This window comes from Gorilla gorilla, chromosome 14, assembly GCF_029281585.2.
Source record: "Gorilla gorilla gorilla isolate KB3781 chromosome 14, NHGRI_mGorGor1-v2.1_pri, whole genome shotgun sequence".
In the NCBI taxonomy this organism is placed as follows: domain Eukaryota; kingdom Metazoa; phylum Chordata; class Mammalia; order Primates; family Hominidae; genus Gorilla; species Gorilla gorilla.
This window is the reverse complement of record NC_073238.2, coordinates 123044198-124197630: the sequence shown is the minus strand read 5'-3', so window position 1 is coordinate 124197630 and position 1153433 is coordinate 123044198. Positions and strand designations below refer to the sequence as shown.

At 39.0% G+C, this 1153433-nt stretch overlaps 1 protein-coding gene and 4 long non-coding RNA genes across 5 annotated transcripts; 2 read left to right on the top strand and 3 right to left on the bottom strand.

Annotated features, from left to right (window-relative positions):
* Positions 1-65315: 65315 nt before the first annotated feature.
* On the bottom strand, positions 65316-66541 carry LOC109029360 (uncharacterized). Its single transcript, XR_002008420.3, has 2 exons — positions 66148-66541; positions 65316-65616 (listed from the first exon to the last, which is right to left on the bottom strand). It is a non-coding gene; the product is annotated as an uncharacterized lncRNA (long non-coding RNA).
* A 101759-nt stretch (positions 66542-168300) lies between these two features.
* On the bottom strand, positions 168301-184034 carry LOC129526098 (uncharacterized). Its single transcript, XR_008670709.2, has 5 exons — positions 183730-184034; positions 179592-179652; positions 178497-178671; positions 178214-178309; positions 168301-168810 (listed from the first exon to the last, which is right to left on the bottom strand). It is a non-coding gene; the product is annotated as an uncharacterized lncRNA (long non-coding RNA).
* A 68693-nt stretch (positions 184035-252727) lies between these two features.
* On the bottom strand, positions 252728-836637 carry MYO16 (myosin XVI). Its single transcript, XM_019039479.4, has 35 exons — positions 836371-836637; positions 800184-800447; positions 748527-748597; positions 733621-733764; positions 675683-675791; positions 667788-667912; positions 654861-654986; positions 641291-641366; positions 638429-638582; positions 617234-617384; positions 605846-605956; positions 595117-595182; positions 578629-578756; positions 573415-573520; positions 563743-563860; positions 551710-551857; positions 503782-503893; positions 499972-500089; positions 499130-499201; positions 496724-496865; positions 469365-469437; positions 452894-453046; positions 442088-442288; positions 413725-413800; positions 408255-408430; positions 405594-405674; positions 405134-405339; positions 359989-360091; positions 340481-340577; positions 335595-335841; positions 333404-333672; positions 319632-320732; positions 296001-296159; positions 281414-281505; positions 252728-254137 (listed from the first exon to the last, which is right to left on the bottom strand). The coding sequence occupies exons 1-35, from the start codon at positions 836396-836398 to the stop codon at positions 253910-253912; spliced, it is 5631 nt and encodes a 1876-aa protein (XP_018895024.4). The 5' UTR covers positions 836399-836637; the 3' UTR covers positions 252728-253909.
* Positions 293745-297155, top strand: LOC129526097 (uncharacterized). The gene is made up of 3 exons (XR_010130625.1): positions 293745-294042; positions 294351-294425; positions 296969-297155. It is a non-coding gene; the product is annotated as an uncharacterized lncRNA (long non-coding RNA).
* A 38406-nt stretch (positions 836638-875043) lies between the features above and the next one.
* LOC109029275 (uncharacterized) lies at positions 875044-879195 on the top strand. Its single transcript, XR_008670706.2, has 4 exons — positions 875044-875149; positions 876574-876705; positions 878311-878428; positions 878994-879195. It is a non-coding gene; the product is annotated as an uncharacterized lncRNA (long non-coding RNA).
* Positions 879196-1153433: the final 274238 nt, after the last annotated feature.

Here is a 1153433-nt window from a genome sequence, read left to right as displayed (position 1 = left end):
AAATCAGATAGGGGTGTATAAATGGATGCCCTAGTGGATCACCTGGGTGTCAAATACGTTTTTTTTACTAGTTCCCATTTGTGATAAGATCCCTGGTTTCTCTTCATGATCATGGTTAATTCACTTTGCTAGGATGGGTAGCTCTTCTCCTTGCTGCTGCTCTCTTGGCACAAGGAGCTTGAAGTGACTGAACGAGAGGCATAATTGAAAGTTAATGGGACTCTTGCTGTGTATCATTGTGGATATATTTTGCCTGTAGATCCACAGAGTCTCAAATTTTAGCTACAAGAAAAATACATTTTCCAGGTGAATCACTGGGGGATTGGCAGAGCCACTCCAGTTTCCACACCATTATTCATGGCCCCATGCATTCTACCTATTGAGGGCACAGCAAACAGCTCTGAGCCACCATTTTGGTGCAGCCAGCTCAGCGACGAATGAAGTTTGACCTTCCTGCCTAGTGGTGTTTGATTTGGGGTACATAACATATAGTGGAGGATGGCATCCATTGTCACATGGTATCACAAGCTTGCACCTGAGGTCTGCCTTCAAAGGGCCACCCTGTTGCTCTGTCAGGCCAGCAGCCTTGTGGGAGCTGTGGTATGTGAGAGAGCCCATGAATCCCACAGTCACACGGTCGCTGCCTCTGCAGCTGTGCTGTAATGTGGGTCATTTGGTTCAACACAATGTACGTGAAGAAATGCCAGGTGAGATAACTCAACTTCTGTAAGTCCTTTGAGAATGGTGTGGGCTAACATTTTACAAGATAGGAGAGGTAACCTGATGGCCAGAATATATGTCAATTCTAGGCAAGACGAATTACTGTTACTTCCAAGAAAACCGACTTCCCACCACGTAGCTAGCTGACCCCCTCAAAGGTTGGTGCCATTTTGGGGAGCTCACCCTTGGTCCTCATTGCTCGCAGGTCAAATATTCTGCAGTAGCAGTACTCAAACAGCCATGGAAAAGGGAAGACCTTGCTTTTGGGGCTCCAGACACTCTTGATTCTTGACACGATGATAACTCTTCTGAGGTGCTCATTGTACCAGAGCTAGGGTAGCCAGTGAAGAGGCTGGCTGGTGTCACCTGGCCAAGCCTTTCTGTCTACATGGTATCTCTGTATTTCCTCCATGGTAAATAATATCTGATGGACATTAATGTGCAATAAGAAGATTTGCTTACTAGTGACTGTCCCCATAGATATATCTTTGCATCTTCCCTGGACATTTTATATGTAATATACAGTAGCCAAGCCATTGGCCACTACCAATGAGTCACTTTAAATTCTTACCTTGCCACTTTTTTTCTACACAATGTGGATAAACAGGTGAAAACTCTGAAACTCTGCCCACTGGGAAAGTTTCTCCTCACTATTGACTTCCAGTGGCATCCTGATGGAGCTACAGTTCAGTAGCAGTTCATTTGCAGCTTAGACCCACATATAGAGTTGGCCCATTTTCCTCCCAAAGAAGTGATATAATACATGCTCTCAATATTTACTTATTAAAGGTACTTTGTTGGCCAATTCCTTGTTACTTTAATTATGGTGTGTTTATTGGACTATGATAAAATTTCATTTCTTGAAAATTCTATAACTCATATTTTGAACATAAGTTAGTTTTTATTATTCATCAGAGACCTTGCATTCTATTCAGATGTGATGTCTTTTGATGAACTTATGGGAAGCAAAGCGAGTTCCCACAGATCTGTCTATATGCAGATTCCAAGACAGGATTAGACGAGAGATTGATTGGGGTGGGTGCAGAACCCAGTGCAGAGTTCATTCAGGCCATGACACAGGCCTATGCCTATGAAAGGAGAGAAGAAAGGAAAATGGATTCAATAGTGAGAGTCTCACACTACAGCACAGTTTTAAGTGAGGCTTAGCCAGTCCAGTGAAGGGTCCTTGGATGAAAGTGACTCAGCAGAGTCTTACATCTTTATAGAAACTACCTGTCATGTTTAGTTGTTGGCTGGGAACAGCTTGTGGGGAGCATCACTGCTGAGTAATTGTGATAGTGGGTCCAGAGTGGCAGTGCCTACAGCATCAGCTATTTATGATCCCTGCAGCAGGATAGCTGAGTGATGCAATTCATGGCAACCACACCCACCTTCTTGCGCTTTTCTGCAGCATGCACATGGAGAAACAGCTGTACTGAAGTCAGGAATCAAAATCAGATAAGCCAAGGCTTCGTAACTGACAGTAATACTCTCTTCTTCTCACCAAAACATTGAACAAAGTGCTGTAAAATTTTACTTTAATCAATTTAAGACTCCAGGAACAATTTTTGCAAAATCATGTGATAAGAACATGGTACCATACATTCTGGGTAATTATAGGCAACATCAGCATAAACTTTTAATTTATGGCAGAATTCCAGCTTTCATGCATTATTTGTGTAAACCCACATCTGCTGTAAATAAATAAAGAATTTGCTGGCCTTTGCAATGTCCAGTCCCAGATTCTCTTTCTGACAGCTGATCAAAGCATCCTAGGATTGGAGGAAGTGGATGTTCTGCTTGTTGTTGACTGCGATAGGGTATGATTTTACTCTAATCACTGTGATGTCTGTTAAAGGTTCACTGTAAGAAAACATTCATAAATTTACCTGTGTGTATAAGTTGCCATTTTTAGCCTAAACTGAGTTTATATTATTTTCTCCTCTTTTTTGTTTTCTTTTCTTTATTCCTTCTTTCTTTCCTTCCCTCTTCCCTTCCTTTATTCTTTCTTTCTGTCTCTCTCTTTCTCTTTCTTTCCTTTTCTGGGAATATAAACTTTTCCACTCTGCTACACACATTTTAAACATAAAAATGATTTTGTAATCAATTATTTATTTAGAAAAGGGCAGGATTTCTCATGGACTTATGTGGGTCGTTTGAAGCTTCATATGTTTTGCTTTAAGGCATCTGTTTTGTGCTTATAAAGTCTGCTATTGCTTTGCTCACAGTCTTTTAGTTGATGTTAATGGGAAGTCTTCCTATATTTTAAGTGGAGACTAAGTGCTTCCTCTGAATAGATAATCACAGTGTAGACTGGAAGGAAGAATTTATACTCACAATAAAACAGTAATAAGCCACAGGAACTATTTGCCGTTGCTCTTTTCAAGCTATTTTTTTTTTTTGTATCAAATAGCTAGAGACAGGGGTACACATTTTAAGCTTGAATTACAAATAATAATAAAACTACAGTTTTATAAACATATTTAGGAAAATCAGCATAAATTCAAATATATTTAGAAAAGTCAGCAAAAATTCAAATCCAAGAATAAGCAGAACACAAAAATGGACAGATAAACTAGCCCCAAACTGAGGTTTCCTTATTCAAAGTTTTAACATCTAGCTGAAATAGTACATTTGGTAAATGCTAAAAAAAATTAGCTGTGGAATGAAAATCCTGGCACTTTTCTAATTTTTCTTAGGAATTGTAACCAACACTTAAAATAGTAATACATTCTCATAGAGAATCACAGGTAGACTAAATAGTGAAGGTCTTATTCTTGTCAGAGAATACATATAAAAGCCAGAAAAGATGGCTTTCTCTTGCAAATGTGCAAACATAAATGCAAGAAAATAACGATTACAAAGACTTGGGAAATTATGACATCTCCAGAAAAAAAAAAAACAAAAAAAAAAACTAACACAGCTCCAACAATGGGCCCTAAAAAGAAAGATCTATGAATGACAGAAAAACAAATTCAGAAAAATTATCTTATGAAAGTCCAGTAAACTTTAACCTACTTGTTTAAATAAATAATTCAATAAAATTTGGGAAACAATGCACAAACAAAATAAGAAATTTGACAAAGAAATAGAAACAGTAAAAAAATAAAAGTAAATCCTAGATATAAAGAGTACAATGACTGAACTAAAAAATGCAGCAGAAAACATCAATAGCAGGCTTTATTAACCTGAAGAAAGACTCAGTGAGCTTGAATACAGGACATTTAAAATTAACCAATTAGGGAAGCAACAAGAAAAAAATAATTAAAAAATAAAGACAGTCTGCAGTAATCATGAACACTATTAAGAGACCTAACCTACACATAATGGGAATTCAAGGAGAAGAAAGAGAAAAAAGGCCAGAAAATCCTTAGAAAACAATCGCTGGAAACTTTCTAATCTGAGCAAACAAGCCAGTATCTAGTTACAGGAAGCACAGAGGTCTCAAATTAAATTCAACCCAAAGAAGAGTTTGCCATGATACATAATAATAAAACTATCAAAATTCAAAGACAGAAAAAATTCTGAGAACAGTAAGAGATAAGAAATATATCACATAACAAAAAGTCCCAATATAAGTATCAGCATATTTCTCAGAAGAAACTCTGAAGGTCAGCAAAAGTGGGATGATATATTAAAAATGCTGAAGAGCAAAGAACCCTGATAATTAAGAATAATTTACTCAGCAAACCTGTATTTCAGAAATGGGAGAAAAGTAAAATCTTCCTCAGACAAACAAAAGCTAAGGAAGTACATTACCATTAGGCCTGCTTTACAGGAACTGGTAAAGAAGCAATTTAAACTAAAACTAAAGGCTGATAATCAATAACATAAAACTTAGAAACCACAAAATGTGTAAGTAATATGTAAGTAATACAGAGCAATGTATAGAATACTCTAGGAGTATAATGGTGGTGTGTAAAGTTATTTTATTCCTAGTATAAGGGTTAAAGCATAGAATTATTAATAGCAGCTATAGCTAAATAAGCTGTGAAGGGATACATATTACAAAATGAGGTAAGTTCAGACATCAGAAACACACACAATGTGGGGGAAATAAAGGTGTAGAGTTGTATGCAATCAAAGTTAAGTTTTTATCAGCTGTTATAAGAGTGAGATATTTAATGTGATCTTTATTAATCATAAGCAAAAATCTATAGGACACACACACACACACACACACACACAAAGGTTTGAAACATACCGCACTATGAAAAACTACGTTAGGCCACAAAAGTCATAACTAATTTTAAAAGACTGATATTACATCAAGTATCTTTTCCAACCACAAAGAGACTAGCAATCAATAATAAGAATTTTGAAACATTCACAAATATGTGGAAATTAAACATTTCTACATAAACAAAGGATATAGGAAGAAATTAAAAGACAGATTTTAAAATGTCTTGAAATAAATAAAAATGGTAATACAATATACCAAACTTATAAAATGCACCAAAAGCAGGTCTAAGAGGGAAGTTTATAGCAATAAATACCTACATCAAACAAGAAGAAAGATCCCAAATAAACAACCTATGTTACACCTCAAGGAACTAGCAAAAGGAGAACAAACTAAGTAAAAGAAAGAAAACAATAAAGATCAGAGCACAAATAAATGTAGCAGAGCCAAGCTAAGCAGTAGAAAAGATGAACAAAACTAAGAGTTTGTTTTTTGGAAAGATAAACAAAATTGACTATTATGTAGACTAAGAAAAAAATGAGGGAAGATTCAGATTAATAAAATCAGAACTGAAAGAGGAGATACTATAACTGATATTACAGAAATGTGAGTAATCATGAGACTACTATGTACAATTATTCATCAACAAGTTGAATAACCTAGATGAAATGGGTAAATTCCTAAATCCATACGATCTACCAAAATTAAATCATGAAGAAATAGAAAACCTGAACATATTAATAAGGCATAAAGAAATTAAATCCATAATAAAATATCTCTCATCAAAGAAAAGCTCAGGACCTGATGGCTTAGCTACTGAATTCTACCAAACACTGAAAGAAGAACTATTAATAATACCAGTTCTCAATTAACTTTTACAAAAAGTCAAAGATGAGGGAATACTTTCAAACTCCTTCAATAAGCCCAGCATTCCACTAATATGAAAGCCTTAGTAGGACATCAAAAAGAAAAGAAAACTATCGGCTATTATGCTTGATGACCATAGATGAAAAAATTCTCAAAAAAATTGTAGCAGAATAAATTTGACAACACATGAAAATGATTACTCACCATGATCAAGTGGGATTTATCACTGCGATGCAAGGATGGTTCAACATTTGAAAATCAGTAAATGTGATATACAGTTAATACATTAACAGAATGAAGGACAAAAATCATATCATCTCATTAGATACAGAAGAAATATTTGACAAAATGTAACATTATTTTGTCATGAAACATTCAACAGATCAGGTATACAAGTAATGAAGTTCTACACGATAAAGGTAATAAAGGCCATATATAATAAGCCCACTGTAAATATTACACTCAATAGTAAAAGAATTGGAACCCTTTTAAAAGGACCCTTTGTAAGAGCTGGAACAATACAAGGATGCCTACTCTCATCACTTTAATTCAATATAGTATTGGAAGTGCTTGCTAGACCAATAAGGCAAGAGAAAGAAATAAAGGCATCCAAGTGTGACAGAAAGAAGTGAAACTGTTACTGTGTGCGGATGATATGACATTATATATAGAAAACCATAAAGATTTGACCAAAAAACTGTAAAACTGATAAATGTAATAAAATTGCAGGATACAAAATTAAAACAAAAAATCAGTAATGTTTCATTACACTAACAACAGGCCATCTGATAAATAAATTAAAATAATCCCATTCATAATTGCTACAGAAAATATACTTAGGAAAAAAATAACCAAAAAGATGAGAGACCCTACACTGAAAACTGTAAAATATTAATGAAAGAAGACACAAATAAATAGGTATGCTGTTTTCATAGACTGGAATAAATAATATTATTAAAATGTATATACTACCCAAAGTGATCTACAGGTTCCATGCAATTTCTATCAAAATTTTAATGTCATATTTCATTAATATAGAAAAATTTCCTAAAATTTATATGGACCTATAAAAAATCCTGAATAACCAAGGCAATCATGATCAAAAAGAACAAAGCTAGAGACATTACACTACCTGATTTTAAGCTATACTACAAAGTGATAGTAATTAAAATGGCATAGTACTGACATAAAAATAGACACAGAAGGATAAGGACAGTGTCTTCAGTAAGTGGTATTGGAAAACCTGAATATTTATATGCAAAAGAATGAAATTAGACCCATATCTCACACCATATAAGAAAATCCATTCAAAATGGATTAAGACTTATATATAAGACATGAAATTGTAAAACTACTGGAAAAAGATATATGAAAAAAACTACATCACATCAGTCTATGCAATGATGTTTTCAGATTTGACCCCAAAAGCATAGGTGTCAAAAGCAAAAATAGACAAATGAGATTAAATCAAAATAAAACCCTCTGCGTAACAAAAGAAGCAATTAACACAGTGAAGAGACACTGTGAGTGGACTGGGAGAAAATATTTGCAAGCCTTTTATGTGATAAAGGATAAATATCCAAAATATATGAGGAACTGAAACAACTCTACAGAAAGAAAAATAATCTGATTAAGAAATTGGCAAGAGACTTGAATAGATATCTCAAAAAAATGACATGTGAATGGCTAACAGGTACATTTAAAAATGCTCAACATCACTAATCTCTGGGGAGATGCAAAGTAAAACTCCAAAGAGTTAACACCTCATACTTCTTAGAACAAGACTGTTATCAAAAAGACAAAATATAACAACTATTGGCAAAGATGTGGAGAAAAGATAATTCTTGTGCACTGTAAGAATGTAAATTAGCACAGCCATTGTGGAAAATAGTTTGGAGCTTCCTCAAAAAACTAAAAATAGAATTATTGTATGATCCAGCAATTCCATCCCTGGGTAATTACCTGGAGTGCTTGATATCAGTACATGGAAGAGATGTTTGCACTCCCACGTTTACTGCAGCACTATTCACAATAGCCAAGTGAAGGAATCAACCTAAATGTCCATCAGTGGATGAACTGATAAGGAAAATGTGGTGTATGTACACAATAGAATCCTATTCAGCCTTTAAAAAGGGAGATACTCTGTCGTTTTTAGCAAATGGATGAAATTCGTAATTATGCTAAGTGAAAAATCCAGGCACAGAAAGACAAAAACTGCTTGTTCTCAGTTATGTGTGGAATCTAAAACAATTGCTTTCATAGCATCAGAGAGTTGAATGGTGGTTACCAGAGGTTGCTGTGAGAAGGGGTAGAGGAAAGACAAAGGGCACAAAACCCCAATTAGATAAAAGGAATAACTGGTTTTTTTGTTTGTTTGTTTGTTTTCGAGATCTATTGCACAACATGGTGAAAATAGCTAATAATTGAATACTGTGCACTTTAAATTTGCTAAGAGAGTACATTTCAAATGTTCTTATCACAAAAATATTAAATATTTGAGGTGATGATATGTTAATTAGCTTAATTTAATTATTCCGTGTTGTATTTAAAAATTATGTCATCACTTGTATCCCATAAATACATATAACTGTAGTTTGACAATATATAATAAAAATGTTTAAAAGCCCTAAATTCTTTTTTTTTAACTTGAAGTTCTGGGATACATGTGCAGAACATGCAGGTTTGTTACTTAGGTATACATGTGGCATGGTGGTTTGCTGCACCTGTTGACCTGTCCTCTAATTTCTCTCCCCTCGCCCCTCATCCCCCAACAGGCCATGGTGTGTGTTATTCCCCTCCCTGTGTCCATGTGTTCTCATTGTTCAGCTCCCACTTATGAGTGAGAATGTGCTGTGTTTGGTTTGGTGATACTTTGCTGAGGATGATGGCTTCCACCTTCATCCATGTCCCTGTAAAGGATTTGATCTCATCAAAAAGTGGGCCAAGGGTATGAACAGACACTTCTCAACAGAAGACATTTACGTGGCCAACAAACATGAAAAAAAGCTCAACATCACTGATCATTAGAGAAATGCCAATCAAAATCACAATGAGATACCATCTCATGCCAGTCAGAATGGCGATTATTAAAAAGTCAAGAAACAATAGATGCTGGCAAGGCTGTGGAGAAATAGGAACACTTTTACACTGTTGGTGGGAATGTGAATTAGTTCAACCATTGTGGAAAACAGCATGGCAATTCCTCAAGGATCTAGAACCAGAAATACCATTTGACCCAGCAATCCCATTACTGGGTATATACCCAAAGGCATATAAATCATTCTACTATAAAGACACATGCACATGTATGTTTATTGCAGCACTGTTTACAATAGCAAAGTCATGGAACCAACCCAAATGCCCATCAGTAATAGATTGGATAAAGAAAATGTATATATACACTATGGAACAACACTATGCAGGCATAAAAAGGAATAACCCTAAATTCTGGTGGATGTTGTGCCATTCAAGTACAAAGGAGGCCACCTTTAATCATCTAGACAGAGAAGTTGGTGTGATGAAAGGATCAACTCATCTTTTTCTAAGGGGCTAAAGTATTCTTTCAGTTGTTTCTTATCTATATTATAACTTATGAAATCCTTTGTGCCAGAAACTGTGGGTTGCCTGCCTGTTAGCCACAGCCAGTTTTACAAAGAAAGTACAAGTTCTCTTTCATGTAGCCACAGCTTTAGGGCAACCAGGGTCCAGCTGCAGTTCTTGGGTGAGCCTGCCTTAGCTTAAGTCCATCCTGGAGGCTGATTCTCCTCTTTAGAATTGGGTTTAGGTAAAGGCACATGGTCCAATTGTTACTAGTTACCTGTTACAGAACAGGTTTGCTGGGAGATTTGGGAAATATTTCTTTGCTCTTACAAAAATCCCTAAAGGAAGTCAAAGATAATGATTGTCATGCCTGTGATGCTTGAAATCATGTCAGTTACCTGGTACTATGAGGAATAGTGAAAAGTGCAAGAAAGAAATGCAACAGTAGGGATAGGACCTGGGTTCTTCTTGACCTTGAAGAACTTATTAGACTGTTGAGCTATGGCTTTCATAGCAGGAATGAGAACCAGCAGTATAGACCAATGAGCTGGATTTGAATCATTCCCACTTCAGAAGACTCTACAAATAACTCCCCCTGTGGGGAGGCACCACTAAATCCTGATGGCAGAACATCCTGAGGGGAACCCCAAGATCCTGTTAGGGATTTTGAGAGTTCAAAACTACTTCCATAATAATATTGAGGCATCATTTGCCTTTTCGCTTTCTTTGTCTCATGAGAGCACAGATGGAGCTTCCCAAGACTGTATGACTTGTGATAGCAAAACACATGAAATATAGAATCAGGTCTAAGAATTCAGCTTTCTTCTATTCAGCCAGACATCTAAGTGATTTTGGAAGTTGCCCGATATCTGGCTGAATTTCCCTCGATATCAAACAATGCCATTCTGTTGTAAATGTTTTTGGTTTTGAGTTATTTCTTAATAAATATGTTATTTGTGTTACCATGTGATGGGTTTGTTATCAATTGTAAATAAGTTAATAACTATTTAAAATTTTTTTCTAAGCCCTAATTTCTAATACAATAAATGTCAGTAGATATAGCCTACATGAACAAAAGCTTTGTGGAGTCCTCAATAATTTTTTAAGAAGCTAAAGGGATCCTGAGACCAAATTACTTGAGAACTGCAGACAAAGACATATACTTTTTAAATGAAAAAAAAAAATCTTAGAGGTGATTGATAACAGCTCAAAACCTTCATTTAACAAAAAATTCAGCACCACAATGAAGGCATTGGTACAAGTTCCCATGGCCACTACTGCTGTGTGGGATCCCAGCTGTCTGCTGCAAATTTCCATTCTCTCTTCCTCCTTGTCCCCTTCCTGTTTGTTGCAAAGGCATTGGCTTTTGTAGTCTGCTGTAGTCTGGGGTGGCACTGGCAGAATTTTGTCGAATATTCTGAGCATTTCTGGAATCTGCTATGTCTTTGCCCTGACATGTAAGGATCATTGCTGTTTCTAATGACCTTCAAATCTACAGGGATGCTGATAATTGACTTGATTTCCCTTGCATTCTCAGAATTTGATGATGATGGTCTTTTCACTAAACTTTAGCTTCTAGATCTGACCCAATTCTATTTCAAACATTTGAGGACGCTTCAAAGATGACAGCTTTGAAAAGAAAGGAAGGCATGTAATTGCTAGTCATGGCTTCTTTCTGGAACTAAAATTGACCTGCAACTAGCATCATTACAAAATTTGTATTAATTTGTTTCTAGTACATTGAGCTGTAATTTGGATAATGAGTTGCCTGCTATTAACTAAACTAATTAATGTGATTATTATATTTAGTCAAAAATACCTTTTAATTTCATAACACTGTGATTTCCTATAGATTTGGAAGAAAAGAAAGAAGAAAATGAGTAACACATAGAAAAAGCATTAGAGGGGGAAATGCTAGGCCCCAAACACCAGTCCTTTGATTCCTTTACTAGACTTATGCATAGATACCCTGATAACCCTCCATTCTCCTTCTAATCATCCGTTCAGCACTGTATCAAGAATATAGTAGATATTCAAGAAATATTTTTGAGAGAATAAACAAATGCTTGTGGCAGGCAGAATAATGGTCCCCCTCTCCAAAGAGGTCCACATCCTGATCTCCAGAACTTGTGTATGTTCTACCTTAGTGGCAAATGGACTTTACTGATGTGATTAAGTTAAAAGCTAAAGATCTTGAGATGGAGAGAGTATCCTCGGTTATCCAGGTGGAACCAAGGTCACCACAAGGGTCTTCATCGGAGGGAGAAGAAGACAGGAGGTGAGAGTCTGGGGGAGACTTGGGGATGGAAGAGGTCACGGTGATGTGATCACAGAATGTGAATTAAGCAATGTGAGGAGGACTCCATTTGCTGTTGCTGGCTTTCAAGATGGAGAAAGGGACCATAGCCATGGAGCATGGTGGCCTCTAGAAGCTGAAAACCAAAAGGAATAGACTCTCCTCTGGGGCCTTCAGAAGGGACCTTGATTCTAGCCCAGTGAGGCCATGTTAGACTTCTGATCCACAGAACCATATGATAATGAATTTGTATTGTTTCAAGCCACTAAATTGATGGTAATTCTCTAGAGCAGCATAGAAAATGAATGCAGTTCACAATAAATATTTATTGAAATTGTACCAAAAGAACTCACAATAAATTAAATATACATGGAGAGAGAAAAATGTTAACACTAGAGGTTCCAGCCATTAAATTCTCAAATTTCATGTTTCAGAGAATGGACAAGAGATAGGATTTGATTCAAGATTCAGAAAGGAGAAATGTTTCAATTATGAGACCATTGCATGCAAGTCTAAGAAACATTATACATCAACTTCTTTGAAGTATCTCCTGGAACAGTGTTTGGAAAGGACAAAATACTAGACAGGACATAAAAATTATTGTATTTCCATTGCTCTAATTTTTTTTGAACTATCATTTCTGCAGCACACTAGAATGTGATTTAGACACCATTTAGTAGCTTTTCTTTTCTGTAATGTATTCCTTCAGAATCTTCACTCCCCTTTCTTGGATTGTAACTCTTTGACTAGGTAAACTTGTGCTTCCGAGAGTTCTTTATGAAGGGCCTGGGGCAGTGGCTCAGTCCTGTAATTCCAGCACTTTGGGAGGCCAAGATGGGATGATCGCTTGAGACCAGGAGTTCAAACTAACCTTGCCAACACAGCAAGACCCTGTCATGTCTATTTAAAAAAATAAGAAAGAGTTCTTTATGAAACATAATGATTTCCTTTAATAAGAAATACTTTGTAAAGTAGAAGGCATAAAAGTCTTCCCAATTTATGTGTTTAAAAAATTATTAAAGGACACTGTATCTTTTTATTTCCAAGATAATTTGTATAGATCAAATTCTATACATGATTTTGGAGACTCCATTTAATTGTGAAATCTGTATTATTGTAAATGCTCCCTTTAAATTGCCAAGGACAGTATATTACTAAAACCCCCCTTTTTTTCCTTATAGTCATATAGAGGTGCTGCTCTATAACTAGATTTGGAAAAATGTTACAATTCTTCCTCTTCTGGAAAAAAAGTATTTTCCTTTATTATCCTTTAGTGTCTAAAAATAGGCTGGAATTAAATGTCATGTACCTTTGGAATTCATTTTATAAATACACTTGGTAACTAGGAAACTCACATTGTCATTATTTATAATCTAGGAATTCTTTCCATGGTAACTGTTAGAAGGTCACAATTATTGAGTCACAACAGTGGCTAAGAGGCTATTTAAGAATTCACCAAAATAAGATGATTGACAGGAGGAGGTAATGTCTGCTTTTCTGATCACCCAAATTAACGAGGTGAGGTCTTACGTTGAAGCAGTGGCTGCATCTTCAGTTCAGTTACATCTTTCCTGCCATGGCCCTTCTTTCAGCCAAGCAATCATGCCAGCATTACCAACCTTTTCTCTCACAGCCCTTGGAGACTCTGTGCCATGAACTTGGATACCATTTATAGTGTTTTCTCTGTCTTGTGACTTCATGTGTAGGTTGATTATATTGGCACACAATAGGGTTTCCAAAGCCCAAGGTTCAGCTGAGAAGTGGGAGGCAGCCTCTGTCTGGGACTGAGTCTCACACAAGCTCACAGAAAGCTCTCACTGTGTCCCAGAGCCATGCTTGGGGGAGCCTGGGAACAGGCTTGCAGGAGCAGGTACTTGGTAGCCACCTCTTACTAAGTCTCACAGCAGTGGAGGTTGGCTCTTAAGCAGCCACATAAATCAAATATACTTGAAACGCCTTCATTTGTTCATTATAATAAACAAGACCTCCTGTCACTAAGCCGGACACCTTATTAATACGTACAGTGCCAGCATCTGCCCTAACACCTCCAAGACATTGAGAGAATGTTGAATGGACTATGTGGTAATAGAGACAGCAGCTTAATGGAGGCCAGATACCCAAACATGAGCTAAGAGTTTGGCTTTACTCATTATCAGATCTGTGAAACAGGATGTGACCCCAGATTTTAAAGAGTATTTTGCAGTAGTATGCAGAAACATTGGTGTAATCAAACATACACACATATGTAATGTGAATTAAGCATTTTGAGAGTAAAAGTCGTTAAACCTGTAATCAATGCCAAAAAACCCCGTACAACTTCAGAAACATTTCTTGGGGTGAATTACATGGCCCGTGAGCTTCTTGCTTAGATTAACTCACCATAATTCAATAGCATCAGCAGTAGCTACCAGGCCCAGCTTGACCCCACTACAGTTTATTATTTAAAGGATACGAATAAGCAGTTCAAATATATACCAATATGAAGAAAAAGAAAGAAGCATAATCTCATGCATAATTAAATCACAAATCGAAATGAGATGCTATTTTTTAAAACCTATCAGATTGGCAAAGATTGGAAAGTTGATCTTTCACACTGTGCACAGGATGTGGGCCAACAGATGGTCTCATTTGCTGTTGGTGTGAGTGTAAGTTGGTGGAATCTCTTTGGAGAGCATTTTTCCAATGTCTGTCAAAATGCAATGCATATTTACTTTGGTCTTCCAATTTTACTTTGGGAAATTTACCTTACAGGTATATTACTATGTCTACATGAAGGCCTGCACAGAATTTTCCTTGTAGCATTATTTAAAATACTGGAAGAAACTGAAAACAGCATAAATGTCCATCAATAGGTGTACTAATCTGTTTTCATGCTGCTGACAAAGACATGCCCAAGAGTGGGAAGAACAATAGGTGTAATGGACTTACAGTTCCACGTGGCTGGGGAGGTCTCACAATCATGGCAGAAGGTAAAAGGCACTTCTTACATGGTGGCGGCAAGAAAGAATGAGAGCTTGTGCAGGGAAACTCCCGTTTTTAAAACCATCAGATCTTGTGAGACTTATTCACCATCATGAGAACAGTTGGGAAAGACCTGACCCCATGATTCAATTACCTCGTGCTGGGTCCCTCCCACAACAAATGGGAATTCAATATGAGATTTCAGTGGGGACACAACCAAACCATATCAATAGGAAACTTATTAATTACATTATGGTGCATGTAGAAAGAATAATTTACAGGTTTTTTTAAAAAATGTGATAGCTATATTTGTGCTAATATAAAAATTTATTCAGTATATTTTGTTACTTTTTAAAAATTGCACAAGAATGCAAAAATATATTTCCATTTGTATGAAAAAACAAAGAAAGCAGAAAAACTGCACATTTGAATGTTTACAACTAGAAAATTTTGAAACATACAGAAGGAAACTATTAATATTTTTTTTTCTTTCTAAAGATGATGAGTATTGATCCAGAAGAAAAATTTCTGTTTCATTATAGTTCTGCTTTACTCCTTGGGAAAAAATTTACAGTTTACATGTATTTATTTTCATTATAATTAGAAAGTAATTATTAAAAATTGCCTATTTGCTGTTGAAGCAAGCCAGGGTATAACTGAAAGAATAGCACAAATAGGAGACAAATTTCAAAAACTGTACATCTTGACTCAGCATTATTACTTTCAGTAGATAAAGAAAATTATTTGAGGTGTCTGTAGAGATACAGCTATAGAGCTATATGTATGTCCACTGAAGATTTACTTTTTATGACAAATTCATTTTACAAAAAAACAAGAAGATAACTTTTGAATGTGATAAAGTAACTGGTACCAGACTAGCCCCCTTGATGTAAGTAACTACAAAACTACACAAAATATAGGAAGCAACTATTTTCAGGTGTCAGACAAGAAGCAGAGGATTGTGTTCCTGGAGAGAAGAGAAATGCACACAGTTCGCCCCATAATCCTCCCGGTGTTCTGCTATAGGCCCTTTGTGGACCAAGAGGCAGGAATGTGGAGCCCAAGTGAGGCAGGATTGGAGGCTTCTGGAGTGGCTGGAATTCTAGTGCAGCACACTGGAGAGGAGAGAGCTATACAGTGAAGAGACAAAAAAAAAAAAAAAAATGTGCAGGGTTTTCTCAAGTCTTTAGCCAAGTGCTAAGCTGTGCATGTGTAGGTAGGGTGGAATCCCTGGGGCCTGGAAAAGCACAGCTCTGGGAAGCTGTAAGCTGCAGGGGATGCTGGTGCCACAGGGTGCTGGAAGATGGAAATTCCAGCCAGCCAGAGAGAAGATACCTCCCAGAATATCCAGGGAATTTAATCACAACCCAAGAGAGACCACATTTTAGGAGATGGGCTACTCTAGTTCTACCCAAACAAATTTCAGAGCAAAGAGTAAAAGGATAAAGGCACTAGGAAATATCAAAAATTAGGGATTTGGCTGCACCAGTTATGGTTATTCATATAACGTATTACTAGAAAAACATTAAAAAATTATACTAAATAAAATGTGTGTGTGTGTGTGAGAGAGAAAGATCTAGAAAGATATAATCTGAAATGCTAATAATATTTATATACGTATTTTCTATACAATCACATATAAGAAATTTCAAAAAACACTCCTTTTTTGCTTTAGGGTCTTCAAAAATGTTATTATTTCTTCTTGGAATGTTGTGTCCTCATTAGTTATTAGGAAATGCACATTCAAACCATAATGAGATACAACTCCACAACCACTAAAGTAGCTGAAGTTGAAAAGACCATTAACAGTGAATGACTGTGAGACTGTTGATTCCCCAAAATGCTCGTGCACGCCTGGCAAGAGCATCAAATGGTATAGCCACTGTGGAAAGTGGTTTGGTAGCTGCTTAACAGGTCGAACACACACCTACTCTGTGATCCAACCATTGCACTCCCAAAAGCAATGAAATACGTGGTCACAACGAGATATATGAAAAGATGTTTGTAGAAGCTTGACTCAGTAGCACAAACGTAGAAACAATGCAAATATCCAATGATAAGAGAATGGATAACAAATGGCTGTATACTCAAATAATAAGACATCGCTTATCATTAAATAAAAGTATGTTAGTTAGATGACACAGATGAATCCCACAGGAAAACCCAACATTGTGCTGAACAAAGCCAGACCAAAAAAAAATTACATTCTCTATGTTTCCGTGTATTTGACATGCTAGAACAGGTAAAACTAATCTGTGGTGAAAGAAATCAGAATAGTGACCATTTTTGGGAAATGAGTAGGAACTTTCTGGGATGATGAAAATGGTCTGTGTCTTGACAAGAGTGTGGGTTCCATGTGTGTGAAATTTGTAAAACTCCATGAACAGGAACCCTCAGATCTGAGTATTTCATTGTATGTAAAATATATCTAAATAAAAATATTTAAAAGGCAAAAGAGGAACACCTTAAATATTCAATAATAAGAGATGGGTTAAATGAATGATGGTACAGCTATGGAAATGGAATACTCTGTCCCCATTAAAAACAAATTGATAAATATGTATGGGCTGATATAAAAAGGTCATTAGGTAAAAATATGAAGATATATATTGATTTCTAAAATATTATCTCATTTATGTAAAACAATGCACACACATGCACATGTTTGTGTACACATAAAACATTTATGGAGAAACATACCAGAAATTGCCTCCAGGAGGGAGACACTGAGCCTGGGAGTGCTGGGGGCAGAAGGCAAGAAGGAAACTTACCTTTTTTGAACTATTGGAATTATTTACTACATGCACACATTTAATTTGAAATTATTCAACTAAATAGAAATTTTGGTCGGGCATGGTGATTAACGCTTGTCATCCCAGCACTTTGGGAGGCTGAGGTGGGTGGATCACTCGAGGTTAGGAGTTCGAGACCAGCCTGGCCAACATGGTGAAACAGTCTGTACCAAAAGTACAAAATTTATCCAGTTGTGGTGGCGGGCACCTGTGGTCTCAGCTACTTGGGAGGCTAAGGCATGAGAATCACTCAAGCCTGGGGAGGTGGAGGTTCAATGAGCCAAGATCATGCCACTGCACTTCAGCGTGGGCAACGGAGCAAGACTCTGTCTCAAATATATATACATATTTATATATATATATATTTCTGTCTCAAATATATATATAAATATATATAATATATAAAAATATATATAAATATAATATATAATATATTATTATATTATATTATATACAATATATTATATATAAATATATATTATATACACACAATATATATTATATATATACTATATATAATATATACATATATATACATATATATACATATATATTATATAAATATGTATATACAAATATATATTTATATATATCCCACAATATCACAATATGATGAAACATGCCAGCGTTCAAGTAGGAGGAATTTTACAATTTTATATTAAATACTAGGTTTCAAAGCCAATGTTGGATTCTCCTTGCATCAGCCAATTCACGTTTAGAAATTTATTCGAAGGAAATGAGAATGTTCTGTAGGGAGCTATTTATAATAGCAAAAGAGTAGAGGTGATTTAAATATCCAAAAATAGGAGTTTGTATCAATCATAGCATATTCATACAAGTATTGCCATAGCCATTAACATAATGTGGAAGAAAATGTAACAACACAAAACAGTATCCACCGAATAATTTTAAACAAAATGTGTGTGTGTGGAGCGGGGGAGGGGGCCTGGAAGATTATATCATGAAGTGCTAATAATGTCTACGTTTTCATCTTCTGTAAGAAAATGTAAGAATTTTCCAAAAAGCCTCCCTCGTGTCTGCCTTAGTGTGTTCTCCTTGGAGAGCTGTATATTCATCACTCTTCCCAGAACGGGCTCCTCTGCATTCTCCCAGTCCCAGCCTCCTTCCTCCACAGCCAGATCTTTTCTGGAATGGTCCCACCCTGCACTGTCCCCAACATTATCCTCAGTCTCAGCACTGTGGCTTTTACGCACACTACTTCTCTCCATTTCTAATTCTGCAATTGGTGATTTAATGTTATATTTCCTCCACACTCTCTGTAGACTGACAGTAGTGATGGTGTCTATTTTGATCACCACTCATATATCCAAGTGGACACGTAATTAAAATATAGCATGTACTTGTCCACGGTGAATGAAGATACAAAAAGCTGTGTTGGCTCATTTCTGTAATCCCAGCAATTTGGGAGGCTGAGACAGGAGGATCACTTGAGCCCAAAAGTTTGAGACCAGCCTGGGCAACATAGAGAGATCCCATCTCTAGTATATATACATAATTTTTTTTTTAAGTGGAGTTAGGGGTGGGTGGTCACACAGTTACCCACACTGACACTCAAATATGTAAAAAAACAACAAAAAAGCAAAACCTCATTATTTTATTTGTAGGCAATCTGTCTTTCTTGTACGTTCTTACCATTTTGGATAGAAGGAGAGATAATTGCAATCAGATTTGTCATCCTCAGTGTGATCTTACCATTTGAACAGCGTCTTTAGGTTGCCCAGGGAAGGCACCTAAAATGGTGCCTAACACACTCAGTAAATGTTTGTTGAAGAACTGAAATTCATCTGCTTTGAGGTTTCCTCCTCTTGCCCCTGTTAAATTCCCAGACGATGATGTAGTGAGTGAGGTGGTGGCTATGAGGCTGGCAGTGTTTGGTGATGGGTGGGGGGCATAGGTCTTGGCACTATCTCCTGTCTGCAGTGGCGTCCCTTGTCCCCATGGGTGATGGGCATCCACTGAAACCTGTGACTGGCAGTTCCTGATTCAGCCTCTGGCAGTGCTGGAGCCAGGCCTTGCATGATGATTTATCCCATAGTGACCCTTGCTAGGTCCCCAGCCTCCTTGAGGACCTATAATGTCCTGCGTGGAGTTGCAGGCTGGGAAACCTTATGGCTTCAGGCTTATCTCCCTTCAGGGAAGCAGGGAAGGCCGTTGAGTCTGCCCATCATTTCCAACATCGCCTGGGAGTAACTCGGGAGTTCTGGTCCCTTCCTTTCTTGGGATTGCTTGTCTAGTCTCAGTCTCTGGCAACCACATTAGCACAGGGGTACCCAGCAGCCTCATCTTCTCATTGTGTGCCATGCCTCTGCCCAGTGGCCTTTCCCCAGTCCCCAGGTGTATAACTGGGACTGATGTGTTTACTAGTTTGCAGAATCCCACCTTGGGTCCTTGTCCTGCAGGATGAGGACTATCACAGTTGGGACAATCCCGTACAAGCCTGTGAAAGTGTCTCCCTGGCCAGTGATACCACCACCAGGCAGGCTATGGGAAAACTTAAGGATAAGGATCCACTGTATCCACATTCAATTTGCCAGACTGACTCCCCAAAAAATCCCACATGGATCCTGAAGGATGTCAGTGAACTCAATCATGTCTTAGCCACAGCTGCAGCTGCTATTTCAGACAAGGTAGCCTGGCCTCAGGTGCGTGGCCTGCAGGGTGTCAGGCAGCACACATAGTGCATGATCACCAGCTTAGCCCGATATGGTTTGGATTTGTGTCCCTACCCGAATCTCATGTTGAATTATCCCCAATGTTGAAGGACGGGCATGGTGGGAGGTGAGTGGATCATGGGGTGGACATCCCCTTTGCTGTTCTCTTTAGAGTGAGTGAGTTATCCTGAGATCTGTCTGTTTAAAAGTGTGTAGCATCTCCCCCGTCTTTCCTCCTGCTCTTGCCATGTAAGATATGCCTGCTTCCCATTTGCCTTATGTCATGATTGTAAGTTTCTTGAGGCCTCCACAGCCATGCTTCCTGTAAAGCCTGCAGACCTGTGAGTCAATTAAGCCTCTTTTCTTTATAAATTACCCAGTTTTAGGTAGTTCTTTATAACAATGTGAGAACAGACTAACACAGCCTCCACACCACATCTGTCAGATGAGGGGTACTGTACAGAGGCCCACTGTGGCAACCATGGGATTCACTGGTCGTGCCACGTAAGGCTCCACCTGGAATCCATCAGCTGAATGAAGGATTGGAACACCCTGTGTAAGGTACAGTCAGAGCTCCGGCTTGGGGGAGATGCTATCCGAGAATGCAGCACTATCGTCCAAGGCACTGTGCATATCCAACCAAGCACCTTTGGAGGGTACTGCATCTCCCACAGGAAGAATACCTGGGCCTGGGAAAGGAAGGTTGTGTGTGATCTCAATTGTCATGCTTCTGAACAAACAACTGAGAGGATTTATGGTGCTGGTCACCCTAATCCTGGGCTCAGCAAAGTTAAGGTCCCAAGTCCCCAGAGGAGGCTCCCTTCAATTAGGGGACCCAGCAAGGGTTCTATCGCATTACATGCGCTGGCTGCTGCTGGGACACTTTGGACTCCTTGTGTCCAAAGACAAACAGGTAAGAAGACAACTCCCCATCTTGGCAGAGGGAATTGCATCTGCTCCTTAGGAGGGGTAGGGCTGGTGTTAGACAGCATGGACAGGGAGGAACACAGACCCCCAATGGCATGCTCCTACACAATGTTTTCATCCAGTGGGAGAGTGCAGGCTTTCTGGAGAAGGGAATCATGACCAGCGGGTCAGAGCCTTCAAGGATGAGGATGCAGCTCATGCCACTGGGCAAACCACAATGCCCAGCAGGGGTGGAGGCTGAGGTAAGGGGAGTCTAGAACAGACAATGGAAATGGAGGGTGATTCATACCAGCTGTGGCCTTGAGGCCAGCTGTGGGGATGAGGCCTGTAGTTTTTCCTTCCAATCTTCTTCCTCTACCTTTCCCTAAAGAAAAAGGGCTCTCCCAACTCCAAAACACACAATTGTCAGATTCGCCAAAGATGAAATGAAGGGAAAAATGTTAAGGGCAGCCAGACAGAAAGCTCGGGTTACCCACAAAGGGAAGCCCATCATACTAACAGTGGATCTCTCAGCAGAAACTCTACAAGCCAGAAGACAGTGGGGACCAATATTCAACATTCTTAAAGAAAAAATTTTCAACCCAGAATTTCATATCCAGCCAAACTAAACTTCATAAGTGAAGGAGAAATAAAATCAGTTACAGGCAAACAAATGCTGAGAGGTTTTGTCACCACCAGGCCTGCCTTACAACAGCTCCTGAAGGAGGCACTAAACATGGAAAGGAACAACTGGTACCAGCCACTACAAAAACATGCCAAATTGTAAAGGCCATCAATGCTAGGAAGAAACTGCATCAACTAACAAGCAAAATAACCAGATAACATCATAATAACAGACCAGATTCACACATAACAATATTAACCTTTAATGTAAATGGGCTAAATGCTCCAATTAAAAGACACAGACTGGCAAATTGGATAAAGAGTCAAGACCCATTAGTGTGCTGTATTCAGGAGAGCGATCTCACGTGCAGAGACACATATAGGCTCAAAATAAAGGGATGGAGGAAGATCTGCCAAGAAAATAGAAAGCAAAAAAAGCAGGGGTTGTAATCCTAGTCTCTGATAAAACAGACTTTCAACCAAAAAAGATCAAAAGAGACAAAAAAGGCCATTACATAATGGTAAAGGGATCAATTCAACAAGAAGAGCTAACCTAAATATATATGCACCCAATACAAGGGTACCCAGTTTCATAAAGCAAGTCCTTAGAGACCTACAAAGAGACTTAGACTCCCACACAATAATAATGGGAGACTTTAACACCCCATTGTCAACATTAGAGAGATCAACGAGACAAAAAGTTAACAAGGATATCCAGGAATTGAACTCAGCTCTGCACCAAGTGGACCTAATAGACATCTACAGAACTCTCCACCCCAAATCAACAGAATATACATTCTTCTCAGCACCACATCACACTTATTCCAAAACTGACCACATAGTTAGAAGTAAAGCACTCCTCAGCAAATGTAAAATAACAGAAATTATAACAAACTGTCTCTTAGACCACAGTGCAATCAAATTAGAACTCAGAATTAAGAAACTCACTCAAAACCGCTCAATGACATGGAAACTAAACAACCTGCTCCTCAATGACTACTGGGTAAATAACAAAATGAAGGCAGAAATAAAGATGTTCTTTGAAACCTATGAGAACAAAGACACAACATACCAGAATCTCTGGAACACATTTAAAGCAGTGTGTAGAGGGAAATTTATAGCACTAAATAAAGCAGGAAAGATCTAAAATTGACACCCTAACATCACAATTAAAAGAACTAGAGAAGCAAGAGCAAATACATTCAAAAGCTATCAGAAGGCAAGAAATAACTAAGATCAGAGCAGAACTGAAGGAGATAGAGACATAAAAAACCCTTCAAAAAAATCAATGAATCTAGGAGCTGGTTTTTTGAAAAGATCAACAAAATTGATAGACCGCTACCAAGACTGATAAGAAGAGAGAAGAATCAAATGGACACAATAAAAAATGATAAAGGGGATATCACCACTGATCCCACAGAAATACAAACTACCATCAGAGAATACTATAAACACCTCTATGCAAATAAACTAGAAAATCTAGAAGAAATGGATAAATTCCTGGACATATGCACTCTCCCAAGACTAAACCAGGAAGAATTTGAATCCCTGAATAGACCAGTAACAGGTTCTGAAATTGAGGCAATAATTAATAGCCTACCAACCAAAAAAAGTCCAGGACCACATGGATTCACAGCCGAATTCTACCAGAGGTACAAAGAGGAGCTGGTACCATTCCTTCTGAACTATTCCAATCAATAGAAAAAGAGGAAATCCTCCCTAATTCATTTTATGAGGCCAACATCATCCTGATACCAAAGCCCTGCAGAGACACAATAAAAAAAGAGAATTTTAGACCAATATCCCTGATGAACATTGATGCAAAAATCCTCAATAAAATACTGGCAAACCGAATCCAGCAGCACATCAAAAAGCTTATCCACCATGATCGAGTTGGCTTCATCCCTGGGATGCAAGGCTGGTTCAACATACACAAATCAATAAATGTAATCCATCATATAAACAGAATCAAAGACAAAAACCACATGATTATCTCAATAGATGCAGAAAAGGTCCTCGACAAAATTCAACAGCCCTTCGTGCTAAAAACTCTCAATAAACTAGGTGTTGATGGGAAGTATCTCAAAATAATAACAGCTATTTATGACAAACTCACAGCCAATATCATACTGAATCAAAAACTGGAAGCATTCCCTTTGAAAACTGGCATAAAACAGGGATGCCCTCTCTCACCACTCTTATTCAACATAGTGTTGGAAGTTCTGGCCAGGGCAATCAGGCAAGAGAAAGAAATAAAGGGTATTCAATTAGTAAAGAGGAAGTCATATTGTCCCTGTTTGCAGATGACATGATTGTATATCTAGAAAACCCCATTGTCTCAGCCCAAAATCTCCTTAAGCTGATAAGCAACTTTAGCAAGGTCTCAGGATACAAAATCAATGTGCAAAAATCGCAAGCATTCCTATACACTAATAACAGACAAACAGAGAGCCAAATCATGAGTGAACTCCCATTCACAATTGCTTCAAAGAGAATAAAATACCTAGGAATCCAACGTACAAGGGATGTGAAGGACCTCTTCAAGGAGAACTACAAACCACTGCTCAATGAAATAAAAGAGGACACAAACAAATGGAAGAACATTCCATGCTCATGGATAGGAAGAATCAATATTGTGAAAATGGCCATACTGCCCAAGGTAATTTATAGATTTAATGCCATCCCCATCAACCTACCAATGACTTTCTTCACAGAATTGGAAAAAACTACCTTAAAGTTCATATGGAACCATGAAAGAGCCTGCATTGCCAAGACAATCCTAAGCCAAAAGAACAAAGCTGGAGGCATCAGGCTACCTGACTTCAAACTATATTATAAGGCTACAGTAACCAAAACAGCAAGGTACTGGTACGAAAACAGACATATAGACCAATGGAACAGAATAGAGCCCTCGGAAATAATACCACACATCTACAACCATCTGGTCTTTGACAAACCTGCCAAAAACAGGAAATGGGGAAAGGATTCCCTATTTAATAAATTGTGCTGGGAAAACTGGCTAGCCATATGTAGAAAGCTGAAACTGGATCCCTTCCTTACACTTTATACAAAAATTAATTCAAGATGGATTAAAGACTTAAATGTTAGACCTAAAACCATAAAAACCCTAGAAGAAAACCTAGGCAATACCATTCAGGCCATAGGCATGGGCAAGGACTTGATGACTAAAACACCAAAATCAATGGCAACGAAAGCCAAAATTGACAAATGGGATCTAATTAAACTAAAGAGCTTCTGCACAGCAAAAGAAACTACCATCAGAGTGAACAGGCAGCCTACAGAATGGGAGAAAATTTTTGCAATCTACCCATCTGAAAAAGGGCTAATACCCGGAATCTACAAAGAACTTAAACAAATTTACAAGAAAAAATCGAACAACCCCATCAAAAATGGGCAAAGGATATGAACAGACACTTCTCAAAAGAAGACATTTATGCAGCCAACAGACACATTGAAAAAATGCTCGTCATCACTGGCCATCAGAGAAATGCAAATCAAAACCACAATGAGATACCATCTCATGCCAGTTAGACTGGCAATCATTAAAAAGGAAACAACAGGTGCTGGAGAGGATGTGGAGAAATACGAATGCTTTTACACTGTTGGTGGGACTGTAAACTAGTTCAACCATTGTGGAAGACAGTGTGGCAATTCCTCAAGGATCTAGAACTAGGAATACCATTTGACCCAGCCATCCCATTACTGGGCATTTACCCAAAGGATTATAAATCGTGCTGCTATAAAGACACATACCCATGTATGTTTATTGCAGCACTATTCACAATAGCAAAGACTTGGAACCAACCCGAATGTCCATCAGTGGTAGACTGGATTAGGAAAATGTGGCATGTATACACCATGGAATACTATGCAGCCATAAAAAAGGATGAGTTCATGTCCTTTGTAGGGACATGGATGAAGCTGGAAACCATCATTCTGAGCAAACTATCACAAGGACAGAAAACCAAACACCGCATGTTCTCACTCATAGGTGAGAATTGAACAATGAGAACACTTGGACACAGGAAGGGGAACATCACACACTGGGGCCTGTTCTGGGGTGGAGGGAGAGGGGAGGGATAGCATTAGGAGACATACCTAAATTAAACGATGAGTTAACTGGTGCAGCACACCAACATGGCACATGTATACATATGTAACAAACCTGCATGTTGTGCACATGTACCCTACAACTTAAAGTATAATAATAAAGAAAAAAGAAAAAAAAGAAAAAGGGCTCTCCAGGATCCTGGAGTCACTGCTTAACAAACTTACAGGGAAAAGAGGACCCAAGGGACACAGGGGTAGACTGTGGGGAATGCAGCAGGGACCTTTCTAGTTCCCCATTCAAGGAAGAACTTGTTGCCACAGCAGCTGGGAATGTGGTCAGCAGACAATCCTAGCTCCCAGTTGTCAGCCCCTGCCCAGTGTGCCTCAGCTCCAGAGCTGCCGCACCTAAGAGCCCACCTCTCTTAGGACAGTGGACATCCATTGGTTGAGTGCAGCAGGGGAATAACTGCCTGGCTAGTTTGGCTCAATCCCGGAAGATGCCAACATGCCATCTACATCTCCGTTCCCTGTGAGGTTGGCTGATGCCTTGCTGGTCCTGTTCTGAAGTTCAACATCTCTCTGTCCAATTCTGCTTCTCCTTGACTCTTCCACAGTTGTTGATCTCTAATAAATATCTTGCATCCCAAATTCTATCTCAGCATCTGCTTCTAGAGAACCCAAATTATAAACCTCAGTCAGGAAGTAAGGCAAATGGCATCTGCTTCCAACTTCCTTTGCCCCATCACCTCTATCCTGAGGCTCCAGAGAGGTTGGGACACCAGCGTCTTGTCACCTACTTTCCTTATCTGTTGACTCCTTCCTTCCTTCATCCCCTGGGAAGCTTTCAGAGATCAGTTCCCCTCGCTCTGCCTGTGCCTCTGATACATCCTCTGGGCCATATCTTCCCTCTTTCTGAAGCGATGTTAGCCACCTTCTCCTTCCTCTGATGCTGTCCCATGCCTCTGCCCAGTGGCCTTTCCCTGGTCCCCAGTGGAAATACTGTCAGGAAAAAAATGATTTAGAAAGAATGATTATTCACTAAATATTTTGAAAATGTGATGCCTGTTATACAAAAGATTAGAAGGGAATGAAGAATGCCCCTACGACAGACTGTTCTTTGTGAGCCTCTCATTCTTCTGTGCATTGTATGACAGAGCCACTCGTAGCTCTGTTCTAAACTCTCTTCACGAATGTTTCCATAGCAAAAAGCCTTGGAAGAGAGAGATGTTATTTCCTTGCAGAGAAAAGAGGAGGTTTGCTAACAGCCTTGCAAAACAGTGAGAATGTCTCTTTGGAGCAGAGTGCATAGTGGCTTAATGTCCATAAAATAGATGTGGATTCTTCTCCTGTAAGGCAACCTGTTGCATGTGCCCATCTGTGTTGTCCTGTGGGACTTGATGGCCAAGGACATTGATGCAAATAGGCGAATGCTTAGCTGCTTGCTGCGCTATGAATAATAAAGTCTTGTTTTTGTTTTTTTGAGACAGGGTCTGTCGCTGTCATCCAGGCTGGGGTGCACTCATGTAATCTGGACTCGCTGCAACCTCCGCCTCCTGGGCTCAAGTGACCCTCCCACCCCAACCTCCCAAGTAGCTGAAATCACAGGCATGTGCCATCACACCCAGCTAATTTTTGTATTTTTGTGTAGAGGCGGGGTTTCGCCGTGGTGTCCAGTCTGGTCTTGAACTCCTGGGCTCTCAAGTGATCCACAGACCTCGGCCTCCCAAAGTGCTGGGATTATAGGTGTGAGCCTCTGCATCTGGCTAATAAAGTCTTTGGTTTCTGTCCCAGGAATCTTGTGTCTTCTGCTACCATCCATGCAACTGTGACAGTTTAACTTGTCAGCTTGTATGTAGGGTAGGATCTTAGAGCCCTCACAGTTCTGGACAACTCTGATGGATGCCCAGATTCTCAGAATTTTTGGACATAAGCACTGAGCACCTGCTTCACCAAGTGCGGACACACTGTTCTTCTCAATTTCTTCAGTCTTGCACTTCATTTTATTTATTATGCTTCTACTTAACCCTTCACTTGACTGTGCAGTCATCATTTTATGGCATCTGGTACTGAATGTTGGTCTCTATTTTCTCTCTCTTAGCTCAAGGAGTCTTCGTATTTGTTAGGGGCAAACTCCCATTCCAGGATGGACATCACTTGTGCCTGACTCTTGCAGGCAGCACTCCACCTGAGGGCTTCAGCCAAATAGTAGCATTTCAGAGGAGGATTATGCTGAGGGGAAACAATGGCAGCTCTGTCAGCTCCTTGATCCAGTAATAAATCCAACAGTGTTTTCAGGACTCTGCCAGCGTTGGTCAAAAGGAGAATATCTCAAAAGGATGTAGAGTCTAGGAGGATTTGTCTGAATCTCATAATTAGAACATGCTCACTAAGAAGTTACTGAATTAATAAATGTACCAAAGCCAAGTATTGGTCTTTAGAAATAAAACAATTATAGTCTCAACAATTTCCTAGTGTATGAACGGAAAAGAATAAAGGCAGTTCTAAAGGAAAATCAAACTTCAGTCTAAAGGAGTGTGTAAATTGACAAATGATCAATGAACTCTGGGATAACTGTAAGGGAAAATAAAGATACAACTAATCTGTGGTGTCTCATAAAGCACTAAAAAGTTATAACAACACCTGGGCTGCCATTGGTTTCTGCTTCTTTATTCCCTTGTATTTCTTTAATCATATTGAAAATTGTATCATTTTTATTTTATGTTAACTTAACACTAGTAGTTTGACTTTTAATGACATGTCTTTTAAATAATCAAAAATGATCATAAATTAATGGATTATATGAATGTGTTTCTGAATATTTTTGTAGTGAGAAGTTTTTGTTAAGTTGTGGGATCAGACTGGCTAGTGAAAGAACTGTGTATAGAAATCAGCTTTAAAAAATAAACACAATGAAGGAAGAATAGGAATGGTTATTATATTTTACTTAAAAATGAACTATTATAATATATAAACTTTCTAGCATGAAGTGTATTGTTAATGATACAATTGGGACCTAATTTCCTTTTCTGTGACTGAATAGTTTTCTCTTGTAAACCTTTCCTGCTTAACAGCTTTTCCAAAGGCTATTTCTCTGAGAACACTCTAGACAGAGGGTGTGTTTTTCCCAATCCCTGGCTAAAGGGTTATAGTGTTTTAGAAGATAAAATCCCCCACAGTAATCCATATTCAACGTAGAAAGGAGAAGAGATGCAATAGATGCATTGTACAAAGGAGAAACAGATGTTAGAACATTTACTTTACTTTTTCATTAAGTTATGTGTTCAAACACAGGTTAGAAGTCATACGTGCATGTACCAATTCTCATGGCATGAGAGCTAGGATAGGTCAAGTCTTTATCTCCAGGCACCTCTGCGTAGCTTAGTTTCCCTTGGATAAACTGAGTGGAAGAAGAGCTGAACTGTGTGTGTGTGTCTATGAGAGTGCTGTGGTGTGGAGGGATCTTCCCCACAGTTACGAAACCAGAGGAAGGACTCTTTCATATGATCATTTTTTAAAGCATTCTTCTGTGAAGAAATGAAGGGGCACATCTTTCAAAATCACCTGAGTACAAAATACCAAACAGCAGAAAAATGAAAGTTATCCAACAGGCAAGTCACTATTGTCAAAAAGTAAAATAGTAATAATAATAATAACAATAATAAAAGGTCAAAAAAGATCAATTAGCATGGATCTCACAAATGAACCCCAAATTCTAATTAAATTTAAGAATTCAACATATAATAGGTCAAAATTCTTGCAAAATTAAAGTAGGTATGGTGCTGCCATTCAGAGGTGCGTGGCTGCTTTATTTAATCAACTTATCGAATGAAAGTGAAGAACTATGGAACACAGAGGTGATGGAAGCCCTGGTGGTCAGCCAAGCAAGGAGACCTTCCCATGTGCTCTTGCGCATGAAGTCCAGCTCCCTCCCACATGGTCCAAGCAGCCTGATTTCCCACAGCCACGTCTGCTTGCTGGGCTGAATAAGTTAGACAGGGAGGATGTGTATGCCAGGCCAGAACAAAAGTAAAAGATAGTAGTGTTTCTTATGTTGTCTCTTCTGTACTTTCTTATGTTATCTCTCTCCCCCCCACCTATCAATAGGTAAACGTGCACACACATGCATATGTATGTATGTATGTATATAGGTATGCACACAGATTTATAGTAATGTAGTATCTACACTATATATAAATATTGTGTACCTGGGCTTTTCAGTTACAAAATATTTTCACATGCTTAAAAACTATATTTCTGCAGATACTTGATTGGGAAAATAATTCAGATCCTAGTTTATTTGCTATTTATAATTTGCCTGCTAATAAGAGCAAAAAACACACGAGCATGTTACACAGCATAAAATGCTTTGCAGTAAGTCTGAAAATAATAAGGCGGAATGAAAGGAAGAGGAAAATTTGTATCAGATAAACAGGACTGGGGATGTGAAAAGGATTGAGTACAAAATTTAATTGCCAAGTATTCTAAGGTTTTAAAATTCTCAGTGCCTAATGAAACGAAATCATAGGAAATAATTGGTTTTGATTTCCAGACAGAGAACTGAGACACAGGATGATTAAGAGATATTTTAAGATCACATGACCAGAAGGTATGTGACTCAACTCAAATGTGGGTCTCCAGATTGCTAAATTTGTGCCTTTTCCACCATAACTCGGTAAGACAGTACTCAATGCTAAACAACTAACTACTAGTTTAGATGAGTCTAGTCCACTAAAAAGAGCAACCAGCTCAGTTTAGCACAATCATTCCAGTAAATTAGAATACCTTCTAGCTCAAAGACAATCTTTATACAATCAAGTCGGCCAGAGTAATTGGTATTGATTATAACAGTGGCCAAAATAGTGATTGGGTTGGCACAGCCACATTCTGATATGGGATTGATGAATAAACAAAGACAATATGTCTACACTGAGGAACATTTAAATGTTGTTTAATGTCAAGAAATGCTTCACCTCTCAGCTTTGCAGATGACCAGGCATCTACTGAAACATTCATTAGCAGGAAAGGCCAGCAAACTACACCCACCTGCCTAGTAAACAGATGATTGTCTCCCAAGAGCGCCACTAAATATGGTTAGCACAGGATAGATGCACTGGCGTACCCATGCATAGAGAACACCCCTATTGTGGCATGCAAGTCCATTGTGCTGAGACTGTTAAACTATGAGTGATAGGCACCTGCCAGTGCCAGACACATCAGGATGCCACTTGAGCGTGGCCTGACATGCTTTGGCTTGGAAAACCAAAGCACAGGAGACTTAACTCATTTGCCCAAAGGCCAAAAACATTTTTTCTGAGATGAACAACACAAAGGTAGGCTTCAGGCTCATTCTCCTCTACTCCAATCACTGCATAAACCACACACTCTCTCCATAGCTCGTGACAGGTTTCCATCAGGGATGATTTATCACTGACAACACTCATTCTCCAGTTGTCAAAGTACTTCCCGAAGCTTGTAACAGACAACCAACTTCCTATTCGCACTCCTAACTCAACTATCTTTCTGTGTCTCTCCATATCTTTCAATTAACTCTAGCTGCACTCCTCCCAGAGGAACTGACTTAAACTGATGTGGGAGAGAACCATTTTTTACCTTAAAGTACGTGTTTATTCCCAGCTCACTAGAAGTCGATTCTTATTTGGTTTATTATTTTGTTTAGCACAGACTGGAAGGAGTCCTTGCATGTATGAAACCAATTTCTCCTGGACGTGGAAACCATCCTTTTTAAGTGGCAGCTAGCATAAAGAGTTTCAGCTGCCATCATTATTCTGACTGGGAGTTCAGTTTGTTTTAAAATATACTTATTTTCATCTTTTGAGAATTTCACGATTTTTATAATCTACGGGAATACTTTGACTCATTCATTGTGCCCTTTTTTATTGATGTTATTTATAGTATGTAAAGTCAAATTCTATTCCTCTTTTATCTTAAAAATAATTCATATTTATTTTTGCAGTATGTATAAAATACTGAAAAATGTTTATTTTAATACATGAAGGGTTTACTTCAATATGCTATTTATATTTTAAAATAGTAATAGTTTATTTAATAATCTTGTGTTAACTTTATTAAAAAATAAACTCCATGTCCCTGCAAAGGACATGAATTCATCCTTTTTTACGTCTGCATTCTATTCCATGGTGTATATGTGCCACATTTTCTTTATCCAGACTATCATTGATGGGCATTTGGGTTGGTGCCAAGTCTTTGCTATTGTGAACAGTGCTGCAATAAACATATGTGTGCAAATGTCTTTATAGTATAATGGTTTATAATCCTTTGGGTATATATCCAGTAATGGGATTGCTGGGTCAAATGGTATTTCTGGTTCTAGATCCTTGAGGAATCGCCTCACTGTCTTCCACAATGGTTGAACTAATTTACACTCCCACCAACAATGTAAAAGCATTCCTATTTCTTTATATCTCCAGAATCTATTGTTTCCTGACTTTTTAATGATCACCACTGTAACTGGCATGAGATGGTATCTCACTGTGGTTTTGATTTGCATTTCTGTAATGACCAGTGATGATGAACTTTTTTTCATATGTTTGTTGGCACATAAGTGTCTTCTTTTGAGAAGTGTCTGTTCATATTGTTCGCCTACTTTCTGATGGGGTTGCTTTTTTTTCTTGTAAATTTGTTTAAGTTCCTTGTAGATTCTTGATGTTAGCCCTTTGTCAGATGGATAGATTGCAAAAATTTTCTCCATGGATGAAGCTGGAAACCATCATTCCCAGCAAACTAACACAGAAACAGAAAACCAAACACCACATGTTCTCACTCATAAGTGGAAGTTGAACAATGAGAATACATGGACACAGAGAGCAGAACATCACACAATGGGGCCTGTCAGGCAGTGGGGGGCTAGGGGAGGGATAACATTAGGAGAAATACCTAATGTAGATGACGGGTTGATGGGTGCAACAAACCACCATGGCACATGTATACCTATGTAACAAGCCTGCATGTTCTGCATATGTATCCCAGAACTTAAAGTATAATAATAAAAAAAACTCTATTGTTAAAGTATTTATACCTATTTACCCAATAGTTCTTTCTCTCTCTTTCTCTCTCAATATGCCTTAACTTCTCTCTCCTAATCTGTCTCTCTCAATCCCTCTCTTCCTGTCTCTCCCAATCTCTCTCTGCCTGTCTCTCCTTCTCTCTTCCTGCCTCAGTCTCTCTCTCTTTCTCTCTCAATACATCTTTGTCTCTCTTAATGTATCCTCAATCTTTCTTTCTCTTTCGGTATTTCTCTCTCTGTATTTCTCTCTCCTCTCTCTGTCTCCCTGTTCTCTATTTCCAGAGCAATATTGAGTTTCCAGTACAGAGAAGCACGTTTGCAAGTTCTCTCTTGTCAGGTCTAGAGGTTGTAGTTGTGGGCATTGTTCCTGGAAGTTTTGGCTCCAAGCTTCATCTTAAAGCTATTTCAGTGATTCTGAAAACTCCGTAATACTATTTTAATAAATGTATTTATTTTGCAGAAGTCAGCCAGAATCAGCATATATTGCTTGCCAATAAGGACTCTAACCAGTAATTCCTTCTTTAGGGAAGAGGTTTCTAAACTCTCTGACCCTTAGTGCCTCAGCTGTTTTTTTTTTCTCTAGCATGCCCAGGCCAAAACAACTACCTAAAAGTATATGTTTATTAAATACTTATTTATACTTGATATAGTTTGACTGTGTATCACTCAAATCTCATCTTGAATTGTAGCCCCCATAATTCCCATGTGTTGTGGGAGGGACCTGGTGGGAGGTAATTGAATCATGGGGATAGGTCTTTCCCGTTCTGTTCTCATGATAGTGAATAAGTCTCACAAGATCTGATGGTTTTATAAAGGAAAGTTCCCCTACACATGCCCTCTTGCCTGCTGCCAGATAAGATGTGCCTTTGCTCTTCCTTTGTCTTTTGACATGATTGTGAGACCTCACCAGTCATGTGGAGCTGTGAGTCCATTAAAACGCTTTCCTTTATAAATTACCCAGTCTTGGGTGTGTCTTTATTAGCAGCATGAGAATGGACTAATACAGTAAATTGGTACCAGATGTTGGGATACGGCTATAAAGATACCTGAAAATGTGGAAGCAACTTTGGAACTGGGTAACAGACAGTGGTTGGAACAGTTTGGAGGGCTCAGAAGAAGACAGGAAAATGTGGGAAAGTTTGGAACTTCCTAGAGACTTGTTGAATGGCTTTGATCAAAATGGTGATAGTGATATGGACAATAAGGTCCAGGCTGAGGTGGTCTGAGATGGAGAAGAGAAACTTGTTGGGAACTGGAGTGAAGGTCACTCTTGCTATGGAAAGAGACTGGTGGCATTTTGCCCCTGCCCTAGACATCTGTGGAACTTTGAACTTGAGAGAGATAATTTAAGGTATCTAGGGGAAGAAATTTCTAAGCAGCGAGGCATTCAAGAAGAAGCAGAGCATAAAAGTTTGGAAAATTTTCAGCCTAATTATGTAATATAAAAGAAAAACCCACTTCTGGAGAAAAATTTAAGCTGGCTGCAGAAATTTGCATAAGTAACAAGGAGCTGAATGTTAATCACCAAGATAATGGGGAGAATATCTCCAGGGCATGTAAGAGACCTTCACAGCATCCCTTCCCATCATGGGCCTAGAGGTCCAAGATGAAAAAATGATATCCTAGGCTGGGCTCAGGGGTATGGAAACACCTGGATGTCCAGGCAGAGGTATGCTGCAGGAGTGGAGCCCTCATGGAAAACCTCTGCTAGGACATGCAGAAGGAAAATGTGGGGTCAGAGCCCCCATATGGAGTCCCTACTGAGGCACTGCTTAGTGAAGCTGTGAGAAGAGGGCTACCGTCCTCCAGACCCCAGAATGGTAGATCCACTGACAGCTTGTACCATGTGTCTGGAAAAGCCACAGACAATGCCAGCCTATGAAAGCATCCAGGAGGAGGGCTGTACTCTGCAAAGCCACAGGGGCGGAGCTGCCCAAGGCCATGGAAGCCCACCTCTTGCATCAGCATGACTTGGATGTGAGACATGGAGTCAAAGGGAATCATTCTGGACCCTTAGGATTTGACTGCCCCATTGGATTTTGGGCTTTCACGGGGCCTGTAGCCCCTTCATTTTGGCCAATTTCTGTCATTTGGAATGGGTGTATTTACCCAATGCCTGTATCCCCATTGTATCTAAGAAGTAACTAACTTGCTTTTGTTTTTACAAGCTCATAGGCAGAAGGGACTTGCCTTGTCTCAAATGAGACTTTGGACTGTGAACTTTGAAGTTAATACTGAAATGAGTTAAGACTTTGTGGTACTGTTAGGAAGTCATGATTGGTTTTGAAATGTGGGCACATGAGATTTGGGAGGGGCCGGCGTGGAATGATATGGTTTGGCTCTGACCCCACCCAAATCTCATCATGAATTGTAGCTCCCATAATTTTTACATAATTCTCACGTGTCATGGGAGGGACCCAGTGGGAGGTAATTTAATCATGGGGGTGGGTCTTTCCCATGCTGTTCTCATGATAGTGAATAAATCTCACGAGATCTGATGGTTTTATAAAGGGGAGTTTCCCTACACATGCCTTCTTGCCTGCCACTATGTAAGACATCCCTTTACCCTTCCTTCATCTTCTGCCTTGATTGTGAGGCCCCCCAGCCATCTAGAACTGTGAGTCCATTAAGCCTCTTTCCTTTATAAATTACTCAGTCCTAGATATGTCTTTATTAGCAGCATGAGAACTGGCTAATACAATACTTACTAAGCAGTTAGGTTTGAACATCTTAATAAGTGCTTATATCCTAAAATGTGGTAGTCATTTAAAAAATAATATAGATATATTGAATGAAAAAATATTTATTTCACTTTTAAATAATTAGTAAGATCATACGTATATCTGTTGGGAACTTTCATAATTGGACAAATCTTGGATCAGATTGAATACAACACCTTTAATTCCTATTCACACTGTCGTTCATGTGGGACTTGCTTTTCATCACAGTAATAGTAAAAAATCCAGCTTTTTACCAAGATATGATGTCATCAAATGAAGTGTCACATGACCTAATATTGAGACTGTGGATTACCTGGAACTTGTTCATGGGATGGCCAACAGATGTTGAATGTGGTTGTATTTCCCTTAAATATACAAAATATTCCATGGTCCCCTGCATGTTCTCTGTGACCCCTTGGGGCACTTCAGCACACAGTTTGATAACAATAGCTTTAGGGTAATACAAGGTTTCATGGACATCCATGAAACAAGACAATATACAAAGTAAGGTTCATTTGGGTATTTGGCAGGCACTTATGAGTTCTGCTCCATGCTCAGTGCTGTACTGGTAGCCCAGGATGTAAAGATACATTGTTCTGAAAACAAACTTGTAAAGAACCTAAGATGCAGTCCATTTTCCTCATGGAATTAAATATGTATGTTTATGGAGGTAGGAACAATGTATAGAAGCATGGAAAAGGAGAACCAAGCTCTATGTGAGAATCAGGAAAGGATTTATCCAACAGTTAACACCTGAGGTGATCCATGAAGGATGCAGTTATTTACCTGGTGGAAAGATGTAGTGAGAGCATTTAGGACAGACAGAAAAGACACACACAAGCCAGAAGTCACTGGAAGCTGATCTGACTGTATCCTGGATCATAGCATGAGTTGGAGGAGGGAGAGACAGAAGCAGAGGCTGAATGGCTGAGCATGGGCCCCAGCTGGTCACGTGAGCGGTTTCAGAACATTATCCATTGTTGACAGGTGCAATGGGAAACTGTGAGTAGGATGATGCTATCATGATTTCATGATTCAGTGATGATTAGAGATGTTTTGATATCTGGGAGTTAGACTGGGGAAAAAGGAACATAGGGAGGTGATACCAAAGCCAAGACATTACTAAGAAGGCATGAAGTGGACAAATAACAAAAAAGATGGAGATGGAGCTCACTCTTATTAATGCGGAAGGAGAGACAGACACTAAGCCAATTAAAGAGGCAAAATACATCAGGTGGTGATAATGTTAGGGATCTAAATAAAGGTGATCAGTGAGAAGGAGTGGCCAGATGGAGGTAGAGCAGAGGTGTGGTACGAGCTGTAATCTTAATAGGATGGCCAAGTGTGGCCTTACCAATTCAGGGACATTTGAGCAAAGACCAGAGGCAGGTGAGTGAACAAAACATGCATGAATTTCATGAAGAGCTTTGCAGTTGTTCTTATATGGGGATGTCTTACCTCCTAGGGGACTTTTGGCAGTATCTGGGGCACTGCAGTGGTTCTTAACTGGGGATATTTTACCTCCTAGGGGACTTTGGCAGTATCTGGAGACATTTTTGGCTGTCACAGTGGGGGAGGCAGTTGCTGCTGCTATTTAGTAGGTAGATCTTAGGGATGTTGCTAAACATTCTACAATGCACAGGGCACTTTCCACAAAACAAAGAATTATCCATCCCCACATGTCAACAATGCCAAGGTTGAGGAACTCTACAGGGTGAATCTGAAACTGACCCAATTATCTCATAGAACTGATGTTTATGGTTTCTTTGAATAAACATAGAAACTGATCCTCCCATCTTAAAACTTGAGAAGGATACATTTTTCTTATCTGAGTTCTTTTCTCAAAAAACAACCATCAGGGCTCCCAGGTAGTATCAGGAGCTGAAACTCACCAGATCACCACATCTGGACAATGAGATTCCAGACCCCTCATCATCACCATCATAATAGCCAAACTGATTTCCTGCCTCCTGTTGACCAACTCCTCTTCCTCACTCCTCCCTACTTCCTGTTTTACTACACAAGGTTACATTTCTTCTCTTCTATATAAACCCCTAATTTTAGTCAGTCAGGGAAAGGGATTTGAGACTGATCTCCCATCTTCTTGGCTGCAGCACCCAATTAAAGCCTTCTTCTCTGGCAGTACTCATCATCTCAGTGATTGGCTTTCTGTGCAGCAAGCAGCAGGACCAAGACTGAACCCCTAGTGTTTCAGCAGCAAAATGAGTTTCAAGTCCTGAGTCATGGCAATGATTGAGAGAGGACACATGTCTGAATTGAAAACATGACAATAGAGATAAAGAGTAATGGCTGAATTTTCAAAAATGTTTAAGGGGTAGACTCTACAGAATTTGGAACCTATTAGGCATGACCTACAGAGCAAATGTTTCTGAAAAGACCAACTGGGTGAATGGTGGCACCTCTTTGGGGGCCCCAGACCCCATTACTCTCATGTGCTGGCTCTCCTTCCTTGGTTGTGCTGCCTCTTGGCCTGATACTTCCTGCTCATCACCTGCAGGAGCTCCTCTCAGAGGTTCCTGAGCCCCTGTTGCAGTTTCCCATATTGTCATAGCACCCGGCATGCAGTAGGTGCACAAAAAGAAATTGCTAAACTGAAAGTAGTGGTGGGCAGAGAACCCACATTCGTTTAGGAATGACTCAGAGGGAAGGAATTTGAGAAAGCAAAAGTGAACTCTTCTTTCTGAAAGTGTGATTATTTAAGAAAATAAAAATGTAAAGATACCAATTTTCCAAAATATGTTACTATACAGTGCATACTTTGTCATCTGTTCCTCAGAGGTAAGTGTATTAGTCCATTCTCACGCTGCCATGAAGAAGGACCCAAGACTGGGTAATCTATAAAGAAAAGAGGTTTAATTGACTCACAGTTCGACATGGCTGGGAAGGCCTCAGCAAACTTACAATCACAGCAGAAGGCACTTCTTCACAGGGTGGAAGGAGAGAGAATGAATGCCAGCAGGGAAAATGCCAGACACTTATAAAACCATCAGATCTTGTGACAACTCACTCACTATCACGGGAACAGCATGGGAGAAACTAACCCCATGATTCAATTACCTCCACCTGGTCCCTCCCTTGACAAGCGGGGATTATTACAATTCAAGGTGAGATTTGGATGGAGACACAGAGCCAAACCATATCAATAAGTATCCAGAAATCTTATAAAAGTGGCTTACTCAATTCCAGATATTATCATAGCAGCAATCAAGCTAATACTCACTAAGCACTTTCCATGTGCCAAAACATAAGCTCCATAGCATGACCTAATTCAGTCCTCACCACAGCCTTGAGTTGGCACCCTTATTACATGCGTGGAAGAAGACATTGCTGGATTTGTGTACTGTTGTAATCTCAGCATCCGGTGGAGGGCCTGGCACACAGTAGATGCTCAGTATTTCTTGAAAGAAAAAATAAATAACTTTTACAAATGAAACAACTGTGGCTTTAGAGAGATCAAATAATTGCCAAAGATCATGCAGCTGGTAAGTCAAAGAGCATCTCAACCTTCCCTCTGCATAGCTGCTGGTAAAAACATCTTTGACTTAGCTTCTCCGTGTTGGTTGTGCGCCACCCACTTGACTTATTCCAAGCTTTCAAGGTCACGGCTTCCATTTTTAGGGCTGACTACCCCTTTTATGAGGTTTTAGGATTTCACCTACAGTCTCGCCCCCACCTCCATGTATTGTAGAAGATCGTGCACTCTCCCTGTAAGTGACATTAGGGCAATTGATCCAGAACCAAAAGTTTATTTGAACCTGCTGAGTCAAGTGCTGCCATCTTCAGGAAGAGAGACCAAACCCACCTGTCTCCCATCTTCCTCTTTTGTTCTTTGTTAAGAATTCTGGGAACAATAATTCAAGGAAATCATTTCTTATTTTTTACTGATTTTAGCCTTTTCACAGATAACAGATTATTTCCTTGGACTATCAATTGCAAGATTCTTGAAAAAAGAGCAAATATTCACATGTACCTGAGAGTGCCGTTGGGTAATATTTGTGAAATGACTGTGTTGAGGGACGTTTCATGTGTACTTGAAAACATAAACACATGGACAACCCTGCTTTCCGTACATGTCTTGCAAACATTAACTCCTTGTTAAAATGTTCACTGCTAAGATTAAAGATTCCTTATTATTTAAAAGAATTACAGCCCCGTTCCACCCAGATAATGAAAGCACATCATCTCATAAGCCTGTTAAAAATGATATACACAAAGTATTGAAAATGCTTTGCAGGGAACGGCCTTATGCTGGCCCCTTTAGGGATGATTGAGATGAACTAATAGGTTTCTTTTATGTCTAATTTATATGATTCTAATTATGGCCTCCTTTTCATTCCTGTGGTTGTTCTCATCTGCCCACACAAATGTGCTGCACTTGTGACCCAGCATCTCTTCCTTCACTCCACCATAGCAACTTTCTCTTGGGACTTTTCTCAGTGTTTGATGTCAACCCTTTCAGGAAACTACTGGTAAACTGCAGACTTCTCTGAAGCACCATTGTACATTTAACAGAGAAGGAAGAAATCCCAGGTAGAACTCATTTTCTGTGATGTACATTTAAACCCTTATTATGGGTAAATAGAGGGAAATGATACAGAACCTAGGGCCAAAGGAATGTGTTGATTTCTCCATGGAATCCATGATTCTCTTCATTGGTCCTGACTGGATGTGGTATATCACATTCACGTGAATGTTTATGAAATCATCTATTGTTATTGCAGCAAGGATGGAATATATTCTGGACCTAAGACATTTGGTGGCCTTTGCCTCCTATTGAAATTCAAGAAACTTCAAAATGGTTTGAATAATGGTGCCAGAAAGAACCATGCAAACCACAATGTTCTCTGGCTTGTGCTTGGATTGGGGCGAGTGTGTGGGGAAATCATGTGCAAATTTGAAATTCTCTTAGAGTAGATAAGCTTAGCCCAAGATACCACACTTGGAAGAGAACTTCTCAAGCATGGGCACTTCTTTCTTCACTTCTCTGTAATCAAACAGCAAGAAGAGAACAGAGCGGACAGATAAAATAGCTGACATCAGGTTGCAGACTCCCCAGGTGTGCAATGTCCTAGAGACCAGATCCCTGGAAATGTGTTTCTCTGCGCTCTCCAGGGCCTTGTGGGAAAGCCATGATGTGGGGGGAAGGAAGGAAGGAAGGAAGGAAGGAAGGAAGGAAGGAAGGAGGGAGGGAGGGAGGGAGGGAGGGAAGGAAGGAAAGAAGGAGGGAGGGAGGGAGGGAAGGAAGGAAGGAAGGAAGGAAGGAAGGGGCAGGGGCTGAGTGAGGTGGTGGACATTCTAGCAGTGGGTTCACCTTGTCATTGTCCCGTGTTTAACTCAGTGGAGTTTTAAAATCCATTGTTAAGTTGACTACATGTATCTTTTACCTGCATTGTCTTTGTTTTTATTTATCCTGTATAGTTCTGTTTCCTTTATTTTCTCCTCAGAGATTCCATCGTGTCTTACCACGTTTGATTTTCTCGAAAGATTTGAGTAGTGAGGGTGGAGGTGGTGGGCTGGCAGTAATAAGTATACAGCCTTGAAAATCCACACTAATCAAACAATTTTCCTATGTTGTTTGCCTTTTTTGGTTAATAGCAGATGAAATTGACTCACCAGGAAATACATCTTTACATACACTATTTCATCACTGAAGATTTTTAAAATACTCTCCTGAATGGTGTACATTTTATTACATAAGAACGCTACATCCAGATGGATATTTTTGTGTAAAGCATACTCTGACTTATTGAAACAAGAAAGGAAACAAAACACTCCTGCAAAATATTAAGTGTGTTTTAAGTGTGGCCTGGTTCCTTTGCCCATTAAAGCAGTCTGTCTCAGCAACAAAAGATGGAATCAACACAGAATAGAATTGGAATTATGCATGTCATTTATAATGAACCTCATTATACAAGGAGGTTTAATTCTATTATGAAGTGCTGCAGTTTGCAATCTTATTGCTATTCAGCTTTGAACAATGACAAAGAAAAAAAATCCCCACCCCATGTCAGAGCTAATCTTTTTTAATGCTCACCATTTTGTATTGTTTATATATTTTCCTTAAAGAGAATTTTCCTGCCATGTTCATTCCAGTCAGCAGTGTGCCCCCTTCACCTTACCCATGTGTAGAGTCTAATTTTCAGTTTTCTTAAGAAAAACTAAAGGATTCCATACATTGTTTTGCTTCTGAGAAGTAATGACACGATGGCTACCGCCACAGTTTAATCTGACATTATATTTATAAGCAAGAAGGTACATTTACCATCCAGTATAAGCCTCTAATTCCATCAGGGGTGTTTATGTGTCCCTTCTTGACAGAATTATAGCTCAGTGGGCATTATTTGGCCCAACGCTCCATCGTAGCTGTGTGCATGGCTCCTAGGTTTAATAAGACTATTTACCATCAAATCCTTTTTCTACACATTTTTATTACTCAACAATAAATACAGAGGTGAGGTTCTGTTTGGTGTGTGTGTATTTTGAGGCATTTTGGGGCCATTATTTTTAAGCACCAACTCATAAATTCCAGAATATTGTTTTAAATGCTTGAGCATTTCATCCTGGTGTGGCTGTCATTTCCAATATAACACCCTGGAGACTACACATGTCTACTAGGAATGGTTTACCTTGGGTGTTTGTCAACATCATTTATTTATCTGCACCAAGAAGAGTGTTATATTAGGGCTTGTGAAGACATTGAAGAGAAATAGAAAAAATAACCTTTGCTATAGAAGATAAATTTGTCGGTTGTGTGCTTAAGGAGACAAAGTACTTGCATGTAAATCTAATGCAAGAAGACTTAAAAAACCACAGTTACCTGGAAGTTAATACATGAACAGTGGACCAGATTTCTCCTGTTCTTTCTCTCACCTTTTCTTCCCTTCTCGCCTTTTCCCTTTTTTTCTTCCTTCTGCAAAGTCTGTGAGATATGGGTTGAGATTCCAGCTCCATCATTTACTAGCTGTGTTTGACTTTGGGCAAGGTATTTAAAATCTCTAAGCTTCATTTTCTTCAGCTGTGGAATAAAGACAGTAATAGTTCCTACTCCCTGTGTATGTTGTTACAATTTCATTTATATGAGCTGTGTATATAAATCACAGTGCTTGGTGCATAGTAACCACTCAATAAATGTTAGCTATTATTTACATTACCTCTTTTTCAACCTATTTTCATTTTAATGAAATAAATAAAAGTATTGAATTGAATCCTTTGTTTCTGGTAAACAAAAAAGGGAAACAATGTGTTAGAGAGTTTGTATCTGAACCATTTTGCAACAGTCAACAGAGACAAATTAGAGACCAATTTGGAGGCTAGCCAGCAATAGCTGATCTACTGTAACCTTTGCAACCACCTCCCCACTGAAAAATTTATAAAAGCACTGGAGTATATTAGGTAATAAAATGGAATGAATTACGAACACATGCCACAACATGTGTGAACCTTGAACACATTATGCTGAGTGAAAGAAGCCAGTCACAAAAGGTCCCACACTGTATGATCCCATTTATGTGAAATGCCTAGAATAGGCAAATCCACAGGCAGAAAGTAGATTCTTGGTTGCCAAGGGATGAGGGAGAGGGGATTTGCAGAGTGACTGGTAGGGGTACGGATTTTATTGATGTGGTGATGAAAATTAGACAGTTGTGATGGTTACATGACTCTGAATATACTAGGAATCACAAATTGTGCACTTAAAAAGTGGATTTTATGGCATGTGAATTGTATCTCAATAAAGTTGTTATAGAAAATATATATCAGACAGAACAGGGTCAAGTTCAGAATTCTGAGGCTCTCACTAGAGATTTTACCATGGTTGGATAACTAATGAATTATTTAATGCTATTTTGTCAGATTTATTCAACAGAAATAAATCCAAATAAGCATCCAACACAAACACACATGCATGCACAAAGACTCACAAGGATATGTGATGTGGTGATATTTCTGAAAATGCAGAATGTATCTGATGACCCAAAGCTGATGTCACTGGAGTAGAGCAGTGAACTCAGCTGAGGAGTGGCAAATGATTCCTGCTCACCCTTCTCTCAGAAACTACCTTTCACCTGCGTTTGCTAGTGAAAAGCTCCCTGTAAGGCAAGTCATCTAAATATAATTACAATCATGATGGTTTAGTGCATTTTGAGATGTAAATTATCACGGGAAAGTGCTGAGGATGGTGGCAAATGAGAAGAAGAAGCAAAGGTACCTATGAGCCCCACTTCTGAAAAACGTACTGGTTAGCACCATAGGAAAAAAGGAAATTAAGGTCAAATAAGATTGGAAAGAAAGGAGCAACATTGGCCAGGCACGGGGGCTCACGCCTGTAATACCAGCACTTTGGGAGGTCAAGGTGGGCAGATCACTTGAGGTCAGGAGTTCGAGACCAGCCTAGTCAACATGGTGAAACCCCGTCTCTACTAAAAATGCAAAAATTAGCTGGGCGTAGTGGTGCATGCCTGTAATCCCAGCTACTCGGGAGGCTGAGGCAGAAGAATCTCTTGAACCCAGGAGGTAGAGATTGCAGTGAGCTGAGATTGTGCCACTGCACTGTAGCCTGGGTGATAGAGTGAGACTCCAAAAAAAAAAAAAAAAAAAGAACAGCATTATCATGATTGACAAATGATATGAATATCTACACAGAAAATCCTTAATAAATATAAAAACTTCTCAGATTCATGAGAGCATCTACAAGTTTCCCAGGTATAATTTCAAAATACAGCAACACCAAAATTCTACAAAATGAAATTTAAAAGGATGTTTTAAATTACACCCAGAATATAAATTATTTAGTCATGGGCTGAATGGTGTCCCTAGAAAAATTCCCATATGGAAGACCTAAATCCAGTATCTCAGCATGTGACTTTATTTAGAGATAAGGTCTTTAGAGAGGTGATTCCGTTAGAGTGAAGGTTATTAGCATGGCCCCTAATGCAATACAACTGGTGTCCTTACAAGAAGAGGAAATTGTAGCACACCCAGACAGAGGGAAGATGACGTGAAGACACAGAGAAAACAGAGTCACCTGCAAGCCAAGGGGAGAGGCCCGAAACAGATCCTTCCCTCAGCCTCAGAAGGAACCAGTTCTGCTGACACCTTGATCTTTCAGCCTCCAGCACTGTGAGATTATCAGCGTCTGTGGTTGAGGCCTCTTGGTCTATGTGGTTTTGTTATGGCAGCTCTAGCAAACGAATACATTAAGAAAAAAACTTAAATGTGCAAGTCCTTTTTGCAGAAAATAATATTTTATTAAAACATGTAAGAATATACCATGATCATAGAGAGGACTTTTAAAGATATTGAGACACTGATACTAAAATGTACAGTTCATTAAAAGGTTGAAAACTAGCAAGAATGCAGGAAGGGCTCACAGGTGGGGTGTTTTCATCTATAAAAACACTTAAAAAACCCAGGAAGAATTGGTGACAATATTTAAATAATTGTAAACATTCCTTTTAAATATAATGAACATAAATATTCTAGATTGCAAAAAAAATTTAAAAAGACATTTATTTAATAATGAAATGTTATTGCAAACATCTGCTGATAGTGTGTAAAAACCTGAACAGCCCAGGACGTCTTTTGATGGCACAAGAATCAACATAAATAATTTGCATTTGTTAAGGAAAAGCAATGACTGTTTTCAACAACAAAATAATGTGGTATAAATATTGAATGCAAATGTTGCTCACAACTTTTATCATTAAAAGTGGGACATGCCAAATTTTTATTTATTTCTTCATAACAGTCACATACAATTTATTTTTATGGTTCAAATAAAACTTACTATAATCAATAAGGTGAAAATTAAGATAACATTATGAATCATTTAGTTCTTATAAAGCATTTGAAAAACAAAAACTCTTGAAAACCAAAAGGGTGCTGATAAAGCAAAAGAAAATACTTAGAATGTGCCACCATAATTTTAAACACTATTCAACATTTAGAAAATATTGAGCATTTTATAATGGACAGTGGGAGCAATGAGGCGGGCCAGGGGGCTGAGGGTTGGGAAATTTCATATTGGATACAGTGTTCAATATTTGAGTGATGGGTACACCGGAGACCAGTCCCCACCATCGTGCAAAATACCTGTGCAACAAATATGCAAAGGTACCCCTGAATCTACAATAGAAATAAATAAATAAACAAGAAAATATTGAGCATTTTGGATACTAAATATTAAATAGAACTTTAAAAAGATTAACATCAGAATAGATATTATTTTGAAAATTAGATTTTTGAGTATTTATCACAAGAATTTTATCTATCCAAATAAAATAGTAACTTTTTGAAAAAACTTAAAAATCAGGGCACTAAAATTTCAATTACTATTTTTGATAAGTATTTCACATCAAGCTGTTTTAATAATTTACTGAAAAGGTAAAATGCCATTTTTCTGAAGTTAGTAATGTATTTTGATGATCTCAGGGAGCTGAAAGGAATGTCATCTAAAAAGCATTAGACCTTATTTTTGGTACATGAGAAAAATATTTTATTTTTTATTCTATTTTAAACTTGGGGGATTATATAGTAGGTGAATATATTTAGAGAAAAATATTTTAAAGAGAAAGATTCACAATAAAATCTGATTAGATTTTGTACAGATTACATTAGGATAAATCTATGGAGAAAGTCTGAAGTTTTAGTCAAAATTTAGAAACATTTGTACATATTTAAATGTGGCAACATCTAAGTCATGATACCCATCTATGGGTGTGCTATAAACAATATAAATTGAATAAATCACTTTACCACTAGTTTCGATAAATCTCACGTTTTAACTACGTGCCAAATAAATACTAAAGAAAATTAAACCATATGTCTGAAGTGATAGAGTTGAAATAAGAAAAACCAGAGGAATATAGAAGTGTCAATAGTGGCATAGTAGTATAGGACAAGAGTGCCAGGGCAGCAAGAAAAGTTTAAAAGTTATATCAAAATGTACAATAGTAATTCAGTGGGGAAACAGGCATGAGAAAATAATTCTTTTGGAAATTTTACTTTAATAAAACTCATTCTGAGAAAAAACAATAGAGACCTGTTTTCTGTGATTCAGGTTGGTGCATTCTTGCAAATCTCCTTGGATTCAAAATGACCTAATGAATAAAGCTAAGTCAACAGAGGAATCGAACACGCCAATAAGCAACATTTGTGACTTTGATAACAGAGATATTTAGTATATATGAATCTCAGATTGTATACTGAGGCTAGCAAATATTTTGAGTATAATATCTTTTTGTGCAAAAGAACGTGAGAGAGCAATCAGCAGCATGATGGATGACATCGATGACCCACCTTTTCTGCTTAAACTACAAGTTATCTCATGTCCACCCATTCAATGAGTTGTCTTGGGAAGACTTTGATGCAGTTCCCTCAGTCAAATCATTACACTCACTGCATTTAGCTGGTGAGAGCAGTGACAAACAAATGACAAAAACAGTTTTTCATTTATAAACAAATAATTTGGAATTGATGATTTTAGAGAAAATGGTGCTAAACGTATCACATGGTAAGGATTTAAAAATATATATATAGTTTAATTCAGTCAATGGATAAAGGAGGGTATATTTTACTTTCGAGGCATATATTTAATTAATTTATATGAAAATATATTAATATAGTTTATTATCATACCAGTTGTCAAAAATTTTGGTGTCACAAAACTACCGTTTTTCCCAAAAGGACATCAAGAAAACATAAATAAAGGAAAGCTGAAAATATAGCAAATCGATTATTACAAGGATCTTATTTCCTTTCAAACTTAGCCAATACTGTAGGCTTAGTGCAATTTCAATCAAAATGCTCGGGAAATTTGGAAGGTGGAGGTTATTGGCACAGGAATTCCACCAAAGTTTGCCAGGAAGATCAATCATATGAAATTAAAGGGCAACATTTTGAGAAAGAAGAGAAACAAGGGCCATTTTTGTCCAGACATAAAACTTCAATGGGCAGATCACTTTGGGTCTGGTGAATGGATCGATGGATTAAATAAATGAATTAGAAACACACTGTCATACTTTGGAAACAATAAATGATAAGAGCAGTGTCACAAAATTGTGAAAACAGAAGGATTATGAGTTACATTTTTTTTTTCTGAAACAACGTATTATCCTTTGAGGAAAAAAAAAGAACATTACATATGGTGGAAAATTCAGAGGGAATATTTTTCTCTTCTCAAGAATGTTGAAAAATTATATAATCACAGAAATAATGGAAGAGAGAATAATGGAAACAATCAATGCAGTCAACTACATAGAAAGCTTCTTTATTTCTTAAGTCGGCATAAGGAATATTAAAAGGGAAAAAAACACCTAGGGAAAACTGCAACAGACATGACAAAAAATAAATGAATGTACTTCATGCATAAAAACAGAGTATAAGTCAGTTGGTGAAACCGTGAAAGACCTAAGAGAAATGTTTGCAAAGAATGATAAGGGACAATTTATTAAAAAAAAAAAAACATGTAACTAGCATATATGGTAAATATATCTTTCTCTCTTTTCAAATTAAACAACTTTTTTATCATGCTAATGGCTTCTCCCCACTGAGGATGCTTATAAAATATATCATGGTGTTTGCTAAGTTTTTTGCTGTAAAGTTACTATTTCCCCTTTGTAATTAATACATATCAGGTAGAGAGATACTTTGAGGTTGTACATGCCTTGTTTCTCACATTTTGGGTACTACTTTAAGCATCCAGTGATGATTTTTGCTTGAAACAATAATTACTGTGGAGTTTGCCAAATTGTATTTTCTATTTTTTATCATTCTTTCTATGTTTATTAGTTGGAATTCTACTGAAGATTCAGACTTCTCTCTTGATGGGGATGACCTGCAGACACCACCACCTATGGTGTCTACCAAATGATTTTCTATTTCTATCATTCCTTCTCCACATTTTAATTAGAATTTCATTGTAAAGGCAGATTTCCTGACCATTAGAAAAACAAGCCAAAAACTACATTAATCAAATGATCTAAACAGTTAACATCACCAGTGCAATGTGTCAAGAATACATCTCTTTTGTCACCAATACAATACTGAAAGTCAGTCATGAGGAAATGTCAGGCAAGCTGAAATAGGGAACATTATATAAAATAACTGGCCAGCAGTCCTCAAAAGCATAAAGTCTTGAAAGACAGACTGAGGAAATACCCAGATTAAAGATTATTGTGAAATGGAAACTAAATGCAATCAACATGTGATTTTGCATTATATCCTGGACCAAAAAAATGCACATTAATGGAACAACTGGTGAAACTGACATGAAGTGTGTGGATTAGATAACAGTATTGTACCAATGTTATTTTTTTCTAATGCTTCTGTCTTTACTGTGGCTATTTAAGATGTTATCACTGGGAGAATTGAGGTGAAGGTGAAGATTCTTTGTACTATTTTCGCAACTTTTTAAAAGTCAGTAATTACTTTAAAATTTAAAATTAAACACAAAAATTTAGAGTGGAAAAAAGTGTATGTTGTGAGTGTGGTGGGACTCTACAATCATATGCTCCTTTTGAAGACAGCTTATTGATATACCCCAAGAAACTTAACAGTGTTCACCATTTTTTCTATGTCACACTTCTGGATGATGAAAGAAATAATCAGAGTTGTATGCAAAAATATATATTATAAAAATTTTCAGAACAGCATTTTAATTTACGTATAAGTGCAGTATATTTATAGAAAGCCTGCAGTACAAGCAACAAAAAAATTGTATTTATATATTATTTGATGATATGATATTGAAAAGCTAGTTGGGGCTTTATATACAGGACAAACCCAAACTAGACCAAAAGCCCAGAAAGGACAATAAGTTTAAAGTGTTTAAATATACTTTGTTATTAAGTATGTTACTGTTAAGTTGATGTGTTTGATGAGTCTTGTAACTTTAATAGGTATCACACACCTAGAAAAGAGAAAAGACAGTTGATCCAACCTCACAGCATCTATTTGGAGCTTTCAGAACATTGGGAGCTTCTCTGAATTTTCTAAGAATTGTTTTTGTTTTTAGAGCTCTCTATCCCCCGCTTCTAAGCAAAGTAATTGTGTATGCTAATAAGGCTGTGAGCTTGATCATCACTATGCTGTTCAACAAATTAAAACTGAATTAGTTCACAGCCATTATACAAGAAAAAGTTTCATAATTTGTGGTGAAAAAATAGAAATCAAAGTTTTATAGCAATATGGTTACAATATACATGATACTTAAATTTATTTTGTGTCGATGGAGAGAAAGATAAAGTATAGATAATTAGAGGATGGATGGATAGATGATGGAAGGATAGACAGAGGATAGCTAGATAACAGATATGTAGATGATAAATAGAAAGGTAGATAGAAAATAGGTATGATAGACAAGAGATGGATAGGTAATAGATAGATAGATAGATAATAGATGGAGAGATCGATTGACAGATGAACAGATGATAGGTGGAGAGAAAGACATGATAGATGGGTAGATGATAGTTGGAAAGATGAACAGATTATGGCTGGATGAGAGATAAAAAGAGACAGATGATAGATGGAGAGATAAACAGATGATAGATGGGTAGATGAGACATAGATGATGGATAGATGATAGATGGATAGCTAATAGATGGAGGGATAGAAGACAGATGGATAGATGTCAATGGAGAGATAAATTAACAGATAGATAGATAGATAGATAGATAGATAGATAGATAGATAGACAGACAGACAGACAGACAGATGACAGATGGAGAGACGAACAGACAGACAGAGCCACACCACACTGCCCTGGGAGTTGAGGAGCCAGGAGAGCTGATAGATAGATAGATAGATAGATAGATAGATAGATAGATAGATAGATAGATAGGCAGACAGACAGACAGATAGATGACAGATGGAGAGACGGACGGACAGACAGAGCCACACCACACTGCCCTGGGAGTTGAGGAGCCAGGAGAGCTGAGAGTGAAAGTTGATTCCTTGGTGGCCTGAGTCCAGTCCTTTGATTTCTTCACTAGGTCAAGTTGACTTTGCACACAGATTTCTCCCAAAAGGTTCACTCAGGAAGGTGGACTAGTGTCTTCTTTCTGCCTTTGGTGTCCCCTCACTTTTCTATTCCACTGCCCTGTCTTAGGGGTTTGCATTTTGTAGGGGAAATTGGGACTTGCATGTCACTCTGTGTCAGCCAAGATTGCCCCCAGAAAACAAACGGCTTACTCACAAACTACCGAAATGTGGAAAGTGGGTCTGGGGCTAGCAACTGCAGAATGCCTCCATGGACCCTGGATGGGCGGGTGAAGAGGAGGGGGTGGCTTCCAGCACCTGAGGAGGGCAACTCTCTAGAGCCTGTGAGGAGCCCAGGTCTGCAGTAAAGGCCAACTCTGAGTGGCAGGCGAGGAGCCAGGAACACCTCCTCCAGCCTCGCTCCGCCCTCTCTGGTCTCCTGATCCTCATTGGCTGATTCAAGGGACGAGGACATTTTGACCTGTGAAAGGAAGAGATGGTGGAATTTACAAAACCCTTTCCCAGCTCAAAACAATTACGAAAATGTTCCGTGAACCGAGAAGTGTGAATGACTGACACTTCTGAGCCTGAGATCCAAACAAACCAAATCCTTGTCTTTTGCAGCAGTGTCTTCTGGGGGAAAAATGCCCATTTTGAATGTCAGAAGCGGAATATTTCTCTGGGTATCTCTGAGATAAAATCTTAATTTCCTCAAGACAGTTGTGTATTTGAGATGCTACGGAGACCATCTCATAAATGAAAATGAAAGAAACGCAACACATCTGTATTCATGTATTTTTCAATATATTTCTCCTATTTCCTTTGCAGAGGAAAAAACAGAGCTAGAAATAAATAAGACACATTAACATCAGTTTCATCCAGGTAATGGTGTTGTGGGGAGTTCTTAGTTTTGTCTTTCATATTTTTCTTTCTTTCTAAAATGTTCACAATAGTTATTATTTGCTTTTATAATAAGGAAAAAAAATACCCTTTTCCCGAAGTTATCATAGTCATATGGGGTGAAAGAAAACTAGAGTTGGAGAAGTTATACTTGGGAAAAATGAGGTAAGCCTCTGAGGCACGTTACCCATCACTACCCTAGATACTCAGAGTTTTTTTCCTTGATACATTTTTATCTTCAGACGCACATAATTATATTAGATTAGCTTTTTGCAGAATCACATTTTTAAAATTCCGTTATAGCCTTACCTTTTATTGAATGTTGTTACTCTTAGACAATTTATGAGACTTCACATGCATATGTTAAAAGATACCTTATAAAATAAAATTTCTCTTTTCTTAGAACATCTGTCTCCCTTATGTGGCAGTTATTGGGCAATTTCCTGGGAAATTTTTTATTAAAACAGGGGGAAGAAAAGAAATCTCAAGATAAACTGTGGAAATTATGGTGTATAAGGCATGATTAAGAGATAGTGTCCCCTTTAACACAGAGATTCTGAAATGACTTTTTCTTTAAGTTTCCATGCCTTTATGCAAATAACTAGAGCCCACTTTTTGCCTCAGTTTCTTGGGATGTGAGATTAAGTTGAGTACAACATGTTCTAAGACAGTCATGAGCATGAGCTAATATTTGGAAATTTTAAAACATTATGATATCCACTTTCCTTCAAAAACTGTCAGTTAAATTGATATTTTCTTCAAGACAGCATAAGAGGTGCCAAATTGAAAGTCAGTTTCTGCAAGGAACGGCTTTGGATCCTCCAGCTTTCATGTTATTTGACAGGAATTAGAGCAGAGACCCAGAAGCTCAGCATTTGGGAGAACTGAGTGGCCTGGGCTGCAGTTGTTGTTAAATATTCTTTCTTTTTCTCATTTTTCCCCCAGCATCCTACTTTTTTTTTTTAACTTTTATTTTAAGTTCAGGGATACAAGTACAGGTTTGTTACACAGAAAAACTCGTGTCATGGGGGTTTGTTGTACAGATTATTGCATCACCCAGCTATTAAGCCCAGTACCCATTAGTTATTTTTCCTGATTCTCTCCCTCCTCCCACCCCAGCAGACACATAGACCAATGGAACAGAATAGACAACCCAGAAATAAGACTGCACACCTACAACCATCTGATCTTCAATAAACCTGACAAAAACAAGCAATGGGGAAAGGATTCCCTATTTAATAAATGGTGCTGGGAGAACTGGCTAGCCACATGCAGAAGGCTGAAACTGGAACCCTTCCTTACACTATATACAAAATTAACTCAAGATGGATTAAAGGTTTAAATGTAAAACCCAAAACTATAAAAACCCTGGAAGACAGCTTAGGGCAATACCATTCAGGACATAGACACAGGCAAATATTTCATCACAAAGATGCCAAGAGCAATTGCAACAAAAGCAAAAATTGACAAATGGGATCTAATTAAACTGAAGAGCTTGTTCTCATTCTTTTTGTCTTTTTTTCTCTTCCTCTTGCTTTATTTTTTATTTATTATTACAATTTAATGACATCAAAGTGCAAAATAATTATAGTACTTAATATGCCTATTTTTCAGATTTGTTAGAAACAAAGATGCTTAATAAGTTTAGGGTCTGAACAAAAAAGCAAAATTTTTTCCTATTATTCCTAACATGCTACATGATCTTGAGTGCTAGCCATATCTTCTCCGTAGTAATATTATTAGTAGGAGGAGTGGGAGGAGGAGGAGTATTTTAATCAGTCAGACAGAAGCCAAAAAATCAAATGACTTCACTTTAATGTCTGTAAGGATCAAATATTTAATAAACCTAGACTATTTTATCAAACCTCTGGTGACTCACTTAATGTATGTGCAGGGGACAAGCTGAGATGAGAAAACTGGCAGGATCAGCAGCAGGACTTCCTACTACTGAGAAGCGCGTGGGGTATTAAAACATATCCGCATGAACCCCGAACTGGGCTAGTGTCAGCCTGAATTTTCCAAATTAGTTTTGCAAATGTAGAAGAGAAATTCAATGCACTAGAACAGACTGCACCCAGCTTTTTCTATTTTCCTGACATAAAACGATATTGTTGCCTTCTTTTTCTTAAATAAATAAATAAGACGATTCTTGAAGATGTATTTTTTGAGAAAAGAGATGAGTTCTATGCTGTCGGGGTTTTAGTTCAGTACGAGCTATAGTAAGACTCGTTTACAAACAAACACAAAGTATCTCTTCAAAGCATACCTTTTGGGGAATAGTAGTTCTGTGACAAAGAAACTTAGGACAAGTTCAAAGTGAACAGGCTACTTCTTCCTTTTACTGATAGGTCCTTTAAAATATCTCAGAAAGGGAGTTCTGGATTTTTGTCTGAGTACAATGAAAAACAAAATAAAACCTCTTTCACTAGGTACAATCAAAAGTGCAAAAGTTATTTGTCCCATGGTGTCTGATCTGTAAAATCTGTTAGCCACGGGGCATTTTAGTTCTTTGAAGATTTCATTATGGCAAGTAGAATAACACATAATGTAAAGAATGCATGTACAATATGGAAAACATGCAGCATATAAACTTTTATTGAACTAATTCCCTTCATTAAATATAAGGAGTACCTTTGAACTACTGGGCTAACACCTGCATAGTAATAAGCTTTGTGTGGATTATGATATTTCTATTTGATGTTTAATATTTCTTGGAATCGCCCTGCACATCTAAGCTTTTGCCTTTGGAGGTTAAAGCCTGTGCATTTACAGCCAGCCTAATTGGGAGCTGTGAACTGCTGAGCTCCTCTAAACCAGCAGCGTTTTAAACCCAGCTCTGCCTGTCTGCGTGGCCAGGCTCACTCCCCTTCCCAACCAGGCAGAATTGTGTTCATCGTTTGCAAGCAAGACGGCCCTCGTGCACAGATAACTGCAGCGGCTGCAGCCACTCGCCACGGGGGAGGGCAGACTGTTCTGCAGAATCAAGGAAGAGACGCAATGCTGTTGAATCAGGGTTTGACCTTCCAGGGTTTCTGCAAAAAGCGCTTCTGGAATTAAAAATTTTTTAAAAGGAGTCTCAGCAAAGGGTTGTAGAGAGGTGCTTTTGGTGTTGATAATAACAGCCAAAACATATGGTCCCTCCCTGTCTAGACAGAATGGTACTGTCCCAGACAGAAAGGTCTCCACAGGCCAGACAGTCCATGTAGCACCACGCTGCTGAGGGCTCCAAGACACCCCAGTGTGAGGGAGGGGAACAGGGAAACAACTGCAAGGGCCAGGGATAATTAACAGGACGGATGAGCCAGTAGTGTCTGCTGTGTGTGTGTATGTGTGTGTGCGTGTGCACCCTTGAGCATGCATGTATTTGTGTGCACACAAGTGTGCAGTTCTCTGTATGAGACGAATGAGGCTTAGGTTCTTGACCTCAAATTTAAACACAAGTTCAATATAACAACATGCCACCTAGATTTTTTAATGACACAACTGCAAATAGTAAATTATTTTGAGTCTGACATTGCTTGTCATGGAAGGCAAAATTCTGTTTTGATATTTTATTTTAAAATCAGTTTTCAACCTCAGAATTCAAAAATGCAAAAACTCAGAATTTAAACAATTATGTAGGCCACACCTAAGTTTCCATGGATTTTGTGTTCCAAAGAAAGCATATAAAATGTTATCAGGAGGGTGCAGGTTTTTAAAACTTGACTTGGTAAATTTGACACTTTTAAAACATTTCTCTTCATTTTTCAACCTGAGTTCACAGCTACAAAAGATGGTGATGTGGCTTCCCTGCTCAGGGTGCCTGGCTCTCCCTCCTACCTTGTCTGACAGGAGAACACATTTGTTGTTCTAAGTAGCTGTTGGTTGTTATTGGATGCAAAACTACAGCCTGTGTTAATTTTGGGTGCAAGAATCCTAATTTGCTCCTGGATACATCCCTTGTTGAAGACTGCAGGGAAAGTAATAGTGTGCCTTTTCTGGTATGATTTATTCTGCACCAAGTGACATAGCAAAATGTACCTGGCTAAGAACAACTTGTACCATGTGCTGATTTGCACATGGAGAAAAAAAAGCCTTCATGTATCTCAGTGTTCATTCCAGTTGGTGCCTATTAAAGGATGAAAATTGTTTCCTCTGCTTACAGACTAGTGCAATTAATTGCCTTTGTCTAGAGATGACACAGATTTGAGAAACACTGTCTGAGATACGGCTATGGAATTTAGCCAGAATCTTGAAGATGTTCACTGCTTCACTCAAAACATTGCAGAATTTTAAAATATGAGAATGTGGCTATTTCTGCCACGGTCATTTCAAGGTGCAATTAAAAAACTTAATGGGTACGGGAGTTTTCTGAAAGATACCGCATAGGAAAGTTTTCAGAACTTGTCCTTACTTAAAAGTTATACCGCTGGCGAAGAAGGTGTGAGCAGCAGTAGAGGTGGGCATTATGCCATTCTGCTGCCCAGTTCTTCAGTATACGGAAAGAAGACAGAGTCATGTTCTGTGGGCAGGTGATCTCCACCCTCTCGACAGTCTTGGAGTCCGCAGATGAACTCGTCTTCAGACACATGGAGGCAACGCGGCACTAAACACGGAGGAGCTGGCAGGAGTTGGAAAGTCAAGCTGGGCCTACCTTTATCTTTGGTCCTGGTCCTGCTCCCCTGTCCTTATAGAGCCCGGCCAAGGAAAAGTGAAAGGTTTGCTCGCACGCAGCCAAACACACCAAAGGTTGCCCGAGCTGCAGATGGCCATGCACAGCACACCTATTTTAGTCTATTTTTGTAGACTCTGGACATATGGGCCAGCACTTGGTTTTATGCCTGACATATTATCTAAAATTGTCTTTAATCAGAAGCCTAGAGATAAGTCACTAGAATGGAGAAAATGTGAAAACAAAATATTCAAAACATTGAAAGACCCCAAATAATAGGTACTTTGCACAAAGCACAGGAAAAAGCAATTGTACTGAAATGGGTCCTTCAGATACTGGTGAGAGTGGTATAAACCTTCTGAGTTAAAAAAGCTAAAAAATTGTTTCCTTTGGATTTTGGACTAGAATAATTTTAAACTACATTTTTCGGTGTTTATATATTTAAGAATTTAAAACATATTTATAGAAATCCATCATAAAAACTATTTCCTACAGAAAGAAAATAAAATTCGTTTACCACGTAGTCCCATGGAAAAGTTTATTGCTCCTTTATCTTCAACATCAGAATAATCAGGGAATTTTTCTCAAAAAGCTAAAAGTGGATATCATTGTACATAAAAGTACAAAAGTCAACTGCAGAAAAACTAAAAAAGCAATTATTTCTCAACTTTGATCTTCTAGTATTTTTTTCAAGGTACTAGGGTAAAAGCATTATAAAGGCATATAATTGAAAGACGTGTGAAAAGTGGTTATTTTGCAGGGATGGAATTATGGAAAAATTATATTTTCTTATGAGGTTTTCCATTGTCTAGGTTTTAACCAATAAACCCACACTAATTTTTAAATAATGAAAATACCAGCCAGGCACAGTGGCTTACACCTGTAATCCCAGCATTTTGGAGGCTGAGACAGTTGGATCACCTGAGGCCAGGAGTTCAAGACCAGCCTGGCCAACATGGCGAAACACCATCTCTACTAAAAAATACAAAAATTAGCCAGGCGTGGTTGCGGGCGCCTGCAATCCCAGCTACTCCTGAGGCTGAGGCAGGAGAATCACTTCAACCCAGGAGGCAGAGGTTGCAGTGAGCCAAGATTGCGCCACTGCACTCCAGTCTGACGGAGTGACAGAATGAGACTCCGTCTCAACAACAACAACAACAACAAAATATGGTAAGTAAACGGGGAGATGATGTGCTGATGGGCTGGAGAGACACGGCCCCCCTGCCTGGCTCATTCCCTTGGTTTCTGGGGCTAGAGCTGCTCCAATCCTCCCTGGAGCTCCTTCTCAAGTTCCCTCTCAGGCTCTGTTTTCTTGCTGCTCAGGTGTTTCCAGTTCTCTGAGTCCATTTGGGGACTCTTCGCTTTGTGGCTGTCCCCCGCACGCGCTGGCACATGTGGCTTGCTGTCTACACTCTCCTGACCACCACAGCTGAGTCCTCAGCCTGGCCTCCTGCGCAGTCAGCCTGTTTGTGGAATCACCTGAGGCATTTCACACAAGCACCTTAAACATAACTTTCCAAGCTGAATCCATCTACCCACCAACCTTCTTTTTCTCCTGGATTCCCAGTCTTCCCACACTGAGGTTTCAATCTGTTAAAAGAAAAACTTCAGCCAAATTAAATGTAAGGGCATTTAATTGAGCAAAGAACGATTGGCAAATTGGGCAGTCTTCTGGCAGCACAGCCACTGGGTAGAAGAAGGTTTATGGACAGAACTCAGAAGTGAGGTGCAGAAATGGCCAGATGGCTACAGCTCCGCGTTCCCTTTATTTGAAAAGGTTTGACAAGTTGGCCACCTTTGATAGGCCAACACTTGGTGATTGGCACAAGAGTAGGCTACAGTCTGTTTACAGCTCTATTTAGGTTATAGTTCACGACGTACCAAGAAACCTTTTGGCCGAATGTCACACATGGAAGGAGGCAGCTTGAGGCTAACCTTGCTTTAACACACCCAGTGGAGACTTCAACAAGAAACTCGTGACTTTCCGTGATTCCACCTCTGCCCTCACCCTGTGTCATCAGGCATCAGCCACGGCTGGTCTGCTGGTTCCAACCTGTTCAATGTCTGCGCCGTGCGTCTCACTTTGCCATGGCTGAGAACCTCGTGACTGGTTTCCCTGGACCTCATTCTCATCCTCATTCCCTTCCCATTTATCTCCTTTCAAAGCAGCCAGAGTAATTTATTTTAAAAAGCCAAATGTGATATGTTATTCCTCTGCTTCAGACCTGTCAGTGGCTCCCTATTACCCTGAGTTAAATTGAACTCCATAGCTTGGCCAGCAAATTTCACAATCTGCAATCTTTCCCAATCTTATACTACACCTCTGAACTGCTGGACTGAAAAAAGACTTATTTCTTTAGTGAGTCCCATGTTTTCAAGCCTTTCTGAGGTCAACATCCAGTCCTTGCTTCCCAGACTACCCAGACAAAACTCCTACCTGTCACATAAAACTCAGATCTGTGTTCACCTGCCCCCCAAAAAACTCCCTTGAGCACCCCCAACTGAGTTATGAGCCAGTCCAGGGTGAATGCCATTTCCTTTAGCCACTGCTTTCTGCTCTACTTCTTGAACTCTCATAGGCCGGCATGATTTTCACTCATTCTGGTATTCCCAGTGCTCTGCATGGCACCTGGCACATAGTAGATGCTTAAAAAATGTTTGTTAAGAGAATGAATGGATAGGGGCCCCTCCGTTAAAGTTTATGACTGTGTATAAACAGATTTTTGAACCATTGAGGTACCAAAAATAATTCCTCCTTGTGACATTTAGGATATGCTATATTTTTTTGTAATGTTTTGCTTTCTAAGAAGGTGTACCCTATTTAAAGAGGCTCAGGCCTAAGAAAATAAATGATTAAAAAAATGCAAATAAATTTAGATGGAATTGTTGGACAGGGAAGTCCTCCCATGAATGGGAATGAACAGGTCTTGAGAGTGACACAAGCCTGGACCCAAGTTGCAGCCTTGACTGACTCAATGACGTCAATCAGATCATTCTCTCAGCCTCAGTTTCTTTATCCAAGACACATGCTTGTAAGGTTTATCTATCAAATGCCTACCTTAGCCGGGCATGGTGGCTCACACCTGTAATCCCAGCACTTTGGGAGGCCAAGGCAGGTGGATCACCTGAGGTCAGGAGTTCCAGACCAGCCTGGCCAACATGGCGAAACACTGACTATTGAAAATACAAAAATTAGCCAGGCGTGGTGGCCCGCACCTGTAATCCCAGCTACTCAGGATGCTGATGTAGGAAAATCGCTTGAACCTGGGAGGCAGAGGTTGCAGTGAGCCGAGCTCTGTCACTGCACTCCAGCCTGGGCGACACATCAAGACTCCATCTCAAAAAAAAAAAAAAAAAAAGTCTACCTTATATGACCATCTCTTTGGGTGGGGGCGTGGGGTGTGTTAAAGAAGTCAGCATCTGATTGTAGCTATTCTCAGCGTTGAAGTTTCTCCTTTTGAACCAGTGTTAATTCACTGGGTCTCAACTTCCTTTCCAGATTCTCAATTTCACCAAACATGTTTTGTTGGGTGTTATTGTTCGAACAGCGAAGCACATTTTCGTCGTCTTACCTTTTCTCAGTTACTAAATCTGGCATAGTTTTAGATTGTTACAGTATTTCATTTTGTTCACTTAATATTAATTATATGTGGTGCCTAAATAAACATTGTGAAACTAAATCAGTGTTTAGAGCAGTAACCAAGAATATTGAACCAGTGTCCATCTCTTAGCATCTTAATATTCACTGACATGGTCACAATATATATGCAAGGTCTCAATCTACTATATATAGATTTAATTACCAGTAAGTGCCCACCAGGTATACTATTATAACAAATAAATATCAATAATTAGTAGTTGTGTAAGACAGTTTGATTTTTTTTCTTTGCAGAGATTTATTTCTAATTGTTTCTCTAGTGTGTAGCAGTTGAAATATTAGATAATGGATTTTTATTGATTTTTAGCTGAACATTGAAGATGTAAAAAATACATTTCCATAACTTTGATGGTCATGAGTTTCAGAATGTATTGATTGGATTGATGTATACCTTTGTTTTTTTAGAATATTAACGTCATGAGAGGAGCAAATGTATTCCAGCAGGTAGATGTGAGGTGCTGAAGAAGAACTGCCTGAGCTCTAATGCCAGCTATCAGCCTGACTTCCAGTGTGGTTCAAGGAGACACTCATGCCCTGTACCATGTGCCATGAGCCTCTTTGCACCCAGCTTGCCTCATGCAATGCTGAGCTGCCCCAGCTTTCTTCCCTCTTAAATGCGTTAGACCATAAAGTAGCAATTGCCTCCTAATGTGTTTGTGGAAAGAGGGCATAGAAAAACACAAGATAAAGCTTTCATTTTCACAACAATTAGGCAAGTGATGCTTTTTCATCAGGGTCACTTTCAGAGAAATTATTCTTTGCAGTGTATTGCAAAAGGGGTCCCAGAGGCTGGGTTATGTATGGGATCTTCTTTTCTTGCGGAGATGTCTGAGAAGTTCATTCAAATGCAAATGGTGTTAGTGACAAATGCAGTGTTAATTTATTTATCAGAGAGACATTTCAGGCTAGATAATCCATTCCTAGGGACTGTCTTTATATCTGAAATAACTGGACCACAGCAGAATCAATCCAGTTACTGTAGCCATTTTAGAAAATAAATCAGATTGGATATATTCCATCCATTCAGTTGCCTGCCTATTGATCTGGAGGATTGGAAGCACAAAATTAGTGGTGCCCGGCCAGTGGGACTGCAAGTGATAGTCTTGGAGAAAGTAGGTTTGGAACTGAATCCTAGTGAATAATCATTACCTGTTTTCCTTGCTACGTGCGTGTGGCACAGTGAAAGGACATTGCTGTTGGAGTGAGATAAGATGGGAATTTGAATCCTGTCTCTGTCATTTACAAACTATATGACCATGGGCAAATTGCTTTATTTCTGTTATTATCATTTTATTATTTTCATCTATAAAATGGGAATACAAAGACACAGCTCACAGGATATATAAGTACATACATATCTGTATCTATATAGAAAGATGTATGTGAAAGCATATATGACTGCTGTCCAATACCTGATGGGTTCTGCCTCCTTCTTTCCTAATCAGGGACTCTTCTTTGGTTTGCTATTATACACTATTTTTTCAGGAAGGGCCATTGTCTTTTGGGAGGGGGGAGTGCTGTATAGAATTTAAAAATTATTTTTAGGTAATTAATTTGGAAGACTTGAAAAGTGAACAAACATATCATGACCCATACATCACATTATAGGTAAATATCAATTCCTGATGGATAATATATCATAATGTAAAAGATGAAACAAAGCACTTTTTAGAGTAAAACAGAATATCTTTATGACTTTGAGTAGAAAACTATTTATTAAATAGGATCCCCAAAACATGAATCTTTTACAAAAATGATAAAGTGGACTGCATTAAAATGAATAAATTCAGTTCATCAAAATAGACCAGTAAGAGGGTGAAATGGCAATCAACAGAGCAGAACAAGATATTTGCAATTACCCATATTATACAAAAGACTTGTATCTGGAAGATATAAACAAGATCTACAAATCAGTAAGACATAGACAATTAAGTCAATGGAAAGATTGGTTTAAAAAAAAAACCTTCAAGTCACATTACAAAAGATAATATCCACATAGCCATTAACCATATTGTTATGGGATGTTTGGGGTGTCGATTTTTCTGGCCAGAAACCTCTGTGGCCACAGCACCTTTACCCAAGCTCTTGTCCTGTGTCCAGGAAGAAGGAGGTATGCAGACAAGTGAAGGGTGCACAAGATGAAGATGAACTTTATTGAGTGTTAGAATAGCTCAGAGGAGACTTGCAGTGGGTAGCTCTTCTCTGCAGGCAGGCCATCTGTTGAGTGTTCAGTTCTCAGCAGACGGGAGGCCCTGGAGAGGGTAGCTCCTCTCAACTAGTCCTCCAGATGTCTGCAGCTCTCAGTGGAGACGAGGCCCTGGAGAGGGTGGCTTATCTCTGCCCGCACCAGCTCTCATCAGAGATGGTAGCTGCTCTCTGCAACTGGTTGTCACATCATCTCCAACTATCAGCAGAGAGGGTACTCCTCTCTCTGCCCTCTTGGTCCTCTGGCCATCGTCTGCCCTGCTCTGGCTGAGCCCAGGGCTTTTATGGACCTCAGAGGGGTGGAAATGCTTGCTGATTGGTCCATGGGCAGCCATGGGTGGGGCTGGAAGAGGCACCATGAGTCCCCACTCCAGCCTTCAGGCCCTCCCTAGCCTGAAGGGGGGCCTTCATGGGGACCTGCCCATTTCCATTCAGGAATCAATCTGCCTCCCACTGCCATTCATGGCCCTTGGGGCTTGGCCCCAATCCCCACTCTGAGATGGGAGCAGGCTCGTGGCGCAAAGAGAGGCCGGGCAGTGGGGGCAGATACTCCTGAGACTGCAGGGACATGAGGGGGTTCCTCCCTGGGGACCCCATGGGTACAGTCTGCAGAGATGCCTGGGTCCTGTGCCTGGGCTGCACCCAGGAGCTCCCTACCCCCACCGACTCTAAAGGGGCAGGGTTCCTGCTTGTTCCCAGCTCCTGCCTACTCTGTAGAGCAGGAGGCCTGGGTCTGCAGCTGTAGTTTGGGTGGCTGCAACAGCACCCAGGGAGTTCCCGCCCCAACTCAGAAGGGGCAGGGTCCACTGGCCCCATGGAGTGTGCAGCCCTAGCTGCGCCTCCCTGCTGCAACTGCTGTGATGGCCGCTGCCATCAATATGAAAAGGTGCATAACTTCATTTGTCATGAAGAAATTGCAAATTGAAATCACACTACAATCCCATTAGATACCCACAGGAAAGAGCAAAATGAACACAGCTGTCTGTAAAAATGTGGAGCAACTAGTACTCACCTGCATGGTTAGCAAGGGTGTAATGTGGTAGAATCATTTTGGAAAACTCTGAAAATCTTATTAAAGTGGAGCACTTGCATTAACTGGGCCCAGCTAGTCATGGCGGGAACAATCTCAATGCAGCATGTTCATACAGTGGAGCATGATGTAGCAAAGAGAAGGAAACATGATTGCCACTTGCAGGAACACAGGAGAATCCTCATAAGCACAGTGTTGATCTAAATCAGCTACATGCCAAAGGGTACACACTGCACTGCACTCCACTTATATAAACTTCAGAAACAGGCAAACTATTTGTGGCATCAGAAGTTATCTTTGCAGAGCCTGAAGCTTCTGGAAAGGGTGGTAATATTCTCCTCCTAGGTAGACCTGGGCACCGGCTACATCATGGGCTGACTCTGGGGCCTTGTCAAGCTGTAAAATTTGTGCACTTTTTAAATGCATATTTCAATAAAAAGGCTTTTTCTTAAGTTTCTGGTGACAACTTCTTGGAGAAAAAATATTCCTGAATATACAAAACAATGCGTGTTTATCATAAAAAATGTGGAAAATAGAAGAAAGCTAAAATCATGTATAAGTCTGCCACTCTGTATTTTGATATAATCTTTTCCTGTGTTTTTCTATTTATGCATTGGGTGTGTACATGTGAAACACAATGTCCACTATACAGCATATCAATTTTATAGCCTTCTTTAAAAACCGCACAATGTGTCCAAAGCACTCTCTCTTGCCATTAACTATTCTTCAACACACTTCAAAAGGCTGTCTTCTCCAGACACAGCCCACTGCTGCATTTAGCTCACGGCCTCGGCCATATGTACTTTCATCTTACACCGCCTCAACGACACATCTGCTGAAGCCCGGAGCTGAAACTGAGCCATTAAAAAACAGATCAATTTAGACCTAACAGGATCTTACCAACCGTATTTTGCAATGGGTGGCCCTGAACCCAGTGTTACTTAATGTTTTCATTGCTGGCCTGGGTTAGGAAACCCTACCAGCATCACCCACACAGAGAAGCAGCAGCCTTGCTTGCATGCAGATGAGGGGCCATGCCCTGGTCTCAGTCTACCTGCCCGCTGGCAGTGTAGCATGACGGCAGTTGTGTGCACAAGACTCCAGGCTCAGGGGACCCAAGTCAAGGCACCAGCTCTGCAGCTGCCACATGTGTGGCTCTGGGCAAGGGCCCAAGAGGTAGGGACTCAGTTTCTCAGCAGTAAAATGAGGATAATAAGCCCCAATGTGCAGCTCAATGTATGGGAAGTATTTACAATAGTACTGGGCAGAGTAGGCACCCTGTAATGATAGACACCTTTGCAGAAGTAAATGGTAGGTGACTTCCTTGCTCACAAACCTTAGAGTGATCTCCTGCACATGGCTGGGGAGGAGTCTCCATGCCTGTGTGTCTAGCCCCATCTCTTACTGGTCTATAACTTCATACCTTTGCCCCGTCCACACACAACAGTTTGTAGATTCTTGAGGACAAAATGGCTCACACCTGTTTTCTACCTGGAAGCCACTTCTTCCTCATCGCGTAGCCCTGGTCTCTCATCCTCATTCATTTACCTGACTAATTTACACTCTTCTGTGTGCTTTCATCCAGATACGCTGTCTCTTCATAGAAACTTTCTCCAGTGCTCGCCTGCCCACAGACCTGGTTAGAGGCCCCGCTTTTTATGGCCCCCCGGACTTAACCACGTCACAGAAATCATCACATTGTGTTGAGCCTCCTGGGTTTCTTTGGACTGGAAGCTCCCCGAGGGCAGGGTTATCTTGTTCTTCCTTTCATCCCCAGGGCCTGGCATAAGACCTGGCGAAGAGCTGCTGCATGCTAAAGCTTTGCTATTTGAATGACTGTGTGTTATTTCTTAAATTCAATGAGAAATCACTCTACAAAGTCCAGGAGAATGAAAGTCTCAGTAACCGAGCTTTCTCTCCCCTGAGCACCTACACGGGAAACTCAGTCACAGTTGCAAGAGGCCTCGAAGACCTGCAGGATTTAGAAGAATCCAGCATCTCCGGGTCCCTGGCTGGGGCTTCTGCATCTGACAATAGAGATGGCTTTGCTCAGGGGAAGAGTACTTTGGGCTCTGACTCACTCCATGAGCACTGGGTAAGCAACGTCCACCTTGGTGGCTCTTGCTACAATTTGTCTGTGTGTTCAGACCCAGTCCTTCCCTCCCAAACTGCTGACAGCGGTTTTCTTCGTTATGCTAATATCCCCCACTATGTTCAAGTTGAGTTTTGTAGACATGCCAGCTGCTCTGTTTCTTTACGTTGATTTTCTCGCTCTGCCCTAATAGGTGCTCATTTCATAGGTGGACTCTCTACAATCAATCTTTTAATTTTTTAAATGTTCAAGTTATTGAGGGACACCTTCCTGAGAGGCGTCCATTGTAAACGACAGCTTATCACTGATATTATCATATGAAAGCTATTGTTGTAGGACTTTCTCTTTAGGGCCCTTGTCACATGGCCATGAGAGATTAGGGTCACAGAGATTTTGAAGGGTGAGAAAAATGGAATTTATTGGGCCAAGAGGAAAAAAAGGGAAACAGGGACTCTCAGCAAAGCAACAGTCCTGCTAGCCGGTTTTCCCGCCTCAGCGATTGAATCTCAGGTACTATCCAGGATCAGGAGAGGCCAGGCTCCTCCCCTCTGCAAAGCGCGTGAACTTCCGTGGCTCCACCCCATTCTCCCAGGGCGCAAGCCGGTCGGAGTTTCCCCGGGGACCCTTTACACTTGGCTGTTCATTGTGGTGATATGGTTCCAAGCCTGAAGAACTTGCAATCTGATTAAGATCTGAATGCATGAATTAAAAAAAAAAAATTGTGGTAATTTAACATAAGAAATAGTCTTGAAGCAAGGGTTTATCACAAGGGTGCTTATGACAGCGTTAGTTGTATTAGTAAAATATAGAAATAACCAATACTAGAATTTTTAAATTACAGTGAATTCTTTTGCTGCTACTGAAATTATACTTTCAAAGATAATTAATGTTTCTAAGGATAGTTCATTTAGAGGGAAAGTACAGAGCTCAAATTCCAAATAAAAGGTCATGATTTGAAATTACCGTGGGAGAAAATGATATAGATATGGGAAAAGAAAGTGTTTTCAAGGCAGCAAAGTTTTGTTTAAAGCTAATCACAGATAACTTCTACTTTTATTATCCTTATCAGGATTTATCTTGTATCATGAATAGTGAGCATTTGCCTCGCCTATTATATCTAATTCTGAGTTCTGTGGCTTAAGGTAGCGTCAAGCATTTGGAATGGATTCAGATAAGGGCCAGCCCGGCTGGTGCCAGAGCAGGGCACAGAGCCTGTTTCCTACCGATCCTGGATCCTGACAGTGCGACTCCGCGTGCGGCTTCTCCCTGCCATGGTCTTAGATTTCATCCTGTCTCAGTGTATGAAGAGCGAGAAGGATTCATTCCAGGTCTGTTTGTGAATCTTTTCTAAGAAGAAGTGTTTCCTAGGCAACTTCTAGAAGGCATTAAACAATAATGGGTTTTAGTTTTTCAAGAAACCTTGGAGATCTAGGACATCCTGTCTTTACCAACGGAGACACCAAGGCACAGAGATTCCAGGGGATGTGACGGCAGAACCATTTCCTTGTTCTTGTCGGCTCGCCTTCTGCTGGCTGTGGCTTCCTTTGTGTCTAGCATATAACCCTGCATGCCTATTCAGGATTAAGGGAGGCCAAGTTCTGCCTCCTGGCTGGTGAATGCCGCGAGGCCCAGGAGGAAGCAGTAGCTGGTGAGGGAAACGCGCAGCAGATTGACAGCTGGGCGGAGCAGGGCAGGCCTCCCGGAGCACATTTCTGCACAGAGAACTAGGAAGCAATAAAACAAACTTCACGGAAAGTGGATCTTATCCTAAAAATAGCAGGTTTAATGCTGACATGCCTACCTTTTGATGACTTACGTTTGTTTTTGCATAATTATGATTACTAATTTGAAAGCAGCTAGGAAATAATCTAATAAGGATGAAAATAATAACAATACATTTAGAAACGTAAATTGACATAATATCATCATGTTTTAGTCAATTCAAATGAATATTTCCAAGGAATTCAGTTTATAATTAAATTTAGGATATAATAGTGCCCTAAACTTTTTTTTCTTTTCTTTTTTGAGACCAGGTCTCACTTTGTCACCCAGGCTGGGATAGAATGACATAATCATAGCTCACTGCAGCCTCGAATTCTGGGCCTCAAGAGAAACCCTCACCTCAGTCCCCTACCCCCAGTCCCCTACCCCCAAGTAGCCAGACTACAGACACAGGCCATCACACCCTTCAATTTTTTTTTTTTTTTTTTTTTGAGACAGCGTTTTGCCATGTTCCCAGGCTGGTCTAAAACTCCTGAGATCAAGCAGTTTGCCAGCCTCAGCCTCCCAAAATGCTGGGATTACAGGAGTGAGCTACCATATCTGGTACCCTAAACGTTTTTGATTGGCTAGGGGATATAATACTGAGAGGTGAAGCCAGCTGGACTTCCTGGGTCGAGTAGGGGCTTGGAGAACTTTTCTGTCTAGCTAAAGGATTGTTAACACACCAATCAGCACTCTGTAAAAGGGACCAATCAGCAGGACGTGGGTAGGGCCAAATAAGGGAATAAAAGCTGGCCACCAGAGCCACCAGTGACAACCCGCTGGGGTCCCCTTCCACGCTGTGGAAGCTTTGTTCTTTCGCTCTTCACAATAAATCTTGCTGCTGGTCACTCTTTGGCTCTGCACCAGCCTTAAGAGCTTTAACACTCACTGCGAAGGTCTGTGGCTTCACTCCTGAAGTCAGCGAGACCACGAACCCACCAGAAGGAAGAAACTCTGGACACATTTGAACATCTAAAGGAACAGACTCCAGACACACCATCTTTAAGAACTGTAACACTCACCACGAGGGTCTGCGGCTTCATTCTTGAAGTCAGCGAGACCAAGAACCCACTGGAAGGAACCAATTCGGGACACAATATGATGAATGGTTTTTAGTTGTTGTTTAGTGATTTTTAAAAATTATTATTGTAGTTTAAATTCTGGCATACATGTGCAGAACGTGCAGGTTTGATACATAGGTATACACATGCCATGGTGGTTTGCTGCACCTATTGACCTGTCATCTACATTAGGTATTTCTCCTAATGCTATTCTTCCCCTCAACAGGCCCAGGTGTGTGATGTCCCCCTCCCTGTTTCTATGTGTTCTCATTGTTCAACTCCCACTTATGAGTGAGAACATGCCATGTTTGGTTTTCTGTTCCTGTGTCAGTTTGCTGAGAATGATGGTTTCCAGCTTCATACATGTCCCTGCAAAAGACATAAACTCATCCGTTTTTATGGCTGCATAGTATTCCATGGTGTTAAAGACTTAAACATAAGACCTCAAACCATAAAAAGCCTAGAAGAAAACCTAGGCAATACCTTTCAGGACATAGGCATGGGCAAAGACTTCATGATTAAAACACCAAAAGTAATGGCAACAAAAGCCAAAATTGACAAGTGGGATCTAATTAAACTAAAGAGCTTCTGCACAGCAAAAAGAACTATTGTCAGAGTGAACAGGCAACCTACAGAATGGGAGAAAATTTTTGCAATCTATCCATCTAACAAATGGCTAATATCCAGAATCTACAAGGAACTTAAACAAATTTACAAGAAAAAAAAAGCCCCATCAAAAAGCGGATAAAGGATATGAACAGACACTTCTCAAAAGAAGACATTTATGTGGCCAACAAACATGAAAAAAAGCTCTTCATCACTGGTCGTTAGAGAAATGCAAATCAAAACCACAATGAGATACCGTCTCACCAGTTAGAATGGCGCAAGTTAGAATGGCGATCATTAAAAAGTCAGGAAACAACAGATGCTGGAAAGGATGTGGAGAAATAGGAACGTGCTGACGCTGTTGGTGGGAATGTAAATTAGTTCAACCATTGTGGAAGACAACATGATGATTGTTAAGGCAATTCTACTAAAGGAAAACTATCTCTGCTTTGCATTAAATATCTTGCATTTGCTGTTTTTCCTTAAGATTTCTTAAATCAAATTGTACATCATAAAACAGGTCTAATAATCGGCTGGGCAGGGGTGGCTCACACTGTAATCCCAGCAGCACTTTGGGAGGCCAAGGTGGGCGGATCACCTGAGGTCAGACCAGCTTAGCCAACATGGTGAAACCGCACCTCTACTAAAAACACAAAAAAATTAGCCAGTGTGGTGGTGCATGCCTATAATCCCAGCTACTCAGGAGACTGAGGCAGGAGAATAGCTTGAACCCAGGAGGCAGAGGTTGCAGTGAGCTGAGATTGCACCATTGCACTCCAGCCTGGGCAACAGACTGAGACTCAGTCTAAAAAACAAAACAAAACAAAACAAAAAAACCAGGCATAATAGTACTCTCCCACATTCCCCGTGTTCTTTGACTGCTCACAAAATAAAACACACTGTCAGTTCTCTGACCTTCAAAAGTCAGGTGTGGATATTGGGTGAAATTGAATGTCATGTTACTTGTGGGAGAAAATTGCTATTTTCTTAGAGGAAACTTGGCCAGGGCCTCTGTCCTGTCCTTCCCTGACTCAGCTGATTGCAACTTGCAGGACTCCTCCCCGCAGTGCTTCTACCAGGACAATGACACCAGGTACCTTGTTGCACACTTCCCTTTCTCCACACTTGTTTTTGAGGAGTTCAGGTGACCAATATTTCCCAGGGCTCCAAGAAAGCAATACAGGTGTAACTTCACATTTGCCATTGCCGTGAAAGGACTATGTGCTCACCTGCATATCAAGTGGAATGGGCCCATATGGATTTAGCTTAGCCCATCCAGATTTTTAAAAATATCTGTTAAGTGTTTCCCTTTGCCTTTCTTCTATTTTCATATTTAAGGAGCCGAAGAATCAATAAAGCTGAGGGCAGCAAGATGGAATTATAACTCATCCACCCCCCTTTACTGTACGCAAGATATAATATTCCTTGACCCCTCTACATCTGCTTTGCAATTTTCTATCCTTGATCATCAATGCCTTGTTTAGGTGGCTTCCCCTCCTGTCACTCTATGATCTTTATCTTTGTAAACTGTCTGTTGTTTTATAACTGAGTTGACTTTAGTGAATAATCAGAAAACAAGTTGCCGGTTAATATATTCTTAGGATAAACTGAAGATTATGCCTGGTGAGGCTTGTCCATGGTGCAGCTGAGACGTCTCCTATCTTCTTTTCTGTCTTTTTTTTTTTTTTTTTTTGAGACAGAGTCTCGCTGTGTCACCCAGGCTGGAGTGCAGTGACACTGCAAGCTCACTGCAAGCTCTGCCTCCCAGGTTCACGCCATTCTCCTGCCTCAGCCTCCCGAATAGCTGGGACTATAGGCACCTGCCACCACGCCCGGCTAATTTTTTTGTATTTTTTTTTTAGTAGAGACAGGGTTTCACCGTGTTAGCCAGGATGGTCTCGATCTCTTGACCTCATGATCCACCCGCCTCGGCCTCCCAAAGTGCTGGGATTACATACAGGCCTGAGCCACCGTGCCTGGCCGTCTCCTATCTTCTTGTCTGTGTATATGTGTGAATCCGTCACGCCGAGACAGAGTTGTATGAATGAATCATTCTGAACCTGATGTTCTTTCTACAATGTGGATACATGCAATTGTTTGTTTGCCCTCCTGCCCTGTGGTCACAGCAGTGGCCTATTTACAGGGATGTTTACTGTTCCAGATACTGGCTGTTTCCTACGCTTATGTTTTTACTCCATCTTTTTCAGTGAGCTTAAGTTTGTTTACTACATACTAGTATGTTCCTCTACTAGTCATTGTAACAGTGTTTCAAAATGTTTCAGCATATCCTTGTGTCTTTCTTTTCTCTGTTCATCTTGTTTCTAATTTCCTTTCCAGAACTTTCCATGGTGTCCAGGACAATCCTGGTTTTCTATCTGTTGTCCTGTTGTCATTATCAATAGTAGCCAATTTCACCCTGAAAGTAACTGTGTTGAAATGAAAATTATATTTGCCTATTTACCCATAAAGTAATCACTTCTCTAACATTTTATACCCACTTTCTGAGAAACTTTATTCCAGGAAAAGACTAATTAAATAGGTCAATTAATGTAGATCAACTTGCTCCTGTCATGTTTGAAATCATAAAACAAGGCCTAAGTCCATTTGGGTGCTATAACAAAATCCCATAAGCTGGGTCGTTTCTAACAGCAGAAATTGGTTCCTCACAGTTCTGGAGTTTGGGAAATCCAGGAGAAAATCACCGACAGACTCGGTGTCTGGTGAGAGCCCGCTTCCTGGTTCCTAGAGGGCCGTCTTCTCACTGTGTCTTTACATGGTGGAAGAGGCAAGTGAGCTCTCTTGGGCCTCTTTCATAAGCTCATGAACCCCATTCATGAGACCTCCTCCCTCATGGCCTAATCACTTTGCTCAGGTGCCACCTCCATGTAACACCTGGAGGATGGCATTTCAGCATAGGAGATTTCATGATGTGTTTGCTTCTGCAGCACGTGTTCTAAAATTGGAATGAGATTTCATTAGCCCTCCTCCCTCATGACCTAATCACCTCCTACAGGCTCCACCTCCATATAACATCACCTTGGGGATGGGGTTTGGGGCAGGGGAACATAAACATTGAGCCCGTTGCAGGGGCAGACCCTAAGCATAACACCAACCAGTAAGTGAGACCTAATAGGATGAATCTAAATGACAGATAGGGTGTGAGAGACATTTAAAAGTCCTCTAAACTTTTCTGGTCATTGGTATTTACTAAGAATCTGTGGCTAATTCTGCACTTGCCAGCAATGATCACTGCCCTTGTTATTGTCCTCATTTGTCCAGCACATATTGCACACATTTGCACATGCTGCATACCAAGCACGGTGCTGTGTGCAAGGCTGCTCAGCGAGCACATCAGATAAACTCCTGCCACCTTAATGCTTACCCTGGGGAGGTGGGGGGAGGCAGACTCACAAAAGGGAAAATTAAATAAACAAAAAACCAGATAATGTCAAGTCTTGTTGAAAGAAAAGTGGTGTGACAAAACCTGAGTTTTTACAAAGTAACGTAGAATGAAAGACCAGGCACATCCTCTCAAAGGAGGAGACATTTGTGAAAAGAAAGAAATGATAAGTCAGTCCCAGTCATGCAGGATGTATGGAAAAGACATCTCAGGTAGAGGAACGATGAAAGCAAGCATCATAAGGAGAAGGAAACATGGCACGTTCGAGGCATGGAAAGAAGGGAAGTGAGGATGGTTGTCATGGGAAAGAGGACAAGTCAATATGCAAAGTTCAGAGAGATGGACAGGGCAATATGCAAAGTTCAGAGAGATGGACAGGGCCAGGTCATCAGGAGTGGTGGACAGGGCCAAGGGTTCAGACAGGCCTGTTAAGTGGGGTGTGCGGCACGGGATACTGACATGCAGTGATGTACATTAAAAAATATCCTCGCTATGACGTGCAGAAAACAGCAAGAAAGGCAAATAAAAAAGCAAAAAGCAGAGCCCACTTAGATGTCTCTTACACGTGCCAAGAGTAAAATGGTAGAGGCTGTGGCTGGGTAGATACAGCAGAGAGGGAGAAGGGAAAGTCTCTGGGATGTCTTTTGGATGTAGTCATTATGACTTGCCAATGAACTGGGTGGAAAAGGTCAGTAAAGACTGTGAATCGAGGATCTATCTGAAGAACTGGCTGGAACACTTGGGTAGACTGTAGGGTCAACTAACAGGCAGATAATGTTGGGGAAAAAATGAAAAGTTTTGTGTTATCAGGTTAAGTTTAGAAGCCCATTAGATTTCCAAGGGGAAATGACAAATGAAGAGCTGCATGTTTGGTGTACAAGCCAGGAATTCAGGGTAGAGGTCACAGCTAGAGATATGAACAAGAGGGTCATTGGTATATAGACTGTGTTTAAAGCCGCTGGATAAAAATGGACGATCTAGAACATATAGCAGAGGAATCCCATCCAGACTCACCATTTAGGGTTCAGTAAAGGAGACTGTGAGGTAGAAAAAGCATGAGCGTGAGGTCCATGGAAGCTGAGAGAAAACGTGTCCTGGGAGGTGGTGTGTATCCACGCATGCTAAGAGCTACTGGGAGGACTGGAGAGGCCAGAGGGAGGTGAGATCTGGGTCTGGTAGCCACTTTCCAAGTGAGGTGGAAAAGAACGGCTTTGGCTTCTGGGGAATGAAGTGGAAAGAGCCTGGTGAGAGACAGTGAGAGACATAGCAAGAGGGGAGAACGCAGAGGCTGTGGCTTCAGATGCTTTCAAGAACTTCTGTCATCCAGAGGAACAAAGAAACAAGGCATTTATTGCATAGAAATAGGAAATCAAGGCTGGGCGTGGTGGCTCACGCCTGTAACCCTAGCGCTTTGGGAGGCCGAGGAGGGTGGATTGCCTGAGCTCAGGAGTTTGAGACCAGCCTGGACAACATGGTGAAACCCTGTCTCTACTAAAAATACAAAAATTAGCCGGGCGTGGCGGCATGCGCCTGTAGTCCCAGCTACTCAGGAGGTTGAGGCAGGAGAATTGCTTGAACCCGGGAGGTGGAGGTTGCAGTGAGCTGAGATCGCATTGCTGCACTCCAGCCTGGGTGATAGAGGCAGGAGAATTGCTTAAACCCAGGAGGCAGAGGTTGCAGTGAGCTGAGATCATGCCACTGCACTCCAGCCGGGGTGACAGCGCAAGACTCCATCTCCAGAAAAAAAAAAAAAAAAAAAAAAAGAAGAAAAGAAAAAAAGAAATAGGAAATCAAAACAGCAACATTTTTTAAGAAAACAAAAGTGTACTCCAGAGCATGCTTGTATGCAGATAGAAATGGCCCAGTAGAGGGAGAGGGTGGTGTGGAAGACAGGGGTAATGACTGTATGAGGAGACAGGTGATAGGAGCAGAGCAGAAATGCTTGGTTGACCTTTGATAGGAAAAAGGACATGCCATCTTCTGAAACCTCAGGCAAAGCCGAGATCTAGGAAAGCCCCACAGCTGTTAGGCTGGTAGAGCTGGTGGCAGTAAGATGAGTTCCTCTCTATTTCTTTCTATTTTCTTAACCTGGGATGAGGCAGGATGAACAGATGCAATGGTTAGGAGGTGCTGTGTGGTAACATGGTGGACCCTCCACAGGGACTATTTTGATCTGGCTGTGATCTGCACATCCTAAGATGTCTATATTCCAGGACTGATGGGACAACTGGCCCTGCGTGCTGTGCTCTCATCATCAGAACCACTGATGGTCACTGAGCTTAGTGGTGCTTTGCCCAGATGTTGGTGTGCTCACTAAATTATACTCTGCAGTTTCGGCCCCATCTACAATTCTGACATTGTCTCATATTTCTCCACTTTGCCCTTCCTTCCTTCCTTCCCTTCTCTCCTTCCTTCCTTCCCTTCTCTCCTTCCTTCCTTCCTTTTCTTCTCTCCTTCCTTCCTTCCCTTCTCTTCTTCCTTCCTTCCTTCCCTTCTCTCCTTCCTTCCTTTCCTTCTCTTCCTTCCTTCCTTCCCTTCTCTCCTTCCTTCCTTCTTTCCTTCCTTCCTTCGTTCCTTTCTCTCTCTCTCTTTCTCTCTTTCTTGACACGGTCTCGCTCTGTCACCCAGGCTGGAGTACAGTGGTGTGATTTCAGCTTACTGCAACCTCTGCCTCCTGGATTCAAAAGACTCTCCTGCCTCAGCCTCCCAAGTTGCCAGGATTACAGGTGTGCACCACCACACTCAGCTAGTTTTTGTATTTTTAGTAGAGACGGGGTTTCACCATGTTAGCCAAGTTGGTCTCAAACTCCTGACCTCAAGTGATCTGCCCGTTCCCGTCTGACAAAGTGTTGGGATTACAGGCGTGAGCCACAGCGCCTGGCCCGCCATGGCTTTCTTACTACTCTCCAGTCTTCTCTGGAGCTTCACTCTTTCTGGGCCAGTGCTCACAACATTTTCCTGGCAGGAATATTCACATCCCACTTCCACAAGGGAAATAAGCCAATTTTTTTCACCCAGTTCAAATTATACCTTTAAAATGACACATTTCTGACAACCTCCTTCACCTCCCTCCATTCGGAATGTTCTCTCTAGGGATACCCATGAAACATTGATTCATTCATTCATCCACTTTCAACAGGTTTTTATAAATTATCTACATTGTGCTGGGAGTAGGCATGTAGTTTCCAGGAATACAGTGGTGAGCAAATTGACGTGGGCCTTGCCTACAAGCAGTCACCCCCTAGAAAAAGCACTGTGGCAGAGACAGTACTTCCAGTAGTAACTCCAACCTCTTCATTCCACTATTTTTAGCTGGACAATGACCACCTATCATAGACGACACTTTTCGACTTTTTTTGCAGCTAGATGTGGCATGTGATTAAGTTTTAACCAACAGCTTGTGAGTTGAAATGTCGTGTACAGTTTATGAGATGTGGTCTTGAAGTGAGGAGAAATGCCTTAAATTTTTTTTTTTTTTCAATTTCCTTATCCTGCCATTTGGAATGTAGCTTTCACTGCTGGATGGAGCTGAATTAGTCATTGTGGACAGTGCAGTGGAAGCCAAATTTGAGTCTGATTCAAGTGAGATCCTAGAAGGACCCTGGGTTCCTGGCACCTTCTGAGCCCATGTGGCTCTACTCAGCCCTGCTCTTTTTAAATAAGAAAGTAGAGCCTTGTTGTTTTAAGCCACTGGTATTTCAAGTATCCTGTTATGCACGTTTGGTCTAACTAAAATAAAGGCTACCAACCGAAAAATGTAGGGGGCTCTAAGAACATGCAATACGATTCAGTCAAGGGACATAGAGGAGGTTTTCCAGAGTAGTAGACTTCAAGTTTAGATCATAGAGAAGGTTTGGAGTTCAATAAAGTGATAGAAGGAGGGAACAGTAAAGTCCAGGTGGAGGGAACGGTATTTCAAAGACCCTAAAACACGAGAATGTGGCACTTCAAAGGTCCCAAGACTGTGGCTTCAGCAGAGTAAAGCAGGAAAAGAGTGGCCCAGCATACGTCTAGAGATGCAGGCAGGGGCCAGATTACCTATGACACTGTAGACCAGGGTGGGAATGTTGTTCTTTATTCTACAAAAAACTAGAGGTGGATACGGTGGCTCACACCTGTAATCCCAACAGTTTGGGAGGCTGAGATGGGCAGATCACTTGAGGTCGGGAGTTCGAGACAAGCCTGGCTAACATGGTGAAAGCCTGTTTCTACCAAAAATACAAAAATTAGCTGGGTGTGGTGGCGGGCACCTGTAGTGCCAGCTACTCAGGAGGTTGAGGCAGGAGAATTGCTTGAACCTGGGAGGTGGAGGTTGCAGTGAGCTAAGATCGTGCCACTGCACTCCAGCCTGGGTGACAGAGTGAAATTCTGTCTCAAAAAAAAAGCAACAATAATAATATAAAAATAAAAATAAATGGAAAGTGATTGAAGAGTTTTATGCAGGTATTTCAGTGATCAGGTCTAGACTTTTAAAACATCTTGCTTATTGCAGTAGGGAGAACTTATTGCAGGTGGACAAGAGTAGATACAGGAAGGCTATCAAGGAGGTTAGCCAAGGTTAGCCCAGTGCCATTTGCTCCAGCAGGGAGGAGGAATTTCAAGAAGTAGGCAAGCTTGAAATCTACCTGGGAGGTGAAGCCTGCCTTTCCTGCTTTGAGTTCTGCATGGAGGATAAGGGAGGGTGGGGCTTCTGGTTTCGTTTAGATTTGCTTAGATGTAATTTACCTTCTCCTATATTTTTTATATACTTGCATCCATAATTTACCTTCTGTACTACAGTTAAACGCCAAAGCAGTAGGACTGTGTTTTACTCATCATTGTGTCTTCTTCCCCACCCAACACAGCACCTTGCTCACAGTTGGTGCTCAATACATATTCATTGATTCGGTTAACGGAGTAGATGGATAAACAACAGTTGCATAATTCTTCCCAAAGGAATCCAGTGATGCTAGCAGAACTTGCTGGAAGACTCCTTTGAGAATTGTTTATTTGCTGACTTCGTTGATATTTGTAGCGAGGGCAGCGTAGGCCGGAAGGGTAGGTCTGATTTTGCAAATTCATTTGCCTATGAAAACAGCCCATATTATGGAGTTACAAGTATGAGCAACAGGAATGGTGCAATCTATGTTCTCTGGCAAATATAGTGTCTGAAAAAAAAATTACGACTTTCACCCACTTGCTCTTTTGCAATCGTGTAGCAATAACTGTCAAAGGGTAGTGGGTTTTTCTCCTGTGTCATAATGCAGGTTTGAGTAACATGTTTTGAGTAACAAATGATTTCACTTTGTTTGGTTAATTATTGTGGGTGATTTATCAATTGATTTAGTGCTCTTTATAAGTATCAGGAAATGAATATAGACACAGAAAAACAACTCCATTACAAATTATGGGAATGGATAGTGGCTAGTCAAACCAGATGTTTGATGCTTAACTAAGTAATAACTGAGGAGTGGACTCAATTCCAGGTGACACATTCCATGGTGGTTCGGAAGCCCCGGGGAAGAGAGGTCTATAGTCAGAAAACCACATGGCTCCACTGTCTGCAAGGCCTGTGTGACAAACAAAATAAAAATGCATTCAGGCCACCATAAATGGGCTGCTGGGAACAATGTTCCCTAAAGAATTCATAATTTATTCCTGATTTCAAGTGCTCATTCAGCATTTTGAATAGTGACATTCTCAGGAACAAAAGCCACCTTCATCAAGCGATGAAGAAGGCCCACAAGCTCACTACAGGTCTACAGTGAACATGAAATTATGAATCAGTTGTAGTACGCAGAGTCAGTGGACTTTAAAGATACAGGAGGTAGTCTCCTGAGAGGTGTGGAAGGATGCCATTTTATTCCAGTAGGTCGCTTTATTTTTCACTTACATATGACTGTTGATAGCCCATCACAAATCAATTTGCCTTAAAAGTTTCCTGGAACATGGTAAAATACATGATTAAAAAACACATAAATGTATGCATTCTCCCTCTCTCTCCCCTCTCCCCAACCCTACCCTTTCAACAAATGAATTTTGGAAAGCCAAAACTCTTTTGCCATTAAGTTCCTGTTTACTAATCAGCAAATTTAAGTAACTCAACAATTATCAGAATAACTGTGTCATTCAATAAAATGAGTAACAACTACTTCTGTGAAAAATAGGTTGATTTAGAGGTGATATTATATTCCACCTCCCCACATGATTACTTTATTTTTCCATCTCATTTTGTGGATGCCAGGATTAACTATTTGCTATTTTAAGAAAAGTTGTGACAATCTTTTTTTTTTTTTTTTTTGACACGGAGTTTCGCTCTTATTGCCCAGACTGGCGTGCAATGGCACAATCTCAGCTCACTGCAACCTCCGCCTCCAGGGTTCAAGCAATTCTCCTGCCTCAGCCTCCCGAGTAGCTTGGATTACAGGCATGCGCCACCACGCCCAACTAATTTTGTATTTTTAGTAGAGACAGGGTTTCACCATGTTGGTCAGGCTGGTCCCAAACTCCTGACCTCAGATGATCCGCCCACCCCAGCCTCCCAAAGTGCTGGGATTACAGGAGTGCGCCACTGCGCCTGGCCTAAGTTGTGACTATTCAGATATCAGTTTCCCTCCTATCTGTAAATAAGTTTGTTTCAATTAATAATGCATCCTAAACTCACTGCAGAAAATTTAGAATATGCATAAGGATACGAAAATAAATTTACCCAAAATACTATATGAAAATTTTGTTTCATATTCTGGATTTTTTGTTATGCACAGATGTATATTACTTGAAATAATAGCACTGACTGAACACCCTGTACTGGCACTGTGGTATATACTGAAATTTCATTATCTGATTTGTACATTTAATTCTCATGACAACTTTACATTAACTATGCAATTTTTTATTGTTATCCTTTAGCATCTTACTGTATGTTCTTCTCCATATCATTAAAATTCTTAGTAAATGTTATTTTTAATGCCTGCATATTTTGTGGGATGGATGTAGCATTTCAGGTTTATGTAACTCATAAACAATTGGATGTTTCCAATTTTTCAGTAGTACAAATAATGTAAATATTTTCACTTTAATTGTCTTACAAATACTGTTATAATTATGAAATTATAAACAGCTACATCTTTGATATGAATCCTTATATGTGTTTTTGGTTGTAGAGTTAAAATACATTCTCAGAAGTGAAATGTAGGGATAAAGCCTAGGAACATTTTATGTAGACAGTATTTTCTGAAGAATTTTCATAGCAAAAGATATTTTACTTACACCAGATTTGCCTTTCTTTAACTTGCATTCATGGACATGCAAGTTAAGAACTAAAATTAGTTCATTATACAGACTTCTCCCCAAACAGGCAGGCTGAGTGATGTGGAGCCCTTAGTCAATTGGATATTTGCCTCTAGTCAAATTTAAGTTCCCTCTGGAAGGTGAAAAAGACTACCGAGAGTGTGCATCATTCTGGCCATCTCTGATACCCAAGGCTGACCAAGGCTGTCTCTTGCCCTGTGGAGTGGGAAGGCAGTGGGCTGAGTCTTCCTCGGTCAGTGGCCGTTTTGGTGGTACCAATGCCGCAGAAGGTTTCATCAGATCCCTGCAGAGAGGAAGCTGTGCACAAACCCTGCATGGGTGTCTGGAAGCCATGCTGGGGCTGCTGAGTGCCTGAAAACGCTGCACTCACCACCCAGGAGGACAGTTTTCCCAGGCCAATTCCCATTAGAGCGACCAGCACTGGCAGCGTTCCGTCAACATCTGAGAGAATCTCTCTGACTCGAGAGTGCCTTCAACATAAGGAGAGCTGGTTTGGGGGCCACATGTAAAGTCCCTGACTTAGTAGGTTGCTGACAACATTGTCTTCCTTCTCTTTCTTGAAGGTAGGCACCTGAGTGTTTAATATAGGAAGGTGTTATAAACTTAACTACATGCTATAACTAAGCCTTCATTTGAGAAACCAAAAAGAAGGAAATTAGACTTCATGAGAAAACTTAGAAAACAGTCTTTATCGTTTTATCCCACTTCACACTTATGAGAAGTACCTAAAATACTGAGTAAACTTGAGGATATATCACTGAATCCTGAATTAAGCATTTGCAACATCAGTGAAGAAAAACTGGTTCAGTGACATGAACCCATGAAAGGGCACAAGGAGAAGTAGGAGAAAATTCACTCTGATCTGAAAGTGAAGTGGTAGGAAAAAATCTTGGCAAGATTTTAGGTTTAGTAAACTATTTTTAAACCGTTTCATCGAGGTTTGATTGACATGGAAAGCTGTATATATTTAATATATACAACTCTCTGAGTTTGGGGATAACTAACCATCTGTGAGGCCAATTTGGCAAAATATTTTGAATATTTGGAGAAATATTCAAACCATGAGTGTATGTCGACACCCAACCCACTCTATGAGAAGAAAAATATAGATTTACTCTTTAACAGGTTGATTGAAGTATGAATTACATATAATAAATGGCACATAACTAGGGTGTGCAAGTGGATAAGCTTTGGCGTATGTGCACACCAATAGGCCCTTCTGCACTGAAGGAAATGCATAACCCAGTCCCCCAGCTGTTCCTCTCACCCCTTTGTAATCTCTCCTGCCCTGCCTCTGCTCAACCCCCTCCCCAGGAAACTACTGTTCAGCTTTCTGTCACCACTGATTACTTTGCATGTTCTGGAATTATATACAAATGGAGTAATGTCATGCATGGTCGCTTTTGCCTGGCTGCTTTTTCCCCACAGAATTATTTTAAGATCCATTCATGTTTTGGTGGCAAACAATCATTCATTCCCTGTCATTGCTGAGTAGTATTCCACCAAAGCGATTAATTTTTAAACAGATATTGTGGCTCTTAAATTCATATTTATTAAGGCTCCATAAGAGAAAAAAAAATGATTCCTGTAACAGTATGAGCTCTTTTCTCCCTCCACCAAGTCAATGAATTTTTCTGTGACATCGTTGCTTCTTATGATTTGAAGAAGCGCTGTTTACAGCATGTCTTACTCTTAACGCTGAGATGCTACGAGGAAGGCAAAACACAAGCACTAATCCACCGCTGGCCTTTAATTTACGCTACTTTCCACGATATACACAGTTTATCCCAGGCTGAGCCTCTGTCTCTTCCCTTGTGGGGCCAGCGAGAAATGCGTTAACACTATGGGTGAGGCGCTGGCATCATTATAACCACAGGCGGACGTGAAACGTGTCTTAGCCAGAATTAATAGCAGCAACAGCCAATTCAAATATGGAAGAATGTTTATGGCTAGGAAATGGTAAGATAATAAGAGTTGGTCTTTATTAAACCGTATGTGTCTGGTATTACGCTATCTAATTTGTGTGCAGTCGTTATTTTTCACTCAATTCTCCCAACACTGTACATACAACTTCCAAGTTTACATCGGGGTTATTTCCCTTAACATAGAGTGTGTGCATTTTCAGTGTCACTAACAAATTCTTAGTAATCATTATTTATAATAGAGACAACACTTATAGCCAGGAAAAAGAAAAGGACAAATTAATAGAATTTTGGTTTCTATAAAATCCCCTGTGACACCTTATAATTCCAAGTAAAAACCAAGAAACCATTCTGGGGAGATCTGACCCAGGGAAGCTGAGCCAAGGAACGCAGAAGGCCACATACATTAGAGGAGCCCACTCTGGTCCTTGACCGAGGCGGTGCGTATGATCTGTGTATTTGCAACAGTTACAGGGTCCAGAGCAGTAAAGAGAGTACAGGAGCTGCCGACCACCATTATACCCTGTGTGGTTCCCCAGCATCCTGGGAACTTGGCCAACTCATAGCAATTGCTCACCCCGAATGAGACCATGAGGCCCCCACTTCCCCTGGCCTGAATAGTTCAGGCTGCCTTGGGTTTGTGGGCGTCCGCATCAGGAAGATATCTGGTCCTCCTGTATTGTGTCATTAAACACGCCCAGGAACTGAAGGAATGCTATTGATTTGGATCATCTATTCCCCGCAGGAGTTTTAAAACTTACTATGAGGCCACAAAGGAATCCATATAAAAGTTTATTTTGTGAGAAGAGAGACAGTGTCTTTTCATTCTGCCTTGAGGATGTGCATGGTGCTAGCACAGCAGAGGCATTGCAGACTTGTTAGAAAACTTCAAAAGCTGGGTGTGGTGGCTCATGCCTGTAATTCCAGCACTTTAGGAGGCCGAGGCAGGCGGATCACCTGAGGTCAGGAGTTCAAGACCAGCCTGGCCAACATGGTGAAACCCCGTCTCTAGTAAAAATAAACCTGGCACCTGGCACCTTTAGTCCCAGCTACTTAGGAGGCTGAGGCAGGAGAATCACTTGAACCTGGGAGGCAGAGGTTGCAGTGAGCCGAGATTGCAACATTGCATTCCGGCCTGAGTGAGAGAGTGAAACTCTGTCTCAAAGAAAAAAAAAAAAAAAAAACAGAACAGAAAAGAAAACTTCAGACAAGTTAAATTTGATAGAGTTTAATTGAGAAAAAAAAAAAGAAGAAATGATTCACGAATCAGGCAGCCTCCAGAATCACCACAGATGCGGAGAGACTCCAGCAGTGCCTTGTGGTCAGAACAAATTTATAGACAAAAAAAGTAAAGTGACGTACAGGAATTGGCAGTGAGGTACAGAAACTGAGTTTGGTTGCACCTTGGCATTTGCCTTATTTGAAGACAGTTTGAACACTCAGCAGTCTGTGAGTGGTTGAAGTATAGCCGCTGGGATTGGCCAACACTCAGCTATTGTTACAGGTGCATACTATTATGTTTGGTTTTCAATCTTGTCTGCCTATTAAGCTAGGTTACTGTTCCGTCATGAGGACTCAAATATAGAGGTAGGAGTCCTTCTCAGGCCATCTTCAGTTTGCTTTAACGAGACAAATCCTCACATGGACTGGAGTCTGCAAATGGCAGCAGGCACCTCCGAGGCCCAGGTCAGGCTTCCATCAAAAGGGAAAAAGTCTCAGGTCTACTCTATGCCAATATGTGCTACAAGGAAATAATAATACTCCAAGCTGTATCCAAGGCTTCAATTGCCTCTACCTCTTGCTTGCAAATTATTTAAACTGCTTATCTTAATCCCTGAATGGTGAATTTACTAGCTCTGATAACAGATCGCTTACACATTTAGAGAGTTGAGTTTAGCCCCCAAGGTCCTTGCTGTAGTTGTACTTATTTGTTTGTTTTTGTTTTGTTTTATCTCTAGATAGAATCTACCTGCCTAGAATTGACACCCATTGGTCTAGGTTTCATGCCTTCGGGTTATATAAAATATGTGTGGTCTAACTTCTTGCTTCATTATTAGGCTATGCATTCTGGGTCTCATTTCCCACTGCCACAGTTCTGTTTCCTTTCAGTAGATGAGTGACTTCTCCCTGAAATCGCCTGGGGTTTTCTAACATATCTTTGGAATGTGATGTCCTGCATTGTATGCTCCAGCAGAGAGGGCTGTCCGCCTGTTACTGCCCAGGTGAGAAATGGGTGCATTTCAGGGTCTGCAGTAAGACTCACCCTATGAGACAGGTACTTCCCACCATCATCTACCCAGTCCTCCCAACCATCCTATGAGATAGGTACTGTCATTTTTTCTTTAGCAGCAGTGATGCTGAGTCCATGTGACTTAAGTAGAACAGTGTTGAGCCTGGCTTTCTGATTCTCCAGCCAATGCTTCAACCTCTCTTGCAATTCTTCTCTTCCTTAATGTCCTTTTTCTTGTATTTTCTCCTTTCTAATGGATTCTTTACTCAGCTCTCCACTTTTAGTCACGTTTTGTTAACAATCATCTTCTCCACTCTTTTTTCTTTCTGGTCTCACAGAAATATGAAAAGATGTTCATTTTTCACAGCTCTACTCCACAGTCCATGGTGATGACCTACTCTATATATATATATATATATATTTAGACAGAGTCTCACTCTGTCACCAGGCTGGAGTGCAGTGGCGCAATCTTGGCTGACTGCAACCTCCGCCTCTTGGGTCCAAGTGATTCTCCTGCCTCAGCCTCCTAAGTAGCTGAGACTACAGGTGGGCACCACCACGCCCAGGTAATTTTTGTATTTTTAGTAGAGATGGGGTTTCACCATATTGGCCAGGATGGTCTCGATCTCTTGACCTCGTTATCCACCCGCCTCGGCCTCGCAAAATGCTGGGATTACAGGTGTGAGCCACTGCGTCCGGCCTACACTTTTTAGCAGTGAATGGAACCTTTAGCCGACTCAGGCACTGCCCTGTTTGTCTCAGCAAACTTACAGGAGTTTGCATTGGGGTTGCTTAGGCCAAGGGATGGGGAAGAGCTGCAGGGAGTGAAGAGCAGAGTCAGATGTCATGGGCTTTTGGGGGCAGAAAAAAGGATATTATGTACCTAACGAGGGGTGCCTTTTCCTGGGACAGGGAGTGGTTTTTGATTTACAGAGGGAAATGTTGAACAAAGACTGCATTCTTCTGGTTGCATAGGCATACTTTAAAGCCCACATTCAGGTCTTACCACAGCCACCCAAGCAATCTGGAATCCCACACAAACGTGCCTTCTAGACAGGAAGTTTTTATGAACATTTTAGAGAAGACAACAAAAACAAGAACAAAAACGAGAACGGCTGGCTGAGTCAGAATCTCAAAAATCTCAAGATTCTCATGCATTTTGAGAACTTGTTAAACAATATGAATATTCTCCTTGGTAAGTCAGTTAGAAAAACTCACTCTTTTGAACAATAATGCTCTGTTTTGCTCAAGTTGGGAAACTGAAATAATGGAGAAAGTCTCTGCTCTTAATTTCTCTAACCAGATGGAATTTAAAAAAGCATGTGGTTCGAGTCATCATTGGGAAAACATGACAAAGATTATGGAACACACATGAATTCCAACTTGCTGGGCACCCACACATTTTCCTTCATTCTTTGAAGAATTGCTAAAATCAGCCATCAAGAACAGTAAACACCAATACTTTGCCTTGAGAGGAATTAGGGGTTTGAGCTAAAATATCTAAAAGACTCGAAATCTGTAATTAAACATAGACTTGGTTTTAAGTTTCCTAATCCTCTCTTTATCATCAACATTCTGCAATAAATTCTTTCTAAACTTCCCCACCTCAGTTTACTAGTTTAGCTCTCTGATGCAATAATCTCCACAATCGTTTTTGCTCAGTTACTTTTCATTAATTTATGGTTTTTCCAGTTTTAGTCTTAACTGGAATAAATGAACATATGACTTTAATTTAACCTATTTCCTTGCGCTTAGAAACAAAAGTGAATAATATTACGTATGCATGTATGTATGCATTTATTTATTCTCAATCCCAAGGACCTCACCAATTTGATGAGGGAGGTTAAGCAAAATGAAACAAAAACATTCTCACCCTTTTACTGTACCTAAACTCAATAGTCCAACAAAATAAAATGAAGAAATGATATTTTAGATAGTATTGTCTTTACTGAAAAGCCAGTTGTAGTCATATTTTGCAGAAAGAGAGTTTAAAATATATAAAAGTAGATGGAGTTTACAATATATACATAATTGATCAAAAGTTTTATAGTATAAATGATTCTTATTATTAGGCGTAGTTATGTTTTGTAAAGTCAACACAAACCCAGAATTAGCAAATACTGAAGGATTTCTTCTAGGGGAAAGCCAGAGTTCGTTTCCTTCAAGACTCTGGTCACAATATTTTTGTCAGCTGATCAACATGTAGACTTGTTTTATGTGTGTTTCTGTTTAAAGACACCTTGTTTAATATATATTGTTATTCATCAACGCTGAAGTCACAGGCAGTAGCATTCTAACTGGTGCCTGAATGAAGCCTCCCTAACAGGTGTATTTTCTGTCTCGGACACATCACAGCCTTCCTGCATTTAGACACGTTCGACAACGCTTTTGCACTAGCTTAGGAGCCATTTTAAATAGGAAGATCATCAACAAAAATCACAGAAGTGGACAATGTGCCCCTAAATGGACGAAAAGAAGGACACTTGTTTACATTATGAGAGCTGAAACAAGAAGGCAAAATGTCGCCTTGTTCAGCCTCAGCTGCTGACTCGAATTTTGGCCACTCTGCACATGTCCGTGAATGACCTTGAAAGCACGATGAGTATTGACTTGGGGGCTACAAATACATTTTAATGAGGAGGCAAGTTTGCAGATACAGGATCTGTGAATAAGAAAGATTGATTGCACTTCTGAAAGGATCATTGAAAGCATTTCTATCCTGTACTAAAATATTATTTTGCCAATACCAATACTGTCACTTCTGAATATTCTCAGTCTTGCTTATGTAACTTTCTCTTTTTAGAAAAATCCTTTGAAATGTATAAAAGTTTTTCTTGGTTGATACTCTTTGTACTTACCCTTGAATTCACAAAGGATCACATGTGTTGCTGCTGTTAACATACAAATTAAGCAATGGAAAAGAAGCTGTAGCAGACACTATCTGTACCCTGCCCACCTTCGCCCAACCCACCCTCAATAGAACTTGCAGACATGCTTGAAGCTTTCTTTGTTTTTTGGCCTGAAAACATTCTCTGTTCAAAAGAATATGCTAGACACACCAGGGCAGACAAGAAGCAAGCCCAACTTAATGCATGAAGAGTAATTGAGTACTCCAGCTCATACCCCACAGTGGGAAATTCTGAAGCAGGTTCCATGTAGTCTCCTAGAAGACCCAGTAGGATTGTACCTTATTGCCCACAACAGGCATCTGCTCAGTCCTGCTCCACTATTGATTACCAACTTTCCTGCCTCAAAACCCTACTCTACAGATTGCCTCTCACATGCACTCTTTTTATTCAAATCATTGAATCAAGCTCTGCTTTTTTGTTCTTTACTTTAAGTTCCAGGATACATGTACAGTTTTGCACATGTATCCTGGAACTTAAAGTAAAATAAACATGTGCAGATTTGTTACATAGGTATACAGGTGCCATGGTGGTTTGCTGAACCTATCAATCCATCATCTAGGTTTTAAGCCCCACATGCATTAGGTATTTGTCCTAATGCTCTCCCTCTCCTTGTCCCCCAACCCCCAACAGGCCCCAGAGTGTAATGTTCGCTTCCCTGTGTCCATGTGTTCTCATTGTTCACCTCCGACTTATGAGTGAGAACATGCGGTGTTTGGTTTTCTGTTCCTGTGTTAGTTTGCTGGGAATGATGGCTTCCAGCTTCATCCATGTCCCTGCAAAGGACATGATTTTTTTCTGGCTAAGATGGATTAAAGACTTAATGTAAATGTAAAACCCCAAACCATAAAAACCCTAGAAGAAAACCTAGGCAATATCATTCAGGACATAGGCATGGGCAAGGACTTCATGACTAAAACACCAAAAGCAATTGCAACAAAAGCCAAAATTGACAAATGGGATCTAATTAAACTAAAGAGCTTCTGCACAGCAAAAGAAACTATCATCAGAGTGAACCGGCAACCTACAGAATGGGAGAAAATTTTTGCAATCTATCCATCTGACAACGGGCTAATATCCAGAATCTACAGGAAAAAAACAAACAATCCCATCAAAAAGTGGGCAAAGGATATGAACAGACACTTCTCAAATTCTGCTTTTATGGTAACTCAAACTAAAGTAGAAATAATTTTCTCTGGGAATCCTACTGCAACAACTTGCAATTCTAGAGACTTGTTTGAGCTTCCAGCTTAGAGACACAATAGGGTGGACTGAAAAGGAGTCCCCCACTGGATTCCAGCCTCTGTTCTGCCATCACTTGATTCCTAGGTGCCTGTCTTAGTTCCCTTTGGATGTTAGAACAAATTACTGCAACTGAGTTGCTTAAAACAATGAAAATTTATTCTTTCACAGTTCCAAAGGCAGAGGTCTGAAATTCAGGTGAGAGCAGAGCGGTGCTCTCTCTGAAGGCTCTCAGAGAGATTTTGTTCTTAGCCTCTGGCGTGGCCACCATGCCTTGGTATTCCTGGGCTTGTAGATGTGCCACTGTAATCTCTGTCTCTGACATTACCTGGCACTCTTCCTGTGTGTCAGCACCTTTGGAGCTGAGTGCCTTTTTGCCTCCACCTTTTTTTTTTTGAGACAGAGTCTCGCTCTGATGCCCATGCTGGAGTGCAGTGGCACGATCTCGGCTCACTGCAAGCTCCGCCTGCTGGGTTCACACCATTCTCCTGCCTCAGCCTCCCGAGTAGCTGGGACTACAGGTGCCTGCCACCATGCCCAGCTGATTTTTCGTATTTTTAGTAGAGACGGGGGTTTAGTAGAGATCGAGATCAGGATGGTCTCGATCTCCTGACCTCGTGATCTGCCCACCACAGCCTCCCAAAGTGCTGGGATTGCAGGCCTGAGCCACCACACCCGGCTTGCCTCCACTTTTAAAGACAACAGTCGTTGGATTAGGGCCGACCCTATGACCTCATCTTACCTCAATAACAAATTCAAAGACTCTACTTCCTATATAGGAACATCACATACACAGGGAGTTAGGACTTGAACGTATCATTTTGGGGACAGGATTCAACCAATAATGGTGCCTTATGTCCTTGTCTACAAAATGTTAATGTTTGACAAAGAAGATGATCTCTGAGGCCCCTTTTAGCTCTGTGGTTCTATAATTCAGACTTTAAAGATGAGTGTTACTTTCATTGCTGTTCTTTTCCTTCTTACTCTTATCTTCCTATTATCACCACAGAATAAATCCAATTATGGTTTGTCTAAAGGGAAATACACATAGCACTGCATGTTAAAACATAGAGAAAATAAACATGAATGAAATTGATGTCTCTTAAAATAATTATATTTTCAACCCTAAGCATTTAACTTTCCAATCCAAAATAACATACTCATTTAGCATGTATAAAATATTTTTAAATCACTGAGTAAAAGTAATAATTACCAAAGACATGAATTTCCTGGAGGACAATCATGTTGCTGAAGACACATTGCTCAGGTACAATCAAAGAAAATGTTAATGTAAGATTTTATCTGCCCAAGATTCTTCATGGGTTTTCAAAGTTCAGGGTACCTTCCGCATGGTTTAATTTGTGTTCCCTACCAGGGAACATGTATGGATGGAGCTGATGGTATTTTATTTTTCTTTAAGCTATAATGTATTCTGCATCATTACAATACTGTTGACTGGAAATGAAAACAATGGATATAAATAATGTCACTCACTCTGAGGATCAAGGCTTTAGAAAGACTGCTTTCCTTCAAGGCTGTCTTCTTTCTGATTGTTTATTTTGTAAGAGTTTTATTTATTAAAAAATATTCCATGTATGCTCCAACAGCCAACGGAAATAAAGCAAGTGACCCTGAGAAAGAGGTAAACAAGTTGTTTTCAGTGCTGGGCAGCAGGACTCTGGGTGTGTCTGCTGAGGCAAGAGGGACCTGGCTTCCAAGTTGCTGAGGGCAATGGGGCTGGCCCGGCTGAGCCCTGGCCCCTGCAAAGCCTCTGGGCTTCAGTCACAGGAAGTCGCCTACATGTGGTGTCATTTTCAGCTGCTGATTGAGACAGATGCACCCAGATCAATATCCCTGTCTAGTATCAAAGACGTATTGTTATCTCACCGGGCTTTTTCCACCAGGGCAAGAGCAAAACTCTTTTCTTCCATCAGTGCATGGAGGAGCCTCTAGAGTCCTTCCTCTTTTCCTGATCAAAGGGGTAAGATGAAGGCTTAGCAGGTGATTGGGATTTTATATTTGGAAACTTCCTTCAGCTAAAAGATTATATATTATATTATATTATATTATATTATATTATATTATGGCTATTTGGATCTGATTCTATTGCTGGTACTTATTGGTTTCAGTGGAGAGGCTATTAATGAGCTAATGACAGCAATAACTCTCCTGCCCTTTTCTGCCTTTAAAGAAGAGTGAAACTGTTGATCTGTTTTAAGCACTGTTAAGGAAGCCTATCAGCTTCCTACCTGTAGCATTCGTGTGCAATTTCAAAATGTCCATTATGCTTTTTCTGAGGATGGACAGCTAAGTATTACCACTCTCCGAGCTGGGAATAAGGAAATTCACCCAGGGACGGTCAAGTTGAGAGTTAAGGTGAACCACTCTAAAAGGAAAATTTTGGGGAAAATTTTAGGAAAATTAAGAGAAAATATTTTTCCCCTTTTGCATTAACAAGATAAAAGGCCTTATTTTCCACTGCACTCTGTGGGAAAATACACAGTTAGACACCTTTCACAGGAAACCTGTCCTTGGCTTTAGTATTTTTCACTGGGCACATTCACCAACTGGCCGTATGGCATCTTTAAACAATCCAACAGGGGTGTAAGAGTCTTCCTGGTGCCTCGGATTTCATTTCCTACAGGCATTTCAGCAGGTGGTTGGAAAAGGTCTTATTGCTACATGCTTGGAAAGTGAAAAAGTAGCAAAAAAAAAAAAATCTTAAAATCTAGAGATTAGATTAGGCTTGCTGGCCCACACATATAATCCCAGCACTTTGGGAGGCCAAGGCAGGAGGGTAAATTGACTTCAGGAGTTTAAAAGATTAGCCTGGGCAACATAGTAAGATCCTGTATTTACTACTACTACTACTACTACTACTACTACTACTACTAATAATAATAATAATAATAATAATAAAATACCTGAGCATGGTAGTGTGTGTCTGTAGTCCTAGCTACTCAGGAGGGAAGCTAAGGCAGGAGGATCACTTGAGCCTGGGAGGTTGAGGCTGCAGTGAGCCCTGATAGCACATGTGCAATCCAGCCAAGGTAACCCAGAATGAGACCCTGTCTCTAAATAAATAAATAAATAAATAAATAAATAAATAAATAAATGCTGGCAATGAAATGAGGTTGCTGGGGTTATCCAAGGGGAAAAGAGTGGAGAGTATTTGCTGAGTCCCGAGTTCACACTGCAAACCAAAAAGTTAGTGTCATGACTCAACTAAATGCAGACAGAGGGCAGCTCGCTCCTGGAGTAACTGGCTCCCAGAATAAAAAAGAGACAAGTTTTTTTCCTTATGCAATTGAAAACTTCTCAGTCACTCACATTAAGTTCCTTAATATGTATCTTTTCATTACCCACACTGTTGGCTTGTTTTAGTGAGAACAAATTCAGAAGGGTGAAAATAGGCGGGAAACACTCCGAGAATCATCCCCTGTGTGCTGTGATAATGGCTGTTAGTGCCTTTCTCCTGGTACTGTCACTAAGCACAGAGGGCTCATTATCATAATGTTTTCATTTTCTTATAAGAAGACCTTTTCGTAAGAGAAAACAGGCCAACAACTTATGTAGTTAGTGATAAAAATACATTCTTAAGGACTTAGTTTGAGTAGTTCAAGGTTTCCAACTTAAACTATAAATCGGGCACCTGCTTGTAATAGTCCCAAAATCTAAAGCTGTACTGAACAGACATACATTTGGGTGCCCATTAAAATATTTTAATTTCCCCAAATCTGGAGTTTAATCATTTACACATTCTGGTATCACATCGTCTGCCCGGTGATTTCTTCTTCAGAGAGTCTTTTAAATGTTAATTAATTAGATAATGTAATCACGCTGTACCTTTAAGTCCAATTCACAATTGGATCTGGCATATGGTGCCGAAGGAATCTGTCCCAAGACGCTACTGAAAGGCACAGAGCACCTCGGAAGAAACCTTCCCACGTGGTCCCATTCCCTGCAGCAAATCAGTAGAAACGCACAACGGGAAACTATCCACAAACGATAGATGCTAAAAGTGGCTCTAAGCTCAGGAGAGATTTTACAAGAGGAGAACACATGTTTTTCGTCTTTCATCATTAGCCTTTGTAAATATGGAAGGTGTTGTATTTTGCTTGACAATCATGTTGTCAAATTGGTTCATTCACTTACTCTTAAAACAAACATAAATTGAATTGAACCAGGGCCAAGGATTTTGCTGGCAGCTGAGGGGGTTGTGGTAAGTAAGACCTGACCTCTGCCTTCCAGGAGCACAGAGTTCAGTGAGAAAGACAGAAAAAGGGGTCCTGTAAATAGAACAGGGGTTTATTTTAGCATAGCTTATATGACTAGATGTAGAAGAGATGGCCACCGTGGTGTGCAGCCCAAATCCCCTCTCCAGGACAGGAGCTCATTTCCCCGCTCCCCAGAGCACTGGCTGTTGCAGCATTACCGCGGAGTCCCTCTCTGGGACCTGCCTGAGCTGAAGGGAGCTGCCATGGGCAAGACTTTATCCCTCCTCACGGTAGCCCCATCCGGTGACTGGTTGATGCAGGCACATAAAAACCGAGCCCTTGCCTTAATTCCAACAACTATCAAGGACCATCCCAGCTCCATGCTCCCAGTGAAATCAGTGGAAGCCTCTGACTTACCGGCATTACAGTTCAACAGCTTCTGTGTAGTCCTGCTTCCTGACTCCCAAGAGGTGCTGTTCCAGCTACAGTTCCCAGTGTCCTTTCTGTATGCAGATATACATCTCACAGTCTGCTTCCTGTGGAACTTGACCTAAAAGACCTACCGCCAAGGCAGCCGGCAGAAGCAGCCAGTGGTCTAGCTGTGAGAACCATCACTCATGCTACTCAGAGAATACATGGCCTCTGGAATGCCATAGTGTTGCAACTGTCAAAACTTCCAGGTGACCTGGGCTGAGAGGGGAGTGGAAGGGAACCCATAGGCACAGGCATTATCTGGGTGTTGCCAGTGTTGCTTTCTGAAGGCTGTTGATGCAATAAAGCAATGGTTCTCATCAGAGGTGCATTGTGCTCCCCAGGGGATATATGGCAATGTCTGGGGACATTTTGGTTATGACAACTGAGAGGGGAGTTGCTACTGGCATCTGGTGGGTAGAGACCAGGGATGCTGCTAAACACCTTACAGTGCACAGGACAGCCCCTCAAACAAAGAATGTGCAGGCTCCAATACCCATAGTGCCATAATTGAGAAACCTTGCATTGGAGAAAGAAAATGAAAGCTGAGAGTGTTTAATTTCAGGCAAATTGGGACCTCTATTAGGGACTGAATGTTTGTGTCCTCACCCTGCACCCCCCCACACACAATTTATATGTTGAAGCCCTGACCCTCAATATGATGGTATTGGGAGGAGGGGCCTTTGGGAGACGACTAGGTTTAGATGAGGTCATGAAGGTAGAGACTGTGTGATGGGCAGTGCCCTGATAAAGAAGAGGAGGAAACACCAGAGCATTCTCTCTCTCTCTCTCTCTCTCTCTCTGTCTCTCTCTTTCAACAGTGTAAGAACACAGCAGGAAGGTGGCTGCCCCCCACCCCCAACCAAGAAGATGGCCGTCACCAGGAAACAAACTGGCTTCCACCTTGATCCTGGACTTCATCTGTTGTTGAAGCCGCCCAGCTTACAGCAATGTGTTACGGTGGCCTGAGCTGACTAAGACACCCTCCTTGGCAAAATCTCAGGATTATTCTCTACTTTGACTGGAGGACAGAAGAAGCTGAGAAGTGGAGGTACTACTTTCTTGTCAGGGTCGTGGGGCCCCAGAGAAGACTGAATTCATAACCTCAGCAAATCTGCCATGGCAAGCTCAGGTCTCTGAACACCAGGGCCAGGATACCGGGGCCAGTGAACATGGAAATCTTGACTCCCTAGATGCCTCCAACCCTCTGAGCCTACAGGAGTGGCCTGTGTGTCCCATTAAGGGCTAACATTTGCATTGCTTGAGACCTTGCAAGGTATGCCCTCCACATACACGCAGAATCCATCCCCCAACTCCTCCAGCTCATAACAGGCCTCAATTACGAAAGGACAGCATCTGCAAAGGGAGGCAGAGACTTTACACTGAGGGAGAGACAGGACTAGCCAATCTTCGCAGCAGGAGCCGGGAGGCTGGAGGTGGGGTTGGATTCCAAGGGTGTTCAAATATATGGGGGCCAGACACTGGGTAAGAGAGGGAAGTCCACTGATATGGGAGGCTCCTGTTGTACAAAGTTAATGCCTTAGCAAGGACCCCGGGAAATGGTACTGAGGCTGTCAGGGCTTGTGGATGCCTAGAGAAGATGAGGGGTCTCACTCAGTGAACTGAAAATGCTAGAACTGCCATGGCAGAGGAAAAGAGAAGAACAAAGCTTCAGAAGAGTGATGTGCTGTGGAGGGCCAGCCGATGATCATCTGGGAACCAAGTGTCAGAAGTAGGAGTGGCCCCTCATCACCCCCTTCACTGACCTGGGGAGCTATGTTCCAGTCCTGTGGCTTGGGCTCTGGAGGTCCGGAGACTCTAGGCTCAGAGGGCTGTTTCCACCGGAAGAGGCTCTCGCTCCTTCTGAAGCCATGGTTTTCCTCCCAGTGCCTCATGCCAAGATTCCAGGAGGAAAGGAATCGTGACCCCGCGGGGGACCTGGCCCCAGTGTTTAGCTACAGAGGCCCTGACAGAGAGGCGTGCCGGGCAACTGCCACCAGAGAGGGGTCACTCCAGACTGGAGACTGGGGGTCCTGGGGTGAGGTGGCCACCTGGACAAGGCAATGCAGGTGTAAAATCATTCCATTGTTTGAAAGCATGCGGGCATTTTGGTGGGGACAGAGGCACAGGTTACACAGCAAGTGAAAATTGGCAAATACTTGAAAAGATATTTAAGTTTAAATGTCAAATAAATGAAGATAAACAATGAAGGGCTATTTTTTCCACTTTTCAAATATCCAAATTTTAAAAACAATAATACTTAATACAGATGAGAGTTCTGTGAAATAGGCCTCCCTCCCATTCATGGGAGCCTGGGTTGGTATAATTTTTTAGGTGGCAATTTAGTAGCACCATTCTTTGATTTATTATTACTTTTCTGGAAATGCATCCTAATGTAATGTATCTAAATATGAAGAAAAAAGCCTGATGAAGAAATATGTTGAACAAAATTGTTTACAAAAGGAAAAAGAAAAGTAGTAGAGGGACTATTATAGCCACATTTATCTATTTATTCAGCGGAATACCAAGCTAGCTGTTTAATGATTGTGGAAACTTTGTAATTATATGGAAATATTGGTAGAAAATGCTATTGAAATAATATGGTAAATGCTTTAAATACAATGTCAAATATAAAACTTAATACAATGTGGAGAGAATGAGTACAAGCTTGTAAAATGTTTGCTTAAAAATGGAAGGCTGTGCCAATCGATGTAGACACAGCTCTTCTGTTACGCTAGAAGCTGGAACTGTTTTAAGTGCCGCATAGTTTAATATTTCCCTGTGTACAATTGGCTCCATCAAACATGGTTTCTGAAATATTTTTCTGAATAAAGTATGAGTGTAAATTACTAAGTGTGCTACACCCTTACTATGGTATATATGATATATATATCACAGTCATGTGCCCTGCACAAACACTTCCAGGCTGAGATGTCTTTAGGGCTAATCCAGCGCCGAGGGACAGCCCTGTTTCCATTTCCTCCTGCCCAGAGGGGTGAATTTTCCAAAGGGCAGATGGGCACAGCTTCCCTGGGGAGGAGTGCAGGGGTTTCAGCGGGTTGTGCGCTGCAGGGGCCGCCTGTGTTAATTTGTTTTACAGAAGTATTTCACAGAAGAAGTGACATGAACCCGACCCACAGAGGGCTTGAGAGTCAGACAGGTCTGCCTCTCCTGGAGCTGCAGCCTCCGGTAGCTTAACTTCTGAGTTAGCGCAGGGCTGAGGGCGCTTTTCCCCGCAAGCCCTTTCCCCACTAAAGGCACTTCTGGTGGGTCCTCTCTGTGGCTCCTTGTCCCCTGTATCAGCAAGTGTCCTGCTTTTCACGTCCAGTTCATGGGTGAATGTGAACAAGCTCTGGGTGAAAATGCTGGGGGCAGGTGCTGGGAGGCCGGCAGCATGGATTCAGCAAGCATGACCCCAGAGGACAGGACAGGAAGATGACAAAGGAAAGGAGAGTGCGATGCGTGGCGTGAGAGTGCATCAGCCTGCTGGGGTTGGAAGGAGAGGGTGTGCCGGGGCTGGTCTGACCATATTTGCAGTTAGTGAGGACTGGCTTGAACACAGCCAGTGCTCTGGAAGGCCTTTGTGAGGCACAGCTGTGATGCGGTCACAGAACACCCTGTCCCTGAGTCATGGTGAAGATTGGAGAAAGGCACACGTGGCCGGTGACAGGTGCCTGGCACCTTGCAGGTGTGCGACCTGTGTGAGTTTCCTTCCCCGCCACCCTTCCTATGAGATGAAGGTGGAGAGGAATGAGGGGAACGTGGGTGGGCTACTGCTGGATGGGGAGACTGAGGGGGTGTGGAATCGAGGCAGTGTTCCCTTGGCCTCCCATCGTCCTGGGAAGTGATTTTTGGAAAACAGTGGGGTGAGCACAGGAGAAAAGTGTGCACGTTGCAATAGCAGCACCAGGAACTGGGAAACGCTTCTGGCTGAGGACAAGCTAAGTACAGCGGGAGACACTGTCCCTTCCCTCCGGTGACTTCCTGGATTTCCCCCAGTTTTGGGGGCACCACTTGGAGCAGCGTGTTGGTTTCTGTCTGTGCATTGCACTCGTAGCTGCTTCTCCACTGCTCTACAGGAGCTTTCTCCCTCATGAGATGACGAAGGGAGTCCTGGGCCTCCTCAGGAAACTCAGATTTCTGTGCCTTTGGCCTGCAAGCTGAGGCATCACTTCAGCAGAGGGTGGCATGGTGAGGACCGAGTGCCATTCACGCTCAGGACACTGCCGGAGGTTCACGGGCTTGCAGAGTCAAGCAGGGAGAGCACAGAAAAGGGAGAACTTTTCCCTCTGGATTTTCAAAGGGCTGGGAATCCCCAGGAAGCTCTTTTCTGGGCCAGCAAGTGATGCGCGTCATGGGCTCCTCTCCCTCTTGGGTGCAGGTGCCTGGAAGAGATAGGAGCCCTCGTGCCTGATAAGGCGGCACACTCATTACCCTGCTTAGATCCCCAGGGCCCTGGGAAGTCTGCAGAATGAACAAGCAGGGAAAGAGTGAGTGAGCTTCCATCAGGATGGTGGCAAGGCACAGTGGCTGAACCAAGGGGAACCCACTGGGCACAGGTGCCCGGCTTCCCACTCGGGAGGTGGAGGGCGGGGAGGGTGTGGAGCTTTGTTGAATCCCTCCTTTCTGCCTGCTCCCATTTGGGAATTCTGAGACTGGTGACCCACATGCTTTGAATGGATTTTTCTATTTTTGCCACTGCCTCTGCTGCCGCCGACAGATTCTGGCATTTTCTACTCTTTACAGCGCTTGCTGCCTGGATGGAGACAAAAACAACACACACTGGGCCAAGGCTGTGAAAAATCAGGGCACCAGAGAAACTGGAACAAAGGAGAGACACAGTATCCCTCTGCAGCATGCTATCTGCTCTCTGCCAGCCCGTGGCTCTTTGTCATGCCACTGGCAGGGGCTTCTTTACTATAAATTAGCATTCTGGTAATTTATTGCTATAACAAAGATCTTAAAAAATCAGCCTGCTCTTGCCCTAAAACATCAGTTGCAGAAGTTTTACAAAAGGGACAAGTATATGAGGACAGACACACACATGCAAACACACACAGAGGCCTTTTTATTTATTTGTTTTAATTGACAAATCAAATTGTATATACTGTATTTATGGTATACAACATGATGTCTGGAAATATGTGCCCATGAGGAAATGGCAAAATCAAGCTAATTAACATATGTATCATCTCACATAGGTTTTGTGGTGAAAACACTCAAAATCTGCCTTGGTAGCAATTTTCAAATATGCAACACATTGTTATTAACTATAGTCTTTTTTGATGGCAACTTTTAATAGGCACTAAAATTGATTTAAGAAGTTAGGGTGATGATAGATGTTGATGCTTTATAGCAAAGCTTAAAGCACACCGGGGAGTAGAAAACTGAGAAATGTCCGATGAGTTTAAGCAAGGTAGATGATGAGCGAAGGTAATTTTTCAGTAGGCGAGGTACTGGTTTTGCTGGAATTATCTGTCATGAGGTCTGGGCTCCACTTCCTTCAGCGAATGCAGGTCGGCTCCCAGCATCCAAGCAACCCTGGATCCCTGAAGGAGACCCAGCGTCTTCTTGGTGTCCCAGGGCAGCTGCTCTGGAGCAGAAGCCTTTAAAAATTAAATGATTGAAGAGGCAAAAGACAAATCAGAAATACTCAACTGAGAATTTTCCAATTTTCTTCCTATCTTCAATACCTAGTACGATATCTGGTCAAAGATTTTTGCTAAAACTATGCTTATACAGTGAGTGAATCAATCAATCAATACATTTCTTTGTTTTTTCTTATCTTTTTCTTGCTTTTTTTTTTTTAAGAGAAGTCTTCTTTGTTTCAGTCTGTTATGACATCATTGCAAACATTTGCATGAGGTTTTCTTTTTCTCATTTAATCTTTATTTCACTTAGGGCATGTTTAGGAGGACTTGGCGTTAGTATAAATTCCTTCATGTGGGGTCATCCTAACACTAAACGGCAGCCTAAGTAAGAAGCTGCAAGCAATATTAGACAAGTGTGAAGGAAAAAAAAAAAAAAGAGGCCCATTCAAAGGCCAAATCCTTGAAGATTTACTCTCCTTAATTCTGGGAATGAAACCACATAATGAAATGGAGGCCTACAGCAGGGTTCTGCAGATGGGGTCTGTGAGGGATTTAATAAAAAAGGGAGGAGTCAAAGGGCTAAAGAGATTGTCCCAAAGTAACTGCAGCCCTCAATTCCAGAGTCACGCCCAGTGGCTGAAAGCAGAGGTGCTGATGCTCACTGGGCTGCTGCAGGCAAAGTGCTACCCGAGGGGCCTGAGCCATGGAAGCGATTGCCTCCCAGCTCCAGGGGGCAAAAGTCCAAGAGCAAGGGGCTGCAGGAAGCATCCGTTCCGCTCCCCTCCCCAGCTTCTGGGGGTCTGCCGGCCATCTGTGGGCTCCTTGGCTCAGGGAAGCATCACCCTGAGCTGCACCTCTGTCTCCACATGCCATTCTCCCTGTGTGCATTTAGGTTCAAATTGCTCCTTCTAGATACTCTAGTCACGAGGGGTTAGAGCCCATCCTCATGGCCTCATCTGTACTTGATCCCCTCTGCAAAGACTATTTCCAAATAAGGCCACATTCTGAGGTCGTGGGGGTTAGGACTCCAGCATGCATTTGGCGGACACAAGCTACCCCACAACAGGTATTGAAGAAAGCTCTGCTCTGCCAAATCAGGCTTTACCTGGGTGACATGTTCTATGGAACTTGTTTATTGTCAGGGGCTCCTAAGACCCCTGGACACAGCTTCCTGTGTAATCAGAGAAAGCTCACAAACAGCATTAAAATTAAATGTTTATCCTGATCTTTCATAACCCTACTTACACGAGGGACAGTTATTGTGATGCTAGTAGCTTTACCAGCATATAGTTCTTGGCAATAACAGATGTTGTATATAGAAAAGAACAATTCTGGTAAATATTAGATATTTCATAACAAATGTTTAATAACTCAAACTAACTACATAGCGTTCTTGGCCACAGAATCTACAACCCTGGGCTCAGAGTGTGCCTCTGTTAGAAAGGACGCTCTGAGCAAGCATGTGCCTGTCACTTTAATCTTAAACAGAGCAAGCCGACCTCTGGCCCTTTGCAGCTAAGCCTGCAGGGAACCCCCTACCCCCTAAGAGGCTCCTTTCTAAGCATCCCTACAGCCTGCTGCTGGAGCTTGCTCACACACACCTGAAAGGAGGAATGACGCGCTTGCCACTTCAAACAGGTGGCAGGTGTGAGTGCTGCCGGTGCAGACCTAACCATGATTCCCAGCTTCACTCAGGGCTCCTGAGATGGGAGCAATGTGTTCTGTCAAAAGTCTAATCTCTCAGAAACATTCTCTAAGAAAGTAACTTGTACATGTTTAACTGCGACACAAATGGAACTCTCATGCCAACATCATCATCATCACCTGTTTCAACACTGCAAGCAGGGCCTCCTTGTTTTGTGTGTAGTCTCATCCCCAGGCCAGGAGGGGCCAATGTTTGTGGTGGGTGGCATTCCACAGTGAGTCCCAGGGATTCCCATCTCTGGCTTTCATGGCCTTACATAATCCTCTTCCCACCAGTGTGGGCTGGAGCTAGTGACTTGCTTCTGAGGAATAGAGTATGTGCGGCAGGTGGGATGGATTCACTTCTGAGATCATGTCACGGAGGACTGGGACTTCTGTGTTGCTAGCTTGCCTGCCCCCTGCCTCTCTTCTCTCTTTCTGTTTCTCTCTCTCAGTCCTCCCCTCCACTATTCTCTTCCGAAATGCTTGCCTTGACAGATGCAGCTAGAAAGCTCACATGACAAAAGGCTGAGGGCAGCCTCCAGCCAGTCCCCAACTAAGACCCTCAGCTCAATGCCCTCAAGAAAGTGAAGCCTGACGAAGCTCCATTAGTGAGCCCAGAGGTGGCCCTCTCCAGTGGAGCACTGAGGTGACACCAGCCTGGATGACAACCTGGTCCCAGCCTGGGAAAGGCTCTGAGCCCAAGGACCACCTAAGTCATGGCCAGATTTCTGATCCATGAGAACTGGGGTAATATGTGTTGTTCGAGCCACTTTACACACTGAATTGTGTCCCCCCTGAATTCCTATGTGGAAGACCTACCCCTCAATGGGACTGTATTTGAGATAGTGTGTTTAAGGAGGTAGTTAGGGTTAAATGCAGTCATAAGGGTGGGGCCCTGATGCAGTGGAGCTGGTGTCTTTATAAGAAGAAGGGATTACGGTACGGATCTGTACACAGAGCCCATGTGAGGACACAGCCAGAAGGCAGCTGTCTGTAAGCCAAGGAGAGAGTCCTCAGGAGAAGCCAAACCTGCTAACCCCTTATCTTTGACTTTCAGCCTCAAAAACTGCCAGAAAATTAATTCCTATTGTTTAAGCCACATAATCAGTGGTATTTTGTTGTGGTAGCTCTGTCAGACTAATACAAGTCTTAGTCTGCTAAGTTTTGGGATAATTTGTTACACAGCTATAGATAGCTAATACAGTCATCAACATGCATCAATTTTCCATTTACCCTGAGCTGGGGACAAGACAAAGTCTCTGGTCTTTAAGAATCTTACACTCAGCAGAGCATGATAGCTCACACCTGTAATCATAGCACTTTGGGAGGCTGAGACAGGTGGATCACTTCAGGCCACAAGTTTGAGACCAGCCTAGGCCACATGGCAAAACCCCATCTCTACAAAAAAGAACACAAAAATTTGTCGGTCCTGGTGGCGTGCACCTGTAGTTCCAGATACTCGGGAGGCTGAGGTGGGAGGATCCCTTGAGCCTTGGAGGTCAAGGCTGTAGTGAGCCGAGATCACACCCCAGCATTCCAGCCTGGGCAACAGAGCAAGACTCTATATCAGAAGAAGGAATATTACAGTCTACGGAAGAAAATCAACAAATATAATAAAGTAATGGAACTCAAAAACAATAAAATAATCATGTTACTAGAGAGATGGACAAACTGCCATTGAGGACTTGGGGAGAGGGCAGTTAACTCAGTTCTGTGGTGGGAGAAAGAGGAAGCTAACCCCATTTCTCTGAGGAACAGTGACTGAGGGGACGTTTAAAGATGAGTTGAAGTTCTACAAGCTGAACAGAGAGGAGACGGCAGTCCAAATACCACCTGTACCCCAATAACTTATGGATTTTTTTTTTCCAAAAGAAGAGCTGCTCTTTCAAAGGCACGAATGCAAGCGATAGCTGCACACTACCTCCTTGCTGGCCATGTGCTGTGTGATGTACTAAGCAGTGTGCAGACATTACCTTATCTGATCCTCATAACAGTCCACTGAAGCTGATGCCATAATCGTCTCCATTTTGTCATTGAATACGTAGAGGCTGAAGGAGGGAAAGTGAGTTCCCCAAGGTCATACAGCTCATAGGTTGCCAGGATTTCACTCCCAGGCCAGCAAGTTGAAAAGAGAAAATGTCCTTAGAAGACACAGGCTTCTAAGAAGTCAAACACAGAGGCCTAGGAGAGAAACTGAGAAGGATCAGTGTGAGAGATAAGAGGAAAATTAATGTGATCCCAGATCAAAAGGAAGCATCTTGCTGGGTGAGAATGGTGTTGGCTGCCAAAGGCAGTAGAGCATCTGGTAGACGATGGACTTTTGGGAGATCTCCAGCGAGGAGCTCCCATGGTTTAACAAGAACAGAAACAAGATTCCCGCCAAGTGAGTGAGGGTGGTGACAATCAAGAAATAGGTTCATAAAATGAAGCTGAGAATGGGACAATGGCTAGGTCATCTTGTGGTAAGCTTGATGTGTAGAATCCTTCCTTACTTCAGCCCTTCCCTGTTTGATGCTAGAAGTTTCTTCAAGTCAGTTGGGTTTTAACGGTGCACACATCTGCATACTGCTGTGATTGAGACTTCACCTTCTCTTCCTTTTTAATGGGCCTAGAGTATTCTGGTGAAGCATGCCACCATGCTTCAGACTTTGACCGGCCTACGGGTGGGAGAAGTGGAGAACGAATGCTTTCCTTTTTGGCTAAGGCTCAGCAGGGGACATTGGGAGGCCCGATGTCAGTGGACTTGCATGTAGAGGACAAACTTCAAGGCAAAGGAGCCCACTAGTAAGGTCCTCCCAGCACCACCCAACCCTGGAATGTGGAGTAATTGAACTCATGTGCCAAGGAGAAGGTTGAATTGGAAAACACAGATGAAAATTTCTTGCCATTTTGATTTCTACAAAGCCCTGTCAAGGCCTGTCTCTGAGTCAGTCCTGGCCCAGGAGACTGCTTACTTTCCATGCTGTGGAGAACACCCATGAACCTGGCACACTTTCCTAGGGGTCTTCGAGCTAACATTGTCTTTGTTTTTAACTGACCTTAGCTTGACACCCCAGAGGGTCGTGTTTAGAAGAGGCAATGCTTTCTGGAAAGTTTCGTGCCTACAGACACACACACACACACACACAGAACATACCAGACAGTGAAGGGTTGACTCTGTCTCTGAGAGTGGAGCAATCACGGAGGCAGGGTCTCGGATTATAGGTCCTGTTTCATGTCCCTTCTGTAAAGGACATGCAGGTTTAGGGCATGTTGAGTTCAGATGTTAATTTTCAGTCATATAACAGGAAAACCCAGCAACATCCCACGCGGAGTCCACACCTCCCGTGATAGAATGAGCTTGGTGGAACTGGGTGGAGCACAAGTGCAGCACAGCCGTGGGCGGGTCCTGTGGGCTGTGGAGAGGGGGTCACAGTGGAACTCCGTGCAATAGGATATGTGGAATTTTGTAACTAAAGGTATGTGGGATCTGCAATTTGTAAATTGTGACAATGCAAAACTAGCAAATGGGCCAGAGAAACTTAAAGAGAGGCTGTGTGTACCATCCGGTGTGGAAAGCTGCAAACCTCAACCAAATCAGTCATGCTGGGATGCCCACGCTATAGCAGCTGCCAGACTGACCGCATTGTATGAGGTTAGTCTTTTCTCTACATAGTACTTAACATGGGCTTATACTTCTCTTGTTAATTTGCGTTGTTATTTATTGTCTGATGGATTCATCACTTGCTTTGCTTCTCTCCATCCTCCACAAAATAGAACCTCCGTGACATTAGGACCAGCATCCTCTCACTCACTGTTGTCTCTGCCACAATTGCAACAGTGCCTGGTGTTTTGGAAGCAGCTGCTCCCATGCAGAAATGCATGAGTGTATCCACCCTCTCCTGCCCTCCTTCCTTTTCTTCAAATATTTTTTCTGCTGTGCCTGTAAAGGGAGTGGGAATACTGAAGTGCAAGATCACAATCATGTCATTAAATTTCCTGGTTCTTTTAGGTAAGTGCTATGGGTTGAATTGTGTCTTTCCCAAAGAGATAGGCTGAGGTCCTAACCACCCCCCACCCCATGCCTCAGAAAGTGACCATATTTGGAATTGGGTTGTTGCAGATGTCATTAGTTAAGATGAGGTCATACTGGAGCAGGATAGGTCCCTAATGCAGAATAACTGGAGTCCTTTGAAGAAGACAGCCATGTGATGACAGACAGCCACAGGGAAAGCACCAAGGGATGCTGAGAGCACAGGTCTGAGGGATGCAGAGATTGGCATCAAGCCAAGGAATACCTGGGCCTCCCGGAAGGTGGACAAGGTGAAGAAGGATTTTCCTATGGATTTTAGTGGGAATATGCCCTGTAGACACCTTGATTTCAGACTTCCAGCCTCTGGAACTGTGAGAGAATAGGTTTCTGTAGTTTTAAGCCACCCAGCCTGCAGTACTTTGTTATGGCAGTGCGAGAACTGATATACTGCAGTTCTTGTGAGTTCTCCAAGCCCTAGATCCTCATCTAAAAAATGAGAATAATCAGTCCTACTTAAAAACCTTTAACAAAAGTTAAAAGCAAACCCTCATTAAATTAATATGTATTCTGCCCTATGTTTCCTCTTCTAAGCACAGGCAATTTGTTTAGTAAAACAGCAATAGATTGGTGTTTGTGTCCATTTTGCACCTAACTTGTTCCTACTTTTCTCTTTATTAAAACTAGCACAGGGGCACTAACTGACTGTACTCACCTCCATTCACCCACATAAAAGCCAACAGTTCTTACATATCTCATTTATTTTTGATTGATATCCCATCTACATTCAGCATGGATTTGAGGCAGCTTAACATCAACACATGGATACAAGTTTTATGCATTCCACATATGATAGCACTGCAAAGACAAGACAGTAAAATACATGATAATATACAGTTATGTGGTGTGCTGCACGCTGAAAGGGCAATCAATTTTTGTGACTGCATGTATGAAGATGTATCTTTCTAATACTGTGTGACTCGGGTTATTTCATTTATTTATTTCATCAATTTTGTTCTTTTGTTTTCCTAGAGATTTCTAGGAATGACAAACTGATCATGGTTTAATACAAACTGTGAATCTTGTCCTCTCCTGTGTGTGACTTATGGGGTAATGAATGGCGGGGGTGGGGTAACATTTTGCAGACACTCTCCGGCTTTCTGTCTTCAGGCAGTGTTCTGTTTGACAGATCAGCTGCAGGTCACACATCCATTTCCGTTTAGTGGTGCAGACGGCCTGCGTAGTTCCGTGTCTGTGGGTCTACTCTCTGGCACTGCTCTGTTAAGTAACACAAAAAAAGGCCCGTAATTGAAAGTTGGCCAAAAGGGTTAGGGTTTCCCTCTTTTTATTTCCCTTTTTTTTTCCTATCAGTTCCTTCAAGGCCAAGTTCTAGTCAAATCTCACTTACGATTCCCCCTTTTTTTTTTGGCTTTGCTGATCAATATTAACAAGTGTTATATTCTATTAGTGGAATGGTTTATAGGTTATAAATTACTTGGTTTAAATGTAATTATCTTTCTCGTGGTTGATTATTTCAGCTACCTGGTGAGAAAGGTAGAACTGGAATCATGATTTTAACTTTCTAAGAAGTTTTAAGGAGACCTCTGGCCTTTCCCAGGCTGCTCTTGCAAAAGGTACTTTTCCAGGATATGAGGTACCTGCAGGCAGATCCTAAGGGCCCATCATAATGCTCACTCCAGCAGACACTCAGTGTACACGTGTTTGCTCCTCTAATCAGGGTTGTGGATAGTGTGGGGGCAAGAATGCAAAATGGAGATCTGGGCTATGCTGATTGCTCATTAGCTCCAGAGGACAACTCTGTTGATATCCCTAAAGTGGAAAACTGCACCACAACGAGCCATAATTTCATCAGTAAGATGTTAGAAACATCACAAATGCTTTCTAAGAAGAGGCAACAGAAGGAAACCCCAGAAAGCTTTCTAAGAAGAGACAACAGAAGGAAACCCCAGAAAGCAGAGTGTTTGTCATGGAGAAAGACTGCCATGTGAGGAACTTTGGTGGCATGAGGAGAGACAATCACCTGTTGCAGAGGACAAGAACAAGACCATGTAAGTGCTGGCTGACATTCTTCCGTTGGATGGAAGTTACAAGACACGTGATTTGATCTTTCCTTCCCTTTTTTCCCAAAATCAACAGAGATTTCAGCTTGTTTGCTCTCAGTTGATGCTACTAAGTGGAATGCATAGATTAAAAGTTTAAAAAGGCAAGGGATGCTGTGGCCTGCCTTCACATTGCAACACCTTTGATTTCTCCTTTCTGCCTTGAACTCCCTACCAACCAGTGGATATCTTAGCGGATAGTTTCTTGTTCTCTTGAAGGAAGTGCTAGGCATGCGTTCCCATTTCAGGCTGTGAGTGGCATTAATCTTGCTGCCACAGGCCTTGGGTCTGTGCTTGGGGTAAACATGGATGCTGACGTGTCCTTGTAGCATGAGTCCCATCCTTACCACTTTGTGTGAAATATTGACTTAATGGGTCTGAGCAGAAATAGGAGTCCAGGGCCAGGTGAGCAAAAAATTGAAACAGGGATCAGGGACAAGGCCACAGGAAAATTAGACTTAATAAGTATGTGACAATATAGCAGATATTTTATGATAAATCCAAAACTTAAATTCCATCTATCATTACAGCGCATCAAAATTTTTTTTTTCTGTGAGTATGTCTTATGTCATCTGGAAGTACAGAGGGCTACCCCCAATGGCTGGGATAACTGCATTAGCTCTAATTTGCTTTTCATATGTTCATTAAACTAGTTCTTTTCAACTGGGTAAGTGCCTGGCACCTGGAATATGAGGATCTGAACAGTATGAAGTCTGTACCTTAAGTAATATCTTGCCTGCTGGGCATGGCTTTAGTTATTTCTTACAGTAGTTCAGGTTAGAGCTACAAATACAGGGAAAGATTCTGATGGATCTGGGTCATGTTGATTATGTAGAAAGCAGAGTCTAAAGCTTCTATTTGAAAGCGTTAGAATTTTGCAGCCAAGTATGTAGCCTGCATTGGAGTATTATGAGCAGGCAATGGCAAGACAGTCGATAATGAAAACTGAATTAAAGAACCGGTGGCCTCTTGTAATGATGAAGAATTATGTAAAGTAGAAATGTAAGAAGGATTATGGAAGTAATTGAATTTCTCTTTTTTAGTTTTTTTTTTGACACATCTGTATTATATGGTCATTGCACTGTTCCCCATTTATCTACCTATGAGTAGACAGAGAGATCTGGATATACCTAAATACAGTAGCAGTATAGATATATTAACAACATATCCATTGGCAGCTAGTGAGTGAGCCATATTTCACAGCTCTAATGCAATCAGAGGCTACGAAATTTAATCAAGGGCTACAATATTTCATGCCTGTGAGGCTGTTACTGTGAAAGATTGTTTTTTTTCTTTTCTTTTCTTTTTTTTTAACACAAGGAAGGACGAGTACTTACATTGGATTTGAAACCAGTACTATTGAAATATTCAAAAGAACTTAGATGAATCTTAAAATGTTAGGCTCGTATGAGGAAATCTTAACCTTAAACCTGAAAGTATTTTTCGTGTGGCAGATGAAGAGCAAAGTTGTCAACTGTTTATTTTCTCTACTTTCTCAAATAGATCACTAGTGAACAGCAAAGACAGTGCAGTGCCAAGTACGAAGAGAGAGGACTATGATGATGATAATTTTATGTTTTGAACACTTTTTTTTCTGCATTGTTTTTAAAGCCAACATATTGAATTCTAGATTTAGTATGAGTACTGAAGGATGGCGATAGGGTGCAACACCCTTGTATCCAGTTCAGTTTGCAGCTGTCTTCCAATTTAAGGCCTAAAGACTTCTTGTCTTTACATGAGACTATACTAAGGGCTTCCATGATGAAATAATTTGGGAAAATACTACGTAGTATGTCTTATTTGCTTGTTGGAAAGTTAAAAACTGATAATTCCTGTAGTTAAGAGACATTTACAATGGAATCAGTGTAATTGAATACCATCATATAAAAGACCAAAACTATCCAGCTATTGATCTGTGTATCTATCTATGGATCTATCTATCTATGTCTTTGTTCTGAAACTTGAACTGGTACACAAACTATTGAACCTCATTATAAAAGGAAAGAAACTATCGTAAGAGCTTTCGGAAAATGATACCTATGTTCTCATATAGAGTAGAACTAAGTAATTTGTACATATTGAAAACAATCTTTGAAACAGCTTCATCACAACGTTTAAGTCTCAGAAATGACCTGAAATTGCTTTTCAAACTATTTCTCTGGTTTGTCACAAAAAACAGAATTCCTAGGTATCCCATTTCTATGGAATATGGTTTGGCACCCTTCAAATTGGCTTAATTTTCTTTGTTGTGATATAACTTTAGATGAAAAAGCAGCACCCTTTAAACACGTGGATACCAATGCACCAATTATCTTTTCTTCCTAACTCATCAGAGACCCCACTGAGCACAGAATGAAAGCAGGTTAGACCAATGCCTCACGTCAGACAGAGGCTGCTCTCCGTTCATGACACTCTCAAGGGGAGTGAAGGAGAAGGTGGTGTGTAGAGAAGACACCTACACACATTTTATGTTCCTTGGCTTCATAAATAGTAGCAGCCTTGTGGGTCTCATCGTGTCCCCCAAAAAGGTCTGCTCAACTCCTAAGCTGTGAATACGGCCTTCTTTCTAAGTACGAGGTCATTGCCGATGTAATCAAGATGAGGTCATCAGGCAGGGCTTGATCAATATTACCAATGTCCTTGCAGAAGAGGAAAGTGCCCTGTGAAAGTATGGACATGTGGTGATCACCAAATGGTGACAGAGGCAGAGAGTGGAGCCACGCAACCACAAGCCCCAAACAACAAGGTCTCTGGTGAGCACCAGGAGCGCGGAGACAGCCTGGGCCTGCAGCACCTTGACTTTGGACTTGTGGCTTCAGGAACTGAGAGGGAGTAAATTCCTGTTTTTCAAGCCATCCGGTTTGTGGTCCTTTGTTTTGGCAGCGCTAGGAAACTGATACAAATAGCTGGTGGTTATTCACTTATTTATTTTATCTGGCACTGTGCTGGAGGCTTTACATACCTTATTCCTGACAACCACTCTACCAGGAGGGATAGGTTCTCCCATTTTACGAAAGACAGAGTTTCCATTGTCCCACGCCAGCGGCATTGGCATCAACTGGGAAATTTCCAGAAATTCGAATTCTCAGACCCTCCCCAGACCTAGTGAATCAGAAACTCTGCAGGTGGGCCCAACGATTGTAGTGTAACAAGCCCTCCTGGAGGGGCTAACACAGCATGAAGTGTGATCTCTGAGGATCTAGACAGACCTCGTGGGGATGGAGTTATGATGTGGATTCATATCCCTCTGAATCAAAAGCTGGGTACATGCACATACTCACACACAAACACACAGACTCACATCTGAACACATGTTTTTTTAATAAAAGAAAGGAAGGAAGCATTTTGAGATAGGCAAGGGGCAGCTTTGGGCACTGTTGCTCTCCTCATCCAAAAGCAGAAGGCCCAGGGAAGCCCTGCGAGGATCTATTACCCTCTGCAGAGCCAGGCCTTCTTTCATTGCTTTGGAAGAATTTGCAGTAATAACCATTGTCTCTCCTTCCATAGATGTCAAGGCCAAATGCAAAATGACAAAGGCCAAGTCGCTTCTTCATTCAGAAAGAATATGAATACATGCGTTTATAATCATGTGTTTGTCTTCCTCTGCTAAGTTCAAGGATCTTTATTCGTATGTGGACTTTATTTTGCCTAATACAGGCTTTCTTTCAGAATATTTTCACCTGTGACCATATGGAGTATTTCATGATCCTGATTCTGAACTGTGAAATTTAAAGCATTTTCAATACAAACAGGTCTCATTTTCTAAAGATTTAGTATCAAGGCCAAGCAATCTATTTCAGTTGCTGACCTGGAAACGGAATTGCAAGGTGGAGCACAATTTGTGACTCATATGAGCTCCCTCTCTCTCTCTCTTTTCTTTTTTTCTGTGCTGGGCATTAGCTAAGAGTTTCAACTTATATATTAAAGGTTTTGATATACAGAATATTGATAATATAATAATTACATCTAAAAAGCCAGTTTTCTGTGTTGCAAAAAGTCCTGAGTGTACCAACTCTGGGATTTTCATACCGTGAGATTATTGAGAGCAACCAGGGACCCAGGGCAGTCCCATATTTCTCTGATTTACAGGATTTTACATCATCTCTGCTTAGAGTTATTTATTGTCAGAAGTGAAACATTTTAATAACTCCTCTGTTATATGTTTCAGTCTTTAATGTTTTATAATCTGTTCCCTCAATCAGGAGATTCTGAATACTGGGAGTTACACTTTCCTGGCTTTTAGCCTTGCCAAAATCTTACCCAGCCATTCCCCTACTGAAGAACTCAATTTATTTGCTCAATTTATTAGGGAGGATTCAGAAGAATTTTTTATGGGAAATGTTTTTTTGTAGAGACTGTCTTTGACGCCTACATTGACCCACCTAAAGCATAAAAAAAAAAAAAACTTTTGATGCTGAAGTTGAATCAAAACTACGCCTGTCCCCTCCACCTCGGGGCTGTCTTCTGCAGAGACTGACGTGGTTTCCAATAGCAGGTCCGTGTAAGTGCAGAGAACAACTGCCTTTAGCTGCTGATCTTCGTATCATTAATTTCCTGCTCTGAAAACCGAAATGCCTTGTAATTATCCAGCTGTAGGAACACATAAGACAGTACTAAATTTTGCTTAAGTACAGCCTATTGCCAAAACGGAAGCCAAAATATATAATTAGGTACGTATTAACATTCGAGAGCCGTGCGGTTTCGGAGCAGCACAATGGCAGGGACACGCGTGAAGGGCAGGCTGTCTGGGTAATGTAGCAGAAACCCTTCCGTAGTACCCTGCCCTCCCGTGTGCTCTCCCGTGCCCCGCCATGGTGCCAGCATGCCCGTCCTGTTACTGGTCTGTGGATACGGAAGGGTTCCACCTTGCGAGGTCCCTGCCAAAAGATTCAGCTTCTCCTGCCTCAGAAGCAAATGTCTGCATTTTTAAAGCAAGCAAAGAGTAATTAGATTGCAGTGTTCCAGGCTGAACCTAGTGCAAGAAAACAGTCCGTCTTGTCCATTTACATTCATACACATCCCACCATTTTTACGCAGCGTTGTTCCCAGGGCAGGGGTCATGATGTTCCATAATGAATTCCAAGAGAGCTCCTCAGACAAGCAAAGAGAAGTGCCTGCTTTGACCTATCACCTGCCTGTGACCGTGATGAAAAGTCACTGGTGATTTTGTGACAAGTATGCTTTTCCATTCCCAGTCATGACTTTAAAAAACCTGCAATATGCCTATGTCTGGCCAATGTGGACACTCGGGCAAGAAGAAAATCAACACTTTCTGAGTAAAAGTTGCTTAAATATATGACATAGTTTTAAGAAACAAAATGATGTTGCCAGTTCTTAGGGACTATAGAGCATTTAAGCTCTTTTGACCTATAAAAGGGAAGGGATCGACTGTGGTAGCTTGGGAGAAAAGAAAAATTCTAATTACTATTAATGAGATTCATTATAATATAGGGTCTCCCAGCAATGAATTTTAAATGTCCTCTGTCAGTTTTCTATCAACATGGCACAGAAGGAAACATCTGCTCTGGAGTGCCCATGGAGGCGCATTCTTATGAGCTGATCTGTTTCTCTATTAACTATCACTCTTGTTGTGTTCGTGAACAAGGGATCAATCTTTCCCCGAAATCAGTTTTTCTGCCCAAAGCTGAAAGCCTTGGTGTTTGTGGGTATGTTTTAAAAATCATATATTAAAAGTAATTTAAAGGTTAAACCCTAATTACTTTTTTCCTTCTTTTTCTATTTTTTTTTTCCTGTTCGAACTAATATAAATCATTCTTGTTTCTTGTTATGAGATGGAGGGAAACCTTGCGCTAGTACATTTCAGCAAAAATCGAGTTCTTTTGTGACCAGCGTAATTCTAACATTTTGTTGGGGGATTAATGAAATCGTCCTAGAAGTTCCTGCCTTGAGCAGCATTGTGCAGGACAAACAGAAGGTGAGACGGACATGTAATTTTAAGTTTTCTAATAGCTACATTTTTAAAAGTAAAGAGAAATTAGTTCTAATAATATGTTTCAAGCCGGAGGCGGTGGCTCAAGCCTGAAATCCCAGCACTTTGGGAGGCCGAGGCGGGAGGTCAGGAGTTCGAGACCAGCCTGACCCACCTGGTGAAACCCTGTCTCTACTGAAAATACAAAAGAATTAGCCGGGCGTGGTGGTGGGTGCCTGTAATCCCAGCTACTCAGGAGGCTGAGGCAGGAGAATCGCTTGATCCTGAGAGGCAGAGGTTGCAGTGAGCCGAGATCACACTACTGCACTCCAGCCTAGGTGACAGAGCAAGATTCCATCTCAAATATTTATGTATGTTTCAGTTAAACCAGTATATCCAAATAATACTCTATGAACATATAATCAACATAAATATTATTAATGACCTATTTTACTTTCTCCTTTTGTGTTTTCCACTTGAAACTCTTCACTACTCACATTTCAAGGACTCAGTGGACTGATGGGCTCTTGGCTTCCAGCCTGGATGGCGCTGAACGTGGGGAAGTTCTTTACTTCCATTCTCACGTGAGAAACTGTAAGGCAATGATTTAAAAAAATGCCATTCTGCTTCTTTAGATAAACTGTTGTTTACCATTATACTTCTCTAAAATAGGTTAAATATTTTACTGCTTTTGAGCCTTGATTTTCTAAAGTTTGAATTCGTTGTCAGTGCTAAAATATAAACTTTTTTTTTAAAAAAGAATAAGACGTATCTGAATGCATTAGGGATGAATTTCACTAATGAAAAGGATTTCGGCACAATAGAAATACCTACATCTAGCAGAAGGTTTCCACAGATGTAAGACAATTTAGATTTTCCATATGGAGGGATAAAGTATTTTTCACTATTTATTTCTGTTGCTTATGGAAATTAAGCAACCTAGAGCAGTAAAATGAAGTTTTATTCACAGTACCTTTAATTAGTCAAACATCTGGAAATATTTTTTCTATGTAATATGACTAAATTATAAAAGATACAATTTGTTTTTACTACTCTGTATTTCCATCTAAATCTAATATAATTTTTTAGTATTACATGGAGTACGCTGCCCAGAAACCTCCTTTCTCTTGGTTTACCTGGCAATTTCACTATACCTAGTTCCTGTCGGTGACTGCCAAAGGAAGTCTTTTCAATCAGTATTAAAACATTGGCTACTTTGTATATGCTGCCTGCTTCACCTAGCTCTGTGGAGTCAAGAGTATGTCCTACATAAAGAAATACAAGACCATCAACCTGGAGATATGAGAAATATGAAAAGTTGCTTTTGATGGCAGAGGCACACAATCAGTGCTGCCTTATTTTAGACAAGAGCGCCGTCTTTTCCTACCAAGATCACTGAAAAAGATGTTTTGGAGGAAATGGGATTGTATGATGGTTAGGATTTGGCAACTTGGAGAGGAAGACAACATTCCAAGAAAGACAGCTATCTGAGAAAAACACCTGCAAAATCAAACGAAGATAAAATAGTGATTGGCATATAATTCTAATAAAAAGACAAACAGTATGAAAAGAGGGTACATTTATTAAGATACAGATTCATGAAAAAATTCTATGTAGTTATTTAAGCAGTTATTTAAGCTACTGGTTTCAGGGTATAGTAGGGTGCTCTTTGGAAGGATGATGTGGCATTGAAAGAGTGATAGAGAGAGAGAAAGAGAAAAGGAGTTGCAAAACCTGAAAATCCTTCTTCAGGCTATTTCTTTAAAACGGGTCTTTTACTTGGCATTTATCTGTGAACTCTCGAAGTTCAAGACAAATATCCAATAACTCCTAGGCATTATTTTTAATTGTCAACATCACCACTATTTTTATTTTTTATCGTTATTTTTGTTTGTTTCTTCTGTTTTTGAGACAGGGTTTGCTCTGTTGCCCAGCCTGGAGTGCAGTGGTGTGATCACAGCTCAATGCAGCCTTGACTTCTCAGGTTCAAGCCTCCTGAATAGCTGTGACCACGGGTGCACACCACCATGCCCAGCAATTTTTTAAATTTTTTTGTAGAGATGAGGTCTCATTATGTTGCCCAGATTGGTCTTGAACTCCTGGGCTCAAGCGATCCTCCTCCCTCAGCCTCCCAAAGTGCCGGGGTTACAAGTGTGAACCACTGCCCTCAGCCCATCTCCATTATTTTTAAAACAAACACATAAGGAAAGGGTATAGTGATATAGATATTTTTAGATTGGTGTATTAGTCTGTTCTCATGCTGCTAGTAAAGACATATCCAACACTGGGTAATTTATAAAGAAAAGAAGTTTAATTGACTCACAGTTCCACATGGCTGAGGAAGCCTCACAATCATGGTAGAAGGCGAAGGAGGAGCAAAGCCACATCTTACATGGGGGCAGGCAAGAGGGTGTGTGCCAGGGAACTATCTTTTATAAAATCATCAGATATCGTGAGGCTTACTCACTATCACGAGAACAGCATGGGAAAGACCCACCCCCATGATTCAATTACCTCCCACCAGGTCCCTCCCATGACACATGGGAATTACAGGAGCTACAATTCAAGATGAGATTTGGGTGGGGACACAGCCAAACCATATCAATGGGAATAGATGTCTTTTCTTACTTTATACAGACCAGTGTGAGCTCTGCAGCTGGCTGTGCCAGTTTGAATCTTAACTTTACCAAGTGCTTGTTGTGTGAACCCAGGGAAGATGCTGGGCATTCCCCTGCCTCATTTTACTCATCTGTAAAATGGAGATGATGAGAGTAACTTCTTATGATGTGTTTTGGTTTTAAATTGACTTTATTTTTTTAGAGCGGCTTTATGTTCTCAGCAAAACTGAGCAAAAGGTACAGAGATTTCCATACACCTCCCCACCCTCACCTCCACACACACACACTGCCTCCCTCATCATTATCCCCATCCCTTGCCAGGGGGTACATTTGTTACAATCAATTAACCTAAATTGACTCATCATCGTCACCCAAATTTCACAGTTTACATTAGCGTTCACTCCTGGTGTTGCCCATTCGATGGGTTTTGGTAAATGTATACAGGTTTGTTTTTAAGGCGAAAAGAAAATACTCAAAAAGCTTAGAAGAGTATATGGCATAGATGAAAAACTCAAAATGTTACCTACTATCACTGATATTATTATTGATTATAGCGGTACGTTTTAAAATAATCTTTTGAAACACAGTTTTTCTTTCCTTTAAATTATAGTGGCATGTCCGTAACTTACATATGTGATATATGTTGCATATTTACGTAATTTGTAATAATTATATACTACCATATATAGTAGTATATATTACATATACTATATAATATGGTATGTATACTATGTAATATATACTTATTCTTTATTATACATAACACAATATATTATGTATATATACTATATATGAAGACACACATATATAGTGCATATACTAAGTTATTAGGTGGGGGCAAAAGTAATTGCAGTGTTTGCCATTACCTTCAACAGTAAAAACCGCAATAACTTTTGCAACAACCTATAATACATGTCTTCAAAAGCTGATGAGCAGAATCTCTGAACTCAGCCAAACACAGAAGCATCCTAGGGTATGGGTGATTGTTGAAATACATGCTGCAAAATATTCCTCTTAAAAGCCTCACTCTGTAATCTGAAACTTCTAATATTCTGGCTGTCTTTGAGTGTGGTGAGCTCATATTTTGAGGTCAATAATTCATATTCCCTTTAAATAACACCAATTGTTTGCCTCTGGACAATGATAATCTTTAACGTGGGAAGATTTAATCCTGATTGCAAGAGGTCTTACCGACAGAAGTGACTTCCAGAAACACAGACCAATATTTCCTGGAATAAAATTCCAGATATTAACAGGCTTTATTATGGCGGCCTACATCAGTGTGTCAATGCATAAGAACATAAGCTGAAAAAAAAATTGACTCAGATCATAAAAATAAAGCTTAAGAGTTGGATTCAACATCTCTTATCATCTACCACTCCCCACAGATATCTCATCTCTGAATCCTGATCCGTTATTCTTGAGCTAGGTACACACATTCAATACTCTGTAGCCCAAGGTGATGCCTACAATCTAAGTTCTAGAGCAGAGACTACCATATTCAGTTTTTTTATTGTTTCTCCAAGTCAATTATTTCTTAGAAATGTATTAAATTTTCTCATGCCAGATTTTATGTGATTTAATTATGGAACACTAGAGAAAATCAGGGATTTAAAAGAATTTTTTATGCCTCTCAGCCATGATCCAAGGTGACTGGTTGTACGTGGTAAAGGATAGCATCTACTCAGTCCCCGCGATTTGAAGACATATGTAACCAGCACTTGTCACCTTATCGTTATACTCTAGAAGGCCATCAACCAAGACTTCATTCTGGATGTCCTAACTCTCAGAGAACATCCCTTTCGACCCAATTATATTGTCTGTTCATACTCTATTATTACAGTAAACGTGAATGAACAGCAGTGTACTGACTTTTAATTATGTATAGTGTATTTTTAAAATTTGTAATTACTATTCCTTTGTACGTCTCTAAAAATCTTGTAACAATGATGCTAAACACTATCACACCATTGGAAATGGCAGAACTATTCAGATTTGCCAATATCTCGGTGATTACTCTTGCTTGCAAAGGTTTTTAGAGAAGTAATAATTATGTGCTTAGCATTTAAGCTATTTCTCCAAGTTTACAATTATTATTCTTTCTTTCTGCAGAGAGCACTGTGACTTACAGAGAGTAAGAAAACTAGAAACTTTTGTTTGGTTTGCCAATGTATTGGCAGCATGATTGGGACAGAATCCAGGTCGTGCCCCAGGAGAAAGCTATTTGTGACACCATCTCTTCGCACCCTGAAAACATATTTATTAATTCAGTGTTTGACGTGTGTTTGTAATTACTGATGTGTATTTATGGGTTTCAGGTGATTTTTTAAAATCTTAGAATCTCTGCCCCTTACTGAGGGTGGTCTTAACGTAATAGGACATTTACTGAAACAACCTGCTGTACCAAACATGACGCCTTCTTTTACCTCCATGGCTTCCAGCTTCAATCTGTACTCCATGTTCCTTCCAGACTCTGTGCTCCATCCACAGCAAACATTGCAGCTTGCTAAGCAGCCTGTGCTGTTGCTTCTGGGCCTTTGCATCAGATGTGGTCCCTGCTTAACAGGCCTTCCCTAGCTCTTTGCCTGCACACAATATTCAGCTCACCCTTCAATTCAACACAGCTAACTCATCTTTTCTTCTCTAACAGCCTCATTCCCTCCCCTAGAGACTTATCCCCTTCTCTTTGTGCTACACTGGTATACTAGGCATTTCTGTCATTTTTTTTTTTCCTGTATAACATCCTCTGAATGTAGCATCTATTTAGTAATTATCCTATTTGAGGATGGAACTGTCTTTAAAAGAATCTTCAAGATATATACAACCAAAAATGGCAAACAGAGTAACACCTACACAAGTTTGGTACAGTGCCAGAAACACATGCTTTATTTTTCTGGACAAATTAAAGAAATTCACCTTTGGTCACGTCCACTTCTATATTTGGAAATTTTCATGTGGTTTCTGGGTACTTCTCTCTTCTTCATTCCTCTTGTTTTTTTTCCTGGCTTATTTTTACATTAGTAGTTCAATTTTTAAAGTTCCTGAAACAAATGCAAAAAGTTGGTATGGTATTATTCAAAGTATAGGATCAATTTGTAGATCTTAGGAAATTCTAATTCTATGAGTCACTTTACTTCTTCTGTATGGGTCTCCTTTTATTCACTTAAACTGTTAATGTAACAAGAATTTATCTACTGAGTGATTGCACCAAGCACCGTGTCCTTATTCCTTGCAGGGAAATAGTAGGAGTGAAGAATCTCCTTAGTCATTATTTTAAAGTGTTTTTTTCAAGTCAGTGAAACTACAACAGTAATGACAAAGTTAAAAGCATTTAGATTACAACTTCAAACAGTGATTATATCTCAAACATGTGCTATTAAATCTTCGGGAGTTAGAATGTGATAAGATTTGTCATTCATTTTCACAGATATTTGGAAGATATTTCAAATAATAAATTTTGCTACTAAGTGGTAATTTAATTGTGCATTTAGACTCAAATTTCTCTGGACAAACATCCTACTTAAATTTTTCTTACCCAAAGTAGATTTTATTCGAATGAGAGTAAACACTTTAAAAGCTTTGATGGAAGAATTAGTAAGTACCAATGACTCATAGTTCATCTAGCATTTTTCTTCCCTCATGCATTTTGATGACCATTTAATGGGTTACACCACCAAAACAGCTCCATTAAAAATTTTCAAGCCAGAATAAGAAGGTAAAATTAACCCACAGTTTTTCAGGTAGATCCATGAATTAAGACAACTACAGGAAACATCAATGGGTAAAAAAAAATCTATTCTCTTTTTATAAGTTTATAATAATTATTTATTAGGATCACTGTCCTTCAAAGTTCTAAATTTAATTGAAAAACATTTGTTAATGCTTATAGAAGAGTCACTTTGTTAAATTTATCATGTTTGTATATTAATTGCTGATACGTAAGATACATCTAAACATGATATAATCAGTCATAATATTTGATTTTTAAATTGGCAATTACATTTCTTGATTATTGATTTAGAAGAATTTTCTTCCTTCCTTCCTTCCTTCCTTCCTTCCTTCCTTTCTTTCTTTCTTTCTTTCTTTCCTTCCTTCCTTCCTTCCTTCCTTCCTTCCTTCCTTCCTTCCTTTCTTTCTTTCTTTCCTTTTCTTTCTTTCTTTCGGATCTCACTCTGTTGCCCAAGCTGGAATGCAGTGGCACAGTCATGGCTCATTGCAGCCTTGACCTCTCAGACTAAAGTGGCCCTCCCACCTCAACCTCCCAAGTAGCTGAGACTACAGGCATGAGCCACCAGGCCCAGCTATTTTTTAAATTATTATTATTTGTAGTAGTGAGGTCTCACTATGTTGCCCAGGCTGGTCTTGAACTTTTGGGTTCAAGCAATCCGCCCGCTGCAGTCTCCCAAAGGGCTGAGATTGTAGGCATGAGCCACCATGCCTGACCTAGAAAAATTTTCAATATGTTACAGAATGTTTATCAATCTGGTAGTGCTATTAAAATAGGGTCTTGGAAGTACCCTTTTGGCAGCAGAGAGCAGATCTGGTGGCAGGGAATATGACCAACTCACAGAAAGGGCACAAGCAAGGAAACAGTGTGACGTGGTAGCAAGAGTGATGAAGAGAACAAGGCAGACTCAACAAGTGCATGGAAGTAAAATCAGCAGAACTTGATAGATCTGTTAGCTATGCAGAAGAAGAGAAAAGAAAGAAAGTGAAAGATGGCTTGGTCAATTCTATCCCAGGTCTTTCCAGAAAGGAATTCAGGGAGGACCTGGTTTGGGAAAGGCCAAAGTTGGGAGCAATGATGAAATGGGTGTAATCCATGGTCAGAGACTCTGAAAGAGGGCATCACTTTAAAACACATAAGTAATTTTTAAAAATCCTAATTATTATATCACCAGTGAACTTGGTGAAAAAAAGAATTTGGAAGGCTGATAATAAAATGCTTTTTCTAAAGGGATCTCTCTGAAGAATTCAGTTTTATTATTTCAATAGGTTTTGGTGAAACAGGTGATGTTTAGTTACATGAATAAGTTCTTTAGTGTTGATTTCTGAAATTTTGGTGCACCCATCACCCTAGCAGTGTACACTGTACCCAGTGTGTAGTCCTTTATCCCTCATCCCCCTCCAACCCTTTCCCCTGAGTCCCCAAAGTCCATTGTAAAATTCTTATGCCTTTGCATCCTCATAGCTTAGCTCCCACTTATGAGCGGGAACATATGATGTTTAGTTTTCCATTCCTGAGTTACTTCACTTAGAATAATGGTCTCCAATTCCACCCAGGTTGCTGCGAATGCCATTATCTCATTCCTTTTCAAGGCTGAGTAGTATTCCATGTGTCTATGTGTATGTGTATGTATATACACACACACACACACACACACACATATATATACATGTGATATATACATATATATCACATTTTCTTTATCCACTCATTGATTAGTGGGCATCTGGCTGGTTGTATATTTTTGCAGTTTCAAATTGTGCTGCTATAAACTTGCACGTGCGGGTATCTTTTTCACACAATGACGTCTTTTCCTCTGGGTAGAAACACAAGAGTGTGGGATTGCTGGATCAAATGATAGATCTACTGTTAGTTCTTTAAGGAATCTCCACACCGTTTTCCATAGTTGTTGTATTATGTTGGTGCAAAAGTAATTGCAGCTTTTGCCATTAAAAGTAATGAGTAATGAGCCTACCCTTTAATCTGCCATGGAGAATGATGATCACAATAAGAGACTTAATATTTATTCTGTGCTTCCCAGGTGTCAGGCATTATATGCTGTTCTATGTCTTATCTCAGCCATTGAGAAGTCCTATCAGGCAGGGCTGATGGTCCCCACTTACAAAAGGGTGAGATCTAGCTCCGAGAGGATTCATGATATGCCACAGGACTGACGGCCAGGAGTAACTTTCAGGACTGCTCTGAACAGGCAACCCTAGGGAGAACTGCATGAGCCCACAATCTGGGATCAATGAGCATATAAGAGAGATGAGAGAGGACAAAGCTGCTCCTCTGCTCCTTTTCCCCCCCAACTTTCTCCTTTAAGATCCATCTTTAGGGGCAGCAGGGAGAACAAATGGGTGCAATGGGAAGTGGGGTCCCAGAGCTCAGAGGCAATAAGAGCAGCTGACGTGCATGGGGCTGAGGTTCCAGGTAGAGCTGGATTTTACTCCAAAGTGTGCAGAACCCAATTTCAACTATCTTTGAAGAATCACAAAGAAAGTGAAAGGGCAAAGCCACGAGTCCTGGAAACCTCAAATAGTCGTACTTGATGGTATTTTCTGGTAAACCTGTGGAATGGACTATTGTGCTACAGACTTATAAGCCCTTTAGAAAAAGCAGTCATGATTTCCAGGAGTCAGCATGGCTTCACTAACAGCGAGTCACACCTCATTTGCTTTCTGACATTTGACTGGACTGGCAGCTCGGAAGATGACATGGATGTGAAGTAGCTGGGTTCCATCAAAGCATGTGACAGAGTTCTGTTTAATTTGTTCACGGAAGCACAGCAGGATGACACGAATGGACTGATAGCAAAATCGGATGCAACGTAAAGCAGTGAATAACTATTTTTTTAAAAAGTGGTGATTAATGTACTGATATCAGCCTGAAAGGAAGTCATTAGCAGTAAGCCAAAAGGTTCTGATATGATTAAATCCAGTCAAATGCTTTTATCATTCACTTACTTGAAGGCATGGAAAACATGCTTCTCAAATAAGTGGGTAATCTAATGATTGTGGGAATGTCTACTACAGCAAATGACTGTATCAAGATTTAAATAATCTAGGGATGCCAGTATGAAGCACAAAAGAAGGTGTTGGAAATTTCTTCCTGAGAAATCCTTTGAAACAAGATAGATCCCTCATCAAGCCAGAGCTGGTAAGAATTTCTGCTTTTGACTTGAATTTAATTTTGAATTGAATTTGGTGAATAAAATTTGGCTTCTTTTCCTCCTCCTCTAGAAACTAACTCCAAAATAAGAAGCAAAACAAACAAATGAACTTCATCTTTAATTTTTAAGAAAGAAAAATAAAAATGAAGGAAAGAAAGAATAAAACAGAAGCCTAGCCTCTCAAAAGCAGTGACAATCAAACATGGAAACCCTCGAGGGTGGACACCCATGGTCCCAGACCTCAGAAAAGGCCATCAAAGTCCACTTGTTCAAGGTAGATGGCAGCCATGCAGGTTAGATCTAAACTCGGGTCACAGGATGGGGATGAGTTCTGCCCGGCCCTGAGAGCGTCCCCAGAGTTCGTCTGGCTCTGAGAGAAAGTTGAGGAAAAGTGGCTGAGAGAGCACCGTGCCAAAGTGTCTTCAGAAGGTTGTCCTTGGTGACAACATGAGGCAGGTGGTGAGGCAAGGAGAAGTTCCACTGGGAGTCCCCCGAATGTTGATCCTGCTTGGATGAAAGGAAATGAGAGCCCAGAAGCTCATCTGCACTCCACAGTCCTGAGTCATTCTGAGAATTCCTAACATCCTGAAGCACACGCTGCCCCAGGTCCCACATGGACTTCCTACAGATAGTCAATATGTGGAGAGCTTGTCTTGTTCAAACATGAGAAATATTCGAGAAATAATTTAAAAGGAATAAGCAAAATATACAAAGATTGTACAATTCTACAAATGGGAAGAAAGAACAGAGAAATTAATTTCTAATGCGGACAAAAACCTGCATTAGAAAAACGCTACCACAAAGAGAGATTATGATCCAACCTATCTTCACAAATTACCAACAAAATGAAACCATCATCTGTATAAACAAAACACACAGCAGAAACACATTAGTTCATGGGTGATATATTGGGACCTCAGAAGAATGTGCTATGTGAGCTGGTGTAGCTCAGGAAAAAATGTGAAAAATATAAATGCACAGGAAAAAATGATAGCTAAATGGGAAGCAGCACTAAGGAGAAATACTATGAAAATACAGCTCTGCACATAATGGACTGTACTGAGAAAAACACGCAAAATATAAAGAAAATGAGCAAAGAGTTAATGGGATTACAGTGAAAAACAGTAGTTATGGAATAAGGCAAGTAAAATCTAGAAAGTGTGATGGATTTACCTAAGTAGGGTGTATTAGTCAGGGTTCTCTAGAAGGACAGAACTAATAGGATATATATATATACACACACACTATATATATACACATACACATATATATGTGTGTATATACATATACACACATATACATATACACACATATATAGTATATATACTATATATATAGTATAGGATATATATATATTGTGTGTATATGTATATACTAATAGGATATATATATACACACACTAATAGGATATATATATAATACACTAATAGGATATATAATATATATACTAATAGGATATATATAATATACATACTAATAGGATATATAATATATATATACTAATAGGATATATGCTATATATATACTAATAGGATATATATTATATATACTAATAGGATATATATTATATATATACTAATAGGATATATACTATATATATACTAATAGGATATATACTATATATATACTAATAGGATATATACTATATATATACTAATAGGATATATATTATATATATACTAATAGGATATATATATATACTAATAGGATATATATATATACTAATAGGATATATATTATATATATACTAATAGGATATATATATATACTAATAGGATATATCTATACTAATAGGAGATATATATATCTATATCTATACTAATAGGAGATATCTATATCTATATATATGTAGTGGAGTTTATTAAGTATTAACTCACATGATCACAAGGTCTCACAATAGGCCGTCTACAAGCTGAGGAGCAAGGAAGCCCAGTCTGAGTCCCCAAACTGAAGAACTTGAGAGTTCTGTGTTCGAGGGCAGGAAGCATCCAGCACAGCAGAAAGATGTAGGCTGGGAGCCTAGGCCAATCTAGCCTTTTCACATTTTTCTGACTGCTTAATATCCTGCCCATGCTGGCAGCTGATTAGATGGTGCCCACCCATATTAAGGGTGGGTCTGCCTTTCCCAGCCGATTGACTCAAATGTTCATTTCTTTTGGCAACATCCTCACAGACACACCCAGGATCAATACTTTGCATCCTTCAGTCCATTCAAATTGACACTCAGTATTAACCATCACATAGTGTATCAAAATAACAAAAGAGTAAAATATTCAAAAAACATTATTTTAAAAAACTTCAAAAAACAAATATTTACATTTCCAGTTTGAGAGGGTATCTTATGTCCCGAGGAAAATCCATGTAGAAAAGACAACCATAAGACATAGCTAGTAGACTTTCTGAACCTTAAAGGACCCTGAGGTTAGAAGATGTATTTGTTTGCCATTGCTACTGTAGAAAAATACACAAACTTAGTAACTGAAAATACTGCAAATTTATGATCTCACAGTTCTGGAGATTGGCAGTCCAGTTAGTCTTCTGGGGCTGAAATCAGGGTGCTGACACACTTGCATTCCTCCTGCAGGCTCTAGAGGGGATCCACCTCCTCACCTTGCCCAGCACCTATACTTCCTTCCTCACGGCTCCTCCCTCCACCTTTAAAACCAGCCTCATGGCATCTGCAAATCTGTCTGACCTCTGCTTCTGTCCTCACAGCTCTTTTTCTGCCTCTAGTGCTCCTGCCTTTTTCTCATCAAGGCCCTTAAACACACCCAGATAATTCATAATCATCCTCCCACTCCAATATCAGTAAATTAATCCCATCTGTAGAGTCCCTTGCTACCACTTTAAGGTAGCATATGCACAGTTTTCAGGGATTAGGTGAAGCACATCTTGGAGAGAGGGTGGCATTATTCTGCCAACCATAAAAGGCAAATGAAAAGTTCGTCTAGAAGGTAGAAGGAATGAAAAACTAAACTTCTGTAGATTTTTCCACAGTGGCAGGGAAATAATGGAAAATATTTGTATTCATTATTTGTTGCTGCCTAACAAATTACTCAAAAACTTAGTGTCAACAACACACCAAAAACGACATATTATCCATATCTTTTCTGCAGATGAAGAATTTGGGAGCAGTTTAAGGGCAGTTCTGGCTCGGGGTGCCTAGTGAGGTTGTCATCAGAATGGCAGCTGGGACTCCAGGCGTCTGAGGCTGCCTGGGCCAGAGGGTCTGTGTCCAAGGTGCCTTCTCACAGGATGGAAGGCAGTGCCGGCATCGGTGAGGCTGCTTGGGTGTCTTCTACAGTCGCAGTACGGCAATTGGCTTCCTCCAGAATGAGACCCAAGAGAACAAGAGGCAGGCCTTGAAACTCATGTCATCATTTCTGTCCTGCCCTGTTTGTTAGAAGTGAGGCTCAATGGACCTCACACTGCATTTGTATGAAATGCCCACAAGAGGCAAATCTATAGATACAGAAAGTAGATTTCTGGGTAGCTTAAGGCTGGAGAGGGGACTGGCAGGGCTGAGAGAGGACAGAAGGTGTGGGTTTCTTTGGGGATAATGAAAATGTTCTGAGTGTGGTCATGGTGGTACATTTCTGTAAATATATAAATTTGAAAAACAGTGAATGTGCACTGTAAATTTTATGGTATATGTAGTGTATATGAACTCTATCTCAATAAGGCTGTTACCAAAAATACATACGTATTTGATGAAGTATACTATATAAAGTTACAGGTAAAGTTAGTCTGAAAACTAAAAAAAAAAATTCAGATCAACAGAAAAAATAAATAGAAGACATGTAGTGAGATATTATGTAGTGAAAGATTTATAATAGCAAAAAATATACATAAAATGCTAGAACACAAAGAAAGCTTTCCATGTAAAAGTGATCAATATATCTGACATCATCTTAACTAGTAAAGGAGAAAGACTCAGCTTGATTGGGAGAATCATTTCAGGATGTGTACACGTATCAAGTCATCATGTTGTGCACCTTAAATATATACCATGTTTATTTGTCAATCACGCCCCAATAAAACTGGGAAAAAAACAAAGCAAGAAATTGGCACATACATATTTAAGAGACAAACTAAAAAGTTGTAATTCAGAAATATTTAAGTTAAAATGATGAGAATGGCATACTATGAAAATGCCAAGAATGTAAAGGGTCAGAATCTTAATATCAGATAGGGTTGCATTCTGGAAAACAAACAAACAAACAAAAAACACCGAAAAAAAAAAGACAAAGGCATTTTATATGTTAATTGTTGCTATCCACAGTGAAGACTGAAGGCATGAAATTTTATGCATAAAATAACATATTATTAACATAGGAAAGCAAATCTTCTAGATAAAAATGAAATCATGAGAATTATAGACAAAAACAAGTATAGAATTCTTTCAGCCTATGATAGGTTTTAGAAATAAGTAATTATATAGAATATCTCCATAGAACAGTATTAGAAATTAAATTTCATTTTAGTAAGTGATACATAATTAATAAATAGCAAAGACATAAATGCTTAAAACCATACTGAGATTCCGGTCTGGTAATTCTCATCACATTTTATAACACAATGTATTAACAAGGGTATCATGAAGCAGATGTTTTCAGGCTTTTCTTGGGGGAGAGTAGATGTGAATAACTTTTAAGGTGAGCAATCTGATCATTTATCAAAATTTAAAATGTATATAATCTTTGATTCAATAATTCCACTTCCAGAAATTTATTCTACTAATATATGTACATGTTGACAAGATGATATGAGAAACAAAATACTTAAAGTGTTGTCAGATTATAACCCAAATTTAAAATACATACCAATTTTTCTATGCTGATGCAAATGACTGACTGAATAAAGAAATAGAGAGAATAGACAAATCTCCCATGCAGAAGAACTCCAAATAATGTATGCAGATGCTTCACTCTCAAGGAGGGGGAGCATAACTCCCCACTCGCTAAGTGTAGTCTGCAAACAGTGACGTCCTTCTGATTGTACAGGACCAGAGGAAAGGAGCAAATTTATGGTGGAGAAACCTGACCAAGACTCCCTTAACCAGGTGATCAAGGTCAACATCTGCAGAAAGAAGTAATGTTGACAGTATGCACCCGGGATATAATGTGATAGAAATGACACTTTATCTTCGTGATTTTCATTCTAAAAAGCCATAAGCCCACTCTAATCATGAGCAGTTCCATAGAGAGGCCTTCTCCGAAAGACCTGACCAGTTGTCCTCAAAACTGTCCAGAGTCGTCAAAAACAAGGACTGAGAAACTCCAAAAGCCAAGAGGAGACTAAGGAGACATGGTGACTAAATGTAACATGGGATCCTGGATGGGATTCTAGAACAGAAAAATACATGAGGTAAAATAAGACAATCTGAAGAACTATGGGCATAGTTAATAATGATGAATCAACATTGGATCATCAATTGTAACAAGTGCACCACGCACAATATTACAGGTGTTGATAAGGGAACTTGTTGTGTGGTGTATGGCAACTCTCTCTAGTATCTTTTCAATATTCATGTATTTCTAGCACTGTTCCAAAAATAAAATTTACTAAAATTAAGGGGATGGGAAAAAATGAAAATCACAACATACCAAAACCCCTGGGATGCAGCTGAAGCAATGCTTAGGAGGAAATTTTTTAGCTTTAAATGATTACATAAGAAGGGAAGGAAGATTCAAAAGCAGTTATCTAAACTTCCATCCTAAGAAGATAAAAAGAAGATCAAATCAAAACCAAAATAGGAGAAATGGTAGCAATAAGGAATTAAGAGAGAATGGAAATTAATAAAATACAGAATGAACTAACAAATGATTTTTTTCTCATTGTGTATTTTATTTCCATTTATTAAAATTAATATTTTATTTTAGTAAAATACAAAATGAGAAAAAATTATCGAAAGAAAAGCTAGCTTTTTGAAAAGATAAAATTTGGCAAGCCTCTAGCAAGAGAGAGAGGGAGATCTGAGAGGTCTGTTCATGTCTTTTTCATACTTACCTATAATATTTTGCCTTTGTCTCTGAATTTTAATATGTTTTTCTATATTTGAGATATCAGCCACTTTTCTGAGGTATTTGTTGAGAATATTTTCTCTTAGTTTTCAATTGCCTTTTGATTTTGCTACGAGGAGATTTTGTCATGTAAAATTTGAAGAGGTATATTTTTTATTTAGTAAAATGTATTAATCTTTTATTTTATTGCCTACGAATTTTGAGTCATAGTTAGAAAGCTTTTCTCTACACCAATGTTAGGGAGAATTTATACATTTTCTTCTACTAATTGTTTGATTTCTTTAATACATTTATTTCTAATCAGTTTAGAGTATATTCTTAGATACAAGACATGAATCTAATTTTACCTATTTCCAAATGGCTATTCATTTGTCCTAGCCAAACTTATTAAAACGTCCACCATTATTTCAGTGATGTGAGATGCCATCTTTGTAATATACTACATTTCCATATGTACTTGGGTCTAATTCTAGACTTTACACAGTTTTTCTTCCACTTGTCTCCTTGTCTATTCATGTTTCAGCCTCACGCTGTTTTAATTATACAGGACATGTTACGTGTTTTAATACCTGTAAAAGCAACTCCCCCTTCTTCGATTTTTTGGGTTTTAGTGTTTTTCCAGGTATATTTGCATGCTAGTTTTTCCATATGAACTTTATAATCAAGTTGTCTAATACTATAAAGTAGCTCATTGGCATTTTTATTGGGATTGCATTGATTTTGTAAATCAACCTGGGGGAAGATACATCTTTAAAATGCTGAGTCTTCCTGACCCCAAAACTGGACTGACTTTCCATTTATTTGGTCATGTCTACTTTCACAATTTTCACAAGTTCCAAATTTTCCTTATATAAGTTTTGCACATTTTCTGTCACATTTATTTCTAAGTAGTATTTCTTATTGCTATTGTAAGTGAAAATTTCTCTAACTGGTTATTGTTTTTATATATGAACTCTGTTGATATTTATGTGTTAGTTTTATATCTTATTACATCACTGCATTCTTTCATTGAATTAATTTTATCATTCATTCTCTGGAGATTTACAAGTATACTATCATATTATCTACAAGTAGAGGAACTTTTAAAATCCATTCTCATGTCTCTAGCTGATTTTTCTTATACAATTGCATTAGCTAGTACCTCTATTAGAATATGCACAGGTTGCACAGACAGTGAGAATCTTTGCCTTTTTCCTATCTTACTGGAAATGTCTTTAGTATCTGTAATGTTTCTCTATGGAATAACATGGTAAATTTAGGGATATATATATATGTATGTGTGTATATGCATATATATGTATACGCATATATAGATAGATAGATAGATAGATAGATATGCGTATACACACATAGATAGACAGACACATCTATTTATGTGTGTGGTAAGCACATCCTTGCTAAGAAAACAACTCTCAGTTACTATTCCCTTGAGTGGTTTTAATCATGAATGGATGTTGAATTTTGTTAAAGGCTTTTTTAGCACCTATGGAGACTGCAAAGAAAAATGAGTTAAAATTCTAAACAACTTTTTAAACTAAAGGTATTTCACATATTTTAATTGAAAAAGAATCATTAAGACAATATAACAAATGGTATTTCCTCATTTAAGAAATTTTTTTTTTCAAAAGTGATCTTCCAGAACTTGTGTTCCAATGGACACACTTTAAGAAACGATGAGCCTGTTGACTCCACTCTTCCTCCTGTATTTTATATGTGAATACAGGTATTTCTGCAAAGGTTAACACAAATGTTTGTTTGGGTTACAGTCAGAAAGAAAGCCTGTACTTCATGGCCCTTGTTCACGGCCAGCTACCTCTCAAAGTCATTTCAGGAATTTTATGATGAGATTCCCTTAACAGAGTTCTCACATAACAAGCCAAGCTCATTACTCAACTGGAGACTTAAAAAAAAATGGTAAAGATATCTTCAAAATCTAACTATTTGGAGAAGTCAGTCAATCATTATGGAGATACTGGGCATGAGCAAATGCTCACATGAAAGAAAGATTTGGCAATAAAGAGTACTGAGATTTTGTCAAATTATCTTGCGTGTGTTTATTTCTTGTAAATTACCAAGGTTTACAGAAATTAGAATATATTTGACAGATAAACTATATGGTTTGTTTTTCTTTATTTTTCTTTTCTCCATTAGTAAAGGAGGCAGTATGGAGGATGAAAACTTCCTTTTTATGAATTGAATTCTAATAACAGAATCACTGCAACTGAAATTGATAAAACAAGAGCGAGCACAGACGAAGCAAGTGGCTCATGTTAATACTTTCACCTGGTTCTTAGCCCATGGTTGGCTCCTCTTCAAGGCTAACTTTGCACAGGCTTAAATTCAACCGGTGCATTAAACCTGCAAGCACCGTGACTTGCTTTTTCACTGTGAGGATTTGATTATATTGCCTTCACTCTTCAAATAGGCATAGACATTTTTATTCATGAAACCAAAATCCAGTTTTTCTCATTATCTGGTAATATGTCTCAGCTTTTACCAATTGTCTAAGAAAACACCAATAAAAAGTGCCAGACAAGGTATGCAGTGACAGGCAATCCAGAAAGAAGGCAAGGTATCCCAAATGTGATAATTTTGTTTTCTTCCTGTGTCATTGACCTTGTATTTTTATGAACATGCAAATAAATGTAGTCCAAATTTGATTTTCGTCTATTCACAATAGCACCAGGATTTTAATAATAATAATGAACAAGTATGCACAAGACCGTGTTTTACACAGGCATAAAGAAAACACATGTGCCCTGTTATGGCACAGAAATTGTGCCATAACTGGGTTATTGTGGGATTTGTTACTTTTTATTTTTTATTGTGGGCTTTGTTTTATATATTTTATGTATTTTATGTTGTGGGCTTTGATACTTTTTATTGCAGAAAAATTAAGCATTTTGTTAAGTGTCTGCCTCTGTCTTCAAGGTGCAGCTCCTTACCACCTCTTCTTGGACCCATGGACACCTGCCTGTGGTCACAGAGCATTTTGCAATTGACTTAAGGCCCCACATTTCCCCCAGAAGCCTTGGACCTCGAGTTCCAATGTAGTCTCACAGTCCTGACACACTTCATCTTTTCAGTCCCTTTGGGTTGACTTTGACTCTTCTGTCTGCTGGCAGATTTGTTTTAACCTTTAGGTTTAAATGCATTTTCTCAGAAAACATAAGCCATAACGTTGCATTAATGAAGCTTATTCATTTAGGTTGTGCAGGGATCTTTTCTTCCTTTGATGTGCATATTTAGTTCCCATTAATGGTAATAAGAGTGAATTATGTGGACATATTGACATAAGAATAGATCCCTTGGGCTCTATGTGTAGAGTACATTTTGTTAATTGGGAAGTACTTTAAAAGAAACCAAACAAATATACCCAGGAAATCAGAAAAATAAAATAAAATTACTTTGAAAAAAGAGAGGAAAAATATTTTGCTGACCTAGGGAAGGATCTGGTTTGAGAGGATGCCAAACTATAGTTCCCAAGTATGATGGAATGCTTCTCCCAGTGAGAGACATTCGGAAAGAGTCCTGTCATTAGCTTTCCTTGCCATAGTCTTGCCATCTAAAGTCGTTCTCTTTGTAGCTGCACTGCCTGTGATGGAAAGGAGAGTGTCATGTACTGGCTATACAGCACCCTCCTAGGGACACAAATGTGACTAGCTATGGTCTCATGTCCACGGAGTCGCTTCAGTCAGAAGACTTCCCTTTGTGGCCTTGAATTGACTCTGGAGACTTTTCCAAGCGTCTTGACTAATTGAAGATGCCCTTCTTCAGTGGTTCCTAAAATTTATTAGATCTCAGCAGATCAAGCCTCCAGACTTCCTCTGGACAGCTTATTATCCCGCCCCGTTCTGTCTCCTATGACGAACTTGAACTTGTGAATGATAATTTCATAATTTCACATAGCACCATCCACAGAACACAGCATCAGTCTCTGACCAGCATCCACTTGGGCTCATCCCGTTCCTTGTACGGCACATTATGTCACCTTGCACTTCACTTGCATTTCATGAACTCTTAGGTTTGACTAAAACACACGGGCAGCTTCCTTCATAAAGTGGATAAGCACCGCGGAAGAACCAGCTTGCTCTCAGAATGTGCTCTTGTCCTGGAGTCTTCCTCAGATTCGACAACCTGAACAGATGGTGTTGGCAGCTGGGGGAACCAGGTGTGGACTTGGACCGGCGTCAGCGGAGTCTACCATATTGTCCTGCTGCTACACTCCCTCTCCAGAGAGGGGCAGGGGAAGAAGGAGGAATGCAGGAGTGCCAGCCGTGCCTCTGGTCTGCTGTGTCGGCGCATCCTGTTGTGACCTTCATGTCACCTACAGAAAAGACTGGCTCGGTGAGCGTCTCTTCCAGCCACGAGGTGTCACAGGAGCTGTGCAAAAGTTAATGCTCATCAGAAGCACATGAAATAGTAAAAAAGCTCTCTCCTCCCCACTCTCTGCCCCAGATTCAATTAGAGATGTAAATATATTCAAATGTTCTGCCTGATACCACCCTAGGGTGCTGCTGGGATTTTTCTGCTCCAGGCAAGATGGGGAAAAGAAGCCACAAACCCCCACTGCCCCCTCACAGCTTACAGACCCTCCCATAATAGAGTCACTAAAACATTTTACTGCCCTAGGCAACCACCTGCTCATTCTGCCTGTAAAATCTGTCCCTGGCACAACTTAATTCATCTCTGCTGGGTGAATCCATATCACAAGTAGACAATCTAAGGTCAGGGTGGAAAAACGGTTCAAATGAATTCTAATATAAAACAGAACATTTTTACCACCCCTCCCTCCCAAACTATACCACCTTTATGTTCTGGTCCAACCATGGATATTTAGTTCTTTGCATTGCTGTCATGTTTTCTGTGGAATTACCAGTTGTAGATAACTCATTAGGAAGAAGGAAAGAGGGATGCTTAAATGGGATATTTTTTACCTGGAGCAAATTTTTGTTATTTTTACCTCCATTCTGAATTCTTTCCAGATTTTCTTACTATTGTGGGTGTCGTGTGTCCATTCAGAGGTTACCTGGTCAATCACTATAAAAATCCTTTTGAATTTTCAATAAGCAAATTGAAGGGTTGCATATGCAATAGTCTCTTGATGTTCATGTGCATCCTATGTTATATACGATGCATGTATTATATGTGTAAAGTCTGCCCCTGACACTTGCAAAGGCTTATTGAACAACACAAATGGAGCCTTCGTAACATCTGTAGAAATATTATAAAGTAATTATGCAGCCAGAAAATGGTTAAACATGATATATTCTGTCTACCTACCTTGACACACGTATCCAGATACTGACCTAAAAGGCCAGATTGGAATTGACAATTCTCAGACTCTTCCAATTTCCAAGCTAGAATGTGGAGAGGCAAGGAGTGTTGACTCTGCTTGCCTGGCCCCTCTTCCCACGCTGGGCCCTGGGTGTGTGAAGGTGTGTCCTGGCCCTTGAATCTGGTTTCTATGCACTTCCCCACAAACCTCCACCCCTTGGCTACCTAGGACTCTGGAGTCCTCCTCAGCAAGGTAGATGGGGAATGCGTGCCTTCAGGCATCGGATGTAAACTGGAGACTGTTTCCTTGGGACATCCAGGTTCCGGGCCTGCAGCCAGGGGACTGGAAAAGGAAGCATGAGCTCTAGGGGGCAATGTCCCCTTGATCGTTAAAAGTGCAAGGCCAGAGGAGGACCGGAAATGGGGGCCTCTATAGCACATAGGCCAGGACAGGACCCTCCCTGACCTAGGCCAAGGAGTGAGCCCCACGTGGCCAGCTCTCTCGTGTGGGGATCGTGTAGCTCTAAGAACAACTCTGGCTGCAAGGTTGCACTCTGGTCACACCCTTCATCTTTCTCTTCTCATTTCCTCCTTACAAACCCTGCAAGGTGGGTATCATTCCAAGCAAAGAAAGAGACTTGGAGGAGATAAGCAGTGTGTCCCTGCTGGTGCGGTAAGTGGCAGAGCGAGGGTTCCCAGCAGCCACACGTGAGAACAGCCCACTCCCTCTCCTGCTCTCTGCTACATCTGGCAGGTCGGGTGGACTTAGTAAAAATGAAGTAAAAGCGGAAGGGGTGTGACTGAAAGCCTGCTGTTGATTCTGCCAACAGTCTACAAAGGAAGGTACATTATGGGAGAGTCAGGATTCCCGGCGGGCATCTTCTTAGAAGAGTTAAGCCACCTTGGCCAGAATGAAAATGGTGCTCAGGCTTCCCTTTTAGGTGCTGTTCTGCAAGACCACCAAGCTCTTCTCAAAGGGCTGCTGCATCAGCGAAGGGTGGGGGCTCCGCTTCACCAGACCTGTTTGCTGTTTCCAAACTCCTCTAGACTATCAAGAGGTTTTGAAAGTAGAGGTCAGACACCTGTTTTTACAAATTATGACTGATACAGAAAATGTTTTTCATGGCCTCTGTAATGAGCTGATTTATACAAGAGGTTTCAAGTCCTATCTGGAAACCTAATACCCCACAGCTCCATGCTTTCTGAAAAGATGAATGTCTTGTATTGTGATATGTCAGTTTAGAGTCATATTCCAACGTCAGGGGCTGCAAAGACAACATTTCCCGGTCCACAAGCCTCCTCCCCTACGTTGGTTTGGTTAGCGTTGCTATAGTAACCTCTAGCCTGTTTTATGACATGCCGGTGATTACTGAGCCCATGATAGTGAAGAAAATATCAGGTTACAAGGGCAGATGCCGCTGTAAAACATCCTGTGTGACGAACATCCAATTTCCCGGCAGAGAGTGTGGTTTCTGCCACTTGGAAAGGTGGGGTGGAGGAGCATCACATCACAAACAACACCGGTTTGCAAATATTGATCTCAAACATCATCAAACAATTGTGTTGGAATTGTGCTTTTGTCTCCCCAAGGTGTGGAATCAATTCCATATTCTCCACAACTATCATCCTTAATGGTAGATGTCGGAAATAAAAAAAGTACAATCTGTGAAATTATTCTTTTGTATATAAATGGAAAAATAGATATTGTGGCTGAAAACCACCGCCTTCATTTTCCATCTGCTTCTTTGCATGGCAGTTTCTAGCATACAGCCTGAAGCAGCTAAAGTCGCATCAGTTGTCCAACTGCTGGCATGGCTTGCAATTCCAGGGAGGTGCAGGGAGGAAAAGTCAACCGGAGAAAGGGGTGCTGAGCTGCATCGATGGTCTCCACATGGCACTTTAATGGCCACACTGATATTTAGATCAAAGCAAAAGTTATGCACTACTTCTTTGAAAATTAAATTGACTCAGAAATTAAGAGCGTTACACTTATGGTTGAGCCATCTCGTACAAAAATAGATCCAGTCTTTTACTCTAAAGGATCATACATATTCCTGTCCTTGATACATAATATGTATTATTGTTGATTTGTAAGATAAAAGGAGGAAAGCATCCTAATTAAATTTAACAAGAAAATGATGACCTGTTGGTCCATTGCTTACATCAATATTACGTCAAAGGTTTTTTCATCTTGCAAGGTGAACCATTTTTCTATGTATATTTTTAAACATCTAAGATCATTGTGAAAGCAAAGAGATTGTGAATTCAGAGTTGAAGCAATAACAGAGATGCCTGCTTGTGACTCATCCAGGTCAAAAACAGATTATGAATCTTGAAACTATGCATTGATTATTTGATTTTGTGTGATAATGCAGCACATGGGGTTCCACCAAAGCCACACAGACAGTTCACTGTGCTTGAGTGCATGCTGACTGGCTTTGGGTTTTGGGCCACTCAGCCTCCCAGGGCCTCCTTGTGCACATCAGTGAAATGATGGGTTTAACATCAGTGATTTTCAACCTCCACTGTACATTAGAACCACCTGGCAAGTATTTTTTAAAACATGATGCTGGGGTCCCATCTCAAACAAATTGAATTATTAGTTTGGTGCAAAAGTTATGGTGGTTTTTGCCATTAAAAGTAACAGAACTTCTGGGAGTGAGCCCCAAGCATCTGTGCATTTTAATAAATGTACCAGGGCTGGGTGTGGTGACTCACATCTGTAATCCCAGCACTTTGTGGGGCCAAGGCAAGAGGATGGCTTGAGGCCAGGATTTCAAGACCAGCCAAGGCAATTTAAAAAAAAAATTACCTGTGCATGGTGGTGTGCCCCTGTAGCCTCGATTACTTTGAAGACTGAGGCAGGAGGATCCCTTGAGCCCATGAGTATGAGGCTGCAGTGAGCTATGATCACACCACTGTGCTCCAGCCTGGGCGACAGAGCAAGAGCATGTCTCTAAAATTGTTTTTAAAATAAAAATAATAAATGCTCCAGATATTTCTAATTGCACCCAGGATTGATAATTACTGCACTGGATGACCTCTTAAGATTTCCTTTAATCCTAAAATAGCGTGTTCTAGGGCAGTGGTTATCACACTTGAGCGTGCATGGGAATCACCTGGAGTACTTGTTAAACCACAGATTGCTCAGCTCCGGCCTTTCAGAGTTTCTGATTCTGTAGGCCTAGGTTTGGACCTGAATACCTGCATTCCTAACAAGTTCTTGAGTTGTGCTAATGCTGCTATCCAGGGACTAGACTTTGAGAACCACTTCACTATGGTAGGTTTGTACAAAAATACACATCTTAATGTAAAACACAAATCAATTATATACTTTAATAACATGAGAGTTTGGTATTGCAATTTTACAACCCAGTGAATTTCCACTACAGACCCCCAAATCAAATGATTGCATGTCTGTAATTGGCTGATGGTGACACAGCCCAGTTGGTAATAAGGTGTTGTGAGTTCTCTCTGGAGGTATCTGGAGGGTAGCCCTTAAGCCTCACTGTTCTACCTTTAATTTCTGGTCAACTCTGAAACATACCCATTGAGTAGTAATGTTATTCCATCTATGCTTGGAATAGTTTGAGCCATACTGAGATGATTTAGACGCTGTAAATAAACCATTGTTAGCACTGTTTCATTGTTCTGAGTTTGTGTCCAAGGCTGAAATGATGGATTCAGGGCACTGGAATCATTTTCTCTCCCTTAGTGCTATTTAGCTGACAGCATCACCGGAAAGAGGAATTATCCACAGTTGCAGAATCTGTGGATCTTTTCTACAATGCCCATGACCTGTCCACTGAGGCCCTGAGTTATTACTGCCCACGTCATAGCAAGAACTGGCAGAGACATTTGGTTTTCTTGCCATGGTTCCCACTCTTGTCCCTGGTTCATCTTTTAGCCTACAGCACCGGCTTTGAGGCTAGGAGAAACATTCTAAAGGAAAATGATACAGCCTTATCTGTGCTGTTTGCTGAATCTTCCTATTCTCCCCACATCTGAGTACCTGGATGGATCACAATTCGTGATTCCCATCATGGAGCAGTGCCATGCGACCAGCTCTAGCCAGTGAGATATGGCCCACATGTCCTTATCGGATTGAATATTCCACTGATGTTAGGAAACTCCACCCAGAACACACCTCCGTTCTGCACCTTCATAAGCCACTGTCTTGCTCTCTGTGTTTCCATCATGGATGGGGATGATCTGTGAGTGGAGAGCCCCAGATGGTTGGTGAAGCAAGGTCAGTGGAGCCAGAAAGAAACCCTGATGCTTTTAAGGCTCAGAGGCTTTGGGGGTGTTTGTTACTGCAGCATAACTGAGTATACACTGCCTGATGCAGATTCTATGGTGGTCTTAGAGTATATACCAGCCAACTATCAACTATTCCAGTCTTACAAAAGTCTAGTGCATTATCAATATCTCTGCTCTCATTTCTATTTTTGGCGTGAATTTCTGCATTTTTTCACTAAGAGTTTGATATATGCTACTCTAAAAAGCTAAATACAAATTGGAGTTTTTTTAATTTTAAGAGTATTTGATGCCAACAAAAACAAAACAAAACAAAACAAAAAACAAAAAAATATGTAGTCCATGTACTGGTTTCTTAGTTTTCACCAGTAATTTTTCTGCAAGAAAGTGTCACATAATAATAAATGCAGAAGAGACCTTAAGATGATTGGTGGCCTTTGATGTTAAAGGTCTGCAAAAGTTTCAGTGGATTTTCAGGTCCCAGTTAACCCACAATCAGTACAACTCATGCTTCCTGGCATGTGGATGTGAGTATTCCCTTGCTATTCTCTCACCTGCAGCTCCTTTCTATAAGGCTGCATTCCCTACTGCAGCTGCTTCTCTGAGGAACTACATTGGGAGGAAGAAGTGTTTTTGTCAATGCATCAAATAGAAAACATGTACATTTTGTAATGGGTTTATCCAAATATACTGATGTAATCAGAGTTAACATTCTCCAAGTGTCTCCTATGTGGTGGGCACTGAATGGAGAGCTTCCCATGAGCTATGGAACCCTCACAATAGGCTGTGAGGCAGGAGTCAGTATCGATCTCATTTCACAGATGAGGAAATTGGGCCTCAGCGGGGCCAGCAAGTTGCCCAAGGTTCTACTGCAGGCAAATAGGAGTGGTGGGTTTGGAATCCAGATCCACTTGAACACAATCAGTTCCTGTTCTAAGGACCCATGTAGGAACCTGACACTTCACAGATGTGGGAAGGGGAGCTCCATCTGGAAGTCCCAACCTTCCCAAGAGTTTCTGTAGTTACCCAAAGTTACTACTAGTATCATTCTCTCCAAGCTTTGTTACCGGAAAATTTAATTCAGCAATAATGGCAGGAGAAGGATGTGACTGAGTGGGAAGGAGAAAGTTTATCCAATTGCTTTTGTATTCAAAATGGTTTATTATATTAATAGACAATTGGTTATGGGAGTGTGCTGAATAATAGACCAACTACTCTATGAGGCAGACAGAATTGGTTCCTTTAAAGCATAGATGCTGAACCAAAACCTACACCATCCTTCTCTGTTTCTGAATTTGAAGGTGCACATGCATAGCTGATATTCAAGCCACATTCTTATTTTTTTCTTTCACCAAGAGTGTTGTGTTTTACAGTGTTCCCCATAAATTTACAAATAAATGGAGAATTCTTATTAAGTGATAAAATCTAATTTTTGCAAGAGGTTATATATGTGCAAAATATGGTTCTGGGCATAGGAACTTCATGTTCTTTCCAAAAGCTGGAATAATTTTAGACTTACCCGATGCCATTCTCAAAAATGACAACCCATATGACTATACTTGTTAGTGACCATCAGTGGCATATTATTTTCTCTGAAGTCATTCTGTCTAATTCACTTGAGGCATCAGGAATGGGCACTTTCAACCTGTAGCCCAAATGGCAGTGGTGTTCCTCTAAGCCAAGCGGTAGCCGGAACAGAACAGAGCAGCCGGCTAAAGCACAACAGCGATCTCAGCCCCTCCCTGATCCAAGGCTGATTTTCAGGGTCACGTGTCTATTTTCATTGTCTCCTGAGATAATCTCATAAGAATAGATGTCTACACTGGAGGAAAATTCTACAGTGGAGGGTGCAGAAGCCTCCAGCCCCCATCAGCTCTTGGCCCAGCTGTGCCCTGAGGGTTGCTATGGAGTCGAACGCTCCATATCCGGACTCTGCTCTCCTGAGCCCCCAATTCCTACAAAGGGGAGAATGAAGCCTGAACACTCTCTACCTCACCCCCATGCTAAATAGAGGATGCCCAGCCAATTACCAGCTGCCGTGGGACTAATTCATTAGAGAAACAGAATGAATACTATACTTGTGAAATGTGGGAGGCAGTTTTGTTAGGTCTATGAGGACTTGCTCATCAATATAGTTTATTGAGGGAAGGGATTCATTTTTCAGGCTTGTGCTCCATCTCACAGTCTTCAGTGAGAGAACAACATTCATTTGTGTACCACCAATGGTAACAACTGGCATTCAGTGCTTTGAAAGAGAGAAAACTGATCGCTTTACTGAGTCTCTCCTCGACTAACCAGAGGTTACGTTGAGGATATACCATATTTTTCTCACGAAAATATGTCTCAATTGAAAATTATGTTTAGTGATGCAGAAGTGGGACTCAAATCAGTCTGAGCCCGGCGGCTCATGGATGAAGCATGGGGAGCCGGACACACTTCTAGGGGCCACATGTCAGGTTGTCACGCATGGCTATTTCTGCTAAATGCTACATTCTTTTTGACTGACTACCTCACCCAAGCAGAGTGATAGAAACTAAGCTGCCTTGCATCAAGCTCAGCGAGGGAGATGACGTTTATGAATGATAATTTAGGTCACTTTAGACACCTAAACAGCTTAGAGCCAGCTTCTACCCAACACATACTTTTTGCTCTATTTTTCAAAACGATAGTCTCCAAATTTCAGAAAGAGGAGTTCTCTACCTTCTACTAACAGAATATGCAATGTAGATGTAGCTCAATTTTACCCATTGTGCCCTCCCCTAGGTAAAGTATGTGATGACTAAGTGTATCACAATTTTCCTTTGCTTTCAAATATTTCAAAGTCAGTATTTTCTCCTATCTCGACGTAACATAAAGAATAAGATACACACCTGTCGATAACGACCTCTTGCCATTTCCTCATCTCTCACTGGAAAACACATACAGCTATCTCCAGCTTATCAGAATCTGGGTGGGGTAAAGGGGCAGAGTTTAAGAATATTTTAGATGATTTTGACATTCCATCCTCCTCTACCATAGATAATGCCTAATTTCCTAAGAACTGGTTTCTGCAAGAATAGCTCCCTGCTACATGAAACATCACCTGATTAAATGTTCAATGTTTCTTCCTGTCTCTCTCTTCATGTTGGTAATGAATGAGGCACTTCTGGGGACCAGGCAGTGCACCAGGTTAATCTGCATGACAGCAAACACATTTTTGGCATCTCTGTATAGACAAACGATGGTGTTCTGACATAGAATGCATTGGTGTCTTTTGATTTCACCCAAAATTCCACCTTGTTTTCTGAACATTGGCTTCTACCAAATAGAAAAGTTTTGGTGTTTTTAATTGTCTTTATTAGCCATTGTTGTATAGCACAGGGATAATTTTTTTTATCATCTTGATTACCTCTGTCTGGTCATCCCAGAGGCCTTCCTCAGTTACAGATAGATATGAAGAGCACCTAAGAACACTGGCTGTGTCTACAAAAGCTGGAAACAATGAAACGTGTCTTCACTCTGGTGGCCGCTTGACTCAGCGTGACTCTAAACAACTGATGTGATCTATTATTGTCCCACATTTACTAGATTTCTTCCTAAATTAGACAAAGGTTTTAGTATTCCACAGAGAACCTATTCACTGTATGACCAAGAAATTAATATCCTTAATTAATTAATACTTATTAATTAACGTGCTCCCTTTTACTCAAGAAGCATAGGCAACTTATTAGTCATTCTGAACTTTTAAAATCACAGAATAGCTATTTGACTAACTCTCTGGAAATGACATTAAATTTAGTTGTAGTCTGAATTCAATCTGTTGACAAGATGGCTATTATATTTAAGGGGCCACAGCATAATATTAAGTAGAATTTATTTAATACTAAGACATTATTTTCCTCTCTTTATTAGTCAAGGTTTTCCAGAGAAACCAAACCAAAAGAATGTGTGTGTGTGTGTGTTTGTGTGAGTGTGTGTGCGTAGGCACACATATATTTGTGGGGAGAGAGAGAAAAAGAGAGGAGAGATATAAAGAGAGAGGATATTTAGAGGAGGATATATCAGAACCAGCAGGCAGGGAGAGTCCCTGTGAACAGATGGGAGGAGAATTAGCATCGTCTAGAATCCACCAAGCACCTCTGTCTATCCTTCACTTACAGAGCAACATCTGTGGCTTCACTTGTGCCTCCCAATCTTGCCAAGTCCACTTAATGGCCAACTCTAGTGCGGGGCCATGCAAGGAAAGGGATTCTGAGGGCCAAAGTTCCCAGCTTGACAAAGCTGATGATAAATAACCCAGATAGTGCATGCTTTGTCCACTTGTCCACATCCACCTACGTGAATATTGGATATTTGTCCAAACAAAGATACTTTAAAAACTGTCAGACTGATGTGATGCAACTGTGTATCACACAGCCAATAGCATGCTAGTCTTCTCCCCCAAGTCGGATTCAAAAACCTCATTTTTTAATTTAAAATTTTTTGTCTTCATTTCTTTTCTTGCTGTCATACTCCTCTATTGATATTTTATAAAATAAACACTAAGATACTAGCTTAACTTCTAATATCACATCTTATGTTAGATAGTATGGGAATGGGAAAAGGGAAAAAGAAAACTGGTATAGAGATTGTTCTAAATATAGATACACACAAATATATTTATATAAAATTAAGGAGAAAATGCCCACAAGGATGACAATCCTCTTTCTGCATCTAGACAGAGAGTCAAAGCTTGTATTTATACATTGGTTTTCCCAATACCCAGTTCATATTCCTTTAATCTCAGCAAGAACTTCAGCTCATCATGGTTCCTTGTCTGGTGGGGTAACCTGGACATTCATTTCTAAAGGGCTTGGGACATTAACAGCCCTATGTGTATGAGATGGTTGTAGCTTTCCATTAACTTTCCTGACAGGACACAGGAGAATTAAGAGATATCCAAGACACCCTCTTCCCTGCCCTTATTGTGGAGTAGAAGCCCGATTTCTCCTTAATAATCAGAATTGATTGCCCCAGTCAGTAGAGTCACCCCATTCTTTGCCTATTGACCCACTGGTATGAGAAGCAGAGGTGTTCACTCTCACCTTCCCATTTAATGGAACCATTAAATGTGGGCTTGGATGAAAGCATTCCTCCCTTGGGAACAAAAACCAAGGGAGTCCAAAATTGCAAGAACAAGAAGATAAACTTGTATCTCTAGGGTATTAGTGAGGGGAAGGGGATTAGGGAATGAATTCCACCTGGATTCTCAGGTCTGAAGCTGGGTTAAACGAGAAGCATCACTACATCTTCATTGCCATCTCAGAGAGCATCATAGCCCGTAAGACGTGAGCCCAGTACCATAATGTGTTGCCTCCATGGTTGCACTGTAACTATCCATTCACAAGCTGTGTATCTGTCTTATCAGTTCAGCTGCTTCAAGATGATGAGGTACATGCTAAGATGAATACATCCATGAGCAAGAGATAATTGCTGCGCTTCATTCATAGCAAAACGTATTTCCTAATCAGAAGCAATGACGGATGTTTTACCACAATAGTGAATGATGCATTTGATAAACTCACAGACAGTGACTTTGGCAAAGCATTTCAGGTAATGAGAACGAAGTGACTACCTTTCATGAAGGAAGCTTCTTATTTTAATCAGCTTTCCAGAAAGTGAGTTGTGCCATATTGGAGACTCAGGATTGAAGTGCTGGCAGGGTGGGCACTCAGCAGTGGTTAGAATCAGATTAACATTCCTGTGTGAAAGCTCATGTACTGAGCACGTGCATAGCCTCAACCCCTGCCATAAGTTCTTCAGTGGTAGCCTGTGAGATTTTGGTGCACCCATCACTCAAGCAGTATACATTGCACCCTATTTGTGGTCTTTTATCCCTCATCCCCCTCCCCTTCTTCCCCCAAGTCCCCAAAGTCCATTGAATCATTCTATGCATTTGCATCCTCATAGCTTAGCTCCCACATATCATTGAGAATATATGATGTTTGGTTTTCCATTCCTGAGTTATTTCACTTACAGTAATAGTCTCCAATCTCATCCAGGTTGCTGCAAATGGAGTTAATTCATTCCTTTTTTTTTTTTTTTTTTTTTTTTTGAGATGGAGTTTCGCTCTTGTCGCCCAGGATGGAGTGCAATGGTGCGATCTCGGCTCACCACAACCTCCGCCTCCCCAGTTCAAGCAATTCTCCTGCCTCAGCCTCCCGAGTAGCTGGGATTACAGGCATGCATCACCATGCCCGGCTAATTTTGTACTTTTAGAAGAGACAGGGTTTCTCTGTGTTAGTCAGGTTGGTCTCAAACCCCTCACCTCAGGTGATCCGCCTGCTTCTGCCTCCCAAAGTTCTAGGATTACAGGTGTGAGCCACCTCGCCCGGCAATTCATTCCTTTTTATGGCTGAGTAGTATTCTAGCATTCCATATATATCTCACAGTTTCTTTATCCACTTGTTGATTGATGGGCATTTGGGTGGTTTCATCATTTTGCAATTGTGAATTGTGCTGCTATAAACATGCACGTGCATGTATCTTTTTCATATAATGACTTCTTTTGCTCTGGGTAGAGACCCAGTAGTGGGATTGCTGGGTCAAATGGTAGTTCTACTTTTAGTTCTTTAAGGAATCTCCACACTGTTTTCCACAGTGGCTATACTAGTTTCCATTCCCACCAGAAGTGAAGAAGTGTTCCCTGAGAACAACATCCATGCCAACATCTACTATTTCTTGATTTTTTTATTATGGCCATTCTTGCAGGAGTAAGTTGGTATTGCATTGCAGTTTTGATTTGCATTTCCCTGACCATTAGTGATGTTGAGCATTTTTTCATATGTTTGTTGGCCATTTGTGTATCTTCTTTTGAGAATTGTCTGTTCATGTCCTTAGCCCACTTTTTGATGGGATTGTTTGTTTTTTTCCTACTGATTTGTTTGAGTTTGTTTTAGATTCTGAATATTAGTCCTTTGTCTGATGTATAGATTGTGAAGATTGTCTCCCATTCTGTGGGTTGTCTGTTTACTCTGCTGACTGTTCCTTTTGCTGTGCAAAAGCTCTTTAGTTTAATTAAGTCCCAACTAGTTATATTTGTTTTTATTGCATTTGCTTTGGGGTTATTGGTCATGAAATCCTTGCCTAGGCCAATGGCTGGAAGGGGTTTTCCAATGTTATCTTCTAGAATTTTTGTAGTTTCACCTCTTAGATTTAAGTCCTTAATCCATCTGGAGTTGATTTTTGTATGAGGTGAGAGACGAGGATTCAGTTTCATTCTCCTACATGTAGCTAGCCAATTATCCCAGTACCATTTGCTGAAAAGGGTGTCCTTTTCCCACTTTATGTTTTTGTTTGCTGTGTCGAAGATCAGTTAGCTGTAAGTATTTGGGTTTACTTCTGGGTTCTCTATTCTGTTCCATTGGTCTATATGCCTATTTTTATACCAGCACCGTGGTGTCTTGATGACTATGGCCTTATAGTATAGTTTGAAATCATGTAGTGTGATGTCTCCAGATTTGTTCATTTTGCTTAGTCTTGCTTTGGCTATGCAGGCTCTTTTTTGGTTCCACATGAATTTTAGAATTGTTTTTTCACTAATTCTGTGAAGAATTATGGTGGTATTTTGAGGAAGATTGCATTGAATTTGTAGATTGCTTTTGGCATTATGGTCATTTGCACAATGTTGATTCTACCCATCCGTGAGCATGGGATGTGTTTCCATTTGTTTGTGTCGCCTGAGATTTCTTTCAGCAGTGTTTTGTAGTTTTCTTTGTAGAGGTCTTTTGCCTCCTTGGTTAGGTATATTCCTAAGTAGTTTAATTTATTTACTTATTTATTTATTTTGCAGCTATTGTAAAAAGGATTGAGTTCTTGATTTGATTCTCTACTTGGTTGCTGTTGGTGTCTAGAAGAACTACTGATTTGTTTACGTTAATCTTGTATCCGGAAACTTTGCTGAATTATGTCATCAGTTCTAGGAGCTTTCTGGAGAAGTCTTTAGGGTCTTTTAGGTAAACAACCATATTGTCAGCAAACAGTGATAGTTTGACTTCCTCTTTACCTACTTAGATGCCCTTTATTTCTTTCTCTGGTCTGATTGTTCTGGCTAGGAATTCCAGTACTATGTTGAAGAGGAGTGCTGAGAGTGTGCATCATTGTCTTGTTCCAGTTCTGAGAGAGAATGCTTTAAACTTTTCCCCATTCAGAATTGTGTTGGCTGTGGGTTTGTCATAGATGGCTTTCATTACATTAAGGTATGTCCCTTGTACGCCAATTTTGCTGAGAATTTTAATCATAAAACAATGCTGGATTTTGTCGAATGCTTTTTTTGCATTTATTGGGATGATGATGCGATTTTTGTTTTTAATTCTGCTTATGTGGTGTATCACATTTATTGACTTGTGTATGTCAAACCATCCCTGCATCCCTGGTATGAAACCCACTTGATTATGGTGGATAATCTTTTTGATATGTTGTTGGATTCAGTTAGATAGTATTTTGGTAAGGATTCTAGTATCTATGTTCATCAAGAATATTGGTCTGTAGTTTTCTTTTTTTGTAATGTTCTTTCCTGGTTTTGGTATAAGGGTGATGCTGGCTTCATAGAATGAATTAGGGAGGGTTTCCTCTTTCCCTATCTTGTGGAATAGTATCAAAAAGATTGGTACCAATTCTCCTTTGAATATCTGGTAGAATTCTGCTGTAAATCCATCTGGTCCTGAACTTTTTTTGTTGGTAATTTTTAAATTACCATTTCAATCTCGCTGCTTCAGGAAAACCAATTAATCTTAGGTTTGGTTGTTTACATAATCCCAGATTTATTGGCAGCTTTGTTCATATTTTCTTATTCTTTTTTTCTTCGTCTTTGTTGGGTTGAGTTATTTCAAAGACCTTGTCTTTGAGCTCTGAATTTCTTTCTTCTACTTGTTCAATTATAATTGCTGAGACTTTCCAGATCATTTTGCATTTCTATAAGTGTATCCAATGTTTCCTGAAGTTTTGATTGTTTTTTTCTTTATGATCTCTGTTTCCTTGATTATTTCTCTCTTTACTTCTTGTATCATTTTTTGGATTTCCTTGCATTTAGCTTTGCCTTTCTCTGGTGCCTCCCTGATTAGCTTAATAGCTAACCTCCTGAATTCTTTTTCAGGTAAACCAGAGATCTCTTCTTGGTTTGGATCCATTGCTGGTGAGCTAGTGTGACTTTTTTGAGGTGTTAAAGAGCCTTGTCTTGCCATATTACCAGAGTTGTTTTTCTGGTTCCTTCTCATTTGGGTAGGCTCTGTCAGAGGGGAAGTCTAGGGCTGAAGGCTTTTATTCAGATTCTTTTGTCCCACAGAGTGTTCCATTGTTATAATACTCTCCCCCTTTTCCTATGGATGTGGCTTCTTGTAAGCAGAGCTCAATGATTGCTATCTATCTTCTGGGTGTAGCCACCCAGCAAGTCTACCCTGCTCCGGGCTCGTACTGGGGGTTATCTGCACAGAGTCCTGTGATGTGAACCGTCTGTGGGTCTCTCAGTCATGGATACCAGCACCTGTTCCGGTGGAAGTGGCAGGATGGTGAAATGGACTCTGTAAGTGTTCTTAGATTTGGTGGTTTAATGTTCTATTTTATGCTGGCTGGCCTCCTGCTGGGAGGTGGCGCTGAGAGGTGACAATGTGCTAGCAGCCCTTGCTCACTCTCAGTGCCTCCTCAGCCTCGGTGTCCACTCTGGCCATGGTTGAGGAGCCTTTCAGCCTGCTGCTGTACTGTGGGAGCCCTTCTCTGGGCTGGCCGAGGCCAGAGCCAGCTCCCTCTGCTTGCAGGGAAGTGTGGAGGGAGAGGCGCGGGCGGGAACCACGGCTGCGCATTGGCACTTGCAGGCCAGCACGAGAGAGTTCCAGGAGGGCGCGGGCTCAGCACACCCCACACTCGGAGCGGCCTGCCAGCGGGCTGGCCACAGGCAGTGAAGGACTTGGCACCTGGGCCAGCAGCTGCGAAGGGTGTGCTGGGTCCCCCAGCACTGCTGGCCCACCCGCACTGCACTCGAATTCTCGTAGGGACTCAGCCGCCTCCCCATGGGGCAAAGCTCGGCACCTGCAGCCTGCTATGCCCAATCACCCACCTCCCCCTCCCCAATGGGCTTCCTTGTGGCCCAAGCCTCCCCGAGGGAGACCGCCCCATGTTCCGTAGCGCTCAGTCCCATTGACTGTGCAAGAGCTGAGGAGTGCAGGCGGTGGCATGGGACTGGCAGGCAGCTTCCCCCACGGCCCCAGAGTGCGATCTATTAGGCAAAGCCAGCTGGGCTCCTGAGTCAGGTGGGGACTTGGAGAACTTTTATGTCTAGCTGGAGGATTATAAATGCACCAATCAGCACTCTGTCTCTAGCTTGGGGTTTGTGGCTGCACCAATCAGCACTCTGTATCTAGCTAATCTGGTGGGGACTTGGAGAACTTTTATGTCTAGCTAGACGATTGTAACTGCACCAATCAGCACTCTGTGTTTAACTCGGGGATTGTAAACTCACCAATCAGCACCTGTCAAAACGGACCAATCAGCTCTCTGTAAAATGGACCAATCAACTCTCTGTAAAATGGGCCAATCAGCTCTCTGTAAAATGGACCAATCAACAGGATGTGGGTGGGGCCAGATAATGGAATAAAAGCAGGCTGCCCAAGCCAGCAGCAGTAACCTGCTTGGGTATTTTTCCACTTCGTGGAAGCTTTGATCTTTCGCTCTTCCCACTTCGTGGAAGCTTTGATCTTTCGCTCTTCTGCTCTTCAAAATAAATCTTACTGTTGCTTACTCTTTGGGTCTGTGCTGCCTTTATGAGCTGTAACACTCACTGTGAAGGTCTGCAGCTTCATTCCTGAAGCCAGCAAGACCACGAACCCACTGGAAGGAACAAACAACTCCAGACGTGCCACCTTAAGAGCTGTAACACTGACTGCAAGGGTCTGCAGCTTCACTCCTGAAGTCAGCGAGATCACGAACCCACCAGAAGGAAGAAACTCTGGACACATCTGAACCTCTGAAGGAACAAACTTCGGACACACCATCTTTAAGAACTGTAACACTCACTGCGAGGGTCCGTGGCTTCATTCTTGAAGTCAGCGAGACCAAGAATCCACCAATTCTGGACACAGTGCTTTCCAGAATGCATCAGCTGTGGTTGTGTGGAGAAGAACTGGTGGTGGGCAGAGTGCTAGAACTCTCAAAATATATGACCTTTGTCTTCAGCTACCAGGGTGGATAGGGAAGGCTCGTGGGGGTGGGGGTGGGGGTGGGGGTGGGGGTGGGGGGGTGGGGGGGTGGGGGGTGGGGGGTGGGGGGTGGGGGGGTGGGGGGTGGGGGGGTGGGGGGGTGGGGGGGGGGTGGGGGGGTGGGGGTGGGGGGGTGGGGGGGTGGGGGGTGGGTCAGGGGGTGGGGGGGTTGGGGGGGTGGGGGTAGGGCTAGGCGTGTCTAAGCTCAGACTCTCCTTGGGTGGGTCTTGCTATGGCTGCTGTGGAGGATGAAGGTGATATTCCCGGGTCAATGGAATTGTGTACCTAGGAGGATTATGGCTGCCTCTGCTGAGTCATGCAGGTTGTCAGGGAAGTGGGGGAAAGCTGGCAGTCACAGGACTTATCCAGCTCCTACATAATCCAAAGGGCCGCTCTCACTCCCACTGTGTACCCCCAACAACCCTGAATCTGTTTCCAGGCAGTGGGTGAGCAGGGCTTGAGAACTTGCCTCAGGCTCTCCCCGCCCAGCAGCAAAAGAAAAGGGCTTGGTTTTTCCCCCACCTGTGGAGTCTGAACACTGGATTCGCACCCTCCCCTGAGTTCTAGTCAGGCGGAGTCTTGCCCAATTCATATTGTTACAAAGTTCAGTTGGAGACTTCCTTCTCCCTGTGGTGATTTCCCCTGTGCTTCTAGCCACCCTCCAGATGGATCCCTGTGGTGCCAGGCAGGAATGGCCTGCCTGGGGACCTAGAGAGCTCCCAGGGCCTTTCCAGCTCCTTCCTCTACCCCTGTATTTCCCTCAGCTCTCTAAACTGACATAGCTCCAGGTAAGGCTGGAAACTTCTCCCGCAAACTAGACCTTCAGTTTCCCCAGTGGGGGTGTGTGTTTGGGAGTGGAGGGTCTCCCTTTCCCACTTCCGCAGTTGGGGCACTCACAGTATTTGGGGTGTCTCCCAGGTCCTGCAGGAGCAGTCCACTTCCTTGAGAGGGTCTGTGGGTCCTCTTGGGATTCCTGCTTTGTTCTTGCAGTAATTCTGGAACTAAAATTCACTGTGTGAGCTTCTGCATGCTGCTTTGTCCGTCCAAGTCAGAGCTGCAATCTATTCCTTCCCCCTGTCCACCATGATCATCTGTTCTGTTGGCCACATTTTGGATAGTTAAATAAATGGGCTGGAGTAAGATGAAGGTTAATTTTATGTGTCAACTTGATTGGGCTATGGGATGCACAATTGCTCGTAAAACATTTCTGGCTGTCCCTGTGAAAGTGTTTCCAGGAGAGTGTAGCATTTGACTGTGTAGACGGAGTAAACATGTGGCCCTCCCCAGTGTGGGTGGGCATCATCTGATCCACTGAGAGCCTGGATGGAACAGGAAGGCGCAGAAAGGTCAAATTTGCTCTCCCTTTTAGAGCTGGGACACCCATCTTCTGCTATCCTTGAACATTGGAGCCCCAGATTCTTAGGTCTTAGGACCCTGAGACTTAAACCAGGGCCCCTCTGGTTCTCAGGACTTCGGACTCAGGCTGAATTATAGTACCAGTTTCTTTGGTTTTTCAGCTTGTAGATGGAATGCTGTGGGGCTTCTTGGCCTCTGATATGGTTTGGCTGTGTCCCTACCCCAATCTCATCTTGAATTTTAGTTCCCACAATCCCCACATGTCATGGGAAGGACCAGGTGAAGATGATTGAATCATAGGTGTGGTTTTCCCCATCCTGTTTTCATGATAGTGAGTTAGTTCTCACAAAATCCCATGGTTTTATAAGGGGCTTCCCCGTTCACTGGGCACTCATTCTTCCCTCTCCCATTGCCATGTGAAAGAGGATGTATTTGCTTCCCCTTCCATCATTACTGTAAGTTTCCTGAGGACTCCGCAACCCTGCAGAACTGTGAGTCAATTAAACCTCTTTTCTTTATAAATTACTCAGTCTTGGGTATGACTTTATTAGCAGCATGAGAATGGACTAATACAGCTTCCATAACTGAGTGAGCCAATTCACATTATAAAGCTTCTCTTACACATCTCTGTATATCCTATTGGTTCTGTTTCTCTGGAGAACCTTGACTACTAATACAAGCACTATGTCCAAATTAGGTATATGATACCTCAAAATTCCAAAGAGAGTTACTAGGCATTGCTTCATTCTCTTAGTGGTACAAAGGGGTCAGGCACATCCACTCGTCCTTCACCTTGGAAGGGAAGGAGACTTCATCTAGATGGCCCTGGAGATTTCATCTAGATGGCAGGTCCCTAAATTTCTCAGGCTGTCTCACCCAGACATCTAGGAGAGTGGCTTTTCCTCCTCACCAGTCAGTATCGTGAGTGTCCACTATGAAATCCTGGGGAGTGGAGAAGTGAACAAGGACCCTGATGACCAGAATATGATGGATCCTGAGGGATGACAGGGAGGGCTGATTGCCACCACTGCCTCCTGAAAACAAGCAGCCTCTGTGGTCCTTATCTACAGGTCTAGAGAGGAAAAGTGCACTTACATGAATAGCTATGTACTGAGTGCGGGGCAGTGGGGAGGGGAGTGCTGACATGCTTCAAAAATTAAAGCATATCTGCAACAGCAGTCAGTCACCAGGGGATTCCCTGTTTCACTAAGTCTGTGTTGCTCTCCCATCATTTACCGAGACCTGCACAGACCAAAGAGCAAGTTGAATAAGGATGTGGAGGGAGCTGCCACACTTGCAACCCTTACGTTCTGGATCGTGGCACCAACTCTGACACTGCTCCAGAAATGTGACATCACACTGTCTCCTAGTTTATTTAGTAGATATGAAGAGATCTTAGCAGATGAAGAGATCTGCTAAAGAGATTTAGTAGATGAAGAGGTCACCATATTGAAATTTGTCTTCCAGGGTTTAAAGTGTGGCTGCTTGAAAGGTCCATTTTTAGGAATATTGGTTTCCTTCATAAAATATTTCTTCTTTGGCATTTTTCAGTTTTTCAACAAAATGTTCATCTCTCCTCAAGTCTGGAAGCATTTTCTATGATTATTGCCTCAAATATTTCTTCCCCCCAGTATTCTCTACATCTGCTTTTGCAAAGTAGATTTTCCCTGCTTATGTCCTTTTGTCTCCCCTCTGTTTGTACAACCTGAACTGTATCTTCTCAAAAATTCTCAGCCAGGCCAGGCATGGTGGCTCATGCCCATAATCCCAGCACTTTGGGAAGCTGAGGATTTGGGTGGATCACCTGATGTCACGAGTTTGAGACCAGCCTGGCCAACATGGTGAAACCCCATCTCCACTAAAAATACAAAAATTAGCTGGGCATGGTGGCAGGCATCTGTAATCCCAGCTACCAAGGAGGCTGAGGCAGGAGAATCACTTTGAACCCAGGAGGCGGAGGTTGCAGTGAGCCAAGATCACACCACTGCACTCCATCGTGGGCAACAAAGTGACTCCATCTCAATTAAAAAAAAAAAAAAATCGGGCTGGGCGCGGTGGCTCACGCCTGTAATCCCAGCACTTTGGGAGGCCAAGGCGGGCAGATCACGAGGTCAGGAGATGGAGACCATCCTGACCAACATGGTGAAACCCCGTCTCTACTAAAAATACAAAAAATTAGCTGGTCATGGTGGTGGGAGCCTGTAGTCCCAGGTACTCGGGAGGCTGAGGCAGGAGAATGGCGTGAACCCGGGAGGCAGAGCTTGTAGTGAGCCAAGAGTGCGCCACTGCACTCCAGCGGGGCGACAGAGCGAGACTCCGTCTCAAAAAAAAAAAAAAAAAAAAGAAAATTCTCAGCCAAATTCCAGGTTTTCCACACTACCTGCAATGCCACCTACTTCTCATTCTTTCACAGCCACTGCCTATTTTTCTCTAAAACATAAACCATATCACGTTTGTATCTGCAGTATCAGGTGACTAAGGCTATGTCAGCCCCAGTTCACCCTCCCAGAAGCCATTCCCGCCATGGCTTCCCACAGAATGCTTGTTTCTGCTCCTGGTGCTGCTTGGCCCTAATTCTCACATGGCCTTGAAGCCTCAGCAACCCGTGCTCAGGCCCAGGCTGCTTCCCACAAGCCCCATGGCTGCAGGGCCTGCACTCCACTCTCTCTTTCTGATGCTGGGAGATTTTGCTCTTGTCTTAAAGCAGAGATATCTATATATTGTATATTTCCTTTATTCTTATATTTGAAGAGAAACTGGGTAAATGACCAAAAGTGTCTTTTTCTGTCCAGTTTTTACTTATTTTGAATCAAATTGATGCCAAACCAAATAAAGTGAATGATATAGGCAACTGACTCTAGGTGACTTTTACTCCAGAGGGTGAAGTCAATTAATTAATTTATTTATTTATCTGGCTTCTTTTTTTTTTTTAGTATCCTTAGTGTTCCAGACACTTCCTAGGCTTTGGGTAGCAACATTTTAAAATACTGTAATCAAAAACCACAAGTCAAACTAACTTGAGCAAAAATGGAAATATTCTATTTACATTACTGAAAAGTTCTATTGGTAAAGTGTTCTAGAACAGGTGAATCCAGAAGCTCAACTAAAGGCACCCAGTCTCTGGGTCTCGGGTTTTCAAGTTGGCTTTATTCTTGGTAGACATTCTCAACATAGCAGAAAAATGTCCTGGGAATTCTAGAATCACATGGCTTTCTTGTTTCTATCTCAGCAAAAGAAGAGATAGTCCCTCTCCCATAACAGTCGCTGTCTTTAGGGGTGTGCAGTGCTCAAGCAACTGCTTAGACTAGGGCATGCTGATGGGGGAAATTGTCCCTCCCATGATTAAGATTATTGTATCATGTCTCAGGTGGAACAAAAACAACCCTTCATTATTATACTCCATTGATGTCACTCTCTTCTTTGTTCTTCTTAACAATGACCTTTCCTTTAAAATACATTTCTGCATCTCCTTTTACACAGACAGACAGACAGACAGATAGACAAATGGATTGATGGATGGATGGATGGATGGATGGATGATTTGCCTAGTATATTGTACTATGCATATTTTTTAAATGTATATTTGAACCTCTTTTCAAATATGTATTTTATTTTGTTTCCAGTTTTTTTCTGTGTTCCAAAATGTACACTTGAATAACTTATAAAGTGCATATTATCATGTTGGTTTACTTTTGAGTATAAGCGTCTTCCTTTCCTATGAACCCACAGTAATTCCTGGAAATGTGAGAGCGGTTGGGGGCTAGTGGTAGGGTCTTAGGCTGTATTTAAGCATATAAAGAACTTGGAAACCCAATGTGTAAAGATGTGAGAATCTCCTATCTGTGGCTGGTGGTCAGTCCCCCTCACTTTTCCCTGCATGCAGGTAAATAAACAACGAAAGCCACAATTCCACATTTCTGAGCTGGGGGTCTCATCTTTACAATTATGAAACAATCACATGATGCATAGATCTTTACAGAACATGGCCTATATCTATATCTGTCTGCCATCTGTCTATCTGTCTGTCTGTCTGTATATCTATCTGCATATCTATCTGTCTATCTATCTGTCTATATATCTGCTATCTATCTATATATATATCTTTCTGTCATTTATCTATCATCTGTCAGTCTATTTATATGTCTGTCAGTCTATCTGTCATCTGTCAGTTTGTCTATCTGCATATCTGTCATCTATCTATGTATCTATCTATCTGTCTGTCTATCCGTCTATCTGTCACCCTGTCTGTCAATCTGTCTATTTATCTGTCTAATCAATCAATCATCTATCTCTCTGCCTATCTGCATGTCTATCTATTATCTATATATCTATCTGCCTATCTGTCCATCTATATATCTGTTTATCTGTCTATCTATCTATCTATGATCTATGTAATCTATGGCAATTTTTTTTCTTTTTCTTTTTTTTTTTTTTTTTAGTATTTATTGATCATTCTTGGGTGTTTCTCAGAGAGGGGGATTTGGCAGGGTCATAGGACAATAGTGGAGGGAAGGTCAGCAAACAAACATGTGAACAAGGGTCTCTGGTTTTCCTAGGCAGAGGGCCCTGCCGCCTTGCGCAGCGTTTGTGTCCCTGGGTACTTGAGATTAGGGAGTGGTGATGACTCTTAAGGAGCATGCTGCCTTCAAGCATCTGTTTAACAAAGGACGTCTTGTACTGCCCTTAATCCATTTAACCCTGAGTGGACACAGCACATGTTTCAGAGAGCATGGGGTTGGGGGTAAGGTTACAGATTAACAGCATCCCAAGGCAGAAGAATTTTTCTTAGTACAGAACAAAATGGAGTCTCCTATGTCTACTTCTTTCTACACAGACACAGTAACAATCTGATCTCTCTTTCTTTTCCCCACATTTCCCCCTTTTCTATTCGACAAAATTGCCATCGTCATCATGGCCCGTTCTCAATGAGCTGTTGGGTACACCTCCCAGATGGGGTGGCGGCAGGGCAGAGGGGCTCCTCACTTCCCAGACGGGGTGGCTGGGCAGAGGTGTCCCCCACCTCCTGGACGGGGTGGCTGGCTGGGCGGGGGCTGCGCCCCACCTCCTGGACAGGGTGGCTGCCGGGCGGAGACGCTCCTCACTTCCCAGACGGGGCAGCTGCCGGGCGGAGGGGCTCCTCACTTCTCGGACGGGGTGGCCGGGCAGAGACACTCCTCACCTCCCAGACAGGATGGTGGTCGGGCAGAGACACTCCTCAGATCCCAGATGGGGTCGCGGCCGGGCAGAGACGCTCCTCACATCCCAGACGGGGCAGCGGGCCAGAGGCACTCCCCACATCTCAGACGATGGGCAGCCAGGCAGAGACGCTCCTCACTTCCTAGACGGGATGGCGGCTGGGAAGAGGTGCTCCTCACTTCCCAGACTGGGCGGCCGGGCAGAGGGGCTCCTCACATCCCAGATGATGGGCGGCCAGGCAGAGACGCTCCTCACTTCCCAGGCGGGGTGGCGGCCAGGCAGAGGCTACAATCTCAGCACTTTGGGAGGCCAAGGCAGGCGGCTGGGAGGTGGAGGTTGTAGTGAGCCGAGATCACACCACTGCACTCCAGCCTGGGCAACATTGAGCACTGAGTGAGCGAGACTCCGTCTGCAATCCCGGCACCTCGGGAGGCCCAGGCGGGCAGATCACTCGCGGTCAGGAGCTGGAGACCAGCCAGGCCAACACGGCGAAACCCTGTCTCCACCAAAAAATACAAAAACCAGTCAGGCGTGGCGGCGCGTGCCTGCAATCCCAGGCACTCGGCAGGCTGAGGCAGGAGAATCAGGCGGGGAGGTTGCAGTGAGCCCAGATGGCGGCAGTACAGTCCAGCCTCCGCTCGGCATCAGAGGGAGACCGTGGAAAGTGGGGGACGAGGGAGAGGGAGGGGGAGGGGGAGGGGGGGAGGGGGAGAGGGAGGGGGAGAGGGGCAATTCTTGAAGGAGAGTCTCCAGGCAGACTTAAAAAGTAACATCTGACTCTCAAAAAGATGCAATCACCTGTCTCCTGGAGTTTGAATTATAATGATGAAAGACAAATAATTACAGTTCAGGGTAGAAGTATGGTCACAGATGCATTCAGTGCATGAGGAGGGTGACAGGGCCATGAAATGTCCCAAGAGGGGCAGCCTGTCTGATCCATGGAACATCCCAGGAGACTTCTTGGCGCAGGAGGCATTTGACCCGTTACACATTCTCTCAGGACTTTTATGTTTGTGATTGTTGTGAGAAGTAAAATGTAAGCTATTTGTAAAGGGCAGGACAGGCCTTGCAGACTGTATGTCCTCAAGTAATGGTTGTTATTATTAATTAAATATTCTTTAAACCGTTGGGGACACTTTTGGTACTAAGGTGAAAAATTTCCCACACTTCATCCTGAATATGATCCAGGGCTTTACTCTAACATGGAATCAGGCCTATTTGTACTTAGTTTGCTCTCAGCAGCCTTGTGTTGTGAGGAGGGGAGGTTTGCTTAATGAGAGAGGTGTGTGCAGTTTGGGCTGGCGGTTAAACATACCCTGCAGTGGTGCTCATTCCAAAGTTAACAATTATCTTAACACAATATTTACCTTATCAGGGGAAGTTGCGCTGTTTGCCTGTTCCTTCAGTGAGATCTCCTACTGAGCTGAATTCAAAACAGTTAAGATAAACGTTAGCTCTTTAGAGCACACCGCTAGGGCTGGAAAATGATGGGAACCAAGGTCGTCTCGTGCAGCGTTTTGGATCTGTACAATGACATCATCTCACCAAGGTCCTTCAGCTGTGAGTCTGATTGATCGTTCTGCATAGGTTGCTAACTACACCTGCACACTTTCTTCCAAATTATGCCAGGCAATATGGCAAAGCCAATTATTTTCTTCTGCTAAGAACAAATTAAATTTTCTGACAATATTACCAAGTAGTGACTGTATTAAGTATAGTTATTGATCATATTGTGCAAGTATTTGCCCAACTGCTGCTTAATTTAGCACAATGTAAACACAGCTCTACAACATGGGGCATGCGGTAGATAATAACACAGGTTTGACACTACCAGAAAAAGTGATTGACCAAAACACAGACAGCCACAGTTGTGTCTTTAATCTTGTCCAGATAAGCAGGGTTTTATAGCTGTCATTCTAAAGCAACCAGGTCCTCTAGCTTTTCACCTAAAACTTATAAATTATTTTAAAACGAAGGAGGCCAATCATCAAATTGCTGCCATCTTTTCCTAAAATGGCGTCTTTTTCTAAAATGAGATACTTTATTTGGATGCAATATGCTAAATTACAGACTGGAAATCTTAGGTAGATCTACAACCTGTCAGACTCCTCACTGGCCCCCAGGAAAGAGGGTGCCTCCCTCCCTCAGTGAGGGCCTGGTCATGGAGAACTCAAGAGAAATATGATGGCATCATGCTTCTCTAATAGAACTTATAACCTGAACAAGAAGACTTGTGGGCAAGAAGTAATTAGAGAATAATACAATTTAGTAGTCAAGTACTTAACTGAGTCTAAATATGACCAGATTTATGAAAGGAGGAGTTTAATGAGTGTTGAATAAAATAATAGCCTTTTTGAAAAAAAACATAAAAATTGAATTGGATTTGAAATACTTTTTTTCTGTATCCGTATGGGTAGCTCTGCCAAAATTATTTATGTACAAAATGCAACTGAATATAACATATAAAACAGTACCATGCAAGGTATTCCATTATAGACGCACATAAATACACACACACAAACACACACCACCACCACCACCACCGTGTGCTTCACTACTAAACTATTTTAGTTCTCAAAAAATGCTCTGTTGCTTCAGAGTTTTGTTATACCGATCCTCAACCTTGACAACACAGACAAATCATCGAGAGCTTTAACAATTACCAACGTGGGTAGGTGCAGTGGCTCACACCTCTAATCCAAGCACCTTGGGAGGCTGAGGTGGGCGGACCATGAGGTCAGGAGATCAAGACCATCCTGGCTAACATGGTGAAACCCCGTCTCTACTAAAAATACATAAAAAGTTAGATGGTGTGGTGGCACATTCCTGTAGTCCCAGCTACTCGGGAGGCTGAAGGAGGAGAATCACTTGAACCCAGGAGGCAGAGGTTGCAGTGAACTGAGATCACGCCACTGCTCTCCAGCTTGGGCAACAGAGTGAGATTCTGTCTCAAAGAAAAAACAATTACCAATGTGTAAAGTAATCAGTCTTAGATTTTGGTGGCAGGGCTCAGGGTCTACATTTTTAGGGCTTCCCATGTGATCCTAAGGTGCAGTCAGGCTTGAAACCCATCATTTTGGATAAGCACATGCTCTGCTCTGTCCCTGAAATTCCCTCCCCACAATTTTTGTCTTTTATAGCCCCTGTTAATCCTACAAAACCCAACACAGGGTTAACCTTTGCAATAAAGGCTCTGCTCCCCCCGCCTCCCAAGCTGCTGGTGAGGGGGTCACTCTTCCCCCTGCATCTTGAGCTGGAGAAGGCAATACAGCATTCAGCTGCCACACCATTACCTCCCAACCAGAATAGGTGACATCCTGAAGAACTTTCTGTGCAAGACCTGGGAAAACCCAGAGGCATAGTTTGTCCTCCCAAGTCTCCCGAAGGAAGCAACCTTCGGCATCACTCCCCTGCCTGCCTGCCTTCCCATCTCTGTCCTGTTCTCGCCCTGCCTCACAAGACCCCATGGAAACATGCCCTTAATAAATCAAGTGCATCCAAATCATAGACTCAGGGTCCACCCTGCAAAATCCTGCCCTGCGACATGCAATCATGATAAATACTAGTTATTTCAGGGTATGCTGGAGCCAGCTTTGACCGGCTCACAAAAGCTAGCTGTGCACATCATGTCTTAACCCTCTTCAGTGAGGGATATCATCTTGGTAGCTGGAAAACAGCCATGATGTGATCAGTTACACCATAGAAATTGGCGACTGCTGCTGATCAGGGCTTCTTTATTTTCCTGGACAGCTGTTTGCCAAACATTTATCAACACACCACTGGTTATTGCTATGAATTTATTACCAAGGAATAACCAAATAAATAAAGCACATTTGAACTTGGCTTCCCCAACTTTTTCTTGCACTTTTCTCTTTTTGATAAATAACCATCTTCCTGTACATCAGATTCTTGAAGTGTTCCTGCTTTCCAAGCTTGTTCGTTTCACTTTCCTTGTAGATTCTATTTCTCCATCTCCCGCACATCCGTTAACGTCTCTGGGCTCTGGAATCTAGCCTCTGTTCATCCACGTTGCTCCTCAGGAAAGAAAAACAGTATTAGTTTAACACTCCAGAGTATCTAGAACTAAGTTATGCTTTGAGGAGGTCTGAGCAGTTGGGGAGCAGTTCAGGCTGTGAAGGAGCTTGCAGGTGTTCCCAGGGCCGCTTGGGCAGTGCCTCCCACACTGCCCATGGGAGTCTGTAGAGCACCAGAGGACAATGAGGGAGTCCTGAAAGGCCCCACTCCCCGCCCGCCCAGTGCAAACATTTCTACCAGCACCACAGCAACCCAGCCGTAAGGAGGCCAGTCAGCTCCTCCTCAGATTTGCTACATCTGTGAGCTAACGACTGGGTCCCTAAGAGGTGAGTGTGCTCCTTTGAGTGTAGGATTGTGGTGGACTGTGCATGACAGAGGGTGGATGAAACTGCTGTGAATGTGTCTGAAAAGTCAGCTGCATTCAAAAAGCAAAGGGTTGAGGGCCTCAGACCTTGGGAAGACCTGACAGAAGGGAGTGGCATATTTGTGTCTAGATAAGAGTCATATGCAGTCTCCTGCTGGTAAAGCTTTGCAGCACCCGCAACACATCCTAGGTTAGAGAGCTTCCAGACCTTGGGTTGTGAATGGTTGTGTGAATGGTGCAGAGAGAGTGAAGGGTCTACAGAAACAATAGGAGAAGTAGCCATGGGAGTAGTTATTTGGTCAACAAATTTTATGAATAATTTTAAGATAATTTAGTATCAGTGAAATAAGGGGTTTTGTCCCACTTCTGGCTATAGAGGCAGGAGTAGAAATGCTCTCTGAGAACTCAGGAAATTAACTGGTGACCCCACTTTTGAGATTGAAAGCCTAGCACAGAAGATCAAGACCAGAGCTGGAGAGAACTTGCATTGCAGGGAGAGAGACTCAGACTTTTCAAGATGCCTAAGGGCTTAGTCAAAGGTGGCAAGTGACCTACTGAGGGTAAAACCCAGTTCATCCCATAGGACCTTCCTATGGCTAATTAGAAGTTTGTTCTTCTCCATCGTCCACTCTCGTTCTCCGCGGAATCATTCTTATCACCATCTAAATGTGCAGTTATTTTCTGCATCCCACTGCTCCGACTGCTTGCTCATTTCTCTTCTCCCTCAATGGCAAAGCTCCCTACACTTTCTCTTCTGTTATCTCCCATTCCCCTCCATCCTGTCTCACACTTTCTTCAGCTCTCACTCTCCCTTCTGCTGAAGCCACTCTGGACCGGTGCTGATGGCTTCCATGTTGCTGCTCACAATGAGCAATTCGAAGCCTTCCTCTCTTTGAGTTTTCAGCAGTGCCTCACATATTTAATTTGTAAATCCATGAAAAACCAAAAAGACTTTCTGTGTTTTCTTCTGCTTCTCAGTTGCTGCATCCTGGTCTCCTTCGATGATTCCTCCACATCACTACCAACTTCCCAGCACTGGAGCATGCCAGGATTCTGGCCCTGGTTCCCTTCTTTATCCTCATGAATTCCCCTGGTGACTTCAGGCACTCCTTTAAATAACACCCCTATTCTGAGGACTCCCAAATGCCTATCTTCAGTTCAAAACTCCCCCTAAACCACAGATGCATATTTCCTTCAATATTTACACTTGAACGTCTAAGAAGTACCTCCAGTGCAGCATGTGCAAAACAGAACCACTGCCTCTTAACATGAGCACACACACACACACACACACACACACAGAGGCACAGGCACAGGCACACATATGCACACATGTCCTTTCCTTGCTTTGGTGTTTTCTATCATCTTTCTAGTTTCTCTAACCATAATTCTTGGAGTCATCTATGACTTTTTTTTTCTCACATCATCTTTCTAATCCACCAGGAAGTTGATGTGGCTCTGTCTTCAAAACATATTCCAATGTTTGGTATATATTCCAAAACATATACCAATTCCATTGGCTGGTCTCGGCCACCATCAGGGCACACAGAGATTATTGCACTCGCCTTCTAACTGGCTCCCAGCATTAATTCTCATGTTCCTACAGTACCTTTTCAACACAGTGATCCCTCTAAATACTTGTCCGCACACTTTCACCATTTCTTTTCTCAAACCCCTTCAATGAGTCTTCATTCATCTCTGAAACCAAAATTCCTACAAAGGTCTTCAAAGCTTTCCTGATCTGAGCTCAGCTACTTCTCTGATATCTTCTGTCTCCTCTTGTCCTAAACTTCCTGGCTGCCTTGCAGTGCTTCAAGCCCAGCAGAAGTCTCCCTCTCCTAAATGATTGCACCTGCTTCTCTCTCTGCTTGGAACTCCTCCCTAGTATCACCTTTTCACTGTGGCCATGCACACTATTTACAGCTGCAGTTCTCCCCTCCCTGCCATGACTATCACTATCACCCCCTGCCACATCGTTTCACTTTTCTCTATGGCATTTATCGCCATCTGAAAACCATCTGAAAAACTGTGAGTTTCCTTCACATCTCAGTTCTATTTGATTCCTGAGTTGGGATACCGAGTTTGAGTAGAAGGCGATAATACATTATCCGAATTTGCTTGGTGCTGGCATTTTGGACAGCAAGTAACAAGAATTTGGATAACAAGAGATTTATTCAAACGTGTACGTGTATGTGTTTAGTTCCCAAGTTTGAAGAGCTGGAGATACTTTAAAAACTTTGCGTATTTTTTAAATTTCTCTCCCCAGATCTGAAAAACACATGCATGGATGATGCCTCTTTTGCTTCCTGCAATGTCCTTTAGAATAGCCTTGCAGAAAGTAATCATTCAATAGGTATTTATTGGTGGACCAAAGGAAGAAAGAGAAAAAATAAGAGAGATAAACTGAACATCGATGGAAGCAGAGGCTGGAGGTGAAGAGGAATCATATTCAGAATAAATAATATCTTCTGTCCTTTACAACCCTGAAGTGCTGAGATGCAATCATTCCAGCTCTATTATTTCTGAAAGCAAATCGATCAGATTTCTTTTGTTTCCTCTGTGTGGCCCCCAGATCAGTAGAAAGCACCACTGTCTGTGGCTGCAAGTCATCCTTTGAACAGCACCACACTCAGATAGGCTCTTGTATCACGAATCCTGTCTCCAGAAGGTACACGAGTTCTTCTGCTGCCCCCTTGAAGCCATGGTGTCTACACATGCCCTCGGTCCTCCATAAGAGATAACTGCTCTTGGTTTTGCAATACTCAAAGAAAGCGTGAAGCCTCTGCAGGGGTCTCTGTTTCTCTGGGTGATGATAGAGGCTGCAGTCCCAGGTACCAGATGTGCTGGCATTGGCAGCAGCTGCAGAAATGGAGTTTCTGTGATGTGGTTCACAGCATCATTGGAAGAAGCTTAGCCACTGTCCTCTTAAGGCAGCCCTAGTGATGATCTCTTGAGCTACCTAATTTTCTTTAATAAAGTTTTTTTTTTTTTTTGTATAAAATAGCCAGAGGAGATTTTGGTCTTACTTTCCTATTTGCAGCTTAATATCCTATCTTGAAGGGAGAATTTTTGTCCCTGGGTTGCTTCTTCTTTCCTCTGGTGGAAAGAAAGAGGGACAGAGTTCCTGGAAGTTAGGTATTTCCATTCTGCTTTGAAACTTTCAAAGTTGAAATGCTTTAATTCCTTTGTGAATTATTGAACTGCTAAACAAGTAATCTAAATGAGGCTTTCTCCACCTCAGTGTTATTGACATCTTAGGCAAATGATTCCTTGTGGTGGGCTGCGCTGTGCCCAGCAGGTGTTGGGCAGCATCCCTGGACTCTACCTGCTGGATGCGATGAGCACCCTCCCCATCTATGACAACCAAAAATGTCCCCAGATGCCGCCAAATCCCCCCCCAGTGGACAACATCACTCCTAGTTGAGAAACACTGATCTAGAGATGGTTGAACGTGTTCTACTGGGCATTTTATTGTCAGGACAGCAACTCAGAGTAAAGAGACTGTACCAAGTGGTTTGTTCCTTAAATATGAAATTCCCAAAGCATACTCCAACACATTATTTTTGCCATATTAAAAGTAAAACAAAATACTTGCTTTGAATCATAAGAATCCTAAATTTTTTCATTGTTTAGTCACCTCTCTGTTAAAAGGGATGCCCCACTTTAAGATTATATGTCATTTCTCGAAATGACTTAGTAGGTTGTCTAAAGCTAAAATCTGTAGTAATATATTTGGAAAATAAATAACTGGAATAGGCAGTTATAGTTTAGTTTTCCCACCTTCCCCAAATTAAATTCAATTATGTGGCTTTCTATCAACATATTCTTACTGGGGCCATAACACTCTGCTATTTTCACGTTTATGTTGTGCTTCTTGATATCGATCCCTCCACATTTCACATTCACTACAAGTTTTACTAAAGCCATTTATTTTTAATAATAAGGTAGATGAGCTACTTATAGCAGTCTTATTTTTGAGAATACAATACACACATATTACAAATATAGTAGACCATAACCAGAATCTTGATTCATGGAAAACCTGTCATTAACAGAATAGAATTACTAATTTACAATGTGGCTGCTGAGACAGGCGATGGCCACCAGCAATTTTTGAAGGTAAAAAACTTAATAAAACTATTGTTAATATTATAAATAATTGATTATCATTTATTACAAAATAATTATCTTTAAACAATGATCACTGTTAACAAGTGATTGCTTTAGGATTATTGCTTAATTAGTACTAAACAGCATAGTACATATGGCATATGATATTCATTGTCTATTATTATTTTTACAAGCACAGATGGCTTAGTACAATCAGGAAGAATAATGGAGAGTAATCTTTTTTTAATGTAATTACCACATGAATATGTTGAATGATTGTTTTGTTTTGCTAACATTATAATATTATTTTAATTAAGATGCCAAGGACTGTAATTTTTCCCACCTAACTAGACCAAAAGGAAAAGAAACAGATATATTCGGGATGTCTTTAAAGCTTTATTATAAAAATATTTCTGTTTTATAAATATTTGTCACAGTAGTATATCTAACCTTGCTTAAATCTTAGCTCTACAAATGCATTTAAGAACTCTTACTACTCAATGACAGTTCAGTGTCTCATAAAACTTTAATGGTTTGTAGCAAAATGATAAAACTATGTATTCTAGATGTGTGTATAGTTTTGGAAGTAACGGTTCTATGAAAGAGGGTAGCTGTGATGACTGACTATGTAGAAGATAATTTAGATTTCTGTAGATCTTTATTAAACTAATATTGATTACTCACAAAGATAACATGATTCCACGTTGTCTTTACAAATACAGCACTTATAATGTAGAAATGCAGTTGTTTTATTTTTTTACAGGAGAATTTCTTTACCATTGAGAAGATAAGTTAGATTTCTGTAGGTCTTTATTAGACTAATACTGATTACTCACAAAGATAACATGATTCCACGTTGTCTTTACAAATACAGCACTTATAATGTAGAAATGCAGTTGTTTCATTTTTTTACAGGAGAATTTCTTTACCATTGATACCTCCCTTTCATATCCCCTGAAACCCATCTTGGATTTTCAGTGCTAAAGCCCAATATGAGCTTTGTCTAGATCCAAGCAAAAACACATGTGAGCAGACAATAAACCTGTGCAGGCTTGGAGTCTGGGACTCTTAGGAGAAATCAAGACTCCCAGGAGAGCTGACTCAAAGCCAAGCCCCTGCTGAGGCCAGGGGGACTGAGGGATTTACTTCAACAATCCAGGGTAGATCAGTGCCATCTTTCACTCAAAGTGGCCTTGTGCAAAACACAAATGGTCGGCAGACTTCCTGAGGTTGGTAGGAGGGTTCATTTGATCAAAACAGAGTAGCTGGCTGGAAGTCTGGCCCTTGCGTCTGGTCAGAATTATATTGCTTTTGGCCACAGATGGTTGCAAGATGGTGGCACATATGGTGATTTCCGAGTCTAGCACCACGAGTATTGTCATCTCCTAATAGGAGGCTCAGATCGCAAGCAAGCCTTTCATGGCTCCCAGAGCAGGTTCTGAACAGATGCCAGGAGCTCTCCTGGGGGAGGCACATGACACCAATCCCAGTCACACAGGAGAGGGGCTGCTCAGCAGGAGCCTGCAGTCCCAAGACAGCTGCTGCTGGAACCCAGAGTCTGATTTCCAGTGCACAGTTGCATTCTTAACACAGATTTTGGGAGCTTTTTTACCCTAGGTGTGCACATGCACTTACTAAGGCAAAGCCCAGTTGCCAATGACCCATATTCTCTGGAGGAATCTCTCATTCTCTATTAGAGGCAAGTACATATGTCACCTTCAAAAGAGGGGAGAACGCAGGGTTGTGGTGATCCTCGTGGCCTGTTACCAGCATGTTGACACCTGCACAACTCACTGCCAGTTCCCTGGAGCTAGCCACCAGCTCACCATCAATCCAGCTCCCCAGAGGCGGGGGGCCAGAGATCCAACAAGAATCACATCTCTCTCACCTGAGCTGAGATGGTCAAGGCTCAGCTTTTAAAACAAGGTGGAGCTCACTTCTTTTCCAAATTATAGCTTCTTCTGTCCAGATTTATTTAAATTATCTCATGACTTTAGTTCAGTTTCTTGACAATAACTATAGACAAGCCACCAGAATTCACCTGCTCCTGTTCCTTCGTCTGCACTACCATGAGAATAAACTTTCAAAAGTACACCTCAAAAGGCATCATGATCTTGCCCACAGTTCTCTAGTGGATCTCTATCCTATTCCACAGTGACTCTCAATCCTGGCTGCACATTCAAATCATCCAGGGGCCTTTGAAAAACTACCTACATGCAGGTCACATGCACATTCTTACATATGTAAGGAGAGGACGACTTTCATTCTGTCCAGCATTAAGCCCTACAACATATTCAGAAGATCCCACTAAATAAATAAAACTTTGTAAATCTACAACTATCAGAGAAATGAAGAAGTAACCCATTTTCTTTTTCTGATTCAAGAAATCAAAAATAAAGAAGGAAGGAGGGAATCAAGAAAGAAAAAAGGAAGAAAGAAAAAGCAAGACAGAAGGAAAGAAAAAAGCAGGAAAGAAAGAACAAAGAAAAGAAAGAAAAAGAACGAAAGAAAAGAAAGGGAGGAAGGAAGGAAGGGAGAGAAAGAAAAGAGAAGAAAGGAGAAAAAAAAAGAAAGGAAAAAATAAGCCTGCTAATGACTATAGTGTTATTTAGACTAGTCTGCCAGGGTGCATTCATTTCAATTAAGAAACTTTACTATATTCCAAAAGAAAATTATAAATTCTTAATTTCAATAATGCAAAAAGGCCTTGAAATGACTGTCTTTTTGGTTATAAGAAAAGATTATTCCCATATATCAGACCTCACCAGGCTTTGACTTTAAAATGAGAGTATATATTCTTTTCTATCCAAATTTTTTTCTTTATTTTTTTTTTATGAGACACAGTCTCGCTCTGTCGCCCAGGCTGGAGTGCAGTGGCGCGATCTCGGCTCACTGCAAGCTCCGCCTCCCCGGGTTCACGCCATTCTCCTGCCTCAGCCTCCCGAGTAGCTGGGACTACAGGCGCCTGCCACCATGCCTGGCTAATTTTTGTATTTTTAGTAGAGATGGGGTTTCACTGTGTTAGCCAGGATGGTCTCGATCTCCTGACCTCGTGATCTGCCCACCTCGGCCTCCCAAAGTGCTGGGATTACAGGCGTGAGCCACCGCACCCAGCTTTTTTTTTTTTTTTTTTTTAATTTTAAGAGTTGAGGTCTCACTCTGTCACCTTCCCAGTCTGGTGTGATTACAGCTCATTGCTCACTGCTCACTCCTGGGCTCAGGTGATCCCCTACCTCAGCCTCCCAAGTAGCTGGGACTGCATGTGGTCACAGCATCTGGCAGTTATATCCAGGTTTTTGTAGTATGCAGTATAAGCTATTCACTTGATAGATATTAGCTTGCCTCAAACTGTTTCCCAGGTACTTTTGCAAGTTTTTGAGAAGTTGTTGTCATCCAGAAAGCATTCTGCATGTTCTTCCCTTCCAGGCTTTCCTCTTGTCAGTAGCTGCTGCCTCAATAGCTGGTGACTCTCTGAGATTGCTGGTCTGCTGTGTGTGGCTGCATGGGCTGGGGACCAGTGTTGTCCCGCTGGACCTCATAAAGAGTATACTACTAATTTTGGTGACCAGTGTGCATCCTTATTGCCAATATTGATTGCAGTAATACATTTACAACTCAGATGTGTCCAGTTAAGGCCAAAAGTCTCCACAAGTGTTGTCTTGGATATTGGCTGTCGTAGAAGATGCTGAGTTCACAGAACTGCCTTTGGAGGCTGGAGCTAGTGTCAGTCACAAAGGCACTGGATTTAGCACTTGCTCCTGGTCTGAATTCACAAGTTCAGGGCAAAACACACTCTCATTGTTGGAATCACTCGATGCTGCTCTATATTGTACGGTCTGGGCCCAAATCATAGGTCCCAATGAGAAGAGGAATTTCCTTTGTTCTCATTCAACAACCTCCCTCATTACCTACCAAAAAATCATCAAATTTCTAGAGCCATTAAGCCAGATTTATCAACTCCAAACAATTACAGTATATCATTTGTTTGAAAAGCATTAACTTATATGTTTTCCAAAGTGTACTGAGCATTACTGGGTAGACTTGCCTGTGATAATGGGAATATCCAATATCTGTAGTTGCAACTAGCCCCAGGTGGCTGTTCAGCACTTGAAATGTGGCTACTCTGCTGGAGGACCCTTTTTTATCTTTTTAAATTTTAGTTTATTTGAATTTCAGTAGCCTCACTGACTAGTGACTATTGTATTGACAGCATAGGTCTAGGTTATTTATCTTTTGCAAAATCAGAACTATCAAATCAAGCTATTATCCAAACATGTGCCATAACTATCTTTCTAAAACGTGGATCTGATTATCATCCACCCATCCCAACAGTCGTTCTCAAAGTACTCCCCGGCCCTCATCTGTGAAGTTCAATTTCATCAGCTACACGTCAAGTGTCACGGTGGGCCCAACCCCACCTCACCCACCTCCTTCCAAGGATTCATCAAACCAACATAATCGGCTTGAGCTCAGTATGACCCTAACTTAAATTACTTATTAGCGGAATTGACCCTGAAATAACAAAATAAAGTACTTTTTCACCCATTTATTGAGAGTAAAATAATATTTATTGCACTATTTCTTCATGCCAGACACTGTATTGGCAATTTTACATATTTTACCTTGTAATTGCCATTGTAACTCTATAAATAACGCACTAGTACACCCTACTACTGAGGAAATAGGTTTTCTGAGAAATACCTTTCCTGTAGTTTCTAATATTAGTTGATAGGATGGTTGGAATGTAAGGTCTCTGAGAGTGGAGGGTCCTGCCTTGTGCACTCTTTGATCCTCATCACCTAGACTGGTACCTAGCACAGAGTAGACATTTCCATAATATTCATTCATTGAACACATAGACCAGGTTTTATATCCAGGTCCATCTACCTCTAGAGAACACACATGTTCTTGGGGACACTGCTGCAAAGTCAAATTTTAAATAATCATTTGGAATCTAGGCAGAAACTTCTGTCTAGGGCAGGGATTGACAAAATGTTTCTGTCAAGGGCTCTGTAGTAAATATGTTAAGCCGGTTTCTGTGGCAACTACTCAATTCTGCCATTGTGGTGTGAAAGCAGTTATAAACAATAGGTAAATGAATGAGGATAACTGCACTTCAGCAAAAGCAATGGCTAGAAACACCAACTGCAGTTTGCTGAGCCTTGCCAAAGATCAGTAACTGTTAAACTTCCAGGGTTTATTCAACATAAAGCTGGTCGCATGCTTTGCAAAATCACATCCAATAACCTCACATGGCAACCTCAGCCTAAACTTTCTCTCCTTTTTGTCATCAAAATGTCAGTATTATTTTGCATTATTTCTTTTTCATTCAGATTGCTAGAGTAAGATCTTCTGTTTTCCTGAGCAATTTCCATGCAATCCTGTTAGTCATAAAACCCCCAAAGGCCTGGTTGAAAAGTCACATCCACTAATAAGGGCAATCATGTCTAATAGGAGCTCTGGTTCATTTCCCAGATGCAAGCACACAAACCACAGTTCTGCTTATTCCAGATCTCAGATGCAAACACTCAATAGCTGAGATGTGTTTTGCCACTGAGTGGAATAAAACATTTCCAGACTTTAGAAATGCAGAGAATCCAAAGATGACTTTAATGTTCGTTGGAAAACGAATAACAACCAAGACTTCACACTGGATACACAAGGAAACCTATTTATCAGTATCATTCAGTGTTGAGATTCTGTCAGCTGGGCCTAAATACATAGTGCAGGCATTTCATTTTGTTTGTTCTTTTTTTCATTTTCTTCCCATTACTGGATTCATTTTGTTGAGGTTAACCTTGAACTGATGAGAACTGAGTTCAGTCTTGAAAATAAATTCCATTGTTTACCTAGTATTGTTTTAGCTCAATGCACTCTATTGAGGCCAGTCTACATCTCTGAGTATAGGTACAGACATTGTCTACACGTGTGAATCGTAAACTCCCAGGAGTTGTAGAATTCCCATTGGAAGGATCTCAGGTTTGGAGATAATGCTGTTCCCGTCACTTATGATGGTAAGCTCCAATGTTCATTCCTGTCACTTATGATGGTAAGCTCCAACGTTCTTGCCAGGGTAGAGAATAGAAATGAAAGATTGAACCTGTTGTTTGATGAACAGCAATGAAAGAATGGTGAGAAACAGCAATGGTCTTAGTGTCTGGAAAAAGGAAGCAGTGGACCCTGTGACAAATGGCAGGCCCCTTCTTCAGACAGAGTCAGTTGAGACTCAGCTTTGCCTATCATTGCTCTGAAGAAATGCCAGGGTTTTCAGATCATCTAATGTTCTAGTGTTGTTGTGAACTTTTCCAATTTGTAAATACCAGTAACTTCGACTTGTTTTTCCCTCCATAAAAAAAGGGCCAGACTTCATACATATGACAGCTGCATCTGGTCTAATGGTCATCCGCTCTGTTTAGCTCTATGAGGGCTATGTTTGAGAGCTCTTCTTTCAATTATAAAGAAAATAATCTTAGGGGGAAATAAAGACATATCAACAACTATCTTAATGTAAGAGCAAGTTGAAAGGTTCTAGCAGCAAACACTGCAAACAGAGAAGAGGGAATGCTCTGCTTATAAAAGTCACCATCATCACAGATGGGCCTTGCAGATACAGGGCAAAAGTAGCAGTGAGGGCCCACATATTGTACATTTAATAATTTCAGGTTATGTACCAAAATTTCATTGAGTAAAAAATATTCTATATCCCATTCCCTCACAAATATATTTTCATAATCACAAAGTAAACAGCATATGCAAATCTACAATATTAATGACATCAGCAAGCTACTGAAGACAAAGTAATTTCTTTAGCACTGTGAGCGTCTGGTTGTTTGATATGCTTTGGCTGTGTCCCCCCCGTCAAAATGGCATCTTGAATTGTAGCTCTCATAATTCCTATGTGTTGTGGGAAGGACGCAGTGGGAGGTAATTGAATCAAGGGGACAGGTCTTTCCCATGCTGTTCTCGTTATAGTGAATAAGTCTCACGAGGTCTGATGGTTTTTTAAGTGGGAGTTGCCCTACACAAGCTATCTTGCCTGCTGCCATGTAAGACATGCCTTTGCTCCTCCTTTGCCTTCCACCATGATTGTGAGTCCTTCCCAGCCATGTGGAATTGTGAGTCCATTAAACCTCTTTCCTTTATAAATTACCGAGTCTTGGGTGTGTCTTTATTAACAGCATGAGAACAAACTAATACAGTGTTCTCTTCATGGACAGCAATATTTAGATGACTAAAAATTAAAAATGCATAGCATATAAATTGAACAGTAACGTGAATTTTTTTAGTATTGCAAACTATTTTTCCTCTGCAGCTGTCCTCTGCAGCTGCTGGGAAGACTGGGCAAGGGTTTGAGGCCCTTTAGACCCACAAAATGGAGCAGCAGGAAGAAAGTCAGCACTCTTGGAGAAGAAGACTCCACTATGCAGGTCTGCAGCAACCTTGCAGCAGCCAGGTGTGGCTGGCTAATTTGTCATTTCTCTCATTCAAGGGCCACTTAAATCATGCTGCACATCTAAGCAAGACCCGTGTCTGACATGACAGGGACACAACACAAATTTTTTCTTCACCTGGACATGATCTCTTCTTGTTTAGAGGGCATTAGGGAAAGAGATGTGGGCAAGAGTCGAATTTTGTCTGTGCAGCCTTTGTCATGAGAATGGATGTGGAAGGTCACAGGCAGCACTGCCCCAGCACAGAATGTTGGGTTTTCAGGGGCAGGGGTGTTCATGTTCTCAGGTACAACTTTGTTTGTGTGAATGTGTTTGTGTGTAGGGGTGTGCCTGTAGGGTTGTGTGTGTGTAGGGTTGTGGGGCGGGGGCTGTGCATTTGTGTAGGTGATAGGGTTTGGGCGTGTCCCCACCCAAATCTTATCTTGAATTCCCTTGTGTTGTGACAGGGACCTGGTGGGAGGCAATTGAATCATGGGGGCAGGTCTTTCCCATGCTATTCTTGTGGTAGGGAATAAGTCTCACAAGATTTGATGGTTTTATAAGGGGGAATTTCCCTGCACCAGCCCTCTCTCTTTGCCTGCTGCCAACCATGTAAGACATGATTTGCTCCTCCTGGGGGCAGGTCTTTCCTGTGCTGTTCTCATGATAGTGAATAAGTCTCATGAGATCTGATGGTTTTATAAAGAGGAGTTTCCCTGCACAAGCTCTCTCTCTGCCTGCGGCCATCCATGTAAGACGTGACTTAACTCCTCCTTGCCTTCCACCATGATTGTGGGGCCTCCCCAGCCACATGAAACTGTAAGATCATTAAACCTCTCTTTCTTTTTTAAATTGCCCAGTCTCAGGTATGCCTTTATCAGCAGCGTGAAAACAGACTAATACAGTAGGTGTGTATATATGTAGATGTGCTTGCATAGGTATGTGTGTGTAGATGCGTGTGTGTGTAGATGAGTATGTATGTAGGGGTGTATGTGTGTATGGTTGTGTATTGGGGTGTGTGTGTAGGGGGTTGTGCTTGTATGGGTGTGTGTATAGGGTTGTGTGTGCAGGTGGGTATGTGTGTAGGAGTGTGTATGTATGTAAATGTATGTAGGTAGGTGTGTGTGTAAGGGTGTGTGTATGTATATAGATATGTGTGTAGGGGTGTGTGTAAAGTTGTGTGTGTAGGGGAGTGTGTAGGTGTGTATGTATGTAGATATGTTTGTGTAGGGGTGTGTATAGGTGTGTGTGTGTAGGGAGGTGTGTTAGGGAAGTTGTGTAGGTGTGTGTATAGGTGTGTGTGTTAGGGTGTGTGTTGGTGTGTGTGCATAGGGTATGTGTTAGGGAAGTGTGTGTAGGGGTGTGTATGTGTGGTGTGTGTACAGGTGTGTGTAAGGGGACTGTGTGTAGGGCTATGTGTGTGTGTAAGTGTGTGTATGAGCATGTGTGAGTGTAGGGGTGTGTGTGCATAGGGTATGTGTTAGGGAAGTGTGTGTGTAGGGGTGTGTGTGTGTAGGGTGTGTGTTAGGGGAGTGTGTGTGTAGGGGTGTATGTGTAGAGGTGTTTGTGTGGTGTGTGTTAGAGTGTGAGTGTGGGGCTATGTGTGTGTAGGTGTGTGTATAGGCATGTGTGCATAGGGTGTGTGTTAGGGGAGTGTGTGTGTTGGTGTGTGTGTACAGTGTGTGTTAGGGTGTGTGTATAGGGGTGTGTGTGTAGGTGTGTGTATGGGTGTGTGTGTAGGTGTGTGTATGGGTGTGTGTGTGTAGGGGTGTGTGGGCATAGGGTGTATGTTAGGGGACTGTGTTGGTGTGTGTGTAGGGTGTGCGTTAGGGTATATGTGTAGGGGATTGTGTGTGTAGGTGTGTGTGTGTAGCAGTGTGTGTGTAGGATGTGTGTTAGGGGAGTGTGTATGTGTAGGGGTATCTGTGTGTGTGTAGATGTGTGTATAGGGGTGTGGGTGTGTGTGTAGGGGTGTGTGGGTAGGGCATGTGGTTAGGGAGTGTGTGTAGGGCTGTGTGTGTGGATAGGTGTATGTATAGGTGTGTGTGTTGGGGTGTGCGTGCATAGGGTGTGTGTTAGGAGTGTATGTGTAGGGTGTGTGTAGATGTGTGTATGTAGAATGTGTGTGCGTGAGGGTGTGTGTAGGTATGTGTATAGGGGTGTGGGTGTGTGCATAGAGGTGTGCGTGTAGGGTGTGTGGTTAGGGAGTGTGTGTAGGGGTGTGTGTGTGTATAGACGTATGTATAGGTGTATGTGTTTGGGTGTGTGTGCATAGGGTGTGTGTTAGGAGAGTGTGTAGGGTTGTGTAGATGTGTGTGTGTAGGCTGTGTGTGTAAGGGTATGCGTGTGTGTAGGTATGTTCATGGGGTGTGGGTGTGTGTGTAGGGGTGTGTGTGTAGGTTATGTGGTTAGGGAGTGTGTGTAGGGGTGTGTGTGTGTGTATAGGTGTGTGTGTTGGGGTGTGTGTGCATCGGGTGTGTGTTAGGGGAGTGTGTGTAGGGTGTGTATAGATGTGTGTGTAGGGTGTGTGTTAGGGTGTGTGTGTAGGGGTGTGTGTGTGTAGGTGTGTGTATAGGGGTGTGCATGTGTGTGATATGAGTCACTCTACAGTGCAGGACCCCAGACAGGCCTCCCCTTGCTTGCCTGAAAGAGGGACGCTGCTGCCGGAGAATTCTAAGGGCATTTCTTGACTCAGTGAACGTTTGTCCTAGGGCCCCTGGAGTACCTCACCCCATTCCCAGGGATAGGGGAGTGTAAGGACCCAGCACACCCTGCGTCCTTGGCTTAGGGTATGAAGTTCTTCCAACAGAGATGCCAGGAGATGTGGCACCAGCGCTTCACTGCTAATGGGAACTTGCAGGCAATGTCCACCCTGGGTTGTGTAGGGGTGGGATGCCGTCTTAACAAGCTCCTTCTAATCATAAACACTGTTAGTTATCAAGGTGGGTTTGCAACAAAATTCTAAATACAGCAGTTCATACTCTCATACAAAATAGTTTAATCTTTAAAACTTTTTTTTTCCAAATTAATTGTTGATGAGACAACAGGAAATACCAAGGAGAAAACTCTAGAACTACCTTTTCTGAATTAAATTGTTTCACAGGAGCTAATAAATTTTTACTCTGACTTAACCAAAATAGGAAGAAACAGACCATTTATAATTTGTCCTCTGTGTGTTAATGCAAGAAATATTATGGCAAGGTCCAGCTAGTGCAACCATTAGTGAAAACTTCAATGTAAATGAATATACATTTATATGTTTTAATGAGTCTGAACAAAATAAGATGTGTACAAATCATTTGTGTAATTATCTGCAGTGATTTTTTTTTCCTGAGATGGAGTTTCGCTCTTGTTGCCCAAGCTGGAGTGCAATGGCAAGATCTCGGCTCACTGCAACCTCTTCCTCCCGGGTTCAAGTTCTTCTCCTGCCTCAGCCTCCCGAGTAGCTGGGATTACAGGGGCTACAGGCATGTGCCACCACGCCCGGCTAATTTTTTGTATTTTTAGTAGAAATGGAGTTTTACCATGTTAGCCAGGCTGGTCTCGAACTCCTGACCTCAGGTGATCCGCCCTCCTCGGCCTCCCAAAGTACCGAGATCACAGGCGTGAGCCACCGCGCCCGGCTGACAGTAAGATTTTTATTGATCGCCTTTAATATGCATAGCGAGCATGAAATAAGAGAAAGTTTAACTAGTTGGCGTCAGATGTTGAAGGGCATAAACTTCACGTACCTATAGAAAACCACATTCTTTCCCCGAACGAGGCTTGGGTGCAACGGGTCTGTGTTTGCCTTTTCACTTTGCTTTAACTGCTCTCTACTCCTTTCTCTTTTTAAAAGACACATTGTTTCTTTAATAAGCTAATTCCTTCAGTTCAGGTTTGCTCTGGTCAGGGAGACCTTCCATTATCCTAAAGTAATTTTGCCTTAATTCTGCTCTGACCTATTAAGTTGGCTTCTGGATTTACTCTCAAAAGGCAATCTCGACCTCACTCCTGTATTGAATTCTTAGAGATGATACCTCAGCATAACTTTTTTGTGTATCCCAGGCTTCAATGCATGCAGTGATATGTAGCGCATCAGGAAATCAATGTAAAGATATTCTCTAGATTGACTTTCCTGTATATTTGACCTCTTTTTCTAGCCATTTTAAAAAATTAATATGACAACCATCTTAATCTTTAAAGCCACTATTATGTAAGTTTTCATCCCTAACCAGAGATCTTGGAAGACTTAGGGGTCTTGGAAGACTCAGGCACGTCGTGTGATGCTATACGTTAAAACAAGAAAATGAAAAGGAAAGAAGCAGAACTGGCTGGGCACGGTGGCTCACACCTGTAATCTCAGCATTTTGGGATATTGAGGTGCACGGATCACCTGAGGTCAGGAGATCAAGACCAGTCTGGCCAACATGGTGAAACCCCATCTCTACAAAAATACAAAAATTAGCTGGGCATGATGACGGGTACCTATAATCCCAGCTACATGGGAGGCTGAGGCAGGAGAATTGCTCAAACCCGGGAGGTGGAGGTTACAGTGAGCCGAGATCACGTCACTGCACACCAGCTTGGGTGACAGGGCGAGACTCCACCTCAAAAAAAAAAAAAAAAAAAAAAAGAAGAAGAAAAAGAAAAAAAAAGGAAAGAAAAGAAACAGAACTGCAGCAACGAAACAACTCTCTTGTTCTCATCAAGAGAGTTGTTTCATTGCTGAACATATAAAGAGGTCTCATTGCGTGGAAACTCTTCTGTGTTGTCCGCGGCGAATCCGATGGGAAGTCAGAGCCCAGGTGCAAAGCCAATGCTTCCACTTCGTGTCAGTTTTACTTGGATGAGTTTCATCTGATCTCTGTGAAAATTGACATTTTGACCCGTAAAACAGAAAAATCGTTAGGAAATTTCCCTGCAGGGTTATTGTACATGTAAAGCATGTAAAGGTTTTAGTGTATGAGGGACGTGTCACACAGCAAACCGTCAATCACTGTTTCCTATTAGCACGGCCGCCATTGTTAAGACTGTATTTGCTATCACTACTATTAGATTGGGGTGAACAAGTAATTGCTGTTTTGCCAAAACCGCTAGAGTGCAGTGGCACCATCTTGGCTCACTGCGACCTCCGCCTTCTGGATTCAAGAGATTCTCCTGCCGCAGCCTCCCGAGTAGCTGGGATTACAGACGCACGCCACCACGCCTGGGTAATTTTCTTATTTTTGGTAGAGATGGGTTTTCACCATGTTGACCAGGCTGGTCTCAGACTCCTGACCTCAAGTGATCTGCCCGCCTCGGCCTCCCAAAGTTCTGGGATTACAGACCCATGAATTTTAACACTGGATTTTTACCTCAGTCTTGTGCTTTTGGGAAAACAGCACCAGTGAGAACTTCCACCACTTCTGTGTGCCGGGAAATGGCTCACCATATATTCCAAATGTCCCCCTCCTGTACCTCTCCTCAGTGACAGGTCCCTGGTCCATCCTTCCTCCAGATTCCCACAGGACTCACGTCTACCTGCTTGTGTGGGATCTCAGGCTCCTTTCTTTCCTTTGAGCTATTTCTGAGTCATTCTCCTGATTTCAATCACCAGAGTAAAATCACCACCTTTCTCATGTGGAGCATGTGTCTTTCACATCTGTCTATGAATTTCCACATCTGTAGAAGGTACTGCTACTAGTACTATGACCTTCTTTATGGGTTTGTTGTGGATTTTAGACGCACTTCAAGTGCTTAGCAAAATTCTTGACACTCAGTAAGGACTCGTTGGAGACGTCTAGCAGCAACGCATGTGCATAGTGATTAATGCTGCATGAGACAATGCTGGAGCTCACTTTAATTTAATCACTGCAACAATTATTCTTGAGACAGGGATTACTTATTCCCATTTTGCAGATTGGAAAACTGAGAAAGATACTCTGGCCTGCTCAAAGCACTCATCTAGCCGGGTAAAGCTGAGATTTGAACCTGGACAGTTCTCATCCATGCGGTAGCTTAGAGATAGCTCATCTAGCTGTAGTGATAGCTCTGAGCAGCAGTGAGTGTGAGCTTTGGGGAGAACATAGGATCTGATACTGGTTTCCCATCTTCCCTCTCCCACAGCATCTTAATATGGGTTTGTCCTCCCAGGAGGGGACTGTGGGAGCTGGTCATTCCACCTCGGACAACAGAATAATCTTAAAGTATCACAACAGCTGAGTTGAGGCATAATCTTTCTAGGCCAATGGAACTAGCCCTCCAAGCGTTCTCCTAACTGCTATGCCCAGAGCGAATCCGATTGGAACAGGAAATCGGCCTGCCTGTGCAAAACTGACCCATCCAATCCTGGCATGTTGACGGCCACTTACTCCAGCCTTAGAAATATGCCTGGCATGTAGATTTAGTGACAGAAATAATTAGCCATCAGAATGGATCAAAAACTTCTTTTTATGAAACTAATTCATTTAAAGTGCTTATTTATAAGCGTGTCTATATTAGCATTCTTTTAAACCATGATATCAATTTTAGTCTATTGTTAACCTAATGAGCACTAAAGAATCTGCTGAATTCAGCAGACATTTATTGACTATTTTACTCCCTGCCAGGCACTGTGCTAGGTGCTGCATAGAATGACGTGATGCATTTTCTTTTTATTTATTTATTTATTTATTTTTGAGATGGAGTCTCACTCTGTCACCCAGGCTGGAGTGCAATGGTGTGGTCTCGGCTCACTGCATCCTCCACCTCCTGGGTTCAAGCGATTCTCCTGCCTCAGCCTCCCCAGGAGCTGGGACTACAGGCACCCACCACCACACCCGGCTACTTCGTATTTTTAGTGGAGATGGGGTTTCGCTGTGTTGGCCAGGCTGGTCTCAAACTCCTGACCTCGTGATCTGCCTGCCTCGGCCTCCCAGAGTGTTGGGATTACAGGCGTGAGCCTCTGCGCCCGGCCAACGTGATGCATTTTCAAAAAGCAAGTGATCTAGCGTGGATGGCGGAGGAAATATAACTGGATAAATACACAAATCCTTTCCTTCTCCCCTTCCTCTTTTCTTCCTTTCCTCCTTCCTCCCTCCCTTCCTCCTTCCTTTCCTCTTTCCTTCCTCCCTTCCTCCTTCCTTTCCTCTTTCCTTCAACTCTTGTTTAGTATTTACTCTGTGGCAGACACTGAGTCTATATTGGAGAATATATTAGCCATATTTTCTGTTTTCTAGAATTTATAATCTGATGGAGAAGAAAAACAATAAAAAGTGAGAAACGCTTTGAAGTGCAATTTCAGAGTATTTTACTTAAGGAGGAGAGTGAGTGCCCGCAGAATGGTTGTTCTATCCAGAATCGTTCTGCGTGGCCACGGCGGGAAGTCACTTCATGTCTCCTTCACCTTTGTGAAGCGGCCTCAGATTCCTTTGCAGCCTGAGGCTTTGGCCAGGCACAAGGGTTCATTGATATGGTTTAGTTGGCACTTACTCTTACACATTCTGTTGCTTCAAACAGAAACACTAGTATCTTTCTCACCCCTTTCAGAGAGAGTTGTTTTTTTTTTTTTTTTTTTTCATCTAACCTTCCAAAGCATTCTATTCTGTGCAGATGTTGGTGGCAGGATGTTAGAAAATTCCCTGGCAAAAGACTGAGTCTGTCTTTCTGACAAAAATAAACAAACAGCCAAATGTGTAGGAAGGACAGAGTTGAAATAGCTGGAGATAGTAGGCTATTTAGTTTTACATAGAATCCTGGCCTTTCTGTCAAGGTGGAGTTGTCATTTTTCCATGCTGGGATATAGGTACAAAGTGGGTTTTCTTTCAGCTGTCATAGATTTGGGGGAAGAACAACTTTTTTTTTTAGAACACCCTGCCTTCAGGGCCTCTCAGTTGCCTATCAGCAGTATGAGACAGAAATGGACAAAATCTGAGAAAAAAAAAACCATCCTACATTTTAGATTCTACAAGGCTTTTCTTTTGGGACTTTTTTCTCCAAGTGATAATAACAACCTTACAAAACACAGGAACACAGAAACCAATCCAGAATAGATTTTGCAAACTGTGTAAAACAAGTCTGCCAGAAATCAATCACCCCTTTCCACTTAAGAAAGAGTGACACTCACAGTCTTACCTTCAGAAAATTGTACTGACTAATGAGATTCTAAGTTGTATTGGGAATGATCTGTATCTTAAATTATATAAATTGAGGAAACCATCTGTCCATCACCTGTAATCACACATGAAAAGAACAATAATCATATCTGGTACTCATCAACTACAGTATATTTGTCAATGTTTTCATATATAGTATTTTATAATATGCTTTGAGATAATAGTTTCACATGTCAAGTTGGTGATATATATCAACAATTTGAATTCACATCATTTAACAAGAAAAGTGGGCTGAATCTTACCAGACAATAGTTTCCTTTTCTTGGGGACAATTTTCTCCCTCCCTCTCTTCCTTTCTCATCCTCCTTTCCTTGCTCTTTCTAACAATGGGGTGACCAGCGTGAGTGAAATAATACTGTTGAACCAGGCAAGGCTTAGGGGCCTGAGACTGATGCAGCCTCTCTGGACCACATAAAACTGGGAGATAAGTAAAGAGAAAACACAGTGAAGACAGACTTTACACTTTCCCAAATTAAAATAGTTTAGTTTATTATAAAAGTGATAATATGACCATTTAAAAAAAGCAGACAATACTGTGAATTATAAAGAAGAAAAAAATCACTTAGTAATCTCTTAGAGACCACCGCCGCTACATTTTGAAATCTGTTTCCAGAATTTACTCCATGTTTACATATTTGTGTATATAATTCTGAAAAGGACAATCTGTAATTCAAAACAAAAAATATCTTAACATTAAAAAAATTTATACCAAAATAGACCTGTTTTATCATTTTTTATTTTATTTTTAAATTTTATTTATTTATTTAATTTTTGAGATGGAGTCTCTGTCGCCCAGGTTGGAGGGCAGTGGCATCATCTCGGCTCACTGCAACCTCCACCTCCCAGTTCAAGTGATTTTCCTATCTCAGCCTTCACAGTAGCTGGGACTACAAGCATGTGCCACCACACCTAGCTAATTTTTGTATTTTTAGTAGAGACATGGTTTCACTATGTAGGCCAGGCTGGTCTCGAACTCCTGACCTCAAGAGATCCACCCACCTGGGCCTCCCAAAGTGCTGGGATCACAAGCATGCGCCAACCACCATGCGTGGCCTTTTTTCATTGTTTTAAAATGACACATAATGGTCTTTGCATAAATCTACAATAATTTAATAACACCCCTATCAGTGGTTAATTCAGCTTTTGATATCTTTTATTTAGCAGCGATGCTGTGGAAAGTTGAACTCAGAAGTAGAGAGTAGAATGGTGGTTAGGAGGGGCTGGGATAGGGGTGGGGATTGGGGAGAGTTTGGTAGAAGGATATAAAATGTCAGTCAAATGGCTAAGTACAAGAGATCTATTGTACAACACGGCGACTAGAGATAATAACAACGTACCGTATTCTTGAAACTTGCCAAGAGAGTAGATTTTAGGTGTTCTCACCACAAAAAAAGATGTCTGTGGAGTAATGCATGTGTTAATTAGCTCAGTTGAGCCATTTCACAATCTATACATATTTCAAAACAACCTGTTGTACATGATAAATATATACAATTTTAATTTGTTAATTGAAATAAGTAAGTAAATAATGTTAAAAAAATAAAAGCAATGCTCTGAACATTCTTACATACACACTCCTGCACTTGTCTTTTTATTTCTTTAAATCAGTTTCTGCCTGTGCATTTACTGGATCAAAAGTTGTTGACATTTGAATTTTGATTCATTTTGCCAGATGGCCATCTAGAGAGGTTGAAAAATTTGTAGTTCCATAAAGAAGAGTGTGCCTGATGTTAATCCCAGGCAGGTGGGAGAAGAGAGCATTTAAAATTTTATACATGGTGGGGAGCTTGAGCCTTTTGAGTGTGCTTTGGATGCACTGACCCTTCTGAGCTCTCAAGAATATCTCTGCTTTTCCAGAGCTTTCACCCCTGGAGGAAGTATGCAATAAGTGCACCTAACTTTCTCCAGATTTCATCCTTATCAGGAGGAGGAAGCCATGAGGGCAGAAGCCTGGGAGACTGGGTAGTTTTGCCACTGGCCAGGTGAGATTTTGTCCTGGTTTTCTGTGACATTGCTCGTGACAGCTTAAACATCTTGCACAATCACTGTTTTACTCAGTGCATACTACTTGCTTGTAAAAGTATCGCAAAAATAGTTTGGGAAGATTCATACTAAATAAACAATGATTTTGGAAGGTGACATTGGAAGGGCAAAGGTAATTTTGTGTTTAATTTTTTAAAGTGCTATTGAAGTATTTTAAAGTGTATTTGGGATGTTGTGATTTTTATATATTAAATGAAGTATTTGTTGATTGAATGGACTGGATTTTTGATGGTGGAGTTATTGTAGGTTGACGGCAGGGAAACTTCTTGTTGGAAAAACAGAAATACAAACAAAAAAATCTCTTATTGAAAAATCAGGAATAAAAATTAGTCACACGGGTAGGGATGATCATACTGTATTCATTTTCCCTCATAAACTCCACACTAAACAAATATATAGGCTGGGTGCGGTGGCTCACGCCTGTAATCCCAGCACTTTAGGAGGTCGAGGTGGGCGGATCACGAGGTCAGGAGATCGAGAACATCCTGGCTAACACGGTGAAAACCCATCTCTACTAAAAATACAAGAGATTAGCTGGATGTGGTGGTGGGCGCCTGTCATCCCAGCTACTCGGGAGGCTGAGGCAGCAGAATGGCGTGAACCCGGGAAGCGGAGCTTGCAGTGAGCCAAGATTGAGCCACTGCACTCCAGCCTGGGCAACAGAGCAAGACTCTGTCTCAAAAAAAGTAAGGATAGGACAGGCATCTAAGAACTAGAGATACAGGAGAATAAAGTAGATGCAGTTCTTGCATGGTCTATTGAGAAAGATCAGATATTGTTCAATTCATTTCATGTCCCTGAATACTACAAAAGGCAATAATTATAATTAACATTTAGTGAGCAATTGCTGCATGCCAGACATTATTGTTTAAGGCACTTTATGTATAACATATTTCTTTAATTACCATAACTACCCTGAGATCTGGGTATTACCAGATTGTACAATTTAGTAAGAACTTAGGCAGTGAAAGATTAAGTAATTTGCCTAAGGTTACATGATATAATCAATGAAATCTGAGTTATTATCAACTATAAGATATATGTACTATTAAAATGCTGCCTATTAGCAATATAAAATGCCTCTTATTGAAAGACTAACTTCAGAGATATTAGCATGTAAATAAATGTCCATATTTTGTTCAGTGAAATATGGTAGTTAGCAAGTGTTTACACCTGTAATGTGAACACTATGTCTGTCTCTCCCAACAATACACTTCTGAAACTATGCGGTTATGTTATTGACCATTAATCAACATTGTATGCGTGATGCTTGCTTCTATTGGAGTCCCTAGCTAATGTTATTCTACAGAAACTTCAGGGAAAACTGGGAATTGTGGACCAAGTTAGCTAAGCACTCTTACAGAGATTCATCATTAATCTAAAACCCAAAGAGTTAATAAAAGTAAGCCAAGAAGATAAATTAACAGCATTCTCTGTATGCACAAGAATACCATGTATTAGAAGAAGCAGAAAGAATCCTGACTGACGGATGTTGGGAAGTGGGGTGGAAGAGGGGTGAATATGAGAATGATGAGGTTGGGGACTTGGGGGGCCCAAGGAAGATACATTTTTTAATGAGAGAGACTTGGAGATACTTAAATGAAGACAGAAAGAATCCAGGAGTAAGGAAAATGTTGACTACACAAGACAGAGAACAGACACTCATACTCTATGATGACTGAGCAGGTGAGAAGACCTGAGATGGGAGCACACAGGAAAGCGGTGGCTTTCAATTCAGTAGAATATTTCTTCTAGGCAACAAGAGCGAAGGAAGAGAGCACATGAAGTGCTGGGAACAGTCCACATAGACTAACAATAAATTATGAATATTTCTGAGGGTGCACCAGCGCTGGATGGCGTCAATGTTGCCCGCACGGTTCTGCGCAGGTGGGAGGTTATGCATCATTTTAAGCTTTAGGGGATAAAGGCCTGGACCCAGTGACGATGGTACAGACAGAGAAGAAGAATGGACGGTTTTTTAAAACATTAGCTTTATGCCCTAGTTTCTTCAGTTTCATTCCCTCCTAAAAATCAACCAAAATACAACATTCATTGCTTTGTCTTTTCACTCCGACTTCTGAGCATCAGCCTTGCCCTATTTTTGTAGGTCCTGAGTCCTTCCAGTTTCAGCTCAGATGCTATATGCCTTCTCTGTTTCTTCTCTGCTACCCTTGGAAGTAAACATGCCCTCCTGTGAGGTCCCTCACATTAGTAAGAATGTTTTATGTTACTTCTTTTGTGTCCTCTTATTTCCTATCTCAATTGATAATGATTCATGTTCCAGTTATCTCCTTCATGACTTTACAAAACCGTGATCTCTGGGGCCATCTTTCTTCCTCCATCTTTGCACCTGCCCCATCATAGCTGGATGTGGTACTGCTAGGTTAGCACTTGTTCAACGAACTGGACACGGGCACAAGAAGGAGAGAGATTATCAGTGATGATTCTTAGGTTTTGATGCCTCCTTTGGAAGCATCTTCTTTGATTCTTCCTTTGGAAGACTAGAAAGCAGATGATTGTCACTGGCAACAGCAGAAGAATTTGGAATAATGGTTTATGGAGGGAAGGTATACATTTATTTTTGGCTTCTGGTTGCATTTGGGAAGACTTTGACACTAAGATGGGAACTGGATTTCTGATACTACATTGGATGACTGCAGGCAAGGGGACCTGTGCCTCTGCAGACAGAGCATCTGGTACAGTCACACAGCTCACCTGCACACCCAGGGGAGGCCAGGCTAATCCCTCAACCTCTCCCAGTCTGATCTCCCTCACTCTTCCAATGGAGGTGATGAGGATGTTAAGAAAAAAAAACAAAAACCCACCTTATCTCAGAAGTAGTAATGAAGAGGAAAGAAGATGAGTTCGTAAAAACACCTTTAAAAGCTTTATAAGACTTACTATGTCAATAGTTATTACTATGAAATGTCCAAAAAATGATTTCCCTTGAGGAACAGAGTGAGCTTTGAAGCCAGATGCCATGGTAGTCCCTACCTCCAGAAGTAAGTATGTTAGTAAGTGTGAATTCCTCAAGACAGTATCTGGAAGTTGATGAGCACTCAATAAATAAGAATAAAACACTTCCTACTATGCTCATTGTTATTTATGTATGGATCTGCAAATTGGATGAGAGTATAGTAGGAGCATCATTGTATAAAGTCTTGCTGATTAAAAGAGACAAGAAACAAGATCTAATTGGGGAAATTTCCTCAATTGGGTTACGTGAGAAGAAGCAGCTCTCACGCACATGGTGTGTTTTCTTAGAGCCAGCTCTAATTAGAGCTCAAAATCACCCACTTTCCTCATATGGCTCGGGGAAGTATGGCCCTGTTTTCTCCCTCTGGAGGCTAAGGGAGATGTTTTTCTCAATCTACAGAAGAGACAAATAAACATAACCTGGGTGTGGCAGAAGCACCCCCTGCTTGGGCTTACCTTCCTCAGTCCCCATCCAGCAGAGAACTCAGAGGACAGGGCCTTGCTTTCTGATTTCTGATTCTGTTCTCCAGATTTGCTTCCTTTTACACTAGGCAGGTTTCTAGGGAACTGGGCAGCAGGTGTAGGTGGATGACTAGAGGGAAGCTGTGGGAAACAGGCAGGCGAAGCCAGCAGTGGGACCGGCCGCCCTTCTCTGACTCTCGACCCAGGGTGGGTGGCATATCACCCACAGGAAGGACCTCCGAGGCCCAGCGAGGTTTCCCCAGATGCTGTCAGCATGGAACCTCTTGTCATGAAGCAGTAAATGAAGACCCGCTGGGAGCTTGCTGTCCCCGTGAGCTCTCACCTTCAAACAGGGAAGCTGGCTGACAGTTGTTCTGCTAAATTTAGCCGTAGACTGGGAGTCCAAGCAAGTGCCTATGTGGCCAAATGAGTAAGCGTTGGCCATACGACTTGTTTTGTCTACAGTGATCTAGAGAGACTTCGAATTCTGCTTGGCTTCAGCAAGCTAAGCCCTTTCAAATTCACTATTTCTCTCACAGCCATTCTGTTGTGAGCAGGAGATAAAACAAATAGTAACCTTCACTTCCTTTCATCCAAGGATCAATGTTTTAAAAAAGGAAAAAAAGCAAAGCAAAACAAAGCATCTCTAGGCAACCGGTTCAAAAAAGAAAAAAGGTTCCCGTTAGCAAGGCATATGCCCAGAGCACTTGTGCTGTTGCAGTATATGTGTTTGCTGTTTTGCTTTATGATTTAACACGTCCTTCTGTGATGAGATTCCCGTGAATATGTTGTTAATTGCTTCAAATTCACCAGATTAGGGAAGCCAGCTGTCTTCCCTAATGTGTTAGTTATTTTTATGTGTCAACTTGGCTAGGCCACAGTACCCAGATAGTTGGTCAAATGATGTTTCTGTGAAGGTATTTTTAAAATTTAAGTTCAATTAAATTACATTTTAATTTTAAAATTTAAATCAGCAGACTTTGAGTAAAGCAGAATACCCTGTGTGGTGTGGGTGGGCCTCATCCAATCAGTAGAAGGCCTGAATAGAAAAAAGCCTGAATGCCATGAGAAGCAGGAATTCTGCCAGCTGACTGCCTTTGACTGTGAGCTGCAACGTCAACAATTCCCTGGTCTTCAGCCTGCCGGTACACTCTGAAAATTTTGGACTTAACAGTCCCCATAATTGCATGAGCCAATCCTTCAAATAAATCTCTCTCTCTCCCCCCCGCCCCGCTCTTGTTTTTTGTTTTTCTCTCTCTCTGTCTTTCTCTCTCGCTACACACACACACGTGCATGCACACACAGTGTATTCACCCTGTTGATTCTGTTTCTCTAAAGAACCCTAATACACCTGCCACCTTATAATCTGCCATTTCTCGCTTTTCTTTTTAGAGACTCCAGGTAGACATCTTGGATAGAGTGGTCATACCAGATTTAGCAAATACAAATACAGGATGCCGAGTTAAGTTTGAATTTCAGATATACAAGAAACATTTTCGTATAAGTAAATCACATGCAATATTTGGGATATACTTATACTGAAAAAAATATTCATTGTTTATCTGAAATTCAAACTGAACTGAGCATCCTGTATTTTATTTGGCAGCCCTAATGCCAGTATCACTATGGAAGGAGAGGTTAGTTTTGTTCTTCTCTGTGATTCAGGCAATACCTAAACTCAGCTCTTTTCTCCAATCTTTGGTCTTCTTCTTCTTTAGGTTCCAGCCCTGGCTAGCATGAAGCCATGACCCTTACTCTTGTTATACCTTCAACACCCTGTCCCATGTTCTCTCATCACCTCAGAAGAAAGATACTCTGAAACTGTTCATTATCTATTCTATAGATTCTGTCCTTTGCAAGATTAGGACCACTTACCTTCTGACGTGATTGTGGATACATTGTCATCATAGCCCTAAATTTGGAGAATCCCTTTCTGATTTCAATAGCCCTCAGTTGTTATCACCTTGCCTTTGTTTCTTTCCCTTTTTTTATATATTTTATTTTGAGATGAAGTCTTGCTCCGTCAGCCAGGCTAGACTGCAATGGCATGATCTCGGCTCACTGCAACCTCCACCTCCCTGGTTCAAGTGATTCTCCTGTCTCAGCCTCCCAAGTAGCTGGATTACAGGTGTATGCCACCATGCCCATCTATTTTTTTTTTTTAAGTAGAGATGGGGTTCCACCATGTTGGCCTGACCTCAAGTGATCCACCCACCTCAGCCTCCCAAAGTGTTGGGCTTACAGGTGTGAGCCACTGTGCCCAGCCCGCCTTTTGTTTCTGAATGCCTCAGTCCTGGCCCCTGTGACTGACGGCTCCTTTTCCTAACTCCTAGGAATGTCAATGGTGTTCCCCTGGGTTTCAAAACACTGTAGTATCAAAATCATGATAAAGGAGGAATTAGGATTAAGATCTACCACTGTAGGTCATCCCTTCTCATCCTAGCCACTCAATAACTGTTTGTGGAATAACATACAAATGGCATTATTTAATATTGTAGGTAAAAATCTTCATACAACCTTAGGGTTAAACAATCCTAGACAGTCTGTATTATGTCCACTTGTCTCACGTTCAGAACTCTCCCTTCCCTCCCACCCAAGTAGGATGCGAGTTGTGGATGATATTTCATAATGATGATAGTTAATGTCTCTTCGTGCTTACTGTGTTTGAGGCACATAGACTTCAGGAAGGAGATACCAGTGTCATCATAATTGTACAAGTGACCAAACTGAGGTGCACATGGCTAAAGGCTTTTTCAAGGTCATTTGGCAAGATAATGGCATTGGGACCCAGGCCCCTTTAAATCCAAGTTACCATCAGGCTTCTACAGGTCATGTGCCTGAGCACTTCTTGATAAGAGTCTTACATATTAACAGGCATCATTTTTGTCTTTAAAGTTCTTCCTGCAAAGCAATTCCCAAGTGTTCCTTGATGTATGGAGCAGAGATTGAAGAGCTGGTGAAGAGTTTTCTTAGTCGTGTGCACGTAGTCATGTGCACAGATACAGGGTCTGTGGTATTGGCTAGTCCTAGGGCACTGAATTTACTAAGGGTCATGTTACCTGCTTAGATCTGAGATGGGGGTGGGGTTAGAAAGTGCATGCGTGCTTCCATGCCATAAGGAACCTACAGTTGATAGAAAATGATTTTTACTATTCTGACCATTCAAAGTAATTATTGAGTGTGCATGATGTGGCATCCATCAGCTAAACTCTCGAGCTCTGGACCCAACCCTCTTGCACTTGAGTCTTGGCTCGGCCACATACTAGCAGTGTGCATAAGGGTTTTATGCACACCCTCTGTTATTCAGTTCTCTCATCTGTCAATGGGGTAATAATTATACTTACCTCAGCCAGGTGTGGTGGCTCACGCCTGTAATCCCAGCACTTTGGGATGCCAAGGTGGGCAGATCACCTGAGGTCAGGAGTTCGAGACTAGCCTGGCGAACATGGTGAAACCCCGTCTCTACTAAAAATACAAAAAAATTAGCCAGATGTGGTGGTGCACCCCTGTAGTCCCAGCTACTTGGGAGGCTGAGGCAGGAGAATCACTTCAACCAGGGAGGGGGAGATTGCAGTGAGCCAAGATCATGCCACTGCACTCCAGCCTGGGGGACAAGAGTGAGACTTTGTCTCAAAAAAAAAAAAAAAAAAAAAAAAGGAAAGAAAGAATTATACTCACCTCATCAGATTATTGTGGGGATTAAATTAATAAAGTAAAGAAAGCTTTTAGAATGGTGTGCTCCAACATAGGTGCCATGCAAACATTTGTGGTTGATTGTGTTCTTGTTTTCCATGCAGATATAGACAATGGGGACACATTTTGTTTACAATATAAGCAAAGTACAGGCCATCATGGGATATATCTATCACTAGGATCATGGGAAAATTACTAAATAACTATGTAAGTTAATTTAAGGTAATGATAAATGCTAGGAAGACAAATTAAGCAAGGTGGAGGTTGAAAGGGTGACGGGCAGGGTCTTCTTTAAAAAAGGTGATGAGCAAACACAGTGACTTAGCATGAAGCCCTGAAGTCAAAAATACAAATGGCCAAGAAATTCCATGCCGAGGGAGTTCCCTGGGTCATGGCAATGTCAGTGAAGGTTTTTGGGGAAGGATTTCAGTAGGGGGACACGACGGGTCTGATCCCTTGGGAAATGCAAGCCACTCGCTGGGCGACATTCAGGCAGGTGCATCAGGGCGTGATCATGGGGAAGATGATGCAGTGCCAAGCCCAAGTGGCCTCAGTGGGTTTGGGGAAATATTGGGAAATGCTTACGAATAGGCAAGGCAGAGCTATGTTATGAGAAATCTGGAAAGCCAAGTACATACGTTGTAGGTTTGTTGTGGTAGGACATAGTCAAAGTGTTGGAGGATTTTGCATGACACAGTGATGCTGTTCTTTAGAGAAGACAAGACTGGGTGGGCTGCAGTTACAGGGCCAGCCAGTGGACACTGCTGGGGAGCCTAGAGCTTCCCATGGAGAGACTGGAGCCGAGAGAGGGCAGGGTTCCTTCTGAAGAACAGGCTTGGTGCTGCCTTGGGTGTGTGGGAGCTGGCTTCCCTTTCCATTGTGGTTGTGGTGATAAATCCTGCACTTGGGATCTTTCCCCAGGTTACTCCCCTTAGACAACCAAGGCTCCTGCAAGGCTGGAAGAGAAAGGCCCCCCTTACTTTAAAGAAAAATGGTTGCCCCTTACCCTGCCCCTAACAACTGGCAGGGTTTGTCAGCCCAAGCCACGGAAATTCCAAGACCAGAGAGAAAGCAACCTTAAACCCCAGCTCAGTGTTCTTAATGTCAGAGATAGTAATCTTGAAAAATGAGTCTTTTCTCTCTGGAGGGCACTTAGGTCTAGATACAGAATATCCATGTTGTGCAGAGCATAGCGTCAGGCCCACCATCGTCTTTTCCAGACATTAATCCATTTCAAGACCATACTGTGTGTCTTCAAGCCGTGACAATTAAGTGGAAATAATGGATGCCCATCTAGAAGGTAGCTACTGCCCTGTGACTAGAACTCGACACTTCAATAAGTATTCCAATACTTTGTGCAAGCCAGTGGAATGGGCAGAAAGGGGGCCTAGAGGAGAAAAGATTATGCTTCTCAGCCATGGAGGTGCCTGGCTAAGACTCACTATATCAGAAGACAGATGCACAAGAAGAAAGCACATACATGTATTCAATGTAAGTTTTATGTAACATGGGAGCCTTCAGAAATGAAGACCCAAGGAAACAGGGAAATCTATGGATGTTTAGGTTTGATGAAGACTTGGACAGTCATGCAGAAATATGATTGGACAAAGTGGGTGTGACCTAATGGTTATAAAATGAGGGGAACTTAGCAAGGCCTTTGTTCAGATTCGTCTTGGTGTCTTTGTGTCTTCATTCCTTTCCCCCCAGTATAAGGAACAGTCTTCTGTAATGAGAGTCTTATGACTTATTTTAGAGAAAGGCCAGAGAATTCTTTCATGGCCTGCTTGAAGGGAGAATGGTGGAAGAAGGTCAGAGAGACCTTCCTGCTTCTGCTGTCTCCTTAAATGCCAGCATGTCATATTCTAGGGTAGCGTGTTCTGGTCCCTGTTACTCATCTTGTATTGTCCTTCAAGGGGCATCTTCCTGCTTCATTTCTTAGTCCTGCTTTATTTACGGCTTGCTCTTATCTTTCTCCCTCTTTCCTTTCTTCTTTACAAAGCAGATTCTCCTGGCAAGGTAGAATTGCAGTGCTCTTTCAAGGACTGAATGCCTGTTGCAATATGTATGGCTTTTCATGCCTGTCATCTATATAGAGCCATATTCAAATAGGACGACCGGGGCTGGTTAGAGATGTCAGGATTTTAGTGCACCTACTGAAATGCACACTCTGGCCTCCACCAGGAGAGGGACATGGAAACAGGCCTAGGGAATGTAGTACTTTTGATCTTTATCCATACGCCTCCCTCCCTCTTACAACTCTCACAAAATTTGCCCTCAAAAGACACCTTTCATAAAAAGTCAAACATCTCACTTCCTTCTATAACTTCCCTGACTGGTTTGTATTCATTTGAGCTTCTCTTGCAAAGCTGAGCCTCGCTTTGAAAACTCTGGGATCTATTTCATTCTATATGCTGTGCACTTCACATGAGTTCCTTCTGTGCAAGCTGGAGACTCCTCTGGGCTCCTTCCCTGAGTGTTATGCTGGCTTCTTCCTAGACTTCTCATTCAGCTCGGTGTGTGTGTGTGCGTGTGTGTGTGTGCACGCATGTGAGCATTCACCCCCTAGCTGCAGGTGTAAGGGATGCAGGGATGGAACTCTTCCATCAGAGGATCACTAAAGGCATACTAATTAACTTGTTCTCTTTTTTTTCTCTGAAATAATTTTTCTCTTGGACATATTGAGAAGTAAAAGATTTCATTTTTCACTGAAAAATAAAATGTTCATGCTACCAACAGCCTGCTTTGGATTTCCGAAAGATATCTGCAAGGCCAGGAAGCACACTGCAGCTAGGCTTAATGCTGAAGGGCCCAATCCTCCTTTGAACAAAGGAGCCCTCGATTTACGCCTCTATGGCCCATTTTAGCAAGTTCAATCTTTCCATTAACCCCTGGTAACCATAATGACTTCCTAATACCAGTTAATTAACAAATACCGGGGTGCCACCAAATGCATCCCTGAAGTGCCTTTGGTGTGGTCCCCGGCCTGCTGAAACGAAGCGTGGGCTCCGCCTTTGTTCTTCCCCAGGACTTTTCTTGTGGGCTCACAGCACTTTGAATCTCAAATGAGCTGCCTAATTAATCTCCACAACTATCCTGTGAGACTTGTCCATTATCTTCACTTTGCAGATAGTAACAATTTATAGGACTTGGCTGAGGTCACAGGAAAATTAGCATCAGAGCCAGAATAAAATTCTGAGTTCCTAAACCCCTTTCCTCTTATCCTGTTCCCTAGACAACATCATTTCATCCTCTTCGTATAAAATTAGTAAGTGTGGTGGGGCCGTATTACGTCGTAATGAACTACTGTTTGGTACATGTGACCTAGAGGCTAAGGGCTTTTTTTTTTTTCTTTTTAAATGCACAGTCTGAAAAGGTACTAAAACAATTATTTTTGGAATATGTCTTACAGAATGGCTTTTAGACGCCATGTGCCCATTCGTCTCCATGAAAGGAATGTCATTTACACAACCCACTGAACATCTCCATGGCTCAGGTAGTCAGTCCTGTGCCAGGACCTAGAGAAGACGCTGACCCTCAGGTGTTTTCTTTTTTGCTAATAAAGTGTGGGTGAAATGTGTTGGACTTGGTGCATGCTGCAATAATTGCAAATGAGATGACCTGCACATGAATTTTCTTTGTGTGATTTTGTTTGATCTTTCTCGGTGTGGTTCTGTAATGGCAAGAGACATCTTCCTCTGCATCAGAGTATGAAACATCTTAAAAGGCATTGCATGGCTGAAGCGCAGGTCTGTATTTTTTAGAACTAGCTATTTGACAAGAAAGGGTGTAAATCCACGTTGTGTTAATTCAATTCTACATGCATTCACTGAACACCATCTAATGACAAGCCAGTGCCAGGGGCCGTGAATGGGGCTGGAGGCAGACACATTCCCAGGGTGACTTTAGAGTGGCCTCTCCTGTGTGCTCATTTGGAAAATCAGAAGGAAGATGACGCAGGCTTGATTCTGTCCGGCTCAGATGTTCAAGAACATTGTGATCACTTCAGATAATGTTTATCTTATTTATGATGTTGCACTGACACAGACTGCTAAGGCTAAATTCCTACCCTCTCTGTTAACAAGTAAACAAGTCCTTAAGCGGATTATGGGAACTAACTAAGGAGTAATTAGAAGCATTTTGTAAAGTCACTAGAATGGAATCCCAGGGTGGACCCTTTGGGAGAGGGAGAGTTCTTTGATAATGCAAACACATTCTTTAGATTCCAGGTTCCAGTGTGGTTTCTGGGTGGCAAAGTGAGAGGAGCTTGCTTTGGAGAAGTGGAGCTGGCCTTAGGAAGGCGTGTTTGACTCTATTGACAATTATCAATCAGGAGCTAGATCTGGGTAGGACAGTTAGAAACACTGACATAATTCTTACTTTGTTTTGTTGGCTTTAAGAATAAAAATTTTAACATACAGATGATTATTCTATACTTTCAGGCTTATTATCAACCTGTAGCACTCAAAAGCTTTCAATTATTGTTAATATATTTGAGTTAAATATCAAAGTAATAGGCATTACTTACATTTAGAAAACTGCAACCAATAAGAGGCATTTCACTTGTCATGCATTTAACTTTTGAGACATAATGAATAGTTTCCTAAAACTTTTCAAAGCTGAATGTTATGGAAGAAACATTCTCACCATAACTCTTAAAAATTGCATATCCTTACAAGTGAATACCATATCAAAATACGGAAATCATTTCAGATATTTATTAACTACTTAAAACTGACAAATGGTAAACAGAAATGTCATTTCTTTCATTAGTACAGAGAAAGCTCCCTCACTCCTCCCAAATATCTATTGTGATGAATTGGTTGATTATTTTAAACAATGTAGTTGCACAAGTAGACATTAATGTGAATGATGATAGCATGTCACTTCTGAGGAATTGCATTTAGGAGATACGTGTATGACAGCTTATGTGTAATCTTCAGGCTTGTATTTATGCCACAAGAAAATAGACTTTCTTCAATGATTCACTTCATCACAGGTGGCCTACCTACCTGAAAGACACCTTCATGCCAAAGTTGGCTGACTTTCTCATGCACAACGAACCCATATTCCCGTAGGAATTGAAGAAGGATATGACTAATCAGTTGAAAACAGTTCTTTCATTTGTTTAAATGTCAAACTCGGGAACAAGCCCCAAGGTTCAAGTTTTACTGAAAGACTTTTACCGTAGTGCCTTTTTGACACTGAAAAGAAAAACAGAACAATAAAAAAAAGAAAGTCAACAATTTTTTCAGTGAAGAGACTCACAGAGATTGAAGGTTCTCCGAAAACATTCAGGCCAATGCATCATTTTACATATGTGAAAACTGAAGTCCAGAGGTGACAAAATTTGGCAAATCCACGTAGCTAAAATGAAACCAAACAGACTCGTCATCCTACTTGGTGCTGGAGGGAGGCTGCAATCTGGGGAACTTGTTATCCAGATATCCCAGCTGGTAGAGTGTGCTACTACATAGATAAAGTCACTGTGGTTAGCATCTAGCCTCAGCTTTAAAGTTCTGGAAAATCAAATTTGTCAATATTCCCATGGTTATTTAGAGTTAGGGGAACTAATATAAATTCCAAAATATTAATTTATAAAAGAAAATATTAAGAGTTTTTTTGTTTGTTTGTTTGTTTGTTTGTTTTTTATTATACTTTAAGTTTTAGGGTACATGTGCACATTGTGCAGGTTAGTTACATATGTATACATGTGCCATGCTGGTGCGCTGCACCCACTAACTCGTCATCTAGCATTAGGTATATCTCCCAATGCTATCCCTCCCCCCTCCCCCCACCCCACAACAGTCCCCAGAGTGTGATATTCCCCTTCCTGTGTCCATGTGATCTCATTGTTCAATTCCCACCTATGAGTGAGAATATGCGGTGTTTGGTTTTTTGTTCTTGCGATAGTTTACTGAGAATGATGGTTTCCAATTTCATCCATGTCCCTACAAAGGACATGAACTCATCATTTTTTATGGCTGCATAGTATTCCATGGTGTATATGTGCCACATTTTCTTAATCCAGTCTATCATTGTTGGACATTTGGGTTGGTTCCAAGTCTTTGCTATTGTGAATAATGCCGCAATAAACATACGTGTGCATGTGTCTTTATAGCAGCATGATTTATAGTCCTTTGGGTATATACCCAGTAATGGGATGGCTGGGTAAAATGGTATTTCTAGTTCTAGATCCCTGAGGAATCGCCACACTGACTAAAATATTGTGATTTTTCATGTTCTCTATGTAGAACATGCCCATAATCTTCCATAATCATCCTTATGACATGCAGCATCCTTACAATGACTGAGAAGTGGTAAATTTGGAAGCTTCTTAGGTGAGTGTTGAGAGGGCCAAGGAATAGAATGGTCTCGGGACATCTAGTCATCCCAATTTTACAATTGAGCTATAGGCTGATAACACCACTGTCTCTGTTCTCTAAATAAGCATGGCAAAATTGTGGTTTTCTGAATGTCCTTCATCAATAATCCAAGCTGGCTTTTTCACAGTTAGTGTCTAGATAAGGTTCAACAACATACATGTGGTTTCTCATGGTTGTATTTTATTTACATTCTATCCCCCCTTTCAGACCAATCAATCACCTTGATTGAAGTTCTGACTGTTGTCTTGCTAAGAATTCTTCTGGAACATGATCCCTTTTGCTTGTCTCTTCAGCTTGCTTGGCAACTTTCTACCCACTTTCCTCAAAATTCCAAGACATCAGACTCACCTCCAGTTCATGTGACAGCTGCTGTCCCTGCTGGTGAAGTGGCTGTGCTGTCTGAGGTATACACCCTGGGGTTCATCGTCACACACCAAGAATTCAGGACACAGACACATGTGGGTGGGTTAGGGAGTGGAAAATTTAATAGATAGAAGAAAGGAGAGAGGAGAGCAGCTCTTAGAGAGAGAGAGAGAGACATCTGAAAAGTGGGGAGGCAGTGGACCAAAACAGATATAATAAGTTGGAGAAGGCGGTGTCTGATTTACATAGGGCTCACAGACTGGTTCCATCAGGTATGATGTCTACATAGTGTGCGGGGGAAGGCTGGTTGCCCCACCCTAATCTTATTATGCAAATAGGCTTTCCAGTTGATCAGAGCCATCTTGTCTGCTCCTTACAATACACTTGGCTGGCAGGGAAGGGAAGATGGAGCCGCCAGTTTGAAAATGTCTAGTCCTTAGTTCCTGCTGGCATTCACCTATGCAGGCTCCCAGCTTGCAGGCTGCTCTTTGTTAGAAAATGACTTGGGGCTGCTTTTCATTAAAAAGAAAAGCCTTACCCAGGACTCCCATGCCCTTGCTATCTGCCTAAGCAATTCCTTCTTAACTCCTATATCCCTGGGGAGATGGTAGGAGTGCTGCCCGTCTGCTTGCTTGAGAGGGGAACTTGTTCGCCACTGCCCCAGGGAACCACCGCCGTCTTTCTCTATTGCCTGTGTGACTGCAGCATGGTGAGGTTCTAAGTCCCTGTACCCCTTTTGACTAAGGATGCTTTCCTTCTTCCCCACGATTTTGCCGGAGAATGAGAGGCAGAATTAAAACGTGCTGCATTTGTATTCAGATGTAAAGTTTGTGTCTCTGCAGAAAGCATTGCTTGTGTAGAGAAGGAAAGCATATTGTTTTAGTCCACAGGGGAGCTCGAAATGTGATCAGTCATCAGAATAAGGCAGATGTGTGCTAAATATTTCAGTCACTTATTAGCAGATAATTTATTGGCTTATTATCAAATGTAGCAAATATTTGCCATGTCTGCTTTGGGTTACTTTTTTTGGGAAGCCTTAGGCCAATTTTTGGCAAAAGGGATTGAAAACATTTTACCACTTCCCTTATTGAAAAGGCCTTGTTGCCTGGGTGGGTGCCCAAGTCGTTGGTCTCACAGCTGAGGAAATTGACGATGCAGACACACCAAGGACGAGGTCAGAGCAGAAGCAGAAGTTTAATAGGTGAAAGAAAGAGAACAGTTCTCTGCTGCAGAGAGGGGTCCCAGAAAGGGTTGCCGTCCCACAGTAAAATGAAAGGGTTTTTTTCATGCGCGTCCGTGTGAAGAGACACCAAACAGGATTTGTGTGAGCAACATGGCTGTTTATTTCACCTGGGGGCAGGCGGGCTGAGTCCAAAAAGAGAGTCAGTGAAGGGAGATACGGGTGGGGCCGTTTTATAGGATTTAGGAAGGTAATGGAAAATTACAGTCAAAGGGGGTTGTTCTCTGGTGGGCAGGGGCGGGGGTCACAAGGTGCTCAGTGGGGGAGCTTCTGAGCCAGGAGAAGGAAATTCACAGGGTTAATCACTCAGTTAAGGTGGGGCAGGAACAAATCACCATGGTGGAATGTCATCAGTTAAGGCGAGGCAGGGCCTTTTCACTTCTTTTGTGATTCTTCAGTTACTTCAGGCCATCTGGGCATATACGTGCAAGTCACAGGGGATGCGATGGCTTGGCTTGGGCTCAGAGGCCTGACATTCCTGCCTTCTTATATTAATAAGAAAAATAAAACAAAATAGTGTTGAAGTGTTGGGGCGGCGAAAATTTTTGGGGGGTGGTATGGAGAGAGAATGGGCGATGTTTCTCAGGGCTGCTTCAAGTGGGATTAGGGGCGGTGTGGGAACCTAGAGTGGGAGAGATTAAGCTGAAGGGAGATCTTGTGGTAAGGGGTGACATTGTGGGGTTGTTAGAAGAAACATTTGTCGTACAGAAAGATTGGTGATGGCCTGGATACGGTTTTGTATGAATTGAAAAACTAAATGGAATAAGAGAAGGAGAAAAACAGGTATAAAAGGACTAAGAATTGGGAGGACCTAGGACATCTAATTAGAGAGTGCCTAAGGAGGTTCAGCATAGTCCTGCCAGCAAAGATTATTTATTTACTTCAAGAGTTAAGAGTGGCGGTTTGGGGATAGCATGAGGAGATATCAGCTGTGATGGCTTGGAGAAACAGTGTAAACTGGCAGTGTAAACAAGAGCAGGGCATGTATGAGTAGTTGAGAACGGAGAATAGGAGTATGACTAGACAGAAAATAGTAGAGATGACAAGTTTTTTTGGGGGCACAGTCTAAGTTGGTCTGGTGTCTGGGATGAGACTGGGGCCTAATAAAAAGGAGCATCTATACAGGAGCTTAAATGGACTGTACCTTGTAGCATTCTGAGGACAGGTCTGACTTCTGAGAAGGGAAAGTGGTAAAAGTATTGTCCAGTTCTTTTTAAGTTGGTGGCTGAGCTTGGTAAGGTGTGTTTTTAAAAGACCTTTAGTCCGTTCTACTTTTCTTGAAGACAGAGGACTATAAGGGATATAAAGGTTTCACTGAATACTAAGACCCTGAAAAACTGCTTGGCTAATTTGACTAATAAAGCAAGCCTGGTCTGTTATCAGACTGTATAGAGGTGGGAAGGCTAAACTGAGGACTTACGTCTGACAGAAGGGAAGAAATGACTGTGGTGGCCTTCTCAGACCCTGTAGGAAAGGCCTCTACCTATCTAGTGAAAATGTCTACTTAGACTAAGAGGTATTTTAGTTTTTGTGACTCGGGGCATGTGGAGTAAAGCTAATTTGCCAGTCCTGGGCGGGGGCAAATCCTCGAGCTTGATGTGTAGGGAAGGGAGGGGCCTGAATAATCCCTGAGGAGTAGTAGAATAGCAGATAGAATAGCAGATGGAACACTGAGAAGTTATTTCCTTGAGGATAGATTTCTACAATGGAAAGGAAATGAGAGGTTCTAAGAGATGGGCTAGTGGCTTGTAATATGGGGAAATGGGGTGAATGTCAGGTGGATCAGAGAGATGCAGTCATGGGGATCAGGTGTGGTATCAGGAATAATGTGGGAGGCCAGATTGAAGTCTGGGCCAGGAACAATGGTAATTGTGGGACTTAACAAAGAGTGAGTACAGCTGAAGGAGCCGAGGAGCAGAAAGTATATGCGTCAGGTATGAGGAAGAAAATAGATTTTGGAAGTTATAAGAAATATAGAGAGTGAGTGAGAGTGAGCTGAGCATAGTTTGTGATTTTTAGGGCCTCTAAAAGTATTAAAGCAGCGGCAGCCGCTGCATGCAGACATGAGGGCTAGGCTAAAACAGTAAGGTCAAGTTGTTTGGACAGAATGGCTACAGGGTGCGGTCCTGGCTCTTGTGTAAGAATTCTGACTGCACTAACCATGCCTAGGAAGGAAAGGAGTTGTTGTTTTGTAAGGGATTGAGGTTTGGGAGATTAATCAGACACAATCAGCAGGGAGAGCACCTGTGTTTTTGTGAAGAATTATGCCGAAGTAGGTAACGGATGGAGAAGAAATCTGAGCTTTGGAGGGGGATACCCGATATCCTTTGGAGAATAAATGCTGAAGGAGCAGAAGTATGTCTTGTTGAGAAGATTCAAAGGAGGGGCTACAAAGAAAAAGGTCATCAATATATTGAATAAGGTGAGAAGTGGAGGGGTGGAAAGAAAGTAGATCATGAGAAAGAGCTTGGCTGAAGTAATGAGGGCTGTCCCTGAAACCTTGTGGCAGCACAGCCCAGGTAAGCTGCTGAGCCTAATGGATGTCAGGGTCAGTCTAAGTGAAGGCAAAGAGAGGCTGGAATGAAGAGTGCAAAGGAATAGTAAAGAAAGCATGTTTGAGATCCAGAACAGAATAATGGGTGGTAGCGGGAGGTATTGAGGATAGGAGAGTATATGGGTTTGGCACCACGGGGTGGATAGGCAAAACAATTTGGTTGATAAGGCGCCGATTCTGAACTAAGTTGTAAGCCTTGTTTGGTTTTAGGACAGGTAAACGGGGGAATTATAAGGAGAGTTTATAGGCTTTAAAAGGCCATGCTGTAGCAGGTGAGTGATAACAGGCTTTAATCCTTTCAAAGCATGCTGTGGGATGGGATATTGGCATTGAGTGGGGTAAGGGTGATTTGGTTTTAATGAGATGGGAAGGGGTGCATGATCGGTCGCCAAGGAGGGAGTAGATACTTATACTTGTGGGTTAAGGTGGGGGGATACAAGAGGAGGACGCAAAGGAGGCTTTGGATTGGGAAGAAGGGCGGCAATGAGATGCAGCTGTAGTCCAGGAATAGTCAGGGAAGCAGATAATTTGGTTAAAATATCTCGGCCTGATAAGGGAACTGGGCAGGTGGAGATAACTAAAAAAGAGTGCATAAAAGAGTGTTGTTCAAGTTGGCACCAGAGTTGAGGAGTTTTAAGAGGTTTAGAAGCCTGGCTGTCAATACCCACAACAGTTATGGAGGCAAGGGAAACAGGCCCTTGAAAAGAAGGTAATGTGGAGTGGGTAGCCTCCATATTGATTAAGAAGGGGACGGACTTACCCTCCACTGTGAGAGTTACCTAAAGCTCGGCGTCCATGATGGTCTACAGGGCTTCTGAGGAGATCAGGCAGCGTCAGTCTTCAGCTGGTAAGTCAAGAAGGAGTCAGTCAGAGAGCCTTGGGCCAGAGTTCCAGGGGCGCTGGGAGTGGCTGCCAGGTGAGTTGAACAGTCCGATTTCCAGTGGGGTCCCGCACAGATGGGACATCGCTTAGGAGGAATCCCTGGGCTGCAGGCATTCCTTGCCCTGGTGGTCAGATTTCTGGCACTTGTAGCAAGCTCCTGGGGGAGGAGGTTCTGGAGGAACGCCTGGCCGCTGTGGTTCAGGCATTTGGAAGTTGTTGTGTGCTGGAGATGTGGCTGGGGTTTGTCTCACAGTGGAGGCAAGGAATTGCAACTTTCTTTTTTTTATTATTGTACACATTGAAGGTGAGGTTAATTAAGTCCTGTTGTGGGGTTTGAGGGCCAGATTCTAATTTTTGGAGTTTTATTTAATGTCGGGAGCAGATTGGGTAATAAAATGTGTATTGAGAATAAGATGGCCTTTTGACCTTTTAGGGTCTAGGGCTGTAAAGCATCTCAGGCTTGCTGCCGAACGAGCCATGAACTGGGCTGGGTTTTTATATCTGATGAAAAAGAGCCTAAACGCTTCTGATTTGGGATAAAGAAAAAGGAGCATTAACCTTGACTATGCCTTTGGCTCCAACCACCTTTTTAAGAGTAAATTGCTGGGCAGGTGGGGGAGGGCTAGTCACAGAACGAAACTGTAAGCCAGACCAGGTGTGAGGAGGGGAGGCGATAAAAAGATTACAGGGTGGAGGAGCGGAGGCTGAGGAAGAATTGGGACCTAGCTTGGCCTGGCAAGGAGGGGAGAGGTCAGATGGGTCTGTAGAAAAGGAAGATTAGAAAGACTCAGTGATGCTTGGGGTTGGGACTGAGGGGACAGGCGGGAGGGAAAGAAGGAAGATTCAGAACGAGTTGCACTGGGCACAGAGACTAGGAAGGGACTGATGTGTAAAAGAATGCCTGGATGTCAGGCATGTCAGACCATTTGCCTATTTTATGACAAGAATTATTTAGATCTTGTAGGATGGAAAAATTGAAAGTGCCGTTTTCCGGCTATTTGGAACTACTGTTGAGTTTGTATTGGGGTCAAGCGGCATTGCAGAAGAAAATGAGACACTTAGATTTTAGGTCAGGTGAGAGTTGAAGAGGTTTTAAGTTCTTAAGAATACAGGCTAAGGGAGAAGAAGGAGGAATGGAAGGTGGAAGCTTGCCCATAGTGAAGGAGGCAAGCCCAGAGAAAAGAGTAGAGACACAGAGAAGTGAGGGGGCGGTTCTTGCCCTCCAGAAAAGCAGAGAAAGTGTTGTGGCACAGAAATAAGGGATTGGGGCACAGAGATAAGAGGTCAGGGTGTGGAAATAAGGGATTGGGGGTTCTTGCCCCCTAGAAAAGTGGGAAGGGGGGTTGGGGCATGGAAATAAGGGATGGGGGCACAGAGATAAGAGGTTGGGGTGTGGAAATAAGGGATTGGGTCACAGAAATAAGAGGTCAGGGTGTGGAAATAAGGGATTGGGGGTTCTTGCCCCCTAGAAAAGCGGGACTTGCTGCTAAGGGTGAAGGAGAAGGAGTTGAGGGGTACTTTCCCTTCCCCCAGAAAAGCAGGACTTGCCACTAAGGGTGAAGGAGAAGGGGTTGAGGGGTTCTTGCCCCTGCCCCAGAAAATCAGAGAAGGGGTAGAGACAAGGAGACAAGGGGTTGGGGTACTTGCCCCTTCCCCAGAAAAGCAGAGAAGGGGTAGAGACACGGAGAGAAGGGGTTGGGGTACTTGCCCCTTCCCCAGAAAAGCGGGACTTGTCGCTAAGGGTGAAGGACCAAGGCAGGCATCCCTGCATGGTCTGACACCCTTGAAACGTGGGTGAATAATCAGAGAGGTGTCCCTGCAATGATTAAACACCAAGGGAAGGCTGCCTTCCCAGTCCATGACCAGCGCCGGAGTTTTGGGTCCACAGATAAAATGTGTCTCCTTTGTCTCTACCAGAAAATGAAACGAATTGAAATTAAGAGAAGGGAGAGATTGAAGTGTGGTGCCAAGATTGAAAGGAGAAAGAGGTTGAGGGATAGTGAGGGAGGTTGGAGAAGAGAGTAAAAAGAGGTGGCTTACTGGATTTAAAATTGGTGAGATGTTTCTTGGGCTGGTTGGTCTGAGGACCTGAGGTCGTAGGTGGATCTTTCTCATGGAGCAAAGAGCAGGAGGATGGGGGATTGATCTCCTAAGGGAGGTCCCCCGATCCGAGTCACGGCACCAAAGTTCACTCGAGTCCGTGTGAAGAGACACCAAACAGGCTTTGTGTGAGCAACATGGCTGTTTATTTCACCTGGGGGCAGGCAGGCTGAGTCCGAAAAGAGAGTCAGTGAAGGGAGATAGGGGTGGGGCCGTTTTATAGGATTTGGGAAGGTAATGGAAAATTACAGTCAAAGGGGGTTGTTCTCTGGTGGGCAGGGGCGGGGGTCACAAGGTGCTCAGTGGGGGAGCTTCTGAGCCAGGAGAAGGAAATTCACAGGGTTAATCACTCAGTTAAGGTGGGGCAAGAACAAATCACCATGGTGGAATGTCATCAGTTAAGGCGGGGCAGGGCCTTTTCACTTCTTTTGTGATTCTTCAGTTACTTCAGGCCATCTGGGCATATATGTGCAAGTCACAGGGGATGCGATGGCTTGGCTTGGGCTCAGAGGCCTGACAGTTTTTATAAGTGACCTAGTGGGGAGGCAGTATTTTACCTACATAGGGTGTGAAAAAACAGTTAAGACCAGGTGTGCCATCTGCATAGAGTGCGAATCTCTGGCAGCCCCCATCCCAGCCTTTTATTATGGAGGCGGGTCCTTTGCCTGAGCTACTCCATGTTGCTTTCCTACTGTGCAGGTGCAAAAAAAAGAAAAAGAAAAAAAAAAAAAGTGGGAGGCGGAGCCTTCATGGTGCACATGACTGGCCCCAGGTACCCCTTTCTAGTGCGGCAGCTCCCGGCTGCAAGCTTCCAGCTTCCTCATCTATGTTTGCAGCACAATCTTCCAGGCTGCTCTTTGTTAGGAGACACGTGTTCTCTTGGGCTGCTTTTTGTTAGAAAGGAAGTTCTACTGAGGAATTTTGACCTAGCTATCTGCCTAGCTATTCTCTTTTTACTTCCTCGCTCACTATGGGGTCCAGCCAAATCCAGTGGCATTGGGAATGGAAAGGAAGCAAGAATGGCAGATTATGTGGGAAGGTTTCCAATCAGCTAATTGGACTTAAAGGACAAGGGAGAAGTCAAAATAATGATGGAAATGATGGCCAAGGGTCTTATTGTTAAAGAAAGCTCTGGGAAGGGAGATAATAGGTGTTTATAGCTATTTCCTGAGCAATCTCTGTTAGCAGGAAAATTCTCTGAAGCCATGTGAAGGGAGGCAGTTGCCCGTGAGGGGAGTTGGTGAGAAATGCCAAAGCCCCCTGGATTAGATGAAGAAATTGTATTCTCCACAAGTTATCTTTGAAAGATGACTTAGTGTACATGATTGGGAATTATATCTTGATAAGCCCCTTGGTTGATTCTGGGAGTGATTCCTTCAAGGGGAATGCTTGGGGAATAATATATAATAGTTAAATATTCTGGTAACTTCATGGGCTTTATTCAGCTGAGTGGGCATATGAGTGTGGGGATATCAAGGGTTTAGGACAATAAGGTGATCAAAGCACTGACTCGGTGGTCTTTTAATTCCTCCATTCTGTTCTTCCCTGTTCAGTGCTTAGCTTCTCTTAATATACATTTCACAAATATATTTATTCTGAGGAACTAAATTATTAGCCTGACTAGGTGTTCAAATGTTTCCATGTAGGCCTTTCTGTTCCTTTATCTGGGATTACAGGCATGAGCCACAACACACAGCTTAACCCCTGTGTAACTATCTAGTCCATAGAACTTCAGAAAGTACAACCAAATAGGGTGAAAGTTCAAGTCTTGTGTCCTCTATAATCCTATCTTGCACCCTGTCCCTCACCAAATACATTGAAGCAAATCCCAGACATCATATCATTTCCTCCATAAATATTTCAATATACATCTCTGAAAGTTTAGACCTCTTTCAAAAGGTTAATTTCCATATGATTATCATACTTAAAAATTGAAAATTATTCCTTAGGCAGGGCGCAGTGGCTCATGCCTGTAATCCCAGCACTTTGGGAGGCCGAGGCAGGTGGATCATGAGGTCAGGCATTTGAGACCAGCCTGGCCAACATAATGATACCCCACCTCTACTAAAAATACAAAAAATTAGCCAGGTGTGGTGGTGGGTGCCTGTAATTCCCGTTACTAGGGAGGCTGAGGCAAGAGAATTGCTTGGACCAGGAAGGCAGAGGTTGCAGTGAGCTGAGATCTTGCCACTGCATGACAGCCTGGGCGGCAGTGCAAGACTCTGTCTCAAAAAAAAAAAAATTATTACTTAATACTATTTTTTTTTAAAGATGAAGTCTTGCTTTGTTGCCCAAGTTAGAGTGCAGTGGGGGCACTCTTGGCTCACTGCAACCTCTGATTCCCAGGTTCAAGTGATTCTCCTGTCTCAGCCTCCCAAGTAGATAGGATTACAGGTGTGCACCACACGGTTGGCTAATTTTTGTATTTTTGGTAGAAATGGGGTTTCACTATGTTGCCCAGGCTGGTTTTGAACTCCTGACCTCAAGTGATCTGCCTGCCTTGGCCTCCCAAAATGCTGAGATTACAGGCATGAACCACTAAGCCCAGCCCCTTAATACTATTACATATCTACTAAGTGTTCTAATTTTCCTGATTCTCTTTTCTTCTTTTACAATTTGCCTGACTCAGAAGTCCCAAAGAGATCTATACCTTGCAGTTGATTGATTTATCTTTTAAACCTCTTTTTTTTTTTTTTTTTTTTTGAGATGGAGTCTCGCTCTGTTGCCCAGGCTGGAGTGCAGTGGCACGATCTCGGCTCACTGCAAGCTCCACCTTCCGGGTTCACGCCATTCTCCTGCCTCAGCCCCCCAAGTAGCTGGGACTACAGGTGCCTGCCACCACGCCTGGCTAATTTTTTGTATTTTTAGTAGAGATGGGTTTTCACCATGTTAGCCAGGATGGTCTCGATCTCCTGAACTTGTGATCCACCTGCCTCTGCCTCCCAAAGTGCTGTGATTACAGGCATGAGCCACCATGCCTGGCCTAAACCTCTTTTAAGATATAGAACTTGTTGGCTTTTTCCTTGCATTTTATTGGTCGAAGAAACAGGTTGTTTGTCCTAAAGAGATTTTTACAGTCCAGATTGTGTTGTGTAATTCCTTTGAAACCTGAATTTCTTATAAACTAGTAAACCTAAACTTTTAGTAGGATTTGGGTTTTATTTGCTGTATTTTACTTTGTATTCAAAAATACTTGTAGGCAGAATTATATTTGTTATTAGGAGGTGTACATTGTCTAGCCATCTCTTTTCTTTGTAAAGGTAGATGACTAATCTGACTAAATACATAAAAAAAAGAGAGTTACAAAATGATGATGTCTTAATGTGATCATTTCTTTTAAATTTATTGTCTGTAGTGTATCTACAAACAATGCCTTTCCAATGTATATTATATGTTTACTTTGAGGTAGAATTATTATAGGAAAAGCAATGTAAGTTCTTGATTATATCCTCTTATCCACTAGTTTTCAAAACAATAAATTGTTTTCCTTTCACTCTCTGAAGATGATCACTGAAATTTGACTTAAGTATTTGATATGGTTTGGCTCTGTGTCACCAACCAAATCTTATCTTGAATTATAATAATCCCCACATGTTGTGGGAGTGACCTGGTGGGAGTTAATTGAATCCTGGGGGCAGGTTTTTCCCATGCTCTTCTAGTGATAGTAAGTCTCATGACATCTGATGGTTTTATAAAGGGGAGTTTCCCTGCACACGGCCTCTTGCCTGCCACCAGGTAAGACGTGCCTTTGCTTCTTCTTTGCCTTCTGCCATGATTGTGAGGCCTCCTCAGCCATGTGCAACTGTGAGTCCATTAAACCTTTCTTCTTTATAAATAACCTCATCTTGGGTATGTCTTTATTAGGAGCATGAGAACTGACTATTACAGTATTATTATAAACACATGAATTTACATGCTTAATGTAATTTATTTCATTTATTAATCTTATTTGTGGCCAAATTTGCCCTTCATTGGCTAATGAAAAACTCTTGAATGTGGCTGTTGAATTATTTGCTCACGATTTCAATAGACTTTGTTAGCTTCTTACTGTCTGGGAAGAACAGACATTTCAGACTCATCTTTAACATTTTCTTTCTCAAGCTGAAAGCAATTATTTCACCAAGGAATTCTGGTTCCTTGCAGTGGGAAATCATATTTAGAGACCATGATCTTTGTGCTAGAGGTGCTAATTGCTACCGAGCTAGTCACTGTTTCTAGACTTTTCTAGAGGACAAAGCTAAGAAACACACACGCACATGCCCACACACAATATATTCATAAAGATGATATACAATGTGAGTTCATATTGATTGCTAATTTTAAATACAATTTAAAACTACAGGTTTTTATTCATCTCATCAACCTTACATCCGTATCTCATTCCTTTCATGGTGAAAACGCCAATCCTCAATGATAATAGCTCATTTGATTTATCTCATGATAATTACTCATTACATACAGAAAATAATGACATATTCTCAGAATAGTTATATCACTTCTGTCACAAATAATGTGATTATTGAAAAGAGTTGAAGATTGTTCTTCAGGTCGTTAGTATCTAACCCAATAGGGGGTATAGTAAATCAATATTCTTTAAAGTTACTTGAAATTTTTGTCTTTTTGTGAATATGCTACTAACCTGATAAACAGGTTTATTATTTTTGATTTGCTTTTGATTTTAAGAATGGCCTTTGTAATTTTAATTTTATTTAATATAATCTTAAGCATTTACATGAGTTATTTGTCAAATGTACAAAACAATGTATACTCAGGGAAGACTCGCTTCTATTCCTTTCTCTTGTATGTATTTAACCCTCTGTAGGTACAAATTTTTTAAGTTATTAAAATAAAACATGTTTTCTGTAGATATGTATGTATATATACACACATACTCTTCTTAGTTAAATATTCTACACATTGAAGCTTCTAGAAGTATTCATCTTTTACTTGTACAGCTCTATAGTACTCTGTTGTGAGGACATAGCATAGTTTATTGAAATATTGGAAAACATTGTTCTTGCACCCTTTCTATTAGTCATAATGCTGCAAGGAATATACTTGCACACCTCTATTTTTCATATTTTTGCCATGTACTTTTAGGATAGATCTCTGGAAATGAGATTGCTGGGTCAAAGATAAATGCTTAAGTCATCCTGTTACACATTTCCAAATTCCCTTTTTATAAGATAAGGTCATTTTGTATTTCTATCAATGTATGAGATTGTCTGTTTTTCTCCAGCTATTTTGCTTTAGTTTCCTCTTATTTTGCTAGTGTAGAGGAGGAGTATGGCATCACAAAATTAGGGAGAATAAGTATCACAATATGTTGAGTTGAGAAAACTTCTCATTCTAACAGAACTTATAAATCCTCAATTGTCTCTTGTGAAGAAGACAATACGTGCAGAAAGCATCACTAAAGATTTTAACTTTTTCATTGTCAGACTCTGAAAATCACTCGTTAGAAGTCTGATCTAGCAATATCTCACGTGATTAATTAGTAATCTGGTATCAGCCAGTAAAGGCAAAAGCTACTTGCCTTCACTTACAAAATATGTCTTGCAGGTAAAAACATTTTAGTTATTTTGTATGCTAAGTCTGAATTCATTTTTTCTCATGTATGTTGTTAAGATGCCTGGAACAGTCATTTGTTGAGGTTATGTTTGGCCAGGTAGAGCTGTTCATTTATTTTAAGATGTGTTTCTGAAGTATGGCTGTCATCTGATTGGTGTACCTACTCAAATTTCTCGTAATGCAAACTGTTCCTTCCTGGTTGGCATTCCTCAAAGTTCACAAAATGACAACCAATTTCGCGAAAGGGTCATGTTCTAGATTCAAGTAGGACGCATTCCACTAGAAAACAAAGTAAATTGTTTTTAAAGGAGGCTTGATAAAGAAATAAAATTTCCATGTAATATGACATACAAGTGTTATATTCACATAACATTACACTTTTAAGCATTTGGAAAATGGAGACTGGTTCTTCCAGTCATTCATTCATTTATTTGTTATTTATTTATTTATTCAGCAAGTATTTTTTTAAGTATTTTTAAGTCCCAATTATGGGCCAGTGTTATGGGAATTGTGTTAACTGAAGATACAAGGCTAACCAAAGTAGACACAGTTATTACCCACATAGAGTCAAACATTAAGAAATACTATTGAGATTAAGTCATAAATAACAAAATAGCAATAATTTGGATGAAGATCTCTGCACAAGTCACTGTTCAGTCTACCTCTGTCCCTTTGTTGAAGAGTTGCTTATATGTGCTGGCTCATTACTTTCTTTCATTTATGCCTAAATCCACTCAAAATTCTTTTCCTAAGATCTCCAGTGGGCTTCTGGTTCTGGCTAAAATGTAGTAACTGGTACTGAACTAGTCCTCCGGACATAAAGAGCTAGAGAAACTGAAAAAGAAATGTTTTTTAGACATTAAAAAAAAAGGCAGCATAGGAATATAATCCATGGCAGGAAAAAAACTAATGTGGTGGGCCCTGGATGCCTTGGCTTTCTGCCTGGATAGTGCTTCTGGACCAAGGCCCCTGAAGAGGCAGCCTAAGCAGAACTTGGAGTCTCACTGAGATGAGGTGATAGAGATCAAAGTTCAGAAAGACTGAGAATAAAGGTACTTGCACAGGAAATGCACAGTTGAAATTTTTGGGGCAGGGTACTAGAGAGAAAGGGCCAAGCAGAGAAGGAGCTTCAGAATCTACTCAGAGTTTTCCTTGAGTCTTTGTCTGAATAGTAACCTGAACTTGGGTAGGGTACAGAACAACTATCAAGAAAAGATAACTGTCATGGAACTACAAACACAAACCACTGGAGCTCATGTAGAGCTGGGAGACATTTGGGCTCCAGCTAGCCTGAATGGAAAGACCAGGGCGTTCAGTAGAGGCTCCACAAAGGCCACATCTTAAGTGCAGGGCTCACCTAGCCCCGGAGCAAAAGCTATTCTAAACCTTCTCTAACAAAGCTTAAAAACATCCTAAGAAAGACTGTAAAGGTCAAACATCTTCAAAGAGATTAATCTCCTTCCAGAACAAAGTACAGAGTATTTTAAAGGAAGACAGGAATCCAGACATTGAACAACAGTGGTGATGTCAAATATCCAATTAAAATTGCTAGACATGTGGAGAAGCAAGCAAATGTGACCCTACCAAGAAAAAAAATCAGTTGATAGAAACAGAGCAGTGACTTTCTAGTTACCAAAGCTAATGATTTTAATTTAGTTGTGATCATCCTATTTGATCCATTTGGGAGGTACTTTGCTGATGATTACTCTTCCCCTCTCTTGGCATCTGTAACACAGAACATCCCTAGTTCCCTGACATTTCTACAAACCCACCTTCTCACTTCTTTATTGGCTCTTGTGTCTGCCTTATTTCTTTTTTTCTTTTTTTTTTTTTTTTTTTTGAGATGGAGTCTCATTCTGTCACCCAGGCTGGAGTGCGGTGGTGTGATCTCGGCTCACTGCAAGCTCCACCTCCTGGGTTCACACCATTCTCCTGCCTCAGCTTCCTGAGTAGCTGGGACTACAGGTGCCTGCCACCACGCCTGGCTAATTTTTTGTATTTTTAGTAGAGATTGGGTTTCACCGTGTTAGCCAGGTTGGTCTCGATCTCCTGAACCTCATGATCCACCCACCTCGGCCTCCCAAAGTGCTGGGGTTACAGGTGTGAGCCACCACGCCCGGCCGTCTGCCTTATTTCTAAGTATTAGTGTTCCTCATGGCTTTTCTTTTCTTTTACTTCTTTCTGACTTATATTACAAGTTCTCTGAAGAGTCTCATTTATTCCCATGACTTGAATTAAACATTTTCTTTTTATAAGTTTTTGCTTGTATAATAAAAATATTTTAGTAATTATGATTATTGTGTCCATATGCATTACACTTTATCAAATATTGTTATAGACTGTCTTTGGATTCCTGTGCAAACCCTGTGTGATGAAAAATTCAGGAACTCTTACTACTATTTTTAACAAAAAAGAAAAAAAAGTTTAGCAAGATGAAGGTACTTGTCCAAGGTCACCTGTCTGGGAAGTGGTTTGGCATGGTCTAGAATCTGGGATTTCTGAGTCTTAGTGCCAATGCTGTCACCAAATCTGCAGTTTTCTACAATGTGTCCTTTGTAATCCACAAGGATTGAACACACTGTGGATTATCACATATTCAATAATCATGATAACTGCTGTGAAAAAATTGTCTGAGGTTCTTATTTAATTTTGAAATACAAACGTCTCCTTGTTGGGCAGTGATGTGTAGATGAGTTTCTTTGAATAATGTCTTTAAATGGACCGAGGCAAATTCTGTCAGGTGATTCATGCCTCACATTGACATTCCAAAGAGTCAGATTGCACAATGTGCTTTTGACTTTCTCCCTCTGAGCAATTTGAACTATTTGTGCTCACATGTCCTATCATGGAGCTAGCTGCCAGTGTGGATGTTCAGTTTCATCATGACTAGGATTCCTATCTGTGTGGACACAGGCAGGAAAGTCCAGGATAACTTCAGTATCGGGCTGTGGGTGGCTTACATTCTGAATTCATGGGTATTGTCTTCCTTTACAGGGAGGCTAGTGCCTAACATAACAAATATTTGTCAATGGTGATGATAGCTTTCCTTATATAGTTCATACTCCATCACTCTAGTTAGGAATGTTACTTTTTTCTCCTTAACCCAGGAATCCCTACTATGCCCTTTGATGTAATCCCATAGTTTTTGTTTTGGTATGTGACTTGAGAAGTCAAACGGTTGGACACAATTTTGAATTTTCTCAGTTTGCCTTAGCACATTCAAATAAAAGTCAGAAAATGCAGAGGTCCTCAGGAAACAAATATCCCCAGCCTCACCCCCAAACACACAACAACAACTGAAACAAAAGCAAACACATGAATTAACAAACAAACAACACCTTGAAAAACCTAAACTTTTATCAGTGGTCTTTTCTGTACATATCTGTTTTCTCATTTACAATTTAAAAGTATTAAGGAAAGCTTATTTTAAAGTAATTGAATAGTGATATTTTGAATTACAGCCTCTGTTATGTTTGGGACTGCACCAGGCATCTTTATTTAAACTATTATTTTAAGTTCAGGGGTACAAGTGCAGGTTTGTTACATAAGTAAATTTGTGTCATAGGGGTTTGTTTTACAGATTATTTAATCATCCAGGTATTAAGCCTAGTAGCCATTAATTATTTTCTGGATCCTCTCCTTCCTCCCAGTCTCCCCTCTGATAGGCCCCTGTGTGTGTTGTTCTCTAGTGTCCACGTGTTCTCATCATTTAGCTCCCACTTATAAATGAGAATATGTGGTATTTGGTTTTCTGTTCCTGTGTTAGTTTGCTAAGAATAATGACCTCCAGCTCCATCCATGTCCCTGCAGAGAACATGATTTTGTTCTTTTTTATGGCTGCACAGTATTCCATGGCATATATGTACCACATTCTGCTTTATCCAGTTGACCATTGATGGGCATTTAGGTTGATTCCATGTCTTTGCTATTGCGAATAGTAGCACTCATCATTTACACTCTTCAGAGTAGCGCTCATAATTGCTCGTTAAAATTCTGCTTAATAACATGATTAAACCTGTGTTGTTTTCAAAGGAAAAACAAATTTCATTTGCATATGCAAATTTCATATTCATATGCTGTAACCTGCGTGTATCATTGCCCTTTATATATACTATTCATTTTAGTAGGGGTGAAATAATCTTTTATAACTGTGTTTTTCTTTCTATGTAAAAAATGTATGCTTGTTACTAGAAGGTGAAGGTAAGGGTTAAATGACTTAGAGTAAGAAAAAGAGTAAGTTTGTTGTGTCATTTCTGAATTCCTTTTGCCCTTGTGCCAATTTCATACCAATGTTTCACTGCAATGAGAGTGTTCATTTCTCCTGGTGTTTGAGTTCTGTGTTTCCTTTCTCTCACACTTCATCATACCAGGGTGTGTTTAGTGCTACACAATTTTAAATGGTTCTGTTTTCACAGCGAACAACCACATACCACATCAATAGAATGTTCATGATGACAGGCTGTATTGCCTTTTGCAAATAGCCTAAACAAATAAAGTTCTATATGTTTCTTGCCACCTTGAAGCAATTAGGGTTTAAAATGGAGTCTTAGAGCTAGTTGTGGCAATTAGGTTGGCATGAAAGCAAGATATGATTTTGTAGACTTGTGTTCCTTAAAAATATACAGTGTTGATTTCACTAGAAAACATATTTATGTCAGTGGTATACTAAATAGGTTATTGTGGGTTTGTTTGCCATGATGCTCAAGATTGAAAGTTGAAACTTGTAATAAATTTAGCAACGACATGTGTCCCCAAATCTTAAATTGAGATTTTCCAAGATCTTTGGTAACACAAGGCGCACACGTATGCCTCACTGAGTGCAAGCTCCACTGCCTTATGGTGCCTCCCTGATGCCGAGGACTTGGTAACCGTGGCACTAATTCTGTGTGGGGGTATTATTTTCCCCATTTTACAAATGAGGAATCTGAGGTTCATACAGTGTAAGCAATTTTTCCAAGGTTAGAACAATAGAGATAAGATTAGAACAAAACTTTGAAAACCCATTCTCTCCATTTTAATAATCTGCCTCTCACTGGGTCATTCTACATTTTTTTAAAAAGGTGGTTTTGGCCAGGTGCAGTGGCTCACGTCTGTAATCCCAGCGCTTTAGTAGGCTGAGGCAGGCGGATCACCTGACGTCAGGCGTTCAAGACCATCCTGGCTAACATGGTGAAACCCTGTCTCTACTAAAAATACAAAAATTAACTGGGCGTGGTGGCGCATGCCTATAGTCCCAGCTACTCAGGAGGCTGAGGCAGGAGAATTCGTTTGAACCCGTGAGGCAGAGATTGCGGTGAGCCGAGATTGCACCACTGCACTTCAGCCTGGGCAACAGGGTAAGACTGTGTTTCAAAAAAAAAAAAAAAAAAAAAAAAAAAAAAAAAAAAAGGTGTTTTCTTATGTCTGTCGGTGAAAAGAGTATTTATTCCAAGTCCCAAGAATCTTCCAGTCAGGTTTGTAATAAGTTAGTTTATTTAGCATATGTAAGTTTTATTAAAGTGAGGCTCCATTAAAGGGAGAGGAAAAGGGTTCAGAAACAGGAGTCAGGAAACTGGATCTAGCTGCCTGTGTCTATCAAGGCCTGACTGCATTCTGTCCTTGGATAAGCCCCTTAGGCTTTCTGTGACATAGGTTCTTTGTCTGTGTAATAAAGGAATTAGGTCACATGATCTCTATGACTTCCCATGCTAAACTCCTGTGAACCTATGCTGTTTCATTTGGATAAAATGCTTATTATCTTTTCATCTCTATTGCCTGTCTACTTGACCATCAACAAGATAGGATAAGAACAGGTTTGGTTAAATAACATAGTGGGATGTATGGAGATTGACCTGTGGTGGGCATAAGAATGGACTTTTAAGGAGTGGCCCAGAGGGCACTCCTGGTGTCTCAGAAAATCCCTTCAGGTGACAGAGAGGCCCTGGGTTATATGGGCATGGACTCAAAATTCTACCATCATCAATGACTCCTACACTTTTTCTTTCTGGCTTTTTGAAAGAACTTCCATTGAAAAGTAGGTTCCGGCTATCTTTTTCAAAGTAGTAGATTATTTGGCCAAAAACTCCTCTCAATGCTGAAAAATAATTGCATTCAAATCAAACATTTAGCTAAGATGTTTTCCTCTATGCTGAGCTGATATTAAACTGAAGGAGTGGTCACTCCTACTTCCAGTATCCATTTTATTCCCTTTCAATATATTGACGTCAAATAAGCATTTAGATTTTAAAGTAAATGTGATGAAAATATTTAAGTATTTTACTATGTTTAAAAAATAAAATAAATTAAAAAAAATAACTCTATAGCCTATATATGTATTGTCTATTTTCAATCTCTGTTTTGGCTCATTTAAGTCCAAATGAGACTTATATGGAGAGTCTTACTCAAATAGAAGTTTGGAAATGTTCTCAACCAGACTGGAAATGATGCAGTCTCTATTTCAGTCTAACAATCTTAGCATTGGTTGAGATAGATGAGGCTGGACTATGCTGTGGTAACAATCCCCGGACTCAACTACTGCAGCACAGAGCTTTACATCTCACTCCTGTTCCAGTCTGATGTGGGTCAGGCAGCTGCCTTCCTAGTGTGTATTAAAGACACTGATCTTACTGTCTTAACCATGTGGGGGCCAGACTGCTGGCAAATGTGCAGAGGCTTTTATAGCCAGGCTAGGACATGGCTTCTGCCCACACCCAGTGGCCAGGAGCTGGTCATATGGCATCACGTTAGAATGGAGGCTAGATATTGTAGACCTTGTGTGCCCATGGGGGGAAAAATGGGATGGAGTTTCATGAAAACATAGCATTGTGTCTGCCACAATACCTTATTTAAATTTAGCATGATACTCTGTGGCAGTAACTCTCAAGCGATAATTGACAACTATGTGATTTTCTTCATGGGTCACAAAATTGACCAAAAACAAAATAATTGAGATGATCTAAGAAGATAGCAGGAATGTTGTAAAAATAATTATTCAATGACAAAATTTCTGTTAATACCAATAGTGAATTCAAAATCGAGCGGGCACCTAAAATTCAACAGTGGGCATTGATATGACTTCTTGGATGTACTACTTTAAAAAAATGTCATGTTTCAGATGAAGAAAACTTTAGGAGGTACACAACTTGGTTCCTTCAAAATATAATTTACAAGAAAAAACTAATGGAGGGAAGAGACCTACTACATTATAAAACGTTTAATTGACTTATCAACTAATTGTAATTGTTGATCTTATTTAGATTCTCACTCAAACTTAAAACATATGACATTTATGAGACATTTGGAAATTTGAACAGTAATTTAGTATTTGATGATATAAGGAATTACCAACTTTTAGATGTGACAATTATATATTATGGTCATTTCTTTTTCATAAGCTTTTACCCATTTAAGAAATACTGAAATATTTACAACTGAAATGATATGCTGACTAGGATTTTCTTCAAAACAGTAAAGGAGAGTACTGGGTGGGGTGGGAACAAAACCAGACTCACCTTGAGTTGGTAATTTTTGAAGCTAGGGTATAGGTGTATGAGGATTTGTTTTACTATCCTCTTATTTATATTTGCCATTTTGCGTAATAAAAAAATTTGAAACAAAAATGTATGCTATCTTATTATCATGGAATTATTTTTATTTTTACTCTGAATTCATTGTCTCCTTTTTAATACCTATATTTTGTTTCCTGCTTATTTTACTTTCTTATAAAAAGTTTCAACTTTTCACATCAGATACTGTTTCATCAAACTTATCCTCAATAATTTTGGTACAGATCAAAGATGTTGTGTCAAAACGAGTGTATGCAGCAGAACATAGAGGTTTTACCCGTGTTGGAGCCCACCAATGTAAAGAATCACTAATGTCCTGAGAATCTTGGGATGTGAAATTGACGTTCAGTGGATTGCCAGAACAGAAAGTGGTTCACTAAACAAACATCCCCATTCATCACTTCTGGAATTCCTTCCTGGAATTTTCATGCTTCTTCAAAAAACATAAAGTTCCCTAATAACAAACGGCCATTTTCTGGAAAAAGTATTAAATGATTTAGCTTAGCAAACTTAACAGAACCTCCATATGTAAGAAAAATTTCTTTTAATCCTAGCTTAGAAAATTGTGCTAATCCAATTACGGGTGATATTCTTCTCACAGCATTTTGAGTCTTGTTGCCAGTTCTGAAGCTCTTGAGACTTAGCCACAAAAGATTACCTAGAAAATTCTCGGTGCAGACATTGTGATCTCCTTGACAGTAAGCTCCGTAGTCACAATTAGGAGAAACTATTGACTTTCTGAAGAAAAAACGTTACTATTTTTGTCTTCAGAAATCTTTATCAAAGGAATACAGCTTTGTTTTTGGCACTTTGGGTAAAGGAGAAAAAAGATTTATAAAGTTACAGTTCATAGTTTTAATCAGACCAAAAGCTACCAGTTTTCCTTTCCAAACTGAATTTGTCTCTCCCATCCCCCACCTTTTAAAATTTGATCAGTTTCATAATAAGCAGCACTTGGTCATTGCATCATATTTCAGGCCCTCTAACTGAAAAGCATATTATGCATTTAATATGAGAAAAACTATTTTGAATATGTTTCAGTAGAGGGAATACATATTTCAATATACTGTGATTCTTTCCAACTGGATATTCATTGTATCATGAATATGATTTAAAAAAAAAACTAATGTTAGAGAAGAAAATACAATGTCATCTGGTTGTTCTGACTTTTCAGGTGTTTCTTGTTACATCTCTTCACTCATTTAAATGACCTCTCATGTGTTGCACTTACCCTATGTCTTGTAATGAGCTCATAAAATGCCCTTGTGAAGTATTAAAACTGGAATTTTAGTTGAAAAATAATAGCAGCATTAATTCAAGGAGCTTAGAAGAAACCAATTAGCTTCCTCAAATCAACCTATTTTCAAGTGGTATTCCACGGATTCTTGACATTGAACACTTAGCAATATTGATCCAGAAAACTCCCAATATTACTTTGAATAAATCTCATTGGCTCCACAGATAGGGGAGTCAAACTAAATTTGGCAACTGCTCAAACAGTAATAGGAAATGAGGCTGCTCTGTAGACCCAATACACTCCTTAGAGCCTTTAGTCAATCAGTCAGACGAAAAGTGTCTATTGGGCTTTCACTCTTTAAATAAATATCCCAAACAAAAGGCAGGTTTTGGGCCCACAGAACTATAAGCATTACTGTGTAGCATATAAAAATTACAAACTCATACTGTGCCTGGACGCTTATATGCTAAAGGAGCCTTAGAACTAAACTTCGAGAGAGTGGAAAATAATGATTGATAAGAAATGCAGTTGAGTAAAAGATCAATATTGGATAATAATGAGATAGACAAGGTGCTAACTAGATGAATGCATTTTTTTTTTTTTTTGAGATGGGGTCTCACTCACTGTGTCGCCCAGGCTGGAGTGCAGTGGCACGGTATTTGCTCAATCTCTGCCTCCCGGGTTCAAGCGATTCTCCTGCCTCAGCCTCCTGAGTAGCTGGGACTACAGGTGCCCGCCACCACGCTAATTTTTGTATTTTTAGTAGAGATGGAATTTCACCATATTGGCCGGGCTGGTCTCGAGCTCCTGACTTTGTGATCAGCCCACCTCAGCCTCCCAAGGTGCTGGGATTACAGGCATGAGCCACCACGCCCAGCCAATGAATGCATTTTTTAAAACTTTACAAGTGAAACAAGGAATGTGTGATTAAGACCATTGTCATTACCTTTCTTTTCTTCTCCACGACAAAGGGATTACTTTCTCCTGAAAGACATCTCTATCATTAAGGGTGGAGGATTAGGGGCAGTGAGAAATTGGAGGTTTTTGTGGAGTCTACTCATCCTGGGTGTTTCCTGTTGGTCTTGTCTTCCCCATTCCACCTATGTTTTCCTTTCTTGACTGTCTGCCTGCTGACTTCAACCTGCAGCACCAGAAATCTGAGAAACGGTCTCTTAATAAACATTTAACCACCCCTACAGTTACCCAAGATTGAATACCTAAATCAAATTCTTTTTCATAGGGAGGGGTTCATTATATTCTAGTGGCTCTGCTTCTTTGATATAAAGCTGACTCATTCAATCTCTAGGTCTCTTCTACAACCCTGCATTCACTTTCTGTCTGGTGTTGTCTCAGGACCTTGGATACCACCCAGAGATTAAGCATTGGTTTCTTTGGTCAACCAGTCAGAAGAATTAATGGAACAATTATCATGTGACAAAATGGATAGTCTAACATTTGTTTATTGTTTGACTTTTGATGGACATTTAAACAGTTTTCAGTTTTAGGCAGGTACAAATAAAGCCATTCTGAACTCTGCTAGGCTCAGAGATACAAAGATGAATGTTTTGGAAGCTTTACTAACAAGATAGACAGACATGTAAACAGAAATGTTTATTATTAAGCTTCTAAAATTTAAGTTCTATGCCTTGTCACCTGCAATAGCTCTTTCCTGAGCCCTGTAATTAATCTTTCCCTTTCTTTTTCCAAGAGCATTAATTAAATATAATTGACATGTAATAAAGTGCATATATTTAAAGTATATCATTTGATATGTTTTGACATGTGTACATGCCTATAAAACTACCAAAACAATCAAAGGAGAAAGCACATTCATCAGCCCCCAAGTTTCCTCAGGTCCCACTGTAATTCAATCCACCCCTTCCCTGTCCTCAGGCTACCACTGTTCCAATGTATGTCGTTATAGATTAGTTTGCAATTTCTAAAAATGCATATAAATGGAATAATAGAGTCTGTACTGTTTCAGGTCTATTTTTCTTCCCACAGCCTCGTTATTTTGAGAGTCACCACGTGGTAGCGTGTATCAATGGTTCATTCATTTTTATTGCTGAGTAGCTCTCCATTATATGGATGGACAGCCATTTGTTTATTCATTTACCTTTTGATGGACATTTAAATTGTTTTCAGTTTTGGGCTATTACCAAAAAAAGCCACTATTAACATTCACTTACAAGTCTTTGTATAGACATCTGCTTTCATTTTTCTTGGGTAAATATGAAGGAGAGGGATGGTTGGATCACTTGACAGATGTATGTTTACATTTTTCAGAAATTTCTAAATTGTTTTCCAAAGTAATTTACCATTTTACACAGCTAACACCAGTGTATGAACATTTAAGTTCTTCACATTCTCACCAATAATTGATATTAACAATCTGTAATTTTACTCATTCAAATGGATGTATAGTGGCATCAGATTGGGGTTCTAATTTTTCTTTTCCTAAGGGCTATTGATGTTGAGTATCTTTTTGTGTGTTTATTTGCAACTTACATATCTTCTGTGGTGAAGTATCTGCTCAAATCTTTTTTCCAGTTTTTTAATTGGGCTGTTTGATTTCTTATTACTGAGTTTGAGTTCCACACATATTCTGGATGCATGTTCTTGTTAAATTAAATTTAGCCTGAAGTTGCCTCCTTACATATTTTAACTTTGGCACCAAAGCTTGCACGTAGTAAGCTGCAACCTAACTGGATGTGTAAACAGACTGTAACCTACTCTTGTACAATCACAGAGTTTCAGCCACTCACAGGCAGCCAGCTGTTCAAACCATATTCAAACAAGCAAATGTTAGGAGCTGTAACCAATCCAGTTGTTTCTGGACTGTCCTTCTGTTTTCTGTACATCACTTTTCTTTTCTGTCTGTAAATATTATCTGACTATGTGGCTACCCTGGAGTTGCTCTGAACCTATTCTGGTTTGGGTAGTGCCCAATCATGAATTGTTCTTTGCTCACTTAGACTGTTAATTTGTCTAAAATTTTCCTTTTAACACCTTTGTCAGTATGTGATTTGTAGCTATTGTATATTTATAATCTCTATTGCTATGTGCATAAAGTTTTATGATTATTATTTATTCTTAATGAATTGAGCCTTTGATTAAATGACTTTCTTTATCCTTGATATTCTTTGCTCTGAAATCTACATTATCTGATACTAATGCCATCACTCCAGTTTTATTTTTATTGGTTATAGTATAATGTATATTTTATACTTTTGAACTTTTTACTGTCTATGTTTAATGTGTGTTTGTTTTATGCAGCATGGAGTTGGGTCTTGGTTTTTTGCCTAATCTGATCATTTCCATCTTTTAATTGGGATATTTAGAGCATTTACATTTAGTGTGATTATTGGCATGGTTAGGTTTAAACTAACCATCTTGCTACTTGTTTCTACGTTTCCCATCTGTTCTTTTTTAATTTTCATTTTTCTCCTGCCTTCTTTTAGATTGAGCATTTTTTTAGAATTCTACTTTATCTGGTATGTTACATAGATATAATAATGTTTATATATAATGGCATGCGATAATATGTGTAATGTTATATAAATATAACACTTTATTTCTTTTACTGGTATATTTAGGGTGTATGGTATGCATTTTAATGTATCACAGTCTAACATCCATGATATGATGGCACTTTACACATACCAAGAGAATCTTACCATAGTATATTTCCATTTTTCCTCTCCAGGCCTGTGCTATTGTTTTCATACATTATACTTACACAGGTGTTATAAATCCCACAATACCATAGCATTAAAAAAAATTCAATTTTCTTTTAAATATATTTTTGAAATAAAAATATCTTCTAGATTTTTCCATGTAGTTATTTCCAGTGATCTTCATCTAGTTGTGTAGATTCACATAGCAATTTTGTATTATTTATCTTCTGCCTGAAGGACTTCCTTTAACATTCTGCTAGTGACAAATTCTTTCAGATTCTGTATGTCTGGAAAAGTATTTCTGCTTCCTTTTGAAAGGTATTTTGCTGGTTACAGAATTCTAAATTGACTTTTTTTTCAGTACTTTGAAGATGTTTCCCAGCTCTTTTGTCACTTGCATTGCTTCTTATGAGAAATCTGCAATCATCTTTATCTCTGTTCCTCTACATGGAATCTTTTTCCTTTGGTTGCTATTAATTTTTTTTCTTTATCACTGTTTTTGCACAATTTGATTCTGATTTGCCTTAGTACAGTTTTCATCATGATTCTTTTGCTTTGAGTACGTTGAGTGTCTTGTATCTGCAAGTTTCTCATTTTCATCAAATGTAGAGAATTTTCAGGTATTCTATCTTCCAGTATGTCCCCCTTCCTCCCTTTTAGGGGGTTAAATTTCATGTGTTTTAAGCTGCTTGAAGTTTTCTCAGAGCTCATGGGTACTCTTCAACATACTTAAAAAAATTATATTCTATATTTCATATTGAATGGTTTGTATTCCTATTTCTTAAAACTCACTAACTTTTCTTCTAAATACATAACTGCTATTAATTTCATTCAGTGTATTTTTCATCCTACATATTGCAGCTTTCATTTGTAGAATTAGGAACTGGTTCTTTTTTTTATGTCTCCCATATATCTGCTTAACTTTTTGAATGTATAGTTACAATAACTGTATTAATATTCTTGCCTGCTAATTCTTACATCTGTGTCATTTCTGGATCAGTATCAGTTGACTGATTTTTCTATTCTTTAATGATTATATTTTCTGCCTGGTAATTTTTGATTGATTGTCAGACATTATGAATTATATCTTTTTGGGTGCTATAAACTTGTGTATTTATATAAATATTCTTCATTTTGGTTCTAGTATACAGTTAATTATCTAGGAAACTGATTCTTCCTGTTAAGAATTGTTGGGAGGGGTTGGAGTAGTCCTCAGTTTAGGCTAATTATCCGCCTTCACTCAGACAAGACACTTCTATGCACTCTACCCAGTGCCCTGAGAATCAGGACATTGTCAAGTCTAGCTCAAGGGAAGAGGCATTGTTCTCTGACTTTTGTGAGTGTCAGATAATGTTACCACTAATCCTTTGGGTGATTCTTTCCCAGCCTTGGGTGGCTTTCTCACATGCAGAAACATGTCCTTAATCATTTGAGGACCCCAGGGTGCCCTCTGCAACCCTGAAGAGCTCCCTTCTTGCAGGCCTCTCCTGTGAACTGTAGTCACTGTGGTCTTCCAGCTCCTCCTGCTCAACTCAGAGGGACCACCAGTACACACCTCAGCTCCCCTTTCCTGATCTGTGGTTTGTAAAATTCTCAGGGCTGGAACCTGGACAAGTCTTTGGAGCTTATTTCATTTGTTTTCTCTCTCGCAAGGACAGGTGCCTCATATCCTGTGTTTTGAAAATCTTTGTTGTATATATTTTGTCATTTTTTAAAATTCAGGCAAGAGGATAAATCCAGTCTTTCTACTCCATCTTGGAGAGAAGCAGAAATCTCTGTCATATATCAAATTTTGCATTAACAATTTCGTATTCCTTTTCTTAAAAATGCCCCTCCATCTTGATTGTATAATCCAGTGTTACAACACCTCCACTCACCAAAATACAAAACAAATGAATAGATTGTAATCTCACATGCTAAGTGCAATAATTGATACATATTGATGCACCTCACATGGTCTAGAGGTGGGGAAAAGATATGTGTTGGAAAATCACCAGAGAAGGAGACAGTCAAATTGTTTTTAAATAGTAAACAAAATCAAAGATAGGTGAGGAAGAGGTGGTAAGAAGCAAAGTGCAAAACTAAGGAGAACCTGATACCACCCTCCAATAGATGGTTTTCTAAGAGAGAAACAGAATTTATTTAAAAGCCATGAACATAAGAAAATAAAGAGAGTCACACATGGCCTTATATTATTGTCAGGTAAAAAGGATGATAGGAGACATAGTTCACATTAATTCAAAGTGACATTTCCTATTTGAAATAAGAAAGATCATTTTGAATTAATGATATTATGCAGCAGACGATGGCTACTTGTATGTGCAGTTAGGAAGAAGAAGAAAGGGAAGGTAACGGAGGAAGAGAAGTGGGAGAAAGATGAAGAAAGAAAATGAGAAGGGGGAGGCAGTAAACTCAGCTCAATTTCAATCAGAACAATGAAACTATTTCATAACTATAAGAACTGTTTTCCATGAGAGCGAACTTTCCCACAGACCCTTCTCCAATCCATGTGGCGACATTGAGTTTGCTCTCCGTAGCCTTGCCCGTCTACAGACTCATTCCCCAAATACCACCTGCCATGTGTTAGGCTGTCAGGTAAGTGTTACCTACTCACTCCATCAGGCTTCTGCTTCTTTAAGACTTTGCAGATTTTCCCTTAGTACAGAGCTGGACCTTCTGCAATAAAATAAGGTCCCATTTATTGCCAACATTCTTCTCCTTACTCACTTTGCTATAACCATTCGTAACCGTAACAGATTTTCTCTTTCTTCTTGACAGATGAATTCTTTTTGCTTTTCTGATGTTGGTTTATATGACGGTTGTTGTGTGCTTACTCCTTTTATAGAAGCGGGAACAGAAGGGAGCAGGGGAAAGCGTTGTAGGAAAGAAACCCCCAAGAGTGCATAATAACCCGCCAACCTTCCCTTTCTCTCCCTCCTCTTTTAATGGTCCTGGTCTCCTGGCATCTACAGCCCAGAGAAAATGCAAACACATGACACTGGGCCTTACTGACTTACAAAAAATCCCAGGGAGTCGCAGTGCAATAATAGGTCTTATTATTCCTTAACATTTAATAAAGCCTGCAGTGATAGATGCTGAAAATAAAATAAGCTGGTGTGGTATCTGCTTTTTGAAAAGCTGAAATTCAAAAGACAGACCAGTGTAGGCAAATCATACAGATGGACAAAGAATTGAAGAAAATAGGAAGGAAGGGGATAGAGACAGATGGCTGACTCCATGGATTTTTTTTTTCCCCTCCAAGATAATTCTCCTGGCTAAGGACCCCAGGACACGCCGGAAAGATTTTTTTCTTTTCATTTTTCTTTTCTTTTTTGTTTCATTTGCTTGTTTGTATTTAATCAAGGTTTGCTGTAAACAGTGAAGCCAAGCTTCTCTTAATCACGCTTGCCATTAAGGGCTTTAAATACAAAACTCCTACTTAAAATTACAATTATACTTTGATGAAAAAATTTCCCAGCCCACTCCATTTTACATTTTTCCCATTGGTTTTCTAAAATAGGACTGGAAAGTGCTAATAGAGTGTTTTGGAACTCAGAGTTCTTTGTGGTTTCATAGTCTCAAAAAAACCGGTCCTCCTTATTGCCTTATCACCACTAATCAGGGCTTATGTGTGACTTGAAAATTAGAACTTTCACACATGGCAGGCAGGAGACACAGAGGCACAGTCTCATGAAGAGATACCTAAGCATTGATGTGACAGCTAAGGACAGCATATTCCCCTGAACCCGTGTGGTTCTGGAAGGCCTCCAAGTTATTAATAGCGACAGTGACAGGGCTGTACATTCTATTGTTTCCTCATCGACGAGAACGGAATGTTAGGCAGTGGGGATTGTGGCATGGGAAGTATGTGAGCTGGCTGTGTTGCATTTCATTTTCTCCTTTCGAGGGCTTTCTGTCCTTTGTGCTTTTTACTGCTGCTCGTGGCAAACGCCTTAGTGGATGATGAACAAGAAATGACCTCATGGAAACAGTGTGGTGGTGACCCACAGCTGATTTAAAATAAGGTGGACAGATTTTGATCACCCTCCCAATGTATACAGCAGGAAAGAGAGACCTGGTTTCACTAGAGTTGGGTTGATCCAGTCCTCCTATGCTGAGTCATTGGATTAAAATGCATGTCATGTCCTAGGCTAGCCTCAGATTTCCATCTGGTCAAAAAGAAAGCATTTTTGTTGCTACTGGGTTTGGGATTAGTGCAAAAAGGGGAGTTCAGATCTGGATGAACCAGGCCCACTTGTCCTCTCAGACAAAGCCGGGGGAGGAGCACAGAAACACACTTGGTACCCTGAGATGAGATTAAATGAGGAGGTGGATGAAAACCACCAAAGGTAGCTTAAAAAACATCTGAGCTCGCACAAAATAATTCACTCCTTCATTAGTTGTTAATGCATTTCTCTAATTGCTTATTCAAAAGGACATTATTTCTTCTTTGGTGTCCCGCATACACAGTTTTAAAATGCTTGCAGACGTTTTACCTGGCTCTTTGCATTAAATTATCTCATCAGTCGTAATTCATCTTCACTTCTCCGAAGTTTTCATGGCACATGGCAAACTGGGATGTACCCTTCCTCCTCCTCTGTGTTCTATCAGTTATTTAATCTCATCTCCAAGCAACATGTTCTCGTAATGGCTAGATTTTGGTCTAGAACAATAGCCTTCCTGCTATTATTCTTTTACTCAACAGTCCGGATTGTTATGTACGCATGATCTGGAGCTCTGGACTTCTTGGTTTTGTGAACCGCAGGACTCCTGCAAGTCTACTGTGTTAGTCTGTTTTCACACTGTATTATAAATAAATACCTGAGACTGGGTAATTTATAAAGAAAAGAGGTTTAATTGACTCAGAGTTTCACACTGTTGGAGAAGCCTCAGGAAACTTACAATTGCGGAGGAAGGTGAGAGAGGAGCAAAGGCACGTCTTACATGGTAGCAGGTGAGAGAGAGAGAGAGCAAATGAGTGAAGGGAGAAGAGCTGCTTATAAGACCATCAGATCTCATGAGAACTCACTCAGTATCATGAAAATAGCATGGAGGAACTGCCCCCATGATCCAATCACCGCCTGCCCACCAGGTCTCTCCCTCAACACATGGGGATTGTGGGGATTACAGTTTGAGATGATGTTTGGGTGGGGACACAGAGCCAAACCATATAATCTACCATGTCATAAGTGCTCAAAATATGGATTAATTGATTGCAACAAGAAGCCACGTTTTTCCTTTGCAATTTATCAGTTAGCAACTCATTCACTTCGAATATTTTTTTTTTCTTTTCTCAGAATAATCAGAGGGAAAAGGTCATTATAGATGAAACAAGTACATAACAAATAAACTTGAAAAAAGTGACACTATCTGTCTAATTAGAATGGTTTTAATGGCAGTCTGTATTTAAAATGTGCAATGCAGCAGCATCTAAGGGCCTTTTTAATTGATTTGATTTCATGATTTTCCTAGATTTTATAAAGACTCATAAACCAATGTCTTAAATTTCATTTTACAGTTATTGCTTTAATTTTAGATTTCAAAGTATCTTTTGACACCTTCACTGGTGTGGCTCTATCCTGGAAGAAATATGCATTCACAGATTCCATACCTCCCCCTTAATTCCCCACTTGGTCAGATTAGATGTTCATTTCTATTATATCATCTTTTAAGCCTTACTTACATTTTTAAGAAGATACTATTTTGACTTTGATAAATTCTGGCACTCTGAATTCATTGTGTTTCTTTGTCTTTTTCCTTAGGCTTGCCCTAGGCAAGGTCTAACACTGTCAAATCATTAGAGGGAGGGCTTTATTCCCAATTTCAAATCATTTTTATTGTCATCATTCAAAAAGAAATGGCTGTCTAGGGGATAAGTGTCAGTGCATACTTTGAAGATGATAGGCATATGTTTCTATCTCAGCTGATTCTTGAAGTCACTTTTCTGGTATTTTTTTCTGTAAACTTATGTATATATTCATAAAATTTACTGTTTCACTTTGAGTAAGTTTCATTCTTCCCTCTGATTAGAGACTTGTCTTCTCTATCTTTTATACTTTCTGATTGGGACAAAACAATCTTTTGGCTATTCTATCTCATTTTTTCAAAAGCATCAATTATCCTCTTATGATCCCCTTATGATAAGATCATAACATTTTAAAGCTATTGTTTAGAAATGTACTACACAGCCTTTCACCTCCTTGTCCCCAACTGTCTCTCTTACTCTTTCTCTCTTTCCAAAAATAGCAAGCTAACTACTAAGCCAAAAGCCGCATCCAGATTCCTATAGCTCCTGTCCGCGTTCACTATGGATGAATGCGTATCAGACTTCTTTGCTCATCATGATGACTGGTCTATTAATTTTATCTTTTCCTGAAGTAAAATAGGAGAGCAAATGGGATGCATATTTATTCTTTTGTCTTCTTTACCTCAGGGCTGTCTTAAATCACTTAAGAAAAGCAAAAGTTAAGTATTCTTTTGCTATTAGAGAGCCATAAATAGTCAAGTAACAAAGTAGTAGTAACTCTAGATAGAATAATGATAATTAATGTTTGCACAGTTTGCTACTTTTACCTGTACCATTTCATTTACTATGCATTTTTACTTCCTATGGCAGATATAAATATTACCCTTCATTTATTGTTGGGCATACTGAGGGTCATGTCAGTGCAATAAATATTTAATGTGCAAACACTCAGCATATGTGAAGGAAGTTATACCATGTTCTGACATTAAAGTCTATTTCAGATGTTTGTTTTCTCCTTTCCCTTTCCTTCTTTTCTTCCTCCTTTTTAAAATACAATTTAAGTTTCACCACCTTTTCATAAGTGAGTATCTACTCACATTTACTATGATTTCTTGTGTGTTCGAAGAATTCTGGTATCCTCGCTTTTAATCTACATTGCTCCTAAATTGCGTACTCATGTTTTAATTCCTGCCTCTTTGTTATTTAGTTGAATTAGATTTTCAGTTTTTAATTTTTTTCTCTACTTGCTTGAAATGTAAACTGTCAATATCAGTTATTTTGTGTTCCTCTTAAAAATTTAATATGAAGAGTCCTCGGTTTGGCCAATGGGAGCCGTTTCAAGCCAGCTCCTGTTTTCTGATGACATGACTACTTCCTTGCTTTCTGATTCAACAAGCTATTCCAGGCTTACCACATATTCTTTCTGCTCCAGAGGTGAAATCCACCATTTAGCAACCTAGCTCTGTGTGCGAGGTGCATGCACTGCTGATGGGGTTTGTGATTTCCAGGTGCGTTCAGAGGCTAGAGCAAGGGATGTTTTTATGCTTTATTCTGAAACCTCCAAATCAAATCTGAAACCACAGGCTTTTTCCTCATCTTTCCTCATTCTATATTTGTATCTCCCTTCTCCTACAGTGAGAATGGAGATACCTAACATCAACATAGAAACTCATTTGTTCAACCCTGAAATAGATACAAAATAGCTTCAGAATAATTTTAATAATACCGTGGTGTCAACAGAGTGGCTAAGTTCAAGATTTCTTTAAACTATATTCTAGTAAAGATGTATAGTTAGAATACTTGTTCAAAAGCTACTTGAATTAATTTTTTTATTATATGTGATATGGTTAGTAATTTGATTTAAATCTTGGTTCACTTCCATCAGTTTTTATTTAGTTTTAGAGTTTACTTATTATTTTGATTAACTTGTACTTTTTAATATATAAGGCATTTAGGTGCATCAAAAGTCAAAAATTATGTAAGAAAAGATACTCAGATTTCTTATTCCCAATTCTATTACTTCCACCCCATTTTCACTGATCGTCTATAATATTTCATGAGATTTGAATTTATAGTCTTTTTAGTTTTCCTTTTTTCTGACATAAAGTATAGCATATGTCATATATTCTTTTCCAATTTCCTTTTTTTCAATAAACAATGGATGTTTGAAATCACTCCCTATCAAGCTGTAGGATCTTCCTTTCTTCTTTTTAAACAGATGCATATAGTACAACACTGTGTGGAGATATCATAGTTTATTCCATCAGTTTCCTATTATTGAATATTGTCACCAATATTTTGCTGTTGCAGATAATGCTGCAATGGTTGACCATGTGCATATGTTGTTTTAGATTTGAAAAGGTGCCCTTCAACATAAATGAGTAGAAATGAGATTGCAGGGTCAAGTGCACATGTAATTTTGTTAGATGTGATGAAATTGCCTTACATAGTATTTGTAGCATTTTGTGTTGGCCATCAGAACATGTTAGTGAACTTTTGAATGTTTATAAATCTGAAAGGTAAGAAATTGGTATCTTTTATATTCTTAAATTTGAAGCAATGGTAGTAACAACAGCACGTTCCTGTCTAGAGACCAACTCTCTCTTTCTTCAGAAAGTAGACCCAACATTTCATGAGCCTTGTAGTGTACCTACAGATGGTTTTTATTCTTCTTCCATTTAAATCACAACATGATTCAATATCCTACAACCTATGGATTTGATTGTAAATATTACTGACACCTAGACTTACTATACATCTACATAAAAGGAGTACAGGAAAGAAAATAGAAAAAATAAGGAAAACTGTAGTTTTCCAATTTGTGTTCCAGTATTTATTCATCTATCTACTAGTTATCATCTATCTTTCAGTCCTCTATTTTATCCTCCTATATGTTTTGCTCTGTATTCCTCCTTATGTGCATATATGTACACACAAATAGTAAAACAAGCAAACTATATGGATAGCAGCTTCCGTTCTTGTTTTGAGTTAATGTGGCACTTCTGCACTGGTGTTTATGACTTGCTTTTTCCATGATCTCTTCCATGTTCCTTTGCTCTGGGCAAAGAGGATTCTTCCCTTGTGAAGCACCCCAACCTAAATTATTGCAGACCTACTGTACTCTGTTATTTAATTTACACTACAGGACATGTGTTTAGTACGATATAAACTATAGAATCCCTTTAATTCAAGCCATATGTATTCCTCCTACATTGCATTTTCCCTTGACGATAAAGACAAATGACTCTTTACACAGAATCCACTGTTGGTCTAGGGTTATAGGGGACCCACCATGTACATGTGACCTGGGTGTCAATGGAAGGACTTCTTCCTTGGATCTCAAGCCATTATATTCGTAGAGTCCAATGTTGAAATCACATAGATTGTGTGAGCATGCTACTCAGTGTGAGAATGAGCTGTTCTTCTCATTTCCCATCCTTGGATCCCTTACCCATCTGTGCTGGCTATGGAAGAATCAGTACCATATATTGTCTCTGTTTGAGGAAGTAAACTTCAATTTATTGGACAACACACCTTCTTTACACGGTGTTGAATACCAGCTGGTGCTATAACTAGGTCTTCAGTGGGCCATGTCATCATTTTCAAGGCCAAAATGCTCCTGAGTAATGAAAGCCAGTGGATACCATGAGCATCAGACATCAGCATACTTACTTCTCTATAAAATGAGGCTTTAGGTCAGAAGAATTTTATGTGATACTAAGATGGTTGTAAGGCATTCTGTGACTTTATGGATGGTATTGCTGGAAAAAGCTTGGCAAGAAGAGATGACAAATTCACCACCAGAATGTGTCAATGCAAGCGAGGATTCATCTTCTCCTCCATGATTGCAGAGGTTCATTTTCATTAACCCATCATGGTCAATTAAACATTATAGGCTGGTGCCTATGGGTTATAACAGGTATAACCCTGAGGTCGTAACAGGTATTCATTATTGGTCTCATCTTTTGGAAGACTGGGCATTTAGAAGTTTCAGCAACCTCATAAGACCTTCTGAGCAGCAGTATGTATGTTAAGCCATGCTTGATCTTCATCACCTTTGCTATGGCCACTTTGTTCAAGTCTTTTTGAGAATGTCTTTGGGGTAGCTAAAAAATGAGGCTGACTGACATCCACAGAGTGGGCTTGGTTTGCACAACATCCTCCAAAATGAGTTCTTTTGGAGAATATTCACATGTGACTCAATTTTGAAAGCTCCAGTCTCATAATTATTTCACAAACATCTTCCTTTCACCAGTCTTCCGATTTTGTTTTTTCCAAGTCTCAGGCTATCTAGACAAAGCATTAGCCTTTGTTTGTGAATTCACCTACCTCCCTACTTCTATCTTACATAGGAGAGTAAACAAAATTTGTTTGCTCACTAGGATGGATTCGGCAACCCCAGTAGAATATATCTTATATTCTACCATAGAAACATAGAAGATGTACTAGAAAAGCAAGCACAAAAATATATGTCAGATGGCTATAAATGTCACAGAGAAAACAATGCATAGAAGGTAAATAGGCAGTGTGGAAAAATTGTAATTATGCTTAGTTTGGCCCAAGAAGGCTATTAAGGGAAGGTAGTAAGAAATAGCGGTTGGTAGAGGATGACGTAGGATCCACTGAACCCCCTCACAACAAGGATTCTCAATTTTGGCTGCATCTTGTAATTACCTGTGGAACTCTACAAATGCTGATGTCTGGGTTTCACATTCAGAGATTCTAACTTGATTAGTCTGAGATGTAGTTTGGGCACTAGAATTTTTGAAAGATCCCAGGTGATTTTAATCTGCTGCCAAGGCCAAGCAGCTCTGCAGTCCTGGGAAATTCACTGAGATGAGTTAATTCTATGGTCTTTAGATAAGGCAGGAATAGGACCACGAGAAAAGAAAGAAAGAGCATCTCTCGGTGGCTGGAGAAGTTCAAGGTTTTGGAGATCTTTAGGTATTCAGAGTAATTAAATTTGCCCACTAGTCCCTGCCCCAGTTCTTTGGGCTCCAAATTTTTGCAACCAATGTCTTTTTTTTTTTTTTTTTAATTTTGCTCTTGTTGCCCAGTCTGGAGTGCAATAGAGCAATCTCAGCTCACTGCAAGCTCCACCTCCCGGGTTCAAGTGATTCTCCTGCCTCAGCCTCATGAGTGTCTGGGATTACAGGCACCCGCCACCATGCCTGGCTAATTTTTGTATATTTAGTAAAGACGGGGTTCCACCATGTTGACCAGGCTGGTCTTGAACTTCTGACCTCAGGGTGACCCACCTGCCTTGGCCTCCCAAAGTGCTGGGGTTACAGGCATGAGCCACCACACCCAGCCCTTTGGCAACCAATGTCTTAATCTTAAAAGCCCTGTGAGTCTGCAAACTCCACACTTAGAATCAGATGCTGATTTTTTTTATTTTTATTTTTATGCTTGCCTCATAGCTATGAGAGATAAGATAGCCTTAAAGCCACAAATGTTACCTGGTCCACTGACTATGTCATAAGCTGAGAATGAAAAGTCCTGAGTGTTTCATTTTCTGACTTTAAGATTTTGAACACAGTTGAATACAGCCAGACATACTCCATAGTCATTGTGCTTCTCATTTTTGCCATACTTGCCCTCGACAGTAGACATGTAGCCTGCCAAAGCCTTCCTTCAATGGGCACTTTATTTCCCACAAGCACAGGGGATAATTTAAGTATCTCTTTCACCACCAGATACTGTGGACTGCCAGTGTCTCATCCTTCAGTGCTGGCAGAAACTTTACTGCCTTCAAATCTAACCAGTTCAGACGCATTTCAGATTCCCGTTTCCCTGACAGTCTATTGTCTCCAGCTACCTCAGGTACCAATTACTGTATCGAGGGAAGTCCAGGTGAAGAAACAGTCAACTGTAGCTAGTTTAGCCACTTTTTTTTACAGGATATTCAATGACTTACAGAGTCTTTAAGTGGGGCTGAAGAACAGTCTCCAGACTGAGCCTGATGGAAAGATCCCTGTACTACAAGCCCAGACTGCCACAAGAGATGTTGAATTGGACAAAATCAGGAAGATGCCTGCAGAACAAGGAAGGCAGCTCCAGGGCCAGCTCCTCCCCTGCCAAATTGGAAAGCTGTCACCAAAATTAGTGACCACATGCTGTGTCAACAGTGTTCTGCTGCTCTAATGATGATGTTCTTTGGGCAGAATTTCATGCTTGTGTTGAAGTTATTGTCTTTTTTTTTTTTTTCCCTCCAGTACCTGGTGACCCTTGCTGGTGCTTCATGTTTTGTGCCAAGGCAATTAGACTTTGTGCTGAATTTGTTTGTGCTGCCACCTCAGGGAAGGGGTGGAATGTGCAGCCGTGGTTTCCATTTGACATTGTTTTCCCTGAGAGATGGGAGGGCTGAACGTTGCCTCTTGACAAGTCTTAGTGGACAGAGGGGCCCGGATACCCAAGCGCCTTAGTTCTTAGGGCTGGGTATTAGTTCATTTTCACACTGCTGATAAAGACATACTCGATACTGGGAAGAAAAAGAGGTTTAATTGGACTTACAGTCCCACATGGCTGGGGAGGCCTCAGAATCACTGCAGGAGGTAAAAGGCACTTCTTACATGGTGGCAGCAAGAGAAAATGAGAAAGATGCAAAAGCGGAAACCCCTGATAAAGCCAACAGATATTGTGAGACTTATTCAGTACGACGAGAACAGTATCGGAAACCCCTGATAAAGCCAACAGATATTGTGAGACTTATTCACTACCACGAGAACAGTATCAGAAACCCCTGATAAAGCCAACAGATATGGTGAGACTTATTCACTACCACAGGAACAGTATGGGGGAAACTGCCCCCATGATTCAAATTATCTCCCACCAGGTCCCTCCCACAACACATGGGAATTATGGGAGTGCAACTGAAGATGAGATTTGGGTGAGGACGCAGAGCCAAACCATATCAGGCTGCTATAACAAAATACCATAGACTGGGCAATTTATAAGCCACACAAATGTATTGCTCAGCTCTAGAGGCTGAGAAGTCCCAGATCAAGGCACCAGCAGGTTTGGTGTCTTGTGAGAGCTCTCTGCTTTGAAGACAGTGCATTCTCACTACATCCTCAAGTGTCAGGAAGGGCAAGGGACCTCATGCACACCCCCTTTTTAAGGGCACTAATCTCATTCATGAGGGTGGAGCCCTCATGACTTACTCAGTTCCCAAAGGTCCCATGTTTTAATATGATATTAGGTTTCAACATATGGTTTTCGGGGGACACCAACATTCAGAACATAGCACCGGGGTCCTGCCATTCTCTCTGACTGAGCCTTTTGACACGTGCTGAGTCTATATATTCTGCTTGGCTAATAGTGGAAAAGGGGAGATGTCTGTGTTGCACACCTGGCTTCTCCTATGAGGGTATCCCAACTAAGCATCTTCAGGGAGTCCTGGTGCCCCTTTGTGTCCATGGAGTGCTGTGGAATCTGTCCCCCATTGGCCATGGCCCTCCTGCATGCATGTTATGCTGTGATTTCCTTTGCAATTCTATTGCCACTACATTCCACATTTAAGGGATTTTCCCACACGTTTTCTGATCCATCAAAAGTCCTATGTAATGATTTATATGTTAAACCAATATTTGTTACATTGTTTTTAGAAATTTGGGATGATGCGGATATCATAAGTGATACCATAAGTGTCACAGCCTGATATCTTGAAAACTCTTTAACCGGTTCTCATTCATTCATTTATGCACCCTTTAGTTTATTCATCCATTAATAGTATATTGCTGTTCTCTGTGTGCCAAGGACTGTTCTGGAATCTGAGACATACGAAGATTTCTTACATCCCCACAGTTGAGTGAGAATGACAGAAATCATGACACCAGCTGGCAGGTGCTGCAGTGAAAGTGTATGCAGAGGATTTTTGAGAACTTAGAAGGGAAGAGTCATTTAGTAGAAGAGAGTACATCTGAGCTTCCCATTTCTGGGACTCTCTACGTCCAGCATGGTAATGGAGTCTTACATTCATCTCCTTTTTCACCTGCCAGTTTTCACTGATTCTTATGTCTCAGTATAAATTCCACTTTGGAAAATACTTTCATGACTCCTTTAAGCAAACCTGATTTGTTCTTTAAATTTTTATTATGCCTTGTACTTTTGCCTTCATAGTGCTTGACAACACCGCTTTTCAAATGGTTATATGTGGAATTATTCTGTTTTTCTGCCTACTGTAACATCAACACGTATTCCATGCCAAATGTGCAGAGGAGGAGTTTCAGAAATCTATGTTTAAATGTGAATAAATGAACTTGCTCTAGGTGATCCATACATAAAGGATAAGGATATGCACAGAGAAAATTTCAGTGGGATTCTCTGTGAATTTCATACCAAAGTATCAGACCTATTTCTCAGTTGAAAATGCAAGGAGAATGCATGCACTAACTTAGTCTCATTCTCACACAAATGACTAATCCACGGTGAGAGTGAAACTGCATTTCTTTTCACTGCTCTCTCTTTGCCCTCTTCATCTGGCTGAAGAGAGGAACAAGAAGTCCCGGCCACATCCCAGCTCCACCAGCTTCTGGCAGGCCCACCACAGATAGCCATTCAACAAGGGGGTAGGGACCCTTTCATTCAACAGCTACCCAGTGCTGGGGTGTCATTTCTCATCCAATGAATGATCCGGGTCACAGTTCTGAGTGAGCAAACATTTTTTGATGTGTGAACAGTCCTCTTGTAACTGGCATAAAAAGGAGAGGATATAAAGAGGCTGTGAATAGAGGTAAAGTAAAAAACAAAAAAAAAACAAAAAAATACAAAAAAAACCCAACAGCTACAACAACAAAAACACCCAACAATAAACCACAGGAAGCAAGAAAGCATCCAAAAAGTAAACGTGGGTCTGATAGCTGAAAGCAAAGTACTACATTTTGGAATATTCTTTTCTTTGATTTATTTTCCAGTGGTATGCTTCTCAAGGTAATATATCACCATATGTTTTCTTATTTAGAGATTACAGTGAAAGCATGGGCCACATGTCAACCGAATTCATTGGTAGCAAATTTGTTTTTACTTCATTTCACCTGGCATTAATGGCTTGACAGGAGCCGTGGGAAGGTTTATTCTTGATTAAGGCATGGAAATTCAAACCAAGTCAACATTAGGTATAACATAAAAACTTCTAAACAAATTTTAGATTGAAATTTTGAACCAGGAATAGTTACACATGAAAATATCAGTATGACTTGAGACTAACGTAGAACAAATTATTACTGAAATTCTGCAAGTTGTGCAGAAAACAAAAAAACGACATGAATTTTATCTGTACAATTTCTAACCTGTATTAGTGTCACAACCCCCAAAATTAGAGTGAAAATGCAAGCCCAGGGAGAAGAGAAATCAATGACCTTTAGAATTCACAGCATTTTTTCTAGTGTCGTTTTTAACTTATTTTCCCAAATGGATTCTCAACAAAATAAGGCAAAAGTAAAACAAATGAATAACACTTATCCCATTTATCCCTTTGAGATGGATGAGAACTTGTTTTGTTTCATTTTGCTTTTTTACCTTTGTCCTTAGGTGAGACCACTCCAAGTTATTTCAAGCAAGTGGGATTTGGTATCATGTTAAGGGACATGGGGGAATTTTCACACCAGTCTTTGTAACCTGTTCCAATGTGCGTGTGCTCTGCAGTCTACAAAAGATGAGTTGCCTCTCAGAAGGGAGCCATGGGAGGCCACACTCAGGATGCTTTTGGAGTCTCATTCCATGGCTGGTTATTCCTACCTTCTAGAATGCCGAAATCCTGTGAACAGTGGACTCCTTCTAGAGGTTGTCTCAACTGTCTTTTCTCCATTAGCATGATTCACCAAATAGTAATTTCTTTAGGAAACATAGAAATCATGTAGATGTGCTATTTTCAGAGAGGCTGCCAAACCTCCATGCACAGGTAGTGCTGTGAGTGCTGCCTGTGGGGCAGAGGTTTGGCAACTTGTCTTTATACAGGGAAGTGGAAAGTTTGGAAACAGAGAGCCCTAGATCAAACTTCATGCTGGGTGACCTCTGCCTTGTCCTTTCTTAGCCTCAATTTGCTCAACTATAGAAGAAGGATTAAAGCATTATGTTTGAGGGGGATAAATGAGATAAATTCAATAAAAAAAACAATTTTCCTGCTTTTGGCCAGACAAAAGCATATTAGCGTGCAAGTGTAGGGTGGTTGGATGCAAAGCAGTGCCCCGTGCACACTAAGCCTCAGATCTGCTGCATCCAGTGACTCCTCCAAACTACCCTTATGTGCATCCCACTGAGTTTATCATTTAGAAGGACATGCATGTTCATTTACTCCATCTTACAGATTTTGATAAGAAAGTTAATATGGAGAAAGTTTGAAAAACTTTGCTTGTTGGTTAGAATACTTAAAGCTGAAAGAAATGTTGAGGTAGTAAAACTGTTCATTTTATTAAGGCAGCAGAAATGTGCAGTGACTTGTCTAAGGTCAGAAGGCTTATTGGTGACACACATGCACATGGAACTCGGCCTCCTCACTTTAAGGTTTACAGTGTTTGCTTTACTATGTTAACATTGTTCTGTGTGTGTTTCAGGCACATTAATGGAACCTGCATCTGCTGGCTGTTGTATTGCTACCCTTTCTTCTGCAAAAATCTTCCTTTACATGCTCAATTGCAAGACTATCTTTTTTGCTCCTTCAAGTCATGATGTAAATGTTTATTAACTAAATGATTAGAAAAATGGCTTTTTAGGGCCAGGCACAGTGGCTCACGCTTGTAATCCCAGCACTTTGGGAGGCTGAGGTGGGCAGATCACGAGATCAGTAGTTCAAGACCAGCCTGACCAACATGGTGAAACCCCATCTCTACTAAAAATACAAAAATTAGCCTGGCATGGTGGTGCATGCCTGTAATCCCAGCTACACAGGAAGCTGAGTCAGGAGAATCACTTGGACCTGGCAGGAGGAGGTTGCAGTGAGCTGAGATTGCGCCATTGCACTCCAGCCTGGGCAACAGAGCAAGACTCTGTCAAAAAACAAACAAACAAAAACACACAAAAAAAGAGGCCCAAAAGTATTTTTACATACACTGCATCGGTTTTATCAGAAAAATAAAATGAGAAGAGTCACATCTCCCTCAGCTAAGAAGATAGATTACTTGTCTGGTCCCCCTTTCAAAAGACTTGAAGGTACTAAGATTTCCTAGGTCCTTCACCTTATGACTATGTGCCAATTTGCAGGCACTAGTTGGGACCTCTGTTCATGAGTCAGCTTCATGGGGATGGTTTTCTAGCTTGTTCCTTCACCACATTTGTAGGTTGGATCTCATTTCCCTCTCTTCAGCCTTGTCTTGGAGACACTGTTCTGTATGGCTGATGCACATCAGACCCTGCCTTCATTTCTGTTTTGCTTCCATCCTGCTCATATTTCCAATCCCCTCTTCCATCCCATCCAAGTCTCCATCACTTACCATATCTTCCTTCAGGACACAGGAGTCAATAGGCCACACCTGGAAACCATCTGATGCTCAGGACTCATTTGTGCTTGCCCAAAATATACTACCCTCTGTTGCATGTTGCTGCTTCTGTTCTATTTTCTCCCTGAAACCTTGCTAGCTTTTCTAATTTGGCCATCTAGTTACCTCAGTTTGAGTCTCCATTCCTTCACTCCACTCAATTCAAGAGTATCCCATCTGATATGGTTTGGCTCTGTGTCCCCACCAAATTTCATGTTGAATTGTAATTCCCGATGGTGGAGACAGGGCCTGGTGGAAGGTGATTGGATCATGGGGGTGGTTTCAAATGATTTAGCACCATTCCCCTAGTGCTCTCTCATGATACAGTTTTCATGAGATCTGGTTGTTTCAAAGTGTGTGGCACCTCCCCCAACCCCCACTCTCCTGCTGGCCATGTGAAGATGCACTTGCTTTCCCTTCGCCTTCCACAACAATTTTAAGTTTCCTGAAGCCTCCCCAGAAGCAGAAGCCTGTACAGCCTGCAGAACCATGAGCTGATTAAACCCCTCTTCTTTATAGGTTACCCAGTCTCGGGTGTGTCTTTATAGCAGTGCAAGAATGGACGAATACATAAAGTTGGTACCAGAGAAGTGGAGCATTGCTATAAAATACCTGAAAATGTAGAAGCAACTTTGGAACTGGGTAACAGACAGAGGTTGGTACAGTTTGGAGGGTTCAGAACATGAAAGGAAGATGAAGGAAAGTTTGGAACTTTGTAGAGACTTGTTAAATTGTTGTGAACAAAATGCTGATAGTGATATGGATAATGGAGTCCAGGCTGAGGTGGTCTCAGTTGGAGACGAGGAACGTATTGGGAGCTTGAGCAAAGGTCACTCTTGCTATGCTTTAGCAAAGAGATTGGCAGCATTCTGCCCCACTCTAGAGACCTGCGGAAATTTGCGCTTGACAGAGATGATTTAGGGTATTCGGTGGAAGAAATTTCTAAGCAACAAAGCATTCAAGATGTACCCTGGCTGCTTCTAAAAGCCAACACTCATCTGCACAAACAAAGAGATGATCTAAAACTGGAACTTTATTGAAAAAGAAAGCAGAGCATAAAAGTTTGGAAAATTTGCAGCCTAGTCATGTGGTAGAAAAGAAAAACCTATTTTCTGGGGAGGGATTCAAGCTGGCTGCAGAAATTTGCATAAGTAAAGAGGAGCCAAATATTAATAGCCAAGACAATGAGGAAAATGCCTCCAAGGCATGTCAGAGCTCTTCATGGTATCCCCTCCCTTCACAGGCCCAGGGGCCTAGGAGAAAAGAATGTTTTCATGGGCCTTACCCAGGGCCCTACTGCCCTGCACAACCTCCAGAAAAGGCACCCTGCATCATGGCCACTCCAGCTCCAGTTCCAGCCACGGCTAAAAGGGGCCAAAGAACAGCTCAGGATGTTGTTTCAGAAGGTGCAAGCCCCAAGCCTTGGTGACTTCCATGTGGTGTTGAGCCTGTGGATGTGCAGAGGGCAAGAATTGAGGCTTGGTAGCCTCTGCTTAGATTTCAGCAGAAGTATAGAAACACCTGGATGTACAGGCAGAAGTCTGGTGCAGGGGCAGAAACCTCACAGATTACCTCTACTAGAGTAGGGTGGAGGGGAAATGTGGTGTTAAGAGTCCCCACGTAGAGACCTACCTCACTGGGGAACTGTCTAGTGGAGCTGTGAGAAGAGGGCCACCATCCTCCAAACCCCACAATGGTAGTTCTACCAACAGCTTACACCATGTGCCAAAGCCACTGGCACTCAATCCCAGCCCATGAAAGCAGCAGTGGGGGCTGTTCCCTGAAGAGCAACATGGGTGGAGCTTCCCAAGGCCTTGGAAGCTCACCCCTTCCATCACTGTAGCCTGGATGTGATACATGGGGTCAAAGGATATTCTTTCGGAGCTTTACAATTTAATGACTGCCCTGTTGGGTTTCAGATTTGCATGGGGCCTGTAACCCCTTTGTTTCAGCTGATTTCTCCCACTTGGAATGAATGCATTTACTCAATGCCTATACCCCTATAGTATCCTGGAAGTAACTAACTTATTTTTGATTTTACAGGCTCATAGGCCAAAGGGAATTGACTTTCTCAGATGAGACTTTGGACTTGGACTTTTGAGTTAATGCTGGAATGAGTTAAGACTTCGGGGGACTGTTGGAAAGGCATGATTGTGTTTTGAAATGTGCAATAGACATGAGATTTGGGAGGGGCCAGGGGCAGAATGATATGGTTTGGCTCTGTCCCCACCCAAATCACATGTTGAATTGTAATTCCCAATGTTGGAGGTGAGGCCTGGTGGGAGGTGATTGGATCATGGGGGTGGTCTCTAATGATTTAGCACCATCCCCATAGTGCTGTCCAATGATAGAGTTCTCATGAGATCTGGTTGTTTGTAAGTGTGTGGCACCTCCTCACCTACTCCTGCTGGCCGTGTGAAGACAGTGCCTGCTTCTCCTTATCCTTCTGCTATGATTGTAAGTTTCCTAAGGTCTCCCCAGAGGCAGAAGCCTGTACGGTCTGCAGAACAATGAACCGATTAAACCTCTCTTCTTTATAAATTACCCAGTCTCAGGTATGTCTTTATAGCAGTGTGAGAACAGACTAATACACCATCTCTGCACTGGCAAGCACTGTCAGTAAAGAGAAACAGAAATGGAATTTCTGCATCCTCTCTGACATTCAACTGAGAAAACTTCAATGGATTTATGAGCTCAGTGAAACAGAAGTCACTCCAGGGTGTGGGAATTGGAGTTAGCTGCTGCAAGGACTTTCTATTTATAGCGGTTGCTTTACCAGGACCCCACTAGGGCCTCAGATGGTTCCCAATAATTACTACCTCTTCATCCAGGACCTGTGTCTCCTCTCCTTGAGTGTGGGGTGGAACTGGTTACTTGTTTCTGACAAATATAACATGGCAGTATTAATAGAATGCCCTTCACTATCCTGCTCTGTGGTGCTTCTCACTCGCTCCCTTAGAGGAAAGCCAGTGGCCATGTTGCAAGCTGCCCTGTGGAGAAGCCCGTGTGGAGAGAACTGAGGGTGCTTCCAGCCAGCAGCCAACAAGGAATTGAGGCCCCCAAAATCCAACAACCCAAAAGGAATGCAATCCTGCCAGCAGCTGCATGAGTGAGCCTGGAAGTAGATCTCCCCAAGCCTGACCTTGAAATGACTGCTTCTCCTTCTCCTTCTGCCATGATTGTAAGTTTCCTGAATGACATCTTGCTTGCAACCTTGGGAGAGATCTGGAACCAGAGACCCTAGCAAAGGCACTCCCACAATCTTGACCCATAGAAAGTATGAGATACTACCTGCTTCTTCAAGCAGTTAAGTGTTGGAATAAGTTGTTACACAGCAATAGATAACCAATACGTCTCACTTCATCATCTACTTAACATCTGGAAGAAGGGGCATCATACTGGTCTTTTGAACAGAACAATTATTTTTAGATAACATAATTGGTAAAAGTGTTTTTTTTCCTGAATATTTCACTAAATCATTTTCTAGAAAAAAAGTGCTTGCAGAGGTTCCCAAAGTCTTCTCATTATCTGTGGCTCCTGGTTTTCAAAATGCATGTGAGCAACTTCAAAAGTTTAGATGTAGGGATGCCTATTGCTGACCACAGCAAGCTATGAGAAATAAGAGGTTTGGCTTTATTCTGGTGATTTTGCTGCCATGCTTAATGATATCCAGCAGAGTTGTTAAAACTCTGGTACTGCTGCCAAGGAAGGTTGAGTTATCCTTGGCTGAATGTCTCTATCTACAGCTTGGACCTCTCTCTAGAATTCAAGATTCATATTTTCAACAACCTTTAGATAGTTTCACTCAATACCTTTCAATACCTCAACATCATTTTCCAAAGGGAAATCATTCATTTGAAGTATTTTCCTCTTTCTGTATTCTCCTGGTTCGAGACTGATTTTTCACCAGCTGCCAGGTCTAGACCTCCACAGAACAATGCTGCCAAACTCTCCCGTCTCAGCCTACAATCATGATAGGGGTAGAATTCCATTTGTTTCCTAATGTTGTGACAGAGAATGGCTCCCTTTAGCCAATGCCATTTTCTTTTTTCCTGGGCTGTCTTGTCTGACCCATTTTTCTCAGTCTCCCTTCCTGTTATTCGTGGTCCCAGGACTTAGCTCTCACCAATGAAATGACAAACTTACTGCCCGCTGTTTGCAGGTCTGGCCCATAGAAATCTCCCATATGTGCTTCCCAGGGCTCCTCACATTCCTCTGACTGGGAAGTGAAAGTCATGCTGGCATGGGGACCTTGTGCCCAAGGAGCCTGAGCTCTGTATGGGGGCCATGTGTTGAAGGGGCCTGAGCTCCATTAGGCTGGGCCCCTCTGAGTGACTGCCTGGAATGCTTTCATGCTGTCAAATTATAACTGTTCAGCAATAATCTTACTTAAGCAGGAATTTTACATTACTAGTATTCTATTGGTTCCACTCCTCTGGGGAACCCTAAAACACTGGTGTAAAGCAATGGTCATTTATTACCATCACCCCCCTGCCCTCTGAGTTCTAGGGGAGACTGACCTCAGCTAGACAGTTTGTGTTCATGGCCTCTTATGCAGTTGCATTCAGATGGTGACCAAGGCTGGTGTCACAGCAAAGCTTCCTCACATGCCTGGCTGGCAGTTGATGTAGGATATTAACTAGGACTTCAGTGGGGACTGTTGACAGAAGCACCTCCATGTATCCTCTCCATGTGGCTAGGAGTTCTTTCCACCATAGTATCTGGATTCCAGAGATGAGCATCTCAAGAGGGCCGAATGGAAGCAGTGTCACCTTTTATGACCCAACCTCAGAAGTCAGGCAGCATCAATATGTTATTAGCAAGTCACTAAGGTAAGGCTATATTCAAAAGAAGCAGACTGTACTCCATCTCTCAACAGAAAGTATGTTAAGGCCAGTTGTGGTGGCTCACACCTTTAATCCTGCATTTTGGGAGGCTAAGGAGGGCATGTCACCTGAGGTCAGGATTTTGAGACCAGCCTAGCCAACATGGAGAAACTCTGTGTGATGGTTAAGACTGAGTGTCAACTTGATTGGAATAAAGGATACAAAGCATTGATACTGGGTGTGTCTGTAAGGATGTTGCCAAAGGGGATTAACATTTGGTCAGTAAGCTGGGAAAGGCAGACCTACCCTTAAGCTGAGTGGGCACAATCTAATCAGCTGCCAATGCAGCTAGAATATAAGAAGGCAGAAAAACATGAAAAGAGAGACTGACTTAGCCTCCCAGCCTACATCTTTCTCCAGTTCTGAATGCTTCTGGACCTCAAACATTGGACTCCAAGTTCTTCAGTTTTGGAACTTGGACTGGTTCTCTTTGCTCCTCGGCCTGCAGACAGCTTATTATGGGGCCTTGTGATCATGTGAGTTAATACTTTAAAATCTCCCCTATACATATATATATATATATATTAGTTCTGTCCCTCTAGAGAACCCTGACTAATACAGATTTTGGTACCAGGAGTTGTTCTAGAGGAAGAGAATATTAAGGATGGAGTTCTTTTGTTGGTTTTGGGTTTTCTGGAGTTGGCTTCTTAATATGATTAGACCCAAAAATGCTAGGGACTCTACTTCTAATAGTATGGAGAACACTGATAGTCCTTGGCATGAATTGCTCAGAGAGTTATGCAAAATAAATGCATTTTACACTTCCGATTCATTGCTCATAAGGGGCAATGAGTTTAGTGACTCTATACATAATACCTTTGACCATATATGGAGAACCAAGGAATATAATGAAGCTGGTTGGTTGCTCCTAAGTTCAATGGACAAAGTGATTAAAGAAAATTATGAATTCAGTGATTCTGTCTCCTGGCTTCAGAAGCAGATACTGAGCTTCAACTCTGTTAAGATTGCCCTGAGTGAGAGTCTTATCTCTTGCAGAGAAAGAGCTGAAATTGTGGAAAAACAGACATAAACTCTTATCATGCGAGTGGCTGACCTGCAACAAAAGGTGCATGCACAGCCTTGCCAGGTGTCTACTGATAAAATGAGGGCATTGATTGGAAAAGAATGGGACGCTGCAACTTGGAATGGGAATGTATGGGAGGACCATGATGAAGCTGGGGACACTGAGTTTGTAAACTCTGATGAACCCTTTTTGCCAGAAGCAGCTTCCCTATCGCCAGTAGTGGCAACATTTCCCCCTCACCCGACTCATGCTGCCATCAGCTTCTCCACCTTTGTCTGAGGAGATAAACCCTGCGCTGCCTGAGGCAACAGTGATGGCCTCCCCTGAGGCAGCTGTCAGGCAAGATAATGAATCTTCTCAGGAGCCACCCCCAATACCCTTTTTGCTTCTAGACCTATAACTAGTCTAAAGCCCCAGTGGGCTCCAAGAGGTGAGGTTGAGAGTGTGACCCATGAGGGAGGTGTGCTATACTCAAAAAGAACTGCTTGAGTTTTCTAATTTTTATAAACAGAAATCTGGAGAACAGGTATGGGAGTGGATATTAAGGGTGTGGGATAATGGTGGAAAAAACAGAGTTGGATGAGGCTGAATTTATTGATTTGTGCCCACTATGTAGGAACTCTACATTTAATGCTGCAGCTTGGGGAGTTAGAAAAGGTTCTAATAGTTTATTTGCTTGGTTAGCTGAAATATGCATTATAATATGGCCCACTGTGAGTGAGCTGGAATGTCTGATCTCCCTTGGTTTAATGTTGAGGAAGGAGTCCAAAGGCTTAGGGGCATTGGGATGGTGGAGTGGATTAGTCACTTTAGACCTACTCACACCAGCTGAGAGGGTCCAGAAGATATACTCTTGACCAATGTCTTCTGAAGTAGATTTGTGGGGGCAGCACCTACATCTTTGAAAAGCCCTGTAATTGCTCTTTTCTGTATGTTAGATCTAACAGTGGGACCTACAGTCACTCAACTACAAAATTTAAATACAATGGGAATAATTGGATCCCGAGGGGCAGGGGCCAAGTAGCGGCAATTAACCATCAAAGGCAAGGTGGGCATAGCTACCGTAAGAGACAGCAGAAGCAAAGCGGCAGTCAGAATAGTCTGATCCATGTAGAGCTCTGGCATTGGCTAATCAATCACGGTGTTCCTAGAAGTGAAATTTATAAGAAGCCTACTGCATTCCTACTTAATTTATATAAGCAGAAACTTCTAGGTCGAAAGGACAAAAGATTAATTTGAATTATAAAGACAGAAAATCACAGCCCCTCAATCAATTTCCAGACTTGAGCCAGTTTACAGACCCAGAACCCCTTGAATGAAGGGGAAGCTGGGTCCCCTTGAGGAAAGACCCCACTACGTTTCTGACAATTTATGCAGTGAATGTTTCTCCCATCCTTCCCCAAGGAAACCTCTGGCCTTTTAAGAACAGGGTAACTGTGGATTGGGGAAAGGGAAATGATCAGACCTTTTGGGGACTGCTGGACACTGGCTCTGAGCTGATGGTGATTCCAGGTGACCCAAAACATCATTATGGTCCTCCAGTTAAAGTAGGGACTTATGGATGTCAAGTTATTAATGGAGTTTTAGCTCAGGTCTGACTTAAGTGGGTCCAGTGGGCCCCCAGATTCATCCTATGGTCATTTGCCCAGTGCCAGAAAGCATAACTGGCATAGACATAATTAGCAGCTGGCAGAACCCCCACCTTGGCTCCCTGATTGGTAGGGTGAGGGCTACTATGGTAGGAAAGGCCAAATGGAAGCCATTAGAGCTGCCTCTACCTAGAAAAAATAGTAAATAAAAAACAATATCACATCCCTGGTGGGATTGTGGAGATTAGTGCCACCATAAATGATTTGAAAGATGCAGGGGTGGTGATTCCCACCATATCCCATTCAACTCTCCCATTTGGCCTGGGCAGAAGACAGACGGATCTTGGAGAATGACAGTGGATTATTGTAAGCTTAACCAACTGGTGACTCCAATTGCAGCTGCTGTACCAGATGTGGTTTCATTGCTTGACCAAATTAACACATCTCCTGGTACTGTTATGCAGCCATTGACCTGGCAAATGCCTTTTTCTTCATTCCTGTCCTTAAGGCCCAGCAGAAGCAATTTGCCTTCAGCTGGCAAAGCCAGCAATATACCTTTACTGTCCTACCTTAAAGGTATATCAACTCTCCAGATTTGTGTCATAATCTTATTCAGAGGATCTTGATCACTTTTCACTTCTGCAAGATATCACACTGGTCCATTACATTGATGACATTATGCTGATTGGATTCAGTGAGCAAGAGGTAGCAAACACACTGGACTTATTAGTGAGACATTTGCATGCCAGAGGATGTGAAATAAATCCAACTAAAATTTGGGGACCTTCTACTTCAGTAAAATTTCTAGAGGTCCAGTGGTGTGGAGCCTGTTGAGATATTCCTTCTAAGGTGAAGAATAAGTTGCTGCATTTGTCCCCTGCTACAACCAAGAAAGAGGTACAATGCCTATTGGTCTGGTTTGGATTTTGGAGGCAACACAGTCCTCATTTAGGTGTGTTTCTCTGGCCCATTTATCAAGTGACCCAAAAGGCTGTCAGTTTTGAGCGGGGTCCAGAACAGGAGAAGGTTCTGCAACAGGTCCAGGCTGCTGTGCAATCTGCTCTGCCACTTGGGCCATATAACCCAGCAGATCCAAAGATGCTTGAGGTATCAGTGGCAGATAGGGATGCTGTTTGGAGCCTTTGGCAGGCCCCCATAGGTGAATCACAGCGGAGGCCTCTAGGATTTTGGGGCAAGGCCCTGCCATCTTTTGCAGATAATGACTCTCCTTTGGAGAGACAGCTCTTGACCTATTACTGGGCTTTAGTGGAAACTGAATGTTTGACTATGGGTCATCAAGTCACCATGTGACCTGAACTGCTTATCATGAACTGGGTGCTTTCTGACCCATCTAGCCATAAAGTGGGTCATGCACAGCAGCTTTCCATCATCAAATGGAAGTGGTGTATATGTGATGAGGCTCAAGCAGGTCCTGAAGGCACAAGTAAGTCATATGAAGAAGTGGCTCAAATGCCCATGGTCTCCACTTGTGCCACCCTGCCTTCTCTCCCCCAGCCTGTACCAGTGGCCTCTTGAGGAGTTCCCTATGGTCAGTTGACAGAGCAGGAGAAGACTTGGACCTGGTTCACAGATGGTTCTGCACAATATGCAGGCACCACCCAAAAGTGGAGAGCTGCAGCACTACAGCCCCTTTCTGGGACATGCCTGAAGGACAGAGGTGAAGGGAAATCTTTCCAGTGGGCAGAACTTCCAGGAGTGCACCCAGTTGTGTACCTTGCATGGCAGGAGAAATGGCCAGATGTGCAATGATATACTGATTCATGGGCTGCAGCCAGTGGTTTGGCTGGATGGTCAGGGACTTGGAATAAGCATGATTGGAAAAAGAAATTTGGGGAAGAAGTATGTGGATGGACCTCTCTGAGTGGTCAAAAACTGAAGATATTTGTATCCCATGTGAGTGCTTGCCAATGGGTGATCTCAGCTGAGGAGGATTTTAATAATCAAGTGGATAGGATGACCCATTCTATGGACACCACTCAGCCTCTTTCCCCAGCTACCCCTATGATCGCCCAATGGGCCCATGAACAAAGTGGCTATGGTGGCAAGGATGGAGGTTATGCATGGGCTCAGAAATATGGGCTTCCACTCACCAAGGCTGACGTGGCTGTGGCCACTGCTGAGTGTCCAATTTGCCAGTAGCAGAGAACAATACTGAACCCTCGATATGGCACCATTCTTCAGGGTGATCAGCCAGCTACCTGGTAGCTGGTTGATTATATTGGACCACTTCCATCATGGAAAGGACAGAAGTTTGTCCTCACTGGAATAGACACTTAATCCGGATATGGGTTTGCGTATCCTGCATGCAATGCGTCTGCCGAGACTACCATCTTCGGACTCACAGAATGCCTTATCCACCATCATGGCATTCCACACAGCATTGCCTCTGACTAAGGCACTCACTTGATGGCTAAAGCAGTGTATCAGTGGGCTCGTGCTCATGGAATTCACTGGTCTCACCATGTTCCCCATCAGCCTGAAGCACTGGATTGATAGAATGATGGAATGGCCTTTTGAAGTCACAATTCCAAGGCCAACTAAGTGACAATACTTTGCAAGCCTGGGGCAGAGTTCTTCAGAAAGCCATGTGTTCTCTCAATCAGTGTCCAACGGATGGTACTGTTTCTCCCAAAGCTAAGATTCATGGGTCCAGAAATCAAGGGATGGAAGTGGAAGTGGCACCACTCACCGTCACCCGCAGTGATCCACTAGCAAAATTTTTGCTTTTTATTCCCACAACACTATGTTCTGCTGGTCTAGAGGTCTTAGTTCCAGAGGGAGGAATGCTGCCACCAGGAGTCACAGCAACGGTTCCATTAAACTAGAAGTTAAAATTGCCATGTGGACACTTTGGGCTTCTACTACTTTTAAGTCAACTAAGAAGGGAGTTACGGTGTTGACTGGGGTGACTGACCCGGACTATCAAGGTGAAATCAGTCTACTACTCCACAAGGGAGGTAATGAAGAGTATCCATAGAGTACAGGAGCTCCATTAGGGCGTCTCTTAGTATTACCATGACCTGTGATTAAGGTCACTAGGAAACTACAACAGCCCAATCTAAGAGGGACTACAAATGACCCAGACCCTTCAGGAATAAAGGTTTGGGGTCACTCCACCATGAAAAAATAAAAAACGTGACCTGCTGAGGTGCTTGCTGGAGGCAAGGGGAATACAGAATGGGTAGTAGAAGACGGTAGTCATCAATACCAGCTACCACCACATGACCAGCTGCAGAAACAAGGACTGTAATTGTCATGAGTATTTCCTCCTTCTTTTGTTAAAACCGTTTCTGCATGTATACACTTGTACTAAGAATATATCTTCAATTTATTTCCTTTCTCCTTTATCATGTGACATAAGATTTATTGACTTCACATCAGCATTTAAGTATTGTAACTTTATGTGATAGTATTTGGGTTGGGGATTTGTGTGTTTCTGGTTGTAAGAAGGATAGTTGTATTATGTTAGGCATAATTATGACCTTATTACTGGCTTTACTTGAAGATTATGTATGATCTCAGGAGATGTGTATGGGTTCAAGTTGACAAAGAGTGGACTTTTAATACTGAGTGTCAATTTGATTGGATTGAAGGATGCAAAGAATTGATCCTGGGTGTGTCTGTGAGGGTGTTGCCAAAGGAGATTAACATTTGAGTCAGTAGGCTGGGAAAGGCAGACCCACCCTTAAGCTTTGTGGGCAAAATCTAATCAGCTGCCAGTGCAGGTAGAATATAAGCAGGCAGAAAAATATGAAAAGAGAGACTGACTTACATCTTTCTACCTCGCTCTGTGCACCTTCTGAGCCCAGAAGGAAATATAAAATTGCTTTTAGGTAGTTATAGTTAGGACTTCCCTGCCTCACATAGTGTGGTATATACAGGCGGATCGTCAACCAAGTCGCATCCCTTTTCCCCTAGTCAAAGAGTAGGTCTACATGTCCCAGGCCCCTCCTGCCAGGTGCAGCTCCATGACTGAGTTCTGGCCCATGGAATGTGGAGGCACGTTAAGCCATTTTTAGGCAGGCCATGAATTCCTCCTGGTTCTGTTCCCTGTGCTCTAATCCTCATCTACTGGCTAAGCAAGGAGCACCCGCAAAGGCCTAGAGGAGGCTGAGCCATGAGACGGACGGACCCTTGATCTTTGAATGACTGTGTCAACTGCGACTTAAGAGAGAACACTAAAATAGAAGGACAGCTTTATTGTGTGAAACCACTAGAGCCTGTGGTTGTTAAAACAACCAATTTGAGTAACAAACATAGATAGGGGTGGGAAGTCAAGACAAATAAGAAAACTGCCCACAAGTGCCACCTACCAACTGTCAGGAGCAAAACTGGGAGGTAGAGTGACTTGTACCTTTAATGAATTTTCTCATTGAGTCTTTGTGGGCAAACTTTTGGCTTCTGAAGGCTGTGGGCAGCAAGTATTATGTCTTTGTAGGGTTTGCCTTTCCTTCTGAGGCTGAAAAATAAGAGTTCTTGGTATGGGATAAAAACACGTCAGTAATGAGACAGTGTCACCTCTGATTTCCTAATTCCTTACCATTGACACCCTGAGCATCTGAGGCCATGACTTGGTGGATTTCTTGTGGCCTCTTTTTCTCTTTTGCTGGGAAAATTTTCTTGCTTTTAAAAATATAGACAGTCATCCTTTTATGTAACAGTTTCTAAGCCCAAGGGAATGACAATAGTTCTCCAACCACAAAATGCAGTTATAATTGTCTGAAGAACTAGTTCCCCTACAAAACACGTGTATATAGATGACCTATTTGTATTAAAAAGTGTCCAAAACACTAGCTTTGTGATATTAAATGTAATTATCTTATTCAACAATAATATTAATGAAGAGTAATAGGGAGTGGTCGGGTGGCTATGCTCTTCTTATTGCCACACAAAAGTCTAATGCAATTTATCATAAACATTAAGTTCGGAAAGAAAACCTCTCTTCAAATATGACAGAATGTGTACATTTTTCAATTAATTGTTTTAGATCATGGCCCTCCAACCCCTTTGTTTGTTGAAATCTTAAAAGATCAAAAACTCAAATTGAATTTGGTTTTATTCCATTTTTCTTTAGAGCTTTGATCCCCCCCCCCTTGGAATTTATCAATAGTTTCATTCTCTTTCATTTTCTTTAGACTTCAGAAGCCAAATGGTGACATCAGGAAAATGTCATCTGAGCAGGCTCGCTGGCCTTCCTTTGAAGCAGCGCTTGTTCCCTGGGGCTACAGGGAAAGGCAAGCTGGCAGATATGCAGGGTGCCTGTCCCATGACTAATTCAAAGGAAAGAAAAGACACATTTGATACATTCCTATTATAAAACAACAATAGAAATGAATGCATAGATTTATTCACCTTTAATTATTTTCTTATGAGAGGACATCAACATTTTCTTCTGCCATTATAATGATCCGGTAAACTACATAAAATTCAGATTCTATTATGCTGATGTTGAAGCACACAAGAATGATATTTAAAGTATAAGCACATTTCAAAAAGCCTGGAAAATGATCTGAGAAATTAGAACAGGTGATAGAGATGAATTATAGGCACCTATTAAGACATACCCTTTGAAAAATAACATCTTTAAAGTTTATAAAGCATCCTGGATTTTAGAGAAACTTACTGAAACCACAATAATAGAACATCCCAGGGGTTTGGAGTATTTAGGTAAAGGGAAAAAAACTACAAAGATTGTTCTTCCCAGTCTGTAACTCAGCATGCTACAACCTTTTGCTATCTAATGGGTATCTGCAACTCACGTGGACGCCTTGCAGCACAGAACATTGCTGGTAGTAGAATTTGTTTTATGAAGTCATTGCTTCTGAATAAGATGTAAAGGAAGAAAAATGGGGGTGGAGATGATATTTTTAGTTTTTTGAAAGCAGTGCTACTGTTTTGGGAACCCATGAGTATCACACAGAACTCACTATTCCACAGTAAATAGAAATTTAATTGCTTTCATCTTCATTATATGGATTTTTATGTGCAGCTAAAAACAATTTGAAAAATGTAATAAAATTACACTAAATGTTTACTTGGAACAGAGTTTTTTCTTCCTCCAGCTAATTTAAGAATCTTTTTTATTGAAAGTTTCCTGATGAGAAATAGAAATCAATTCCATTCATTTCTCATCAAAAACTACATTTAAATGATTAGGAAAAAATGAGCAGTTCCGAGTGATGGTCAATGGGTGAAACGTGTCCTATTGAAGAACGTTATTATTTAATACCCTCATGCCCTTTATTGTGATATGAGTTGAGTTTGATGTCTGGCTGGAAACTGACAGCAATAGAATTTTGACAAAAGTTCATCCATCCTTTCAGACTCTGGAATTCATAATATACCTTTTGTCCAAGTTGTGTAATGTTTATTTGTGAGGTCCATTCATAAATCTTAGATTTTAATTGGTTGTTGCTTTTATTGAGTAGATTTATATAAGCATAATTCTACTAAATTAGATACCACTATTTAAGAATAGTGACGATATATTTTTCCATCCTGGGAAATACATTTTAAATCATTTTAACTCATTATAAACATTTGGATAGTGGTTTTTAGAGAGCTCTCATAAATATTTTTTTTAAAAAAGCAATAGAAGTGGGCAGTGTTTGAACATAGGGTAATAATTCATACCAATTATATTGCTGAACATAAGTTTGAAGCCTCAATAATACATCCTAATTCATACCTTACGGTCTGATGGCAATTAAAATACCACCATTAAATATTTTGCAAACACACATAAAAGCTGAAATCTTGCTTATATAGAATAATATTCAGTGCTTTATTACCCAGAATAGTACCTCTTTATTTTCTTGAGAAAGTATAATCATTAGAGAGCCATTCTGAGAGTAACTTTAATCCACACGAAGGCTTGGACTTCGTATTATAGTGACTGTAAATACTGTTGCTACTGTCATGGCTATTAATGCTTTTGAGCCTCTGCTGATTTTCATATCACGTAATTAGAACAGGCACAATCAGATGGTCCTAATGTAGTGATTAACACACACCTGCAATCTCTTTCCACAGCGGAGAATCCAAACAACTAAACACAAAAGGGCTTACTTACTGATTAAGGAGATTGTGTTTAAAGGGTCTGTCCACATTGATTTAGAAGATTGTGTTTAAACAATCTATCTACAAGCAGGTTGGCTTCTAGTGTCTGAAGGTCAACAAACCTTAAATGAGGCAGAGGGACTACTGAGAGGCTAAATATTTCATGTTCATGATGCTCATAGTACCCTAATAGGTGACTGTAATGTTTACCTAGTGATGACACAGGCCCCAATGCTTCAACTTGGGTTAATAGGGAGTTGTGTGGTTTGGACACACATGTGGCTTGTGACTTCCTTACTTCACGTAAGGTCTCCCTACAATGGTCATGCATCATCATTTCAGGTGTATTTTCATAAAGTAAGTTGGCAATTTCTGTATATCAAATTAAAATGGCATGGACATTGGAATCATAAAGATGAGAGTTTATATCTGATGGGCTGCTTAAAGCTATAAGCTTCAATTTCAGTATCAATACAAAAATGATAAAAATTACCTTGTAGGCATATGTCAGTGCTGTGGACTGAATTGTGTCCTCCCAGAATTCCTATGCTGAAACGCTGATCCCCACTATGATGAAATTTGGAGGCAGGGTCTTTGGGATATGATTAGGTCATGAGGGCCGAGGCCTCGTGATGGAATTCATGCCCTTATAAGAAGAGACACCGGAGAGGGTGCTTCCTCCCCTTCTTCTCTGAACATGCGAGGGTACGGTGAGAAGATGGCCATCTGCAATCCAGGAAGCAGGCCCTCACCAGACACAGGATCTGTGGAAATTTTAATCTTGGACTTCCTAGGCTTCAGAACTGTGGGAATACATGCTTGTTGTTGAAGCCACCCTGCTGATGGCAATTTGTTACAGCAGCCCTAACCAAAATAGCCAGTTTAGGAATCACATGGGCTGAGCACCTCGCACAGTCAGTACAATGCTCAGTGAACATTTGAAGCAAGTTCTTGCAATGTGCAATGCTTAAACAGTTTATTTTTCACCTTGGCCTAAATATATTGTGGGGAGGAGAATGCAATTCAAAGTTTTAATTCAACTAAGATCATTAAGTGCCTACTATGTCCATAGCATGGCCCAAGAAGCCATGTATCAAGGGAAAGTTGGCTTCTTCCATTGCTTCTTCGCTGGGGTTGGAAGTCAGAAGGGACAAAGATGAGAGAGAAATAGGCAGGGAGTGGGACTTGGCTGTCGTCAGGCTGGAGGTCAGGCAGAACACTTCCTTGTGGTTGCTGGGCAGCTGCAGTAACATTGCAGTAACTACATATGGACCACGTGCTTTTATTTGCTGTGTTCTGATGCGTTGGCATCTGGGGCCCTGCTGACCTTGGAGGAATTGCCATTTCCAGGGTTAGCCACGTCCAAAAGATAGTGACGACTCACCCCAGAACATGATTTTCAAAGACAAGTCAACCAATCTAGAGCCCACATCCCTAGTATGTCTCCCCTGTGGGCTCTCATAGGGCTGTCATTCCAGGCCACTCTCCACCCACCCTAATCACCTTAAGGCTAGGTCCCAGACAGGTAGGGATGGCTCCTCTGACCCAGAACCCACCGATATTTCTCAAAGCAGTCAGTTCTATGCCTGCTTATCCTGCCTTGTCATTTCCTAGTGTTGTGCGAACTAAAATAAAAGGCTCCCCCTATGCCCTCTGCTTCCTGGCTGACCTTGGTGTGGCCCTCTGATGGCACTATGTGTCCTCTTCTCTGAGGTTTCTGAGGATGACAAGCCGTCTTTTCAATGGGACTCCCTTCCAGACCTGTTGGTCTCACCATACTGGAATCATCATAAAGCCTGTATTATAAAACATCATTGGTGTCTAAAGTTTGCACAATGCTATAGCCCCCACATTAAGGGAGTCTGGGTGAGATCACTTCATTGCCCCTACTTCTCTGACCAGAAAACACAAGAGTTCATGGGAGACAATAATAACAACAACAAAAACAATAGAAGAACACAGTTGTACCTCTTTATTGGCACAGTAACTTTTCAAAGGCTGGTATGAATAAAAAGTTCCAAGTAGCAAGACAAGGTGGTCTGGAGCCACTGCTCAGAACTTTCCGACAGCCGACGAAAGCACATCAATGAACAAGGCCTTGCATTATGGGAGGGTTGAGGATATACAGCGAGGGAATCATGCAGTGTAAGTCCCGGGGGACGAGCGCTGTGCGATGCAGCCCCTACTGCTCAAACCAGTACTGGCAGCGTGCTCATTTGTACTGTGTAGGCCTTTGAATGAATATGATCATTTTACACCACCGGCTATGGATTTGAAGCCATACGTGTTTAACCGAGTGCCATGTGATTTCCTGTGATCTATGCTGAAGTCGGGAGGTGAAATTTAACTAAAGGGTGCACAATCCACTTATCCAGAAATACAGGGCATAGGAAAGAACAGCCTCCTCATCCATGAGTAACACCTAAAACGTGGGGCTCAATTCATAGTTTTGCAAGGGGTGACACTGGCGAAGCTAAAACAACAATGTAGTTTCAAGATTTAGGTGCGTTAGGTGAAAAAAAAGGACTGTGGAGGAAAAAAATAATCTAGAAATGATTTTTTCAAATCTGTATTTTGAAGAAAGGAAGCACCACCAATTGCATAAATTTATAAAATTACAGTAATAAACATGTAAATAATTATCAGGTTTATAATACCAATAAAACACAAATAGCTACAAAGAAATAAAATATATGTCCCATATACTGTATTATAATAAAACCATTGGAAGTACAATGAACAGACTGTTGAACCGTAGAAAAACAACTGTACAGAGTGTGCATGGATTGCTCCTTTCCTCCGCTACTCTCTTTCTCTGGCCACGTCCACACTTTTCCCAGCCTCTCTCTTGCTACCTAGGGGTAGCACAGAGCCGTAAATGAGGAGCTTGAAAATCAGAGTGTATCACCACGAGATGGATAAGAAAGAACACACACACACACACAAACGCACACACACACACACACACACACACACACACGGGATCTCATATATTTAGTGTCTGTGTCCTGTGCTTTTTTTGTCTAAATGCATGGAGAGAAGCCCCAGCGCATGTCAGAAGGCAGCCTTCTGTTGTTGCAGCCTGGAATCAGTAGGCAGTTCTATTTTGTGAGTCTGCAGTTCAGGCCACATCAAATGGTGGTGTCCCAGAGCTCAGACGGCAGCCTGTTGCAGGAGGCCCCTTCTGGCTTCTTCAGAAGGCTGGGCTTCTTGCAAGGTGGTGGGGGAGGCACCCTGGGCTCAGCGTGGTGCAGGATCTGCTGCCAGTCTTGTCCTTCCTCACAGAGCTTTCTCCTCCAGTCCAAGAGTTCCTGCAGGGCCACACTTTCATTCTCTGAGAGCCTCAGCTGATGGATTACCTGTGGGAGGAAGAGGGGCAGAAAAAACAGGTAGCACCAAATATTGTGAATGAGTATGAAGTGTGATAGCAACACCTGGATACAAAGGGGCAGGACTGGTGCTGAAAGAGGCAGCCTCTTTCCTCAATCTCCATGCACTGCTGCCTCTGGAAACAGCACTGGGCTAGGGAGGCTGTGAATTGCTGAGTTAAGGCAATGACTGCAACAAAACATTGGGAACTAGGTAGAGTGTTAATGTGTGCTGCACCTCCAGAGGCTACAAGAAAGAATCAAATGTCTGCTTGACCTATGCCCTCGATTATTGTGTACATTCTTATGGCATCTTGTACTTTCTCTTCATTTAATTTCTATCCATAATAGATGTTCTGCTATTAACAGAGCTTCCTCAAGCGTCACTCCATCCTCGGAGCTGCTCCTCCATCTGTCCACATAGTTCATAGTCAAACATGACTATTAGGGTTACATGACCTCACTTCCGACCATAAGGCATGGACCCAAAGATGGACCCCTACTCATGAGGGTCCGTTCATAGACAATACACAATCACACCACACTCATGTAGAAAATGTTTTCAAGCATTAGGTGTTCCAAAAGGCAGTCACTAAAATATCCAATGAGCTCATTCAAGGCAGGCTAGCTGTGCTTGAGAATATTTGAAGCCTCTTTGGTGTATCTACCTGCCTGCTCTATTTGGTGGCAGTGAGACAAAGCAATGAGCTAAATTAGCAACTGTGTACTACTCTCAGACGCTGAGCCCTCAAAGATGGGAACATTATGGGCCTTTGCAGGAAAGCATCAAAACATGTAACTGTATTGGCTACATCATCTTGCGTCACTATGGCCCCTGAAGAGAGACACCCTGCAGACCACGCTTACCCCCTGACTTCAGCTAGGGCACAAGACAAGCTGGCTATGTAGCTGGGGTCACCCTTCTTCTGCCAGCCGCCAGAAGTCTGTAGTAGCTGGACATTGCAGATTTCAATTTTTCTGGCAATTCTAAGGAAGTATACTGGTTTAAAAAAAAAAATGAGATTCTGGAAATCCGAATAGGAATACTGGGGAGAATTCAGAGGAAATGAGATGACTCATCCTACCTCCAAAGCACGAACTACTTTGTTCCAGCACTTCTGCTATCTCATCACAACCCTCTCCATTAAAATGAGAGAAAATAAAACAAAACAGAACACAAGTGGTTATGCACTTATGTAGAAAACAGTCACTTGAAAGCAGCAAACGGAGTGAGTGTTCCATCCAGGCCCAATTCTAACACCAACACCTGAGCCTACTGTTTCCCCCCGAAAGAGGATTTTAAAGGCTGGGATCAAGGAGATGATGTTTACAGCATGAAGGTCAAACCCATATTCAGAGTCTGTAACTAGAGTTCTGGAGCTGGTTATTAGTAAAAGGAGCCTCCCCAGTTGAATTTACAGACAACCAGAGGAAAGAAGAGCTTAAGGGTAGAAAAGAGGACTATGGTTACTCAGGCCCTAAAGCAATTTCTAGACATAACAGAGAGTGAGCTGCAGAGCAGAGTGGGCCTCTTAAAAGGGTATTTTTTTTAGTCTTTAGGGCTGCATCAGAGTGGCCTGGAAATGAGAAATTCTGTTGGGCAGATGCTTGTGGAAGCCAGATTGCTTCTACTCTCAGCAGAGTGAGCCAAGAAAGCAGGGTGGTGGGAGCTTGCATGAAATCAGGTTATTTAGTGAACACTTTGGCTACACATGTGCTAGGTGCTTTCGTACGCACCTTCCAGGCATTAACTCGTCAGCTCTTAAGAGCCCTGTAAAGTGGGTACTCCTATTTTGCAGATGGGGAAACAGGAACAGGGCAGTCAGGTAATCTGGCCAAAGCCACATGGAAAATGACAGATCCTGGCAGCCTGGCCCAAGAGTCCATGGGATGTGTTTCCATTTGTTCACATCATCTATAATTTCTTTCAAAGTGGGCTAAGGACATGAGTAGACAATTCTCAAAAGAAGATATGCTTTTAGCTGTGAGTCTACTGTGCTTAACCCAACTATTGTGGTCTAGGATCTGATACAGGCTAAGGATCAGAGTCCCCTGTACCATGTTCCTCTTCCCTTCTTTTCCCGAATGGGACCACAGTCATCTCTCTATGTTTGTCCAGGAGTGTGTGCCAGCTCCTCCGTCATCCTCCACCAGTGTGTGCTGTGCTGGTTACATTCCCTTCAGTCTCATTAGTGTGGACATGGAACATTCATATTTATGTTCCTTGGCACACACTCAGCATACAGTAGTGATCTCTGAAAACAATGTCACCAGATTAGGAAACAACATTTAACTGATGGAAGAATATCGCTACCATGTCAACTGATTATTTTCCCCAAGTTTTCTTAAGACACCGTGTTTCCTAAATGACACAACTTCATATTCATTTATTTAGAAAACAAACTGAGGAACGTTCACTTCTAGAGAGCTATAGCATGTTATTGTTCCTGTTGTAAAAATTTCAAAAAAGTCATTTTTCTAAAACATCAGGAATTTCTGACAAATGGAGAGAATTCCAGATGGAGTGAAGCTTTTTGAGGTGAACTGATAATTACCAGCTGCTTTTTTCCTCCCGGGGACATTTGCCAATTCTGAGCATTTCCCCAGATCCAGAGAGTTTTTTCTGGAAGAAAGATAAACCACATGATATTTTGGAGTTTCATGGGATTAAAGAAACAAATTGGAAACTTACAGGTCCTCAAATGCACAACCATCGTCCACAGGGGACACTCATTTAGCTGTTCACCTGCATGGGTGATGGGTGCCCTAGGCCAAAGTTTATAGAAAGCAGAATGAAATCTCCTACAATGACAGAGGTGCTTCAGAAGTAAAACCCTGGCAGGGGTGATGATGGCCTCTTGCATGTGGCCAGTCTCATCTTAAAACATTTTCTGGATTGTGAAATTGTGTGGGGCACAAGGCTGCAGAGCCAGGCTGGGAGCTCTGAAACACAGGGCTAGATTTGCTGTCATCTTTCAGGGCTAAGGAACAAAGACCTCACAATTAAAGGCACAGGCGGATCAAGCCTGAGGATTAGGAGAGAACCAGGGGTAGACTGGTTCTCCAGCACAGCCCAGCGAGGAACTACAGTAAGAGTGAAAGCTGATGTCTTCATGGAAACACTGGAAGCCAGAAGCCAACATGTTCCTGGTTAAATTACTGAGAGAAAAAATAAAAAAGTCCACATAAAATTCTACACTGAATAAAAAATACCCCTCGAAAATGAAAGTGATAAGATTGTTTGGCTTTTTTCTTGCTAATTTGTTTGAGCTCCTTGTAGATTCTGAATATTTGTCCTTCGTCGGATGTATAGATTGTGAAGATTTTCTCCCACACTGTGGGTTGTCTGTTTATGCTGCTGACTATTCCTTTTGCCATACAAAAGTTCTTCAGTTTAATTAAGTCCCACCTGTTTGTGTTTGTTTTTGTTGTATTTGTTCTTGGGTTCTTGGTCATAAAGTCTTTGCCTAAGCTAATGCCTAGAACAGTTTTTCTGATGTGATCTTTTAGAATTTTTATAATTTCAGGTCTTAGATTTAAGTCCTTGATCTATCTGGAGTTGATTTTTGAATAAGGTGAGAGATGAGGATCCAGTTTCATTCTCCTATATGTGGCTTGCCAGTTATCCAAGCACCATTTGTTGAATAGGGTGTCCTTTCCCCACTTTATGTTTTTGTTTGCTTTGTTGAAAATCAGTTGGCTGTAAGTATTTGGGTGTATTTCTGGGTTCTTTATTCTGTTCCGTTGGTCTATCTGCTTGTTTTATACAAGCACCATGTTGTTTGACTGTGGCTTTATAGTATAGTTTGAAATCAGATAATGTGATGTCTCCAGATTTTTTCTTGCTGCTTAGTCTTGCTTTGGCTATGTGGGCTTTTTGGTTCCATATGAGTTTTAGGATTGCTTTTTCTAGTTCTGTGAAGAATGATAGTGGTATTTTGATGGGAATTACATTGAATTTGTAGATTGCTTTTGGCAGTATGGTCATTTTCACAATATTGATTCTACCCATCAAAGAGCATGGGATGTGTTTCCATTTGTTCGCACCATCTATAATTTCTTTCGAAGTGGGCTAAGGACTTGAGTAGACACTTCTCGAAAGAAGATATACAAATGCCCAACAAACATATGAAAAAATGCTCAACATCACTACTGGTGAGGGAAATGCTAATCAAAACCACAATGTGATACCACCTTACTCCCACAAGAATAGCCATTATCAAAAAATCAGAAAATAATAAATGTTGGCATAGATGCAGTGAAAAGGGAGCACTTCTACACTGCTGGTGGGAATGTAAACTAGTAAAACCACTACGGAAAACAGCATGGAGATTCCATAAGGAACTAAAAGTAGAATTACCATTTGACTCAGCAATCCCACTACTGAGTATCTACCCAGAGGAAAGTAAGTCATTATACAAAAAAAAATGTGCACATGCATGTTTATAGCAGCACGATTAGCAATTGCAAAAATGTGGAACCAGCCCAAACGCCCATCAATCAATGAGTGGATAAAGAAGCTGTGGTATATGATGATATATGTGATATATATATACCCCATATATGATCATATGTATGATCATATATATGATATATATGATGTATAGATATATGATGTGTGTGTGTGTATATATATATACATGATGGAATACTACTCTGCCATAAAAAGTAATTAATGGCATTTGCAGCAACCTGGATGGGATTGGAGACTATTGTTCTAAGTGAACTAACTCAGGAATGGGAAACCAAACATTTTATGTTCTCACTTATAAGTGGGAGCTAAGCTATGAGGATGCAAAGGCATAAGAATGACAGAATGGACTTTGGGACTGGAAGGAAAGGGTGGGAGGGCATGATGGATGAAAGACTACAAATTGGGTTCAGTGTACACTGCTTGGGTGATGGGTGCATCAAAATCTCACAAATCACCACTAAAGAACTTACTTGTGTAACCAAATACCACCTGCTCACCAAAAACCTATGGAAATAAAAGAAATTTAAAAAGAAAGTGAAATAAAGATGTTTTTGGACAAACAAAAATGAGGGAATTTGTCATCAAACCTCTCACATTAATAGAAAGAAATAAGATATTTTTTTTTTTTTTTTTGTAGAAGACGATGATTCCAGATGGAAAAAATGGAAATGTAAGAGGGAATTAACAACACTGGAATTAGTAAACCCATGGGTAACTATAAATTATATGCTTGAAATGTTTGTAGACTTTAAATTACATGAATAACACAAGTGCATGCCATCAATAGCTGCAAAACCTTGTTATTGGGATTAAGTAGAGTTTCGAGGTCTTAAGGTTCTAGCAGTATTAGAAAAGTGGTCAAAGTGATCAAATCTGTTAGGAAGCAATGAGTAAAGGATGCATGTTGTCTTCTCTTGTGAAATTATTAAAAGAATAATATAATATTTAATCAAAGTTAGTGTAACAGTGAAATAATAAATATCCAATTAATCTAAAAGAACGCAAGAACTGTAGAGAAAAGGATATGAAAATAGAGACTAATTCCTAACAAGACAAAGTAAAGCATAAAAACTAGACAAACAAACAGAATCCAAATCTCTACCCAGCAGTTGGTGTTACTCTTCCATCTCCTTATGGCATATGCTGTATTTATCTCGATGCTAGTGTTTGATAGACCATACAACTCTGTGCTTACACCAAGCACGAAATACATCCACTCCAGATTTCCTCTAAATCCTAAACTCTTTTCAGCAGTTTCATAGTGACCAAAATATACTAGATGTGACCCTCTGCTTAACCTTCATAACAGGAACAGACTTAAAGATTTGAGTCACTCTATAGAAGCATAGCAGCAGTGCCAATCTGCTGAGAGTGACTTTCAGCGGCTGCTCATCTGAATTAGGCTTGTCGGGAAGGATTTTGACAAAAAAAAAAAAAAAGTCCCAGATCCCCTGAGTCATTGCTTCTCTTTTTGGAAAAAAATGCTGTCTTACCCTTTCAAAGCTTCTCAGTGTTTACTAAAAATATCTGAATTCCCAAGTACCTTATAAAAGGTGAAACTTACGCACATAAACCCTTTGAAAGCCCTTTCTTAACGAGGGTATTGATGTCTTGAATAATGTAGTGAGTACAGGACACCATATTTGAATCAACAAACAAGAACTTTGCATAGTTGTTTGATAAGCAAAAATTTGACTGATGTTTGCAATAACCAATTAACATTCAGAATAAACCCCTTTATTGAGGGATTTCATGGAAATTTTCTTCTTTTCTATTACAGACATTAATAGCTATTGAGTAAAATCTACTAGGTATATAAGAATTGCCAGAATGGCTGAAATAAGATGCTAACATCTTATTTTATTGATCTTGATTTAAAATAAAACCAAAGAATTTTCACAGGTTATGTTATAATGAAGGTTATAATTCTATGTAAGACTATGATAGGCCACTACCTTCAACCTAGCTGAGAGGGCATTTTAAAATCATCATCTGTGAGCCAAGAAATAGAAGATCAGAAGAGGAGGCCAGTATTCCTTAACAATATTTAATCTGCTTTATTTCTATCTATTTATTAGATTCTGAAACACAAGAATTACTTTTCTCATAGAGAAAAAGCTTTAAAATTTTAGAATAGCAAACAAATACAATCATGAATGCTATCTAAATGGCAGTCCAGTACTATATAAACAATACAAAGCATTTAAAATAGTCAGTGCTGTAAAATCATGTAAATCAGTGTTTATCCATTCTTTAAACTTTATGTACTACTGGTAACAACAAAAACACTCATGGCTTCCTTTACCATTATTTGATATTCACAGTAAATTAAATATTATCATTAAAAAAGCAATAGTGATTTTGTAACAAAAAGCTTTAGTTTTGATACCATTTCTTTTTGGAAAGAGAAAAACTGCCTCTGGGGATTAAGGATGCTGCTGGCAGCGTGAGGTTGGAGTCAGCTGGCTTCACACTGTGTATAATTTATCCTGATTTGTTTGTACAATATAAAGGATGCCATAGTGGTATCTTTTAACTTAAAGCTCATTTTCCATTGCTTTAAAAGATTTATTATCTTCACCCCATATCACCACTTCAGATAATGAGTCACTTATTTATTTTCTTTTCTGGAACTTTTTATAATAGTCTTTGTACACAGAATCATTATCTTTTAGAACCAGAAGGCAAGTGTTATGACTGGGAAAGTACAAAGGGCTCCACATCTGCAAACCTTCACGCTTGCATCGTATGCCTCTGCTCTAGGAGCTCCCTGCTTCATGAATGGGACAAATCAGCTGCTTTTCAAGGAGCTTTTAGACAAACAAAACACATGTCTTAAAGTGTTACCCAGGGCACAGAGACGCAGTGAGGCAAAATGACGGTAAATATATATATATATATATATATATTTTTAAACCTTTTTTATTAAACCATTTACTTGAGAAAGGAAGCTTTATGGAGGAAAGTCTGAGGAGGCTTCACAAGTTAATTAACCTTTGATCTGAATATTGAGAAGTGAGATGGGCACCTAACCAGTTAGAAAAGGGGAGAAGAACATGCGAGGAGAAGGGTTTCCACAGGATTTGACGTAGACAAGTGACAGGAATGACATTAAACTTCATTTTCTATGATGAAATGACAAACCCATGTGGAATTGGAGGATGGTTTTGAGCACAGTCAGTGTGGCTGAAAAACCTGGCCTCTGGAGCCGGAATGCCTGGGATGGAACCCAACTATGCAAGCTACTTGTGCAATGCTGAACAAGCATTCGCTGGCTTCATCACCTGTAAAGTGGGACCACAAGAAATTACCTACCTTGTAAAAACTTGATGTGGATTATATGAGTCACATATGCAGGTGTCTTAAAAGAAAGCCTCACAAAAGTAGTGAGTGCTGTTTAAATATGAGCTGTTACAGTTGTGCCATGGTTAGCTCCTTGACTTGAACAAAATCCTTAAACACTGCTGAATTACGATTATCCTGATGACTCAGTTAAGTAATGCTAAATAGGTGCACTTCTCACGATTTATGGCCTTTTATAAATATAACATAATTTATTCTTTTATTACTAAAAAGCAACCCAGAAAATACTGAGCAACACATTAGATTTAAAACATAACTATGATTTATATATGACTCAAAACTAAATAAAGTTCTACAGGAAGAAAATTAGAAAACTCTTACAGCTTTTTTGAATTTTAGGGGTAAGATAAAAAAGAGTATAAAGAGATTTTAGTGACCTATTTAAACAGTTGTTAAATGCAATGCTTCTGAAGTTAGGGTTTGTATTTTCAGGAGTCCTCAAATTCCTTCAACAATTTAAAATTTATTTGCGTTTATATATTCATGATATCTTTTTAAAGTAATTGTACTTTGTATCATCTTGAATATCTATATTTCAAGCTAGTACTCAATGAGTTTTTTTATGTCTTTGTATTTTATTTACAAGTAGGATGACAGAAGTAATATTATTTATACTGTTGTAGGTTAATGAGAAAAGAGCAGATGGATTTAATATGTAATACATTTTCTTTTTCCTGCAAGAAAAGCTATGTGATATTGCAAAGTAGGGTAAGTTCAAAAGCTGGCTGTCATTTCAAATAGAAATAGTGGTAGGGGCTTGGTTAGCCAGTGGCATAAAGTGGGAAAAACGCACAAAGCTTGACGGAACTTGATGAATAGAATAGTCAGCGCGCGTTTCCAACAGTCATGTCATTTCAGCTAAACAAAATCTCATGCCTAACATCAATGTTGTGAATTTTACTTTTATTTTGCTTTTGTAGACTTTTATTCTACTCAAGTGGTCAATTTGCCGTGGTTTTATAGCTGAAATGAAAGCTCAAAGAGTAAAGAGATTATTTGTAACACTGCATGTCTATACATTTAATTAACATTGTAAAATAATTTAAGAAACTTTAAGGGTCAAGGGGATGTTTTTCTTTCATTTAAAAAGTATCATGTATATTACAAGAGTTGGAGTAATGTTGATCTATTGCATGTGGGTAGAATTAGTTACTGCCTCACAAGACTATGGTGTCCTTGGAGCCTAAAGTGGGTAAATTAATCTCTACCCAGCACAAAGTATCCAGTGTACTTGCTTAGAGAGTCTAAAGGGAGTAAGCGTATGAATGCATGGCCCACGTTTGACAGAAGGGAGAAACATTATCACACAGTATTAAATGTGTGGGTCCATTTAAAAAAAATCTTGGGGGTAAATGGGCAACTCAGCTCCATCAAGTCCAGGAAATAGAACAGAAGAGAGTGCCTTCAAGCAACGCCAGGCTTCCCCTGAACGCATTCTTACACGTGAGTTGTATTTCACATTCACAGATTCAGCGAATGGTTTTTCAAACACTAGAAAGCTCTGGGAACTTATTAAAAATGCTCGGCTGCTCTGAAATCACATAGGGTGTGGGTGGTCCCATGCTCGTTTCTTGCTGTGAATTCAACATGCCTAAATAGATCTGAATGGCTAGTGGGCGGAGCCGCTGAAGGAGAGGGGGACAGTCACCACAGACTCCTGGTGGCCAAAGAATGCAGTGCCTTAGGGTTAAGGGATCAAATAAACTTACATGTCCAAAATTATTATTTTGGGATGGCACGGAAAAAATTGTACTGTTCTATAATAGGCACAAAATCCAGGCATTTAGAAAAGTGCACAGGCTCTCTGACAGTTTAATGTCTTTGAAAACAAAATTGTTTGGTGAATAAGCTAATAAGACACTTGCTAGTTATTCTATAATTTTTATTTTTAAAGTTGACATTCACAAGAGAGCTGAAAGCTTCAAAGTTTGGGGGCCACTTGCAGTTCTGTAATGAGAGAGCAAAGTCACGGTTTATACGGAGCTAGGAAAACCTGACGTCCAAAAGAAATTGACAAAGGGATCCATTCCACAAACATTTGTGGCCAAGGCAGTATTACTGGAGCCCTTAGGGTGGGGCCAGCATTTCTCATAAACAAGCTCCTGTCAGTTTAGACCACCTAAAATGTGGCCTGGGTTAAACCTCTAACACCCCTATGTTCTTTCTGCTCTTAAGAAAGGATTATGTAAGGTAAAAGCTAAGTCATTTACATTCAATGAATGTCTGTGCCTCTGAACACCAGAAAAGCATTTCAAGCTCCTAGGATGTGCGAACAGATATATAAATGATCATGGTCCAGACCCATTTCCCTATGGGTTGGGATACTCACCCTCAAACAAATTCCCTTCTATTTATTAGGTTTTCAACAAGAAGATTCCTTCATAGAAATGGTAATTCTTAGAAAATTACAATGCTACTTACGATACTGGTGATTACTAACTCGACAACTCAGTACGGGGATTTAAAAAATGATTTTATTCTGTTACTGAGAAAACCTTGGTGATTTGAAATTTAGACATTCAAGACATGAATCTACTTTCCATTTCTGTACTTTACTGTAAAGAATCTTGTGTCTCCCAACATCTAGGAGACATCAATTAGATAAGAAGATGGAGTTTGATAAAGTGATGTAAAAACGGAGGTGATGCCAGTGTTTTCTCTAACGTGAGACACTTGTAATTAGTTCACTTATTTTCAGGCATTACAAAACACTAAATCTCTCACAACCTCGGTGAAAATACAACGTGATCTAAAGGCTTAATGAGGTTTATTGATTATTTATATATTTACTAATTTTCAATAATTTCCTATTGGACAATTATGAGGTCTAGGGCATGAACTAATTAAACATAAGATAGAAAATTTCTTCAATTTCTATGGATATGCATTCCTGTGGATCATATTAATAAATGTAAATTAATAATTTGCTACCGATTTTTAACTTAAGTCTTTCCCTTCAAGGATAAAAATAGTCTTTGTTAAATAATTCATATGTAAAATCATGTTGCTGTTCATTTGTCACAGAATTGATTTTTCTATTGACTATTCACCCAAAGGTGAAAAGAGGCATTTACTGACATTTATGGAAATTAAAAGAAGGAAATGTCTTGGCTGACTGAATAGTGAATATTAGTGTTTCAAATGCAAATCGCATTTCTACTTAGAGCTAACAAGATGTTGAAGAATAAAAAATGTTGAAAAATGAAATTTGAAAAAACAGAGTCTATAAAACCGAAGTCTACTTAAATAAATCCTAAAGATATAGCATAAAGTGTGATTTTTAAAAAGTCTTTGATTAAAAGCTTACATATATCTACACTTCTAAAGAACCAAGAAAAATATCTGAAAGTCAAAATAGCACTTGTGGTGTTTTAAAAGAGTTGGTCCTTCCTAATTCAGAAATATTCATTTATATAGCAATACAATTAAATTCATTCTTGGGATTTTGTTTCCTTTGTTGCTTAAGGTTTAAACAAAGGGGAAAATATCCTTTAAAAGGCACGTTAAAAGTTTTATTGGAAACAAGAGGAGCTATATCTGGACAATAGTGAGGGAAGGAAGCAAGAGAGAGGATTTGCATTTTTTACCTTATCTGGATGCTTTAATTTCTTAAAAAAAATCAACAACTATTCTTTACTTTTATAATAAGTAACATTATACTGGAACACACTTAGTATAATTTAAGTACTTTTTTTTTTTGCATTTGGCAGCTGATTTTAACCTCTCCACACATAGTTATGAGTAAAAATGGACTCTGATGAGTGAATGTATATGTTATACATTATACATTTATAACTGAGAGTTATAAAATAGAAACTTAAAAATTTTACTACAAATCATGCAATATAATTAATTTGTGACATTTAGGATAAGGATCTTGTATGAACTCTGTTCTCTTGCCACTTTCTTTAGAGAGAAAAAAAATCTGTCTATATAATTTGCTTGCTCAAAAATCTTTAATGCCACTGCCTTCCCCTAGCCTAAAGAAAGAATCAAGCCCATATGCTTTGAGAAAGTTCTGTATTTTCTGGCCACACTGAATTATTCTAGCCTCGTCATCATCCATTCTGACACAGTCTCTATATTTCAACCCAACCAGATATATGTGGAACACACCCTGGAATTCTACTTTTCTTCCCTACAGTCGTCCTGGTTTGTACGTCCGAATTAAAATTCCCTGCCTGATAGATGCCCCCTCAAGGTTTCTAAGGCCCATCTCTAGTATCATCTTCATGATATCATTTATATCCTTAAAGCATTTTCACGTTAGTACTCTAGTAGACACTCACAACCGTGTGAAATATGCAGGTTCAATATCATTATCCTCATTTCACAGATGCAGAAAGTCACCTTTCAAGCCTAAAGTCACTTGACTAGAAAGTGGTAGAGTCAAAATGCCATTTCAGGTACAATTGAGTTTAGTCAATTTTTATATGTATTAATTACATTGCCTTCCACAAAAGTTTTCCGTGTCAATCAGTTAATAAATGTGCTTCATATGTTTATGAAAATGCAAGGAACTGTGTTGGGTTCTATAGGGCTCAGCCAGATGCACACAATCTGACCACCTCCATCGAGGGGCTTTCATTCAAATTGGGCAACAAGACATAAATGCGTAAAAATTATATGAATAAAGATGCTTAGACAAGACACAAGGACAAAAATTTCACAAGGCAGGATAGCATTACTTGATTAATAACTTATGCATGTGATTACTGCTGTTGGAATACAGAAGAGAAACAACTCATTTAAAGGCAGTATGGCCACTGGAATGTGTGATTTGATCTGGATTGAAAGGATGACTAGGACACAAGAAGAAGAAAGGCCAATTGAGTTGAGTGGTATAACAAATGGTATTCATATTTTGCTTACATGTATATAATTATTATAAAACCAAGAGAGAGAAAAGCTCTGTGAGATACGGGTATAGGATTTGACAGTTGGCTTTGGAGTAACAATAGAGTCGTGAATAACTAGGAAAGGAGGTAAGGCCTAGGAATAAAGGTGAGGAAAACAAGGGTCAAAATCATGGTAGCATGGCACACATAGCCTTCAGAGGAGAGAGGACTCAAGTAGAAGGATACCTCCCCCAACCTGTTACATTAGCCAGTGTCTTAATTTACATTGTTTTGCAGGACACAGTTTAACTATTAATTTAGTAATTTCTCAAAATTTTTTTTCCAGAAATAATCATGTTATTTAATCGTGTGTAACAGTATTAAATAGAATCAAATATGAATGAAGAAAATAATTTTAAGAAGCTGGATTGTAACAGAACCCAATCCAACTAGATTTTAAAACATCAGCTATAATTGGAAAGGGGCACAGATTAGCAAATCAGTGGGATCCATTAGCAACTCCAAAATGCAGTGACCTGTTAGAGTCACCCACTTGAGAACTGGCGGTAAGAGAGGCACTTCTGTATCATTAATAAATGCACTCAGAAAATGCTGAACCTATTAAAATATTTCTATTTCTCAGGGTGCCCAATTTATTACAGGGAATTGACTTTTCCTTCAGCAAAATTAAGTTCATTTATTTTTAAAGAATTTTTAGGAGTTACAAACTTTATATACACTGTTCTCTATACACTGTGTGTGTGTGAGAGAGAGAGAGAAAGAGAGGGAGAGAGAGAGAGAGAGAGTATGTATGAAGTGTGGCTTGGTGGAGCACCAACTGATCATTATTTTGTACTATAGCTTCTTATTAGCAATATTCCTATAATTCTGTCATTGGAAGACATGAAGAGGCATGATTTTGGCTATCTTAAAGAATAAAGATTATTGAATAATGGAAGCTAAACTTAGGTACTACAAATGTTAATGCCTAACAGCAACAATAAAATATTAAGCAAATAAATGATGAAGAGGTCCCAGTTAGGTTACCCAAGATGTCATAACAGATAAATCATAAATATCAGTGGCTTTGCACAAAAGAAGGATATTTCTTGCTCATATTGAGGCCAGAATCTGATGAGTGCAGAATCTGATGAGTGGATGACCTTTCATGTCACCATAAGTGAACCTGAGTCTTGGAGGATTCTGAGTCTCGGAGGATTCTGTATCCAGCTTTGGGTTGAGAAAGGTCATAGAAGATAGTCAAGGTTGGGTTGCATGGGCTATGCTTGTAAGTGGTGCCTCTCACAATGGTTCTCATTCCATTGGCTAGTTTCAGTCAGATGACTACCCCTAACCACAAGGGATACTGGGACACATAGTTTAGCTTTGTGATTTAGAAAAAGAAGGCATGAATTTGGCAGGCACAGCATCTGCCACTGTGACTCTGGGCTCAATTACAGTGCCCTTAAGATACTGTCAGAACAAATAATGTGGGTACAAATGCTAGAGAAAAGAAAAACAGATGTCAGGAAGGATTAGGAGGGAAAAGAGGCAAGACCCTGCTAAAGTAGGCAAAATATAAAAGCAAATATTTTAAATTAATATTCCTTTCCAGAAACAGATAGTAAAAATCACCTGCAAGTGTATAAAATTAATTTAAATCCACTTGGGCTTCAAAACCTAGGCTTTTTATATCATTGACTGCATGACACTTCTTTCCAATATCACAGCTCATCTGTTTTAGAAACAGAGTCAGAAATACAAAATGACAGTTTCAAATAATAATGCAATCATAAAAATCAGAGAAAAACCAGGTCTACTAGGTCTGCTGAGGACATAAAATACATACCTTCATCAGTGTTAGCTGACTCTATTTCAGCATAATGGAAATCCTTCTATTATTTTAGCCTGAATTTCGCTTTCAAAATTATCAGAAATATGGGGTCCAGATTCCCTGGAGTCTCTCTCCAACTCTCTGATATCTTGAGCAGAAACAGAACTATATGTCTAATATTTTCCACTTACAAAAAAAGGCAAACATTTAACCTTTACTTATACTCTGAACAGATTAAAGTTTCCAAACCGAGTAAAATGATTTTAAAGAAGATTGTAATATAATATAGTCATAATTGGTATTTTATATTTAGCCTCTTGCCGTAGTTCATAACTGGAAAGTATCCCTTTCCTAGAATTAACACTTAAAGTAATTTCAACCCCACGTGAACATCTAGTGACAAGTAGAGTAATCTCACTGCAGCCACACCAGCCTTTTTGCAATGCAGGCATGCTCCTCCTACCTCAGGGCCTTGGCTGCTCCCTTTGCCTAGAACACTCTGCCCTGACGTCAGCACTGGTCTCTCCCTGACTTCCATATCTTTGCTCAGGAGGCTTTTATTGATCCCTGATTTACAATTGCAACTCAGCCCAACCTTCTTCCTCACCAATCTCCAGTCTGACCCTCCCAACCCTGCTTACCCTGTTGAACGTTTTCTTTTTTCCACATGATTTTTTCCTTTCAGTGTATTACACATTTTACTTAAATATTGCCTATTTTTCCATGCTAGAATTTAACTTCTATGAGGGCAAGCAAGTTTGCTTTGTAGACAAAGTATCCCACGTGCCTAGACTTGTGCCTAGTACAAGCAGAACCTCAATAAACATCTTTTGATCAATGAATGAGCCTTTGAAAATTCAATTTTTTTTTTTTTTCGAGACAGAGTTTCGCTCTTGTCCCCCAGGCTGGAGTGCAGTGGTGTGATCTTGGCTCACCGCAACCTCTGCCTCTGGGGTTCAAGTGATTCTCCTGCCTCAGCCTCCCGTGTAGCTGGGATTACAAGCGCCTGCCACAATGCCCGGCTAATTTTTGTATTTTTAGTAGAGGCAGGGTTTCTCCATTTTGGCTAGGCTTGTCTCGAACTCTTGACCACAGATGATCCACCCGCCTCAGCCTCCCAAAGTGCTGGGATTACAGACATGAGCCACCGCACCCAGCCTGAAAATTCAATTTTATGCAATCCACTCACTTGGAACTCAAAATGCTAAATATATATTATTATATGCTTTAAGTTGCTTTATGCATTGCTTATACATGGATGCATATAATTGAATGGAGTTACAAACCTTGCATATTATTCTTGATAGGTAATGTAAGGATGTTCCAGAGTGGTTTTCATCATATGTCACTTTCAAATTATATAATTTTAGAAGCCAATCACTGAATAAAATGTGACTTCACTTTAATTTCCTCCAACCAGTGAAACTGCCTGTGATCCTAATTAACAAGTTTATTGATACATTTTTAACATGGGATTAAATTTAAAATATCTAATAAAGTTAGGGAATAATATATCAGTCAGCTTCTCTTAATTCTTCTGGGGCTGCTACTGGTTAACAATTACACTGAGCTGACAAATTATTGTGCTTTGTGTTTGGAATTCAAAAGTGATTAAGATGCATTTAATACACTATAAGCTCACAAGTCTATCAAGGTGCACATACACACACACACAAATGATTATATTACGCTAACTGATTAGATGTCACTGAGGTGACATACTCAGTGTTAGGAGGAAGCAGAAGCATGGCCTATGTTGCAAAAAGTGTGGAACAATTGTTATCTGTACAGAAAAAATGTAAAATTACATTCCTAACTCACACCATTCTCAAAAACAAAGTCCAGGTAGCTTAAATCCCTAAATGTAAAAAACAAACCTAAACTTTACAAAAATATAATAAGATAATATCTTTATGGCAGATAGCAGTAAAATAATTTTTTTTTCCTTAAAAATGTAGAAGAAAGATTTTCTTAAACAGAACAACAAAAGTACAAACCCTAAAGGTAAGGATTAATCAATTTGACTATAATAACGTTAAAACTTTACGTGGGATAAACACATAAACAGGTAAGCCTACTATAGTCTAATTCTCTCACTGATTACAATTAAACTTTGTATAAAATACAAAACATCTATCTGAGGAATTGGGAAAGTTGAAAAAAAACAACAACAAAACACAAATCATGGTAGGGAATCAAAACGTAGAGAATGAAGGCAGAATAATGGCATGCTCAGGTAAAGAAAACTAAGATTTCTTGGGCCTACTCTAAATGAAATGCTAAATGGAGATCTTTAAGCTGACATAAAATGATACCAGAAGGAAACTCAGAACTTCAGAAATGAAGGAGAGCAACAGAAATTGTAAATATTGAGTTAGCATAAAAGACGATTTTTTTTCCCCACTATTTTCTCCCTGTATGACTGTTGAAAGAAGAAGTTACAACATGGCCTGGGGGGTTTCATTGTACACAGATGTAGCACATGGTTCAATTGCTAAGTAAAGATGGGTGATAGAGGGTGAAGGGACCAAGACGGTTGACCAGGGTAGACTGAAATTAGATGTGCATATATTACAATTTTAATTTACCAATAGGTAATGTAAAATGGAATTTTAAAAATATCCAAATAATCTGAAAGAAGTCATCATAGGGAAACAGAAGAATGAAAACAGCAGGGACAATCAGAAAAACACGTAATAAAACTAATATACCTTGTGATGGTGAATATTGAGTGTCAACTTGGTTGGATTGAAGGATGCAAAGTATTGTTCCTGGGTGTGTCTGTGAGGGTGTTGCCAAAAGAGATTAACATTTGAGTCAGTGGACTGGGAGAGGCAGACCCACCCTTGATCTGGGTGGGCACCATCTAATCAGCTGCCAGCACTGCTAGAATAAAGCAGAGGGAAGAACATGGAAGGACTTGCTGAGTCTTCTGGCCTTCATCTTTCTCCTATGCTGGATGTGTCCTTCTTTTTTTTTTTCATTTTTTTTAGACAGAGTTTTGCTCTTGTTGCCCACGCTGAAGTACAATTACACTGTCTCCGCTCACTGCAACCTTCGCCTCCCAGGTTCAAGCAATTCTCTTGCCTCAGCCTCCCAAGTAGCTGGGGTTACAGGCATGCACCACCAGGCCCAGCTAATTTTTGTATTTTTAGTAGAGACGGGTTTTCTCCAGGTTGGCCAGGGTGGTCTCAAACTCCTGACCTCAGGTGATCCACCCAAGTCGGCCTCCCAAAGTGCTGGGATTACAGGCATGAGCCACTGTGCCTGGCCCTGCTTCCTTCTCTTGAACATTGGATTCCAAATTCTTCAGCTTTTGGACTCTTGGACTTACATCAGTGGTTTGCCAGGGGCTCTTGGGCCTTTGGTCACGGATTAAAGACTGCACTGTCGGCTTCCCTACTTTTGAGGTTTTGGGACTCGGACTGGCTTCTTTGCTCCTCAGCTTGCAGATGGACTATTGTGGGACTTCACTTTGTGATAGTGTTGAGTCAATTCTCCCTAACAAACTCCCCTTTATATATTTATCTATCGTGTTAGTTCTGTCGCTCCAGAGAATCTATCTAATACATACCTAAATCTAACCATATCAATAATTACATTAATAGAAATGGTCTCATGAAAGGTTGTCAGATTGGATAAAAATAAATAAGACTCATCTGTTATGTTGCCTACAGAAATCTCATGTCAAATATAGAAAGATGAATACATTAAAGTGAAGGGGTGAATTTTTTGTGGGGAGGAGGCAAAAAGTTCTAAAATTACATTGTAGAGATAGTTGCACAACATTAAGAAGTTATGAAGAAACACTGAATTTTCATAACTTAAAGGCATGGGTTGTGTGGTATGTGAATTATATCTTGATAAAGCTATTTTTAAAAAGTAAAGGATGAAAAAATATACCTTGCAGACAATGAACAAAATAATGGAGTGGCTATATTAATTTCAGACAAAGTACACTTAAGACAAAGAAATACAAATAAAAAATGAAATTGTATAATGATGAATAGATCTTCACCAAAAAAGAGGCAATAATTTTAAAAGTCTTTGTATCTCAAATACAGCTTCCAAATGCATGAGGCAAAAACTGATGAAAGCGAAAGGTGTGGACAAAGCCACAGTATAGTTGGAGACTTCTGTGCTCTTGTCTCAGGAATAGATGAAAAATGAACACAGAAAGCCAGCAGAGACATGGATGTGGACACAAGTAACCAACCAGACCTAATCCGCACTTCCAGAAGACTCCACCCAATGGAAGCAGAATACATATTTTTGTTCAAATGCCCAAGGAAATTTCACCCAGACAGGTCATATCCTGGGCCATAAAAACATTTTAGTACATTTAAGAGAACTGAAATCATACAAGGCATACCCTCAGATCACAGGGGAATTAAACTAGAATTCAGCAGCAGAAAGGTACCTGGAAAACCCCAAATACTTGGAAAGCATCAGTATTAGCCAAAGAGAAAGTCCCATGGGAAATTAGAAAATATTTTGAACTGAATGAAAATGGAAACAAAACAAATTAAGATTTGTGGGATGCAGCTATTACAGTATTGAGATGGAAATTTATAACTCTATTAAATGCTTTTATTAGGAAGAAAAGAAACACTTCAAGTCAGTGATCTATGCTACCTATTTAAGAAAGCAGAAATAGAGAAAATTAAACCCAAAGCAAGCAAAAGAAAAGAAAATAAAAAACAACAGGAATCAATAAAACAGTAAAACAATAGAGAAAAATCAATGAAATCAAAAGCTACTTTAAAAAAATCAATAGAATTGATAAACTTCTAGCTAAACAGACCAAGAAAACACAATAAGCAAAATGTTTGCCATGCATGAAACTGGCAAGGAATATTATCCAGAATATGTGGAAAATTCCAAACATCATCAAGAAAATCATGCAAACAAGTTGGGAAATAAGAAAAGGATGTATTTGGATTAACGAGTCTGAGAATATGTGAAAATACTGCTTGGCAACCAGGAAATAAAATAAAACCACAATAAGATCCATTTTACATTTATCATATTGGCAAAAATAAAATGAATAATTAAACCAAGTGTTTACCAGGAGAGATGGAAAACTTTATTCCCTTTTAGAAGTATATACATTGGTTTAACCTTTTAGGGGAGTAATTTGGTAATAACCACTACAGTTGAAAATGTCCATGAGCAGAAACTTAGCACTTCCACTTCTAGGGGAATCTTGGGCAATTTTTTTGTTTCCCCCAATTGTAAGTTAGAGGCATTTTCAGTGATGTTAATTGTAGCATGGCTTGTAACATTGATAACTTGGAAATGATTTTGATGTAAGTTTTCCACTCACTTTGGTCAAACTGTAAACATGTTCTTAAGAAATGCCATGACCACATTTATATGGAACTTGTTTCTCAGAAAAGTTTCCAATGAAGGAGGCATGTTTGCACCTAAAAAGCAATATGATTGTGTGTGTGTGTGTGTGTGTGTGTGTGTGTGTGTGTGTTGAAAAGCTTATAGAGGCACTGGCCAGAATGTATGCTCACTTCCTTGGGTGCTGCAACTTCTAGCCCTCTAGTGAAGTTGTAAACTACAATATGACCTGCATATTGGCACTGAGCACAGAGCATCATCGATCTCCCTGCACCTTTCATGGAGATCACTGAATTAGGTTTTCTGTGGACCACAACACAACAGACCAGAGGAAAACACCATCTGCCTTGTGCTCATCTGTCCCCCTGAGGCACCACAGCACCCTAGGGCCAGCAGCAGCATGTCGTGTGACACCTGTCCTTCAGTCCCTAATGCTTTCCCCTCCTCCTGAGCTTGCTCCCTGCCATGCTTGTTGAAGGAATATGAGTATAATTTTGCACTAAGTATGTGCCGGTCATCAATAGTTTCTTATTGTATCGATACCTCAGCCCTAAAGTTGTTTTTTACTTTAACTTTTTTTTTTGAGACAAGGTCTCTGTTGCTTAGGCTGGAGTGCAATGGTGTGAAGACAGCTCACTGCAGCCAATCTCCTGAGCTCAAGTGATCCTCTTGCCTCAGCCTCCCAAGTAGCGGGGACTACAGTTGTCAACCCTAAAGTCTGTACATTTCACCTGGAGCTAATTCTTAGAATAAAATAACAAGTGGGAGATGCACGTATCAAAATGGAAAAAAAAGTCCCACTGCAGCAAAAACAAGAAGCTGTTTGCAGAATAATCTGTAGAAAGTGAGATTTTTTTTTACACTTTAAAAGCATGAATAGCACTGGTTATTACTTGTGAATATTATATGATTTATGAGTACACCTATGCTCAGTAAAGGTGCAAACATGGATGAAGGGCTACGTGCAAACTTCATTGTGATGATTCACTTCTGGTGTGGTAGGCAGGGATGAGATTGAGAGCTAGGATACATGTTTTTCCAAAAATGTAGCTCTAAAGTAAATCATGCAAAATGTTAAGACTTATTAAAGGTGGTGTTTCATTAATCACTGTTTCTTTCTAAGTTTATACTATTCCATAATAAATCATATTTTAAAAATCACACATATAATACATTTGACCAAAATCCCAGAAAAATATTGGGTTTTCTTGATCCAATCTAATCTCCTACATATTTTGGATAGCATCTACATGTTAAAATCAGAACTGGTTTTCAGAATATTGACCCTGCAAAGAAAGGAATATCATAATAATAAGAGCAAGTAAGCTTTTAGCTTTTTTTTTTTTAAGCACCTACAGTATTCCAGGCAGCATCATGCTAGGCATGTTACATATATTTTCTCTAATTGACCCCCAAAATTACCTTTTTGTGCACTTACATGATGAATGATGAATCTGGGATTCTTATCTAGTTCTTTTCTTATTTTCTTCACTTTAAAAACCAATTAAATTAATATTGAAATTGTTGTTACCTAGAATTTATAGTTAGCCAAATGTTTCCAATTACTTTGTTACTCCTCCACTATACAATAATATTGCTAATTGCAGATTTCCCATCTAGAAGGTGAGCTTGCAGAAATATCACAAGACTTTTTCCTCTTTCAAAACGTAGTCACAGCCAGGTGCGGTGGCTCACTCCTGTAATAACACTTTGGGAGGGAGGGGGGCAAATCATTTGAGGTCAGGAGTTTGAGACCAGCCTGACCAACATGGTGAAACCCCGTCTCTACTGAAAAAAGTATATAAAAAATTAGCCGAGCATGATGGCATGTGCCTGTAGCCCCAGCTACTCAGGAGGCTGAGGCAGGAGAATAGCTTGAACCTGGGAGGTGCAGGTTGCAGTGAGCTGAGATTGTGCCACTGCACTCCAGCCTGGGCAACAGAGTGAGGCTCCATCCATTTCAAAAAAAAAAAAAAAAAAAATTAGCCAAGTGTGGTGGCACGCGCCTGTAATCCCAACTACTTGGGAGGCTGAGGCAGAAGAATCACTTGAACCTGGGAGGTGGAGGTTGCAGTAAGCCGAGATTGTGCCACTGAACTCCAGCCTGGGACAGAGGGAGACTCTATCTCAAACACACAAACAAACAAAAAAAAACATAGTCACTACTCTGACTTCTTATTTTCTCAAAATTTATGGCAATTAAATCCTCCTCACTGATAATAGTGTCTTAATCAGAAAAAACTGTGCATTTATATACACTTATGTTGTATTAATAAATACAGTGCAATTTTATGATGGAAAAATACAAAATATAGGATATGTTTTTGTTTTTTATTTTCTAAATTTCTATTTATCTCTACCGGACATGACCTTTCCCTGTTGAAAATGCTGCCATTTCACACATCAACTTAATTTACTACCTTCATTTTTTGCACGTAATCTGTAAGTCACGAGTGGTGAGTACGGATTCCCTGGACCTTGGCTGTGTGAAAGAGCTTTGTGTGCTAGATCTCCGTCTCTTTGTAGCTCATATATGGTTTTATAAAATATGTATTTATATATGTTTCCTTTTGAAAGGGTTATCTTATGTTCCCTGACATATCTTTAGAATTATCGTTTAATGATTAAACTAAATATTTCCACATTTCATTATTTTATCTAACACACAATTTGTTTTAATTCCATGCTATAATATATTTCAGTGTATATAACAAATACAATGAATATAGAAAGAAGGCATTGGATTTATTTAGTGCTCTGCAACTCTTAACTTTGTTGCTATATGACATTACAAAAAGGTTTATTTGATCATTCAGTAAAGCAAACCACATAACAATTTGCTTTTTGATGTGAATCAATTGCATATTGATCTTATTATGGCTTTCATTGGCAGCTATGGCAGGAGTGAGCTGGATATTTATTAAGATCTTGGGTCCCAGATTGCCATTAGTTTATCAAAGACCGTGAATGTTTTCTTACAATGAATACCTGAATATGATCAATATGCATAATAACTTTTTATGTTCTTTACAAAAACAAAAGAATATTTTTAAAAACTTGGCAAGAAATATGATAAATGCCCATAATGAAAATAAAAGAACATAAAGCACATGATATTACTGTGGAGAGCAGACTGCTGAGAAGAAGAATAAGGCATGAAGAAAAGGTGGTAGAGTTAAAATAGTAACATAAATAGAGATAGCCTATGCTTAATGAAACAATTAAACAGCTCATTTCTCAATGTCAAGTGTGGACCCCTAAACAGATGTGTAACTAGAAATTTTTATGCCAAGGGCAAGCACCAAGCATTTTTGTTTCTGCGTCCCCTTCTGCCATCATTCTGCCTTCAGGCCATCCTCCCACCTCCCTGTGACTTTCATGCTTTTGCTCTATTTATAAATTGTGGGCTTCCTGTGTCGGGTTACCTGGCCCTCTGAGTCAGCAGAGGATTGCTATCATGGCAAAAAATGCGAAGAAGTCATTCTCGGCTGGGTGATGCTGTCAGCATTCCCCCCACCCCCCGCCGCTTAGCTTCTCACCACCGAGTTACTTCTAAAGGATTGCATCACGACAAATAGCATAAACTTTTTTTTTTTTTTTTTTTTTTTTTGAGACGGAGTCTCGCTCTGTCGCCCAGGCTGGAGTGCAGTGGTGCAATCTCGGCTCACTGCAAGCTCCACCTCCCGGGTTCACGCCATTCTCCTGCCTCAGCCTCCCGAGTAGCTGGGACTACAGGCGCCCGCCACTGCGCCCGGCTAATTTTTTTTTGTATTTTTAGTAGAGATGGGGTTTCACCGTGGTCTCGATCTCCTGACCTCGTGATCCGCCCACCTCGGCCTCCCAAAGTGCTGGGATTACAGGCGTGAGCCACCGCGCCCGGCCAGCATAAACTTTTAAAAAAAGTAAAATCTCATAAAATGGTAAGTAGATAAATGTCATATTCTTTTCATAAATGCTGTTTAATTCCAAAGCTACTTTAAAATACTATAACCTAAGAAATTCTAGATTTGAGTCCTGGGAACTGCCACAAAGCTCCCTCAAGGGCCAGTGTGTGGAATTCCATGATGTCATACCTCACAGCCGGTTTTATTCATGACCAGTGCTTGGGAAGTGCAAAGGAACACAGCCCCATGCACAGCGCAGCAAATGTCCCAGCTCTTGCTAGTTTCAAACATTTTATGTAAAATTAATTTTCACTACTTTTATATAAAGCCATTATAGTTTTCAAATTAATAAACAGTTATAATGCAGTACAACATCAACTATATTTTCTATATTTTTTTTTACATAAACAACCACCATATATTAAGGCTCCAGCCCTATCAGAAAATGTTTTGCATCTGTTTTGAGAACAAATGAAGAGTTTGTACACTTAGTGAAAAAAATACTTGTTTGGATGTAAAACTTTATAGATAGTAACAATAAAATTAAATGTGTGTATTAGTCAAAATTCTGATTTCTAAGCAAAGAAAACTAACCTCGGACATCTCAGGCAGGTAGAGGCTTCATTGGAAGGCTAAGGAAGGACATGAACTTTGACAAAAAGGTCTGGCGAGTGGGTGAGGTGGATTCAGGGGCTGATGGCTGGCGTGCTCTGAGCAAAGTTCTTCTCCGACTAATATTCTTCTGCTGGTGCTGCACGGAGCCACTACTGCCCAATGTCACCCCATGGAGCCAGGTCAATTGTTGTCCCTTCCATTATATGTCCCTCACTCTGCATCCATCATAGGTAGGTTAACTGAGCCCATCTTACATGTGTTTGTCCAGCTGTCAAAGCAGGGGAGGAAGAGGGAGTCCCTTCCCTTGTATTTTCATCATGGTAGGTGCGAAACTGAAATGTGAGACTGGCAGGAAAAAGCCAAATCACAAATGTCCATTATGGCTACTGAAGACTTTTATTTCTGAACCAAAAATTCTTTATGTTTTATGAAACAGGCCAGGTGCAGTGGCTCCCGCCTGTAATCCCAGCACTTTGGGAGGCCGAGGCGGATGGATCACTGAGGTCAGGAGTTTGAGACCAGCCTGACCAACATGATGAAACTCCATCTCTACTGAAAATACAAAATTAGCTGGGTGTGGTGGTGCACACCTGTAATCCCAGCTACTTGGGAGGCTGAGGTAGGAGAATCACTTGAACCAGGAGGTGGAGGTTGCAGTGAGCTGAGATCATCCCATTGCACTCCAGCCTGGGCAACAAGAGTTACACTCTGTCTCAAAATAAATAAATAAATAAATAAATAAATTTTATGAAACAGTTGAATGACTCCTCCATTTCTTTTAATGGGTTATGATAAGTTCATTCTCAGAAACGGAACATATGATCTTGATTTCCATTCAAACTGTGGACTCAGTGAATTTTCCATATGATCTTTGGCAAATCACTGACTCTATTTTCTCTTTTCTTTATCTACCATAATGCCCAGACATTTTATCTTCCTTGAAGGGAGTTTATTAAAACTGCTGATGAGGCTAATGAAAATATAGACATCCTTAAAGAGAAATTTCATTTTTGGTCACCATTTAATTTTACTGCTACATGCCCAATCTGTCTGGGACTGGATTTTATAGAATTTCTATTTAATTGCATTAGTAGAAAAGCTAAAAAGCTGCTTCCCTGCATGTGTCTGTACTTCTTGTATAAATGTCACATGAGCGATAAATTCTGAAAGCCATTAAACACATAGTTTCACATAACTCTTACAGCTTCTCACCAGTAAGGAATCTGTCTCATCACGTGAGTGCCCACAATTTGCATGGAAGAAAATAAGCATGGTTTTCAGTTTCCTTGAGAAAAAGAATGTGCCCCAAGATGACTGGCAGTTCCTGCCTCATCAGGGATGTCTCCATTTGAAAACAAGGCCTCTTTGAAATCTGAGAATGGAAAATGATTCCCGACGACCTTTCTCATCTCTCTTTGATTCTTAGCCAAACACAGAGGAAAAGTCACAAAGCACCCTACTATATATACCGTCTTTCAAATGACTCCCTTTGTCTAAGAACCACATTGCAGGGGCAGGCCTGGAAAGGATGTCAGATGGCCTAGCATTGTGTTGTAATGTACAGGGGGCAGGCCTGGAAAGGATGTCAGATGGCCCAGCGTTGTGTTGTGATGTACAGGAGTCAGGCCTCCAATACAAAAATCAAACCAGTGTTCATGACCAGGAGGTTCCCCTGTGCATGATCTCAGAGGAAGCATCTGTGATGCTTACAAGGTAAAGTAGATGCATCTCTAAGGAATAGAGGGGAGATTAGGACAATCTATTATTGCAACCAATCAGCATTTTCTTTCTATTTCAGTGCCTGGATATCAGTGCAAGTGATTTCAGAAGATTGCCTACTGTAAGATTTATTCTTAAGATTCAAATTATTGATTTTTCTCACTACCTCATCAGTGTTATTTAGAAAAATCTCAGCTGATAATATGGCCATGCCTCTATAATGCTAAATATTCCAAGGAAAGCTGATCATTAGCTGGATACTTGATTTCATGGAAATATCTGGATACTTGGCTGAGGTTATTTTAGACTTTTATGTAGATGTTTGACATAAAAATTGTGCTGTAACTTTAGATAAAATGAGAATCCTGTTGCTAAAGCAATAGTCTGTTAATATATTGATAATAAAGTCTCTCTAATGAGTGGTTTGTGCATCACCTTGAATGCAACATTATATATTTTAAAGATAATTATTTAAAGTATATTTTAAAATTCAACATAAAAGGAAAATAAAACAGTACATTCTATAATATAAATTCTTTCACTTTCTAGAAGCACAAATGGGTTCTTTTTTTCTTCTTCTTGAAGTGATAATCTTGTTTATTTTGGTGAAATTGTTAGGAAGAGACACATAAAACATTTACATGGAATCAGTAATGCACCTCCAAACAGTTTTGTGGACTGCAATCTCATTTTGATTTTACCATGTTCTCATCATATGTCATATTTTAAATGAATGTGAATTACATGCAAATGAATGTCATAACTGAGATAAGATGCATGCCATGAAACCACAGGTGGTTCAAGCATTTTATTCCCAGGTGTGGTCACTAAGAGTCATCCTATTTTAGCCAAGGTCAAATGCATAGCAACTTCATTCAGCAGATTTAATATCATCTTCACCCAAGAATAATTTTAAAGTACCACAATATAAATTAAATCTACAATATTTCACTTAAAACTATTATGTTTTCGTTGTTTTGGACATTATTCTTTATTTTGGGAACAAGCAGAAAATTGCAGTCAGCTGAGGTGGAGAGAGAAGACCATTCAGCTGAAGGAGTGCAGGGCAGAGGTGAGAACAGCTGAGCTCTCCAGTCCACACAGAGCATCTATTGGTAACAAGTTAATGAATGCCTTGTCATAACTGAATTCCATTTGTCACTGCACATGTCAACAGACAGACATCATTACCTGAGTGGTGTGACTGTCCCTGTGTCTTTGAAATGTCGAAGTCCCTGTGCCACTTATAGACAACTGTGAGTATCCATCTTCTTCAGGTAAACCTATTGAGGTCAACACAAATCGGGGGTTAAGCAGTGTCTCCTTGTTCCAAATAAAGTAAGTCATGCACTCATTACAATAAACTAGAATTGTTATCTTTTATGAATTGAAATGATGATCCTTAAACACAAACTAAATACTAAATTTTGCAATGAAACATGGGCATGCACAGTACTGTGGCAGCTTCATTTAGGAAAAGAGGGCATATCCTGCCAAAGGAGATACAATGATAATAAGGAAATATGTGATAACAGCACAAAAGTGAGCAGATAAGTACTGGAGGGGAGAAGGGAAACTTCTAGAGACTGAAAAGGTTTGAAGAAGCATACGGGGTCAGTGACGGGCCCACTGAGTCGGTAGGGTGACTGCAGACAGCAGAATGTGGCTGCCATTCATAGGATTGCAGGGAGACGAGGAAGGGATTGAAAATCAGAGCATAACTAAGCCTGTGTGTCTGATGAATTCCACTGGCTGTAGTTCATTTTGTGCACAAGGAAGCAAAGAGACTGGCTGAATTTCCATGAGGAAAAGGTGGGGAGAGCTGCCGATTCACAACACACCAATTCATGAGCAACCACGCAGAGTAAGTTGTAGGTTTATGAAACTTTACATGTCCCTCAACAACGCGAAGTCACTATGAGGCACCAAATGATTTGATTAATTATCCTTTATGATCAAAGCAGTTTCCCAGCCTCTGCACTATTGGAATTTTGGCCTGTATGATTCTTTGCAGTGGGGTCTGCCCCATGCATCGCAGGATGTTTAACAGCATCCCTGACCTCCACCCACTAGATTCCAGCAGCACCCCAATTTGTGGCACCCAGAAATGTTCCCAGACATTGCCAAAAGTTCCTTGGAGGGCAAAGTCATCCCCTCCGACACGGGCTGAGAATCGCTGTGATACAGGCATCACCGCAAGTGACTTCGATTAATAAACATGAATAGACGAAAAGAGAAATAAGAACCCAACAAAATGAATTCAACTCAGAGAACTTTAAATACTGAAGTGATTACTACTCTCCTCTGAAAGCATAATTAACTAGCACAGCGTAATTGATTAAACATATACATAATTCCTAAATTAAAAATCATTAGACAATCAGTGCATGCTTTTCCAATTATAGGAGAGAGTTCCTCAGGGAAGTCGACACAATCCTGTCAACACACAACAAGGCCTTCCAGGTGATCTTGTTACATGTCCAGATACCTTGGTATGGAAAAGCTAACTTCATGAAGACTGGGCGGACAATGGCTAGTGGGTGGGGGGTCTCTTGCTGGAGAACAGATCTCGGCCACAGGCAGCAGCAGTAGCCTCAGGTGCTACGTGGGAATAGTGTCCTTAGACACTGTGGCGGCAGGACACAGGAAAGGCTCCAATCACAGTGAGTGTCAGAGCAGCCTGAAATTCACACAGGCGGAAGGGAGTGTGTCAATCCAAGATCAGGTACGATGTGAAATTTCAGGAAACTAGATAAAGCAGATAGTTGGAAAAAAAATGTGTTTCCGGGTAGTAGAGCACAACAAAGGGCTTGGGATTCACGTGAAGGACCACCTCTTAGAGGGGAATAAAGGATGGGGTGCTGGGAGGAAGGGGCTGATTGATAAGCAAGATAAACCTTCACTTCTATAGGAACCATAAAGAAACCAGTTCACCAGCTATCTTACTAAGACAGGGGATCTGTGGCAGGAGAAGACAAATGTGATCCATTTTTCAAACCTAAATTATAAATTAGAAGTCGGGGCTGGGTGCACTGGCTCACGCCTGTAATCCCAGTACTTTGGGAGGCTGAGGTGGCGGAGCACCTGAGGTCGGGAGATCGAGACCAGCCCAGCCAACACGGTGAAATCCCATCTCTACTAAAAATACAAAATTACCCGGGCACAGTGGTGCACACCTGTAGTCTCAGCTACTCGGGAGGCTGAGGCAGGAGAATCGCTTGAACCTGGGAGGGAGAGTTGCAATGAGCCAAGGTTGCTCCATTGCACCCCAGCCTGGGTGACAGAGTGAGACTCCATCTCAACATAAATAAATAAATAATAAATAAATAAATAAATAAAATTAGAAGTTGGATCTCAGAATCAAAACAGAAACTCAGTTGAAAGGGTATAAGCTCAGAGTGGAATCGATAGCCTGCTGAGCACTGCATAGAGTCAATTAAATTAAGGTTAAAAACATTTATGAGCAACCTCTGCATAAGGCGCTGAGAAATACAACGAAGAATGAAGAAAAGTCCCCACCCTTGAGAAAGAAAGTCATAATTCAGTGAGAATGGCACTGAGGCCAAACACACAGCAGCATGATTTCAGTATTAAGAGGAGTACAGGTCACGTTGAACAGGGTCTTGGAGAAGGTAAGGATGCATTCTGATGGAACGGACTAGAGTAAACTTCATGGTGGTGTTGCTAAAGGACCTGGGCCTTCGAGGAGGAGGACAATTGTGGAGGGCGAACAAAGTCGAGAAGGACATGCCTGGCTGAGAGCACAAATGTGATAAGGCAACAAAACATAAGGACGCTTCGCGGAAATGTGACCACACTTTGGAGACGATAGGTAGCACTGCAGACTTCCCAGAAGAGAAGTGACACCATTTTATCCAAGTAATGAGTTCAAAGGTATTTCATTCATAACTGTTGACTAAAGAAAGAATGGGTCCCAGAACCTGTGTCAGGGCTCCACAGACAGGGACAGATGGCAGCGTGGGCAGGTGGTCGCATGCAGGTGGAGGGCCAGGTGAGGACAGCGGGGAGGGAGGCAGGTGAGTGGGTGCTGGGGGAGACAGGCATGTGGAGGAGGGGGTGGGACAAGCGACTGGGCCCGAGAAGTCAGAGGGAAGGGGATTTTTTGAAGGTTGCAGCAAACAGGCCAAGGGTCCTCATCACGGCCAACGCACTAACATTGTGAGAACTGGAAGGGACAGAGTGACAGCCAGGAAGCGCTAAAGGTGCAAAGGAGGTTACACAGCAGGAGGTCTTTTTTTTTTTTTTTTTACACCAGCACAATATTTTATTTAGCTGCCATATTAGAAGCAGTACATTTTTAAGGCAAATTATTTTAAAGTGACACCAAATGCACAAACCATGAATTAAAAAAAAAAAACGGATTCATGTCTCTATATAAACATTAAAAATAAACATATTGACAATGCCCTAAAAATAAAATGTGTATTTTAAAAGAACAATGTAGAACATTGAAATACGTTAAATAAGAGGCTTTTTTAATTCTTAAAACATCCTACAGATCCCAGATATTAAAAAATGGACAAAGAATAAGTTTAGAAAATAAAAGAGAAAAAATATGAATGACTAATAAGTAATATACATATTCAATTTCATTAAGAATTCCAAGTAATGGATATGAGACTACGTAACATTCATTCTATCTATCAAAATAACACAGTTTTAAAACTTTTTATTACAAACATTTCAGACATAAAGAGAATATGCAGTGAAACTCCATGCACCCATTCCAAGCCTTGGGGCTGTCAATTTTATCCATTTTTATCCATTTTTTATTCATTTTTCACTTAAATCCCAGAAATCATGTCATTTCAGCTGTAAATATTTGTACATGTGTCCCTAACTGACAAGAACTTTTTTTTTTTTTTTTTTTTAACATAGCAAGGATTTTCTCACGCAGCTAACGGGAACATTGCTAAGCAAAGGCCCCCAGAAAAGTCCCACAGTCTTGTGTGGGTAGAGAATCCCACGGCGCATTTTAACCAGGGTGAAGACTCCAATCGTGTTGGAGGAACATTTAAAGTGAAGATGGAGCTCTTTATCTGTGCCTTCATTAAAAGGTGGAATTCTGTCTGAGAAGGAGCTTCTGCACATTCTGAGAAGCCCCCACTGCTCCTCTTACTGTAGCAGCCTTCTCCCCAGACCAGGCTTGGAGTTAACAATTCCCAGCTTAGAGATTCATGTGTCCCTTGCTGAACACATTCTTTCCAGGGCAATAGTGTGCTTCAGAAAGTTGAGCTTTTGGTCCGTTTGATACCAAACTATTTCAAAAAGCCATTCTTGCCCAAATGACAGCAAATCAAGGTCTTCTGAAACTGCGTCCACCCTACTCTACCCTCCAGATAGCCCGCTCTTCTGCTCAAAGAAAACATGCAGATGTTCAGGGGAAGGAATTCCCCAAAGCTGATCTCCATGGCATAATGGATATGCTGTGGACACTCCATAGAACCTGCTGCTGCTCCTTCAAACTTGGGTGGGCAAAAGTCAAAAAGGCTTTGGCCTTGATTGAAGGTTTAGCAGGAAGAAGCAGCCTCTATTCTCCCTCTCCTCCTGAATTGGAGGCTGCTCAGAGCACTGAAAGTTAAACCTTCCTCCAGGACACAAAGAGGAATGGCTTTTAGGACATCCTCCTCATCACTGTGGTGTAGACCTGGTCCCTGGAGTTCTGTGTGATTTTTTAAAGTAATTATGAAAAGTGGCAGACTCTGGGGCCATGAGGTCTACATGCAGAGCCCAGTGGGTTCATGTAAATTCTTATAAAAAGAAAAGAATGAAGGCTGGGTGCAGTGGCTCACACCTGTAATACCAGCAGTTTGAGAGGCTGAGGCGGGCAGATCACGAGGTCAGCAGATCAAGACCATTCTGGCTAACACGGTGAAACCCTGCCTCTACTAAAAAAAATACAAAAAAAAAAAAAATGTGGTGGCACGCGCCTGTAGTCCCAGCTACTCGGGAGGCTGAGGCTGAAGAATCACTTGAACCTGGGAGGCGGAGTTTGCAGTGAGTTGAGATCGTGCCACTGCACTCCAGCCTGGGTGACAGAGCGAGACTCCATCTCAAAAAAAAAAAAAAAAGACAAGACAAGAATGAGAAAGAGACTTTCAAGGGGGGTATGGCACTGAATTTTACATGGCTGACCGGTTAGAATCTATTAGTCAAATCTGTCATTTTGTAGGGACCCAAACTTGTTTAGTCAATGGCAAGAGGGTTTGAATTCTCTTTTTACATCTGTCCAGCTTTCCAAGTATTCCATCACCTTTGAATCCACTCCCCTCTTGATTTCCATGAAATTGGACATCTGTCTTCTATCTCTTGAGCACCTATTGTATGTCTCCATTTCCCCCCTTCTCAATGTAAATTTCTCAAACTTTGGCATTCTAAGTGGTTTAGTGGTCATATTTCTTTTCTTATTCCTCTTTACGATTGTTCCTCTGATGCTATAAATAACCACCATGTCTCCAGCTTCTTTGAAAATTCTGGCTTTTCTCTTTCTATCCTGGAACCCTGGCCTAAACTCCAAGCCTGTCATCATCATTTATGGAAAAATCATCCATAATCAGAAGAAGTCCTTCTCTCTTGAGCTCCAAATCCGCTTATAGAATTAACCTCCTTTGGGAATTGCCCTTCCCTTCTTAAGAGTGCTGTATTCTCCCATCATTTGCCTCAAATTCTTGGAGTCGTTCCTGACACCTTCCTCTTCTTGACTCCTATACCAATACAGCCTTTAATACTCTTGCTTCATGTACAAAACCTGCCAAGGCTTAAGTGAATGAATTCAAAACTGGCACCCCCAAACTGAGTTTCCAATTCTATTGTTCACCCTGGATAGTACAATCAGGTACACTTCTCCAAAATAGCAGAGAGTACCCCCCATCAAAACAAGGACAACCCTTTCAGAGATACTCTTTTTTTTTTTTTTTTTTGAGATGGAGTCTCGCTCTGTCACCCAGGCTGGAGCGCAGTGGCGCGATCTCGGCTCACTGCAAGCTCTGCCTCCCAGGTTCACTCCTGCCTCAGCCTCCCAAGTAGCTGGGACTACAGGCGCCCACCACCACGCCCGGCTAATTTTTTGTATTTTTAGTAGAGACGGGGTTTCACCGTGTTAGCCAGGATGGTCTCGATCGCCTGACCTTGTAATCCGCCTGCCTCAGCCTCCCAAAGTGCTAGGGTTACAGGCGTGAGCCACCACGCCCGGCCGAGACACTCTTTAAATTGGCATTCATGGCTCTGTAGACTCCTACATAATTGTTTCTTTCCTCTGTTATTTACTCACCTATTCTATCAGAGAAGCTGATTCACATTTCTGCCACAATACATTGTGCAGCAAATTCATGGAAATGTGCTCCTTTCTTTTCTGAATTAAACTCAATTTGAAAATCCCAACCTTCTCTATGAAGCGTCCTTAGCAATCCCAGCCCACCAGACTCATCTCTTTTATCTATGTGGAAAGTAACAGAGTAATCATTATTTATGGGATTCTTTTGATATTTATTGCTGACTGCCCTATTTTGCAGTCTCCTTGGTATGTATTTTCAATGTGCTCCATATTTTCACTGTTCAAAGAGGTCATCTTGTGTTGCTTAGGTATCATAGGGCTCCCATGCATAACACAATGCCTACATGTGACAGGTGCACTTGGTAAGTGTTTTGATTGACTAATGTGAACCTCTCTCTTCACTGGGTTTCCTCTTGCCATCCTGCCCTTCATATTATTTTGAATCCTCCAACCTAGATATTAAATAGACCCTTCCCCTGAACTCCACCCAGATATTCCTGCTTCTATTCATCCCAGAGATTCCAAATTGTAATGTCTGTCTTTGCCCCGAATACCAGCACAAGCCATCAAAGTAATATTGTGTATTTGGCTGTACACGTGGGCATTTGTGTCTAAGAAAATATCATAAAGCACTGATCTACTATTACAGCCTGCATGGTTTCAGAGAAACGAATTCACTGCCTTGCACCTCATCTACCTCATTCATGTAATTGTTGTTTCTGTTGGATAAACCCTCATGACTCTTCTAGCTCTAAAACACATAATATTTTATGAATAACTGTGTATAGGTAATATTTCTTGAGTATTAACTTTCTGCTAAATTTAATCATATAAAATACAGCAGTCCATGAAGTAGGTGCTCTTATTATTCCCATTTTTAAGATTAGAAAATTGAAAAAGAGAGAGGTTAAGTAACTTGCCCATGGTCGGGGAGTTAATAAGCACCAGAGGTGAGCTTCAAACCCAGGCAGAATGATGCCTTAAGCACTGGGAACACTATTCCACTGCGAGGAAATAGCAGACTGAGCATTTCAATCTATTCCTTTTCAACACTGACTTCTCAACTGCAGTGGAGAAAATGTAATTAAATAATATCCAAATTAGAAATTATTTAATGTGACTTTAAAATGCTTTTAACTAGAAGGATGAGTGGGGCAGGGCTTACTTGATGCCCCAGGAGTTTTCTTTCTTTGCAAAGGTAACTTCTGTTGCTTAAAATAGATGATTGCAACATATTCCAGATTGTCAAGTGAGGCTTGCTTCCTTTTCTCTGGCTGTTAGGCTTTCAGTCAGACAAGGGTATGCGTTCCAAAGAAGGTGTACAATCTCCATAAAGAAAGTGATGTTGTAAAATACATATTAAAGATATTTATGGGTTCCAACCAAACGCTCCTTGGCTGGTGGTTTGGATTGATTTCGAGGTGCGGCTGATGGAAGCCCTTCTTAGATGTTCCCAGAACTGGTGTGGTTTGGCACCCTAATGGCCTAAGTTCAACAAGGCACCGAAGTCAGAGCACAGAATGCAGATTTCCTGGTCCTGCAAATGATGGCCCCCAACCTTTTGCCTTAGGAAGCCTTTATTCAACAAAAATAACCCTTATTGTGCACTGAGGATGAACATAATGCAAATTAAAAATAGACAACGTGTACAGAATGATAAATGTAAATGCAAACGCAATGACTGCATTATTTAATTGCAATTTTTCCTGATACCCAGCCATATTATGTATATTCACTGAATAGCAAGAAAGAAAATAATACTGAACATAAAATGCCCTAGTTGGAATTTTTTATATCTATGTGTCCCCACAAAATAAACATCTTTATGTTCACAATATTTTGTTTGATAAAGCTAAAATGTTCTAACACTAAAAACTGCTCTCTAATCTAATGATAAATAACCACAAGTCCAGGGAATAATTAAGTATACAAAAAAAGATCCAAGTCTGCGTTCGCATCAGTAAAAGGATGGCAATTAAAGTAAGTGATAGCTATAATTACCCACACATAACTATATTTCAACAAATGAACAAACAGATAATTATTTCTGGGAAGCAGAGGTAGCATGCAGATACTGGCATTCAAAAGAGAAATGTTTCCTAGAAAATAACACTGTTTCTGATTCAATTAGAACTTTAAGTTATTTTAAACATTTATTTTCATCTTGTGCCCTTATTTACAAAGTGCATTGGCTGCACTTTGTAAGTTATGAACCTGTACTAATAATTGCTTTAAGAGTTATCATGCTCATGTATATATCACATTCTGCACATGTGTAATGTTTGTTCAATTTCTATAATACTGATGAGGCAGTTTTTCTGACTCTGCCCTCTGTATGGGATTTACTGGTTCCTCCGTAACAAACAACATTGTTTCAATCAGCAAATGCTTACTCAGGGCCTAAGTATAAAGGGTATTGTGCTGAATGTTTTAAAAATCATGGAGAAAGTTCCAGGCCCCCAGAAATTCATGGCGCTCACAAGAGTAGATCAGCATAAATGTGTCAAGTTGCTTTGAAAGATTGAATTTCCAATTGAAATAATTTTCCTTTTGCACGCATAACTCTTGAGATTTTCAAGTGGTTTTTACTTAATGGCAGCATAGAACCAACTTTATTTTAAAATTTGTAAGCATGTTAAGGGAGAACACAGAAATCTGTGTTGCAGGCTTTGGCCGTACACACTATGTGTTACATGCTGAAGTTTAGAACCCTGATACTCCTAAAGAATTTATATTATTAATTTCATGGATCCTATTCCACAAACATCTCCATTTTGGTCTAGAGGGTTTCTGTTTGTTTCCTTGGTTTTTGGTTATGTTTTGATATTTAGAGTAAGACTTGCAGTTATTATTATTATTATTATTAAGTTTTTTAGGATCATTTCCGAAGCTGTAGTTTTTTGCCTTTTGCCTCAAAACACGGAACACTTAAATATTTTGGTGAAGAGAAGTTCCCTTTCTCCATCTCTTTCTTCCTCTTTTTTTTTTTTTTTTTTAAATCGCAGAATTGTAACAACCACACAAATAAAACAAAGAAATAGAACACTGGCAGCTCTGCGGAGGCTCCTGTAGTCATCTCTCCAAATCGCTACTGGCCTTCCCCTCCAGATGAAATTGCCATCCTCACTTTGTGGCAGTCCGTTCTCCGAGCACCTCTTCCTTTTCAGGCAGGTCTGTAATTCTAGAGTGTGTGTAGTAGTATCGCCCTGGAGTCTTCAGTTACATTTCTCTAGTTACTAATGAGGTTGGACTCCATTAAAATTGTTTTTCTAAGTGGTATTCACATATTCTGTCCAATTTTCTTTTCAGCTGTCTTTTGTTTTTAATTTAAATAAACGTTGAATATTAGCCTTTGTTGGGTAAATGTGTTAAAAATATTTTCTCCCTATTTATGTTTTTTTTTCTTTTTTCTTTATGGTTAAAACTTTTGTGTCTTGCTTAAGAAGCCCTTCTTTCCTTTTATGAAGTAAGAAAGATACTCTCCTGTTGTTTCTTCTATCCATTTTATTATTTGACATTTGACATACGGATCTATAATCTGTCAGGTATTGTTGTGTGTATAGCATTAGGCAGAGTCAAGGTTCACTGTTCGCTCCACATGGATAGCAATCAATTATTCTTCCCCAGTGCCCTCACATGCCAATTTTGTCATAAATTAAGTGGCTAATTATGCAGGCTGGAGTAATATTATTTTCTTTCTCCTTCCTTCCTATTCTCTGAAAGTGTGTACGTGACATTGGAGTTATTTAATCCTTAGAATTTTGGAAACATTTAGTGGAGAAACCATCTGACTCTGGAATTTTCCTTGTAGGAAGGCATTCAATTACAAATTCCATTAATTTAACATTTACGGTGTTATTTAGCTTTCCTACTTCTTTTGTCCATTTTCGTTAGTTCTATTTTTTTTTAAGAATGTATTTGTTTATGTAAATTTGCAAATTTATCTTCGCGTAAAACTGTTTGTAACATTCTCTTACTATTTTTAATTTCAGCCAGATCTGTATTGATGTCCCCTTTTCAATCTAAAATCTGTTATTTGTGCCAATTTTCTCTATTTCTCTATCCCCTTGCAAGAAAATTTTCAATCTTATTAATGTTTTCAAAGATAATTTTTAAAAGATAAACAACTTTCTCTTTCCTTCCTTTCTATCCCTTCACATTATTTTATTTGTTTTATATTTCAATAACTTATGTTCTTATTATCACTATCATATCTTTCCTTTTATTTTCGTAGTATTTAGTTTTTGTTCTGTTTCTAATTTCTAGACACTTTTAACACTCATCGTATTTGTTCTCTTGTGATGCAAAGGTTTGAAGCCATACATTTCCATTTCTTAAGAGATCTTTTGCAGTAACATGGATGGAACTGGAGGCCATTATCTTAGGTGAAATAACTAAGACACAGAAAGAAAAATGCTACATGTTCTCACTTATAAGTGGGAGCTAAATAACGTGTACACTTGGGCATAGAGTGTGGAATAATAGACACTGGAGACTCAGAAGGGTGGCAAGGTGGGAGGATGGGATGGAATGAAGCATATGAAACGACTTAATCAGGACAATATATACTATTCAGTTGATGTGGACACTAAAAGCCCAGCCATGGCCACGATGCCATACAGCCTCATATTGACCATATCGACACTGTACCCGAGACCCTTCCACTCATACACAAAAGACATTAGACATGTCCTAAAAGTTCTGTTGTCATATTTGCATTGTCATTAGTTAAAATATTTTGGTTTTTAATTTATTTTGTGATTTCTTCTTGAATACATTGATCACTTAGAGATTTTATTTTATTTTATTTTTTTAGACAAAGTCTGGCTCTGTCACCCAGGCTGGAGTGCAGTGGCGCGATCAGGGCTCACTGCAAACTCCGCCTCCTGGGTTCAAGCAATTCTCCTACCTCAGCTTTCTGAGTCGCTGGGATTAAAGGCGTATACCACCACGCCCAGATGATTTTTGTATTTTTAGTAGAGATGGGGTTTCACCATGTTGGCCAGGCTGGTCTCGAACTCCTGACCTCAGGTGATCTGCCTGCCTCGGCCTCCCAAAGTGCTGGGATTGCAGGCGTGAGCCACCGCGCCTGGCCTAGAGATGTAATTTTTGACGTTCAAATATATGAGCACTGTTTTTGCTGCTTTTTAATATTTGCACGTTGTATCTTTTTCTTTTCTATCCCTTTACATTTACTCTTTCAGAATCCTTATGTTTTACTGTTTTCAGAAATCTTAGTTTTTAAAATATTCTGCTAATCATTTTTCATATAAATTTACATTAAATAAGTCTTTTAAAGTTTATTGTAATTAAATAAGGTTTATTTTCACATGTGTTTTTATATCTACTGTCTCAGAACTTTCTCCTTGCCCTATTTTTCCTATTTTATCCCCTTTTTGCATCTTTTGAGTTGACTTTTTATGATTTCATTTTTCTCTCTTTACTAGTTTGGATATTATCTACCCCACTAATATTCTTTCAGGGGTTACCTTTGAGGTTACAACTGGCAAGGTAGGTTTATCAGTATATAATATTAAATATTATTTTACTCCTCCAAATTTTACTGCCTTTTTAGTTATTCTTTATTCTTTCCTTTATCTCTAAGCATTCTGAGTCTGTCAGTGTTTAATTCCTTTCATTTTTATTTTTTTTCCTAAAAATATCCTTAACTCCCTTTCATTATTACAAGAATTTTTGGGGGGCAGTTATTTTATTTGAGCATGTTAACTATGTTATTTCATTGTCTTTGGACTTCAGTTGCTACTTTTCGAAGACAGTACATGTTTTTACCTCTAACTGCTTTTAAAATTAATTCTCGGTCTTTATTTTATAGGTGTTTTACTATGATACACCTAGGAAAGTTTTATGTATCCTACTCAGGCTTTGCAAAGGTTTCTGTTTCATTTTTACAAAAGTTGGATTGATTATGGTGTAATTTAGAGACAGTGAGATTCACCTTTTTTAGACATACACATCTGTGCATCTGCAGACATGAGCACTCCCGGTTGTCTATAACACCACATGTCCTTCTGAACTTCATCTCCTGCCATTACGCCCAGCCTCCAGCAACCACTCAGCTGTTTTCTGTCTCCAGCTTTGCTTTTCCCCAAATGTTATATAGGCAGGATCACACTTAGTCTTTTGATTTTTTTTTTTTTAACCTCAACACAATGCTTTAGCCATCCCTTTTGATGCTCGTTACAGTTGATCACTCTTATTTATTGCAGGCTTCATCCATGTGCTAGTTCAGCCTGTGAGATGCTGGTGAGCCCACCTCCAGGCACTCACGGACTCCCCACCCATTGAGTGTGGCCTGGATTTAGTGACTCAATCAAATGTGACAGAGTGCTGGGGTGTCATTTTCAAGACTGGGTTATGTGAAGACTGCAGCCTCCATCTGGGGTGCTCTCTCTTGGATTGCTTGCTCAGGGATGTGGGGAGAGCTGCTGTGCTGGGAGGCTGCCCTGTGGAGAGGCCCATGTGAGTTGACTTGGATGTGAACCTTCTGTGGCCTGCCAATAGCCACGTGATTGACCTTGAAAATGGATCAGCCTTCACTCAAGTCTCAGGATGACTGTGATCTTGACTGACAGCTTGATTGCTGTCTCACGGGGGACCTTAAACCAAAGGCACCCTGCTAAGCCACACACAGCTTCCTGGCCCACAGAAACTATGAAATAATAACCATTTCTTACACAAGCCTCCAAGTTTTGGGAGTAATATTTTGCACAGTGATGGATCACTAATACAAGCCAGTCACCAGTTGAAAGACACTGAATTTATTTCTAGTTTTATGTGATTATGAATAATGTCACCATATGCATTTGCATACAGGTGTTTGTGTGGACACTGCTGTCATTTCTCTTGGGAAGATACTGAGGAGTCAGATTGCTGCATCCCGTGAAGAATGTATGTTGAATGTTATAAAAATCTGCCAACTTAAATCTGTTTCCTGGTGCTCTTTCGTCAGCATTGGGAGATGCTCTAACATTTCTCACCGAGTCTTTCTTCTGCTCATGCGCTCCCTCTTCTTTCCCTAAGACTTCAATCATCCTTCTCATTGTCCTTTATGTCTCTAAACCATTGTCTGGAGTTTCCATTCTTCTCTTTTGCTTCAATCTGTTTCATTCTGGGGATTTTCTGAGTTATCTTCCACTTCCCCGGTTATTTTTTATTTGTTTTGTTTTTAAACAACTATATCTAATTAAATTTAACTTTATCCTCTGTTGTACTCAATTTTATTACTGCATTTTCCAATTTCAGAATTTCCATTTGACGATTTCCTTATAGTTTCCCATTTCTGCTGAAATTCTCGTTGTTTTATTTCGTGGGGGGCTGAGTGAACATACTTATTTTAAGGCATGTGTCTTTGAATTCCAACCTTTTGAATCCCTGTGGACATATTGCAATTGGCTGCTGTCTCTGCTTTTAATTTTTTATCTTATTTTGTGTGCTCCTATGCCTGGTTATTTCTAACTGTGTTGGACTTTGCATTTGAAAATGGTTTCTAAGAATGTTTTGAAGCCTAGGATGCTATTACTGCCCTTTGGGGAAGATGTACACGTGTTTCTCCCAGGTACCTGTAGGCCTGGTTACATCTGGGCAACTCAACATTGTTCTTGGTTCTGGTTCACTCTGACTCTTGGGAAGAACACTTGAAGGCCCCACCCCAAGGCCTTGGTGGAGCCACGACTCAGTTTCTTGCCCTGTAATTTGAGAAGGCAGTCAGAAGCACAACTTGACTTCTTAGCTGCCTTCTCTGAACAATGTGGGTACCCTTATGTCCCCATGAGCCAAGCTGCAAGTGTGGGCTTCCTTGCTTCGGCTCACCTTGCACCCCACTCCCAGGTCTTCAGCTGCTTCCCAGCATTTCAGCATCGCAATGGTTCTCCCACCCCTCTAATTAGACTAAACAAACATGCTTTTCCCAGCCCTGCGGGAGGCCTTCAGGAATAGTTGGTCTGAGTCTTCCCATCAGTTATTCCCAGAAGCCTTTGTCTTCTTTTATTTGTGAGAGAAAATACTTGCATGATCCTCAGCTTTCGTACCTGCAATCAAGCCACTTTCTAAATGTGGCACTCATTGATGCACTTAAAATACCTGAAGCCAGTCTGGCACTTATCATCTCTTTAATATTATTTTCCTTCACATTTCTTAGTTTCCAGAATAATTTTTTAATTAAAAATATTGGTAAAGAATCTATTGCCTTCTTCTGCTCAGTATAAGACTAATTTTGGACCAGTTCTTTTAGATTAACACTCCATAAAATTTCGGAAAAGTCAACAAGGAGTGAATAGAATTCCAATTCTTTAACTGAAGCAATCATATGCTGACAATAATACTTGCAGGGGAGTTTCATGGTTTATATTCTATTTTCCAGTTCTTAACCCTACTTCATTTTCATATTTTAAATCCATTCCTCCCAGAAAGTTGATACAGCCTAAAACTTTTATACATTTACTTCTGAGTTTAAAAAGTGCTTACCATTTGAGATGGAATTTCCATTTTCAGCAGTTATAGCACTAGACAGTGAATTAGATAACTGAATTCCATGGTTATTTGCATTTCTGTCTTGAGTCTCGGAAGTAATTTCTGACGTACTAGGGTCATCTCGGCTACTTATGTTCATGTTAGTTTCAAAACCTAAAATAAATTTTAGAAAACATAATTATTTTCTGATAACATGTACTGAATATACTGAATAAAACATTTGGAGAAAATAATAAAACATCAAATCAAACATTCATGACATTTAAAATAATAATAATCTTTAATAAAATTTGTAGCCTATATAATATTCACCTAATTTTGCCACAACAATGTCAAACAAAAAGGAAAATGTCAAGTGGTAAAAATAATTTGTTGCATTCAAACATATTTATAAAGAATTTTTTATGTCATAGATCAAATAACTTGTCATTATAGTATTGCCTGTCATGAGAAAGCAATGAGTTCATGTTTCAGGAGTTTTCTGAATGATTACATTTAAATAAATTAAGGCAATCTTACAGCTTTGGAAAAAATAAGAAACACTTGAGTGATAAGAAACACTATAGTGATATTTTCAACATCACTATAAACATTTTTAGTGTCCATGTTGGAATACTGAACTTCAATACCCGACTTCCGCATTCTGCACACTAAGATAATTACTTAAATATGTAATGCTTGTCCTATGTTAAGTGTTTTGAGAGGTACGAACACAGAAGCCACTGTCCAAATTCCGCTGAAGGGCCTGATGAAGACTTTTTAAAGTGATGAAATATTAATAAAGTGAAACACAGCAAATGCTTCTATTTGGAGCAATGTCCAATGGAGGTAGGTTTCCCCATGGTCACTGCATTACCCTTAGGCACACAATCAGACTTTGCAAATCAGGCACAACTGCCATCAAGGGGCCAGACATCCCCCCATCACCACCTCTGCCAAGTTACCTTTCTCTGACTTCACAGGTGCACCTGGGATTGGCTCTTGCTTCCTAAGGAACCTCAAAAAAGCTGCAACCTATTGGAGACTTTTGATTCAGCATCAAGGATATGCGTGAGATTTTGGTTCTTTTCTGTTGGGACACAGTTGATTCTGACTGTCTTAAAGTTAGACCTTTCTAAAGATTTAGACTAATAAATTATTTGAATGGGACAACACACATCATTTGCTTTATTATACTTTAAATATGGCAGAACGGTGTATTACCACCCCAATCCCAATCACCGGTACCTCCATAGGCAGAGATGTTATCCTTATTTTGCTGAAGAAGGAATTAGGGTTACTCAGAGTCATGCAGTTGGAAAGAGATAGAATGGAACTTTAACCTGTATGTTCTGATTATTATTCAGTCTTTATTTTTCATTAAAAGACAAATTGGATTATGTCATTTCCATGCTGAAAACTTTTGGATAAACTGCTGTTGGTTGCAATCTACAGAAAGAAGGTAGGAAGGAGACAGGGAGGGAAGGAGGGAGGAAGACAGGAAAACAATGAAAGAAAGGGAAAAAGGAAAGAAAGGGAGGGAGGGAAGGAGGGAGGTGGGAGGGAGGGAGGGAAGGAAGGAGTGGGGAGGGAAGGAGGGAGGGAAGGAAGGAAGGAAGGGAAGGTTCCATGTCCCCAGAGCTTCTCTCTCAAGGCTGGTCTTGACTTGGTCCCTCTTAACTCCTACCTTGACATTATCTCCTCTTGCCTCTCGAGACATACCCTCAAATAACACTACAAGCAATGCATGTTTATCCAAATTCTCCATATTGACTTCTGTTTTCTTGCTTTGGTGCACTCAAGCCCTCTCCCGCATCAACCCCAAGTCTTCCTACCCACCAGTCAGGACCTTGGTCAGATCACCCGCAGGGACCTCTCCTTTACAGCACAGAGCACAGCCTGTTCTGCCCAGAAAGGAAAGCAGGTCAAGATTTATGAGCAGGAAACGCTGGATAGATGGAATAAAGGCAAAACTATCGGCATTTTGAAAACTAGGCAGAAGAGTTTAAATTTAAATGATCCAGCGAGCCACTGTGGCTCCTGACTCCATTATACATAAAAAACAAAGACCTTCAGTCAAGTTAGCATGTACAAGAATGGCAACAAAAGTGAAAGTCAGGTGATCTTAACTGTTTTAGCTCTTGACAATGAGCAATTATTGAACGGGCTGAAACTGAAAGAATACTTATCAATGTGGTCAACTCTAGTTTGGCTTTTTTTTAATTTCTGTTAAGCTTCTGAATGCCAGTAAAACAGGTTCTGTTTTAAAACTGGCTCAAGATGTACTCACCTGCTTTCATGTTGCTTTCACCTATTTTATTTTTGCACTCTTTAATTCAGTTATTTATTGGGTGCCTACTATGTGCCAGATACTCACTGAGTGCGGGAGATACATAATGAATACCACTGCCTGGTACCTGGGCGCTTCTCTCCCAAAAAGGTGATTGGCAATAAACAAGCAGATACACAAGCAGATAATTAAACGTGGTGGACTCACAGCTGCGTGGAAAACCTAGTAAGTGGAAAACACTGGTGGGCAGCCAGGCGAGGTGGGTGAGGTCCATGAGGTCGCATTTCAGCTCGTGATTTTAGAAAGGCAACCTCCACACCATGTGTAAATACCCCAAAGCAGGAAAGAGCTCACCATGTTCAAGGAACCAGGTACTAATCAGTCAGGACCTGGGAAACCACCAAAGAGGAACTGAGAGGTTTTATTCTCAGCGCAGTGAGGGCTTCCCCAAGGCTTTGAATGAGCACAGTCCTCTTACACCTGCTGGCAATAAACGAATCCTCTGAGGCACTTGCTGACTCTCAGTCTGAGTACTTCAGGCTGGCCTCCCTCACAACTGATTTCTATCTCATCAACTGATGTATTTAAATTGCAGCCAAAATTCTCATTTTTGCAATTAAAGTTTAAACGTATTTCTGTTTTTCAATTGGCAGGTTAAACTGTAGCCAAGACATGTTTTTTGGGTTTTGTTTTGTTTTGTTTTTTGAGGCAGAGTCTCTCACTCTGTCACCCAGGCTGGAGTGCAGTGGCACGATCTCAGCTCCCTGCAACCTCTGCCTCCTGGGAGATTCTCCTGCCTCAGCCTCCAGAGTAGCTGTGATTACAGGTGCATGCCACCATGCCCGGCTAATTTTTGTATTTTTTAGGAGAGTGAGGGTTTCATCATGTTGGTCAGGTTGGTCTCAAACTTCAAGTGATCTGCCTTCCTTGGCCTCCCATAGTGCTGGGATTTCAGACATGAGGCACTGTGCTCGGCCACCAGGACATGCTTTTAAATGGTCACACAGGTTAGGCTGAAATCCTTAAATTATCTGCTAAATTTTAGTTTTTTAAATCTTAATTTATAATTAAATTTTAATTTTTTAAATCTTAAAAACATTTATCTACTTAAGGCTGGCTCTGGATGGGAATAAGGGAATAGGCCCTTCTTAACGTAAGGCATAAGAACTAACAGTCAGCATGATACTTCTTCACATTGCTCTTACAATAGTTACCATCACCCAGGTGTATATTAGGTGCCAATTCCCTGCTAGATGTGGTGCTTGGTTTAGCTCTGTTCTCATGACAATTCTGAAGAGTTGTCACTATTACACCTATTTTCGAGATGAGATCATTGAGGCTTGGGGAAGTTAATCTCTGCGTAAACATTTCACAACTCATGGCAAGGCAGCCAGATTCAGACCGAGGCCCAAAAGGCTCAGCAGTCCCCCCACAGTCATTCTTTTACTCTTGGCTCCTCTATGTAAAGTTTTCCTTCACTGTTTCATTTGTTGATGTAAAGGATAGGATATGGCAGCTTCTTTCCTGTGACGAGTTTACCACCCAGGCCTCAGTGGTAATGAACTGAAAACTGTAGGTTGCAAAGCTGCACTCTGGCAGCTGCAATAGTGCTGCGGCTTCAGTATCGACATCCCCACTTCGGGGTTCTCCTCTGCTTGTAGTAGCCGCGGCATTCTACTGAATTATGCATCAGCCTCCGCTCATAAACACCCTTCTCCCAGTTAGATCCAAACACGTGAAAGCAGCCGTGCCCTGACTTGTTAATTTCTAGATTCAACACACTGAGGATTGAATGTAGAAACTCTGGATGGTTGGATTCTCCTGTAAAGTGGTAGCTTAGCACACAACATTCCTTGTCAAAAGCATTCCCATTACCCAGCACTTCAGCAGTGAGGGAATTACAACAATCAGAAATCAAGAGGACAATGGCATTAAGTCTGAAGAGGTCTTTGTTAAAAGTGCATATACATGATGCATGCTTTCAGGAGAATTTTAGAAATAATACAGTGCAAACAAAGTCATCAAGCCTTTTCATGCCTTCAAGCAGTGGCCAGCAGAGTTCTGAGAATGAAGAAAAGTCACATCAAAAGAAAATATTTGAAACTCTCAGTGAATTTAGTTAAACAAGTTAAGGAAGTGAATACTGTACATCCTGTATAATATTTAAAGGTGTGTCTGAGACATTTTTGTGCCTCTGTATCTAGTGAAGTAAGGGTTTGTGTAGTTCAGTGGCATCCTGAGGTTGGGTCCATGGGAACACGGGTTGGTTTGGACACCTGCAGTGTTTTCTTTTGGCCTATTAACAAGATTTCTCTGTGACCTCGGGCTTGGTGCTATTTTTACAGGTACAAGAGAATTGAATCACATCAGGATCTGACTAAAAAATAAAGTCTTGGCCTTTGCATTAAGATATGATTATTAATTACAAGTTTGCAGTGTAGGTATATTTAAGTTGAATTTTAATCTAGCGAGAGCAAATCTCTAAATGTTGATACAAAAAATTCGGTTGTCTTGTGCTAGTTTTTATATAACTGAAATATCACTCCCAGTCAATGTGATTCTGTTTTAAATCGTGGCTCTTGATAGGAGGTGCTTTCTGACCCTCAGGGGACATTCAGCAATGTCTGGAGACATTTTTAGTTGTCACAACCGGGCGATGGGGTGTGCTACTGACGTCTGGTGAGCAGAGGCCAGAAATGCTGCAAAACATCCTATAATACACAGGACGGTCCCCCAACCTAGAATTATAGTATCCAGCTCAGAATGTCCATTGTACTGAGGCTGAGAAAGCTCGCTTTAAAACGTAAGTCGGATCATGTCATTCCCGACTCCAGCCTCTCTGCTGCTTTCTGAGTTGATTCACATTAAGATCCAAAGGCTTCCTGAGGCTGACAGGACCTTACATGCCCTGACTCCTGCTGGCCTTGGGCCCCAGCCCCCCTTACACGCCTTAGGCCTTGGCCTCAGTCTTGCCTTCCCAGCCCTGTCAGCCTCCCAGCCTCTCTCTCCTTCTCCAGCGTCCAGCAGGGCATGGCAGCTGCACTGTGTTCAGGCCTTCTGGATGACCTTCTGAAAAACAGCACCTGTCTTCCTCGCCAGGTCAGTTCCTGTCCCCACTCCTTGCTTTAGTTTTCTACACAGTCCTTCTCACTGCATGGCACAGAACAGCCCAATTGTTTGTTTTGTGTCTCCTTCCTCTGGAATGTGGGCAAATACAATGTGCGTTGTATTTTCAGTGCCTAGAATAGAGCCCGGCACACAGATGGCACTCAATTAATATTTGTTGAAAAAGAAAAAAGATGAATGAACAATAAATTAGTTTTAATAATGTTGCTATAGAAATTCTCTTTCTGAAAGGAGCTACACTTTCCATACCTGTAAAATAGTTTGCACATTAACTAAATGAAAATTTTATGCAAATAAGTACAGTAAAGCCACGCACCACAATGATCATTTTTCCCCATTCACACAAGATTGACAACTTACAGAAGCACTTTCAGTGTTAATCCACCTTTGAGTGCTGATCTTTACTTATTTAAAATTATAAGATAAGGAAAATATCTCATTGCATGAGGTGAATATTTTCTTTTATGCAATGGAGTGGAGCTGTTTGTTTTCTACCTAAGCTTGTTAACTTATGAGAGAAAAGACCTATGGTTGTTTGAAACTGATTCCTGACCCATGGTTTGAGAATTCAAAGACACAAGGTCCATACATAGTTTTTAAAAATTGTACTTTACATTGCTTTACAATCTGTAATATCAGGAGATAAAAATCAATTTGATGAATGTTGGCATGCTTTGGCTGTGCTGAGTGTGACTCTGGAATCCTGGTGACTGGAGTGGGCACAGTGGGTTGACCCGTAGTTAAGTGAAGGGGCTTCCATGCACCCCTATCTTCCCCAGGCCTCTTCCAAGGCCGAGGGAGGGACTCAAGCAATGTACAAACAGTTAACATTTGTAATACTTTGTAAACGTATACTTTGATTTATTTTCTCATTTTGAATAAATGTCCACTTAACTCTCTAAATGTTCATTTTTCATCTTTATTATTATTATTTTTAAAAAGCTCACCTTTCCCCAATTGCATATGCTTCAATCCCTGGACAGAAAACAAAATGGGTCTCAGGCATAGAGCCTCTAGCCATAATCTACATGATGAAATCTTTACCTTTGAGTAATTCACAGGCGGGGAGGAGAAATAGGTGTGAGGTCACTGGATGAGACTACAAAGGCAACGTCACCTCCGGCTCACCTTGGAAATGTTTTATGGGAAAAGTCCAACTCCTCAGACAGTAACAAGACTGTTTTATAAGTTTGCCATGACAGGAGAGGTATGAATAAGTTAACATCAGGGATGTGTCTGGGAGAGGAGACACAGGAAGGATTTTGTGGAGGGAGGGGGAGGTAGGATGGAAGGTGAGAAGAGGAACTTCTCTTAAGGAAGAATGCAAAAACTCTGCAAGAGTGGAGAGACGTTTCTTACTGGGGAGAGAGAAATGTCCTTGAATAATTCTGGGAGAGCTGGAGAAAGACAGGGAGCATAATGGGGGTTGAGATGAGTCCTTGCTCCAAACCAAGAGTGACAAGAAACCTGGCAGAACGGACAGCACGTGGTTCAGCCCTGGGAAGGCAAAGAGATGCCCTGGAGTGCAGTGGCCACTCTGGGGAACACGAGAGCTGAATGAAGAAGAAAGGAAGAGGGGTGGACCATGAGCAAACTATATTCCTCCCCCAAGCTAGGGAGCTCTCCATTGATTCAACAGGTATTCACGTCCTACAAGGTCCAAACCTGGTGCTAAGATTTACTTTAGAACTTAAAGAAATATTCGTCCGAAAGAAACAATCCATTGAGTACTCACATTTTAGAGGGGTTATGGAGCACGGCAGATGACAAGAATTTATGACGACCGGGTAAGTGCAAGAAGAAAAGGGACTACATCTATCCTGAGGCGTATAGAAGAATGAAGAATCTGGCGCATCACTGTGGGACTCGCATCCTGCTCAGCTGAGCTGATTTTAACGGTTTTATTCACTTGTTAAAGCCTTTGACACTTATAATGCCAACCCATGTGACAGGGACATCCAGGGTGCATTCTAAGGGGTGCTTTTCCCCAGGCTTCTCTGTGGTGACTCAGCTCTAAGGGGGACTGTCTTCAAGGTGCCTTCAAGGCATGTGTTAAGGTTGCAAAGGGCCAGAGGGCTGGGATGGGAGCTCTGCAAAATGCTCTAGGAATTCTTAGGAGAGGTCAGAGTGGGCTGGAGCAGCCAGGTGAGCCTTTGTTGTGTAGGCAGGAGGAAGAAGCAGTGGATTTCGAGTTGAGGACGGAATGTGGAGAGGGGGAGGGAAAAGGAAGGGAATGCCGCAGAGGCAGAGCTGACTGCACTCGTGAGGGAGGGGAGGCTGGCTCTGCCCACACCTCCGCACCGGGAAGTGGGAGCAGAGAGCTTTGGAGTCTATGAGCATCACAGGACTGGGTTCCAGCAAGTATTTTGAGCAAGGGCATGCTGTGAAGAAGATGGTTGTTGTTGTTTTTTTTTTTTTTTGTAAATACTAATCTAGCAAAGAAAGTATACAGCTGAATGGACCTTGAGGAGAGATTAGAAATAGAAAGAGAGTCAGGGGAGAGGCTGGGGAAGCAGAAGGAGGAGTGGGAAGGCAGGAGGAAGCTGAGTTCAATCCCTCTGAGCGGGAGAATTGGGACCTGATGGGGACCACAGCTGGGGCATGGTTCAGAGCAGCAGCTCCCACCTGAAGAGCAGGGTGCATCTGGGGTTGTACTTGTTGACTTTGAAGTGACAGCCGCAGGCCTGAGGATTAAATTGAGTGGCAATTTTTTGAAGAAGAGCATTTATTAGGACTGAAAAGGAAACAGCTAGGAGAGACTTAAAAATCTCTCAGGAAGGAGACATTTTCAAGGAAGAGACACTCTCGAGTATGAGGAGGTAGCAGGAGGGGACGCCCAGGTGACTGCCGTGCAGGAGGGCAGATGTGGGCTTGCAGGAGGGGCTGCAGGCCAGGAGCCTTGGCAGAGGGCAGGACTGTGTGGCACGCAGGGCGGCTGACAGCGTCAGTGCTGGGGAAAGGTCAGGAAGCAGGGGAGAGAAAGGAGCCATGGAATGTTTCCCCAACAAGATGCTGAAAACACCACTTTTCTCTTAGGTACCTGCGCTAGAGATCAGATTAGAGTGTATTTTAGAATCCTATGAGATGGGATCTGGGTTTCAGTAACGCAGGAGAAAAACAAACTATAGCTGTTTGGCTGACTTAATACTGAGAGTGCTATGTAAGGCATAAAAAATGTGAAAATACATTTTAAACTCATTACTCATACTGGCTATAACTCATTCTGAAACTCTATAGGAAAATTCCTCTTCAGAAAGGCTATTGCATGAAGGGAATGTGCTTGTTTTTTCCTACTTGGCATTAAGGAAAAGTACAAATGCAGAGAGAGGTGCCTGGCAGGCTCCCACCACTTCTCAAGTTCTCGTTTGTAAAATTTAGAAGTCGCAGCTCGACAGCGCTCGCAGATACACATAGATGGTGCATAATTAAATTTGGATACAAGCACTTCGACCTGAAATTGGCGTCTAGCTTGTGTTAAACCAAATCTAGTTTGTGTTACACAGGGCAACTCCTTTTAAATCTCTAAAATATAGATTTCTCTGAAACCCTGTATTACTGCACATGAGGAAGAAATGCAAACAGGGCTTTGACACCCCTCTCAAGTCGACCTGCATCCTACTTTATAAGCTTCTAGGAAGTGATCTGTTTTCTTTTACATAATATATTTTTCTTTTACATGATAGAATTTTCTTTCCTTTCCATGATAGCATAATCCAAATATTTGTGTTATTGCCTCTCAGAAAGACGAGTTTCAGATGTAAAGAACCACAGAGGCTAATCTGAAACTCAAGAAGAGAGAGTTCAGTGGAGATGGGTGGATGTGAGGAGAGTGGAGACTGCTAAAGGGGAAATGTGTTAAACTCATGGAGGTGACACACTGCAATTATGTATGTTTTGAACAGCACAATTCTAATTGCCTTTTGAAAACTTGGAACAGATTTTACCATCCCTTTGTGAACGCTTGCAGAAATATATCAAGAGAGGGCGTCTGAGTCTAGTGGTGATGGAGATCTGGGAAGAGAACTGGGTTCCCAGGCAGTTACTCTTGTGACACAGCTGTTACCCACACTATGTGGACAGGTCATATTTCTATAAACATTGATTACTTAAGAAACAGAAAAATACATCACTGCAGACCTTGGAAAGGTTGTGTGTGCTGAGAAACTGGATTTGCCCGGCCCTCTACTGACCTTAAATGTCTCGGGCTGGGCTCCCGACATTCCTTCCTATTTGTTAATAACCCCTTATGAAATCACCACCCTGGAGTAGATCGAAATTCCTCTTGAACTTATGTTTTAAGCATTCTTCTCTGGTAGCGAGTGCCGCAAATACTTATCCTCCAGGTTAAGTGGGGAGGAATGGAAATGTCTGCTCCTCCTTCACTCCTAACTCTTGTCACCCACCCCCCTGCCAAGTCGAAGGAGATGGTTTGTGCTAGAAAACACCAACTGAAGTAGGAAACAGAGCGATGTCTTCAACAACATATGTGCTGAGCAAGGGAAGAATGCATTGATAGTAAAGCTAAAAAATGACTGTCAGTATAAATAAGGTTTCCAGTACCCAAAAATGCACAGAAAATTAAGTTGTGCCAATTTCCTTTTAAATTTAACTAACTGAATCCTTTTTTGCCCATTTATTCTGTCCCTGCCATAAAGGGGAAAAAATCACTTCAATCCCTTTCCTTTTCTTGTACTTGGGTAGCTTTTTTTTTTTTTTTTTCATAATTAGCCGAGTATGCAATACCTAAACAACAAGTCTGCTTGGCCCAGAGCCCCATTCCTCATGCATACTTTTATAGGTCATGAGGTTATTTATATTGCTGTTATTTTTACATTTCCTCAATGCCAGGTGGTAACGTAAATCCAGGAGTCCTGAGCCACGATGTGTGGCCAAGTACGCAGTCGGTGTCAGCAACATATGTTTTCCTGGAGGGAAATGGTTCCTCCTCACTTTCCCCAGAAGGCAAAGGTGAGAAGATAACGTCCCTGCTCTTCTGTTGGGAGTGTTTCGTGTTGGTGACACCTACAGCCTGGATGGTAAGCTAGTGGTGCCTGTCATCTGCTAAAAAAGAAACAGCAAAAATTAAAGAAAACAGAAAGAAAGAAAAAGAAAAATTACAGCAGTGGTGGATGTGAGGTCTTTTCAAATCCCTTGCTCAGAACTCATTACCAATTTACCCATCTAAAGTACTTAATAACAAAAAAAGACACAGACCAGGGCCAATTGGAACGAGCATGAGTCATCGACCTTGAGCATTTTGCTGTGTCAACATTTCACCAAGGAGAAACGTAGCAGGCCCGGGCCAGGCCACCCAAGGCGGTGGGATGGACGTGGGGACCTTGAGAGCTCAGGGGAGCAGGCCTGCACCAGCTGGCATCAAGACATTTCCATATTTTAATAAGAGTGTGGCAGCACCTGTGGACACCAGCTGAAGCACAGCCCACCTGCCCACACTCGCTGACTCCCAGCCAGGAGCTCGGAGGCCTTGAAAAATAAATTTAAAATATCTATGGAGATTCAAATTCTTCTCGAAATTCTGGAAGAGCTACACGGACTGTGTCTTTGATAGCCGTAGCGGTTGCATCTCTTTCTGGTGGTAGATTGGCTGGAGTGACTAATTCTTTACGTGCTCACGTGACCCAATTTCCCCTGATGGGCCACAGGGCAGGTGCCAGTCACTCAGGAAGGACAAATGACTGGGACGCAGTAGAGAAAGGCTGAGCCTAAGCTTCCAGTGCATTCACACTTCACCAGGGACCACAGGAAGACACCATGAGGTGGCCAGGCAGGTCGGTGGTGGGGTTTCCCTTCTCCTAGCCTAGCTCTTAATTTCTTAAGTAATTAATCAGCCCAGATTAATCACTTTTTTTTTGAGACAGAGTCTCGCCCTGTCGCCCAGGCTGGAGTGCAGTGCTGCAGTCTCGGCTCACTGCAACCTCCACCTCCAGGGTTCAAGTGATTCTCCTGCCTTAGCCTCCCAAGTAGCTGGGACTACAGGCCCGCACCACCATGCCCGGCTACTTTTTGTGTTTTTAGTAGAGATGGGGTTTGACCATGTTGGCCAGGCTGATCACAAACTCCTGAACTCAGGTGATCGGACGGTCTTGGCTTCCCAAAGTGTTGAGATGAGCCACCTCGCCCAGCCAGATTAATCATTTCTAAAGTATGTAGGTTCACATGTAAATGAACATAGAAATAGCAAGAAAAAAAATCTATCCTTTCTATATCTGTATCTATATATCTATAGCTATTCTGACACAGTTACTCCAAAACATAATTTGATCACGCCCTTTGAAAAATCCTTTTAATGTGCAGGATAAGGCACACAGTGGCTTCTAGCACACGAGAGGACAACCTCCTCTTGTTCTGATGCTTTCTCTTTGTAGATTTTGTTTCCTATTTGCCCGTATAAATCCTCTGAACAGTGTTTCAGAGGACATATTTGTGAGCTGAGAAATCAATTTAGTGGGTCATGACACGCATTTTAAAATGAAAGAGAACAGAATACCACGAGTAAAAATGCAGTGTTGAACAAGCGTCATGGATAAGTCGTGTTTTGTGAATCCCGAGTAGTATCTCTATGTAAAATGTGATTCTCGTCCCTTGGATGCGTCGGAGTTTTCAAGTTTCCCTGCCATGGTCTGCTTAAGAGAGAGCCCACATTTCATTTTAAAAATCCATACAATTCCATGCAATGTCTGGCACCAAATAGATTCCTTGGAATAAATGAATGAAGTGTGCCCTTCGTATTTAGTGATTTTCCCAAACCTTTTTGAAATTTTGAAGCAAACTGCAGATAGTAATAGGAAATACTACTGCTAGTTTTATCATTTTGCCTGAAGTTAACCTCTGATATTTTGTAGCCTAGGAAGAACCACATATCTTGAGGCATACCACAGGGTAGTTTTCTCACCTGATAAAAGGAACGTTTGTTTCTAAAGCTATTGCAGAGGGTTCCGAAGACATGCTCAATCCCCGCAGAAATGGAAATGCATTCCGATTAGCAGCTGTGCCACATCACTGGGTGTTTTAATGATCATCAGATTAAAAAGACATTTTTATGATCCCACATCTCCAGATATAAAGCACAGAGCCTCTTCCCTGTGTCACTGTCCCTAACCTCTAAATTAGAGATAATTTCAAGCCTGGGTAAGCGAATGGTGGCGACCCCCTACTAAGCTGCAACTACATCAGTGAAATTAATGTTCACGATTAGAGTTTTACTGTCTGGAATGACATGTAAGTGATTCAACCAAATCTCTAGTTGTGCTAATGTTTATGTGGTACAAATAGGGTGTGATTAGAAGGAACTAGAACAACACCAAGAGTGTGCTCCTATCTCCAAAATCACGGTCCCGTAGCTTCTCTTTCCTTAAAGACTGAAATAATAGTTACTCGAAAGGCAATTTAGCGATTAAAAATCTAAGGGGACTTTGTTACTAAGGGGACTTTATTACTGGTAATATATACAAAGGTAGTTAAATGCCAAGAGACAGAGTCAATCAAATTCTCATAAAAAATTTTAAAAATGTATGCTATTTTGCCTTATAGGATCTGCTGCTGGGCACTGGTTATTTACTTAAGAAAGGATCTGTGAACTGGCAGAAGTACGATGGAGACCACCTACTTTAAGTTGGTTGTTTGCACTCCTGTATGTCCCCTCCATCCTGCTGTTAAAGCCAGTCTGACCCCCTCCAGCACGTCATCTCGCCTGAGAGCTGAAGTTAAGGGAATGTAACGTCACCAAACGGATGTGGCCTCAGCAAGTAACTTCATAGCTGCGAGCTTTGGTTTGCTTTTTAGTGACATGGAAAGGCCCGTATGGTGAAAGTTTTCACTCATTGCTTTGCCTAAGTCTTCTCATTTTCACTTACTTCTTCCCAGTTTATCCAGCTTTTCACATAAAAGGAAAATAATAAAGCCAAAATCCAAAACATACATATTTTTCAGGGACACACCCTCATGTACCAATTGTGCATATATCACTTCTTCCTTGCTTAAAAATGGAGATTTCTTTTGAAGGGTTATGTTTGATATTGAGCCAGAGTTTTCAGTATGAAGAAGCTCTTTTTGGGCTTTTAGGACTTCGGGTAATGCACAAATTCTCAGGCGTCTCTCCCAGTCAGTGTTCTCCTGTAAATCAGTGCAAGTCTCGGATCTAGTTCATGTCTGACCTTGTTTGGGCTCTGCATAGTTTAGAACTTAGTCATTTGTGTGGAGGAGAGAAATGAATCATATTGTTTATTGTCATAATTAACATGTGTTATTAAATTTGCAAATGGCCACTAATTGCCCATGTACAGGGTCTAAGTATGAAAACTGAAGATTTCGAGGAGAAACCAGGATGGAGTCGGTAAAGGCCTGAGAAGCTCTGCACAGAGTACATGGTGGACGACTGTGTTGATTCATGGAATAAAGCACTGGGTGAAGTGATATTGAATATAGCTCACTCTCGATGGTGTGAAATTTTCTAGGCTAATCTGGGGATTAATCATAAAAATGACTGAAGTCAGGCATAAGGAGCCTAAACACTGGTAGGTAATTGGGAAATAGGTTTTTCTCTTCCAATACTCTTCAGGAGAGAGAGAGCATGGCACCTGCCCAGTCTCTCTTTAGGACAATATTCCATGCACCATGTTGCTTCTAAGCATTTCTTCACAAAAGGAAGAAAACCCCAGGATATTGTATTATGTGGCAATAATGAGATGCAGATAGTCAGGAAGGTCTTTATTAACTTGCTTAAGGAGAGCTGCTGAGTGGCTTAGAGGATAAAGGGCTGGATTTCTCTTTAGAGCCCCCAGTGGGAGTTTAATTTGCAATCCAGTGTAGACACACAATATACAATAGCTGCTTGCTTTAGTGGGTTGATAGTATGAAAAATATTTACTGGTTATGAAAGATAATCCACTTCTGAGAAGTCTGCCTTATTTTCAGAATTTCAGGTGCAATAGATCCTTTCCCCACTGACGGTGCATTATAGAGCATCCCGGTTGTAAAGGCTTCTTTGCTGCATTTGGCTAATCTAAAAAATGATGACCTCTTTACGCTAGATACGTATCTCTGGTCTGACTGACATGCTAGCTGCTGCAGATTTACAGCTAATAAGGTAATTTCTCAGGACAGTTCATGCAATTCATAGGGTACCTTTTTGATCAGATTGATGTAAATATTTAATAGTCATAACCTTCTGCTTGGTTTTGCTCCTCGGTTTCAAAGAATAATGAAGTGGCATGACCTAGCGGGAACAGCATAGTCACGAGAGCAATGAGCTTTATATTTTCCCAACAAATATTTATTGAGGGGCTGTGAGTATAGCCCTGGCTTTATTCAGTCATGTTTCTCACTTTGCTGTTACCGATGTCGGTTTCTACGTTCACATAATTGAGAAAGGAATGGATTTTTGCCTGTTTAAAGAAAGTTGCTGTAGAGACAAACAATGAAGACTTTTTGATTGTCTGTCTTTCCCCTGTTCCAATCATGGTCGCTATTGAGAATCACTGCTGATCATCTGTCTGTATAGTTCTTAGCATGGTTCCTGGTGCTAGGTGAGGGCCCACCACCCATTTAATTTCTGGTGGGTCTGGGGCAGGCATCTGACATCCCACTTATGAGGTTGAAGTCCACATCCCAAGCAAGTCATATGTGTCCTACAAAAAATAAGCTGGGCTACTCTGCAAGTGAGTACAATTTCAGTGTGAATTTCTTTTCAGTAATTAGGAACTTAGTCCCAAGTAAAACTCTAAAGAGGCCAAGAAAAAGAGAAATGGAAAGTGAGCAGACACCAGTTTTGGATGTGAGGAAAAATCCTAGTCTATCACGTGTGCTGTGCATCCCTGGTACTGCAGAAGGTATTTTATGGCAGGTGGGTAGAAAGGATTTTCCAGGAAAGGGGAGAAAAAGAGGAGGAGAAGGCAGGGAGCACACGAAGAACATGCTCTGTTTCAAGAGTGATGTCTGGTGGGACATTGACAACGGGCAAAACAGTTTTATCTGTCCGCCTCCCACATGTTTTCCTGGCAATGAGTTTGTGTTTAACTTCAGAGGGGAATTCCCTTCTCAAACAGAGACCTTGTATCATTATTTTAATTTTATTGTTTTCAGAGACTATGAAGGACATAATAGAAAGAATCCAGGGTTTGGAGAAAGGAGATGTGTTTGATTCCTGACTTTGAGACTGATTAGTTTTTGTGATTATGGGAAAATCACTGAATCCCTCAAAGTCTCAGATTGCTCATTAATAAATAGGGATGGTAACACCTGCTTCACCCGCCTCACTGAGACGCAAGGGTCCAGGGGGAGAAAGGAGACGTCAATGTGCTTGGTCAACAGGAGAGAGCCACTTACAAATAGCTGTTTATATTATGACCAGGATGCCATTAACACGTCACAGTGTATATCTGAGTATTTCCCATTATACGTATGTACCTAGAAGCGCTGCTATGGTTTTTGTTCATTTTCTTCCTCTGGCTCTTTGCACTTTGTAGGAAAGATCCTAACAGTTAATGCTGAATTCCTATGTGACAGAAGAGAAACAATGGAGATAATTCAGAGCCTTGTCATCAAGCTAACAAGGAGCTTCCAGGTACAAAGCCTATCAGGCTCTGATTCCATGCAAGGAAAGTCATTTTCTCCTCCTTCTTCCTCAAAATGCATGGCTATATTCTAAAGGAACCACACACCCTGAAGTTTCATGTCTCACCCTATATTCATCCATCGGCCTGCAGTGTCTATTACCCTGACTTCTGCACCTAGAGAGCTCCATCCACCCATCATCCGCCTCTAACATTCCTCTTGCCCTTCTGCCAGCTCTGGTTGCAAGGCCCTCAGATTCTCTCAGGCATTTACCTCCTTCTTCTTCTGGCTGCAGAAAATGCCGTGTGTGCACATCTCCTGCAGTGGCTCCTCACTTTTCCCACGTCACTGACATTTTGGGAGGATCCGATAAGGCTTATGAAGCCTCTGCCCAAACAAGTGGCATGTATACCATGGGGGCTCATGGGCCACTTGGAGCTCAACTACGAATCCACGAGTGGTTTATGGCCCTCAGGTTAGAAATTCTCTCCTCTTTGGAATTTCTTTCACTGAAAATGGATGCACCTTCTGTCTCTTACATGGTCTGTGAGAGGGCAGAGGCAATGCCAGATTTGTTTATCAGTGTTTTGGATTTCCAGTAGCAATCCCTGTGCTTACATTAAGTACATGCTTATTGGATGACTGTAAGAGAATTAGCTCCACAAGTTAATGCAAGTCTGGTTTATAGGCCTCCTGCTTCCACAATTTCCCTGTATGAATTATTGGGCATTTATATAGAGAAAGCACTACAAGTTGTGAGAAAAATGTCACAAACATTCACAACAAATCCTTAGGCATTAAAAATATATATTTCTAATTAATATAGGGAACAAAGAGCTTTGTGCTCTTAACATAGATAAATTTGGTTACTGATACATTTATTAACATTGAAAGTTCATTTCGAAGTGTAGATGAACACAGTATTATTTCTACTAGACATTTAGGGGATTAAAAACAATGAAATATATAGCTGCAAGTCTCAGGCACAGGCACTCTTGGCTACTACAGACAGGCAAAGAAATTAGAAAAAAAATCCTTTTCTTCCAAAGAGACATATTCTCTTCTTGTCAAGCCCAGGTCTATTAACATGGCAAAGGAAGAAACTTCACACAGCTCCTGCTTGCTTAATGTCCACTTAGTGATAAATGGAGACCCCCCTTCTCTGGGGGTGTTAATCTAGTTTCCCCAAAGGACTTACTTGTTTGGAAAATGAGGAAAATTTTGCATTGATTTAAAATGGTTCTGGAATGCAGAGGAGCACCCCACTTTGTATGAGACAAGAATTCAGACAGTCACAGATCATCAGCAGAAGAGCACATCAGTAAATTATCTTCCACACTTTTTCTAATTTTCATGAGCACTCCCACCCCCACCTCCCCACACACAAATAAATCACCATGGGGAGAAATCATCAAGGGGAGTGAAAAAGATTTAACTGCTTCAGACAGGATAAAACACTACAAGACCTGCACATAGGCAAGAAGCCTGGGGGATGCTAAGCTCTGCATCCCATTATGGGATGTCAAGATTTGCATAAGGCAGACTAATGTCTCATACTTCAGTCTCGTTTCAATGTGTCAGAGATTAAATGACGATAATGTTGGAACTTCTGTTTCAAACATCAGGAGCAGAGAAGAGCAATTTGCACACACCGTCCTGGAGCACATCCCAGGTTTCCATGAGTAATTCAGGGGCATTTGAGTCATTGTAAAGCATCCTGCATCTTGTCGCTAAACAATGAATGGGTAACTGCACTTGATTTGGCATAGAAACATCTGAAACCCATATGCTATTGACTTAGGATGCAATTGCGTGTCTTTGAATTTTGATCTTTCATAGTTAGTTCTACCTGATATAATATTTAGAATCTTTTTTTTTTTCTGTAGTAGAGGGGGCTGTCTGCAAGTGTTCCCTTGGAGAAATTTGCAGAGTCACATTGCTTGGTGGAATGCTAGCCCAAGAATTATTTTGTTTATGTCGTGAAAAATGACGCCCTGGCTTCAAGAATCAGGCTTTTGTCATGAATAGCAGCTTCATGCTCGTGAAGACTGAAATGGATTGATTGGTTTGAGTACTTATTAAAGTGCCTTAAGAATAAATGTTTTTTTCTTCCTAAAGAACATCTATGATAAAATATTTATAAATATTTAAATATATATTATTTAAATGGTTTGACATTGGTTTTCTTTTTTCTCTTTCTTTTTTTCTTTCTCTTTTTCTCTTTCTCTCTTTCTTTCTTTCTCTCTTCTTTCTTTCTTTCTGGGCAGTGTATTGCTCTGTGGTCTAACCTGGAGTGTAGTGGAGCAACCATGGCCACTGTAGCCTCCACCTCCCAGGCTCAAGCGATCTGCCCACCTCAGCCTCTCAAATAGCTGGGACCGCAGGTGCATGCCACCATGCCTGGCTATTTTATTATCATTATTGTTTTTTTTGTAGAGACAAGGCCTGGTTAGCTACTTTGCCAGGGCTAGTCCTGAACACCTGGGCTCAAGCGATCCTTCCACCTCAACCTCCCAAAGGGCTTGGATTATAGGCATGAACCACCATGCCTGGCTGATTTGACATTGGGATGCACTTAAAAATGATCCAGTGCCAGAGGAGGGAAATGGGCAGGAGTAGAGATGAAATAGGATGGGCCACAGAGAAAGTTCATTAATCTATTCTTTATACTTTTGTCTATGTTTGAAATTTTCCATAAGGAAAACTTGAAAAACAATTATTTTGTAAACAAATGGCCCTATGGAATAAAAGTATATTGTAAAAAAATTGTTTATAAAATACTCTCACTCCAAACTCAAAATGTTCTTATTCAGAATATTTATGTAATCAAATAAAATATTTGAAATTAATAGTGACTTCCATTTAGCTTATGTGATCCTTATTAAGTAAAAATGCCACAAGAGCTAGTTCTATCAAATAGATTTATATGTCAAACTGCTCTTTTATAGGTAAATTTTACCTCAAACAACTATATAATAGCCACCTACTATATGCAAAGAAATACTGTACATTACAGCTTTTTTGTTGACATCATTTTTAGTACCTGTTTATAACTTATAAGCTAAGGATGCACTGTATCAGAATGTAATAAAACTGAATTTTTAAAAAATATTTTGAGTCTGATTTTCGTTAATTCGGCCTGGCTGTCTTCCAGTTTCTTCTCCAGATTTCTGAGATGTACTGCATTTTTGTCAAGACCCTGTCTTCCTGATCTTTTTCAGTGAGTAGACAATAACATGCTCATGTGATTTCACTTTATTCTGGATAAACTCAACCAGACGCTGAGATGCCATTCAGAGCAATGGAGCACCCTAGTGGCCTAAAGGAGCCAAGGACTCTCATTCACCATTTGAATTGGGTCTCATAGTTTTTGAAACCAAGCAACTAGAAATAATTAGCATAATAATATTAGCCACATCATCACATGAGATGGAAAAAAATGTTGTGAATTAATGGGGTCTTTATGTTTAGAATGGAATAGACAATTAAACATTTAGTCAATATTAATTTTAAGGGCCAAGTAGCCTAGACACTGTATCCCAGAATTATACATACCCATCATCAGTATAAAGTTCGTTTGGCATTCTTGAGTTTATGGGAAAATTCTCTTCAACTAAACTCTTATGACTATTACTCGTTGCCCCTCAGTGAACAAATATTAATTTTAAAAGACTTTTTTTTTTTTCTGTCTCTTTTTCTCTTGCTGTCTGAGCAGCATTGCATAGGTAGCTAGGGGAAGAGACTCTAGAGACAGAGTTACTGCACTCAAGTCATTCTCTGTCCCGCATGAGCACAGTAGCTTTGAGCAAGCAGATTAATCTCCCTGTGCCCCAGTTTTTCCACCTGTAAAATGGAGATAAGTGGAGCAGATGCCTTATAGTGTTGTGAGAATTAGATGACTCAGACAATGCCTGGCACAGTAAGCACTACAATTCCTTGCTGCAAATATTTCTTCTCAGACTGCAGTCACATCCATCATCTGCACAATCATATCTTTCTTATATGTGTGTCCACCACTCTTAGAATCTGCATGGTTTTGTATACTTCAAACTGCATATCCAAGAATCTATAGAAAATGAACTGGTTTGGGCAACATAGAATTTGTGAAATCCTACATATAAGGCTATGGAATAGTAACGCGGTAGAATTACGCAAGAAACAACCTTGCTTCCTATACACAACTCACTGTACATTATAGCACATTATATTTCAACCAGAAATAACTAAAGCAGTGAATTACTGAGCAGTTTAATCTCCTCGATGTCACTGTTCCAAACAGCCAAGGAGAACATTTTGAACCTTTCTGCAAAATTTGTGCAATAATTTTCTCCTATGAAAATTGAACAAAAAATGAACTAGTTAATTTAAGAACCCTGAAGGGTAAATTAGCCACACACTGTATTATTTGGTAAGAAAGCTATTTCACGGTGAAAATAAAAATGTCTTTAAGCATAAAGAAGGTAAAGTAAAAGATTTAAAACTTGAAAGAAATTCCATAAAAGTCATTGAATTCATTCAGAAGAAAATGGATTACTAACCTCAGGATCAAACTGCGTAAACTTTAATAGTCATATAACCAGCCCCAGTGCTGAGCACCAGCACTGAATGCTTGTCCTTCCATAGCTTATGTTTAACCTCTCCTACATTCTAAAAGAACGGCCTGAACTATCCCATGAGAACATGACATCCGAACTTGTAAACTTATTTCCCTCATCACAGCCCATAAAGAATTATACATTTGGCTGGGCATGGTGGTTCACGTCTGTAATCCCAGCACTTTGGGAGGCTGAGGCGGGCAGATCACCTGAGGTCAGGAGTTCGAGACCAGCCTGGCTAACATGGTGAAACCCCATCCCTACTAAAAATACAAAAATTAGCCGGGCATGGTAGCGGGCACTTGTAATTCCAGGTACTCAAGAGGCTGAGGCAGAACAATTGCTTGAACTTGGAAGGCGGAGGCTGCAGTCAGCCAAGATTGTGCCATTGCCCTCCAACAAGAGCAAAACTCCGTCAAAAAAAAAAAAAAAAAAAAGAATTATTATACACTTCTCAACTGTATAGTTAGGACTCCCATAATCTGGTGTACAGGGATGACCTGGTCTGGTATTTCTAAGTTTTCTATTACTACAGCAACTATGCCAATGGCCAAAGTTGCCAATTCATGTATTTTTGGGAAAGTCATAAGTGGCTCAATCCAATCTTTTCAAATGATTGGATTTCAGAAAAGCCCACAATAAGAAAATAGAGTCTTATAATTATAGTTGAACTATGTTGTACTTGAGATTTTGATGTGTGTTCCCAAATACTGGTTAATACCACCACAGGGAAATAAAATTAGCAAATTTACACACTATGCCTGGAGGGCTCACTATAATTCTCACTCCTCTAAGGAGTAGACTTTGGGATTTCCAAATGATGAGGTCTGTCTAGAAATTCCTTAACTTCACTTCCTTGAATAGAGTCAAGAAGAACTCACCCTGTTCCTTTCTCTAGTAAAATGAGGTTCATGAGGTTTTAATAAACTTTTAATTCTAAAAGCAAATACTAATTTGTTCATTTAATGATTTTCTCTTATCCATTTTGTTCCTTGGAATGAAACACGGTGTGTGAAATTCAAACATTCTGCTATTTAGAAGTACAATTTCATTTATTAATGGCCTATAATTAAGAAGAATCTGTTAGCTAAACAAACAATTAGCTTATTTGTCTGAAGAATAAATAGGGAGAAGGTTATTCATTCATTTTTAAAGGTTCTTAGCCTTGACCTACTTTTCACTTGTTCAGATTGCTTTCTAGATGTTCTAGTTTTTGTACCTAATTTCGCTAATCAAATGACGAATGCTTACACATTTATGTATTTTCTCTTGGTGAAGGAGCAGGTTAATGCATGCATAAAGTGTTACTACACTGTAGGTCAAAGTTTACTTCCAATCCTACCACTTAACCCTAAGGAAGATATTTAACCTCTCCACCGTGAAGTTTTCCAAGTATGAAATGAGAATGCCCACAGTTGCCATCTACCCTGTGTTACCAGTAGAGGGTCTTGACTACAAATTGTCCAGGTTCTTGGCGTTTTGAACAAAGAATTGGAAAAAACACCCAGCAAAGTAAAGAAAGAATGAAGCAACGAAAGAATGAAAGCAGGGATTTAACGAAAACAAAAGTACACTCCACAGTGTGGGACTGGGCTGGGCAGCAGCTCAGGGGCACAGATACAGAATCTTCTCGGGTCCAAATACCCCCTAGAGGTTTCCCATTGGCCACTTCATGCTCACCTCATGTAAATAAAGTGGTGGCCTCCAGTCAGAGGCTGAAGTGAAGTTAAAAGATCACACTCCTGTGCAAACATCTGATTGGTTGCAAAAAGCAATGGAACAGAGGCTAAGGTGAAGTTATAGAGTTGCATTTGTACACAAAGGAAGACTCTGCCTGCAGTAAGTCTGACTGGTTGCGGACAGCCAATTTCCCATCTGTGGTGCAGAAAAGGTGGGGGTTTGCAGAGGGAGTAGCCTCGGGTCCTTTTGTTACTTAGGCATGGAAAATTACGGTTTTCCTTTCAATTTAGTTCTAGGGAGTCGACATGAAAGGGCCTTAGGTTCCCTGCCTCCAGACCCTATCCTCCTGCTTCACCTGGAGGCGAGTGGGGGATCCAGTGCCATCATGATGGAAGAGACTGGTTATAATTTTCCTTAAGGAGAAGATCCTTTTCATCAATGAACTTCTTCCCCAAAATACACACCATTGAGAAAACATTTTGGTTTTGTATACAAACCTTAACATGTCTTTTGGAAGAGGAAGACATTCTTTGTGATTATTAAAGGAATCTGTGCAAAAGCAGTGCCTTTGGCACTGAGGTCGTGTCATCTGAAGGAAGAGCCACGTGGTTAGCCAGTTATAAAAGACTGGCAAAAAACGTCGTCATGAAAATCTTATTTTGCCAGGTACATTCTTCTACAGGGACACAAAATAAATGTTTTTTAATGCAGGCAACAGCCTGTCATGGAGCTCACTTGAGTGGACTGATTTCCACCTGCAAACCCCACTGTGGGCTGAGTCGCTGGATGAGAAAACACAGATAACGGGGCTGCGTTAGAGTGTTCCTTGGATGGCATACGACCAGAAGAAAAGCAGTTCATCCCAAACAGCCCACAGCCGAGTGGCATTAAGCGCAGGGTAGTAACTGGCTAGGTCAACATCCCAGACACCGCCAGGCAAAGCTAGATGGATGGCAAACCGCACGCTCGGGGGTTAGCAGTGAACTGTACCTCAAACGGAAATCGGCAATAGAAACATACACAAAATACCACTTTCACGTTATAAGGAAAAAATATTTTTTTAAAAAAAGAAATTAGTAGCTAACATTTAACCTTGCTCTGTCGAACATTTATCAAGTTATAATTTATTAAATCCAGTTGCGGTCTGCGTCTTTCTATATCACGAGCCTTTCCTATCATATTCTGCCATATGGAAGTATTAATTCCTACCTATTTGGTCACAGTGGGTGTATACGATTTTTTTTAAGCTGATATCTGCTCTGAACGACCACGGCCATCACCTGAAACTTTACTATTTCACATCTGTGCGGACACGGATGTACACAGGTGCACGCAAGCACAGCGTCCATGCAAAAGGAGTGGGGGCATGTCTGCTCCGCTTACCTTCGGCTTCCCTGATTTTTCTTCCCGCCGCGGATTTCCGAAGCACACTCCTCCCCGAGTTGAAGAGGCTGGCTAGCTCGTCCAGGGGGCTGCTGAGAGGCCTGGAGCTGGGAGGGCTGTAGGGCGCGGAGGGCGAGGCACTGGAGCCGGCCTTCCTGGCGTCGGCCCTGGTGGCCTTCACGGGGGAATATGGGATCTTGGGGAAGGAGCTGCAGGGCCCGGCCACGGGGGCAGAGTTTGGCTTTGGGTGGACCTTGGGCGCCTCTGCGCTCGGCCCCGCTTTCCCTGCGTTCACCGGGGCGGGCTCCGGCGGGAAGGCCAAGTGCGCGCAGGGCCTGTAGGGCGCGGGGGGCGGCCCGGGCGGGGGCGGCGTGGACGGCGGGGAGGCTCGGCCGGACCCGTTGAACAGCGCCAGGCCGGGGGACGCTGGCCTGTCGCCGTCGCCCTTCTGGCTCTTGGAGTACTGCGGGGACAGTGGGCTCGACCCCTCCGACTGCACGGGGTACTTGAGGTTGGTCTCCAGGACTGGCAGCTTCTTCACCTCCAGGGGTGTCAGAGGCGACTCGTCGGAGGCGGGGGAGCAGGTGACGGGGGTCGGGGGGAACACCAGCAGGGGCGGCCGGTGCGGCAGCAGGTTGGGGAAGGGCGGCGGGATGTCGCACGCGTCCCCTGGGGGCCCCGCCGCCTCGTCCTCCGGCGCGCGGTGGAGCAGGGGCGGCGATGCGCCGTGGAGCAGGAAGGAGCCCGCGCCCGGGCCGCCGTCGTCGGGCAGGCAACACTTCATCTCCTCGTACACGGACTCCCCGGGGTCCGGGCTATAGGGCCTGGCCGCGTGCCCCAGCATCTCGATGTACACAGGCTCGCTGTCGTCCTCGTCACCCGGAGGCGCGGCCGGGGGCAGCGCGCACTGCGGAGTCCCGGGGGTCAGAACGCGCGCTGCTGCCCCCGGGGCGCCCGCGGGCCTCGCGTCCCCGGGCCGGGACCCCGATATCTCCTCGTAGGAGCCGCTGAGCTTGGTGTTGGGGCTGCGCTTGGGCTTTCGAGGAGGAATCTTCTTCATGGTGCTGTAGTCGTCGCTGTGCGGTCTGGGCCGGGCCAGAGCTGCGGCAGGAAAGGACGCGGTCAGTGGGTGCCAGGCCAGGCCCACGGGTGCCCACCAAGCCCGGGGCTCGACTCGGAGCCACGGCCCCGCGCCCCGAGAATCCCAAGGGACTGGGCCTGCATGTTCCTCCGCCCACTAGGCTCCCTGGCTGAACCTGAACTCCCGAGACCACCCCCGAGAAAAGAGAGTTTTGATCTTGGAGATGGAAGAAGACTCCCACCCTCTGAGGAGGTTGTCCAGTGGAACGTCAAGGGGTTCCAGTGAGGAAGGAGACCACCACTTCTGCTGCTACCCACCCACCCCCCTTGCTTAGTTTATAAGACAGGAGAAAAAGGAGAAAGCAAAAAGTTAAAAAGAAACAAAAGTAAAATAAATAGCCAGACGACCTTGGCGCCACCACCCGGCTCTGGTGGTTAAAATAATAATAATAATAATATCAACCCCCGACCTAAACTACTTATGTTATCTGTAAATTCCAGACATTGTATGAAGAAGCATTGTAAAATTTTCTGTTCTGTTAGCTGATGCATGTAGCCCCAGTCACGTTCCCCACCCTTGCTCTATCTATTACGACCCTTTCACATAGACCCCTTAAACTTGTAAGCCCTTAAAAGGGCCAAGAATTTCTTTTTCCGAGAGCTCAGCTCTTAAGACGCAAGTCTGCAGAAGCTCCCGGCCGAATAAAGCCACTTCCTTCTTTAACCTGGTGTCTGAGGAGTTTTGTCTGTGGCTGGTCCTGCTACACCAGAATGTCAGCCACCCATGGAGGCTGCAGAGGTGTGGTCCTTGGAGATGCAGTGGGGAAGTGACACTCAGGGATCAGGTGGTGGAACACACTTAGGTGTGGATTCTTAGGACCTAACAGGTGTGACATAAGGTATGGGTTGAACTGGTCCTTATGATTTGAAACCCAGGAGACCTGGCCAATTAACTATTAATAGTTAGTGGCATATGGAAGCTTACTGTCGGAAATGGGTAAGCGTGATTATTTAAATGATGTAAAATGGGCTGGGTGCAGTGGCTCACACCTGTAATCCCAGCTCTTTGGGAAGCCGAGGTAGTCAGATCATGAGGTCAAGAGATAGAGACCATCCTGGCCAACATGGTGAAACCCTGTCTCTATCAAAAATACAAAAATTAGCCGGGAGTGGTGGCAGGCACTTGTTGTCCCAGCACTTTGGGAGGCTGAGGTGGGCAGATCACCTGAGGTCAGGAGTTTGAGACCAGCCTGGCTAACATGGTGAAACCCAATTTCTACTAAAAATACAAAAAAATAGCTGGGCGAGGTGGCGTGCGCCTGTAGTCCCAGCTACTTTGGGAGGCTGAGGTTAGGAGAATTGCTTGAACCCAGGAGGCGGAGGATGCAGTGAACTGAGATTGCACCAACTTGGTCTCAAATTAAATAAATAAATAAATAAATAAATTAAATTAAATTAAATAAATGATGTAAAATGGACAAAACAAAAACACTTGTGTGGATGGAGAGACTTTAAAAAAGGACTTTGTTCAAATGTCAGGGAGGACAGGTTTTACAATCAGTACATTTCAATCCTTAACAAAAACACATACTCAACAGGGAGACCAAGAGAATAACATTTCCCTAAGAACTTTTCAAGGGGAAACTTCTGATGTTGAAAAAAGAAGCCATACTCAGAAAAACAAATGAGCATAATATTATTGCAAGAGTGAATTTCAAAAGAGATGGAACAAAACTACTTAAATATAAGTTTAAAACAACTGAAAATTAAGTCAAAAAAGAAATTCCACAAGACTTCTTTTTCTAATGCTTTTACTGTAAATTATAATAATGTTTTATTAAATAAATTTAATTTCACTGATAACAGAGATGTTAATTTTGGAAAAATTACCTCCAGTCTTAGAAATACCCAAACTCCCAAATCTTCAATTATTTTACTAATTTGGTATTTTCTGTATCTGCAGGAATTCTTGATAGAGGCACATCTGCCTTTGTTGAGTTCTTGAGTTATTTAACTGAGGCAGCTGTATTCTTCCCTCTCTATGACTGCACATTTTGACATCAGTCTCTGTACCCAGTTTCTGGGAGACAATGAAGTCTAATGGTTAAAATTAAAGCTTTGGAATCAGAGGGATCTGGGTTCAAATCTCAGCATGACCTTTTATTCATTCATTCAGTCATATGCATTCAACCAGTATTTACTGAGATAAATTCATGAATAAAGAGAAGTTCCCTGCCCTCCTCTACCCTAGTGGGAACAGTCATACAACAACAAAAAAGGAAATACAACAAATGAGTGAGTTCTACAGTATGTTAGAATGTGATGCAGGCCTTGAAGATGAGAACCAACAGGCCAGGGTGAGGGTCACAGAACTGTGTGTTTTTGTGCTGGGCTTGGTGGGGCAGGGTTGTAATTTTAGAAGAGCTCCTGGGCAAAGCTCTCTGAGCCTCAGGGTTGTCATGCATAAAATGGTGATATGAGTATGTATCTCGAAGGAATAAAATAGATATTGTAGGGAAAGTGCTTCGCTCAGTTCTCGACACACTGTCACCAGAAAACAATGGGAATCATTCAAATGGGAATGGAAAAGAACAAAGGTAATTTTTGAACTCAATAGACATCTTTCTAAGTCAGTATTATACGGGGTTCCCCAAAGCAGCCAACTTTTAAGAATAGAAAGTACCCAAAGTGTGCAGTTCTCTAATTAATAAGCATTATTCCATTTACTTTCAATGGGCTAAAACATAGCAGCCCCTGAGCTTCTAGAAAGTGAATGAAGCAACCCAACTTTTAACATTAAGATTACAGAGTTTCTCTGAAGATATGAATAATTTAAAGGATTTGTGAGAGATTGTATTTTCCAAAGCTGGCTTCAATAATATTTTCAGCACCACATGCTCTTCCAGAATCTGGAATCGGGGAGGGTCTCTGTCTCTGCCCCAGTGAATACAATGATTAGAAGATGATGTTGCCTGCTTTCTAGGGCTGGGACAATGACAATACAGCCTCTGCCTGGCCCCCTCCTTCCCTTGGGACACATGTCTAGGTAGCCCTGACTTCCATGTACAGGCCTGTACACCCTGAAGCAGCCATGCTGTGGGAACTGTAGAGAGGCTACGTGGAGGTGAGGGAGAGCCAGAGGACTCCTATCTGCTCCAGCCCTCAGCTGTCTGGTTTCCCATCCCAGACCCCAGAGATGTAATTGACTATGACTTCCAGTGATCATTATCTGACTGCAGCGATGAGAGAGGCTCCTTGAGGACTGCTCGGCAGAGCCCAGCGAAATACTGGAACCATGAGAGATATAATAACCTTTTCTTTGGTGTCTTAAGCTACTAAGCTGGAGAGGTTTGTTACATAACAATAGACAAGTCATAAAAACATTGGTACCTGGAAGTGGACTGCTGCTGTACAAACAAAGACAAAAACAAAAAAACTTTAAACTCTTTGAAGTTGCTTTGGGACATGGGAGGAGCTTTGAAGGGACCATCAGGGAAGCGTGGTGGCCTCAAGAAAGCTCTTGATGAGGCCTAAAGAACAGTGAGGAAGATGCTGGAAGCTGAAGGGAACAGAACACTTCAGCCACAGTACAAAGTTTAGCAATACTATCTCACCTACAGTCATGTGGAAAATAGAAAGCAGAAAATGAACAGGGTGACATAGCTAAGGAGATTTCCAGGCAGTGTTAAAGTTGCCTCCTGGATTCTTCTAGCAGCCTAGAGTAAATCATGAGGATACAGAGATAAAGTAAAGAAAGAACTATTCACTATAAAGGAACAAGAACCTTCTGAGTTTAAAAATAAAATGGTCCTCACTGCCAGGCTCTTCAGATGGCATATAATTTGAATGTTAAGAAATGACTTCCAGGCAGGCACAGTGACTCATGCCTGCAATCCCATCACTTTGGGAGGCCGAGGTGGGCAGATCACAAGGTCAGGAGTTCAAGACCAGCCTTTCAACAATATGTTGAAAACTGTCTCTACTAAAAATACACAAATTAGCCAGGTATGGTGGCACGCGCCTGTGGTCTCAGCTACTTGGGAGGCTGAGGCAGGAGAATCACTTGATCCTGGGAGGTGGAGGTTGCGGAGAACCAAGATTGCGCCACTGCATTCCAGCCTGGGCAACAGAGTGAGACTCCATCTCAAAAACAAAAAAAGAAAGGAAGGAAGGAAGGAAAGGAAGGAAGGAAGGAAGGAGAAAGAAAGAAGAGAAATGACTTCCAAGCAGAAATAAAATTCAGGGAATTTTCAGAAAAACATGATCTAAAGATGAAGTCAAGCACACACTTATGAGACCCTTCATGAAGTACACAGAAAAAATCAAGGAGGGGCTTCATAGGTCTTTTCAAGGAAGCAAAACCACAGGTCTTCTAAGAATATCAAGGGCATTGACCCACGGAAGTACTCAGTGAGCTTCCAGATAGAGAAGAGATTATCTCAAAAAGATTTGTGGGTGTGGCTTTTGACTAATCAGGTGGATTATGAATTGATTCACAAGAAAGTCACAAAGCTTTTAAATGAATTTTATCAGTTTACACTGAAAGGAGCAGCGTGAACACAAAAATGAAGAAACTTTGGTCTCTCAAAATTTTGGCCAGGTGCAATGTGAGCCTGCAGTCCCAATTGCTCCAGAAGCTGAACAAGAGAATCACTTCAGGCTAGGAGCTCAAGGCTGCAGTGCGCTATGCTCATACCTGTGAATAGCCACTGCACTCCAGCTTGGACAACATAGCAAGACCTCACCTCTAAACAACAGCAACAACACAACCCTGATAAGGAAGAAGCAGGCTGAAAAAGCTACTAGCCCCAAACATAAGTCACCTCTTGTGGATTGGGAATTATTAGTCAAAAAGTGGGGAACCAAGATTCCAGAACATAGACCTAAGAGCTACGGAAAATTATTTCCAGCCTGAGGACTGGACTAAATCCTCATGAAGGCATAAGCAACATGCATCCAGCTCTTGTTCACAACTGCTACCCACCAATGACCATTGTGTGTCGCCTGATCTCTCTCCTGTGTCTGAGCAGAAGCATGCATCAGTTATTCTCTACCTGTCCCTCTGGTGCATTTTGGTTGTGTGGGGGATCAGGCAACTTGTCTTTTTAGGCCACAAGTCTTCAGATGGAAGAGGACACACTTGAGGCGCTGTCTCTCTCAGGAATCGTACCGGAGGCACCGGCACATGTGGATCTGGTTTAGACGATGCGATCTGGCCCTTGAACCTGAGCCAGATGAGATGATGAAGGCGGCTTTGGGGAGTCTGGGGTAGGGGTGAGTATAGTTTGTATGACAGAGGGATACAAATTGTTTTGTCCAGAGGGTGGACTGATACAGATGGTACTTTCCAACACCTTGGCCACCACAGTATATCCTTTCCAGAGGTAGAATCTGTTTCTCCTTTCCTAAACCTGGTTTGGTGTTTGGGACTGAGGTGATGGAAGGAACGTGGCAGAAGGGAGTTTGCTCACCTCCCAAAACTGGCTCCCTGAAAGCGATGCTGCATCTACTGCTTTCTCTCTCCCAAAGCACATGCCCCTGAAGCACTGACTCTCCCTGTAAGAAGTTGGATACCCTGAAGCTGTCATGCTGCCCAGGCAATGCAGAGACCACACAGACAGAGAGAGACACCCAAGGAGTCACAGTCCTCAGATGGCTGAGGCACCAGACATGCCCGTGACCAGCTTTCAGATGATTCCAGCCACCTTGCTGCATGAAGGACCGAGAGTGACAACTGCTCCAGTGATCTCTGTTGACACCCAGAGCCTGAGAGGGATAGTAAAACAATCACTACTTTATGTAAACCTGTAAGTTCTGGGTGGGTTGTTATGCAAAAACACATAACTGGTACAGTATTCCCTCAAAGTTTGATTCAGATGCGGTGAAGAGCCTTTTTGCATTAAACAATTATAAATAAAAGTAGCATATTTGTTGGGAGGCTGTTGAGAACCTGACTCAAGGGTCCAAACTTGCCTATGTGACACAGGACAAGTTACACCATTGATCAGTGACTTAATGCCCTTCTCTACGTACGGTCATGATGACAGTCCTGCTAGGTAGGGCTATTCTACAGATGAAAGATACTTAGCTTAATGCCTGCACATGATAAACATCACTAAGTATCCATCATGATCGACATTATCACCGCTACACAACCAGAAACTTACTGTGAGAGATAGAACTGTTCCTTAAAGTGTGGTCTTGGGTTCAGTAACATCAGATGACTAGAGTGCATTATCCTGTTCTACTCCATAACAATTAAAATGGAACCTCTGGGGGGTCAGAACTGGAAATATTCATTCTTTATAAACTGAAATTAGAAAACCACAGTTAACACATTAAAGTCTAATTTGGCTTGTGGCTACTTCCGGGTGTGTGTGCATGTGTACACGTGCTAAAAGTTCATTTGCAAATACTGCTTAGAGGTTATTAAACATGAGTTTACATCGAGAGTTTTCTTATTTTTTTGTTCTAATATTGATGCATAAAATGTTTGCAACTACTTGATAAAGTCAATGAGATGGAGTAGGGAAGACAGTCCATGATCACAGAATACTTTTAGGGCAGGTTCTGGGATCCTAACAGTAGCTTAGGAGTTAGACTACATTCTGAAGCCATCTCATTACATCATAAAATTGCCTCTTATCTGAACTGCTGCAGAATGATACGGACACGTGTGTCACGTTAGGAGATCAACATTTTCTCCTACAAAATATTTCCCATTTGGTATTTTTGCTAAGGCATGTCGGTGACTTTTAAGTCATCTTCTGTGCATAAGTTATTTGGTCCCATTCTCACAAGAACAAAATACCTGCATAGTTAATCTATGAGAAAAAGGAGGAATGAGATGCTTGTTCATCCAAAATAAACAGTGTCTGCGTGTGTAACTCTCCTCCATTTTCCAACACTTGTAGTGTGATTGAGCTAGTTTCAGAGCGAAAGCAAACATAGCACAGAGCACAGGACCTAGGACAGAAAAGATGCTTAATTAAGTGCCTGCTAGCTGACTGCTGAGGCTGCGTACATGAGTGGATGTAGGATAGATTGACAACCAGCTGCAAAATGGACAGAAAGGACTTCTACTGAGCTGTCATATATCGCAACCTTGTTATAACTTTTCTTTCCTGGTGGGAGGAGCGGTTCAGGCAATACCATTGCCTTCCATGCCCCCATCTTTTACCCTCTCGACTGCACTACTGCACTCGATGCTGTTGGCATGCCCTTCCTGAGCCTTTCGCAGTTTCCACGGAGGGCAAGGCACTCTGTGGCCCAGTGTGCACCCATCACGTCCTCACTGCTGTGGTTGTGCTTCCCCTATAATTTGTCTGACCACTTATCTCTCCCACTGGTCTGTCAGATCCTCGGGGAGAATCCAGGCTCATGGAAGACACTTAATTACTATTTGTTGGATGTACAACTGCGTCATAGGTGTTGAACTGTGCAATTGTGTTCTGTTATTCCCAGTAACACATTTCTCAGAAGAGCATTCACAGAAGACCTAATTTCTGTCCATTTAAAATTTTTTTAACGGGCTTCTGTTAAAAATATGCAGACAAATCCAGCCTTGACACATTTCAAGGGTACTTCTCGAACCTTGCCAAATTGTGCTCCCTCTCATATACCGATAGGAAGCAAATTCTCTTTTAATGAAGAGAGTGTAGAGAAATAGATTTCTGTAACATGTATTCACTTGGTAAGTATTTGATGAGTGCTTACTATGTGACACATGTTGTTCTAGAATGAAGACAGAAACAAGAGAGTAAAGAAAAGACATAAACTTATTTCCAAATTAAGCCACAGAGCTGAGCCATGATTGTGTCTACACATGTAAACTGTGTTTTGTGGAGAATGCAGTTGTACAGCAATTTTTGAAAAAACAATTATGGTTTCATTAAGGTATGATTCCCAAGGAGGGGACAGCTGGAGTCTGAAGGGAGGGTGAGTGTGGAAGCATCAACATAGAACGGTGAACAGTGAGGACTAGAGCTGCCTGAGAAAAGCTTGCTTCTGCAATTTCACCTTGAGCAACTGTCACTCCAAGCCAGGCACAGCACCACTGACATCATGACTTAATTGCAAGTCCCACATTTTAGGATTTAGTATCCATTTCACAGATGAGGAAACTGACTGTCAGAGGCTTCATTAACAACAAAGTTATATGCATGTAACTTTGCTGTGTGCTTGCTACGTCCTGGGCAATGAGGCTTTACAGTCCTTTGCTTCTTAACTCCCCAGAAATAGCCCTTGCCATGTCTCGGCTGTTGCTTCTACTTGACATACATGGGCTTGGAAAGACTGAGTCACTTCTTCAAAGTCACACGCATGAAATGCAGGCTTATATTTAACTTCAGTCAGGAGACAATTCGAGAGAATGTTAACCGTCTTTGGGAGAAAGGCTGCACCCGGTGTGTGAGGAATGAACTCTGCAGAACAGCACTCCAGCTGGGAGGCCCCAGCCAAGAGGAAGTGAAAACGAGGCCCTATCTTTCCTTTCCTAGCCACTATTTGCAAAGAGCAACTGCAGGCTTTTATTCAATGGCAAAAACCACAATTCCTTTTGCACCGACCTAACAAAAACACGGTACTTTTAAAAAGTTGTCTCAGCAACATGGCACATGCATACATATGTAACAAACCTGCACGTTGTGCACATGTACCCTAAAACTTAAAGTATAGTAAAAAAAAAAGTTGTCTCTAGCTTGCTGGTAGTTTGCAAAGAAGTGTTAACATTTATTGGCCTGCAAAATTGTTTCACGCTTTTGAGGCACAAAGGAAATGAGAAAAAATTGCTCTCTGTACTGTTTTCCTTCACCACAACCATTTTTATTGGGTGAAGACCTACCAGGAAAGACATACGCTAGTAAGAACAAGAATAAATACAAAGACAACTTTGAAGTGACCGTGGTGCTGGTCACCCTACAATCCTTGGCCCTTGGTCTCCAATCAGATCTCCTTTCACTCTGTAACCATCTGAATTGATTCGCAGCTGTATTTGTAAAGGAAAAGAACTTGAACTTGATTTTTTAACATGCCAAAAAGGATGGCTCAGGTACAAAAGCAAGTTCAGCCGTAGTCCTTGATCCTGCGAAACCACGGTTCACCAAACATTTTAGAATAGTGATCAACTTTTCTTCCTATCTTTTGACAGAAAGGAGAATAATTTTGTGACATGTTACTAGACGCAAAAAATTCAGTATCACCGCTTGGTAGACACACAAAGCATTTAGAATCAGGGTTGTCTAAGAGAAGCTTCGGTGATGATGGAAAAATTCTACCCCTGTGGCTACTGAGTACTTGGAAAGTGACTGATGATGGAGGAATGAAATTTAAAATTGTATTTACTTTTATTTACTCTAAACTTAATTGGCCACGTGTGCCTGGTGGCTACTGCATTGAACAACAAAGACTTAGATTATGCTCGGATTGTGTTGGACTGAGGGAGACGTCTAACATGCTAGGATCAATTTCATCACTGTCCTAACTCAACCACCTTCAGCTCCTGACATAATGGCACAGAAGGGACCAGAACCCTGTCTGACAGCTGGCTTATCACGTGTGGGTGGAGCTACCTTTGCGATCATGGATTAGAAACCCAGACCACTGACAGACTGAGTGGCTAAGCTCCTGCGCTTGCCCTCTCTGACTCCCTAATGCTGTAAAAACTAATCAGCAAGCATGCTCAAGCAGCTTAAGCTGGTTAATTGTCTTATTCTTAAAAATATACGGTTTTGAGAGCGCATGCCAGAATGCAGAAATACATCTCTAATTGCAGGAGATCAAAGACTTTCTTTTTGTGGTGGTGGTTGTAAAGTAACCAGCATGAAGAATTATGTATTGTAAGAAAGAACAGATAATGTAGATGGTAAAAAGGAAACAATGCATACACTTGCCCTTTGACAAGCTTCTGAAAGGTCTGCTCACCAGGGTGGGACACAGTGGACCAAACGCATCTCTAAGTACCTTATAGTCACATATGAGCCAAAATTAGGATCCAAGAAACTAAATTTTACATAAATATCTTGCATGCCTAATGCTATCACATGATGGATTTTGATAGCATGTAATAAGGAATTTAAGAGTTATGATAGCTGTCTCCTTTATTAATCTTTTTTGGGGTCACTTTGCTTTCATATTATGTGTGTGTATAGATATATACATATATGTGTGTGTATATATATATATATATATATATATATATCTCCTATGGTTCCTAACTTTTATTTTAATTGACTTTTTTTTTTTTTTTTGCTGCCCATAGGAGAGAGCTCTCTGAGGTCAGCTTCTTCCTCACTATTTGATCTCCCTTCATAACATGTGACAAAGTGGTCCCCTCATTACTCCAGGGCAGTGGTGTTTTAAGGTGCACACAAACCTTTAGCTTTTTCTAGATGTTACAAGGTATTCTGAAGCCTATTTATGCAACTTTCTAGAGCCTGTTTGCAGGGTTCAAGCTTGGATGGGGCTCCATTCTGTATTTGCTGCAATTTTCAATCACATTTCATTACTGTTTTTTCAATGTCTGGTACTATCTGGAGTCTTAATTTCGCACCCTCTCCATCTTATCGGTCTTAGCATTTTAGATACCATCTTCCTCACGCAAGCTGCCAAAAATCTTTCTTGTTATTTTAATCACACCTTGTTGAGATATGGGCTGCAAATCTAACATGGAGGCCTGAAAGTAGGAACAGTGGCAATGGGACACTCCCCGCTTTCTCAGGGAGGGTGCTGGTGGCTCCCTCAGATCCTGGGCTTCTCCTGGTATATGTGGCACCGGGGGAGAATGCCTCATATCTTTGGAGGTCTTGTTCTAATTTATATCTAAGCCCACGTCAATGTCCACTTTGAAGACTTTCCTATGGACGATCTCATCTAATGTCGTTTTACAGATTTTCTTGTTGTCCTTATCACCAGGACTCTAAAGACAAACATTTGGACTCTCCTCCCCATAGTCTTAGGAATTTCTCCTCTGCTTTGATCTAAGCATTGTTGAAACATGGCTCATATACTAAGACAGTAACTTTTTGTAAGTAAAAAATATCCTAAAGGTCTATTCTTTCTTAATGCCACTAATAAAAAGCACTTTGAAGAGTGTACAGCATGGTGACAATAGTTAATGACAATATATTGTATTCTTAAAAAATGCTAAAAAAAAAAAAAAAAAGGCCTGGCACAGTGGCTCATGCCTGTAATCTCAGCACTTTGGGAGGCCAAGGCAGGCAGATCACTTGAGGTCAGGAGTTCAAGACCAGCCTGGCCAACATGGTGAGACCCTGTCTCTACTAAAAATACAAAAATTAGCTGGGCGTGGTGGCAGGCACCTGTAGTCCCAGGTACTCCGGAGGCTGAGGCAGGAGAATCACTTGAACCCCAGAGGTGGAGGTTGCGGTGAGGTGAGATTGTGCCATTGCACTTCAGCCTAAGCAACAAGAGTGAAAGTCCGTCTCAAAAAAAAAAAAAAAAAAAACTAAAAAAGTGGACACTAAGTGCTCTCAGCACAGAAATGATAGCTGTGTGAGGCATGGATTTGTTAATTTGCTAGATTTAACCATTCCACAATGTACATATACTTCAAAACAATATGTTGTTCATGACAAAAACATACAATTTTATGTCAATTAAAAATAAATTTGAAAAAAAAAAAAGAAGTTGGCTAGGATGGACTTACTGCTTCAGTCCTCTGCCCCATGTCTTCCTATTATCTTCTTGGTGTCAGTCATCCCAACGTTTGAGCTTATGGATTTGCTGTGTTTTTGTATTTGGGGTCATTTATTTACTGAAGGAACTGTGTTTCATCTTATGTTCTCAGATATTATTTTCTAGCGAGTTCTACCCAGCCGTTTCATTTAGAATGTCAACCTCGCTTCCATCCTGTACTACTACCCTGGGTCTATGTATTTCTCTCGGCAGCAACAATCCGCTTCTAAAGTATTTACTATTGTATTATGTTTACCATCTGTTTTGCCACACTAGAATGTAAACTCCATGACGAAAGAGATAGACATGCCTAGAATAGAGCCTGATGCATAGCGGGTGATCAATAAAATCTGTTAAATTCTAAGTGTTCCGCTAAGAAGCACTTCCTTTATTTGTCACAATTCTTAAAATTAATATTTAAACAGTAATTGCCTCATTACTGACCTATGAGATCTGGCTGAGAAGAAACTGCTATGTTCCCTTTTGAGCATCCCTGTTTCTAGACAATGGATGCAGAAACTTTTATAATCTAGTCTCAAAAGTTTTCCTAACAGAAGTTTCCTGCACGATGACTCTCCTATGGGTAAATAATTTCACTTATCATATGATGAAGCAGTCTTAATTTTTTATTAGATTGTGATAACTGGAATGCCTGATGCAGTTTTTTTGTTTTTGTTTGTTTGTTTTTTACTTTCTCATTGGTGAACCTTTACATGGAATAGCTGCCGACTTTCTGAATTGATTTGATACTGCTCTTTGGAGGCAGGGTGGGGATGGGAGTTAAGGAAATGCCATGTAAGTAGCTTTTCCCTAAGAGGCTTAGAGATTTGAATAAATATTATTTATATTTAATGATTAAGAGCTGCTGGCAAGCCAACAATTGGATTTATTTCTATTACGAATACATTAGGGCCACAGTACTGCCACGGGCGCCCCAAGGCGAAGTCAGAGCATGCGCGAGCCCGGAACACGAGGTTGGGTCCCTCCCCAGGGCTGACCTTCGTTGGCCGCTTCCCTGGCCGCGGAGAGACAGGCGCTCACAGCCTCATAGGAAGCACTCAGCCGGGTGTTGGGGTCCCTCTTTGGCTTGGGCGGGGGCTGTTTCCGTGGAGACGGGAGGCTGCTGCTGTCATCCATGCTGAACACCGAGTGCAGCGAAGGAGACCAGATGGACGGGCCAACGAGGCACTGGCCCAGGCCATCCACGGCCGCGCAGACTGACATGGAGCTGGGGTGGAAATGCCTGGGTCCACTCTTGTCATCGGTTCTTAGGGGGAAACAAAACACAAACAGCACCACGCCAGAGAGGCCCAGATGCATTATTCCGGTAACAAGGAACCTGCTCAAGCAGACATAATGACGGCTTTTTGGCAAGCAGCCCTTCCTGCTGTGGCTGGAGGACGTGTGCAGCCCTCTGGTGACCAGTTGGTCCAGAGAAGGCCACCCGTCCTCTGGCTCCGGCTTTGTGATGAAAAGCACATGAGCCCGCGGGATATCCATCATGATTACTTTTTAAACATTCTCACACAAATGCAACACTACTTAAGGGCCTTCGCATTTTCCATCAGGCACTCACTGAATGAATTCTTCACACTCTGATTATTAAGCAAATCAAAAAACCAGAATTTCAATCTGAATGATAATTTCTGGCAAATCCATCTTAATAGAGAGTTACTGATGCATCAAATGCTGGGAGTTCATCACCATTTCCCCTCGCAAGAGGATAGACTCTACTTAAAACTCTCAGAAATTTACATTTCAGTGTTCTCCTTCTCCCCATTACTCTCTTTCTTGCCACTTAAATTCTACCAGAAATTATTTAATTATGTGCAGAGCTATTATTTCTCCTCCTTGACTCCATATGGTTGTCCAGTGCCAAGTAAACTGCTGGTATTCAGTAAATAAACAGACAAATACTTCTTCACTTAATTTTGTATCAGGAAAATACATACATAATCAAATTGAGAAATTGGGGTGGCCGTTTAGTTCCAGCAGAGAAAATAATAAATATTATTTTGGAAGTCATATAAAATTAATAGTTATCTTGCTTAAAAAAATTTCTTCTGGCTTCACATGTCAACGTAATCATGTGCTAGCAAGATGCCAATGCATTCACTCTACAAGGAGTTTCCAAGCGTTTGTTTTTATAATTATATCTTTCTGTGGCAGAACACCAACAGGGCTAGAATCTACCACAAGGCAGAGCCAGCCGCCCATGTAGAAAATGAAATAGCTGAAGATGAAAGCATGGCACTCAGTGGATAATTTGTTTTTCCTGTAATGTTTAATTACAGTCTTTTTTTCTGTACAAAGGGGATTTTTTTCAGTATTTAATCACTGAGATATTTGAAGCTAATTAACAAGATATACATTGCCATTTCCACTTCAATAAAAAAAATTGACATCGGCAGAAATGGGAAAGGAGAGCCATTTTCAGTGAGAAACAACAAGATATTACCAAGTTTCTATAGCAAAACAAACATCTCCGTGACGATGAATTAAGGTCCAAAGGAAGCAGCTCCTTGCCCTCCCTCTTAGGGGTGTTGTGATTCACGGGTGTCTTCATCATTCACAGAGAGAGGAGAATGATCAAATGGAGAAGGACCAGGTGATCGTCAGGTTTCTGTTTTAAGCTAAGCCTCTAAAGTGAACTTTTAAATACAAAGCTTTCCCCAAAGCTTGCTTTATTGGTAAAGAGAGATGTGACAGTTTACACAGGGATATATAATACACTTACAATCTATCTATTGAGTTCACCTCTTCCATGTTTTCAGAGTGGTATCTCCATTTTTTGGGTCAGATTTCCAGAAGTTTCTATAAGCCAGCCTTATATCCATAACACTTGTGTAAAAATGTCAACAGCCAAGCTATACATTTTTGCTAATACAGAAACAGCAAATGCTTTAGAACTAGAGTGTGCTTGAGGTAGTTAAGTGACACAAGCATGGCAGGAGAGGCAGTCATCATCACACATGAATGAAGGAACACAGAAAGCCTTGAACTCGTGAGAAGACAGCACAGGAAAGCATCTTTTTAGACTGCTGCCATTTCGAATAACAAACCACGCATGCCTGTTCCTGTAACTCCTGTCATATTTGATTGAACTCTGCATTAAGGGCTATTTGAATTTTCATGACTCCACTGAACCAATCACAAAGGTAATTAAAGTTGCATGCTCCCCGCCTTTACCTTTTGCTTCCTTGCTCTTGCATGTTCCTGACCTCTAACTTCTGTTTATGGTAGGGAGCGTTCATTTCACTACGGAGCCGGTCATTTTCCCGGGCAATGTCTGAAGCATTCTGAATGACCAGGGCATCGTAGGTTTTCAGCCCCATGTCCTCTGTGTTCTGCAGAAAGCTATTGATAGAAGTCACCTCTTGCTGTCTGATGCTCATTTTCTGAAGCAGGTGCTGGCGTGCTAAAAATCCTCTGATAACTTTTATAGAAGAATCATGGGTTAGTAAATGGAGGAAAAGTGAAAAACTCAGACATGCACAAACAAAAATCACAATATACTTATCTCTGAGCAGTTGTAGAATAAGGTACATTTAACCCAGAATAAGAATTTATCTAAATCAGCAGTGATAACACTAAAGGCAAAGCTCTTTGACTTGAATGAGATCTTGCAGGCAATATATTGACGATAAAGGCCTCCACATTGTTTTTGGTAACACAAGCTGGACTTTGATGGACTGGAGTTAAATCAATGGGAAAGAAGTAGGTCTAAATCCCACAGAATTTTGGGGTGTGCCTCCAACTGCAGCATTTTGGGATGTGCGAATCATCTTTCATTACATCACATTATTACATAAACACCTAAGGCTTATGGGGTTTGTCTTTGGAAATATCATGCATATATTGTTTCTAAGATTATGATTTAATTCTTAGTGAAATTAACACTATATTTAAGACTCTGGGAAAAGATTGTGTATAAATATAGGACATCCATCCTGCTCTCTGGGAAAGGACGGCTAGAAAAATGTGTAAAAGTTGGGGGAAATGAGTGAAAATGCTTTGAAATCAATATGTCAGTAACAAATATAAGAATTAAAAATAAAAGACCACCATTTAAAGGGACCTCTGTAAGACACTCTATTGCGTCATTCAATTCTGAAACTCAATGACAAAATATACCGCTATCTCAATTTCAGACACAATGGCACTTCTCTTAGTGAAACTAAGAAAGTTCCTCCAGGTCAACACAACCAAGGAATAGTAGAGCCCGGGCTCATATGTCCCCAAGCTTAGGAGGTCAAACTACATTTCTTTACCCTGCAGTTACACAGACATAATCTCTCACTCTCCAGGGGGCAGATCACCAACCAAGAAAGTCACAGGGAAGCATATTTGCAATCAGTGTTAGAAAGAACTTTCTAACAATTAGCACAGGGTGGAAGTGGATCAGGCTGCCTCATGAAAGAGTTGCTTCCTGGGCCCTGAGTGTGTACAAGGCCAGCACAGTGACGCCTTCTCATGGGTGAAGTGGACAAGTGCAGGTAGAGGAATTCTGATTAGAGTCTTTTCAAACTTTGTGATTCTGTCTCTCCCAATTTTAAAAGTTTCTAGGATTATAAGGAGTTGATTAAGATTATAGAAGAGTTATAATTTCAGGAAAGCCAATGTCTGCAGCAAAGACACTTTATTTTTGCCCTTGGGAAAGGAAGAAGCCTATAAAATATTAAGTGCTTTAAAATAGTTCATGGTTATAAAATAACAAATATGAGGGGTACCTATGATATTAACTTTGATGTCTTTACTTGAGTAGCTGGTGGAAATCTGAACAGAACGTTCTACTATGATGGCTGAACAGGAAAATAATATGTGGATATCTGAAATGCTGAAAGCGTTTTTTTCAGATGGCACTACTAAAGGTTTAGTTATGTTGGAATGCAGTTGCATTAAGTTAACTGTAAAACAGTCATTCTGAAGTAACCTAAAGGAAAAATGTTAAACAGTATGAGGTACAGTCAGACTTCCAGGAATATAAAATGTGGAATAAAGTGGAGACGTATGAACCATCTGATGGGCACCTTGAGCGAGAAAAAGGCAGAAGACTTGAAATTGGCCTGTTCACTCGTTCTTTCTTGTTACACTAAAAAAAAAAGGGAGACATTGGCTTTCGGAAGGGTGAAAGAGAGACTATATTCAAGATGTTTAATCTCTTGGAATAAAGAGAAGATTAATGTGGATGTGCCAGACTTCTCCTGACCTCCCACTACAGCACAGCTATTCACTGGATTCACTTTCACCCGGAGTCTATTGTCCCGCCTCCGGAAGACCTCATTTTCTCACACTTCATCCCACTAGCCTTTTAAAATTCTTTAAAAATGTTACACCAGTTGCTAAATATTGTTATCTTCAATAAGGGGCAACTGGTAAAAATAAAATGGCCACTAATGGATGTTGATGTTTGTTGTCTTTCAGACAAATTCAGAAGACTGCTTCTAAGATACCGCCCACGTAAGGTCTTAATTTACAGATATTTTTCATCCAGGATAAAATGAGCATATAGAGTCAGAGAAAAAACTTCTGGTAGGAATAATTTTAAATTAAAATGATTAAATTTAAAACTAAAAGTTACAGCTTTCGTTCCCCTGGACATTTTTAAAGAAAAATATAGAATTTTTAAAACAACAACTGGAAATGGTTCCAGATTATATAAATTTTGAGTAAATTTAATATTAGCAAAAAGCATTGAAGGAACTGTTTTAAGAGCTATGAAAATAAAAATCAATAATTAATGCTTTGCATTTACAAGCCTGTAATTAAAAAATACTCATATCCGTTATTTCATTTATGCAATATGAGATTATGGTTTCTATCTTGATGTAATTTTTTAAGACCATTTTTTTTTTTTTTTTGAGACAGAGTTTCACTCTTGTTGCCAGGCTGGAGTGCAATGGCATGATCTCCACGATCTTGGCTCACCGCAACCTCTGCCTCCTGGGTTCAAGTGGTTCTCCTGCCTTAGCCTCCCGAGTAGCTGGGATTACAGGCATGCGCTACCATGCCCGGCTAATTTTGTATTTTTAGTAGAGACAGGGTTCCACTATGTTGGCCAGGCTGGTCTCAAACTCCTAACCTCAGGTGATCCGCCTGCCTCGGCCTCCCAAAGTGCTGAGATTACAGGCGTGAGCCACTGCGCCCGACCTTTTAAGACCATTCTTAATTTTTATCTTTAGAAAAGTGAACAAGTAATTACAGTTCTGTTCATTTTTTCTGTTCCAGGTCAATAGGGTATAGCAATTTAATCTTTGTTAAATAGAACAGAAATTTCTAATGGGGCAAAATTTCTTATCATTATATTTAAGGGAAGTTTTCAGGAGAATTTGTGATACCCTGTTCTGTCTTTAGCGTTAGATTAAATGAGACTCTCCCTGTCCCAGTTTCAGCTGAGGCTGCAGATAAAGCTCTGGAGCCACAGGTCCTGGGTGGGGCCTGAGGCATTGCTGTGCTAGCCAGATCCCTGGCGATGTTGGTGCCGCTGGTGTTCCAGGGACACATGGGTTGGGGCAGGGCCAAACATGCAAACAGTACTTGCAAGGGGGAGATCCAAAACAGCCCTGTAGCCTGCCCTCTCCCCTGCACTGATGAAGGTTGAAGTTAAGAAGGCCAGGTCATCACACGCTAGAAAGACGATGCCTCCTTTACCAAGAGGTAGCAGCCAGGTCATCACACACTAGAAAGATGATGCCTCCTTTACCAAGAGGTAGCAGTTGGCCCTCTCTTGTCCAAGGCTTCCCCTTGCCTCAGCCTGATGAAAGTGGTTTCAGGAGGCACCCAGAGATCTTGGCATGTGGCTCCTGGGGGTTTGGGGCCACTGTGCACTGTGATATCTCTGAGGCCAGGGCTGTGGCAATGGCTCCTGCCAGGGCCCTGCATGGAAACACAGGCTCTGTTAGAGAAAAGCTGCGCCTAGGAAGCCGTCTAAGAGTTTGTTTCTTGGGCACCAGATGTGGTTTTCACAAAGAATGTGTACTGAGAGAACAATGAGACTCCAACAGAGGGTCTGCAAGGTGCCCATGGGCTGAGGGGTGAGTTACAAATGACCGGCCAAAGGAGGATGTTGCCAGTTAGAGAAGGAAGTCCCTGAAGTGCTCCTGAATATGTGGAGAGCTGTTGAAGTCTGCCCCAGCTGGAGGAGACCAGCGCCATAGTACACCTGTGTCATCAGAACACCTGCCATAAGCAGGTCTTTTTATCTTTAGAAGACTTTTTACCTTCATCAGAAGACACCTCCTTACCTCTTCCCCTCCTCATTAACCCTGGAAGACCCAGAGGCAACCTGAGTAGGTAGGGATCAGTCCCATGCCCAGTAAGGATGGGACAGGCCTGGAACAGCCAAGAAGGATGTTTTAACTTAGAATGAAGTTCAGAATTTTGATCATTATTTGAGCTGGATGTGTTAAAATCTGAACAGAGACTGTTCAAGGGACTAGCATGTAACAGGGCTTCTTATTTTATTTATTTTTTTAAATTTTGATTTTTTTTTTTAGAGGTGGGATCTCGCTCTGGCACCCAGGTTGCTGCGCAGTGGTAGAAACACAGCTCACCGCAGCCTGGAACTCCTGACCTCAAGGAATCCTTCACTTCAGTCTCCTGAGTAGCTGGGACTATTGTTGCGTCCCACCATGCTTGACTAATTAAGACATTTTTTGAGAGATGGGGATCTCACTATGTTGCCCAGGCTGGTCTTGAACTCCTGGCCTCAAGGGATCCTCCTGCCTCAGCCTCCTGAGTAACTGGGATTACAGGTGGACTTTTTATTATCAGAAAATGAAAAGACCCATTAGAGATTCACATAGGGGCATATCCGAATGAGCCCCACAGAAAAAGGATGTCTAATTAAAACAGGAACAATGTCTGCAAATGTGGATTTTGAGATGGTTGCATAGCAAACTAAGCCACAATGCTTCCTAAACACCCAAAACTATTTGCCTGAAGATAGCACCCAGGAATCGAGAGAGTGTCCACTAGGGTGCAGAGCCCATGGACATTTAAACTTGGGGATGCACTACAAGATTTTGCATTTCACAACTCAAATAAATTCAGAAATGTTGGCATATAAATGTTACCTTTTTGGCAGGTTATAATTTTTCTCTGCAACTGTAGGCACAAATCATTGAGTTGGTCAGCATGCCAGTATTTTAGAAACACTTTTCGGACTCCCATCTAAAATGCAAACAGCAGGGAAACATTTAACAGCATGAAGATACCAAAATGATGATGGAAAAATAATCAGACAAAAGATTTTTCCAGCAGAGGATTAGAAGAAACAAACTCAGAAAATTAGAGTACATGTCTCTGATTCTTAAACACTATTACATTTAATCAAAATCCCAAAGGCTTTGTTGTAATAAGTATGTTTACTGCATGTGTCACATTGTTTGCAAATTGTTACACACTACTGATGTGGGTTGTACCATGTGGTGCAAAAGAGAAACACTGGCCTTGACTATCAGTCAGAAGATAAGAGCATCCCCATGAATGGATTCTCCCATTCTAGAGAGAGAATCTTTCCTTCCTCTTCTCATAGCAGGGAGTTTGAGTTTACAAAAAGAAAAACAAATACTCAAAAGACCAAACGAAACATAAAGCTGATGCATAAAATTGTTTTGCTTCTATAATTTTTCCCACTATGCCACATATTATTATAAATCAAATGTTTGTACAACTGCAATTATAGAACTTCAGAACTAAAGTTTAAAAGTCTCAAGAAAGATGAGAAAGTCATGTTTGAGCAACAATCTTCTGGATGTTTGCACAAACAGTAGTAGGGATGAACATACTTTTCCAGAATTTTTAAAAAGAAATTTTAGCATGACATGAAATCAGTTTCTATGACAAGCTCTAGTGGCATGAGAACTTATCCAAACGTACTGATATTGATAAAGACAGCTGCCAAAGAAAATTCTTAACACATAGCTGTAAGCCACATTCATACACTTTTTAAGTAATTCTCTTGTGTGTTGTGCTTATTTGAAGAATTCACAGAACCGAGGTAGGTGTGAGGAATACCCCTCACATAGAAGGCACTCATAGTCTCTTAGGAGAAGCAGACATAAGTAATTGCAGGAGAGCCTGGTGAATCCTAACGTGGTGTGCCAAGGAAGCTCTGAGATGATATTCTGTTAGATAAAGGGAAAGTATTACTTGCAATAAGTTTATAATCAGATTCTTAGCACTTGAGACAAACGCCATTAAAGTGAGAAGTCTAACATGTGTGCTCTCAAGCATGAACTGGGGACATTAAAATGGTAACACCCCCTAGCCTATGCCATACATCATAGTACCACCAGATGCTGGCACGTGTGTACACACCATCAGGTACGGGAAAGGTTTATAGGTCAGACTTGTCTTCAGAATGGTTGGCCAGAGATGTTTTATGAGCCATTTCATATGAAAATGGAGTTTATTCCAAACACACTTTGTCACTTTGCCCCTTTCCACCTAACTCTTCCCTTACATGATCTGTTGTCTTAATAAAACACAGTTTTGCCAAAGATTTTGACTGAATCATGCATTATGACAGTCAGGCTAATTAGTTAGATCAATGGGGAAAGCTCTTAACTACTGGTCTACTTCAAAGCCTTCTGGTTGACTAGATGTTCTTCTTCATTTAGTTTAGTTTCTTTTAGTTGGTTGAAATTTGAGACAGTAACATGAGTGGGTGGCTACCGAGATTGTTACTTTTTTTTTTCATTGTATTGCCATTTTATCTTCCCAGTTATTTTCCATAATTCATAGTCTTTTTTTTCTCCTTCCCAACTGCTGACTTATTTTGGCAGTCGACAGGAAGAACAGTTGGTCCTGTCTGTGAGCTCTGCAGAACAAATCTGTGAGACAGGCATTGGAAAGGAGGGAACATGTCACCTCTCTGTTCATCATTGATTGTGGGATGTAACTCATTGTGGGAGACTAACTCCCAAAGACAAAATTCATCCAAACCTGGGTTCCAAAACAAAACTCCAAAGGAATGATGGCTGGTGATGCTCCACAATGGATGGGATCAATAATGATCATTAGGGGAATTAACATGGAAGGAGAGCAACATGCCTAAAAGACCTGTGGAAGGGAAACAGGAGAACAGGATTCTAGTTGCCCTCTCTTAATTCAGTGGAGACCGTCAGCAGGAGAGGAGGTGGACAAAATGAGTATGAACTCTTACAGTGGCATTTCTAACAGCCATTCAAAAACCCAAAGGAGGTTTATCTTGAGCATTGTGCTAGATTTGGGGATATGAAGGAGGTCTCTGTCCTCGTGGAGCACATAGTGTACTGGGGAAGGTCAGCAGTGAGCAGATTCTGGCAATTGTCCATGCTCAGGACATAGAGTTATGTCCAAGAATCAATCAGCTTTAGAGAAAAAAGAGTGATCAAGGTGTGATCAGGCAGGGTTCAGTGAGAAGCATGTTTTCTAAGCCATTTGGTCTTGAGGGATAAGCGGGAATTTCCCAGGGCATCTTGAGATGATGGGTGTGAGACAGAGAAACTAGCATGTGAAAGGCAAGAACCAGAAGACAGCAAACCATCTGAGGGTATAGTTATGTGGACACAGATGAGGGAAGAGGCTACATCTGTAATTGGTGGCTACATCATGAAGAGTACTATAGGAAAAACATGGAAATTCTCCCGGGAGCAATTTGGATATGCTGGGAAATGTAAAGAGGACTAGATCTAAATTTTATAAAAATATTTTTTGAAATTTGTCTTGAATTCTGAAAACTGTCTAAGAATGGATTATTGAGCTGGTCATTGGCAAGGCAGGGCAAAATACTCCAATTAATCATTTAGGTTTGGAAGATTCTGCAACTGCTGCTTCTCTGTTGACCAACTCCTCTTTATCCTTTACAACTGAAATCAAACCTCATCTCCATTACTAGAGTTTTGATATCCACCTTTCCACTTCCTTTAGGGCTTTGACACCTTCCATCTGTGTTCCCAGAGCACCCTATAAATGATTATTTATCCTATTATAGTGCTTTGTATATATTTACCATTATATATATATGTGTGTGTATATATATATACACACATATATATACATATATATGTATATATATGTATATATACACACACATATATTACATATATTTGCATCTTATATATATTTGCATCTCCTGAAGAATATGGACATATATTCTTGAAATGCACAAGTGGCAGGGATGTGGGCAGGATGAATTCAGTTAGAAAAAAAGAACAGAAGATAAAGAATTGTGAAGCCCTTGCATAAAGTGAGTCACAGAGACAGATGATAGCTTCTAGGGTGAAAATGAGATAAGATGACAAATGAAAACTTAAGTCAGACCCTAGAGTCATTCAACAATCCAGAAGTAAGTCACAGAAGGTGGCAGGTGATAGAATAAGTCATGGAGGAAATAAAAGGAAAAAGAAAGATGGGGTGAAACTGGCCTACCGGTTTGTATTGTGACTTCAGATCTCCAACCTCCATCGAGTGAATCTGAAGCCCAGAAGCCCATTGTAACTTACAAAGCCCTTGGTTGTACCTCAGCAGTGCAGATTTGCTTAGGCATCACTACATCAAAAACCCACCAGGGGACTGGAGAACAGGTCCACCCTTCCAACTCCTACCATTGCAAGTGTCTGCCTTCCTCTCATTTGTGCTTCAGTTGCCAACCCTGCTCCTTCCCAGCCATTATCCCCATTATCTCAACCCATGGCTAGGTGCAGCCATAGGCTGGGGAACCAGGAACTAGCTGACCCTGTCATCTCCTCCTCTCAGACAAAGGAAGTAGGGAAAAGGGGAAGCTCAGGATAGAGTATATTCAGGAAATACTTTTGGTTCAGATATGGAGGGTAAATTATAGGAAGAGTAGACACAGAGGTTGAAGTGAACTTTTCTTGGAATGTACTAGATACTTCATGAAGTTCTTGATGGTCGGTAGTTGAGAAGTGGATTGATGGTTTCACAGGGCAGATCTGCATGTCAGGTCAGGTTTGGAGGTGGAGAAAAGGACTTCTTTCTGGGAGCCACGGATTGGGATAATGGCTGGGAAGGAGCAGGGTTGCAATCGAAGCACAAATGAGAGGAAGGCAGACATGCGCAATGGTAGGAGTTGGAAGGGTGGATCTGTCCTCCAATCCCCTGGTGGGTTTTTCATGTAGCCTATGCAAATCTGCACTGCTGAGGTACAACCAAGGGCTTTGTAAGGTATGAGGGGCTTCTGGGCTTCGGATTCACTCGGTGGAGGTTGGAGATCTGAAGTCACAATACAAGCATCCTATCAAGACATGGCTAAACACTTTGTTGCAATGCCTGGGTATTGTGCTTGCTGCTATTACATTCAGATTATTTCGTAAAAAATTCTTCAGTCAACTACTTGGGTATATTTTATGGGTATCCAATGGGCCATTTTATTTCATATAGTTTTGTACTATATAATTTATTTGTGGGTTGGCAATATTTGGAGATACTCATTGGATGTTTTAGCATTTGTTTGACTTTGCTGTTTTTTTGTTTGTTTGTTTGTTTGTTTTGAGATGCTATACTTGTAGTAAATGTTTGGTCTTTCTGAAAGCAATGAAATTAGCAGTTAAGTAATATTTTGCAGTTCTTCCTCAGAAACCATTCTGAATGCAGTCTTTACAGTTCTCTACTTTCACTGATGCTAGGGATTAATGAAGATACAAATTTAAGAATCCTTCTTTAGCAGGGAAACACAGATAAGATCACATATATTCTGAATTTTCATGGATTTACATTGTCTATTAATGACATTGACCGAAAGAAAATTATTGACCATTTTTGATTTTTTTTTCCTGTGGAATGAATGTTACTGTATAATCAGTCTTACAGTGTTATATCAAATCCAATAAATTAAGATTCATTAAAATTAGACCAAAGGTTCAGATCACCTACGTTTTTCATTTTGGTGGCATTCTCACATCAAAGAATGTTTCTCACTAGCAGAGAAAAGGAGAGGTTAAAATGTTCTCCAACTGAGCCCTCTCCCTGTGCACTGCTAGATGCAGAGTGTTCCTAGCTGAGATTAAAATGTTAATGTCATTCTGACTCCTGTAAAAGTAAACCATCTGTGAATTACAGTCATCGCTATTTTTATTAGAAAACCATTAGGTTTTTTTTCTTGTTAAGTGACAGATTTTAAAAGATTAAACAAAATTGTCATTGATGACTTCCAAAGCTCCAATTACTGTTACAATTTTTAGGTGTTTTTTTTTTTTTTTTTTTTTTGAGAGGTGTAGGCTGTGGAGGTACAGACAAATGCTGGATCGGTGGTTGTGCTAGAGTGTAGGTGGCACGGAAGCTGTGTTAGTAGAGACTTCAAGGGAACCTGTAGAGCACTTCTTTTTTTTAAAAAGACAATTTTTAGGAGTGCTGAGTGTTTCTGGCAGTACTTTTGAAATAGCACTTACAAAGGAAAAATATAGCTATTATCCTTTGATATTTTTCTATGATGCACGTTTCTCTCTGTATTAATGAAATTGAGAAAAACATCTAATGTAGAACTCTTCTTACATATTGGTAGTTTAGAAAAATAGTGACGTCTCTCATTTTGTTGTATCTATGAATTCTTTGGGAGTTGAAGAAGCATATATTATTTGTATTGTGTGTGTCACTTAATTTAGTTTACTCATTTACTGCTACTAAAAAATACAATCAGTAATTGTTTCCCATGCAGGTAAAGTAAAGGAGAAAGCTCAGGTCACATGGTTCTGCTTTGACAGAAGAAGGACACGTCAATTAAAACAACATAAAACACTTCAGTTACTTATGGAGACATAGAAAATTGGATAGAATTTATTTTGGAATAATAGTACAATTTCCTCTAAGGAAATGTGCACTTGTGATATCCACAATAGACTATACTAGTAGGATTAATAATCTACAAAGGAGGTGCAAAGAAACAGAGTGCCCATAACCCACACTGTTCTAGTTAGATCTCAGAAATCATCTTGATCAACCTCTTCAGTTTTCAAGAGAACAAGGTATGTTTTAGAGAGGACGTATGACATTCACACAGTCCACACAGAAAGTTAGCGCCAGAGATAAGATGAATCGGAGCTCTCTAGGCTCCAGACTAAAAGAAGCACACACCCTTGATCCTATGAAGTCTCAAACTGAAAAATGCATATTAATCGCTTGGGATCTTGTTAAAATGTAGATTCTGTTCCAGTGGGTTGGGATGGGGCCAGTGATTCATTCTGCATTTCTAACACATTCCTAAATGATGTCAGTGACGGTGGTCTGTGGACCACATTTTCAGGGGTAAGACCCTGGGTCACTCTCTTTTCTTGAAGCTTAACCTCTTTGACAAGCTCACCTGGTCCCCTGCTCTGTGTGTCTGTCATCTCTGTTCCAATGTTTGTCCGAAGCTGCTATGTTGCTGCTCCCCAGTGAAAAGTTAGCTATCCTCAGAGTTCTTCACTGAATTCTCCTCTTACTTTTCATCATCTTCCTGGTAAGTTCATTATTCCAAAAGCTTTCACTACAGACTGCTCGTGAGAGCTCATCTTATCCCTGAGTCCATACCTATGGGGCCCATCTCCTTGTGCACACATTTATGTCGATGTTTCATAGGCACCCTAGCCTCACTCATATGTTTCCATCTTATCCTGTATTCTCTAGCTCAGTGACCAAAAGGACCATCTACCTGGGTGTTCCCTGAGCGCCTCAAGCCCTAAAGATTTCCACAGGTCATTTCTCACACACTTTCCCATCTCATCCATCCCTACCCACTCTTGCCTTTCTAGGCTAATGGAGTCGTCATCACCTCATCACCCAAGCCAGAACCCCAAGCATCACCTAAGTATGTTTACAGCTTTTCCCCCAGTCCCCATTTAGTCATAAGTTCTATTGAGGTTTCTAGAACCCACTTCCTGTTTACTTCTGTGAATAATTTCAGTAGCTCCATAAATTATCATGGGTCTACATGCATCCATTTTTTAAACTATATTCAGCGTGATCTTTCTAAATATCAATCTCATTATGTTCCTTTCTTGTCTAAAATTATTTAGTGGCCTGTAATGATTTTCAGGATGATGTTCAAATGCCTTTGAAAGGTTTATTAGACTTTTTTATTGTATGGCCCTTTTAGTCTCCTCCCTCCCTTCCTCCCTCTCTTCCTTCTTTCCTTTTTTTCTTCCTTCCTCCCTTCCTTCTTCCCTCTCTCCATCCCTCCCTCCCTCACCTTCCCTCTAAAATTTGCGGTAAGAACACTTAGCCTGATATCTAGCCTCTTAATAAAATTTTAAGCGTATAATGCAGTGTTGTTAAATAGCAGTGAAATGTTGTATAGTAGGCTTCTAGAACTTATTCAATACGTTCAAGCTTACTTACTCTCCAACTATATCATATTGCTTTCTGATCCAAAGTGGGAATTCATTTTTCTCCTGTTTAGTGTGTACCTTATAATAATAAATCAATTACAGTAGTACATCCATGTCACTAGTGTACCTTGTATACATCTCTACAGTAGCACTGAAGTCCTGGTTTTCTTCTTGTGTATCTGTCTGACTATTCAACTTAACTGTGAGATATTTATAAACTCAGATAATGTTGGAAAAGTATAAAGCTCATAATTCACATGTATTAAGGTGAAGGAAATGAAAGTAAATGGATGTGTACAATGGAGAAGGCAGAATTTTAAAAAATGCTTTGAATAAGCACTTGCTATAACATGACCTCAGATATTTAAAATTTCATTTGTCTACAAAAATTATTATTTTTTTTTGGCGGAGTTTCGCCCAGACTGGAGTGCAATGGCATGATCTCGGCTCACCGCAACCTCCTCCTCCCAGATTCAAGCAATTCTCCTGCCTCAGACCTGAGTAGCTGGGATTACAGGCATGCGCCACCGTGCCTGGCTAATTTTGTATTTTTAGTGGAAACAGGGTTTCTCCATGTTGGTCAGGCTGGTCTCGAACTCCTGACCCCAGGTGAACCACCCGCCTTGGCCTCCCAAAGTGCTAGGATTATAGGCGTGAGCCACCACGCCCGGCCATCAAAAATTAAATCTTAAATATTTTCAACTTATTTAAACTATTTATTTTATTAAAATACATCTAATAGGATGAAAGAAACAAAGATGCTGAGTTTCATATTTCCAGTGCCATCACCTCTGATACAGGATTATTACCGACTAAAATCTAGAATTTAACTCATCATCTCTCCTTTATCTGCTTTTTAACTCACCTTGCACACTGACTTCAATTTATTAGTCTTCTAGAAACTTCAATGATTTTATGTTGCCTATAAAGCCCTCCACAATATGAGCTAACCCTTTTTTATTTCTCTAAAAGAGATGCTATTTACTATTATTTTAGCTTCCCGTATACTCTCCTGAAGCAGAAAACCAATGTGAACCTCCTTTATATATTGTACAGGGCCCAAAGCATTCTTATGAATGGAGTTTTCACTGAATAATATCATTACTGTTGTCAGGATTGGGTTAGATGCGATCCCTTTATTTCTAAGTCTACAATCGGCCGGGCATGGAGGCTCACGCCTGTAATCCCAGCACTTTGGGAGGCCGAGGCGGGTGGATCATGAGGTTAGGAGATTGAGACCATCCTGGCTAACATGGTGAAACCCTGTCTCTACTAAAAATACAAAAAATTAGCCGGGCGTGGTGGCAGGTGCCTGTAGTCCCAGCTACTTGGGAGGCTGAGGCAGGAGAATTGCTTGAACCCGGGAGGTGGAGGTTGCAGTGAGCTGAGATTGTGCCACTGCACTCCAGCCTGGGCAACAGAGCAAGACTCCGTCTAAAAAAAAAAAAAAAGTCAACAATCATTGGAATATTTTATTAACATAGATTATATTTTAATGAGAAAGGTCTTATTGTGAATGCTAGCTTCTTTTCTGCAACTAAAATGCTTTATTTTCATACAAAATTAATCTTTAAAAATGTTAACCCCTCTTGCTCTAAAAACAGCCCTAGTCTAGTAAATACTTCCAGCTTTTTCAAAGGATATGTACTATCGTAGTTGCATCAAAAGTAGTCACATCTTTCACATATCAGTATTCTGGAAAAATGCCCTAGTATTTTTTAAAGTGCCCAGCAATGTAAATCTGTTCCCAGTTTGTTAAGAATAGCTTTATTGATGGTGATATGAACAACACAATCTTTTCATGTGTTCTGATGTCTGCAGAGTTCTCCCCTCAGATTTGCTTTCCTTCCTGCTGATCTCAGAATGTCATTGTGCTCCTTCACAACCCTGTTCTATTTTTGCTACGCGAAACAGTTTCTGTGCCTACCAGGTCATCTCTTCCAAGGGAAACAAATCTCAAAATCCCAACATTTCTACATGTGTGCCATGAAAAGGCCTTTACCTATAATTCATTCCTGGATCAATATCATTTTCTCATAACACTCAGTTGCATTATATTTATATTTTTCCTGATGTTCCTTTTCTCACATTTGTTCATCCGTCATCCTACCATCTGTCTGCTCTGAACATCCATTCACTCATTAGTTCATCCATTCATTCACCTTCATTCATTCATTCATTCATTCATGTATCCATTCGTAAATCAAATGTTTGCCAAGCACCTTCTTCATACCAGCAGGGTACAGAGGCTGGGACCACAGGGATGAGTAGAATATTGTCTATCCTTTCAACAAGCTCAGTAAAGAAACCATTGAACTAAAGGCATCCTCTCCAGGCTGAATTCACATTTCCCCCATTTCATTCGTTAAATTTCTAAGAATGACCATTACTTTTTCGTGTGTGAATATTTTACTATTAATACTTCCACACTCTACATTTTCATGGTTGCTTTGAAAAGCTACTAAATAGAAAAATTCTAGTGTTCAGCCTGGCTCTGAATGTCTGAATGTACTTTTAAACATTCTCAAAGGATACATTTATATGAAAATACATGTTCTCTTTGTTATAAATAGACTATTCCTGAAGTTTAACTTCAACACAGAAAAGATAATTACAGCCACACACATCTAATAGAGCACTGTATCTTCTGGTATTTGAAGAAGGTGGTTTGGCTTGAATTACATATAATTATAGTTTAAGAAAAATTAATTATTCTTACCTAGAACAGTATGACCTGCATAGCAGGCAGTGATGAATAAAAGTTACTATTTTGAGCTTACTAGTGAATGACTCACTATGTAATTCTGTACGTTATTTCATTATGGAAATCATATTGATATGGTCAAGAGTGCTTAAAGAAAATCACTTCTCCCAAAGAGACACATTGTGAAAAAGCATACCAAAGCCACACCCAAACAAAGGTAATTAGCTTCAAAAGCACAGAGGAAAGTGTATTTGATAAGTTAATATATTCAGTCAGAGCACACATTTGATCTTTCTTTTTAACAAAATGGCCTAAATCATGTCAATAATGGTTTGCCCCATGGGACTGCATGTCATAAATGGCCAAACAGCAACACAAACATGGTCATGGCCTTTGGCACTCCCTGGGGTGTGGGAGCCCTTGTCCTATCGTCATCTGCCAAGTTGATGGCATTTACATATTTTGATGTGTGCTTTTCTTCTAAAAACATGATACCATGGTTTTTTATCCTGCACATCTGATCTTATGTAGTGCATCTTTAGGACTATTTGTAGCTATTCAAAAGTTCTGGCATTGCTTTCCTAATTCTGCATATGTCTGTCCTGTGGTGTGCTCACATTTGCTTTGAGAATCCCATTTAATTTTGTGAACTGTCTTCTGTTTTCAGCCCTAAAGGGCCGAGTCTTTTCCATCATCTAGAGCTCCAAACATATTTTATGGAGCAAGTTCGTTTTTAAAAACAGCTTGAGTATATTTCTGATCTACATTAATATTTTGGTTTTAAAAGAGATTCCACCTTCAAGTCAATGTAACTTAACAGGCACCTTCATTGTTGCCATGGTGAGGTCCTCTCCCCTCCCTTCGTGTTCTCGGCTTCCTCCCTTGTCCCATCCACCATGGCTCTCTCTTGCTTGAGCTGCCACATTGGCTTGGGAACTCGTTTCCCAGCTCTGTTCTTGCTCTCTAATACCACTTTTTTACATTTAAAGCATAAATCAGGTCATGTTCTACCCTCTCCAAAACTTATCAGTAGCATGCATTGAACCTAAAATAGAATGCTGCACTTTGACACATAAAGTCCCACTGGTTCCGACCCATTTAGCTCTAAACACACCTTCTCCTTGTGGTGATCCTGTCCAGTGGGTGCAACCGGTTCTTGAGAAGAAAAACGTGTTAGCAATTACAAGGCTTCTGGCATATAATACGTGCTCAGTAAATGCTTATCGAATGACTAAATAATCTTGAAGTTGGGGAAATTTATATTGACATAGAAGATATGGAGTTGGATCTCTCAGTAGGAACAGGCACAAACACCCCTCTTTCAGTAGTTGTTAGGGGCCTCATATTATCCAGCAGGACTGAGCTTTGAAGGTCAGAAACTGTTGTAATAGCAAAGTTATTTTTGCCTCCCCAGAAGTCAATTCTTTATTAATTCTCTCAGTTTTTCTCCTTAGTGGGGCAATAATGAAAACATAAAGGTTGAGAAACATGGCTTTGTAGCATCCCTGTCTCCCATTCTCATCTGGTTCTGTCCCCAGCCCTCCTACTCTCCTGTCAGTTCTCCCAGGATGTCCTCACCTCGGGGGCTCAGCACACTCGGGCCCCTCACCCTGGGCCCCTTGGTCCTGCCTCAGCACGTCCCCAGCTCCTTCTCACCCTTCAGATTTGGGCCTGCATGTGACCCTCCCAGAAATGCCCTGCATGACAACTGCCCTGTCTAGGTCAGGAACCCTCCAGTTCACTACTGCAGTGTCCCTTTTACTCTCTTTGCACCTGGATCCTAACCTGTGATTATTTATTAGTTTAAAGCTGACTGTTTCTCCCCCAGCAGACTGTGAGCCATCGCAATTGCCTTGCCTAATTTGGGGGAACTCATATGGTGATCAGTAAATGTTTGTTGAATCAGTCAATCAATAAACTTGAAGTAGAGGAAAACAGATGGATTTCTAAGCAATCAAAGTTGGATTAGGCATAGGCCTAGTCAGTTTTAATCAGCAATTAGTAGGTGCCAGATAGTACTTTAAGATATTACTCTTCATGCATAATGAAACTGAGTGAAAAAATGTAAAATTACTCTAAAGGCAGAAACTATCACACATATCACCCAAACGCACTGCAGATACCTTCATTTGCAAAGGGAAGATGTGGTCATCAGTAGGAGGTTCATTCATTCATTCATTCATTCAACAAACACAAGTTTCATACACACTATGTGCCAGACCCTGTAAGAGATGTCATAGTGAAACACACACACGTGCACACATGTAAAAATACAAAAGAACACGGCGACATGACACCTGTCCTCAGGAAGTTAAGTGTGGAAAGAGAGAAAGACACACTGAGTAAGGATCAAATACATGTAATATCATATTTAAAAACAAAGTGAATGAATACGCACCAAATATTTTCAGTAGTTATCTTTAGGTAGTTCAATTCTGGTAGATTGTATTTTCTTCCTCAGTTTTTTTCTTTTTCAAATTTCCTATCAAGGATACATACTACTTTTATAACAAAAATGTGTCATATATGTATATGGTGTGTGTGTATGCATGTGTTTGGCACAAAAGAAGAAAGGAAATACACACACCCAGACACACACACATATAATATAATATAATATAATATAATATAATATAATATAATATAATATAATATATATGGTGATTCCAAACAGAATGTACATAGTTTCAAGGTGTACTCTTAGGTTCCTAATGCTTATTATTTTCAACATTTATAATTCCAGAGAAGGAGAAAGGATACAAAAGAAAGAATCATTTTATAGGCTATTTTCTAGCTTGTAATTATAGTTGATTTATGAAGTGTTCCCTGAGTAGTAAAACAAAGGTTATAAACCATTAATTTATCGTACTAATAAGAAGTAAGGGCCCTAATACAATTGTCTCATCATAGAGAATGTAAAAAAAGTGAGAGGTAGTTAAAACTTTAACAGTTCCTTGCTCTTCTGTTTTCTCTACTGTACTATTGCAGATTAATGAAATAATAAAACCTTCATCCAGCTGATTTTATGTAATGTTGTGGTAAAATGTTAATGTTGCAGTTCTTGGCAATATAAGAGCAAATCCTTCAAAGATCATAACTTAATTTAACTCATTTTCAAACTATGACTTATTTCAAACTATTTGGGTAATAAAATCTAGACTATTCTGTAAACATTACATTAGAAGATTGTGATAAAAACAAAGATTGTGAATTTCTTTGTTCACGAGTAAACACAAATAGGAAAAGCATATCTCATTACAATTTGGAGTATGTTTTTTGTTGAGTACCCTTTGTTATTTCTTTCAGAGCCTCTCTCTCTGTCTCTTTTACATACACACATGCACACACACTAGAGTAAGTATCGTATCATGCCGGTACTTGAGATGAAGTCGGTGTTCTAATTTTGTTTCTTTCTTCCTGTCTGTATAATCTTGAGTAAGCCACCAGAAGGATCTGTGTGTCTGACTCCTCATCCTTAAAATCATAGACGATATGTTATCTCTAAGGTTAAGATCTCAACTTCTCCTTCCACAATTTCCAGTAACAGGTATCACAAGTTCCTGCCTCAAACGGGACACACAGGCCACTCTTCTCTGCCTACCCACAAAACTTCTTTTGCCCCAAAGTTCTCGACATCTGCTTGAACTATCAGTGAAAAGTACCACTGGGAAAGCCTTTCTGCACAGAGCCACATCGGTGCAGTCGCCCTCTTGACTCTCCCAGTGCTGTGTGAGTGCCTGTGTTCCGAAGCAGCACCCCTGGTATCACATGGACCGACTCTGACAGATTTGTTTCTTCATTCGTCATCCCTCCAGATGGCTTTAAAATGAATATAGCATTCAAATAACTACACAGAAGAAATCATCCTATAACCAGTTGATGCATATAAAATGTGTGAAAATCAGATTATACCACTTATTTTTCCACTTAGAATTAGCTTCAGAGGTTTTCATTTTACATAAATGATATAACACGAAAAACAAGCATGTTCCACAGGGGCCTAATTGCTGTCCAGTCACTCTTCTGTGGCTTGGAGAAATTCGGGCAAATAGTCTTTGATTAACTATACACAGTTCCAGAGGGATCCTTTCCAAGTTACCTTAAGATAGCACTGAATTTAAAATGCATATGTTCAGATAAGGAAAATACCTGAATAATAACAATAATGAAACAAATAGCAGATGGTTAATAACTATTGGCTTAATTTAACTTGTTTTCAAACCAGGAGTTAATTCAAACTATTTGGATATTTTTCCATAGTGAGGTAATCCATGAACTCTTTGTTTCATAAAGAAAACTATATCTGCTGCGACAGAAAACAGCACTAGAAGTTAGTCATGCAGGTCTTACTCAAATCATTTCAAAATACTTCCATTCCTTTTTGCAAACAAGTTACATAAATCCCACTTTGCAAATAAGGACGTGGCTCTGACTAGTCCACCATGTTTTTAAAATATGTCATTTCACTGTAAACATAAGAAGCCACCAACGTGAAAGATTCCCTTCTAGCCACCACTACATCCTGATTTTCCTTTCTTCAAAATCAAACCACATTATGTAAAAGTAGCAATTTTGAGTATGTTAAGGAAACAGCAACATGTATGACTTTGCCAAAACTTATGGTGCCCAGTTCAAATTCTATGAAAGAGGGCACAAGATTCCTTTGAGAAGTACAGTCTAGTGGTATAAAAGACACAACAGAAATTATATATTGGAAAACAAAAATATTTTGGTGCAAAATGCGGTGTGACTTACAGCTTTCTCACAAATGTTTAAAATAATTAATTTGACCCTATATAGTATTCTATGCTAAAATTACATTTATGTAGTAGTTTCAAAATTTTAAAATTATTTTTAATTACAGAATTAATGCATTAATACATGTATCTTATACACGTAGATATAAAGCTAAAAATCCATTGGATTCTTATTTCACTTCAAAACAATAAATTTTAAAGTTTTTTGTTTGTTTGTTTGTTTTGAGATGGAGTTTCACTCTTGTTGTCCAGGCTGGAGTGCAATGGCACAATCTCTGCTCACTACAACGTCCACCTCCCAGGTTCAAGTAATTCTCCTGCCTCAGCCTCCCAAGTAGCTGGAATTACAGGCACCCACCACCATCCCTGGCTATTTTTTTGTATTTTTAGTAGAGACAGGGTTTCACCATGTTGGCCAGACTGGTCTTGAACTCCTGACCCCAGGTGATCCACTCGCCTCAGCCTCTCAAAGTGCTGGGATTACAGGCGTGAGCCACTGCGCCCAGCCTGTAAAAATTCTTACATGTCTTTGCATCCACATCAAGTGTACTGTATTGTTTGGTAGTTTCTTATTTACAGAAACTCATTTCTTGGCCCAGCATCCAGGCACAGAGTGTCTGTCCTGTGTCTTTCTCTGGCTTCTATGCTGGGGATGCAGCAGTAAGCTGCAGACACAAAGCCCTCGTGATGGAGTTCCCACGCTATGGAGGAAAGGTGGTGAACAGCATGTTAAGGACTGCAATCTGAAGCGTAACAGAAGGTCCCAGGCACCATGGAGGAGAACAAAGCAGAGAAGAGGATGAGAAGATGCAGTAGGAAGGTCGAGGATAGTGAGAATTTAAAATCTAGTAGCCAGGGAATGTCTCGCTGAGAATTGGCACGTGAGCAAAACTCGGTATACTGTAAACTGTGTGGATCTGCGGAATAGCCTAATAAACTGTTTTCAAACTGCCTTCGCTCTAGCTGCGAAGGCGCAGGGATGCTCCTTTGACATGCATTTCCACCAGCACCGCCTATGAGTTGCCCCCACCCCTGTCCTTTCCTCTGGATGGCCTGAGTCACATCTAGGTCTTAACCCTCAGAATTAGAATTGATATCAAATGCTTCCTGAGACTCTTCACTTGATTCCAGTTCTCCTTCTCTATCTTCTCCTTTCCTTACTCCTCCTTTTCCTTCTCCTCTTGTTTCCAAGATGTAGTTGGGAATGAGGGTGCAAAGGCATTGTGCTATTTCAGGGTCAGTTTGATTGACAGTTTGGGTTGAAAAGGATTCTGATCAGAGTCACCCTGTAATGGGAAGTAGTCTGCTTGTTTTTCCTTCATTTGCTGGGTGAATTATAAACATAAAAAAGACACTGTACAAGGGGCAGGCTGCTCAGACGAATAAAGGGTATAAGTGCCTTTGATCAAAGCTCGTACTGTGATGCATAATCTATCCCTTCCAAGTCCTGTAATATGAGCAAAATGACTTCAGATAGTTATATTAGAAGATACAGATTGAGTTAAATGCAGTGGAAAGAACATGACATAGGAAAAGCTAGACGTTGGTCTCAGCAAAGTGGCACTCCCACTGAAACTGAATATTAACTGCACCTAGTATTTTGATCAGTACACTGATCTCTAATTAAGACAAGGGCTCTCTGTGACATTCCATTACCTCAAATCTAAAATAAGGTCACTCCTGTACGTGCTGTCTACTTTCCTTTTCTGCATAGAGTTATTAGGCTCAAATAAAATAAAATAAAAACTATGAATAGTTGTAATGTACTCTGTAGATGAGAGGAATTATTTTTTATTAAATACTAAAAATTCCAGTACCTCATGTGCAGACTACAAACCTGTGACTACCTAAAGCATGAAAAGCAGACACAGGTGCATAGATCGGCATACAAAAGTAATAGTACTGAAGATACCACATCTCTATCCTCATCTGAAACAGAAGGAAATCAAATGTGCACCAAGGCTTACTGAATTGCTACAATGTTGGAGAGTATAAGAATTACAGAGTTACAATCTCATATTGATGATTCAAGGCTTTCCTTCTACAGGGTCTGATTAAAGTTAAAGACAGAAGACAAAACCTGCCAGATCTCCAAGACGCATTAGAATGACAACGAAATTACTATTTTCAGTTAAAAGAAATGAATTTCTAGCTAACACTGTATACCACTTAACACAGCAAAATATAATTCTAATCACTTCTGTCCTCCAGCACTGCTTTTAAAAATATGGAAAAGAGTAACCATTCATTTCATGCTAACCACTCAGGACTAAAGGATGAACTGACTGGTTAATGAAAACACACATTATAACTCTTAGCAATTTGGAAATAATGCTACAGATAGAATAACCATCCGATACAACCTTGTTGTCCCTGCAGCCTAACAGCTTCTGATTGAATCCCTGTATTAATTAAAAACAGAATTGACTAGGAGGAATTCTTTCTGTAATTAGCAACACATATCTAAAAAATGCTTTGCTTTTGAAACTGAGGAGTCTAACTTTCCAGGTTAGGAATGAGTGTTTTTTGTTTTATTTATTTATTTTTTAACGAAAGCTTTTTGTCCTTTGTCAGACCAATATAAAAGTGAAGTATGAATACGCTTCATTTCTGTGAAGTTGATTATTTGTCTGGTAGTATAAAGTATATCATAGGTTACATCTTGAAGAAGCTGAAGAAATACTGTCTTTTCTGACTAGACAACAGGGGACTCATAAGCAAATATGCTCAGTGAATGAGCACATTTATTTCTCTTTCCTTTTAATTTTTTTGTCTTGTGTTTTCAGCTTCTTTTTAGGCAGGTGAAAAGTGTGGAGAAAATAGATTAGTGCCATGAAATGGGATCCCTTTCCCATTTAAAATAAATTTTAATGCTCTTGTTGAAAGTCCCAACGTATGTTTCAATTTAATGCTATCCTCAGCTGCAATTTCAAGTATCCTAGCAAAAGCACCAATATAGAAGAAATGATGGCTGGCAGGGCTTACCAATTTGTCTTCTGGTCTCCTCTCATATTTGACCTGTACTTTACAGTGGTCTATCAGAGGGACCACTGCTCAGGTATTGTGGTTACCGCCAATCACTCTCTTAGTGAAATAATTATTACAGATTCCCTTGCTTTCTTCTACTAATAAAAATTCTCCCTCTCTCTCTCCCTCATACACATACATCTATCTCACAGATATATATATATATATATACACACACACATACACATATATACACATACATATACATATATGTATATCATTATCTGTAAGTAGTCTTTAAAAGCAAAAGAATACAATAAGAATATCTTAGTGTTACATCATCCGTGGACTACTACTATATAATTACTTATTCAAAATCTCAGTAATGATTCCATTGAACTGACTTCAGTTACCTATAGACAGAATAAATGCTGATATATGTGAATCCCACCCCTATGTCACTGACTCTGGAGGGGTTGGCGGACATCACTTTTGGTTAGTAATTCCTCCTTCTTCCTCCTTCCCTTTTTATCCAATCTTTTGGCACTGATGTGCATCACTGACAACTTCAGACTGAGTAAGCTTCCTCCTTCAGATTGTTATTTAAAGTTCAAATTTCATTATTAGTTAAAAAAAAAGAAAAGGAAAAAAGATAACAAAGAAAAAGATCGGGTGGCACAGACAATGAAATCATTACTCATCAATGCCAAAATTCTAGGTTCTTTGTTCTTTGTCATAGACAGATGAGTGTGTGAGTGTCAATCCAGTCTTCCCTCCCTGTTTTACTTAGACTGGGCCACTTTTGGACCTATTCAGCAATTCTGAATCATCAGCTCATGTCATTTCTAAAGCCAAGTCCTCATCCTTTGACTCATCAATTATCATATATTTTTACTCATAGATATTCTCCCTATCACTTTTTAAAGATGCACTTTATGTCTACTTTCCAGTAATTGTCATATTTTTACCAAAGCTTTTAGCTACCGTTGTTTTTGCCACCTGTACACTTTTGGTGGTTTTACAGCAAGAAACTTCCAAATAATTTCTGGTGTCATGGACTGCGTGGTTTCCCATTGTTACTCTAATCTGCCCTTCTCACTTCAAACCTCTACTTCCTAAAATGAGTCAAGGATGGACTCTGATGTTGTTGAAGGTATTTAACAAAATCTGGAACCATCCTCTCCTGTTTCTGGTAAACATTTGCCTGTAATTTTGTCTCAGGTTATTTTCTTTTTCTGCAAGTCTAGCTGTAGCTTTCATTGGCCCCTAGGGTCTGCCATTCAAATGGATCACAGACTATAATAAAGTGTTTCCAATTATGAAGCTTTTGCCAACAAATGGGCTTCAAAGGATGGTGACATTTTCACTGTATGGCAGGTGAGAAGCAGGGCAAAGAGAAACAGAAAAAAAGGGGAGCTGACTGAGACGTGAACGAGCTGGGGAAGTCCAGGTTGAACATGCACTTATGAGAGACCAACTCTGCACAAAGAAATCAACCTTAGTTCTTCAATTTTGGCTCCTCTGACTCCTGCTATGGGTAAATATGACAAAATGCTTTACTGACAAGGTATGAATCTGACACACGGGCAAACAGAATGGGGCTCATGAGCTTCTGTCATGTTGTAAAGGGAGCCTGTTAGATTTCCTCTCGTGTTGGCTGCAAGATGTTAAAATCGGTAAGTCATAAAGAATGACAAATTTCCAGGGTATACACTTAATGTCACGCCTTGCCAAACACATCAAAGGAATTTGTTTTTGCCAGGAAGATTCTGGTGGCTCCCTGCAATGACTCAGCTCATTTATTTAAAATCCTAAAATGTTATTTTCATAGCTTGTAGGTCACCAACCTGCCAGCCTTGTAATTTACACTGCTGGAGAACAAGTCGACATCGCTCGGCAGCTGACTGTTCCTTCTTCTCACGCAGGAACGTATCAGCCAGTGGCTTATACCTGTGAAAAGCAGCAGAGACAGAAAGCAATGACTGCATTTCCCAAGCACATGATCACATTCAACAGGGCTGTCTTTGTTACATCGTTTCCCAAAAGTTTCCCCGTCTTTCTTTATCCCAGGAACACCCAAATACCTGTCCATTGTGCATTTACTAGGGAACTGGAAAGAATCCTTATCTTTTATAAGGAAAATGGTTTTTACAACGCGTCAAATATATTTTTCAGTCCTCTAATATATGTTTAGCACTGTCATGAAGCACTTCAAACCATTTAACCAAAGGAAATTTGAAAGGAATGAAAATTAATCCAGTAGCCATTTTTAAACATTTGGCATGCTCTTTAAAAACATACCTCTTAAGAAATCTGAGCATTCTTTATGGCCACTTAAGCGTGAATTCAGATGTAACTAGAGTCCATAATAATGGAATACCAAAACGTCCATTCAGAATACTTATTTGAGAGGTAGAATCGCTTCTTCCCCATATATTATATATCGAATATTTTAAATATTCTGGGACATTTTTATTTTGTAAAGTATCAGTGAGCAATTGACTTTCATTCCCTAGCTGAAATTCATGGCAATATAATAGTTTCCTACAGGTTTTTCAAAAATGACGTTTAAAATTACATCACCCATTTAAAAAAAATCTATGTAAAATTCCCTTTGCACTTACAGTGGTTAACCTGAGATACAGGCAAGGTTGCAATGGAGGAGGAGGAAGAGGAGAAAACCAAAAAGGAAATGAGCAAAGATCTATGCAGTTGCATCCTGTTGCCTTCTGTGTTTATGATTCTCATGTTCGGCTGTTCCGCAAGCTGAAGGAAACGCAATGCCAAAGCTGAAGTCATCAGTTTTCTGTTATTTTCTGTTTAATACCTTAGTGTTTCATCTAAAGTTCACTGCAGTAAATTTGGTATCTTCTAAAATGAGTTTATTCAGTTTCCTTAGTGCAATTAAGGGAGGGAGTGTTTTGCCTACACATCTTTATTTACTTGCTTTCCTCGGAGCAAGTAGTGGGAGTGTGGGACATGTCTCATGGACAGCCACATGGGAATCACACGTGTGTCTTATTTTGGCAGGTACTGTGGGTAAACGAGGGCTCACATGTGTGGCAGTACAGTCTGGTGTGTAACATAGGCTGGGAAACACACCTGCCATGGATAGAATGTATCCCAAGGTCCCTACGTTCAAATCCTAACCCCCAATATGATGATATTAAGAGGTGGGGCCTTTGACAGGTGATTAAGTCATGAGGGTGGAGCTTTCATGAATGGGATTAGTGCGCTTAGAGGAGGCTGAAGAGAACAGACTTATTCCTTCCTATTAGGTCAGTGTAAATGTAATTGTGGTTTTCGCATTGTTGAAATTCGCCGTTTGATATTGGAATACATTCTTAAATAAATGTGGTTATGTTATACGTCGTGTTAGTGTGCATTTCTTGCTTTAGGTTTTTTGCGAATGACTTATTACTTGCTGTTTATTTTATGTTTATTTTAGCCTATGAGAATAATGTTAGATAAAAAGCAAATTTGAGCGATTTTCTTATTTGGGTTCCAAATGAGTCATAAAAGAGCAGAGGCAACTCACAACACCAACAATGCATTTGGCTCAGGAGCTGCTAATGAACATACAGTGCAGTGGTGGTTCAAGAAGTTTTGCTAAAGAGACGAGAGCCTTGAAGATGAGGAGTGCAGTGGCTGACCATTGGAAGTTGACAATGACCAACTGAGAGCAGTCATCGAAGCTGATCGTCTTACAACTACATGAGAAGTTGCCAAAGAACTCAAGGTCGAACATTCTAGGGTCGTTTGACATTTGAAGAAAATTGGAATGGTGAAATAGCTTGATAAGTGGGTGACTCATGAACTAAGTGAGAATAAAAAAAATGTAGTTTCAAAGTATTATTTTCTCTTATTCTATGCAACAACAACGAACCGTTTCTGGATCAGATTATGATGTATGACAAAAGTGGATTTTATATGACAACCAGCGATGACCAGCTCAGTGGCTGGACCAAGAAGAAGCTCCAAAGCACTTCCTAAAGCCAAATTTGCACCAAAAAAGAGGTCATGTCACTGTTTGATGATCTGCTGCTGGTCTGATCCACTACAGCTTTCTGAATCCCAGCGAAACCATTACATGTGAGAAGTATGCTCAGCAAATCGATGAGATGCATGGAAAACTACAACGCCTGCAGCCGGTATTGGTCAACAGGAAGGGCCCAATTCTTCTCCATGACAACGCCCAACCACACGTCACACAACCAAAGTGGAAAGACTTGGGCTATGAAGTTTTGCCTCATCCACCATATTCACCTGACCCCTTGCCAACCATCTACCACCTCTTTAAGCATCTCGACAACTTTTTGCAGGGAAAATGCTTCTGCAAGTGGCGGGATGCAGAAAATGCTATCCAAGAGTTTGTCGATTCTCAAAGCACAGAATTATTTTACACTACAGGGATAAACAAAACTTACTTCTCATTGGCAAAAATGTGTTCATTGTAATGGTTCCTATTTTGATTAATAAAGATGTGTTTGATTCTAGTTATAATGATTTAATATTCACGCCTGAACTGCAATTACTTTTGCACTAACCTAACATCATGTGAGAACACAGTTCATAGAGAGAACAAGAAGGTTCTCTCTCCAAACCAGGAGGTGAGCTTCCACTGAATACTGAATTTGCTGACAATTTGATCTTGGACTTTCCACCCTCCAGAACTATGAGAACTTTCTGTTGCTCATCCAGGACTATGAGAACTTTCTGTTGCTCATGAGCCACATAGTCTATGGTAATTTGGGAAAGAAGATTGAACTGACCAAGACAGTACCCAGTTACCTTCTCAGCTGAAGACATTTCTTATTTCCTTTCTTAAATCCTCAGCATTCTCACTGAAAAGTCAGTGTATGACTTTTCCTGGATTGAGAATCCTCATCATCTTGCTAGCCAAAACCAGAATGAATTTATCAGTATCAGCAACCACCCTTTCTTCTCATAGATGGATTTTTGCTCATGTATCAAACTTAGTGTATAGGAAAGCATAAAAATACAAAAAATGGTAAGTAACAGAGACTGAGGCTGAAGTAACTGAGACTGAATTTGCAGTGCCAAAGGCAAGGATATGAAAAAGGTGGCTCATTATTTTACTCACACTAAATGGACTTCAGTGATTTGTTGATGGGTGAAGTATTCAGGAATTGTTTTGCTTTTGATAGGTGACAAGAATGTGATTTCTTACACGCTGTGTACTGAAGCTGGTAGCTGTGTGTTTTATTTTATTTTACTTTATTAATTTTTATTGGGGTTTCTCCAGAAGAAGAAAGGGAATTTCCCCTGTACAACAGAGCAGGGCAAATGGGTATGATGGGGGATACGTAGAGGGTTGGGAACCGGGAGTAAGCTGTGCAAAGGGCAGTGCATGTGGACCACCCAGAAGGTTATGGGCATCCCCTAATGATTCTCTCACATGATATCAGTACCTCAGTGAACAGAGTTTCACTCTTGTTGCCCAGGCTGGAGTGCAATGGTGTGATCTCGGCTGACTGCAACCTCTGCCTCCTGGGTTCAAACAATTGTCCTGCCTCAGCCTCCTTAGTAGATGGGATTAAAGGTGCCCACCACCACGCCCAACTAATTTCTGTATTTTTAGTAGAGACAGGGTTTCACATGTTGGCCAGGCTAGTCTAGAACTGCTGACCTCAGGTGATCCACCCGTCTTGGCCTCCCAAAGTGCTGGGATTACAGGTGTGAGCCACGGTGCCCAGCTGACATCAGTACCTCTTATGAACAAACATGGGTTAGGTTTGATAATGCCTGAGTGGTTAAAAGGTGACAAGTGATATAACTGGACAATGTGTCCAAATGGGAAAGAAACTGAATTGGGAATCTGAAAACTGAGATTTAGGTTCCCACTTTGTAACCAGTTTGCTATGATGCCCTTGGCAAGTCACCTAACAAGCAACGCTCTACCCTCCCTCAGAGCTGCCTGTTTGCTTTTCTCCGGACAAGACATAAATTCTATTCTGTGTTACAAACTCTGACCTCTCCTCAAAGTGTGTGAGCTCGCCCAGAGTAAGGGGACATCTTTGTACATTTTATGGTGTCTCCTAGCTTGCCTTTGAATGTAGCAAGTTTAAATAATTGATAGCCAAGAAATGGGGCTGTGGAGCAGGAGATGGTTAAGTCGCATTTCTTGAGCCCGGAATGAATGCAAAGGGCTTTTCATATCACCTCACATCCTCCTCACAGACACAGGCCTGGATGACAATCATCTTTTGATAGTGAGACAGATAATGGTTGTAGACATTCATTCACTTACCCAAGTTCACAGGGATGCTGTTATGGGCTGAACTGTGTCCCCCCGCCAAAGATAAGTGAATGTGATGTTTAGGGTCTTTGGAGAGTACTCAAGTTAAGGCGAGATCATTAGGGTAGGGCCTAATCCAATGTGACTCATGTCCTGAAAAGAAAAGGGAAACGCCACGGGAGACACATAGCAGAGGGCCACGTGCTGCAGGCAGAGGTGTCAGTGACACAGCTGCAAGCCAAGGAACACTGAGGATCTATGGCCGCCACCAGAGACCAGGAAGAGGCCAGAGCGGATGCCACCCAGAGTTTCAGAGGAAGCCCTGCTGACGACTCAGTGTTGAACTTCTCACTTCCAGAGCTGGGAGAGGAAATGCCTACTGCTTTAAGCCATGGAGTTTGTAGTACTTGGTTACAGCAGCTCTGGGAAGCTGACACAGATGAGGAAAGTGGCTGAGCTGGAATTGAGCCCAGGACAATCTAACTCCAGGGCCAAGCTCTTCACCGCCGTTGCTACAGTTTTGATGACAACTAACAAGTCCTAATCCTAGATGGTTCTAGAGAGGAAAAGGATAAGATTTACCCTTAAAAACTGAAAAAGTAAAACTCAACAGTAACCACTATGATATTGGACATGTAGGAATAAGAAGTCTTGGTTTGTTGGCCTTCGGTGCCTGCAGGCTCTTTAACAGTGAACTCATTCATGCCCTCAGGAAAGCCATGTGTTTCTAACATTTAGCCAGAGTAATACACTGAAATGAAATCACTCAAGTTATTTTTTTAATTCTCTCTCATAATTGTCTCATTCTGGAAATTTGTTAATTATAACCAAGAATTTAATTGATATAATTCAAGCATCTGAATATAGCATTAACAAGTCAGAATGAAAAATCATGCACCTGATGCTTTTTTCTCATTTTAAATATTTTTTTGACACTTAAAATGGTATAATTCTGACATTTCAACTAAAGAAAAAGATCACCTCAGACAGGATGACATACTCTATGTTAGTGTTATGTAAAACATCTTGTCTTTTGGAATATGAGTGTTTTCTATAGGTGGTGTCACAGGATAGAAAAACAGGGTTACATTCCATTCCTGAGCTAAAACACATTCCCCCAGTAACTTTGATCTGAGGCCACACGGTTTGCAAGCCTGGAGCAGGACGTGAGTCCTGAGCCACAGGAGCAACTGGAGAGGGACTTATCCACTCTCACTCCCCACACTGTCCCAGCATCTGTTATCCAAGACACACAGGTCGCCTCAATCCACTGAAGACACCTATATTTAGGCTTCACTTGCTCTGTGTCTGAGGCAAACCAATGGACTGTAAAAAGTAAACATGAGCCTTTCCAGACAGCCTGCTCTTCCTGTCTTATCCTGGTTTGGGGTGAGGGGAACAACTGTTATCTACTTTCATATCTAGAATCAGGGTTTGTGGTTCACTTACTCAGGATCAATCAATCAATTCACCAGTATTGACTGAGCACAAAGTCTGTGCTGGGGATGCTCCTAGGTGCTGGGAATGTAGCAGGGAATAGCAGCCAAAGCCCTTTATGGTAGAGAGAGCTAGAATTAAAAAGCAATCTTGGAACCAACCCAAATGCCCATCAGTGATAGTCTGAATAAAGAAAATGTGGCACATATACACCATGGAATACTATGCAGCCATAACAAAAGCATGAATTCATGTCCTTTGCAGGGACATGGATGAAGCTGGAAACCATCATTCTCAGCAAACTAACAAAGGAACAGAAAACCAAACACCACATGTTCTCACTCATAAGTAGGAGGTGAACAATGAGAACACACTGGGGCCTGTCAAGGGGTTGGGGGCTAGGGGAGGGATAGCATTAGAAGAAATACCTAATGTAGATGACAGGTTGATAGGTGCAACAAACAACCATGGCATGTGTATACCTATGTAACAAACCTGTACGTTCTGCACATGTATCCCAGAGCTTAAAGTATAATAATAATAATTTAAAGAAAAGTAAATAAGGGCTGGGAACAGTGGCTCACGCCTGTTGTCCTAGCAACTTGGGAGGCTAAGGCAGGAGGATGGCTTGCGGCCAAGAGTATGAGACCAATCTGAGGAACACAGCAAGACCCCATCTCTACAAAAATTTTAAAAATTAAGCAGACATCGTGGCACAAACCTATATTGCCAGCCACTCAGGAGGCTGAGGCAGGAGGATGGATTGAGCCCAGGAAGTTGAGGTTGCAGTGAGCTATGATCACACCATTGTACTCCAGCCTGGATGACAGAAACCCCAACTCTTAAAAAAATAAAGTAAATAAGGAAGTGTGTCAAATAAAATGAGAAATGTGGAGAAAGATAAAGCAGGAAAGCTTTCACTGTGAGCAGACACCTGACAATGAGGGAGGAAGCTGTGGCTTCTCTGGGGGAACTGTAGTCCCGGTGGAGCGGGGGTGGTGCATGGCTGCTCTGGGAATATCAAGGAGTCGAGTGTGGCTGGAGAAGAGGAAGGGAGAGGAAAGTTGTAGGAGATGAGTTTTGAAAGGTTAGTGCAATGGGGTAAGGCTCAGAATCCTGTAGGTGACTGTCAGGACCTCAGCTCAGACCCTGATTCCTGGGTGTGAGGTTCCAGCCCAGGAGCCCTGTTCCTTGACTGTGAAGAAAATCATCATCGATACTGTGAGGCTGAGTGCAGCTGGAGAGGGGCAGGAAAGAGTCAGGGCTGCCATCTGGAGGACCTTCCTATAGTCCAGGTGAGAGGCACTGGTCCAAGGCAATGGCGACGGAAGAGGTAAAAACGTGCTGGGCTCTCTACATATTTGGGTAGGCCCAGCAGAATTTTCTGGTGAATGGATCAACGTGGCTATGACAGGAAGAGAGGATGACTTCAAGGTTTTTGACCTAACAAACTGGAGGCTGTGGCTGACGTTTCCCACAGTGTAGTAGACAGGGAAGAGCATTTATTCCCCAGACTAATGCTATTTAACAGGAGGGAAATACTGTGACTGAGAAGCAAAAAGGAGAAATTCGGGTGGAGCTTCGGAAGGAGACATGGACCAAACGTCAGCCAGCCCCCCACACTAGATTTATTGCCTTGCTGGTTGCCAATTACTTATCTGTGGCTGGTCTCTTTACTGCCATACACCTCTGTCTGACTGGACAGGGCAGTACTGAGCATTTGGGAAATGAATGCAGCTTCTGTGATGGTGCGGAATGCTCATGCCCTCATGGGGTTCCAACCTCAAGCTGTGTTATGTTAGACGCTCCGTTTGCCTCACTTTTCTTGTGATGGGTTTCTGACCACTTTCAACTTCCCCTTCTTCTTGTCAGTCTGCATCCTAAGTTGGCAGTGTATACTAAGTGTGGGGTTTCAAAAAAGTTCTATCATAGTTAAATGAAAATGTATCTAACATGAGTCCCATTCGTCAAGCACATTCTCAACATCAAGGACTCAAGCATAAAAACACGCTTCCATACATTCACGTATTGTGACTATAACACTAAAAAAAACAGAAATCATAGTATCTTACAAAATTATTAGTGAAAGAGCCACATCATAGATAGTCTTCATTTTGGAGTCTGTATTTTTAAAAGAACAGGCTGAAATTGAAGAGGCAGAGAATATCTAACTAGTAAAAGGTGTAAAGAACCCAAGGAAAGTGATGAAATAGTGTTCTCTCTTCAAAAGTGATTGTTCCTTCCAGTATAAAGCAGAACTTTGACATCCTATGTATCATGGACCTAGAGATAAAAACAGCTTATGCAGTCACCACAGGATTCAGATTAAAATGGTGACTTTTTTTAACTTTTATTTTAGATTTGGGGGTACATGTGAAGGTTTGTTACATAGGTAAACATGTGTCAGGGGGTTTGTTGTACCTATTATTTCATCACCCAGCTATTAAACCCAGTACCCAATAGTTATCTTTTCTGTTCCTCTCCCTCTTCCCACCTTTCTCCCTCAAGTGTCTGTGGTTCCCTTCTCTGTGTTCATGAGTTCTTATCATTTAACTCCCACTTATAAGTGAGAACACGCAGCATTTGGTTTTCTGTTCCTCTGGTGGTTTGCTAAGGATAACGGCTTCCAGCTCCATCCATGTTCCACAAATGATATGACCTCATTCTTTTTTATGGCTGCATAGTATTCCATGGCATATATGTACCACATTTTCTTTATCCAATCTGTCATTGATGGGCATTTAGGTTGATTTTAAAACATAGTGGATTTTAATTGACTACTTAAAAAAAGACTATCAGGAAGTAGGAGAATCATTTTCTTAGAAAACATAATGTATGTTTATCAGGCTAATGTTTATTAACCTCAGATGCAGTTTCTCTGAAAATGTCTCTGTTTGTTAAATATTGGCTTTACTGCTTCATTCTCAAGGAAAATTTTGTTATGAAAGTAAAACTTATGTTGTTTCAGTGTCCTGAAACCCCTTAGAAATTTAATTCTACTTGAGAAGTATTTATTGAACACTTACTACGAGAAACATAATCTGCCAAGAAATGCCAAGATCACTAAGATGTGTAAAGCAATATTCTAATTTTACTGCACATGGTCAAATATAAAGCAAGACTTTTTTGGACCAAAATTATACCTCAGAAAAGATGCGGTTTTCTTATTTCAAGATATTATACTATTTATCTTATTATGGTTATATTCCAATTACTTCATTGTGAACAACAAAATAATATTTGGGGAGAACCATTAACCTCGTGCTCTTCCAGAAAGACTGAATAACCAATAAAATGAGAAAAACTAAAGGAGAAAAATGGAATATTGTAGGAGTTACCTATCGGAGGATTGGCAGAGAAAGAGAGTGGTGAAGGGGAGGGGAAAGGAGGACCAGGAAAGAAAGGACTGGATGGGAGCCGTCCAATGTTGGAGCAGCCAAGGGAAGGCAAAGTTGGAAATGCGGTCGCCAGTGCTGAGCACTGCAGAGGAAGAGAAGCAGATGCCCACTGAGGCGGCTGTGGGATTTGGTGACTGTGGCGTCAATGGCAACGTCAGACACGGGAGACACTAGATTACGATGGCATCAAGATGCTAGCAGCTGGTGGTTCTTAACATCAATCAAAGAAAAGACCAATAGCTGGAGGGTGAAATAGAATCAATGAGTGCTTTTTGTTTTTCAGAGGCAAGGGAAAACCGATTAAGCTTGCAGGCAGCAACATTTGTAGAAATACACACAATGTCTACATTCTATTCATATTTATTTTTGTATATTTCCATTTTCCACCAGATCATCTTATTTAGAAATTTTAGCTCTGATAGAATGAGGATGTCCCCTTTCTTCTAGAACCACTCCTGGGCATTTTCCCTGAGGCACTGCGTGGTGTCTTTACCTGCTATGCACACCACAAACATGGCTGTCTGCCCATGGCTACATATGGATGCATTTCCCCCATTCTATGAACTTATATTCATATTCCAGCTCTCACAGTAAACACAAAGCAGGTGCGGAAGGGTGATTTTCAAGCTATTTGGGGCTAATTTCCAGCATTCAGAAGGCTGCATGGTGGGTTGAACATAACAGCTGCCTAGCAACAAGACTGACATACATCAAGAAAACAGAGAGAAGTATGAAGAAAAAGGAGCACAAGTGGGTTGAGAGAGATATAAAACCTGCTTCAATGTGGAGAGCCGGGAAGGATAAGAAAGAGAAATGGGACCGGGAGGGGCGGGGATTGCAGAAGTGCTTTTCCCCTAAGGAGGGAGTACTAGTTATTTTTTCTTTTAAGGAAAAGGATATGAAAGCAGAGACAAAGTTGTCAAAAACGTTCTAGTTCACACAGAAATCTATTTTGTTCTCTACACGTGCACATTTTTTCCCTCCTTCCCATGATTCTGACAGGAAATATCCACCCATCATTGCAGTTTAGTTCTGTCTGTCCTGCTGTGGGTCTCCTCTGCTGTCCTGCAGCCTCCGCACGCCCACACTGCAGGGCAGGGCCCCCTTTCACCATGCACTCCTGCCCACCCCTTCTTGCATTCTGCCCCTTCCTGAGGGTCCTCTGCATCAGGACCAGTCACGTCACCTCCAATCTCCCCACAATCCCTGGCACTTGCCATGCCCTTGAACTGGAGCCTGTCAGCAGACATGTGGACGCACAGCCATAGAGCGCACCGGTCTTCTCCCTCAGTTCCCATGACCCCGCCCTGCGTATTTACGAGAAAGATGGAAAGGGGACTTCAGCTATATCTTGCGATGGCTTTTGCACCTCCTGAGTGCTGAGGCTTCGAATTTGGTCTTAAGTTTATTTTCACATCTAGAGGGACCCGTATGAGGCTTCTCAGTTCTCACCATGGTCTGCACATGGCTCTGCTAAGGGAGGAAGAAGTCTTCGCATTATCACTATGACAATTCCAGGGCTACTGCTTCTGGGGCTGGCCAACACGGATTTCCCTTCTACTTCCAAACTAAGGAGAACAGGCTGCTATCATCTTTTAGGAACACAAATGCACCACTCAAACGAAGACATTGTGACACTTCACATTGCTGCAAACGTCTTTCCCATGCAATTCTTGGCTCAAGAGCCTCCTTGGAACCATAGGGAAGGGCTGCCTTGCAGCCCCAGGAGGTCTGTCTTGCAGTCTGGGGCACTGGTATGGTAAGGGACTTCCCTAAATTCTACATGCAGCTTTCTGCAGTTGAAAATGGAGCGTGAGGGAAAAACAGAAGGGAGGGAGGGACAGGGAAACAGGAAAACAAAGGAAGATTTATAGAGTGCCCATAAATTCCAGGTGTGATAAGAGACGATTCCACATCATCACTGACTTCTCACAACTCCAGAATGACATTTTAAGGCATTATGCCATAAGACAGTCAGTTTATTGCAAAGCTAGCATCTTAATCTGGACTGTAGGATCTTGAGTCAAATGTAGTTTCTAAATCAATATGGGAGATGGGATGATAGATGTTCCTCCCTATTGTTTTAGTGTTTGAAAGGATAAAGACAACCAACATACAGAATAATGTACAAATGAAGCATATTAGTAATACAGAAAACAGCCAGGTGCGGTGGCTCATGTCTGTAATCCCAGCACTTTGGGAGGCTGAGGCAGGTGGATCACCTTAGGTCAGGAATTCGAGACCAGCTTGGCCAAAAATGGCGAAACCCCGTCTCTACTAAAAATACAAAAATTAGCTGGGCATGGTGGGGGGCACCTGTAATTCCAGCTACTCAGGAGGCTGAGTCAGGAGAATCGCTGGAACCCAGGAGGTGGAGGCTGCAGTGAGTCAAGATCATGCCACTGCACTCCAGCCTGGGGGACAGGGCGAGACTCCATCTCAAATAATAATAATGACAATAATAATAATAATAATAATAATGCAGAAAACAAAAAAGGCAAGACTCTATGCTATTCTCTTAAATTCTATGATTGCTTTTGCCTTAAATTCCAAGTCTTCTAAATCAGGGTCATATTCCCCCTCTCCCCCACCCTCTCTCATTGTGGTGGTGGTTGTTTTTGTTACTAGTATTTTAATGTCCTTATGGCCAAATTTATTAGGAATTAATCTCTTAAGATTCTAAAACAGCGTCTGAAACGGGACTCAGTTTCTGACTCTCACAACGCTGTTGGCAGAAACCCAGAGGAAGGGAAAGGAGCGGGCCTGGAGGAGTGAGGGGCTGCCCGCCCTCCTGAGCGGTTACGGGACCACCTGAGGCCCTCGGCGGGGCTGTTCACCATCGTCTGGCCATGGCCAGGCTGCTGTGGCCTCTCCTCCTCTGTGTGCTTCTGTCTAAAGGCGCTGCGTCTTCTTCTCGCGCGATGCGGAAGGGCAGCCTGTGGCGGTGCCGAGCATGAAGGACTGCGGCCCGCTGAGCTCACTTCACCGCAACCGCCGCCTCTCAGGCACCGCGTCCGCAGCACCGTCTTATTCCCAGGGATTCATTCATGTACTTTATGTCATTAAGCCAGGGGTTCTCTCCTCCCAGACAATATGGGAGCTGAATAATAAAAAAAGAATGCTCAATTATACTTCAGCTCCTGGGATTAGGCAATACCAGGAAGCAGATAAAAAATGAATTCAGAGCATCATCTGCTAAGAATTTACATGACAATACTCTCGAGTTCTCTTACTCAAAGCTGGTCCCACCATTTCATTTTAATTGTGCCATATAACAACACTGTATTTATTCAAGAAATGGATGAAAGTGAAACACTAAATTAGAAGTGTCTCAGCATGAAACATACACCAAGCTCCATTTCCTGAGCAGCCTTTCCCACACGTAATGTTTATTTTAGCCAGTTTGTACTTGCTTCCCATACAGCCCTAGGATATTTTTCAACACAGACTCTGCACCCGTGCATACCTAATACTCAGAACCATCTACCAAAGGGGACATTGAATTTAAAACTGTGCCCTCTTGGAGAACCCAGACTGCGATAGAGCTGAAATAATGGTCGCAGGCAGAGGAACCAACCACACTGTTCTCTGATTTGATCACGCATGCTCAGGAGGACACTGAGCCCAGCCTGTTCTGTACATTCAAATCGATATCTTTATCCTTCTTGCATTTTATAATTCACTGGCTGAGCCACGGCTTGTATTTATCAGGTACAAGAACAGCTTGTTTCGTTAAACTGAAAAGAACAGATGTTCATTTGTTGTTTAAGCCTAAATAAAAGACCTGTTTAAGCTCTGAGGTTTAAGTAAAATTATCCCATTCCTAAAGCAATTTGCTCCTTAATCAAATATTCACCAAGGTCAGTCTGACCTCCTATCTTTCAGGAGGGACAGAAAATTAAACAGGTAGATTTAGTTGTTGGAGATATTTGTTATTCCAGTGTTTTTCTCCTCTTACTGAAGAGAGAAGGCTGTTCTTGAAAATGGCTAAAGAGCGTTGTGGAGTTTTTAGTTCGTTTGTTTGAGACAGACCACACTTTTGTCACCCAGGCTGGAGTGCAGTGGCACAATCTCGGCTCACTGCAACCTCCACCTCCTGGGTTCAGGTGATTCTCCTGCCTCAGCTTCCCAAGTAGCTGGGATTACAGGCACCTACCACTATGCCCGGCTAATTTTTGTATTTTTAGTAGAGACAGGGTTTCATCATGTTGGCCAGGCTGGTCTCAAACTCCTGACCTCAGCTGATCAGCCCACCTTGGACTTCCAAAGTGCTGGGATTACAGGCATGAGCCACTGCACCTGGCTGGTGTTGTGAATTTTGTGGCTAATGCCAATAATTTTAGTATTTAAACAAGTTTATGCCTATTTCAGATATTGAGTTACTCACTACCATATGAATCTACTGTTCAGAATACCATTGCCAGTGCAATTGATTAGCACATCACTGAGAAGTTAAGAATGAAATAACAATGATCTCCAAAGGAGCAGCCTGGTGCTGAGACCACATGGCTGGTTTTACAGCAAGGCACTTTCCTCTGCACACCTCCTTCGGAAAGTGTGGCAAGGGTTGAATTAAGAGCTAGAGTTTGGCATCTGAACTGAATTATGTTTGTTAATTTGGAAAAATATTACTTTAAAAATACAGCCAAGCAATATTTATTATAAAGACAAAATAAACATTTGGCCCGTGAGATATTAAACATTAGTAGCAGTGAATTTTAATGTCATTTAACTCTATTATGCCACATTGAGCCATGAAATGCAACAGATATGTACATTTTCAGAACATATCAGAATGATCAATTTAATACAAATAATGGACTTCCTATTTCTTTTCAGTGAGACACTTTAAATATAGATCTGTTGCCTTTGAGTAATATAACAAAGATGACTGGATAATAGTGAGGGGTAATTAGCAACATTAAGAATCAGAGTCCCAGACACATATTCTGAGGGAAAATAATTTGTGCACCAAATTGTCATATTGTATCTTGATGACTTACTTTCACTATTTGTAAATATTGGATGGATAGGTCCAAATGACAAGAAAAGATGCATGACATTTGAAATGCCATGGAAATTAAGGTATATTATCATTCACTGATAGGCACTAATAATGGTAATGAAGATCAAAAATCAAAAATAGTCATGATTAAAATTGGCATTAGCTAGAACCCTAAAGAAATTAATATTATATAAGATGGTTCATCTCTTAATATCCACTAATATATCACATGCCTTTGACACAACACATATCTCAAAGGCTGGATCCTATCTAAGCTTTCTACCTGGAAGTTACCTCTTTTGATAACTACCCATTGAGACAAACACAAATACAACATCGTGCTTGGTACTGGGGAAACCACAGTGAAGCAGAGAATACTGTCTGGGAGTATGCTTTGAACAGAATGCTGGGCATTGTCCAGTGGGCCCTCTGGTAATTACCTAATTCTACAGAAGTGTGACCTTTGATTGCTTGTGAGAAGGTTATTTTATAGCTCTGTGGATATAGAAAACTTCTAGCAATGCAAATAATTCCTTTCCAAAGCAGCACAAATGATGTCTATCTTGGGCAGCACAGATAAATTTTGTCAGTACAGAATACAAATCTCTATAAATCTATTTTTCATTTGAACTTGTTTTAACATATTTTCTCTAGTCTCTGCTGCAAACAGAGACTGGAGTTTTGGGCACACCACTTTATCAAAGCATCCCATATCAAGATAGCTAACATGTTATAGGTCAAATTTAATAACGATATTTCAAAGTTTCTCTCCGTCACACATTTCTGTTTCCATAGTGTATGGATCTGTTGACTTCTCCCTCATTGAAATCACCTTATCACTGACTATCATCCACACTTGGTTGTTCCCTGTTACCTGCCTTACACATTGTCAGTGTCCCTTATAGACCCTGTTCTGTCCACACTCCCACTAAGCGTATGTGCTCCTCAGCATCTGCTTCTTGGCTCTCCCAGCATGTCTTTCTTTAGCGATCACAAACACATTCAAGGTTAAAACTATCATTTAGGAATGAATGACTTAAAAATGTTATGTACTCAAATGCAATCCTCCCTTTCTTGACCTTCACACCTATGTATTGAATTTCCTTCTGGATAGCACAGCTTCGATCTCCCAAGGAGACCTCAAGACAAGTTGCTGTCTCCATCCATCCTCTCACATCCCCAATCATTCGCTCCCATTCCACTGGGTCCGCCCTCTCTCCGCCTCCCTACCTGCAGACCTGGGCTCTGTCAAGACTGGTTCATCAACTTGTGGTCCTTCCACATCCTAAACATCTCGAAAGTTTATGTCGTTTTCTTCAGCTCAGTGAGTTTTCTCTCTACAACTTCAACTAAATCTTCCTCAATTACTCTCATCAATAGTCTCCAAAATACAACTCTCATGCCCTATCTAGTTAATTTGTTGTGTGGTCTTGCTTACTATCCTGCAGTGACTCCTCACCTCCTGCATCCAGTCCTAGCTTTTAGTTTGGCACCAGGACGCTTCATGTGGCAGTCCTTGCTGTGTCTTTCCCTAGTTCAACGTCTCTCTGGCCATCGGGATCTGCTCTCCCCCGGGCTGAACCTGCTGAACTCACATGCTCCCTCAGTGTTGCACTTCTGCACCTGCTTGTGTGTACACCCCTTTTGGGCTCATTTTAAGTGGTCTTAAAGACTCAACTCCATGTCAGCTACTGCAGGATGTCCTATAAAGCTCTACCCATAAACCCACACTGACTGGTCTAGATGCTCCCTTTCTGGGCTCCTTCTACTTTATCACTCCAAATGGTCATTTTTCTGTTTTCTCTGGCTTTGAAGATAGGGGCCTTTTTGTGCATTCCATATTTTTATCCCCAAAGTGTCCCACACTTTGGGACACTTTAGTGTCCAGACATTCACAAACTATTGCTGCATGAATAAAAAAAAGGAAGGAAGGGAAGGAAGGAGAAATGAGAAGAGGTGGGAGAAAAAATTTTAATAATTACTTAAATATTATTTCTTAACATAATTAATATATAGTGTTTACTTATATGTATACTTAATAAAGTGAGTAAACTTAAGTATTATTTAATATGATTCTAATAATGATTCACAGATGTGATGATGCTAGTGACCATCCCCTTAAACAAATACATATACACGAGTGATGTATGGCATACAGCCTATTTCATTAGCTGTCAAGGTAAAAGTGCAATTTCACAGCCATTCATTTCTTATTTTCATTTCTAATTATATTAAAGGGTATCGACAATGTAACTTTAATTGGCACCTGGTCACCATCTCTGAGGTCAAAGTCATCATCAAGTCTGTCATCAACCTGCTCTTTCACACGGAGGAGGCGGCAGTTGTGTTGGTGCCATCAATTCCATGCATAGGGAACAGATGCAGTCATTAGGATGAATTGGCAATGCTATCATTGCTTCTCTAGGCTACTGCACCCTACATGATTGTTATCTAATCGTTCTCTTTTCCTCTTATTCATCTGGATTATTTTAAAAATTTATAAGTACCCAGGTTTTCTTTAGATGTGTCTTCTTCTACACTTCTGGATTGGATGGTATTAAAAGAAGACTATGACAATTTGCTTAACATCAATTTTAAACATCTAAAATACATTTAGAAACAGGAACTGCTGAGTGGATTAACTTCAGTAAAAATGACAAAATGGATCAACTTTAAGCCTGTCTTTATACATAATGCATTATATATGTGTTGCAATAGAAAGATACATACTGCATACGACCACAGATCTATATTACAGAATAGAAATAGATGCAAGCTATGACTTCACAAAAGCTTCATTCCTAGACACTCCATCTCTTTGACAGACTGTTGCAAATATTTGGTATGATGCTGGTGCCCTTGAAAACTCTCTCATGCTGTCCTGATTGCCACCCACCAAGTGCAATTATCTGCACACTTTAGAGATTTACAAGGAACCTGCCCTTATAAACATTGAAACACTGTGTCTTGCTCACCTACAGGATTATCGGAAACGTATCCAGCCAGCATTAAGTATGACTCCCACTTAGAGTAAATCTTAGAGGCCATGGAGCTTTTGATTCTTGGTATTTTACCTTCTTTTTGTCTTTTTCTCATTATGTTTCGTAAGTTCTTGACTATCATTCATGCCTCAATCTACATCATTTTTCTTCTACCCAGCACCCTCAGTACACCTTTCCCTAACTCACAGACCCAATGGACAATTCATAATAACCCTTGCTTTTTGATCGTCTCTACTGCAGAAGCTTTTTTTTTTTTTTTTTTTTTTGAGATGGAGTTTCCCTCTTTTTGCCCAGGCTGGAGTACAGTGGTGCAATCTCGGGCTACTGCAACCTCTGCTTCCCAGGTTCAAGCGATTATCCAGCCTCAGCCTCCCGAGTAGCTGGGATTACAGGTGCCCACCACCACGTCCAGCTAATTTTTGTATTTTTAGTAGAGACAGGGTTTTGCCATGTTGGCCAGGCTGGTCTCAAACTCCTGACTTCCAGTGATCCGCCTGCCTCAGCCTCCCAAAGGGCTGGGATTACAGGTGTGAGCTACCTCGCCCGACCTGCAGAAACTCTTGATTCTCATTTGCATAAGCTTTATATTCCCTTGCTTAGCCTTTCTAACACTGCAATCTGGTTTTCATTTATTACCCTGGTTTTAAATACTAGCCATATTCTGGTGATATTCAAATATATATCTTCTGCCAGAATTGTCTTATAGATATATGAATATATATTCTTATATTCATACGCATATAATCTTAGAGACCCTCTGCCTTAGCATCTCACAGGTACCTTGAACCTGCTTCATCTAAAGCTAAACCCATTATCTTCTGCTTGGTACCTGCTTTTCTTTTTCTTTTTCTTTTTTGAGATAGAGTTACTGCAACCTCCGCCTCCCAGGTTCAAGTGATTCTCCTGCCTCAGCCTTCCAAGTAGCTGGGATTACAGGCGAGTGCCACCAGGCCCAGCTAATTTTCATATTTTTAGTAGAGACGGGGTTTTGCCATGTTGGCCAGGCTGGTCTCGAACTCCTGGTCTCAAGTGATCCACTCGCCTTAGCCTCCCAAAGTGCTGGGATTAAAGGCATGAGCCACTGCACCTAGCCTGCTTTTTTCCATTATTATTTATCTCAGTGAAGGCTAGACCTTCAGAAGTTACCTTCAGTTTTCATCTTTGTTAAGCCCCATATTTATAATTGTTATATTTTTAGATTCAAAATATATTTTTTCACAACTAGCCCTTCAGTTCATTAAAATTACCACTGTTTTAACTTCAGCTACCATCGTAAACTAAACTCTACTTAGCTGCTAAAAGTGTTTCTTAAAGAGGAGTGATGTTACCTTCCTCAAGGGCATCTGGCAGTGTCTGGAGAGGTTTTTGTTCTCATGATGGGGAACGGGGTGCTGCTCCTGCATTCAGTGAATAGAGACTAGGTATGCTGATAATATTCTATAAATCACTGGTCAGTCTACGACGATGGTGAATTATCAGGCCACAAATATCAAATGCCAAGTTGAGAAGCTCTGTGCACAGCAATCCAGCTCAGAAGTCAGCATTTTCTCTAAAGAGCCAGATAGCAACTGCTTCAGGCTTTGTGGGCCTACAGGCTGTATTGCAACACTCAACTCTGCTTTGAAAATGATATGAAAACAAATGGGTATGGATGTGTAACAATGAAACTTTATTTAAAAAACAGGCTGCTGGGTGGATTTGGCCCGTCAGCTGAAGCTTGCCAACCCCTGATCTAGCTTAAAGAAAAATACAATCACGTTATTAGCATTGCAGGAAATGTTCAATGCCTATTAGTTACAGCATAAAGTCCAAGTTTTATACCCTGAAATACAAAGGTTCTACCTTTCTCTCATTTTCTCGTCTTTTCCACCAGTTCTTATGCCACTGCAATGGTGGCATCTTTTCCTGTACACCTTAAGATGCTGCTCATGCCCATCCCTTTTTTCATATTAAACTCAACTACCCTTACGCTCAGGTCCAGTTCTAAGTCTGGGAGCTCCTCTTTTGCATTTTTGGATGTGTCCATCTTTCATCGTTGCTCAAGGCCCCTGCGGGAGCACTTAAGTACTCTTTTCTCTGGAGGTATCATGCTATTCTCCTAGGCTCTGCTGACCCCCACCACAGTGTGGGGTGTCTGTCACCCCAACTTTCCCTTGAGATAGTGGGTTTAAGCATGACCTACTCATCTTTGTATCCTCAACATGTAGAATAACATCAGGTAGTTTGTGGGACTCAATATTCACCCTAATGCATAACTTTCATGGAGATGTCTTTGAGTTCTCAAGCTTTTAGGTCTTCAGAGAACATTTTGGCAATAAATAAATATCTAGAATAAAGGCACCATTCAGTATTTTACTTTGTTAGATTTTATTTGAGATGACTTAATTTTAAATATTTCAATGAATTATGTTGAGAAAGTGTATCTGTAGCTTCATATGAAGAATTTATAGTTTTAACAAAGTGAATAAATAACATATGAGAATTCTGAGGACAGAATGTATAAGACTCACATATATATGTCTATGTATGTGTGTATATCTATAATATATAAATAAAATATATGTTTACATATGACTTATAACTTTCAAGTCTGTCAATACGTTTTTGTTTGCTTGAAATAGATAAATATTGTTAGTATGATATTATGTATAATTTCTCTGATCACTGAAATTGAATGGTAAGAGCGCATAATAAAGGCCAGAGGCATTTGCTAAAATCCTAATTTTTTAAGCCTCATTCTTGACCTGATAAATGGCCACACAGTACTTACAAGTAATGGTTGCTGCAAAAACTCTTGAGATAATATGTGAGAAATGTAAGTGAAAGGTAATTTTTAAAAAGTGTATCCCTCTATGCTCATTATTTATAAATTCTTAAATATCTTAAGAATTTTTTTTCATGTCTCAGAGTTCTCCGGGTGAAAGCACTGGTAGATCGTCAATAAAAGAATGGAGGATTTCCTGCTAACTCCTACATTCTACTGTGGACAAAGAAGGTGGCAGTTTGTCCTGAGCCAAAGCACTTTTTTTTTTTTCTCGAAGAGGGGCACAGAATGTTCAGAATTCTGTTCAGAACTCTACAGAAACAAATGCATTTTTGACCATGTGGTCATTAAAGCTCCCAACCGAAGATATTCCTAAGAAAAAGAATAAAAGTCATCAGCTTCCTGGACAATTTCTAGTATGCTTAATTTTAACTTAATTAAAATCCATGCACATTCAAACAAATATAGGACTCGCCTCCACTTCCTATCCAAAACTCACGTCTAGCATCATCATTTTATGAAATACCAGCTGCTCTATGTTAATTTTTGTACAGAGATATGTCTGTTTAGGAAAAGGTGGTATACATAATCTAAATAATCAAAGCAGGAAAACAGCTATCCATATAGAAAAATATTATCCACATTATCAAAAATTATCTTAGGAAATACAAGTGTTCAGGCTGGACACGGGGGCTCATGCCTGTAATCCCAGCACTTTGGGAGGCCGAGGTGGGTGGATCATGAGGTCAGGAGTTCGAGACCAGCCTGACCAACATGGTGAAACCCCGTCTCTACTAAAAACACAAAAATTTGCTGGCTGTGGTGGCAGGCACCTGTAATCCTAGCTACTCAGGAGGCTAAGGCAGGAGAATCGCTTGAACCTGGGAGGTGGAGGTTGCAGTGAGCTGAGATCACACCACTGCACTCCAGTCTGGGTGACAGAGTGAGACTCCAACTCAAAAAAAAAAAAAAAAAGAAATAAAGAAATAAAAGTGTTCAAACAAAACCATCATTGCAGAAAGTTCTCCGTAATAAGAACTGTAGGTGCTCACAAGATACCCCAGGGGCAATTTATTTTATTCAATTTTACTTTATTTTAACTTTCATTTTAGATACAAGGGTACATGTGCAGGTTTGTGACATGGGTATACTGTGTGATGCTGAGGTTTGGGGTATGGATCCTGTTCCCCAGATAGTGAGCATACTACATGATAGGTAGTTTTTCCACTCGTGCCCCATGTCCCTAGCCTGCGGTGCTTGTTGTTCCCATATTTATGTCCATGTGTGCTCAATGTTTAGCTTCCGCTTATAAGCGGTAACACATGGTATTTGGTTTTCTGTTCCTGCGTGAATTCGCTTAGGATAATGACCTCCAGCTGCATCCACGTTGCCACAAAGGACATTATTTCATTCAATTTTATGGCTGCATAGTGTTCCAGGAGCAATTTAATAGTTAAAAAAAAACCCCATACAGTAGGGAACTCATATAGAAAATAAATAAATCCCAGATTTCTGCTTGCAGCCATGATGGAGCAACAGTCACGGATTTGCCCTCCCTCCTGAGACAACTGAAAATGGACAATAAATAGGAGGCAATGGCTCTCAGGTTATCTGACACCAGACAATGAAGTCAGTGACCTCTGAGAGACAGAAAACAAACGAATTAATCCCTAACTCTGCCCCAGCTGACTTCATGGAAGTTTCTGGGCTTTGACACAGAGAGGGGAACCAAAGTGAAATCTGGAGATCTCTCTGAGTGGAAGAGATGAGAGATGAGGGATACCAACCAGTTAGAGTTTCAGGGCAGAGAATCAGAAATGAGATAGCTGCACAGATAGGAATTTCCGGAGATTTTCAGAGCCTCCCTCTCAAGTCATAAGCAGAACACAGGTCAGTACGTGCATATGAATAGACTACCTAAGTCCCAGAAAAGGACGACCAGAGTGGCTTAGAGGGAACCATCCCCAGGGCAGGGACAAAAGGAAGAAGGGCTGTTCCCATCTGCCAGAGTAAAAAACTGTGTAATTCATGGGCACTGCATACAACACTCGATTGTTTTGCATCAGTACTAAGATATAATCGGCCCTTGGTTAAATTCTTCTCTGACTCCAAGTGACAAAGCTGAAAAGCAAAACCCCCAAACAATAAACTGTTTCCCAGGGACTTACTTGTATCCCAAATCAAACTCTAGAATATTAATAGAAGTATAAAAATGTACATCACTGGACAAATTAAAACTCTGGTACTATTCAAAAATTACCAGGCATGCAAAGAAGTGGAAATATACAATCTATAATAAAGACAAAAATTAATCAATTAACACTGACCCAGAAATTACACAGATAATGGAATTAGTATACTAATAGATACTAGAAGAAAAATTAAATATGTTAAAGACATGCAGAATTTTTTTAAAAGAGTTTTGCTCTGTTGCCCAGACCGGAGCACAGTGGCACGAGATCTCAGCTCACTGCAACCTCCACCTCCTGGGTTCAAGCCATACTCCTGCCTCAGCCTCCTGAATAGCTGGTACTACAGGTGTGCGCCACCATGCCTAGTAATTTTTTTTTTTTTGTATTTTTAGTAGAGATGGGGTTTTGTCATGCTGCCCAGGCTGGTCTCAAACTCAGCTCAGGCAATTTGCCTGCCCTGACCTTCCAAAATGCTAGGATTACAGGCGTGAGCCACTGCACCTAGCCTAAAGACATGCAGAATTTTAAGGGATCCAAATTAAACTTCTAGAAACAAAAACTACAATAACTTAAGACAAAAAATGCATTGAATTGGATGAACAGAAGATTAAACACTGCAGAAGAAAAGATTAGTGGACCTGAAGAGATAGTAATAGAAACTACCCCAAATGAACATAGAGAAAAAAGACTAAGAAACATCAACTGAGCATTGTGATATGTGGGAGGACTTCAAATACCTAATACACATGAAATTGTAATTTCTAAAGGAGAAACAATAGAAAAAAGAATAGAAAAAATATTTGAAAAATTTTCCAAATTTTACAAAAGCTGTAAACTCAAAGATCCAAGAAGCCTGATGAAGCTTAAGCACAAGAAGCATGAAGGAACTACACCAAAGTGCTTACTCAAATAGTAACATACAGAAAATCTTAAAAGCATATGGAAATAAAGATATACTGTGTATGGAAGAACAAAGTTAAGATGGACAGCAGCTTTCTTCTTGGAAAAAGTGCAAGACAGAAGAGTAAAACCTTAAAAATACTAAAAGAAAAATATGTTGACCTAAAATGCCTTTCTCGTAAAAATACCTTCCACAAATGACGTGAGAATGTACAGCACCAGGAGTAAATGCTCATGCAAACCACAGATTCTGTGTGATAATAATGTGTCAATGCAAATTTGTCAATTATAGTAAACCTAACCCTCTGGTAGGGGATTTTTGAGAGCAGGGGAGGCTGTGGGTTTGAGGGAAGGGGAAGGTCTAGGAGAAATCTCTGTACCTTCAGCTCAGTCCTGTTATGTACCTGCAATTGCTCTAAAAATGTCTATACAGGCTGGGCACAGTGGCTCACACCTGTAATCACAGCATTTTGGGAAGCCAAGGCAGGAAAATCACTTGAGTTCAAGAGTTCAAGACCATCCTGGCCAACATCACAAAATCCCATCTCTACTAAAAATACAAAAATTAGCTGGGCATGGTTTTACACGTCTGTAGTCTCAGCTAGTTGGGAGGCTGAGGCAGGACAATCATTTGCACCCAGGAGATGGAGGTTGCAGTGAGCCGAGATTGTGCCACCATATTTCAGCCTGGGTGATAAAGCAAGACTACTTCAGCCTGGGCGACAGAGCGAGACTCCATCTCCAAAAAAAAAAAAAAGTGTAAACAAATAAATAAATTGAGCTGAAAAGAATGTAGGTAAAATAATATAAGATCCAGCCACTGCAGCTTGGAGGCAAGCCTATGAGTTGGTTAAAATATATAGAGAGAGTCAGTTTCCACAGCGTCTTCTTTTTCCCAGTCTTACTTTTAGATTCTCCTCTTTTCTGCCCTCCAGCCTGAAATCTGGGCTTCATTTTCCATCTCTGCTGTGCGCTCATCCAGACTGCATGTACATCTGGCGTCATGCTGCAGGCTCACTGGAAGAGGAAAACAGCCCCAGAGGTCCACCCCACTCTCTTAGGACCATTTCCCTGCTGATGGAAGAGGAAGGTTCCACTCTCGCGGAGTGTTAGGTGTCTCTGGGCCCTCTGCTATGGGATTTCTTGAGATGGAGCATGGAAGAATTTAGTAAATAAGAAATGGTATTCCCATACACTGGGAGCATCAGGAGTTTCATGTCCTTCCCCTTGAGCCTGAAGTAGAGGCTTCTCCTGGAGCTGTTTCTGTTGGCATTAATGCCCACTTCTGGGTGCGAAGCTGCCTGGACTCCAGGCCATGGTGAACACACCATCAACTCTGTGCTGTTTCAACAAACAGAGGGAAGTTTACATTAAATGTTTATATTAGAAGAAAGATTTCCTATCACTAATCTAAGCTTCTACTTTTAGACTAGGAAAGAAAAGAACTAAATAAACCTAAGAAGAAGAAGAAGGAAGGAAATAAGATAAGAGCTGAAATTAATGAAATCGATTTACTAATTGTTTGAACAGAAAACAACAGAGAAAATACATCAAAAGCTTTTTCTTTCAATAAATAAATAACATAATACAACTCTACCAAGACTGGCAAAGAAAAAAAGACAGAGAACAGAGAAGAGGCTCTCACTGGAGACCCTGCAGACACTGAAAGGATAATAAGGGAGTACTGGTACCCACTCACATAAATTCACAACTTAAGATGAAATAGACCAATTCCTCAGAAACTACAAACTACAAATAGATAATTAAAGATACTGAGTTCATGTTCAAAACCTTCCAGATAAGACATCTTCATACCCAAGTGGCTTCTCTGATAAATTCTATCAAACAGTTAAGAAAAAATTAATACCAATTCTGCACAGTCCTCTTCACAAGGTAGAAGACAGGACACTGACTTGGAGAAAACGTTTGCCAGTTGAATATCCAATACACATGTGTCTTCAGAATATATAAAGAACTCGAAAAAGCAATCAACATGATACTATTTATGCAAAATACCTGAACAGAAAATTCACTGAAGAAGATGTAAGGATGGCAAATAAGCCCATAAAGATTTTCAGGCCAGGTGCGGTGGCCCATGCCTGTAATCCTAGCACTTTGGGAGGGTTGGGCAGGCAGATCACGAGGTCAGGAGTTTGAGACCAGCCTGGCCAACATAGTGAAACCCCGTCTCTACTAAAAATACAAAAATTAGCCACACCTGTAGTACCAGCTACTTGGGAGGCTGAGGCGGGAGAATCACTTGAACCCAGGAGGTGGAGGTTGCAGTGAGCCAAGACCATGCCATTGTACTCCAGCCTGGGTGACAGAGTGAGACTCCATCTCAAAAGAAAAAGAAAAAAAAAAGAAGATGCTCAACATTAGTCATTAGAGAAATGCAAAGAAAAATCACAGGGAAATGCTGGTATAAATTCATTTTAATGCCAAAAATGTAAAAGACTGATCAAACCACGTGTTGGACAGGAGACGGGAAGACAAAAGGGAACAACCAATTTGGAAAACAGTGTGGCAGTTTTTAAAAACCATAACCATACACTAATGCTATGGCTTAGCCATTCCACTCCTATAATTTTCCCACTCCTTCAAAAAGTGAGAACATGTCTATATAAACACTTGTACATCAGTGGTTCATAGAAGCTCTACTTGTAATAACCCAAAACTGAGAAAACCCAAATATCTATCAATGGGTGTGTAAATATACAAAATTAAGACAACTCAGCAATAAAAAAGAGCGGACTATAACAATATAGATGAATGTCAAAATTATGATGCTGAGTGAAGGAAACCAGGCGCAAGAGTAAACAATTTACGGTGCCATTTATTTAAAAAATAGAAAATGAAATTAATTTATAGGAGGTGACATGGTTTGGCTCTGTGTTCCCACCCAAATCTCATGTTGAATTGTAGTCCCTACATGTTGGGGAAGGGACCTGGTTGAAAGTGTTTGGATCATGGGGTGGTTCCCCCGTGCTGTTCTCCTGATGGTGAGTTCTCATGAGATCTGATGGTGTAAGTGTGGATGTTCCCCATGCTGTTCTCGTGATAGAGAGTTCTCACAAGATCTGAGGGCTTAAGTGTGGCACTTCCCCCCTTGCTCTCTGTCTCCTGCCACCACATAAGACATGCCTGCTTCTCCTTTGCCTTCTGTCATGATTGTAAGTTTCCTGAGGCCTCCCAACCCATGCAGAACTGAGAGTCAATTAAACTTACTCTCTTTACAAATTGTCCAGTCTCAGGTAGTTCTTTATAGCAGTGTGAAGACGGACTAATACAGGAGGCAAAAGCATATCAGTGCTTGTCTGAGGATGAGAACTTGGTGACGGGTTAGAAAGTGACACTATAAAAGGGCTGGAAGCATTTTTGGGGGGTGATGGATGTTACCATCTTGGGCTCATGGGTGTATGTTTATGTAAAAACACAATTTTTTTCTTTACCAAAAACAAGGTGAAGGTAGGTCAATTACATTTCAATAAAACTGTTAAAATTGTTAAAAATAAATAAATGACCATTCATGAAAATAATTCAGAGAAACTTAAAAAATCTGTCCTGGATGACTACCATCAAAACCAAAATGGTTTCTCCTTCTGATGTATAGTTTGCACAAAAGTAAACACTGAAGGAGTATCTTCCTGTGGTACAAAAAGCAAAGAAAATGGACTCAGGTGAACCGAGCTTGAGATCTTGACAGGAATCACAGCATAGCTCACCAAACTGCTAGGCAGATGAGATTACATAATGCACGCTTTCACAGTGTCTGGCCAACAGCAAAACTACTCATATTAGTCACTTGTATTGGATAAGTGCTACATTCTGGATGTTACAGTTATGAATATATTTAACCGGTGAGGATTAGTCTCACTAGGATATGCTGAAGAGCAGAAGAACATCTGTTATTTGGTCAATGTATATAACATTTTCAGAAAAAATTGATAATACATAGCACAGGCAGTCAGTGGCCTAATAAACTCACACACCAAATCACCCTATTTCTACATCAGCAGGTACTTGTCTATTGGTTAAAAGCATGTATTTCTGTATGTGTTTTAGGCTTAAATACCCCTTATTTCTAAATAATGGGACAAAGATGAAAATGTACACTAAATGAAGGAATTCATTTTTTCTTCATGCTTTTTAATAATTTGAATGCAGATCACCAATATAAAGATATTCCATAGGCTGTGTGCAGTGGCTCATGCCTGTAATCACACAACTTTGGGAGGCCAAGGTGGGTGGATCATGAGGTCAGGAGTTCGAGACCAACCTGGCCAACATGGTGAAACTCTGTCTCTACTAAAAAGATACCAAAAAAAAAAAAAAAAAAAATTAGCCAGGAGTGGTCTCATGTGCCTGTAATCTTAGCTACTTGGGATGCTGAGGCAGGAGAATCGCTGGAACCCAGGAGGAGGAGGTTCCAGTGAGCTGAGATTGCACCACTACACTGCAGCCCGGGTGACAGGACGAGACTCCATCTCAAAAAAAAAAGAAAAGATATTCCACAATTTCACTCTATACTCAATATTTAACAATAATTAACATAAATCAAATAGAAAATTGAAATGTATCTTATAAAATAATGGATTTGAATATCCTAATGTAGTCTATAAGAACTGCAAGGGCACTCAATTAGCTGTTGTAGTTAAGAATTCCTTGTACGTAGCAGACAATCCATAAATATTTGTTGAAGGAAGAAAGGAAAGAAGATGAGAGTAAAGGATGGAAGGAAACAAAAGACAAAGGGGTGAGGAATGCTTCAAATTCTCAACCAGGAAATGTCACGGCATCCTTAAGACATAATCTTGTGTTTTTAGTCTTTGACATTTGTTGTTTATCTGAAATATTCTATGTCTTATCACAACCTTACCTACTGCACAGGCCCAGCTCCGCCATCCATGTTGCAAAATGCCCTGGTACGTCTAGTGAGCAGCCGTGGTTGAGAGGCACTGATTTAAATAATTTGGTCTGAAGAATGCTTGGGTTGTGTGAGTGTGTGTGTGTGTGTGTGTGTGTGTGTGTGTGTTTAATGCCACAGATTTTATAACCATTAGGAGTAGCAAAAGAAAAAGAGGATTCCCTGGAAAATTTCCAATTATAAGTTGAAATCTGTATTAATTATTTCAAGAGCAAAATGATAATTAATGAGGAAGTAACCTTGTACCAGGCCCAGGGAAAGGTGAGGGGACACAATGTAAAATGGGATGCTTGTAAATATCACTCAGCTTGCATCTAGATAAGATTGTGAGAAGATATTATGGGATAGTGGGAAGAGCAAATCTTTATTCCAAATATTTTCTATTCCAATGACAAAGATCCAGAATGGGAAAAGACATTGCTACCATTGCATCTCCAAGGTACTTTATAACATCGATCGTAAAACTTGAAAGTGAACATGCGCCTTGAGAGATTTACCAAGAGGACCTAACCTGGATTGTGAAGCTGATGAGCTTCTTAAACAAGAAACACAGCTAGAGCACAGAAGCTGTTTTGTGATGAGCCTTCAATCAAGGTCTGTACTTTCTCAACTCCCAGCACACTGGTGATAACATTTCTTGTTATCAGAATGTGTATGCTTTATTGGCAGCATAATCATAGTACAATAAAGAACTAAAGCCAACTATAAAATATGAAATCCAGTGCTGAAGTTTTTCATTCAAGTGTGGGAAGGTGATTATGGCATTAACATTGGTCTTAGCCAGGCGGTGTGTTGGGCATAGAAAATGGATTACCTGAGTGTATACTTGCCTCAAATGTATCTTTCACTAGGACAAGACCAATAGATATTTTACTAGTTCCTGTGATGATTCCTCTTTAAAGTCTCTTCCTGGTAATTCTATGAAAGTCAATCTCTAAATAATGTGTAGGTCATCATTAATTTAAAAAAAGTATAGGTATAATTTTCATGTTTTACTCTATTGTTAAATAATCACTGATTTACCAAATCTAATGTATAAATGGTTAACTTCTATTTCTTAGCCTTGTAGAGACTTAATAGAAGAAGTTCTTTCGAAACAGAGAACATAATTTTGATGAATGTCGCATGTTGTATTCTGATTTGTGAATGGGACTCTGATTTTTAGTGTCATAATGATCAGAGCTGGAAAAAGGTCACATTGCCCCTGTCTCTCATCATTCATCAGTGATTGAGGTGGCTCACATATTTCCTATTAAAGTATTTTCCTCATTCCCTCACTATATACACTGCTAATTTTCAGGACACTTTGTAATAGCATTCATTCTTCTGCAAATTTCATTGTTTTGAATATATAAAAAGTTTCTTTCTAATATAAAGTTATCCAAGTTTTGACAACCGTAGAGACAGTAGTTGGGAACTTGTAAAAAATAGATGTTTTGTCATAAATGCGAAAATATTTATAAGAATACTATTTTAAAGTTGAAAAATATATTGTCATCATCCTTTTCATTCTTTAGCAAATGATGTGTTTTTTTAAAAAAAATATGGATTTCCAGACAATAAAACAAATTATTTTTATTCCAGAATAGATTCTGCTAAAAGTGGACATCTTTATGTCATATAATATAAGTATTTAGTACTTAAGTTGCCACAAAATTAAGTTTTCAAGTTTAAGTGCTAGGGTCTCACAATGATGTAGTTGGTAGTAGAGCATGCCATGAGTATTCTGTGGAAATACTGTAAAGTGGGTCAGCTCTAACTGAATTTTTCTCAGCTAAAAATAGCTTCTCACCTAAACATGAGATCACCAATACAGTGTCTACTGTGATTTGATGTTTTTATCCCTAAGCATATTTCCGTGTATAAATTGATGCTTCACCTTAGGAATATTACAAAGAATGCTGTCACTTAACAAAGCATTTCAAAGACCTAAGAAAGAACAATGAAATGTAACCTTTAAAAGATAAAATAGAAGTACTAATCTATTCCTCATTTCATAGTTACTACATGGGTAGATATTTCAGAAAATGACTCAGGGTGCTTTTTTGGGGAGAAAGACTATTATTAACCCACCCAGTGTCAAAACCTGGGATCATTATCTCACTCAAGTGTAAATGGCTACCCTAAAATGGAAACATTTACTCATAGTTAAACCAAACTTTTTAAGCTGGTAAGATAATAACAACTGTTTAGGCCTATTGGTATGTCTTGTATGGGATATCAATAAACATTACACCTAAGACACAAAATTTAGAGCTCAACTATAAAACTATACAGAAAACTAAAACATTAATCATTTGTGTGCTAGTCCATTCAACAAATACCTGTTGGTCACCCACTAGTGCCAGGCGATGGGCATACAGTGGAAGGCCTTCCTTAATGGAGCTTAGAGTCTATTGGGAATTACAGAATACGGAATCCTGGTGATGAAATCCAATGAGACTTATGGGAAGATGGAGCAGTATAAAGATAGGACGACTGTATGTCCTGCTTTGTCAGGACAGTCCCAGTTTAATACCTATATTCCTGGTAAAATTATTAATTGTTCCTTGTTTTACTATAAAATACGTCTTGGTTTGGTCCATACGCTATAAAATCACCATTGTCTTTAGCCACATACAGTATTAGATTCTAGAATAATTCTGCTGGCAATACACTGCTCTGAAGACTAGAGACAGATTTCTAAATTAATTGTGTGTGACATTAGTGCCCTAATAGTTGTGCCTGCTATTTATTCATTGGACTCTCAATGTAAAGATCATGAGAGACTTGGCACTGAATTAAGACAAGTGAGGCCCTGGATTAGCCACATCTATTGAGATGAGTGTTATGGACTGAATGCTTGTGACCTCTTAAAATTCGTATGTTGAAGTCTCCAAATCCCCAATGTGACTGGATTTGGAGATAGATCCCTTGAGAGGTAATTAAGGCTAAATTAGGTCATAAGGGTGGGGCCCTGATTCAATAGGATTAGTGGCCTTATAAGAAGAGACATGAGAAAGCTAGCACTCCCCCGACCTCCTTCCTGACTTCCCATGGCATGTAAGTACCAAAGAAAAGCCATGAGGTCATATGAGCACACAGTGAGAAGGTGGACCTCTACAACTGAGGGGCAAGCACACACTAGATGCCAGCTTGCTTGCTGGTGCCTTGATCTTGCTTTGCTGGTGCTAAAAATCTTGGACTTTTAGCCTCCAGACTGTGAGAAAATGAATGTTTTTTAAGCCATCTAGTCTGTTATTTTGATATGGCAGCCCAAGCAGGCTAATACAATGACTGACAGCTCAGACTACAATGCTGAAGTGTCTCAGCTCTACCAAGATGTCTGGAACCTCTTTAGCTAAGACTGAGTAAAATAAGAAAATGCAAAGGATGATTTGGGGACAACAATTTAACTTATGCATATGAAATTTTGGACATTTAACTCAGAAAGCCAATATAATCAGATTTGGGATTTCAATTCCATTGGAACTGAATATCTCTGGACTTTAATTTATAAAGCATATTAATCTTTGAACTTTCCTTTCTCACTGGGAACTTAATAATGGAAGCAGACTTCCAGTCAAATATGGAGGGATATCGAGGCTATCGGGATTTTATTATTAGAACTGCTCTTTTGTTTTATTTTAACATTTTCATTTATTCTGGTTACAGGATCCCTGATGAACTACATTGGACAATGTGTCAGGGCAAGGTTTGGGATGGGAAATAGAATGAATTCACAGCCTTGAATGTAGAGTGGCCTGGAGATCAATAAAGTAACACATTGTTGACTATTGACCCATTTCAGTTTCTTTGGGTACAAAACTTACATTGCTGGGCTGGGCACGGTGGCTCTCACCTGTAATTCCAGCACTTTGGGAGGCCGAGGTGGGCGGATCACCTGAGGTCAGGAGTTTGAGACCAGCCTGACCAACATGATGAAACCCCTTCTCTACTAAAAATACAAAATTAGCTGAGCATGGTGGCACATGCCTGTAATCCCGGCTATTCCGGAGGCTGAGGCAGGAGAATAGCTTGAACTCGGGAGGCGGAGGTTGCAGTGAGCCAAGATTGTGCCATTGCACTCCAGCTTGGGCAAGAAAAAGCGAAACTCCACCTCAAAAAAAAAAAAAAATTTCATGGCTTATCAGTGGTCCCAGAAGGATACACAATGAAGCAGTGGTGTGCTCATGAAGATGAGAGAAAGAATATTCTTAAAGACTAAATATCACCCCAGGCGTATAGCCATGCCCATTATTACAAGTTTACTGGATGAGACCAGCAGTTCCAGAAAGTAAAACATGGCAGAACACTACACAGAGAAACTTCCAGTCTGATGCTTCCTTAGAGATGGAGGCAGAGTGACCTGCTGGGCCACTCTCTAACCTTTCCCACTTCCTAAAGGAAGGTGAAGTGGTAGACTAATTTAATCGTTAATCTAGGGAAGAAAACTTGTGAACAAACTGCTTGCAAAGAAACAGTTGTTTCCCTCTGCTTCTTCAAGCTCCAAGATTCAAAATCTGATATTGCACTTTTTAATAAAAATATTCAGAATTCTGGGACTGAATTTTTTTATGGACCTCACAATTGTATTAAAAGTATATTGCAACTCTCAAAATATTGAATTAGGGTTGCAAATATATCTCTGTTTATTTTCCTGGAATAATCACCTTCGTTTCATTTGTGTGGTATTGAATGTTGGCTCGGTGGAATTATATATTCGTTTTAAATCATTTGGGCTGGTCAGCTTTGCGTATTTGTTTCAGAGGTTGTTAGGTCGTTAGGAAGTTATTGAAGACTTTTTATTTTCATTTTCACATTGTTTTAAGCGAAAATGTACAATCCTTCATTTGTAAACATCGCTTTTCTTATTGTTCTTTGAGCTGATTTTCCAAAGGTTGTGACTGATTCAGCCTCATTTCATACCCAGCTGCCTTACGCCACGAACGAGTCTGTGGGATGGCTGGTGAGAGGTATGGGACTGGCTGCAGTCCAGGAAACTCTACAAAATTAACTGGGTTGTTTTTCAGGAAGCCGACCAAAGGCAATCCAGAGTGTAAGGCCCACAGCTGAATTTTAGAACTCTCCAAGGCCTTCTTTTCACCTGATGTCACAGTGCCGTCCTGATGTGCCTGTGCAATTGAGGGTGGATGCTAATGACCGTCAAGCCTCAGAAACAGCACGCCATTGTGGAAGAAGGGGAACCAACAACTACTTTGGAACAGGGCCAATATCAGTACAAATCTCATGTCCTGTAGTGGTTAGAGACACCCTTAGAGATGAGATGTGAGACTTTGGACCTACCTCCTGGGAACTGTTTTCTCAGCTGTAAAATAGGAATGATGGCAATAATCAACTTTACAAGAGTGCTATGAGGATTAAATGAGATGATGCTTGTGAAGGGCTTAGCGCAGTGCCCATTGCCTAGTAAATACTGATAAATGTTATTTGGAAAAACATTAAATCAAAGCTATGGCAAATATTAATTACATAATAACAAATGTCTACATAATGAGAGTAGTTACTCTAAATGGTTATTATAAGGAGAAGGATAGTGAGTATACAGTGAAGAGTGTGGAGTCCGACCCCCAGCGGGTACACAGCGGTGACCCACGATGATGACTGTGATGCTGCACTTATGCAGACTCCTAAGTTACACTGACGTTCTGATTTAGTAATCTGCTTGTATGAAATAAGAGTGAGCAAATAAGGAATGAAGAAATGAATGATGAATGAATGAGTGGATGCTGTTATGGGGGATCATACCACTTGGTAGAGTAGAAATTAGGATCCGAGCCAGATTATGAAACAAAACAGCAAAGTTGCCTTTCGAATCGTCCGTTTTTCTAAAAAATCTTCCCCAACTATATTAGAAAGAAGCTGAGTGCGAGTAGATCAAGGTTTAGTTGCCCTTGAGCCAAAACCAGCCACCTCCTGTTTTTGTCGGTTTACTGGAACACCACTTGACCCATTAGTTTAAATACTGTCAACCGCTGCTTTCTGCTGGAGAGGCCCAGTTGAGCAGCTGGATCAGAGACGACATGGCCATAAAGTCTACAATACGTACTATTTGGTCCTTTATACAAAAAGTGTGCAGATCCTTGAAGAAGAATATGGGAAACCTTATGATCCATAATGCACTGAGCAGCATAAGAAATTCTCAGTAAAGACATACTTTATTACGTTTAAGCTAAAGTGACTTCTGGAAGCGTTGTTTAAGCTCCTCTGTCATCTTTTACATTTCATTGAAAAGTTGCAGGTCCTCTTTCCTCTCAAACTTCATTAAACCTTAAACAAGCAGCCAACACTCAAGAACAGTTTCAGCAGAAAGAAAATGGTTAGATTTGGCAAAACTACCTTGGAGAAAGTTTATCCTCTGCCAATTCAAGCTGTTAAGAATATTTAACGTCTCCTGACCTTATTAATTCACACTTCTCTAAAGGATGCATTGACAGTAGTTGGCATCTCCAACATGTAACAAGGCAGACTTTTAAAAGACTCCAGCACAGGCTGTTTCTCTAGCCAGGGTCTGCCTCATTGGGTAGCCACTGTCCGTTAGCTTTAATCCAATAGATGGAAGTGTGTCTTCTTTCATCCCTCTCCGAACACCCAATTTAACATCATGGCTGTGTCCTTTCACAGTGAGGCTTTTCAGCAACAACTGTGTCATTTAGGCAAGCTAAATGGTTCGGGCTATTTCTGAGAGGGATTTCATCCAGTAACAATCTAAAAACACAGCGCACGGTCCCTCACCATGCCAAGCATAATAGCCAACCCTCTGGTGCTTTCATTGACAAGTCCTTCTGTCTTTTCCAAATAAGTTCTCCTCATTAAATAGTAAACTTCTCCATTTAGTTACCCTACTCTTCTCTGCCAACCATAAACAATCCTTTAAATGACTGATGGATGTGACCTATGAAAGCTTGCCACCCCGGATCTGGAGTTAAGACTCCGATGTTTGTTCCTCATAAGCCGGGATGAAGATGGAGAGGAGTGACACCTTGAGAGAGAGCCATAGGACCACAATTCTGGCACAGCCCTTCATGACCATTGGAAACAAAGATGTATGGATGAGAATGCCACAAGCATACAGGGTGATAAAGGCAGCTTTGGGAAAGGTGGCTGAGACCATATAAAACATCTCCCGTAGGGACTTTTCAAAGCGGTTTTTTAAATTTTCTTTCTTTCTTTTTTTTTTTTTCAGCATGGCCTCCTATTACCCTTTCAATTCTACAATTTTGAAATAATTAAATGGTTTTATATTATTCAACACATTAAACTAACATATACATATTGGGGAGAGATGAAAATAATAATTAATATGTATAGACACGGCTGTGGAAGGGTTTTTATTCTTTCCCATCACTTGTAAGTTCTGTCTTTTAAAGGACAGTAGCTTGTCTCAAATTGGTGCTATACAAGGATGCTCCCCATTGAACATATCTGGGTTGGTTTCAAGTGCTTTGAGGAATAGAATACAGCAAGAGTGATGCTGTGCCAAGTCCAGGCCTAGCTTTTAAGAAGGCTGCAAGCTTCTTTCCTTGTCCATGGAAACTTGACCCAGTGGGTAAAAAGTCTGGGCTATTCTGCCAGAGAGAGAGTCACCTGGAGGAACAGAGGCACCAGGCATAGGAGTGAAGGGACCATCGTGTGCATCCCCCAGCCCAGCCAGGCCTTAGCTAACACCCACTTCTTCAGCCATATGGCTGCAACTGGGGAAGAGACCCCAAGCAAGCATTGCCCACTAATCCCAGGTAGCTCACAGCAGTGAGAGAAAAAAATAAATGGCCGTTTTATGCCACTGAGTTTGGGGATGGTCCAATACACAATAACAGATAATTCAGCCAGAAGTTGATGCATTTCCAACCCTTTGTTATGTGTTTTGCAGTACATCCCTATGAGGAGGGCACTTCTCCACCCTATCAATGTTGGTCTTGGCCAAGTGACTGGTTTTAACCAATGGGATACTTGGGAATGACACAGGCCACACTTCAGTAGCCTCTGTAACACTCATTCAGCCTTTTTTTTGTTCCTCCCTATGACTCAGGAAGAGCATAACCTAGATCTGGGCTAGTCTTTAAACCTGAATCCCATTAAAAACAAAAACAATAATAATAACAACAACAAAGATTGGAGCTGGTTTGAGCTTAGGTATGCTACTTCTAAACCACACTCAAATGCAATGCAAGAGAGAAATAAACATTTGCGTTGCAAGCCACTGATTTAGGATTTTTTTGTTCTACAGAACATATTGGTGGAACTTGGCTTTTACAGTGCCATCAGTAAAAGATCTCATAAACTGAAGAATGAGACCAACATTAGAGAACATTATTGAGATCTACTGAAGAGTAGATGAGACTTTTTCCTTCAGTTGCATAGAGTTTGGATGCAGAGGCAGGAAGGGTGAGCAGACTCTTGCTGTAAGCCAGGCAAACCCTTTTTACGGTCTAAGGCAGAGATAAGCAAACTTTTCCTGTAAAGGGCCAGAGAGTAAATATTTTAGGCTTTGCATGCTAAGAGGCAAAACTGAGGATATTATATAGGTACTTATATAACCGTTTAAATGTAACCATTTAAAAATGTAAAAAAAATATTCTTAGCTCTCAGGCCACATGAAAGCAGATGGCAGGCCAGATTTGGCTCAGTGGCTGTCATTTTCTAACCTCTGGTCTGGTGGTTGAAATGAACACATACATGGATATTTCCAGCATGATCTAATAGGCATATGATAACTGTATTATACAACACAGTTTGAACCTTAGAGATACCAACTTATCTGGGATTTTATAAAATGTCTTCCAAAGGAGAGGATGACTGAGTGAACCTTGAATAGCAGTGAAGGAAACAAGGTAGAAAAGATGATGGGATTGACAGATACGATGCCTCAAAATCTTTGAAACCACATGGTATGTTCAGGTAAGCCATATTTCCTTCTATCAGCACAACAAGCATCAAGTAACACAAACTTAATTCCAAAATTTCCAAACACAATATATATAACTTTGCTGCCTATTGACACCAAATGAACACACAAACACGGCTGTTTTAGTTGGGGTGGGCTGCTATAACAACATACTATAGATTGAGCAGCTTAAACAACAGAAATCTATTTCTCACAGTTCTGGAGGCTGAGAAGGCCAAGATCAAGGTGCCAGCCACATTCTTGTGCCAGCCACATTCCTATGCCCTCATTCAACTTTAATTACCTTCTTAGAGGTCCCATCTCCAAATGAAGTCACATATGAATTTACAGGAGGACACAGCAAGTCCACAGCTGTAGGCAATCCAATTATGTACCATAATTTGCACATAATTTTCCTGCTGCTTCTTTTATTGTTCCTCCTGTCTCCAAACTAGTGAAGTCTCTTGCCATGAAGACAGAGTCCTTAAGTCTTTATAATCCTGCTCTGAAGCTGTATTACACAAGTAATAAACAGAAAAAAATATTGACAAGCATACTTTTCTACATTTAATCAAAATAGTATCCTCTCAACTAAAGCGATCCTCCAGTTTCAATTAGAAAGACTCAGAATGATGGACAGTTATTACAGCCAAGATACCATGATGCAAATTTACAACCTCATGTCCACCTACAAAGTCCAATAAATGTCCATTATCCACATTTATTGTCATGTCAGACTTCAGAAACAATAAATCCTGTTCAAAGCAGTGGTTGCTTACTTCCCAACGGCAAAACTGGACATTTTTTTGTTGTTGTTCAAGATTTTTGTGGTAATCATAATCTTTCTTGTATACTTAATGAAGTCATTTTGATAGATTTTTATTCTCTGACAGTTAAGACAAGGTGATATAAATACAAAATAAATATTTTGCATAGGGATAATACATTCTTTACCTGAAAATTTGGTAATGAAACAAACAACCAAAAATTTCTATTAAATTACACCTCAAGGCTTTGTTTTTTATAATGATGTTTCCATTGCCTGGAGGCATTTCAAAGACTTGATGAGCTTCTTGAATACTCCAGAAATACTAAAGTATGCTATTTCTTGATGTAACAGTATTTTGATTGTATGTTACTTAAATTCTTCAGTTTCTACAGAAACTGATAATCTCTCTATGAATCAATATTTTTTGTAATATTATTTCAGACTGGCATCCTAAATGCAAGAGAGATATGGGCAGATTTCCTCTAAAATAAATTCATAATTCCATTTCCACTGATATGCCATTACAGATAAAGATAAGAAAGAGAAATCACATCTTATTTCAAATAAGGGAATGCTAAAAGAAATGCAAAGAATTACCTAAAAGTATCGTTTCTCATCCTCACTATTCCTTTTTACTCACTGTACTTTTTACAGTATGCCTATGGTCTCTGTTATGCAGAAATATTACTTTAAAATGAACGACCACTTAATCTCCAATGCCAAGTTCATTTTGAAAACATTTGTTAAACACCGACAATGCACAAGCATTGTGAATGAATACGATACGATCCTCATTTAGAAGAAGTTATAGTCTATTGCATACATATAAAAATCATACTCAATTTTTAAGTATTAATTGCATTTACTATTTTAGCAAAAGCGTAATCCTAACAGAGTGTATATAAAACTGACTTGGAAATATACAAAAGCAAAGGTAAAAATAATTTTCTAATTTTATGATATCTCTCTCTCTCTCTTTCTCCCTCCACTCTCTTCTGGGGAAATAGAGCAATTTGGATAACTGTTGGAATAATGGTTAGAAATATTCACGTAGCTAACAAAGGTTACGCTGGACAACCACTAAGGTCCCTTTAATGAAGAGAATCTTTGACGTCACAGATCTAAGGAACTCTAATAACATTCAGAAACAGAAAAAAAATACAATAAATGCACTTTTCTATTATTGGCTGAGTGAGATAAATCCCATTTCGCATCCTGCACAGGTGCACCTCATTTTGTTGTGCTGTTGCAGACATTGCATTTTTCACAAATTGAAGCATAGTTTTTCCAACACGTTCACACTTCACTTCTCTGTTTTGCATTGGGTAATGCCTGTCATATTTAAAACCTTTTCATTAATATTATATCTGTTATGGTGACCTGTGGTCAGCGATCATTGCTGTGACTATTATAATTGTTTTGGGGTGCCACAAACCACACCGATATAAGAAAACAAACTTAATCAATACGTGTCATGTGTGTTCTCACTGTTCAACCTACCAAGTGTTCCCCCACCTCTCTCTCCCTCTTCTTGGACCTCCCTATTCACTGAAACACAGAATTATTAAAATCAGGCTAATTAATAAACTTGCAATGGTCACGAAGTTTTTACATAAAAGGAAGAGATGCACATCTCTCACTTTTAATCAGAAGCTGGAAATGATTAAGCTTAGGAGAGAAAGCATGTCAAAAATCAAGACGGGCCAAGAGCTAGATCTCTTGCACCAAACAGCCAAGCTGTGAGTGCAAGAGAAAAGTTACTGAAGGAAACTCAAAGTGCTATTCTTGTGGGCACACGAATGTAAGAAGGTGAAACTGCCTTACTGCCGATATGGAGAAGGTCTGAGTGGTCTGGACAGAAGATAAAATCAGCCACAATATTCCCTTAAGCCAAAGCCTAATCCAGAGAAAGGCCCTAACCCTTCAATTTTATGAAGGCTGAGAGAGGTGAGGAAACTGCAGGAAAAATGCTGGAAGATAACAGAGGTTGATTCATGAGATTTGAGGAAAGAAACTGTCTCCGTAACATGAAGGGGTGAGGAGAAACAGCACATTTGATGTAAAGCTGCAGCAAGTTATCTAGAACAGCTAGCTAAAATAATTGATAAAGGTGGCCACAGCAAACAACAGATTTTCTATGTAGGTGAAATAGCCTTTGATTGGAAGAAGATGCCATCTAGGAATTTCCCAGCTAGAGAGGGGACAATACCTGGCTTCAAAGCTTCGAAGGCCAGGCTGACTCTCTTGTTAGGGGCTAATACAGCTGGTAATTTTAAGTTGAAGCCAATTATCATTTGTAATTCCAAAAATCCTAGGGCCTTCAAGAATTATGCTAAGTCTACTCTCCCTTTGCTATATAAATGGAATAACAAAGCATGGATGACAGCACATCCATTTCTAAAAAACAATTTTACTTCAAGTTCTGGGATACATGTGCAGAATATGCAGGTTTGTTACATAGGTATACATGTGTCATGGTGGTTTGCTGCACCTATCAACCCGTCATCTAGGTTTTAAGCCCCACATGAATTAGGTATTTGCCCTAATGGTCTCCGTCCCCTTGCCCCCCAGCCCCCGACAGGCCCCAGTGTGTGATGCTCCCCTCCCTGTGTCCACGTGATCTCATTGTTCAACTCTCACTTATGAGTGAGAACATGCAGTGTTTGATTTTCTGCTCCTGTGTCAGTTTGCTGATAATGATGGGTTCCAGCTTCATCCATGTCCCTGCAAAGGACATGAGCTCATTTTTTTATGGCTGCATAGTATTCCACAGTGTATATGTGTCACAATTTCTTTATCCAGTCTATCATTGATGGGCATTTGGGTTGGTTCCAGTCTTTGGTATTGTAAGTAGTGCTGAAATAAACATACATGTGCATGTGTCTTTATAGCAGCATGATTTATAATCCTTTGAGTATATACCCAGTAATGTGATTGCTGGGTCAAATGGTATTTCTGGTTCTAGATCCTTGAGGAATTGCCATATTGTCTTCCACAATGGTTGAACTAATTTACACTGCCACCAACAGTGTAAGAGCATTCCTATTTCTCCACATCCTCTCCAGCATCTGTTGTTTTCTGACTTTTTAATGATCACCATTCTAACTGAGATGATATCTCATTGTGGTTTTGACTCAAGATGGATTAAAGACTTAAACGTAAAAGCCAAACCCATAAAAACCCTAGAAGAAAACCTAGGCAATACCACTCAGGACACAGGCATGGGCAAGGACTTCATGACTAAAACACCAAAAGTAATGCAACAGAAGCCAAAATTGATAGATGGGATCTAAATAAACTAAAGAGCTTCTGCAGAGCAAAAGAAACCATCATCAGAGTGAACAAGCAACCTACAGAGTGGGGCAAAATTTTTGCAATCCATCCATCTCACAAAGGTCTAACATCCAGAATCTAAAAGGAACTTAAATTTACAAGAAAAAAGCAACCCCATGAAAAAGTGGGTGAATCATATGAACAGATACTTCTCAAAAGAAGACATTTATGTGCCCAACAAACATATGAAAAAAAGCACATCAATTTACAGCATGGTTTACTAAATATTTGAAGTTCACTGTTGAGAACTACTGCTCAGAAAAAAAATTCTTGCAAAATACTGGTGCTTATTGACAATGCACCTCGTCACCCAAAAACTGCTGAAGGAATTGAATGTTGTTTTCATGCCTGCTAACATAGTATCCATTCAGAAGCCCATGGATCAAGGAGGAATTATGTAAGAATAGATTCTCTAAGGATATAGCTGCCACAGGTAGTGATTTTTCTGATGAATTTGGGCAAAGTAAACTGGAAACCTTCTGGAAAGTATTCACCATTCTAAATGCTCCTAAGAATATTTGTGATTTATGGTAGGTAAAAATATCAACATGAATGGGATTTGGAAGCAATTGATTCCCACCTTTATGGATGACTTTGAGGGGTTCAATACGCCAGTGGAGAAAGCAACTGCAGATGTGGTGGAAACAACAATAGAACCAAAATTAGAAGTGGAGCCGGGAGATGTGACTGAACTGCGGCAACCTCATGATCAAATATTAATGGATGAGGAGTTGCTGCTTATGGATGAACAAAGTGTTTTCTTGAGATGGAATCTACTACTGGTGAAGATGCTGTGAACATTGTTGAAATGACAACAAAGGATTTAGAAATTCCATAAACTTAGTTGATAAAGCAGTGGTAAGATTTCAGAAGACTGACTCGAATTTTGAAAGACGTTCTCCTCTAGGTAAAATGCTGTTGCAGCATCGCATGCTACAGAGACATTTTTCATGAAAGGGAGTCAATGGATGTAGCAAGCTTGATTGTTTCATTTTAAGAGATTACCACAGCCACGCTAGCCTTCAGCAACCACCAGCCTGATGGGTCAGCAGCCAGCAACATCAAGGCAAAATCCTCCACCAGCAAAAAGATTATGACTTGCCAAAGACTCAGATCATTGTTAGCATTAGCTAGCAAAAAATATTTTAAAATTAAGGTATCATATTGTGTTTTAGATGTAATGCTACTGCACACAACAGACTATAGGATAGTGCAAATATAACTTTTATATGCAGCGGGAAACCAAAAACTTTATGTGATTTGCTTTATTATGGTATTAGCTATATTATGGTAGTCCATCACTGAACCTACTACGTCTCCAAGGTCTGCCTGGATAGTGCTTCTGAAACTTCAACTGCATACCAGTCACTGAGGAATTCTGATGAATTTGCAGATTTTGATTGAGTGAACCTGGGGTGAGGCTGGAGATTATACATTCCCCACAAGTTTGCTTTGATCACCAAGGCACTGGCACCCTTTCAACATTTGGCTGGGGGGAAGCAAAACAAAACAAAAACATTGTCCCCAGATGACTAGAGATTCCATGCCAGGGGTTCTCAAAGTGCCGTTCACATGGCAACAACGTTAACATCAGCTGGAAACTTTTTTAAAATGCAAATTCACAGGCCTCCGCTAGACCTACTGAATCTGAACTTGGGGTACGGAGCCCAGGAATCCATATTTTAAGAAGCCTCCAGGTGATTCTGATGTGCACTCATGTCAGAGAACTGCTGTTTTGGGTATCACTAAAGAGGGAGTTACTACAGTTAAACAAATTGTAACGTCTCAAGGCTCATCACCCTCTGAGGCCCCCGCAGATCACTTCCTGAGACCTCAGCCTTAGGACTGACACTCTCCATTCTCTTTCATATTGAATCATCTCTGGAGCTACAAACCAGGGGGAGCCTGGTCCCTACTCCCTGTTGATACTGATTCAGAAAGTTTGGGATAAATTTGGGGAATCTATTGTTTTAAACTTACACAAGAACATTTTTAAACTCGAACCAAAGGCCATCTACACTTAAGAAGGTGGGAGGGCTGACCTTTAATACACACACTATAAAACGTAAGAAATACCAGCTCTTAACAGGCTCGGCATCTCTGAAGACTACGAAGGGATATCCACCGAGGGACCAGAAAGAGACGAGTCAGGAGCCGTCCCTCCCAAAGCCCTGCAACAGTCAGTGATAGCTACTATGACTCCTGTCCAAAACAACCCCCAGAAGTATTATATCCAGCTTTGGTTTATTTCTGTGTAAGCCCAACTTTGTAGTTATTCCTTATAAATTAAGAGACAACATGTCTATTATCTCATTTACAAGCACCTTTTAAATTTTAAACACAAATATCTTGTCTATCTGAAATACATATTCTACAGTTTAAATACATCCATCCCCATGTGGTTCTGCTTATCTTCTATCTTCTAAACATATTCTACTACCCCTTTAAAATGGAAGGCTCAAGCTGAACTCATATGTTGTTTATTTTCTTCTATGTGTCTTTATAAAATTTACCAAAATGCACAATAAGTAAATGCGGCTTCTTTCCTCTGGGAAAACAAATGTTATAAAAATTAAACACAGAATTTTAGTCATCGTTTAAATATTATTCCCTTTGTTCTGAATTAAATATTTCAAATGTAGTTATTTTTGTTGGCTTGCTTATTTTGTTTTTGTTTCACAGCTTCCTCAAAATAGTGGCTCACATTGAACTAGTCAACAAAAGTCTTAAAATCTCTCTTTTTTGGATGAATGGTTTATCAAACAGACTTTTTCATACTGTAGTTGTACAGTTAATTTTTAAACATAAATGCGAGATTTCACACTTGCAATACTTATATTAGTTTACATCAGTATTATTTTAAGATCTCATTTTATTTTATATAGAATTACCAAATGTCTTCTGATTTCCTTTTTGCCCACCCCTGTTTTATTTTTTGAATGCTTAAAAACAGATAGTCTCATTATTTTCACCAGGATTGTAATATCTTTCAAATATCTTTGAAAGCTATCTCTGATCCCAAATTACCTTCTTACTATGCTTCTGTAACACTTTGTAATATTCCAACCCATGTAATATTCCAACCCTTTGTAATATTACAAGCACTGAATGGCCATTATTTGCGTATGCATTTACCTGTCTAAACTGGGACATTCATCAAGCTAGAGTGTATAGCACAACAATGTATCTAAAGATGAGGCCTGGAATAGTGCTTAGCAGCATATATCTGTAAATTAAGTTACTACCCATCAACCAATTTACTTAAAATGGATTCATCAGTGAGGATTATAATTTACTTAAAATCAGACTAAAATTTCTGATCAAATAAAATACAAATGAACAAATATGTAGCCTGAGGGGATGATGTTGCTTTTGGTGAGTTTAGATGCTTCTTGCAAATGGCTGGGATAAGGCTACCATGGGAGAAGGACTAATACAGACATGAAGATGAGAACACATGGTAAGAGCTTATCCTAGGAATCAGTGCACTGTCTTGCGCACAGTGTATTTTTCAGCTGAATTTACTGAAAACAGAGGTCAACAAACTTCTGTTCTAAAGGGGCAGATAACAAACATTTTACAAATATTTTACACCATGGCACACTGTCTATCTCTATTGCAGTGCAAAAGTGGTTACAGACAATATGCAAAGAAATGATTGTGGCCATGTTCCAATAAAACTTTATTTACAAAAACAGGTGGTAGGCTGGATTTGGCTGGCCCATGAGTGTAGTTTGCCAACCACTGATCTAAATAATATTTTGTTCATATAGAAAAGGGGAAATAATCACTTACATACATTCTCCTTTTAAATAATAAATAGTAAATATCATATGCAATCATTTTATAAAACTTTAATCCAAGGAAAGCCACACTTTGAAAGGAACATGAGAATGGTTTCCAAGATACTGTCCTCAGTACAGTTTAGTTATTTTTTATGTGAGCTTTGTCAGTGTATTTCATTGTTTCCCAGAATATTTTGTTTACTGGAGATAGAAAAAAGTAAACAACAAAAGCAATGCCAAAAAAGACAACAGAAGACCCTTGCTACAATAGTGTCAGTGTCAGTATACTGCACTGAACAGCAGCTAGAACGACGATTTTAAGAGCAGAAGAATTTACCTTGACAGGAAATCCGAGAAGGAAAGGCGAACAGGGTATCCATATCGGAAGATCTTCACCATCTCCAGGACCCCAATATATTGTAGCTGAGCAGACACGTAAAAATTATCAAAAGTATCTGGCAGCTTTGAGTTATTGGGCCTGATGCAATGAATGAAGTGTGGAGTGCACTTCTGAAGTTTTCCAATAATATCCGTTAGTGATTTCTAAGGAGAGAAGTAAAACCCAACTGATTCTCCAAAGGAGACACTAGCTAAAAATATAAAGCAGTTTTTAAATAAAAAGTCTTTACGTCTTTAAATCTCATTATGCATTTACTCTGTGTGTGTGTGTGTGTGTGTATGTTTACTTTTTTTCTGAAGATATTTAAGTTGTCAAAAATGGAAAAAAAGTCTACATAAACCCTCTTTAGTTGCTATAAACATACATTAAGTTTTTGAAATCTGAAAACATCACTAACCCTGAGTTGTGATGCTATGGTGACTGGATCTCCTCGTTCCAATCTTTGAAGAAATGTAGAAGTTCCTTTCTTTTTTAATAACTGTAATAAAAAGAAAGACAAGAAGGACAGGAGAAAAGAAAGGAAAGGAAAGGAAAGGAAGAAGGAGGAAAAGGAGGGAGGAAGGGGAAGGGAAGGGAGGGAAGGGAACGGAGAAAGGAAAAAAGAGAGAAAGAAGGAAGGAAGAAGAAAAGAAGGAGGAAGAAAGGAGGAAAGAAGACAGAATGGAGAAAAAGAAAAAGTGAGCAAATTTATTTTACTAAATTTCAGTTCAGAAGAGCAAAATATTAAGTCTCACATCCATGTACATTCACTTACGGGCAAATGTGGATTTAAAACATAGTTCATACAAATCAGTGCCAAGTGATTTTTGTAATGATGTATAAGTTGAGGAAACGGGCAACTATTTGTAAAATAACAACTGTTACTGCCAACCTTTCAAGTACAGGGCTGTTGTGTAAATCAGATCTATCACCATTCTGCACTCATTTTAGTGTGAAAATAAACATAGATCCTCATTTGCTTGGTGGTACAATAAACTCACTATCATATCCTGGTTATGCTACTAACTGTTCATATTTATCATGAAATGTAGTTTACTCTGGGGCAAAATGATGGTGTTTTATGTTACAAATATTTTATGTGTCAATTATCATTGGTTTGTTCCCTTAAATTTAACTACACTCAGGAGTTGAATGAATGAATGGTCTGATGCTTTCTTACCATGTTTTTCTTCCCTTTCCTCCTCTTCCTCGTTTTATAACTACTAAGAAAAGGTTACTAAATTACCTATCTGTAAAAAATGGTAGTAGACTCTATTTTTTTTCAAATAAGCAAATATGTACAGCCCTGAAAAGAAAAAGATCATATGTAGCAAAGATTACATGATGATAGAGACACAAAATCAGTGAAAATGAGGCCAAAACGAAATAAAGGGCAGAAATAAAGGGCAGAAGGTAATTAATTAAATTCCACCCAGGGTTAAAAGGAACCTCAGCCACTAACCTACTATTACATTTCACAAAATTATATATTAGACTAATGGACTTATCGATCTAAAATCGTTTTTCTTAAAAAAGGTCTTGATACAAGAAGGAAATCTGACATAACATTCTTGTGGATTTAGTGCTTTTGCTATTATGACAATAGCTCATTTTCTTCTGTTAAGATGTACTGTCAATCTAAAGTGATTCATTGGAACTGACAAGTGAACGTAAAATGAAGTGATTGGGCCAAGATCAACCCATTTTCTACAAACACAATACAATGTGTCATGCTCAGTTAAAGAGTAGGGAAAATCCTATTTTCCTGGCCACAGGGGTGACTGTGCATGGATGAAGGCAGTTTGAAGGGAAGTGAGAAATAGAACATTTAAGGAATAATCATAATAAATAGCTGTCTGTCCCTTGAAATGGAACACTCCAGTTGACTTTCTGGGTGGAGGAACTACTGTGAATTACCTCCCTTCTGCAGTCCTTTAGGGAAAAGAGTAATGGCACCTAGGCTTCGTAATGTTTAATAATTGAGGTTAGCAGTGTGTGATGGTTTTTGCTCTTGATTTTTAGGATGATTGAGAAAAGAAGGGCCAGAAGGTTCAGGAAGACCTCCAGTCATAGAGATCTTTCTTACAAGGATAAGCTTGTGCTCTTTTTTTTTTAATGTAAAAAATGCCATTTTCTATGTGGCAGAGACTAATTCTCATGATCATTTAGTTCTAAACAACTACATCAAAGGATCTTTTATTCTAGAATCCACTGGCTGGAGACACACACTCACACACTCACTCACACTCATATTACACATTTTGGCGACTCTTCTAAAATAGAATTGAATTTAATTATGCTTTTATTTTAATTGGTAAGTTAAAATGTATTCCAGAAGCTGCAACAATTGCATTTCTAAAACTGATTGTCCTGAACACCTTCCCAAATATATTCCTTATCTTTTATAGTTTTGGTAGACATAAGCAAAACACTCTGGAATACCATCTGGCACTGGATTCTGAAGAAACCTAAAACATTCCATACATGTTTCCTATCAGTTTGAAACAACTCTTCACTGAGTTTTTAGTTCTCTTTTGGCACATAGAATCTTGAGGTTGTGTATACAACCAAACTTTTGCGAGACAAATATACATTACAAATTAGTATAATACAATAAAATTAAAAATCTACAAATATGCAGTAAAAACATCCTAGCACCTGAACAATACCCTACGTCTATAAGAGAAACAATTTATCATTTAGAGACCTCAGTTATCTGAGGTGATTAATAGCAACAGAATAAGATAGCTAAGTTTACTCCCTCTAAGCCTACAGTATCTGAAGTTACCTTCTATTCATCAAAAAGGCAGTCAGAGATGAAACAGAACTGGGGTGTTGCACAGACAACCAATAAAATGACTCGGACTATACTTACTATTAAAATTGTCACTCTGCTGCACCTTCCTCTACTCTTCCTTCATTCTGATGGTTATACATCAGATAGGCATTCTTTTCCTTAATACTTTCTATTAGAATATCTATTTCCTTGGTATTTAAAATTGTGCTTTTTTTAAAAAAAAGAAGCAAATATACTTATCAAAATTAAAAATAATCCAACAATAATCATAAAAACTCCTACCTTACTAAGTTCTAGATAATTCTTGTTTTCTCCAATAATTGAAGAAGCTGTCATTTTCTTACTGAGCAGGGCAGACTTATGTCCTCGGAATTTAAAGGAAGGATAGGCAGATACGAGGGATCCTGTTTGTGACAATTTCGACTGGAACAAATGATTGATCACGACATTTTCACTAGCTAGGAAATAAATAAATGAATATCGTAAGTGGCACTAAAATTATTACTCAAGCATTGAACTTATTCTTCACACAAGAGCTCTAGCCACTGATACGTTCTGGGTGCAAGACGTCATTCGTTCAGCAGATTGAGGAGTCTACCTTTTCCTGTATCCTTATTTTATTTCCTCCACTATTTAATATCATTGACAAATTCTGACATTCACTACCCTTGACCAGGAGTCTTGATCCCAACTGGGCCTTGCTCTCTAACTGAGTAACACTTCTATCCTAGTTTTCAGAACCAAATCTTACCTGCTCAGACCTAAGGGGCTTTTGTGCACTTGTCAAATCATGAAGACTTATGGTCTCTACTAGAAACGCCCCATTCCAGGAAAATAACTACTCGGGAAAATGTTTCCCCAGGACCTAACTCACCTGTCTCAGAGCCGTCTGTAAGTACCTGTGAGAGGACCTGCCTTACTTGGTGCACCAGTTGCTAGGTGAAAGAAGGGAAAAGAAGTGTCCTTTTATTTAAAAAACAAAACAAAACAAAACAAAACAAATAACAAAAAACACAGTTAAGCTGAAAAGGTAAAAGCAAAACGATAGATTTTCATGTTTAAGTTATAAAAATCAAATAATTCTGAGTCCATGAGTCCATATTCCTTTCTTGACACCTCAGGGAGAAATTAGAGCTCAGATGAGTGGATTTTGGATTACAAATTTAAAAATCACACGGAAAACAATGTATGTGGTGGTTAAGGGTCAAAAGGAATGTTTCTTGTGTTACTTATATCTGAATGTAGGTGGTTTTTAAGCCTAAGTGTCCTTTCCTATAAAATAATGATGACAGTACCTACTTTGAGAATCCCTGCAAAATTAAAATGTGAAATAATGAACATAAATCACTAGGATCACGCTTAGCCAATCAGACAGTTGGCAACGTTTTGTGGCAAAGTGTTTAGTTTCTGCCTTTGCCATACTCAAATTATTTTGCCTGCCCAGGTGCAAAATGCGGGTGACATAATATATATCTGTAATGCTTTCCATTAAAAAAATCCCTACATTAGGTAATAAATGAACAGGGAAGCAGGAAGAACTGTCAGGAAAAGGAGATACAATTATGCAATGCAAAAGGGGCCCTGTGATGTTGGGATGAAATTAGAGATAGCAAGAGAAATCCATGATTCTTAATACAGAGTTACAGATCTATACACCTATATGTTATCTATACTTACATCTTAAATGTTCAAATTCCAAAAGGTCCTAAAAGCAATCATACACCAGTAGCAATGAGCTCACCCAGCCTCCAGATCTTGGAGTTTCTGAATACCATTCTTTTCTAAGATAAATCAAGGCTTCCTGAACAAATGTCTGTCTGATTCTAGATTTGAGGCAAGGTAAATGATTCTGGAACATTTTTGGAAGGCCAGAATGTAAGGCAGTGTTAAATAAAAAAAGTTAAGAGACTATGTCAAAAAGAAATAGGAGCTAGCTTGAAGGGGTTCTTACTGGTCAAGTCTTAAACAATTTTAGCATCAGTATAATCATAGTGATTAATCATTATTCATTGAATAACATAAGAATCCATGAGTGTACACTCATAAATAAATAATTAATAAAGAAGTGGGAATTATTATAGTAGAATGCCACTGTTTATTGAAAGATGGGGTAAGAAAATCAAAATTTTGCAATCATGAGAAATAACTGATTTAGGCAAGAATCATGAATGCATGTAAAACTAATGGGTAAAAGTTTGATGAGGAACAGAATATTTACACAGTTTCAAAGTACTTTCTCACAAATTACTCATTAATAACAAAGGGAAAACAGCAAGCTTTATGTTAGAAGAAGCTGAAGAGCACCACCTTATCACAGTGCTCGTGGTGAACCTGTTTCAAACCGTGACTGCCTCCCAATGTGACGTGCCGAGAAGGATACCCCACTACCTCTTGGGACTCCTGGCCAAAAATTCACAACCTGCTTCTAATATAAAGAAATAGCAAATAAACTCAAACAGAGTGATTTCTACGAATTAACTGGCATTAAAAAAATGTCATGAAAGAGAGAGAAAAGCTGAAGAACTGTCTCAGATTTAAAGGAAAAATGATAACTAAATGCAATCAATGATCCTGAATTAGGAGAAAATGACCATAAAAGACTAATATTAGTGGGACAATCGGTAAAACTTTATATGAATTCTGGATTAGATATGAGTAGTACATCCCTGTTGAATATTCTGATAATTTACTGAAGTTATGCAAGATAATGTCACGTCTCAGGGTGGGCACCAAAGTATTTAGACAAGAAGAGGCAAGCAACTTACTTTCAAATGATTCAGAAAGTAAACACACACACACACACACACACACACAGGACAAAGGAAGGAAAGAGGAGAACAAAAGATGGAAAGAGATAGAAAGAAAGATAGCAAGAGGGTAAAAGAAAGGTAATGAAAAAAATGAATCTGGGAAGAGGATACCTGGGAGTACTTTATAACAATTTCGTCACTTTAAGTTTAAAACCACTTCAAAATAAAAAGTTAAATGATAAATACATAATAGTACAGCCAATTTAAATAAATAATTATTATTTATATTTATAGCAGGTCTATGTATAAGTGAACCCACAGATAAGCAATGCAACATTTTATTCTTATAATTGAGAAAATGCCTCTAATAAAACTGAAAACATTACTGAGAAGGTGGGTAGTACAAAAAAAAATTTAAAAAGAAAAATAACAAAGATTTAAAAAACTGAAAACATGAGACATAAATATGGTCCAAAATATGTAACTGACCCAGTTTTGTATTTTCCCTGAATCATGTGGTCAGGCTGCATGAAGATATAGCAAGATCCATGTCATCCTATAGGCACAGGGAGACGCCATCATGCTTTGGGCCCTAACGGGAGAGCCCTGACCACAGCTGAGCACATGGCAGGAGAAAGCAAGTTCCTCCAGGACTTTAAAGAGAACTCTACTATCCATTTGCCTCTTAAAACCGAGCAAAGGAACTCCTGGTGAAGAGGCATATTTCTCTCATTGGGATTACAAGGAGTCACTGACCACAAACCATTTTCTTCATGTCACTCTATATAAATACTGAGAGCGGAAGTGTCCCTCACTGGGATCTACAATCATTGTACAAGGTCTTTCTACCTGTAAAGTGGGATAACCTAACTTATAAGCAAGTGTACAGAGACACACAGCAAAAAAAAAAAAAAAAAAAAAAAAAACTCAATAATTATTAACATAATTGACAGTAAATCCTAAATTTTCCTAAATCCTAAAATTTTCTATTCCTGTGAGCAGAATTAAAAGTCTGGAGTTTGGCTTTTTTTTTTCTGCCTCCTTTTGAGTGAAGTAGACTTTACTTCTAATCTTAGGCACTAATGAGTGTATTTGCTGCGTGTGTCTATGAGCTGTCTCCAAGCTCCCTGACTGTACCTGGTTAGTGGTCTCAGAGACTCAGCTCTGCTTGTGTACATTCTACAACAGACCTCACCATCTTCCTCAACTGGGAACTTTTTGATGCTATGAAAATTGAATTAGATACTATAAGCAAAGTACCTGCAAATAAAAATTATTATTTATGAATTACACTTGCTTTTAATAAATACGTACAAGCATCAAAGTATTTCACAGATTCATAAAACATGATGGCAACCACAAATATTTTGCTTTTATGATAGAGTGAGTGAGCAATCATGGCTCCTGAGCCAAACATGGCCCACTGCCTGTTTTTGTAAATAAAATTTTATCAGAATACAGTCACATCCATTTGTATTGTCTACAGCTGTTTTTCACATTATAACAGCAGAGGTGAGTAACTGCAGCAAGGATCTTATGGTGCACAAGGTCTAAAATATTTATTCTCTAGCTCTTTACAAAAAAAAAATCTGACACCTCCTGTATAAATACAAAAGGGTACATTGTAAATTCTGTCCTTTTGCTCAGAAGCACCTTCCTCCTAAAGAATAAAAAAAAGACTGAATTGTTTTTTCCTGGAACTTTTTTTTGTACAAATTTACATAAAAGAATGATTTTAAAATACAGGGACTCTATTAAGATAAGCAGACTAGCCATCATATTTTCATTCTAAATATATATATATATATATATACACACACACACACACACACATATCCTATTAACATGAAATACAAAAGTAAAAAAAGCATTGTGTAAACTTTTAAATACATGCTATATATTAGATCTCCATAAAAGATAAGAGAAGTGCATTATAAATAAAAGTGCAAATAATAGCACACTAAAAGGAAGATTTTCCAATGATAATAAATAAGACCAATTCTTTTCCGTCTTCATAATGTTATTCTTTGTTTTTTTTGATAGTTTTAGCTAAGAGAACTCACAATAAACATAAGTTCTGAGAAGCAAGCAGAATAATCTTCAGTGAAAAACAGTGTATTACAGCTGTGCTGCTGTAATTTGAGGCAAATATGTTTCTCAAACCAGAAGTGATATAGATTTCTTATTTTCAATGCTAGAGCATTCAACTATTTCACGAAAAAGCTATCCTGTGCTTCTTTTAAAGATGAATGACTATTTCATTTATAGCAACTTAAAGCATACAAGATGCAATGTTTTAATTCACTATAAAGGTTATTAGAAAAATGTGAATCACTGCAGAACTGCTGTTAAGAAAATAATTACTAGAGGCAGAATTATGTATATATGTATGAATATACATTTAATTATCACATATATACATTTTGTATACAGTGTTGTATATAGTGTAGAATTATAGTAGATATATGCATATAAAGTATTAATGCTCATTAAGTAGAACGGTCCTATACATTTAAACTTACTTGTGTACACATATATATACTCCTTCTATTTCTACTCCTCCTACATAGTGAGCATGAATATTTTATAACTGAAAGTACATAAGAATAAAATACCACCCTTAGAGTTGTGCTCCAGAGTCATCTTAAGTAATGAAATTCTCCCTGTTGTGGCTTAAATAACGTTGGAAGCCATACTCATCTTCATTAGTCTTCACAGAAAAGCTTTTCTATATTCAACCCACTAAAGTAGTAAAGGTATTTTACATTTCTATCTGCTAAAAGCTTAGTTAAAGTATGGTTTCCATTGGACTCCAAATTACATTGTAGCCAACATATAGTGCAGCAAGACCCATTTCTTATTAGTCTGGGCATTAGAATGCAAAAGGCATTTCAATTATGCTTTAGCTGGTAGCATATTTTCTAGGAAAATATTCAGAGATAAAGAAATAACGGATGCATGGCATTTTAACCAGTGTAGGGCAGGAAAAAAAATCAACTTACTTTTCATTACAAATAGAAGATTCTGTGAAAGGGAGTCTTTATTTTTTTCAATCGCCCCAACAACATCATACATTACCTAGAATAAAAGAAAGCAGCATAATTACTAATGATTCAACATGACTGTGAAAATAAATTCCTTTAAAGGATAACTTGACCCAGCTGAAGTTTTAAAATATTCATAAAAGAAGTGTCTTCAGGTCTTACAGTTCATGTTACATGCAAGTTCCAAGCTATAATCTGCCTGTTCTCATTCTGTACATTAAACAAGGGAACCCTCTTCTGTTCTATTTTGTGAATGTCTCCTTTGATCGCCAAGTTTAAGAGCAAATAGTGACGGTTCACATTCATGTAGTCTCCTTTATTCTTAAGGACTCTAACTTGCTCAGAAAACTCACTAAACCAAGTAAACATACTTGCCAAACTTTTGGAATGAAGTGTGATTTCAGTTTGAGAAATTTAATAGTCTCCTAATTTAAAAAGTTCTGCTTGAATACTTAAAGAATTAGTACTCTTAAGTCTTTACAATTAAGAACACATAGGAAACAATTAATTCTGGATTTCTAAAGGGCAATCTTCTTCACCATAGGTGACTTATGAATCAATTAGAAGGATGTTATAATTTTATCAGCATACTAGTAGAGGCTGAGAAACTTGATCTTTGAAGACTGAAATAGTTTGTTGTCTCTCTTAGTGTCAACTAAGTGTGAAATCTCAGTGGTCATGGGAAGCTGATCAGCCATACATTCTTTAAAAGGCTTACCTTTGAAAATATACCTTGGGGCACAGACCACGGTCAGTGTGTCATAGTCTGTTCTCTGCCCAGTGTGGACGGGTAGTGGATAAGGGGAGACACAAAACCAATGAGGCCTCTTTACTCCTGAGCAAGAGTGAGCAACAACCAAGAAAGGGAGTGAGCATCAGCCATGAGGGAGGGCGAGCAACCGCCATGAGGGAGGGCGAGCACCCGCCATGAGGGAGGGCGAGGATCCGCCATGAGGGAGGGCAAGCACCCGCCATGAGGGAGAATTTGCCTCTTGCCTGAGGGAGAGTGTGCCTCACCCATGCGGGAGTATAGGAGTTATGCCTGTGGACATTTGAGTGTCACCCATGAGGTAGTATGGATGGCTAACCTGAGTTCTTTGGGAATTTTGTCTAGAGAGCCCAGAGAGGACTGGATTCTTCGCAGTGAATGGATATTAGACAGAGACAGCAGAAGAAACTATGAAGAAAGGGCTGTGCAGACTGTGGAAGGACCTGGAAAAGGTGGGTGATCCCTGATGCAACTTCCTTTCTATAGGCTTTTATATTTGCATCTGCCACAATGGGTGCCTGATTATCTCCACCTTTCCCATAAAGGCTGAGTTTTTATTCTTTGCTGTTACAAGGTCCTAAATAAAACAGAAGTAGTAAGGCATCCCACACATTCCCAGGTTTTCCAATAAATTTGGGTCAGAAGATCCGTTGAGCTGGGGGACAATGCCAAAATCTTAAACTACTTTCAGGTACAAGTAAACCATTACCTAATTATCCAGTTTGCACTTGTGCCACCACATGGCTTAGTGATACTGAAATGTGAGCTACATATGATGTGACACACCATATATTGTTAAATGTGAACAATTGATACAATCTAGAGCAATGGTTCTCAATCATAGCCTCCAGGGGACACTTGGTCGTTTCTGGAGACATTTTTCCTGTCACTACTGGGGGTGTTAGTTGGGCAGAGATGTCGCTACACACCCTTGTGTGCAGAGAAGCTCCCGCAGCGTGGAGTCATCTGGCTATAAATGTTCATAGTGCTGAGGTCAAGAAACCTCCATCTAGAGGCTTGGCTTCCCTATGCCTTCCTGAGTTAGGAACAGCAGTGCCCAGCAAAACCGTGGAGAAGTCAACACATCTTCAAAGCCACCTGGAGCTATGTGGAATTAGGCAAGTCATTCAATGTTCCAGTGCTGCAGTTTCTTACTTGGTAAAATGAGAGTAAAAATGCATTACCACACTGTTAATATTGTGATGTAGTATACATGAAAGTTCTTAGGGCCGAGTGCGGTGGCTCACGCTTGTAATCCCAGCACTTTGGGAGGCCAAGGTGGACAGATCACGAGGTCAGGAGTTTGAGACCAGCCTGACCAATATAGTGAAACCCCATCTCTACTAAAAATACAAAAATTAGCTGGTGTGGTGACAGACGCCTGTAATCCCAGGTACTCAGGAGGCTGAGGCAGGAGAATTGCTTGAACCTGGGAGGCGGAAGCTGCAGTGAGCTGAGATCCTGCCATTGCTTTGTAGACCAAAAACAAGTTATTTGAAGTATAAGGGGTTACAAATAGTGTGGGTAATCTCTACAAAGTCCTACTGTGTTGTGCTCTTACCCAACCATGCTCACATGACTTTAGTAGTTATTCCAATTCACTTCTAGAAAATTAATGGAAGTTGAGATAATTTCTTCTGGCATACTATATAACAGGTATGATCATCAAATTCTGTGAGTATCAGTGATTTGTTTTTCACTTTATTCCTAGCTTCCTCAAACGTCATTTCAGTTACATCAAAAAGGACTATGCATTTACCAAAGATCTCGTCCAAATGCCTCCAATCATATCCTTCTCCATGACTTTGAGTATTTATGGTGCAAATATTTGGAAGTACCCTACCTCCAAGATATTCAAATCCTGACTCTCATCTCTAATAGCCTATTAACGTTATTCTCTTCCACTTTCTAAACATGCTTTTCATTCCCACTGGCATCTCCCCTCCTTCAATTCATCCATAGTTTCTAAAGCAACGGCCTATTTTGACTTCTTTCAGGTCTCAAGAAAACCTGAAACTTAGGGCTTAGCATTTAAGTAGCAAAAGCCACTGATAAGCTGCCACCATTTTTTTTTTTCATCATAGTCAGTCATTCCTAATTGTAGTGAATGACATGGTCAATCATTGGATCTGACTGTAATTCGGTATCATTTGCATCTGCCACAAATTCATTCTGACATCTCAGATGGACCCTGTCTGGCTGCTAAGAAGTTCCCCAATTCACCTCTTGATAATGCCACATTACAATCCTCACAGTAACTGTTAGAAATCTTTTTGCCTCTTTTCAAGCTTCCAGCCCCAGCCCAGATTGGCTCATTCTCAGAAGATGGCCATATTTCTTACTTAAAAATTCAATACTCTCTGAGTTGAAATCTCTGAATCATTCATTCGTCCTTCTCTCCTTCCTCATGTTCACTGCTGCACGTTATGTAGATTAGAAACCACGGTGCCATCTGGGATCCCCTCCCCCAGGACGGCTCCCTGTCATCTGCCAATGGCTGCAGCTTTCCCCTCATTTTCCCTTCAATCCCTGCTTTTTTATATTTACTACCTTCACACTAGTAAAAAACATCACTTATTATTTTGACAGACAAATAGTCAAAAAGGCTAAGTACTGGCCTTTTTACATCCTCACTTTAATGCAACACTGCTATTTGACGCGTATATTAAACTGAGAATGTCATTTCTCCTGTTCAGAACCTCTGACCCTGTCATATAGAGTCCTCCTCTGTATAGCCACAATCTACAATTCTAGCTTAGTCTCTGCATGGAAATCCGATGATTTCAAATGAAACACACACGCACACACATGCACACACACGCACAACTAGACCATCAGAGTTTCATTAAATACATTTCTTGCCTATCTTTGTTCATGCTATGGGCTTGTTTTTTGATGGTGCTTCCAAACTTCCCTGGTAAAACTGCTACCAAGTGTCTTGAGGGCGATGACTACGCATTTCTCAGTTCTGCCTCTGCAGCAGCCAGCACAATGCCTTGTCTATTGGATGCAATCAATAATCATTTAGTGAAATGGATAGCAAGTTTTGGTTATACTGTAACTAAATATAGCATAACATTGTGCTGTCATTTTTATTTAATATAATGCTAACTAATCTTTCATCGGCACAAGATAATGTTCTTTGGAAAGTTCTCGTACATGGCACCTGGTTTACGTGGATATCTAGAGAAAACGCTGAAGGTCTTCCATTCAAACTAAAGTAAAAAAACTCCCATTTGGAGACTTCAATTCACTGTTACCTGGGAAAATGCATTTAACATCCACATACGACAAACATTTGCTGATGGCAGTTTGATTTTTGTAGGAAGCATAGTGTTTAGTAACTCTTTTTTTATTGCTAAAAGGACATTTGTATGAAGTTAATGAATTGTGAAGCAGGTGAGCTTAATTATTTTTGTGATATTAGACAAGCTCTTTAAATTCTTTGAGTCTTTCTTAATGTGTTAAATAATATTACCTAAGGGCCCTCCAACTTTAAAAGCCTTTGACCCTATCCATAAGATATAGATGACCAGTACTGACAGGATTTGAGCTGACAGATGAACACAAGTATTAGAGACTATGCAAATAGCTTATACATTTTTTCATAATAATGCAAATAATTGATAACATGTTACATAAAATTGGCATTCGTGGATTGTTAACACATGGTTGCAAACAGTGTTTTGTTGTTGTTGTTGTTGTTGCTGTCTTTTCCTGGTGCTAAATTTGGAATCAAGTATTCCCTCCAGGATATCTTGCAAATTTTTGTGAAGAGAAATGACATGGAGACCATCTGAACTGTAAGGATTCACAATAGCACATTGTGTGATTGAGTACTGGATCAACCAATGTTTCTAGGTATTTCTAGTGGACACAGCCAAGTAATTTAAATACACAACATAAACATGCACACACAAGCATGCACAAATACTTTTCTTTTCCATTTAAAGATAAAATACTACCCGATTCCAAATTAGGTCTTTTAACCGTGATACTTTCCTTGATCAGTGAAGTTTCATATTGGCCTTGTCAAAGGCAATTTGAGGGCCCAGCCCAGTGGCTCATGCCTGTAATCTCAACACTTTTGGAGGCCGAGGCGGGTGGATCACTTGAGGTCAAGAGTTCGAGATCAGCCTGGTCAACATGGCAAAACCTGTCTCTACTAAAAATACAAAAACTAGCCAGGTGTGGTGGTATACGCCTGCAATCCCAGCTACTCGGGAGGCTGAGGCAGGAGAATCGCTTGAACCCAGGAGGTGGAGGTTGCAGTGAGCCGAGATCACGCCACCACTGCACTCCAGCCTGGGCAAGAGAGTGACACTCTAGTCTTGGGGAAAAAAAAAAAAAGGCAATTTGAAAATCGAAATAAATGATGTCCATTTATGCCCTTTATTGTGTCTACATGTATCCTGTTTCTACTACCTTTAAATATTTTTAAAGTTTTAATTTTGAAATAAGTTTAGATTTGTATACAGTTGTAAGAAATGATACAGATAAATCTTGTGTACTCTTTACTTAATTTCTTTCAATAGTAACATCCTGCAAAACTATCACAACCAGGATATTGACATTAATGCAGTGAAAATATAGAATATTTACATCACCACACGGATCCCGTATGTTGCCAATTTATAAACAATTTCACTTCCCCAAAATCAGTTGAGTCCCTTTGTGTGGTTCTATTTCTGCGTCCTTATTCCGTTCCATTGACCTGTGTGTAACATGCTTTAAGGACGTTAAATGGAGAAGGTGAATTCCTCCCACTTCATTCTTCTTTATAAACATTGTTTTAGCGATTCTATCTTCTTTACCTTTCAATGTAAATTTTAGAATGGTATCATCTATACCTTTATATCTACAAAAATTTTACTGTGATTTGGATAGGAATGCATTAGACTATATGTCAATCTGGGGAGTACTATGATGATTACTATTAAATTGACACTATATTGTCTTCAAATCTATAAACATGAAATGTCTTTCTTTTTATCTAGATCTTTAATTTATTTTATCACCATTTTGTAGTTTTCACCACACAAGTTCCCTACATATTTTGTTAGGTTTACACCTAAGTATTGCATTTTTATGAGCAATTGTAAATGTAATTGTATGGTTCACTTCAATGCCCATTGCTAGTATACAGAAATACAATTGATTTTTTGAATGTTTATCTTGTGTCTTGTGACCTTGCTAAACTCACTTATTAGTTCTTGGAGTCTTTCCTTTCTTTTTTTATGGTAGATTTCTTGGGATTTTACACAAAGGCAATTATGTCACATATAAATAAGCACAGGTTTATTTCCTCCTTTCCAATCTGTTTGCCTTTTATGTCCTTTCTTGCTTTATTACACTTGCTAGAACTTCCAGCAGCCTATGTTAAGAGTGGTGAGAGCAGACATCCTTGTCTTGTTTCTGATCATAGAAGTAAAACATCCAGATTTCACCCTTAAATATAATATTGGCTGTAGGATTTTTGTAGAAACTCTTTATCAAGTTCAGGTTATCTTTTCCATTCCTATTTGTCTGGGAGTTGATTTTTATCATGACTGGATGTTAAATTTTATCAAATGCTTTTTCTTCATCCTGTGATATAATCATGTATTTTTTCTTCTTTGACCTGTTGATGTGATTGATTACCTTGATAGATTGAGATATTGAATCAGCTGTGCATCCCCAGAAAAAGAAAACAAAAACCAAAACCGTTCTTTTTATATATTGCTAAGTTCTATCTGCTAATATATTAAACATATTTTTTCACCTATATTCATGAGGGATGTTTTTTGTTTTTAATTTTCTCTCTGTGTGTGTGTGTGTGTGTGTGTGTGTGTGTGCTACTGTCTGTGTGGTTTTGGTGTTAGGATAATACTTGCTTTATCAAATGAATTAGAGAGTATTCTTTTCTATTTTCTAGAAAAGATTGTGTAAAGTTGGCTTTAATTTTCCTTAAAACATTTGGTAGAATTCTCCAGTGAAACAATCTGGAATAGGAAGCTTTTTTGAGAGACTTTAAATTACAAATTCATTTCTTAAAAGTTATGGGGCTATTCAAATTGCCTATTTCATATTGGGTGAATTGAAGTAGCTTGTGTTTTTTGAGGAATTGATCCATTCATCGAAGTCATAGAATTTATGTGTGAGAGCTGTTTGTAATATTCCCTTTGTATCTTTTTGATGTCTACAGGGCCTATAATGATTTTCCTTGTTTTATTACTGATATTGGCTATTTATGTATTTTCTATTTTCTCTTTGTCACTCATATTATAGGTTTATAATTTTTATTGGTGTTTTCAAAGAACCAGCTCTTTGTTTCATTGATTTTCTCCTTTTTTTCTAATTCCATTGATTTCTGCTTTTTTGTCATCGGTTTCCATTTGCTTACTGTGGTTTATTTTGCTCCTACATTCCTGAGATGGGAGCTTAGATTATTGGTTTGAGATTTTCCCTATTTTCTAACGTACGCATTTAGTGATATACATTTGTCATTCAATACTATTTTAGCTGTGCCACACAAGTTTGACATGTTGTACTTTCATTTTCATTAGGTTCAGCATATTATTTTTAATTCTGTCAAGATTTCCCCTTTTATCGATGGATTATTTGGAAGGGCACTGTTAAGTTTCCAAGTATACGGAGATTTGACTGTTATCTTCCTGTTATTGATTTCTGGGTTGATTCCATTGTGGTAGGCAAACCTACTCTGTATAATTTCAATTCTTTTGAGTTTGCTTAGTTTCGCTTTACGGCCGAGCAGATAGTCCATCTGGACACATGTCCCATGGGTACTCGAAAAGAATATGAATTCTGCTTTTGCTGGTGGATGTGTTTATAAATATTGAGTAGATCCTATTGGTGATGGTGTTGTTCAGTTCTCCTGCACCCTTGCCGATTGCCTATGTCATTGTTTTACCAATTGTTGAGAGGAGGGTGTTGAAGTTTCCAGCATCACTTTCTGTCTAGCTGGCTCCTTCCAGCACTTGGCAAGAGAAGGAAGGCACAGCCTCACTACTGCCTTGTCAGAGTAGATGTCTAGGTCCCTACCCAGCCTCCTCTGATATGCAAGAAGAATGAATCCTCATTATTTCTGGGTGAAGATAAAGGCTCTACCTCTCCACTAAGCCTCCAGTCATTCTTCCCTGGCTGTGGGATGAGCAGTGGAATGGGCTGAAACACTTCTTTACTGCTTCCTACATAGCCTTCATAAATTGGGTAGTGGGGTATTACCTCTGCACAGTGCTGGAAGTCCTAACCCCCTACCAAACCTCCTTTGATATCATCACAGTGGCAGCGAGCTAGGAGAAAAATATCCATTTAGAATCTTAGCATAGTACTAAGATCCTAAATAAATCTATGCATTGAAAAATTGTGCACACTAAAAGGAAAACTGTAATTTCAATAAATATAACTAAAAAGATTCTTTAAAAGTTTGATTTAAAAAATATAACAAATTTGATTCTAAAAAAAAAAGTATAATCTGGACTAAGACAGCCCGAATGTTTTCTTTTTGTCTTAAATGAATACAAAAGCTTTGTATTCATCAGGGTTCTCCAAATGAATAGAACCAGTAGTATAGTATAATATATATAGTCTGAGTTATTGGCTCACATAATTATGGGGGCTGAGAAGTCCCACAATCTGCCATCTGCAAGCTGGAGACCCAGGAAAGTCGACAAGGTAGTTCGAAAGCCTGAGAGCCAGAGAGCCAATAGTGTAGATTCCAGTCTAAGTCAGAGGGCCCGAAATCCAGGAGTACCAAGGGCAGGAGGTTGATATTGTAGCTCAAGCAGTCAAGCAGAGAGATTTCATCCTTCCTCTCTTTCGCACTATTCAGGCCCTCAAGGGATTGGGTGGTGCTCACCCACCCACTTGAAGCTGGGGAGGGCAACAGCTTAATCAGTCTACTGATCAAATGCTAATCTCTTCCCAAAACGCCTCGAAGACACCCTCAGAAATGATGTTCAAGCAGCCATCTGGGCATCCCATGGCCCCGTGAAACCGACACAGAAGTTAATCATCACAACCTGGGAGTTAATTCTGAAGAAAAGATGGAAATGGAAAAAAAAAGTCTAACTTGATGATCGGTCATGTTGGATCCCTGATAAATCCTCACTGTCTACAGAAATATGGACATTTTGCCTAATTAAATCCTTCGCCTTACAGCATTTTCCCATTTTCCCCATTGTACTCTGCTCTTCACTTTCCTCTACCCTACTCACAGATTCCTCCCTTGCCATCACTGCTGCCTTTCCTTTCAATAAACTCCTTTCCAGCTTCTCCAGCAACCAAGGCCAACTCTGCCTTTCTAGGCCCAAGTCTCTGAGAGGCATCAAGCTGTTGTGAAAAGTGCATTGGCCTTGCTCAGTGACATACCTTCTGGAGTCCAGCTTCAACAAGCCCCAGGGCCTGGATAACCAGGGCAAGTTACTGAGTTTCCAAGGCTTCTCATCTACAACACATAGGCAGTAATGCTGACCTCTCTCTCTAGCTCTTTCTTCCTCTCTCTCCCATTCTTTCTCTCTCTCTCTGTGTGTGTCTCTCGGTGGCTTTGGAGATAAATAAAAAGGCTTGTTCCTACCTACCTTTGCATAGTTTTTACTATAGTTTTCTCATGAATATCCCTAATTGATGTTTCTAATGCTCACTTGTACCTTCTTCTTTGCCATTTTCCAGTTTTATACATGACTTACTTGAGAAGGACTCATGGCATTACCTAGGTAATCTGTCTTGAGGCTGCTAAATAGGCTGCCTCCCAATAAAAAGCTTCTCATTCTAGACCCATAATTGTCTCAGGTGAAATTCATTGATTGACAACTTATGAAGGAAATGCTTCCTAAGAAGTCTCCCTAGAAAGGAGAGCCCATTAAACTCATCAGCATCTATACGCAGCACCTGGACTTCACTGAGGGCCGCCGCCTCCAGCACCAGGAAGGGGCAATAACTTTGCACAGAGAAGAAACAAAGAAAAGCTGCACAACAGTGCAGACAAGGCCAGTGGCCTCCCAAGCAATTCAAAGGAAAGTGAGCCTCAGAGCCTAGTGAGATGGAAGCATTTCTAGGAAAGAAAAAGCACTAAGGAGAAACTCAGCCTGTATTAGAATTCACCTAGAGCTTTTTGGGTCTGGAGTGTCAGGTCTGCTGACACACAAAGGTCTGCTCTCTGCTGTGCCACTGGGGAGAGCAGGTTGGTGCTGCTGGAGCAGCAGAGAGAAGATTTTAGGTCGAAGGCTCTCCAGGGTCACTCAGGGCAGCTGCTTGGCTCAGGGCCTTGCTCATCTTTTTTGGTTTATTATTTGTGGGATGAAAGGAGAAAAGCATGAAACTAGCCAAAGATAGAGGCTGGGTTTATGCCTTCCTTTTCCCCACTCTCTTTACATAACTGATCTTCAGGCTTTATGTATTTATTTTTCCTTCTCAAGATTGGAAGACAGGATTCATGCAGTACATGGCAGCGTCTCTCATGCATGTAATAGAGAAATTTATATTCATGCGACTCAATATGGATCTTTAAGGAAATTGTCATGTATTCAAAATTTCCTTTGGAATGATTCTGTTCAATAAAATAACTCAAAAGAAAACTTAGCATTTTGCTTATGCTGCGGCAGTTAGCGATCCTCATTTAAATGCTCCAGTGTGGATGCCAAATGAGGGGTGCAATATAAACTTGAGAGCAGTGACAGTATGCGGCTTTTTTGGAAGTACTTGCTGTAACACTCCAGCACTGCAATAAATACAATTAAAAGATAAATTATGTCATCTATATATGAAAAAACGGGTATAAAACTTTCACCATGTCTGTGACTCAAAATTCATCAAGATACTGAGTTTCCTGGCTCCACAAAGAGAACAAAAGTTACAGAATGCCAAACCACATGGATTTTCTTCCTAACTGAAGGGTGTCAGGCTCATGCTTGGCTAATCACCAAGGAAACTGAAATCCAAAGGCAAGAGAGCGCCACAGAAATAGCTCTATCCACCAACACTGGATTTTAATTCCCTGAACTGAAAGCAAGAGCAATTGGCTTACTTCACCTTGTTAAAGAAGGTCCAGGGGTTGGCTGGAGCTGGGGAATAGTGAGTTCTTTATGTCTGCAGCCTCATTTCTCGCTGTGCCTTGTACCGAGTGAGAGAATAGTGCAAAACTGTGAAATGTGAGCACCTACTATGTGGCTAATAATTTTAGTGCCTCTCAAAATGTGCTTTCCAGATTCCCTAAAGGAGAATATCGTCTGGTGTTTAATAAGAATGCAAATGCTTTCAACTTCACCCCAGACCTCTTTAGTCATTATTTATTGGAGAGGAATCCAGGAAGCTGCATTTTAAACTTGCTCCCCAGTTAAGCTGGATGCACGTTACGTATGAGAATCACAGCTCCAGCTACTAGGAGCTTAGGATGCTCTGTTAACTCAGTCCTTCTATGTGGTGCTGGCAGGTGAGAAAGGAGCATGGGAGCAGGGTTTGCAGGAAGTAACTGTACACAGTGCATTTTATTTTATTTATTTAATTAATTTTTTTGAAGCAGAGTCTCACTTTGTCACCCAGGCTGGAGTGCAGTGGCATGATCTCTGCTCACTGCAACCTCTGCCTCCCAGGTTCAGGCGATTCTCCTGCCTCAGCCTCCTGAGTAGCTGGGATTGCAGGCATACACCACCACGCCTGGCTAATTTTTGTATTTTTAGTAGAAACAGGGTTTTGCCATGTTGGCCAGGCTGAACTTGAACTCCTGACTTCAAGTGATTCATCTGCTTCAGCCTCCCAAAGTGTTGGGATTACAGGAATAAGCCACCACGCCCGGCCTACAGTGCATTTTAAATAAAGAAACACAGTCCTTCTGAGAACAGCCATTAGAGCAGATATTGACATATTTTTAAATTGCTGATAAGTTTAAGATGAGATTGCACTATAACTATACTCAAGGCTAAGCTATTTTCTTAGGGGAGTTAGCATTTTTTGAAAAGTTCTTGTAGAGGAAAAAAAAACTTTCAAATACTTTCATCTAAGAGGGTAGCAATAAAGTGCAGTATTTTTCAAAAATCCCTGGTTATTGTGGTACCCTATATATGCCATATATGGTGTTGGAATTTTGGAGAAAATGATATAAAAATGAGAGCGTGGTAAAGTAGAAGGAACAACAGACCAAGGGTTAAGAAGAAGGGATTCTCATTCTATTATAGTTTCTGCTTCTCAACCTATAGAAACACTCATGGGCCATGTGCTGGGATAATTAATTGTGGGAACATGATAGTCAGCTTCTCTGAACCACAGTTTCTTATCTATTTAATTGAGTTTTGATCTCTGGCCACTTCACACTAAATTTTAATGATTTTATTGATTAGCATAATCCATCAACAAAACTATTATTTTAGGGGGCTAGGAATGGCTTATATGTAAATTTAGTAAATGGGCATCTATTTAGATTTTCAGATTGCCTTTGATATGGCTAATATCAAAGGTTATTAAAATATCATCCTTGGATTGAGGAGGTTATCAGGGTTAAAAGACTAAATTTTTAATAAGCCAAGGAAAACAGCAGGGGCTAACCTTTTAAAAATATTTTGTAAAATATGTTACATGTTGTATTCGTCTGTTTTCACACAGCTGTAAAGAACTATCTGAGACTGAGTAATTTATAAAGGAAAGAGGCTTAATTGCCTCACAGTTCAGCATGGCTAGGGAGGCCTCAGGGAACTTACAATCATGGCGGAAGGCAAATGGGAATCAAGGTGCCTTCCTCACAAGGCGGCAGGAAGGAGAAGTGCTGAGCGAAGGGGAAAGAGCCCCTTATAAAACCATCAGATCTTGTTAGAACTCACTGTCACAAGACCAGCACAGGGCAAACCACCCCCATGATTCAATCACCTCCACCTGGTCTCTCCTCCGGGGATTATGGAGATTACAATTCAAGATGAGATTTGGGTGGGAACATAAAACCTAAGCATATCATATACATTTATAAAATTTGGAATGTACTAAAAGTAACAAAATTAAAAATTATCTCTAATTCCTTTTTCCAGGGTTAGCCAGCCTTAAGTTATATGTCTGTATCTATCAACTCTAACTTTGTCTAGGTATGCACTTTCAAGCGACCTGGACTCTGCCACAAATTGTGCTTTGTGATGTCTTTCTTCTTCAAGGTACGCCCATTTGCTCTCGAATGAATCTGTGCCCTTTTCTGCCCTAAGATGCATTGAGGCAGTGGGGTTCTCAGCCTGGCCTTCCAGATAGGGCTACACCCCTAAAAGCACTGCATAAAATGACAAGGCAGGAGGAGGGTCCAAGTTTTGGTAATTATCTTCCTCTCCTACAAGGGCTGAATTTCCTCCCTGATTCCATTTTTGTCTTGCAGCCCACTTTTCATAGCCCAATTCTTCCAGAGTAGTGGCCTTGTAGAAACATGTGGCTTCCACCTCCTGCCCTCAGCTCCTGGAGTCCAGAGGTAACTTCTCCTCCCATGATCCTTTAGCCTTAGGTAATGCAGCTACTTTCTGCTGTGGATAATCTCTAGATCACTTCAGCATCCCTTGTCTGTCGGCTTAACTTTTCCTGGGGAATCTATTCCCTGTAATCATTTTCTCCTCCTTGAAAATTTAGTACAGTTTATTCCTGAGATGGAATCCTGATGGACCTCAATGATTTTCCATTTTCTTGTTTTGTCTACTCTGTCTTGTTGCTGACAGCTGAGAAACTCCTTCCTGCTACATAGCTCAGGAAAAGACAGGGATAGATGCTGCACAGCACTGTTTAAGACTCCCAAAGAAAGATAATGGAGCTCTTGAAGGTATAAAGGAAAGCAAAGAGAATAATGTGGGACGACGAAGTCTGACAGATCGAGGCAAAGGATGAGAATCGTCCACTGTAGGAGAACTGTATGTGAAAGGAGAAGCTGTCTGAGCTGCAAAATGAGTATTGTGCACAGAGCCTAATGGGTCTCAGCATGCTTGTCAGTGGTGCACTGCCTCACAGGCTACAGAACAGAGAGACGAGAGGAAACGGAGCCCTGGGCAAAGGGTGAAAACATGGATGTTGCCACTCTTCAACTCCCTGTAATTCAGTAAGTGCACACACCAATGCCTCTGAATAGCAAAACCATGGTGTTCTGTCCCTAGGTGGGCCTTTAGGGGCATTGTGTAGAGATTCACTACTTAGTTCTCTTATAAATACGCCTTAATTTTCCTTCCCTATTACTCTTACCTAGCTAAGATTATCCATAATTTACATGTAAATTAGAGAATTATATGTAATTCTCTGCATTAAAATTAGAGACTTTTCTGAAGCTTGCACAGGCTACCTTGTTAGGTATGCTAAGGTCAAATCAAATGCTAATTACAGTATCTCACATATATCTTCAATATATTTCTGATATTGAAATCTACATTTCCATGTAGTTAAAGTGCTAAAAGTTAAAGTTCCTCTAACAAAGCTACCCTCAGGTTAGACATTTAGGAATATCCAAGACTACAGCATGGCTAATATGCATGTGTGTCTGTCAGTAGTGGTATTTGATTTATGTGTGTGCCTGCCCATCTATCTAGCTCTCTACTGTATTTACTTCATACACCAAAGTCTACATCTATCAATCTATTGATCTTGTGCTCAATTTGAGTACACAATAGTGATTGCTTTATTGCTTTAATAACATCCAAATGTGGACATAAGTGCGTTTCCACGGTTTCTTCCTTTGTCCTCTAAGTCAAGAGAAGGGAGGCTTCATGGGAACATTCTTACACCTTTGCCTTGTCTCACTGGCTAGGAAGATACTGTGCACTGGCCTTTGGCCCTGGGAAGAAGCACAAAGGATGGGGATATGTGCGACGATGCGGGAGGGATAATGGCTTCTGCTGCAGCGGCCTGAGCTGTTCTGAGCCAGCACATGAAAACAAAGACCACACCACAGATGGAGGTTTTGATAGCGAAGGATATGGTGGTAGGGCTTCATCTGGTACACAAGCCAGAGCTGTGTTAAATCCTGCCAAGAGACACATGGGAAGTTGGAAATCATGGAGTCCAGTAGAGAGGGTCTATGTGGAATCAACCCCAAAACCAGGGTCGAGGGGGAGCAGCCAGCCAAAGATGAGCATCACCCACACCTGGGAAAGTCGGTCCCTCTAAGACGCCCAGAAAAGCACCTGAGTGAGTGTTAGCTTTGCACACGTGAAGCACAGTGTGCAGGAAACCACACTGAAACAATGCACATCAGAAGAGGCAAAGCGTGGCATGAAAAGGAAGAAAAAGGGACTTTCTAGGCCACCGTACAATGTTTAGGCAGTATCTGAGGCATGAGGAGACTTCACTTTCCATTAAATCTGTTGTTTTGACGATTACAGTTCTTAATTACTGAATTGGGTCTGTGAGTGCCAAGTAAAGCAAATAAATGACATTGTATGACTAGACAGAGACCAGAAATATCACTGGAGCTGCCCAAATTTTTATCTGGTTACAAGGAAAAAACTAATCTTGCCGAATATATTTTAAAAAGCAATATAAGCCCAAAATATTAAGGAATCTCAATTACATCTTCTGAATTGTGTCTGTTCTACTACCAGGTAGGTGAAAAACAAAAATGTGAAAATAATTTGGAAGTTCTGGTTCTGAAGAGAGAAAGCAAAATTTATTCTTCAACTATGAGAAATAAGCTTGGGGACAGAAATCTTTAAAAGGGATCATTTATGCCCAATTGGTAAGTAGAGCATCCATCAGTGCCAATAGTTTAGGTCTATTATTAACAAATCAAATCAAAGTAATCACATTTAATTTTGAGAGAGTTATCAGAGAAACAAAAAAACTAAATGCATTAGAGGCAGTTAATATTCCTTTAAGTAAAAATATTCATTCACTAGCAGTTTGGGAGGCCAAGGCGGGTGGATCACCTGAGGTCAGGAGTTTGAGACCAACCTAGCCAATATGGTGAAACCCCATCCCTATTAAAACTACAAAAATCAGCCGGGTGTGGTGGTGGGCGCCTGTGGTTCCAGCTACTCAGGAGGCTGAGGCTGAAGAATTGCTTGAATCTGGGAGGCAGAGGTTTCAGTGAGCCGAGATCGCACCGTTGCACTCCAGCCTGGGCATTAATGAGACTTCATCTCAAAAATCAAATCAAAACAAAAAAAATTCGTTCATTCCTTTATTCTTTAATGATAATTAGTACTCATTCCATCAATTAGTGTTGAGGGACTACTGAAGTAGTCCAGAGAACAAAGAGGGTGATGTGAACCAGGGTACTGAGATAAGAACTGGAGTATTTGGATTGAGAGTTAAATAAGAAAGACAGTAGCTTGTACTTGGTAATTAATTGGGTGTCTGGTTTTGCCATTAATTGAAAGGGGGGACAAATACAAAAAATCAGTTTTATTTATTTTCTTTTTTACTTTTTTGAGGTGAGTTGAGAGAGAAAGAGTGGGAGTGGGAGATGGGTAGGTAGTTTAGTTGACTTTGCTTCTGTTGAATTTAAGATGCTATACTAATAGAGATATTAAAAAGTCAATATGCAGCCCACAGCAGAAATAGAGTGGAGATCTGGGAATCATCGTGTATATGCAACTGAATCTTGAGAGTCGATAAGCTCCCTGCTCTGAGAAACATCATCAATATTCACAAAATGAAAGTAAATCCATACATCCATCAAATCTATAATCCCTTTCTCATGTTATTTATATGATGCAAAAGATAATCCTTGGGAAATAAGTGGTTGGAATTAAATTTTTAATTAAACCACTTTTCTGGTGTTGGAAGTGGTGATAATTTAAAATGCAAAGTTTTGAGATAAACCCTTGAATTCAATATATCACAGAATATATGTGAAGATTGGATTTTAGCAAAATAAATAAGTGATCATTTGCAGCAAATATAAATGTGTCCAATTATTTTCCCTGCCTGGTTTCAGCTTTCTATCTGAGGTTTGCTGAAAAGAGTCTCAATTTCTTCTGTAGTGGTAAACTGATGTCTGTATATCATCAATATTTATAAGCAAGAGCTTCTATTCTTTTACTTTCCCATTAAGTGATTCTATCCGCTAGTTTTTTTTTTTTTTTGCTTTCCTTCTGATTCACTTTAAGTTGATGAATACTAATTAACAAAGAAGGTTATTAGGAAGCTATAGTAATGTTGTTAAGAGTCCCATCTAGATATCTAGAAATCTGTATATGGATAGTCCATTGAAATTGACACAGCTGAAATTTATGAATGTGCCTCATTGATTCCTTTATGAAAAAATATACCAACTAGCCATAAACTATCAATATTCTGAAAAATCTAAAGTTTTATAACTTTCTGCCAGCTCATGAAGATAAAAGAATATATTAAATATGTGAAGAAGCAGAAGATTCTCTAAATGAGGTATTACATTTTGTCTTAACAAAACCTAGGTAAGAAAAGGTGGATCATGCCTCCCACACAATACTGCCAAAGGGGAAATTCGTGTCAGCAGTGGAACACCAGGAGCCTAGTAGAGCTACTTTTTATTTTTCAAAACGCCTGCTCAAGAGGTGAACAAATACAGATGTAAATTAACTTCTTTCTGTGCAAGTCAAAATACCTTTGTCAAATAGCTTTTAAGAGTATCAGTTTGGCTTAGACCAGACTGATTTGATTGTTATGTCTGGGGATTCTGCCTGGAGAAAAGGAGAGAAACAAATGAAAACTGCCCTGTTGATTAGTTTATGTTCTTTGTTTTTTAATTTAAAAGTTCAATCTCAGAGTCCTCTTGGGTACAAGGTGTCCCCCACAAATCTCCAGGGAGGTAAAGGACATGTTATGAAAGGTGTTCCTGACACAGGTGGAACTGAGAAGCTCAACAGACAGAGATCCCGCAAGCATGTTATATAAAAATGTTTAAGGTGGGAGGCCAAGGAGAGTGGACACCTGAGGTCAGGAGTTCAAGACCATGGTGAAACCCTGTCTCTACTAAAAATACAAAAAATTAGCTGGGCACGATGGTGGACGCCTATAATCCCAGCTACTTGGGAAGCTGAGGCAGGAGAATCACTTGAACCTGGGAGGCGGAGGTTGCAGTGAGCCGAGATTGTGTCTTTGCACTCCAGCCTGGGCAACAAGAGCAAAACTCCGTCTCAAAAAAAAAAAAAAAAAGAAAAGAAAAAATGTTTAAAGGCAAAGAGGTTGGCTTTCATCACTAGATCATCTAGAATCGACTGCAGCATCAATGAGACAAAGATCTCTACTCGGGGACCTGCATAACAGCATAAATCTAAACAATAGGAACATTTCAAACTTAGTTTATTCAAAGATAGAGATACGCTATTTTTAAAGAGAAGAAAAAAAATCTACGTATTTTACAGACGGGCTACAAATCAGTGACTTCATTCTTTTCCTCACGTCATTCCCATCAACAACGTTTTAGTGATATGATTCCCGTAAAGGCCTGTGGAAATCGGTGACATGAACAGTAATGATCAGGGCCTACGTGTCTGAGATTACAATTTTATCTGTAGGGTTGTGGTTTAGAGCTACAACGAAGGAATCCTGACAAATACAATCAAAATCCACCCACAGAAAGATGTATTTGCAAGCACACTAGATAAGGTGGCTGTAAGTTTTTATGCCATCATAAAATTACAACTCAAAATATGTATATAAATTGTAGAGAATGTTTTAATTTTATAAGGGGAAATCATATGGAAAGGATCTTTTAAAATGTGCAGTAATATTTCACACACCTGTATGCCTGATTAAAGTATTAGTTATAAAACTAAATGGTAAAGAATATATTTTTTTTTTACAAAATTCCTTTCAAAGGGAGCTACTCATCACAAAGCATCCCAAATATTCTGTGAAAAACAAAATGTTACATTAACATAAACTAAAACATTTTGTTTTCTGTTTTCTCTTTTAATATTGTAGTTGAGAAATATCCCAATTTTCTGTATTGAATACTATATTTAGAGAATTTAATGTTATACTATATTTTTATATATTTTTTATATTATATGTTTATATATTTAATTTAATACTATAGTTAGAGAAATATCTCAATTTTCTGCACATATCTTCCACTGAAGTCTTTCAAGTGTCATAAGAAGGGCCAGAAAATACTAATATAATGGGAGTGGTTGTACCTTTCCTATCATCTACTAAAGTGATACCAGTAACCGCATGTATATAAAAATAAACATTCTAACATGACTTTCAAAATATTACTTTATATAATGTGAGCACTTTTATAAGATAAAAGAATTGACTCTGTTTTTTTTAAACAAGTCAAGGACACTTTACCACTTACTTTATTTGAGCAACTCAATGGGGCCACCAATATTCTCCTCTGAATATATGGCAAAAGTTGACTCGATAACCCCTGCAATATTTTCTGGTCTTCAATATCTGTGATTGATGAGTTCAAAATGTTACGAAGTACTGTTGTACTCCTGCACTGAAGACCTTCAGCCATTGTTGGGGAAATAGATGACTCACATACTTGAAAAAATGAGTAAAAATAATTGTACCTGCATTTATTGCTTGTCCTGTACTTAAGCTTCAGGACAAATTTATGAGGTTCATAATTATATTTTCTTTAATGATAAATATCATGGTGTGGCAACTGAGGGTCCTTATCCTCCTCAAAGGCACAGAGTAATGGAGCTGGAAATCAAACCCTGGCCAGCTGGGCCCCAGGCAGGTATCCTGCCCTTTCCACCCTCCTTCCACTATGCCACATGAATTCTATGAGTACAGACAATAAACACATTAGGAATGTCACCCCACGACGTGGTGAAGAGAGAAAAGCACAGTGAACTTGGGGAAAATAAGACACAGTGTTGTCACTGCTAGCCTGTAGTGGCTTGCATAGTGTACCCTAAAATTCACGTCCACCCAGATCAACAGAATATGACCTTATTTGGCAACAGGGTCTTTGTAGATGAAATTAGCTAAATTAAGATGCGGTCCGGCTGGATTAAATCTTTGTGAGAAGAGGAGAGAACACACAGAGGGACAGGGCCATGTGATGGAGGCACAGATTGGGGTGATAGGTTTGCAAGCCAGGAACTGGGGTCTGTAAGGCAGGAATGCCAATGGCTGGCTACCACCACAAGCTGGGAGAGAGGCTTGGAACAGCCTCTCCCTCAGAGTCTCCAGAAGTAACCAACCCTGCCAACACTTGACTTTGAACTTCTATCCTCCAGCACTGTGAAAAAATAAATCTCTGTTGTGTTAAGCCACCCAGTGTACGGTACTTGGTTTTGGCAGGCCTAGGAAATTAACATGCAGCTGTACAATCTTTGATGAATCACTGAACTTCACCAAGGCTTATTTACCTGGAAAACGGAAATAGTAATATTTACATCCAAGAATGTGGTGACAATGTCACAGAAGTACTTTGTAAACTGGAAAATGTCATGCAAGCTTCAGGAATTATTACTGAGTAGGGCAAAATGAGATCAAGGAAATTTAGATCAGGCCAAGAACTTGATCTGAGGGAAGATGGATAAGATTTGGAAAGACAAAGAAAAGGGATGTTCCAGGTAAGGAAAACTGCGTGCGAAAACCTGAGACAGAGAAGTGTAGGAATCACTTAAAAACGAATCAAATGTGGCAAGGAAATTCTACAATGTTATCTGATAAAACTACTACTCTTATCATCTGTCAAGATGAACCAATAAATACTTTATGGTTTCCTAGGATGGCTGCAACAAATAACTAGTTAGGTGGCTCAAAACAAGAGAAAAGTGTTCCTTCTCACCACTGGAGGCCAGCACTCTGGAATCTGGCCCACCCACACCACCAGAGGCTCAACGGGTGGATCCTTCCTGCCTCTTCCAACTTCTGGGAGTTCCAGGTGTTCCTTGGCTCCTGGCTGCTTCAATACCTCCCCCCGTGGTCACATGGCCTCCTTCTTTTCTCTCAAATCTCTCTCTGCCTAACTTTTAGAGTAGGTTTTGGACGTAGAGACCACCCAGATAAGCCAGAATCATCTCCTCATCTCAAGATCTGTAACTTAATTATATAAATGAAGACCCTTTTTCCAAATAAGAACATATTCACAGTCTCCATGAATAGGGGCCTGGAAATATTTTCGGAGGGCTCCCGTTCAGCCCATTATAATGCATAAGCATTTGTGGGGAGAAGGAGCTGAAACAGGGATGCATCATCTTAGGGGTAAGAACAACATCACCAACTTGTTGCCTATAAACCGTTCAGGCCAATCACAATGGGATGCTTATCTGACATCCAAAGAGATTCACTTCATGCTAATATAAATTTTCATAAAAAACAACTTTCAGACAAAGATCCTATGAGCAGACAACAAACAAGGCTCATATAGGTAGGTGTCATATATTGTATAACTATTACTTTTGACCTACATTTTCATTAATGCAATTTTTATTACTTAATGTTGTTTTACTATCTCCTAATCTATTTGCTCATCTCACATCAAAATTTAGGAACTTAAAAATACTATTACTGGAGTTAGTTTAGAATCATCTTAATGGAAATTTAACTTTCCTCAGAGTCAATGTCTTTCACCAAACCATAATTCTTTCTTCTTTCAAGATTCTTAATTTTAATAGCCAATAAAATTAGACACATTGTGAATTTAATGCTTATCCATCATGTAAATCATCAGACTTTTAAGAGCAGCCCCTATAAGTGATAATCCCATATATGATTTAATATTTGCTAAAACAAATATCTAGCCAAAAAACCCTACAAGCCTTCTTTAATTCAGATTCATGCTCATTAATGAGACTGTGTTAATATTTCATGTACAGCCTCTTCCCATTTACTTTAAAATATTTCTGTAATGGTGATTGGAAAATATATCGTGCTCCTATGAGTAATGAAAAATTCAAATGTGTTTAGAAAAGATCTTCAGCTATAATTTAAATAATGTTGCTTAAACATTTCTAAAAGCACCTCAGAGCCTCTGTTCCAAACAAGACTCTGAAGCGTGGCCGGTCTTCCTGGTCAGAGCTTTCAGGATAGGTGAGTCCCTCCAGGTGGGGCTGGATGCCAATATCATCCAGGAGTAATAATTATCCTTCCTATGAAATGTAATGAATTTCCAGTAAAAAGACCAGGTAATCCCATCGTGGAGGAGCAAGTGGTGATGAAGGAGATACGTTCTACCCCATCAGTCTGGCCAAAACAGTGGCAATAAAGCCAAGAACCCCACGGCCATTGAGCTCTCGCTTGGGGCCAACTTTACTATCAGAGAGCTATTTAGCAATGTTCCTCCTATTGTCCAAACTAGACCTTGCATGTTGATTTCAAATCAGTTAACTTTTTCTACGTGTCTTGATTATAAAATTCAGAATGTGTTGCTGCTTTTTTTGAAACTGCAATAGCTCAAAATTTATGTGTATGTGTCTACATTTGATTATTCAAATGGCATATGGCTTGACATATTGCCACAAATTACATATAATCTATACTGAACATGTGAATGAGTCCTCAGGGAGTCTTTTGGCTAAGACTCATTAGTACATCTCAGTACAATAAAAGATTTTTATAAAACCACAAAACTGACTCCCATGAGAAAAATCTTGCTTAAAAAATAAAGGTGATTTAACAGGAACATTCATGTTTCCACAGGGGGTTAGGCTGTGCACCAACTAATCGATTGGTTTTCTCTGTTTTGCTTCATTTCTATCAGAATTCAGCAAAATAATTACATTGACTTAAACTTAGTTGATTTCCCAAAAATTTTCTAAAAATATTTGAAATTAAAAATGGAAATTTTAAGTGAATGTACAACAATTTTTTAAACTGAACATAAAATGATTTAAAAACTATTATTCCAAAGCACATTTCCACTGACTTTAATGCAATTAGCATTTATTGAACATCTAGTGCATCTCCAATACACAGTACAAACAGACTCAGAAGGCACATCAAGTACATATCCGCTTACAGTCACTTCCATAAAACCTTAGGAAAAGTAATTTCCTGAAATCACCATACCTCATTGTAAATTGTAAAATACTCCCTATGAATTCAACAAATATTAACTGTGAAGAAAATATAGCCTGAAAAATTGAAATACAAGTCTAAGACTGCTGTTTTCCTAAAGAACTTGTCATAGTGAAATCTCTCAAATTCAAAGAACATGAATTATATTTAATTATATTTAAAATGTATATATTTTTATAGTTTATGTATATAAATTTATATTTAAATAAATATATGAGAATTTGTATATAAATATAAATATATACATACACATTGTATATATAATATTTCTATATATACATATAGAAATATATACATATAGAAATATATAGTACATATTTATATACATATATTCATATTTTGTATTTATATATTTTATATTTATATATGTATTGATTAAATATATAAGTATTTAATGAAATTTAATAAATTTTATATTTATTGAATATATAAATATCTAATAAATATATAAATATCTAAAAATGCAAATATAAAATATAAATATATGTATATAAATGTAGCATATGCATATAATATGTATATGAAAACATATATTTGTGTATATAAATATACACGTGTATATGTATATATACATATATATTTGTATATATACATATACACGTGTATATTTGTACATATAAATATATACATATATTTGTATACATAAATATATACACATATTTGTCTATATATACACGTGTATATTTGTATATACAAATATATATACGTGTATATTTGTCTATATAAATATACTCATATATCTGTATATATATTTGTCTATATAAATATATACATACATCTGTATATATATTTGTCTATATAAATATATACATACATCTGTATATATGTCTATATAAATATATACATACATCAGTATATATTTGTCTATATAAATATATACATACATCTGTATATATGTCTATATAAATATATACATACATCTGTATATATATTTGTCTATATAAATATATACATACATCTGTATATATATTTGTCTATATAAATATATACATACATCTGTATATATATTTGTCTATATAAATATATACATACATCTGTATATATATTTGTCTATATAAATATATACATACATCTGTATATATATTTGTCTATATAAATATATACATACATCTGTATATATATTTGTCTATATAAATATATACATACATCTGTATATATATTTGTCTATATAAATATATACATACATCTGTATATATATTTGTCTATATAAATATATACATACATCTGTATATATATTTGTCTATATAAATATATACATACATCTGTATATATATTTGTCTATATATTTGTATATATAAATATACACATTTATATTTGTATATATAAATATACACATTTATATTTGTATATATAAATATATACATTTATATTTGTATATATAAATATATACATATATTTGTATATATAAATATATACATATATTTATATTGTATATATACAATTATAAATATATGCATATATTTATATTGTATATATACAATATAAATATATACATATATTTATATTTGTATATATAATATATAAATATATACATAAATTTATATTTGTATATATAATATATAAACATAAATTTATATATTGTTATATGTATATACAATATATAAACAAATTTACAAGTGTATATATAATATATAAATATAAACATATACTTACATGTGTATATTAATATATAAATATATACACATATTTACATCTGTATATATAATATATAAATATATACATATATTTACATGTGTATATAATATATAAATGTATACATATACTTACATGTGTATATATAATAAATAAATATATACATATGTTTATATATTGAGTATAATATATAAATATATACATATGTTTATATATTGAGTATAATATATAAATATATACATATGTTTATATATTGAGTATAATATATAAATATATACATATGTTTATATATTGAGTATAATATATAAATATATACATATGTTTATATATTGAGTATAATATATAAATATATACGTATGTTTATATATTGAGTATAATATATAAATATATACATATGTTTACATAGTGTATATATAATATATATACATGTTTATATGCGTATATATAATATATAAATATATACATATGTTTATATGCATATATATAATATATCAATATATACATGTTTATATGCGTATATATAATATATAAATATATACATATGTTTATATGCGTATATATAATATATATACATGTTTATATGCGTATATATAATATATAAATATATATATGTTTATATGCGTATATTTAATATATAAATATATAAATGTTTATATGCGTATATATAATATATAAAATATGTACATATGTTTATGTGTATATATAATAAATATATACATGTTTATGTGTATATATAATATATACATGTTTATGTGTGTATATAATATATAAATATATACATATGTTTATGTGTATATATAATATATAAATATATACATATGTTTATGTGTATATATAATATATAAATATATACATATGTTTATATGTGTATATACAATATATAAATATAATATACAAATATATACATATGTTTATGTGTATATATAACATAAATATATACATGTTTATATGTTATACATAACATATAAATATATGTTTATGTTATACATAACATATAAATATATGTTTATATGTTATACATAACATATAAATATATGTTTATATGTTATACATAACATATAAATATATGTTTATATGTTATACATAACATATAAATATATGTTTATATGTTATATATAACATATAAACATATGTTTATATGTTATATATAACATATAAATATATACATACGTTTATATTGTCTATATAACATATATACATACGTTTATATTGTCTATATAACATATACACATACGTTTATATTGTCTATATAACATATACACATACGTTTATATTGTCTATATAACATATACACATACGTTTATATTGTCTATATAACATATACACATACGTTTATATTGTCTATATAACATATACACATACGTTTATATTGTCTATATAACATATACACATACGTTTATATTGTCTATATAACATATACATACGTTTACATTGTCTATATAACATATACATACGTTTATATTGTATATATAATATATATACATACGTTTATATTGTATATATAACATATATACATACGTTTATATTGTATATATAACATATATACATATGTTTATATTTGTATATATTATATATACAAATATACATATGTTTATATTTGTATATATAATATATACATATATACATGTATATTTGTATATATAATATATACATATATACATGTATATTTGTATATATAATATATACATATATATTTGTATATATAATATACAAATATATACATATATTTGTATATTATATATACAAATATATACATATATTTATATATATAATATACAAATATATACATATATTTATATTTGTATATATAAATATGTTTTATATGTATATAGTATACATATATATACATATACATTTTATATACATATAAATCCTCCATGGATTTCCTTCTGACGTGCCACTCACCACCCCAGCCTTCTGAGTCCTTGCCACTCTAACGCCTCTCAAAGCTCCTCTTTAGCCTAACTACCATATCACCCAGGTACATTTTGTATTGACCCCTTTTCTTAATTTCTCTTGGTTTCTATGATACCAATATCTCCTGTATTAGGCCCTCTGCTTTTTTGTTTTTATTGCTTCATCTTCCTACTTTGTCTAAAAATACTTCGTGAGTTAACAGTGTTAAGAGGACAAAGCCCTTGGTTGTACATGCATATTTACTCATGATTTGGCCCCACCCAATCTTTTTAGACATGTCACCTACCGCCCTTTCTACCCTGCACTGAACTTCTGACACAACTTCCCAAATACTAGGTAGGTGCTGTGTTGGAATGGCATCGCCCATCCATCCTAGTTGCTGCCTGTACCACCGAGGCTGAAAAGGAGAAGCCTGCCTTCCACATAGCCTTGCACTGGGATCCAGTTGCTCTTTAGCTTCCACCAGTCTGTTGTGATGGCACAAGACTCAGAAGTAGATGCAGTGAAAACCACACTGCTGCTGCTTCTGCTGTGTTAGCTGGTGAGCCTCCGTGAAGATGATTTTCCCTTGCAGTGGGAATCTCCAGGTCTAGTCCCTCACTCCTTTGATGTTGAGTGCTAGGGTTTGCACACGCTACTTGTGCAGGTGGGAGCAGTAGCAATAGCTGTAGCAGCAGCTTCTTAATTTGGCTAGAGGCTTCCTGATCTAAGATAAGGCTGTAACTGTCTTAGTAACTCTTTTCTGTGGTGTGCTTTTTAATGTCATTCCTGAAAGTTCAATTTAGAGTCTCCCAATGATTATTTTCTCAAACTATATTATTTCCTACTTAAATAGGTAGAATGGATTCTCTCCTATACAACTGAACCCTGAATCAAAATTCTACGTCTTTACAAGAATGTCCCCCCTCTGTTTTATAATTAGTGAGCTCTCAATCACCCTTGAAGGTCTGGGTTTGGAAAGCATCTACACATTTTTTAAGCCACGCATTGCTTCCTTCCCTATCGTAATATATACATTTGTTGATATTATTATATCAATGTAATACATTATTCATATTAATATTTGTTCATTTGCCTTTCCCTATTCGAAGCTGAGATATTTGAAGGCAAGGAATAGGCTTCGCTCATCTTTGATTCTCGAATGCTTCTTCTTTGTCATAAGGCAGAGTCTAGAAACACTGGTCGAAATGAACTGAAATACACTGTAAGACAGCGGTGAGAGATTTTACCCTCTAGCACGCCATCTGTACTAAGTGGGGTCAAAGGAGTTAAGAGTAGGAGACAGAGAGCTGTACATGCAAAAGTGGAAGACACTACAGCTGGGATTTGGACTGAGGATAAACGAACATGGATTTAATACTGAAAGTTGGATAAAATTTGATCTTGTTAAGAAGACAAGGAGGATATATCAAGCTTAATGTAATGGAGTTTAAGGGAGGCTGCAAATGCAGAAACACTGAGTGGATGAGAAAAATAACCTGAACAGAGATCTTGCACAGGGGAGTTCTGACAGGTAAGATATGGAAAAAAATTATGATCAGCTTGGAGAAACCTGATATTAGCCTGGACTAAGGAGAATGATCATTTTTATACAAGTAAGAGGAAATCCTTGAAGGTGTTGAAGTAAGAAGCATGTTTTACAAACCTGGTTAGAGAATTGGGAAAGATCTGAGAGAGTGGCTTTCTTTCTTCCTTAAGTTGACATGCTTTAATAAAAAATACTTTAATACTAAAAACTATATTCAAGGCAAGAAAACTCAGATGTCCAATGTTCATCTGTATTATGAATAATATTCCAAAGTGTATAGCAGAGCTCTTTGTATTAAACCCAGGGATCCTTTGCTCATATAAAGTTATAATTCTAGAAACATTATGAGAAGGCCCACACAGTGTGCGTCATCATTCTGAAGATGTTAATTCCTCATCAGGCTAAAAGAAAATCACTTAGAAAAGTACATGTTGTGGGTTGTTCATCCAGCTTCCATTTATCCAAATAACACACCTTAAAATATCAATAACTCTAGAGCTTGTCCCAAGGACCTTTGATCATTAGTGCACATGAAAAATTACGCAGTTCTGGCCACTTACCCTTCCTGCGTAGTGCATGATGGTGAAGGCTGTACCATGGTCTTTGAGGGCAACATTCCCATTCCCATCCTTCATGGGGGAGTACACCGCATTTGTGTTTGAGGATTCTAGGAGACTTTGTAGCTTTTTTGGAAAATTTGATTCCACTGACCAAATCATTTGACTTTCTTCATCCAATAAGGTGAGAAATCCAGATGGCTTCTGAGAGTTAAGAAGACATGGGGAGTTGTTTTGTCTATTACTTAGTTTGATATTTTTGTTATTATTCAAGCATGCTTGTTTATATTTTTGTTAGATTCATATAGACACTCAGAAAATGAATCAGTCTTTACCTTAATACATTTCTATTTCTGCCCCACCACCTAGCAGGGCTCTGATGTAAAGTAGGCCCCCAATAATATTTATCAAATTAATGAACAATAAGTAAAAAATGTATTGTAATGTCATTAAAATACTGTAGTTATTTAAAAAGTACATTTTCATATTAATAAGAAAAATAAAATTCAGACTACAGGAAAATTATCATTTTTCTTGACCTATAATCCATATAAAATATTCCATACCGATGATGAGACAAGAAACTTTTCAAAAAATAAAGCTCATCGTGATGTTAAGTCATAAAAATTATGGCAAAGCTGGTTGCAGTGGCTTAGGCCTATAATCCAAGCCCTTTGGGAGGCCAACGCAGCCAGGTCATTGAGCTCAGGAGTTTGAGACCAGCCTGGGTAACATGGTAAGACTTCATCTGTATTTAAAAATAATAATAATACAGAAATTAGCTGGGCATGGTGATGTGTGCCTGTAGCCCCAGTTTCTCAGGAGGCTGAGGTGAGAGGATCACTAGACCCCAAGAGGTGGAGGTTGCAGTGAGCCACGATCGTGCCACTGCACTCTATCCTGGACAACAGATGCAACCCTGCCTCAAAAAAAAAAAAAAAAAAAAAAACAGAGTATGTCCAAGATGGCCAAATAGGAACAGCTCTGGCCTGCAGCTCCCAACGTGATTGACGCAGAAGACAGGTGATTTCTGCATTTCCAACTGAGGTACCTGGTTCATCTCATTGGAACTGGTTGGACAGTGGGTGCAGCCCATGGAGGGCGAGCTGAAGCAGAGCGGGGCATCACATCACCCAGGAAGTGCAAGGGGTCGGGGGATTTCCCTTTCCTAGCCAAGGGAAGCCGTGACAGACTGTACCAGGAAAATCGGGGTACTCCCACCCAAATATTGTGCTTTTCCAACGGTCTTAGCAAATGGCACACCAGGAGATTATATCCCATGCTTGGCTCAACGGATCCAATGCCCACAGAGCCTTGCTCACTGCTAGTCCGAGATGGAACTGCAAGGCGGCAGAAACTTCTGCAGACTTAAACATCCCTGTCTGACAGCTCTGAAGAGAGCAGTGGTTCTCCCAGCACGTTGTCTGAGCTCTGAGAATGGACACGCCACTTCCTCAAGTGGGTCCCTGACCCCCATGTAGACTAACTTGGAGACACCTCCCAGTAGGGGCCGACTGACACCTCATACAGCTGGGTACCCCTCTGAGACAAAGCTTCCAGAGGAAGGATCAGGTAGCAATATTTGCTGTTCTGCAATATTTGCTGTTCTGCAGCCGCTGCTGGTGATACCCAGGCAAACAGGGTCTGGAGTGGACCTCCAACAAATTCCAACAGACCTGCAGCTGAGAGACCTGACTGTTAGAAGGAAAACTAACAAACAGAAAGTAACTGTATCAACATCAACAAAAAGGGCATCCACACCAAAACTCCATCTGTAGGTCACCATCATCAAAGACCAAAGGTAGATAAAACCACAAAGATGGGGAGAAACCAGAGCAGAAAAGCTGAAAATTCTAAAAACCAGAGCACCCCTTCTTCTCCAAAGGATCGCAGCTCCTCACCAGCAACAGAACAAAGCAGGATGGAGAATGACTTTGATGAGCTGAAAGAAGTAGGCTTCAGAAAGTTGGTATTAACAAACTTCTCCGGGCTAACAGAGGATGTTCAAACCCATTGCAAGGAAGCTAAAAACCTTGAAAAAAGATTAGACAAATGGCTAACTAGAATAACCAGTGTAGAGAAGTCCTTAAATGACCTGAAGGAGCTGAAAACCATGGCACGAAAACTACGTGACGCATGCACAAGCTTCAACAGCCGATTCAATCAACTAGAAGAAAGGGTGTCAGTGACTGAAGAACAAATTAAGAAAATGAAGTGAGAAGAGAAGTTTAGAGAAAAAAGAGTAAAAAGAAATGAACAAAGCCTCCAAGAAATATGGGACTATGTGACAAGACCAAATCTACATTTGATTGGTGTACCTGAAAGTGACAGGGAGAGGGGAACCAAGTTGGAAAACACTCTTCAGGATATCCAGGAGAACTTCCCCAACCAAGCAAGGCAGGCCAACATTCAAATTCAGGAAATACAGAGAACACCATAAAGATTCTCCTCAAGAAAAGCAACCCCAAGACACATAATTGTCAGATTCACCAAGATTGAAATGAAGGAAAAAATTCTAAGGGCAGCCAGAGAGAAAGGTCGGGTTACCCACAAACGGAAGCCCATCAGACTAACAGTGGATCTCTCGGCAGAAACTGTAAAAGCCAGAAGAGAGTGGGGGTCAATATTCAACATTCTTAAAGAAAAGAATTTTCAACCCAGAATTTCACATCCAGCCAAACTAAGCTTCATAAATGAATGAGAAATAAAATCCTTTATAGACAAGGAAATGCTGAGAGATTTTGTCACCACCAGGCCTGCCTTACAAGAGCTGAGGAAGGAAGCACTAAACATGGAAAGGAAGAACCAGTACCAGCCACTGCTAAAACATGCCAAATTGTAAAGACCACCAATGCTAGGAAGAAACTGCATCAACTAATGGGCAAAATAACCAGCTAACAGCATAATGACAGGATCAAATTCACACGACAATATTAACCTTAAATGTAAATGGGCTAAATGCCCCAATTAAAAGACACAGACTGGCAAACTGGATAAAGAGGCAAGACCCATCAGTGTGCTGTATTTAGGAGACCCATCTCACATGCAGAGACACATGTAGGCTCAAAATAAAGAGATGGAGGAAGATCTACCAAGCAAATGGAAAACAAAAAAAAAGCAGCGGTTGCAATCCTTGTCTCTCATAAAACAGACTTTAAACCAACAAAGATGAAAAGAGACAAAGAAGGCCATTACATAATGGTAAAGGGATCAATTCAACAAGAAGAGCTAACTATCCTAAATATATATGCACCCACTACAAGAGCACCTAGATTCATAAAGCAAGTCCTTAGAGACCTACAAAGAGACTTAGACTCCCACACAATAATAATCGGAGACTTTAACACCCCATTGTCAATATTAGATCAACAAGACAGAAAGTTAACAAGGATATCCAGGACTTGAACTCAGCTCTGCACCAAGCAGAACTAATAGACATCTACAGAACTCTCCACCCCAAATCAACAGAACACACATTCTTCTCAGAACCACATCACACTTATTCCAAAATTGACCACATAATTGGAAGTAAAGCACTCCTCAGCAAATGTAAAAGAACAGAAATCACAACAAACTGTCTCTCAGACCACAGTGCAATCAAATTAGAACTCAGGATTAAGAAACTCACTCAAAACCGCTCAACTACATGGAAACTGAACAACCTGCTCCTCAATGACTACTGGGTAAATCACGAAATGAAGGGAGAAATAAAGATGTTCTTTGAAACCAATGAGAACAAAGACACAATGTGCCAGAATCTCTGGGACATATTTAAATCAGTGTGTAGAGGGAAATTTACAGCAATAAATGCCCACAAGAGAAAGCAGGAAAGATCTAAAATTGACATCCTAACATCATAATGAAAAGAACTAGAGAAGCGAGAGCAAAGAAATTCAAAAGCTATCAGAAGGCAAGAAATAACTAAGATCAGAGCAGAAGTCAAGGAGATAGAAACACAAAAAACCCTTCAAAAAAATCAATGAATCCAGGAACTGGTTTTCTGAAAAGATCAACAAAATTGATAGACCACTAGCAAGACTAATAAAGAAGAAAAGAGAGAAGAATAGAATAGACACAATAAAAAATGATAAAGGGGATATCACCACTGATCCCACAGAAATACAATACCATCAGAGAATACTATAAACACCTCTATGCAAATAAACTAGAAAATCTAGAAGAAATGGATAAATTCCTGGACACATACACCCTCCCAAGACTAAACCAGGAAGAAGCTGAATCACTGAATAGACCAATAGCAGGCATTGAAATTGAGGCAACAATTAATAGCCTACAAACCAAAAAAGTCCAGGACCAGATGGATTCACAGCCAAATTCTACCAGAGGTACAGAGAGGAGCCGGTAACATTCCTTCTGAAACTATTCCAATCAATAGAAAAAGAGGGAATCCACCCTAACTCATTTGATGAGGCCAGCATCATCCTGATACCAAAGCCTGGCAAAGACACAACAAAAAAGGACAATTTTAGACCAATAGCCCTGATGAACATCGACGCGAAAATCCTCAATAAAATACTGGCAAACCAAATCCAGCAGCACATCAAAGAGCTTATCCACCATGATTAAATGGGCTTCATCCCTGGGATGCAAGGCTGGTTCAACATACACAAATCGATAAACATAATCCATCACATAAACAGAACCAAAGACAAAAACCACATGATTATCTCAATAGATGCAGAAAATGCCTTCAACAAAATTCAACAGCCCTTCATGCTAAAAACTCTCAATAAACTAGGTATTGATGGGGCGTATCTCAAAATAATGAGAGCTATTTATGACAAACCCAAAGCCAGTATCATACTGAATGGGCAATAACTGGAAGCATTCCCTTTGCAAACTGGCACAAGACAGGGATGCCCTCTGTCATCACTCCTATTCAACATATTGTTGGAAGTTCTGGCCAGGGCAATCAGGCAAGGGAAATAAATAAAGGATATTCAATTAGGAAAAGAGGAAGTCAAAGTGTCCCTGTTTGCAGATGACATGATTGTATATTTAGAAAACCCCATCATCTCAGCCAAAAATCTCCTTAAGCTGATAAGCAATTTCAGCAAAGCCTCAGGATACAAAATCAATGTGCAAAAATCACAAGCATTCTTATACACCAATAACAAACAAACAGAGAGCCAAATCATGAGTGAACTCCCATTCACAATTGCTACAAAGAGAATAAAATACCTAGGAATCCAACTTATAAGGGATGTGAAGGACCTCTTCAAGGAGAACTACAAACCACCACTCAATGAAATAAAAGAGGACACAAACAAATGGAAGAACATTCCATGCTCATGGATAGGAATAATCAATATCATGAAAATGGCCATACTGCCCAAGGTAATTTATAGATTAAATGCCATCCCCATCAAGCTACCAATGACTTTCTTCACAGAATTAGAAAAAACTACTTTAAAGTTCATATGGAACCAAAAAAGAGCCCGCATTGCCAAGACAACCCTAAGCAAAAAGAACAAAGCTGGAGGCATCATGCTACCTGACTTCAAACTATACTACAAGGCTACAGTAATCAAAACAGCATGGTACTGGTACCAAAACAGAGAGATAGACCAATGGAACAGAACAGAGGCTCAGAAATAACACCACACATTTACAACCATCTGATCTTTGACAAATGTGGCAAAAACAAGAAATGGGGAAAGGATTCCCTATTTAATAAATGGTGCTGGGAAAACTGGCTAGCCATATGTAGAAAGCTGAAACTGGATCCCTTCCTTACACCTTTTACAAAATTTAATTCAAGATGGATTAAAGACTTAAATGTTAGACCTAAAACCATAAAAACCCTAGAAGAAAACTTAGGCAATACCATTCAGGACATAGGCATGGGCAAAGACTTTATGAGTAAAACACCAAAAGCAATGGCAACAAAAGCCAAAATAGACAAATGGGTTCTAATTAAACTAAAGAGCTTCTGCACAGCTAAAGAAACTACCGTCAGAGTGAACAGATAACCTACAGAATGGGAGAAAATTTTTGCAATCTACCCATCTGACAAAGGGCTAATATCCAGAATCTACAAAGAACTTAAACAAATTTACAAGAAAAAATCAAACAACCCCATCAAAAAGTGGACAAAGGATATGAACAGACACTTTTCAAAAGAAGATATTTATGCAGCCAACAGACACATGAAAAAATGCTCATCACCACTGGTCATCAGAGAAATGCAAATCAAAACCACAATGAGATACCATCTCACACCAGTTAGAATGGCAATCATTAAAAAGTCAGGAAACAACAGGTGCTGGAGAGGATGTGGAGAAACAGGAATGCTTTTACACTGTTGGTGGGACTGTAAACTAGTTCAACCATTGTGGAAGACAGTGTGGTGATTCCTCAAAGATCTAGAACTAGAAATACCATTTGAACCAGCGATCCCATTACTGGGTATATACCCAAAGGATTATAAATCATGCTGCTATAAAGACACATGCACACATATGTTTATTGAGGCACTATTCACAATACAAAGACTTGGAACCAACCCAAATGTCCATCAATGATAGACTGGATTAAGAAAATGTGGCACATATACACCATGGAATACTATGCAGCCATAAAAAAGGATGAGTTCATGTCCTTTGTAGTGACATGGATGAATCTGGAAACCATCACTCTGAGCAAACTATCGCAAGGACAGAAAACCAAACACCGCATATTCTCACTCATAGGTGGGAACTCAACAATGAGAACACATGGACACAGGAAGGGGAACATCACACACCGGGGCGTGTGGTGGGGTGGGGGGGGGTGGAGGAAGGGTAGCATTAGGAGAAATACCTAATGTAAATGATGAGTTGATGGGTGCAGCAAACCAACACGGCACATGTATACATATGTAACAAACCTGCATGTTGTGCACACGTACCCTAGAACTTAAAGTATAAAAAACAAAAACAAAAACAAAAAGAACAAGGTGGCGAAATCCTACTCAACAGGAAGGAGAAGTGACTGTGATATTCCAATTTTTAGACCTAGAAGAAAGTTTGAAGCTATGACTTATAAAACTTAAATTAGAAGTCTGACAGTTTATAACTACTGAACAATAAAACTAAAATCATACATATATATATATATATATAAAACAATAATTTGAAATAAATCTCATCTGAGAGCAAAGGCTGCTTAAATCACTTCCCAACCTCTAATCTTCCATCCCCCACATATGGAATACCTTCTGACCACATGGTTTAGACTAGAGGGCCCCAACCTTTTTGACAAGATGGAACGGTTTTGTGGAAGACAATTTTTCCATGGACCAGGGGTGGGGGGATGGTTTCAGGATGATTCAAGTGCATTACATTTATTGTGCCCTTTATTTCTGTGATTATTACATTGTAATATATAATGAAACAATGATACAATCACCATAATGTAGACTCAGGCATTCGATTCTCATAAGGAGTGTGCAGCTAGATCCCTCTCATAGGTTCCTGCTCCTATGAGAACCTAATGCTGCCACTGATTTGACAGGAGCTGGAGCTCAGGCGGTGAGATGCCAGTGACGGGGAGTGGCTGTCAATACAGATAAAGCTTTGCTCCCTCACCTGCTCCTCACCCCCTGCTGTGCAGCCTTTTTCCTCACAGGCCATGGACCAGTACTGGTCTGTGCCCCAGGGGTTGGGGACCCCTGGTTTAGACGACTATTGAATAACTTCTTCCCTAGTGCTGTTTATCTTTTCTTTCTATTATGTCCCCTAGGAAAGTTTAGTTTTTGTTGACATTTCAAATCTACCTTTCAAAATAAGGTAATTTATGAAACTTCTTCACATTAATCCCTAATATATCTTAATCGTTCTCACTGTGCTTTTAAATGTGTAGATACTCTAAGAATAATTCTTCTCAGGAAGTAAAGAGACATATATTGACCCCTATTGTGAATTCAGTTTGTATTTTGACCTGAGGTTACCAAACCATACCACTACAGGCAACTCAAAATGTTATTTATTTGGCTAACAAAGGCCATTTCTTTGTGTCTTAAATATTTTAATTGTTTTAGGCCTTTCAGAGTCTCCTGCTCCTATTAAAGAAAATCCAGGCCAGGCACGGTGGCTCACACCTGTAATCCCAGCACTTTGGGAGGTGAGGCAGGTGGATTACAAGGTCAGGAGATCCAGACCATCCTGGCCAACATGGTGAAACCCTGTCTCTACTAAAACTACAAAAATTAACCAGGTGTGGTGGCACGCACCTGTAGTTCCAGCTACTCAGGTGGCTGAGGCAGGAGAATCGCTTGAACCCAGGAGGCAGAGGCTGCAGTGAGCCGAGATCGCGCCACTGCATTCCAAACTGGGTGACAGAGCGAGACTCTGTCTCAAACAAACAAACAAACAAACAACAACAAAAAAAAGCAAAAAGAAAAATAAAATCCAAAGCCTGCAATTGCCTGAGAGCTGTAATGGTGAGATCACTCCCTTGCCAGCCAAAGGGAATGAAAGCTAATAATGCCAGCCATGGGACACGCACACCCTTGGTGGGGCTCACACAGCAGAGCGTGCTTCTTGAAGATACTCAGCAATAATGACAGCCACCTTCTTTGAGAAGCCAAATAACCTCCCTGGGAAGGAAAGAAAGAGAAGAAGACCTAATGCGGAGGAGAATGGCATGAGGAAGGAAGTAGGAATACCTGCAAAAGCAAGCTCACCCACCTCAGCAAGTTACCTGAGGCCAGCAATGTCTGGTGAGACTGCTGTTGCCACACAAAAGTGTTTTTAGATAAAGGAATTTGAAGAAGAAAGCCCCTTACTGGGAGTGCTGGCTCAACAGGAAGTTCCATAGAGTACACTGCAAGAAGCTCAGAGTGGCCGGGGGCCCCCATGAGGAGTCCTCTGAAGAGGCTGGAGGTGAAGAAATATATATATATATATAATATTATATGTAATATAGATAATAGAGAGCAGCCCTAGAAGAAAACGGTCTATGTGAGAAGCTTGCCAAGGACTGGTTCCATCTGTGATGTTTTCAAAATCAAACAATTCTTTATTTCAACTAATAGCAAGCTACTGAAGAGTAAGTAAAGTGTTGATATTACAATATTATCCATCATTGCTTCATCTATTGATCTGTGAGCATCAGGTCACCATACTTCTGTAAATGCTGTTACAGATTCACATACAAACATACACAAGACACACAGCAGAAGGACAAATGAGCCATTGCAAGGTTGTCTGCAAGTCTGTTTCTGTTTCAAGGGCAGTGACAGACCTCTTCTCTGGGGTGAAAATATTCACTTGTTTGGTAAAGCTGTCAATGGATATTGCAGTAACTCAAAGACAGGGCCCCAAATCAGTATAAAGGAGATAGACATTCAGAGAGCTAACTGATTCTGCTCCAAAAATCAAGATGATATTCTCCATGGATAAGGTGATTGATTACTAGCAACATTTTTTAAGCATTATTATTTGTATTGTCTTCAAATTAAAAACAAAATCTTGTGTGTTATGTTTTCTGGATGTCTGAAATAAAGCAATAAAAGAATGGGGCAATTAACCTTTTAGACTTTGAAAAGTTGTGGAAGTGCCTAAAGACAAAAATAGAACCTGGGGAAATAAGCCATAAGAAAGGGATTAATGACCTCCAATTCCTTTAGCAGTAACGGCTTAGAAGAGATTGCATGGCTCTACTCCATGTGAAAGGCTGTCATAGTTTCACCTTCATCAAATACTACACAGTGCAACAAAATGTACTAGACCCTTCGAGTATTTGGTAAAAATCTGGATCAACCCCTCCCCTCAGGGCCAGGGACAAATAGGTAATCCTTGAAATATAAATATGGCCCATGCAAGTTTTTATTCTGATGACCCCTGGTTAGCAGTGGAAGAGAACATGGCAAGCTAGAGAGAAGGTGCTAGATGCCTGAGGCTTCCCGTATACAATTAAGTATACAGTCCTGCTGGTTTGAAGACATTTTTAAACCTTAAATAATTATAGGCTATGTATGTCACTACGAGGGCTTTCTGGAGGAAGAGGGCTGTAATTTTAGAAAAAGAAGAATGCTGACAAGTTAGAAGCAAGAACAAGAATGTGTTAATCAGAAAAATTCATAAAATAATTTAGAAATCTATCTTTATGGAAAGAGAGTAAAGAATGACATATTCTCCAAATAGCTGAATTGTGTCTGTTTTCAACAATGTCCATGTATCTTGGAGATATTGTGAGTAAATCCATATAATGTTTTCTTATATTAGTACATCGCAATTGCTGTTTATGTGATAGATTTTGGCTTATATGATAGAGATACAGAGTCAAATTGTTTTTCATTGTGAAGTAGATAAACTAAAACTATAACCACCTGCAGATGCTGTGAGACTATTAATTTAACTGACATAATATATGTGTTTATATGTTTTTCCTGCCAATTTTTCCAAATTTAAATCTTAGAAACTTTGAAGATAAATTAACAAAAAAGATTCCATTGAACTTGTTTTATGGTATGATTAATCTTAGGTATTATTTTATAAAAAGTCTGTTTTTTTACAATAGGCACTTATAGTTGCCAAAAGGAGAGTTTTAGTGATGTTGAATAAACAGTGTTGAATATTTCTATATCAAAATGATATTTTCTTGTCCTTTTAATGAATTGGTGATCCTTCAAATGCCCTTTCATAAAAAGATAACTTGTGCACCTCAATAGATTTTGAAAAATTATTACAGAATCTCACATATAAAGATATCTCAAAAATAAGGCCTCCTGAAAGAAAATTCTTTGTCTCCCGTATATTTAAATCCATATATCCTGTTAAGTATCTAATTATATTATATGAATACCTGGAAAAAAAAGTCCAAAACTCCATTCTGGTTACCAGGAGAATATGCTGTTTCCATGGTAACTCCCTCTTGTACACATTCCACTTGCTCGTGGAGAAAAAGCACTTCATTGATGTAGTGGTGCATCTTCTCATTGGTCATGTTGACACAAAGCTGTTGTGGAGAAAACAAGAAAACATTTCACAAGATAGTATGGTAGTGCATACACAAGATAGTACGGTAGTGCATACACAAGATAGTACAGTAGTGCATACACAAGATAGTACAGTAGTGCATACACAAGATAGTACAGTAGTGCATACACAAGATAGATAGTACAGTAGTGCATACACAAGATAGTACAGTAGTGCATACCCAAGATAGTACAGTAGTGCATATTCAGTTGTTCAATGACACCGTTTCAGATTGGGAAAGTATTGACTCAGGGAGTTTCCAACCAATTAGTCTACCAAAATAAAGCATGACAACGTTGCCTGAGAAGTCAGAGTTTCAACTGAAGTCCAGGAATGGACTTGCACATATTTCACAGATCAAGTATATCTGGTACCATATCATCTAACTATTCAAAGTATGCTAAAAACAACGAAAAGTATGATTCCAATATTACAAACGTTGAGTCTCAAATATATTTGAGCATTTAAAGTATTTCCAAAAGGAAAATATATTTGAGCTCTCATCAGGAAATGAAGATAAAGCTGGGTTTACCATGAGATCCCAGAGAAAAGAGAAGCATTTCATGAGGGCCTCATTTCTGATTGCGTATTAGTGATGGGCAAGAATGAATGTGGGGGTTCTTTCAGAAACAGTAATCAACAGTCAAATCATTATATTGAAGAAATTATTTTCTTTATCAGAAAATTTTCCACATTCCTCCAACTGTCAACTTTTCTCTTTCCACAAGACATTCCCATCAGGAAACAAATATGTTATTTCTTAATCTTAAAAAAAAACCTTTATTTATCTTAAAGTATTTTAAAAACTAAACCATAACTCAAATCTAACCAGCGCAAAATCCGACTTCCCCTCTAGGCTACTCTTCTACTTCTCTGCTTCCTTTCATGTCAACACACACACACACACACACACGGCTGATTTCTACTTATTATCTCAAATTCTTATCTTTCCATTCCCTCTTGAAACCACTCTAATAAAACTTTTGACACCATGGCGCCATCAAACTTGCTTTTGTAGAAGTCATCAGCAATGTGCACATTTCTTTTTTTTTCTTTTTTTTTGAGACGGAGTCTCGCTCTGTTGCCCAGGCTGGAGTGCAGTGGCGCCATCTCGGCTCACTGCAAGCTCTGCCTCCTGGGTTCACACCATTCTCCTGCCTCAGCCTCCCGAGTAGCTGGGACTACAGGCGCCCGCCACCTCGCCCAGCTAATTTTTTGTATTTTTAGTAGAGATGGGGTTTCACCATGTTAGACAGGTTGGTCTCGATCTCCTGACCTCGTGATCCACCTGCCTCGGCCGCCCAAAGTGCTGGGATTCCAGGCGTGAGCCACCGCGCCCGGCTAGCAGTGTGCACATTTCTAAAATCCAATGTTCAACTCTCACATTTGTTTCTCTTGACCCATCCCCACCCCAGCGTTATTTGACTGAGTCGGTTTCTCTTCTTCCATGGAGCACTTTCTCACCTCTCCTCCAGGACACCACACTCTCTTGGCTTTCTAGCTCACTGGCTGCTTCCTCCCTATCTCCTTTCCCGACTCTTCGTGGACTCCCGGCCCGCTCATATTGGAGTGTCCAGGGGCTCTGCCTGTGGACCTTGTCTCTTCTCTGCCTATACCCACTTCTTTTGTGAGCTCACTCAGTCTTACAGACCCTTATGTTCCCTCATCTGCACCCTAAACCACTATGTTACACTAGACAAAACTTAAAGCCGGTTAGAAATATTTACTGCTCAGTAACTAAAAATAATTACAGATCAATATTTATATAGCTGGAAACAATTGATAAAACATTTCAAAGAAAATTAGATCTCATCTGCAAGGGGAATAATATCTAAGATAATATTTAATGAGAAATATCCTGTATTAATATAAAGAAATGCGAAAGCTTTTGTTAAAAAATAACAAAATATTAGCCAGGTGCAGTGGCTTACACCTGTAATTCCAGCACTTTGGGAGGCTGAGGTGGGTGGATCACCTGAGGTCAGGAGTTTGAGACCAGTCTGACCAACATGGTGAAACCCCGTCTCTACTAAAAATACAAAAATTATCCTGGTGTGGTGGTGGGTGCCTGTAGTCCTAGCTACTCAGGAGGCTGAGACAGGAGAATCGCTTGAACCCGGGAGGCGAAGGTTGCAGTGAGCTGAGATCACGCCACTGCACTCCAGCCTGGGTGACAGAGCAAGACTCTGTCTCAAATAAATAAATAAAATAAATAAGAAAGACTGGAAAGAAGAGCCCAGAAAAGAAAGAACTTCCTGGGTTCCTCTTTTCCACATATCCCAAATCTTCTCCAAGTCTGATGTCATCACAACACCTGGGAAGTAGGAGCTCCTTCTAGATGTTCTGGTCCTGCTAATGGGCATTCATGTCCTCCTTCTAGCCCATATAAGGACAGCTTCCAATGAGCAAGACAAATTACCTTCTCAAGTGACCAGCACCAGGTCACTCCATATTCTCCCAAAGGAAGCTCCCACTTACCCTTAAGGGTGTGGCTAGTAATGAATTGAGAATTACATGCACCTAGATGGAAAAGGACATTTTCTCAAAAATCCAGTTACTTGGGAGAATGGAAATTTATGACATTGTAGGGCATGAAGAAGTCTCAGGGGGAAATTTCTTCAGAGAAGAAACAAACATATGAAAGAGCAGAACACTGGTGTGAACACAGAAGGGAGTGTGGCGTGGGACTGGGTGGACTTGCTGTAAAGTTCTAGTCTTCTTGCCAGGGTTAGAATGTTGTGCATAGGTGTAGCTAGCTCAAACATCTTCAGAAACGGGGTGATTAGAGCATGAGAGGGTGGCAGGCAAGGGGGTCCTTGACTGAAGCAGAGGTAGGAGAGCTCAAAGTGCAGAGGTTCTTACAACCTGATGGAGTTATTTTAATGATGAATGCACATGGTCTTTATTATTATTAATATGACGGGTGGAGAATAACAGTATAGTAGACATATACCAAACAAAATATTAAAGTAATAACCATATTAAAATAAGATCTGAATATCACATATTGACATTCAAATAGTAACAAAAATAATTCTTAGATTCAGGTCAAAAAATGGTGCTCCATGACTACCACCCTTCCCAGTGGGTTTTCTCACCTCTCTGCCTTCATGGTAAAAGATGGTTTCTTAAATTCAGTGATAAATTAATTTCTGTAGATAGAAGAAGTTTCCCTAAAACATTCTATTACAACATGAAATCTAAATTAAAAATTAAAGAAGAACTTGCCATGTTGTGGTTGTCATAGAAGTCATTTTAAACCTAAAGAACTTGAGAGGATTTGTATAAACCAGGAGACTCTCCTGGTATCATCTTCTTCCCCCAGCATTCCCTCTGTGGTTACCGGATTTTCTTCCTTGTACATTATTTGCACAGTAAGTAACTAGAACTTTTCCTCTCTGTCTTCTGACAACTAGATTTCAAGAGAAATGCACAAAGCTGGAAGTTCTTTACCTTTTAAACCTTTAAGTGTTTCTTAGGTAAACTCACACTGCTGTGATCATTTCTCTTAATTAAAACAGTCGCTTCGGATGAGAACATACCATATAAAACATTTAATTTTAAAGGCGTTGTTGTTAAGGCAAATACGATTTGAATATGGACACAGACCAACAAATTCTGCACATTATAGCTGGCAGAGGGAGGAGTGGCATTCAGTATCTAAATATCATATGAAAAATATTTTCTTTCTTGTAACTGATACAGTCTAGCACATTTATCCTCTTGAATTATTCCATCAAAACCAAGTGATGCCAGGCAATCCAGATCTTCATGATCAGTTTCTATGTTTATCTTATCCTACAGGGCATAAATCTCCAGTAATGGTTTTGGAAAGAAAAACCACTTTCCATGCAACTATGTAGCATCTGTCCACAATTGCATCCCTACTATTCAAGCAGTACATCTACTTGTCACTTTCATTTCAATCATAAATAAAAAATAAAAATTGTTAAAAAGAAATAAAAACTGTTTAAACTATTTCACTTTGCTTTAGAAATAATATTTTGATGCATTCCTTTAATAATTTGTTAAACTCCAATAATAAGGTAATTTTGTTATAAAGGAATAATAAATGCTATACAATTATTAAAATTTGGGGTGAAATATTTACTGAAAATGTACAGAAATTAATGACTTCTCTTATGGAATGAAACCACTGGAAAATATCCTCTTTGACTATATGATATATACAATTGTAACTTCTCAAGTTTTTTATTATTAAAAATACATTGAATCATTTAAAAATTAACACAAATAGGTCATTTACCGCAACAATTTGACTTAAAACTGTTTATGGATAATGTGGTTAAGTGGAATACATTTTAGGGAACAAATTGCTGAGAAACAATGTTGAATCCATGAAATAAGGTAATGTCTATTACTGTGCGAAATGATAAGAAGTTCGATAAACAGGATTCCAAATTTTAAAAACTCAGTGGCTGATTATTTACAAGACATACCCACATTATATGACATTTTCTTTTCCTCTCCTTTTGAGCTTCTCTAATTCAAAATACTTAGATGGACATTGACGACTCTAACATATTTAATACAATTCTTTTGTTATTTTGCATTCAGAATAGGTTGCAGCTCTGTAGGTACAAAAACTGCTTTCGATCACAATCTGATTGCATCCTCCTGGCCTTGACTGCCGTACAGAACACAACCTCTGTCTTGTTTTGACAGACCTGAGGCTTCTCATAATAGAAAACAGATACTGTAATTGTTTTTTTCTTATTAATATTTTACTGAATTGAATATTGGCTTCACTGAATTGATCCCCTGGTTTAATCAAAGCAGTGAAACCAAGTATGAAGGTACATGAAACCGTGGCAAACACAAGGACGGGAAGAAGCCAGGTCTCAGCTTTCTTCCTTTTTTCCACAAACGTCTAAAGCAATCTACCAAACTTTGGATAACAGAAATGGATGTGGCCTGTGTCTCTGGATAGAGCAACCCAATTTATTCCTCTCTTGGTCAATCAAAATGATTGATAAAACCTACAGCGTCTCTGCTGGACTTCTAGCATTATTAAGCTGCAGCGTCAGCGGCGAGTTCTTTTTGTGGCATAGGGTGATCTTTGCAATACACCTGAACCTTTTATTGAACATCATGTTCTTTGTGTTCTGGGGGAAAAAATCTTAGTAAATTATTAAAATCCCATAGAGAAATTTCCAGCTTCATGTGTAAAACCAAGTAGCCTGTGGACTGATTTCCAATTTGTACCTTTTATTATGAAGGTGCCTTCTGGAACTAAATCTATATTTGTGTTTCCAACAGTGGAGAGTGATGTGGAGTGGTAGTGAGTCACTGGAAACATATGTAGTTTAAAGTAGAATTTTTTTTTTCAAAATAATTTTGGTGTAATGTGTCCATTAAAATGTTTTACTTAAAGTTTGCCTTTATTCTAAACTGTTCAAAGCACTCATTGTTTGAACCAAAGTTAAAATATAGAAGTACTGTGGCATGAAATTCAAAACCACTAGAACATGTAGCTAAGGTTAACAATAGGAACATATCATTCAATATCGGATACCTCATTGAAACTTTAAAAAAATGTACCCCACAAACCAAATGGTTTTGCCAAAGTCGTGGACAGAACCTTATTCTTGATTTATTTTCACTAAACTCTGTATGTGTATGTGAATGTGCATATGTGGGCGTGTGTTCAACACAATCAGAGAAAGATAGAGTGAAGATTTTTACGGGCAAATTAGTTCGTATACCTAGAAGCATAAATCTGCATCAATCATTGGCATCATTGGCTTCAATGGAAAACAACCATTACTTTTTCAAATCTACCTACTGTAGAGTTGTTTTGGGGTTCAATTAGATCTCCGGGTATTCCTCAGAGTAGACGTGAATGTGGGTGAAAGGTGAGTATTCATAAATGCTCATGAATAATTATCAAGTAACTGCTTAGATAGTATTTGCTCTTCTCTAATTAAAATACAGCTTTGTACATGAAGTGCCACTGCTAAGTGGTTTACTAATAAAAATTATGCACCCCTGGAACACACTCTTTAGGAATGGAACCTTATTGCTTATCCAGATGGCTCATCATTTGTATTAATGACAAACAATTTCTTGAGTAAATTTCCACCAACTGCTCTCCCTTTACTTTTATTACTCAGTGAAACATATCTGAAACAAAAATATAATAGAGCATGGCATACACATCACAGAATTAAAGTAGGAGATTAATTAAAGCTGACTCCAGCTGAAGGCAGAGCCCCGGGCAGTGACTCTCAAGCCTATCTGCACATTGGAATTAATTGAGGAGTTTTTTAAGAAAGGCTAATGTCTGGGCCTGACCCCAAACCAATTAAATTGGAGTGGGGTGCAGGCATTGAAATATTTAAAAAGCTTTCCAGGTGATTCTAATGGGTAGACATGGTTGAACACACTGAGATAGATCACAGAACTGAGAATGCACTATGCATTAACTAATTTGCTTATTAGTTAATATATATGTGTATATATAAGATATTAATGTGTGTGTGTTCACATGAGACAGAGAGAGAGAGAAGGAATAGTGTTAGATTTTAGATATTGAGCATTGCTGAAATATGTACAGCAGAACACTAATTGTGTGAGACTTTAATAGCTGTTGTCTAAAAACCCTACGTAAGCAGAAGCCCATTGGGGAAATATGGAGTTAAGTTAATAGGCTTCTCTGCAGGACTTCTTTGGGACTTGAATACTTCAAGCATACTATAAACTTCAACTATTTGAAGATTACCTCGGGGCTCACCAGACTGCTCCAAGTGGTTCTCCGACAAATCAGTTATCCCTGATTTCCATATATTGCCTATGAAACGGCAGGTACAGGAGGTTGGTGAGGGGATAGCATCTCTCTTGTTTACTTCAGTTTTAAAAGTCTAGTTTATTTTGTCTTCTCAGAATCTATAATTGTAGGGGCCTTTCTTTCCTACCATTCTTGTTTGGGAAAGGTCATGTTTACTCTTTTGCTAGCATCATGACTGACTCTTACCTTGATAGAGGATACTACCTCTGCCAACAAGCTAATCTTATTTTAAAAATAGAGGACTTGGGGCCGGGCGCGGTGGCTCACGCCTGTAATCCCAGCACTTTGGGAGGCCGAGGCGGGCGGATCACGAGGTCAGGAGATCGAGACCATCCTGGCTAACACAGTGAAACCCCGTCTCTACTAAAAAATACAAAAAATTAGCCGGGCGTGGTGGCGGGCGCCTGTAGTCCCAGCTACGCGGGAGGCTGAGGCAGGAGAATGGTGTGAACCCGGGAGGTGGAGCTTGCAGTGAGCCGAGATCGCGCCACTGCACTCCAGCCTGGGCGACAGAGCGAGACTCCGTCTCAAAAAAAAAAAAAAAAAAAAAATAGAGGACTTGGGTGCTTGGTAGCCACAGCAGAGAAGGGTTGCTTTCCTTACCAGAGCCCCACATTGGGACCCGCAGTCAGCACCCAGGAAGTGGACTGGGCACACATTCACCACTACCCACAGCTACCACCTGGCCCAGGCTGCCGTATTTGTTTTTGTTTGTATTTCTTTTTTCACCCTTCTATTTCCCTTTCCCCTTCTCTTCCTTTTTTTTTAAAATTTTTTATTCTGTTACTATTTCTTAAAGGAATCAATCATCTTTCCTTCTCTGGCTTCCTTAGATATTTTAAAATTAAAGTATATATAACAAATTTTAAGCAAATATAAATTTCAGCTACTTCACATGTATAAAGACATTGTTTTACACAAATGAAAAACACTTTCTCTTTTTACAACTTTTATTTTATTCTGTTACTCAGAACAAAAAAATCTAGTATTTTGATGGGTTTAATTCATGACTATATTCTCCTTTAATGTAAATAATTACTACTTTGGGATTTGAAGAATTGGCCTTCAAAAAGGAGTCTATCGACTACAAACTAACTGGCTAAATTTATTGACAAATCTTATATAATAATATGCTAAGATTAGGATTGAAAATCACAAATTAAAAAAATTATTTTTAGATATTGTATGATACCTTGTACATAAAATATATCCCTCAATTTAAATAGAAGCCATGCCCAAGAGTTAGAAACATAACCTCTGGTTAAAATGCTCTTATTTTAGAGCTTCGGTCACTCTATCAAATTGTTCAATATTTTTCAAAAAAAATATTGTTTTCTTGTTTAGTAATAAACTTCTAATCAATATGCTTTCTTTTTTCATATAAAATTATTCATATAGTCCAAAACCAATGATTAATGTATAATTTCTACTAAAATAATAAGCCTTTTTCAAATAGTTGTAATGATTCAGAATGAAATGCAAAGTTTAGAGGTTCTGACAAACTGACAGCATGGCCTGTGCTGGAGCAGCTCCTGGGGCCTCACACATCTGCCTCTGAATTCCCACTGGGCCTCATAAAACTTGTGGGGATTTTAACTCTTAAGTTTCTGAAAGAGCTGTTGTAAGAGTTAAAAATTATATAGAAAAATAATCTGACTAATAGTAGGAGCTCAAGAAATTGTAGCCATTATCAATTATTAGCAGAAAACTACATGAAAGCATTTTCCTAGTTTACATATCTGGGATTGGAGCTTTATAGCTGGACAGCCGCAATGATTAATTTAAGCCTTTTCCTGGTCATTAAAATTACTCAATTCACTCTTCTCTAAAGTAATCTGATAGATGGTTTCAAATGCATTAATTCTCCTTACTAAGCTTTGTAACATTTCCTTTTAATCATCCTGGTACTCTACAATGAAAAAGATACACCTCCATTATGAAACTTATTTATATTAAACGGATTTGGTCATAAATTCCACTGTGGAAAAAACAATGGCACATAAAATTTATGAAGAGTTTATTGTTTCTAAACATAATAGAATAAATAATATTGAGTCCTAAGAGAAATACAAACAAAAGGGGCATCAAGTGAAGTTTAGAAAATATATGCTAATAAAATTTTAAGTTTAGCTTTCTAAGAACCTTTGGAACTGAAAATAGCTCGTTATTAAACCTGAATTCAGACCCTGGTTTTGTGTGAACTTCTATGAGCTACTTAAATTATTTAAGCTCAGAGGTGATATTACTTAACTTGCAGAGATTTTGAGGGAAAAGTCATTAAATGTATAGTTTATATGCTCAAAATTCTTAATTATGTTGCCACTCCCCATTTTATTTCCCCAAAACAGGTTTTTGAAGACTGTTATTTAAAGAAGACCAATAACCATGCTATCTATAAACACAGAATCCAATATGATTGTAAGAGGTATATTATACTAGCATCTCATTATCTAATGATTCTATTTGTTTTTCTGTAGAAACCTGAATAGCATTATGCTAGAGTTCTGACACGTAGCGAAAATAAATGCATTTCCTTTTTCAAATTTTTAAAAATATCCGATCGACAGCTGGTAAGTCCCTGAAATGATTTTGGAAAGTTCAACACCATTGTGAAAAGGAGATACACAGGGTAGAAGATGCTTTAAGATAGAGGTAGATATTTAACACATGTATGATTTTGAAATCTATGTGTGAAACAACTGAAAATAATATTTTATCATATTTGCGTATCAATTGATCAGCAGACAAATCAATATTGGTATCTAATAGCTATCACATGATACAGTGTGAGTGAAATTACATGGATCCTGTCCCATACTTAGACTAATATAGCAACCATTCCCCATTTAAACATCCCCAGTCCTTTCTTTTCCCATGATGTCCAATTAAAACTGGTCCTTCATCATCAAGAGGTAGACTCAATTTACCCACCTCTCTGAACCTGGGCATGCTTGTGATTGCTCCAACCTACAGAGGAAGTAATACTATGTGACCTCTGAAGCTAGGTTATCAAAAAAAGCATCCAGCTTCCGCATGTGTTTCTCCTTTGGGGAAGCCACTCTAGAAAAATCATCCAACAAACTGCGAGAAAGCCCCAACTAGCATGTACATAGAAGCCATAGGGAGAGACCAACATGGAGAGACCAACGTGGAGAGACTCATGCAAAGAGGAACTGAGGTCCCCAGCCAACAGCCAGTGTCACCCTCTAGATTCGCGATTGATGGAAGCTTCACATGGCATTGGCCTCCAACACTCCAGTTATCTAGCTAAGGCCCCAGATATGATGGACCAGAGACAATCTGTCTCCGTATGCCCTGTTCAAATACTTGACCCAAAGAATTGGTGAGCATGATAAATGTTTATGTGTGTCATTAAGTTTTCAGGTAATTCATTATATAATCATAAATGCTGGAACACTAAAAAATATGTAGGACTGGAAAAGAGAAGAATTGGTGCAGAAGTGGGAACGTATTATCTGGCCAGAGAAAATCTAATTTATAAAAAAGGAATTTTCCCTTTCAACATTTGTACCTTACCTGCCATACCATAATGTCTATGTAAACTTTAGTGCCTAGAACAGGGTCTGGAACTTGGGGCATATACAATATATGTTTATTGAATGAATGAATCCTAGATTACTGATGCAACTAAGCCAGAAAAATGAATCCTACTAGGTACTGCTACCATGCACTTACAAAGCACAGAGTATAGCAGTCTCAATTTTCTCATCTGTGAAATGTGATAATGCATGTGAAGAGTATGTGGAAAAAGTCCAATTAAAAGAAGTTAATTTACTATTCCATTTTTCTTCCTATCATCTCTAGCATCATGATTTCACAATGAAGGGCGTTAAAATATTTCTTGAGGTTGAGACTGCCAAATTATATCATATCATTTCATAAAACTTTAGAAGTCAAAGTATCTCAATTTTTCCAAACTCTGAGCACATAGCCCAAGCCCAGGTCATCTGAAGTGTCCAGTAAATTTCAGTTGTTAGAAAACAGTCTGTAAGCAGGGAAATGATTTGAATTCTTGACAAGTCTGATGAAATCGATTTAGAGAAAGCCTGGCTTGAAGATAAATTATGTATCACAATTCTTTTTTCTTCTTTTTTGAGATGGATTTTCACTCTTGTTGCCCAGGCTGGAGTGCGGTGGTGCGATCTCCGCTCACTGCAACCTCCGCCTTCTGGTTTCAAGCGATTCTCCTGCCTCAGCCTCCCGAGTAGCTGAGAATAGAGGCACCCACCACCACGCTGGCTAATTTTTGTATTTTTAGTAGAGATGGGGTTTCACTATGTTGGCTAGGCTGGTCTTGAACTCCTGACTTCAAGTGATCCGACCGCCTTGACCTCCCAATGTGCTGGGATTACAGGTGTGAGCCACTGGGCCCGGCCTATGTATCACAATTCTATCTTCTGCAAAGGGAGCTTTTATTTTGAACAAATGTGTTCTGTCTCCAATTCTTCAATTCTCTAAGTTCTTCCAGCATTTTTCCCTTCCCTTCCCTTCCCTTCCCTTCCCTTCCCTTCGTTCCCTTCCCTTCCCTCCCCTCCCCTTCTCTTGCCTTTCCTTTCCTTTCCTTCCTCCCTCTCTCCCTCCCTCCCTCCCTCTCTCTCTCTCTCTCTTTCTTTCTTTCGTTCTGCATGGTCTTGTTCTGTCACCCAGATGGGAGTGCAGTAGCGCAATCCCATCTCACTGCAGCCTCAACCTCCCAGGTTTAAACGATATTCATGTCTCATTCTCCTGAGTGGCTGGGACTACAGGCATGTGCAACCATGTGTGGGTAATTTTTGTATTTTTAGTGGAGACAGGGTTTCACCATGTTGGGCAGGCTGGTCTCAAACCCCTGGCCTCAAGTGATCCACCTGCCTTGGCTTTCCAAAGTGCTGGGATTACAGACAGGAGCCACTGCACCTGTCATTCCAGCATATTGTTAATATGTAATTTTACTAGACATCATGGCTTTAAGAGATTCACTACATGCCTTTGCATGTATGTGTTTAGTGGGAGAATGTAGGGAAATTATTTGTAGATTAAATGATTTGTTTCCATGACTTTGCTCATTGGTGCAGATCTGCAGACCTCTGTAATAACATGTTTAGAGAGAAAAAATTCTGTCATTTATTATAGTAACACTTATATAATCTTAAATTTTTCTCATTGATTAAAAATGGCACATGATGAACTATTTTAAACATATTCAATCACGAAGGGAATAATGTAATAACCTCCATCAGCCACCAACTAACTTCAACAATCATCAGTAAGTACCAACCTATGGCCACTTCTGCTTTTTCCATTTCCTTATTGTCCTCAAAGGTGGACTCATTTGAAGCAATTTGCAGATGGTATGTCCTTAAACAGGTAAATACTTTAGTATAATTCTCTGAGATACAAGAACTTAGAGAAACACATTTTTTAGTATCTTTATCACACATAATCCAATAAATAATAATTTTTAAAAATTTCATCAACTGTCCAGATTTCACATTACTTTAATTGTAACTTTTATACATAATTCAGCACATTAGGGCCCAAGAATGCCCACACATTCAGCTGTTGTACATGTCTTTAGATAGGTTTTAATCTACAGGTGCCCTCCTTTCACAATTTTTCTCTGCATTTTATATGTTGAAGAAGTCAGTTGTTTGTCCTGTACAGTTTTCCACACGCTGAAAAGTACCACTGGAAGTACCAAATTACTGCTGAGCTATGTCAACTATATTTTTTACACTAGTATTGTACTTATTATAAGAAATAATTTTGCTATTGTGGATAGTGCCGCAATAAACATACATGTGCATGTGTCTTTATAGCAGCATGATTTATAATCCTTTGGGTATATATCCAGTAATGGGATTGCTGGGTCAAACGGTATTTCTAGTTCAAGATCCCTGAGGAATCGCCACACTGACTTCCACAATGGTTGGACTAGTTTACAGTCCCACCAACAGTGTAAAAGTGTTCCTATTTCTCCACATCCTCTCCAGCACCTGTTGCTTCCTGACTTTTTAATGATCGCCATTCTAACTGGTGTGAGATGCACTATTCACAATAGCAAAGACTTGGAACCAACCCAAATGTCCATCAATGATAGACTGGATTAAGAAAATGTGGTACATATACACCATGGAATACTATGCAGCCATAAAAAATGATGAGTTCATGTCCTTTGTAGGGACATGGATGAAGCTGGAAACCATCATTCTCAGCAAACCATCGCAAGGACAAAAAACCAAACACCGCACGTTCTCACTTATAGGTGGGAATTGAACAATGAGTACACATGGACACAGGAAGGGGAACATCACACACCAGGGCCTGTTGTGGGGTGGGGAGAGGGGGGAGGGATAGCATTTGGAGATATACCTAATGTTAAATGGCGAGTTGATGGGGGCAGCACACCAACATGGCACATGTATACGTATGTAACTAACCTGCATGTTGTGCACATGTACCCTAAAAATTAAAGTATAATAATAAAAAAAAAATACTTTTGAATAGAAATGATTAGTTAATTCTGCTATGGTCTGAATGTGTTCCTCCACAATTTGCCAAAGTGATGGGATTAGAAGGTGGGGCCTTTGGGAGGCGACTTAGGTCATAATGGCGCCACCATCCCGAGTGAGATTAGTGCCCTTAATAAAGGAAGCCCCAGAGAGCTGCCTTGATCCTCCCTCATGAGCGGATGTGGCAAGAAGGCAGCATCTATGAAGCAGAGAGCCCTCACCAGACACCAAGTCCACTGCCATCTTGATCTTACATTTCCTGGCCTCCAGAACTGGGAGCAATAAATTTCTGCTGTTCGTCAATTACCTCCTCTAAGGTATTTTGTTCTAGCTGCCTAACTGACTAAGATAAAGTCAGAGAAAATGCGATTAGAATTTCCTATTAGCTGTAGTATCTCATCTTTTAGATGAGAATCCATTTAATCTTTTGGAGCTACTGGAGGAGACTGAGGTTGGAGATGCTGAAGTTTTGGAGTGTTTCTTAACATCTCCTCAAATGTGTCCCTACTCTAAACAATTGTCAAGCTTCCTGTGGAGGAACAATTGTCATTTATTCCTGAACAAGAAGAACCACTATGAAATCCACTATGAAGACTTTTTTCTTACGAGTTTATTCTTCTTTAAACTTCAATTGAAAACATGTTCGTTGAACTTTTATTATATACAAAGCACAGACACAATTTCAACTCTGCAGGAGTTGACATTCGAGTGAAGAACTGATGGATGGGTCAATAAGCTCAAAACAGAATAAAAAACATATTATAAAAGCACTAACATTCTTCTAGGTTTGATTCTGAATACAGCATTGATTTGTTAAGCATTTTGTTGCAAGTTTGTAGTGGAATAAAGGACAAAAAGTCCAGCTTCTGTTAGCAACACAGAAATCTAAAATGTATCGCTCAAACCAATGGTCTTAAAAAAATTACATGCAAATTTGCACATGTCAAAAGATGAGATTTGTACTTATCATAAGATGAGATTTGCACTCATCACAATGGAAATAATTTTATTCCTCTAAATGACTCCTAGTTGCTTTTGTACACAATAGCAAAGCAAACCTGTTAAAAATTATATATATGTGTGTGTGTGTGTGTGTGTGTGTGTGTAGTTCAAATTTTTTTCAAAATTTAAGTCCCAGAATTGTTCTTGAGATTTTTACCCATAAATGCCTAAAGCTAGCTTTTGGCATTTAATAGAGACTGGCTCTTCAGATGTGAAAAAAATGCCATTACTATTATACAGAAATCTCAGGCTGTAAATGTATTCCAAAATAAATCATAAAAATATTTAGCAAAAGAAGGACTAATAAGGGATTTACATAATTATTGTAAAATAAATATGTTTCAGTAAGAAAATAACTTAAAAGTTTTGCACGTATTCATCATTAGGACACTCTATTGATAATTATGTCTGGGTGTGGAGTTGCAGCTTGTGAGGCAAGTCCCCTAGCAGACGTTAGAGGACATCATTCCATCTGTAATTTCTACATGTCGCTTACCAGGAGATGGATAAACCAGTGACTCTCATTGCAGACATGAAAGCTTGCCTGTTTTCTAAGATAATAACATAAGGAATCTCTACTGATGCCAGACAGCTTCAAACCCTTGAGCTGAGAGATGCACCTTCTTAAGCACCCTGCAGACCCACATATATTGTCATATATTCTATTGGTCACACTTAACTGCTTTCTTCCTTATGTTCATCATTACTTTTCTCACAGTAAGCAATAAAAATAAACACATGAAGTATCTCCTTTTCTATTAATCCACAGAAAACTATGAAAGGAGAAGAGATCTATTGCCTCTATAGTTCTAGTTCAAACTAGACATTTTGTGAAGTTTTGTAAGGAACGTGGTTCGTGCTGACTCACCCTGGATTAGGTAAGTCAGTGTAATTAACATCTAAACACAGGATGATGCAGAGCTTTTCTAAAAATAAAACTGGCCAATTTTTAAGTTATTAAAGTGTTCCCATTTGCAACAGTAATGGGTAGGTATCCATCATTTCTTAATCATATACAGTATGAGAGTAACTGACACGAGAACCTGTTTAATTATGTTTAATCTCAGAACTCTGTAAGTCTATTAACCTGATTTTACAAACAAGAAAACCAAAGTTCACTATAGAGTCTTCATCTTGGCCGAGAAATCGACGCTAGTAAAAGTCACAGACTTGCGTCTCAAACACATTCTATTTAATTGTTTATCCTACCACACTACCCGCCTTAAGAAAATAAAGCTAAACAAATTACGTAATTATGAAAATTCCTCCCAAATGCTATGGAGTTTTAATTCTTCCCGTACTATAATGTAGCTTGGTTTTCTATTTTTTCATGTTTACCTTCCTACAGGTTGACTTTTCCCCTCTGTTTGATAAGGAGAGTTGTATTTCTACTGTCTTTATTAACATTTAGTTTTTAGGTATACTTAATAAAACTATTCATGCAGTGCTATTAAGATGACTACATAATTTAATACTTTTAAAATGCCCCAAATTATAGATGGATTAAAAACAACCCATGCCTCTCTAATGTATTTTTATGATTTTCCAATAGTCCTATGTATGAATGTCATATGGAGATGAATCTACAAATAACAGCATGTAGCATAATAGAGCATTTTCATTCTGATGTTTAGCCAAGGTTTTTGAAAGCCTTTGCCTTATTTCAAATATTCATGTTCTCCCTTCTCTCTGACCTAGTTGAAATAGCATTTCCATTAGCACAACTCTGGTCTTCATCTTGCATTGTCTTTTAAAACAAGTGATTCTGCTTTCAATGTGTTACTATGCCAGTTGTTTACAAGACCACATAAAATGGTTAATATATTGATAAACCAGAGATATTAATTTTAAAACATGAGAGTACTTATTTTAATTCCATATTTGTAAGTAGTTACACTGTCTTTACAGAATTAAAAAAAGAACTTAGTTTCAAAAGCCATTCAAGTTCACACAGTTTTAAAAGAAAGACTACTTACTTGTTCAAATTCATTCTTTTGAAACTCTTCAAAACCAAAAATGTCCAATATTCCAATATCCAATGTCTGCGTGCTGAAACAAAACAATACACCAGGATAAATGGGCATCCTTAAAACTCCTTCATGACCCTCTGCTCATTCTTCAGGTCAGAAGAATCCAGCCACTTAGCACATTGCTGCCAATTTGGACTAAAAATGTGAAATAATTATTTTAGAGTCTCATTAAAAAAAACTCTGAAAGTTAGCCCTCCCCAAAACTGTTATTTTAATGCTTTGATTCAAACACATGCACATTTATAAAAACACATCGTCTTGTAAATCTGTTTAAGTTCCTTATAGATGCTGGATATTAGACCTTTGTCCAATGCATAGTTTGCAAAAATTTTCTCCCATTCAGTAGGTTGTCTATTTACTCTGTTGATAGTGTCTTTTAATAATCTGTACAACAAACTCCCATGATGCAAGTTTACCTATGTAACAAACCTGTATATGCACCCTTAAACTTAAAAATTTTAAAAAACAAGAATTTGAGGCCAAAAAAACCAAAAACCAAATTGATTTTAAATTAAAAATGTAACACTATGTGGGTGATTTAATATTTGCTTCTCTGAAATAGTTCTTGTGGCCATCTCCTTAGGCTGGACTTCTTTTCCCTTAAGGAACTGAGCCTACACGCCAAGTGGTCCTCACTAGCTATACTTGTGTCTTCTCATGCTATGCAAGCAGTAAGTCAGAATTTTCTCATCACACCCAAGTGCGATGTGAGGTAAAACACAATTAAGTCACATGCATGTTCTTTGATGGATCAAATTTAGTCACTTTAAAAGTTCTTCCAGAAGTAATTCTTATAAAAGAAGAATGAAAAAAGCAGAACTTTTGAAGGATAATTTAAAGAAATCAATCTTTTTATTCAATGTGAACTATCACTCTTGGAAATAGAACTTACTACAGTTACAGATGATAAAAATCTCAAATGTCTGAGCCCACTTGGTAAGCAAGGAAAGATGTAAGACAGGCCCAAGTCAATGACAGCCACTCTAGCAATGGTGATCAGGTGAAGAGGGTTACATGGAAGGCAGGGAAGGGTAGCATGGGGACGTTGGCATGAACTTGCTTCTTGCAAGGAAGCCCAGAGATAATTCTGGAATTTCTGGGAGGGCACGTACCCCACCTCTTCCACATCATTGACATATAGTATGAATGGGACAACTGCTGTTGTAATTTTCTGCCAATGGGTACGCTATGGGTACACTGTTCTGTTATTATTATAGTTCTTATAGGATCAATATCCATTATTTGGTTGTTAAATTGTTATTTCCTTGCTTTTTCCAAACTGCAGAACAAAACTGGCAACCACCTCAGTCTTTGCACTGTATTTTCTTTTTCACGTACAGCACATAATTATAATCCATGAGGGTCTATAATACATCGCTTCAATGACCACTTTTTCTCTAAAAATGTAGTCATAATTCTGTAATATCCTGTCTGTAATATTTTTTGTTATATATGGTAGAATACAAGCTTCATAAGTAGGAGGGAGAGAATTTTTTAAAAGCCTTCATACAAATTTCACGGTAAAGAATATAATACAGTGAGAGAAAAAAAGAAATCAATCATTCAATATATTTTCCTAATTGACTTAGTTTATAAGAAGAAAGAATAAAAATAGCTTTATAACTCATAGTGTGTCCAAATAAACTCTACATGGATTAAATGTTAGAACAAGAAATTAAAATGGTATAAGAAAACAAATGCAATTTTTTTTTCTGATTTCAGTTTTGGGAAAACTCAAAATAAGTGTTTTAAACTATTGAACACTTTTTCAACTATTAAACTCCTTTGCAGGATAAGTAATATAAATAAAACTGTTTCTGTTATAGGTAAGTGTTATGTAAAAATGTATTGTGTCATTCGTTTTGATCACTATTTTTAAATCTGCTGATATGTCTCTCCAGTTTTCTGTTCACCATCCAGCATCCATGCATCCTCCTCTCCATCCTGCCCTCCTTATGATATGCACAAAGAGATGTCTGGAATGATGTTCATTCAGTGCTAACAATGATGCTGAGGCTTAGCGTGATTTTTTGTTTGTTTTGGTCGTGTGTGTGTGTGTGTGTGTGTGTATTGTCTGTGTGATGAGCTGCATCATTTTTCTTAAAGCAGTTTGGTGATAAAGTTTGTCAGACTTTGGAGATGTTCAGCCTTGGGGTAGGTTTAAATACTTTTGGGTTGGTTAACTTTAGACAAGTTACTTAAATATTTTGAACTGGAGTTTCATCATGTATACAAATAGGAGACCAAGTAAAATTTGTCCACCTAGATCATTGCTAGAATTAGAGGTGATGCAAAGTTCTAAAACAAATAGCTGTTATATAGTGTTTCCAAAAAGTTGCCTCTTTTTTTAAAAATAAGTTTTTTAAAAGTATCAATCTTATTAAAATTACAAAGAAATACAATTTGAAAAAAATTAGAATGAGAAAGATATTTTCCTATATACTTTTTCTGATAGTTTAAATCGGTAGAGCCTTCCTCAAAAACAATTTAGTTATAAAGCTTTGCAATATTCATATCATTTGAACCAGTACTTCCATATATAGGAACCTATTCCAAGAAGACTATGAGAAATGCTTTTAAAGACTTATCAACAAGGATGTTCATTGTTATCTTAATTACTATAACTACAAAAAGAAACATTTATTTATATCCCACACTGAAAACACAATTAATTAAATAGCATGAACCCTATGATAAATTAAGAAAGCAATATATAAATTCTGTATAAAGAATAACCCCAATTATATATCCAGAAGGCCTGGAAAGAAATAGAGTGAGCCTTGAAAGAGGCAATGGAGATATTGCTTTGTTTACTTCTTTTAACTATTCCCCATTTTCTAAGGTTTCTATATTGAAACATATATTTTTATAACCAGCAAATATTTCATTGATGTGTATATAAAGGTAATATGAAAACATAGGAAATGTTCATGAACAACATTAATCTCAAAACAAAAGCCAGAAACAAAATGTATACCTTTAGTATTCTTAAAGTATAATTTGAACTATGTTAAATAAACCTAAGACACAGGAAAAATAAAATCTGTGTTAACAGTACATGTAATAAGATGGTAGACCTGGAGGTGATTTCTTAATTTCTTAAGTGTTCTATACTAGTATTATAAGAATATTTATCTTTAACCTTATTTAAAAAATATATTTGGGCATTTTCTAATTTTGTAGAGAAAATTGACACCAATAACCTTAAGGGCAGAGAGGGGATACTAGAGCCCCATCATGGTAGGAGAAAAGTGTCTGGTTTTGCCAGTGATAAGAGATGCTGCCGATGCAGGGACAACTTCAGGAGTAAGGAGGAAAAGCAATGGGTCTCTCCCCTGAAGGCCGGGTGCTGGTCCCAAGCACAGGTGCCTCTCTGTGCACTGACATCAGGGTCCCCATGTCAGGCTCTCAGGTCCGATTACCCTCCTTGCTTCCCAGTTGACCTTGGCAGAAGAGACCCTATAACCATGGCATATTGTTTTGATAGAATTTAGGGAAAAGAGCAGCAGAGATCAGTGACACCATGTCACTTCATACCTACCTCCCTCCCTTACAAGGACGGCAAATTGCATCAACACACAGAGAAGAGATATTTGGCCACTGTGGCATGTGTGGGTAGGCAAAATCATTAAAGGATGGGTTCACATTGGGGAAAGTGAATTACTAATTAGTAATTTAGAGTGGCATACATTTGATTGGAAGGGTATTCCTCCTAAATGCTTTTTTTCACATTTTATAGATACTGAATCCAAACATATTTGGTTTAAAAAAAAGAGAAAATTCCATTGTCAGGAGAAAAACTAAATGCAAGTTTAAAGCATTTTAAGGACGACTTTTGCAATTACTGACAGGCATAACATGATCATTTAAAATAATTTATTTCATCATTTATGACTGAAATATGTGTCTGTTACTGCAATAGCAACCTTGGCAGTATAGTAATAAAAACTTTCAGCCAGCAAAACACCCATACTACATAGCAGTCCACCTGACTGTCATTCCCCTTATTGATATCTGACTCCTATTCCACAGGCATTTAACATTCAATTTCTGACAAGTGGTAGCAGAGAGGTCATGTGATCCAGCCAAGACTCAATCCTATAGGCAAAATTAACATATGAATTAGATGATCTGTTTCAGTTCAAATTCTGCCTTAGAATTCTCCTGAGAGCTTTCCTGATAGTTAACAAAACTGTCAGCTTGCATTGACATATTAGTAAAATGCAACACCCTTTACATCAGACAAAATATTAAACGCCAAGACATCAGTCTGGTTTTCATTTTACCTTTTATGTAGATAGGTAGAGAGTGGAGAAAGGACTGAATTAAAGAGAATGTCTATCTTAGAACATGGGTAAACTCACTTCATCTGAGCAGAACAATCTGATGGTATGTACAAGGCAGCTTTTGTCCTCAATTATCCTCAGGCAAGGAGATTCCCTAGAGAGTTCTCCAAGTAGTCAGTTTAGGAAGTAGCTTAACCCTGCTTGGCACAAAAACCCTTAGACTGAGTTACACCAGTAGGACCCCAGATGGGGCAAGAATTAAATATAAACACATTCCAGACGTGAGCAATCTTGTCCAGACTTACTGCCCTTGGGATCAGCTGCACGTACATAGAGGCTAGTGCCAGAAAGTCCCGGGAGATGCCGAGCTATGCTATGGCATTCACCAACTGCCCTGTCAATATGCTGATTTATTCATTTACAAAAAGTTCTGCTTTCCTTAATTGGCATGATGCCTCGCTGTGGAGGTGAACCCTGCTTAAATCTTACCTTATTTCAACCTCTCAGGGTGTTTTTTAGTCTATGAGAGAAACTTGGGGGGAAGAAGTGGGACTCTAGGATTGCATACTTTTGGGGGTTTTTCTCTTTTATTCTTTGAAGAAAGTACTTGAGACTTCTCACTTTCTGCAACCATGCCAGAAATTATGGAAAGCCTTTGCAATTCTGACAGTTGCACTAGAGGCTGGGAGTAACCAGAGAGGCCGTCCGGCCTTCTCTATTCTGTATGGTATTGTACAAACTAGCATCTTCCTAGATGCAGTCATTCCCTGCACCTTTCCCCACAGAAATATATGTTAGGAAGTACAGAACTGCGGATCCCTTGCGAGGAACATTGCAGTTATTTAGACTTAGAGAAAATCCAGGATGCAGGTCAACACTGGAGTCCCGTGCACAAAGCACTGTTAGGAGCATTTAAAAATGCCTCTCCTCATTTAATCCTAGGGAATACTGAGATACAGAATGGTGAAGTAAGCTGCCCCCAAACACAGATGAGTGTTAGATGGACCAAGCATTTGAACTTGGCCATCTAGCTGTAGGGCCTGTGTCTGTAAGTTCTATGAAGCTCTGCAGAAAACTATTTCCAGTTGGTGGTCTTACACCCGAGTCTAATTCTGTTCTCCTTAGAAACCAAAAAGGGCACTGTCTGCATTTGAGATAAGAAAGTGAGCAGTTCATCAATAACTGTAGTAGTGAGAAGAGTATACATAATAACAGATCAATTATATCCTTCATATTAGTGAAAGCCACACTCACACTTTAAAAGCCTGAATACTATCTTTTTTTTTTTTTTTTTTTTTTGAGACAGAGTTTCGCTCTTGTTGCCCAGGCTGGAGTGCAATAGCACCATCTCGGCTCACCATAACCTCCGTCTCCCGGGTTCAAGTGATTTTCCTGCCTCAGCCTCCTGAGTAGCTGGGATTAAAAGCATGTGCCACCATACACAGCTAATTTTGTATTTTTAGTAGAGACAGAGTTTCTCCATGTTGGCCAGGCTGGTCTCAAACTCCTGACCTCAGGTGATCCATCCACCTCAGCCTCCCAAAGTGCTGGGATTACAGCCATGAGCCACCATGCCCAGACTGCATCTTAGTCTTTATGGAGATTACATGTATAAAAATATACTGAACTTTACACATAACGTGCACTGTAGCTATGTTCTACCTTGATATGGTTTGGCTGTGTTCCCACCCAAATCTCATCTTGAATTGTAGCTCCCATTATCCCCATGTGTCATGGGAAGGACCCCTTGGGAGGTAATTGAATCATGGGGACAGATTTTTCTCACGATAATCTCACGATAGTGAATAAGTCTCACGAGATCTGATGGTTTTATAAAAGGTGGTTCCTTTCGCACATGCTGTCTTGCCTGCTGTCATGTAAGATGTGCCTCTGCTCCTCCTTCGCCTTCTGCCATGATTGTGAGGCCTCCCCAGCCATGTGGAACTGTGAGTCCATTAAACCTCTTTTTCTTTATAAATTACCCAGTCTCGGGTATGCCTTTATCAGCAGCGTGAAAACAGACTAATACATAGTCAATAAAACAGTAAAAAACAAACAAACAAAATGTACGCTCACTTGGATCACAACTATGCACTATGATAGATTATTAGATAAATATTTGTTAAGTGAGAAGCACTTAAATGCAGATTCATTTTGGCAATGCCAAATCAAACACGATGTTAGAATAGTGAAATTATTACGGTTGGCTCTGGCTACTACAACAAGCTCAAGCATCATCTATTAGTAGAAAGATATCAGCAAGGAAGCAAATTACCAGCAAGATGTTTGAGTGGCCCAGAACTTCAGGAAGAACTGAAAATACATTCCTCATGAAGTTAAATACACTGACCGCAGTATTTTTCCCACTAGTGTTTTCACTGATCGTTAAGAGTTATATCTGGTCTCCTCCCACGTCTGCTGACACGTCAGCTACACGCTACTCTGTCAAAGCGGAGATCCACTTCTTGGGGGTATCTTCAGTATAATGACTTTACTCCTTCCCACAAAAACGATAAATAGTTCCTTGTGTTCAACCAATTATGTGGATGTGAGTCAGCGAGACAAACTAGACGGAGGCTGCTTGCTGCTGATGTACGTTGTCAAGGAGGGATGGATTTCCTGACCATGCATGTCAATTAAAGAAGCACAGCATGAATAAAAGCTTTAAAAAACCCAAACAGCAGCAGCACGTGAAGTCAACTCAGCTGTCCACTACGTGTGGTTTGTACTTGCTATCTCAAAGTCAGTGACCAACTCTATTATTCTGCATCCCATACAATAACACAGAGTGGTTATATCTACATTCTTCTAAAAAAATGAGTCTGTATCATTGTATTTGGACAACTTTTGGTAGAAAGGTGAAGTCAAAATGAAAACTTATATGAAGATGCAGGAAATCTGCAGCTTATTTGTCTTTTCAAGGAAATATTAATGTCAGTATTATATCAATAAGAGACTTCTTTCCTTATTGTCCGTCTGTGTCACTTCGTAGATGACTGTGGGACAAGGTTCAGCATCAGGATTCAGGACTCGGAATCAACTTAGCCCAGTGATATTTAAGAGATCTCATGCCACAAAAGGATCCACGCACATTAACATAAGGATAGGCTTGAAAGGAGACTGAGCTGTGAGGTGTATTTGAAGTTTATGTGTTAGTTTTTGACAAACCTGAGGGTCACAGAGAAGATGGTGAGTCAGAGGATATGACTAAGGTCTGTCAAGGAGTGCTCAGGAAAATTGTAAGGAAACTCAAAAAGCACGAAACCCAAGTACATGGGTCTGGTTTAGAGGCCAGCAATTCAGGATGACAGAGACAAAGCTGGGACCCCAGCAGGACTAATCTGGATAGGTGGGGTGGAAGATTTCTGTGACTGTCAAAGAAAAGGTGTGATTACCAACCATTGAAAAGAGAGTTTTCCCTATGTCTGAATCCCTCGTGTGAATGAATGAACAAGTTCTAGCAGGCACATGCTACCCTGCAAAAGAAAGCCACGGCAAATGTATGCGGATGGTGACTGCAGGAAAGGCAGGAATCCAGGCTCTCCATGGAGTTCTAGTGCTTCTCTGGGACTTGGGCTTGTTAAGGTTGATGCACTGGGAGAGGCAAGCTAATCCAGGTCATGGGTATGAGGATTTCTAAGAGTGATCTTCTGATTTGCAGCCTTCAAAATTCACCCATTAATAGTGGTCCTACCAGTTCTCCTAAGACCTCAGGACCCATGGAATTGGATGCATTTTTAGCATAATTTGGGTTGAAGAAGGCCAATTCAGAGGTCATCCATTATGGCAGAAAGTAGTGAGAATCCATTTGCAGAAAGAAAATTTTGTGACAGAGCAGAGTGAAGACTTTGTACAGCTGCTGGCTGAGCCCTAAGGGTGGCTTATTGAGCTCCGTGAATATTTTAGAAGCATTCACAGAATAACTAGCTCTTCTCAGGGGTGAAAACCTTTCCAGGCTGATTAATTCTATTTTGCCTTTTCCTGATGTTAGATCAGTATAGTAGGAGTGCTATACGTAGTTGGGTCAACTTTTACTAATGAGAGGTGAGGGAGGACTCAACATAACTGTTTTCAAATGGAAGGAGAAGCCTGTGAGCACTTCCTCACAATTTCAACCTGTCAATTAGAAAGTCCTGTAAAGCCTCACCATGCCCTTCAGTCTTAACAATTAAGAATGGAAGGCATGGAACCTATTCCTCAGGCAGCGTTCAGTCTATTTGGAGAGCAACAAGCTGGGAGAGGTCATCTTCACTTTTATTAACATTGAATTGCTTGCCTGCTTCCGCTCACAGAAAGCAGCAGTCTCCGACAGCACACAGCATTTTGGGCTCCAATGTTCCTAAATATTTTTAAATAGGCTATTGAAGAGTTTTTCAAGTGTGTCCTCAGTTCTATGGCCAACTAAACCTGGCTACTCTTTATCTTACATTCAAAGCTTTTCAGTCCATTGGACTTTGTGCTGTTTCAAGAGAATGTGCAACTCTTTTTTGGACAACAGGCACTCCCTTTCTTGAATTTTAAAATTTGTTTCATGGAAATCTTGGGTGAATATCCCACAGAATGTTCTCTGGGAAACACTGTCCTGGGGCTGATCACTTTCTTCCTCCCACGGTTCTCACATGAGATTCAGATGGAGAAATGCATTGGTAAGAGAGAAGGAGGAAGACAGGAGAGAGAAAGAGGAGAATGGAGAGATGAAATCAATGGTACAGATGGTATTTGTTTCCAGAAATATAATTTTGATTTTACTTTGCATGGTATATTTATTTTGTACTTCAAACCAATTAGAGAATTACAATCTACCTTTCTTGTTTTGATTTAGTCTTTGGCCCTAGAGTTCACACATATTATCAATAAAATGTTCAAATATTACTGGCAGTCGGGAGACGGATATCAATTGAAAAGGTTTTTTTTCTAATTAAAAATGAAAGAAAGTGTGGCACTAAATCATTCCAATTTTAGCCATCCCAATCAGAAAACTGACTGTGTCTTGGAGTGCTATAATGTATGGATTGGTCTGATGTATCCAAAATGTATTTTAAGAGCATAGGATATTTGAGTGTTACTGACAATTTCAAACTTATCCTAACTAGGAATTATAGACTCATAGGTCTTAAGATCAAAAACAAGCCAAAGAGATATGTAGGCTAAACCTCCATCTGTAGGCAGATGGGATATGATTATCACAATTTTAGGGATGAAGAAAATTAAGATTCACAAGACATAAATGTTTAACTAAAGATTTCATTAATGTTAAGTAGTAGGCTCAGAATAGGAAACCAGATCTTTTGCTTCCTATTACCCTTTAAAAAATTAAAACCCAGTTAAAAAGATAAAATTACTGTATATGCATGTAGACAAAATTTGAAAGCTGCATACCATTTCAACCCAGTAGCTAAGGGCTACAGTAAAAGTGCTGTTCACTTTTTTTTAACTTATTATGCTTTTATTAGTAGAGTTCCTTTTCTCCCTTAATTATCTTCCAGCCCAAACGCTCCTTTTTTACTTTTTATTTGGGTTTTTTAAAAAATAAATTGTATGTTAAAGTAAAAATAAAGTGTATGTTAAAGTAGATAATATGATGCTATGAGATACACATATATAGTAAATGGTTATTAGAGTGAAAGTAATTAACATGTCCATCATCACACATAGTTAGCCACACCCCTGCCTCATGGCAAGAGCAGGTATAATCTACTCATTGAGCAAAAATCCTGAATACAACACGCTGGTATTAACCATAGTCCTCATGTCCTATATTAGTCCTTTCACTTGTTCATCATACATATTTGCTACTTTGTATCCTTCTATCTCCATCTCCTTATTTCATTTCCTCCAGGGGCTTCTGGCTACTAAGTGTTTTACAAAGCACTTCTGGATCTTTCCGCAATCTAGTACAAGTACTAAAAACCAACAGTCTTCATTACCTGAAGGTTTGGGATTTTAATGGCCCAGAAGATGACAGACCAAAGAGTCTGAAAACACTGGGAAGGCAGATAATCTCAGAATCTCCCAAATCACTCATAAGATGGAGAGCTGTCTTTTCAATAATGACCTTCAAATGTACATACAAAAAATGTGTGGTTCCAAGTAACAGCTATGAACATTGAATTAGAGACTTGTAGCAAGTCAATGTTTCTAGATAACCAAGCACCACAAAACTCAGTGACTTAAAACAGTAAGTAGTTATTATTGTTCATAATCGTGTGTGTCACCTTGGGCCGCCTGGCAGACATTAGCAGGTTCAGGATGACCTAACCCAGTGGCCGCGCAATTGGCCGGCTGAAGGCTGGAGCAACACGAGTGTCTGTCTCATCTTCCAGCAGGCCAGCCTGGCCTTATTCACATGGCAGTGACAGGGGTCAGAGGAAGCAAAATCAGGCAAGGCTTCGGAATTGGCACACCATCATTGCTGCTGTATTCTGTTGGCTAAAGCAAGCCACAAGGCCAGCTCGAATTCATAGGGAAAGGAAAAAGAATTAACCTCTTATAAGAGAAGCATCAAACTTATATTGTACATGGCATGGATGCACAGACTAATAAAAATTGGGATCACTTTTTTGCAGTTTACCACATGACACTTCTCTTGATGACGGCATTTAAGCTAGGCTTTATTTAACTATTGTATGAGTTCATTCATCATTTCAATAAATGCATATTGAGCACCTTGATTGGGAAAGCACTGTGCTGCATGCTGGAGATCCAGATAGAAAGGAATACAGGATAACTTCGCCTGCGGGGCATGTCCATATTCACATAAATTTAACTTTCATAACAATTTCATTTGAAATAAAGACATTACCTATATTTTAAAGGGTTATTTAGAAAACATTTGAGCTTTAAAACTAATCTTTTTTATCACTATTTTGATGGTCATCAACATGGGAGGCATTTTTGCAAAAACTCAGGCTTTTAAGTCTGGCATACTGGGGTTCATATCCCAAGCCCATCATTCTCCGGCTGTGTGATTTGGGCCATGTACTTAATCTCTCTGAGTTCCATTTTCTTTATCTGTAAAAGGGAGACAAGAATGCCAACCTCATAGCTAATGTCAATGTAAACTGTAATAATCAGCAGCTCCAAGACTGTCTCATTTACAGGTAATATTCAAAAAATAATAACCACAATAATCGTACCTTCACAACTTCTCACACCTCCACACATAAAGATGCCAGGCTTGGAAAATGTATTTTCCACTAGACAGTATGTGAAGAGAGAACAGTTCAAAGTTTGAGGCTGACAAAAACTGAAAATGTCCTTTAGTTGCAAGGCACATCCTCCTCAATTAGAAAATTACATTCGAAAAAGGCAAACGATATTTAACTAGTGGTACTGACATTTCCTTCCTGGTGTTTTTTTCAGGGACAGACAGGGTCATGGAGAGCCAAAAAGGGACATTCTGCTCTCCTTTCTGTACGGCACTGCAGTGTTATTTATTCTGGCAGAACTGCCACTATGCTCAAATGACAGGCACAGAGAGCATAATAAACAAAGATTCGGCTAACTCTATTGAGCAGGACAGTTAACAGGGGTTGAAAAGAGGCCAAATGCATTTCCCCAGTAAGAAATGAAATGAGAGCAGGAATAGCTAACAGTGCAATGAATTTTTTCCTTTATATAAAATATACAAGCTTTAGCCTCTGCACTCTTGGCTCAAGAAAGAGCTAGCAAAACAAAATGCTAGACGGATTTTTTGGCCTTTTAAATCACTGCATTTCGTATACATTTTATTATTAAAACTATGTGGCTCTCAATATTTGTAATAACATATTAGTCATTAACAGAAAGAAAAAACTAATCTTTAATATAAAAAATGACATATTCTCCTAGATCTGATAAATCTATTTTCCTCTCCATCTCCTGAAAACATGTACTTAAGGCAAAATACATAGTTCTTTATTGGGTCAATAAGCTACACTATTGTTGAAGCAATTTATCATAGATATCATGATTAATATTTAAACTTAACCACTATTTTGTCTATAGCATACTTTTTTTAAAATAATGAGTGGCAAAATTTTAACCATTATGTTGTATTTATTATCTGATAATTTAAAGTTATTTTTAAGTATTATAATCTGTATGATACTTTGGTAAAACCCCGATACTTTTTTGTTCCTCTATATTCTTCTTTTTGAAAATAAAAATGGTCTCACAAACTAATGAAAAAACAAATGCACAATTGCAGAGAAAAGGTTTTTAGCTCTTGAGGAAATCATTATACATATGGGTATTTTGGTAAGGAAATGGAGCAGAAGGGGGATTATTTAGAAAGCAGGTTTGTCTCCGATATTTGCTAAATTGTGTAGTTTGGGTTGTCATGGTAATAAGCAACATGATTTAAATAAGTCTACACAGAAATAGAAGTCACTCATACTATATTCATAAGAATCAAAGAAATCTCATTATTTAATGGTAAAAAAATCCCCAGTTTGGATGAAGAAAGGAAAAACATGGTGTGTCAAATTTATTTTTCTGACAAACTGCTTGTTATTTTATCTCTGAAAGAACATAAAGACAAAATATTTAGAACTAAACAACAAAGGAAGCACTACAGATAAAACTTCTGGAATATACTAAGAGGTATTTAGGAGATGATACTTTATAGACTCAGGAAAAAACATCATTGGAAACTATGAAACAAATATTCAGCTCATGAATTCACGAAAAAAATCACCCAAAAAGTCAAAATTCCAAGAAAGGAAAAAGAAGGATATAATAAAACTACAGAAAATATATTTTTGAAACTTCAGAAATTAATTAAAATAATATAAATGTGAAAGTGACTAAATGAAAATATGATTCTTGAAAATAATTTGCATAGGCAGATTCTTGAGCAATAATTATCAATGATCTTGGGGACAATGCATAAAGAAACAGTATCAGGAATGTAAATGTCAAACTACAGTTGAAATAGAGATTAAAAGATTACTAAACAAAGCTAGCTATGATTTAGCTGGTGAATAAATTAAAAGTATCAAAGTGGACAAAATTCCAGAAAATATATGTGAGTCAAAAAAGAAAGAAAATAATCTGAATCTATAATATACATTTTAAAATAATCAGTATCCAAAAGCCAACTCTCCTTTCAAATGCTCAGAAGATTTTAGGGCGATTTCACCAGACATTAAAGGAGTATATGATCTTCATTTAGTACAAACTGTTTTGGAGAGAAAAAACAGAGGAAGAAAAGAGAAAGCTACACAACCTACTTTTAATGTAAATTTGATAGCAACAGACTGTATAAGACAAAAACAAAAGAATCTCATCTCACTAATGAAAATAAATGCAAACATAAATAAAGACTAGAAAACAGAATCTAGTATATCATGAGCAAACAGGGTTTGCAGTATAAATGAAGAATGATTCAACATCAAAAAATAAACATCAATGCAATGTCTCACAAGAGCAAAGGAAAGAAGGAAATTGCTATGATCTTCCTAATAAAGAAAGAAAACCATTAGAAAATATTTGTATCCATCCATGATTGAAAACACTAGGCAGAGGTTATTTACTGGAATGCTAAGTAAATGTATTACTTAATGGCAAATATTTAGTTGCCATTATTTTGTAAACTAAACAATAAGATCCATTATCATCACAAATTTCCCACATGTATTGGCAGTGCTAGCCAATGCAATAAAATAAGAAGAAGTAAGATACATAAAGAAAAAAAGATAATTACGATCATTTACATAAGAAAGTAGTAAGCCATTTCACAGGAAATTTACTAGAACTAATAAGAAAAGTCAGCTGGATTTCTACATATAAGATCAACATAAGAAACTCAAGGTTCAGTATTCCAATAAATTAATGTATAATAGAATAGAACTCATTATAGCCACACAAAGAAAAGATTCATAGAAAAAGAAATAAAGGTGTGCATGAAATTGATAGAAAAAATCAAATATTATTTAAGGAATACAATAATAAATGTTGAAATATATTTGTGGAAGAAAAAAAATCAACAGCCTAAATGGTATAATTTTTCCCATATTAATCTATAAATTAATTTGTAGTCAACATCCCAGAAGAATTGTTTTATGGATAGAGTCAAACTGATTATAAAATTAATATGTGAAAATAAAGACCCCAAAATAACCAAAACACATAAGAAAAATAGAACTTATGAGAAGTAATTAAAGCAATATATCATTGATACAGTTTTAGTAAAATAGATTAAAAATCTAGAGGGGGTAAAGAAACATTGCTAGTAAACAGGGAAGGGATCATCGAATATTCAACTAAAAATTAAACTATCAACTCCTTACATACACAATAATTTTCTTGCTGTGCTGAAAATTTAAAGGTTTTTTTTAAAAAAAATATAAGATGACCTTGCGGTTGGAACAGAATGTCTATGATAAGGCCTGAAGTTGGAGCATGGTATATGATTGCATAAAGCTCAGTGAACATCCGTGGGCATGTGCCAGGATGCAGGGCACAACTCGTCTTGCCAGAAGACGTCGACTTCGCTTGCAATCAAGAAAATGCAAATAATCGTTCTCCTTGCAATTCTGCCACTAAATATACACCTCGGGAAAATTCTAAACATATATCTCAAGAGACAAGTATGAGGATACAGCGCTGTTTGTAACTGAGAAAAAAAATGAAAAGAGACTTCAGTGTCCATCAATAGTGAAATAGATGAGTATACTGAGATTTCTTTATCCACAAGTAGTGCAGCAGTTAAAAAGAATAAACTAGATCTTGAGGTATCAATATAGTTAAATTTCAAAAACCATATGAACTTAGCAAAGGATGTACAGAATAAAATATACCGTAGGATAGCATTTCTGTAATTCTTAGTTACTCACAATGTTATATATTTGTTATGAAAAACCAGTGGCTAGAGAAAATTTAAAAATGTGGAAGATTACATATATTCGATAATATTGTTGTCTCTGGGGAGGGAAGGGGAAAAATGTATCTCTATAGGAAAACAAAAGGAATCTTGGCTTTTAGTTGTAATCATCTACGTCTTTTATGATAACGAAAACCTGAGGCAAAAGTTGAAAAATGTCAATAGTATTAATTCAAGGTAGTAGGTAAATGGGCTGCTTGCCTGGATTCCTTTTGTACTCTTCTTGACTACTGAATTTTTCCCAAAAAAGATAGCATATAAAAAGAGAGGCTTTTATGCATGAAATGGACAAAGAAAAGTCGGGATAAGCGTATTTTTATTTTCTCACAAATGCACAGGAAATGTTATTATTCTATAATGCATTTGAAAATTATAAACATAAATTCATTTATTACGAATTAAGTACTTTCATTATAATTGATACAGTAATGCATAAAATATAATTTATACCAACACTCAATTACTCATAAATGGATGGCCTAGAATTTGGGATTCTCATCTTTCTTACACATATCCTTTTGATTTGTAATTCCCACCAAAGAGTTTGAATCTTGATAATCATTTCAATAAAATAATTGATACAAGGAAAGCGGAAACATACATAAAAAACGTTTGGTTTTAATCAGATTCATTTATCTGTGTTCAATCCCCGCTTCAGAAGCAAGTTTCAATTTTTTTCCCAGTTTTTGTCCCTGTTAAATGAAAATAGATGATATCTCCTGTCCTTTTCCAAATGTTTAACAGCAATTGATAAAACATAGATCACATCAGAGAGAGAGAGAGATAAAACTTCACTTAGGAGGTGTTAAATATGTCATATGGTCAGATATTTTCCTGGGAACATTAATTTCCAATATTATCATCAAAAAGTGAAAAAAGTTTAATTTCTGGAAGTTTTCTTATTACTCTGCAGTTTCTAGATGTTTTCTTATTGCTCTGCTTTTCTATCATCTAGTCTAACATTTAGATTAAGTTTTTAAACTTATTTCATCCTGAGAAAACTAAGAAACATTGCATATTCTCTCTTACCATGATTCCTGGAATGTTAAGGGTGAATTGCATGTGGGTTGACAAAAAATACTTAATTTTAATATGTGTCTGCTTTGTAATGAATAGCCACTGATCCCACCTCACTCCATACTACTAACAATCACTATAGATCATCTAGTTAATGACATGGATAGTCCCAAAGGGCAGAAAACACTTAAACGTGAAGTTAGGTGATGCTTATTATACGAGTTCCATTTCACATGGAGGGTGGAAGGCATACACATTCTAAAGAATCATGCTGCTTTTTTTCATTAAAATATTTCCCAACCACCTGCCTCAAAAAGGAGGGTGTACTCTCCACTTTAGGCTTCTGGTAGAGGGAATAACGGCAAGCCTTCATGTAAAGCAAAGGAGACGTGTCTATAAGGAAGCATGGCTGGGAAAATGAGGTGTTTACACCCTTTTGAGATTTTCCAAAACAAAAAATTCCCTCATCATACCTGAGATGCTCCTGATGGCTGCGTCCCTTGAAAGAGATTAATCTTCAAAGTTTTAACGCAAACATTTAACCTGCCCAAGTTGACCTCAATTACTTGCAAACTACTATTTATGCTTTATAAGAACAATTAATTGCTCATATGGCTACATTCCAGTCCTTTTAAAAAGTCATAAATTGCATCTGATTTATTTTATAAAAAACCTCTTTGTTGAATAATTTGAGAATAAAATAATCACAAGCCTTTACACATAGAGCCCCAAGCACACACACACCTGACTGGATTTGGGGGCCTATGCTTAATCCAGCAAAACATGAGAAAATGGTGAACCCTGAAGACCGCAATAGTGGCCTTTTTAATAAAAAAAAACAGTATCCCAAAGCTTAAAGCATATTGATATATCTCCAAATGCTATTGTACTTAGCAAGCATACCAAGGATTTTACAGTAAAGATGGGTAATTTTTCTGCAGAAGTAATGGCAACCCACCCTGCATAGAAAGCAAATAAATAAATACATGAATAAACCTACGAGATGAAATTTGAAAACAGTCATGAGATGCTAGGTAAAGTCTTCATAAGTGATCTGTACAAATAGTATAGATGTAAATTGTAATCCAAAAGGTATTTTAATAGCTTGCCTACGGTGCAGCTGAAAGATGTTCCCTCCTTAGCTCCATCTTCAGGCTCAGAGAATATTTTACAAAGTTCTGGTTTACTGTCCCTAATGACCAAGATCCTTGAGAAATACTCTCTTAGAGCTGAAAATCAAATCCATTAAAAATAATCTTATAAAATAGGCTTAACATGCTTAGTGTCATTTTACTGTTTTAAAAATTATGTTATCCATCTATTAGGAGGTATCTCAGAATATGTTTTTAAAATCACGAATTTTACCTAAAATACAAAAATAGAATTCTTCAATTTACAAAAAGTCAATGACAAAATCATTATACAAAAGACTTAGCCTTAAAAATCCTCAAGAACTAAAAGGAGACTATGAACAACATTGAGGATATTAATTCAGAATGTATTAATTTTCTAATCAATAAACTAAGAAATTATTATAACCCAATTTTATGGATTTTTGGGGGAGGAGGAACAATGAATCTGCAGAAGTTATATGGAAAACTGTATTTATGTGTGTGTGCGTGTTTGTGTGTGTATGTTTATGGTATTCACTGAATTCCCACATTAGACTTTGACCTAGAAGAGGTTGAGATACACTATAAAGTTTCATAAGTATATTAAGTGCTACCTGATTGTATCAATCAGAGACATATGAAATCATAGAAAATTCTATCACTTAGTATGAACAGAAAAAAAAATTCTCTTATATTTGAAATCCTTGGATACCCAAAAAGCACATTAAGATACACCTATACATATTAAAAACTAATAGTATACAAACTGAATTCTTAGTAGAACAAAATCAAAGTGCAGAATTAGGAAATGAGAACGTAAACCAATTTAACTTAATCCACTTAAACCAATTAATTCACCTGACTTTCATAGCATCAAGGTAAAGATCAGCCTTTTCTGTCATTCGGTTAGACAGTCTTCAGACCAAACATGGATTATCCAAAATGCCACTGGGAGTTTTTTTTTTTTAAACCAGCCAGCAGAACTCTTCAAAGCTATAATTATGTTTTCTCTATATGAAATATTTTTCCCTCTAATTAAGTAAAGATAACAAGTCTCACCTAATGAAGAAGTACAATTTTTCTGAAGAATATTAAATTGCTTGTTACAATCTTATTAGTGCAGATCCTCTATGTTCATTTAGACACTAACATTCTCTTAAGTGCTGTCAGATGCTAGGGATGAATGTACTCACCTAATACACTGATATCACCTTTAATTTACATCCGACTGGATGTGTTCTTTTTTCTCTTTTCTGAGTGGAGTCATTAGTTTTGAGACCCTAGGAAGCTGTGATTCACTGTCAATATTGCCCCCTTCTACAGATCACCTCAGTCGGACTTGGGGACATAGGGGCAACGTTGTGAATGTGCTGATGAAAATCTGGGTCTCTAGGAAATCTCACATTGGCTTAAAAATCATTTCCCTTATTATCAAAATATGCGAATTTAGAAATGTGGTAAGATGCAAAAATTATCCTGCTGATGATTTCAGGAATTGAATCATTGGATTAACATGTGAATTAAACAAATAATAACCTTAAGAGAAAATGACTTCCACCTCTCTTTGAAACATTCTCTCTTTTTTCATTGGTACAGGATCTGTTCAACACTCCCTTCTGTTATTTAAGCCCATAATACAATTATACTGGGTAGCAAAGAGAAGATTTAATAGTTTGAGAAATTTCACAAGTGATATATTGTCAAAAGCCTTCATTTTTTTCCTCCATAATCAGTTTCGACTTGTGAAACAAAAAAACGAAGGCTCCAGACAGATACTGGAATGGGAACCCCTTGCTTCTCGGTGAAAGACATTGCCACTTTTATACTTAAATCCTTGAGCTTTCATTCCTGTTTCACTTCATTCTCCCACCTGCTCCCAGATGCTCCATGGGATCCCCATCTCTACAGAGCACCTGTCTGCTGTTCCCAATATCTTCCCCACCTCAGCATGCCAGTTCCTTCGTTCAGGCACTGCGTGAGCCCCTGTCCACTGGCAGGACCTTGTGTCATTCCATATCTTATTTTTCTTAAAAGAAAAAAACCAAAAAACAAAAAAAGAAAACCCACAAAAAATCCCTACCGTTTAGGAAATATCATTGTTTCTAACCCACGTGGATCTTATTTTTGCAATACTAAAAAACCACAAACCACTCTGGACCCTAGACAGGCATGTTACAAACATGTCAGACCTGTGCCCTAAGAGAAACAGTGGCAGTTGAGCAATGCAAATCGATGATCCTCGCTTACTACAAGTCACACCCGAGCAAAACACTAAAAAACAATGTCCGTATCTCTAATAGTGTTCTGTGAATCCTGATATATCTGATATATCTGATATATCTATTTCCCAAGAACAAAATATCTCCCTTATCTGCTACTCTGTGAAACAAGATCACGAGTGAAATGTAAAAGGAAGACTGGGCTGCATCTTGGGTGTCCACCATGTGAGTCATCTGCATTGTTTTCTACAACTCTCCCCTTCCCCATAAATAAGCTAATATAAACTAAGATGCTTTCTTACCAGCCACAGCCATCACTATATATATATATATATATATATATATATATATATATAGTGATGGCTATATATATACACACATACATATAGTGATGGCTGTGGCTGGTAAATATATATATATATATATATATATATATATATAGAGAGAGAGAGAGAGAGAGAGAGAGAGAGAGAGAGAGAGAGAGAGAGACAGGGTCTCAGTCTGCCATCCAGGCTGGAGTGGAGTGGTGCAATCATGACTCACTGCAGACTCACCGTCCTGGGCTGAAGCAATTCTCCCACCTCAGCCTCCCAAGTAGCTGGGACCACAGGTATGTACCACCACACCTGGCTAATTTTTTTTTGTATTTTTTTGGGGGGTGGGGTAGAGATGGGGTTTCACCATGTTGCCTAACATGGTCTCAAACACCTAAGTGATCCACCCACCTCAGCCTTCCAAAATGCTGGGATTACAGGCACGAGCCACCACGCCTAGCCCCATCACTATTATCGTTACAGCCACCATTCCCATTGTGTCAGATACTCTCCTAACAACTTAATATGCACCACCTCATTTAACCTTCAAATAACCCTGAAAAATAAACAAGTTCTTGTAACCTGGGTGTCAAAGAAACAGGCTTGGATAACCAAATAACTAACTCGTGAGAAATGAATGCAATTAATCATAATATTTTTAAATGTTTATGTTTAGGTCAACTAAAATACTATAAGAATGTAATATAAGAATTCATAAGAAACCAAAGGCTTAGTGAAAAAATGATCTCCATATATATGTTAGAAACTCAACTTATTTTAATGTATTAATATACATAATATTTAACATTATTAATAATATATTAGTCCAGTTATGCTGCCCAAAAAAGTGGATTTCATATCAAGTTGACAAGAATGAATGAATGAATAAAAGTATACTCAAATAACCCTCTATACGATTACTGTAGACTAGATAGATAGAGAGATGATTGATAGATAGACAGATATAGATAATATATCCACATACATGTAGATTATACGTGTATATATATATATATATATAATCAACACACACACACCATTTTATTCAGAACTTACGTTGAAATAAATGATAGGTTTTGATGTTTGAAGGCATTTGGAGAACTCTCCAAAGTTTCTATAACCCTGTACTTGCCCAAACTTCTGTGTGCTTGCAAAACCCTGAAGAAGGATTCAAATGAGGAAAAACAATAATTTTAAATTTAACATTGAATTTAACATTTGCTAATTCAATCTTGGGGATGTAAGTGCTGCGTTATAAAATAGGCCCAATTTTAGACCTTGCAAAAATTATTGATCTTTTTTTAAAACAGTTATCTTTCATTATACTTTAGTAGCTCCTATCATGTATCTCATTTCAGAATCCTATGGATGATATCCTTTATAAAAATTAAATACACTTTAGATCATGGACTTTGTTTATAAAAAGTGAGCAACTGGAGTGTGTCCAACTCCTCAAGACACTTTCCCATTCTTTAGCCCCTCTCTACCTTCAACCCCAAGAATTCTTGTCTAAGAGGCACACTTGGGAAAGTGTGGGGCCTCAACCTATTAGCCAGGTGAACCTGAGTCTGAAGGGCTGCCCTGGACTATCGGAGGCGGTGGGAGCAACCAGCACACACACATGCATTTCACACGTCTTGAGGATTGCAGGGAAAGGAATCCCAGTGATGACAATTTATGAGGATTTGAAGAGAAAGGGTCAGTGACAGCCATCTTTGTGGCCAGGGAAGCCTTAAGATGTCAATCAGCAAGTCCAGAAATCCCTCACCTCCTTGTTCCTGTCCCCATTTTACCTCGACACTGGGGTGCAGCAGCCCAGGAGCATGACAGCTGCCCCCGTAGGCCTCGCCTGTGGGAGAGGGAGGGGAACTCTCACCTTTGAACATACTTAATTTCTGCTCCAATGCTGGCTATTTCAGGATTAAAGGGTCCATAGAACTGTGATTTATTTAAAAGTGACCAGAAAAGTCTTGGGACCTGATTAAGTTTTGTCTCAGAGTCAGAAAAATATTACCCCCATTGAATAAATGTGAAAAGGAGGTGGGACATTAGAAAATATGTTTTAATTATACCACAAGTCATGCTTTTTTAATAGCATTACACCAAAACAAGTGAGAATAGTTTCATATAACGGTTAATTTGGTTACACTGAAATAAGTATAAGGCAACTCAGTTTGAAAAGTTGTGAACAATTCTGCTTATAATGTTGACCACCATAAAACAGACACATTTCTGGCAGCCACCATAATATTATCCATAATGCTGCCCTTTCAGATCAACAGTAATTTTAGCGTGTTCCCCCAGCTATCTGGTTCAAAGGTTTGCAATTTTCTTAAGCAAAAGAATGGCAAATACTTAATGGGAGCCTTTCAATATTACATTAGAAACAGCCAGCTAGTATCACAAAATGGAAAAGGGTTTCTTCAGTAATGAGGCAAAACAGACCATGAAAGAGTAGAAGTGTTAAGAAAATTCTACACCAAATCCTCTCTGTCTCACAAGGTGTGTTCTTAAGATAATGCTCTAAATCACAGTGGTGAAACCCTGGGTAGAAACCTATTCAGAGTTATAGAAAAAAAAATATTTAACAATCCGCAGTTCTCGATGTGATTGCTGTAGCCGGGCAGAGAGGTGATTGAGCTCATTTGGGAAGCCCTACAATGGTGCTGTTTGCCTCTCAAATGTGCTAACACTGTAAAAGAAGCCCTGGCAACCTCACAATTCCTAAAAAGAATGAGCAGAGCATGGCTTTGGTCTGGGTGGAATTCATGAAACACCCGAGTGGAGGTGATGCCTCCTTGGGGAGAATGGCTGTTATCTGTGGGAAGAGAGGGCCAGACGCCTTTGGATCCACTGGGTGAAAAGTGGACAGTGAAGAGAGTGGAATGGAAGATCCATGGCATCCCTGTTCATCAGTGGGTGCCAATTTTCTATATGCGAAATTATGGGAATCTATGTATGGGTTCTCCAAATGGTTTAAACAAGGACTTTGTTAATACCTTCGGTGGTCATTGGGTGTCAGCTGACAATTCACAGAGGTGCAGAGGCCAAACAATTCTAGAAAAGTCAAAACAAACTTAACAACTTTATTAGTTTTTCTTTAGAAATAATTTGATGTAATTTAAGATTATATTTTCATTGCTAAATATGATCAATTTAATGTGAACTGCTGGCAAGTTATGAATAAACTACATGGGTCTTCCATATGCCTAGTGGCCAGACAAGTTCAGGGCTATGCTCTCGAAAACACTAGAGAACAACAACAACAAAAGATCCAACTCACTCAAAATGGGAGTCTCAAAGCCCACATACCTTTGTGCATTAGACTGTCCCTCAATCTTTCAAGTTCATGGACTCACATGTGCTAGGTGGAGATGCTTATTCACAGTCTTGAGGTTTTCTTACAGGAAAAGGAAGCCCCTTTAGCTGTAAGTCTCTTGGCTTCTGGAAGACCAACTTATTCCCTTAGAGTCTAGGAGGAAGCCTGGACAAGGAGGGTTCAGGGCAGTCTTCCTGCGTTCGCGGGGAGCATGTCATGGCCTCTGCTCCTCCAAGCTCTAAGAGGGCACTGGCCACTTCAGGGCTTACTGGAACTGGTGGTGAAGTCGATCTGAGTCAGGGGCGCAGCAGGCAGGAGCAACTGGTTCATGGTGTAAATGGCATCTTCTCATGTCTGCTGTGTCACTCATCAAATTGCTATTTTGACTCCCAAATGCCTTACTCCATTGTCTTTTTTTTTTTTTTTTTTTGAGATGGAATTTTGCTCTTGTTGCCCAGGTGGGACTACAGTGGCACGATCTCGGCTTACTGCAACCTCCGCCTCCCAGGTTCAAGTGATTCTCCTGCCTCAGCCTGCCGAGTAGCTGGGTCTACAGGGATGCACCACCACGCCTGGCTAATTTTTTGTATTTTTGTATTTTTGTATTTTTAGTAGAGATGGGGTTTCGCCATGTTGTTCAGCCTGGTCTTGAATTCCTGACCTCAGGTGATCCACCCGCCTTGGCCTCCCAAAGTGCTGGGATTACAGGCATGAGCCACTGTGCCTGGCCTCTAACTACACTGTCTTATTCCTCAATCAATTAAGAATCAGAGATGGAAATGGGTGCTATTAAGTAATCCCCCCCTCATCGAAAGACCATGATAGCACTCAGCAAAGTTGAGCACATGAGTGTCTGATGCAGCAGGAGCATACGAGAGGTGAAGACACGGGGAGGAAAGCACAGGTATTGCCGTGAGAGGCTGATGCTCTGTCTGTGTGCAGGAGATCAAGGGGGAGTGGATGGAGCGAAACTGTGCTTGCATTACTGGAGACTGTAATCATGAGTTTTGTAATAATGACATTCGCATACAAATTTAAATGATATGCAATATCCTTTATTTTAGAAGTCATAAAATTATAGTTTAGAAAAAGAAATGCCTCCGAAAATGATGAAAATAGTAAGCCTTTGGTTTTTACATGAGTTTCTCCAGAGGAAGGGCATTGGGAGGAGATGTGAGGAAGCAGACTGTAGTCACAACTGTGAGCAGTGCTTCCCATTTTCCTAGAGTCATCATTTGAACAATCAACTGTGTCGTGTTTAGCTATTTAACAACATTTCTTCCCAAGGTAATTTACATGTACATGCTTGGTGAACAACAAAGTTTTAAGCAAATATAGGGCATTATACTATTGCTATTTTTTTATTACTGTTATTATTTTACCTGTTTGGACCAAATCATTTTCAGCTGAGCCTAATAAATAAAATTTCAGTGTGTTTCAATATTTAAAGTGCCACCACGTGTGGCCCTCAGTGGTCCCCAGCCCGCAGGGTCCGGGCCAAGCACTGCACAGCAGTCAGGCTCACAGAGGACAACACCCCAGTAGGCAGCCACACATTACTCGTAGACCGGATTCTGATCCGGCAAACGTGGCAAACACTTCTGCTCATTTTAATTAATCGCATCAACCTCACCTGCAAGATACCCAGGGTTTTTGTTTAGAAGCAAAACCTATTTGGATCCAGGTAGAGAAAGTAGAATTATTTTAAAATGCTATATGATTAATATTGGACCTATTTTACTGTAATCCAATAAATGAATCCATCCTGTAACAAATAGACATTCACCTGCTTCAATCTCACTCATTTTCCCTTTATAACTTGTTAGAGTAAATTGTAGTGATATTTATTCTCTCTTGCCAAATTTACAAATACATACACACACACACACACACACACACATACACACACACACGCATATATATAGTCAGTATGCATGTCTGTATACTGTATGTATATACATGTCTGGATGAAAAGTATGTCTGTTTTATCGCAAGGTATATTTACTGTGTGTGTGTATATATATATACAGCAATAAATACATATATACTGTGAAAAATATGTCTATTCTATCACAATCAATGTGCTCTACAACTTTGACCATAAGGATACTATTTATTTATATAATCTTTTTTGACATGATTACAACATTTCAAAAACACAGGATTGGTAAACAACAAGAGCCTATTCTAAGGTTATCCAAATTTTTGAGACTTTTCTGTGACTTAGGAAACGGGCCTATAAATCTGCAAAACCATAAGCTTTCCATGAATTTAAAGGAATTAGAAATACTGCAAATGTAACCTTTTCTTGCATTATCTGGGGATTTAAATTCAGGGTTGGGTGACTCATGGGAGAAATAGAGAAGAAAATATGGGAGTTACGACAGAAATGAGAATACTGTCTCTTATAAGTCAAACTTCTAATATGTTGATTCACCTCTAATTTCCCATTAATCCCTATTCTCATTCATATGCTTAGTAATAAGTTTTAAAAGATAAGACCATCCTTATGAATTTACACATTGCCACAGTGGCAATATTCCCATGCAAAGACAAATAATGTGTTTTCCATGGTTTATGTTTGTAGTTTTTCTCTGGGTGTGTGTTTGTAGCAAAAACTGTAGACCATTATATAAGTATTTCCAACTATATAAATTTAAGGCTCTGTAAGAATTTAAATGTCAAATGAACATTTTCTAGAAGTTTCTATGTACAGCTGGACTTATATATTCATTTTTTCAGTGTCAACTTCAGCAGAGCTGTCAATAATTTTATACATAGCTAATTTGGTAGACTTAGCATATTAGTATCATTCTGTGAATCATCTTCATATTTATAGGAAATTAACAAATTAACTGATAACAATAAACAATAGCAAAATCAAGAGTCCTCATCATAGTAAATACTACAATATTTCTGCTGAAATTTGGATTATACCATAGCTACTGTCAAATCACAGACTATTGAATATGTTGATCAATGTTCAGTGGGATTTGAGATGTGTATATTTTAATAAGAATTTCAGTGTCCTCTTGTCTTTGAAATCTTCTGAGATGTCTATATTTATTTAAGAACTTTCCCATTAATATATATTAGTTCTAATGTTTTCCAAGAAACCTCTAAAGGCATCAATTTTCAGGAATTTAATTTAAATTTAAGAAGTCTATATGGATGACTAAGAAATTCTCAGGTTTCATTCGAAGACAAGTACGTGAAGACTTGTGAATATGATTGTGCTCTCAATTGTCTGCTCAAGGTCACTATTAGTGACAAGAATAACAAGAAAGTTTTCCACTGATAATATGTAATGGAGAGATATAATTTTTAGATGATGAAATAGCCCTGAAAATCTACTGTTTAAGATGTTTAGGGGCCGGGCGCAGTGGCTCATGCCTGTAATCCCAGCACTTTGGGAGGCCGAGGCAGGCGGATCACCTGAGGTCAGGAGTTCAAGACCAGCCTGACCAACATGGAGAAACCCCATCTCTACTAAAAATACAAAATTAGCCGGGTGTGGTGGCGCATGCCTGTAATCCCAGCTACTTGGGAGGCTGAGGTAGGAGAATCACTTGAACCCGGGAGGCGGAGGATGCAGTGAGTCCAGATTGTGCCCGTGCACTCCCGCCTGGGCAACAAGAGTGAAACTCCATCTCAGAAAAAGAAAAATAAAAAAAAGATTAGGGATATGAACCAAAATGATTACCATAGAGACCCTCTATCCATAATCTATGAAATAAGTGAAGAAATAAGATGAAGAATTACTGATCCAAAACCCATCATGAAATAGGTTCCAAAGGAGGCATGAGTTACTCCACAAATTCCAGTGCCTTACCTGTTCTTAGAGTGTCTTCTTCCTGGATTTATAAAATTTTTATATTTATTGGTACACAAAAGGCCACATCTACCTTCAGTCCATAAAGAATGCATTTGCATATCTATGCATAGGAGATTATTAATTCATCAGTGTAAATGGGAGGGTACCCCAGGGAGAGGGTTTCACTTCCTAAAGAATAATCATTAAAACCCATCAAGTCAGATTACCTTGTTAAAATAAAATATATTAATGAAGTTTAACTTATTGGTCACCCTGTAATATGAAGCTGCTTTTGGAGTTGAGCCTTTAAGTTATTTATTACAGTAATGACAACAGAACTGAACATCCATCAACTCCTACCTTTTCTGTTCATCTTGACTGTGGAGGCAAGAATTCATGGTATTCACCAAAAAGCTAAACAAACGACTGTACAGGGACTTGGCCAAGAGGTCTCGGAAAAACTCAGCAATCTGTATGGTATGTCGTCGTATTATCATATCCCCTAAAATGGTAGAAAGAAAAGGAGGAGTGAGCACAAGGGTTCCCTCATTTAGAAGCCAACCAAAACTCCACATATCCTATTAATTCCCCACACATCCACACAACAAGTGATGTATAAAAATTACACGGATTCTCATAAATGAGGTCTCCGTCAGTTATTACGCAAAATGCTTCCTAAAGCAAAAGTCATGTACATTGCAATCTTCTTTGTTAGAATTGTTGACCACAGCATTCCACCTTTATTGTAGGTTGTGTAATTTCACCTCAGTTAGGGAAACAGTTCTTCACAGGGTCCCTCCTGGCAAGGCTTTTGATAACAACTCACTGGTTTGGATACTGAATCATCCTAAGGCATGTGGAAACGGGCTTTCTGGAAAATCAGATATATTTTAAATATTTTCAAAGGCATGATCTCATCAACAAGAATGTGGTTCTGGAGTTTGGAAAGAAGACTGGGCCTTAGGTAGGAATTTCTATGTCATTCTCAAAGAGACAGTGATTGAACTCATGAGTGATAGGTTTGGGGAAGGGACTAGAATAGAGGTGGGCCCAAGGAAAAAACAGCAAGGGTGGTTTGGCATTGAGCCTATCCCATTACTGTTGCAGGAGGGCTGAGTGTGAATGGGAGCCTAGAATTCATATTCTATGGCCTTGGCCAAACTTGCTGACCATTGTGTCTCAGGCAGAGCAGGAGACTAGGAACAGGGTGGGGTCCACGTGCAATGCGGGTTGAGGTGTTTTCAATCTGTTAGAAGCACGGGTGAGGAAGGATACCTACTGATACTGGCGGAAAATGTAGTCAGAGAGCTGCAAGTTCAAGGCCATCGAGATGGAACAACACAAGGGGAAGGGGCAGTGAAAGTGGGTGTGGCCATTTATGACATTGTGAAATTGACGTTCCTAGAGCCATGTGACTGAGGAGGGCAGGTGGGTCACCCACAGGGTGGTGGTTGCAAGTGAGGGTGGTGTAAGCAGAGGAAATCATAGATACTAATAGTGAGCTCAATGTTTCTCAAAAGAAGGTGCGAAGAAGAACAATGTCTTCAAGATGCTTAGTGTGGCTGGAGGCAAGGGTGCCAGTGGGGCCTCCTAAGCCATCTAAAGTGATGAGCTGGTGTATCTTTGAAAGACCGTTGGCCTTATTCCTGAAATGCCTATTGCATTTCAGAAAGATTATTTCAGAAGTAGTGTGGAAGGAGGGCAAGTTGAGATAAGGCAAGATAAAAGAGGAACCAGGAGTGTCTTGCTGTAATGCAGGGAAAGAATGATAAATTCAGCAGTGCTGATGAAAATGAAGGGAAGGCAGTAGGAATGGGAGATATTTATGGCGTGTGTCTGACCTATGCATGGAGGAGGTAGAAGAGAAAGAGCTATCAAGTATAACTGTTGGGCAACTGAGTGAACAATGGGGAGATTCACTAAGTTTGGGGATATTCTGAGAGTAGAAGTGAGGCAGGAATAATGACTCACCTACCTAAATACCTGCACGTAGGCCCAAAAGGCCATAGAGGAAGAATAGTAGCGATTTAGAGGAAAAAGATTAGATGAATGGTGAGTTCTCACAATCACAATAAAGAGGAAAATAGCAGGCCATCATCTAGAGTGAGTACTTGAAGATCATGTGGGAAAACCACTCTCTTTGTTCACTGAGTAGAGATGCATGTAGCATAGAGATTAAGCATGTCACCTGGGAGTCAGACAGCGCTAGATTCTAATTCCAAACATGTCACTTACTAGTGATTTGAGGTTCAAAGTTATTTAACTTACTTGAATTTTAGTTTTCCCCTCTGTTAAAATGGAAATAGTAATGCCCACATCAGAGCAATCTGTGAGAATTCAAACACTACAATTTTTATAGGACTTGGCACAATGCCTATCAGTTTATATATGTCCAATAAATGACAGGTGTTCTAACCAATGAGGTAGCAGGAAAAGGTTGGTCCTTCATTGAAGAGTGCAGCATGGCACCACACATGCAAATGGATCCAATATTTTCTTTGAAGAAACCCTCTTGGATTGATGGTTTTGTTTTTCTAAGGTGACAGATTATCTAGAACGGGTGACCAGTTAGGCAAAATGGTCTCTCAGGAACATAAAGAGTCTACACTATAGTCACATCAAATGACCAAACAGGCTCATAATGCTTTTCTCATTTGGCATTCAATTCATAGAAATAGTTTCACTAAGTGGGGACAAGTCAAACTGTATTTAATTTTCATATTTGATTCTAAATTGCACAAAGATGTTAGAGTATAAAAAAATTACCTTTAAAATATTGAATATCAGTTGTTAAGGCAGATGCCAATTCATCTGTTGATACTTGTAACATTCCAGCCACTAAAATTAAATCAGCATTATAAACATAAAGTTAGTATATTTTTTGATACCAAGAACATTGAATTTTATGGCCATAATTGATAAGTTTTAATATAGGCACATTACAAAACATGAGTATTTTAAAAAGTCATTACCACTGTAATTGTCAAATTCAACTAGAGAAGCATCTTACAGTAATCAAAATATTAATGAGTTCTTACAGTTCTGTGCATTAAATCACAGCAGATTTTTTTCCTCCCTGTCCTCACAGATGGTATGGAATTGTTTTTTTCCAGGTTCCTGGTTAAATCTCTTTGATATAGGTGAAGATATGTTGTTTCCTGACAATCTGTGGTTTTAAGGTATTTTTTAAAAATCTGGGAGTGACTAACGAGGCAACTTCAAAGAGAGAGATTTTTGGCAAGATCTTTGAAAGGGAAGTAATTAACATTCTGTTTAAAATGTTTAGCTAATAACATGCTCCCAAAATACACTGGGTGGTGGGGTGAAGGGTACTTAGAACAATATAAATAAACAACAAGTATGTGCTAAAGAATCAGTGTTGTTAATGTGGTGCACAGAATGAGAACATAAAAGTACATCTTGCTACTCATTTCCACAACAGATTATAAGAAAAAACAAAGTAGACAATTTTCCCCCCTCACTGAATTCTACTATAGAGGAAAGGGTTTGAGCCAACTGGCTTTTCTGTACTATGTCGCCATCTACTGGTTGATCTACAAAATTGCACATCAATGTGGTTAAATGTCAGAAGGTCATGTTCCACTGACCTTGTTCCAGGAGCTGGAGGTCAGAAACGAAGGCGGAGTTCCCCTCATTCAGGGCAGTAAACCGAATGTCTCCAAGGTGCAATATTGCTGCTAGAATTACGAACAGATTCTCCACCTCCTATGCATTTTACAAACAGAGAGAATGAATAGGGTGCTTAGAAGAAAGATTAAAAGGCAAAATTTTTAAATATCTAAAAGTAAGTTACAAAAATGATAACCCTATTAATGAGGTTGTGAGTTTGCAGATCCCAAATGTTCGATATGGCAAGAAAACTACCAGTCTCTACCTCAACATCAAAACCTCATAATTCAAAACATATTTTCTCTAAATCAATGTTCCTGTTCCTGAAATATAAGAGAGTCAGGAAATAATATTCTGATATAAATTAACAGGTTGTAGATAATTGTAATAACAAAAATGAATAATTGTGTGCTGAGGGTTTGACTGGCTGGGCTTCACTTGTAAGGTTAGACTTCACTCCCCCTCCTCTCCAGGCTCACGCTATTTAGACTTTGCAGTTGCTGTGGCCGCTTCATTCAAGAACCTACATCATGGTGTTCATTTCTTCGCTATCTCTCTTATGAGATAAATTAACACGATGATTACAGAATTGTTTACTTCTCCTGGAAAAACTAAAGGAGGCCTAATGAAAACAACTGTGCCTAGACTCAAAAAATGCTAGTTGTTTTTTAAGGTATTTTAAGGAAAACAGAAAAAAATGGATGTTGTCAAGAGCTATCTTTGAGCAGAGGGTAGCAGGAAGTAAGAGAATGCTGAAAGAGAATCTGGAACGCTGCATAAAAAAAAAGAGACCTTAAATTTGATTTTGGATAGTCATTTTTTGGCAAGAATGAAAAATCAAGAAAAAGCTGCAAGTTAAACTGTACTTTTCTAGAATGTCAAATATTTAGCATGATGATATCGACAGTAAAACAGGTTGAGCCCCGTGAAGGGCAAGTGGCATAGCCTGTTCTGTTCTCAGTCTCCTAATCTGTAATTTGAGAACAAAAACTCCTTCCCTAACTACTGTGGAAGCTGTTCTAAGAACAATGCTGATGTGCTTTATAAATACACAGTGGAAACAATACACTTCTTGAGACTTCCGTGATTTTCTTCACAGCTTGTAGTTTTCATAATAAGGTATGATTTTACCAATTTTAAAGTGAGAGCATTGAAAAGAATGATCTCTAATTTTCAGGTATAATAATATTTTATGAAGGTGATATACATATAAAAATGTTTTTGGTTAACCCCTAAATCATAAATTTGTTTTTCAAATTTAATTTACTTATGCTGTATAAAATGGCATTATTCAAGCCTCTCAAATTACTTAACTACTTGTCAACTTATTTTTTTTCCTTTTTTTTTTTTTTGAGACAGGGTCTCACTCTGTTGCCCAGGCTGGAGTGTAGTGGTGCAATCATAACTTACTATGACCTTGACCTCCTGGGCTCATGTGATCCTCCCACTTCAGCCTCTTGAGTAGCTGGGACTACAGGCAAAAATTAGTGTCCAGCTAATGTTTTTGAAAAAAATTGTAGAGATGGGGGTCTCACTATGCTGTTCAGGTTGGTCTCGAACTCCTGGCCTCAAGCAATCCGCTCATCTTGGCCTCCCAAAGTGCTGTGATTACAGGCGTGCACCACCATGCCCAGCTTTTTTTTTTTTTTTCTTTAAATCAATTAGTCTTCATGAAAGGTTCCGGTACCTACAAGATAGGCACCTCTGGATAGACAGCCGAAGACTCTGTGCTGTCCTCAAGAACCTCACAATTTACAGAGCTGTGAAAATAGCTATAATGTGCATTACAGTGTGGTGGACCCTATGACAACAGTAAAAATAAACTCCTTCCTGAGCAGAAAGGAGGCTGTGCTTCTGCGTCTCTGTGTAGTGAGCAGCCACCCCTGCCGCCCTGCTAGACGGGAGAGCTGTCAGGACCACAATCACCAGGGTTGACTCAAGGACTTCACTGGCCCAGAAATACCTTCCTTTGAATCTTACTGGACATAATCTATCCCTCTAAAGTGGACTCAACTCACCATTCAAGTCACTCTCAGGGTCAGGATGAAGAAATTAATTTCATGTTTTTTGCTAGGGTGTGCATACTTCTTTTACCAAGAAGGCTATGAGTCTCCCTGGGTTACCTTAGTCAGAAAGTGTACTTTGCTTGCCCTGCCTTTGAGGATCAGTCATGAATTTTCAAAGCCCTGTTTCCAGGCAACTGGTATTTTGGCAGAATGGTTTCTATCCATATCTCTAGCTTCACTTCCTATGAGGAAGCAGACATTTCAGGCATGGAAGGAGGGAAAAAAATCAAAACAACAAAGTACCACAGCAGCAAGTGCAAAGACAGAATAGTGCCAGTGGGTAGGACTCAGTAAAGGAGAAAAACAGAGGCCGGGTAATCAGAGCCAAAAAGAATGAGATGCCATGTGATTGCAGGCTCCTCGAGTTCCAGTCTCTCAAAACAGCAAGGGTGGGTGCAGCAAGGTGACCCTGCATTCACTCATTCAGGGTGGGCCTCACTTCCTTCCCCTTCCTCCTGTGGACCTCTCCACCCTCCCCACCTACTCACTGCCCCGTCAGCCACAACGGTGTGGGCAGGGAAATAAACACAGACCCAAATCCATCCATGTATTGGCTTCAGAAAAATAAAAAGAAGAGATTTAAATCTGTGACCTAATCTGGGCTTGTGAACTAGCGGCATGTCCAAGTTATCCCTGTGATATTATATTAAATATTCTTGAGGAATTGGCCGTAAATTGACCATAATCCAAAACACCACCATGTTGAATGGAGGCAGAGATAATGCCTCTGGGAAAGAGATTGAAGGGAATTCTGAGAGGTTTCTCTCAAGTCTTAGACCATTTCTTATGTCTTATTCGCTGGATGGGTGCTGTTTAATTCGGTAACCACTAACCACACATGGCTATGTCAATTTACATTAATTAAAATAAAGAAATATTAAACATTTATTTCTTCAGCCCACTAGCCACACTTCAAGCATCCAGGAGCCACACGTGGCTGGAAACTACCCCGTGGTACAGCACAGGGCAGGTCACTAACTTTTCCATCATCATAGATGTTTCTACGGCACGGCCATGGTCTAAAAGTTTTAAAGTGTAATTTTTCAGCTTCGTAATGCTTGCAGGTACTTGGCCATTCTGTGCAATTAAATATGACAATATTAAAACATTTATATTGTTCAAGAAGATGTTTTAACAAGGTGATTATGTTAATTTTCAAGTGATTCTTAACATGAACAGTTACTTCAGGTTTATCAGTTTTTTCAGGTTGATCAAGTATAAAGTTATTTGATCTGTTTTGGATACATATATAAAATATATATGTTGAATATTATATATCTTTAAATATATTAAATTATATTTTATAAATATAATTTATAAAGTTTATGATCTAATAAAATATATTTTAAATATTTTAAAATGATATATTATAAATATATATTTAGAAATATATATAATGTATATATTATATTCATTTTGGGAAAGGGCTCCTTGTCCACCCTCTTGGCAACTGCACCCTCTCCTCTTGCCACTCTCTGCTGACTGCTCTGTTTTCTTCCTAGTTCCTTTCTTTCTCAACATGTGGATTAAGTCCTGCCCCCTGCCCCCACTAGCACGTCAGCTCTAGGAGGCAGGGATTGGGGCTTGTTGTCTGCCGAATCATCAGTGTCCTCGGCAACATCTGGAATGTCATAGGGGCTCAGTAAATGCTTTTGAATGAATAACTTTTATAAATTAATAGAAGGTTGATTTTCTCAGTGAAATATTTATGACATGACTCACCAAGCTGCTGAAGCCAACTACATTCAGGGCTTGTTTCAAAACAGCCAATTTCTCCCTGTTCAGAGAACGCTCCCCTGTGGATGCATCGTCCTGTATGGTCTGGTTCAAATACCTGTTAGGAGACAAGGCGCGTAACGTTATCGCCTGGCTTCCGGTCAGACTTCTGTGGTTAAAAGTCACATCTGCCATATTTGATCTCTAAAATGATGGGAATCACCTGGACATGGTGTCCCCACGTGTTTTCAGAGCATTTGGTGCATCACAGCACATGATATCTCAGGAAAGGAAAACATTAGTTCTTGTTGTACCAGGACATATTTACATTGCTTTACTCGGTTTTCATCTTAGCTGCACCTTTCCTTGTGACAGGAGAAGGTCACAAGTGATTCATGTATTTTTTTTTTTTTTTTGAGACGGAGTTTCACTCTTGTCACCCAGGCTGGAGCACAGTGCACAGTCTTGGCTCACTGCAACCTCCACCTCCCAGGTTCAAGCGTTTCTCCTGCCTCAACCTCTTGAGTAGCTGGGATTACAGGTGCGTGCCACCACGCCTGTCTAATTTTTGTATTTTTAGTAGAGACGGGGTTTCACCATGTTGTTCAGGCTGGTCTCAAACTCCTGACCTTGTGATCCACCCACCTCGGCCTCCCAAAGTGCTGGGATTACAGGCGTGAGCCACCGCACCTGGCCGTGACTCATGAAGTTCATACAAAAATTCAACAGGTTCTATCATATGGTTTGTAATTAATATTTGAACTAAACATGCCTAATTTATAGTAAGTTATTATTTTTCCTTGTTGGTACTTTTCAATAATGAGATGGTTGATTACGCCATTGATTTACTCCTTTCCCTCAACAAACATGTACGAATCACCTATCTAATACAGGCAATACCAAGCAGCTGAGAATGTGAAGGAAAAGGACTCAACAACAGCAAAATAAACTATCCAGGGGCACAGATAAGGGAGGTAGAATCAGAGAGATAGACTCTAGGTATAAGTGTGCAGGAAGGGGCTGCAACCAGAAGTAGACAATGAGGAAACACAGTGGGGAAAAGCAGGCTGTGGTTCCAAGAGTTGCCATGTAAGAATTTGCCAAGCAACTCCCAGGCTTTCAGGTTATCCCTGGAATAATTAGAACATGTACAAAGCAGACAGAATTGGTCAAGCATGATGTATATGGGGAAAATATATCCATGTGTGCAAAATTGGAGCCCACGGTGAGATGAGCAAAGATTGATGAGATTGGAGAAGTAGCCAGGGCTTTGTACAGCTTGAAAAAAAAGAGTTTGTCATGTCTTGGAAGTGACGGGCAGCTCTGAGGGCCTTGCAACAAAGAAGTGGCATGATCAGGTTGGCACCTTGGAAAGAATATCCTGGTAGCCCAGGGCAAGATTACCTGGAAGGAGGTAAGGCAAGTAAGGGGAGCGTGTGGCCCAGTGAGAGGCCAGCAGTGGTGAAGAAGAGGACAGATGGGGAGAGGGGAAGGGAGGAGGCAGAGCTGGCAGTACAAGGGGGTGAACTGGGCACGGGGAGGTGGAAAGCAGGGAGCTCATGATGAGTAGCAAGTCTCTGTCTGGGAAAACAGGGTGGATTGCGGGCCCATTCAACTGGAAAACATTCTCAAGAGGAGGAATAGGTTTCTGGAGAGATAAAGTCTTATATTTGATATTAGACACATTGACTTTAAACTACTTGTTAAAGTTTAAATATAGTCCCACGAAATAATAGCTATAAAGATCTGGAATTCAGAAAAACACTAGAGAATAGGATCTGGAAGTCATCAATACGCAGAAGGCTAAAACCATGGGAGCGGGTGAGCTCACCCAAAATGAGACGCTGGAATTAGGGCTGAGGAAAGAATGGAGTGTCCAGGACAGAGTAAGAATGTTACAAAAAATCTAAGTCATTAAAACAAAAGGAGAAGGTGTTTTTTGTTTTGTTTTGTTTTGTTTTGTTTTGTTTTGTTTTGTTTTGAGATAGAATCTCCCTCTGTTGCCCAGGCTGGAGTGCAGTGGGGCAATCTTGGCTCACTGCAACCTTCACCTCCCGGGTTCAAGCAATTCCCCTGCCTCAGCCTCCTGGGTAGCTGGGATTACAGGCGCCCGCCACCGTGCCCGGCTAATTTTTGTATTTTCAGTAGAGATGAGGTTTCACCATCTTGGCCAGGCTGGTTGAACTCCTTACCTCGTGATCCACCCGCCTTGGCCTTCCAAAATGCTGGGATTACAGGCATGAGCCACCGCGCCTGGCTGGAGAAGGTGACTTTAAGACTGAATGATAGTGATGGAAAAGAGACCACAGAAACAAGGAAATTGTGCCCTTGACAAAGGGAATGTTTCCTGGAATTGGAAGGGAGAAGCAGACCATGGTGGCCATGTGAGCTGGGTCTGTGAGAACTTCTTTTTCCTGAATCTCGGCTGATGGTGGAAGAACAATCTAGGGGCTGGAGTGGGGTGTGGGAGAGACTTTGGAATATGAATCTGCTGAGATAGAAGCACCAAAAAACCGCATAAAAGACTTCAAGAAAAGGAGCTGCAGAAAATCCTGAAGAAGGGGAAATGGATGAGGTAAGGAGACGGTGTGGAGTTGGTGCACAGGGAGGGTCTGCCTCTCACTGCAGAAATGACCTGACTTTCTAGGATGACACAGGTAAGGTGACAATATGACCCTGAAGGCTGGTGCCATCTCAGGGGAGGAGGGCAACCAATGGTTGTGGCTTTGGTTTTTCCAGGAGAGAAAGAGGTTGGAGGTTTTGATGACTAGGTGAAGGTCGTGGGAACCTAAGACATTTGCTGAGGAGAAGGGACACAGCTGCGGAGCAGAGAGCAGCAGGAGCTCAGCTGATGCTGCAGGATGCCATGCCCAGGTGGCGGTGGCGACCAGCTCCTGGGGTGGTGTTACTTCTTCTAGGGCTCCTCAAATGCCTGATGGAGGATGAGCAAGCTGGGGTTTGGGGCAGTGGAACAGGAAAAGGTCAAGGACAATGATATCAGTAAGAAACTGGCTTACCATGGTCAGAGGGTCTTTTTGTCTGCAATCTATAAACCTTTAGCGATAAATCTTTATTATTATTATTATTATTATTATTATTATTATTATTATTATTATTATTATACAGGGTCTTGCTCTGTCTCCAGGCTGGAGGGCATGGTGTGATCTCAACTCATTGCAGCTCTGCCTCCCAGGCACAAGTGACCCTCCCACCTCAGCATCCCGAATAGCTGGGATCACAGGCACATGTCGCCACGCCTGGCTAATTCTTTGTATTTTTAGTAGAGACAGGGTCTTGCCATGTTGCCCAGGCTGGTCTTGAACTCCTGATCCCAAGTAGTCTGCATGCCTTGGCCTCCCAAAGTGCTGGAATTACAGGTGTGAGCCACCACACACTGGCCCTAGTGATAAATCTTAATGATAAAAACTGTAACCCCTCTCCATACTTCTGGTCCTCACAGCAGGTTTTAAGGATAAAAACTGTAACCCCTCTCCATACTTCTGGTCCTCACAGCAGGTTTTAAGGATAAAAACTGTAACCCCTCTCCATACATCTGGTCCTCGCAGCAGGTTTTAAGGATAAAAACTGTAACCCCTCTCCATACTTCTGGTCCTCGCAGCAGGTTTCTATGCATCTTCCTGACATTCTCTTTTTTTCTGACTTACTTGATCATTGCACAGGTTAATAATCCATTGAGGGGCCACTTGTCTTGCAAATAACAATTGGCTCCTGTTTTCATTAGAGTCAAATGGGCAAAAAAAAAAAAAAAATTCTTTTACAATTCTTGATAAGTAATCAATTAGTAAGCTCCCTGCAGCCCTGCACCAGCTAGCTTAAGTATTTCTTTAAACCTCCCCATCCTCCATTTTATTTTACTTTTTAGCCTAGAATTTACAGCAGCTATGACCTGCTCCATGAGAAAGTGCGAATACAGCGGCATGTTTATTTCAGTTAAATTCTGGGTAGACGAAGCCCTGTGAAGAAATCCTGATAGTTGCAGACAGGTCTGTTAACTACGTAATGGGTCAGGTGGGAACCAATTCAAAACAGACAATCTGAAAGGGCAGTTTGCCTGATGGCAGGAAAGATGGCTTCAGCTTGGTTGTGAGCATTTTCCTCTATAGCCAGAAAACTTGTCATAAAGACAAAGAAAAAAACACAATGCCTTTTATACAATGCTTAAACTTCTCCCACTATTCAAAAGCATCTAGGATGATTTCACTAGAAATGAGGTTCTTAATTATCAGCAAAACTATATCTTAAAATGGGAATTAAAAAAACGACATGTTTATTTTTTGGAGATTAAAAATACTAATTTTCCCTTTGACATCACTCCATCATGAAATCTCACATAAGGGCAAAAAAACTTGGAAAATATGCATGGTAAAATACGGAAACCAAGAATCTGGAGACATATTTAAGTAATATTTGACAATTTCTAAAAAAAAAAACTCAAAACATTTAAATCTTTATTATCGGTAAAACAGAGTAAAAATATATTTAAAATAGATTTAAAAATTCTCCATTTCTAGTTCACAGTGATTTTGTGAATGACAAATGAGATATTGCATGTGGTATGCCTCCTACACTCAGGTTGCAATGCATGTACAGAATGTGAGTATTTCCCAGAATTACTACATCTTGCCTATGCAGGCAACTTTTAGTCAATGTACTCTGTCATAAATGAAGCTCTTAATCAAATAAATAACTGCGCCGAGTAAAATAAACATTTTGAAAAATTTTAATCATCTTAAACCATAAAATATGCTTTTCTATACTCCTCACACAGATAAAAGTAACAAATAGGTAAAGGAAAAGATCGTAGTTAACACTTGGCTGTTGTATACTGACGTGAATCGCCTGAAAGTTGACAATCATTGATGCAATGTTACAATGGCATTCCCAGACTTTTTTTTTTTTTTTAACAGTTTGAAATAGGTAAGAATAATGGTGGGTAATGGGTCATGGACTTCCCAGTGGCCAGTGGACTCGCTTCAGCTCCACAGATGTTATCCCACTAATCTCAACACAGTGGTTGAGAAACATCCTAGATAAATCAAAGCAAGAGTTTCATCTGAGAGTTTCCAATTTTGCGCCGTTATTGATTCATGGTCACATAACCTCTAGCGTTCATACCCTTTAACTTAATATTCAGTGTCTTCTATATTATTCTTCTATGAGTCAAAATTGCATATCTATAGCTTAAGCCTATTTTCTTATCCTCTTTGGAACTTGGAACACTGGCAGTATCTAGATATCTCCATGTGCAGAGTCAGAAATTTCAGAGAGCATTTGTAAAGAGTAATTGCTGTTTTGTTTTTAAAAGATTGGCAGATCAAGGGAATATTCTGGCTGTTGTTTCTATCATGGGGTAGAAGACTGTTAACACTGGTGCTATAGAGGAATAAAAACTACAGATGGATTAATACTGTTTAATTCCACTCAAAGGGAAAGGCGATGGAACTAGTATTTCTTGATACTGATGGGCCAAATTCTCCACTGGGTGTTTTTGAGGCACTTCCTCCATTAGTCTCCACAACAATTCACAAAAGGAGCCATTATTTTACATATTTCAGAAATAAGGGTACTGAAGTTTGTTTAAAGTTGTGAAGCTAGTCATTGGCGAACCAACACACCCCGTCCTGCCCCTGAGCCCAGTGTCTCTCAAGCTTAGGAGTTTCCTGCAAGGCGGATGGGACGCACTGAAGGTCTTTCTGTTCCACCTCTCCTGAAAGTCAGCAATTCCTAAAGCCTCCTACATTTCATTTACAGAAAAAGGATAAAAACACTGTAGAAATTTGGTAGTCCAATTCCATAGAAATTTTAATAACACTGATATCAACTATATATCGTTGTATTTATTTATTTATCTATTTATTTATTTATTTATTTATTTATTTATTTATTGAGATGGAGTCTCACTCGTTTTTCCCAGGCTGGAGTGCAATGGCATGATCTCGGCTCACTGCAACCTCCGCCTCCCAGGTTCAAGCAATTCTCCTGTCTCAGTCTCCTGAGTGGAGTGGCTGGGACTACAGGCGCCCACCACCACGTCCGGCTAATTTTTGTGTTTTTTTAGTAGTGACGGCATTTCGCCATGTTGGCAAGGCTAGTCTCAAACTCCTGACCTCAGGTGATCTGGCCTGCCTCAGCCTCCCAAACTGCTGGGATTACAGGCATGCACCACCACGCCAGGCCTATAGTTGTATTTTTTAAGCAGTGAAGAGGTGTCTTGATCTTAAGTGCTGGGTTGAGTTGGCAACTGAAGGAGACTAGTTAATATCTTTCCTCACCAGAAATCTGTCTACATCGCCATTGTTTATTAATTTATATAATGTTCATTTCTTCACTCCAAATTTTAACCAAGTATTATTTGGTTAAATAATAATTGCATGGTTATTTCTCCTTACAGCAAATTCTAGGAAAAATAAACTTCTATGTTCTTAAAGTGTCAAATCACATAAAAGTCATAATTGCTGTGAAAAGTGCCACTTAATAACATAATTTCAACAGGTATTTAATTGGCAGGGACATCCTGGGGAACATACAGGCCCTGGGGAAGGCGTCCAGCCAACCCCACAGCCTTTGCCCTCACAGTGTTCATCATCAGACGCCCACTCCTCCCAGCTCTCCACGGCCTCTAGGTTGATGCATAATTCACTTTCCATTGATTAACTTCATGTCATGAGGTTTTGGCATTTTTTTCTGTCTCCCTATGAGCTAGCCACAAAAGTCCCAAGAAAACCAAGTGCAACTAAAAGGAAGGAATAGACAGCAGCTGGAAGAATCTGAGCACCCATCTACAGGGGTTTCTCCAAGACAGGTGTTCGTGGTGCATACCAATCGTTTTCTTCTTTTTTTGTTCTTTTCCATATTCCCCAGTCTTTCTAAATATCAAAAAGTATTATGCATAATCATAAGAAAAAGAAGCTCTGCACATGTATCCCAGAACTTAAAGTAAAAAACAAAAACTTTTTGAGGAAGGTCATGCTTTTAAATCATCCCTACATCTGTTATCAAGTTTATAAAGTTCTCAATACAAATTTTTCGAAAGGGAAAAATAAAGAAGCTCTATCTAACTATGAATCAAAAACTGGGAGCACAGTTTTCTGTGGATTCATGCTGTGTACGGCTAAACTGTTCCACTCTGCTGCTGAGCAGTATTCCAGTGTTAACACACAGCAGTGTGTCTAGCCACTTAGCCGTCTGAGAAACATCTAGAGTGTTTCTTGTGGGGCTCTTATGAATAAGGCTACTATGAACATTTACATAGAGGTGTTTATGTAAACAGACACCTTCATTTCTCTTGGTCGGATGCTGAGAAGTGCAATACCTGGGTCATACGGTAGTTGCATCTATAGTTTTATAAGAAACTGTCAAACTCTTTTCTAGCACGGCTGTACACTATTTTACATTCCCACCAGCAATGCAGGGGGCAGTGAGTTTCTTCACATCCTCACCAGCATTTGATGCTGTCACAATTTTTTTTCATGAGCTGTTCTGATAGGTATGTGGTGGTATCTTATCAGGGTTTTAATGTGCGTTTATCTAGTGGTTAATAACACTCAACACCTTTCCACATGCTTATGTGCTATCCGTATATTCACATTTGGTGAAATACCCCTTCATGTCTTTTGCCCATTTCTAATTGGACTAGAACAATTTTTATTTTCCTACTGTTAATTTGGAGTGCTGTTTATATATTCTAAATATTAGTCCTTTGTTGGATATGACGGTTGCAATATTTTCTCCCAGCCTGAACCTTGTCTGATATTTTTAATGAAGTCTTCTGAAAAAGAGTTTTAAATTTTGATGTCATATAATTTATCAATTTTTCCTAATGTGGATTATGATTTTGATGTCAAGCTTAAGTTCTTTTTGCTTAGTCATGGATCCCAAATATTTCCTTCTTTTGTTCCCTAAAAATTGTATTGCTTTATGCTTTACATTTAGGTCTCTGATCATCTTGATTTTTTCCATAATATGTGAGATTTTGGCTTTGCTTTACTATTTTTTTTTTTTGCTTGTTTTGCCTATGGATGCCCAGTTGTCCAGCACCTTTTGCTGAAGTTGATCTTTCCTCCACTCGATTGTTTTGTATGTTCATCAAAAAATCACCTTTTGGTGTGTGAGTATATTTGTGTGAGTCTATTTCTGTATTCTCCCTTCTCTTCCTTTGATCTTTGTGTCTGTCTGTCTACCAATACCATAATGTCTGGATTACTCTAGCTGCATGGTAGGCCTTAATATGGGTAGAGTAGTTCCTCTGATTTTATTCTTCTTTTGCATTATTTTTTTTAGCTATTAGAAGTTCTGTGCCTTTACATACAAATTTTAGAATAAGCTTCCATATGTGTCTTAATATTGTTAAGATTTTAACAGGAATTACACTAAACCTATAAATCACCTTAGGGATGATTGGCATTTTTACTATATTGAATCTTCCAATAAATGAACATTATAAGTCTCTTTTTCTTTCATTGGTATTTTTTTTCATTTTCAGCCTCCAGATTCTGTACATGTTTTGTTAAGTATGTACTTAAGTATTTAATTTTCCTGGAGAAATTGGAAAGGGTGTTATGTTTTAAATTGCAGTTTTCACGCATTCACTGTTAATACATAATGATTAATATATGTGATTGATTTTGTGCACTGATCTCATATCCTGTCAATTGCTGAACTCACTAGTTTTAGGAGATCTTTTGCTTTTTAAGCTCCTTGGTTCTTCCCACTCCCCTTTTTCACAAAGCTTGATGGTGCCTTCTTTAGACTAAGTTTCTAAATTAAAATTTTATCAATCAGTATGAAAAAAGCACACCTTCTCCAGCAATACAGTTATCTTCGTTCTTACAGAAGAAACAGTGGCAAACCAGATGAATACGTGTTACAATTGTATAAAATTCGACTTGTGCTTTGGACAAGAAATGGTTTTCATTACAAGTTAAATTTATTGAAAATAAGTCTGTAACAACAACTGTTGACTATGTGCTATTTCTAATTAACTCATCCATTTAACCAACTTGTTTACTGTCCTGACAACAAAGAGCAGGCTGATGCTATGTCTTCCAAAGTGAGTCCATAACATAGCCAAAATAATTTGTGTATATATGTGAGGTGTGAGGTGTGAGTGTGGGTGTGTGTGCTAATACTTTTGCTTTGAGGCAAAGTAAAACTAGTCCTGGAATAAGTTTCTTGTGTCACCTGAGAACGCATAAGTAAGATTAAGCCATGGACTAAATCACAGGAGGGTTTTCCTTTTGAACAGAGGAGTCCACACTGGAGATTTCTTTCAAGAAGTGCTATGTGGAGGCACAGACAAAAAATGTTACCATCCAGCATGAAGCATCACTCTAAGCAGTGGGAATAGATATGATTCGAAGATCAAATACAAACATTGACTGTTTGCCAAAAACATCCCCAGGGAACTTCAAAGGCCTGTGTGCTCTCCCTGTGGCCGCACCTGCTGTGTGTCCAGGGCGCAGGTGTGGCCCCGCTCAGCGGGCGCAGAGATCAGCGCGCATGAAACAATCCTTGTGTGCCTACTTGTGTATCCAAGGCATGCTGGGATTGAAGGTTCAAGTATAAATAAAAATGTTAACTACTTAAAAACAAACCTGTTTAGTCCATTCACCAAGTCAGAGACTCACAGAGTACAAACACAATGTGTTGCTCAGTTTTTTTATCTGCTGTGCAAATACAAAGGAACAGTGTCTTCTCTATTGTGGGCAGAGCTATTTTTTACTTGGTGATGTTTAATATATAAACAGAAGCCAAATAAGGCAAAATTAAACAGTTGGTATCAATAAAGACAGCACACTTTGCTAATGACGATGGCCAAGTGCTGCTTTTTGCCCATGCACCCTCACTTTGCTCCTAAAACAGAAATTCTTTTCTGTATTGTTTTCGAACTATCTGAAACATATTAACTAATTTTAAATTTTAAGTCTCCCCCTCCTCAAGGAATATGAGTACAACTTTTTATTAACCATGCGTTCAGATACATAAGTCTCCACCTGGAAAGTATTAATATATGAGTCACAAACTGTTTTGTTTGGAAAGAGAAAATCTTGTCAGTGGTCTCCAGGAAAACAACAGAATCTAATACATTCAGGAAAAGAACAGAATCCTTTTAACAAATTACACATTCAGAAAGTCTTCGGGTCTTGTGACATTCCCAGAATAGTTCATCCATATTTTTCTAATCAGTTGAAATATTTCAAAACATCTGGTGAAACAAATTCAAAACTCTTGCCACCTTACACATAGTGAATGATCATATGGCCAATTATTTGTTTCTTGGAAACGTCTAGTTGGGAGAGCCGGGGGGTGGAGACAGACAGGGTGGCTGTGTCTTGCACAGAAGGCCCTGGACAACGGTTAAGGGGCTGACCGCAGCCTGAACTCATCCCCGAGCCTTGTGTCCAGCATAAACACAGCCAGAAACATACACCCAGAACTGCTGATATTTCAGTGAGTGAAGTTGTGAAATGGAGAGAAAAATACCTTTTTGCTCAGAAAGTGTGGGTTGGCCTGGCCTTGAAGATGGTAGGATTAGTTTAACAAGTCAAGGCCAGGGGAGCTGCATCTGACTGGAGGGAGAAGTGGGCAGAACTTTCTCTAACTCACACCAAGACATCCTCAGCCTAGGGAGGGTTCTGTACAGGAAGAGGGCAGCGTGCATGCACACAGAAATATGCCGCAGGCGAGGCTGAACAGGTGCTGAAGTCCTCCTCAGGGGAGAAGGTGACCAGAAAGCATGTGTAAGGCCATGTCCACAGCACCAACAGGAAGGATAAACTTCAACCCAACCCTGTGTCTTAAATACCGACTAACATAGGCATCTTCACCAAAACTTCAGTAATATGCAAATATTATAGTTTATTTGATTCAGACACATGACCATGTACAGATAGTTACTACTGACAAAGGTATTCTTAGGCAGGTTCATCCAGGCCCACCCCTGACCTTCATCAAATGCTGATAAAGTATGGTGTGAACAACATTGTGCTGAATGTAACCCACAAATGTATCAAGCAACCTCTTTCAGCTTAGCAGGACTAAAAGAAAATTTTAATTACCCAGTCTCTACAAGAAATACAAAAATTAGCTGGGCATAGTGGCCTGTAACTGTCGTCCCTGCTATCTGGGAGGCTGAGGTGGGAGGCTTGGGCTCAGGAGGCTGGGGCTGCAGTGAGCTGTGATCCTGCCACTGCACTCAAGCCTGGGTGACAGAGCGAGACTATATCTCAATAAAAAAAAAAATCCATCTCTATCTCTGTATAGATCCATACCCTCTTGGCTATTGGCTCTGTTTTTCTGGAGAACCCTGACCAATACACTCTCTTCTCCGCATTTCACTTATTCATACATTTAAATATTTAATAGCTCCTATTTAATAAAAAATTAAATGTCATGAACTTGTTTACGGATAAAGATCACGTCTTAAAATTCCTGGTGGATTCTCATAAAATTTAAATTAATATTGGGTGTACGGAAGGTTTACACATACCTGGAAGTTTCCGTATGTATTTCAAAGTTTCCATATGTATACCTAGTTGGTTACATTTTTACCCAATAGGTTCCCAGCATATCTGGAAGTGCCATACATAGCTGGCTGATAAGTCCATAGTGAACACCAGCTCTACTCGTTTCCTTTGGTCAAAGGTTGTCAAAATAAGTGAAAAATTTATGCCATAAAAGTCAAACCCCCTTTTTTTTGCCAAAATCAAAAGAAACAAATACTCTAACGAAGAATGTATTAGGAAAAGTTATCTAGTAAAGAGAGTTTAGTATAAGAAACGAACATACAAATATTGATCAGAGATGCTCTGGAAGGAAGTATGACAAAATGGGGAGGAGGGAAGGGATGGAGATACAATAAAATACTGACAAACAGAAATTTAAATACTCCACTTACTTAGTCTGATTGCCTTTACTGATAAGATAATTAGACAAACAGCAAATTTTATCTTCAAAAAAATGGCATGTCTACCCCCAGGCACACAGACGCACGTTCCAGGTACACAGCTCAGAAGTCTGGCTTCAGGATATCATGGGGGAAGCATGCTAAACACCTTTCTGACATGTTAATTAGAAACATCAGCACCTCCAGCTTTAAAGATTCATTAAAATTGAGATTTTAATGAAGAACTTAAAATGAGTAAAACGTGTATACTCTACAGACAATCTTTAAAAGTAAAATTCAGGAAGATTTTTTTTCAACCACGAAAACGTATTCAAATATAGGCTGTACCTACTAAGGTAAACTTATCCAAAACAATGTATGTAACTAAATGACATCAGTAATAGGATATTGGATCTGGCTATTTCAGAATAGACTCATAAAGTAAATAAAACTAAATAATCTAAATTTTCTTTTCTGCTAAATGTAAAAGCTGAGTAAAAATGCCTAGTTAACTATAATTAATCCTAATAAGTCAAGATAAAAAAAGAATAGAAATGTGGGTTCCATTTTGACACCTAATGTTCTATTGCATAGGATTTGGCTCCTATTTTAAAAATAATTTCTAGTCAAGGATGTGTTTCAGAACCATTGTTGTGATTACTTATATGCTACATATTTTCAATAAGAAACGCTAGTTATGAAATAACAAAGTTCAAATAATGAATAACCCTCCAAATAAGTGGTCCCTGGCCATGAATTGTGCTTTCAGGTCACAATGACTTCTACATTAAAGAAATTTTCCAGAAAGACCCAATCACATTGTCTAAATGTCATCATACATTTACATTAAAAAATTAATGGAAAGTGAAAAATTCTGAAACTAATTATCAGTAAAGTTTGGACTGATGTGCTTCAGCTCCAGTTGTAATATTCTAATTTAGAGATGTTAGTGTGAGAAATAGAAGTAAGTTACACAAGAATATCGTGAAGCAATCAGTTACATAGAAAGATACTGAATCAACACAAAATATTTAAAACCTGTTTTACAAAAGATGGATTCTGGAAACTTCGAGACAAGCAGGCATGACTATACTGGGCTTAATATGTTTGTTGACTCAGAGAAATAATTAGCATTCTGTTATATCTTTCTCACGCACTTAGGAAATGAAGCTATATTATGACCTAGCAAAAACTGGGTTACTCATTTACTATTACTACTGCCATTTTGCAATATTGTTCCTATTTAGAAAATAACTCTACAGTTGTCTAAACCAATTACACCCATTAAAAATACTAATAAAAGTGTTATAAGGAAAATATGATTAAACTCAGGTGCTTCATCTCTGACAAATATATCTTCAATTTTAAAACATGCAAAAGTATATATCTCTTTAGAAATAAATTGAAATGGAATTATGATATTGTAGGCTCTTTAGACATTATTCTTTAGTAATCACTCTCATACTATCTTTCCGCCCAATTTTCTGCTTTTAATGCCTTAACTTCAATACTTACATTTAAGGTATCAAATACTTCAAACAGTTAACAACAAATCTCAACATTTATGAAAATAAAAACTAAATTAGCAAGATTTATATCAGTAGACATTTACTTCTGATTTGTTAGGGAATTAAAAACTTTAAGTGGGGGTGGAAATTAAATTACACAACTGAACCAATAAAGTGAAAAAGTAGTCTTAATGTTGTCATTATCAAATGCAGTTGAGAGTGCCCTTCCCTTTTTCCCTTTTCCTCTTCAATCTTAACAGGTGATCCTAAAAAGTTTTATTTAAGAATAAGGTGGGCTACTTTCTTTAATTACTATTAGGTTGGTACAAAAGTAATTAAAAGTAATGACAAAAACTGCAATTGCTTTTGCTCTAATCTAATATTATTTCTTTTTATCTCCCAGAAGAATGTTCTTACAACAAGCACTGCTCAAAAGCATTAACTCTATATGTGGTCACAGCAGAGAAAGAAGAAATCTAGACGAGACAGAGTCAGAAGTACAATACCCTGTAGTACAGTTCAGCCTCATGCGCTGTGCTGCGTTCGGATTATTTGGGGCTGGAACTCTGATCAGCTGATTTGCTAACGCAACTGTTCTAAATGTCCTTCTCACTTCCCACTAAGTTCCATTTTCAGAGAGGACATCTCTTCCTGCGGAAACTGAAATCACCACTAACTGGAATCAATGACACATTTTAGCTAAAGAGGAAACAAAGCCGGTGGCGGTGGCTCACGCCTGTAATCCCAGCACTCTGGGAGGCCGAGGCGGGCGGATCACAAGGTCAGGAGATTGAGACCATTCTGGCCAACATGGTGAAACCCCATCTCTAGTAAAAATACAAAAAATTAGCCAGGCGTGGTGGCTCACGCCTATAATCCCAGCACTTTGGGAGGCCGAGGCAGGTGGATCACTTGAGGTCAGGAGTTCGAGACCAGCCTAGCCAACATGGGGAAACCTCATCACTACTAAAAATACTAAATTAGCTGGGTGTGGTGACTCACGCCTGTAATCCCAGCTACTTCGGAGGCAGGAGAATCGCTTAAACCCAGGAGGCAGAGGTTGCAGTGAGCCGAGATCGTGTCACTGCACTCCAGCCTGGGCGACAAAGCGAGACTCCGTCTCAAAAAAAAAAAAAAAAAAAAAAAAGAGGAAACAAGTTTCATTTGACATTTTAAAAATGTTGATGATATCACACTTAAACAAAAGTACTACATCTATATAATGATGTAGATCAGGAACTCGTCGTAGGGTCTAATGAAATGTTACATAACTCATTTTGCATTTCAGCAAAAACTGTATATAATAAGGATGTGGTCCTGGTAAACAATGTTCTTGTAGTTAAAGCAGCAAGTTAAAGGCACCAGTTTATCAACCACCAATTAATTTTCCTAGTGTGGAAAGGTAAAAATACAGTGTTTATGTTTGGGCAATGGGTACTTCCAGAAATGTTTCATACCTTTCCTCTTTTGGGCCAGAATACTCATTTCTTTCGTTAGATGGACATTCTTATCATCACGGCAAATTCAACTGTTTCTCATTCACCAATTGATTTCCTTTTAAATGTTTAATTTGATACTAATCATGCTTCCTTACTGGAGTCACAGACCTGAATAAAGCAAGGTTCCTACCCTCCTGTTACTCACAGAAGATGTTAAATTTTAGACTGGAAATTGCCAGAATAGAGGTAATGGCTGTAGTACTCCAAGCTGCTTGGGGGAAGCGGATTAGCTTTATAAAGATCGACTTGAACAAATTGTATACTTGTGACAGACAGTGTTTTGTGGTTTTGTTATTATAAACTGCTGATTTAAGATAGTAAGTCCTCAGTCAAGGAAACAAAAATACTGGGTTTCTACACGTGCCAAGAACTGAGATTACTGGGGAATTAAAAGAGGAATGAGACTCAGTGCTTATCCAGAGACATCAAACAAATCAGCCAAGGGAACAGATCTGTAAAGATGAAATTACAGTAAGATATACATATACCACATTTTATTATATATTATACAGAATAGTGATATGCACAATATCAATGATCATTTAATTATTAATTCAGAGAAGGCAAACTAATATTTAAAATATGAGTTTTTTTTAAACACTGAAATGCTGCTGCCTGTTCTAAAAACAATTGACTTGATCAGAAACTCTCTGTGTGCATTCCAATTAGTAATGGAGTAAAATGTTAACAATTCTGCAAATGCACTTACTCTCATCAGCACATTTTCTAAGGGGCTTTATGATCTTGGGAATTCTTCAAACATTATTAACACAATCCCTTGTCTAAGGGAAGTCCATTTAGAAGTAACACAGATGCTTAGAGTAAATGTGCTTGTAATAATAATTATATTATGTAATATGGAGAAAAAATAGTCAAACAATAGGATTGCTGTTGGAAACAATGGATGAAGGATTAAAAAGCAAGTCTTTAATCACGGAAGAGTTAAATGAAGCACCAGCTGCACTGTCACAATCAACTATCAAATGCAGGCCTGTTAGCCTCTCTGGTATTCTCTGGAAGTGCAGAATTGTATGTACTATACTGCAAATACAATTATATTTGTGCCAATTAATCCACAAAATAGTTTACTGTATGTATGCATAATTAAATTAACTCTTAAGCATTTAAGAAAATTCAAAGTCAATTAAACAAAACAAAATTTGCTTTGAGTCAAGGAGTATAATGTGTCTGTAGTAACCAAAGCAGCAAAATATGTTAATTTTTAATTAATTTGAACTTTCATTGCTGCAGTGAGGTTTTCACACCAACAACAAACACGAAAGAGCATTTCTCTTGTTTGAATCAATGTTTCAGGAAAACTCTTTAAGAAAACAAATGAGAAAATGGACATCCATAGCCATTTTCTGGCCCCTTCACGCACTTTCTTTTTTTTTCTTTTACCTTTTTTTTTTTTTTTTTGAGACTGAGTCTCACTCTGTCGCCTAGGCTGGAGTGCAGTGGTGCGATTTTGGCTCACTACAAACTCTGCCTCCCAGGTTCAAATGATTCTTGTGCCTCAGCCTCCCAATTAGCTGGGATTACAGGTGCACACCACCATGCCCTGCTAATTTTTGTATTTTTAGTAGACACAGGGTTTCACCATGTTGGCCAGGCTGGTCTTGAACTCCTGACCTCAAATGGTCCACCCGCCTCAGCCTCCCAAAGTTCTTCATGCACTTTAATAGCTCATTCTTGTCGGGGTGATTTTATTCCATGGGCAGTCTTCACTCCAGGATGCTTTGGGGCATGGCAGGAAGCAGGCCCCTTGTAGAAGGCTAATGTCAGTGTCAGCATCCCCTGGATCTGTCTCCTGAAACTGACTCCCAGTGACCTCTCCTGTCTGGCTGCTTCTTACTGGAAATGGATTCATGCTCTTTCAGATTCTACCAAAACCACTCATCAGGCACAGAAGGCCTTGCCCAGAGCAGCTTCTCCCTGGGAAGCTGGGGCATGCTGAGCCTTTCCAGCCTGTGGCTCACTCGTTTTTGTTTCCAGCCTGTGTCTCACTCATTTTTGTTTCCAGCCTGTGGCTCACTCGTTTTTGTTGTTGGTGTGAAAACCTCACTGCAGCAATGAAAGTTCAAATTAATTAAAAATTAACATATTTTGCTGCTTTGGTTACTACAGACACATTATACTCCTTGACTCAAAGCAAATTTTGTTTTGTTTAATTGACTTTGAATTTTCTTAAATGCTTAAGAGTTAATTTAATTATGCATACATACAGTAAACTATTTTGTGGATTAATTGGCACAAATATAATTGTATTTGCAGTATAGTACATACAATTCTGCACTTCCAGAGAATACCAGAGAGGCTAACAGGCCTGCATTTGATAGTTGATTGTGACAGTGCAGCTGGTGCTTCATTTAACTCTTCCGTGATTAAAGACTTGCTTTTTAATCCTTCATCCATTGTTTCAAATAGTAATCCTATTGTTTGACTATTTTTTCTCCATATTACATAATATAATTATTATTACAAGCACATTTACTCTAAGCATCTGTGTTACTTCTAAATGGACTTCCCTTAGACAAGGGATTGTGTTAATAATGTCTGAAGAATTCCCAAGATCATAAAGCCCCTTAGAAAATGTGCTGATGAGAGTAAGTGCATTTGCAGAATTGTTAACATTTTACTCCATTACTAATTGGAATGCACACAGAGAGTTTCTGATCAAGTCAATTGTTATTAGAAAGGGGACCCAGGGAGGTTCCCTGTCACAGAAGTGTGACAGGGAAGTGGCCCACATTTGGCAGGACATAGTACAAATAGTCTTCCTTACGAGAAATAGGAAGCATCCTATTGGGCAACATAGGCCAAAATACCTGAATTTTATCTCATCTCCCAGGGTTCACTGAAGAGCTACTCAATGTGATATCTGAATCTTGTCCCCTTAACTTCTCAATTACTCCTAAGTGTTCTCTGTTGTTCTTTGTGTTTAGGGTCTCTTTAAATTTTTATTTTTCTAAGATTATCAGCAAGCAGAAATTTCATGGGAAGAGTTTACAGGTACAATATGTGAATTATTTTACCATGGTAATGTATTTGGTGTAAGAGACAATTAAGAAAAATAATCAGTCATTATTGCATGTTGTTCTGTTTACCAAGAAATATTTAACCAGGTGAGATATTGCAACATGCCTAGGACAAATTCTCCTCTACTTAGATATCACACACACAGATACAGTAAAGCTAATATATTATATGAAGTGTGTGTGTATATATACATATATATATTATATATATGATGCATCACGTATGATAGTATGACAACACTAGAGGTAGTACCACCCAGTGTCTTATATTGATATTGATGTTTTCTGTACTTTTCTCTGATAAATGTGTTAATCTGTTTAATAGCTAAAACTCTGAATTAGAGACATTAGGAATATGTTTTGTTATTATTATCTCCAATAATATTCTCAAATAAGAAGAAAAGTGGTTAGAGTCTATCAAAATATTTAGCTATAATAAAATTTAGATTTTTATTTCCAAAATGACACATTAGAGGCATTCAGCGTGCCTCAGCCACCTGGAAATAGCAAGATAGTACAGAAAGATCAACCCAGTTAAACCCCCATTTTAATTCAGGAAGGAAAACAGGAATCTAGCAGAATTGTGAAGACACCCCAAATCCTGGAGAGGAGGATACCAGCAAACAGCCTCAGTGATGGCATGTGACTAATAAAAGTGAGCGAAGCCCCAGTGCATGAGAGAGGCAGAAAATATCCCTCTGTGACTCCCCTTTTCCCTGGGGACCCCAGCAACCCTGGCAGAGGGAGAGCACTTTGTTTTTCCCAAGCCCTGAAGTTAACTTGGGGAGTTACCTGGCGGAGAGGCTTGGAAAGATGCTCTGAGGAAAAGATGCTGGGAAAAACTCAGACATTTCCCAGACCCAGGACTGGGAGCAGGATGCCATTTTTAATCCAGGCACCTACAAAGGCAGCCATTCTTTAACAACCTTGCACTGTGGCTGTGCAGGCATATTAGTCTTGGGCCTGAGATTGGAGAGCCTGCTCTGGAGTGGGGTAAAGGCCTCCACAGCCAGAACTGTGAAAGTACCTCAGCAGTAGATGCTTTGTGCTCTCTCCACAGGCCTGGGGCAAGAGGGGAGCTGCTACAGCTGAAGTTTCTCCTGAGCGGTGAGTCTTGCAGCCATGGCCAGCCTGGTGACCTGGATCTGATCTGTGTGTGCCATTGATGGGTTCACCAGCCTACTCCCCTGAGATTGTGGTGCAGCAAGGCTCTCTCTGCTGTATGCACAGGCAGATCTCTGGACATTTGGAATACTCATTCACCTGGTTCAGCAGTCTGAGCTGTCGCACCTTACCTGAACATAGATGGTGGTGCAGTGAGATCCTCTCTGCTCCATGCCTAGGCTGATCTTTAGGCATTCACAGCACCTGCTTGCCTGGAGAATGCCTGTTCAGAGAACTTCGTGCAGGGGGTCCCTCTCTGCTCCATGCCCAGGCAGATCTCCAGGCATCTGGAGCACCCACTCTCCTGGAGTAGGAGGTTAGGCCACCCCCACATCTCTTTGCAGAGAACTTGGGGGCTAGGTGGTTTCCCAGCTCCATTTCTAGGCACTGAGCGCTTGGTGGCCATCCACTGGATTCTCCCTTAGCATTGGGGTTTGTGCCTGCCAAGAAGGGACCTGTGGGTGGAACTGCCCAGTCCAGCCCTTCCTGGCTCCTGACCCCCAGGGCTGAGCAGTGAGCTCAGACCACTGTGCATTCCATGGATCAGCCCAGTGCCTGAGGCAACAGAGAGATTCAGCCAGCAAACAATAAGCAAGTATATATGCATGTTGGCCTCAGACAGCTCTTAGCTATAAGCACCAGCTACAGGCTTACAGGATGAACTGCAAAGTTCAGCATAAAACCTGCCAAAAAAAAGTGCATAGGTGTATACAGGCAAAGCCAAAATACTGTACCCAACATTCTCTACAGTCACACCCCTAGAGAGGGGGAAAAGGGAGAGGAAAAGAAAACACAATAATAATAATAGTAATGAACAACAACAACATTATAGGGAAAGAAAGAAAAAAAAACATGCATAAAAATAATTACAAAAATTAGAAGTGCCAATTTCTCCACATCAGAAGAAACCACTGCAATAATTCTGCTACCATAACAAATCTGAATGTAGTGACACCACCAAAGGATTGCGTTAGCTCTCCATCAATGGTCCCTAACAAAAATGGAAAGTCAGAAATGACAGGTAAAGCATTCAAAGCATGGATTGCAAGGAAGCTTATTGAGATCCAAGACAAGGTTGCAAATCAACACAAAGAAAATTCCAAAACAATCAAGGAAATGAAAGAGGAGATAAACATCTTAAAGAAATCAATCAGAGACTCTGAAATCAATCAGAGTATCAGAGGTTCTGAAATTTAAAAGCTTACTTAAGGAAAGTCAAAATACAACTGAAAGCTTTATCAATAGATTGAAGCAAGCAGAATAATTTCAGAGCTTGAAAGCCAGTCTTTTGAGCTAACACAGCTGACAAAAATTAAAAAAGAATTTTAAAAAATGAGCAACGTCTTTGAGAAATATGTGATTATGTAAACCAACCAAACCTATGAATTAGTGGCATTTCTGAAAGAAAATAATATAAAGTAAACAAGTCGAAAAATATATTTGAAGGAATAATTCAAGAAAAATTCCTTAATTTGGCTAGAGAGGTGGACATCCAGATACAAGAAATCTAGAGAAAACCTGTGACATATTATATAAAATGAACACCGAGGTATATAGTTACCAGACTATCCAAAATCAATACTAAAGAAAAAAAATCTGAAAGCCAGCTAGAGAGAGAGAGAGAGAGAGAGAGAGAGAGAGAGAGAGAGAAAAGCAGATCATATACAAAGGGGGAACCCCATCAGGCTAATGGCAGACTTCTCAGCAGAAACTTTACAAGCCAGGAAAAACTGGGGGTCTGTTTTCAGTATTTTTAAAGAAAAGAAATTCCAACCAAAAATTTCATAACCTGCCCAATTAAGCTTCATTAGCAAAGGGGAAATAAAATATTTTCCAGGCAAGCAAGCATTAAGGGAATTCATTACACATAGGCCAGCCTTATAAGAGACCCTTAAGGGAGTTCTAAACATGCAGACAAAAGAACAATACCTGATACCATAAAAACACACTTAAGTACATAGCACACAGACACTATAAAGCAAGAACACAATAGAAATGGCAAAGCATAGAGCTAACAGCTTCATGACGGGATTAAAACCTCACATATCAATATTAACCTTGAATGTAAATAGTCTAAACACAATTTACACTCTTAAATGTAAGAATTTAAAAGGCACAGAGTGGCAAGTTGTATAAAAACACAAGACCCATCCATCTACTGTCTTTAAGAGATCCACCTCACATGTAACAACAGCTATAGAATCAAAGTAAAGGGTGGGAGAAAGATCTACCAGGCAAATGGAAAATAAAGCCAAACAAAACAAAAAGCAGGGATCACTATTCTTATATTAGATAAAATATATTTTAAACCAGTAACAGTAAAAAAAGGACAAAGAAGGCATTATAACCACTCCTACAGAAATACAAATGATCCTCACAGACTGTTATAAATAGCTCTATGCGCACAAACTAGAAAATCTAGAGGAAATAGAAAAATTCTTGGAAACATAGAATCACCCAACATTGAATCAGGGAGAAACTGAAACACTGAACAGACCAATACCAACTTCTGAAATTAAATCTATAATAAAAAACCTACCAACCAAAAAAAGCTCTGGACCAGACTGATTCACAGCAAATTTTTACCATACAAAATACAAAGAAGAGCTTGTATCAATTCTAATGAAACTATAGAAAAAATTGGCGAGGAAGGACTTCTTTCTAATTCATTCTACAAAGTCAGCAGCACCCTGATAACAAAAGCTGGCAAAGACAGAATTTTAGAAAGAAAGAAAGAGAAAGAGAGAGAGAGAAAGGAAGGAAAGAAGGAAAGAAGGAAGGAAGGAAGGAAGGAAGGAAGGAAGGAAGGAAGGAAGGAAGGAAGGAAACTATAGCCAATATCCCTGATGAACATAGACACAAAAATCTCAACGAAATACTAGCAAAACAAATTCAATAGTACATCAAAAAGTTAATTCACCATGATCAAATAAGCTTCATTCCTGGGATGAAAATTTGGTTCAATATACACAAATCAATAAATGTGGCTCACCACATAAACAAAATCAAAAACAAAAATTATATAATCATCTCAATAGATGTGAAAAAAAGTTTCTGATAAAATCCAACATCCCTTCATGATAAAAAAAAACCCTCAAGAAACTAGGCATCAAAGGAATACACTTCAAAATAATAAAAGCCATCTATGATAAACCTACAGCCAACATCGTACTGAACAGGCAAAAGTTGGAAGCATTCCTGTTGAGAACTGGAACAAGCCAATGATGCCCACTCTCAACACTTCTATTCACTACGACTTCATAGTACCAGAAGTCGTAGCCAGAGAAATCAGGGAAGAGAAAGAAAAGGCATTCAAGTTGAAAAAGAAGAAGTCAAACTATCTCTCTTTATTGACAATTTGATTCTATGCCTTGAAAACCCTGAAGACTCCACCAAAAGGCTCCTGAAGCTGATAAATGATAGACTTTAGCAAAGTTTCAGGATATGAAAGATATGTAGAAAAATCTGTAGCATTTCTATACACCAATAATGTTCAAGCGGAGAGCCAAATCAAGAGTGCAATCCCTTTTACAAATGCCACATGCAGATACCTAGGAATATGTATAACCAAGGAGGTGAAAGATCTCTCCAAGGGTAACTACAAAACACTGCTAAAAGAAATTACAGATGACACAAACAAATGGGAAAACATTCCATGCTCATGGATTAGAAGAATCAATATCACTAAAATGACCATACTGCCCCAAACAACCAACAGATTCAATTCTATTCCTATTAAACAACCAATGTCACTTTTTACAGAATTGGAAAAAACTGTTTAAAATTCATATGAAACAAAAAAAGAGCACAAATAGCCAAAGCAATGCTAACAAAAAGAACAAAGCCAGAAGCATCACATTACCCAAGTTCATACTATACTCTAAGGCTAGAGTAACCCAAACATTATGGTACTGGTACAAAAACAGACACATAGACCAATGGAACAGAATAGAGAGCCCAGAAATATAGCCACTTAACCACCGTCATCTAATCTCAACAAAGTCAGCAAAAGTAAACAGTGGAGAAAGGACTCCCAATTCAATAAATAGTGTGGGGATAGCTGTCTAGCCACATTCAGAAAAATTACAATGGACCCCTATCTTTCACCATATATAAAAATTAACTGAAAATGAATTAAAGATTCATTTTATAATACCTGGTAATTCATAAATGTAATACCTGCAGCAATAAGAATCCTAGATGAAAACCTAGGAAATGCCATTCTGGGCATGGACCTTGAGATGGAATTTATGATTAAATCCTCAAAAGCAACTGCAACAAAAACAAAAATTGACAAGTGAGAGAGACCTATTAAACTAAAGAGCTTCTGAACAACAAAAAAAAACTATCAACAGAGTAAACAGGCAACCTACAGAATGGAAGAATATATTTACAAACTATGCATTTGACAAAAGTCTAATATTCAGAATCTATAAGGAACTTAAACAATTGAACAAGCAAAAAACAAATAACCCCTGTGAAAAATGAGCAAAAGACATCAACGGACACTTCACAAATGATGACACCCAAGCAGCCAACAATCATAAGAAAAAATGCTTTTCATCATTAATCATCAGAGAAATGTAAATGAAAACCTCAATTAGCTACCATTTCATACCAATCAGAATGGCTATTATTAAAAAGTCAAAAAACAATAGACATTGGTGAGGATGAGGAGAAAAGGGCTTGCTTATACACTGTTGGTGGGAATATAAATTAGTTCAGCCACTGTGGAAAGCAGTTTGGAGAGTTCTCAAGAAACTCAGAACACCATTCACCACTGATAACACCATTTCCTTTGTTATCCAAAGGAAAAGAAATCATTCTACCAAAAAGGCACATGCACTCACATGTTCTTTGCAGCATTATTCTCAATAGCAAAGATCTGAAATCAACCTAGGTGCCCATCAACAGTGAGTTCAATAAAGAAAATGTGGTACATATACACCATGGAATACTACACAGCCATAAAAAAGAATGAAATCATGGCCTTTGCAACAACATGAATGTAGCTGGAGGACATTATCCTAAGTGAAATAAGTCAGAAACAGAAAACCAAATATCGCACATTGTTACTTATAAGAGGGAACTGAACATTGGGCTCATGGAAATAAAAATGGCAATGGTAGACACTAGGGACTACCAGAGGTGGGAGGAAGGTATAGGGGAAAGAGCTGAAAAAATAACTGTTGCGTACTATGCTCAGTACCTGGGTAAAGGGATCATTCGTACCACAAACCTCAGCATCACATAATATACTCAGATAAAAAAACCTGCATAGGTACTCCACAAATCTAAAACAAAAGTTGAAAAATAAAAATAAAATAAAATTTAGTAAGATCTATTTCCTGGGGTTATTGCAGGAATGCTTTTAATCTCATACACACACACATACACACACACACACACACACACACACACACATCCAAATAATCGATCTTACATTATCGATATCTAATATATCTTAAAATAACCTAAGTCCACTGTATACTCTGGACATACAATGAAGAGAAACAAAGAGCTTCTTCATTTCTTCAAATAGGAAATATATTATTAGTAAAGAACAACCTGTTTAGTCCACTTCTGAGACCATGTGGATCAGATCAGCTGAAAGCATGCTCTCAGGCATTCCTGTCTGCATAACAATTCTTTGTTTCTATCTCTGTCTATTCTCATTGAAGTTAATCTCCTACCAATTCCCAGAAGTCTTCTGTCCTCCAATAGCAATGCACACCATGCATCTTGCCACACACAGTTAGTGAATGAAAGACAGAAGGAATGCCTTGGTATACTCTTTCTTTTGCTTGGATTTTCCTGCTCCACCAAGAGAACATTCTCATTCTGAAAATTCACCATGAGGACCTTCTGTTATTTGTAGCTCCCCCTGATGCCTTTCTCTGTCCTTCGCAGGCACATCCTCCACCTTCTGAATGCCAACATCCTCCAAGGGTATCTCTACCGTGGAATTCATCATGGGGTAGATATTGTCAACTCAAAAGGAGAGCTAACATCTCAGGAAGTAAGGGACAGTCCATGGGCCCCCCACAGACTGCCACCTGATTCTCAGTGTCTGTGGGAACTTTGGCTTATTTTATTAATCAAGAGGTTCTGCTTCAAAGGACCAATGCGGAAAGGGGGCACATTATTGGCCCTAGAAACTATGTAAGCCTGACGATCAACAAGTCACTATCTCAGTGGGAAGGTATACCATGAAATCTCTGCCCACAGATGCACAGCCAGACAACAAGGAAACTTATCTTGGGTAGACACTGGGTGGGAAAATAAATGTCTATCCCTGGAGAAATCATGGCCACAGCCAGCCCTCTCCTGGTTTGAGAGGTTTCAACATAGACTGCACACGTCACCTGATCATTTTAATGAATGAATTTAATGAATGTATTTATGGAATTAACATAAAAATAGTCCTTGGTTGGTAACACTCCGGAGGCCTTGACCAATGCCAAAGCAATCTCTAGAGAGCTAATCCTTGACCTAGGCCACACAAGACCTTCTCAACCAAGCCAATGAGGAATACCAAGTCACACCCCAAACCACAAAACATGGAGAAATAATCTCACTGAGCAACCATCGGCAGGCAGAATAAGCAGCAGTAGGAGAAGCTCAATTACTTCACATATACGATGATTGCTTATAGATTATGTAATAAGCAGGTTTTAACAAAACAACTATGGATATAAAAAGAACTAGAAATATGAGAAAAGAACAAGAAACAGTATTTGAGAAAAAAACAGATTTGAAAAAGAACAAAGTGGAACTCTTAGAAGTGAACAAAAGTCATTGAAATTAAAATGCAATGCATGAGTTAAACTTCACATTAATCACCGTTCACAAAGGAATGAAGTGTAAGAAAGCACTGCAGAAATTATCCGGAATGAAGCACAGAGTGATACAGAAATGGAAAATGTAAAACAGAAATTAGAGGAGCAGAGAGAATCAGAAAGGACAGCATGTTTCTAAAAGGAATCTCAAAAGAAAGGAAGAAAAAAATGAAGAAGGGGGAACATTCACAAGGATCATGGCCAACAATTTTTCGAACTGGTAAAGTAAATGCATCAGATGATTTGCAAATCAGAAGAAGCCTTAAGCAGGATTAATTTTTAAAAACTAATATCTGGGGTTCCTGTGGTAAAACTAGAAATATAAGCCCACCCACCCCCATGTACACAGATGCACAGAGCAACATTTATTCACTCATTTTATCACATACCTATTATGTGTGAATGATGGTGCCAGGACTTATGGGCATAATGTTGCTTAAGTCAGGGTCCCAAATCTTATAATTTGTGCTTTATTGGGGATACCAGGAATGTAACGAATAATATACACCCCCGATGAATTCCACAGTACAGATACACACAGAGGATGCTGACATTCAGAAGTGGGGTGGAGGGACTACCTGTGCCTACGAATGACAAGGAAAGGCGTTGGAGAGAGCTACAAATAACAGAAGGTCCTCAAGATGAGTTTTCAGAATGAGAATGTTTTCTTGGAGGAGGAGGAGAATCCAAGCAAAAGTAAGAGTATACCAAGGCATTCCTTCTGTCCTAAATTCACAGACATGTTTGGCGAGATGCATGGAGTGCATTGCTATTGGAGGGCAGAAGGCTTCTGGGAACTGGTAGGGGATTAACTTGAATGAGAATAGACAGAGATAGACACAAAGAATTGTTAGGCAGACAGGAATGCCTGAGAGCAGTGGTTTTAGAATTTTTTCCATCATAAAAACTTTAAATATGAATCATATGAATTCTAACATATAAAACAGGTGAAACAGCTGTTCAGATGGAAGAGCAGGTGTGTAAGTGTACACATGTGTGTAAGGGTGTATTTACAGGGGAGCCCAGCGATTCAGACATCCTCCTCTCATGACTGCAGTTTCTCTGGGAGTGTCTTTATTGGATTCATTTTCATTCACAGATATTTTATACTTCAGCAGTATCTTAAAAAGAACTATTTCCATTTATCTATTTAATCTAAACTGTCACGGCTCACATATATGTGATATTTTCAATTTTGCATATGTTTACTTTATAACTCAAACTTTACTAAAATACAGTATAGAGCAAATGCTTTCCCACTGGTTTATTTATATTTGATTTTTCTAGGTGGACAAACATATTATTTACAAATAGTGGTATTTATAGTCTTAACTTTCTTGGTAATTTTTATTCATTTCATTTCTTTTCTTATGTTGATTAAAACTTAAGGATCAATGCTAAAAAGATACAGGGTTTACTTCACAATTAAAGGCGGTATCTCCTTGGGAACTTAGCATAATTTTTTTGTGTGTGAAATACTCCTTTTACTTCTAATTTAAAATAAGATTTGGGAAGTGACGTTTATCATCCTTTTGGCACCTTTTGAAATGGTCAATTGACTTTTCTTTTTTTACTTATTGATGTAATATATACTAAGACTTAAATTTCCTATGATTGATCATTGAGTATTTAATGGACTGCTAGATTATATTTGCTGCTGTTTTAATTATGTCTCTATCTTTGTAAGTCAAATAACCATCTATTATTGATATATCTCTTCATTTCATGGTGTCATAGATATGCTGGAATTTTTAATTAAAAATTGATAATGAGAACAATTTAAAAATACAGAGAACTATAGAGACAGCCAATGTCATTCTCCAATAGTGTGAAAATAGCAACACTGAGCCATATTTACTTCAGTTTTGCTTTTTACAAATAAACTTCACAGATAAAGTTAACAATCCATCTATACACAATTATCCCCTTATTTGGTGAAGTAAGAATGATCAATTTTGCAATATGCTTTCAGTCTATTCAAACTGTTTTCACATTATATGTGTACATACCTATAAAATAAATAAGATTATGGGCATTTAAAATTATGAAAATGTTATTTATAGTGCATGCATCATTCAGCAAATTGCTTTTTGTTGACTTTAGGTTTATAGATCTATTCTTATTCATGCATATAGCTTAGGTTCATTTATTTAAACTATTTTAAAGTGCCACAATTATAATCAGATTAATTTATTCATTTCCCTAGTTATGATGGTTTCTTTTCCCTTTACTTGCATGTTCAGGAGACACATCAGTGAATAGCTAAGTACATTTTTTTTTTTTAATGTATGTGTGGGTTTCTCTGTGCCAGGATTTCTCAAACACTGGGCAGCTGCCATGTGAGGTCGGATAGCTCTTTGCAGTCCGGTCCTCCCATGGAAGGCAGGACCTTGTGCTCCACCCACTAGATTCTGGAATTTGACTCCACCCACTAGGTTCCAGAATCCCCTCTCCTGAGTTGTGACAGCCAAAAAAATCTCCAGATATTGCCAGGTGTGCTCCGTGGAGTAAGATCAACTATCATATGTATGTGTGTGTTATGCACATTTCCAACTTTACCAAATATTGTGCACTGTTCTTCAAATTAGTTGTACTAATTTAAACCCTCATTAGGAGTGTGTGTGTCTATTTTCATATTACCTGCTTTTTGTTATTATTGAAAATGTTTTCATTGTGAAATGGTACCTCATTATTCTTTCAATTTCCAAATCCTTCATTACTTGTGGGAATATGCATCTTTCCACGTATGTATTGGAACTTCAGCTTTTCACTTGTGCATATGCTGCCTTCTGGAAAAGGAACCATGGATTTCTTCATCTTTAATTTTTGTAATGGTTTAAACAATTTTGTATTCTTTGAAGATTTAAAAGTTCATGTTTAGGAACTTCCTGAGTTTGGCTCCTTCAGGATGGAAACAGTCTTGGTTTCTTCTGTGTTATTCACATAATTTGATTTTTTAAAAATTTCATTTACAGTTAATTTTAGATCTGCACAAAGCATTTTTATTTATTTAGTATCACTGTATATGTGGCTATAGCTTTTGTTTTCATTACCAATTATCAACATTTAGTTTTCTAGTGACTTTGTTTACCTTTACTTCTGTATTTAGTTTCTAATTTTATTACATTGTGGAGGGAAAATATGCCTTGTACAATTTCTGATTATGTAAATTTATTAAGCTATAATCCATGACCTGAATATGGCCATTTTTGAAATAACTGTACTGCACGTGTCTGAAATATAGTTTGATATGAAAAGTATAGATTTTGGTATGAAGCTATCATTGGCTTACCTGTCATATCTTTTCTCATTATTTTACTTTTAGGCATTTTAAGCTGAAAAGAAAATACAGCTTTAGGTCCATTCCCTTTCTATGAATTTTTATTTTATAGTATTGCGTGTGGTCCTTGACATAAATTGTAAATGTACACAGGAGTTCACACACACTCCTTTTACCTAACAAACGACTCCATTCTTTTCTCTTTCAGTCATCTGTATATTTACTTCTTTATGTGTATCAGAAGTTAGTCTTTGCTTATACGTTGACATCCACTGGACATGACTTATTCAAATGCAAGAATTCCATGTTGCTCCTCAGAGATAAAACACATGGCATTATGAATATTAATTACCATTTTATTATATGTAATTATATATCCTATGCCATAACATATAATATTCTATACAACATTGCTGTAGATCCCTAGCTAATAGACTACATCACGTAATATAATGACACAGTGCCGTAACCATATTGCCAGTAGCTGAATGGACGCCTGCATTTACCGGACACGTGATGGGGCGTCTGGCACTTGCATTGGCCTTTCTGCCCCTCTGTCCTCGGTACACACACTTCCTCACCTCCAGGCTGGTCCCACCATCTCTGCCCATCTCTCCCTGTGGCCCAGCTTCCTCTCTTTCATGGAAGCTGCTCCCATCCCTCTCTCCTTGTACAGAAAGGAGAAAAGCCCCAGAAGGCAAGCGCATCGGCATCTGTTGGAAGATGTGACTGTGAAACGCAGAGCAAAGAAGGAGATAGGCTGGAGATGGAAGGGTAGAAAGTTCTAGAAACCTTACCCTAGTGCTTCAGGCAGAGCCACTGCTGGGCAATTCCTGGCCCCTTTACTGAACTGTGTCTGGTGGAAATCAGTGTGGTGGCGCGAGATGGTGCAGCCTAGAGTGCATGCTCAGGCTCCAGGCCAGGTGCACGCGTTGGCCCAGTGACCTCGGGCACTCCGGAGTGCAGATCTCTCTGCCTTGCATTTATTTCCTTATCCGTGGAGAGGGCAGGAAACGCCTGCCTCGTGGAACTGTCATGACGGCTCGGGTTAGTTGAATTCCTGTGCAGGGCTCCACACCTCCAGGGCATGCACAAGGACAGGGCCATGTCTGTCCCTCCGCTTGGCATTTTCACACGCTGCAGAGCATGTGGCATGTCTCCTCCCTCATCTCAGAGAAAACTTCATGAAATTTCAAAAATCATGTAAAATATAAATATACTTCCATGTCAGAAAGCCTTATTTGAAAATCAATCCAGAAATCTTGGGATTTCTTTGGGTTTTCTGGGAAGCTCTAGAAGGGTGGCTCCAACTGCACCTAATTGGCCTGCAGCAGGGGTCCTCAGCAGGGCATGTGAGAATCAAGGATGGCGAGTCCCAGTGCCTGGCTCATGCCCCAGGCCCGTTATACCAGAGGCATCAGGAAGTCAAAGGCCTCAGAGGTATGACACTCGCCAAGGGATGTTGAAAAATCACTCATTTAGAAAGATCATCCTTGTTGTTGGGTGGAGGAAGGCAAATAGGAGAAAAGATTCCAAATGCCGAAAATGCAAATATAATGCATTATTTACCACCACCTCACTTAGGAGAATCACTGGCATTTGGGGCTGGCACACTCATTTTCTCTAAGTGTGTTTTTTCCTGTGCTATATCTTCATCTGGGACAGTCTCTCTCTCTCTCTCTCTCTCTCTCTCTTCAGTTGTTGACAGATGGCTTCTCCTCTGTTCACTTGGGAGTCATGCTATCCAAGACATGGCTTTTGACTGAGGGCCACGCGTGTACCTTGTTGTCATGCTACACTCTGAGATATGCACCATGCCAGGGGCCTTTCCCACACCAGGACTCTAGAAATTCATTTTAGTATTTATCACAGTTGACAGTGCCTGTAGCCTAAACAGAACTACGTGCAATCTGAAAATAAATTATTTCTGTGGTATGTTTTTTTTTTTTAAAGATGTTGTTTAACACCGTCTATTCAAAAGGAGCATTGATTGTGAATTGGATCAACTTCATCAGTGTTTTCACTGTTGATGATTTATTCTTCCAGTAAGGAAAGAGCCTTCCTGGGATGAGGCCACCACCCCTGGTGAATGTCGATGGCACTGCTCTTACTTCTCTCCAAAAACTGCTTGAGGAAACATCACTCCTATTTCTCCTTTTCCATGTTAGCCTGCTGGTCTCTAGATGACAGGTTCCACTCATGCCTTCCTGTTCCTGGTGACCTTTTCATGCAGCCCTCGGGAGAGTCCTGTGTGTTCATCTCTCTCTGGCTGGCTCCCGACCCCTGCTTTTCACTTCTCCTGTGCCTGAGCACGATGCCTCCTTGAGTGCACCCGAGATTCTTCAGTTATATGTTGGGGACGTTTCTCACATTGCAATTTGATGCCTATATGCTATGACTTAGACTTTGAACAATTTGACTTTGAGCAACTTTAGAGCAGGGACCATCTCTTATTTTTTCATCTTCAGAAAGGAGCATTGTACTTCAAATACAATAGATAATAGCTACTCTTTGAATCGGAGATAGAAAGAGTGAAGACTGCGACTCTGTGCAACAGACTCCGTGGTATTGGTCGCCTCTGCAGCCTCTTGGATGGCTGGTTTTCTAGACACCTCCCTTTCTCTGGTCAGTACACACGTTGAAACACGTCAGTGTATTTCATTCTGGGAAGGCCTCTGTCAACACAGGATGTCTGAGTAGAGATATGAAAATTAAGGAGGTTTCCAAATGGAGGTCTGGAGGACGAGCCATGGAGCACGCGGCTCTGAGTCTTTGTGCGGTCAGAACAAGGTGGCTGCAATGGCATCCTGGTGACAGTGGCAGAGACTGGAAGGGAGGCTCCAAGGGCCCAGGGGACGAGGATGAATTCTGTTCTACTGTCCAAGGGAAACACTGGAAGCCTTTAATGGGGGCAGGAAGGGGTCAGTGAGAGGATCAAACTTCTACTTCAGAAAGCACACTCTGAACCACTCAGTGGGGCATGACTTTTCATGGGGGCCAGTCAGTGTCAGGGAGTCCAACAGAAAGGCTTGAAGACTTTCAGGTGGGAGATGATGGGAGCGAAGTCCTGTACTGCAGCAGAGAGATGGAGAGACGTAGACAGGTTTGTTACATGTTCAGGAGGCAGAGCCAGAAGGACTTGCCGATGGGCTGGTGTGAGAGGAAGGATGAGGGCCAAGAATAACATTCCAGATTTTAGCGTGGGTGGAGATGCCATTTACTGGGACAGGGAAGACTTGGTGGGGGAACCAGGTTCTTTAGGTGAGAAAGTCAAAATGTTCAACCCAAAGCCATTAAAGATTCGCAATAAAATATTATACTACCACTATTTAATTACTTGCACTTATAAATCATATTATACTTACTTATCTCTGGCCCCACCGTCAATAATTTAAGACCATCCATACTACCTCTACCAATAAGTAAGTAAAAGGTGAGGTTCAGAGAGAGCCTGCAACGTGCTCAGCAGCACAGGAAGAGGAGTGGCGGAGCTCGGTTTAACTCTAGTTCATCTCCGTGACACTCGCCCCAATTGCCCCATTGTCACTCCTGAAAGCAAACACACCACAATGACTTCATTGTTTTAAAAGATAAGTTAAACATCTTAAAGGATGCCCACAGAGAGATGCCGGGACCAGTGAAAGAGTGCCGCCCTTTCAGAATCAAGGACACCCAAGTCACTCCACCTTCCACTTCCCTTGGCTCTGGGTGCCTCCGGATGATGCTCAGCTAAATCCAAAAAATGACCCTGTGTACTTAATCCTGAACAACACAGTGGCAGGAAAACACGTGGGCCCGTGAACTCCCACCTTCTATTCCCAGAAAGACAAGTACGGCCCTTTCCTATGCTGAAAACGGGTTTGTTTAAGCCACCAAAATATATTTAAGAAGAGATGACACATTCAGAGCAACAAAATTCAGAAATCATTTATTTGCTGCTATGAATTAATGTGAAAAGGTTAAACTGAATACGTCAGGGTGTGGCCAACAGGCGTTAAGCTGAACAAAACCCTCTAGCCTGCACTGATAGCAGAAGATGTGACATCAGGAGTGAGTCGCCATGCCATGCTGTGTTGCTGGGAAGACCCCTGTGGGTGTGCACAGGCAACTGCCACTGTCTTCCTTTGTATAACAAGGAAGCGCCCTAGCTAGCAATACAGAGACTAAAGTAATGAAAAACAACACAGCACTTATAAATCAGTAAGCGGGGTACGTCTGGGAACATGGTTCTACTGAATCTGGATCTAAGCGATTCCGTTCATACTCAGGAATCATGTATTCAAGTACCTGACTTGAATAATGATCATTTCTTCCTATTGAAGTTCAAGCATCATCGACCATTCTGACAACGCGGGGTGAGGGTGGCTCTCTGGAGCACTTTATTGGGATGATTGCTCAGCAGGTCGTACTTGCAAAGGGGAAGATACTCTGTAGAGTCGGAAGGTGGGAAGCACAGTTAATGACTTTCCCGTGACTCAGAAAAGCAGGAGCTCAGCTCTGAGCTGTTTTGGAAGCTTCGTTTAGATTGGAGTCCCAGGAAGAATGGTCTGACACACATTCACATGACTGCATCACATCACTATTTACATGGCTACAATATCTCGTGACACTTTGCACATATTCTGTTGTGTCCAGCTGGGCAAAATGATAGGGCCAAGTATCCTACTCAAATGAATTTTTAATGTATGTAAACATAGAGATTACTGGGCATATTTTAATGTATCTTTGGACTTTATGGCCCTAAACTGATGGTGGAAGATGGCAGAAACCCTTTTCTGTCTCTAAGATTTTATGAGGAAGCTTCATGGCCCAAAGAGTTCAATAGTAAAAAGATACCAATGTCAAAACGGAAAAAGTTAACAAAATGAAATGTAACGGCCTACATAACAATGCCAATATGTCAGTTCCAAAATCACAGTATGCAAATGCTGGCTGGGAAAAAATGCTGGTCTAAGAATAATTCATGTAAAATGCAAAATCTATGCATGCTTGTTGATAAGGTTTACTATGAAGTCACGGTGTGGCAGAATCACACAAACAAGCCAAAGACAGAAAAGCCAAAAGTGCTCAGCCTGAATTCTGAGAATCCTGAATCTGCAAGGAAAAGGAGACACTAAGAAGCAGAGGGGGAAGAGAGGTCTGCAGGCTGAGGGCTCCTGACCCAAACACCCCGGCCGCATTGGGGCAGTGAAAGCAGGAAGGCGAGGGCCCCACACCGAGGTGGGTAGTGAGGCGCTGGCCAGCGGGTTGGCCATACCAGCCTGAGCTGGTGTTCCCTCTCCTTTCTCCTTCCTCGCTGTCCAGGCAGCACCTGCTGTGTGGGAAACCCCACTGCCCTTACCAGTCTGCCTGGACGGATCCCTCCACTGCTCCAAACAGTGCTGGCTTCACCTGTCCCCTTCCTCTGAAATAACTCTCCTAGTGTCAGTAACTGCTAGCAAAAGCAATGACTGAGCTGTACTGCCTTCACCTTATTACAAGTTCCTGTAATTGCTCCCTTCTCTCCTGTGTCTGAATTTCCCATTCCTATCTGTTTTCAACCGTGTTCTGAGGTCATCCCGCATCTTGCAAGAGTGACACCTTGGACCGGGGCACAAGATGGATATACGCAGCCCCCAGGTCTTCATGGGCTCAGGCCTCTCCTTCCCTGTGAGTGGCCCTTACTCTAGGTGCTCCTGTCCTTTTGTGGGTCATTGCAAATACCGCCACAAAATCTTTCACCTGTTTTTACGAATCAGGGTTTGAAAGGCAAATTGTGAAGTGCGTAAGAGAAGCCCAGACAAAACCGTGGCTCCCACGCTCCTAGCATATGACTGGGAGGTTCATGGAACCTCTCTTTGTGTTTGCTTTTTCATGAGTAGTGAGGGGAGCAACCTGCTTCTAGACTGGGCTGCGGATAGGGGGAGATGACATATGTCAAGGTTTTCGTATAGTCTCCCTCCTAAACTCAGTGCTGAACAAATGTTGGCTATTGTCATTTTAATTACATGATTTGAAGTATTAGATTCAAAGTGCTAATTCCTATTATGGCATAGAAGGTCATTTTAGATTCCTGTGCACACACATAAACACACATCTTGTTTTTATCATAGGATTCTACCTAAATATCCACAATATGTCATCAACTCCAAAACCACCCGTAACTCCTACGACGTATGTCTGGTTTGAACCCGATAGGCTCCACCTGAAGAGTTTGACAGATGACAGCAAATCGCACATTCCAAATCTTATTGACTTCACCATCTCTGATTACATAAGCACTGGATTTTAGACGTGAAGAAAGTCTCTCTTTTTTCCTCCTCTGGCTGGTACAGAAAATCAAAGCATTTTAAGCCACAAGAATGGAATTTTTTTGTACCAGGGAAGATGTGAAAGAGGAAGTTTTGCAGAAGTGTTCGATTGCTGCCTTTTTAAAGATCTCTCTCAGCAGCGTGGCCCTCTCTGTCCCTGTGCCATGAGGGACACACAGAAGCCGAGCCTTGCGCTAGCATGTAACCAGGCTCTGGCTGCCCCATCCAACAGGCCTCCCAGGGCTCTGCCGTCCTCTTTCCTCCTCTTTCCTCTCCTTGTCCATTCTCAGCCACCCTCACTTCAAAATGCTGGGTTGATTTTCATCATTAGGTTTTAAATCAATTAAGTTCGTAATTCCTCACAGCTACATGATGAATACAAGTCCAGACCCCAGTTGATGTCCAACAAGAGAGGGTGGACACAGCTCTGGACAGAGCTGCACAGAGGCAGAGACGTACGCTAGCAGCAAGACCAGACCCCACTTATTCCACGTATTTTAAACCTCTAACTCCAAATCATAACTTTTGCATAACAATTATTATTTCAGTTATTCTCACATGACTCCAATGGGAAGGAGCCTTCTACACTAATAGTGACGATACTAGCCAGCACTTCTACTGCACTCACTCCGTCACTCACAACCATACTCTGAGGCTACTCCTGGCCTACAGATGAGCAAAGGGAAGCACAGAGAGGTTGCATGATTTTCCCAAATCCCCCAGCCAGGGAATGTAGATCCTGAATTAAGTAAAGTCTGTGCCTTCAACTAATAAGCCTGCTGCTTTTAACAGTTCAAGCATAGTTATCGATGAATACTCACAAATTGCAAAAGACAGTCAGTCACCCTGTATTGAGGATGTAATCTCTCTAAATGGCTGCAGTCATGGAAGATTCGATTTTATAGGCCTACACACCTAAAAGCTATGATTTTGCTAACAGCTATTGATGTATATCAATTGATTTTTGCAATGTCCTATATCAATAGGACAAAGAAAAGCATTTTATCTTCAACTGTGCCACATGTATACTATATGTCCTGCACGCTACAAAGGAAACTTCAAAGATGGGGAATGCATATGGAACACACTGATAAGAGAGCATTTTATGTATGATGTGTAAGAATGGTCACCAATGGTCACTGTGTCAGCAAGGGGACAAGGCCCGGCTGGAGTAGATTTGGACTGGGACATGGACCATGATCCACCCAGGTTCCTAGGAGCTCAGGCCAACCCACCCAGCAGGTCTGTCAGAAAGAGGTGGTCACTCCAGACCCAGAGGAAGGCCCGGTGGACAAGGCGGCTTGGGGTTGCCCGGTACAAGCGGCAGGATGTCCTACCAGGTGGGAAGAGACTGGCAGGAGAGGTTGAGAGAAAAAGAAACACCGACTACATCAGCTGAACAGTGACTACACTGGTGAGGCAGACGGGCTTGGTTCAGTGTGTGATGCTGTTTGCTACAGCCACATGGGCAGGTTTTGGAAAGAAGGAGACAGGTTCACACACACATGTGGAACTGTGCAGGTGTCCCTCTCAAATGGCAGTGGTGTCTCCAAGCAGACATTTGAGCCACGCTCTGAAAACTGCATTGGTCTATGAGGGCCACACCTCCACTGACCAGCCACATCACAATCACTGGCAAAGTCAAGCAAGTGTCCTCTAAAATCTGAGCCTCTTTCACATCTCCATATGGTTCATTATTTAAGATACAAAAATAAATATCTTTTATTTATAAGGAATAAACAATGTTAAAGAGACAGAGACAGATGGCTGGGCATAGTGGCTCACGCCTGTAATCTCAGCACTTTGGGAGGCCAAGGTGGGCAGATCACCGGAGGTCAGGAGTTTGAGACCAGCCTGGCCAACATGGTGAAACCCCGTCTCTACTAAAAATACAAAAATTAGCCGGGCGTGATGGCAGGCACCTGTAATCCCAGCTACTCGGGAGGCTGAGGCTGGAGAATCGCTTGAACCTGAGAGGCAGAGATTGCAGTGAGCTGAGATGGCACCATTGCATTCCAGCCTGGGTGACAATAGTGAAACTCTGTTTTTTTTTTTTTTTAAAAAAAGAGAGACAGAGACAGAGACAGAGATGACAGGGAAGGAAAGAAAGAAAGAGAGAAGGAAGGGAGGGAGGGAGGGAGGGAGGGAGGAAGGAAGGAGAGAGAGAGAAGGAAAGAAAGAGAGAAAGAAAAAAGAAAGAAAGAAAAAGAAGGGAGGGAAGGAAGGAAGGAAGGAGAAAGAGAAAGAGAAAGAAAGAGAAAGAGAAAAAAAGGAGTGGAACAAGAGGCAGAGGTCTATTTTGGAAGCGAATTCAGAGCCTCCTTGTCCAGACACAGAAGCAGGTTTATCAACCCTTTTTAGCAAACATCTGCGTCGTGGTCCTTCAAGGTAAGGTAAGTCCTTAACTTGGTGAGAAACATAATGACTGCCATGTTTTCAGTCCTCAACAAGCTGGATTACACAGTTTACAGCCCCTTCTCCTAAACTTCTGAAGACAAATATGTTCTGAAATCCAGATTTTAAAAAAGTGAATGTAGTGTTTATATCCTTGGTAGGTTTGAAGCAGTGTCCCCAGTCAAATATTTTAATTTGGGGAGAACCCCATATGAATATTCACAGTCAGAGAAATATGTAAGAATTATAAATACACTTACATCAATCAAGTTTAGATTTTGTTGCTAAGTAAGTTCAGGTTGGGTCATGTTTTTTATGAGCACATGAGTCATACGTGAATGTTTGGTTTTCAGAACTTTTGGGAATTTGAAATTAAAAGTAAGCAATCAAGGACGTAGACCAACATGCCTTAAATTCATAATTTTATTTACTCATAACAACCCTGAGAATGTTTGTGACATTTAACTGACTGACTGCAGAAGTGAGGCTGGAGTGTTTGACTCTCTCCCAACACAAGAAGGACTTTCTCTTTTATACCCTGAAGGTAAATACACTGCTTGCACATCTAGCATCAAACAAACATCTTTACTCAGCCAAGAACTGTGTCACCTCACTGATAACCAACTCCACCCCTAAAGGAGGTGCTGAGACAAGGAATGGAGAAGATGTCAAAGAACCGGTTAACGACAATTGCTCACGCCAAATTCCCCAAGGCCCAGCCATCTCTGTCGCCTTGCGTCATCAAGCAGACTGCATTGGACGCGACAGAAAAGCAATATTTATTAAAGATTTTTGAGTTAGGAGGTTTTATAGTTAAATTGAAATTCAAAATATGTTAATCTAACCTGAGATTAAAGGGTGAGATTGAAGAGGCACAAAGGTAAGATGCTGTGCAGTGAGGGAAGGTGGGGCAGGAAGGGCCCAGCCAGGGCCATGGGACGGCATGGCAATATGCCAGCACCTGCCCTGCCTCAGGAGAAAAAGACATGATAGCCACAATGCTCGTGGCACCTCTTTTTATACACATGACTGGGAAGACGGTCTCGCTCAAATAGGAAGTACAAGGGCCAGAAACAAAACTCTGAAAAGAGCCTGAGTGTCTGGAGAAAAAGTCTATTTCCAGCTGTTTTCCCCAAATCGTGACTATCTGGACATTGGCCTTAGGTTTTTATGTCAAAACAGAGAGTATAAGTTTGAGTGTAAGTTTTTTTGTTGTTGTTGTTCTGTTTTCTGAGACGGAGTCTCGCTCTTGTTGCCCAGGCTGGAGTGCAGTGGTGTGATCTTGGCTCACTGCAACCCCCACCTCCTCCCAGGTTCCCACGATTCTCTTGCCTCAGCCTCCCAAGTAGCTGGGACTACAGGCACCTGCCTCTAAGTCCGGCTAATTTTTGTATTTTTAGTAGAGATGGGGTTTCACCATGTTGGCCAGGTTGGTCTCGAACTCCGGACCTCTGGTGATCTGCCCGCCTCAGCCTCCCAAAGTGCTGCGATTACAGGCGTGAGCCACAGCATCCGACCAAGTTTCTAAACAACACAGCTGGCCATCACCTCCTCAAGGACAAACAGCATCAGCAGTCAGTGGCCAGGACTGCTGGAGATAGGCCCTCCCTCTCTGCTGAGAGATGGGCCACTGGGCACCATCTCTGGCCTCCTGCCTTGCCTGACCTTGAGCAGGCTGCTACTTAACCTCTAGGACTCAGTGTCCTCATTCATCAAATAGGGACAATATTAGTAACAGTCTCATAGAGTTATTAGAAGAATTAAGTGAGAATTAATTACTGAGTGTTGTGCCTGACACTCAAAATTTTAGTGAAGGTAGTTCCTTGTGCAATTTTATATGTATGTGCAGTTGTGTGCACATGTTTATTTATGTGTTTATTATGTGAATACACCATCTTATTGTGTATTCACAACAAGATGTTGTATTGGGTATATTTATATTTGGCTTAATGATGGTCTATTTTCATAATAAAAATCATAATTATGCTACTATCATCAAAAATATGAAAAAGAAAGGAGAAGGGTTAAGATGCTGATTTTAGCAAATAGTTCTCTTGCTGAAGCAGAGGCAGTTATATTTATCTGTGATGCAAATTCCTTTACTATATGGAATCATTTGAAAACCATTCACAAAAATAATTGAGAATCGAACAGGTTGAAGTTCAAACATCAACTCTGCCCCATGCTGGTTAGTTAACAAAGCAACCATAGTTCTCAGTCACTTCGTCTGCAACATGGGGAAATCAATTATAATCTTCCACAATTATCATGAGTAGACAAAGAGAAAATCTATGAGAAGTGCTCAATGACAGCTGTTATTAGCTTCAGAAGTATCACAAGGGTGACAACAAAACCAACAACAGCAGCCAAAACAATGTGTCATCACATAATAAATTTGACCATTTAAAAGTAATGTAGAAGTCTGAATTTTTGAGATATATTCAGACCACAAATATAGGGCCTCTGGCCAAAATTCTCTTATGCTAGCTATTTAATGACATTGTGGCTTAGGCAGATCATACTGCTGTCTTAACCTCATACAGTATTTTTTGAAAACATCCATACGAATCAAAGTCATGTGGAAATACATTGCAATATTCATCTATAGGCTTCATGCAATAGATCTACACTATTTATGGTCCTGTATGAGTAGCTGGAAATCAAGGTGATAAGTTTGGCCAGAGTCACTAATAGAGAGTGCTGAATAACTGGCACCCAGATTTACTGACACTTGCATTCTGACCTTCACCTGCCGGGCTGGGAGTCTTTCAGGTAGTTGGAGTGCCATGCAGGGGAAAGCACAAGGCCTCATGTTGCTCCTTGCTGATTAGTGCTCAGCTCTCCCTTCCCCTTCCTCCTGTTAAATAGCTCCCATCCCTACACAGGAGCCAAATGTATTTCTTCCTTCTGTCCTTAACTTAGGGGCCCGGGATGGGCCTAAGACCTGGGTTGAGCCACCAAGATGGCCTTTTGGCAGAGAGACGAGTTGCTCTTAAGTTAGGGGGCCTAGGGCAGCACGTGGTCACGTTCTGTTCTGTGTTAGAAAACACATACAAAGTAAAACTGATGTGTGTGTGTGCGTGCGTGCATGTGCCATGTGCATGAGTGTGACAGAGAGAAGCCGCATTTGAGTTCCTGCATCTCACATCCCTGTGGCAAACATAACCTCCGCTCTCTTCAGCTATGCCGTCATCTCAACACTCCCCCTTTTTCTTTTTCCTTTAAATGCGTTAGAGTTGGGAATCTAACACTACCAATCAAAAAGTTCCAATGAACAGAAATTTGAAACCAAACATACCTTAGTTTGAAATCCACCTCTGTCATTTACCAAATATTCCAGCTAAATATCCTTGAACAAGTGACATATCTGGCTTCTGATTTATTATATATAACATCAAGAACAGAAGGCAGGACAGAAGCCCCTGACCCAATTCCTCTCATTCTCATTTCAAAGTGAAATGTCCTTGCTAACTTACATAGGTAGTCTAACCACTCATATAATGGCTACACTGTCCACCTAGGGTAACAAAAGCTCTGTTAGTTCCAAAATTTTTATGATCTTCTAGATTAAAATAAAGACCTAGCATAGTTTGTTTTTATAGTCATTAGAGGTGGCAATCCCTAGAACGTCGTAAGTTAGTTTTGCTTAATTAAGCAATGCAAAATAAAGACAGACATGCAGACTTTGACTTTATGCTTTCTCTTTCATTTCCCTTAAAATCTCAGTGACACGAGGAGATAAGGACAGTATTGCCATTTTGTAGGCAGCATTGTTGTGGAGACAATTTAGGCATAAATTCAGCAGGCCCTGGATTCAGATCTTGGCTACTGGGTGACATCTCACCATACAGTACAGACACGGCCTCGCACCCTCTGCTTAGCTGCGGTTGAGGATTCAGCGAGTGAACAGAAACAAACACTTCAGAGAGTGCCTGGCACATGGGAAGTGCCCCATGAACTGTGCTGATCATGACTGTGACTGTCACTTAGGTTATTAATAATGGAGTCTGTGAGAATCTGGTGAAAGCACCTCCTGTCTTGAACTTTTGTCTTGGGAGCACCTTCAAGCTACTTACTAAGTAAATAGCTTATTATACCACATAATTATGAAGACTCACCTCCAAATAGTATTTAAGTTTTCCCTTACCTCTTTTTAAACATTATGTGACACTCTCAGATTAGGTTCACTGTTCATAATAAGCCCTTAGCAGAAACCAAACCTTCACGGGAGCTGCTTGCCGTGGCCTCCCCGTGACAGGTACGGCTCCCAGCAGGATCACAAGTTCAAGCGCGCGGTGACTCAGCTTTTCCTTTCATGGCCACATGGGTTAGAAACAGGTCACATGCTCTGAGTCAAACACTGCTTGTTTTCAACTTAGCATTCAAAATTTGACCTTTACTCACAAATGTTATCCTGCAGCACCACAATCATTTCCACCATTAATCAATACAAAAAGAGATTCAGAATAACTTTTTGGATTTAGGAACCTAGCTTTTCTGGGACTAAACCCATCTAAGCTATTTAAAGTATGCTGAAGATAAACAATGAATGACTATTTCTGGCTTTCATTAAATCTCAATTCCCAAAAGCAGAAATTACATTCGTTCCCCAAATGTAACGTTTGTATAATATACAAAGGGTAAGAAAAATTGAAATAGCCCTTGTAAAACAAACAGCTGGTGGTGAGGCGGTTAGGGGGAAGCAGTCAATATAGGAAGAACCATAAGTGAAAAAGAAACTTTTGGTAACAAGCATTTGTGTTTGTGTTTCTTCATTTTTCTGTTTTTATTTTAATTTCTTGGTTTGGATTTTTGTTTTGTTTTGTTTTTCTCGTCTGACTTTATGGAGAGCTCGCCATCTTGTGGAATTCCAGATCCGTGCAGTCTTACTGCCACAGCTCAAAATATAGAAACCTACAGACTTTTTTTCTTGTTGTTTTAATAATCTGTGGAGGAAGATGCTTATGCAAAGTGTTATAAATACTGTTTTCATGCAGCTAAGCCTTAGGAGGTGATGTCTATATCTGTATCACTTATATTCTAAAGTTAGGCACACGTCCTATCTGCTGTTTCTAGATATCACTCCTATGTTACAAACAGGAAAGTAGTTTTACATTCATTTTATGCTGAAATAAACCTCCATAAATTTTCATGTGATACTTTCAACATTTTTAGTTCTAAAAACAGAGTCAAAGCTAAAGAGCACTTTTGTAGCTTTAATGATAAAACCGAATTACAGGTCGGGCGCCGTAGTTCATGCTTGTGATCCCAGCACTTTGGGAGGCTGAAGCAGGTGGATCACTTGAGGTCAGGAGTTCAAGACCAGCCTGGCCAACATGGTGAAACCCCGTCCCTACTGAAAATACAAAAATCAGCCAGATGGGGTGTCGTGTACCTGTAATCCCAGCTATTCAGGAGGCTGAGACAGGAGAATCGCTTGAGCCAGGGAGGCAGAGGTTGCAGTGAGCTGAGATAGCACCACTGCACTCCAGCCTGGGCGACAGAGCAAATAAAAGAAAAAAAAGGGAATTACAGCAATGTTTTCTTCTCTCTGGAGGTCTAATCACATAAGATATGATAAGTATTGAATATGTCTTTAGCTCACAGTTACTGATGCATGTATATTTTATTTTGATTCATGTATCTAGTGAGTTGCTATGAACAAAGAAGAGAGAGAATGAATTTGAAGGAAGAAGGCTTGTAATTTTTGTAGTGTTTGCTTTAGGACTTAGTGTACTTCATCCAAATTCCACTAAAAGCTACACTGTGGAATAAGTGAGTGAGCAAAGAGATGCTGTGTTCATGTGGTCACATGTAGGCTGGTTTATTCTACATCATAGGAATAGCAATCTTATTTTGAAAAAAATCAGACAAGAAGATGTGACAATAATAATGCCATTCTTAATAATAGTAGATATACTACATATAATATAGTATATATAATATATATATTAACAATAGTAGATACACTAATTATTAACAATAGTAGATATAATTATCTACTTAATAATAGTAGATATACTACATATAATATAGTATATATAATACATATATTAACAATAGTAGATACACTAATTATTAACAATAGTAGATATAATTATCTACTTAATAATAGTAGATATACTACATATATGTAGAATCAGGCAGCCCCCAGAATCACAGCAGATTCAGAGAGACTCCAGGGATGCCTCATGGTCAGAACAAATTTATAGACAAAAAAAGGGAAGTGCCGTAAAGAAATCGGCAGTGAGGTATAGAAACAGCTGGATTGGTTACAGGTTGGTGTTTGCTTTATTTGAACAACTGAACACTCAGCAGTCTATCAGTGGTTGAAGTATGCCCGCTGGGATTGGCCAAGACTCAGCTATTGTTACAGGCACATACACCTAAATTGGGTTGTCAATCTTGTCTGCCTATTAAGCTAGGTTATAGTTCGTCCACAAGGACTCAAATACAGAAGCATGGAGTCCTCCTCCAGCCATATTTAGTTTGCTTTAACATATGGTATTGAGCATTTTACAAATAGCAATATCCTTTACCTATGAGTACCAATTTTAAGGAAGGGATTCAGAAGACCATCAGTTTGTGAAAGGTTAGAAAGCTCGCAAATTCAGGTTTACATTTCTAATTGTGAACAAGCCAAACAGTTTCCAAAACTATGGAACTTAATACTCATAATTACCAAATAAAGATTAGATACCAACCTAAATTTAAACATTAAACAAATATGAACTTCTCAAACCCAACTGACATTGCAAAAGTGAGAAGATCCACCAACATTGTAAATGTGAGAAGACCTGTATAACATAAACAACAAAAAATACTGTATACATACTATGTTACAACTTGAAAAACAGCTTGCTTTACTGTTAAAGTTTTCCTGTGAAATTGTCATTGTACAAATGCTCCAACTGATGTATTCATGAATCTGGAGGGTGGTGGGTGGTGAATATTTTCATGGAAAATGTTGTTTTGCACCCATTAGATATTTATGACACATTTTAATAAAATAACTGCTTTGTCCAAGAGAATTGAATTATTCACGATCTTCCTAAGTTCTTTCCTGTTGGAACTCCTCATGAAGTCACCCCTGACTGTTTGACTTTCTAAATAGCCTAAGTGACTCCAAACTCTTTTTTGCAAAGAGAAATGAATGTCAGAATTGAAGCTCAATACAGAAATCCTTGTTTTCTCCCACACACACACACACTTCAACAGACTCATCCAAACCACTGAGCAAGAAGTTAAATTGTTTATTTAAATTATAGGTTACATTATTCCTTTTTCTTCATCAGTGGCCATACGTCTGCAATGCCAAGCACATACCCACGTGCACACACACAGACACACAAATAGACACAGATGCACTCTAAGCTACGTGTCTGCTTGAGGCTTTGAGCTGTTGCTCGTTAGAAGGATTGGGAGCAGAGAAACCCAAAACTCTTCTCTTCCTCACAGGCTATCTCTCAACATGCAATCCCCAGAATCCAGTTAGGTGCTTCCCCCCAGGGTCAACATGTTCAATTAGCGATGTTCAAGGTAGAAAATCACAAAGTTAATCTCAGGTGGTGGGTTTTGTCAATACTGCTGTTGCATAAAAGGTATTCACTTGAGTACAAGCTTCTTCATGTCTCTGGCTTTGATTTCCTCCTTTATAATATGAAGGGATTTGATCTAAAATATTTCTAATGTCCTAGAAGCTTGGAATTTTTATATTTCTATCACTTTTTCCTGGGTTACCATACTTTAATATTAGCATTTTCTTCTAAACTTCTATTGTATTTTGGGAACAGAAAACCCTAAAACAGTCTTTCTTTGTAAATAAAACACAATTTTGATAAGGCCTTTTACACTTCTTGACTACTTTCTACCTACACAACATGACAAACCACATCCATAGCCCTGGATGTCTTCACTGAAATTTAATGATAGTAATTAGTAATGTGATTGTAAATTAGGCCAATTCATTCTCTTCCTCTGAGCCCACCTGCACCATCATCACCTCTCACAGCAGTGGCGGGACAAAGGTTGTCCTGTAATTTCTCCAAGCAGTTCTAGCAGTTCAGCTTCACATTGGCTCCATCACACTGGAAAGTCCCTCCTCTCTCCAGTACCCTCCTGACACTCCTGCATCTCCACCTTGCTGTCTTAAAACCAGCAGGACTGGTTCTCTGGCCACTCTTCTCCTCCCCAGCACCCTGGTTCCCTCCTAGCCTTGTCACGAGGTAAATGGCACAATGACACCATGTGTTGCTCAGGCCACAGCCAAAGGAATCATTCTTGATCTCTTTACCTCATATCCCTTGTTCAGTGCATCCTTCAATCCCAACCTTCCTACCTTCAGAGCATAACCTATGTTTTCTCATTCCTCATCGCCTGCACCACCATTACCATGAGTGCTATCACCACCTCCCCACGACCATACCAGGAATTTAGCTCTCTGCTTCCAGCTGGGAATACCATAGGGACATCTCCACAGATGCAAGTCACCTTCGAAGTGAAAACCAATTCTCTTGCATACTCAAAACCCCCAATCACTTCCAGACAACTCTGAAGGAAATCTAAATTTCTGACCGTGGCTGTTCTTTTCACGTTGTTCTATTACCCTCCCTCTTTCCCATACAACTCTAACCTGAGCTCCTGGCCTTCATGTTGTCCCTCAAACACTGAGTATGTTTCCTCAGGCCCCTTGTACACTTCCATCTCCCTTGGACACCACATCAGATCTGTGAATGGCCCTCTCTGGTGTCTCTACCACAGGTACTACCTGGTAGGAGGCTCTTGATTAATGTATCTAAAAGCAGGACACCCACCTGCTCCTCTGTTCCCCAACCCTGATTTATTTTTCATCATATCACCTCAACGATTACCAACCTGTTTATTAATATCTCCCCAAGCAGAATATAATGGCTTCAGATGGGGAAATAGCACAGCAAAGCAGAGAGAACTGGAGATATTTTTTTGCAGGCTTAAAGCAGCCTATGTGTGTACTCAAGAGGAGGGCTTGCTGGGGAAGTTGCCCCCCGCCAATTTGTTCTCTCAATAAGCACTTGGCCTTAACCACTGTCTTGACTACATGAAGGTGAGTGAAGCGACCCTTCTCTCTCTGCTTGTGTGTGTGTGTGTGTGTGTGTGTGTTTTCTCCTATAGCATCATTTTTCTCACAAAAGTTCTCCTAAAATTGTGCAAACTCACGCCGTTCCCCTAGATCTGATAATAAACACCCAATAAGCCATAAATCAGGTATCAGCAGGTATCTGAAGTCAATCCACATGTCCTCAGAGTCTAGTTCCCACCACCCCTCACCACTGAATTGAGTTTGGATCAGAATCCAATTCTCTCTTGTGCTCTTTTCCCACCAACTTCTCTTCAGAACAGGATTCATTTCCCATATTGTTTCTTGTTCTCATCCTAATGCAAATCTGGACCCATCCCTGTGGCAGAGACACACTAAACCAGGCAGTTAGCAGAAGTGCAAACATTGAGAAAACATTCTTCACTCACTGTCTGTACAGCCTGTCACTCCCATCATTCTCCTATGACCAAGGCATCCTAATTTTAACACAAGTGCTTTCTGCCTCCATTAAAGGAAATCAGCCCCTGAGGTTATGTGTGCTGTGCATCTTAATCCATGATGTACCTTCATCCAACACCAATGAATAATCATACTTACTCAAATAACATTGCCCATTATCTCAAAACTGGGCCATGGATTAGGAGTGCATAACTAATGTTATAGCCAAAATACTTAAAAGGAGTATAGGAGTTTATATATGCACAAGTTTTTTTCTGATCTGAAAACTAGTAAAATATAAGTTTGTTCACACACATACAACTTCACCCATTCAATAAACAGTTGGAACCTTGTTATGTGGATGGTTTCAACCTAACAGTATCCAACAGTTATCTTTTACTCACCATTTTGTCTCTGAAAAGTAAGAAGATAATTGAAGACTACCAAATTGCAATCACAATTTGAAGGCATAGCTTTTAGATACAAAATACTTAGTCACTCACCGGTGTGCACATAAATTATTAAGATGAAGTCCATATTTTTCTTCCGCAGATAACCCATCCATCAACAAGTAGAAAATGAGAAAATTGCTCTGGCCAAGAGGTTGTGAAACAAGTCTGGATTTCTCTAGCAAATATGTATAAATTCTGGCTGGTTGGGAAAAGAAAAGTGATTCTGTTAAATGGCAGTATTCATTTCATTTCCATAAATTAACACATATTAATTAATTACAAGAGATACAAGGACTGTTGAGTTCTCCCTTTCCCATCTATTTACATTTTATTTTATTGTCTTTTTGCATTAGCTAGGACTTTCAATACGATGCTGAAAAGACATGGTTTAAGGGGACATCCTTCCTTGTCCCATATCCAACAAAGAACTTGGTGCACAAATGTAATTTGAAGCAAGATTTGCTCTTGTCTGTAACAAAGGCTTTGAAATAAGCTTTGGAATTTTCCTCATTAATATCCCACTGTTTGAGAGTCCCGGCCATGTTGGTATGATGGATATTAACTAACACTGTTCAAAAAGTGCCCCACTAAAGGCACTGATAAGCATTCCCAGCAACTAGATCAGAATTATATATGGCTGCACTATGAAGGCCCAGGGAGACAGACCATGGTCCCTCACTGCCAGAAACACTGGAGGAAACCCACTGCAGCAAAGGAAAATGCAATTTGAATTCACACAGATATAGTTTAATACACAGAAAGTATTTGAGGATGAGGTAGATGAGGTGTCTATAAAGTAACACATGTCCAGTGTGAACAGTGTGTAGTCATCTTCTCCTTTTATTCTCACCATACATGTGCGGTAATAGGACTACTAGCTGATGTTTATTTAGTCCTCTGTTTTCAAAACTTTACAAAATAAAATAAAATATAACCCAATGCATAATAAATACAAGGTGTTGAAATTTATTTGATAGTAGTTGGTTAACAATGCCAAAAAGATGCAATATGGTAATCACAGCCTCAATTTTGCTTTACATATGAAGATCAGCAATTCAGAAGCTAGCGTTGGTCAAAATTATGACTATGTTCGGCATGCTGAAAATTTCATTGTTTCTGGAGCATTTAAAATATTAATATAGGTTTATTTTTATCATTATGAATAATCAGATTGTGTATTTCAATTATATTTTATTTATTTATTTATTTATTTATTTATTTATTTATTTATTTTTTATTTTTTGAGACACAGTCTCACTCTATTGCCCAGGCTGGAGTGCAGTGGCACGATCTTGGCTCACTGTAACCTCTGCCTCTCCGGTTCAAGTGATTCTCCTGCCTCAGCCTCCTGAGTAGCTGGGACCACAGGTGTGTGTCACCACACCGGCTAATTTTTGTATTTTTAGTAGAGACAGGCTTTTGCCATATTGGCCAGGCTGGTATTGAACTCCTAACCTCAAGTGATCTGCCCACCTCGGCCTCCCAAAGTGCCAGGATTACAGGGGTGAGCCACCACGCCAGACCTGCATTTCAATTTTAAATACAAATGTGAATTATTACAGTTTTCCTCCTTGAAGTAAGAATCCATTATCAATATTATTTGGGTGAGGGGTGTTAAAGAATGGCAGTTCTTAGAAAGGCAAATAAATGGTTATAATTATCTCATACATTTGAACTTTAAAAAAACTCATGTAATGAATTTGCTAAGAATTATTCTAAAGTCCAGCACTAAAAGCAAAAATGTGATGTCTCCCAATTTAATTGTCTACAGCAAATCTGTTCTAACAACTAGAACCACTATTTACAGTGCCTTCCAATGCATTTAGTAAGTGGTCAATTTAGCTAATCAGATATCATAGTTTTTAAAAATTTCAAAATTAATATCCCTTAGTAAGAAAAGTTGTCTAAAGAGACAACTTTGGGAAAAGTTGCCAGGAGTGCATAAATAAAAAGTCTTTCAAAATACCCCTTTCATTGGTGACAGTAAAGCCCAAAGGTGATGGTAAAATTAGAACGGGGGTGGTGTGGAGCCCTGAATTAGCAGTAAACCTCAGTGGATGAGCATGTGTGCTTGAATGTGTGTGCACAGGTCTCCATGAGAATCAATTAGGTGGCAATTTCAAGTTAATTTTTAAATATTTTTTTTCTTTTTTCCCCCTTAAATTCTTTGCTGAAAACATTTTCTGTTTAATATTAATAATATTCATCTTGAATTAATTTACTACTTAAGAGGATATTTTTTAAAAACCTAAAGACATTTTAAATGAAATTATCTTCCATTTTTTCCTAGCCTTTAGGCATGAAATATCAGATGAGAAGGGAGAATGAATAGTCATCTTGTTCTTGGAGAAATGGTTGGCTAACCCTCATCTACCCCAGCCAATATGCAAGCTCTGCTTGAAGCAGTATTCAAAACTAATCAAATTCCACATCATGGAGTCACTTCAATACATTTAATCTAAATTCAAAAACAGTGTAATTATTAATCAACCTGGTTAGCTCATCTCCAGCAGTGAATAAAATTGCTGTGGATTAGCGGAATTCTGATCAGCAGGGTTTCAAAATATGTATACGTCTTGAGTGAGCTTTTAGATGGAAGCAAACACAAGACAGCCCAAAATTCGAATTGCCGTGAAACTCTAATATTCTTTCAAATGGAGAAATGCAGACCTTTTTGTTGTGTCTGAAATGAAACGGTAAAAATGGAAGGAGTAGGATGGGCTTCTAAGTTAAAAAGGTTTCAGGACGCATTCATGTAAGTGTTCATACATAAAAAGAAACATTCTACTAACTGAGCTCCTGACTTCTCAAGACTTCTATGTTTTAAAAGCTCTTTTATGTCAGAAATACTTTTGACTAGAAACATGCTTATAATTCTCTACAAGTGTCCATATATTCACATATGCGTTCCAAAAAGTTTTGGTGTTGAAAAATATATATGTTTGCAGATTACATGTAACATAAAATGCAATAAAGTATTTCATAGGGCTATACAGCTTTTGTTCATTATATAAAAAATAAGTGATGGAAATAAACTTCCCTCTTTCAAGAAAGAAAAATTCCTGCCTTTGTTCTTCCCATTGACTTCCAGAAATTTCCAACACCCACTCTCACCATGTCTCACCCATCTAGTTATGGGTACATGACCACTTAGGGCCTGTTTCCAGAAAGTATTGTCATGCCTTCAATTAGCAAGCACCAAAAACATACTATCAACGAATTAGGATAGCCAAATATTTTCTCTTTCACAACTATGCATTTCTTTCCATCTCATTATTCATGATCAAGGTGGTCATCACTTTGGTGGTATAACCTAAGTGAAAGTGCCTCCCACAGGAGTCAAATGACGGATCCTACTCTGGAGTCTGATGCTGCCAATCCCTGCAGCCCTCTGGGCTTCATTTTTCCTATCTGTAATATGAAGAAGAAAAGACGCAAGGGTCCCAAGGCCCCTCCGGACTCCAAGAGGAAGGTGCTACCACTTAAAGCACCTACCGTGTACCACACACTATTCTAGTGTCCTTCTAACATTGCCTCATTTAAATTCTGTTGCAGGCCTTTTCACATTTAAGCCCAACTGTCTTGTCTCCTAAGCCCAGGCTGTTTGCAATAAAGGACGCTGCTCTTCACATAAGATCAACTAAAGCATTTCAAAACTTTTAAAAGAATGTCCTGCTAAGTATATAATTCTAAGACTAATTGATGATGGTAACAAAGATGATTATTCATCTGTTATTATGCCTCTAGTTTATTTAACATCAGGATTTGGGGGAAAAAACACAAAGCAAAGGCCTTAATATATTTTCCATTTCATTTGCAGTGATTTTAAGGTTTAAATTTCCTAAATAGAACACATAGCCTGGCTATATTTACGGGAAGATATTTTTTATTGTTAGTAAATTTCAATTTCAACTTAAATACCCTTGGATACCTTCAGGGCACAAACATCAAAAGGCAAGTATTCTCGACACTCCTCAGGGGGACTCTGGACATCCCTTCCTTTTGAGTTCCTCCCACTTATTTCTGGGAAAGGGAGAACCTAAGACTTGAAATAAAAGCGAAAGAAAAAGAAAACAGTGAGTGATTTAAAGAGCAATGTTAACATACTGAACATTCATGGGAACGCTAAGAGTTTGGGGTGATGGTTATCCCCCTTGGACAGAAGAAGAAAATGAGGCATGGAAGATCCACTGAGCTGCCCAAGGCCAGCGGGCACAAAGTAAATGAGCCAGGACTCAACCCCAGGCCTTGTGGCTCGTAAGGACTACAGAGGGAACTCAGAGCTTCGAGTCAAGCAAATATCTGCCTTTTGAGCTTGCCGAATGCTTGCTGATGGTGATGAATTTGGCCCTCTGCACATTCTGGGTGCAGTTAAAAGCATGGCCTTATGGACTCTCTATGTCTTCCAGTCCTTTACAAGTAAGCTCTTGAGGAAAGTGTAAGAAAAGAAAAGTAAGCTCTTGAGGAAAGTGTAAGAAAAGGAAACAGTATCATCAAAAGAAACCATCCCCTAACCCACAGTAGCCATATGAGACCATAAAATACTGTATTTCCTGGTGACCTTCTAAAAGTCCTTCAACCTGTTTTTGGTGAACAGAATTCTCTTCAATAATGAATATTCCAGAAGAGGAGATCATTTTCTTGTCTGAGAACTTATCTGGTCAATAGCTAAGATTTACCTTGGATAAACAGAATGACTCCATTTTGAATATCTAGCTGCTAAGTGAGATTTGGGACATGGCTGGTCCTATGCTCTTTTCACAATCCCCCTCAGCCAAATAAGATTCATGAAGATGCACCAAGGCCAGTGTTCTTGGCAACCCTTTATTAGCACTGGCTCCTTTGCAGAGGCAGCCCGATTAAACCATTAATAGCTCCATCATGATACTAGAAATAGTCAACTTCAAAAGTGGTTTATTTCCAATTACATGAAAAGCAGCTGAAAGGAACACAGGAGACCATGGAGTCTGGTCCCCTAATTTTATAACAGGGTAAAGAGAATCAGTGACATTCACCTATTCACCTGAGTTTACAAACCGATGGCCAACCTGCAGTTCGATCTAGAAGGCCCTTTTCCATGTGCCCAGCTACCTTGTATGAAGACGGTTTTACAACTTGATTTGTTGCTCCCAGAAAACAGGTGACTTGCGAGTAAATTAGAAAAAGAAAGAGCTAATTAAAAATCTTGCTATCACATATTTTTGAAGATCGAAAAAAATAAAGTGAGTATTTGATAAGAATGAAGACAGTATATTATTTTACTTTATCTGCGTATGTTTGGTGAGACAGTTTTGTGTACTATATAAAAAAATGTGTACACTCTAAAGTGAATGAAAACTTTATAGTTTTGTACCCTTAAAAGACAAGGAACGATCTTGTGCAGAAGAGAAAGAATTGTCATTCCCTTTCCAGGAACAGGCCCTAAGTGGTCAGGTATCCATAAGGAGATGGATGCAACAGGATGAGAGTGGGTGTTGGAAGTTTCTGGAAGTCAATGGGAAAGACAAGGGCAGGAACTTTTTTTCTTGAAGGAGAAGAAAGTTTATTTCCCCACTTTTTTTCATAATGAACAAAAACTGTATAGCCCTATAAAATACTTTATTGCATGTTATGTTACATATAATCTGTAAACACATATTTTCAGGACCAAAACTTTTTGGAAAACATACATGAATATGCCATTAATATCATAAACTGACTTGTATGTCACACAATGTAAACCTCTTTGCATGCTCAGATGAAAAATACAAATTTGTAGGGATTCAGGCAATGTATTAGCAAATTACCTCGAGTCTCAAATAAAAGGTACTGTATGGCTAAAACTAAGTCATTGTTGGCAAAGTTTTCCTTTTACTTATACAGTAACTTTTTATAAACTTGTCTGTGCGATGATAGTATGATGTTTTATAAGTCACTCAATCCTGAGGGAGAGTGGCACTTACACCAGTTAACCTAAATAATTATATTCTAAAATAAATAATCAGATCGGGGAAAATACTGGACTAGAAGCCAGACTAGAATGTTATTTATAAATTACATTTTCCCCCAAACAAGAAAGTCCTTACTTATCTACAGTTCATGTTTCATAAAGCTGAGCCTGGTATTTTTTATATTATGATCTGTGGTTACATTGCTGATGAAAGATTGACATTAAATTATAAAAGTGTAACTAATAGTAACAATGAAAGTAACAGCACCTATCAACCTTCAAATTAGTATGATGATACTCCCTGTCCAATAAAACGGTAACAACTATTTCCTAAATGCTGATAATTTAAAGAAAAACAATCCACCATAAAGTATAAACTCAATCTGTAATCAACACTTATTCAACCTGGTTTGAGATAGAGCAGCCTCACTCCAATTTGATTAACTATTTTAGTGAACATTTACAATTCAGAATGGTTTTACAGGGGACTGACTTAAATGACTCAGCTCTCTTTAAAATGTATGTTAAGTAGTTAAAGTTAATGTGTTTTTTAATTTTTCTTTCATAAGAGTCTTGGCAGCAGATGGAATTATTTAAAAGTATCACTAACGTATAACAAAAGTATTTACTGATAGCTTATTAAAGTGTTCAGTGCCTATTTTTTTGAGCAGTGATGATTTCATTCTTAAACTGAAAATCATTTTAAAGTAAAAATTCATACAATAGATCTCCGTTACTCTTTGTTGCAGGATGGATTTTACCCTACAAAAAATATATATACATATTGAAGTCTTCATCCTCAATACCTTGGAATGTAACCTTCTTTGGGAATAGCATCAATACAGAGATATAGTAGTCACCCCTTACCTTCAGTTGATACATTCTAAGATCCCCAGTGGACCCCTGAAACTGAGGATAGTACCAAACCCTGTATACATGATGTTTTTCCTATACATACACATCTATGATAAAATTTAATTTATAAATTAGGTACAGCAAGAAATTAACACAGCAACTAATAATGCAATAGAATAATTATAACAATATGCTGTTCGCAATTCCAGGGGTAGGAGATTGTTTCCTACCATGGATCTTAGCAACCTCAGCATATAATTTGTTTTCTTTCCTTATTAAGTTGAGAACTTTCACCTTTTCATTAAAAGGAAGCTGAGGCCATTATTAAGTAAAATAAGAGTTACTTGAACACAAGCCAGGAAACTGGCACCATCTGATAACTGAGAGAGCTTCTAAGTGATTAACAGGTGGGTAGCGGAGACATCGTGGATACACTGAACAAAGGGGTGATTCACTTTCCAGGCTGGATGGAGCCAGAGAGCAGGAGATTTCATCACGTTACTCAGAATAACATGCAATTGAAAACTTATGAACTGTTTATTTTGAGAATTTTCTATTTAAAATTTTTGGACCACAGTTGAACTCCGGTAACTGAAACCATAGAAAGCAAAACCTTAGTTTAGGGTGAAACTACTGTACTCAAGTTACAATAAGGTCATACTGGAGTAGGGTGTGTCCTAATCCAATGTGACCAGTGTCCTTTGGAGAAGAGAAGAGGCATAGGGAGAAGGTCATGAGTCAATAGAGGCAGAGACTGGAGCAATGCATCTCCAAGCCAAGGAACACTAAAGATCAGCAGCAACCATCTGAGCTAGGAATGGGCAGGGGAGGTCCCCCCAGAGAGGTCAAGAGCTCGTGCGTCTACAGACACCTGAATTCCAGACTTCTAACCTCCGGAACTGTGAGACAATTAATTTATGTTGATTCCAGCCACCACATTGGTGTTCATTTGCTACTGCAGCTTTTGAACACTGACATAATCTAGCACATTGTAATATCAACCCCGTTCAGTCTATGCTAACAGGCACAGGAGACAAGTACATGCTATTAAGCTACTCTGGGAGACACGGGAACATTAGATCCACAGCTAAAAGAGTGCTTTCATTTTCGGACTTAAACAATGTTGAGCACTAGGCAGCATCTGCAAAATTATCTGGTCCAGCTGGTGTCTGCCCCTTCCTCTTGCTTAGACACAGCCAGCGTTGGCATGAGAGAGTGCGTGGCAGACGTGAGGATGTTCCACGGCAGCTTCTGATGACTGAGTGAAGATGTTCCTTCTCGGAAACATCGACCTGCTCTTTATAGTACGCATAATATACCTTTGTACTCAACACCCTTTCCACGTGGTAAGGGATACTTGAACAAATTTGTCCTATTTCTCTTGAGTTATTTCTTTTTCAGTGTAAATATTTTTAGTTTTGTCAACCCTTTACTCCAAAAACATGACATTGGAACTTTCACTCTCCTGATAAACATTTTCTGAACATATTCCTTTTATTTCTCTTCTTAAAACCAGGAAACAACTGATTCCCAGTCTCACCCCTTCAGGGCACTGTGGGTCCTACCACGTTTATGATCTAGGTGGTAGACTTCTACGAATGCAATCTTAGCACTAGCTTTGTTACTTTGTTTTATAGCAGTTTATTACTCTTAAATAAAAACATAAAAAACGATCACCAAATCATTTGGCCAGAGTTTTAAAAGAACACAGCAGGAAGCTATGAAACAAACAAATATAAGTGATAAGAACTAAATTAAGGATGTTAATTAGGGGAACAAAATGAGTAGAAAGGCCATACGGAAAGCGGAGAAAGGTGGAGCATGCCTGTCATCGATGCCCTGATTGCCATTTCCATAAGAGAAAAATAAACCCTACCCAAGGCTGAAATTATATTGAATTTATGGTAACAGTTCCTTAATGATTCAGAGAACTTTTCTGGGCCTTGAACTATCAGGTGAAATTCACCCCCGATATTTCACGTAGGTTCTTTTCTATTTTCCCTAAGAGTTGGCTGGTCTGAGAAATAAAGGGACAGAGTACAAAAGAGAGAAAATTTAAAGCTGGGTGTCTGGGGGAGACATCACATGTCAGCAGGTTCTGTGATGCCCCCCGAGCCGTAAAACCAGCAAGTTTTTATTAGTGATTTTCAAAAGGGGAGGGAGTGTACAAATAGGATGTGGGTCACAGAGATCACATGCTTCACAAGGTAATAAAATATCACAAGGCAAATGGAGGCAGGGCGAGATCACAGGACCACAGGACTGGGGCGAAATTAAAATTGCTAATGAAGTTTTGGGCACACATTGTCATTGATAACATCTTATCAGGAAACAGGGTTTGAGAGCAGACAACCGGTCTGACCAAAATTTATTAGGCGGGAATTTCCTCATCCTAATAAGCCTGGGAGTGCTGTGGGAGATCGGGGCTTATTTCATCCCTCCGCTACAACCATAAAAGACAGCCATCCCCAAAGCGGCCATTTCAGAGGCCTCCCCTCAGGGACACATTCTCTTTCTCAGGGATGTTCCTTGCTGAGAAAAAGAATTCAGCGATATTTCTCCCATTTGCTTTTGAAAGAAGAGAAATATGGCTCCACCTGGCTCACTGGCAGTCAGAGTTTAAGGTTATCTCTCTTGTTCCCTGAACATTGCTGTTATCCTGTTCTTTTTTCAAGGTGCCCAGATTTCATATTGTTCAAACACACATGCTCTACAAACAATTTGTACAGTTAACGCAACCATCACAGGGTCCTGAGGCGACCTACATCCTCCTCGAAGATGTCGGGATTAAGAGGTTAAAGTAAAGACAGGCATAGGAAATCACAAGGGTATTGATTGGGGAAGTGATAAGTGTCCATGAAATCTTCACAATTTATGTTCAGAGACTGCAGTAAAGACAGGCGTAAGAAATTATAAAAGTATTAATTTGGGGAACTAATAAATGTCCATGAAATCTTCACAATTTATGTTCTTCCACCATGGCTTCAGCTGGTCCCTCCGTTCGGGGTCCCTGACTTCCTGCAACATTGAACTGCTCCAGGCCCATCATTATGAATATGCATCACCTCTGGGTCTCAATGCTGCCTGGACAAGCTGCCTGAGAGGTATATGTGGGGCTGATTATGCTAAAGATGTGAGGGACCAAGTGTTCATAGAGATTGTTGACTAACAGAAGGCTCAGTTAATCAGTGTTTACAACAAAGTTTTCTAGTTCTTTTTAATATGTGTACATAATTATTTTCTAAATCAACATTCCTAAAGAAAAGGACCCTCTAAACTCTATCCAGAAAAATTAAAAAGAGGAAAAAAAAGAAAAAAAATGTTAGTAATGGATGACACCTTCAGAAGCCAGTTATTTTCTCTCCCTCTTGCTAAAGGAAACATGAAATTGAGAAGAAAAAGTCATGCTGGTGACAACCCAGATGAGCTTCTCCTCCTTGCACTAGTTGTGCATAAACACGAATGGCCTGCTTTCAGCTCTCAGAGCTCTCAGACACTCACGTCCCATGAATCACCTGGAATCTTGTTAAACTGCAGTCTCCATCAGCCAGTCTGGAGTATGGCCTCAGATTCTGCGTCTATAACAAACTCCCAAGTGATGACGCAGTGCTCGTCCTTGGGCCACACATTTGAGTGGCAAGGGGCTGGAACACGGAGCTTTCAATGTTTCAGCTTCCTACTTTTGGAGAACTTACTATCCACTTAGAGAACATCACCACAGCCCACCAGTCACTGAGAGCTCAGGGGGAAAACTGTGCTCAGTATTACAGAAGTAAATCCGGCCCCTTCCCTTGGAGGAGCACACCCAGCCAGGTGTTAGGAAACTGAGACTTGAAAACCAGAGCTTGAGGCTCAAGACAGTTCTCCGATGAGGTCTTCATAAAACAGCAGACCTTCAGAACTCTAAGCCATGGGTTTAAAAAACCAATAAATGATTGAATAGCTTTCCTTTTGTATAAGTTAACCTTCTAACTTCAACATCTAAACATCTAAAAGCATCTTTTCTTTCTTTCTTTTTTTTTTGAGATGGAGTTTGGCTCTCGTTGCCCAGGCTGGAGTGCAATGATGTGATATCTGCTTACTGCAACCTCCGCCTCCTGGGTTCAAGTGATTCTCCTGTCTCAGCCTCCCAAGTAGCTGGGATTACAGGCATGCGCCACCACACCTGGACAATTTTGTATTTTTAGTAGAGACGGGGTTTCTCCATGTTGGTCAGGCTGGTCTCAAACTCCTGACCTCAGGAAATCCACCCGCCTCGGCCTCCCAAAGTGCTGGGATTTCAGGCGTGAGCCACTGCGCCAGGCTCATACTGTTTTTATGCATGTTATTTATCACATTTTATTAGTAGAAAACTGATTCTGACATAGACTTGCTGCAAAATACAATGTTTTTGTTTCTAGATTATGGTCAAAACTAACTTTTTTTTTCCTGAAGGGAAAATAGGGTAACTTTAAAAAGCCAAGTAAAATTAAGCTCTTTCAGAAATCATTTATAATAATTGGCAAATGTTTATGTGCTGACAGCTGTTGTAAAAGTTTTTTAAAAATATTTGATTACTTCAAGTATACCAAAATTCTACCTACAATTGTATTTATTTTATTAATTTGCATTAATAATCTGTTTTAATTGGAAAGATGTAAAATTCTAGGTGAATTCTAAATTAGTTGAATTTTAAACAAGGAGTTTTTATAAAATATACTTTAAGTATTTAAATCAAATATGAAACAGTGTCTGTTAGGGTTTAGTTTGGCAATTATTTTGATGTTTAGATTTAATTCAGTCATTTAACTATATGGATTCAGTTTTATTTCAAACAGATTTCAATGTGTATTATGTGAAGAAATTATATATAATACTAAGGTATTATTTATTTAATTAAAGTATTTGAGTTTGTTTCTATGTTCAGCAAGGATAATTCAGCTATATTTGGTCTGGGTTTGGTTTCTCATTATATAGCCCATACAATAATCATTTTGAAAAGGTTCAGCTTGCATTTGAGAATATTTTTTAATTCACAATAACTTCAGCACTTATCACCTGACATCCTAGGTATGTATACACACACACACACACACACACACACTCACACACCCTCAACTGAGTGCCTGAGTATTGATCCTTGTTCTAAGGTAATACAAACTTTCCAGAAGTATCTTAAGCTGTTTCCAGACACGGTCATGAAGAATAGGTTCTCTCCCCCAGCATTGATTCATACACAGTGTGTCCATTGCGTGCCTGTGTGTGACGTGGTCGCATGCTGGCTCGGCACGGAAATCCACGTTGTCAAATACTGCACTTACCTCTGGTTAGCTGTTGTTTCCTCTCACAGAACTGCAGTTCAAAATACTTGATGAAGCAACTGGACAAATCATTAAGTGTGGTCTTGGCATGTCCAAAGGCTTCTAAGATGCACATGACCTGTGGCAGAGGAGAACATTTTACTGAACTGCTCATATTTTAAAAAATAAAATTGATGAGTAATAGCGACGATGCAGTGAATAATACTTCTTGGTCTGAAAGTTTCTATCCTGCTCATAGAATGCTATACTGAATTTTTAAGACCCCTTTTTCCTCAAAGGCAAGCCACTAGCATCCTATGTCTCAAATTGTGGCTACTGTTCATGAAGCAATAATAGACAGATTGCTTGACGACACTGCACTCTCCTGTACATAAGAGAAGGAAAGCCATTCTCTTCACACACAGCCCCAAGCTTAACAAATGTTATCAAGATTTCAAACCTGAAAAGAACAGTAAAATAGCGTTTGCATTTCGGAAGGGAAGGAGTCATTTGAATTAATATAAGCAAAAGTCAGAATTTATTTTACAATAATACATTTATTTAAACATTGGCATAGAACATTCCTTTGAATCCTTATTTACTTTCCACTCATACTCTTTTTCAACCCTGACCCCCATTTATCCTCCCTGTACCGTGCTTTTGCCTCACACCAACTATTCTCTTCCACAGGGCAGCAGTGAAACTCCCAGCTGAGCTGCCGTGCCGCCTTCTCTCGCTGCCCTGTGCTTTGTTGCAAACTGGCAAGTTTGTGGCTTTGCAATGCTATGATAAAGCTCCTCAGGCCAACCCTGGGGGCTGAAATTCTTCCTTGACATGTTTCCTTAAGCATTAACAGTAGAATAAAAGCCACTGCTTCTTCATCAATTGACTCTGCCTGTGAAGGTGATGGGGACCAAGCAATTCTCCAAAATGTATGAAAATCTGGAGGGTTCAAGGGTATCTCTTGCATGATAGTTATGTTCCATGCGGTTTCTGCATCAGCCACAGGAGGGAGTACAATAACACCTTATTGATACATGGACTAGTTTTCCTGTTCCCTAGTGTTTCTAATAGTGTTTTTTGAGAACACTATCCTACTTTTTTTTAAGTGCTTTGATCCCACTTTTTTTTTTTTAATTTACTTTTTATTTTATTTTTTGAGACAGAGTCTCACTCTGTCATCCAGGCTGCAGCGCAGTGATGCGATCTCGGCTCACTGCAGTGGAGTGATCTCGGCTTACTGCAACCTCTGCTTCCTGGATTCAAGCAATTCTCCTGCCTCAGCCTCTGGAGTAGCTGGGATTACAAGGGCATGCCGTTACGCCCGGCTAATTTTTGTAGTTTTAGTAGTAGAGGTAGGGTTTCGCCATGTTGGCCAGGCTGGTCTCAAACTCCTGACCTCAGGTGATCCGCCCACCTCGGCCTCCCAAAAAATGCTGGCATTACAGGCATGAGCCACCGCGCGCGGCCGCTTTGATCCCACTTTTAAATTTCCTGGCATCTGCTACATTAAGGTGTTGAATTAACCTGGAAGTATTTTATACTGTGAAAGATTATAAAATAGTTAGACGCTAACCACAAATTAAAAAATGCTACAAGTTGTGATAATAGTGAAGTATGTTAAAACTTCTGTGTTTGAAGTTTGAATTTTGGAGACAAACATATATTAATTCCTTACAAAAACTTTATGGTTTAGGTCTGTATATAATAACCTAATTTTAAAGATGATAAAAGTAAATTGATAGCAGTGATGATAGCAATGTTTTCTGGGAAAAAATGAAATAGTACTTAGTAACTCTTCGTTTTTGTATCTTTTCCTATAATCTAATATGAAATATGTAGTTATATACATACAGTGAAAATAAGAGGGTAATGATAGCACATTTTAAATATTAATATTACATTAAACAATTATTTTAAAAGTCATAAAAATAGAATAATCTTTAAAAATATTTTGCTTCTAGTTATTCTGGTGTTGTGTCTGACAAGTAATGTTTTGATTATTCTTGGAAAAAGGACATTACAAGTAATTAATAACTTGTTCCCCTAACAGTCAATATAGGGAAATGGTTAAATGCATGTGCCTGGGAGTGAGAAGGAGCTACCCCCACACCCCAACACTGCTAATGAGAAATTATGTAACGCTGAGGAGGTCCTCTGAATTCCTCAAACCTCATTTTCCTTAATTCTCACGCTGGAATAACTCCTTCAGTGTTTGTCAGTGTCCGCTGTGTAAAGCACTCAGCTTTACGTCTGGCACAGAGAAAACATTCAGCAAATAACAACAGTGAATTTTACTTTTGTGAATAGCAATAGACAATGTTCCTGTCGTGCTCACTATGTACCACGCAGTGTTCTAACGGGTGATGTGTCTGTGCATGTGTGTTCTCTGTTAACTCTCAGAACCAGTGTATATTTTACACTGCTTTACAGAAAAAAGGACATAGACCAAGTAGTTTTCCCAAGGCTCAAAGGTTGTCAACAATGAAGCTGGGAGTTGAACCCAGGTGAGCTGGCTTTCAGAATCACACACTTAACCACTGCACTATGCAGTAATTACTGCTGAAATACCAATAAAGACATAGAAGGCATGAAATGAATATAAAACTACAACTACTTAACAAAATGTAAATACCCCATGGCATTCTTTCACTGTACATTGTCATCCATGAGTCAAGATTAAAATGCTAAATAAACTATGCAATAACCAGTTTTTTATCTTTAATTAGCCACTTGGCCGATAGGTGGCACTAAATAAATGTATTAAGAGAAATACTGAGCGAAACAAAACTGGCATTATTCCGCTGCTCACCTTGATTTCAAAAACAATAATGACAACGTTGCACAGTAAAAAAATTTAAATAAAAATATAAATGAAGAAAATTAAATATATATATTTTCCTCAATATTTACTTATTCAAATTTTATTGACTTTTTTTTTCTATTTATAATGTATGGTATTTTTTCTATAAATTTATGTCCCTATATAAGTCATGGACTATTACGGTAGGAGTTAATCTACTGTATTTTCTAAAAGTAAAAACTTGTGGCATCCTCTATAAAAAATATTAACTCAATTGATATCAACCCATCAGTCTGCTCTCTGAAAGCTATTGCATAGTGAATGCTTATTTAAGTGATTTCAATGGAATTGAATATTCTTAAAGTTGAAATTCATTTGGACCAGAGTTGGTGAAGGTTCCAGGTAGTTTCTTCCTGAAACATGACTCTTCTGTTCCAATAAATTTAATGTCATGGAAAATGCCCTGCTTCCAATGTTTGAAATTCAAATGCAGGGGTTAGAAACAAAACAGCCCTTCCTACCTGCTCTTAGCTGCTCTGAAACTTTGTGGGGGAACAAAGCCATGTCTGTGGTGATCGGGTTCCATCCGTCCATCTACCCAGTGGTTAAAGTGCACTTGAAGCCCAGGACAAAGGCAGGTGAGCTCATGCAGGCTTTTAAGATGGGCCAAATGAGGTGTAAGACTGACAGAGAGATTTCAGTCACGTCTCGTAAGAATAAGTGTTTGACCTGCATATAATCGCCAAAAGTCATTTCTGGACCTCAATGCTGCACTCTCTCACTTACTAGTTGTTACCAACTGAATCTTCCTCTTTCTCTCTCTTCTACCAAAACCTCCTTCAGGGAGAGTACTGTGTGTTGTGACAGTGTGAACTTCTAGTTTCCACCCAAACCCTTTCATTTTGGGTTCTCTGGCTTCCCATACTCCACTGAGATGGCAATCTTTAATTTTAACAATGATGCCATTATTATCAACCACAGGAAGAGTTTCTCTACTCCTCAGTGTCTGCACAATACTACACTGAAGACCACCCCAATACATCCTCACTGATATGGTTTGGCTCTGTTTCCCCACCCAAATCTCGAGTCGAACTGTAATCCCCACATGTCAAAGGAGATACCTGGTGGGGGGTGATTAAGTCATGGGGGCAGTTTTCCCCATGCTGCTCTCATGATCATGAAGGCATTCGCATGAGATCTATGGTTTAAAACTGGCAGTTTCCCCTGCGCACGCTCTCTCTCCTGCCATCATGTAAGATGTGCCTTGCTTCTTTCTTCTTCACCTCCTGCCATGACTGTAAGTTTCCTGAGGCTTCCCCAGCCATGCAGAACTGTGAGTCAATTAAACCTCCTTTTTTTTAAAATAAATTTCCTAGTCTCACGTGGTATCTTTATGGCAGTATGAGAACAGACTAGTACACTGACTTTTCTTTCTCTATCATTCTTTTACTACACATTATTTGGTAACTGCTGATCCAAATGACCTCCAATGAGTATTTTCCTAGGATTCGAGGCAAAATTGTTTCCTTTAGAATGAACCAGGCTCTCTCAGTGGAATGTGCAGTTTGCGTGCTTGCTACACACCTGATCCCCCCTGCCAGCACTCCCCATGCTGGCCTGTGTGATATTCCAGAATGCAGTCTCACAACCAAATATGGCTAAACCGTGTCTCTAATCAGCTCATTGTCCTCTCCTCTTAGGGCCACCTAGTGAACTTTCCTTTCATCTTATCCTGACCTTCAAACTTTCTACTAGATAGCTCCATAAATCAAGGCTGTTCAAGGATGTTCTTTTCTACTCATTTCCTTAATCAGATTTTCCTTTCAGGAAGTACAGGAAGTGCTCACTTAATATCATCAATAGGTTCTTGGAAATTTCTACTTTAAGCAAAACAACGTACCTTCTAATGCAACCAATTTTATCACAGACTAATTAATATAAACAAGAGTTAAATTCTTACAGCAGACAGGAAATAGTTTTGCTTAAAGTCACAGTTTCCAAGAACCCATCAATGACACTGTGAAGATTTATTGTACTGGTTCATCTCTTAAATATACTTAATTTCACTAAACCCTCTAATTTTATAAAGATTTATGGTAAATTAAAAAATGTATTCAATGCTTGTATTTAATTCCTTTACATATACTCGGATGATTTACAGATATAATGGCTGATGATTTTCATGAACATCTTGGACACTGAATGATATTCATGAGGATAATAATCTAAAGGGAAACAATAAAACCATAGCTGACATGGAATTTAAGCCATGCTCAAACCTGGGCAATATTTTTTCATGAGACTAGAAGTCATTTATTTACGAATCTTTTATTTGTCATGAGGAGTGAATAAAACACACAAGTTAACTAGAATTAGTTTTACTTGAAATATGCACTGATATTATAATCTGGACTCCCAGATGCTAACTGATTTGGGAGGGTTATATCTACCTGATCCAAAGGAATGCACTTTAGAATGTATTTGTTTGAACTAAAATTTAAAGCCAATTTACATAAGGTAATAGAGAATGCATTATAGAAATTATACAGCCTGCTGTCTCCCAGATGATCATTTTAATAGATGATTGTATATAATTTAGAGGGGAAACTATTGTTCCTTTTCATCATGAGTAAGTCATCAGTTTCTGTTATTTCCGTTAGTTAACTTGAGGCTATTTTATAACCATGTTGTTTTACACGTACTCTAACTCTTAAGTGTCAGTGGTCAGGATGTTAACATATTTGAACAAAGAAGATAGGTTATGCTATTCTCCCAAGTTGACTCTCAATATTAAATTATTTTGACCGGGCAGGTGCAGTGGCTCATGTCTGTAATCCCAGCACTTTGGGAGGCTGAGGTGGCTAGATCACTTGAGGTCAGGAGTTCAAGACCAGCCTGGCCAACATGGTGAAACCCCCATCTCTACTAAAAACTACAAAAATTAGGCAGGTGTGGTGGCACACGCCTGTAATCCCAGCTGCTTGGGAGGCTGAGGCAGGAGAATTGCTTGAACCTCGGAAATGGAGATTGCAGTGAGCCAAGATTGTGCCACTATACTCCAGCCTGGGTGACAGAGCAAGACTCCATTTCAAAAAAAAAATTATTTTGAGCTTGCTGTAGAATTATGCAGGTGCTCAATATGGTATGAGCTTAATAAATGGTTATAAATTAAAGTCATTAATGAACACACATGATACCACAGATATTCAAAAAACTAATTAATTATGCATTCTTTTTAAAGAGAAAGTCTACAGAATCAGACATAAGCTTAGGGATCTATTAGAGCAGAATAAATTTTAAAATTACTTATAATTCACAAGTATAAAATATGCAAAATAATACTAATTTATTAATTAAAAATCAGTTATTCTCATTTCTAAATGAGGAATCAGATACTATAAATTTCCAGAACATGCCAACTAACTGCCACCATGGTAGAAATCACTCTAAACTGTAGCAGCCAGATAAAAAAGCAGGTGACATAGAAACAAACACAAATAGCACAATATTCATTGTGCAGTATATTTCCGTATTTTTAACTTTTGAACCTTTAGATGGCATTGATTTAGGAAATGATATAAGTGCAGCTGTCTTGCATGAATATAATCAGACACTTTCAAATATAAAATTATGACTGAAATGCAGGCATCCTTCTGTAAATGTGTTTATGGCCAGACACATGTCAGCATCAGAGGCACCTCCGTGGAAATTTCACACTGCAGCAATATCGCACTTTGAAATCAGTGCCAATAGAAAGTTTTATACTACTGTAACATGGCCTATGATGTATATATGCATTATTTTTTGTCAAGGCAATGATATAGCACATATGTACATTATTTCTTGAATGTTACACATAGAATATTGATTTATCTATAGAAAATCTTATGCTCTGTTAGTGTATATGTGGAATTGAACACGATTTTCCATATATGCATTTAGTGGTCTCTTGACCTGCGAGATAAGAAGAACATTTTTTAACAAATGTGTCTTCCCTACACTGGAATGAAAAATAAGAGGTTGTATAAAAAGGAAGAGAGGTAGAAAAATCCCACTATCTAACAAAAGCAGGGCAGGTAAGACAAATTGAAGAAAATGTCAATGTTAGTTCTATAAATCACATAAAAGGAAACACACACAGGCCAAATGTACAGCCTCCTGATGACATACAAATGGGTTGTCCACATTAAATGTATTTGATAATGTAAAGTTAACTAAGGAACTTAACTTAGGAAACTGGGGGTAATGAAATGTTTCTCCTATACGGTCATGATACTTATTTTAGTATATTCATTTATTCCCCACATAGAAACTGAGCTCCTACCACGCTGTTGAGACAGCAGCTCTGAATTCCAGGGACAGGCACTGGGTAGCCCTTTATGTTAATAGATGCTTGTGGAGTGAGAAAGCAAATAAATGAGACTGCACGGGCCAGGCTGAGAGGGATACATGCTCAAAGGTGGCTTCAGCATAGAGTAAGAGGAAGGGGATATAGTGTTCTAAGATTAGAGAAGAAAATAAAAACCACAACAAATGTAACATTGCCAGAAAGAATGCCAGGCCATGCTGATTTATTGGACTTGATGTAAAGGGAACAGAAACTCACTCAAGGGCTTTGAGCAAAGGAGTCTCTGGTGATACAGGCTGATGGCAGTTCACCAGCATCAACTCTCCTCTTCTTCCATTTACTAGTGGAAGTTGAATACATGGCTGCCTAGTTATCAATGAGTCCTAACTAGATAGCAGCATGACTAAGTTCAAGCCCATAACTGTGATGAGAAGACAGGTAGCCCCTCTGCATATGATGAGCCTTCTGACTGGACTGGGGTTTGCTGCTCCCTTCCTCTGAGCAGGTGAGAAAGTGTCTGGGGAGTGACAGGGCCTGGGCCCTACCTGACCCTGGGGAGCAGAGCTACCAACCATGGCCTGCCACAGGGACATGCACTGGAGGATGGCCAAGAATGGAAAAAGAAAGAGAACAACTTAGAACAGTCTCAAAGATAATGCCATGTGAGAAGATGACTCCACAGCAGCAATGACTGTGGACCTGAAGGAAACTGGACAGACTAAAGAGCTAGGAGTAATAGGATATTCAGAATGTGTTGGAAATAGAGAAACTTAGTACGATGCAGTGGTTCACGCCTGTAATCCCAGCACTTTGGGAGGCTGAGGCAGGTGGATCACTTGAGCCCAGGAGTTCGAGACCAGCTTGGGAAACACAGGAGACCCAGTCTCCACAAAAAAAAAAAAAAAAAAAAAAAAAAAAATACAAAAATTAGCTAGGCAGAGACACATGCCTGTGGTCCCAGCTACTTGGAAGGATGAGGTGGGAGGATCGCTTGAGCCCAGGAAGTTGAGGCTGCGGTGAATGGTGATCGTATCACTGTACTCCAGCCTGGATGACAGAGCAAGACCCTGTCTCAAAAATAAATAACAATAACAGTAAATAAATAAATGAAAATAAAAAAGAAAGACTTCAATTTTGGCCACGTGTTTGCAGTACACTGCGGCATGTCCAGGAAATTCGTTGGACAGGCAGGTCTGCACCTTAAGAATGAGAGGCAGTATGGAGATTAGGATCCAGAGCTGCTGGTGTACCCATGGCACTGAGTCATGATCATCAGCATAAGCAAGGGTGGAGTATCCTCTAAAATAATATTTTATTTCAACCTTAGGAAAATCATCATGAACTTTCAGGCATCTGGAGTGATTTCCAAAAGAAATATAGAAATGGAGAGGGTTCCATCTCTAGGTAGAGGCCCCTAGAGAGCAGACTGTTGATTTCCATTCTTTTGGATTGGTTATTGGTTCCTGTCCTGTTTCCCCCACTGTTAGCCATTCCTTCCAGTGGCCTTTCAATGTCTTCTGATCTGCTATGGTCTGAACCTTTTAACAAAACTTGCTAGAACTATGTATAAACAACAGAATCAGTCTATGGATAAGCACCTATGGTGGCCTCCTTCAGTAAAATTTCTGAGTTTGATTATGTGGGATGTTTTTAGCTTTATCTTAGCTGCTAACAGGTCTTTTTGCTTCCTCCTTGAATCAAGGTCATATTTTAGAATGATGAATTAGCGCGGGACAGTTAACACTGCGAATGTTTCCGAATAGAGTTTAAAATCTGTTTTGGCCCCAAAGGTGCATGGCCTGCCCATCAAAGTCTTTAAGGATAACTACTGCCAATTCTTTCAGATACACCAAAGATTAATTATCAGCCCCCAGTGATCCCTCACAATAATTTCTTTTCTGGCCAGCTCCCCAAAATGTCCTAACACACCAAAGTGCACTTTCTTTTTCTTTTCTTTTTTTTTTTTTTTGAGACAGAGTTTTGCTCTTGTCCAGCTGGAGTGCAATGGCGTGATCTCGGCTCACTGCAACCTCTGCCTCCCTGGTTCAAGCAATTCTCCTGCCTCAGCCTCCCGAGTAGCTGGGATTACAGGCACCAGCCACCACTCCTGGCTAATTTTTGTATTTTTAGTAGAGACGAGGTTTCACAATGTTGGCCAGGCTGATCTCGAACTCCTGACCTCAGGTGATTCACATGCCTCGGCCTCCCAAAGTGCTGGGATTATAGTCGTGAGCCCCTGCGCCCAGCCTCAAACTGCACTTTCTTTGTGAACAACAACATCTACCTATATTACGTGTTTTAGATCCAACTATTCAGAGCAAATACAAAAACCAAGTATGTACAAAATATTTTAAATATGTAAAATAAATAAATGTTCACTTGAACAATATTAATTTGAACCCAAGCTCAATAATTTTTTATTCTTTATTTCCATAAATTTTGACCCCCTTGTGTCTATTATGATGTCCCCTCCACTATTTGTAAATGACAACTGGCTGAACATCTTCATTCACATATTTGCCAACCCAAACAAAAAACTTACATGTTTGAATCTGGAATCCAGTGTGGCCCTGCTGGCGCCAGCCCTGCAGGTGAGGTGTCTTATGATTTGTTTGCTGGCTTCAGACTTTCCTGATCCCCTTTCTCCACTAAGGAAAACAGAGAGGAAAAACGTAAGTTTGAAGGAACTTTGCTTCAAAGCTTGTTCCTTTGTTCCTTTGAAGCTACTTTGAAGGAACAAGTAAAAAAATTAACTGGAGATATTTCTCAGACACAGAAATGAGGAGGGAATGGCACATCTACTTGCAATGAGTTTGTGGTCTCCGTTCACACTTCAGTTTGATTCATTTGTCTGAAATACCCAGTATATGTTGACTGTGTCATGTCCCTGATGGTGTTTCAGATGCTGGCATCACAAATGAATATGACACAAGTTCTGCCATTCAGTATCTCGCAGGGCAGAACCACCTAGTGCAGGTGAATTATGCCAGAAAGGTGTCAGGCTGAGAAGAAGACATAACCGACTTGACTCAGCTTAGCAAGTCAACATAAAGTGAGGCGATCCCGTGACAGCACGCTGTGTAGAGACATGCAGGCTCACACTTGGCCTTGGGAAAACTGTTCATGCTTCATGGGCCTCACAGGAAAGACGTTACCTCGTCTGTGGAAAAGCTGTGACATCTTTCTGAGCATTCCTTCTCTGTTCTTCGAAATGAACATAAAGTGCCTAGCTACAAAAACTAAGGCAGTAAGGTCTTCAGATGTGGATCTGTCATTCCGCAGATCGTAAACCTGACCTGCTTAGGTTTCCTTTTCAGCTTGCTTTCAGTTCTGTTCTCTAGTTTGCATTTTTCTTTCATCTAGGAAAGATCACTGAACTTTTATTTATAAGGGCATCACTTTTAATACATCCCAGGCATACTTCATTAACTCACCCAATTTTTACAAATGGTAAATATTATATTCCTGACACTATATGATATAGGATTAACATAAAATTCCCACAAAATAATTACTATTTCAAAGTGATATGATCTACAATAAAGTTATTACTTCACCCAGATGAAAAATTCATAAAAACAGCCTTTACTTATTTGGTAACCAGAAAAACTTTTTAAAGCCCTTTTATAAGTGCTTCCTTGGTTTTCTGCCTGGAAACATCTATTTTAACAAAGTTAATTAACAGTGTTTGCCAGAAAAGAAGTAAGTTGAAATTTAATTATTTTTTTAAAGTGTCGAGTCGTTAATGGATGCTTCCACTCACTTGTGCAGACTTTTGAACTACTGGGGCCTAAGAGTATCAACAAATGAGGTATTAAGTTAATAGTAGAAAACAAAATGAAATTTTTTCTGGTCTGGTACTGAGTTTTGGGACATCCATTCCAGGACTACTTGCGTTTTGATTGCTAAATCTTAAATTACCCTTTGTAAGTGCTCGTTCTGGGACACAATCGACACTCAATAATGATCCGTAAACAACTTATTAAGTTGAATTTCAAATGGCTAATTTTATCATATTCGTAAAAATGGAGAAAGCATGTATCTTAGCCCACACAATCAAGGATGTGGCAAAGCTGTATGAAAGCACACACAATTTTGAAAGAAGAAAGAGAATCACTAAAATAGTAAGTCCTAGTAACCAGAGATTTGCTCTTCCATTCTGTATATCAGGACTAGCGATACCGAAAATTCTCCAGCTTGCTTCAGGCAGACAGTCAGGGAAGGGTCCCCTGAGAACCTCCGACCCGCCCCACGAGTGCTTACGTCAGATGTTTTGTGCCGATAAGGGAACTTGCACAGGGGGCTTGCCTAAACAAGCCTGCGGTGGAAAAGTCCGTTCCTTAACACACGTGCAGCAAGGGAAATAAATCAACATGGAGCAGCTCGGCCTCAGCATGCGCACTGGAAGGACGGGGGGTGGAGCCGCCAGCAGTTTGCGCCGCAAGCTCTGGTGGTATTCAACCGAGAAGGGGGCACCAGGCACCCTGCTTCAGGACCCCTCTCTGCTGAGAGCTTCCCTTTCGCATAATAAATTCTACTCCACTCACTCTCTCGTGTCCGCACGCCTCATCTTTCCAGGTCGTGAGGCAAGAACCTGGACGTAGCTGAGCTAAGGAGCAAAATCCTGCATCAATACCTTCTTGAAACTTGAATGAAGAGATATTTTTTCAAAATAAGGGGTTGGTACAGGGAATCATTAACTTTAAAAGATGACCCAAAGGAGGGCCGGGCACGGTGGCTCACGCCTGTAATCCTAGCACTTTGAGAGGCTGTGGTGGGCGGATCACAAGGTCAGGAGATCGAGACCATCCTGGCTAACACGGTGAAATCTCGTCTCTACTAAAACTACAAAAAATTAGCTGGGCGTGATGGCGGGCGCCTGTAGTCCCAGCTATTCGGGAAGCTGAGGCAGGAGAATGACGTCAACCCGGGAGGCGGAGCTTGCAGTGAGCCCAGATCGCGCCACTGCACTCCAGCCTGGGCGACAGAGCGAAACTCAAGACTCCATCTCAAAAAAAAAAAAAAAAAAAAAAAAAAAAAAAAAAAAAAAAAAAAATACCCAAAGGAAAACTAGTTCTGCAGAATATATACTGGATAAAAAGTTCCATGAGCAAATACATGTCAAAACTGTTGGGTTAAACTAAGATAAACGGGGTTCTTCATGAGAAAACTTGCTGGCCGCTGTGTGCCATCTCCAGGGCGGACTCCCAAAGCGCATGGGCCTGCTGCTCCTCCTTTTCTCCCCTCAGAGCCTTGCTCAGGACCCACGCTTTCAAAAACCGACCTATAACAGCTGCAATGATCATCCTAGAATTAAGTGGGAGCACTCAAAAGTTATGTAAATTCTAAAGAAATAAATAATACATAGAAATAATCTAGTCAAGGGTCTGGCAGCCAGTAAATTCTCAATAAACATTAGTTGTTATTGTCAACAGTGTTATACTCTCCCTATCTCACCAATTGACAGTGCTTTTTCTAAGCAACTTTTAAAAAGTTTTCCGTATTTATCAAAGGAAGACCAGGAAACTAGACAGACAAAGCAGATAAAAATAGGGTTGCCTGAGTCTAGAATGGGTGGAAGCCCCCATCTCTGCGCCTTTCTCATCCTTGAGTCTAGAATGAGTGGCCAGGTACAGTAGCTCACACCTGTAATCCCAGCACTTTGGGAGGCCGAGGCAGGTGGATCACCTGAGCTCAGGAGTTCGAGACCAGCCTGACCAACATGGTGACACCCCCGACTCTACTAAAAATACAAAATTAGCCGGGCGTGGTGGCACATGCCTGTAATTCCAGCTACTCAGGAGGCTGAAGCAGGAGAATCACTTGAACCCAGGAGGCAGAGGTAGCGGTGAGCTGAGATTGTGCCATTGCACTCCAGCCTGGGCAACAAGAATGAAACTCCGTATCGAAAGAAAGAATGGGTGGAAGCCCCTGCCTTGGTGCCTTTCTCATCCTTGAGTCTAGAATGGGTTGGAGCCCCCGCCTCAGTGCCTTTGTCATCCTCATGTCTAGAATTGGTGAGAGCCCGTCTCAGCGTCTTTCTCATCCTTTGAGTTTAGAATGGGTGGAAGCCCCTGCCTTGGTGCCTTTCTCATCCTCATGTCTAGAATGGGTGGAAGCCCCTGCCTCAGTGCCTTTGTCATCCTTGTGTCTAGAATTGGTGAGAGCCCCTGTCTCAGAGCCTTTCTCATCCTTGAGTTTAGAATGGGTTGGAGCCCCCACCTTGACGCCCTTCTCATCCTCGTGTCTAGAATGGGTGAGAGCCCGTCTCAGCGTCTTTCTCATCCTCGAGCCTAGAATGGGTGAGAGCCCCTGTCTCAGCGTCTTTCTCATCCTTGAGCCTAGAATGGGCAGAAGCCCCTGCCTCAGTGCCTTTCTCATCCTTGAGTCTACAATGGGTGGAATTCCCTGCCTCAGCGCCTTTCTCATTTTTGAGTCTAGAATGGGTGGAATTCCCTGCCTCAGCGCCTTTCTCATTTTTGAGTCTAGAATGGGTGGAATCCCCTGCCTCGGTGCCTTTCTTAGCCTAGAGTTTAGAATGTGTCGAAGCCCCTGCCTCAGCACCTTCCTCATCCTTAGGATGCGTCTGAACCCAGCATGAAAACAACCGCTAGCACGCTGCTTTGAAAACTAGAAAACTAAAGTGTGCGCCCATCAGTCTGTCCCTCCACCCTCCATAGAATTTTTGATAAAATGCATATAAACATATAAGCTCTCATTTTAATATTTAAATAAGCCTTTTGAATTCTATCCAGGTTCTAACTTTATACCATTTTCATTTCACTTTGACTTGAGTTGTGTGCTACTGTACTTACCCATTCAGTTCCAACCAGCACTACTGACAACAACTAAGGCGCTGTCGTGAGTGAGTATTTATAGAGCTTTCCCTCCCTTGTAGAGGTTTGGCTGAATATAAAATATAGGTCTCTGATGCAGATTTTAACATTTAAATGTTTCTTTAATTTTCTATTAATTGATGAGTTAAATCTAGCATTACATTTCAAATTCAAAAAATATTTTGGGCCAAATGCAGTGGCCCATGTCTGTAATCCCAGCACTTTGAGAGGCTGTGACAAGAGGATCGCTTGAACCCAGGAGTTTGAGACCAGCCTGGGCAATATAGTGAGATCTCATCTCTACAAAAATTAAAAAATTAGCCAAGTGTGGTGGCACGTGCCTGTAGTCCCAGCTACTTGGGAGGCTGAGGTGGGAGGATCACTTGAGCCTTGGCTGCAGTGACTGGTGATCATGCCACTAAATTCCAGCCCCGGTGACAGAGCAAGACCCTGTCTCAAAAAAAAAAAAAGTTTAGGAAGTAGAATACAGTGAATTGTGAGCAAAGGTAAATAACAAGAAACAGGCTGAGAAAACATACCTTTGGAAAGAAATAAAATGATATTTGGGGCAGCCCTGGATTTTGAAGAACAGTGGCTTAGGTTCAGTAATATTGGAAGTTTTTCTTTCTCCATGTTTTCTTAGTTTCAAAAGCAAAAACTTTTTATCTAAGCTTTAAATCTTCAAAAGGAAATGAGTTTCAGGTTAAGTTTATTAATATTGATCCAGCTACACTTGGGGCTACTCCTAACAGCCAAGATGTTTCTCCTTTGTAAAGAGTCAAATGTACTTATTGCAAAGATATACTGGACCTCAAAGTGCTGAGAAAGTAAATAAAGGTAAACCATAGGAAATGAGTACATCTTTAGGCCAAGCCCCGTGGCAAACCTGAGCCTGGCAGACAAGGTTGAGGAGGACTCACCTGAGGATGAAACACTGAGGTCGCTGTTCCCGGAAGAGCTGGTGAAAGGCTCTCTCCACACAGGAGAAGAGGTGAGGAGGCAGCGAGGAACACAGCTTCCCTGAGGAGCTGAAATACAGCTGGGACACCTGGAAAACAGGGCAGCAGCAAGGGGAAAACCTCAGTGAAAAGGCGCCAGTATTCCTCATCCCATAATGAGAGTGACTTCTGTCCAAGATACAGAAGTGAATGAATCCCTAATTCTGAATCTCATTGGTATGTAAAAACATTTGTAAAATTATACCCTTCTCAGCACATTTTCAGCATGCATAATGACAAAATGGAGGCTTATACTTTATCCTTCATTACTTGGTCCACAGGCTTTAATTATTCTGCTGTCTTTAAGAAGAGCAACTCACAAAATATGTTGTTTAATAGATATCTGTGCAGTAAGCTGAAACTGTGGTAATTTACAACAAATACAATTTCTCTCAGCAGTATTTAATTTCAATACCATAAGATAGCCAAGGTTTTAAACTTGAATGTGAGAGGCAGTTGCAGCTGAAATGCATATAAGTTTACAAATTTCTCAGAAAAACAAAAAGTAATTAATTTTAGAGAAACGGTGATTTATAATTATTGCCATAATGATTCATTTCCAGTATTTTTAGTCCTTTTAAATTTCTAGTAAATTTCATTACTTTAGAATAAAAACTCAAGAGTAGGAAGACTTCTTAGTTATGAAGAAATCAAAGTTATTTTTATTTTACAAAATACCTGGCCTGTATCTTCAAAGATGTCAAGGTCAGAAAAGTCAAAAGAAGACTGCAGAACTGGTCCATACTGAAGGAGAGTCAAGGGCATGGTGGTTCAAAATGCAACATGCAGCGCTGGCCTGAATCTCTAGCTCTATGGGCATTACTGAGACTATGGGAAATCCTGAACGAGGTCTCTTGATTCAGTGACACCAGTGCATCAGTAACAATTTTCCCATTTTGATGACTGTAGGGAGGTTACACAGGAGAATACCTTTGTTTAAATACACAGTAAACATATTTAAGGTTGATGGGACCACATGCCAGAAAAGTATTTTAAAATGGTTGATGCTCAGGGATCTGCTATTAGTCTGATGGGCTTCTCTTTGTGGGTGACCTGACCTTTCTCTCTGGCTGCCCTTAACAGTTTTTCCTTCATTTCAACTTTGGTGAATCTGACAATTATGTGTCTTGGAGTTGCTCTTCTCAAGGAGTATCTTTGTGGTGTTCTTTGTATTTCCAGAATTTGATGTTGGCCTGACTCGCTATGTTGGGGAAGTTCTCCTGGATAATATCCTGAACAGTGTTTTCCAACTTGGTTCCATTCTCCTCGTCACTTTCAGGTACACCAGTCAGACATAGATTTGGTCTTTTCACATAGTCCTATATTTCTTGGAGGCTTTGTTCATTTCTTTTTACTCTTTTTTCTCTAAACTTCTCTTCTCACTTCATTTCATTCATTTGATCTTCAATCACTGATACCCTTTCTTCCACTTGATCAAATCGGCTACCGAAGCTTGTGCATGAGTCACGTAGTTCTCGTGCCATGCTTTTCAGCTCCATCAGGTCATTTAAGATCTTGTCTATGCTGTTTATTCTGGTTAGCCATTTGTCTAATCTTTTTTCGAGGTTTTTAGCTTCTTTGCAATGGGTTCCAACATCCTCCTTTAGCTCGGAGAAGTTTGTTATTACCGATCATCTGAAGCCTTCTTCTCTCAACTCGTCAAAGTCATTCTCCATCCAGCTTTGTTCCATTGCTGGCGAGGAGCTGCGTTCCTTTGGAGGAGAAGAGGTGCTCTGATTTTTAGAATTTTCAGCTTTTCTGCTCTGGTTTCTCCCCATCTTTGTGGTTTTATCTACCTTTGGTCTTTGATGATAGTGACGTACAGATGGGGTTTTGGTGTGGATGTCCTTTCTGTTTGTTAGTTTCCTTCTAACAGTCAGGACCCTCAGCTGCAGGTCTGTTGAAATTTGCTGGAGGTCCACTCCAGACCCTGTTTGCCTGGGTATCACCAGCAGAGGCTGCAGAAAAGCAAATATTACATAATGGCAAATGTTGCTGCCTGATCCTTCCTCTGGAAGCTTCGTCTCAGAGGGACACCTGGCTGTATGATGTGTCAGTCGTCCGCTACTGGGAGATGTCTCCCAGTTAGGCTACTCGGGGGTCAGGGACCCACTTGGGGAGTCACTCTGTCCTTTCTCAGATCTCAAACTCCATGCCCAAGGTAATTTATAGATTCAATGCCATCTTCATCAAGCTACCAATGACTTTCTTCACAGAATTGGAAAAAACTACTTTAAAGTTCATATGGAACCAAAAAAGAGCCTACATTGCCAAGACAATCCTAAGCCAAAAGAACAAAGCTGGAGGCATCATGCTACCTGACTTCAAACTATACTACAAGGCTACAGTAACCAAAACAGCATGGTACTGGTCCCAAAACAGAGATATAGACCAATGGAACAGAATAGAGCCCCTGGAAATAATACCACACATCTACAACCATCTGATCTTTGACAAACCTGAGAAAAACAAGAAATGGGGAAAGGATTCCCTATTTAATAAATGGTGCTGGGAAAACTGGCTAGCCATATGTAGAAAGCTGAAACTGGATCCCTTCCTTACACCTTATACAAAAATTAATTCAAGATGGATTAAAGACTTAAATGTTAGACCTAAAACCATAAAAAACCATAGAAGAAAACCTAGGCAATACCATTTACGTCATAGGCATGGGCAAAGACTTCATGACTAAAACACCAAAGCAATGGCAACAAAAGTCAAAATTGACAAATGGGATCTAATTAAACTAAAGAGCTTCTGCACAGCAAAAGAAACTACCATCAGAGTGAACAGGCAACCTACAGAATGGGAGAAAATTTTTGCAATCTACCCAACTGACAAAGGGCTAATATCCAGAATCTACAAAGAACTCAAACAAATTTACAAGAAAAAATCAAATAACCCCATCAAAAAGTGGCCAAAGGATATGAACAGACACTTCCCAAAAGAAGACATTTATGCAGCCAACAGACACATGAACAACTGCTCATCATCACTGGTCATTAGAGAAATGCAAATCAAAACCACAATGAGACACCATCTCACACCAGTTAGAATGGCGATCATTAAAAAGTCAGGAAACAACAGGTGCTGGAAAGGATGTGGAGAAATAGGAACACTTTTAACTGTTGGTGGGACTGTAAACTAGTTCAACCATTGTGGAAGACAGTGTGGCCATTCCACAAGGATCTAGAACTAGAAATACCATTTGACCCAGCCATCCCATTACTGGGCATATATCCAAAGGATTATAAATCATACTGCTATAAAGCTACATGCACACGTATGTTTATTGTGGCACTACTCACAATAGCAAAGACTTGGAATCAACCCAAATGTCCATCAATGATAGACTGAATTAAGAAAATGTGGCACATACACACCATAGAATACTATGCAGCCATAAAAAAGGATGAGTTCATGTCCTTTGTAGGGACATAGATGAAGCTGGAAACCATCATTCTGAGCAAACTATCGCAAGGACAGAAAACCAAACACCTCATGTTCTCACTCATAGGTGGGAATTGAACAATGAGAACGCTTGGACACAGGGTGGGGAACATCACACACTGGGGCCTGTCTGGGGTTGGGGGAGTGGGGAGGGATAGCATTAGGAGATATACCTAATGTAAATGATGAGTTAACGGGTGCAGCACACCAACATGGCACATGTATACATATGTAATAAACCTGCACATTGTGCACATGTACACTAGAACTTAAAGTATAATAATTAAAAAAAGGTTGATGTTAAAAGTTGCTTGTACAGTTTATCTACACATTTTACACACATTTAAAATTATAGCAAAAATAATTTTTAAAGTAGAATACATGATCCACAATGAGAGTTAACTGGATGAATCTCACAATGTTGAGTGTGAGTGGTCAGATACATAAAAGAACACACTGTATGTCTTCACTTACGTCAAGTACAAACACAGGTAACCAATCCTTGCTGTTAGAAGTCAAGTTGGCAGTAGCAGGGGCAGTGCTAATGTTTAAGGGACTTCTGGAGGGTTGATAATGTTCTGGAGCTGAGTACCACCCACCTGCATGCTTAGCAACATAAGCACTTTCCTGCAAACATTACACCTCAACCAAAACTATGAAAAACTGAAGTCATCACACAGTGTGGTGCTGGTGCAAAGACTAGATAAATGGATCACAGATCATTTGAAACAGACTAGATAATTCAGTGCAACCCTACATGTTGGTGAAGATGAAATGGGAGAGTTCCCTAACCCTGCTAGCAGGATGTGTGACGGGGTGTGGCTCATCTGTTTGGCCACTGTGTGTGCTCAAACCCCTGATGGGAGGGGGAGCATGCAGATGGGCAGGTACAGGAGCCTGGGCCAGCACCTTTGGGCTTTGGCCCCATGGTAGCGTCTAGGGGTGGGTGCCTGCAACTGCTGAAGCCCAAGTGGGCGTGTGTTACAGTGTACTCTTTTAGCTTTGCTGTCCGTGGACAGCTTAAGTGTTAAACAGTTCAGTGGACCTTCTGCCTTTTTTGCAAGGGCAGAGGGACAGTGCAACAGCTTTCTGTATCCTAAGCTCTTGTCTGGCATCCAGGAAAAATCAGATCACACACGGGCTTGAAGGATGGTGAACGCAGGGGTTTTATTGAGTGGTGGAGATGGCTCTCAGTGGGATGGATGGGGAGCTGGAAAGGGGATAGAGTGGGAAGATGATCTTCCCTGGAGTTTGGCCATCCAGTGGCCGATCTCCTCTCCAACCATCCCTAGCTGAACTCCTCTCAACATTCAGATGCTCCTTCTCTTCTCTCCTTCTCTGCCACTCTTCTGCTCTTCTGTTCATCTGCTTGTGGAGTCTGGTGTTTGGGGGTACAGGATGGGGGGCATGGTAGGCCAAAGGCAACTTTTTGGCACGAAAACAGGAATATCTGTTCCCATTTAGGGCTGTGGGTTACCAGGCTTGAGGGTGGGGCCTTTGCCAGGGAACTGCTCTCTTCTACCCAATGTCTCCCTGCCTCCTGTCCTTATCAAAGATACAGTGTATGACCAACCAGGCTGCACCACCTATCAGTGGTAAAGGGTGCTGCTGAGAGGACTAATCATCTATTTAGGTAAAGAAAAGAAGTGTTGATCTCTAATCTATAGCATGTGTAAAAATTACTTACAAGTGAATTTAAATCCCAGATATGAGCAGCAAAGTTTAAAGCATTTAGACAAGCATATAGAATGGTACTCTCATGATTTGTATGTAAACAAGGAAATAGGATTCAAAAATATAAATTATAATGAGAATGACGGAGCGATCTTACTACATTAAATTTAACAAGCCCTGGTCAACCATATAATAATAGAAAATAAGCAAAGACAGAGAAGTGTATAAGCTGTGCATGTAATCAATAGATCAGCAGCAATTTAAAACATATTCCTACAAATCAATTTAAAAATGGAACTATAATACAAATTCGGGCAAAAATATAAACTAAAAAGATGGAAAATAAATATGAGAAAGGATGCAAAGCTCTCTCGTGCTATTTCAAACTATAAGATGCTATATTACACACAAAATCCTAGCAGAATTAATCATAGTTTAGTCATAATGATAATAATAGCTTACAGGCACTCTGTGCGTGGTGCTGTCCTCAGCACCTCACAGGCACTCACTCATGCAGTCCTCCAGAACCTATGACTGGAGTCAGAGAAGTATTTCTATGTTTACAGGCAAGAGAATTGGTGCCAACAGAAGTCAGTGACAGGCCCAAGGGGACAGGGCTAGTTGGTGTCAGAGCTTGATTTCCAAATGAAGTTGTCTCTTGGGCTGGGAAAACAAGTCTATACTACTGAGTCTTGTAGTTTTAGCTAATTGGAAGAATCATCTGGCAATATCTTCTAAATTTGAAGATTCATGTTCAACTGGGAATATCTCTGTTGAAACTCTCAAACATGAGCAAAAAGAGCATTTATAAAACAATTGTTAGGACTCTTTGTAAGAGCAGAAAATACAGAAATAAGTTAAAAGTCTATAATAAAGATTAATAGACAAATTTAACTGGTTGTGTGTCGTTACAAGAACATTCTAGAGGGACTTTAGAATAAATCAGGTCTCAAATTTTCAAGATGGAAAATTTTTGAAAGCGTGAGGGCTGATCAACAGCTTTTTTGTAAAAGAATACAGTTAATGGCTGGGCGCGGTGGCTCACGCCTGTAATCCAGCACTTTGGGGGACTGAGGTGAGCAGATCATGAGGTCAGGAGATTGAGACCATCCTGGCTAACTCAGGAAAACCCCATCTCTACTACAACTGTAAAAAATTAGGTGAGTGTGGTGGCACATGCCTGTAGTATCAGCTACTTGGGAGGCTGAGGCAGGAGAATCGCTTGAACCTGGGAGGCAGAGGTTGCAGTGAACCAAGATTGTGCCACTGCACTCCAGCCTGGGCAATAGAGTAAGATCCCATCTCAAAAAAAAAAAAAAAGAGAGAATATAGTTACTGTGTTATGAGTTAATTAAAATATAGAAAATAGTGGTATACCCACTTTTTGAATGTATATATGTGTTCATGTATATAGTAAACATATAAAACACTGGATGGAAGGATAACTTCAAGATAACCATTATCACTGCTTACAAAAATAAGTAGGTTGAAGTTGAAGTGGTACTTACCCTGTGTTTATAGAACAATATGTCATCTATCTAAGACATCATATAATTAAAACATACTGTTATTTTTTGTACCACTCAGAAAATAAATGTTACAGTTAAATTAGGACACAGTGTTTTCTTACCACACCCTTAAAGCTGCATCCCAATCACAAAAGTACATGTGAAAAAAAATACAGCACTTTTAATTTTAAATGTTTTTAAAAGAGGTATGAAACCAATATGGGTGGTGGGCACACAACTGTCTGTTGCATTCTGCTTGAACTTTTTTCATTTTTAATTATTCCAGAAGTTGCAGTGAATATTAAGAATAATTAAATGATAGTGATATACACATTATAATTCATAAAACTGAGGAGTTTTAGTCCAGCTTCATTGTCCAGCAGATCTAATTTCTGTTCTTGTTTGAAAACTTGTACTAACACTGTTTCACTCCTCCCCAAGTCCAACATAGACTTAGACTCTAATGTGACGAAATGTTTTTCAACTCTCTATTTTGTAAATGAGAATTTCATTAGATGTTCAACAGACACAAGAGACAGCCTGGATCATGCATCCATCTGTGTGTACATGGAATTCATTTCTCTAACGTTTTTTCGTTTTCATTTTTTTGAGACAGGGTCTCGCTCAGTGGCCCGGGCTGGAGTGCAGTGGCCCAAGTACAGATCACTGCAGACTCCATCCCCTGGGGTCAAGCAATCCTCCTGCCTTAGCCTCCCAAGTAGCTAGGACTACAGGTGGCTAGGGTTTTCAATTTAAAAACCCTAGGCCACGGCTGGCTAGGGTTTTTAAATTTTATTTATTTAAATCTATTTGGGCTTAGATATTCTCTTTATGCCAAATTTTACTAGAGAGTAGATGTGGGTGATGAGCCTTGAGTGTCTAAAGAAAGTTATTTCCTGATCAACTCATAACCTCTCTCAGCTCCCCTTTCTTGTAAGTCTCTTTCCCATGCAGTGTTACAGTTCATGTTGTGGAATAGTCCATTACTACCACCTGACAACACATTACCTGATCCCGATTCTATGCTTTACACATAATATAATTATGGAAATAATAATGACAGTATAATTCTATAAAACTTTGAGGATTTCCGCTTATGCAGTCCCTGTTTTCTGAGTGACTGACAAGCCATCTAACTTTTTTATTGGTTACCATTCTCATAGTTAAAATTGCACTTTCTCATTGGGTCCAGCGAATATCATCAGGGCCAGACACTTCCTTCCCCACCTGTCTTTTCTCTTCACTTCACTGTCTTCTTTCCTTATTTGTATCAATTGAAACAAGAGGATTCTTGGTCAGGGGATATTTTAAACACTCCATTTTAGCTCATAGGTGAGATGACAAGTGCTCAGTCTTGCTAATCTTAGATGGACTCTAGTTCCAGATAACAGGTTCCTTCCTTCTTAATGCATAAAGTCCCTCCTTTTCTTCACTGGTCATTATACTTCTCCATAAACCACCAGCAGATTGCCGAATCCTGCCATGTTAATTTCTAAAGCCACCAATGCTTCCACAGCTTATGAGACAGCCACTGAGCCACAGGCCTCCATCTCTGGCGAGCCTGGAAACTTTGTGGAACCTCCCAGATGCCAGAGGCTCCAAGCGCCCTGGGCTGCTGGTTTCACACTATGCTATGAACATCTCACTCTGTAGGCCTGGGTAGGTGTCCTGTTTGTGAACTGTATACCTATGCATAGGTGACATATTTTGAGAAAGTATGTGTTTGTGTTTACAAAAGATCACATATAATAATAATAATAATAATAACAATAATAATAATAATGAAACTGTCTGCCTCTGGGCGCAGCACTTGTGCTGCTGAGAGAAGCCTGCCAAGCATTCACTCTGGAGCTGCATGACCTGGACTTTAATGCTAGCTCTGCCACTCATGGGAAGACTTTAGAAAATCTGCTTAACCTCAAGTCTCAGCTTATTCAACTGCAGAATAGAAATAACAATTCTTATACTGATTTGCTTGCCTTTTGAGATGAGATGTGATAATAAATGTAATGCCATTTGAGGCAGTTCTGCCATGTAATAAGCACTAAACAATGGCAGCTGTTTTCATTTCCTAGAATTTCATATATTATAATTTTTTTAACTTCTTGCTCATATCAAATTCCATGGTGTATTTCTCTAAATAGTCCTATATATTTTTTGAACCCCATAATGTGGCTCTAGTCCATTCTTCTGCTCATCAGAATCTTACTAATTTTTTAAGATTTGCCCCGATCACATTTCTTTTTTTATTGTGATGCTTTTTTAAAAACAAAAACCTGATAGGATTTACTCCCTTCTAACCTCTTGACTTGCCAATTAGGGTTACACACCCTCAATACAGCTATTTAATTGTTGTTCTCAGCTAGAAGTGAAGTATGTGATTTTTTCATTGTTATTTGTGTTTTGTCTCTAGCATGTCTACACAGTGCTCAAGGATGAGGACACTGTAAGTATCTAAGGCAATGTATTTCCTTATAGAGTCAACAGATGTTTGTTGGCTTGATGATGCATTTTTATTTCTGATTTTAAGGTTGCTTTTTTGTAAAGCCCATGCAGGAAGATCTGGCTTTCTATTTTCTCTTTCTCCCCTACATGTAACATGTTTAAAATGAATGATATTACGTGTCTCCAACATAAATAGGCAGCACAATCATGGACCCCGTCCTGGTTGGTTGGCATGGACCCTGTCCTGGTTGGTTGGCATGGACCCTGTCCTGGTGGTTGGCATGGACCCTGTCCTGGTGGTTGGCATGGACCCTGTCCTGGTTGGTGGAACTGCCTGCTGACTCGCCCGCTGTGACCTGCATCTCGGCAGTGGTTGTTGTTAGTGTCAGATCAGCACTGCTGTGGCAGCAAGCAATGCAACCGGGAGGCCTGCCTGCCGCCTTGTGTAGACATCAGTCTCGAAATGAAGTTTGCCTCAAGAGTGTTCTCCGTCCATGATTAATAACTTGCTAGAAATAAAAATAAATGTTATGCAAAGGCTTAATATAACAGAGTTAATGATAATGAAATAAAACTAAAATGCAGATATTATATGTGAATTTCTTTTTAAATATGAAATGGAGAAGTCATTCTCCTGGTCTTTATAATCTTTACAGATATAATCATATTTAATGTTTTATTTTTTTCTTGTAAAGTAATTGACATGGGAAGAAACCCAAATATTTGAACAAAATTTGTCATTTCAAACAACAGACATAATACAATGATAATAACTAGAAACAAAAATAAATAAATTTTTGTTGTGTGGCCTGAGGACAACAAGATCGTTTTAATGAATATCTGATAGGTGACTACTTGATATTATTTACTAGGCACTAATATTGCTACAGGGAATAACCACTAATTCAATGTAAAATGTATGTCCTTGTAGCAACCTAATATCTACTATTTTATGGGTTGTTACCTGTAGGCAAGGAGAGCACAAACTATTTGATTCTACATAATGGATGTCAAGTCCAGAAGGACTAGACACTTTCACCTTTTCTCATGACCTATAAAAAGCAGGTAATTTTATTGTAAGCTTTATATCAGTGCATCTTTTACCTGATATATTTTTTGTATTTATTTTCCATTTTTATTTTATGACAGATTTAGAAATGATGAATATAAAAGGTGGTGTGTGTGTATATATACATATGCAAATTCATTTTATAAAATCATAATACTTATATATTAAATACTTAATTCATATATATTGAAACATATATAGATTTTATTTATACTAATAATTACATAAATTATAAGTTGCATTAGCCATTTTCAGGTTTAATAAACTATTCTGGTAATGATCTCAATGTATTGTATCTTATTCTTACATTAATAAACAAACATGTCTCTTAATGTGTTTCTCCTTTTCTCTATGAATGTGTATTTCTGAAAAAACTGCAAATACAAGGTATTATTTGAAGTCCTAATACTACTATAGTGTCAACACTTTAAAAACAAACATACCACAAGTTAACAGTTTTTTTCCCATCACAAGATACAATATAGTATGACAAACTGTGTCATACTATAAAAAATATTATGTTAAAGTTTGGCTAATACTCAAAACTTTACCTCTAGAGCCATAGAAGCATCCAAATAAGAGTCATTTTTTAACTTTTCATTCAATTATTCAAAGCTGACTTTTTGTCTCACTGTTAATTCTTGTTAACTCTACAATCAACTGTTACCATAAACATAAGCCAGAAATAATATTATCAATAGTAACTTTAAATAGGGTGCCTTTCTCTCTCTCTTTCCCCTCCCTCCCCTTGGTGCATACAGAATTAAAAAATTAGAGGCATGAAATGCCAAACTAACCTAGGTATCTGAGGGCAAATAATCTTCTGACACCAATGCAATAAAAACAGATGTAGTCTCCTTTACCCTATAGCTGTAATGAAGCAGCTAGTATCAGTCAAATTCTCCTAACCATGAACAATTACAAAGACTGGATAAAATACAAATCAAGCATCTAATGGCAGGGATAGTAAAATCACCAAAGCAGCAATGTCTTAGGGAGCTAAGATCTTGAAGAAAATCAGGATGCACCGGGCCACACGGGATCTTTTCCATCCCCTCCTCCCAGCACACAGTGCCGCTGTGTGAGTGTCTCTCAGCAGCATCATAGAAAGTCACCCTAAGTGTCTCACACTCAGCAGAGATTTGAGCAGCCTCACACAGTACTGGGGAGACAAAAATCCAAGTTCGGGGTTCAGAAACAGAGGAAAGCCAAATGAATATCAGCCCAACTTTCCACCTGAGACCAGTAAGGGGGCTCACCTTTTTGAAGGGAGCAAATAAAAAAATTAAACGAGACTTCCCAAGGTCAAGGCGGTTTGTCTACAACTTATGTGCCCGCTAGGAGGAAAAGTCAAATCTTCTTGGAAGGAAGATAATGTCTTCCTGGGCCCTATGGTTATTTTATATGGAAAGTTCAATACTCCATCAAAAATCTCCGTGGATGTCAGTAAATATATCCATATATGTAAAACACACAGACACACACACATACACACACACACACACACACACACACACACAAAGTCACATAGTAGAAACAGACCTCAATATTAGAGTCATAAGACACAGGATTAAAAATGACATGTTCAAGAAAATAAGTGGCATGATGAAGACGAAGAATTTCACCAGAAAACTGGAAACCCTAAGAGTTTAAAATCAAAACGCTAGCATTGAAAAAAATCATGTAACAGACATCTGCATTTTAAGGAATGATTTTATCAGCAGATTCAAAACAGCAGAAAAGAGAATTTAAAATATGGCCAAGCAATTATCCAGACCATGGTCAAAGAGAAACAAAAGTAGAAAACGAAGATTAATTCGGTTTATATTTTTATAGACTTTCTACATATATACATATATATTTTTTATAGAAAGAAATCACAAATAGAAACAGATAATACCTTAAACTAATTGATAATGAATTTATAAAATAGCAAACACGTAGAATTCAGTAAAGCTACATTTAAAGTAAAATTTAAAAGCCCCAAATACTTATTTTAGGAAAGGCAGGAAATCAAGGATATATCTATACAACATAAACAATAATCAAATTATACCCAAATAAATTAGAAAGAAGGAAATTTTAAAAACTCAGAAAAGTCACAAATTACCAACATATGGAATAAAAAGAAGCCATTCAAAATTCTACAAATTTTAAAAAGATAAATAGAACTATGAATAATTCTATGCCAAAAACTTTTGAAGATTAGATATAACTAACATAATTTTTAAAAAATGCAATCATTAAAAACTAGCACAGAAAGAATATGAACTGTCCCATGTATGTCAAAGAAATTAAATACAGAACTAAAACCTTCTTGCAAAGAAAATACCAGGTCTTAATGGTTTCAGTTGTGAATTCTTCTAAACATTTAAGAGAGAAACAACACCAAATTTACAAACTCTTTCAGAGACTAGAAAACAGAGTACACCTTCCAATTCTCTTTATGAAACTAGCATAATTTTGACATAGAAGATTTTTTTAATAAAAAAAAGAAAAATTGGAGGCTTATCTTTTTCATGAACATAGATGCCCTAAGCAAAATATTATTTAATAGACTTCAGTAATATAAAGAAAAGGATAAAACATCAAAATGTAAGGTAGGTTTAATATTTCAAAATCAGGAATTACAATTCACAAACAAAATAAAGGAGAAAAATATTCATATCAACAATTGGTACAGAAAAAATACTTACATTTGATAAAATTCAATACATTTTCTATGAAAAAGACTTCTTAAAATAGCAATAAAATGAAATTTCCTTAATCTGATAACTGGTATCTATGTAAAATTTATAATGATTTTTATACTTAAGGTTTAATTACTAAAGATTTCTCCTGAGATAAGCAATATATATATATATATTTTAAAATGAAATTATTAATAGTATCTGACATTATTCTGGTGATCCAATCCAATAACATAAGAACAGATTAATAATAGGATTTTAAAGAAAGAAAGAAAATTATTATTGTTTCAGGCAATAAGATTGTGTACACAGAGTATTTTTAAAACACACTAGATAATTTTATAGCTAATAAATTTTACAAACTTGCTAGTTTAAGGTAAGATTTTTTAAATTGTGTTTTTATACACACATGGAGAACATACCAGTGGAAAATAACATTTAAAAATAATTATTTATAACAGCACTTAAAAACATTTAATGAACACTATGCAATGTATCCTCCAGAAGAGCACACGGGATGATACACTGAGAGGAATTTCACATTTTAAAGACCTTAATAAATGAATATAGTTAAAAGACTCAGTACTACTAACATTTTTTGTCTGTTTCTAAATTGAATTGTAAATATAATGCAATCAAATTCAAAATCCTAGGGGGAGTCCCCTCAACGCCCCAAAATTGACAAGCTGATTCTAAACCTTAAAGGAAAAGGCCAGTAATTAATTGCTAGGGCAAATCTGAAGACCAAAGGTGGATGACTTAAGAGTACAAGGCTTAAAAATGTTTTATAACAGACCAATCAAACTGAATGGAAATTCTATATCCATTTATGTATAGTTACTAGTTTTATGCAAAAGTACCAACATAATGTCCCAGAGAAAGGATTTTTTTTTTTTTTTGACACAGTCTCACTCTGTTGCCCAGCCTGGAGTGCAGTGGCACGATCTCGGCTCACTGCAACCTCTGCCACCTGGGTTCAAGCGATTCTCCTGCCTCAGCCTCCCAAGTAGCTGGGTTTACAGGCACCTGCCACCATGCTCGGCTAATTTGTGTATTTTTAGTAGAGACAGGGTTTCATCTTCTTGGCCAGGCTGGTCTTGAACTCCTGACCTCATGATCCACCTGCCTTGGCTTCTCAAAGTGCTGAGATTACAGGCGTGAGCCACCGAGCCCAGCTGAAAGATGGTCTTTTTAATAAACAGTACTGTTTCAGGTTAATATACATTTTTTAAAAATGAATCTTGGCCCCTACTTCTTGCAAGATGTTTTCAATATGCATTGAGAATCCAGAATGCTTAAAGATCTTTCAAGTCAATAAAAAAGGTAGATGAACCAACTTTAAAGTTTTTAATTTTTAAGCAGGATAAAATCCTGCAATAGACGCATCACAAAACAGGATATAACTGTACAGTAATTATGTGAAAATGTGGTTAATCTCATTGTCTGTCAGAGAAACACAAATTAGAGCAATAAGATTCCACTATATATACCCAGTAGAATGATAAGTAAACAAATGAAATATGATCAAGGAAGAGAAGCAACTAGAATTTTTGTATTAAGTTGTAGATATACCTTAGTACAACCACTCAGAAAATTGTTGGTATTTATCAAAACTGATTGTATGTATACACTTTGATGTACCAATTCCACTCTTTCCAACAAAAGAAGTACATACGTTATCAAAAAAAATTTGTGAGGATGTTCATAGCAGTAATATTCTTGCTTCAAAAGACAAAATCTCCATCAATAGTTAATTAAACTGCCATATATCCACAAAAGGAAATTTTATACAGCCATACAAAATAAAATAACCTGTTGTACTTATTGTATTGCTACACACAAAAACATGGGTGAATCTACCTTCCCTAATATTGAAAGGAAGCAGCCAGGTACAGAGAAAGATAGTCTGCAAGATTTCACCCATATAAAGTTCAACCATGCAAAGCGGAGGGCGAGAGTAGTTGGAATTGTACTGTCTTTTGGGGAGGTATGTCATGTTTGAGACAGGGCATGGGAGACATCTATGATCCTACTAATGCTCTACTTCTTCATCTGCATGATGGTTTTTAGAGTGTCATGACTTTTATAAATTAGTTGAACAGAAGATTTAATATTTGTATGCTATGCAATATTTATATTATACGTCAATACACATATTCACAGAAATATTAATTAGGACTCACAAAGTGAAAGATACAGAACTGAGCTTTTTCTCAAAACCATTTAATAACCACATGTCAGATTAATTTCAGTCCTTGGATGAAACTCCTGAAATGATCATGGGTGATTCCCTTGCCCTAGCGTCTCATGCTCACATACACCCTTAGATTGCACAGGATGAGGCTGGCATAGGATTGGGAGGAATGAGGAGGGTAGGCAGGTTTCAACACAGCTTTAAAGTAACCATGGCACTGACTTTTTAATTTAATTTAATTTTACTTTATTCTATTTAGAGACGGGATCTCAATCTGTCTCCCAGGCTGGAGTGCAGTAATACAATCACAGCTCACTGTAGCTTCAACTTCTTGGGCCCAAGTGATCCTCCTGCCTCAGCCTCCTGAGTAGCTGTAACCACAGGCACACACCACCATGGCTGGCTAATTGTTTTTGTTTTGTTTTGTTTTGTTTTTTGCAGAGATGGGTCTCTCATTATGTTGCCCAGGATGGTCTCAAACTCCTGGCCTCAAGCGATGCACCAGCCTTGGTCCTCCAAAGTGCTAGAATTACAGGCATGAACCACCGAGTCCAGCCAGAATTGACTTTTGATAAGATGGGTGGAGGGTGGGGTGGTGGATGCTCTCTTGTTCTCATGAACTATTTCTGTGAAAATACATATTTGATTTCCTAGGAAGTTGGAGGAATTTCTCTTTTTTTCTCTCCTCTCTCTGTCCTCCTCACTGCCCGCCACATCTTATGAGTGAGCCCCGGCTTCAGGAACATATACCCACTCCCTGCCTCCTGGTTTCAGGCAGCCTCCTGTTCTCTATTAGTGGAACCAGCCTTGTTGTTACACAAAAAATAGCTCCTATGATATAGTATTTTTGACCCATTTCTACTCAAAAATCATACTGCATTTTCAATTGACTGGAATAATTTTCTACAAGTAGTTTCTCTTTTAATTTTTAGGGCCTCATAATTAAACTTGGCAAGTCATTTGGGAAAACGTAAACATGCAATATTACCCTTTTTTATTCCCATTGCTTTAACATTATAGAACTCTTCAGAAACAAGTCACGTGTCCAAATAAGGGCTCTAAGCCAAATGATCTTGAGTTAGTGAAGAATGTATGGAAAATATATTTACATATTATTTAATTTTAGAAGTCTGTCTAATGGCTATAGTCATAAACAAATTACACATTTTAAGTGCAAAGAAACATTTTGATAAAATAACTTCGATTTTCAAAGTTGCTCAAAATGAATTAAACTCACTACTACACAATCATTCAATTCAGAATTTAAAAATGTTTTTTAGAAGTTTGCCTTACTGTTTTTTTTAGTCATTTGATACAAACATGTATGACTAGAAAGTATTACTCTACATTATTCAATGATATTTAAAATTTTGTGCTCACCATGGAAGAATAAATTGGAAGCTCCTTGTATGGGTTAACAAGCAAAAGAATGTCTCCAATGAATGTCTGTGAAAAAAGGGATGCAAACAGTTCATGAGTCATATAAATAGCATCTTTAAACAATAAAAATCATACAATTTAAAAACCAGTGTATGAAATATAAATGATAAGAAAAAATCTACTTTAGTATTTTGCTATTTTTTAATATTTTGCAATTTTTTTTAAAGTTTGGAATTTAAAATATTAAATGAATTAAATAATTCAAATTAAATAAAACAGGCTTTATTTCACTGAACATATGAGAAATGAAATAGTTAAATTCTAAGAATTTCTTTTCTTAAAAGATTCTGTGAGAACGAAACAATGAAAAAATATAGACTTAAAACATATGACAAAATGCCTACGAAAAAGTCAATGGGGTAACAAATTCTGTTATTCTGCTACAGAATAATAAACTGCGTAAGTGAGAAGTTAGTAAAGCACAATAATCAAATAAAATACTTTGTTTCAATTAAAAAGTGACAATGAGATACAAAGGCACAAAGTACAGATGGAACAAATAAAAATAATAAAATGATAGATTTAAACCCAAACACCAGCAACTACATCAATTGTAAAGGTACCAAATACTCCAATTAAAATACAAAGATTATAATTGTATTAAAATATGAAAGATGACTACTTTAAAGAGAAACATCCTAAACATATAGACTAAAAAAAAAAGGGAAAAGGATGAAGCAAGGTATGCATGCAAACAATAATAACAGCAAAGAAGGTGACTACGGAAATAATTAATTTATAGAAAATGTGCTTTTGGAAGCAGTACCAGAAATAAAAAGAAACATTTCAGAGTAAAATGATAAATCAATCAGGAAGAAACAACATTTCTAAATTTCTAGAAGACTAAAATCTAGCATCACATATATAAAGAAATAACATGTAAGGAGAAAAACATGAGTTCACAATTATAGTGGAACATTTTAACCATTTTTCTTAGTAATTCATGGAACAAGCAGACAAAATTTTAAAGTAGTAATTACCACATTGATCAATTTATTTATATAAAACACTGTTACTGACAAGTTGAACACTGGCTTGTTTCATTAAACTTAAAAGATTTGAGTCACACAGAGTATGTTCTATTACGGTAGAATTAGGATAGAATATTGTCTCCTGAACTCTGTGTGAAGGGCCTTAATGTCACCCACCAGAAAACTAAATCCGAATAAATGCTTTCCCTTTTTTTAAAAAAAGAATATTATACTGGTGTTAAAAATTAGCTAAGAGAGTAGAGTTTTGGTGCTCTTACTACAAAAGAAAAAGATAACTATGTGAGGTGATGGGTATGCTAATGTGCTGCACTGTAGAACTCATTTCACTAAGTGTATGTACATCAAAGCATCATGGGCAGGTGCAGTGGCTCAGGCCTATAATCCCAGCACTTTGGGAGGATGAGGCAGGAGGATAGGAGGATTGTTTGAGCCCTGGAGTTCAAGCCTAGCCTGGGTAACATGGTGAGATGCCATCTCTACAACTTTTTTTTTTAATTAGCTGGGCATGGTGCATGCCTGTCATCCCAGCTACTCAGGAAGCAGAGGCAGGAGGATCACTTGATCCTGGAAGGTTGAGGCTGCAGTAAGCTGATATCTCAGCAATGTATTCCAGCCTGGGTGAAAGAGTGAGATCCTGTCTCAAAAACACAAAAACAAAAACAAAAATCCAAACAAACAAAACTCATGTTGTATCACTTAAAAATATACAATTTTAAAATAGGTTATTTTAATTAAAAAGATATTGAAGTCACTAGTAGATACCTAGAAAATCACCAAACATTTTGAAATTTTACAATATATCTGCAAATAACTAATGAGTTAAAAAGGAACTAAAATGCAAATAAGACTATTTCTATTATAACATATCATAACTTGTGGGATGCAACTAAAGGTCTACTTAAGATAAAAATTACAGCCTAGAATACATGTTAGAAAAGGAAAAAAGGAGTGATAATTAATGATCTGAGTATCGATTTCAAGGAGTTTAAAAATTATATCAATTATAAAGAAATAAATGAGCAAAATGAATAAAACAATATCAAAGCAGAAATCAATGGAATAGGGTGAAAAAAGCCAAAAGGTGATCCTTTGAAAAATGTACAATTTACCCCAGACAAACTCATTCAGAAAACAAGAGGAAATGCACCAACTACCAATAGCAATCAGTAATATGACATCAAGACAGACTGTATGGACGTAAAAACAGATGAAGATGGTATTATGAACCATAGTGTAGCCACTAAATTTAGAAATTAAGGTCAAGTAGACAACAATCCTAGGAAAATACATCATACCAAAGCTAACACAATAAGAAACAGAAATTCTAATTAGTTACTTCCCTATAAAGTAAGCTGAATCTATGTCTAAAATATTTTTCCACAAAGAAAACTTAGGCTTCACTGGTGAATTCTCCCCAACACTGATGTACAAAATAAACAAATATTCTAAAATTATTTCAGAAGATAACAGAAAAGGGAACACTTCCCATTTTAAGAACACCACGTAAAATTGACATTAGAATCTAATAGGAATATTGCAATAAAGGAAAATTACAGTCTGAACTCTCTCATTAAAATACATGTAAAAATCCTAAGCAAAATATTAACAAATTGAATCCAGCAATTTAGTAATAATGATAATACATTTCAAATAGCTTTATTCTAGAAATGCAAGGTTGATTTCTCATTGAAGATCAATATTTGTAACTAATAATATTTTAAAAGACTTAAAAAGACACATGATCATCTGCATAAGCAGAGAGAAAGCATTTAATAATATCCAATGCTCATTATTGATTAAAAAATAACTTTGAAAACCATGAATATAATGGGACTTCCTTAATCGAATGAAAAGTAATGATACCTATGGCATAGCTACCACAAATTTCTTCATGATGAAACACTCAAAGCTTTTTTCTGGGACTGGCAATGGATAGGGCACTTATTATCAACACTTCCAGTCTTTTTAGTGAAGTTCTATCTCATGAAATAATGCAAGGAAAAAAGGTATGACTTTTTTTACAAAAGAAATAAAAGGCATCATTTGCATACTATATGGCATTGATGCAGAAAACCAATGGACTGTCGATGTAAATTAATACCGACATATAACTTTAGTAAGTTTGATGGATAAAAAATGAATATGAAAAAATCAAAATTGTATTCTCTATATTTTACACGTGAACAATTAGAAAATAATTTTTTCTTCTTATTTTCCATAAAACAAACAAGCAAACATTTATTATGTTCTCAAAACATGAAGAACGCCGATAAGCAAATTTAATAATATGGGAAAGACTTCTACACCCAAAAATAAAAATTGCTCCAGAGAAATCAAAGATGGCCAATAAAAGGGCTATAACATTTTGTGAAATGAAAAATCAAATATTGTAAAAATCTCAATTATTTCCACTTAATCTATATATCCAACGCAATACCAATACAAATCCAATTGAAATTGTTAAATTAACTTTAAAGTATACATGAACAAAAGGTCATGATTAGCTAATACATGTTTAAGAACAAACATAGGGAACTTTCTATTTGTCAGGATTGACTATATAGCTGTAATGATCAAGATATTTGGGGATTTGTTTAGGAACACATGGACCAATACAAAAGAAAACAGATCCTAGAAATGCACCCACTCCCTGGGGTCACCTGTTTAGGACAAAGGTGCTGTGATCATGCAGCAGGGAGACACATGTGGGAACAGTTTTAATCTGGATCCTCCTCTTTCACCATTGTGAAATCTTTTCCACATGGGTAATATGATAGCCTTGGGTTTTGGCCATAATCCCAAAAGACACCACCCTAAACAACTTAATCCTGGATGCTGAAATCCCAAGAGAGTGAAATACCTAAAGTCCAAAATCCTGCAAGTCAAAATCATGATGCAACTCTTCTGCATACAACCAAAAACACAATAATCCTTTCCCTAGAATTCAGCTTTCAGGATTTTAACATTCAGAATTTTATTCTTTCAGGATCGTGATTTGCAGGATTATAGATGTTTGGCATTTCAGACTTTGGGGATTTTGATTTTTGGGGATTTCGATCTTTTGAGATTTCAACATTCTGAATTATGGCATTGGGGATTGTGTCTTTCAGGATTATGATCAGCACCAAAATATGTTAACTGTAAATGCTAAAATAATCAAATGTTATAAAGAAAACGTAGGAAAACATTTTCATAACTAATGCCAAGCTTTCTTAAACAAGTCACAAAAAGTATGAACCCTAAGGAATTGTAAAATTGTACACTTTGCTTCTTTTAAATACGCTATTTGAAGAGTACAATACAAGCCATAAACTGGAAGAAAATGTTCTCAATATGTATGTTTCACAACAAAAAGAATATCATGAATATATAAAAACTCCTATATATCAAGAAGAAGAAAGAAAACCCAATTTTAATGGCACTGTAACTGAACAGGCAATTCACAAAAGAAGATAATCAAATGAACAACAAACACCTATTAATATTTTCATTTGTTAAATCAGAGAAATAGAAATTAGAACCACAATAAGCTACCACTCCACAACTGCCAGAATAGCTGGAATTTGAAAAACCGTTAGTGAAACAAAAATACCATTTATGTCAAAAGCAATTGGGTCGTATCTACCAAAGCTGAACATATTTTATGATGCTGGCATTCCACTCCTAGGTAAAGGCCCCACAGAAGTACTTATGTGGGCCAAAAAATAAAAAGGTGCAAAACTGTTTATATTATTCATAATTACTAAAAAAGTGGAAACAACTCAAAGTTTCCTCAAGTATTGAGTGGATAAATTAGAATATACTCATATAGTAGTTTATTGTACATAAACAAAAATTAGTAAATGCTTTTACAAGCAACAGTATAGCTGAATATTAGAAACATAATAATGAGAGGAATACTACAAAACAGATTGCATTTATATAAAGTTAAAAAACACAGACAAAACCAATCTATAGCTGTAAATGTCAGAATATTTTGTAATGACTAAGTGTGGATTGGGGGAGGACTTCCCTCTTCTATTACATTATGAAGCTGCAGGTTACATGGGTGTGTTCATGAAGTAAAAGTTCATTAAGCCATATATTAATGAGTTGTATATTACCTTGTTTGTATGTTGTTATTTAATACAACATTTATGGGAAAAAAGGATTGCTCAGTATTCTATACCCAAGTAAATAAGAAAATAAATAAAAGTGAAATAATACATCTGCCGAGGACCTTACTAATGTAGTATCTGAAAACTCCTGTTAAATTCCAGAGAAGAAAAATGGAGCTAGAAAGCAGATTGTGAGTGAATTTAGAAATCTGTTGATTAAGATGTCCAGAATGGTACTGCCTAGGTTGTCTTCCTGGGTTTTTATAGTTTTGGGTTTTACATTTATGTCTTCAATCCATCTTGAGTTAATTTTTGTATATGGGGCAAGGAAGGGGTCTAGCTTCACTTTTCTGCTTATGGTTAGCCGGTTGTCCCAGCACCATTTATTGAAGAGGGAATCTTTTCCTCATTGCTTGTTTTTATCAGCTCTGTCCAAGAACAGATGGTCGCAGATGTGCAGCAATACATTGTTGCTGGGAGTGTAAATTAGTTCAAACATTCTGGAAAGCAGTACTGTGATACCTCAAAGAGCTAAAAGCAGAATTACTATTCAACCCAGCAATCCCATTACTGGGTATATACCCAAAGAATTATAAATCACTCTACCATAAACATACATGCACACGAATGTTCATGGCAGCACTATTCACAATAGCAAAGACATAGAATCAATTTCAATGCCCATAAATGACAGACTGGATAAAGAAAGAATGGTACATGCGCATCATAGAGTACTATGCAGCCATAAAAAAGAACAAGATCATGTCTTTTATGGAAGCATGGATGGAGCTGGAGGCTATTATCCTTAGCAAACTAACACAGGAACAGAAAACCAGACTCATGTTCTCCTTATAAATGGGAGGTAAATGATAGGAACTTATGAATGCAAAGAAGGATGGGAGGTGAATGATAAGAACTTATGAAGGCAAAGAAGGAAACAGTCACTAGGGTCTACTTGAACAAGGAGGCTGGAATGGGGGAGAGGAGCAGAAAATGTAACTATTGGGTACTGGACTTAATACCTGGGTTATAAAATAATCTGTACAACAAACCTCCATGACACGTGTTTACCTGTATAACAAACCTTTACAACTCAAACCTAAAATAAAAGTTAAAAAAAAAAAGAGGCTCTGCTACATTAACCTGGGTCACCCGCAGTGGCATGTTAAGTGGCTGAAATGAGTGAGGCTGTGTACTAGGAGCTGTCCTGCGATGCTTTATTGCTCTGGTTTGCTTTTATCCAATTACAATATATTTGTTTCAGAATTCTCTTGGCTAACCAGATGTTACAGGAGGTCTTGTGTTTACTTTGTGGGGTTTTCTTATGAGTCTTAAGTCCCACTAATGTGCTTGTAAAATAAATACTTCCAGCAAACTTCTTTGCTGTCCATAAAGGAATTTGACTGCATATTCTGTTCTCTCTGGGGCTGCTGGCAGTAAGTATTCAGAGAATGCAACGCTTGTATTCTGTGCATTTCCTGGCGAGCATGTGTCTCATCTCACGCATTTCATTTTCTGTTTGAAGGTTGGAGAACTCCCTAATACTGCAGACTGTGGAAACTCCCTAATCTAACGTCCAAATAGAAGGTTATATACTTAGTAAAAAGGCAATTTACAATCTGTTTTGAAAGATCATACTATAAAACAAATCAGACTGTAGCAAAAAGAGATGAAAATCCTGGTCAAATGATTAAGTCAGCTAAAATATTTTATCTTGGCTCTGAAAAAAAATCATTGCTCAACCCTCAGTTATTTGGTATGGATAAGTAAATATTAACTTCTTTCTCTCGTCTAAAATGAGGGTTTTGGTTGAGGAAGTCTACTTATTTATTCAATATTTATTGGGAACCTATTATGGGTCATACATAGCAGTGAACAAAACAAGAATTATTTTCCTTATAGAACTTGCATTCTAGTGGGTATGGGCATGATAGAAAGAGAGAGACAGGCGGTCTGTGTTTGTAGGGAGAATCAGCACATGGTATTTATAAGAATCTAAATAAGAAAAATATACAGTATGTTAGAGAGTGGTAAGTTTGTGGAGGAAAACATATGAAGGCAGAAGGATAGGAAGTGCATTTTGCGATTTAAAATAGACTAGGGGGCTGGCCTCCAGAAGCAATGACATTGATATGAAGACCTGAAGGGAGGGAGGAATGGGCATATGGTGGTCAAATTACTCAGGCAAAGGCCTGCACCAAAGTGCTGCCCATACACATGAGACACCAAGGCCAGCAATGTGGCCAGGGTAGAGGCACCCAGGGTAGGGTGCCAGCATCTGACGTCAGAAATTCAAAAGGTAGGGGGAAAGCATTGCGGCTTTATGAGCCTTTCCTCAGACTCTGGCTTTACTGAGTGAATTGGGCATCTTTTTAGCAGAGAAGTGTCATAATGCAATGTACATTCTAACACTGTTACTCTGACTTTTTGTGTTGAGAATAGACAGAGGGGAGGTCAAGAGAAGCCCAGACACTTATTTGCAGGATAAAATGCAAGTGCAAAATGCAATTGCTGTAGGAAGATATGTACCTGGAGGCAGCAGTGGGGGTGGCCTTCTGTGTATAACTTGAAGGTAGGGCCGGTGACATTTGCAGGGAAATGAGATGTGGGGTGTGGAAGGAAAACCAGCATCAACAGTCTCACCAAGTGCATTGGCCCAAGAAGTGACAAGAGTGGGGCTGCCATGAGCCAGGGAGGAAAGGCCATGAGACGTGCAGGTTGGAAGAGCTCAAATGACCAAATTCGGGTATTTGAATTTTGAGATTTCTATTAAACTAGTGATTTTCTATTTGTGGGGAAGGATCACTTGCTTTTAGTCCCAATTAATCATGGACTGATACCTTTGTAAAACATAATAAAAAGAATTACTAAAAAATGTGATTAAAAGACATACGAAGTTCAAACTCTGATTCTTATTAACTCCAACAGATAGGGATTAAACCAACAAACTGCTGGAAGAGTTTCTATAAAAACACTTATTTTCACTACACACTGGTCATAAAAAATTCATATATCTACTAGTCCACAGACAACACGTTGGGAAGCACATATTATCAATTAATCCATAATGTTTAAATTGCTTGTCTACCCATTAGAGGGGATTTCAGACACCATAATGTAAAGCATTCCTATTACAAAATTGATCCTAATCGATTGAGCTTTTCTGTATTTTAAGAATTGAGCAGAAGAAACCCATGCCTCACACAGTGGCAAATTTATGTTATATGAACATTCGGAAAGCAGAGAGTAGTATTAATAGTTCAGGTGATCAAGAAAGAGAGAGAAACTGACTAGAAAAAAATTATTTAAGAAGATAGTCCACTGTGTGGAGGAGCTAGAGGCAGGAGTTTGATAAAAACGTAGGAAGTATTTGCTGTTTAAGAGGGAAACAGCAGAAAAACTCACATAATGAACTCCATTTTGTTAAGCTGCTTTACCTATTCTTGCACATGGGCTAGGATCATCTTAAAGCACTGAGATAACAATGCAAAAATAGCAATTGTGTAGTTTTTACTCTGGGATTAAAGGAGAAGTGCATAAACAACTATGTTTTGTCAAAGATTTCTAGGAAAGTTGTAGCCTGACAAGGACAAAGTTCCCAAGTCCTTAGACCCTCCCTGGTCCCCAGATGTCTATAGTCCTTATTCACCTTTTGATACCAACACCCTCCTCTTCTGCATATGTCCCTCCCATAAACACCCTCTGGCCAGCCTGAAAAATTGGAGAAGGTACGTTAGAACACTAGTGTACCATCTTCTCAGTTTTGCTGGCTTTCCAAATAAACCTGCTTTTCCTCCCATCAACCTTGTCTCTGGTGTTTGGCTTTTGAGCAGCCCAGGAACCAGATGTTAACAAACTACCAATGAGTTACAGAATAACCAACTGTGATAAATTCTCTAAAGGCAGATAGTCCATGATGATGTAATCTAGAAGCTCTGGGAAGGTTTACTTAAAGAGTGGGATTATTTGAGTGGGAGTTTATAAAGCTAACTATTTTGTGGAGCAGAAAGATAACTCTAGGAGAAACAAACAAACAAAAAAACAGCCTAAGGAAAGTCCTTGATGCAGGAAGGCAGGCGATAATCAGGTAATTTAGATATAAGTGAGGAAGAGTCCTCAGTGACTGTTCAGGGCATATCATGAGGATTCTAGCCTCTGGAAGAAGGGTTGCGGTCTTTGTTCCATGAAAAGTGGTGGGCCATAGAGAAGATTCAAGACTGGGAGTTTTGAGATTACATTTGTGCTTTATAAAATTTACTCTAGTTCATTGTGAGATTGGATTGAAAAAGAATGATGAAGCCTCCCCTAGAAAGTTAGGAGGTTGTTAGAGAAGGGAAGGTAATGGCTTTGATGAGGGTGCTTACCACCGGGGTGGAGAGAACCAGATTAAATGCATATTTAGGTGAAATGTCACTTTAAAGGCACAAACGAGTAAAGAAAGACAAAAGAATTTAGGCAATGGTCTTCCAGGCTTCTATAATTAAGACAAAAAAAATCAACACAATACTGGGAAAAAGATGAAAAAATGTTATAAAAATACACACTTTACAAAAGTAACAGGGTGATAACAGAGACCAAAGTAATCAGCTCTCACCACTTTATGCCAATGACATGATTTCATTAATTTTGACAGAAGTACTTAATTTTAAGTGTATTTACAGCGGCAGGCAATTTTTCTAAGCATTAAGATGCTACATTGCATTTTCATAGGCTAATTAGCACTTGACAATTTATTACTTGTAAGGAAATCTCAGACTTCACATTTACATGAAAATTACTTAATCAGTTTCTCAGTAGACTAGAAAAAAAACAAGTGTTATCGAAAAGGGATAGCTGGTATATGCATAATCAGATTTCTTTATAGACATTCTGATTGAATTACTCTGTGCTCTGTGTAGAATATAACAAAATCAGAGAGTGGGAGAGAAAAAGAAAGAGAAAGAGAAAGAGATTGATTTTGATGTTACAAGGTGCCTAAACTGTTATCAGTGCTGGGAAAGTAACATACAAATGATGATAGAACCACAGTAAATAAATTCTCCATGCTGTCATTTGAGTAATATTTTCGGATTCTACTATCAGGAATCTGTGTATAAATTATTTACTTTACAAAGACATTTCCTGGTAATTCTGAGCCACAACAGTTTCTCTTCTCATGCAAATAGAGAGGCAGTCTTACCTGCATAGTCAATGTATGCTCTTTCGCTTCCTGTTCCTGATCTAGCAGGTTCAAGAAAAGTAGAGGAGACAGACAGCAATTTTATAAGTCATGTGCAGATCCTGCTGGTTCTAGCAAGATCTTCCACAGCAATCATGACAACAGGAAAGTTTAATAGCAGTACTTGTGTCTGTCCACAGGGTATTAGTTCATACTCAGCTCCAGAATTTGGAACTGTGCTGAATTTGCCTTATAACTGAGCCAGAATGAAGCTAAACTCACCTTAAGAAATTCAACTTCAGCTATCACCATGACCAGAAGCTCCAATGAGCCCTTTACTCGCAACATTTGAAGCACTGAAGGGTGATAAAAATATGCAGCAAGAGAAAAGCAGTGCAAAAGGCAATTTCCAGGGCACTCACATAGATCTGATTGTTCCCAAAGCGCTTCTGAATCTCATAGAGCAGGCTGCCGTCATTGAGCTCGCTGAGCGTTGCCAGGTCATCGTTTGGGGCAGGAGGCATTAGCTTGACCTGGGGAAGAACCGCAAGTATGATCAATTCTAATTGCTTTCCAATCAACTTTCTTCACAGTTGGATGTTCCACTTTCAATTACCTGTCAAACATTTGAAGACAACCTGAGTTAGGAACTGTTATTAAGAGATGAAATGGTTCAATGAAAAAGAAAAAAAAAAACTCCAAAGCCACAGAGCAATGTATTCAGATGAGAATTTTTGTGCTATACTCCCCAGTGTGCAGGTGCATACACCCTGTCTGTTAACCCAGGCATTAGGTCTGTCAAGATGAGTTCAGCATGTTGACTCTTCTTATTCCCTACTGATAATTTAGACAGCTCTGTACTGTTCTCAGTTCTCTGGAAGATAAGCAGTGGAACACCTCATATATCTGTAGTGTTCCCTAAGCTAAAGCAAAACTTTTCATGTTACCATTGTCGGCATGGTAAGGAAGAAATGTGTATGGAATTTAGATTCTGCATTCATGTAGGATGAGGCCAGGTTTTAAAGGTAGACTTCAGATCTTTCTATTCTGCTCTACATTACTTTTAAGATTAAGGTAGCTATGAGATTAAAATAAGTGTCATAAAGAAAAAATACTTTCCTATTCAATTTAATATGCCATGAATGTTTAAAGACTGCAACTTTTCAAATAAAAAAGATAAATTTGGACTCTTCAATTAAATGAAAATCCATTATTTTCAAATTAGAAATGGGCAATTTTATATACACAGAACATGCTCAGAAAAGTAGTCATTTGATGTAATATGGTAGTAGTGTTTTTTTTAATATCACACACAGAGGAGCAAAAGAGTAAGAATATTCTTATCAATGTGAGTTCTTTGATACTCCTAGTAAATTTTTAATAATTATCATTTGTATTCATGTTTGTAGTCTATATTTGCATTTTGTATTTGTATCTGTATTATATATTATTAACAGCATATACCATTGTTAAATAATTTGAACATAAATATTTCTGCTTATCATGTCAATGTAGTGTAAAAAATACTAAACATTTTTAATAAAACTAAATTTAGGACTATTTTTTCTGATATTAGTGGATATTTCGCAAAGTAAAATCTTTCCCATGAGTTCATAAAGTGGGCTTATTTTCTCCCCAGGCTTCCTAAACCTAATGCATTAATAATAGAAACACAGGCCGGTGTGGTGTCTTACACTTGTAATCCCAGCACAGGGAGACTGTGGTGGGTGGATCACTTGAGGTCAGGAGTTCGAGACCAGCCTGACCAACGCGGCAAAACCTCACCTCTACTAAAAATACAAAAAAAAATTAGCCGGGCATGGTGGCACATGCCTGTAATCTCAGCTACTCAGGAAGCTGAGGCACGAGAATTGCTTGAACCCAGGAGGTACACGTTGCAGCAAGCCGAAATCCAACCACTGCACTCCAGCCTGGACAACAGAGCAAGACTCTGTCTCAAAAGCAAACAAACAAACAAAAATACACACACACACACACACACACACACACACCCACACACACACACACAATAATAGAAACACAAATTGAGTAGTAGACATGTTGAAAGGTCAGAACATGTTTTTTTATGAACTCTAGTTAGAACGGTGGCATGGCAGCAAGCTTTATGGCACTGGAGTTCAAACCATTTCTATAAGCAGGAAACACAGTATTCCAATAGATGAACGTTTATTAAAAACTAATTTGTAAAATATTCCATTAGCTGGGCACGGTGATGTGCACCGTAGTCCCAGCTACTCGGAAGGCTGAGGGGTTTGAGTTATTTAAACCTAGGGGTTTGGGTTTGAGGCTGCCGTGAGCCATGATAGTGCCACTACACTCCAGCCTGGGTGACAGAACTAGGCCCTGTCTCAAAAAAAAAAAAAAAAAAATCTAGATCTCAGAAATATCAACAAGTCTGTACCCTTCCCCATCAAGATGCACAAACTCAAACACCCTGAGTTCATTATTTTAACTACTTTGAAACATTTAAAGGAAACATATTTCCAAATATCTTTCAGCATTAACCTACACCAAGCATGTAATATAGTTTTCCTAAAACTAGTTATTTAATGTTGGGTTAGGGGCATCGCTTTAAGGCTTTGATGCTGTCAGAATTATCTACTTGAATTGTTCAGGAGTTGCAGCCAAAAACTGGTACTTTTTGTTGATAAAAATAGAAGTCATAATGTTCCAGCTATGCCAGTGTTTCCTGGGTTGTCAAAACAGTTTTGAAATTGTTTGATATCAACTTTTTCACATTATACACTGAGTTCCACTTTGCAGAGTCTCATAGGCACCGAGCGCTACCTAGACTGACAGCTCTCAGAGAGAGGCGTGACAATAGAAGTGATGCTGCCTTCGGCGTAGCCCTTAGGCGAAGGAACTGGTGGTCTTGATCCAGGCAGTTTTTAATTCTGCTTTCATTGGTCATGCAAATTCAGGTAAATATCTTAGACATGAATTTGAGCTTCCCTACTTCAAATGTTAGAAAATGCGAGCTCATCTACCTCTGAAACATCAATTATTTGTATTCAGCTGTATGAACAACAGTGTTTAAACCCCAGTTGTATATCTTCCAATCTGTGAGTTCTTGAATATTTCTCTACCTTAACATCATGAAGCTGCTTTTCATTCTCCATGTGATGAAACATAGTCTATACTTCATAAAGTGGTTGAGGGAATTAAATATACGAGGAAAATTTGGCCCAGTGCCTCCTCTGCAACCAAGTGTGCCTCATTAGTGCCCTTAGTAACACATGTAGGGGCCACAGAGACCATGTAACTTCCTACCAGCTTCCCTTGGAGCTGGGGGAGGGAGGGATGAGGGTGAGTGTGGAGGGCCCTGGGTCTGTCCGCGCTGTTCTCAGCAAAGATGCTCAGCTTTCCTTTGCTTTAGGAATCAGAGTTCTCGTTCACGTATTTCTTTCTGAGGAAGGTTCTTCTGCTGAATAACATTTTTTAAAAATTTTGGCATTCATTGTTCTAGCATCCTTATTTAAAGGATGAAAAACTTAAGGCCCAGAGAGGACATGTAGTTTTTCTAGGGTCACACAGCTGATAAGTCAGAAGCAAAACTGGCATGATAACCACTGGGGAACAGGCGGAATTCCAGTGGATAATGGAAACATCTGATGACATCTATTCAATAATGGGCCATATTTCCCTTGCTTACCTTCTTTGTTGGCCATTGTGCTAGAGGTTTAGCACAAAGAGGAAAAAAGGAATGATGTTTGTGACTTCCCCTACTGGGGGGCGGGGGGGAGAAGTTAGGACAGAAATAAGAAATGACAAGTACAAAATGTACGTGAAGGGAAAAACAGGATGCTTTGAAAAGAGAAAAATTTCACTTTAGATTATCTGAGAAGTCGTCTTTGAAGAGGTCACGTTGACACTGAAATTGGACATAATTTTAAAAGGCAGTACTGTGGGATGTGGGGAGAGATGTCTCAGGGAGAGGGAAGGACATGGTGAGGGCTGTAAGGTCGGGAGGAGATGGGTGTGTGGGAGGCCCTAGAACATGCCCTGGCGTGGAGGAGGTGGGAACAGGCAGCAGCAGGGGATATTGAAGGAGCTGGAAAAGCTTCCTGGGCCCTGAGGAAGAGCTGCTACATTCCAGGAATTAGTGAAAGTCATGGAGGGGACTGAGCATGGGGACCACAAGACCAGTTTCACGGTGCTAAGATGACACCCTGGCAGCTGCAGCAGAGAAAAGGCAGGAGTGGTGAGACCAGCTAGCAAGCTGTAGAAAAAGGTGGCCCAAGGAAGAGGCCAAAGAGGAGGAGGAATGGATTGGACTTCGATTAATTTAAGAAAAAGAGGAGCTGCCATATGCAACTGTATGCAACTAAATTGCACTTGATTTCCTAACTGGAATTGATTTAGACAAGATTGAAGGTTTTCTTATAGAGATGGATAATTTTACGCAGTCCAGGATCACAGACTGGAATGCTTGCCTTTGGATATAAAAGGAATCTAGAAAACATGTGCAATTAGGTAAGAATGTATTTTCTAGAGGAGAAATCACTTGTGGCAAAAGTCATTATGTAGACAGACACATGAAAGGGAACTTTCACCATCAATTTAGGGATGGATGTAAATATATTTTCTTTTTAATATCTTTGCCACATTTCTCCAAAGTACATAAACTTACACACACATATAGACAACCCCCAAAACTATGTAGGCATGCACATATGCATGTACAAAAATTAATCCATATGCATATTCATACATGTACATAATTTGATGTAAATCAATAAATGATTGCAATAACTTTGAGTAATGCAAAAAGAAGGCAAAACTCTCCAGCAAGTTAGCATACGTCTTTAACTCCTAAAGAAATCATAAAAAGAGGAAAATCAAGAGTAAGATTTGTGTTTTCTTCAGGAGTAATGATTTATGCTAAGATAATAAGATCCTTCTTACAGTCACGATGCTAACAATTTCAATGCAAATTTCTGTGTGCACATTTAGCAAAAACATGAATAGTACTAACAGAAGTTCTGCATTTGTTCCAGCAAGCCTGGAACAGCTATCACAGACATCTCATTGGTATTCCTGTGGATTCTCGTCTTCAGTGGCACAGCTGTTACATGGGTCAGAGAAAGTACTAGGCTGACACTAAAAATGTGACTACTCCCTAGCCTGTTTATAGTTACACAGTGGGGCAGATCCAGTGTGAGAGCAGATCAAGGGAAGAGTTCCTTGCATTTCTCACGTCAAGATTCCAAAATGACCTGAAGGGAAGCTTTGATAATCAATCTTAAGCAAGGCTATCAAAGGAGCAGATTCTTTATAGATTTCAAAAGCATTGTGACAGCTGACAAGTAGAAAGAAAAGTAAAAAATATGTCTGTGAATGTTTTTATGTTGCAGTTGTAGGCTGAAAAGTGGGCACCACCAATGTCTACCAAACAATTATAACAATAATTACCAGATAAGTACAAAAGATTGCCTGTCCTCTCCAAAATTGACCATTATGGTTTTTATTCTATATATTTCTAAAAGAAGAGATCTAAAACACAAGATAGGCATAATTTAGAAGACAAGGAAGAATTCAGGGGAAACACCTTGAGAAATGTTTTGCGATCCAAAGCTAATTTAAGTTTTGAAAGTATTCTGAATTTGCTGATCCCTCGTCTCCATTGTGTGGACGCTGTTTTGAGCACCGTGGGCTTTACCATGTTGTCTTGTGTTTGCTTGTTTGTGATTTCTCTCTGGGAGGTCGGTAGCACATGTCCAGGGAGTAGAAGCCCAGGGGGCAACAGAGATGGTCTGACCTGTGGGATCAGGGCAACAGGATTTGGAGGAAGGCAGTCTAGGCGCAAATAACCCAGTATGGATAAGTTACACACACAAAAAAGAGGAAATTCAACAGGATTTGGAGGAAGGCAGTCTAGGCACAAATAACCCAGTATGGATAAGTTACACACACAAAAAAGAGGAAATTCAACAGGATTTGGAGGAAGGCAGTCTAGGCACAAATAACCCAGTATGGATAAGTTACACACACAAAAAAAGAGGAAATTCAACAGGATTTGGAGGAAGCCAGTCTAGGCGCAAATAACCCAGTTACACACACAAAAAAGAGGAAATTCAACAGGGTTTGGAGGAAGGCAGTCTAGGCGCAAATAACCCAGTATGGATAAGTTACACACACAAAAAAAGAGGAAATTCAACAGGATTTGGAGGAAGGCAGTCTAGGTGCAAATAACCCAGTATGGATGAGTTAAAAAAAAAAAAGAGGAAATTCAACAGGATTTGGAGGAAGGCAGTCTAGGCACAAATAACCCAGTATGGATGAGTTAAAAAAAAAAAAGAGGAAATTCAACAGGATTTGGAAGAAGGCAGTCTAGGTGCAAATAACCCAGTGTGGATAAGTTACACACACAAAAAAAGAGGAAATTCAACAGGATTTGGAGGAAGGCAGTCTAGGTGTAAATAACCCAGTATGGATAAGTTACACACACAAAAAAAGAGGAAATTCAACAGGATTTGGAGGAAGGCAGTCTAGGTGCAAATAACCCAGTATGGATAAGTTACACACACAAAAAAAGAGGAAATTCAACAGGATTTGGAGGAAGGCAGTCTAGGCGCAAATAACCCAGTATGGATGAGTTAAAAAAAAAATAGGAAATTCAACAGGATTTGGAGGAAGGCAGTCTAGGGGCAAATAACCCAGTATGGATGAATTAAAAAAAAAAAGAAAAAGAGGAAATTAAAAAAAAAAAAGACTGTGTGTTAGATGGGCACAGTGGCTCATGCCTGTAATCCCAGCACTTTGGGAGGCAGAGGCAGGCAGATCACCTGAGGTCAGGAGTTCTAGACCAGCCTGACTAACGTGGTGAAACCCTGTCTCTACTAAAAATACAAAAATTAGCTGGGCGTGGTGGCGGGCACCTATAATCCCAGCTACTTGGAAGGCTCAGGCAGGAGAATCGCTTGAACCCGGGAGGCGGAGGTTGCAGTGAGCTGAGATGGCACCATTGTACTCCAGTCTGGGCGACAGAGTAAGACGCCATCTCAGAAACAAACAAACAAACAAACAAAAAAACAGAAAAAAACTTCGTGTTGACCGGAATGACCAGATTAGGAAAGGGTGATCATGTGACACATACTTTACTTCGCTTCCCAAGGCTTCCACCCATGCCATGCCTGGATAGTCCTGTGTAGTTTTGCCCTCCTTTTGTTATTCTGCCAAGTGTTTCTTAAATAGTGAAGTCTACCAGGCCCTTTCCCTTTCCCTGGCTGCAGATCTGTGTGCTGGTGTACACATGTGCTTGTGTCTCTGTGGACTACAGGAAGAAAGTTTTAGCGGATCTTAGAAACCTGCTGTGGTGCCCCCAAAAGAGCACTGGATACAAAATAAAAGAAACATTTGTGATTCTAGACAATTTGCTTAACTTTTTTTCGTCAAGACAGGCTCGCACTTTATAGTCCATGCTGGAGTGCAGTGATGACGTCCTAGCTCACCGCAGCCTCCAACTTCTGAACTCAAGCAATCCTTCCACCTCAGTCTCTTGAGATGGTGGGACCACAGGTGTGTGCCACCAGGCCCTGCGCCACCAAACCCTGCTACGTTTTAAATATTTTGTAGAGATGGGGTTTTGCTATGTTGCCGGGCTGGTCTTGAACTGCTGGCCTCAAGCAATCCTCCCACCTTGGCCTCTAGTGCTGGGATCATTGGAGTAAGCCACCACTCCCAGCCTGCTTAACTTTCTTGAGTTTAAGTTTGGTCAGCTTGAAATTCAGTTTGAAACTTGAGTTTTAGTTATGTAGTGAAAGCAGAAAATAACCTGCTCACAGTGACATTTTGAGGATTAAGATAGTGCAGGTGAACGCATTTCTAAGCTTTGAAATGTTAACCAACATAACACATTATTTTGCATTATTATTTTCTAAAATAATCTACATTTACATTGAAAAGTATAAAGTCCTGTGGATATGTTGAGTGGAACTACATGAATTTAGAACAGATCCGTGCAGGGAATAGAAGACTACTGCTCTGGCAAAACCGGAGTATGCAATTCCAGTCAGTCACATACAGTCAGTCTATATGATAATGACAGTACAAATAATACATCCATCTCCTGTCATCTTCCTAACAACCATACAAGGCCAGTCCTGTGTACCCATTTTACACATGAGGCTCAGTAAGGCTATGGGACTTCCATAGAGCTCCAGAGCTGCAGACCTGAACCACAGCAGAGCTGCAGACCTGAACCACAGCAAAGCTGCATGCCTCTTTCCCGCTATCTCTCTACTCCAGGCTGTCATAACCTCACCAAACGGAATAAAGACTTGACTTCAATTTCAACCTTAAACCTAATTTAAATAAAAATGTCTGAAGGGAGAAAGGGAGGAAAGAGGGAAAATAAGAAGTTAGGGAACCAAGAAAAGAATGAAAAAACCCAGGAGGTCGGGGAGGGATGGGATGGGAAAGGAAACCAGGAGGGAAAGGGAAGAGAAGGAAGTCTTGCACATTATAATCAATTTAAGAAACATTCTGTGTTCTCAGAGATATTATAAAAACAAATGTTAATTTTAGTGGTTCTCGGAAATTAAAAAAATAAAATGTCAAATCAAGCCTTTAGTATTCATTTACACAGTTACCATTTGATAAGACCTACACTTTATAAAAATCTGGAAAGAGAGATGCAAAGTAGTTTTTATTTTAATTTTTAAAAATTTTCCACATGATGTATTTATCTCTAAAATGTTAATTAGAGCTTTATGGCTTTGAAAAGTGTTTTGGAAAGCTTTCCTATGAAATGTGAATATATAATCCATTCAGTTTACCACGCTGCTCTTCCCTGGAGAGGACCATCCAGCTAGCACCTTGTGGGCAAGAACATATGAGAACATGATGGATACCATGCGGCGTATTACTGGGTGAATATTAGGACATAAATACACAGGAGCATAAAGCCTGTGTAGCCGCCATTTCTTCTCTAATAATGCATAAATAGAGCATGGTTACAATTACTTTTTATGTCTAGGATACAATTATAAAAAGTCTACATCAAAACAGAAAAGTTATCCTGTGAAGATTACACTTGATATTTTTATGTCGTGAATGTCTTATATTTGAAGAATACTTTATGTCTTTTAGAAACATCTTATTAAATTACCACTTAAAAAGCAATCAATCTGCTAATCAGAAATTGTTTTAACTCCACAGAGGGAGAAATCTCAATACCTTGATGAAATGGTTGACCTAGTTTGCTCTTCTTTAATTAAGTAAATGATTATCATTGTACTTACTACTGCTAAACTCAAACACCTAATTAATACAGCTTGAAAGCAAATTAATAGAAATGTACAACAATTTCACATATACACATTGACTAAAAGTCATGCCATATCAATAATTGCATTCAAAAGTTTTTGAATGTTAGTTAATTTGAACAGTAGGAAATCAATTAGCCTGAGATTTCCCACACATTTATATAAATGAATTAAGAAAAAATACTTCAAAACAATGCCAGTAAAAACAAAAATAAAACAAAAATTAAAGTTATCTTTAATTTCTCTAGGTTATGTAATAAATAACATTAACATTCCCATTCTTAATAACAAATTAAAATATGAGGAAAATAACTCCATAAGTTTAAAAACAGTGTTCAATTGTCAGTCATACTCAATTTCTTTGCTCACATAACTATTCTAATAGAATCCTACAATGTAATATTTTAATCAATAAACAAGCTATTAAAAATAAAATTTTCCCCTCCCCAAAGGATATATGTATATACACACACGTATGTGTGTATATATATATATGTATATACACACACGTATGTGTGTGTGTATATATATATATGTATATATATATATAATGATATTATTTCGTAAAAGCTAAAGGTGAGCAGTAATGGGTTTATATATAACAAGAGAAAGCACCTATAAGACTTTATTCAAAGTGGCTTCCCATGAAAACAATTAGGAAACAGAACTCATTCTTGAGTTTCAACTGTTGTAAAATAACTCAGAAATTTGTTTCCTCAACACTCACTGCAAACTAATTTCAGTCTTAAATATCTGTAATGAAAACAAAAACCAAGCTTTTAAATTACTAAATTTATGGGCATAAGTGTTAAAATGTATAAGGAGTAAGAGGGTGCTAGACACTAGTTAATTAATAGTCATTTTTCCTCTATACAGGATACTAATTACAGGATAGTATTAAATCATAACCGGAAATGGAAAGTTATGCCAGACATTAAAGTACACAAATTATATGGCTCAGAAACGCTTGGAATGTTAACAGAAGTTAATAGGATCCTTAAGAAAGTTAAGAATATTTTGCCAGGTGTGGTGGCTCACACCTATAATCCAAGCACTTTGGGAGGCTGAGGTGGGAGGATCACCTGAGCCCAGGAACTCAAGATCAACCTGGGCAACATAGTGAGACCCTATCTCTTAAAAAAAAAAATGGCGGAGCATGGTGGCACACACCCTAGTCCTAGCTCTCTGAAGCTGAGGCAGAAGCATCACTAGAGCCTGTGAGGTTGAGGCTGCAATGAGCCATGATTGTGACACTGCACTACAGCCTGAGTGACACAGCAATCTTCTGTCTCAAAAAATATATACAGATTTTCTCTTAAATTTTACCTAAACTTTGATTTGTCTAGTACTGTGGACTAATTGTATTTCTCCAAATTCATATGTGGAAGCCCCCATCCCTAATGCAACTGTATTTGGAGATAGAGCCTATAAGGAAGTGATTTAGGTTAAATGAAATCATAAGGGTGGGATCCTGAGCCTACAAGATTGCTCCAGAGAGTGCCCTCTCCCTGCTCCTCCCTGCCTCTCCCTCCTTCCCATTCTCCCTGCCTCCTGCTGTCCGTCCTGCAAGGACACAGCAGTGGGAAGGCGCCCTGCACCTTCAGTCAACCTGCACCTTGACCTTGGACCCTCAGAATCCAGATGCCTCCACGACTGTGAGAAATGCATTTCTGTTGTCCAAGCCACCCAGACTGTGGTGTTTTGTCATGGCAGCTTGAGCAGATGAATACACCTGCTAAAATTTAAAAGTGTTTCAGATGTTTCGTTTATCTGCTTTAGTTACTTGAAATAACAAAAATTAATAAAATTAAAATTAAATTTTAAGAAGAAGATCTTTAGAAAACCTGGCTAAAATATCTATAAAATATTAAAAATTAGATACACTGAAGAAAGCTATTTTCAAGGATGCAAGTTATTCTGCCACTTATAAAACAGAAATATACAAAATCATTTATTTCTGTGGCCATAATAAAATACATTAATTGCCATAACTCCAAGCTCATTCCCCTCTCCCCCTTCAAATCCAAAATTACCTCCCATAACTTAGGCACCAGACAAGTACACATATGCACACACACACACGCAACATAAACACACAGACACGCACAGATACACATGCAATGCATGACCACAGTTACTTTTAAGAATAAATGATTCAGTGACTGGTTTGCCCTTCTTGTTCATAAATATTTGGGTCATTGGAATAAACCAAGAAAACGCAGAATACATAAAAATCAAAATAATGACAAATGACTCAACTGGAAATATTCAAGAAGTAATGCGCTGGCTGAGCTTACATATAAGTCAAAACCAAAATTCAAATTGTAAAGCACAATAGCAATTATGTTTGTTGATCAGCAGAATGCACTAATTGTTTATGAAAACTGCAAGCAAAATATTAATCTATGCATTAATTGTCTTTGAATGCAAATTAGTGCACATTTGTTTTTGAAATATGTTGGATTTTAATACATTACTTGATATGAAAAAGTACTGGTAGACACACAGTGAAGGCGTGATTACCTGCTCGGGTTTGGTGGAACCGCTCATCGTGGGGTTTTCAGGGATGCTGTCCTGAGACTGCTGCTTACACAGACCTTTTGTTGCATCTTTGAACATAATGTCTTTTTCCAACAAACTGTCTTGCTTGGCAATTGGTAACACCAGGGGACTGCTACAGGAAAAAAAATCAATACTACAATTAGTCTCTTTCTAATGTTTTATCAATCGAAAATTACCAATACAGGATAGTTGGACTATGATGGTGGTTTTATTCAGATAAGAAATATTTCTTATAAACTGCAGGAAAAAAATTAGTAAGAAATCTGTAAACTTTTAAAAAATTAATTCCAAACTTTATTCAATTTTAATTTTAAAAGAAAAAATATATACTCATTTGAACTCCAGAATAAAATGTTTACACATGTATATCTGACTATAATAGATGAATCAATAAACAACTTAAGAGCCGGGATTGAAATGCATGGCTGAACTAGACAAGATTTAACATGTAAATGCAAAAATAGATTGCAAACAACTGAATAAAGGCATAATTGTATAATTAGTTTAAAAATTACTCATTTAGGATTTAAAATACAAAATCATGGGCAAAATTTCAAGTTTGCAACGGAATAATAATATGAGAATTAAAAATAATAATATCTTTAAGGACTGCAATATTACAAGCAGAGTAACTTTTGTTAATTCTATACAGTTCAAACAAAGCCAAAAAATAAAAGATACTTAACTTTTTATTCTTCTATTGACTTTATTCCCAAAATACAGCCATTATTTTATAATGTTCATTAAAAATAAATGGAAAATAAATGATAAATGTTGCATTGTATCACTAAGATTTAAAAATGTGCCTCCTGAATTGTTACCTTATAAGCAGAAATGCACGTGTATTTAATCAAGTGCAATCTATGTACACATAGTTATTTCATGTAGTCTACCATAGTCACTGTGATTCTAATAAGAGCTAAGTGCAATTTTTTTTTGCCTCTTTTAAACTTCTATTTATTTGAGGTCTAGTTTACATACAGTACAATTCACCCTTTGTTGTTTAGTTCAGTGAGATTGGACTGATATACATAGTTGCATGGGCAAAATAACCAGCAATGTATAGAATACTTTCTCACCTCCAAGAGACCCTTTGTGCTCCTTGGAGTCAATTATTATTAGATGTGTTAGTGGCTTCTCACACTGTGATTTTTATTTGAATTTCATTTTCTTATTTTAAAATACTTATTAAATAAAAATGGAATATATTTAAGGTGTATAATGTGATTTGATAGACATTTTGTAAAGGCAACTACAATTCTATTAATTAACATGTCACACTAGATCTCCAAAATTTGCTCATCTTACGACTTCAAGTGTGTGCTTTGTGACTGACACCTTCCCTTGCTCCCACTCTCCAATAACTGGCAGCCACCGTTCTACTCTCTGCTTCTGTGATTTTCAGGTTTTTAAGAGTCCACACATAAGCAAGATCATGTAATATTTGTCTGTCTGTGTCTGGCTTACTTCACTTGGCCTAATGTCTTCCATGTTGATCCACTGCAAATGATAGAATTTCTTTTTATTTTTTGGTAGCTGAATAATATTCTGTAGATATGTACCACAATTTCTTTACCCTTTCATCTGTTCATGGGCCTTAGATTGTTTCCATATTATCACTATCGTGAATAACGCTGAAATGAACATGGGACAGCACATACCTCTTTGAGATCTTGATTTCATTTCCTTTGAATAAAATATCCAGAATTGAAATACTGGATCATGTGGTAGTTCTATTTTTTAATTTTTTGAGGAAACTCCATACTTGTTTCCGTAGTGACTATACCACTTTGCATCCCCACAAACAGTGTTCAAGGGGCCCCTTTTCTACACACCCTCACCAACACTAGTTATCTCTTGTCTTTTTGATAATTGTCATCCTTACAGGTGTGAGGTGGTATTTTGTTGTGCTTTAAATTTAAATTTCTCTGATATTGAGTACCTTTTCATATACCTGTTGGACAAAATTGTATATCTTCTTTGGAAAAATGTCTATTCAGGTTCTTTGCTCATATTAAAAACTTAGAGGTTTTTTTTTACAGTGAGCTGTGTGAGTTCATTACATACTTTAGATATTTACCCCTTATCATATATATTTGCACATACATATGCACATATATGTATATATACCTAAGTATATGGTTTGCAATTATTTTCTCCCATTCAACATCCTACTTTTTCATTTTGTTGATTTTATTGTTTTCTTTGCTGTGCAGAAGCCTTATAGTCTGATGTAACTGACTTATTTTTTCTTTTGTCATCTGTGCTTTTTTCTTCTGGTGTCATATCCATAAAACTCACTGCCACAAAAGTTGTTGAGGAGCTTCTTGATTTTTTTTTTGAGGTTTATGGTTTTTATATTTAAGTCTTTCATCCATTTTGACTTAATTTTTCTACATGGTGTAAGAAAAGGGTCCCATTTCATTCTTTTGTATGTGAATATCCAGTTTTCCTAGTACCAATTATTAAAGTAACTTTCTTTTCCCTATTGCATCTTGGCAGTCCTGTCAAAGATCAGTTGACAATATACGCTTGGGTTTATTTCTGCACTTTCCATTCTGTTCCAATGGTCTATGTGTCTGTTTTATTGCCACTATCATACTATTTTGATTACTATAGCTTTGTAATATAGTTTGAAATCAGGGGATGTGATGCTTTCAACTTTGCTCCTTCTGAAATAAATAGCTTTTGCTATTTAGAGTTTTTGTAGTTCCATACAAAGTTTCTCTTCTTTGGTAAAATGTGGGCTCAAATCTTTTGACTATTTATATTGGTTTCTTTGTTTTCAGATTATTGACTTTATATATTCTGTATCCAACTCATTTATCAGATAAGCTCTTGGCAAATATTCTCTCCCACTCAGCATCTTTGTAGTTTTATTTGCATAATTGTGTTTCAAAGAAAAAAATTCTCTTACAGTTTGTGCTTCTGTGACTTATCTAAGTTCCTTTCATAACCCAATGTTACCAAAAATTTCTCCTGGGTTTTACTCTAGGATTTGTACAATTTTAAGCTTTACACTTTGATCTATGATCCATTGTGAGTTGCTTTTTGTATACAGTGCTGTATATGAGTTGAAGTACATTATTTTCTCATATGGATGTCCAAATGTTTCAGCATTGTTTTTTAAAAAGTGACTTTCACTTTCATTTAGTGGGACATATTTGTGAAAAATCAATTGACCATATCTGTGTGGGTTTACTTTGGGACTCTCCAGTGTGTTTCATTGATATAATCATTCATTATCATTCATTGATGTAATCATTCATTCTTAACACTACACTGTCTTGATTCATGTATCTCCTCATTTAGCCTTGAAACCAGTCATGTGAGTCATCCAACTTTGTTTTCACTTTGAAAATTATCTGGCAATTGGAGATCTTTAGCATTTTCATATACATTTTGAATTTGTTTGTGAATTTTTACAAAAATACCTGTTGTGATTTTGATTAGCATTGCATTCAATTGATAAACCAGTTTGGTGAGAATTGAAATACTGACAATCTCAACTTGTGTCATGCATGAAAACAAGTACCTTTATTTTGATCTTTGTCAATTTCCTTCCCCAATATGTTTTAGCTTTCAGAATGAAAATCTTCCAAATAATTTTTAGATTTATTCTGTTTTATGGTTTTAAGAATGTATTTTAAAATGCCGAGGCTGACTGTAGAAGGATTGCTTAAGTCTAGGAGATTGAGACCAGCCTGGGCAACACAGTGAGCCCCTTCTCTACAAAAAGTAAAAAGTTAGCCAGCTGCGGTGGTGCATGCCTGTAGTCCCAGCTACTCAGGAGGCTGAGGTGGGAGGATCACTTGGGCCCATGAGGTCGAGGCTGCAGTGAACTGTGATTGCATCAGTATGCTCCAGCCTGAGTGACAGAGTGATACCTGGTCTCAAAAAATAATGAAACAAATGAATAAATAAGAATAAAATTCCAATTTCCATTTATTGAATTTTAGTATATAAATACACAAATGATTTTGTATATTAACCTTGACATAGCAAGAAGAGAGTAAATTCAAGGGTTGCTTTCAGTAACCACCACAGTCTCACCACTTTGCAGCCCGTCTCTATGCCCTGCCTTCCAACTGAACAATAGAACCTAGGAAAGCATGAATAAAAAAAGAGACTACCAAATAGGTCAGGCCTGATGGAAAGTCAGGAATATTAAGAAATAAATTTACAGAAATGCAAGGCGAGTTTTCCTTAGTTTGAACTCTGGATAATGATGTTTTATAGTGTTTTAGCCAATGAAAATACTTGCAAGTAGGTGAGGGGACAGAGGATCATATATTAATATGAGATAGCATGGTACAGTACAGATATATGGGCATGCATTTTCAAGTCAGTAAAACTACCATGTTTGATGTCTGGTTCTACCACTTTGGGTGAGTTATGTAGCCATTCTGCAAAACCAAATTGCAAAAGGACTATAGTGAAGGATTAATAACATAATGCACATAAAGAGATTAGCATCATGACTATGGCCATAAGCAGGGAATAAATCAGCTGCTGTTTTTATGTGTCTAGAACTGTCATGCTTCTGAGATTTCACCCTACTTACAATCTAATAAGTTAGCTTGTAAGTTAACCAGTTCCATGGTTAGTTGCAGAAGACAAGAGTTCCCTGGAGGAGAGATAAAAGACTTTATTACTCATGGAAGACACAGAGCTTTATGTTTATATCAGTTCTCCTTTATCTTCTGTTCCATGTAGTGAGGAGGAGGAAGTAGGAAGAACACAAAACAGCTGGATCTTAATGGATGCCAACACTAGAGAAAGTGCTGTTACAGGAGAGAAAGCCAGCTAGATATCAAGTATCTTTTGAGCAAGCAACAAACGTTGTATCAAGGAGCAAATAAGTCAGTCCCCTCTTTTTGGGAGTGAATGATATGATTCTTTAAATTTACTCAGTTGTCTATGTAGCTATCTACATATGCCTTGCAGTCTGACATATTGAGCAAGAAAGTGAAGGATGCTCACGGACCAAGGTAGACTGTTCTTCTCAATAGTATAGTTATTAATTGAAAAAAAAATTACTATGAAAAGGCTTATAATGCTCATAAAAATTTCATAGCCAGATCTGCTTGATGCTGCTGTGATTTGAATATTTGTCCCCAGTGTGGCAGTATTGAGAGGTGGAACTTTTAGGAGGCGATTAGGTAATGAGGCCTTTGCCCCCATGGATAAGTTAATCCATTCATGGATTAATAGATTATTGGGTTAATGGATTAATGGGAGTGGGACTGATGGCTTTATAAGAAGAGGAAGAGAGGCCTGAGCTAGCACTCTCAGCCCCTCATCATGAGATATGCTGTGCCACCTCGGGACTCTGCAGAGAGTCCCCTCAGCAAGAAGGCACTCATGAGATGTCATCCCTCTACCTTGGACTTCTCAGCATCCAGAACCATAAGAAATACCTCTCATTTCTTATAAATTATCCAGTTTTAGGTATCCTGTTATAGGTAACAAAAAATGAACTAAGACAAATACCATCAAATGATAAAATATTACTTCCAAAGAGACCTTCTTCCTTCCACAAGCACCACTGGGACAATGCCTGTCTGCTGTAACTTCATTCATCATTCATAGAGTTCCCAAGAATATGTTCTACGCTTCTTTGAAATAAAACCCCTTCACATATTTTAAAATAGTTGTTATGGTGTGTGTGTGTGTGTGTGCATTTGTGTGTGTGTGTGTATATATATATATATAGTGTATATATATAGTGTGCATGTATATGTATAGTGTGTGTGTATATATATATATACATATTTTTTATTTTTTTGAGACAGCCTCACTCTGTCACCCAGGCTGGAGTGCAGTGGTGTGATCTTGGCTCACTGCAACCTCTTCCTCCCAGGTTCAAGTGATTCTCCTGCCTCAGCCTCCTGAATAGCTGGGACTACAGGCATGAACCACCATGCCAAGCTTTTTTTTTTTTTAAATTTTTACTAGAGACAGGGTTTCATTATGAAATTCTGAGGCCAGGCTGGTCTCAAACTCCTGTCCTCAAGTGGCCCACCTGCCTTGGCCTCCCAAAGTGCTGGGATTACAGGCGTAAGCCACCGTTTGTGCCCTTTCCCTATTTTTTTCTATAATTTGAGTGAACTATCTGCAAAATGTTATATTAATTATATGACATTTAACATGTGATAGTCTTCTGTTCTAAACACGCTGCATGTATTAAATTTTTTTCATTTTCACAACAACATTATAAAGTGTTCATTATTTTATAATGTCTGTTTGTTTTATGAATGAGTAAACTGAGGGCACAGAGGAGAAGAACTTGCTCTGGACACACAGCAGGTGCTACTGGAGCTGAGGTTTGAAACTGTCAGTTCTAAGCTCCAGAACCTGTGTGCTTACCCACGTGCCACACTGTCTACATCTACTCTCATATAAAAACATTTTCTGTATTTTTCTTCATCTATCAATCATATTTTTTTCTTCTTCATCAGAGAGTTTTATAAACTAAAGAGAGGGTTTGCATATACCAAATTTTTTGAGTCTAGGGTGATTAATAAAAGAGTAGATTGGTCAAGGTGCAAACAAAGAAGGTAGTTTATGAAATACAAAAAAAAATCACCAAGTAGAAAGATTTCTTTAGAATAAATACTTTTCTTTAGAAGAAGTACTGAGTTTAGTAAAATAGTTGAAATATTCCTTTCATATCTCAAATCTAATTGCAGTATCACTGGCAGACTCCATGAGAGCTATAGTTGGAAAAAAGATTGGCTTAAGACTATGGAGACATCATTTTAAATCAGATTTAAATCAGATTTTACCTCAAGTTGGTTCAAGTTGGCTACCACCTGAACCTTTAAGCCCTTTGAAATCTCTGGGTCACAGTTTCACCTTTGCAAAATGGAAGAGTTAAACTAGGTAATATCTAAGTATATATCAAGCCCTACAGTTTTGTATTCTTAATAAATAATCTCTCATAGAACTTTTCACCTGCATCTCAAAAATAAGTCACTAACTCACTCAATTATATCATAGCTTATATAAGATATACCACTAACAATAATCGCAAATAAATAGTTACAAAGACTCTCTGTATTAGTCCATTTGCATGCTGCTATAAGGACACACTTGAGAATGAGTATTTATAAAGGAAAGATGTTTAATTCACTCACAGTTCCACATGGCTTGGGAGGCCTCAGGAAACTTACAATCATGGCAGAAGGCACCTCTTCACAGGGTGGCAGGAGGAAGAACGAGTGCCAACAGGGGAAAAGCCAGATGCTCATAAAACCAGCAGATCTCATGAGCACTCCACTCACTATCATGAGAACAGCATGGGGGAAACCACCCTGATCATTCAATTACCTCCCACTGGATCCCTCCCACCACACGTGGGGATTATGGGAACTACAATTCAAGATGATGTTTGGGTGGTGACACAGGTAAACCATATCATTTCACCCCGGCCCCTCCCAAATCTCATGTCCTCACATTTCAAACATCATGCCTTTTCAACAGTCCCCCAAAGTCTTAACTCATTCCAGCATTAACGCAAAAGTCCAAGTCTAAAGTCTCATCTGAGTCAAGGTAAGTCCCCACCATCTATGAGCCTGTAAAATTGAAAGCAAGTTAGTTACTTCCTAGATACACTAGGTGTACAGGCATTGGGTAAATAACCCCATTCCAAATGGGAGAAATTTGCCAAAAGAAAGGGGTACAGGCCCCATGCGAGTCCAAAATACAACAGGGCAGTCATTAAACCTTAACGTTCCATAATGATTCTCTTTTGACTCCACGTCTCACATCCAGGTTACACTGATGCAAGAGGTGGGCTCCCATGGCCTTGGGTAGCTCTGTCCCCCTGGCTTTGCTGGGTATGGCCCTGCACCCGGCTGCTTTCATGGGCTGGCATTGAGGGTCTGCAGCTTTTCCAGGTGCATGGTGCAAGCTTTCAGTGGTTCTACCATTCTGGGGTCTGGAGGAACATGGCCCACTTCTCATAGTTCCATTAAGCAGTGCCCAAGTGGGGACTCTGTGTGGAGGCTCCAACCCCAGATTTCCCTTCCACACTGCCCTAGCAGGGCTTCTCTAATGAGGGCTCTACTCCTGCAGCAAAATTCTGCCTGGAAATTCAGATGTTTCCATACATCCTCTGAAGTCTAGGCTAAGTTTCCCAAATCTCAATTCTTGACTTCTGAGCACCCACAGGCCCAACACCACATGTATTCCACCAAGGCTTGGGGCTTGCACCCTCCAAAGCAAGGCCCAAGCTATACTTTGGCCCCTTTGAGCTGCAGCTGAGGCTGAAGTTGCTGGGGTGCAGGACACCAACTCCCTCAGCAACACACAGCAGTGAGGTCCTGGGCTCAGCTCACAAAACACAAAACCATTTTTGCCTCCCAGACTTCCTGGCCTGTGATGAGAGGGGCTGCAGTGAAGGTCTCTGACATGCCCTGGAGACATTTTCCCCATTGTCTTGGTGACTAGCACTTGGCTCCTTGTTACTTATGCAAGTTTCTGCAGGAGGCTTGAATTTTTCCCCAAGAAATAATTTTTCTTTTCTACTGCATCATCAGGCTGCAAATTTTCCAAACTTTTATGCTCTGTTTCCTTTTGAACGCTTTGCCGCTTAGAAATTTATTCTGCCAGATACCCTAAATCATCTCTCTTAAGTTCAAAGTTTCACAATTCTCTAGGGCAGTGGCAAAATGCTGCCAGTTTCTTTGCTAAAGCATAGCAAGTGTCACCTTTGTTCCAGTTCGCAACAAGTTCCTCATCTCCATCTGAGACCACCTCAGCCTGGACTTCATTGTCCATATCACTATCTGCATTTTGGTCAAAGCTATTCAACAAGTCTCTCAGAAGTTCCAAACTTTCCCTCATCTTCCTGTCTTCTTCTCATCCCTTCAAACTGTTCCAGCCTCTGCCTGTTACCCGGTTACAAAGTTGCTTACACACTTTTGGGAATCTTTACAGCAGCACCCCACTCCCAGTACATATTTACTGTATTAGTCTGTTCTCATGCTGCTACAAGGACATACCTGAGACTGGGTAATTTATAAAGGAAAGAGGTTTAATTGATTCGCAGTTCCACATGGCTGAAGAGGCCTCAGGAAAATTACAATAATTGCGGAAGGAATCTCTTCACAAGGTGACAGGAGAGAGAATAAGTGCCAGCAGGGGGAAATGCCAGATGCTTATAAAACCATCAGATCTTGTGAGAACTCATTCACTATCAAGGGAACAGCATGGGGGAAACTGCCCTCATGATTCAATTACCTCCCACCAGGTCCCTCCCAGGAAATGCGGGGATTATGGGAACTATAATTCAAGATGAGATTTGGGTGGGGACACATCTAAACCATATCACTCTCTTATTCATATAAGAAAAAAAAACAATTCTAAGTAATATACTTGGTTTGAAAGGCAGTATATTAATTAGTTATGCAGTTATTTTCTACAAGAAAAGTGCAAATTGTACAGCTAGGCTGATGGCATACAATATTTTAAATTTCCATAGAACAATTGTTTAGGTTTCTCTCTTTCTTTAACAATAAAACATTTTTATCTATAATCATTGTGATTAATAATAGCATTCAGAAAATTTAACTTCAATATATTTAAATTTTCATTTACTATGCATTCGTAGAATTTAAGGACACACATAGTAAAATGCTATTTGTTAAAAAAAGAAATAATTTTAATCACTGGTATTTTCTTAATACACATTAAATTGTTCATTGATTGGAAAAATATTTATCAGATTATGTTTTAAAATAGGATGTGAATATATATATATATATATATATATAGAGAGAGAGAGAGAGAGAGAGTACAAGACTGAATAAAACACGAAACATATAAAGGGCAAAAGGAAAAATTCCAAGTTAATAGCAGTTTCATCACAAAGGTGGGGTAGTGACCAGAAGGCCTTAACCTTCTTCTCTCAGCTCAACTTTGGACTATCTCTAGTCCTCTGAACTCCCTTTTCTTGGAGCAATGTCTTTAGAAAACTGAACTGCAATTTTTTTCTCTGCCTCTTTGAGATGTATATCTTCTCCCAGCCTCTGGCCAGTTTTACAACCCAGGAATATCTTTATGACCTGGGAGTCATCCCTTTGAAATCTAAACAGGGAAGAACATAGCCCACATATTTCCCAGTTTTTGTGGAGCACAGGAGCCTATAAAGGACAATTAGCAAATGCCCATGGCTTAATCACCTTGACAAAACTCCCTCCTAAAGTGCTACAGTACTTTCCCCCCAGCTCACCCCAGCACTTAGAAACTCTCCTACTTTTTGTTCAGTAGAATTGAGCTCAATCATTCTCCCTTGGTGCAATAGTTTTTAGTAAAGTCTTTCTTTCCTGTATAACTTCTCTGGTGCAGTTTTTCTTTGAAGCAAATGAGTCATTTTTTTCATGTTTCTATATGTTTTTCTGCACTTTCCAAATTTTATTCAACAAGAAATTCTTATTCTGATTATGAAAAATAAATTATTAGTAATAGAACTTTATTTGGTGAGAAAAAATGGAAATGAGATAGTGTATTTTCTATTGGTAAGACAGATCCCATAAACATTTTAAAAAAGAAAATCAGTACCATCCAAGGGTAGCTTAGATTAATACAGTAGAGACAGATTTAACTCTGACTGTGAAAAAAAATAGATGAGAATATACCAGCAGACAACCAATTTCTGAACTCTACTGGATTTACGCCAGACTTACTTATTTTGACAAACATCAAAGTAACTTCATGCAGAGAAAATGTGCCTGTAGGAAATAGGATTTTATTTCTGAAAATGGAAGCAGGAATGTCATAAAATGAAACTAACAAAGGCAACAATGATCGCCCATTATAACTAAAGCAATTTTAGAAAACCATAGAGATGAAATAAAATGGAATCTATTGAGATACATAAGAACAACAACAACAACAACAACAAAAACTAACAGAAACAGATGTAAAGATATGGCATGTGTGACTTGGTTATTTTGGTGCTTAAAATAATTGACTGAATAGACAGTTCTCAACGTTACTCTTACAAACATAGCTACATCAATTTTTCACCGTAGAAAATTCAATTACATTTTTTGTTTTTTTTCTGCTTCTATAAAATAAGATAAAGATCCAAAGATTAATATTAAATGAAAGAGCTCTTGGAGAGATTGGAATTAATTGCTTTATGTTTGGTCCTTCCAAAAATTAATTTTTGTAAGTTTTTTTTTACAATTTAAAGACCATTATGGTAAAATATTACCTGTGTCTAAAAAGCAAATAAAACTTTCAATGTGTCATTGGCTGAACTGGAGTTTGGATTGTTTTTGAGACATATTAATCTAACAGCTCTCAACAGATACATGCAAAAAAATTTTTAATAGCTTGTTTAAGGGAAAATCTGGAAATCAAGTATAATTTAGTAGTTTTATGTATATACAAAGGAAGATTCTGAAAGTTCCAAGTGTTAGCTTTGCTAGGAATGCTCCCTGAATGTATCATTCTGTCCCTGTATTCTATGACATTTCTCTTTGTGCACTACTGGACTTCAGAATACCTAAGTGAAAATAATTAAGGAACTTATTGACAGGTTTATCAATATTTTGTAAACACATTCTGTAGAATTTAACAATGTAGTTGTAATATTTGATTAAAAAGGCTTGATGTTTTATAGATTACTAAATAAAAAAATTACACATACATATCAAATGACTTATTTGATATAAAAGTCATTTGTAATCTAAAAGACTATATACAAATATGATTTATTATTACTTAAATACTATGCATTAATATTCTTTAATATATTAATGTGAAGTGAAACTATACAAGAAATTTTATGCCACAGTTTTCTGATTCTGCGAAAGTAGAACTTAAGGTGCCAACTGGGACATTTTAATACTGAAAGAGGATTTTATTCATCATCATGCTGGGGAAACAAGCAGAAACCAGACTGGACCAAATGGGCACCTATGGCCACTCTAGTTATGAGAAATTTCTTCTGCTTGTGAAAAAGAGGTATTCAGGACATACAAATCCACATGGGGCTGGGCACGGTGGCTCACGCCTGTAATCCTAGCACTTTGGGAGGCTGAGGCGGGTGGATCACCTGAGGTCAGGAGTTCAAGACCAGCCTGGCCAACATGGTGAAACCCTGTCTCTACTAAAAATACAAAAATTAGCTGGGCACGGTGGTGCACGCCTATAATCCCAGCTACTCAGGAGGCTGAGGCAGGAGAATCTCTTGAGCCCAGGAGGCGGAGGTTGCAGTAAGCCAAGATTGTGCCATTGCCCTCCAGCCTGGGCGATAGAGCGAGACTCTGTCTCAAAAAAAAAAAAAAAAATCCATACGGAACATTGAAATACACTGGAAAGTCAAAGTAGTATCATTTCCACAACTTCTAAATCTTTGGAGTCCTAAAACTTTGGCACAAGAAGCAAGATACCCCAAGAGCATGATACCCCAAAGTTACAGCAGCTGTAGCACCAGCCAATATTCCTTTAGGCTGCCCACCTCAGAAACTAAGAATAGTATCTTAAGGAAATGGACATTGATTTTTCTCACATAACAAGAAAAGCAGAAATAGGCAGCCCAGGGATGGTAACCTTCTCCAGATCTTCTGGGCCTTTGATTTGTTCTAGCTTCCTGCTCTGTTATTCTTAGAAAGTAACTTTCAGCTGGGCATGGTGGCTCACGCCTGTAATCTCAGCACTTTGGAATGCCAAAGCGGGTGGATGACCTGAGGTCAGGAGTTCAAGACCAGCCTGGCCAAGGTGGTAAAACCCTGTCTCTAGTAAAAATACAAAAATTAGCTGGGTGTGGTGGTGGGCGCCTGTAATCCCAGCTACTCGGGAGGGTGAGGCCAGAGAATCGCTTGAACCCAGGAAGCAGAGGTTGCAGTGAGCTGAGATTGTGCCATGGCACTCCAGCCTGGGCAGCAAGAGTGAAACTCTGTCTGGAAAAAAGAAAGTAACTTTCATTTTTTGGTTGCAAGATTACTTGGCATTCACACACTTCTGTATCAAGAAGGAAGGCAATAGAAGGAAAGAAACAATGATGCTTACCAGAGAAATCTGTCCTTTTTAATTCCTTGAAGCCCTATCCTGTTAAAGGCTTGCTAGATCTAGCAGATAAAACATCTTTGACAATTACAAATAATAAATGATTTTTTAAATTACAAATTCAAATTTAGCTGCATTTCTTGCATTTTACCTGGCAACTCTATGCCCGGTAGACTTCTGCATGTGTTTTAGTGGCCAGGACAGTGGCTGGTATGTTGTGTGGCCCCTACATTCATCTATTGAAACCCAATCCTCAAAGTGATAGCATTAAGAAGTAGGGGTTTTACGAGGTGACTAAGTCATGAGGGTGGAACTCTCAGGAGGATTAAAGCCTCTATAAAACTGCCCCGAGATCACTGTGTCCCTCTTCCACCATGTGAGGACACTGTGAAGGCACCGTTCATGAGAAATGGGTCCAGCTGAATTTGAATTTGTAATAAAAATATTATTACTAACAGAAACAGATGTAAAGATATGACATATGTGATTTGGATATTTTGGCACTTAAAATAATGGACTGAATAGACAGTTCTCAATGTTAACCCTAGAAACATAGCTACATAAATTGTTCACTGTAGAAAATACAACGAGCCTTTTTTTCCTGCTTTTATAAAATAAGATAAAGATCCAAAGATTAATATTAATATCTGACTTTTTTTATTATTATTATACTTTAAGTTTTAGGGTACATGTGCACAATGTGCCGGTTAGTTACATATGTATACATGTGCCATGCTGGTGTGCTGCACCCACTAACTCGTCATCTAGCATTAGGTATACCTCCCAATGCTATCCCTCCCCCCTCCCCCCACCCCACAACAGTCCCCAGAGTGTGATGTTCCCCTTCCTGTGTCCATGTGTTCTCATTGTTCAATTCCCACCTATGAGTAAGAATATGCGGTGTTTGGTTTTCTGTTCTTGCGATAGTTTACTGAGAATGATGATTTCCAATTTCATCCATGTCCCTACAAAGGACATGAACTCATCCTTTTTTATGGCTGCATAGTATTCCATGGTGTATATGTGCCACATTTTCTTAATCCAGTCTATCATTGTTGGACATTTGGGTTGGTTCCAGGTCTTTGCTATTGTGAATAGTGCCACAATAAACATATGTGTGCATGTGTCTTTATAGCAGCATGATTTATAGTCCTTTGGGTATACACCCAGTAATGGGATGGCTGGGTCAAATGGTATTTCTAGTTCTAGATCTCTGAGGAATCGCCACACTGACTTCCACAATGGTTGAACTAGTTTACAGTCCCACCAACAGTGTAAAACTGTTCCTATTTCTCCACATCCTCTCCAGCACCTGTTGTTTCCTGACTTTTCAATGATCACCATTCTAACTGGTGTGAGATGGTATCTCATTGTGGTTTTGATTTGCATTTCTCTGATGGCCAGTGATGGTGAGCATTTTTTCATGTGTTTTTTGGCTGCATAAATGTCTTCTTTTGAGAAGTGTCTGTTCATGTCCTTTGCCCACTTTTTGATGGGGTTGTTTGTTTTTTTCTTGTAAATTTCTTTGAGTTCATTGTGGATTCTGGATATTAGCCCTTTGTCAGATGAGTAGGCTGTGATTTTTCAGAGCTTTCCCAAATCTATTGTGAGTCTTATCCTTTTATTAAGGTCAAAAGGGGCACATTGCATTATATATTATTTCATTCAAAAATCCCCATGGGGTATTTCTCCTCCCCAAGAGCCACTTGGCTGAGGCCACCCTGGGATCAACTCCAAGCAGTCCCTTTTCCTGTGGCCCTCAGCCCTGCTTAGGTCCCCTCCTCATAGTCTTTTCTCATCCCCAGGAAAGTGGCATTTCTTCTCTATCCCAGGTCACAGATGACTCAGAAACTCTGGAGACTCAGCCCCCACACAACCTCATCAGAGTATTCACCCAACCAAAGCTGGTCTTTCCTGATATTAGATTTTCTTTCCAGCTGCTTAGAAAATAAGATTTTCTCCATATGGTTATAATCAGTTTAAAAGCACCCAGCGGAAGGCCTACCACTATTTTTGTCTCAGCCTAGAGCTACAAAGCCATTCTTCTTTAGATGCTTTTGCTGCCAGTTCAAAGATAAGTGAAGAACATCTTTTTCTGGTCATTTCTTAAGCAATTATTTAGTACTTACAATGAGGCAGATATTGCTCTAAATGCTCTATAAATATTAACTCAGTTATGAAGAACAACCCTATGATACAGTTATTATTACTATCATCATCAAACTCTGATGTCCTACAGTACAATTATGCTAACCGCCAAGGGTTAGCCCAGAGCCTACAGGTTAAGGGCACAGTCCTCATCAAGACTGCCCCCATTTTAGATTCCAGCCAAAAGTTTGGGGGTCCCCAGGCCACTTGAACTTTTGAGCAACGAGCTACAAATTCTGAGATTCTCACAAGCCCCCGAGGTTTGACAAACTACTAGAATGGCTTACAAAACTCACCAAAGTACTAATACAGCTTTATCATAAAGGACACAAATTAAGACAAGACTGGCAAACAAATACATATGAAAAAGTCTGAGAGGGTCCCAAATGCAGAGCTTCTGAGCCCCCTCCCCAAGGATGCAGGGTACATCAAACTCCAGCCCACTGATGTGCTCACCAATTCGGAGTCTCCACGGAGCTTCAATGTCCACAGTTTTTATTGGTGTCTCGTCACGTAGGCATCAATGATGCCATCATTGGCCACATGTTTGAACTCCATCTCGAGCCTGTCCTGCTACTCCTGGAGGTTGGGCTGGTTTTAATCACATGGTTGGTCTTTAATCACATTGTTGGTTTTTCTGGCATGACTAGGCCCCTACCCTGAGTCATCTCACCTGGTAGGATAAACTCAGATGTGATCCAAAGGGCTCATGAGTAACAAATGCACTGTTATTCCATGGGAAATTCCAAGGATTTGGTTTCCCCCCAGAAATCAAGGACAAAAATCAGCCAGATTCTTTACAAAACAACACCCACATTTTGTACTTCAGTAAAAATGTCACAAAGAGGTTGACTGAATCGCTCAAGGTCATAGAGCCAGTAAATGGCAGAGCCAGGATCTGAAACTGGATAGTGGCTCTGGAGTCTCTGCCCATAAGCACTATGCCACCAGGCCTCACCGGGAACACTCAGAGAGGGAGTTCAGGCACTATCAATTTCCTTTTTAAAGCCAAATGATAAGCTTTGGAATTACAAATAAAAATGACCTCCTCACTGAAACAATAACAGATTTAGCACACGTGTGGCATGAGTCATGTTCTTGAAGCTCCAAGCCTCAGCTAGGTGTGTATCAAATGGTTAAGTAACAGGACATGCATCCAGGTGTTGTTCTGAGAGTTAAATGAAATTATCCAAACTAGTTTGCTCAAGATTCAGCACCTGGTAACTGTAGTAAAAAATATCAGTTGTCAAAACTGTTGTTATTATTACAAATAATAAGTAAAAAAACCCCTTTCATCAATGAACTACTCCACTTAGGCAACATGAAGAATCTCTGTGGGCTTTATCTCACGGGCTCCATGAACTAGAATATTAGAGATGCAAGCTGGCACATATCCAAACTGCTCAGTGATGAAAAACCCTGAGTGAGCACGTCCATGCTCAGATGCTAAAGGGCATATTCAGCGGCAGCTGTTTCATTAGTGGCAATAACAGCAAGTGAGGCACTTAAACACATCTAAAGACAGAAAGGCAACACAGAGAGGAGGCGCCCAGTCAGAAGGAACTGAGGAGCAGAGTGAAGAGCAGTCAAGTATGGAAGGAAGACAAAGCAGGCTTACAGGGATCAGTCCTTACAGATACAGAATGTTACAGGTGGAAGGGCCTTTGAAATTAAAGCTGCACATTTTTAGACATGAGCTTGAAAGTCAGGCAACATGGGGAAAACTTAGGAATGCTGATTGGATAGGAGACACCTTAGAAAACACGAAATATGGGATAATCAAATAGCATAGGCATTTCCAATTCATCAAATATTTAAAGACAGGCAGAGTTTACTGACAGCAGGCCATAGTGGAAGTGATGTCCTTAACCTTACTAAATCATGATTTACTGCACAAAATGCTCACTGAAACAATAAATATGAGTTTACTGTAAAGCAGAAGTTTGACTTGTATCCTGAGATAACACAAAAATGAACTATTCCATTCTTTCTTGCAATTGTAGCAAAATATATTCTGGGGGAAAAAAAACCAAATCACCTTTAGAATGCAAAGGAATAGGAAGTTGGGGTTAAAACTGACAAAGAAAAATGAGCAGCCATGATTCAGATGACGGAATACATGGTGAAGTCATGGACAGTTGTTCCCCCTTTTTTATTGTTCTTATATATAAAACTCCTATGAATATTTATGTACAGGTTTTTGTGTAGACATATATTTTCATTATCTGGGAGATAAACAATGCCCCTAGGAGAAGAATTTATGGGTCATGTGGTAAACCTACGTTCAACTGTTTGAGAACTGCCAGATTGTTTTCCATCACTGCCTCACCATTTGACATTCCCACTACCACCATACGAGAGTGGCAGTTCCTCCACATCCTTGCCAACACTGATTTGCCTTTATTTTTTTGTTCTTTATTGATGGCCATTCTAGGAAGTATAAAGTGGTATCTCATGGTGGTTTCCATTTGGCTTTTCCTGATAAATAATGTAGAGTATTTTTGTGTGTGCTTATGGGCTATGATTGTATCTTCTTTGAAGAAACATATATTCAAATGCATTGCCCATTTTTAAGGGAGTTATTTGTCTTTTTATTGTTGAGTTGTAAGCATCCCTTTACATTTTGTTAGATATAGCACTGAAGAAATTTTCTCCCATTGTGTGTCTTTTTTTGCACTTTCTTATTACTGTCTTTGAAACCACTAAAATCTTTAGTTTATCTACTTTTGCTTTTATTGCTTATCTTTCGGTGTCATGTCTAAGAAACCATTGCCTCATCCAAAGTCAGAAAGATTTACGTTTTTTAAAGAGAGTTTTATAGTTTTAGCTCTTACATTAGGTCAATGATCCATTTTGAGTTAATTTTTATGTATGATATAAAGTTCAGGTCCAACTCATTATTTTGCATGTGAATATCCAGTTGTCTCAGTACTGTTTATTGTAAAAGGCTATTCTTTCCCATAGAATCATGTTGGCATTCTTTGCAAAAATCAGTTAACCAGAAATGTAAGGGGTTCTTTTTGGATTCTCAGTTCTATTCTGTTGATATATTTCCATCTTATGCCAGTATCACAATGTCTTAGTTACTATAGATTTTAAGTAAGTTTTGAAATAGGGTTGTGTGAGTTCTCCAACTTTGTTCTTTTTTCACATAATTATTTTAGGGATTCTGGGTCCTTGAATTGTTATGTGATTTTAAATATTGGCCTATCAATTTTTGCAAAAAGTCATCTGGTATTTTTATAGAGATTGTGTTAACAATATTAAGTCTTCTAATCCATGAATTTAATATTTCTTTCCATATATTTAGGCTCTTTAATTTCTTTCAGTGATGTTTTGTAGTTTTCAGTGTAAAAACTTGCAGTTCTCTTCTTAAATTTTCTTGTATTTTGTTTTTCTTATGTTGTTGTAAATTATTTTTAATTTTTCCTTTTTTTCTAACCTACTGGGTAAGCATGTTTTCAATCTCATTTTTGAATTATGAATTGCTGTGTGTAGAAATACAGATTGTTTCTGTGCCTTGATCATGGGTATTGCCATACTCTTGAACTATATTCTTAGTTCAAATAGGATTTTTTTGTAAATTCCTTAGAATTTTCTATACACAAGATTATGTCATCTGAACATAGAGATAGTTTTACTTCTTCATTTCCAGTTTGGATACTATTTATTTATTTATTTTCTTGCTAGGTTGCTCGAGCTAAAACCACAAATACAATGTTGAACAGAGCTGGTGACAGCAGACACTCTTGCCTTTGTCCTCATCTTACGGGGTAACTGATCAGTCACCATTGAGTATGACGTTAGCCCTGTTTTGTTTTTGTTTTGTTTCTTTTTTTTATTTTTTGGTACTTGCCCCTTATCAGGTTGAGAAAATTTCCTGCCATTCTTAGTTTGTTTACTTTTTTCTCATAAAAGGGTGTTGGGCTTTGTCAAATGCTTTTTCTGCATGTATTGAGACAATCATGTGATTTTGTTCTTTATTCTATTAACATGATATACCATATTTTCTGATTTTTGAATGCTCAGCCTTGCTTTCTTGTCATAAATCTCACAAAGACATATTGTGAAGTCCTTTTTATATGTGGCTTAACCTGATTTGCTGGTGTTTTATTTAGGTGTCTTAAAGCTATATTCATAAGGTTGTTGTTTTCTTTTTATCTGACATTTTTATTTGATTTTTGTATCCAGGTAATTCTGACCTGATAGAATGAGTCAAAAACAATTCCCTGCTCTTCTGTTTTTGAAAGTGTTTGTGACAGATTGGCGTTAATTCTTTAAACATTTGGAAGAATTCAGCCTCGAAGCCATGTGGATATTAGCTTTTCTCTGTGAGAAGTTTTTGATGACTAATTCAATCTCTTTACTTGCTGTACGTCTATTCCAATGTTCTCTTTCTTCTTGAGTTAGTTTTGTTTCTTGGTGTTTTCTTGGAATTCATCAATTTCATCTAGGTTATCTAATATTTTGGTATGCAATTATTCATAATATTTCCTTTTAATTATTTTTGTTTCTGTAAATTCAGGAGTAATGTTCCTCTTTCATTTCTGATTTTAGTAAAAGAATGTTCCATGTTCAATTGAAAAGAATATGTATTCCACTATTTCTGGATGAAGTGCTCTAAATATGTCTGTTAGATCTGGTTGGTTTTTAGTGCTATTTAAGTCTTCTATTCCCTTGTTGATATTTTGCCTACTTGTTCTATTTGTTTTTGAAAGTTGGGCATTAACATCTTTAACCATTCAAACTAAATATTAGCCATAAGGCAAAGCTCTTTCCAGCAACCACAACACTACCTCTGAAGAATATGAATATATAAATTCATAGAGATCTGTTTTAGAGGGGTTGTATTAGAATATCCGGATTTTCATATATTTGCTTTTTGTACATTTTCACCATGGGTATTTCTATGCTTTTCAATGAACTTGTATATCATGTTAAAACACTTCATAAAGTTTTCCATGTTTGTCTTACTTCTTTTAATGCATATTTTAGCAGTAGCATTCTGGAGGTAACAAGCTTTCCAATGTTTAATAATTTATCTTTCAGTAATTTTATAGGTGCTATCAATTGTTTATAATATTGCTCTGGGTACACAATTTCTTTACCTGACTGCTGTTAATGAAGGCCTTTAAAACGATGTGACGGACTTTACAAGGTCCCACACGTTACATGCAATGTTATTTATTCATACAGATTTACTTATTGATTTAGATATTCACAGTCCATCTCTACCTGACAATGTTTGCTATCTGTTTGATTATATATTCCAAGCACCACAGTCAGTAGATTCCGAACAAATATTTCAAATATTTGAAAATGAATTAATATGTAAGCATACCTAAGTTATATACATAACACCTGTGTTTGTATATCCATATGCTGGCAAAGAGAAACTCTGGAAACATAAGCATTATCTTAGGAGTTAAATGAACACTTATTCTTCAGTAAATTTAACATGAATTCGAATGTGAGTTGTTATTTGTCATTCTTATTAATCACACTTTGTGTCCCTTTTTCAGACCTTGAAAATGATGTCAATCCATTTGACATTTTCAATGCAACAGGAAAGTTATTTTTAGGAGATAACATACACAACAATAAATGATTAGTTTTACGCTTATGAGAGAAAAAAACATATATCAGTATTTTCTATTTCAGGAAAGTCAACCATAATGATAATCACTGGAAACTTCACTATCAGTTTAGCTAAAATCTTGGAATGTGTTTAAAATATTATTTGGTCTCATGGCACATGAAATTGATTTAATAACCGATATAGTAAGATTGTTTTTAAATCAGAGGGTTTTTATAAAATAAAATTATGTTTAACTCATCACGGTAAACAAGTATTCTTTGGTATATACATTGATAAGCCATTTTAATTGTTCTAACTCTTTGGCTGAGAGTCAGACTTAATATGGGCTCTAAACCGACCAGCAGGTAGAGAAGATGGCAAAAGAGAATAAGCAGGAAGACACTTACAGCTTACTCGACAGTACGGGAAGATCGTGAATGATCTCTTCATAGGGCTCTTCTTGAGCTAAGGTAGAAGCAGATAAAGGCTCTCTCATTTTTTCTTCCCAGGCAATTTCGGCTTTCAGCAGCATTTCCTCAATAAACTCAGAGGCAGCAATATCTACAAGAAAAAAATAAGAAAAATCAGAAAAATGATGGGTGGTGATAGCACATAAATCTATTTACTTTCAATAACTTCGATATGCTTAAAATGCTAAAAATGTATCAATGTATGACTCAAAACAAAAAACCTTAAAAGTGTATGGCTGGGATAAAATTGAAGTACTGTCATTTAAAAAGACTATTTTGTTTTACATCAGTGACACATTTAATTATAAATGAAATAGAAAATAGTATACACTGGATGGTGATATGTAAAATAAAAAATCATTGAGAATCTAAGCTTGAACAAACTTAATGTCATTTCATTTTCAGTAAAACTTGTCCTGCATCTTGGTGACTATGAACCAAAATTACAGAAATAGTTACACTTTCCCATCAACTGGGTTATAAAGCATGTAACTGGCCTTCTATAAACATTCTACTAAATGGGTAGTTGTACAAGTAAATACTCAGTTGTATTATTTAAACAAGGGGTCTGCCCTCTAGCCATAATATTTTTACCTTTATCAATTGCAAATATAAATAAATATATTTCCTTACAAATTACACATAACAGTAACATCTGAACACGTTTGGGCAGCAACATAGTTATGTATCAATCAAGTTTATACTAACAACAATTACTGATATAGAAATTGATACAGATCATGAGGAAAAAATCAACATTCATATCAATTAAGAACCTACTGGAGGCAGCTGCTTCTTCTCAATCGTCAGGACCAGACTGTGTGACCACCTATGTCTATAAATTAGAGTTATGTGGCCTTCTGGGATGGTCACAGTAATGTAGCTGCCACAAGAAGATATTTATGTAAAGATTTTATCATTATTTGCCTCAGATTAAATTCTATACATGTAAAAAGTAGGTGAGTGCTCAGCTTTCTTACTTTGGGAGATTAAATTTCTGTCCCACCTAACAAATTGTTTTTCCCGCAGATTTTTTTCATGAATTTATTCCAAATTCAAGAAACATAAAATAACAGCAATATACTATAGTACTGATGACGACTTTCATTTGCTCAGTTATAGCATGGGTTTCTGGTTTACTGTTCTCTGCTCTATTCTTGCATCTGGTTTTATCTAGTTTTATCTTCTTGCTGCTTAGATTATTGGCATATCTGCTTTAGTTGAAACCTTTCACTGCATTATAACTCTTTGCTTTTTGCATGTGATAAAAGTATTTTTATTCAAGTAGCAAATCTTTACTGAGGATCTATTATGGGCCCAGCACTGTGTCTCATATTGCCAACAGGCCATGAATAAGGTACTAGGTTGCTGGTCGACTTTGCTTGACCAGTGTGGTAAAAGTTGCCTGAGAGACTCCTCATGCACTGTGCTGAGATGACCAGTGCTGAGTCTAGACCAGAAGTTCATTCATTGCCTCCGTTCCTAAGACTGTCAACTGCCATGCCTGGACATCTGTTTGAAATGACACTAGACCTAAATGGTGAGAGTATGCCATGGGAGTCCATGTAGTCAAAGGTCAGTCATATCCTCCCTTGTCTGGGAAATAAGCCAGGAATACGAACTTGAAAAATGTGAGCTACTGTTAGAACCAGACTAGAGTTAGCAGAGGATGTGACTTGTATTCACAGTAAACACGTTTTTAAAAAGAAAATATCTAAAAATTTCTATTTGTTCTTTTGATATTTATCATTAGCATACTAACATAATGTTAAGATTACTAGACTATAAGTAATATTAGCTTGATTCTCAAGTTTGTGACTACTAAGCTGTCTAAAGTTTCTGTTTGGTAAATCTTCAGTTTAACAGAGAAGATGAAGTAATAAACGTTAGACAATGATACTTAATTCCAATAAATAACAAATAGAGAAAAATCCCTTCTTCTGGCTTTAACTGGAGATTTATTAGAAATTCATACTCCTGAAAGTATATCAAATGACAAATCTCAAAAGTAAAGTACATTTAAGTCAGCAGAGGTATAGCAAGAGGAATAATGTATTTATTAAGTTATTCAGATCAATTACTGTCTTCAAAATTTTGATGTTATGGTATTACCTATGCTAGATTTTTCTCTTTGTTATTCAGAACTCTTTTTACTATTGCAAAAATAATTATGAATAGTAACTGTCTGTTAAATTTTGAAAGCCACAAAATTAATGTAGCATCCATTTATTAAATAAGTGTATGAATATACAAAAGGGCAGTGACTAAAATAATTTTAGAAATCTTCAAAAATATATTTATTAAAAAATAAGTAACATTAAGTCAAGATTTTCAAAGTTTTAAATTTGCATAAGAATGTCAGCCTCTGTATTTTTCTTGTAGTTTAAATATCTGCACAGATAATAACGCTATTATTTTTCAAAAATACCTTAACGGATAAGCATGTATTTGGTAGGATGAGATATTAGTTAAATAATAGTAAAAATGTATTTTAAAGTAAGTTACACTGAATGAATCACCATCCTGAAAGTTTAAAACATGAAAGGCAAAATACAACAAAGTACAACAGTACAGTGTAGATTAAACTGTGAATAGCCTCTTGCAATGGAGGCTATTCACATCGCCTATATCATCATACATAGGCGATGATGAATTGTGCTTGAACTGGGCTGCTTGTTACACAGCTTCACAGGCATGTCCAGCTCTCACTTTGTAGCTGTGCTGAAGATGGATGGCTACTCCAATATGAAAGGAAGAAAACAGTACCTGCTCGATGGTCCAAGGATGCTCCTAACCTACCTGACGGCTTCTCCTCATTACAGTTCACGAGGTGTGGGTTTGCCTGATGCATCAGGAGAAGTTTCACCAGGTTTGTCTGAAATATTAAAGATAATTGAAACGGGAACCACCATGGCAGAAGCTAGGATTCATCAGTAAGTCATACACTGTGCTGTCCAACTAGCAGCCGGCATGAGACAGTATCAGCATTCCCACTCAGAAGTCCTTCCTGTCCCCTTTCCCAGTGCCTTTTCTAAAAATGTCAGAGACTCAAATTATTTCAGCCCTTTCTGGATTCAGAACAAAAATTATTTATCCAATAAGGATTTAATCACTGAAGATTTGAAAAGGACACTTTATAACTTTCAGGTTTATATTATACGTATTTTTAGGATGAGAAACTAGTTACATAACAGTAAAAATGTATTTTAAAGTAAGTTACACTGAATGAATCACTACACTGAAACTTTAAAACGTGAAAGGCAAAATACAACAAAGTACAACAGGACAGTGTAGACTACATGCCATAATATAACCCGAAAGTACACAAGCTATACTCCTTATGTGAGGAATTATATGGTATAGTGTGTTTTGTTCTGCTTTAATTGAGCAATTCATTGAAGTCGAACTTGTTGGCATTGTTCCTCTATGACAGCAACATGGGCAGTAGGAACCTAAAGTCACATTGGACCATTAAAAAAATGCAGTCTCAAGTTCTAACAGTTAAGTGACTTGATAAATTAACATATATTTTAAATTATTATAATATATCACACATATAAAGGGTATATATAATATACATGTGTTATTGAAAGGGCAATAATGAAATAAATTTCTGTATACTCCACTTTTAAAAATATGTACTCGACATTTTTTTTAATGACATCTTCATGTGTTTCTCCCCAAAACTATGCCTCTCTCTATTTCCCAGAGTTGGCCACTATCGTGACTTTTCGGCTAACCATTAATATCTTCTCTATATGTTTAGCACACACATATGGAAGTATCCCTAAGCAACATATTGCTTAATCTGTTTGTGACATTTATAGAAATGAAATCCTATTGTATAGATTCTTGCATGCCTTGTTTTCATGGCTTACCACGAAATTTTTGAGTCATCAGACTTGATGGGTTTAACCAAGGCTCATTCTTTTTCTTGGCTGCATGGAATAGTATTGTACAGATATATCACAATTGATCCACCTTTCTCCCAGTGAATATTCAAGCCATTTGCAGTCATTTATTTGTTTTTACAAATAATGTTCCCATAAGTATTCTCATTTATGTCTCTTAGTGCACACATACGATACTTTCTTCAGGATATATGTACTTAGAAATGAAATTGCTGGGATATCAGTTTGGACAGCATCAAAGTGACTAAATAGTGCTAATATATTTTTTTCCAAGAGATTGCTCAGATTTACACTCCTACTCCTAACAAGGCTTTCTGCTGCTCTACGTTCTACTTAATAGTTTTATTACCAGGCATTTACTTGTTGTTAAATTCTTGGGTGTAAAAGAATAGAGCATTGTGGTTTATGGCGCATTGCTTTGAAAATGGAGCAGGATTCTCCTGGATTTCTTTTTGGTATGATTTTATATAATGCTTTTTAAAGTTATTACTTTCTAGGGATTTGCCAGTTTTGCCTAAGTTTCCAAATGTGCTGGCATGATGTTGTTGGTTATATCTTCTTATTGTGCTTTTCCTTTTATTCTTTTTAATAGCTGTGCTGTTTGTGTAGTTACGTTTCCATTTGCATGCACACTATCAGTCATTTTGTGCATGCCCTATACATCTTTCTGACCAATATTTCCAAAACTTGGTTCATCTCATTAATGCTTACAAGAACCAATTTGAGGTATTGTTGATTTTTTCTATGGTAATTTTGCTTAACAGTTCAATCACTTTGGCTTTTATCTGTTTTATATTCTCATTTATGCATTCTGTGTTTGTTTTATTAATCTCTCTCTTTTTTATTTTTATTTATTATTATTATTATTTTTTGAGACGTTGTTTCACTTTCTCACCCAGGCTGGAGTGCAGTGGCACCATCTTGGCTCACCGCAACCGCCTTCTCCCAGGTTCAAGTGATTCTCGTGTCTCATCCTCCAGAGTAGCTGGGATTGCCAGCATGCACCACCGCACCTAGATAATTTTTATATTTTTAATAGAGTTGGGGTTTTGTCATGTTGGCCAGGATGGTCTTGAACTCCTAACCGCAAGTGATCAGCCCGACTTGGTCTCCCAAATTGCTGAGATTACACACGTGAGCCACCGAGCCTGGCCTGTTTTACTAATGTCTTAAAAACTTTGTAAGTTGTAACATTATTTTTCAAACTTGTCTTTTACAATATAGACATTTAAGGTTGCTATGCAACCTTAAAGGCTGTAAATTTTCAACAAGTGAAAATTACCACCACTTTCTTTATGTCTCAAATAGGGACAGAGAAAATGCAATTTTTTATCATGATTCTGTTCCAAATATTTCAAAATGGTCATTGTATGTCTTTTTGATTTATAGAGAATAGTAAGTCCTGAAATAATGTGTGTTTCTGTAATACAAAGTAGCTCATACTCAATTGATAAATGTTGGTGGTACTATTTTTTCCTAGGCAAGAGGAGTCAAAACAACGGAAGTCAAATCATAAAATTAAAAGACCTCAACTGTGTTGTGCTGGAAGCTGAAGCCGTCTTAGCTGTATTTCTACGAATATTCTTTTTTTAAACAATGAAGTAATTTAAAGGCAATAAAATGGACACTAATAAGCGCACAGTTATAAAATTTGGGCAAATGTGTGTACCTGTGTAATCAGCACCACAAATAAGATATAGAACATTTCTCATCACCAACAGTTCACCCCTGTCCCACTGTGGTCAGTGTTCATTACATACAAGAAAACACAGTGTGATTTATAGCACCCCAGATTAGTTTTGTCTATTCTTAAACTTCACATAAATAAAACACAGAAATGTATATGTTTGCCCAATATAATATTCTTGAGATTCGTCCATGCTTGTGCATGCATTGACACTTTCTCTCTTCATTGTTGAGTTGTAGTCCACTGTACAACTACATTACAATATGTTCATCATTTTCTTCTTGAGAGTTGAGCCATTTGTTTCTGGCTCTTTGAATAAGGGTACTATAGACATATGTCATTTCAGTCAATGTAGATTTTCATTTTTCTCTTTTGAACATTCTAAAATAGAATTCTGGGTAATCTGGTAAGTGTGTACTTAACTTTATAAGAAATTGCCAGAAAAGTTTACCAAGTGGTTTTACTATTTTTTTATCCTCATTGGCAATTTTGCCACATGCTCTCCAACACTTGATATTGTCATAGTAAAACAATTTTAGCCACTGAAGTACTATCTCACCGTAGGTTAATTTACATTTCCCTGATGACTAGTGACATTGAACACTTTCATGTGCTTAATGACCGTCTTTTGTGAATTGTCTACTCAATAATTTCTTGTCCATTTATTACTGCATTGTTTAACTTTTTACTATTAGTCTATCTGCACTTCTATATGATCTGGATGCATTTTTCGGATATATGTATTGTAGTGGGAAATCAGCAACTGGAGAGACCAAGTGGTGCTCAGGAGGGCGTATTTTAGGTGTACACTGGCTCAGCGGACAGGCATCCTGAAAGTCTGAGCAGCAAACAAAGAAAACAAACACCTTTTATGCACCTTGAGGCGGGAATTACATGATGCAGGAAGCTGGCTTACAAAAGCGAGAACAAAGCAGTTAATTATCAGGTGACATTCTTAGGACTCAGCTGACATATTGGGAAACATGTCTTGCAACTCATGCTTATGGATCGTGTGATCTTGCGGTTGCACAGCAAGAAAAACAGCTTACAGAACTTACAAAATATGTGGGGAAGAGATATGGTTAATGCTGCACAGACCTTACAGAGGAGCAGTTAATATTTTTTCTTAACTCTTACTTGGAGTGGGTGGGGGGGGAGGCGCTACTTCATGCCCATTCTAGCGTAAACTTAAACTGTAAACTTAATTTCTTTTAATTTTTCAACTTTAGTATTACATATATTTCCTCCCATTCTATGGCTTGCCTCGTCATATTCTAAAAAAATGTCTTTTGATGAGCAGAAAGACACTTTTATTTATTTTCTTTTAAGTACAATATCTGTACCTATTTTTATCTACTCAAAGTTCATCATAACATTATACTATAGTTTCTTCTGAAAGCTTTATAATTTTAACTTTTATATTTGTGGTCCATTTCAAGTGAGTTTTTGTGAATGCCATGTAAAGGCCCGGATGGTCCAGCACCATTTGTTTTTCAGCAACATTTGTGGATTAGACCATTTTTTCTTATTGAATTGCCTTGAGACTTTCATAGGAAATCAACTGGCTTGTTATGTTCATTTGCAGCCACTATATTTTAGGTTCCATTGATCTACTGGTCTACCCTTGCTGTATTACCTAACAACTTTATGTGTATAGATTTATAGCAAGTTTTGAAATCTTACAAGTGGAAGACTTATAGTAAGTCTTGAAAAAAGTCTGTGTCTTATTCCTTCAAGAATATTTTGTCTATTATAGGTACTTTGCATTCCATAATTTTTAGGATGAATTTTCCAATTTCTGTAAAAAAAGACTGCCAGGCTTTAGGTTGGGATTGTTTTAAATAGGTAGCTACTATATTAGTTTGATATGCCTTAACAAATCACCACAAGGTTCGTGGCTTAAACAATAAAAATGTATTGTCTTACAATTCCGTAGGTCAGAAGTCTGACACAGGTATCACTGGGCTGACACCAGGGCTCTGGTAGCATGTTCCTTTCTGGCTATAAGGGAGAATTTGTTTCTGGCTTCTCCAGTTTTGAGGTCACCCACATTCCTTGGTTAATGGTCCCTCCCCTTCCACCATCTTCAAAGCAGCAATATTGCATGTCTCTGACCATTTTTCCACAGTCACACCCCCTCTGTCTCTCAGCCAAGAACAAGTCTCTGCTTCTAAGGTCCCATGTGATTACACTGGGCCCAGCTAGAGAATCCAGGAAAATCTTTCCAGCTTATGATCCTTACCTTAGTTACAATGCAAAGTTCTTTATTTAGCCTTGTAATATATTGACAGGTTCTGCAGATTAGGACATGGACATCGTTGGGGGCACTATTCTGCCTTCCCAGATACCTTAACAATATTCAGTGTCTCAGTGACAACTGCATATCAGTGAGTGTGGCTTACCTCTCTATTTGCATAAGTTTTCAATTGTCACTGCAACATTTTGTAGTGTGAAGTGTACAAATATTGCACATTATTTGTTAAACATATTACTATCTATGTTATGCTTGCAACACTACTGTAAAAAAATTGATAAATTCATTTAACGGTTCTAATTTTTAAAGTTTTTTGGAGATTCTTTGTTATTTTCATTATCCTTTCTCCTTTCCTAACCTTGCCTTTCATTTTCATTTCTTGCATTATTTTACTTGTTAGAATGACAATGGTTTCTTCAATCTGCGGTGGGGTTTGTTTGTTTGCGTTTGTAACATTTTCTGCGGCATTTTTCATTCATGCTAAGCATTTTGCCCAGGCATTCCAAGAGATCTCCTTAAATAATTATGGCTCTTGCCAGTGTTCTCACTATAAAATTAATTAGGTTTTCAATAGTATGCCCTATTGCTAGATTCCCTACAGGCCCATTCAAAATTAGTGTTTGGTTTTGCAGAACACAAATTATTTCAGTAGTACTTATTCATGTTATAGCAGGGTGCTTATATTTAGAAGTTATTTTGACTTCCAAATATATCATTTGCTAAAGAAAGAGAAGCTATCTTTAAATTTGAAAGATAAAATATATATTGTAGGTTCCCAGGACATTAAAATAGTTGCAAGAATGATTATTGCTTTATATTAAAGATTCGAGGCATTTTCTTGCTTTTATATCATATGTCAGAAATGAAGGAAGGAAGGAAGGAAGAAAATGAAAGAACAAAAAAATAAAATATGGACTAAGGTAGGGAAAAATTAAGGCAGGAGGAAGGGAAAGAAATTCAGAAAGAAAAGAAAAACAATGAAAGTCAAAAATTAGTTAAGATTGCCTTTGTTTTCCACAAATTTGAAAGAATGACAATAATGCTAAAGCTTTTATATCTTTGCAAAAAGGTTAGAGTATCAGAGAGTCTAATAATTATGTTGCATTACTAAATTCAATTTGCTCTTTATAGAACTCCAAATAAAATCATGTGCAATCTCCCAACAAACTACTGTTCTCTACAGCTTCAACTGCAGAAAGCATTTAAATCATAAAAGTAAATGTTTCCTACAAGAAAATCTTTAACACTAAAAGTAATTCCATTTTATTTCAGGCCTGTAAAAATAAACATTCATGTGTGAAATAAGGAAGTGTCTCCTACTAGGGGAATTCCTTTCTTTTCGTAAAGTCAATATTTCCTATGTGCTTCCAATTAGAAATCACTGAGGCACTTCACAAAACTGAATTAAGCAGGCCAGGGCTAATTCCAATTACTCTACACTGGAACATCTGTTTTAACCTCACAAAACATCTTTAGGTAAATTACTTAAAATGTGAGTAGGTAGAGTGTGCTCTTCAACTGCAACTCATCTTTGCTATTAAAAGAATTTCATAATCAGCAAAGTTATCAGAGGTTAAGGTGACTAATATTGAGAGAGAGAGAGAGAGTGTGTATGTGTTGTGTGTCCGTATAAAAGGAAACACTAAGTGGCTAACAAAGAAAGTGTATTTAAGCTGAAATTTGAATTAATATTAGTTACTGGATATAGACTTTACTTATTCTTCAAATAGTTGTATTTCAGTGTGGCTAAATTTATCAAGATTAATTTCTTGAGAGTCAAAGTATCTCTTTAAAAAGTTAAAATATAGCAGTGAGTATTTGGAGCCAGCACTCATTCCTTCCTAGTTCAGAAGCTAAAAATGATTGATTTAATTTAATAAAGAGGAAAATATAATGTTAAAGTCTCTCAGAAACTCAGCACTTGCATACCCCACTTGAATTACATATACCTAAGCTCAATGGTGCATACTCTACCTTGCAATGAGTAAATGTCTCTAACTCTAAGAACCATGTGAACTATTTCAGATATAATATTTTAGAAAGTCTAATACATTACTACTTTTAATGATTCAACTATGATTTCTTATTAACCAAACAGTTCTGCCCTCATACCACAAAATAAATACTTTCTAATCACTGCAGTTTTCCATGTAATTGTCCTTGTATTTCTTTTCTGAAACCCTCCTCTTTTATTTACATTCACAAATCTCATAATCCTCCTTTGCCCGTGTCCAACCCCTTCTCAGTCTCCTTTTATGGAACTTTCCTTTTATACAGTTGTCATAGTTGTATTTGTGTAGCTATAACAGAATATCTGAGACTGGGTAATTTATAATGAACAGAAATTTATTGCTCACAGTTCTGGAGGTTGGGAAGTCTAAGATCAAAGTGCCAGCAGGCCTTAGTCTCTCTTCTTTCAAGATGCCCCATTAAATGTTGCACCCTCCAGAGGGAAAGATCATTATATCCTCACATGGTGGAAAAGCAGGAGAGAGAAACACTCCTGCAATTTCTTTTTATAGTCGTATTAATCCTTTCATGAGGGTGAAACCCTCATGACCTAAACACCCCTCATTAGGCCTCACGTCCTAATTTTGCTGCACTGGGGATGAATTTTGAAACACACAAATTTTGGGGGGACACATAGCAACCATTAAATACGATGTTGCTCACAAGATATTGCCTTTGGTTGAAATCCCTTTCATTTGTGCATGATTTCTTTTAGTAATACATCCCAAATGCAAATTATTTCCAGTGCTACCAAAGCCCTTGCATGTGCCCGGGTTTCTCTTGGAAATCTCCAGGATGATTTCCTGCAAGAACCAGTCTCAAGTGGCGTGCGCACTCACCTACTGCTCGCACATTTATTCAGTGATCATTAGGGCATTTATTGATTCTCTTATTAAATAAATAGTAACTTAGCCAGTATTCTGTGTTGGCTCCTGTCTGAGATATCATGATATTTTGATAAGCCAAACAAATGTTCCTGCATTCACTTCTTACAGACTAAAAGGTGATACAGATGAATGAACTGACAACTACAGCAAGTTGTGGTAAGGCTGTGTTTATGATACGGGATATGCAGGGTGCTTGTACAGGGACAGGAGAGGAACCGTCATATGCAAATTCTGAGCATTAGGAAAGACGGCCAGTGAAGTGACATCTCAATGTAGCCGTGCAAGGTAAAATTTAACAATTTCAGGAAGAGCAAAGAATAGGCTATATGTGGTGGTGCATTCTAGAAATGAAGATACATTCAGTATAGCTTTAACCTCACATATGGTGGGGTGAGGCAGGAGAAATAAAACACGAGACTTAAGCAGGGCCTCTGACACATGGGGACTTATAAATGGTGCTAAGGAATAAGTATTTTATTTCAACAGCAATGGAAAGGATACTGTGTTGACACAGTGTGACTATGTCTGCATGTAGAATGATTACTGTAGCCTCGTCATTGACAGAAGAGTAGGGGAGGGGGATAAAAACCTGTTAGAGGCTGATGGGTTAACCCAGATGTAGAGATGCTAGTGTCCTGGGTGAGGGGAGAGGCAGTGAGGAGGCACAGATTGACTGGTGGTGATTATAGCTTAAGTATCTCAACACGGTCCACTGGGGTAGGAGTTTGTAGGCTCAGTGTTCTGTTAGGCATGAGAGAGGAGAGAGAGGTAGGAAAATGGCAAAGGACTAGTTTCGTGGTGAATAAATGACAAAACAGAAGAGCAACAGATGGGGATGGGAAAGAGAAGATGATGGTTTTTTTTTTAAACAGGTGGTGTTAGAGGACAGAAAAAAAGAGACTGCCCCTGGGTATACACAGATGCAGAATTTGGGAGAGGAACAGAGAGGAGGCTTGGGTAGCCATGAGCATGTAGACAGCATTTGAAGCTGAGGGTGTGAGAATATTTCTCAAAGACATGGCAAACATCAAATAGGAGCCTAGGATGGCACATGAAGCTTGTTAATACTCCATGGTCAGAGGGGTAGGGGCATAACCAGACTGTTTTCTCCAAAGCAAAGAAGAAATAAGTCACAAAAAAATTAAAGTTCTGAATATAGCTTAATTTTTATATACTTGGGTAAAAATGTATTTGAGAATAAAAATGGGTTTTTAAACATTAAGATGTATGAGTTATGTCATACAAAATACTTTGGGAAACAAAAATACTTAGATTCCAGCATTTGTACAAATATTTTCTTATCTTTGGGTGTAGTATTGCCAATTCTGTTGTAAATACTAAATACAGTAAATACATACAAGACTAGAATGAAATTTTACTTCACGTACAACTCATGAAAGAGTTGTAAAACCAAAAGACTTATTGCTCACATAATTTATTCAGTTCCTAGTTTTTGAAAGAACAAGCATCTCTTTTGTTTTCCACTGCAAAAGTTAATATATTTATAAAAGGCAGTTTTAAAATATGTACATCATCCCACTATAAATGTAAATAATAAGTACAGTTATAGATTGTGAGCTACCTCCTTCTCCATAAAGGTTTTTACATTTATAAGGTCTTTATAAGAGTGAAATTACTGTGAATGTCTCTAAAAATGCCATTAGTCTCTCTAAAATGTTCACATTTCTAATGCTTTTTCCCCTAAGCACAGATACAATATATTTACAGCAAATTTCTTCAGAGAGAGTTATAAATCTTCCATGCATATAAATTGATATTCAGATAAACCTGTTTCTAAAATATAATTTCCAAAGTGCATACTAAATGACATCTTTTTGGGAGAACAATTTTTTAGAATAATTCTAGGTGTCATATACTATTTTTCTTGGTGAAATAATTGAGATGCAATTTACTCAAAATCTTCTATTATCATAAATCTCCAGTTGTTTTTTCAGTCTGAGTAAAAGAAGAGTATCTTGGTTTTGATGCCTTATATTCTGAAACAAAAGCCTCATCTACACTCAGTATTTCCAGTTTTGCACCTGATTCTGTGTTGGTTGCCTTTGTCTTTTGGTCACTGTGCTGGACAATGGGATAGCACAGTGGAGAACTCAAAGTCTGTCATTCTGAAGCATGCATTCGAGTGGAGACAGTAGTTGACTAGGCTTAATGGAACAAAGTAGTAAAGACATATGATCTTCAGACACTTTCCTCAGTACTAAAATGTATCAGAAGTTAGAAAATTAAAGGCAAGTCTAGCGAAGCAGAGGATAAAAATAATGTGTTTTAAAAACCTGCCTCATCTGCACATTGTAAATGGCCATTTCTGGAAACCTTTGAGTAAGATATCTGTCTGTACCAATCTAGCAACCATCAATGGATCAGGACACGTGCTGACTGATGATCCATACACACACGAGGCATTCACCCTCATGATTCGCAAAAATCTGCTGAACTAAGTAAAAGTCTCCCCTTTCTATAGATGTTTATGGTTCTCAATAATTGGTGGCCCCAAGGTTGGGCTCTGTGGAAAAAGAACAATCAAGGCTTGTTGAGTCCACAGTCAGTGAGTGGTGGGGCTGGTACCCAGCGCTGGCCCTTTCTATTCCAGTGAGAAGGCCATGGAGGCCTCAAAACAAAGCTGGCATAAATGCCCGATATAGTTTGGATGTTTGTCTGCACCAAATCTCATGTTGAATTGCAAGCCCCAGTGTTGGAAGTGTGGCCTGGTGGGGGTGATTGGGTCATGAGGCAGATGTCTCATGGTTCAGTGCTGTCCTCACGATAATGAGTGAGTTCTCAAAAGATCTCGTTGTTTAAGTGTGTGGCATCTGCTGCCCGCCCGAAGCACACATCCCCCCAACTCTCTTTCTGCTCCTGCTTCCACCGTGTGATGTGCCTGTTCTCACTTCGCATTCTGCAATGAGTCAAAGCTCCCTGAGGCCTCCCCAGAAGCCCAGCAGATGCCAGAGCCATGCTTGTACAGTCTGCAGACTGTGAGCCAATTAAACCTGCTTTCTTTATAAATTACCCAGTCTCAGGAAGTTATAACAATGCAAAAACTGCCTAATGCAATCCCTTAAATAAGCAGAATCAAATGCATGAGAAAATAGAAGGAAGTATATGAAAGCTAGGGTGTGCTTAAATTTTCAGGTCAACTGTTTTGTAGCTGGTTTTGAAGAAATGAAGTAGTTGGGAAGTGTTTCTTAATTGACTTATCACGAATAAATGATGAATGTTGGAAACCTAGTGGGCACACTGGAGAGGGAGTAATAAAAACAATCTTAATTCCTTTGCATCTGACAAAGTCAACATGGCTTCTGAAGCATAGTTGTCATGTAAGTTCATGACTGTGTTTCTCTAATTTGAAAGAACAGATTTTAAAAAGTTTGGGAAGTTTTTGGAATGTGACAGGTAAAGGCAGGTAATAACACTGATAGCCACTAATTCTCTGCCTTATCATTCGGTGATTCCTGTGTCTTATGACTTTTGAGGGACAGGATTCTCTAGGAAGGTTTCTGAAAGAAGTGACAATTAGATTGGGCTTATGTTTCCTCTACCACTGACGCATGGCATGTATCATGTGTGGCATATATGTTAATCATTAAAGGGTTTTTAAATTGTTAAATCTAACTATATAAATTAACATTTAAAAATCCATTTTCATCACTCAAACTAATTACAGATTTTTTTTTTACCACATAACACAAATTTTATCTGGCTGATCTTGTCTCTCAATTCTTACTATATAGTACAGCTTTACTAGAAGCATAATTTCCTAGATAGAAGCTTCCATTTCTGGCAGGGCACAGTGGCTCACGCCTGTAAACCCAGCACTTTGGGAGGGCAAGGCAGGTGGATCACCTGAGGTCAGGAGTTCGAGACCAGCCTGGGCAACATAGCGAAACCCTGTCTCCACTAAAAATAGAAAAAATTAGCCAGGCGTGGTGGTGAGCGCCTGTAGTCCCAGCTACTTGGGAGGCTGAGGCACAAGCACTGCTTGAACTCAGGAGGCGGAGGTTGCAGTGATCTGAGATCACACCACTGCACTATAGCCTGGGCGAAGAAAAAGAAGGTTCTATTAAAAAAAGAAGGTTCATTAAAAAAAAAAAAAAAGCAAAGAAGAAGATTCTATTTCTGTAGGTTTCTTATGGGCCTCTGGAAGGTCTATGCCTAGTTTTCATAGAGGACTCAACCTCCGAAATTGTAGGGATACTTTTTGTGTCTATGCATTTCCGAGAAAAAGGTCAGTAGCTTCATCTGATGGCTTGAGGGATAAAATTTCTGATTCTAATCAGAATTTTGGATTCTAATCAGAATCTAATTTTTTCTGCCTTGGTCATTACAGCTTCCAGGAGGTGGAAAATAAATATCTAGATTCTCCTTATGAGTCAGGAAAAACTGATTTCATTTAGTCACCCTCAACATGTAGAGCCAAAGATTGCAATAGACACTTTATAATAGAACAGTTGCAGAAATGTATACTCATTTCCTTGCTTTTCAGGTGGGTTTCATGTGAAAATAATGATAAATTAATTTTCTTTTATCATTCTTTACCAAGCTTAACAAGACTTTAAGAAATTAGTATTTTTAGAAGAAGAAACAGCTGCTTTAAAATTCACCAACTTAGACTTTTCTTCCTGCTCCTCCCCATTAATTATGACAATAACCCTGGGAAGAGCAAGCAACTCAAAAAGAACTGGTGGAGGAGACAGTACAATGGACGGCTCAGAAATTTAAAAGCATCATGATGGAATATTATGAGCAAATATATTGAACCAATGGGATAGCCTCGAAGAAACTGATACATTCCTAAAAACATACAATCCATCAAGACTCTATCAAGGAGAAATAAAAAGCTGGAACAGACCAGCAACAAATAAGGAGACTGAATCACTATAGAAGCACAATTCAGGGATATTTAGTAGACCCTTAAATATATTTATTGAATAAATGGATCTTTTTTTACAGGAGGTGCTGTCAAAACAAACAATGTTCTTGTTTGTTTGAAAGAACTTCCCCACGCAATATGATTTTTTTCTAAAATACGTGAAATGCAAACTCTTTCCATCCTTTTGATAGTTACACTACTGAAATTTATGATAGATTATTTTACATAATGATTAGTCTCTTAAAGATCTACCTTACTACAAATTTACTAGATGTGATTGTTACCCCAGAGTAATGTTCTGAAATGAACACATTAACTTAAATCTCCATATAGTGTAAAACTAAGTTACTTTTCCTACTATTGCCATGAATAAAATATTAGCTGTAGAAAACACATAATTATTACAGTTTTCACGAGACTGCAAGCATGTGAAGTCTATATAATATGAAAAACATTTTAACTCCGTATTATGACAAATGTTTACAGATTTTGATTATTTCTTCAATGACTTGACTACAATATTCAGATACATAAGGAACATGTTTTTGTGTGCTCTTGTATAAGCATTTTCCTTTAACCATAAAAATATTTGTTCAGTAAGAAGATACTATTAAAAGTCAAATTACAATAATGATTAGTACATAATTTAAAATCAAATCAAAATTGAATATGAAATTATTCATTAATTATATAAAATTATTTTTTAAAGAATTCAGCAAATCACTCTACCTGGCCATATTTGGCTGCCAAGTGGAGGGGAGTCCAGTACTGATCATCTACTATGTTGAGGTCTCCACCATGTTCCAGGATAAGAGACACCACCTCCTTGTAGCCACTCGCACACGCCATGTGTAACTGCAGCGAAGAGACATCTTATTATTCATTTTTTTAAAGTAGTGATATTCATGCAGTTCACTCAGTGGTTTAAAGAGAGCTACTTAATGAAATGGTGGATCTAAAATACAGAGACCATAAAAACAAAAGAACATACATGCAATTTTATTTATTTGGTATAAATGGGTGTAATTATCAGTCTTTGAAAGTACGCTTATGTTTATTAATTTTCCTTCCAACTTTGATAGTGTGCACTTTTTCATGTAACTCCCATCCCCCTCCGAGTTCCATTTCAATGCAATCTGAATATTTTAAAATACAGAATATAATAATTGAAAAGCTTACCACTTCTTGCCCAAAGGTAAAATATTTGCTGATTAGCTCTATATTCCAGGCATTGTATTGGTGCTATAGAAAGTGATTCAAAGAATAACTAAAAACAGGAAATGTGGTCATTGTGATGCTTCTGTATGTGTAAAAGGCACAGAAACACTGAAAAGGATTAACTAATCCCGGCGGCTTAAAAATGATTGTGTAGCTACCATTGTAACATTCTCCCAGTTTTAGTTTCTTTTTTAATTATATTTTTGAGACAGGGTCTCTCTCTGTCACCTAGGCTGGAGTGCAGTGGTGGAATCATGTCTTACTGCAGCCTTAATCTCCAGGGCTCAAGTGATCCTTCCACCTCTCCCTACTAAGTAGCTGGGAATACAGGTACGTGCCACTAAACCCAGCTAATTTTATTTATTTATTTATTTATTTATTTATTTATTTATTTATTTTGGTAGAGACTAGTTTTAACCATGTTGTGTGTTACCTAGACTAGTCTTGAACTCCTGGGGTCAAGCAATCCATCTGGCTTGGCTTCCCAAAGTGCTGGGGTTACAGGCATGAGCCACCACGTCCAGCCCCAGATTAGTTTTTTAATGGAATCTTAAGTTTAGAAATAAGGCCTTTGGAACAATAATGATGAGATCGGGGTTTGGAGAATTTTTTACATTTTTCAGGTAAGGGAATTCCTGTTTCTAAGGTAGCAGCCTTTATTTCTATATAAACTATCATCACACTTAAATGACGTTACTAAGCAACTACATGATTTATTTTATAAACATAAGAATTAGGAGGAAGAAACTATCAGAAAAGAAAGAAAAAAACCTTAAAAGTAGTAAAATCAATGCCATCTTCTAGGTTTGATAGCATGGAATTTTGTAGCTCTGTTCCATTGCGTTTTTATTACAAAGACAAAATTAAAATCAAAAAGGCTTACTCAATGTGTACATTTTGATAAAATCTAACAAAAAACATTTATTTTTATAGCCTTGGACCTAATTAGGCTCTTCAATCTACGGAGTGTAAATATATGTTTATTTCTTGTAACTCAGCTACATTAGAATAAATATATTCATCTAAATTAAGACACTGTTTCACATAGATTTTCCCATGCTTGCTACATACAGAATTAATCTTATTAATATTCTAGGAAACAGTCCTCAAAATGATATATCCCTAAGTATTTTAGAAAATATAATTTTACATACTTGCTTTCCTAGAGAATTGATCTATTCATCTGCTTCTAAATTGATTCTACATTATTTGAATAATCAGTAAATGATTGGCAGTTACTCTGTGCTATATGCAATAATCTGAATCTCAGAAGATACTAATTTTTAGCATAAAGCAGAGTCTACAAATGGAATCAAGAATGAATCCATTTTCTGGTTAGCAATTGATACTAACAATGTCAAGTTCACAGGGCCAATCCCTGCAGGATTAGATTTGCTTTCCATACAACAAAAATTGGCTCTCACCATTTAGAACTTAGTCCAACCCTGGGCCAGTTACCACAAGCACAGCTGGGAAGGAAGACTAGAAGTCCTGGCTCACTCACTAGAGACTCTATCCAAAGTGTTACTACCAGTGACCTTTGTGGAGGCTGGCAAGTTTACCTCTAGGTAATCCCAAAACCAAAATAAACAAACAAATGAAAACCCTAATTGAATACTTCTACTTAATCACATGAGATAACCATCTTTTCAATTATCACAATACAATAGCAGGAGTTAAGAGCATTATTTTGAGTCTACTGGCAATCAACTTCTGAATCCATAAGCAAACAGGTAGCCTCTGTGGGATATAGTTTCTCATCACTAAGAACATGTTAGACCTAGAGTTAAAAGATTAAAAACAACAACAACAACAACAAAAATGTCTATTTATGAAATGGAATTTATACTGCTACTACTTGTCCTGACTGTGACTAGAGGATATCAGGTGCCCAACTGCAACCGTGTTGATCCCTGTGGTGTCTCAGAACATTCCTCTCCTGCTACTTTAAGGGCCTTGTGAGAAACACAGAGGTGGTTATCATTTCTGCTGTGAACTAGCAGCAGCATATTAGCAAACACAGTTCCCACGAAAAATTACAATTTGGAAATCACCTATCTAGCTACAAAGCAGGACAGGTGGTCAGAGTGGCTTCTAAAACATTAGGTATAAAAGCCATGAGTTATTTCTTCTAATCTTTACCATCTGTGACATGATTGTTGCCCTTATTTCGCAGATGGAGAAGCAGTGGTTTAGAGTTTAGGTAACTGGCCCAAGGAAGAAGCATGGTCACTGAGATCCGAGGCCACGCTCTGCAGCCTCCAGCACTCAGATTTGAAATAGCACAGAAGAGTGGACACACAGTGAGGTCAAGCCACAAGGATAACACTAACATACTGAGGCTCCTAATACATCTTGCATTCATACCATCATTTTTGTATGTTAATATAATTTTTTTCTTATTTCTGTAAACCACTTCTATGTCCCTCACCCTTCCACATACTAATTTTATACTAACATTTTAGTCTCTGGATGATACACAATATCTATATGCTTGCTTCGGCTTTCACATGGCTCTCCATCAGTGCAGGCACAGTCTTGTTTGGTAAATGTGGCATATTGCCTCCTGGTATGCTTTGCAAAACCATCACCAAGTCCTAGTGTTTTTCAGCTATGAAAGCACAGGAGCATCCCAGGCTCCACATTTGGGAGTCTGAGTCTACTCTAGAAGGGATCTCCTGTAAAACTGCACCCTAACACACACATACCCAGTGTGATGCAGGCCTGGGTAAAAACAGACAACAGGGTCATTTGGTCATTAGAACATCTTCTCTTCTTATGATCCCATATAAGGATCAGTTTTCATTGCATCCGGTCAAAGCCCCCAACACTGTGCCCATTTCATATTACAGCATCTCAGTCTTTGACAGCCTATTCGTTTCATTTACTGATAGTGTTAATTACTAGAAAACATACTATGGACTACCAATTATTTCTGAAGTTTGAGATTTTCATTTTCCCAAATAAAAGATAGTTCTAATATTTGAAAAACAGTACCTCAACCCGATATTTATAGAAATTAAAATAAGTAGCACTATCATTGTTTTCAGTGTTGGTTCTCAGCTGGATCAGTTGCTGTGGACAGGGTTTAAGGCAGCACAGAGCAAATGTCCACAGATGAATACCAAGATGGCCCCGCCTGGTTTCAACAGCAAAACACTCTTGGGCCCTTTCAAGCATGTATTCAGGTAAAATCCAGAAAGGTTTTTCTAACTTTAAATTACTTTGTATTTATTTTTAAGAGTTTAAGATATGTAAAATATAAAAAGACACTAAAGATACTGACAATTGGACTTTCTAGATAAATGCTTCGCTTCTCAGATTCTGGTCATTTATTTCTATTTAATGATGCCACTCCCTTGATAAAAGTAGGCCCCTCAAACAGCTGAATAACAAGAAAACAAATAACCCAATTTAAAAATGGCCAAAGGGCTTGAACAGACATTTATCAAAAGAAGATATACAATTGGCTAATGGGCTCAAGAAAAAATGCTCAGCATTACTAATCATTAGGGAGCTGCAAATTAAAACTACAATGAAATATCACCCATACCTGTTTGGATGGCTGTTCAAAAAGATGACAAGTAAGTGTTGGCAAGGACACAGAGAAAGGGGAATATCTGTATGTTACTGGTAGAAATGTAAGTTAGCACAGCCATTATGGAAAATGGTATAGATATTCCTCAAAAAACTAAAAATACAGCTACCTTATGATCCAGAAACCCCACTCTGGTATATATCCTAAGGAATGGAAGTCGCTATGTCATAGGGATATTCATACTCCCATGCTCACTGCAGCACTATTCATAATAGCCAAGTTCACTGTTCATCAACAGGTAAATACGTGAAGAAAATGTAGTATATATACATAATGGCATACTATTCACCCTTAAAAAAGAAAGAAACCCTGTCATTTGCAACAACGTGGATGAAACTGAAGGACATTATGTTAAGTGAAATAAGTCAGGCACAGAAAGACAAATACTGCATGGTCTCGCTTCCAAGTGAAATCTAAATCAGTAAAACTCATAAAAGTAGAGAGAAGAATGATGGTTGCCAGGGACTCGGGGAGGGGAAGAGAGAAAATGAAGAGTTGTTGGTCGAAGGGTTTGAAGTTTCAACTAGAAAGGAGAAATATGTTTTCAGACCGTTGCAAAGCAGGATGACTATTGTCAATAAAAAATGTATTATACATGTTAAAATAACTAAGAATACACTTCCAATGTCTCAACACAAAAATGGTAAGAAAAGTGGTGGATAGGTTAACTTAGTGTGATTTAATCATTTCACAGTGTATACATACATCGAAAATTCACACTGTACCCCATAAATGCATATAAGTATTATTTGTCAATTTAAAATAATATTAAATAAAATTAGAATCACTGTGTACCTAGCAATTTATTTTATTCAAATACAGTTAATATTTTCCATGCTGTTGAATGTTTGGATCACTTAAAGGCTAACTTTGATCGAGAGCTCACTGTGTACGAACTGGACAATAAGCTGAGTGATTTACATTCACGGTCTCCTTGGGCCTGGTTATCTTATAATGTGGCACTCTTATTATTCCAGTTTAAAAGATGAGAAGATCTTAACTCAGAGTTTAAGAAGCCAGCACAAGTCACAGCTTGGAAGTGATGGAGCCTTCCAGGATGAGCACCGACTTGGGTCTATCTGGCCTCTTCATCATGGTGCTGTTAGGCTTCTAAACCCTAGATTTTTAGGAAAGCATAGTATGCAATTATACAGACACATTTTCATTGACTGGGCTAATTCCTAATTGTTGGATATTTATGTAGTTACCATTTTTGATATTGATTTTAAAAATGTTTTGTTGGTGATTATCATATATGTCCGTAGTGATTTCCTTTTGATACATCCTGATTCTAAAATAATCAGCATTTTTTCAAGTTCCTGTGGCATGTTGCCATGCAGAGTTCTAGAATGTACCAATTTACCTACAGTCCAGCAGTGTATGAAAGAATCTATTTGCACAGCCCCTTAGCTTTCCTGATCTTCACTATTATTTATTTCTAAAATGATTTCAAATAATTTGCATTTACTTAATTCCCAACAGTGGTCCTCATTTCATATACATAGGCTAGTTGGATATTTTTCTTTTGTGAATTGACTCTTGTTATTGTTTATTTTCTAGTAAGACGTGGTTTTTTAAATTAATTTCTATGAACTCTGCATATTTTGAAGATATTAAAATTTTGGGAAAACTGTTGCAAATATTAGTCTCAGCAAATTACCTGTTGCCCCTTAATTTTGCTCACTCTTTAATGCAAAATGTTAATTATAATTTCTGACATAATCAAAGATATTAACATTTCTGTGCTTTTTCATATTTTTACATTGTAAGGGTCTTTGCCAGAGGCTTAAGTCTTTTCCACATGTATAACTTGGAAAATATCTGTTAATTGTTTTTAATTATCTTACCCTTGTATTTGTGCATCTGATTTTTTACTAATCTGTATGTAAAATGTTAAATATTATGATATATTCCCACTGGATCTGTTCTTACTGAAGCTCTGTGACCCCTGCCACTCTGAAGCTAGAAGATCACGCTGAGGCTAATGCTATATTTTAATAAAAACTATGTTACGAAGAAATGAAAACTAATCTTGAGGACCATTCAAATGCCTCTTAGGTTCAGTCAGGATTGTTGACCAATAATTTCAGGTCTTCTTCATGTATTTCATCATAACACTAACACAGGATTTTTACTATCTCAGCTTTGACAGAAGTATGAAAATACTATAAATCATATCCCAAAGTGAGACTATATATGTAAATTGGAAAATAGTCGCCCTAAAACTGCTCAGATGACTTTTGAACTCTACCTTGAGACTGAGGGCACACTAGGTCAGAAATTAAAGACAAAAGGAGAAAAAGTGTTGAACAATTTTTAAAGAGCACTCTTAGTGTGTTAGGAGTCCACTTTCCCTTCCCACTGTGTGTAGGTATCAAGGTGGATGAGAGTTCCTCCCAATTTTATGGCAAAGAGAGGCTGTAGAGACCACTCTGAGAAGCTACATATCCTGAGTAGTTTGGTGGACACAGAATAAACTGGTTTTGATTCTTGCATGCACAACGTAAACGGCAAGAGATGGGCTGGTTTACCCATGAAGCTGTGGTCATTTCTGGTTCTATTTTAGGGGGTGCCTCATGGAGCAAGCACAGCTTAGCAGAGAAAATCTGGAGTGTCCTCAAATTCCCAAAAGCCGAGTGAGCATAAAGGACCATTTGGAAGAGCGCATCACTCAGACCTGGTACAGGCTAAGGCCTCCCCATGATGATGGCGGGCGGCTGGGATCCAAAACACCCCAAAATTCTCATAAAAAGACTCAAATTCTTGGTCAGAGAGCTAGATACCATCTAAAGAAGGCTCAGTTAAAAACCTTGCTCTTGTTGCCTCTCCTCTTCCCTATCTGCTCCCTCCTCCCTTCTTCTTCCTCTTAACTTCAGTGGAGTTTAATAAAGGAGTGAGGGATGAAGAAAAGTGGCAAGAGGAAAAATAGTAACCCATGTCCACCTTCCCTTCTATGGACTTCCCAACCTGGTACAGCACTAAGTTGGGAATGGATTTAACATTTAACTAAACTCACAGTCCCTAACACCTGGGCCCACTGACCTCTGCAGGATTTGTGGATAAAATTCGGGGGGTGGGGGTGAAAACTTGGGTGAGAAAATAGCTTTATTTTCTTTGACTCCTTAATTGAAGTTTAGCAAATCTTCAACGATGAGCACAAAAAGCAAACCTGTGATATCATCATCAATAAAAGTCCTGCCATTTTCATATCACTGTTCTGTTGCAGCAAATACCTCAAGATAGCATTCATGGTCAATGCCACCTTAAAATCATGGTAATTACTAGATCTGTTGCTTAGTGGAATGATATAGAAGCACATTATATGCATTATGTATCACACATTTACTTTTAATATTATGATGACTATATTTCAACATAGTTTGTTTTCTAGGCACCATTTTTTATTGCATTTTAAACATTATTTTGAAAGGCGATCCATGGGTTACACCCAAGGGTCACTGGGAAGTATGGCACAAAAATTCTACAACTCCTGACTTGAGAGTTTAAATTATAATATGGGATTGGACACTTTAATTTGAGGTTGGTTTGTGACATAAAGTGATCACAGAAGTTGTATTCTTTAAAAATGACCATAAAATCAATGGCTGTCTCCATCCATAAGTAAGGGATGAACCAGCATTACTGAAATAAAGGTGACAAAAATAAAATTGCTTGATACTCGCCTCTCCTGAATAATTCTTTCCTAACAAACCAAATAAATAAGCCTCGGGGCCAGATGTGATATATCAAATTATGTGCTAACACAGTAAATAATAAAACAACAATGTCTTCATAATATATATGCCAGTTATCCCATTAATATTTTCAAAGACTATATTCTCAAACTGATGAATTCACCTTCATATACTCTGTAACATGGTGTTTATTAAAATTGTATCATTTTCTGAGGCCCCTATTTAACAAGAAGATAATGTAAACTAAAAGATCGCTTTTAAAAAGAGATATGTTATATTTAGTTATTTTGTTGCAATTCTAATAAAGAAGGTAAAGGCAACTCCAAACCCATCTTATTAGAATTTTATTCCCATTGAGCCTTTTGTTGTTAGTTTCCTCTCTTTTGCACATAACAATTTAACACTGTGAAAATTTATGCCTAATTTTGAACCACAACTGGCATTCCATCGCAGGTATGGAAATCAATCTGAACAAAAGTGTCTTCTTCTCCTTATCTCCACAATAGATAAATACACTATATACCTTACAGAACAGAAAACACAAGGAAATGACAGTCATTAACATATACAGACTAACCAATTCAGACATGTGAATCAAACCAAACCACTGGCTGTTAAATGCTGTAATCTTCAAGGGACAGCATCCTAGCCTTTTGTTCATTGTTACTTTCTTGTTAAAAGCTCAAAGATAATGACCACAAGATTTGGTTATTTTAGAACAATTATTTGCAATATTTATGCTCTCTGTTCAATAAAAAGAAGGTCACAAGGAAAGTAAAAATTGAAAATGATTGAAAATGATAGCAATTTATTGCTCTGTATTGATTGCTTCAATAGCTTCTCTACTGAAGTGTGTATGCTCTTTTATTTAGCAGTGGTTGAAGTATGCATTTTGTTTTTACTTAGCAGTATTTTTTTAAAGAACTATGAAGTTGTAATATATTCTACCATACAAAGAAACAAAGGCTCTATTGCGTTTCTATTATGTGTTAGGCATTAATTCATTACGTGTAATAAATGAATTAATGAAATAACTCACTCCAATCAGACTTTTGACCCTACTAGTCCACTGAAACTGTCCTCCAAGAGAAAGTCAACGACCTCCAAGTTACTAAGTCCAATAACCAATTCACAACTCCCATTTAACTGACCATTTAGCAGTATTTGGTAGTCTATCATTCCTCCTGCTTCCTCAAAGTTTTCACTTGGTTCCTAGGACATTTCGTCCTCTTGGTTTTCCTCCTTCCTCAGTGCTTGCTCCTTCTCATCCCCTTTCTGGAGCCTCCTCTTCTTCATCTCCATGGCTTGGTCCCAAATTTCTTTCCTTCTGCATACAAGTAGTGATTTCATCCAGTATCAAAGCTTTCAACATCACATATATGCTAATGTTCCCCAAATTCTTTCTTTCATCTAGAGATCTGAGTTCCAGACTCCAATGTCCAACCACAAATCCAACAGTTCCATTAAGATGGCTAAGAGACACTTCAAACTTAGTATCTCCAGAACTGATGTGGTCTTTCCTGCTTTAGGTTTGTGTCTTCTTCAGCCTCATCTCATTTGATGCCATCTCCAACACACTGGTAGTTTAAGCTAAAAATGCTTGGAGTCATTCTAATCACACAACACATTTATTAGGAGGTCCAATTGCACTACCATTCTACCCCTGTTGTCTGAGCCACATTACTGATTGCCTAGATTACTGGAAAAGCCTCCTAAACAAACTCTCAGGTTTACCCCTGTCCTTTTCAGTCAGTTCTTTTTTTTTTAATTTTTATTTTTATTTTTACTTTTTTAAATTATACTTTTAAGTTTTAGGGTACATGTGCACAACGTGCAGGTTTGTTACATGTATATATACATGTGCCATGTTGGTGTGCTGCACCCATTAACTCGTCATTTAAATTAGGTATATCTCCTAATGCTATCCCTGCCCCCTCCCCCTACCCCACAACAGGCCCCAGTGTGTGATGTTCCCCTTCCTGTTTCCATGTGTTCTCATTATTCAATTCCCACCTATGAGTGAGAACATGTGGTGTTTGGTTTTTTGTCCTTGCGATAGTTTGCTGAAAATGATGGTTTCCAGCTTCATCCATGTCCCTACAAAGGACATGAACTCATCATTTTTTATGGATGCATAGTATTCCATGGTGTACATGTGCCACATTTTCTTAATCCAGTCTATCATTGTTGGATATTTGGGTTGGTTCCAAGTCTTTGCTATTGTGAATAGTGCCACAATAAACATACGTGTGCATATGTCTTTATAGCAGCATGATTTATAATCCTTTGGGTATATACCCAGCAATAAACATACGTGTGCATGTGTCTTTATAGCAGCATGATTTATAATCCTTTGGGTATATACCCAGTAATGGGATGACTGGGTCAAATGGTATTTCTAGTTCTAGATCCCTGAGGAATCGCCACACTGACTTCCACAATGGTTGAACTAGTTTACAGTCCCACCAACAGTGTAAAAGTGTTCCTATTTCTCCACATCCTCTCCAGCACCTGTTGTTTCCTGTTCAGTCAGTTCTTAACACAACAGCCAGGGTAGGTGATCCTTTTAAAACGGAGCAGGCTCATGCCCCTCCTCTCTTCTGAACTTCCCACTGTCTTCCCATCCCATGCAGAGTCATAGCCGTGGTCCTCATATAGGCCCATAAAAGCTTGTGTGATCTGGTCCCAGCGCCTCTCCCTCCCTGCTGACACTGCTTCAGCCATATGGGCTCCTTGCTGTTTCCCAAGCACACTACACTCCCCCCTGACACTGTAGGAGCTTGTGGTTTGCACTTCTGACTCTCAGCCTGGAATGCTTTCCCTTCACAGCCCCACTGTGCTGTCTCTTCTTTGAAGTCATTATTCAAAACACCCTTGTTGGTTAGATCTTTCCTCTCTATCTATGCAAAATGGCAACAATATGACCAACATTTCCCTGTGTTGTTTTTTCCTTTGCATTTATTACTAGGATACTATATATTTAGCTTATTTATAGTGTATATTACCCACTTTCCCGACTGAAATGTGGATCCATGACAAAAGAATTTTGGTCACTATTATTTTGTTCATAGCATGTGGCCAATTATATTTCTTCATTAATTTAGGATGCTTTTGCCATTTGAATGTGTTATTTTTCAAAACACTCTAAATATGCTTTGCTTTCTTTTCTTATGACAGAGTTACGTTGTTATAGTCTTCTAAAGTTTACAAATTTATAAATATCGATTTTGGAAGACAAAATTTAGGAAAGTATAATTTAAAAATTTTAGAAGCTGGCCAGGCGCAGTAACTCACACCTGTAATCCCAGCACTTTGGGAGGCCAAGACGGGCGGATCACGAGGTCAGGAGATCGAGACCAGTCTGGCTAACATGGTGAAACCCCGTCTCTAATAAAAATACAAAAAATTAGCTGGGCATGGTGACATGCGCCTGTAGTCCCAGCTACTCGGGAGGCTGAGGTAGGAAAATCGCTTGGACACGAGAATCACTTGAACCTGGGAGGTGGAGGTTGCAGTGAGCCAAGACCATGCCATTGCACTCCAGCCTGGGTGACAGGGCAAGATTCCATTTAAAAAAAAAAAGAAAGTAAGAAAAGGGAAATTTTAGAAGCCTATACAACTATAACATTTTAAAGTTAGCCTTTTCTAAATGTTATCTTCCAGGATAAATATTTATAAATTTATAAACTTCGGGAGACTATAACAACGTAACTCTAAGTCATAAGAAAACAACACGTTTTTAGAATGTGACCATCTAGAGGTCACAGGCACTTAATAAATGCAAAAATTTAATAAATATAAAAGTATATTTACATTTATTACTCAAGGAAATTTTTCAGACAACAAAACTTTTACCTATTTAGTTAAATCACTTTCTTTATCAACTGCCTTCAACCTCACACCATATTTTTTTCATGGGAGAAATGAATCACTGATTTGAAGCATTTCAATTCAATTCACAGTTTAGAACTCCAAATTCCCTTCTCCTATTCTAGTTTACTTTCTCTCAAATTTTTTTCCCCTGGGTCTTACATTTCTTTCTGTCATTATTAATTTTAACTCACACTAACCCAGGTAAGTTTTATGGGTCAGTAGGGCAAAATGCTCTTATTTCGGTGATTAGACATCAAATATATACAAATTAATCCAAATTTTGTTGATCTTTTAATAATTTACTGCAACAGTGCTTGACAGCAATAAAAAGTAATGACAGGAGTTTGCTTGAATTTAGAAATTCACTCACCAAAGTCATCCATAGTTTGTTTTACTGAACACTAAAATGAAAGCATGCTCCTATAAGTTACATTTCAAAAACTACACATGGACTAAGTACTGCATAAAAATTATTTTAAATTCTTAGGAAAAACATACATAGGAGGAAGGCTTGAAGAAAATATATCAACCTAGAGATATTGGGTAGTGGCATAAGCATTTTGCATTTTTTCCTTCCAACTTTTATTTTAGGATCAGTGGGATACAGGTGTATGTCGTTACATGGGTAAATTGTGTGTTTTAGGGGCTTGATGTACAGATTATTTCATTACGCAGGTAATAAGCATAGTATCCCTTAGGGGGTTTGTCATTCTCACCCTCCTCCCACCCTCCACCCTTAAGTGGGCCCTGGTGTCTCGTCTCCTTCTTTGTGTCCATGTGGACTCAGTGTTTAGCTCCCACTTATGAGTAAGAAAATGTGATATTTGGTTTTCTGTTCTTATGGTAATTCTCTTAGGTAATGGCCTTCAGCTGCATCCATGTGGCTATGAAGGACATGGTTTCGTTCTTTTCACAGCTGTGTAGTATTCCATGGTGTATATGGATGATGTTTTCTTAATCCAGTCCATCTTGACGGACATCTAGGTTGATTCCATGTCTTTGCTATTATAAACGGCACTGGGATGAACATACACATGCGTGTGTCTATGGTAGAATGATATATATTCCTTGGGTAGACACCCAGTAATGGGACTGCTGGGTCTGCATTTTCTTCTTTGCCTACTTAGGTGTTTTCCAAAACTTCTACAATTGACATGTATTACTTTATGATCACAACAATTATTTAAAGGTTAATTGTAATGAATTCTATGTTTTATAGATCAACTTAAATTCTCTATTCAAATAGTTTCTGAGTCAAATATATGAACTTACCAGGGTTACTCCTTCATCGTTTTTCTCATTGACATTTCCTCCAGATGATAAGAAGTGTTTCACATCTGTTAACATACTCATTGGTCTCTGAAGCTTCATCTGGCGCAGTGAGGTCAAATCCACTCCTGTGGGGAGAAAGAGCCTTTCAACCAGAATGGAGAGATTCTTCTCAGTTCCTGGGGGTCAAAGCCTAGCTTTATAATCTATTCTTTCAATGTGTTTTTCTTTGAAGCTCCTCTTCCACTTTGAACACTCATTCAAATAATTGATTGTTTATCTTTGTACATATTCTATTTCCAACTATAGTCTTTAAAAAATATAAAATTATCTCTTGTTATTTATTTATTTATTTATTTTTTGAGACAGAGTCTTGCTCTGTCTCCCAGGCTGGAGTGCAGTGGCGCGATCTCTGCTCACCGCAAGCTCCACCTCCCGGGTTCACGCCATTCTCCTGCCTCAGCCTCCTGAGTAGCTGGGACTACAGGCGCCCGCCACTGCGCCCGGCTAATTTTTTTTTTTTGTATTTTTAGTAGAGATGGGGTTTCACGGTGTTAGCCAGGAGGGTCTCGATATCCTGACCTCGTGATCCTCCCACCTCGGCTTCCCAAAGTGCTGGGATGTTATGTTCTAAAGTATGATATGATGCCTTATAATGGCAGGTTTTCAATTAATATCTGTTTTAGTATGAATCATCAACATACATTACTCAAAGTATTTTAAAGTACTTAAATGGAAACAAAGAACAAAGATACGGTTTTTGATCTCTATGATTTTTCTGGCCAAAATAGTTGCTCCTAAAAGCAATCTAGTATCCTGGAATAGAAGAAAAGACTTTAGGCTGGGCACTGTGAGTCACACCTGTAATCCCAGCATTTTAGGAGGCCAAGGCGAGCAGATCACCTGAGGGCAAGAGCTGAAGACCAGCCTGGCCAACATAGCAAAACCCCATCTCTAATAAAAGTACAAAAATTAGCTGGTTGTGGTGGCAAGTACCTATAATCCCAGCTACTCGAGAGGCTGAGGCAGAAGAATTGCTTGAACCCAGGAGGCGGAGGTTGCAGTGAGCCAAGATTGCACCACTGCACTCCAGCCTGGGCACCAAGAGCAAAACTCCATCTCAAAAAAAAAAAAAAAAGACATTAGTATAAAAACTGGAAAACTATTAATAAAGTCTGTAGTTTAGTACAGTTAATATTGTCCCAATGTTAACTTTTTAGTTTTGATAAGTGTACCGTGGCTATGCGAGTGTTAACATTAGGGGAAGCTCTGTGGAGGGCATTTGGGAACTCTGCGCTATCTTTAGACTTTCTTGTAATCTAAAATGATTTTAAAATAAGTTTTTAAAAATGATGCATCAATTGAACATTTCATGACTACTAATGTTAATAAAGATAACTAATATTGAGTGCGGAATCCACAGTCTGACTTCACCCAGGTGGGTAGGTGGTGCACAGAAGGCTCAGGTCTATACCTCTATTCAGCATATATTTTAACCTGAAGTTTTGTGATGTTTCATCTGTGGCTGTGTCTCTTCATTGATGTGTCCCCCATTCCTAGCATTGGTTCCTGAACAAAATATGTATTTACTAAGGAGAATTAATTCATCTTCTTCCAAGGGTAAAATGATAATGATGGTGATACCTCCCTCACAGCAAGTGTTTGCTATGAACCAGCCACTCTTCTGAGCACTTTGTCTCTTATCTGATTTCATCCTGGCAGCAAACATCAAGAGAAAGCCTAGCACAGCGGACTCAAGAATACACCCTGGATTGATGCTCCTGAACGTGACTGTCTGTAGTTTCTTTCCTCAGGTTGACTCTGCGAAAGTTATTTAAACTGTGTGGGCTTCAATGTGCTTAGTCCCTCAGATAATAGTTCATACTTTTAAGATGTAGCTCTATAGCAGAAACCACATCAAGCGTGTTGCATATCTGGTATCTTTTCTCCCCATGGGGCACTTCAACTCTGCCTCGTGCCACAGCTCCTTCTCCGAGCCTGGATGAGCAATAGAGAAGAGGAGCTCTGGACTCAACCTGCTTGGGTGTTAGTGCTGTGTGTATCAATGACTACTTGTGCCAATGTGGGCAAGTAACTTATCCTCTGCCTCTGTTTCTTCAACTGCAAAATGGTGTTGATAGTATTTGATTTGTCCGTTGCTTGATAGTAAGTTAAAACACATAAAACTTATAATATGTATTTAGCTTTCAGTAAGCACTAAATAAAAGTGATATGTGATTAGTCAGCTTTCTAACATGTGTTTTTCATGCCTCTCATTTAGGTGTGTCATATACTATTATTTGGTCATTTAGGAGGCATGGAGTAACCAAACAAAATAAAGCAAAATGCAGTATTTGAATAATGTATCTTGTTTCAAATATTCTGTTCAAACTAGTCCATTTTAGTAGAAACATGAAATAGAAACACCCGTGACCATTCCTCAGCTTCTGAATCATGGACATGCCATTTTAGAACTAACATTTCCCTTATAGAGTCATTTGAGGTCTATTATGAACCAGCTAAAACTGTCACTTATTCTGACTTTTAGGATTATGAAATTTCATGTGTGATTTTATTTTGGCAAATATCATTTCTCAGATGTCAGCCTTCAATTTTGCATGCTAAAGTAGCACAAGAATCTGATAGTCACTCTTAAGTTATTTTGTTAACTTTTAGGATGTTACAACATCTACTAAAGTTGTATGTATCTTTTATATAATTATGTATTTAAAATGGAGTGATAAAAACACAACAATATTAAAAACAAGTAACAAGTTAAAACAGAGATAAGACATCACTCACTGCAGACTCATTTTATTAAGAAAAAATATCTATTTCTGGTCCCTGTTGTGAAGATATCACAGGGGAATATTATTACATTGTATCCTAATATTTGAAAACTTAATTTTGAATTAGATATGATGCCAATTAAAATGTGAATTTTAGATTTTTTTTATATATATTCAGGAAAGTAGCCCAAATCACTTTTGGTTAATACAACACAACAGAAACTCCCTCTCTTCGTTGTCAAACAAATTTCTTTAATGCTCCTGGATAAAACCAACCAAGATGGATATAGCCCATAAGTCTACGTTTTAATGGATAATGGGTCCATTCTCATTTATGTACAAAATATAGATTTTCGTATTGTTTTTTGAAAACAAATTAATGGAAGGTCCATTTAGATTTATTATTTTGAAAGAAATTTAGTAATTTATTTTAATATAAGAATTAAGAAACAAAATAATTTACCTGAAATCCACACATTATTACTTGTGATATTATTACTGCCTGGTTTAATCTGATAATATCAGTGGATACTTGTGCAAAACTGAAATTACGTCAACTCCCGAAGTCAATCTGAACCCTAACTTAACTTCCCTTAACCGTCCCCCTTAAGGTAATATTGTTTTTGTAAGAATTCAACTTTTCCTTTTCTCTGATGATATTAGGGCTACTCTTTGCCGCTATTATGATGGTTTTATGACCATGCTGAACTAACTGCACAGCTGTGCGCTCTCCCAAGTTGTGGGAGGATCTGCGCCACCTCTCTTCCGTGGCTTTTCCAACCTTCTTGCCTTTGCTTATGCTACTCCCTATGCCTGGGTCAGACCACCACGGTTGGTTTCCCTAGGGTAACCCAGCCCCTCACCTTCAGCTTAGTGTAGGTGACACTTCTGTGATGCCTTCTGTAGTACTTGTAAGGAAAATCATATCCTTCCTCCTTGGTGTTTTTATAAGATCCGCATATGCCTTATTTTTATTCATTATCATATGCCATTGTATCATCATTTGGTCATACATAAAACATCATTTTTGCCCTCAAAAAGGAAACAAAGCTAAACAGGCATTTGCAATTCACTATAATATGACCTATCCCATGATTTTAGCATGGGATCCTCTGTGCTCATAGAACTGCCACTAACCCAAATTTTTATCTTCATAGTAAGTGTTCTAAGAGATGCACAGAAGTAAAAGAACTGAGCAGGCAAATAGAGTAGTTCCAGCAAACAGAAATAAACAGGAAGGGTGCAGCTACCCTCCACCCATTCCTTTCTCCCAACCCTAACAGCAGGCACGACTTGCGACCATCTTACGTAGTCATGCAGACTGTAACCCCAACTATGTATGATTTTGAAGAGGCTGGTGCAGGGACAGCATTTCAAATAAACTGCCTTAAACAAAAGAAAAACACATGACATTCATGAACTGATTCACCTGGGAGTCCTCTGAAAAATGAAGGGGGAGGGTTAATACTGGGGGCAAGAAGACCAGTTTTGGAAGCTACTGTAGTAATGTAAAATAGAAAGACCAGCATGTTAATTAAGGCAGTGACAGCATGATTTGTGATCTGGGTGGACATATTAGAAGGATATCAAATAAGGAGAATCTGTAAGAATTGGCAACAATCAGACATGACGATATGGGAGAAGAAAAGTGATGTTCCTGGTGATAATGGGAAAATATGAAATACACACAGTGAAAGGACAATAATACATTCCACAGAGACGTGTTGTTTCAAACTATCTGACACTCAAGTCGAGATACTTAATAAAACTGCATATACAGGAGTGAAGGTCTGGAAAGATAATTAAGCTACAAGGATATTCTTGAGAACCAGCAAGTGGTAACAACACAAGCAAAAGGGTGAGACAATCCAGCAACAGCATGGAGGGACATGGAAGATTCTCAAAGACAAAGCCCCAGGAGGGACCAACATTTAGCAATCTGGACAGACACGGGAAGCATTCGAAGGAAACCTAAGTAGAAGCTCAAAGAGAGGAAGGAAAACTGTGGGAAGATGGCAGGAGAGAGACTGTTCCTAAGAGAGTGTCACAAAGGTCATCGAATGTCAAAGAGAGATAAGGTAATAAAAAAGGAAAGAAAGCTATCACTGGATAGAAAACTAAGGAAGGTAATAGCAATTGTTGCAAGGGCATTTCCAATGGGTTTGTAGGTTTAGAAACTGAACTTCAGTGGGCTGAACCACAGGATACTAGGAACTCAATAAAATAAATGTGAGCTATGACTGTTAGAAGAATAGGTTTGAAAGAAGAAACGACAGTGAATGGTTGTGTATGCAGAGCCAACTAAAGCTTTTGGTGTCTTTCAGGGACCTGAATATTTCTGTATGTGTGTGTATAATGTATCCATTATGCTGATCTTTTGTCCTGGGTGCTCCTTGGGCTCTCCCGTCAGTGCTTTCTTTCCATGCTGGCTCACTTTCTAATCGACTGCCTTCCTTGCATGCCAGCTGCTTCTCCCTGCGCTGGAGATCTAATATTCATCAAATGCTCCATCAGCTCTCCGTGGTTGTCTCATTTTACAGCCTGGCAGGCTCAGGCGGTGAGCCGAGGTTAATTGCTGTCCCCGAGTTTACAGTGTAAGTCGGTGGTGACAGCACAATTAGGACTTGTGACCAGCGAGTTTCCATGTAATCAACTTGTTCAAGACGTTGCGGCCTCTTCTGCCACGTGCATCCTGATGTGACAGGTGATAAGTACTCGGATGCGAAACTGCACAACGCAAAATGAAAATTCCAGGATTGCAACCACCTGGTTATAAAAAGGCGATGCTGAAATACCCAGAGCCAAATAATAATAAAAATCTCATCTTGAAATAGTAGGAATTTCTAAAGACATCAGCCCATGCTGTCACAGTAGATAACTGTAAAAGTACACCAAGCAGAGGGCCAGAGAATAAATCGAATTAGACAGTATTTACTGGGAATGGTGGCAGATGATGGAGATAGTGGGAGGAAGACCAACATAAGCAGAAGCAGATTGTGAATGAGCTGAGGGTAGGGCAGATGGATGTGAAGGCATGGGCCAGAGCGACTGCAGTGACAAATGGCAAACAGAATTAAAAATTTAAGAGATATTAAATTGAGTTTGTTCCAGCAAACATGTATTTAACAAGCTGACTGTGACAGCCATAGTAGTGACAGATTTTCTACCAGCCATTTAAGAGTTAGTACTTTCCTCTTGTTTTGTTTTGTTTTGTTTTTGCATACTCCTTTTTAATATCAGCCTCTCAAAGGAACATATTTATTTTTATTCTTTACATAGGATATAAAACACTGATCTTGCAATACTAAAATTTCCTATCAAACAAAATGCTGTAATGAGTTGGAGAGGTTTATAAGCAATGTGAATGCATTTGCAAATAAATGTTTTATTTTCTAAAAGAAACATTTATTACTGTAGCTTTTAAAAATTCAGAACAACAGAAAAAGCAGGAAATAATAACAGAACTGGCACAGCTAAACAAAACATGGTCAAGTACTTTTTAAAAATTTGGCATCACTGGTTTTATTTTTTTAAACCATTTATTGCAGTATGACCAACATACCAAAGCTGTACATATTTATTGCATACAACTTGATGTTTGTAAGTATACATCCCTGAAACCATCACCACATTATATGCCATAAATATATCCATCACCTTAAAATTTCCTCCCACACTCTTTATTTACTGTTATTTTTACTATTATTTGGTGATAACACTTAACATACAAACTATGATCTCAGCAAATTTCAAAGTATGCAATACAGTATTATTAACTATAGGCACCATTGCGCCAAGTTTTTCATGTCAATTCACAATTGCAGGCCACATGTGAAGTCTGGCAAAGATCCAAATAATTAACTTCCCAACTAAGAAGTCTGTATAACTTCAAGCTTCATTCCCTTTAGAAGTAATTGAATCTGCCTCCCACAAGGCACAGCTAACAAGACTTGGAGAAAGTGAGTGAGCGTTCCCACAAGTGACAGTGCCCAGGCACGACTGAGCTGCAGAGTGGTCAAATGAATGCACTGCTAACGCAACCCAGCCTGCTTCTGCCTGAGACCCCCACTTGGTGACGATGTGAGCAGCACGGCCATGCTCACATCATCCCCTGTCGTGGCAACCACACCTACCTTGCTTTCACAGCGAATGAGACTATTTTATCTGCGAACTCATTGCTGCTAAGTGCTAATTATTATTATTCTAAGCCATCCTCAGAATAAACCTTTTTCATAAAAGCAATCTGGAGGAGGCAGAGAGCACAAGGGAACAATGAGGCAGATGTGAGGTTTTCTTAGAGGCAAAAAGAGTATCTGCATAAGCTCCGTGTGGCTCTTAAAAACTGTAAACTTTTCTCTGGCCAAGGGTCATTTTGAAGGGATTGGAATTTCTTTATTGTTATTTATACCTAAACAGCAGGGGAAAAAAGGAGGGGCATAATTCTTTAGTTTAATACTATATTGGGCTCAGGGATTCTCATACCTCCCACTTTCCCAAGGCTGCACTTACTGATGAAATTATATGCTGGACCTGTATAATTAAACATCCTTTGTCGGTGAATGCATTTAGGGGCTCAGCCTCATCTTTTCAGGCTAGCATCATGGCCATAGCGCTTTCTTCTGATGACCTTTGTGTTCTAAGTGTCACAAAGGGTCGATTTGCAGACAAGTGTCCTTGACTTAAGCCCTCACTTCCTTGCCTCTAATTCCAGCTAGGACCACCTGCTTCTAAGAGAATACACTTCAGATGACCTTGTTCTCATTAGCTCAAAATTCAATTGTGTTGGTTGACTTCCCTTCCCCTCCCAGGGGAGAACAGATTATAATTACAAACCCAGTCCCACTAATTATGGACTTTAGATGCCTGTTAAAATGTCCCTTCATTGTTGGCCTCTAGATTTCTGCTGGCTTGCAAAAAAACCAGCATTGACTAAACCACAATGCAGTGCAGTGAGAGCAATGGAAAGCTAAAGGGAAAAAATACCATCTTCTACACCACGTGCGGAAACTACATCCATCGGAAATCATGTAAGCAAACCTGTGAAAATGAATACACACTTACAATTCTCCCAATCTATTTTTTTCTATGGTTTTAAAAGTTTTTGCCTACCATTTTCATCCAGATAGGTCAACAGGATAGAGCTGGATTCTGTCCCTTCTACAGCATAATCTAATGGGATATTTCCATTCACATCCTGGAGAAGGACATTGGCTCCAGCCTAGATAAAAAGAAAAAAATATAACATCATATATACTGTTTAAATTAAAAGCAGATTAGGAGTTGTACTTCAATCTTAGTTGGGAAACAGATGCAGAAATAGTCTACGGTAGATATCACCCTGAAGAATCGGGTAGGAAGCTCGAATTATTTTTTAAGACAAATATATTAAATGACTTGTGGAGACTCTAACGTTCTGAAAACCTTCCACTGACTCTTGCAAAACTTTGGCCCCAGCTGCCTCTCCTCACCCCTTTGCTAAACCCAGCATCTCTAGTGTGTGGCTGCAAACCCATGCCTCTGTGCTGGCTGCCCTGTATCCTGTCTTGTTTCTAATATAATAGAGGTGTCTGATGCCTTCGAAGATTCTGAAAGAACTCTTCAAGGAGCAAGCTGAACTTTGGCCAAAGTTCCACAATCTGTCCTATCAAATCTTTAACCTCCTTTTTCTCCACAGAAACTCATCTGGGAGCTCTTCTCACACTACGACATTTTAATCAAGGCCTGTGTTAATGACTACAGGCTGATTTTTCTCTTTTCAGCAACTATCTTCTAACAAAAGGCATGATCTGTAAATCTCAATGGGCTGACTGTATTAAATATGGCCATTCCATGTTTTAGCTTCCAAGGTCCCTTCATCAGTCCAGCACCTCTGAGCACTCCTGTTTCACCCCTTGCCCCTCTCAGCTTCAATACAATGGTAGATTTGCTTGCACTCTTCAGAAATCACTCACATGAACTGTCTCCATTGCCCCACATTCCCTAATGAGCTCCATAAAAATGTATCAGGCATGGCTAACATCACTTATTTTAGGGCATGGCGTGAACATATGCCCATTGTCCAAGATTTCCCACACACCTCCCAGTAACATGTCATTAAACTCAGGCCAGACAAAGGAAAGTTTTCCCTGTTCCTTTTACAAAATAGCATTCTGTGTTGCAATACTAGCATAGTTCTTATATACCAATTTATAACTTTACATAAAATATGATTCACATTTAAAATTTTATGTGTTAATATTTAGAGTTTTTTCTATTATTCTTTATTTGCAAAGAGATTTTCTATACTTTAGCAAGTCTGCACAGATTTCCAAAGAACGGCTCTAAATATATTATTTTTAAAAACCCAAAACAAACAAAAAAGTAGCTTAACGTGGTAAAATATTCCATATCTTAACATTTTCCCCCAAGATAAGTTGAGTTTCTTACCTCACTATATTGAGTGTAATATGCTATATTTTCTATAACCATGTAAAGATATTACTTTATCTGAACAAAGCAAGTCATATATTTCAGATGTTTTACTTATCTAAGGACCTTTATAATTTTAAGGTCCTCAAGATTCAAATTATCTTGTTAGTGCATTTAGTTTTATTTTAATTATTCAGAGTTTGAAAAAAAAAAAAACCCTGACTTCAGGGATATTCTTCAGTAGACTTTGCTAATGATTCTTTTCCTTTAGTCTCCAAGCTACAAGAATAAGATTTTGCGTTCCTGTAAGGAACACGGCAGTGCTTTGGTCAAGGATGGGCAGGCCGAGGTAAACATCCAGAGTGACTCAGTGAGTTTAGAGCACAGCACAGGCATATAACTCTGCTTGTTATCACAGCCATGTAGCCATAACATGGGAAGGCCATGCCTTGGCCCTACGTCACTATTGTCTGTAGAACATATGGTTGCCTGCTGACACTGTACAGGCGCTATATTGGTTCATTTTCACACTGCTGTTAGAGACATACCCAAAACTGGGAACAAAAGGAGGTTTAATTGGACTCACAGTTTCACATGCCTGGGGAGGCCTCAGAATCATGGCAGGAGGCGAAAGGCACTTCTTACAAGGCGTCAGTAAAATGAGGAGGAAGCAAAAGCAGAAACTCCTGATAAACCCATTAGATCTCATGAGACTTATTCACTATCACGAGAACAGCATGGGAAAGACCGGCCCCCATGATTCAATGACCTCTCCCTGCGTCTGTCCCACAACACGTGGGAATTCTGGGAGATACAATTCAAGTTGAGATTTGGGTGAGCACACAGCCAAACTACATCATTCTGCCCCTGGCCCCTACAAATCTTATGTCCTCACATTTCAAAACCAATCATCCCTTCTCAATAGTCCCCCAAAGTCTTAACTCAGTTCAGCATTAACCCAAAAGTTCACAGTCAAAAGTTTCATCTGAGACAAGGCAAATCCCTTCTGCCTATAAGCCTGTAAAATCAAAAGCAAGCTAATTACTTCCTAGATATAATGCTGGTACAGGCATTGTTTAAATACAACCACTCCAAATGGGAGAAATTGGCCAAAACAAAGAGGTTACAGGGCCCAAGCAAATCTGAAATCTAGTAGGGCAGTCACATTTTAAAGCTCCAAAATGATCTCCTTTTACTCCAAGTCTCACATCCAGGTCATGCTGATCTAAAAGGTGGGTTCCCATGGTCTTAGGCAGCTCCACCCTGTGGCTTTGCAGGGTTCAGCCTCCCTCCTGGCTGCTTTCACGAACTGGCGTTGAGTGTCTGTGGCTTTTCCAGGCTCATGGTGCAAGCTGTCAGTGGACCTACCATTCTGAGGTCTGGAGGATGATGGCCGTCTTCTCACAGCTCCACTAGACAGTGGCCCAGTAGAGACTCTGTGTTGGGGCTCCAGCCCCACATTTCCCTTTTGCACTGCTGTAGAGGTTCTCCATGAGGGCCTCGCCCCTGCAGCAAACTTTTGCTTGGGCATCCAGGTGTTTCCACACATCTTCTGAAATCTAGGTTGAGGTTCCTAAACCTCAATTCTTGACTTCTGTCTACCTGCAGGCTCAATACCACATGGAAGCTGCCAAGGCTTGGGGCTTCCACCCTCTGAAGCCATGGCCCGAGCTCTACATTGGCCCCACTCAACCATGGCTGGAGCTGCTGGGACACATGGCACCAAGTCCCCAGGCTGCAAACAGCACGAGGACCCTGTGCCTGGCCCATGAAACCACTTTTTCCTCCTGGGCCTCTGGGCCTGTGATGGGAGGGACTGCCGTGAAGGTCTCTGACATGGCCTGGAGAAATTTTCCCCATTGTCTTGGGGATTAACATTAGGCTCCTTGCCACTTATGCAAATTCCTGCAGCAAGCTTGAATTTCTCCTCAAAAAATGGGTTTTTCTTTTCTACCACATTGTCAGGCTGCAAATTTTCTGAACTTTTATGCTGTTTCCCTTTTAAAATGGAATGCTTTTAACAACACCCAAGTCACCTCTTGAATGCTTTGAAGCTTAGACATTTCTTCTGCCAGATACCCGAAATCATCTCTCTCAAATTCAAAGTTCCACAAATTTCTAGGGCAGGGGCAAGATGCCACCAGTCTTTTTGCTAAAACATAACAAGAGTCACCTTCGCTCCAGTTCCCAATAAATTCCTCAACTCCATCTGAGGCCACCTCAGTCTGGAACTTATTGTTCATATCACTATCAGCATTTTTGTCAAAGCCATTCAACAAGTCTCTAGGAAGTTCCAAACTTTCCCACATTTTCCTGTCTTCTTCTGAGCCCTCCAAATTGCTCCAACCTCTGCCTGTTACCCAGTTCCAAAGTTGCTTCCACATTTTTGGGTATCTTTTCAGCAATGCCCCACTCTACTGGTACCAATTTACTGTATCAGTTCATTTTTACACTGCTAATAAAGCCATACCTGAAACTGGGAACAAAAGGAGGTTTAATTGGACTTACAGTTCCACATGGCTGGGGAGGCCTCTGAATCACGGCAGGAGGTAAAAGGCTCTTCTTACATGGCAGTGGCAAGAGAAAATGAGGATGAAGCAAAAAGGGAAATCCCTGATAAACCCATCAAATCTCATGAGACTTCTTCACTATCATGAGACCAGCACAGGAAAGACCAGCCCCCAGGATTCAATTACTTCCCCCTGGGTCCCTCCCACAACAAGTGGGAATTCTGTGAGATACAATTCAAATTGAGATTTGGGTGGGGACACAGGGAAACCATATCAGGCATGCTTGCTCCCAGAGAAAGACAGAAAAAGAGCCAGAGCTCTCTGTCTTTGGAGACGAACAGAGGGGAGCCAGGACCAAGCTTGGCTCGCTAATGCCCAGAGAGAGAAAGGGTTAAGTTACTGACCCTGAAGGCAATGGAGAACCGGCCGTGCAGCTGTGCGTGGGAGTTGGCTGGACCAAGCAGCTGAGACAGAGCAAACTGTAAGAGAGCTGCTGCTGAGAGAGCTGCTGAATAAAGCCATATTTCACCTACCTATGCCACCCAGTGTTCTTTCAGCTATCTGCCATTCATCTACCCACTGCCCTCAGACCTCAGCATAGGCTGGAACCTGGACTTAAACCTGACAGTTTCTGTTCAAATATCAACTGCTAAACAATCAATTAACAACAGACAGAACTGCAGGGATGCCATTACTGTTTTCAATAATTAATTGTAAAATCTACTGCACTCCACTTATCAGTGGTAGAGAATCCTTCCCAATTCATAAATGTTCCCAGTGAAATACTATATATGCAAAACACCTGGGCACAGGTGATAGTGAATACAGTTAGGAGTCATGTATTCTTAATTACAACAAAACAAATAGAAAAGTAACTTGGCATTTAAAGAGATGTCCACTTAGAAAGAATATTGTCTGTGCTTAAAGAAGTCATCAGGCTCTTTTAGAGAAATTCTGCACCTGAAGCGTGGGGCTGAATAATTTAGCTGGGGTCATTTACTGAAGTTTCAACTTATGAGTCACTCATTCTTCTGTGCTGCTAAGTTACCTGGTATTATTCCCAATACGGAAGCCGGCCTTATTACCTGGTATTATTCCCAATACGGAAGCCAGCCTTTCTGAGAGTTGCTAACTTTCTTGCTCACAGATCTTGTTTTCATCTCCTTTCTGTTCCCAACACCTACCATAGTGCCTGGTGCATGTGAGGTGCTAGAAAAGATTTATTGAAACGTATTCATAATAGTCAAAAACTGAACTTAAACTAATCATTAAAAATTAAGGCAAAGAATTATAATTTGTATGGCAATTCTTTTTAACTAAATTTTCTGACATTTATTTTCAAGGGTTTACATAGTTACAAAATCACTATACTCCTACTTACCTTACCTACCTTCAATCATTCCAGATAGATATTTGTGAGAGACTCCTTCTTTCCTTCTCTCCCTCCCTTCCTTCCTTCCTCTCTCTTTTTCTTCTTCCCTTTTCTTTTTCCCTTTCTTTGTTTAATTGAAGAGATGCAAAAAGCCTAATGAATGAGTCGGTCACTGGGCAGTTTTTTTATTTTTAAATCAGACGTCAGTAATTTTATGACTAACATACCTGAGAGCTCATGGTCTTCAATCTTCCATGATTACTAACTTTCTGAACATTTGAAAAAAATGCCTTGCTTTCATTCTTTAAACTACACAAATTCATTCTAATATATCTTCATTTTTCTTCTAAATTTTAAGCCCAGGCAGTTGTTTCTCATACTGCCTTTGTGATGGCACAAACTTTGGCTAAACAAAAAATGAAAAATAAAGTTGCTACTGTTTATTTGAGCTGCCATACATGACACTTAAGCAAAAGGAAAGGACGCTTTGTTCTTCTTACCCCACCATGGTAATCCGTGGTCAATGAAGCATTTCTGCAATTTATGGCTAGGTGCTTTGCCTCTGTCAGAAAGCCTGAAACTTGAAAATGAAATAAATGATTTCAGGCTCCATGTTGTGCCCATCATCAATTAAGGACCAACTCCAGGTCGACCCATTTTTTGCTCTGTTTTGTTGATCCTGGGGCTGGGCCTCTGGAGGGTCCTCCTTTACCAGCTGGAACAGTGTTGGGTCTGTCAGTAGAGGGCCCTGGAGGGACACAGCAGGAAGAAGGGGCTTCTTGTGGTTCTTGCCAGAGAGCCCCAGGTCTCCTTGTCACTGGCGTGTGGGAGACCCAGGGGCGCACATCCCTGGGTGAGTTTCCCTAGCAGCCCAATGGCAAGTTTCTCTTGTATCCTAGCAAATGGCCCACCCATTTATATTAGCCTCCCAGCGAGAAGCTTCCTAGCACATTTTGCTGGTACCTGTTCCCTGATTGCAGCCTAGGCCTGAGCCACCTCCCTGAAGCTTCTGGCCACCCTGTGGTCACAGCTGCACCCTCTCCAATGAGGTCTGACTCTCAGCCTTGAGGCAGGGGTCACTTCCAAGAAGGCTCCTCCCCCAAGTTGTCTCCTTCAGCCCCAGAAGCAGTATCTGCTCCCTGAATCTGCTATTCCTGCATTCTTCAGTTATCTTGATCACATTAAATAGTTTTGTTTGTTTTTTTACTAGTTAGTAGTTATTTATCATCAATCTTTCTTTTTCAAATGATTGGTGGTAATTCTGCATCCTGGCTGGATGCTAACAAGACACCTTTCAAGAATGGGGTGGTCCCAGGCCCTCAATGATAGGATTTGGTGAGGGGTGTAGTTAGCCTAGTGTGAGTACACTGCTGAGTCGCATGCCAGTGGGAAACAGGATCTTAGGAAACCCAAGCTTGGATTACTAAAATAATCAAGGTAATCAAGCTGTTACCTGTGGTTGACTGTCCTGAAGGGTTAACTGAAGCAAGTGTCTTGGGAGTTATTTCTGCCATAGTGGCCAAGACTCTGGCATTTGGCCATTATGGTAGAAATAATGATGACAAAGACTGTGGTTTGTCATGGCATCCCCCCACGAGTGCAGTGGAAGTCTTACAAACAAACAAACAAACAAACAAACAAACAACAGATAAGCCAAGGCCAAGTCCTTTAACCATAAGCTCAAGTCATAATAGGAGAACCAGAGAGGTTCTATGCCAGCCTTGGAAGAATTTTTCATATTGAGAGTTCATATTGCTGACTGTTCAATACAAAATTTAATGTAATTGTGTAGGTTGCTGAAGTACCATGTCTGGTGAATTCACTGTCTTATCAAATTATTTTCTGAAAGTTCTTGTTAATTGCGATGGACTAGTGTCCTGAGACCTGAAATGGCAATATCTGGTTAGACTCCAGTGAAACAGAAAATATATATATATTTTTTTAGATGGAGTCTCGCCCTGTCACTCAGGCTGGAGTGCAGTGGTGTGATCTTGGCTGATTGCAACCTTCGCCTCCCGGGTTCAAGCGATTCTCCTGCCTCAGCCTCCCAGGTAGCTGGGACTATAGGTGCGTACCACTACGCCCGGCTAATTTTTGTATTTTTAGTAGAGACGGGGTTTCGCCATGTTGGCCAGGCTGGTCTTGAACTCCTGACCTCAAGTGATCCATTTGCCTTGGCCTCCCAAAGTGTTGGGATTACAGGCATGAGCCACTGCACCCAACTGTGAAACAGACAATCTTGAGCCCTGAAGTCACCCTGAGTCTTCCTCGCCAGGGGAAGCTGATTGACCTCCTGTGACTGAGGAGATGTCCCATTGTTCACTGAAAAACTGTGATGACTTCACCTGGAAAAAATGCCTTGAAAGAGGATACTTATTTTCTTCTAGTCCCACCGTAACTACCCTCTGTTTCTGCTAGATTCATGCCTAGAGTGAAATCCCAGTATCGTCTGGGGAAAGTAAATATTAGGACTCTGGAGGAAGCAGCTGACTCATCAAGAGAACTGAAAGATTTTACATTTATATGACATATATCTTCCTCTAGGAGCCAGAATTTCCACCAATAATTTTAACAAGAGAGATAGGATATGAATAATTAAGGAGTAAAAAGGAAATAACTACTGAATGTAATCTGGAGAACTCTGAAGAATATGGGAATAGCAGATGCAGGGTGCAGATATTACTTCTGTGGCTGAAGGAGACATTCCCCAGGTATGAAGGTATGTATGCAAAAATGTTAACATACCTACATACCTGGGGAACACAGGTAAACATGGATTCTTACAACATTAGACAAACAAGGGCAGAATATTCATTCACTGACATTGGACCACTTAGAAGAGATTTCAGATTTACAGTGGTGGCTCTGGCAGTTGAGGGAGGAGAGGCACTGCAGGAGGAGGAGGCTCCTCTTACTGGCCCAGGATGTTCCTTCTTGTTCTTGCCCACTGTGGTGGGTACCCAGTGGTGCACACCCTCCAGCCAGGTTTGCTGCCACTTAGCCAATAGCTTCCTGATTGCCAGAACCAGCCTCCGTGTATTTCCCCACCATGCAGAGGCCACTGCCACATCCTCTCTAAAAGGGTCTACATTTCAATCCCTGAGGGTCCTCTTCCAGATACTCTCCCCGATGTGGGGAACAGCGGCTGCTTCCTATATCTGTTGTTCTGTTAGTTTTCAGCATTATCTTTACCCCCCGCCTTTGTAATTAATCTCTCTTTATTAGATAATAATTTTTATATTAAATGCATCCTATTCAAACTACCTTCTTTGGTGGACTTTTTGTCTTCTACTGGACGCTGGCTAGTACCTATGTCGTGCCTTTCTATTAGAAAGTGAGTATTGCACAGTAGTACAGAGTTAATGGTTTGAGATTCAATCCCGGTGCCCCTCCTCATGAACTTTACGGCCTAGGGCAAATTCTTAAGGGTTTTATGCCCCAGTTTCCTCGGAGGTAAAAGCAGGCTATACTAATTATAAGCACCACTTGGAAAGGTGGCATGCAGGAGACTCATGGCACTTTGCATGTATGCTTCTAGGTACACACAGCCTATCTTAGCTATTGCATTTAACAAATGTGTTAAGCCACAGACACAGACTCTGTGTCTGTGATGCTCTCAAGGCATACACCCACTGCTCTCCACCAGAGGCAGCATAGCTGAGCGTTTAAGGACACAAATCCAGTTCAAATCTCTGCTCAAAACTTATCAGTCACGTGACCTTGGAGAAACTGCTTGCCCTCTCTGTCTTTAATCCTCCCAGAGTTGTTGTGAAGATAAAATGGGTTAATGCTGGTAAAGTATCAAAAATCTTGATAATATATTACTGGTGCAAGGATAGCTCTGTATCAGGCTTTAGATAATAGGCTATAGTGAAACCTGCAAAATGGCCAGTATGTCTTTTTTAAAATATCCAGTTTTCCTGATATTAAAACTCAGGAGGGCATTGTAGGTGCCTATTTGAAGCAGTTTTATTGGAGTGCTACAGATAAGAATACACGCATGTACAGACAGACACCCATTGGCATAATACTCCATTAAGGAATATAGGAAATAATCGAAATGCTTACCGTGCCTATGGCGAAGCTTGAGCCGCCATCTGCCGTTCATTAAGTAGCTAACTATACCAAGGAGGTGTGAACTGAGGTCAAAAGGTCTAGAGCTTGTGGAATGGTGTTAACAGTGGGCCTCTGGAATCTTCTAGACTAGGCCAGTGGTGTCTCTCTGTATCCACCTCTCTATGTAATCTATGCCTTAGTTTCCCATGCTTTTTTCTGGATGCCCCTGACTTCCCAATTCATGCTATGTGCAGAGTCCTCCGTCTCGCCTCCATGAATAAAAACGGACTCTTCCCATGCCCTGTTGTGAAAAAGGTAAGTGTCCTTAGGAAAGCTGGCCATGATATTTCCCACAATTGTGTAAAATATTTGCATTTGGAGATAACACCTTGATACAAAGGGGATTCTTTGAAGCTGGGATTGTAGATTCCTTGGCAGGCTAGAGTAAAATATTTTACCAAGTGAAGCTTTTGCTGTTTCTCAGGTTATAACAATTCACGGAAGTTCTATAGGCAAAACCCGCCCCTTTGAGACTCAGGGATTTCAAACCCATTTTTGCACTGGAAGAAGGCATGATAGAGGACAAAGCTAAGGTGACGTGCTTCGAATACTCCAAAGAGACCCAGAGAACTTGATTAATGTCTCACACTCGCACATGTGCAAACACCATAATTCTTCCCGTTGAATGAATTAATTGCATTTCAGGTTCCTTACTTGTACTGCACATTCAGATTACTGTGTACACCACTCAGAAGACTCACAGCTGATTTTTAGCATCAGTCCAGCTAACTTAGAAGTAAATGCGCAATTTTAGTTGGTAATGGATCCCACTGGAACTAAGGAGCTGATGAGTTGCAAAGCAAGACTTCATCAAAATGTCAGAAAACCTCAGAAAATCTAGTTTTCAGCATATCAAAGGTGATATGACCCACGAGGTTAGGAATCAGTAGCATTTATAAGGTATTATGTTAGCTTTTATTTAAAAAAAAACAAAACTCCATTTTGAACCACTCAGGCATAGCAAACCTATTTACTAAATTTTGTGAAATGAAAACAATCAGATTCAATAATTTCTTTTGATATTGCCCATTTATAATGAGAATTAAAAAATCTATGTGTTCTACAATATAATTTTTCTCTTCCAAAACACAAACTTGATATTTTAAAATATCTTTTAAAAATGTTCTTTTTACATTTCAAATTTCATTCCTTTGAAGAAAGGCTCCAGTATATAATTTTTCAGCTGTGAATAAAAAAACTGAGAGAAAAATGATTCTGAATCACTGTCCATATTGATTCCTTGAGTAAATGGATCAATATTTTCTGTACAGAATGAAGAGCCACACTAAACATTCACGCTGATGTTAATTTCATGTATTGGTGTGTGTATTCGACTGTACACATGGTTGTTTTATTTCAGAGGATGAGAAGCAGGGGGAGTTGAGGGTTTTAGAGAAGATTTTCAATATAAAACAAATATCCAAGCCTAAACTTACTTCATAATACAGGAACAATAGCATTAGCAATCACTCTACATTTTCTAAATCTTAAGCAATATTTTTAAACGACTGAATGCTGTACTTTATAAGAACATATGGATTAGGAAGTGGGTGTGTGAAAAGGATACTGAAAGTGAGAATAAATGAAAAACATATATACTTTCTCATGATGTAAGAGAACATATTGATATTTGGTGCCCACTAACAGCCTAAACCTTAAGGGTTTGTGCACAGCTGTGTGCACGTACATGTAATATCTTCATAATATATATTCTTACATCTAATCACTAGATGTGAAATTTCTCATACTGACAGTACTTAGTAGCCTTTATCTTAGTGAAAGAAGTAATTCCAAATTAAGAAAAACCTTACGCAGCTCAACAAAAAAATGCTGTATTTTTACAACATAGACTGTTAAGGCACGTCTCTAAGTTTGGCTCCGAAAAAAAAAAATCAATCACATCATAATTGATTTTCATCAGAGAAATAAAATTAATCAATGTTATATGTGCAAAATCAATGCAACCCCTCGAATACTTTCTGCAGTTGAAGACTGCATAATTCCTATAGGGAGCCCTGAGCAAATTTCTTGTCTAATTATTGAAACTGGAAGACTGCTTAACTTCCAATTTGTCCTAAACTATGTTTCTGGAGTGTTGGAGATGAAACTCAAATATATCATTCCCCACATGAAACTCAAATATATCATTCCCTACAAATGGAAATTTAATTTACCACATGCCATATGGCATATGAACCAAGAGGTGTATATTTCCCCAAGAATTTATTGGTTTATGTTATATAACAATTTAATCTCCAAGAATATACTTGTCAATTGTTTCATTTAGTTATAGTTCTCTAACACATTAATACTCACATTTTATTTTATTTTATTGTTATTTATTTTTATTTTTGAGACAGAGTCTCGCTCTGTCACTCAGACTGGAGTGCAGTGGCGCAATCTCAAGTCACTGCAACCTCCTCCTCCCAGGTGAAAGCGATTCTCCTGCCACAGACTCCCAAGGCCTGGGATTACAGGCACTCACCACCACACCCGGCTAATTTTTGTATTTTTTAGTAGAGACAGGGTTTTGCTATGTTGGCCAGGCTGGAATAATCACATTTTAAGTGTGAATTATCTATCTAATGGCATTTTAGTAAACAAAGGCCACTTTTTTTTTTACATGCTAACACATTTTGGTAACTTTTTAAAATATAATTTCAAATTTATGGAAAGTTGCAAGAGTAATGCAAAGAACCCCTATGTACCTGTTATGGTTTGAACTGAAAGATATATTTAAGCCTTACCCCCAAGTACCTGTGAATGTGGCTTTATTTGGAAATAGGGTCACTGCAGATGTAATTAGTTAAGATGAGTCACACTGGAGTAGGATGGGCCTTAATCCAATCTGACTAGTATCCTTGTAAGAAGAGAGAAATTTGAAAATGGACACACACACAGATGGAAGGCAGCCACATGAGGATGAAGGAAGAGATTGGGGTGATGCTGTCACAAGCTGAGGAAGACCTGGGGCTACCAGGATCTTGAAGATGTGAGAGAGGGAGTCCCTCTAGAGATTTTAGAGGAATCACAGTGCTGACACCTTGATTTCAGACTTCTAGCCTCCAAAACTATACGAGAATAAATTTCTATTGTTTGAAGCCATCTAGTTTGTGGTATTCTATTATGGCAACCTTAAGAAACTATCACAATACTCTTTATCTAATACAACGGACTATATGTTTACATGTATAGAGATACTGCCCCAAATTTATATGCTAACATTTTAACTTCCAGGATTATGATGTCAGAAGGTGGGGCCTTTGGAAGATGGTCAAGTCATGAGGGTGAAGCTCTCAGGATTGGGATTGGTGCCTTTATAAAAGAGACGCTAAACGGCTCCCTTGCCCTTTCTACCATGTAAGGATACAGTACGAAGATAGCCAACTATGAAGACTACGAAGTGGGCTTTCACCAAACATCAAATCTGGCACTTGATCTTAGATTTCCCAGGCTTCAGAACTGTGAGAAATAAGGTTCTGTTGTTTATAAGCCACCCAGTTTATAGTGTTTTGTTATAACAGCCCAAACAGACTAAGACATCCAAACTCACCCATCATTTATATTTTCCCCTATTTTTGTTCATGCTCTCTCTCCTCCTCCCTTTTCTTTTTTATCCTCCCCCAACACACATGCACAATTTTTGAACTGCTTGAAAGCAGGTTACAGGCATCATGCTTCTTTATCCCTAAATATTTTAGTACGTATTTTATAAGAACAAGGATATTCTCTTACACAACAGTGATCAAAACCAGAAAATTCAACATCAACATGTTGAATTACTTAAACCACAGTTAACATTCAAATTTCATTATTTTTTTCCAAGTATGCACTTGATCGCATTTTTTTTCCAAGGCTTAGGATGTAATTCAGGATCACCCATTGCATTTAAGGTCCTTTTTCTTTAGTCTCCTTCAACACCACATACCTATTAACATGGCCAAAACGTAGAACACTGATGCACCAAATGCTTGTGAGAATGTGGAGCAACAGACACTCTTTTTCATTGCTTGTGGGAATGCAAAATGGTACAGGCACTTTGGAAGACAGTTTGGCGATTTCTTTTCTTTTCTTTTCTTTTTTCATTCTTTTGAGACAGGGTCTTGCTCTGTTGCCCAGGCTGGAGTGCAGTGGCGCTATCATGGTTCACTGCAGGCTAAACCTCCCAGGCTCTCCTGCCTCAGCCTCCCAAGTAGCTGGGACCACAGGTGTGCACCACCATGCTCGGCTATTTCTTTCTACGTAATATTTTTTTGCAGAAACTGAGTCTCACCATGTTGCCCCGGCTTGTCTCCAATTTGTGGGCTCAAGCAATCCCTTCCTCATCTTCCCAAAGTGCTGGACTACAGGCATGAGCCACCACGCCAGCCTGGTTATCTCTTACAAAGTAAACCTACTCTTACTACATGACCCAGAAATCATGCCCCTTGGTATTTGCCCAAAGGAGTTGAAAACTTACATCCACACAAACACCTACACACAGATGTCTGTGTCAGCTTTATTTATAACTGCCAAAACTTAGAAGCAACCAAGATATCCTTTAGTAGCTAAATGAATAAAACTGTGGTACATCCAGACATTGGAATAGTAGTCACAGTTATACAAAAATGAGCTATGAAGCCATGAAAAGACATGGAGAAACCTTAAATGCATATTACCAAGTGAAAAAAAACCAGTCTGAAAAGTCTAAACATTGTATGATTTCAAGTAGACAGCATTCTGGAAAAGATAAAACTATGGAGACAATAGAAAGATCGCTTGGTAATTGTCAGGAGATGGGTCGGGTGCTGATCAACGGACAGAGCACAGAGGGTTGTTAGGACAGTAAAAACACTCCGCAAATGTCTGTACCGATGGATCCATGTCATTGCATTTGTCCAAATCCATAGACTATGCACCACCAAGAATGAACCCTAATGTTAGCTATGAACTTAGGTTGCTTACGATAGGTCAAGGTAGGTTCATCAGTTGTAACAAATGAACTACTCTGGTAGGGATCCTGGAAAGATGCTAGGCTTTGCGTGTGTGGGGTCAGGGAGCACGTGTGAAATTTCTCTCAAATTTTGCTGTGAACCTAAAACTGCTCTAAAAAAAGTCTAAATAAATGATGGCATCTCACAGAAAAGGAAAAGTAGAGAATAAGCTCTATGAGTGGATGTTTTATGCTTACATAGTTTTTCTCTCTCCGTAGCAAATTTTGTATTCATGCGCTAATAGAAAAAAGTGAGGACTACCCTTTCCCCCCGTGTATATATCTATATAGACATAGACTGATAAAGTGAGAACTATCCTCTACGCCCTACCTCTCCTCACTGAGAGGACAGTCCTCTTTTTTTATAGTCCTCCCCTTTATAGTCCTAAATATATACACTTTAGGTCAGAAAATACGCCATTAGCATTTTGCAAGCTTTTATGTTAATAACACAGGGAATTGCATTGTGATACTAGAGGTTTACAAGTATCCACTTCATCTGGACCCAACTCTCTCCAACCTCATCATTTCCACTAGCCTATAGCTCACTCTATTTTAGAAAACTTGTTTTGTAACCAGTGAGAGTGGTCTTTGGTTAGTGGATGACCTAGACTTGTTGTCTAGGTAGGGGCTGATCTCACCACATTCGAATGTGTAGTCGTTGTCATTATGTGAGAAAAGTTCTTTATGTTGGAATTTATATTGGAAATGGTTCTTATTTTCTCACCTGGGCTCTCCTGGATTGCAAGATCTGTGAGAGAATATCCTTTGGGCGCTTAGGAAATAACTGTAAGTGAATAAATACATTATTCCTTCAGTGGCTTCATTTTCCTATGTACATGCCCCCAAAGAGAGTTATGAGGTGGTAACTTTGAGCTTTAAGATATGAACTGGAAAAGGCAAGCAGCCATGATCAGAGAGGCTAATGTGACAGTTTGGGAGATATTGCTGAGGAGGAGTTCACAGATTTTTTAAAAGGCACGAATGCCTCATAATTTTAAAACATCCCGATGAGGAAATTGTGCATTTAATATATATTTTACAGAAAGTTTAGAAAAGTTACCAGTTTATATAATTTGCTTTTATAAAATATTGCTTTTTTAAGGCTTTTAAAATTATTACATTAATACAGTTATCTGAAAATTTAAAGACAGTAAAAATAAAATAAAACAAATTTCTAATCTCTCCAAAGGTAAATACTATTAATATTTCAATGAGTTTATTTTTTATGTGTTCAGAGACATGCTGTAAGCATTCAATGCATATTCATTTATTGAAAATATTTATTGAGTGCATTTATTGAAAATAAATTGAGAATATTACATGCCTATAGTTTTATATAATCATTTTTTAGTAGTTTATCACCAAAATTTTCTTTCCTGTGTCACTAGGCAGTACCTAAATTACTACGCCACATTCCATTACATTTATATACCAATTCACTTAGCCATTTTATTTTTACACGTTGATTTTTACACATCATTATTATAAATAACATTATTATACATATATCTAGGCAACATTTCCCTTTACCACATTTAAAGCGTTTCCATCACTAGAATTACTATTATACCAAATCATATAAAATTATTAGGGTGCTTAATACATTCTGCTTAAGTGCTCAGTGCCTCCGCCTCACTGACTTTTTAACCACCTAGTTACTTAGCCCCAGATAAGGAAAATCTTGATTTCTCTCTCTTGCCATACTCGTCAAATCAATCGGCGAGTTTGGCCTCCTCTTTCCTTCCTGATGAATCATACCTGACCGTTCTCACCAACTGTCTTTCTAATCTGTTATTCCAGAACCACCCGGTCTTGCTCAGATCACTCTAGCGGTTGCTTAACAGGTTTACTTGCTTCTAGTTTATCAAAACCACAGCCCCACCTCAAAATCTTTTGCAGAGTTAATTTTTCACAGAATAACTAGAGGGATTTTTAAAAGACACTTTTCATTGCCTCCCCCTCTCAGTCAAAATCCACCATGATCCCCAGAATGAAAGCTCCCCTTTCCCTCGATTTTCAAGTGTCCCTGTGGATTCAGCCTTCTGCTCCCAACCCTCTCTCTGAACTTCGCACTTCCACCAGCCTCTAGCGTGCTCCATTCTGGCCACACAGATCTTCTCCTGTCCCTCACACACGTGGCTCCCACTGACTTTGTTCCTTCTGTCCCAACCTCTCTGGCCCATCCTGGTGCCACCAAGGGTGTCTTGGAATTGCTTGTTCCTTTACAGCTTCTTCCTAGAGCCACTTGTCCAAGAGCTTCCTTCCCTCACACCTCACTTCATATTCCCTTACCATTCTCATTTCCTCCCAGCGATGGTTACTATTCAATGTTTTAAACACACATATGTTCACTAACTGATAATATACCCTCGTGGACTGCAAGATCTGTGAGAGAATATCCTTTAGGTGCTGAGGAAATAACTGTAAGTGAATAAATACATTATTCATAATATTAACTAATATATTTATATTACTGATAATATATTAGAACAGTTTTTAGTTAGCATCTTTAATTCCAGGAAAAGCTACCTATTTCTTCACATGTTCATGGCCATTTGATTTCTTCTTTCACAAATTATCTGTTCAAGGGTTTTGGCTATTTATTTAAATATTAGGGTTGTGCTTGTTACTAATATTAAAAAGTACTTGTCAATTTTAAGCCCAAGCTGCTTGGAATGGCTGAGTGTTCAGACATTATAAACCATAAGACGAATATAATTTAACTTCATTTTCATTATGTTTTCCTCAAATATGCTCATCAAATGCATCACATTAATTGTTTTATTAAAACTCACTTCAAAGACATATATTGGAAAATATTTTACACTATGTCTGTGTCCTATAAGGTTTTGGGGCATGTTAGCATATTAAGATCTCGGAAAAGCCCTGAACTTACAAAAGTAGTTTAAGATCTTTTCAAATATTATATTTTCAAATTAATTTGACCAAAATTATTCTATGTTTTGGAAATTCAACAATATTCACTGCTCAGCTATTCATGCAGTCTCATTAATTAAACAACAAAAGTTGCCATTCTAGAAGAAATGCAGACCCCAAAGAAAGAAACAGCTATTTAGAAGACAGCAAGAAGTCTAAGTGAGGCTTCCTACATGGAAACAGCTCATAACAGTTTCATCATGTATTTTCTGCTACCTTGCATTCAGCAAGGCAGTAGGCTGATGAAACTATTAGAAAATGGAATATGGAAACTCCAAGAGCTGAGTAATAGGAACACAAAGGAGCCGAGGAGTGCTGGAGCCAGGGGCGGTAGGAAAAGACTGAAACGGACAGAGAGGAAAAGAGGGAGAAGATGACACATGGCATAGTGAAAGGGAATAAGGCTTGGAGTCTGAGAAGCCTGGGCTGGAATCTCAGGTTTATTACTCGCTGGTTCGGCAATCGGAGCAGATCACTTCACTCTATGCTTCCATTTGCAAACTACAGACAACTGTTAGTATTTAATGCACATTGCAGTAAATGGTCAGTATAAGCCCATGAAATACCCAGCCCGTTACTTGGCAATACAGTACGCAGCTAACAAATTGTTGCTACACAAATAAAACAGTGGTAAGGGAAAGAATACCATATTAAAGTGTATTTTTGCAAAGACAATCATGAACTAATATATCAAACCACACATTCCTCTCTAACTGCACACTTTGGGGCTAAGTGTAAAAATTCATATTCTGAAAAACACGTATTGGAATAAAATAGGAAGGGAGACTGGAAAATGCTCAGCCTAGGGCTCCAGGAAATGTTGAAGGCAGTAGATTTGGTTTGATTACCTGCCTTCTTCCCTTCACTCTTACCATGCAATGTATTTAACAAAACTGGCAATGGGGAAATAACATAATTTCAATTAAAGGCAAGAAATGCTTGCAAATAGTATTCCCAGAATACTGAGACCCAACCATGTTAACAATTTCTAGTGCAGTATTTACAGCAGACCAGAACAAATAACAAAATGCCCTCTATCACTACCTTTATTGAAAAAAATGCACCATGTCCTGAGATGTATAAAAGAGCCCTTTATAAATCTGTTTCTTAAAAAAATACCCAGATACAGCCAGGCGCAGTGGCTCATGCCTGTAATCCCAGCACTTTGGGAGGCTGAGGCGGACGGATCACGAGGTCAGGATATCGAGACCATCCTGGCTAACATGGTGAAACCTTGTCTCCACTAAAAATACAAAAAATTAGCCGGGTGTGGTGGCGGACGCCAGTAGTCCCAGCTACTAGGGAGACTGAGGCATGAGAATGGCGTGAACCCGGGAGGCGGAGCTTGTAGTGAGCCGAGATCGCGCCACTGCACTCCAGCCTGGGCGACAGAAAGAGATTCCCTGTCTCAAAAAAACAAAACAAAACAAAACAAAACAAAAAAACCCAGATACAACAAGAACAAAAATATATTTATGGAAGTTCAAGTAGAAACCTGCAGGTACCTCTGAAAGACATCTTCAAAACATGTATTCAATTTATCTATTTCCAGGCAATTCCCTACTTAGTTTTTAAAGTGTGTATCCCAGCTACTCACCCAGAAAAGCACTGCAGAGCTTTCTCTATTGCTTACAACCAAATCTGTGAGAATGAAAAGAGCATTTTTCACAGCTCTGCCCTTTATCTTCAAGGACAAACTCCAAAGAGCTGTTAAACCTTCAAATGAATCAGGCCAAAGCCAGCAAACTGTTTTCATAAAAAGACAAGCAAACCTATGAGTCTTTAAAAGAAAAACCCTGAAAATGACTGAAAATGAATATTAGACAAAGACCCCAAAAGGCAACCAAATGCAGTCAGTAATAACAGATGCACATCTTGTTGGGTGCTATTTACCCGCTCTGCCTTGTAAAATGTTACATTCTTTACTGTTGTTGATGCAGGCAATTGGTATGAATGCAATTTTATAAGGGTCATTCCAAAAGCAACCCCCCTTGCTCTGAAATTTAAGCCACTAATTGGAACTGGTAAAGAAATGCTTAAACCTCTCTACCCAAAGCCATTGAACTGCTATCTCTTTTCCCAAAGCTCAGATGACACATGTCACCGTTGAAGGCCCCATGGCAGTCAGGGGAGAGGCTGCCAGGTAGCATGTGCACCTGCAGAAAATAAACGAGGGAATTATTCTTGATAACCAGCAGTGAATGAACATCTCAGGACAGGCTATCTCTATCGCACTTGAGTCAAATCAACCAGATAACTGCTGAGCTGCCATCTGTTCGTGATCAAGAAGCGAAGGGGAATGAGCAGACTCACGCCTCTCTGGTCTCCAACAGAGACTTCCCACAGGTTCCCACTGTTTTCACAGAGAAAAAACTAGAAGCACACAGTATCCCTTTAGGTTCTAGATTTTTGGCAGATAATGTAGGAGGTTATATGGTGGGGAGTCCATTTATTCATTAAGGAACTATGTACCAAGCCCTAATAAATAATAACTTTATCCATAATAAATGGCTAAAATATACTTTGAGATGTTTGTGATGACACATTTTTATGGTCATAAAAATGTCAAACCTTTATTACAGCCATTTAAAATCTTATAGCAGTTGAATTATATATTGAACACATTCCTAAAGCTCCCTTTGTAAACTGCCAGAGGTCAGTACTTATGACCTCAGGAAACATAAATAGTGATGTAGAACACGCTGCCACACTAAATAACAAAACTAAATGTGTAAGAAAGAAAAGGTAACAAAAGGGAATAATCCTAAGTGAGTAGGATGCAAAAAGGATTTACGGTCATATTCAGAAGTCCCCACATATTGACAGGAAAATGTTTGCCATGGTGAAAAGGGGAGGATGGGTCCCCAGGCAAAGCGTGTGTATCTGATGGGGATGAGATGTGTGAACAGAGCCATCCCATCCTCCATGCTGCAGACAGAAAGTCATGGTGTAGCAACAGAAGCATAATTATTTAGTGTAAAATGAGTAAAAAACCCAGGAGAACCATCTAAAAGAGTTGAAAGTTACTGTATCTAGAAACAAAATTCAGAAGGGAAGCACTGAAGGGAATATTGTTATTTTCCAACAAGCTCTGGGGATGGCCTGACTTTTAGAACATGGGTATGTATGACAGATGAAAATCTGAAGTGAAAAGCAACAACACCATGTGTGAAAATAGTTTTGTCATAATAGAATAGTGTAATAACATTAGAAAAAAGTAGTAAAAATGTATATAAAAGTAGTGAAAAATTATTAACTAACAATACTTAATGATATTTATATAATGCAACTGCATACCATTAAAAATCGTGTTGAGAAGAAAATCTTAAGGGCTGGAGAAGTGCAGAAAATACATATGAAAGGATAGGCTATACAGATATGCATGACACCTACTTTTTGTATGATTTACCTATGTGTGTGGAAGAGGGAGAGTGGAGAGAGACTGATTAAGAAATACATCAAAAGATTCAATAATTATCTCTATGTGATGAAAGTATGTGTGATTCTAAATTGTATTATTTACATGTTTAGGTATTTTTCAATTTTCTGCAATAAACATGTTATATTTATTGAGAAAATATTTCTCAAAATGAACAAAACTGTGAAACAAGATGAAAGCGTATGACTGTTCTGTTGTGTCCATAGTTTCAAGTTTCAAATCTACTAAATTCAGAGGTGAGGAGTAAAACTTTAGACAAGCGAACCATTGTCTGGGGAGCCAGCTTGAGTGACATTTGAATCAATTAATGGCCAGAATATAATTAAAGGTCAACCATCCAATTAAAAGATACAATTTCACAAGGAAGTCTACTGAGTAAGTGCTTCTGAGAAAAAGCTAAGAAAAGAAATCATGGGTTCCAGGGCTAGTAAATAGCCCCATATGGTTAGGCTAAATTCAACATAATTTTGAGTCATTTATATTGCATTTCCTACGAAGCCAGTCATCTCCCCTGATACGCACCACAGGTAAGTATTTGGTATTTATTTATTTATTGACTAAAGCCTTGAATGAAACCAGCCAGTGCCCACTTATCTCATTAATAATTCATTTAATTATTCTTCAATAGCAGTCTGTTTACTCTGCTTTTTACAAAGCATATTTTTCTAATATGAACACTCTATATCTGCTCTGAGGATATACAGCCCTTTCCAGGTCTGTTTACCAACAAATTAAAAATATGAGCAGTTGCTATCTTCTGTCTCTCAATGTCTCGCATTGATGTCCCAAATGTGTACTTCATCTCTACCACATTATGGCACCAACACCTATATTTCTTTTGCTTTCTTTAGTCTAAAACATTCTTTTCCTATTATAATGTTTCACACAGTAAAATGTATGTACATAGAAGGGAGAAAGCGCACAAAGTTGAATCTGTCTTCATGTTTGTGCTGAGGCTGCAGTTCGCAACTTTATTTTAGAGTTTGCGTCTCTGTGCTGGAATGGCTAGCTTCTCCTGGAATGATATCACTCCCATTTCCACAAAGAAACTATCAATTTATTTTTCTCTTGACTTTCATGACCATACAAACATCTGGCTTTCCTTTTGAATCGAGTTTCTCCTTATCGGTCTTTTTTGTAGCCTTTTTCTAGAAAAATCTCTTAATTGGTTTACTTTGGACTATCTCAAATTTTCTTTCTTATTTCAGATTACACATTTCCATGGGTTAATCTGACTTACTCCAGGACTTCTGTCACTATACATACACGACACTCACACACACACACACACACACACACACACACAAACTCCTTTTCTCTCTCCCCTGAGTTCCAGGACCAGCTGTCTCTTAGACTTCTCAAAGTGGATGTCTTCTAGGGACCCTGACCCTAACACATCCTAAAAGGAACTCGTGGCCCTCTCACACAAAAAGATTTCGTTAACTGGTGTTTGCTTTCATGGTAAACTGCACCATCCCTCCCATCTGGAAGTCATTCTTAAACTTGCCCTCCATCTTCTTTAACATCTATATTAAAATATCAATATTATTATTGGTTTCAATGCCAAATTCTATCATGAATATTTTCTTCATTTCCTTCATCACCATTCTGAACACCACAATCACTTTCCAGGATTTTATGCAGTGTTCTTGCAAGGACGGAACCTGCAGATTTCCCCTGCAATCTTACTCTACACTGCTCTCAGGGTCTGTTAGACTAGGTGAGGCATCCCCCATGTGAGTTTCTATAGTATTGTTTACTTACTCCATCACAGAACTCACTGAAAGCTAAGATTTTATGCATGGCATGCATAAAAATATTTGTAGAAATGCATTAGTGAGTATACACCATTGCATGAACTAGTATACCACATAAGTATATCAATGTTTAAGACAGGCACCATGTTCCCTTGTTACTCCTGTACTCTCAAGAGCAAGCATCATTCCTGGCTCATAGTAGACCCTCAATAAAGAATATGTGACGTTAAAAGAATGAATAAATTAAAGAATTCATATCATAATTTAACTGGAGTTATTTGGGAAAATAATATTTCCAGTATTGTCCTGAATTTGAGAGAAAGATTAGAGACTTTCTTACAATGCATTGTGGACTAATTTCTTATTCTAAAATATTAATTGGTGTTTATGTTAATCCAGAAGTTGGGACTTTCGAAAAGCAGGTAAATTTGACTGCCATGGGAAAAGGGTAAACCCCTCAGAATGCAAAGACCACATCTATCAATGGTGTTCTCGTAGGTTAAGACGTAGGTTCTTCTCCAAACCTAGCCCCTAAACATTGTTTTAACTGGGACAGTTCAAGTCTCTCTTTAAATGAGGTAACAGGACAAGATCCCTGCTAAATTCAAAAATTCCAGAATGTAATTGCATTTTTTGAGGTTTTCTTCCACATTTTATTATCAGCTGTTTTCAAATGAGAATGCAAATGTGGTATAAGAACTATAAGTCGAAGATGCCACCTTCGAGATATTTTCAGTTTCAAATGCCCAACATCACTAATCATCAGAGAAACGCAAGTGAAAACCACAGAGAGATATCATCTTACTCCTGTCAGAATGGCTATTGTTAAAAAAAAAATGTTGGTGAGGATGCAGAGATAAGGGAACTTTACACCTTGTTGGCGGGAATGTAAGTTAGTACAACTTTTATGGAAAACAGTATGGATATTTCTCAAAGAACTAAAAACAGAACTACGATTTGATCCAAAAATCCCACTACTTGGTATCTTCCCAAAGGAAAATAAATCATTATATCAAAAAGATGCCTGCTCTCATGTGTTTATTGCAGCACCATTCACAATAGCGAAGACATGGAATCAACCTGAGTGTCCATCCCTGGACTATTGGATAAAGAAAATGTGGTATTTATAGATGATGGAATACTACTCAGCCACAAAAAGAATGAAATCGTGTCTTTTGCAGCAACACAGATGGAACTGGAGGCCACTATCTTAAGTGAAACAAATCAGAAACAAAGTCAAAAACCACAAGTTCTCGCTTATAAATGGGAGCTAATTCATGTGTACATATGGACATACAGCACAGAATGATAGACATTGGAGGCTTGTAAAGGTATGGACTAGGTGATAGGAAAGTACTTAACAAATAACAACTTAAACTGTTTAGGTGATGGATACCCTAAAAGCCACAACTTCACCACTATGAAATCAATGTATGTAACAAAACTGTACTGGTACTCCATAAATGTATACAATTAAAAAATGTTTACAGCTTACCAGAAGAGTCTAGTTAAATTTACAAAATAATCCCCATCAGTATCAACCAGCAAAAGGAAGGCAACAGAAACAGAGAGAAGGTGGAGGTGGGGACAAACATGACCTTTGGAAATAGACGATCCCTCAGTGAATCCCAGCCCTCAGATTTTACTACTTGTGTAAACTTGGGTAATAATGTTCAGGTCAAATGTCATTTCACTTTGAGATGAGACTCAAGTGGATGCCTTCTTGAAATCTGTTTTTGTGAAGATTTTCCTTTTATTGGTGACCTTCCATATCATTTTTCCCAATCTCAGTTTGAAAGTCTCCAACATGCTGCCCTCCTATACTTTCACTACCTATTAAACCCTGTGCATAGATGGTAACAGAAATGATAACAGGTGTTCTTTCTCCCCCTCGGCTTCACTAATAAGTTTTCTCAGCTTTTATCTGCATTTTATGGCACACCATCCTTGTAAGAGAGCTTTTTTTTCTTTTTCTTTTTTAGTGTCCATGATCAAATCTGTTTGCGGAATCTTGTGTACTCTAGGTCCCTCTTAGGACTGCATAAGACATCAGAGCACTGCCGCGTCTCTGTATTTTGGGAAGGGTCAAGGTCAGATGAGCTTATCCAAATACTCTGGGCAATGCTGGGCTCAGCAGGCAAGTTCTAGGCACGGTCTGTAAAGGTCACTATAGAATGCACTTGGCCTGGAGCCCTGAAACCCTTTACTATCTCTCTCATTTATTGGTTTCCTTATTTAGGTATCCATCAACAGATAAACGGCAAAAAATGGTGTGTGTGGTGCACGTGTGCACACGTGCACAATGGAATATTATTCAACCACAGAAAAGAATGAAACCCTGTCATTTGCAGTAACATGGATGGAACTACAGGTCATTATATTAGGTGAAATTATTAGGTGAAATAAGCCAGACACAGAAAGACAAATATCACATGTTCTCACTCATATGTGGGAGCTAAAAATGTTGATCTTATGGAGGTAGAGAGTAGAATAGTGGCTACCAGAGGCTGGGAAGGGTGGGAGAGAAGATAAAAAGCGATTGATTAACAGGTACAAACCAACAGTTCTCATGCCACCTCCTCCTTCCTCTTCCCCTTCCCAGCCTCTGTGAACCACCAATCTACTGTCTGCCTCCAGGAGTTTCACTTTTTTAGTCCCCACGTATGAGTGAGAACATATGGCATTGAAAGTACTTATACTTCTTTCTGTAATGACTAAAGGGCTTTTAGTAAAAACTTTAGGTTAAAACTTCAAAGATTATATGACAGGTGGAAATGAACACATAAATAAAGAATATTTCTAGTAAAAATATTTTTACTGCCCCAGAAAGTAAATGAAATTTAAAAAGCGAAAATGATAAAAAAAAAAACCTAAGTTATCATTAAGGATTTATTGTCAGCCAAGAAGAAGCAGATACGGAATAGATTTATAAGTTTTCTAAAAGTAACAGAAGCAAGAGGCATGTGATGGTGTTGTCAATGTGACTATAAGGTTAGTGGTAGAAATAAGATAACTCTGCCAGGAAACACAAGACAAAGGAGACAAAATACCTATAAGAGTGCCCATAGAGCTCTCTTAAGGAGCTGTGAGAAATAGGTCCAGCCTAAATTGCTGCTGTTTCACCCTTTAACTGTTTCTCAGAACCAACAGATTTGGGTACAAAAATACAATTAGGTAGAAGGAGTACATTCTAGTATTCAATAGTGTGGTAGGGAAATTATAGTTAGCAATGCTTTACTGTATATTTCAAAATAGCTAGAAAAGAAGAATTTCAATCTCCCCCATACAATAAAAGATAAATGTTTGAGGTGACAGATACCCCAGTTACCCTGATCTGATCATTACACATTGTATACATGAATCAAAGTATCACATGCATCCCCAGAATAAAAACAACTACTACATGTCAATAAAAAAGTATAAGCCCTTTTGTCTACCAAATTATTTCCAAACTGTTTAGTTTATATTCCATATCCTTAGAGCAGTCCAATTAAATTGAATTCAGTTTTTTTTTTTTTTTTTTGAGGCGGAGTCTCGCTTTGTCGCCCAGGCTGGAGTGCAGTGGTGCAATCTCGGCTCACTGCAACTCCGCCTCCTGGGTTCACGCCATTCTCCTGCCTTAGCCTCCCGAGTAGCTGGGACTATAGGCGCCCGCCCCCACGCCTGGCTAATTTTTTGTATTTTTAGTAGAGACGGGGTTTCACCGTGTTAGCCAGGATGGTCTTGATCTCCTGACCTCTTGATCCGCCCACCCCGGCCTCCCAAAGTGCTGGGATTACAGGCGCGAGCCACCACGCCCGGCCCAAATATGTTCTTTATCATACTGTGTTCACCTCATTTCTTTCATGTAATACTCTCTCATTTCCTATCTCAAAGAAGATAGGAATTGCTACATTTCTCTTGAGTCACGTCTTAACTTGCCAATGATTTAACAAACAGTACATAATAACACATGCCAACAAGACAAAATACCAAAAGTACAGGAATAGTATTATAAATACAGCAGAATGATGTGTGTGTTTTGTAAAACAGTAATTCCTCTCCCATCTACATAAACACAACTGGTAACTATTCACACTTCAACATAGAATTCCATAATTCTGTTGAAACATCTGCTCTAGTTATACAGTTCTTAAAGTAGAAATCTTTAGAAGGTTTAGATGTTACTTTTGTTTTTTTTTTAAACAGACTACAATAATTAAAAGAAGATAGTCCACAAAATCTTTGTCAAAGAGTGATTTTCATTTGGCAAGTCCTTTCATTTTGCTCAGGCTTTCTAAAGTAAATTACTGAAAAGTTCAGATTTCATAATATCTTCATTGAAAATGATAAAAAGCTAAAAAATAAATTACCTAACATTTCTATTAATATTAAAGTACCAAAATGTAGCAGTTGTAATAGATACAATATTTTAAAAGAAATAAGGATGTCAAGAATTCTGAAAGAAGAAAAAGATATTATACTAAATCATACATCAGGAATGCCCACTATTCTGTATCAGATATTTTTCCGAGTCCTCAAAATGTAATATTCTGATATTATAACATGCTTTTCGAATATGGCTTTAAGATGACATGATTCTTTAAGTTTAAATGTGTATGAACATCGTATTTTGTGGAGCTTGATCTATTAACAAACATGCCACTCAGCTCCCCAAGACGAGTTCTAAATTGAATAAAACATACACTGTCATCTACATCTAACAGCTAGTGTGACGGTCGTGTCTGTTCTTCTAATGGAGTCAAAAGATAAAGGAGAGATCATTGATGACTGAAATGGAAAGACCAGCATTTCTCCATCTGCCTGTGCACATGGGAATGACTTGCTCCTTTTCTCTTCCCTTTAGCTGAAAAGAATGTGTGAAAATCAAGCAATAGTAGAACTGAACAGTCCTGATAGTCCTGATAACAGTGATCTCTTACAGATATGTTTCAATAAAAAGTCACTGGTGGCAAAATATTCTCTGAAAAAAATCTACCTAGGGGACACATACCTCGGGCAAATCCACACATGGCACTGGTTATTAACTTATAGGAAACAAAAATTTAAAAAATACAATTTGAACCAAAAAAATCCCAATAGTCAAGTGTTTTAGTTTATTCAGACTACTATAGCAAAATACCTTAGACTGGGTGGCTTATAAACAACAGAAATTTATTTCTCACAGTTCTGGAGGCTGGATGTCCAAGACCAAGTCGCCTGAAGATTTGGTGTCTGGCGAGGGCTTTCTGGTTCACAGATAGCACCTTTTTGCTGCATCTTCGCATGGCAGAAGGGGCCAGCTAGCTCTTTGTAGTCTCTGTATGAGGGGACTAATCTCAATGAGAAGGCCTCTATCCTCACGACTATCACCTCCCAAAAGGCTCTCCTAATACCATCACCTTGGAGCTTAGAATTGCAACCTATGAATTTTTAGGGACACAAACATTCAGACCATAGCATCCAGGCATTGTGTCGCACACATATCCTCAGGACTCCGTTTGTAGCATTGCCCTCATATGAAGTAGCTACGTGGTCTGACGGTGCAGTGAGTATGTTACTATAACTAAATGAAACACTGAAAAATAATCAAACTTTAAAACTAGCTCAGCAAACTATCGCAAAGACAAAAAACCAAACACCGCATGTTCTCACTCATAGGTGGGAATTGAACAATGAGAACACTTGGACACAGGAAGGGGAACATCACACACAGGGGCCTGTTGTGGGGTGGGAGAAGGGGGAGGGATAGCATTAGGAGATATACCTAATGTTAAATGATGAGTTACTGGGTGCAGCAGACCAACATGGCACATGTATACATATGTAACTAACCTGCACGTTGTGCACATGTACCCTAAAACTTAAAGTATAATTTAAAAAAAACCCAAAAAACTAGCTTGGTCATAAAAACAACTTTAAGTATGACTGTAAGTCTTTGGATGAAAGGTATTTCTGACCTGTCTCTACCTTCAAACCACAAAGGATGTGTTAGAGACTCCTGTTATAAATGATTCTCCCGCATTAGGAATAAAATATTCCATAGACAACTCAAAGATCAAAACTTCAAAGCGCTCCTCTCATGGTGAATTCATCACAGACATAATGTGCTCAGAAGTGAATAAATACATTTCTCTCAGAATTTTCCTGGCAATAAATATCCTATTAAAAGGCTTTTATGAACCATGCTAAAATGTTCATTTTTGTTCAATAGGTAGAATTTGCCTTTTGCACTCTAGGTTTCTGAGAAATTTTGAAGTTAGTATTAAAAGTTAAATGTATTATTATATTTGTAATCATCATTGTTTTAGAAATTTGCAAAAATATCTAAAGCAATCATGGCATTCTATTTCAACATCTTCATTGTGATTTAAAGAATAGATACACCAAGGGCTATTGAATAAATTTTAGTACAGCAAGTTGTCGTATTAAGCCATCCCATAGACTGTGTTGTAAAACAGTATAGGTACCATATATAAACTCCAGAAAATTATCCATAGAATATATGATGGTTAATTACGTGTCAACTTGACTGGGCTACGGATGCCAAGAGAGTTGATAAAACATTGTTTCTAGTTGTGTCTACGAGAGTGATTCTGGGGAGATTAGCATTCATATCCATAGACTGAGTACAGAATGCCCTCATCCTTTCATTTTCCTTTGTTTTTTTCTATATTTTGCAATGCTTTTAAAATAAATGTGAATTCCTTCTGTAGTTAGGAAAGTAAAACATCTTACAAAAAGAACTTTCAAAAATTAAATATAAGTGCTTTACAATATTAACATAAATGATTCAAATTTTAAAATTTCCTCTAATAAAATATAAATGAAAAATATTATCTTGAAAAGCACTTTTTAAGAAGGAATATAATTTATTAAAGATAAAAGCATAAATAAATGAACAGAGTAAATCACAGAAAGTTTTTCTTAGACCTTGGGCATAGATGGTACAGATGTGTTTCTCAAAGTTATGAAACCCAGGTAAAAATGTCATTTGCCCACATTTGTATCGGATGCCCATGAAATGCTGCAATGTTGACATTTCTCATACGTATATAATTCAAAGGATTTTATATAAAATTATAGAAACTTCATAAAGTACATCTTTTTGAATTGTATGCTCTTATATTTAAAGAGCATTTTTTTCTACTGAAAAATAAGTCTAGAAAAGAAAATCTTAACCATAAATATTGAAAGTCTTTAAAAATGTGAACAGTGTTATAATAAATTAACTCATATGCTATGTGAAAATACAAGCCTTTTATTTTCATGTGTAAACACCTTATACTGAGCAGAAAAAATTAGAGAACTCAGTGACAATAAAAAATCATGGACAAAATAAGACAATTTTCCTTGTAAAGGACTGTGACTATAATGCTAAGTCTTGTGCCACAAATATAACACAGAAGTAATGGAAGCACTTCAAAATGTATTACTATTCTAACACTGGCAACCATGATTAAGAAAATTCCTGAATATTTAATACATCTTTACAAGATGGTCTATTTGAAGTTTGTATCCCATGGCACTTTAAGAACATCTTGAGTTCACTGCTGAGTCACTACCGTGTCATTAGCCACAAACCACTTCACATAGTAACTTAAGTAAAAATATGTTGGCAATCATAATAAATGATCAAAAAAGCAGATTTGAAGAATATAAAATCCAGCCATTCTTTAAAATTACTTCATTTTTTTGAAGTTAAACATAGTGCCACTACTTTTGAACAAAACACCAATCATAAATATTACTAAAATAATTATATTTTTTAGGATCTATGCCTTTGATTATTTTTTTGCAATTTGAAGAGAAAAATCACAGACTAGCAAGACATCTATTTGTTGTTAACAATTATGTTAAAGTTAAGATAAAATGATGTGTTTTCTTACTCAAAAATATACTGGTAGTAAGGTGAAAGGATCTAATATTGTATTGAGAATTATCTCATAAAAATGAAACCTTTTAGTAGTTGTAGAATGATTTGCACTACGTTCAATGCTGCACATTTATTTATTCAGCAAAATTTCAGTCTATGTCTGCTCTAGATCATTTGTGGTGCATGAGTCCCGTGGGCTCAGCTTGTAAACACTCATTTTCTCTCCCTAAGCAATCTCTCACATATTCTCTGCTTGTTCTGCGTGCTACACCACAGAGTGCTGTGACAGCAGCAGTTCTACTAGAACACAATGACTGCTTTACCAGAAATCACTGTTGATCTCTTCACTTAAATTATGAGTCCCCTCTCTCCCAGTCTATGTCTGCTCCGGATCATTTGTGTGCATGGGTCCCCTCTCTCCTGAATGCTGTCTCACATTTATTGTCATCAAAATTTTATACTTTTTATAACTTTTTATGACATTAACCACATGTTCTCTCTGTCTCTCTCTATATATATTCATCATACTTATTATGTATTTACAGTGTATATGCTCCTCGTGTGTTTTCCTAACACAGGAATGTTCTTTATATTTTTTATTCTTCACTAAAATTGCAGAGTGTAATGCCAAACTAATACCATGTACACTGTAAGTGCTTCTTGAGGAAAGGGATAGAGGAGTTCATGTGACATGCCACTGCTGGAGGATGCAGGGGCAGAACCAGGCAGACAAGAAAGTTCTTGATTTTTTGAAGTTTATTTGTGAGAATATAATTTACCAAAGCCACACAGCTAGGAAGAGGACTATTTGGGATTTATACTAAGGAGTATACAACTCTAGAATCTTTGCCATTTGCCACAATGTTTTATTTCCAACTTAAGGTCAAGAAACCATTTTTAAATCTATTTCTTTTACTTTAAGACTTTATAATTTTTATTACACACACACACACACACACACACGCCAAAACCTGTAACTAGCAGTTTTATTCATACTCAAAAATGTTGTTCAGTATGTCAATATAGTTTTCTGTCAGAGAGCTATGTACGTCAATAATCTGTGCATTAATTTATTCCTTACCATTGGCTGGGCTCAGCTTGTAAACACTCATTTCCTCTCCCTAAGCAATCTCTTAGATATTCTCTGCTTGTTCTGCATGCTACAGCTTGTCCTGCATGCTACAGCTTGTCCTGCATGCTACAGTTTGTTCTGCATGCTACAACTTGTCCTGCATGCTACAGCTTGTCCTGCATGCTACAGCTTGTTCTGCATGCTACAGCAGAGTGCTGTGACAGCAACATTTCTACTAGAACGCAATGACTGCTTTACCAGAAATCACTGTTGATCTCTTCACTTATTTATTATATAAATGCAGGTGACGTGATAAGGTGATATGAAATCTATTGTAATATCAACACACACACATTGTCAACTGTCTTGAGATCAGCCAAATCCTCAAAGTATAGCCTCTTTTTTAATGTATGTTTTGTAGTGACCACTTATTTAGGTAGCAGAATTTGAAAGGTGCTGACTCCTACTTTGTGCAAGTTAATGTAGGTCTTGATTATTTTCCAGCTAATTGTCATTTTATAAGTTCATTCTGATGGCCCAGAAAGAATTTATTTTTAGAAATGCACCTTAAGAGCACCTCCAGGAGCGCCTCAGTAGCAGACTTAAACACACCATATACTTTCTATATTTTCTTAGAATTTAAAAAGTAAATACATTTTAATTAATACCTAGGTCAAAATCAATTTTGCTTCCTTGAGTGCATATGATTTGATGTTATTACTGAGATCATATCTCTTGTAGAATCCTCTTAATGTTTTTGGTTACGGAATGAGTCAATAAAGCCATTCCCAAAAAGAAATAACTCATAAAGAGACAGACTCCTTTTAACAAATACAAAAAACATATAATCCTTCCAAGAAACAGGGTTATATTTTATTGGTTTTTTTTTTTTTTGTCACGGAGTTTTGCTCTTATTGTGCAGGCTGGAGTGCAGTGGAACAATCTTGGCTCACTGGAACCTCCGCCTTCCAGTTTCAAGCGATTCTCCTGCCTCAGCCTCCCAAGTCGCTGGGATTACAGGTGCCCGCCAACACACCCGGCTAATTTTTTTGTATTCTTAGTAGAGATGGGGTTTCACTGTGTTGGTCAGGCTGGTCTCGAACTGCTGACCTCGTGATCCACCCACCTTGGCCTCCCAAAGTGCTGGGATTACAGGTATGAGCCACCGTGCCTGGATTATTTTATTGTTACTAAATTTTCATTATTATCTTTTTGAGTCGAAATATTGGTGTAATGTCTCATCTATCCTATCTCTTACATCAACCCGATTAACATATTTAATACATTTCTGATATACAAAAACTTAATAGTGTTTTACATAATCATTTTCATCTATAAGTTAAGGCCATATGCAGGTGGATCACGAAGTCAGGAGTTCGAGACCAGCCTGACCAACATGGTTTTTTAGTAGAGACCAACACTGTCTCTACTTAAAAAAAAAAAAATTAGCTGGGCACGGTGGCAGGTGTCTGTAATCCCACCTATGCAGGAGGCTGAGACAGGAGAATCACTTGAACCCCGGCGGCAGAGGTTGCAGTGAGCTGAGATCATACCACTGCACTCCAGCCTGGGCAGCAGAGTAAGACTCTGTCTCAAAAAAAAAAAAAAAAAAAGAGAAAAGAAAAAAAAAGTAAAGGCCATATAATCTTTCAAAACAAAATGGAAATCTCCAGTCTCATAAAAGTTTAATGGCATAAGCTTTCTTAATGTCAATGAGCAGTGGGTTAATGAAATGTCTCTTAGGATTTCTGCCAGTGAGGAATGACTATAACATTTGCACTTACAGAGTTATCCCGGGAATTTTAATAGTCCTGTCTTTATAGCTGCTTCATGAAATTAAGTATAACCTTTGTACGAATCTGTGCCCCTTACTAACAAATAGATATAAACATATGTAATGGCTTGTAGGTGACTGTTTATATAGGGAAACCTAGTACAGATATTTTCATAGAAATCTGTAATTTCATAAATTACAGATGTTGACTTCTATAATATTTTCCTCAAGTCACAATGAGACTTGGTCTTTCTTGGTCTCCTGAAACATAAAATTATGTATAATTTTTGTTGGAAAACCCACATTTAAAAATATATTTTAAATTAATATTTTATTTGAAGACAGTTTTAAACTTGAAAAGAAATTGTGAAGATACCACAGAGCGTTCCTATATACCTCATACCAGTGTCCTCAATTCCCAATTCTCACATTAGTATGGTATAACTATTATAATTAATGAACTACTACAGATACATGATCATGAACTGCAGTGTTCACTACATGCAAATCCCTCCAGGTTTACATCTTATATCTGTCCCAGGATCTCATCAGGATACTACATTACATCTCAGTCCTATCTCCTTGGGTTCCTTTAGGCTGTGACAGTTTCTCAGACTGACCTTGTTTTTTGTGACATTGACAGTTTTGAAGAGCCCTAGCGATGAATTTTGAAGACTGACCCTCAGTTGGGGTATTCATGACACTTTCTTACAGTCAGACTGTGCCTGTGTGACTTTGGAGGTGTCTCACAGAGGTAGAAAGCCATTCCCATGACATCACATGAAGGGTATGTAATATCGGTATGGCTTGCCACTCTTGAGACCTGACTGACGTAGTCTTTATCAAGTCTCTCCCCTGAAAAGTCACTTGTTTTTCTCCCTTTCCATACTGTAAACTCTGGAAAGAAGTCACTTGGAGCAGCCCAAATTTCAGGAGTGGGGGTTTATGCTAAAATTCTCTGAGGATGTAGAAGCTACATACTTATTTGCAAATCTTCAGCACAGTTGATTTGTGTATTCTACCGCATTTCTTTATATTATTTATGGATTAATATTTATTTCATATTTAAGTAATAATCCAATACTACTATTTTATCATGTTGCTTAAGTCGTTCCAGTGTGAGCCATTGGTCTTTCAATTGGCTCTGAATTTCTTTGATGTACTCCTTAAAAAAAAATCACCTCCCAAGTTTCAAGCACTACAGGCTGATGCAGGCTTATCTTGTAAATTTCATGCAAGACCTAGATTCAGTTGTTTCTCCAAAAATCCCTGTTTTTGTTTGTTTGTTTTTTAATTGGAGAATTATATGGGGAACCAAGATTTTGGAGGTCAGTGTGCTCATCGCTATGAAAGTGTCATGGATTTGGGCTCTCTCAACTGACAGGGGAGGGAAATGTGTGTGTGTGTGTGTGTGTGTGAACACATATATATATATATACACATACATATTTCTATGCGTAAGCATCTGTAACCCTATTAAGCTAAACATGAGTTCATACTGATATTGTCAACTCTAATCCATCACCACATGAGTCACTCTAGCCTCCTCCCCTTGCTTATTTGCAAATTCTCACTGCATCAATGAGAAAGCTGGCTCCCAACATCCATTTATGTAACTGTCCGCTTCCAGTGTACATGTGTGGCAGTATCAGAATTTTTTTGTTGTTTGAGATGGAGTCTTGCTCTGTCACCCAGGCTGGAGTGCAGTGGCACGATCTCAGCTCACTGCAACCTCTGCTTCCTAGGTTCAAACGATTCCTCCGCCTCAGCCTCCTGAGTAGCTGGGATTATAGGTGCAGGCCACCATGCTTGGCTAATTTTCTTTTTTTCTTTTCTTTTTTTTTTTTTCTGTAGTTTTAGTAGAGATGGCATATCACCATGTTGGCCAGGCCAGTCTCGAACTCCTGACCTCAACTGATCAGCCCACCTCGGCCTCCCAAAGTGCTGGGAATATAAGCGTGAGCCACTATGACCTGCCCAGAATTGTTAACTCATACCTCCTCAAGAAGTAACTTTGTGGATTGAAGTAGAATACTACATAAAGATGTTTGGCTTTAGTCTTACAGAGCCCACTCATTATCGGCACCTTACTTTTTTCCATCCTCTTCAGCAAAATTGTTTCATAGGTTTGCGATACATTTAAATTATCTTGTCAAATTCTGTATTCCATCTTTGGATCCCAGGACAGCCTAAATGATTGTTTTTGTTTACATACATTAAGGTTCACATTTTGTGCTATAAGTTTCTTTTTTGTTCACAAAGGCAGGGTGTCATGTATCCGCTGTCACAATATCATACAGACTAGTTTTACTGCCCTAAAAAATCCCCTAAGCTTCATTCACCTATTCGCCCTTCCTCTTTGATCTCCAAATCCCTGGCAACCACTGACAGTTTTTATTCTCTCTATAGCTTTTGCCTTTTCCAGAAGCCTTTTAAAACTGGCTTCTTTCATTTGGATGGCATACGCATTTAAGATCTATCCATGTCTGCTCATGGCTTGTTAGCCAGTCCTGTTTTATTGCTGACTCCTGTTCCATTACATGGATGATCCACAGTTTGTGTATCCACTTGTTTACAGAAGGACATCTTGGCTGCTTCCAAGTTTTGGCAATTATGAATAAAGCTGCTATAAATATTTGAGTATAGGCTTTTAAATGGACATAAGTTTTCAACTCATTTGTGTAAAAACCCGGGAACATGATTGCTGGATTGTATTGTAAGACTATATTTAACTTTGTTAAGAACTGCCAAGTGTCTCCAAAGTGGCTGTGCCATTTTGTTCCCACCAGCAGTGAATGAGAGCTCCTGTTGCTCCACATCGTTGCCTCTGAATGTCTCACTAGGTTTGGTTTGGCTTTGTTTTGTCTTTTAGCCACTGGAATGGGTATATGGTGGTACTGGATCTTGTTTTAATTTACAACTGTCTAATAACAAATGCTACTGAACATCTTTTTGTATGCTTATTTGCCATCATATATCTTCTTTGGTTGAGGTGTCTGTTAAGATCTTTTGCCCATTCTTAATTGGGTTGTTTGTTTTCTTATTGTTGAGGTTTACGAGTTCTTTGTATATTTTAGCTATAAGTTCTTTCTGAGATAAATTCATAGGAACAGAAAGTAAAGTAGTGGTTATTAGAGGCTGAGAGTTGGGGGAATTGAGATATTGGTCAAAGGACAAAACACTTTAGCCAGATAGGCGGAATAAATTCAAGAGATTGATTACATATCATAGCGACTATATATTGCTAATAACAATATATTGTATAGTTGAGGATTGCTAATATTTTCAGTGTTCTCACTGCAAAAAATAATAAGTTTGTGAGGTAATGCATATGTTAATTACCTTGATTTAGCCATTCCATAATGTATACATATGTCAAAACGTCATGTTGTACACTATAAATATATACAATTTTAGATGTCAAAAAAACCCTGCCAAACCGAAAAAAGGATATTATCAGATACTTGTTTTACATATCATAGTCCAACTTATCAATTTTTCATTCACGGGTTACAATTTTGATATTAGCATATACATAAAAACCTATCACCAAATCAAAGGTCACCTAGATTCTGCATGTGATTTCTTCTGGAAGTTTTAAAGTGTTATATTTTATGTTTAAGTCCATGACCCATTTTGAGTTAATTTTGTGAAAGGTTTAAGATGTGTTTCCAGGTTCATTCTTTTGCATAGAGAACACTAATTGTTCCAGGACTGTTTATTTAAAAATCTACTTTTTCTCTTTTGCATTGCTGTTCTTCATCAATGATCACTGGACTATATTTATATTGGTCTGCTTATGGGCTTTCTCCCTTGTTTCATTGATCTCTGTGAAAACCTTCTATTCTTTCAGGAAAACCTGTGTTGATTACTGTAGTCTTATAATAAGCATTTTTAATGTAGCTTGTGGTTTCATTGATTTAATGTCTTTATTTTTTCCTATTTTTAGTTTATTTATGCTCCAATTATTATTAATTCTTCTGTTTGATTTAGGCTTTAATTGCTCTTCTTTCTCTAGTTTCCAAAGGGGAAAGCTTAGATTATTGCTTTTACATCTGTCTTCTTCTCTAATACACATATTTAATGCTATAAATTTCTCTCTAAGCTTTGATTTTGCTGCATCCCATACATTTTGATAAGTTGTACTTCTGTTTTTATTTAGCTGAAAATATATTTTAAATAATCCTGAGACTTCTTTGGGCTACATATAATTTTTAAGTGTGCTGTTTAATCTCCAAATATTTGACAATTTTCCAGAAACCTTTCTATTACTGATTTCTAGTTAACTTCATTGTGGTCTGATAACATATTTTGTATGTTTGTTCTACTTTAAAATTTTTAAGGTGTGTTTTATTGCTCAGGAGACAGTCTATCTCGACACGAATTATTCATGTGAGATTGAGAAGAATGTGTGTTTTGCTGCAGTTGGCTGGAACATTCTGTAAATGTTAATTCAGTGAGTTGACTTCTGCTATTGTTCATGAAAGTGGACATTTACTCACTTTTTGCCTGTTTGATCTATCAATTCCTGAAAAAAGGGTAATGAAGTCTATAATAGTGGGTTTGACTATTTCTCCTAAAATTAATACAGCTACTCTGTCTTTTGATTAATATTGGCATCATAGATCTTTTTTCATTTACATTTATCCTGTCTGCATCTTTATATTCAATGTGGTTTTCAAGTAGACGACCTAGAGTTGGATCATATATATGTATCAGTACCAATGATCTGTGTCTTTTAATTGGTGTGTTTAGACTACTCAATTTGAAGCAATTGTTGACATAGTTGTGTTAATCTGTGTGTTTGTAACTATTTCCATGTATTACATTTGCTCTTCGTTTCTATTTTCTCTTCTTCTTTTGCCACCATTGATTTAATTGAGCATATTATATGATTCCATTTTATATCCTAGCATGACAATTATACTTCTGAAAAATTTTTACTGGTTGTTCTAAAGTTTCCAATATACATTTTTAACTAATCCAAATCTACCTTCGAATGACACTATATAAATTCACATGTAGTACAGGTATCTTATAAGACAGCATTTCCACACCCTTCTCTGTACCCCCTATCATATTACAGTCATTCATTTTACTTATCCTTACACTATAATAACCCAATATATTGTTATCATTACTTTAAATAGACATTTTTAGATGAATTTCAAATAAGAAAAATGAAAGTCATGTGGAGTTATTTTTGTCTTTATTTCTTCTTCAATGTTCTCTATTCTTCATGTAGTCAAAGATTCTGACCTATACAATTTTCCTGTTTATGTTTTTTAACAACTTATTTTAACATTTCTTGCAAGGCTGGAGGTCTGCTGGCAATGTATGGGCTCAACTTTTGTTTGTCTGAGAAACTTTATTCTTTTTCACAGGATAATTGAAGGATAATTTTGCTGGAAATAAAATTCTATGTTGGCAGTGTTTCTTTTTAGCATTTGAAGTATTTCACTCCACTCTTCTTGCTTTCATAATTTCTAGAGAGAAGCCCATTGTGATTCTTATCTTTTTTCTTCTATAAATAAGGTATTTTTCCTGCCAGGCTTTTTCAAGATTTTCCCTTTTTGTTTGGTATTCAGCATTTCAAATATGCTATACTTAAGTAAAGCTGTTTTTTGGTTTTTCATCGTTCGTTTTTTATGTTTATCTTGCTTGGTGTTCTCTGAGCATCTCGGATCTGTGTGGCTTGGTGTCTGTCACGAATTTCAGAACGCTTTTGGCCATTGTTAAACCAAATATGTCTTCTGCCTTTTTCTTTTTGTTTTTAAATTTTATTTTTTAAATTGATACAAAATAGATGTACATATTTTGGGAGTACATGTGACAATTTAATAAATTTATATAATTTGTAAGGATCATATCAGTATATTGGGAAATCCATCATAATAAATATCGCCTTTTCTTTATGCTAGAAACATTCTAATTCTTATCTTCTAGCTATTTTGATATATATAATAGATTATTGTAAATTACAGTCACCCTACTAATCTATTAAATACTACATCTTATTTCTCCTATCAAAGTGTATACTTACTCTCTTCCTCTTCTGGTACTCCCATTACGCATGTCAAACCTTTTGAAATTACTCTTTCTTGCCACTTTGTTCTTTTTGCATTTCAGTTTAGAAAGTCCTGCTGGCTGTCAGAGGTGGCTACTGTTCCTTGCCTATGTCCAGTCTACTGAGGAGCCCATCAAAGGCATTCTTTATTTTTATTTTATTTTTTATTTTTTATTTATCTTTTATTTATTTATTTTTTTTTGAGATGGAGTCTCGCTCTGTAGCCCAGGCTGGAGTGCAGTGGCACAATCTCGGCTCACTGCAAGCTCCACCTCCCGGGTTCATGCCATTCTCCTGCCTCAGCCTCCTGAATAGCTGGGACTACAGGTGCCCGCCACCACTCCTGGCTAATTTTTTTTTTGTATTTTTTTAGTAGAGACGGGGTTTCACTGTGTTAGCCAGGATGGTCTCGTTCTCCTGACCTCGTGATCCGCCCGCCTCGGCCTCCCAAAGTGCTGGGATTACAGGCGTGAGCCACCGCGCCCGGCTGCATTCTTCATTTTTGTTGCAGTGCTTTTGATTTATAGAGTTCCTTTGGTTTCTTTAGCAGAGTTTCCATCGCTCTGCTTACATTGTCCACCTGTTTTGTAAGTTGTCTACTTTTTCTCATTAGAATCCTCTGTATATTAATAATAGTTCTTTTAAATCTCCTGTCTGATAATTTTAATATCTGTGTCATATCTGTGACTAGTTCTGATGTTTTTTATATCTTCAAACTGTGTTTTCCTTGCCTTTTGACATGTCTTTTAATTTTTCATTGAAAGCCAGATATTAGGTATTAGTAACTGAGGTCATTAGGTCTAGGAAGTGAGAGTCTATTTTGATCTGGCTAGTAACTGGGCTGTGTTTAATGTTTGCTGTAACTCTAGAAGCCAGAATCTTCCAATATCTCTTTGTTTTTTTCTCTCTCTTGACTTTGTGCTTCCAGGTACTTCTCTGCAAAACATCTGTTTTATGGATAAAATCCTTTTATCCATAAAAGGACCTCTCTCCAATCTTCCTCGTGGGAACCGGGTGAGTTCCTTGCGAGAACCTCTATCGTTTTACCTAGAGATAAAACCCAGGAAAATGTGGGGCCCCCTAAGACTGTGGCCCCCCAGGGTTTCCTCACTCCATACTAGTCTGCACTCAGCCTCCGGCAAGTCAACACATTGCCATTTAAATATTCCTACCAGTATAGGGCTCCTGTGCTTCCGCTCCAGACCATCTTCATCCCCTCAGATTTTAGAGTTGATAGGCTTTTTCTTACAAACTTAGTTCTCTGATAGGTCCAAGAAACGTCACCGATTTTCAATCAGTTCAGATTTGTTCTTGTTGTTAAGACAGGAGTGACAATTAGAAGCTGATTTGAAATTAGAAATCTTACAGATTTATTTTTTTCAGTGACACTTTATTGCTTGTCTTCTGAAATCTAATATTATGGTTCTAATCACTGTTAATATTAAGTAAGCATTTTTACCAAAGATAGAATAATTTTCCACTATAGATTCTAGTGATGGTAAGGTTTAACTAGTAGCAGATTTATAAAATCAAAAACTAAAAACCAAAAGGCTCTTGTCTTCAAAGGCCACTAACAGCATAGGAGGCTGAATAGCCTCTTTCAAATTTTTACTGTTCATGCCAAAATACATGAATGTGGGTAAAAAATGGGACATTTGCCCAGTTTCCTTCTATGGTCAACTTGCCTTAAGATCAAGTGAGATATATGAAGTAAGATAAACAATGAAATGAAGATGCAGTCACTGATTTCACCACAAAAGTATCAAAAGTGTCCATGGCCAAGGCCATTTGAAGGGCTCCAGTGGGCTGCAGTCAGATTGTCTGGATTGAGAACTGTCTGGGAGCTGCTAACCAGGGTCAGCAGAATCATACTGTTCTTCAGAGAAGCTTCAGTGTAAATGTGAGAGGAACAATAAAGCAACAACTAAAGAAACAAGTTTGATTATTTTTTCTTTTTTTAACTTAATGAAAGATACTGGGACATAAATATGAATTTGAAGAAAAATGCTTATAGAATGACTGAAAACAAGGGAGGAATAAGGAGAAATCCTTGGAGAGGTGACTATGAATAGAATTTAGCAAGTATGTGAAAAGATTCAGCTTAAAAGGATAATAAACACCTCTTTAAGAATGGAAAAAAGGCAGCAAATAAATAGGAAAAAATCAATCGTTTCTTAGTAGGAAGTTGAAGGCATTCAAGCCTGAAGACTTCAATTTTCTCAGTGCAGTCAAAGGCAAGATCAACTGATGAGAAAGATATTAAATATTGTATGTGTAGTCATTTACATGAAAAGTTGATATTCAGGTGCTTGGCCGGGATTTTCTACCACACTTCACAGGAAAATTAGACTTACCTTGAACCATTTAAATATATACTTATTCTCTACGAAAGGGTATCACCTGACATAGCAAGGGCAGCTTCTGTCTTGATATGTAAGAAATTGAAGTAATGAAAAGGGTAATTTATAACCAAACTGTAAACAATTTTATGTAGTAGTATTTAACCTAGGAATTGTCTAAACAACTAATGAGTCAAGTTTTGGAATGATTGGATTTTGATCTATCAATGTAAGCCACTTCATGTAAAGTAAGCCATATGTGTACGAAATGTTTAGCTATGACAGAATGCTTTGGTTCCAGCAGTTGCCTGCAGCACCCGTTAAGATGATCTAGTTCCACTTTGTCCATTACTTACAGAAGAGGGCACACTCCACCCTACAGGCAAAGACGTTACTAATATCAGATGTTCAAACACAAAAGGCCAAGGATTAAGAAAATGTTCCCTGCAATTTCCAGTAACCAATCCATTGTTACTGAAGTGAAAGAGTGATAATGTCACTGCTGAGCCTCACTCAGCAGATGACTATACATTGGCTAATATTTCCTCCTACAACTTCTTATTTCAAGCAGCGAAAAAATCTTTAAAGAGCTCCTCATTGTATGTAATGGTAAGAATTCAGCAATCTGATATTCCCTATCACCCTTTTCAAAAACAAAACTACTTAAAATAATATTTTGTCCTTTAGTTCTCTAGTATCAATTTCTTGAAATTATGTATGATGGATTTTTATAGAAAAATTTAGTGAATGACTCCAGGACACAAGAAGTATCAAATTACTTCCACCCCAAATGTTTTTTTTCAATAAGAAAAAGGCAAAGGCCTGAGAAGATGAGTCAGTAACATTGGTGACCATTTTCCTAAATACAAGCATCATAAGGTGGTTTACGCAATTTAAAGAAATTAATACCCCTTTAAAGTAATTAATACCAATGTAAAAGTATTTTGTTTCTTATGGTTTGAAATGCAACTATTAAAATGTGCATATTTGTCACAGCTTTAGAATTGCTAACTGTACCAAATAGCTTAGCAACTGTGGCCACTTTGTCAAATTAAATGTGAAAATTTAGATCTGGCATGCTGAAGACAAAATGGAAACCTTTTATCTAAAATCGTATCAGAAAAGAAGTGAGAATTGAGCAGTGCTATTCAGAGACCATTCCCTATAAAAACCACATGATCCAAAATAGCAAAGAAAAGTCCATTGTTCCTCTCTCAGCAAGCAAGTGACTGAGCAGATTCTGAGGATATTTTACAAGCATTTAACTCAGGGCATAGCTGCATTGATTCAACATCTTAGAAATAATACAGGTAAATATGTACATGCTGAAATAAACATGAAGGCAAGATTTTTAAGAGAATAAATCACTTTTAGCTTTGTGAATTTAATATTGAGTAACAAAAAGGCTTCTCAATCTGAGAATAAGTAAAATACCTTGGAATTGTTTTTTTAAAAACTAGAAGAACACATCCGAGTTATAGAACATTGGTGCTTGGATGTGGTACAAGTTGGAGAATATTTTAAAAATTAAATTATATAAACTGTAAAATAAAACATATATTTGAGATGCTCAAATAATAAAAATGTAAGTGAAAAAATTCTTAGTGGACAAATTTTATATAATCATATAATCATATAACTGAGTATATATAAAAATTATCATGCATTAAAGTATTGTTTTGGGGGAGCCAAAACATTTGTATTTGGGATTTCACACCACTGCCAACCTCTCTGATATTAGATTTTTTATAACAATAAGGATTAGGGCCGGGTGTTGTGGCAAACATCTGTAATCCCAGCACTTTGGGAGGCTGAGTTGGCTGGGTTACATGAGGTCAGGAGTTCAAGACCAGCCTGGCCAACATGGTGAAAACCCGTCTCTACTAAAAATACAAAAAACTAGCTGGGCGTGGTGACATGCGCCTGTAGTCCCAGCTCTTCAGGCAGCTGAGACCCAAAAATTGCTTGTACCCTGGGGACGGAGGTTGCAGTGAGCCAAGATCATGCTACTGCACTCCAGCTTAGCAACAAAGTAAGATTCTGTCTCAAAAACAAACAGACAAGGAAACAATAAGGATTATAAGTTTATTGCTTATGGCACAGAAGCATTCTTCATACCCAGTGAGATAATATAGCTAGGAATCTGCAAAGCCCTATTCAACAATATGATGTAAATAATGATGAGGCCCTCTTTTGCTCAAATTGTGAAAATGTATTGCAGAAACCCATCATTTTTTGGCCCACTCCAATTGCTAAAGTATACTGGGCTTCAATGACTTCTATTTCATACTTAAAACTCAGAAAAGTGTCAATAGTTTTGTTTAATAATAAATACTGTTGATTCTCATCCTTCATGCATTCCATATTTGCAGATTTACTTACTTGGTAATATTTATTTGTAACCCCAAAATAATTTCTCATGGCACTTTTGTGGTAATTTGTAAGCCTGAACAGAATGATGAAAAATTTTAGTCAGCCAGGGTTCACATTCACAGCTGAGATCAAATAATACACCTTTTTTGAGGTTAAAAAACTGCCTGTTGTTTCAGCTCTCATAGAATAAACAAGTCCTTTCTGTGGTCTTTGTAGTGCCATTTTTTCCACATTTTTGAGCTTTTAAAGGTGGCCCCCAAGTGTACTGCTAAGGTACTATCCAGTGTTCCTAATTGAGAAGGCTTTGATGTGCTTTAATGAAGAAACTATATGTGTTAGTCTTCATTCGGAGTGAGTCATAGCACTCACTTAATGAGTTCAATGTTAAAAAAGCAATATTATAGGGGGCGGTTCCAAGATGGCCAAATAGGAACAGCTCCAGTCTACAGCTCCCAGCGTGAGCGACGCAGAAGACGGGTGATTTCTGCATTTCCAACTGAGGTACCGAGTTCATCTCACTGGGGCGTGTCAGACGGTGGGTGCAGGACAGTGGGTGAAGCCCACCGAGCAAGAGCTGAAGCAGGGCGAGGCATTGCTTCACCTGGGAAGCACAAGGGGTCAGGGAATTCCCTTTCCTAGCCAAGGGAAGCCATGACAGACAGCACCTGGAAAATCGGGTCACTCCCACCCTAATACTGCACTTTTCCAAGGGTCTTAGCAAACGGCACACCAGCAGATTATATCCCCAACATGGCTCAGAGGGTCCCACGCCCATGGAGCCTCGCTCATTGCTAGCACAGCAGCCTGAGATATAACTGCAAGGTGGCAGTGAGGCTGGGGGAGGGGTGCCTGCCATTGCTGAGGCTTGAGTAGGTAAACAAAGTGGCTGGGAAGCTTGAACTGGGTGGAGCTCACCACAGCTCAAGGAGGCCTGCCTGCCTCTGTAGACTCCACCTCTGGGGACAGGACATAGCTCAACAAAAGGCAGCAGAAACCTCTGCAGATTTAAATGTCCCTGTCTGACAGCTTTCAAGAGAGTAGTGGTTCTCCCAGCACGGAGTTTGAGATCTGAGAATGGACAGACTGCCTCCACAAGTGAGTCCCTGACCCTCGAGTAGCCTAACTGGGAGGCACCCCTCAGTAGGGGCAGACTGACATCTCACAAGGCTGGGTACCCCTCTGAGACGAAGCTTCCAGAAGAACGATCAGGCAGCAACATTTGCTGTTCAGCAATATTCACTGTTCTGCGGCCTCCACTGCTGATACCCAGGCAAATAGGGTCTGGAGTGAACCTCCAGCAAACTCCAACAGACCTGCAACTGAGAGTCCTGACTGTTAGAAGGAAAACTAGCAAACAGAAAGCACATCCACACCAAAACCCCATCTATACGTCACCATCATCAAAGACCAAAGGTAGACAAAACACAAAGATGGGGAAAAAACAGAGCCAAAAAGCTGAAAATTCTACAAAGCAGAGCACCTCTCCCCCTCCAAAGGAACACAGCTCCTTGCCAGCAATGGAACAAAGCTGGACAGAGAATGACTTTGACGAGTTGAGAGAAGAGGGCTTCAGACAATCAAACTTCTCCGAGCTAAAGGAGGAAGTTCGAACCCATCACAAAGAAGCTAAAAACCTCTAAAAAAGATTAGACGAATGGCTAACTAGAATAATCAGTGTACAGAAGTCCTTAAATGACCTGATGGAGCTGAAAACCATGGCACGAGAACTACGTGATGAATGCACAAGCTTCAGTAACCAATTTGATCAACTGGAAGAAAGGGTATCAGTGACTGAAGATCAAATGAATGAAATGAAGTGAGAAGAGAAGTTTAGAGAAAAAAGTGTAAAAAGAAATGAACAAAGCCTCCAAGAAATATGGGACTATGTGAAAAGACCAAATCTATGTCTGATTGGTGTACTTGAAAGTGATGGGGAGAATGGAACCAAGTTGGAAAACACCCTGCAGGATATTATCCAGGAGAACTTCCCCAACCTAGCAAGGCAGGCCAACATTCAGATTCAGGAAATACAGAGAATGCCACAGAGATACTCCTCGAGAAGAGCAACTCCAAGACACATAACTGGCAGATTCACCAAAGATGAAATGAAGGAAAAATGTTAAGGGCAGCCAGAGAGAAAGGTCGGGTTACTCACAAAGGGAAGCCTATCAGACTATCAGCACATCTCTCGGCAGAAACTCTACAAGTCAGAAGAGAGTGGGGGCCAATATTCAACATTCTTAAAGAAAAGAATTTTCAATCCAGAATTTCATATCCAGCCAAACTAAGCTTCATAAGTGAAGGAGAAAAAAAATCCTTTACAGATAAGCAAATACTGAGAGATTTTGTCACCACCAGGTCTTCCCTACAAGAGCTCCTGAAGGAAGCACTAAACATGGAAAGGAACAACCAGTACCAGCCACTGAAAAAAACATGCCAAAATGTAAAGACCATCGATGCTAGGAAGAAACTGCAACAACTAATGAGCAAAATAACCAGCTAACATCATAATGACAGGATCAAATTCACACATAACAATATTAACCTTAAATGTAAATGGACTAAATACTCCAATTAAAAGACACAGACTGGCAAATTGGATAAAGAGTCAAGACCCATCAGTGTGCTGTATACAGGAGACCCATCTCACCTGCAGAGATGCACATAGGCTCAAAACAAAGGGATGGAGGAAGATCTACCAAGCAAATGGAAAACAAAAAAAGGCAGGGGTTGCAATCCTAGTCTCTGATAAAACAGACTTTAAACCAACAAAGATCAAAAGAGACAAAGAAGGCCATTACATAACAGTAAAGGGATCAATTCAACAAGAAGAGCTAACTATCCTAAATATATATGCACCCAATACAGGAGCACCCAGATTCATAAAGCAAGTCCTTAGAGACTTATAAAGAGACTTAGACTCGCACACAATAATAATGGGAGATTTTAATAACCCACTGTCAATATTACACAGTTCAACGAGACAGAAAGTTAACAAGGATATCCAGGATTTGAACTCAGCTCTGCACCAAGTGGACCTAATAGACATCTACAGAACTGTTCACCCCGAATCAACAGAATATACATTCTTCTCAGCACCACATCAGACTTATTCCAAAATTGACCACACAGTTGGAAGTAAAGCACTCCTCAGCAAATGTAAAAGAATAGAAATTGTAACAAACTGTCTCTCGGACCACAGTGCGATCAAACTAGAACTCAGGATTGAGAAACTCACTCAAAACCACTCAACTACATGGAAACTGAACAACCGGCTCCTGAATGACTACTGGGTACATAACGAAATGAAGGCAGAAATAAAGATGTTCTTTGAAACCAATGAGAACAAAGACACAATATACCAGAATCTCTGGGACACATTTAAAGCAGTGTGTAGAGGGAAATTTATAGCACTAAATGCCCACAAGAGAAAGCAGGAAAGATCTAAAATTGACACCCTAACATCTCAATTAAAAGAACTAGAGAAGCAAGAGCAAACACATTCAAAAGCTAGCAGAAGGCAAGAAATAACTAAGATCAGAGCAGAACTGAAGGAGATAGAAACACAAAAAACCCTTGAAAATATCAATGAATCCAGGAGCTGGTTTTTTGAAAAGATCAACAAAATTGATAGACCGCTAGCAAGACTAATAAACAAGAAGAGAGAAGAATCAATAAAAATTATAAAGGGGATATCGCAACCACTCCCACAGAAATACAAACTACCATCAGAGAATATTATAAACACCTCTACACAAATAAACTAGAAAATCTAGAAGAAATGGATAAATTCCTGGACACATACACTCTCCCAAAACTAAACCAGGAAGAAGATGAATCTCTGAATAGACCAATAACCGGCTCTGAAATTGAGGCAATAATTAATAGCCTAACAACCAAAAAAAGTCCAGAACTAGAAGTATTCACAGCTGAATTCTACCAGAGGTACAAGGAGGAGCTGGTAACATTCCGTCTGAAACTATTCCAATCAATAGAAAAAGAGGGAATCCTCCCTAACTCATTTTATGAGGCCGAAATCATCCTGATACCAAAGCCTGGCAGAGACACAACAAAAAAAGAATTTTAGACCAATATCCTTGATGAATATTGAGGCAAAAATCCTCAATAAAATACTGGCAAACCGAATCCAGCAGCATATCAAAAAGCTTATCCACTGTGATCAAGTGGGCTTCATCCCTGGGATGCAAGGCTGATTCAACATACATAAATCAATAAATGTAATCCAGAATATAAACAGAACCAAAGACAAAAACCACGTGATTATCTCAATAGATGCAGAAAAGGCCTTTGAAAAAATTCAACAGCCCTTCATGCTAAAAACTCTAAATAAATTAGGTATTGATGGGATGTAGCTCAAAATAATAACAGCTATTTATGACAAGCCCACAGCCAATATCATACTGAATGGGCAAAAACTAGAAGCATTCCCTTTGAAAACTGGCACAAGACAGGGATGCCCTCTCTCACCACTCCTATTCAACATAGTATTGGAAGTTCTGTCCAGGGCAATCAGGAAGGAGAAAGAAATAAAGGGTATTCAGTTAGGAAAAGAGGAAGTCAAATTGTCCCTGTTTGCAGATGACATGACTGTATATCTAGAAAACCCCATTGTCTGAGCCCAAAATCTCCTTAAGCTGATAAGCAACTTCAGCAAAGTCTCAGGATACAAAATCAATGTGCAAAAATCTCAAGCATTCTTATACACGAATAACAGACAAACAGCCAAATCATGAGGGATCTCTCATTCACAATTGCTTCAAAGAGAATAAAATACCTAGGAATCCAACTTACAAGGGATGTGAAGGATCTCTTCAAGGAGAACCACACACCACTGCTCAATGAAATAAGAGGACACAAACAAATGGAAGAACATTCCATGCACATGGATAGGAAGAATCAATATTGTGAAAACGGCCATACTGCCCAAGGTAATTTATAGATTCAATGCCATCCCCATCAAGCTACAAATGACTCTCTTCAGAGAATTGGGAAAAACTACTTTAAAGTTCATATGGAACCAAAAAACAGCCAGCATTGCCAAGACAATCCTAAGCAAAAAGAACAAAGCTGGAGGCATCACGCTACCTGACTTCAAACTATACTACAAGTCTATAGTAACCAAAACAGCATGGTACTGGTACCAAAACAGAGATATAGACCAATGGAACAGAACAGAGGCCTCAGAAATAACACCACACATCTACAACCATCTGATCTTTGACAAACCTGACAAAAACAAGAAATGGGGAAAGGATTCCCTATTTAATAAATGGTGCTGGGAAAACTGGCTAGCCATACATAGAAAGCTGAAACTGGATCCCTTCCTTACACCTTATACAAAAATTAATTCGAAATGGATTAAAGACTTAAATGTTAGACCTAAAACCATAAAAACCTTAGAAGAAAACCTAGGCAGTACCATTCAGGACGTAGGCATGGGCAAGGACTTCATGTATAAAACACCAAAAGCAACAACAACAAAAGCCAAAATTGACAAATGGGATCTAATTAAACAAAAGAGCTCCTGCACAGCAAAAGAAACTACCATCAGAGTGAACGGGCATCCTACAGAATGGGAGAAAATTTTTGCAACTTACTCATCTGACAAAGTGCTAATATCCAGGATCTACAAAGAACTCAAACAAATTTACAAGAAAAAAACAAACAACCCCATCAAAAAGTGGGTGAAGGATATGAACAGACACTTCTCAAAAGAAGACATTTATGCAGCTAACAGACACATGAACAAATGCTCATCATCACTGGCCATCAGAGAAATCCAAATCAAAACCACAATGAGATACCATCTCACACCAATTAGAATGGTGATCATTAAAAAAAGTCAGGAAACAACAGGTGCTGGAGACGATGTGGAGAAAGAGGAACACTTTTACACTGTTGGTGGGACTGTAAACTAGTTCAACCATTGTGGAAGTCAGTGTGGCGATTCCTCAAGGATCTAGAACTAGAAATACCATTTGACCCAGCCATCCCATTACTGGGCATATACCCAAAGGATTATAAATCATACTGCTATAAAGGCACATGCACACGTATGTTTATTGCAGCACTATTCACAATAGCAAAGACTTGGAACCAACCCAAATGTCCAACAATGATAGACTGGATTAAGAAAATGTGGCACATATACACCATGGAATACTATGCAGCCATAAAAAAGGATGAGTTCATGTCCTTTGTAGGGACATGGATGAAGCTGGAAATGATCATTCTGAGCAAATTATCACAAGGACAGAAAACCAAACACCACATGTTCTCACTCATAGGTGGGAATTGAACAGTGAGAACACTTGGACACAGGAAGGGGAACATCACACATCAGGGATTGCTGTGGTATCGGGGAGGGGGGAGGGATAGCATTAGGAGATATACCTAATGTAAATGACGAGTTAATGGGTGCAGCACACCAACATGTCACATGTATACATATGTGACAAACCTGCAGGTTGTGCACATGTACCCTAGAACTTAAAGTATAATAAAAAATAAATAAAAAGAACTTATAAGATGCTTTCTCTCTCTACACATCTTGGCTCTCAAGACTATTGTCCTGCTAGGGACATAAGAACACATTAATCCAAAAAGTCACAGCTGAGTAGTGGCGTGGGGTTCTAGCTAATAACTACCTTTCTCCTACCATGTGTGCAGTTTGTAGCCAACTTCCTTCTCACTGGACTTTCTAGGAGGCTAGAAACTACATTTCCCAGGCTCCATTGCAGACAGAATTCCACATGCGACCTAGTGGCCACCAAGCTGACACACTGGAAAATGAAGTGAAGAGCAAGAGGCCCTGCCCACACCATGGGACATGATACCTTCCAGAAAGCTTGATAGCAGAAGCAATTGACTCTTCTCAGCAGCTGAGATGGAATTCTGAGTGCCCTGGTGCCATGCTGCCAAGCAGTGGGTGGTGGCAGCATTGATATTTTGCTAGAACAGTTCTGTGTATGCTTGGGCAATTTTCTTGGCTGTGTGGCAGCCAAGTTCATTCCCTGGTTTCCCTGGAGATCCTGTAAGCAAACTAATATGATTTTTAAATCCCCTTTCCGATTATTCTAACTAGTATGGATTTTGTTGCCTACTAGTAAAAACTCTGTCCAACATAGGTGGGGAGCCCATGGCATGAAGAGTTCCTAGAGATGAAAATATGTTGAAAATATGATTATCTTTAAAGATGTTCTATAAGCAAACCAAGGGAATTTACAAGCATCTTGATGAAATTGTGAGGAAGCGATATCAATTTTTCTAGAGAAGAAGGGATGGTAAATGGAAATTAATTGCACACTTCCTGCTATTACAAATGTATGATGTATAACAGGCCAATGCTTTTGTCTTTATTTAGTATGCTGCCTTCGTTTTAATGCATCAAAGATTTTTTAATAATATATGTATAAGTGCTAAAAAAAGCAATATTATATATTAAATAAGGTGCCTGCAAACAGACACATAAAATTTGGTGATATGCTGATCTGTTTACGAAAATATCATGACCAGAGATTTGAAGGAACCTAACCTTGTATTTCCTCTAGGAGCGAAGCTCAGTATTTGCTAAGTATCTGTGTTCATAATGACTCTATAGAACAAACTACCTTAAATAAGAAGAATCTACTGTGTTATTTATTTATTTTTTTTGAGACGGAGTCTCACTCTGTCGCCCAGGCTGGAGTGCAATGGCGTGATCTCGGCTCACTGCAGGCTCCGCCCCCCATGTTCACACCATTCTCCTGCCTCAGCCTCCCGAGCAGCTGGGACTACAGGTGCCTGCCACCATGCCCAGCTAATTTTTCGTATTTTTAGTAGAGACGGGGTTTCACCATGTTAGCCAGGATGGTGGATGGTCTCCATCTCCTGACCTCATAATCTGCCCACCTCGGCCTCCCAAAGTGCTGGGATTACATGCGTGATCCACCATGCCCGGCCCTCTACTGTGTAATATTTCTTAATATTCTTCCCCAATTTTAAATAATCAAGTTAAAAAGCTGTGTTTTAAAAATAAATGTATGATAATATTACAGTGAAAATCATGATATTATTAGCCCACTTAGGGACTCTTAGCTCTGAATGAATTATAAGCAATATAGCACCAGATTAGAGTGGTCAGGGGTCCAAGTTCTGATGCTGGCCTTTATGGGATCAAATCTTGTCCCTGTGACTAATACTGTCTGGACTTCAGCATGTAGATTTGCCTCGTTCTTGAATCAGTAGCCTCAGCTACATAAAGCAGAAAACGCTGGCACTTTCATAATAGAATTCTGTGAGAATCAAGGGAGTTACTAATTGTAAAGCATGTGAAAAATGCCTGCTGCATAGGGAGGGCTGCATAAAAGTTAACTGTTAGTATCTGCTAGAGTTTTCATTCACAGTAGCTGAGCCTCCTCCAAAACAAAACACATTTGTGGCTCAATTCAGGTAGCACTGTTCTAGTGCTGTCAGGTAGACGATGCCCCTCTACACACACACTCACATGTCCCTCCTTAGCAACTCAGAATAAATCACCTCACACATCAATAAAATTATTTTTATGGATGACTTCCTGAAGAACTTGAAAAATGTGGCTTGAATATATCCTTCATTCATTTTTATACCCAATCTTCTGCCATTCACTCTATTCTAACTTTCTCTATCTCAGCAAACAAAAATTACAATGTCAACTTTTCAGGTTTCAGGCTAAAAAAGTGGAAGTCATCTGTGACTCCTTTCTCTCCACCCTAAATCCAATCACACAAAATACAGACAACTCTGCCTTCAAAATCCTGTATATCCAGATGTCAACCACTTCTTGCCACCTCCACCACTTCTAGTCTGGACAACAGATACCTAAATGTTCCCTGTTCTTCTCAGTTGTAGAATTTCAACAGAGCAGCAAACGTGATCCTCTTAAACTGAAGCCATCACGTCACTTCTTTCTGTACCTCCTTCTCCCCAGGGCTTCCCTAATCACCTAGTTGAAAGCAGATTCTCAAGTCCTTGCAAAGGCTTGACCTCACCATGTCATTCGGAGTACATCTATCCCCTGACCCCTGTCACTTCACTGCAGCTGTGCTGGTCTCCTTGCTGTCCCTCCAATACATAGACCCTGCCACATAGCTTTCTATGTACCATCCCCTCTGGCTGGCACACTCGCACCCACGTATCCACGTAGCTCCTGGCTCACATGTCACCTTTTTCATGAAGCCTTCCTTAATACTCTGTTCCTTTCTTCCTGACCTTTCCAAAACCTCTTACTAGTTGATATACTATAAATTTTAGTCATTTGTGTGTTTTATCTGCTTTTCCTTAATAGAATGTAAGCTCTAAAAGGCAGGGCTTTTCTGCTTGTGCTCACTGCTGACTCCCTTGAGTACACACAGACGGCTACCACAGATTTAATAAATGAATCAATGCTGCACAGTCTCTCTGGCCCATCATCAAGCTCTGGAAAATGGAAAGAAGGTGGAGCATACAGCCTTCCACATTGGACAATAGCGTTTCATCTGGCAAGTAAAATACACTTATCTTTTGAGGTTATTGGCAGGAATGTATTTTTACAATAATTAGAATTTTTATGACAACATATTTTATCAACACTTATTCAGAGTAAATTGCTTCTGTGGATGGATACTTAGGCTGGCTATAACATGGTATGAATACAGCTACTCAGATTTGCTTAATCCATTAATCAAATTTCCCAGGGGTTCATTTGATTAATTGCATTGTTTGTTTTCACCATTACTGTGGAGTATAAAATATCTTCTCATTAACTGTGCAGCATCTCAAACATAGTAGTCATTCAATAAATATTTAGTAAATGAATGAATGAATAAACAAACTGTAATTTCCCTCAGGGCAGGCCTTATGTTCACACATAATTGGTGATAATTTATATTTATTAAGTGAATGAAGATGATGATTGGTTAGTAGAAGTCATTGAATGAGAGCAACTAACAGATATATTACTTTGTATATTAGGTTGGATTATTCTACACTGTGAGAAACAGGACATTGCTGAGCCATGAAAATATTGCTAATAATTTGAAAATTATAGATTTAACTCTATGATCATCCATGAAACACAACTAGTTTTTTTTCTCCCTCAATTCTGTTTGGTAAGGAAAAGAAAACTCATCAGATATTGAGATGATTTGTGTGCTAAAGCAAGCACTTGTAATACAAGCGTAGAGCACGTGAGGTAAAGAAGTCTAGAATATGTAAAAGGATGGATGTGGTTATATGGCAGCTTTTATTACATATGAGTTAATATTGTCAATATTTTTCAGGCTGAATTCCAAAAACTGGCCTGCTTTCTTTCATTCATTTGTTGATTCATATACTTAGCTTGAGAGTTGATATTCAAGCATACACTAAGCATCTATCAAGTGCTAGGCACCGTTTTAACAAACAGCAATGCATGCATGTGCTAACTACTTCTGTGACTTGCTAGAAGCTAATTATTTATTAAATGCCTAACCTGAAGCTGGTGTTAGTTAGATAAAGAATTACTGAATATACATCAAATTTTTCCAGAGATGTTTATTTTAAAGGCAACTGGCCATTAATGCGATTGAGTTGTTGCCATGGGAACAAATAGGAGTTACAGAAACTGTATCTCATAAGAACAAAGAGAAAAAGAAGTCATTATTTAAACAAGTATAATATTCGTAATGGGATGAAATATCAAGGAACACAGATAATGTGCTGGTAATCTTAACAGTAAATGCGGGCACGTATCAAAGAATAGGAAGATAAAATAAAAGTACAGAGAAGGAGTGTCTAGAACTCTCCACATCCTAATGAACTTAGCGCTGAGTCTGACAATGATGTGAGGGTATTCCTAGTTAGGACAACAATATAACACTTCTCCAAATTGTTACCCTTTTTCTAAACGTTCATTTAGGAAACCAGGATTGGTGCCATTTTTTAATCAAATTTCCTTTGGAAGATGCTGCTTAGCCTCAGCATGAAGAAGGCTAATGTCTATTACCTCAGTTACACAAGGAGTCACAGGAAAGGTCTGAGTAACTTGCCAGTATATCTAATTTATTTTTATAATTATGTTGTTACGCCAGATACCAGTCCTGATGGCCTGCCCCAATCCTAGCTCTGGTTATAAACATGCCTCCTTCTTGTGCTCAAGGTGGTCCAAGTGTTTTGCTACCTCTAGACTATAAATGCTAGTTCTGACAATTATGCTGTATTAGCCTGTTCTCACGCTGCTGTGAAGAAATACCCTAGACTGGGTAATTTATAAAGAAAAGAGGTTTAACTGACTCACACTTCTGCATGGCTGGGGAGGCCTCAGGAAACTTAAAATCATGGTGGAAGGCACCTCTTCATAGGGCAGCAGGGGAAATAATGAGAGCCCAGTGAAGGAGAAAGCCCCTTATGAAACCATAGGATCTCATGAGAACTTACCGTCATGAGAATAGCATGGGGGAAACCACGCCTATGATTCAGTTACCTCTTATGACATGTGGGGATTATGGGAACTCCAAGATGAGATTGGAGTGGGGACATGGCCGAACCTTATCATATGCTATCTGTGATACCAGTCTCCTAGATGCTGAAGGGGAGTCATTTCATGTAGTTATAGATACTGCACCTGAGTCACTACACTGTTATTTTATGAGCTACTTTGCTTGAAATATAACTCAGATCTGACTCTTCTTTTCTTTGTCATAATTTGGTTCATCAATTCAGGGCTGTTCCTGCAATATTTAATTGTGAGTATCGTGTGGGATACCACGATCTAGACTCAGTAGAGACTACAGAAAGAAGGCAAGTCCTCTTGCTCTTTCCCATCAGAAATAAGAAACTGCTACATTCAGAATGGAGGAAGGGAATCCTGGCTGGCAGTGAAACTGAGATCTCACAAACCTTTCTGAACTCAAGAAACTGAAGCCTGTGTCCAGACATTTGCATTGAAAAAATGGAAGAAGGATTTTAAAATTTTAAGCACAACCATATGAATATTCATTTGTGAGAATAAGTATGGCCATTTTGCATGCAGGAAGAAAGAGCTTCTTTTGGCACGGCTTAATTTAATTAATAATAATCAGTCAGAGGAAAGAAATAAGGATGGGCTTTGAAAAAAATTAAAACTAGTATTTAGAAAAAAAGAAATCAGAACATAGAAAAACTGCAAAAGCCATGAATCAAGCCTATCTCATTCTTTTATAATTAAAGCAGCTAGTTGAACTATCAAAAAATGTATCAAATAACTACTATGAACGTAGTTCCTCCTTAAATGACCCAGCTGAGTGCTCTATGAGTTGTTAGCATTCTAAAGATGTCTAAAGTTGATCAGGTCACAGCATTACTCGAAAGGTGATTTGGTTCCTTTCTGTAATATATTTTATAGTTTTTTTCAATTCTGGAGAAATTCTATGGCCTTTACGGTGAACTGGCAATTTAGTACTTCTTAGGCTCTGTATCTACAAAACAAAAATCTTGTTTTATAAATGAGTCAGGTAGCTTCTCATGCTTTTTTATGTACAGTACTAGCCCTCTAAAAATTTATATTTCAGCTAAATAATCTTTGTTTCCTTTGTCTTTCCTTAATATACCCTCCATCTTCCAGAATTTGAAAGAAATACATTTTTTAGTGACATATATTTCTACTGTAAAAAAAAAGAAAGTATACATATTCTTGAAGGACAAATCAGAGAAAACTAGACAAAATTAAACCTCATACAAGATTAAGACAGTCCCAATGTACAGCCTTTAATCCCAAAATATTTTTGTTCATAATTTTAAGAGGGGGGGAAGAGGGGCAGTATGGTGTATTTAAAATGTTTTCCAGAAAAAAGCTATGCTCCCTAGCAGTGTAGATGCGATCTTATTGGCGAATAAGGTCTTCGGAGATGTAATCAAGTTAAATGAGGCCACCTGCCTTAGGGTGGGCCCTAAATCCTATGACTGGTGTCTTCTGAAAGGAAAGAATGAGAGATTTGGACACACTGACACAGAAGAAAGTCATGTGCTGATGGAGGCAGAGACTGGAGTGATGCTGCTATAGTCTAAGGAACATCAGGGACTGCAGGGGTCACCGTAACTAGGAAGCACTAAGGAAAGTTTCATCACTAGGGCCTACAGGGGGAGCACGGCCCTGTCCACACCTTGACTTCAGACTTCTAACCTCCGCAACGGTGCTTGTGTTCAGCCACCAACTATGCGGTAATTGGTATGGCAGGCATGGGAAACCAATATTGGTAGCATGGCTCAGTGACAAAAAATGGACTTCTGACAATGAACTTGAGTTCTTAACTATAGTTTGCTTTTGGCTTATGGCAAGTTGTTTAATATATTCGAGCATCAGTTTGCTTTTGTGTAAATTCTTGAGAGTCTACATAAAAAAATGTGAAAATCCAGGTGCATAATAGCAAGGCATTAAGAAGTTAATTTTTTAAATAAATAAAATAAAAGCAAATCATTCTTGCTCATATATTCCAGTGTGTTTTCTAAAAATTGTAAATAGTTTCTTGAAATACTTTCTAGAGATCACTATTCCAAAATAAAGCATGTGTGAGGATCAACGTCTGGATGTAAGATTAACTGAAAATAACAACCAAAACAACAAACTCCAATGCTTTTTATATTTAAAGTTCTCGTTTTCATGTAAACAAACATTGTAGACACTTCTTTACTAGATGTAACCAAGAAAAAAAAAGATTCAATATAAACCATATCTCCTCATAATGTTATGCCTCTTTGGCTAAAAATTTAAAAATAAGAATGAATTGAAAAGCGAAATTATCAAACCATTTTAGTTGAAACTGACTTGTATCAAGGCATATAATTCCCAAGGAAAGGCAAGAGAAGTTGCATTTGGCATAGTATCTGCACAAATTGTTTTATAAACTATGTGACCCACAACCTTAGTCTCTAATTATCTTGTGTTCTAGGGAGATACATGATAACATATGCAGATTTTTCTCAACCAAAATATTACATATTGTAAAATAGCATTAGTTAAATATATAGCCTTTTACATGCCATCAAATCTTCAAATGGTAAACTGAATTGCTTTACTTACTAATACAAGAAGCAGGACAATATCAGGGTTATCGCAGGCACAGGCAATGTGCATGGGCGTCCAGAAGTCTTCATCCTGGTGGTTGACGTTGACTCCTCTGTCAATCAGAATTTCTGCAATGAAGGCATTATCATACCGAGCACACTAAAAGAAAGAATACAAGGAAATATCAAATTATTACAAACTGTGATATGGCTTATTCCAAATGTCCACAGATTTAAAAAAAACTTCAATGCCAATTTTGGGAGTTGAGAGGTGAAGCTAACCTGGGAAAAGATGTATTTCCCCAACTAACAAACAAGGAAAAGAACATACGCAAGACTTCTGGGGAACTAGGTCAAGGAACAGCAGACAGAAAGAAGAAAATCAGAGTAGATAGTAGGAAGGTCGAAAAAAGTACTTCACTTACTGGTTTTTATTTCATTTGTAGATAGGATTATTTAAAAAAAACTTGAACCATTTACAATAATTATCTTTCTAAAAATACAGAGTTGATCATAATACCCTTCTACTCTAAAACATGCATCCTTTGTCACTGTCAAAAGAATAAAGTGTAACTATTTAATGGCATCCAAGATAGACAAGGCCCTTCAGAATCCCTCTAACTTAATTCCTCAACATTCCCATCTGTAACCTTCACCCTAGTCACGTTTCACAGCGTGTCATATTGTAAGATTTAACAGCTGAAATTTAAGAGTCTCCTAAAATGAATTTTAATGATTTTATAATGTTGCATTTTATATATGTTCAATAATTTACTAAATCAAACCATCCAGCAACTTAACTTTATTTACTATTTATAGTTCAAACTCAGGTAAATATTGTATATATAAGTCAGGGCTGGCATCACGGGTGTACAATCTATGCCACTGCACTTGGATGAGTCCTGTACCTTGTTGTTCTGCCTTTACCATCTTGAATGTTTACTTTTGAAAAGTCCCAGATATTTATTTGCATTGGCCTCTTCAAATTATCCAGTCCTTTTATGAGTATTTTTCTTTTTCTTTTTTTTTTTTTTTGAAACAGAGTCTCACTTTGTCACCAGACTGGAGTGCAGTGGCGCGATCTCAGCTCACTGCAACCTCCACTTCCCAGGTTCAAGTAATTCTCCTGCCTCAGCCTCCTGAGTAGCTGGGACTAGAGGTGCATGCCACCACACCCAGCTAATTTTTGTATTTTTAGTAGAGATGGGGTATCACCATGTTGGCCAGGATGGTCTCAATCTCTTGACATCGTGATCCGCCCACCTCGGCCTCCCAAAGTGCTGGGATTACAGGCGAGAACCACCACACCCAGCCTTACGAGTATCTTTCATATTTACATCTATAAGTTACATAATGCTAAATGCATATTAGTACAATTAGTTTTTAAAAACCTATTATTAAATAGGTCAGCAAAATTTCTGGGTTATGAGATACATACTTTTTCTGTGATGTGTATACATAGAACAGATTTCTCTCCCCAAAGGAATGCCAATCAATATCCCACTGGAAGCACTGGCACACAAATTTACCCACCAATTTACTGGATAGTACCATTAAAAACAAATCATTGTAGAATTTCTGCTTCCCTGTAACAGAGACCAGACGTACCTTCCTGCTTGAATCAACTAAAAAAGAAAAACAAAATATATGACCTCTGAATGATGGGCAGCAAACAAAATAAGCCCTACTACTGTTCCAGCCTCCTACCTTGAGAGAGTTCCCAAGCTACAGCACAGGGAGAAGAACTTGGCTTGACCAGGGCTGGCTCTTGAAATGTCTTGAGAGACCAGGGTGGCTAAATTTCAGAGCAGAGTAGCAGAGAGGACAAAGCTGCACAGAGAAAAACTTTAAAGTTCTAAAGAATGCCTCCCTCAAGTGCTCAGCTGAATAATGATCAGCACATGCACTCTAGGAAACTGCCCAAGGTCAGGCAAAGAACTGCCTGAAAAGAAAGAGGACTCAGGGCTCATAAATTGCAAGAAACGGTGCCTGTTCCTGCCAACCAGACTGAAAACCGTGTAACTGACAGAGCACTGGGTAGAGTGCTAGATGTGTTTTGCTTCAGTGGAGGGAAATATGAGTCCTAAACTAAATGCTGTTCTGTTCCCAACTAAAAAATTTTAAATTCAGGCCCTGAAAAGATGAAACTGTTTCCAAATAACTTAATAGCCCCCAAAGAGTTCAAGATTATTTACAAAAATATTGAATACCCAACAAGGCAAAATTTACTCTGTCTAGAATCCACCAAAAAAATTGCCAACTATACAAAAAAGCAGGAAAATAGGATCCACAATGAACAGAAAAATTGATAATGGAAACAAACCAAGAAGAGATACACCTGTTAGAATGAGCAAATCAGGTGTTAAAACCGTATTTATAACTATATTCCCTATGTTCAGAAAGTGAGGGGATCTATTGAAGATGTTAAGTACATAAATGAAAGATATTAAAAAGACTCAAATTTAACTTTCAGAGATGAGACCTTTAATGGCTTAGATGGGATCAACAGCAGACTAGATATTTCAGAAAAAAAGATGAATGAACTCCAAAGCAGCAACATATATTAAACAAAATATGACAAGAAAAGAAAAATGATTTTTTAAAAATGGCAGAGCATCAGTGATCTGTGAGAAATCTTTTTAAAAGATTATATCAAAATGAAGAGCACTGAGAATTGTGACTATGTGAGTTACATATATTTTCTCATTTAGTATGTTTAAAATATAATTGTTTAAAAATCACAAGAGAGTAAAAGGCTTATAATATATACAGATTAAAATATATCACAGCAATAAAACAAAGGCGGGAAGGGGAGAAATGAAAACATAATATTGTAAGGAATGTTTTTATGCTACATGTGAATGGGTAGGATGCCACTTGAAACAAGAGAGGGTTATGTCAAAGATGTATCCTAAAAATACTAAAGCAACCACCAAAATAACATGCACTGTGCGTAATACCACTAAAGAGTTAAAATTGAATCACGAAAAATACTCAAACCTAAAGAAGGCGGAAAAAGAGGAAAGAAAAACAAATGACACAAGTACTAAAAAAAAGGAAGATGGTAGATTTCAACCAAACATATAAGTAACCATATAAATAAGTGCAAATATTCTAAATGACATAGTTAAAAGGCAGGGAGTATTAGACTGGATAACAAAGCAAGAGCTAATAATTGTCTCCAAGAAATCTTCCACCCCTTCCACTGAAACCAAGAAGATGACAAGCATGTTCACTTTTACCACTTCCCTTCAACATTCCACTGGCAGTACTAGCCATGGCAAAAAGGAATGAATAAGAAGCCAAATTAATCTAGATTGAAAAGCAAAAATTAAAACTGCCATTATTCGCATATGACATGATCATCTATGTAGAAAATATAATGGAATATACAAAGTTATTAGAACCAATAATTAAGATAGCAAATTTGAAAGATACAAGATCACTATACAAAAAACAAAGATATTTCTATATGCTAGTGGTAAGCCTTTGAAAAATAATTTTTAAATTAAAATAGCATTAAGAATATTGAAATACTTAGGGACAAATCTGACAAAATATCAGTAAGACCTGCACACCAAAATCAACAAAACGTTAGTAATTTTTTAAACCTAAATAAATGGAAATTTAGTGTGTTCTTGGGTCAGAAGATGCAATATTGTTAAGAAACCAGTCCTTCCCAAATTGATCTGTAGATTCAATCCAAATGTGTCATAATTCCAGAAGGGTTTTTTTATAGATATTGAAAAGCTGAATCTAAAATTCATAAGTTAATGCAAAGGACCTAAAATTGCCCAAAAAACTTTAGGGTGGTGGAACCCAAAATTCATGGACTAAAGCTAACTGATTTCAAGACTTGTTATGAAGTTATAGCAATCAAAGCAGTGTGGTGTTGGCATAAAATCAAATTAATCAATGAAACACAATAGAGAATTTAGAAATAGATCAATTCATGTATAGACAACTAATTTCCAAGAAACTGGCAAGGGCAATTCAGTGAAGAAAGAATGTTCTTTTAGTCAATTATAATGAAACAATTGGGTACACACATGTATAAAAATACTTTTGACCTCTATTTTGTCCTATATAAAAATATTACTCATAATGTAAAATTGCAAAAAATGTAAAACCAAAAGTTACAAAAGTTCTAAAAAGAACATAACAGAAAATCTTAGTGGTGATACTAAAAATGCAGCCTATCAGGGGAAATATTAGCAAATCGAATTTAATGAAAACAAAAATCCTCTACCCTTCAGAAGATACTTCTCAGTGAATAAAAAGACAAGCCATAACCTAAGACAAAATATTCACAAAACACCCATCTGTTAAAAGACATTTATCAAGAATATACAAAGAACTCTCAAAATTCAGTATTTCAAAAGAAAGAAACAGCTTCAAAGATAAGGCAAAATATTTAATCTCTCACTTCACCAAAAAAATGGGTGTTCAAATTACAGTTCACAATCATGATACACTAACTGAATACTCATACCATTCCCTATTATCAGATCGTCTCAAGAGTGTACAACAACCACCATGAAGAAGCATGGTGTGAGGTCCCTGAAGAGTATGGAGGAATGTATTAGCAGACACCATTGTTAGGATTCAAGTAAGCAATAGGTGCAATGACAAATGCGAATTCTTACAGAATAATTTTGGTTTTGAACTAAGGTCTTTCTGTATCTGATGTTCTGGGTGATGTGTAGCAATAAAAAAATGGTCACTAGACTCAGTGCCCTGACTGTATGAACTGAGGCCCCATCCCCTGGAGCTTCAGGTTTGGGTACAAGGACACAGAAGGTGAGTGGCACAGTATGAAAGTTCAATAGATTTGATGTTAGAATGTGAGGCCCGGATCTACTTCATTTTAGGAAATTCATATGCAAGTAATTCCTTTTCTGCTCTCTTTAGCTTTGTGATAGCTCAGCGTATGATCAATAAAGATGTGACCTCCTCCTTCTGTGCCTGTCAAGATATCCTCGACCTGCACCTCAGGAATCTACATTTATATTCAGATACCTGAAGCTTGGATTTTCACTGTCTTTCACCAAACAGAGTTAATTAGATCCAGTGTTGAAAGTGATATCAGCCCCTCCCAAGTGATATAATTTTGGGAATCACATTTCAGAGGATTATGAATAATAATTTGACAGCAATAAATACTTTCTAGTCACTCTTGTCTGAAAAGCATGTGATGGTGGAACATTCCTGTTACAATGTTCTTATAATATTGTTATGTAGTAAATCTACTTCCCTGGAAAGAATTTTCTTCAAGCCAGGAAATCTTCCTCCCAATTCAGGTTGTTCTTCCTTATGTCAGCCACTTTCTGGTGACACTTTATGGCACCAAGAAAGTGACTGAACTCACATTCTGTCATGCCCAGCAGAACTCCAACACCACCAGGTCCTCCACCTGCAGCCTGGAGCCAGGTCCCCAAGCTCCTGCTGTCACCTTCATTTACCTCTCAAAATGCCAAGAAGAGCTAGTTAAGGTGGGACCCAGTGCAAAATGAAAATTCGTGGCTTCTAGTTTTAAAATTATTGACGATTTCAAGATAGTGATATCAGAGGGTGAAATCAAGCCAGGTACCTTTCTAAAAAGAAGGCCCTGTGTGACTATTTGGGTAACCTGCCTGTGATGCCTGCCCTGAATTACCAAGCCCTTTAATCAACTAAGCTCCTAGATTCCTTCATGGCCACATATTACTCCCCTCCATGGACTGATGCGAACCCAGCCCAATTTCCACTTCTGGAAATGTCCAGAGAACCTAAATGGAAGTCAGTCTCTCTGAAAACACCATCTCTCCTGCAGCCTTGTCCAGTGTAGGGAAACTTATTCTTCCACAGAGCACTAAAAAAGCTTGGATATCTTCTGAGCTTATCATTGATTCTTCTGGAATCACTGAACGCTTACACTGATGTGCTTCTTTCTAAGATTTACCCAATCCTTATGTACTACCTCATCTCCCAACCTGGTCACTCTTCTCTGTCATGGAAGACTTGGGGACCATGATGACAGCCTTCTCTCCACTTAGAACACCATCAACAGAGGAAGCATTAATGATATCACTTACTCCACATAAGATCCCCAAAATGTCATCCCACCTGAACACCATCAACAGAGGAAGCATTAATGATATCACTTACTCCACATAAGATCCCCAAAATGTCATCCCTCCTGAACACCATCAACAGAGGAAGTGTTAACAATACCACTTACTCCACATAAGAACCCCAAAATGTCATCCCTCCTGGACTCCACCAATCTTTATCCACACCTCTGGTTTGTATTAGCAAGACTGGCTTCACTCTGAAATATTAAATTCTGGCATCCCAATCTATGACTACAATACCTCATTCTGCCTCCTAAGACAAACTGAGAGAGCAAAGTGATGAGACAGCAAGGCCTTCCTCAAAGGCTGTCCAAACCTTTGACTGTGTGGTTAGAATGTGTCAACAAATCTTTTCAACACAGCATCAGCAGTTCACAGCTTCTCTTGTACTGCACTATTTCACTCATGTGTAACTTTCTAAACAAAGGTAATATGTCTTAATATACAAACTCAACACAATGCACATTATTGATTCATCTGAAAGTACTGAAAATCATAGGAACCAAATGACAAGCAAAGGGAACTTCAAACTTAAAATGCGTTGTCTATTTTTTTTTTTTTTTCTGTCTTGATGTAAGGGGTGGTTTCTGGATCCTGGCCCTTCTGATTGGCTAATGAACATATCATGAATGACCCTGAAATCTATCACTCAGTAAATCAGAAAATCATTACAAATATTTACAAATCACACATCAAGTCTGAAGATTCAAATCAAATTCTGTGGTTCATACATAAGAGTTATCTTTCGCCAATTTTTAAAAGGAGTGTTGGATCTATTTTAACATGACTTTTCACAAGTCTACATGTTTTACAATGCAAGCTTCCCCTTCTCTTCTCTGTAGTGGTTACGGAGCAGTCATGGCAGAGGAGACTAGAGAAATAATTACTAGGAAAGCACCCAGTTTGATCCAGGGTTGTCTTCGTGAATGTCATGTGCCAGGCACAGTTCTACCAGTAAATTAAAAAACAACAACAACACAAAAAGAACTCTGAACTTTTAGGTAGCTATGGGGGAAGAAGAAGTGATGTGAGGTGCACAATTTGAGTGAGATATAGTCCATGTTTTTGTCCTATGTTTATGAGTTCTCAGTAGTTCAAAGAACATTTCTATAGTGAAAGTCAGAAAAAGTGACAGAGAGAGAAGAAAAGTAGCGGACAAAATAGATAAATTTATATCAGTAGCAAAATAAATTTAAATTTATTGCAATTTCTCAAAATCTAACATGATTCTGGAACTTCCATACGCTTGTTTTTATTCAACAGCAACACCGCAGACCGGCCCTTTCAGCCTGTGCTTAAATCTTTGCAAACTCTCGTCCACTTCTCTGCCACCATGTCACATTGAAGGATCATATTCACTGTAGTGTTATCTTGAACAAACTTATTTTTGCTTTTCATGATCTTCTCTCTGGCAAATATTATACTCCAGATTATCTTGCCATAGATAAACTACCCAGAATGCTGTGAGTTGAATCATATTTATTATTTCTATTTGCACTGCAGAGAGCCGCAGCTTCCAGCCAATTGAACCAGACTCTAAACACTGAACCACATCCAGAAATTTTAAAATCCTAAAAACCTGTTATCCTTTTGGGTGAATATAAACCAATCTCCTTCATCAGCAGCAGTGGTTTGCTGCATTTTAAATTCTCTAGATTTTATTAGGCAACACTATATTCCAGCTGTACTTGGCAAGGTATATATAAAGGTGAATTACACAGTAACTACTCTTAAGAAATAGTGCTGTTTGATATTGTGAGGTTTATGATAAAGGGTATGCATAGCATTCTATGGAGTCACAGCAGAAGGTACCTAACAGCCTGATAGGAATTGGATAATTGAATACGGGAACACAGGAGCTAGTCTTGAAGGATCAAGAGGCAGTGAACAAGTGGGTGCGGCCTGGGGTGAGACATTCATATATCTGTTAGTTAAACGTACATATTCACTGAGGAACTACTATGCACCCAGTGCTGTGCTAAGCCAGAGGGCTGATATTATAAACAAGAACTCACCTCTGGACCAACAACCTACAATTGGGGGATGATGCAGGCAGAAAGCTGAGATGGGACTGTGGTGAGCTGCTGGCCCGTCTCGGTAGAGCTCCCCAAAGTAAGAAACAGCCTGAGTGATATTGAGGAGGAATGGGATCAGCCATTTGTGGAATTATAAGCAGTTTGGTACATCTAGAGAGTAATGTAAATTATTAGGGTTGCTTAAAGAAAGACTTTCTAAGTAGGTGAGTTTCAGGCTGATAAGTAAGGAAACCCTTTCTTGCTACAAAACTCTAGTTTCTCCAGGAAAGATTTTGTTACCAGTGGCTTTGAAGGTGAATGTCTGCAAGTTTCCTTAGGGGAGCTATAATTCTATAAGAAGTCTGTGAAAAATGCCTTGTTATCTGCCTTCACCCTGTCAGGGAAGAGTTCTGATTCTTAATAATTTGGGGTCCTTATTACAAAGATATAAAAACAAAACGAAACACAAAATCTAGTTGCTAACTTCACTGGGGCCTTTCTTAGATCATTTGATGCAGAGCAAATCAGGCCCGTGTGGTGTATTCCTAAAAAATGGAAAACTCATCCATTGGGTTTCCAGTAGCATTTAAAGCATCATCACAATGTGCTCTTCTGTTGCCCTTTTGCCCCCTAAGCCATGCATGCAGGGAGTCATGATAAAAACACATCCGCAGGCAGGTCAAGGTTACGATTCTCTTCCAAGATTCAGCTGGATATCTCACTAATGATCTAAAATTCTGAACTAGGGACTTTCCAGTTATGGATGTGATGGTTCTCAAGGACCCAAAAGACATTGAATTTGAAAAAAGCCACATCCAGCCAGGATTTTGAATCTTGAATTGCACCCCTGGGGTTATGTGAAGAGTCTCTCGTTCACAGTCCATGGCCCCTCCATTGCCTGTTTGCCAGCGCCAGGCAGCACCCTGCAGCGCTCACCCTCGGACATCAGTATCACCCAACTCGCCTGGCTGTGCCCGCTCTCTTCCCTGCCCCTCGCCTGCCTCCTGCTTCCTGCTGCTGCATCCTCCATGGGGCCCCCATTCCACATCCTCCAAGGAACATGCAGGAACAGCCCCTGTGAGGTCCTTGGAGGATGTGGAGTGGGGGCCCCGTGTGGAATACCTTCCCGTGCAGAGGGGATATTGTCTTCTGCTGTGATTGATGTTCTTGCTAGAGTCTGCCCTTGTAGCTCTTGCTCTTTTTCTTCTAGGAAAGCAAAAAAGGGGCTTGGAGTTCAATGGCCAATGTCCAGGTGAGTGGGCAGGGTTACTGGTGGACAACTTCCACACAGCAACTATTTTTGTTCTTTAACACCTAGACATTTTTAAAAATAAGATATTTCTCTAGGCATTTTCTCTAGAATCCTGATATTCTGCCTCTTTACAAAATACATTATTTTCTGTTAGACTTTGAAGATATTAGGCTGTTGAACCACCCCTACTGTAGTAAGTTGCTAATTATCTCTGCTTCTTATAGCATCCAAGCCTTTAGAGAAACTGATGGTGAAGAGCAAAGAGCAGCTCGGTTTTGGGCAGCACATTTTCTTGTTTGAGTAGCAAAATTATTAAATTATTCAAAATTTAAACTTTGAATAAAAACAGTCTTAACTAATTTTATATGTTGGTTTTATTATATGAAACACGCATGTTTCTTATTTAAAATGTTCAAGTCATTTGTAAAAGGAAACAGAAAATAATTACAAAACCTGGTCCCCTTTTCCCCAACCTGAGTCACTGCTGAAAATTTCTTATCTGGTCTTCAAGATCCTCCATTGGCTGTTAAAAGGATTCTCTCTTTCTCTCTCACACATCCGATTGTGCTATATGCACTATTCTGTAACCCGCTTTGGGCATGTATAATATGTTTTGGACATAGTTTCAGATAAATTATGGCTCAATTTTTTTTTTTTTTTTTTGAGATGGAGTCTTGCTCTGTCACCCAGGCTGGAGTGCAGTGGCGTGATCTCAGCTCACTGCAAGCTCCACCTCCCAGGTTCACAACATTCTCCTGCCTCAGCCTCCCAAGTAGCTGGGATTACAGGCGCCTGCCACCACGCCCAGCTAATTTTTTGTATTTTTAGTAGAGACAGGGTTTCGTCATGTTAGCCAGGGTGGTCTCGATCTCCTGACCTCGTGTCTGCCCGCCTCGGCCTCCCAAAGTGCTGAGATTACAGGCGTGAGTCACCGTGCCTGGCCGGCTCAATATTTTTAACAGCTACATGAATTCCACTGTTTAAATTCCTATATCTATGTTACAACTAGAATTCACTTGATCAAAGAGTGTTTCTTATTTCTAATATATTTCACCTGAGCTTGGCTATAGTCTGAGGCTGAGGGTTCAGTTACCATTGGGAGTGCCTTCTCAATTGCTCATCGAATAAAGGTAATAACAAAACCCTGGACAACATTTTAGCAAAACGTACGTAATACTGTTTTTTACTTCATAAACATAATTTTTTTTTTTTTTTGCAAAGAGTTAAATCTAAGGTTTCTTCTATACTGGCCTCATGAGACCAACTGCCTGGGATACAGACATTGTTACTTTTTGCAATTATTCCCCTTCTGTCTGTCAGAGTACCTGATACCTGCCATATGTTTAACACACACATTCAATAAATGGTGGGGTAAAAAGATTAATTCAGATGTATTTGTTGAAATTTTATTAAAAATAAGATAAAACTAAAGATGCTATATGGCCAAAACATTAAAATATGTTTCTCATATATCTACCTTTAATAACAATTGAGTTAAACACAACTAAGTAATTTCTGCAGCTGATTCTTGATGCCCACACACGCATTCCCTCTTTCCTTCAAAGTCGCTGATCGTCTCTAATTAGAGCTCAGTGCTGATGAAGCATCAGTCTCTGTAATGTGGGACGCCCAAAAGGTGAGGCCAACAGCACAGATACTCACACTTGACGTTTCAGATGGCTACATTGTCTTTTTCAGTACCTACGACATTTTGAAACCCTGTAATTTCATCTCTCCAGCAACCTGCAATTTTTCATTTGTTTTTATTTACTTGGTAACCCCAGGAAAAGGAGACTTTAGCACTGAGCACCTCCTCCTTCAGCCGCCACGAGGTTTCCTTATCTGTCCTCCAGATTCATCCTCCACTTTGTCTTAGTCTCACAACCTTTGCGTAACAACATAAAAATACAATATCCTTGCACCGGGTTGGGAGTTAATAAAGTGCCTTCCATCTACTTCATCAGTTTAACCTTCTCATTTCTTTTTCCTGCAGATGCTACCATTTCTGAATCTTTATACTCTGTCACCTAGGCTTAGATTATACTCTGTATGCTGTTACCTAGGTCTTCACCCAAAGAGACCCTTATATCCTTAGAGCTCATTCATTCATTCATTGACTATGCATTGAAAATTCACTATGCATCACATGCTAAGAACAGAAAAGTATCCAAGACAGCCACAGTTTTTGAGATTTCAGTCTAGCAGAGAGAAAAAACCACATATTCCATTAATTATAATCTATTGTGACAAGCTCTACGGAGAAGCAAGGAGTGTATGTTATGAGACCTTGGACAAGTATTCACTATGCATCACTTGCTAGGAAAAGTATCCAAGACAGTCACAGTTTTTGAGATTTCACTCTAGCAGAGAGAAAAAGCCACATATTCCATTAATTATACCCCATTGTGGCAATATCTACAGAGAAGCAAGGAGTGTATGTTATGAGAGCTTGGACAAATGGGTTATTAAGCCAGACCAGGAGAGTGAGAAAAGCCTTTGTAACTGATGCCCAGAAGCAGCCACAACAAAATAATTGTGGCCCCATTGTTTGCCTCCTTCGCTATCATCTGCTTATCCCTCTCCAGTCCACTGCAATCAGTGGTTTATTTTTCTGTCCCCCTCAGATGACACAGTATATGCATTTTGCATCTTTTCACCCCAATATCTATCACAGTGTCAGATATTAATTAAGTAGTAACATTAATTAATTAGCTTATCTCCTTAACAAATCTACTGAGCATCTCCGAGTATCAGGCACTCTCCTGGGCATTATAATATTCATGAAAACATGACAAGTCCTGTCTCTCATGGAGCTAACATTCTAGGAAATAGAAAATAGTCACATGAACCTATGAGGGGTTTGGTAACAAGTGTGCTATAAAAGATGGGAAAGAACAAGATAAAGGGATGGAAGTGGAGTTGCTTGTGAGGCGTCAGTGGTGAGTTACTATACCCCACAGGGCAAGCCAGGGAGGGCTGCTCCTTTAGATCACGTTGAGCAGAGACCCACAGCAAGTCAGCAAGCCGGCCATGTACATCTGAGAGGCACGTGCTGGGTGGAAACCCGGCAAGAGCACACGGAGCAGGAGCACGGGCCAGCGCTGAAGGAGCAGCAAGGTGGCCGGTGTCAGCAGAGCAGAGCGCAGAGGGAAAGAGACTGGAGAAGTTGCAACGGCTGTGGGCTGGGGCTTGAGACAGATCACGGTGTGGCCATAAGCAGGACTTTGGCTTTTACTTATGAGACAAGGAAAGCTGTTGGAGCATTTCAGATACAGAAGTGACATGACCTGGCTGTGAATGGGAAACAGTATAGTGCAGGCAAAGATGGAACCTGGGAGAAGAGGGAGAAAGCTGTTTACCCGGAAAAGAGCGATGGTGGTTTAAAACCGACTGGCAGCTGTCGAGGGGATGAGAGATGGTGGTGGTGTGGCTTTATTTCAAAGATCAAGAAAGCAACTGCTGATTTGTTGATTGGGAGCATAGTGATGTATGTGTTCATTAAAAGTCAGATACTATCTATATCTAGACAAATATTTGTTAGGGACAAAAATAAAGTAAAAGTCAACAAGCATTTGATTTGGTGGTCTTTACAACTAATTTAAAGATAGGAACTTAATTTTGAAAAATATAAAAATTAACATATCTAATCTCTCTCTCTCTCTCTCTATATATATATATACACACACACACACAGACACACACACGTGAAGAAGTGACAGTCTCTCCCTGTCCCCTGTGCCCCTTGTTTCCCTTCCCTCTCCTCTTGCTTCTTTCCTTCCTCTTTCTCTCTCACACATAAATACACAGAAATAACACTTTCCTAGTAACAGCAACAATGGCTTGCACTGATATGTTCATGGAAGAGGTCTGTTTTCTACTGGGACGTGCAAACATGCTGATAACTAGACCTCCTGAAAAACAGGCTTATGGGCCGGGCGTGGTGGCTCATGCCTGTAATCCCAGCACTTCGGGAGGCCGAGGCGGTTGGATCACGAGGTCAGGAGATCCAGACCATCCTAGCGAACATGGTGAAACCCCATCTCTACTAAAAATACAAAAAATTCACTGGGCGTGATGGCGGGTGCCTGTAGTCCTAGCTACTCAGGCGGCTGAGGCAGGAGAATGGCGTGAACCCCGGAGGCAGAGCTTGCAGTGAGCCAAGATTGCACCACTGCACTCCAGCCTGGGCGACAGAGTGAGACTCTGTCTCAACAACAACAAAAACAAACAAAAAAACAGGCTTATGATATTTGCCATGAAAACAATATTAATCTACGGAAGACTCTTAGCAGAATGTGCCTAGTCTAGGCTTGCTTAAAATTAAACCTAGGATCTAAGGACTAATGAGGCATGGCTCCTTGAAAATATCATGGAAGCCATGTAAGGATCTGAGTGTAAAACAGAGACGTTTCATAACCAAAACATTCCAGAGAAGGAAAACGTTACCTTGAAATCTCTCTTTGTATCTATTTCCAGTGCTAGAGAGAAAACGCCTATATTCTTTGGCAAACTGTCTTCTATCACAATATTCTCTGTTCTTTTTCTGTTCTGCTGACTGTATAATAACTTGCGTTCCAGATCTCTTGAGCCTTTGGTATACACCAGTTTCTCTTTCATGCAGTTTTTCCCCAATGTTGGCCATAAATTAGAATAACCTGGGAAGTCTTAACAACTCCCAGCGGTCAAGCTACATCCCAGAAAAAATAAGTAAGAATCTTTGTGGGCGCAACTCAGGTTGGGAGTCAGGTGTCAGTATTTTAATAACACCCACGGGATTCCCAGGTGCAATCAAGTTTGAAAATTTATGTGATGTTAAGGAGCTTCTGGAAGTTAAGGGCATGACCCCCTCTACTACAGTTTGCTATAATGTGAAGAAATACAGCATTACTTTTTGTATTGAGAGACAATCATAAATTAGATTGATATCTTACATTAATTTCTATATTTTTCAAAATTAAGTTTCTATCTTTAAATTAGTTGTAAAGACTACCAAATCGAATACTTCTTGACTTTTACTTCATTTTTGCCCTGAACAGAACCAGCAACAATTTCTTGCACACGAACCTAATATATTTTAAATGTAGTTATTTATAATATTTTTAAATGTAGTTATTTATCTGTTTATTCACTTACCCGCTACTTTGTTTCTAAAATACTACAAGGCAGGCTGTATTTGCCTTTATAAGAGCTGGATCACGAGCAAAGTATGGTAAAATTTCATTAGAGGAATAAGGACAACTTGTAGGAAAAAAGAAAGGATGATTGCCTAATACTGCATAATTGATACAATATTATTTTACTTATTTTGAATGCTATTAGTTTTTAAAAGTGATTTCTTTAGGGTAGAAACTCTAGATTATTTACAAACTTCAATACAGTAATTAATAATAATTGCAGCTTATCATCCAAGCCTGTTAATTAGAAACACATCATCTTTCTGATCATTATCTGTGAGATGTACATTTCGTTCCTGGGTTTGAACCTGTAATGTACTCTCCCCCGGGTGTCCCCATGCACTGGCACTGATTGTCGCGGTTCTTACCAGATGGAGCAGGGACCCTCCCGAGGAGACGAGGGTGTGGGGGTCTGCCCCCTCCTTCAGGAGCCGAAGCACTGAAAACAACAGAGAGGAGAATGGAGTTACAGAGAGTCCTTCTTCCACGTGTGGAACCAAATGTGTAGCCTTTCATTAATATCTAAATGCAAACAGCTGCGAAAACCAAAGAATACGGCTTCTGTGCCATCTGACCCTATTTTATTATGATGATTGGTGGTGTTTCTTGTCATCTTCAAACTTATTCCACGGTTGGGCAACATAATTTCGTATTACAATCATGCAAATTAATGAGAAAGTGAAACAGATTTTTTAAAGTTTACTGTTTCAAAGTGTCTTGTGTATGCATCCATTGTAGAACAGAAAAGCAAAATGAAAGAAATTATTTCGCTAGGTTCACACGGGCATTAGGTCACTGAATTTTTATTTTTATTTTTTAATTCGTTAAGGCCCATTGGCTTAAAGCAATAAAAGTTTACTTTTGCACATTAACTTTCCACTGGTGCCATTAGCCCTTGGCAATGTTTCCACCATTCTCACAAAGCACGCCAGAACAAAGGCACATATATCCAAATTAGTTAAGTCAAATACATCAAACTATATACCAATTACTGGAATAAATTCACAGTTGAAAGGTGACCTGTATTTCCATTTGAACAGTAAAGGTGAATTCATTAGTACACAGAATGCCACAGAGTATTAAGAGATTGATTGATTGTGTTCCATTCTCTGCTACTTAAAATGAAGCTATAAGACAAGCCCCATATAAAGGTTCTTCAATCCCCCAAGGCACTATAATTGTTTCCACTACTAACAGCAATATCATACTTTTAATAAAATACCATGAATGCATTTTCCACACACACAAAATTAAAGCAACAGTTACTCTTTTATTTCATTATTACACAGAACTGGACAAAATGGCTCAGGTTCAAACTCATTCCTCACTGAGGCACACTGTCTTCCCGTTAACTTTATCTGTAACTTGAAATGTTGCCTGAAGGGGCCTTCTTTCCTATGGCACTCCAATTCTTTTATGTGTTCCAATGTCTAGTCTCTGACTATCTTCCCCAAATCTCACTGCATATCACAGAAGGCAGCATGAGTCTTGGCAGACATCGTGACTATGCAAAGCTTCCTCTCCAGGAAGGCCAAGCTCTTTGACGGTGGGTGCAGTGGGTGTGATGAGGGAGACAGGCCTCCACTTGTGAGCCAGGTCAGCCTGCCCTGCCCCGTGCATCCTGGCCACGCTTTCCTTACATCAGCGCACCCTTGGAGCGCATCCAGAAGAAGTTCCTAAATAGAAGCATGTTCACATCTACTCATTGCCAAGGGACTTTCCTTTGATGATGTTCTTTCTGCAATCAAGGATTTAATTATTTTCATAACCTAGAATCTGCTAACATTGAGTAGTGTGTTACAAAAACATTCTCAAAGGTGGCAAACTTGTAGTATCAGCTGTAACCTGACAGCTCGTGTCGTATTCATTTGCCAACTGGGTTATCTTCTTTCTCTGCTGTTACAAGAAGTTGAGGAGGCCAAGGCCATCTTTCTCTTGTTCTTCACTGTATTTCTAAGAACCGTCCTGTTTCATGGTATGGAGATGCTCTTCCCCCCGCCCTTTCTCTGCCTCTCTTTCTCTCTCTCTATATATAGAATAAATGAAGGCACCTCTTGAAAACTCATGTACTCACTACTCTTAGTGTTTAAAATCCCTTTCATGAGAATAGAAAGTTCATTTCATACATTTGCCAATGGTTTCCTCAGATGATAGACAGCACTTTTACTCTAGTATTTATTCTTTTAGCAAATGAAATTATCCATCATGAATTAACTAATATTGACTTTTTATATTCTGCAAAGAAATAGCATAAGTGTGATCTCACTACAAAGATAGTGTGAAGTAGATTGTATCATGTTATAATATTAGTAAAATGCAATCAGATTTTTATGCAGAGTCCATTATGCAGACACACAGTGAATTATACATAATAGAAATCAGTGATCCATATTCTTTGGGTTTAGGGTTACACAGGTTTCAGCATGAGACCTGGAAAGCTACTGAACTTTATGTCTCAGTTTTTTGTCAGTAGAACAATGGACAGTTGTACTCACTTCATGGGGGTTTGTGAGAATTAAATGAGACAACATATGTAGCATGCTTCAGGCACTTCTTAAGGATCAATAAATGACTGGAATGACTACGTGCAATAAAACCCCATAATAATATATCATAGAATCCACACTTTAAGATCTATTCTGAATGTTTTCCAAACTTTCTGGTTACTAAATGTTGAATTTAAGTGCAGAATATACGTGAGGCAAATTTAGCATATTAACCTGGAGGATGAGTGTATAATTTATCAAACAAAAGTAGAACAAAGGGGGAAATATACAAGGCAAAGGAGAATGCTGAGCATGGAGAAGTGAATCTTTATTACCTTTACTTTAAATACAATCTACTGCATTGTAAGTTCGTGTCATTTAATTATTAATATAGGTAGTATTTAACTGTTTCACAACCAACTCACAAAATTCCTGGAATTTTACCAGTCAGCTTTCACAAGCTGGCAAGGGAGAGCTCCAGATCACTACAGTGGGCAATCATGAAACTCATAAAGAACATTGCACAGGAATGCCCAGGAATGAGAGCAGGGCTACACTCCAGCTCTTTGAAGGTCTTTTTCATCACAGGGAAACAGGCTAGGAAGAAAGGCTTCTTCCTCCATCCAGCCCGGCATCATCCTAGTGAGAAAAGGGCAATCTGAGTTTTGTTTGTCCTAGATAGGACAGTTTTTTTGAGAGGCCTGTTTGCATGATCAAGATGGAACCATATTAGAACCACAGACTCGATATTAACTGGCTTGCCCATCATTACCATGAGTAAGGACTCAAGAATAAGACAAAGTCGACTACTGGCCAAATAGAGACATACGTTATTCTTCGCATATAAAGATAGTAGTGTGAACTAAATTCTATGGCTCTGCTAAGAGTTAAAAGCTGGAATTGTAAGGGACCTAAATGTGAAGATACAATGAAGAAAATATCATTTGTGTAATAATTAGTTCATAATAATTTTGAGAAGAAAATTATGAAACGAATACATGTTGAACATCTTTGGTATAACCCTGTACTGAGTACCTTACATGTAAGAATTACTTTAATTCCCTCCACACCTCTATAATACAGACACTATAATCGTCACTCTTTCTTTTACTAATAAGGAAGCTGAGGCTCTGTTACATTACGTGGTTCCCTGAAGCCGTAGGTACATGATGGAGCTAGAACTCAAGTGTAGCGACAGGACTCCAGTGATTGTGCCCTTAACCCCAAATGGCATCAGAGAGTAAAACTTCAAAATCACAGCCAGGATCAAGATCCATTTTATTGGCCTCAGAATTACTAATTGTGTGGGAAATTACCCAAATTTCTGTTAAAATACTTTATCCAAAAAGGTACGGGTTCATAGCAACTTTGTAATAACATGATTGGAGCGGCCAGTCAAGTGAAACGGCAGCACCACTCTGAATCTTTCTGTTATGACAAAATCGGCAAGGAAACAGCCTAAGGAAAACAGCCATCTGGGGACCAAATAGAATAACGAAGCGCAGGCTTCCTTTTATAGTGTTGCCGCTTGGAAGGGATTCAGCATTTATTGTATATTTGTGGCTTCATCATCAAGCTGCAGCAGAACTCCATCGAGATGCCTGTGGGAGGGGGTGGGGGGGCATGATTTGATATTTAAAAAGAAACATTCATTCTCCAAATTTTCAGCTATTAGGGTAAAAAATGGACTAAAATATATCATAAAATTTGCTAAGTAGCTTTAATAGACTACACAGCTGCTTCCCACCATCACCAGCAATAACCAATCACAATAGTCCACCTGGTTGTCAGCATTTATTTTGTGTTTCTAGATACTGTATTGCCACCATTTATCTGTAAGGTCTTTGGAGACCCCATTAGCTAGTGTGGACATGTGACTGCATAGCAATCTATACCTACTCTCACACAATCTCCACCACAGTGGCTCTTGAATTCACAAAGGTGTTACATTTAACATCAACAGAGGAAAGGAAGATAAAACAAAGCATACCTGCGTTCTCAATTCCGTTGCTGTTATAAGCCCTGCAGAAGACAGTTTCCAGACAGAGGGAAGGACAATCATAGGTGATAAGAAGTTAGCAATTGGTAAACCTAGTTAGAGGGGATATGGGAGTTCTTGTGTTACCTGGGAAAGTTTTCTGTAAGTTTGATTTTATTTCTAAATAAAGAAGTTACAATGAATAACAACAAAGTATCAAGCCAGTGTCATTTTTTTCCTCCTGAAATGATAATGAAAACATCAATGTGAAGACTTCTAAAAAAGTATGCCTGAGAATTTCCATACAGTTGATAGTCCTTTGAGAAAGCCTTTGCAAATTGTATCTTATCTCATTAACATGTCAATCAAGAAGAGAAGCAAGAAGCAGGAATATAGAAATTAAGTTATCAACACCACAGAAATGTCTATTTGCACAGCAATGCTGCTGAAATACAGATTTCCTTTCCTAAGTAGAGCTCAAACTTTAGGATGTATAAGAATAACTTGAGGATTTTATTAAGATGAATGTTGCTAGTTCCGGGCTTCTCAATCTGTTTTTTATTATCACCCCCTCACCCTCTGTGAAATTGTAATAATACACACAGGCTGGGATATCTGATTACGGAATGTGGCCGGATGGAGGGTCACAAAACCATTGCTTTAGCTGAGTTTTTGTCCTCCAAAATCCCATTTTTGCACCTTTGGGAGCTATTTCTGCCCCCATTAGAATCAGGCCCTAGTCCCATCTCTTCAATCCTTTGATTTAGGAGCTTTGTTGTGGGATCTAAAATTGTGTGTTTAAAAAAACACACACACACACTGCAGGAGATTCTGGTGCAGATGGTCCCTTTAAGACATTCTGAGAAAAACTGCTAAGATTTTACAGTCTCAGGAAATTACCTCTGAACGCCTCATTTGGAAGAGACAGAATTAGTAAGTGGCAAAGACTTGATAGAAGATCCTTTCCCATTAATTTGCCATTGAGACTTTGGCCCCTGGTACCACATGTCGTACAGGATCCCTCAGGACACACAGTATTCTCAATACATGCATATTAAGCTAGACCTCCCTTACGTGGATCCGGAATAATCAGGGTGAGCTCACAGGAGGCGCTCATGCTGCAGTGGATGGGGAGGCCTGCAATCAGAGACTGAGTCTGGGCAATGACCCTCGACCCTCACTATGCTTTAGATCCTTACCCAAACTTCGTAAAGATACAAATTCTTCTGTCACCAGGTTATTAAATTCAGGCAGTCAAAGATGTGTCCATTGATCCCTATGTTCCTTGACGTCATTGATTGATCCCTGTGTCATTGATCCCTATGTTCCATTGATCCCTATGTTCCTATAATACTGAGAAGCATAGACAGCCATGGGAATCAGCATCCAAGGACTGTTTAGCTGGTTTCCGTCCAGCCTGGAAACAACAGGGTCATGATAAGAGGGTCTAGCCAGGTTGTTGGAGCTTTGGTGGGCTCTGCCTGAAGTCTTTATTCAAGTGAGCTGCTCAATCACACCTTATGTGATTGCTTCTGATTTGATTCAGATCCACATGCACTCACAGCATGCTCAAGACTGTTACCAGCCATCCTCCTGGACAAGGAGACCCATGAGGGCTGGGCATGAAGTCAAGGCTGCATTAGGTTCCAGCCTTGGCAAGGGAGTTTGGGCCAATTAGCTTGAAGCACCCCGGAATCAAGCAGTAGCCGAGACCCACCTTCGCCCTAGAGACCCCACAGTCTTCAACCAGTTAAAATTCATTTCATGTCACTTTGGCCATGGCTTTCAGACTTCTTTTTTCCCACTCAACTTGATCAAAACTGGACCTGACTAAATCCTGAAGACTGTAAGCCAAGTCCAAGGTCTTCGTGGCCAGGTTGACCCAGATTCTCCAATCCCAATCCAGTGTGCAGTTATGACAAATGAAACAAATTTTTAGTGAGCATCCTTTATGTATTAATAGTTAGCACTATCCCAAGAGGTGCAGATGTACAGAGAAGAAATAGAAAACAATCTTACCTTCATAGAGTGTATAATCTAGTTGGCACTGGTACTGGAGAAGACGGACGACAAAAGGGATCACAATCACATATTAGAAGGATTTGCAGTGCTTCTTGAATCACTGGCTAAATATCTTGAATTTGTTCTGAAAACCGAATTACCATTTTTCCCTTCAAATGTTACTTGTAACCCATTTCATTCCTTCTCCTCCTCAAGGATCGCACTGAGATATATGTTCAGCATTATCATCATGTTCCTTATGTCTCTTAGGCCTTTCTTTGCTTTCTCTCAATATATTACCTTGGATATTTTCTACTGCCCTGCCACAATATGAAATCCTTTTCAGCCATGTACAATCAACTGTTCAGCCCATCAATTCAATTTTAATTTGTCACATTATTTTTCAGTCCTACACTTTCCATTTGATACTTTCATATAGATTTTAATTACCTGGTAGAAGGTTTTATCATTATTTCTTGTACATGTTGGTTGGAGTTATTATGAAATCAAATCTGATAACTATATCATGTGCATCAGCTATGAGTCAGTTTCAATTTTCTATGGTTTCTCTTGATCTTATATTTCAGTATGCCTGTAGTTACTGATATTATTATTATTTGATTGGTCATATAGAGTGTGTTAGGCTGTACTCCTTCCTGTTCATATTTTTAAAAGCATTTATGAAAACTAGTATTAATTCTTCTTTAAGCATTTGGAAGAAATCCTCCATGAAGCCATGTGTGCCTGGGTTTTCCTTTGTGGAAAGATTTTATTAATTAAATCTATTCGATATAAGCCTATCATGATTTGTGTCTTTCTAGGAATTTTTTCGTTTCATGTGGGTTATCTAACTTTTTGGCACATAATTTTGCTAGTATTACCTTTTAACCCACTTTAAGTTTGATTCTAATATACAGTATACTTCCCTTTTCTCTGGGGGATACAGTCCAAGATCTCCAGTGTATGCTTGAAACTGCAGATAGAACAAAATTGTATATATGCTATGATTTTCCTATACACACACACTTATAAAATTTAATTCATAAATTAGGCACAGCAAAAGATTAATGACAATAATACAATAGAACAATTATAACAATATACTGTAATAAAAGTTATATGAATGTGGTCTCTTTCTCTCTTCAAAATATCTTACTGTATTTTGCTCACTCTTATTCTTCTTGTGATGATGTGAGATAATAAAATGCCTGTGTGACAAGATGACATAGACACCGCGATGTTGCATTAGGCTACAACTGACCTTCTGATGATAGGTCAGAAAAGGCTCCTGTGTTCCAGGTGATCCCGGATCACTGAGCCATGATGATGTCAATGGATAGATGACAAGAGCAGACGATGTTGATGATTAACATGTAGGTAGTGTACACAGTGTATATGCTGGACAAAGAGTTGATTCATGTCCCAGATGGAATGGAGTGAGATGGCCCAGGGTTTCACTATGCTATTCAGAATGTTGTGCAATTTAAACTTTTTGGAATTATTTATTTCTGGAATTTTCTATTTTTTATTTTTGGATCAGGATTGATCATAGGTACCTAAAACCATGGAAATCAAAATCATGGGTAAGGGGGCACTATTGTATCTTCTTTCATTCCTGATTTTAGTAATTTTTGTTTTGGTTTGGTTTGGTCAGGTTTTTTTTTTGTCAGTTTAGCTAAGGTTTTTCATTGTGTTGATATTTTCAAAGAGCCAAGTTTTGGTTTTATGGATTTCTCTATTGTTTTCCTCTATATTTCTTTTATTTCTACTCAAACCTTTATTGTAACATTCCTTTTATTGGCATTGGATATTGTTCACTACTTTTTTTCATTTTTGAATATAAAAAGTTCGGTTAATTTAAGATACTTTAATGTATTTAAATATAGGCATTTATTACTATGGACTTTGGGTGATTAGGTTGTGTCAATGTAGGTTTATCAATTGTAAAACGTGTACCATTCAGGTGGGGGAGATTAATAACAGGGGAGGCTACCCATGTGTCAGAGCAGGGGCTATATGGAAAATCTCTGTATCTTCCCCTTAATTTTGCTGTGAATCTAAAGCTTTTCTTAAAAATGAAATTCTTTTTTAAAATATATTTTTATTATATTTTAAGTTCTTGGGTACATGTGCACAACGTGCAGGTTTGTTACATAGGTATACATGTGCCATGTTGGTGTGCTGCACCCATTAACTCATCATGGAAACCATCATTCTCAGCAAAAACGAAATTCTTAAAGAAAGATGAGTGTTTATAGCTATAAAATTCTCTTTAAGAACTGCTTTAGTTATACCTTACATCTTTTAGTATGTAGTATTTTCATTTCATTTATCTAGCATTATTTTATAATATCTATTGTGATTCATTTTTTGATACATTGGTTATTTAGGAGTATTCTGGTTAATGTAGTAGTTTGCTAGGGCTATCATAACAAGATACCTCGGATGGCTAGTTTACACAATGGAAATTTATTTTCTCATAGTTCTGGAAACTAGAAGTCCAAGATCAAGGTGTTGGCAGTTTGATTTCCTCTGAGGCCTCTCTTCTTGGCTTGTGGATGGCTGCCTTCTCACTGTGTCATCACTGTGTCCTCACATGTGACTCTCTGATGGCACACACTGTGTGTGTCCAAACTTGTTCTTCTTAAAACACCAGTCATATTAGATTTGAGCCCACCTTAATGACCTCTTTTTAACTTATTGGCCTCCTTAAATGCCCTGTTCCCAAATACAGTCACATTCTGATTTACTGGGGGCTAAGGGTATAACATATGAATTGAGGGGAGGGGACAGGGAAGGACAAAATTTAGCCCATAATAGATAATTTTTGGTATTTGTGAATTTTATAACATTCCATCTATTAAGTATTTTTATTTTCATTCCATTATGGTGAGAGAACATACTTTGTAATATTTTAATTCTTTTAAAATTTATTGACACTTGTTTTATGGCTTTGCATGTGGTCTGTCCTGGAGAATGTTTCATGCACCCTTCAGAAGAAGGAGTGTTCTGCTCTTGTGGAAGAGTATGTTTGATAAATTTCTGCTGTATATGGTTGTTCAAGTCTTCTTTTTCCTGTTGAACTTTTGTCTAGCTCCATCCATTGCTGTGAAAGGTACTGAAATATTCAAATATCTATGAATGCTCTATTTTTCCTTTTAATTCTCTCAGTTTTGCTTCATGTATTTTGGAACCCTGTTGTTAGGCACATATATATTTACAATTTGTATGACTTCATGATGGAATAATTCCCTTATCACTATATAATGTCCTTATTTTTTCTTTAATAACAATTTTTACATTAAAGTTGAGTTACCTGATATTTACATATGTACTCTAGCTCTTTTTGGGTTACTTTTTGAATGGTATGATTTCCCACATTTGACTTTCAACCAATTTGTGTCTTTGAATCCAATAGATGTCTCTTACAGGCAAAATATAGCTGGATGACTTTTTAATCAATTCTGCTAATCTCTGCCTTTTGAGTGTTAAATCCATTTATATTAATGCAATTACTGATAAAGTAGGATTTATGCCTACCATTTTGCTTTTGTTTGTTATGTGTATTATACCTGTTTCATTCTTCTATGCCCCCATTGCTGCCTTCTTTTGTGTAAACAGGTACTAATTTACATGTCATTTTGATTCTCAAGCATTTATTTTCATATATTATTTATTTCTCATAATTTCCCTAGGGATTACAATTAATATATTAATTTATAATAATTTAGTTCAGATTAATGCCAACTAAATTTCAAGACTGTACAAAAACTTTGCTGTTATATAGCCAGCTGTCCCCTCTACCACTACTACCCTTCTAACTTTGGGTCATTATGTTTAAGCAAATTACATCTTTATGCATTGTGTGCTCATTTATAACAGACTTATATTCATTTATTTCTGTAATTATGTTTTAAATATAATTAAAAATTAGAGTAACAAAAATAGGCAATAATGTTTTTTTATATTTACTTATGTGTTTAACTTCCAAGTGCTGTTTATCTTTTATGCGAATTCAAGTCTAATGTCTTTCATTTCAGCCTGAAAGATTCCCTTTGCTATTTCATGAAGGGCAGATCTGTTAGTAAAAAATTCTCTTAGTTTTTGTTTGCAATGAATGTCCTAATATTCCTCCATTTTTGAAAAGTCATTTTCATGGATATAGAATTCTTGGCTGGCAGTCTTCCTTTTTAGCACTTTGAATTTGTCATCTTTCTGCATTTTGGCTTCCATGGTTTCTGATTAGAAGTCAGCTGTTAATCTTCTGGAGGAACCCTTGTACATGAAGCATAACTTCTGTATTTATGCTTTCAAGATATTTTCTGCCTTTGGCTTTTCACAGTTTATGCTGTGTCTAGGTATTGTTCTGTTTCAGTTTATCTGACCTGGAATTTGAGAAGCTTCTTAGATGTGTAGATTAATATTTTCCACCAAATTCAGCAAGCTTTCACCAATTAGTACCGCCAATATTCTTTCTGCCTTGTCTTTCTCCTCTCATCTGTGACTCCATTATGTACATTGGTACACTTGGTGGTGCTCTACAGGCCCCTTAGGCTGTGCTCATTCTTCTTCATTTTTTTTTCTTCTCTACCTCAGACTAGATCATCTTAACTGATCTATCTTTAAATTCACTGCTTGTTTTGCCAGCTTAAATACACTTTATTTCTGCTAATGTATATTTAATTTTAGTTACTGTGCTTTTCAACTTCAGAATTTCTATTCATTTGTTTTTATAATTGTTCTTCTCTCTGTGGGGAGATACCACTTTCATACTTTCCTTTAGAGATTTAGACATAATTTTCTTTAGTTATTTGAACATTTTTATGATCGTTTATTCAAAATCCCTCTCCAGTAAATCTAATATCTGGGCTCTCTCAGACACAGATTCTGTTGACTACTTTTTTCTCTCTCTGTGGAACACACTTTGTTGTTTATTTGAATATCTCATAATTTTTTGTTGACAACTATGTTTTTTAGTTTGGTTTGTGCTGCTATAACAGAATGCACAGACTGGTTAATTTATTTTTAAAAATGGTAGTTTATTTTCTAACTGTTCTATATCCTGAGAAGTCCAAAATCAAGGGGCCAGCATATTGTGAGAACTTTCTTGCTGGGTCATCCAATGGCGTAAGGTAGGAAGAAGAGGAGGGCAAAAGGGACCAAACTTATCCTTTTAAAAGGGGGCCACTCCCACAATAACAAACCTACTCCAGTGATAACAGCATTAAACCACTCATGAGGGCAGAGTCCTCATGGCCTAATCACCTCTTATTACTATTACAATGGCAATTAAATTTTAACATGAGTTTGCAGGGGGGTGACAAACATTCCAAACATAGCACTAAACATGATGAATAATAAAATGTGGAGACTTTGAAAATCCGATTCCCTCTCCGCTCCTGGGTAGATTGCTGTTTCTGCTTGTAATTGTTGTTTGGTTGTTTGTTTCATTATTTTTCGTAACTAAATCTGCAATGTCTATATTATGTGTCATGTGTAGCCACTGAAATCTCTGCTCATTTATCGTAGTAGTCAATGAGTAAACGTATTTCCTTAAATGGCTTGAAACAATAAACCTCTCAGCCTTCGCTTAGGATCTGGGCTTCTATGCTGGGGCATTCCTGTGGTGCTCTTGGAGACAGTTTACATCTTTTCCTTAGTCTGCGCTTCCTACTTGTGCAAAGCCTTAAGGTCAGTCCTAGGAGAGAAATTGGGGTCTTCCCAGGTATCTTATGAGCATACCCACAGCTCTGAACATGTGCATAGCCTTCTAGTTCCTGAGGAACACATTGCAGTTTTTCGAAGTACTCTATGGACCTCTCATTTTCCAGGTTTTCCTTCTAAGTGTTTTTGGCCAGCTTCCTGTTTGTACCAATTGTTGCAATACTAAAGGGTTCCTGCTGGTTGTTTTCTACAAATGCCCCAGGGAAAAGGTTTGTAGTGAGCTTTTTCTGAGTCACTTTATATAAAAACAAATCTTGTGAGTGGAAGTTGCCAGATATGTCAAATGATAATTCTCTTAAGAATGGTGTTTTTGGAGGAGATCCAAACCCAGTCTGCAGCCACCAGTGGCTCCGAGGCTGCTGGTTTTTGTGGCTGCCAAGATTGCAAGGCTGCTGGGTTTTAGGGCTATTATAGAGCCTGGGAAGAGAGGATGTGGCTACAATAGTCAAAGGACCACAAAACACTGCTCTTGCCGAAGTTCAACCATTTGTTCCTGAATAAATCCTTCTTCTTCTTCTTCTTCTTTTTTTTTTTTTGAGACAGAGTTTCGCTCTTGTTGCCCAAGCTGCAGTGCAATGGCTCAATCTCAGCTCACTGCAACCTCTGCCTCCTAGGTTCAAGAGATTCTCCTGCCTCAGCCTCTGAGTAGCTGGGATTACAAGAGTCTGCCACCACACCCGGCTAATTTTTGTATTTTTAGTAGAGAAAGGGTTTCACCCTGTTGGCCAGGCTGGTCTCAAACTCCTGGCCTCAAGTGATCCACCCACCTCAGCCTCCCAAAGTGCTGGGATTATAGGCGTGAGCCACCATGCCCAGCCTATAAATGCTTCTTAGATTGTTGGAAGCCTTTGATTAATCTCCAAAGTCCTGAAAAAGTTGATAGTGCCAGTGTTCTCAGTGCTTTATGAAGGACAAATTTTTCAGTGGTCGTCTCTCTGTAACTCCAGGAGCAGTCTCCCCCATTATCTTAAAAACTGACAGAAGAGTCCCTAAAAATATGTATCTCTCATTGAGAAGAAGAAATTAGCTAACATTAGATTGATAGTAATAATTATTATTTTTTGCTGAAGATGAAATTTCCAAGTTTCTGTAAGATGGAAAAAATATTCAAAAGGCTACTGTCAAACTTACATGTTCTACAGAACTTTTAACATATCCAATTGTGGTACAAATTGTCTGGTGGGAATCAGGAATGGTCTGCTTACCAAAACCAGTCATATAAATCATTGACTCTATATATTCCAGGACAGATGTAAAGTGACAGTATCATAACATCATAAACTTGATAGCATATTTCCTTAGCTCTTGATGTAGAAGTAGTAAATCCAGGATGCATGCAATATAAATACATGCTTCCCTTCTTATTTTCTCTATATATAATGCTCTGACAATTTATGTTATGTAAGTTTAAAATGCTCTTTTTTATGCCAAATTTTAGAAATAAACAGTTTCAGAAAATGACTCACTTTTACAAATAAATGAAAAGAACTGACATAACTACTAATCTGGAATTTTGTTTGTATCTTCAGATAATAAAAACAAAAATAAAGAACACCATGCCAATATCTGTGGAAGTTATTAAAATGTGAGTAAAATGTTATTTGTAATAGCTATATATACACATGTAATAACTATATATACATAAATACATATATGTGTATATATGTAATAACTATATATACGTGTGTGTATATAGTATATATGGTATACATATGCATATATGTAATAACTATATATATGTGTATATATATATATATATAGAGAGAGAGAGAGAGAGAGACAGAGAGAGACAGTCTTTTAAAAGTAAGTCAAGTGGGAGAGAAATATCTCAGTATGTCACTGCCCACTCCTTAAGGCTAACCTGGGAATCAAAAGGGCTGTATCACAGTGCTGTTTGTGGCACTTACTATGCTCTTTGAGTTTTTGGGTGGGCCTCAGTTCCCTCATTTGTAAAACTGTGATGAAAGTATGATATTATTGTGAGAAATAAGGTACCATATAAATATTATGGATGATTATTGCTTAGTCAATTTTGGGGACAGGACGAAAGCTTAAAGGAGGCAGTAGAGACTCTTTGAGAAAGCTTTTCAAAAAGGCGAGAATTATTGAGCATGTGGCTTTAGAAGCAAAGCTTCTGTGGTAGAAATCTCAAATAGAACTTGCAGGTTAAACTGGTTGTTTCTCACTCTCCTTTCCGTTCAAACATGTCTTTTAGTCCTATCTGAAAAATGTCATTATGGAACTGAGGTCACACCCCACCCTGCAGTTTCATCATGCATTTCCTTTTATCTTAGATAACTCTATGACATCATTATCTTGTCAGGTTTTAATTAATCAGGGAGTCTTAGTGCTCATATAGCCTTTGTGTGTTTGTCTGATGTGAGATTTGAGAAAAATCCACAGGATCACAAGATTTCCCAAACCCTCAGGAATAAGATACAATCACCATGTGAAATATCAAAGGATACATTTCAAATTGGGAACGGAAATCACATCTCAAGTTTTATTTATCTCATTTTATTCTCTAATAACCACAGTATATATCTGTCCACACTCCTTTTCTGAACATTACCTCCTTTAGCTGTTCAGAAAGGGGTCCTACTGCATATCTAGCATCTTTATTCTCTGAATACCACTGAGTTGACCTGGACATCTGACCCCAGTTGGGCGTGATGGATTCTCCAGCTGGAAATTTGGAATTGGGACACAGAGACCAGTTACTTAATTATGGGTGCTGGACATGGAAGGTGACCTAAGTGCCATAATAGCTTACATGCAAATGAGAGCCCAATCTGCAGAGGAGGAATGAAGGCAGAGGGAGAATGAAGAGAGTGAGGTCGGGCACGGTGGCTCACACCTGTAATCCCAGCACTTTGGGAGGCCAAGGCGGGTGGATCACTTGAGGCCAGGAGTTCAAGTCCAGCCTTGGCAACATAGCAAAACCCTGTTTGTACTAAAAATACAAAAATTAGCCAGGTGTGGTGGTGCACGCCTGTAGCCCCAGCTACTCAGGAGGCTGAGGCAGGAGAATTGCTTGAACCCTGGAGGCAGAGGTTGCAGTTAGCTGGGATCACACCACTGCACTCCAGCCTGGGTGACAAAGTGAGGTTCTGTCTCAAAAAAAAGAAAAAAGAAAAAAAAAAGAGTAATACACATCCCTTTGTAAATAAAGTTCAATATAACTGATCATAAATCAGACACTAAAAGTAAAAGCATACAAATTGATTCTTAAAAATACTCTTATTTTTCTTTTTATTTCATCAGCAGCAGTGATAGGCATAAATTTAAATCAGAACTTCTATGCAGTTTTCATGTGAGCTAATGCCTTTGTTCTACATTAGACCCTTGTGTCACAATCAATGACACAATTGAACTTCAGTTCAAGATGTAACTGGAATTCCTGGAAAAGAAATGGCCTCCCATGCTGAGTAATCTCTAGACCTCTTTTGGGTGGAATTCTGCAGATAGCTGGGGATAGGACTTTAGCCAACTTCGTGATCACAGTGGAAGGTAAACAGAAGCACTGTCGAGGGGAGTGGGTGGTCCTGGAACTAAAGAAAGGGCATCTAGCAGCAAGAGAGAATGAAGGGAGGAGAGCCACATGGATAATGTACTGAACATTCATGGATTTATTGTTGTTGGAGTACTTCTTGTTTGGTTTACTTTTCTTTTATTGTTGTCCTCAAGTCTTTCTCACCAGGTAAATGGACAGACACAACACTGAGTATAGGATACATCACAGATATTCACTCATTTAAGTTCATTTTAAAACTGAAATTTCATGGGAGCAAAGTTTGCCCTGCCAGACTACATGCTTTGTGTCAACTGATTCATGGAAGATGAGTAGAAGGACAGGGTAATTTTTTTTTAATGCTTGAATTCATCCGTGAGTTAAAAATAGAGCAAAGAATTACATGGCCAGAAATCAGATTTATTAGAAAGCTACAGCAATTGAAACCTTTGAGCACTGATCCAAGAACAGACAACTAGAAGAAAGAAACAATAAGGTCCAGAATGAGGCCCACACAGGTAGGGTCTTCTGACTTCCTGCAACTATGCAGTTCCATGTAGTCAAAAAGTAGTCTTTTGTTTTTCAGTTGGGGTACAGTGTAATTTATACTTAGTAAAATGTACGAATCTTAAATATGCATCTAATTAATGTTTACCTGTATATACACCTGTGTAACTATCATTCAGCTCAAGATAAAAGGAAATCTCCATCATCCCAGGAAGTTCCCTCCTGGTCCTTCCCCGCAGGTATCCCCAGGGACAACCCATTATTCTGAAGAAATCCACCATCAATGATAATAGTTTTGCCTACACTGGAATTTCATTTAAAGAGAAAAATGCAGCATGTCCTCTTTGGTGTGTCTGGCCTCTTTCAGTCTTATGTTTGTGAAATCTATCCATATTGTTCTGTGTAGCAATGGTTTGTCTTCCTCTTTTGGCTGTGTAGGATTCCATTATATAAGTATACCATACTTTGTGCATCCAATTCCCCATTGGTAGACATTTGTGTTGTTTCTATTTTTTGTCTATTCTAAATAAAGCTGCTATTAACATTCTTGCACAAGTCTTTTTGTAAAATCATGCAATCATTTGTATAGACACATTCTTAGAGGTGGAATTGCTGGAACATAGGCATAAATTAAAATGTATTAGAAACTGCCAAACAGCTTTCCAAAGTGGCTATATTGTCTTATACTCCCACCAGCAATACAAGAGAATTTCAGTTGCTACACATTCACAGCAATGCTATCGTCCATTGATTATTGATTATTTAATGAAGCCATACTTATTTTTTAAATTTGAACAATTGAAAAAACCACTCTGTGATTTTAACATGCAGTTAAATATTTTATGATACATTTTAGCAGTTGCTTTTCTTTCTGATTTTTAAAAGTTCTGCATCAGTTACATATGGTTGTTTCTCCTTTATGTGGTTAACATAGAAAATCACATTAGTTTTCAACTGTTAAATCAACCTTTCATTCCAAGGATCCTGGCAGTGTTCTACTTTGTTTCCTCAGTGGTGGTTATATGATGTTCACTTTCTGATAAATCATAGTTACACATTTTTGGTGAATTTTTGATGTGTTTTATTTATACCAAGTGAATATAAAATTTTTTGCTATATTACTGTTAAAATAATGAGTACTAACATTTAGTAAGTAACTGCTTACTAAGTAATATCATTTTTTGGTAAATTGACCTACAATAACTAATATATTTTGCTTACCATGAAAAAAGCCATGATCCACCCTATCAAAATCCCCAAAACTTTTTTATTTTTTTTGCCGAAATTAAAAAGCTGACCCTAAAATTCATATGAGATTGCAAGGGAAGCTGAATAACCAAAACAATCTTGAAAAAGACAAACAGAGTTAAGGACTTACTTGTCATGATTTCAAAACTTATTGTAAAGCTACATTAATGAAAACAGTGTGGTACTGAAATAGAATAAACCTATAGACCAATGAAATGGAATCAGGAATTCAGAACTGATACACCCATATGTCAATATTCAACAGATTTTCAACAAGGGTTCCAAGATCATTCAGTGAGGAAGGAAGTGTGTCTTCAACAAATGGTGCTGGGACAACTGGATATCCACATGCAAAATAATGAAGGTGGGATGTTACCTCACAACATATATAAAACTAATAACTCAAAGAGGATGAAGAACATAAATATAACACCTTAAACTCTAATACTCTATTTTTAGTTTGTTTGTTTGTTTTTTGAAACGGAGTTTCACTCTTGTTGCCCAGGCTGGAGTGCAATGGTGCGATCTCAGCTCACTGCAACCTCTGCCTCCCGGGTTCAAGAGATTCTCCTGCCTCAGCCTCCCAAGTAGCTGGGACTACAGAAATGTGCCACCACACCTGGCTAATTTTGTATTTTTAGTAGAGACGGGGTTTCTCCATGTTGGTCAGGCTGGTCTCGAACTCCCGACCTCAGGTGATCCACCTGCCTCGGCCTCCCAAAGTGCTGGGATTATAGGCGTAAGCCATGGCACCTGGCCAACTCTAATACTCTTAGAAGGAAATCCTCATGGCCTTGAGTTTGGTAATTGTTTCTCAGATATGATACCAACAACACAAGCACAAAAGAACAAAAATGTATAAATTGGACTTCATCAAAACTTTTTTAAAAATGTGCATTAAAGGACACTATCAAAAGAATGTTAAAAACCCACAGAATGAGATAAAATATTTGCAAAGCATATATTTGATAGAGGTCTAGTATATAAAATGTGTATACCAAGAACTCTTAGAACTGCAGAACAAAAAGTCAAACAAAAATAGACAAAATACTTTTCTCTAAAGAAGAGATAAAAACGACCAACAAGACATGAAAGATGCTTGGGAAATGGGATGATTATAACAAATAAATTTTTTAAGGGAACATTAAGTGTTGGTGAGGATGCGAAGAAATTGGAACCTTCTTACATTGCAGGAGAGAATGTAAAATGGTTTCGCCACTGTAGAAAACAGTTTAGTAGTTATTAAAAACATTAAACACACAATTACATATGAATAAGAAATCCCACTTTTGGCTATAAACTGAAAATAATTAAAAACTGGCAGTCAACAATGAGATGCCATCTCACACCACTCAGTATGGCTATTATTAACAAGTCAAAAAATAACAGGTGCTGGTGAGGTTGGGGAGAAAAAGGAACATTTTCATTGCAGCACTATTCACAATAGCAAAGATATAGATTCAACCTAAATGCTCATCAATGGTAGAATAGTTAGAGAAAATATGGTACATGTACACCATGAAATACTATGTGACCATAAAAATGGATGAGATTGTATCCTTTGCAGGGACATGGATGGAGCTGAAGGCCATTATTCTTAGCAAACTAACACAGGAACAGAAAACCAAATACCACATATTCTCACTTATAACCGGGAGCTAAATGATGAGAACACATGGACACATAGTGGGGAAAAACAGACACTGGGGCCAACTGGAGGGTGAAAGGTGGCAAGAGGGACAGAATCAAAAAAACAGCTACTAGGTACTAGGCTTTATACCTGGATGGTGAAATAATCTGTATAACAAACCCCCATGACATGAGTTCACCTATATAACAAACCTGCACATGGACCACTGAACTTAAAAGTTAAGAAAACCAGGTAGTCCAATAAAGACTTACATTTATAGAAGCCCTATCAACAGCAGCCAAAAGTGGAAACAAACCAAATTCTCATGAACTGATCAATGCATCAACCAAGTTTTTTATATCTATGCAATGGAATGTTATCATAAGAAAACAATGAAGTACCAATGCAGACTCCAATATGAATGAACCTTAAAAATATGCTGAGTGAAATAAGCCAGATACAAAGGTTATATATGGTGTAATTTCTCTTACATAAAATATCAAAAGTAGGGAAATTCACAGAGACAGGAAGCAGATCTGTGGTTGTCAAAAGCTAGAGGAAGTGGGGAGATGAAAAATGACTAATTAATGGGCACAATATTTCTACTTGGGGCTATGAAAATGTCCTGGGGCCAGATAGTGGTGACGGACGCACAACACTCTCCATGTAGTAATGCCACTGAATTATACACTTCAAAATGGTCAAAATGATGAGTTTTATGTTAGGTGTCTTTTACCACCATAAAGAGCCACAATTCCCTGATAATGGTGTTCTTAAACTTTATAAACTTCTTAAGTCATATATTATTTATTGTCATTGTAATTTATAAGACTATCTGTATAGAAAATCTAGTGTTAAATAATTTTATTTGCATAAATCCTGTTCATGTTTTTTAGTAATTCTGAGGTATAAAGACAGCACCTTTGGGGATAATTAAGCCTTCTTATCTGTATAATATTCATTTGGAATTTTTTTCCGACATGCAAGATCTATGTACATGTAGTCGTGAGAGTGGCTTCAAGTTCATTGTTATGGTTTCTGATCACCTTAGAATGACTCCATGGAGACGGAGCTAGTTCAAGTCCCGTCCACAGTGTGGACATCAGCTTTTAAGGGTCTCTACTCAGAGTCAGATAAGTCACATGCTCAGAAGTTGACAATTTACCCAGTTATTTCCCAGGTTCCTAGTTCAATCACTACCCTTCTTTTTGTACTTCACTAATAAGCACATTTTTCTTTTAACCCTCAGACATATGCCCCATTAAGCATTCATAACTGTTGTCCCCAGAGAAGCTCATGTAGAAAGATGTGCGCCGTGTGACACATTAAGGAAGAGAGATAAATGCTGGCCCTTAGGACATTATCAATTCCAATCGACGTTTGCCAGAGGCTTCAGGATTTGACAAAACTGCCAAAGCCTACTCCTTCCCAGGCTGCTCAAGACCACGGAAGCTGCAGGAGCAATCTATCTGTCAGAGTTAGGCCTTCACAGGAGAGAACTGCCCCACAAAGGCAAAATCAACAGTATTTGATGTCCTTGCATGAAGAGTATTTTATTTTAATTTACTCACTTTCAGTTTTTACCTGAAACATTTCTTAAAATCCCATTTTGTGTGAACCAGCTAAGTTATACTGATGAATACCAAATACCTCAGTCAGTTTCAAAAGTGCTGAGGACATTTCTCTTTCATGAAAAATCAAGGAAATAGAAAGCTCGCATGATGAAGATCATTCTTTAAAGAGCAAGTGCTGGCTCAAAAGCAGTATTTTCCTGGTGCCCAAGTCTGATTAGCTTAAATATACTGAAGATTTACATTTGATTCATGATGTCTTTTTCTAAAGTTCATTTTTAAATGTAAACAGTAAGTCAAAAACTTTAGAGGGAATGAGTCAGACTTTAGGAAGATTTCAAAATATTGTTATTGGAAGTGATGTCTTTCAGTCAACTTAGGGACACTAAAAATGCATCTGCTTTTGTTGGGAAAGGGGGCGCTTCCTGTGTTGTCACCAAGTTGTGACCTCTAAACAAAGGACTTGCCCCATATAGAGAATTGTTTCCTAAAAATTCAGAAATATGACCACTTTAATAGTCCCAGCTATTTTCCCGGCTTACCTCTGTTCATCAAATATATCATCAACTTAGTTTGGACTGCAAAAGTCACCTTGCTTTAAACCCAAAAGAATTGGTTGAGCTAGCAATCAGAGTGACTAAGCAAGTGACAAGTATTACTGAATAAGTACATCCTGTATCCCCTTGAATTCAGATGAAGTGAATCCTTATTTTACAAGTCAACATGAGAGGCTGAGGCGGGAGGCTCGCTTGAGCCCAGGAGTTCAAGGTGGCAGTAAGCTATGATCCATAACTGTACTCCAGGCTGGGCAGGACAGTGAGACCCTGTCTCTAAAGAAAACAACAAAACAAAACATAAAAGCAAGTAAACAGTACATTTGTGCTAGGAAATAATTGTTTCTAGTACAAATATCTCACTCTTTCTCTCTCTCTTTCTCCTCTTAATATTTCTCTCTATCTCTCTCTCTCACAAACACACACAGAGACACACACCCCTACACCTCTAATTGATCTACAGGACTCAGATGACCCTGGTTTTCTGGGTTTCCTTCCGTTATTTAAAATACAATCTAATAGGCAAAAACCTGGCAGATTGCTCACAAAATAAATCCTTTGTGTAAAGAATAAGTGAAGTAAATGAAGTGGCACCGAGACACTTTCATGAGCCTCATACTTACTTAGGCTACATAAGCATATATTCCATTCAATAAAAAAACAGACCTTTGGGCAATGCCTTGCAACTGTACATGCTGTGAAGATTTGAGGCTGATTCTAACTGGGACACATGAAAGAGCAAATTGAAAAGCCCATATCAATAATAATTTGTTAATCTGTTGCCGTGTTAAAATTAATCAAAACCTACATCTACCATAAGAATCATCTTTTTTTTTTTTTTTTTTCGGGGAAAGGACAGTCTCTTTAATAAGCGGTTTTGGTAACACTGGATATCTACAGGCAGAACAAGGCAATTTAGACACTTCTCTCTCATCATATACAAAAATCAAGTCAAAATGGGGTTGAGACTCAAATGTGTAAGACCTAAAACTATAAACTACTGGAAGAAAACATGGGGAAAGTTCCATGACATTGGTCTGAGTAATGATTTTTTTTAAAATTTTTTTAATTTTTTAATTTTTTTATTTTTAAATCGTGCTGCTATAAAGACACATGCACACGTATGTTTATTGCAGCATTATTCACAATAGCAAAGACTTGGAACCAACCCAAATGTCCAACGATGATAGACTGGATTAAGAAAATGTGGCACATATACACCATGGAATACTATGCAGCCATAAAAAATGATGAGTTCATGTCCTTTGTAGGGACATGGATGAAATTGGAAATCATCATTCTCAGTAAACTATCGCAAGGACAAAAAACCAAACACCGCATATTCTCACTCATAGGTGGGAATTGAACAGTGAGATCACATGGACACAGGAAGGGGAATATCACACTCTGGGGACTGTGGTGGGGTGGGGGGAGGGGGCAGGGATAGCACTGGGAGATATACCTAATGCTAGATGATGAGTTAGTGGGTGCAGCGCACCAGCATGGCACATGTATACATATGTAACTAACCTGCACAATGTGCACATGTAACCTAAAACTTAAAGTATAATAAAAAATAAATAAAATAAAAAAAGAATCATAATTTTTAAAACAGGAGAGAATGGTGACTCAGAACATGAAGAAGCTTAGTTACATCACAGTTAGGCATGATCCTTAGCAATCTGAGGAATTAATATGCTTGAACTGAAACTCTTCCCCTACCCGCCACCTCCACAAATTTCATACCTTTTGGAATGTGTCCTGTGGGGCTATGATACTATTTTTAAAATAGTGTTTTATTTTAGAAACAAAATAATTACAAGAAAAGTCTTATACTTTTTTCAGTAACATTGGCTATTATCAATATTTGTCATTGACACACAAGTGGAATGAGGTGACATTTGGCCACACTGATGTTTATTACCCAAAAAAGTGCTGGAGACAAACGGTTGCATAAATATTAGATTCACTGCCAACTTTAAAACAGAAATTTAAGTAAAATAAATAAATAGCATTTATTCAATTTTATTTAGGAAGATTTTGCCCTTCTGGAAGTCAGTTAGACATCTATATTTAAAAGTCCTTTTCACATTAAACTTACGAATACAGCTGCAACTTAATTAAGGCCACAGCATGACATAAAATGTTGTTCCCAATGTTTCTGCTCCAAAGCACCCCCATAGCTCATGGTGGCAGCACGATGTTGAGTACCGCAAGACCAAGGAGACTTCACAAAATTCCATAAAGGAGGGAATGGGTACTTTGGAAAAAACTTGTAAGAAATTCTTATATTACATATTCCCCTTCCCTGTTTGAGTAATCAAAAAATATCACCACAAATTCATTTATTTTTTCCAAATTAGTCCTTTATCCTGCTCCATTTGTTAACTAACCCCATCTCACTTTTCCTGTATTGTAAATTCTTTATCATATATTCAGGTCTAATAAACACCATTTCATAATAATTACTTAAACAATGTTCACAATTTTTACCCATCTAGTTTATCATTATTTTATATACTTGTGTGCTACATTTAAAGCTGAGCTCCAGGAATTATGAAAGGTTTCATTTTTGTACTAAGCTAGAACCTTGAATTTTCAAATAATCAAAAAACCTTTTGAGATTATAATCACCTACCCAAGCTTATGTAAAAAGGAATTTATAATAAAAATGTATCCATGGTTTCTATATGTGTAAAAAATGTTTAAGCACCAAAGTAAGAAGACGATAATGATTTTGATTTTGATTAGATCAAAAAGACTTAACTTTGAAACATTTAATGCACTGGAAGCTGTAGTCTAGACCACAGCTGACAGTCAGGATAGGCAACTGACTAGAAGAGTAAGGGATTAAAGAGTGAGTGGAAAGAAAACAGGCAATCAACATCCCCACAGAATTAAAGGACCGAGATGATATCAGGGAAGCAATGAGATATAGAGATAGAGGAAGATGTACAATAGTGGGACAGGTGAGCCAAGTGATAGGATCACCAGATAGAGCTTCCATGGAGGAGAGGAAGTAATGGGTACTCCACCAGCAAAGCCAGCCACAGATGACAAAGGACAATGATGGAAGAAATCTTCGAAGATAAAACCTCCTAGCACAAAAGCCCAATGGTGGTATTTCAGAGCATAATTGAAAGACAGAGAGAGAGAGAATGTGTGTGTGTGTGTGCGTGCATATGTGAGTGTGTGTCTATGAGTGTGTCAGAGAGAGAGGGAGAGGGAGAGGCATGCAGTGTTTTGTGCTGATATGATTATCTTAATTTCACTGATTACAATCACTCCTGATTATCAAAGCAATCAGTTCAAGTTCTTTAATTAGAAAATTGGTGTGATTACACAGAACAAAGTTTAGGGAACACATGCAGAACAAAATTTATGTAGAACAAAAGGTGATTATATTCTATCATACAGATTAGCTAATTGGTTCAATAGATTTCACATGTTAAGGAGATTCTTGGCATACATGTGTAATAGTCTAGTCTTACCTATCTTGCCTATAATTTAAAATATTTTCAAATTTTCCTTTTTCTTCCCAAAGAGTTTTTGTCTAATCCTCTAACTTGATCACACATAGTATCTTGTAATTGTTACTTTCGATAGAACTTTTTCCTTTAGTTTTGTAATACAGATCTAAAATAGTAAAAAGGTGATTCTGAATCAACATCAAAATAACTGTTTATTTAAAGTATGTTGGTATAAGACGACTATGACCATAGCCCCGGTTAAAAATAGCATGGATAATAGATAATAGTTGTAAATCCTTTGTGGTAAACTGTGTCAATTATCTAATTTGAATTTTCCAAATTACATATACCTATTAAAATAAAAATGAAAAATAATGCAGTGCATACATGCACAATTGTGTCCACTGGAAATGGTTTATATTGGGTAATGGAACTTTCTTTCAAAGTTTATATGCTAAGCATTTTTTAATTTATTTTTATTTTATTGACAGGGTCTCTGTGGCCCAGCCTGGAGGGTAGTGCTCACTGCAGCCTCCAACTCCCGGACTCAAGAGATCCTCCCACCTCAGCTTCCCCAGCAGCTGGGACTACAGGTGTGTACCACCACCCACGGCTACTTAGAAAAAAGTTGTAGACACAGGGTTTCACTCTGTTGACCAGGCTGGTCCGGAACTCCTGGTCTCAAACAATCCTCCCACCTCAGCCTTCTAAAGTGCTGGGACTGCAGGCATGAGCTATCGCACCTATAGTCTAACCATTTTATAAGTTAAAATGCTGTGAATCATACTTAACTCACTTAAATCTGAAGGATCTTTTAAAAACTATTTAGCAATTAAGGACAGTTGACATAAAATGAATTTAAAGAACTTTAATTATAAAGAAGGCTTTAGATTCATAAAACCATGTCTGAGGTTTCACTTTTCAAGTTTCAGTTACTTGATGTCAGCCACAGTTTGAAAATATTAAATGAAATCTTCCAGAAATAAACAATTTATAAGTTTTCGATTCTGTGTCATTCTGAGTAGCATGATGATATCTTGCGCCATCCAGAGCAGCTCCCCTCTGTCCCTTCTGGGATGGGAATTGCTCCTTTGTCCACACTCTGCAGTATCTACCCATTAGTCAATGAGGAGCCGTCGCGACAATCAGATCGACTGTCGTTGTATCTCAGTGCTTGTGTTAGGAGTACGTGCAAGACGTGTACCCTAAAACTTAAAGTATAATAATAATAAAATAAAAAAAAGAGTACGTGCAAGACGTGTACCCTAAAACTTAAAGTATAATAATAATAAAATAAAAAAAAGAGTACGTGCAAGACGTGTACCCTAAAACTTAAAGTATAATAATAATAAAATTAAAAAAAAGAGTACGTGCAAGAGTAGTGATGCTGGCAATTCAACTATGCCAAAGAGAAGCTGTAAAGCGCTTCCTTTAAGTGAAAAGGTGAGAGTTCTCGACTACAGGAAAGGAAAAAACCCATATGCTGAGAGGTTGCTGAGACCAACAATGGAAATGAATCTTCTATCTGTGAAAATGCAAAGAAGGAAAAAGAAATTCATTCTAGTTTTGCGCTTACATTTCAACCAGCAAAAGTTACAGCGACAATGTGTAATAAATGCTTAGTCAAGATAGAAAAGGCATTACATTTGTGGGTCAAAGACATGAAGAGAAATGTGTTTTGACTGACGGTGATCAGGTCGGTGCTGTCCTCGCTTTCAGGCATCCACTGGGGTTTGGAATGTATGTTCCTCAGATAAGAGGGGACAACTGTGAAGTTCTTTTCCACCAGGCTTCAGTCACAGAGAAGACAGACTAGTGCAGGAGGTGGACACACATGCGCGTGCCCCTCCTCGGGGTCCTACCTCCTGGTGTTCATGTTCTTCTATGATCCCTTCCCCTTGAGTGCTAGCAGAACCTGTGACCTATTTCTAACCAACAGAACATAGCAAAGGTAGTGGGACGTCGGTCCCAGGACGCCGTCTTGCTGGCGGACTCACACTGGAGCCTCTGTTAGGGTCTGGCCTTGTAATCAGCCACCCTGCAGGGCCCGGGATGCAGGGAGCTGAGGGTGGCCTATGGCTAGCAGGAAGCCAGAGCCCTCAGTCCTGAACCAAGGAGAAAAGGATTCTGTCATCAACCTAGTCAGTTTAGAAGTGGATTCTTCTCCCGTGATGCCTCCGAAGTGAGAACACAGCCGCCCCAACACCTTCACTGCAGCCTTTTGAGACCTTCAGCACAGGGCTCAGCTAAGCCACTGCCAGAGTCTGGACCCATGGGAACTGAGATGATAATTGTGCATTTTAAGGCACATGCTAAGTTACTACAGGACAACAGAAAACTAAGCTAGCCTAAAGCAATTCATAAAAACAAGTATATAAATCAAGAAAAAAATACTGTTATAATTTTTGAGAATCTGTGGGGTAATTTTTTACTGACTATATCTGGAGGAAAAGGGAGAGAATGAGAAAGGAGAGTAGAGAGGTTTTTGGAAAGCTTTAGTTATAGACATTTTATTTACGGGCCATTCAGAGCAGAGGTTGAGAGGATTGAAGAAAGCCTTTTGAGTGGAACTAATATTATTAAGAAAGCCATAGAACAAGAAAAGGCAAGATACATTTGAAGAACTACAGAGAGAGGAACTAGAGCAGGAGCATTCATCGTAGTAAAATCAGAAAGGATGAAAAATATGGTAAAGTCAATTTACAAAAATCTTGAAACTAAGCAACATAGAAAGCATTCCTTATCTTGCTGGGAAAAGGAAGACAGATAGAATGAGAATAATATGGTAAAAAGGATATTTCTTAAAACAGTGTTAATATACTGCTGGGTGTGACAGATTGGAAAAAGGAAACTTTAAAGGTAGAAACACCAGGTAGAGGACTATTACAATCATCTAAGAATAGCCCAACTTGGTGAAAACTCTGGTTTGCCCAACTCAATCAGTCCTGAATAAGTATTGTTCAAACATAAACATTAAGTCAATATAGTTGTGACTGTCATTTCATCAAGTTTTCATTGAGATTCATTAAGTTCAGACTTCGAAATGAAGACATTAATTAGAAGAATCAATGAGATCGTGTATATTCTGAAAGAATAATCCCCACTAAACAGAAGCTGATGAAAAAGAAAAGACCTTGGCTAAAAACTCAGTCATTTATATGCAAGCCCTTCCCATTCTTAAGTAGGAAATGAGCTGGGCAGTTAAGATGAAAAAATGGAAATAACTTGCAAAAGAAAATAGCAGGAATTTTAATTTTGTGCAAAGGACAATAAAGAAAAGAAAGAAAAGGTGAGAAAAGAATAAAGGATGGCTGTTCAGTTGTTGATGGTTGCAGCTCCCAAACCTTCCCACTGAAGCCTAAAGGATTCACAAATCTTGTACAAGTGCATTTTTGTTTTGTTTTGCATGGTATCCACCTTCTGAATCACTGAGTTTGACCGTCATGGTAAACAGAATTTGAGAGTATCTGGTGGAAGGCATTGGGCTTACTTATGTGAGAAATGAGGATTTTTATACAATAAGTGGGAAAAGTAGTGGGACATCAGATGAGAGCTGGTTCATATACACATTTGGCAATATAACTTAGGTACACATACAACTCATTATATTATACAAAAAGCAAGTGACATGCTACAGTTCCCACTACAAATCGTTAGATGTAGAATCTTGTTTTGAATACTATTTCTATAACATATCATTCCTTGATTAATCGATTATTTTCTGCTGGAAACGAAACAACTAGAAAAATGTAGGCTGTGGTGGAGTTTCAAAGTCTGGTTTGGTATTGTTTGAGCTTTTCGGCTTTAACTTCTTTGCTGCTTTTTTTTTTATCTTTTATATTTCAGAGACTGTATTTGTACATTCATTACCTTTCTACAAAATGGCAGTTAATAAAATTAGGCAAGGAAATAGATTATTTGTCTGAGTTCAGCATAGCTAAGTTTTGACAATGAAAGTTAATTGAATTCTTACTAAATATGATAATTGCAAAGATAATAAAAATCTCTATTATTCACTTAGAAATCCTTATGGGTCACTCAAGCAAAATGATTTAACTATTATAATACAATATCATAATAAAATGGGTTCCTTTACAATTATTAGTTTAATTAGCAAGTATGATTAAAAATGTCTGTATATGTATTTAAAGGCAAACATGGACATAGGTAACTAAATGTACAGTTATTTAATGTAGCTAAATAATTGTACTATTTAATGTATTTTAATGTCCACAATGCATTTTTGAAGGTTCTTTGTGATAAAAATAATGGTATATTAAAAAATTGGAAAATTCAAAACACAAACTATTTCTTACGATTAGCAGATTTGAAATGCATTTGAACTATGAAAATAAAATTCAATTTGAAAAGCAAATTGTTGTCATATCAACAATGTATGTTATTAAAGATTATCAACTAAAGTTTTAAAATTGTCACAGTATTTTACAGCAATAGTTTAATCATCTCTTCTTCTTTGTAATAATTATAATTTGTATTAAACATAAAGACAATACATACTTACAGTGATCCCTTGACAGTTTATTCATAAGAAAGCTACCATTTAACAATTATCTAGCTGTTGTCAAATCTTCATAACAAGCTCATGAGCCATTACTAACTCCACTTGGTTAGTAAGGAAACCAAGGCTCAAAGACATTAACTTGACTTGCATCATGCCATTAGGGCACATAAAAACACTGTGTGACACTTGTAACTCACACATCACTGCTTCCAAAATTGACGGTCTTTCTAAAATATATTTTAATGAAGCACTTTAATAAATTTATACAACTGTGTATTCTTTAACCCATGGCCCTTCAAATGCCCACCTGCATAAAAAGTTCAGGAGAAAAGAAGGAAGAATTCACAGGAAGTCTGTTTCCTGCCTAAATTAACGCCTACTTCGGCACTGAAAATAACATCTATTTATGAAGAAACCTATGGGAAGTCTGTTCCTGACAGACTCAGGAATTGTGGAGCATCTCTAGCTCAACCTGCAGTTCCAGTGCAAGCATGTAATCGTTTGAGTATAAAGAACCTGGAGAGTAGGGTGGCGATAATAGCATGTGAAATTTTAAAGATGAACTAATTCAGTTATGTACAAAATAATAAAATAATAATGAGAATTGTAACTTCTAGTTTTAAAGCCTCAAATTCATATTCATATGATCTATCACATCGGTACTATTCCTACCGATGAGAAAGTTTAGAAAGTTTAGTTAACGTTTCCGACTTGTTCATGACCTCCTAGGGCATCCTGTTTTCTATGTGTAAATCTGTTTCCTCGCATGGAGCTACATTCTGTTTCTCTTGTAATTTTTTACATGGGAAAAAAAAAATACAAGCCCCTTGTAATTAAGGCCCTTGTAATTAGGGTCTTATAATTTCCTATTTTTTTACAAGAGAAAGAATTACAAGGGCCCTCTTTTACCCAGCTCCAATACTGAACAAACTAAGTCACAATAAGAAGAATAAGCTATAAGAGTAAACTCTACATGGCAAATGCTTCAGATACTCGAAGTTATTTTGCTTTGAGCTTTTCTCTTCTTTGAGCGAAAAACCTATAGTAACTCTGCCTCTTCCTCACGTAATGTGGTTTTAGGCTCCTCATCCTTCTCACAGTCCAAATGTCCTTTGTCCTAGAATCTCGTTTCTATAGCTAGATGCACCAAGGCTCTCAAATTACATTTGATTATTCCAGTCCTTCTGCCTCCCTCGTTTTAGATAATGTACTTCTACCAATGCAAACTTTGGATTTATTTATTGGGAAAGGGTAGCACTAATATTACACTGTTCCCAAAAAATCACACTTTATAAATTATTTAACTAATCAGTATTTTCGAATTTACATTTGCCCTTGTTCATTTTTCTATTGTGGGTTAAGTGCGTTGTTCAAATACATCAAGTTCTTTTTAGATTCTCCTTCTACATTCAATGTGTTTTCCACTTCTTCCAGCTACAGACTTAGAAAACGTATATAGCCCAGAAATGAGTGGTTTAAAACGAATGCAGAGCAAGAACCCAGGAAGCTATAGGAATTTTGAATCTTAAAGTAAAGAATTTGTGCAACTATGAGCGGCTGTGATTTTTCTGCAGTTGGTAGATCAGCTCTGGAGGGAGAAGTGACAAGCCTGGTCTGGTTTAAGGTGAAGAAAACATCAGCCTGGAACACACAGGAGGGACTGTGTGATTATAATTATGTAGGATACTGAAAATCACAAGGCCAGAACCAGGGGCTTATCCATACCATTTCTGCCAATGTTATTTATCAAACCCCTGGCGAGAAGACACTGCACTGCAATTAGTGTACTAATCTACAGAGAAGTGAGATTTATATTCTAATTATGCTTTGCTATGCATATAGTTATGCTTAACATAAATCCATATTTAATAACTGCATAATCTTCTTCCATTGTGTGGAATCAGTCATTATATGTGAATCCTTGTTATCTGAAAACAATGCAAAGTTATATAGCTCCCTTTTAAATTTTAGAATAGGCAGCCAAACCAAAGCAGAACCATTTGAACTTGATAATTATTCTTGACCATGGTGGAATCCTAGGGGACATTGTTCCAGGACCCTGTCAAGCCTGGGCTGCTGCTGTTGGCTGTACCACCCATGACCCATGCCTTCCCCTGCCTTCACAGCAAATAAACTACTTTCCAGGAAGCATCTCACTCCCCAGTTACACACCACCCCTCTTCCCACTGCTGCCGCATTGTCCTCAGGCCGCTGAACATCCAGATCGACCAGGAAAATTGTTGTCTTTTCTCATGTCTTTTCGTCATGATTTCCAGCACCAATTTTGTAACATTTCAGGAAGTTAGGACTTCCTATGAGTAAAAATAAAAAATTTAGGGAATTATTTTGGTTCAGACATTCGCTCCTCTGGTTTAAGCCCTCAACTAGTTTTAGGAACGATCATTGCCTGTCTCTTTTTGTGACTCTGAATCAGAGTATTCAGAGCTGACGTGTGATCACCTCCATATGCCCTGGCTGGGACCCTGACTCTGTTCTGGCCTGGTGTCATCACAGCTTCCTTCGCTGGATGTGCCGATTGCAGTTCCTGCCCTTATATTCCTACCTGGATCTCAGTTCTCAGTGTAAATATTACGGGCCTTTGTCTTTAAAATACTTAGATATTTTAATACATGTGATATCTTTAAAGTATTTTTAAAATATGACAAAAAGGATTGCACTGCTCATGGAAAGGCCTACTTAAATCTCCTGTAGCAAAAAGTGTGAGTGGCCCAGGCCCCAGCTGCTGTGCGAATCACACATTGACCACACATCACCAGCTGCTCCCAGCCCACTCGACTGAGTATGACAGGGATGCTCATCAAGGCGGCTCCACTCCTGCCAGGTGTGGGATCCTCCCATAGCCAACTCTGCCTGGATGAGGACTACCCCTCAGCCTACTGGAGAATTCTTAGAGCTCTGCTACGTCCTGAAACATTTCCTACCAGGTCTGCTGCTTTCTTCTCTCCTGCTCTGGGTCTATGGGCTGACCTGTGTCTCCCAAAATTCCTACACTGAAGCAACTTCAGAAAGTGACTGTATTCAAAGAGAAGGTCTTTAAGGAGGTTCATGAAAATTCACTGAGGTCATTAGGGTGGGCTCTAATCCAATCAATATACCTGGTGCCCTCACAAATAAGGAGGTTAGGACCCAGACACACAAGGACAGAGGATGAACATGTGAAGACAGAGTGAGAAGACCACTGCCTGTAAGCCAAGGACACAGGTCTCAGAAGAAACCAAACTTCCTGACATGGCACCTAGATCTTGGACTTCTTGCCTTCAGAACTGTTAGAAAATAAATGCCTGTTGTATAAGCTGCCCAGGCTGTGGTATTTTGTGATAGCAGTCTGGGCAGCCATATAGACCGTCAGCAAGATCACACCAGAATGGGGCATTTGAAGGCCCTCGCAGCCTCATCTGGGACCTTCCTTGTATAACAAGAACAAACAACTGGTTTTCCTTCTACTACGCCCGAAACACTCAACACAAACACTTCTGTGATCACATGCGTAGGTGTTTTCTCCACACCAAGCAATCATCCAGTGGACACCAGCAATTCCATTCAATTTAACACAGGTAAATACACAGGTAAGGGCTCAGTCCCACAAGACTCCTCCCATTTCAGATGCCAGTTCTGAGCCCCAGGTTGTGGCCAGTACTTCTGACCAACCAGCTACAAATTGGGGTTCTCGGCTGGGTTCAGTGGCTCACACCTGTAATCCCAGCACTTTGGGAGGCTGAGGCAGGTGGATCACGAGGTCAAGAGATTGAGACCATCCTGGCCTACATGGTGAAACCCCATCTCTACTAAAAATACAAAAATTAGGTGGGCATGGTGGCATGCGCCTGTAGTCCCAGCTACTCAGGAGGCTGAGGCAGGAGAATGGCTTGAACCCGGAAGGTGGAGGTTGCAGTGAGCTGAGATCGTGTCACTGCACTCCAGCCTGGCAACAGACCGAGACTGTATCTCAAACAAAAAAAAAAAAAAAAAAAAAAAAAAAAAAAAAATTGGGGTGGTTCCCATGACCCTCTTCTTGGGTTCAATAATTTGTTAGGACAACTCCCAGAAGTCAGGTAAACACTTGACTTACGTTTACCATTTACTATAAAGGGTACTAAAACACAGAGTGATGAACAGCTGGCAAAGAGGTACATAAGGCGGGTCTGGGGCCAGGTGTGGAGCTTCCAGGCTCACCAGGCGGCCCTCACAGCTCCCCAGTGTGTTCAGTAATCCGGGAACTCTCTAAACCCCATAGTTCAGAGGTTTTTATGGAGTTTTCGTTACATAGACATGTTCGCTTATTAACTCAACATCCAACTTCTCTTCCTCCTCCAAAGGTTAGGGGTTGGGGCTGAGAATTCCAAGCTCATAATCATGGCTGGGTGACCAACCCCCAGCCAGAAGCCACCGGGGGCTACCTTATTAGAACAAAACATGTCCCTGTCACCCAGGAGATTCCAAGGGATTAGGAGCTCTGCCTCAGATAGGAACTCTGTGTCAGAAACTAAGGTCAGAGATCAAATATATATACAGATCCACAAATAGACACAGATACAGATATATACACACACAATAAGAGATATATATCTTATTCTATCACAATAGCACATACCCCCTTTCCTCTTGCTGGTGTTGCCCTCACAAATCTCTTATATATCTAACCTCCTCTTTGTGTTCACTTCTCAGTGGATCCAAACTAACCCAGGCTTGCTAAAAGGAGACACAAGCCAAAACACACCTTTCATGCTTGAAACAATCTCATAAGATGAAAAGAGAAGAGAATGCCCTAGGGGTTGGCCCTGCTTGGAATCCAGCCTGCACACCCCTCCTGTGGCATCTAAGAAGGCAACACATCTGACTAGGCGCGGTGGCTCACGCCTGTAATCCCAGCACTTCGGGAGGCCGAGGCGGGCGGATCACGAGGTCAGGAGATCGAGGCCATCTTGGCCAACATGGTGAAACCCCGTCTCTACTAAAAATACAAAAATTATCTGGGTGTGGTGGCACATGTCTGTAATCCCAGCTACTCAGGAGGCTGAGGTAGGATAATCACTTAAACCCGGGAGGCGGAGGTTGCTGTGAGCCGAGATCGCGCCACTGCACTCCAGCCTGGCAACCGAGCGAGACTGTTTCTAAAAACAAAAAGAAGGCAACACATCTTAGTCCTCCAGAATCGCCAGAGGCATAAAGCATGTTTTTTCCTATCATCTGTCCCACTCAAAAAAGAAGTTCAGGGGACACACACCAGGGCCCCGGATTTTCAGGCTTAATGCTAAACCTTATCTTTCTACGATTCAAATGGGATGTAAAATTGTGTTTGTGATCTTTATTTTTATTAGAACAAGAAGGTAATTCTTCTTCTTTATAGAATAATTTTCAATTGAGAAGGAAACAGAGGCAGTTGTCAAATCTGTGTTGCCCCAGGGTATTCAAAAATGGCTTCCACAATCACGCGGCAGTGCTTAGCCCAGTTAGAGCTTCTCAGATAACACGCCAATTCTGCATAAAGCAGCTCATTTATCAGACACAGATTTCCCGCTTGTAAATGCTTCCCATGAGAGTTAGGTCATGGACTATAAGGTTTGGGTATTTTTCTTTCTTTCTTTCTTTCTTTTGGCAAATTGCGAAATTAATCAGTAATTCTTACTGTCTGTCGTCAAAGGCTACTATAGAACAGGAGGAAGGAAGGAAAGGGAAGCTTCTCCTGTGAGCCTGTCACAAGCCAGCAACTCTGCTTGGGATTGTAAATGATTGAGGACATAATCTCACATCTTAGTTGCTTAAAGTGGGAAGGATAAGGCACTTATATCGAGAATTGAATCATAATTGTGTAAATAAGTGAATTATAGATCCACAGATAAAATGCCTGTAGGCGTACAGAAGAGAAATACAACTCCTTCAGCTGAGGAAACCAGGGGAGATTTCTGAAGGAGATACTATTTAATTCAGGCATTAAGATGAATAGAATTTAGATACTTTGAGATGGGGGTAAGGATGAGAAACAGAAAGAGGAAACACACAGAGGCCATTTATACAGCACCCTTGACATAAGTGGCTCCATCTTAGAAAAAGACTCTATCTTACATTTCATAAGGCACATTGCCAGCAGGGATCAGATATTTTGCCTGATCAATAAAGACGCATCCAGCCAGATAAAGACATGACCAAGCACATTCTTCCACTATCAGTCCTAACCAGGGGACTCTTGCCCATAAAAAGAGCAAGACTTCAGCAGCTCGAAACAGCCTCTTAACAGACACTATCTTACTGTCCCTTGTGATAAGCACCCAGAATCTACCACCGAAGGCTCTGCCCACATCACTGACCCTTCCATGCGCGACTCATGGTCTGCCCAGGCCAGACCAGGATATTCTTTTTGTCTACATCTCTCTCCCTGGACTGGTTCCTCAACCCTTTTTCTTTCCCCTTGATGTTAAATGTCACTTTGTTTGTTGTGGAATATTTAATCTATAGCATTTATCTATTGATTAAATATACTAGTATATATGGTTTGCAATCTTGATTGATGTGTGGAGTGGCTTGAGCCTGTGTGCCCGCGGCTCTGACTACAAGTGAATGGGAAGCACCACCGAGAATTGTCTCCCTGGGAATTCCATGCAGCCCGTGATTGAAGTAATGTCAATAAAAGCCTGACATTGTGGGAAGACACAAACCTGGGCCTCTTGTTATCTCTGACATTGCACTGCTCACAATAGGCAGAAAATGAACCACTGTATTCAAGGAACGGCAAGGTCCCTATTAGATCATATTCATCATGTTTCTCAACAGAGATGACTGAGGCATTTGGAATGGGACAGGCATTTTTTTGTTTAGCACTGTGCCGTAGACTGCACAATGTTTAGCATGTCTATCCCCTGAACGGATAATATCAGTGGTATCCAAGAGTAATTTAGCAAATATGTCAAGTTGAAAACCACTAGAATCTAACTCAAATTGGAGCGTGGTGGGGGTTACTGAAACAGATTCCTGGCCCCACCCTCCAGTTTCTGATTTAGCAGGTCTGTGATGGGGCCTGATCATTTACATTTGTAACAGGTTCTCAGATGAGGAGGATGCCGCTGTCCTGGGAACAGTCTTGGGACACCATTGTTTATGGAGTATAACATAGAGAAATGGAAAGTCATATTGGAATAATAAGATTGTGGAGGACCGTGAATAGCAATGTAGTTATAGGGATAAAGAGTCTCTGAAGTCAAATGCCTAACTACATTTCTACATTCCATTCAAGACTTAGAGAGAAACATGAAAGAGAAACATGGATGGCTTTAGAAATCTCTTAGGAGAGAAATAAAACTCTGGCTCTCTCTCTCTTTATTTACCCCCCCATAGCTGTGGAACAGCACTACTAGCAGAGTAATAACAAGGAGCACATGTTCACTTTCTTGATGGAAAAAAAAGAAAGATGAGGAAGATGAGAAAAACAAGACCAATGGGACGGGTATTTATTCTGGACCATAAGCTCCACGAATCAAGAACCTCACCTGCCTTGGCTCAGTACAACCTCCCACACAGAACACAATTCTGGGCACATATATGCCACAGAAAACATATTTGGCAAACAAATGAATGAGAGCTGAAACAACATTGGAAGTGAAGAGTAAGCAATGGAGAAGGATGATATAAAAGTTACAAGCATCACTTTAGGCACCGAGTCACATGCAGGGTGAAGAGCAAAGCCTTTTACTGAAACTCCTTAGTGGAGTCTGGAAGGGAGACGTGAAAGACCCATGGTCAGTTTATACAGAGAATATCAAATATAACTATTAGATTTCAGACTGAAGTTTCTAGAAAAAAATGGCCATATTATTGACACACACACACACGTGGGAAAGAGAAGCATATTTTTGTGAGGAAGCAAGAGTGGGTGTGTGGAAAAACACATTCACGTTAGACATAAATGGTTTTACATGCTTGCATGGTTTTTGATTAAAAATGCAAGAGGAAATTTTAGAGCAGTGACCAGACTCTGGAAAAATAAAATTTGGATATGATCCCATGAAAGAGACCAAGACCATGAGAAGGACATTTGACATGTTTGACTCAAAAATCATATTGGCAAGAATTTGTTAATAGCCATTGAGATTTTAATAAAATCACTATATATGTATAAGAAGTCACTACACAAATGCAAAATATAAGCTACAACACCATTGTTCATGCATGAAATCTGGGGCCCTAATAAAGCCCTGAACCTCTCCCATACACTCCCTCATCTCCCCATCTGTAGGCTGGATCCACTGGGGGTCCACAATGGTGAGAGGAGATACGCAATGAAGAAATTTGGGTTCTTACCAACCTTATGCCTCCTTGTCCTATGGCCAAGACCAATTTCTCCACATGTATAATAACTAGAAACATAAGCTATGGATTAAAAAGTGCCTCAAGGAGTTTTAAGAAGTGGCATTCTTGATTGTGCTCATAGAGCTAATTTTGCTTCTCTCTCTATGTGGATGATTTTTAAAACATGCCAAACTCTATGCAAAGCCTGCATTATAGAGTTTTGGAGAGGTTAATCCAGACCCCATGTATTAACCTTGGATATGTGGGCAAATAATAGACTAGACAGCTGGCAATCTGATATTCAATAAGATGAATGGAAAAAACTCATATTTTTTTTGCATTGTAGAAATAGTTGCTAGCTATCTAGAAATTGACATCTTATGTTAATTTGCAAAACAAATATGCAAAAAATAACATGGACAGTAATTGAAACATCTGTAATATGTGAGCAACTACACTCTGCCAGGCACTGGGATCCAGCCACTTGGATGAGAGCCAGAGCCTGCTCTCATGGAGCCCGCTGTGAGTTCTGGATCCAATGAAGCAAATGTTCAATGCCCTGATACACTCTGTGACATCTGCTGGGATTGGAGCAGCTCCAGGCACTGTGGGACCAAACTGGGAGGCAGCAAAGCCTTCTCTGAAGAAGTGCTCTAGGTTCAGAGCTCAGACAGAAACTGGGATCTAAGTGATGAATGGGGATGATCCACACAGAAAGAGCTGCAAGTATTGGGACTAGAACATACAAAGTTCTAGATAGGGGATGGCAGAAGAGGCTTGAGGAGCTGAATGAGCCTAGGTACAATGGGAAGTGCTGGTGTGAGAGGTGGGCTGGGTGTGAAAGGGGAAGGGTGAAGTCTGGTTATGTCAACAAACATTCTGGAAAGATTAAAGATCAACAAGGACTACTCTCTTGAAAAGAAGTTTGGAAACTAAGCATTATTACAAGATTTTTTATTTATTTTTATTTATTATTATTATTATTATTATTTTTTTTTGCAGAACCAAGAACAGTACAATTAGGATTATCTTCATTAGAGAGAGAAGAATGGATCTAAGGGAGGACAAGACTGAAGATAATGTGATCAGTTTAGGGGCAGTTGCAATAAACCAGATGCAAAATTATGATGGCCACAACCAGGTCATGACAGTGGGGACTGAGGGTCCCCGTATAATAAAGATGCTTAGGAAGAGGCTCCCTTTACTTATTTGCTCACTGAGCAAATATTATTGATCACCTACTTTGTGCAAGTCATTGTTCTAGAAGCCAGGGAACAGTACTAAACTAAGCAAAGAAAGCTCTTACTCATGTAAACCTACAGTCTCCTGGGAGGGGATAGACAATAAAAAATCAAGGAAATAAAGAATTTGCTTCAAGGTTATAAGTGCAATGAAAAAGAAGGAAGCGGGTGAGTGGAGACAGTGAGAGGGTTGGGTTGATGTAGGTCAGTAGTACAAGCCTCACTGATTAGGCAACATTTGAGTGGAGAGCTGACAGATGCGAATCATGATCCATGCAGAATCTGGGTCAGCAAGTACAAAGACCCCAAGGCAGGAGCAGGCTAGAAGTACTTAAAGAAAATATTCTTATGTTGAAGCCCAATTCCCAATGTGATGGTACTAGGAGGTGGGGTCTCTGGGAGGTGATTACCTGGGGTTTTCTGTGGGTAGAGTGCTCATCAATGGGATTCATGCTTTTATAAAAGAGACCACAGATTGCTCCTTTCCCTTTCCATCCTGTGAGTACCTAGTAAGAAGCTGCCATTGATGAACTGGAAAGCAGACCCTCACCAGACATCAAACTTGCCAGACCCCCGACCTTGCACTTCCCAGCCTGCAGCCCTTTGAGAGCATGAATTGCTATTGTTTAAGCCACTGGGCCTGTGGTATTTTGTTACGTCAGCCCTAGCAAACCAATACAGGTACCATCTCTAGAATTTGCAGAGGGGAAGAGGAGACTGCATGGGAGACTGAGAAGGAAGGATCAGTGAAGCAGATGAAAAACCAAGGAGAGAAAGTCAACTGAAGAAAACAGAGTGAAAGAAGTCAGTGGAAAAGGAAGAAATAATGGAGTCAATGATGCTTGTAGATGAATATGACAAGGTCTAAAAATGTACCCTCTGAGCCTGGCAACAAGGAGATCATTGCTACAGGCAGGTTTGGTGGAATCACTGGGAAAAAGACTGGTAGGGGTGTTTTCAAGAGACAATGGAAGAGAGAAGGTCGAACTCATGAGTACAGACACCTTCCGAGGCGTGTTGGTTATGAGGGAAACTGAAATGAAGGGGAGGTGGTTTGGTTTTCTTTTCTTTCTACTTTGGGAAACATTAAAATTCTTTTCCCCTTCTGTGAACATGATTCTGTTCTGTGGATCATGAAAGGCTGAAAGAGTAATGATCTTGAGAAGGTCAGAGGCACTGGCTCCAGTGGGGCAGTTTTAACACTGTTTGCAAATGCTGCTTTATGAAGCAGTGTTTATGCATGTCCAGTTTTAGAAATTCTCTGTGTATTGAAAAGGCTCAGAAAAAAACCCAGAAAATATATTCTGTTCTGTCCATTCTTGCACTCAGTAAGTGATTTCTCTGATCTTATAAATGGCACGTCTACATCTTCCCTGTAGAACATTTTACTTCTGTGTGTACTATGGTGGCACTGTCAGAGGCAGCGATCATCTACAGACTGTTTTCCAGCTGCACTTGTACACTAAGCAGCAGTCTGGGCTGCTGACAGATTGTGCCTTTTTCCTATGAAAATCACCAGCCATTTTTTCTTTCTCATAGACTGTTGTGAGCACAATAAATCAGAAAACTCTAGGTTTATACCAGCTATGGCAATACTGTCTAAAACTTGATGGATCGGAGACCTGAGCTGTAGCATTCATTCAGCTAACTAAAATGTTTGCTTTTTTCAGTTTCAATTTAATCAAAACTTGATGGTGAAGAGACAGAAATGACAGATTTCATGTTTTGCCATTAATCCTTATTAGACATCTGGCTTATGAGAAGGGAGCAGCTCTAAGAAATAACATTGTATGGCACGAGAAATTGACACAGAGGAAGTGACACTACAAAATCAGGAGACAATTTTTTAATTATAAAGAGCAGAACCCATTATTCATTCCTTCCTTCCCCCTTCCCTAAAATATACAAAAATACTGGGTTAAAATAAATATATATGTGCATGTATAAATACACACAGGTATATGTAAGTATATATACATATATATCATATATACATAGGTACATATATGTATATGTGTATCTGTACCTATATATACACACTTATACCTGAATATATATGTATACACTGTATATATACCTGTATATATATATGCATATATATATATAGACACACACACACACACACACACACACATGCATGTGCACCTTATGGGTTCTAGTTCTCTGGAGAACTCTGACTCATACACAGTCTCTGTGCTAGGAATAGAGATAGAAATATTATGAAGTTCATTAGGGCAGGAAAGAAAAATTCTTTCTCACTGTTCCATTGCTCAAGCTTTTCTTGCTTCCCTGAATCCCCTCCTCCTTCTGCACATCCCCAGCACTTAGAACAGTACATGGAAGATGACAAGGATTCAATAAACATTTGCTACATGAATGAATGAATGAATAATGAAGGAATCCTGATCCTCTTCTTTGCATAACACACATTTTAGTGAAAGATATGGGCTTGCAAACAAGAGATTACACTTCAAGGAATTCGTGTTGGCAATGCTGCAGGGGAAGGTCTTCGTGTGTTTTCACCTGAGGATGTCGGGGAGGGCTCCGCAGGGGAGAGGAGAGGTACATCTGCAAGGAATGGAGGAAGGGTGTTCCTGGCGGGTTGGGGAATCCCTGGAGCAAAGACACAGTAGACACAGCAGAAAGCAAGTACATTTCCCATTCTGGGAACTGCTGAGCCTGGGACTACCAGAGTAACCAACCACGCCTCTCCTCTGGCTTCTGGGGCTGCTGAGGTTTGTCCCGTGACTTGCAGCAGTGTCACTCACTCCACATGGGCTTTGGTCCATATTCTCACGCTGCCCTCCCTCTGTGTGTGCCCACACTCTCCCCTTCTTTTCAATGGACACAAACCCACCCTGATCCTGATGACTTATCTGAACTTGATTACATCTGCAAATACTCCATTTCCAAATAACATCATAGAAGTTCTCAGTAGACATAAATTTTTAACCCAGTACGTACCTCATAGGATTATTTTGAGATTAAATGAGACAATATGTATAAAGTGTTTAGAGAGACGGCTGGCACACACACACACACACACACGCGCGTACATATCATCACACATTAGCAGAAAACAATGAATAAAAATATTGCTCAGTGCTCCTTAATAATGTAAATTTTTCCCTTTTGATACATTTCCAAAGGTGCCATCAAATTCCTGTTTCTCATTATCTTGTTTACATTAGTGCCCTTAGCTTATGTGTCTATCTTCAGCCTTTTTCCATTTTATTATAATTTAAAATATGATTGCCTAAAACATTCCTAAAGCTATGCTGTTATTCCTATAATTTACACTCACGGTGACGATCACTGATTATACAACAATGTCATTATTTAGCAACTTTACGACTCTGATAATATCTCTTAATTCAAGTCATAATAGTAGCTAACATTTATTATGCATGTGGCAATACATGGCAGATTTCATTTGCAGGTATTTGCATGTATTATCTAACCAACTAACCTTCACGAGCACTTACCTCGTAACCTTATTTGCAGAAATATGAGGTGCAGAAAGTGCCCTGGCCGGGGACAGACAGCTCTTAAGTATCAGAGTACAGATCAACCCCCAGACTGAACTCCAGAGTTAGATCCTTGATGCTAAACCTAAGTAATGCTGCTTCTATCATGATGTTCTCATATCAGAAATCTGCTTTCCTCCGGCTCCATCGCTGTTCTCACGCTATTGATTACAGCCAAAAAGTCCCTTTCTCTCTTCCTACCAAACTCATAAAATGTTGAAGAGAGCACGGTTTCAGATTCGTGTCATCCTACCTCACCCCAGTGAATGCCCACAGCAACTCCTTTTTAATGAATGGTGCATCTTTCCATCTAGGTATATTTTTTCCTCTTTTTTCAATTATTCTCACAACACCTAAGAAAGTTGTGACTATGTAGCAGACAATTAAAATAACACTTCTCAGAAATATGAATTTGTGTTCATGAAATATTAAGCCATACATTCACTTCATACAGAATCCTTCAGAATTTAAATGCAATTAATTTGCAACCTTTTGTAATTTTATATCTGATTTGGAAATGGGCATCTTTAATTACCTAGCAGCTGTTCCCTATTAATTGAAGGCATCATAACGCACTGAATGTATCTATGTGAAATTCTAACCTGCCCCGGAGGGCGAGAGTCAGCATGTGCCTGCGCTCTACATATTTAACCATACAAATCTCTGATGTAGGTATGTATGTGGAGTTGGAAAACTCACCCTTTTTGTCTAAAATCCAGGTCATTCTTTTGTACCTTGTAGCTGCCCCAGCAAACATCTTATCTGAGCTACTTCTTCCTGCATCCTTCCCCTCCTGTGCTAAGTTAAGAGGAAAGGATGAATCCACAGCTTCACATTCAGAGGGCGGTATGTTCCCATCCTATTGAGCGGTTAATGAAATGGGAGTGACGCTGATGAAGCTGCCACTTCCCTCTCTCTGCTAGGCTTGGTGCCACTCTGGAACAGGGAAGATGCAGACAGCACCATGTTGTCAATGTGTTTTCGCTGGGAATGTTGCCTCCCCATTTCTTCCTTAGGACAGGCTGATATTTTATATTTGCTCTACAATCCGAAGTATCTAATATAGGAGACATCCGTAGTGGGTAAATCTGACTCTTTTGGGGAGAGTCTACATACATTCCATGTCAAATACACTCCTAATTTTGAGTTGGAGAAATAGTCATCCTTGCAGAGTACTTAACATACATCACATCCAGTAATGTTCATTTAAAAATGCGTATATGGATCCAGGCTTGGTCATGTTCCTAGTAGATTTGACGGATTCTAAAGGTGGCAGGGTTCTGATTTCAATTTCTGAGGTGTCAGCTTAAATCCGCTTATCGAGCATCGCATTTTCAAACTGCCAATTTATGTAGCTGGTTGTGGGAGGTCAGGGAGAGAGGATAAAGCTGCATCCAATAAAACGCCATCGCCACCCCTGTGGAAACAGTGCCAGCCCAGATGGGTCACACTCATAAAAACAGCACTCACTAAATGCTAGTTGTGAAAATTATAACAGGCTCCTTCTATCTTTATACCCTAGATACCAGGAGATAATTTTTTTTAAATAAGCTTACTTGATAACCAACTACTGTGGAATTTTAACTTCTGAGACAATCTAGTAAATACAAGGAAACAGCTGGACTAAATAATCACAATTAAATGGGCAGTCTTATTTCACTTTTTTATGTGTAAAACACTTAAGGCATATATGAAATTTGTTCTTTGACCTCAGCCTACACTTTTGGGAATGGGGTACATAGGAGAGAGAAAGCTTGGTCCTAATGATTTACCTACGAACTTCTAAATGAAGAGATGTCCAGCCTATCAATGAATACATCATCCAATGTATATTGATCATCGACATATTTTAGGCATCTATTTAGAGGGCTCTGAATGACACGCAGACAGTTGATATCTCCTGTAGATTATTCAGAAGAGGTAAAGCCATCAATACTTTACAAAATTGCACCAAAAATCAAAGTGACTTCAAGGTTTCTGTCCTGGAAGACCAGGGGAGTGATGGCAACATCAACGGAGAATCACAGAGGAAGTTTTGGTTTGGGAAGAAGATGAGGGTGGATGTATTCAGCTTTGAACACGACAATTAATAAAGGCAACATCATCAGAAAAGTTAAGACTGGAACTCAGGAAAAAGGTCTCGATACAGATTTAGGATAATTAGAGTGAGTGAGGTCGATGCAGTGGGGGAAAATGAGATCTTCCAGGGAAGATAGGTAGAAAGAGAGTTAGAATCAGAGTCTGAGATCAATAGAAGAGGTAACCAACTAAGGAAGCTGGTACAAGGATCTGAGGAGTAGGAGAAGAAAACAGAGGTATCCCAGTGTTACATTTTGATATTTTTCAATTTTCCTAATAGATTACTTAGAATTTTGTGATAAAATGGAGATATAAATAAAGTATGATATTATAGTTCTGTAAATATGCTTACAAGTTCTTTGTGTGACTGGACTGAAACAGGCCCTTAGTAAACATTTGGCATATTAAGTAGTAAATAAATAACATTGCTTTTGAAAAAAAAAAAAAAGGAAGAAGAACGGGGAGGGATTGATCAGGGAAAGAAGATGGAAAACCCCAAAGCATAAAGAATACTTCTCCTGGCCTTTGGACATTCCCTTGACAGCAGGCAGAGAGCTCCACTAGAAAGCAGGAATAAAGAATTTCAAATGGCAAGGAAGGTAAATCAACCTGTGAAGATAAGTTTCTCTAACTATACCACATAAATCACTTTTGCAGTATGATGTTGTCTATAAAAACATGGTCTCTCAACTCAGGAAGCCCTGAGGTAGCAGTTGCTTCTTCAAAGGCTGCATTGCTTCACCCACCAAGTGGGGTGCACGACCTACCTACTTTCAATAACATATGTACCTACTACATATGTTATTGAAAGGAGTAAGTCAAGGCATGTAAAGCTCAGAGAGTGCAGAACATACCTGCAAGGCACCAGATAATAACATCAGCAGTTACTTTTAATGGAAACACATTGTGGACTAATTAGTACGAAGCAATATTTGGGAGTGGCAATTCCAATAGGGGAATTCACATTCCTTCTTAAATTTACCCTATGTACTTCCTCTCTGATTTTTAAGTCACGAACTCACTCTATTTCTCTCTCTCTCTCTCCCTCAGACTTCCCTTTTCTTTCCTGTGGTGTAACTCAAATAGAGTTGAATTAACAGCCTTAAACGAAAATTTAGGACAGTTTTCCTTTTAGAGGGAAAAAGAGTTGTTGAACACATTTTAGATTGATGCAGCATATTAAAATGACAAATTACACACTACAATATCACCAACTCCCAGAAAAGAACAATAAAAACATCAAAGACACTAAATTTACACTGACAAAAAAATACATTTATAAAGCAAAAAAAATCCTGAATTACTTTTAAATGACATACTATAAACCTTAACATGAAAAAAACCACAGACATATTGTCCTTTGAAAAAGTATATTTGATTCTTTATACTCAGCCAGCCAATAAAAGTACTTGGAAATAAGAGATAAAATTTCATACAAATATACAATCTGCAAGTTTAAACAATAATTTAAATGGAAACTTTTTTCTTATGGCATTTTTTTTTTACTTTCTCAATTGCATAAACAAGTGCATTTGACTATTTCAATAGCTTAAAGATAAATAAAAATATCACCACTATGAAGTGAAAACTTTTTCTTATGTGCATTTTTGGGAGAAGTAATACATATGCTAGAGACGTTATACTGTTTCTAAAGAGATTACTTTCATTTGCAATCAAAATTTCTTAAATTGTAAGAAATTCATATTTTTCCCCTAGCACAGTGAGGTATATGAGTACTCACAAGGGTATTTCCAAGGTAGATGAGAAGCTCAAGGGAAGTAATATATGTATATCCATTATTTTATACTTGGGTCAGCTCCAAGTACCAAATAAATATGCCCTATTACAGATTAAATCTTCCTTTCCCTCAAAAATCATACGTAGAAGCCCTAACCCTCATGTGATGGTATTAGGAGTTGTAGCCTTTGGGAGGGAATTAGGTTCGATGAGTTTATGAAATGATGTCCCATGATAAGATTAGTGCTCTTAAAAGAAGAGAAATCAGAGCTTCCTCTTCACCATGTGAGGACACAGCAAGAAGGTGGCTGTCAGCAAGCCAGGTACCTTGATCTTGGACTTCCCTGTCTTCAGAACTGTGAGAAATAAATGTCTGCTGTGTAAGGCGTTTAGTCTATGATATTTTGATATAGCAGACTGAGCTGAACAGACACCCTCTAGAGCCAAGTATTTTAATTTTTACATTGCAATAATGCATTTGAAATTATAATAATTGTTACAAATTCAGACTCTTTCATTGAGTTCTAGGAGTCAACTATTTCTTCATCATTTGATGCTGAAGATGACCTTCACTATAGTCCATCACTTCTGCTTCCATTAGTAATGGAAACTATTCACTAAAAGAGATGAAATTATATAGGTTGCCTTGCTGAGGATATTTCCCTCCGATATCTTCAGAAATTTTTGTGTTATTTCTCTCACAAGGCATTAACAATATAGCATATAGGAAGGGTGTATACAGTTTGCTGTGTACACAGAGAAAGCATGCAAAACACATTGTGTGTGTGCACATGTGTATGTTTGTGTGTGGGTGATTATTTTTGTCTGCTTCCTGTTGTTCCTATCACTTTGAGCACCTTAACATAATCATTACACCATGCAAAATGTGAGACTTTTCTATCCAGTCCGTTCTCTTCTTTGCCATTCAAAAAAGAAACACACAAAAGAGCAATTTCTTAAATAAAATAAAACACAACTAAAAGTTAATCATGTATTAATTCAAATAAAAAATTACTCTCTGCTTCTTTTGAATTGAAAAATCAGATCTGACTGCTTGCTTAGATTTTATTGTCTTTATACCAATATTCATAATATAAACAAACTGCTATACATAATACACTTATCCATTTATTACACTTAAAAATACATGTTAAGAAAGCCTTGCCAGGCATCTGTGGTTATCAACAGATTTTAATTATGTAACAAATATTGACTGCCTATTGATAAGATTATATTATATTCCACCAAAATGGCATCCATATATACATGTGAAATAATTTCTGGGAAGATAAATTAAGGACAGATGTATTCTAAAAACTATAGGAAGTTTCAGGATGGGAAACTCTTCATGTCCTAAGAATAAGGACAAAGGAGCAGTGAGTCCATGCCGAACCATTACTGAAATTCTTGAATCACATTTGATCCTTCTTTGTAGTTCTTATTTTTTATATCTTTTTTTCTATAGGTCCCATTTAAAAATATACAGTATTTGCCTTGGTCCATTTGTTCTCCCATACTTGCATGTTCCCTTCTTTGCTTTACTTTCAGTTCATTTTCCACACCCTCACTGTTAGCCAAGGGCCATGGTTCTTTCATTGATTAGGATCAAAACCAGGAGGAGAATAACCACAGGTTCATACCACATCTGCCATTCTCTAGATCAGAAGTTCTCAGCTCTCTCTGCACTCCATAGTCTCCTAGGCACCATTAAAAACCATCCTGGCCCCGCATAAGACTCATTACATCAGCATCTTTATGGGCAGGTCCTAGACATGGAAATTAAAAAATAAAATCTTCCCAGGTGATTCCGTTATACAGCCAGGATTGAGAATGACTGCTAGAGGTGACCCCAGCTAAAGCCAAGCCCATCCAGTGGGCAGCTGAACTCATCACAGTATGCATGTGCACAGGTTTGCTCCATCAATTGCCTTCTCTTACTCTAGTGTCACCAGATTTTCCCTCTCACGTGAATTATTTTTATTTTATTTTTAATTTTACTTCAAGTTCTGGGATACATGTGCAGAAAGTGCACATTTGTTACATAGGTATACATATGCCATGGTGGTTTGCTGCACCTATCAACCCATCATCTAGGTTTTAAGCCCATGTACATTAGGTGTTTGTCCTAATGCTCTCCCTCCTGTTACCACCCATCCCCCGACAGGCCCCGGTGTGTGATGTTCCCCTCCCTGTGTCCGTGTGTTCTCATTGTTCAACTCCCACTTATGAGTGACAACATGTGGTGTTTGGTTTTCTGTTCCTGTGTTAGTTTGCTGAGAATGATGGTTTCCAGCTTTATCCATGTCCCTGCAAAGGACATGAACTCATTCTATTTTCTGGCTGCATAGTATTCCATGGTGTATATGTACCACATTTAATATCCAGAATCTACAAGGAACTTAAACAAATTTACAATAAAAAACAACCCCATCAACAAATGGGTGAGGGATATGAACAGACACTTCTCAATAGAAGACATTTATGTGGCCTACAAAGCTCATCATCACTGGTCATTAGAGAAATGCAAATGAATTATTTTTATCAGCACATACACTTGCTGTTAATTCTCCCATCATTAAAAAAAGCTCTTAATGTCTGTTCCCTCTTCAGCAATCTTTCCATTTCTCTCCTCTTTACAGAAGCCTCCTTTAAAGAGCTCTTTATACTTTCTGTGTCCATTCCTGTTTTCCTACTCTGTACAGAACCTAATCCATTAAAATTCTTGCTCCCAACAAGTCAAGAAAACTAATCACCTCCATACTCCTAAATGCAATGGTCAGTTCTCAGGCTTCCTCCTGCTTGATCAATAAAAATTTCTCCTCCTTGAAAACTCATCTTGGCTCCCAAGAAAGCACCCTCCCTCATTTTCATCCTCTCTTCCTGGTCATTCCTTGTGATTGGACCTCATTTCACTGAATTATTAATATTGGAATTCCTTGGGACTCAGTTCTTAGACTTCGTATCATTTTACCTAAACTCTTTCTCTACGTCACTTTAACCACTTTTGGGGTTTTCGGTATCATCTATATGCTCATGAGTTTTCAATTTACGTCTCCAGCCAGGATGCCACCCCATCTCATTCACAACTCCTAGAGGCACTCCTACTGTGGCTAATGGCATTTCATTCTTCTAGTTGTTGAGGCCCCAAAAGCTTGATGTTATCCTGGAATTCTCACTCCCTGTAGTAGGGAGCATTTTGGCTGTCCCGATTTCACCCTCTGGAGTTACACCTGCGGCTATGCAAGATGATATGGAGAAAGGGATGCATGGTTACTAGTGAGCTGCCTCTGGAACAGGAGATGAACCTGCATAGCCCAGGAGAGCCCAGTGTCATCACATAGGCCCCTAAAGGTGCAAGAGGGAGGCAGAAGATTCAGTCAGATACAAGGATGGACAAAGAAACAGGCAAACTGAAGAGTGAGAAGGAGCACTGTCCCTGCCCCATATCCATCACTGTTGATGTTGGAGATGGAGGAGGGGGCTCTGATCCAAGGAAAGCAGGCGGCCTCTGGAAGCTGGAATTGTTGAACCAGTGCTGATGACACCTTGTTTTCATCTCACCGAAGCCCATACCTCACCTCTGACCTACAGAACTGTAAGGTAATACTTATGCTGTTTGTCACTATTAAATTCGTGATTATTTGTTTTGGTAGCAATAGAAAATCAATACACTCCCTATAGCCAGGTAATCAGCATTTCCTGTCAGCTCTATCCTAAAAATAAATCCTAAAATTGACTATTTCTCACCACACCCTAGCTCCACTTGGGTCCAAGCCACCATCATCTCTTGCCTAGCTTGCCACCAGAAACTAGGTTGCATAGTTTCACACCTACAACATCTGCTTAGAAAGCATTAATTCAGATTGTATGACATGAATGTTTGGGGAAACGTAACTTATATCATAACTGTTTCTTGGCTTTTTAGTTAGTAATTTACTACTAGGAGTTTTCTTTTAACCCTAACCTAAACATAATGGTGCACTGTAGATATTTGGTACAAGAAATTTTAAAACATTTCCAATACATTAAAAGAAGTCTTTTTGAGACAGGGTCTTGCTCTGTTGCACAGATTGGAGTGAAGGTCACCATCATGGCTCATTATAGCCTTAATCCCCAGGCTCAAACAATCCTCTCACCTCAGCTCCTTGAGTAGCTGGGCATGAACCACCAGGTCCAGCTAATTTTAAAAAATATTTTGTAGAGATGGGGTCTTGCTATGTTGCCCAGGCTTGTCTCAAACTCCTGGCCTCAGGAGAGTCTTCCACCTATGCCTCCCAAAGTGTTGGGATTATAGGTATGAGCCACCATACCTGGCACCAATTATTTTTTGTGTTTTGTTACTTTTAAATCAAAATAGGGCTTAAATTTTAAGATCTGCTTTTTTATTTAAGTTTATTGTAACAACTACTGTGTGTTGAACAAGAACCAATCACTTTACTCTCTTTTGCTCAATGCTGCTGGAAGGTATGAGATGGGCAGGAGGGAGCAATGACCCTAATGGACATTCTCCCTACCTTCGACGTGCTCACAGACTCACAGAGGAGATGGCCATTCAATGAACAGCCATAGGTGAGAAGAGAATAATAAAATGAAAGGTCAGAGTGCTCCAGACAGCTTTCCAGAAAATATGATACAATGGCTGAATTTCAGTTCCTTCATGGGTAAAGTAAGTGGATCACACCAAATGTTTTTAGGTACTTTCCAGCTCAAAGATTCACTGTTACTGTCATTGCAGTTTAAGACAAAAAAAAAAAAAAAAAAAAAAAAAAAAACAGAAATTCTCAGAGTATTACAGTTTAACTAGAAAAAGCCCATACAAAACCATGAAAAAAATGACTTGAGTCTTCTTACCATGTATAACTATTATTGTATATAATGTGCTATAGGTTTTCTTAGCTATAGATCCACAATCCCCATTTGAAAGCCTTCAAAGCACATATGTTATTGAATTTATTATTTTTCCAACCTGAACAGGTTATAAACCATAAGTAGGTCAGTGAAAGTTTTGCCACTAAATGAGCTATCAAAATAACGGCTTCGGAGCTTTTTGGATTCCAAATTGTGAGTAATGAATTGTGAAGATGCTCATTTTAGATTCATCCAAATACTGATTTGAGAGCCAGTCAAGGTAAATTGATTTATATCTGTTTCTTTGAAGCCTTGTACAATTACAACAATTACATCCAGAGCTGGAATATTTATCTCACATTTGAACTTGGGAAAGTGGGTTCTATATAGGAAAACAGAAAAATTCACATACAAGAGTATATAAAAAGTGAAAAAATTTAACAGTCTTGTGAAGACAATTGAGATTTGCATTGGGTAATCTTAGAAAAACGTGATACCACAAGCCAAACAACTTTAAGGGAGAAAAGAAATTGACTCCTGAGAGTCGGGGAAAGTGACATTACTGCTGCATCTATCAAAGCATGAGCTAAGGATGAACAAATCCCATAGCCCCAAATCATCATCAGGAAAAACAATTCTCTGTAATTCCTGCACTCTGGGAGGCTGAGGCTGGAGGACTGCTCGAGCTCTGGAGTTGGAGACCAGCCTGGTCAACATAGTGGGACCCTGTCTCTATAAAAATTTTCTAAATAGAAAAAAAAATTCATTGATAAAAAGTTTCCCTAACAATTAGAATTAAACAATTGGAAAGGAACTCACTTGCTTTACTGATAGCTAATTCTTTAAAAAAAAAAATACAATCTCACCACAATTTTTACATTTTTTTATCTTACTAGGTGGTAGGACTTTTAATGATGTTCTTTGCAAAGAACATTTTTTTCTTGAAAAATACCAACAGTTAAAAGATAGTAGCCTCCAATATTTAAAAGGACTTTTCTGCCCCATCTCTCCATCAAAAAAACAACAAACCAACAAAAATCAATCATGAAAAATCACATCAGAAAACGGGTCCTTCTTTCTTATCATGTACCTTCTTTGTCATTGTGGTGGATAATCGCGTCCTGTAGCATGTCCGTGAGGTTGAAGTGAACTTTCGGATTCTTCGCATGCTTCAGCCTTTTCAGGAACCCTTCCTGCTTCTGAAAAGCCTTCTCGCGCTCATAGTAGGCTTTGATTTGCTCACAGCGCATGCGCTTCACTAGACGCTGCCGTTGGCCAAGGGGAAGGGACTCTAGCAAGCACTGGTCGATTTCCATCTCATGGGATCGAAAAACGTTACATAGCTGAAAGCAACCTGGAAGAAATGCAAGGGGAGCGTCACCAGACCTATTATTATAACCACTATAAGTGTGCACCACAGCACACTTGATTTTATATTGTCCATTGCACAGGTCATAAATGCAACAATTCTCCTTGCACTTGATATTGCAAATCCAAAGCCCTTTTTATAGATTGGGGAAAAATAGTTCTTGTGTTTCTCAAGATTCTGTGGTAATAAAACAAATGATGGAATTAGACATGCATATGTAGTTAAGCTCAACACAATTACTAACCATCCATCTCTTCCTGTTTCTTTCAATCCATCCCAAAAGCCTCCAGATTTCATCACTGTGTCAAGTTCCTTCTAATTGAGTAATACTAATTTTGCATGTTAAATGTTGGCATAAAATCATTCCAACTTTTTCAGAACAACCTAATAGATTTGCTTTTGCGTATCATGATGACTAATCATGACGCTGTTAATTTAAGGTAATAGAATATATATGCTGCCAAGTATAATGGCTGAAGCCTGTAATCCCAGTGATTTGAGAGGTTGAGACGGGAGGATCACTTGAAGCCAGGAGTTTAAGACTTGCCTGGGCAACAATAGGAAGACCCCCATCTCTCCAAAAATAAATAAATAACTAAATAATAAATAAACTTTTAAGTTAGCTAGGCATGGTGGCATGTGGCTGTAGTCCCGACTGCTTGGAGGCTGAGGTGGGGGATCCCATAAGCCCAGGAGTTTAAGGTTGCAGTGAGCTAGGATTGCACCACTGCACTCCAGTCTGGGCAACAGAGTGGGGAAAACAGGAGAATATATGTGCTATCAACTCCTTATATGATACAGTGGACATTTTTCATTAATTTATTGCTAAACTCTTTTTCTCATCATCAGTGACATTCATTTCCAAGAAACCTGTGGTTAAGTATAAAGACTGAGGGTTGGCACAGAGATATTTCTCAAAATTGTGGAGAGAATTTTGGCTGCTACGGTTCTTGTTTTATTTATATAGTGATTAACAAAGTGAATTCCCATTTCTGAAACTTAAAATATCCCCCTTGTTTCAAAAGGGTACTTCCTATAAACACCACTCAAAGCACCTGTAATGGAATTGTATAAACACTTATATTTACCACTAGGTTAAAATTTTACTATTGGCAGAAAATCAATGTTAAAGCATTAAAAATTCTAGAAGCTGGCTTGCAAACACAGATTCAGATGTGTTTATATATTCTTAAGCTATTTATGGTATCAGGTCTCAAGGAGGTTAAAGTAACTATGCAGGCACAAAATGTGGTTGATCATATGCCATATCCGAGAAGATTATATACTAAGGGTATAGTTCATCTTTGGAAAGATGCCCTGGTCCTTTGAAGGAACAACAAGTCATGACAACACTATTTCCACTTCTGTTTCTTGTGACACTTTCCAAGTCTTTATTCTCACAGCCGCCAGGTGCACCAGCATAAACATCCCTGTTTAGCATATAAAGAAAATCAAGTTGAGAGAGGTTGTGACTTGTCTAAGATTAAAGAGGCAATTAGACAAACAGAATAAAAAATGCTCCATAGAGAAGAAACAAACCAAAGCACCATGATTCTCTAATGCCAGGTATTGAATATATAAGTACTTTTACATAAGATGTAGGAAGAAAAAGAAGCCATGTTGGGGGATTTTGTGTTCATTTATTTGCATTTGACAGAAGCTATACGTTTTAGTATCATATGTTTTCATAAGACTCTTCATAAGTATTCATAAAAGTGATGTGAGAAATATCAACTAACTATACATAAAATATTCCCTGTCCAGTAACCTAAACGCAAATAGACAACAGTGGTTCTGAAACGATGACAAATTGCTCTGGAGTACACTTATTTGATAAAAGCTATGATCACTGCCAGAAACAGATTGTATGAGAAAGCTCATTAATAAAGAACCATAAATGTCTTCTGCTTTCACATCTGTGTAGAAAACTGCACAGGGCTTGATTGATTGACTTTGATACTTGTAACACTTTCACTTCTGTGACTTTTCTGGCTTGTCATTAGGTGCCCAGGGGATCAACAGGGCCACAAAAAAAAGCCTAAAGAATTAAAACAAATAACATCACAGAGTGCCATGTGTTGATTAGCCAGCAGTTGATGGCTGAGGATAATTGAATAAACACAGCAGTCCTCTAGTTTGTAACTCTTAAGAAGCATCTCTTGGTGAAATTTTCAATTAACTTTTAAGAAATCCACAGTGACAGATCATGATTCATTGAGTTATCCCTCACAGGCTGTCAAGAGGGAATGTAGAGGGTGGCTCTTATATTAATTTTCTTATTTTCCTTTATGATTTGGAAAACTCAAAGGCCATGATTGTTAAATTTTAAATCCATTCATGTCTCAAATCTTGATTTTTAATGTATTTTTGTTAAGTAATTCCCCATGTTTTGATCTAAAACATTAGTTTATAAATTGATTCTTTTGTAATCTGAAAATTTTTTTGGCATTTTGACTTTCTTTTAATCTAAGTCCAAGTGAGTCGGCTGTGTCATGTATGTATATGTCTATGAATCGATAAGATATATAATATGACCAGTTGATCTCAAAAAAAAAAAATAAAGAAAGAATCTATAAGATAACACAGGGATTCAGGGGATCATGGTGGACAGGAGGCAGGACTGGATTGCAGCTGTGGACAGAGTAGCATGTAGAGGCTTGCATTGTGAATTTTAGCTCCAGATTGACTTCAAGAAGAAACCAGCAATCCTGAGAGGACCCACAGATCCTCTGAAAGAAGTGGACTGCTCCTGCACGACCTGGGAGACACCTCAAATACTATGAGTGCCCCAACTGCAGAAGTGGGAAAGAGAGACCCTCCTCTCCCAGACACACACCCCCGCCGGAGAAGGTGAAGGTCTGTCTGTGGGAGAAGTTTCCAACTTTACCTGGGGCTGAGTCAAGTTAGACAGCTGAGCAAAATACATGGGTAGAGGAAGCAGCAGAAAGGCCCTGGGAGCTCACTGTGTCCCCAAGCAGTCCATTCCTGCCTGGCACCACAGGGATCCATTGGGAGGGTGGCCAGAGGGAGAAGGAATTCTCTAGCTGAACTTTGTAACATTTTTGAACAGGATGAGAAGCATCCTGGCCAGAACTCAGGGGAGGGTGTGAATCAGGCATGCAGACTTCACAGGCAGGGAAAGAACTAAAGCCCTTTTCTCTTGCAGCTGGAAGTTGGAAAGCCTCGGGCAAGTTTTCAAACCCATCTTGCCCTCCACCTGGGAACAGACTCAGGGCTGTTGGTGTGTGGGGCACAGTGGGAGTGAGATCGGCCCTTAGGTTTGCCTGGCCCGTGACTGCTGGCTTTCTCCCACTTCCCTGACAACCTGCATGACTCAACAGAGGCAGCCATAATCCTCCTAGGTAAACAACTCCAGTGACCTGGGAATCTCACCACCATCCCCCAAAGCAGCCACAGCAAGACCCAACCAAGGAGAGTCTAAGCTCAGTCACACCTAGCCTTGCTCCCACTTAATGGTCCTTCCCTATTCACCCTGGTAGTGGCAAACAAAGGGCATTAATCTTGGAAGTTCTAGGGTTCCGTCCACTGCCAGTCCCTCTCCACACTACTACAACTGAAGCTTTCTGGAAAATGCCACCTCCTGGCAGGAGGCCAACCAGCACAAAAATAGAACATTAAACCACCAAAGCTAAGGACACTTATGCAGTCCATTGCAGCCTTCACCACCTCCACCAGAACAGGTACTGGTATCCACGGCTGAGAGACACATAGATGATTTATGTAACAGGACTCTGTGCAGACAACCCCCAGTACCAGCCTGGAGCTGGGTAGACTCACTGGGTGGCTAGACCCAGAAGAGAGACAACAATCACTGCAGTTTGGCTCACAGGAAGTCACATCCATAGGAAAATGGGGAGAGTACTACATCAAAGGAACACCCCATAGGACAGAAGACTCTGAACAACAGCCTTCAGCCCTAGACCTTTCCTCTGACAGAGCCTACCCAAATGAGAAGGAACCAGAAAACCAACCCTGGTAATATGACAAAACAAGGCTCTTCAACATCCCAAAAAAATCACGTTAGTTCATCAGCAATAGATCCAAACCAAGATGAAGTCTCTGATTTACCTGAAAAAGAAATCAGAAGGATAGTTATTAAGCTAATCAGGGAGAGACCAGAGAAAGTCAAAGCCCAATGCAAGGAAATCCAAAAACTGATATGAGAAATGAAAGGGGAAATATTCATGAAAATAGAAAGCTTAAAGAAAAAACAATCGAAAATTTAGGAAACTTTGGACATGCTTTTAGAAATGCAAAATGCTCAGGAAAGTCTCAGCAATAGAAGTGAACAAGTAGAAGAAAGAAATTTAGAGCTTGAAGACAAAGTCTTCAAGTTAACTGAATCCAACAAAGACAAAGAAAACAGAATAAGAAAATATGAACAAAGCCTCCAAGAAGTCTGGGATTATGTCAAATGACCAAACCTAAGAACAATCAGTGTACCTGAGGAAGAAGAAAATTCTGAAAAACTGGAAAACATATATGGAGGAATAATTGATGAAAATTTCCCCAGCCTTGAGAGAGACCTAGACATCTAAATAGAAGAAGCACAAAGAGCACCTGGGAAATTCATCACAAAAAAGATCACCTAGGCACATTGTCATCAGGTTATCTAAAGTTAAGATGAAGTAAAGAATCTTAAGAGCTCTGAGACAGAAGCACCAGGTAACCTAAGAAAGAAAACCTATCAGATTAACAGAAGATTTCTCAGCAGAAACTCTACAAGCTACAAGGGCTTGGGGACCTATCTTCAGCCTCCTCAAGCAAAACAATTATCAGCCAAGAATTTTGTATCCAGAGAAACCAAGCATCATATATGAAGGAAGGATACAGTTGTTTTCAGACAAACAATGCTGAGAGAATTTGCCATAACCAAACCACCACTGTAAGAACTGCTAAAAGGAGATTTAAATCATGGAAACACATCAAAACAGGACCTCTTTAAAGCATAAAGCACACAGGATCCATAAAACAAAAATACAAGTTAAAAAGCAAAAACAGAAAACAAAACCAAAGTACACAGGCAACAACGAGCATGATGAAAGCAATGATACCTCACATTTCAAAATTAACATTGAATGTAAATGGCCTAATTGCTCCACTTAAAAGACACAGAAGTACAGAATGTAGAATAACTCACCAACCAGCTATCTGCTGCCTTCAAGAGACTCACCTAACACATAAGGACTCACATAAACTTAAAGTAAAGGGGTGGAAAAAGGCATTTCATGCAAATGGACACCAAAAGGAAGCAGGGGTGGCTATTCTTATATCCGAAAAAAACAAACTTTAAAGCAACAGTAGTTAAAGGAGACAAAGAGAGACATTATATAATGGTAAAAGGCCTTGTCCAACAGGAAAATATCACAATCCTAAACATATATGTACCTAACACTGGAGTTTCCAAATTTATAAAATAATTACTAATAGACCTAAGAAATTAAACAACAACACAATGATAGTGGGGGATTCCAATACTCCATTGACAGCACTAGACAGGTCATCAAGACAGAAAGTCAACAAAGAAACAATGGATTTAAACTATACGTTGGAACAAATGGACTTCTGACAGCTAAAGACTGGTCAACAGATACCCTTCCTCGTGGGGGTCACTCAAAATTCCCTTTTAACAAGGCAAATGTCCCCTGAAAAACACTTCAATTCCTATTGCTTGCTTTATTTTTCTCCTTAGTATTTATCACTCTTATACTTCTACAATAGCTACCTATCTAATTATTTATTTATTTTAGAGATGGGGTCTTGCTCTGTTGCCCAGGCTAGAGTGCAGTGGCATAATCATATCTCACTGCAGCTTCGAACTCCTGGCCTCAAGCGATTCTCCCACTTCAGCCTCCCAAGTAGCTGGGACTGCAGGCATTTACCACCACACTCGGCTCTCCTACAATATCAATTACTATCCTTCAACTGTACATTGTACTAATATCTATACTAATCGATTTCCTAAAATACAATTCTATATATTTTCTTATTGCTCTAGTAAGCCCCATAAAGGCAGGAACTTGGGCTGTTTCTTCCCCTGCTTACTTTCAGCCTCTGGAACAGGAGGTAGTCAATAGTTTTGCTGTTGTTGTTGAATGAAATTGCAGAACGGACAATTACGTTGATGGCAGAAATATCACACTCTTTATTAGGACCTAATCCAGCACTTAACACGTGGCAGATAAATGCTTAGTCCTGCTCTTACAGAAATGCAAGATGACACCGTGTTCCCATCTAACTGCTCTTCCTTACAGAATTATCTGGCCTGAGGCAGTGTCATGAAGCTCATCTTTGTAATGGATTTCTTATCTCCAGTGTTACATTTTTTTAGGGGGGCAAGGGAGGTGGCAGGGATTCTACATATATGGTTATCCTGCAATTCCAGATAAAAGTTTGCAGCCAGAAGCCCCTGCTCAGCGAATGCGTATCTCTGTAGGACTAAACTTGAAAGCCAGCAAATATCTGACATCTAGTCATATATCTATACCTAGACATCTAAATAGATGTGTGTGTGTATGTGTGTGTATATATATGTATTATACATGTATATAATATGATATATATGTATACTATCATATATATGATATATATATCATATATAGCATATATATATTATATATATATATACACACACACACATATATATACACACACGGTTTCCCTGCACCTTGGTTTGGAGGACCCTATGCACTGTGTCATGATGTCGAGACATTATGTTATAACTAACTAGAAATATAAAGAGTAAAGTGAAGAGGAAAACGAACTAAAAAAAAAAAGAATACGTAAATTTATTCTGCTGTACAACTACCAGAAATGCCCCATGTCATCTAGAATAAAAATCTTCCTGTGGCCACGGTACTCTCAGTGTTCAAGATTTTTAAGCAAATCTCTCTGTGATTGCTAAAGAGGCAAAACACTAAGAGCACAGAAAATTTGATCTAAGTACATTTATAGAAACTTGTAGACAATTTGCAGGAAACGTTCTTTTCCAAGAATTCATAGATGATTTATGATATTAACTGTCTCTTAGGCCATAAAGCAAAGCAAATCTCAATAAATTCTGAGGAACCAAAATTACACAGGCGTTTTCTTAACATAATTGAAAATGGAATATCAACTAAAGAAATGAAACCATACCTCCCCATATGTTCAGAAACTTACAAAGCCAATTCTACATAAAGCATGGTTCAGAGAAGAAAACATCACAGAAATAATACATTTTTAGAATTAACCATTGATGAAAGGAGATCCATCACAATTTTGTGGATAAAGCTAAAGCAATTCATAGAAATAAATTATTAACTTTAAATACATTTTAGAAAAGAATATAGTTTTAAAGTCAATAAGCGAAGTATCTGGCACATGAATTTAGAAAATACACACACACACACACACACAAAGTTGAAACAAAAAAAAGAAAGAAGAAAATAAAATGATGCTATTAATTAATAGAAATGAAACAAGAAAAGAGGAAAGGTGAAGAAAGACGTGAGAAATTGACAATTTCTAGAACGATATAACTTACAAAAAGTGACTCAAGAAGAAGTGGAAAATGAACCAATTTATGCAATCATTGTATAAATTAAATCAGTTTTTAAAAATCTATAGACCAGAAATAAAAACAAACAAACAAAATGACCCAAATGATTTAACCTGTCTTTAAGGCAGAGATAACCTGCATTTTCATCCAGTTCTTTCGTACAATAGAAAAAGAAGAAAATTACCTCAGTTCATTTTCTGAGACAAGCATAAGCTTGATACCAAAATGAGGCCATCCCAAAAAGGAGATTACAGGTCAATCTCTTGTATAAACACATGCAAATAGCCTACATGCATACATATTAGCAAAATGAACCCATGAATGTATAGTTTGTCAGCAGAATGAAAGGGTGGCTTATTTTAAAACATTAAATTGTGTTTAAAATTTAGAAAAAGAAGGCCCTTTATTGCTGCTTCTATTCTACCTCAAAATGAAGGTCTTAGCATAGAAAAAAATAGAAAAATAAATAAGGAGCATAAAATGTGGGTAGGAAGAGGAAAAAAATCAGTTATTATTGTAAATACTGTTAGCTACATAGAGAAACCAACACACCCTATGAGTCAGCTATTAGGAGTGATAGTCCGGAACTTTGCTGAATGCAAGTCAAAATACACACAGAAGAAGAGAGCTACATTTTCAAACCTAACAAAAGATGTTCCACCTTATTAACATATAGGAAAATGTAAGAAGATAAAAAAAATTGATTAAGTTTACAAATGTCATTACAATTAAAAAGCAAACTGGAAATATTTAATAAAATGTAGAATCATCTTTCCTACAACCAAGATACATATTTCTTCCACCTCTCGAAATATGCTGCAGATAAAATTAAACAAACACAAAATAATATAGCATTCATTAAAAAAATTACAGGTAATAAAAATAAACCTTTCATAACTTCTCCTCTATTTTTGGAGGATATAAATCTATTAGGTCACCTTCTCTCTTCGACATTTCCTAACTGTGGCTTTGGTAGAGGAATAGACACTTAGACCAATGGAACAGAACACAGAACAAAGCAAAAGCTCTACACAAACACAGCCACCTGATTGGTGACAGAGGTCCAAAGAGCTAGCCAATGGAGGGAGCAAATTCAGATTATGATTACAATTAAAATATTACAGCTATTGAGAAAAATAGTTTGGCAATTTCTTTAGCTACAGTATGTAGTAACATTTCTAGATGAAATTATGTGGTTCGTTAAGACCGTTCAAGATGATATTCAACATAGGAGGCCTGGAAACTTCACCTGCAGCAGGCATATGTGCCTTCTTAGGTGAGCCTCTTAGAGGGATGTGTGGTGGACACTGGCAGCCTGCTGTCTGGTGCTGAGTCAGCTGTCTCCATAGAGCACCAAGGAAGCGGGACAGTTAGGATGGAGTACCTGTTTTCACTGATTGCTTTTTCTTTAATTTGTGTACTGGATTTATTGGTTATTATTCACCCTTTATGAGTAGAACTCAAAAAGCTGAGAATGAAGCAGATTCTGGTGAAAGGTTCAGTATATTATGGGCATGAATGGAAATAAGCTGCTTATTGCCCTACCTTTTTTCCAAAAGGAAAATGAATCAACAGAAGGAAATAAAATAATTGTTGAAATATTTTCTGTAAAGGAAAACAAAATTGACTTTATCATTTATGAGTAAGAATGTATATTTATTTATCTGATGTGGATGAATTATGTTTCAATCACTTCTCCTTATATTTTCAATTTAGGAGATGCTTTATATCAAAGACCTCAGACATTTGGAATATGGAAGTGGGCGCTATTGATGTCCTGCCCAATGCCCTTTACCCATCCCCCGCTGACCTGGTATATTAGTCCATTTTCATGTTGCTGATAAAGACATACACAAGACTGAGAAGAAAAAGAGGTTTAATTGGACTTACAGTTCCTTACGGTTGGGGAGGCCTCAGAATCATGGCAGGAGGCAAAAGTCACTTCTTAACATGGCAGTGGCGAGAGAAAATGAGGAAGATGCAAAAATGGAAACCCCTGATAAAACCATCAGATCTCCTGAGATTAATCACTACCACGAGAGTAGTATGGGGGAAACTGCTCCCATGATTCAAATTATCTCCAACTGGTGCCTCCCACAACATGTGGGAGTTATGGGAGAACAATTCAAGATGAGATTTGGGTGGGGACACAGCCAAACCATATCATTCTTCCCCTAGCCCCTCCAAATCTCTTGTCCTCACATTTCAAAACAAATCACGCCTTCCCAACAATCCCCCAAAGTCTTAATTCATTTCAGCATTAACCCAAAGGTCCACAGTCCAAAGTCTCATCTGAAACAAGGCAAGTCCCTTCTGCCTATGAGCCTGTAAAATCGAAAGCAAGCTAGTTACTTCCTAGATACAATGCTGGTACAGGTATTGGGTAAATACAGCCATTCCAAATGAGAGAAACTGGCCAAAACAAAGGGGTTACAGAACCCATGCAAGTCTAAAATACAGTGGGGCAGTCACATTTTAAAGCTCCAAAATGATCTCCTTTGACTCCAGGTCTCACATCCAGGTCACATTGATGCAAGAGGTAGGTTCCCATAGTCTTGGGCAGCTCCACCCCTGTGGCTTTGCAGGGTATAGCCCCGGCTCCTGGCTGCTTTCATGGGCTGGCACTGAGTGCCTGCGACTTTTCCAGGTGTGTGGTGCAAGCTGTCGATGTATCTACCATTCCGGGGTCTGGAAGATGGTGGCTCTCTTCCCAAAGCTCCACTAGGCAGTGCCCCAGTGGAGGCTCTGACCCCACATTTCCCTTCCACACTGCCCTAGCCGAGGTCCTCCATGAGGGCCACACCCCTGCTGCAGACTTTTGCCTGGGCATCCAGGCATTTCCATACATCTTCTCAAATATAGGTGGAGGTTCCCAAACTCCAATTTTTGACTTCTGTGTACCTGCAGGCTCAATATCATGTGGAAGCTGCCAAGGTTTGTGGCTTGCACTCCCTGAAACCATGCGCCCAGCTGGACCTTGGCCCCTTTTAGCAATAGCTGGAGCGGCTGGGACGCAGGACACCAAGTCCCTAGGCTGCACACAACATGGGGACCCTGGGCCTGGCCCATGAAACCTCTGTTTTCTCCTATGCTTCTGGGTCTGTGAGGAGAGCGGCTATCATAAAGACCTATGACATGCCTTGGAGACATTTTCTCCATTGTCTTGGGGATTAACATTCGGCTGCTTGTTACTTATGCAAATTTCTGCAGTCAGCTTGAATTTCTTCTCAGAAAATGGGTTTTTCTTTTGTACGCATCATCAGGCTGCACATTTTCTGAACTCTTATGCTCTGTTTCCCTTTTAAAATGGAATGCTTTTAACAGCACCCAAGTCACCTCTTACATACTTTGCTGCTTAGAAATTTCTTCCACCAGATGGGCTAAATCATCTCTATCAAGTGCAAAGTTCCACAATTCTCTAGGGTAGGGGCAAAATGCCACCATTCTCCTTGCTAAAACGTAGCAAGAGTCACCTTTGCTCCAGTTCCCAACAAGTTTCTCATCTCCATCTGAGACCACCTCAGCCTGGACCTTATTGTTCATATCACTATCAGCATTTTTGTCAAAGCCATTCAACAAGTCTCTAGGAAGTTCCAAACTTTCCTACATTTTCCTGTTTTCTTCTGAGCCCTCCAAACTGTTCAAACCTCTGCCTGTTATGCAGTTCCAAAGTTACTTCCACATTTTCGGGTATGTTTTCAGCAATACCCCACTCTACTGATACCAGTTTACTCTATTAGTCAATTTTCGTGCTGCTTATAAAGATGTATCCAAGACTGGGAAGGAAAAGAGGTTTAATTGGACATACAATTCCACATGGCTGGGGAGGCCTCAGAATCATGGTGGAAGGCAAAAGGCACTTCTTACATGGAAGCAGCAAGAGAAAATGAGGAAGATGCAGAAACGCAAACCCCTGATAAAACCATCAGATCTCGTGAGACTTCCTAGCACGAGAACGGTATGGGGGAAACCGCCCCCGTGATTCAAATTATCTCCCACTGGGTCCCTCCCACAACATGTGGGAATTATGGGAATGCAATTCAAGATGAGAACTGGGTGGGAACACAGAGCCAAAGCATGTCACCTTGGTACTGGCTGGAAGGATTCACAGCTGTCCCCTCCTCTAGACAATTGCCCTGTCAGCCTCAGCCTCCCAGGGAGTGGAATACCCTAACCCCATCCCATAAGCCATAGTCACTGAGAGACCTACACAAGGATACAAAAACATGTCCCCTTGACTCAAGCAGAGACACTCCATGCTGTGATTTGTACCCTAAAGCAAAGTGGATTGGAATGATAATAGACTCTGCCAAAGACTACGCAGTTTTTCTGCTCTTTTCTGTTCTACGCCCTGCTTCCTTCACTCCCTTATGGGTTTTCTCTGTTGAGCTGTCTCAATACATAGGAATGTGCACCTGACTCTTCATTCTCTGCTTCTAGGGGACACAGTCTATATAAGAGTGTGTATATATATATATACATATATATGTATATATATGCATGTGTGTGATAAGCGTATATATCCTCTTCCATTTTCTAACAACATTCATGTTTTACACCGGGGGAAGAATATATTTTAATACATACAAATGTTATCAAAGATTGAACATACTAAATGATACCAGTTTTCAAAACTGAAAAATAATAATAAAAGAACAAAAATAACATACATGCAAAAAAATAAAATTGGACTTATTTTACATTATATACAAAATTAATTCAAAATGGATTGAAGACCTAAAATTGTAAAACTCTTAGAAAAAAACACAAGGAAAAAATCTTTATGACATTTATGACATTGGATTTGGCAATGAATTCTAGCTATGATACCAAAAGCACAGACAGAAAAAGCAAAAATAGACGAATGAGACTACAGCAAACTTGAAAACTTCTGTGCGTAAAAGTACATAAGCATCACAGTGAAAAGGCAACTTACAGAATGGGAGAAAATATTTACCCATATATACCTAATAGGAGATTAATATCTAGAACACATAAAGAACTCTTAGAACTCAGCAACAAAAAATCAAATAATCTGATTAAAAATGGGAAAAGGACTTGAATAGATATTTTTCCAAAGATGATATACAAATTCCCAACAAGCATATAAAGATATGCTCAACATCATTGATCATCAGAGAAATGCAAGTCAAAACCACAACAAGTTATGACCTCATATCTGAGAGAATAGCTACTATCAAAGAAACGGAAAATACAAAGCATTGGTGAGGATGTAGAGAAATTCTAACACTTGCTCACTGTTGGGATTGTAAAGTGGTGCAGCCATTGTGAAAAACAGTTTGGAGTATTCTCAAAAAATGAAAAATTGAACTATCATATGATCTGAGAATGCTACTTCTGGGTATACATCAAAATAATTGAAAGCAGGGTGTTGGAGAGATATTTGTATACCCACGTTCACAAAAGCTCTATTCAAAATTGCCAAGAAGTGGAAGCAGATGTCCAGAGATGAATGGATAAACAAAACATGGTATACATGTATAATGGAATATTATTTAGCCTACAGTGGAAGAGGTTCTTGTACATGCCACAACATGGATGGATACTGAAGACACTTTTTAAGTGAAATAAACTGATAACTGAAAGATAAATACGGTAGGATTCCACTTATATGAGGCTTCTAAAGAGGTCAAACTCAGAAGCAGAAAGTAGAATGATGGTTGCCAGGGACTGAGGGAAAATGAGAGTTGACGTTAATGGGTACAGAGCTTCAGAATGACAAAATGAAATGTTCAGGAAATCTGTTTCATAACAATGAGAATATACTTAACATTCCTGAACTGTACACTTCAAAATGGTTGCAATGGTACATTTTATGTTATGTGTTTTTACCACTGTAGGAGCATGAGAGAAAGTGAGAAGACACAAGCAGCTACATTATGGGGCTTTAAAAACATATATACATAGCTGAAGTATTTCACAAATAATGTCATCACAACTTATTGTTTACCCTATTTTACAAAAGTATTTGCTAGGAATTCTGAGAGGCTAAAAGATAGTTGCTCAGGAATTAGCATGCTTACATGCAGGTGCTGTAGACACACAGACACATTCACACACGCACACGCACACAAACGCGTGTGCACACACACACACACATTGGTATCTGTGCTCCTAATAACTCCTCCAGCAGAAGTTTTATTCTCAGAATCCATTGTTATAACACTCTTCCAAAGACTTTTTTTTTACTGCATATACAATGACAATGAAACAAAGGAACAATGTGGATTCTCAAAGACAAGAGTATAATCAATTTCAACCTACTCCCCCAGAGCCTAAAAAAAATAACCCCTCCTTAAGCACTGAAGTCTTTAAAATGTGCTGGATTTTACCATCCTTGTAATCAAGCTGCAGGTCTATATCCCTCTTTATAGAGCAATAAATAGTTGAAAGAAATTACATGTGTGCAACATATAGATGCTATGCCCTAAAATATTTGAGGATTTAGTTCTACACATAATCCTGCACTTAAACACTTCTCTGAAAGACAGAGAAATAAACCTAAATAATTTAAATTCTTCTCAAGAAAGTCAACAATATTTTTCATTTCACTAGTTTACAGCTATCTCTTAATTCTTTAAATTATGTATCAATAGGCCATTTCTTGTGTTTCCATCCAATTATTTGGGCATGTTTATCTGGTAAGAGAATGTAGTAAGTATTTTCTCTTTAAAATGGAAATAACACAAATACACATGACATAAAAATTAGTGTTTAATGTAAGGTATATTTACTTTTTGCACATCCATCTATGCTTTTTGACACTTACTATTTCCCTTACCATATTTCGTAAACAACAAGTGATTTGGTCATGATTAAAAGCTTTCGGTGGATATAGATTTACAGTCATAATTCTTTCTAGGGTTCGTTTCAGGGTAATAATAAAACTGAAGTTTCTCCTCATGATGTGATGTTTCTGCTTCATTATCCCAGTAGACCCAGCTGTCCAGTCAAACCTATGGCTGACAGAGTGTACTATGCCCTGCAGGTTGTGCCACAGACAGCTCCAAAGTCATATCCAAGTGCTAAGGCCCCAGCGCAAAGAGTGCTGCAGGGCACCCACCGGCCAGGTTCCCTGCAGAGACCAGCCAGCTACATCCAGGCTCTGGAGAGCCTGCTGATTTGAAGCCCTGCCCTGGGAACCAACTGCACAGTGTCAAATCTTCACTCAACCATTTATTGCTTGTGTGACTTTGGGCAGATTCCTTTTCCTCTCTGTGTCTCGTGTCTACCTCACAGGGATGATCCAATGATAAAATGCATGTGAAGCATCAGCCAAGGGTCTGGCACATCCCATCGTAGCTACTGACTTATCAGATGACAATTTCTCTAAAAAATCTGGCCCTTTAAGATCAGAACTGCCTCCTATGGCTGTTTCCAGATGCCTTCAGATGAAGCGTCATATGCTGCACACCAGAACCTGTCTTTTCCTAAACACCCCTGCCATTCTAAACACCATGCCTCCACTACTGAGCGTCTTCAAGATGTAAGAGCTCAAATTGTTGCTCTATTTCTTCCAAGAGACGATGATGCTTTGGAATTAAGACAGTCTCAGACAAGCTTGGATTCCTGGCACAAACAGGCTATATCCCAAAAGAGAAGTTCTCTTTGGTTTTATACTCAGTAAAATAAATTTAGATGCTCTACCCTAAATATACATTTTTGAACCCTCAAATGTTGAACGATCTTCTGCTCTGAATCCATATCTACATATTTCATCTTTAATCAACATCTTCAATTCCGGTTGGAAGAGACTCAGCTCACTGTTCCTGCCAGAAAGGTATTTAATAGGCAAATTCTCTGGTGCTCAGACAGTCTCAGACAGGATTCCCTCCTATAGAAACAGAAGCCCTTGCTGGCTCCATTCAGGCAGCTTCCTGGATGCCTTTAGTCTGAGTCTGAAGCAACATTGCAAAATGAACATTACACATTTTAGATACAAGACTAACGAGCATATACTTTATATTAATGATTTCTCTTAAATTTCTTTGTTTTTAATTTAAAAGTATGTATGTATGTGTGTAACTTAAATTTCATGATTGCAAGTAAAACTGAAAAAAATGCATGATTTTCATATGTCTTGACAATAATTTTATTTAAAATATTATTTTGATATAAAATATTAGCTATTTAATTTTTTGATATAGAACATTTTCAGTACTAAAAGGCCTGAGACAAAACTAAAGTTCACATTTAATATTAAATTTTGGCTTTACAATGCCTGTTTTATTTTTCTTTTCACTGTAAATACATTTGGGAAAAATAAGATGCTAAAATCTCTATTGTCATTTTTAGGTTTTACATATATTTTATAGTTTTTAATGATTTTCATTGCGCTTTTTATTAATTTCTAAGACACATTCAGAGGAAAGAAATTCTGCAAGGTCAATTTAAAAATCAATGCGAGAACACAGAAACCAATTCACAGATAAGTTTCTCTGTGTCCAACATAAGAACCCTCCTCATTGCAAGTCTTAATTATTGCATTAAACACCGTTGGCTTTATTCTCTCACCACTTCACTCTACTATGTAGACTTCAAAAACATGTTTGTTATTATACTAATTCATAATAATGGTATACAAATAATGGTATAGAAATGGTATAGAAATAGTCAATGGTTCTACCTTGCTTATTGAAGGTTAATACTAATTTGTATTCAAAATAAAGTCAGCTTTTTCCATATATCTTCCATCCTTATTCCTATTTTCCTGCTACTGCATTATACAGATTCTGCCATTTTCATTAACCATCTAGAGTGTTCCATTATTTTTTCTGTGAGCATCCTTCCCCTGGAGAATCACCTCATATCTGTCACTCCATGTGGTCCTGAAAGTTAGTAGAAACGTTGTCCAAGTCAACTGCCCATGGGACTGGAAATCTGAACTGGGCTGAGCCCACCATAGTGGCTCTGACACTGACAATCAATGACTGATTCCAGTGTAGGACCTGGCCCTAGTGGGACAATTCAGGATCTTTCCTTTGAGTTTGATAAATGGACACTGGAATTTTTTTTATTATACTTTAAGTTTTAGGGTACATGTGCACAACGTGCAGGTTAGTTACATACGTATACATGTGCCATATTGGTGTGCTGCACCCATTAACTCATCATTTAACATTAGGTATAGCTCCTAATGCTATCCCTCCCCCCTCCCCCCATCCCACAACAGGCCCTGGTGTGTGATGTTCCTCTTCCTGGGACACTGGAATATTTTTTTAATGCCCTCTCTGTTGTTTTAATATCAGCCCATGAGGATATAGCCATTTGCTGTCAAGGTCAATCTCTTCTGAGACAGAAAAAGAGAGAGAAAGAGATGCAGAGAGAGAGAGAGAGAGAGAATTAGAATGGAAAATATCAGTCAAATCCCCTGACCCCTGATCCAGCAATACGTGAAGCCACTGGCATTCAGACTTTCTGAGTATAAGGGCCATTTTGCAAATATAAAAGCCAATACATTCCCTTTTGTATTTAAACCATTATGAGTTGATTTCTGTCAGTGGCAACCAAGTGACTCATGTAATATAAAAATCCATAAAGATCGATTTCTTTGTGCCAAAGGACATATGTCTTTGGCATAACTAGTTCTGCCCTCTTTTGAATGTATAGCTTATTTCAACAAGTAGGACGAGAGTTTATATTTTGTATTATATAGAATATTTATTATATATTATTTATTTTTAAATAATACATTTTCTGATATCAGAAAGCTTCATATTTTGTGTTCAGTATGTGCTGTGCTTATAATGAGAACAATTCTCTTCAGTCAGTTGATTCTTCATAAACAAAGAATTCATTGAATGTCCTCTCTGCACTTGGCTGTGAACTAACACATAAAAAGGTAGAAGATAAAATCCCTGGTCATGAAGACATAGCCATGGGGTTGAGTGTGCACACATGTAAGAAAGAGCTGAGAGGCAGTGAAAATCAGTATTCAGTGCTTCTCCTCCTGGGATATGGAGACACCACTGACCATGCCCAGGGAATATTAAAGCCAGAAAAGGACCAGAGAGCATATTCCTGGATCATGAAAGTTAAGTTTAACCATCTTTGTCCCATTATGGCCCATTGAGCCCAATTCTTGCACTGTACTCTTTTTAATATCTGAATGTATCTGAAAAGTTGATGTAAAGCAGTTGGCTCACCACATAATTATGCTCTTATGATGAAAGGGAGACTTTAATCAGTATTCTTCCTTTCCCTCTGCCCTATAGACCATAAACTTCATGAATACAGGGGCCATCTCTGTTTTGGTTACAGTTGCATTTACAGAGCATATCAAGGGTCCTGTCATGTTAAAGGAACTCATTCATTCATTCATCTGCTAATGTATCCAATCATTCATTCATCTGCTAATGTATTCAATCATTCAAATCTATTATTCGGAATTTGCTATATGCAAAGCTTTGTATTTAGACATTTGATGGTTACAAGTTTAATAAGTTACTTTGCGTTGATACTGTTTACCAAGTAGGATAAAGAAGATAGTCACTGAAATACACCTATATCTAAAAAAGAGGAATGGATAAAGTGCTAAGTTAACTGATATATAAAGAGAATTTAGTACTTAGAGATTCTGTGCCTTTTGATCTGAAATATAATCACAGCTAAAAATTTTAAATTCAAAGATGAGAAAAAATTTCTCAATTTTAAGTTGAGAAAAAAATGGAAGAAAGGCAGAAGTTATAGGATAATTTCAAGCACTTATCAGTTTGGCAGAAGCAAAGATACATAAGGGTGAAAAGTTGAAAATAAGGCTAAAACAAGAATTGGAATCTCCACATTTCTGAGAGAGTAAAAATAGTTTCATCATTTTCAGTTCTGCCACAGGAACCATTAAAGATTTGCAAACGGCATTACAAAAAAATAGTGGAGTCCATCAAAAATCTGGAGGCTTCTAGAGCAGCTCATAGAGAGACATGGTAGGGAGCATCTTCCCGAAGCATATGCACTAATTCTGGGTGAAAGTTAGGAGAGTCTGAGTTCAAACAAAAAAAAAATGCAATGCCGGGGTAAGTGATAGGGATTATGAAGAGAAAGAACCTTTGAGAGATGGTGAATTGCCCTACTGGGTGACAAGGGAGAAAGTGGAGTCAGAAGGTAGAGAAAGAAAAGTCTCTGAACTTTCAAACTGCAGTGACAAGAATAAAGGTAAAACCATCAATCACAAGGGAAAATGCCATGGATTTAGAAGAGGTGCAAATATATGCATGCATATGACTGTGATACAAATGTATCAATTATCAATTCATATGTATCAGAGTACATATATATAGTGTTCGCTGACAATGCTTCAAGTAGGAAATGTTCATCAAGCAACTGGAATAGTTTACAGATATTAGCTGCATACAGTTTCTTTAAACTAGCTGTAAGTTTATATACACAAGCAGAAGTTTCATCCTATTATATATTTTAAAGCTGTAAAAATGAGAAAATATTGCAATATGTGATTTTCAAAGGGGTGCATTTAATTATTTCTAAATAACGTCAAAATTACCCATATTGTCTCTTTTTGACAGATTAGTCACAGAATACTTTCATAGCACAATGGCCTAAATATACCTATATCTAAAGGAGAGGACTAGATAGAGTGCTCAGTTCACTCAGATGGAAGGAGAATTTAGTGCTTGGAGAAGGTCAAGTTAGATTTCATGCCTTTTGATCTGAAATTTGATAAAGGCTAAAATTTTGAAATTCAAAGATGAAGGCTTAATGCCAATTTACAAATTCTACAGAATGACATAAATTGCTTAATCATGAGTTGAAGAGAGACACGAGGAATTCCCTTAATGCATAACAGATTTTTTTCCATAACTTTGATTACTACCCTTTAATACAACAATTTCATAGCTGAGTTTGAATTGAGTCAACTAAAATATTTTTCTGAATATATTAATAAAATGGGGTTATGTGGTTCATCTGTGTGCCTCTAAAATCTTTGGTCATGTGTTAAAAATTAATTGAAGAACACAGAAAGAAAAGCATGCTAAAAACTACATCATGGATGATATAATCCAGATACATTAAGAAAATTTTAACAAGGGAAAAAAAGAAAATCAAACTAACAAACAAAAAAAGCCCTCCTTTTTCTTACTTTCCTTTCATGGGAGCTACCACTTTCTCCTCATGCAGACATGTGATCACAAACTAAGGAACCAGGAAAAATGTGGTGCCCCAGAGGACAGGGGTCACCTACAGTCAGCCTGAAACTTGGGCAGAGCTGAGGCAGGGCTGGGAGTAAGTGCATACCTTGTAAGCACTTCTAAGAGGGTTTCCTGCCTGGCTCTTGAGTCCCTACCTTCCTGCGCCCTGGGGCAGGGCTACTTATGCTCTGTTCAGTCTAAGCTGGGAAACTTGGAGGTACTGATTCCACTTCCTCTGTGGATCCAGCGTCAAGTCTTTGGCATAGGGAAAGGTGGAGAATGTACAAGGTAGATGTGGAAGATAAAACAGGTGGGATAGGCAGTGTTGGGTGGTAATGCTACCTGAGGCCATATGCATTCCTTTCAGACACTCATAGCCTCCTCCTGATCTATCACCCTCCATGTAATTCCAGTCAACATTGATCCATCATCTTCTGCAACTCAGTATGTTTCCTCAGCAAAGTCACAGCTGGTAAGGGGAAAACCACTGGCGATCTTTTCCCCAGAATCCTTGTAGATGAACGAGACCATACTCCTTATTTTGTGGGAGGTGGAAGGAGGTTGGTGGAAGGAGGTTGGTGGAAGATCGGGGCACAGAGTAGGCAAGTTTGAGTTCTCTGAATGTTAGGAATCACATTGAGAGCCTTTTTAAAGCTACAGGAGACAGCGTACATACCAAACTTACAAGGTGTAGAGGTCATTTTCGACACTGCAAACTATCGTAGACACTGGGGAATCAAGAAAAGAACTGCTGAAACATGACTTCATTAAAGAACATTTATGACCGTCTTTTATGTGTACTGATTACTATTGCTGACTCAATCTCTTTTACCAAATACTATTGTAAGTAGCATGAAAATGTGTCAGATCTTATCAATGTAAGTTTGGTTTTAACTCCAAACCAGCTTTATTATATGATCAGTCTTGGCCTGATGTTCCAGACCTAGCTTAGATCTGGTCCAAAGTAAGCCCTCATCATGAGTAAGGAAGACTCAGGAGACCTGTCACGGCCACTGCCTCTTGTCTTGTCCCCACCCCTGATGTCTCTGCTACTGTTTCCTGGGGGTGCAGGGATAAGGCACAGAACTGCTAGAAACCAGCCCAAACAACACTCTGCAACTTCTAAATTTTCATAAAACCAGTAAAGAATGCTGCTGGTATTATCCTACTTATACTCTTGGAATAAAATTGCCACTATTAACTTCATCAAACACTCTTAACCAAACATCCTAAAAATATTTTCAGACTATACTCCAGACTATATTTTTAAACCAGTGTCTTCTGGCCTGTTCATGGGTGTGAGGGTTTAACACAGATTTGTCTTTCTATGGCCTTCATTGACACTACCGAAAACTAATTATTTAAATATACTTTTGAAATGTCATTTATGCTTGAATCAATGATGAAGATAAGGGAATGTTAGGTAAGAAAATGAGAAAAAAAAGATGTTAAATGCTATGCATTTTAGAGACTGTTAATTAAAATTTGGAGCTTGAGTTCATTAAGAATTTCTTCTTTACAAAGCAGTTTGAAATGTAAACAGACTATGCGTCTTCCATTAAAAAACACCATTGCTACTAATTATTTAAAGAGCAAAGCTTTCCCATTGTGTTAACAGAGTTAAAGAGGATTAAGGTTTATTATTTCAGCTCATGGGTTGTAGTAATTTAAACAGATAGATATATAGATAGATAGACAGACAGACAGATAGATGGTAGAATAAATGCTCCAACCATTTTAGACCAGGTACCTGGAAACGGAGTGGAGTGGTGGGAGTGTAAGAACCCTGGAAATCAGAAACTGGAAGACATCAAAAGTGACACTGTGGGAGCATCCCTGGGCTGACACTGCTAGACCACATAGCCATGGAAACCAGAAGCCTATTATGTAAGCAGAATGAGCTCAGGAATTTCTCCCCATCTCAGAGCTGAGGATCTGAAACTCAAGAGCCAGGTAAAGAAAGAGGAACCCCAGGCTGGACCCAGGAAACTGGGCCCAGGACATAATGGACGCAGTGGAAGGAGAAAGCCCAGAAATATTCTGTGTTGAACTTGCCCAGTTGAGATTTTTTGAAAGTAGAATGGTTTATCTAATATTTCCCATCCCACGGCTTAATAATTAAATCACAATGGTTTGAGTACAGCATTTTTATGATTTCTGCTAGTGAAATCCTCCATGGCAGGCCAAGAATTTCAGTGTCTCAAGATACAAGGGAAATCCCAGTCCTAAGTATTTAAGTGTTTACCTGAGGCAAATAAAACCACGTGCCCATGCAAAACAAACAAACTTGTCTTTGAATATTTATAAAGGCTCTACTCATAATAGCCCCAAACTGGAAACAAATAAATGCCCACAAACTAGTGAATGGGGTGCACACACTGTGATATATCCATCAAAGAGAATCCTACTCAACAATAAAAAGGAATAAACCTGTGATATATGCATCAACATGGATGATTGCCAGATGCATCACGCTGAAAAATGAAAGCCAATCTCTTTAAACAACTAAACACACTTGCCATACCCAGCAATTGCACTCTTGAACATTTACTAAAGGAAATGAAAACTTACGTCCACACAAGAACCAGTACAGGATTCTTCATAGTAACTTTACTTGTAATAGACAAAAGCTACAGTCAACCAGAATGTCTTTCAATAGGTGAATAGTTCAACAAACCATGGTGCATCCACACCACCGAATACCACTCAGTAATTAAAAGGAAGAAGCATTGGTAGACAACAACTTGGCTGGATCTCAAGGGCATGATGTTGAATTTTAAAAGCCAATCTCAGAAGATCACATATTGTACAACTTCATTTACATGACATTCTGGAAAAGGCAAAGCTATAAAAACAGAAATCAGATCTGTGATTGACAGAGGCTAGTGATTATGGAAGGAGATTGACTATAAAGGACACAAGGGAACTCTTTGGAGTGAGAAAAATATTCTATATGTTCATTGTGGGTCCCTTACATGGTGGGTCTCTCATTTGTCAAATTTTTTTTTAACTATACACCTAAAAATAAGTTCTGTATGTAAATTATACCTCCATAAACCTGACTTAACAAAATAGACCAAAACAATAATGGAATAGTTACATCTAGAACCAGATTTTCAGAAAGTTAAGTGGCAAAGTGTTGAAATAAATCTACAAAATACTGAGGGGATTCAGTTATGTGCTGTCATAATGAACATTTTTAATAAGACAAAATTTGGGGGGGTATGATTAGTAAATAAAACTAATTATTTTTTAAATGAAAGAAAAGAAGTCTTGTGAACAGATGCCAGCCTCTGTCACTTACTATAAATCAGAGGAGTCAGATAAAAGAAACACCCAAAGGCCGGGCACGGTGGCTCACACCTGTAATCCCAGAACTTTGGGAGGCCTAGGCGAGCAGATCACCTGAGGTCAGGAGTTTGAGACCAGCCTGGCCAACATGGTGAAACCCTGTCTCTACTAAAAATACGAAACTTAGCTGGGCATGGTGGTGCTTGCCTGTAATCTCAGCTACTCGGGAGGCTGAGGCATGACAATCGCTTGAACCAAGGTCACGCCACTCCACTCCAGTCTGGGTGACAGAGCAAGACTTCATCTCCAAAAACAAACAAAAACACCCAAAGTTACCAAGGTGTCTGATTAAAGTGGGGAAGAGCATAGTAACTCCATTCCTGCCCTAGTCTCTCAATCTGCATGGTGCATCACACATTTCCAAGAGCTTTCACATGTTGTTACTAGACTGCAGACTGGGGTTCAGTCAAAAAATACGTCCTTTCACGTCCACAGTCTCATGCCACGGGCAGTGCCTGTACCTGCACTGTATCCTGCAGTGGCTCAGTAAGAGCTGATTGTATAGTTGGGTGACTGCAAAATGGATAAAGGAAAGAATAAAGGTAAGGAGAAGTTATTAATAAATTGATTGACTTTCACAGCTACCTAGGAAATGAATTGGGATGGTATCATTGGCCTCATTTTTCAAATAAGGAAATTAAGTACCAAGCCCTAGAAGAGTTAAGTGATGATAAAAATTGCAAAGTAGCTAAGAGACCCTAGGATTGACCCTGTGGTCCCATAAGTAGCAGTGGAGTCTCCCCTAATGATCATGGAGGGATGTGCTGCCTCCCTGTCCAACCTACATGACTGTGTTTGTTATCACAGCTCACACTGGCCAAGTATGCCAGGCCATGATTTACTGAATTTCACTTGAACTGATTTTGTGGGTACATCACAGGTGATGTGCTTTAGGTATCACTGTGAGATGAAAGGGAAATTAAGACTTATTTAGGATTCCCTAAGAATGGAAAAGGTGAAGCAAAATGTTGCCCTGCATAAATTCAGCTCATGAGTGCTGTGTGGAAGGGGTTCAATCTCAACTCAGTTCTCCAAAGATAAACCTAATAAGGAAAGTTGTTCAGAGTAGAGAGTAATGAACTAGACATGTAGGAAATAATTTAACCTTTGAATGGCATTTTTCCCCCAATAACACTTTGCAGCAATGACTTTCATATAGTTAAAATAGGAGGCAGCAGGAGGAATGTCTTTCATTAATCTTATATTTGTTGCTGGCCCACTTCAACGACTCTCTTCCTCTTTTTCTACTAATAACTTGAATGAAGGAGAACGGCCAATTGATTTCCACAAAAGCATTCGTTAATTTGTGCCTGCCTTTCCTGTCACTTCTCATTTCTAAATAATCAATAACTCAAGTCTCTTTCATCTTTCCTTATTCAGAAGACCCTGAAGCTATTTGCCTTTATTTATCCTTCTCTCAACCCCTTTCTGTTAGCAAAAGACTGTGTTAAGCTGAACTAACCAAAATGGTAGAGTAGTTAGAATGCAGCATTGATTCACACAAGGTTGTCTCAAATTTCCGTTTGCATTCTTATCTTGTTTTAAAGTATCGAGCAGCGTCCAATAAGCTTTTGCAACCACAAATATATGTGGAGATGACATATTGACTGAAATTTCAACAGTGACCTCTTGAGCATTTTCTGAATGCACAAGTCAATTTAAAACTCCAGTTTAAGAATTATTTCAATGGACTCCACAGTATGAAGCTTTCTCCTTAGAAAGCAAAGCATCATTGAACTGTGGTTTGGAACGGGTTTTCATAGTACTGCCAAGAAGGCTCATTTTGACAGAACAGTCACTCTTAAACCATGATGTTGTGTGTTCTATTCTAGCATTAATTTATGAAAATTAGTGAAAAACAAAGTTTCCTTTATGTCAAACCTCAACCAAACCTGTCTTGTTGCTCTTATGGTTGTCGTTACCATTATCCCAGTTTCTCAAACCATTGTAGCATGCCAAAAGTTTTAAAAACAAAACCCAGGCCCAACACATGGCCTTTGATGATTTTTGGTTCACTCTCTGTAAATATAGGACAAATTGTTGAGGGCTTTGGACCACCGGCAGAGGGTGAATGTGAAAGGATAGGTGGGTTTCACTTTCCAAAGATGAGGAAGAAGATGCACATATCAGCACATGTGACCTACTTTTGCTGCAGTAAATTTAAAATTGCTCATGTGTTTCCTCTCCAAAAAAATAAAGCATTTTGGAGTGGCACAACCTCCTCCACCAACTGCCCTGTGTGTATTTTTCCTTTTAGTAGCCAAAGCTCATATGTGTTCTGTACTCTTCATTCCCTTCCAATTGCAGCTCAAGTCATTGCAAGAACTCCTCCCTCCTCTCCCCTGGCCCTGCTCTATGTCTACATCACTAATGGCCTCCTCATCGATTACTCCAGAGGATGCTGCTCCTGCCTGCACTGTGATCTTCTCACTTCATGCCAGCCTGCTTAGCAGACCCTGCCTCTTGACACAGTGTTACCTGAGCTGTTGATTGAAGACATCTTAACTCCTTTGCAAACCACTCATCCTTTATCTGCCCTTCTAAAATTTCTGACCTGAGCCATCTGTTTCCTTGTCACCTATTTCCTTTCCTCCTGCGGCTTAAATGAAACCAGTATGCTAACAACTCCCATGCCTATTTCAAATAGGCATCTCTCACCTGAGCTGCAGCTGTGTGTCTATGGCTACATACGGGACAGCTCTTCTTGCATACCATGGGACTTGGCACGCCCAAGCCTGCTCTTCCCATCTGAAGCTTAGTAACACCATGCACATAGCTGTTCACACACAAACCTAACTGCCTTGAATATTCCATTTATTGTATACTCCACAATGCCGAAGTCGTCCCAAGGCCTTAAGGTCCTGGTACTGAAGTCTTTTTCAAATTCATCCAGTTTTCTCCATGCTCAGGTCAATCACCAACACAAACTCTTCACCCATGTGGGTCATCCTAAGAGCCACCTACCTGGCCTCCGAGACTGTGCCACTGCTCCTTCCCATGTGTTCTCTATAGTCAGTCTTTCTAACACAAATCTTTACTTTCCACTTTTAGGAATTCCTAAGAATTCCATCTTAGTGGATTCCAGTTGCTTTCAGAAAAAGTCCTTAGAAAATTCTAAACCTGACCTATGGCTCCTATGTCATTCAGGGTCGAGATATTCAGGTTTAGGAAGGAAGAGCGTAGATTCAGTCTGGACAGTGCAGGTTTGAAGTGCTGATAGGATACAGGGTCTGCTTGGGTTTGAATAGTGCAAATCAGGAGATCCCAATGAAGGGCACAGCCTGATAGATTTTCCTGGAGCCCAGCCACAGAGATGTTGGAGATGAAATAATTACCCTACATAGGATATGTATGTTTTTAAAAGAGCAAAGCAACACAGAATTTTTCACTAATCAGACAATAAATTCTGTTAATTCCACCTTATAAAATACCTCTCTAGTCAGACCACGCCTCCCCTTCCGTGTCCCCACCCTCCTGATTTAAGCTGTCACCTGGGCTATTTCAAGGCTTCTCCCATTTTCAGTCTCTCCTTTAATCCACACTCTACAGTATCATCAGAATGAAAGATCTAAAATGCAAAGCTGATCACATCCCTCGCTCTTGAAAATCATTCAAGGAACTCCCTCCCTTGCATAATGAGTAACACAGAAACACATCAGACTTGTCCAACTACTGCACATTGTTCTTCTTTCTCCATCTCTTTGCTTTGAACGCACTACACAGTCACAACACGGTGCTTTGTGCAGGCCTTCTTCCCTCCCTGGGCTCCTCATCCATTGATCTTCAGTAAATGCCTCCTCATCCTGAAATGCCTTTTGCCTACTCTGATGAGCTTGCCCCAGCTCCGCACACACCTTCCTCATGGAACAACTGGGTGCCTTTCCCTGTCTTGTCTCATAATACTGACTTACAGATGGAAATTGAAAATTCGTTATTCATTTTCAATTTTTTCTCTAGATTGTGAATTTCTTGTAGAAAAAAATTCTATTTATACATATAAACTGAGTGCATAGCGGAATGTCTGGCGTGAGTGAATGATTAAAAAACTTAAAATATGGGCATAGGTGGGAAAAGTGAGAGGGGCAGAAACAAGTCAGTGTTACAGGGACAATTATTTTTAGAAAAGCAAGCAGCGAGAGGTTAAGAAGTTAGAGATGGTCACTGAGTGAAAATGTGCAAATAATTTGAGATAAACTGGAACCAAAAAGAGAGTTTGATGTTTCAGTACAGTAACAGTGTGGGAGATGAAATGCTATATTTGAGTGGAAAGGTATATGAGGAGCATGAAGCAATGAATTTTTTAAAAAGTTTGGAAGTAAAGGTAAGTGGAGCCCAGGGCTATTAGCTTGAGTAAGTAACTCCGAAATAAAAAGTAGTATTGACCTATTAGTTTTGGAGGAATTAACAAAAAGTGAAACAAAAAACCTAACTTTTGACAGCCTAGATTCTCTTGCTTAACAATGTGGAACATGCTCATTCCTGCCTCAGGGTCTTCGAACTTGCTGTTCCCTCTGGGTGGCACACCGTTCCCACAGGTCTTCACGTTGCTGACTCACTCACTCCTTTCAGTAACTTAGAGACCACTTCTTGAGAGTGATTTTCCCTTAACAACCTATTTAAAATTACCCCTCAAGTCCACTCTGCTTCCACGTCACTCAGTAGTTCGTTAAACACCTTTATTTTTCTCACATTAGTTGATGCCATCAAAAGTTCTTATAACATCTCTTTACTTACTTACTCTGTCTCACACACTGGTATGCTGATTTCAAGAGAGTAGGAATGTTAGCTTGCTTGTTCGTCTTTGTATCTTTATTTTTAATTAATTAATTAATCTATTTATTTGTGTTGCCCAGGCTTGAGTGCAATGGTGTGATCTCAGCTCACTGCCACATTTACCTCCTGGGTTCAAGCGATTCTCCTGCCTCAGCCTCCCAAGTGGCTGGGATTACAGGCATGTGCCACAACCTGCAGCTAATTTATGTATTTTTGGTAGAGATGGGGTTTTGCCATGTTGGTCAGGCTGGTCTCAAACTCCTGGCCTCAAGTGATCTGCCCGCCTCGGCCTCCCAAAGTGCTGGGATTACAAGCGTGAGCCACTGTGCCCGGCCATCTTTGTATCTTTAGCCCTTAAATTACACCTTGAAAAGGACCAGGAGTTAAATAATATTTCTTGAAGTCATGAATAATAAATACATGAATTAAATACTGAATAAATGAATAAAATAAAAGGAAACTAAAATTGACTTAATCTATCCAGGTCTCTCAGTTAAGTTACTGTGGCATGTTTATATCTTTAATGTGTTACTGAATCTGGGCCAACCATTGAAAGCATAAGGAATCCTCTCCCATTCACCAAACAACCTAAAAGGAAGGGTACCCAAGTAGAACAACAGATGCCAAGTAAGGATGTTAGTGTGAAACCCTCCAGATATAATGGCAAGCCTTAAATAATGCAACATCAACACAGAGCAAAACACAAAGATATATCATTAGGTCATCAGTACACCAGCAGCCCATGATGTTCTTGGAAGTCTGTATAAAAGTCAAATGTATAAAGGCTGAACAAGAGACATATACTATAAGTTTATGATTTTATATATCATATGTGTGTATATACGCATACATATATAGAGAGGGAGGCATAGAACAGATCTGGATATGGACACAGATATGGATATCTGAGGTTAAAGATTTCCCTTAGCAGCATATTTAATGATTTCTATCTTTCTCTTAATTGCATTATGTTTACACATCCTAGACTTCACACTAGTATGAGGACATCATTTATTTGAACACTATTATAAAATAGTGTGGGTAAAAGTAATATAAGATTCCTATAATTAGAGATACAGGGTCATAAAGATTAGTCTCAGTTTGAAGTCATCACACTATGTATTGAAACTCATTTATTTAGTAGAATATAGGTACTATAAAGCTCTAGGTCTTATTATAATACATTTTTAAATTTGAAACGCTGGGTGCATTTGTAAAAACAAAACAAAACAAAACAAAACAAAAATAAAAACAACTTGGGGCCAGGCACAGTGGCTCACACCTGTAATCCCAGCACTTTGGGAGGCCGAGGCAGGCAGATCAAAAGGTCAAGAGATCGAGACCATCCTGGCCAACATGGTGAAACCCTGTCTCTACTAAAAATACAAAAATTAGATGGGTGTTGTGGTATGCACTTGTAGTCCCAGCTACTTGGGAGGCTGAGGCAGGAGAATTGCTCGAACCTGGGAGGTGAAGGTTGCAGTGAGCTGAGATTTTGCCACTGCATTCCAACCTGGCGACAGAGCAAGACACACACACACACACACACACACACACACACACACACACACACACACACAGACACACACACACAAAGGGAAATATTTTTTCATATAAGACTAGTTGAAATTATTTTAATATTGAAGAGAAAAGTAAATATTTGAGAATATCTAAGACTGTCATGAACACTAATCAGGAGAGATTTACCTTATCATATCTCAAAAGTTATCAAAAGCTAAGATAATGAATACAGTGTAACCTTAAACTAAATCAATGGATCAATGTAACAAAAACATAAACCAGAAATGGATGCAAATATATTTAGAAATTTAGAATGTGACAAAAGCAAATTTCAATTCAGTAGGTATTGTGCATGCAGAAATGAAACAGGGAAAGAAGTAACTCTTACCTTAAATCACACACACACACCTTAATTCCACATGAATTAAAATTTCAAATACAAAAATAAAAGTTTAGATTAAGATGTAGAAAACTAATTTAGCTTTAGAATAAATAGGCTACCCAAAGCAATAAATGAAACCAAAAATCCATAGAACAGAGACATATTTTTCTACACAATTAGTAAAAAATCAGATGACATCCAACACCCAGAACAAAGGCAAAAGTCAAAAACAGGAAAACTGGCTGGGCACGGTGGCTCATGCCTGTAATCCCAGCACTTTGGGAGGCTGAGGCGGGTGGATCCCCTGAGGTCAGAAGTTCGAGACCAGCCTGACCAACATGGTGAAAATCCATCTCTACTAAAAATAAAAAATTAGCTGAGTGTGGTGGCACACACCTGTAGTCCCAGCTACTTGGGAGGCTGAGGCAGGAGAATCACTTGAACCAGGGAGGCAGAGGTTGCAGTGAGCCAAGATGATGCCACTGCACTCCAGCCTGGGTGACAGAGTGAGACTCCCTCAAGAAAAAAACTAAATAGGAAAACCATCTTCACCACATTCATATCAAGAGAAACATTAATATTTCCTTACATAAAAGTTTACATGAAATTGATAAGTAAAAGGATTAAAAGCCCAATGTAAATAATGAAAACAGATATGAAGAAATTGGACTAGTTAAAAGTGGTGGAACACCCTAACTATTTATTATATAAAATGGAGAGCCCCACAGGAAACCATATTTCGACGATGGAGTTGACATCCTTTTGGGAGGAAGGCACGTTTCCGGGTTGGCTGAGGTGCAGGAATGCGAGTTCTTTGCTTGCTGGTTGTGGTAATCTGAAGTGCTACTCCTCACTGAAAGAAATCTAGCACTTTCTACAAAACCTTAAACTACACATACCATTTGATTCAATGTTACTGCTCTTGTGAATCAATATTCCTATAAGCCAAAATACTTAAACAGAATGTCTTAATGCCTGTCAAAAAAGAAGAGTTTAATAAATAGATGGTTTAATAAATGCTACAGACTATTACACTACTTAGCTATCAAGAAACAATGCCTAGATATATAATTTGCCAGAAAAGATGTCCATGTTGTTAAGAGACAGAAGGGAGGGCTGCCTAAGGGGACATCTGGGCTAAAGGTTCATATGTGGGAAAATACAGATGATGTTTAAAGCCATGAGAATGGGTGAGGTTGTCAAAAGAAAGTCAGGGCCACGCCCGAAGAAGAAGAGAAAGCCAGCAACTGGGGTGGAGGAAAAGCTGCTAGTGAATTAGGAGAAAACCCCCAAGAGCTGCAGAAGAAGAGGTGGTAATCACATCAGAAATTAAGGAACATGAGGCAGGTCTAGTGTCCATTGGATTTTGCCACATAAAGGTGGTTTAAGTAAAGTGGATTCCGTTGAGTGGTAAAGGAAAGCAGCAGGATGCAGTCATGGAAGAGGAGACAAGGAGGTGAGGGTCGGAGGCCACGGGCATGGGCAATCGTTTCAAGGTATGACCTGCAAACGAGGAAATGGGGTGGTGGCCCGAGGGAAGAGAGAACAAGGGGGGACTTTTGCTTAATTGGAAGATGGATGGATTGGCCACATATTCACTCTGTTGGAAGCTGATGCAGGAGAGAAAGGGGAGAGCTGAAGGGAAACGCAAGCTTGGAGGAGGCAGAAGGAGACAGAATTGCAAGCACACTGGCCTTGGACACACAGGAGGAAATTCAGGACTGCAGGTGAGAAGTGGGCAAAGAGGAATACATGCGCAGACACTTTGCAGATTTAATGGTGGGAGGGTAGGTTTGTAACTCCTCAGCCTGGGAGATTGGAGTTAGAAGAAGGGGTCTCTAGGCATGAGCAGTCGTGCCTACCATAGAAACATGACGAGGGTACAGGAGAGTGTTGCCTGCCTGGGTGAGATGTTTGATCATGATGTTAAATGAAATCAGTCTGCTTTTGCTCTGATGTCCTCCTTCAAGGGTCATCCAGCTCCTCTGGGGCAAGGACAGACATGCTGGAAAGGGGGGTTCCACCTTGGGTAGGTATTCGTCACTCCAGTGGAACAGAGGGAGGTGAGGGCAAGGAGTGAAGTGGCTTCAGCAATGGACTATGGGCGCTGGACCAGGCAGAGAGCAGGATATGGGAGAGTGAGGACATGGAGGGAGCAGCTTCTGGGTGTGTTAGTGCATTGCGGAACCACTGCAGTGAAAGTTCTTGAATGAGCGAGCAGTGCGTGCGATAGCTAGAAAAGTGAGGAAAGCATTTTACTGGAGGTGGTGTACATCAGCATGAGTGGCTTGAGGAAAAAAATGGGTTTTAACCTTGGTATCATAAAACATGTTTAATATGTGTGATCATTAATACTGAGTGTCAACTTGGTTGGATTGAAGGATGCAAAGTATTGTTCCTGGGTGTGTCTGCGAGGGTGATGTCAAAGGAGATTAACATTTGAGTCAGTGGACTGGGAGAGGCAGACCCACCCTCAATCTGGATGGACACCATCTGATCAGCTGCCAGTGCAGCTAGGATAAAAGCAGGCAGAGGAACATGGAAGAACCAGGCTGGCTGAGTCTTCCAGCCTACATCTTTCTCTCATGCTGGATGCTTCCTGCCCTTGAGCATCAGACTCCAAGTTCTTCCACTTTTGGACTCTTGGACCTTTGACCACAGACTAAAGGCTGCTCTGTCAGCTTTCCTACTTTTGATATTTTGGGACTCTGACTGGCTTCCTTGCTCCTTAGCTTGCAGATGGCCTATTGTGGGACCTCGCCTTGTGATTGTGTGAGTTAATTCTCCTTAATAAACTCCCCTTTATATATATACATCTATCTTATTAGTTCTGCCCCTCAAGAAAGCCCTGACTAATACAACATATAAAGTAACAGATTTTCTGATACAATTTGTTCTTAGGTGTTGTAAATGAATTCTCAGCTCTGGAGAATATTCATTTTAAATAACTTTAACCTTCCTCCTGCTGCAAACAATGCTGCCCCAAACCCGTATGCTTAGAGAAGAGCTGAACCAGGAGAGAAATAGATCAGGTGTAGTTATTGCAACGCTTCACCCCCAGAGGCACGTGAAGGGAACTCCACAGGCAGACCGCAAGCCTCCGCTTCAGTTCATTAAAACAAAGTAGTTTCAAGTCTCACATGGCCTTAAAGTTCTGTGAGCCCATTACTCCCTCGAGTTCCATTTCTCATTCCTGCTTGCGCCTCAGCTGGGGCCTGGTCATGTTCACGTGCTACCTCTCAACAGGCATGGGGCTCTGAGACTGGCTCTCACTGCAGATCTGTCTAAAGCTACTTCTCAGCTACCAAGACACATGAAATGGCCACACTTTTTGCTGTGGTGTTCCTACACTTTCCTGCTATATCCGGCTTCCACAGTAAATTTTTACACTCTAGTTTTTAATCCTTCTCTAAAATAAAGTAAAAATTTTTTACAAAGTAACAGATAATATCATAAACTGGAGATAACAACTGTTAGATTAAGTTTCGACCTTGAAGCGTATAATTTTTTCACCTTAGATGATGAGTATTTTCCCAGGTGACTAACAGTTCCTTCGAGCATTAGCTATTGGTCACCCACCATCCCACCTGAAGGCTTCCTGTGATTCGCTAGGAGCACATGGGATGCTAATGTTGCGCATTTCAGAAGGTCCTGCTCCTGCCCTGGAATTCATCCACTTCCTGCATTGCTGCCTGGCTTGAAAGTGAACGTGCTATGGTGATAAATCTGGCTCAGAATGAAAGACAGATATGTGGTAGAAATGCAGGACAGGCGAAGAAGGAATGGAGTGTGGCAAAGGCCAATGAACCTCGCCAGCAGATCAGCCCAATATGGGAGACAACAATTTGGGAAAATCTTACGCATCAGGAACAACCATTAAACCATGAATTATGATCCTTATCAATAAACCCTTAGGATACCATGAGGGCATTCTTTTTTTTTTTTTTTTTTTTGAGGTGGGGTTTTGCTCTTCTCACCCAGGCTGGAGTGCAATGGCGCGATCTCAGCTCACCTCAACCTCCGCCTCCCGGGTTCAAGCAATTCTCCTGCCTCAACCTCCCAAGTAGCTGGGATTACAGGCTCCCACCACCACACCCAGCAAAATTTTGTATTTTTAGTAGAGACAGGGTTTCACTGTGTTGGCCAGACTGGTCTTAAACTCCTGACCTCAGGTGATCCGCCTGCTTTGGCCTCCCAATGTTCTGGGATTACAAGCATGAGCCATCACGCCCGGCCTTCTTCTATATTTTGTTCATCCTTCCAAGATATAGCTCAAGATGCATTTTTTTCATAAAACACCCTTCACTAGTTCAGCACAGAATGCAGTATAATTTCTGAACTCCTTAACACATCGCACCATTTCTCCAGTAAAGTTAGCATTTCATAATATTCATGCTTCCTTTCCATTTTATAGACTGTCACACTCAAAGCTTAGAAAGCAGTCAGATCTTTAGTAAGTAGTTGCTAATTACTTTCAGAAATGCATCAGGAATGTTTAAATTCATTAATTTTAGATTTCATCTCTTATACTAGCATGCTAAAAGAAATATCTCACAGGCTCCAATTGACATCACCAATTTTCTGAAATGTCTATAATTTTCAGAAATTCTACAATCAAATAATTCAACTAAAACAGAACAAAAGGCAGGAAAGGGCGGACTCATATTGTGTTTGGTGACCAACTGCTCCCTGAATCTCTCACGTCCATGTCACTGTCCCTTTGTGCTTCTGCCCGTGCTCCATGGCTGCCCTCCACCAGGTGTGTTCAATGTGTCTAATGAGCATCCAGGTTCCTTGTAGGAAAGATGCAGAGTTTTTCCTCCGCAGAGGCACAGAAAGGAAAATAATGACATTCTGCTAGTGCAGTAAAACATGAGAGGCAATACAAAAACCAGTCAGAGTATTGCCCTATGTCTATTTCTCCAAGAAAATAACCCCAAGATTTAACAGATTAAAGCAGAAGACTATTCTCAAAATTCTTAAATACACTGCATGCCTCTAATTCTTATTAGTTAAAGAGCTAATCTGCAAACTTATGAGATGACCAGTGAATCCTTTTGGGAACTGAAATTGTTCTGCAACATGAAAGCATGACATTCTTGGCAATGCTTAAGAGTAAGGCATTTTTATTTCCATTAATCATAGTTTTAATTCCTGTATACATTGTCTACCAAAAATAAGAGAAAGGTAAATATTTTCACCTTCTCAATCATCATTATTGTTTTAGTCTCCTTTAGTGCAAAGCTCAAGATTCATTCAACACATGTGTTCCCTTAATATGCTGCTTCAATTTAACATTGTGATGTCCTTTGGCAGCAAAACCTTAAGCTTAAAAGAAAACCATTTTCTACAAATGTCATCTGTCACTTTAAGATCATGATCTATATGTACAGAAGTTTTCAGAAGTGCTGCAGGGGACAAAAATGTATATCCAGCAAGCCATTTTTGGATAAATATGTCTTCCTCTTCATTATTACCATCCAGAATTGGTTTAGATGAAAGTATTCTCTAGCTCAGAAAATTCTGCCAAAATTTCAGACGCTAAAGAAACCCTTGATAAGCCCAAAAGAGAACCTGGTGACAAACTAAATTTCACCATATGAACATCAGTGGAGAGCATTTGGTACAGAGTCCCTGGAGTCCCTAAGCACCGCAAGGTGAATGATACAAGGACAAAAGTTTACAGTCAAGGATAACCCTAAAGATCACACTTACAAAAAGCATTGAATAGAGGCTTAAGCAGTAAAACTTGAGACTAAAATACTAGCTAAATGACCTCAGCCATATATTAATAAACTTAGTTTTTATGTACTTTATTAACATGTGCCAATGAGCAAAAATATGCTTTTGTAATTTCTTTCCATGTGTTTCTGTTTTTTTTTTTTTCTGGTTGCTGTGTCTATGAATCATTTTTTTAAAAAAGCTAAAGTTTTAAAGATCTCTGTGCTATTAGCATTTGGATCACACTGGAATTATTTCACAATCTAAAATTAAAAGGAAATATATCCAGCCTGTAAAATATTCTTCTAAGTCACCAGTCTATGTCACTCATCTGAATGTGGTATACCAGGAGACCTGCCTTAATTTTGGCATCTGCACAAAATAATACTTCAACAAGACAAATAAGCACATGAGCAAGACATCAAGCTTACTTACAGCACTTGATAAAATGATAGTGAGACATCTTTCCATCTCAGACAGGAATCTTGCTACGGGTTCCAGCATTCTCTTCTGTCACAACTGTCGTTCCCAGGAAATGCATTACTTAAAGCCCTTACTCAGGTAACAGTTTACCTCAGGATGCACTATTGCATGGAGGCTCTGTTCCATGATCCTGCAAAAAGCTTCAAACTCATTCTCATTCGGCAGCTGGAGTTAAGATAAGCCTCTCCCCGGTGGGTCTTGAGGCACCACTGCTGCACGTGCTATTGTAGCACCCTTGATTGACACAGCCCCGAGTACCACAATCCCGGGAATAGTCAGCTCTAATTGGTGTTCACATGCAGCCACATTCTGCTGCACGGAGGTGTGCTGCAGTGCGGCTCTCCCGGTCCTGCCTGTTAATGGCTTTTCAATAGCTTTCAAATGGCAGCAAACTAAGCTGATGAGTGGGCTGGAGAGAAGCCACGGATAGAAGGATCCTAAATCTTCTTCGTGCACACTGTCCATCAGCCACATATGACCAGATTCTTAGCTGGTAGTAAAGCGGATTATTTTTAGTTGCCACCAGTTGCTGTGTGTGAATAGGAAATTGATAGCAGGAGCTTAAAATAGCCACCTCTTAGAATCAGAGATCTTTGATCTGTCCCTAGTAATGAAAAACTTGCATTATATTTCAAAACACATCTTTCTGCTTTTCTGAGCAGAATGTAAAACTTAAATTATCCACAAAAAGCTTTTGGTTTGCATAGCTTTAAAATTTTCGATTCTCCTACCTCTGCAGACTGCAATGAATTTAACTGTACAACCCAACTGGATGAAGTAAATCTGACTGAATTGGAATCAGAAAGAAATATATGGTCTGCTAGGGTTTATTGTTATAAAAGTGAATATCATACTCATAATGCAATAGCCATGGTAGCAAACCAAAAGGTTATATTTTAAGTTGTTTACAAATTCAAAGTGATACTTTTTTTTGCAAATTGATACATTTTTATGATGATCTTCTCCAAAGACAAGTTGACATAGTCTAGAATTTATGTTTCAGGTTTGAGGTTATTGGAAAGGTAAACATGAACAATATGTTAAGTGCACCCATCCTTCTGTGGCAGTAACATAATTTTGTATTCCTTACTGAACAAAACTCAAAGAGCAGTGCTTTTATTAAACTAGAAGATTATGAAATTCAAATCTATACAACAAGGGGTCATGACTATTAAATTTTCACTGAATAATATTCTAACACATTTTAGTAGCGTGATGTAAAATAATAAGTTAAAGATTTCACGCAGAACAGCCTGATTTCAAATCCAGCTTTTACCACTTACCAGAGTATCAATGTAAACACATTATTTAACCTGCTAAAGCCTCAGTTTCCTCATCTATGCATGTGAAATATAATTCCTAATCTTTATTCTGAAGGTTAGAAATAATGCACATAAAATTTCTGGTTTCTGTTGTTGGTGTTCAATGAAAAGTTGTCATTAGCAAGGAAAAAAATGTATTTATGTACCAAATGATGATTATGGACACTTTAACTTGGTTTTTCCAAAAATTAGAATGAGGATTTGCAGCCTTCATCAGGAATGCTGATTCCTCATTTATTCGTTGATTCCACGATTAATTATTGAGAGTCACTGTCACAAAAGTCACCATTTTGGGTGCTTTTCAGGAATAAAATATGTCTAAAACAGAGCCTTTATATACCAGGAATCTATAATGTATTTTTAAAGGGTTTCTTGGATGTTTTGTAATGTTTCAATAAAACTGTAAGACACAACTATATCTGTTTCCAACACAGGAAGTAAAGCTCTCTCCTCTTTAAATCAATACAAATCTTTACATGTGCATAAAATAACTGAATTTTTGTGAATGTTATCTAATGTATCTTCGGGTAAGGTTGTATCCATGTAGATGTCCCTACTCCCTTCTCTTAATACAATGCCGGATAAATAGTATGTTGCCTATATACCTTCCTTAAATGTCTGAATGTCTTAATTTTCTGCAAATTGCATGCCTCTGCATATATACAAACTCAGCAAACATCTTAAGACAATTGAGTTTAATGATACCCTTCACTCTTTAAACTGAAAAAAAGCATAACACTCAGAGGGGCATGTTGTGCACTTGACAAAGAAAATGTGTTATTAAAAATATAATTGATTTGAGCCCTACTCCTTTTAATAACCTAAGGCATTTCTTATAAGAACTTTAACCAAGGTACCCTGTGAGAATTAACATCTCATCTCCAGGGGCTCATTATCAAATGTGTTTATTTTTCATCTACTCATATATTCCATAAATATTTGGCAACTCTTTGTGCTATAAGAGAAACTTGACTCCCTGACCTCAAAGTGCTTCTTGTCAGATGAAATAGAGACAATCAAGATAGCACAGTGTGGTGTGCTAGAAATTGTAAAACTACAAATGTAGACCTCTAAAACAACAAGAGCCAACATCTAATCCACTTTGAGGAGTTGAAGGAGGATACACTGAGAAATGTATTCACAGATTTCTTAAACTACTTAGAATGTGCTTTCTATGTATAAACTGAATCTACATATAATTTCCCCAGATTAAGAAGCCCTTTTATCTTTTTGTCTTTGAAACCACATACTCATGCTCTAAACACTGGTAGAACTATGTTTCAACCTCTTTACATATTTCATCACTACAAAACAAAAATTAATTTCTAAATGCAGGCATTAATACCGAGGAAAATAATTTTGGTTCCATTAACTTTACTTCCCTCATAAAATTTTTTAAAAATGATAACTTGAAGTTGATTAAAATTTCCTCCTCTATATCCATCCCTGAGAAACCCAATTCACTGTTGGGTTGTCAGAACAATAATTTCAGGACTCCTTCAATCATATATATATAAAATATATAATATATATATTATATATATTATATAATATATTATATATTATATATAATATATAATATATTATATATTATATATAATATATAATATAATATATATAATATATATAATATATTATATATAATATATATAATATATTATATATTATATATTATATATTATATTATATAATATATAATATATAAATATATATTTTAATATATAATATATATTTTCATATATATTATATATAGCTATATATAATATATACATATATACACATATATATAATATACATATATACATACAATATACATATATACACATGTAATATACATATATATATACACATATATATGTTTTTCTTTTCTTTTATTTTATTTTTTGAGATGGAGTTTCTCTCTGTCACCCAGGCTGCAGTGCAATGGCGCGATCTTGGCTCACCGCAACCCTCTGCCTCCTGGTTTCAAGCAATTCTCCTGTTTCAGCCTCCCAAGTAGCTGGGATTACAGGCACCCACTACCATGCCCAGCTAATTTTTGTAGTTTTAGTAGATATGAGATTTCACCATGTTGGTCAGGCTGGTCTCGAACTCTTGACCTCAGGTGATCCACCTGCCTTGGCTTCCCAAAGTGCTGGGATTACAGGCATGAGCCACCATGCCTGGTTAAATCTTATATTTTAAATATGGTATCAGAGTTGATGACAGTAGCAAGAAATGACCAAGGCTAAATTAAATATATTGTTAGCAATTTATCTAATTTGCAGAATATGGTCATTAACTACGAAATTAAATCCATGCGTTTGAAAGAGGGTATTGTTTTGCATTTCCAGAAAATTTTCAAACGCGTAAAGCACAATTATTTTATTATTTTTTAGTATTATTACAATGAACTATTGTTCTTTCCAAATACGAATGCATAATATTTCAAACTCATTTTTGAATAATCAAGAAACCCCTTTTTCTCTTTTATACACCATACAGCTGCTCATTATTCACACTATTTCTGATATGAACACATGATTTTTTTTCTCTTAAATGTTAGCATTATTATAAACCAGATTTTTTTCAAATAAGGCTAAATTATTTCCCAGCCAAAAACAAAAAAAGAAACTGCAATGATTCTAATGAGAGATAAGCATTCAAAAATTAGAAATTGCTTAGTAAATATCTTTTAAAATGGGATACATGAGGCGCAGCTCCAAAAAGGTCCCAGGTGAGATACTACTTAATGTTTTCATTTAAAACCCTATTTAGACAATGTAAAACCTGCAGTTTCATAATGCCAGTCTGCTGACAGATAATTCCTAATCTAATAGTTCCTGCATTGGCATGCTTTATTAAATGAAGAAATTAAAACTAAAGTTTGCAAACATCACCAGTTTGGGAACGGTATGTATTAACAGTAGGTCATGACAAAAATTCTAAATGAACATATAAATCACACACAACAGTTTTTTGTTATGCAAATTTAAGCTCTGTGATGGAGCATCATTGCCTCTGCCCTGTGAATAGGTTGGGGCTTATAAGTATTAGCCTTTGATGAAGTAAATTACACACATTTAGAGACCTTGAGCCACAGGTGTCTCACACACAATGGCTGACAGCTAAATTTATAATTTCCTCTATCACAAATATTGACTGCTTCTGGGTGAATGGAGTCAAGACCTCTCCTGGGAACATAACTCCTGTCTAATAACTTAGGGTCCTTTGAGGCTGAAGCCTACAGAGGAGAAAATATCTGAGTTGTCAAAAAATAAGGCATAAATACACTCAGCTCTTGCTATAGAATCAGCCTCTGGTCAACCCCTGGTGCCTCAGGACCAGGATCAAGCCTACCTTGAATGACTGAACATCCTTGACTCTCTGATAAAGTCCCTGATCTCAGTCTAGTGACTGTGGAGGTTGTTCCTGATTTTGGCCTGCCTGTGAAACCACTAGCTCTCGGATTCAGGACTCCACAGGGCTGTGTGTTCACTTCAGCTTCACATAGTCTCACATTTCTCCAACCAGAACAAATGGACATTCAAGTTAGATGTGGGCAATTGTGAAGTAAATGAGAAGAAATTTACAATACAGACTTGCACAGTTGGAAAGAAGTAGGGGTTAATAGGAACTGCCCTCTCCATGTCAGAGGGCAGTGAGGGCTAACCCAGCTGAGCCCTGCTTTAGTGACTAAAAGTGAGTTTGTCATATAACGGCTAGAAAATATCCCTGATTATTCAAATACTTTCATAGAGTACTGATGTAGAAAAGAAATGCAATTTTAAAAACTGCTTCAAAAAGACTGAAAATTACTCTCTGTAATACAATATAGATTAATATAATAGCAAATACATGCATGTGCATTGATATGGATATATGAAGATACACACACACACACACACACACACACACACTCAGGCTATATGGGATGTTCTAATTGCTCCTTAAGGGCATTTGGCCACCCACTTCCTTTGGTGATTTTTTTTCCCTAATCAAAATGAAATGTTTTAAATTCTAGCGAGGACCAGTTAAACTGGGTATCTAAAGCAGGACATTTGTAAAGCATTTGTAAGGTTTTTCACTTGAATACGAACAACCACTTTGAAATCTTTCCAGTGTATGTGTTACAACTATCTAGGAAGACTTTTCCATTTCAGATGTTTGACCTTGGACAAAAGTTTGCATATCTTAATGGTGAATAAGAAACAGACAGTTTTGTTTTATGTCTGTATGACTCTACCTAGGTTTATGTGCACGTGTGTGATACAGATGGATATGAGCACATGAATAATTAAGTATTCTTTGCCTTGTTCTTCAATCAGTTTGAGGGAATAAATAGTATACTGCAACCAGTTACCAGGAATAGGCAGATAAAAAAAATTTTATTGATGACGAAGCAAGTTTAGAGATTACTGATGGCCTAAATAAGACAGCTGGGACACCAGGCTGAAATGTTTGAACAGATCTCTATACATTTGTCATTTAGAAGACAATATCTGAAAGTTTTTCGATGATCTAAAAGATATTCTTAATTTTCCCGAAAAGGATGAAAGGAATTGTGAGGCAATTAAATAAGAAGCCTCTCCTTCATACTTTTCCCATTGATACACATGGATTTTTTAAACAAAATATGCCTCTTTAGTTGAATCATGCTCTTATTTACAATTTAATCACACTAAGTTATCTATTCAAATTCCATGCATTCTTCAAATTTACTTCAAGCCCATTTAATCTACAAACTGTTCTTGACTTTTTTTATTGCTTAAATTGTTCCTGACCTTCTCTAAAGCCTATATTCATTTTTTTCATGTACCAGTCAATCCAGCATTTATAATGCAATGCTTTGCATTTTTCTTAACTAGTTATCATATGGAAGGCTCTTCCTAGGTAGGTAACTCGTTATTTGAGCCTCAAACCTTCTACTTTTCCTATTTCCTATGAAGTCCAAAACATTAGTGAACATTCAGAGATCAACAAATGGAGAGCCAGAGAATTAGAATTGCTCTAAAGCATTTTCTGGTGCATGACATATAATGTCTTGAGGAATATTTTATTAAAGGCAGGATTATTGAACACTTAAGTAAACAAAACTCACCATACATGACAGGAGAAGAAGAGAGAAACGAAGTGGAGTATAGCCCCTTCTTCATTCAAGCATGTAGGTACAAGTAGACTGAGTGTATATTGTTTTTCAATATCCCCCATGAAGGCGCCATTAAAACAGATCATAGGGAGATCTGGGTGCAAGTTTGACTTTCTTCTTCTAAATGAATTCTCTTGTTGCTAATTTTCTTTGAGTGACAATGGATACAATATAGTCACTAGAGAGGTTCCCAAAATTTAACAATATTTTAAGGTGTTCTAGAAAAAGAATGTACACTGAAATATCCAAATTCACAAATGACATTAAATTATTTCTCCAAACTGAAGTCTCAGGCCTTTTGGATAAGTTTCAGTAGCCCTCATTGTTAGGATATTGTTCTCCATAAATATTTTCTCCTATCTGCACAGTTTGGGCTGTCAGAAGAAAGAGCATTGGCAGCCTTGGTTAAATGGTGATTACATAAAAGCATACCTTGGAAGCTGGACATCGTGTGTGTAGCTCTGAAGCAATTTGGAGAATTACCTCCCAGGCCCATGGGCTTATATTTCAGGGTGATAAGCCTGGAGACTTTCTCTTTTCTTCTCCAAGAGAAAATTTGTTTCCTTTTCTCTCTCACTCTTTCTCTCAAATGGGCATATGTGCAGCTTATAAAAGCTTAGAGTCCTTGAACTCTTTGGTTCCTCTCCCGTGTTACAATTCCACTACCCTTGCAGGATGATATCAGGCTTTCCATCCATTGCTTTTTGAATAGTGGGGCTTTGGAAACCAGTGCCAGGATGCTCCGTGAGTGTGGTCCGTGCTCTGATCCATGTCTCTGATTCATGATCCACGACTTCATGTTTCCCATCAGAATCTCTCTTAGCCTCTTTTGGCCTCTCCTCTTACCTCCTCTTCCTCCTGTCCATCCCCCACCATCCCTCTCTTCTCCATCCCCCACCAACTGCTGCCTTCCCCCCTCCTCCTTTTCTCTTCCTCCTCTCCCTGTCTCTCTCTCCATACTTAACACTCCCATAAATAACTGGAAGGACTTCTCAGAGTAAAGCAACAGACACAGATAAATTCTGGCCACAGTGCATGAGGCTAATGAAACCCTAGAAGACTGGGACATCCTTTCCCTGACCAACCCTCCTCTAGTGGGTTGTCCCTCCTTACTTCTACATCAGTAAACTTTCTTGGATATGAATCCTGTATCTGTCACTCCCTAAAGGTCAGGTCACCTGGTTGAGGTTCAAATTCTTGTGATAAGAAATGGCAGCAGTAATGCCAAGCGCCCAGGGTTCTTCTGTACAAGCTAGGTGCTCAACAAGTACAATTCCAACCATCACGATGTAACTATTTCACACACCCCTGATGTTGTATTGATCTAATGCTATCTTTATATTCATGAAAATATTTATTACGTGATTTGCCTTGAAGACATCCCTGCCTTTCCTAGAGTCTTGCAGGTATCAATGACTAGTAGAAACCCCTTCACAGTAATTATGCCATGTTTACCCATGAACCAGGTACTAAACAAGTAAACATTATACAGTATCCTCCCAATCTGTGGGGGACACTTTCCAAGGTCCCCAGTGGATGCCTGAAACCACAGATAATATGGAGCCGTATATACACTGTTTTTTTCTATACATTTCTATATTATTCCTATGATAAAGTTTAGTTTATAAATTAGGCACAGTCTAATTTAGAGATTAAGAGCAACAATGATAAAACAGGACAATTATAGCAAAATACTATAATAAAAGTTAGGTGAATGTGCTGTCTCTCATTGTCTCTCTCTCACAATATCTTACTGTACTGTACTCACTCTTCTTCTTGTGATGATGTGAGATGATGAAATGCCTATTGATGCCTGATGTGAGGGGAATGACGTAGGCTTTGGTATGGAGCAGGCTACTATTGACCTAACACCGCAGCCAAGAGAGGATCATCTGCTTCAGATGGCCCAGGATCACTGAGCCACGACAATGTCAATGACTGGATGTCAGGAGTAGACGACATGGATGATTAACGAGCAGGAAGCATGTAGTGTTTATACAATGGACAAAAGGATGATTCATGTCCAGAAAGAAATGAAGCTGGATGGCATGAGACTTCATCATGTTACTCCATGCATGGAACAGCATGCAATTTAAAATTAATGAATTTCTAGAAATAGAACACAAATATTAAATGGAAATTTCTAGACATTTCCATTTAATATTTCAGACTGCAGTTGGCGGTGGTTAACTGAAACTGCAGAGAGCAAAACTGCAAATAAGTGGGGGGACTACCATAGAATTCTATCAGCCCTGGAAGTCTTTGTTGAGCACTCGACATGCAACAGTCATGAATCAGACCTAGACCCTACCCTGTGGAGCTTACAAAGATTATACGCTGGGAAACAGAATTACAGAGACTACACTAGAAAATGCATGGCATTATGGAGAAGGCATCCGAAGCTTGAGGGTTTGCAGTGTGTTTCTGAAGATGTGGTGCCTAGCACACACCAGAGGATGAGTAGGAAGAGATCAGGCAAAGCAGGTGGGCAGAAGAGAGGTATGTGGTAGCTTCATGACATGTTCAAGAAATAAACAGAAATGTTTGGCAAGGCTAAAGAATAGTACCTGGCACAGCCAGCTGAGGGGTGAGTTAGAGAGATAAGTAGAGGCCAGGCTGCGGGGTGGGGGTGGGAGGCTCTGTTCCTTCTCATGAGTCATATAGAGACAAGGAAGCTTTTAATGCAGAGGAGTGGGATGATTAGATCTGAAATGCATAAATATCATAGGAAATTATTGGAGCAGGAGAAATAAAGAGGATAGTGTGTTTGGGAAGTGGAGGCCACTCAAGGCCCCCAAGGGCGAGGCAATGGGGCCAGAGCAGAGGCAGTGACAAGTGGGAAGTGGACAGCACATCCCATCATCGACCAAAAGGTGAGTCCTCCTCTTCCTGTCTTGAAATCTCCATCCCTATCTCTGCTTCCTTCTTTCCACAGTTTCCTCATAAAGGCGGACTTGATCTGACCCAGTGAAATATTTCCTTAATTTATCTAATGTTGCCAATACTGGAAACCTCTTATCCCTAGAAGCCCAAAATCCAGAAGTTCCCCCATAGACTTTGCATCAAGAGAATGAGTCTGGGATGCCTGAAAACAGTAACATGAATGCATGCTCTTAGTACGGTTCATCCCTGCTTCCTCTCTTCTTCAGTGTGGCTTCAACATCAAACATCAGAGCAGCCCTAAAACTCAGGTAGTCAAAAAATAAATACATTAGTGTTATTCCCTTTAGCATTTCCAGAATAAATATTCAGATTTATTATTCAAAAAGTAAGAAAGTTATAAATAAGCTTCTAAGTGAATATTTCTAGGAAATGACCTCCATTTTTTAAGGCTTCAACTTATATAGCAAACAATTAAAAAGTGCTTATTATGTGGTAAGCATTATTCTAATATCTTCATAGGCATCGATTCATTTAAGAATCAGAACAATGTAGTGGGTACTAACACTTTTTTAACAGATGAGGAAATTGAAGCACAAAGACTAAGCAAGATGTCCAAGATCATTCAGCCATAAAGGAGCATGACTCTGTTGACCAAGTCATTCAGGCTACAGAGTCCACCATACCTTTCATCATGGGGCAATACCCCTCCTGCTAGGTGGTTTAGGCTTAGGTTTCCAGTATGCCATTTGCCTTCAACTCCTAGCACAGGCCTTTCTTCTGTCTGTCACATTTTTTCTACCTTCCTCACCGTGCATCGTCCCTTGCCTGATGAACTTCAACCCTACATGTTGGTGTTGTGTACATAGGTAGAGAGAGGGAGAGGGGAGGACACACATAGGAGAAACATCTGGAGAGGAGAAGGTGGAGAAGGGAAGGGGTTGTGTAAAATGAGTAGAAAATAAGTGTTCAAGGGTCACAGCAGGCAAACTGCCTCCCGATCAGTCCCTTCCCCTTTCTTCTTGGCCAGGTTAGCTGCACTGATGTATTGCTGTGATACCTCCTGATGCTACATCCTATTACTGCTAATTTACATCCTGCGTGGGCTTTCTCTCAAAATGCTGACATGATGCTGCTACATTGATGTTTACTTTTACACCCTCGAGTATCTATCAAGGCAGACATTTCAACATACAGACCCAGTCAACCAAAAGTGTCAAGAGAAGGAAAGTGTCAAGAAAAGATACAGATCGGAAGTAAGATTTTATCAAGGGAAGAGGTATATATGTTTATATTTGAAATTTAAGAGTATAGCAGGGAATCGAATTTTAGATTCTTGTGAAATAGCTAAGCTGTAGCAAATTTAGTGGACATTTAATAATTTTTTAACATATCATGAATACTGGCAATTACATCTAAGGTGCTAATATGATAAGAATTATTTCCAGACCACAGAAGATATTGATATAAATCTCTAAAGCCAAATATGTAGGTGTTAGTTGAGTGGATTAAGGTAAGTTGTAGTGCGATGGTTGTGGAGAAGTATCACCAAAATAAAAGTCTTACATGAATCTGATGGGGGATATTTTGAGAGTGTCAAATTTATGACTCTGTTTATTTACATAAAATCCAAAAACAGGGAAAAATTATGATAATAGAAGTCAGGGAAATAGGCTATTGATAGGAAAAGGGCTCTAGGGAACTTTCTAGAACAAATGGAAATGTTTCATATTTTGATCTGGTGGTGGTTGCACACGTATAAATATAGAGAGATACATTAAGATTGGTTGAATTGTACATGTAATATATACGTGTTTTACTGTATGCAAATTATAATCAATTGTTTAAGTGTTGTAAATAGTCACAGAGTTCCTAACATAGCAGCAACAGACACAGTGAGAAAAGGATTTCTAAGGGTGTAAAACTAAGGTAACCCAGAAGCATTGGTTCATTCTACATTCATTCATTCAACAACTATTGACTGACAGGCTACTGTACTTTTGCATATGGATACAAATAAGGGGTAGTCACTGCCCTTAAAGTGATTTCCCAGCACAGCAAATCAGCCACTATAACACAGTGTGGAAATGCAAACGTAAGCTTAGACAAAGCAAGATGGAGGCATGGAAGAGGTGGTGGCTGGCCCAGGCAATGGCTCCTTCATACCATATACAATGTCCTCTGTGAGGAGCTCCTGTCTGTCTCTACAGGCTCAACTCTAGCTGCTTCTCATCTGCAATGCAAATGTTCCAGGACAGCCACTGCCACCACAGCCTTAATGCACAATGCCTTGCAGGAGGTGTCTCCTGCTGGGAAGTCTTTTCTCCTCTTTTTGCAGGTACTCTTCTGTCCTGAATTACATGCATCTCTTCCATAGAATCTTGGGAGAGAGTCTGTAGTTACTCAAAGGGATCCCTGACCTGAAAAATGAAGACCACTCTTGCAGCAGATGGGGAGTGGATAGCAGATTTTTAACAGAGGAGTTAAATCGTGATGCTCTGTGAAGAACAGATTTGAGGGAGACAAGATGGACAGCAAGGAAACTTATTTAAAAAGCTCCTATAATAGTCCAGGGGAGAGAGCATGAGGGCTTGAAATGGAGTCATGGTAGTGAAGACAGAGCAGACTGGGTAAATTCTCAGGAAGCAATAGCTTGAAGACTGGCAGGATTGGGAAGTGAGAGAGAAGACCAGCTTTCTAGGTGCTTGGGTGTTTGGTAAGGCCATCTGCCTATCTGGTGAGGGAATGGAGAGTGGAGGAAGGAGAAGCAGAGTGGAAAAGGAAGGGGATGGTGTAAGGGAAAGACAATCGATTATCTGGGTATGATATATCTAGGAAACATCAATAGAATAAATAAGTACATTTACTGGGTACTCAGTAAGTCTTGTCCTTGGCTCCCTGTAAAACCATCCCTTGTTACGTGTGCAGGGCTTCTGCTATGCACAGCGTTTGCTGGTATTAGAGAAAACACAAGATGGACTGAACATGGATCCTAGTCTCTATTTATTTCTTCTTTATTTTCCTTTAGTAATTTTGTTTATGGAGACTGTACTATCAGGCAGGCACTAGGCCCTGAGAGACAACCATGGCACAGATGAAAGCCCGTAACTGTGAAGAGCTTACCATTTCAATGACTTTATTTAGGCATTTACAACAACAGGTTGTTCAGTGCTATAGGGAGGAGGAGTAAAACTACTCAGGTATACACAGAAAAGCCTCTGCCCAACTGCTAGGGATCAAATAAGATTGGCTGAAATGAGCTATCATAGCTGAAATCTGCAGAATGCATAGAAGGAATGAGGGAATGAGGGCGTATGAAAGAGTGATGCAGTCCTGTGGTTTTAACTGTGGCCCCTGGACCAGCAGCAGCATCCCCAGAGAACTTGTTTGAAACGCAGATTCTGTGCTCCCATCAAACGGTGCTGCATCCAAATCTCTGGGGTGGGTCCAGCGCTCTTGGGGATCTCACAGGCCCTCCAGATGGCTCTCTGCTAAACACGAAGTCTGAGAATCACTGCTCTAGGAAAACAAAGACCTGAAGAAAATGGCACACTCGGTGGCAAGAAAGAATGGAAAACAGCTTCCTTTCGTGTAAATGAAGATGTTCAGGGATGGCTGGAGTCTGGAGTTAAGGATGAGCAAACAGATGAGAGAGGACACTGAGATGGAATCAGAGATCAGGTCACGAAATGGTTTGGAGCAATTTGAACTTTATCTTGGGGATACTGGGGAAGGAGCAATTCGCAGGTTTCAAGCCCCAGAATGAAAGGAAATTTTAGGCAGATCACTTTTGTTACAGCGTGGACAATGTACACAATACTTTATCTTTCCTCTAACCTTTTCCTTTTTTCATATTCAATGAAGACGTAGGGAGATAAATGAATAGGTCCTAACAATTCCTTTCTTTCTACACTTTCGTACTGCTTTGACTTACTGATGGATTCTAACAACTTTCTTAAAACAATAAGTAGTTTCTAAAATACTGCAACATTTAATGCACTTAGAGCAGTAAGGAAGGAATTCAAATTCCAGACCAAGAATGCCATAATTCCCTAGGAGCACATTTCAAGGGCACGGAGAGAAATCTTCAGCTTAATTCACCGGCAGCGTGGTTTATACACGAACAAGGGAAAAAGGATTACTGCCCATGGTTCAGTTCCCAAGTCATCATCATATGACCCATCACTAAACGGCCGAGGAAGAGCTAAAAGAGAACATGGAGCTGATGCCATCCACAGTTCTCTCGATGATTTCAAGCATAGACTACGATGGTGAAGGAATTAGAATCCCCAGGAAAACTGGGGATTGCGCTTACTCAGAACATTGCATTTCGCTCTGAAAGAGTCTTAACTTGTTTTGTACTTAGGCACAAAATACAAAGAAAGTGAACATGTTTTCTCCTTAATGTCTACTGTATATACATTTTTACTTGAAAATGCTACTCTTCAAATATTCAATTTAAAAACTAGTTATAGAAAGACTAGTGTGTACAAAATGTTTTCATAAAAGTTGACTTGGATAAGATAATGAAGAAAAATGCATGTGTCCCCCTCTCAAGTAACTTATAGTTTCCTGGAGGAAGGAGGGCACTTGTGAAAATCATCAGCCACATGTAAACATAAGTGTTTATGCCAAATCAAAGTGTTTATGCAGTGCCATGGGAGCAGTGAAGACAGAGTGATGCGTTCTACTTCAGGATATAAGGGACTGAATTTGTGCAGAGAAAGGAAGGTGGATAAGAAAATTCACAATACAGAATGGTATAAACAGGTCAGGAAAGAAAAATATGCGTATTTCACTTTTATACTAATGGATTGTTTAGTATGGAGGTAGACAGTTGTAGATGAGCTAGTTTGGAAACAAAACCCAGAACAATCTGAAGGCCTCTGGAAATCATTAATCTGCTTTCTGTTTCTGGGATTTACCAATTCTGGACATTTCGTACAAATGAGGTTATACCATATGTGGCCTTTTGTGTCTAACTTTTTTCACGTAGCATATTTTCATGGTTTATACATCTGACAGCATGGATCGATACGTCCTTCCTTTTTATATTGAATAATACTCAATTGCAATGAGTATACCACATTTTGTTTGTTTCTTTCAGTAGATGGACATTTAGGTTGTTTCTAGCTTTTTTGCTATTATGAAGAATGCTATGAATATTCATTCATGTTCAGGTTTTTGTGTGGACATATGTTTTCAGTTCTCCTGGGTCTATACATAGGAGTAGAATTCCGGATCATGTGATAACACTACATTAAAAATTTCGCAGAACTGCCAAACTTTTCCAAAGAGGGCGTACGTACTATTTTACAATTCTACTACCAATGTATTAGGGTTTCAATTTCTTCATATCCTTGTCAACACTTGTTATTGTCTGATTGACGTTTTATTTCAGCCAGTTATGGGTATGAAGTTTATCTCATTGTAGGTTTGATTTGCATTTTCTTAATTACTAATGATTTGGATCATCTTTTTCTCTCCTTATTGATCAATTGTTTATGTTGTTTGGAAACATATGATTCACGTCCTTTACCCTTTATTATTGGGTTGTCTTTTTATTATTATATTGCAAGAGTCACTTTAAATATTTTAGAAAAAAGTCCTATATCAGATATAAAATTTTTGAATGTTTTATCCCATTCTATGTGCTGTGTTTTCACTGCTCTGATGATGACCTATAAAACATAATAATTATCAATTTTAATGTAGCTCAAATTACCATTTTTGTCACTGTGATTTTGGCATGATATCTAAGAAACCATTGCCTAATCCAAGGTCACAAAAATTTACTCCTGTATTTTAAGAATTTAAAAATTGTAGCCACTGCATTTAGTTCCATGGTCTATTTTTTTGTTAATTTGTGTATATGGTATGAAGTATGGGTCCAAGTTCATTCTTTTGCATATGGATATTCCGTTGTTTCAGCAACATTTGTTGAATAGACTCTTCTTTTCCCATAGAATAGTCTTGGCACTGTTGTCAAAATTGATTGATCATAAATATAAGTGTTTATTTCTGGACTCTTAATTATATCCCATTGATTTATATATCCAGCCTTATGCCAGTATCACATTGTTTTGATTATTTTGTAGCTTTGTAGTAATTTTGTAATTCGGATATGTCAGTCTTATAATTTTGTTTTCATTTTAAAGATAGTTTTTAGTTATCTGGATATCTTGCATTTATGTGTTAATTCTAAGGTCAGATTGTCAATTTCTGCAAAAAGTCCAGCTATAGTTTTAATAGGGATTGCATTTTATCTGTAGGCCGCTTTGCGTGAGCATTGCCATCTTTCCAATATAATGTCTTTCAATCCATGGAAAAGAATGGCTTTCCCTTTGAGGGCTTCTTTAATTTCTCTCAACAATAGTTCATAGTTTTAAATGTACAAATCATGCACTTGTTCTGTTAATTTATCCCTAAGCACTTTATTCTTTTTGATGCTATTTGTATTTAGAATTGTTTTTGTAAGTTCATTTTTAAGTTGTTCATTGCTGGTTTGTAGAAACACAATGGATTTTTGTTTGTGGATATTGTATCCTGTAAACATTCAGAACTCATTTATTGGTTCTACATTTTATATGGATTTCTTACAATTTTCTATATGCAAGATCATGTTGTCTAAGAATAGATAATTTTGCTTCTTATTTTTTAATCTGAATTACTTTTATTTCATTTTGTTATGTAAGTGCCCTGGCTAGAACATTCAGTACATTATGGAACTGAAGTGTTGAGAGCAGAGAGTATTGTCTTGTTCCTCATCTTAGGAATAAAGTTCTATTAGGTTCAGGAAGCATCTTTCTGTTTCTCATTTACTGAGTGTTTTTATTATAAAAGGGAGTTATATTTTGTCAAGTGATTTTTCTGAGTCTACTGTGACGATCGTTTGGCTTTTGTGTTACTTTACCTATTAATTTGTCTTTTGTAATACTTTGCCTGTTAATATGATATATTATATTCAGTGATTTTCATGTCTTGGACCAACCTGATACTCCTGGGATAAGTCCAACTTGGTCATAGTGAATAAATCTTTCTATATGTTTCTGCATAGGGTTTGCTAGCATTTTGTTGAATACTTTGCTTTTTATATTCATAAGGGACTTTTGTCTGGAGTTTCTGTGGAATGTCTTTGGTTTGGGGATAAGGGCATTCTGGCTGCATAGAATGATTGGGAAGTGTTCCTTCTTCATCTATTATGACACTAAGTTTTGAAGGTGGCTTCTTACACATAAAAGGATAACTTCCATGAGCATAACCAGGAGGGCATGTTACCTAACTAGATATCAAGAAATAAAAAGAGGAGACAAGTAAAGATAAATTTTAGAATGTCTTCAGCATATCCAGAATTGAAGACACATTTAGACACAATCACTCATTTACATATTTCCAATGTTTTTACAGGCAGACAGAATGTCAAATCCAGAAAGATTATGTAGATTTCCCAGACACACAAATGAGCCCTACCATATTCAGAAAATCAATTCTTTTTTATATTTTAATCAAATTTAATTAAACTTTAGCCCTCTTAAGACAACGTGCCCAATTTGTTTTCTTGACCTTAAAGTGTGGCCATAATCAATCCCATCTTTCCAAGCCATAAACTTTATTTTACAAGTACACTTAGCTTCACTTTTTGTCTCTCTCATCTCTGCTCCACTCCCTAAACACTATATCATCTTCAAACATGAAGTGCTATTTCTTGCTTCAGAGTCTTTGTGTTGGAATAACCCCTTCTCCTTAACCTGGCTACATCTCCCCGAGTTGCATACTGGTTTAATTTCAAGACCTAGTTCTTGAAATAATTTTCTTGGTTTATTTTCTCCTTTAGCAGGGAAGGCAGGCTCTACTAACAAGGCAGCAAGAATGTAAACTAGGTATCACTCTTGAAGAGTTACCTTTCTCACGGTCTGAAAGGAGGTAATGGGAATGGGTTGTCAAAAGTCAGCGCCTACTCCTCCCAACCCCACCCTGATAGATGGTGCCCCTTCCTCCGAGCCTCGCTTTGTGTAGTGCAGGGACTATCTCAGCACCTGTCACTTTATAGTCCATTTATTTATTTCCTCGTGTGTTTCCTGTGAACTCCATTTGGGCAAGGACCATGTCTTGTTTGACATTTTAACCCAGTCAGAGTACTTGGCACATGTTAAATGTTAAATCAATAAACAGTTAGTGATTTAGTGTTTTTAAACCTGAAGGCATTTCTGTCAAGACTGTGCAGACAGTAGCTGGATTTGTCTTATTAGTGTCTACCACCTAAGCATCCTGTCTCCTGTAGAATCTTATATTTTCTTAAAATGATTAGCTTCGGTAAAACCTTGATTCAATGACATTATTACTTTTTTTCTAGTGCTAGCATCTTGTCTCTGTTTTTCCTTTTTTCTTGTTAAGGATTCCTTTCCTTAAGCATTCACTAACTCATTAAGCAGGCAACGTGCAAGACACAGGACTGTAAAGGCACATATGTTACAGTGTATGTCCAGAGGAGCTGCAGAAGAGTCAAGTAAATGGGCAAATAAAATGTTCATATCTTATCCATAAAGTAAAGCCAACAAGCGATTCAAGTCTCTACAAATATGCACATGCATGCATGTATATGTGAAGAAAGTAAAGAGTCTACTTTATCAGAATATTACCTGCCTTTTATCTAGCTCATCTCAATACACAACTGGAACACAAGCATTTTGCAGAAATAAGTTGTTTCTGTTTCATGCTCCTTGCCTATTTTTAAAAATAAGTATTATGCCTAAATCCAACAGTTTAGAGCCATAGCTTCAATTCCATTTTTTTTTTCAATTTACAAGTTGGAGGAGCACAGTCCCCTAGCTTGTCTTCTCTGAGTCTCAACTTGCTTACCTACCCTGGGTCAGAAGTCCATTAAACTGGACTACTGTGGGACTGTGTAGAGGGCAGAAGTTCAAATGGAATATCTGAACCCATGATATGACAGATGTGACTTATCTTTTTAGTAATCACTAATTACTAACTATATTTATGGACAAGAACCAACATTATTTATTCTGGTTTTATATTCATCAAATGGTCTTTAAAAAGCTTTCCTCATATGTGAATCTCTAAAGACTGTAGTGTTCAAATTTTATAAGGCTCTTGGTGAGGCAGATGGTAAAACATAAAAGTTGTTCTGATTTGAAATTGAATTGAATCCAACACTGGCTACATGTTATTTTTCTAGTAGTTCCAAATTAATTCCTTTTTCATTTGTTTCAGTGTGACTTCCAATTTAGAACTTTTTAAAATGATTAATTTGATTCATTTTTAAGGTCCTTTTTCTCTTTTTATTGTGATGTAACACAACTGAAAACAATAGAGCAGGTCCACGACCAAGGTCTTTAAAACTAAAAGGCTGTAAGATCTTACTATGCCATTGTCTTTTTATATTTTATGTTGATTTACTCTTATTTATGGAAAGCTAAATTACGTGGACTCAAATCTTTGAAGTGATACCTCACCTCTTTCAAATTTAGGCAGATACACATCATTTTCAAAATGATATATGTGATACCTAATGGATATCTTTAATTTTAAAAGTTCATATAAGAATTCATCATTCAAAACTTTATGGCTTTTGCACCCAATGAAGACTTTCCTGTCATCTCTTTTATTACTATGAGTCAACTTAATTTTTTACTGAAGCATCTGGAAATGAACTTCCGGTAGACTTATCTATCCAGAGGAAAAAGAGCACTAACACAGACAAGCTGAAAGTAAAGGCAAAAGCTCCTTTTTTTTCTTTTCAACCATTCTGCAATTCTATCTACTTGTTTCTCTCAGCTCTCCTCCTCTCTTCTGCCTCAAGGTCACCTCTTCCTTGTCAAGATAGCTCTTGGCCATTTGCTTATCAGAGTCTCTGCCAGATCCAGCAATACTGCAGCCAAGAATAAAGCAAATATAAGAAGGAGGATTTACTATAAATGGCAGCGTGAATGTGGCTGAACTTAAAATGCTTGTATAACTTCGACATCGCACGCTTCCATCAGCACCTATGCATGCAATTTGAAATGATTTTAGAGTAGCACTGTGCTCTATGCTTCTTCATAAACAAGGGCAGGGCCCTTGTCTTTCTATTTCTCCAGATGAACCAACACACAGGAGGATTTCAACAATAAGAGAAGAGTACTTTTGCCCACAAAGCGCTCCAGGTCCCAAATATTTTGAAGTACAGTACAAGAAAAAATGTCTAGTGCAGCATAATCATTAAAAAGGAGCCCAAGAGAGGAAATGGCCGAGGCAGGCAAATATTAGTAAACTTAATCAATTTCATGGAAAGGCATCGACGGAGCACACACAGTACATTCTGACTATGTATGTACTGGTCCAGTCCCTGTGTTAGTCCTTATGTGCACTCTCTCCTTTAATCCTTGCCACCTCCTCATCCTACAAACTCTGTACTACTGTTAGTCCATTTTACAGATGGACAAACAATGTCTAGAGAGGGGATTGTCAAGGTTGAAGAAAGAGTAAGCCTGGATACCCATTTCAGGTGTAACAGTCAGTCAGTCCCAGAGCTTCACATGAACTTTATTCTGTTTATTCCTAAATAATTTCCTGTTTCTCTTATATACTTTATGAAATTGTCAGGACGGTCTGACAATTTCCTTTTGGGCCCAGTGTTTTCCTCCCCAGTGCTCTTTCAAGTGTCCGTGATTCATCCTTTCAGATGACTGTAGTGGTGTTCCTTCTAGACAATCTCTTTATGCAGGGCCATTCCATGAGGCTTTTACTCAAATAACTATCGTTTTAGAATGTCTATCTACAGTCTTAACATTATTCTACAAATGGTAGGGCCATCATGACCTATATTAAAAACAGAAAGGATTTGTGTCGGATTCAGTTCAGATAAATAAATAAATCTATCTATGCATAAAATTTACTTTTATTTTATTTTTAAAATTTTTTAAATTGAAGACAAAGAAGCAGAAATGAAATTTCCACACTATCAAACACAGCTGAATCTTGGCTTCTGCTGTGCTCATGTTGCTAAAGTCCTTCTCTGATCTCCCTCTAGTGTCCTTCGTTCAGTACTACATTTACTCACCAGCTTAATGACTTCAAAATTGTTCCTTCATTCATTCACTTGGCTGATAGCATTGAGCACCTGTTTGGGGCCAGGCACCTCGCTGGTGTATGTGCCGTGAACAGAACAGACCAGGGCCCTGCCCTCATGGGATTCACAGTCTAGAGAAAGGCTAAGCATTAAGGAACCATGGTGGCCCAGAGCACTCCCACTGTCTTCCCTTTTTCCAAAGCCCCCTTTTTCTTTGCACCCATTTCTAGCCCTTTCTCCCCAGTGCAAAGCCTGCAGCCCCAGCTGTGTGTGATACAGAATAAGAAGAAGGGCTGGGCAGATCAAGGAGAAAGCACAGGAGAAGGCCATGAGAAGAATGAGGAGGAAACTTCCAGGGACTCCATAGTTTCCTGGGCTGGCCTGCAGAGAGGCTTGAGTTGTCGGCCAGTGAGAGGTGCTGAACCTGCCTATGGAAAATAAGGCAGTGAGAAAGAGAGATTGTGAAGAGTGTTGCTGGGGTCACACATTGGGTACCTTTCAATGTCCTTCAAAAAATAAAGATTAAAAAAATTTTTTACATTGATTTTGGTTACAAGGATTTACTTTCAAAAATATCATCGTGGGGTGGCTCACACCTATAATCCCTGCACTTTGGGAGGCTGAGGCAGGTGGATCCCCTGAGGTCGGGTGTTTGGGACCAACCTGGCCAACATGGTGAAACTCTGTCTTTACTAAAAACACAAAAAATTAGCTGGGCATGGTGGTGCATGCCTGTAATTCTAGCTATTCGGGAGGCCAAGGCAGGAGAATCACTTTAACCCGGGAGGCGGAGGTTGCAGTGAACTGAGATAGTGCCACCACACTCTAGCCTGGGTGACAGAGCAGGACTGTCTCAAAAAAAAATCATTTGTGGGTAAGTGGGTTCAGATATTTGTTTCTGCACCGATATATATGTATTTATGTATGTGTATATGTATGCGTGTGTATTTATTATGTTTAACATACATATAGCAATTGTGAAAAATACCATGAAAGTCACGAATAGGTTAAGATGAAAGAGAAGAACAGGAATGGTGTTAATTTAGCTGTGGGGTGCGAGGAAGGGTTCTGGCTAGGTCTGATGAGAAAGCTTTAAGACAAGGTGTGCACGATGAATCAACATTAGTTGGGGAAGGCTCCTAGGCAGAGTGTGCAGCATGGGTCACTCGTATATAATGGCAAATTATTAGTAGAGGAACCAAGAAAACACCCACATAGCTACAGGGGAGCAGGGCAAAGGCAGAAGCCATGCCACCAGGAGCTGCAAAGGCTGGATAACAGGCCCTGATGCATGCAGTAAAGGTCACATTTAGATGCCGCCCTAGGCCTACGTGCACAACTAAAATGATCATGTGAAGCTTCCAAAACAGTGATGGAAACTAAAATCAGAGTTTCCAGAAATCTGCAAAACTGAAAGTGATAATTATCGATCGTTAGAATTACAAAGTGCTGTAGGAAAGAGATCCCAACTAGCTGAGAAAATCAAGGGAAGCTTGATGATGTTTACACTGCCTATTTTTAAAATGGGCAGTTTTTAGACATGCTGAGATTGAGCTGAGGGAGAGCACTGTAGGATCAGAGAACAGGAACAAGAGAGAAGAGAGGGGTGAAACCCTAAGAGAACAACCAGTAGTTAAGGTTTAGCAGAAGCATGGCAGCTGGAAGGACTGTAGAGGGTGACAGGGCACGTAGCTCCCTTGCATTATTGGCTGGCTTTGGAGAAAGTGTGAGCACATTGAGTTCAGTCCCAAAAAGCTCCACAAGAGACAGTGGAGGTGTCGGGGTTCCATTCTTCCTATACCAACACTACCCCTCTAAGAGTCTTGGAGCAAGTACATGTATTAGTTTGTTATTTACTGTATTAGTTTATTTTCCTGCTGCTATGAAGACATACCCAAGACTGGGTAATTTATAAAGGAAAGAGGTTTAATTGACACACAGTTGTGCATGGCTAGGGAGGCCTCAGGAAATGTACAATGATGGCAGAAGGGGAAGGAAACATGTCCTTCTTCATATGGCACAGGAGAAGTGCTAAAAGAAGCAGGAAAAGCCCCTTATAAAATCATCAGATCTCATAATTCACTCACTATCATGAGAACTGCATAGGGGAACCACCCCCTGATCTAATCACCTCCCACATGGTCCCTCCCCCAACACGTAGGGATTACAATCCAGGTTAAAATTCAAGATGAGATTTGGGTGGGGACACATAGCCAGACCATATGATTCCACTCCTGGCTCCTCCCAAATCTCATATTTCTCACGTTTCAAAACACAGTTATGCTTTCCCAACAGTTCCCCAAAGTTTAAACTGTTTCCAGCATTAACCCAAAGTCCAAGTCCACAGTCTTATCCAAGACAAGGCAAGTCCCTTCCTCCTATGAGCCTGTAAAACCAAAAGCAAGTTAATTACTTCCTAGATACCATGGGGATACAGGCATTGGGTAAGTACACCAGTTCCAATGGAAGAAGTTGGCCAAAACAAAGAGGCTACAGACCCCAAGAAAGTCCAAAGTCCAACGGGGTAATCATTAAACTTTAAAGTTACAAAACGATCTCCTTTGACTCCATGTCTCACATGCAGGTCACGCTTATGCAAAAGATAGGTTTCCATGGCCTTGGGCTGCTCCACCCCTGTAGCTTTGCAGGGTACAGCTCCCTTCACCCCTTCCACTCCCTGCTTTCACGGGCTGGCATTGAGTGTCTGTTGCTTTTTCAGGTGCACAGTGCAAGCTGTAGGTGGATCTACCATTCTGGGGTCTGGAGTATGGTGGCCCTCTTCTCATAGCTCCACTAGACAGTGCCCCAATGGGGACTCTGTGTGGGTACTCCAACCCCATATTTCCCTTCCACACTGCCCTAGCAGAGGTTCTCTGAGGGCTCCACCCCTGCAGCAGACTTCTACCTGGATATCCAGGCATTTCCATCCATCCTCTGAAAGCAAGGTGGAGGTTCCCAAACCTCAATTCTTGACTTCTGTGTACCCAGAGGACAAATATCATGCAGAAGCTGTCAAGGCTTGGGACTTCCACCCTCTAAAACAAAGGCCTAAGCTGTACCTTGGTCTTTACCCATGGCTGGAGCTGAAGCAGCTGGGACACCTAGTGCCACGTCCTGAGACTGTACAGAGTAAGGGGGCCCTGAGGCTGACCCACAAAACCATTTTTCCCTCCTAGGCCTCTGGGCCTATAATGAGAAGGGCTGAGAAGGTCTCTGACATGCCTTGGAGACAAATTCCCCATTGTCTTGGTGATTAACATTTGATTCCTCATTACCTATGCAACTTTATGCAGAAGACTTGAATTTCTCTCCAGAAAATTGATTTTTCTTTTCTATCACAACATTAGGCTGCAAATTTTCCAAACTTTTATGCTCTGCTTCCCTTTTAAACATAAGTGCCAATTTCAAATAATCTCTCTCAAGTTCAAGTTCCACAGATCTCTAGGGCAGGGGGAAAATGCCATCAGTCTTCTTGCTAAAGCATAGCAAGAGTGACCTTTGCTCCAGTTCCTAAGAAGTTCCTCATCTGCGTCTAAGACTACCTCAGCCTGGACTTCATTGTCCATGTCACTATCAGAATTTTGGTCAGAACAATTCAGCTAGTCTCTAGGAAGTTCCAAACTTTTCCACATCTTCCAGTATTTTTCTGAGCCCTCACAACTCTTTCAACCTTTGTCTGTTACCCAGTTCCCAAGTCACTTCCACATTTTCAGGTAACTTTATAGCAGCGCCCAACTACCCTAGTACCAATTTACTGTATTAGTTCATTTTCATGATACTATGAAGAAATACCCCAAACTGGGAAATTTATAAAGGAAAGAGGTTTAATTAACTCACAGTTCTGCATGGCTGGGGAGGCCTCAGGAAACTTACCATCATGGCAGAAGGGGAAACAAACAAGTCCTTCTTCACATGATGGCATGTGAGAAAAGTGTAAAGTGAAGGAGAAATAGCCCCTTATAAAACCATCAGTCTCATGAGAACTCACCCACTATCATGAGAACAGCATGGGGGAACTGCCCTCATGATCCAATCACTTCCCACGTGGACCCTCACCCAACATGTGGGGATTATAATTTGGATTCCAATGCAAGATGAGATTTTGGTGGGGACACAGAGCCAGACCATATCAGTACCCTGCAACATTGCAGGATACTTGGACATTGGAAGGGATTTTTTTTCACATGGAGCAAATCAGATGATGAGTATTCCTGTAAGATAAACAAAGATAGATTACTAAGACGGGCTCCTTAAAAGCAGTGCTAATTACATTTTTGGCACTCATGGCTATATTTAGCTTTCAAATATAGTTCTTTCACAGGAGTCCATATTATATCTAGGAGTCAGTCCTTTAAGAAATGATCATATAAAACTGAACAAGCATATAACTGTGATACAGGCCTATGATAAAGGATACAAGGGCTTTGCTTATCATCAGAACCCATTGCCACTACCGATATGGTTTGTTTCCCACAGAACACTACACTGATAATTCCTGAAAAAGTAGAAATGTTTACACATGGATAGAATATTTCAAAAGTGGATCATCCTGCTGGGACATTCCAAATCCATTAATCCATCTAGACAACCACCAATCCATCCATCCAACTATGCATCCAGCCATTTACTCAATAATATGGTACCCATTACCATGAACTGTGCAGAGGTATACAAGTGGAAAAATAGACATTGTACCTGCTCTCTAAGGCTGACAACATAGTGAGGAAAAGAGAAACACAGTTGCAATTAAGTTGGTAAGTGCTTATTTAAAACCCTTCTGTAAAATAAATATCAGCTAAAGGAATATTCATCAAAATCAGAAAAATCAAGCATTACACTAACATTTATGATAGAAAAGTTCAGAATCCAGGACCTGAACTTATATATTAAAGATGACTTCAACAATTCAAAACTTTAAGTCAACTTCAGTGTAAATATTTGAGCTAGTATTGTCAAGAATTTCTCCACTAGCATTTCAACTTTGGTTTGATCGTTCTGCTAGTTCTTTTGTGCTATCACCATTGCAATAAATGGCCCCATTCACTCACTGTGATTTTCGTCTGTACTTCTCTAAATGTTACTTCATTTCCTTGGTCTTACTACTGCATTCTTTTTTCAAATACTAAAAGTCAGTATTTTAGTCCTTGCCTGGCCTTCCCAAAAGAAAGTTTCAGATGTAGTTACTTGGTGCAGGGATGTCTTTTTCACCAAAATATCCTAGTATGCCTCATTAGGTTATACACAGTATAGGCATTGATATAGTCTGGCTCTGTATTCCCACCCAAATATCATCTTAAATTGCAATGCAAATTGTTCCCCACTGTTGGGGGAGGGACCTCATGGGGGGTGATTAATCATGGGGGTAGTTCCCCCATGCTGTTCTTGTGAGAGTGACTGAGTTCTTATAAGATCTGATGGTTTTAGAAGGGGCTTTTCCTCCTTAGCTTTACATTTCTCTCGCCTGCCGCCTTGTGAAGAAGGACATATTTGCTTCCCCTTCTGCCATGATCATAAGTTTCCTGAGGCCTCCCTAGCCAAGCAGAACTGTGAGTCAATTAAAACTTTCTTTATATATTACCTGGTCTCAGCTATTTATTTGTAGCAGTGTAATAGCAGACTAATACAGGCACTCAATATATTTATTGAATGTATTTGTTATTGATCAAGGATTATTAGTGTTTAAGAAAAAAGGATTTGGAAAAGAGTAATCTATTAAGGCTTGACTGAGAGACAGGAAAATAGCATAAGCATTTGTGTCAGCTGTAACAGGATGATTTATTGAACTGCCTTTGTTCATTTAACCTGGTACAATCATAGCCACCAAACTGCTAAATATAGCAAAATATAGATAGTGCTATAAGTGACAAAATAAGCCATTCAAATGAACTCAGAGTAGGAGAAAATCAACAAGTTCATCTGAAAAGTTAATCGCATGAATTGAAAGCAAAAAAGTAGCTTAAATTTAAAATGTAAAGACAACGATCTATCCAAACATCAAACGTTATCATTAGATAATATAAATATTATTTCAAAGATTCGACATCTAAAATCATAAAAAACCAAAGTTGTATATGAAATTGATGAATAACATATTTCAGATTAAGTCCATGAATTTTTCCCAACTTTGGTTCAATTTAGAAATGAACTATAACTAATTTTAGAGCCAATTAACAATTCAGAACACATGCACTATCTCTATTAGGAAAAGTAGTCAATTTAATGCCTCCAAGATTGATCAAAACATTGTAAGATGATGTAAACATGTCCAGGATTTTCCTAATTAGCAAAACTGACCATTCCCTCTGTCTCTTCATCCCCAACACAATCATGACACACATCAAATCTAATTCTCAGTTGGCTTTTAGGCGAGATGTGTGTTTCATGATATCTCAAAATATTCCTTTGGAATATATTTTTTTAAAACAAAGAGCAAATCCTTCATAATTCATTTTAGATGTTGAGTCTAAATGCTCATTTATTACATACTTTTCAATAGGCTCATTATTTCACTTCCAAACCACATACTGCTTAACCAGGGCTTAAATGGAAACTGGACATTTTTCCAGGTTCTTTCTCAAGGAATGTTCCCTCAATTCAGGATATGCTTTTCCATACCTGTTCCACTACTTCATAGCAAGTGTTATATTTTCTCTAGTTTTGCCTCTAAATTCATTAGAAACTTTTTACTCAATAAGAGAAAGCTGCAGAGTAGAGATGGAAAATGGAGTCCATTGGTGGTAGTTTAAAAATGAAGATTCTTCTACAAATATGGAACTATTTTCTGGAGTGAAAATATTCCTCAGTATTGTCCAGAATATTGCAAGACCAAACCACCCACTTCCAACATAGCCTTTATTTAATATTTCAAAGTCAAGACAGATTGATTTCTCAAAAGCAAGACTCTAGGCCACAGTTGCAACATACCATGTAATTTTTTTCCCCATATTTGGTTAGATTTTAATGTTTTCATTTATTAGTGACATATTCTATGACTATGTTGATTTTCAAAAAATTCCCTTGGAAGAAGAAATTAAATTACTGTCAAAACATCTTCAAAACTCCTATCAATATCTTAAAAATCTACACATGTTCAAGATCGCAATTACGTAGAAAATGACTAGCAAAGAGTGCATCAGAGAGGCAAGAGTTAAGGAAAGGAAAAACAGCCTACAAAGAACCAAAGGTGCAAGAGGTCTACATCTTATAAAAACTGATGAAATGCTGTATGCTTGTGTGGGTGGCGCCTCAGTCCATTCAGGGTCCTAAAAGAGAATGCCTGAGGCCACATGGCTTAAATCACAGACATGTACTTCTCAGAGTTGTGAGGCTGGGAAGTCCCGGATCAAGGCACTGGCAGACCTGGTGTCCAGTGATGGAATTCTTCCTGGGCTGTTTTTTTTTTTTTTCATCATATCCTCACATAACAATGAGAGAGAGAGAAAACTCTAGTGTGTCTTCTTATAAGGGCACTAATCTCATCATGACGGCCCCACCATTATGACTTCCTCACCTCCCAGTGGCCCAACCTCCTAATATGACCACACTGGGGATTTCGGTTCAACATATGAATTTGGTTGCGTCACAAACATTCAGTCCACAGCAGGCTGAAAGAATTGAGAGCACCAATTTCAAAGTCACACTCTCCCAAATTGAGAGGCCTGAGGAAACGTTGTAGGCTCCTGAACGTCTTGGTGAACTGGCTCAGGACAACATAAAGGTCACATAACCAAACACTCAGCAATGTTCACCCACTGCCTACCTTGCCTTATTCTAAATACAAGGACTAGAAATATGAAGGACTAGGCTCAGGGCAGGGCTGGAGGTTGGGACAAAGGTCTGGGATGCAGGTGAATGTGCATAGCCTCTGGGTCCCTAGGATTATCTTATAACATCTCTGGACACAGCCTCCTCATATACCCTGCATGGAAGAATTTAGAATCATCTTGACACTTGAAAAAAAATTACTATATTGTCATATTTAAAAAGAAATAAACTGTCTAGTCCCCAATCTGATTTTAGATGACAATATAATTCATAGTTCTTTAAGTAGAGAAGAACTAATTTGGTTTTCCCCTTTGTTTCCTCTGCATATAATTTATATATATATGTGATTTAAAATTATGTTCCTTCTCATTTTTTAAAAATATCTATTGGGATGGAACCTACTGAAAGTTCAAATAATTACTCTGCTGGTGGTGTACAGCTAAAATAAATAACAGGAAATTCTCTAACAGGTTTCAGGAAGCTCTCTAATTTTCCACTTTCTCACAACACAGTCCAAATTCATCAAATACTAGATGTTACTTTTGAAAGCTTAAAATTCAGTTGCGGTACTCCATGGGACACACATCTGCAAAGGGAAACGATGCACTGAATGAAGCACACATCCACAGTGATCTCTGTCTACCTCGCAAAAAAAGTGGTCCCTTTGTAAGGCTTTTATATGGGTCAAAACACCCTACCTGCTGAGTTCAAAGCCACACAAGAAGCCCTCAAGTAAAAAGGACCTGGGATTACTTTTTTCTCTCTCTCTCTTCATATTTCTTTCTGTAAAATTAAAAAAAAATCTTCATGAGGAAAAGTGGCATAAAAATAAGCCCATTTTCAATAAGACCTGCTGGAAAATATAAAGTTGGAAAAGCTTATTTACTTTTAAAAAACCGTAGTAAAATAAATACAGGTTGGCATTTAAGGCAAGACCGTTATCACTAACAGGTCTGTTATGGGCTACATTTACTACATTTTGCAAAAGCAACCATAAAATGAAAGAAAAAATAGTGTTCTTGTTCATACCATGGTTGCTAAGTTTCAAAGTATTTTCACTTCAAAGTCCTAGAATTTCTAACAGAAAGTAAAATAGTTCAGCCATGACACTAGCTCTAGGGTATGGTTTTCCCCACCATTTACCTTTTGTTTTTTAGTTTTGCTTCTCTCCTAGGGAACTATTTTTAAATGTAGTAAATTCTATAGTAGTAAAAATTTCTAAAGATGATTGATAGAACTTAAAGTCTTCTGAATGTATAAGGGTCAACAGTAGCAGCGTTAATAATACAACGTTAACAAAGGAAAGTTATTGGCTTCTCACAAGGTACTGGACACTATGCTAAGCACCTTTGATGCATTGTGTTATTTCAATGCTCACAGCTCTATGTAGTAGGTAAAATGTTATAATTACCCACATTTCATACAAAAAGACTGCAGCTTAGAGAGAAGTTCAGCAAATTAAGCAATGCCAATGATCAGCAAATATCAGAGCCAAAGTACAAAAGCAGTTTTGTCTGACATAATCAGAAACTCTTGAACAACCTTTGTTCATCAATTTCCCCCTACCCTTACACTCTCTCAAGGCAGTGTTGGCAAAAGTTTTGCATCAGAATCAGAGTCCAAGAAAATGTAATCTTAAAAAGTCAAGGATTAGGTAAATAGGAGTAATTAGGGAAGTACTGCTGACTTTTTTTCAGCTGAATAATTTTGTTTGTACGAATAAGTCCTGGGGGTGTGTCTAAAAATACAATGGATGACTGTGCAAATGGATGGCCAAATTACTGGACGTGGAATTGAAGAAAATTTTCCCAAACTTTACATAAAATCTGCTATGCTCACAAATGGCCTTTGTGAATGGATTTTCTGTTGTTTACTTTTCTTTCCATGCCTGTACAAGGCTACAAAGAAAGGACCTCATTTCATGTCCAAACTCTCTCAACCCAAAACTGGGAAAGCATGTGAGTTTTGTGAGACAGACAGAAAATTATAGTAATTGGTGGAGGAGTAATTTAGAGCCAAAAGGAATCATAAAAATTTTCAGCTCCCTGGGAATTCACAGAAACTTCACAGCGGGCATTTGATATTTTTTTTAATGCATTTGAGATAGCTCTACTTCTTCACTGATTCCAAACATACGGATGGAGGGCTATGATCTAGATGCTCTTCTATATGGTACGTATCCTTCTTAGCTATAAGCTGACTGTGACCTATGACTGATACTTGAATTACAAAGTAACAGCCTAGAGTGAACACAACCCTTGTTTTCCCAAGGTATTTATGAAAAAGAATACCACAAGTGGGACTGTAAACTAGTTCAACCATTGTGGAAGTCAGTGTGGCGATTCCTCAGGGATCTAGAACTAGAAACACCATTTGACCCAGCCATCCCATTACTGGGTATATACCCAAAGGACTATAAATCATGCTGCTATAAAGACACATGCACACGTATGTTTATTGCGGCACTATTCACAATAGCAAAGACTTGGAACCAACCCAGATGTCCAACAACGATAGACTGGATTAAGAAAATGTGGCACATATACACCATGGAATACTATGCAGCCATAAAAAATGATGAGTTCATGTCCTTTGTAGGGACATGGATGAAATTGGAAATCATCATTCTCAGTAAACTATCGCAAGGACAAAAAACCAAACAACGCATGTTCTCACTCATAGGTGGGAATTGAACAATGAGAACACATGGACACAGGAAGGGGAACATCACACTCTGGGGATGGGGTGGGGGGAGGGGGGAGGGATAGCATTAGGAGATATACCTAATGCTAAATGACGAGTTAATGGGTGCAGCACACCAGCATGGCACATGTATACATATGTAACTAACTGGCACATTGTGCACATGTACCCTAAAACTTAAAGTATAATTAAAAAAAAAGAAAAAAAGAAAAAGAATACCTACACAAGGAGAAATAAACCACAGGTAATTTTGTTCAGCACTCCAGTTGTTCATACACATGGATTTCTTGCCCTTGATCTCAATCGAAGCAGTTTTATGTTCCAATGAATAAAAATGGTGCGAGAGGAGATCATACCCATCCTTACAAATCACTTAAGAATTCAACACATACTTATTCATTCCTGCCTATTTCACCATTGAAACAATTTTTTCTATGAAGTAGCAAGTCCAGTAACAGAAAGTGGACACTTTCAACTCATATTTGTCAGTAGCAGCTAAAAAACAAACAAAACAAAAAGTGTCAACCTATCACTTGAATAACAACCTTTAAAAATATTGTTCTACCATGGAAATACAATTTGCTTTTGGTTTGTTACATGCATTTGGATTTAATTCTTAAAAATATGGAAGTAAAAAATCTTCCAGATCACTTAACACAAATAAGAATTTTACTATTTCTGTATTAGAGGTGAGAAGTTTAGTGTTGTCTCTCTGTCTGTCTGTCTCTCTCTCTCTCTATCACTACAATGTTTATTTGTGGAAAGCCACACACAAATTACTACCACTAGAGTGTCAGCAACTTGAAGGCTGGAATCAGATTCACTGTGTTATTCATTCTGTGCCCTGTTGCACAATCTCTGGCTCATGGCAGTGCTCAATAAATATTTGCGGAATAAACAAATGAAAGTAACGCTGATATTGATCTCTGCCCCCTTCCCCATATGTCTCACTAAAGCTGCTATCTCCAAGGTGCTGGTGATTCACCTTTTCAGTACTAATGGTATTTTCAGCAGTGGAGCAGCCGTGGATAGGGAATGGTGGACTACTCAAAAGCAGAATTATTCTAAGGCAACTTCTCGCTTGCAATAAGGGCTGGTAAAGTAGGAAAAGTTATCTTCTTCTATTATGTATCCCTGTTTCTAAACATACATATAGTTACAAGATTATAAATAATATGAATTGATCTTCCATCTTGAAACCATCCCACAGATATAGAAGGCCTTACAATGGTTATGAAACACAACCTAATGTTCTTTACCTTGACCATGACCGCATGAAACCACAGGTAATCACACATAAGCAATTTTGTATGTTTCAGGCTGATCAAAAGCAAACCATGGCTGACTGAAATTAAAAAGTAGAGGGGAATGGCAGGGCAGGAGAGGGCAGGAGAACTACCAAGTGCATTTTATAAAATGAGTTGAGAAATACTGTCTATAGTTGATAGAACAATAAATATAGGCTTAAGGGTTTTTGAAGTTACCAAGGTGACTGACAGGAGAAAAATAAAAGTTACATGTATATATTAAACACAATGGGGTGATAGGAGATGGAGAGTGGTGTAGGATGAGCTGAATCCCTATCCATAATAGCAGGATATCAATAAGACAACATCTAAAAAAAATTGCAGACTTGACATATTATTTAGGAATCTGGAGATAAATCCTCCCAAATCTAACATAAATAGTTAAATGTTTTGCTCTGGGGTGCAAAACTAGATAAGAGTAGCTACGAGGAGATTGTAGGTTTTCCTTATGAACCTTCAGTATCATTTGGTTTATTTTAACCATGTGTATTTATCACTTTGCTATAAATATATATCTTAAGAGAGTAACATAAATGTCTAACTCATGAGTTTGTTGTAAGCATGTAGTGAAATAACGCATATGAAGAACTAACATCTGAGTAAAGGAAGCATTCATAAATGATGGCTGTTATTTTTTAACTTAAAAAATTTGTATTGATGCATAATAGATATATATAGTTTCAGGGTACATGTGATAATTTAGTACATTCATCTAATTTTTACAAACCAAATCAGTGTACTTAGGATCCATCACTTTAAGAATTTGTCTTTTCTGTATGCTAGAAAGATTTAATTATGCTCTTCTGTTTTGAAATGTACAGATTGTTGTAACCTTAGTCACCCTGCTGATCTAGCTAACACTAGGTTTTATTTCTTCTATCAAATGGTAGTGATTGTTTTGTAGCAATAAAATGTCAAGGCTGAAAAATTCAGACAACCTAGATACACTGTTTTTACCAAAAGTACATTATGTTTTGTGAAAATATGATACATGCAAAACACATCACATATTGTAAAAAAAAAAGTGTCAGTTTTAATTGTATGACACATACCATACAGGCATTTAAAATGTATGTGTATGTGCTCTTGAATAAGAAAAAATACTATTTTCTATTATGAGCTTCAATCTTAAATTGTACACAAGACTTTGCTAAAGCATTTATACCTGAAAAAAATCACTTTTTTTGTCTGTCTTTCAAAACTTTTCAATATTTCCTCTTCACTCACGACGACTTTCAGAATTTGGACTTTTTTGTTAGCTTTAATTAGAGCTAAAATTTTAAAGAGAATGATTGAATTAGGCTGAGCTGAATCTAGCTATCAGAAAGCAGAAACAAAAACCAAAGCAAAGAAAAAGGTTTTAATACTGACATATGCACATTTTAAAGTTAAAACAAGGGAACTTAAATTCACTTGTGGAAAATGCAGAGTTAATCCTGCATGGATTTCTCCTGTTCTTCTAAAAGGAAGAGTGAACCAGAGCTGACCCACTTACCACAATGTGGATGAGAGGCTCCAACCAGAAGGAAAATACAATCTTTGGAAATCTCTCCTCTGCTTTCACTGAAAGTCTCCGAGCGCAGTTCTGGTCCACGGGTCCACGCTCAGAGTCTGACACATCCCTCCCCTGTCCCCACCTCTCAACACACACAGCTGATGAGGCCGATTCCTGTAGATCGACTTCAAAAAAGAAAAAGTCATTCCAGAAAACACATCAGCTCAGGTTGACTCAAAGGCAGCCCCAAATTCAGCCCACAGCGGTTGGCTGCTGTCCTTTTATGACTGGAGAGCTGGAGTGCAGCTCTTTAATTAAAAGGAAAGCCTTAGCCTGCTCAAGGTAAAAAAAAAAAAAAAAAAAAAAAAAAAAGGACTTAATTTCTGAATTTGCATTGAACTCTGACACGTGCACTTCTTTTTATCTGTAAAACCTCTCAAAGTAGCCACCACAATGAACATTAAAATCCATACAATAAAAAAAGTTAAAGGTTTACACAGAAGGACTGGAGTTGAAGCTGGGCAGACAGAAGAGGAGGCGTGAAGATCAGCAGTGTTATTTATTGGAGGGATCAGAGGCTGCTTAGGGCCAAGTCCTTGCTTTCTGTCAAAACACTCCCAGCAGGTGGAGAGGGGGCTGACTGTCTAGTGATTAGAGAGCCAAGAGGGACTTGAGCATCTGCAAGGGAGAGAGTGCCTGGGGTATTAGAGACCTGATTAACCTTCCACTAAAAGAACGGAACTACCTTCACTGCGCTAGTTAATCAATCACTTAGGGATGTAACCTTATATAATATGCAAAATTGTTTTTGAACTTTTTTTTTAACTCAAGAGCAAGCTGTAAGTCAGGCTCTTTATAAAACATATCAGAGTCAGACTCTTCCAGCCATGTGGGGTGGGGAGATTTGACCTGATTCCATTAATCCATTCAATTTTGTGGAATGAATTAAACAAGCCTACTACTACTAAGACAACTGGAGCAAAACTAATAAAGCCAATATAAACTGTGCATTTCCAATCTGGATATTCCAGGCTTCTGTGACTGGTCCCTGAAAGAAATCCATATGTATCTATAAAACAATTAGAGCTAATTTAAGAAGAGAGATGCCATGTACTCACCACAGAAGTCAAGATTTTGACATTTTCACTTTAGAGTTCAGACAGTCAAAATACCCATGCAATATGTAGACTGAATGTATTTAAGAATTTAAAGGCAGGAAAGGAATAAATTCGCTTTTGATCTGTGTGAGCCAGAATTCACTGTGTCTTAACCCTTCAGCAAAAGTTATCCATAACTGACGATAAAGGGGCAAACAATTATTCCTCTCCCTCAGCCTCTGTGAATCATATCATCAGAGAAACTTCTATTTAGAAGAGTGCTGCTGAAGACTGGTTCACACTCATTTCCCAATGCAGAGATCCAACAAATGTATGACTGAATATTTCTAAGAATGTCACATATCAAGCAGGCAATGGTACAAGACCTGTCATTCGCTCAGCAACACTGGGCTGGTGGGGGCTACAAGAACAGACTCAGCTCCAGGGATTGCAACAAAGGATGCAAAGAAGTTTCCCTGCATAGTGCTTCCAGGATGTCTGAAATTATCCAGCACCAAAGTGCCGCATCAGGGGAATTGAGGAATTCCAGTGTAGGTCAGTTGAGGCCAATCCTCCAGTATATGGTTTCCAAAATATTCGTTAAAAGATGGCCATGTAATAATCACCTGGCTAGGGAGGAGAGCAGCTGGCAAGAGCTAGAATAATCAGCTGGGATTCAAGAAAGACTTATTAGGCAAAGAATGAGGGAAGCAGGCATTGTGAAAGAGGGAAAGAGTGCCAGTGCTCTCCACCACGACCTGCGACCTGCAGGGACACCTGAGGCTAAACCAGTTAGGGTTACCATGGCTGCAATGAGGGAGAATGCAGGCAGTGAGGCATTGTGGGGCATCTCAGCAAGGGGGACTTACAGGATGTAGACTTGTGTTAGGTAATTTTAGAGGGTGTTCAAGGAAGTGGGATATTCTGTGGGTTGGATGCTGTCAGGACATGGAATAGTTCTATGATTGGCCTCATGGTAAATCTTATCTCTAAGGAGTGAGGACAAGAGCCAGGCTAAGGCTGTAATTGGTCAAGAAGCAGCATCACTCAGATTAGCCAGCAAGGGTGTCTTGGGTAGCCCGTGTTTGGGTGGCTTGAATAATAATCACGTTTGTCTGCGTTCATATGTTACAGAGGGGTCTTGTTCCATCATGAGCACAGAGACATCTGGTCTGAGAGTTGAGGTTTGGAAAAATTGTTTATGTTCAGTGGAACACCATGGGCCAGCTGTGTCTGCCAGCTGCACCCTCCTGGGTGTCAGAGGCTGTTCTGTGCTTCTCAGAGGAGGACAGCAGGTGAGGTATTATTGCCAGGACAGAGGACGTGACAGGGCTTGGGAGCGACATGGGAGCCCGGCAGACTCTAAGTGCGACTTCATCACGGGTATCGGAGCTGGAGTGTTGACCTCGGCTTTGGAGAAAGGTGTGTTTAGTGGATTCATGGGTGAGGCTCTGAAAAAGGCAGAGCCTGGGGCTAAACGTATCCATATCCTCAGTAGCTGGTCACACCTGTTCGTGTCTAGTTTTACAGGTAACAACTTCCTAATGTCATGGGTTAAGAGACACCACTATGTAAACCATAGTCTTTATTTCCCACTTTCAAAATTCACAGGAAAACAATTCGTCTGTGGGGCTTCATACTCTGAAGCACAGACTGCACCGTCCTGCCGTGGGTGGTGTCTCAGGTGCGTCCAGGTGAAGGAAACACTGCGGTCTTGAGAGCAGCTCCTGCCCCTGCGGGCAGCTCCCTCCGGGAACTGATTCCCAGAATCCTTTGCCAGAAACCTCTGTTCTGTTGGATTGACCCAACTCCAGCCTGCCTTCCGCACCTTTTATGCAGCGTAACTCACAGCAACATGGAAGCTTCCGTTTCCATCTTCAGCTCCTCCTAGAAGAGCCACTTGAGTATTTTCGTTTATTTTAGTGCTGCTGTGTGTTCATACTAAATTACTGCTAATAAATTTTCCATTTCTGAAGCATGATATTCACCCCCGCTTCACTACTCTTCATTTACTCATCGCTTTCAAGAGAGAAAAGAGGCCCCTCACAGATGACATTGAAATGACAGTGCAAGCGTTCATTTCCCGGTGACCCCAGGCCAGCGAGGTGCTTCCACCTGCGCTCACAGGGACGAACACTAGGGAGGCGTTCACCAAACTGTGTGGTGGCAGAGGGAATTTTATTTGGAAGGAAGCGTGATTGCAATTTTCTCTGGAGAAGAGTACAATGTCGTACAAATTTTAACAAATAATTACATCAAAAATTTATTTCAGGAGTTGCATATAATTTTTTTTAATTAGAAAGCAATAATTGTCATCATGTACTGTTGAGAATGGCCCTGTGCTCGTATCAAAGCTTCTAAGAGAGAATGAATGCCAGGTCCCTAACCACACACACACACACACACACACACACACACACCACACTCACCCCACAAACCCCACACAGCTTCCCATAGCCCCACCCCACTCCACACTCCCTCTTACACAGCTCCACACACAACACACACAGCCCCTCCACACCCCTACATACCACACCTTACCCACTCCACTCCACAGCCTCCACCTCACTCCACACCCCACACCCCCACATTTCCCCCACCCACCATCCCCTATACAACCCCCACACCCCACAGCCCCCACACACTGACCCCTAAAGCCCCATACACAGCCCCCCACACCCTCATACCCCCAACATACCCCCTCCACACACACACCACACACATCCTCATAACCCCACACACCACACACAGCCGCCTACACCCCCTACAACCCCACACACACATCCCACACACAGTCCCCAACATGCCCCACACCCCCTACAACTCCCGGACACACTCCACACACAGCCCCCCACACACCCACACGTACCTCACACAACCCACACTCCCACACACACAGCTCCCCCCACCCCAACACTCCCCCATAACCCCCCACACCCCTCCACACCCCACACACCCCTCCATACCCCAAACACACTCCACACACAGCCCTCCAACCTCACTCCCATACATACCCCAAATCCTCCCCACAGCCCCCCGCACCTCCACCCCCACCCCCTGACACATCCCACACACAATATAATTAAATTTTTTAAATCTTATGTCTTTAAAAGGAGATAAACATCCTCTATTTTATATCTTTTTATCCAAATGCTTCTATTCATAGAGTGCAAATATTGGCAAGTTAGTTGCTTAGTCTCCACGCTAGAAAAGTTCTCCTGAGCATACCAGGAAAAAGAGACAAGTCAGGGTAAGCTCTTTCTTTTCTTCTCTACACTCAGCCATGTTATACTCAAAGTCAGGACCTTTTCCAAATTTGCTAGAAAAAGAATCAAGAGCCAAATAAAAGCCTATTTAACTTCTTTTTATTTGAAACTTCAAAGTAGGTCATTTACACAGTGAAAAGGACAAGGAAGAAAAGAGAGAAAACAGTTAACATAAAAATGAAGGCTCAACAACAGTAAAACCCTATTTCAAATACTTTTTTTTTCTAAAGCACATTGTCCACTATTGTTAGGGAAAATAAGTCATGAAATTGATTTTTGTTATGTTTCCTTCCAATCATTATGAAAAGCCATTGACTGTAAGCTAAAAATGGAAAAGAAAGAAGAAAAGAACCAAAGCCTGGCACTCAAAATGAAAGGATGGAGACATTAACCATTTATGAGCCTGACTTTTTTTTTTATTTTAAAGAGCAAGTGAATTAATATTTTGTGTTGAACTCAATTTTCAACTAGATTTTCAAAGAAACACTGAATGCTCCTCTTTTATGTTTAGGAAAAACTTGTGTTTTTAACAACTAACTCCATTTCTGGGAGAGTGAAGCTCTTACACATCTTACAAATTATTTTCTTGGCTACAGCAAACAAGCTCACCCCTGGGGCACCTCCTGATGCCCCGGAGACAGGGCTTCTCAGACTGCAGGACAGACTCCTGGGACTCACCTGGTGATCTTTTTCGAATGCAGGTAAGAGTCAGGAGAGCAGGTGAGGGACCTGGGACTTCTTCTAAGGATGCAAGGCTGGGGACCACAAGGGCCTACAGAGCTGCAGGAAATTTCAGCAGCCCATCCATGACCTACTCCCAGAAACTCAGTTCAGTCTGTGTGTCACAAGGACTGAACTTCTTTGGCTTTTGTATATTCAACAAAGGATGATCATGCACTGTATTAATTTCCTAGGACTGCCATGACCAAGTAGCACAAACATGGTGGCTTACAACAGCAGAAATATATTCTCTCATAGTACTGGAGGCTGCATCTCTGAAATCAAGGGGGTGAGGTTCTGCTCCTTCTGAAGGCTGTAAGGAAAAATTCTTCCTCTCCTCTTCCAGTTTCTGGATTGCCAGTGGTGGCCAGCAATCTTTGGTGGTCTACGACTTGTGGATGCATCACTCCGATCTCCACCTCCGTCTTCACAAGGCCTTCTCTCTTTTGTGTCTTCTGTACCCTTGTGTCTTCGCATGGTGTTTTCTGTGTGTGTCTGTGTCCAAACTCCCCTCCTCTCATAAGAACATCAGTCATTGGCTCAGGGCCCACCCTACTCCAGTATGACTTGATCTTAACTAGATTACATCTGCAAAGACCTGTTTCCAAATAAGGTCACATTTGCAGGTCTCATTGATTACAGGTTCAACATATCCTTCTGGGGGACACAGTTCAACACAAAATATGCACAGCAAAGTCTGGGATCCACTGAGACAGTAGTTCTTCATACTGACTATTCTTTAGAATCACCAGAGGAAGTCAAAATTATATCAATACTCGGCTACAATCAATGAAACCTGATTCTAGGGTTAAACTCAGGCATTACTACTCTTTAAAACTTCCCAAATAATTATACTGCATACCAAGGTTTGAGAACCACTGCATAAGACTCAGATTTTACAGACCTTGGTGAATATGTGTAGTATTTCCAAATGGAATGTCTGCTTTCTTAGTATGCAAATATACTGGTAATTTAATCTATGCTGGAGATATGCTGTTTAGAAAACAGGATTTTGATAATGGTTTTCAAGAAAACAAAAGTTTCTTCTCATTGAGGTGATTATAAAAAATTTGATTTTTTAAAAAAGCAGTATAATATGGATTATGAAATATTTATTCCTATATATATCACTGCACACATTTAGAAATAAAGGCAAAGGGTTAAAGAGGAAAGTACATATGAAAGAATTAAACTGAGGAAATTTGAGCCAGGAAAGTTAATCAGAATAAATTAATGACATCTTAACACCTTTCTTAAGACTTGCCCATGGTGATATATGTGTAATTTTGCTCCGAAGGAACTAGAAAATCGAACTGTTTTTGAACTATTCTTGCTGATTGCCACCAATTTTCCAGACACACAATTCCAGGAAACATTTGCTAATGGTCTCTAAATTTTCAAATAGATTGATGCCACTACTTGCTTGAGAGAGAGAGAGAGAGAGAGACAGACAGACAGCGAGAGGGAGAGAGAGAAGACAATAATGTTCAATATATATATGGTCATACCCGGAGCCCTAAACAAGACTTTCGAAAAGGTAAAATAAGTAATATTGGGGCATCAGATGTCATTTTCTTTTTTGGATTGAAGACAGTTCTGCACTGGTATTTGCTTTGTTGTGACAGTGATTACTGACTAAACAGTAATAACAATTTCATGAAACAATTAATTTCACTGTGTTTATTACAAGGTGGTGTAAAGTAGGGAGCGAAATAAATACTGGTATTTTATAATCCAGGGGAAAGGAAAACACATTAATGAAAACATCAAGGGCTATACTGGGAAATGTAGCACAATAAAATACGAGAAGTTAAATTGTAAAATGAAAATATACCAAAACACGGCAACCAGGTAAATAATGATAATTAGATCATAAAATCTGTTCGGTAGGAAAAGGTAAGGATAAAGAAGTCAACATGTGGTTTATGTAAAACTAAGACATAATTTATCATCCAAACCAGGGCCCTTGAGAAAAAATAAGTTGGTATTAAAAATTATTCCAGCACAGTAAGTGTAAGCAGAGACTGTTCCCAGCCACTATGAATGTAGTCCACCTCACCACTGCTCTCAGCTCACCTTTGCCTGTGCCATTGCTTTAGTCCTTGAAATACCATTCTAATGTCTTTTCCACGATCAAACAGGAAGGAGTACTCATTTATTCAACACTGATTCCAATGTGTTGTACACACAGTCCACAAATACTCAATTATTATCAAGAGTAAAAACAGGCTAAACTATACAGCAGTAAAAATCAGCCCCCAGATCTCGGTGGCTGAAAACAAAGTATATTTATCTCTCAGGTTACCTGCCCATCGTGGTTAGGCAGGGGTCTCTGTTCAGCCTAGCCTTGAACTTTGGCAATCATGGAACCCGAGGAAAATGAAAGGATGTCCAAGGCCTCTCGCCAACAGTGTGTGTCACACCTTGGCAATGACACATAACACATTCTTTCATATCCAATTCACCATAACTAATCACACAGTACTACTCAACCATGAAAAGACTCCCAAATGCAATCCTACCTAAGTTCTGAAAGCGGTAAGTGGAAATATTTGCAAGTATAATGAATGTTTCCCATAAAAATAACTTCATAACTCAATGTCTTCTGGAACCTGGCTCTTAATAAATACCTTCCTTGGTATTTTTCCTTTTCTATTTTGAGGAGGGGAAGTATATTAAAAACTGTTTCTAAATCTGCTCTTGGTTTCAAAGATGCTGCAGAGGAAACCATGTTTTACATATGCCCCACTTTCCATACTACCCTCTCTACCTAGCGCTGAGCCAGTAATGATGCAGGTCCTTGGCACAGGTGACCAGTACAGCCTAGGAAATAGCCACATTTGTCAAAGTACAAATAAGGGAAACTTCCCTTTCCCACATAGGCAGCATTGATTGTGACATACAGATATAGTTTCTTTCAAGACACAGAAATACCAGTAGATTGCATTTAATACTCTGACAAATAGAGGGCACACACAAAATTCAATATATTGGATGATCTCTACAACATTAACTGAATATGTGTTTATAATAATAAAAAACTCGGAAAAAATATTGTAAAGGGTGTTATTCCTAAGAAATGGTATTAGAGTGCATTTTTAAAAACATATTTCCTTATTTAGATATTTTCTTTGTTTTCCAGATGCTCTGCAGTAAACTTGCATTACATTTGCAAACAGAAAAAAATATTATTTTGGAGAAAAGGATCTAAGTGCTTCATGTAATGGCTATATTCAGATATATTTGTCTTTTCTGAGAAGGTAACTTATGACCCAGATGATAGCTTCTGCTCACCGATGTATTCTAACTTTAGGTTGCTCTTAGAACGCCACTTGATTGTATGGCTATAATAAGCTGGTGTTTAAAAGTAGAGTTTGATGCCTTGGGTGGTCATTCCCCTTCTTGAGGATAATCTTCCTGTGAAAAATGTTGGTTATATATGTATAATGTTGTGTGGTGGAAAAATATTACATATGAATTTTTCTTCTCAGTGGTGCCAAAAATTAGCAAATGCTAACTTCATCCTATACTCTTTCATAAAATATACCTTGTCAATCTCAATCAAAATCATATTCCTAATTTATAGAATATCAAAATTTGTTGCTAAAACTTGCTGTTGAATTCAAAACATGAATAGCATTTCTGACATAACATTGTTTGGTAGTTTAAAGTGGTGAAATATCATATGGCCCCTGGTGATGAAACTAGCTCAATTGTCTGATAGAACTGATGTTTATGGTTCATTTGAAATAAACATAGAAATTGACATTCCTAGCCTTAAAACTTGAAAAACTTACAGTTGTCTTATCTGAATTCCTTTCTCAGAAAGCCAGCAGTCCACCCAGATAATATCAAGAAGCTGAAACCCACCAAATCACTGCATCTGGACAATGAGATGCCAGACTCCTCACCGTCATGGTCATAATTGCTTAACTGACCACTTGCTTCCTGTTGACCAACTCCTCTTCCTTACTGCTCCCTAATTCCTGTTTTCCCACACAAGGTTACATTTCTTCCCTGCTATATAAACCCCTAATTTCAGTCAGTCAGGGAGATGGATTTGAGACTTATCTCCCATCTCCTCAGCTGCAGCACCCAATAAAGCCTTTGTCCTTAGCAACACTTGCTGTCTCAGTGATTGGCTTTCTGTGCAGCAAGCTGCAGAATCTAGAGTGAACCGCTGGTGTTTTTGGTAACAAAGAAAACTCCTGCCTTCAAATTCCCTGGGGATCTCATTGGAAAGATAGGAAAATAGGCGCTTTTCAGAATATTGTGGAACAATAATGCAATCACAGGGTATAAAGGGTCCTTATAGAAATTGAAAGTAACTCCAGACTGAGGGGTTAAGGACAGACAAGGTGGAGAAGAAGCTGTTGTCTGCTCTGAGATTCAGCATAAGAATCCCAACACTTGTTAAATCATAATAACCAGTATCTCTTACCTGAATTTGGTAGTTGCTTTACTCCACCATCTTCTAAACTACCTGACCCATTTTTCACCTACATGACATTTGATGCTTAAAAGGATTACCTTGAATGGACAAATACAGCCCCTTAAGAGTGACCACTTTGCATCTGCCCTGCAGTGACCTGCCTTCATCTCCAGGGAAGGAGTTGAGATTCAGTTAGCAGCAATAAAAATCTCTAGATGCTGTTTTTCTTTGGATACACTACTTAGCATATCTGAACCTCAGCCTACCAAATGGACCTTCAGTAGTACCCAGCCCATTATAAATATTTTTTTAAATTTAATATAGTATAAAGATGAGGGAAGGTTCTGAAGAAAAATATTTTTTAAAAAAATAGTCAAATAAGGATATTTCATACATAAAGGTGATTTCTCCATATTCAGTGTAAACTTATCATTTATAAACATTATTTGTTAATATTAATTCAGCTAAAATCTGTGTATTTTTCTTGTATTCATTTATTTTAAGTTAGTATGTTTTTCTAATGATCTCTTCTTTTTTAATCTGGGATACATGTGTGTATGTGTGTGTGTTATGTGTAAATTACGTGAATGTATACAATGTATGCATCTCATAAATATAATATCATTTAAAATTATTAATGCTAATTGAATGCCTACTCTGTGTCAAGATCTATTCTAAAAACATTTATATGGTAACTTATTGAAACTTCTAGTAATTCATCCATCTTAGTTTCCAGATCAAATCTTGGGGAGGTTAAAATATTTTGCTAAAGATTGAACGTTGTAATAAATAGCAAACGAGTTATTTCTCCATCCTTCAATTTCTTATAACTTTGGAAAACCATTATTTATATTTTTATCTACATATAAATTGAGGACTAAGCTCTGATTTTTTATCTTGCCCAAATTCCTACCGAAGGGGTCTAGGGAGTCATGTCCTATAAACCACAAATTCTCATCAGATGGGTTTTATTTGACCCTATATATTGTGACTTACTTTTCAATCTGACTCTGGCATGACATTATGAAACAAGGAAAAAATACCCCAAAATATATTCCCTTGCCATATCTTGAAATTGCCCTGCAAAGTCTCTTGTGGGAAAAATCCACATTCTATAGAGAATCCCCTTTTCCCTTTGTTTTCCTTCCTTTCTTTCCAGATCCAGGAGATAATCAACTAAGAGCCAGGCACCCATTTAAGTCTGATAAGAAACAATTTACAACCTGCTCTCTCTGAGGTCTGCTGCGAGCTCCCTCTGCACAATAAAACTTGGTCTCCACAATCCTTTATCTTCACCCTGAGCATTCCTTTCTATGGATCCCAGATCTTTAGACAAACTCAATCAATGTCAACCAGAAAATGTTTAAATTTACCTGTAGCCTAGAAGCCGCCTCTTTGAGTTGTCTCGCCTTTCTGAACCAAACTAATGTATTTCTTAAATGTATTTGATTGATGTCTCATGCCTTGCTAAAACACATAAGAACAAGCTGTACCCCAGCCACCTTGGGTGCATGTTCTCAGGACCTCCTGAGGGCTGTGTCACGGGCCATGGTCACTCATATTTGGCTCAGAATAAATCTCTCAAAATATTTTACAGAGTTTGACTCTTTCATCAACAAAATCTAAGAGTTAATAAATATAATGAATGATAGTACTTAGAATATCTTCCCAATGATTCACTATTACTCTCAGTTAACTGCAAAAGAAAATAAGATCTTGCTCATAACTAAATTATACTTTTGTTATGGGCCTAAAAAGAGGAAAGCCATTAAATTTCTAACTTTGTCTTAATCATATTGATAAATTATACTTCTATTGGGCCAACTCTAAGATCAGATTTCAATTTATAATTATTCTGTAAAAATACAATTTTAAAGGTATTAAATCTAATTATGTGTAATGGTAATAATTGTTGCACATCAAAATATTTGGTCCAAAGTTGCTCTAACAGACATGTACCTGATTTTATAAACCAGGCACAGAAAAACAGATATCTCATGTTCTCACTCATATGTGGGAGCTAAAAAAGTGTAACCCGTGGAGGTAGAGAGTAGAATGTTGGATCCTGGAAGCTGACAGGGGTGCAAGGGAAGGGGATAAACAGAGGCTGGTTACTCTGCACAAAGATGGAAAGAATGAGTTCTGGTGTTCTACAGCACAGTAGGGTAACTATAGTTAATAAAAAATTGTATATTTCAAAATAATTATAAGAAAGATTTGGAAGTTTCCCAACACAAAGAAAGATAAATGTTTGAGGTAATGGATATTCCATTTACTCTGATTACACATTGCACGCACGTGTCAAAACATCACATGTACTCCATAGATATGTGCAATTTTTATGTACCAATAAAAAATACTTGATTTCAATAGCATTTGACCAGAAATCATAGACAATGCAAATAACTTTATCCAACTACATATATTAAAATTGGTTCAAAGACTACTTCAGGCTGGGTGCGGTGCCTCATGCCTGTAACCCAGCATTTTGGGAGGCTGAGGCAGGTGGATCACGAGGTCAGGAGATTGAGACCATCCTGGCTAACACGGTGAAAACTCATCTCTACTAAAAATACAAAAAATTAGCTGGGCGTGGTGGTGGGCACCTGTAGTCCCAGATACTTGGGAGGCTGAGGCTGGAGAATGGCGTGAACCTGGGAGGCAGAGCTTGCAGTGAGCCAAGATCGTGCCACTGCACTCCAGCCTGGGTGACAGAGCCAGACTCCGTATCAAAAACAAAAAACAAAAAACTACTTGATACACTCCTTGCTTTGGATTCTTTATTTTTAATCTTTTGATAATGTCTTTTCAAAACAGTTTTAAAAGACTGCATGGGTAGGCACTAGAAAGTTAGGAGTTACTGTTTTCTTCCCGATGATATTGAAGGTGGATTTAATTCCTTCATTTTGCTTATCTTGCTTTCCAAATATTCTACCTTGTGCCACAATCAGCTTTGTAACTTAGAAAAATCACTGAGTAATACAAAATTCAAAAATGAGCAAATTATTATCATTCATCATTCCAGCACTTCGTCAATGGATGCATTGAAATCCCCTCCCAGAATTACCCATATAAATGCAATAATACATGCTATGATTTCATTTTAAATAATTCTAAAATTATTAAAAAATAATATATCACTGGATTATAATATTCCAAGTCCTCTATGCATACTTGTGGTATTCCTACTATTGAAATATGAGGTTTAGCAATGTACTAAAATACTCCATGTTAGCAACCCAAAAGCATATTAGAATCACGTATGAGGGAAGCTTTTCTGTCTAAGTAAAGTCTCTTCTAGCACCCTTTGCATCCAAATGCAGGAATTCTGCGTGGATAATGCCATCAACTCTGTCAACTTGATGCATGAGTCTTTATTCCATCCCCAGCATGATTTATGGATATGTTCCAAAAAGTAGTTTTTATATCACATCCTGAGTGCCTTCGTTAATCAAAAATATAAAGAAAATAAATGTGTGCAAAAGAATTCTACATAGCTCATTTTTTTAAGTAGAAATGAAAACAAGCTAATCATTCTTGCTCCTATGATTTTATATAAACTGTAACAGCCAAAATGCACACGATGTAATTTTATAAATCTACAAATATTATTTCTCTTTGATAGAATCTATTTTTAAATATTCTAATATTTACTCATAAACTTTTTCTGTTGCATTCTCTGAATCTAAAATATCAATGCTAAAGTTGAATATAATAATAATATTACAATTTTGTGACTTTAAATTGATTTTCCATTCATAACCCCAATTTGGGGTGAATGACCTTATAAACCTCAGAGGTCAGCAAAGAAGATAATACTTTTATCATTCTCCACCTTCCAGGAGTATTCGGAAACTTTTAAACAATAACCCAGCCCGTGTGCCTTAACACTTCCTAACTGTAATAGTTTGCCTTCGTTTTGTGAGAGAGGGTCCTCATCTTCATCCTAAACCCCACCCCATCTCCAAAACACACACCCACAGCCTCGATCTGTCCAGTCCCTACTCATATATCCAGTCTTCTCAAGATTCAACTCAATCTTCACCTAACATGGAAGCCATTTCCAAAACAGACACAAGACCATTTGGTAATTGCCCTGTTTTCTCTTCCTGCAGCACTGCTTCCGGGAACTTACACTACGGATTTGAATACTCTGCTTAGATATCTTTCTGGTTCCCCTGGCTGTGTTTGGGTGAGCTGGGTGCTCAGTTGGGTTGTGCCACCTGCCACTCTTGGTCAGAATACCCTCTCCTTAAAGATCTCAGGTTTAGAAGTGTGTGTATTTTTACTTTGTGTTTCCATTACCTGAGAGAGTGTCATATGGAATGGACTGAACTCATACATGTGGAACTGGGTAGACTTGTACCAAATTGAGATGCAAAGTCAAGAGGAAAAAATAAATGACTCGGTGGTGTTTCATCATCCAGCTCAATATACTTTCACAGAACTCTCATTACCTTTGCAAACCTGAAACAGTCACAAACTGTCAAGAGAAGGTCCCAAAAATCAAACAAACATGATGAAAAGTACTGGGGAATCTGAACTAATTTACATAAAAATATTTTCAAATTAGGAAAATCTTTTCTTCATATTTCTGCAAAATGGCTTTCATGATACATAGAAAATACATTATTGAATGTACCTAAATAATACACAGTCTCTCAAATGAAGCAATGAATATACAGTAGCTCAATAAACACACTGGGAATGCTGTAAAAATCCAAATTGTTTCACTGGTTTCTAACAGTGCTGACAAACTTCCCCTACTTTTTCGTTTTCTTTTCTTTTTTTTTTTTTTTGAGACAGTGTTTCGCTTCTGTTGCCCAGGCTGGAGTGCAACGGCACGATCTCAGCTCACTGCAACCTCCTGGGTTCAAGTGATTCTCCTGCCTGTCTCCCGAGTAGCTGGGATACAGGTGCCCACCATCATGCCTGGCTAATTTTTGTATTTTTAGTAGAGGTGGGATTTCACCATGTTGCCCAGGCTGGTCTCAAACTTTTGACCTCAGGTGATCCACCTGCCTCCACCTCCCAAAGTGCTGGAATTACAGGCATTGCACCTGGCCACTTCCCCTACTTTGTAACATTGTCTAGGGCTATCCAATGAGAGTGAGTAGGAATAGAGTAAACCCTAATGGAACCACAATGAAGAGAAATACAGGCAAGATACAAACAAAAAAAAAGGCAAGAAGAAGGGCGAGAGATATAAGTAGAAAAAAAGATACCTCAATTATTGGCGAACATCCTTGAAAAGGAATTAGACAGCAACAGAGTTTGGATGTTCAATGTAGCTTGCATATTATATGTCTATATCATCTGGGAATGATTTAAGATTCTGACAGTCAAAAACGATTTCCACCTGGAATCTCTAATCATATTCACATTACCAGGATATGGTTCTACATTTAGAAATTCTGTATTAGGTAACATACTTTGTTCTTTTTGCTATATGACTTTAGTGAAGGATAAATCATCTTAATAAGTTCTTATATCGCTTTTCACTTTTCTAAAATGGGTACTCAAAAAATAATATCCTAAAATGTTTATATGCACTGTATTCACCATATGCACACAGGTGGCAGCGTGTATTCATTCAATGTATTTGAAGTTAATGTAATTAAATCACCATTCACATCTTCTTCCATACAGAAGAAAAAAACTTAATTTTACATTTCATTATAGAAAGAAACATGCTTGCTGAAGGCTTATAAAACAATTAATGCACTTTCATTTTTCTCAGTATTCTTAGACTGTCTATTCAGTCTAAGTGTTACATGTATTTATATATGTTATTTTCTGAATTGCTAAATTATGCAAAACAAGCAGCTACTCTGGAAGTTTTCAACTGACTTCTATTTACTGACTGTCCTCCAGTCCCACTGTAAAGTACTCTGAACCGTGTGAGTGACATCCCCAGCACAGACAGCCACTGGGATCATCTCCAGGCAAATGGGGCATTCCACTTCCACCTGTAGAGATGTGAGCTTACCAAGAGTGCACTCTCCTGCAGTACCAAACATGGATATGCCAGTTTTACTTGTTATAGTTTAAATTTAACTAAATAAACAGATAAATTGAGTGCACAAAGACAGAGTTGTTACTAGGAACAAACATGTATATGTCAGTTTTACTTGTTATAGTTTAAATTTAACCAAATAAACAGATAAATTGAGCGCAAAAAGAGAGAGTTGTTACTAGGAACACTAAAATTAATGCTTTGTAAACACTAAGTGGCTTAAAAGAACTGTCCAGCTAGTAGGAGGATAAACAACTTTAGATGTTTGAGGTTGGTAAATCGAGAAAAACCTAGCATGATTCTGCCCTCAAATTGTCGCACATGTATCTTTTGGTTCTAGGTTAACCTGAAGAATTTTAAGCATAGAAATCTCAAGGTTTGCAATATGGGTATGATTTAGTAAAGAGAGACACTGGACCTCTACTCTGTAGATGTTTATCCAGGGATGCTGTATAGCAAAATGTTCCTGTTTAAGTATTTCAGTATGTGCAAACCATGACATTAATTAGAACTCTTTTATTGACTTTATTTTTTAAATTTATTTTTATCATCTATATTTTTAAGTATCAAAAATTGATTTATTACATATTTGAATTATATTATTTGCCACTCAGGAAAATGCAGTCAATTAGTCAATGTCATAGGAATCCCTGGATCTATAAATTATCATGAATTTCAAAACACCTGATCACAAATCACCTAACTCCAAATGGTTTCTTACTTAACAAATAGCAGTCATTGTAATAGCAGTTTGAAATATTATTTAGGAAGTGGCCAGCTAGATGCATTAATTAAAATGCCCAAACAATAGGCATGGCTCTTTATTTTTCTACAGAATTATCTTAATTTGGAGATATCAAAAACAAAACAAAACAAAAAACAAAAAAACAAAAAAAAGAAAGCTTGCCTTGGCCAGCCATGGTGGCTCACACCTGTATTGCAGCACTTTGGGAGGCCGAGGCAGGTGAATCACGAGGTCAGGAGTTTGAGACCAGCCTGGCCAACATGGTGAAACACCGTTTCTACTGAAAATACAAAAATTAGCCGGATGTGGTGGAGGGTGCCTGTAATCCCAGCTACTTAGGAGGCTGAGGCAGGAGAATTGCTTGAACCCGGAAGGCAGAGGTTGCAGTGAGCAGAGATCGCGCCACTGCACTCTAACCTGGGTGACAGAGTGAGACTCCGTCTCAAAAAAAAAAAAAAATTATTGCCTTTAGCATTTATAGAAATTCAATGATCAGCATTAATCCTTCAGACCTAAATGCATTCAAACGGATTTCTCTTCCAGGCTCTAACTCAGTCATCTTTGAGATGATCCTTCTAGATACTAAATTTCTAACAGCTTTTCATTTTAGTTACTGAGGTTATTGCAAGGCAATGGTGACTCGTGGGAAAACTGCAAGAGACTCAGGCGAAAGACACAAGTTACTTCCACATTGGTAAGGACACACAACCTTAACTGCAAATAACTACACAGGGCATGGGCCACCACTCTGTCCAAGTTTCCACAAGAGGCCAAGCAGCCTTTGAAGATGTCATTGGTCTTTCTACCCTAACATCCCCTACAAAGGAAAAAATCATATTATTAACCTCTTTCAAATTTTCCATGGTCCTAAATATAATAAGACTTTAAAGATATAATTTCACAGCCATTATATTTACAGTGTTCTGACACACCCATATAACTGTATATATAAAATAAATATGTATTTATTGTATAATAAATATACGTAATAATACATAAATACATAATACATATAATTATAATGTATAATAAATATATATGTGAGCTGAAAATGTATTCCCAATAATTGCTGCGATCCACATGCAGTCCATAGTTATGAACACACCACAAGACCAATTAGAAAGTAAAGGACCGGGGGATGTGAAAATGTCGCAATGCTCTTAGTGATGTGTATCTCCACCGATAGTACCCATATTCTGAAGTTGAACATGAGAAATGTATGGGCACCGGGATGCCAGGTTGTTTTTCCAGCCAGACATCCCAGTGGGGAAGATGAGGCAAGGAGGGAAGAGTGGGACCCCTGGCAAGGACACTGGCAGCTTTCTTCAAAAGGAGAGTCTTTATAAGTACACAACACCCACCAAACAAAAAGGGATATGGAATCCTGGGCCAGATGCTTGTTTATAACATGCCTTTTCTAAGTGGTCATTTCCAGTCTTAAAGTCCTCAAATGGACATCTGGCACTGCCATTACCTCGATATTTAATTTTGCATAATTGCTCCCATTTGGGTTTAAAATAGGAACTGTGAAATGGATTGCAATTAGATATTTTGTTATATAAACACGTTTCTCATTATCTGGTTTTCACTCTTCAAATGGCAGTTTACATAACATTTTTAGTATTTTAATTATTGAATTAAACATAGGAAAATCCTACACAGATTTCCCAGCTTTACTAAGTCATTTCAGACAAATGCACAAATCCTGGCAACTGACGGCAGCTTTTTATGTGTCGAATAAATATTAAGTCAAATACTTACCTTAAAGCCAAGCTTAATATTGGTAACTGCTTCTCAAGCCAGGTAAAAAACAAAGAAATAGAAGTAATTTAATCCTGAGAACTTCATTTTCCAGATCTTCTTAAAAACTAATTTTTTGATCAAAACATAAAGAGGAGCACACAATATATACTTCCGTAGTAAAGGGATAAAAGATCACTGATCGGGCTATTTTATCTCTTATATTAAGCTACTCAAATACAACTCCTCAAGTGGAATGAAAATAGAATTAGATGATCAGGAGAAGATATCGGGGTGGGGTAAAAGGGGCAAGTTTGGGGATTTTTATAAATATATGGATACATAGTTTTCTTGTTAATTAGTCATTTAAAAAACTGTTACTAAATACCTTGTCAATAAAAGACTTCTCGATCACCTTTCCTAGCATCAAAATGATTACAATGTAAATGGGACTATAAGTATGTCTTGTAGTCAGTGCAAAGTGTCTGACAACTTTAATACCAAGTGATGGAGAGAAAACACTATTTCAGGAATAGATATTAAAAGTGATCATATAACACACAGTGGGTTGGAAGCATTCCAGGAAGAATGGGACATGAATGAGGCCTTGAAGGGTAGAGCAGAATTGATGCTGGCAGGAAGAGTTGGATGTGGTGTTCCAGATGGAGGAGAGAGGCAGAAATTAAAGCCATGAAGGCAGGAAGATAATAAACTAGACCACGCTGTGCTGGTGCCCGGTGCTGGAGCACAGAGAGAGCTTCTATTATGTGTATTATATGCACACAACAACATGGTAAGGAGATCTCTCATTATCCTCATCCTATATATGAGACATTGAGGCTCTCTAATAGCCAGATTTGGCTATCTGCCTCGAGAATCCAGCCTTTAACCATTCCCTCCTCTAAGTCACTACTCTCCTGAAGGCACACTCCAAGGACAGGTTAATTACATCAATGTGGCATTTCTCATTCATTTTTGTATAGCTGTTAAAAGTTAGTGAAATGTCACATTGCATTAAACAAAAAATGACCAAACGCCTCATGAAAAGGACAACTCAAGAAAACCGTATGGTGGGGAATTTTAGAAAAAATTGAATCAAATGGAAAGGTACTGCAAGCTGGGCACAGTGGCTGTCGCCTGTAATCCCAACACCTTGGGAGGCTGAGGCAGGAGGAGCGCTTGAGGTCAGGAGTGCAAGACAAGCCTAGGCAGCATAGCAAGGCCCTGTCTCTCTATAAAATTTTAAAATTAGCCGGATGTGGTGGCGCATGCCTGTAGTCCCAGCTACTCAGGAGGCTGAGGTGGAAGGATCACTTGATTCCAGGAGTTGGGGCTGCAGTGAACCGTGATTGCACCACTGCACTCCAGCCTGGGCAACACAGGGAGATCCTGTCTCAAAAAAAAAAAAAAAAAGAAAGAAAGAAAGAAAGAAAGAAAGAAAGAAAGAAAAGAAAAACACTGCAAAGTTCACTGGGAATTCAATTTAAAGCTGAAATGCCCCTAAAATTATTAAAAATATGTTACAGTCAATTTTGCCAAAAGGACAATAACTTTTATATTCATAATTCAATGGATTATTTGAATAAAATCTCTTATAACTAAGAGCAGTTACTTTCAAAATGAAAAAGAATTAGTTAAAGATGTTATTTTTCAGATAGCATAGATTCTTAACATTTTGTGTGTCGAATAAATAACAATGCTTTATATAATTACTATTGTTTTCCATCCCACATTTTACTCTTCCATTTCACTCCTTCAGTTCATAGCAGAAGACAATATTACCAGCTGGTTGTTCCTCAGTGCGACAGTGGCCAGTGCACTAACTCTCAGGCTTCAGTACTTCCCAAAATAACTTTACAATGTGGAAGTCCCAAGGTCATCCTTCCAGGGATGCACAGGGCCTGCATTTAAAAGACTGCAGTGGCTAAGTGAGGATTCCTCCTTCTAGGAGCCAGGATTCATTCTAGGTCCAATATGCAGAATTTCCACATCTGACCTGTCTCTAGTGCTACATCTGCCACCTGTTTCATTATCTTGCACTCTCATATGTGTAAGTCCTTTCTGTAGTTTTGGCACTTCAGCTTACCAGCTTCTCTGAGCATGACTTACATGTTCAAATCTGGTCTCCAGATTTGCCTTTTTCTTTAGTCTTAGGGTGCTAGCCCTGAGCGCTTGACAATCAGCCTTTTGACCTGGCCTTTCTCTATCCCTTCCAGCCCCAGCTAGATTTGGTATTAAACATTATCTTGTAGGCCCTCAGTTGCCGAGACTTGAAAGGGTCTACCTAGAAGGATTTAAACTCTATGGCATATCCACTCACCTGCTGGAAATGAGGTTGGAATCTTTCTGCAACACCTGCACTTCCTAAGGTATTATTAGCCTTGCCAGGTACAGGGCTGGGAAAGACAGAGTTAACCAGAGCGTAGGCACCACACCACGGCCAGAAACACGGAACAGAGAGAAGAAATGTATACGTGGGCGGGCAGGGGACCATTGCATACATTTGTAACCAAAGTGAAAGCAGTATACCAATAACTGGTAAAACTCACATCAAAAGGACATAGGGCGGTATTGGCAGGGGAGGGAAAATTTCAGTAGAGAGTTTATTAGGGGAAATCCGCTAGTGTGCTATGGGTCTGTGCCTCTCTCCCCCAACGGAGAAAGATTCAAAGGGCTTTTGTGGGACCGAGAGCTTGTTGTATTTCACACGGTTAACGGGTGCTGGGGCTCAGGCTTGGCTTTTCCTTCAGCCATCTACAGTACAAAAAAGGACTAGCTATCCCTTTGGCAGCAGAGCAAGGGCCTGAGGTCTGCAACACTGAGACCTATCAGCCTCCCTAGAGCTGTGCAGGCAAAGGATGTACGATGTCGTCCTAGGACCCATACAGGTCAAGAAGGAAACATAGCTGGCGGGTTGGTCATCTTGAATCTCATTCTCTGTGCAATCTGGAGAGATGTACAAGCTCTAAGCAGATGAAAAGCTAGGACTGGAATCACCAGATTCTTGGGGCTGCAGAAGTGAACCCAGGAATAGAGACTGTTCAATATGTCTAAGGATTCAAAGGTCATCGTAGGATAGACGGCATCTGATAAACACATGAACACTTGAGGTGTGACAGGGTTAGCTCTACACACTGGAATGTGTGAGTACATCTTATACTAGAACTAGTCACACTGGAGTGTGCGAGTACACCTTATACTGGAACTAGTCACACTGGAGTGTGTGAGTACACCTTATACTAGAACTAGTCACACTGGAGTGTGTCAGTACACCTTATACTAGAACTAGTCACACTGGAGTATGTGAGTACACCTTATACTAGAACTAGTCACACTGGAGTGTGTGAGTACACCTTATACTAGAACTAGTCACACTGGAGTGTGTCAGTACACCTTATACTAGAACTAGTCACACTGGAGTGTGCAAGTACACCTTATACTAGAACTAGTCACACTGGAGTGTGTCAGTACACCTTATACTAGAACTAGTCACACCGGAGTGTGCAAGTACACCTTATACTAGAACTAGTCACACTGGAGTGTGCGAGTACACCTTATACTAGAACTAGTCACACTGGAGTGTGTCAGTACACCTTATACTAGAACTAGTCACACTGGAGTGTGTCAGTACACCTTATACTAGAACTAGTCACACTGGAGTGTGTCAGTACACCTTATAATAGAACTAGTCAAGTGAGAACTTCCCCATCTAGATTTCCTTTTTTTCTAACCAAATTTTGACCCTGTTGTGATTAACAACTGTGTTTAACAAACTGAGGGAGAGGAAATGCTTGGTCGGATAAAAAAGAATCTCTTATTCTGTCACTCATACATATACAAATACACACAAGCACACACACACACACACACACACACACAGATTGTTATTGGTAGGCCCCCTGCTGTGGAAAGGGAGAAGATTTTAACTTTAAATCATATTAGAAACATTGAGGATTTTCAGACACTGAACATTTTAAGTTACTGAGTTGAAGCTTTATTGAGAATTAAAAAGATAAGAGTTCTTCCTGTTACATAAAAGTTAGCACCGTCTTCACTCAGCATGTTTAATGGGTTCTATGAGAGATAAAGTTTATTTTAAAATTTATTTCATCATTTTCTATCAAGAAATCCATATACCAATAGACTCTTGATACCACAGGTATGCTTGTCTCTTGCAACTAGAAAAAGCTCATTGAAAGGAAAGGTAATAGATCTTCATCCCATTTCCTTGCTTCATATAACCATGGAGCTTTTAGACAGTTTCCTGACTTTCCCCTAGGACTACAGAAAGCTGGATGCCAACAAGAGACACAAGTCATGAAGGACGTCATTAGCAAGCCCAGCCAGCTGTTGATGTATTCAGGACAAATCCAAGCAAGAGAAGCTTGACCAATTAGGCTGGGCGCAGTGGCTCATGCCTGTAATCACAGCACTTTAGGAGGCTGAGGCAGGAGGATGGCTTGAACCCAGGAGTTTGAGACCAGCCTGGGTAACATAGGGAGACCCCACCTTTACAAACATAATACAAAAATTAGCCGGGTGTGCTGACATGTGCCTGTGGTCCCAGCTACTTGGGAGGCTGAGGTGGGAGGATCGCTTGAGCCCAGGAGGTCCAGGCTACAGTGAGTCATGATTGTGCCACTGGACTCCAGCCTGGGCAATGGAGTGAGATCCTGCCTTAAACGTAAATAAATAAACAAGAAATCCAACCGTCAGGGCTCATGAAAAATACTGAACCTGACCTTCTAAGACTGTAAATGACTGGATTTATTAGTTTGACTTTTAAAAAGGAAAACAGTGCATCTGGATGAGGAGCAGAATATGAAAGTCTGAGAGGCTGCTACACTATCTCTGAGCCCGTGAAGTCTGGTGAGGAGCTCAAACTGCTCAGTGTTATCTCTGATCTCCCCCTACTCCCAGACTACAACGGAGAAAACTGACCTCCTTATCCTACTTTCTTTCTTGTTCAGAATCTATCACCAGTCTATCCCTGGTCTCTCTGATTCCCATTTCCTACCATGATAATTTTGCTATGCAGTGAATAATTCAGTTAATAAGCTAGAAGTATCAAAACAGTATAAATGTTGCATATGCAAATTATATACAATTAATTTTTAAATATACAGATATTTGAGCTTAAGTAGCATTTTTAAAAGTCCTACATTTTTACAATTTTATCTTTAAAAAAATGACATTATATTCCAACTTCTAAAGTAACCTGTATTTACCACCAAAATGTTAATAAAACTGAAAAGGTGAGAAAAGAAAAATCACCTATAATCTGCATCTAAGATAACCACTGCACTGGGTGAAAGCAAACAACCATCCCTCCCCCTTGTTGCTGGTTTCTGCATCTGTATCTTCTCTCTTGGACCTCTGCTTCAACAAGTACAGGCGTTTTACACTTGGCCGTGTCATTTGCTTTGACTCATGGAATGTGGGTGGGACAAAAAGCATGCCAGTTACAGCCAGAGAAGGGAGGAGGCATTGAGAGATTCTGCATGTTCGCTTAGACTTGTGTCTCATCCTGGGAAGAGTGGCTCCAGATATTACCTCCTCCTTCTGCCTGAGTCACAGAATGAAAGACCCATGAGGCTGAACCAGTTTATCTGCAGCGGACACCCACCGTCCTCATGCAAGGTCATCAAGGAATTAGCACTTGTTGTGGTTGGACAGAAGATTCTTGTGTTGCCTGTTGCTACAGCAAAAACTTGTTAACAAAACCGCTATTAACATGCTCCCCTCCCCATTTAATTTAACAGTATTTTCAAATATACCTACAGATCTAGTGTTTAAAGCATACCATTAAGTAGAGGTCACTAAGTTGAAATCATGAGGAATATAATCAGAAGACTAACATTTTCAGTAACCTATGTCACGAAAAAACGATAAAGGAACTTGACGTTTTTAAAATGGAGAGGGAAGGACCTAAAGCAGGGTAACAGTTATGGCTGCAAAAATATAGAACGCGCTGTCTTCCTAGATTGTGATCTACCAAAATAAGATGCATTCACCTGGGGACTAGATGACCACTTTTTATTACAAGCATTCACTCATTGTTGGGAAGGCTGGAGCAGATAATCTTGATGGTCCTCCACATCCCAGGTTTCCATGCTTTACTTATTATAATAACTTGAACATTAGAAATTGTATTTTTTTCCAAATAAAACAAGAATGACTTGTATTTTAAGTTATTTAAATGATAGAGATTATACCCAAAGGCTAGTGGGAGAGGGCTATAGGCAATAGGCCTTAGTAGAACTTCAGTGTTTGTAAAGCTCAATGCCAGCATTAAGAAAAAAGGTAGTAAAATAAATGGAGGGGGCCAGATGTGATGGCTCACACCTGTAATCCCAGCAGTTTGGGAGGCCAAGGCAGGAGAGTCACTGGAGGGCAGGAGTTTGAGATCAGCCTGGGCAACATAGCCAGACCCCAACTCTACAATATATTCTTTTTTAATAATCAGCTGGGCATGGTGGCATGCACCTGTAGTCCCAGCTACTCAGGAGGCTGAGGCAGGAAGATTGCTTGAGCCTGGGAGGTCAAGGCTGCAGTGAGGGTGACTGCACCTCTGAACTCCAGCCTGGGCAATAGAGTAAGACCCTGTTTAAAGAAAAAAAAAGAAAAAACAACACAAAAACAATGAAACTTGATGTGGGGATTGTGTCAGTGATTGCTTTCATGGAAACTTTTCTCCAGTCAATTCCAGGAAGAGTTACATGCAAAACACACATGGGAACTCACAGTCAGCCAACTTTTTTTTTTTCAAATATAGAAAAGCCCTTGACCCATTACTTGGTTTTGTTTTGAACTATCCAGACACACACACACGTATATGCAAGGTCATGCACACACAGGGGCAAGGCTAGCATCCTGCAATGCCATTTGCAGCCAGAGAACCCATGAGACCTGCAGACCTGCTCACATGGCTTCTTTCACTCAGAGAGTGGCTCCAGGTAGCAGCGGCTGCACTCTCATTTCTTCTTCCACATTTGCCACATTTGACATTTTAAAAAATACATTTTAATATTGGTATACAACTAACGAAAAGCTTACATTAGAATTCTCTGCAATACTCATGATTAGCCTCTTAAGATTTTAGAAATTTCTAAAATCAGTTATCAACATCATGACATAAACACCTGTAGTCTTTGCCAAATTCAGCACCACTTGTATTATTTTTTCTATTCTCAAAGGTCCACAAATCTTGACAATTTTGTCTTTTTCTTTTTTTTCATCCCAGGGCTAATCCTCAGTCCTGAGCCATCCTCTGATCCCTTGCTTTTATCTTCACTGTATCCTCTTATCCTTAACCGTGAACCAATTCCTAGGTTTCCACAGTTCACAGAGATTCAGTCATCAAAAAGGTATTTTCTTAGAGTCCAAAGAAAAAAATAATAATGGCAACTGCAGAACAAACTGCTTGACTTCTGTTATCTTTTTTCTTTTTCTTCTGTAATATCAAAACCTACTAATCTGATCTATATTTACTCAAACTTACCTATACCAAAAACCCAAAATTATAATAACCTGTGAGTCTTACTCTATACTTTCTTAGGATGTTTTTGATAATTACTTGTCCTTAAAGCTAATTTTCAGTAAGTGCCTAATAGACCCAAGAGATGTTTTAATTCAAAATAATGGCCATCCCAAAGGCAAGCATTAATCTCTCTACAGAACCACTAAACAGTATAGCATGGCCAGCAAAGAGGCAAGGCTTTTGGCTACCACCATGGCATTCATAATCATGAACTGATTTGCTCAATCTCAATGTAGTCTTTTAAATTTGTATAAAGTTCTGAATAAAAAGACTTCCTGAATTATTATCTCAGAAATATGCATGGATTTAGTAGAAAGTATAAGATATTTCAGACACTTGTACCCAAAGTAAGCAAACAGGTAAGAAATGCTACTTTTAAATGTTTGCTTCTCAGGCCCAGATGGCTTTATTGGTGTGTTATCACAAACATTTAAGAAATAGACTGGACATGATGGCTTACATCTATAATTTCAGCACTTTGAGAGGCAGAGGTGGGAGGAATGCTTGAGGTCAGGAGTTTTAGATCAGGCTGGGCAAAATAGTAGGAACCCCATCTCTATGAAAAATTTAAAAATTAGCCCGCTATGGTGGTGCACACCTGTAGTCTCAGCTACAAGGGAGGCTGAGGCAGGAGGATCACTTGAGCCCAGGGGTTTGAGTCTGCAGTGAGCTATGATTGTACCACTGCACTCCAGCCTGGGTGATAGAACAAGATTTAAGAAAAGGATAAAGAAAGAAAGAAAAAAGGAAAAGGAAGAACAGAAGGAAGGAAGGAAAGCAAAAACCAAGCAAGCAAGATCAGCCCTTCACAAACACTTCCAAAGTGTAGAATAAAATAAAACACACCCTAAGTAATTATTTGAGGCAAGTATTTCCAAAGTCAGGCAGTGATCATAATAATACTATATATAGATAATTTCCATGACTAGAAAAGCAAAAATCTTCAATAAAATACAAGGATATGAAATCCAGGAATATTTGAGAAGTATTATACACCATGGCCAATTAGGATTTATCCTAGGAATGTGAAATTTGTTTAATATATGAAACTCAATCAACAATTAATTTATGAAAATCAAACATACCATATTTATAGTATTAAGAACAGAATACACACAATTATTTCAATAGACAATAATAGTGCATATTAAAAACACCCAATAAACTGGAAAGAGAATTTTCTCAACTCAATAAAGGACATCTACACAAAACCCAGAGCTAATATACTACTTAATAGTGAAAGCCTAAAAATATTATCGTTAAAATCAGAACAAGATAAGGACTTCTGCTTTTACCACATCTATTCAACATTTGAAGGGAGTTTCCAGCCAGGACAATTAGATAATATAAAGAATAAAGGGTATGTAGAGGAAAGGGAGAAGTAAAATTATCTCTATTCAAAGAAGACATAATCTTGTACATAGAAAATCCTAGAAATTTATACACCATAAATCTATCAGAACTAATAATTGAGTTAAGCAAGTTTGTAAATTACCAGCTCAATATTAAAAAATCAATTGTATTTTTATATGCTAACAATAAAAAGTAAAATTAAAAAAGCAATTCCATTGGCAACAGCATCAAAACTAATGAAACATTTAAGAATAAATTTAACAAAAGAAGTAGAAGATTTGTATCCTAAAACCAATAAAACATTGTTAAAAGAAATTCAATATCAAAATAAATAAAAGGCATTACACATTCATGGACTGGAAGCCTCAAAAGTGTGAAGGAGGCAGTACTCTTCAGATTGATTTACAGATGTAATACAGACCCTATCAACATTCCAGCTGACTTTTGTGATAAATTTGGCAAGCTGATCATAAAATTTATATGAAAATGCAAGGAACCAAAACTAGCCAAAATAATCTTGAAAGTAACAACAATGTTGGAGAACAGCTCACATTTTAATTTCAAAACTTACTGCATGCCTCAATAATCAAAACAGTGAGATGCTGGCATAAAAATCAGACATATAGATCAAAAGAATAGAATTTAAATTCCAAAAATAAACACATTTATGGTCAATTAAACTTGAAAAAAATATAACTAGGAAAATAATAGGTTTTCAGGAATTAGTGCTGGAACAACTGGGTACCCATATGTACAAGGAGAAAGTTGGACAGAAAAATTATGTCAAAATAGATCCCAGACCCAATTCTAAAGGATAAAACCACAAAACTCTTTGAAGAAAATGTAGGAGTAAATCTCTGCGGCCTTGGATTAGGAAATGGTTTTTTAGATATGACATCAAAAGAACAAGTAGCAAAATAATAATAATAATAATAAAGTAGATAAACTGAACTATATCCAAATTTAAAACTTTTGTCATGGAGTTGATAAAACCAATAAAGTGGGAAGACAACCCACACCATGGAAGAAAATATTTTCAAAGCATTTCTTATAAGGGTCTGCTATCCAGGACATATAAAGAACTTTCACAACTCAACAATCAGAAAACCCAAGTAAATAATGGTCAAGGAATTTGGGTAGATCATTCTCCAAAGAAGATATACAAACAGCCAATAAGCACATAAAAATGCTGAATATATAGTTATTAGGAAAATGTGAAGTACAACCACAATGAGATACTTTACACTCACTAGGAGGGCTATAATCAAAACTCAGACAATTATAAGTGTTAATGAAGATAAGAAGAAAGTAGAACACTTATGCATTGCTGGTGGAATTTAAAATATCACTGTCACTTGGAAAAGTTTGATAGCTTCTCAAAATGTTAAAATTGGAGTTATCATGTGACCCAGCAATTGCACTCATAGATGCAAAATAAATGAAAACCTACATTTATAAAAAACTTATACATGAATGCTCACAACATTATTCATTATAACCAAAAAGTAGAAATAACACAAATGCCCATCAACTGATAAATGGAAAATAAAATATGGTATATCTCTACAATGGAATACTGAATACAGTGCTAAAAACAAATGAAGTACTGATCCATTCCACAACATGGATGAACCTTGAAAACATTATACTAAGTGAACAAAGCCAGACACAAAAGGACACACATGTATAATTCTATTTACATTAAATGTTCAGTATAGGTGAGGAAATCTAAAGAGACCGAAAAATGTATTCATGGTTGCCAGAAGCTGGTGGAGCAGGTGAGTTGAAATAGGAAGTAACTGTTAATGAGTACAGAGAGTTTTTTCAGGGGGGTGGGTAGTGGGGTGATGATTGTGGTGATTGTTGCACAACTCTGAATGTACTAAAAATTATTGAATTGTATGCTTTAATAAGGGGAATTTTATAGTTTGTGAACTATATCTCAATAAAGATGTTAAAACAGAAGCTGACTTTGCCATGCTCATTCACATTTTAATGTACTGCATGACATTGTTTCAAAAACATCATTACATCACCAAGTTCTCTTCATTTCATTACACAAAGCAAAGAGATGCCATGAGTATCCTCTTTGTGGTTCTGTTAGTAATTTTCAGGTAATTGCAATGTATCTTTGAATTCTTTCTCCACTCCCATATTTCCTCATGTTTTCAACTGTCTGTTGGCCATTTTTATTTGCTGTATCTCAATTCGGGTATAATGAAATCTTATCACCCGGGCTAACAAAGTCATTCTCCCTTATCAACTTCGATTATCAGTCAAGAAATCCTCTTTTCTCCAAGGGTCTGTGCTCCAAGCTCTAAAGTTAGTATCTATATTTCTCTCTCCCTTCATAACCAGTCATCAAGTTTTGTTCATTCTTTTGACACTTCCCTTAACTGCTCTTCCCTTCCTATTTCTACTTCCATCATCCTGATTCTTTACCTCGTTATCTCCAAGGCTAAACTACTTCAATATCCTCCAAACCTTTTATCCTGCCTACAGTTCTTCCTCTCTCCAACTTATATGGCAAACAAATTCCTACAGTTTGTTGTTTTCTGTGGAATGTTTCAGCTCAAAGATATTCAATACATCTTCACCTCCTACAAGATTATATTCAATCTTTTGACATTGAAAAATCTCCATCTACTGGCCACATTCCCACATTTGTCCATGTTACTTTCAAGTCCTCCACATTCATTATGCTTCTATCCTAGTCAAATTGTTCTAATTGTCAACCCAAAACACAGCTGATAGCCTGTAGAAAACATTTTGCTTCCACTTGGAAGTTTATTTTTCCTTGTTATCACCTACTTACTTATGAAAAGTTAAACACCCACTCAATTAAGTACCTCTTTCCTTCCTTCCTTCATTCCTCCTTTCCTTTCCTTTCCTTTCTCTCTCTCTCTCTTTCCCTTCCTTCCTTCCTTCTTTCCTTCTTTCTTTTCTTTTCTTTTCTTTTCTTTTCTTTTCTTTTCTTTTCTTTTCTTTTCTTTTCTTTCTTTCTTTCTTACACAGTCTCACTCTATTACCCAGGCTGGAGTGCAACGGCATGATCTCTGCTCACTGCAACCTCTGCCTCCTGGGCTTTAGCAATTCTCCTGCCTCAGTCTCCTGAGTAGCTGAGATTATAGGCACCCACCACCATGCCTGGGTAAAAAAAAAAAAAGTTGACTATTTGAAAAGATAAATAAAATTGATAAACCATTAGCCAAACTAAGAAAAAAAAAGAGAAAAAACTCAAATAAAGAAAATCAGAGATTAAAACAGAGACATTAAAACTGATACTGCAGAAATTCAAAGGAACATTAGTGGCTACTATCAGAAACTATATACCAATAGATTAGAACATTTAGAATAAACAAATAAATTTCTAGATACATACAATCTACCAATATTCAACCATGAAGAAATCTGTTATCTGAACAGACCAATGACAAGCAACGAGATTGAAGCCATAATAAAAACTCTCCAAGTAAAGAAAAGCCCAGGACCTGATGGCTTCACTGCTGAATTCTAGCAAATATTTAAAGAACTAATACTAATCATACTCAAACTTTCTCAAAAGATAGAGGAGGGAATACTTCCAAACTCATTCTATGAAGCCAGTATTACTCTGATAACAAAACTAGTCAAAGACACATTAAAAAAAAAAAAGCTACAGGCCAATATCTCTGACAAATATTGATGCAAAAATCCTCAACAAAGCATTAGCAAACCAAATTCAACAATACATTTGATAAAGTTCCACATCCCTTCATGATAAAAACCATCAAAAAACTGGGTATAGAAGGAACATAACCTCAACGTAATAAAAGCTGTACATGACAGACCCACAGCTAATATTATACCGAATGGGGGAAAACTAAAAGCCTTTTCTCTTTAATCTGAAACATAACAGGATGCCAACTGTCACCACTGTTATTCAATTTAATACTGGAAGGTCTAGCTAGAGCAATCAGACACGAGAAAATATATAAAGCGTATCAAAATTGAAAAGGAAAAATTCAGGTTACCCCTGTTTGCAGATAATATGATCTGACATTTGAAAACACCTAAAGAACTCCATCAAAAAAACCTACTAGAACTGATAAACAAATTCAGTAAAGTTGCAGGATTCAAAATCAACATACAAAAATCGGTTACATTTCTATATGCCAAGAGTCAGAAATTTGAAAAAGAAATAAAAAAGTAATCCCATTTGCAATAACCACAAATAGAATTAAATATCCAGGAATAAACTTAACCAATGAATGAAATATCTCTGCAATGAAAACTACAAAACACTGATGAAAAAACTGAAGAGGACAAAAAAATTAAAAGATATTCCATGTTCATGGATTGCAATAATTAATATTGTTAAAATGTCCCTACTACTGAAAGTAACCAATAGATTAATGTAATATTTGTCAAAATACCAATGACATTCTTCAAAGAAAAAGAAGAATCTAAATAGAAGATCCTTGGAAGAATTAGAAGATTCTAAAACTTATATGGAGTTACAAAATATAGAGAATAGCTAAGAAAATCCTGAGGAAAAAGAATAAAGCTGGAGTAATCATATTACGTGACTTGAAATTATACTACAATGGCATCATAACCAAAACAGCATGGTAGTGGCATAAAAACAGACACATAGGCCAATGGAAGAGCATAGAGAATGCAGAAACAAATCTAGACACCTAGAGTGAACTCATTTTCAACAAAGGTGCAAAGAACATACATTGGGGAAAAGACAGTCTCTTCAAAAGTGGTGCTGGGAAAACTGGATATCCATATGAATGAAGAATGAAACTTGACCCCCATCTTTGCCTTATACAGAAATCAAAACAAAACAGATTAAAGACTTAAATATAAGACCTCAAACTATGAAACTATCAAAATAAAACACTGGGGAAACTCTCTAGGACATTGTTCTGGGCAAAAATTTCTTGAGTAATATTCCACAAGCGTAAGCAACCAAAGCAAAAATGGGCAAATAGGATCACATCAAGCTAAAAAGCCTTTTGCACAGCAAGGAAAACAATCAACAAAGTGGAGAGACAACCCATAGAATGAGAAAAAATATTTTCAAACTACCCATCTGACAAGAGATAAATAACCAGAATACATAAAGAGCTCAAACAACTCTATAGAAAAACAAATCTAATCATCTGATTTTAAAATGGGCAATAGGGACCGAGTGCAGTGGCTCACACCTGTAATCCCAGAACTTTAGGAGGCCGAGATGGGCAGATCATGAGGTCAGGAGTTGGAAACCAGACTGACCAGCATGGCGAAACCCCGTCTCTACTAAAAATACAAAAATTAGCCAGGTATGGTGGCGGACGCCTTTAATCCCAGCTACTTGGGATGCTGAAGCAGGAGAATCACTTGAACCTGGGACATGGAGGTTGTGGTGAGCCAAGATGGCGCCACTGCATTCCAGCCTGGGCAAGAGAGCGAGACCCTCTCAAAAAAAAAAAAAAAAAAGAAGGCAATAGATTTGAATAAACATTTCTGAAAATAAGACAGACAAATGAAACAGGCATATGAAAAATTGCTCAACATTATTGATCATTAGAGATGTAAATGAAAACTACATTGAGATATCATCTCACCCCAGTTAAAATGGCTTTCATCCAAAAGACAGGTAATAACAAATGCTGGCAAGAATGTGGAGAAAAGAGAACCCTAGTACACTGTTGGTGGGGATGTAAATTAGTACAACCACTATGGAGAGCAGTTTGGAGCTTCTTCAGAAAACTAAAAATAGAACTACCATATGATTCAGCAATCCCACTGCTGGGTATATACCCCAAAAGAAAGGAAATCAGTATATTGAAAAGATATCTGCACTCCCATGTTTGTTATAGCACTGCTCATAATAGCCAGAATTTGGAAGCAACCTAAGTGTCCATCAACAGATGAATGGGTAAAGAAAATGTGGTACTTATAAACAATGGAGTACTCTTCAAGCCATAAAAAAGAATGAAATCCTGTCATTTGCAACAACATGGATGGAAGTGGAGATCATTATGTTAAGTGAAATAAGCCAGATACAGAGAGATAAGCATCAAATGTTCTAACTGATTTGTGGAATCTAAAAATCAAAACAATTGAACTCATGGACATACAGATTAGAAGAATGGTTATCAGAGGCTGGGAAGGGTGGTGGGAGAGTGTGTTGGGGGGAGGTTGTGATAGTTAGTGGGTACAAAAAATTAGTTAGAAAGAATGAATAAGACATAGTATTTAATCACCTAATAGAGGGACTACAGTCAATAATAATTTCATCAAACATTTTTAAATAACTAAAATAGTATAATTGGATTGTTTGAAACACAAAGGATAAGTGCCTGAGGGGACAGAGACCTAACTTTCCACGACATGATTATATGCATTGCATGCCTGTATCAAAACCCCATAAATAGACACACCTACTATGTACCCACAAAATTAAAAATAAACAATTTTTAAAATACTTATATTGTTATAAAATATTTCACATTAAAAAATTAAGATTTTTTAAAACTCCAATAACAAAACGCGGAAAGCATTTTCCTTATCTGGTCCATGCCAATGAAATGAGTTTCCTAGTAAGGCAATTGGATGTCACAGCAATGTCAGATTGGTCTAAATACTTCTGGATACATCCTGTCAATGCCTGTACTCTTTAGAGATTAATAACAAAATTTCACAGACCAACACTGGTTCATATACATATTTATACATATGTATACATATGGATATCACAAACACAGTCATGTGTCCGTTAACAATGAGGATACATTCTGAAAACGTGTCATTAAACACTTACACAAACCTAAATGTGACAGCCTCCTACACACCCAAGCCATATGGTATAGCCTATTGCTCCTAGGCTACAAACCTGTGCAACACACACGATACTAAATACTTTAGGCAACTGTAACACAATGAAAAGTGTTTGTATTTCTAAACATATAAAAGGTACAGTAAAAATATGGTATTATAATCTCATGGGACCACCATTGTTGACCAGAACATCATTATGTGGCACGTGACTGTATCTATGCCAAAATCATATCACAATTGTGATATAAAGCCATTTTAAATGGAAATACCCTAAGCAGTTTGCATAGTAAGTTTCCCAGAAGTGGGACTCTGTTATATAAATATGCCATCCTTAAAACCTGCATCCAATGGTGTACCAGTGTGCATGTTACAGTGATTCTAAAATGAATCATCCCTTTTTCTACTCTTCCTATATTTTCTTATATTCTCTGACAGCTGGGATTCTGCAAAGGACTAAATATTCATACCCCCTAAAAAATTCATATGTTGAAATACTAACCCCAATGTGATGGTATCTGGAGGTGGAGCCTTGGGGAAGTGATTAAGTCATGAAGGTAGAACCGTCATGAATGGGATTAGGGCCCTTCTAAAAAGAGACTCCAGAATGCTTTGTCACGTGAGATGACATTGAGGAGGTGGTTGGCTGCAGCTCTGAAGAGGACCCTCACCGGAAATGGACTATGCTGGCATCTGATCTCAGATTCCAATCTCCAGAACCATGAGAAATGAATTTTTATTTTGTATTGACTATAAAGTCCATAAACAAAATCTACGATACATTGTTGAGCAGCCCAAGCTAAGACAGATACCTTCTGTGAAAAAGCTTACTTGGGAAAGTAAAATTCGAAGGTTTAATTGATTCCAGAGTGCAGGTTCACAAATGCTTACATGTATTGATGGAATGATGTCCTTATAAACATTCTCCTTGTCTCCTGAGAATCCATTTTGAATAGGCTTACTAATGTCATACAATAGACCATTACTTCTAAAAAGACTTTGTAGCAAGAGGATTTATTTGATTTACTCACTTGAGAAGCTCATCTCATTTATGGTTTTGAATATGCATTTTTTCCCTTAAGAATGGTTTACAAATAAGAAATAATGGGCTTACAAATAAGAATACATAATAGCATCTGCTACAAGTAGATATCTGTGTGATTGAATAGAAAGTCTGATTTAATCTATAGCTCAGTTTAATGTGCTAGTGCCTTAAAATAAACATTAATGTAAAACCACAGTTTTAGGTTAAGGCACAGAATGGAACACACTTTATAATACCTAACCTCAGTTTCAGTTAAAAACATTTGTACCTTTTATAAGAAAAAAACCAAGGTTTTCACATGTAACTATTAGAAAGTTATAAAAATATTCAAGCAGCATTGCTTCAGTTTAGAGAGTTCCATTTAATTACCCAAGAAGAAATGCATTGTCAGCAAGGGTTTTGCCAGGATCTGGCAAACGTTGCCCTTGGAAGTCTATGCCAAGAGAATAAAAAAGAGTAAATATTGGTTTCTGTTACGTAAACAAGTCATGCTCTTCTGTTCTACAAGTTGAACTAATGGGAAAGAGACAGTCCTTAGTATGTAAGGGTCTCCTGAGATTAGTCATCTCCTAATTTCAAACTGATTATACCTGATCAATGTATTTTGTTAATATAAACTGCATTTAATATCTGAGAGAGGCATTTCAGTAATTGACACATCACAGACAGACCCGTCCCTGTTCTTCAGTGTTTTCAGCAACCTTATGGGACAGACAAAGCCTTGTATATGTATCATGAGTAAGAAAAGACAGGAAGCAAATAACATGTATTTTATCAAGTAGCTCAAAATAAAAATGTATCATAAAAGATTACGGTGACCAAGTTGAAGACTTACTTAATATCTAATAACTCTATAACAATGGAGTGCTAAAAATAAGTTCTGAAAACAATAAAATATCATGTGAATACATTATTTTTGTAAAGCCTAACCATAGGCTCCTAAAGTCCTAAAATGTTAAAACTTGGTTATTTTTATCTGATTTGAACTACTTATAATATTTACACTATTCAATGCAAAATGTAATTTATAAATGTTATCTAAAAATCAATGATATGCATAACTTTTGTTTGTATTTCCTAAAAAGTCATTTCCCTAAGCACATTAACATAAAATAAGCAAATAACACCAGTTTAACTTCAAAGACACATAACTTAAAATATTAATGTAAAGTGTAAAATTCTTCTTTAGATATCCAAATTTAAATGAGTGGAAAGAAAATCAGTGTTATCTGAAATAAGTGCAAAGTAGACAGTACATTGAAAAGCATAAAATTAGCATAATACACTTAATTTTCAAGTACCCTTTTACTGGAATATCCAAAGCAAATATTTAATATCATATTCATAATGTCTATTTTAGAATGCAGTTTCCTACCAGAAATTTTATCTTGACAAATTTGGCTTGAGCGTATCCCTGTGTACAACTGAATCAATTTCACACTTGCTCACCACCCTGTCTCTGGGAGGTGGTCCATTCATTGGTTTGATATTGCCATGGCAACTCTGCAACATGGTAACACGCCAGCGAAGCTCTGCTGCTCAAGTCCCAGTGCATGGTGAACTGCATCATATGAATAGACAGCAGTGTGCCTTCATAGATAGGAGTTCTTTCATCTTAGCTTACTCTTAGCCTGAAATATTAATTGCAAGCAATGATAATTCAACATTAGAAAAGAAAATTTCTGGTTAATTCTTGTTGTTGAAGAGAACACTGCAGGTGCATATCTAACATTTTCTAAAAGCCCTAAAGAAAAGAACATGAGCCCACTTGCAGGACCGTTAGGAAGGGTGTTAGAGGGGCTTTAGTTTACCATAACAATTTTTAAGTAACTAATTTCCAGGTTGAATATCTGGTCACAGTGCTGTAATTTTAAATACAGGGAAGTTGTCTAAAATTAAAGCTTTTGATTTCCAGGTATGGAAAATTTAGTGTTCCTGCACCTTGTTTTTTTTATAGAATCTTTACTGGCACAGTGATTGTGCACTTGCATGAGTTTTTAGGGCTGCTACAGAAAAGCACCTCAAGGCCGGCGCTGTGGCTCACGCCTGTAATCCCAGCACTTTGGAAGGCTGAGGTGGGCGGATCACGAGGTCAGGAGATCGAGACCATCCGGGCTGACGTGAAACCCCGTCTCTACTAAAAATACAAAAAAATTAGCCGGGCGTGGTGGTGGGCGCCTGTAGTCCCAGCTACTCGGGAGGCTGTGGCAGGAGAATGGCATGAACCCGGGAGGCGGAGCTTGCAGTGAGCCCAGATCACGCCACTGCACTCCAGCCTGGCGACAGAGCAAGACTCCGTCTCAAAAAAAAAAAAAAAGAAAAGAAAAAAAGAAAAAAAGAAAAAGAAAAAAAGAAAAGCACCACAAACTGGGTCGCTTAAAACGCAGAAATGTAATCTTCCACAGTCCTGGGGGCCGGAAATGCAAGTCAAGGTGTTGGCAGGGCATGCTCTCTCTGCAGATTCTAGGGGAAAACCTGCTCCATGCATATGTTTCTGGGGCTCCCAGCAATCCTTGGCATATAGGTATGTCACTCTAGTCTCTGCCTCTGTGGTCACGCAGAGTGCTCCCTATGTGTCTTCACACACTCTTCCCTCTCTGTGTGCGTCTCTGTGTCTCTTCTGGTAGGGACAATGGCCATATGGGATTAGGGCTCACCCTAATGAACTCAACTTGATTACATCTGTAAAGGTCTAATTTCCAATAAAGTCACATTCACAGGTACAGCGGTTAGGACTTCAACATTTTCCAGAGACACAATTCAACCCATTACAGGGCTATTGAGGAAGTGTATCTACAAAACTTAAAAAAAAACAATCAACAGCTCATCAGTTCACTGCTTCATTGATCTGTGTGAAGAGGCAACCACAAATATTGAGCTGTGCTCACCAATACATGAGCGAATGACAAAAATAGTGGGTTTTTGAAATGAATTTTGAAATGAAAATAATATAAAAGATCAATGTCTCTCCACACAGATACCCAAGGATGGGATACTATACCTGCCTAGAGTTTGAACTGTTTTCTTGCAGATCCTTGAATCCCAAGGACATAACCCTGGACTTTCTGTGGCAGGTGCTCATGTGTAAGTTACAGGTGGCAGCAGGAGCAAAGGCAGACAGCTCTGCCAGCTGGTGTTGGAAAAACTTCCAGGGTGTACCTGGGTTTATAATCCATTCGTGGGAGCTGAGGTGAGTGGAGGAGGCTTCTGCTGCGAGACAGCAAAGGCCTCATCCTCTCCTCACTTCCCTCAGGGAGATTTTATCTTCAAATACCTGATAGAACCCTACACTGTATGCTCATCGCCACAGTTGCAAATCTTTTGTGAAAAGACACAGTCGAGGTGCCCACACTCAGGACACTCAACTGTCAGTCATCAATGTCTTACCCTTTTATTCAAAGCAGACCTAAGGAAGCATGGCAAAGATGATGCCTCTTGATGTGCCAAGCCCTCCTGGAAACATGAGAGGCAAAAGGACAAGGAGACATTTCCCAAGGCAAAATTCAGTGGAAATGGGGAAGCCAGCAGGAATCACCAAAGCCAATTCGACTTCCATGTAAAGCAGGCCACACTTTGGCACAGTGAATACGTTGTATAAAAAGGGGAGAATCTGCATGTGTCTGAAGCTCTGGCACCTTTATCTTTGCTAGGAGAAAAACTCAAGCACTGTTTGTGGAAAATTGATATTTAATTTTGTTTTTCATTTTACTGTAAGTCTCCTAAAATTTTTAATCTTTCTTTAAGAAAATTGAAAATAAAATTTTCATAAAGGATTACCTTAATTATTCTCAGGGCTGCTTGATAATGGTTGCTTAATTCCAATTACTATGTAGCCTCACTATGTGATAACGTATATGTGTATGTGTGTGTATCTATCACCTATCTATCTATATGTGTATAATGATATACACTTTGTATAACTATAGGACAATATAATTTAATAAAAAAGGAAATGCATATGTAATGCTCATTTTTATTTGCATAACCCCTTTTTGCCTTTAAAAGATCTAGTGCTAAAATGAGTATTTCAATTCTTTCTTTTGAACTAAATATTGACCTCTTTTCACTCATTATATTTATATAATTAAAAGTTTTCTTTTCTTTTAAGGTTTTATAATACACATACCATTTCCTATGTTGAGGAAAGAAATAAATGCCAATTGTCTTCAACTTCAAGTAAGCCACAGCAATTCTGCTCAAACTGTGGTTCAAGGACCCAGTTCAGAGGATAACAACTAGCATTGTTTTTAGGCTTAAAAGTGTCAAAGTCTATCTCATACAATAAGACAAATATTGTTTTGTGAATCTTTTGTTTCAGTTACATGTTATACTGTTTTTTCAGTTACAAGTATGTGTATGTTTACGTGGTTTGTGCACACCAACAAAATGTTTGATGCCCTGTTAAACGTATTACTTAATGTGCATTATGATCCAAAAACCTAAAATTTAACCAAATAGATGAAAGACCTGTGCATTGAAAATGTAAAATTTTGATAAAAGAAATTGAAAAAGACACAAATAAATAAAAAGAATCCTATGTTTATGGATTGGAAAAATTAATATTGTTAAGTTGTTCATACTACTGAAAGTAATCTACATATTCAATGCAATCCCTATCAAAATTCCAATATTTTTCATAGAAATAGAAAATACAATCCTAAAATTTTTGTGAAACTGCAGAAGACCCCAAATTGCCAAAGCAATCCTGGTCAAATAAAACAAAGCTGGAGGCATCACACTACTTGACTTCACAAAATAATAGAAGGCTATGGTAATTAAAATACCATGGTACCAGCATAAAAACAGATGCATAGGCTAATGGAACAAAATAAAGAACCCAGAAATAAATCCACACAATAACAATCAGTTGATTATTGACAAAGGTGCCAACACACAATGGAGAAAGAAGAGTCCTGTCAGTAGGTGGTGTTGGGACAACTAAATATCCATCTGCAGAAGAATGAAGCTATATCCTTACCAAACAACACATACAAAAAGAAAAAAACTCAAAATAGATGAAATAATTCAATTCAAGATCTGAAACTATAAAGCAACTAGAAGAAAATATAGAGGAAAGCACCATGACATTGATATGGGCAATGATTTTTAAATATGAACCCAAACTCAGAGGCCAAAAAGGCAAAACTAGACAAATGGGATTGTGTCAAATTAAAAAACTTCTTCATAGAAAAGGAAACAATCAATAGAGTGAAGAGACAACCTATGGAATGGGAGAATATATTAGCAACCCATATATCTGATGAGAGATTATTATCCAAAATACATAAGGAACTCAAACATTTCAATAGCAAGAAAACAAATAACCTGGTTTAAAATGGGCAAAGGATCTGAACAGACATTTCTCAAAAGAATTCATACAAATGGCCAACGGGTATACAAAAAAAAAGGCTCAAACTCACTAACCATCAGGTTCAAATTAAAACCATAATGAGATATTACCTCAAACCCATTAAAATGGCTATTATCAAAAGAGTGACAAAGTGTTGGCAAGGATGTGGAGAAAAGGGAAGTCTTGCACACTGTTGGTGGGAATACAAATTAGTACACCCATTATTGAGAACAGTGTGAAAGTTCCTGAAAATATTAAAAATAGAACCACCATATGATCTGGCAGTCTTACTACCGGATATATATCCAAAGGAAATAAAGTCAGCGTGTCAAAGAGAGATCTGCACTAACACATTCATTGCATCATTATTCATAATAGCCAAGATATATTATCACCTAAGTATCCATTAGCATTATTCACAATAGCCAGAATATAGATCAACGTAAGTGTCCATCCACAGATGAATGGATACAAGAAAATATGATATATCTATACGATGGGATACTATTCAACAACAAAGAAGGAAATTCTGTCATTTGCAACAACATGAATGAACTTGGACGACATTATGGTAAGTGAAATATACCAGGAACAAAATGACAAATACCACATGATCTCACTTATATGTGGAATCAAAAAAAGTTGAATTTACTGAAGTAGAGAGTAGAATAATGACCAGTGGAAGGTGTGGTAAGGGGAGGAGGAGGAGGGAGTTGGGAGGATGTCAGTCAAAACATGTGAAACTTCAGTTAGATAGAAGATGTTCAACAGATCTATTATACAACATGGTAATTACAGTTAATGACAAATTATTGTATTCTTGAAAATTGCTAAGACAGTAGACTTAGTGTTCTCAACACACACAAAAAAAGATAACTATGTGAGGCAATGCTTATGTTAATTAGCTCAATTTAGCCATTTCACAATGCATATTTTTCTTGTGCTTTTCTCATCAACGAAAAACAGAAATCCAAGGTCAGCACTGGCCTCTCAATCTTTTCTACAAGTACCTGTTAGAGAGTGTTCATACATTTATTTCCCTTGAATTACTACCTTTACGATGTTGGCTCCAAATTCTATTTCAAAACATCATATTGTACACAATGAACATATTCAATTTATATTTGTCAATTTAGAAAATAAATTTTAAAAAATGCTTTAAAAATCGGAAAGCCAGTGGCCTTCAGGGATCTATCGCATCTCACATGCACACTGGCAGATATCATCTGAGTTCAGCTTACCTGTGTGCCTGTGACTCTTTACTTTCAGTCCTTTGCCCAACTCACAATGAGCACCTAATAAAACCTTGTTAACTGATTAGATAAAATGATAAATAATTGCTTTAAAGAAGACACACAGCCCCAAATATTTAATAATTCTCTTTTGAGACTAGCCGATTAATGACTACTTATTAAATACCTGCTAGATTTCCAATGTTAGCAGGTAAAATACAACAAATAAATAAATAAGGTTTCTGTATAATCTGAGAAGTTTGCATTGGTTAGATTATATCCAGATCTCTTCCAAGTTTATGGAAGACCACTACCAAAAGATGAGTAGAGACAGATGATTTTCTTTTTCTTTTTTTTTTTTTTTAGACAGAGTCTCTCTCTGTCGCCCAGGCTGGAGTGCAGTGGCTCGATCTCAGCTCACTGCAAGCTCTGCTTCCCGGGTTCACGTCATTCTCCTGCCTCAGCCTCCCAAGTAGCTGGGACTACAGGTGCCCGCCACCACTCCTGGCTAATTTTTTTGTATTTTTAGCAGAGACGGGGTTTCACCATGTTAGCCAGGATGGTCTCGATCTCCTGACATCGTGATCCGCCCGCCTCGGCCTCCCAAAGTGCTGGGATTACAGGCGTGAGCCACCACGCCCGGCTGAGACAGATGGTTTTCAAATAAAATATTATAGATGTGGATTTGAGAAATTCATGGACCCAGGCAAACATCAAAACTTCTGTGCATAAGTGGACAAGAATAAGAACATGGCCAGTGCTTGAATGAGATGGCAAAGCTAAGGGTTTAAGCATTTGGAGCCAACATCATAAAGGTAGTAATTCAAGGGAAATGAATGTATGAACACTCTCAAACAGGTATTTCTAGAAAAGATTGGGAGGCCAGTGCTGACCTTGGATTTCTGTTTTTTGTTGATGATAAAAGCACAAGAAAAAGACCCAGGGAAGGAAGCCTTTTTTTTTTTTTAAGGCAGAGCAACACAGAATTCAGACTAGAAAAGTTTCAGGAAGAAAAGCAATTCCACAGTGTAGAATTTCTGTAATTTGTTGTCAAGTTAAGGCAGAATTAACTTGGTCCATGAAACAGAGTATAAAATAAAGACAGAGTATTTGCCCTAAATATCAGAGAACCCAAGGTGCTATGTATGGCACATCAAGGAACACACACGGTTTAGCAACGTGGAGACAGCGCATGGCTTTGGACCATCAGAGTGCATTGGTAAGGATGCGTCCTGCCTTCAGAAGGAGCACAGGGGGAGACAGGCTACAGAACAGGCACATGCTTCCAACACACTTTTCTCTTCTCGCTTGGGGCACTCGCATCGGCAGCAGCAGATGACATGAGGAGGTAAGGGAAGAGAAGAAGTTTGATGTCTGACCCCAGGTGGGAGCTGAGAAGGCTGTGCTAAGAAGACACATGAAACATCCACTTGAGATTTCTTAAAATATCGGGGGAAGACACTGTCTTGAAGTGGCACCAGAATATTTGCAATCCAAAGTGAAGGCAAAACTGGAAATATACTATTGGTTGTCAATATCATAACCTCATATTCCAACCGTGGGAATAACTCAGCCTGGGATAACTAAGAGTAACAATACATAAAAGATTCTACTAAAATTTCCACTCAAAGCTGTTCCCAGTGTAATGTGAGAGAATGAAATGGTAAACATGAAGTTACAGTAAAGTATGATTAAATACCATGACAGATGTAGACAAAATAAACATTATCTCTGGGGCTTCTCATCCAGACTGGTAGGGTCAAGGAAGTTTCCCAGGGATGCGAGAATTGGGTCTTGAAGGGTAAATATAAAAAAGCCTGTCAAAGGGAAGGCTGATGATAGATGCTGCTTTGGGTTTGAATGTTTGTCCCCTGTAAAACTCACGTTGAAGCTTAATTGTCATTGTAAGAGTATTAACGCCAGGCGCGGTGGCTCACACCGGTAATCCCAGCACTTTGGGAGGTTGAAGCGGGGGGATCATGAGGTCAGGAATTCTAGACCAGCCTTGAACTTAACCAAAAATTAGTTGGGCGTGGTGGCACACACCTGTAATCCCAGCTACTCAGGAGGCTGAGGCAGGAGAAGCAGTCGAACCCCAGAGGCAGAGGTTGCAATGAGTTGACATTGGGCCACTGCACTCCAGCCTGGGTGACAGAGCAAGACTCTGTCTCAAAAAAAAAAAAAAAAAAAAAAGAGTATTAAAGAGTACTAAGAGTTGGGACCTTTCAGAGAGGATTAGACCGAGGGGTCCACCCTCATAAGTGGGATTTGTGGGATTTGTGCTGCTCTAAAAGGGGCAAGTTCAGTCCCCTGTAGCTCTCTCTCATCCTCTCTTATTCTACCACGTGATGGTACAGCAAGAAGGCCCTCCACAGATGCATCACCTTGACCTTGGGCTTCCTAGCCCCCAGAACTGTGATCCAGTAAATTTCTGGGACAGAGTACCCAGTCTCAGGTATTCTGTTACAGTTACACAGAACAGACTGAGACAGATATAACAAGAGGAAGGAGTGAAGTCATGGGGTATATCACAGCACATAACTGTAACACACATATAAATTTGATGATACTCATCTGAGAATGTATTTGAGAATATTTAATTCTGCTTCAAGGCAAGATACACAAACAGGTTGGATGCACTCATAAAAAGGGTTGAACATAAGCTGTAGGTAAGCTGGTAGTTTGCAAGATATAGGGAAAACGTTCAGTATGGATGATGTGTAAACAGGAAGCTCCTGCACCTCAGGCAGAGCCGAGAAGAGAGTGAGTGAGCTGTAAGACATGCCAAGGAGAGACAGAATAAATAAAATAAAACACGTTTCAACAAAAAGAGAAATGTTTATAGACAGAAAGGACAGAAGCACCAAATCATGATCTTGCCACCTCCAGGTTGACAGCTCTGTCACCCAAATTTAGCCATCCACTGGTAACACTCAGCATATTCTCCATTTTGGTCCCACGTATGCACGATCCAAGAAAAGTACATGAAAATCATGGCTGTCCAGGAGGCTAAGGTGCAAGGGACGCCTGTAGCCAGATGACCTTGCTCTCCCATAGAGGAAGCATGTATCTTTGGCCCAAAACACCTTCTATCCATGGACCCCTCACTCAAACCTCAGTCAGGGTCCTTATAACCATATCATCATCATCAGTGTCCCTAGACTCAGGGAGATATGGGCCCTCCGCCAGCCTGAAGCCTGCTCTGTAAAAGTTAACTTGCCCATTTCTTTCCCATTGCTTCTTCCTATGTGTTTAAGTTAGTGGATAGAGTGACTCATTCATTTTAATTTGGTGTGTGATATTCTCTGTCTTTCAACCTCTGGAACAGCCTGACTGGTAGTGTATTTGGAAGCTACCATTGCCTCAGGATTATTTCCCAGACAACAGTTACCATGAGAAAACCACAGGAAGTTTAGTATGCCTATAACATTAGATGTTAGTTGTGAAGTGATAAGAGACAAGTTGAGAGAAATAGCTATGGATTAAATCATGAAAGCCCTTTCCTACAAATCTTGGGGGTGAAAATGTATCCCCTGGGCAATGCAGAATCCTTGTAAGATTTTTGTGGAGCAAAAAAATATGATCATGTTTGGAATAATTCTGGAATTACTGCGATAATGAATTGGAGAGGAGGCATTCTAGAGATACATAGATAGGACAGTTAAGATAGGACTGCACAATTCAAGTAACAAATAAAAGAAGGCTAAACCAGAGGCTTCACTGTAGGACTGGTGAGATGGAAACAGGTTCAAGAAATGGCAAATGGACAAGTCAAGGTAATGTGAGAAATAAAAATGAGGCTTAGAGAGATAGCCAGGCAGGACCAGTCACTTGTGTGCAGACTGAAGAAGCAGCCTCAGTTTCGGGAGCCAGTTCAACTTTAGACTTAGGGAGAAAGCTACAGGAGGAGGGACTCTTCAGCTGTGTGGATACATCTGAAACTCCGGAGAAAGACCTGGGCTGAAGGTGAAAATAAGGAAGTTACTAGGTATACTTGAAAGATGTAGCCAACGGCACAAGAAGGAATTACTGAGGGAGATTGTGTAGTATGAAAACAAATGGAGATAGAACAGATGGAGTTTTTTAGAACCCCCCTATTTAAGAAAAGTATAGATTAAAAGGTGCATGTGAAGGAAAGCAAGGAGGACATGCTATATCACAGGCAACAATGTTGTTTCAGTATCATAAAAACAAAGGAAGAAGTTTCTATAAAAAGGCACAAGGCGTAATACCAAGTGCCGCAAAATATTGATTTCCTGACCTTAATATTTATCAAATGTGTAAAATGTTAGGTGCATTTTAAATCATGCATTATGCCTGTGGATATTTCTTTTTAAGACACACTGTCAAGGAGCAAGTTACCATTGCTAGCAAAGAAGAAAAAATAAAATAATATAATGCTTTTCTCCCAAATGCAATAATTCAGTTCCAAAATATTAGCAGGGATTCAATACATGCTTTGTTTTGTTTTTTCCAAAAGAGAGGGATAGCTTTGGTAGGTATAAGAAAATAAAAGACAAATGATAATCATTACTTTTCTTTTTCAATTTAGTTTATTTCTATTACAGATCCACAGACATTATAACTTAAATCAGTCTCAAAGTGCTACAAATCATTCCATATTATTTGCCTTAGTTAAAAATCACCAAGGAATACAAACCAGAATACAAACATCACCAGCTTGCTTCTCTATTTGTAACTTTGTTTCTACTCCAGGAGGTGAAAAAGAAACTACTTTCATACTTTCTTTAAGGAACAAAAGACTCTAGATTCAAGTCCAAGGTGTTAAATCTAAGTAAAGCATCAACGCTACTTGGAGGTTGAGTTTCTGACATGACTTGAGCATGCTTGTCCTTTGTTTTACCCACAAGCGATATTCAAGTTAAAAGCTCAGGGGTACAGCATGGCTAGGACTACCAGACAATTGCAAAGGTTGTCGTTCTTTCCAAGACTCTGTGCTCAGCTGCCAAATGGCTGACGCCGTGGCAGTAGCACCCCCAGCAGCTGTGTCGAAGAGCAGATGGGTGAGGAATCATGTCGCCAGTGGCTGAATTGTCTCTGAGGCCCAGTGTCTCTCTGCATTGCTCAGATGCTTCACTTCTTGCCCATCTGCAATCCAGGCCACGGGTCCACAAAGGCAGTTGTGTGATCTGCCAGCCAGCTGGCCCTATCAACATTATGGAGATGAAATAGAGCTGGATTCAGTGCCAGCCGCATGGCAGATCATGGAGGACAGAAATCCAAAGTATCTTGCCCATGCAGGGGCCAGAAAGTCTGCACCAAAGTTCAGTTCAGACAATTTGAATTCATTATGACTCCTTCTGCTTTGTATTATTATCAAAATTAGCTTCCATTTTAAGTGAAACATATTAGGGTCTTTTAAACTTTTAATCACTTTTTAATGTCTTCTAGTGCAGGAGGAGCTGGGTATTTTTTTTCTTTTTCTCATTATTTATATTATTACCATAATCTGAAAGTTGTTCATCTCAAATAGCTACCAGGACCACTCTCCCCACTCCCACTAACCCACCAAATATAACTGTCTTTCCATCCCCAAAGGATTGACTTTCACCCATGCATTTAACATAAAATCTAATAAGCTTCATTCTATCTTTCATTTACTTACACATTAGGTATTTACTAACTCCTTACTCTGTTTATGTTGCATTGGTTTTCCATTGTTACTGTAACAAGTTATCACAAACAGTGCCTTAAGACAACACAGATTTATTATTTTACAGTTACAGTGGTCAGAAGTCCAAAATAGGTGTTACTGGAAAAAAAAATACAGAAACGGTGTCAGCAGCACTGTGCTCCTTTGAGAAGATCCAGAGGAACCTCTGTTCTCCAGCCTTTTCCAGCTTCTGGATGTGCCTGCATTTGTTGACTTGTAGCCCCTTTTTCCCCTTCAAAACCAGCTGTGTAGTATCTTATAATCTCTCTCTTGTAGGATCATATGGGATCACCCAGATGACCCAAAATAATCTCACCATCGCAAGATTCCTAACTTAATCTCATTTGCAAAGTCACCTTTACAATGTGAAGTAATATACTCAAAGTTTCGGGGGATCAAGACATGGACATCTTCAAGAAGCATTATTCTGCCTACAACATATGGGAATCTAACAATCAGTAAGATTCTCTCCAAATCCCTGCCCTCGTGTATGTTCAGTGCAATCTGAACACAGTGCTGTGGGATTCTCTCTTCTCTTTATCGATCTGTATATCTATAGATAGATCTATCCATTAGATATAGATATATCTATCCATCCTCCCCAAAATGGAGAAAAAGAACTCATTAATTGTGCACAAGGAGAAATGTCTGTGTTGGCATTCATTGAGTTTTCTCATTTTACTGATTCTTACTAGTAAGGCTAGTTACAATAATTAATGAATTCTTAGCAAACCCTATTTGCTAATCTTGAACCTAAAATACTGAAGTGAGCAGCTGAAGTGAGTGTATTTATTGATATATCTATCATCATCACCATTCGTCATCATAATCATCATCATTACCACCATCAAGACTGCCTTCATCAAAACCACCACACCATCACACTAACATAATCACCCTATCATCATCATCCACACCATTATCTTCACTATCACCACCACCACCACCACCACCATCATTATTATCCTCCTCATCCCTATCCTATCACTGTCATCATCATCCTCACCACCATTATCATCCTCACCTTTATTACCAACACAACTACCACCAGCATCATCATCGTCTTCACCACCAAGACCACCACCACCATCATTCTCACCATCACAACCATCATCATCATCCTCCTCACCACCACTATCATCCTCACCATTATTGCCACCACTGACCGCTACCACCATCATCATCGTCAGCATCATCATTCTCATCACCACCACCACAACAACAATCATCACCATTTTTATCATCCTAACCACCACCAGCATCATCATCCTAACCCTCATTCCCATCACCACTGCCACCACCACCACCACCATCATCATCATCATATGCAGCAGCAGTAATACACCATGGTACACTTGTAAACTAATTTTTACCTTTTGAATACATTATTTATCCTCAAAACAAACTAGCTAAGTAGATCAAAAGATTTTAAAGGATTATCTCATATATTTCATATAAGAAGAAAACATGGACTCAGATATGTTAGGGCATTTAGGAGACTTTCCCAGCACCTTGTATTAGAAGGTAACACATTGGCTCTTAAACCTAGAACTTTTTGATGAATCACTGCTTTTTCCACCAAACCACACTGTCTTTTGGAAAGTATACATAATGTTGTATCTTAACTAGAGGGAAGGGAGACAAATTCAAAAGAATGATCCATATTAGAATAAGAGAATAGGGACTGCCTTCATTAATCAGTATGCACACTGAAGATTTTCTTTATTTACATACTATTAGGCAAAGCCCTACTCATCCAGTCTTAAGTGATCTTACCCACTTGGCATTTCTATGGCAATTGTTATTCAACCAATGCCTAATAGCATCTCATCCACCATTTTTATTTGTAAGCTCTTAGATAAATGGCCTATAGCCTATTTCTTTATAACTGCCATAGTACATTATGTGGCACTTAGAAATAGCCTAATAATGATCCAATAAATTTTAACTAAATATCCAAGAAGATGTGCTTAATAGTATACAGAGTGGTGTGCGCTGGCTGTCAAAACCCAATGGTACACATCTCTCCCAACTCTGTTCAGTGACATCATGTTGGTAGCTTGAAATCAGCCATGATGGGCATGTTCACACTTGAGACACCAGGAAATGTCACAATCAGGGGCCCCCCACCCAACCTCACGAAAGCCAATGTTAAACATTATTTGTGCACACTGCTTGTGGGTACCAGTGAATTGACAGTGGGCTCAGTGCTCAACAATCCTGAGTTTTATCCTTCTTTTTTTTTTTTTTTTTTTGAGACAGAGTCTTGCTCTGTTGCCCAGGCTGGAGTGCAGTGGCACGATCTCAGCTCACTGTAAGCTCCATCTCCCAGGTTCATGCCATGCTCCTGCCTCAGCCTCCCGAGTAGCTGGGACTACAGGTGCCCGCCATGATGCCCGCCTATCATTGTATTTTTAGTAGAGATGGGGTTTCACCGTGTTAGCCAGGATGATCTCGATCTCCTGACCTCGTGATCCACCCACCTCGGCCTCCCAAAGTGCTGGGATTACAGGCGTGAGCCACCGTGCCCGGCCCTGAGTTTTATTCTTAGAGCTGATACAAGCTGATTCTGAGACAGCTTTGATTCTGTTCTATGCCTTTCTCCTGGAGGAAGGATAATGGTTACCATTCACCACTTATCAACCTCATATGATTTTCTCTGCAGTGATTTGAAGATGTGTGCTGAAATATGTTGTGCAAATACAAAATGTTATTATTTTGACTACACTGACAAACAAGAATGAAGTGAGAAGAGGAAACACAAGGTTTCCATGCCCCACTGGGGGGTTCTGTGTTGCATCCATGCTGTGATGGGAAGAGTGAGGACCATGGCATTCTGTATAATGATGCACTCTGGACCTCAGGTATCCGTCAAATGCTATTGTAGCGAGTATTTTCTCTGCAAAAAAAATTCATAAAGTGAATGAGGACAATAAACATTCAGAGAGCAATTGTGGAAATTTAACATAAAGTGCCAGACAAGCTTTGTCATAAGCTATATATATATATATATAATATATTGTGGAGGGTTTGTGTCACCGGGAGAGAGAAATAGATTCTCTAAAGATAAATCTCTTCTCCAGAGACATTGCATTGTCACATTACACACTTTAAACTGCCAACATGCACCTTCAGGGTCCTCTTGATCTTGTTTCAACACCCGTAAAACCAACTGCCCTAGAAGAGCCTATTTTCAGAAAAGCTCCCTAGTTTCAGTTCACTTATAAGAAAATGGATGGCAGCCTTCTGGAAATGATGCACTCAGAACGCAACCCTAAGGGCCTCTGGCAGAAGCAGCTATTGACGTCTCTGGAAACCCCAGTCATCCAAGGCCACTTCTAGGCTGTGCTACGTAGCCCCTGACCTCACTTTTGTCTGTCTCTCCTGTATCATAGACTGCCAAAACACACTGAGAACTGGGGGCCTTATATTCATGAGGGTCTGTACTCATGCAGAACAGTGCTGCACAGGCCAGCTATAACGGAAGCTGGACCACATGGCCAAAGGTCACCGACCCAACATGATGGCAAATTTACCAGCAAGTCACTAGTATAGACTGAGAGATTGTGATGTGGCAGACCTTAACCACAATTTTCAAATGTGGTCCTCACAGAAACTATGAGTTAGGTATCTCCATTTCACTAAAGATAGGAGAGGTTGTCCAAGCACACAGTAAGTATCAAAAGCAGAAACTAAGCCTTGTTCTGACTCCAACATGCCAAGGTCTTCATTGCTACCAAATACTCCCTAAAGGTACAAGTCAAACTCCACCCCTCTTCCCTGCTCCTTTGATTTAACATCAAGCCCACAATGATATGCCATCTCACACCAGCCAGAATGGTTATTATTAAAAAGTAAAAAAAATAACAGATGCTGGTGAGGTTGTGAAGAGAAGAAAATGCATATACATTGCTGGTGGGAATGCAAATTAGTTCAGCCATTGTGGAAAGCAGTTTGGCAATTTGTGAACTTCAAATAGCAGTACCATTTAAGTCAGCAATCCAATTACTGGGTGTATACCCAAAGAAATAGAAATCATTCTACCATAAAGGCACATGTACTCATATGTCCATCACAGCACTATTCACAATAGCAAAGACATGGAATCAACCTAAATCCCCATCAATGGTAGACTGGATAAACAAAATATAGTACATATACACCATGGAATACTATGCAGCCATAAAAAAACAAGATTATGTCCTATGCAGCAACGTGGATGGAACTGAAGGCGATTATTGTAGGCAAACTAACAAAGGAACGAAAAACAAAATACTTTCCATTTTCACTTATACATGGAAGCTAAACATCCAGTACATATGGACACAAAGAAGGGAACAACAGACATGGGGCCTCCCTGAGGGTAGAGGATGGGAGGCAGGTGAGCATTGAAAAAACATGAATCAGGTAGTAGGCATATTACCTGGGGGACAAAATAATCTGCACACCAAACCCTTGTGACACATAATTTACCTGTATCAGAAACCTGTACATGTACCCCTGAACCTAAAATAAAAGGTAAAATTTAAAAAAAAAAGAAAAGAGAATGTGGTACTTATACACAATGGAGTACTATTCAGCCATTAAAAACGAGTGAGATTCTATCATTTGCAGCAGCATAGATGGAACTGGAGGTCATTATGTTAAGTGGAATAAGCCAGGTACAGAAAGACAAACATTGCATGGCATGTTCTCTCTTAACTGTGAAATCTAAAAATCATAACAACTGAACCCATGGAGATAGAGAGCAGAAAGATGGCTCCCAGAGTCTAGGAAGCACGCTGGTGGGGTAGGTGGGAGTTAGCAATGGTTAATGGGTATCAAAAATTTTAAAGAATAAATAAGTCCTAGTAACTGATAGTATAATGGGGATCTAAAATCAATCATAATTTAATTGTATATTTAAGCTGTTTATATAGGTATAGAAAGTTAGATAGGTATAACTATATAACCTTTTATAACTATGTAACTCTTTTAATAACTGAAAGAGTATAATTGGATTGTTTGTGACACAAAGGACAAATGCTTGAAGGGATGAATACCCCACTTCCACGGTGTGATTATTAATGCACTGCATGCCTGAACAAAATCTCTCATATAGCCCATAAATATATACCCCTAAGACGTGCCCACGAAAATTAAAAACTTAAAAAGTTAAACAAATTAGTGAATACAAAAGTAAAATATGGCTCAATGAATTCTTTCACTTCTCATCTCATATCTAAGGTTTTACGTGATTGGACAACATCTGGTGATTGTTCCTGATTAAAGGAAGATCAATTGAGAGCAAGAACTGATGGCTACATTCCACCTAGAATAAATTAGGTCACAACTTGGAATATTAATTTAAACATATTAATACATGAGAGCTTAAAAGCAGTAAATATCTAACATCGTATAGTATGGGATATAAATAAAAAGCAAAATAAATTATCGTGCTCTCTTTTTTTTTTTTTTTTTTTGAGACGGAGTTTCCCTCTTGTTGCCCAGACTGGAGTGCAGTGGTGCGACCTCGGCTCACTGCAACCTCTGCCTCCCAAGTTCAAGTGATTCTCCTGCCTCAGCCTCCCGTATAGCTGGGATTACAAGCATGCACCACCACACCCAGCTAATTTTGTATTTTTAGTAGAGAGGGGGTTTCTCCATGTTGGCCAGGCTGGTCTCGAACTCCTGACCTCAGGTGATCCACCCACCCCGGCCTCCCAAAGTGCTGGGATTACAAGTGTGAGCCACTGTGCCCAGCCTTATCATACACTTTAAGTGTGTGATTTTTTTAAAAAAAAGAAAAAAATGAAGGGAAAGTAATTGATTTGCCTAGTACCTTAACTTTGGTCAAATAAAATATTCTGGGATTTTTTTTTTTTTTTTTCTTGAGAGGGAGTCTCGCTCTGTCGCCCAGGCTGGAGTGCAGTGGTGCAATCTCAGTTCACTGCAAGCTCCGCCTCCCAGGTTCGCGCCATTCTCCTGCCTCAGCCTCCCGAGTAGCTGGGACTACAGGCGCCCGCCACCACGCCAGGCTAATTTTTTTTTGTATTTTTAGTAGGGACGGGGTTTTACCGTGTTAGCCAGGATGGTCTCGATCTCCTCACCTCATGATCCATCCGCCTCGGCCTTCCAAAGTGCCGGGATTACAGGCGTGAGCCACTGAGCCCGGCCTGGGATTCTATTTTACCAAAATAAAATCTTGTCTCATAAAGGTATATTACCCTTAAAATATATGAAATTATCTATTGGATATTACTGTGCATTTTACAATCATAGTAAACATAAATTATTGTAATTAAACTTTAATACTTGGAAATATCTCTTTTTCAAACAAACCCTCAAATAATTATTCTTTGTTTTACTCACTTAAAAATTACATTCCTTATCCCTCCCAAATATTTATTTGATACTTTCTTTAGCGAAAGACTTGTTATATTTGATATTGAAAATGTGTTTTATTAAAATAAGTAAACAGAATATTTTGAGACGAAATCAAATACCTAATTTCTGTGGAATACAAAACTATGTTTTCTCTGTATTCAACTTCAGGTTGATGTTGATATATTCATTTAAAAAACCATAACTGTAGCATAATAATAAAATCATATTATTATAATCAAATTATTATAAAATAAATTACTATAAATAAATATAAACCATAAATGAACATGGCTTATTTAAAACTAAGAATAAAATGCAGATGGGCTTTCTCACATTTTCCCTGATTCATGGCTTTATTCCAGTTACAGAAAACTCTGTTTCTCAAGAACACTCTTCAAAACTACAGGGAAAATCAATTTTCTTCTGTTATTATAGAAAATCCTCCAATACCTAGTCCATACATCAATAGCTACATTTATATAAATGCCAGTGCATTTATTACTTCCTGAGAATTTGTATGTAAGATTTCAAAATAAAGGCTAATCTCAAGGATAAATTTGCATGTTTAACTCATTTCAATAAATACCATAGGATTTGAGACACCAAAGAAAGTCACAAAACCAAAAAACCCAGTAACTATTTCTTTTTAAAAAATATTTTAACTTTTATTTTAGGTTCAGGGGTACAGATGCAGGTTTGTTATAAAGGTAAACTTGTGACGGGGGTTGGGGGTTGGTTTACAGATTATTTCATCACGCAGATACTAAGCATATTACCTGACAGTTTTTTTTTCTAAACTTCTCTCTCCTCCTAACTTCTTCCCTTAAGTAAGCCCCAGTTTTTTCTGTTCCCCTTTCTGTCCCTGTGTTCTCATTATTTAGTTCCCACTTGTGAGACCATCAGATTTTTGTTTGTTTGTTTCTGTGTTAGTTTGTTAAGGATGATGGCCTCCAGTTCCATCCACATTCCTGCAAATGGCATGATCTCATTCTTTCTTATGGCTATATAGTATTTCATGGTCCATGGTGTATATGTACCACATTTTCTTTATCCAGTCTAGTGTTGATGAGGATTTAGGTTGATTCCATGTCTTTGCTATTGTCAATAGTGCTGCAATGAACATAAGCATACATGTGTGTTTATAATAAGATGATTTGCATTCCTTTGAGTAAATACCCAGTAGTGGGATTGCCGAGTCAAATGGTAGCTCTGTTTTTTGTCCTTTGAGGAATCACCACACTGCTTTCCACAATGGCTGAACTAATTTACATTCCTACCAGCAATGTATAAGGGTTCTCATTTCTCCACAAGCTCGCCAGCATCTGTTATTTTTTGACTTTTTAATAACAGCCATTTGACTGTTGAGAGATGGTATCTTATTGTGGTTTTGACTTGCATGTCTCTAATGATTAGTGATATTGAGCATTTTTATATGCTTGTTTTGGCCACATGTAGGTCTTCTTTTGAATAAATATTGTTGAATCTAGGGTATCTGAAGGTTTATCCTACTATTATATTAAATTTTCAGTATAATGAAAACTTTTTATGGTAAAATGTTTAAAAGAAAGATGAAAAGAAATGCTGGACCCATAATCTTTAAAGCACAAAAACTAAAGAGTGAAATATAATAGTCTGTAAGGTAAAATCAATTATCTATTCAATATTATAGTGCATCAAAAAGTGTATTTCTTATAGAATATTGTGAATACATATTTTTATTTTAATATTTATAAAATATAAAAATTAATGTATATATAAAACAAATATATAAATTAATAGATGCATAATTATACATATATCTATGAATTAATACATGTATCTATATAATATAGATGTTATATAGACACATTTATACATAATTTAGATGTATAATGTAATATATAAATTATATGTCTGTAAAGTCACTTACAGAAAATATGTAAATTTTTACTTCAATTTCCCCATATTGATTTGAAAAAATATTGTCACAAATAGCCAATATTAAGGGGTCATCCAGGGCTACTGAGGCATATTGAGTAATAAGCATTCAGTAACAGCCAACTGCCCTATGAAACTGTTGTGATCTTCCTTCAAGGAAAGTCTCAGGTCATGCCAAATGAAAACAATGTTCATTCTGTCCCAATATTTATGTCACCTAAGAGTATTTCCTAATCTTTAAATCAACACTTCGCATGTGCATTCTGATCAATATAATAAAATTTTATAATTTTCAACATCTTAGAAATTAAAATTTTTCTATATATTTGTGAATAAGACAGGACTTTCTCTTTCTTGGCTCGCATTGAGGTTACTGTCTCAAAATAGTTCTGCCTATAGAAAAACATGAAGCTTTGCACTTCTGATCCAACTAAGCTCTTCAAACTGTGCCTTGTGAGAGTGGCTCTTCAGAAATGGGCTCTTTGCAGCACTCATGTTATGGTGAATATGGAAGCAGTTGAAGAAATTGGTGTGCTGTATTCCTACCTAAGGAACTTAAACTCCAGCAAAAATTATTCATATTATTTGTTTATTTTCTGGGAGTGGCAAAGAGATCTCTAATGTTCCAGGCTTTAACAGACTGAACCTATGAAATTTGTTATGTATAATCACACAAGTTCTAAATAGTTTCTTCCTTGTGAAAAGGCAATATCAGTTACACCATACAATCATTCAGTGTGTTCCTCAGTCATACCAGATTCACTTCTTTTGGATGGGATCTTAAAGTGCCACTGTGAGTAAAATAAAGGCTTGATCCACATGGGCCAAAAAAAGTTTTTCCAATATTCTCATTTGACACAAGAGCCACTGTTCTTTTACAGTTCTACAAAATACAACCTTTGTGACAAAGTAGAACCTATAACAATAAGTCATTTAAAATTCATATGGCATAGCCTTTGACATTTCTACCATTTACATTGCTCATGGCATGAATATGCATATATGACTATAATACCAAATATTTTCCCACCAGTGTCCTTCATTACAGTGTAGTTTGTTCAGGCTCTCATTCAATAGTTGCACAAGAAAAGTGAGAAGCTAGTCATGTAATTACAGAAATCAAGCTGATCATCCCTAAAAATCTTGAATCATTCATTTGCTTATAATATACTTCTCCCATTACATTATTACTTTTAATTTTAGTGACAAACATTGGTTGCATAACCTTGGCATGCAACTGTCATTTGCAATGACACTAATAATTTAATACTCTTTTTCCAACTCACATTTCTGAGCTCCTTGAAAATTGTGCCAGTGTAGAGCCAAGGAAAAAGTAAGGAAAAGAGAAGTGCATTTCCTCCCATTAGATAACCAGTAACAATGACAAAATGAAATATTGATCTACTCTTTTGGCTGAGCTTTCTCAGGTTTGCAACCATCTTCTCCTCAGCTGTGGACAGAGCAAAATCAGAAATTGATTATCTCTCACTTGTAGACCTAAGCTTCATGGATCTTCAATGGTTGACTAGTTAATTAAACACAGTAACAGAATCTCAGATTAGCACTTTCTCCATAAGCATCCCATTAATCAACCCATTTTTCAATGCAAGAAATATCTGCACACAACTACTGTAATATTACTTTTTAGCCATAGCCTTCTATCTACTATTTAGCAGATCATAAGTTATTTGTCCCACAGGGAGGTTCATCATCAATTCACACCTTCTTTTCCTGGTTTCCTAGACAAACTATGAAGTTTAATCGATGTTTTAGATCTTTCATCATTCATTTGCTCAAAGAATGAAATGCCAGCTCCCTAAGAACTGAAAACTGAATGGAGAGGATGTCCATGCAGATTGATATTTGACCAATACCAGTGAAATGTGGGCCCTGTCCTGCTTTGCAATGTACAGTGGTGAGGAGTTCTTGAGTTTATAAAAACAGCTTACTCTTCTGCAAAGCAGATATTGAACATTAAGTGTCTGAGCATTAAATTATTAACGTTAAAAAGGACATTTTCTTCAAAAGAATTTTTGGCAAACACTGATAAAAACCATCCCTCTTAACTCGGGTACAGGACATGAAACACTGGAAAGCAATTTTTCTGATAAATAACAACTCAGGCAGTCTATTTTTTAAATCTGGTGCTGTAGCAAGTTAGCTGCAGGTGATGCATCTCACAGGGAAAAGCACCAGGTAAAGGCAGAGGTGAAGAGGATGGAGAAAAATGCAATAGATAAGACTGAGTGGTACACACTATTCAGTTCGAAGAACTCACAAAGGGAAGATTTAAAACTTCCATTGCTTCTTTTCAAACCTAAGTTGAATATTCTTACAGACACCAGCGGCCAGATCCAAGTTTGCAACTGGTGCCTGGCATGGTACAAAAACTAACTTTATGTTAGAGTGCCATGTGAGAATTTTTTGTTCATTCCACAAAAAGATTTTGAGTTTTCTAGCCATAGTGCTAAACACTAGGGACACAGAAATAAATAAAAAGAGCACCTGTTTTCTAATATTTCAGAGTGAAGTTGGAGGGAGGCAAGGATGCTATATCAGTAGGGATTAATCTTAGCAGCTACCTCTCCAGAATAAGGCTCCCTGAAAAAATCACCCATAGGTTCCTCTACCTCTTGACTTTCATTCCATTCAGAGCTAAGCTTTGGTGAGGAATAATCAGTATTTGCTGTCTTCACTTTGTCACCCCAACATTCACTCTCAGACCCACTGTGTTCTGGATTTAATCCCTCTATCCCATACCCACACAACCACTAGTGGAATTTCTCTTGATGAAGTTGCTAATAATCCATTAATTTCGAAAGTGAAAAATCTTGCTCGCTTACCTTGTTTAACATTGGTTTTCCTTCTTATGATATTATACTTCCTCAGTGATCTTTCTAATCTCTGATTACTTCTCCTATCTGCATAGTTTTTCTACTCTCTGTACCCTTTAAATATTCTTATTTGTTCTGATCCTGCCTTGAACCTTTCTTTCTGTGACATTCTCTTTATTAGTCTATCTACTTTCATGGATTAAATTATCTCCCATATATAAATATATTTTGTGCTAATAGAAAAAGAAAGTGCTCATTCTAGAAGAAAACCTAGAAAAAACTCTTCTGGACATTGGCCTCAGCAAAGAACTTACTAGTAAGATCTCCAAAGCAAAGGCAACAAGAACAAAAATAGACAAATGGGCTTAAACTAAAGTGCTTCTGCACAGCAAAAGAAACAAGCAACAGAATGAACAGACAGACTACAGAATGGGAGAAAATATTTGCAAACTATGCATCTGACAAAGGATTAATACTCACAATCTGCTAGGAATTTAAACAACTCAAAAAGAAAAATAAATAAATAAATAATCCCATTAAAAAGTGGGCAAAGGACATGAACAGACATTTCTCAAAAGAAGACATGCAAGTGGAAAACACATGAAAAAAATTATCAGCATCACTAATCATCAAAGAAATACAAATTAAAATCACAATGAGATACTATCTCACACCAGTCACAATGGCTATTATTAAACATCAAAAACAAAAAACAAAAAACAAATATTGGTGAGGATGCAGAGAAAAGGAAATGCTTACCCACTGTTAGTGTTAATGTAAATTAGTACAACCTCTATGGAAAACAGTATGGAGATTTCTCAAGAAACTAAACATAAAACTACTTCTCAACCCAGTAATCCTTCTATTGGATGTCTACCCAAAGGAAAAGAATTGGTGTATCAAAAAGACACCTGTAGTCATATGTTTATCACAGCATTATCCACAATAGCAAAGTCACGGAATCAACCTCAGTGTCCATCAACTGATGACTGGATAAAGAAACTGTGGAAAATATACATCATGGAATACTACGCAGCCATAAAAAGGAAATAAAATCATGTCATTTGCAGCATCATGAATGGAGCTGGAGGCCATTATCGTAAGTGAAATAACTCAGAAACAAAAAATCAAATACCACTTGTTTTCACTTATAAGTCGAATTAAACGATGGGTACACATGGAAATAAAAATGGGAATAACAGATACGGGGAACTCCAAAATGCAGAGGTGGGTGAGAGTTGAAAAATAACCTATTCTGTTCATTATTAGGTACATTGTTCATTATTCAACTGGTACACTATTCATTATTCAGTTCATGGGTACACTGGAAGCCCAAACCTCACCATTTTCCAATGTATCCATGTAAGAAACCTGCACATGTGCCCTCCTTCATCTATAAAAATAAAGAAAGAGCATAATACTTGACATCAGAAACCCCAGACATTAGTTCCAGGAATCTCAACCACACTATTTGTGATGATGGACTTAAGGTTGGATTTATTTGGTATCCTGTTCCGTCTCGTTAGTAAAATGACAGGTTTAGATTTTAAATATTTCTTACTCCCTCCATTTTTATAATAATACATTAAGACATTCAACTGTTGAATGTCTTATTGTATAGACATATCTTATTTCTTACACAGAAAAGGTGAGAAATAAGAAAAGTCTTCAAATCTAGTTTATACTAAAAGTTTCAGATATTCCTTCCAAATATTTCCAAAGTTATTGTCAAGTCATTAAATTGACTGATTCACTTCTGAGAGTTTCATTATTAAGTGATGAGTGAACAATACATTCATTTTCCCTATATGTGGATGAGAAAACTAAGATAGAGACAGGTTATGTAACTTGTCCAAGGTTACAGAGCTTGTTACTGTTATTGTTAAAATTCAACCCCCACCCCCACCCTGACTCCTGAATACATGAAATACAGCTCCAAGAAACAAGGATTCCATGTATTTCGTAACTTAAACTGTTTGCTTTCTCTTGCAACATTATTTTCAACTTGTCCCCTCCCCAGCTTTAATAATCTAACAAACTTATTCCATTGTGAATGTCCAGGGTAGTCACTGCAAAACTAAATCCCCGAGAAGGAGTCAGTTGTAAATCTGTAGCTCTCTGACTACTGGTCCTAAAGAGATTACATCAAAACTGAAATTGTTTCTCTCTTCTCCAAGTGACTCAGTTAAGGCTGAGCTGAAGCAGATCACTAGGGAATTAATAAATACTCTCACTTAGCCTACACTATATATTCCAATGGCATTGATTTTTAAAAATTACCGCATCTAGCAATGTTCCTGTATCCAACCAAAGTAAGCACACTCACACACGTGTACACACACATGCACACACACACACGCACACACACGTATGCACATATACACACAGACATAAAACACAGAAAGGCTAAACATGTGGAGTTCCACAAAAGTGAAGTTTTCTTTTATCAGCTGGACATCTCCTAAAATATCCCCACTCCAAATTTTCAGAAGAAAGGGTATTAAGACAAATAAAATGATCAACATTAAGTAAAATATTGAAAAGTACTTAGTATTTTGGAAGCAGCTGGGTCTATAGTTAAAGCACAAGGCATGCTTCTAGCCTATTGACACTACAGTGAAGTAACACCACTCTTGAATTCTGGTTTGACATGAGGACACCTAAGAAAAAAGACTACATATTCCATTACTTTTTGTAGCTAAGTAAAGCCATAGAGTAAATTCCATTCTACGGGGTTCAAGGGAAAGTGATGAATGCAATTTTCCACAGATTCCCTAACAGGGAATTATTATATTAAACACTATTCTCTGAAAGGGAAATGGCATATTTTGTTATTTTTCAAATAATAGTGTTTAATAGTGTTAATAGTGTTAACCTTGAAAGTTAAAATGTGACAATGTTCATTGGAGCTGCAGCTACCATATTGAACTATGGGAAGCCACCAGATAGAAGGATTCTGGTCCGGAATGATCATGGGACCACCATGCCAGCCCCAGGCTGTGCATGTCAGTCAACAGATAGGAAAGAAAAATAAGCATCTATATTATTGAGACAATTGGTATTTTAGATGTTGTTTTTTTGTTTGTTTGTCACATTATCCAAGCCTGTACTTAAGTAATACAAGTGAATAGAACTGATAGCTGTTGATGTTTGGCAGATTATTTCCCCATTCAAAGAGTTTCTTCTTTGCTAAAAAAATTTTTAAAAAGAGAAGAGCAAGAAAGAACAAGAGGAAGAGGAGGAAGAAAAAGGAGGAGGAGAAGAAGGGAAGGAAGAGGAAGAGGGGAAGAAGAAGAGGAAGAAGAACAAGAGGAGGAAGAAGAAGAGGAAGGAGGAGAAGCAGAGGAGGAAGAGGAAAGAAGAGGAAGGAAGGAAGGAGAGAAGAAAGAAGAAAAAAGAAGGAAGACGAAAGAAGAGAGGAAGGAAAAGAAGAAGGAGAAGAAGAAGGAGGAGAAGAAGAAAGAGGAGAAGAAGAAGGAGGAGGAAGAGGATGAGGAGAAGAAGAAGAGGAGGAGGAGGAAGGAAGAAAGAAGAAGAAGAAAGAAGGAGGAAGAAGAAGGAAGAAGAGGAGGAGGAGGAAGGAAGAAAGAAGAAGAAGAAAGAAGGAGGAAGAAGAAGGAAGAAGAGGAGGAGGAGGAAGGAAGAAGAAGAAGAAGAAAGAAGGAGGAAGAAGAAGGAAGAAGAGGAGGAGGAGGAAGGAAGAAGAAGAAGAAGAAAGAAGGAGGAAGAAAAAGGAAGAGGAGGAGGAGGAGGGGTTGTAGTAGCAGTAGTAAGGAACTGTCAGGTATTAATTTTCACCTATAGAGATTAGTTGGCTACAGAGTCAACAAAATGAGCCAATGAAGAGCAGAGATTCCTCTTTGAGGGTTTTTTTAGTGTAGAAGCAGAGTGAGTAGAGACTCCGTGTTTCCCACTTTCACCCTTCCTGGGTGGAATTGGAAAAAAAAACTGCAATTTTTTCGTAAAAGGTTTAGTATCTTATGTGTGGACATTCAGGAAAAACGCCAGGAGTCAGCTACTTTGACAGCAGCATGACCCATTTTTCTTGCTGTGTGTACCAAACCTAAGAACAATCAAGTAAATTTGGGATTCTCTGAGCACTGGGTTTCTTCTGGGGCTAATGAATATTATGTGAAAACTAAAGATAACTTTCCCTAGAAGCTTTAGGATAGTGAAGATGAAACTTCCCACTTTCAATAACAATATGTAGAAATGGTGGTCCAAGGGAGAGAAATGGTTTCTAAGAATGATCCTAAAAGATGACTAAAATAATATTCTTGTTTGAAGGCTTTCTTCTGAATTTCCCATTAATGTAGCTGATGCAATAAAAACAATTTTTAGACACAAGTACAATTAAAGGATAAACAAAATGTTAAACCAGAACTTGAAAGCAAGAAAATAACCTCTTAGAACCAGAACAAGCACCGTTTCAATTCTTGCGTAATGATTATAGTAATTAGCTTGAGTTGTAACACTTCCAGTAATATCCAGCCTATCTGAGCAAACATAAAAAAAATGTGCTTTCACAACTATGCAAAACTAGGGGGGCAGAGGAAGGTGATATAAAATTTCCAGTAAGGAAAAATGTTCCAGTGTTAAAATCAGAGAACCATTTGCAGGGTGCTATATATGTTCAATTGAATATACGCAGATGAAATCACTAAAAAAGAACATCTGCATTTTTTCCTTCAAGGCCATTTTAATTCATTTAATAATAATTTATTTATATGGAAAATAGAACGTCATCCCGAATGGAAATCTTTGTTTTTTCCTGACTAAATACATATTTGCTGTGCTTATTTCAAGGAAAGTATACAAATTAGAACCAGAAAAAGTGATAAATACATATGACAGAGTCTGGGAGAATTCCAGTGCAGAGCTTCTATTGTCCTCAAAGACACTGCACTCCCAGCATCAATGTGTGGCATACACACAAAGAGCACTGCCAATCCAGAAAGTTCACCCAAGCTTCAGTGTCCAAAATTTCTACTGAGGCTTCACTAAAAAAGCATGATTGATGATGCATTGCCCACATGGCTGAACTCGGTCTTTAGGTCAAATTATATCATGTAACCTAATCATATGATGGTCATTCTGGCGTGGACAACTCCCACCCCTAGATTATGTGGTTGGGCCAGCCCCTCCCTGAGTCATCTCATTAGCCTTAAACTATCAGGTGTGGTCCCAGAGGCATACCATGCACAACAAAGACACTTCTATCACTTCAGAAAGTCCAACACTTAAATAGTTACCTCTCGGGAGGTAACTTCTCTTTGGATGAGGCCAAATCCTTGACTTCACAGGTTGCTACTAGCTATGTAAACCCCCTTACCCTGACATGAATGGTCCTCTCTATGACACAATGTGGTCTCCCCTCACCACCACTCCAAATCAGTTTCACCAGTAACCATGCTTCATAATTTGAAAGGAAAACAGAAGTCATCAGATGGGAATCCACCCATCTTTCCATCAACAAACCGTACCTTTTCTTCCTTCCATCTAAATGAAGCAGGTATCTCTTCTCACAGTGGAGGCCAGCTGGCTTTGCTCTTCTTGGTGCCATTCTCTTCCATTTTGTTAGGGACCTCACTTTCTAAGTTAGGGGCCTCTTTCTCTTGCATTGTCATGCAATCCTTCACACTAGATGTGTCCTCTCATATCCAAACCTTCTCTAAAACATTGTATTTTGTAATATTTATTTATTTTGATACAGGGCCTTGCTCTATCATCCAGTCTGGAGTGCAGTGATGCAATCATAGTTCACTGCAGTCTCGACCTCCCAGGTTTAAGTGATGCTCCTGCCCCAGCCTCCTAAGTAGCTGGAACCACAGACACGTGCCACCACGCCCAGATAATTTTTTAATTGTGTAGAGATGGGGTCTCACTATGTTGCCCAAGCTGGTTTTCAATTCCTGGGTTCAAGTAAACCTCCCACCTCAGCATCCCAAAGTCCTGGGATTACAGGCATGAGCCATGACACCCAGCCTCTTTTGTTTTAAAAACATTCATTTCTCCCATCTCTTTCAGTTACCACTCTCTCTCTTCTCAAAAACAAGCAGAAGATGGTTATTTTCTCACTCCTCATCCCTCTTTTTCTCCTGATATCACTACTCTGTTCAAACAGCTCCTTTGAAGGTAACCAATAAATTCCATGTTGTTAATACTGTTACCCATTTGACTTAACCACATAGTGGGATCTTACACAGCTAATTACCCTCTTCTTGAAGTAGTTGCTTCTTCTGCTCTTATTTTTCATTTATTTATTTTTATTTTATTTATTTATTTTTTTTGAGACTGAGTCTCACTCTGTCACCCAGGCTAGAGTGCACTGACACAATCTCGGCTCACAGCAACCTCTGTCTCCTGGGTGCAAGCGATTCTCCTGCCTCAGCCTCCCAAGTAGCTGGGATTACAGGTGTGCACCACTACGCCTGGCTAATTTTTGTGTTTTCAGTAAGACAGGGTTTCACCATGTTGACCAGGCTGGTCTCGAACCCCTAACCTCAAGTGATCCGCCCTTCTTGGCCTCCCAAAGTGCTAGGATTACAGGCGTGAGCCACCAGGCCTGGCCTTCTGCTTTTGATGACCTCATACTCTTTTACATATCCCTTGACTCTTCTGGCCTAATTGTGCTGTTAGTTTGATCTTTAAATGTAGGGGTTCTTCAATGTCTAGAACCAGTCTTTCTCTTCTCATTCTTCTCTATCCCTAAGTGAGCCCATCCATATTTATATTCATTAATTGTTAGCCAGTGACTTCTAATATTTTATTTCCAGGCCCTGTGCCTTGTGTGAGCTTTGTAAAGCATATGTCAACTGTCTGACTCACATTTCATTTGAATATCTCATAGTTTTCTCAAAAAAAAAAAAAATTAGAAAGCATGTTCTAGGCTCAGCTGTATCTTCTTTCATGTTTCCTGTCTCAGTAACGAGTACGTCCACCCATCAGCTGCTCATATCAGAAACAGGGTCATCCTCCTTCCTATCTTCCTCTTCTCCCGAAGCCCACTTTAAACCTATCTCAAGTCCAAATCTACCTCTAAAATAGATCTCTGAAATGCATCCACTTCTCTCCACTTCTGCCGCCTAGTCAGCAAAGCACTCACTTCCGTAGAAACTGCTGAGACCATCTTCATTGCACACTGTCCTTGTTCTGCTTCCTCCCCGATGTTCTTCCTCCTCCTCCAGAGTGGTCTTTACGTTGCTCTTATTGTCTTACGTGTAAAACCCTTCAAGGGCTACACATTTCTCTAAGAACAAAGACACTAATCCTTAATACAGCTTCAAAGCCCTGCATACTCTGACCTCGGACTAACCTTGCCAACCTCACCTTCAACTATCTTCTCCACTGTGAATTTCAGTCTCACTGACTTTCTTTTACTTCCTGGAAACCACCTCACCAGGCCAACTCCACGTCTGCACAAGTGCTATTCTCTCTACTAGCAAGGCTGATCTTTGTATGACTGAATACTTTCTAAACTTAAATGCAGTGAAAAAAAGTCATGAAAGAAAAGATCCATAACTATGAAGGTAACAAAATTAAATTGTCTCTATTTGAAAAAAAACCATAAACAAAAGCAACAAAAACTTAGAAAACATCGACAAGATTTCTCACGCTAGAGTTGACAGTACCATGTGAATCAATAAAAAAATTTTAAGACCCAACTAATAAATGGGTAAAGATAATTCTCCCAAATAGGAAATATAGTGATTAATGGTCATTAACAATATCAAACCTCAATAGCAATTAAAAGTATAACATAACATTATATTGTATATATGATACATTTTGTTATATTTCGAACATAAACACAAGTAAAACTTGTTTTTACCATAAGCTAGGCACTTAGCTAAATGTGAATATGGCAGTGATCAAAACAGACATATTCTGTCTCCACAGAGCCTGTATTTTAGCAAAGCAAGATCCATTAACCAAATAATCACATGGAATTAATATGTTAGTAACGTAATGAAACTAAAGAGCTGGCTTCTTAATTGCAGTGCCATTATTAAAGGAAGTAACCTAGGTGAACGTTTGATCTATTCAAATCTATCTTCTCTGAAAGAAATAATTCTAGAAATCAACAACTGGTGTTATCCCGTCACACCAAACATTGAAATATCATCATCCCATTCTTCTTTGCAGCTTTTAGTCCTGTTTATCCTTTTAGTCTCTCATTTTTTCAGCATCCTTAATGCTACATCTCCTCTTTTGCTTTTGGTTCCCAGTAATTCGTCCTTCGACTGACTCTGATACATGGCTGTTGGTAGAGTGGACTCTCACCCTCCCAGTTCTTCTCTCTCTAGGAGATTTCCCCCATAGAACTTAGAAGTGACTTGGAAGTAGCAGAAATGGAAGGATCTACAGAAGTGTCTAGAAAGTCTGAGCAGCAGGAAATGCAGAGAGGCATCAGCACTGAGCTCACTTGGGAGCAGAAGGAATTGGGAATGCACACGGACCCACCTGTCCAGGTGGGAGGCTTACTGTGGGGATGGCAGGAAATTGTTGGGAACTACTTGGGGTTCTAGAAAACCTTAGTGAGAGAGAAATCAAATAAATATTCTTCAATCAAACCCCCCACTCTGCCCCTGTGCTGTAACAGAGTGGATCAAAGGCAATCGCACTGGCACCCAAGTGGGTTACCAGCTCAACTTAGCTGAAGTCACAATAAAATTGGTTCTGCTGCACCAGGGATGATCATAAGAGGTGTTCAGTATTCCCAAGGATTTGTAAATGAGAACCCTTGTGGTTAATCAAATCAGCGTGAATTAAAGAAACACTCTTCAAGATGAGGCTCTCATTTTGGGAAAGATCATTGTAACTTACCCTGCCATCCAGTTATGCACTTCACAATTAACTGTCAGGTTCAAGGTGAATTGATCCTGAAGATAACCCAGACTCAGGTCCCCAGTCTGCCTCTGATTATGTTTTTCATTTTATGTTACCCAGCATTTTTAGTTCATGTGCACGGTGAACATCAGTAGCTCTAGTGAAGCTTGCCCTGGTGGGGTTTTAATAGAGAAAACACAAATCCAAAACACTGGAAGACCTGTGTGCTTTCAAAAGAGACCACTTTAGTAAGATTTAAAAAAAAATGGCTTTAAAGTATGAATACATGGTATCCAGATGGCAGTTCAGCAAATGAAGAAGTGTGCAAGGAAGAGTATACTCTCCTCAAGGCTCATGCTAGGTTCTGGAGTGAGAAAAGCGTGCACGTAACTCTACCTGCTCTGAATGCCCTAGTGATCCTCATGCTCCAGCAGAGAAATGAGAATCAAAGATCAGAAAAAAAATACGTAAGAAAATATTTATGCTAACAATAAAAAATATAAGGAAATATATAGTTAAACCATAAGGACAATTGGTGGTTAGTACTGGTGTTTGGAAGGCAGGAGATTATTCCAAGTTGGGGTGAATTAGTAAGAAAGTCTTTCTGGAGGAAATGATATTTAGGTTATGTTCTGAAAGATTTGGAAATGTAAAGAGAGAGATGAAAGGGAATGTTAAAAGGAGTATGCAGTTTTCTGGGACCTGAAATGTTGCTATGGAGTCATCACTTCCAACCTGGGGAAAGTTAAACCCTACACTGGTCTAAACCTTTACCTTGTTTCCTTCCCACCCCTTCATTTGCTTAAGTTATTGTCAGTTTCTCTTCCTCTCACATCGTCAAAAGCTGAAAACTTCATTTTTAGAAAAAAGAGAGAGAAGAGAGAAGAAGGAGGAGAGAGGAGGGGAGAGGGGAGGCAAAGGGGAGGTGAGGGGAGGTGAAGGGAAGGGAGGTGACGGGAGAGGAGGGGAAAGGAGAGGAGAGGAGAGGGGAGGGGAGGGAAGAGGAGGGGAGGGAAGGGGAGAGGGGAGGGGAGGGAAGAGGAGAGGAGGGGAAAGGAGAGGAGAGGAGAGGGGAGGGGAGAGGAGGTGAAAGGAGAGGGGAGGGGAGAGGAGGGGAAAGGAAAGGGGAGGGAAGGAGAGGAGACGGGAGAGGAGGGGAAAGGGGAGGGGAGGGGAGGGGAGAGGAGAGGAGAGGAGAGACAAAATAAAATGAAGCTACTCTCATTTTTCAAGTACAATTTGGGGAACTAATATTTTCTAGTTAATACATGAACTTGCATTTTAAATCATGCTATATTAACTTAGAACAGATAGCTCCATGTCTCCTCACTGTATTAGTTTCCTGTCCTATTCTTGGCATCAGACCTAACGTTTGTCATCCCAACTTCTATCCTCACAGCCAGATAAATAGCCCTAAGTTATGCCATCTGGCCAAAAGGTAAACTGTTAATGGGGTCTGCCCCTTTTTGAGATTTTGTCCTTCAGCTAATTCACAATGCTTTGGTTTAAAATGCCATATAAACAAAAGGCTGTCGGATATGGTAAATACAAGTGCTAATCTGTTTTCATGAAGCATTCATCCCACTTAATTGCTTAAAGCTTCACCTCTGTAGACGCCTGTCACTATTTTCTGTATTTATCTTATTTTCCATAATCTTACTTCCTCATGTTTCAGTAAATGCCTGGAGATCCTGTAGTTACCAATTTTCCAGTGTCAAAATGAATGGAATCAGGGTTCAGAGAGGGAACTGTCACTGAAGTGACATGTTTACACCAGAGATACACAGATACCAGATCATAAAGCAAGGGGCACATTTGGAAAGTCCTTGTTAAATAGAAAACTAACACCCTCACTTTCAAAGAATCCTTTCATTGGCATACTGCTAACTTAGAAATGTTAGAAAGGCCAATTGGAAAAAAAATTCACTTTCAAAAATAAGGTAGGCAAAACAAACAGAGTTATTACTGAACTGAAATTCCTACATTAATAATCCTTACAAATTAAATAAATAAGTTATGAAACTAACCTGTTATTTTCAAAGAATCCTTTTATTGGCATATACCATTACCACAGAGATTTTAGAAAGGCAGCTGTATACAAAATGATCACTCATATTATTCAAATTACCAAACAATTTTGAGCAGCTACAGGAATCCTTGCAAAATGATTTCTTTAATGAGTATGCACAGAAAGAGAAAATTATAAGCCTCATATTCTTTGACTCAGCCATTACAATAAACTATAACTGAAGCCAGAGGTTACAAGCCTTAATTAACAGTTTAATAAGGAGTCATGCAAATAATTTAGAGGCTGTTGATATGGGGAATTTGTTAAATCAAAGTATGCACTTAACCATTACATCTTATTAAAAAACAAGAAAAATTTTGGCAATATTTACTGAGTAGATATGATCAAACTTGACTCTACAGTTAGTCTGCAGCTTGTCATCATGAACTTGAGTTTCTAAATGAAATCCCTTTGCTAAGAGAAAAAAAAACCCTTCCTATAAATATTGAAAAATCTGTTTTAATAATGTATAAGTTCCAGGGACTGTGTTTATGATTGTTTATTGCAAAAAGCTACATTTGTTAGAAATTTGTCTTAGAAAGCCGTGCTTGTTCACTTAGAGTTATGAACCATTTTGTCATAGAAAGTTGATTTTATCCACCAACCTCATGATAATTAACTCACCATCTGTGATCACACAGTATTTTGTAATTTCATCCAAATTTAATGACTTGACCTTATTTGTTAGTGAAAGAAAAAGATAGCAGACTCTATTGCCTTTCCACAAGATCAGCCTATTGCAGAACTAAGTTTCAAACCTAGGCAGTTTGTCTAAAAGTCTGTGCTTGTTATAACCCTGACAGTACTCTGCTTCTGCATAAAAAGTAAGTAATAGACTAGAGAGAAATATTAGCAGTAGAATCAGCAGATGTAGCGACCAACAGAAAAAGGCAGAAATAACAGAATATTCACAGGAAGATACAATGTATTTATTAATGACATACTTTGACAAAAGTTCAAATTTGGTAGGTTGAGGAATAAATGGAAAGTGAGAAATTGGAGAAAATATGTAAATTGTATTTTTGAGATTATTAAAATTCTTCTTTTTAACTATAATTTAAATTAAAATGATTTCGTTTGTAAAGATTCTAGCACTATTCGTTCAGTAATAATCCTGTTTGTTTTGCCCAAGCATTTCCTGAAAGGCTCTATTTCAACGCGCTTAAACCATTAACAAATCAGCATTTGGGGAAAAAAGATGCCCCCACAAAACTGCTGCCATGGAAACAACAAATCTTAAAGATCACTTAAATATTGTTGAGGTCATTATTTTTCAAATACAATATAAAAAATCATTTTTTACCTCTCTGAAAGTTTTCTTCTCTTAAGGCATATATGGTGACTTCTAAGGTAGCCTTTTTATGAAATGTGTTTATTCATTTTTGTCTCACAAACATTCAAGTTCTACCAAAAAGTTAGTAAATTAAAAAGTTTTATAATTGATTTTGGAAGCAAATGCATGCGTAGTCTAAATTTTTCATCAGATATAGTATCTGTAACAAACCTTCTACTCTTCCAAATTCCCCAAAATTGCAACATATGCTTCCAAGAAAAAGAATAGAGTATCTGTCCAGTTACTAGTAATCTTAAAAGGGCAGGAACAGCTGCCAAAGTCATTAGAGGTTGGTCATCCATGTATGTGTTTTTTGAGGGAAACAATCTGTAATTAATTCTGCATTCACCAGCTGGTGTCTTTCTCATCTCTCCTCCCTATCCCCTCTCCAGAAAAAAAAAAAAAAAAAATCAGACCTAGGAAGATGAAGAGCAGCATCTGTTGCCACACTTAAAACAAGAAAAAAAAAAGGATCATTTGCTCAAGCACACACAATGTGTAAAATGAGTAAAAGTTAATGAATTCTTGATCATTGCAGTTAAGTGCAATACATTCATTAAAGAAATCCAAAATGTGTGGGTTTTACTTTTAGGATTCTCTTCAAGCTCATACACCTACCTGGCATGCTAGGCCACCAGACAGTGGTCCACAGAGGAAGTGTCCACAAAGAGTTCGGTCACTTGGTTAAACGAAAAGTAGATTATGGAGTTGGTGCTAACTATCAAGATCAGTGGTTTTTAACTTCAGGTGATTTTGCCCCCTGAACATTGTAACGATGTCTGAAGACATTTTTAGTCATCAAAACTGGGGGCTGGTGTGTGCTTCTATCATCTAGGGTAAAGGCCAGATGCACAGGATCATCCCCACAGCAAATAAATGCACATTCAAGTGAAATAATAAAACACAGCAACCTCCCCACATGGCTCGAGGACTGTGAGCAGAGCACAGCATTCACAGTGCTTAGTGAATGGTATCCATCATTTCATTAATTCAATTATTTTCATTAGGTGCCTAACACCTGATGTGCACTTCAAACTGGGGAGAGCTAAATAATTATCTATGGATTTTATTGCATCCTAGTCTATATATAAAACAAAATTATTTTTGAGGCAATAATGCACTACTATAAAATGTATTTTTTGAGGTAAGTGAGTTTGGTTTCCCCTGTAAGCACTCATCACACGTTATCTCGTGGTGTCCTAGGTGATTTTGAATGGTCCTTCTGGCTGGGAACCAGAGGTAAAGTCTGTGTGTTGAGTGGACTCTAGTCCTCACACTCCCAGACACTTCACTCTCTTATTTCAGTTCTGAATATGAACTATTATCTTACAAGTTTGATTTTTTAAAAAAAGTTTTAAAAATATAAATTATAGGGCAATCATTTTAACTTGAAATCAGAAATAATATTAAATAAGCAAATGATTTTAAAAGCCCATCTTTATATTTTCAAAAATAAATTTTATGTAAAATATCCAACCCTTCAAAACAAACCTGCATATCCAAATTCCATTTGTTTTTTTCTCTTATTTCTATTATCGTCTCACTCTTAATCATTTATCTCATATATGTCATTACCCCTGTCATCACACACAATCCCAATCCATGCTCCAGAGGTTATAATAATTTTTCATAGTGGAGAATGATGGGGGTAAAATCCACTGGTGAGGTAAGGCAAAGGTGAAGGTGTTTCAAAGAGGATCATGGCACAAAGAAAGACACAGAAATGAGAAAGCACATGCACACACTTGTATTAAGCTGTTCTTACAGTTCTTACATTGCTATAAAGAAATATCTGAGACTGGATAATTTATTTTTAAAAAGAAGAAGTTTAACTGGCTCACAGTTATACGGGGTTTACAAGAAGCAAGGTGCTGGCATCTGCTCAGCTTCTGGTGAAGCTTCAAGGAGCTTTCAATCATGGTGAAAGGTGAAGGGGAAGCAGGCAATTCACATGGCGAAAACAGAAGAGAGAGAGAGAGAGTCAGGGGAAGTGCCACACACTTTATTTTTTATTAATGATTTATTTATTTTTTTTTTGGAGACGGAGTCTTGCCCTGTTGCCGAGGCTGGAGTGGAGTGCAGTGGTGCGATCTTGGCTCACTGCAACCTCCGCTTCCCAGGTTCAAGCTATTCTCCTGCTCAGCCTCCTGAGTAGCTGGGACTACAGGTGCACACTGCCACCCCAGGCTAATTTTTTTGTATTTTTAGTAGAGATGGGGTTTCACTGTGTTGCCCAGGCTGGTTTCCAGCTGAGCTCAGGCAATCCACCCACCTCGGCCTCCCAAAGTGCTAGGATTACAGGCGTGAGCCTCCGCACCCAGCCAGTGCCACACACTTATAAATGACCAGATCTTGCAAGAATTCATTCACTATCATGAGGACAGCACCAAAAGGATGGTGCTAAACCGTTCATGAGAAATCCACACCTAGGATCCAATCTACTCCCAACAGGCCTCACCTCTAATACTGGAAATTACAATTCAATGTGAGATTTGGGTGGGGACAGATATCTACACTATATCAACACTTGAAATGTCATGCACACAGGTCAGTGGGGTAACGAGGTAAAGTTCCTGGAACAGGAGGCAGAAATAAGATACGCACACTTGGCTGGGATGTTGTAGGGTTCGTGCATGTGGTGCAGAGTTAAACCCGATGACCTCTAAAGTCTTCTAGAGCTGAGACCCTTTAACTTTACGGAATGTTGACATGAGAAAGGGAGGCTCAGGCCAGGTTTTGAAAAGACTTGACTGCTGGGGTCAAGAGCTTGAATAAGATTGAGTAAGATGGGAAGGTGGTGGGAAGACATTGAAGGTTTGTGGTCTGGAATAATGAACAAACTGGTGCTAAGGAGATGAATCAGGTAGTGATGTGCAGGAAGGATGATAAAGGGAAGATGCTACCGCCAGAAACGTCATGGGAGACTGCCGGCCAGGGCACTGGCATCTGAAAGTAAGGCCCGAAGCTGGGCAGCGGCAATGGAAACAGATACGATGGAGGAGGGCAGACTCAGTTTCCACTGGCTCCAGGGAATTCAGGAAAAGTGCAAGTTTATTCAGAAATCTGAGTTTCCTCTTAGATATGTTGGAGTTGAGCTTCTTGCTCACTGGACCAAGGTCCACATGCTTTTCATCTCTCAAGCTGTCTCCTCCCTGGTAGGTCTCTGGGAACCCTGATTTGCATCAAGCAGATGCGTCTGTTTCACTTTCACTGGGGCCACCGCACTTGAGACCTCGTCCACCCCAGCATGCATTTCACTAAGTCCCTGTAATGTCTATTTCCATATTTAATGTTATCCTCTGTCTAAATCGCTCTATGTAGAAAGGATTGAGGCTTTTCTATGGCATTCTTTGTTATGGATTGAAGTGTGTGCCCCTGCCCCAAGTTCATATATTGAAGACCTAACTCTCAGTACCTCAGAATATGACCCTATTTGGAATTATTTCCAAGTAGGGTCATTGCAGATATACCTCATTAAGATGAGGTTATGAGAGTAGGCTTTTGTCCTTATGAAATGCGGAAATTTAGACATTGAGACAGACAGACAGACACACACACACACACACACACACACACCACATGGTAAGGATCCTGTGAAGACAAAGCAGAGATCTACAAGCAGAGGAACACCAAAGATTGCCAGGCAGTCACCAGAAGGTAGGAAAGAGGCATGGGGTAGATTCTACCTCACCACCCTCAGGAGGACTCAACCCTGCTCACATCTTGATCTTGGACTTCTAGATGCCAAGATTTATGGGAGTCAATAAATCTCCAAATTTATTGGAGTCAATTTATTATGAGACAGTAAATTTATGTTGTTAAAGCCACCCAGTTTTGGGGATTTTGTCATGCTAGCCTAGGAAGATTATATACTCATGAAAAGTGAGATATTACTATGTTCTTAGAAATTATAGGATTCAAGAACTGGACTGTTCGCTGAAATACAATTGTAAATCCATGTGGGAAAAAAAGGAACATGTTAAATGTAATTTAGTTATATAGCTATTTGTTCATTATTCAGTAAACAAATAGCAATAGACTTGCCAGATTTTCTTTTTAGCATATTAGTTGAATCTTATAATTCATAGAAGTCATTGCTTTCTGAACAGGAAAGAATTTGAGGGTCTCCAAGATTCTGGCCCAGTTCTGGGCTACATCAAAGCAGGGTAAGAAGATTCCTTTCCAAGACGCGAACAATAGCTGTGCAAAACAGTCTTTGTACTTAAATTTGTTTTCCTCTTCCCTTCCTGACCTTCAATTTGTTTTCACATTTGGAAGATAATTAATAACTATTTATTGGGAAACCTGTGTACACAATACTAGAAATATTCTATTGAGAAGAAAGACTGGGGGAACTGCAAAGTCAACAAATTCAGTCTGCCTCCAACCAATGTTTAGATAAATTCAAGTCATATTTATATCATTGCAGATTAATAATGATGAAACTGTACTTAATGTACATCTAGAGAAAGCACAAAATGTATACAAAATAGGAACTTTTTCTGAAATCCCTAATGCTCCATTGCTTCTGTTATTTTTTTTCCACATTCAGATTTTGTTGACTAGTCACGGGAAAGAAAAGCCATTCTATTTACAAAACAGATCATTATATATAATTACATTTACAGGCAAAACTACTTAAGGTCCCAAATGTCAGGTTCAGAGGTAGATTATCAGACATAAAGAGCACACTTATCAGTTTGAATAGTGCTATTTACCAGGTAGCTGCACAAAAGGTGACCGCAGTAAGTAGTATGCAGGCACCTAATACATTTATATTACAGGCAATTATGTTTGAGATCAAAAGAATTAAAAAACAAGACTCTTCCCCTCTAACAGATGGCTGTTTTGGAAATAGACTTTGTAGATAATTAAAATAAGTTGGAATTCATTTTTAAAGTTTCCATTGTTTGCTCTCCTTGCTACTCAGTGCTGACTTGCAAAATAATATTTAATAAACCACAAAATCTTACATAGTCTGTATTGATTACTTATATCACTTAATTGTATCTGTCTTTCAGGCACCCTTTAAGAAGTACAACACCCTCGTGAAGTCTCCTTATCTATTCTAGTCTCACTAATCTGCTTCTTCCTAAATTTCTCTAATGCTTTCTGTTGTCTCCCCCTCCTGAGATAGGCTGTCACACATGTTTATTTCCAGCCTCTCCAGTTTGACTGTAGAAGGTTGGAGAATATAGCTTGTGCTGCTTTCATCTCATACCTAGCAAAATAGACCTATATACATTTTGGATAAAAGGAAGAAGAAAGGAAAGAAAGGAAATGGAGGAAGTGAAGGAAGAAGAGCAAAGGAGGGAAAGAAGGAGAAAGGAAGGAAGGAAAGAAGGAAAAAGAGAGATGGGGACGTGGGAGGAAAGAACACGTGGAAGATGGGAATTACCCATTGCACAGACTCATTTGAGGCCCCTTAGCCCAAATTGTAATGAATTCCAATCCTCTACTGACTCAGAAGAGAAGCATCGGCAACATCCACTGCAAGTTATCATTGGAAGAGAAAGCTTACTGTCTATACATAGGGAATTTAGTTCAATGTGATCACTGCACACTTTGATTCTATTATAATCTCATTTGTCTTCTATGCTTTTAAATTGTATGCATCCATACTACAGGGTGTGTTAAAAGTTTATTGGCTTGAATGTATCTGAGACTGATGAAAATTTCAATGTATTAACTTAATAAATTGTAAAAATGTATCGGATTGTCAATAGATTTTTAGTAACCGATTTTCTCCTTGACAAATAGCAATTTTATTCAATGTGCCATATTTTATTAATGCAATGAATCAAGATTAATAATTCCCCAAATGAGTAGTTATTTGCAAATTGCTAAGCTGAGAGATTAAAATTCACAACAAGGAGATAAAATATTCTCTAATATCTAAAAACCAGATATGGTCTGATTATATCTTTGATCACACATAAATTGGACTTTTTTCAAATAAAATGATAGGGGGTTTCATGGTCATTTCAGTTGCATATTTTACCTTCAGAGATACATAATTGTGTATGCATCTATTATAGTGTGCATATTATCGTTTTGTAAATAATTTCACATGCATAATTTGATTCTCACTAAAACTGAAGCATACCAGACAGATCTTATGACATATAATTTATAAATTAGAACACCATGATGGTGATATTAAATGACTTGCCCAGGTCACGTAGAAGGAGAGAGAAAAAGGAGAGGAGAGAGGGAAGGAGACAAGAAAGCATAACTACAGAAAATGAATGTTAAAAGTTTTATCTTCACATTTATTATTTTCTCAGCGAAAATATACTCAAAAATAATTCTAGTAAGTTGCTATCTTGTAAACTGATGGCCCCAGGGTTATAGTCTCAGGGTCAAAAAATACGCTTCCTCTAGATATGGTATATTAAAACAAGTTTTTCATTAAAACATGAACAGTATTCAAGTGTACAAGCACTCATCTTCTCAAAACTTATGTTTTCAGTTTTTTTATATAACGTCACTACTTTCAATTCCTTTTCCTAAGGCAAACAAGACATAAAGGATTCATTCCCGGGTACATTTACTTTGACTCCTACAAATGGTCTTCCTAGCATTATTTTTGCATAATGCTTAGATAGCCTTTGTAAACTCTTAAAAATGTCAGGACTTAGTGTAAAAGTTTGACTTTTTTCTGGTGGGGTGTGTGTGTGTGTGTGTGTGTGTGTGTGTGTGTATTTTGCATATTGTTTATTTTGGCCAAGCAAATCTTGTGTTTGTTTCCATTATTTCCAGTGTTCAAATTTATGTATGATATCTATACAAGTTTCCAATTGGCTTATACATGCAGTACTTTTATAGAATCAAGAGAACAGAACCACTAAATGCAGTCAAATCCGCAAATTAGAAGGCAGAAATAGAAAAAAGGAAGAAACAAACAGAGAAAGAAATAGAAAAAACAGAGGGGTGGGAGTACAAAGAAAGAGAGAAAAGGGAACTTTGAGTTCCACCCTGCAGAAAAAGTCACCAGCCTGTTTACTTTATAAAGCAGGTTGCACTCTGTGGAGAGAGCTGGCTTTCCTACACCATCACTGGCATGTTACAAATCATTATTGGCCACTGACCTGGAGCCATCTGCAATGCAAGATTAAACTATTCAGTGCTCACCTGTGTGAAATTTGGACTTCTTGCCTCTGGTAAGATGACCAAGATGCAGACTCAAGAAATGTGTTTATGCTACTGATATTTTAAAATTATGGAAATATCCACATAATAGAATTTCTTTTTTTTTCTATTTTCAACACTTTTAAAGCAGCATCTATTCCAAGATGCTTAAAGTTGGTGTCTCTATTCTTTTGAAAAAGTGTGTTAATTTGCGATCACATTACTTAATTTATGTGCATCCTTTGGCATGATACAGATGTATAATTCCATTAAGTTATCTTATAAAATTAAAATAATCATGAATTTCTAAAGCATTTTTATTTCTGATATTCTTTTTTTCTCAATAAGTACCCCTCCACACTGTATTTCTTTCTACTCGTTAAAATTGTTCTAATGAGGTAATCCAGAACTATACAGCAGACCACACTAAGAGTTATTCACTACGGCATGTGATTTTGCCCAACATTTTTTTTAAATATCTGTCCTTAGAGGTTACTTTTTCCTTTGTTTTGACTTTATCACTTCTTCAAGTAGTAATTATTTGTATGGAAAACTGGTGTAATTGTCTAAGTCACATTGCGCATGGTGAATGGAAGCTATAATTTAGGACTAAGAAACACCTCTCTGTTCAAAAAGTTTAAAAATGCTTCCAGTGGGATATTTTAAAGGTTACCCAGGATTTTGCTATTTGAGGCTGTAAATTCTTCCTGCCTTCCTGGAAAAGGAGACATATTTAGAAGACCCTAAAAAATCATCAACTAAACTCAGGACATCTTAGACATCTCAGGCAGATGCTATTCCTGTTTCTGTTGGAACATCTTTTTGATGCATCAAAATGTGTTGTAAGATCTCACTTTCCTTTTCTTGGAATTATTAGAATCCAATTTATGTTAAATTATGAGTCGTATTAAGGATGCCTTAACGCAACCATCTCCAACACCACCCATTGGTCAGAGGTCAACTGTATAGACAACAAATTATGCATAATCATTTTTCTATGTGAAAGCTACTACATTTTTCTACCCTTTTACATGGTAAACCTTCCCAGGATAAACTTTTCACATGATTCTTTATAGGCATTAGCCATTCTAGTTTATTTCCTCTGTATAGACTTGTTACAGTCTGAATGTTGGTGTCCCCCCAGAATTCATATGCTGGCATATAATACCCAACAGAATAACATTAGGAGGTGAGGCCTTTGGGAAGTGATTAAGTCATGAGGGTTCCACCCTCATGAAGAGGTTTAGTGCCTCATAACAGAGGCTGGAGCGAGTTCCCTTGCCCCCTTGTACCAGTGACACAGTAACAAGGCACAACGTATGAAGCAGAGAGCCCCCCACCAGACACCAAATCTGCTGGTGCCTTTTCCTGGGCTTCCCAGCCTCCAGAGCTAAAGTTATGTTGTCTATAAATTAGCAAGTCTAAGGTATTCTGGTTACAGCAGCCAGCAAACAATAATAACAAACAAAATACTGAGCAGCAAACAAAACACTGAGGCAGTATTCCAGTTTATAAAATTCTTAACTACAGGTCGCTCCCTGACATGAATATATTATTCTAAAAGTAAAATCATCAACTTGGGATATTAGACATTGTATTTCAATTTCAATAGTATATCTACATTAATTGTGGTGAGGCTGCTCTTGTTATGTTGAATATTAGTTAACTAATACCCACATATTTTTCCAAGTGTCTGTTGTAAAGACAGGTCCTTGACATTCTGAACATGCACCATTGATATTTTGAATTCACCAGCGGGGCTTACAACTCTCCCTAATCAATTTCCTCTTGTTATTCTTGGCCTGAAATGTTAACCTGTCAGGATTTTTAGAACCAAGGTTTACATTCTAGGATATTCATTTATATGATTTCACCCTCCCTTTCTAGGCACACTCCTTACAGACACGTGTACACATACGTATCCAGGGGGCATTCCAGGACACCACATAACAGCCTTATTCACAACACGCAGCCAGGCGCAGTGGCTCATGTGTGTAATCCCAGCACTTTGGAAGGCCAAGATGAGAGAATCACTTGAAGCCAGAAGTTTAAGACCAGTCTGAGAAATACAGTGAAATCTCATCTTTCCAAAAATATTTTTAAATAACTGGACATAGTGGTGCATGCCTACAGTCCCAGCTGCTCAGAAGGTGGGTGGGAGGACCGCTTGAACCCATGAATTTGAAGCTACAATAAGCTACAATTACACCGCTGCACTACAGCCTGGGAAACAGAGTGAGACCCTGTCTCTAAAAACAAAACAAAACAAAACAAAACATAATTACTCAAATGGCAGAAAAAAAAAAGAAAACAAAATCCCAGTAACAGAATGATTAAATACATTCTGGTATACTCACAAGAATAAATGTATCCAGCAGCAAAACTGAATAACCTGCAGACTATACAGCAAAAATGAATAATTATATTCACATAAAGTTCACAATCACACAAAACAAAATGATAGCATTTAGACATGTGTACTTAGGTGACAAAACAACAGAGAACAGCAAAATAAATAAATAAATGCTATGAAAGTAAGGGTGCTGGATGGTGGAATGGTTTATAATAGTCTATTTCTTGATACATGTTTACCTTATACTAATTTCTTACGTGTGCCTGTATATTACCTGCATTTTTCTCTGTGTGTGTTATAGTTCTCAATCAAAAGACTAAGATCAATTTTCAAAAATTAACTATCTACCGGGCACGGTGGCTCACGCCTGTAATCCCAGCACTGTGGAACGCCAAGGAGGATGGATCACGAGGTCAGGAGATCGAGACCATCCTGCCTAACACGGTGAAACCCCATCTCTACTGAAAACACAAAAAAATTAGTCGGGCGTGGTGGTGGGCACCTGTAGTCCCAGCTACTCGGGAGGCTGAGGCAGGAGAATGGCGTGAACCCGGGAGGCAGAGCTTGCAGTGAGCCGAGATAGCGCCATTGCACTCCAGCCTGGGCGACAGGGCGAGACTCTGTCTCGAAAAACAAAAAACGAAAACAAACAAACAGAAAATAAAAATTAACTATCATGACTATCCTTCTGCAATCCACAAGCATTCTAGGGCAGAACTAATATTGGGGATTATTTCAGGTGTTACTTGACCATGGCTTTAGCCCGTTGCTCTTCTCATTCAACGTACTCAAATTCTGCTGTATCTTGTAGCAACGTTAGTAATAAAAGGGCTTCTGGGATGACAGCACCATGACTGTAGCAAAACAATGTTGGGGTTGGGGGGGGGGGGTGTGGAAGAAAAAGAGAGAGTCCGTGATGCAAGAAACGTCCTGGGCCACACTCAGTTGGGTCATATTCTTTTTTATTATTATTATTGTACTTTAAGTTTTAGGGTACATGTGCATAATGTGCAGGTTTTTTACATATGTATACATGTGCCATGTTGGTATGCTGCACCCATTAACTCGTCATTTAACACTAGGTATATCTTCTAATGCTATTCTTAAACTTGAAAAGTGACCAAAGGTAAAATAAAGTCATCAGAGCAAGCAAGATTATGCTGATCAACTGAAGCCAATCATAGCCCACTTTTAGAGCTTGAGTTGGACCAATCTCATTCAAACCATGTGGTTACTACATTATGAGGAAAGAGTGGAATTAATGCTAACTTGCATATTCTCATATGTACACATACATGTATACACAATCCTACAGTCAGCCTTAGGGAAAGATGTACAGCAAAGTGTAAAGTGTAGCTTTCCATAGAGTAGTAGGATTATGAATTCTTTCATTTTTTTCTTTTGAATTATTTGTACTTTGTAATGCTTCTATTACCAACCAAAAACCCTTTCTCTAGTTTCTGTAGGAGAGAAATCTCCACTTAAAAATACTCTTCAGGTTGTGCAAGTATTATACTGGTCTTGATGTTTATCTGGGATTGCAATTCCGTTTCTGTTGGTCTTTCATTATTTGACTTTGATCAGTCGTCTACTTATATTACTCCCTGAAGGTTTCAGATCTTTCTACCTGTTCTTTTAACTATCTTTTACTAAAATTTATCTTTGATGGTCTAAGGCTAACACTGGTTTATTAAATATTTTATTTTAAAGCAACCTGGTTTAGCTCAGCGTTTCTCACCTTACTCAGTTTCTCCTGTCCACAAATAGGAATGACAGCTAATGAGAGCAATGGTGTCCTCTGGAAAATCCAGGAAAGTTTGCAGAACATCTGGTTAAAATTAAACTAAACTCCAGTCTATGGGATGATAACAGGATAACTGAATAGTAAGTCCCATCCCTCACTCTCCCAAAAAGACACTGTCTAAAAAGCAACATATGAACCAAACACCTTTACGAGAACTTCAGAAACCAGTGAAGAAGCTGCAGTACCCTCAGGGAATGCAACTTCAAGAATATCTGCACTGAAATGGATAAGAAAAGCCTTTACATTCTACCCTCCCTCCCTCTACCCCAAGCTGGCAGAGCTCAGCACAGCTGGGAGAAAACTCTCAACTCATAGCTTCTCTCTCAGGAGGGAAAGAGAAGGAGGAAAAAATGCATCCAATGTTAGGGCTTTCAGGAAATAGCAAGACACTGATTTCTCTTCAACCTGATTTAGAATACTGACAAAACTTGCATACTTTAGATCCCTGGGAGCCACTGAGAACCAAAGAGAACTGTTGGCTTGCTGAAGCAGCAACAAAGATAAACACCAGAGGGAGCAGGAGATTACAAACTCCAAGAAAAGAAACAAGCAAACCTCTGGAAAACTACACATACTAGCCAGAGAAAGTGCATCCCCAAAAAAGCTTTAAGAGGCCTCCAGAATCTCTAGCTGGGCTGACTAGTGAAAGTCTTCCTCAGTATAAAGCTAGTCCATAAAGACTAAGAAAGATAGCTTTTTTTTTTTCAAATGCCCAAGTTTCAGCAAAAAATTACAAGGCATACAAAGAAAAAGGGAAACTTGGCCCAATCAAAAGAACAAAATAAATATCCAGAATTCAACCTGAAAGAAGTCGAGATCTATGAATTATGTAACAAATAATTTGAAATAGCTATCTTATAGCAGCTTAATGAGTTTAAATAAGACACAGATAGACAAATAAGAAAAAAATCCAGAAACCTATGTGTGAACAAAAAGAGAATATGAACAAAGAGATAGGAATTACACATTAAAAAAAAATTTCTGGACTTTAAGTATATAATAACTGAGCTGAAAAATTCACTATAAATGTTCAACAACAGATTGGCCAAGCAAAAGAAAAAAAATGCTGAATTTGAGGATAAGTCATTTGAAGTTATCTAATCAGAAGGTAGATAATAATATAAGTGATATTATTTTCTATAATAACAATCAGATAGAAATGAAGCAATCATAAGATACTTATGAGACATCACTGACTGGGCCAACACATGCATTATGAGAGACCCAGAAGAAAAGAAAAAGAGAAAGAGGTAGAGAACTTATCTGAATAAATAATGGCTGGAAACTTCTCTAACCTGAGGATGAAAATAGACATCCAAATTTAAGAAGTTAAACATACTACAACTCTGATAAATCCAAAATATCACAGAGACACATTATAATCAAACTGGCAAAAGTCAAAGACAGAAAGAATCTTGAAAGCAGAAAGAAAATGTGACTTGGTACATCAAAGGGAGCTCCCATAAGATTATCAGTGGTTTTCTCAGCAGAAATCTTACAGGCCAGAAGAGAGTGGAATGACATATTCAAAGTTTTTTTAAAAAAAACCTAGCAAGCAAGAATATTATATGTGGCAAAACTGCCCTTCAAAAAATGAGGAAGGAATAAAAACTTTCTATAACAGAAAGCTAAAGGAGTTCATCACCACCAGACCGCCTTAAGAGAAACATTAAAGGGAGTCCTTTTAAGTTGAAATGCAAAGGTGTTAGATAGCAATACGAAAGCCTGTAAAAATATAAAGATCTCTGGCAAAGTTAAATACATAGATGCTCCTTGGTTTATGATAGTCCCATAAACCCATTGTAAGTCGAAAATATTTTAAGTCAAGGATACATGGCTAAGAACTGTGGCTCACTGCTGCTGCCCAACATGACAAGAGAAGAATGGTTAGGGTTAGGATTAGGTCATACACCATGACCAAGTGGGATTAATTCCTGTAATGTAAGGATGGTTCAACATACAAACATAAATCAGTGTAAAACATCACATTATCAGAATGACATATAAAAAATTACACGATCTCAATTGATAAAGAAAAAGCATTTGGCAAAATTCAACACATTTTCATGGTGAAAAAAATTCAACAAACTAGAAAGGAAATTACCTCAACATAATAAAGGTCATATATGAAAAGGCTTCAGCTAACATCATACTCCACGGAGAAAACAGTGAAAAACTGAATGTGTTTTCTTTGAGGTCAGAAACAAGGCAAGATGCCCACTCTTGCCACTTCTATTCAACATAGTTCTAGAAGTCCTAACCAGAGAAACTAGGCAAGAAAAAGAAACTAAAGACATTCAAATTGTGAAGGAAGAAGTAAACTTATCTCCATTAACATATAATTCTGTATGTAGAAAATTCTAGACTATGCACACACACACACATACACACATACATGTGCAAACTGTTCGAACTAATAAATGAAATCACTAAAGTTGCAGGATCCAGAATTGACATGCAAAAAGAAGTTGCTTTTTATATATTAACAATGAAGAATCCAAAAATGAAATTTACAAAATGATGCCACTTACAATAGCATCAAAAAAGAATAAAATGCTTAGGAATAAACTCAACCAGAGAGGTAAAAGACCTATACACTAAAATCTACAAAACATTGCTGAAAGAAATTTATGAAGACAGAAATAAATGGAAAAATATCCTGTATTCATGGATTGGAAGACTTAATATTGTTAAAATCCAAGTAATATCCAAAGTAAGACACAAATTCAACATAATCCTATTAGAATCCCAAAGGCATTTTTTGGCAAAAATTGAAAAGAAATTCTAAAATTTATATGGGATCTCAAAGGACCCCAAAGATTCCAAACAATACTGAGAAAAAAAGAATAAAGCTGGAGGCCTTATACCTGTTTTTAAAACATGTTAAAAGCTGCAGTAATCAAGACAGTATGGCACTGGCATAAAAACAGACATAAAGACCAATGGAAGAGAATAGAGAGCCCAGAATAAATTCCTGTGTATAAAGTTAAATGATCTTCAACAAAAGTGCCAAGACTACACAATGGGGAAAGAATAGTATCTTCAACAAATGGTGTTGGAAAACTAGATATCCACTTGCAAGACAATGACATTTGATCTTTACCTTACGCAGCAAAAAAAACAACTCAAAATGGATTAAAGACAAAATGTAGGATCTGAAACCATATACATCTAGAAAAAAACATATGAAGAAAACCTTGTGACTTTGATTTGGCAATGATTTCTTGATGACATCAAAAGCACAGGCAACAAAAGCAAAAATTGACAAATAGGACTACATCAAACCAAAAATCTGTGCAGCAAAGGAGATGATCAAAAGACTAAAAAAAGCATATAGAATGGGAGAAAGTATTTTCAAACCATGTATCTGACAAAAATTTAATATCCAGTATATATAAAGAGCTCTCACAACTCAGTAACAAAAAAATAAAATGACCTGATTAAAAAACGAACAAAGGATTTGCATAACCTTTCTCTAAAGAAGATATACAAATGAACAAAAAGTTTATGAAAAGATGCTTGACATCATTAATCATCAGGAAAATGCAAATTAAAACCACAATGACATATGACCTTACACTTGTTAGGATGGCCACTATCAAACAAACAAGCAAACAAAAAACAGAAAATAACAAGTGCTGGTGAGGATATGGAGAAACTGGAACTCTTGTGCACTTTTAGTGGGGAGGTAAAATGGTGCAGCCACTGTAGAAAACAGTTTAGGGGTTCCTCAAAACATTAAAAGTAGAATTACCATATGATCCAGGAATCCTACTTCTTTGGGTTTTAATCCAAAAGAATTGAAAACAGGATCTTGAAGAGATACTTGCACACCCATGTCCATCACAGGATTATTCACAAAAGCCAAGGTGAAAGCAACTTAAATTTCTATCAACAAATAAATGGATGAAGAAAATGTGGCCTACCCATAACAATGGAGTATTATTCAGCCTTAAAAGTAAAGGAAATCTAGTCATAGTCTAGAACATAGATGAATCTTGAGAACATTATGCTAAATGAAAAATATAGTTACAAAATATCAAATACTGCATTATTCCACTTATATGAAGTACCTAGAAGAGTCAACTCATAGAAACAGCAAATAGAATGTGGTTATTGGCAGGGCGTGGTGGCTCATGCCTGTAATCCCAGCACTTTGGGAGGCCGAGGTGGGTGGATCACAAGGTCAAGAGATCGAGACCATCCTGGCCAACATGGTGAAACCCCTGTCTCTACTAAAAATACAAAAATTAGCTGGGCGTGGTAGTGTGCGCCAGTAGTCCCTGCTACTTGGGAGGCTGAGGCAGGAGAATTGCTTGAACCCAGGAGGCAGAGGTTGCAGTGAGCCAAGATCATGCCACTGCACTCCAGCCCTGGCAACAGAGAGAGACTCCATCTCAAAGGAAAAAGAGAGAGAGAGAGAATGTGGTTACCAGGGGCTGAGTTATAAGAGAAATACAGAGTTGTTGTTCGATGGGTGTAGAGTTTCGGCTTTGCAAGATTAACACTCCTAGAGATCTGGGCTGGGCGTGGTGGCTCACGCCTATAATCCCAGCACTTTGGGAGGCTGAGGTGGGTGGATCACCTGAGGTCAGGGGTTCGAGACCAGCCTGGCCAACTTGGCAAAACCCCATCTCTAGACTACTAAAAATACAAAAATTAGCTGGGCATGGTAGCATGTGCCTGTAGTCCCAGCTACTCGTGAGGCTGAGGCAGGGGAATCACTTAAACCCGGGAGGCGAAGGTTGCAGTGAGCTGAGATCGTGCCACTGCACTCCAGTCTGGGTGACAGTGCAAGACTCCATCACAAAAAACAAAACAAAACAAAACAAAACAAAACAAAAATCTAGAGCTCTGTAGCTCAACAATGCCCATATAGTTAACATTACTGTACTGTGCACTTAGAAATGATTAAAATGATACATTTTGTTGTGTTTTTTACCACAATTTTAAAAAACTGACACCAAGTAACGGCAAAAAAAAAATAATAAAACCTATGATAAATTCTTAGAACACAGGCACCCTGGAAATTAATTAGTCTACATCCCTAATGTTATAGATAAGCAAACTCTCATATTAATTTTATCTGGCTTTTTTTAAATACTAGGTCATCAGGTTACTTTGCAATGATTTACTATTGTGATATATTCTAGCTCCTCATGTTTTAAAGGTTTAAAAAGTATTTGTGATGTGTGCATATATATTACATATATAATTTATTTTTGATGTAATCCTATGTAACACCTCATATCATTGAGGATGCTTCTTTATGCAGCTCATCTGACCTACCCTGTTTTCTGGCATTTCTATAATTCTCCATCATGTCCCAGAGATTACAAGTAGCACCTGCAAAGGCACATTTGCAATTCTTTCAGTCTCCTGGCATGGGATTAACCTGAGCCTCACTTGAATGATCTTCAAAGAGCTAAATGGATTTTTGTTTTAATTTCCTCACCTGTCTTTGGCTTTAATCCAAGATTCTGACCTTTTATTTAAAAAAAAAAAAAACTTTTTTGAGCTTCTTCTCCTTGATGAAGAAAACTGGGGCCAAAATTATGAAGAACAGTTCTGCTTTGAAATCATCTCTATGGTTTTTATATCGTCGGCTCCCGGCAGAGGCTGGCCCCTGCCTTGCAGCTCTTGTTGCCTGCGCTGTGCCTGTACCATTTCACAGGTGAGGCCTAGGGGGGGTTTCCACATATTCACCATCTCAGAGAACTGACATGCAGAACAGGAATCTTCTCCACCTCAAGTTTACTTTCTTATTGACCATATTATACTATATTGTAATTTCCTGCCTCAATGTCTGTTTTATATTATATATTAGGGAAACCTCATATATCATCCTGATCTGAATGCTTACATATCTATAGCTTTAGCAAACTCCCTTCCTTAGAAATAACATATCTTAGGTTCACTCCAGAAAACTCGTTTCTACACTCTATAAAATGAAAATAGCGAGCTACACTCAATATAAAAATATATTCTCAGTATTCTGTTCTACTAAGTTTCTTTATTTCTTAGGCAGAATTTCATTTGTCTTGCTCTTGCATATAGATTTAAATCTCTGAAATGAATGTAAAGTTAATGATTCTCTGTTCCAAATAATAAAGATAAAAGGTATATTAATAGACTTTTCAAAAGAAGATTTGAGAGCTCATGAAATGATTTCAACCCAGGGACTCCAACCACATATTACTCAGCTGCTTATAACCAATAATCTAAATTAGAAAAAAAATTAGTAAGCTTGAATAAGACTTTATCATTCTTAAAGAAATTATTTAATATTTCAAATGTGTTCATTAAAGGCACACAGTACCACATGCTACAGTTTTTAGCCTCCTGGGTTTATTTTTAAAATATCAACTAATTTCAGTAATAAAAAAGACATTAAAATGTTTTCAACATTTTGGTTATAGAGAAAGAGGATATTCAAATATCAATTTTTATGTATAATTCAATTCAGCTTATGATAATTTGAACATCAGACTCACTGTTTTCTACATCTTCAAGCATTTTTAACCAAAAATACCCAGAATGATTTCATGAGGAATTAACTTTACTTACATTACTTAAAATTATGTCGATCATGCTAAATAGTTGTAGATAAATAATAAACATCAAAAATAAGAAACAAATATGACATCAAGTATTTAAATATACTGTGGGTTTTCCCTTCATTTTTTTCTTAAAATTCAATAAATCTACAATTTATTTTATTTTTTATTGTTTTTTGTTTTTTGAGATGGCGTCTCATTCTGTCACCCAGGCTGGAATGCAGTGGCTCAATCTCGGCTCACTGCAACCTCCACCTCCTGGGTTCAAGCAGTTCTCCTGTCTAGCCTCCTGAGTAGCTGGGACTACAGGTGCCCACCACCACACCCAGCTAATTTTTTGTATTTTTAGTAGAGACGGGGTTTCACCGGGTTAGCCAGGATGGTCTCGATCTCCTGAACTCGTGATCCGCCCGCCTCGGCCTCCCAAAGTGCTGGGATTACAACTTATTTTTATATGTCCAGTCTTTTCTGGCATCACAATTATTTGCCAAAGTCAACTACCTCATAAATTATACTAAACATCATGTTCAGGTCTCATTATTCCAATGATCAGGGTTCAGCAAACACTTTCTGTAAAAGGCCAAAGAGTAAATACGTTAGGCTGTATGGGCTGCGGAGTCTCAGTCGGTCACACATTCTTTATTCGGTTTGGGTTTTCTCCATACTTTAAACGTGCAAAGGACATGTTTAGCTTACAGGCTGTACACAGCAGGCCAAGGTTGGAACTGGCCCACTGGTGGTGGTGGCTTCTTGTTTCCAGCTATAGATGGTTTTCTATATGGCGCTTGTTTAAAAGGCCAGTTTTCTTCTTTTAAAAGGTGCTAAGAGCACAGGGTAAATAATCAGCCCTTTTTGCAAGTCTGGATCTCCGCTAAGCTAGCGGTGTAACTCTGAATAAATGATTCAGTCTCTCTGAGTTTTCTTTTCCTCATCTGTAGAAGGAGCAGATGTCTTTTATGGAAGGGAGAAGCAGATGAGAGAGAGTCAGAGGATGAATAAGGTGGGACCCGGGGTTACCGGCAGAGGAGAGATACAATAACAGGTGAGCTAGAGGGTCCCTAGGCAGAGCTCAGGGAGCTGTTGAAGCTAGAATCTCCCCCAGGCACTCTTGCCTCTAGGGAAGCTCGCTTTTATCTTCTGCTGTGCTCATATCCACTCGTGTAACACCAACCCAATCCAGACACACAGAGATGAGTAAGAAGCAGTAACCACAGTGCCAGGGAAAGTCCGGCGTTTCAACAAGCGTGATACACTAAGGGTTAACAGCGAAGATGGGCAGGCAGCAGAAGAGGGACCTCTATGAAGTGGGGTGTTTGGGGGAAGATTATCTGGATTTGATTCCAGCTGAACAAAGCTAGAAGCAGCTCATGCCCAGTGTACAGGGGGATGAATAAAGTCAGTGTATCCAGAAATGCTAAGTTCCACGTAGAGAACAAGCACCTCGGTGTTGTGAAACGCAGGGATGTGAGTCGGGAGAGGTGTCAGAGGAGGCTGGAGCTGGGCAGGGAGCGGGTCAGGAAGGTGTCTGTCATGGGAAGGAGCAGGCACTTTATGCTGCAGATGATAGAAAGTCATTCAAGTCTTTTAAGCCACAGGTTTCATGGCTAAATTTGCATTTAAGATAAACCACTCTGGCAACTGTAAGACTGGAGCACGAAGATGAATTAGGGCCTGGTCCCTTAGCCCTGGCAGGGCATGATGAAGATTGGATCCGGGGCAGTCCTAAAAGGTCAGAATAAAGAAGACTCATCTCAGTCATATTTATAAGACACATTGTAAAGACTTGATAACTAATGGAAAATGGGATGTGGGGGAGGGAAAGGAAGAAGGAGAAAAACAGCAGGAAACAAACCAACGAACAGTAATCAAGTCCGGGCTTGGTGGCTCATGCTTGTAATCCCAGCACTTTGGGAGGCCGAGGCGAGTGGATCACGACGTCAGGAGTTCAAGACCAGCCTGGCCCACACAGTGAAACCCCATCTCTGCTAAAAATACAAAAATTAGCCGGGCGTGGGGGCAGGCGCCTGTAATCCCAGCTACTCGGGAGGCTGAGGCAGGAGAATCGCTTGAACCCGGGAGGCAGAGGTTGCAGTGAGATGAGATTGTGCCACTGCACTCCAGCCAGGGTGACAGACTCTGTCTCAAAAAAAAACAAAAAAAAAAAAAACAGGAATCAACGGGAATAACAGAGGCCAGTCTAGAGAGAACAATCAAGATTAGGACTCCAGTGTGGATGTGAGGAGTCAGGTGTGGTATGGAACCTCCAGGTCGGGACTGGAGATGCAGACGTGGAGCCCAGGCACATGCACCCACCAAGAGGTGCAGGAGAGACTTGAGACCACAGGAAAGAAGGAAAGAGAGGGGCCAAAGCGAGGGCACAGAGGGCCCGCCGGGGCAGAGGGAGAGAGGGGCCGTGCCAGGGAGGGGGTCAGAGAAGCCAGGCTGAGGAGAGCTCAGGAATGGACTTCCATGAAGTGGAGGGAGGGAACGGAGATGCTTCTGCCCAGGCTTTTTCTCTGGCCACAGAAATAAGCACATCACAGAAATTACAAAGAACAAGTCACTTAACATAGTTATTTCTAGAAACATAATTATATACAAAGAATTGTAATCCTGTGTGGGATATATAAGAAATGAGTTGATTTGATCCTACCACTTAAAGTTTACCAATATTTCATCCATGTTTACTTTTAGTCACAGTTGAGAATGTAAACCTAAACTTCCTTGGAATTAATGGCCTGGTTTATTGTCATGTCTTCCTAGTTATTATAATAACATAAAACTAACCAAGTAAGAAAATCTTTGCAGATTCCTATATAAGTGGGAAAGAGAAGTGGCTCTAGCTAGACGGGGGGTTGGGGGTGCGCCCAGTGTACATTTCTGAAAGACCATCCACTGTGTTCTCAAACGCAGTGTGCTCCTGTAAATGACTCAGCAGAAGGTTGTGGTCCCAGCCCCAGATTCTGATTCCGTAGGCCTGGAACAGGCCAGGGAATCTACTTCTTATTGGGCACCTCCAGAAAATCTAGAGTTAGCATCCCAAGGAGCACACCTCGCCAGTCCTTAGAAGTTTACAATCTTCAAAGTCAAGGTCCTGCATACTTGAATGACTACTCATTTTCAGGAAATGTCACTATAGAATTGTTAATAAATTTTTATAATTTTACGTTGTCTGAAAATTATTTAGCACATTCTCTTGAAGAAAAGTCCATGCTTAAAACAGGCAAGTTGAGTATAAATGTTTGATCTCAATTAACTCATGAGTCAACCATGTTCTGAAAGCACTGACTGAATCCTTACTGAATAGCACATCCAGGGGAGGCTATTAGGATACAAAGATGAAAATAGACTTAAATTAAGACAGTAGATGTTACAGGGTGCTAATCACCCACACGTATCCTAGCCCCAGAGGAACCCCTAATTTTGCCTGGGGACATCTGTGAGAAGGAGAAGGACCAGAATTCAGTCATAGGAAATTGGCAATGTGGAATGAGTGTGCCTCCCTACATCTAGACAGGGCACTTGTGAGGATCAAATGAGATACTAAATGGAAAAGCAACTTCAGGACAGGTAAGGTGTTGTTACTGTGAGCTTTTCAGTTTCTGAGAGTGATGATAACATTTCTCCCTCTAGGACTGTGTCCTTCCTTGCCTCAGTGGAATTCAGGTGAAAATCATCTGCTTTTACGGCCTGGCTTTTTAAATTTTTAAAGCCCACCTGGTTAAATTGTATGCATTTTAATCTCAGTAAGTTTTTACTTGATCTCTTCACATGCTCACTCTTTGCTCTCTGGAAATCTCAAAGAACAATGAGTTATTTCTAGTACAGAGCAGAATGTAGAAGAAAGGTTGGTGGGCAGAGAATCACACAGGAAGGGAGTAAGGAGAGGAGAGAGAGGCATTACATCTGTGGCAGGTTTCACTGGCCAGCCCTTTTCTCAGGAGAAAGTAATCAAATCACTCTCTCTCCCTCCACATCTACCACTCCATTCTGGTGGAGACGGCAAGACCCAACATCCTTGCCAATATCTAGCTGTGTGATCTTGAAAAAAAAAATTACCTAAGTCTTCTGGACCTCTTTGCCTTCACTTGGGGTAGAGCAAGCTTGAACAGAACATTTTGAAAATATCGTTCTACCCCAGCATTTTCTCGTTCTATGAACATGTATTTTTATTGGCCTGGATTTGCCCTGGTGATGAGATCCGGAAAGGGCAGACACATTTTTGAGGTGCTCAGCTGAGCACAGGCTTAAAGTATCATTTTCAAATATCACAGTTCCAATGCCGTATCTCTTCTCACTTATGCAAATGTTTTAACACATTTAAGATCTGCAAGTTATGTACACACATAGAGATACACACATATACATATATATTTGGATCATATATGATTCTATGTATGATTGTGGCTTTACCCAACAGATTTTATTTTCTGATTTCTCAAGGAGAAGGCAATATTTCTATTTTTATTCAGTCTCCTTCAAGAACGTTGGGGTTCTGCAGCCAACTTGTATTCAGTATACACTCTCCTTTATCCACAGGCAACTAACTTACTCACAGATTACATTCATGGCCCAGCACAGCAGCAGGTGGGGCTTGTATCTTCAAGCATTCTCAGGCCAGGGGGGTGGAGGAGAGGGGCAGAAACCTTCATAGTATTAATTACATGTGCAAAATATTTGAGCTATTTTAATGTATACAAAACAAATCATTTTACTTTATTAAATTTCCCCTCCCAATTCTCATAGTACACAGATAAACCCAACCACAGCATTCTGCCCTCTAGATGAAATTGTATTGGTTAAATATATTTTTCCTTCAGTAAATAAATATCACACTCTGGGTGATTTCTATAGCAAGTAGTATAGTCCCTGGAACATATACTGTCTATAATGCATTGCTGTATATACTGTTTTCAAAACGTCCATCAAATGTAAACCTCATATGCTTACAAAAGTTAATCACGTGTCATAGTGTTAAGTAAATGTCACATATGCTCGTTTAATATTAACAAACTAAAATAACTTCAAAAAGACCAATAGACATGTTTTAGAGCACCCTTAATCCACAGATGACAAATTACCTTTGAGGCTTCTACAAATTAAAAATACTAAGAGGAAAATGTAATTTAATCTGGTAGCTATGCAATAATCCCAAAAGAAAGAAGCTGGTTGTCCCAGTGGATCTGTGGTTGGCCCCTCCTCAATCATGTGGCTTTGATCTCAGGATCTCATTGACGACTTTGGGATCCCTTGTTCTTCCTCTAGATTCTAAGTGAAAAGCACTGGGAGATGCATGGATAGACCGCAGGAGCGTCAGAAATACTCCCAAGAACACATGACAAACGCGTGTTGTAAATGCTTTAACCTTCATCCCAACACAGACTCCAGAGACTGCATGAGATTCGCAGAGAAAGCCACTAACTCAGAAGAGGCTCCGGGCTTCCCCTGCGCTTCTGCCTTTGGAAGACGCAGGTCAGCCCTCTGCTCATTTACTCCTCTGGCCAATTCAGAGCAGCCAAGTTTCACTTAACCCTGCTTAGCAAGAGAAACCGCTCCTCCTCCAATGGCTAATAATTCTTCTGAGTGGCAAACGGTTAACACCCAGTTTTAATGCCCTGGCTCACAACCCCCACACAGACATCTGAGCCACATGTGAGTAGCTACTGCTTTTCTGTAAATGACAGAAATACTAAGAGAACTTGACGGAAATCGCCTCCATTTCCTTTCGGGGGCGTACTAGGGACCAATTAAACGGAGCACTTCCACCGGCCTAGTGGTTTTCTGTAGCCAGGGAAGACGAGGCGATGCGCTGAGGCTCGACACCCCCCGGGTGAGACTAGTCCCTCACTTGGCCGCCGGCCTCTGAGACAATGGAGCTGACACTGCCCAGCTGGGGTCGCGCAGAGGGGTCAGCAGAATCCGCGGAAGAGGCAACAGCTGGGGAGCCCTCCTTCACTCTACATCTTTGTTCTGCTCTCTTTTCCATCCCCAAAGAAACAGAGGAGGAGGAAGCAGAGCCCCCACCGCGCCTGGGAGCGGTTGTGTAGGTGACCACGCCGCTTCCCCCATCTCCCCTAGCAACGGGGCTTCCGCGTCCCTCCAAATGGCCAGTTTCGCCCCCTCCTTCTGGGGTAGGTCCAGAGTTCAGAAGGCTTCTACTCCCAGCCTCGGCTTACGCGTCCTAGCGGTTGGGAAGTCCCCGCGATTCCTTTCCCAGGAAGGGACCGACAAGCCTCCTCTCCACGCCCCCCAGGCGCGTCCAGCCCTCACCGTGCGGGAACTCTGGGTGGGGACCCAGCGCCGCAAGTCCGACCCGGGGCACCCTCCCGGCGTCCCCAGCCCGGCGGTGCAGAACAGCCTCTGCGCCCCGCGTACCTCCAGACTCGGAGAGGCTGCCCCGCCGCGTTCCCCGCGCTGGGACCGCGCGCAGCGCCCCGCCGACGCCCCTACCTGCCGGAGAAGGGTCCGCCGGAGCCGGGCGCCAGGCGACGCGGCGATGGCCGGGACTCGGCTCGGAGACCAGCCCCGCGCGGCGGATGAGAGGGGTCGGCAGTTTCCCCTGTGCCCGGGGCCGGCGCGGTTGCGCGCAGCCAGGCCGGCTGGAGGCTGGGGACTGCTCCGCCACCCGCTCGGCGGCGGCTCTCTCTGCCCGCCTCTGCGACCCGCAGCCGCGGCGTCGGCGGCGACACAGTCCCCGCCGGCCCCGCCTCTCCCCTCCCCGCGCGCCCCCCGCGTGGTGCCCGCCGCAGCGCGGGTCGTGGGGCTGAGCTCCAGCTCCCGGGGCGCCGCACCTAGCTCTGCGGGTCACTTTCCTGCCGCGCCCAGGACGCTGAACCCGCCTCGCTTCTAATCCCCTCCGGGGCAGCCCTCCGGGTCTCCCGCGCCCTCCTTTCCACGTTCCCCCGCGCGTTCCAGGAGACCGCGCCTCTCTCCACTCCTGCCCTCCGATCCTCTGCTCTCTCCCGCCTCTCTCTCTGCTACAATTCTAAGAACGCAGCTCACTCCTGAAACTTTTCCTTCCGTCTCCACTTTAGCAAGATCCTGGGAGCAGGAGGGGAAGGGAGTGCCCAGAGCTGTGACCTGGAGCCGAGGTCCCCCTGGGGAGTCCTAACAGAACAAAGGCCATCGCGGGGACTGTGGCAGTGGTTACCAGATGAAATGAGTGACCCCTTTTAAAGCTACAGAGGCCGTAACAGTCCTTCGCCCTCTCTGATCATTCAAGAGCCTTCTGAATAGGGCTCCAAAAATCAACTTCAGCCTTGGACCAGAGAACATGTGCCAGAACAAGCCTGTCTCCAGGGGACTGCTCTGTCACAGTTGTCAGACAATTCCAGTGCATTCAGTGTGATAAAATGGAAGGTTTACCGCCGCCCCCAATTTTGTTCTTGGGTGGCTGTGTAAACGCGTTCCCTGTCCACATTTCGCCAGGAGGGCTATTTGCTGTATTAATAATGGGGTTAATGAAGACATGCAGTCATACGTTACCTTACCAGAGGGGTGCGCTCTGAGAAATGAGGGGTACTCTCTGAGAAATGTGTCCTTTGGCGATTGTGTGGCTGTGCGAGCAACATAGGGTGCACGGACTTACACAGAGCTCAGTGGTGTAGCCTACTCCACACCTAGGACAAATGCTACAGGCGGGGCGCGGTGGCTCACATCTGTAATCCCAGCACTTTGGGTGGCCAAAGCGGGGGGATCTCCTGAGCTCAGGAGTTTGAGACCAGCCTGGGCAACGTGGCGAGACCCCATCTCTACCAAAAATACAAAAAATTAACTGGGTGTGGTGGCACGACCTGTGGTCCCAGCTACTCAGGAGGCTGAGGTGGGAGAATCACTTGAACCCTGGAGGCGGAGGTTGCAGTGAATCGAAATCCGAGATTGCGCCACCGCACTCCAGCCCCGGTGACAGGAGGCTCCTGCCACACACACACACACACACACACACACGACATATGGTACATAACCTATTGCTCTTAGGCTACAAACCTGTAAAGCATGTTCGTGTGACAAATGCCATAGGCAATTATCACACAATGGTAAGTATTCGTATATCTAAACTTATGTAAACGTAAAAAAGGTACAATAGAAACATGGTATTATAATCTTATGGGAGCATCTTCCTACATGCGGTCAGTTGTTGACCCAAACATCCTTATGCAGTGAATGACTGTATAGGTGATTATATCTATACATATTGTACACATTAATATATATTATAATCTATGTAATGTATATATAAAATATATACAATGTGATTATATATTGTATGTATATACTGTAATTATATATTATATATAATATGTGATTATATATAATCACATAATATGTGTGTATGTATACATATACATATACATCATAGCAGAGGGTCTTGAACATAGTGCACACTCAATAACTTTCTTCAAATGAGTTTACTACCATATTAATTATTGGATATGTCTGGATAAATTGTATGATACATGAATATATGAAAAACAGAGACTCTACAGTTAGTTTTCTGCATGAAATTCAAACTTCATACTTAGGTGACATTATAAGGCTGCATTTTCAAGTATGGATTAAATAATGACTTGAGATACCGCTTTTTAATTGCCATTTATATTTCTTTTTAATTGCCATTTATATTATATCTTAGGTGATTTGAAATGTATTCTGTGATTTTTAAGATGGGCTTAATTAAACTAATTAATTGAGCTTAAATATGAAACTATATGATGATGTTTTCCATATATAATGTAATGGAGTCTAAGTCACAGTGAGTTTTTATTAAAATAATTTACAAAATCATAATAAAATAATGAAAGCTAACAAGATTGACTATGAATTAAAAGTAAAATAATTATTTCAGCACCTTATTGTTTTCCTGGCATTTTATGCATTTAGTGCCGGACAAATATAAATGTGTATAAATGTGATATGAGGAATATTACCCTTTTTTTTTTTTGAGACAGATTCTTGCTCTGTCGCCCAGAATGGAGTGCAGTGGCATGATCTTGGCTCACTGCAACATCCGCCTCCTGGGTTCAAGCGATTCTCCTGCCTCAACCTCCCGAGTAGCTGAGATTACAGGTGCCCACGACCATGCCTGGCTAATTTTGTATTTTTAGTAGAGATGGAGTTTTGCAGTGTTGGTCAGGCTGGTCTTCAACTCCTGACCTCAGGTGATCAACCCACCTTGGCTTCCCAAAGTGCTGGGATTACCGGCGTGAGCCACTGCGCCCGGCCATATTACCCATTTTTATGTTTATTGTGTTGCTTAATACTTGAAATCATTCTGTTTCTCTTTATATTGTAAGATTTGTATAGAAGAAGCAGCTTGCACATATTTAGCTCACCAGAAGTTAAGCTCTGGTAACCAATCTTTAAAGCTCTACAGACATCAAATGGTAGAGGTGCCTGATAAAATCCTAATGTGGTCAGCAGGAGAGTTCAGGCTTTGTATTTCTACAGTGCATGTTTCTCAAATATGGGTTATATACTGGATATATGTTCATATCATATATCTAAGTTTCTGTATTAGCAGGTGACAGTATAAGATGAAACATGTAAAGAAAATAGCAAAAGTCATAAGTAGAAAATCATGTTTGCATTCTAGCTTTTCCGTTACATTCTGCATCAGGTAGTCATTACAGTGGGCTGAAATACACAATTGAAATTGATAAGGTTTGAAAAAATCACATGCAACTTAAGCATATGGGTAATGTATTATTAAGAATGTCAATATTGGTTCAGTTCCCAAAGGTAATTTTTCTTTTTAAAGTGAGATATGAATGCTCGTTTGTCATTGGTAATTTCTCTGTTTACATGGAGACACCAAATTCTGAAATAGTAATTTTTTTACTAGGACAGAAGCATGTATTATCCAGCTTTGGCAGCCATATGAGGTATATTCTGGTAAAAGAGGATTACCTAAAATAGAAACCTCAAAGAAGATGGCTATAACAACATTCTGAATTAAAGTTTTTTATCACTTTTAGAAACAAAGTATTAAGTTCATCTAATGGAAATGTGTAAAGTGAATTATTTGTATATATTTTATTACACTCATAATCTATTCTGCATATATATATCTATTCTGCATATATAATCTATTCTGTATCTATATTATATATATACAGGTTTCTTCTACATTTTCAGGAATCTTTACAGAAGTGCCCCACTGTACCGGTACCAATTTACTGTATTAGTTCCTTCTCACAGCTGCTATGAAGAAATACCCAAGACTGGATAAGTTATAAAGAAAAGAGATTTAATAGAGGTTTAATTGGCTCACAGTTCCACATGGCTGGGGAGGCCTCAAGAAACTTATAGTCACGGCAGAAGGCACCTCTTCAAAGGGCGGCAGGAGAGAGAATGAGGGCAGAGGAAATGAGGAGGCCCCTTGTAAAACTATGATATTTTGTGTGAACTCACTATCATGAGAAAGGCATGGCAGAAACCACCCCCATGATTCAATTATCTCCACCTTGTCCTTTGACACACCGGGATTATTACAATTCAAGGTGAGATTTGGGTGGGGACACAAAGCCAAACCATATGACAAATGCACTTGAAGAAAATGCACATTCTGCTGTTTATAGCTGGAGTTACTATAAATGTTAATTATGTTGATGGTTGATAGAGTTATTAAGGTCTTTTATATACCTATTGTCGATTTTATCAATTAGAAATGAAAATGGGGTGTTGAAATCTCCAGCTGTAATTGTGAATTTTTATATTCTTCCTTGTAATGCTATCAGTTTTTACTTTTGTATTGAAAATTTCCCTTTTCAGTCCATAAATATTTTAAATTGTTACATACTTCCTTCGTAAATTTTAAATGTACTATTTAATTTTGTGGATACATAGGTGTATATGTTTATGGGGTACATGAGTTACTTTGATACAGGCATGCAATGTGTAATAATCACATCATGAAAATAGGGTATTCATCCCTTCAAGCATTGATCATTCATGTTACAAACAATCCTATTACACTTTTTAAGTTATTTTAAAATGTACAGTTAAATTATTATTGACTTTAGTCACCTTATTGTTCTATCAAATACTAGATCTTATTCATTCTTTCTAGTTATTGTTTTGTACACATTAACCACCTCCTCACAACTTGCCTACTGTCTTTCCCAGCCTCTTGTAATCACCCTTCTACTCTCTATCTGCATGAATTCAATTGTTTTGGTTTTTAGCTTCCCACTTTGATAAAAGGGAAGATCCAAAATTTGTCTTTGCCTGACATATTTCACTTAACATAATGAACTCCAGTTCCATTCGTGTTGCTGCAAATGACAGGATCACATTCTTTTTTTATGGCTGAATAGTACTCCTTTTTGTATATGCACCATTTTCTTTATCCGTTCATCTGTTGAAGGCTCCTTAGGTTGCTTCCAAATCTTGGCTATTGTGAACAGTGATGCAACAAACATGAGAGTGCAGACATCTGTTTGATACACACCTTTTCTTTCTTTCGGGTATATACCCAGCAGTGGGGTTGCTGGATCGTATGGTAGCATTATTTTTAGTTTTTGGAGGAATCTCCAAACTGTTCTCCATGGTGGTTGTACTAATTTACATTCCCACCAACAGTGTATGAAAGTTCCCCTTTCTCCACCTCCTTGTAGCATTTGCTACTGCCTGTCTTTGGGATAAAAGCCATTTTAACTGGGGTGAGATGACAGCTCATGACTTTTTTTTTTTTTCTTTGAGACAGAGTCTTGTGCTCTTGCCCAGGCTGGAATGTAGTGGTGTGATTGTTCTGATTTGTATTTCTCTGATGATCAATGATGCAAAGTCCTTTTTCATATGCATGTTTGCCATTTGTGTGTCTTCTTTTGAGAAATGTCTATTCAAATCTTTTGCCCATTTTTAATTCAGACTATTAGAGTCTTCTCCTATATAGTTGATTGAGCTCCTCATATATTCTGGTTATTAATTCCTTGTCAGGTAGTTTGCAAATATTTTATTTCATTCTGTTGGTAATCTCTTTATTTGTTGATTGTTTCCTTTGGTTTGCAGAAGCTTTTTAACATGATGTCATCCCATTTGTCCATTTTTTGCTTTGGTTGCCTGTGCTTGTGGGCATTACTCAAAAAATCTTTGCCCAGTCCAATGTCCTGGAGATTTTTCCCAATGTTTTCTTGTATTAGTTTCATAGTTTGAGGTCTTAGATTTAAGCCATTAACCCATTTTGATTTTTGTGTATGGTGAGAGATAGAGGTCTAGTTTCATTCTTCTGCATATGGATATCCAGTTTTTCCAGCACCATTTATTGAAGAGACTGTCCTTTCCCCAGTGCATGTTCTCGGCAACTTTCTCAAAAATGTGCTCACTGTAGATGTATGGATTTATTTCTGGGTTCTCTATTCTGTTCCACTGATCTATGTGTCTTTTTATGCCAGTACCATGCTGCTTTGGTTCTATAGCTCTGTAGTATAATTTGAAGTCCGGTAATGTGATTTCTCCAATTTTGTTCTTTTTGCTTAGGATAGCTTTTTTGGCTAATCCCAGTCTTTTGAAGTTATCTATAAATTTTAGGATGGTTTTTGTCTTTCTGTGAAGAATGTCATTGATATTTTGATAGGATTGCATTGAATCTATAGATTGTGTTCAGTAGTATGGACATTTTAACAATATTGATTCTTCCAATGCCTGAGAATGGAATATCTTTCCATTTTTGTGTGTCCTCTTCAATTTGTTTCATCAGTGTGTTATAGCTTTCATTGAAGAGATCTTCAGATTCTCTGATGAAGTTAATTCCTAGGTACTTAATTCTATATGTGGCTATTGTAAATAGGATGACTTTTGGATTTTTTTTTTCCAGAACTGTTCACTGTTGACATATAGAAATGCTACTGATTTTTGTATGTTGATTTTGTATCCTGAAACTTTACTAAATTTGTTTATTAGTTCTAATAGTTTTCTTGTGGAGTCTTTAAATTTCTCCAAATATAAGATTATAGAATCTGCAAACAGGGATAATTCAACTTTTTCCTTTCCAATTTAGAGGTCCTTTATATTTTTTCTCTTGTCTTATTGCCCTAGCTAAGACTTCCAGTACTATGTTGAATAACAGCGATGAAACTGGGTATCCTGGATGTGCTTCAGATCTTAAAGGAAAGGCTTTTAGATTTTCCCCATTCAGTGGATACTAGCTGTGTGCCTGTCACATACGACTTTTATTGTGTTGACATATGTTCCTTCTATATCCAGGTTTTTTTTTTTTAGAGTTTTTTTTTTTTATTGTGAAGGGATGTTGACCTTTATCAAATGCTTTTTTAGCACCTGAAATGATTGCCTGGTTTCGTCCTTCATTCTGTTGATACAATTGATCACATTGATTGGTTGTTTTTTGGTCTTCTCTTTCTTCTTTCCTGTCTTGCTTTTAGGGAAGGCGATTTTCTTTGGTGATGTGGTTCAGTTTCTTGCTTTTTATTTTTTGTGTATCTGTTGTATGATTTTCAATTTGAGATTACCATGAGGCTTGCAATGACTACCTTATAACCCATTATTTTAAACTTAACAACTTAACACTGATTGCATAAACAAACAAGGAAAATGAAAACTAACAAACACTATACACTTTAATTTTGTCCTCCTCTTTTTTTTTTTTTTTTTGTTTTGATGGAGTCTTGCTCTGTCACCTAGGCTGGAGTGCAGTAGCATGATCTCAGCTCACTGCAACCTCTGCCTCTCAGGTTCAAGTGATTCTCCTGCCTCAGCCTCCTGAGTAGCTGGGATTACAGGCACCTGCCACCACACCCGGCTAATTTTTGTGTTTTTAGTAGAGACGGGGTTTCACCATGTTGGTCAGGCTCAGGCTACTTCTCGAACTCCTGACCTCAAGAGATCCACCCGCCTCAGCCTCCCAAAGTGCTGGGATTACAGGTGTGAGCCACTGTGCCCAGTCGTCCCCCTGCTTTTTAAGCTCTTATTGTTTCTATTTATGTCTTATTATACTGTCTATGTCTTGAAAAGTTATTATTTTTTATTGGTTCATCGTTTAGTCTTTTTACTTGAGTAGTTTACACACCACAGTTACAGAGCTGTAATATTTTATATTTTCTGTATGCTATTACCAGTGAGTTTTGTACCTTAAGATGATTTCTTCTTGCTCATTACCATTCTTTTCTTTCAGATTGCAGAATTCGCTTCAGCATTTCTTGTAGGACAGGTCTGGTGTTGATAAAAAATCCCTCAGTCTTGTTTCTTTCTTTTTTTTTTTTTGTTTTTTGGTTTTTGGTCTGGGTATACTTTTCTAGGGTAAAAGGTTATCTACTTCAGCACTTTACTTATTTATTTATTTATTTTTATTTTTTGAGATGGAGTTTCACTCTTGTCACCCAGGCTGGAGTGCAATGGCATGATCTCAGCTCACTGCAACTTCCACCTCCTGGGTTCAAGCAATTCTCCTGCCTCAGCCTCCTGAGTAGCTGGCATTACAGGCGTGCACCACCAAGCCCAGCTAAATTTTGTATCATTAGTAGAGATGGGATTTCACCATGTTGACCAGGCTGGTCTCAAACTCCTGACCTCAGGTGATCCGCCCACCTCAGCCTCCCAAAGTGCTGGAATTACAGGTGTGAGGCACCATGCCTGGCCTCCTTCGGCACTTGAAATATGTCATGCAACTTTCTCCTGGCCTGTAAGATTTCCACTGAAAGCTGCCAGATGAAGTGATGAAGTGACACTCCATTGTATGTTATTTGTTTCTTTTCTCTTGCTGCCTTTAGAATCCTTTATCTTTAGCCTCTGGTAATTTGATTATTAAAGGACATGAGGTTGTCTTCTTTGGGTTAAATCTGCTTGGTATTCTATAATTTTCTCATCTTGAATATTGACGTATTTCTCCAGATTTGGAGTGTTCTCTGATTATTATTCCTTTGAATAAACTTTCTACCCCTATCTCTTTCTCTTCTTTCCTTTTAAGGCCAATAACTCCTAGATTTGCCCTTTTGAAGCTGTTTTCTAGATTGTGTAATGTGCTTTCTTCTTTTTTAATTTTTTTCTTTATCTCCTCTGTGTATTTTCAGATAGATGGTCTTCCAGCTCACTAATTCTTTCTTCTGCATGATCAGTTCTTCTATTAAGAGACTCTGATGCCTTCTTCTGTAGGTCACTTGCATTTTTATTATGTTTATTTTTCCATAAGTTATTGGGGTACAGGAGGCATTTGGTTACATGAGTAGCTTTAGTGGTGATTTGTGAGATGCTGGTGCACCCATCACCTGAGCACCATCCATCTTGGGAAGGCTTTCCAGGTATTCAAAGGGGCTTGGGTCCCACACCCAATAACACTATGCTTCTTGGAGACTCATAGAGGTACTGCCTTGGTGGTCTTGGATAAGATCCAGAAGAGTTTTCTGGATTACCAGGCGTTGATTCTTATTCTTTTCCCTTACTTTCTCCCAAACTAATGGAGTCTCTTGTTCCGTGCTGAGCCACCTAGAACTTGGGGTGAGGGGGGACATAAACAGCCCTGTGGCCACCACCATGGGGACTGCACTGGTTTAGATCTAAAGCCAGCACAGCACTTGGTCTTGCCCTTGGCCCATTGTAACCACTAGCTGTCTATCACCTATGTTTCCACACTCAAACCACAAGACAAAGTCATTACTGCTTTTCCCTCCCCTTTCTGCAAGCAGAAGAGCCTTCCACTTTGGCCACTACCATCACCACCCCATAGGGTATTCTGCCAGGACACTACCAATGTTCACTTAAAGTCCAAGGGCTATTCAGTCAGTTTGTGGTGAATGCTGCCAGGCTTAGGACTCACCCTTCAGGTCAATGGTACTCGCCCTGTCCAAAGGCAGGTCCAGATTTGCTGTTCAAGAACCTAGTCACGGAATCAGGGACCCCAAGAGCCTGGTTGTTGCTCTACTCCACTGTGGTCAAGCTGGTATCTAGGGTGCAAGGCAAAATCCCCTTTACATTTCCGTCTGCTTTTCTCAAGCAGAAGGAGTCTTTTAGCATAGTCACCACAGCTGTGAATGTGCTTGGTCACTCTTGAAGCCAGCATGTCTCAGAGCCCAAGGCCCATGATCACCTTGGGCTGAATAATCACCTTGGTATCACTGGTGATTATTCAGGGCCCAAGGGCTCTTTAGTCAGCAGGTGATGAATCCTGCCAGGATTCGGCTCTTCACTAAAAGGCAGCAGATTCTCTTTTGGCTGCCTTGAACAAAGGCAACCATAAAATGTTGTAATGAGCTAAGAATATCATCCATGAGCTAAGGCCTAGAACAGAGGTCTCATGACTCTACCCATTGCCCTATCCTACTGTGGATGAATTAGTATTCAAGATACAAGACAAAGTCCTCTTCACTTTGCTTTTCTCTCCTCAAGCAGAAGGAAGGAGTCACGTTTGTCACTGTGAGCTGCACTGCCTGGGACTGGGGAGGGGTTGGCACAAGCACTCCCTTAGCTGCCCCAGCTGGTGTCTTAGTATGTCACTTGCCATCCTAGTCCACTGGCTGTAACTCTAGCCTAACACTAGAAGTTGCCTAGGAATTTCAGTCCTTGTGTCCTAGACTACCTTTTAAATTTACCTAGGATCCCAGGGCTCCTTGGCCTGCAGTGGCAAAGCCTGCCAAGAAACTCAAGTTCCGACCTCTTGGATGGGTGATTCTCCTCTGGCAAGAGTTGTTCAAATGTCCCCTTCGTGTATGGACACTGGCCCAGCCCAGCATGGCTCTGCTCTCTTCTTTGACACGGCAGTACTGAGTTCAATGCAAAGTTCCCCAGTTTCTGCACTCCCTCTCCCCTAAGTGCACAGATTCCCCATATCACATGTCTGCTGCCGGGGAATGGGGGAGGGGTGGCATTGGCAATTCAAGACTGTCTTTCCTACCCTCCCCTGTGGCTCTTTTAGTGATATGAAGTTAAAACCAGGTACTGTGATCACTCACCTTATTTTTGGTTCTTGTGATGGTGCATTTTTGTGTGTAGCTCATTGTTAAAATTTGGTGTTCTTGCAGGGGGCACACAGGCTGGTGTTGGCTTCTATTTCACCATCTCGCTCTGACCCCCAGAAATGTCATGTACTTTTAATGAATTAATCACTTTATCACTAAGTGATCCTCTTATTCCTAGTAATATTCCTTCGTAAAACAATCTACTTTTGTTTCTCACATTTATCTAGTCACTCAGCTTTTTTTTAAATTAGTGTTAGCATATGTCTTAGCCAGTTTGGGCTACTATAACACAATACCATAGACCAGGTGGCTTAAACAACAAATATTTTTCACAGTGCTGGAAGCTGGAAAGTCCAGGAACAAGGCACTCACAGATTTGGTGTGGTGGGAACATTCTTCTCGGTTTGTAGATAACCATCTATTTGTAACGTCACATCGCAGAGAAAAACAAACATCCCGTCTATTTTTTTATAAGGATAATAATCCTATCATTAGAAGTCTATCTTCATGATTTAATGTACCTTAATTACCTCCCAAAGACCCCCACTTCCATATACCATCACACTGGGGATTAGGGTTTAAATGTATGATTTTTTGGGGGGGGGAGGGGGCAGTGAGCATAAACATTTAGTTCATAATAGCATGATATCTTATATCTTCTTATTCTTACTTTTAAATGATTTAGGTCTGTATATTTAAAGTGCATTTATTGTAAGAAGTATATTATTGGGTCTTGCTTTTTTAGTCATTTTTACAATCTCTGCCTTCTACTAGAAATGTTTACACCATTTACATTTATCTCACATATATGTAAAGTTTAGGAATATTACAACAGCAGACTTTCATATTCTATACCTTGGCTAAAGTCACAGAGCACATGATGACATAAAGGTTTGCTACATCTGATTTGCTCATCCAATTTGGAAGAATAAAGAAAGTAATTTAACTCGATATAATTCTTCTTATGGGAAATTCTATCTGTATCATATGCCTCTTTGTTACACAAAAGGATCTTTATTAGAAAAATATGTAAATCAGGAGAAGCTAATTGATCTTCTCTATTTGCGCCAGACCATCTGTTTAACAATGGCAAAGCCACAAAGATGTCTCAATAATATCTTTAAGTCACTAGTCATTTCTGCAAGAAATAAGTGTGATTGGTGGTTAACACACAAAAGCCAGAAAATGAACAAGAGTTGGCTAATTCTCAAACTGAAAATATTTGTTTATTTCGTTTAGCAGGTTCCTTGCTATAGAAATGCCAACCTTCTGCCTGAAAAGTTGAGCCATTGGTTAGTCAGTTTCATGTTCACCTCCTGCTCTGCAACTGCAGGGGAATTTAAACTATGTAAATCAACCACTTGAAAGTATGAAACGAGTACAAATGTCTGCATTCCTACACATATTCTATACTTTGCTTAAAGTCAAATAATGTCTTCTTGTTAAGAGGAATGCTTCAAGAAGAAAATTGCTAAGAATGTTGAGAATAAGCTATTACATATTCAGTCTTTCTCCAATAAAAATAGGTGGCAAAATCATTGTTCTTCAAACATACACTTACTACAACTTTACATTCATATTTTTAATCTAAATTCACCTATGCACTTGACAAGGGTTAGCATTTAGTATGTACAAACTTGATTGCCATTTATTTTAAATTTAACTTTGGTGAAGGGTTTGTTTAGTATATGTCAGTGTATTTACATAGACACATTTGATTAAGTGTGTTAGCATATGTCTTAGTTATTAGTTTGATTATTAGTTTGATTAAATGTGTCTATGTAAATGATTTTAAAACATAATAATGAAGTAAGTTAAAATTTTATCAGTTAGAAAAACAGTCATAAGCCGAAGGCAAAACATATGAGTTCAACAAATGAAGAATGCAGGACTCACTCAGAGATGCTGGTGGAGCAAGCCAATAATACTCTTTGTCAACGCTGCATGTAAAGTGCACATTCAAAGCTCTAGGATTGATATAACCACAGAAAGGTGTTCTAATCATACCGTGGCAGTGCACTTAGAGTTCGGAAAACATTCATTATGCACCTAACCATTTGCATGTTTTCTTCAAAAGAATTAATAAAACATATTAATAACAAATACTCTGGTATAAACATATAATTTCTTTACAAAAACTATATATGAGCCATACTATATATCTTAAATTAGTAACTACAACACCTGTACATATCAACCCTGCACAAACAAATTCACCTTTGTTTCACTTTTGTACATGAATTATGGGAACACAGCTGCTCAGTTAAACTAAATTGGCAAAAGGGTATGTGTGTAAAAAATAGAGACCTGAGCCTATGAAATTACTGCAGCTCTTAGTTCTAAATGTCTATTCTGCAATTATTGTTCTGCACATTCAGTCCAGATTTGAATAGGCAGAAAAATTACAGCATTTCTAATAGATTTAAAAGTTATCTGTAGTGCATGCTGATGTCTCTCTACATCTTCAAGGTTGTAATGGAGCTTCAGTAAGTTGTACAGTATTTATATTTTGGAAGTAAGCTTATATAATTTTGAAGTAAATTCTGTGAAAATGAAACATTTAAAACATTTACAAAGTCTTACAAGTAATTAAAGCACTATTTTAAAACTTGTATCCTGTTAAAATGCTTCTTTTTGCAATAGTATAACATATGCTTTAATTTTGAATTTTAACTTACGAAGAATTCAATTTAATAGCTCATGAAAATTTTCATATTTCACAAAAATACAGAATTATAATTCTGAAAATGTATAAATGTAAGGTATTTTATTAATAAAGAGACTGAGGGCCACATAAATCACATGAATTGACTATAAATTTATTCAAATATATTGGTCTGGCAAGAATCAATAAGATTTATTACTAATTTGTATTTTGCTATGATTCTTAGAAAATCATAGAAACAAAAGCAAAACTTCTGAACTTTCTTCTTTTAAAATATTTCTCAAGCTCTGTACTAACTAGAAATAATTTTAAAAGGAATAAAATCAGGTGGCCAATAAAACAAGTATAACATATATTATCCAATAAAAAATGGCTGCCAGAGACCACTGTTTATATGAAACAAGGTTAGAGAAAGTACTTAAACATTGAACTTTTATTTTTTATTTTTATTTTATTTATTTATTTATTTTTTGGGACGGAGTCTCACTCTGTCGCCCAGGCTGGAGTGCAGTGGCGCGATCTCGGCTCACTGCAAGCTCCACCTCCGGGTTCACGCCATTCTCCTGCCTCAGCCTCCCGAGTAGCTGGGACTACAGGCGCCCGCCACGAGGCCCGGCTAATTTTTTTTTCTTTTTTCTTTTTTCTTTTTTTTTTGGATTTTTAGTAGAAACAGGGTTTCACTGTGGTCTCGATCTCCTGACTTCGTGATCTGCCTGCCTCGATCTCCTGACCTCGTGATCCACCCGCCTCGGTCTCCCAAAGTGCTGGGATTACAGGCGTGAGCCACTGCGCCCGGCCAACGTTGAACTTTTAAAATATGGAGAATATATACTGTAGCTTGGAGCAAAAATAATTGCAGTTTTGCCATTACATTCAATGGCAAAAATTCTAAATTTAATTATATTGAAAGTAACGGCAAAACCGCAGTTACTTCTTCACAATTACTTTCGCGCCAACCCAGTACATGAGAGACAACAGTGAACCACAACCAGTTACTAGAATCATGATCTGCTGGATTTCCATCATTTGTTTGCTCAAAACAGTGCTGGGTACAGAAGTTTCTTAAGCTCAGGCAACTATTTAGTTCATCTACTTTTGTTGAAGTATAGTGAATTTCAACTTCCCTTAGCATATTCATCTTATAACTGCTATGATTAAAAGCATTAGTCACCAAATAAAAATGAAATGGTTTCTGCCCATATATGGAGATCTAATTTGTTGTCTACTGAATTTCCCCTCACAGCTATATGTCTAGTTTTTTTCACTGTTTACTATATTATTGGAATTTTAAATTATTTAAACAGAGAAACTTGAATACTTTGGGGTATAATGTTATTACCGCCTGTCTGTGAGCATGCATTCTGAATCTTTTCCTAAATGGTGATGCTGGAGAATCTAATGATGCAATTTAGTACAGCATATACATATCTAACTGCAAAAGCTACGGACACTTTATGCCACTTGACGTAAGTGTTGGTAGTAGCTTTAATGTGTAGAATTTGTGATGGTGCTAGTGGTTTCTTAGTAGCAAAGTAACAAAGATCTTTGCTGCATATGTGACTACTCCCAATTTTTTTGTAGCTATCACTTCCACCCCAAAAAGACAATTGAGCACCTGTACCACCTGCAATAGCACATGGTGAGCTGTTGTTCTTATATCTTGATTACTTGTTTAATGTTCCCAAGAATCTGATACTAGCGTGGCCTACCTTATTGCATCCAGATTCAGGTAAGAAAATGAACTGTTATATTGCCATTCATAATCATAAGGCAAGTACTTATTATTTTTCCCTGTATGTGGATCCCATCCACCAAAAATATGCATCTTCTTTTCTCTAAAAAGGCTATGTAAAACTTCATTGCAGTGGCACTGTTCCTTTCATTTGTGGTTTTAAGTATCATATAGACTTAATATCAAATTGCCATAGATCATCCAGCTAAGCATCACATATTTCATCAGTAATATATATTTCAGTACTTCTAGAATCTTTCTTGCCACAGAATTTTTCTTGCTACAATCTAGAATGGCCACATGTCTCAGAGAAGGCACAATCCATTGAGCCATTGGACTGTTACAATCAAAAACTCCAGAAGCATCCTGTGGCTCCAACTCATATAAGTTATTTAAATATCTGGGAATATTATTTTTGACTCTTCACCTTTATTTTCCGACCACAAGATGAATAGCCATTGTTACCATTAGAGAAAATTTATATTAATTTAAATACAAACAGATACATAAAAAGATAGGGGATGGGATTTTCCTTTTTTTCCCATAACAAACAACTTGCTTATAACTCACAGAACTTGTATCTTGCATCTTCAACTCTTCCTCCAAATACAAATACTCTGGTACTATCACAAATGAATCCATGGATGGTAAGCCCTGGATGGATATCTTCTCTAATAGTCGGTAGAATCCACTGACACATAACAGTGTTGTAGAGATTTGCAACTCTTCCACAATGCCTCTTTGTCCTTTCTAAAAGTGATCATCGGCTCCCAGAGGACCAGAGTCTGGTGTCCACACCAAGCATGGAGGATGGGCCCCTTATAACTATTGGTGTATACTTGTCTACAAACTCTATCATCTTGGTTGGATTCAATTGATTGATTGTCTTCTGGTTCTGGGCATCTTTTTTGTTTCTTTGCATGCTTGGTTGTTTTTGATTGAATGCTAGATATTGTGATTTTCCTTTTTGGTTGCTGGATGTTCCTATAAATATTCTTGAGCTTTGTTTTATGACACACTTAGGTTTCTTAAAAATAGATTAATCTTTTAGGGTCTTGCTTTTAAGATGTGAGTTTGAAAAAGAAAAATGTTTAGTCTCGGTCTAACTTATCCACATTTGAACTAAAACTCCTGGGAGTACTCTACTTAGTACCCCAATAATTAAAAGATTTCCCACTCTGGCTTGTGGAAACAGACATTATCCCTAGCTCTGTGTGAATTTCACTGAGTTTTCACTATAATTTGTGTAGTTATTTTCCCAGCCTCAGACATTTTCCTCATATGCATAGGTTGATTGGATTTCATGTGAAGGCGTGAGGAAGATCATCTGCAGATATCCGAAGTTGTCTCTCTGTGCAGCTGTCTCATCTCTGGCACTCAGCCTGTGAACTCCAGCTGACTTGGCATTCTCAGACTCTAAGCCAATCTCTTCATTTCTGTAGTCGACCCACATCCACCTGAGTTCCCCTTCCCTGTACTGCTGCATCTGGAAATTTTCCCTGGGCAGTAATCCTAGCAACATGGTTTAGCTGTGTCCCCACCCAAATCTCATCTTGAACTGTAGTTCCCACAATTCCTACAATTTGTGGGAGGGGCCCGGTGGGAAGTGATTGAATCATGGGGTTAGTTACCTCCATGCTCTGTTCTCATGATAGTGAGTAGGTTCTCATGAGACCTGATGGTTTTATAAGGGGTATTTCCCCCACTTCGCTCTGCACTTCTCCTTGCAGCCACCATGTGAAGAAGGAGGTGTTTGCTTGCCCTTGTGCCATGATTGTAAGTTTTCTGAGGCCTACCCAGCCCTGCAAAACTGTAAGTCAATTAAACCTTTTTCATAAATTACCCAATCTCAGGTATGTCTTTATCAGCAGTGTGAGAACAAAGTATACACTGGTTAATCTGGGTAATTGTAGGACTCACCTTGTTTGTTCCTCACCTCTCAGGGATCACTGCATTTCACTGCTGATGTTCACCATCTTGAAAACAGCTGATATATACATTTTGTCTGGCTTTTTAGTACTTTAGGCAATGAGTAAATTTGCTCTGTATAACTCTCTCTTGACCAGAAGTGAAAAATCTTTCCTTATGTATTCTTTAATGCTATCATCAAATTACTTGTAAGAATTTATTTAAAAAATCACTAACCACCCACGGCTATTTCAAAGATATTAAGGGAAATAAGGGAAATTGATTCAAATGTGAAAACTTCGTATAAAGCAAAATGAGCAAAGAAATTCATATATATATATATACATATATGTAGTTTAAAAAGAATTACTTCAAGTGTATCTCATAGGAAAATACCCAGAGTAAATTATAAGAAGATTTTCAACAATCATCTTATAAATATAATCAGTTCAGAGGCATTCTAAATTTCAGTTCAAACTAATCTGAAATTAATATTTTCCTTCATAGTAGACAATCACCCAAAGTTTAGACAATTTTGAATTTTTTTAATAAGTCATTTCAAAGACTGTGCCATATATGAGTAGGAGATAAAAGATGCTTTCAAATTCTCTGAACCCCAAGCTTCAACATTTGTAAAGTTTCCATTTTCTCCTAAATTATAAAAATTTATCTTCGCTTCTTCACAAAAGTACTGAGTACTACTTTACAGGCTTTATAGTAAGATACATGTTTTTTCACCTTTTCAGTTTCACTCTGATTTTAAGCTATTCACCTCTTTAATTTGTCTGGTTACTATGGATACACTAATGTCATTTGTATATGCCAAGCTTATGGACAAGTAAGATGTGGTTTAGAAAACTTTAAATATTGTGTAGCAGTTATTGAGCCCACATATGTAGTGTGAAATCTATTTATAAATCTATGAGTTTTTCATGTTTACAATTTTAAAAGCATAAGAATGATCTGGAACATTTTCAGTTTTAAAATATTCTTACTTTCTAGAGCATAATTGCTTCACTTTGAATATGTTTTATCGTTAATGTAATTACCAATTATCATTGTTCACTCACTCATATCAGTTTCTAACATCAGTATAAAGCAATGACTAATGGTGTTGAAAACCCCTGAAGGAACGAAGATTATGAATGTGCCATGCACTCCAGCCTTGGAGACAGGGAAAGACTCTGTCTCTGAAAAAAAAGAAAGAATGGAACGGAACGGAACAGAACGGAAAGGAAAGGAAAAAGAAAAGAAAAAAGAAAAGGAAAGAAAAGAAAAGAAAAAAGAAAAAAGGGAAACATATTTCTGCTAAATTCTATTGTCGGAAGAATGTAATTTAGCAGTGCTACAAAATGTGGAATACTTTTACATAAAAATAAAAACTACTTCAGCTGTTTCAAAGGATTAATGACTGAGCAGCTTGTCACTTTATCAAACAAATGTCAGGTTCCTTTCCTAGTGTGAGCATCAAAGTTTTACAGCCATGATATCCCCACGGTACTTTTATTACAGGAGCTCTGAAGTTAGGACACGTTTCACACAAGCAGCACTGGCTGCTTTTCCTCCCTGGATCCTTGTTGTGTTCCACATAGGAGTCTCCTGGGTCTTATTACTTTAGGCTTAGTCCCACGTAGGCTTTATGGCTATGTGGACTTTGATTCCAGTTTAATTACTCTCCCAGTTATCAGTAACTTTTCATAAAAGTAGAATTTTTACACCCTGATTTAAAATGAAATTCATTTCCCAAGCCTAAGTCTCTGAGCCCTGCCTTCATCTGTACTAAAACTTCCTCCCTAGATCAATCCATCATATTGAAACTGATTCTGTCTCCAACATTATTCTTTCTGCTTAAGTTCTAACTGTCTGTGTCATTTCTGCTCTGACACTAGCACCTTAACTGTTATTCTATTGCCAGCCTACACTAGACAGCAAGATGCTTTTCCATTTCTCATTAGTGCTAGCTATGTATCTTTACAGGTATGGTTAGAAAACTAGGATAAGTGAGCATGCAGCTCTATTACAATTTCACAATTCTTGAGGATTGATATATGGTATATTGACTGTTACTGCAATGAACACTTTCAGCCAGCTGAATCTGATGTATTTAATGATTTATGTAATTAGTATTATGCTTTGTACTAATTAGATCAGAAAGGTAAGTCATTGTTTTACATTGTTGTCATTAACAGTATTTTCTAACAACCAAAGCAGTTTTAATTTTTCTGTTTTAAAAAAAATCTTATATTTATAAACGAGTTAAATAGGATATATTTTTTATAATAGCTACAGTCTTGTATTTAAAATTATCACCACTAGACATTAAAAGAAAAAGGTTTTAGATATTCTTTTTTTTTTTTTTTTTTTGAGATGAAGTTTCACTCTCGTTGCTCAGGCTGGAGTGCAATGGTATGATATTGGCTCACTGCAACCTCCACCTCCTGGGTTCAAGTGATTCTCCTGCCTCAGCCTCCTGAGTAGCTGGAATTACAGGCACCTGCCATAACACCCGGCTAATTTTTTGTACTTTTTTTTAGTAGAGACGGGGTTTCACCATTTTGGCCAGGCTGGTCTCAAACTCCTGACCTCAGCTGATCCACCCACCTCGGCCTCCCAATGTGCTGGGATTACAGGCGTGAGCCACTGTGCCCAGCCAAAAGACAGATTAATAGGAGGAAAGGCATATAAATTAGATTTTATGTTATTTATTGATTGATTGATTGAGACAGAGTCTTGCTCTGTCACCCAGGCTGTAGTGCAGTGGCACGATCTTGGCCCACTTCAACCTCTGCCTCCCGGGTTCAAGCGATTCTCCTGCCTCAGCCTCCACAGTAGCTGGTATTACAAACACCTGTCACCACACCCGGCTGATATTTATTCTTTTTTTTTTTTTTTTTTTTTTTTTTTTGAGACGGAGTCTTGCTCTGTTGCCCAGGCTGGAGCGCAGTGGCATGATCTCAGCTCACTGCAACCTCCGCCTCCCAGGTTCAAGCGATTCTCCTGCCTCAGCCACCCAAGTAGCTGAACTACAAGTGCACGCCACCACGCCTGGCTAATTTTTATACTTTTAGTAGAGCCGAGGTTTCACCATGTTGGCCAGGCTGGTCTTGATCTCTTGACCTTGTAATCCGCCTGCCTTGTCCCCCCAAATTGCTGGGATTACAGGTGTGAACCACCACACCGGCCCTATTTATTCTTCAATATCGTGTCTTCTCCTGTCCCAAACCTACCTCTATCTTGATCTTAGAGTCTTAGATGATCATAGATACTGATCTGCAAGCGTCTACACAATCTTCTCTCAAGACCCCCCAAACAGTGATAGATACTTAAGCTATTGTTCCTGGTCTCTGTGGCCATGTCATGTATCTCAGAAACTGTGGGCACCAAGAGGGCAGAAATAGCATGCTGGGAAATGACAGCATAATTGCCACGTGGCACAGATGGGAAGCCAAGGCTCCAGATAAAGGAGAGGCCACTCTGAGAACTGATTCTGAAACTAAGTATTTGAGGAGGGTCTGGGAGAACTGAAGTGAGTGGATCATTTGAAGGCAGAAGAAGGAGAAGTAAAGCCCCAGGCCTGTTGTGGTCAGTTGCACACCGTTTTGATTCTGCTTTCCCCTTATGGAGCCATGAAAATAAAGAAGCAAGTTCAATGTCGGGCCAGGGCTTAAGTATATCTTAAGTAAGAATATCATCCTCTTTCTATTAGGAAAAAAATCTAACTTTTATATTATCTGAAATTTTTAGCAACAAATTCTTTCTTTATAGACATGGAAATATTTAAAAATAAAAATATTTGAGAGAGGTGGAGCTGACCTAGGACAGAGAATGTGTTTTTAATCTGTTGAAATGATGATACAGCATATTTTCCATTTGCTAGAAAGTCATGAGATACACTTATGGGGGATGGAAGAGACAAGATACAATGCAAGGATGGAAGGAAGCCAAATAAAGAATGGAGATTCCCCAGACCAGCCTTTCTGATTTTGTAATTTACTAGTTTATTCTCAGTCAAGAGAATAGGGCAAATAGATGCTCCTCATGGAAGCACTTCCACCCCTATGAATCTTGAAGGGCCGCCTTCTGCCTGAAGACCGAGGCACTAGAAGGTGAATTACCAATGAAGATCAGATCCCTCTTCAGTCAGTCTACATCTTAAATGCAAATGCCAGTTTGCCACTTTGACTCCATTTATCTCAAGTTGAAATCTCTGCAATTAATCTTTTTGCCTTGTTTCAAATCAGCTTCCTAAATGCATCACCTCTGGGCATTTTAGAAATTTCTTTGTACCAGAATATATTTGCCTAAAAAAATGAGTTGCCATTTCAAATAAACCTCTAGAGGCCAAAGTGGTTTATGTTAGCCATTAAATTTTCAGGTGGTTGTTCTTATTCCTGTATTTTAAAAAATTACTAAGAGTAAAAACAAAAATATCATTGGTCTCTGAAAACACAATGTTCAAAACTGCAATTTTTAAAAATGACATCTTGTCTTTCTAACAATACCGAGTACAATTGTTATATGTGATTGTTACTTAACATTCTTAAATTTGGTTCCACCATAAAATCCATTTTTAAATCTTAAAATATAAATTATACATATACATGTATATCATGTATATACAGGTATATAATGTACATTTCAAACAGAATTTGCTTCTGAACAGCATTCCACAGTATCTATTTTTAATTCTTTAATTCTTTTCTTTCTGAAAGAATGTAAGACAGCTTACAAGGAGAAATATAAAGTGCAGTTGTCCTTTGTTATACACAGAATTGGTTCCAGGATCCCTGAGTACACCAAGATCTGTCCATACGCAAGTCCCCACGTCAGCCATGTGAAACCTGTGTATCTGAAGAGTCTGCCCTTGGTATAGGCAGGTTTTGTATCCCATGAATACTGTATTTTCAAGCTTCATTTGATTGCAAACAATCTGTATATAAGTTGACCTACACAGTTCAAAACTTTTGTTGTTCAAAGAGCAGCTGTAGAAAGAGGTGCATAGGTATGGAAATGAAAGCAAAAGACAAATAGAGGAGGCAGAACATTAAGATGAGAGAATTAATTGATACATAGCATATGTATTGCAGTCTTACAAAATGGCATCTATAATAAATGACTGATTTAAAATATAATAAGCATAGGTGGCCACTAAATTTGGACCTCACAGTTGTTTTAGAAATGATCAACAGTAAAAGTGAATGTAAGCATGTATCTCAACATTTGCATCTTTCACAAGATAAATGTGTGCTACTTGCTGTGGCAATGGCACGCTTTCTTTTCTTGTTATTTTGGTCTGTGAAAAATATTTTCCAATGAAGCATTTTATTTATAGGCACACATAACCAGGTTGTCAAAGTGGCAGTGTTTACAGAAGGATTGTAGCTAATTTTACCTGTCATGATACTCTGGTGTAGAAGATGTTAAACCTTTTAAGAAACAATTAAACAGAAATAATTAACATTTGTAAATTGTTATATAGCTTAAAATAACTTCTATATAAAATAGTTCTTGTAATCTTAAAGTTCTTGGAAACCAGTAATTTCATTACTTCAATTTAATGTTTGAGATTACTGAACGTAGCTCTTTCCCAAATCCGGTGAGGGAAACATTTAGGACTCAAATTCAGATTTCATGATTGCATATAACATTTTCATTTAACTCTCCTGAATTTGGGATGTTATATTTTTATCCTGAGCATGTCGTTTATGTTTTTAGTTTACATTGAAAAATTTTTCTTCTGAATTTTGATCAGAGGTAAGTAGGTCTTAGTGCATTGAGACAAATAACTAGTATATTTGTCCATTTTCACACTGCTCTAAAGAACTTCCCTGAGACTGGGTAATTTATAAAGGAAAGAGGTTTAATCAACTCACAGCTCCACATGGCTTGGGAGTGCCCAGGAAACTTACAATCATGGCAGAAGGGGAAACAGCCACCTTCTTCACAAGGCAACGAGAGAGAGAGAGAAGAGCAAAGAAGAACTTCCAAACACTTATAAAACCATCAGATCTCATGAAAACTCACTAGAACAGCATGGGGGAAACTGCCCCCATGATCCAATCACCTCCCTCCCTCTACATGTAGGGATTACAGGTCCCCTCTTGACATGTGAGGATTAGAATTCGAGATGAGGTTTGGATGACAACACAGAACCAAACCATGTCATTCTGCCCTGAACCCTCCCAAATCTCATGTCTTTTCACATTTGAAAACCAATCATGCCTTATTAACAGTCTCCCCAAAGTCTTAACTCATTTCAGCATTAACTCAAAAGTCCATAGTCCAAAGTCTCATCAGAGACAAGGCAAGTCCCTTCCACCTATGAGCGTGTAAAATCAAAAGCAAGTTAGTTACTTCCTAGATGCAATGGGGGTGCAGGCATTGGTTAAATGCTCCCATCCCAAATGGGAGAAATTTGCCAAAACAAAGAGGCTACAGGCCCCATGTAAGAGCAAAATCCAGTGACAGTCATTAAATCTTAAAGCTCCAAAATAATCTCCTTTGACTCCATGTCTCACATCCCAGGCATGCCGATGCAAGGAGCAGACGCCCATGGCCTTGGGCAGCTCCTTCACAGGCTGGCATTGAGTGCTTGTGGCTTTTCCAGATGCACAGTGCACGCTATTTGTGGATCTACCATTCTGGGTTCTGGAGGATGGTGGCCCTCTTCTCATAGCTCCGCTAAGCAGTGGCCCAATAGGGACTCTGTGTGGGGGCGCCAGCCTCACATTTCCCTTCTACACTGCCCTAGCAGAGGTTCTGCATAAGGGCTCTACCCCTGCAACAGACTTCTGCCTAGACATCTAGGTGTTTCCATACATCCTATGAAATCTAGGTGGAGGTTCCCAAGCCTCAGTTCTTGACTTCTGTGCACCTGCAGGCTCAACACCATGTGGAAGCTGCCAAGTCTTGTGGCTTGCACCTTCTGAAGCAATGGCTTGAGCTGTACATTGTCCCCTTTTAGCCATGGCTGGAGCTGGAGTGACTGGGATGCAGGGCACCAAGTCCCAAGGCTGCACACAGCAGCAGGGCCCTGGGCCTGGCCCATGAAACCATTTTTTCCTCCTAGGCCTCAGGCCTATGATGGGAGGGGCTGCTACCAAGATCTCTGACGTGCCCTGGAGACATTTTCTCCATTGTCTTGGCTAGTAACATTCGGCTCCTCGTTACTTATGCAAATTTCTGCAGCCTCCTTGAATTTCTCCCCAGAAATTTTTTTTCTATTGTTATCATTAGGCTGCAAATTTTCCAAATTTTTATGCTCTGCTTCCCTTTTAAACATAAGTTGCCATTTCAGATCAGCTTTCTTGAGTTCAAAGTTCTGTAGATCTCTAGGGCAGGGGCAAAATGCCATCAGTCTCTTTGCTCAAGCGAAGCAAGAGTAATCTTTGCTCCAGTTCCCAAGACGTTCCTTATCTCCATCTGAGACCATCTCAGCCTGAATTTTATTGTTGACAACATTATCAGCATTTTGGTCAAAGCCATTCAACAAGTCTCTAGGAAGTTCCAAGCTTTCCCACGTCTGTCTGTCTTCTTCTGAGCCCTCCAAGTTGTTCCAACCTCTGCCTGTTACCCAGTTCCAAAGTTGCTCCCACATTTTCAGGTTATCTTTATAGCAGTGCCCCACCCCTGGTACAAATTTATTTTATTAGTTCATTTTCACACTGCTCTAAAGAATTTTCCTGAGACTAGTAATTTACAAAGGAAAGAGGTTTAATTGAGTCACAGTTCCACATGGCTGGGGAGGTCTCAGGAAACTTAAAATCATGGTGGAACAGAAAGGAACCACCTTCATCACAAGGCATCAGGAGAGAGAAGAGTAAAGGAGGAACTTCCAAATACTTATAAAAACATCAGATCTTGTAAGAAGATCTTGTAAGGAAAAACAGCATGGGGGAAACCGCTCCTATGATCCAATCACCTCCCTCCTTCAACACGTGGGGATTACTGGTCCCTTCCTTGACACGTGGAATTACAATTTGAGGTGAGGTTTGGGTGAGGACACAGAGCCAAACCATTTCAACTAGTACATAAACTTTACTTAAGGAGTTCCCTTGAGTATGAAAAGTTGAGTTTCTTGCATTCACCAACGTGACTTAAAAGATCATTTCTTATCCTTTCATGTGCATATGAATCACCCGGGGATTTTGTTAGATACAGATTCTGATTTGGCAGCTGGGGCGGGGGGGGGTGGTGCCAGGCACCAACATCTCTCATTGCATTTTCCACAATGCCAAGTTGATCTCTGGAGCTTCCCTCTCCATAGGCTTGCGTAGTTCCCAACTTCTTTTCAATTTACAGATTTCAGTATCAAATGTTACCTTGGAGAATTTCACAGCAACCTTGTTTAGTGTGTGAGCTATGAATTGCTATTATTGATCTCATTTTACCGATAAAACCGAGTCTTTCAAAGAGGTCAGTGAGTACTCAGAACAATTCAGCTGCTAGAAAGGCAATTACAAATTCCCATTAATGGCTGTTTTTCTGATTTGAAAGCTCTTTCCACAATCTCACCACTGCCTTAGAAAAAGTGCTATGATACTTCATCTTGCACTATTATACCAGGACACTGTGCAACAGCAAATGCAGGAGTTGGCAAAGTGGTGCAGTTGTAACCCAAAAAGGCTCAGAAGCATCTGCTAACTCCTGCTACACAAGCTCCAGTTCATTTCCCTGCAAGACAAACCTGCAATGGCACCACCTGGCTGGGTGCTGCTTTCTGGGTATGTTCTCCCTTGGCAGCCCAAGAGTAAGTTAGATTTGTGCTAGGTCTTGGCTTATTGCTCTGAGCCCACGTCCCAGTTGATGGCTGGAGGAGCAGCTGCTCTTCACTCATTGCATGCATTTCTCTCTCCTGTCACTCTTCATTTAGACTTCATTCAACTTCATCTGTTTCCTGGCTGCCATTTAACTACAATCTCAGTCCTTCCTTATCTTTTAATCTAACTTTGATTTCACCTCCTTTTTCCTGTATTAAAGTTATATAAGAGGAGAATTTTCTATATGGTTAGAAGAGTGGTAGAAAATATATAATTATGTCTAGTTTGTTTTCTTTTTGAGAGAAATGCAATTTGTCAGGGTTTTAAAAAATGTGTTTGTTCTTTAATCTCCTGTTTTAAATTTTACCACCATGGTCATTTTTTTTTTTTTTTAGAAAATTGCCTTAATCATGGTAGGAAGAACATTTTATATTTGGCTGATTGACTCTTCAGCCAAAAACTGTCCTTCAAGGTGCCATCTTCACATTGCGTATCCATAAATGTTGAAAGATGGTAATGACGGTGAAAGTATTATTTCATGATAAGCTGAAAAGGTGTGACTGGCAACTGTCAGCAGAAGAATCACTGTAAATCTTAGTGAGAAAAACTGCAATGGTATTCAATGATAGCAAGGTGGTATTTCAGTGCAGAGCAGTAAAGCTCTTCTCATACACCCACACTGTAAATCTGGTGAGTATCACTTGATGTCCATAAGTAATGTAATTAAAGAAACACAGCTTACAAACAAGGTCTGTCCTCATCAAAGAAGATTTATACAGAAATATCATGTACTACAAAAACTGTCTTTTATTTCCTCAGCTATTTGTTCATCTGATCAGAAAGTATAATGGGCGTTGAAGGTACAAAAAAAAAAATAAAATTCCCTGTCCAAAATATAATTTTATTAAAATTACAAGCAACTATATAGTTTATAAATATATATACACATACACACATATTGACTTGGTTTGGATATCTTTCCCCTCCAAATCTCAGGTTGAAATATCATCCTCACTGTTGGAAATGGGGCTGGGTGGGATGTGTTTGAGTCACAGGTGCAGATCATTCATGAATGGTTTGGTGTCCTCACCACAGTAATGAGTTCACATAACAGCTAGTTGTTTAAAGAGGCTGATATCTCTCTTGCTGCCTCTTTTGTCATGGGATGTGCCTGCTCTCTCTTCACATTCCACCATGAGTGGAACCTTCCCAAGGTCCTCAGCAGAAACCAATGCTGGCACCATGTTTCTTGTACAGCCTGAAGAATTGTGAGCCAAATAAACCTCATTTCTTTAAAAATGTGTCTTAGTTGTTCCTGGATAGCAATGCAAATGAACTAACACAGAACATTGCTACCAAAAAGTGAGGTATTGCTCTGAAGATACCTGAAAATGTGGACATGGTTTGGAACTGGGTAACATGCAGAGTTTGGAAGAGTTTTCAGGTCTCAGAAGAAAACAGGAAGATGAAGGAAAGTTTGTAATTTCTTAGAGACTAGTTAAATGGTTGTGATCAAAATACTTTCTTTTAGCCAATTTCTCCCTTTTGGAATGTAAATTTTTACTCAACGTCTGTACCATCATTGTATCTCCTGAGAAAGGCAGTCTTTCCAGATCAGCAGAGCCCCAAGATGTCAAAGAATTAAAAATATAGAAAATAAAAAGGCATGAATAATACAGTATAGATAAATGAAAGCATTTATGTGAAAGGTTCTTTTACTGTATATAACCACAATAATGTGTTTCAAAATTATAATTACAAAGCATTTTCACAAATAACTTTTCTCTTGATCAATGCAAATTCCTACAAGGAAGATAGAGATGTGTAATCCTCATTTTACAAAATAAAGAAAAAACATCTTTCTTTTAATGTAATTCGCCTCATGTTTACTATATTAATCCATTTTCATGCTGCTGATAAAGACATACCTGAGACTGGACAATTTATGAAAGAAAGAGGTTTATTGGACTTATAGTTCCACGTGGCTGGGGAGGCCTCACAATAATGGCAGAAGATGAAAGACACGTCTCACATGGCGGCAGACAAGAGAAGAGCTTGTGCAGGGAAATTCCCATTTTTAAAACCATCAGATCTCATGAGACTTATTCACTATCATGAAAACAGCACAGGAAAGACCCAACCCCATGATTCAATTACCTGCCAACAGGTTCCTCCCACAACACATGGGAATTCAAGATGAGATTTAGGTGGGGACTCAGCCAAACCATATCACAATAGTACATGGCAAATGGGTTAAACATTCAACTGATAAAATTAAACAATAACATAACTAGGATGACATAGAGGGTAACTTTCTACATAATACTTGGTTGAAAGTCTTAGGATAACCACTGTTTTAGTTATCTATTGATGTATAACAAATTGCTTCCAAATTTAGCAGCATAAAATAATAAATATGTATTATCTGTTTCTGTAGGTCAGGAACTGGGAAGGGCTTAGCTTGGTGGTTCTTACTGGTGTTCCTCAGGGTCCTCTTGAAAGCTTCCTATCACACCTCAAAGGCAGAAGCATAAAGGAAATGTGAACTTCTCAAAGTGCTACTTAGAACACTTATACATCTGCAGGTTTAAAACTGTAGGATACTTAGCAGACTAAAAAAATAAAATAGTTGATGAGGAACTGGCTAGTACTCTAAATATGCAAAGAGCCCTTAAAATCAATTTAAGAAAAATAATTAAATTTTTAAAAAGAGCTTCCAGGAGACTAAGGGCCAATTTAGAAAAAAAGAAATTCACATTTCTTCCAATCACACAGAAAAAATATTCAACTATACTAGCAGTTGAAGAAATGAAAATTAGAAAGTGAGAATATATGTTCAAATATCATGTAGATAAAAATTAAAAAGAATTATAGTCACCAGAGAAGACAAAGGTGTCCACGTACACTGCTAATAGGAATAAAAATTGGTATAGCTTTTCTAGAAACAGGTTGCCAATAAGTATGACACGCTTTAGAAAATGTCCAGACTTCAGAAATTGTCATTCTAGACATCTAGAACAAGACATCAAATATAGATGTAAATTTAGCCACAAAGATATTTATCACAGAATTATTAAATAAATTATTTTATTATTAAATTGTTTTATTTATCATAGATTTATATCAGCAAAAATGGAAACATTGAAAATATCAAACATGAGAGGAATTATAGGATATCCCTCTGTAAATGGAAAAATGTCAGTCTTTCCACCTCTTACCCCATGGTAACTAAGAGGAGAAAATGGAAAATTTCTCTTCTAAGAGAATCAAAGAGCCAGAACTCAGCTGAAGGACAGACACTACTGAAAGCCACACTGTTTTCTAAAAGTAAAAGAACAGTGATAACACATGGACACAGGAAGGGGAACATCACACACCAGGGCCTGTTGTGGGGTGGGGGGAGGGGGGAGGGATAGCATTAGGAGATATACCTAATGTTAAATGAAGAGTTAATGGGTGCAGCACACCAGCATGGCACATGCATACACATGTAACAAACCTGCACATTGTGCACATGTACCCTAAAACTTAAAGTATAATAAATAAAAATAAGAATAATAATTTAGTTTAGCTCTGGAGAAAAAAGGGGCAGAAAAGTGAACAAACATGCAGGAAAGGAAGAGCAGGGGAAAGAGGGAGACACATGCTGAGAACAAAGTATAAAATAGAAGCCTCTAAAAAATTCCTCAACCAAAAAATGGATTGAGTGATGTCTAATGCTAGTTTTTAGATTATTTGCATTGCAGCAAAGTAAACCCCTTCTTCTCGCCAAACCTTCAGTCACACACACAAATGTCTTCTGTGATTTTTATTAAGGAAAATACCCAAAATTCATATCTAGGTCAGTCTAGGAAATTTTATGTGAGATAGTAAGAAGATTCTAAGAGAAAACTAATTTAATGGAAGCCTGAACAGAGAGCCAGGATTGATGGTGAGAAAAAGAACATCTCCAGTAATTTATAGAAATCCTAGTGAGGGCACTGAACTTTCTACAGTCTATTATATGTGCGATTTTGAGGCAATCTTATCTACAGCTTAGGAAGTAGGGTGACCCCAGTTGCTATTTCAATTGTCCAAATCATAGAATTCTACGCAGCCCTTATCAATTAAGTTTGAAAAGAATGTGTAATAGCAGGGAAGGTTGGAAAAGCTTATACTGTTTAGTGAAAAAGCAAATGTAGAATTGTATAGCTAGTATTGAAATTTAATCATATGCATATTTTTATACATTGAAAAGATTTATAGTGCATACAACAATGCTAATAGTAGCTATCTGTGGTGGTGAGTGCAAAAGTGAATTTTTATCATCTTTATTTCATACAAGAAAAATCAGTGCTTTATTTCCGAGGCAATCAGATGCATAAGCCCTTGGTAGGGTCAACTGTGTGTTTATGTATTTTAGGTCAGGATCCCAGGAAGAAGAATCAAAGCAGGGATACTTGTTTGAGTGACTGGTAACTCTCCGCAGAGGAGGGGAAAGGGACACAGTACAGTGCAGGGAGAAAGTCTCTGCCAGAATGTTTAGGTATTGCGGGCATATGACGATGCTCCCAAGTTTCCTTTAAAACTGTTTCTTACATGGCTGTTAAAATTTAAGCCAGAAAATTTGGTTTACAAATTGAATGCACACTCATGTTTAAGTGAAACTTTTTTGTTTTCTGTGAATGGTAATTTAAAAACATAGTCGGGGCCCAGTGCAGTGGCTTGTGCCTGTAGTCCTAGCACTTTGGGCGGGTGGATCACTTGAGGTCAGGAGTTCAAGACCGGCCTGGTCAACACGGTGAAGCCCTGTCTCTACTAAAAATACAAAAATTGGCCGGGCATTGTGGGCCATGCCTGTAATCCCAGCTATTTGGGAGGCTGAGGTAGGAGAATTGGTTGAGCCTGGGAGGCGGAAGTTGCCGGGAGCCAAGATCTTGCCACTGCACTCCAGACTGGGCATCAAGAGCACAACTCCATTAAAAAAAAAAATACATTAAATTAAATTAAAACAAACAAACGAAATAGTGGGTAGTTTGGGATGGGAACTCTTCAAGACTCAATCTGTTCCATGATGTCTGTTATCTAACAGTGTGAGAGCAGTTTCCTGGCTAATCTAATATTGTGTTTAATAAAGTACACTAATATTTTCCCAGTAATTTAAATACTATGATTTAATTCTACTTTTCTTTGGTGATAAGTGTTTATCTCAGACCTACTTTTTAGTTACCAATTTGTCCAAGGCTGTTTTCTGTCATCCTCTAGTCTTACCCATCAAAAATAGGGGAACTCTATTTTTCCCACTTGTTTGGGCCAAAAACCTTAGAGTCAACCTAGGGTCTTCCCTCTTTTGCACAGATAATCCATGAGCAGATTCGATTGTGTCTAGCTGCAAATTACACACCAAATCCGATAACTTCTTATCACCTCCACTGCTGTTATCTTGGATCAAGTCATCATCATCTATGAGCTGGGCTGTTAGATTAGCCCTTGCACTGGAATTTCTGTACTTTTGCCCTCATGACTGTACTTTTTTTACACAGTAGCTAGAATGATCCTTTTAAAATCCCAGTGCGGGCTTGTTTCGCATTTTCTCCGATGTTTCCTGCCTATTTTGAGTCTTTCATGAGCATTGCTGGACCTCCTATGCTCATCACCTACCTCCCCTTCCCTCCTTTGTTGGTCTCCCTCTGCCCTTCCCCCATATGCACAGTGGGGGAATCCTCACTTCCACTGCGTGCCTTTCCAAATGCCACTTACCAACAAGGCTTCCTGCCCATCTACTAAAACAGCATGCCGTGCTCAGTGCTTCTCCTTTTCCCTGCTATATTTCAAGATGAGTATCCTCACCTGGTGTATTATCCATTAACTCTTTGGATTTACATCTCCCATAGGAGAAAGTAGCTCCATAAAAGCAGGAACATCGTTCCTTTTGTTCATTGCTATGGCTGCTGTGACTGGTGCTCCTAATTGTTGCTCAATTATTTTTTGAATGAATGAGTCAGGGACCCAAGGACTTTCCCTCTCATTCACTCCACTATCATGAAACATCTCTTCTTGAAAATTAAAGGCTGCTCTCCAATTTCCTGAAATTTTTTAAACATTTATTTCAGTGCCATCAACTACCACACATCTGTAGAGAATATACAAAAGACCTTATTCCCTTTACTTCATCAGCTTTTTGAAGGATTAAGAGTAAAGCTCAAAACCTAAGCTCAAAGTGTAAGCAAAATGTGACGGTCACCCCCACCCATAATTGATGTTGGAGGATTTTCACCCTAAAGTTTCAATGTTTTCCAAAAACTTTGTCAGCTTCTAACTTAACTATTTTTTTTCGTTGCAGTACTTTGTAATCTAAATAATACCTTGATGCTATTTTTTTCTTATGGGATACAAAAGTGCTCAAGATTAGATGAGGCTTAATTTCAAAATTTGTTTTCTCATGCCTAATGTTCTCTTCTCCTTCGAATATGAATGGAAAAGGGAATAGAAAGACAGTTACAGAAGTCTAAAGTTCTTCAGCAAATATTGGAATTAGTAGTATTTACACCTAGTATAGTAAAATATCACTTAAAGAAGATTTAATATTAATAGATGGTGGGCTTCATTCTGTTTTTCCACTTTGTAATTGTATGACCTTGATGATATCTTTGAACTTCTCTGAGTCTCATTTTCCTCATTTGTAAATTTGCAACATTATAGCAGTAAAAATATGGGTTTGGGCCAGGGAGATTATGAAGATCAAATGATACAATAGATAGAGGAATTCTTTAAAAAGTAGGAAGTAAAATTTTATTCTGTGTAGGATTACATGCATACTTTTACTTTGAGAGGACTTAAAAAGCACCTTTTCTGGATACACACACACACACACACACACACACACACACACACACACACATATATATATATACAATATCTGAATTACTAAAAGCCCTGGTTTGGAGATACACCAGCACCCCGAAGCACAAAGCTTGGCAAACAGAGCTTACCTGTCCAACTCCCTGAGGTGCAAGGCACCCTCATGCAGGGCACAACCTCTACAAGTTGTTTTTTTTTTATACTTTAAGTTATAAGGTACATATGCATAACGTGCAGGTTTGTTACATATGTATACATGTGCTATGTTGGTGTGCTGCACCCATTAACTCGTCATTTAGCATTAGGTATATCTCCTAATGCTATTCGTCCCCCCTCTCCCCACCCCACAACAGTCCCTGGTGTGTGATGTTCCCCTTCCTGTGTCCATGTGTTCTCATTGTTCAATTCCCACCTATGAGTGAGAACATGCAGTGTTTGGTTTTCTGTCCTTGCAATAGTTTGCTGAGAATGATGGTTTCCAGCTTCATCCGTGTCCCTAAAAAGGACATGAACTCATCATTTTTTATGGCTGCATAGTATTCCATGGTGTATATGTGCCACATTTTCTTACTCCAGTCTATCATTGTTGGACATTTGGGTTGGTTCCAAGTCTTTGCTATTGTGAATAGTGCCACAATAAACATATGTGTGCATGTGTCTTTATAGCAGCATGTTTTATAATCCTTTGGGTATATACCTAGTAATGGGATGGCTGGGTCAAATGGTATTTCTAGTTCTAGATCCCTGAGGAATCGCCACACTGACTTCCACAATGGTTGAACTAATTTGCAGTCCCACCAACAGTGTAAAAGTGTTCCTATTTCTCCACATCCTCTCCAGCACCTGTTGTTTCCTGACTTTTTAATGATTGCCATTCTAACTGGTGTGAGATGGTATCTCATTGTGGTTTTGATTTGCATTTCTCTGAAGGCCACTGATGATTAGCATTTTTTCATGTGTGTTTTGGCTGCATAAATGTCTTCTTTTGAGAAGTGTCTGTTCATATCCTTTGCTCACTTTTTGATGGGGTTGTTTGTTTTTTTCTTGTAAATTTGTTTGAGTTCATTATAGATTCTGGATATTAGCCCTTTGTCAGATGAGCAGATTGCAAAAATTTTCTCCCATTCTGTAGGTTGCCTGTTCACTCTGATGGTAGTTTCTTTTACTGTGCAGAAGCTCTTTAGTTTAATTAGATCCCATTTGTCAATTTTGGCTTTTTGTTGTTGCCATTGCTTTTGGTGTTTTAGACATGAAGTCCTTGCCTATGCCTATGTCCTGAATGGTATTGCCTAGGTTTTCTTCTAGGGTTTTTATGGTTTTAGTTCTAATATATAAGTCTTTAATCCATCTTGAATTAATTTTTGTATAAGGTGTAAAGAAGGGATCCAGTTTCAGCTTTCTACATATGGCTAGCCAGTTTTCCCAGCACCATTTATTAAATAGGGAATCCTTTCCCCATTTCTTGTTTTTGTCAGGTTTGTCAAAGATCAGATAGTTGTAGATATGTGGCATTATTTCTGAGGGCTCTGTTCTGTTCCATTGGTCTATATCTCTGTTTTGGGACCAGTACCATGCTGTTTTGGTTACTGTAGCCTTGTAGTACAGCTTGAAGTGAGGTAGCATGATGCCTCCAGCTTGGTTCTTTTGGCTTAGGATTGACTTGGCAATGCGGGCTCTTTTTTGGTTCCATATGAACAATAACCGCATGATTATCTCAATAGATGCAGAAAAGGCCTTTGACAAAATTCAACAACCCTTCATGCTAAAAACTCTCAATAAATTAGGTACTGATGGGATGTATCTCAAAATAATAAGAGCTATCTATGACAAACCCACAGCCAGTATCATACTGCATGGACAAAAACTAGAACATTCCCTTTGAAAACTGGCACACGACATGGATGCCCTCTCTCACCACTCCTATTCAACATAGTGTTGGAAGTTCTGGCCAGGGCAATCAGGCAGGAGAAGGAAATAAAGGGTATTCAATTAGGAAAAGAGGAAGTCAAATTGTCCCTGTTTGCAGATGACATGATTGTGTATCTAGAAAACCCCATTGTCTCAGCCCAAAATCTCCTTAAGCTGATAAGCAACTTCAGCAAAGTCTCAGGATACAAAATCAATGTGCAAAAATCACAAGCATTCTCATACACCAATAACAGACAAACAGAGAGCCAAATCATGAGTGAACTCCCATTCACAATTGCTTCAAAGAGAATAAAATACCTAGGAACACAATTTATAAGGGATGCGAAGGACCTGTTCAAGGAGAACTACAAACCACTGCTCAATGAAATAAAAAAGGACACAAAGAAATGGAAGAACATTCCATGCTCATGGGTAGGAAGAATCAATATCGTGAAAACGGCCATACTGCCCAAGGTAATTTATAGATTCAATGCCATCCCCATCAAGCTACCAATGACTTTCTTCACAGAATTGGAAAAAACCTCTACAACCTGATGGGAGTTCTGGTGGCTAAATATGGCAGATGCCTCTTGAGAATCCTCCTACCCTTTTTTCAAATTTAATTTTATTTTGGATTCAGGAGGTAATTGTGCATATTCATGACGTGGGTATATTGCATACTGATGGGGACTGGGCTTCTATTGTACCCATTATTCAAATAGTAAACATTTTACCTGATAGGTTATTTACCAACTCTCACCCCCCGCATCTTACCTTCCCTGTTTCTGGAGACCCTAGTGTCTATTATTTTCATCTTTATGTCCATGTGTACACACTGTTTAGCTCCCACTTATAAGAGAAAAAAATGTGGTATTTAGTTTTCTGTTTCTGACTTATTTTACTTAAGATAATGTCCTCCACCTGCATCCATCTGCTGAAAAAGACATGATTTTATTGTTCTTGTGGCTGCATTCTATTTGTGGTGTATAGACACCACGTTTTCTTCATCCAGTCAACCATTGATAGACGTGTAGGCTTGTTCTATGATTTTGCTATTATGTATAGTGCTGTGATGAACACACAGGTGCAGGTGTCTTTTTTCATACAGTGGTTTATTTTCCTTTGGCTGGATACCCAGTAATGGAATTGCTGGCTTGAATAGTTCTGATTTCAGTTCTTTGAGAACTCTGCATATTGCCTTTCCATCCTGTGCCTTTCTGAGACTGTTACCTCATTCTTTACTGGAGAATCTGTTCCATCCTGCCTTCACTGTGACCTTGCTCCACGAAGGCCTCTGTCTCTTCTACTTCTTTTCTATGTGCTATTTTCTGTCTGCCTATAAATATGCTCCAATATGTCCCATGAAATTGTGTTCCAGTCTCTGGCCACCACTCCTAAGTTATCATTGTATGCCATTTTTACTCATTGGAAATTAAACTCTGTATATCTCTTACCTCATTTTCTGTGCATTCCTCAAGCAATTGAAATATGGTTTCATGTCTACTACATTATTAAAATGTCACTTTCCAAGGTCACCAATAATCTCTAAATTGCCAAATCCAATAAATGCTTTTTCTGCTTATTTTATGTCATGTTCAACAGACCAGTGAGCCCTTCCTCCTCTGAAGATTTCTTTCTACTTGTTCTTGATAACAGCTCCATTTCCTGGTTCCCATGTTAGGGCACAGTGAGAAGGTAGCTGTTTGCAAACCAGGGAAGAGAGCCCCACCAGGAACCAAGTTTTCCAGAACCTTAATCTTAGACTTTTCAGTTCCAGAACTGTGATAAAATAAGTTTCTGTTACTTAAGCCACATAGTCTGTGATATTTTGTTATGGCAGCCCTAGCAGATGAATACAATGAGGCAAAAATACTGAGCAAAGTAAGCTATAATTTAACAGTGACTCTTGCTAAATAACCATCTTGAGTACAGAAAGCATTCTAAGCTGTTCTCGGTAATGCTCTCAGTGGACATATGGGGACTCCATGGGGTGAAAGGGTTAAGTAATGTTTAACCGGTATGTATACTTAGTTCTTTTTATCATTGAGACTTATTAGCACTCTGAGTATCAATCCACTAAGAATGAATAATACCTAGAATGACATCAGCTTCCGCCAACATGTAAGAGGTTACTATGGTAATGGAGAAAGTTTTTCAGAGCACAAAACAAGTACCATGCTTGATATATTAGTCAGCCAGGGAAAGCAGTCACATATAAGCTACAGCATTCATTCAATGAATAGTCATTTACACAGCATGCATGTTAGCAATTCCACTGTGTTTTTCTGAAAATCAAAACTTTGGCAGCTGTATTGAGATTCTTGGCAGTTTTACAAAAGTGTTAGCACTCATTTTCAGAGCTTAGCTTTTTTGTCTTTTTATTCTTTATTTCTTGGAACCCATATTTTCAACAGGTTCACAGGATTTCTTAGCCTAAACACCAAAGTGAAAGTTCCCTACTAGTGTTCAATTCCGCTTCATGTTCATTTTCACTGAAAAATCAGCACATTTTCTTTTCTGATAATTTATAAATTTGTTAGTTATTAATTATATTTGCTGAAAAGCACAATGTTCTATTGCCCAGCCACTTTCTCTACATATTTTTTAAAGATTTTAAATGTACACAATTAAAATGATTTGGCTCCCACAAATTATTAAGTTGTTTATCACCACTCCTTTTCAAAAGCTACTGTGAAACAAAATAACAAAAGACTATTAAAAATAAAATGACCAATCTGGTCTTATATGGTGAGATGTAGACTTTATCTCAGTATGGAGAAGAAGATCAATTACTTCCCTCTGAGCAAATTATTTGAAAATGGAAATAACTGCTGGGAACCAGAATTAAAATAGGTTCTCTAAAATCAAAGTAACCCAAACTGGGAGAGTTCCTCCCTTCATAATGTGATAAGGAGAGTGTAGACCTAGGTTCTCTAAAATCAAGGTAACCCAAACTGGTATAGTTCCTCTCTTCATAATTTGATAAGGATAGTATAGACATAGGATCTCTAAAATCAAGGTAACCCAAACTGGGTATGGTTCCTTTCTTCATAATGTGATAAGGATAGTGTAGACCTACGTTCTCTAAAATCAAGGTAACCCAAACTGGGATAGTTCCTCTCTTCATAAAGTGATAAGTATAGTGTAGACCTAGGTTCTCTAAAAGCAAGGTAACCCAAACTGGGATAGTTCCGCTCTTCCTAATGTGATAAGGATAGTGTAGACATAGGTTCTCTAAAATCAAGGTAACCCAAACTGGGATAGTTCCTCTCTTCATAATGTGATAAGGATAGTGTACACCTACGTTCTCTAAAATCAAGGTAATCCAAACTGGGATAGTTCCGCTCTTCCTAATGTGATAAGGATAGTGTAGACATAGGTTCTCTAAAATGAAGGTAACCCAAACTGGGATAGTTCCTCTCTTTATAATGTGATAAGGATAGTGTCGACCAAACCATATAACGTGTCTCCATTTTTTCAAGGTAATTTTTCAGCAAACTTTTAAGTCTCTCATAAGAGTTTTATGAATGAAACTCCCAAGTCCTAGTCTGGGTAGGAATTTCTGTCTCTGTGATGCTTGCAGCAAGTTAAGCCCACGTTTTTCAGGGAGCCCGCCACACATTGGGTCTCTAGTAAGAAGACCAGAGTGTTGATAATGCCAACAATATTGGCAGTAATACCTGTTGATACCTTACGGGTAGCAACAGACAAGCAGATCTGCAGAACCCAAGTAGGACCTACTCAAAGTTTTCTGATTCCTCTAGAAGGCCCCGATGTCTGGAAGGTGTCGCTCTATTCCCATTCCATATCATTGCTCTGGACTTGGCAATGACTCAAAACTTGAGAGAATGTAGAATCTTCTATTTTTCCACCACACTCTAGCTAATGGTTCAGTGAAGGAAAGTGAAGTAGAAAACCACAAATCAATGCTTCTGAGTGGTTTCAGAAGTATCTCTATTAATATGGATATTACTGGATTAGAAGAGAGGATCACACATCATACTGTCTTTAGAAATTTATTCAGGTTGCAGCCTGGCATGGCGGCTCATGCCTGTAATCCCAGCACTTTTGGGAGGCCGAGGTGGGTGGATCACCTGGATCAGGAGTTTGAGACCAGTCTGGCCAATATGGTGAGACCCCATCTCTACTAAAAATACAAAAATTAGCTAGGCATGGTGATGCACACCTGTAATCCCAGCTACTGAGGGGGCTGAGACAGGAGAATTGCTTGAACCCTGGAGGCGGAGTTTGCAGCGAGCCGAGATCACACCACTTCATTCGAGCCTGGGCAACAGAGCAAGTCTCCTTCTCAAAAAAAATTGTTCAGTTTACAATTAACCAATTGAAACATTTTTGTGAGGAATGAGGAAAGGCCCTAATCTTTACACTTTAGTCACATACACACACACACACACCTCTACACCCACCCACACACACATAGAGTATATTTAATGTAAGAACTCATACAACTCCATATTTGGAGTTATCCATTTAAAAAAAAATCAAAATGTAATGACTCTTCTAAACTTAAGATCAACTTGCTGGACTAGTCAGGCGCCATCTTCTCTCCAGATAATACAGTACAATTCAATGCAGTTTTACACTTAATGATCATTTAATTGTAATGTGGAACAATTTAAAAGGGCTTCAGTGACCCAGTTACAATGATTCTAGTTTCACAATGATAGAGCTTCATTATTTCACATTTGTACACAACCATCATTTGGGGGAGTGTGCGATTTGTTTTACTTGATGAAAACAAATTCGTTTCAGTAATATTTTAAGGAGATAATCAATAATGTGTGATAAAGACCTGCCATATATATTTTCTACCTTTCAAAACACTTAACTATATTCAGCTCAGAGTGAAAGTAAGTAGTAATGCCTTTGAACAAAGCCAAACCACAAAGCCCAGTTTCAGCTCAAGGACCGACGGGAAAACTCAAACTTGGCTAGTGTCACTTCCACTTAGTATCATAATCAAATGTGTTAATTCACAGTGCAAAGGACCCCGGGGGATCTCGAATATATAGTGCCATGTGTGGGCTTCCCCATGGCTCCCTCCTTCCTGACAAATGCCTTCCTGATGCATTGGGGAATCCCCCAGTCCTGAGTGAGGCGGGTACTGCAGGTGCCACTGCTTTTTAGCCAGGGGCATTTAGGACAGATGGCAGTTAGTCTAGCACCCACTGCCTTCCTGCTCGCCACATTGGCACAACCTGGTTACCTCAGAGTTTCCTTCCTTACTGTGTCTTCAGTCCTTTTTTCGTTGTCAGAGAAAAGAGTCTGGGTGCGGCCTGTGATAGGCATAATGCTCAAAAGAAATACTTCAAACCACTATTAATTTAAAACCAAGAAATAAGCTAAACTACTAGTCATGAAGCTGTCAGAATACATCTAAAAGGCGGACACTGCACAAAATAAATTGAGAGACAGAGGAAAAGCATTGCATGAGATTTCCAACTTTCTTTGGGAAGAAGAGTAAGGTAGCACAAGTGTTTGGTAAATGTCATAATGCTCCTGAGATAGTTTAAGCAGATAAATATCCCAAATTAACACATTTTAAAGTTTTTGTAAGTGCGTGCCTTTGGCTGCAATGTACTGGTTATGGACATGCTCTGTGGCTCCGCAGTTATGGTACCAAAGGTCAGTGTGTTCTGCTGAAGTGGCTTAAATCACCTGTGCCTCAGTTTGCTTATCTGTAAAATCGGCAAAATAATAGCAACTTAATATTTTGTAAATTTGTTAAGAGAGTCAAATGAATTAATAAATGTAAAGCCCTCAGAGCATGCCTGTGAAGGTTAAATATGGAAACTAGTATTATGTTATGATTATTACAGGATTCCTAGACATTACAAAATGATCCTTTAACCTCCATAAATTCATGCTAAATTCTACTGCTGCTTATCCAGTACAGAAAACATTGTGATTGTCAATGAGATAGTTTCACTCTTCTTAGCTCTTTCTTTTTGAAATACACATTAAGTGAAAACAACTCACTTAGTCTCCTCACAGTGAGTCTTGGCTGCTGTAATGTCTAGCGGGAGAAGAGGTAACATGACTGAGTACTTACAGGTTTGGGAACATTCTGATGCAAGAGAATGGAAAGCAGCAATGAGTTGGGAAATCCTAAAAGCAAATGCTAAGAACAGGTCCTAAGGATAGCTCAGCTCATGTGCTCTTTGACCATCTAGTCAGCTCTCAAGGTCAATGGTGGCTTCCTAGACCATTAAATAATGTTAATGATAATAATAACTGTAGCAGGAGCAGTGTTGCCATGTAACTGGCATAGTTCTAACTATACCAACAAATGTACTCCACACTTAATCAAAATATTAGGTTGGTGCAATAGTATTGGTAGTTTTTGCCATTGAAAGTAATAGTAGCAGGCACTATTGCTAATTCTCATATTATAGTTGAAACTTACATAGAAATTGCTCAAGGTCACACAGCTCCCAACTGGAGGAATGTGACATGAAGTTCACCTTAAACGATACCACAAACTCACTCTCAGTAAGTACTTGGAATTGAGAGACACAGCAGGAATTTTAATCAAAATCCTAGAGTCACTGATGGAGAAACAAATCTCATGACACAGTGCTTCTGTGCTTAGCCTTCTAACGAAAGTAAAATTTGAAGGTATGTTTAAGCCGTATTCAGAAGCAACAATTTCACTGTCATGCCTTGGTACTTGTTTCATAAAAAGAAAAGAACCAGAGTTTAGAATAGACTATGTTTCAAAGTAAAAAATAATGTAATTGCACACCTCTACTTCCTTCGTCATTATCACTTCTAAAATATATCATAGAAAGTAATATTACATTCAGTAGTATAAGAGAAGCTGTCCATTTTGGATCATAAACAATCCCCCAGCACTTAATTTTAAACCCCACTTAAAGAAAAATGCAATGTCTTTTGTCTGAGATTATTTGTCATGAAAAAAATGAAATAAGTTTATTACTGTCTAATCGCATACTTCAAAACCAGTTTTTTCTTGTTATTGAAAATAATCCAGTTATACATGTAATTATCTGAACAGACTTTAAATATTGCTCACTGCATAACCCAATTATTCACTCATGTCTTCATTCATTGAACAGATACATAATCAGTACCTATGAGGTAGAGAAACTGCCTTTATGAAGGAACATCTTGGGAGGGGGAGAGAGAGCAAGGAAGTGAGCAGGAGAGTGTAAGAGAGCAAGAGGAAGGAAGGAAGGAAGGGAGGGAGGGAGGGAGGGAGGAAGGAAGTGAGGGAAAGAAAGAGCGAGGGAGGGAGCGTGGGTGCAAGAGGGCGCAAGAGTGGGAATGGGGAAAGAGAGGGAAGGGGGGAGAGAGGGAAGGGGGGGAGAGAGGGAAGGGGGGGAGAGAGGGAAGGGGGGGAGAGAGGGAAGGGGGGAGAGAGGGAAGGGGGCAGAGAGGGAAGGGGGCAGAGAGGGAGGGGGGCAGAGAGGGAGGGGGGCAGAGAGGGAGGGGGGCAGAGAGGGAGGGGGGAGAGAGGGAGGGGGGAGAGAGGGAGGGGGGAGAGAGGGAGGGGGAGAGAGGGAGGGGGAGAGAGGGAGGGGGAGAGAGGGAGGGGGAGAGAGGGAGGGGGAGAGAGGGAGGGGGAGAGAGGGAAGGGGAGAGAGGGAGGGGGAGAGAGGGAGGGGGAGAGAGGGAGGGGGAGAGAGGGAGGGGGAGAGAGGGAGGGGGGCAGAGGGAGGGGGGACAGAGGCAGGGGGAGAGAGGGAGGGGGGACAGAGGCAGGTGGGAGAGAGGGAGGGGGGACAGAGGGAGGGGGGACAGAGGGAGGGGGGAGAGAGGGAGGGGGGAGAGAGGGAGGGGGGAGAGAGGGAGGGGGGAGAGAGGGAGCGGGGAGAGGAGGGGAAAGAAGGAAGGGGGAGAGAGGGAAGGGGGAGAGAGGGAGGGGGGAGAGAGGGAAGTTGGGGAGAGAGGGAAGTTGGGGAGAGAGGGAAGTTGGGGAGAGAGGGAAGCGGGGAGAGAGGGAAGCAGGGAGAGAGGGAGAGAGGGAAGCGGGGAGAGAGGGAGAGAGGGAGGGAGGGAGGAAGAAAGAAAGCAATGAAAGGAAAGAAGGAAGGGAGAAAGAGCAATAAAGGAAGGAAGGGAGAGAGAGAGAGTGAGAAAGAGAAAGAGTAGGGTGATCAAAGAAAGAAACTGAACATTATCAACACAGACCTGCTTTGGATAGGTTGGTTGGGGAAGGCCAGCTCTATTTGCAATTGGATTATGAAATATATCTTACATTTCCAATGAGAAAGATAAATTTCATTTGTATGGTCTAGTTTTGATTTACAGAAATAGTTTTCAAGCATCAGTAATTCCCAGATAGTCTCCAAAACAGGATCAAAACACGCTTTAAAATAGGTCTTTGTTTTGCCTTTTTCTGCTCAGAATGCTTCATTAAAAGATATCTAAAAGAAACCCCATCCACCCACTTAAATCCTAAAGAAGCACTGACTTACTCTGTGTTGGTGATGTGTTGTGCATAGTATTCATCAGAACAGCTTTGATTCAACATTAAGTACTTTTCTGGTTTCTTGTATTTAAATAAAAGATTTAACAACCCTAACCTGGGCCCGTAGTTATAACCTTACCTGTCAATAATTTGGGTCCCTGCATTAGTTGGTTTGCAATGCTATAAATCCCAGAGGATGGGTAATTTGTAAAGAGAAGAGGTTTCTTGGGCTTACACTTCTGCAAGCTGTACAAGAGGCATGGTGCTTGCATCTGCTTCTGGTGAGGGCCTCAGGAAGCTTCCAATCATGGTGAAAGGTGAAGGGAGGTGATATGGTTTGGCTGTGCCTCCACCCAAATCTCATCTTGAGTTCCCACTTGTTGTGGGAGGAACCCAGTGGGAGGTAATTGAATCACGGGGGCAGGTCTTTCCTGTGCTGTTCTCATGAGAGTAAGTCTCATGAGATCTGATGGTTATTATAAGGGGGAGTTTTCCAGCACAAGCTCTCTTTCCTGCTGCCATCCATGTAAGACATGACTTGCTCCTATTTGCCTTCCACCATGATTGTGAGGCTTCCCCAGCCACGTGGAACTGTAAGTTCAACTAAACCTCTTTTCTTTGCAAATTGTCCAGTCTTGGGTATCTTTTTATCAGCAGTATGAAAATGGACTAATACAGAGGGCATAGCCCATAGTGAGAAGGAGCAAGAGAGAAGGAAGGAGGAGTCAGTCTCTTTTAAACCACCAGATCTCTCTTGAACTAATAGAGTGAGAACTCACTCATTTTTGCAAGAACAGCAACAAGTCACCCCCATGATCCACCCCCACGATCTAAACACCTCCCATTAAGACCCCACCTTCAATACTGGGGATCACAATTCAACATGAGATTTGAAGGGGACAAATATCCAAGCCATATGAATGTCTGAATACTTTCTATGGACATATTAGAGAAGCTTGTCCAGCTAATGATAAAGCAGGATAGCAGCTGCATTTCTCCTGCTTCTAAGCAAGTACATCTGCTTTCTTAAAAACATGAGTCCAGAAATGTTCTATTTATTTGGCATACTTTCTGTTAACAATTAAATGTGTGTGCTGAGGAATAATTTTGGAAGTTAAAATATTTGATCACTGCTTGAGATCCAGAAAATTTTAAAAATTTATATTCTGGAACAAAAGTAGCACCAGGCTGCTTTTCAGATACTTTTATATGGTGAGATGTATGCCCAGGCTACTTCCTAAATTGGGATTCTTTATCTCCCATGTAGTATATAAATGTTTATCATTTCTTTCTCTATTATTATAAAGGCAATGCATGCATAATATGGAGAATTTGAAGGAAAAAAGATTAAAAATATAAGTTATCTGTATCTCTACCTCCCAGAAATCATCATTATAAACATTTTGGCATGTATTTTGCAAATGATTCTCTCACAAAATTAAAGACATATTGCTCCTACTAGATGTGTTTTTTATACTACAAAATATAATCATAAGAATTTTCCTGTGTCTTTAAATATTCTCCAAGAAAATCACTTTCAATGGTTTAATATTTTTAGAGTAAAAAAAAATGGATGTAGAATATTCCATCACATAAATGTACCAAAACTCACATTTAACCACTGCTCTATTATTTGACATTGTTGCTGTTTTCAAGTTTTGTAAATAGAACTGGGATTGACGTCATTGCACATAAAGCCTTTTGTGTATCATTAATGATCTCCTTAGGATAAACTAGAAGTTTGATTATTGAGTTAAAACACATGAAAGTTTAAAATGCATTTTATATGTCTAGCCAACATTTTTTATAAATAAAGGTTTTCTCAAGTCACACTCCCACTGGCATAGACTAAAAATATTTACCATTATGTCTTCCATACATACTGGTTTTACTGTGATGAAATTTGGAAGCCATATAGTCTTTATAGTAGGAGAGGAAAATACATATATTTGGCTATATGGCAGTAATTTAAGATGTGGGTAAGACAGTACTCAGGTCAAATACATGAAACTAAATATTTATGTCACTAAAAAAAGAATGAATTAAATTAAACAAACATATATCCTGGGAATTTAGTGAAAGCATGTCAAAATAATAAAAAGGAGAAGAAAAGAAGTAATGATATAAAACCAAAATAAATAAGTCAAAATTCGAAGTTAAAATGGGGCATAAGGCATATCAGAGAAGTAAAGTTAAAAACTGATTCTCTGACAACCCTGATAGATTGCCTCTTGTCTACCCCAGTGGTGTCACCATCGTGTTCTAAAGCCTTGTTTCCTGGTGGGCACGGTGGCTGGTGCCTGTAATTCCTGAACCTTGGGAGGCCAAGGCAGGGGGATCACTTGAAGTCAGGAGTTCAAGACCAGCCTGGCCAACATAGTGAAACCCCCATCTCTATTAAAAATACAAGAATTAGATGGGTGTTGTGGCAGGTGCCCATAATCCCAGCTACTCCCATGGCTGAAGCATGACAATCGCTTGAACCCAGGAGGCAGAGGTTGTAGTGGGCTGAGACCATGCCATTGCACCCCAGTCTGGGGGACAGAGTGAGACTCCATTTCATAAATAAATAAATAAATAATTCTTGTCTCCACTGCAGAAAGAATATGAAAGCTACATTTTCCAAGATACTCTCCTAAATATGATTTCAGATTTTAGAGCCTACCAGTAAGAGGGTCTCACTCTAGATTTCAAAGGAAGGAGAGAGGTTGGGAGCATGTAGGAGATGGGCAGGGAATGGAGGGGGGCAATTTTTTTCTATTGTAAATTGGCAGCCACACCAGAGCAAAGTAAGGTCTGAATAAGCCTCAAGATAGCATACAAAAGGAAACACATCAAATTTTGATTCTTTTGCAAAACAAAATAGAACCCAACACACATTAAAAAAATAACAGCCTACACAACAGATTCATTACAGGAATGCAATTATAGTTAAAGATTAGGTAAACTATAAATTTAAATAAAACAAAAATATTATCATTTCATTTGATGAAGAAATAACATTTGAAAAATATCAATACACTTCCTGAAAACAGAAAAAAAAACATTTGTATAAAATAGGAACAGTTAAATATTTTACTTGATTAAAAAAAAAAAACAGTAAAATCAAGCCATGTATCATACTTGGAGGAGAAATGCTCAAAGTGGTTCTGTGTAGCCCAGATCAAGGTAAGAAGGCTCACTGCTAGCATCAGCACTTAGAAGTCTTTTCAGAAGGACTTGCCAGAGCAAGCAGACAAAAAAAAGAAAGAAAGAAAGAAATTGTAAAATGGGAAATGACATGGAAAAATTATCATTTGTAGGTGAAATAATTCTGTACCTAAATCCAACAAAATCAAATAAAAAATACAAATACACCAAATACAATAAAAACCATTAAATACAAGTCAGAAAGGGATCGGTTCTACTAATACAGCCACACAGAAGCAATTCTTACTCTTTTTATCTTTAATTAAAAGAAAATACCCAATGTATAATATCCCCAAAAAGGGAAGTTACAATATCTTGATAGTATGTCAAAGAGATATCTGTACCCCCATGTTTATTGCAGTGCTATTCACAATAACCAAGATGTGGAATCCACGTTCAGTGTGCATTGTAAGAATAGATAATGAAAATGTGACATATATCTACAGTAGAATACTAGTCCACCATAGAAAAGGAGATCCTGTCCATTTATTGCCAACATGGATGAACACGAACTTGGAGGATGTTATGTTAGGTGAAATAAGTGCTACCAGCGGGTGGTATGGTTTGAAGAAGTAGTAGTTGGGGTAGATGTTGGTCAAAGAATATGTAAGTACAGTTAGAGAAGAAGGATAAGTTCAAGAGATCTATTGTACAACATGGTGAGTAGTTTATGACAATAGATTGTATCCATGAAAAATGCTGGGAGTAGGTATTAAGTGTTCTTGTTACAAAAAATAACTATGTGAGGTAATGCATTTGTTAGACATAACCATTTGAAGTATACGTACTTCAAAACATTATGCTGTACATGATAAATATGTATATTTTTACTTTATTATTGATACCTAATGGTTTACATATATTTGGTTACATGTGATACCTTGATACATGTGTACAATGTGTAATGAGCAAATCCGGTTAATTGGGATATTCTTCATCTCAAACTTTTATCTTTATGTCAGAAGCATTCAAACTTTTTTCTCCTAGCTATTTTGAAACATGCCATAAATTATTGTTAACTATAACAGTAGTTATATTTAGATAACTATTCATCCAACTGAACTACCTAACACTAAATCTTAACCCTTCTAAGAGTATTATTTTACTCATTAACCAACCTCTCTTCACCCCCTGCCCCACTTTCCCCTTTCCTCACCTCTGGTAACCACTAAACTACTCTCTACCACCATGAGATCCACCTTTTTAGCTCCCATATTTGAGTGAGAAGGTGCCATACTTGTCTTTCTGTGCCTGGCTCATTTCACTGAACATAATGACCATCAGTTCCATCCACACTGCTGCAAATGACAGGATTTCCTTCTTTTTTATGGCTGAATAATTTTCCATTGTGTATATACACCACATTTGTTTATCCTTTCATCTGTTGATAAACACATACAACTTTATACATCTATTTAATAAATAAATATGGAAAAAATTGATAAATTTAACTATACTTATATAGAGTAAAAGATGAAAAGGACAAAAACAAATACTTGCAGCTAATATGAGAGAAAATGGCACTTTTTTTTTTTTTTGAGATGAGATCTCACTCTCACTGAGGCTGGAGCGCAGTGGTGTGATCTCAGATCACTGCAACCTCTGCCTCCCAGGCTCAAGCGATCCTCTTATCTCAGCCTCCCGAGTAGCTGGGACTACAGGCACACACCACCACACCCAGCTAATTTTTTTTTTTTTTCGTAGAGACAGAGTTTCACCATGTTGTCCAGGTTGCTCTTGAACTCCTGGGCTCAAGAAATTCACCTGCCTTGGCCTTCCAAAGTGCAGGATTACAGGGGTGAGCCCTGCGCCAGGCCTGAGACTCTTCTTAAAATAAAATTTAAAAAAAAGTATTTACAAATTGACTGTGTATATGTATGCATTTTTATATATACACAACACAATATAAACTAGCAAAGTATATGAACAAATAACACATAGAAAAAGAAATTAAAATTCTGGTTAATATGTAGAAAAAAATGCCTCTGATACGAACGACCCCTCCTTTCTTACTTTTATCTAATTCTTAGTCATCCTGCACAATCAGGCCCTCACGTCACCTCTTCCAGAAACTCTGCCACTCTCCTCCTCACTCCCCCTCCCACAGTGTGAGCTGTATCACCCTCCTAGGAGCTCTCGGGGCTCCAGGGCAGCCGCTGCTTCATGACACTATAACGGCCTGTTAAGTCAACTTTCCCCTCCATCTACTCACACTTCCTGAGAACTCAGTGTGAATCTTACTTGCTTTGCATTCTAAGTCCTACTTGCAGCTCCTGGCAAATAGTAAGCACAATATAAATGTTAATTAAATGAATGAAGAAATGGTGTTTGGATTCATTTACTATGGTCAATATTCAGTATTAATGAAGACATTATGCAATCATCATGTTTACCCTTAAATAATCATAATCTTGTAAGGTCTTGTATTTAATATAGTTGTATAATTATATGTGAATCACATAATGTGAATAATGTCATATAATACATTTCTCTGACATTTCAGTAGGTTATTGAACTATAAATGCACCTTGATTTTTCCAGCTTCCTTAAATCTGCTTAGTATTCTTCTGCCTGGAATCCTTTCACTATTCAAAATCCCCCTTTTCTCTGCAAGAAACCTCAAAGCCCCACCTCCTCTCAGATGACCACCCTCATTTCTGTCTAGTTCCATAGGTTTTTGTTTCCTTACATTATTTCGTTATATGCTTTTCCACATAGGTGACAGCAACCTCTATTGGTTTATAAGTTCCTTTAAAAGCAAAGGGTATATGGCTTTCATTTTTATATCCCTCCAGAATCTGGTAGAATTTTTTGCATGGAGGAGATACTTAATCTTTTCAAAATTAAAGATTGGGACTTCCAACCTCAGAACTATCAAGTTAATAGAGGATTCTTAATTACAACGGTGATTTTCAGTGCAATGTTTTGGGAATTATGTTAAGCTTTTTACATGCATTAACTTATTTAATTCTCAAAATAACCATCTGCATGAGTATAATTAATATCACCATGTTTTAGACTGCCATATGAGAATTAGAAAGAAAAGTAACTTATCAAAATATATACAACTGATAGTGGCATCTTAACTACTATGCTATCTACTTATGGAAGTTATATATTGGCAATAGATTTGTCCCTAATTTCATTAATCTGCTTTCTTTTTTAAAAATGAGAAAGAAAAAATTCCATACTTTCCTTTAGGTAATTCAGTTCAGTCAGTTCAGTTTATTTACCCAATTATTAAAAGATATTTATAAGAATCATGGGTTAATCATGGGTTAAATCATGGGTTTGATTGAATTTACATACAGAGAGAGAAAAATGAATCTCTGAATAAACCAAATTTTTTTAAGCAGTAGAAAATATGCAATGTGGCTGCGATGGATAATTACACTACTGAATAGTTGCAACTGAGGTGCTTATTCTCCTTCAAGGATGGATGTGGTTTTGATTCTAGGAGAGGGCAGGCACTACCTTTGCTCTCCCTTCACAGATAATTAGTCAGCTTAGCCTCTTTCCAGATGACAAAAGACCCATCTGCGATTCCACGGCCCTGTCGCTCTCTATCTCATGTGAGCTAATTGTGGTATCTGCAGACCGACAATAAAGGGCTCCCTCCTTTCCAGGAGACCCATTTAGTGTGGTGTTGTCATGGCAGTGGTCTTTTCTTGGTTGCAGAGAAGCGGCTGCACTGATTCTCCTAGGGTGGCAAGGATCTGTTTCTTACCAGTGCCCTGCATGATTCAAAGATAGTGTGGGATAAGTCAATGATGGTGACCCTCGGAAGCTGTGGCAGGGTCCTTTCTGTCCACTGCTCCATCCCACTTGCCCAGTAAAAGCCCTTGCTCTGCCGCTTGTGATATGCAGCTGAGTTCAATTGTGGCAAAGGGTTAAGTCCGCACAAAACAGTAGATTATCAGAACTTCCAGGAAGACACTTCAGCTTAAACGATACATCCTAGGCTTTGCTGAATAAAGAATGAACACTTTAGGTCCTGTATCAGTCCATTCTCGCATTGCTATAAACAACTACTTGAGACTGGGTAATTTATAAAGAAAAGAGGTTTAATTGACTCACAGTTCTGCAGGCTGTACAGGAAGTATGGCTGGGAGGCCTCAGGAACTTAGAATCATGGCAGAAGGTAAAAGGGAAGCAAACACGTCTTACCACGGTGGAGCAGGAGAGAGAGAGCGCGCAAAAGGGGAATTGCCACACACCTTTAAACAATCAGATCTCGTGAGAACTCTATCACAAGAATAACAAGGGGGAAACCCACCCCCACGATCCAATCACCTCCCACCAGGTCCCTCCCCCAACACTGAGGATTACAATTCAACATGAGATTTGGGTGGGACACAGAGCCAAACCATTTCGGGTTTTAGACCTGTATCTGTTTTGTTGGGAAATTTTGAAGTCTTATTCGTTGATAGCATAAACGAAAATGCCTCTTCATTCTGGGAGCTGATGAGAGAAACAAGACACTGGCCTGCTGTCTCCCAGGATGGTGGGGTACCCTGATTGCTTCAATGGCCCAATTTAATACCCTTTGCCAGATAACTTTGTAGGGTCCTCCCACTCTCACTCTTGGCTTGGCCACATGTCCTGGCTGATGGTGTTTAGCAAAGTGGTGCAAACAGAGGCTTGAAAAGCTCAGTGTGTGGAATCTTTCTCACTTCTGCCATCGCCATGGCAGACTACATACCTAGGCTAGGTCACTGGAGAATAAGAGACACATGGAGTCAATCCAAATAAGGCCACCGTGTATCAGCCACAGATGTGAGTGAGACAAGCTGAGATCAGAAGTACCACCAGCTGAAACCAGTCTAAACCACCAACCTACAGGCTCATGAGCTAAATGCATACTGATTAAAGTCATTAAGTTTCAGAGTCAATTATTACTCAGCAATTATTATAGCGTAGATAACTGACATAACTAAGAACGGCTTTAGGGCAAACATTTTCTCTTATCAATCTATCTCAAGTTCAGTATAATTTCTCAATACATTATTTTGCATGGAAATTGTGAATCTCCTTGTACATCTCACCAGACTGGAAACTCTTTAAAGACACAGACTTCATCCAAGTCACCACCGTAGCCTAAGTGGCTGGCATCTATTATCTGTTTAACAGATTTTTGGTAAACAAATGAATTTATGAGTGAATGAGAAAAGGGATATTTTTTACAAACTGGAAATAGAAAGAAAAATGTCTGCTCTCAAGGTGCAGACATGTTTTAGCTCTCCTTAAGTTGTAGGTCAAGAAGCAGGAAATTGCCTGTCCCTTTCTTAGCCTTTGAAACACAGGGAACCCTTTCCTATTGTGCTCCAAATGTCCCAGAGCCACTTGGAAGTCAGTGCCAGAGGCTGTCAACCATCCAACCTCAAGTCCTAGGCTACTCTCCTATTTAACAGTAACCCACTCCCCCAACTGCCCAGTCCCATGACTCTCTATTCCAACTGTCTCTATTGGTTTCTGCTTCTCTGTATCCCCAGATCTGTTTTTCTCCAAATGTGCCTTTTTATTTTCACAATTGATTTGGACATTGTCTCTGATGGATAGACTTTTGTTCTGCTCTCCTTTTACCCTGCTTTTACTAGTCCTGTCATCAATATAAGAAACAATCCCATCAGTATTAGTGATGTTTCTAAACCTTCTGCTGAAGCCTGAACAGTCTAAAAGATTATTATCAAATGGAAGCTGATAGGAGAGGGAATGTACAGCAGAAACAAGAACACATCCAGGACAGGGACATGGCTATAGGAAGGAAGAATACACTAAGACTCAAGTCCAAAGGCGGAGGGCAGGCAGAGACAGGAACATGACCAGGTGGACAAGCCTTGGCACATGATATCAGCCACAGGTGAGGGTGTGCCTGTCAGAGGATTCTGAATGTCAGCCTCTGAGGAGATCCAGGTGCAATGAAGGCAGAGGCTTCACAATGATCTATCAGTAAAGTATGGTTTTCCTTTGACAAGGGGATAGTGAATTAAGATCCTAAAAATTTGGATTGACTTTTCCTAGATCAATTTTTATTCATATAGCTAATGAGAAACTTTAAAGAGAGTGTTCCGTAAATGGATTACACATGTGCCTTAAAATAGTGATAACTTTAGCCCTCTGGGTAGCCTGATGGAGGTGTTTAGCAGAAGTCAACAAGTGAATTACATCTAGGTTGAGAAAACTTGGCATGGGCCCCTCTCTTTGGCGAAACAGAATACCGAGAACTGAGTGCAGCTAGGGAGGAACTCTTACCTCCCCATTCCACTCCATCTATTTCAGCAGTGGACCCTAGAAAACACTGCTGCCTTTCGCAGATAAACAACAGTGGGACTGCCAGATATGTTTGTATTCCTGGCTTTCAAGATGTGAAACAGGCAGCCCAATGAGTTTTGAAGACAAGAGGGAGATGAGGAGGGGGCTTTGGTCTTTAAATCAGACACTGCTGCTGATTTACAGGTAATGAGCCCATTTAGTAGTATCCAAGCTAGGTTGTGCTTTCTATAAATAAATTCTTCATTATTTCAAAGTACTTTATTTGAAAGTTTTCTTGAATTTTAAATACATTTCCATTTCTACAATGTAATTTTAACACTTAGACATTTTTAAATGGCTATAATACATTATTTTGAAAAGTCTGCCATTGACTTGCATGAACCAAGTTTCTTGTTGAAAGTGACAAGAATGTCAGGTGATCAAAATTAAACTGCTTTCACCAGAAATTGAAACGTGGACATTTTCAGCAAAAATCTTGATATAAAATTTAAGTGCACAGGACAAAGTTTATCATCAAAAGTTTTGAAAGGTTATTTGAAAGGTTAACATAAATTCATTACTTATCATTTCTAATATTTGCATCTTAATATTTGTCATAAGCACTGTCAAGAACTGTAAAGACTCTGAGATTTTATTACATTTGCAAGCAAACAAGTTAGCCTGCCCATTTTATGCATAGTGGCAGAAGGCATGAGATTCATGGGTCAAAGACAAAAGAAAGTTTTTTACTCACAGCAGTAGCAGTATCCAGAGTAATGTTATTATTTTTGTATCATTTCCCAAGTCCCACAGGGTGGCATAAACAGAGCCAGCAACATCCATACATGCACTGGGTTGTACCATGGAAGAGCAACCCTGAGCTTAGAGAATTCATATATTTTACACTGGACAGTAAGCACGTTGGCCTTTTGCTATAGGGGATGACAGTATATTCCACAAATATCAATATTTATGTTTATAAGATATGCAATATTGTGGAAGACTCATGGATAATTTTATTTCAACAATTATACAATGTAAAGAAAATACAATGATTTATTTTCACAATGCTCCATACTACCACACTGGCAAAATTTCTCAAATCTTCCCCAGAGTGCAGCAAATTGCTCACCTAGTGTGCTGAGCATCTTTACTCACTGGCAGCCGTATGCTTTTCCTAGGGTTGCCATAACAAAATACCATAAACCAGGTGGCTTGAAACAACAAAAATTTATTCTCTCACAGTTCTAGGCCAGAAGTCTGAAATCAGGACGTTTTTAGGCTCATGCACTCTTTGAAGGCTCCGGGGGAGGACCCATCCTTGCCTCCTCCTGGCTTCTGTGGATTAATGGCAATCTTTGGCTTTCCTGGTGGGTAGATATACCACTCCAATCTCTGCCTCTGTTATTAGGTGACATTCTCCCTTTGTGTCTCTGTGTTTCTGCATCTTGATCTTCCCGAATCCAGCACGACATCATCTTAAATTGGTTACATCTGCAAAGATCCTATTTCTAAATAAGGTCACATGCACACGCGCTTGGTCTTAGGACTTGAATATATATTCTTGGAGGACACAATTCAACCCACAAAAGACACGTAGATTTAAACCCCAGGTTAAAAATTGTATGTAACTCAGCAAGGCAAGAAGGTAGAGTCAAAGCCCTTTCCTTTCAACAATCTTAATATCTAGAGACCTTTTGAAAAGATAATTAGTGCACTACACACTATATCTCTTACTTTACCTACAGGAATTGGTCATAAAACCAGCCAGAAACCGGAAAGCAGTTTTTGTTTGAAAAGTTAAACCAAGAAAAACATCACTAATAACCACTCATTTGTTTTCTTTGTCTCTGTCTCAGAAAAAAAAAAAAAATCTCCTAATTGTATACCTGTGTTTACAGTCTCAGGATTACTTAAATTTCTGAGTTAACATCAAAGGAGGTATCATATGAATAGTTGAAAATCTGGCATATTAGGAATCCAATCACTCCAGAAGACTGACAATAGGACTCTTGTGTTAAAACACCTCTTCCCTCAGGGGTCATTCTCAACAGCATTCAACCTGGTGAGGAGTCCTGCTCTTCTTTGCCATAGCTATCAGTATTGGTTAAGCACCTGCCAATCTTGCTCCATTTTTCATTCCAAACAGTTGCCCTTCCCCAAACTCCAACAATATCCACCTTTGTTATCCTCCCCACCTCTAGCCAACTTTACATTTTGAAGCTGAATCTGTTCCCTTAATCTGAAGTGTTGGATTTTGTCATCTACAGATGGACTTCCCACCAATTCACCACAGCTAAGTGGTTTGCTCTCTGCTGTGTCTTACCTGTATGAACGACCATCCAAGGGTAAAGTCAGAGATGGCGGTCCTTGCCCAGGTATTGCCGCCTGGGTTCCACTGTGTCCTCTATCCAGAGCCCTATTCTTTGTCCATAACAGTTGCCCCAGTATGTAACTACTTTTGCTGTGTGGTTTGTATTTTTCTTTAGCCCTGTCCTCTTTCCAGCCAACTCAACACACTTAAGTTTTCACTAAGAGCTTAATTCTCTGAGAAGGATACTAGTTTCCTCAAGAAAAATGCTTTATTGTTGGAGAAAATGCTCATAATATAGTCTAGCTAGTAGATAAATCCTTCTCAGGCCCCAAGTTCCCCTCCTTGCCTCAGCAACAAAGTAGGACTTGTATCATTTCTATGAATTTGTGTCCACCAGGAAATTTGTACTGAACTTGTCAAATATCGAAGTCAGCAACTGCATAGACAACTTTTGGAGAGTTTATTTATTTATATGAGCAGGGTCTTACTCTATCACCCAGGCTGGAGTGCAGTGGTACAATCTCAGCTCACTGCAATCTCTACTTCCTGGGTTCAAGCAATTCTCCCACCTCAGCCTCCCAAGCAGCTGGGACTATGGGCGTGCACCACCATACCCAGCTAATTTTTGTATTTTTTGGTAGACATGGGGTTTTACTATGTTGGCCAGGTTGGTCTCAAACTCCTGACTTCAAGTGATCCACCTGTCTTAGCCTCCCAAAGCGCTGGGATTACAGACAGGAGCCACCACACCCAGCCCAATTTTTTGGAGAGTTTTAAAAATTATTTTCTGCTTAGAAAAAAAACACTCTTATTTAAAAAATACACAATAACAAAATAAATTCCACATATTCATCATCCAATTTGAGCATTAATTCATCCACTTCCCCACATTGAAGCAAATGCCAGACACCATGTCATTTAATTTCTCGTAACCTCGCCATCTTCTTAATGTTCCAAATACAATTACTTCTTATAAATCCATGTGAGAATGATGAGTAGTGTTAAGGAGCAAAATGGAAGATGTGAGGTAAATCATGTTACATGTGCATTTTGTTTTTTCTAACACGGAGTCTTGCTCTACTGCCCAGGCTGGAGTGCAGCGGCACGATCTCGGCTCACCGCAACCTCCGCCTCCTGGGTTCAAGCGATTCTCCTGTCTCAGCCTCCTGAGTAGCTGGGATTACAGGCTTGTGTCACCACGCCAGCTAATTTTTGTATTTTTAGTAAAGATGGGGTTTCACCATGTTGGTCAGGCTGGTCTCGAATTCCTGACTTTGTGATCCGCCCACCTCAGCCTCCCAAAGTGCTGGGATCACAGACATGAGCCACCACGACTGGCCTGTGTACATTTTCTAGATGAAAAAAGTGCACACAGGTGACACGTCTTTACCTTTACGGATACCTTTATCCGTCTGTGGGTCACACTCACCTGTCCTTAGAGATAACTGAAGTACGGCAGCATGTGTTTATCTTAAATCTTATTCATTCATTATAATGAACAAAGCAGTTAATGAGGTTTTATGCTTGGCCCTACCTGACTTGATTAACCATTTTAAAAGATTTACAAGGTGAAACTGTTTAACATAAAGTCAAGACCATAAAATAAAGGAAAACATACTCAAAAACCTTTATTTGTAAAAAGCAACGTGCTGAGTTTGCTGGAGACCTGCACAATGGGTCAGAGTCCCAGACTCCAGTCCCAGCCCTGCTCATCAACAATGAGGCCCTCGACCCCGTTACTTCATCTCTATGGCAATATAGATTAGGTCGCTAGGGCTACTACAGCAAAGTACCACAGACCAGGGGGCTTCAACAACAGAAATTTCTTGTCTCACAGTTCTGGAGGCTGGAATCAGAGATGCAGATGCCGGCAGGGTGTGTTTCTCTGAGGCCTCTTCCTTTGGCTTGTGGAAGGCCACTTTCTTGGTGGGTCCTCACCTGGTCTTTCTCTGAGTACATTTGTGTCCTAATCTCCTCTTATTAAAAGGAAAGCAGTCATATCGGATTAGAACCCACTATATGACCTCATTTAAACTTCATTATATTTCTAAAGATGCTATGTATATCCTATTTCCAAATACAGTACAGTCACATTCTGTGGTGCTGGGGATTAGGGTTTTAATATATGAATTGGGGGAGCCCAATTTAGCTCATAACAATGTCCTAGACACATTAATTTATTTGAGAGTTAAATTAGATAGTGTTTGCGAAAGCTGTTGATAAATTATTATGCACTATATGGTATAACTTTTTTGTTGATAATAATGTCTCTATCAATTCATCAGAATTTTATTATGTCAATAAAATAAATTCAGTGCTGAGCTAGCTGGTCTTGGAATCCTTGTATTTTAGAAATCCATCATCTTAAAAAGGAAGCAAAATATATATTAAATAAATGGCATATAAACTAGCCAGATTTGAAACAAGTACAATATTTAGTAATTCAGTCAAAAGAAGGGAGCCCCAACTAAGGTGGGCAAGATGACATCAGAACAGTGCATTAAAGGAGAATTCAAATTTTATACCAGGGGAACAAAGAAGCGAGAACATTATATCACAAACAGTAGTCCCCCTTATCTGTGGCTTCCCTTGCTGGGGTGTCAGTAACCCATGGTTCAGTACAATAAGATATTTAGAAAGAGAGAGAGAGAGACCACAGTCAAGTAACTTTTGCCACCGTATACTGTTATAGTTGTTCTACTTTATTATTAGCTGTTGTCATTCATCTCTTCCTGTCCCTCATTTATAAATTAAACATAATTTTAAGCATGTATGCATAGGAAAAATAGAGTATACATAGGATTCAGTCCTATCTGAAGTTTCAGGCATCTGCTGGCAGTCCTGAAACACATCCCCTGTGGAGAAGGGGGATGACCGCATTGTCTTCCTGGTATAGAATGAAACCAGGCTAGACCCTAGATTCTGCTAAAAAGTGGTAGAAAATAAGGTTAAACAGGTAAGACAGGACCAGATTAAAAAAGACCTTAAAATCCTAGCAGATGAGTTTTGCTGTAATGAAGAAAATGATATCTAAGCCATATATGTAATTATCTCTACATCAATTTGTTTATTCTTGATTTATATATTTTCTAATAATAAAAATTAACCATCCTAAATAAGGAACATGAAATAAAATTATTGGTTGTGGTATTTATATCTGGCTATGATGTTATTCTCTTTAGTTTCTGCATATAATCATATTGGGCCAGTGTATTAGTGAGCTATTGATATGTAACAAATTAGCCCTGACACTGAGTAGTTTAAAACAACAAACACTTATTATCTCACATAGTATCCGAGAGTTGGGAATCGCTCAGGAGGCTGCAGTCATCTCATGGTTCATTCATCTCATGGGCTGGAGGATCTGCTTGTAAACTCCTAACATGGTGTGAGGAGGCCCTTGTCCCTCTCCTGCTTTGGCTGGAGATCTCTGTTCTTGCCATGGGAGCCTCACCATAGTCTGCCAGCATGTGCAGCAAGATGGCCACTGGCTTCCACCACAGGAAGTGAGGTGGGAGAGAGAGAGAGTACACTCTGCAATGTACCACCTAGTCTGTGGGTCACACTCACCTGTATTTTATTCTAATGTTAGGAAGAGGTCAATAAATTCAGCCCATACTCAACAGGTGGATATGGACAACAGAAGAGTGTTCTGCAGACCAACTGGAGCCCATCTTGGAAGCTGACTGACACAGTGCTGTAGTTTGAATGTTTGTTTCTCCTAAAACTCATGCTGAAATTGTACTGCCATGTGGTGGTGTTAAGAGGTGAGACCTTTTGGAGGAAATTCAGCCATGAGGGCTTCATCCTTACAAGTAGGAATAATGCCATTATAAGAGGGCAAGTTCAGTCATTTCACCTTCTGTTATGTGAGGATGCAGCAAGAAGGTCCTCACCAGATGCCATTATCTTGATCTTCCCAGCCTCTAGAACTGTGAGAAATAAATTTCTGTTTTTTATAAATTAACCTGTCTCAAGTATTCTGTTATAGCAGCAACAATGGACTAAGACATACAGCCAACCATAAAGATATGTTTCTTCTTTAAAAATGTTAGCTTTTGTCAATATTAAACTGAAATTTGTCCTTTATATTATCAAGGTGAACATAATTCATCTGTCTCTTTTCAGTATAAAAATAGCTCAAGGTTAAATTAACTTGGGAGTTTTGTATGTTGTTTAAATAGCTTCTTTTGTGGAATTAATTTTGAGTTGAGTGTTTGAAATATCTTGAAGTTTGTCAAGTAAAATGAGCTACTTTTTTAATTCTCTAAGTGAAATTTTAGGACCAGAATAAATATGAGGAGTAGTTCATATAAGTATGAGAATTAAAAGTATCCACAGGCAAGAACCCAGTTTTAGCATTCTACTATAGTAGGGGAAAGTGAAGGAAAGATTGGAAAAATGCTATTCATTTTTTCACTTTGACAGAATAAGGTATAAAACATTGTTTAAAGCCTATTTGACATGTAAATTCTCTAAGCAAATCCAAGTGTAAACACACCCTTAGAAGGCAGGTGAAATTTCTTATTTGTAGTACTGAAGACAGGAGCAATTAAGCTGGGTGATAAATGCTTAGGGTTATACTTCCTAGAATCTGAGTTTAAGGGGACAGATGGAGAATTCATGATTCAATGAAATGACATGGAAAGTGAAGAGTCTGGGTCAATTTTCACTTTTAACTTTCTGGATGTGAGGTCTGAATTAGATGTCAGGCACAAACAGTACCTTTCCATATAAATAGACATTTTTCATGAGAAACATTATAAATTGCATTTATCAAAATATACAACTATCAGTTCCCTGTCACTAATGTTCCTGAAAAGGATGAACTGTTGAAAGCTCTGGAACAAAGGATTTGTGGGCTTAATTCTTTGGGGACTTACCAGCACTGGTGATTTTTTACTGTCATACTCCTTGGGAAGGTGCATGTCTTCATACTTAGGGAAAGAAGCCGCAGATTCATTTTGATAATGACAATCTACACTGAGAAAAGTGACTATGTTTGTGAGTGTGCACACAGAGAAAAGTGATTATGTTTGTGAGTGTGCACACAGAGAAAGGATCAACCAAGGTAATTTCAAGGCTGCATAGGGATTAAGGATATAACTTACCTGTGAAGCCAAATTTTATCTAAATGAATAAAACTAGTTGAAGTATCTGTTGATTCAGGAAATGCAGACCCTCTTTTCTCCTGAGTTAATGACAGTTATGGGGTCAGGTAAGAAAGTGCTCACCACCACAAAATCACTGAATGTAAGAGGGTCTTACCCTATGTCAACATCTTCATCTTCTAGCTGAAGAAACTGAAGCGTATGGGCAGAGCTGGCTTCATGGGGGAGAGAGCTACGCTGTTGTACAGGGCACACTTAGAAGGACCCCATGCTTAACTTAATGCTTTGCTATCACTGCCACAAAATTCTTAGTAAGTTTTAAACAGGGGCCCTTCATTTCATTTTGCACTGGGCCCTGCAAATTTTGCAGCCAATTCTGCGTAGAGGGCTCCCACAAAATGTAATGATCAATAAAGAGGGGCCTGGGTGAATGTTCTTTCTGTGGTTGTTTTAGCAGAGGGGTTAAGAGCTCCACTGGCTGTACCACCTTCTGCCTGTGTGGTTTGCGTATGTTTCTTAGCTTCTCTGGGCCTCTGCCTCATCATCTCCAAAATGGGGTGGTGATAGAGCCTGCTTCACTGGATTTCGATGCACTGAAGTGTGCAGAGTGCTGATCCCAGAGCCGGCACAGGATAACCACGGCATAAGTGTTAGCTACTGTTATCGTTGTTGTTGCTGTTATTGCTGAACTGTTAGGAAAAATTAATCCAGTCTAAGCTGCCAACAACCCTGTCACCAACACTCCTCACTCACCAAGCTGCACATGCGAAACTGACAAAATCTATCAAAGACTGGAGGTTACCTTTTACATTTCCAATGAAATGACTGATTTGACCAGTTGGTTGAATACTTCCTAGATAAATCACATACACACATATTAATATTTAAGGCAGTGAAAACTTGAAATTTATGATATCAGTGGAATGTAGATAGATGTTCATTTTGCCATTAATCCAACAACAGACTCTCCTGAAAGCAGAAAGGAATCAACCCTGGGGTCTTTGGAGTAAGGGTGAGGCAGGTGACAGGGGAATGGGAAAGTACACTTGACAAAAGCAGACAGTGCTGTGGAGACTGCGCTGCTCTCTCTAACTTTCAATAGTAACATTTTTGTTCAATGAATCCATGGACCTGCAATCCTATTAAATATCCCCATGTGAGGAATCTACACAGTCCTCATTTCCTTTGTCTCTCAAATGCAAGAATATACATGAGAAGGAGTAAATATGTTAAGAAGAAACTACTTTTTGCTTATGTTTGATGCGTAACACACATTTAAATTTCATCTTCTCCAAACACATTAATTTTCAAGGTGCAGTTCAGTTAAAATTAATACAGCAATTAGGTACACTGTAAACCAATGTGAAGGAAATTGTGAGTCCAATTATTATACGAGATTTAAAAAATATATTAACCAATCTGAATCACAACATTAGGCGATTTTCACACCCCTAATGTGATTCTTCCCTGGTAGAAAATAACAAACAACCAACCTAATGGAAACGTTGCATATAATGAAATTCGAGGAGGGTCATGAGTCCCTTGGGTGACAGGTGTTATTAAAATCTGAAAGGACGTTATTGTTAGAGTTGGGCAGGGAATTTTGAATATTGGCATTGCAGGCCATTAGGGCCATCTGTCTTGCACTCTGCTCCTCTTGATATTAAAGGGGAATGGGAACAAGCTGCTATATATTTGAAATGATGCAGGATGCTAAAACCATGTATCCCAAAACATACAATCTCAATATGTCGCCATTTCTGAATTTCAAACTGATTCTGCCTGTACGTCTTTGAATCAACCCTTTTTCCTCCTTCCTGTTGACATCTTTCCAATATTTCCAGGTAGAAGCCTCACATCTAGAGACAGGAATTGAAATTGCTTGTGCTCTGAGTCTGTCTCTATTATTTGCATGCAATTACATGATTCACATAATATGCATTTGTATAAACATACCCCCCAAAAATCACTATTTTCACTATTTTTTAATCACACATGAAGCATGAGGCTAGAATATTCATGCAGATTCCTATTAGTTTAAAATATTTTCCGAAAAAATTATTTTTTCCTCTAATACTTTCTTGTATCCTCTCAAATTTTATCATGTCTTCATGTCATTGAGGTGCACTGAATGTCACAGAGTTCATTCTTTGCACTTAGAATTTTCCAGCTTTGTTGGATGACAGATGGAAAGATTATACCTCAGGGTATGATGATTCCTTGGTTATAGCTGAAGTCACTCTGGATTTGCCTATCTCCTATTGCAAACTGTATCTGTTTTGTAATCTAAAAGGTCTTTTTGAGCACTAACATTGATGGCTTTCTCAGCAGCTCCCGGTTGACTGGCTGTGCTCAGGATTGCTAGTCTCTAGATCTATTACCTCAAATTATCCAGGCTAAACATTACTTTGTTATTTCCCATGTGCATTTTAAGCTTGGTGATGTTTACAACAATTTCTAAATTGGAAATGGTTCAGAAATAATGAAGGAATTGCCGTTTGTCCTCATTTTCCAAGCCAAAAATAAATATGCATAATAAATTCAGTTTAGTGTTTCCGTGTGGGTCTTTAATAGTAAGCTATCCTGAAATCAGAACACCACAACTCCATTGAATTTTTCAGGTTTTGGCTCTTCAATACTAAGTAATTGTGAACCAATTTCACTTATTGAATCTATCCTCTTACATAAAATGTACCTAACATTGATGAAATATTTGGAAAATAAGAATTTTGTTTTTACCTTGAATTATACTTTGTACCACATTTTCATGAGATAGTAAAATAATGAGTTCAAAGTCAACTTTCTCTGTAAGTTAGCAAAGAGTTTATGAGAAAACTTCCATGTCAAAAAGCACTAGCTTTATTGGTCTTTGTGTTTATTTTTAGTGTTTTGCCAAGAAAATAGGTGCTGCAAAGGTATGTAGTTAAGAAAAATCCTGAATGCTGCATTGAAGGAGTGTCAGCATAATTATTGTTCAGGGAGCTGTGATCTAAACCACTCATATTACATGTGAAGTCTGCCGTGTGTCCAAAGGCAGGGAGACCAGCTGCTGAAGGAACTGAAAGGGGGTCTTTACTAGGAAGAGCTGAAGGAAGCAGGGAATTCTGAACTTGAAGTGGGAATTGAGAGAAACAAATGCCTCACATATGATGGCGGAACATGTTGTGGACAAGGGATGATGTTTAATTACGGGTCATTTCAGGGTCCAGAAGTAGAAACCTATGAGGTTCCACAAAAAGTGTGGGGGGGGCATCTAATAATTAAAGACAACCAAACTGGAATGGACTTCCTTGTCAGGCTGTTAACTGTTGTCCACGGATAACCAAACAGAGGCATAGGGAGGTCCCTGAGCTCCTGTTCACATTGAGTGGTTAAGGTGTGGGGGTCGTGCTATCTCTGGAATGATTCATTATTGCTTTGTCTCTGATTTGAAGTTTAGAAAATTATAAAAAGATCTGGAGTTCATGTACATAGAAACACTGATAGTAACAAGCACTGGAAAAGGACAGAAGGAAAAGGAGTTGGTATGTCCTAGATTTGCAATTTTCCATGAATTGCTGTGTCATGCTCTTGGCATCCACACTTCAAGTGTGGAGAACCCTGAAGCAACTTCATAGGGGCTAGTGTGTCATAAACCAAACATATGCCCATCTCTGCTCAGCTCCTTCCCCTGAAAACTAGTCCACGGTTTTAGATGAGTTGGGAAATGAACCAAAGACTAGCTGAATGCATTGGTGGAGTCAACACTGGATCATGATTATCAGCAACTATGCAAATTGCAAACCACTGTGCAGACCTGTGGTGGTGACGAATGCATCTGCAACTCTGAGAAAAGATTCGTGAGTCAGAAGTAACTACTTCTTGAAACAAAGATGCAAACATGAATTTTGATCTTACGTACTATTCATCTGGCCATAACAAAATGATTTGGTTATAAGAAAAAAAATTGCTTAAAGACAGTTTCTGAAGATAGTAGCCACCATTGCCTCCTCCCCAGCCAACAGTTCTATCTCAGGGATGTGTGGGTCACCAGGGTGGCAGCATCTAATAACATTTTTTGAGTTTCAGAACACAAAGGGACACCTATAATTAATTAACCGTTGCCTGAAATGGTCCTGAAGCTCAGCTCATCATAGAGACAGGAACGATGATGATCAGATGTCTTTTGGCAAAGCTTGGATGGGGACAACCTCAGAAGGTTTATTCTGTGTCTAGACTGGTTCAGTCACTTGGTTGGAACCCTCTAACTTTGTAGCCCGAACGCCGCCACAGATATGTAAACAAGTGAGCATGGCTGCAAACTAATAAAGCTTTAGTTATGAACATTGAAACTTGAATTTCACATAATTTTTATGTATCATAAACTGCCGTTCTTCTTTTGATTTTCTTCCGACCATTTTAACATGTAAAAAGCATTCAGAGCTCATATACAAAATAAGGCTGTACGAAATAGGCATTGAGATTTGGCTTATGGGTTACAGTTTGCTGACTCCCAATCTAGTATGTTAAGAAACTGCTGCCTTAATTAAAAATAGTTTTTGGATATTACATGACTGTTCTCAATATTCAAAGCTAATAAATAATTTTCAGTGATTAGAATATACAATGCACAGGCTGCTGAAAAGGGGAGCTGGAAACCATCATTCTCAGCAAACTATTGCAGGGACAGGAAGCCAAGCACCGCATGTTCTCACTCATGGGTGGGAGTTGAACAATGAGAATCCATGGACACAGGAGAGGGAACATCACACACCGGGGACTGTTGTGGGGTAGGGGAGGAGGGAGGGATAGCATTGGGAGATATATCTAATGCTAAATGAAGGGTTAATGGGTGCAGCACACCAACATGGCACATGTGTACATATGTAACAAACCTGCACGTTGTGCACATGTACCCTAAAACTTAAAGTGTAATAATAATAAAAGAAAAAAAAAGACACATCCCCAGAGCTGATTGAGGATGGCCATGATCTTCATTAACTGCTCTGACTGTGACATAGGCTTCAGCCTCTTGTTCACAGCCTACATGTCTATCATGCCACTGCCTTGGCTCCTAGAGCTGCTGTGTTGAGTGTTAACATCTGTACTGTGCAGTTAGGAAAATCATAATTTCATTAGAATGAATGAAAATTTTAAATTTTCCAACTTCAGATTAATTAGAAGAGTGGATTCCAACCTATCTGACAGCAAAGAAGACTGGTTATTTTTGGTCCCACAGAAAATCCGAAAATAGCTTATCAATCTTGTTTAAATAGAATCTGTTAACTGCTGAAGGCAATGTGATAATGGCACAATTTGGTATGGATACTGTGTTTATTTCTCTGACATTGACATAATCCAGGAAGGACAATGGGAGCTTTCACTTATTCATAACTGTTTAGAATTAGGTAATGAGAAGCGACAAGGTTATCTCAGTACAAATTCAATGTGGGCTTAATCTCATTCCCTTGTAATAGAAATTTCAGCCAGGAGCGGATCTACTCCTAAAGACACCTTCTTCTAGGGCTGTGGCTTCCACTCCCATCTATAATTCAGATATAAGATAGACAGAAACTAATAAGTAGCTAGATCCACAATAATATACAATTATGTTTACAAAACAAATGTGCTAGTTTTTTTAAAGAAAAAAAAAGGCAGAAACTTGGCAAAAATAGAGAGTTGCTAGCATTGCCAAGCAATACAGAAAAACTTGCAATATACTTGAAAGACAAACAGAACAAGTAGCTCATGTGCTGACAAATCAGTTTTGTTCATCAAAGCCTTGGGATGAGGATGAGAACTGAATCCACTCACTGACAATTTATTCCACAGAAACTTAGGGCTGAGCCAATGTCATTCTATCTCAAACTGTTTCAGTCTTCTCTATCAATGGCAGAAGTTCAAGTGGGGCGATGTCCCACTCCCAGTCACACAGCATCATGGTTGAGATAGATTCTTATTAGTTTTTCTCCAGGATGCTTACATTCTTGGCTTTTCTAAATTCTTCCCAGTATCTATTGGTACCGTTATGTACTAACTGCATTCCTTTTATTAAATTCTTATATTTCATGCATCTGTCCTATTTTCAATTAAAGCAAAATAGAAACATATGGGTTCTACTGATATGGAAAATATAAACATTTCTTCGTTATGGGAAGCTACCCAATTTGCGAGTCAGGGAGGGGATGGTTGAATAAGACAGAAAGGGGAATATGATTCTAGCGGCAGTTCTCTATCGTCTGATGACAGTCATTGAGAGATGCTGATATAAATAGAGTATTCGGATTGAAATCACATGCCCTGCTTTTTTTGGTAAGAAAAATAGTTGTTCACCTTTGACTGAGTCCAGTTTTAAGTTTGAATAATGGCAAAAATCCTAACGTACATTTCTGTCTTAGGCCGTTGACTCAGTTTGTTGTGAGCATCAGGTGGTGTGATTGGTTTACACATGGGCCACATTTCCCATTTTTTTTGTAGTTCTATTGGTTAAAAAGTCTGTTTTATATTCTAATATAGATAATTTTTGTATTTTGTCACTGTATTCGTCTGTTTCCAGGTTGCTATGAAGAAATATCTGAGACTGGGTAATTTATAAAGGAAAGAGGTCTAATTGACTCCAGTTTAGCATGACTGGGAAGGCCTCTAGAAACTTACAATCATGGTGGAAGGGGAAGCAAACACGTCTTTCTTCACATAGTAGTAGCAAGGATAAGAGTGAGAGCTGAGCGAAGGGGAAAGCCCATTACAAAACTATCAAATCTCATGAGAACTTATGATCACAAGACTAGCATAGGGGAAATCACCCCCATGATTCAATTTCCTCCCACTGGGTCCCTCTCATGACACATGAGGATTATGGGAACTACAATTTAAGATGAGATTTGGGCAGGGCACAGCCAAACCATATTAATCACTCATAAAATTAATCAAATTTTGAAACTTATATAACAACATTTTAAGAAACACGACCATAGTTTTTGGCTTAGAAGGCATCCATTTTATTCACGAGTGTGGAAAACTATGGTGTGACATTTTCTCCAAGGTTCTTCCAAGGTATGGGATGTTTTTCTAGTTTAGGCTGTAAACAGTTGCATTATGGAACATCTCTAGATCATGAGGGTTGTTTTCATAGTAGTGAAACACCCTTCATCCCTGCCTCTCAAGATTCCATCAAGAGGTGGAAATCATGTAGCAACATGTCAAATGCTGCATTGTTAGAATTCACATGCATCCCAGCTTATTAAATGCCTTTGGTTTCCCCAAGAGACAACTCTTGCAGAAGTTTAGGTTTTCCGTGTTTTCTCTCTTGTCACCTGGTGTCCCCGGGGTCTCCTTAGACAATGTTATAACTTGCTAAAGCTTCATAGCCAATAAAGCCAGAAGGGTGTCTGGAACTTGCCTACATGTTTCCATTTCTAGAATTTTGTCTTTTAATCTCAGAAGCTGTGTATTTTCGACTTCTCATTCCTAACAAAAATCAGTGTCGTAGTGCTAAAAAACATGGGGTGGAGGAGAGGTATGGATAGTGAGCAGATTACTAGCATTCATCATTGTAATATATAATATTTGAAATAAGGAGATGTTACATTATACATAGGAATAGTTGCTACCTGTAAAACCCAAAGAATCTAATTAAACATGCATAAAGTAATGCCTCAGTTCAGTAAAGAGACTAGTGAAAAACGTATATACATATAATCAGTAGTTTTACTTATACCAACGATACACATATTCAGCACAAGAGGCTCAGTTACAATAGAAAAAAATATATGAATTTAAATACATATATACACACACTATATATAAATTAACCATAAACAATATTAACATAAAAATGTCTAATATTGTGTGACTGATTACATTTTTGTATGAGAATTTATTAGGCATAAAAGAATATTAAAAATAAAGGATACCTCTATAAACCTTAATAAAACATATACATTTCCCACAATTCCAATAAAAATACCAGTGTCATTTTTTTTAGAAATGGTTCTAAAGATTTTCTAAAACAACACACATGAGAAAAGATAAAAATAAATAAATAAGATGAATAACCTATAAGACATAAAAATATATTATGGTATGCTATAATTAAAACCTGGACTAGATAACACACTGGATTACTGGAACAGAGATGATATTCAAAAGTGGCTTTGAGCAAGTTGAAAAATTTAGTATATAATAAAAGTGTCACTTCAAATCCATAGGGAAAAGATGGATTGTAAACAGAGTTGTCAAAACCAGCTGGCAATTTGGAGGGAAATTGGCTATATATATATCATCATCTTTATACCAAAATTACTACAAAATTGTTTGAAAAAAATAGGTTGATATTTATATACTATTTTGGAAAGAAAAAAGGCCATTTAAACACTGCACAAGGTTGACAGACTTTAACACTTAAACATTTAAACTCCTTTTTCTCTGTCTCTCATTGCAAAGAAAACCAATAATAAGCAAATAAAAACATATTTACATCACATGTAAGAAAAAGTTAATTAATAATAAAGTTAAAGCTCTTTCAATTCATTAAAAGATAGAAAATGAACAAAAATCATCTATATCCAATTAGCTAAAGAAAATATTCAAATAACCAGGAAAGAATATAGATATAGTGCTATATTTGAAAGCACCATTTCTTCAGTAAATTTTGGGGGGAGTCTACTCTGTGTTAGGCATGCTTCTAGATATCCTGAGTAAACCTATGTATGTGATATGTAGAGGTACAGATATATAGGTATATGATTCTTCTCTTTGTGTTATAAGATGGTTCTTGTATTTCTTTGCTTTACTATATATATTACATATGGTAAAAAGCTAGTTTACTTTTAGGACAGTTTTATATGTGTGTGTATGTATGTATCTGCATGTATATGTGTAGCTTTAAAATTATTCAGTGTTTCAACCAGCAATTTATTTCAATTCTAGAAATTGATCCTAAGGAAACTATCATATACTTTTTACAGGAATGTTCATTGAAGCATTACTCATCAAGGAAAAATTGGAAATAACGTAAGTAACTAATGCTTTGAACCTCTTCAATATCCACATCCCTTTAAAAGAAACCCAAGTAGCGTTTTGTTGTACCTGATCCTAGCCCCTCAGCCCATTAGGAAGCAAGAGGCCATTTCATGCTCCACTAGCTGAAGTCAGCTGTAGCCCTTCAGCTTCTACAACCAAAGAGATGCCAAGGAGTTGTTTGAGGAGCAATCAAATTGGAACTGAAAGCTCCATATTTCTTAATTTTTCCTGCTACTTAAAACTGCTCAATAGGTCTTGCTTCTCCTCTTTCTCTTCCTCCTCCCTATCCTTCCTGTGCTGAATAACTCAAGCCTAATTCTACCCCACTGTGAGCTACAGCAAGGCAGGCGCCTGTTCTGACAGCGGAGAACGGGCAGCTGTGGGAGCCCGAGGTTGGGGGAAGCTCACCCGGGAGGGCCTGGCTGTCACAGTGTCAGACAGAGCCCCAGCAGTGGGAAGAAATTATCCTCCGAGGGGTGGCCTGCCCAGAGGTTGAAGCCCCAGCAGTTTGGTGTAGGGAAGCAGGTGGCCATGGAGTTGAGAAGTTGATTATATACAGGGGGAATAATAAAAAAAGGTAAATATCTTAAGGATGATTCAAAGTAGGTTTTTTTAATGTCACAGAAAAGTAATACAAAAAAATGGGAAAGGAGAAGATGAGAATAAACTTCATGTGATATTGGATTGGAGTTGGATGTACTGGTGTGAACTGGTGGTTTTCAGAGTATGTGGATAGATACAGACATAAATATAAGTGTAAATGTGTGTGTACATATGCATTCCACTAGCTCTGTCTACTGAGAGAGACTGAGGGTATGACACCCTCAAAGAAATAAGCAGACTTAGCAGCTATTTTCTGCTAAGGAACCAAGGCTCCTTGGAAAAAGCTTCAAGACTGGCGTTGGGGTGCAGGGGGTGTGAGTCTGAAACATCTTGTTTTGCCAGAAGACAAAGTGCTCCAAGTATGATGGAAATGTCAAAAGAACTCATAAGTCAGTTTGAACAAGAACACTGGTTAACTCAAAGACAACTGGAGCATCAAAGTAAATAATGAGAGTAATAGATTATGACCCATTGACTAGAAAATGAAATCCTGAGTTCATACAGATGAAAATAAATTAATAATTTGAAGGCATGATGAGAAACAGGATATTTACATAGTCTCAGAATATAGCTCCACAAAATATGTATTAATTATAAAGCAGAAAATATAGCTTCGCCATGTAAAATCCTGGAAGACAACACCTTCATCCATGATCATCAGTGTGGACAAACCAACAACACATACCACTCGAAGATGGATGAGAAGAAAACAGTGCAACTTCTGTGACACTTCTGCCAAAGATGCATAAACTTAACCAAATCATGTAAGCAGCATAAAAGTCCAAACTGAGAAATACCCTACTTCCTACTCAAAGGCATCAAGATCATGACATACAAGGGAGGGGGACACCGAGGGATTCTTCGAGACTGAAAAAGGCTGAAGAGACTAACTGCAATGCTTACCTCTGACCCTTTGATATAAAAGATATCATTGGTACAAGTGGCAAAGTTGTATGGGGTCTGAGGACTATAAGGTAGTCATCTATCCATATTAACTCCTGATTTTGACAGCTGTGTTTTGCCTTGTATTTTCCTTATTAGAACACTAAAGTATTCGGTGTTCATGGGTAATGGATTGGCTACTGACACTCAAGTAGTTCTGGAAAAAAAATAAATTTTCTACTTCAATTCCAACTCTTTTGTAAAGTTGCAATTGTTAGAAAAGTAAGAAAAGAAATACTGTTTGATATCTGTCAAAGTTTTCTAACTTCTCTTAACTTTGGATTCTCTTTTTGTATAGGGTAAAGTAAGACACAAATAGGATAATACATAGGAAACAATTTGCAAACTGCAAAGCATTATTGAACATAAGCTTTTGGTTTAAATAATAATAATATACTGCATTAAGAAAGCCATTCACCCATTATTTCTTTTTCTATCTATCCAACAAACAATATGTAAACACGTAATTGGCATCAGGTATCGTGCTGAAATGTAATTTCAAACAAAACATACAAGAGTGTGAAGTACAGTAAGGAAGAGAAAATAAGTAAGTCAGCTCTCCTGGCCAAGTATGATAAGGGCTTTGATACAGTCAACTGCAGATTATGAGGGGAGGAATAAGGCAGATCACATAAATTAGAACGTGGTGCCAGGAGAAGAGCTTATGAAATAGTGATGCTTAACCTGAGTTTTGTAGGACAAAATATAATTTGGAGAAGGAGATACCATTTTAGATAATGCCAACAGAAGATATGATGCCTCAGAGTGATGAAAAACGGTATCTTTGGGGGTTCCCTTAGTAGTTCAGCATGGCTGTACAATGCCTGTCTCAGAGTGTAGATGCCTATGGTTCAAGCAGGAGGAGAGTTTACATGAGACAGCTGTGTAGAAATTTGGCATGAAGGGTACCATGTCCTGGGCTGAAACGCAGGTGATACATTAAAAAGAATGTGTATGAACTCATTTCTTTTAGCAGGACGATGGCCTTGCAGTGGTATGCAAGATAACTGGTGAGTTTCATGAGGCTGGAGGTGGAAACACCAGTAGGTGCAATGGAGCAACCCGTGCTGGCTTGGGATATGGTCCCGTTTGCCGAGACAGGGATTATAAAAGGAGGATAAGATTAGATAATGAAGAGCTCAGTCCTGGGAATCCTGATGTTGAATTTTCTGTGGAACTCTCGAAATGAAGATTTGAAGTATTAAACCACCTTCTGGAACATGCTGGATCCCAAAGGCTGGAAGCAGAAAGCCGCTCTACTCTCTCACTCCTCCCCGTTAATTCACCCAGCAGAACCATTCTCCCGGGCTACCAGGAAAAAATTCAGGCAGGCTTTCTAGCTTTCCTAGTTTCTTTCAGTCACAAGTGCAGCCTCATTTCAGCTTTTAAAGAGCTCTCCCTAGTATACAATCAGAATCCCAAGTTCTGGTCCAATGTAAACTGCTCCCTGCCCCAGTTCTGTCCCGCTTCAGGAAGTCTGTAGAGGAGGAAGGCGGGATGACCCCCTTCTTTCTTCACAGTTTTCTCCTTCCTGGTCCTCTGATTTCCACTTTTGACTGCCCCAGGATGAGGCCCAGATGGGGAACAGCTTGTGGGGCATGGCACCATCTTATGCAGTCAGGAGTTGTGACCTTGCTCAGCAAGCACGAGGGATGTTTCCGCAGCTCACCCCCTCTTTCTTTGGCTGCCCTTCGCTGGCTGTGCTACCTTTAGCTGGGATCCTCCCACTGCAGTTAGTTTGGCACAAGCTTCTATTACTGATTGCTTCCAACTCACCCTTTAGCCTCTGGGCAGTCCATCCTTCTGTGAGGGTCTCTTTGTTCCACCTATCGTGAGTGGAATCCCTTTTAAGCAAACTTCAAGCCAGCCTCCATCAGAAGGGTCATACCTGGTTCCCCCAAAACTCAAACATTTCCTCTCACTGTGAAGTGTAGCTGGTCCCCACATAGCCACTTTGCTTTGCTTTTCAAGCATTCAGGTGGCAGCTCTGGTCTTAGCTGCTTGCCTTTAGACTTTTAACTGTGAGTCAAATATCGGTCTCCATGTCTCTCAGTCTAGGGACATGTGCCAAGCCCTCTGAAGATGCTCTTAGAGCCCCTTCTCATTCGCTTTCTGGGAGGAAACCCCCCCTCCCCCTTTCATACGAGTAAAGACAGAAACACCATAACGCTATCACAATTGTACTGCTCTCTTGTACCTTCCAGTTCAATTTCTTGTCTACAAAGTGGGTGATGGGCTGGCGGAACAATTTTCCATCTCTAGCATTGCTATTAGGATATGCATGTTTTTACCACCATTGTTCTTACATTATGCTTGGAGTTTAGAGCCCCTGCCAAAACCCGGAAACCACCTGCTGCGAATACACTGACCTGCTGCAAATACTCTGGGGTAACACATAAAGTTGGGGGTTAAGAATTTAAAAGAAAAATATTTGATTCTGAGAAATCACTATGACCTATCATTACCAGCTAAAGAGTTGTCTTTTGTCCAGGAGGCCTAGAAAAGCTGTTTAAGCTCTTTTCCTCACACTGTCTTCATCTCTGCTTAGCTACTAATCAGGCAACAACTGGTTGTCAACCAGATTAAGGTGACATCTAACCAAATTGCCTACACAGTTAGCAAGAGCATGCCAGAAAGATATAGGAAGAGCATTACCCAGATACACTCACTCACACATGTTTTGCATAGTAGGGATCTACACTATTTTATTGAGCTTCACTTTATCTAAAAACTAAAGACTTTTTGATCAATTTCACCAATCATGCAAGAACTAAATAAAGGCTGTGTCTGTCAGCAGAACAGCTGGTACATAAAGCATAAAGAAGCCTTGGATCCCCTTCAGCAGTTGCCAGCTTCCCGCCTCTCTCCTGTGCATGGGCAGATGTGTCATGCTGGTGACACTCACACGTTGACTCAGCAAACTGTGAACTCAGCTCCCTCGGTGAGGATTCTGTGACTTGCTTTTCATACCATGGAAAAAGACAATAAGGCAATTTTCCCAACTTTTTATTTTGGTTTTATTTTGAAATCGTCTTATACTTTTAGGAAAATTAGAAAACAGTGTAAAGAACCTGCAAATCATCTTTAGCCAGATCCACCATTTTTTTAAACATTTGCCACAGTTTGTTTTTGCTTCTTCAGAACTCCTTGAGGGTACGTTGGATGTATCATTCTCCTTGATCCTTTAATACATCAATGTGTATTTCATAAGAGTGAGACATTCCCATTATTTTATGTACCACAGTACAGTTATCAAAATCAGAAGGTTTACCCTTGGTATGATACTTTAACATCCGCATTTCAAATGTGTCAGATATCTCAACAATGTTCTTTGCAGAACCTTTTTATTTTGTTTGGTTTGCCCTTCAGTGGAGAGTGCAGTCCTAAATTTGTCCAGTGGGAGCCCCTTCAGGCTGCCTGCTGAGTCCTTTTGACATGCCCCAAGTTTTCTGTTTGTTTGTTTTGAGTACTTTCTTGCTTTGTGGTTACGGTATTCTAAATACCCTGGCTCTTTAAACTTCTTTGGGAGTACTTATCCTTAAGCATGCTTACTGTCCTTTTGACTTTTCTTTGAGAGTCTCAAAATATCCTGCGGACGTTCCCTGATTAACATTCCACACATCTGGATTGCCAATACCATAAACAAGGTGACAACACAGACCACCGTTGTCAAGTTATTGCAATGTACAACTTAGGTGAACATGCATAGTGTTTCATCATTTAATTGAGAGAATGAACAAATACATCAAAGAAAGCAAAACTATCATCAGAAATATATTGATTCAATAGTTAGCCCATAGTATCACGTGAACCAGCAAAAGTTCACTATTAGAGTTTTGTGTAATACCTAAGATTATTTATTCTCTTTAAAATCTTGCCATGATTTACTGTGTTAAAGATAAAATAATATAAAAATCAGACTACTAGTTATCAGTTAGTGAACACACTAGTCTGGAAAACATCATGTAATTGGAATCAAAGAGGAACAGGATGATCAGTCAATCCACAAGGCAGAAAAATACATTTCTTAACTGAAAATATCAATTAAATTCCTGATTGAATGTGGCACCTAGAATGTAGATTAGATATCATAATAGCACTTACATTAGAAGACAACTTTTCTTAGGTTAATGTGACTACTAATATGGTGGCCTAATCTTGCTAGGTCATGTTAGAACCCTCATTTTCTGTCCCTGCTGTTCTTACTGTGAATAGGAGTACTGTGTGGTTCAAGGGGAAGGAACTACTGATTGTTTATCTTGAAGGCCCATTGCAGTAGGTTTGTACCTGGTGTACACTCACTGCATAACTGAGGAATTAATGAATATTTTTGCTACCACAAAGCCCTGAGGGGTGAAAAGGTGCTATGGTCTGCATGCTTGTGTCCCCCCACCAAATTCCTATGTTGAAATCCTAACTCCCAAGATGGTGGTATTAGGAGGATGAGGACTTTGGGAGGTGATTAGGTCATGAGGGTGGATCTCTCATGGCTGAGATTAGTGCTCTTATAAGAAAGACCCCCCAGCTAGGCATGGTGGCTCACACCTGTAATCCTAGTACTTTGGGAGGCTGAGGCTGGTGGATCACCTGAGATCAGGAATTCAAGACCAGCCTGGTCAACAAAGTGAAACCCCATCTCTACTAAAAATACAAAAATTAGCTGGGCGTGGTGGCACGTGCCTGTAATCCCAGCTACTCAGGACACTGAGGCAGGAGAATCACTTGAACCTGGGAGGCGAAGGTCGCAGTGAGCCAAGATTGCGCCACTGTACTCCAACCTAGGCAAGAGCAAGACTCTCTCTCAAAAATAATAATAATAATAATAGAGACCCCAGAGAACTCCCTTGCTCCTTACACCATGTGAGGGAATGCCTAGAAAGTGCCCCTTATGAACCAGAAAGTGGGCCCTCCTCAACAGAAACCAAACCTCCTGGCACCATGATCTTGGACTTCCCAGCCTCCAGAACTGTGAGAAATAAATTCCTTTAGATTACTAGCTACCCAGTCTATGGTATTTTGTTATATTAGCCTGAATGGACAAAGAAAAAGGTAGGTAACTTTTGAGGAAATGTGGGGCTTGGTATTTAATGTGACTGTTTGTTTCAGCTCTTGATTATTTCACCATTAGTTATGTCTCTTTGGAATGAGAGCTTGGCTCTTGACAGGCAGTGACATATGACACATCACACAGCAAGGAGGAAATCTAAAGGGAGACCGCGCTTCAAGGTCTCTGGAGTGATGGCCCCCGATAACTAGCAATCAAGCGTCAGGCATCAAGTGTGAGTTCCTGGTGTCAAAATGTGAGGAAAGCAGACAGAATTCAGAGGGCAATATACAGCTTCTAAAACATTTATCAGGAAATAAACTCATCCTGAACTCAGAAGCAAGAAAAATGTCAACAGATTAAACATAAAGAAACAAACCAAGAAAGAAAATACTAAAGAGAAGACAAAAATGAAATACAATAGAAATAAAATAAATTTAATTACCAAACTGGAAAAAAAAGTTTCTTTTAGAAGACTAATGATATAGGGAAAAATATTCTACATACTGATTTTTAAATTTTATGCAAATAAGCAGGAAACAGATTTTATAGGGTAAAATTATCAAAATGACTCAAAAATTTAAAGATTCAAAATATAGTCTAAAATTTCTGTACAATGATACCCCCAATGAATTTGAAAACCTAAATTACGTGGTTAAATTTTTCAAAAACATTATAAAATATAAAACAGCATAATGAGAAATAAAGAAACGTGGCATGGTCAATAATAATTTATAATTTTATAATGCTATTCAAAATATTTTATTTTTATTTTTATTTTATTTTAGTGTGTGTGTGTGTGATTTTTATTTATTTATTTATTTATTTTGAGATGGACTTTTGCTTTTGTTGCCCAGGCTGGAGTGCAATGGCACCGTCTCGGCTCACTGCAATCTCTGCCACCCAGGTTCAAGTGATTCTCCTGCCTCAGCCTCCCGAGTACCTGGGATTACAGCCACCCACCACCACGCCCAGCTAATTTTTGTATTTTTAGTAGAGATGAGGTTTCATTATTTTGGCCAGGCTGGTCTCGAACTCCTGACCTCAGGTCATCCCCCGGCCTTGGCCTTCCAAAGTGCTGGGACTACAGGCGTGAGCCACTGTGCCCCGCCAATCTTTTCCTTTTAATAGCCTGCACACATGAACATGCATGCATCTCTCTCTCTCTCTCTCTGTCACATACACATTCACATGTGTGTGCATGACAGTTACAGGCATATGTGTTTTTACAAATGAATTCTGCCAAAGTTTTAAGAAATTCCTATATTATACAAGTGGCTACAGAGAATGGCAAAGAAGATAAAATGGTTCAGAGAATAGAAAATGAGGGAAAAGACTTAGAATGCTAACACCAAAAATAAACAAGCATGGCAAAAAGTAAAGAAAATCCTAGTTGATGTTGATATATTTGTATAGGTGAAACAACTTTACATAAAATATTAGCTACCAAAAATATATTTGATACCCAAAAGCACATGTATACTCTAGCAAAAATGATATTATAATCAAATAGGGTTTTTGCTAGAAATGAAAGATGGTTTCACATTGTACATATATCAATAATGAATTGAAACAGAAAAAAATTACCATCTTGATATTGTCAAAAAGGAATTTGATAATCTTCACTTCGTTATTAAAGTGGGAAACAAAGTGTTTTTAGGGTGTCAAATATAGAACTCCCTCTAAACTTGTTATAGGACATATAAACATTTCAAAACATAAAGCAAACATCACATTTAATGAAAACACTGGATAAATATTAAATACTCCCCCTAAGACTGAAGGAAAGTAAACACTCCTCTTACAGGTGAATAATGTGCAACACATTATAAGAAAATGAAGGAAGAGACTGACACCCTTAAAGGAAAGAGATTAAATTCCCGTCACATATGCAGATGGTATCATGTAAATATTTACCTTGAAAACCCAGAAGCATTAATGAACAAACCTCTAGAACTATTATCAAACTTGAGCAAGATTGCCAGAGGCATGAACGACATTCAAAACAAGCTGTGGTTCACTAAAGCAGCCATAATCAATTAGAAAATAAAATAGGAACTCAGAGGACATTTGGAGTAGCTTCAGAAACTTGAAAATGTCTAGGAATGAATCTACCGAACCCTGAAGAAATCCTTTATGAAGATAACCCTAAAATTAGACTAAAGGACAAAAAATAAAACCTGAACAGATGAAGGGGTTTTCCACTTCGTAGGAGGAAGTGTGGTAAAGATGTGAATTCTTCCGTAATTAAGGCCTCAATGCAATGCAAATCCTAACAAAATTTTCAAAGGCAATGGACAAACTGTTTCTAAAATTTTACTTGCAGCAATATGGAGGCCTGGATATTCTAAAATTCAATCCCACTGTCTAACTGGAAATGTGGGATAAATTGAAGTAAATCTTTAAACACGTAACTATGGCTCCTAAGAAAATGGACAAAATTGCCAGAGGTGAAAAAAAAAAAAAAACGTAACGAAGTTAGGATATCAAGTTTGTCCCTGATTCCAAAGCTGCAGACACCCTTTGGGCATTTTTAACAGGTAGGGATGTAGACACGCGTAGCCACTACAGAGAACAATCTGACACCTATAATGAAATTGAGTTGCGGTACTCCATGAACCAGGAACCTCACTCCTGGGGAGATTTGAGAGAGGAACCCAGCTCCTTTTGTGATCATAAATGTTGAGGCAACTTGATGTTCACTACTGTAATAGATAAGCAAAATTTAAGAGATGGATAGAAGGGGTTACTATAAGTAAAACATTCATGAGTACTTAATTAGATGGAAACACGGAGAGCAATCAGATATAGTATAAATGAAAAGAAAAAACCATGAGATTTATAGTCAATACTATTTATGTAAATTATAAATGTAAACACATAATATAATACTATATATAATTTTCTTTTCTTTTTTTGAGACGGAGTCCCATTCTGTCGCCCAGGCTGGAGTGCAGTGGCATGATCTCAGCTCACTGCAAGCTCCGCCTCCCGGGTTCACGCCATTCTCCTGCCTCAGCCTCCCGAGTAGCTGGGACTACAGGCGCCCGCCACCACGCCCAGCTAATTTTTTGTATTTTTAGTAGAGACGGGGTTTCACCCTGTTAGCCAGGATGGTCCTGACCTCGTGATCTGCCTGCCTCGGCCTCCCAAAGTGCTGGGATTACAGGGGTGAGCCACCGCACCCAGCCACTATATATAATTTTCTAAATCATACACTATATATAATTTTCTAAATCAACTGTTTCTCATGTGGCATGAGAGATAGTTGGACTGACACTGGGAGGATGAAAGCATAAATAGATATATGAGTTAGAAAATTATATAGTGTTATGTGTTTATATTTATAATTTACATAATGTCTAATGTAACTAGTCTAATCTTAATGTCTAATCTAACTAGACATTAGGATTATCAAAGCATAAAACAATGTACTCAGGACCAACATACTAAGAGACAGCTCTAAGTCATCCAGGAGTGGACACAGGCATTGATATTTTTCTTAAGGTCCCTAGGTGAGCTAATCGATAGCCAAGGTCGAGAATCACTAGTCTAAATAGATGTTGTGCCATATATTCAAGTGTAAGTAAAGATGATTAAAGATTATTAAGAGCAGTCAATTCTGCTGTAACATTTGTTGAGAATAACTCAAGTTTGTTCCTATATTGACTGATGTATTTGAAAACAATTTGTGCTTAACGTGAATTTTGTTTTGTTTATGCCTGACTTTGTCTGCAAGAAATATTAGATGTATGTGAAAAACTGCACCCAGATACAGAGCCCTAAAGAAATACACAAAATGCACACACTTCATAAATCTACCAGCAACCTCAGTTTGTCTTATGTGATGAGCCGCACCTATCTCATCTATTGTTACAACTTTCTTCCGGTTTCAAATAACCCTATACTGCAACGACTTCACAGTATCTCACAAGCTGAGGTGGTTTCTACACCCCTTCCACAAGCAACCTGGGGTCTTTTCCAATTTAATGTGTCATACTTATTGTGTTAGTCCTGACCATTTAACATGTGAAAATTGTGCTTTCATTCTTGTTAGGCTCTTATCTTTTTTTTCTTTACGGTGTCACTGACAAAGTTTTTGAGTGTTGTATCCCTAACCTAATTTTTTCCCCTAGCCCTGTGGTTTTTACCGTGCAATTTTGCATACTGTGGTTCTCTTAAGGATTACATATGTCATGTTGTGGCATGAGAGATAGTTGGATTGACACTGGGAGGAGAAAGCATAAAATAAAACATCAGACTTATTTTTCTAGGGGCAAACGACATCATTGAGTTCCAGCATGTGCAAGTAACTGAAGAGTGGGATAGACCCCAGAGCAGGCAAGGGAAACTAGCACTCTGAAGTTCCAAGGAAAGAATTCCTCTTGAAGCAAGGAGGAATCCTTCCTCATCTATTCCCAGAGGAATGGAAATCTCCGTTGCTTCTGGTGACCCTTTTGTCAATCAGAGCTTTATGATCTTGGTCACATTTACCAGATGGTATGTTTAAAAGTATTCTGGGGTTTAAGGCTGGTCGCAATGGCTCACGTTTGTAATCCCCGCCCTTAGGGAGGCTGAGGCAGGCAGATCACCTGAGGTCAGGAGTTCAAGACTAGCCTGGCCAACATGGTGAAACCCTGTCTCTACTGAAAATACAAAAATTAGCCAGGCATGCTGGCATGTGCCTGTAGTCCCAGCTACTTGGGAGGCTGAGGCACGAGAATCACTTGAACCCAGGAAGCAGAGGTTGCAGAGGTTGCAGGGAGCCGAGATGGCACCACTGCACTCCAGCTGGTAACAGAGTGAGATTCCTTCTCAAAAAAAAAGTATTCTGGGGAGCAAGAGATGGCAGATAAGGAGGAATGTAGACATACTGTTGTTTAGACATATTTTTGGTCACGTGCTAGTAAAGGTTTAACAACCAACTCTCAGGGAGAGGGGAGAAAGCAGTGATTTATGTTTCCACTGTGGTTGATTTCTGTCAGTTTGACACCAGTGAACACCAAGTTGGGATGAACACTGATGATCGCTTCTAGTGAGCCACCCAAGCAAGCTCCAATAACCATCGTCTGCCACTGTGAGAAGGCCCCTTGACGTTAACTTGAACAGGAGAATCCCAGACGGCAGCCAGGAAAAGTGTCACGATAGTGTGTTTATAGGTGATAACCACTGTCAGAGGAACTCAGGCACACATGCTGGGAGATGTCCAGTTGTTCTTGGCGAGGCTGCAGGAAGGACATCGGCTGCAGGTGTTAACTGAACACTACAGCAGGGAGGGGACCAGCCTCAGGTCAGGCTGATGGCAGTGGTGGGCTCTGCCGGCTACATGGGAAACCCAGCCCCATCACCATGGCCTCAGGCTCCTCATGACTGGGCTGCCCGTTGTTTCTCTGGCCCATCTGCTCACCACTTCCTCGCTCACTTCACTCTAGCTCTTGCCCGACTTCCTGTTCCTAAAACACATCAGCCTCATCTGTCACCCCATGGCCTTCACTCTTGCAGTTTCTTCTGCCTGGAATGCTTTTCCCCCAGATACCTGCAGGGATCCATCCCTCCCTTTCTTCGATTTCTGCTCAAATGACACTTTGTCAGAGAGTCTTTTCCTGGACACTCATATGAAATAGCATCCCCATCTCCATCACTCCACCTTCCTCCTCCCTACCTTATGGTGTTTCTCCCTTTCTGACACATCACCTATTTATTTCTTGTCTGGCTCTGCACAACTGAAGGCAGTTCCCTGGCAGGAGGGACTGTTCTATGTCTTTCACTGCCACACAGAGAGCCTCTCAATTGTTTTCAACTGAATAACTGAATCAATCTCAATCTTTTGCTCTGTTCAAATGAATTTGTTTATCAATGCACTCATGTGTCAATTTAACAAGTCTATCAATTGTCTACAACGATCCAGGGACTAAAGATCCAGCAAAGCGTAAGATGCATGACCCATAGCTTCTACCTTCATCCCTCCCAGAGTTCCATAAGACTGCGTTGTCTTCTTCACTATGATGTCACCATTGTATCAGTATGATGGCTAGCACAGACATTCAAATATTTCTAAATGAATGAATAGCCATAGTCACAAATATGAGTGTATTAACCATATTTCAAAAACTGATTTGAGCATGTCATTCCACTTGGAAAAGACTAAGGCTTGGGAAATGGAGAACGATATTGGAGATTGGATGTGGGCAAGAATGGCTTGGTACACAAACAAAGCAAGAAGTTCAGATTCAAACTTGGAGCAGCATTCTCTTATGTTTAGCATTTCTTTCATCCTTGTTGCTATGAAATTCAGCCATGGCACATGTCACAATTACGATTTCCTTTTCCTTTTGTTGCTGAAGAGCCTTCCATTGTATCACATCCCACAAGTTTTTATCCATTCTCCCAATGATGCACACTGGGCTAGTTTCCATTTTGGGGCTATTAGAAATAAGGATGCTTTGAACATTTGTATGCAATCTTTTAATAGACACATGAACTAATTTCTCTCAGCAAAGTCACACTGACAGCAGAGTTTGTCTCTGGGATGGGAGAGAATAGAGATCTTTGCAATGTAAGCAGCCCTAGAGTTGCAAATTGCTGTTGTCTAAAGGCGTGGGGCAGACAGGAGTTGTTAAAATTACTTACAGTCCAACCTTGAGTGAGAAGGAAAAGTGTTTCTTCCTGCTCTTCTCTCTTTCATGTTGCATTTGGAAGTAATTCTTCTAAACCGTTACGTTTCTAAATGGATGCTGTTTGTTTATTTGCAACCTATCAATTTCATATGTTAATTTTTCAACCAGTCAGCTTATTAAGCTTCCTTATCTTTTCATTTCATTAAATGAATTCAGTTCATTCTCTTGGATTTTTCCTCATTATTTTCAAATGATCTTGTGTGCTCCTGCTTTAAAAATTATTGCACTTTTTTCCAGCCTCTGCAATACTTTAGCTAGTTGTCTCAAACTGTGATAAAGAACAATTGGTGCTCTTGATTATTGTCTGACTTTAATAAAAATGGCTCTTGTCTTTTACCATTAATCATTATGCTAGGTTTTGATTCAATGTAAGTACTCATAAATTCCTAATTTGTTAATAACTTTTTTCATGAATGAAGTAGAATTTTATCAATTAGATTTTCAGCTTCTATCAAGATATTGCTTTTACTCCTTTGATATATTAATAGTTACAATGTATTCATTTACATCTAAAAGAAAGCTATTTGTCTATGTGGTACATATACACCATGGAATACTACACAGCCATAAGAAAGAAGAAAATCATGTCCTTTGCAGGAACACAGATGGAGCTGGGGACCATTTTCCTAAACAAACTAATGCAGAACAAAAAAAACAAATACCATATGCTCTCACTCCCAAATGGGAGCTGAACATTGAGCACATGTGGACACAAAGAAAGGTACAACAGACACTGCTACTGGGACCTACTTGAGGGTGGAGGGTGGGTGGAGCATAAGCAACAAGAAACTACCTATCAGGTACTATGCTTATTGCCTTCACTCAATGCTGAAGTATGCCAGGTGATTAAATCGTCTGTATAGCAAACCTGTGTGACACAGAACTTACCTGCATAGCAAACCTGCACAGGTAGCCCTGAACCTAAAATAAAAGTTCAAAATATTTTTTGGTAGTTTCTTTTTTAGATTTTTAATATTTTATTTCTTATTATTATTTTTAGTTCTGGGTACATGTGCAGGATGTGCAGGTTTGTTAAATAGGTAAATGTGTGCCATAGTAGTTTACTGCACTATCGACCCATCACCTAAGTATTAAGCCCCACATGCATTAGCCATCCTTTCTAATACTCTCACTCCCCCAGCACCCCCCCGACAGGCCCCAGTGTGTGTTGTTCCCCTCCCCATGTCCATGTAATCCTATCGTTCAGCTCCCACTTATATGTGAGAACATGCAGTGTTTGCTTTTCTATTCCTGTGTTAGTTTGCTGAGGATAATGGCTTCCAGCTTCATCCATGTCCCTGCAAAGGACATAATCTATTTCCTTTTTTATGGCTACATAATGTTCTGTGGTGTCTAAGCAAAAAGAACAAAGCTGAAGGAATCACCCTACTGGAATTCAAAGCACACTATAAGGCTATAATAACCAAAAGAGCATGGTACTTGTACAAAAACAGACACATAGACCAATGGAACAGAATAGAGAACTCAGAAATAAGATTGCACATCCACAACCATCTGAACTTCAACAAACCTGACAAAAACAAGCAATGGGGAAAGGATTTCCTATTCAACAAATGGTACTGGGATAACTGGCTATACATTTGCAGAAAATTGAAACTGGACCCCTTCATCACATTTTATACAAAAATTTACTCAAGATGGATTAAAGACTTAAACGTAAAACACAAAACTATAAAAACCCTAGAAGAAAATCTAGGCAATACCATTCAGGACATAGGAACAGGCAAAAATTTCATGATGAAATCTCCAACAGCAATTGCGACAAAAGCAGAAATTGACAAATGGGATCTAATTAAACTAAAGAGCTTCTGCACAGGAAAAGAAACTATCATCAAAGTGAACAGAAAACGTCGAGAGTGGGAGAAAATCTTTGCAATCCATTCATTGGACAAAAGTCTAATATCCAGAATCTACAAGGAACTCAAATTTACAAGAAAAAAGCAAATAACCCCATTAAAAAGTGGGCAAAGGACATAAACAGACATTTCTCTTAAGAAGACACTCATGCAGCCAGCAAACATATGAAAAAAAGCTCAACATCACTGACATAGATTGGTTGTGTCTCCACCCAAATATCATCTTGAATTGTACTCCTGTAATTCCCACATGTTGTGGAAGGGACCAGGTGGAAGATCATTGAATCATGGGGGTGGTTTTTACATGCTGTGCTTGTGGTAGTGAATAAGTCTCACAAGATCTGATGGTTTTAAAAAGAGGAGTTCCCCTGCACAAACTCTCTTTGCCTGCTGCCATCTATGTAAGATGTGATTTGCTCCTCCTTGCCTTCCGCCATGATTGTGAGGCTTCCCTAGCTAAATGGAACTGTAAGTCCAATTAAATCTCTTTTCTTTGTAAATTGCCCAGTCTTGGGTATGTCTTTATCAGCGTGAAAATTGACTAATACAATCACTTATCATTAGAGAAATGCAAATCAAAGCCACAATGAGCTATCATCTTATGGCAGTCAGAATGGTCATTATTAAAAAGTCAAGAAACAACAGATGCTGGCAAGATTGAGGAGAAATGGGAACGCTTTTACACTGTTGGTGGGAGTGAAAATTAGCTCAACCATTGTGGAAGATGGTGTGGTGATTCCTCAAAGAGCGAGAACCAGAAATACTCAGCAATCCCATTACTGGGTATATACCCAAAGGAATATAAATCATTCTGTTACAAAGATACATGTACATGTATGTTCATTGCAGCACTATTCACAATAGCAGGAACATGGCATCAACCCAAAGGCCCATCAGTGATAGACTGTATAGATTTTAAATATTTTCAAGATCAATTTTAGACATTTTATCTTTCCTAATAATTATCACTTAATCTGATTTTCAAATTATTAGCTTAGTGTTTAACAATGTAATCACATATAACTATTTTCATTTACTTTTGTATTTATTTGCCATTGTTTTTATTTATGTATTTTTCTCATCTATTGTGTTTAAGCTAATTACTTAATTGTAGCTGCACAAATGACCAATTATTAAATTGTATGTTACGGAGTTTGGTAATTAATTGAAGCTTTTATATTTGCCTCTTTGTCTTGAATTCTGTGGAATTATTTAATTGTTTGAATAAGGGTCTCATTCTACAGTTGGGATTTCTGCTGCTTTCACTCAAATTGTATTTTATTCCTTGCACGTTTCCTGATATTTTTCCTCAACCTCATATTCAACTTTTTCTGTGAAAATCCTTTTAGGCCTGTTTTAAAGTTGTATTCCTCGAAGAGGAATGGTACTTGTTTTGCCAGGCTCCAAGGATTACTACCTCCTTGAGACTACTTTAAGTTAAATTGTTTGCATAGGTTTTTCACAGACATGGAGGTAATGTGAATTTGTGTTGAAAAAGTGGCTTAAGAACTGTACTGTGGTCATGAATTCTCAGACTATTTCTGTTCCTATCCCAGACTTTGTTGTAGTGCAATTATAAGAAGTGTGTCTATCCCTTCAAAAGTGTCCCAGTTTGGAGGATAAATTATGTGGTCACTCAATGCTGAAGTTATGACAAGTGAGTTTCCTTCCTGCACCCTTTGGTTCAGCAGGTTTATTTATTGCTTTCCTGTACAAAGAGTAGTGCTAACTCTTTGGGACCAGCTCTGTTCAAGGAGTTCTCATGAGACTTCCAACCTAGGATGGCCCTAGGTTAAGTCTCCTGTCTTCTGTCTCTCTCACTGTACGCAGTACCCAAAATAAAATCTCACATATATCAGAGCCCACAGCACAACACTTGAAAGAGACGTTTTCTTGGAATTCAGTGTACAACATGTACAATATTGGTGGCACTGGATTCATGATGGTTGTAAATCTTTATCTTATATTGAACATTCATCAACATAAAGTATCTCTTTATGTCTTTTAGTATTTTTGCCTTGTATTTAACCATGCGTGACTTAATCTTACAATACCTGAATTCATTTTGTATACGTTTATCTGTTAATTCTTTTTCTTTCCTTTTATCCTCAGTATTTATTTATAAGTATGTTCTAGAATTCATTGTTTTGTGTGCAAATGTTTGGCTTCTGTATTTGATAAAGTCAGAAAAGTTTTCCTTTAATTTTTTTGTCTATATCATCTACATTTATGGATATGACAAGTGACTTTGATCTCAGCTTTGTCTTCTTCGTTGTATATTTTTTTCATTTCCTATTTTTGTTTCTTTCTTTTTTTTTCTTAGACAGAGTCTTGCTCTGTCATCCAGAGCACCATCACATCTCACCGCAGCCTCAAACTCCTGGGCTCAAGTGATCCTCCTGCCTCAGTATCCCAAGTAGTTGGCACTGCAGGTAGGGCTACCACACCTCCCTAATTTCTTTTTTAATTTTTTGTAGAGACAGGGTCTTGCTATGTTGCCCAGGCTGCTCTTGAACTCCTGGCCTCAAGTGATCCTCTGCCTTCAGGCTCCCAAAGCCATTTCCTTTTTATTATTCAAATTTTTCTCTTTTTCTCAATTTTTCTCTATGTTTTTAATTTGGGGCTTGTGTGTGTGCCTTCCTTCTATGTGTTTAGAAGGAATATAGTCTGGGTTTATTTTGTCTTAAAAATTTCTTTTTAAATGTTAATAATATGTGTGCAATACTTTTAAAAAATCCAGAATCTATAAGCAACTTAAACAAATGTACAAGAAAGTAAATAAATAACCCCATCAAAAAGTGGCTGAAGGATATGAACAGACACTTCTCAAAAGAAGACATTTATGTGGCCAACAAATATATGAAAAAATGCTCATCATCACTGCTCATTACAGAAATGCGAAACAAAACCACAATGAGATACCATCTCACACCAGTTAGAATGGCGATTATTTAAAAGTCAGGAAACAACAGATGCTGGTGAGGCTGTGGAGAAATAGAAACGCTTTTACATTGTTAGTGGGAGTGTGAATTAGTTCAACCATTGTGGAAGACAGTGTGGCGATTCCTCCAGGATCTAGAACCAGAAATACCATTTGATCCAGCAATCCCGTTACTGGGCATATATCCAAAGGATTATAAATCATTCTATACAGACACTGCACACATATGTTTATTGCAGCACTATTTACAATAGCAAAGACTTAGAAGCAACCCAAATGCCCATCAGTGACAGACTGGATGAAGAAAATGTGGCACATATACACCATGGAATATTATGCAGCCATAAAAAAGAATGAGTTCATGTTCTTTGCAGGGACATAGATGAAGCTGAAAGCCATCATTCTCAGCAAACTAACACAGGAACAGGAAACTAAACACTGCTCTCACTCATAAGTGCGAGTTGAACAATGAGAACACATGGACACAGGGAGGGGAACACCACACACAGGGGCCTGTTGGGAGGTGGGGGGCAAGGGGAGGAAGAGCGTTAGGACAAATACCTAAGGCATATGAGGCTTAAAACCTACATGATGGGTTGATAGGTGCAGCAAACCACCATGGTACATGTATACCTATGTAACAAACCTGCACATTCTGCACATGTATCCCAGAACTTAAAGTAAAACAACAACAACAACAACAACAACAAAAAAACAGCGGTGGACACTGGTGAGCAATAGTAAGAAATAAAGATATATTCACCTCTGCTATTCTTTAAGTTCCAGATGAAGTCATTAAAAAATCATAAATTATTCTTTTTTCCTTTCATCTTCCCTATATCAGTAATATATTTGATTATGTTATTATAATTTGTTTTTTAATTTATTTATGCTCTTAAACTTCAATTAAGTTATTATCTTTAGGTGATTCTTTTGACTCCTCACAATGAGAGATACAAATATTTACACTTCTCTCTTCCACTCCTCTTCCCTTTCCTACTGCTGCCTGAGTTGATTTGGTGTTATGTTATTTACACCATTTATTTCCTGCTCCATACCTTTCTTTAATACTGGATTCAACACGTACCATTAATCCTGTAAGCCGAGCATCTTCATTAATCTCTTAAATAGCTGATTTTATTATCAAGTGCTCTTTTTTCAATAAGACTGTGTGGTCCCTAGAAGCATGAGTTCTTGAAAGTATTCTTTATTTTGATTCTTGAATGACACTTGAGTGGATAAAGCAGGCACTACATATTGGCTGGTCAAGGCATTTCAGAGCTCCTGCCCTCTGTCTTCCTCCTTTGCAGCTAGATGTGGCCTTATGAGACCTTTATGAGTAATGAAGTATAGGCAGGACACTGCTGGGAAGTGGGATGTGGTATCAGGGAAAGACAAATGACAGGTGGGACTTCACTGGGCCTTGCACTTTCATCTTGCCTTGGACACAGAGGTGATGCCTGGAGTTGGAGGCAATTGTCTCTCAATCAGTTAATGATGAATGTGTTTGATGACTGGATTGGCTCTTTGAAACTCCATTCCAAACTTCTTTTTAGAAAGGTAAGAAGGCTAAAATCACATTTTCCAGAATCCCTTGAAGGTGTGTCCTGCATGCAAATTTGCCTCCACCAACTAGACTAGTACTTAATACAGTGTACTAATGCTGAATTAAGAAATGTTAAAAGTCTAGTACTCAGTAGGGTGCACTAAGGCTGAATTAGGAGATACTAAAAGTTTAGTACTTAGTAGAGTACACTAAGGCTGAATTAGGAAATATTAAAAGTCAGCATAATCAGAACCAATGAACCATAAATATCCCCAAGTCAAATGGCCATTTGAATGCAACTAGTATTAAATGGTATTTAACTGCATACATCTTTAATATGCTTCTGCAACCAGAATTATCTTTAAAAGGGTTAACCATCCATTTATTTTTAAATAAACAGAAAAAATCATTTTATTCAATAGTTCTAAAAGGTGAATAGATACCACAGCAGAAACGTGGTTTTGACTTCCTGTTGATTTCCCATAGACACAAATAAAACCACATACTGGAGTGGCAAAAAGAGTTGTTTTTGTATAAAAAAGATTAGGTTAAAAACACCTCAAAACAACACGGTTTTTAGTAATATTAGCCCCCAAATCGGAAAACTATGGGTAATCATTAGGCAACTGCTTTTTCCTGTGAGTCTTAGCAATCATAAAACCACTCAAAGAACCATTACATAAACAAGAAAAAGAGAGCTCACAGAGAAAAGAAGAGCTTTGGCCCACATTTCTAGCATAGAGAATGTTGATGCCTGTTCTCTATCAAATGATTCCATTATGTATTTAAATAATAGTACACCAAAGATTTTCTTAATCTTTTCAAAAATATAATTTGCCCAAAGATATTATTAATTCCATGAATATTTACTGAGCACCTGACATGTTCCAAACACTTTTCTAGGCACTGAGGATGCAGGAGTTAATGAGACACGATCTTTCCTCAAAACTCTCTCATTCTCTTGGAGGGGTGTCTTAGCCTCTGCTGCTGCTCCCCCATGGCCCCATTGCTGTCCAAGCCCGCTGCAGAGTGCATCTGATTCACTCTTGAGCTCCACAGTTCCTGGCAGAGTTGATCTCTGAATCTTTTGCTCCTAAGAAGCAACTATTTTATGTCTCTTGGAACACCCATTAGGACAGGGATCCCCAACACCCAGGCCATGAACTGGCACAGTTCCATGGCCTACTAGTAACCAGGCCACACAGCAGGAGGTGAGTGGCAGGCCAGCGAGCCAAGGGTCATCTGTATTTACAGCCGCTCCCCATTGCTCACATAACCACCTGAGCTCCACCACCTGTGAGATCCGCCCTGGCATTAGATTCTCACAGGAGCTGAAATTCTGATGTCAGCTGCGCATGTGAGGGATCTAGGTTGCATGCCCCTTGTGAGAATCTAATGCCTGATGATCTATCACTGTCTCCTCTCATCCTGAGATAAGACCATCTAGTTGCAGGAAAACAAATTCAGGGCTTCTACATTCTAGAACTGTATAGAATCTTCCATTGGTTCTACATTCTGGTGAGTTGTATAATTGTTTCACTATATATTACAATGTAATAATAATAGAAATAAAGTGCACAATAGATGCAATGCACTTAAATCATTGTGAAACCATCCCCACAACTCCCAGTCCGTGGAAAAATTGTCCTCCCCCAAACTGGCCCCTGGTCCCAAAAAGGTTAGGGACTGCTGTGCTAGGAGACACATGCCCTGCCAGTGCTGTGTTTCTGAGAACAAATAAGTGCCTTTGTTCTACTAGGATGGATTGATTAATGCTTGGCCTTAATAAATAAATAAATAGCAGGGAAATAGTGCATCTCTGTAGAATATTTCTAAAATTTTAATTCAGAGACAACCATAAGCAGAACAAAGGAGTAAAACCATTTAAAAATGAAAAGAGTATGCAAGTATTGACTAAGACCGTCAGTTGGTATTAATAGTCAAATAAGTCTAACAAATTCTGGATTAGAGAAAGAAGTTGTATATTTTAGGATTTTTTCTAATTTAAGAAGCTTTGCTGGTGCCTTTTCTCTCTTAAGAATTCAGCTAAAATTAGTTTCCTCTCCACGCGGAGTCTGAATATATTATAAAAATAAAAGAATAATTGTCTTTCACACAATAAATCTAATTTACATTTCTTTTCATTGTCTTATCTCTTTTAAACATTTTTCATCAGATGACAAAATATATGCTAAGTCCTGGATTCAGGTTTACAAAAAAAACTAATAGCTATGGCCAGCACAGATTATGATAAAATACCCATTTTTTCCTGCAGCTTATAAAGAATGCTGAACTAAATAAAATATAATTCACCTAAGACAGCAGGTACAGACAATCTAGCAAAAGACTTATCAGTTTCTACATAAAAAGGAGCTGATTTCATTATAGTAGCAAGAACTTCTCGTGTGCATGTTTTATATTTATTTTAAAGTCTCCTTTTAAATTCAAGTGAACAGGAAACCAAAAAGATCTTACCTAGTAGTAGGAACATACTAATGTTTAAAGTGTCTCTTTTTTTATCATATTCTTTTAAAAAATATTTTGTAATTAATATTTCAATTGCCTGGCTTGTTCATGTACTTAGGTATAAGAATTTTACAATTTTTGTACAACACATTTTTAAAAATTTATAATCAAGGTATTTATTAGTAACAGTCAAAACAGGCTCATTGAATCTTTTACGTTGCCTTTTGAGGAGAGAAAAATCTGAAGATGTCGTTTGTTCTTGGTCTTGTTCATCTGTGTACAACAGCCCAAACCTGCCGGACTTGCCAGCCACTAATCAGGGGCTACTGGGCCACTCACCACATCTTTTCATAAACTGATTGCAAATACAGGTTGTAAGTATAGACAAGCCCTTGTTAAATAATCTTTTAAAGAAAATGTCTAAGTGATCATTAAATAGAAGTTTATCGATTCGAGAAAGGCTAAAAATAAGTGAGTTGTGCAATTAATCTGGGCTCAAAAGTCTTTTCACTTTTTAAAAATAATCCTTTTACCAGGATATCTGCACTATAAGACTTGATTTATAGCAGAATCAGCTGTTCGCATGACGTTGGTGGTGAATCATGTGAAAGCAGCATAGTAAAAATGCCCGTGGAGGGCTTCTTGGTTTGTATGTTTCTTTGCATAATATTTACTTATTATTGTTTAATTTTTTAAATTGTTTTAAGTTTTTGTAGAGATGGGGTCTAGGGTGGTCTTGAACTCCTGGCCTCCAAATGATCCTCCTGCCTCAGTCTTATTTATTATTGTTAAGACTGAGGAAACTCATTCAATAAGTGACTGGGAGACTGGATGGAGTTCCTTCTGTAGTTGTAGACACTACATGAGCAGTAAGTAGAACATCAGGGGTACACTACTGCTTTAAGTAGGCATGCATTAACGGGCTATGTTTCTCTCAGAGGAGGAGGAGGGTCTGAGCTTCTGATGTTGTCTCTCGGTGCCTCGCAGACCCTACTGCTCTGCTCTGAGACCAGCCAGAGCTGCCCGTGCAGCTGCAGGGAGGGGCAGGAAGCTGAGCCAGGATGTGCAGCCAGTCAGGGGAAATCTTGGCAAATTTATTCAGGGACAGATATCCCTATTAAAAACTAAAAATTAAAGTGTTAGCCGATAAAGAACTCCTAAATCTGATACTGTATAAATTAAAGATATCTCATCAACTAGAAAATGTCAATGTTTCTGTTCTTGAAACAATGGGCATAGTCAGAGAAAAAAATACTGTGCTTTCAATACAGACGTACATTGAAATTGAAATACAATATAGATAACACCATCTCTATATATTATTGTTTATGGAGATATCATTCACACACCATAAAATTCACCCTTTTAACATATAGAATTCAGTAGTTTTGGTACATTCAGAGGTTTGCGACCATCACCACAATCCAATTCCAGAACATTCTCATTACCCCAAAGAAACACTCCACCCATTAGCAGTGATTCCCTATTTTCTTCTTCCCTAAGCTCCACACAAACACTAATCTACTTTCTGTCTCTGTAGATTTATCCATTCTGGACATTTCATATAAATGAAATCATAAAATATGTGGCCATAAATTTTATTCTTTCAGATGGATTTAATCCTGAATAAAGGTATCATTTTGCTTTAGTTCATCGTCATAGAATTATTTTCTTTTAAAACATTGTAAGTTATTCATGAATAAGAGATCTGTGGATCAACTGGGTAAAGTGAATCAATTCACATAAGTGAAAAGATACCTGGTTATTGATTGACATTCTTATTTCATTCCTTTCTTTTAAAACCAAATGATCTAAAGCATTCCACTGTGATGCTAGTGACTCAAAGACAATTAGGTTGACTAATATTTCTCATCAAATCGATTCAATTGCCTAGTTGTTTAAGGATATGCATAGGTAACCAAAATCGGTAAAACAAATTACTACAAAATGTTAGGCTGCGAAGTATTCTGTTTAAAGACAGTGTTTATTCTCTCTCCACCGAGACTAATTACTGGAAGAAAGCAATTTATTCTGCCTGGTACAGTGGAGAAGTGATATATGAGAAGCATGAAAGTTTCACAGTGCAAAAGGAGGAAGTAGGTAACGATTATAGTGGAATAGTCATTACAAAATGGTAGACTTACTCTACTTATACTGAGAAAGAAAAGTGTGGTCATAACAAGTGTGATTGGGGTGAGTACGTTATTAGTAAATGAAACCCCGTGCAGCAATAATCCCTACACACCAAGAAAGGAAGAAACACCTCCTTGTATGCAACTGACTTCTCATCAGAAGTGTCATTCACATTATCTGGGGAAGTTCAAACTCTTCAACCTAGAACCTACTGACGTAAACAGAGAAAAGGTCAAAGCAGTGCCTCCAGCATGTATACCTATGTAACAAACCTGCAGATTGTACACATCTACCCAGAACTAAAAGTATAATAATAAAAAAAAACTAAAAAAAAGCAGTGCCTCCAGAAGAAAAAAGAAAGAAAAATAAACAACAGAGACAAATGAGTCCTCACCTCTGCTCCAAATCTATTCCTTTCTCTCTATATTTTTTTTTACTCTTTCTATCACCCAGGTAAACTTTCCCTATGGGCAGGACCGGCCAGGCAGATATGAGTCAATAGCTTAAGTAACTTATGAGATTCTATCAGCCACAAAAATATCATTCCCAGTAGTGTGCTACAATACTGCAATTTCAATAATTAGGTTTTATTGTTATTATTACATTAATGTAGTATCTCTGAGACAAATAAATTTTCCAAGACAGACATATATGGGATGTTTTGCTGCTAACTACCAGATGACAGCACTGAATACCTAGAAAACAAATAGCTCCAAGAGTGAAGATACTGAGATGAAGACTAATTTGCTTTGTTTTGCACATATATTTCAAGCTCCAGGGATTGTGCTATGCTCTGGGTATACACGTATGACTCAGACAAAATCATCACCTCTGAAGAACTCAATCTAGTGAATGGTGACAATTATCCTCAAAGATAGCATAAAATCTAAACTGGAGGTATATATAAAATATTATGAGGCAGAATGTAGTTCATAGAAATGCTGGCATCAGGCCTGAATCTTAAAGAATGAGGTAGCATTTAGCAAAGAGATAAGAAAGTGAAAGACTTTTTATATAGAGGAAATAATTTACAATGTAATGGAGAGAAAATGTCAAAGTAAAAAAAATACAAATTTCGTATGCTAGATGCATAATAAACTGTATAAAGTTAGGAATAGAGAGGGAGGCAACGGCTATTTCATTAAGGTCTTTTCTGTGCTAATAATAGGACTTTGTAGATTATCTAATAAGTGAAAGAGAGCCATTGAATTCAATTATAGAGAAAGGCATTAAAAATCATTCATTCTTACAGAAGTTATTTTAACAACAGTGAGGGATGCATGGAACCATTCCTACCCAAGTGTTGTCTCTGAATCCTCTTCCAGTCTGCAGGTCATTTGTTCTGGCCTCAGACACGTTAAGAACCTTGCTCCAGAATGTCAATCAACGACTTCATGAAGTGCACTTCATTTAGCTCAGCTGATTTCTAAAAAATACACTTTGTTGACGAAGATAGTAATGCATTAATTTACAACCTGACTCAAGCTCCTCATCTCTTTTAGAACAGCACCTTGGGTAGCACTGCTTAGAGGTGAGACTATAGTTCCCTGATGAGCAATAAGCATCTTTGGATGGTAGAGAAGTGAGCTCCATAAAGGTGTCATCAGATGTGTCTTGTACTCCATAGCTACTCTCAGCTCTGACTGCATCACATGGTATATGCTCAAGAAATACTGGGCTGACCATTGACTGGGAACAAGCCGAGAATATTGTGACCCATTATGGTGCTGTTGAAATAGTCCAGGAAAGAATGACTTTCCACACCAAGATATTATCAGTAGAGATAGGGAGGAGGGAAAGATATGGAGACACTTACACCTTAAAATCAACTAACTCATGGCTAATCAGAATTTTTGGATGAGGCACATTAGAGAGAGGGAGTGATTTAGAGGGTTGCTTATGGAAATTTGGCCTGGGGGATAAACTGAGTGATGATGTCTAATTTCTAGTTAGGTTGTACAGGAGGCATATCACGGTTTAGGTATGTTCAGGTTGAATTGTTAAGTTCATTAAAAAATCACAAATATGTGTCCTTGGCTTTTAAGAAATTGGAGTTAGAGATGCAAATCCAGAAGCCACTACCATGTGCAGAGAGAGCAGCCCTGAGGAATATTAGCATTAAGGGGAACGTGAGCTGAGAGGAGATTAGCTCACATACCAGAGTAGGAATAAATTTTTGCAGAATAAACAGTAAAATCAGAAAGAAGTGATACAGATAAAAAAAAGATGAAGAAATTTTCTAGAGGGAGAAAATGGTAAACTGTTACAAATGTTCCTTAACTCATACAATGCAGTAATGTTCTGATTCTGCCTAACAAATTATCATAAACTGAGAAGCTTAAAACAACACCTATTCATTCTCTCACAGTTTCCATGGGTCAGGAGTCTGGGTATCACGTATCTGGGCCTTCTGCCCAGGATCTCAGGATGCTGCAACCAAGGTGTTGGCTGGGCTGTGTTCTCATGTGGAGGCTTGACTAGGGAAGATTCACTTCCGAGCTCATTCAGGTCATGGTATACATTGGGTTGGTGCAAAAGGAATTGCGGTTTTTAAAAGTAATGGCAAAACCACAATTCCTTTTACACCAGCCTAATTGTTGCTTGTGTCTATATGACTGAATGGCCCCACTTTTTGGTAAGTGTTGGCTGGAGCCACTGTTAGTTATGTCCTAGAGGAACCCCACAGTTTCTTGTTTGGTGGCCTTCCTCTCCATGTCTGCTTACTTTATCAAGCCAACAAAGAGAATCTCTCACTCCAGTCTGCCAAATGGAGCCTTACATATTCTAACGTAACTGTGGGAGAGACATCCCATCACCATTGCCATATTCTGTTGGTTATAAGCAAGTCACAGTTTCTGCAGTTAAGGGAGTGGGTTACAGAAGAATGTGAATGTTAGGAGGTGGAAATCATTGAGGTTTCCCATAGAGTGTGCACACAACATTCAATATGGCATGAAAATGACTCAGGGATTGATTTGTCATTGAGATCACTGGACCCTAGAAGAATCTCAGTGAATTCCTGAGGCAGGAAACAAATTGCAATAAGCAGAAGATAGAATGAGAAGTGAGAAAATGGAGACAGAAATTATAAACAACTATCCTTGGATTCCTCTCTATGAAGGGAGAAAGAGAGAACATGCCTTGTAGCTGGTTAGTGCTCCCAAGGAACAGAATCTCCTTGTATTTGTCTCTGATTCCTAGCATCAGCTCAGGATCTGGCAAACAGCAGCTGTTTAGTAAGAATTTGTTGAATGACAGTAGCCAAAGTGGAGAAAATTTGGAGAATTGTTGTTATTGTTTAAGATTGGGCAAACTTAAAAAATGCCATTAAATGGAAGAGAAGAAGTCAATGGAGAGAAAGAAGTTAAAGATGTAGGAGAAAGGAGTTTTTCAGAAGTAACTCACACAAAAGGAGAAGCAATGGCATCTATGGAAGTGCTGGGAGACATCTGATGCTCTTGCTTGTCATTCACAAAGAGGAATTAGAAGACTTCTTGGACCCCATGATCTCCTCCGTCAATGTCCAGCAACAGTGTTCATCTTCCGCATCCTCCGGTTCCTACATGAACCAACGTGATCCTGGCTAAGGCCAACTACTCCGGGAACCCACTGGGAATTACTCCCTCTCCTCTCCTCAAAGATGGGACTAGAAATTCTTGCCTCCCTCTTTTGCTTCATCATTTCCTCTTCTATGGTATCATGCCCGTTCGCTTACACATCAATTCCCCCAAAGGGGCAAAAATAAAACAAACAAAAAACCACAAATCTGTACTTGTAGTTTTTCCATCTCCAACAACCAACCCAGTTTTCTGTTTCTTATCACAACAAAACTCTGAGATATTTTCATTCATTATCTCCCAGTAATGCATTTATACATCTTGTTGGTTTGTTTATCAGCAAATGTTAATCAGGATGGTGAAATGTGAAAGAAAATCATCTTATATATTCCAGTTAACATTTCACAATGTAGGGAAAATGCAAGGATAAACACGATTGCTCTTCTTGAAAATGAACTTGATTTAGAAGACGATAACCACTACCACCTGCTCTCTATTTAGCCAGGATTCTGAAGGGAACGATGTCTATTTGCAGTGGCATCTTGGTGAATTTGATCTGTTTGAGCAAGTGGCCTCACTGTGAGAGCCAGGACATCTCTAGCTGCTGCAAGGACAACTTCCCCGAGGGCTGAATAAGCAGACTGGAGAACTCCTGTGCTCCTTTCTTGGGTGTTGTGTCTTCTGTGTCAGACCCTTCAGAACAGAGATCGTGGACCAGGCACCTTTGTATTCAGAGAAGCAACACTGCTAAGCTGCAGGTTTTAAACTGTCTGTGTTCGTTTGCTTTCATAGCTTCCAAAGACTTGTTTGCCTTTCTCTTTGAATTTGATGTTACAACTTTATTTAAAATTTGATTTTAAACTAGACAACAAGCCTCTGTTTTCTCTGATGCTTTCTTGACGTAAGCATTTTCATTACGGTTTAATTTGGACATGCTGAAATCCTCTTTCTTTATGTGGCCAAGATACGTTACTGAAATAGTACATTGTTTCTGTACTTCCCGGAATTTTCTCCTTCTCATTTCAAGCAAGTAGCCAGGATTTGTAATTCTTTTAGAAATCCCTCCTCCACCCCCCACTCCTCCGGGGTTTTTGGCTGGGATGAAAGCAGTCTGTCTCTCCCTGTCTTTTGTAAAAGCCTACACCCCCTGTAGAGATTACCCTGGGTTTTCTGGAGGGTCTGTGCAGGAGAAGAGTCCTGGGAGCCAGGAAAGGGATGGGGGTAAATCCTAGGACACCAAGAAGGGGAGGTGGGGGATTAGAGCAGGGCCCTGAGAGCAGGGTCTCTTGGCTGAGGGGCTCTGCTGCTTCTAGACCTCCTTGAATGAGCTACGGGACTTGAGGTGATTCTGGGAGCTCCTTCAGGCAGCAAGACTCCCATTGGAAATTCCAACTGTGCACCTGCAGAGGCAAGAATGCAGGTCCCCAGTGTCACCCAGCAGGCTAGCATGGCACGGGCACACGTGGGCCTGAAAGAAGTGTGGTCGCCGTGGTTTGGGCGGTCCAAGGACAATGGCTTCCCACTGCCTGATATTCAGTACGGCCCTGGATGTTCATACCTTTCAGGGCCTGAAAATAAGCAAAGTTGAATTTTCTATTTTCTGCTCAGAGTCAAAACTTTTGGATACCCAAGTTTTATAAATATATATACCTTGCTGATCTGAGTTTGTGGATTGAGATTTATATCAGCTACATTTATAAAAACTATTGAATTTTGTTGATTTCTGCCCTCAACATTCTACTTATTTGTACTGTTTTATTCCTCACTTCCACTTTTTTAGGCTACAGGCATGTTTTCTCCAGAATTATCTTCCTAAATGGAGTGTAATTTTCAGTGCATCTTTCTCAGATAACAGAAATCAGAATCGGGGACAAGGAACACAGTGACTTCCATCATTTATCTTGATCTATTTAAAGATGTTAAAAATTGTTCAATGATAACTGCAGTCATATTTTATTTTGATTATATTAGTTGTTTTTTATTAGTGGCTTATTATTTGTTACTGTTTAAAATAATTGTCATATACCCTTATTGGTGGGCATATAGTTGTTTCTTTTCTTTGTTTTTCACTTTTAAAAACATCATTGAAGATATTGTCTTGTGTGTGCACCTATGTGAATAGATAAATCTAGAAGTGGAATTCCTGGCTCAAAGATACATTTTTCATTTTAATTGCTTTTGCCAAATCAACCTCCGTAAAATGAGCTCAATGTATGCTCCTCAGGAAAACGAATTTAAAAGCACACAGGTGGTGTGGATCCAGGCCCTACTGCAACGGGAGGAGCAACCTGTACTTGCAGATGCAGTCAGGGGGAAATGTCTGGGATGAGTTTTTCCCAGGGCAAGTCAGGACCCTTCGTGAGTAGGTGCTCAGTTGTGGACATCTCCACACCCACCCTTCCTGAGCAAGTGGCCCTCTGGGGTCCTGCTCCCTGTAGAGCCCCTCATTCATCTGCCCTCCTGCCAACATCAGAGGCTCTTCCCCTCCTCCCTCCTGGCTCCTGGGCAGCTGGCAGGATCGATGCTGGCTTATGCTTCTGGATTTCTGTTCTTGCCCAATTTTGATAATTAAGAACTTTCCTTATTTACTTATCTTTTCAGTCACGAATTTAAGAAGATGTTTGAAATTATTATCCAGCACATTTTCAGCATTTTTTAGTGGAAAGGTTGTTTACCTTTTCTGATTGGCCATATGTTAGATATAGAAATCTCACCTGTCTGTTTACTTTGTCTCATGTACTTTCTATAGACAGGTTGTAAATTTTTATGGAGTCAAACTTGATCTCTCATTATATAGCAGAGGTTACAAACTGGTGGCATTTCTGTTGGACAATGTGATATTTTGTAAGATTCTAGGATGAGGCAGGTGTTATGGGGCCTTGTTTTTATAGTGTTGGTGTGTTTGTCACTGCTGAATTTACCTAAAATTATAGAATAATATGCATAGTGTGACCTCACAAAGCTCCTAAACATGGAAACACACGTGTGTGTGTGTGTGTGTGTGTGTGTGTGTGTGTGTGTGTGTAACTCTAGTTGGAAGAGAAACAGAAGAAATTCTAAAAAATTACTTTACTAAAATTGCATCAGTATATTCTTGGCCAGATCTTCTTTCTGACTTTAATGCATGTCACTTTATATTTACAATATTTTTTACAAGTATAAACAAATGACTACCAATTAGGCAAATTTCATCCCAGATTTTCTGATTACTGAAAACTCAACTCCTTAGCCATTTGAATGTGTATTTAATATCTTTAAATTATTATAATTCTTCTTCTTTGATAGTGTACACACAAATGTGGTATGAATGCATCCTAAACATAAAGCTCAACTGATCTAAACTTTTCTATGACTAAGAAAACATGACATTAATGTAAAATTCAGATATGAGAAATCAGTAATACAATGAGGTTACTGCTCATCACAGTGCTAAGCAATTTAACAACAGGATATTTTAAAGTCAGTTCTACCATTGTTCTATTGAACTGACCAAATTGGTAGTAACCAACATTTTAAACCATGACCTTTTATTATATGACTGAAGCTGTATGAATACCTTTCAACTAGAAGTCGGGTTTTCACATTGTTAAATTGGCTAGCTGGTCTCCTGAGAAGAGGCAGTGAAAAAAATCTGGTGATGTCATAAAAATCAAAAATGTTATGGACAAAAGTTCTCATTATCTGGAAAGATGAGAAATATAAAACTAAAGAAAAACAAGGTCTCTTAAAGAAAGGACAATTCACTTTCTATATGATAACCTTTTCCTTCAAAAATACTTTACTGCTGACAATCTACAATTCAATACTTAGCTCAGTAAATTGAATGGCATTACAAAGTTGGAAATTATGTCTCTGCAGAAAAAAATCCTAAGTTGTAGAATTGCAGATCTGAATATTATTTAAGAAATCTATTTTTCTGTCTATCTATCATGTATCTATCGTCTATTTATCTATCATCTATTATCTATCTGTCATCTATCATGTTTGTCTATTTATCTATTTATCAATCATCAGTTTGCCTACCTATCACCCGTTTGTCTGCTTGTCTATTTATCTGTCATCTGTTTGTCTATTTTATCTATCTATCTACCTATCTATCTATCTATCTATCTATCATCTATTCACCTACCTATCTACATCTATCATCTGTTTGTATGTATCATCTGTTTGTCTATCTTTCATCTGTCTATCTATGTATCATCATCTATCTATGAAGAGAGTTTTCATCTTTAGTTACTGTGTATACAATTGTTTGTTTCTCCAGAACAACCTTTATTTCTATAACTATGATATCTTTCAAGCTTGGTTACTTTTTCTCCCTGTTATCATCTGCCTTTACTGTTTATTAGATATTCCAAATACGGTGTCAAAAATCTCACATCTCACATTGCCCTTTTTCACTCTAACTTTCTGCTGGAGTGTACTGTGCTCCCGCTACTTTCTAAAGTATCTGTGTCTACTCCCCATCTGTTTTTGTTTTATGTTCCTACATTATTACTCTAAGATGTTTTACTCATGCTTGAATTCAATTATCGATTCCATTTTTTGGAACTATCCTTTATTTTCATAGAGCACACCATAACAAAAAGATAAGTAGAAATAAATTTTCTGATTCCTTGTAATCCAAATTTTTTATTTATTTTTACTTCACCGAAAGTCTTGCTGCAACAAAATTCTAAGTTAAAAATTGTACGACTTAAAATTCTATAGACATAAATCCTCTGACTTGCAGTTCTTCTTGTGATTTCTGGAGGGTCTGATGCCTTTCTGATTCTTATCCTTTTGTGGTTATTATTATTCTGGAAATTTTAGGAACTTCTCTTTAAATTTGTTGTTCTCAATTATTACAATGGCATACTTAACATGCATCTGTTCTCAATCATTTCGTTGGAGATTCGTTAAGCTTATTTCTCTATAGATCCCTGGCCATTGACTCTAGGAAAATAATTTTGTTAGATTTTTTGACCATTTCCCCGTCCACTTTCTCCGTTCTTTCTTTCAATAATTTTTATTAGTTAGAAATAGTTGAATTTCAATTTCTTGGAATAATCTTGCGTATCTCTTGTTTCTGCTCATATTTTTCATTCCCATTGATTCTTGTTCCACTTTCTAGGCTATTTCTTTGATTTTTAAATTCCTACCAGTGATTAAATATTCTAAAATTTCTTAAATCGTGGTTTTAATTGTCTGAGTGTATTTTTTGCTTTCATTTTTTTAAGTATCTTGTTCCTATTTTATGGATGAACTGTTTTCTTGAATATCTCAGTAGACACCGTTTTACCCTTTGAGTTTCATCTATCTTTGGATGCTTCTGTGATCAGTTGTTCTAGTTGTTAATCTTTGTATCTTTTACATCACAAGGATATCACTAAATATAAGGAGGTCTCAATGGTTCAGTTATATTTGAGATGGAAAAAATAAAAGCTGCCTGTAAGCTCTGTTTGTATGGTCAAGTCTTGTCAACTAGCAGCCTTATTTTAGGGTAATGATTCAGGAAGTAGGAAAGTAACTTGGAGGGCTGTCATGTGAGCATCTTGGTCCGGATCAAAGTTCTGGAGGAAAGACCCACGCAATTTTTTGCCTGGTGGGTGGGCACTTTGGTGCCGGGAGATATGGGAGGATTGTGTTAGCTAATCTAAAAGCAACTTCCCAACATTCACTCCTCCCATCTTCTGCTTCAAGCGTCTCTCCAGCACCCTTTTGTAAATGCTGGTTTTGAGGCCCAGTGTTCTCTTGGGGTTCTGCGGCTGTCTCCCTCCTCTGCCATGACTACCTCCTACTCTACACCTGCATTGGTCCATGTGTGTTCTGCAGGTCAAGCATCTGCCTCATGGAGGAGGCTGATAGAAATCCACATTCTCTGACCCTACCCTGGACCTAACTGAATTCTGATCTCTGGGGGTGGTGCCTCCAAGTGATATTTTAAAAGGTGATTTTCATGTGTTTGTTTTTAAAGAATGAACAATTCTGAGAGCTGCTGCTCTGGACTGCAGCTTCCTCGTCTCCACTTCACTAGGTACATCTCCTCCAACCACATCCAGACTTCCAGAAATTGCTGCTTACTCTTGTCAGACATGCTTCTCACTCATTCTAGGATTGTGCTTTCATGCCAGAAGTCATAAACATATGTGACAAAGCAAGTAAAGCTAATGAGTGACATGGACTGGGTGACCAGCCTAGGAATTGAAAGGGACTGAAGTGCGCTGGAGAGCACAGGCTTCCACCTGAAGGCGTGGCTGCCACACAGCCCACTAAGCCCCAGCCACAGCATCCACGTGAGAACGTGGGCCACTGCTGCCAGGACCTCCAGGGTTTGCAGTGTGGGGGAGTGCGTGACATTAGGAGATGATCTTCTCATTTAAAAAATCATGTCTATCATCAGTACGGTTTGTGGGCCACACCTGTAACACCTTATCTGTGTTATTTTCCTTCTTCTATCATTTTAGTGGGGGCTTGGTAAGAGAAGAAAATGAAAACCTATTGAGAATCTGTACCATTTCAGAAGAATCTTTCTGTTCCTAATTTTTTTTGTAATTTGTTTTTGAGATATGATTTACATACATAAACTGCATCGTTTTAAAGTGTACAGTTCTGTTGGTTTTAGTACATTCATAGTTGTGCAAAAATTACCATGATCTAAGTTTAGAATATTGCCATCACACCAAAAAGGAACTCTATCCCCTTAACAGTCACTCCCCATTCGTCTCCCCTCTAGCCCCCAGGAATCACCAATCCCATTCTTATCTCTATGAATTTACCTATACTGAATATTTTATATCCAGATTCATGTAAATGGAATCATGCAATAAGTAACCGGTTTTTTGTCTGGCTTCTTTCGCTTAATATAATTTTTTTCAAAGTTCATCCATGTTATAGCAGGTCTCAGCACTTTTATTTCTTTTTATGGTTGAAAAATATTGCCTTGTATGTATATACCATATTTTATTTATTCATTCATTTATTGATGAACATTTGGGCTTATGAATACTGCTATTATGAATATTGCTGCTATGAACATTTGTGTACACATTTTGTGTAAACAAAGTTTTTCAATTTTCTTGGGTATATACCTAGAAGTAGAATTTCTGGGTCATATAGTAACTTATTGTTTAACTTTTTGAGAAACTACAAAACTGTTTACCAAAGTGGCTGAATTCTACATTCCCACCAGCAATATATGAGGGTTTCCATTCTTCCCCTTTCTTCTAACACTTTTTGTTGCCTGCCTTTTTAATTTCATCCATCCTAGTGGGTATGAAGAGGTATCTTATTGTGGTTTGGATTGCGTTTATTTGATGACTAATTTAAGTCGTGAAATACTTATTCACCACTTGTATATCTCCTTTGGAGAAATGCCTACTCAAATTATTTGGCCACATTTTTATTGGGTTATTTTTCATTATGTCGTTGATTTGTAAGATTCCATATACATTCTGGGTTTTTATCTGATATCTCACTTGCAAATATTTTCTTGCATTCCATGGATTTTCTTTTCATTCTTATGATAGTATCCTTAAAAGCATCATTCCTACTTAATATTCAAAAAAAAGAATGAATATGGAATTTTACTACCTGCTTTTTTGCTGTCAAAAAGTTTATTTTATATCACTTATGATGTCCTGGTGATGAGTTAAACTTGCATTTCCAAAATAAACTTGATTGTGCCCTAATTTCTTAAATGTATAGTTCTGTTACTTTTTTGTTTACTTATTGGTATTTTGCCTCCTTCCGGCTTACACCTGGAAGATTTCATATAACCTGACCACTTTGAGCCAACTCTAGCCCCGACTTTGTTAAAACCGTATTACCGGATCTGACAAAGTGCCAGTGTAAAATATTACATTTATGGTAATTAAACCTTTGTGTTTCTAACATTTGCAGACTTCACTATTTAATGTGTTCTCATTCAGTGCACCAAGGAGGTAACATATTGGCTCTCCTGGGGCACATAGGGCCCACAGACATGTTTGGTTTGGCGCACACAATGCTACAAATATTGGGATGGTACCCATAAAAATTTAGAGATGCAGCGTTACTTAAAAAATTTGACTGACTGGTACTGGGATCATTTTCCCACCCAGCAACAAGCAGTGGGGCTGCTTTCCAGTTTCACTTTAAAATAGAGTAGGCGGACTCCAGGTTGCCATCATTTCCTGCAGTGCCAGTTATCATTCAGTCCTTGACAACATCCTTTGACTCGTGTATAAAAGTTTGTAATCTCTGGAGCAAAAGTCAGAACATTTGTATATTCATCATAAATTTACTCTTCTATGTGGCCTGCACTTACACTGTAGTACTTCTTTCTAGATCCCATTTGCTGTGTGTGTGTATGTGCGTGCAGGAGATTTCATAACTCAGCCTCGAACAAGGCATAATGTTTGACATATGTTAGGATAAAAAATTAGTTTTTGGCCCTGATGTTCTGCCTAATCATGGTTGAGTCTTCTCATATCTGCTGCTGAAAAGCAGATTGGTGTGCAAAGCCCTCAGTCTGATTCCCAGGTCCAACATGCAACAGGCTATGATTTTCTCTCACAGTGTCTTCTTGCCTCACAACCCACACAGCCCTCCACACCCACTGGCACAGGGAATAGATTGGAGCACAAGCAAACAGAGATTCACAGCCATCACTGTTACCAAGATTTTGCCTGTCTGTGTCTTGCAGATGTTATTTGGGGGTCCTACACCCCTCAGAGTGCACCGTAACACTGCCAGTTGGGCTCTAAATTTTCTGCATTATTTTTAAAGATTTACATTATCTCTGACTTTATTGCTGGGCCTGAAAAAAACACTTAATTATCTCCTTGTCAGGTGTCTGAGTCACAAATAAAATGTTGCAAATAACAGAAAATATCTTCCTACCTTTTCTCAGATGTTGTGTGATTCCTGAAGAGAAGCCAACATGTTTGGCTTCTCCAGCCCCCACCACAGACCCTATAATTAAAATTAATTCTCCCCAGATTCTGTCTCTGAGTTGACAGCTCAGTTCTCCATGGTGATAAAGGGTGTTTACTTTTCTGTGTCTTTCATAGGTATCTATTGGTAGGTTGATGGTGGTTACAGACCAGACAACGGTGAAGATGAGGCGGGCGATGATGATGCTGGTGATATTCGTGAAATGAATTTAACACTTTCTCTGGGCCAAGCACTACCTTGTGGACTGACACATCCATAAACTCCCATGGAGTCTGAAGCTCTGCTTCTCCTCCTTCTCACATTTTTGCATTTCACTTTTTTATGCCCATAATGCCTCTATCTGAGTCTGGCTTGGAGAATTTTGCATAGCCTGAAATCTTGTGAATCTGGGATTTGATTATTTTGCACCATTTGGAAACTAAAATAGAAACACTAAATTTACGGAGCACTAAATTGTGTCAAGCATCATTTGATACATTTGTGTCAAGGATTTCACTTAATATACATAATTTTCCCAAGGAACCAATACTTATTATTCAGAAAGAGACTGGATGATATCAAAAATATATTTAGTCTCCTTGTTTAATGCAATAAATACACTTTCCTTGAAAACACTTAAATTCAGTGTGTGCCTATGTGTGTGTGTGGGGGGGGAGTTTGGTGTGTGTGTGTGTGTGTGTGTGTGTGTGTTGAGTGGGCATAATATTAATAATATTAAGTGTAATAATAGAAATCCAAAAGATACAGAACATGGGATGGAGAGATTTTCTCTGCCAAGTGGGGAGAGTCACTGAAAGTGAGGCCTGTCTCTGGTGTTGAAGTTTGATTATCCCATTTTAAAGATGAGGAAACTGACTCAGATGCATTAAAGAGTTTGAAAAAAGCTACGAATATATGAAAGGGTCAATATTATGCCTATTTTACAATTATCCAATAGTCATTTTTCATCTTTTGCAATATTGAATAGCAATTTTAACTTTTTCAGTATTTTAATAAATCCTTAATCTATCTCAGAATTTCAAGCTCCCAAAACACCTTCCAGATTATTTTACGAGACATTTTGATTAGTTTTTCTTTTAACTAGCATGCAAATAAAAACATGTAGCTCAGCTGACGAGAATCTGTTTTAATTTTTCAGATCACCAGCTATTCTAATTATCCAACACTCAGCACCATCCACCCACCATGCTTCATTGAACTGATGGCGCAGGGATGTGTGTGTGTGTGTGTGTGTGTTGTGTGTGTGTGTGTGTATTATACATATAGTATGTACATTAATAAATAATTTCTTCCATCAAACATAATTTCATGAAGTTTTGTCAATCAGGCATCTTTTAAAGATATATGTATGCCACTGTCCTCAAAAGAAGTTAATTCATTCTTGCAAATAACATCCACCAATAATTTTAATAGTTTTTAAGAAATTACTCTTATATAAATAGGGAATACATCAAATTGTTTATCACTCAGATATATCCTGTAAGGAATTAGTTATAATGTTTAAAAAGAATGTGTTACATTTATATTTATTTTAATGACTTATTGTAATAACCTGACACAATTAGGCTATTATGTTTGGCTTTAAGTTATATTAAAAACATATATAAGGGTTTCATTAGTTTAAATAAAGCCATTATTGTATATAAACTAATTTGAATTAAATTATGTGTTCTAAAAGCCAAAGTATTCAGTTGTAAAATATCAATTTAATGCATGATATAATTCATTCTAAATGTCCAAGTTAAGAAGAAAAAGAAGAAAACAACTGTAATCATATATCCTGGTATGTGGACAATATGGTAATGAGTAAAAGTGATGGGAAAAATTTGATTTAATTTAAGCTGCTCAATTTCACTTTCATTATTTTAGTTGCTCAGTAGAAACCTCACATTAGTTATCTGCTCATCAGAGTTGTGAAAAGTTTTGTGATAAGAAATCAAGCTTTTTTGAACACTCAGAAAGTGTGATGTAAGGGTGGTGTTAAGCTGGTGTAATCAACTAATTCCAGGTGTGGTTTTCATTTTTGTAGGCTCATTAATGTGATTATTATTGCACCGAGAAGTCGTCATGGTCCAGCATACAAACAATGTTGAAATTCAAACTTTCATGAAAATACGCCTACTAAGTGGATGAGATGCCTGGGCTCCCCATTTGTCAGCCTTTCATCATAGATGAGGTCTCACGGAAGCCATTACAACAAGGGGAGTTGGGTGATGGGCTTCAAGGCTTTGGTCCACATGCCATGCCCATCTCCTGGAGTCACTAACTGAATATCCACATTCAGGGGCCACGTCCTTTTTCATCCACAGTGAAAATCTTATATTCTTACATTCCTTAATACTGCTAAATGCCTTAAATATGCTTTAAGGTGATTTGCATAGCCACTTTTTTTTTTTTTTTTTTTGAGACAGAGTCTCGCTCTGTGGCCCAGGCTGGAGTGCAGTGGCACGATCTCGGTTCACTGCAAGCTCCGCCTCCTGGGTTCACGCCATTCTCCTGCCTCAGCCTCCCTAGTAGCTGGGACTACAGGCGCCCCCCACCAAGCCTGGCTAATTTTTTGTATTTTTAGTAGAGACGGGATTTCACCGTGTTAGCCAGGATGGTCTCTATCTCCTGACCTCGTGATCCACCCGCCTCAGCCTCCCAAAGTGCTGGGATTACAGGTGTGAGCCACCGCGCCTGTCTGCCACTCTTTGTATTTAATTCTCAATACCTTGATCACTAACTCTTGTACAACTTACAAATAAATTGGTTTACTTTTCATTATTCCATATGAAAATTTTTCAGCTAAGTGAAAGATGGAAACTCTAAAAAGCATATGGTTTTCATCTTTTTCAATAAAATATTCATGAAAATGGTTTAATTACTTATTTATTTGACTTAGGTATTTAGAATGAAAGATCTGGTCTGATTGTATAATATTTTTTCAACCTTTTAATCTTCAATAAGTTTTCATCTTAAGCACAAAAGATTGTTTCTTTTCCCCAAACTTTCACGTAATTCTCAGAGTGGACAAGAAGCATCAGAAATATTATAATAAATATTTCAGTGACATTTGGGGACATTAATACATTTTAAATTGCGTCTGTCAGTCAAAGCAAGAGAAAGGATTCATGCATTTATGTAACAATACTTATTGAGATCCATTTTATCTCAGCAACTAGAAATCTAGAGATAAATAGACCCCTAAAAGTTTCAGCTTTAAAACGGTATAGCAATTAGTATATACCTCTGCTTGGGGCAAATGCTTATTATACACTAAATGGTTTTTTAATATCTCCCTACTTTCTAGACTGTAGGCCGCATGGGAACCCCTTTTGAACCGGGGCCCTACAGTCTAGCAAGTAGGGAGATATGCAAAAACCAGTTAGTGTATAATAAGCATTTGCCCAAGCAGGGGTATATACCAATTGCCATGCAGTTTTAAATGTGAAACATTGTGGTTAGCTTGGGGCCATCTAGAAAGGCCTCATGAAAGCAGCAACTAAGAAGAGATTTGTGGAATAAAAAGGAGTTTTTCACTTAACAGGTTGCAGAGGACACCCAGGCCAAAGGGAACATCATCTACAAAGACACTAGTGTGAGAGAAAGTGGAAGATTCTCGTATCTATAAGTAGTTCCATATGGCTAAATAAAAAGTATGATGACAACATGTACCAGGAAGTGAGGCTGGACAAAAGGCAAGAGACCAGTTTAGAAAGGGATGTGCAAACTCAGGAAAATATTTTAGAATCTGACAAGAAAAGGGGGGTTGCTGGGTTTTTTTCAGTTAAACTTTTTAATTTTTAGATAATTGTTGATTCACGTTTAATTTTAAGAATTCACGTCCTTTGCAGGGACATGGATGAAGCTGGAAACCATCGTTCTCAGCAAACTAACACAGGAACAGAAAACCAAACACCTCATGTTCTCATTCATAAGTGGGAGTTGAACAATGAGAACACATGGACACAGGGAGGGCAACATCACACACCAGGGTCTGTAGCGGGGAGGCTAGGGGAGGGAGAGCAATGGGGCAAATACCTAATGTAGATGATGGGTTGATGGGTGCAGCAAACCGCCATGGCACGTGTATAGTTATGTAACAAACCTGCACGTTCTGCACACATATCCCAGAACTTAAAGTATAATTAAAATAAAAAAAGAAATAATATGAAGAAATCCCATGTACCTTTTACCCCCTCCCCAAGTTTCCCTTTAGGCTACATCTTGTAAAACTGTTTTTACATTAGGAGAATTGGTCTGTGGATATGTGAGATACATCAATGAGAGAGTGGGACATGGAGCCATTTAGGAGGCTGATGGATGGCTCAGGATAGAGAAAAGGCAGGCATAGTTTAAGCTGGTGCTAGTGAAGATGAAAAGGGGAGGATAGGATATTATGTGTCACGTAATTTTAATAAGAAGTCATCAGCGTTGGGTAATTGATCGGATGCTGGTACTATAGAAAGGGATGTAGAAGGTTTCCAAATTCCTATATTTGAAGATGTGGGTGAGTCCCCAAAATATAGAGAAGGGGTAGCAGTTAGTCAACAGTAGGTGAAGTAAAATGACTGATAATCATGATGAAGTGTATCAAAGTCACTGGTGTCCTTAGAAGGAACATTTGAAAGAGGCTAATTGCTCTTGCTCCCAGCTGGGCTTCTGGGGAGAAGAGACTAAACTCACTGTGGCCAATTCCTTAACTCATTTCCCCTTCAGTTTACTGTTCAGTTGACACTGCAATCTAGTTCCTTATTAAGTGGTGACTATAGTGTTTGAAATGTATTGAACAGTAATAAATGTATGCTCCTAGAAGTGTGAGAATTTCTTTCTAAGGATCAGGTCTTCCTCCTGCATGGTTCCCAAAAATGATATACATGAAGAAAAATGGAAAATAGAGAAGTTTCTCCTTAACATTCATTACTCAACTGCCTGATACTTGGTTCCAATAGAAATGGAGGATATAATTTAGTGTTAAGGCCTAAACATAGTCTCTCCTTCCTGCTAAGCTGAATTTAAATTGTGTAACCAGTCCATCACCAGTGTACCAAAGAGCTCAGACCACCACCAACGACAGCTCTCCATGGAAAAAGAAGAGAAGCAGAGGAGGGTGGCTAAGTCTCCTGTCAGGGCTCGAGTCCTAGACTGGACCTATTACTATTGTGCACCAACAGGAACTAAAAAAGAGCCCAAAGATCAAACCACTCACAGAAAGTTGACCTTTTTGCCTACCTGAAAATATACGTAAATCTCTTTGAAAGCTTTTTGCCAGCTTTAAAACTCGGAAATGTCTTTCTCAAAGACCTAGGAGCCATCCCTTTGAAATGTAATAATCAAGGAAGAGGGGGCCCGATCTCACAGTCTCTGTGGGACAGTACAGGCCTATCTTACAATTAAATATGGATGGCCTAATCACGTTGACCATGAGGTTCCCAACAGCTGTCTACTGGCTCACTCTAGTGCTTAGAAACTCTCCATCTTAGGTTTCAGTGAGCCAAGATCACACCATTGCACTCCAGCCTGGGGGACAAAGCAAGACTCCGACTAAAAAAATTTAACAAAAGAAACTCTCCATCTTTTGTTTCAGCAGAGTTCAGTTCAATCTCTCTCTTCCCTCTTATAATAGTCTTTTTTTTTTTTTTTTTAAGAGAAGGAGTCTTGCTCTGCTGCCCAGGCTGGAGTGCAGCGGTGTTATCACAGCTCACTGCAGCCTTGAACGCCTGGGCTCAAGGGATCCTCCTGGCTCAGCTTCCCTAGCAGCTGGGATTATAGGTGTGCATGCATCACCACACCTGGTTAAATATTTTTCTTTTTAATTTTGTGAGAGACAGAGTCTCACTACATTGCTCAAGCTGGTCTCAAAGTTCTGACCTCAAAGGATCCTCCTGCCTCAGCCTCCTGCGTAGATGATATTGTAGGCTGAAGCCACTGTACTAGGTCAATTGTAGCAGTCTTGAATAAAGTCTTCTTTACCTATTTAACCCTGTCCAGTGCAATTTCTCTTCAGGGTTGTACTGAATAAAACAGAATTTTAAGTGAATTTATTTTCCTGTTAGGTAAAAGAAACATTTATTTTAGAGCCCCAAATTAGGGGACCTATCAATATCATTACTTGGCACAGGAAAAATAAAAACTATGTGATACATTTTCCTAAAAGTATATATTGTAGCCAGAAGTCAAAACTCATTAAGTATTGTCCAGCATAAATTATTGAGTGAGGTAGTAATTAATCACGATTTAAAATGTAGAAAGAGACAGCTCTGAGGCTTGAAATGAAACCCTTGGTTGAAGTCTAAGGTAAAAAATATTTCTTTGTGTTTTCAAAGTTTCTTTTTGAACCTGTTGTTTTCTAAATGCAATCTTACTAATCATACCTGTTTATAAGGATGTAAAGTACAAAGACGTAGCACAGTTTAGTTGTAGTGGTTCTTACTTAGTCTTGGGAGGAGCATTTTGAAATCTATGCCATACTTCACTCCAGGCCCATCAAAGCTGATGGGAAAGCCAGAAATTTGTTTTTAACACTGCGGAATGATTGAATATGAGGGCAGGCCAAGAACTATTAAATTACAGTGTAATTTCTAAACCACAGTTTCTCAAACCTTAATATGCCTACAAATCATCCGAGGAGCCTATGAAAATGTGGATTCTGATTCAGTATCGTGGGATGGGACTGAGAGTCTGCAGGTCTAACAAGCTCCCAGGTGACAGGGGCCTGGGATCACACCTGGGGGAGCAGAGGTGGTCTTCAGCCATGACTGCTCATCAGATAACCCTGAGAAGTTAAAATAATCCTGATGTGCTGGTTCAATGCCAGATATTCTAATTTTCATTGGTCTGGTGTGTAGCCTGAGTATTGGGGTGGCCAAGGTTTGGGTCCCCACTTATAAGCCAAGATCTCCACTTTCACCTGACGACGCAGAACTCAGGAGAAGGCCCTGGACCTGAAGACAATCACAGCAGTGAAGGACTAGTCCCAGAGACCAGGCATCATTAGAATGGTCCTGAATGGTGCCTGGCGATGGTGCCATGAACTCAGTGGTACTTTGGAGGAGGTGCCAAGCCCTGTCGTGGACAGATGAGGCAGGCCCATTTTGCAGACTCCTCACTGGTGAGTGAGGAAGCAAAGACCTCACCTGAGAGAGCCCAGAAACACAAGAGCAGGTCTCCAAAAGCCGGCATCTCCTTGGCTCCCAGTCCTCAGCACTGCGGGAGGCTCTGGGGCTGAGAGCCTAAAATCCTCAAGGGGAACGGAAGGTTGATGGGCTTCATCATCACTGACCTGCTTCAGGATGTCCAAATCTCTGACAGCACAGTCTTGTTTTCTGACCCCGAGGCCACTGTTGACCCAGCTTGTGACCTCATCATATCTGACAGGCAACAACTCTGAACGCTGTAGCTGCTTCCTGAGCATTTGTTCACAGCAGGGACACCTGACAACCTGGAACACTTTTCTTTGTTAAGGATCATGGTTTACATGCAGCGGACCAATACTAGTTAACAGACAGCATCCCCAGCATTGTGCATATAGTAGCCAAGTTAGCCACACAAGCACACGGTGCCCTAGGGCAACCCCTTCTTCACACATGCAGAAGCAAGGTATAAAGATGTCCTATAACCTCCCGAGGTCACACAAGGTCACACAAGTGCCTTCACCAAGACAGCTGTCTCCAGAGGCTATAGTTGTACGTACTGTGATCTCATGCCTCATAAGTACAGTTCTCCCCCTTCCTCCAAAAATCTAGCCATTTCCAAAGAGAATGTTTATTACATAATCAAATTGCTAGCAATGGTAGTTCTTTTAATACTGTATCACTGGAAGCTGACTGAAACCCTCAGTTTGGTGTTTTAGTGACTACACCTGGGACTCGGGAGAACATCAGAGATTTCTTCAGCTCGTTTTTCTGTAACAGCCGCAGCTCCATATGTTAAGTGAATTTGGGTCGAATTGTTCTCATGTGAATACTGAGTGCTAAAAATGGTTTAATTGGAACCTATAGTTAATTACGAAGACATGAAACTTTTTAGAAAAAATGCTGGAAAAAGGTGTTCTTTAAGAAAAAAGACATTTTATTGTACTGTTACTTGACTTTAACTTACAGAATTCTTGATCACCACTGAAAAATAATTTCTGGGTAATAATCTAGGTTTCTTTTGTAAATAGAATTGTTATAAATGTTTCTCAATAACTATAATAAAGTAACCTGCTAACATATAAGTCATAATAAGCAAGTGAAGTGTTCAAATTCTTGCAGGCAACCTAATATCATATGTTTTTCATGATAGAATAATAAATTGGAAAAAGTATCAGATTTTATATATTCCACCTTCCTTCTTTCAGTCAGGCTAATTATGGGTAGAATTGAAAAATAAGTCCCTTTTTATTTTACAGACGAAAAAGTCAAGATCAATAGGTGCAGTTAGCCAAAGATGACACCACTTCACAGTGACAAAGAGAGAATCAGAATAAGGATGGTATAAAGCTTCCAACTATAGTCCTAACTTAATAAATTAGCAGTGGCTTCCTATGGGCTGTTTGATGAAGGACTCAGTCCAAGCGCTCACTGAGAATAGTGTGTTAGTTGGTAATGTCTGCCACGTGTGAGGGAGGACTCAGTCCGAGCACTCACTGGGAATAGTGTGTTAATTGGTAATGTCTGCCATGTGTGAGGGAGGACTAAGTCCAAGCACTCACTGGGACTGTTGTGCCGATGGATTGGTAATGACTGCCACGTGCAGGGATGGGGCAGGGAGCACTGTCCCATGGACTGGTCCATGTTCACTGCCCCTTGATGTGATGAAGGGCCTGGAGCCTCTTCACAGGGCTCAGTGGGCGAGCAAATATCATTGCTCACCTGATACAGAACAGTATCTGCAAGCGTTCAGCTGAGTAACTCATGAGGCCAGCCTGGAGTTGATGCTGTGGGCTGGGAGCTCAGGGACAGGAGGCTGGGAATGACCATGTCTCCTGGGGCGTTCATGAATTTTGTCATGTGCGTCAATGAGAGAACATTGAGAAGGCAGGAAACAGTTCCACTGAAACCGCTGAGCGCTGAAAGGCAAGTAACAGAATGGTGTATTTGGGGTGTCTTATGGGTGCCTTAAGAGCTTACATAAGGTAAGTGAGTGTGCTGTCATCCCTGGGCACCGGGTTAGTTTTGCTCGTGTCTGCTAATCCCTTCGGGTATTACATGAAAACTAGTAGTATTTTAAAGTGTGCTAAAAATAAACAGAAACCTTTGAAAATTCCTGGTTACCCCTACTCCCAAAACTGGCCAGCAGTGCTTCCCCAGAAACCATCCCACTCCAACCTCCTATGGTTTGATGCCTCCCTGGGTCATGGGCTTCAAAGTTAGCCACCTCACCACTGTGTCTCATGACTCGTGGTCCTAGAACAGACTTCTCTGTTGAGCTTTATACGCATACAGAAAGAATGAAGTTACTACTACTCTTTCAAGCTAAAGAGGAATTAAAAATCATGTTATTTTGTTGGGTGTGTGCTTTGTTTAGTTTTGCACTCCAGACTGGGCAACAAGAGTGAAACTCTATCTCTAAATACATACATACATACATACATACATATACACATGTAATCCCTTGCAGTACCTAGCTAGTCTGTGTCTAAATACAGTGGTGAAAGTCACCTTCGCAAAGATGGGAAAAAGATGGATTACATTTCTAGTTGCAAAGGCTATTTTAGACTGTCATTATGTTATTTACAATTCTGTAAACAATGCTTTCCAAAGGAAGAAGTGACCATTTTCAGCTGGATTTTCAGTATAATAAATGTTTTATTTTAATACCAGATCTCCTTGCCATTTTAATAAGTGGTTATTAAAAAGAACAAACTAAAATGTTTATATTTTACATATAATTAAGTTATATTACAATAACAAATACTTTTTGAAATTGTGGAAACATTCCTTACTACTTCTGAATTACCTGAGGTTTATTTATCTGGGAGTAGAAATATTAAATTATGTGATGTAAATGTTATTGTTTAAAATGTTTTACTTCCTAATAAAAAATTACCCCCTAACAAATCATGCTACTTCCTTTCATTCATATCCTTGAGTCTTAAATAGTCCTCATATGAATGAAAAAAATTTAGAGTTACTGTCTCAAGAGAATAATTCTATCCTCCATTTTAAATCTAAGAAAAATTAGTCTGACTTCACATACCACACAATAGAGAGAAGAGGAGGTAGCATTAGATGACTAGTTACTAGCCTTCTGTAGAGAGACAAGCAAAGTCAAACAGAAAAATAGTACATCACAGCTATTAAAGACCTCCTGCTGAGGTACTTAGAAGGATGAAAATGAGTTTTAAAAAGCAGGAAAAACATATTCATTTCATAAGTGAATTGCATAAAATTGCAGCACTAAATACGAAGATGTGTGATTCTAAAATAAAATGCCATGAATATTTTCACACGATTCCACAAATAGCTGCTCTATTATAATCCATTGAGTTCAGCATAAAATACAAATATCCAACAGCCAGAAGAATAAACTTGTCTGTAAAGGAAAAGTAAATATTTTATGGCAAAATTAAATCACAAAAGTAAGTGAATTTGACACATATGTTCAACTTATGATTTTATGTCATCCATGCTTGAAAAGAGATATTGGGGACTTGGGAAATTTATAACATTGGACTATTTTAATACATCCATTTAATATAAATGCCAATGCATTTGATAGCTCACCTTCACTGTGAAGGCTTTAACACAAGTTTTCCAAAATGTAATTTTTTTTTTGGTCTTTAAATTAAGACTTTATTTCCAAACTTGAAGTCACAAACACTGCAAACATACATTGATACTTACTGCTACCGTTTTCTAACTCAGTAGTTCTCGGCTAGGGACAGTTTTGCTTTCCTACTCCCCGGCGTCAGGTAACAGTGTCTGGAGACATTTGTGATTGTTCTGACTAGAGACAGAGGGAAAGAGTTGCAGACATCTGGTGGGTAGAGGCCAGGGATGCTGCTAAACATCCTACAGCACATAGGATAGCCCCCTGCCCCCAACCAAAGCAAAGAATTATCCACCCAAAATGTCAGTACTCCCACAGCTGAGAAAACCTGATTTAACTGAATTATAAAACTAAATGAAACTGTGTAAAATCTTTCAAATTCTTAAAATATAAACTCTTCTATTGTCAGTTAATAGGCTATGACTTAATTAAAATACCCATGATATACACTTAGCAAATTAGACAACAAAGATTCCAAGAGAGAAAATTTTAGAGGAGCATGTGGTCCTTGGGGAAATAAAATGGTGTGCATTTTACATCCAATTTTCTGACTCATATCATCTAGCCCCTGTAGTTCACTGGAAGTGAAATTGTCCTCCCTTTAAAGTAATTGCGGCGGAAACAATTCAGTTCAGCAGTATAAAAAGACACTTTTGTTCATAGCCTTAGCAACTCAGCCCAGGAGGCACAAGTCCCAGAGCCCCAACAAGAGGAGCTTCAGATGAAATCTAGAGATAAATGATTCCTATGTTGGCCTTGCTTCTTTTCAAGCAAACATGACTGTGTATCCAAGCATGAAAAAGAGGACAACCAGATAATCCATGGGGATTTTCTAGTAACTGGCGCTTCTCAGAAATACCTGGTCCTAGATCGCACTAAAATAGAGCCTTTAGCACACTAATCTGGTTACCTGAAAATGAAAGTCAAATTGTTCCCAATCCAACTTTAGGATGTGTGAATATGGGCCGGGTGCAGTGGCTCACGCCTGTAATCCCAGCACTTTGGGAGGCCGAGGCGGGTGGATCATGAGGTCAGGAGATCGAGACCATCCTGGCTAACATGGTGAAACCCCATCTCTACTAAAAAAAAAAAATACAACAAATTAGCCGGGCATGGTGGCGGGAGCCTGTAGTCCCAGCTACTCGGGAGGCTGAGGCAGGAGAATGGCGTGAACCCGGGAGGCAGAGATTGCAGTGAGCCAAGATTGCGCCACTGCACTCCAGCCTGGGCGACACAGAGAGACTCCGTCTCAAAAAAAAAAAAAAAAAAAAAAAAAAAAAGAGTGTGTGAATATGATGTATTTACAAAACTTGGTTATCACATTGGTATTTTTTTCCTTAATATGTATGTAATTAATGTGTAGAACAGGAGGTGGGGGGATGCTTAACTCATCAACAGGTAATCATAACGAGCTAATCCCCATAGAAGCATAAACAAAAAATAAATAAAACTGAACTTGAAAACCACAGATATCATATTTTATTGGTTTAAATAAAGTTGAACTGGTTGTTGACATGCTATCTCCTACATCCACAAGCTTGGAATTCCTGGTCAAAATATCCATTTGCTATATTTCAAGTGTGACTATAAGAACTACTTAAAAACAACAACAAAAACAAAAATCCTCAACACTGATTCCTCAGACTTAATAACGTCATTAGTTAAACAATTATTCTTTAAAAATTACTAAAATAGGCTGGGCGCGGTGGCTCAAGCCTGTAATCCCAGCACTTTGGGAGGCTGAGTTTGGTGGATCACCTGAGGTCAGGAATTTAAGGCGAGACCAGTCTGGTCAACATGGCGAAACCCCGTCTCTACTAAAAATACAAAAGACTAGCCGAGTGTGGTGGCTCATGCCTGTAGTCCCAGCTACTTGGGAGGCTGAGACAGGAGAAACGCTTGAACCCGGGAGGCAGAGGTTGCAGTGAGCTGACATTGCATCACTGCACTCTAGCCTGGTTGACAGAGTGAGACTCTGTCTCAAAAAAAAAAACAACAAAAAACAAAAAACAAAAAAAAATTTACTAAAATAGACGTTGATACCCAGATAAGTAAAATTCATAGTAAATTTAAGACGTGACTTATATTAATAGTTTCAACTATTGTTTGTGTCATCTCTGATTTCTTTAAGCAGTGTTTTGTAATTCTTACTGTAAACATCCTTCAACTTCCTACTTAGCTGTATTCTTATGTATTTTATTCTTTTTGTGGCAGTTGTGAATGGGATTGCGTTTCTGATTTGGCTCTAGGCTTGGCTGTTCTTGGTGTATAGAAATGCTAGTGATTTTTGTATATTGATTTTGTATCCTGAAACTTTGCTGAAGTTGTTTATTAGCTGAAGGAGCTTTTGGGATAAGACAATGAGGTTTTCTAGATATAGAATCATGTCATCAGCAAACAGCAATCGTTTGACTTCTTCTGTTCCTAATTAGATGTCTTTATTTCTTTTTCTTGCCTGATTGGCCTGGCCAGAACTTCCAATAGTACGTTGAATATGAGTGGTGACAGAGGACACCCTTGTCTTGTACTGGGTTTCAAGGGAAATGCTTCCAGATTTTGCTCATTCAGTATGATGTTGTCTGTGGGTTTGTCATAGATGGCGCTTATTATTTTGAGGTATGTTCCTTGAATACCTAGTTTATTGAGAGTTATTAACATGAAGGAATTTTGAATTTTATTGAAAACCTTTTCTACATCTATTGAGATAATCATGTAGTTTTGTCTTTAGTTCTCTTTGTGTGATGCATCACATTTATTGATTCGCATATGTTGAACAAATCTTGTTTCCCAAGGATAAAGCCTACTTGATCATGGTGGATTAGGTTGTTCATGTGCTGGCTGGATTCAGTTTGCAAGTATTTTGTTGAGGAATTTTTTTATTAATGTTCATCACAAATATTGGCCTGAAGTTTTCTTTTTATTTGTTCTGTCTCTGCCAGGTTTTGGTATCAGGATGATGCTGGCCTCATAGAAAGAGTTGGGAAAGAAGAATCTTTCCTCAATTTTTTGGGAGCAGTTTCAGTAGAAACGGTACTAGCTCTTCTTTGTATATCTGGTAGAATCTGGCTGTGAATCTGCCTGGTTCTTGGCTTTTTTTTTTTTTTTTTTTGGCTGGTAGGCTATTTACTACTGATTGCATCATTGGTCTTTTCAGGGAATCAATTTCTTCTTGGTTCAGTCTTCGGAGGTTGTATGTGTTGAGGAATTTATTCATCTCTTCTAGGTTCTGTAGTTTGTGTGCATAGAGGTGTTCATAGTAGTGTCTGATGGTTATTTGTATTTCTGTGGGGTCAGTGGTAACATCCCCTTTGTCATTTTTAAGAATTAATAGCATTAAAATCCCACACTGCCCAAAGCAATTTATAGATTCAATGCAATTACTATCAAATTACCGATGACATTCTTCACAGAACTAGAAAAAACTATTCTAAAATTCATATAGAACCAAAACAGAGCCCAAATAGCCAAGGCAATCCTAAGTAAATGTAATAAAGCTGGAGACATTATGTTACCCGACTATAAACTCCACTACAGGACTACGGTAACAAAAACAGCATGGTTCTAGGACAAAAATAGACACATAGACCAATGGAACAGAATAGACAGCCCAGATATAAGGTCACAGACTTACAACCATCTGATCTTGAAAGCTGATAATAATAAAAAATGGGTAAAGGACTCCTTATTCAATAAATGGTGCTGGAATAACTGACTAGTCATATGCAGAAGATTGAAACTGGACCTCTTTTTTCACCGTATTCAAAAAGCAAATCAAGATGGATTAAAGACTTAAATATAAAACCTAAAACTATTAAAACTCTAAAAGAAAACCTAGGAAATACTAGTCTGGACATAGAGCCTAGCAAAGATTTCATGACAAACACTCCAAAAGCAATTGCAATGAAAACAAAAATTGGCAAGTAGAACCTAATTGAACTATACATCTCCTGCAGAACAAAAGACACCATCAACAGAGTAAACAGACAACCTACAGAATGGGATAAAATATTTGCAAACTATGCATCTGACAAAGATCTGGTATCCAGTATCTAAAATAAGCTTAAGGAAATTTAGAAGAAAAAAAACCCATTAAAAGTAGGCAAAGGACATGAACAGACACTTTTCAAAAGAAGACGTGCATGCATCCAACAAGCATATAAAAAAGCACAATATCACAGATTGTTTAAGAAATGCAAATCAAAACTACAATTAGATATCATCTCACACCAGTCAAAATGGCTATTGTTAAAAAGTCAAAAAAATAACAGATGCTGGCAAGGTTGCAGAAAAAGGGAATGGTTATACAGTGTTGGTGGGAGTGTAAATTAGTTCAACCATTTACAGTTGGCAATTCCTCAAAGAGCTAAAAGCAGGACTACTATTTGACCCAGCAATCCTATTACTGGGTATATACCCAATGGAATATAAATCATTCTACCATGAAGACACATGCATGTGTATGTTCATTTCAGCACTATTCACAATACCAAAGACACAGAATCAACCTAAATGTCCATCAATGGCAGATTGGGTGAAAAAAACTGTGGTACATACATACCATGGAATACTATGCAGCCATAAAAAAGAATAAGATCATGTCCTTTGCAGGAACATGGATAGAGCTGGAGGCCATTATCCTTAGCAAACTAATTACTGTATGTTCTTGCTTATAATGGGAGCTAAACAATGAGGACACGTGGACACATAGAGGGGAACAACACACACTCGGCCTATTGAAGGGTGAAGGGTGTAATGAGGGAGAGGATCAGAAAAAATAACTATTGGGTACTAGTCTTAGTACCTGGCTGACAAAGTAATCTGTACAAAAATCCCACATGACACAAGTTTACCTATATAACAAACCTGCATATGTACCCCTGAACATAAAAGTTAAAAAAAAAAAAAGTTTCAACTACTCTTCTCTCTAAACCTTTTAGGAAACAGGCAAAGCTAAGGTTGAAAAGCCACACTCAGACACCTGGGTGCCAAATACTGAGTCACTTTGGGAGAAGGCCTGCCCTCTCAGGTAGAACTTACTAAATGTTAGTCATTAGGATATTTCTAGATAAATATTAGATATTTCTCAATACAAAATATTGGCAGCCCAAAGAAAGGCTGTGATTTAAGCTGAAGTCTCCATTTGGAAATTTGGGATAATAAGATAGTTGTTATTGAGAAAAGGTCATTGCAGATCAAAGCACAAATGAAGATCTGAGCTCTTGAGTTGTTTTGTAGGTATGGACAAATTGATTCTAAAATTTTTACAAAAAAATAAAAAGCAACTGTGATAGCCAAAACAATTTGAGCAAAAAAAGAAGAAAATGGAAGACTCACACTACTCAATTACAACTATCATTGTAAGCTACAATAAGTAAGACTATGGTATTGGTGAAGGAACAGGCACATAGATCAATGAAACAAAATAGAGATCCAGGAGATTCAATGGAGGAAGGATAATCTTTTCAACAACTGGCAATGGAAAAACTGGACGTCTATATGCAAACAAACAAAATGAACCTCAATATAAACCTCACACCTTACACAAAATATTAACTCAAAATATATAATGGAAATAATTAAAAAGGTAAAATTGATTTTTTAAAAGAATACATAGAGAAAAACTTCATGACTTTTTGTTAGGCAAAGAATTCCTAAATATAACACCAAAACTGTAATAGATAAAAGAAAAAATAAAACTTCATTGAAACTGAAAATATTTGCTTTCTGAAAGATGTGGTTAAATGAATGGAAGTACAAACTATAGATAAGGAGAAAATATTTACAAATTGCAAATGTAGCAAATGACTTTATTTAGAGTATAGAAAAAACTTGCTAACGTCAGGAGTAAGAAAACAAACAATCCAGTAAAAATGAGAAAAGATCTGAACAGGCACTTTTCCAATGAATACATAAACATGTGCAAAAAGTCTCAATAGTTCTAGCCATTAGGTAAGTGATAGTTCAAATGGTAAGAAGAGGTGGAGCAAGATAGCTGAATAAGACCCTCCAGCGACTGTCCCTCTCACAGGAACCCCAAATTGACTAACTATGCATGCAAGAAAGCATGTTCAGAGGAATCAAACATCAGATGAGCAATCATAGTGCCTTGTTTTAACATCACTGCAAACCAAGAGGCACTGAAGAGGGTAGGAAAGAAAAGACGATCTTGGATTATCAACACCTCTCCTCTCCCATCCCCTGGTAGCAGCCACGTGGCATGGAGAGAGAATCTATGTAGTCGGGGAAGGGATAGCACAGTGATTGTGGGACTTTGCATCTGAACTCAGTGATGCCTGTCACAGTGGAAAGCACATCAGGACAGAATTCCGCCAGTGCCAACAGAAGGAGTATTTAGACCAGCCCTAGTCATTGGGGATTCATCTGTCCCAGCAGTCTGAACCTGAGTTCCAGATAGCACCACCACCCCAGGCTAAAGTACTCTGAGGTACTAAATAAACAAAAGGCAGTTTAGGCTACAAAAACTGCAATTCCTGGGCAAGTCCTAGTGCTGTGCTGGGCTCAGAGCCAGTGGACTTGGGGTGTATGCAACCTAGTGAGATGCCAGCCAGGGCAGCCAAGCATTTTGCAAGACAAAGTCCCCTTTATTGTTCCCTCCCCTTTCTTCAAGCAGAAGGAGTCTCTCTCAATAGCCGCCAAAACTAGGCATGCGCTGGGTTACACTTGAAGCCAACACATCACTGGGTCTTACCAAAGGCTTGTGGCAAGTACTATCTGGCTTGCATCATCCATCCCCCAACCCCAAACTGCACAGCTTGCAGCTCCAGGAGAGACGCCTTCCCCCAGCTTCAGGGGAGGTCAGGGGAGAATAAAGGAGCCTTTGCCTTACAACTTGGATACCAGCTCAGCCACAGTAGAATAGCTCACCAGGCAGAGTCCTGTGGTCCTCATTTCAGGTCCTAGCCCCTGGGTGACATTTCTAGACACACCCTGGTCCCAAAGTGAACCTGCTGCCTTGAAAGGAAGGATCCAGTACTGGTAGGCTCTATCACCTACTGACTAAAGAACCCTTGGGCCTTCAATAAACATAAACAGTAGCCAGATAGTACTTGCCAGAGGCCTTAGGTGAGACCCATTGTTGTGCTGGCTTCAGGTGTAAGCCAGCATATGTCCAGTTATTTTTATTTTATTTTATTTTGTTTTAATTTATTTTATGAGATGGAGTCTCACTCTGTCATCCAGGCTGGAGTGCAGTGGCACAATCTCAGCTCACTTCAGCCTCCGCCTCCTGCATTCAAGCGATTCTCCTGCCTCAGCCTCCTGAGTAGCTGGAATTACAGGCACCTGCAACCAAGTCCAGCTAAATTTTTGTATTTTTAGTAGAGACAGGATTTCACCATGTTGACCAGGTTGGTCTCGAACTCCTGACCTCAGGTGATCCTCCTGCCTCGACCTCCCAAAGTGCTGAGATTACAGGCGTGAGCCACTGCACCCAGCCACATGCCCAGTTCTGGTGGCTATCAAGAGAGATTCCGTCTGCTTGAAGAAAAGGAGAGGGAATAATGAAGGGGTCTTTGTCTTGCAGCTTGGGTACCACCTTGGGCACAGTAGGGTAAAGCAACAAGCAGGCTCCTGGGGTCACTGATTCTAAGCCTTGATTCCTGGATGGCATTTCTGGACCTGCCCTGGGCCAAAGGGGAGCCCACTGACCTGAAGAGAGAGGCCTAGGCCTGACAGCATCCACCACAAGCTGACTGAAGAGACTTTGGGCCTTGAATGAATATTGGTTGTAGCCAGGTAGTACTCTCCACAGGCCTGGGGTGGTGGCAGCCATGCAGAGGGACTCCATCTGCTTGAGGAAAGGATAGGGAAGAGTGGGAAGGACAGTCTTGTGCCCTGGGTGCAAACTTAACCATAGGAGAATAAAGCATCAAGGAGATTCCTAAAGTTCCTGACTCCAGGCCTTGTCTGCAATACAGCATTCCTGGAACTGCCCTGGGCACGTGGGGAGCTTGCTGCCCTGAAGGAAAGGACAGGCATGGCTGGATTTGCCACCTGCTGACTGAATAACCCTTGGGCCTTGAGTGAATATTGACAGTAGCCAAGCTGTGGTTGCCATGGGCCTTGGGCAAGACCCAGTGCTGTACTTTCTTCATGTTTGACCCAGCAGAGTCACAGTGGGGGCAAGAGGAATGCTTGTGATATCCCTCTCCCAGCTCCAGGCAGCTCAGCAAAGAGAAAGAGATTCCCTTTGCTTGGGGGAAAATAAGGGAAAAGAAACAAGAGTCTCTGCCTGATAATCCAGCTAATTATTTCAGATCTTACCCTAGTCCACCAAGGCATTACCTCTATGAGGCAGCAAGAGCCACAGTGTTACTGGGCTTCAGGTACCCCAAAATGCAGATATAGCTGCAGAGACCAAAGATTTAGATCACAACACTCAATTTTCTTTGAATACTTGAAATGCCTTCCCAAGACAGACAGTTACAAACAAGCCAGGAGTATGAAGACTAAATAAATATCTAACTCCTTAATGCTGAGACATCAACAAACATCCACAAGCATCAAAACCATCCAGGAAAACATGACCTCACCAGACAAACTAAATAAGGCACCAGCGAACAATCCCAGAGTGACAGAGATAATGACTTTCAGACAGAAAATTCAAAATAGCTCCTTTGAGAAAGCTCGTGAAATTCAAGATAACACAGAGAATGAATTGAGAATACTATCAGATAAATTTAACAAAAAGATTGAAATTTTTTTTAAATCAAGCACAAATTCTGGAGCTGACAAATTCGATTGGCATACAGAAGAATACCTGAGTCTCTCTCAATAGCAGAAGTGATCAAGCAGAAGAAAGAATTAGTGAGCTTGAAGACAGGCTATTTGAAAATACACAGCCAGAGGAGTCATGGTCAAAATTAAAAATACTTTAAAAGAATGAAACACGCTTACAAGATCTAGAAAATAGTCTCAACAGGGCAAATCTGAAGGTTATTGGCCTTAAAGAGGAGGTAAAAGAGAGATGGGGTAGAAAGTTTATTCAAAAGGATAATAACAGAAAACTTTTCAAATCTAAAGAAAAATAAATATTGAAGTATAGGGTTATAGAAAACCAAGAGATTTAATCCAAATAAACTATCTCAAGACAATAATAAAATTCCCAAAGATCAAGGATAAATAAAGCATTCTAAAAGCAGCATGAGAAAAGAAACGAATCACATATGATGGAGCTCCAATATGTCCATCAGCAGACCCCTCAGTGGAAATCTTACAGACCAGGAGAGAGTGATACAACATTTAAAGTGCTGACAAAAGTAATTTTGCTTCCTAAAATGTATATCTGGCAAAAATATCCTTCAAACATGAAGGACAAATAATGACTTTTCCAGACCAAAAAAAGCTGAGAGATTTCATCAACACCAAACCTGTCCTACAAGAAATGCTAAAGAGAGTTCTTCAATCTGCAAGAAAAGGACATTAACAAGCAGTAGGAAATTATTTGAAGGTACAAAACTCACTGGTTATAGGAAGTATACAGACAAACACAGAATATTTTAACATTGTAATTACGGTATGTAAACTACCCATATATTGAGAGGAAAGACTAAAAGATAAACCTATCAAAAATAATAACTACAACAACTTTTCAAGACAGTTAGTAAGATATAAATAGAAACAACAAAATAGAGAGTGGATGAAGTGAGGCCAGGCATGGTGTCTCATGCCTGTAATCCCAGCACTTTGAGAAGCTGAGGCAGGTGGATCACGAAGTTAGGAGTTCAAGACCAGCCTGGCCAATATGGTGAAACTCCATCTCTACTAAAAATACAAAAATTACCTGGGCGTGGTGGTGCATGCCTGCAGTCTCAGCTACTCGGGAGGCTGAGGCAGAAGAATCGCTTGAACCCGGGAGGCGGAGGTTGTAGTAAGCCGAGATTGCGCCACTGTGCTCCAGCCTGGATGACAGAGCAAGACTCTGTCTTTAAAAAACAAAACAAACAAACAAACAAAAATGGATGAAGTGAAGGATAGAGTTTTTATTAGTTTTCTCTTTGCTTGTTTGTTTTTGCAGTCAACGTTAAGATGTCATCAGTTTAATATAATGAGTTATAAGATGTTATATGTAAGCCTCGTGGTAACTTTAAATAAAAAAAGACACAACAGATACACAAAAAAATAAAAAGCAAGAAATTAAAACATACCACTAGAGAAAATCACCTTCACAGAAAGGAAGACAAGAAGGAAGGAAGAGAAGATCACAAAACAAGCAAAAACAAATACTAAAATTGCAATAGTTCATTCTTACTTAACAATATCATTGGCTGTAAATGGACCAAAAAGACATTAAATGGGTTGAATGGATTAAAAGAAAAGACCCAACAATCTGTTTCCTAAGAGAAACTGACTTCACCTATAAAGACACATAGAGACTGAAAATAAAGGGATAGAAAAAGATATTCCATGCCAATGTTAACCAAAAATCAGCAGCAATAACTATGCTTATATCAGATAAAATAGAGTTTAAGACAAAAACTATAAAAAGAGACAAAGAGGGTCATTATATAATATTAAAAGGGTCAATTCAGCAAGAGGCTATAACAATTGTTAATATATATGCACCCAAACACTGGAACACTGGAACACCCAGATATATAATGCAAGTATTGTTATAGCTAAAGAAAGATATACACCCTAATACAGTAAGAGCTTGAGGCATAAACACCCCACTTTCAGCACTGTCCATATCATCCAGAGAGAAAATCAACAACAAAAAAATCAGACTTAATCTGCACTATAGAACAAATGGACCTAATAGATACTTACAGAACATTCTATCTAACTGCTGCAGGATGCACATTCTTCTCTTAAGTGCATGGATCATTCTCAAAGATATACCATATGTTAGGTCATGAAAAATATTTTAAAAATCTAAAAATTGAAATCTTATCAAATATTATCTCTGACCACAGGTAATAAACCTAGAAATCAATAACAAGAGAAACTCTGGAAATTATGCAAACACATGAAAATTATATAATATGCACCTGAATAATGAGTGGATAACTGAAGAAATTAAGAAGGATATTAAAGTATTTCTTGAAAAAGTGAAAATGGAATCACAACATACCAAAATATACAGAATACAGTGAAAGCAGTACTAAGAGGAAATTTAATAGCAATAAGTGGCTTCATTTTAAAAAACTAGAAATCTCTCAAATAAACAACTTAATGATGCAACTTAAAGAATTAGAAAAGCAAGAGCAAGACAAAGCCAAAATTAATAGAATAAAAGAAATACTAATGATCAAAGCAGAAATAAATAAAAGTGAAATAAGGAAAACAACAATACAAAAGATCAATAAAATGAAGAGTTTGTTTTTTGAAAAGATAAACAAAATTGACAAATATTTATCCAGACAGAAAAAAAAAGAGAGAAGACCCAAATAAATTAAATCAGCTATGCAGAAGGAGACATTACAATTGATACAGTAGAAATTCAAAAGACTACTATGGGCATTAGAGAATATTATGTGCAACTACACACGAATAAATTGGAAGGCCTGTAAGAAATGGATAAATTCCTAGATACATACAACCTACCAAGATCAAACAATGAAGAAATCCAAAATCTAAATAGACCAATTGCAAGTAATGAGATAAAAGTTATAATAAACAGTCTCCCAGCAAAACAGACAGGGAACCAATGGTTTCACTGGTGAATTTTACCAAAAGATGTAATACTAATCCTACTCAAACTATTCCAAAAAATAGAATAGGAGGGATTACTTCCAAACTCATTCTACCAGGCTAATATCACCCTGATAACAAAACCAGATATAGACATATTAAAAAAATAAAACTATAGGGCAACATCCCTGATGAACATTGATGCAAAAATCCCCAACAAAATACTATCAAATTTAATTCACCAACACATTAGAAATATCACTCATCATGATGTAGTGGGATTTATTTACCCCAAGGAGGCAAGAACTGTTCAACATATGTAATCAATCAATATGATACATCATATCACCAGAATGAAGGACAAAAACCATATGATCATTTTAATTAATACTAAAAAAGCACTTGATAAAATTCAACATCCCTTTATGATGAAAACGCTCAAAAAACTGGGTATAATAGGGATATACCTCAGCAGAATAAAAGCCACATATGACAGATCCACAGCTAGTATCATACTGAACTGAGAAAAACTGAAAGCGTTTCCTCTAAGATCTGAAATACAGCAACAGTGTACAATATAACCACTGTTATTAAACATAGTACTGGAAGTCCTAGCTAGAGCAATCAGACAAGAGAAGGAAATAAAGGGCATCCAAATTGGAAAGGAAAAAGTCGAATTATCTTTTGGTGAAGTCTTTAGGGTTTTCCAATCACGATATGAACTTATATTCAAAAAAACCTAAAGAAACCACCAAGAAACTCTTAGAACTGATAAATTTAATAAAGTCTCAGGATACAAAATCAACATACATAAATCAGTGGCATTTCTATGTGCCAACAGTGAACAATCTAAAAAAGACATCACGAAAGTAATTCCATTTACAATAACTACAAATAAAATAAGATAGCTAGGAATAAACTTAACCAAAAAAGTGAAAGCTCTATACAAGAAAACTACTAAACATTGATGCAAGAAATTAAAGAGGACACAAAAAAATGGAAAGATATTCCATGTTCAAGAATTGGATAAATCAATATCATTAAAATGTTCATACTACCCAAAGCAATCTACGAAATTAAATGCAATTCCTATTAAAATTCTAATGACCTTCTTCACCAAAATAGAAAAAAATCATAAAATTTATATGGAATCACAAAAGACCCAGAATAGCCAAAGCCATTCTGAGCAAAAAGAACAAAACTGGAGGAATCACATTTCCTGACTTCAGATTATACTGCAGAGCTATAGTAACAAAAACAACATGGTGCTGTCATTAAAAACATATAAAGTTATGGAATGGAATATAGAAACCATCATAAATCCATAAAATCCATACATTTATAGTGAATTCATTTTTGACAAAGGTTCCAAGAACACACAATGGGGAAAGAAGTCTCTTCAATAAACTGTGCTGGGAAAGCTGCCTATTCATACACAGAAGAATGAAACTAGACTCCTATCTCTCACCATATACAAATATCAAATCAAAATAGAATAAAGACTTAAATCTAAAACCTGAAACTCAGAAATTACTAAAATTAAAGATTGGGGAAACTCTCCAGGACATTGGTCTGGGCAAACATTTCTTGAATAGTACTTCAACAGCACAGGCAACCAAAGCAAAAATAAACAAATGGAATCACAAGTTGAAAAGGGTCTGCACAGCAAAGGAAACAATAAACAAAATAAAGAGATAAACCACAGAATGGGAGAAAACATTTGTAAGCTATCCATCTGACACGGGATTAATGATCACAATACATAAGAAGCTCAAACAACTCTACAGGAAAAAATCTAATAAACTGATTTTAAAGTGGCTAAAAGATCTGAATAGATATTTCTCAAAGGAAGACATTCAAATGGAAAACAAGCATATGAAAACTTGCTCAAGATCATTGATCATCAGAGAAATGCAAATCAAAAGTACAATGAGCTATCATCTTACTCCAGTTAAAACGGCTTATATCCAAAAGAGAAGCAATAACAAATGCTGGCAATGACATGGAGAAAAGAGATCCCTCGTACATTATTGGTGGGAATGTAAATTAGTAGAACCACTGTGGAGAAGAGTAGGGAGGTTCATCAAAAAACTAAAAATAGAACTACCATATGATCATCAATTCCACTGTTAATAATTAAATCAGTATGTCAAAGAGATATCTCCACTCCCATGTTTATTGCAGCACTGTTCACAATAGCTAATATTTGGAAGCAACCTACATGTTCAGCAACAGATGAGTGGATAAAGAAAATGTGATACATATACACAGTGTAGTACTATTCAGCCATAACACAGAATGAGATCCTGTCATTTGCAACAACATGGATTGAACTGGAGGACATTATGTTAGGAGAAATAAGACAAGGACAGAAAGACAACGTTTGCATGTTCTCACTCATTTGTGGGAGCTAAAATTTAAAACAATTAAACTCATGGAGATAGAGAGTAGAACGATGGTTATCAGAAGCTGTGAAGGGTATTGGGAGAGACAGAAGTGGGGATGATTAATAGGTAAAAAAGTAGTTAATTGGATAAGAATAAGATCTCGTATTTGATAAGCACAACAGGGTGATTACAGTCAACAATAATTTAAAAATAACGGAGCATAACTTACGTGTTTGTAACACAAAGAAATGATAAATGCTTGAGGTGATGGATACTCTATTTATGCTGATGTGATTATTACACATTGTATGCCTGCATCAAAATATCTCCTGTACCCCATAAATATACACACCTACATTTTAACAAAAAATAAATTAAAGTAATAATAACAACTAAATAAATAATAAAATTATAAGAAGATAACACTACAAATCTATTGGAATGGCTAAAATGTTAAAGGAATGAAGAAATAATCAATGACAAACCCAAATGCTGGTGATGCAGAGCAGCTGGAATCCTCATACCACCCCCCCCCCTCTTTTTTTTCTTTATTCAGCTCTTGGAATTTTTATTGCTTAAAGACATGTCTACTATACATGAAACACTTGTTTAACATTGGTGGTCTTTTAGGACGATTTTTAGTTAAAACTTGAAACTTTACACACTTTAGTTCTACAGGGTAAAAAGAAAAACTTGACTTTAGGTTTCCTGCGCTATAAGTCAGTGGCTTTTTGTCTCATTCATGCCTATAGATGTATGTGTACACACACACACACACACACACAGAGCCCTGTATCCTTGGTTAGTTTAGATCAACAAAGGTACAATGCCAAAGGGCTTTCATCTGTCTTCACTGGAACAGTCACCTTAATCTCTGAATCTCTGCATGTGGAATATCATCATTAGTGTCAGATGCTCTCCTGACATGCATAGCTACAATTCCCTCCTGGGAATAAAAAAAATGACAGAGCCACTCTCTGAAAAACTGTTTGCAAGTTTCTTTAAAAAGTTAATATACACTGACTTTATGACCAGAATACTACTGTTAGGGATTTATTCTAAGGAAATTAAAAATTATATTCACACAAAAACTTGTGATGAGTGTATTAGTCTGTTCTCACACTGCTATAAAGAAATGTCCAAGACTGGGTAATTTATAAAGAAAAGAGGTTTAATTGACTCACAGTTCTGCATGGCTGGGGAGGCCTCAGGAAACTTACAATCATCGTGGAAGGCACCTCTTCACAGGACTGCAGGAGAAAGGATGAGTGCCATCAAGAGAAATGCCAGGTGCTTATAAAACCATCAGATCTCATGAGACTCACTCATTATCACAAGAACAGCTTGGGGGAAACTGCCCCCATGATCCAATTACCTCCACCTGTTGCTACTCTTGACATGTGGGGATCATTACAATTCAAGGTGAGATTTGGGGAGGGACACAGAGCCAAACTATATCTATGTTAATAACCTTTCTATTCATACTGGACCAAAAAAAAATGCACACACACACAAAAACAACCAAATGTTCTCCAGTCCTCAAATTACTGAATGGATAGACAGACAGTAGTACATCCATAGGATGGAATACTATTCAGCCATAAAAATGAATTAACTACAGAGACATTCAACAATGTAGATGAATCTCAAAGACATACATCCAATGAAATAATTCAGTCTCAAAATGTTACATACTGCAGGGTTTTATTTATATGACATTCTGGAAAATGAAAAACTAAAGGGACAAGGAACAGGCTCGTCATTGCCAGGCATTTGAGTAAGGGGAAGTTTGTCTGCAAAGGAGCAGCATCAGTAAGTTTTAGGGGGTGATGGAACTGTTCTTTATCCTTATTGTGGTTTTCACACAAATCTAAATATGTGTTAAAACTCATAGAACCACATAAAACAGTCAATATTACTTTTTTGATATTAGGAAAGAACTTGATAACCTAACCAGCTTGCTAGAGTATCTTTGTTTTAAATAAAATAGTTTACCAAACTTTATTGTCTCCTAGACAACATAGTCATCTTACGCAAATAGCATGTGGGTTCTTGCTTCTTCCTTTTATTACACCAGTTCTCTTTTTTTTTTCTTCTACTCACTTCCTTTTTTATTTATTAAGAATTTCTAAATTTTACTTTTTCTACTTTTATTTTATGTTCAGGGGTACATATGCAGGTTTGTTACATGGGTAAATTGAATGTTGCTGAGGCTTAGTGTACAAATGATTCCATCACCAAGATAGTGAGCATAGTACCTTATAGGTAGCCTTCTAACCCATTCCTCCCTCCCACCTTCTCCTATCAAGCAGTCCCCAGTACCTATTGTTCTCATATTTGCAACCTTGTGTATTCAATATTTTGCTCCCACTTATAACTGAAACATAATGGTACTTGTTTTTCTGTTCTTGCATTAATTTGCTGAGGATAATGGCCTCCATCACATCCATGTTGCTGTAAAGGACGTGATTTGTGGTATATATGTACCACATCTTTATCTAGTTCACTGTTGGTGGGAATCTTAGTTGATAAAAATCCTCAACCAAAAGGCTAGCAAACTGAATCCAGCACCACATCAAAAAATTTAATGAACTATGATCAAGTAGGCTTTATTCCTGGGATGCAAGGTTGGTTTAACATTTGCAAATCAATAAATGTGATTCATTCACCACACAAATAGAATTAGCAACAAAAATCACACAATCATCTTGATAGGTGCAGAAAAGGCCTTTGATAAAATTCAATATCCCTTCCTGTTAAAAACCCTCAGGAATTTAGGCATTGGAGAAACATACTCAAAATAATAAGATTGATCTATGACAAACCCACAGCCAACACCATACCGAACAGGCAAAAGTTGGAAGCATTTCCCTTGAGAACTAGAACAAGACAAGGACGCCCACTCTTGCCACTCCTATTCAGTGTAGTACTGGAAGTGCTAGCCAGAGCAATCAGGCAAGAGAAAGAAATAAATCACATCCAATAAGAAGAGAGAAAGCCAAACTATCTCTCTTTGCAGACAATATGAATCTATACATAGAAAATCCCATAGACTTTGCCCAAGGGCTTCTAGAACTGATAAACAACTTCAGTAATGCTTCAGGATACAAAACCAATGCACAAAAATTAGTAGCATTTCTGTACACCAATAATGTCCAAGCTCAGAGCCAAATCAAGAACACAATCCCATTCACAATAGCCACACACACAAAATAAAGTTATCTGGGAATAAAGCTAACCAAGGAGGTGAAAGAGCTCTACAACAAGAATTAGAGCATCTTAATTAAACTGGCCGAAGGTTTAGTAACAAAACTTTCATTGATTTAGGAGCAGTGTCACTGAGTGGAGTTTCCCAAAGTGTAAGTGTCGAAGACAAGTTATACCCCAACTGATGTAGGTGATAACCACATAGGACATTCAATATCACTTTATTGCAAAGTGAAGTTTTTCCCACTTCAGTTCTCTTTAAAATCATGAAATAATGGTGAGGATTAAGTCTAAATTGGATGTTAAAACAGTCATGGGAATCAGACTGACCAGGATAGAAAATCTGAGATTCTAATGGCTGACAGAATCCTCATAGGCCCTGGGACATTTTGTGAGGGCCAGCAAGTTGGTGTACCTTCATTTGTGAATATGCTGAGTTGTCTTTTGTTTGGTTTAACATTTAATAAAATTTCTAATCTTTGGCTAATAAAATTTCACTCCTTTAATCATGTCTGTCAGGGTCTTTCTTTCACACTTCAGACTACACACTGCACACTCACTTACACCACACTACTACTCTGGTACAACACAGAAAACAACGAGGGTTTTCCTTTTGTGTTTGAAATATAAGGTTTTTTTGAAAAAAATGAATTTAAGTGAAATAGAAAAGTAAATGCATTAAAAGGCCAATATTACATAAACAATAGAATTGGCAGGACATAAATACAGCCAAAGACCATGAAGACACCGCTTGGTGCGGTGTGGACATGGCAGAAATCATAATGACGGTATGAAATGACCAAAGTGGAAGAACATGTGCATTAACTGTCGAGTGTTTCGTGTTAAGACTTTGAATCAGAATTCCTGTTTTTCAATCTTGCTTTTGATATTGGTTAGCCATGAGACATTAGATAAACAACTTAAACTCTTCAGTACTCAATTTTACCATCTTTACAATGGAGTTAATACTATTTTTGTTTTATAAGACTATTGAGAGGATTAAACAAGATAATTCATGTAAAACCCTTAATCAACTATCTGGCATCCAATAAGCACTAGCTAGAAGAGCTAACACCAAAATATATTTTCTCGCATAGAATACATAAAACAAAATTTCATATCTTGTTAAGTAAATACTCCCTATCTATTTGTTATTTGATGGCAATTTATATTAAACCATCGATTAAAATTTGGATCACCTTTTAATCATTAAAATTTTGGAGAATTCCATATAATCAATATATCAAGAAGAAATGTTTTATGATGCTTTGAGAAGGGGAGAGGGGAAGAGAGAGTGGGAAAGAAAAACAAATATATAAAAACAAAATGTCAGTGACACTTTTGATACAAGACTAATACTGAGCTCTATGAAAGAAAAATAAAGCAGATTCCTGGCTCTTCCATCAATTAGATCTTGCAATGAGTCTGAAAATCCCCAGAATATAGCAGGGAACTCCTGTCCCACACACTTACCTTAAATAGTCCAGTGAAATCAATATGCCGCCAAACGCTTTGCAACTCCATTTCACCATTCAATTGGCCTCCAGAAAAAGAAATACCCTCTCTTGGATCAATTTAAATGTAACAACCAGGAACTTCTGTTCAAATGATAGATTAAGAATATTCTCTCCTTTCCCAAATCTGATATATGTAATTGAAAATAAAGAAAAAAGTCTACAAGCATATAAAAAGGAAAAGATACATAAGAGCCATCGGATGGTGATTGGAAATAAGTACAGTTGACCCTTGAACTCGGGGGTTAGGGCTGATGACTGCCACGTAGTTGAAAAACCACGTGTGAGTTTTGGCTTCCCCAAAACTTAACTACTAATAGCCTAGTGTTGACTGGAAACATTACTGATAACATAAATGGTAGGTTAACACATAGTTTGTATGTTATATATATCACATGCTGTATTTTTACAATTAAGTAACCTAGAGAAAAAAGTTATTAAGAAAATAAGGAAGAGAAAATACACTCACTATTCATTAAGTGGAAGTGGATCAACATAGAAATCTCCATTCTCATCATCTTCACATTGAGAAGACTGAGAAGGAAGAAGAGGAGGAGCTAGTCTTGACATCTCAGGGATAGCAGAAGCAGAAGAAAATCTGAGTATAAATGGATATGTGAAGTTCAAACTTGTGTTGTTCAAGGGTCAACAGTACTTGGAAGACAGAAAGTAGACAGAGTTCTCTATTGACAAATTAGGCTGAAAATTAGTCTTGGAGAGTAGAGGCAGGAGCCCACCTGCTGGGCAGAGCCCAGGAGAGATTTTAAGTATGAAAAGAGACAGGATGGGAGAACGTGATCCGTATCCTCTCTCTAAAACCACCTCTCAAGCATCATGTGTGCCCAGGTAACACCTAAAACATAAGCAAAACAAAACAACTATAAATAACTCCTGGGGGTATTCTCTGAAGATGTGTTCAGGGGGACACAAGGAAATTGGAGATGGCTTTGAAATCTTAGCATAAAGCTGACTTATTTTCACATTCAAGGGTGCTCCAGCTCACTGGCTGGCTCATTTCCAATCATCACAGAGTGCACTCTGCCAGGTCACAGGCTAACCAACACATACAGAATTCCTATTCAGCTTCTCTGTCATTGTTTCTTAAATGTGAGCAATCAAGAAACCTAAGTCATTTAAGAACTTCTGTAATAGGAAAAGGAAAGTCCAAAGAAAAACAAATTGGCCCAGGAAAACAAGTCAAAGAACAGGAAACAACAACAAAACTCACAAAACTTTAATTGGAAGGTGCATATGAATTGAACAATAAAAGAGAAAAAAGAAAAATGACATGAAAAGATAAGCAATGTAGATTATCTATATAGGAGGTATAGCGTACAATTTATAATGATTCCCCTGAAAATGAGGAAAATACATTATTAAAGATGATACATGATAATTTCCAATGTTGGAGAGCAGAAGAATTTAACTAAGAAGGCACCACAGGAAATTAAAAAGGACTTTGCAGAGGAGAAGGGCTGGGATGGATATCACCCATGCTATGCTTTTTTTCCTGGGATATTCCACCAGACCATGTTTGTGTTTCAGAGCCACACTGTTCTTCTCCCCTCAAGTCTATCTTCCTTTGTCGCCTGAATGCAGATGATCCATTCAGATACTGAGAAGTTTGGAATGGTTAAGGCATTTGAAGAAAATTTGGGTTCATGAATGACTGATGTGTGAATAGCAGTAGCTACCCACTATGAAGTCAGTACGGGGACATGCGCAAGAAATAAACTGTGGTTATGTTAAGCTGAGATTCTGGGTAATTTTTTTTGGCAGATCATACACTCTGACTGAAATAGAAATTGGTACCTTGACTTGAGCTACTGCTGTAACAAAAACCTAAAATATGTGGTCTTGGCGTTGAAATGGGGTGTAGTAGCCAGCAAACAATTTTGCAGGGTAGACTGCAGGAAGCACATGTGACGCAATGAGAAAGCATTTGTTAAGAGTAGAGCCTCTGTTGCCGTGAATCTAGATGAAAGGTTGGAAAACAGCACTTGTACCTCTTAAGATCTATGAAAATAAAAAAATTTAAAGTGTATGCTGGTCCAGTAGACTGCATTTAACTACACTGTATAAGAAAAAAAAATGACCTCAAGAAAGAATTGGAGACACCACATGCAACAATGTTAGGAATAGAGAGATTCCATACAAAGTAGGGTTCTGAAGGGTTAGAAAAGCCTGGTTTCTTGAGCCAAATTGCAGAAAAAGAAAAAAAAAAAGAAAATAATCCAAATGACCAGTAGAATGAGTAAATAAATAAATAAATGGTGGTATTCTCAAACCATGGGAAATTAAAGAGTACTAAGAAGACTCCCACTGCTGCTAGGTACAGGCACAAAGTAGTCATCAGGGTAGGAATATTCTGGATGAAAATTAATAGAATAGAAGCTACATGTGATGAAATGGTTAGTGGTAGCCACATTTTTAAAATGTAAAAGGATACAGATCATACTTTTCATATATTTTATTTAACCTAACATGGAATAAATACAGAATTTATTGAGTTATTTTACATTCCTGGTACTAAGTCTTTCCAATCAGTTACGTATTTTACATTTACAATTCATCTCAATTCAGATGTTAATTTTTCAACAGAAGTTCTTGATCTGTACTTAGATTTTATAAATTTTATAGATAAAAAGTAAATTCACATGCTCAAGTTGTTTCAAGTATGCTTAAAAGTTACACAATAAATAAAAATAGCCAGTTTTGGTAACTGCATGGTAAATACTAAACAGCCACATGCATTGGACATCACATCTCTGCAGCTTGATGCAGGCAGTGGCTACATAAAAGGGCTCACTTTAGAGAAATGCACCCTGTACACCTATAAGTTGTGCATTTTCATGTACATATATGTTTTTCTTCAATTACATAAAGAACTTGCTGCTTTGGGCAGTAAACCAAGTGGAAAATGATGGAACAGGACCTCATGTTTTTTTAAATTGCTTCTGCTCTATTTGTTTCTTAAAACATGTATACAAATTGACAGTCTCTTGATTATATTTAAAAAATGACTTCAAGCTTTTCAATTTTTTTTGCTGTATTCCTGGTAACTGGATGAATTCAATTCATTAATTGAAGTTTGCTCTGAGAGTCATACCTCTGCCTCCAAGCTAATTCACTCAACACAGCCAGTCAGGATGCAAAATCCTTAACAAATTCAGTGGTTTCACCAGGATGTATATTTAGACTATTTATGTAAAAGACTTTTGAGAAAATAATAGCTGCTATTTTTTAGTGTTTTCGTGTTTTTATCAAGAATAAATGTATTTAATCCTCCCAACAGTGGAATCAAGTAGTGACTAGAATAATCCCCATGGTCCATAGGAGGAAACTGAGGCAGAGAAAGGTGAAGGAATTGTCAGACATCTGGAAAGTGGTGTGCAGGGATTCAAACCCAGACACCGACCTGAATGAGCTTTTACAGTGATGTTGAGGCAGTTCATTAAACTTTTCCTGGATCCCTTTATGGAACTGTAGCATCGTATTAGCACATAGGCTAAAATATTCATTGGTGCATAAACACATATCCATTTTCTGCAAATATTTCAGTACAGTGGATGCAGAAGTTAAGTAAATAAAAATAAAATAATCCTGATTCCTTTCTGTGCTCTGCCTTTGACTCTGGAAACAATACCAAAGAGACCTGATGGTGGTCAAACAACAGACACTCATTCGTCCCACCCTTGTCCTGAGCCATCCTGCACCTGTTTCCTCTCTCAGCCTGGATCTTTTCCCCACGTCATGCTAAGCAACTGGTGCTGTCACCCTGCACTGAGCTTGGCAGCTGCAAGATTTGCTAACACATGGCCAACGCCTTGACCCAGTCACTCCAGCATGTCTGGAAGCTCACATGTGCCTCAGCCGATGCCCCCACCTGTCTACTTCCCCACATCGTTGCTGGCTTTGATCCTGCTTGAAGTCAGCTTCATTCTGTTTCAGATTTTCTTGACCTTGCCTTCTTCCTGAGAAGGTGGCTAACCATTTTGTTGTTGAGCAGAAATTAATTGCATTAACTCTTTACATTTTCAGACTAATTCCTGGAAAAAATATCTTCCTCCTCTTCGTGCTCCCACAGGATGTATAAAAGCTAGACGTTCCAATTCATTCATTTTCCTAAGCTTCCCTGGGAATTACCATATCAGTGCTGTGAAAGGATCAGTTTACTCATTGTAATAACAATAATTAGACAACAAAAACAACTCAGGACTCAGAAACAGAGCCTTCTTCAATCGTTGGAATCTGGATTATCTAAATAATTTCCAACTAAGTTGTCATCTGATTGTTTCAGAGCAAAGAGGAATTGTCAGGCGTGTGGCTGACAAGCAGGTATAAGATATACGATGGGCTTATCATAGCTCATAAGCCTGCTTGCTTTTTCTTAAATGGGACATGTATAAACAATGTCTCAAGCACTCAGCGGTCACCACTATGATTGCCGTGTGGTCCAATCTTCTCCAAAATAAAATTCAAAGATGAATGATAGACCTCTGCTCAATTGATATCTTAAAATTGACAACCTTCTTTCCTTGAGTTTATGCTACATACACACGTTCCATGAATACTGTTGCTGGAACTGATAAGCCATGACAGGGAAAAAGCCGAGTTGGAGTGAAGATTGCTTTTTGAATAGATTCAGAGTGCCTGTGAAATGGTATTGTTAAAATTCTGTGAGGTATGATGGGGCCGCTGACGGTTAATTGTTCCATTGAGGAGTAAGAAACTGTTGGCTGACTCTGCAAAAATAAATTGGTCTTTATCAAGCACATTTCTTAAAAGATTCTTGGATCATGTGGACCTTCAAGGATTAGGTGAATAAACACTTCAAAAAAATACAGGAAATAAAAATTTGAAGCATCTAATCCAATGAAGATGGCTTGCCATATCCATCCAGAGAATAATTTCCTCACCTTAGAATGAGCATAATTATAATCAGCAAGTTCACATCTGTTTCTAAATTCTACATTTGAATTTATCACAAATATCTCCACTCTAATTTGGGAATATCATTTAAAAACACTTCTCCTATTTAAAAACAATTCAACTTGAGGTGTTCCTGTATAATTGAATAAATGACTATTTCTACCATGGTTTGGAAATATTTCATTATTTAGATAATTTGTATTTAGATACTCTGTATCTTGGGGGGAAATGTGTTCTGTATGGGTGTTTGTCCTCATAACATCATGCCATACATTCTTTTTATCTCATTTCCTTAGGTCTCAAATTGTCATTTAGTCTATACTATTTTCTAATCTAACTGTAGGATTGTATTAGCACATAGCTAGTGAGCACACAGCTAGCAGCTATTACTCACAGTAGCCCATCTATAGGAGGGAGGTCTACGGCACTGGGTGTGAGTAATGAAGGCGCTAAACTGTGGCTTTCTGGGCTCAGCAGGCTTGCCATAGAGGCTGCATGGGGAATTTCAGAATGAGGAAGACAGCAGGCACATTGTGCATTTAGCAGTATTCTTAACACCCCCATAATCCTGTGGGTCTCAACCTAGGCTACCAAAGAGAAGCCACTGAGCTTCTTTAAATAAACATTAATGCATTAATGCTTGGGTCTTATTCCCAAAGATTATGATTGAATTGTTCTTGAGTGTGGCCCTGGCATTGGCAATTTTACCTCCCCCGAGATGATTCCAATGTGTAGCCAGGGAGGAAAGCCTTCCTATCACATCACCCCTCAGAGCTCACAGAGTTCTTCCTCACACCCTTACTCCTTCATTTGACCTTCACAGTGTCCTTGAGAAGTAGTCAGACAAATTATATTATCTTCCTTCTAACAGAGTAAGAAACTTCAGCAGAAAGACTGGGTTGTTCAGTTAAGAGACATAAAGTGGGACTGGGGTCAAGTCTCACGACTTAAGGTCATTATGTCTCACCAGGTCACATTTGTCCTCATACAGGAGGGTGGACAGTGAGAGTGGCGACCTCCACCCAGATTTCATTATAGCTCAACCGTTGATTACCTATGAATGATGAGCTTTGTTTTTCACTGTAAGACCCATTTTTGTGATTTCTGTTTTTCTATTTCTTCATGTTTGTCATGTTTGTCATCATTATCCCAAAGTCCATTAAAGTTAGGGACAACACAAGAGAAGTCATGAGCTCTCAGTGAAAATTCTTGCCACTGTGTCATTCTATATTGCACCTTCACCTTAGCAGAATTCATTAACATCTCAGCAAAATAGCATTAGCAGGAATTAATTTAGGGAAAATATATGGGCACTCTGTAAAGAGTGTTATTGTTCTTAATTTTTTCAGTTGTTGAAATGCCTGCTAAGAATATACCTTCATAGTTATAAAAACAGTTTCTGAATAATGTGCTACAGAGGATGTCATTGTCACCTCCACTTAGAGGTTAAAAATAGTAATGCCAGTCCATTTGTGATTCTAAAATCACAGTCTTTTCATTTTAATGTGCCGCCATTCTGGAATGAAGGTGAGATTTCTGACCTACTGTTGGGAGGGTATGCCCTGGGAGTCCTTTGATAGTGTGGATGGATTGGTAGACCACCCCATGTACATTTCCTTCACCTCCATTGTCCTTTGTTAGTTTCCACTCCTTCTGATTTGATTTTCCACTTTTAACTTTTAATTTTATATTGTGAATCTACAAGAATCAATGGGTGATTTGGGGCAAGTACTTTGTCCTGGGTGAGCATTATTCCCTACACCTACAAAAGGTTAAAATGAGATTATGATGTGTGAGTGCCTAGCACAACACCTGGACTCAGGACCCAGGCCGAATCGATAAGGCTGAATTTGAAGGATCATCACTTGTGTTGGCCATAAGTATTTTACTATTTAGTAAATGCAACTTATAAACATAATGAAGATTTTCTCCTGTCTTGCAGATTTTGTATCTATCTCCAGCAGTTTATGGAATTAAGCTACATATATTTGGCTTTTTGCTGTCAATTCTTCTAGTGGTACTGTATTCAAACACATCATTTATATAACTCATTACACTACGTTACCATACTCTGAGGATTTTTAGAAAGAAATTCCATGCTGCATGAAAGGTCTAATGCTGTGGCCTTATTTCCATTTTTTAAAAAGAAAAAGAAAAGCTTTGCTATGGTAGTAATTAACAACCGGCATGCAGATGGCATTGATCAACGTTTACCCCCAGAACAGCTGTAGTTTCTGTAGTCTACAACCCAGTTGTCCCAGATGGTATTTTTAGCATCACACTCTCTAAATACAGGAGGTGGTAGTCAAAATATAGTTAAAAGATGATACCATTATGGAGATTCTAATAATGGAATTGCTTTTCTTCTCTCTTCTTTAAATTTTTTTTTTGTTTTTGGCAAATAACTAAATCCTAATGGAGTTGACAAATATATCTTTATGGTAAAGTCAATAAGTAGTCACTAAGATACACTTTTGAAAATTTAAATTATGAAAGTACTTTCAATAGTCTCATCTCTCTTTAAATTCTATAGTCTAAAATTAGGACCATGACTATTTCCAGCAAGAGAAGAAAGAAATGACTATAAAATTAGTATCACTTAACAAGAAAGTACTTTTTGAGTGCTTTCTAGGTCCTTTTTCCCTGTTAAAAAAAAAAAAGCCACTTTTCCATCTAGTTGGTAATCTAGTCTGTAATGAATAAACCAATTAAGAACAAAATAAAATTATCAATTGTGGGGAAAATAAGGAAAATAAAAGTTAGAGAAAAAGAAGCACCTGCAGCCTGGATTCAGCAGTGAAAAATCTGAAGTGCTGAAAAACATTACATTATGTTTCAAAGACCGATTGCTAGAAACATGGACACAGAGACAGAGAAACAATTTATATAAATATATATGAATGAATTAATACATAGAGAAAAAGACACTCAAATAATATTTTATCCAGATTCTTAATGGCCGAGTCTTAAAATCATTATTCCACCAAAGACTAATGTCATCATAGCATTAACCTCTCAATATAGGAATAAATCTAATATATCAACTTTTTAAGGTATAAACATTTTACTCAACATTTTGAGTGGCTTCATTTTAAAGGTTTTACATGGAACCACAGGAATAATCCCTTCTGCACACTCAGCTATTGGATGTCTGCTACAATCAGTGTACTGCACCTTTGCGATATCTGAGTACCATATTTCTCTCCAATATGCTTTCCATGATTTTTAATCTACGTATTTTTCATTGATAATCACTGATGTTATTTATGTGGTATTGGATATATTCTTTATTTTAAATTTTGAAGACACCAAGTGGATATTCTACTTTTACTTTACTTTTACAAGATGTCAAGAATGCCCAAATAGGATTTTTATTTAGAAAAATTAAAGGTCAAGTCAGCATTTAATTAAGAATTTAAAAAAATACAGCTTTTAAAATTTATGTTGTTCTATGTTATAAATACCACTTATATTTCTTCAAAGTTTGGATTTGTGATATTATCTAATCTTTATTACCCTGCCTTAAATATTATTTAAGTTTTAATTTAAATAATTTTTTATTTATATCCACTTATAAATTACACAACGATCATTCCAGCAATATCTACCTAATGCACTTGCAGTTACTTCTGCTATCACTTTTCAATCTCTATGTATATTTGTTAGTTACTTGAAAGTTCCTAATTATTTTATACATAAATTACCATCACCACAAATTATCGCGTTTGACTTTTGCAATAATAAATACAGTGTATAATTATATTTCAACTACAAAATCTCAATATATGAAATACATAAGGAGATGCTCACATCGAGTTACAGCCAAAATACCTTATTTGATATGAATATTGATAATATATTTTAAGATATTAATAATATTTTGAGATCTATAAGAAAAATGCTTAAGATATAAGATATTAATAATAATTCTAAGTAATATGCTGCAATGGTAAATAATTTTAAGAATCAAATGTATGTTCTTACAATCATTGATTATTGATAATTTCAAGATGCCAGGTGTAATACTGATGAATAGTCAATTTTAGTTTAATACATATATGTATAAAAAATATATATACATACACAAAACTGTTCAAAAGGCTCATGGAAAATGTGTATGATGAAAAAAATATGCATGGATTTCAAAACTTTTTTGTACTAAAATAAAACTTGCACTACTTTGTTATATGTCTGAACAGGATCTAGTTTGAAGTACTAACAAGAAAGCACTTTGAAAAGATCCTCTAACAGAGGAACATAACTTCTGCTCAAATTGAAGCAAGGACAAATGTCAAATTTATGAGGAAGCTTCTGGAAAAATGGTGCTATCACTGATGCTTTATGAAAAGTTTATGGGGACAATGTCTCAAAAAAATCAGCAGTTTGTACATGGACAACTCATTTTAATAAGGGACAAGATGATATTGAAGGCGAAGCCTGCATGGGCAGGCCATTCACATCAATTTGCAAAGAAAAAATGTTATTGTTTTACCCAAATTGAAGAGGACTGACGATTAGCAGCAGAAACACAAGCCAATGCCACCGACATCTCACCTGGTTCAGCTTTCACAACTCTTTCTGAAAAATTAAAGTTGAGAAAACTTTCCACCTAATGACCAAAATTTTTGCATCCAGATCAGCGGCAGACAAGAACAGAGCTTTCAATGGAAATTTTAAACAAGGGGGATCAAGATCCTGAAGAATTTCTTTGAAGAATTGTAACAGAAGATGAAACATGCTTTACCAGTATGATCCTGAAGGCAAAGCATAATCAAAGCAATGGCTATTGAGAGGTGGAAGTGGGCCAGTCAAAGCAAAAGCAGACAGGTCAAGAGCAAAGGTCATGGCAATAGTTTCTTGGGGATGCTCAAGGCATTTTCCTTGTTGACTTTCTTCAGGGTCAAAGAATGATAACTTCTGTTTATTCTGAGACTGCTTTGAGAAATTTAGCCAAAATTCTGTCAATGCCTATAATTTTAAAATTTTAAATATATATTCAATATTAATTTAATATTTTAATATACATATATACTTAATTTTATAACAATATTTGTATCAGCAGAATTACTAATGACTAAACACCTCATTTTTGCCTACTTCAACCCTTCTCCTCTTTACACACTAAAGACTTGGATTTTATGGTTCTTTAATATTTAGACTCAAGTTTGAACTTTAACAAAGTCAGGTGATTCATTGTGAGCATTGAATGGAAGCTGCTCCCAAAAGTGGGACTGGAATTCCTCTGACATCTAGTAAAAACCACAGACCTAATAGGAACCTCAAACATTGACCAAGCCTCTGCTCCAGTCCTGCCCCTCTGCCTGTTCCCATGGGGCTTTAAAAAAAAAAGTATTACTAATTCTCTAGTCACTCAGTATCATATCTTTATGTCACTCAGTATCATATCTTTATGTCACTCAGTATCATATCTTTAATTATTACGTGTTTGTTGACAAGTTTCATATTTATATCTGAAGCTCAGATTTTTCCCCAAACTCCAGAAAATATATATCCACCTGTCCACTGATCCCCACATTTGGAATCATACTAGCACCAAGAACTTACGCCCTAAAGCAAATTTACATATCCCTACCCACACGATCTCATCCCACAATCTTCCCAAACTCAAGTAACAGCAACTCTATTTTCCCGAGTCTTCTCTTCCTCTCACCTCCTTATTCCTTACAGCAGCACATCATCCTGTGTTTTCTTATTATCTTCATGGTCAACTCCTTTATCAAAGCCACCATGAGCTCTCCCCTTAGGTATTGCTCTAACTTTCTGCCCGATTCTACCATGGCTTCTCTGTAGTACATTCTCAACACAGCAGTCAGGATGAACCTGTTAAAGCATACATCATACCTTATCCCTCCTATGTGAAAAACTCCACAAGAGACTCCCATGTCAGAGTAAAAGCCAGGCTCTACAAGGCTCCCCATTGCCTGACCTCTTTACTTCTCAGCCTCCTCCTCATTTTCTGCACTCCAGGTGCACTGGCCTCTCTCTAGCTCTCCAGACATGCCGGCCACCCACACCCCAATGCTCTTCTACTTCCTGCTTCCTTTCTGCCCTCATTCCTCTTAGCTGCATGCATAGCTCCCTCGTTTCCTTCAGTTTTCACCCAAAAGTCACCCTCTGTGTGATATTTTCTCTGGCCATGCTACCTCAATGTCAACACCCACTCCTCTCCCCAGCTCTGACGTTTCATATGCCTGCTCCATTTTAAACATTTCCTCCTAAGTGCTTGTCACTATTGCGTGTGCTGTGTGTTTTATTTATTATCTATCTCTTCCATTGAAATGTAAGCTCCCTGAGCAGAGATTTTTGTATGTTTTGTTCCTTACTGCATCTCCCAAAACTAGAACAGGACCCAGAACATAATAGCCCACCAATTAAAATCTGTTTCACAATTCTGCACAGTGCTTCAAGGATGAGTCTTCAAAGATTGCGGTCTGGGCAGCAAGGCATAAGATTGTGGTTTTGCACATGCAACACTAAAAGAGCATATCAACGAAGTAAATTCAATTAAATAAATGAACAAAGAAACAAAGTTGATTTTCATATTGAAATCAATGCATGGATCAGCTAACTTAGCCTATGGAGACATAAACTAAATGCCCCTTTGCATGTCTGAGTCATGATCTGTTTATATATCAAAAGCATATGCAGCAAAGTGGTGCATGGATCAATGTTCTTATCAATGAAGGTCTCTTAAATATCATTTGTTGGTCAGAAACAGAAATACCAGCTTCTCTGACATGGATATTGGACATATGAATGTACGGTGACAGCTCTGATGGCTAACATAGCATTCTTATAAAATGAAAAAGCACAATACAGTTCCTCACTACTGAGAGCCCTAGGCTGCAACCATTCCTTAGATTGAAGAAAATGTTTGGTGATCTCGTGAGTACCACACTGCCTGTTGTTCAGAAGATGGGTTAAATACTAACAAGGGGTCATCGCCCTCCTTGGATGGCTATTACCATCTGCATGACCCCTTCTCTGGTTTCATCTGTAGAAAAAATAAAAATAAAAAAAATGTAAATGTGTCGGGGAGCCAAACAGTACTGCAGGAGTTATGCCATAGTTGCTGGCCATGCACGGTAAAGAGGTAGATTAATATTTAACTAATATCTACCCAGCTTCCCCCTGCAGAGATGGACTCCAGCAACCTTGAAGACTGACAGTTTATTGAAAAGAGGCCCCACATCTTCCCCATCTTTGAATATTGTGAGTCTGACATTTGTCTTGCGTGTACTCAAAAAAAATGATCATTGATGGAGTGAGATATATAAAGCTTTTAGAACAAATACTGCGTGTCGATTTTCTATTTAATATTTTAAATAGAAGCTGATGGGTCCCCAAAGTAAACCCATTAGAACAAAGCGAGTGAACAGACCTCACCAGTATATCTGTCAGCCTTACTTACAATTTTTCATACAAGAGCTATACTGTTAGTTACTCTGTCAATATTATATTGATGAAGAGGAAAGCTAAATTCATCTTCCTGTCTTTCTTTCTGTGCAGGCTTCCACTCAGTGATTCTTCAATTACCTAGTTCAATGACAGGACATTTTTTACTACCCTATTTTCTGTACATCAAGTTTCAAAATATTTCAGGTACTTCCAACAATTCGTCTTCATTGACATTACATAGTTCTGACCATTTGTGTATATCACTTTGGACATAAGTGCCTTCCTCAGCTGAGAGACCTCTGAGAGTCTCCAGTGAGAAGTTAAAGGCTGTATTTTGACTTTAAATGTAATGGCCATCAGAGGATTAGCTCAGAAAAAGGAACTCTTGGCAAAGACTTTGAGTTATATTTCCAGTGTAACAAATTCCAGAAATGAATGACATTCTTTTTTCTATGGTGGTCATAGAATTCCAGATTCTTTGAAACACAACAGAAGATAATTCGAGCTCTCAAATAAAGAATTATATTTCCCGCAGGCAAGGGGATGAATTGTGATAGTCGGGTAATACATTGTCTTCTGGCAAAGCCATACCAAACTCTCTAGAGAAAAAATTGCACAATTTCCCTCAGCAAACAGTCACAATCCACATCTGTTACTTTCAGGGAAAATAGAACTTGAATACCACATTCTCTGTGACTCCCTTCTTGTTCTGTCATCTTTAACAGTGAAAGCAGCCAGCTTCTGCTCTTTAGTATTGAAGGTCATTCTTTATTTTTGCTCCAACTTTAGCTTCTCCAGCTTAGATAATTCATAGTGATGTTTGGATTTATAGCAAGCCAAATGGATTTAAAAAAATATTATTAACATGATGAGAATAAAAATGGCAATGTTAAGTATTCCCAACTTTCAAAGCTTTCTATCAAAATGGTTATTTAGTGATTTATTTTCCATTATTTTCTCACGATGTTTGTATGTTTTCATTTCAAAATTTTTAATTGTCTTAACTTCTTTGTGTGCTGGTCTTGTTCTTTCCATTCCAAACACTTCTTCCCTTTTTTTTTTTCATGCCTAACTTTGCCAATGAATGCTAGCCAAAACTTATATTTTCAGAGCACATTTTAAAGAAACAGCCATGAATTTACTGAGATTTGAGAGTATTCCAAGAAGATCCTAAAACACAAAATTATTTTTTTCTTTGTTTAACATAATAGCAAAATTCCACTATGAGATATGTATCCTTTGGGTTAAACGCTATCCTCACTACAGGAGTTTTATTTAAAATTTAAAGCATAAACTTTTATAGGTCTAAAGCACTAGAGATGTGAGGGGGAGAGTGTGATAGATAGGAAGGAGATACGGCTTATTTGCTGGTTATTATTCTCTAGATATGTTTACAACTATTTTTACTTAATATCTGGAACATGAGTACACTGAGCTTTAGAAAACTTATATAACTTGTCCTAAATAACATCTAGTGACTATCAGATTCTGAACCTGGTCAGTAAGAGTATAAGGAAACGATAAAAAACCAGCTTCATCCTCTTTAAATTCAGTGCTCACATTAAAATGATGGGTTGCATTATCCAATTAAATTAAGATTATAGGCACAGAGGCTGGGCATAGTGGCTCACACCTGTAATCCCAGTACTTTGGGAAGCTGTGGCAGGTGGATCACCTGATGTCAGGAGTTTGAGACCAGCCTGCCCAACATGGTGAAACCCCATCCCCACTAAAAATACAAAAATCAGCTGGGCATGGTGGGGCATGCCTGTAATCCCAGCTATTCGGGAGGCTGAGGCAGGAGAATTGCTTGAACTCCGGAGGTAGAGGCTGCAGTGAGCCGAAATCGCGCCACTGCACTCCAGCCTGAGTGACGGAGCAAGACTCTGTCTCAGAAGAAAAAGAAAAGAAAAGAAAAGAAAAGATTATAGGCACAAACACAAACTGTAGTAAAGGCAAAATACATTGCCAAAATATCCCCAAACATCCTTCACTTCTCTCTGTTCAAATTAGTTGTTTGGCCCTATTCAGGAAGAAATATAGTGTGGGGAGGCTGCGGTCCTCTGAATCATATACACTTGAGTTAAATTACATATTTTTCACTTCCTAGTTGTGTGACTTTGGGAAAATTATTTAATCTTGCTGAAATCGCAGAGCCCTAGTTGATAAGGATTGTTCTGAAAATAAAATGATTTTGAGAATGAAGAATAAAATGAGAATAAATATTCCTCTTGGAATACCTGGCACAAAATATTTACCACATAAACTAATGTAAGAATAATATACAATCACAACAATAGAAACCATAATAACAGACAAACTCAGGAAAAAAAAAAAAGCAAGGCACTGCTTCCTGGACCTTCCAAGTCAATGGAGAGCTTGTACAACGTAAAACAGAAATCCTCATGTAACGTGAAGACATTTATATTCACTCTTGCATTCAGGCTTATCTATGTTTTGTGTTTTAATAAAGACATGTTGCATTACACAGTTTCATTAGACTTTACAGCTAATCTAGCGTGTGTTTTTAAAAAGATTTACACCCCAGTCATCCTTGTCGAACAGCGGTACGTCTGCTGTGGCCCAGGTGAGCTCCACCTGCTGCATTAGGCAAGCAGCAGCTGAGGGACACGGCACACCCGGAAACGCAGCCCCTCCCCTGGTGCCGCTCCCTGTTGACTACTCCATCAGCTTGGGAACACTCTGGGTTGCATTTTGAGCTACAGATCTCCGGTTTCCCTTGAGTGAGTATTAAACTGCAGATGACCGTGGACCAGATTACCATAAAGAGGATGGAAGGTCCACATGATGAGCACTGGTGCCAGGAGCTGAGAAAGAGGAGGACGATGGCGTGAGAGAAAAACCACAGATAGCTAAACAAACAGCACATTTCGCCTACTATAACTGCACAGCAACAGAGGAAAGAACACGAGGCCGGGAACGTATTAATATCTGCAACGCGCATGGCGGGCATGAGTGGCTCTGGGTAGATGATCAAGCAGGCCACGCCTAACCTCATGTTTTGCCTCCTCAAGAATCAGAGCTCTTCACAGGTTCTTAGAACCCTGTGTCTTTCCATGCCTTGCTTCCCCAAGCTCTCTCGTCCCGCCTATCTTCAGCACTTTTACTTTTCTCCCCTTCAACAAAGCCTTTGTATTTCTGCCAACTTTTTCCTAAAACATATAGACAATTGTCATCCTTCGGCCAAATAGAAAAAAAGTGGCTCCCCGTTTTCCCCATAAGGTTGAATTTACACTCCTTATGTGACATGCAAAGATGTTCACAGTCAAAAAGCCACCTCACTCACCAGCCTATCCCCTAGCACTCTGTTCTTGCCAACCACCCAGACACATGGGACCACTGATGGGACGCTTCACTCCTGCCTGAGATTTTAAATATTCTCCTTTATGTAGAAAGTCATTGTGCCAGCACCACTTGTTAAATAAGCTACCCTTGCTGGGTGCGGTGGCTCATGCCTGTATTCCCAGCATTTTGGGAGGCCAAGGCAGGCGGATCACTTTAGGTCAGGAGTTCGAGACCAGCCTGGCCAACATGGTGAAACCCCGACTCTACTAAAAATACAAAAAAATTATCCGGGCGTGGTGGCACATGCCTGTAATCCCATCCATTCGGGAGGCTGAGGCAGGAGAATCGCTTGAACCCGGGAGGTGGAGGTTGCAGTGAGCTGAGATCTCGCCAATTCACTCCAGCCTGGGTGACAGAGACTCCGTCTAAAAAAAAAAAAATTAAGCTACCTTTTGCCACTGAACTAGAATACAGTTTTTTGTCTAATATTTTATCTCATGTATACTGGGCTTTGGTCCTTGCTTCTATTTGGTTAAAACTATTTGGTGTACTACTTGGGTAAACTAATCTATTTATCTATCCCAATGCCATATTAAGTTGACTCCAGTGGCTTTGCAGTATTTGCTGACATCTGTTAAATATGTTTTAAAAAGCATTGTCATGGCTATTCCCAAAGCTTTGAATTTTCATATGCATTTTAAGATCATTTTATTCAGTTCTAAATTGGGTACACTCTGCTGGATTATAATTGTAATTTCATTAAATTTTTATATGAATATTGAGGGAATTGACTGCTAAGGTATAAATAATGCTCTGAATCTTGACTGGCTTTTTGAAAATGTCAGATACATTTTCATTTCTTTATTAAAAGCCTTATTAATACTTTTGCCAAAAGGACATGACAAATCATAGCCATTCTGGACATCTTAAGGGCGTTTGCCTTTTTAAAGCTTTTTGAGAACAAGAAAAGAATGATAAATGTTAAAAAGAAATAATGGTGGGGAATTTCTTGGTGGCTGACAATCACTTAACTATTATCACTTTACACATCCTCCAAAACACTGTATAGATCACCAGCGAAAACAAATAAAACCACACTAATACTATGCCTTCAGAAAAATGACATAATAGAAAACACAGCAAGTTCAACAATAGCAATATGTCAGAGCTGAAACCAATCATATCCACCATATCCACATTTTTAACTCGGCTCACAAGGCAAGAGCCAACCACACGCTACAGGCAAGAGACACACCCAAAACAAAGTGACTCAGAAAGATTAAAGGATCTACAAAATGCACAAGGCAAATAGAATCAATGAGAAAATCGGGATGGTGGTCCTGACAGCACCCAGAAGAGAATTTGAGTAAAAACATTAAGTGGGACAGATTAAACACCATTTAATCATTATAAATATTTCACATTAATATATAGAAGGTATTCATACTTATGCACCAAGTAACACATCAACTTGTTCATAAAGTGGAAACTATGAGAGATGAATGATAGACAGAAACATATTCTCGGTGTGAGAGATATCAGATGGACAAAAAATAAGGAAGGGTATTAAAGAGCCCCAAGTACAAGTCTAGACAGTTTCCCCTTAACCACACACACACACACACACGCACACACACACAGACACACACACACACAGACACAGAGAGAGAGAGAGAGAGAGACATATACACCCATATAAACTATGAGCAGAAAGTAGCAAAGTGTTAAAAAAGAAAAGAAAAGAAAGTGTCAGGGTAGTAGGACATGTCAGAAGAGTACAGGAGCCAGCTGAAAGTATCAAAAAAGGCCAAAGCTGAAACACTTTCAGCATTAAGTAATGTCGGATTATAACCCAAATATAAACATCCACGGATTCAAAAGATATAAATGGTTGAATAAATTAATAAATATGGGAGAAGAGACAAATCTCTCATACGGTAAAATTTCCCATAATTTATGTAGATACCCGCCCCCCACCCCTGCAAAGAGGTGAAGCCTAACTTCACATTCCTTGGTGTGGGCTGCACTTAGTGACTTCCTTCCTGGTGCTCAAGGCTAACATTAAGAGTTAAAAATCATGTTGATAATATCTCCACTGCATAGGATGTGATAACAGTGCGACTTTTACTCTGTGGTCTTCCCCCCAGTAACTCCTCATCCCACTCTTCTCATGAGAAAAACATCAGACAAATCCCAATAGCAGGCATCCTGCAAAATCCCTGAGCAGTACTCCTCAAAACTATCAAAGTCATTGCACACAAGGAGCAAGGAACATCCGAGAAACTGGCACAGCCACAAGGAGCCTAAAGGGACAGACACCCAGATGCCATGTGGTATCCTGAATGGGATCCTGGAACAGAAAAAGGACAACAGGTAAAAACCAAGGAAACCCGAGTAAAAGATGAAATATGGTTCATAATCCATCATTCTGAGCAAACTATCACAAGGACAGAAAACCAAACACTGCATGTTCTCACTCATAGGTGGGAACTGAACAATGAGAACACTTGGACGCAGGACAGGGAACATCACACACCGGGGCCTGTCGGGGGATGGGGGACTGGGGGAGGGACAGCATTAGGAGAAATACCTAAAGTAAATGACGAGTTGATGGGTGCAGCACACCAACATGGCACGTGTACACCTGTGTAACAAACCTGCACGTTGTGCACATGTACCCTAGAACTTAAAGTATAATAATAAAAAAAGAAATATGGTTCATAATAATATATCAACATTGCTTTAGTATTTGTAACATATGGTACAGAGTATATAAAAACTATATTATTTTCTCTTTTTTTCTGTAAATGTAAAACTCTTCTGAAAAACAAATTGTACTATAAAGAAAAAAAAGAAAGCATGGTGACTTCAAGCTACTGAAGGGTTCAGATTCTAATGCAGTGTTTCCCAGTTCCTACTAAGATATTTTTCCAGATTTGTTGCTGGCAAAATATGCCCAGGTTTTTTGTTTGAAAAGGAGTTTTTGGTCTGTGAGAGATAAGACAGGAGGTCCATTTGCAAACGTTTCCTTAAGAGCAAAGCAGGTAACTGTTCACTTCCTTAGGAAGGCTGGCCTCACGTGAGGTCCTGTCCTAAATAAACATTTTGTTATTGTTGGTGTGTATGAATTCATTATCACTGACAGCCAGGGAGTCATTTGGTGATTAAAAAACAACAGGATGGAAGGTCATTTTTATTGGCATTATGTACTTAATCATGCAGTCAATGGCTTTTATAGTTAAGCAGTAAAATAAAGCGCCATCCATTGAACAGAATATAAAGAACGCTCCAACTGACAAAATCGACACATTTTCATGCTACTGCTGCCTTTTCTCTCTTCTTCCTTTTGCAGGTAAACTTACTGAATGAAGTGAAATCTGCTCAACACCCCCACTATCTTATCTTCCATGCATTTATTGATCTCCAGCAATCAGCCTTATGCTCCTGCAGGATTGAAGCTGCCCCCACGAAGGTCAACCACAACATCTTCATTGCCGGAGTGTATTGGGAGATGCTTATTCTTTTCTTGGCCCATCTTGTTTTGACCGAAGTCAGTCAGGGCTCAAAGAGGATGCGAGTGACAGTTGGGACATGAAGTAAGGTTGTTTCCACATGAGTTTACCGTGGACCCAGTAAACAAGCTATTGCTGAATACAGAAACAAGGTCAAGGATTCAGGCGGCACGATGATTCCTGCTCCCCAAGGCCTCAAGGAGGCGTGCAGGGAGTTCCATGGTCAAGGTCTCCTGGACGAGCCAGGGAAGCCCAGACCTGAAGACTTACTACTTTTTTCCAGTTACAGGTTGTAAGAAGTAAAATCGTGGCCCTCACCAAGGCTGCTCTCTCCCTCTGAGTTACACGCCTCCCTTTCACACTTCTTTCTGAGTCACCGGGTCTGCCGCACCTGCGCAAGGGCCATCCTTCCTGTCAGCTCTGCCTGCTCAGCATCTGCACAGCCCATTCACTTCTCCCCCTCTCTCTCCATGACCGCCAAAGTTCAAGCCGTCTTAACTAATTTTCTTTTCCTCTCTCACTCCGACAAACCATCTATGGCAGTGATTCCAATGTAATCTCAAAAGTAAATGTATACCTATGTAACAAACCTGCACATTGTGCACATGTACCCTAAAACTTAAAGTATAATTTAAAAAAGTAAAAGTAATAATATCACTTTATCATTCAAAATAAATCCCTTATCTAATTCCCATTGCCTCCCAGTAAGGTTGAACTCCTTAACATATCATATGAGGACGTAATGAATAAACACCTTCTCCAGGCAGATTTAAGCCCTCTTATTACTTGATGCCCCTCCTTCCCCATCCCAACACTTAATCTTTTGTAAAGTTTCACCACATTGTCTGTACATTTCTTTTTGTACAGGAATATAGAAATTCCAGAATTGAGGTGATCAAGGATATGTTAGAAGTTTTAACCTCAAAATTGTTGAAAGAATGGTTGGTTGAATTAATTTAAAAATCTTGAAAACTTTTAGAATTACAGATATTAGATAAGAACCACCTCAGTGTCTTGAGAATAATACACTGCCTACCACTCACTGGGATAAAATATAAAACGTAAGACTCCCGACCTTAGGAGAGCTCAACAGTCTCAGCGGACAGGCTGATACATAAACAACTAAATTCACACCAAAAGCATGAAGTAAATCACAGCAATAACACAAAGATCCAACATTTATGGAACACTTAGGATGGACCACACTGAAAATTATTCCACATATTTCATGTCATTCAGTCCTCACAATTATTGAAGATATATACTGTTAGTAGTCCCATTTTACAGATACGGTGGCACACCTAGCTTAAGTGAGTCTCCCAAGTCATGCAGCTGGTAAATTAAGGATCTGGGTTTGATCCCGTTTGGCTGATTACAAAGCCTGCCCATGGAACTGGAGGATATGAAGCATATTTTGAAATTGACTTCACAGTTATACTTTGTAAATACTGCCAAAGGGTCACATAGTGAGAAAGGGAACACAGAGTTTTTCGTAGATGTAAAATGTTTACTAAGTTTCATTAGCTGTATTTATGAGTAACGGAGGCTGTGGTGGATTTCCTATTTCCATCACAGGAATACTTCTGCCCACTTCTATATTCTCCCTTGTATTTACAGGGGCTGAAACCCTGAAACCTACATTTTCCGGTTGCCAGCAGGATTTTAACGTAGACTGCACCACCAGGAGGCACCCACTCAGGCATCAGAAGCAAGAAGAGGAGTGGCAGCCTCTATGGTTCCATCAGGAGCAGGCAGATGTGGGAGCTTCCACAGCCGGTGGATATGGAGTGCGGGAAGCTGCCGCTTCCAAGGAGGTTCCTGCAGATCGCCTGTGTTGGTCTGGAGGTCGCTGAGATCATCAGCCAGCCATGTGTTCCTGCGATTCTTGACTTCCTGAAACCAGCAGCCATTTTCCTTTCTGTTTACTTTCCCAGGCATTCTGACAGTTTTCTAACCTCCATTTCATGTGTTAAATCCTCTCAACTTGAAGCACTTAAAATGATTCCTGAAAAATGCTTATTGATACTCAGGCCCTGTATTACTTTTCCAGGGCTGCCATAAGAAAGTATGGACTAGGCTGCTTAAACTACAGAGATGTATTATATCAGAGTTCTTGAGGCTAGAAATCCAAGATTGAGGTGTCAAGGTGGTTCCTTTTGAGGGCTGTGTGGGAAGGCTCTGTCTCAGGCCTTTCTTCTTGGCTCGTAGAGAGCTGTTTCCATGTCTACCTGGCATTCTCCCAGTGTGTGCACCTGTGTCCAAATTCTCCTTCTATAAAGACACCAGTCTTTGGATTGGGGCTTACACTAACGACCTCACATTAACTTGGTTACTTCGGTAAAGACCCCATCTCCAAAGAAGAGCACATCCTGAGGTAGTGGGGTAAGACCTTGACCAGAACATTTTCGGAGGGACAAAATGCAACTCATAAAACGCCTGAAATGGGCTGGGCACAGTGGCTCATGCCTGTAATCCCAGCACTTTGGGAGGCCGAAGTGGGCGAGTCACTTGAGGTCAGGAGTTCTAGTCCAGCCTGGCCAACATAGTGAAACCCTGTCTCTACTAAAAATACAAAAATTAGCCAGGTGTAGTGGAGCATGCCTGTAATTCCAGCTACTCGGAAGGCTGAGGCAGGAGAATGGCTTGAACCGAGGTGGTAGAGGTTGCAGTGAGCCCAGAATGTGCCAGTGCACTCCAGCCTGGGCGACAAAGTGTTTCAAAAAACAAACAAACAAACAAACAAACAACAACAAAGAAACAGTGATTTATACAAGATAGAAATTAATGAAATTAATTCAATTCATTCTTTCTCATGGAATTCAGGGAGGGTATATCCACAGCTGGTTTACTGTTCTACAATATCCTCAGAGAGCCAAGTTCTGTTTTGTCTCAATAGTGCATGGTTATCTTTTCCAAATTCATCCCATAAATCAAAACTATTACTCCAGCACCAGCCATGACGCTATTCCAGCTACCAGGAAATGGTAATGCGCAAAGAAAACAGTAAAGAACAGGAGCAAGATACCTTTTAGGGAAGTTTCACCAAAACTGTTCACATTTTCCATTACCTTCTGTTGCCTATAAGTATATCAAATAGCCACATCCATCTTCAGGGTGGGACACTGAGCAATGTAACCTTCTGAGAAGTAATTAACCTGGCATAAACTTCTGCTACCAAAAAAGAAGAGAAAGCATATTGGAAGTTGCCTAGCAAAATGTGCCAGGCTGAAAATACTCCAGAACTATAGGCTGTGGTCTCTGCTTTTTGATTGTAAGTAACAATAAAAAGATTCTAAAAAGATGTTGCTTAAATAAATCAAAGGAAAAACTGTCTAACCTGAGGGTTACATCAAATCTGATTGTTATTTCTGAAAGCAAGATTTCTTCTTTATCAAACATCTTCGCATGCAGTGTATGTGTTGAAAATGTTGTCAAAGGAAGACTCAGAGGCAAAGTCACTTAGAAAAGAAAAGGTTTTATTTGCAAGGAGTTCTAGGGGAGTCAGACTTCAGAAAACCTGGCTCAACAAATATAAAACATAAATATTTTTAACAGTTGCAAATCACAATGTTTAGTAAGTTTATAGTAGTCTACACTTTCCGGCAAAAGCAATTTCTTGTGCAGTTATGATATTCACAAAGTTCATAATATATATTCAGATATTAATATGTAAAAAATCGAGAATAAACTTTTTGTCATGAAGTCCATATTTATGCAAAATAGTCAAGGTTTTATTATTTTAGGTATCAGAACCAGTAAGAATGATCTGTTATCTCTTGGCTTATCTCAAGGTACACAGTTTTTTTTTTTTCAGACTGTTGCGGCCCAGGAAGTTCTTAGTCATAGCAAAAGCAAGGCAAAGTCAGTTTTTGTTTCTACATTGTCAGCCAAAATCTCAGTTCCTTCCTCTATGCTTCCATTTTTCCTTTTCTCTCCTAGGTAACAAGGACAAGATATCAAAATTGATCTTCGTCTTAGAGAGTTTTGAAAGCTCAGGTCTCCCTTCTTTGGCCTTTAAGATAAAATATTAAGATACCAATATTACATGCCCTCCTATACTCCTTGGTTTCCAAAATCATCAGCACTTACATTATCTCTTGCTCTGCTGAAATTAACCACCTCAAAGTCCTGGTGATTTCCTTCAGTTCCTTAGAAGAAACAAGTGTGTCAGGAAAGGGAAGGAACAGGGACCCTGCCCAGGGCTACCCAAAACACAAAACAGGTAGAACATGAGGCTAGGCTTAATCACAATTACATTACCATCTTCTCTTTTTAAAGAGACAATTAATATATTATATGAGTGTTTGAGATGACTGCAGTTCCTGAGAAAAAAAGCTTTCTATTATGGGCTACTTAGGAGTCGGAAGAGTCACTGCTGGCTTGCCCCATCTAGTGGTAATCACTGAAGAGAAATAAAGCAGCCTTTTGTGTTCAAAATTAAGAATCAGGATGCGATTGAAGCCAAATGTTCTCCTGCCTTCAGTTGCTCTTTGTTAAAAATTAAGCCACATAAAATAGTATATTAATTTTTTAAGCAATTGGAATTTGGGTGAGTGAAGTTCAAGACCGATGCTCAAAGACGTATTTCTTCTAATATTAAAATTAGTTGAGAGATAATTGTCAAAGGTCATCAGAGCTCACAATTAGTTTAAATAAATAATTACTTCCCTTTTATTGTACCCCATCCCTCTTCTCGGAAAAACTTATCTTTGCTACAATTTTGTAATACTGGAAGTTAGATTTCTGCTCAGTAACATTTTACTGTCACTGATGTTTGGCCTAAGGGCCCATTGTTTGTTCAGGCACTGCTAAGGGCTTACGCTTCTTAAACAAGCAGCAGAATATGGGGACTGCCCTGCAATCCGAAAATTGTTTTTAAATCCTAAGTTTCTTTTCTTATAAATCCCAAGCAAATGATTAATTTATCCTAAAATACAACCTCTCTAATGAAAAAGAACTCTTTATGATTACTCCAATAATGAAAATGAATTCTTTAAGATTACTCCAATTAATTGATGCTAGTTACAAGAAGCACTGGATTAAGAAATAGCATATGATTAGGCTGAAAGCAATTTAGTGAAAGCAATTTGGCTTATTGGAATTGAACTGATAGTAAGATGTTCAACATAAAACCTAATTGAAAATGAATATTCTTCAAATGGTGGTGTTTTTTTTAAAGTACAGTATTTGTAAAAATGATTTTTTAAAAATATGTAGGTGCTAGTAAGAATTTGGAGGGAGTGATTTCTATTTATTCCTTCTAAAAGTATTTTTTAATGTATATTCATTTATTGCTGCTTTGTTCTCTTTGCAATAACAAAAATGTGAAAAATACTCAGATGCCCAAACACTGGGAAGTCTGAATCTCTGCGCAGTTAGTGTTGTGGGTGTTTTTCTGAGAGGTGGATAATTTTACTTCTCTACTACAGTCTAGAAAAATAAAATTAAATCCTTTTTTTAAATTTCTTTTTTGAAAAAGTAATTGAAGATACTGATAAAGATCTGAAATTTGAAGAAATTGTTTAAATACAGAGCTACAAACTCTAGTGACACACCAGAAGAGTCACTATTCAGAGAATATATGTGTATGTTATTATTTTGACTAAATTGTCTTGGGGCCCAGTTTACACATGACTAAACACTATTGATCAAATCACCTATGGACACATTGGGATGAACTGAAAGGCCTTAAGGCTCAGCTAGAGAAAACCATTGGATTGATAGGAGATCTCAACAGTGACTGAAAGAGGCAACTGAGTTACAGCATTCCACCAGAGATGAGAGGGTTAATTTGCTCACCCACTCCACTAGAAAATAAATTGTATTTCTACAAACAAAGAAAAAATGTTCTAGGAACAAATCTTGTCATCTTCATGATGCAATAAAAATAACAAATAAATCATGTAGTTCCCCAAGCTTTAGCCTTTGCTGGGGAATATAAAAACCAGAATTGAATACAACCGAGAAATCCTCTCCACAAAGTTAGTAGAGAAAAAAAAAAATGGTTTTATCATTGAATGAGCATTAATTGAGAAAGTGATGCATGTGACAGGTAATCTGCTAAGAGATTGCAAAGACAGAAAGAAACCTCACCCTTTTGTATAGTCACGGATACACAACCTACATACTCTCCAGCATAAAAACCATTAGTCTTCAAGTAAGAGGGCTCGGTGGTAGCATTTATTACACGTAATTCATTTAAATCACCTGGTATTTGGGGTGACCATCTATGTTACTTAATCAGCTCTATATAAAGGAAAAATAAACTCTCTTATCTTTATGACTGGAAGCAGTTTAACAACCTGGAACAAGGTGCTCACCTAAATGAAGTTCCTACCCTCCCACAGCACATGAGAGACAGGGTCGCCATCTTCCTTGTTGTTTACATTGCCAAGCTATGACTCCTAGGTCTTTGAGAAAGACACTCCCAGGTTGTGAAATTGGCCACGTTAGCTTTTAAAAATATTTACATATCTTTAGAAGAGACAGAGAAAGAATATACAAGTTTTCTGGACAAAGTGCTCTGAGACAATGAGGGTGGGGTGGTCGGTAACGTTTTCTCTTATTTTTAACTGGGAAAGTGAAGGCTCCTACTTTTACTTTTTCTTTGCCCTTCCACCTCCTGCTTTTGCTTGTCAGAGGAGGAAGACCTTTGATCACATGTCAGCCATGGACAATAAACTATGGACTATTATCCATAGTCTATGGATAATAGGTGAGAGAAAGACCAAGCCAGGATTCCATCTAAAAGGCCATAGAAGCCCTTGTAATAACTCAATCTGTATGTGTACTAGAAATTATTAATTAACATAAGGGATGGTACAAATAGTATTTCATCGGAGAAATGAGTGGTGTACTTGATATATGATTGCTGAGGATAGTTATGTACCCCTCTTGGCTCATTTGATAAGTGTATAACGCCTGTTGAGTGAGCAGATTAATTTTCTAAAATGGTGCCAGAGGTCTAAACCTTTGGTTAATCCTTTGGCCTAAAAAACTTCAAACAATTTGGTATATTCTACCTTCAGAACTTTTTGAATTTGCACCCGAGTAAGTCTTTCATACATACTACTTACCAAAGTACACAAAAGGATGGAGAATTGGTTTTATGTCTGTATGAAGATTGCAATACTCGTCTTTGCAGTGCACCTCCTGGTAGACAGTTTGCTGGGGCAGGGGTGGGCTGCCTACCTCTAATTGTTAGTAACTACTGAAGTGCGTAAAAAATGATATGACACATGAGTTGCCAATTTCATTTAGGCCCATTTCCAGCAGATGTATATCTATCTCAGGAAAGGTTTAGTTTATTAAGTGATGAAGTAAATGATTGGATATGCCAATACAAAATACTGAAGGGCTCTTCAAAATCTAAGAGAGTGAGCAAAGCTTAAATGTTTTTTACAATTATGCTAATCATAAGTAAATCAAAAAATACATATACAGAGAGAAATAAAGATGGTTTCACAAATTTTAAATCTACCAACAACTAGCAATGAAAATCTAAAAAGACAAAATGATACGGCTTTTACATTGAGGCTGCTTGTTGAAAAAAAAAAAAGATTAAATTAGTTGAAAATAGGTAAAACTACAAAATAGATAAAATTATCAATTATACTTAAATTAGTATTATAACTTAAATGATCCTCATACCTTCATTATTTCTTTTTGTATACATGTAATAGTTACATACAAAAGCATCTACAGTTTTGGTATGTGGATTTATATATTTCAGTAATTATATAAAATTTTGTTAGCTGGTATGAACTGAAAACTCAGTTTCTTGGGCAGCAGTTCTGGTCTCAGTCCAGATATTTTGTCCTTAGCTGATATACTTTGAGTTTATTCTTCCTATGCATGTTTTGGGGGTCAGTCGGAGCTGTGGGTAGGTTGATTTTGGACATCCATTCTTGGGTTGTTTCCTTTGCGAATTTCCTAGTTTCTTCAATAGCTCTTTTCTGGTTTATTATTTATTTAGCAGAAAGATGCTAGATTTTTTTCACATGTGCCCCACAACCCCCAAAGAAAAATTACTTAGGGAGTTTCTTTTTTAAAAAAATTGTATAGATTTAGGAAATATGTCCAAGTTCAGTTTTGTTACACGGATATATTGAAGTCTGAGCTTGGAGAGTACTCATCACCCCAATAGTAAACATTGCACCCAACAGGTAATTTTCCAGCCTCAGCCCCCCTGCCACCCTCCCACATAACTTAAGGAGTTTCTACCTCCCCTTCTCTGAGCAAGCCTGCTCTCCCCTGGGGATTTGTCTGCTTCTCTTAACCCTGCAGGGCATCCTGGTTGCGGCTTTTGTTCATGTCCAGCTTTTGTAGTTATTATCACTTATTTTATTCTGAAGCTTTGTCTGGTAGAGATCTAGTCCATTTTAGTAGACACTTAATATTGACTTCTGTAAGCAGAAGTTCTCCAACTCTCATTCTGACAGGCAACTCTCATCCTTATCATACATCTCCAAAGGAAAAAAATATATAAACTATAGATGGGGGAAAAAAAGCAAAGTGCATGTGCCCCAAGCTTCTTAATTAAAACATGTAGCCAATTACATTACTTCATGAATTAGTCATGTTCTATGATGTTTGAATCCAAGAACCGGCATGGGAGAAATAATTGTACTTATTAAATTCATACGGGTATGGTATTAGAAAATAAGTCTTACATTTTAAACAGAAGTCACAATCTCTCACAATGACTACCCATGAGAAATGAAAAAATAGCACCTTTACATCAAACTTTTTGTTATCTGAATTGTAACTTATGTGGAGTATTTACTAAGCTTATTGACAAGCTCTTTTGAACCACTGTGTTGACACAATGAGAATTATGGCTATAGGAAACAACATAGAATGCACAACAAATTCTTTGTGGCCATTTCAACTCTCTCTGTTTACTTGAGATGTGAAAATTATTTTACCCTCTAGATAAGACCTCAGCTAATGCGTAATATAAGTGCCTTCATCTATTTACAAACTAGCATCACATATAGAAAGAAATTGGTGCAGGGCAAGAAAGTAGGAATTTCACACCTTTTTGGATTTTCTTGTTAGAGTTTATGATGGGCTTTATTTAATTTTCTCAATCAAGAAACATGAACTGATCTCTTCTGTAAGTAAAACACTGTGCTAAGGAATGAGGACAGAAAAGTGAACGAGACAGAAATAGCCTTTACCCTGATCAGCACCTGTCTAGTGACAGAGGCAGACGCATCGGCACAATAATTGCCTGACCACTGTGGGCAGGAAGCGAACTCCGTGTTTCATCAGCTTGTCTCTCATTTGCACACCAACCCTCCTGTAAATTAGCATCCCTGTTTCACAGATCAGGAAACTGAGACCCAGGAAATTTAAGCACTTGCTCAAGTATGCATATCTAAAATGAGCACAGTTGGAATTCAAACCAGTTTCCTTGGACTCTAGCTCCCACGCTGCTGTCAGGATAGAAAGCTGCTCTTCAAGCACATAAGATACACCGAATATGTAAAAGTAAAGCCCTGTGCCATTTCAGAGGAAGGGTTAAGGGACTCCAATTAGAGAGATGTGCAAAATCTTCATGGCCAAGAAAGTAATTTCCTATATAAGCAAAAATACTGGTGTCCAATTGAAATTAATCAAAATCAAATACAAACTATTCCACCCCAACTGCCATTTTAGATACATGTACATGCTTCTCCGCAATTATAAATTCATAGCTGGTAAGTTCAAAGAAAACTGTGTGGGTGAAGATTTACAGAAAGCTTTTTCTAGTTAAAGTGTAAAATGTGGATGGTCCTTAAAATATCAAATATTCCCTGATTCTTCACATTGTTTTGGTCTGGTGCATTAACTTAAAAGAAAATGATGATTTGAGACTTTAAGATAAATAAAATAACACAATCATTAAAGTTATAATATTTCTAGATAATAGTAATCTAATCATTAAAATTCTACCATTTCGATGGTTTTTTATTAATACAATTCACAATACAGATGAATTCGTTTACTCCTGGTGATGCATGGCTACTCCAGTTCAAACAAAAGTAAGCGAAATTCAAAAAGGCTGCCTCTAGGGCTCAGGGCCTATTAAGCTTAATTCATTATTAAACTCAAAATCTAATTAGAAATGGAAAGAAAGAAAAAGAAATGTAGATGCATTTTCCACCCTGAGTTAAAGCAGTTGGTTTAGGAAACAATGTGAAGGCCATAATAATTTAAGCTTAACCGGAGCTTCTCATCCAAAAACTTCAATGAGATGAGGCTTGCAAGTATTCAATTTAAAGAAAATGCTTTTTCGCCATTCAAAGGGCAGAAAATGAGGCTCTGAAAATCTATCTCTCAAACTCTCGTACTGGCTCACAGACAGCAGAGTGAGGGTTTTCAGGTGATGGGGCGGGGGTGTTGGAGAGAGGTAGGGAAGGACCAGCCTACCATTTCATAATTTCTGCAGCTTATGTTCAATAGTACTGCAAACAGTTCACTAAATCATTAATTACCTGCAATCTCATTCATTGTGGTCTTTATTAAACTGCTTAAAAAATAGAACTACCAAGGGCTTTACCAAAGAAGGCCACTGGGACTCTGTTGATTTCCACATTGATTTGATGGGAGAAGAGGATTGACCGATAAAGCAAAAGAATCCAGATCCTCCCTTTGCTCAGCACACATTAGCTCACATGACCGTCTTCACATTATACGGACCAAAAGAGGACTAATCACGTCCATTTTCTTGGCCAGTCTGTATCTGGCAACCAGACTATTTCCTGAGGCACAACCGACATTCAGTGATGGATAAATGAGTGTGGGCTTCTCCACTGAGCCCTGGCCAGACTGCACATCACAGTGTAACTGACTGGTGTTTTCTGGAGGCTGTCAGCCACTCACTTGTGACAGGAGAGCTTGCAGACAGAGGGATGGATCAGGTAGGAGGACCTGCTCAGCCCCTGGGCTGCCTGTGTTGCTGGAAAAAGGGTGGAGAGAGAGAGGAGAAGGGACTCACTGCTGGCAACAGAAATCAAACTGCACATGGCACAAGTTATTCCTGGACAGCAACACAGAGATCTGAGGCAAATTTCCATGAGGAAGAAGGAGCCGAAAGAGGATGAGCATTTAGCCCTGAATCCAGCACACCCTGTGCAGTCAGTAAACTTATCTAGCACACCTTACAAAGGAAATAGTCTCAGGCATCATTGTACTTTTCTTCACTACATTTGACCTCTGCGCCATCTTGAGATTTTTCCAGCCTGCCTCAGCTAGAGCAGTCCTCACACTGCCTGTCCACACCCTTCCAGCCCTCCAGGACCCCACGTTGCCTCCCTCTTCTCCATCTTCAAACCCCTTCTCTGGCTCCTGATTTCAGCCTGTTAATGTGCCAGAGATGCCCCTCCAGCTACTGCTCCCGCTTCCTTCATCATCAAATCAGTTGAAAAATGTTACCTTTTGCCATCAAACCACTTGAAATCATGTGCCTTACCTCTGTTTTCTCCAGCTCTCACCCATGACTCAGCTCATCACAGGGAAAAATCTTCTAAATCCACATTCACAAATGTCTACTTCCCACAAACGTCCTCTTTCAACCTTTGTGCACTTGGTGGTGGCTGTCTTCCCCAGGCCTCTCTCCTCTCCTCGTTGCTGGGTGTTAACGTTGAGAAGGTAGATAGGGCTCTGCAGCATATTTAGTGAGGGAAATGCTGATGTCACCAGAATGCTCTGACTAATGGTAAGGTAGCCGGTTACACTTCATCTATACTTCCTAGAAAAACATCCCCCTTGTCCAAAAAAAAAAAAAAAAGTCTCAACTTGAGCCTAGTAGATACAGAACAGAAAAAGCTAATGCTGCTTCTTAAAGACAGCACTTCAAATATTCAAGATAACTCCCATGCCTCCTCCACCAACCACCAAACCCATTTCCCAAGTCTTTTCTCTCTCTTTCCTTCTTTGTTGATGGCGATTCCTTAAATTAGTGAGCATCTAAGTCCAGCATCAAGGTCTATATCCTCCAATGTTAAGCTTATCATCTTTGGAAGAAAACAACCTGTCAAACATATTTTTTCTCTAAATAAAACATACTTTATTTTACTTTTTATTTCCATAGGTTTTTGGGAAACAGGTGGTGTTTGTTTACATGAGTAAGTTCTTCAGTGCTGATTTCTGAGATTTTGGTGCACGCATCACCCCAGCAGTATACACTGTACCCAATTTGTACTTTTATATCCCTCACTCTCCCTCCCACCTTTTCCCTCAAGTCCTCAAAGTTCATTGTATCATTCTATGCCTTTGCATCCTCATAGCTTAGCTCCCACTCATGAGTGAGAACATACAATGTTTGGTTTTCCACGCCTGAGTTACTTCACTTAGAATAATGGTCTCCAATTCCATTCAGGTTTCCATGAATGTCATCATTTCATTTTCATGGCTAAGTAGTATTCCATGGTATATATATACCACAATTTCTTTATCCACTCATTGATTGATGGGCATTTGGGCTGGTTCTATATTTTTGCAGTTGTGAATTGTGCTGCTATAAACATGCCTGTGCTAGTATTTTTCTCATATAATGACTTCTTTTCCTCTGGATACTCATGGTGGGATGGCTGGATCAAACGGTAGTTCTACTTTTAGTTCTTTAAGGAATCTCCACATTGTTTTCCATAGTGGTTGTCCCACCGATGGTGTAAAAGTGTTCCCTTTTCTCCACATCTATGCCAACATCTATTTATTTTTATTTTTACTTTTGGATTATGGCTATTCTTGTAGGAATAAAGTGGCATCATATTGTGGTTTTGATTTGCATTTCCCTGATCATTAGTTATGTTGCACATTTTTTCAAATGTTTGTTGCCTATTTTTATATCTTCTTTTGAGAATTGTCTGTTCATGTCCTTAGCCCACTTTTTGATGGGATTGTTTGTTTTTTTCTTGCTTATTCCTTTTAGTTCATTGTAGATTCTGGATATGATTCCTTTTTCAGATATATAGATTGCAAAGATTTTCTCCCCCTCTGTAGGTTTTCTGTTTACTCTGCTGATTGTTTCTTTTGTTGTGCAGAAGTTTTTAGCTTAAGTCCCAGCTATTTATCTTTGTTTTTGTTACATTTGCTTTTTGGATTCTTGGTCATGAAGTCTTTGCTTAAGCCAATGTCTATAAGGATTTTTCTGTTGTTATATTCTAAAATTTTTATGGTTTCAGATCTTAGGTTTAAGACCTTCATCCATCTTGAGTTGATTTTTGCATAAAGTGAGCTATGAGGATCCAGTTTCATTCTTCTACATGTGGCTTGCCAATTATCCCAGTACCATTTGTTGAATAGGGTGTCTTTTCCCCACTTTATGTTTTTGTTTGCTTTGTCGAAGATCAGTTAGCTGTAAGTATTTGGCTCTATTTCTGGGTTCTCTATTGTGTTCCATTGGTCTCTGTGCCTATTTTTATACTAGTACTATGCTGTTTTGGTGACCATGGCCTTACAGTATAGTTTGAAGTCAGGTAATGTGATGCCTCCAGATTTGTTCTTTTTGCTTAGTCTTGCTTTGGCTATGTGGGCTCCTTTTTGGTTCCATATGAATTTTAGGATTTTTTTCTAGTTCTGTGAAGAATGGTGGTGGTATTTTGATGGAAATTGCATTGAATTTGTAGATTGCTTTTGGCAGTAAGGTCTTTTTCACAATATTGATTCTATCCATCCATGAGCATGGGATGTATTTTCATTTGTTGTGTCATCTACAATTTCTTTCAGCAGTGTTTTACAGTTTTCCTTGTAGAGGCCTTTCACCTCCTTGGTTAGTTGTACTACTAAGTATTTTATTTTATTTTATTACTTTTTTTTGCAGCCATTATAAAAGCAGTTGAGTTCTTGATTTGATTCTCAGCTTGGTCACTGTTGATGTATAGTAGAGCTATTGATTGGTGTACATTGATTTTGTTATATTGAAACTTTGCTGAATTCGCTTATCAGTTCTAGGAGCTTTTTGGATGAGTCTTTAGGGTTTTCCAGGTACACAATCACATCATCAGCAAACAGCAACAATTTGACTTCCTCTTTCTCTTGTCTGATTTTTCTGGCTAGGACTTCCAGTGCTGTGTTGAATAGAAGTGGTGACAGTGGGCATCCTCGTCTTGTTCCAGTTCTCAGGGGGAATGCTTTCAACTTTTCCCTGTTCAGTATGATGTTGGCTGGGGTTTGTCATAGATGGCTTTTATTACATTAAGGTATGTCACTTCTATGCCAATTTTGCTGAGGGTTTTAATTATAAAGTGATGCTGGATCTTGTCAAATGCTTTGTCTGCATCTACTGAGATAATCGTGTGATTTGAGTTTTTAATTATGTTTATGTGGTGTATTACATTTATTGATTTGTGTATGTTAAACCATCCCTTCATCCCTCGTATGAAACCCATTTGATCATGGTGGATTATCTTTTTGATATACTGTTGGATTCAGTTAGCTAGTAATTTGTTAAGGATTTTTGCATCTGTGTTCATCAGGGATGCTGGTCTGTAGTTTTCTTTTTTTATTATGTCCTCTCCTGGTTTTGGTATTGGGGTGATACTGGGTTTATAGAATGATTTAGGGAGGATTTCCTCTTTTTCTATCTTGGGAATAGTGTCAATAGAATTGGCACCAATTAATCTTTGAATGTCTGATAGAATTCAGCTGTGAATCTATCTGGTCTTGGACTTTTTTTGTTGGCAATTTTTAAAATTACCATTTCAATCTCGCTGCTTGCTGTTGGTCTGTTCAGACTTTCTATTTCTTCCTGGTTTAATCTAGGAGGGTAGTATATGTCCGGGAATTTATTCATCTCCTCCAGGTTTCCTAGTTTATGCACACACAGGTGTTCATAATACCCCTGAATAATCTTTTGTATTTCTGTGGTATTGGTTGCAATATCTCCCATTTCATTTCTAATTGAGCATATTTGGATTTCCTCTCTTCTTTACTTGTTAATCTCACTAATGGTCTATCAATTTCATTCATAAAGAGAACCAGCCTTTTGTTTCATGTATCTTTGGTATTTTTTGTTTGGTTTGGTTTTAATTTCATTCAGTTCTGCTCTAATCTTTGTTATCTATTTTCTTCTGCTGGGTTTGGGTTTGGTTTGTTCTTATTTCTCTAGTTCCTCGGGGTGTGACCTTATATTGTCTATTTGTGCTTTTTTTGACGTAGGCATTTAAGGCTATAAGTTTTACTCTTAACACCGCTTTTGCTGTATCCCAGGGGTTCTACTAGGTTGTGTTACTATTACCATTTAGTTCAAAGAATTTTTTAATCTTTGTCTTGATTTCATTGTCGACCCAATGATCATTCAGGAGCAGGTTAATTTCCATTTATTTGCATGGTTTTGAAGGTTACTTTGGAAGTTATTTCCAATTTTATTCCACTGTGTTCTGAGAGAGTACTTGATGTAGTTTTAATTTTCTTAAATGTATTGAGACTTGTTTTGTGGCCTATCATATGGTCTATCTTGGAGAATGTTCCATGCGCTGATGAACAGAATGTATATTCTGCAGTTGTTGAGTAGAATGTTCTGTAAATATCTGTAAAGTCCATTTGTTCTTGGGTATAGTATAAATACATTGTTTCTTTGTTGACTTTCTGTCTTGATGGCCTGTGTAGTTCTGTCAGTGGAGTATTGGAGTCCCCCACTATTATTGCGTTGTTGTCTATCTCATTTCTTAGGTCTAGTAGTAATTGTTTTATAAATTTGGGAGCTCCAGTGTTAGGTGCATATATTTAGGATGGTGATATTTTCCTGTTGGACTAGTTCTTTTATCATTGTATTATCCTCCCTCTTTGTCTTTTTTAAATGCTGTTGCTTTAAAGTTTGTTTTTTTGTGATACAAGAGTGGCTACTCCTGCTCGTTTTTGGTGTCCACTTGCATGGAATATCATTTTTCACCCCTTTACCTTAAGTTTATGTGAGTCCTTATGTGTCAGGTGACAGCAGATACTGAAGACAGTGGATACTTGGTTGGTGAGTTCTTATCCATTCTGCTATTCTGTATCTTTTAAATGGAGCATTTTAGACCATTTACATTCAATGTTGGTATTGAGATGTGAGGTACTGTTCTATTCATCGTGCTATTTGTTGCCTGAACACCTTGGGGTTTTTTTATTATTTTTTATTGTGTTTTTTTATAGGTCCTGTGAGATTAATGCTTTAAGGAGGTTCTATTTTCATGTATTTTGAGGATTTGTTTCAAGATTTAGGACTCCTTTTAGTAGTTCTTGTTGTGTTGGCTTGGTAGTGGTGAATTCTCTCAGCATTTTTTGTCTGAAAAAGACTGTATCTTTCCTTCATTTATGAAGTTTAGTTTTCCTGGAAACAAAATTCTTGGCTGATAATTGTTTTGTTTGAGGAGGCTGAAGATAGGGCCCCAATCCCTTCTAACCTGTAAGGTTACTGCTGATAAATCCACTGTTAATCTGATAGATTTTCCTTTATAGTTTACCTGTTGCTTTTGTCTCACAGCTCTTAAGATTCTTTCCTTCATCTTGACTTTAGAGAAGCTGACGACTATGTACCTAGGCAGTGATCTTTTTGCAATAAATTTACCAGGTATTCTTTGAGCTTATTGTATTTGGATGTCTAGATCTCTATCCCAGCTGACAAAGTTTTCCTCGATTATTCAAGGAAAATACGTTTTTCGAACTTTTACATTTCTCTTCTTCCTCAGGAACACCAATTATTCTTAGGTCTGGTTGTTCTACATAATCTCAAATTTCTTAGAGGCTTTGTTCATGTTTTAAAGTTCTTTTTTATTTTGTCTTTGTTGGATTGGATTAATTTGAAAACCTTGTCTTTGAGCTCTGCAGTTCTTTATTCTGTTTGATTCTATTGCTGAGTGCTTCCAGTGCATTTTGCATTTCTCTAAGCATGCCCTTTATTTCCAGAAGTTGTGATTCCTTTTATTTATGCTCTCAATTTCACTGAAGATTTTTCCCTTCACATCTTGTATCCTTTCTTTGATTTCATTAAGTTGGACTTCACCTTTCTCTGGTGTCTTTTTGATTCGCTTAATACTCAATCTTCTGAATTCTTTTTCTGACAATTCAGCGATTTCTTCTTGGTTTGGATCCAATGCTGATGAGCTAGTGTGATCTTTTGGGGGTGGTAAAGAACTTGTTTCATCATATTCCCAGAATTGTTTTTCTGGTTTCGTCTCATTTGGGTAGACTACGTCAGAGGGAAGATCTGGATCTCAAGAGCTACTGTTCAGATTTCTTTGTCCAACAGGGTGCTCCCTTTTTCTCTTTTTTTTTTTTTTTTTTGAGATAGAGTCTTGCTCCATCCCCCAGGCTGGAGTGCAGTGGCGTGATCTTGCTCACTGCAAGCTCCACCTCCTGGGTTCATGCCATTCTCTTGCCTCAGCCTCCTGAGTAGCTGGGACTACAGTGCCCCCCACCACACCCGGCTAATTTTTTGTATTTTTTTTTTTTAGTAGAGATGGGGTTTCACCGTGTTAGCCAGGATGATCTTGATCTCCTGACCTCATGATCCGCCCACCTCGGCCTCCCAAAGTGCTGGGATTACAGCCATGAGCAATCGCGCCCGGCCACGGTACTCCCTTGATGTAGTGCTCTCCCTCTTTCCTAGGGATGTGGCTTCCTCCGTGTTGAACTGTAGTAATTGATATGCCTCTTTTTGGTCTAACCACCCAGAGGAGCTACCAGGCTCTAGGCTGGTACTAGGGGGTGTCTGCACAGAGTCCTGTAATGTGAACTGTCTTCATGTCTCTCAGCTGGGAATAGCAGTGCCTGCTCTGGTGGAGGTGGCAGCGGAATGAAATGGACACTGTGAGTTGTAGTTTTGTTTATTGCACTATTTTTGTGCTGGTTGACCTCTTGCCAGGAGGTGTTGCCTTCAAGAGAGCATCAGCTGTGATAGTATAGGGTGGATCAGGCAGTGGGTGGGGCCCTAGAGCTCCCACGAGAATAAGTCTTTTGTCTTTGGTTACCAGGGCAGGTAGAGAAAGATCAACAGGTGGGAGCAGGGTTAGGCCTGCCTGAGCTCAGACTCTCTTTGACCGGGGCTTGCTGTGGCTGCTGTGGGGGATAGGGGACATGATTCCTCAGGCCAATGGAGTTATGCTCCCAGGGGGATTCTGCCTGCCTCTTCTATGTCATGCAGGTTGTCGGGGAAGTGGGGAAAGTTGGCAATTACACCCCTCACCCAGCTCCCCATGCAACTCAAGGTCCAGTCTCATTCCTACTGTGCTCCCCTCAACAGCAGGGAGTTTGTTTCCAGACAGTGGGTGAGCAGGGCTGAGAAATTGCCTCAGGCTACCAGCCTCCTGGCTGTGAAAGCAAGCAGGGCTTTCAGGTCTTGTGCCTCCCCACCTACCGCAGCTTCTGTGCTTTGTCTGCACTCCTGATTCACCCCCTTCCCTGAGTTCTGTCCAGGAAACTTTGCTTTCCATTGAAATTGTTACAAAATTCAGCTGGAAGTTTCCTTCTCCCTGTGGTCTTTTCCCAGTTCTTCTTGCAGCCCTCCCCAAAGACCTCTGAGAGAAAAAGTCAGAAATGGCTTCCCTGGGGACCGAGAGAGCCCACAGGGTGCTTTCTGCTGAGTCTTCTACCTTTGTCTTTCACTCAGCTCTCTAAATTGTCTCAGCTTTAGGGAAGGCCAAATCCTTCTTCCGTGATCTGGACCGTCAGGATCCCCAGTGAGGGTGCATGTTTGGGGATGGACGGCCCCCCTTGTATACCTTCACACTTTGGGTACTCACAGTTTGGGGGCTGCCTCCTGGAGCCTGCAGGAGCAATCTGCTTCCTTCGAAGTGTCTGTGGATTCTCTTGGCTCTCTTGGTATTTTCCTGTGGTAGTTCTTGGAGCAAAAGTTCGCGATGTGAGTCTCCACATACTGCTTTTTCCATCCAAGTGGGAGTTGCAATTTAGTCCTGCCTCCTAGCCACCATTTTCCTCTAGAAAAAAACAACATGTCAAACTTATTACCCAAGAGGAAACACTAGCTGACAGTATAAAGAGCTTCAAAGAATTTAAGAATTAATGGATAGTAGATCCATAATAGATCACTAAATAAAACCACAGTGGTGGCTGCAAACTCCTGATATTCAAGGCTGACATTGGGAGCCAGGAAATAAATCCCTGGAGGTTGTAAGCAGAAGCAGAACCCCGGAGTGTATGCAGCAGAAACCCACACGGATGGATATATTGCTATGGGCTGAATTGTGCCCCCATCCGTATTTGAAGCTGTAAACCTCAATATGATAATATTTGGTGCCACAACTTTTAAAGAGGTAATTTAGGTTAAAAGTGATAAGATTGGGCACTAATCTAATAGGATTAATGTTAGAAAGAGACAGCAGAGACGCAGCACAGAGAAAAAGCCTTTTGTGAACACAGCAGGAGGAGAGCAATCTGCAAGCCAAGGAGAGAGGTCTCAGAAAAAAACAAACCCTGGTGACTCCTTGCGTTCAGATATCTGGCTTCCGGAACCATGAGAAAATAAGTCTCTGGCTGAGCATGGTGGCTCACACCTGTAATCCCAGCAGTTTGGGAGGCTGAGGCAGGTGGATCACTTGAGGCTAAGAGTTTGAGACCAGGCTGGCCAACATGGTGAAACCCCGTCTCTACTAAAAATACAAAATCAGCCAGGCGTGGTGGCAGGTGCCTATAATCCCAGCTACTCAGGAGGCTGAGGCATGAGAATTGCTTGAACCTGGGAGGTGGAGGTTGCATTGAACCAAGATCTTGCCACTGCACTCCAGCCTGGGAAACAGAGTGAGACTCTGTTTCAAGAAAAAGAAAAAAAAGAAAAGAAAAAGAAAATAGGTCTCTTTTAGTTAAGCCATCCAGTTTGTGGTATTTTGTCACGGCAGTCTTCGCAGATGAATACATATACAATACAATACGGTATAAACATAACACACTCTTATTAGCTGATTTTACAAGCAACTCACGACAATGAGGGCAATCAAGAAAACAAGGAGTGGCATTAAGGCAAGCATTTTTTTTCTTCCTATTTGAATTATCATGACTGCTATCATTGATGTAAAACATAGGAAATTCCCTATAATGGAGCTCACAAAGCCAATTTGCCAGCAAGCTGCCAATTAATGAATATTTCTGCAGTTAAAGGATCATCAGTTTCTGGCCCCAAATTTCTCCTAATTGGTGTGAATAATAATAGGAGGATAAAGACAGCAGGGTATGGTCTGCATTTCCAAAGAGGTGAGAAGAGAGGTGATGGACTTGAAGTGAGGGACTCAGTTCAAATTGCCTGGAAGTGGGGACCTTGTCCTCACCCTCTTTGTATCCCCAACTCAAAAGCTTTACTGAACATGGCTATTCTAAAGTTAATTTGATGAGTGGCTAAGGAATTAGATTAACTGGTACTAAGCGTTAAGCTTCAGAGCACACTATGAAACTTGGCAGAGTGGTGAGAGCCCACCGCCAAGATCCAGTCAGGAGGCTCACCAAAGGCTGACACGCAGAGGCTGCCACTGCAGTGTCCTTGCTTTGTCTTCTTAGGTAAATATGTCTTTGCTTCTCACCCTCCACCCCCTTGCTATAGCCCTATGTGGAAACTACTTCCTGTTTTAAATAACTCACAACCACAGCAGAACAAAAACGATTAACAATCTCTGAGTGCCTACAAGTGTTTCATATAGTATAATATGTGAAAATGAGAAATTTAAAAGCATTTTTAGAATTGGGAGCTGTTTTCTTCATTTGAATATGTTATATAATCATTATTTCATTTATTTAATTAATTTTTGAGAACAAATATAAGAATTTATGTTTGCTTAGCATTTGACAGTTTTAAAACACTCTGCAGACATTGTTTTTGGATCTCTATGTAGTTGTGTAAGGAACAAAGATAGGAATTTCATTCAGATTTATGGATAAGAAAGCTCGGGGGGAAACGAATAAGGGAAGAGCAGCCCAAGGCCACTTAGTGAGCTTTGCACCCAGAGCTTCAGCACAGACTCCTGGGCAAGACCAGGAAACTATTTAAGGAAAGCAAAGCTTATTTAGATGTCAATTTACATATTTGCTGTTTTTCTTCCTGTAAGAGAAATAATAGCTCTCAGGATGTAAATGTGCCACTTCAAGGCAAAATAGGGTAGCCATAAGTGATAAACTATCTAATATATCAAATTCATGGTGATATGAAAGTGTCAACAATGATATTTGCTTACTGGAGTGTGTGTGTGTGTGTGTGTGTGTGTTTGTGTGTGTAAGTATGAATATTTTCCTCCCAGAACCGCTGCTAGAAACACAAAAATATTTTGGTGGGAAAAAAAATGTAAGTAAATGTTGGCTGGTGAGACTCAGAGAGGGCAGGATACGGTGAAAAGCATATCCTGCAAAGCAAAAGACCAGTAATTGCCTTGATACCCTGGAGACTATGGAGGCAATGGGAAAAGAAGAGAGGTAAAGTGAGGAAAGAAGCCAGGGAGATGTGGACCACAAGTCTGTAGAGGTGATTGTCATCTGGGAATGTCATGAACCCTCATGATCCTCTGAATTTTCAAAAAAAAAAAAAAAAGAAAGAAATCACAAAATGCTTAAGAATGGTGGATTTGAAATATAACTTGATGAGTGAGATTAAGCCCTGCATCCAGGCTACAATAGGAGAAGGAAAGAGTGTTACGACAAGGAAAAATAGAAGCAAAAGGAAGCATGATGAGGTAGAGCGCTGGGATGTTAGGGACCATGGAATTAGATTCCGGAAAAGCTACGCAATTTCTGAAAGGCAGGGAGGCTCCAGATGGCATACAGATGGATGGATTGGTGGGCGGACAGATGGAAAGATGAGTTGATGAGAGGCAGACAGATCAATAGTTAAATGGTTATCACTATATTAGACTTAGATGCATTGGAAATTAATGTATACCTAAGAATAGTAAGAAGATTCTGAACATCATGAAAAGTTTCCGAATTTAAGCTAGGGAAGGCCTGAAAGAAGTCATTCAGTTTGATAGTTTGATATTAGAAGGTGTTGGTGATCTCAGCACATTTTGAGAAAGATTGGCTCCGTTGGTAAGGCACCCACGATGTCACCCATACACCTTTTCTTCTGTGGGTGTCCTTTGATTAAGCAAACTACGGAACACTATTTCTCTCTCCGTGGAACATATCTAGGCCAAAGTGATTAAAATGAGGATAGTTGCACACTAGATCTCGCTCCTGAAGTTTCATTTTGCCTTCCACAAAAGAAAAGGCTAAAATTCTTTTCTATGTGAAAGTTACAGCAGATTTTAAAATGTGATTCTTTAAGAAACCATCTCATTAGTCACTGACAGTAAAAAATCACCTCCTGTTGGTCTCAATCAAACATTTTAAAGGCTATATCTGATTTTACAGTATTTAAAATCTGTTCTTAAGCATTTACTATTGCTAGCCCACGGCTCTTCTTTTTCTTGCATTTCTAAGTAAGCATTAGTGTCCAGAGTAACACAAATGGAAAATAGACCAATATCAGGGGCTCATGATCATAATTGGTCTCAGCTGAGTATGAGCGGCCTGTGATGCAAATGTAATGAGTGCTTAGGACAAGGGTGATGAAGCAGAAAGCTTAACAAACTGCACTCAGATTGCCTGGCTCTGCATTCTAGATACACTTCACACTAGTTTTTGAGACTTTGGGCAAGATATATAACTTCTCTATGGCACTATTTCCTCATCTGTAAAATACAGTTAATAATAGCATCTGCCCCATGAGTTGTTACAAAAATCAAATTAGATTTAAATAATAAAAAGTCATGGATGAGGAAAAAAGTCTGCAAAACTCATATCTGACAAAGAACTTGCCTCCAAAATATACAAAGAATTCTTAAAACTTAACAATAAGAAAACAACTCAATGAAAAAGTGGGTAAAAGATCTAAACTGGTATCTCACCAAAGGAGATATACAGATGGCAGAAAAGCATATGAAAGATGCTAACATCGTATGTCACTAGAGAATTGCAAATTAAAACAACAATAAAACACTTCTCTTCACCTGTTAGAATGTCTTAAATCTGAAACAACAATATTAAAGGCCGGTGAACATGTGGAGCAATGGAAACTCTCATTCCTTGCTTGTGGGAATGCAAAATGATAACAGCTACTTTGGAAGGCAAGTTGGCAGTTTCTTGCAAAGCTAACTGTAGTCTGGCCATCTGATCCAGCAGTCATGCTACACAGTATGAGGTTATTTGTCCAAATAAGTCAAAAACTTACATCCACACAAAATCCTACTTTTACAGCAGCTTTATTCATAATTGCTGAAAATTAGAAGCAACCAAGATGTCCTTCAACAGGTGAATGGATAAACAAACTGTGGATTATCCACACAATGGAATACTACTTAGCAATAAAAAGAAATGAGATATCGAACCGTGAAAAGACATGGAGGAATATTAAGTGAAGATTGCTAAGTGAAAGAAGACAATCTGAAAAGGCTACATACGATTATTGCAACTGTATGACATCCTGAAAAAAGCAAAATGATGGAGGTGGTAACATATCAACGATTGCCATGGGTTTGAATGCGAGGAGACAGGATGATGAGGTGGAGCTCAGGGGGTATCTAGGGCAGCGATAATATTCTGTATTACTGTAATGGTGGATGCAGAACTTTATGCACTTGTCAAATCTCATAGAACTGTACAACACAAAGTGATTCTTAATGCAAACTATGGACTTGAGTTAACACATCGTTTTTCAATAAACATAAAAATGTTCATTAATTGTAGCAAATGTACCAAACTAATGCAAGATTTCATCAATAGGGGAAATGGTGGGGTTAGGAAACAGGGAGTATGTGGAAACCCTGTGCTTTCTGCTCAATTTTTCTATAAACCACAAACTTCTCTAAAAAACTAAAGTTGACTAGTTTTAAGAAATTAATTTTTAAAAATTAAATTAGATAATAGATGAAATTGTGTTAGAGCAGTGACTGACACATAAATAGCCTAAAAACATAAACAAAAGGAGACAAGTATGTGCTATGTGTAGGTGTCAGGATACGTCAATAAAAACAATAGTCAAAGGGCAGGTGTATCTCATTGTACATCAGTCAAGAATGTGCATATTTTGGGCTGAAGATAAAAAAGTATTCATAATCTAGAAAAGGATTAGGAAGTCAAGACATTGGAGAACCAGAAAAAATTATGTCAGACCAAGGAAAAATCCCAGTAACCGTTTCCTGGGAAATCCAGGCTAATTTGAGGAGGAGCTGTTTAAAGTCAAAAATGGAAAGAAATTCTTAGAAAGACTGAACCAATTTAGGGTGGACCTTGTCCTCTAACCTCCCTCTCTACAGCCGCTATCTGCCATCATCCCTTCTCTTTGCCCCCAAGGTCTGGAGACTGTAAGTGTGTCAAAGTCCTCAGGTACACAACGGATTTGGAACTGAACTGGAACCATGGATTCCAAGAAATAGGAAAAAAGTAGAAGCTGCCATGTCGTAAACTTTCATTAGGCACGGAATATGGTTTGAAGAAACACTTAAAGTATCTGTTTGGTCTCTTAATATTCTTTCAGTTCATGGTTTTATAAATTTTGGTGTTTGTCTGTCACCAATTTAATTGCGTTTAAGAATAACCCAGACTGTACACTTTAGTTGTTCAAGTGCTTCCCTCTAGTGGTGATACACATGTACATCACTGTAAAGGAAGGAATAGGCTACATTGTCTAACCTGAATATTTTGTGGGTTTGTTTCCAAATTAATGCGGCATGTACAGTTAAATAGTTTCATGACTAAAGAAAAAAAATCTGAATTTCAAAGTGATCTCTTGGGAATTTGGCAAATACTATCTGGCCAGGTGATCATGTACCCTGACTTGATGAAATATGTAAGATACTATTTTCCAAAAGACATATAACCGCCTTCTAACCATAAGAAAAATATCAGATAAACCCAAACTGAGAGTCACTCTATAAAACACCCAATACTCCTTAAGCCTGTCAAGGTATGAAAAACAAGGAAAGACTAGAAACTGTCAGAGACCAGGGGATGTTAAGGAGACATGTCTGTTAATGCAATGAGGTACAGGTGACTAGACTCAGGACCAGAAAAAGAATGTAAGTGGAAAGACTATTAAAATCCAAATAGAGTATGGCATTTAGTTTCTTAGCTGTGACAAATATTTTGTGAGTAATGTATTAAAAATAGGAGAAACTGGGTGAGGAATTATAGGTACTATCAGTAAAATTTTGCAACTTTTTGTAAATCTAAATATATTCTAAGATTGAAAAGATATTAAAATTGACATGTTCTCTCAAAGAGCACATCAAAACTTTTCTCAACCTACTTTTCTTTTCTTTTCTTTCTTTCTCCCTCTCTCCCTCTCTCCCTCTCTCCTTCTCTCTTTCTTCCTTTCTTTCTTTTGCATTTTCCTTTAAGTCCTCTCTTCCCAGGATTCTAATATCAAGTTTGTAATATTTTTAACTAAATTCTGTAACTTCTTGCACAACTTTGTAAACAATTAAAATCATTTAATTTTACATTTAAAATAGGAAAATTTTACAGTATGTGTATTGTATCTCAAGAAAGTCTTAAAATCGGTACATTCTATCAATTGATTCTAATTTCATCTTCTCATGTTACTGCTCTTTAAATATTGAAACTATTCCCTTCCTTCTTTTTTCTCTTTTTTGCATTATTTATTTGAGAGGGGGATGTCCTTCCTTTTGTAGAGAAATTTTTAAGTCTTTACATTTCATTATTTGAACAGTTTCTGTATTTTTCACTGTCAGGTCATTATCTCATAGACACGTCCCAGAGTTTGAAAACACTTCTACATTTGTGACCCATTCTGAATGCAATATATCAATTGATTCTAAAGTGAAAGTCTTATTTTCAGTTTCAAATGTTATTTCTAACATAAGAGAACAACATTTTCCCTTCTTAATAATACAGTGCTAGAAATTGAAGGAGAAACATAATACAGTAGGTTGAGCCTAACCTTTGGCTCAAAGTGAAAACATTTACTTGCTATATTATTTCAGAAAAAGTAAGAGTCTTGATATGGTTTGGATCTGTGTCCTCACCAAATCTTGTGTCAAATTTGAACCTCTAATATTGGAAGTGGGGCATGGTAGGAGGTGACTGGATCAGGAGATGTTTCTCATAAATGTTTCAGCACCATCCCCTTGATGCTGTGCTCATGATAGTAAGTTTTCAGAAGAGATCTGGTTGTTTAAAAGTGTGTAGCACCACCGCCCCTTCCCAACACTTGCTTCTGCCATGGAAGATGCCTGCTCCTTATTTACCTTCTGCTTTGAATAAAAGTGCCCTGAGGCCCCCCCAGAAGCAGACGTCACCATGCTTCCTGTACAGCTTGCAGAACCATGAGCCAATTAAACCTCTTTTCTTTACAAATTACTCAGTATCATGTATTTCTTTTTTTTTTTTTTAATGACAGAGTCTCACTCTGTCACCCAGGCTGGCGTGCAGTGGTGCAATCTCAGCTCACTGCAAGCCCCGCTTCCCGGGTTCACACCATTCTCCTGCCTCAGCCTCCTGAGTAGCTGGGACTACAGGCCCCTGCCACCACGCCCAGCTAAGTTTTTGTATTTTTAGTAGAGATGGGGTTTCACTGTGTTAGCCAAGATGGTCTCCATCTCCTGACCTCGTGATCCACCCACCTTGGCCTCCCAAAGTGCTGGGATTACAGGCGTGAGCCACCGCGCCCGGCCTCATGTATTTCTCCATAGCAATGCAAGAATGGACTAATACAAGTTTAGATCAAATTTACCTTTAAAAATAACTTAGAAAAAAAAAGCTGGATTCTAGGTTTTGAAATCATATGTTTTTTTTAATCAGGGTTTTATATACTACTCTCTACTATTGGTCATGTCTTCTATTCATCTACTTTAAATGATTATTTACCTTTTCAGATAAATAAATGCTAAGGGAATTCATTACCACCAGACTGCCTTACAAGTGGCCCTTGCAGGAGTGCTAACCATGGAAATAAAGACTGATAGGAGCCATCATAAAAACACACTTAAGTACATCGACACTATAAAGTAACTACACAATCAATTCTACATACCAACCAGCTGACAACACAATGACAGGATCAAATACACACACATCAATATTCACTGTGAATGTAAACATGCTAAACACCTCATTTAAAAGGCACAGAGTGGCAGTTGGATAAAGAAGCAAGACCTAACTGTATGCTGTCTTCAAGATGCCCATTCCACATGCAATGACACCCATAGGCTCAAAGTATGGGATGGGGAAAGATCTATCAACCAAATGGAAAACAACAACAACAAAAAAGAGCAAGGGTTGCTATTCTTATTTCAAACCAAAAAGGCTTCAAACCAACAACTATCAGAAAGGACAAAGAGGGGCATTACATAATGATAAAGAGTTCAATTCAAGAAGAAGACTTAACTATCCTAAGTATATATGCATCCAACACTGGAGCCCCCAGATTCACAAAACAATTCATAGAGACCTATGAAGAAACTAAGATAACCACACAATAATAGTGGGAAACTTCAACACCCCACTGATAATATTAGGTGGATGTTCAAGGCAGAAAATTAATAAAAATACTCAGGATCTAAACATTTGAGCAAATTGTCCTAGTAGACATCTACAGAGCACTACACCAAACAAAACAGAATATACGTTCTTCTTATCTGCACATGGCACATACTCTAAAATTGACCTCATGCTCTACCATAAAGCAAACCTCAACAAATTAAAAACAAAAAATCAAATTATACTGGCCACACTTTCAAACCACAGTGCCACATAAATAGATACTTCTCAAAAGAAGACACACATGCAGCCAAAAGGCATATGAAAAAAAGTTGGACATCACTGATCAAGAAATACAAATCAAATCAACAATGGGATACCATCTCACACCAGTCAGAATGGCTAACATTAAAAAGTCAAGAAATAACAGATGCTGGTGAGGTTGTGGAGAAAAAAAGAAACACTTTCACACTGTTGGTAGGGGTGTAAATTAGTTCAACTACGGTGGAAGACAGTGTGACAATTCCTCAAAGGCATAAAGACAGAGTTACCATTTGACTCAGCAGTCCCATTAGTGGGTATAGGGTATAACTAAAGGAATACAAACCATTCTATTATAAAGACACATGCATGCGTATGTTCCTTGCAACACTATTCACAATAGTAAAGGCATGGAACCTAAATGCCCATCAATGATAGACTGGATAAAAAAAAATGTGGTACGTATACACCATGGAATACTATGCAGCCATAAAAAAGAATGAAACCATGTCCTTTGCAGAGATAGGAATGGAGCTACAGGCCATTATCCTTAGCAAACTATCACAGGAACAGAACACCAAATACCATATGTTCTCACTTATAAGTGGGAGCTAAATGATGGGAACACATGGACACATAGCGGGGAACTGGACACAATGGGACCTGTTGAAGGGTAGAGAATGGGAGGAAGGAGAGGATCAAGAAAAATAACTAATGGATACTAGGCTTAATACCTGGGTGATGAAATAATCTGTACAACAAACCCCCAAAACATACGCTCATTTATGTAACAAACATGCACATCCTGCACATGTACCCCTAAACTTAAAAGTTAAAAAAATAAATTAATACCAAGAAGATAATTCAAAACCATGAAACTACATAGAAATTTAAACAATCTGCTCCTGAATGACTTTTGGGGAAACAACGAAATTAAGGTAGGGATCAAGAAATTCTTCAAAACTAGTGAAATCAAAGATACAATACACCAGAATCTCTGGGACACAGCTAAAGCAGTGTTAAGAGGGAAGTTTGTAATGCTAAATGCCCACATCAGAAAGTTAGAAAGATTTCAAATTAACAATCTAACATCACACTTAGAGGAGCCAGAAAAACAAGAGTAAGCCAACCCCAAACCTAGTAGAAGAACAGAAATAACCAAAATCAGAGCTAAATTGAATGAAATGGAAACAAGAAAAACCATACAAAAGATCAATAAAATCAAAAGTTGGTTTCTTGAAAGAATAAAGAAGATTGGTAGATGGCTAGCTAGACTGCTAAAGAAAAAGAAGATCCAAATGAACATAATCAGAAATGACAAAGGAGACATTACCACCAACCTCCCAGAAATAAAAAAAAAAAAAAAACTTTCACAGACTATTATGAACACCTCTATGCACACAGACTAGGAAACGTATAAGAAATGGATAAATTTCTGGAAACATATGACCTCCCAAGAGTCAACCAGCATAAAATGGAAACCATAAACAGACCAATATGGAGCTCCAAAATTGAATAAGTTACAAAAAGCCCACCGACTAGAAAAAGTCCAGGACCACAGAGGATCATACTCAAATTCCACCAGATGTATAAAAAAGAACTGGTACCAATCTTACTGAAATTGTTCTAGAAAATCTAGGATGAGGGACTCCTCTCTAACTCATTCTTTTTTTTTTAGACAAAGTCTCACTCTTGTCACCCCGGCTGGAGTGCAGTGGCTCGATCTTGGCTCACTGCAACCTCTGCCGCCCTGGTTCAAGCGATTCTCCTGCCTCAGCCTCCCGAGTAGCTGGGATTACAGGCACCTGCCACCACACCTAGCTAATTTTTGTATTTTTAGTAGAGATGGGGTTTTACCACGTTGGCCAGGCTGGTCTTGAACTCCTGACCTCGTGATCTGCTCGTCTCGTCCTCCCAAAGTGCTGGGATTACAGGTGCCCACCACCACGCCCAGCTAATTTTTGTATTCTTAGTAGGCTGATCTTGAACTCCTGACCTCGTGATCCACCCACCTCAGCCCCCCAAGGTGCTGGGATTACAAGTGTGAGCCACCACACCCAGCCTCTCTAACTCATACTTTGAGGCCAGCATTATTCTGATACCAAAATCTGGCAGAGTTACAATAAAAAAAAAAGAAAGAAAGAAAACTTCAGGCCAATATCCCTGATGAACGTAGATGCAAAAATTCTCAACAAAATACTAGAAATCCATATCCAGCAGCACATCAAAAAGCTAATCTACCACTATCAATTAGGCTTTATCCCTGGGATGCAAGGTTGGTTCAACACATGCAAATCAATAAATGTGATTCATCACATAAGCAGAACCAAAAACAAAATCACATCATTATCTCAATAGAGGCAGAAAAGGCTTTTTTAAAATTCAACATCTCTTCACGTTAAAAACCTTCAACAAACTAGGCTTCAAAGGAACATACTGCAAAATTACAAGAGCCATCTATGATAAATCCACAGCCTATCCACAGGCAAAAACTGGAAAGATTTTCCTTGTGAATTGGAACAAGAAAATGATTCCCAGTCTCACCACTACTATTCAATATAGTAATGCAAATGCTAGCCCGAGCAATCAGGCAAGAGAAAGAAATGAAAGGCATCCAAATAGGAAGAGAGGAAGTCACCTATTTCTTTTTGCAGATTTTACAATTCTATACCTAGAAAACCCCATAGTCTCTGCCCAAAGGCTCCTCGATCTGATAAACAACTTTAGCAAAGTTTCAGGATAAAAAATCAATGTACAAAAATCAATAGCATTTCTATACACCAATAACATCCAAGCTAAGAGCCAAATCAAGAATGTCATTCCACTCACAATAGCCAGAGATAAACAAAACACCTAAGAGTACAGCTAACCAAGCAGGTGAAAGATCTCTATAATGAGAATTACAAAACACTGCTGAAAGAAATCAGAGATTACACAAACACATTGAAAAACTTATGCTCATGGATAGGAATAATCAATATTGTTAAAATGGCCATACTAACTAAAGCAATTTGCAGATTCAATGCTATTCCTATCAGATTACCAATGACATTTTTCACAGAATTAGCAGGAACTATTATAGCATTCATATGGAGCCACAAAAAAAAAGCCCAAATAGCCAAAACAATCCTAGGCAAAAAGAACAATTCTGGAGACATCACATTATCTGACTTCAAAATATACTACAAGGCTACAGTAACCAAAATAACATTGATACTGGTACAAAAACGGACACGTAGACCAAAGCAACAAATAAGAGCACCCAGAGATAAAGCCACACGCCTTTAGCCATCTGATCATCAACAAAGCTGACAATAACAAGCAATGGGAAAAGGAGCTCCTATTCAATAAATGGTGCTGCGAATGTGCAGAAGATTAAAACTGGGCTCCTTTCTTTCACCATATACAAAAAGCAAATCAAGATGAATTAAAGACTTAAATATAAAGCGTAAAACTGTAAAAATCCTAGAAGAAAAACTAAGGAATATCATTCTGGACATGTCCCTGGCATAGACTTCCTGACAAATACTCCAAAAGCAATTGCAATGAAAACAAAAATTGGCAAGTAGGACCTAGTTAAACTATAGATCTTCTACACAACAAAAGACATCATCAACAGAATAAACAGACAACCTACAGAATGGGAGAAAATATTTGCAAACTATGCATCTGACAGAGGTCTAATATCCAGAATCTACAAGGAATTTAAACAAGTCCACAATTAAAAAAACAAACAACCCCATTTACAAGTGGGCAAAGACATAAACAGACACTTCTCAAAAGAAGACATACATGCACTCAACAAGCAAATGAAAAAATGTTCCTCATCACTAATTATTAGAGAAAAGCAAATCAAAACACAATGAGATACTAAGGGAGGAGACCACCCCTCACATTGTCTTATGCCCAATTTCTGCCTCCAAAGAAAGAAGAAGTAAAAACTAAAAGGCAGAAATGAAATCCACAAGCAGACAGCCTGGTATCACACCCTGGGCCTGCTAGTTAAAGATCGACCCCTGACCTAATCGGTTATGTTATCTATAGATTACAGACATCGTCCAGAAAAGCACTGTGAAAATCCCTGCCCTGTTCTGTTCTGATCTGATTACCGGTGCATGCAGCTCCCAGTCACGTACCTCCTGCTTGCTCAATTGATCACGACCCTCTCACGTGGATCCCCTTAGAGTTGTGAGCCCTTAAAAGAGACAGGAATTGCTCACTCGGGGAGCTCAGTTGTTGGAGACGTGAGTTTTGCCGAAGCTCCCGGCTGTATAAAGCCCTTCCTTCTTTAACTTGGTGTCTGAGGGGTTTTGTCTGAGGCTTGTCCTGCTGCGATACCATCTCATACCAGTCAGAAAGGCTATTACTAAAAAGTCAAAAAACAATAGATGCTGGTGAGATTGAGGAGAAAAGGGGTGCTTATACACTGCTAGTAAGAATGTAAATTAATTCAGCTACTGTGTAAAGCAGTTTGGAGATTTCTCAAAGAACTTAACACAGAACTACCATTCCACCCAGCAATTCCATCACTAGATATACACCCAAAGGAATATAAATCAATCTACCATAAAGACACGTGCATACATATGCTCATTACAGCACTAGTCACAATAGCAAAGACATGGAATCAACCTAAACGACCATCCACAGTAGATTAAATAAAGAAAATATGGGGGCCAGGCACGGTGGCTCATGCACGTAATGCCAGCACTTTGGGAGGCTGAGACGGGTGCATCACGAGGTCAGGAGCTTGAGACCTGCCTGGCCAACACGGTGAAACCCCATCTCTACTAAAAATACAAAAAATTAGCTGGGCATGGTGGCGGGTACCTGTAATCCCACCTACTCAATAGGCTGAGGCAGGAGAATTGCTTGAACCCGGGAGGCAGAGGTTGCAGTGAGCCAAGATCGCGCCACTGCACTCCAGCCCTGGCAACAGTGTGAGACTCCATTTCAAAAAAACAATAAAATAAGAAAAGAAAAGAAAAAAAAGGAAATATGGTACATACACACCATGGAATTCTACACAGCCATAAAAAATGAAATCATGTCCTTTGCAGCAACATAGATGAAGCTGGAGGCCATTATCCTAAGCAAACTAATGCAAGAACAAAAAACTATATGTTACATGTTCTCGCTTATTTGTGGGAGCTAAACACTGAGTACACGTGGACACAAAGAAGGGAACAATAGACATTAGGGCTTACTTGAGCGTGGATGTAGGGAAGAGGGTAAGGATTGGAAAAATACCTATTGGGTGCTATGCTCATTACCTGGGTGATGAAATAATCCATACCCCAAACCTGTGCGACATGAAATTTCCCCATGCAATAAACCTGCATATGTAGCCACTGAACCTAAAAGTTGGAAAGAAAAAAACAGATAACCATTATCTGCAATATATTCAACAGAAGTGTCATAAATATTTTAAAAGTTAATGATGTAAAAAAAAACTTCTGAAAAATAGATTATTCTGCCATTCATTAAATTATTTAAATATTGCAGAATTTGTCACTGACTTGATGAAAATTTATAATTTTTTTAAAAAAAGACTATTTAACAGAAAGCCTGGGACCCTGATCTCAAACATGCAACCTGTTTTCCATTGATGTAATCAATAAACTCTGCTCATTGTCTTCTTATAAACTAAAATTTACTGCCTATCTATGAAGAATTATTTACAACATATTGCCTTAATTTGTAGTTATAATATGTGGACAAAATTACCATAAACTATCAATATGTAAAGTCCTTATGCCTGCATTGTTTTTCTAATTCTTTAATTTGTAAAAATAACAAGAAGAGTCTACTTTAGAAACACAAGTGGTGGCATTTGCTGAGGCATTTAGTAATGGGCATGAGATTATCTAGGATGGCTTGCAAACATGGCTTAACAAATGGGTGATGCAACTTTTTGAAGGCAAGAGCCTTCTTTTGTTTATCACTGCACCAACTGTGGTTATTGAAATAGAATGTGTTGGCAATGGAGCAGGTAATCAGCAGTGTTTGTTGGCCCCTCTTCCTGGGGAAAAGTCACCAAGTGTAATTCATCTTAAGAAATGTAGGGTCCTTTTCAACACACTTTTGCAGAGGTGAGCTATCAAGTACCATCCTGGAGTTAACACTCAAGCAATCACTACAATTCCAGTTAGTCAGTGTCATAAATGAAAATGACTACAGCCTCTCAAACTCATGAGTGGTTGGAACTTACCTCTTTGTCTTGCATCCACTCAGATAATGTAGGTTAAATGGAACTTACTTTGAACTAGCTTTCCTTTCCTAGAACGTGGTGAGATGGGGCTTTGAGTGTACAAACCACATCTTAGTTATGTACATGAGACACAGATTTTAAATACGAAGATAAGTTGTCACCTCTGGCGATGTCCACTCTGAAACTGGGTGATGACATTCCAGAGGGGTAGAGGGGATTCCTCATTAGGCGGTTTGTTGTTTTAGAAACATCTTACTCACTTTCGCTGTGATTTTTGGACTCTTATCTAGAAGCATTGTCAATTCTGGGGCTTATGCTTGAGAAAAAATTAAAACAATTTGTCTTAATTTCCAAGACAGTCAGATTGCCATGTATTATGCAATAGTCTTATCTGAAATGCAAATACAATCGTGGCTGTGTTTTTATTCTCACAAACTCTCTACACCATCCTTCCTTATGCGGTGCTTTCCATACAGTGTCTCCTGTTCCATGGGCAAGCGGGAGCCTCCACCATATACTCCCTCCCTTGGAAAAGCCCCTGTGAGGGTTCACCAGCTTCTTATCATCGTAAAGGGAGGCTGTGGGGTGGGGGTGTGAGTGTCCTGAGGGGTGAAGACCAAACAGCCCTGTCTTCCCTACTCGTCCCCAGCTAACACCTCCAGGGTGGTCCCATATGGACACGCCCAGGCCCCAGAAATGATCTTCCTCCTGCACATTTTCTTCCTCATCCATCTCCCTTTTATTCTGTTTTCTTGCTGCTGCCACCCGATTCCTGAATCCTGGCTCCCTTTCACTCCTGCAAGGTTAAATTTAGGGCA

Bases quoted from the DNA above. Each gene is read 5' to 3' on its own strand.
- MYO16 (XM_019039479.4), bottom strand. From the start codon at position 836,398: ATGTCTCACTATCATTTTATCAAGTGCT. The intron at 405,340-405,593 runs GTTAGTGATGTT...TTCTCTCCTTAG, and splicing joins CCATAGCATCACAACTCAGG to AAATCACTAACGGATATTAT. The intron at 360,092-405,133 runs GTAAATTCTTCT...TGCTTTTCACAG, and splicing joins TTCTCGGATTTCCTGTCAAG to GTATAAGCCACTGGCTGATA.